The sequence below is a fragment of the Melospiza melodia genome, chromosome Z (genome assembly GCF_035770615.1).
Source record: "Melospiza melodia melodia isolate bMelMel2 chromosome Z, bMelMel2.pri, whole genome shotgun sequence".
In the NCBI taxonomy this organism is placed as follows: domain Eukaryota; kingdom Metazoa; phylum Chordata; class Aves; order Passeriformes; family Passerellidae; genus Melospiza; species Melospiza melodia.
In genome coordinates, this window is record NC_086226.1 from 7,598,760 (window position 1) to 8,551,097 (window position 952,338).

At 47.7% G+C, this 952,338-nt stretch overlaps 56 protein-coding genes and 1 long non-coding RNA gene across 81 annotated transcripts; 46 read left to right on the forward strand and 11 right to left on the reverse strand.

Moving 5' to 3' along the window:
• Window positions 1-3,657: 3,657 nt before the first annotated feature.
• LOC134432594 (ubiquitin-conjugating enzyme E2 R2) lies at window positions 3,658-55,310 on the forward strand. Its single transcript, XM_063181463.1, has 5 exons — window positions 3,658-3,876; window positions 42,933-43,019; window positions 46,359-46,456; window positions 52,886-53,020; window positions 54,314-55,310. The coding sequence occupies exons 1-5, from the start codon at window positions 3,700-3,702 to the stop codon at window positions 54,531-54,533; spliced, it is 717 nt and encodes a 238-aa protein (XP_063037533.1). The 5' UTR covers window positions 3,658-3,699; the 3' UTR covers window positions 54,534-55,310.
• A 5,504-nt stretch (window positions 55,311-60,814) lies between these two features.
• On the reverse strand, window positions 60,815-288,478 carry LOC134432322 (ubiquitin-associated protein 2-like). Of its 13 annotated transcripts, none has more exons than XM_063180906.1 (30): window positions 288,412-288,478; window positions 266,352-266,491; window positions 262,350-262,427; window positions 260,623-260,733; window positions 256,673-256,826; window positions 254,887-254,964; window positions 245,026-245,080; window positions 243,766-243,869; window positions 237,676-237,728; window positions 233,109-233,176; window positions 231,844-232,033; window positions 230,951-231,164; window positions 229,246-229,517; window positions 228,088-228,266; window positions 226,798-227,005; window positions 225,582-225,621; window positions 222,859-223,042; window positions 220,332-220,398; window positions 219,456-219,651; window positions 218,105-218,196; window positions 217,162-217,212; window positions 68,022-68,100; window positions 67,465-67,527; window positions 66,742-66,956; window positions 65,308-65,407; window positions 65,123-65,230; window positions 63,688-63,755; window positions 62,821-62,850; window positions 62,524-62,715; window positions 60,815-61,023 (listed from the first exon to the last, which is right to left on the reverse strand). In XM_063180906.1, the coding sequence occupies exons 2-30, from the start codon at window positions 266,448-266,450 to the stop codon at window positions 60,928-60,930; spliced, it is 3,444 nt and encodes a 1,147-aa protein (XP_063036976.1). In that variant the 5' UTR covers window positions 266,451-266,491; window positions 288,412-288,478; the 3' UTR covers window positions 60,815-60,927. The 13 variants fall into 13 exon arrangements, with proteins under 13 accessions (XP_063036976.1, XP_063036977.1, XP_063036975.1 ...); XM_063180907.1 differs by lacking the exon at window positions 288,412-288,478 and adding an exon at window positions 288,231-288,330 and having other exon boundaries at window positions 217,162-217,209; XM_063180905.1 differs by lacking the exon at window positions 288,412-288,478 and adding an exon at window positions 288,231-288,330.
• LOC134431705 (interferon-like) lies at window positions 70,023-70,745 on the forward strand. Its single transcript, XM_063179832.1, has one exon. It carries the CDS (start codon window positions 70,023-70,025, stop codon window positions 70,743-70,745), a length of 723 nt encoding a protein of 240 aa, XP_063035902.1.
• Window positions 75,533-76,093, forward strand: LOC134432110 (interferon-like; the record flags this gene model as incomplete). The annotated part of the gene is made up of 1 exon (XM_063180553.1): window positions 75,533-76,093. A coding segment is annotated over exon 1 (561 nt), but the record flags the coding sequence as incomplete, so codon positions are not given.
• On the forward strand, window positions 81,520-82,080 carry LOC134432578 (interferon-like; the record flags this gene model as incomplete). Its single annotated transcript, XM_063181422.1, has 1 exon — window positions 81,520-82,080. A coding segment is annotated over exon 1 (561 nt), but the record flags the coding sequence as incomplete, so codon positions are not given.
• LOC134431586 (interferon-like) lies at window positions 84,546-85,076 on the forward strand (the record flags this gene model as incomplete). The annotated part of the gene is made up of 1 exon (XM_063179609.1): window positions 84,546-85,076. A coding segment is annotated over one exon (531 nt), but the record flags the coding sequence as incomplete, so codon positions are not given.
• On the forward strand, window positions 87,553-88,065 carry LOC134432044 (interferon-like; the record flags this gene model as incomplete). The annotated part of the gene is made up of 1 exon (XM_063180427.1): window positions 87,553-88,065. A coding segment is annotated over one exon (513 nt), but the record flags the coding sequence as incomplete, so codon positions are not given.
• LOC134432329 (interferon-like) lies at window positions 90,494-91,054 on the forward strand (the record flags this gene model as incomplete). The annotated part of the gene is made up of 1 exon (XM_063180926.1): window positions 90,494-91,054. A coding segment is annotated over exon 1 (561 nt), but the record flags the coding sequence as incomplete, so codon positions are not given.
• Window positions 93,533-94,000, forward strand: LOC134432032 (interferon-like; the record flags this gene model as incomplete). Its single annotated transcript, XM_063180411.1, has 1 exon — window positions 93,533-94,000. A coding segment is annotated over one exon (468 nt), but the record flags the coding sequence as incomplete, so codon positions are not given.
• Window positions 96,524-96,991, forward strand: LOC134432033 (interferon-like; the record flags this gene model as incomplete). The annotated part of the gene is made up of 1 exon (XM_063180412.1): window positions 96,524-96,991. A coding segment is annotated over one exon (468 nt), but the record flags the coding sequence as incomplete, so codon positions are not given.
• LOC134432139 (interferon-like) lies at window positions 99,472-100,044 on the forward strand. The gene has a single exon (XM_063180588.1). It carries the CDS (start codon window positions 99,472-99,474, stop codon window positions 100,042-100,044), a length of 573 nt encoding a protein of 190 aa, XP_063036658.1.
• On the forward strand, window positions 102,468-103,028 carry LOC134432580 (interferon-like; the record flags this gene model as incomplete). The annotated part of the gene is made up of 1 exon (XM_063181425.1): window positions 102,468-103,028. A coding segment is annotated over exon 1 (561 nt), but the record flags the coding sequence as incomplete, so codon positions are not given.
• On the forward strand, window positions 105,505-106,017 carry LOC134432042 (interferon-like; the record flags this gene model as incomplete). Its single annotated transcript, XM_063180425.1, has 1 exon — window positions 105,505-106,017. A coding segment is annotated over one exon (513 nt), but the record flags the coding sequence as incomplete, so codon positions are not given.
• LOC134432043 (interferon-like) lies at window positions 111,483-111,995 on the forward strand (the record flags this gene model as incomplete). Its single annotated transcript, XM_063180426.1, has 1 exon — window positions 111,483-111,995. A coding segment is annotated over one exon (513 nt), but the record flags the coding sequence as incomplete, so codon positions are not given.
• LOC134432194 (interferon-like) lies at window positions 114,472-116,514 on the forward strand (the record flags this gene model as incomplete). Its single annotated transcript, XM_063180695.1, has 2 exons — window positions 114,472-114,995; window positions 116,475-116,514. Coding segments are annotated over 2 exons (564 nt in total), but the record flags the coding sequence as incomplete, so codon positions are not given.
• On the forward strand, window positions 117,420-117,980 carry LOC134432095 (interferon-like; the record flags this gene model as incomplete). The annotated part of the gene is made up of 1 exon (XM_063180516.1): window positions 117,420-117,980. A coding segment is annotated over exon 1 (561 nt), but the record flags the coding sequence as incomplete, so codon positions are not given.
• On the forward strand, window positions 120,457-120,969 carry LOC134432041 (interferon-like; the record flags this gene model as incomplete). Its single annotated transcript, XM_063180424.1, has 1 exon — window positions 120,457-120,969. A coding segment is annotated over one exon (513 nt), but the record flags the coding sequence as incomplete, so codon positions are not given.
• LOC134432577 (interferon-like) lies at window positions 126,387-126,947 on the forward strand (the record flags this gene model as incomplete). The annotated part of the gene is made up of 1 exon (XM_063181421.1): window positions 126,387-126,947. A coding segment is annotated over exon 1 (561 nt), but the record flags the coding sequence as incomplete, so codon positions are not given.
• Window positions 129,376-129,936, forward strand: LOC134431605 (interferon-like; the record flags this gene model as incomplete). The annotated part of the gene is made up of 1 exon (XM_063179634.1): window positions 129,376-129,936. A coding segment is annotated over exon 1 (561 nt), but the record flags the coding sequence as incomplete, so codon positions are not given.
• On the forward strand, window positions 135,354-135,914 carry LOC134432188 (interferon-like; the record flags this gene model as incomplete). Its single annotated transcript, XM_063180691.1, has 1 exon — window positions 135,354-135,914. A coding segment is annotated over exon 1 (561 nt), but the record flags the coding sequence as incomplete, so codon positions are not given.
• On the forward strand, window positions 138,350-138,922 carry LOC134432196 (interferon-like). The gene has a single exon (XM_063180697.1). It carries the CDS (start codon window positions 138,350-138,352, stop codon window positions 138,920-138,922), a length of 573 nt encoding a protein of 190 aa, XP_063036767.1.
• On the forward strand, window positions 141,344-141,916 carry LOC134432197 (interferon-like). Its single transcript, XM_063180699.1, has one exon. It carries the CDS (start codon window positions 141,344-141,346, stop codon window positions 141,914-141,916), a length of 573 nt encoding a protein of 190 aa, XP_063036769.1.
• LOC134432579 (interferon-like) lies at window positions 144,338-144,898 on the forward strand (the record flags this gene model as incomplete). Its single annotated transcript, XM_063181424.1, has 1 exon — window positions 144,338-144,898. A coding segment is annotated over exon 1 (561 nt), but the record flags the coding sequence as incomplete, so codon positions are not given.
• On the forward strand, window positions 147,334-147,894 carry LOC134432458 (interferon-like; the record flags this gene model as incomplete). The annotated part of the gene is made up of 1 exon (XM_063181228.1): window positions 147,334-147,894. A coding segment is annotated over exon 1 (561 nt), but the record flags the coding sequence as incomplete, so codon positions are not given.
• LOC134432158 (interferon-like) lies at window positions 150,330-150,890 on the forward strand (the record flags this gene model as incomplete). Its single annotated transcript, XM_063180633.1, has 1 exon — window positions 150,330-150,890. A coding segment is annotated over exon 1 (561 nt), but the record flags the coding sequence as incomplete, so codon positions are not given.
• On the forward strand, window positions 153,326-153,886 carry LOC134431664 (interferon-like; the record flags this gene model as incomplete). The annotated part of the gene is made up of 1 exon (XM_063179764.1): window positions 153,326-153,886. A coding segment is annotated over exon 1 (561 nt), but the record flags the coding sequence as incomplete, so codon positions are not given.
• Window positions 156,322-156,882, forward strand: LOC134431580 (interferon-like; the record flags this gene model as incomplete). The annotated part of the gene is made up of 1 exon (XM_063179587.1): window positions 156,322-156,882. A coding segment is annotated over exon 1 (561 nt), but the record flags the coding sequence as incomplete, so codon positions are not given.
• LOC134431663 (interferon-like) lies at window positions 159,318-159,878 on the forward strand (the record flags this gene model as incomplete). The annotated part of the gene is made up of 1 exon (XM_063179763.1): window positions 159,318-159,878. A coding segment is annotated over exon 1 (561 nt), but the record flags the coding sequence as incomplete, so codon positions are not given.
• Window positions 162,362-162,874, forward strand: LOC134432325 (interferon-like; the record flags this gene model as incomplete). The annotated part of the gene is made up of 1 exon (XM_063180920.1): window positions 162,362-162,874. A coding segment is annotated over one exon (513 nt), but the record flags the coding sequence as incomplete, so codon positions are not given.
• On the forward strand, window positions 165,310-165,870 carry LOC134431658 (interferon-like; the record flags this gene model as incomplete). The annotated part of the gene is made up of 1 exon (XM_063179757.1): window positions 165,310-165,870. A coding segment is annotated over exon 1 (561 nt), but the record flags the coding sequence as incomplete, so codon positions are not given.
• LOC134432324 (interferon-like) lies at window positions 168,354-168,866 on the forward strand (the record flags this gene model as incomplete). The annotated part of the gene is made up of 1 exon (XM_063180919.1): window positions 168,354-168,866. A coding segment is annotated over one exon (513 nt), but the record flags the coding sequence as incomplete, so codon positions are not given.
• LOC134431661 (interferon-like) lies at window positions 171,302-171,862 on the forward strand (the record flags this gene model as incomplete). Its single annotated transcript, XM_063179761.1, has 1 exon — window positions 171,302-171,862. A coding segment is annotated over exon 1 (561 nt), but the record flags the coding sequence as incomplete, so codon positions are not given.
• LOC134431662 (interferon-like) lies at window positions 174,298-174,858 on the forward strand (the record flags this gene model as incomplete). The annotated part of the gene is made up of 1 exon (XM_063179762.1): window positions 174,298-174,858. A coding segment is annotated over exon 1 (561 nt), but the record flags the coding sequence as incomplete, so codon positions are not given.
• On the forward strand, window positions 177,294-177,854 carry LOC134431577 (interferon-like; the record flags this gene model as incomplete). Its single annotated transcript, XM_063179585.1, has 1 exon — window positions 177,294-177,854. A coding segment is annotated over exon 1 (561 nt), but the record flags the coding sequence as incomplete, so codon positions are not given.
• Window positions 180,290-180,850, forward strand: LOC134431660 (interferon-like; the record flags this gene model as incomplete). Its single annotated transcript, XM_063179760.1, has 1 exon — window positions 180,290-180,850. A coding segment is annotated over exon 1 (561 nt), but the record flags the coding sequence as incomplete, so codon positions are not given.
• Window positions 183,286-183,846, forward strand: LOC134431579 (interferon-like; the record flags this gene model as incomplete). The annotated part of the gene is made up of 1 exon (XM_063179586.1): window positions 183,286-183,846. A coding segment is annotated over exon 1 (561 nt), but the record flags the coding sequence as incomplete, so codon positions are not given.
• On the forward strand, window positions 186,282-186,842 carry LOC134431659 (interferon-like; the record flags this gene model as incomplete). Its single annotated transcript, XM_063179758.1, has 1 exon — window positions 186,282-186,842. A coding segment is annotated over exon 1 (561 nt), but the record flags the coding sequence as incomplete, so codon positions are not given.
• LOC134432017 (interferon-like) lies at window positions 189,308-189,835 on the forward strand (the record flags this gene model as incomplete). The annotated part of the gene is made up of 1 exon (XM_063180393.1): window positions 189,308-189,835. A coding segment is annotated over one exon (528 nt), but the record flags the coding sequence as incomplete, so codon positions are not given.
• On the forward strand, window positions 192,304-192,831 carry LOC134432018 (interferon-like; the record flags this gene model as incomplete). Its single annotated transcript, XM_063180394.1, has 1 exon — window positions 192,304-192,831. A coding segment is annotated over one exon (528 nt), but the record flags the coding sequence as incomplete, so codon positions are not given.
• Window positions 195,270-195,830, forward strand: LOC134432412 (interferon-like; the record flags this gene model as incomplete). The annotated part of the gene is made up of 1 exon (XM_063181093.1): window positions 195,270-195,830. A coding segment is annotated over exon 1 (561 nt), but the record flags the coding sequence as incomplete, so codon positions are not given.
• Window positions 204,258-204,830, forward strand: LOC134432159 (interferon-like). Its single transcript, XM_063180634.1, has one exon. The coding sequence runs from the start codon at window positions 204,258-204,260 to the stop codon at window positions 204,828-204,830; it is 573 nt and encodes a 190-aa protein (XP_063036704.1).
• LOC134432143 (interferon-like) lies at window positions 207,234-207,806 on the forward strand. The gene has a single exon (XM_063180613.1). The coding sequence runs from the start codon at window positions 207,234-207,236 to the stop codon at window positions 207,804-207,806; it is 573 nt and encodes a 190-aa protein (XP_063036683.1).
• An 8,559-nt stretch (window positions 288,479-297,037) lies between the features above and the next one.
• On the reverse strand, window positions 297,038-329,895 carry DCAF12 (DDB1 and CUL4 associated factor 12). Its single transcript, XM_063180898.1, has 9 exons — window positions 329,685-329,895; window positions 328,495-328,749; window positions 318,196-318,402; window positions 316,896-316,956; window positions 314,114-314,307; window positions 312,954-313,019; window positions 312,155-312,317; window positions 308,288-308,472; window positions 297,038-307,537 (listed from the first exon to the last, which is right to left on the reverse strand). Exons 1-9 carry the CDS (start codon window positions 329,763-329,765, stop codon window positions 307,379-307,381), a joined length of 1,371 nt encoding a protein of 456 aa, XP_063036968.1. The 5' UTR covers window positions 329,766-329,895; the 3' UTR covers window positions 297,038-307,378.
• A 3,761-nt stretch (window positions 329,896-333,656) lies between these two features.
• Window positions 333,657-367,638, forward strand: UBAP1 (ubiquitin associated protein 1). 3 transcript variants are annotated; one of them, XM_063181376.1, is made up of 8 exons: window positions 333,657-333,710; window positions 351,343-351,383; window positions 355,742-355,866; window positions 357,653-358,576; window positions 361,917-361,955; window positions 362,409-362,606; window positions 363,945-364,046; window positions 365,477-367,638. In XM_063181376.1, the coding sequence occupies exons 2-8, from the start codon at window positions 351,350-351,352 to the stop codon at window positions 365,615-365,617; spliced, it is 1,563 nt and encodes a 520-aa protein (XP_063037446.1). In that variant the 5' UTR covers window positions 333,657-333,710; window positions 351,343-351,349; the 3' UTR covers window positions 365,618-367,638. The 3 variants fall into 3 exon arrangements, with proteins under 3 accessions (XP_063037446.1, XP_063037447.1, XP_063037445.1); XM_063181377.1 differs by lacking the exon at window positions 333,657-333,710 and adding an exon at window positions 333,967-334,177 and having other exon boundaries at window positions 361,920-361,955; XM_063181375.1 differs by lacking the exon at window positions 333,657-333,710 and adding an exon at window positions 333,970-334,177.
• Window positions 367,639-368,762: 1,124 nt separating this feature from the next.
• On the reverse strand, window positions 368,763-392,349 carry KIF24 (kinesin family member 24). Its single transcript, XM_063181378.1, has 12 exons — window positions 391,735-392,349; window positions 388,338-388,527; window positions 387,009-387,106; window positions 385,557-385,772; window positions 384,339-384,426; window positions 382,247-382,368; window positions 380,599-380,704; window positions 378,735-378,806; window positions 377,961-378,070; window positions 374,878-377,058; window positions 373,870-373,963; window positions 368,763-371,685 (listed from the first exon to the last, which is right to left on the reverse strand). Exons 1-12 carry the CDS (start codon window positions 392,346-392,348, stop codon window positions 371,545-371,547), a joined length of 4,032 nt encoding a protein of 1,343 aa, XP_063037448.1. The 5' UTR covers window position 392,349; the 3' UTR covers window positions 368,763-371,544.
• Window positions 392,350-398,273: 5,924 nt separating this feature from the next.
• On the forward strand, window positions 398,274-404,866 carry NUDT2 (nudix hydrolase 2). Of its 5 annotated transcripts, none has more exons than XM_063181311.1 (3): window positions 398,274-398,316; window positions 399,461-399,618; window positions 402,973-404,866. In XM_063181311.1, the coding sequence occupies exons 2-3, from the start codon at window positions 399,486-399,488 to the stop codon at window positions 403,284-403,286; spliced, it is 447 nt and encodes a 148-aa protein (XP_063037381.1). In that variant the 5' UTR covers window positions 398,274-398,316; window positions 399,461-399,485; the 3' UTR covers window positions 403,287-404,866. The 5 variants fall into 5 exon arrangements, with proteins under 5 accessions (XP_063037381.1, XP_063037379.1, XP_063037383.1 ...); XM_063181309.1 differs by lacking the exon at window positions 398,274-398,316 and adding an exon at window positions 398,504-398,521; XM_063181313.1 differs by lacking the exon at window positions 398,274-398,316 and adding an exon at window positions 398,528-398,652.
• On the forward strand, window positions 399,481-431,224 carry LOC134432497 (myogenesis-regulating glycosidase-like). Its single transcript, XM_063181303.1, has 3 exons — window positions 399,481-399,618; window positions 416,489-416,571; window positions 426,657-431,224. Exon 3 carries the CDS (start codon window positions 426,790-426,792, stop codon window positions 428,878-428,880), a length of 2,091 nt encoding a protein of 696 aa, XP_063037373.1. The 5' UTR covers window positions 399,481-399,618; window positions 416,489-416,571; window positions 426,657-426,789; the 3' UTR covers window positions 428,881-431,224.
• Window positions 405,472-418,648, reverse strand: LOC134432499 (uncharacterized). Of its 2 annotated transcripts, none has more exons than XM_063181308.1 (6): window positions 418,354-418,648; window positions 410,880-411,344; window positions 408,178-408,318; window positions 407,718-407,783; window positions 407,107-407,197; window positions 405,472-406,758 (listed from the first exon to the last, which is right to left on the reverse strand). In XM_063181308.1, the coding sequence occupies exons 1-6, from the start codon at window positions 418,406-418,408 to the stop codon at window positions 406,545-406,547; spliced, it is 1,032 nt and encodes a 343-aa protein (XP_063037378.1). In that variant the 5' UTR covers window positions 418,409-418,648; the 3' UTR covers window positions 405,472-406,544. The 2 variants fall into 2 exon arrangements, with proteins under 2 accessions (XP_063037378.1, XP_063037377.1); XM_063181307.1 differs by having other exon boundaries at window positions 410,880-411,347; window positions 418,354-418,647.
• Window positions 431,225-431,964: 740 nt separating the features above from the next.
• On the reverse strand, window positions 431,965-445,541 carry MYORG (myogenesis regulating glycosidase (putative)). Of its 2 annotated transcripts, none has more exons than XM_063181306.1 (2): window positions 445,463-445,541; window positions 431,965-438,584 (listed from the first exon to the last, which is right to left on the reverse strand). In XM_063181306.1, the coding sequence occupies exon 2, from the start codon at window positions 438,457-438,459 to the stop codon at window positions 436,423-436,425; it is 2,037 nt and encodes a 678-aa protein (XP_063037376.1). In that variant the 5' UTR covers window positions 438,460-438,584; window positions 445,463-445,541; the 3' UTR covers window positions 431,965-436,422. The 2 variants fall into 2 exon arrangements, with proteins under 2 accessions (XP_063037376.1, XP_063037375.1); XM_063181305.1 differs by lacking the exon at window positions 445,463-445,541 and adding an exon at window positions 442,857-443,021.
• Window positions 445,542-450,644: 5,103 nt separating this feature from the next.
• FAM219A (family with sequence similarity 219 member A) lies at window positions 450,645-542,903 on the reverse strand. Of its 3 annotated transcripts, none has more exons than XM_063180810.1 (6): window positions 542,731-542,903; window positions 488,951-489,050; window positions 464,761-464,863; window positions 460,803-460,883; window positions 460,436-460,490; window positions 450,645-459,293 (listed from the first exon to the last, which is right to left on the reverse strand). In XM_063180810.1, the coding sequence occupies exons 1-6, from the start codon at window positions 542,788-542,790 to the stop codon at window positions 459,138-459,140; spliced, it is 555 nt and encodes a 184-aa protein (XP_063036880.1). In that variant the 5' UTR covers window positions 542,791-542,903; the 3' UTR covers window positions 450,645-459,137. The 3 variants fall into 3 exon arrangements, with proteins under 3 accessions (XP_063036880.1, XP_063036879.1, XP_063036881.1); XM_063180809.1 differs by having other exon boundaries at window positions 450,645-459,296; window positions 542,731-542,902; XM_063180811.1 differs by having other exon boundaries at window positions 450,645-459,296; window positions 542,764-542,899.
• Window positions 517,242-518,798, reverse strand: LOC134432277 (uncharacterized). The gene is made up of 2 exons (XR_010031280.1): window positions 518,464-518,798; window positions 517,242-517,461 (listed from the first exon to the last, which is right to left on the reverse strand). It is a non-coding gene; the product is annotated as an uncharacterized LOC134432277 (long non-coding RNA).
• Window positions 542,904-543,481: 578 nt separating the features above from the next.
• Window positions 543,482-679,282, forward strand: DNAI1 (dynein axonemal intermediate chain 1). The gene is made up of 20 exons (XM_063179803.1): window positions 543,482-543,563; window positions 555,495-555,551; window positions 557,378-557,467; window positions 558,290-558,370; window positions 560,104-560,230; window positions 561,608-561,708; window positions 562,502-562,699; window positions 564,415-564,474; window positions 566,663-566,797; window positions 572,327-572,414; window positions 573,150-573,267; window positions 575,451-575,494; window positions 604,703-604,950; window positions 623,573-623,662; window positions 628,230-628,317; window positions 630,162-630,241; window positions 636,925-637,073; window positions 637,969-638,068; window positions 650,323-650,508; window positions 679,019-679,282. Exons 1-20 carry the CDS (start codon window positions 543,531-543,533, stop codon window positions 679,121-679,123), a joined length of 2,178 nt encoding a protein of 725 aa, XP_063035873.1. The 5' UTR covers window positions 543,482-543,530; the 3' UTR covers window positions 679,124-679,282.
• A 6,487-nt stretch (window positions 679,283-685,769) lies between these two features.
• Window positions 685,770-688,941, reverse strand: RPP25L (ribonuclease P/MRP subunit p25 like). 2 transcript variants are annotated; one of them, XM_063179904.1, is made up of 2 exons: window positions 688,482-688,941; window positions 685,770-687,089 (listed from the first exon to the last, which is right to left on the reverse strand). In XM_063179904.1, exon 2 carries the CDS (start codon window positions 687,078-687,080, stop codon window positions 686,532-686,534), a length of 549 nt encoding a protein of 182 aa, XP_063035974.1. In that variant the 5' UTR covers window positions 687,081-687,089; window positions 688,482-688,941; the 3' UTR covers window positions 685,770-686,531. The 2 variants fall into 2 exon arrangements, with proteins under 2 accessions (XP_063035974.1, XP_063035973.1); XM_063179903.1 differs by lacking the exon at window positions 688,482-688,941 and adding an exon at window positions 687,983-688,056.
• A 142-nt stretch (window positions 688,942-689,083) lies between these two features.
• Window positions 689,084-693,544, reverse strand: DCTN3 (dynactin subunit 3). The gene is made up of 7 exons (XM_063179905.1): window positions 693,431-693,544; window positions 693,224-693,308; window positions 692,241-692,327; window positions 691,245-691,328; window positions 690,666-690,724; window positions 689,901-689,960; window positions 689,084-689,462 (listed from the first exon to the last, which is right to left on the reverse strand). The coding sequence occupies exons 1-7, from the start codon at window positions 693,527-693,529 to the stop codon at window positions 689,373-689,375; spliced, it is 564 nt and encodes a 187-aa protein (XP_063035975.1). The 5' UTR covers window positions 693,530-693,544; the 3' UTR covers window positions 689,084-689,372.
• Window positions 693,545-697,823: 4,279 nt separating this feature from the next.
• ARID3C (AT-rich interaction domain 3C) lies at window positions 697,824-717,305 on the reverse strand. Its single transcript, XM_063180034.1, has 7 exons — window positions 716,997-717,305; window positions 705,027-705,099; window positions 701,208-701,391; window positions 700,286-700,530; window positions 699,725-699,994; window positions 699,455-699,544; window positions 697,824-698,656 (listed from the first exon to the last, which is right to left on the reverse strand). Exons 1-7 carry the CDS (start codon window positions 717,267-717,269, stop codon window positions 698,514-698,516), a joined length of 1,278 nt encoding a protein of 425 aa, XP_063036104.1. The 5' UTR covers window positions 717,270-717,305; the 3' UTR covers window positions 697,824-698,513.
• A 5,891-nt stretch (window positions 717,306-723,196) lies between these two features.
• SIGMAR1 (sigma non-opioid intracellular receptor 1) lies at window positions 723,197-726,722 on the reverse strand. 2 transcript variants are annotated; one of them, XM_063179907.1, is made up of 4 exons: window positions 726,572-726,722; window positions 725,631-725,831; window positions 725,025-725,117; window positions 723,197-724,737 (listed from the first exon to the last, which is right to left on the reverse strand). In XM_063179907.1, exons 1-4 carry the CDS (start codon window positions 726,720-726,722, stop codon window positions 724,511-724,513), a joined length of 672 nt encoding a protein of 223 aa, XP_063035977.1. In that variant the 3' UTR covers window positions 723,197-724,510. The 2 variants fall into 2 exon arrangements, with proteins under 2 accessions (XP_063035977.1, XP_063035978.1); XM_063179908.1 differs by lacking the exon at window positions 726,572-726,722 and having other exon boundaries at window positions 725,678-725,729.
• Window positions 726,723-726,835: 113 nt separating this feature from the next.
• Window positions 726,836-732,525, forward strand: GALT (galactose-1-phosphate uridylyltransferase). The gene is made up of 12 exons (XM_063179906.1): window positions 726,836-726,936; window positions 727,209-727,378; window positions 727,455-727,530; window positions 727,658-727,706; window positions 727,944-728,073; window positions 728,348-728,404; window positions 728,704-728,826; window positions 730,121-730,253; window positions 730,694-730,777; window positions 731,485-731,639; window positions 731,738-731,830; window positions 732,350-732,525. Exons 1-11 carry the CDS (start codon window positions 726,882-726,884, stop codon window positions 731,792-731,794), a joined length of 1,089 nt encoding a protein of 362 aa, XP_063035976.1. The 5' UTR covers window positions 726,836-726,881; the 3' UTR covers window positions 731,795-731,830; window positions 732,350-732,525.
• The last annotated feature ends 219,813 nt before the right edge of the window (window positions 732,526-952,338 follow it).

Here is a 952,338-nt window from a genome sequence, read left to right on the forward strand (position 1 = left end):
TGTTTTACCAGCAAGCTGGGATGCCCTATTAACAGAGCAGGTCTTTGCTGGCTGGATGAGCACAGAAATCACAGAATGAGTTATGTCCATCAACTAAGGACAACTTAAGAAGCATGTGAAGATCCATTAATATGTCCTGAGGAGTGCAACAACAGTTGCAACAACAGTGCTGAAAAGGCTGGATGAATGTCTTTTGAGGAGGAGCTGAGGATTTTGGGCTTGTCTAGTTTGGAGAAAGGGGGTTTGAGGTAATGCTCTCTTACAGATTCCTGAGGAGGGGAAGTGGAGAGGGAAGTACTCAGCTCTTCCCGGTATCCAGTGATAGGACATGTGGGAATGGTTCAAAGAGTACCAGGAGAGGTTTAGACTTGGCATCAGGAAACACTTTTTTGCTGAATGGGTGGACAGAATAGGAATCCTAGTGAGGTGGCTAATGCCCCCAGCCTGTCAGCGTTTAAGGGACATTTGGATAATGCCCTGAACAACATTCTTGAACTTTTGGTCAGCCTTGAATTGGTCAGGCAGTTGAATTGGATGGTTGCTGTAGTCCCTTCCAACAGAAACAGTCAATTCTTTTCTATTCTATTCCACTGACATAAATAAAAAGAACATGGGATCGAACTTCCACCAGAAAACACACACAGCATGGTGCTGCCTGGCCTGCAAGGAGTTTCTCTGAAAACCAGTGTTTCATGATCCAGCCCTCCAGCCTCCTGCTGAGGACGTGAGAGCTGAATTAAGCAGCTTTCAGTAAATCTGAGCTCAGTCCAAGGTGGTGAAGAGTGAGCCACAGCCACTGACCTGTTCCAGTGGCTGACCTGTCCCTGTAGGGGAGCACACACTTTATTTCAGCAATCAGTCAAGCTCCTGATGGACGAGAGATGTTGCTCCATATTACCCCGGTGGCACTGAGCAAGAACGCATCCCAGCTCCATGAGAAGATTGATGCCACAGGGACACTGTCCAGGGTGAGATGGGATTTTGCAAGGGCTGGAGTATTTTATAGCTTGGAGGCAATCAGAAGCCCTGGTCCACGTACCACTGACAGTGCTGGGGCACCTCTGGAGAGGGTAACGGGGGTGACTCTGGGGAAAGCTCAAGAGGCAGGAGAAGGACAAGCAGAGCAGCCTCAGGGACAAGGGGAAGGATGCCTTGCTTTTCACTGGAAAACAGCAAATTTGTCCTGGGAGCAGCTGGAGCTTGGGGAAAACCGTCTGCTTCCTGCTCTCCTCCCTGGGCCAAGGTCTGCAGAAGGAGCCAGAGCCAAGGCTGCCAAGTGTCAGGGAGACGCTTCAAGGTCCCCCGGCAGTGCAGGCTGCCCAGCTGCACGATCTCCCACCAGCACACAGGGCCCTGGCTGTCAGTCCTGTGCCTTTGGGAAAGTCCATGACTTTGGAAAGTACAGGAGATTGATTCAGTGGTCACCCATGTCTACAGAGTTGTCATCGGGATGGGAAAGCCAGGCAGGTGATGGGGGCAAAGAAGGTTAAAGCCATGTAATGACGTAGGGATGATGGGACTCATCATCCAACCTGTTTGTCCAAGGAGCAGATGCCCCTGTGAGGTGGCCTGAGCCCTGCCATGAGCAGAAGGATGAAAGAAATGCCAAGCAGAAATGGGTCATCCTCTTCCTGGGCAATTACTGTTATTTTTCTTTCTTTATTTTTTTAATGAATATTATTTATGTTATTCATTAAATATTCACTAAGGAACAGATGCTGGCTCATGTTTACTGGTTGATAGATCTCTACACTTCTGCAAGCATTTTTCACCCTTAGCCAAGCCAGGGAATGGCAGGAAGGCTGGAAATGGTATGTTCTGGTGTGACTACATCACACATCTGTGGAGAATGTGAGAACAACATGTTGGGGTGAGGGATGGCAGCTGTCTATTTGTGTCCTACTGCAGCTTGGGATCTGCTGCAGGATTTCTATGGTGCCCTGAGTCATGTGAGTTCACTCTTCAAAAACCACGCTCTGTACAAAAACCTCTGTTTTGTGACCATGGGTGCGTGTCAGTGGGCAAACCGTGCGCTGTTGTACCCACTCATGACCTGTGACTATCTAGACAGGCTGGATGGATAGACCAATTGTGTGAGGTTCAATAAGGCCAAGTGCCAGGTCCTGTCCCTGGGTCACAACAGCTCCTGCAGCTCCAGGTTTGGGGTAGAATGGCTGGAAGGCTGCCCAGTGGGAAAGGACCTGGGGCTGCTTGATAAGAGCCAAACATGAGACAACAGCAGTTTGCCCAGGTGAACAAGAAGGCCAGTGGTATTCTAGCTTGGATCAATAGTAATAAAAGCAGCAGGATTATGGAAATGATCCTTGCCCTGTACTTGGCACTGGTGAGGCACCTCAAGTGCTGTGTCCGGTTCTGGACCCCCCAATCCAGGAAGGAGATTGATGTGCTGGAACAATCTCAGAGAAGGGCAATGGAATCGGTGAAAGGTCTGGGATCCATGTCCTGTGAGGAGCAGCTGAGGGAGCTGGTTTAGCCTGGAGAAGAGGAAACCCAGGGGGTCTTTATCACAGTCTGCAGCTCCCTGACAGGATGGTGCAGCTGCGGGTCAGTCTCTATTCCCAGGCAGCCAGTGACAGGAGGAGGGCATATAGAATCACAGAAACACAGTTTAAGCTGAGTTGGCAGGGAACCACCAGCATCATGGAGTCCAACTCCTGGCCATACACAGGGCGCCCCAAGAGTTACACCCTGTGCCTGAGAACGTGGTCCAAATGCTTCTTTACCTGTGTCCTTGGGGAGCCTATTCCACTGCCCAACTACCTTCTGCTGGAAAACTTTTTCCTGGTATCCAAACTAAACCTTCCCTGACACAGCTTGATGCCATCCCCTCAGGTCCTGTAACAGAGATAACTTCCTGCCTGCCCTCTGCCTCTCTCGGGGAGCTGCAGTGAGGCCTCCCCTCAGACTTCTCCAGGCTGAACAGGCCAAGTGCCCGCGGCTGCTCCTCACACGGAGGAGCCACCCTCTGGAACGTTCATCATCCTTGAGGCCCTCCTGTGGACACTCGCTAACGGCTTAAGGTCTCAAGCTGTGCCAGGGAAGGCACAAGGTGGACATTAGGAAGAATTTCTTTACAGAAAGGGTCATCATGCATTGGAATGGGCTGCCCAGGGAGGTGATGGGGCCATTGTCTCTGGAGTTGTTTAAAGAAAGACTGGACGTGGCACTCAGTGGTGGTGTTGGGTCATAGGTTGGACTATGGTGCTGTCACAGATCTTTTCCAAAGGACTCGATGCTGTCATTTTGTAAGCCCCCACTACACCATAAACTGCGTCTTCCCCCTTCACCCCCCGGACTCCTCCTCCCCGTCGGCCACAGCGCTGGCAAGCACGGTCCCTTTAAGGGCACGCGGCGGGGGGCGTGGCGCGCGGCAGCGCGTGCGGCGGGGCGTGGCCCGGGGCGAGGCGGGGCGTGGCCTGGCTGTGCGCCGGGGCACGGCCGGGCGTGCGGCGGGGGCGTGGCCCGGGGGCGCGGGGGGCGCGGCTAACGGAGCGGCGGGGGCGGGGCCGGCGCGGCGCGCTGAGGTCAGCGCGAGCGGCGCCGTCACAAAAGGAAGTGGCGGCGGCGGGGCCGTCAGCGCGGGGAGGGGCGGGGGCGGCACCGGCACCACCGGCACCGGGACCACCGGGAGCGGCACCGGGAGCGAGGAGGCGGCCGCGGCGGGGGCCGCGCCGCGCCATGGCCCAGCAGCAGATGAGCAGCTCGCAGAAGGCGCTGATGCTGGAGCTGAAGTCGCTGCAGGAGGAGCCGGTCGAGGGCTTCCGCATCACCCTGGTCGACGAGTCCGACCTCTACAACTGGGAGGTGGCGATCTTCGGGCCCCCCAACACGCTCTACGAGGGCGGGTACTTCAAGGTACGGGCCTTTCCCCCGCGGCGCGGGCCGCGGTGTGGGGCTGGGCCGGGGCCGGGCCTGCGGGAGGGGGCACGGGCACGGCCTGGGCAGAGGGGGAGCCGCGCCACGGTCGCCGCTGCGCTGCCGATCTGTTCCCCTCGCCCCAAAGAGCCTCCCGGGGAACCTCGGCCCGGCGTGAGAGTTCTGCCCTTCCGCCCCGAGTTGCCCCCTGGGCTCTGCTCTGTGTGTGTATTTCACGGAATTGTTACGGTTGGGAGGGACTTCTGGAGATCATCTAGTCCCGTATTTCCACATCCTTTTAGTACCTGATGGGAATTTAGAGGAAAGATGGGGCAAGACTATTTACAAGAGCGTTTAGGGACAGAACAAGGGGGAATGGGTTCAAACTCAAAGAGAGTATGTTTAGCTTAGATATTATGGCGAAATTGTTCATTGTGAGGGTGTTGAGGCACTGGCACAGCTTGTCCACAGAAGTTGTGGATTCCCCATCCCTGGAAGTGCTCAAGGCCAGGTTGGATGGGGCTCTGAGCAACCTGGAATAGTGGAGGCTGTCCTTGCCCATGGCAGAGGAGTTGGAACTAGATAATCTGCAAGGTCCCTTCCAACCCAAACATTTTATGGTTCTGGGATATTTATTTCAAAGTAAGAGGCTTCCAAGCCCTCCGTTGATAGCTTCACTCATTGATGGCTAATTCAGTGTAAAGGCAGTGTTTTCCTCAGGACTCCGTGGGCTTCAGGGCTGTTTGGCACGATTTTTTTTCTACTCCTGTGTTCTTCCTCTCCACACTTTAAGAGGGCAGCCTTCAAAGGGCTGCAGCAACACATAATGGGTGAAGGTAGATTCAATTCCTTTCTCAGCCTTCCTCTTAATACAAAAAAACTTTTGTGGTTGCTATTTCCACTCTTGTGAATCCAGCCAATAAGAAATCTGGCACAGCCGTCTCAGAAAAGAACTGAAGGGAGTGTACTTAAATTATCAAAACAACTGGAGGAGGGGGAGTTGCACTTTTTTCTTAAAACTGGCAATTGGAAAACCTTTGTTCCTGCAGAAGATGTGTGGCACAGGCACACTCCTATGTGCTTGATGTCTGCTTGATCTCTGGCAAAACATTGTCCCCATGAGCTTGCTTCTCCCAGCAGTTAACTGTTTTAGTTGTGGCTCCTGCATCTCCCATTTCATGCCCTTTGGCTTCTCTCAGACTGAAAAAAGAAAATTGGATGATGTCTTTGCTTGACTAACATGCACCTTCAGTGCCTCTTGGTCTGGTCAAGGTTTAAGAGCTTTGTTCCACAAAACCGAAATAACCTGTAGCTTGGGGAATAAAAGATTTGAGTCATGTTCAGTTTGGCCTCATTGTTTGGAAGTAAAGGAAGGCTTTGGCAAAAGACTTGCCTTTTGTAATGAGTTGGCTGGCTTACTCACGTAGGTGTGATAGGTGTATTCTTAGACTCACCTCCATTATTACTTATTCAGGAAGTTGCTGGAGCCTTTAGTTGGTAACAGTGTCATCTTTACATCCGAATGGTCTGGTGACCTCTTCCTGCACTTAGATTACTCATCCATTTTTTGTCAAAGAAATCATGACTGATCGAAATAGTTTTGTTTGGTTGGGGAGCTCTCTGGACTGCATATTTGCAGTTGTTCCTGGAAAGAAGCTGAAGCTGCCTGAGAAGTAATTTGGGATGTGTGTGAACAAGTGTAGATTTAGGCAAGGCTCCCAGTTGCCTTACCTCAGCACTATGATTGGGTTTTTGAGTACTTGATGTCCTTGAACTGCTGTGCCTTTCTTCTAAATTCTTTTGACCAGCCCTGTGATGGTAGTTTTGAGCATGGGAAGATGAGGTCTCATGATGCTTCCACCCATCCCCAGCAGTGGGATTCCCTGCCAGTGCCATGGCTGAAATCTCTTGTGTGTTGTTTCTGTCTCATCTTTCCTCCTTGAGGAGCCCTGCATGGAGGATTTTTGTAGTATCTGGTCTTTGGTTATGCATCTTGACTTCTGAGACACAGAAGAAAGAGTCCTGTGAGAAGTGATATTCTCGGCTCTCTTTGTCTTAGGTCTTCACATGTGTTAGACTCTGCTTATGGAATAATTTGGAGATAAAAATAATACCCTAACATTATTTGATGGGTGACTCCTGCAATATAGTAATTGTATGTGCTCGTCTGAACCAGTGCTCACTTTGCATGTGTTTCATTTTCTGTATTTATTAACTTGATGAAATATTTAGCTTCATCTTGTTTTGTGATTTCAGTTTAGTAAGGTTAGGAAAGTGGGGATTAGAAAGACACAGTTACAGGATGTAACTTTTTTCAGCTTTGTGGCAGTGGGAATTGTGTTCCACTAGAAGCGTAGTTTAACAGCAGGACCTTGAGGCAAAGTACACAGGCTTCTAGTTAAGCTAGAGCACAAATACTTCAAGGAAAACTTGTGGTTAAGGTGACTTTAATAAAGAAAGTGTTAGGCATGTTGATTGGGGAATGCTATTGCTTGATTTGTGCTTTGGGAGCTCTTAGGGGTGGTCACATCAACTTTTGGCACCTTGTTTATTCTTGGAGAGGTACTGCCTTCCTCTCTGGGTTGTTGGAGTAGTAGAATAAACTGAAATGAGAGACATGCTCTCTCTGCACCTCCTTGACAGAAGCTACTGTCTAAAGCTGGTTCAACAGCTTCAACCAAAACAGATTCTGGTTACAGCTGCAAGTCCTTTAGCTCTAACATCTGATAAATTGAAGCAGAGAATAAGTCCCCTTGAATGTTTGTTTAAATGGTGGGTTGTCAACATGCTGGCTATAATAAAGCCAGGGACTTCTTAAAAATTCAAGTGCAGTGTCTAAGCATATTTTATCAGCTAATGTAGCATGCCCAGATCTGCTGCAGTGCTTCAGGGTTTAGGACTGCCATCTAGATTAGCCTCCAGGAGCAACAGCTATATGAACAGCAGCTTGTAGCAGCAAGGGAACATGCAGCTGCCCCCCACCCCATTCCTGTGAGCAGCTGAAGGTGGACATCTGAAGAGAAGTAACATCAGGCTTTGTCTTACCTGGTTGACAATATGGTCATCCCAGTCACAGCCCCATCAATGAAGAATTATTATATTATTCAGTCATGCTGTATAGCTTTGTAAGGTATTGAGCAACCTTAAAGTTCTTGACTACCATCCTCAAAGAAGGAGTTGAGCTATTCCATGCACTGGTTAGCTCTCTTCTTTGCTGGCAGGGGAAAAACAGTTCAGGGACATTGATGTTAAGTCCTTCAAAGAGGTTGTGATAAGATCAAATATCTGTCCCTCAGCTGCTGGCAGTAAGAAATTGCCAGTTTGACTAAAGTTCTAGCAGAATCGCTTTTGTTGGGCCACAGGTATTGAACTGCACTAGGTGAAATTGGTTTTGTTCCCAGACTCACTCACAAAGTGTAAAGGTGAAGTGTGGGTAGACCTTGTTGTCTAAAGTGCTGCTTACATCTGATTCACTTGCTGAGTTTTTTGAGTGACAAAGGGAAGATTTTTCTCAGAATGAAGTGCTTTGTGTCCAGGTCACAGATAGTGACAATTGCTTCTTTCTTAGCTCAGCTTTGAAGGACATGGTGTGATAAGTTGGGTCTTTAGATCAGATTCCACTGGGCTGTGTGGTCGTTCTGAATTGCTCTGGAAGTGATGGAAAGAGGTCTGGTTTTGCAGGCAGTGCCTGAGCAGCAGAGAACCAGAATGTGCCACAATCTGCAGAACTAAGTGTGATCAGTTCATTAATGCCACCTTTTGCCGTAGGCATCTTTGGTTCATCCGAGAGGGTGCTTTGCTACATGGCAGAACTTCTTCATCTTTAATTTTGGCAGCTGATACATAAATGGGGATGGCCACGAGAAAGGTTATTATGCCGTAATCTGGGGCTGATAGGTACTAGGTGGTCTAGATCTCAATGGCTGAGGGCTGTGCATGGTGAAATCTTTACCATCTCAGGTGACCATTCTTCGCTATCTTGAAATCCAGTGTCTTTCTTTAATGCTTGAGCATTATCTTCAGGGTCTGGAGATTGATGAACCTCTTCCCAGTGCTTTGATTGAACAGTGGATACTTGCTGGACTATTAAAAAGTGTTTCCTGATGGCTTGCTTGAAGTCCTGAATGTTTGGTGCAATTGTACCTTAGCAAGAGAGGTTTTAATTGTTTTGAGAAAGACAGGTCTTCTGATTTCTTTAGTTGCATGGTATTGCAGTTGTGCTGAGAGCCAGGGTTTCAGGGAAGGTACAAGTGAAAAATTATACAAATAGAAACTTCATTAGCACTGCTCAGAAGCATGATTTGACCAAGCACACTGTGTCAAGAAGCATGTTTAATGTAGACAAAAAGTCAATATTAAAAACTCCTTCAGAGGTGATTCAGGCTGGGTAAATTAAAATGAATATACCTAGCATGAAAGGAAACAAGAAAAATTAACTACATTGTTAAGAGTTACTGTTTCATAGTTCTTAAGGCAGTTTATTTCATAAGGTACTTTTCCTACTTGAAGGAACAAGCCTTGACACATGAGTTGGAAGGGGAGAAAAACACCAAGCATTATGATTAGTTTTGTCAAGTAATTTAGGGGCTAAATACTTGTCAAGGCATTGTTATCCGTGCTTTTTGTAACTCATTAGCCCTGTGCTGTATAGAGTTCTGTATTGTATCTCAGCTTCTTCCAGGTGATTTGATTTCAAAGTAACTTGCAAAATGTGTTAAAATTTCAGAGCAGGAAATAGATGGCGAACCAATCAGTTACCAATAACTGATGGCAAAAATGAACACCATGTTTGAAAGTTTGGTGTTGTAGTCTACTTCTCGTGACGCTTAAAATTAGGCAAATAGAAGTTTTCTAAGCACTTAGAATTATATAACTGATAGAACATTTAATTACTCAAAAATCTCCTTAATGCCAGGATGAAAATGTGAGGTACTCTCAATACAAAAACTGCCTTCTGTGGGCTTCTGCATTGCAAGGTCCTGCAGAGTTTCTCTCTGTGTATTCTGTTGCCCTTAGGTATCATTGATGCTAATGAGCAGTGGTTTGGTGCAGCAAATGGACATGGTATTGCAGGTGAATGGGGCCCTGCTTGCTCCAGGACTGTGGAGCTCCTGTTCAGTCTCAAAAGCCAAGCACCCTCCAAGCTGTCAGCAGGCAGGGAAGCAAAAGACTTCTTCCCGTGTTGGTTCATGGATCAAAAGCACAGATACGGTCCCAGACTCTTAGGCCTGGGGAATACCCCATTGCTCCTCACTCTGCTGTTGCAGACGGGTTTTCTGGTGGCTGTGCCTCTGCACTGCACAGGCTACTCATCCATCCTGTTACCTGCTCTGGACATCATTGTATCCTCAGGAGGAGATGGTGACAGCTATCCCCCAGTCCTTTCCCTAGGGATCCTCTGATCCAGGTGGGACTGTGGTGTGTGATGAGAAGTTCAGATGGTTGTTTCCAGTTCTGATACTGCCTTAACAAAGGAGATCATGTGCAGCTGGGTCCTGTTGTACAGCAAGAGGAGTGCTGTAGCACAGCCCAACTCTTCCATCCCATTAGAATAAAACAGAAAAGTTTCCATATCAGTAAACTGAGCACTGTTCATTTGCCTAATTTTTGTTCAGTGGTCCTTTGATAAGGTAAAATAGAACTTGAGTTTTAGTTTTTTTTTCTCAGGTAACAGTGCAAGGAACTGCGCCTCTTTTTGTCTGTCCGTTCAAGAGATAGTAACTAAAAATGTGTAGACTTATATGTGGTTCATATTATAGGAATTAATGGAAAGTTTTGACTATATAGTGTTAGAAGAGTGGGGTTTTTAAAATTTTTTGTGTATAAATCCTTTAGATCCAGTATTGCAGTGATGTTGTCCAAGTGTCTGAGGCTTTTACATGTCTGTAACTTTTCAAAACTCAAACATGTTTTTACCTTGCTGTTTCTGAAGTCACTCTTATGCTGGAGAGCCTTGCTATTTTACATGTTAATATATCCACACAGGGTACCTTCTCTTTAATAGCACCTAAGGTCTGCTATACAATGCTTGTTTTGCATCTGGAGGGTTGGGAATGTCAGGAAAAAATGCTTGCAGAACCTTAACTCTGATCTTTGATGTGCAGTTTTGTTGTGTGGCTTTTGGCGTGTTCATGGTGTTCAGGGTAATTAATAGTATGGGCTAAATGATGGAGGTTTTACGCTGAACTTCAATGTAGCTGAGTTCAAGTTGGAAATGTCACAGTTACACATTGTCTGCAGTGTGGATGGACTGGAGATGACGTGACTCATAAATACAGCTCTCTTTTGATTTCGGCTGCGTGTGATCAGATGTGTACATACACACATGCATGTACACAAAACTAGTCAGCTATTTCTGGAATGCTGATTCATTTTTAGACTTAGTGTTTTTATCCATCATTATGGGTCAGGGGAATTGAAGTTAATCTTGCTAAGCGTTGTGTGGTAGTGACTTGCTGAAAATGTCCCATCTCACCAGGCCAGTTGGATAGTAATAACTTTGGCATTGTGTACCCACCTTTGAAGCAGTAGTAGCCAAGAGTAAATAAATTGATTGATTGATTGCCTGTTGTCACAGTTGCTGAAATATTTAAAATGCATTTGCCCAAAGTGGCTTACAAAGAGAAGAAAAATGAGAGCTACTAAATTACTGTGTGTTTAGGATATTTTGGAATCTTGCTTGACTTGAAGAAATGTGACCTCAAGACTTCCTGGGTGTTCATTTTAAATTGAAGCTTCTACCCAGAGAACAACAAGAACATAAAGGGGCTGAATGTTAAATGTGTGGCACTTGGAGGCATCATAGTGTTTGTGGTTTAGAAAGAGAAGGCTGCCTGGCAGGCAGGCTGTACCTTACTACTTAAGGTTTCAGTACTAAAAGCAAGACATGTGTTCCTTTTGGACTGCTTTGTTGTGTTAAAAACTGTGCAGCTAATTTTGATATTCAGGTTAATATGTTTTGTTTGAGAAATCCTAGTTGATAGTAGTAAGGACATGTTTGCAGTAGCTTTGTGACTCTTCCCGTAGTTACATATCCTAGTTAAGTATTTAAAATATATGTTTTAATGTTCATTGTAGCAAATTTTTTAAAGAGGTTAAGATACAAAAGCCTCTGCCATGGTTTGAAATGGTGCAAGGATCAGTGTTTAATCAGTTGTATCACTTGGGTCAATTTTTGCGTGATAGACACTTGTCCATTGTGCTAAAATTCTTTGGTTTTAAATTAATCTTCATACATCTCTGCAACTAGAAATCTTTTGCTGTCAGACCTAGGTAAAAGCTGAAATAATATTCTTTTTTGCAGTACCCTCTTTGGTCTTGTCAAAACAAAAGCCATGCAATGGAGTAGCTCTGACTTACAATACATTCTCTGAATACACATTTGTTCTTGCATGAAGTCTGCTTGTATAAGCCCCTTATTCATGGATGTAAACCACACTGGTGTGCAAGTGTTTGCTTATCTTGGCTAGAGAAACTATCTGTAAAAGCACTCACCTTTATTAAAAGAATGGGCTTCTTATAATGTGTTGAAGAAAACTGAATTTCATCTCTGTGCTCCCAGCTACTTCTCTGCAAAAGAGTAACTGGACCCACATCTGGTAGTTGACTACCTTTCAGCAGTGCATTAAACAGTATAACTTGAGAGGCTGACATCTCTTCTGTACTTTTTAAGTATCTTGTAGCTATTATCTAAATCCCTTCTAATTTGTCATTCATGTGGTAACAAAATTCCCCTACCCAGATGCTTCAGATGAAGGTGCATGGTACTTTTTGTTTAAAGTGAAAAGAAAAAGCCTAGTCTTTTCTTAATGATATTGCCATTTCAGTGGGATCTCTGCCTAACCTCACTTTTTATTTCTGTGTCCATGTTACTCAAAATGCTAAGCAAGAAAGATGTTGAGACACAACTCTTACTGAAAAGTTATTGTGTAATTTCAGTGGATGGACCTGTTGCTACTTTTTTTTTTTTTTAAGCACTTCTAAATGAACCTAGGCATTTTATAGTGTTATATCATCTCCACTGGAGCATATAAAAATGAAAATTTTGAGACCTACTTATGGAATGATTTCCATTTCTCAGTCTCTGCCAGAAACCTGAAAGCTTATGTCCTTCAAAATTATACTAATATACTTTCTGTGAAGTTTAACTGATTTTCTTTTTTTTCATGCTGGTTGCAGTCTTTGATTTGTGTGGATGAAGCTTGGCTGGCTTTGGCCTGAAGTACAACAGTAGTGGCACTACTGGGAAAAACTAGGTAGGTAGGGTAGACTTGATTGAGACTGTGGACATTTGGGCTTTTGAATTTTGAAACTGGCTGTATTATTGAATATTTTTTGATACTGAAGATGGTTTTGACCTTCAGAGGTTTATGGACACACTAACAAGGGGCTAAAAAGCAGATCTGGAGATCAGTTCTAAATTACAGTAATAGCTAAGTATGTGGTATTGTACCCATATCATCCATAACTGTACTCCATTTGGAAAGAGATTGGAGTTGTACCAGCTGCCACTAAAGAGAGATGGGGTAAGAATTCTGCTGGTCTTGGCCACTTTCTTCTCAGTGTTATGAAATGAGCCTGGGTTCTGTTGCTGTTAGAGGTGATACTCCAATTTCACAGATTCAAGGCATCTGCTTAATGTTCAGCTTGGATAAATGACTGTTAATTTTCACCCAACTTGCAGGCTTATCCCACAGCTACTAAGTAGTTATTCACTTTTTTTTCATGTCTCTAATGTAAGTGATGTACTTATGCTTGGCCTCTTCAACCAGGGACCATATTTTGCCTGCAGAAAACAGCTAAGTAACCTGCTGGTGGTCAACAAAAGCCCTGAGAAGCCGTAGTGGGGTGGCTGCTATAGGTGTGTGGTACCTTCGTCTGCCAGGGAGGTTCCTGCTGGCAGATGTGGATGTATTCCTGAATAGCAAAATCATTCGGATCAGATTGGGGTAAGGATAATGAGTAACAATCCTAAAGCACAGCATTGCCCGTTCCTGTGCCTCATGGGGATGCCTTGTGAAATGTCACATGGGCATGTCTTCAGCATGTGCACCACGCCTGGGGTCTCACCTGCTGTCCCGGCAGCTAATGCCACATCCTGTGGGATCAGCTCTGTGTGTGCAATGACAGAGGCATGGAGGAAGGCTCTGGTGTGCTTGGTCACAAAAGACTTGTCATTGTCATGCCACCAGGCCTCTTCATCTTGGAATCCCTTGGAATTCAAGCCTCAGGCATCTCCCTCTTCCTTCCACTCTTCCTAAACTGGAATAACTGTACTTGAGTCATGACTGCAGGCTCACCACATGAGGTCACCACATGTGACTTGTTTGGTGCTCCTGGTGTCTCAGCCTTGTTCAGTTTTATCTTGTCCCCTGCAGCTGCCAGCTTTGCTGAGCATGAGGATGACTTTCACCTCCTTAGAAACAGAATTGTTCAGGTTGGAAAAAACCTCTAAGATCAAGTCCAACCACCAGCCTAGCACCCACTACTCTGTTCACCACTAAACCATGTCCACAAGTGCCACATCCGTGCTTTTTTCCAAGAGAATGGTGAAGTATTTTTGAGCTGACTGCATCTAACCTGTACTAACTAAGATGGCTGGTGTCTGCTTTTAAAACAAAAATTTTGCTAGCTAGAGCCTCTAAGTTATACTACAGCAAATCTAGGAAAGCTTTAGCTGGAGGTCACTTCTGTTGTATCTTTAACTCTTTCATGCTCCAGTTTATTTTGGATTGTGTAACTTTTTGTTCAGAGTACATTAGTTCATAACTGGGTTTAGAATTAAGTTTTGAAGTTTCTTTTTCTTTCCTTTTCTTGCAAAGTACAGAACAGTGACTTCTGTGCTCTAGAAAGAATGTTTCACAGAATCATTTAGGTTGGAAAAGACCTCTGAGATCAATTCCAACCTGACCATGTCACTGAGTGCCACGTCCAGTTTGCTTAAACAGCTTCAGGAACAGTGTGAACCTGCTCCAGCACCTCAGTGTTCTTCCTGAAGTGAGGGGCCCAGATCTAGAGACAGCACTTAAGTGTGGCCTCACCAGTGCCAAGTACAGGGGGAACAAACTGGAGCAAACTCTGTGTAACTGGTGGGTTTTATATGGTTGTCATCTAAACTCTATGCAGGATCTCTTTCTAGTAAAAAAAAAAATACTATGAAGGAGGTGTTTTATGGAAGAGGAACACAAGAGGGTTATGAGAAATCAGTTTCTTCCAAGAAAAGTTTGTGTCTATTACCAGATGCTTTTATGGCCAACCAAACATCATCTGCTAGGTAGCAGCCAATAAGCCTTCTTTGGCGCATGTTTAGCTGAGCTTTATGTGGTAAAACTATTAAATATTGCTGTGCCACATTTGCTCTGAATGCAGATCACTACAATCTGATGTCAGACTGGGTGAAAGGGATGCAAAGGCCAGAATCCATTATCTGTTAGGCCCTTTGTGTGGGTGAAGCACAGCACTTGTCCAGAATAGTCTCTGGATGCTGCACAAACACGATGAGAGAGCCCCTGCAATGCTTTGTTCATCACCTGTAGTGACGGTAAAAGGTGCTCATGTGAAGGACCCTGGGCTTGCATTAAGGACCCCTGTAGACACACAGGGAATTTTATAAAATGTTCTTTGACAAGAGTAAGAGTAATTTAGTGAATAGAGACTAAGCCTTCTATCTGGTTCATATTCATTATTCTGGATAAATTAACGCCTTTATGTAAAGTATGTATATCTTATAATAGCATAATTGACTAAATCTGTAGGTAGAAAGTGTTTTGCTTTTTATAAATAACTCATGGGAGAGCTTTCTTCCAAGACAAATTGGACATGTATGTTTACAAGTACAGTATTTAATTTTGGAATAGCTGAAGAAATTAAGTCAATAGATTTCAGGCTCCTCAAGCACAAAAGCAAAGAATTTTTTTTCCAATAAGAACTTCTGCTTATTCCTGGTTTTTAAAAATAAAAGCCTGAGCAGTTTCTTGAAGCACCCCAGCACAGAACCTGATGTACTGACAAGTCACACTCCTCTGCACAGACTTTGTCCGTGAGGCAGCTGCAGCAATTCTCTAAGAGCAAAAAATAAAGCTGGGGTTGTGTAACTTAACCTGGGGGAGGAGGGGGACATTCCTGGTGCTGAAGAGAAAGCCATCAAGTCAGGGCCAGGGTATGTAGGCTTGTGAGACGTATGCTATGCAGGCTTCACAAATAAATCTCAGAGTGTATTGTGGAGAATCTGCGTAAACTTCTCATTGGAGAAGGCAAAGTTATCCCTTGCCTTGCCTCATCATTTGAAATGTCAGAGGGACCTGCACAGAGTTCGAAGCCTGTAGTAACTTGTGAAAACCCTGCTTTTTAATTTCCACTTCTGTGATTTCCTTCTTGTACTGCATTAATTGCTCCAGCCTCTTGTTCACTTCCATTACAGCCACTCTAGATCTGCTCTCCTGTGCTTTGAAGGGTAGGTTCAAAATAAAGCCTCTCGGCACAGAGAAACCAGCATGTGGGATTTGATGTGAAGTGTGGAAGTGTGAAAGGGCTTGCAGCTCTGCAGCACAGCTAGGGAAACAGCCTGGTGTGGCACGTCGTGGAGTTGGCACATTTCGTGGGCAAGTTTTGGTTCCAGTCAGTTAAGACAAGGTTTGAAATCTCTTACTGACATGCCTCTGAGTTCTGTTGTGCTTGTCACCCCAAGTGCAATTACCCAGGCTATACCACAACACTGAGCTTAAAACACATGGGCAGAAAGCCAAATTCTGCACTTAGCAAGCACTTTAAATAGAAAACTACAGCACAACTGACCTGCAGGTACCTTTCCTTCTATAAGGAAAGCTGGTGTTTCTAACTGCTTTAATTATAAATGCATTGATAAATACTGTTGTAGAATATTTATTCACCAAAGTAATGTTAAGTCACAGCTTAATGTGATTGCTATGTACAGTTTGAGTTTTAGGCAGAATATAAAGCCTTTACCTTCTCTAACTTTGTTAACCTTGTGGAAATAGGTACTTAGGGCATTTACCAATGATACTGTAGCAACTGTGGCAGAGCACCAAGGTCCACACTAATAAACCATTGAGATAATTTCGTAGTATTTAAATATGTCTGCAATGCAGCAGTGGCACATTTGACCTGTCTCAAGCACAGCAGTGGGGTCTGTTAGCAACAGCATGATATTTAACACCAGTTGTGAACTGACCCAGCTTAGAGTTGGTTTTGCAGCCCATGCTTAATCCCACGTTGCCATGGTTCAGCCACCACCTGTATCCGTGATAATGGATGCAAAGCTGGTACAGTTGCAGCTGTAAATCTCTTAAGTCACAGCAGTGAGGGCCATGTAGACAGAAACTTGGGAAGCTGCTCTAATGTGGCTTCAGATGCCGATGGTACAAAGATGCTGGTAGCTTTGTTAGTGTTAAAACTTAACCAGACCTAGCTTAGTTGCTTCTGTTGGCTTATCGATACCATGTTTTGTAAAATGTAAATTCTAATCAAAGCTCACGTTGTGATTAAAGTTGCAAAATCTTGTTTGTGTTTAAGATAGATGGACTGGAGGAAGAGGAGTGCTATGCAGGACCTTACTGCCTTACTTCTACTTTTGACAAATCCCAGGAAATTATATTACAGCATCCTAAGACTTGGCTGCCTACAGAGCTCAGCTGAAAGTGCCACTTAGTTTCATGGCTATCATGGCTAGAAAGTTTAACAGTTTAAGCCTCACTTAATTAAAAGATCCATATTGCTATGGGGATTATCTACTTAGTAATTGCTTTATGGAGGTTCTTTGACCTTTTTTAGAAAAGATAGGTGTATTGGTGTGCTTTTCAGTGCCTAGATGAGCTCAGGAAATATGTTGTCACTTTGTTTCTCTTGGTAACAAAATTGGAGACTTCAATTACTTGAGTTATTGAAAGTAACAGCATAGGGGCATAAGCCTGGTTTGAATGTTTACCTCTATGATTGCCTTAGTGCTTGGAATTTAAACTATCAGACTTTTTACAGCTTTACGGGAGGTCTCACTGCTGAGGGTATAATTAAAGCAAAGCTGTTCCTATGTCAGGAACTTGAGATTCTTAGAGATCCCAAAGGTCACTAAAAGTTAAAAAGCCACAAAAGCCAGATTTCAAAAATCACCGTTTCTGGCAACTGATTTCCTAGAAGTTATGGTGAACGGAAGGGAAGCCCAAGATAGATGAGTTGAGGTGCTGGTGTTGATGAAGTGGTTGTCTTGGCAACTGCAGTCACTTAAATATCCTGAGGAAAATAGCAAGCAAATGTTAAGATTGAGAAATGGCAATGGATTGACAGAAGAACTAGAAGCAATGAGCAGCTTGAGGCTTACACGGGGAGTTGAATATGACTGCTGCAGCAAGTTGCTGGTTTTTTTGAGTGTTGTAACCCCAATGGTTCTTCACTTGTAATGACAGTGTGCCTGGCTGCCTACTTGCTGCATGAGGCCAGATCTCTGGGGAGGCACCTTCTAGGGTATATTTATCCCCAAAAGGTGACTGATGCATGTGATGTGAATTCAGGTTCTACTGGTGTGCTTCATTTTGCAGCCCCCCTGTTCAGTGTAGTCATACAAGTATTGCAGCAGAATCCCAGTGCAAAATAAAGCCCTCAGGCAAGCAGGTACTAGTATGAGAATTGTATTCCTTGTCAGAGATAGCTGCTGGAGCTGCAGCTGTGTCTGGGATTGCTCTAGGTTTCTGGAGTGCTTTCCATAGTGAGAAATTGAGCCATCTTGCTACGTGTGCTTTGCTAATCGTGATTGCATGCACCGATTTGTGGTTCTGTAGGAAAAAGCTGGTGAGTTTTAATCTTTTGCTTCCCTCATGAAGTACTTAATTCTGCTTCACTTCAGCACAAAAAGCACAGCCCAAAGAAAGCCCAACTGAGTAAAACAAGCAGAATTTGAGCCAGTTTTTTCCTGCTGCCACAAGCATATTTGTAACTGCCAACTATGACAGGTATTTCTACAGGCACCAAATCTTAAGCAGAATGCCAGGTGCTCAGAGAAGTTAATGAAGACTAGGTGTACTCTTTCTGCCTTTCATCTAATACTTGGTTTCTGAGCTTCTCTTTCTGTAGTAACTTGTGAAAAGTCACAGTTGAAAACTTCATTCAAATGGAAGTGAAAAACTTATAAGCTACTACTTGCTGCAAAGGCCAGCAAATAGTGAAAACTGCTGGTAGGATTAATTTCCTATCACATTTATTCCTTTGTTTTTTTCTAGGAAAAATCCTACCCTGCAGATACAGGAACAGTCACTCAATCAAAATTTTTTTTTTTTTTTTTACCTGCATGTTTAAAAGCTACCTGGTTCTCGTGATAATGATCAGGGTACTAGGTGGACTTGATGTTTCTGTGATACAAATCCAGTTTGGTGCTCTGGTTATTTCATTGAGTCATTTGACCATCTATTTCTGCTTAGCATTCTTCACCGCAGGTGAAATCTCTGCTTTCTCTAATAGCAGCGTAAGCATGTGCTACAGCTAATAGCTGATTTACTTCTAAAACTTTGCCTAATTAGAGAGAGGTTTTCCTTGGCAAGTGATACCGGTTTCTGCAGCACTGAAATGTTAGAAATTGTGGTCCCTGGTGTAATGCAGATACTAATGGTAGGTGTTGTATTTGTGGGTAGCTTTTGCTGAAGGAACAATGGTAAAAATACCTATTTAGGCTTTTCCCCCTTCCTAGTGTATAAGTTTTTATACTGTATTACATCTCCCTTTGACCCATCAAGGTTTTTTACTCTGAAAGTGCTAATCTGATACAGGACTTCTTAAGGCATCTGTAACTTCATCTGAAACCAATCAACAGACAAAGGTTCACAAATATTTCTGAAAGTAGCATGATCTGTTTTAAATATTTCCTATAATTGCAAAGAATATTTAATTAAAAAGTGAGAGAGTATGAGATGAAACCCGGATCACCTTGTGTAATCACTTTGAATTGTGTGCTTATAGTGGTCTGCTCTGCTGTTAAGATCCACTATTTTTATCCTTCTATTTTCACTAGTTTAACAGCTAAAGTTCCTAATATGCCTGGTAATAATCAAACCCACCCTTTTGTCAAAATGAAGCTTGATATAGGAGGTTTCATAAACTAGGCACTACTACTATATGGAGTAGTCCGAGTTCCCTGAAGAGAGCGTATGGTAGCTGGCACTTCAGTGGAGATGACTTGGTAATTGCAGCTCCTTTGTCTGAGTCCCTCTGCCATTTCATGGGGCTAATGGCAAATTAGGCTTTCTGTAGATGCAAGGAAAGCAGGCTGCTAAAAATGTTTGGGTTTTGTACATCTTTAATTATTTTATTGGACCTGGACTAGAACGACATCTTGAAGTGCAAGGTGTGAGGTCAAAGTGGTTAAACTCTCCTGAAATGAATAGTCCTGCCACTGGAGCAAAGCTTCTTGTGAACAGAGATCTTGATTCTCACAACCCTTTTACAACAGGACAAGGCAAGGCAAGACTATTAAGACACTTTGGGATTTTTTTTTTTTTTTTTTTTTTTTTTTTTTAGCTTTAGGTGGTAGCTGTTTACTGAAATCAGCAGAGAATTGCTTACTTAGGTGATCATGGTGATAGTCTGGATGTTTTGCTGTGATGATCTGACTCTGAGGGTGTCACATCAACTTCTGCGCCTTAAATGTCTCAATTCTAGTTTGTGTTGTAAGCACTTGTGAATATAAATCAGCTAAGGTTTGGCTTGAGTTGCTTTTTTTCCAAGATAAATGTAATATACAGTTGTATAAGCTAACTAGAGGATCCTGAACCTGAGCTAGTGAAATCTAATTTGATTTTGGTTTTTGTAAGCTAATCCTTAGTGCAATTTACTTGTCAGTTGCTAGAACAGTGGGCACTGCTGCTTTGTGCTAAGCAAAATCAGAAAGAAAAAATGTATCTGTGATATATTGGCTGACTTATACCATGAGATGTGGTCTTCCTTTAATCCTTTTATAAACTGTTTTATCCTAGCTAATGTATTTGTGGATGTTCTTATTACCCATACAATGCCTAATTCCGTTTGAACTCTGCTAAACTGTTGGCCTTAATGTTGCTTAGCAATAATTAGCAAAACACAGGTGGATTGTGTATTAACTCTAGATCAAACCTGCAAATTTTTTTTTTGTGCTGACCTGTTATGCTTTTATGTTGGTAAGATTTCCACTGCTGAATGGTGAATGGGAACTCATCCAGATGGGTGCTTGAATCAGCCTCACTGCCAGCCCTTATCTTGGATCTTTTCTTGATTTTGTCTTTAAAGCTCTTATGTTGAGTTTCCACTTGACATGGCAGGCTTTTTAAGAATGTTGGATAGCCTCCTTCCCAAACTATGGAGTATGCTATAGGAAGCTTCACCTTCACTAGGTAAAAAAAGCATCTGTGTCCCTTTTTATGGAAATTTGAGATGAATTGCTGGATGTCATTCTGCTGTTTGCAATTTAACTATGGTGCTATTACACATGTTTGTACACACAGTTTATAATAAAGGGTAAAGGACTAGTAGTAGTTGGTATTCAGATGTTTTAGATGTCTGATCTAGAGGTTATTTTAGATGTCTGATCTGGATGTTTTATAACTTTGCTAAGATGCTGGAGAACCCCCATTTTGTGATTTTGATTCCATATTCTTCCTTTCTCAGATGTTTGTTGTAGACAAGTTTGGTTGTTCAAGGTCAAAGTTCCACTTAAAGTTAAGGAATAATGCAGGATTCTTAAATAATCCCTCCTATGCTTTTGTAGCAATATTTTTATCCCATACATTCTTGCCTTGCAACTGTCACCATTTTAGAGCAATCTGTGGTAAGTAGGATAAAGAACTAAAATTGTACAGAGGTGCCTGAAGTGTCAACAACTTTAGTACTGAAGGGTGGCATTAAGGGCCAGCCCACTTATTTTACATGCCCAGCTTTGGAGTGAGACTTGGAGAGGTTCAGCCATCTTTTGTCTGGGAATAGCTATGTCCTCCTCAGGACTTTGGCTCTTGCAGGAAATTTAATATGTGGCTCTCAGCCAAAAGTACTGGAGGTGTATTTAGTTCCCACTGCAATTTAAAGGGACTAAACACATATCTTCTGGGTTTTTTTTTTTGTTTGTTTGTTTGTTTTTTTTTTTTTTGAGATAATGTAGTTATCAGGCTGTAAGTTTATATTGGGGAATCCTTTCTTTCCCTTGTTGAAATTTTGTGTGCTGGGCTCTTGGCTGCATACTAGGGTAAAGCCTAAACCCAGCCAGTGAAGGAACTTTCCTCTGTAGCTTAAGGTGCTCAGCTGGAAGGAGGGATTGCTCCTGTTTATCAGCTCACATGCCAGAGTGAAATGTTACTGATCCTGACAGTTTTTTCCAAGCTCTGTGCTATGAGCTGTCAGTCTCCTTTTGTTTTCTGGCTTGGGCATTTGCATTCCTGCCTGGACAGTGGCCTGATGCCAAGAGGAAGGCTGAAGAGAGTTATGCTTACTGCCCTTTAGGATAGGGCATCCACCCAGAAGGTGGAGGATGCAAAAATGCCTTTGGACTAAATGCCCCAGTGCTAGCTGATTGAATAAGGTGTCCCAGTTCAGCTGATTTTTTTTTTTTAAAGAAAATAGGACAATCATCTGAATGAAATGTGTAGTACACATGGTCACGTACAGGCTCTGAGTCAGCCTTGTACACAGAACTACTTGTAACCTTGAGTTCAGTATTAAATTCCCAGAGCTCGGTGTTCAGGGCATTTTGTTTCTTGTCACTTTTGTTGGGCAGGTCAGCAAGCACTGTTCAAAAGGAATGTAAGGAGAATCTGAGTCTAGAACCTGGAGTTTTCAGGGGTGCATCCCTAGTCTGCACTGACTCCTGAGATGCACTTCACAAGCACCCAGCTTGTCATGCTCACCCATGCAATGCTTATGGTGTTACTCCTGTTCTAGCAGGGTCCAGAAAATCAAAAGATAAGCTGCTTTTTAGGTGTCCATTAATTACTCTGTTCTGGAGAGTGCAGGATCTTCTTTTCCGCTTTAAACTGCTGTTCTTCTATTTTTGGAAGACACATCTGCAATAGAGATTGAGAAGGTAACCTCAAACAGTTCCTGTCCCATGCCCAGTGCCTAGTAATTTATTTGTGGCAGAAAATCTCTTAGTGCAACAGGAAAATTACTTAAAATTTTGTTCACCCTTATGAACACTTTGTCACTGGCTAACTTTTTTACAATTCTTTTTCTGGTGAAATTTTCTCTTTAGTTTACTGTAGTCAGTTGTCTCATGGATGAAGCTGTGATTTTAAAGACAACATTTCACACTGGAAGCACTTTCAATGTCCTATGATAACATGTACAAGAATGTCAGATCAGTAAGTGTTTAATTTGCAAATTGAAAATCTTGCTGTTGTGGCTTTTTGTGTTAAGCTTCTGGACTGTAAGGGTAATGAACTAGTGATGCAGGCTTCCATGGTCATTAATCTGTTATTGTAATAGCTGTGTTTAAAGATAACTGCTCACAGTAAAGAAACGAATGAGCTATGTGTTACCTTAGATATAATTAGATATGCTGCCTGGTATGTTTATTTTGGAGATTGGAGCAGAAGCATAAACCCTGATACAATACAGGCTGCAATGCTCAGTGCAGAAGCAGTTGTACAGGGAATGTGAGCTCTGCAGCACACACAGCTTAGAGCATGGTGTGAGTTACTCTGCACTGGATTTGCTGAGAATTCTCTTTTTTTTTCATGCCAATAGGAGAATCAAAACATTTTAATCCTGGTGGCTGCATTAGTTATGTCTGTATGAGATCTGATGTCCATAGTACCCTGGAAAAGTGGACAGTACTGCAGCAAACATGAAGGAAGTTGTGCATATGTCATTGCTAGGATAGTGCTGAGGTCACTTCCCCAGTATCCAACTCCTCAGTTTTTCCCTCTGAGGAAGATCAGGCCTCCTGAACCTGAATTACTGTCCCAACTTGTCTATAGCCCTGTTGATATGGACTATAGACAGCCACAGAGTTCAGCCTTGGTTTCTCTGTGGGCTTTCTATCTTGAAAAGATGACGTGACTTCACTGAGCAACACTAAACAAAAGTTAATTATGTATGTCTTCCAGGTACTTGTTTTAAAACACGTTGAAGCTATAAAATATACTGGATCTGCAAAGCTGCCATTATGCCTGCACTTAGCACAAGGGCCATTTTGCCATTGATGTGGGGATTTTTGTTTTGTTTTGTTTTTTAATATCTTTGCAAGTAGTAGTCTAGTGTTAGTTTCAGCATCAGAGTCTTCTTTTTCTGCTTTCGTGCATTGGTACGTGCTTTGAATGATGCCTGCTTGGGAAGAGACTAACTGAAAATATTGCAGAGTAACTTGAGCAGCAGACAGTGTACTACTCAAATGAGGCTAACTTCTGTATAATGAGACTGAAGGAGAATGTTTTGAAACTCATCTCTTTTTACAGGAGGCAGTCAGTGCTGTTGGCATATTTTAATGGTACAATGTGTTACTGCTTGTATCACATCTACTGTGATGAGGCTGTGACTTGCTGCATGCTCTTGAACCTGCAAAGTTAATCCAGCCTACAAATACAATAAGGGGTTTGTGACTCCTAATGACCTGCAGAAATGATGGTTACTGTATAGTTGATTGTATGTAAATAGAAGTAAATTGGAGCCCTCTTGAAAGTTCTGCATACTCTGAAGGGTGGTGACACATGATTTTTGCTGAAACTGGGCTCTGGAAGAGTGGCTTCTGGTGATTGCTTGCTTATTCCACTCTTCCAAAAAAGTCAAACATGGTATGTTAATGACATGCTCCAGAGAGGTATATGTGCTGCTGAGGCTGTAATTCTAAAATGTGCATTATAAATCAAGTAATTATGAAGTCTGGCCAAAAATTATTGGCTTGGCTGTCTTTATCACTAAACAAGCAAGCAGGTCACTAATTTAACTTGTTTAGATTATTTTTCCCTTCTGCCATTTCCCTGCCCTACACCTACATGCCAAGATATTGAGTGTTAGAATGGGAAGGAAAACCCTGACTCTATTTTGTCTTCCCAAAGGAGAGAAGTACTCATAGAGTATATGTGTGCATGCATATATGGAGTATTCAGATTATCAGCAGGTTATTTAACACCTAAAGCCAGAGCTGATGGTATACAGAACTGCCTCATGAGTCTTCTATAGGAAAGACAACACAGGCATTTGTGGAGGATTTCAGCAGTAGCCAAAGGCTCCTGGTTGGGATTTTTTTCCTTTGCATGCAATCCAACACTTGCTGAAAAAGATTCAACCTTGGTGGTTGGTCTTTATGTTGTACTGACTGAACTGTTGACGCTTACCTATCTAAATAAAGGTCTAAAGGGTGTCTTCTTCCAGAATAAACCATTTAAATTATAAATTAGGGACGTTCTGGCTAGTTTGTTATCTGGCTGCACAGTAGTGCCAGGAGGGGAGGGAGGAGGAACCTCTGTTATGACTTGCACCACTTTGGTTTTTTTTCTTCTTGCTTAGAGCTAGTTTGGGTGCTAAGTTGTTTTTAAGCAGTACTACTGAGGATTTATCAGACTCAGTTGAGTATAAGAGATAGGAAACAACAGTTTATACACTTCAGATTTTGTGGTGTTCAAATGCCGGTGACAATCCTGCCCACATTGTCATCATTCAGCTGGTTCTTAATAGCCTGTTTGATGTAGTAATTCCAATTGCTGTTTTTGTCTGGATTTGACAACACACTGAGTGTGGTGCTTGTTTGGGACTCTGAGCTGTCCTGCTGGGTGTGTAACTGGTAACCTGTTAGACCTCACTTGTTAAAAATGCTGTAAATCTAAACAAGCTCTGGGAGTGTTTTGGCATTGAGCTCCCAGTGCATTGCCGTTCCCATCAGCAGCTGCTGTGCTGCAGCTGCTTGTGCAAAGGCACAACTGTGCTCATGAGCATCCTCATGACTGCTGCTCCAAATGAGTGTGGTGGTGCAGAGAAAGCATGGAGGTAGTGAGCAAGTTTGATACTGAGAAGATACCTGATGTTGTTCAAACACAGGTGGGGAAGGAGGGCATCTTCACTAGTGAGAAAAAAACCAAACACAAGCTCAGGATTTTAGAGGTAATTTGAAGTTAGTTCCATAAACGTTTATGAGGTAGTAGAGTGGACACTTTCTACCATACTGGACAACTGTAACAATAAAGTTTACAAGGATGCTGCTTCCTCTTTGCAATACCTTCTTGGAATTGAAGTCTCCCTGCTCGACTGAGAAGTCCAAACTGCATCTTTAATGTCCCTTTACAACTAATTTTCACCTGTGCTCAGCATCTAGTACCCCTTGAGCTTTCTCAGTGCTTTAATGAGCTCACTGTAACATCTTCTGTTGTTCCAAAGTGCCTTCTCACTGTTGACAGGCTCTTCATGCTGATATCCAGGTGTTAGAAAAGTACATTATTTGTTGGTGGAATGGCCTTGATTAAGGTTTAGGGCTTGATGTGCTTTCATTTTCTCAGACCTGGGAGATTAATAAAGCTTGGGAGGCAGGATGTACCACTGATAGTGGGCACAAAGAATACAGAGTTTACCAGCCACAAGGACATTTGGCAGAACTCCCAAGATAAGGAAGAAACCAATAAAGTCAACAACTGAGAAATCAGCTCCAACTGGATATAAAGTAATTCTGCAAGGGAAGATTAGGACCACCAACTCACGGACCACTGGCCCAAGGAACCCACTGACTCAAAAAAAGAAGAGTTGCTTTTATTAGTCAGTGTGCTCTGAGAAGTAAGGGAGTAATTTAACTAATAGAAGATAGTATACTAACTAATGAGGGAGCTCTGTAACTTGTAACCAGTGAGCATTAATGCCTTTGTTTGGTAAAATATATAAATAATGAAAGATTTTGATAGTTGTTGTACTGGCTTTGTGGATTCACTACCAGCCCCCATTTCTGTGCAGAACTGTAAATAAATCAAATACCTCAACTCTGTGTGGGGATCAGCCTCTTGCACAGTGGGTTAAAGAAACTATTTTGGGACAATAGCACTACAGCACAGTGAAGCTTACTGCGTGGAAAATGAGCTTGAAAGAATCTCCACATTGGACTTTGGCACTAATATGAGTTTACTTCCAAACAGTTGATATTTGAATCAAACTGTCATATTTTAATGTATTGTCCTTTCCAATACTGATTTATGTACAAGATCACAATTGCTTCTGTCTGCTCAGTCCACTGGTTTTGTCCTTGATACTGCCTGGTAGTTTTTAATAAAATACTTAAGACAGCTGAACTTGCTATATGTGTTTTGATGGGGAGGAAAAGAACAACAAAAGAAAGGCTTTAAATATGGTTTGATCATCCACTGTAAATTAATACAGGCATTTGTGCAAAGAGTTAGTAGCAAATGCAGATAAGATGCTGAATGCAGATAAGATGCAGAGTGGCAGCCTGTCTGCCTGAGAAAGACACCAGAGGCTCACCTGGGGTCTCTGCAGAGTGTTTTGACTAAAAGAGTACAGCTTAGTACTCCTGATCTTTCATGTTAGCAGGAAGATAGTTCTCAGTTAACCTTATGTATGTTAATTTTCCCACGGCCTTTTTTTATTTAGCATTATGACAGTTTGAGAAGTACCAGCTGAACTGTGTAGCACATAAAGAAATAACTCTGGGATAAATATGTCTCTCTGAAAGCAACCTCTGAGAGGAATCCAGGAGTCTTAAATGCTGATATCTGGAGTGTGGGTAGTCGATTTGGTGTCTTCTCTGAATCCTTGCTGTACAGACAGCTGAGTGCTTCAAGGCTGGGAAGTGACAGACTAAAATGGCACACACAGTACTTAAAATAAATTAGGATTTTAGATTATTCTAGGTGATTAAGACCAAGTTAGTGATCAAATAGGTCAGTTGCTGAAGTCTAATAGCTGTCAAGACATCAAATTTAAAAGTACTACCAGCTAAAAAATAATTAAAGTACCATGTAGAAAACATTCAATCTGATGCTTTTTGTTTTACATTTGGGGGACAGGGTAAATGTGTTAATGAAATTAAAGAAGTTTTCTTGAGTTACATCAAAAGGGTGGTTTACAAGGTGGTTCCAAGGAAGTGAACTGAATGATCATTTACCTTGTGATATTGCTTACTCCTGTACTTTGTGTGTAAGTGAAGTGGGTTTTATACTGATGTTTCTGTAAATCCTGTGTGGTAAGCAGGGTCTGATGACCTAGTAAAAACATTACTGAGATGGGAGTGCCCTGGGTCCCCAGACATACTGTGCTTCTGCATGTGCAGTTCATGCTCCAGATTCTATGGAGGAACTGCTGCTCTGCCATGCAGACATTGCTTAGCAGTTGTGAAAATGCTGGTTATTAGAGTGGGATTGCAGACATTTTTGCCATAGTACACGACTTGAACCAAGCAGCTGCAGCTGGTTTCCTGGGATACCAGAGCAGAAGCCATGAACAGATTAGATGTTGTTCCCCTTTTGCTCTTGGACTCATTGACTGGCTTGTCAGTCTTGTCTAATCAACTTAGATTGCAGGTTTGTTTGAAGTGTACCATATTTGGAAGGGATTAGCAAAATCAATATGATGTAATTTATTTTGTCACACATGAAGCTGAAGGCTGGTGATGCAGTTAAAGGCAAGGGTCTTTATCTGCAAGGTTTCCCTCTGCTTTCTGTGGTAGGTACAGGGCATCTACTTGTGTAGCTCTCAAGTACCCTGTTAGGAAGGTTAAGGATTCTTGGCACTGCTGCGTATTAATGTCAATGCCTGTCTTAAAATGAAATAGGAGATAACTTGGTAAGCCTTCTGATATTTTTTAATACCTAAATGAGTTAAATTATTTCTTCTTGCTATACTGGTGCTGGAAGTTGGCAAGCTGACCTGAGCACTTCAGATATCAAAAAGTCCCTTGGAAAGCAATCTTTTTTAGAGCTTTTCTTTTGACATGGCGAATACTGAATGGTAACCTTTAGAACAAAACTTGCGTAGTTTCTGTAACAGGAATTTTTCGGAAATCTCTTTGTATTTGTGGTGGTAATTCCTTGGCGTGGAGAGGATAACTTCCTTGAACTTCAAAGTATAACATGCTAATTTGAAACTCTGTTGGGTATCTAGAATTGCAGGCTGTTTGAGTTACAGATCCTTAACCTACTGATAAGCCTGGTTTGGTTTGAAAACATATATTTAATGTTGGTGGTGGTGATATTGGACTAAAGTTAATCGACTTTGAAGTCCTTCAGCAGCATTGTGGCTAAGAAGGGAGGAGACTGAGCATAAAGAAATATGTAGCTAAAGGTACCCTGCTTAGGATCCTCACTGAGAAATTTTTTTCACTTCCTCTGTTTCTAAATTGGAGTTGAAGTGAAAACATGAATAATTGATGCCATAAATACTATATGTGAGTTCTGCTGCTTCCTGGGATAGTAATGGCTTTGATTTCCTCTCCTAAATCCACATGACAGTGATAAATGTGCTGTCTCCTTCTCCAGGAGGTTTCAGAAAGCACCAACTTCTGCTGACCTAATTGGTGCCAAAAATTATAATTAAGTTTCTAAAAAGCTTTGGAGGTAGTCCTATAAGACTAGGTATTCATGACTGTTCTGATAAGTGGGTGCAAAGTGGGAGTTAAAAGGGATTCTCTCATCATTGTGTGATTGCTTAGTATTGCTGTGCAGAGGAGGAGAGCTCTGCTACTGCAAAGCATCTTTGTAGTAAGATGTTCGTATTGATATGTAAGGATTGCTTCTGGATGTTTTCAGGTGCACGGAAGTGTTTTGTTAGAAAAAAAAAGCCACAAGGGGGTTGGTTTTATTATTGTACTCCAAGACATATGTCCGTTCATAAGAGCAGTGGGATTATTTTAATTAAATTTAACAATGTCAATATGACAGTACTTGTGTGAACTTTAAAATGGACACTGGAGATGTTCCTTGTCCATGGGTTTGGAGCATAGGAAAAAATGCTGCTGTGTCAGGGAACCACTTTGTACCTTAAAGTCTAACAGTTATTATGTTTTGGATGTTTGCCTTTATAAAAAGTAAGCTTGTTGGTAGTATGGTGTAATCCTCTACTTCCAGTGGAAAAGTTAAAATCCAAGTAGTTTTGGACATCTGCAGGATACTCTGTGTTGCACCAACTCCATCAATATTGGCCATGGAACAGTATAATGCTGAGTGGGCAAGTGTAATGTTAAAGGTCAAATGTGCAGAGATCTTCAGAGACAGTTGTGCTGCTTGGCTGAGCTGTTTGTGTGCCTGATGCATAAAATGTGTGATGGAATGCTGAGGTCTACCTTGAGAGTGGTTTTGTGAGTGCATGTTACACAGGTCACCCAACACCCTACTTTAGTGTACTTTGTAGGAATCAGTGGGGCTGCTCCTAAGGTGGATAAACTTTTTCACAGGGCCCGTTAAGGACTGGAGGGGTGTGGAGGCAAATTGTCTGGATCTGGAAATGCATAACCCTTTCAGTACTGCAAAGAAGACCCTTGGATCTGATATTTTGCTCATCAGACTGTTGTCAGTGCCACTGAAGGTCACTGCTGTTGCAGTGTCTGATGGAGATAGTTTTACTCATCTGAAAATGCTTTTCCTTGGAGGCAATAGAAACTGGGCCAAGGTGGGATAGGAGGGACTGAGCAGGAGCTCTAGTAAATAATACTGGATGTCCAAGAATAGGAACAAAAGGATCTTTGTGGTTGATTTTTCTGGCAGGCTGCTTGGAATGAGTTCCTGCAGTTTTCCCTCACTCCACGACCCTTACATTTCAGGTACTCCCCCCATGTGTTTCTCAAAACTATTTGAGGTGCATAACCTGGGATTTTTTTGTGAACTGTTGTGTGCTGGTATTGCCCCTTGTATGGCTAGATACTTCTAAAACTAAAAACTCACAGCATAAAGCTTTTCTTAGGCCAAAATTTCCATCCTGTAGCTTTTCTTGTAGAGAAAAGCAGCTGAGAGCAGCATAAACCAGCTACAGGAAAACAGTTGACTCCTGTTGGTCACCTTGTGGTGCTCTCCCGTCCCAGTCAATGCTGTGATCTCCCCCCAAATATGCCAAGACATACAGAGCTCCTCAATGCACATCACTGTATGCTTGTTCCATGGTAGCATCTGCAGAACTCTGTTTTTTTCCCCAGGAAATTAGTTCCATGCAGAAGTAAGATTCTAACCATGTAAAATTACAGCTTTGTAAGCAACATGAGTGTAAAGAAATTCTTTGTCTTCAAGTCATTTTGCAGTATAATTTTCATTCAGAGGTCTAACATAGCAACATAGTTTCCTATATTTATAATTTGAATAATGCTTACTATTAAATACATTATTTTCTAGGCACAGGATACCTCAAAGGCTGTACTCTTTTTATTTCATTATATCCAGGCCTTCTAAAACAAGCCCTGACAATTGGCAGTTACTATAAATATATTGATCATGTGTAGAAGGCTTTGAAGTTACTCTGCAAGCAGTTGTATAACTTCTGGTAGTATTTGAGAAAATAAAAATCAGCACCTGTTCTATTAATTATTTCATTTCGGGGAAAGTCTACTTTGCACATCAGGAGTGTAGGGAAGATAGAGACCTGTGGTTGCCAGACAAATTTTTTGGCTGCTAAAAAGCAAACCTCTGAAGTACTTTGACAGCGTCTAGCCTGCAATTGTTGTTGCAAAGTGCTGAAACAGCATTAACATTTTCATCTGAACCTTGTAACTACAAACAAAAGCTGGCCGTTTCATTCAGTGCTTGATGCCAGATGCTCCAGTTCTTTAAGGGCTCATACTGGAACCTAAATGGTATGTGAGTTGATGCAGCCAAATTGCCAAATGTGGTTTTTTTATTTTCCTTCATGCTAGGCTTAAGGAAGTGTCGCATCAGTATTAGTGCTTACCAAAAAGGATAATGTTACAGGGCCTTCTGAAGGAGTGAAAGCACCTTTCCAGTTATGTGCCACATCAATGTGGCTGCAACAGGTCACAAGTTTGGAGAAACTCCAAAGTTAATGGCACCTGCTGGACTTACCAATGGAGTTCAAACACAACTGCTTCCAGCTGGTATTATCAAAGTTCATGCTCTGGAAAAGTCCTTTTACAACAACAAAACATTCTCCATTGCAGTTACCTGTGGAAGATACTGCTCTAATGTCACTGTAAAGTTGCTCAAAGGATGTGTTTCTGCAGTGCAAGGCTTACACATGTTTGCCTTCTATGTGCATAGACACAGTTTATTTTAAAATAGTGGTCTGCCTGTGTCAGTATAACTTACTGGAGAAAACTGGTAGCAGCACTGCTCCCCGTTCTAGAAAACTCTAAGAATTCTTGAAGTCATGACTTGGGAGGGGTACAATTGGGGATTATAAAGCCATGCGTTACACTAAAAAAGTCAAGAGAGGATGATGGTTTACTGTCTTGCCTAATTTAAGAATGAATGTGCATTAAATGGAACTACCAAGCAAGTCAAAATGAAAGTGGATTTTTTACACAGTATGTAGTTAAAACTGTAGAAATAATTGCCACAGGATGTTGTATCTGCTTCCCTGCAAAAAATATTAGTCTGAAAGAGATTAAACAAGTCGTTAGGATATCCTTCTGTTCAGTTTTTTCACTAAATGTTGCCTACAAACGGAAAAGGTCAAGAAGCAAGCTGTATGGTTCCCTTATTGAATCAAGGCAAGGTAAAACTTGTAGGTAGAGCACTACTGAAAACATCCTGCTTGGTCCCAAGTGTGTGTGTGTGTGTTGCTTGCAGGTCACATTGCTGGTGACTTGACTGGGAGTCATGTAACTGTAGGCTACATGAATGCCAGCAGGGCTCTTACCCTTGAGCATCTGCTAATTTATAATCACATCTACTTTATCACCACTAGAGGCTCCTCCAAGTCATGCTTTGGATTCATTTCTGTGGCAGGAAGCAGCTTATGCTCTAAGTAGCATGCAGATGTCTGAATCTGTCACTGTAACACCTCTTTACAAGCAGTGAATTTCAATAGTTTTTAATATCAAAATACAGCCATTCTCTTGCTACTGTGGCTCAGAATTCAAATAATCTGTTTGAAATAGTTACTGAGTATTAACTACTGATGAACCTTAAAGCATCAGCACCGAGAAGCTTGTGTTACTTGCTGGTAGGTGGAAAAAAGAGTCATAAAAATACTTAATGGTCAGTGAGGGTAAATAATTTTGTTTTAACATGAACATATTTTATCCTAGTGTAGATAAGACTTTAATTACCAGCACAGGTTATTTTATGGTTTGCAGGCCTCATTGTGTAGCTGGGGTAGGTTTACCATGACAGGGCTGTACTTATAAAACACTGATGACTTTTGCTGCAAAATGCTTATTTTACTGCATTGTAATTTGATAGATAAGACACAGTGTACCTGATACACTCTAACAGCCTAACAACATGAAGACTTAAGTTTTCAAGAATTAATCTGATCAGACAGGAAAGAGTATCGTCATGGGATTGTCCAGCATATAAATATGGGTGAATTGTCTGTTCTTGCCAGTCTTAGGATTTGGTAGTCTTGGCTTATTCCATGCACTATCAAGTCCAGTGCTTGCTCAGTATTAGTTTTTTGAAGATGTGTGGGTATCGTTTTTCTCTGGATGGAATAAGAGAACCCAGTTTCCAAACTGTCTGTATGGATGCTGCATTTTCTGAGTGTGGAAGCATGCTGGAGCACTGCACTTGAGCTATCAGACACAGTGTGAGTTCTTATAAGTGGTCTCTGTATCACAGATAATTGCACATGATGATGTTGTTACTGAGAAAGCGGAGGAGCTTTTAGATGAGTCTTTGCAGGAAGGCAACATGCCTTGTTTCTGAGGAGGCTTCAACACATGAAGTTGCTATGAGGCTACTGGCATGCACTTGCAAATGTTTTGGAAGATCATATTTTGTCTGTTTCTCTAGCATTCAGGCAAACATTTAAGACCTTAAAAAGCAGAGCTGAAAAATAAGTTATCCAAGAATCATAAGAAGGTAGATATCCAAAGAGTCTAAGTAGAAAATGATGTCTCACAACAGAAAATTTGTTTGGTCTGGAAGTACTCTTTTTTTTTTTTTTTTTTTTTTTTTCCCTGACATATCACCTGTTCCTACAAATATTTATAAGTGCAGCACCTCTTGCAAGAGCTTTTGCTGTCAGCCTGATATTGCAGTTCATCTTGTTGCTCACCTTAGACTGGCCTGCTTTTTTTCCCCATTGTTGGGTTTGGGGGCTTTTTTTCAGCAGCATTCCAGTTCGTACTAAGAGCAGACTGTAGACCTACCATAGATCTTGTCTTATCTTTGCTCTTATGCCAGTCATGCATGATCTGTCACACAAATTTCTTCTAAAGTTAAGTCAGAAATGACACTTTGAATCAAGAGCAATATCTATGACATGCTTAAATACAGGAAGAAAAATGAAATGAGTTCTAATTCCCCTTCAGATCCTTTCTTTGTACGGGCAGGAAATAGTGCATAATATGAAAGCTACTTTAAGGGTTGCTTTTAGTCCCACAGTTGAACAACTTTCCTTTGACTTTCCTACAAGTTGCATCTTTGTCCAAGTGATAAGATCCCTTTCCTCTAGTCTCATCTTACACCTGTCTCATTAATTTTTTGCCTTGACCTTAATCCTCTTAACCTGTGGTAGGCGTAAGTGGTTCTTCCTGACTGCTACTCTCACCTGGTATACCTTCAAACTTAATAGTTCCAATAATTAAATTAATTTTATTAATTAAATAAATAAATTAATATTAATCCAGTAGTTTCAATTAAATTCAAGCTTGAATTTCAGGGCTGTGTGTTCTTGTACCAAGCTTGTTTGACTGCAGTAGTTCTGCTTTTATAAGTATAAATGATACCTTAAATTATGCTGCACTGCAGATGACTCAACCTGCTTTGCTCCCTTTTGCTGGCTCTTTCAGGAAATTTTTTTCAGCAAATTGAGGTTTCTGGCTTTATCTGGATGTTGTATTAGTAATTGACATGGCAGCTAGTTTGAACATAGGTAGAAATATTAATGCTAGCGTTCACTTCAGTGTTGCACTTTTCTCATGTATATCCATAGTAAAGTAATACTGGTTGTTATGCTGTGACCTCCAAACCCTCTGAAGCACAAGGCAGGGGTGAAAAGAGGTGAAGAATGACAGAATGCTGAATGCCTCTTTAATTTGGCTCCTCACTAGCAAAAAAAGTCCACCCAAAACCTATTACTTTAGAAAGAATAGCCTGTGGAGCAAGGGATGTCTGTGTATCAGCTTATGCATTTATCCAAGCTAAAACTTTGTTTGGTCTGGTTGGAGCAGCCCATAATGATGAAGCTGGCAGGTGCATCATGCAGTAATGTGAAAATTTGCCTTTGTGTATCAGATATAAGCTTCGTGCTAGCAAATACCTTCTGACACAATGCTGGTTCCTGCAGTGATCTGGAGGATGCTGGGCGGGAGCCAGCTGGTGGACACGTATCAGACTTCACTTGTGCAGGATCAGAGACACTTTTCAGGTGGGTGGTACACTGGGTGGGGCTCTGCATAATACAGTTTGTGACTGTAGGGTTATGCATCTACACTAACACATTGCTGATTGGGTCTCCACACTTGGAGATGGTGCTGCTGATTTAGCTGCTTGCTTGGAAGCAGTACAGTCCAGCAGGCTTGCTTGCTGCTGCTCAGTGTGCCTAGATTTACTGCCTGTGCCCAGCTCCGAGCAGGAGAGCTTGTGATCAGTAATGCAGTGGCTGAAAAACAAGTGACAAGGCTGCTGGAGTGCCTAGCTGGCTTCTGCATGGCAGCCAGCATAGATGAGATCTCAGCTGCAGTTCCTGAGTGCTGCCATTCGCCTTCCAGATGCCTGTGTCCCTTATTTAAAGAAAGTCTGCTGGTATGCCAGCTCAAGAAGTCTCATCAGAGAGCTGCTGCCTGCCATGCTGGGAAAGGCAAAGTTGTGTAACACTGCAGCACAGTGCTAGGGTTTACACTTAAAATGCTATAAATATGCCTTTCCCCTTGCTGCTTATGAAAGAGGTGACTGCATCAAGACCTGCCCTGTGTTTTTAGCAGAACATGTGATGGGCTGTCCCTTGAGAAGAGCTTTCCTCTTGCATCCAGCCTGGCTTGCATAGGAAGAGAATCGAGGCAATTAGTCATTCACTGACTCATGAATGGTACTTGTTTAAAGAATTGGCTAAAAATAGTGAAAACAGGCTGAAGGAAAGGGTGTTCTCACACTGAGCTAGCTTGGACATCTCTTCACACAGCAGATACAAATGTTATGGCTTGCTTCACAGAGCATAAAAACAATCTGCTGTGTTTTGGTAAAGATGCAAAGTTGGAATGAATAGGTGAGTTCACAGACACTCTGTCCAGCATTATTGAAAATTGGGATGTGTTTTTACAGTGATTAATCACAGAACCTTGAGAGTTTGGGAGGGATCTTAAAGGGTAATCCAATCCCAACCCCCGTGTTGTGGGCAGGGACGCCTCTCACTAGACCAGGTTGCTCAAAACCTTATCCAGCCTGGCCTTGAATACTTGCGGGGATGGGGCATCTACAGATTTCTGGGCAACTTGTGCCAGTGTCTCGCCACCCTCACAGTAAAGAATCTTCTCCTAATATCCAACCTCAATTTCCCCTCTTTCAGTTTGTGCCCATTACTCTTTGTTCCATCTATAGTTCCTGATGATGAGTCCCTCTCCAGCTTCCATATAGACCACTTCAGATACTGGAGAGTTCCTGTGGGGTTTCCATAGAACCTTCTCTTTGCCAGGCTGAGCAGCCCCAACTTTCTCAGTCTGTCTGCATAGGGGAGCTGCTCCAGTTCTCTCAGCAACTTTGTGGCCTCCTCTGGATTTGCTCAAGCACTTCCATTCTCTGTGCTGGGGTCACCAGAACAGTATGCAGTAATCCAAGTGGGATGTCACAAGAGCGGAGGGGAAAATGACGACCCTTGACCTATTGGCCAATCCATTCTTTGGATTTATCCCTGGCTACATTTGGCTTTCTGGGCTGCAAGTGCTCACTGCCAGCTCGCATTGAGTTACTCATCAACCATCACCCCCAGGGCTTCTCTGCCAGGCTGCTTTCAATCACCCACTTCTCTGTGGGTGTGCCACAATCCAGGTGTGGGACCTCACACTTTGCTGTGTTGAACATTATGAGGTTTGCAGAGTCCAACCTCTCCAGCCTGTCCAGGTCTCTCCAGGTGGCATCCCTTCCTTCCAGAGCATGATTGCACTACAGAGCTTGGTGTCATCAGTGGATTTACTGAGGGTGTCCTCAATCCCTCTGTCAGTCAATCCCAGTGATAAATTACCAGGATAAGTCTGAAGTATATCATGCTGTCTCGCAGTCAGCCTTTTCATAGATGTGCCTGTGTAAATCTGCTTCAAGAAAACATTAATTACTCATCCAGTAAGGTTAAATTCCAAAATGTGACATCGAGCAAAATATTAAAGATGTCATAGTCTAATTCAATTCTTGCTAAAAGAGACAGTCTTTTTGACCCTGAAGCCTGGCAAGGAGAGAGAGGTGCCCAAAATAACAACCCTCTGTGTATGTAATTGGAGGACTTCCACCCATGATGCCAGAGATGCCAGTAATGTACCATGATAGTGTGTATAAACAGTCTCAAATATTCCCACCACTACTCCAGAAAAACTAATTGTTTTTACAAATGGGAAAGATGGAAAATTGCATTATCTGAGGTGGACAGAAACTGTTTCTAGAATAGTTATGCTCGTGTGAGAGCTTTATCTGTTCAGGTACCAGCATGCTGAGTTATATGTACAGTAGGGTATTTCAAGTCCCAGCTTCTACTCTGAAGCAAAGACCTAATGGGAGATGTGTAATTTGGTTTAAACTTTAGATGCGGTGTCCCTAAGTATCTCTGGCTCCTTCAGAAAATACCAGGCTGCGCAGGGAAAATTAAGTTTCACACATTTGGAGTTATTCTTCCTATTTTGTCTAAATGGGGACGTCAGCATGTTTGTACAGATCTAAATAAGAACTGAGTCATCTGTTTCTGCCTGGAAAATAGTCACACAGAGTAGCCTCTCTGCATAGCCCACACACAGTGACCTCAGTCTCAAGCCTGTGTACAGTCTGTGGGCAACCTGAAGGAATCAGATCCAAGAGCACAATCTCTACATAAAGCCTTCAGCCATGGCAGAAACCTCCTAACATATGGCCTGTCACAGTCTCTGATATATTCCATCTTCATCTTTTTGTCTCCTAAAATCAGGACTGATCCTGGAGTAAAGGTTAAATAGAGGGTGGAATCTTGTAATATTTCAGCATGGAAATTCCTGGGAAAATACATAAACCTCAATATGATATCAGCTTTCTGTCATGGGAATCTGAAATTGCTTTGTTTGGCCCCTGTGTCAAAGCTGAGTGAAGCTGTTGAACCTACAGCTAGGCCTGTGAAAGAGGATCAAGTAATTCTGTTTGGTGGTGTTGCTAATGGCCTTCTCAGTGATGGCACAGCAGACAAGAGCAAAAGCTGAGTCAAAATGGGCAAGTTATAGAATTGATACTTTGTTTCAGGATGCCACTGTTTCCAACTCAGTATCTCTTGCTAAATGCTGCATCTCCTTCACTGGTTGAAATGACAGCATTTTCTGTAGCATCATGAAAAGTCAAATTGACAATCAAAGGAGTGGAAATCAACCTGGCAGTTGTTACCTGAGTGTAGGTGGTGCTTGTGTAATCTGGCCCTTTACCTGCTTTGGTTTGGGTTGGATGACTTGCCAACAATTTCGGCTTTATGAACATTGCAGATAATATATTGCAGTTAAATATTAAATAACATCTTACTGTTAAAAGACATTCTGGTAAAAGGAAATCTAGTTTGTACCAGAGGAAGTCTTCCATTGAGAGCAACAGATTTAGTAGTGCCCCAGATAACTAAATTAGGAAATGTGTATGAGATATGATTTAGTGTGAAACAAGAATGGGCTGGTGCCTGTCAAACCAGTCTCTGATTGTGTAAGCTAGCCTTACTTCTTGACTCATCAGTGCTCTGCTGAATTTTGGCTCTATCTTCTTTTTTGTTTAGATGCTTCATGTCCTTCCCATGAGATCTAGTTTATTCTTCACATTCAGATCTTTGTGATTTAAATTCCTTATGAAACAGTGCAGGTAATGTGGGGTATAAGGGCTTTTCTGCTGTTACTATTCATATAGCCACTGCAGCACCAAGGGAGTTTTCAGGACTCACAAGTCTTGAGTGGTCTGGTCACTCCTCTTGGATCAGAGATGTGCTCCTCCTATTCTCTGAAGCACAACAGATGGCAATAAGCACTGATACAGTGTTGCTGGGAAATGAAGCAGTAACTGGGTTTGAAGTACCAGGCTAGCACCCCGCTCCGCCACAAGAAATTGCTTAAGCCATAAGTCACAAATGGAGCTGAAAGAGCTGTGTTGGCCCTACATTTTTACCTCACCAAATAGTTGACAGTGCAGTGGGATGGCTACAATGCTGTTTTACATGTTGTGAGCTGGATGATACTGAGGTGCTTTAAACCTCACTGCTGTGAGAAACTGGCTGCTTGTACTGACTGCTGACCTCCACTGAACATGCTTTCCAGCGCATAGTGTTTAATACTGCATGCACTAATCCAGGCCTAATGTGGAAGAGGAGATTCTGTTAAATGAATTGCATAATGTGTGATGCACCAGCAGCAGGAAAGGGCATTTTGTGGGATTAGATACAACCACTTAACCTGGTGGTGGCCTGTAGTTCCTGTTCATGTTCAGTGTGTGGAGCAGTCAGCAGGAGCACACTGGGGAGCCTGGTTGTGCCCCTTAAGAAGGAAAGTGAGGAGTCCTTGTGTGTCTGCAAGTCTGCCAGGCCAGATGAGTGATCTGTAAGAGACCTTGGTAGTACCTGCACAGAGTCAATAGGAGCTTATCTGTGGGCTGGCTGTAGCAGATAATTACACATAACAGCAAAATAATTTCAAAACTCAAACCACTTCCTTTGTATCTGATCTTAAATACAATTTGCTAAAGGTCCTTGCCCTCACTAATGCAGAGTTTTAGAAAGGCTGGCATCAAGCTTGCAATGTTTTGAAATGGAAGTAATCTCTAAATGGCACTTCCAGGAACACCAAGCAGCTGCAGTTTTTGCTGGCCGTTGTAAAAGCTGCTGGTGTTCTCCATTATCCTCTAATCAGATCCGTTGTGATCCTGGCGGCTTTCCAGGAAATGTGTGTGCTTCCCCCATGGCCTGTCTGCACTGGGTAGGCAGGATGTGTTCAATATTCCTTCCCTTTCTGCCTAAAAATCAGGGGTCTCAGTTTTGTCAGCTTGAAACTGCTGTAAAAAAATCAGTGTCAGACTCCTGAAGTGTCATTTACAGCTAGGCTGGAACAGGGGCTGGGAGGGAATCTTGCCTGTGTTAGTCCCATGGCCTCACTATCGCAGATCCAGACCAGGATGCTTGGCCACCTGGGCGCATGCTGGCTCGTGTTCAGCCATGGTCACCCAGCTCCCCTCGGTCCTTTCCTGCCAGGCAGCTTTCCAGGCCTCTCTGCCCCAAGCCGGGAGTGCTTGGAGTGGTTGTGACACAAGTGTAAGCGTTGAGTCAAGTATGTGGCAGGATCTCAAGAAACAAAGTTGCTGTAATAGTTATTCGTAGTGACAGAATCAGTGAATAATTTTCAGTCACATAAGATCTAGTGAGACTGTGTGTTTTTCTAGCATACATAGCAGATAAAACCTGTGCTTTTATCTTATGCAACTTAAAGAAGATTAACAAACCTGAAATGCAGTCTCTGTTGAAGGTGCAGGGAAGCAGTAAAATAGGAAACAAAGTGACTATGATGGTAGCAATATTCTTAAAATACGTGCTATGGTGTAATTTAGAAGTTGAAGTCTTTGTGATAGCTGTAAATGTTTCTAAAGGGCTGTATCTTCTGTCAGGCTGGACTTTTTAGAAGAGTTTATTATTTTTCTACAGACTATAAGCATGACTAGTTGCAAACTGGGGAAGGGAGGATTGATTGTAACTGGTCTTCATGTTTCTATCTATTGGGTATCTTCAGTGATGTCAAGGAGCCATGGCATGCAGCTGGCTAAAATCAGCGCCAAAATAGGATTATTTCTGTTCTGTTTAAGCTCAGTTTGAGGAGTCAGGCACATGGTGAATACAGTAACTGTTTGGAACTCGCAGGGGGAAACTGAGCTGCATATTTAGTCCTCCTAAATTAGTTTGTGTGGCTGTAACTGAGCTAACAACAAGCTCCCTGAAAACTCTGCCACTCTCTAGTACCTAGCAGCTTGGCTGAGTTTACAGATTTTTTTGCCTTATATCAGTGAAATTGTAGGGGAAAACTATTCTGTGAGCTCTACTTAAAATTAGATTTATTGCTTAATTTGGTCTTTTTTTTTATCATGTTTAGAATCAGGCTTTCAGTGGGGAAAAAAATGACCTCTAATTGTGGCTGTTGCTGCATTTTGCACGAAGTCTTGCAGCTTCTCTTGGAAATTCTTGGCTTGCTTAACCCACACAGAAACTCAAATAGCATTCAGTGAGAGCAGAGTAGGCTTATGTAACTTTCCATGGTTTCTCTTGCAGAAGAGATGAGGTAATTCTCTCAGACCTGTTTGTAATGGCCTGGAAAAGTGTTTGGTTTCACTTTCAAATTCTGGATGATCTCACCATGGGGACTTGACAGTAGTGCTCTTTTTGTTTGGGAAAAATCCCTGCCTGTAATCCAAGGTTTTCTGTTTTGGTGGCTTTTGACTCTGAAATCAGGTTTGTAGAGAAGCCTTATTTGCTTTATGTTCCAATACAGAACCTCAGTGTGCTAAAGAGCTACTGACTAGTTAGAAATAGCTGATCACCATGTAATGTGGCTGCTTTCTCTAAATGTGTGATGTATTACAGGGAAGCTAGGTTCTTGATTGCCTGCACGTGGAAGGAAAGATTTCTCTTATTTCTCCAGTTGGGTTTTCTGTTCCTAGAGCTCAAGATAACCCTTCATGTGATACAACACTGCATTCCATAGTGATAGTTATTGTAGGCAGGTAGTCCTTCTCTAATAAAGAACTGTGTTTGTCAAACAGGATTTAGAAATTCGGAACAGTTTTCCAGGATCTACAGCATCTGCATGAGTCTGCATCACATACAGGGACATACTGGTGACTCAGGCTCAGCTTCTGGAGTAGTCTTGCTGAGACAAACCCCTCAGGGCTAGACAATTTGAAAGCAGAGGGGTTTTACTGGGAGGAATGAGACCTGCACTCCTTGAGCATCTATATGGGCTGTAGGCATAGCAGTGCTGGTAATCTGCTGGCACAATGTTTTTTGTTTTGGTCACCTGGAAGCTGTGGCTGTGTAGAAGACAGATTTTGCTAAGACATCTTGTAGGTAGCTCAACCCTGAGTTTCACTGTCTCTTGCATTTTTAGTCTGTCCTTTTGCTTTTGTTTTGTGTCTTAAATCTCACAAAACTGTGTGTAAGCACAGGAATGGGCTTTCTTGGGAAAACCCCGGAGTCTGGAGGAGTCTGCAGCTACATGATGCAAGCACTTGAGTTGGAGTGAATGTGCCCTGCCTGGGTAGATCTCTGCTCTGCCCACAGTGCAGCATGTTCTGGACCCAGGCGTGTCCTTGCTGCAGCAACGTGGTGACAAGAGCCATTCACTCACTGCTCCTGGAGCAATGGCATTCGTGCAACTGGCCTTAAACTATGGGATTGTTTAAGTGGATTGTAAATCTCTTAGCTGTGTGTGTGCTGTGACAAATTGCTGTGGGGTGAGGACTCAGCGCTGCTGTAACATGCCCACACACAGTCATGAGTAGGCATCTACAGACCATAAGGCCATGTGAACTGGTGAATTTCTTTCATAAAGGTGAATAGAAAAACCTTCTTTTCTTGACTATCTGACACTCTGACCCCATAAAATTTGGGTTGTAGGGCAAAGGTGTGTGCTGGTAAGTGAAACTCTAGCCAGATACTTAACAGTTCTGTAATCTGTTTGTTTTGGTTGTCTGCTTCTGTGTACTATGGAACAAAACTTTCCAAAGTTTCTCTTGTTGAGCAAGGAGCATGGTTACGTACTTAAGTGGAGGAGAGTGACCTGGAATTCTGCTCTTACCATGTTGTCCTAGAGTGACTAGGTTTCCTCCTAAATTTGTCTCAAACTGGGATAAATATGAATCTTGCTTTTGGGATCCCTTGCATTCTCTATTGCAAATGAAGCTGGCTGTGTTCGAAGGATCAGAAGATGCTTCTCTGGAGATCCCTTGCTGGGCTGGCAGTAGGACTTTTTGTTGAGCAGTCCCAAGGAAAGGCTTTGTGCTCCACAGCGCAGCAAACAGCATGCAAGTCCACCTTCCAGAGAGAAATATTTTGGACACTTGATCAGTCCATATTCAGACTGCTGTGAACAGCAGGACAGCAGAGAGATTTTCCAGTGCTAGGATCTCTGCAGCCTTCCCATAACTGACTTGACTCAGAGTTGTGCCCCACAGATGGTTGTTGACCACTGCAAGCTGTTTGCTGTCATTGCCCATCAATATTCCTCAAGGTGCACTGATTTATTAAACAGACACTGATGATGTTGAGACTTCAGAAATGCCTGTGGAGGCAAAACATGTAGTATTAGAAACACAGGTGGATGGACCAGCTTAACTTTCAAAGAAAGACAAAATAACTAAGGCAAGTTATGTAACAATTTTTTTTCATCACGGGAAGAGTAATTTTAAATATTTGTACAGGCAAATATAAAACAGGTCTATTCAGCTTAGTAAACATTTTTTAGTCTGCTTTTGAACTCAGAAAGAGAGCAGTGCTCTCTCAAGTTAAAACTTTTCCAGTTTGTTTTACCCTGTTTAACAACAGCTGTTGAATATGCTGCTTGAATTAGGACGTGGTAAATGCATTTTGGCTTGTCTTCTGAGCATTACTAGCCCAGATGTTTTGATTTTTCTTGTTCAGTTAGTGTTTTGCTCATAAGAAATCGCATAGTGTTACACTGTGGGGGGCCACTTGGGCACTGGTTTATTGAATGAGCAATTTAGTAGCCTTAATGAATTTTTTCCCCCCCAATCTTTTCACTGTAGTTATTGGTTGTTGGTCTTTTTTGTTCTGTTTCATAACTAAAAAATTCTGCTTTTTTTCAGGCTCACATTAAATTTCCTATTGACTATCCATATTCACCACCTACCTTCAGATTCCTGACCAAAATGTGGCACCCCAACATTTATGAGGTAAGGTGTTTTTTAAAAAACATTGTATTCTGGGGTGTGTGAGAGAGCTTTGTGCTTCCTTAAACTCAGTATGTGTATGGGTTACTTTCAGAGGGTAGCCAAGGCTGTGGGCTGTCAGCAATTGGATCACAATAGAACAACACAGCAGGTCCAGGAGAGGAATGATTCCATATAGAGGCAATTGGTTCAATATCACCCAATTCCATAGAGCTGTATTGGAAGGCTGAAAGCCTGTTTTGGTTCAAAAGTTGACCTTTAGTGGAGGTCAGCCAAATCCTAGCTGAAGAACTTTTGGGTGTCCTAGAAGAATGTCAGCCTGGTGAGAAGCACTGCCTCTCTTGTTTTGGGAGCTACAGGATTTCACAATGTTCCTTTTGCTGCAGGTCTCTCACCTTATCACAGGTTTTCTTATGAGAGGTTTTGCAGACTTCCTTTGAACCCACCTGAAAACTGGAATGTCATTCTCTTCAATCCCATGAACAAATAAAGCCCTCAGTTGATGTCTTGGGCTTGCAAAGTCCTTTTCTGATAAGTTCTTGCTGCCAAATGCCCAGCTTGGAATGGGTGTGCTTCAAATGGTGAGAAGTGCAGTGATGGCTTAGTAATAAATGTCTAGAAACCTTGCCAAACTTCAGTGCAGAACAGAATACTAAGCCACTTTAATTATTAACTGATCCAGGGAATTGCCCTAAGTCCAGGGACATCCTCACATCAGTTATCTGACAGTTTTGTGATGTAGGTTTTGTACTTGGCACAGGATCTTTCCTGTAGCCAAGAATGATGTTTTTCTTTAAGGCTCTATTTCAGTTACAGGGAATTTTGATCTATAAATAAAGACAATTTTGAAATCTTCAGATAATTGCAGACACATACTGTGGGTATTGATTCTGAATCTGGAAATCCTCATGCAGGAAGTGAGTGGCAAATGGCTACCAAAATAAAATGTACAAAAGCAAGCCTTGGAAAGGACCTCTCCCTGTCCTGGTGAGAAAGATGAAAAATTGACTAGAAACGACTGATGGCAGCAGGAGGAACTAACCCAAAACTTGATGTGTGTATTTTGGGTTTGCTCTTCAAATACACAAGCTCTCAGCTTTGTGCTTTGTGTTTATAAGAGTATTTCTTGAAGCTGAGGGAATCTGAAGCAGCTTGCAGGCTGTTTTGGAAACATTTAAGCAACGAAGATGAGGCACTGGGGTAACTTCAAATGAAACTGAAACTATCTCAGCAAAGTGTTTGATGTTTGAGGGTTTTCAGGAGGAGGGGGACAAAAATCCCCTCTTAGTGCAAGGAAGATGAAAGAAAGTAGCACTTTACAGAATCTGCTGGTAGGACCAGATGGAGAGTCTGGGGCTGACATTCCAGTTCTGAGCAATGAGACTTGAGCAATGTGTGTTTTTTTCATCTCTGGTTTACTTGGGTCATCTAATTGAACTTTGGTAAAACTGCATTCACTTGCTCTTTATTTTTATGACATAACCATTCTCAGTCCTGATAGAAATGGAGGATATACCTCAATGGCAGACAAATACCCCATTCTCCTTGTTTGTGTTTTTCAAAAATGTATGTAGGGAGAGGCTTGGCCCCTGACTGTCCTCATCTCTAGAACTTTGTGCTGACCTCATCAGGCCCCATTAAACCTTTACCTCTCCACATTCTTAATGTAAGTGCAGTTCCCAAACATGTAACACTGATTGTGGCAAGACAAAAACTTCTCACATCGTTGCTTCCCTCTATCTTCATTTTGCCAAGTATCTGCTTGTCCCCATGCTGCTGACCTGATTGCTTCAGGAACTTTTCCCAAGTGCTGAGATGCTTCCTCTGGCCACTAGCATTGCATTCTTCCAGGAAAAGGTTAAAGGAAAAACTAATGGAAATTATTAGTGATAACAGAGTAGACTGAGCATAATCTAATATTAATAAAGTTAACTTCAGCTTGGAGTGATACTATAAAAGTTCAAGATTTCACAAGCCTGTTGGGGCACTAAAAAGGAAACTGCCTCCTTAAAGCGAACTGTTCCAGCAATGTAAGTATGTGCTTTGGAATTCAGCAGCTCCGGGTGCTGCCTTGCTGTGTTCTTGACTAAAACCTGCTTCAAAGTGACAAAGGCCTGCTAGATTAGCATACCTGGCATGAATAGTGCACTACTGAAATCTGGATACAGATCACAACCCCCCAGGTGAGCTGCTGCTATCTGTAGCTGTGATCACTGGCCTGGGCTCAAAGGCACAGATGCTGTTGCTGTGAGCAGCCCTGCTCTGTGCTCAGAGCTGTGTTGGAAGGATGTGAGACCAGGTGTGTGGGCAGCTTCCAGCCTGGAGTCCTCAATAGAGCTGGTCCCGTCATCAGTCTGTGCCCTGGACTGGGGGAAAAAGGAGCAGCATGGGTGCTGCCCCACAGCTGGCTGCAAAGCCCACGGGGCCTGGAGAGGCCAATGTCTGCTGGCCAGCCCCAGCCTCGTCTGCTCCTTCACCCCATCCTGCAGTAGGGCACTGGTGGGTCCCTGGAGTCTGCCTCAGTGGAGGATATCAGCTGGGGTGGATACTGCTCCAGCCCTCCTACAAAGCAGTTGTGTCAGAGTGCTGTTGCTGATGGAGAATTGGGTTGACAGATTTCCTAAATAGGAATTATAGAGCTTTAAATCTATATTCAGGCCATAAGAGTGGTGAGTAGAACACATATTGAGAATTATGTGGTTGTATGGCTTCCATATGCTGCCAGAATATTCTTCCTTTTGCATGCTGGAAGGGATTTTCAGTGAAACCTTCAGAAAGCATCTCCTGCTTTTTCATCTGGTACTTTGAACAGATGTGTCCTAGGGGAGCTGTGTAAGCCTGCCCCACACCATCTGTTCAAGGTCCTTGTGTCCTGGGAGATGTAATGTTTTCATACCTGAGCTAGTAGATGGTGATTAAACCCCTCAATTCAAAAATTTCCTGTAGCTAGCTCAAGCTACCAGTGGGAGCACAAATTTTCTTTAACCGTACTTGAGGTCTCCTGTGATTAAACCTTATGTCACTGTGGCAGTAGTTCTTGCTATCTGGAAACCAATCTAGTTTTGTGTTACATTATTACTATTTTTGCATACTTCAGTACGTTCTTTAAACTGCTTGATTTTTGTATTGGGGGTTTTTGCCAGTTTGCAGGCTAGCCCTTGGGTATAAAGTAGATCCAGGAAGAATTCAGAACCATTTTCAGCCCTTGTTGGTTTTTGCTGGCACTTGGATATTCATATCAACAAGGTTAAACTGATCAGAAGACAGTCTGAATGGTGGATTTGAGTTATCAGGCCTCAGCCTCCAGCCAAGCTATTCTCAGTGCTTTTTTCTGTCTTGCAGAATGGAGATGTATGTATTTCAATTCTTCACCCACCTGTAGATGACCCACAAAGTGGAGAGCTACCATCAGAGAGGTGGAACCCTACCCAAAATGTCAGGTAACTGTGAATATGTTGTGCAGTGGTGACCTCAAAGGCCTGCCATCTCCACAAGACCTAAGGGCTATGGTGGGAGGGGTTTGGGAGGGAATTTAAGGTTTTGTGGGGCTTAGGGCTTGAATCAAGTGGGAACCAGACATACCAGTCTGTCTGAACATACTGGGCTGACAGTGCAGAGCCTTCTGTCCTATTCACAGGGTTTCATACTCCAAAGGCAAGTTATCTCAAATGTTGAAGCCTGTCTCATCACTGTTATCTTCTTCAAAGTACCACTAGTGGAAAAGTGTGTGTAATAGGTTCCTGGTGCACACCAAACTGTCTATTACTCCCTTTTCCCTGCAGGACAGGAGAAACAAAAATAACACAGAAAAGAAAACAACTTCCATGTTTGAGATAAGGCAGTTTAATAAAGCAATAACAAAAGCTTGTGCACATAAGCAAAGGGGGGAAAAACAAATCTCAACTCACCATTGGTGAGCAACATTCAGCCACTTCCCAGGAAGCAGGGCTTCAGTGCCTGTAGCAGTTGCTCCGGAAGGCAAACACTGTGATATAACAAATACCCCCATTCCTCCTCTCTCACTTAGCTTTCACGTCTGAGCTGATGTTATATGGTATGGAATGTCCCTTTGGTCAGTTTGGACCAGCTGGCCTGGTTATGTCCCATCTTAGGATTTTGCCACTCTCAGCCCCTTGATGGGTGAGTGGGGAATGTTGGAGACAGCACTGATGCTGTGCCAGCACTGCTCAGCAGTAGCCAAAACAATTGTGTGTTATCATACCTGTCTAACTATGAATGGAAAGCACTGGGAGCTGCTAAGGGAAAATGAGCTACAGCTCAGCAAACTCAATACAATCTCCACTCTTAATTCCATACCATTTGTTTGATCCTACATAATGTATTTATCTTCCAACTGTTCCACTGTATTCCTTTCCCATTACTGGAATCCCTTTTACCCACACATATACCCCAAACTGCATCCTTGAACGATATCTGTACCAAATGTACATTTTCACCTGCCTGTCCTTTCACAGATGGATATTATTCTCCTGTTTCATGGCTTCCTCCACCCCTCCAGATCCATGACTTGTGCTCTACCCCATCAGGATGGGTGGTCAGGACAGGAGAAGCAGCACACTTGATCATTGGTCACCAGCCTGGCTCACATCATCATCACATTCTCCTTGCTCCTCACAAAATTCATTCTTTGTCAGGTCATGTTGTTCCTGTTCCTTTACTTCCTGTGACACAAAACTGGCACAGTTTGTTTTCCCCCAAGGTTAAATTTCCTTGAGGTACACACTGGGTCTCCCCATCCTTCCACGTTACCTGCCAAGTACACCCAGGTCCTTGGGTAAAGACAATCCCACCAATGTGTTTGCCTTTTCCCATGGGAGGAGAATCCACACTGACTTCCCCAGCCACTTTCCTGTGTGTAGTGCAGGAACCTTATCTCCTCCCACAGTGTTTGTGGGCTCAGTTTGGGCAGGATCAGTGCAGTTAGCAGATCCCCTAGCATTTACCAGCCAAGTGGCTTCTTTTGCATCCCAGTGCTTCCATGTCCCATTACCTAAAATTCTTAACAGTCTTCAGCATTTCTGAGTCTTTCCAGAGGTGTGTGGGTGGTAAGGGATGTGATATATTCTCTCAATGTTTCCTTGCTTTGGAGTTTATGAGATTATTTTTAAAATTAGTCCCATAGCCTGATTCAGTTCTCTCTGGGGTACCATGTCACCGCAAAATGTATCTCTCAAGAGCTGAGATTGTGTTCCAGGCAGTGGCATGGTTTACTGGGTACATTTCCAGCTAGTTGTTGCCTCTGTTGTAGCAAGTGTGTAACTCTTGCCTTGGCATGTGTGTGGCCCAGTGTAATCTATTTGCCAGGCCTCACCACACTGGAAAACCAGCCACCGTCCTCTATTCCAGGGATATTTCACTCACTTGATGGCAGCACATTTCGCATTTGTGGATAACCTGTGTGATGGCCTCTGTGGTCAGCTCCATCCCTCAACCATGAGCCCATCTGTGTGTTGCACCCCTTCCTAGATATCCTGAAGTGGCCTGGGGCTAGAAATAGCTCACCCTTTTGCTCCCAGCCTTAGTCTCCCTGAGCTATTCCAATCTTCACAGCCTTCACTACCTGCTTGTTGTTCTGATGTTCTTCTGCAGCAGATAAGTACCAGGAGGCATCGCTCACCAAACACCATCACAGACAAAATAGTCTAGAATTAGAGATATTAATTAAATTTGTTACCAACAAAATCAGAGCAGGATAATGAGAAGAAAAATAAGACCTTAAAAACACCTCCCTCCACCTCTCCCTTCTTCCCAGCTCTGCCCTGTACCACAGCAGGGTATGGGGGTAGTGGAATGGGGGTTACTGACAGTCACATTGGGGTTACACACATCACACATTGTTTCTCCTGCTGCTGAGGATGAGGAGCATTCCCCTGCTGCACCATGGGGTCCCTCCCACAGTGTGCCAGTTCTGCATTCACTCTGCCAGCATGAGTCCACCCCATGGGCAGCAGTCTTCCCCAAAATGCTGCAGCGTGGCTCACACTTCCATTGGATGCAGTCCTTCAAGGACCAGCTGCTCCAGTGAGAGCTACTCTCTCCATGGATCTCCCACAGGATCACAGCCTCCTTTGGGCACCCCCTGCTCCAGCCTGGGCTCCCCCAGGGCTGCAGGTGGATCTCTGCTCCCCCGTGCCCTCCCTGGGCTGCAGGGGCACGGCTGCCTCAGCCTGGGCTGCTCCAGGGGCTGCAGGGCAATCTGAGCTCCCGAGCCTGGAGCAGCTCCTGCCCCTCCTGGGCTGCCCTGCCAGCCTGCAGGGATGCTCCTCTCACGTGTTCTCACTCCATTCTTCTCTGGACACAATTAAAACTTTTTTCTTATTAAGTATGTTATCATAGAGACATTACCACTCTTTCCAGTTGGCCAGCCTTGACCAGTGGAGCATCTGTCCTTGGAGCTGCCAGGCTCTGCCAGACATAGAGGAGGTTTCTGGCAGCTTCTCACAGAAGCCACCCTTGTAGCACCTTGACTACCAAAACTTGGCCCTGCACACCCAATACAGGATGTTTTTGAGTATTCTGACCAGTAGAAGCAACTTTGCAGAGTTCTGGCTGTTGTTTGCATTCCATTGTTTGTCTCCTGTCCTCCTGAGTGGTGTTGGGAGCAGCTGGTGGTTTTCTTCCTGACAAAAATACAAAGGATCACTAAGGCCAAGAGACATTCAAGGCCTAACCTGTCCATGCTTTTGAAACTGTTTCAAAATGTCTTCATTCTCATTACAAGACACTGTCAAATAAAGAATCAACTAGGTTACAAGCCTTAACTCAAAGTTAGGAAACAGCTTTGGGCATTAATTACATAAATCACAAATATTTTGGGTATTTCATTATATTCAACCCTAGAGACTGACATGGAACTTATCATTGTGCTTGTTCTCTAATTTCTGCTGTCCCTCACCACAGTTGCAGTTTTTGGCGCTAATGCTCTTGAATCATCTTGGGCTTAGGGGTGACAGGTCAAAACATTCCTCAGCAAATGCAAATAAAACTGGTCCTTCACTTGCAGCCTGCTGCCACCATCACCAGTTGGGCAGAGTGCCAGCAGAAGCACATCCTGCTGGGGTCCCATCTGGCTTGGGAAAGCTCCAAAGTGTGAGACAGGAGGCACAGGGGCCAAAGATGTGGGAGGGAACTGCTCTTCTGCTGCTGAATTCTGTAAATCCTGCCAAGTGTTGACTGTTTCCCCACAGATGAGCAGGGTTGAAGTGTCTGAAGGGGGAAATTCATTCTTCAGCTGTGAGAGTTCACCTGTGCTTCTGAGGGTGTCAAGCACGCTCATTTATTTTTTTAAACACAATCAGTATGAGCTTTCCCATCACTGGGAACAAGGTGATGCAGGCATAAGTAAATGCAGCAAAACCCAGCAAGATGTGAAGGAATGCAGCTCTGATGTGTTTGGCAGAGAATCCTGCTTCCTGTGTCCCATGGAGCTGAGTGAGTGGTAGAAGGCCAGGGGTTGAGGCTCTCTGATTGTTTTGATTGTCCTTCTCCACATCTCCCCGGCATCCCCTGCCCTTGAGCTGCACAGGCCAGGACTCTGCACAGTATTCAAGGTACTGGCACACCTGTATCTCCTGCAGAGAGGTGAGGTACTGTCTGCCTGTTGCTTTGTTTCTTGAGGATTCCCATTTGTCTTGGCTTTTGTTGCTGCCTGAGATCTGGGCAGATTCCACTTGATCCAGTAACATGACTGTCAGTGCAGCCTAGGCCAGAACTTTTGACTTTATACCAGAAGGCAAAAATGCACTTGGACCAGTCTATACCTACCTCTTGAGGTGGCTCTGAGAGGCCTACAATGTGGATAGCAGCTGGAATTTTAAAAAAAAAAATTCCTTTTCTAACAAGGAATGTAATATGATGTGCTGGTTGGGAGCACCAGCCAATCTACATCATGTCTCTTTGGGAAGAAATTGATCTGTCTGAGCCTTCTTATGTTGATACAGGAAGAAAAACAAGAACAGGTCTGTTTCTATGAGCCTCTGCTGGCTGCTCTACCATGCTACAGCTGCCTTGTCTGAGGGGAGACAGATCCCTGACAATATCCCAGAGACTCAGCCCATGCAGTTTGCATCTGCTGCTGAGGTTTTCAGTCCCACATGGCTGAACTTTTTTAGTGGTGTTAGTCCTGTCAGATCCCCCATGCTGGGATGCCTTTCTGTTACTGTCCCCTCTTCAAGGCAAGCAGATTTAAGTTGGACGACATTGTCCAGCTCTTAAAGGTATCAGCAGTGATGGAGCTGGTCTGATGTGCTGAATGGGAAGGAACAGCTCAGAAAATCAACTGTACAATGGTACAGTTGATCAAACTACTGTGTTCACTTCTAATACAGGTGTCTTGGTGTATTTAAGTACTTTAACAGTAACTTCGGTGTCTGGACACCACAGTGAAAATTGGCTTTTCCTCACTGTTGATGGAAGTGTCGTAGAGCAGATGGTAAATCCAGATATTAATTCCCGTCCTTGGCCTTCCCTAGACTTCGTTTGCTTTGCAGACAGCTGCTGCATGATGCTGGAGCTGACATGCTGGCCTGTTTGCAGAGAATCAAGGGCTCTTAAATGAATTCTTGAGATGAAGTAGAAAATGATCTCTTATGCCCATCATTCCAACCCAATGAGACAGTTTCTTCCAGAGCTGCTGTTCTCTTTTCATACAAAATTATATAATTTAGAAAATGAATTGTGTAAGACTCTCTTGATGGCTGTGCTGAACAGTCTGTTCAGATACAAGTGTTTATTTTCAAAACCTTTCAAGGTACTCAGTATCCAAATGACCAAGCATTTCCTGGAATTGTACCCAGATATATGATCTGGTAGATGTGCTCTGAACATGCCCCTGAATCAGTGCAAACATGACTGTGGCTCCCAGTCCCCTTTAATCAAGGTCTGCAAAGTGGCTGTTGGGTAATGCTGTGTTTCAAGAGCTGTTCCCTGTCCCTTGTTTGTCCCTTCCACTTGAAAGGGAAGCTGTTGCTGGCAGGACCACTGGGAGGGGTGATGCTGTCATGATGGCTGGATATGGGTGTTGGTGCGGGTTGAGGCACAGTGTGAGCAGCAAAGGCTGCAACTCTCAAGTGCAGGGTTCTAGGAACTGCAGGAGAAAGCTCTGGACAAGAGGATGGTGTTTGCAGCTGGTAAATGCCAGCAGAGCAGGGCCCCTGACTGAAAATCCCAGAGGACTGACTGTCTGTCTGTCTGTCTGCCTGCCTGCCTGCCCACCTGCCTGCCAGGGGTTACAAGGCTGGCTCGTGTTGGCTCTGCTGAATCCCACTGGGCCCTGGCACCTTGCCTGGGCATCGAAAAACATCCACACTGTCCTCCCCTTGCTGTGCTTGAGAGCTGCTGCTGCAGCCTGAGTGAGGGGAGAGTCCTGCCTCAGCTTCCTGACCACCTGGCAGGGCAGGGGAAAAGTAGTGCAGCCTTTTCTGCCGGCCTTGGGTCATTGCAGCCCTTCTCCCTTTGCAGGGCAGGCAAACAGCCTGGCCTGGCTTCCTGCTGGAGGCTGCAAGCCACCAGGAACAGCTCACAGAGCAGATTTCCAGCCCCACCCCATCTGTGGGTAGTGCAGACCAGCTGAATTCTGGTCTGATGGTGGCTTTCTGTGCTGCCCTGTCCCAAGCACAGACACGATGTGCTGTAGTCAGATGAGGTTTGTGTTGTATCACCTTCCCTACACCGATGTCCAGGGCCTGAGGTTCATGAGTACCTGGTTGTCACTTAAAAACACTGTCCTCAGCTTAAGAGGACAAGATGACTTCAAACAAGTTTATGATGCAGCACCTAAAGAAGTTGTGGATATCCAGAACCCATGAATGCGTTAGCTCTGACTCTGCTGTTGTGGTTACCTCTTTCAGGACTATCTTACTGAGTGTAATCTCTTTGCTTAATGAGCCCAACACATTCTCCCCAGCCAATGTGGATGCGTCAGTCATGTTCAGGAAATGGAGGGACAGTAAAGGAAAAGACAAGGAGTATGCCGAAATCATAAGGTAAGCTTTGCCAGTTGTGATGCTGGGCTACCAGCATTCTGCTTTGAATCCTGTCAAACAGGCTGCTTCCAGAATTTGCTGAAACCAGCTTCTCACAGCAGAATGTAATTTGGAAATTAATTTCAGTGTCTTATTCAAAGTCCATGCTTCAGGTCCCTCCAGAATTTTCAGCACACAGAAGCAGTGCAAACTTCTGGGGCAGGAGGACTGGGCTAATTTGTCTTCAAATTTTTCTTTTTTCAGACTAATCTGTCATGATGCTCTGCAAAACCTATTGGCTACTAATAAATCCCAGTCTAAGTCCCTGCTTATCTTTAAGCCCTGCATTGCTTGGGATGTGATGCAAACTGACTGCATCCTACTAATTTCTGTGCTTAATGCATGCACGAATCATAATCTTGTCCCTCCAATTCAAAGGAGCCTCAGCAGGATTTGTCAATGGCTTGCAGAGCTGGGTTGGATTAGCTGGAACCAGTGCTCAGTCCTGCCCTTGGAGAAGTCCATGGTTCATCAGGAGCTGCAGGGGGATGATGTGAGCGTGGGCCAGGGCTGCTGTGGAGGGACAGCCCAGCCTGGAGCAGGAGTGGTGGCGCGAGGCCACATCTGCATTGTCTGTGCCAGCTGGGCAGGCAGGATGTGGCCCTGGGTGGGGCCAGCGGGGCTCTGCCTGTGCAGGGAATTCTCCACTCCCTGGGCTCCAGCGGGGCTGGGTGCACTCCACGCAGGGAATGGCAGACTGAGGGCCCTGGGTGGGCGAGGGGGCAGGCTGCCATCTGCTCCTCCTGCTGGGATGCAGCAGCCAGGCCTGGCTTGGGGTCATGGAAAACACTTGGCTCCTGTGAGCCCCAGGCTGTGCTCTGGGGTGTGCCATGAGCCCCAGCTGCTCTGCCCCTCCAGTGGGAGCTGAGAGCTGCCAAAGGCTTGTGGGAATTGCAGTTTTGAGCATGCTGTGGGAGAGCGGTCAGCGGCAGAGTCAATAAATCACCCTAGGAAATCCCTGACCATCCCTGCAGTAGTGAATGGAATTTGCTTTGGCCTCTGGCAGGTCTCTAGTGCAGAGCCTGTGGAATAGCTGATTTCATGAGAGGGTGTGTGCTGCAAACCCCCTTGGCATGCTCCCAGGCCTGAGGCTGCAGGAGCCAAATCTGTTTCCAGTGCTGTTTGTGGTGCGTCCTGCCAACCTCAGCTCCCTTCCCAGCTGCCGGGAGGGCGGGGCAGGGCCTGGAGAGCAGGCTGGGAGCTGAGCCCCGGCACCCGGCCCTGCTCACATTCCTGTGTGTCCTTCTCCCGCAGGAAACAGGTTTTGGCTACCAAAGCTGAGGCAGAGAAGGATGGCGTGAAGGTCCCCACTACACTGGCAGAGTACTGCATCAAAACTAAAGTGCCTTCCAATGACAACAGTTCAGATTTGCTTTACGACGACTTGTACGACGATGACATTGACGATGAAGACGAGGAGGAGGAGGATGCCGACTGTTACGATGATGATGATTCTGGCAACGAGGAGTCGTGACCTGCTCCCTCTATGCCCCTGTACTGCCCTGCCGACTCAGGCCAGAAGGGAGCAGCGGTAACCTAGCAGCAGTCCAGCAAAAAAGTGGGGGGGAGGGGTGTCAAAAAAAAAAAACAAAAAAAAAACAACAAAACAAAAAAAAAAAAAACCCAACACAAAACTTTGTCTCCTGCTGTCTCCTGTTGTATGGATCTGTTCGCTCCTTTTTTATGGACCTCTTAGAGACCCTCCACAGAATGTCTGAATTCTTGCATTCTTAACCCTTTCATCACTGTATTACAATTTCTTTTTAAAAAAGAAACTCCCCTTTTCACTTCTCTACGAAATGCTCACAGCAAAACAGGTTTGCTCGTGTTTAGATTCTTGAATTAAATACAGTCTTGCATTGAGATGTTTAATGTATTTAAAGCTGGAACAAACCCATTGGAAGCCGGGTTTTTTGGGAGCTCAAAGTGCTGCATTTACTGGGAAGAAAAAAAAATCCCCACGAAGCAAATTGCCAAGGTTTAGCTGCTCCATTTACAATAATAGCGTGTGTACATTCGTTTAGCCTTGTGGTGGTGGCTTTTCCTTTATAAGGTGTGGGGCGGAGAGTGTTAAAGCTACTGTGTGTTGAGCTTGATGGGATGTCACTGAAAGGTACAGTATTCCTTTTCACCCTGCTAAGTTAGGAAATAGCTGGCCCCTGGAGCCCCAGAGGGCACAATCAGCTTTGGCTCTGGAAAAGGCTTGTGATATGAACTTAAAATAAACACTTAACACTTCACATCTGTACAACTGAGCCCTGGGTTGCTATTTTTTTTTTTTAATTTTTTTTCCTTTTTTTTTTCCCAGGCTAAGATAGGGTTGAAAAAGTTCAGTTTAGCCATTCTGCTGAGATCTGCTGCCAGCTGCCCCTCTCTGGAGGGAGGAGAGCAGATGTGCATCCTGCTGCCCAGAGGGCCACCATTCGTGCTGGATTTATTTTTGGCAGTGGGACAGAGCAGCAGCCTCCTGCCCGTGCTGGCTGCAGCCCCTGCTCCCTGCGGCCCCAGCCCTGGGCATCTGCAGCTGCCTCCCATCACCTGTGTGGGTCACCTGCGGGCAGGGGCTGCTCCGTGCAGCCCAGTAAAAACACCTGACATGCACTTGCTTAGACGTAGGTTTGTCTGCACTGAAAAGGTAATCAACTATAGGGGAGATAAAAAGGTTTATGATTTCAAAAAAGACAATCCAGGTGATACAGTGTGAGATAGATCCTAGCTCTCTGATGATGTCTGGAATTCTGCCCACATTTCATAGGCATTGACTTCCATTCTAATTCTCTGCCTAAACATGGGAGCTGAAGTTATTGGGGTTTCGACTGCACTCAGAAAAGCTCCTAAAAGAGGGGAATTCTGTTTGTCCTCCCCCAGCACTTGTATTTTTATGTAGGCAAATTCTTTACTGTGGTTTTTCAGCAGAATGGTAAGAGGTAGCATTGACTAGATTTTTTTCATTTTACTTTAAGAGAAGTACTTAGCATGCATTTCCCAGAGGAATTCAGAGGAGAGCCCGCGGGGCCGGCGGAGTTGGGAGCTGTCCGTGTGTCCGTGTGTCCGTGTGTCCGTGCCGCGGGGCAGCGCTGGGCTCCCTGCGCAGCCAGCCCCAGGGCAGAGCGGGCCAGCCGCGGGTTCTGACGGGCTCTCCGCAGCTGATGCTCCGTGCTCAGCCTCCCGCATGTTTTTGAGAGCCCTCGGCAGAGCTTAGGGCGCTCCATCGTGGGCAGGGGGATCCTGCATGCTCCTGCCCCAGACCCCTCTTCCTCAGACGCTCGGCTCCCCCGTGCAGCGAGCTCGAGTCGGGCTGCGGTGCCCGAGTTCCGTCCCGCAGGATCCCCGCATCGGCGGCCGGGCCTGGCGGCCCCGGGAGCAGCTCGGAGGTGCTGGCCCTGCTTGGGCGGGACCCTGGGTCCCCACAGGTACAGAGGCATCGCCCTGGCCAGAGCCCGCGCCTCCCCGCCGTGTGTCTCAGGGCTTTCCATGGTACGTCTCCAGCTGCGGTCCCTCGGGGGTGCCTCGGTGGGAGCAGCCTTGTTCGGGATCCGCGCCCGGGGCAAGGCTGAGCAAAAGCTCCGGGGGCGCTGCCCGGACGGGGAGGAGAGGAAGGCCCTGGGGGCTCCGCATGAAGCGAGCGAGGCAGATCTGCTCCCAAAGTGTTGCTGGGCTGGGGCTTGCAGGGGCCGTCCCTGCCCGGCGGTGCATCCCTCTGCCCGAGCGGCGATTGATTCCTTGTGCCCGGCGCTGCCTCGGCCGCCCGCCCTCCTGCTTGCATGTTACCTGGGAAGGCAGCTGCACCCTCCTGAGCTGTCAGCCTTCTTCCAGCAAGGACTTACCCAGCCCCAGCTGCTTTTTGGAGCCTGCAGCGGGGCTCCCCTGCGTTTAGTGACAGTGTGGGGCACCCCCAGCTTCAGAGCAGCCCTGCGAGGGCCGCGCCAGGGCTGGCAAATGGGCCCCGATGCTCCCGGGTGCGGGGCTGGACTCGGGGCCCGCCAGGGCAGGGACACCAAGCTCCAACTTGCAGGCGGCTGTGGGGGGTGAGGGAGCAGAGTGCGGCAACACTGTCTTTGCTGGTGGCTTGGTTGGAAATGAGGATACTGCATCTTTCAGGATTTCCCTTGTACTTTTGACCGTCTTCACTGTATACTCTCCAGTGACTTGTATTTCCAAGCTTGGTGTTGTAAGATGCATTATTATGACTCTTCTGTTATCCTTTTTTAATGACAAAAAAAGCAACCTCTTTTGAGAGCTCCGACATTAACCAGACTAATTTCTCTTCCCCACTGTCCTGTGCAGTGTCATTGCTTGTTGACTTGCTGGTTTCCTTTTTTTGAAATACAACTGAAGTATGAGGGGATTTTTTTGAAACTATTTAAGAGATTGCAGAAAAATGTTTACCTGCTCTGTGTATTCTGGGTTTTTCTTAACCCCTTTTCTCCTGTTTCAGTCAATATTAGCGTTTACATTTGCAGCTACATGTCCCTTCAAATGCAGTTTTCAACCATTCTGAAACCAGCAGGGTACACTAGGTTTCTTAGTAGTTTTCTTAGCTGAACTCCCAGATATTTTCCTTTTTTTCTTCAGTATAATTTACCAGAAAGAATTAACTGATGCATTTTTGTGTTGTCTTCTCCTTCAGTAGTTATATTTTGTCTTTTCTGCACATCTGTCTACTAATAAAAATGTGAAATGAAAATATCTCCATGCTGTTACTTTCATGTTTGAACTCGTTGCATTGCATGGGTTCCTCAAAGCTTTGAATAACAGCTGTTCACGAGCTTATTGCTCCTCTGGCATCAATGGACATATTTATACACCAATATCTTTAAGTTTATTGCAAAATAATGCTGCAGTTTGACAGCTGCCTGCACCTAAGACTAAAGAACAAACTGATTTAGAGGACTTTGGCAAAAGGCCAGACCTTTGCTGTTATAATTTAGTCTCCCTAAGCAGGAAGGGGCAGACCAGTGAGAAGGTGGTCTGTGGATTTATGTGACCGGAGCAGGGATGCAGGATTTGGGCCAGAGCTCCCGGTGCCCTGGCAGGGCAGGAGCACGGACCTCCTGAAAGGGTTGGAGGGGGTGGGAGAGGAGTTTGACCGCGGGGCCAGGGAGCAGCTTTGGCAGAGAAATTGAGGTCACGGCTGTCAGCCCTGCCAGGTGCCAGCCCTGCCGGTCCCACGCTGTTCCCTGCAGGCTCAGGAGGGGAGCAGGGTGTTTGCAGTGCCCGGCTGCTGCAGTCGAGCTAAAATTAGTGGGACAAGTGTCAGGGAGTTGCATTGGCTGCACTTCGTATCGATGGCAGCACAGCAACTGCTGAGTCAAATGTGGCTGGAGCCCAAGGCTTCTGCTGCACAGCTGAGCTGGAGGGAGTGTGATGGCATTTTGGAGCTGCCTTCCCAAAGCAATCTCCAGTCTCTGGAAAGGGACCAGGAGGGATGGTTCTGTCTGGGACCTGGGCTGCTCGTATCTCCTGCCTGACCCTACAGCCCAGAGCTGCCAGCAGCTGCTTCCTCCAGCAGCAGTGTGGGACCAGAGGCAGGGCAAGGGCTCCAGCCCACCCTGCCCTGGTTAAGTCTGGGGGGCAGCAAAGGGGGGTTTTCCTCTTCTCTCCTTGGTGGCCAAGTGCAACTGGGCAACCTTGCCTCTGCCATCAGCAGAACAGTGAAATTAGAGTGAAATTGCTGCAGGCAAGTCCTGCCAAAGTGACAATGTGGGGGAAGGGAGAAACATTTTGTTGAGTCTCACAAGGAGGAGAGGAGCCTGCCTGTGGCTGTGTGGGCAGGACCCCAGAGCAGCTGGGAAGGTGTGAGTCCTGAGGCTCAGGGGCTGCTGGGGGCTGGCACCATCTCTCCCCTGTTGCCTTTCCCCAGCTCCAGCTGCTGCTGGACACACACGCAAGAACCGAGCTACACCTGCGGGGCAGCACTGGATGTCTGTAAACAAGACCTGGAGAGTGAAGGCAGCTCTGGGGCAGTCTGTGTTTTGACGGGGGTGAATGAGGTGCTGCTGCTGTGAGGGCTCAGCTGCTGGTGCAGTCTTGTACAAACTGATGGGCCCCAGACTGCAGAAACATTTTTGCCGCCCTTGACATTCAGGCCCCAAAGCTGTTGGCAGTGGGAAAAGGGCTGGGAGCAGCTGCTGGAGTTCAACCAGTGTCAAAACTTAAGGCACGGCAGAGGAATGCCATTGTAATTCTCCTGCTGTTCAGAGCCTGGGGGAGGCCTAGGTGACAACTGGGCCTCACAGGGCCAGCTGAGAAAGAAAAATGGTTCTCAGGGTAGAAACAGATTTATTTTTTCTTGCGGTACTAAAAGAATAAAAGCTCCTTGCCTGTTGTGTGTTTCACATTTACCCACTTCCTCTGCTGCACAGGGACAGGGTGGTCAGAGCGTAAGTCTGGGCAGGAGCCTTCCCTCAGGGGCTCTCACACCCCAGCCCTTCCTCCCAGTGGAGCCCATGGACCTCGTGAGCAAAGTGCGAGGGCAGAGCTGCAGCTGTGCTCTGTCCTTACCAGTCCCAGTTGCTCACAGGGACTCGGAGCACCATCCCAGGAGAACCAAAGGCAGAACGGGCTGCTCATGGCAGCAGGGAGGATGTGGCTCTGGATCCCATCCCTGCTGGGGGTGCCCGAGAGCTCTCAGCACGCAGGTGAACTCGCAGTTGTCAGACGCAGCTGCTGCTCCTGCCCTCCCGGCCTGGCTGCTGCTGCAGGAGCAGGCAGAAAGGGACAGGCTGTAAAACTGCTCCTGGAGCCTTTGAAAATGCAGACAAACACCGGTGGTATGATCAGATATTTATTAGGTGGAGGAAGGGCTATAAAGAAATGAAACTCCTAGAACATTCACCGCACTGGTGCAGGACAAGAAGGACCAGGAGTTGCCTCCAAGGTTTTTGTTTTAAAAAAAGTGGGGAAGGACAGATGAAGTTTCCATCCAGTAGCTCTGGCTGTCCTGGGAAGGTGGCTCAGGGCAAGAAGAGGTACAAGACACAGCTTATACTTTTATTTAAGAAACCGCTACATAGATTTTCCTCTAATGATGCAAAGGAGGTTCCAGGACACACTGAGCCATCCAAAGTCTCTTGCTAGAGAAAAACACCACCAACAAAAAACCCCTGCACAAACAAAAACCAAAACCCTGTCCTTTTTATTATTATTATAAAAAAATTGAAAAATTTAAAGTTGAGACTGCAGCTCAAGGCCACAGTGATGAAACTGCCCTTGAGCTTGTCTTCCACAGCAAGAGGGCAGGAGGGAGGGAGGAAATGAAAGAAAGGGGAAGGCCTACAGAACTTTTTTTGCTTCTTTCTTTTATTTTCCCCCTCTAAAATAACAGGTATATTGGGGGTCGGGGGGTACAATCAAACCAACAGGACACATCTTGATTTAGGTTTTTGGAAGGGCAGGTCTCCTTATTTGTCTGAATTTAGAACTGCATTAAATAAATGGGCTCCAGCTCCAAAAAAAAGGGCACAGTTTGTCTGACAGAGTTAAAAAACTCATAGAATTTAAAATACAAAACAAAGAATTATGCCCTGGTGCAGATGGAAAATGAATAATTAGTTTTCCTACAAAGAAAATAAAGGAGGCTGCAAGATGCAGAAATCCACATTTAGGCTCTATTACATTTACAAATACATACATAAATATATTACATATAACAGCAACTCAAAGAGGAAGCAGGCGAGTCACACAGAGGATGGCTGGCTGGCTGCAGTTCTCCACGCACAGATGGTTGGCTGAGCAGTTACTTTTCTTAATAATTCCAAGAATGGGCTTCAGCTTTTATTTTCTTTTTTCTCTTTTCTTTTGTTTTCTCTTTTTTTTTTTTCCTTCCTCCTCTCCTTTCATTCTCTCCCCCCTCCCCGGTTTCGGGTTTAGTTTGTCCAGTATGGAGAAGTGCCATAGGCGGTTTTGGTAGCCTGAGACTTTTGCTGCATGGTGCTGGGTTGGTTGCGTTGGCCAGATCCACCCTAGAAAAGGGAAACAAAGGAGACAGGAGCATCAGCTGCCACAGTACCAGCATTCCCAGGAAGACAAGCCCACCCCAGCATCTCCAGGGACAGCCCTGACACCCAGCAGTGCTGCAATGCTCCCCCCTGCACAGATCTGCTTCTGCCCTGCACCATCTCTGCACCCCACGGTCCAGGGCAAGCATCCATGGGCACACCAAGCAGGAGCTTGGGATGCACCACCCCACTGCCCCCCAAGCACAACAGGCTCAAGCACAAGGAAAATGAGGAGCAGGGCCAGGCACAGCAAAGGAGCTTTCCCAAGGTGAGCCAGACAAGGATGTGACACATTTGGAGCACAAAATCATGTCCCATTACTGGACTATAAAGCTGAGCACTGTTTTTTTCACGGAATATTTAGTGCTAGGAAAGTAAACACACGTGCAGGTGAAACCAAATCAGAGCTGACATGCAACCTGCAGGGGATGCTTGATTTTTCCCCACAAGTGCTCACATCCTGCCCTCCTGCCCCCCTGACAAGGGACAGCAGCACCTGCCTTGGCTTCAAATCCCACCAACCATCCCTGCCCAGCCCACAGCAGGATGGGCTCCTCACACAGTCACAGCCTGGCTGAGGCAGGCAGGGATCTCTCAAGGTATCTCGTCCAACCCCTTTGCTCAGGCAGGATCACCTAAGAACCAGCTGCCCAGCATCATTCCCAGACAACTTCAGGGATGGAGACTCCACCTGCTTCCTGGGCAGTTCTTGGTCCCCATCCCAGCAAAAACATTTTCTCTGATATTCAGAAAGAACTTCTTGTGTTCCAGTTTGTGCCCCCTGTTCCTGTCACCGGAAAGAACCTGGCTCCATCCTCTTTACATCTTCCCTTTCTGCACATTGATGAGATTGCCTCTCTCTTTGATGAGATTCCCACATTGATGAGATTCCCTCTCTTCCCCTGGAGTGCTCTCCAGGCTGAACTGTCCCAGCTCCCCCAGCCTTTCCTCACAGGAGACAGGATCCAGCCCCTCCATCCCTCCTTCCCTGGGCACTCTCCCACACACCCACGTCTGTCCCGCAGTGGGGAGCCAGCACTGGACACGGTGCTGCAGCTGTGGCCTCACAGGGCTGAGCAGAGGGCAGGAGCAGCTCCCCTCACCTGCTGGCAGTGCTGAGCCTGGGGCAGCTCAGGATCCCATTGTCCTTTCCTGCTGGAAGGGCACATGGCTGCATCATGGTCAGTTTGTGCTCACCAGGCCCCCAGGGCCTCTTCTGCTTTCCAGCAGGGGGTTCCTGACTTACATTGGTGCACAGGCCTGCTTTCTCCCCAGGGACAGAAGTGGCATTTCCCCTTGCTGAACTTCAGCTCCCCCCACCAAGCTGGTCAACAGCCAGTGCTGCCAAGGCCCTTTCCCAGTGAGCAAAGCAAGCAGCAGAAGGAAACAAGCACCCAGAGCCCTGCTGGGAAGTGGAGCAATGTGCCCTTGGGGATGCTGCAGAGGCAGAAGGGGCTGACTCACCTGCCCATCCTGCTGCAGGTGGTGATGCAGCATCTGGGAATGAGGCTGCTGATGTGCAGGGAGGATGTGGAGAAACGGGGCTGGAGCATAGCCCGGGGCAGCACCAGGGTTGAGGGGCCCAGTGGATCCGAGAGCAGAGGGCAGGCTGAAGGGAGGTGGAGTGCCAGCATGGAATCCCTGCTTGTCAAACGTCTGCACAGGGGGCAATGGGCACAGCGTCAGACACTGCTGTGAGCAGACCCAGCGAGAGCAGAACAAGAGTGGCCCAAACACACATCACCTGAACCTTTCACCTACCCCATGAGGAAGCCAAGTCACACTGAACACCTGCAAGCACACCAGAGGATGAGTTTCAGCTCCTGTTCTCACCCGTATTTCTGCACTAATGGCTTTTGAAATTTTTATTGTCACAGACATTGTGGGGCTTTTTTCCCCTGACCTCTTTCCATTCAGAGGGACATGGGACCACAGCAGCTGCCTAATCAGTCCTTCCCCCAGTGAGTGGGTTCAGCCTAGAATTACTCTACCTATCCAGGGCAGCCCAACAAAAACACAGGAAGCTGCAGTAATATGTTCCTCCTGCTGGCCAAAGCTTGACCCCAAAGCATGGAGCTGACAGCTGGCTTCCTACCTGTAAGCATGGATGGCGGCCAGACACCTATTTCCCCTGCTGAGCATGCAGGGAGGAGCAAAGAGGAGCTGGACATAAGCCCACTGCATTGCACAGCTTGTCAAAGCACTTTCTGCTTTGCCAGGGCAGCTGCACACTGAGCAGAGCCACAGGAGACAGGGACCCTTGGGGGTTATAGAGGCAGGCACTACTGCCTGTCCCTCTGATGGGAAGCAAACAGCCTCTCAACTCACCTGCTTTGGGGGCTATTTGGACTAAAAATGCTAACACCCATAAGTTCATTTGCACCCAGGACACTGCTGGCATAGTGTAGCGTGGGCAGTGTGCAGCACAGGGAGCACTGAGCCTCTGCCAGCAGCTGCTGTCAGGAGCTGACACCGCAGAAACAGTGGGACAGAGGATGAGGCTTCACTCCAGCAGCAACCAGAGCCAGCGTTAGAGATGCCGTGGCCTGCTGGCCCTGAGCCTGGCCAGCCTGGGAGTAGGAGTCATCAGCCTTGGGCCCTGAGGGAGGAGGGTCCAACACTCCTCACCTGAGTCTTGTTATAGACTGAGCCACTGATATCAGGCACACCCGTGTTACTTGAGGTCACAGAAACACCTGGAAAACAGAAACACCACCAAGGGTGAGAATGTCACCCCACCAGCCAGCACAAGCCCAAGCTTTGCTCCCAGCACCTCTGGCAGCCTCAGGGGATGCACTGCCCCGCTGGCTCTCCAGACCCACAGCACCCCACATGGGAACAGAGGAAAGGGCTCAGCTTCTGGTTCCCACTGCAAAAGCCCACTGGGATAAATCACCCGGGTCCACACCCAGCCATTAACACTCGGATTCTGTTGTGTTGTGTTTCGCTGCAGGATTCCAATGCACTTCCAATGCACCAGGCAGCAGTTAGCTGCACTGACCACTCACTGAAGCCCACTAAAAGCCAGCATTCCCCTGGATCAGAGGTGCATTTGGCTCTGTTGCAGCACTCAAGAGCTTTGCAGTAGGGCCCTGAGTGATGAGACTCAGCATCTCCTACACATCTGAACCCCTGTCCTTTCACACCCTACAGAAGAGTGAAAGTCTGCAGTGCCCCTCTGCCCTGACAGAATCAGCATCACTACCTCAGAGACACTTATTCACAGTTCCACAGAGGCTCGGTCTGATAATTCCATTTGGATCAGTATAAAGCCAATGGTTGCTTTTTTTGGTGAATCAGAGATCTGGGCTCAAGGGTACTGCTCTAAGCTTTTGTAACCCTCCTTGGGCACTGCTGGATTGCTTGAACACTTCCTGGGTTACTTCTCCACTGAAAAGAGTGTGACCACCTGGTGTTTCAAATGCCCAGCAAATGCTTGGTCCTTGCTTGAGAACGAGGATGAACGACATAGTGCTAAGCAGCCCAGTACAGGCTTCTCAGATCTAAACAGCATGTGCCAAATAAAGCTTTTGTATGAGCTGCATAAATTCTTCAGCTTTTATGGTCACAAAGGAAACGTTTCCAAGCACGACACAATGTTATGAGTGTGCACAGGCAGCAGCTAGACAGCCCAGAGATGTGTGAAGTGCCCTGCTCCTCTCTAACACGTGGGTGTCTCAGGTGCCTACCAAGAAACTTAAAATCTAGCTATGATTTGGCAGAGGAGCATTTCAGCAACAGCACTGAACTGCTCAAGTTTCAAAATCACAGCACTGTTGAAGATCACTATACTCTTCAGCAAAGAAAGCTCTGGCTTAGGAGGCAGCTTACCATTTCTCCCACATGTAATTGGTCCAAGCTGTGCATCAGCCACACAGATTTTTATGTGAAGTTCAGCAATGAGGTTCACAAGGAACAACTAAGTCATTAGAAAAGCATTTTGTGTATGGGAGATGGAGAAACAGCTTGGATCACGGCCCTGTTTAGCGCTGGCTGCTGTGTTGACTGGGAGTTTGCCCTACTAAATCCCACTCCAGGGGAACCTCCAGTCTCAAAGTGTTACCTTTCCCAGGTCCAGTGCCAGCAGATTTGCTTTGTGCTTGAGATGAGCCACTGTAGCCTCCTTTGCTGTAATCTCCAGCTGCTGTTCCCTGCGTTAAGTCGTCGTAGCCTGCACAAGGGGTGCACAGGGAGGGCGTCAGGGTGCGGAGCGGCGCCGCGCTCGGGGGCAGCGGGGCTGAGCCTTACCTGCACCGTAGCTGTGCTGGCTGTAGCCACTCGCCTGCTGAAAGGGAGTCGAGGCCGTGCTCAGGTTGACTCCGTGCTGCTTAGCAGATGCTGGAGGTACCTGGACAAAGCACGGGACGAGAAGTGCCGTCAGCTGGAACACAAGCTGGAACACAAACTCCCTCTGCCATCTAGTGGGGAAGGCACCTTCCACCTCGTGTTGGGAATTCAGTCTGGACTTGGGAGGACTGGGATGGCATGGGACTGCTCACAGCAGTAACTTGCTATAGTGGATTTGTGTCACAGGATTTCTCCTAGAGCTGTCCCTGTGATTGCAGCGCAGCCCTCCCTCAGAACAGGTTGTGTATTTCTTTCATATGCTGAATGTAAACAGCAAATTTTTACCCACAAACCTGAGAACAACCACACAATCAAAGTAAACATCAATTCATGCCTGAGGCTGTTCATAAAATACTAGCCTACAGGGCCCTAAATAGCCTCATCTACCCTTCTGCCTGGAGCAGCACCTCTTCCCAAATAACCTCCTCCTCCTGAGACTTCCAGCCCTGCTCTCTGACTTAATGGGGTCTCCTCCATCCAGGCTCTTAGCTCACTGACTCAGCTTTGGGTCCCCCTTGACTCTCCAGGGACTCATAAGGGCTTTCAGGAACAGCAAGCCCACAAAATGCAGCTGTCAGGTATGTACAGAAACTCACACAGGGGTCCATGAGTTCTGGCCTGTCAAATATTTTGTTTTCTTCTGGGTGAGATTGCAGCTATTTTCTCACGCTGCATGTTTTTGGAGATCTCCTGCAGACCGGGGAAGCTGACTCTATTCCACTCTAATGAGAATCCACCTAAATACTGACTCCAGCTCTGGAGTGCTCAGTATGAGGAAGCTGTGGACCTGTTGGAGCAGATCCAGAGGAGGTCACAAAGGTGATCAAGGTGATGAGCTCCTCTCTCCTATGAGGACAGGCTGAGAGTTGGGGCTGTTCATCCTGGAGAAAAGAAGGCTCTGGGGGGACCTTATTGTGACCTTTCTCCACTTAAAGGAGGCTTATAGGAAAGGTGGGAAAAACATTTTACCAGGCCCTGTAGTGACAGGACAAAGGGCAGGTGTTTTCAACTGAAAGGTGGCAGATTTAGATTAGATATAAAGAAAATAATCATCACCACGAGGGTGGTGTGACAGTGGCACAGGCTGCCCAGAGAAGATGTGGATGGCCAATAGCCCTGGAAGTGTTCAAGGCCAGGTTGGATGGGGCTCTGAGCAACCTGGTCTGGTGGAAGGTGTCCCTGCCCAAAGCAGGGGGATTGGAACAAGACAGTCTTGGATGATACCTTCCAACCCAAACTTTCCTATAATTCCAAGAGGAGTGGAGTGTTTGGGCTGGAGAAAGCAAAACTGGAGAGGCATGCAGGGAGCACTACAGCTGAGGCTGTCACACTTACAAACATGGTTGGCCCATACTGGAATGCACTGGGAACACCGGGCATCCCAGCATAGTAAGGGAGCCCGGTGTAGCTGTACCCTGGGGGCAGGGTCGGGTTGAGGAAGGGCTGCTGAGTCGTGTGGTGAGTCTGTGTCTGGTTCTGCTGCGGCTGGGCCAGCGTGGTTGCAGGAGCAGGAGAGGCAGTGTCTCCACGGCCAAATTTTGTTACCTCACCTGTGAAAGAAAGAACTGGTCAGAAAAGCTATCAAAGATACTGCAAAAGTGGAGAATTCAATGGACTTATATCCTCTGAACAGGAGCAGACAACTACAGAGCAGGACACATCCTACACCTGAAAGCCTGCAGTTGTTTATGGGAAACCCTCACCCAGTCTGTTCCTGACAGCCACAGGGATATTGCCTGTTTGTGGCACAGAACTCTGTGCCATGGCTACTCCGCTGATAAAGAGAGATGCCAATACTCACCTATCTCACACGGTCTGAGCAGACTCATTACTATCAGATCATTGCAATAAAACATGCTAAAAGCAGAAGCATGGTAAATAGCCAGAGAGCCAATGGTTGTTGGGTTAAAGTGTGACTCTCCTGGAGGTTAACCTGTTTAGCTAAGCTTTAGCTCATGGACTGAAAGCAGGTTAGGATTTACGGGCAGTGATGGGCATATTTTTGCCAATGTCTGTTTATTTATCAAGCATGACTAGTTAAGATGTCCAGTTCCTCACACCACCAAAGTTCTGAAGACAGTAGCTGAAGGCCAGGAAAGCAAGGCTTGCATCGAGGGCCACCTTATTGAAGAAGCAGGAAGGGAAATTCAGTTATTAACCAAAAAACAGCCTCCCAAGAGAAGCAATAATGAAGCAGAAAATTCACAAACACTTATACTTTCTGGCAGCCTAGAGAGCAGCATGTTCACATGTTTACCAAGAAGGTGACATACATCAATCCCTTCTACCTCACTCCCAACCAGTATTCCTTTTTGCTGGTTACTAGGAAGTATGACAGCACTTAATACCATCATTCTAGGAACTGCAATGCCTATGGCTACAGTTTTAAGCTGTAATCAACTGGCAGTGGGTGAAAACCACTGGGATGAAATCTGGGATGCCATTAATATCATCTTTGCACAATGACAGCTAAAGAGCGAGAGCAGGAACAAGGAAGGGCTTCTCTGACCACAGAAGGGAAAAGCAACTCCTCTCTGAGCAACAGGAGGATGACCTGCACTGAGAAACCAGCACTTCTCATCAACTTGCCATCATCATCTGTAGCTAGCACTCACCTGAGTATGGGTTGTTAGCAAGGCTCCCATCTCTGCCTGTCAAGGTTGCAGGAGCCGGGAATGTAATTCCATAGTAATCCTTGGAAGAGACAACACCATTTATTAATAGTGGAAACTGGAACACAGCTGGACACATCTTATGAACTGCCTACTAGACACAGAAGAAAATTCTAAAAGTAAGAACTAAAGGAGGTTTGACTGGAAGCTGACCTTACATTGTGCAGCAGAGCTGAAAATTTACCTGGATCCTCAAGCTAAAAATAAACCTACTTTATACACACTTTTTGTGTTATACACAAATATTTAATCTCTTAATGGTGAGTTAAAGGCAATAACTAAGTGATTTCCCACACAGATCCCAGCTCTGAACTGTCATCTTCCAGTGAGACTGCCTGAAAGAGAACTGAGCATTGTCACTCAAACACCTGGGGTCAGACCAGGACTGTAATCACAACATTGATGTAAGTCTAAGGGTTTTGCCCTTGTACTAAAAGTGTTGTGAACACTTGCCCTGTGTTTTAAAAGTGGATATGTCAGCTACAAAAACAACAAAAACATCACAAGAGAGAGAGAAAAACAGTTACTCTTGGGTAACTGAAAAATTTATTTAAACTACTTTACAGGAGATCTCAGGTCACAGTCTCCAAAGTGGGGAGACGTTCTTCAAACGTCACAGACATCTCCTGACCTACAAAATGAGAAGCTGCCTAAAGCCAAAAGTGAAATATCAGAAATAGGCTCAAAAAGCAAGCAGAAAAGGATGAAAAAAGGGAAAGTGATGAGACAAAACAGATTTAAGTTCCACCCAGCAGCTCACTGGTTACCACACACACCAGCTGACGCATTTGTAAGATCTTTGCAACAGATGAACAGAGAAGACAGCATATCCCAATGTAATGCACACCAAAAGAACCCAAACAACAAAAAAATCCAGTGAGATTTTACAGCAAGCATGTTAGTTGAGTTAAATAAAAAAAAATCTCAGGAGAAAATCCCATTCTTGCTTTTTCAGCAACCACGGGGATCTCCTGCTGCTGGAAGTTACACAGGAAGCAGTGACGGCTCACACTTGGACCTTTGCCCACTTTCACTTTTCACATTAAGGGGACTGGCACATGAAAGAGAAATATTCCCACCTCTTCCTGCCCCCAGACCATCTAACAGTGCCACATTTTCACAAAGACTTCACAATACAATTAAAAAAAACCCCAAAATCCAGAAAGGACAAACATTGCATGAATAGTTGATGAAAAATCCTTTGTGACATCTGTGCATTTATTTCTAATTACCAACATACCAAGGCTAATTAACTCTGGATACAGGGGTATGAGAGATGGCTCCAAAAATATCATGCAAGTTTTTGCAGAGTGAGGAAAAACTTTTGCACTAGCAAAGCTGCAGGTACCACAGAAAAAATAAAAAAGTACTAAAACATATATACATATACACATTTAAACAGAATTTTAAAAGATTGAGAGACCAACAATATTTGTCAATGAAAAATATAAGAAAACACTAATTAACATGCAAAATAAACATTATATACGAATCATATTAGAGCATGCAATATGAAAAACAATAGATGCTGGTACATAGAGAAATTTTTAAATAAACCCCCAAAAAGGGCAACACACAAAACAGATGAAAAGACAATCCTGAAACACATCCCCGGCACAGCCAGCCGGAAAACTTCTGCCACACTTTGGTCTCCTGCAATAGCTCAGTAGCCAGGCTTCCCCCTGGCAGCAGCCCAGAGAAAGTGTCAGCTCCCGTTCTCACAGCAGCGTCCCCTCCTGGCCAGTGACAAGCACCAAAGCTCTCAGAAGAAAGCAAACAGAAAAAACAAAAGTGAAAACGGAAAAGTGAAATTATCAAGAGGATGGTGATGAAAGGAAAGCCTGGACCTGGGCATATAAAAGTGCACAACCAGCAGCATCCCAAGCAAAGCAACCACGACTACCGAGCAAGGGCAGACTCCTGCACAGTGCCCGAAGCTCCACCATGGCTGCACCTGGATGCGCACAGCCCCGCCAGTGGCACAGCACCCTGGCACTGCTAGTCCTCATCCTGGCTCTGGCCACCGGCCTCCCGTGCCACCACCTGCGGACCCACGATCCTGGGAATGCACTCCAGCATCTGCAGGACATGGCTCCAAGAACGACACTGTCCTGCAACCTCCAGAAGCGGCCCTTCTTCCCTGCCAGCCTGCTCCACAACAACCTGCAGCCGCACCAAGCCGCCGCCACCGCCCTGCGCATCCTGCAGCACCTCTTCCACACCCTCAGCTCCAACGGCACCCGCCAGCACTGGCCCAGCCACGCTCGCAACCACCTCCTCAACAAGCTGCAGCACCACAAACACCACCTGGAGCAATGCCTCCCCGACAACGCCGCGCCCTTCAAAGGACCACGCAACCCGCTGCTCGCCATCAACAAGTACTTCAGGGACATCCACCTCTTCCTGCACGCCCACAACCACAGCGCCTGCGCCTGGGACCACGTCCGCCTCGAAGCTCTTGTCTGCTTCCAGCACGTGGACAGACTCATACGGCGAATGAAGCACCAAGCTGCTCTGGACCCCACTAAGCCCACGGATAGCAAACACCCATCCCCAGACAGCACCAGTGGCCATGGATGGAGTAGTGATGGCAGCAGCCCAGGCTGGGATCACCTGGGACCAGTCACACCTCTTCCGACTGGGGAGCTGATGGGGAAAGGGGTGTGACCGTGGTGACACTGGGGTCAGGCTGTTGCACAGCCCACACCCAAACTACAGCCACTGGAGTGGAAGGAAGAGGAAATTTCTGTGCTACACTTCCATGGACAGCTGCGAAGCACTGGGGATATGGATGGTACTTATTATCTGTGGAATTACTGCATTCATCTCAGACTGTAACCTCACCCGATGAACAGAAAGGGGATCACTGGGAAACTACGGTGGGACTCTTATTCCAATCACTATTTGTTACAAAACTCTGTTTACTTACTTATTTAATTAATTAACTTAGTTGTTTATTTATTTATTTATTTATTTATTCTTTTGTTAGAAATAAAGACTTGTTGTAAAAGCAGAAAAGAATGAAAAAGCAAAGTTGCGGTCATTATGCTTCATGCTTGTACCTGACATGCAAAGATACCAACTCCTCAGGCTGTGAGGGGATCAATCTCCCTCCTGCAGCCCATTTTGCCAATGCCTCCTGTCTGGGTCGAAGGCTGTGGACAGCAGACCCTTCTCAGGAAATGCTGGTCCTGCAGCCCCCAGGCATTTCTTAATGCTGCCAGATCACTGGGGCACCCATTTGCCCCAAATGGCATGATGCCTGCCCTGCACCCTTCCTCCTCTTCCACCACCACGCTCTCCCTTCTAGACCCTCCAATAGTGCCAAGACATGAAAGCCACCTCCAAGCCATCATCCTACCTCAACCATTCTGCAATGCCACAACACTGCTTTGCAAGAAACAGGGTGGCATAGACAAGGTGCACCTCAAAGAATCAAGGAGGGGATCCATAAAGGTCTGCAGAGATTTGGACAAGGAACAGAACTCCAGTGCTACCAACTGCACCCAAGAAACACCAAAAAGAGACAAAACCCACAGGAGATGTCCAGAACTGCTCAGTGCTCTGCAATGGACACCACAACTGGTCCAGGATGCTCCTGGCTGTGCTTACATCCCAGTGGCTATGGGGACCTGCTGCAGCACACAGAGCACATTATCCTTGTCCTTCTACACCCCAACACATCATTAGCAAGCAAAGAGATCCATCACTCAAACACCCTCACTCAACATGGTCCATCCCAAAGAGCACAGCATTCCTCATGAAGGAAACTGCCCACGCATCACCAGCACCAGCTGCTCCTTCACCCTCCAGCCATCAACCCAGAAGTATCTCCCCAGGTCAGCATGGGACAAAGGTTGTTTCCTGTGCTCAACAACCTCTACCACTGCATCACTGCTCTGTGCAAACACAAATGATCACTTCCCGTTCAGCTGAGTGAGAAAAGAAGAAGACCAAATACAGAATCATAGAATCGCTCAGGTTGGAAGAGACCTCCAAGATCATCAAGTCCAGCCTTTGACCAAACACTATTGAGCCATATCATGAAGTGCCACATCTACTCAATTTTTGAACACTTGTAGGGGTGGTGACTCCAGCACTTCCCTAGGAAGCCTGTTCCAATGTTTGACCACTTCTTCAGTGAAGAAATTTTCCCTAATATCCAACCCGAACCTCCACTGGCACAACTTGAAGACAGTTTCCTTTCCTGTTGCTAGGAGAAGAAGCCGATTCCCACATGGTTATAATCTTCTTTTAGATTGTTGTAGGGAGTGATAAGGTTCGCCTGAGCCTTCTTTTCCCCACACTAAATTCGCCTAGTTCCCTCAGCTGCTCCTCATATGACTCACTCTACAGACCCTTCCCCAGCTCTGTTTCCTTCTCTGGACACACTCCAGCCCCCTCAGTGTCCTTCTTGCTGTGAGCAAACAAAGCTGAGCACAGATTCCAGGCATGGCCTCAGCCGTGCCCCAGCACAGGGGATGGGCCCTGCCCTGCTCCTGCTGCCCCTCCATGGCTGACGCAGGCCCGGGGCCTTTGGCCTCCTTGGCCCCCGGGCACCCCCAGCTCGTGCCCAGCCCCTGGAAACCAGCACCCCCAGGGCCTTTCCCACTCAGCAGCTTCCCAGCCACGCTGTCCCAGCTGGAGCTGCAGGGGCTGCTGTGACCCAGGGACAGGAGCCAGCACTTGGCCTGGTTGAACCTCACACAACTGGCCCGGGCCTGTGGATCCAGCCTGGGCAGATCCCTCTGCAGAGCCCCCCTGCCCTCCAGCAGATCGGCACTCACACCCAGCTGGGCCTTGTCTCAAACTGACTAAAGGGGCTCTTGATTCCCTCACTCAGATCATCAGTAAAGATAAAAAACAGTAGAGTACAGAGCCCTGGGGGACACCACTAGTGACCAGCTGCCTGCTGCAAGTAATTCCGTTCACCACCACCCTCTGGGCCAGGCCAGCAGCCAGTTTTAACTCAGAGAACAGAGCATCTAAGCCACAAGCAGCTGGTACCTCCAGGAGAATTCTATGGGATTCAGTGTCAAAGACTTTAGTTCTAAAGTCCAGGAAGTCAACATCCCTGGACTTTCCCTCATCCACTAAGAGGGTCACTGTGTTATAAAAGAAGATTGGGTTGGGCAGTAATGCCTCTCACACACCCATGCTGGCTGGGCCTGATCTCCTGGATCTCCTGTAGGTGCCATGTGATGGGCACTCAAGAACATCTCCATGAGCTTCCCCAGCACTGAGGTCAGGCTGACAGGCGCAAAGCTCCACGGATTCTACTTCTGACCCTTCCTGAAGACAAGCATTACACTAGCCACACTCCAGGTGCCTCGGGCCTCCTTGGCTAGCCAGGACTGCTGTAAATTATGGGAGTGGCTCGGTTAGCTTTCCACCAGCTCTTATATATTCAGGTACACAGCAGGACCAGGACCCTTCAAGATGAACCCTCCACTGGTACTACCGTCCTCCTGATGCTCATACCCAGAAACACCCTATGATGTCAGGAATGAGGACCTCATTGGTTCTGTATTTTCTGAAGCAGCTGAGGAACTAAACTACTCTATGATGAAAACAGGTGCGGTGGTGATGACAAGCTGGAATACAGGGAATTCCAACATGAAAGAAGAAATGTATTTGTATTATTTTTTGTATTCAGGTGATATAACACCAGAATAGGAATTAGAGAAGTTGAGTGATATCTGTTCCTGAGCACATATCTAAAAGCATCACTGGATGCAGGCTCTTCTGATACCACCTCCACTCAGCATCACCCTGCACTTGGGATATCCAGGGCAAAAAAAACATTAAAAATAATTTTAAAAAATCTTTTATTGTTCAAAAGCAACAGCTCAGATGAGACATCATCAACTCCATCACAATGAATGTCAAACTGCAAAAGGGAAGCAAGGAACTGCAGAAGTTTCATCAACATTCAGTGCCCAGGTGCTTAGACGCAGAGCCACCTCCTCAACTTAATGACTTGATGAACTCCTGAGGTCCTTAGAAATAAACTATTTTACAACTCTATCAAAGGCTAAAAAGAAATAATTTATTCCTATGAATACAAAGAAAACAACCATATGGTAGAGAAAAACCCAAAAAAACCTAAGGGAGAACTACAAAAAGACTTGGTAAGTGTCCCAGGCAGAATGGAAGTTTTGGACAACATTTATCAGGGAAGTCTTCCCCTTGAGGTTCAGAAAGTATCTCCTTGCTGGCTAAACTCCTTCTCAGAGAAGTCTGGAGGCACTTTAATACAATCCCAATCCCATATTAGGTACATGGTTCATCTCTAAAGAATTATATAACTGTAACTGAGTCTTGATAAAAATTTGACCTGTAAGATTATGATCATATTTATTTAAACATTTATAAAATAAAAAATATTTATACAGGAAAAACAAATTAATAAATTTGTAAAAACAAATCTATCATTACAATAATCAAAGACTTTTAATCAGAATTATCTATGACACAGACAGTTGCAACTACTTGTACAGTACTCTACTGTACAAATCCTTCAAAACCAGCTTAATAATAGGCTAGAGAACAATGCAACTAACCCAATGACTATTGTTCAGCCTCAAGGAATAACCTACAGATATGTCCCCAGTCAAGGGAGGAATATCGATGAACACTAGTAGAAGGTCTGTGCTGAAAAACTATACAGTTAAGGTGTGAAACTGGAATTTTACAGAATAAAATGAATGACTCGCGTTAAAAGCAGTGACAGCTCAAGCAGCACAGTACCTTAATAGAAATTTACCAGCTATTTCTTAGAAAAATCCCAAACCCACCACATGCTTTTTTTTTACACCACAACTAACTTGGCGTGTCCTGAGCAGTGCAATTACATATCAGGACAAAACACCTTAAAAATCTTCAATATATTTGACTTTAGAAGAGAGCAGGAAGATTGAATTTACCACAATTCAAAACAAACAACTACGTTATTTGCCATGCCCAAAATCACAAATAAAATTTGAAAAAAGTAAATCCAAACTACTACCCTGCAACTGATGCAAAGTGTCCTAACCAGGGCAAGAAGAGAAATTCAGCACAACAAAAGAGGAAAGAGAAGAACACAGAGAGAAAGGAAAACCACAAAAAATCCACAATATCAGACAAACAAAAGGATGTGGCAGAAATGCACGGCTTCATTCCACAAAAACGAACACAAGAAGGCCCAGATCCATATCCAAAAAGAGAATTAAAAGACCATCCCAAGCCATGGACAACCCAACAACGACCTGGCCGAAAACCACCACAGCCATAAGCACAGACTGGAAATCACGGAGGGAAACTCCGGACAATCAGAAAGCGATGAAGGGAAAGCTGCCTCGCCTACAAAGCCCCGCACCCGGGGGCACCCCAAGCACAGCCACCAGCAGCACCAGCCAGCCTCACCAGGCTCCTCCTGCCCAGCAGCACCCAACAGCACCCACAGACTCACCATGCCTGCGCCCACAGCCACAGCGCCGCGCCTGCCGCACGCCGCCCCGGCGCTCCTGCTCCTCCTCACCGCTCTGGCCAGCAGCCTGGCCTGCCAACACCTCTGGACACACGACGACACCTTCCCCGGCGACGCTCTCCGCCTCCTCCAGGACATGGCTGTCGGCCACACACAGCCCTGCCACCTGACAGAGCCGCCCTTCTTCCCCGCCAGCCTGCTCCACAACAACCTGCAGCCGCACCAAGCCGCCGCCACCGCCCTGCGCATCCTGCAGCACCTCTTCCACACCCTCAGCTCCAACGGCACCCGCCAGCACTGGCCCAGCCACGCTCGCAACCACCTCCTCAACAAGCTGCAGCACCACATCCACCACCTGGAGCAATGCCTCCCCGACAACGCCGCGCCCTTCAAAGGACCACGCAACCCGCTGCTCGCCATCAACAAGTACTTCAGGGACATCCACCTCTTCCTGCACGCCCACAACCACAGCGCCTGCGCCTGGGACCACGTCCGCCTCGAAGCTCGCGCCTCTCTACAGCACCTCCACAACCTCACGCGCACCATGCGCCGCTAGCGCCAACACCCACACACCCACACACACCTACGCCCCAAAGCCACCTCCAACCCCACGCCTCCTCTCACCTGGGACCGCACACAGCCCCGCAGCAACCGCACGGCACCCGCAGCCTTCAACCGCTGCATCTCCAGCCATTCAGCTGCTCCTACGCATATGGACAAAAGACCTTCTCCATTCGTTTCTTGACTTACATGTTTATTTATTTGTTTATTTATATAATTTATCTAAGCACTTACGTATTTATTTTTCTACCTCTTCACTTATTTATGCCACGGCAAATAAAGACTTATGACAAAACACTTGCCACTGCCTCTCCTCTCTCCAGCACCCCAACCACTCTTTGCCACAGGGGAAAGCCATCTCCACCCAACACAGACTCCAAGCCCTGCTCCAAACAGCCCCCGACCACTCTTCTCAATGGCCCCTGCCCAAGCAGCATCCTGCAGCAGCCTCTGAGCAAAAACACCGCCACTCTTTGCCCAACACCACGGAAGCACCAAACAGAAAAACACCCGCAGGCTGATGAAGAGCACCGCCGCACCTCAGCTGCTTTATCCGCACCTTGCTCCGTCCATCCAATCCGTGCCTCTCTGACGCACAGACAAGGATGTCATGCGGGACACTGTCAAACACTTTGCGCAAAGCCAGGAACACGAGGTCACTCCGCTTGCCCCTCTCCACCACTACTGTGGAGCCCTAACCATAGAACAGCACCAAAACCGCCAGGAATGGGGACTCTGCACTTTGCAATGCCATGCTCCCTGCTCCCAATCACCTCTTGCTTCTCCACTGGCCTTAGCAGAGCCTCCCGCAGAAGCAGCCTCATCTTCTTGCCTGACACAGACCTCAGCCTGACTGCTCCGTACCTCCCACACTCTTCTGCTTTTCCCTATCTAAGAAAGGGAGTTCTATTTCTCATCTACCACTTCTTGCCCACTTCCACTGACAGACACCAGGTTTCAAAAACCAGCCACATTGGCCTACCAACTCCATCTCAAAGTTCCCTCAGGACTCATGCATTCACCTCTTCGTCTGCCATCCACTTGGACACATTCAGGTTGCTAAGAGGGTCTCAAAGTTGGCCTTTTCCTTCACTGGCCTGGGCATCTCCATTCTTCAGGCAGGGCTCTCAGCATTTGCCTTGTGCGACTTCAGCAGCTTGCCTGCAGATGGCTGACACACAAGGCCACAAACACTCACTCCTCTCCACAGCCTCTTTGCCCCAAAAGCACAGAACCTTCAAATCCCAAGATCCGCTCCTAGCAACCATCCAACCATAATCCACGAGGCCACGCTGATCATCCCATTGCAGATCTCTGCACACCCCAAATGCCTCTTCACTGCTCCCCACCTTTTGGGCGCTTTTGGAAAGGCATCTGAACCTACTGGCAAACCTTCCCTACTCCAGCCACAGAAGCCCAGCCCCCGCAGCCTTGCTCACACCTGAGGTCCTCTAGACCCCTGTGCCTCTTCAGAGCCATGCCCTCCAAGGATGCCTCTCACGGACTAACCAGCCCCGAACTAGACACGCTCTGGCAGGCAAGGGCTCTGGCACTGCCAAAACACACCACCATTGCTTCCATGGGGGACAGTCCTCTTTGGCCCTGTGGCCGCCACACCCACTCAGGCATGGATCTCCAAAGCGGACCCTTGCTCCAGGGCCACAGCCATGGCAGCAAGAACAACAGCAAGAGCAAAGCCCTTCCCTGGCACCAACTGCTCCACGGAGCCTTCCTTGCCTGCCTTGGTGCCGGCTCCTCCCAAACACAGCAGCCGGAGCGCCTGCCTCCGTGCAAGGACACACTCAGGCCTCCAAGGCCCACGTGCACACACAGCCCCTTGAACACTGCCACCGCCTCAGGCCATTGACCGCAGGAGGGGAAACGCCAGCGCCCGCCCACTGACATCACCGCACACCCCTTGCAACCACAACGGGAAAACAGTGGCTGAGATGAAAATAAAGGCAAGCCACCAAGTGAAAGGAAAAGTGACCACAGCCACAAGCAGGGCTTTGCAGGTGGAAAGCATGCTTGGGCACAAAGACAGACTCAGCAGCGCAGCACGCACCGCACAGCTGGCCTGGCAGGTGAAAGGGAACAGCCAAGAGCCCTCTCCACCACACCTGACACCGACGCCTCTGAGCCACAGCTTTCACAAGCCCGGCACACCGCTGCCACCACAATCCCCAGCCACGGACAGCCCAACCAAACACTTCCCCAAAACCAATACAGCCACCAGGACAGACTGGAAACTACAGGCAGAAAATCCGGACAATCAGAAAGCGATGAAGGGAAAGCTGCCTCGCCTACAAAGCCCCGCACCCGGGGGCACCCCAAGCACAGCCACCAGCAGCACCAGCCAGCCTCACCAGGCTCCTCCTGCCCAGCAGCACCCAACAGCACCCACAGACTCACCATGCCTGCGCCCACAGCCACAGCGCCGCGCCTGCCGCACGCCGCCCCGGCGCTCCTGCTCCTCCTCACCGCTCTGGCCGGCAGCCTGGCCTGCCAACACCTCTGGACCCCCGACGACACCTTCCCCGGCGACGCTCTCCGCCTCCTCCAGGACATGGCTGTCGGCCACACACAGCCCTGCCACCTGACAGAGCCGCCCTTCTTCCCCGCCAGCCTGCTCCACAACAACCTGCAGCCGCACCAAGCCGCCGCCACCGCCCTGCGCATCCTGCAGCACCTCTTCCACACCCTCAGCTCCAACGGCACCCGCCAGCACTGGCCCAGCCACGCTCGCAACCACCTCCTCAACAAGCTGCAGCACCACATCCACCACCTGGAGCAATGCCTCCCCGACAACGCCGCGCCCTTCAAAGGACCACGCAACCCGCTGCTCGCCATCAACAAGTACTTCAGGGACATCCACCTCTTCCTGCACGCCCACAACCACAGCGCCTGCGCCTGGGACCACGTCCGCCTCGAAGCTCGCGCCTCTCTACAGCACCTCCACAACCTCACGCGCACCATGCGCCGCTAGCGCCAACACCCACACACCCACACACACCTACGCCCCAAAGCCACCTCCAACCCCACGCCTCCTCTCACCTGGGACCGCACACAGCCCCGCAGCAACCGCACGGCACCCGCAGCCTTCAACCGCTGCATCTCCAGCCATTCAGCTGCTCCTACTCATATGGACAAAAGACCTTCTCCATTCGTTTCTTGACTTACATGTTTATTTATTTGTTTATTTATATAATTTATCTAAGCACTAACGTATTTATTTTTCTACCTCTTCACTTATTTATGCCACGGCAAATAAAGACTTATGACAAAACACTTGCCACTGCCTCTCCTCTCTCCAGCACCCCAACCACTCTTTGCCACAGGGGAAAGCCATCTCCACCCAACACAGACTCCAAGCCCTGCTCCAAACAGCCCCCGACCACTCTTCTCAATGGCCCCTGCCCAAGCAGCATCCTGCAGCAGCCTCTGAGCAAAAACACCGCCACTCTTTGCCCAACACCACGGAAGCACCAAACAGAAAAACACCCGCAGGCTGATGAAGAGCACCGCCGCACCTCAGCTGCTTTATCCGCACCTTGCTCCGTCCATCCAATCCGTGCCTCTCTGACGCACAGACAAGGATGTCATGCGGGACACTGTCAAACACTTTGCGCAAAGCCAGGAACACGAGGTCACTCCGCTTGCCCCTCTCCACCACTACTGTGGAGCCCTAACCATAGAACAGCACCAAAACCGCCAGGAATAGGGACTCTGCACTTTGCAATGCCATGCTCCCTGCTCCCAATCACCTCTTGCTTCTCCACTGGCCTTAGCAGAGCCTCCCGCAGAAGCAGCCTCATCTTCTTGCCTGACACAGACCTCAGCCTGACTGCTCCGTAGCTCCCACACTCTTCTGCTTTTCCCTATCTAAGAAAGGGAGTTCTATTTCTCATCTACCACTTCTTGCCCACTTCCACTGACAGACACCAGGTTTCAAAAACCAGCCACATTGGCCTACCAACTCCATCTCAAAGTTCCCTCAGGACTCATGCATTCACCTCTTCGTCTGCCATCCACTTGGACACATTCAGGTTGCTAAGAGGGTCTCAAAGTTGGCCTTTTCCTTCACTGGCCTGGGCATCTCCATTCTTCAGGCAGGGCTCTCAGCATTTGCCTTGTGCGACTTCAGCAGCTTGCCTGCAGATGGCTGACACACAAGGCCACAAACACTCACTCCTCTCCACAGCCTCTTTGCCCCAAAAGCACAGAACCTTCAAATCCCAAGATCCGCTCCTAGCAACCATCCAACCATAATCCACGAGGCCACGCTGATCATCCCATTGCAGATCTCTGCACACCCCAAATGCCTCTTCACTGCTCCCCACCTTTTGGGCGCTTTTGGAAAGGCATCTGAAACTACTGACAAACCTTCCCTACTCCAGCCACAGAAGCCCAGCCCCCGCAGCCTTGCTCACACCTGAGGTCCTCTAGACCCCTGTGCCTCTTCAGAGCCATGCCCTCCAAGGATGCCACACCTCTCACGGACTAACCAGCCCCGAACTAGACTCGCTCTGGCAGGCAAGGGCTCTGGCACTGCCAAAACACACCACCATTGCTTTCATGGGGGACAGTCCTCTTTGGCCCTGTGGCCGCCACACCCACTCAGGCATGGATCTCCAAAGCGGACCCTTGCTCCAGGGCCACAGCCATGGCAGCAAGAACAACAGCAAGAGCAAAGCCCTTCCCTGGCACCAACTGCTCCACGGAGCCTTCCTTGCCTGCCTTGGTGCCGGCTCCTCCCAAACACAGCAGCCGGAGCACCTGCCTCCGTGCAAGGACACACTCAGGCCTCCAAGGCCCACGTGCACACACAGCCCCTTGAACACTGCCACCGCCTCAGGCCATTGACCGCAGGAGGGGAAACGCCAGCGCCCGCCCACTGACATCACCGCACACCCCTTGCAACCACAACGGGAAAACAGTGGCTGAGATGAAAATAAAGGCAAGCCACCAAGTGAAAGGAAAAGTGACCACAGCCACAAGCAGGGCTTTGCAGGTGGAAAGCATGCTTGGGCACAAAGACAGACTCAGCAGCGCAGCACGCACCGCACAGCTGGCCCGGCAGGTGAAAGGGAACAGCCAAGAGCCCTCTCCACCACACCTGACACCGACGCCTCTGAGCCACAGCTTTCACAAGCCCGGCACACCGCTGCCACCACAATCCCCAGCCACGGACAGCCCAACCAAACACTTCCCCAAAACCAATACAGCCACCAGGACAGACTGGAAACTACAGGCAGAAACTCCGGACAATCAGAAAGCGATGAAGGGAAAGCTGCCTCGCCTACAAAGCCCCGCACCCGGGGGCACCCCAAGCACAGCCACCAGCAGCACCAGCCAGCCTCACCAGGCTCCTCCTGCCCAGCAGCACCCAACAGCACCCACAGACTCACCATGCCTGCGCCCACAGCCACAGCGCCGCGCCTGCCGCACGCCGCCCCGGCGCTCCTGCTCCTCCTCACCGCTCTGGCCAGCAGCCTGGCCTGCCAACACCTCTGGACACACGACGACACCTTCCCCGGCGACGCTCTCCGCCTCCTCCAGGACATGGCTGTCGGCCACACACAGCCCTGCCACCTGACAGAGCCGCCCTTCTTCCCCGCCAGCCTGCTCCACAACAACCTGCAGCCGCACCAAGCCGCCGCCACCGCCCTGCGCATCCTGCAGCACCTCTTCCACACCCTCAGCTCCAACGGCACCCGCCAGCACTGGCCCAGCCACGCTCGCAACCACCTCCTCAACAAGCTGCAGCACCACATCCACCACCTGGAGCAATGCCTCCCCGACAACGCCGCGCCCTTCAAAGGACCACGCAACCCGCTGCTCGCCATCAACAAGTACTTCAGGGACATCCACCTCTTCCTGCACGCCCACAACCACAGCGCCTGCGCCTGGGACCACGTCCGCCTCGAAGCTCGCGCCTCTCTACAGCACCTCCACAACCTCACGCGCACCATGCGCCGCTAGCGCCAACACCCACACACCCACACACACCTACGCCCCAAAGCCACCTCCAACCCCACGCCTCCTCTCACCTGGGACCGCACACAGCCCCGCAGCAACCGCACGGCACCCGCAGCCTTCAACCGCTGCATCTCCAGCCATTCAGCTGCTCCTACTCATATGGACAAAAGACCTTCTCCATTCGTTTCTTGACTTACATGTTTATTTATTTGTTTATTTATATAATTTATCTAAGCACTAACGTATTTATTTTTCTACCTCTTCACTTATTTATGCCACGGCAAATAAAGACTTATGACAAAACACTTGCCACTGCCTCTCCTCTCTCCAGCACCCCAACCACTCTTTGCCACAGGGGAAAGCCATCTCCACCCAACACAGACTCCAAGCCCTGCTCCAAACAGCCCCCGACCACTCTTCTCAATGGCCCCTGCCCAAGCAGCATCCTGCAGCAGCCTCTGAGCAAAAACACCGCCACTCTTTGCCCAACACCATGGAAGCACCAAACAGAAAAACACCCGCAGGCTGATGAAGAGCACCGCCGCACCTCAGCTGCTTTATCCGCACCTTGCTCCGTCCATCCAATCCGTGCCTCTCTGACGCACAGACAAGGATGTCATGCGGGACACTGTCAAACACTTTGCGCAAAGCCAGGAACACGAGGTCACTCCGCTTGCCCCTCTCCACCACTACTGTGGAGCCCTAACCATAGAACAGCACCAAAACCGCCAGGAATGGGGACTCTGCACTTTGCAATGCCATGCTCCCTGCTCCCAATCACCTCTTGCTTCTCCACTGGCCTTAGCAGAGCCTCCCGCAGAAGCAGCCTCATCTTCTTGCCTGACACAGACCTCAGCCTGACTGCTCCGTACCTCCCACACTCTTCTGCTTTTCCCTATCTAAGAAAGGGAGTTCTATTTCTCATCTACCACTTCTTGCCCACTTCCACTGACAGACACCAGGTTTCAAAAACCAGCCACATTGGCCTACCAACTCCATCTCAAAGTTCCCTCAGGACTCATGCATTCACCTCTTCGTCTGCCATCCACTTGGACACATTCAGGTTGCTAAGAGGGTCTCAAAGTTGGCCTTTTCCTTCACTGGCCTGGGCATCTCCATTCTTCAGGCAGGGCTCTCAGCATTTGCCTTGTGCGACTTCAGCAGCTTGCCTGCAGATGGCTGACACACAAGGCCACAAACACTCACTCCTCTCCACAGCCTCTTTGCCCCAAAAGCACAGAACCTTCAAATCCCAAGATCCGCTCCTAGCAACCATCCAACCATAATCCACGAGGCCACGCTGATCATCCCATTGCAGATCTCTGCACACCCCAAATGCCTCTTCACTGCTCCCCACCTTTTGGGCGCTTTTGGAAAGGCATCTGAACCTACTGGCAAACCTTCCCTACTCCAGCCACAGAAGCCCAGCCCCCGCAGCCTTGCTCACACCTGAGGTCCTCTAGACCCCTGTGCCTCTTCAGAGCCATGCCCTCCAAGGATGCCACACCTCTCACGGACTAACCAGCCCCGAACTAGACACGCTCTGGCAGGCAAGGGCTCTGGCACTGCCAAAACACACCACCATTGCTTCCATGGGGGACAGTCCTCTTTGGCCCTGTGGCCGCCACACCCACTCAGGCATGGATCTCCAAAGCGGACCCTTGCTCCAGGGCCACAGCCATGGCAGCAAGAACAACAGCAAGAGCAAAGCCCTTCCCTGGCACCAACTGCTCCACGGAGCCTTCCTTGCCTGCCTTGGTGCCGGCTCCTCCCAAACACAGCAGCCGGAGCGCCTGCCTCCGTGCAAGGACACACTCAGGCCTCCAAGGCCCACGTGCACACACAGCCCCTTGAACACTGCCACCGCCTCAGGCCATTGACCGCAGGAGGGGAAACGCCAGCGCCCGCCCACTGACATCACCGCACACCCCTTGCAACCACAACGGGAAAACAGTGGCTGAGATGAAAATAAAGGCAAGCCACCAAGTGAAAGGAAAAGTGACCACAGCCACAAGCAGGGCTTTGCAGGTGGAAAGCATGCTTGGGCACAAAGACAGACTCAGCAGCGCAGCACGCACCGCACAGCTGGCCTGGCAGGTGAAAGGGAACAGCCAAGAGCCCTCTCCACCACACCTGACACCGACGCCTCTGAGCCACAGCTTTCACAAGCCCGGCACACCGCTGCCACCACAATCCCCAGCCACGGACAGCCCAACCAAACACTTCCCCAAAACCAATACAGCCACCAGGACAGACTGGAAACTACAGGCAGAAACTCCGGACAATCAGAAAGCGATGAAGGGAAAGCTGCCTCGCCTACAAAGCCCCGCACCCGGGGGCACCCCAAGCACAGCCACCAGCAGCACCAGCCAGCCTCACCAGGCTCCTCCTGCCCAGCAGCACCCAACAGCACCCACAGACTCACCATGCCTGCGCCCACAGCCACAGCGCCGCGCCTGCCGCACGCCGCCCCGGCGCTCCTGCTCCTCCTCACCGCTCTGGCCAGCAGCCTGGCCTGCCAACACCTCTGGACCCCCGACGACACCTTCCCCGGCGACGCTCTCCGCCTCCTCCAGGACATGGCTGTCGGCCACACACAGCCCTGCCACCTGACAGAGCCGCCCTTCTTCCCCGCCAGCCTGCTCCACAACAACCTGCAGCCGCACCAAGCCGCCGCCACCGCCCTGCGCATCCTGCAGCACCTCTTCCACACCCTCAGCTCCAACGGCACCCGCCAGCACTGGCCCAGCCACGCTCGCAACCACCTCCTCAACAAGCTGCAGCACCACATCCACCACCTGGAGCAATGCCTCCCCGACAACGCCGCGCCCTTCAAAGGACCACGCAACCCGCTGCTCGCCATCAACAAGTACTTCAGGGACATCCACCTCTTCCTGCACGCCCACAACCACAGCGCCTGCGCCTGGGACCACGTCCGCCTCGAAGCTCGCGCCTCTCTACAGCACCTCCACAACCTCACGCGCACCATGCGCCGCTAGCGCCAACACCCACACACCCACACACACCTACGCCCCAAAGCCACCTCCAACCCCACGCCTCCTCTCACCTGGGACCGCACACAGCCCCGCAGCAACCGCACGGCACCCGCAGCCTTCAACCGCAGCATCTCCAGCCATTCAGCTGCTCCTACTCATATGGACAAAAGACCTTCTCCATTCGTTTCTTGACTTACATGTTTATTTATTTGTTTATTTATATAATTTATCTAAGCACTAACGTATTTATTTTTCTACCTCTTCACTTATTTATGCCACGGCAAATAAAGACTTATGACAAAACACTTGCCACTGCCTCTCCTCTCTCCAGCACCCCAACCACTCTTTGCCACAGGGGAAAGCCATCTCCACCCAACACAGACTCCAAGCCCTGCTCCAAACAGCCCCCGACCACTCTTCTCAATGGCCCCTGCCCAAGCAGCATCCTGCAGCAGCCTCTGAGCAAAAACACCGCCACTCTTTGCCCAACACCACGGAAGCACCAAACAGAAAAACACCCGCAGGCTGATGAAGAGCACCGCCGCACCTGAGCTGCTTTATCCGCACCTTGCTCCGTCCATCCAATCCGTGCCTCTCTGACGCACAGACAAGGATGTCATGCGGGACACTGTCAAACACTTTGCGCAAAGCCAGGAACACGAGGTCACTCCGCTTGCCCCTCTCCACCACTACTGTGGAGCCCTAACCATAGAACAGCACCAAAACCGCCAGGAATGGGGACTCTGCACTTTGCAATGCCATGCTCCCTGCTCCCAATCACCTCTTGCTTCTCCACTGGCCTTAGCAGAGCCTCCCGCAGAAGCAGCCTCATCTTCTTGCCTGACACAGACCTCAGCCTGACTGCTCCGTAGCTCCCACACTCTTCTGCTTTTCCCTATCTAAGAAAGGGAGTTCTATTTCTCATCTACCACTTCTTGCCCACTTCCACTGACAGACACCAGGTTTCAAAAACCAGCCACATTGGCCTACCAACTCCATCTCAAAGTTCCCTCAGGACTCATGCATTCACCTCTTCGTCTGCCATCCACTTGGACACATTCAGGTTGCTAAGAGGGTCTCAAAGTTGGCCTTTTCCTTCACTGGCCTGGGCATCTCCATTCTTCAGGCAGGGCTCTCAGCATTTGCCTTGTGCGACTTCAGCAGCTTGCCTGCAGATGGCTGACACACAAGGCCACAAACACTCACTCCTCTCCACAGCCTCTTTGCCCCAAAAGCACAGAACCTTCAAATCCCAAGATCCGCTCCTAGCAACCATCCAACCATAATCCACGAGGCCACGCTGATCATCCCATGGCAGATCTCTGCACACCCCAAATGCCTCTTCACTGCTCCCCACCTTTTGGGCGCTTTTGGAAAGGCATCTGAAACTACTGGCAAACCTTCCCTACTCCAGCCACAGAAGCCCAGCCCCCGCAGCCTTGCTCACACCTGAGGTCCTCTAGACCCCTGTGCCTCTTCAGAGCCATGCCCTCCAAGGATGCCACACCTCTCACGGACTAACCAGCCCTGAACTAGACACGCTCTGGCAGGCAAGGGCTCTGGCACTGCCAAAACACACCACCATTGCTTCCATGGGGGACAGTCCTCTTTGGCCCTGTGGCCGCCACACCCACTCAGGCATGGATCTCCAAAGCGGACCCTTGCTCCAGGGCCACAGCCATGGCAGCAAGAACAACAGGAAGAGCAAAGCCCTTCCCTGGCACCAACTGCTCCACGGAGCCTTCCTTGCCTGCCTTGGTGCCGGCTCCTCCCAAACACAGCAGCCGGAGCGCCTGCCTCCGTGCAAGGACACACTCAGGCCTCCAAGGCCCACGTGCACACACAGCCCCTTGAACACTGCCACCGCCTCAGGCCATTGACCGCAGGAGGGGAAACGCCAGCGCCCGCCCACTGACATCACCGCACACCCCTTGCAACCACAACGGGAAAACAGTGGCTGAGATGAAAATAAAGGCAAGCCACCAAGTGAAAGGAAAAGTGACCACAGCCACAAGCAGGGCTTTGCAGGTGGAAAGCATGCTTGGGCACAAAGACAGACTCAGCAGCGCAGCACGCACCGCACAGCTGGCCCGGCAGGTGAAAGGGAACAGCCAAGAGCCCTCTCCACCACACCTGACACCGACGCCTCTGAGCCACAGCTTTCACAAGCCCGGCACACCGCTGCCACCACAATCCCCAGCCACGGACACCCCAACTTCCCCAAAACCAATACAGCCACCAGGACAGACTGGAAACTACAGGCAGAAACTCCGGACAATCAGAAAGCGATGAAGGGAAAGCTGCCTCGCCTACAAAGCCCCGCACCCGGGGGCACCCCAAGCACAGCCACCAGCAGCACCAGCCAGCCTCACCAGGCTCCTCCTGCCCAGCAGCACCCAACAGCACCCACAGACTCACCATGCCTGCGCCCACAGCCACAGCGCCGCGCCTGCCACACGCCGCCCCGGCGCTCCTGCTCCTCCTCACCGCTCTGGCCAGCAGCCTGGCCTGCCAACACCTCTGGACACACGACGACACCTTCCCCGGCGACGCTCTCCGCCTCCTCCAGGACATGGCTGTCGGCCACACACAGCCCTGCCACCTGACAGAGCCGCCCTTCTTCCCCGCCAGCCTGCTCCACAACAACCTGCAGCCGCACCAAGCCGCCGCCACCGCCCTGCGCATCCTGCAGCACCTCTTCCACACCCTCAGCTCCAACGGCACCCGCCAGCACTGGCCCAGCCACGCTCGCAACCACCTCCTCAACAAGCTGCAGCACCACAAACACCACCTGGAGCAATGCCTCCCTGACAACGCCGCGCCCTTCAAAGGACCACGCAACCCGCTGCTCGCCATCAACAAGTACTTCAGGGACATCCACCTCTTCCTGCACGCCCACAACCACAGCGCCTGCGCCTGGGACCACGTCCGCCTCGAAGCTCGCGCCTCTCTACAGCACCTCCACAACCTCACGCGCACCATGCGCCGCTAGCGCCAACACCCACACACCCACACACACCTACGCCCCAAAGCCACCTCCAACCCCACGCCTCCTCTCACCTGGGACCGCACACAGCCCCGCAGCAACCGCATGGCACCCGCAGCCTTCAACCGCTGCATCTCCAGCCATTCAGCTGCTCCTACTCATATGGACAAAAGACCTTCTCCATTCGTTTCTTGACTTACATGTTTATTTATTTGTTTATTTATATAATTTATCTAAGCACTAACGTATTTATTTTTCTACCTCTTCACTTATTTATGCCACGGCAAATAAAGACTTATGACAAAACACTTGCCACTGCCTCTCCTCTCTCCAGCACCCCAACCACTCTTTGCCACAGGGGAAAGCCATCTCCACCCAACACAGACTCCAAGCCCTGCTCCAAACAGCCCCCGACCACTCTTCTCAATGGCCCCTGCCCAAGCAGCATCCTGCAGCAGCCTCTGAGCAAAAACACCGCCACTCTTTGCCCAACACCACGGAAGCACCAAACAGAAAAACACCCGCAGGCTGATGAAGAGCACCGCCGCACCTCAGCTGCTTTATCCGCACCTTGCTCCGTCCATCCAATCCGTGCCTCTCTGACGCACAGACAAGGATGTCATGCGGGACACTGTCAAACACTTTGCGCAAAGCCAGGAACACGAGGTCACTCCGCTTGCCCCTCTCCACCACTACTGTGGAGCCCTAACCATAGAACAGCACCAAAACCGCCAGGAATGGGGACTCTGCACTTTGCAATGCCATGCTCCCTGCTCCCAATCACCTCTTGCTTCTCCACTGGCCTTAGCAGAGCCTCCCGCAGAAGCAGCCTCATCTTCTTGCCTGACACAGACCTCAGCCTGACTGCTCCGTACCTCCCACACTCTTCTGCTTTTCCCTATCTAAGAAAGGGAGTTCTATTTCTCATCTACCACTTCTTGCCCACTTCCACTGACAGACACCAGGTTTCAAAAACCAGCCACATTGGCCTACCAACTCCATCTCAAAGTTCCCTCAGGACTCATGCATTCACCTCTTCGTCTGCCATCCACTTGGACACATTCAGGTTGCTAAGAGGGTCTCAAAGTTGGCCTTTTCCTTCACTGGCCTGGGCATCTCCATTCTTCAGGCAGGGCTCTCAGCATTTGCCTTGTGCGACTTCAGCAGCTTGCCTGCAGATGGCTGACACACAAGGCCACAAACACTCACTCCTCTCCACAGCCTCTTTGCCCCAAAAGCACAGAACCTTCAAATCCCAAGATCCGCTCCTAGCAACCATCCAACCATAATCCACGAGGCCACGCTGATCATCCCATTGCAGATCTCTGCACACCCCAAATGCCTCTTCACTGCTCCCCACCTTTTGGGCGCTTTTGGAAAGGCATCTGAAACTACTGGCAAACCTTCCCTACTCCAGCCACAGAAGCCCAGCCCCCGCAGCCTTGCTCACACCTGAGGTCCTCTAGACCCCTGTGCCTCTTCAGAGCCATGCCCTCCAAGGATGCCACACCTCTCACGGACTAACCAGCCCCGAACTAGACACACTCTGGCAGGCAAGGGCTCTGGCACTGCCAAAACACACCACCATTGCTTCCATGGGGGACAGTCCTCTTTGGCCCTGTGGCCGCCACACCCACTCAGGCATGGATCTCCAAAGCGGACCCTTGCTCCAGGGCCACAGCCATGGCAGCAAGAACAACAGGAAGAGCAAAGCCCTTCCCTGGCACCAACTGCTCCACGGAGCCTTCCTTGCCTGCCTTGGTGCCGGCTCCTCCCAAACACAGCAGCCGGAGCGCCTGCCTCCGTGCAAGGACACACTCAGGCCTCCAAGGCCCACGTGCACACACAGCCCCTTGAACACTGCCACCGCCTCAGGCCATTGACCGCAGGAGGGGAAACGCCAGCGCCCGCCCACTGACATCACCGCACACCCCTTGCAACCACAACGGGAAAACAGTGGCTGAGATGAAAATAAAGGCAAGCCACCAAGTGAAAGGAAAAGTGACCACAGCCACAAGCAGGGCTTTGCAGGTGGAAAGCATGCTTGGGCACAAAGACAGACTCAGCAGCGCAGCACGCACCGCACAGCTGGCCCGGCAGGTGAAAGGGAACAGCCAAGAGCCCTCTCCACCACACCTGACACCGACGCCTCTGAGCCACAGCTTTCACAAGCCCGGCACACCGCTGCCACCACAATCCCCAGCCACGGACACCCCAACTTCCCCAAAACCAATACAGCCACCAGGACAGACTGGAAACTACAGGCAGAAACTCCGGACAATCAGAAAGCGATGAAGGGAAAGCTGCCTCGCCTACAAAGCCCCGCACCCGGGGGCACCCCAAGCACAGCCACCAGCAGCACCAGCCAGCCTCACCAGGCTCCTCCTGCCCAGCAGCACCCAACAGCACCCACAGACTCACCATGCCTGCGCCCACAGCCACAGCGCCGCGCCTGCCGCACGCCGCCCCGGCGCTCCTGCTCCTCCTCACCGCTCTGGCCAGCAGCCTGGCCTGCCAACACCTCTGGACACACGACGACACCTTCCCCGGCGACGCTCTCCGCCTCCTCCAGGACATGGCTGTCGGCCACACACAGCCCTGCCACCTGACAGAGCCGCCCTTCTTCCCCGCCAGCCTGCTCCACAACAACCTGCAGCCGCACCAAGCCGCCGCCACCGCCCTGCGCATCCTGCAGCACCTCTTCCACACCCTCAGCTCCAACGGCACCCGCCAGCACTGGCCCAGCCACGCTCGCAACCACCTCCTCAACAAGCTGCAGCACCACATCCACCACCTGGAGCAATGCCTCCCCGACAACGCCGCGCCCTTCAAAGGACCACGCAACCCGCTGCTCGCCATCAACAAGTACTTCAGGGACATCCACCTCTTCCTGCACGCCCACAACCACAGCGCCTGCGCCTGGGACCACGTCCGCCTCGAAGCTCGCGCCTCTCTACAGCACCTCCACAACCTCACGCGCACCATGCGCCGCTAGCGCCAACACCCACACACCCACACACACCTACGCCCCAAAGCCACCTCCAACCCCACGCCTCCTCTCACCTGGGACCGCACACAGCCCCGCAGCAACCGCACGGCACCCGCAGCCTTCAACCGCTGCATCTCCAGCCATTCAGCTGCTCCTACGCATATGGACAAAAGACCTTCTCCATTCGTTTCTTGACTTACATGTTTATTTATTTGTTTATTTATATAATTTATCTAAGCACTAACGTATTTATTTTTCTACCTCTTCACTTATTTATGCCACGGCAAATAAAGACTTATGACAAAACACTTGCCACTGCCTCTCCTCTCTCCAGCACCCCAACCACTCTTTGCCACAGGGGAAAGCCATCTCCACCCAACACAGACTCCAAGCCCTGCTCCAAACAGCCCCCGACCACTCTTCTCAATGGCCCCTGCCCAAGCAGCATCCTGCAGCAGCCTCTGAGCAAAAACACCGCCACTCTTTGCCCAACACCACGGAAGCACCAAACAGAAAAACACCCGCAGGCTGATGAAGAGCACCGCCGCACCTGAGCTGCTTTATCCGCACCTTGCTCCGTCCATCCAATCCGTGCCTCTCTGACGCACAGACAAGGATGTCATGCGGGACACTGTCAAACACTTTGCGCAAAGCCAGGAACACGAGGTCACTCCGCTTGCCCCTCTCCACCACTACTGTGGAGCCCTAACCATAGAACAGCACCAAAACCGCCAGGAATGGGGACTCTGCACTTTGCAATGCCATGCTCCCTGCTCCCAATCACCTCTTGCTTCTCCACTGGCCTTAGCAGAGCCTCCCGCAGAAGCAGCCTCATCTTCTTGCCTGACACAGACCTCAGCCTGACTGCTCCGTACCTCCCACACTCTTCTGCTTTTCCCTATCTAAGAAAGGGAGTTCTATTTCTCATCTACCACTTCTTGCCCACTTCCACTGACAGACACCAGGTTTCAAAAACCAGCCACATTGGCCTACCAACTCCATCTCAAAGTTCCCTCAGGACTCATGCATTCACCTCTTCGTCTGCCATCCACTTGGACACATTCAGGTTGCTAAGAGGGTCTCAAAGTTGGCCTTTTCCTTCACTGGCCTGGGCATCTCCATTCTTCAGGCAGGGCTCTCAGCATTTGCCTTGTGCGACTTCAGCAGCTTGCCTGCAGATGGCTGACACACAAGGCCACAAACACTCACTCCTCTCCACAGCCTCTTTGCCCCAAAAGCACAGAACCTTCAAATCCCAAGATCCGCTCCTAGCAACCATCCAACCATAATCCACGAGGCCACGCTGATCATCCCATTGCAGATCTCTGCACACCCCAAATGCCTCTTCACTGCTCCCCACCTTTTGGGCGCTTTTGGAAAGGCATCTGAACCTACTGGCAAACCTTCCCTACTCCAGCCACAGAAGCCCAGCCCCCGCAGCCTTGCTCACACCTGAGGTCCTCTAGACCCCTGTGCCTCTTCAGAGCCATGCCCTCCAAGGATGCCTCTCACGGACTAACCAGCCCCGAACTAGACACGCTCTGGCAGGCAAGGGCTCTGGCACTGCCAAAACACACCACCATTGCTTCCATGGGGGACAGTCCTCTTTGGCCCTGTGGCCGCCACACCCACTCAGGCATGGATCTCCAAAGCGGACCCTTGCTCCAGGGCCACAGCCATGGCAGCAAGAACAACAGGAAGAGCAAAGCCCTTCCCTGGCACCAACTGCTCCACGGAGCCTTCCTTGCCTGCCTTGGTGCCGGCTCCTCCCAAACACAGCAGCCGGAGCGCCTGCCTCCGTGCAAGGACACACTCAGGCCTCCAAGGCCCACGTGCACACACAGCCCCTTGAACACTGCCACCGCCTCAGGCCATTGACCGCAGAAGGGGAAACGCCAGCGCCCGCCCACTGACATCACCGCACACCCCTTGCAACCACAACGGGAAAACAGTGGCTGAGATGAAAATAAAGGCAAGCCACCAAGTGAAAGGAAAAGTGACCACAGCCACAAGCAGGGCTTTGCAGGTGGAAAGCATGCTTGGGCACAAAGACAGACTCAGCAGCGCAGCACGCACCGCACAGCTGGCCTGGCAGGTGAAAGGGAACAGCCAAGAGCCCTCTCCACCACACCTGACACCGACGCCTCTGAGCCACAGCTTTCACAAGCCCGGCACACCGCTGCCACCACAATCCCCAGCCACGGACAGCCCAACCAAACACTTCCCCAAAACCAATACAGCCACCAGGACAGACTGGAAACTACAGGCAGAAAATCCGGACAATCAGAAAGCGATGAAGGGAAAGCTGCCTCGCCTACAAAGCCCCGCACCCGGGGGCACCCCAAGCACAGCCACCAGCAGCACCAGCCAGCCTCACCAGGCTCCTCCTGCCCAGCAGCACCCAACAGCACCCACAGACTCACCATGCCTGCGCCCACAGCCACAGCGCCGCGCCTGCCGCACGCCGCCCCGGCGCTCCTGCTCCTCCTCACCGCTCTGGCCGGCAGCCTGGCCTGCCAACACCTCTGGACCCCCGACGACACCTTCCCCGGCGACGCTCTCCGCCTCCTCCAGGACATGGCTGTCGGCCACACACAGCCCTGCCACCTGACAGAGCCGCCCTTCTTCCCCGCCAGCCTGCTCCACAACAACCTGCAGCCGCACCAAGCCGCCGCCACCGCCCTGCGCATCCTGCAGCACCTCTTCCACACCCTCAGCTCCAACGGCACCCGCCAGCACTGGCCCAGCCACGCTCGCAACCACCTCCTCAACAAGCTGCAGCACCACATCCACCACCTGGAGCAATGCCTCCCCGACAACGCCGCGCCCTTCAAAGGACCACGCAACCCGCTGCTCGCCATCAACAAGTACTTCAGGGACATCCACCTCTTCCTGCACGCCCACAACCACAGCGCCTGCGCCTGGGACCACGTCCGCCTCGAAGCTCGCGCCTCTCTACAGCACCTCCACAACCTCACGCGCACCATGCGCCGCTAGCGCCAACACCCACACACCCACACACACCTACGCCCCAAAGCCACCTCCAACCCCACGCCTCCTCTCACCTGGGACCGCACACAGCCCCGCAGCAACCGCACGGCACCCGCAGCCTTCAACCGCTGCATCTCCAGCCATTCAGCTGCTCCTACGCATATGGACAAAAGACCTTCTCCATTCGTTTCTTGACTTACATGTTTATTTATTTGTTTATTTATATAATTTATCTAAGCACTAACGTATTTATTTTTCTACCTCTTCACTTATTTATGCCACGGCAAATAAAGACTTATGACAAAACACTTGCCACTGCCTCTCCTCTCTCCAGCACCCCAACCACTCTTTGCCACAGGGGAAAGCCATCTCCACCCAACACAGACTCCAAGCCCTGCTCCAAACAGCCCCCGACCACTCTTCTCAATGGCCCCTGCCCAAGCAGCATCCTGCAGCAGCCTCTGAGCAAAAACACCGCCACTCTTTGCCCAACACCACGGAAGCACCAAACAGAAAAACACCCGCAGGCTGATGAAGAGCACCGCCGCACCTGAGCTGCTTTATCCGCACCTTGCTCCGTCCATCCAATCCGTGCCTCTCTGACGCACAGACAAGGATGTCATGCGGGACACTGTCAAACACTTTGCGCAAAGCCAGGAACACGAGGTCACTCCGCTTGCCCCTCTCCACCACTACTGTGGAGCCCTAACCATAGAACAGCACCAAAACCGCCAGGAATGGGGACTCTGCACTTTGCAATGCCATGCTCCCTGCTCCCAATCACCTCTTGCTTCTCCACTGGCCTTAGCAGAGCCTCCCGCAGAAGCAGCCTCATCTTCTTGCCTGACACAGACCTCAGCCTGACTGCTCCGTACCTCCCACACTCTTCTGCTTTTCCCTATCTAAGAAAGGGAGTTCTATTTCTCATCTACCACTTCTTGCCCACTTCCACTGACAGACACCAGGTTTCAAAAACCAGCCACATTGGCCTACCAACTCCATCTCAAAGTTCCCTCAGGACTCATGCATTCACCTCTTCGTCTGCCATCCACTTGGACACATTCAGGTTGCTAAGAGGGTCTCAAAGTTGGCCTTTTCCTTCACTGGCCTGGGCATCTCCATTCTTCAGGCAGGGCTCTCAGCATTTGCCTTGTGCGACTTCAGCAGCTTGCCTGCAGATGGCTGACACACAAGGCCACAAACACTCACTCCTCTCCACAGCCTCTTTGCCCCAAAAGCACAGAACCTTCAAATCCCAAGATCCGCTCCTAGCAACCATCCAACCATAATCCACGAGGCCACGCTGATCATCCCATTGCAGATCTCTGCACACCCCAAATGCCTCTTCACTGCTCCCCACCTTTTGGGCGCTTTTGGAAAGGCATCTGAACCTACTGGCAAACCTTCCCTACTCCAGCCACAGAAGCCCAGCCCCCGCAGCCTTGCTCACACCTGAGGTCCTCTAGACCCCTGTGCCTCTTCAGAGCCATGCCCTCCAAGGATGCCTCTCACGGACTAACCAGCCCCGAACTAGACACGCTCTGGCAGGCAAGGGCTCTGGCACTGCCAAAACACACCACCATTGCTTCCATGGGGGACAGTCCTCTTTGGCCCTGTGGCCGCCACACCCACTCAGGCATGGATCTCCAAAGCGGACCCTTGCTCCAGGGCCACAGCCATGGCAGCAAGAACAACAGGAAGAGCAAAGCCCTTCCCTGGCACCAACTGCTCCACGGAGCCTTCCTTGCCTGCCTTGGTGCCGGCTCCTCCCAAACACAGCAGCCGGAGCGCCTGCCTCCGTGCAAGGACACACTCAGGCCTCCAAGGCCCACGTGCACACACAGCCCCTTGAACACTGCCACCGCCTCAGGCCATTGACCGCAGAAGGGGAAACGCCAGCGCCCGCCCACTGACATCACCGCACACCCCTTGCAACCACAACGGGAAAACAGTGGCTGAGATGAAAATAAAGGCAAGCCACCAAGTGAAAGGAAAAGTGACCACAGCCACAAGCAGGGCTTTGCAGGTGGAAAGCATGCTTGGGCACAAAGACAGACTCAGCAGCGCAGCACGCACCGCACAGCTGGCCTGGCAGGTGAAAGGGAACAGCCAAGAGCCCTCTCCACCACACCTGACACCGACGCCTCTGAGCCACAGCTTTCACAAGCCCGGCACACCGCTGCCACCACAATCCCCAGCCACGGACAGCCCAACCAAACACTTCCCCAAAACCAATACAGCCACCAGGACAGACTGGAAACTACAGGCAGAAAATCCGGACAATCAGAAAGCGATGAAGGGAAAGCTGCCTCGCCTACAAAGCCCCGCACCCGGGGGCACCCCAAGCACAGCCACCAGCAGCACCAGCCAGCCTCACCAGGCTCCTCCTGCCCAGCAGCACCCAACAGCACCCACAGACTCACCATGCCTGCGCCCACAGCCACAGCGCCGCGCCTGCCGCACGCCGCCCCGGCGCTCCTGCTCCTCCTCACCGCTCTGGCCGGCAGCCTGGCCTGCCAACACCTCTGGACCCCCGACGACACCTTCCCCGGCGACGCTCTCCGCCTCCTCCAGGACATGGCTGTCGGCCACACACAGCCCTGCCACCTGACAGAGCCGCCCTTCTTCCCCGCCAGCCTGCTCCACAACAACCTGCAGCCGCACCAAGCCGCCGCCACCGCCCTGCGCATCCTGCAGCACCTCTTCCACACCCTCAGCTCCAACGGCACCCGCCAGCACTGGCCCAGCCACGCTCGCAACCACCTCCTCAACAAGCTGCAGCACCACATCCACCACCTGGAGCAATGCCTCCCCGACAACGCCGCGCCCTTCAAAGGACCACGCAACCCGCTGCTCGCCATCAACAAGTACTTCAGGGACATCCACCTCTTCCTGCACGCCCACAACCACAGCGCCTGCGCCTGGGACCACGTCCGCCTCGAAGCTCGCGCCTCTCTACAGCACCTCCACAACCTCACGCGCACCATGCGCCGCTAGCGCCAACACCCACACACCCACACACACCTACGCCCCAAAGCCACCTCCAACCCCACGCCTCCTCTCACCTGGGACCGCACACAGCCCCGCAGCAACCGCACGGCACCCGCAGCCTTCAACCGCTGCATCTCCAGCCATTCAGCTGCTCCTACTCATATGGACAAAAGACCTTCTCCATTCGTTTCTTGACTTACATGTTTATTTATTTGTTTATTTATATAATTTATCTAAGCACTAACGTATTTATTTTTCTACCTCTTCACTTATTTATGCCACGGCAAATAAAGACTTATGACAAAACACTTGCCACTGCCTCTCCTCTCTCCAGCACCCCAACCACTCTTTGCCACAGGGGAAAGCCATCTCCACCCAACACAGACTCCAAGCCCTGCTCCAAACAGCCCCCGACCACTCTTCTCAATGGCCCCTGCCCAAGCAGCATCCTGCAGCAGCCTCTGAGCAAAAACACCGCCACTCTTTGCCCAACACCACGGAAGCACCAAACAGAAAAACACCCGCAGGCTGATGAAGAGCACCGCCGCACCTCAGCTGCTTTATCCGCACCTTGCTCCGTCCATCCAATCCGTGCCTCTCTGACGCACAGACAAGGATGTCATGCGGGACACTGTCAAACACTTTGCGCAAAGCCAGGAACACGAGGTCACTCCGCTTGCCCCTCTCCACCACTACTGTGGAGCCCTAACCATAGAACAGCACCAAAACCGCCAGGAATAGGGACTCTGCACTTTGCAATGCCATGCTCCCTGCTCCCAATCACCTCTTGCTTCTCCACTGGCCTTAGCAGAGCCTCCCGCAGAAGCAGCCTCATCTTCTTGCCTGACACAGACCTCAGCCTGACTGCTCCGTAGCTCCCACACTCTTCTGCTTTTCCCTATCTAAGAAAGGGAGTTCTATTTCTCATCTACCACTTCTTGCCCACTTCCACTGACAGACACCAGGTTTCAAAAACCAGCCACATTGGCCTACCAACTCCATCTCAAAGTTCCCTCAGGACTCATGCATTCACCTCTTCGTCTGCCATCCACTTGGACACATTCAGGTTGCTAAGAGGGTCTCAAAGTTGGCCTTTTCCTTCACTGGCCTGGGCATCTCCATTCTTCAGGCAGGGCTCTCAGCATTTGCCTTGTGCGACTTCAGCAGCTTGCCTGCAGATGGCTGACACACAAGGCCACAAACACTCACTCCTCTCCACAGCCTCTTTGCCCCAAAAGCACAGAACCTTCAAATCCCAAGATCCGCTCCTAGCAACCATCCAACCATAATCCACGAGGCCACGCTGATCATCCCATTGCAGATCTCTGCACACCCCAAATGCCTCTTCACTGCTCCCCACCTTTTGGGCGCTTTTGGAAAGGCATCTGAAACTACTGACAAACCTTCCCTACTCCAGCCACAGAAGCCCAGCCCCCGCAGCCTTGCTCACACCTGAGGTCCTCTAGACCCCTGTGCCTCTTCAGAGCCATGCCCTCCAAGGATGCCACACCTCTCACGGACTAACCAGCCCCGAACTAGACTCGCTCTGGCAGGCAAGGGCTCTGGCACTGCCAAAACACACCACCATTGCTTTCATGGGGGACAGTCCTCTTTGGCCCTGTGGCCGCCACACCCACTCAGGCATGGATCTCCAAAGCGGACCCTTGCTCCAGGGCCACAGCCATGGCAGCAAGAACAACAGCAAGAGCAAAGCCCTTCCCTGGCACCAACTGCTCCACGGAGCCTTCCTTGCCTGCCTTGGTGCCGGCTCCTCCCAAACACAGCAGCCGGAGCGCCTGCCTCCGTGCAAGGACACACTCAGGCCTCCAAGGCCCACGTGCACACACAGCCCCTTGAACACTGCCACCGCCTCAGGCCATTGACCGCAGGAGGGGAAACGCCAGCGCCCGCCCACTGACATCACCGCACACCCCTTGCAACCACAACGGGAAAACAGTGGCTGAGATGAAAATAAAGGCAAGCCACCAAGTGAAAGGAAAAGTGACCACAGCCACAAGCAGGGCTTTGCAGGTGGAAAGCATGCTTGGGCACAAAGACAGACTCAGCAGCGCAGCACGCACCGCACAGCTGGCCCGGCAGGTGAAAGGGAACAGCCAAGAGCCCTCTCCACCACACCTGACACCGACGCCTCTGAGCCACAGCTTTCACAAGCCCGGCACACCGCTGCCACCACAATCCCCAGCCACGGACAGCCCAACCAAACACTTCCCCAAAACCAATACAGCCACCAGGACAGACTGGAAACTACAGGCAGAAACTCCGGACAATCAGAAAGCGATGAAGGGAAAGCTGCCTCGCCTACAAAGCCCCGCACCCGGGGGCACCCCAAGCACAGCCACCAGCAGCACCAGCCAGCCTCACCAGGCTCCTCCTGCCCAGCAGCACCCAACAGCACCCACAGACTCACCATGCCTGCGCCCACAGCCACAGCGCCGCGCCTGCCGCACGCCGCCCCGGCGCTCCTGCTCCTCCTCACCGCTCTGGCCAGCAGCCTGGCCTGCCAACACCTCTGGACACACGACGACACCTTCCCCGGCGACGCTCTCCGCCTCCTCCAGGACATGGCTGTCGGCCACACACAGCCCTGCCACCTGACAGAGCCGCCCTTCTTCCCCGCCAGCCTGCTCCACAACAACCTGCAGCCGCACCAAGCCGCCGCCACCGCCCTGCGCATCCTGCAGCACCTCTTCCACACCCTCAGCTCCAACGGCACCCGCCAGCACTGGCCCAGCCACGCTCGCAACCACCTCCTCAACAAGCTGCAGCACCACATCCACCACCTGGAGCAATGCCTCCCCGACAACGCCGCGCCCTTCAAAGGACCACGCAACCCGCTGCTCGCCATCAACAAGTACTTCAGGGACATCCACCTCTTCCTGCACGCCCACAACCACAGCGCCTGCGCCTGGGACCACGTCCGCCTCGAAGCTCGCGCCTCTCTACAGCACCTCCACAACCTCACGCGCACCATGCGCCACTAGCGCCAACACCCACACACCCACACACACCTACGCCCCAAAGCCACCTCCAACCCCACGCCTCCTCTCACCTGGGACCGCACACAGCCCCGCAGCAACCGCACGGCACCCGCAGCCTTCAACCGCTGCATCTCCAGCCATTCAGCTGCTCCTACTCATATGGACAAAAGACCTTCTCCATTCGTTTCTTGACTTACATGTTTATTTATTTGTTTATTTATATAATTTATCTAAGCACTAACGTATTTATTTTTCTACCTCTTCACTTATTTATGCCACGGCAAATAAAGACTTATGACAAAACACTTGCCACTGCCTCTCCTCTCTCCAGCACCCCAACCACTCTTTGCCACAGGGGAAAGCCATCTCCACCCAACACAGACTCCAAGCCCTGCTCCAAACAGCCCCCGACCACTCTTCTCAATGGCCCCTGCCCAAGCAGCATCCTGCAGCAGCCTCTGAGCAAAAACACCGCCACTCTTTGCCCAACACCACGGAAGCACCAAACAGAAAAACACCCGCAGGCTGATGAAGAGCACCGCTGCACCTCAGCTGCTTTATCCGCACCTTGCTCCGTCCATCCAATCCGTGCCTCTCTGACGCACAGACAAGGATGTCATGCGGGACACTGTCAAACACTTTGCGCAAAGCCAGGAACACGAGGTCACTCCGCTTGCCCCTCTCCACCACTACTGTGGAGCCCTAACCATAGAACAGCACCAAAACCGCCAGGAATAGGGACTCTGCACTTTGCAATGCCATGCTCCCTGCTCCCAATCACCTCTTGCTTCTCCACTGGCCTTAGCAGAGCCTCCCGCAGAAGCAGCCTCATCTTCTTGCCTGACACAGACCTCAGCCTGACTGCTCCGTAGCTCCCACACTCTTCTGCTTTTCCCTATCTAAGAAAGGGAGTTCTATTTCTCATCTACCACTTCTTGCCCACTTCCACTGACAGACACCAGGTTTCAAAAACCAGCCACATTGGCCTACCAACTCCATCTCAAAGTTCCCTCAGGACTCATGCATTCACCTCTTCGTCTGCCATCCACTTGGACACATTCAGGTTGCTAAGAGGGTCTCAAAGTTGGCCTTTTCCTTCACTGGCCTGGGCATCTCCATTCTTCAGGCAGGGCTCTCAGCATTTGCCTTGTGCGACTTCAGCAGCTTGCCTGCAGATGGCTGACACACAAGGCCACAAACACTCACTCCTCTCCACAGCCTCTTTGCCCCAAAAGCACAGAACCTTCAAATCCCAAGATCCGCTCCTAGCAACCATCCAACCATAATCCACGAGGCCACGCTGATCATCCCATTGCAGATCTCTGCACACCCCAAATGCCTCTTCACTGCTCCCCACCTTTTGGGCGCTTTTGGAAAGGCATCTGAAACTACTGACAAACCTTCCCTACTCCAGCCACAGAAGCCCAGCCCCCGCAGCCTTGCTCACACCTGAGGTCCTCTAGACCCCTGTGCCTCTTCAGAGCCATGCCCTCCAAGGATGCCACACCTCTCACGGACTAACCAGCCCCGAACTAGACTCGCTCTGGCAGGCAAGGGCTCTGGCACTGCCAAAACACACCACCATTGCTTCCATGGGGGACAGTCCTCTTTGGCCCTGTGGCCGCCACACCCACTCAGGCATGGATCTCCAAAGCGGACCCTTGCTCCAGGGCCACAGCCATGGCAGCAAGAACAACAGCAAGAGCAAAGCCCTTCCCTGGCACCAACTGCTCCACGGAGCCTTCCTTGCCTGCCTTGGTGCCGGCTCCTCCCAAACACAGCAGCCGGAGCGCCTGCCTCCGTGCAAGGACACACTCAGGCCTCCAAGGCCCACGTGCACACACAGCCCCTTGAACACTGCCACCGCCTCAGGCCATTGACCGCAGGAGGGGAAACGCCAGCGCCCGCCCACTGACATCACCGCACACCCCTTGCAACCACAACGGGAAAACAGTGGCTGAGATGAAAATAAAGGCAAGCCACCAAGTGAAAGGAAAAGTGACCACAGCCACAAGCAGGGCTTTGCAGGTGGAAAGCATGCTTGGGCACAAAGACAGACTCAGCAGCGCAGCACGCACCGCACAGCTGGCCTGGCAGGTGAAAGGGAACAGCCAAGAGCCCTCTCCACCACACCTGACACCGACGCCTCTGAGCCACAGCTTTCACAAGCCCGGCACACCGCTGCCACCACAATCCCCAGCCACGGACAGCCCAACCAAACACTTCCCCAAAACCAATACAGCCACCAGGACAGACTGGAAACTACAGGCAGAAACTCCGGACAATCAGAAAGCGATGAAGGGAAAGCTGCCTCGCCTACAAAGCCCCGCACCCGGGGGCACCCCAAGCACAGCCACCAGCAGCACCAGCCAGCCTCACCAGGCTCCTCCTGCCCAGCAGCACCCAACAGCACCCACAGACTCACCATGCCTGCGCCCACAGCCACAGCGCCGCGCCTGCCGCACGCCGCCCCGGCGCTCCTGCTCCTCCTCACCGCTCTGGCCAGCAGCCTGGCCTGCCAACACCTCTGGACCCCCGACGACACCTTCCCCGGCGACGCTCTCCGCCTCCTCCAGGACATGGCTGTCGGCCACACACAGCCCTGCCACCTGACAGAGCCGCCCTTCTTCCCCGCCAGCCTGCTCCACAACAACCTGCAGCCGCACCAAGCCGCCGCCACCGCCCTGCGCATCCTGCAGCACCTCTTCCACACCCTCAGCTCCAACGGCACCCGCCAGCACTGGCCCAGCCACGCTCGCAACCACCTCCTCAACAAGCTGCAGCACCACATCCACCACCTGGAGCAATGCCTCCCCGACAACGCCGCGCCCTTCAAAGGACCACGCAACCCGCTGCTCGCCATCAACAAGTACTTCAGGGACATCCACCTCTTCCTGCACGCCCACAACCACAGCGCCTGCGCCTGGGACCACGTCCGCCTCGAAGCTCGCGCCTCTCTACAGCACCTCCACAACCTCACGCGCACCATGCGCCGCTAGCGCCAACACCCACACACCCACACACACCTACGCCCCAAAGCCACCTCCAACCCCACGCCTCCTCTCACCTGGGACCGCACACAGCCCCGCAGCAACCGCACGGCACCCGCAGCCTTCAACCGCTGCATCTCCAGCCATTCAGCTGCTCCTACTCATATGGACAAAAGACCTTCTCCATTCGTTTCTTGACTTACATGTTTATTTATTTGTTTATTTATATAATTTATCTAAGCACTAACGTATTTATTTTTCTACCTCTTCACTTATTTATGCCACGGCAAATAAAGACTTATGACAAAACACTTGCCACTGCCTCTCCTCTCTCCAGCACCCCAACCACTCTTTGCCACAGGGGAAAGCCATCTCCACCCAACACAGACTCCAAGCCCTGCTCCAAACAGCCCCCGACCACTCTTCTCAATGGCCCCTGCCCAAGCAGCATCCTGCAGCAGCCTCTGAGCAAAAACACCGCCACTCTTTGCCCAACACCATGGAAGCACCAAACAGAAAAACACCCGCAGGCTGATGAAGAGCACCGCCGCACCTCAGCTGCTTTATCCGCACCTTGCTCCGTCCATCCAATCCGTGCCTCTCTGACGCACAGACAAGGATGTCATGCGGGACACTGTCAAACACTTTGCGCAAAGCCAGGAACACGAGGTCACTCCGCTTGCCCCTCTCCACCACTACTGTGGAGCCCTAACCATAGAACAGCACCAAAACCGCCAGGAATGGGGACTCTGCACTTTGCAATGCCATGCTCCCTGCTCCCAATCACCTCTTGCTTCTCCACTGGCCTTAGCAGAGCCTCCCGCAGAAGCAGCCTCATCTTCTTGCCTGACACAGACCTCAGCCTGACTGCTCCGTAGCTCCCACACTCTTCTGCTTTTCCCTATCTAAGAAAGGGAGTTCTATTTCTCATCTACCACTTCTTGCCCACTTCCACTGACAGACACCAGGTTTCAAAAACCAGCCACATTGGCCTACCAACTCCATCTCAAAGTTCCCTCAGGACTCATGCATTCACCTCTTCGTCTGCCATCCACTTGGACACATTCAGGTTGCTAAGAGGGTCTCAAAGTTGGCCTTTTCCTTCACTGGCCTGGGCATCTCCATTCTTCAGGCAGGGCTCTCAGCATTTGCCTTGTGCGACTTCAGCAGCTTGCCTGCAGATGGCTGACACACAAGGCCACAAACACTCACTCCTCTCCACAGCCTCTTTGCCCCAAAAGCACAGAACCTTCAAATCCCAAGATCCGCTCCTAGCAACCATCCAACCATAATCCACGAGGCCACGCTGATCATCCCATGGCAGATCTCTGCACACCCCAAATGCCTCTTCACTGCTCCCCACCTTTTGGGCGCTTTTGGAAAGGCATCTGAAACTACTGGCAAACCTTCCCTACTCCAGCCACAGAAGCCCAGCCCCCGCAGCCTTGCTCACACCTGAGGTCCTCTAGACCCCTGTGCCTCTTCAGAGCCATGCCCTCCAAGGATGCCACACCTCTCACGGACTAACCAGCCCTGAACTAGACACGCTCTGGCAGGCAAGGGCTCTGGCACTGCCAAAACACACCACCATTGCTTCCATGGGGGACAGTCCTCTTTGGCCCTGTGGCCGCCACACCCACTCAGGCATGGATCTCCAAAGCGGACCCTTGCTCCAGGGCCACAGCCATGGCAGCAAGAACAACAGGAAGAGCAAAGCCCTTCCCTGGCACCAACTGCTCCACGGAGCCTTCCTTGCCTGCCTTGGTGCCGGCTCCTCCCAAACACAGCAGCCGGAGCGCCTGCCTCCGTGCAAGGACACACTCAGGCCTCCAAGGCCCACGTGCACACACAGCCCCTTGAACACTGCCACCGCCTCAGGCCATTGACCGCAGGAGGGGAAACGCCAGCGCCCGCCCACTGACATCACCGCACACCCCTTGCAACCACAACGGGAAAACAGTGGCTGAGATGAAAATAAAGGCAAGCCACCAAGTGAAAGGAAAAGTGACCACAGCCACAAGCAGGGCTTTGCAGGTGGAAAGCATGCTTGGGCACAAAGACAGACTCAGCAGCGCAGCACGCACCGCACAGCTGGCCCGGCAGGTGAAAGGGAACAGCCAAGAGCCCTCTCCACCACACCTGACACCGACGCCTCTGAGCCACAGCTTTCACAAGCCCGGCACACCGCTGCCACCACAATCCCCAGCCACGGACACCCCAACTTCCCCAAAACCAATACAGCCACCAGGACAGACTGGAAACTACAGGCAGAAACTCCGGACAATCAGAAAGCGATGAAGGGAAAGCTGCCTCGCCTACAAAGCCCCGCACCCGGGGGCACCCCAAGCACAGCCACCAGCAGCACCAGCCAGCCTCACCAGGCTCCTCCTGCCCAGCAGCACCCAACAGCACCCACAGACTCACCATGCCTGCGCCCACAGCCACAGCGCCGCGCCTGCCACACGCCGCCCCGGCGCTCCTGCTCCTCCTCACCGCTCTGGCCAGCAGCCTGGCCTGCCAACACCTCTGGACACACGACGACACCTTCCCCGGCGACGCTCTCCGCCTCCTCCAGGACATGGCTGTCGGCCACACACAGCCCTGCCACCTGACAGAGCCGCCCTTCTTCCCCGCCAGCCTGCTCCACAACAACCTGCAGCCGCACCAAGCCGCCGCCACCGCCCTGCGCATCCTGCAGCACCTCTTCCACACCCTCAGCTCCAACGGCACCCGCCAGCACTGGCCCAGCCACGCTCGCAACCACCTCCTCAACAAGCTGCAGCACCACAAACACCACCTGGAGCAATGCCTCCCTGACAACGCCGCGCCCTTCAAAGGACCACGCAACCCGCTGCTCGCCATCAACAAGTACTTCAGGGACATCCACCTCTTCCTGCACGCCCACAACCACAGCGCCTGCGCCTGGGACCACGTCCGCCTCGAAGCTCGCGCCTCTCTACAGCACCTCCACAACCTCACGCGCACCATGCGCCGCTAGCGCCAACACCCACACACCCACACACACCTACGCCCCAAAGCCACCTCCAACCCCACGCCTCCTCTCACCTGGGACCGCACACAGCCCCGCAGCAACCGCACGGCACCCGCAGCCTTCAACCGCTGCATCTCCAGCCATTCAGCTGCTCCTACTCATATGGACAAAAGACCTTCTCCATTCGTTTCTTGACTTACATGTTTATTTATTTGTTTATTTATATAATTTATCTAAGCACTTACGTATTTATTTTTCTACCTCTTCACTTATTTATGCCACGGCAAATAAAGACTTATGACAAAACACTTGCCACTGCCTCTCCTCTCTCCAGCACCCCAACCACTCTTTGCCACAGGGGAAAGCCATCTCCACCCAACACAGACTCCAAGCCCTGCTCCAAACAGCCCCCGACCACTCTTCTCAATGGCCCCTGCCCAAGCAGCATCCTGCAGCAGCCTCTGAGCAAAAACACCGCCACTCTTTGCCCAACACCACGGAAGCACCAAACAGAAAAACACCCGCAGGCTGATGAAGAGCACCGCCGCACCTCAGCTGCTTTATCCGCACCTTGCTCCGTCCATCCAATCCGTGCCTCTCTGACGCACAGACAAGGATGTCATGCGGGACACTGTCAAACACTTTGCGCAAAGCCAGGAACACGAGGTCACTCCGCTTGCCCCTCTCCACCACTACTGTGGAGCCCTAACCATAGAACAGCACCAAAACCGCCAGGAATGGGGACTCTGCACTTTGCAATGCCATGCTCCCTGCTCCCAATCACCTCTTGCTTCTCCACTGGCCTTAGCAGAGCCTCCCGCAGAAGCAGCCTCATCTTCTTGCCTGACACAGACCTCAGCCTGACTGCTCCGTAGCTCCCACACTCTTCTGCTTTTCCCTATCTAAGAAAGGGAGTTCTATTTCTCATCTACCACTTCTTGCCCACTTCCACTGACAGACACCAGGTTTCAAAAACCAGCCACATTGGCCTACCAACTCCATCTCAAAGTTCCCTCAGGACTCATGCATTCACCTCTTCGTCTGCCATCCACTTGGACACATTCAGGTTGCTAAGAGGGTCTCAAAGTTGGCCTTTTCCTTCACTGGCCTGGGCATCTCCATTCTTCAGGCAGGGCTCTCAGCATTTGCCTTGTGCGACTTCAGCAGCTTGCCTGCAGATGGCTGACACACAAGGCCACAAACACTCACTCCTCTCCACAGCCTCTTTGCCCCAAAAGCACAGAACCTTCAAATCCCAAGATCCGCTCCTAGCAACCATCCAACCATAATCCACGAGGCCACGCTGATCATCCCATTGCAGATCTCTGCACACCCCAAATGCCTCTTCACTGCTCCCCACCTTTTGGGCGCTTTTGGAAAGGCATCTGAAACTACTGGCAAACCTTCCCTACTCCAGCCACAGAAGCCCAGCCCCCGCAGCCTTGCTCACACCTGAGGTCCTCTAGACCCCTGTGCCTCTTCAGAGCCATGCCCTCCAAGGATGCCACACCTCTCACGGACTAACCAGCCCTGAACTAGACACGCTCTGGCAGGCAAGGGCTCTGGCACTGCCAAAACACACCACCATTGCTTCCATGGGGGACAGTCCTCTTTGGCCCTGTGGCCGCCACACCCACTCAGGCATGGATCTCCAAAGCGGACCCTTGCTCCAGGGCCACAGCCATGGCAGCAAGAACAACAGCAAGAGCAAAGCCCTTCCCTGGCACCAACTGCTCCACGGAGCCTTCCTTGCCTGCCTTGGTGCCGGCTCCTCCCAAACACAGCAGCCGGAGCGCCTGCCTCCGTGCAAGGACACACTCAGGCCTCCAAGGCCCACGTGCACACACAGCCCCTTGAACACTGCCACCGCCTCAGGCCATTGACCGCAGGAGGGGAAACGCCAGCGCCCGCCCACTGACATCACCGCACACCCCTTGCAACCACAACGGGAAAACAGTGGCTGAGATGAAAATAAAGGCAAGCCACCAAGTGAAAGGAAAAGTGACCACAGCCACAAGCAGGGCTTTGCAGGTGGAAAGCATGCTTGGGCACAAAGACAGACTCAGCAGCGCAGCACGCACCGCACAGCTGGCCCGGCAGGTGAAAGGGAACAGCCAAGAGCCCTCTCCACCACACCTGACACCGACGCCTCTGAGCCACAGCTTTCACAAGCCCGGCACACCGCTGCCACCACAATCCCCAGCCACGGACACCCCAACTTCCCCAAAACCAATACAGCCACCAGGACAGACTGGAAACTACAGGCAGAAACTCCGGACAATCAGAAAGCGATGAAGGGAAAGCTGCCTCGCCTACAAAGCCCCGCACCCGGGGGCACCCCAAGCACAGCCACCAGCAGCACCAGCCAGCCTCACCAGGCTCCTCCTGCCCAGCAGCACCCAACAGCACCCACAGACTCACCATGCCTGCGCCCACAGCCACAGCGCCGCGCCTGCCGCACGCCGCCCCGGCGCTCCTGCTCCTCCTCACCGCTCTGGCCAGCAGCCTGGCCTGCCAACACCTCTGGACACACGACGACACCTTCCCCGGCGACGCTCTCCGCCTCCTCCAGGACACGGCTGTCGGCCACACACAGCCCTGCCACCTGACAGAGCCGCCCTTCTTCCCCGCCAGCCTGCTCCACAACAACCTGCAGCCGCACCAAGCCGCCGCCACCGCCCTGCGCATCCTGCAGCACCTCTTCCACACCCTCAGCTCCAACGGCACCCGCCAGCACTGGCCCAGCCACGCTCGCAACCACCTCCTCAACAAGCTGCAGCACCACAAACACCACCTGGAGCAATGCCTCCCTGACAACGCCGCGCCCTTCAAAGGACCACGCAACCCGCTGCTCGCCATCAACAAGTACTTCAGGGACATCCACCTCTTCCTGCACGCCCACAACCACAGCGCCTGCGCCTGGGACCACGTCCGCCTCGAAGCTCGCGCCTCTCTACAGCACCTCCACAACCTCACGCGCACCATGCGCCGCTAGCGCCAACACCCACACACCCACACACACCTACGCCCCAAAGCCACCTCCAACCCCACGCCTCCTCTCACCTGGGACCGCACACAGCCCCGCAGCAACCGCACGGCACCCGCAGCCTTCAACCGCTGCATCTCCAGCCATTCAGCTGCTCCTACTCATATGGACAAAAGACCTTCTCCATTCGTTTCTTGACTTACATGTTTATTTATTTGTTTATTTATATAATTTATCTAAGCACTAACGTATTTATTTTTCTACCTCTTCACTTATTTATGCCACGGCAAATAAAGACTTATGACAAAACACTTGCCACTGCCTCTCCTCTCTCCAGCACCCCAACCACTCTTTGCCACAGGGGAAAGCCATCTCCACCCAACACAGACTCCAAGCCCTGCTCCAAACAGCCCCCGACCACTCTTCTCAATGGCCCCTGCCCAAGCAGCATCCTGCAGCAGCCTCTGAGCAAAAACACCGCCACTCTTTGCCCAACACCACGGAAGCACCAAACAGAAAAACACCCGCAGGCTGATGAAGAGCACCGCCGCACCTCAGCTGCTTTATCCGCACCTTGCTCCGTCCATCCAATCCGTGCCTCTCTGACGCACAGACAAGGATGTCATGCGGGACACTGTCAAACACTTTGCGCAAAGCCAGGAACACGAGGTCACTCCGCTTGCCCCTCTCCACCACTACTGTGGAGCCCTAACCATAGAACAGCACCAAAACCGCCAGGAATGGGGACTCTGCACTTTGCAATGCCATGCTCCCTGCTCCCAATCACCTCTTGCTTCTCCACTGGCCTTAGCAGAGCCTCCCGCAGAAGCAGCCTCATCTTCTTGCCTGACACAGACCTCAGCCTGACTGCTCCGTACCTCCCACACTCTTCTGCTTTTCCCTATCTAAGAAAGGGAGTTCTATTTCTCATCTACCACTTCTTGCCCACTTCCACTGACAGACACCAGGTTTCAAAAACCAGCCACATTGGCCTACCAACTCCATCTCAAAGTTCCCTCAGGACTCATGCATTCACCTCTTCGTCTGCCATCCACTTGGACACATTCAGGTTGCTAAGAGGGTCTCAAAGTTGGCCTTTTCCTTCACTGGCCTGGGCATCTCCATTCTTCAGGCAGGGCTCTCAGCATTTGCCTTGTGCGACTTCAGCAGCTTGCCTGCAGATGGCTGACACACAAGGCCACAAACACTCACTCCTCTCCACAGCCTCTTTGCCCCAAAAGCACAGAACCTTCAAATCCCAAGATCCGCTCCTAGCAACCATCCAACCATAATCCACGAGGCCACGCTGATCATCCCATTGCAGATCTCTGCACACCCCAAATGCCTCTTCACTGCTCCCCACCTTTTGGGCGCTTTTGGAAAGGCATCTGAAACTACTGGCAAACCTTCCCTACTCCAGCCACAGAAGCCCAGCCCCCGCAGCCTTGCTCACACCTGAGGTCCTCTAGACCCCTGTGCCTCTTCAGAGCCATGCCCTCCAAGGATGCCACACCTCTCACGGACTAACCAGCCCTGAACTAGACACGCTCTGGCAGGCAAGGGCTCTGGCACTGCCAAAACACACCACCATTGCTTCCATGGGGGACAGTCCTCTTTGGCCCTGTGGCCGCCACACCCACTCAGGCATGGATCTCCAAAGCGGACCCTTGCTCCAGGGCCACAGCCATGGCAGCAAGAACAACAGCAAGAGCAAAGCCCTTCCCTGGCACCAACTGCTCCACGGAGCCTTCCTTGCCTGCCTTGGTGCCGGCTCCTCCCAAACACAGCAGCCGGAGCGCCTGCCTCCGTGCAAGGACACACTCAGGCCTCCAAGGCCCACGTGCACACACAGCCCCTTGAACACTGCCACCGCCTCAGGCCATTGACCGCAGGAGGGGAAACGCCAGCGCCCGCCCACTGACATCACCGCACACCCCTTGCAACCACAACGGGAAAACAGTGGCTGAGATGAAAATAAAGGCAAGCCACCAAGTGAAAGGAAAAGTGACCACAGCCACAAGCAGGGCTTTGCAGGTGGAAAGCATGCTTGGGCACAAAGACAGACTCAGCAGCGCAGCACGCACCGCACAGCTGGCCCGGCAGGTGAAAGGGAACAGCCAAGAGCCCTCTCCACCACACCTGACACCGACGCCTCTGAGCCACAGCTTTCACAAGCCCGGCACACCGCTGCCACCACAATCCCCAGCCACGGACACCCCAACTTCCCCAAAACCAATACAGCCACCAGGACAGACTGGAAACTACAGGCAGAAACTCCGGACAATCAGAAAGCGATGAAGGGAAAGCTGCCTCGCCTACAAAGCCCCGCACCCGGGGGCACCCCAAGCACAGCCACCAGCAGCACCAGCCAGCCTCACCAGGCTCCTCCTGCCCAGCAGCACCCAACAGCACCCACAGACTCACCATGCCTGCGCCCACAGCCACAGCGCCGCGCCTGCCGCACGCCGCCCCGGCGCTCCTGCTCCTCCTCACCGCTCTGGCCAGCAGCCTGGCCTGCCAACACCTCTGGACACACGACGACACCTTCCCCGGCGACGCTCTCCGCCTCCTCCAGGACATGGCTGTCGGCCACACACAGCCCTGCCACCTGACAGAGCCGCCCTTCTTCCCCGCCAGCCTGCTCCACAACAACCTGCAGCCGCACCAAGCCGCCGCCACCGCCCTGCGCATCCTGCAGCACCTCTTCCACACCCTCAGCTCCAACGGCACCCGCCAGCACTGGCCCAGCCACGCTCGCAACCACCTCCTCAACAAGCTGCAGCACCACAAACACCACCTGGAGCAATGCCTCCCTGACAACGCCGCGCCCTTCAAAGGACCACGCAACCCGCTGCTCGCCATCAACAAGTACTTCAGGGACATCCACCTCTTCCTGCACGCCCACAACCACAGCGCCTGCGCCTGGGACCACGTCCGCCTCGAAGCTCGCGCCTCTCTACAGCACCTCCACAACCTCACGCGCACCATGCGCCGCTAGCGCCAACACCCACACACCCACACACACCTACGCCCCAAAGCCACCTCCAACCCCACGCCTCCTCTCACCTGGGACCGCACACAGCCCCGCAGCAACCGCACGGCACCCGCAGCCTTCAACCGCTGCATCTCCAGCCATTCAGCTGCTCCTACTCATATGGACAAAAGACCTTCTCCATTCGTTTCTTGACTTACATGTTTATTTATTTGTTTATTTATATAATTTATCTAAGCACTAACGTATTTATTTTTCTACCTCTTCACTTATTTATGCCACGGCAAATAAAGACTTATGACAAAACACTTGCCACTGCCTCTCCTCTCTCCAGCACCCCAACCACTCTTTGCCACAGGAGAAAGCCATCTCCACCCAACACAGACTCCAAGCCCTGCTCCAAACAGCCCCCGACCACTCTTCTCAATGGCCCCTGCCCAAGCAGCATCCTGCAGCAGCCTCTGAGCAAAAACACCGCCACTCTTTGCCCAACACCACGGAAGCACCAAACAGAAAAACACCCGCAGGCTGATGAAGAGCACCGCCGCACCTCAGCTGCTTTATCCGCACCTTGCTCCGTCCATCCAATCCGTGCCTCTCTGACGCACAGACAAGGATGTCATGCGGGACACTGTCAAACACTTTGCGCAAAGCCAGGAACACGAGGTCACTCCGCTTGCCCCTCTCCACCACTACTGTGGAGCCCTAACCATAGAACAGCACCAAAACCGCCAGGAATGGGGACTCTGCACTTTGCAATGCCATGCTCCCTGCTCCCAATCACCTCTTGCTTCTCCACTGGCCTTAGCAGAGCCTCCCGCAGAAGCAGCCTCATCTTCTTGCCTGACACAGACCTCAGCCTGACTGCTCCGTACCTCCCACACTCTTCTGCTTTTCCCTATCTAAGAAAGGGAGTTCTATTTCTCATCTACCACTTCTTGCCCACTTCCACTGACAGACACCAGGTTTCAAAAACCAGCCACATTGGCCTACCAACTCCATCTCAAAGTTCCCTCAGGACTCATGCATTCACCTCTTCGTCTGCCATCCACTTGGACACATTCAGGTTGCTAAGAGGGTCTCAAAGTTGGCCTTTTCCTTCACTGGCCTGGGCATCTCCATTCTTCAGGCAGGGCTCTCAGCATTTGCCTTGTGCGACTTCAGCAGCTTGCCTGCAGATGGCTGACACACAAGGCCACAAACACTCACTCCTCTCCACAGCCTCTTTGCCCCAAAAGCACAGAACCTTCAAATCCCAAGATCCGCTCCTAGCAACCATCCAACCATAATCCACGAGGCCACGCTGATCATCCCATTGCAGATCTCTGCACACCCCAAATGCCTCTTCACTGCTCCCCACCTTTTGGGCGCTTTTGGAAAGGCATCTGAAACTACTGGCAAACCTTCCCTACTCCAGCCACAGAAGCCCAGCCCCCGCAGCCTTGCTCACACCTGAGGTCCTCTAGACCCCTGTGCCTCTTCAGAGCCATGCCCTCCAAGGATGCCACACCTCTCACGGACTAACCAGCCCCGAACTAGACACGCTCTGGCAGGCAAGGGCTCTGGCACTGCCAAAACACACCACCATTGCTTCCATGGGGGACAGTCCTCTTTGGCCCTGTGGCCGCCACACCCACTCAGGCATGGATCTCCAAAGCGGACCCTTGCTCCAGGGCCACAGCCATGGCAGCAAGAACAACAGCAAGAGCAAAGCCCTTCCCTGGCACCAACTGCTCCACGGAGCCTTCCTTGCCTGCCTTGGTGCCGGCTCCTCCCAAACACAGCAGCCGGAGCGCCTGCCTCCGTGCAAGGACACACTCAGGCCTCCAAGGCCCACGTGCACACACAGCCCCTTGAACACTGCCACCGCCTCAGGCCATTGACCGCAGGAGGGGAAACGCCAGCGCCCGCCCACTGACATCACCGCACACCCCTTGCAACCACAACGGGAAAACAGTGGCTGAGATGAAAATAAAGGCAAGCCACCAAGTGAAAGGAAAAGTGACCACAGCCACAAGCAGGGCTTTGCAGGTGGAAAGCATGCTTGGGCACAAAGACAGACTCAGCAGCGCAGCACGCACCGCACAGCTGGCCCGGCAGGTGAAAGGGAACAGCCAAGAGCCCTCTCCACCACACCTGACACCGACGCCTCTGAGCCACAGCTTTCACAAGCCCGGCACACCGCTGCCACCACAATCCCCAGCCACGGACACCCCAACTTCCCCAAAACCAATACAGCCACCAGGACAGACTGGAAACTACAGGCAGAAACTCCGGACAATCAGAAAGCGATGAAGGGAAAGCTGCCTCGCCTACAAAGCCCCGCACCCGGGGGCACCCCAAGCACAGCCACCAGCAGCACCAGCCAGCCTCACCAGGCTCCTCCTGCCCAGCAGCACCCAACAGCACCCACAGACTCACCATGCCTGCGCCCACAGCCACAGCGCCGCGCCTGCCGCACGCCGCCCCGGCGCTCCTGCTCCTCCTCACCGCTCTGGCCAGCAGCCTGGCCTGCCAACACCTCTGGACACACGACGACACCTTCCCCGGCGACGCTCTCCGCCTCCTCCAGGACATGGCTGTCGGCCACACACAGCCCTGCCACCTGACAGAGCCGCCCTTCTTCCCCGCCAGCCTGCTCCACAACAACCTGCAGCCGCACCAAGCCGCCGCCACCGCCCTGCGCATCCTGCAGCACCTCTTCCACACCCTCAGCTCCAACGGCACCCGCCAGCACTGGCCCAGCCACGCTCGCAACCACCTCCTCAACAAGCTGCAGCACCACAAACACCACCTGGAGCAATGCCTCCCTGACAACGCCGCGCCCTTCAAAGGACCACGCAACCCGCTGCTCGCCATCAACAAGTACTTCAGGGACATCCACCTCTTCCTGCACGCCCACAACCACAGCGCCTGCGCCTGGGACCACGTCCGCCTCGAAGCTCGCGCCTCTCTACAGCACCTCCACAACCTCACGCGCACCATGCGCCACTTGCGCCAACACCCACACACCCACACACACCTACGCCCCAAAGCCACCTCCAACCCCACGCCTCCTCTCACCTGGGACCGCACACAGCCCCGCAGCAACCGCACGGCACCCGCAGCCTTCAACCGCTGCATCTCCAGCCATTCAGCTGCTCCTACTCATATGGACAAAAGACCTTCTCCATTCGTTTCTTGACTTACATGTTTATTTATTTGTTTATTTATATAATTTATCTAAGCACTAACGTATTTATTTTTCTACCTCTTCACTTATTTATGCCACGGCAAATAAAGACTTATGACAAAACACTTGCCACTGCCTCTCCTCTCTCCAGCACCCCAACCACTCTTTGCCACAGGGGAAAGCCATCTCCACCCAACACAGACTCCAAGCCCTGCTCCAAACAGCCCCCGACCACTCTTCTCAATGGCCCCTGCCCAAGCAGCATCCTGCAGCAGCCTCTGAGCAAAAACACCGCCACTCTTTGCCCAACACCACGGAAGCACCAAACAGAAAAACACCCGCAGGCTGATGAAGAGCACCGCCGCACCTCAGCTGCTTTATCCGCACCTTGCTCCGTCCATCCAATCCGTGCCTCTCTGACGCACAGACAAGGATGTCATGCGGGACACTGTCAAACACTTTGCGCAAAGCCAGGAACACGAGGTCACTCCGCTTGCCCCTCTCCACCACTACTGTGGAGCCCTAACCATAGAACAGCACCAAAACCGCCAGGAATGGGGACTCTGCACTTTGCAATGCCATGCTCCCTGCTCCCAATCACCTCTTGCTTCTCCACTGGCCTTAGCAGAGCCTCCCGCAGAAGCAGCCTCATCTTCTTGCCTGACACAGACCTCAGCCTGACTGCTCCGTACCTCCCACACTCTTCTGCTTTTCCCTATCTAAGAAAGGGAGTTCTATTTCTCATCTACCACTTCTTGCCCACTTCCACTGACAGACACCAGGTTTCAAAAACCAGCCACATTGGCCTACCAACTCCATCTCAAAGTTCCCTCAGGACTCATGCATTCACCTCTTCGTCTGCCATCCACTTGGACACATTCAGGTTGCTAAGAGGGTCTCAAAGTTGGCCTTTTCCTTCACTGGCCTGGGCATCTCCATTCTTCAGGCAGGGCTCTCAGCATTTGCCTTGTGCGACTTCAGCAGCTTGCCTGCAGATGGCTGACACACAAGGCCACAAACACTCACTCCTCTCCACAGCCTCTTTGCCCCAAAAGCACAGAACCTTCAAATCCCAAGATCCGCTCCTAGCAACCATCCAACCATAATCCACGAGGCCACGCTGATCATCCCATTGCAGATCTCTGCACACCCCAAATGCCTCTTCACTGCTCCCCACCTTTTGGGCGCTTTTGGAAAGGCATCTGAACCTACTGGCAAACCTTCCCTACTCCAGCCACAGAAGCCCAGCCCCCGCAGCCTTGCTCACACCTGAGGTCCTCTAGACCCCTGTGCCTCTTCAGAGCCATGCCCTCCAAGGATGCCACACCTCTCACGGACTAACCAGCCCTGAACTAGACACGCTCTGGCAGGCAAGGGCTCTGGCACTGCCAAAACACACCACCATTGCTTCCATGGGGGACAGTCCTCTTTGGCCCTGTGGCCGCCACACCCACTCAGGCATGGATCTCCAAAGCGGACCCTTGCTCCAGGGCCACAGCCATGGCAGCAAGAACAACAGCAAGAGCAAAGCCCTTCCCTGGCACCAACTGCTCCACGGAGCCTTCCTTGCCTGCCTTGGTGCCGGCTCCTCCCAAACACAGCAGCCGGAGCGCCTGCCTCCGTGCAAGGACACACTCAGGCCTCCAAGGCCCACGTGCACACACAGCCCCTTGAACACTGCCACCGCCTCAGGCCATTGACCGCAGGAGGGGAAACGCCAGCGCCCGCCCACTGACATCACCGCACACCCCTTGCAACCACAACGGGAAAACAGTGGCTGAGATGAAAATAAAGGCAAGCCACCAAGTGAAAGGAAAAGTGACCACAGCCACAAGCAGGGCTTTGCAGGTGGAAAGCATGCTTGGGCACAAAGACAGACTCAGCAGCGCAGCACGCACCGCACAGCTGGCCTGGCAGGTGAAAGGGAACAGCCAAGAGCCCTCTCCACCACACCTGACACCGACGCCTCTGAGCCACAGCTTTCACAAGCCCGGCACACCGCTGCCACCACAATCCCCAGCCACGGACAGCCCAACCAAACACTTCCCCAAAACCAATACAGCCACCAGGACAGACTGGAAACTACAGGCAGAAACTCCGGACAATCAGAAAGCGATGAAGGGAAAGCTGCCTCGCCTACAAAGCCCCGCACCCGGGGGCACCCCAAGCACAGCCACCAGCAGCACCAGCCAGCCTCACCAGGCTCCTCCTGCCCAGCAGCACCCAACAGCACCCACAGACTCACCATGCCTGCGCCCACAGCCACAGCGCCGCGCCTGCCGCACGCCGCCCCGGCGCTCCTGCTCCTCCTCACCGCTCTGGCCAGCAGCCTGGCCTGCCAACACCTCTGGACACACGACGACACCTTCCCCGGCGACGCTCTCCGCCTCCTCCAGGACATGGCTGTCGGCCACACACAGCCCTGCCACCTGACAGAGCCGCCCTTCTTCCCCGCCAGCCTGCTCCACAACAACCTGCAGCCGCACCAAGCCGCCGCCACCGCCCTGCGCATCCTGCAGCACCTCTTCCACACCCTCAGCTCCAACGGCACCCGCCAGCACTGGCCCAGCCACGCTCGCAACCACCTCCTCAACAAGCTGCAGCACCACATCCACCACCTGGAGCAATGCCTCCCCGACAACGCCGCGCCCTTCAAAGGACCACGCAACCCGCTGCTCGCCATCAACAAGTACTTCAGGGACATCCACCTCTTCCTGCACGCCCACAACCACAGCGCCTGCGCCTGGGACCACGTCCGCCTCGAAGCTCGCGCCTCTCTACAGCACCTCCACAACCTCACGCGCACCATGCGCCGCTAGCGCCAACACCCACACACCCACACACACCTACGCCCCAAAGCCACCTCCAACCCCACGCCTCCTCTCACCTGGGACCGCACACAGCCCCGCAGCAACCGCACGGCACCCGCAGCCTTCAACCGCTGCATCTCCAGCCATTCAGCTGCTCCTACTCATATGGACAAAAGACCTTCTCCATTCGTTTCTTGACTTACATGTTTATTTATTTGTTTATTTATATAATTTATCTAAGCACTAACGTATTTATTTTTCTACCTCTTCACTTATTTATGCCACGGCAAATAAAGACTTATGACAAAACACTTGCCACTGCCTCTCCTCTCTCCAGCACCCCAACCACTCTTTGCCACAGGGGAAAGCCATCTCCACCCAACACAGACTCCAAGCCCTGCTCCAAACAGCCCCCGACCACTCTTCTCAATGGCCCCTGCCCAAGCAGCATCCTGCAGCAGCCTCTGAGCAAAAACACCGCCACTCTTTGCCCAACACCATGGAAGCACCAAACAGAAAAACACCCGCAGGCTGATGAAGAGCACCGCCGCACCTCAGCTGCTTTATCCGCACCTTGCTCCGTCCATCCAATCCGTGCCTCTCTGACGCACAGACAAGGATGTCATGCGGGACACTGTCAAACACTTTGCGCAAAGCCAGGAACACGAGGTCACTCCGCTTGCCCCTCTCCACCACTACTGTGGAGCCCTAACCATAGAACAGCACCAAAACCGCCAGGAATGGGGACTCTGCACTTTGCAATGCCATGCTCCCTGCTCCCAATCACCTCTTGCTTCTCCACTGGCCTTAGCAGAGCCTCCCGCAGAAGCAGCCTCATCTTCTTGCCTGACACAGACCTCAGCCTGACTGCTCCGTAGCTCCCACACTCTTCTGCTTTTCCCTATCTAAGAAAGGGAGTTCTATTTCTCATCTACCACTTCTTGCCCACTTCCACTGACAGACACCAGGTTTCAAAAACCAGCCACATTGGCCTACCAACTCCATCTCAAAGTTCCCTCAGGACTCATGCATTCACCTCTTCGTCTGCCATCCACTTGGACACATTCAGGTTGCTAAGAGGGTCTCAAAGTTGGCCTTTTCCTTCACTGGCCTGGGCATCTCCATTCTTCAGGCAGGGCTCTCAGCATTTGCCTTGTGCGACTTCAGCAGCTTGCCTGCAGATGGCTGACACACAAGGCCACAAACACTCACTCCTCTCCACAGCCTCTTTGCCCCAAAAGCACAGAACCTTCAAATCCCAAGATCCGCTCCTAGCAACCATCCAACCATAATCCACGAGGCCACGCTGATCATCCCATGGCAGATCTCTGCACACCCCAAATGCCTCTTCACTGCTCCCCACCTTTTGGGCGCTTTTGGAAAGGCATCTGAAACTACTGGCAAACCTTCCCTACTCCAGCCACAGAAGCCCAGCCCCCGCAGCCTTGCTCACACCTGAGGTCCTCTAGACCCCTGTGCCTCTTCAGAGCCATGCCCTCCAAGGATGCCACACCTCTCACGGACTAACCAGCCCTGAACTAGACACGCTCTGGCAGGCAAGGGCTCTGGCACTGCCAAAACACACCACCATTGCTTCCATGGGGGACAGTCCTCTTTGGCCCTGTGGCCGCCACACCCACTCAGGCATGGATCTCCAAAGCGGACCCTTGCTCCAGGGCCACAGCCATGGCAGCAAGAACAACAGGAAGAGCAAAGCCCTTCCCTGGCACCAACTGCTCCACGGAGCCTTCCTTGCCTGCCTTGGTGCCGGCTCCTCCCAAACACAGCAGCCGGAGCGCCTGCCTCCGTGCAAGGACACACTCAGGCCTCCAAGGCCCACGTGCACACACAGCCCCTTGAACACTGCCACCGCCTCAGGCCATTGACCGCAGGAGGGGAAACGCCAGCGCCCGCCCACTGACATCACCGCACACCCCTTGCAACCACAACGGGAAAACAGTGGCTGAGATGAAAATAAAGGCAAGCCACCAAGTGAAAGGAAAAGTGACCACAGCCACAAGCAGGGCTTTGCAGGTGGAAAGCATGCTTGGGCACAAAGACAGACTCAGCAGCGCAGCACGCACCGCACAGCTGGCCCGGCAGGTGAAAGGGAACAGCCAAGAGCCCTCTCCACCACACCTGACACCGACGCCTCTGAGCCACAGCTTTCACAAGCCCGGCACACCGCTGCCACCACAATCCCCAGCCACGGACACCCCAACTTCCCCAAAACCAATACAGCCACCAGGACAGACTGGAAACTACAGGCAGAAACTCCGGACAATCAGAAAGCGATGAAGGGAAAGCTGCCTCGCCTACAAAGCCCCGCACCCGGGGGCACCCCAAGCACAGCCACCAGCAGCACCAGCCAGCCTCACCAGGCTCCTCCTGCCCAGCAGCACCCAACAGCACCCACAGACTCACCATGCCTGCGCCCACAGCCACAGCGCCGCGCCTGCCACACGCCGCCCCGGCGCTCCTGCTCCTCCTCACCGCTCTGGCCAGCAGCCTGGCCTGCCAACACCTCTGGACACACGACGACACCTTCCCCGGCGACGCTCTCCGCCTCCTCCAGGACATGGCTGTCGGCCACACACAGCCCTGCCACCTGACAGAGCCGCCCTTCTTCCCCGCCAGCCTGCTCCACAACAACCTGCAGCCGCACCAAGCCGCCGCCACCGCCCTGCGCATCCTGCAGCACCTCTTCCACACCCTCAGCTCCAACGGCACCCGCCAGCACTGGCCCAGCCACGCTCGCAACCACCTCCTCAACAAGCTGCAGCACCACAAACACCACCTGGAGCAATGCCTCCCTGACAACGCCGCGCCCTTCAAAGGACCACGCAACCCGCTGCTCGCCATCAACAAGTACTTCAGGGACATCCACCTCTTCCTGCACGCCCACAACCACAGCGCCTGCGCCTGGGACCACGTCCGCCTCGAAGCTCGCGCCTCTCTACAGCACCTCCACAACCTCACGCGCACCATGCGCCGCTAGCGCCAACACCCACACACCCACACACACCTACGCCCCAAAGCCACCTCCAACCCCACGCCTCCTCTCACCTGGGACCGCACACAGCCCCGCAGCAACCGCACGGCACCCGCAGCCTTCAACCGCTGCATCTCCAGCCATTCAGCTGCTCCTACTCATATGGACAAAAGACCTTCTCCATTCGTTTCTTGACTTACATGTTTATTTATTTGTTTATTTATATAATTTATCTAAGCACTTACGTATTTATTTTTCTACCTCTTCACTTATTTATGCCACGGCAAATAAAGACTTATGACAAAACACTTGCCACTGCCTCTCCTCTCTCCAGCACCCCAACCACTCTTTGCCACAGGGGAAAGCCATCTCCACCCAACACAGACTCCAAGCCCTGCTCCAAACAGCCCCCGACCACTCTTCTCAATGGCCCCTGCCCAAGCAGCATCCTGCAGCAGCCTCTGAGCAAAAACACCGCCACTCTTTGCCCAACACCACGGAAGCACCAAACAGAAAAACACCCGCAGGCTGATGAAGAGCACCGCCGCACCTCAGCTGCTTTATCCGCACCTTGCTCCGTCCATCCAATCCGTGCCTCTCTGACGCACAGACAAGGATGTCATGCGGGACACTGTCAAACACTTTGCGCAAAGCCAGGAACACGAGGTCACTCCGCTTGCCCCTCTCCACCACTACTGTGGAGCCCTAACCATAGAACAGCACCAAAACCGCCAGGAATGGGGACTCTGCACTTTGCAATGCCATGCTCCCTGCTCCCAATCACCTCTTGCTTCTCCACTGGCCTTAGCAGAGCCTCCCGCAGAAGCAGCCTCATCTTCTTGCCTGACACAGACCTCAGCCTGACTGCTCCGTAGCTCCCACACTCTTCTGCTTTTCCCTATCTAAGAAAGGGAGTTCTATTTCTCATCTACCACTTCTTGCCCACTTCCACTGACAGACACCAGGTTTCAAAAACCAGCCACATTGGCCTACCAACTCCATCTCAAAGTTCCCTCAGGACTCATGCATTCACCTCTTCGTCTGCCATCCACTTGGACACATTCAGGTTGCTAAGAGGGTCTCAAAGTTGGCCTTTTCCTTCACTGGCCTGGGCATCTCCATTCTTCAGGCAGGGCTCTCAGCATTTGCCTTGTGCGACTTCAGCAGCTTGCCTGCAGATGGCTGACACACAAGGCCACAAACACTCACTCCTCTCCACAGCCTCTTTGCCCCAAAAGCACAGAACCTTCAAATCCCAAGATCCGCTCCTAGCAACCATCCAACCATAATCCACGAGGCCACGCTGATCATCCCATTGCAGATCTCTGCACACCCCAAATGCCTCTTCACTGCTCCCCACCTTTTGGGCGCTTTTGGAAAGGCATCTGAAACTACTGGCAAACCTTCCCTACTCCAGCCACAGAAGCCCAGCCCCCGCAGCCTTGCTCACACCTGAGGTCCTCTAGACCCCTGTGCCTCTTCAGAGCCATGCCCTCCAAGGATGCCACACCTCTCACGGACTAACCAGCCCTGAACTAGACACGCTCTGGCAGGCAAGGGCTCTGGCACTGCCAAAACACACCACCATTGCTTCCATGGGGGACAGTCCTCTTTGGCCCTGTGGCCGCCACACCCACTCAGGCATGGATCTCCAAAGCGGACCCTTGCTCCAGGGCCACAGCCATGGCAGCAAGAACAACAGCAAGAGCAAAGCCCTTCCCTGGCACCAACTGCTCCACGGAGCCTTCCTTGCCTGCCTTGGTGCCGGCTCCTCCCAAACACAGCAGCCGGAGCGCCTGCCTCCGTGCAAGGACACACTCAGGCCTCCAAGGCCCACGTGCACACACAGCCCCTTGAACACTGCCACCGCCTCAGGCCATTGACCGCAGGAGGGGAAACGCCAGCGCCCGCCCACTGACATCACCGCACACCCCTTGCAACCACAACGGGAAAACAGTGGCTGAGATGAAAATAAAGGCAAGCCACCAAGTGAAAGGAAAAGTGACCACAGCCACAAGCAGGGCTTTGCAGGTGGAAAGCATGCTTGGGCACAAAGACAGACTCAGCAGCGCAGCACGCACCGCACAGCTGGCCCGGCAGGTGAAAGGGAACAGCCAAGAGCCCTCTCCACCACACCTGACACCGACGCCTCTGAGCCACAGCTTTCACAAGCCCGGCACACCGCTGCCACCACAATCCCCAGCCACGGACACCCCAACTTCCCCAAAACCAATACAGCCACCAGGACAGACTGGAAACTACAGGCAGAAACTCCGGACAATCAGAAAGCGATGAAGGGAAAGCTGCCTCGCCTACAAAGCCCCGCACCCGGGGGCACCCCAAGCACAGCCACCAGCAGCACCAGCCAGCCTCACCAGGCTCCTCCTGCCCAGCAGCACCCAACAGCACCCACAGACTCACCATGCCTGCGCCCACAGCCACAGCGCCGCGCCTGCCGCACGCCGCCCCGGCGCTCCTGCTCCTCCTCACCGCTCTGGCCAGCAGCCTGGCCTGCCAACACCTCTGGACACACGACGACACCTTCCCCGGCGACGCTCTCCGCCTCCTCCAGGACACGGCTGTCGGCCACACACAGCCCTGCCACCTGACAGAGCCGCCCTTCTTCCCCGCCAGCCTGCTCCACAACAACCTGCAGCCGCACCAAGCCGCCGCCACCGCCCTGCGCATCCTGCAGCACCTCTTCCACACCCTCAGCTCCAACGGCACCCGCCAGCACTGGCCCAGCCACGCTCGCAACCACCTCCTCAACAAGCTGCAGCACCACAAACACCACCTGGAGCAATGCCTCCCTGACAACGCCGCGCCCTTCAAAGGACCACGCAACCCGCTGCTCGCCATCAACAAGTACTTCAGGGACATCCACCTCTTCCTGCACGCCCACAACCACAGCGCCTGCGCCTGGGACCACGTCCGCCTCGAAGCTCGCGCCTCTCTACAGCACCTCCACAACCTCACGCGCACCATGCGCCGCTAGCGCCAACACCCACACACCCACACACACCTACGCCCCAAAGCCACCTCCAACCCCACGCCTCCTCTCACCTGGGACCGCACACAGCCCCGCAGCAACCGCACGGCACCCGCAGCCTTCAACCGCTGCATCTCCAGCCATTCAGCTGCTCCTACTCATATGGACAAAAGACCTTCTCCATTCGTTTCTTGACTTACATGTTTATTTATTTGTTTATTTATATAATTTATCTAAGCACTAACGTATTTATTTTTCTACCTCTTCACTTATTTATGCCACGGCAAATAAAGACTTATGACAAAACACTTGCCACTGCCTCTCCTCTCTCCAGCACCCCAACCACTCTTTGCCACAGGGGAAAGCCATCTCCACCCAACACAGACTCCAAGCCCTGCTCCAAACAGCCCCCGACCACTCTTCTCAATGGCCCCTGCCCAAGCAGCATCCTGCAGCAGCCTCTGAGCAAAAACACCGCCACTCTTTGCCCAACACCACGGAAGCACCAAACAGAAAAACACCCGCAGGCTGATGAAGAGCACCGCCGCACCTCAGCTGCTTTATCCGCACCTTGCTCCGTCCATCCAATCCGTGCCTCTCTGACGCACAGACAAGGATGTCATGCGGGACACTGTCAAACACTTTGCGCAAAGCCAGGAACACGAGGTCACTCCGCTTGCCCCTCTCCACCACTACTGTGGAGCCCTAACCATAGAACAGCACCAAAACCGCCAGGAATGGGGACTCTGCACTTTGCAATGCCATGCTCCCTGCTCCCAATCACCTCTTGCTTCTCCACTGGCCTTAGCAGAGCCTCCCGCAGAAGCAGCCTCATCTTCTTGCCTGACACAGACCTCAGCCTGACTGCTCCGTACCTCCCACACTCTTCTGCTTTTCCCTATCTAAGAAAGGGAGTTCTATTTCTCATCTACCACTTCTTGCCCACTTCCACTGACAGACACCAGGTTTCAAAAACCAGCCACATTGGCCTACCAACTCCATCTCAAAGTTCCCTCAGGACTCATGCATTCACCTCTTCGTCTGCCATCCACTTGGACACATTCAGGTTGCTAAGAGGGTCTCAAAGTTGGCCTTTTCCTTCACTGGCCTGGGCATCTCCATTCTTCAGGCAGGGCTCTCAGCATTTGCCTTGTGCGACTTCAGCAGCTTGCCTGCAGATGGCTGACACACAAGGCCACAAACACTCACTCCTCTCCACAGCCTCTTTGCCCCAAAAGCACAGAACCTTCAAATCCCAAGATCCGCTCCTAGCAACCATCCAACCATAATCCACGAGGCCACGCTGATCATCCCATTGCAGATCTCTGCACACCCCAAATGCCTCTTCACTGCTCCCCACCTTTTGGGCGCTTTTGGAAAGGCATCTGAAACTACTGGCAAACCTTCCCTACTCCAGCCACAGAAGCCCAGCCCCCGCAGCCTTGCTCACACCTGAGGTCCTCTAGACCCCTGTGCCTCTTCAGAGCCATGCCCTCCAAGGATGCCACACCTCTCACGGACTAACCAGCCCTGAACTAGACACGCTCTGGCAGGCAAGGGCTCTGGCACTGCCAAAACACACCACCATTGCTTCCATGGGGGACAGTCCTCTTTGGCCCTGTGGCCGCCACACCCACTCAGGCATGGATCTCCAAAGCGGACCCTTGCTCCAGGGCCACAGCCATGGCAGCAAGAACAACAGCAAGAGCAAAGCCCTTCCCTGGCACCAACTGCTCCACGGAGCCTTCCTTGCCTGCCTTGGTGCCGGCTCCTCCCAAACACAGCAGCCGGAGCGCCTGCCTCCGTGCAAGGACACACTCAGGCCTCCAAGGCCCACGTGCACACACAGCCCCTTGAACACTGCCACCGCCTCAGGCCATTGACCGCAGGAGGGGAAACGCCAGCGCCCGCCCACTGACATCACCGCACACCCCTTGCAACCACAACGGGAAAACAGTGGCTGAGATGAAAATAAAGGCAAGCCACCAAGTGAAAGGAAAAGTGACCACAGCCACAAGCAGGGCTTTGCAGGTGGAAAGCATGCTTGGGCACAAAGACAGACTCAGCAGCGCAGCACGCACCGCACAGCTGGCCCGGCAGGTGAAAGGGAACAGCCAAGAGCCCTCTCCACCACACCTGACACCGACGCCTCTGAGCCACAGCTTTCACAAGCCCGGCACACCGCTGCCACCACAATCCCCAGCCACGGACACCCCAACTTCCCCAAAACCAATACAGCCACCAGGACAGACTGGAAACTACAGGCAGAAACTCCGGACAATCAGAAAGCGATGAAGGGAAAGCTGCCTCGCCTACAAAGCCCCGCACCCGGGGGCACCCCAAGCACAGCCACCAGCAGCACCAGCCAGCCTCACCAGGCTCCTCCTGCCCAGCAGCACCCAACAGCACCCACAGACTCACCATGCCTGCGCCCACAGCCACAGCGCCGCGCCTGCCGCACGCCGCCCCGGCGCTCCTGCTCCTCCTCACCGCTCTGGCCAGCAGCCTGGCCTGCCAACACCTCTGGACACACGACGACACCTTCCCCGGCGACGCTCTCCGCCTCCTCCAGGACATGGCTGTCGGCCACACACAGCCCTGCCACCTGACAGAGCCGCCCTTCTTCCCCGCCAGCCTGCTCCACAACAACCTGCAGCCGCACCAAGCCGCCGCCACCGCCCTGCGCATCCTGCAGCACCTCTTCCACACCCTCAGCTCCAACGGCACCCGCCAGCACTGGCCCAGCCACGCTCGCAACCACCTCCTCAACAAGCTGCAGCACCACATCCACCACCTGGAGCAATGCCTCCCCGACAACGCCGCGCCCTTCAAAGGACCACGCAACCCGCTGCTCGCCATCAACAAGTACTTCAGGGACATCCACCTCTTCCTGCACGCCCACAACCACAGCGCCTGCGCCTGGGACCACGTCCGCCTCGAAGCTCGCGCCTCTCTACAGCACCTCCACAACCTCACGCGCACCATGCGCCGCTAGCGCCAACACCCACACACCCACACACACCTACGCCCCAAAGCCACCTCCAACCCCACGCCTCCTCTCACCTGGGACCGCACACAGCCCCGCAGCAACCGCACGGCACCCGCAGCCTTCAACCGCTGCATCTCCAGCCATTCAGCTGCTCCTACTCATATGGACAAAAGACCTTCTCCATTCGTTTCTTGACTTACATGTTTATTTATTTGTTTATTTATATAATTTATCTAAGCACTAACGTATTTATTTTTCTACCTCTTCACTTATTTATGCCACGGCAAATAAAGACTTATGACAAAACACTTGCCACTGCCTCTCCTCTCTCCAGCACCCCAACCACTCTTTGCCACAGGAGAAAGCCATCTCCACCCAACACAGACTCCAAGCCCTGCTCCAAACAGCCCCCGACCACTCTTCTCAATGGCCCCTGCCCAAGCAGCATCCTGCAGCAGCCTCTGAGCAAAAACACCGCCACTCTTTGCCCAACACCACGGAAGCACCAAACAGAAAAACACCCGCAGGCTGATGAAGAGCACCGCCGCACCTCAGCTGCTTTATCCGCACCTTGCTCCGTCCATCCAATCCGTGCCTCTCTGACGCACAGACAAGGATGTCATGCGGGACACTGTCAAACACTTTGCGCAAAGCCAGGAACACGAGGTCACTCCGCTTGCCCCTCTCCACCACTACTGTGGAGCCCTAACCATAGAACAGCACCAAAACCGCCAGGAATGGGGACTCTGCACTTTGCAATGCCATGCTCCCTGCTCCCAATCACCTCTTGCTTCTCCACTGGCCTTAGCAGAGCCTCCCGCAGAAGCAGCCTCATCTTCTTGCCTGACACAGACCTCAGCCTGACTGCTCCGTACCTCCCACACTCTTCTGCTTTTCCCTATCTAAGAAAGGGAGTTCTATTTCTCATCTACCACTTCTTGCCCACTTCCACTGACAGACACCAGGTTTCAAAAACCAGCCACATTGGCCTACCAACTCCATCTCAAAGTTCCCTCAGGACTCATGCATTCACCTCTTCGTCTGCCATCCACTTGGACACATTCAGGTTGCTAAGAGGGTCTCAAAGTTGGCCTTTTCCTTCACTGGCCTGGGCATCTCCATTCTTCAGGCAGGGCTCTCAGCATTTGCCTTGTGCGACTTCAGCAGCTTGCCTGCAGATGGCTGACACACAAGGCCACAAACACTCACTCCTCTCCACAGCCTCTTTGCCCCAAAAGCACAGAACCTTCAAATCCCAAGATCCGCTCCTAGCAACCATCCAACCATAATCCACGAGGCCACGCTGATCATCCCATTGCAGATCTCTGCACACCCCAAATGCCTCTTCACTGCTCCCCACCTTTTGGGCGCTTTTGGAAAGGCATCTGAAACTACTGGCAAACCTTCCCTACTCCAGCCACAGAAGCCCAGCCCCCGCAGCCTTGCTCACACCTGAGGTCCTCTAGACCCCTGTGCCTCTTCAGAGCCATGCCCTCCAAGGATGCCACACCTCTCACGGACTAACCAGCCCTGAACTAGACACGCTCTGGCAGGCAAGGGCTCTGGCACTGCCAAAACACACCACCATTGCTTCCATGGGGGACAGTCCTCTTTGGCCCTGTGGCCGCCACACCCACTCAGGCATGGATCTCCAAAGCGGACCCTTGCTCCAGGGCCACAGCCATGGCAGCAAGAACAACAGCAAGAGCAAAGCCCTTCCCTGGCACCAACTGCTCCACGGAGCCTTCCTTGCCTGCCTTGGTGCCGGCTCCTCCCAAACACAGCAGCCGGAGCGCCTGCCTCCGTGCAAGGACACACTCAGGCCTCCAAGGCCCACGTGCACACACAGCCCCTTGAACACTGCCACCGCCTCAGGCCATTGACCGCAGGAGGGGAAACGCCAGCGCCCGCCCACTGACATCACCGCACACCCCTTGCAACCACAACGGGAAAACAGTGGCTGAGATGAAAATAAAGGCAAGCCACCAAGTGAAAGGAAAAGTGACCACAGCCACAAGCAGGGCTTTGCAGGTGGAAAGCATGCTTGGGCACAAAGACAGACTCAGCAGCGCAGCACGCACCGCACAGCTGGCCCGGCAGGTGAAAGGGAACAGCCAAGAGCCCTCTCCACCACACCTGACACCGACGCCTCTGAGCCACAGCTTTCACAAGCCCGGCACACCGCTGCCACCACAATCCCCAGCCACGGACACCCCAACTTCCCCAAAACCAATACAGCCACCAGGACAGACTGGAAACTACAGGCAGAAACTCCGGACAATCAGAAAGCGATGAAGGGAAAGCTGCCTCGCCTACAAAGCCCCGCACCCGGGGGCACCCCAAGCACAGCCACCAGCAGCACCAGCCAGCCTCACCAGGCTCCTCCTGCCCAGCAGCACCCAACAGCACCCACAGACTCACCATGCCTGCGCCCACAGCCACAGCGCCGCGCCTGCCGCACGCCGCCCCGGCGCTCCTGCTCCTCCTCACCGCTCTGGCCAGCAGCCTGGCCTGCCAACACCTCTGGACACACGACGACACCTTCCCCGGCGACGCTCTCCGCCTCCTCCAGGACATGGCTGTCGGCCACACACAGCCCTGCCACCTGACAGAGCCGCCCTTCTTCCCCGCCAGCCTGCTCCACAACAACCTGCAGCCGCACCAAGCCGCCGCCACCGCCCTGCGCATCCTGCAGCACCTCTTCCACACCCTCAGCTCCAACGGCACCCGCCAGCACTGGCCCAGCCACGCTCGCAACCACCTCCTCAACAAGCTGCAGCACCACAAACACCACCTGGAGCAATGCCTCCCTGACAACGCCGCGCCCTTCAAAGGACCACGCAACCCGCTGCTCGCCATCAACAAGTACTTCAGGGACATCCACCTCTTCCTGCACGCCCACAACCACAGCGCCTGCGCCTGGGACCACGTCCGCCTCGAAGCTCGCGCCTCTCTACAGCACCTCCACAACCTCACGCGCACCATGCGCCGCTAGCGCCAACACCCACACACCCACACACACCTACGCCCCAAAGCCACCTCCAACCCCACGCCTCCTCTCACCTGGGACCGCACACAGCCCCGCAGCAACCGCACGGCACCCGCAGCCTTCAACCGCTGCATCTCCAGCCATTCAGCTGCTCCTACTCATATGGACAAAAGACCTTCTCCATTCGTTTCTTGACTTACATGTTTATTTATTTGTTTATTTATATAATTTATCTAAGCACTAACGTATTTATTTTTCTACCTCTTCACTTATTTATGCCACGGCAAATAAAGACTTATGACAAAACACTTGCCACTGCCTCTCCTCTCTCCAGCACCCCAACCACTCTTTGCCACAGGGGAAAGCCATCTCCACCCAACACAGACTCCAAGCCCTGCTCCAAACAGCCCCCGACCACTCTTCTCAATGGCCCCTGCCCAAGCAGCATCCTGCAGCAGCCTCTGAGCAAAAACACCGCCACTCTTTGCCCAACACCACGGAAGCACCAAACAGAAAAACACCCGCAGGCTGATGAAGAGCACCGCCGCACCTCAGCTGCTTTATCCGCACCTTGCTCCGTCCATCCAATCCGTGCCTCTCTGACGCACAGACAAGGATGTCATGCGGGACACTGTCAAACACTTTGCGCAAAGCCAGGAACACGAGGTCACTCCGCTTGCCCCTCTCCACCACTACTGTGGAGCCCTAACCATAGAACAGCACCAAAACCGCCAGGAATGGGGACTCTGCACTTTGCAATGCCATGCTCCCTGCTCCCAATCACCTCTTGCTTCTCCACTGGCCTTAGCAGAGCCTCCCGCAGAAGCAGCCTCATCTTCTTGCCTGACACAGACCTCAGCCTGACTGCTCCGTACCTCCCACACTCTTCTGCTTTTCCCTATCTAAGAAAGGGAGTTCTATTTCTCATCTACCACTTCTTGCCCACTTCCACTGACAGACACCAGGTTTCAAAAACCAGCCACATTGGCCTACCAACTCCATCTCAAAGTTCCCTCAGGACTCATGCATTCACCTCTTCGTCTGCCATCCACTTGGACACATTCAGGTTGCTAAGAGGGTCTCAAAGTTGGCCTTTTCCTTCACTGGCCTGGGCATCTCCATTCTTCAGGCAGGGCTCTCAGCATTTGCCTTGTGCGACTTCAGCAGCTTGCCTGCAGATGGCTGACACACAAGGCCACAAACACTCACTCCTCTCCACAGCCTCTTTGCCCCAAAAGCACAGAACCTTCAAATCCCAAGATCCGCTCCTAGCAACCATCCAACCATAATCCACGAGGCCACGCTGATCATCCCATTGCAGATCTCTGCACACCCCAAATGCCTCTTCACTGCTCCCCACCTTTTGGGCGCTTTTGGAAAGGCATCTGAACCTACTGGCAAACCTTCCCTACTCCAGCCACAGAAGCCCAGCCCCCGCAGCCTTGCTCACACCTGAGGTCCTCTAGACCCCTGTGCCTCTTCAGAGCCATGCCCTCCAAGGATGCCACACCTCTCACGGACTAACCAGCCCTGAACTAGACACGCTCTGGCAGGCAAGGGCTCTGGCACTGCCAAAACACACCACCATTGCTTCCATGGGGGACAGTCCTCTTTGGCCCTGTGGCCGCCACACCCACTCAGGCATGGATCTCCAAAGCGGACCCTTGCTCCAGGGCCACAGCCATGGCAGCAAGAACAACAGCAAGAGCAAAGCCCTTCCCTGGCACCAACTGCTCCACGGAGCCTTCCTTGCCTGCCTTGGTGCCGGCTCCTCCCAAACACAGCAGCCGGAGCGCCTGCCTCCGTGCAAGGACACACTCAGGCCTCCAAGGCCCACGTGCACACACAGCCCCTTGAACACTGCCACCGCCTCAGGCCATTGACCGCAGGAGGGGAAACGCCAGCGCCCGCCCACTGACATCACCGCACACCCCTTGCAACCACAACGGGAAAACAGTGGCTGAGATGAAAATAAAGGCAAGCCACCAAGTGAAAGGAAAAGTGACCACAGCCACAAGCAGGGCTTTGCAGGTGGAAAGCATGCTTGGGCACAAAGACAGACTCAGCAGCGCAGCACGCACCGCACAGCTGGCCCGGCAGGTGAAAGGGAACAGCCAAGAGCCCTCTCCACCACACCTGACACCGACGCCTCTGAGCCACAGCTTTCACAAGCCCGGCACACCGCTGCCACCACAATCCCCAGCCACGGACACCCCAACTTCCCCAAAACCAATACAGCCACCAGGACAGACTGGAAACTACAGGCAGAAACTCCGGACAATCAGAAAGCGATGAAGGGAAAGCTGCCTCGCCTACAAAGCCCCGCACCCGGGGGCACCCCAAGCACAGCCACCAGCAGCACCAGCCAGCCTCACCAGGCTCCTCCTGCCCAGCAGCACCCAACAGCACCCACAGACTCACCATGCCTGCGCCCACAGCCACAGCGCCGCGCCTGCCGCACGCCGCCCCGGCGCTCCTGCTCCTCCTCACCGCTCTGGCCAGCAGCCTGGCCTGCCAACACCTCTGGACACACGACGACACCTTCCCCGGCGACGCTCTCTGCCTCCTCCAGGACATGGCTGTCGGCCACACACAGCCCTGCCACCTGACAGAGCCGCCCTTCTTCCCCGCCAGCCTGCTCCACAACAACCTGCAGCCGCACCAAGCCGCCGCCACCGCCCTGCGCATCCTGCAGCACCTCTTCCACACCCTCAGCTCCAACGGCACCCGCCAGCACTGGCCCAGCCACGCTCGCAACCACCTCCTCAACAAGCTGCAGCACCACAAACACCACCTGGAGCAATGCCTCCCCGACAACGCCGCGCCCTTCAAAGGACCACGCAACCCGCTGCTCGCCATCAACAAGTACTTCAGGGACATCCACCTCTTCCTGCACGCCCACAACCACAGCGCCTGCGCCTGGGACCACGTCCGCCTCGAAGCTCGCGCCTCTCTACAGCACCTCCACAACCTCACGCGCACCATGCGCCGCTAGCGCCAACACCCACACACCCACACACACCTACGCCCCAAAGCCACCTCCAACCCCACGCCTCCTCTCACCTGGGACCGCACACAGCCCCGCAGCAACCGCACGGCACCCGCAGCCTTCAACCGCTGCATCTCCAGCCATTCAGCTGCTCCTACTCATATGGACAAAAGACCTTCTCCATTCGTTTCTTGACTTACATGTTTATTTATTTGTTTATTTATATAATTTATCTAAGCACTAACGTATTTATTTTTCTACCTCTTCACTTATTTATGCCACGGCAAATAAAGACTTATGACAAAACACTTGCCACTGCCTCTCCTCTCTCCAGCACCCCAACCACTCTTTGCCACAGGGGAAAGCCATCTCCACCCAACACAGACTCCAAGCCCTGCTCCAAACAGCCCCCGACCACTCTTCTCAATGGCCCCTGCCCAAGCAGCATCCTGCAGCAGCCTCTGAGCAAAAACACCGCCACTCTTTGCCCAACACCACGGAAGCACCAAACAGAAAAACACCCGCAGGCTGATGAAGAGCACCGCCGCACCTCAGCTGCTTTATCCGCACCTTGCTCCGTCCATCCAATCCGTGCCTCTCTGACGCACAGACAAGGATGTCATGCGGGACACTGTCAAACACTTTGCGCAAAGCCAGGAACACGAGGTCACTCCGCTTGCCCCTCTCCACCACTACTGTGGAGCCCTAACCATAGAACAGCACCAAAACCGCCAGGAATGGGGACTCTGCACTTTGCAATGCCATGCTCCCTGCTCCCAATCACCTCTTGCTTCTCCACTGGCCTTAGCAGAGCCTCCCGCAGAAGCAGCCTCATCTTCTTGCCTGACACAGACCTCAGCCTGACTGCTCCGTACCTCCCACACTCTTCTGCTTTTCCCTATCTAAGAAAGGGAGTTCTATTTCTCATCTACCACTTCTTGCCCACTTCCACTGACAGACACCAGGTTTCAAAAACCAGCCACATTGGCCTACCAACTCCATCTCAAAGTTCCCTCAGGACTCATGCATTCACCTCTTCGTCTGCCATCCACTTGGACACATTCAGGTTGCTAAGAGGGTCTCAAAGTTGGCCTTTTCCTTCACTGGCCTGGGCATCTCCATTCTTCAGGCAGGGCTCTCAGCATTTGCCTTGTGCGACTTCAGCAGCTTGCCTGCAGATGGCTGACACACAAGGCCACAAACACTCACTCCTCTCCACAGCCTCTTTGCCCCAAAAGCACAGAACCTTCAAATCCCAAGATCCGCTCCTAGCAACCATCCAACCATAATCCACGAGGCCACGCTGATCATCCCATTGCAGATCTCTGCACACCCCAAATGCCTCTTCACTGCTCCCCACCTTTTGGGCGCTTTTGGAAAGGCATCTGAAACTACTGGCAAACCTTCCCTACTCCAGCCACAGAAGCCCAGCCCCCGCAGCCTTGCTCACACCTGAGGTCCTCTAGACCCCTGTGCCTCTTCAGAGCCATGCCCTCCAAGGATGCCACACCTCTCACGGACTAACCAGCCCTGAACTAGACACGCTCTGGCAGGCAAGGGCTCTGGCACTGCCAAAACACACCACCATTGCTTCCATGGGGGACAGTCCTCTTTGGCCCTGTGGCCGCCACACCCACTCAGGCATGGATCTCCAAAGCGGACCCTTGCTCCAGGGCCACAGCCATGGCAGCAAGAACAACAGCAAGAGCAAAGCCCTTCCCTGGCACCAACTGCTCCACGGAGCCTTCCTTGCCTGCCTTGGTGCCGGCTCCTCCCAAACACAGCAGCCGGAGCGCCTGCCTCCGTGCAAGGACACACTCAGGCCTCCAAGGCCCACGTGCACACACAGCCCCTTGAACACTGCCACCGCCTCAGGCCATTGACCGCAGGAGGGGAAACGCCAGCGCCCGCCCACTGACATCACCGCACACCCCTTGCAACCACAACGGGAAAACAGTGGCTGAGATGAAAATAAAGGCAAGCCACCAAGTGAAAGGAAAAGTGACCACAGCCACAAGCAGGGCTTTGCAGGTGGAAAGCATGCTTGGGCACAAAGACAGACTCAGCAGCGCAGCACGCACCGCACAGCTGGCCCGGCAGGTGAAAGGGAACAGCCAAGAGCCCTCTCCACCACACCTGACACCGACGCCTCTGAGCCACAGCTTTCACAAGCCCGGCACACCGCTGCCACCACAATCCCCAGCCACGGACACCCCAACTTCCCCAAAACCAATACAGCCACCAGGACAGACTGGAAACTACAGGCAGAAACTCCGGACAATCAGAAAGCGATGAAGGGAAAGCTGCCTCGCCTACAAAGCCCCGCACCCGGGGGCACCCCAAGCACAGCCACCAGCAGCACCAGCCAGCCTCACCAGGCTCCTCCTGCCCAGCAGCACCCAACAGCACCCACAGACTCACCATGCCTGCGCCCACAGCCACAGCGCCGCGCCTGCCGCACGCCGCCCCGGCGCTCCTGCTCCTCCTCACCGCTCTGGCCAGCAGCCTGGCCTGCCAACACCTCTGGACACACGACGACACCTTCCCCGGCGACGCTCTCCGCCTCCTCCAGGACATGGCTGTCGGCCACACACAGCCCTGCCACCTGACAGAGCCGCCCTTCTTCCCCGCCAGCCTGCTCCACAACAACCTGCAGCCGCACCAAGCCGCCGCCACCGCCCTGCGCATCCTGCAGCACCTCTTCCACACCCTCAGCTCCAACGGCACCCGCCAGCACTGGCCCAGCCACGCTCGCAACCACCTCCTCAACAAGCTGCAGCACCACAAACACCACCTGGAGCAATGCCTCCCTGACAACGCCGCGCCCTTCAAAGGACCACGCAACCCGCTGCTCGCCATCAACAAGTACTTCAGGGACATCCACCTCTTCCTGCACGCCCACAACCACAGCGCCTGCGCCTGGGACCACGTCCGCCTCGAAGCTCGCGCCTCTCTACAGCACCTCCACAACCTCACGCGCACCATGCGCCGCTAGCGCCAACACCCACACACCCACACACACCTACGCCCCAAAGCCACCTCCAACCCCACGCCTCCTCTCACCTGGGACCGCACACAGCCCCGCAGCAACCGCACGGCACCCGCAGCCTTCAACCGCTGCATCTCCAGCCATTCAGCTGCTCCTACTCATATGGACAAAAGACCTTCTCCATTCGTTTCTTAACTTACATGTTTATTTATTTGTTTATTTATATAATTTATCTAAGCACTAACGTATTTATTTTTCTACCTCTTCACTTATTTATGCCACGGCAAATAAAGACTTATGACAAAACACTTGCCACTGCCTCTCCTCTCTCCAGCACCCCAACCACTCTTTGCCACAGGGGAAAGCCATCTCCACCCAACACAGACTCCAAGCCCTGCTCCAAACAGCCCCCGACCACTCTTCTCAATGGCCCCTGCCCAAGCAGCATCCTGCAGCAGCCTCTGAGCAAAAACACCGCCACTCTTTGCCCAACACCACGGAAGCACCAAACAGAAAAACACCCGCAGGCTGATGAAGAGCACCGCCGCACCTCAGCTGCTTTATCCGCACCTTGCTCCGTCCATCCAATCCGTGCCTCTCTGACGCACAGACAAGGATGTCATGCGGGACACTGTCAAACACTTTGCGCAAAGCCAGGAACACGAGGTCACTCCGCTTGCCCCTCTCCACCACTACTGTGGAGCCCTAACCATAGAACAGCACCAAAACCGCCAGGAATGGGGACTCTGCACTTTGCAATGCCATGCTCCCTGCTCCCAATCACCTCTTGCTTCTCCACTGGCCTTAGCAGAGCCTCCCGCAGAAGCAGCCTCATCTTCTTGCCTGACACAGACCTCAGCCTGACTGCTCCGTACCTCCCACACTCTTCTGCTTTTCCCTATCTAAGAAAGGGAGTTCTATTTCTCATCTACCACTTCTTGCCCACTTCCACTGACAGACACCAGGTTTCAAAAACCAGCCACATTGGCCTACCAACTCCATCTCAAAGTTCCCTCAGGACTCATGCATTCACCTCTTCGTCTGCCATCCACTTGGACACATTCAGGTTGCTAAGAGGGTCTCAAAGTTGGCCTTTTCCTTCACTGGCCTGGGCATCTCCATTCTTCAGGCAGGGCTCTCAGCATTTGCCTTGTGCGACTTCAGCAGCTTGCCTGCAGATGGCTGACACACAAGGCCACAAACACTCACTCCTCTCCACAGCCTCTTTGCCCCAAAAGCACAGAACCTTCAAATCCCAAGATCCGCTCCTAGCAACCATCCAACCATAATCCACGAGGCCACGCTGATCATCCCATTGCAGATCTCTGCACACCCCAAATGCCTCTTCACTGCTCCCCACCTTTTGGGCGCTTTTGGAAAGGCATCTGAAACTACTGGCAAACCTTCCCTACTCCAGCCACAGAAGCCCAGCCCCCGCAGCCTTGCTCACACCTGAGGTCCTCTAGACCCCTGTGCCTCTTCAGAGCCATGCCCTCCAAGGATGCCACACCTCTCACGGACTAACCAGCCCTGAACTAGACACGCTCTGGCAGGCAAGGGCTCTGGCACTGCCAAAACACACCACCATTGCTTCCATGGGGGACAGTCCTCTTTGGCCCTGTGGCCGCCACACCCACTCAGGCATGGATCTCCAAAGCGGACCCTTGCTCCAGGGCCACAGCCATGGCAGCAAGAACAACAGCAAGAGCAAAGCCCTTCCCTGGCACCAACTGCTCCACGGAGCCTTCCTTGCCTGCCTTGGTGCCGGCTCCTCCCAAACACAGCAGCCGGAGCGCCTGCCTCCGTGCAAGGACACACTCAGGCCTCCAAGGCCCACGTGCACACACAGCCCCTTGAACACTGCCACCGCCTCAGGCCATTGACCGCAGGAGGGGAAATGCCAGCGCCCGCCCACTGACATCACCGCACACCCCTTGCAACCACAACGGGAAAACAGTGGCTGAGATGAAAATAAAGGCAAGCCACCAAGTGAAAGGAAAAGTGACCACAGCCACAAGCAGGGCTTTGCAGGTGGAAAGCATGCTTGGGCACAAAGACAGACTCAGCAGCGCAGCACGCACCGCACAGCTGGCCCGGCAGGTGAAAGGGAACAGCCAAGAGCCCTCTCCACCACACCTGACACCGACGCCTCTGAGCCACAGCTTTCACAAGCCCGGCACACCGCTGCCACCACAATCCCCAGCCACGGACAGCCCAACCAAACACTTCCCCAAAACCAATACAGCCACCAGGACAGACTGGAAACTACAGGCAGAAACTCCGGACAATCAGAAAGCGATGAAGGGAAAGCTGCCTCGCCTACAAAGCCCCGCACCCGGGGGCACCCCAAGCACAGCCACCAGCAGCACCAGCCAGCCTCACCAGGCTCCTCCTGCCCAGCAGCACCCAACAGCACCCACAGACTCACCATGCCTGCGCCCACAGCCACAGCGCCGCGCCTGCCACACGCCGCCCCGGCGCTCCTGCTCCTCCTCACCGCTCTGGCCAGCAGCCTGGCCTGCCAACACCTCTGGACCCCCGACGACACCTTCCCCGGCGACGCTCTCCGCCTCCTCCAGGACATGGCTGTCGGCCACACACAGCCCTGCCACCTGACAGAGCCGCCCTTCTTCCCCGCCAGCCTGCTCCACAACAACCTGCAGCCGCACCAAGCCGCCGCCACCGCCCTGCGCATCCTGCAGCACCTCTTCCACACCCTCAGCTCCAACGGCACCCGCCAGCACTGGCCCAGCCACGCTCGCAACCACCTCCTCAACAAGCTGCAGCACCACATCCACCACCTGGAGCAATGCCTCCCCGACAACGCCGCGCCCTTCAAAGGACCACGCAACCCGCTGCTCGCCATCAACAAGTACTTCAGGGACATCCACCTCTTCCTGCACGCCCACAACCACAGCGCCTGCGCCTGGGACCACGTCCGCCTCGAAGCTCGCGCCTCTCTACAGCACTTCCACAACCTCACGCGCACCATGCGCCGCTAGCGCCAACACCCACACACCCACACACACCTACGCCCCAAAGCCACCTCCAACCCCACGCCTCCTCTCACCTGGGACCGCACACAGCCCCGCAGCAACCGCACGGCACCCGCAGCCTTCAACCGCTGCATCTCCAGCCATTCAGCTGCTCCTACTCATATGGACAAAAGACCTTCTCCATTCGTTTCTTGACTTACATGTTTATTTATTTGTTTATTTATATAATTTATCTAAGCACTAACGTATTTATTTTTCTACCTCTTCACTTATTTATGCCACGGCAAATAAAGACTTATGACAAAACACTTGCCACTGCCTCTCCTCTCTCCAGCACCCCAACCACTCTTTGCCACAGGGGAAAGCCATCTCCACCCAACACAGACTCCAAGCCCTGCTCCAAACAGCCCCCGACCACTCTTCTCAATGGCCTGCCCAAGCAGCATCCTGCAGCAGCCTCTGAGCAAAAACACCGCCACTCTTTGCCCAACACCACGGAAGCACCAAACAGAAAAACACCCGCAGGCTGATGAAGAGCACCGCCGCACCTCAGCTGCTTTATCCGCACCTTGCTCCGTCCATCCAATCCGTGCCTCTCTGACGCACAGACAAGGATGTCATGCGGGACACTGTCAAACACTTTGCGCAAAGCCAGGAACACGAGGTCACTCCGCTTGCCCCTCTCCACCACTACTGTGGAGCCCTAACCATAGAACAGCACCAAAACCGCCAGGAATGGGGACTCTGCACTTTGCAATGCCATGCTCCCTGCTCCCAATCACCTCTTGCTTCTCCACTGGCCTTAGCAGAGCCTCCCGCAGAAGCAGCCTCATCTTCTTGCCTGACACAGACCTCAGCCTGACTGCTCCGTACCTCCCACACTCTTCTGCTTTTCCCTATCTAAGAAAGGGAGTTCTATTTCTCATCTACCACTTCTTGCCCACTTCCACTGACAGACACCAGGTTTCAAAAACCAGCCACATTGGCCTACCAACTCCATCTCAAAGTTCCCTCAGGACTCATGCATTCACCTCTTCGTCTGCCATCCACTTGGACACATTCAGGTTGCTAAGAGGGTCTCAAAGTTGGCCTTTTCCTTCACTGGCCTGGGCATCTCCATTCTTCAGGCAGGGCTCTCAGCATTTGCCTTGTGCGACTTCAGCAGCTTGCCTGCAGATGGCTGACACACAAGGCCACAAACACTCACTCCTCTCCACAGCCTCTTTGCCCCAAAAGCACAGAACCTTCAAATCCCAAGATCCGCTCCTAGCAACCATCCAACCATAATCCACGAGGCCACGCTGATCATCCCATTGCAGATCTCTGCACACCCCAAATGCCTCTTCACTGCTCCCCACCTTTTGGGCGCTTTTGGAAAGGCATCTGAAACTACTGGCAAACCTTCCCTACTCCAGCCACAGAAGCCCAGCCCCCGCAGCCTTGCTCACACCTGAGGTCCTCTAGACCCCTGTGCCTCTTCAGAGCCATGCCCTCCAAGGATGCCACACCTCTCACGGACTAACCAGCCCTGAACTAGACACGCTCTGGCAGGCAAGGGCTCTGGCACTGCCAAAACACACCACCATTGCTTCCATGGGGGACAGTCCTCTTTGGCCCTGTGGCCGCCACACCCACTCAGGCATGGATCTCCAAAGCGGACCCTTGCTCCAGGGCCACAGCCATGGCAGCAAGAACAACAGCAAGAGCAAAGCCCTTCCCTGGCACCAACTGCTCCACGGAGCCTTCCTTGCCTGCCTTGGTGCCGGCTCCTCCCAAACACAGCAGCCGGAGCGCCTGCCTCCGTGCAAGGACACACTCAGGCCTCCAAGGCCCACGTGCACACACAGCCCCTTGAACACTGCCACCGCCTCAGGCCATTGACCGCAGGAGGGGAAACGCCAGCGCCCGCCCACTGACATCACCGCACACCCCTTGCAACCACAACGGGAAAACAGTGGCTGAGATGAAAATAAAGGCAAGCCACCAAGTGAAAGGAAAAGTGACCACAGCCACAAGCAGGGCTTTGCAGGTGGAAAGCATGCTTGGGCACAAAGACAGACTCAGCAGCGCAGCACGCACCGCACAGCTGGCCCGGCAGGTGAAAGGGAACAGCCAAGAGCCCTCTCCACCACACCTGACACCGACGCCTCTGAGCCACAGCTTTCACAAGCCCGGCACACCGCTGCCACCACAATCCCCAGCCACGGACAGCCCAACCAAACACTTCCCCAAAACCAATACAGCCACCAGGACAGACTGGAAACTACAGGCAGAAACTCCGGACAATCAGAAAGCGATGAAGGGAAAGCTGCCTCGCCTACAAAGCCCCGCACCCGGGGGCACCCCAAGCACAGCCACCAGCAGCACCAGCCAGCCTCACCAGGCTCCTCCTGCCCAGCAGCACCCAACAGCACCCACAGACTCACCATGCCTGCGCCCACAGCCACAGCGCCGCGCCTGCCACACGCCGCCCCGGCGCTCCTGCTCCTCCTCACCGCTCTGGCCAGCAGCCTGGCCTGCCAACACCTCTGGACCCCCGACGACACCTTCCCCGGCGACGCTCTCCGCCTCCTCCAGGACATGGCTGTCGGCCACACACAGCCCTGCCACCTGACAGAGCCGCCCTTCTTCCCCGCCAGCCTGCTCCACAACAACCTGCAGCCGCACCAAGCCGCCGCCACCGCCCTGCGCATCCTGCAGCACCTCTTCCACACCCTCAGCTCCAACGGCACCCGCCAGCACTGGCCCAGCCACGCTCGCAACCACCTCCTCAACAAGCTGCAGCACCACATCCACCACCTGGAGCAATGCCTCCCCGACAACGCCGCGCCCTTCAAAGGACCACGCAACCCGCTGCTCGCCATCAACAAGTACTTCAGGGACATCCACCTCTTCCTGCACGCCCACAACCACAGCGCCTGCGCCTGGGACCACGTCCGCCTCGAAGCTCGCGCCTCTCTACAGCACTTCCACAACCTCACGCGCACCATGCGCCGCTAGCGCCAACACCCACACACCCACACACACCTACGCCCCAAAGCCACCTCCAACCCCACGCCTCCTCTCACCTGGGACCGCACACAGCCCCGCAGCAACCGCACGGCACCCGCAGCCTTCAACCGCTGCATCTCCAGCCATTCAGCTGCTCCTACTCATATGGACAAAAGACCTTCTCCATTCGTTTCTTGACTTACATGTTTATTTATTTGTTTATTTATATAATTTATCTAAGCACTAACGTATTTATTTTTCTACCTCTTCACTTATTTATGCCACGGCAAATAAAGACTTATGACAAAACACTTGCCACTGCCTCTCCTCTCTCCAGCACCCCAACCACTCTTTGCCACAGGGGAAAGCCATCTCCACCCAACACAGACTCCAAGCCCTGCTCCAAACAGCCCCCGACCACTCTTCTCAATGGCCTGCCCAAGCAGCATCCTGCAGCAGCCTCTGAGCAAAAACACCGCCACTCTTTGCCCAACACCACGGAAGCACCAAACAGAAAAACACCCGCAGGCTGATGAAGAGCACCGCCGCACCTCAGCTGCTTTATCCGCACCTTGCTCCGTCCATCCAATCCGTGCCTCTCTGACGCACAGACAAGGATGTCATGCGGGACACTGTCAAACACTTTGCGCAAAGCCAGGAACACGAGGTCACTCCGCTTGCCCCTCTCCACCACTACTGTGGAGCCCTAACCATAGAACAGCACCAAAACCGCCAGGAATGGGGACTCTGCACTTTGCAATGCCATGCTCCCTGCTCCCAATCACCTCTTGCTTCTCCACTGGCCTTAGCAGAGCCTCCCGCAGAAGCAGCCTCATCTTCTTGCCTGACACAGACCTCAGCCTGACTGCTCCGTACCTCCCACACTCTTCTGCTTTTCCCTATCTAAGAAAGGGAGTTCTATTTCTCATCTACCACTTCTTGCCCACTTCCACTGACAGACACCAGGTTTCAAAAACCAGCCACATTGGCCTACCAACTCCATCTCAAAGTTCCCTCAGGACTCATGCATTCACCTCTTCGTCTGCCATCCACTTGGACACATTCAGGTTGCTAAGAGGGTCTCAAAGTTGGCCTTTTCCTTCACTGGCCTGGGCATCTCCATTCTTCAGGCAGGGCTCTCAGCATTTGCCTTGTGCGACTTCAGCAGCTTGCCTGCAGATGGCTGACACACAAGGCCACAAACACTCACTCCTCTCCACAGCCTCTTTGCCCCAAAAGCACAGAACCTTCAAATCCCAAGATCCGCTCCTAGCAACCATCCAACCATAATCCACGAGGCCACGCTGATCATCCCATTGCAGATCTCTGCACACCCCAAATGCCTCTTCACTGCTCCCCACCTTTTGGGCGCTTTTGGAAAGGCATCTGAACCTACTGGCAAACCTTCCCTACTCCAGCCACAGAAGCCCAGCCCCCGCAGCCTTGCTCACACCTGAGGTCCTCTAGACCCCTGTGCCTCTTCAGAGCCATGCCCTCCAAGGATGCCACACCTCTCACGGACTAACCAGCCCTGAACTAGACACGCTCTGGCAGGCAAGGGCTCTGGCACTGCCAAAACACACCACCATTGCTTCCATGGGGGACAGTCCTCTTTGGCCCTGTGGCCGCCACACCCACTCAGGCATGGATCTCCAAAGCGGACCCTTGCTCCAGGGCCACAGCCATGGCAGCAAGAACAACAGCAAGAGCAAAGCCCTTCCCTGGCACCAACTGCTCCACGGAGCCTTCCTTGCCTGCCTTGGTGCCGGCTCCTCCCAAACACAGCAGCCGGAGCGCCTGCCTCCGTGCAAGGACACACTCAGGCCTCCAAGGCCCACGTGCACACACAGCCCCTTGAACACTGCCACCGCCTCAGGCCATTGACCGCAGGAGGGGAAACGCCAGCGCCCGCCCACTGACATCACCGCACACCCCTTGCAACCACAACAGGAAAACAGTGGCTGAGATGAAAATAAAGGCAAGCCACCAAGTGAAAGGAAAAGTGACCACAGCCACAAGCAGGGCTTTGCAGGTGGAAAGCATGCTTGGGCACAAAGACAGACTCAGCAGCGCAGCACGCACCGCACAGCTGGCCCGGCAGGTGAATGGGAACAGCCAAGAGCCCTCTCCACCACACCTGACACCGACGCCTCTGAGCCACAGCTTTCACAAGCCCGGCACACCGCTGCCACCACAATCCCCAGCCACGGACACCCCAACCAAACACTTCCCCAAAACCAATACAGCCACCAGGACAGACTGGAAACTACAGGCAGAAACTCCGGACAATCAGAAAGCGATGAAGGGAAAGCTGCCTCGCCTACAAAGCCCCGCACCCGGGGGCACCCCAAGCACAGCCACCAGCAGCACCAGCCAGCCTCACCAGGCTCCTCCTGCCCAGCAGCACCCAACAGCACCCACAGACTCACCATGCCTGCGCCCACAGCCACAGCGCCGCGCCTGCCACACGCCGCCCCGGCGCTCCTGCTCCTCCTCACCGCTCTGGCCAGCAGCCTGGCCTGCCAACACCTCTGGACCCCCGACGACACCTTCCCCGGCGACGCTCTCCGCCTCCTCCAGGACATGGCTGTCGGCCACACACAGCCCTGCCACCTGACAGAGCCGCCCTTCTTCCCCGCCAGCCTGCTCCACAACAACCTGCAGCCGCACCAAGCCGCCGCCACCGCCCTGCGCATCCTGCAGCACCTCTTCCACACCCTCAGCTCCAACGGCACCCGCCAGCACTGGCCCAGCCACGCTCGCAACCACCTCCTCAACAAGCTGCAGCACCACATCCACCACCTGGAGCAATGCCTCCCCGACAACGCCGCGCCCTTCAAAGGACCACGCAACCCGCTGCTCGCCATCAACAAGTACTTCAGGGACATCCACCTCTTTCTGCACGCCCACAACCACAGCGCCTGCGCCTGGGACCACGTCCGCCTCGAAGCTCGCGCCTCTCTACAGCACCTCCACAACCTCACGCGCACCATGCGCCGCTAGCGCCAACACCCACACACCCACACACACCTACGCCCCAAAGCCACCTCCAACCCCACGCCTCCTCTCACCTGGGACCGCACACAGCCCCGCAGCAACCGCACGGCACCCGCAGCCTTCAACCGCTGCATCTCCAGCCATTCAGCTGCTCCTACGCATATGGACAAAAGACCTTCTCCATTCGTTTCTTGACTTACATGTTTATTTATTTGTTTATTTATATAATTTATCTAAGCACTAACGTATTTATTTTTCTACCTCTTCACTTATTTATGCCACGGCAAATAAAGACTTATGACAAAACACTTGCCACTGCCTCTCCTCTCTCCAGCACCCCAACCACTCTTTGCCACAGGGGAAAGCCATCTCCACCCAACACAGACTCCAAGCCCTGCTCCAAACAGCCCCCGACCACTCTTCTCAATGGCCCCTGCCCAAGCAGCATCCTGCAGCAGCCTCTGAGCAAAAACACCGCCACTCTTTGCCCAACACCACGGAAGCACCAAACAGAAAAACACCCGCAGGCTGATGAAGAGCACCGCCGCACCTCAGCTGCTTTATCCGCACCTTGCTCCGTCCATCCAATCCGTGCCTCTCTGACGCACAGACAAGGATGTCATGCGGGACACTGTCAAACACTTTGCGCAAAGCCAGGAACACGAGGTCACTCCGCTTGCCCCTCTCCACCACTACTGTGGAGCCCTAACCATAGAACAGCACCAAAACCGCCAGGAATGGGGACTCTGCACTTTGCAATGCCATGCTCCCTGCTCCCAATCACCTCTTGCTTCTCCACTGGCCTTAGCAGAGCCTCCCGCAGAAGCAGCCTCATCTTCTTGCCTGACACAGACCTCAGCCTGACTGCTCCGTACCTCCCACACTCTTCTGCTTTTCCCTATCTAAGAAAGGGAGTTCTATTTCTCATCTACCACTTCTTGCCCACTTCCACTGACAGACACCAGGTTTCAAAAACCAGCCACATTGGCCTACCAACTCCATCTCAAAGTTCCCTCAGGACTCATGCATTCACCTCTTCGTCTGCCATCCACTTGGACACATTCAGGTTGCTAAGAGGGTCTCAAAGTTGGCCTTTTCCTTCACTGGCCTGGGCATCTCCATTCTTCAGGCAGGGCTCTCAGCATTTGCCTTGTGCGACTTCAGCAGCTTGCCTGCAGATGGCTGACACACAAGGCCACAAACACTCACTCCTCTCCACAGCCTCTTTGCCCCAAAAGCACAGAACCTTCAAATCCCAAGATCCGCTCCTAGCAACCATCCAACCATAATCCACGAGGCCATGCTGATCATCCCATTGCAGATCTCTGCACACCCCAAATGCCTCTTCACTGCTCCCCACCTTTTGGGCGCTTTTGGAAAGGCATCTGAACCTACTGGCAAACCTTCCCTACTCCAGCCACAGAAGCCCAGCCCCCGCAGCCTTGCTCACACCTGAGGTCCTCTAGACCCCTGTGCCTCTTCAGAGCCATGCCCTCCAAGGATGCCACACCTCTCACGGACTAACCAGCCCCGAACTAGACACGCTCTGGCAGGCAAGGGCTCTGGCACTGCCAAAACACACCACCATTGCTTCCATGGGGGACAGTCCTCTTTGGCCCTGTGGCCGCCACACCCACTCAGGCATGGATCTCCAAAGCGGACCCTTGCTCCAGGGCCACAGCCATGGCAGCAAGAACAACAGCAAGAGCAAAGCCCTTCCCTGGCACCAACTGCTCCACGGAGCCTTCCTTGCCTGCCTTGGTGCCGGCTCCTCCCAAACACAGCAGCCGGAGCGCCTGCCTCCGTGCAAGGACACACTCAGGCCTCCAAGGCCCACGTGCACACACAGCCCCTTGAACACTGCCACCGCCTCAGGCCATTGACCGCAGGAGGGGAAACGCCAGCGCCCGCCCACTGACATCACCGCACACCCCTTGCAACCACAACGGGAAAACAGTGGCTGAGATGAAAATAAAGGCAAGCCACCAAGTGAAAGGAAAAGTGACCACAGCCACAAGCAGGGCTTTGCAGGTGGAAAGCATGCTTGGGCACAAAGACAGACTCAGCAGCGCAGCACGCACCGCACAGCTGGCCCGGCAGGTGAAAGGGAACAGCCAAGAGCCCTCTCCACCACACCTGACACCGACGCCTCTGAGCCACAGCTTTCACAAGCCCGGCACACCGCTGCCACCACAATCCCCAGCCACGGACACCCCAACCAAACACTTCCCCAAAACCAATACAGCCACCAGGACAGACTGGAAACTACAGGCAGAAACTCCGGACAATCAGAAAGCGATGAAGGGAAAGCTGCCTCGCCTACAAAGCCCCGCACCCGGGGGCACCCCAAGCACAGCCACCAGCAGCACCAGCCAGCCTCACCAGGCTCCTCCTGCCCAGCAGCACCCAACAGCACCCACAGACTCACCATGCCTGCGCCCACAGCCACAGCGCCGCGCCTGCCACACGCCGCCCCGGCGCTCCTGCTCCTCCTCACCGCTCTGGCCAGCAGCCTGGCCTGCCAACACCTCTGGACCCCCGACGACACCTTCCCCGGCGACGCTCTCCGCCTCCTCCAGGACATGGCTGTCGGCCACACACAGCCCTGCCACCTGACAGAGCCGCCCTTCTTCCCCGCCAGCCTGCTCCACAACAACCTGCAGCCGCACCAAGCCGCCGCCACCGCCCTGCGCATCCTGCAGCACCTCTTCCACACCCTCAGCTCCAACGGCACCCGCCAGCACTGGCCCAGCCACGCTCGCAACCACCTCCTCAACAAGCTGCAGCACCACATCCACCACCTGGAGCAATGCCTCCCCGACAACGCCGCGCCCTTCAAAGGACCACGCAACCCGCTGCTCGCCATCAACAAGTACTTCAGGGACATCCACCTCTTCCTGCACGCCCACAACCACAGCGCCTGCGCCTGGGACCACGTCCGCCTCGAAGCTCGCGCCTCTCTACAGCACCTCCACAACCTCACGCGCACCATGCGCCGCTAGCGCCAACACCCACACACCCACACACACCTACGCCCCAAAGCCACCTCCAACCCCACGCCTCCTCTCACCTGGGACCGCACACAGCCCCGCAGCAACCGCACGGCACCCGCAGCCTTCAACCGCTGCATCTCCAGCCATTCAGCTGCTCCTACTCATATGGACAAAAGACCTTCTCCATTCGTTTCTTGACTTACATGTTTATTTATTTGTTTATTTATATAATTTATCTAAGCACTAACGTATTTATTTTTCTACCTCTTCACTTATTTATGCCACGGCAAATAAAGACTTATGACAAAACACTTGCCACTGCCTCTCCTCTCTCCAGCACCCCAACCACTCTTTGCCACAGGGGAAAGCCATCTCCACCCAACACAGACTCCAAGCCCTGCTCCAAACAGCCCCCGACCACTCTTCTCAATGGCCCCTGCCCAAGCAGCATCCTGCAGCAGCCTCTGAGCAAAAACACCGCCACTCTTTGCCCAACACCACGGAAGCACCAAACAGAAAAACACCCGCAGGCTGATGAAGAGCACCGCCGCACCTCAGCTGCTTTATCCGCACCTTGCTCCGTCCATCCAATCCGTGCCTCTCTGACGCACAGACAAGGATGTCATGCGGGACACTGTCAAACACTTTGCGCAAAGCCAGGAACACGAGGTCACTCCGCTTGCCCCTCTCCACCACTACTGTGGAGCCCTAACCATAGAACAGCACCAAAACCGCCAGGAATGGGGACTCTGCACTTTGCAATGCCATGCTCCCTGCTCCCAATCACCTCTTGCTTCTCCACTGGCCTTAGCAGAGCCTCCCGCAGAAGCAGCCTCATCTTCTTGCCTGACACAGACCTCAGCCTGACTGCTCCGTACCTCCCACACTCTTCTGCTTTTCCCTATCTAAGAAAGGGAGTTCTATTTCTCATCTACCACTTCTTGCCCACTTCCACTGACAGACACCAGGTTTCAAAAACCAGCCACATTGGCCTACCAACTCCATCTCAAAGTTCCCTCAGGACTCATGCATTCACCTCTTCGTCTGCCATCCACTTGGACACATTCAGGTTGCTAAGAGGGTCTCAAAGTTGGCCTTTTCCTTCACTGGCCTGGGCATCTCCATTCTTCAGGCAGGGCTCTCAGCATTTGCCTTGTGCGACTTCAGCAGCTTGCCTGCAGATGGCTGACACACAAGGCCACAAACACTCACTCCTCTCCACAGCCTCTTTGCCCCAAAAGCACAGAACCTTCAAATCCCAAGATCCGCTCCTAGCAACCATCCAACCATAATCCACGAGGCCACGCTGATCATCCCATTGCAGATCTCTGCACACCCCAAATGCCTCTTCACTGCTCCCCACCTTTTGGGCGCTTTTGGAAAGGCATCTGAACTTACTGGCAAACCTTCCCTACTCCAGCCACAGAAGCCCAGCCCCCGCAGCCTTGCTCACACCTGAGGTCCTCTAGACCCCTGTGCCTCTTCAGAGCCATGCCCTCCAAGGATGCCACACCTCTCACGGACTAACCAGCCCTGAACTAGACACGCTCTGGCAGGCAAGGGCTCTGGCACTGCCAAAACACACCACCATTGCTTCCATGGGGGACAGTCCTCTTTGGCCCTGTGGCCGCCACACCCACTCAGGCATGGATCTCCAAAGCGGACCCTTGCTCCAGGGCCACAGCCATGGCAGCAAGAACAACAGCAAGAGCAAAGCCCTTCCCTGGCACCAACTGCTCCACGGAGCCTTCCTTGCCTGCCTTGGTGCCGGCTCCTCCCAAACACAGCAGCCGGAGCGCCTGCCTCCGTGCAAGGACACACTCAGGCCTCCAAGGCCCACGTGCACACACAGCCCCTTGAACACTGCCACCGCCTCAGGCCATTGACCGCAGGAGGGGAAACGCCAGCGCCCGCCCACTGACATCACCGCACACCCCTTGCAACCACAACGGGAAAACAGTGGCTGAGATGAAAATAAAGGCAAGCCACCAAGTGAAAGGAAAAGTGACCACAGCCACAAGCAGGGCTTTGCAGGTGGAAAGCATGCTTGGGCACAAAGACAGACTCAGCAGCGCAGCACGCACCGCACAGCTGGCCCGGCAGGTGAAAGGGAACAGCCAAGAGCCCTCTCCACCACACCTGACACCGACGCCTCTGAGCCACAGCTTTCACAAGCCCGGCACACTGCTGCCACCACAATCCCCAGCCACGGACACCCCAACCAAACACTTCCCCAAAACCAATACAGCCACCAGGACAGACTGGAAACTACAGGCAGAAATTCCGGACAATCAGAAAGCGATGAAGGGAAAGCTGCCTCGCCTACAAAGCCCCGCACCCGGGGGCACCCCAAGCACAGCCACCAGCAGCACCAGCCAGCCTCACCAGGCTCCTCCTGCCCAGCAGCACCCAACAGCACCCACAGACTCACCATGCCTGCGCCCACAGCCACAGCGCCGCGCCTGCCGCACGCCGCCCCGGCGCTCCTGCTCCTCCTCACCGCTCTGGCCAGCAGCCTGGCCTGCCAACACCTCTGGACACACGACGACACCTTCCCCGGCGACGCTCTCCGCCTCCTCCAGGACATGGCTGTCGGCCACACACAGCCCTGCCACCTGACAGAGCCGCCCTTCTTCCCCGCCAGCCTGCTCCACAACAACCTGCAGCCGCACCAAGCCGCCGCCACCGCCCTGCGCATCCTGCAGCACCTCTTCCACACCCTCAGCTCCAACGGCACCCGCCAGCACTGGCCCAGCCACGCTCGCAACCACCTCCTCAACAAGCTGCAGCACCACATCCACCACCTGGAGCAATGCCTCCCCGACAACGCCGCGCCCTTCAAAGGACCACGCAACCCGCTGCTCGCCATCAACAAGTACTTCAGGGACATCCACCTCTTCCTGCACGCCCACAACCACAGCGCCTGCGCCTGGGACCACGTCCGCCTCGAAGCTCGCGCCTCTCTACAGCACCTCCACAACCTCACGCGCACCATGCGCCGCTAGCGCCAACACCCACACACCCACACACACCTACGCCCCAAAGCCACCTCCAACCCCACGCCTCCTCTCACCTGGGACCGCACACAGCCCCGCAGCAACCGCACGGCACCCGCAGCCTTCAACCGCTGCATCTCCAGCCATTCAGCTGCTCCTACGCATATGGACAAAAGACCTTCTCCATTCGTTTCTTGACTTACATGTTTATTTATTTGTTTATTTATATAATTTATCTAAGCACTAACGTATTTATTTTTCTACCTCTTCACTTATTTATGCCACGGCAAATAAAGACTTATGACAAAACACTTGCCACTGCCTCTCCTCTCTCCAGCACCCCAACCACTCTTTGCCACAGGGGAAAGCCATCTCCACCCAACACAGACTCCAAGCCCTGCTCCAAACAGCCCCCGACCACTCTTCTCAATGGCCCCTGCCCAAGCAGCATCCTGCAGCAGCCTCTGAGCAAAAACACCGCCACTCTTTGCCCAACACCACGGAAGCACCAAACAGAAAAACACCCGCAGGCTGATGAAGAGCACCGCCGCACCTCAGCTGCTTTATCCGCACCTTGCTCCGTCCATCCAATCCGTGCCTCTCTGACGCACAGACAAGGATGTCATGCGGGACACTGTCAAACACTTTGCGCAAAGCCAGGAACACGAGGTCACTCCGCTTGCCCCTCTCCACCACTACTGTGGAGCCCTAACCATAGAACAGCACCAAAACCGCCAGGAATGGGGACTCTGCACTTTGCAATGCCATGCTCCCTGCTCCCAATCACCTCTTGCTTCTCCACTGGCCTTAGCAGAGCCTCCCGCAGAAGCAGCCTCATCTTCTTGCCTGACACAGACCTCAGCCTGACTGCTCCGTACCTCCCACACTCTTCTGCTTTTCCCTATCTAAGAAAGGGAGTTCTATTTCTCATCTACCACTTCTTGCCCACTTCCACTGACAGACACCAGGTTTCAAAAACCAGCCACATTGGCCTACCAACTCCATCTCAAAGTTCCCTCAGGACTCATGCATTCACCTCTTCGTCTGCCATCCACTTGGACACATTCAGGTTGCTAAGAGGGTCTCAAAGTTGGCCTTTTCCTTCACTGGCCTGGGCATCTCCATTCTTCAGGCAGGGCTCTCAGCATTTGCCTTGTGCGACTTCAGCAGCTTGCCTGCAGATGGCTGACACACAAGGCCACAAACACTCACTCCTCTCCACAGCCTCTTTGCCCCAAAAGCACAGAACCTTCAAATCCCAAGATCCGCTCCTAGCAACCATCCAACCATAATCCACGAGGCCATGCTGATCATCCCATTGCAGATCTCTGCACACCCCAAATGCCTCTTCACTGCTCCCCACCTTTTGGGCGCTTTTGGAAAGGCATCTGAAACTACTGGCAAACCTTCCCTACTCCAGCCACAGAAGCCCAGCCCCCGCAGCCTTGCTCACACCTGAGGTCCTCTAGACCCCTGTGCCTCTTCAGAGCCATGCCCTCCAAGGATGCCACACCTCTCACGGACTAACCAGCCCCGAACTAGACACGCTCTGGCAGGCAAGGGCTCTGGCACTGCCAAAACACACCACCATTGCTTCCATGGGGGACAGTCCTCTTTGGCCCTGTGGCCGCCACACCCACTCAGGCATGGATCTCCAAAGCGGACCCTTGCTCCAGGGCCACAGCCATGGCAGCAAGAACAACAGCAAGAGCAAAGCCCTTCCCTGGCACCAACTGCTCCACGGAGCCTTCCTTGCCTGCCTTGGTGCCGGCTCCTCCCAAACACAGCAGCCGGAGCGCCTGCCTCCGTGCAAGGACACACTCAGGCCTCCAAGGCCCACGTGCACACACAGCCCCTTGAACACTGCCACCGCCTCAGGCCATTGACCGCAGGAGGGGAAACGCCAGCGCCCGCCCACTGACATCACCGCACACCCCTTGCAACCACAACGGGAAAACAGTGGCTGAGATGAAAATAAAGGCAAGCCACCAAGTGAAAGGAAAAGTGACCACAGCCACAAGCAGGGCTTTGCAGGTGGAAAGCATGCTTGGGCACAAAGACAGACTCAGCAGCGCAGCACGCACCGCACAGCTGGCCCGGCAGGTGAAAGGGAACAGCCAAGAGCCCTCTCCACCACACCTGACACCGACGCCTCTGAGCCACAGCTTTCACAAGCCCGGCACACCGCTGCCACCACAATCCCCAGCCACGGACACCCCAACCAAACACTTCCCCAAAACCAATACAGCCACCAGGACAGACTGGAAACTACAGGCAGAAACTCCGGACAATCAGAAAGCGATGAAGGGAAAGCTGCCTCGCCTACAAAGCCCCGCACCCGGGGGCACCCCAAGCACAGCCACCAGCAGCACCAGCCAGCCTCACCAGGCTCCTCCTGCCCAGCAGCACCCAACAGCACCCACAGACTCACCATGCCTGCGCCCACAGCCACAGCGCCGCGCCTGCCACACGCCGCCCCGGCGCTCCTGCTCCTCCTCACCGCTCTGGCCAGCAGCCTGGCCTGCCAACACCTCTGGACCCCCGACGACACCTTCCCCGGCGACGCTCTCCGCCTCCTCCAGGACATGGCTGTCGGCCACACACAGCCCTGCCACCTGACAGAGCCGCCCTTCTTCCCCGCCAGCCTGCTCCACAACAACCTGCAGCCGCACCAAGCCGCCGCCACCGCCCTGCGCATCCTGCAGCACCTCTTCCACACCCTCAGCTCCAACGGCACCCGCCAGCACTGGCCCAGCCACGCTCGCAACCACCTCCTCAACAAGCTGCAGCACCACATCCACCACCTGGAGCAATGCCTCCCCGACAACGCCGCGCCCTTCAAAGGACCACGCAACCCGCTGCTCGCCATCAACAAGTACTTCAGGGACATCCACCTCTTCCTGCACGCCCACAACCACAGCGCCTGCGCCTGGGACCACGTCCGCCTCGAAGCTCGCGCCTCTCTACAGCACCTCCACAACCTCACGCGCACCATGCGCCGCTAGCGCCAACACCCACACACCCACACACACCTACGCCCCAAAGCCACCTCCAACCCCACGCCTCCTCTCACCTGGGACCGCACACAGCCCCGCAGCAACCGCACGGCACCCGCAGCCTTCAACCGCAGCATCTCCAGCCATTCAGCTGCTCCTACTCATATGGACAAAAGACCTTCTCCATTCGTTTCTTGACTTACATGTTTATTTATTTGTTTATTTATATAATTTATCTAAGCACTAACGTATTTATTTTTCTACCTCTTCACTTATTTATGCCACGGCAAATAAAGACTTATGACAAAACACTTGCCACTGCCTCTCCTCTCTCCAGCACCCCAACCACTCTTTGCCACAGGGGAAAGCCATCTCCACCCAACACAGACTCCAAGCCCTGCTCCAAACAGCCCCCGACCACTCTTCTCAATGGCCCCTGCCCAAGCAGCATCCTGCAGCAGCCTCTGAGCAAAAACACCGCCACTCTTTGCCCAACACCACGGAAGCACCAAACAGAAAAACACCCGCAGGCTGATGAAGAGCACCGCCGCACCTCAGCTGCTTTATCCGCACCTTGCTCCGTCCATCCAATCCGTGCCTCTCTGACGCACAGACAAGGATGTCATGCGGGACACTGTCAAACACTTTGCGCAAAGCCAGGAACACGAGGTCACTCCGCTTGCCCCTCTCCACCACTACTGTGGAGCCCTAACCATAGAACAGCACCAAAACCGCCAGGAATGGGGACTCTGCACTTTGCAATGCCATGCTCCCTGCTCCCAATCACCTCTTGCTTCTCCACTGGCCTTAGCAGAGCCTCCCGCAGAAGCAGCCTCATCTTCTTGCCTGACACAGACCTCAGCCTGACTGCTCCGTACCTCCCACACTCTTCTGCTTTTCCCTATCTAAGAAAGGGAGTTCTATTTCTCATCTACCACTTCTTGCCCACTTCCACTGACAGACACCAGGTTTCAAAAACCAGCCACATTGGCCTACCAACTCCATCTCAAAGTTCCCTCAGGACTCATGCATTCACCTCTTCGTCTGCCATCCACTTGGACACATTCAGGTTGCTAAGAGGGTCTCAAAGTTGGCCTTTTCCTTCACTGGCCTGGGCATCTCCATTCTTCAGGCAGGGCTCTCAGCATTTGCCTTGTGCGACTTCAGCAGCTTGCCTGCAGATGGCTGACACACAAGGCCACAAACACTCACTCCTCTCCACAGCCTCTTTGCCCCAAAAGCACAGAACCTTCAAATCCCAAGATCCGCTCCTAGCAACCATCCAACCATAATCCACGAGGCCACGCTGATCATCCCATTGCAGATCTCTGCACACCCCAAATGCCTCTTCACTGCTCCCCACCTTTTGGGCGCTTTTGGAAAGGCATCTGAACTTACTGGCAAACCTTCCCTACTCCAGCCACAGAAGCCCAGCCCCCGCAGCCTTGCTCACACCTGAGGTCCTCTAGACCCCTGTGCCTCTTCAGAGCCATGCCCTCCAAGGATGCCACACCTCTCACGGACTAACCAGCCCTGAACTAGACACGCTCTGGCAGGCAAGGGCTCTGGCACTGCCAAAACACACCACCATTGCTTCCATGGGGGACAGTCCTCTTTGGCCCTGTGGCCGCCACACCCACTCAGGCATGGATCTCCAAAGCGGACCCTTGCTCCAGGGCCACAGCCATGGCAGCAAGAACAACAGCAAGAGCAAAGCCCTTCCCTGGCACCAACTGCTCCACGGAGCCTTCCTTGCCTGCCTTGGTGCCGGCTCCTCCCAAACACAGCAGCCGGAGCGCCTGCCTCCGTGCAAGGACACACTCAGGCCTCCAAGGCCCACGTGCACACACAGCCCCTTGAACACTGCCACCGCCTCAGGCCATTGACCGCAGGAGGGGAAACGCCAGCGCCCGCCCACTGACATCACCGCACACCCCTTGCAACCACAACGGGAAAACAGTGGCTGAGATGAAAATAAAGGCAAGCCACCAAGTGAAAGGAAAAGTGACCACAGCCACAAGCAGGGCTTTGCAGGTGGAAAGCATGCTTGGGCACAAAGACAGACTCAGCAGCGCAGCACGCACCGCACAGCTGGCCCGGCAGGTGAAAGGGAACAGCCAAGAGCCCTCTCCACCACACCTGACACCGACGCCTCTGAGCCACAGCTTTCACAAGCCCGGCACACTGCTGCCACCACAATCCCCAGCCACGGACACCCCAACCAAACACTTCCCCAAAACCAATACAGCCACCAGGACAGACTGGAAACTACAGGCAGAAATTCCGGACAATCAGAAAGCGATGAAGGGAAAGCTGCCTCGCCTACAAAGCCCCGCACCCGGGGGCACCCCAAGCACAGCCACCAGCAGCACCAGCCAGCCTCACCAGGCTCCTCCTGCCCAGCAGCACCCAACAGCACCCACAGACTCACCATGCCTGCGCCCACAGCCACAGCGCCGCGCCTGCCGCACGCCGCCCCGGCGCTCCTGCTCCTCCTCACCGCTCTGGCCAGCAGCCTGGCCTGCCAACACCTCTGGACACACGACGACACCTTCCCCGGCGACGCTCTCCGCCTCCTCCAGGACATGGCTGTCGGCCACACACAGCCCTGCCACCTGACAGAGCCGCCCTTCTTCCCCGCCAGCCTGCTCCACAACAACCTGCAGCCGCACCAAGCCGCCGCCACCGCCCTGCGCATCCTGCAGCACCTCTTCCACACCCTCAGCTCCAACGGCACCCGCCAGCACTGGCCCAGCCACGCTCGCAACCACCTCCTCAACAAGCTGCAGCACCACATCCACCACCTGGAGCAATGCCTCCCCGACAACGCCGCGCCCTTCAAAGGACCACGCAACCCGCTGCTCGCCATCAACAAGTACTTCAGGGACATCCACCTCTTCCTGCACGCCCACAACCACAGCGCCTGCGCCTGGGACCACGTCCGCCTCGAAGCTCGCGCCTCTCTACAGCACCTCCACAACCTCACGCGCACCATGCGCCGCTAGCGCCAACACCCACACACCCACACACACCTACGCCCCAAAGCCACCTCCAACCCCACGCCTCCTCTCACCTGGGACCGCACACAGCCCCGCAGCAACCGCACGGCACCCGCAGCCTTCAACCGCTGCATCTCCAGCCATTCAGCTGCTCCTACGCATATGGACAAAAGACCTTCTCCATTCGTTTCTTGACTTACATGTTTATTTATTTGTTTATTTATATAATTTATCTAAGCACTAACGTATTTATTTTTCTACCTCTTCACTTATTTATGCCACGGCAAATAAAGACTTATGACAAAACACTTGCCACTGCCTCTCCTCTCTCCAGCACCCCAACCACTCTTTGCCACAGGGGAAAGCCATCTCCACCCAACACAGACTCCAAGCCCTGCTCCAAACAGCCCCCGACCACTCTTCTCAATGGCCCCTGCCCAAGCAGCATCCTGCAGCAGCCTCTGAGCAAAAACACCGCCACTCTTTGCCCAACACCACGGAAGCACCAAACAGAAAAACACCCGCAGGCTGATGAAGAGCACCGCCGCACCTCAGCTGCTTTATCCGCACCTTGCTCCGTCCATCCAATCCGTGCCTCTCTGACGCACAGACAAGGATGTCATGCGGGACACTGTCAAACACTTTGCGCAAAGCCAGGAACACGAGGTCACTCCGCTTGCCCCTCTCCACCACTACTGTGGAGCCCTAACCATAGAACAGCACCAAAACCGCCAGGAATGGGGACTCTGCACTTTGCAATGCCATGCTCCCTGCTCCCAATCACCTCTTGCTTCTCCACTGGCCTTAGCAGAGCCTCCCGCAGAAGCAGCCTCATCTTCTTGCCTGACACAGACCTCAGCCTGACTGCTCCGTACCTCCCACACTCTTCTGCTTTTCCCTATCTAAGAAAGGGAGTTCTATTTCTCATCTACCACTTCTTGCCCACTTCCACTGACAGACACCAGGTTTCAAAAACCAGCCACATTGGCCTACCAACTCCATCTCAAAGTTCCCTCAGGACTCATGCATTCACCTCTTCGTCTGCCATCCACTTGGACACATTCAGGTTGCTAAGAGGGTCTCAAAGTTGGCCTTTTCCTTCACTGGCCTGGGCATCTCCATTCTTCAGGCAGGGCTCTCAGCATTTGCCTTGTGCGACTTCAGCAGCTTGCCTGCAGATGGCTGACACACAAGGCCACAAACACTCACTCCTCTCCACAGCCTCTTTGCCCCAAAAGCACAGAACCTTCAAATCCCAAGATCCGCTCCTAGCAACCATCCAACCATAATCCACGAGGCCATGCTGATCATCCCATTGCAGATCTCTGCACACCCCAAATGCCTCTTCACTGCTCCCCACCTTTTGGGCGCTTTTGGAAAGGCATCTGAAACTACTGGCAAACCTTCCCTACTCCAGCCACAGAAGCCCAGCCCCCGCAGCCTTGCTCACACCTGAGGTCCTCTAGACCCCTGTGCCTCTTCAGAGCCATGCCCTCCAAGGATGCCACACCTCTCACGGACTAACCAGCCCCGAACTAGACACGCTCTGGCAGGCAAGGGCTCTGGCACTGCCAAAACACACCACCATTGCTTCCATGGGGGACAGTCCTCTTTGGCCCTGTGGCCGCCACACCCACTCAGGCATGGATCTCCAAAGCGGACCCTTGCTCCAGGGCCACAGCCATGGCAGCAAGAACAACAGCAAGAGCAAAGCCCTTCCCTGGCACCAACTGCTCCACGGAGCCTTCCTTGCCTGCCTTGGTGCCGGCTCCTCCCAAACACAGCAGCCGGAGCGCCTGCCTCCGTGCAAGGACACACTCAGGCCTCCAAGGCCCACGTGCACACACAGCCCCTTGAACACTGCCACCGCCTCAGGCCATTGACCGCAGGAGGGGAAACGCCAGCGCCCGCCCACTGACATCACCGCACACCCCTTGCAACCACAACGGGAAAACAGTGGCTGAGATGAAAATAAAGGCAAGCCACCAAGTGAAAGGAAAAGTGACCACAGCCACAAGCAGGGCTTTGCAGGTGGAAAGCATGCTTGGGCACAAAGACAGACTCAGCAGCGCAGCACGCACCGCACAGCTGGCCCGGCAGGTGAAAGGGAACAGCCAAGAGCCCTCTCCACCACACCTGACACCGACGCCTCTGAGCCACAGCTTTCACAAGCCCGGCACACCGCTGCCACCACAATCCCCAGCCACGGACACCCCAACCAAACACTTCCCCAAAACCAATACAGCCACCAGGACAGACTGGAAACTACAGGCAGAAACTCCGGACAATCAGAAAGCGATGAAGGGAAAGCTGCCTCGCCTACAAAGCCCCGCACCCGGGGGCACCCCAAGCACAGCCACCAGCAGCACCAGCCAGCCTCACCAGGCTCCTCCTGCCCAGCAGCACCCAACAGCACCCACAGACTCACCATGCCTGCGCCCACAGCCACAGCGCCGCGCCTGCCACACGCCGCCCCGGCGCTCCTGCTCCTCCTCACCGCTCTGGCCAGCAGCCTGGCCTGCCAACACCTCTGGACCCCCGACGACACCTTCCCCGGCGACGCTCTCCGCCTCCTCCAGGACATGGCTGTCGGCCACACACAGCCCTGCCACCTGACAGAGCCGCCCTTCTTCCCCGCCAGCCTGCTCCACAACAACCTGCAGCCGCACCAAGCCGCCGCCACCGCCCTGCGCATCCTGCAGCACCTCTTCCACACCCTCAGCTCCAACGGCACCCGCCAGCACTGGCCCAGCCACGCTCGCAACCACCTCCTCAACAAGCTGCAGCACCACATCCACCACCTGGAGCAATGCCTCCCCGACAACGCCGCGCCCTTCAAAGGACCACGCAACCCGCTGCTCGCCATCAACAAGTACTTCAGGGACATCCACCTCTTCCTGCACGCCCACAACCACAGCGCCTGCGCCTGGGACCACGTCCGCCTCGAAGCTCGCGCCTCTCTACAGCACCTCCACAACCTCACGCGCACCATGCGCCGCTAGCGCCAACACCCACACACCCACACACACCTACGCCCCAAAGCCACCTCCAACCCCACGCCTCCTCTCACCTGGGACCGCACACAGCCCCGCAGCAACCGCACGGCACCCGCAGCCTTCAACCGCTGCATCTCCAGCCATTCAGCTGCTCCTACGCATATGGACAAAAGACCTTCTCCATTCGTTTCTTGACTTACATGTTTATTTATTTGTTTATTTATATAATTTATCTAAGCACTAACGTATTTATTTTTCTACCTCTTCACTTATTTATGCCACGGCAAATAAAGACTTATGACAAAACACTTGCCACTGCCTCTCCTCTCTCCAGCACCCCAACCACTCTTTGCCACAGGGGAAAGCCATCTCCACCCAACACAGACTCCAAGCCCTGCTCCAAACAGCCCCCGACCACTCTTCTCAATGGCCCCTGCCCAAGCAGCATCCTGCAGCAGCCTCTGAGCAAAAACACCGCCACTCTTTGCCCAACACCACGGAAGCACCAAACAGAAAAACACCCGCAGGCTGATGAAGAGCACCGCCGCACCTCAGCTGCTTTATCCGCACCTTGCTCCGTCCATCCAATCCGTGCCTCTCTGACGCACAGACAAGGATGTCATGCGGGACACTGTCAAACACTTTGCGCAAAGCCAGGAACACGAGGTCACTCCGCTTGCCCCTCTCCACCACTACTGTGGAGCCCTAACCATAGAACAGCACCAAAACCGCCAGGAATGGGGACTCTGCACTTTGCAATGCCATGCTCCCTGCTCCCAATCACCTCTTGCTTCTCCACTGGCCTTAGCAGAGCCTCCCGCAGAAGCAGCCTCATCTTCTTGCCTGACACAGACCTCAGCCTGACTGCTCCGTACCTCCCACACTCTTCTGCTTTTCCCTATCTAAGAAAGGGAGTTCTATTTCTCATCTACCACTTCTTGCCCACTTCCACTGACAGACACCAGGTTTCAAAAACCAGCCACATTGGCCTACCAACTCCATCTCAAAGTTCCCTCAGGACTCATGCATTCACCTCTTCGTCTGCCATCCACTTGGACACATTCAGGTTGCTAAGAGGGTCTCAAAGTTGGCCTTTTCCTTCACTGGCCTGGGCATCTCCATTCTTCAGGCAGGGCTCTCAGCATTTGCCTTGTGCGACTTCAGCAGCTTGCCTGCAGATGGCTGACACACAAGGCCACAAACACTCACTCCTCTCCACAGCCTCTTTGCCCCAAAAGCACAGAACCTTCAAATCCCAAGATCCGCTCCTAGCAACCATCCAACCATAATCCACGAGGCCACGCTGATCATCCCATTGCAGATCTCTGCACACCCCAAATGCCTCTTCACTGCTCCCCACCTTTTGGGCGCTTTTGGAAAGGCATCTGAACTTACTGGCAAACCTTCCCTACTCCAGCCACAGAAGCCCAGCCCCCGCAGCCTTGCTCACACCTGAGGTCCTCTAGACCCCTGTGCCTCTTCAGAGCCATGCCCTCCAAGGATGCCACACCTCTCACGGACTAACCAGCCCTGAACTAGACACGCTCTGGCAGGCAAGGGCTCTGGCACTGCCAAAACACACCACCATTGCTTCCATGGGGGACAGTCCTCTTTGGCCCTGTGGCCGCCACACCCACTCAGGCATGGATCTCCAAAGCGGACCCTTGCTCCAGGGCCACAGCCATGGCAGCAAGAACAACAGCAAGAGCAAAGCCCTTCCCTGGCACCAACTGCTCCACGGAGCCTTCCTTGCCTGCCTTGGTGCCGGCTCCTCCCAAACACAGCAGCCGGAGCGCCTGCCTCCGTGCAAGGACACACTCAGGCCTCCAAGGCCCACGTGCACACACAGCCCCTTGAACACTGCCACCGCCTCAGGCCATTGACCGCAGGAGGGGAAACGCCAGCGCCCGCCCACTGACATCACCGCACACCCCTTGCAACCACAACGGGAAAACAGTGGCTGAGATGAAAATAAAGGCAAGCCACCAAGTGAAAGGAAAAGTGACCACAGCCACAAGCAGGGCTTTGCAGGTGGAAAGCATGCTTGGGCACAAAGACAGACTCAGCAGCGCAGCACGCACCGCACAGCTGGCCCGGCAGGTGAAAGGGAACAGCCAAGAGCCCTCTCCACCACACCTGACACCGACGCCTCTGAGCCACAGCTTTCACAAGCCCGGCACACTGCTGCCACCACAATCCCCAGCCACGGACACCCCAACCAAACACTTCCCCAAAACCAATACAGCCACCAGGACAGACTGGAAACTACAGGCAGAAATTCCGGACAATCAGAAAGCGATGAAGGGAAAGCTGCCTCGCCTACAAAGCCCCGCACCCGGGGGCACCCCAAGCACAGCCACCAGCAGCACCAGCCAGCCTCACCAGGCTCCTCCTGCCCAGCAGCACCCAACAGCACCCACAGACTCACCATGCCTGCGCCCACAGCCACAGCGCCGCGCCTGCCGCACGCCGCCCCGGCGCTCCTGCTCCTCCTCACCGCTCTGGCCAGCAGCCTGGCCTGCCAACACCTCTGGACACACGACGACACCTTCCCCGGCGACGCTCTCCGCCTCCTCCAGGACATGGCTGTCGGCCACACACAGCCCTGCCACCTGACAGAGCCGCCCTTCTTCCCCGCCAGCCTGCTCCACAACAACCTGCAGCCGCACCAAGCCGCCGCCACCGCCCTGCGCATCCTGCAGCACCTCTTCCACACCCTCAGCTCCAACGGCACCCGCCAGCACTGGCCCAGCCACGCTCGCAACCACCTCCTCAACAAGCTGCAGCACCACAAACACCACCTGGAGCAATGCCTCCCCGACAACGCCGCGCCCTTCAAAGGACCACGCAACCCGCTGCTCGCCATCAACAAGTACTTCAGGGACATCCACCTCTTCCTGCACGCCCACAACCACAGCGCCTGCGCCTGGGACCACGTCCGCCTCGAAGCTCGCGCCTCTCTACAGCACCTCCACAACCTCACGCGCACCATGCGCCGCTAGCGCCAACACCCACACACCCACACACACCTACGCCCCAAAGCCACCTCCAACCCCACGCCTCCTCTCACCTGGGACCGCACACAGCCCCGCAGCAACCGCACGGCACCCGCAGCCTTCAACCGCTGCATCTCCAGCCATTCAGCTGCTCCTACGCATATGGACAAAAGACCTTCTCCATTCGTTTCTTGACTTACATGTTTATTTATTTGTTTATTTATATAATTTATCTAAGCACTAACGTATTTATTTTTCCACCTCTTCACTTATTTATGCCACGGCAAATAAAGACTTATGACAAAACACTTGCCACTGCCTCTCCTCTCTCCAGCACCCCAACCACTCTTTGCCACAGGGGAAAGCCATCTCCACCCAACACAGACTCCAAGCCCTGCTCCAAACAGCCCCCGACCACTCTTCTCAATGGCCCCTGCCCAAGCAGCATCCTGCAGCAGCCTCTGAGCAAAAACACCGCCACTCTTTGCCCAACACCACGGAAGCACCAAACAGAAAAACACCCGCAGGCTGATGAAGAGCACCGCCGCACCTGAGCTGCTTTATCCGCACCTTGCTCCGTCCATCCAATCCGTGCCTCTCTGACGCACAGACAAGGATGTCATGCGGGACACTGTCAAACACTTTGCGCAAAGCCAGGAACACGAGGTCACTCCGCTTGCCCCTCTCCACCACTACTGTGGAGCCCTAACCATAGAACAGCACCAAAACCGCCAGGAATGGGGACTCTGCACTTTGCAATGCCATGCTCCCTGCTCCCAATCACCTCTTGCTTCTCCACTGGCCTTAGCAGAGCCTCCCGCAGAAGCAGCCTCATCTTCTTGCCTGACACAGACCTCAGCCTGACTGCTCCGTACCTCCCACACTCTTCTGCTTTTCCCTATCTAAGAAAGGGAGTTCTATTTCTCATCTACCACTTCTTGCCCACTTCCACTGACAGACACCAGGTTTCAAAAACCAGCCACATTGGCCTACCAACTCCATCTCAAAGTTCCCTCAGGACTCATGCATTCACCTCTTCGTCTGCCATCCACTTGGACACATTCAGGTTGCTAAGAGGGTCTCAAAGTTGGCCTTTTCCTTCACTGGCCTGGGCATCTCCATTCTTCAGGCAGGGCTCTCAGCATTTGCCTTGTGCGACTTCAGCAGCTTGCCTGCAGATGGCTGACACACAAGGCCACAAACACTCACTCCTCTCCACAGCCTCTTTGCCCCAAAAGCACAGAACCTTCAAATCCCAAGATCCGCTCCTAGCAACCATCCAACCATAATCCACGAGGCCACGCTGATCATCCCATTGCAGATCTCTGCACACCCCAAATGCCTCTTCACTGCTCCCCACCTTTTGGGCGCTTTTGGAAAGGCATCTGAACCTACTGGCAAACCTTCCCTACTCCAGCCACAGAAGCCCAGCCCCCGCAGCCTTGCTCACACCTGAGGTCCTCTAGACCCCTGTGCCTCTTCAGAGCCATGCCCTCCAAGGATGCCACACCTCTCACGGACTAACCAGCCCCGAACTAGACACGCTCTGGCAGGCAAGGGCTCTGGCACTGCCAAAACACACCACCATTGCTTCCATGGGGGACAGTCCTCTTTGGCCCTGTGGCCGCCACACCCACTCAGGCATGGATCTCCAAAGCGGACCCTTGCTCCAGGGCCACAGCCATGGCAGCAAGAACAACAGCAAGAGCAAAGCCCTTCCCTGGCACCAACTGCTCCACGGAGCCTTCCTTGCCTGCCTTGGTGCCGGCTCCTCCCAAACACAGCAGCCGGAGCGCCTGCCTCCGTGCAAGGACACACTCAGGCCTCCAAGGCCCACGTGCACACACAGCCCCTTGAACACTGCCACCGCCTCAGGCCATTGACCGCAGGAGGGGAAACGCCAGCGCCCGCCCACTGACATCACCGCACACCCCTTGCAACCACAACGGGAAAACAGTGGCTGAGATGAAAATAAAGGCAAGCCACCAAGTGAAAGGAAAAGTGACCACAGCCACAAGCAGGGCTTTGCAGGTGGAAAGCATGCTTGGGCACAAAGACAGACTCAGCAGCGCAGCACGCACCGCACAGCTGGCCCGGCAGGTGAAAGGGAACAGCCAAGAGCCCTCTCCACCACACCTGACACCGACGCCTCTGAGCCACAGCTTTCACAAGCCCGGCACACCGCTGCCACCACAATCCCCAGCCACGGACACCCCAACCAAACACTTCCCCAAAACCAATACAGCCACCAGGACAGACTGGAAACTACAGGCAGAAACTCCGGACAATCAGAAAGCGATGAAGGGAAAGCTGCCTCGCCTACAAAGCCCCGCACCCGGGGGCACCCCAAGCACAGCCACCAGCAGCACCAGCCAGCCTCACCAGGCTCCTCCTGCCCAGCAGCACCCAACAGCACCCACAGACTCACCATGCCTGCGCCCACAGCCACAGCGCCGCGCCTGCCACACGCCGCCCCGGCGCTCCTGCTCCTCCTCACCGCTCTGGCCAGCAGCCTGGCCTGCCAACACCTCTGGACCCCCGACGACACCTTCCCCGGCGACGCTCTCCGCCTCCTCCAGGACATGGCTGTCGGCCACACACAGCCCTGCCACCTGACAGAGCCGCCCTTCTTCCCCGCCAGCCTGCTCCACAACAACCTGCAGCCGCACCAAGCCGCCGCCACCGCCCTGCGCATCCTGCAGCACCTCTTCCACACCCTCAGCTCCAACGGCACCCGCCAGCACTGGCCCAGCCACGCTCGCAACCACCTCCTCAACAAGCTGCAGCACCACATCCACCACCTGGAGCAATGCCTCCCCGACAACGCCGCGCCCTTCAAAGGACCACGCAACCCGCTGCTCGCCATCAACAAGTACTTCAGGGACATCCACCTCTTCCTGCACGCCCACAACCACAGCGCCTGCGCCTGGGACCACGTCCGCCTCGAAGCTCGCGCCTCTCTACAGCACCTCCACAACCTCACGCGCACCATGCGCCGCTAGCGCCAACACCCACACACCCACACACACCTACGCCCCAAAGCCACCTCCAACCCCACGCCTCCTCTCACCTGGGACCGCACACAGCCCCGCAGCAACCGCACGGCACCCGCAGCCTTCAACCGCAGCATCTCCAGCCATTCAGCTGCTCCTACTCATATGGACAAAAGACCTTCTCCATTCGTTTCTTGACTTACATGTTTATTTATTTGTTTATTTATATAATTTATCTAAGCACTAACGTATTTATTTTTCTACCTCTTCACTTATTTATGCCACGGCAAATAAAGACTTATGACAAAACACTTGCCACTGCCTCTCCTCTCTCCAGCACCCCAACCACTCTTTGCCACAGGGGAAAGCCATCTCCACCCAACACAGACTCCAAGCCCTGCTCCAAACAGCCCCCGACCACTCTTCTCAATGGCCCCTGCCCAAGCAGCATCCTGCAGCAGCCTCTGAGCAAAAACACCGCCACTCTTTGCCCAACACCACGGAAGCACCAAACAGAAAAACACCCGCAGGCTGATGAAGAGCACCGCCGCACCTCAGCTGCTTTATCCGCACCTTGCTCCGTCCATCCAATCCGTGCCTCTCTGACGCACAGACAAGGATGTCATGCGGGACACTGTCAAACACTTTGCGCAAAGCCAGGAACACGAGGTCACTCCGCTTGCCCCTCTCCACCACTACTGTGGAGCCCTAACCATAGAACAGCACCAAAACCGCCAGGAATGGGGACTCTGCACTTTGCAATGCCATGCTCCCTGCTCCCAATCACCTCTTGCTTCTCCACTGGCCTTAGCAGAGCCTCCCGCAGAAGCAGCCTCATCTTCTTGCCTGACACAGACCTCAGCCTGACTGCTCCGTACCTCCCACACTCTTCTGCTTTTCCCTATCTAAGAAAGGGAGTTCTATTTCTCATCTACCACTTCTTGCCCACTTCCACTGACAGACACCAGGTTTCAAAAACCAGCCACATTGGCCTACCAACTCCATCTCAAAGTTCCCTCAGGACTCATGCATTCACCTCTTCGTCTGCCATCCACTTGGACACATTCAGGTTGCTAAGAGGGTCTCAAAGTTGGCCTTTTCCTTCACTGGCCTGGGCATCTCCATTCTTCAGGCAGGGCTCTCAGCATTTGCCTTGTGCGACTTCAGCAGCTTGCCTGCAGATGGCTGACACACAAGGCCACAAACACTCACTCCTCTCCACAGCCTCTTTGCCCCAAAAGCACAGAACCTTCAAATCCCAAGATCCGCTCCTAGCAACCATCCAACCATAATCCACGAGGCCACGCTGATCATCCCATTGCAGATCTCTGCACACCCCAAATGCCTCTTCACTGCTCCCCACCTTTTGGGCGCTTTTGGAAAGGCATCTGAACTTACTGGCAAACCTTCCCTACTCCAGCCACAGAAGCCCAGCCCCCGCAGCCTTGCTCACACCTGAGGTCCTCTAGACCCCTGTGCCTCTTCAGAGCCATGCCCTCCAAGGATGCCACACCTCTCACGGACTAACCAGCCCTGAACTAGACACGCTCTGGCAGGCAAGGGCTCTGGCACTGCCAAAACACACCACCATTGCTTCCATGGGGGACAGTCCTCTTTGGCCCTGTGGCCGCCACACCCACTCAGGCATGGATCTCCAAAGCGGACCCTTGCTCCAGGGCCACAGCCATGGCAGCAAGAACAACAGCAAGAGCAAAGCCCTTCCCTGGCACCAACTGCTCCACGGAGCCTTCCTTGCCTGCCTTGGTGCCGGCTCCTCCCAAACACAGCAGCCGGAGCGCCTGCCTCCGTGCAAGGACACACTCAGGCCTCCAAGGCCCACGTGCACACACAGCCCCTTGAACACTGCCACCGCCTCAGGCCATTGACCGCAGGAGGGGAAACGCCAGCGCCCGCCCACTGACATCACCGCACACCCCTTGCAACCACAACGGGAAAACAGTGGCTGAGATGAAAATAAAGGCAAGCCACCAAGTGAAAGGAAAAGTGACCACAGCCACAAGCAGGGCTTTGCAGGTGGAAAGCATGCTTGGGCACAAAGACAGACTCAGCAGCGCAGCACGCACCGCACAGCTGGCCCGGCAGGTGAAAGGGAACAGCCAAGAGCCCTCTCCACCACACCTGACACCGACGCCTCTGAGCCACAGCTTTCACAAGCCCGGCACACTGCTGCCACCACAATCCCCAGCCACGGACACCCCAACCAAACACTTCCCCAAAACCAATACAGCCACCAGGACAGACTGGAAACTACAGGCAGAAACTCCGGACAATCAGAAAGCGATGAAGGGAAAGCTGCCTCGCCTACAAAGCCCCGCACCCGGGGGCACCCCAAGCACAGCCACCAGCAGCACCAGCCAGCCTCACCAGGCTCCTCCTGCCCAGCAGCACCCAACAGCACCCACAGACTCACCATGCCTGCGCCCACAGCCACAGCGCCGCGCCTGCCGCACGCCGCCCCGGCGCTCCTGCTCCTCCTCACCGCTCTGGCCAGCAGCCTGGCCTGCCAACACCTCTGGACACACGACGACACCTTCCCCGGCGACGCTCTCCGCCTCCTCCAGGACATGGCTGTCGGCCACACACAGCCCTGCCACCTGACAGAGCCGCCCTTCTTCCCCGCCAGCCTGCTCCACAACAACCTGCAGCCGCACCAAGCCGCCGCCACCGCCCTGCGCATCCTGCAGCACCTCTTCCACACCCTCAGCTCCAACGGCACCCGCCAGCACTGGCCCAGCCACGCTCGCAACCACCTCCTCAACAAGCTGCAGCACCACAAACACCACCTGGAGCAATGCCTCCCCGACAACGCCGCGCCCTTCAAAGGACCACGCAACCCGCTGCTCGCCATCAACAAGTACTTCAGGGACATCCACCTCTTCCTGCACGCCCACAACCACAGCGCCTGCGCCTGGGACCACGTCCGCCTCGAAGCTCGTGCCTCTCTACAGCACCTCCACAACCTCACGCGCACCATGCGCCGCTAGCGCCAACACCCACACACCCACACACACCTACGCCCCAAAGCCACCTCCAACCCCACGCCTCCTCTCACCTGGGACCGCACACAGCCCCGCAGCAACCGCACGGCACCCGCAGCCTTCAACCGCTGCATCTCCAGCCATTCAGCTGCTCCTACTCATATGGACAAAAGACCTTCTCCATTCGTTTCTTGACTTACATGTTTATTTATTTGTTTATTTATATAATTTATCTAAGCACTTACGTATTTATTTTTCTACCTCTTCACTTATTTATGCCACGGCAAATAAAGACTTATGACAAAACACTTGCCACTGCCTCTCCTCTCTCCAGCACCCCAACCACTCTTTGCCACAGGGGAAAGCCGTCTCCACCCAACACAGACTCCAAGCCCTGCTCCAAACAGCCCCCGACCACTCTTCTCAATGGCCCCTGCCCAAGCAGCATCCTGCAGCAGCCTCTGAGCAAAAACACCGCCACTCTTTGCCCAACACCACGGAAGCACCAAACAGAAAAACACCCGCAGGCTGATGAAGAGCACCGCCGCACCTCAGCTGCTTTATCCGCACCTTGCTCCGTCCATCCAATCCGTGCCTCTCTGACGCACAGACAAGGATGTCATGCGGGACACTGTCAAACACTTTGCGCAAAGCCAGGAACACGAGGTCACTCCGCTTGCCCCTCTCCACCACTACTGTGGAGCCCTAACCATAGAACAGCACCAAAACCGCCAGGAATGGGGACTCTGCACTTTGCAATGCCATGCTCCCTGCTCCCAATCACCTCTTGCTTCTCCACTGGCCTTAGCAGAGCCTCCCGCAGAAGCAGCCTCATCTTCTTGCCTGACACAGACCTCAGCCTGACTGCTCCGTACCTCCCACACTCTTCTGCTTTTCCCTATCTAAGAAAGGGAGTTCTATTTCTCATCTACCACTTCTTGCCCACTTCCACTGACAGACACCAGGTTTCAAAAACCAGCCACATTGGCCTACCAACTCCATCTCAAAGTTCCCTCAGGACTCATGCATTCACCTCTTCGTCTGCCATCCACTTGGACACATTCAGGTTGCTAAGAGGGTCTCAAAGTTGGCCTTTTCCTTCACTGGCCTGGGCATCTCCATTCTTCAGGCAGGGCTCTCAGCATTTGCCTTGTGCGACTTCAGCAGCTTGCCTGCAGATGGCTGACACACAAGGCCACAAACACTCACTCCTCTCCACAGCCTCTTTGCCCCAAAAGCACAGAACCTTCAAATCCCAAGATCCGCTCCTAGCAACCATCCAACCATAATCCACGAGGCCACGCTGATCATCCCATTGCAGATCTCTGCACACCCCAAATGCCTCTTCACTGCTCCCCACCTTTTGGGCGCTTTTGGAAAGGCATCTGAACCTACTGGCAAACCTTCCCTACTCCAGCCACAGAAGCCCAGCCCCCGCAGCCTTGCTCACACCTGAGGTCCTCTAGACCCCTGTGCCTCTTCAGAGCCATGCCCTCCAAGGATGCCACACCTCTCACGGACTAACCAGCCCTGAACTAGACACGCTCTGGCAGGCAAGGGCTCTGGCACTGCCAAAACACACCACCATTGCTTCCATGGGGGACAGTCCTCTTTGGCCCTGTGGCCGCCACACCCACTCAGGCATGGATCTCCAAAGCGGACCCTTGCTCCAGGGCCACAGCCATGGCAGCAAGAACAACAGCAAGAGCAAAGCCCTTCCCTGGCACCAACTGCTCCACGGAGCCTTCCTTGCCTGCCTTGGTGCCGGCTCCTCCCAAACACAGCAGCCGGAGCGCCTGCCTCCGTGCAAGGACACACTCAGGCCTCCAAGGCCCACGTGCACACACAGCCCCTTGAACACTGCCACCGCCTCAGGCCATTGACCGCAGGAGGGGAAACGCCAGCGCCCGCCCACTGACATCACCGCACACCCCTTGCAACCACAACGGGAAAACAGTGGCTGAGATGAAAATAAAGGCAAGCCACCAAGTGAAAGGAAAAGTGACCACAGCCACAAGCAGGGCTTTGCAGGTGGAAAGCATGCTTGGGCACAAAGACAGACTCAGCAGCGCAGCACGCACCGCACAGCTGGCCCGGCAGGTGAAAGGGAACAGCCAAGAGCCCTCTCCACCACACCTGACACCGACGCCTCTGAGCCACAGCTTTCACAAGCCCGGCACACCGCTGCCACCACAATCCCCAGCCACGGACACCCCAACCAAACACTTCCCCAAAACCAATACAGCCACCAGGACAGACTGGAAACTACAGGCAGAAACTCCGGACAATCAGAAAGCGATGAAGGGAAAGCTGCCTCGCCTACAAAGCCCCGCACCCGGGGGCACCCCAAGCACAGCCACCAGCAGCACCAGCCAGCCTCACCAGGCTCCTCCTGCCCAGCAGCACCCAACAGCACCCACAGACTCACCATGCCTGCGCCCACAGCCACAGCGCCGCGCCTGCCACACGCCGCCCCGGCGCTCCTGCTCCTCCTCACCGCTCTGGCCAGCAGCCTGGCCTGCCAACACCTCTGGACCCCCGACGACACCTTCCCCGGCGACGCTCTCCGCCTCCTCCAGGACATGGCTGTCGGCCACACACAGCCCTGCCACCTGACAGAGCCGCCCTTCTTCCCCGCCAGCCTGCTCCACAACAACCTGCAGCCGCACCAAGCCGCCGCCACCGCCCTGCGCATCCTGCAGCACCTCTTCCACACCCTCAGCTCCAACGGCACCCGCCAGCACTGGCCCAGCCACGCTCGCAACCACCTCCTCAACAAGCTGCAGCACCACATCCACCACCTGGAGCAATGCCTCCCCGACAACGCCGCGCCCTTCAAAGGACCACGCAACCCGCTGCTCGCCATCAACAAGTACTTCAGGGACATCCACCTCTTTCTGCACGCCCACAACCACAGCGCCTGCGCCTGGGACCACGTCCGCCTCGAAGCTCGCGCCTCTCTACAGCACCTCCACAACCTCACGCGCACCATGCGCCGCTAGCGCCAACACCCACACACCCACACACACCTACGCCCCAAAGCCACCTCCAACCCCACGCCTCCTCTCACCTGGGACCGCACACAGCCCCGCAGCAACCGCACGGCACCCGCAGCCTTCAACCGCTGCATCTCCAGCCATTCAGCTGCTCCTACGCATATGGACAAAAGACCTTCTCCATTCGTTTCTTGACTTACATGTTTATTTATTTGTTTATTTATATAATTTATCTAAGCACTAACGTATTTATTTTTCTACCTCTTCACTTATTTATGCCACGGCAAATAAAGACTTATGACAAAACACTTGCCACTGCCTCTCCTCTCTCCAGCACCCCAACCACTCTTTGCCACAGGGGAAAGCCATCTCCACCCAACACAGACTCCAAGCCCTGCTCCAAACAGCCCCCGACCACTCTTCTCAATGGCCCCTGCCCAAGCAGCATCCTGCAGCAGCCTCTGAGCAAAAACACCGCCACTCTTTGCCCAACACCACGGAAGCACCAAACAGAAAAACACCCGCAGGCTGATGAAGAGCACCGCCGCACCTCAGCTGCTTTATCCGCACCTTGCTCCGTCCATCCAATCCGTGCCTCTCTGACGCACAGACAAGGATGTCATGCGGGACACTGTCAAACACTTTGCGCAAAGCCAGGAACACGAGGTCACTCCGCTTGCCCCTCTCCACCACTACTGTGGAGCCCTAACCATAGAACAGCACCAAAACCGCCAGGAATGGGGACTCTGCACTTTGCAATGCCATGCTCCCTGCTCCCAATCACCTCTTGCTTCTCCACTGGCCTTAGCAGAGCCTCCCGCAGAAGCAGCCTCATCTTCTTGCCTGACACAGACCTCAGCCTGACTGCTCCGTACCTCCCACACTCTTCTGCTTTTCCCTATCTAAGAAAGGGAGTTCTATTTCTCATCTACCACTTCTTGCCCACTTCCACTGACAGACACCAGGTTTCAAAAACCAGCCACATTGGCCTACCAACTCCATCTCAAAGTTCCCTCAGGACTCATGCATTCACCTCTTCGTCTGCCATCCACTTGGACACATTCAGGTTGCTAAGAGGGTCTCAAAGTTGGCCTTTTCCTTCACTGGCCTGGGCATCTCCATTCTTCAGGCAGGGCTCTCAGCATTTGCCTTGTGCGACTTCAGCAGCTTGCCTGCAGATGGCTGACACACAAGGCCACAAACACTCACTCCTCTCCACAGCCTCTTTGCCCCAAAAGCACAGAACCTTCAAATCCCAAGATCCGCTCCTAGCAACCATCCAACCATAATCCACGAGGCCATGCTGATCATCCCATTGCAGATCTCTGCACACCCCAAATGCCTCTTCACTGCTCCCCACCTTTTGGGCGCTTTTGGAAAGGCATCTGAACCTACTGGCAAACCTTCCCTACTCCAGCCACAGAAGCCCAGCCCCCGCAGCCTTGCTCACACCTGAGGTCCTCTAGACCCCTGTGCCTCTTCAGAGCCATGCCCTCCAAGGATGCCACACCTCTCACGGACTAACCAGCCCCGAACTAGACACGCTCTGGCAGGCAAGGGCTCTGGCACTGCCAAAACACACCACCATTGCTTCCATGGGGGACAGTCCTCTTTGGCCCTGTGGCCGCCACACCCACTCAGGCATGGATCTCCAAAGCGGACCCTTGCTCCAGGGCCACAGCCATGGCAGCAAGAACAACAGCAAGAGCAAAGCCCTTCCCTGGCACCAACTGCTCCACGGAGCCTTCCTTGCCTGCCTTGGTGCCGGCTCCTCCCAAACACAGCAGCCGGAGCGCCTGCCTCCGTGCAAGGACACACTCAGGCCTCCAAGGCCCACGTGCACACACAGCCCCTTGAACACTGCCACCGCCTCAGGCCATTGACCGCAGGAGGGGAAACGCCAGCGCCCGCCCACTGACATCACCGCACACCCCTTGCAACCACAACGGGAAAACAGTGGCTGAGATGAAAATAAAGGCAAGCCACCAAGTGAAAGGAAAAGTGACCACAGCCACAAGCAGGGCTTTGCAGGTGGAAAGCATGCTTGGGCACAAAGACAGACTCAGCAGCGCAGCACGCACCGCACAGCTGGCCCGGCAGGTGAAAGGGAACAGCCAAGAGCCCTCTCCACCACACCTGACACCGACGCCTCTGAGCCACAGCTTTCACAAGCCCGGCACACCGCTGCCACCACAATCCCCAGCCACGGACACCCCAACCAAACACTTCCCCAAAACCAATACAGCCACCAGGACAGACTGGAAACTACAGGCAGAAACTCCGGACAATCAGAAAGCGATGAAGGGAAAGCTGCCTCGCCTACAAAGCCCCGCACCCGGGGGCACCCCAAGCACAGCCACCAGCAGCACCAGCCAGCCTCACCAGGCTCCTCCTGCCCAGCAGCACCCAACAGCACCCACAGACTCACCATGCCTGCGCCCACAGCCACAGCGCCGCGCCTGCCACACGCCGCCCCGGCGCTCCTGCTCCTCCTCACCGCTCTGGCCAGCAGCCTGGCCTGCCAACACCTCTGGACCCCCGACGACACCTTCCCCGGCGACGCTCTCCGCCTCCTCCAGGACATGGCTGTCGGCCACACACAGCCCTGCCACCTGACAGAGCCGCCCTTCTTCCCCGCCAGCCTGCTCCACAACAACCTGCAGCCGCACCAAGCCGCCGCCACCGCCCTGCGCATCCTGCAGCACCTCTTCCACACCCTCAGCTCCAACGGCACCCGCCAGCACTGGCCCAGCCACGCTCGCAACCACCTCCTCAACAAGCTGCAGCACCACATCCACCACCTGGAGCAATGCCTCCCCGACAACGCCGCGCCCTTCAAAGGACCACGCAACCCGCTGCTCGCCATCAACAAGTACTTCAGGGACATCCACCTCTTCCTGCACGCCCACAACCACAGCGCCTGCGCCTGGGACCACGTCCGCCTCGAAGCTCGCGCCTCTCTACAGCACCTCCACAACCTCACGCGCACCATGCGCCGCTAGCGCCAACACCCACACACCCACACACACCTACGCCCCAAAGCCACCTCCAACCCCACGCCTCCTCTCACCTGGGACCGCACACAGCCCCGCAGCAACCGCACGGCACCCGCAGCCTTCAACCGCAGCATCTCCAGCCATTCAGCTGCTCCTACTCATATGGACAAAAGACCTTCTCCATTCGTTTCTTGACTTACATGTTTATTTATTTGTTTATTTATATAATTTATCTAAGCACTAACGTATTTATTTTTCTACCTCTTCACTTATTTATGCCACGGCAAATAAAGACTTATGACAAAACACTTGCCACTGCCTCTCCTCTCTCCAGCACCCCAACCACTCTTTGCCACAGGGGAAAGCCATCTCCACCCAACACAGACTCCAAGCCCTGCTCCAAACAGCCCCCGACCACTCTTCTCAATGGCCCCTGCCCAAGCAGCATCCTGCAGCAGCCTCTGAGCAAAAACACCGCCACTCTTTGCCCAACACCACGGAAGCACCAAACAGAAAAACACCCGCAGGCTGATGAAGAGCACCGCCGCACCTCAGCTGCTTTATCCGCACCTTGCTCCGTCCATCCAATCCGTGCCTCTCTGACGCACAGACAAGGATGTCATGCGGGACACTGTCAAACACTTTGCGCAAAGCCAGGAACACGAGGTCACTCCGCTTGCCCCTCTCCACCACTACTGTGGAGCCCTAACCATAGAACAGCACCAAAACCGCCAGGAATGGGGACTCTGCACTTTGCAATGCCATGCTCCCTGCTCCCAATCACCTCTTGCTTCTCCACTGGCCTTAGCAGAGCCTCCCGCAGAAGCAGCCTCATCTTCTTGCCTGACACAGACCTCAGCCTGACTGCTCCGTACCTCCCACACTCTTCTGCTTTTCCCTATCTAAGAAAGGGAGTTCTATTTCTCATCTACCACTTCTTGCCCACTTCCACTGACAGACACCAGGTTTCAAAAACCAGCCACATTGGCCTACCAACTCCATCTCAAAGTTCCCTCAGGACTCATGCATTCACCTCTTCGTCTGCCATCCACTTGGACACATTCAGGTTGCTAAGAGGGTCTCAAAGTTGGCCTTTTCCTTCACTGGCCTGGGCATCTCCATTCTTCAGGCAGGGCTCTCAGCATTTGCCTTGTGCGACTTCAGCAGCTTGCCTGCAGATGGCTGACACACAAGGCCACAAACACTCACTCCTCTCCACAGCCTCTTTGCCCCAAAAGCACAGAACCTTCAAATCCCAAGATCCGCTCCTAGCAACCATCCAACCATAATCCACGAGGCCACGCTGATCATCCCATTGCAGATCTCTGCACACCCCAAATGCCTCTTCACTGCTCCCCACCTTTTGGGCGCTTTTGGAAAGGCATCTGAACTTACTGGCAAACCTTCCCTACTCCAGCCACAGAAGCCCAGCCCCCGCAGCCTTGCTCACACCTGAGGTCCTCTAGACCCCTGTGCCTCTTCAGAGCCATGCCCTCCAAGGATGCCACACCTCTCACGGACTAACCAGCCCTGAACTAGACACGCTCTGGCAGGCAAGGGCTCTGGCACTGCCAAAACACACCACCATTGCTTCCATGGGGGACAGTCCTCTTTGGCCCTGTGGCCGCCACACCCACTCAGGCATGGATCTCCAAAGCGGACCCTTGCTCCAGGGCCACAGCCATGGCAGCAAGAACAACAGCAAGAGCAAAGCCCTTCCCTGGCACCAACTGCTCCACGGAGCCTTCCTTGCCTGCCTTGGTGCCGGCTCCTCCCAAACACAGCAGCCGGAGCGCCTGCCTCCGTGCAAGGACACACTCAGGCCTCCAAGGCCCACGTGCACACACAGCCCCTTGAACACTGCCACCGCCTCAGGCCATTGACCGCAGGAGGGGAAACGCCAGCGCCCGCCCACTGACATCACCGCACACCCCTTGCAACCACAACGGGAAAACAGTGGCTGAGATGAAAATAAAGGCAAGCCACCAAGTGAAAGGAAAAGTGACCACAGCCACAAGCAGGGCTTTGCAGGTGGAAAGCATGCTTGGGCACAAAGACAGACTCAGCAGCGCAGCACGCACCGCACAGCTGGCCCGGCAGGTGAAAGGGAACAGCCAAGAGCCCTCTCCACCACACCTGACACCGACGCCTCTGAGCCACAGCTTTCACAAGCCCGGCACACTGCTGCCACCACAATCCCCAGCCACGGACACCCCAACCAAACACTTCCCCAAAACCAATACAGCCACCAGGACAGACTGGAAACTACAGGCAGAAATTCCGGACAATCAGAAAGCGATGAAGGGAAAGCTGCCTCGCCTACAAAGCCCCGCACCCGGGGGCACCCCAAGCACAGCCACCAGCAGCACCAGCCAGCCTCACCAGGCTCCTCCTGCCCAGCAGCACCCAACAGCACCCACAGACTCACCATGCCTGCGCCCACAGCCACAGCGCCGCGCCTGCCGCACGCCGCCCCGGCGCTCCTGCTCCTCCTCACCGCTCTGGCCAGCAGCCTGGCCTGCCAACACCTCTGGACACACGACGACACCTTCCCCGGCGACGCTCTCCGCCTCCTCCAGGACATGGCTGTCGGCCACACACAGCCCTGCCACCTGACAGAGCCGCCCTTCTTCCCCGCCAGCCTGCTCCACAACAACCTGCAGCCGCACCAAGCCGCCGCCACCGCCCTGCGCATCCTGCAGCACCTCTTCCACACCCTCAGCTCCAACGGCACCCGCCAGCACTGGCCCAGCCACGCTCGCAACCACCTCCTCAACAAGCTGCAGCACCACATCCACCACCTGGAGCAATGCCTCCCCGACAACGCCGCGCCCTTCAAAGGACCACGCAACCCGCTGCTCGCCATCAACAAGTACTTCAGGGACATCCACCTCTTCCTGCACGCCCACAACCACAGCGCCTGCGCCTGGGACCACGTCCGCCTCGAAGCTCGCGCCTCTCTACAGCACCTCCACAACCTCACGCGCACCATGCGCCGCTAGCGCCAACACCCACACACCCACACACACCTACGCCCCAAAGCCACCTCCAACCCCACGCCTCCTCTCACCTGGGACCGCACACAGCCCCGCAGCAACCGCACGGCACCCGCAGCCTTCAACCGCTGCATCTCCAGCCATTCAGCTGCTCCTACGCATATGGACAAAAGACCTTCTCCATTCGTTTCTTGACTTACATGTTTATTTATTTGTTTATTTATATAATTTATCTAAGCACTAACGTATTTATTTTTCTACCTCTTCACTTATTTATGCCACGGCAAATAAAGACTTATGACAAAACACTTGCCACTGCCTCTCCTCTCTCCAGCACCCCAACCACTCTTTGCCACAGGGGAAAGCCATCTCCACCCAACACAGACTCCAAGCCCTGCTCCAAACAGCCCCCGACCACTCTTCTCAATGGCCCCTGCCCAAGCAGCATCCTGCAGCAGCCTCTGAGCAAAAACACCGCCACTCTTTGCCCAACACCACGGAAGCACCAAACAGAAAAACACCCGCAGGCTGATGAAGAGCACCGCCGCACCTCAGCTGCTTTATCCGCACCTTGCTCCGTCCATCCAATCCGTGCCTCTCTGACGCACAGACAAGGATGTCATGCGGGACACTGTCAAACACTTTGCGCAAAGCCAGGAACACGAGGTCACTCCGCTTGCCCCTCTCCACCACTACTGTGGAGCCCTAACCATAGAACAGCACCAAAACCGCCAGGAATGGGGACTCTGCACTTTGCAATGCCATGCTCCCTGCTCCCAATCACCTCTTGCTTCTCCACTGGCCTTAGCAGAGCCTCCCGCAGAAGCAGCCTCATCTTCTTGCCTGACACAGACCTCAGCCTGATTGCTCCGTACCTCCCACACTCTTCTGCTTTTCCCTATCTAAGAAAGGGAGTTCTATTTCTCATCTACCACTTCTTGCCCACTTCCACTGACAGACACCAGGTTTCAAAAACCAGCCACATTGGCCTACCAACTCCATCTCAAAGTTCCCTCAGGACTCATGCATTCACCTCTTCGTCTGCCATCCACTTGGACACATTCAGGTTGCTAAGAGGGTCTCAAAGTTGGCCTTTTCCTTCACTGGCCTGGGCATCTCCATTCTTCAGGCAGGGCTCTCAGCATTTGCCTTGTGCGACTTCAGCAGCTTGCCTGCAGATGGCTGACACACAAGGCCACAAACACTCACTCCTCTCCACAGCCTCTTTGCCCCAAAAGCACAGAACCTTCAAATCCCAAGATCCGCTCCTAGCAACCATCCAACCATAATCCACGAGGCCATGCTGATCATCCCATTGCAGATCTCTGCACACCCCAAATGCCTCTTCACTGCTCCCCACCTTTTGGGCGCTTTTGGAAAGGCATCTGAAACTACTGGCAAACCTTCCCTACTCCAGCCACAGAAGCCCAGCCCCCGCAGCCTTGCTCACACCTGAGGTCCTCTAGACCCCTGTGCCTCTTCAGAGCCATGCCCTCCAAGGATGCCACACCTCTCACGGACTAACCAGCCCCGAACTAGACACGCTCTGGCAGGCAAGGGCTCTGGCACTGCCAAAACACACCACCATTGCTTCCATGGGGGACAGTCCTCTTTGGCCCTGTGGCCGCCACACCCACTCAGGCATGGATCTCCAAAGCGGACCCTTGCTCCAGGGCCACAGCCATGGCAGCAAGAACAACAGCAAGAGCAAAGCCCTTCCCTGGCACCAACTGCTCCACGGAGCCTTCCTTGCCTGCCTTGGTGCCGGCTCCTCCCAAACACAGCAGCCGGAGCGCCTGCCTCCGTGCAAGGACACACTCAGGCCTCCAAGGCCCACGTGCACACACAGCCCCTTGAACACTGCCACCGCCTCAGGCCATTGACCGCAGGAGGGGAAACGCCAGCGCCCGCCCACTGACATCACCGCACACCCCTTGCAACCACAACGGGAAAACAGTGGCTGAGATGAAAATAAAGGCAAGCCACCAAGTGAAAGGAAAAGTGACCACAGCCACAAGCAGGGCTTTGCAGGTGGAAAGCATGCTTGGGCACAAAGACAGACTCAGCAGCGCAGCACGCACCGCACAGCTGGCCCGGCAGGTGAAAGGGAACAGCCAAGAGCCCTCTCCACCACACCTGACACCGACGCCTCTGAGCCACAGCTTTCACAAGCCCGGCACACCGCTGCCACCACAATCCCCAGCCACGGACACCCCAACCAAACACTTCCCCAAAACCAATACAGCCACCAGGACAGACTGGAAACTACAGGCAGAAACTCCGGACAATCAGAAAGCGATGAAGGGAAAGCTGCCTCGCCTACAAAGCCCCGCACCCGGGGGCACCCCAAGCACAGCCACCAGCAGCACCAGCCAGCCTCACCAGGCTCCTCCTGCCCAGCAGCACCCAACAGCACCCACAGACTCACCATGCCTGCGCCCACAGCCACAGCGCCGCGCCTGCCACACGCCGCCCCGGCGCTCCTGCTCCTCCTCACCGCTCTGGCCAGCAGCCTGGCCTGCCAACACCTCTGGACCCCCGACGACACCTTCCCCGGCGACGCTCTCCGCCTCCTCCAGGACATGGCTGTCGGCCACACACAGCCCTGCCACCTGACAGAGCCGCCCTTCTTCCCCGCCAGCCTGCTCCACAACAACCTGCAGCCGCACCAAGCCGCCGCCACCGCCCTGCGCATCCTGCAGCACCTCTTCCACACCCTCAGCTCCAACGGCACCCGCCAGCACTGGCCCAGCCACGCTCGCAACCACCTCCTCAACAAGCTGCAGCACCACATCCACCACCTGGAGCAATGCCTCCCCGACAACGCCGCGCCCTTCAAAGGACCACGCAACCCGCTGCTCGCCATCAACAAGTACTTCAGGGACATCCACCTCTTCCTGCACGCCCACAACCACAGCGCCTGCGCCTGGGACCACGTCCGCCTCGAAGCTCGCGCCTCTCTACAGCACCTCCACAACCTCACGCGCACCATGCGCCGCTAGCGCCAACACCCACACACCCACACACACCTACGCCCCAAAGCCACCTCCAACCCCACGCCTCCTCTCACCTGGGACCGCACACAGCCCCGCAGCAACCGCACGGCACCCGCAGCCTTCAACCGCAGCATCTCCAGCCATTCAGCTGCTCCTACTCATATGGACAAAAGACCTTCTCCATTCGTTTCTTGACTTACATGTTTATTTATTTGTTTATTTATATAATTTATCTAAGCACTAACGTATTTATTTTTCTACCTCTTCACTTATTTATGCCACGGCAAATAAAGACTTATGACAAAACACTTGCCACTGCCTCTCCTCTCTCCAGCACCCCAACCACTCTTTGCCACAGGGGAAAGCCATCTCCACCCAACACAGACTCCAAGCCCTGCTCCAAACAGCCCCCGACCACTCTTCTCAATGGCCCCTGCCCAAGCAGCATCCTGCAGCAGCCTCTGAGCAAAAACACCGCCACTCTTTGCCCAACACCACGGAAGCACCAAACAGAAAAACACCCGCAGGCTGATGAAGAGCACCGCCGCACCTCAGCTGCTTTATCCGCACCTTGCTCCGTCCATCCAATCCGTGCCTCTCTGACGCACAGACAAGGATGTCATGCGGGACACTGTCAAACACTTTGCGCAAAGCCAGGAACACGAGGTCACTCCGCTTGCCCCTCTCCACCACTACTGTGGAGCCCTAACCATAGAACAGCACCAAAACCGCCAGGAATGGGGACTCTGCACTTTGCAATGCCATGCTCCCTGCTCCCAATCACCTCTTGCTTCTCCACTGGCCTTAGCAGAGCCTCCCGCAGAAGCAGCCTCATCTTCTTGCCTGACACAGACCTCAGCCTGACTGCTCCGTACCTCCCACACTCTTCTGCTTTTCCCTATCTAAGAAAGGGAGTTCTATTTCTCATCTACCACTTCTTGCCCACTTCCACTGACAGACACCAGGTTTCAAAAACCAGCCACATTGGCCTACCAACTCCATCTCAAAGTTCCCTCAGGACTCATGCATTCACCTCTTCGTCTGCCATCCACTTGGACACATTCAGGTTGCTAAGAGGGTCTCAAAGTTGGCCTTTTCCTTCACTGGCCTGGGCATCTCCATTCTTCAGGCAGGGCTCTCAGCATTTGCCTTGTGCGACTTCAGCAGCTTGCCTGCAGATGGCTGACACACAAGGCCACAAACACTCACTCCTCTCCACAGCCTCTTTGCCCCAAAAGCACAGAACCTTCAAATCCCAAGATCCGCTCCTAGCAACCATCCAACCATAATCCACGAGGCCACGCTGATCATCCCATTGCAGATCTCTGCACACCCCAAATGCCTCTTCACTGCTCCCCACCTTTTGGGCGCTTTTGGAAAGGCATCTGAACTTACTGGCAAACCTTCCCTACTCCAGCCACAGAAGCCCAGCCCCCGCAGCCTTGCTCACACCTGAGGTCCTCTAGACCCCTGTGCCTCTTCAGAGCCATGCCCTCCAAGGATGCCACACCTCTCACGGACTAACCAGCCCCGAACTAGACACGCTCTGGCAGGCAAGGGCTCTGGCACTGCCAAAACACACCACCATTGCTTCCATGGGGGACAGTCCTCTTTGGCCCTGTGGCCGCCACACCCACTCAGGCATGGATCTCCAAAGCGGACCCTTGCTCCAGGGCCACAGCCATGGCAGCAAGAACAACAGCAAGAGCAAAGCCCTTCCCTGGCACCAACTGCTCCACGGAGCCTTCCTTGCCTGCCTTGGTGCCGGCTCCTCCCAAACACAGCAGCCGGAGCGCCTGCCTCCGTGCAAGGACACACTCAGGCCTCCAAGGCCCACGTGCACACACAGCCCCTTGAACACTGCCACCGCCTCAGGCCATTGACCGCAGGAGGGGAAACGCCAGCGCCCGCCCACTGACATCACCGCACACCCCTTGCAACCACAACGGGAAAACAGTGGCTGAGATGAAAATAAAGGCAAGCCACCAAGTGAAAGGAAAAGTGACCACAGCCACAAGCAGGGCTTTGCAGGTGGAAAGCATGCTTGGGCACAAAGACAGACTCAGCAGCGCAGCACGCACCGCACAGCTGGCCCGGCAGGTGAAAGGGAACAGCCAAGAGCCCTCTCCACCACACCTGACACCGACGCCTCTGAGCCACAGCTTTCACAAGCCCGGCACACTGCTGCCACCACAATCCCCAGCCACGGACACCCCAACCAAACACTTCCCCAAAACCAATACAGCCACCAGGACAGACTGGAAACTACAGGCAGAAATTCCGGACAATCAGAAAGCGATGAAGGGAAAGCTGCCTCGCCTACAAAGCCCCGCACCCGGGGGCACCCCAAGCACAGCCACCAGCAGCACCAGCCAGCCTCACCAGGCTCCTCCTGCCCAGCAGCACCCAACAGCACCCACAGACTCACCATGCCTGCGCCCACAGCCACAGCGCCGCGCCTGCCGCACGCCGCCCCGGCGCTCCTGCTCCTCCTCACCGCTCTGGCCAGCAGCCTGGCCTGCCAACACCTCTGGACACACGACGACACCTTCCCCGGCGACGCTCTCCGCCTCCTCCAGGACATGGCTGTCGGCCACACACAGCCCTGCCACCTGACAGAGCCGCCCTTCTTCCCCGCCAGCCTGCTCCACAACAACCTGCAGCCGCACCAAGCCGCCGCCACCGCCCTGCGCATCCTGCAGCACCTCTTCCACACCCTCAGCTCCAACGGCACCCGCCAGCACTGGCCCAGCCACGCTCGCAACCACCTCCTCAACAAGCTGCAGCACCACATCCACCACCTGGAGCAATGCCTCCCCGACAACGCCGCGCCCTTCAAAGGACCACGCAACCCGCTGCTCGCCATCAACAAGTACTTCAGGGACATCCACCTCTTCCTGCACGCCCACAACCACAGCGCCTGCGCCTGGGACCACGTCCGCCTCGAAGCTCGCGCCTCTCTACAGCACCTCCACAACCTCACGCGCACCATGCGCCGCTAGCGCCAACACCCACACACCCACACACACCTACGCCCCAAAGCCACCTCCAACCCCACGCCTCCTCTCACCTGGGACCGCACACAGCCCCGCAGCAACCGCACGGCACCCGCAGCCTTCAACCGCTGCATCTCCAGCCATTCAGCTGCTCCTACGCATATGGACAAAAGACCTTCTCCATTCGTTTCTTGACTTACATGTTTATTTATTTGTTTATTTATATAATTTATCTAAGCACTAACGTATTTATTTTTCTACCTCTTCACTTATTTATGCCACGGCAAATAAAGACTTATGACAAAACACTTGCCACTGCCTCTCCTCTCTCCAGCACCCCAACCACTCTTTGCCACAGGGGAAAGCCATCTCCACCCAACACAGACTCCAAGCCCTGCTCCAAACAGCCCCCGACCACTCTTCTCAATGGCCCCTGCCCAAGCAGCATCCTGCAGCAGCCTCTGAGCAAAAACACCGCCACTCTTTGCCCAACACCACGGAAGCACCAAACAGAAAAACACCCGCAGGCTGATGAAGAGCACCGCCGCACCTCAGCTGCTTTATCCGCACCTTGCTCCGTCCATCCAATCCGTGCCTCTCTGACGCACAGACAAGGATGTCATGCGGGACACTGTCAAACACTTTGCGCAAAGCCAGGAACACGAGGTCACTCCGCTTGCCCCTCTCCACCACTACTGTGGAGCCCTAACCATAGAACAGCACCAAAACCGCCAGGAATGGGGACTCTGCACTTTGCAATGCCATGCTCCCTGCTCCCAATCACCTCTTGCTTCTCCACTGGCCTTAGCAGAGCCTCCCGCAGAAGCAGCCTCATCTTCTTGCCTGACACAGACCTCAGCCTGATTGCTCCGTACCTCCCACACTCTTCTGCTTTTCCCTATCTAAGAAAGGGAGTTCTATTTCTCATCTACCACTTCTTGCCCACTTCCACTGACAGACACCAGGTTTCAAAAACCAGCCACATTGGCCTACCAACTCCATCTCAAAGTTCCCTCAGGACTCATGCATTCACCTCTTCGTCTGCCATCCACTTGGACACATTCAGGTTGCTAAGAGGGTCTCAAAGTTGGCCTTTTCCTTCACTGGCCTGGGCATCTCCATTCTTCAGGCAGGGCTCTCAGCATTTGCCTTGTGCGACTTCAGCAGCTTGCCTGCAGATGGCTGACACACAAGGCCACAAACACTCACTCCTCTCCACAGCCTCTTTGCCCCAAAAGCACAGAACCTTCAAATCCCAAGATCCGCTCCTAGCAACCATCCAACCATAATCCACGAGGCCATGCTGATCATCCCATTGCAGATCTCTGCACACCCCAAATGCCTCTTCACTGCTCCCCACCTTTTGGGCGCTTTTGGAAAGGCATCTGAAACTACTGGCAAACCTTCCCTACTCCAGCCACAGAAGCCCAGCCCCCGCAGCCTTGCTCACACCTGAGGTCCTCTAGACCCCTGTGCCTCTTCAGAGCCATGCCCTCCAAGGATGCCACACCTCTCACGGACTAACCAGCCCCGAACTAGACACGCTCTGGCAGGCAAGGGCTCTGGCACTGCCAAAACACACCACCATTGCTTCCATGGGGGACAGTCCTCTTTGGCCCTGTGGCCGCCACACCCACTCAGGCATGGATCTCCAAAGCGGACCCTTGCTCCAGGGCCACAGCCATGGCAGCAAGAACAACAGCAAGAGCAAAGCCCTTCCCTGGCACCAACTGCTCCACGGAGCCTTCCTTGCCTGCCTTGGTGCCGGCTCCTCCCAAACACAGCAGCCGGAGCGCCTGCCTCCGTGCAAGGACACACTCAGGCCTCCAAGGCCCACGTGCACACACAGCCCCTTGAACACTGCCACCGCCTCAGGCCATTGACCGCAGGAGGGGAAACGCCAGCGCCCGCCCACTGACATCACCGCACACCCCTTGCAACCACAACGGGAAAACAGTGGCTGAGATGAAAATAAAGGCAAGCCACCAAGTGAAAGGAAAAGTGACCACAGCCACAAGCAGGGCTTTGCAGGTGGAAAGCATGCTTGGGCACAAAGACAGACTCAGCAGCGCAGCACGCACCGCACAGCTGGCCCGGCAGGTGAAAGGGAACAGCCAAGAGCCCTCTCCACCACACCTGACACCGACGCCTCTGAGCCACAGCTTTCACAAGCCCGGCACACCGCTGCCACCACAATCCCCAGCCACGGACACCCCAACCAAACACTTCCCCAAAACCAATACAGCCACCAGGACAGACTGGAAACTACAGGCAGAAACTCCGGACAATCAGAAAGCGATGAAGGGAAAGCTGCCTCGCCTACAAAGCCCCGCACCCGGGGGCACCCCAAGCACAGCCACCAGCAGCACCAGCCAGCCTCACCAGGCTCCTCCTGCCCAGCAGCACCCAACAGCACCCACAGACTCACCATGCCTGCGCCCACAGCCACAGCGCCGCGCCTGCCACACGCCGCCCCGGCGCTCCTGCTCCTCCTCACCGCTCTGGCCAGCAGCCTGGCCTGCCAACACCTCTGGACCCCCGACGACACCTTCCCCGGCGACGCTCTCCGCCTCCTCCAGGACATGGCTGTCGGCCACACACAGCCCTGCCACCTGACAGAGCCGCCCTTCTTCCCCGCCAGCCTGCTCCACAACAACCTGCAGCCGCACCAAGCCGCCGCCACCGCCCTGCGCATCCTGCAGCACCTCTTCCACACCCTCAGCTCCAACGGCACCCGCCAGCACTGGCCCAGCCACGCTCGCAACCACCTCCTCAACAAGCTGCAGCACCACATCCACCACCTGGAGCAATGCCTCCCCGACAACGCCGCGCCCTTCAAAGGACCACGCAACCCGCTGCTCGCCATCAACAAGTACTTCAGGGACATCCACCTCTTCCTGCACGCCCACAACCACAGCGCCTGCGCCTGGGACCACGTCCGCCTCGAAGCTCGCGCCTCTCTACAGCACCTCCACAACCTCACGCGCACCATGCGCCGCTAGCGCCAACACCCACACACCCACACACACCTACGCCCCAAAGCCACCTCCAACCCCACGCCTCCTCTCACCTGGGACCGCACACAGCCCCGCAGCAACCGCACGGCACCCGCAGCCTTCAACCGCAGCATCTCCAGCCATTCAGCTGCTCCTACTCATATGGACAAAAGACCTTCTCCATTCGTTTCTTGACTTACATGTTTATTTATTTGTTTATTTATATAATTTATCTAAGCACTAACGTATTTATTTTTCTACCTCTTCACTTATTTATGCCACGGCAAATAAAGACTTATGACAAAACACTTGCCACTGCCTCTCCTCTCTCCAGCACCCCAACCACTCTTTGCCACAGGGGAAAGCCATCTCCACCCAACACAGACTCCAAGCCCTGCTCCAAACAGCCCCCGACCACTCTTCTCAATGGCCCCTGCCCAAGCAGCATCCTGCAGCAGCCTCTGAGCAAAAACACCGCCACTCTTTGCCCAACACCACGGAAGCACCAAACAGAAAAACACCCGCAGGCTGATGAAGAGCACCGCCGCACCTCAGCTGCTTTATCCGCACCTTGCTCCGTCCATCCAATCCGTGCCTCTCTGACGCACAGACAAGGATGTCATGCGGGACACTGTCAAACACTTTGCGCAAAGCCAGGAACACGAGGTCACTCCGCTTGCCCCTCTCCACCACTACTGTGGAGCCCTAACCATAGAACAGCACCAAAACCGCCAGGAATGGGGACTCTGCACTTTGCAATGCCATGCTCCCTGCTCCCAATCACCTCTTGCTTCTCCACTGGCCTTAGCAGAGCCTCCCGCAGAAGCAGCCTCATCTTCTTGCCTGACACAGACCTCAGCCTGACTGCTCCGTACCTCCCACACTCTTCTGCTTTTCCCTATCTAAGAAAGGGAGTTCTATTTCTCATCTACCACTTCTTGCCCACTTCCACTGACAGACACCAGGTTTCAAAAACCAGCCACATTGGCCTACCAACTCCATCTCAAAGTTCCCTCAGGACTCATGCATTCACCTCTTCGTCTGCCATCCACTTGGACACATTCAGGTTGCTAAGAGGGTCTCAAAGTTGGCCTTTTCCTTCACTGGCCTGGGCATCTCCATTCTTCAGGCAGGGCTCTCAGCATTTGCCTTGTGCGACTTCAGCAGCTTGCCTGCAGATGGCTGACACACAAGGCCACAAACACTCACTCCTCTCCACAGCCTCTTTGCCCCAAAAGCACAGAACCTTCAAATCCCAAGATCCGCTCCTAGCAACCATCCAACCATAATCCACGAGGCCACGCTGATCATCCCATTGCAGATCTCTGCACACCCCAAATGCCTCTTCACTGCTCCCCACCTTTTGGGCGCTTTTGGAAAGGCATCTGAACTTACTGGCAAACCTTCCCTACTCCAGCCACAGAAGCCCAGCCCCCGCAGCCTTGCTCACACCTGAGGTCCTCTAGACCCCTGTGCCTCTTCAGAGCCATGCCCTCCAAGGATGCCACACCTCTCACGGACTAACCAGCCCTGAACTAGACACGCTCTGGCAGGCAAGGGCTCTGGCACTGCCAAAACACACCACCATTGCTTCCATGGGGGACAGTCCTCTTTGGCCCTGTGGCCGCCACACCCACTCAGGCATGGATCTCCAAAGCGGACCCTTGCTCCAGGGCCACAGCCATGGCAGCAAGAACAACAGCAAGAGCAAAGCCCTTCCCTGGCACCAACTGCTCCACGGAGCCTTCCTTGCCTGCCTTGGTGCCGGCTCCTCCCAAACACAGCAGCCGGAGCGCCTGCCTCCGTGCAAGGACACACTCAGGCCTCCAAGGCCCACGTGCACACACAGCCCCTTGAACACTGCCACCGCCTCAGGCCATTGACCGCAGGAGGGGAAACGCCAGCGCCCGCCCACTGACATCACCGCACACCCCTTGCAACCACAACGGGAAAACAGTGGCTGAGATGAAAATAAAGGCAAGCCACCAAGTGAAAGGAAAAGTGACCACAGCCACAAGCAGGGCTTTGCAGGTGGAAAGCATGCTTGGGCACAAAGACAGACTCAGCAGCGCAGCACGCACCGCACAGCTGGCCCGGCAGGTGAAAGGGAACAGCCAAGAGCCCTCTCCACCACACCTGACACCGACGCCTCTGAGCCACAGCTTTCACAAGCCCGGCACACTGCTGCCACCACAATCCCCAGCCACGGACACCCCAACCAAACACTTCCCCAAAACCAATACAGCCACCAGGACAGACTGGAAACTACAGGCAGAAATTCCGGACAATCAGAAAGCGATGAAGGGAAAGCTGCCTCGCCTACAAAGCCCCGCACCCGGGGGCACCCCAAGCACAGCCACCAGCAGCACCAGCCAGCCTCACCAGGCTCCTCCTGCCCAGCAGCACCCAACAGCACCCACAGACTCACCATGCCTGCGCCCACAGCCACAGCGCCGCGCCTGCCGCACGCCGCCCCGGCGCTCCTGCTCCTCCTCACCGCTCTGGCCAGCAGCCTGGCCTGCCAACACCTCTGGACCCCCGACGACACCTTCCCCGGCGACGCTCTCCGCCTCCTCCAGGACATGGCTGTCGGCCACACACAGCCCTGCCACCTGACAGAGCCGCCCTTCTTCCCCGCCAGCCTGCTCCACAACAACCTGCAGCCGCACCAAGCCGCCGCCACCGCCCTGCGCATCCTGCAGCACCTCTTCCACACCCTCAGCTCCAACGGCACCCGCCAGCACTGGCCCAGCCACGCTCGCAACCACCTCCTCAACAAGCTGCAGCACCACATCCACCACCTGGAGCAATGCCTCCCCGACAACGCCGCGCCCTTCAAAGGACCACGCAACCCGCTGCTCGCCATCAACAAGTACTTCAGGGACATCCACCTCTTCCTGCACGCCCACAACCACAGCGCCTGCGCCTGGGACCACGTCCGCCTCGAAGCTCGCGCCTCTCTACAGCACCTCCACAACCTCACGCGCACCATGCGCCGCTAGCGCCAACACCCACACACCCACACACACCTACGCCCCAAAGCCACCTCCAACCCCACGCCTCCTCTCACCTGGGACCGCACACAGCCCCGCAGCAACCGCACGGCACCCGCAGCCTTCAACCGCTGCATCTCCAGCCATTCAGCTGCTCCTACGCATATGGACAAAAGACCTTCTCCATTCGTTTCTTGACTTACATGTTTATTTATTTGTTTATTTATATAATTTATCTAAGCACTAACGTATTTATTTTTCTACCTCTTCACTTATTTATGCCACGGCAAATAAAGACTTATGACAAAACACTTGCCACTGCCTCTCCTCTCTCCAGCACCCCAACCACTCTTTGCCACAGGGGAAAGCCATCTCCACCCAACACAGACTCCAAGCCCTGCTCCAAACAGCCCCCGACCACTCTTCTCAATGGCCCCTGCCCAAGCAGCATCCTGCAGCAGCCTCTGAGCAAAAACACCGCCACTCTTTGCCCAACACCACGGAAGCACCAAACAGAAAAACACCCGCAGGCTGATGAAGAGCACCGCCGCACCTCAGCTGCTTTATCCGCACCTTGCTCCGTCCATCCAATCCGTGCCTCTCTGACGCACAGACAAGGATGTCATGCGGGACACTGTCAAACACTTTGCGCAAAGCCAGGAACACGAGGTCACTCCGCTTGCCCCTCTCCACCACTACTGTGGAGCCCTAACCATAGAACAGCACCAAAACCGCCAGGAATGGGGACTCTGCACTTTGCAATGCCATGCTCCCTGCTCCCAATCACCTCTTGCTTCTCCACTGGCCTTAGCAGAGCCTCCCGCAGAAGCAGCCTCATCTTCTTGCCTGACACAGACCTCAGCCTGACTGCTCCGTACCTCCCACACTCTTCTGCTTTTCCCTATCTAAGAAAGGGAGTTCTATTTCTCATCTACCACTTCTTGCCCACTTCCACTGACAGACACCAGGTTTCAAAAACCAGCCACATTGGCCTACCAACTCCATCTCAAAGTTCCCTCAGGACTCATGCATTCACCTCTTCGTCTGCCATCCACTTGGACACATTCAGGTTGCTAAGAGGGTCTCAAAGTTGGCCTTTTCCTTCACTGGCCTGGGCATCTCCATTCTTCAGGCAGGGCTCTCAGCATTTGCCTTGTGCGACTTCAGCAGCTTGCCTGCAGATGGCTGACACACAAGGCCACAAACACTCACTCCTCTCCACAGCCTCTTTGCCCCAAAAGCACAGAACCTTCAAATCCCAAGATCCGCTCCTAGCAACCATCCAACCATAATCCACGAGGCCACGCTGATCATCCCATTGCAGATCTCTGCACACCCCAAATGCCTCTTCACTGCTCCCCACCTTTTGGGCGCTTTTGGAAAGGCATCTGAACCTACTGGCAAACCTTCCCTACTCCAGCCACAGAAGCCCAGCCCCCGCAGCCTTGCTCACACCTGAGGTCCTCTAGACCCCTGTGCCTCTTCAGAGCCATGCCCTCCAAGGATGCCACACCTCTCACGGACTAACCAGCCCCGAACTAGACACGCTCTGGCAGGCAAGGGCTCTGGCACTGCCAAAACACACCACCATTGCTTCCATGGGGGACAGTCCTCTTTGGCCCTGTGGCCGCCACACCCACTCAGGCATGGATCTCCAAAGCGGACCCTTGCTCCAGGGCCACAGCCATGGCAGCAAGAACAACAGCAAGAGCAAAGCCCTTCCCTGGCACCAACTGCTCCACGGAGCCTTCCTTGCCTGCCTTGGTGCCGGCTCCTCCCAAACACAGCAGCCGGAGCGCCTGCCTCCGTGCAAGGACACACTCAGGCCTCCAAGGCCCACGTGCACACACAGCCCCTTGAACACTGCCACCGCCTCAGGCCATTGACCGCAGGAGGGGAAACGCCAGCGCCCGCCCACTGACATCACCGCACACCCCTTGCAACCACAACGGGAAAACAGTGGCTGAGATGAAAATAAAGGCAAGCCACCAAGTGAAAGGAAAAGTGACCACAGCCACAAGCAGGGCTTTGCAGGTGGAAAGCATGCTTGGGCACAAAGACAGACTCAGCAGCGCAGCACGCACCGCACAGCTGGCCCGGCAGGTGAAAGGGAACAGCCAAGAGCCCTCTCCACCACACCTGACACCGACGCCTCTGAGCCACAGCTTTCACAAGCCCGGCACACCGCTGCCACCACAATCCCCAGCCACGGACACCCCAACCAAACACTTCCCCAAAACCAATACAGCCACCAGGACAGACTGGAAACTACAGGCAGAAACTCCGGACAATCAGAAAGCGATGAAGGGAAAGCTGCCTCGCCTACAAAGCCCCGCACCCGGGGGCACCCCAAGCACAGCCACCAGCAGCACCAGCCAGCCTCACCAGGCTCCTCCTGCCCAGCAGCACCCAACAGCACCCACAGACTCACCATGCCTGCGCCCACAGCCACAGCGCCGCGCCTGCCACACGCCGCCCCGGCGCTCCTGCTCCTCCTCACCGCTCTGGCCAGCAGCCTGGCCTGCCAACACCTCTGGACCCCCGACGACACCTTCCCCGGCGACGCTCTCCGCCTCCTCCAGGACATGGCTGTCGGCCACACACAGCCCTGCCACCTGACAGAGCCGCCCTTCTTCCCCGCCAGCCTGCTCCACAACAACCTGCAGCCGCACCAAGCCGCCGCCACCGCCCTGCGCATCCTGCAGCACCTCTTCCACACCCTCAGCTCCAACGGCACCCGCCAGCACTGGCCCAGCCACGCTCGCAACCACCTCCTCAACAAGCTGCAGCACCACATCCACCACCTGGAGCAATGCCTCCCCGACAACGCCGCGCCCTTCAAAGGACCACGCAACCCGCTGCTCGCCATCAACAAGTACTTCAGGGACATCCACCTCTTCCTGCACGCCCACAACCACAGCGCCTGCGCCTGGGACCACGTCCGCCTCGAAGCTCGCGCCTCTCTACAGCACCTCCACAACCTCACGCGCACCATGCGCCGCTAGCGCCAACACCCACACACCCACACACACCTACGCCCCAAAGCCACCTCCAACCCCACGCCTCCTCTCACCTGGGACCGCACACAGCCCCGCAGCAACCGCACGGCACCCGCAGCCTTCAACCGCAGCATCTCCAGCCATTCAGCTGCTCCTACTCATATGGACAAAAGACCTTCTCCATTCGTTTCTTGACTTACATGTTTATTTATTTGTTTATTTATATAATTTATCTAAGCACTAACGTATTTATTTTTCTACCTCTTCACTTATTTATGCCACGGCAAATAAAGACTTATGACAAAACACTTGCCACTGCCTCTCCTCTCTCCAGCACCCCAACCACTCTTTGCCACAGGGGAAAGCCGTCTCCACCCAACACAGACTCCAAGCCCTGCTCCAAACAGCCCCCGACCACTCTTCTCAATGGCCCCTGCCCAAGCAGCATCCTGCAGCAGCCTCTGAGCAAAAACACCGCCACTCTTTGCCCAACACCACGGAAGCACCAAACAGAAAAACACCCGCAGGCTGATGAAGAGCACCGCCGCACCTCAGCTGCTTTATCCGCACCTTGCTCCGTCCATCCAATCCGTGCCTCTCTGACGCACAGACAAGGATGTCATGCGGGACACTGTCAAACACTTTGCGCAAAGCCAGGAACACGAGGTCACTCCGCTTGCCCCTCTCCACCACTACTGTGGAGCCCTAACCATAGAACAGCACCAAAACCGCCAGGAATGGGGACTCTGCACTTTGCAATGCCATGCTCCCTGCTCCCAATCACCTCTTGCTTCTCCACTGGCCTTAGCAGAGCCTCCCGCAGAAGCAGCCTCATCTTCTTGCCTGACACAGACCTCAGCCTGACTGCTCCGTACCTCCCACACTCTTCTGCTTTTCCCTATCTAAGAAAGGGAGTTCTATTTCTCATCTACCACTTCTTGCCCACTTCCACTGACAGACACCAGGTTTCAAAAACCAGCCACATTGGCCTACCAACTCCATCTCAAAGTTCCCTCAGGACTCATGCATTCACCTCTTCGTCTGCCATCCACTTGGACACATTCAGGTTGCTAAGAGGGTCTCAAAGTTGGCCTTTTCCTTCACTGGCCTGGGCATCTCCATTCTTCAGGCAGGGCTCTCAGCATTTGCCTTGTGCGACTTCAGCAGCTTGCCTGCAGATGGCTGACACACAAGGCCACAAACACTCACTCCTCTCCACAGCCTCTTTGCCCCAAAAGCACAGAACCTTCAAATCCCAAGATCCGCTCCTAGCAACCATCCAACCATAATCCACGAGGCCACGCTGATCATCCCATTGCAGATCTCTGCACACCCCAAATGCCTCTTCACTGCTCCCCACCTTTTGGGCGCTTTTGGAAAGGCATCTGAACTTACTGGCAAACCTTCCCTACTCCAGCCACAGAAGCCCAGCCCCCGCAGCCTTGCTCACACCTGAGGTCCTCTAGACCCCTGTGCCTCTTCAGAGCCATGCCCTCCAAGGATGCCACACCTCTCACGGACTAACCAGCCCTGAACTAGACACGCTCTGGCAGGCAAGGGCTCTGGCACTGCCAAAACACACCACCATTGCTTCCATGGGGGACAGTCCTCTTTGGCCCTGTGGCCGCCACACCCACTCAGGCATGGATCTCCAAAGCGGACCCTTGCTCCAGGGCCACAGCCATGGCAGCAAGAACAACAGCAAGAGCAAAGCCCTTCCCTGGCACCAACTGCTCCACGGAGCCTTCCTTGCCTGCCTTGGTGCCGGCTCCTCCCAAACACAGCAGCCGGAGCGCCTGCCTCCGTGCAAGGACACACTCAGGCCTCCAAGGCCCACGTGCACACACAGCCCCTTGAACACTGCCACCGCCTCAGGCCATTGACCGCAGGAGGGGAAACGCCAGCGCCCGCCCACTGACATCACCGCACACCCCTTGCAACCACAACGGGAAAACAGTGGCTGAGATGAAAATAAAGGCAAGCCACCAAGTGAAAGGAAAAGTGACCACAGCCACAAGCAGGGCTTTGCAGGTGGAAAGCATGCTTGGGCACAAAGACAGACTCAGCAGCGCAGCACGCACCGCACAGCTGGCCCGGCAGGTGAAAGGGAACAGCCAAGAGCCCTCTCCACCACACCTGACACCGACGCCTCTGAGCCACAGCTTTCACAAGCCCGGCACACTGCTGCCACCACAATCCCCAGCCACGGACACCCCAACCAAACACTTCCCCAAAACCAATACAGCCACCAGGACAGACTGGAAACTACAGGCAGAAACTCCGGACAATCAGAAAGCGATGAAGGGAAAGCTGCCTCGCCTACAAAGCCCCGCACCCGGGGGCACCCCAAGCACAGCCACCAGCAGCACCAGCCAGCCTCACCAGGCTCCTCCTGCCCAGCAGCACCCAACAGCACCCACAGACTCACCATGCCTGCGCCCACAGCCACAGCGCCGCGCCTGCCGCACGCCGCCCCGGCGCTCCTGCTCCTCCTCACCGCTCTGGCCAGCAGCCTGGCCTGCCAACACCTCTGGACACACGACGACACCTTCCCCGGCGACGCTCTCCGCCTCCTCCAGGACATGGCTGTCGGCCACACACAGCCCTGCCACCTGACAGAGCCGCCCTTCTTCCCCGCCAGCCTGCTCCACAACAACCTGCAGCCGCACCAAGCCGCCGCCACCGCCCTGCGCATCCTGCAGCACCTCTTCCACACCCTCAGCTCCAACGGCACCCGCCAGCACTGGCCCAGCCACGCTCGCAACCACCTCCTCAACAAGCTGCAGCACCACATCCACCACCTGGAGCAATGCCTCCCTGACAACGCCGCGCCCTTCAAAGGACCACGCAACCCGCTGCTCGCCATCAACAAGTACTTCAGGGACATCCACCTCTTCCTGCACGCCCACAACCACAGCGCCTGCGCCTGGGACCACGTCCGCCTCGAAGCTCGCGCCTCTCTACAGCACCTCCACAACCTCACGCGCACCATGCGCCGCTAGCGCCAACACCCACACACCCACACACACCTACGCCCCAAAGCCACCTCCAACCCCACGCCTCCTCTCACCTGGGACCGCACACAGCCCCGCAGCAACCGCACGGCACCCGCAGCCTTCAACCGCTGCATCTCCAGCCATTCAGCTGCTCCTACTCATATGGACAAAAGACCTTCTCCATTCGTTTCTTGACTTACATGTTTATTTATTTGTTTATTTATATAATTTATCTAAGCACTAACGTATTTATTTTTCTACCTCTTCACTTATTTATGCCACGGCAAATAAAGACTTATGACAAAACACTTGCCACTGCCTCTCCTCTCTCCAGCACCCCAACCACTCTTTGCCACAGGGGAAAGCCATCTCCACCCAACACAGACTCCAAGCCCTGCTCCAAACAGCCCCCGACCACTCTTCTCAATGGCCCCTGCCCAAGCAGCATCCTGCAGCAGCCTCTGAGCAAAAACACCGCCACTCTTTGCCCAACACCACGGAAGCACCAAACAGAAAAACACCCGCAGGCTGATGAAGAGCACCGCCGCACCTCAGCTGCTTTATCCGCACCTTGCTCCGTCCATCCAATCCGTGCCTCTCTGACGCACAGACAAGGATGTCATGCGGGACACTGTCAAACACTTTGCGCAAAGCCAGGAACACGAGGTCACTCCGCTTGCCCCTCTCCACCACTACTGTGGAGCCCTAACCATAGAACAGCACCAAAACCGCCAGGAATGGGGACTCTGCACTTTGCAATGCCATGCTCCCTGCTCCCAATCACCTCTTGCTTCTCCACTGGCCTTAGCAGAGCCTCCCGCAGAAGCAGCCTCATCTTCTTGCCTGACACAGACCTCAGCCTGACTGCTCCGTACCTCCCACACTCTTCTGCTTTTCCCTATCTAAGAAAGGGAGTTCTATTTCTCATCTACCACTTCTTGCCCACTTCCACTGACAGACACCAGGTTTCAAAAACCAGCCACATTGGCCTACCAACTCCATCTCAAAGTTCCCTCAGGACTCATGCATTCACCTCTTCGTCTGCCATCCACTTGGACACATTCAGGTTGCTAAGAGGGTCTCAAAGTTGGCCTTTTCCTTCACTGGCCTGGGCATCTCCATTCTTCAGGCAGGGCTCTCAGCATTTGCCTTGTGCGACTTCAGCAGCTTGCCTGCAGATGGCTGACACACAAGGCCACAAACACTCACTCCTCTCCACAGCCTCTTTGCCCCAAAAGCACAGAACCTTCAAATCCCAAGATCTGCTCCTAGCAACCATCCAACCATAATCCACGAGGCCACGCTGATCATCCCATTGCAGATCTCTGCACACCCCAAATGCCTCTTCACTGCTCCCCACCTTTTGGGCGCTTTTGGAAAGGCATCTGAACCTACTGGCAAACCTTCCCTACTCCAGCCACAGAAGCCCAGCCCCCGCAGCCTTGCTCACACCTGAGGTCCTCTAGACCCCTGTGCCTCTTCAGAGCCATGCCCTCCAAGGATGCCACACCTCTCACGGACTAACCAGCCCTGAACTAGACACGCTCTGGCAGGCAAGGGCTCTGGCACTGCCAAAACACACCACCATTGCTTCCATGGGGGACAGTCCTCTTTGGCCCTGTGGCCGCCACACCCACTCAGGCATGGATCTCCAAAGCGGACCCTTGCTCCAGGGCCACAGCCATGGCAGCAAGAACAACAGCAAGAGCAAAGCCCTTCCCTGGCACCAACTGCTCCACGGAGCCTTCCTTGCCTGCCTTGGTGCCGGCTCCTCCCAAACACAGCAGCCGGAGCGCCTGCCTCCGTGCAAGGACACACTCAGGCCTCCAAGGCCCACGTGCACACACAGCCCCTTGAACACTGCCACCGCCTCAGGCCATTGACCGCAGGAGGGGAAACGCCAGCGCCCGCCCACTGACATCACCGCACACCCCTTGCAACCACAACGGGAAAACAGTGGCTGAGATGAAAATAAAGGCAAGCCACCAAGTGAAAGGAAAAGTGACCACAGCCACAAGCAGGGCTTTGCAGGTGGAAAGCATGCTTGGGCACAAAGACAGACTCAGCAGCGCAGCACGCACCGCACAGCTGGCCCGGCAGGTGAATGGGAACAGCCAAGAGCCCTCTCCACCACACCTGACACCGACGCCTCTGAGCCACAGCTTTCACAAGCCCGGCACACCGCTGCCACCACAATCCCCAGCCACGGACACCCCAACCAAACACTTCCCCAAAACCAATACAGCCACCAGGACAGACTGGAAACTACAGGCAGAAACTCCGGACAATCAGAAAGCGATGAAGGGAAAGCTGCCTCACCTACAAAGCCCCGCACCCGGGGGCACCCCAAGCACAGCCACCAGCAGCACCAGCCAGCCTCACCAGGCTCCTCCTGCCCAGCAGCACCCAACAGCACCCACAGACTCACCATGCCTGCGCCCACAGCCACAGCGCCGCGCCTGCCGCACGCCGCCCCGGCGCTCCTGCTCCTCCTCACCGCTCTGGCCAGCAGCCTGGCCTGCCAACACCTCTGGACCCCCGACGACACCTTCCCCGGCGACGCTCTCCGCCTCCTCCAGGACATGGCTGTCGGCCACACACAGCCCTGCCACCTGACAGAGCCGCCCTTCTTCCCCGCCAGCCTGCTCCACAACAACCTGCAGCCGCACCAAGCCGCCGCCACCGCCCTGCGCATCCTGCAGCACCTCTTCCACACCCTCAGCTCCAACGGCACCCGCCAGCACTGGCCCAGCCACGCTCGCAACCACCTCCTCAACAAGCTGCAGCACCACAAACACCACCTGGAGCAATGCCTCCCCGACAACGCCGCGCCCTTCAAAGGACCACGCAACCCGCTGCTCGCCATCAACAAGTACTTCAGGGACATCCACCTCTTCCTGCACGCCCACAACCACAGCGCCTGCGCCTGGGACCACGTCCGCCTCGAAGCTCGTGCCTCTCTACAGCACCTCCACAACCTCACGCGCACCATGCGCCGCTAGCGCCAACACCCACACACCCACACACACCTACGCCCCAAAGCCACCTCCAACCCCACGCCTCCTCTCACCTGGGACCGCACACAGCCCCGCAGCAACCGCACGGCACCCGCAGCCTTCAACCGCTGCATCTCCAGCCATTCAGCTGCTCCTACTCATATGGACAAAAGACCTTCTCCATTCGTTTCTTGACTTACATGTTTATTTATTTGTTTATTTATATAATTTATCTAAGCACTTACGTATTTATTTTTCTACCTCTTCACTTATTTATGCCACGGCAAATAAAGACTTATGACAAAACACTTGCCACTGCCTCTCCTCTCTCCAGCACCCCAACCACTCTTTGCCACAGGGGAAAGCCGTCTCCACCCAACACAGACTCCAAGCCCTGCTCCAAACAGCCCCCGACCACTCTTCTCAATGGCCCCTGCCCAAGCAGCATCCTGCAGCAGCCTCTGAGCAAAAACACCGCCACTCTTTGCCCAACACCACGGAAGCACCAAACAGAAAAACACCCGCAGGCTGATGAAGAGCACCGCCGCACCTCAGCTGCTTTATCCGCACCTTGCTCCGTCCATCCAATCCGTGCCTCTCTGACGCACAGACAAGGATGTCATGCGGGACACTGTCAAACACTTTGCGCAAAGCCAGGAACACGAGGTCACTCCGCTTGCCCCTCTCCACCACTACTGTGGAGCCCTAACCATAGAACAGCACCAAAACCGCCAGGAATGGGGACTCTGCACTTTGCAATGCCATGCTCCCTGCTCCCAATCACCTCTTGCTTCTCCACTGGCCTTAGCAGAGCCTCCCGCAGAAGCAGCCTCATCTTCTTGCCTGACACAGACCTCAGCCTGACTGCTCCGTACCTCCCACACTCTTCTGCTTTTCCCTATCTAAGAAAGGGAGTTCTATTTCTCATCTACCACTTCTTGCCCACTTCCACTGACAGACACCAGGTTTCAAAAACCAGCCACATTGGCCTACCAACTCCATCTCAAAGTTCCCTCAGGACTCATGCATTCACCTCTTCGTCTGCCATCCACTTGGACACATTCAGGTTGCTAAGAGGGTCTCAAAGTTGGCCTTTTCCTTCACTGGCCTGGGCATCTCCATTCTTCAGGCAGGGCTCTCAGCATTTGCCTTGTGCGACTTCAGCAGCTTGCCTGCAGATGGCTGACACACAAGGCCACAAACACTCACTCCTCTCCACAGCCTCTTTGCCCCAAAAGCACAGAACCTTCAAATCCCAAGATCCGCTCCTAGCAACCATCCAACCATAATCCACGAGGCCACGCTGATCATCCCATTGCAGATCTCTGCACACCCCAAATGCCTCTTCACTGCTCCCCACCTTTTGGGCGCTTTTGGAAAGGCATCTGAACCTACTGGCAAACCTTCCCTACTCCAGCCACAGAAGCCCAGCCCCCGCAGCCTTGCTCACACCTGAGGTCCTCTAGACCCCTGTGCCTCTTCAGAGCCATGCCCTCCAAGGATGCCACACCTCTCACGGACTAACCAGCCCCGAACTAGACACGCTCTGGCAGGCAAGGGCTCTGGCACTGCCAAAACACACCACCATTGCTTCCATGGGGGACAGTCCTCTTTGGCCCTGTGGCCGCCACACCCACTCAGGCATGGATCTCCAAAGCGGACCCTTGCTCCAGGGCCACAGCCATGGCAGCAAGAACAACAGCAAGAGCAAAGCCCTTCCCTGGCACCAACTGCTCCACGGAGCCTTCCTTGCCTGCCTTGGTGCCGGCTCCTCCCAAACACAGCAGCCGGAGCACCTGCCTCCGTGCAAGGACACACTCAGGCCTCCAAGGCCCACGTGCACACACAGCCCCTTGAACACTGCCACCGCCTCAGGCCATTGACCGCAGGAGGGGAAACGCCAGCGTCCGCCCACTGACATCACAGCACACCCCTTGCAACCACAACGGGAAAACAGTGGCTGAGATGAAAATAAAGGCAAGCCACCAAGTGAAAGGAAAAGTGACCACAGCCACAAGCAGGGCTTTGCAGGTGGAAAGCATGCTTGGGCACAAAGACAGACTCAGCAGCGCAGCACGCACCGCACAGCTGGCCCGGCAGGTGAATGGGAACAGCCAAGAGCCCTCTCCACCACACCTGACACCGACGCCTCTGAGCCACAGCTTTCACAAGCCCGGCACACCGCTGCCACCACAATCCCCAGCCACGGACACCCCAACCAAACACTTCCCCAAAACCAATACAGCCACCAGGACAGACTGGAAACTACAGGCAGAAACTCCGGACAATCAGAAAGCGATGAAGGGAAAGCTGCCTCACCTACAAAGCCCCGCACCCGGGGGCACCCCAAGCACAGCCACCAGCAGCACCAGCCAGCCTCACCAGGCTCCTCCTGCCCAGCAGCACCCAACAGCACCCACAGACTCACCATGCCTGCGCCCACAGCCACAGCGCCGCGCCTGCCGCACGCCGCCCCGGCGCTCCTGCTCCTCCTCACCGCTCTGGCCAGCAGCCTGGCCTGCCAACACCTCTGGACCCCCGACGACACCTTCCCCGGCGACGCTCTCCGCCTCCTCCAGGACATGGCTGTCGGCCACACACAGCCCTGCCACCTGACAGAGCCGCCCTTCTTCCCCGCCAGCCTGCTCCACAACAACCTGCAGCCGCACCAAGCCGCCGCCACCGCCCTGCGCATCCTGCAGCACCTCTTCCACACCCTCAGCTCCAACGGCACCCGCCAGCACTGGCCCAGCCACGCTCGCAACCACCTCCTCAACAAGCTGCAGCACCACATCCACCACCTGGAGCAATGCCTCCCCGACAACGCCGCGCCCTTCAAAGGACCACGCAACCCGCTGCTCGCCATCAACAAGTACTTCAGGGACATCCACCTCTTCCTGCACGCCCACAACCACAGCGCCTGCGCCTGGGACCACGTCCGCCTCGAAGCTCGCGCCTCTCTACAGCACCTCCACAACCTCACGCGCACCATGCGCCGCTAGCGCCAACACCCACACACCCACACACACCTACGCCCCAAAGCCACCTCCAACCCCACGCCTCCTCTCACCTGGGACCGCACACAGCCCCGCAGCAACCGCACGGCACCCGCAGCCTTCAACCGCTGCATCTCCAGCCATTCAGCTGCTCCTACTCATATGGACAAAAGACCTTCTCCATTCGTTTCTTGACTTACATGTTTATTTATTTGTTTATTTATATAATTTATCTAAGCACTTACGTATTTATTTTTCTACCTCTTCACTTATTTATGCCACGGCAAATAAAGACTTATGACAAAACACTTGCCACTGCCTCTCCTCTCTCCAGCACCCCAACCACTCTTTGCCACAGGGGAAAGCCATCTCCACCCAACACAGACTCCAAGCCCTGCTCCAAACAGCCCCCGACCACTCTTCTCAATGGCCCCTGCCCAAGCAGCATCCTGCAGCAGCCTCTGAGCAAAAACACCGCCACTCTTTGCCCAACACCACGGAAGCACCAAACAGAAAAACACCCGCAGGCTGATGAAGAGCACCGCTGCACCTCAGCTGCTTTATATGCACCTTGCTCCGTCCATCCAATCCGTGCCTCTCTGACGCACAGACAAGGATGTCATGCGGGACACTGTCAAACACTTTGCGCAAAGCCAGGAACACGAGGTCACTCCGCTTGCCCCTCTCCACCACTACTGTGGAGCCCTAACCATAGAACAGCACCAAAACCGCCAGGAATGGGGACTCTGCACTTTGCAATGCCATGCTCCCTGCTCCCAATCACCTCTTGCTTCTCCACTGGCCTTAGCAGAGCCTCCCGCAGAAGCAGCCTCATCTTCTTGCCTGACACAGACCTCAGCCTGACTGCTCCGTACCTCCCACACTCTTCTGCTTTTCCCTATCTAAGAAAGGGAGTTCTATTTCTCATCTACCACTTCTTGCCCACTTCCACTGACGGACACCAGGTTTCAAAAACCAGCCACATTGGCCTACCAACTCCATCTCAAAGTTCCCTCAGGACTCATGCATTCACCTCTTCGTCTGCCATCCACTTGGACACATTCAGGTTGCTAAGAGGGTCTCAAAGTTGGCCTTTTCCTTCACTGGCCTGGGCATCTCCATTCTTCAGGCAGGGCTCTCAGCATTTGCCTTGTGCGACTTCAGCAGCTTGCCTGCAGATGGCTGACACACAAGGCCACAAACACTCACTCCTCTCCACAGCCTCTTTGCCCCAAAAGCACAGAACCTTCAAATCCCAAGATCCGCTCCTAGCAACCATCCAACCATAATCCACGAGGCCACGCTGATCATCCCATTGCAGATCTCTGCACACCCCAAATGCCTCTTCACTGCTCCCCACCTTTTGGGCGCTTTTGGAAAGGCATCTGAACCTACTGGCAAACCTTCCCTACTCCAGCCACAGAAGCCCAGCCCCCGCAGCCTTGCTCACACCTGAGGTCCTCTAGACCCCTGTGCCTCTTCAGAGCCATGCCCTCCAAGGATGCCACACCTCTCACGGACTAACCAGCCCTGAACTAGACACGCTCTGGCAGGCAAGGGCTCTGGCACTGCCAAAACACACCACCATTGCTTCCATGGGGGACAGTCCTCTTTGGCCCTGTGGCCGCCACACCCACTCAGGCATGGATCTCCAAAGCGGACCCTTGCTCCAGGGCCACAGCCATGGCAGCAAGAACAACAGCAAGAGCAAAGCCCTTCCCTGGCACCAACTGCTCCACGGAGCCTTCCTTGCCTGCCTTGGTGCCGGCTCCTCCCAAACACAGCAGCCGGAGCGCCTGCCTCCGTGCAAGGACACACTCAGGCCTCCAAGGCCCACGTGCACACACAGCCCCTTGAACACTGCCACCGCCTCAGGCCATTGACCGCAGGAGGGGAAACGCCAGCGCCCGCCCACTGACATCACCGCACACCCCTTGCAACCACAACGGGAAAACAGTGGCTGAGATGAAAATAAAGGCAAGCCACCAAGTGAAAGGAAAAGTGACCACAGCCACAAGCAGGGCTTTGCAGGTGGAAAGCATGCTTGGGCACAAAGACAGACTCAGCAGCGCAGCACGCACCGCACAGCTGGCCCGGCAGGTGAATGGGAACAGCCAAGAGCCCTCTCCACCACACCTGACACCGACGCCTCTGAGCCACAGCTTTCACAAGCCCGGCACACTGCTGCCACCACAATCCCCAGCCACGGACACCCCAACCAAACACTTCCCCAAAACCAATACAGCCACCAGGACAGACTGGAAACTACAGGCAGAAACTCCGGACAATCAGAAAGCGATGAAGGGAAAGCTGCCTCACCTACAAAGCCCCGCACCCGGGGGCACCCCAAGCACAGCCACCAGCAGCACCAGCCAGCCTCACCAGGCTCCTCCTGCCCAGCAGCACCCAACAGCACCCACAGACTCACCATGCCTGCGCCCACAGCCACAGCGCCGCGCCTGCCGCACGCCGCCCCGGCGCTCCTGCTCCTCCTCACCGCTCTGGCCAGCAGCCTGGCCTGCCAACACCTCTGGACACACGACGACACCTTCCCCGGCGACGCTCTCCGCCTCCTCCAGGACATGGCTGTCGGCCACACACAGCCCTGCCACCTGACAGAGCCGCCCTTCTTCCCCGCCAGCCTGCTCCACAACAACCTGCAGCCGCACCAAGCCGCCGCCACCGCCCTGCGCATCCTGCAGCACCTCTTCCACACCCTCAGCTCCAACGGCACCCGCCAGCACTGGCCCAGCCACGCTCGCAACCACCTCCTCAACAAGCTGCAGCACCACATCCACCACCTGGAGCAATGCCTCCCCGACAACGCCGCGCCCTTCAAAGGACCACGCAACCCGCTGCTCGCCATCAACAAGTACTTCAGGGACATCCACCTCTTCCTGCACGCCCACAACCACAGCGCCTGCGCCTGGGACCACGTCCGCCTCGAAGCTCGCGCCTCTCTACAGCACCTCCACAACCTCACACGCACCATGCGCCACTAGCGCCAACACCCACACACCCACACACACCTACGCCCCAAAGCCACCTCCAACCCCACGCCTCCTCTCACCTGGGACCGCACACAGCCCCGCAGCAACCGCACGGCACCCGCAGCATCTCCAGCCATTCAGCTGCTCCTACTCATATGGACAAAAGACCTTCTCCATTCGTTTCTTGACTTACATGTTTATTTATTTGTTTATTTATATAATTTATCTAAGCACTTACGTATTTATTTTTCTACCTCTTCACTTATTTATGCCACGGCAAATAAAGACTTATGACAAAACACTTGCCACTGCCTCTCCTCTCTCCAGCACCCCAACCACTCTTTGCCACAGGGGAAAGCCATCTCCACCCAACACAGACTCCAAGCCCTGCTCCAAACAGCCCCCGACCACTCTTCTCAATGGCCCCTGCCCAAGCAGCATCCTGCAGCAGCCTCTGAGCAAAAACACCGCCACTCTTTGCCCAACACCACGGAAGCACCAAACAGAAAAACACCCGCAGGCTGATGAAGAGCACCGCCGCACCTCAGCTGCTTTATCCGCACCTTGCTCCGTCCATCCAATCCGTGCCTCTCTGACGCACAGACAAGGATGTCATGCGGGACACTGTCAAACACTTTGCGCAAAGCCAGGAACACGAGGTCACTCCGCTTGCCCCTCTCCACCACTACTGTGGAGCCCTAACCATAGAACAGCACCAAAACCGCCAGGAATGGGGACTCTGCACTTTGCAATGCCATGCTCCCTGCTCCCAATCACCTCTTGCTTCTCCACTGGCCTTAGCAGAGCCTCCCGCAGAAGCAGCCTCATCTTCTTGCCTGACACAGACCTCAGCCTGACTGCTCCGTACCTCCCACACTCTTCTGCTTTTCCCTATCTAAGAAAGGGAGTTCTATTTCTCATCTACCACTTCTTGCCCACTTCCACTGACGGACACCAGGTTTCAAAAACCAGCCACATTGGCCTACCAACTCCATCTCAAAGTTCCCTCAGGACTCATGCATTCACCTCTTCGTCTGCCATCCACTTGGACACATTCAGGTTGCTAAGAGGGTCTCAAAGTTGGCCTTTTCCTTCACTGGCCTGGGCATCTCCATTCTTCAGGCAGGGCTCTCAGCATTTGCCTTGTGCGACTTCAGCAGCTTGCCTGCAGATGGCTGACACACAAGGCCACAAACACTCACTCCTCTCCACAGCCTCTTTGCCCCAAAAGCACAGAACCTTCAAATCCCAAGATCCGCTCCTAGCAACCATCCAACCATAATCCACGAGGCCACGCTGATCATCCCATTGCAGATCTCTGCACACCCCAAATGCCTCTTCACTGCTCCCCACCTTTTGGGCGCTTTTGGAAAGGCATCTGAACCTACTGGCAAACCTTCCCTACTCCAGCCACAGAAGCCCAGCCCCCGCAGCCTTGCTCACACCTGAGGTCCTCTAGACCCCTGTGCCTCTTCAGAGCCATGCCCTCCAAGGATGCCACACCTCTCACGGACTAACCAGCCCCGAACTAGACACACTCTGGCAGGCAAGGGCTCTGGCACTGCCAAAACACACCACCATTGCTTCCATGGGGGACAGTCCTCTTTGGCCCTGTGGCCGCCACACCCACTCAGGCATGGATCTCCAAAGCGGACCCTTGCTCCAGGGCCACAGCCATGGCAGCAAGAACAACAGCAAGAGCAAAGCCCTTCCCTGGCACCAACTGCTCCACGGAGCCTTCCTTGCCTGCCTTGGTGCCGGCTCCTCCCAAACACAGCAGCCGGAGCGCCTGCCTCCGTGCAAGGACACACTCAGGCCTCCAAGGCCCACGTGCACACACAGCCCCTTGAACACTGCCACCGCCTCAGGCCATTGACCGCAGGAGGGGAAACGCCAGCGCCCGCCCACTGACATCACCGCACACCCCTTGCAACCACAACGGGAAAACAGTGGCTGAGATGAAAATAAAGGCAAGCCACCAAGTGAAAGGAAAAGTGACCACAGCCACAAGCAGGGCTTTGCAGGTGGAAAGCATGCTTGGGCACAAAGACAGACTCAGCAGCGCAGCACGCACCGCACAGCTGGCCCGGCAGGTGAAAGGGAACAGCCAAGAGCCCTCTCCACCACACCTGACACCGACGCCTCTGAGCCACAGCTTTCACAAGCCCGGCACACCGCTGCCACCACAATCCCCAGCCACGGACACCCCAACTTCCCCAAAACCAATACAGCCACCAGGACAGACTGGAAACTACAGGCAGAAACTCCGGACAATCAGAAAGCGATGAAGGGAAAGCTGCCTCGCCTACAAAGCCCCGCACCCGGGGGCACCCCAAGCACAGCCACCAGCAGCACCAGCCAGCCTCACCAGGCTCCTCCTGCCCAGCAGCACCCAACAGCACCCACAGACTCACCATGCCTGCGCCCACAGCCACAGCGCCGCGCCTGCCGCACGCCGCCCCGGCGCTCCTGCTCCTCCTCACCGCTCTGGCCAGCAGCCTGGCCTGCCAACACCTCTGGACACACGACGACACCTTCCCCGGCGACGCTCTCCGCCTCCTCCAGGACATGGCTGTCGGCCACACACAGCCCTGCCACCTGACAGAGCCGCCCTTCTTCCCCGCCAGCCTGCTCCACAACAACCTGCAGCCGCACCAAGCCGCCGCCACCGCCCTGCGCATCCTGCAGCACCTCTTCCACACCCTCAGCTCCAACGGCACCCGCCAGCACTGGCCCAGCCACGCTCGCAACCACCTCCTCAACAAGCTGCAGCACCACAAACACCACCTGGAGCAATGCCTCCCTGACAACGCCGCGCCCTTCAAAGGACCACGCAACCCGCTGCTCGCCATCAACAAGTACTTCAGGGACATCCACCTCTTCCTGCACGCCCACAACCACAGCGCCTGCGCCTGGGACCACGTCCGCCTCGAAGCTCGCGCCTCTCTACAGCACCTCCACAACCTCACACGCACCATGCGCCACTAGCGCCAACACCCACACACCCACACACACCTACGCCCCAAAGCCACCTCCAACCCCACGCCTCCTCTCACCTGGGACCGCACACAGCCCCGCAGCAACCGCACGGCACCCGCAGCATCTCCAGCCATTCAGCTGCTCCTACTCATATGGACAAAAGACCTTCTCCATTCGTTTCTTGACTTACATGTTTATTTATTTGTTTATTTATATAATTTATCTAAGCACTTACGTATTTATTTTTCTACCTCTTCACTTATTTATGCCACGGCAAATAAAGACTTATGACAAAACACTTGCCACTGCCTCTCCTCTCTCCAGCACCCCAACCACTCTTTGCCACAGGGGAAAGCCATCTCCACCCAACACAGACTCCAAGCCCTGCTCCAAACAGCCCCCGACCACTCTTCTCAATGGCCCCTGCCCAAGCAGCATCCTGCAGCAGCCTCTGAGCAAAAACACCGCCACTCTTTGCCCAACACCACGGAAGCACCAAACAGAAAAACACCCGCAGGCTGATGAAGAGCACCGCTGCACCTCAGCTGCTTTATATGCACCTTGCTCCGTCCATCCAATCCGTGCCTCTCTGACGCACAGACAAGGATGTCATGCGGGACACTGTCAAACACTTTGCGCAAAGCCAGGAACACGAGGTCACTCCGCTTGCCCCTCTCCACCACTACTGTGGAGCCCTAACCATAGAACAGCACCAAAACCGCCAGGAATGGGGACTCTGCACTTTGCAATGCCATGCTCCCTGCTCCCAATCACCTCTTGCTTCTCCACTGGCCTTAGCAGAGCCTCCCGCAGAAGCAGCCTCATCTTCTTGCCTGACACAGACCTCAGCCTGACTGCTCCGTACCTCCCACACTCTTCTGCTTTTCCCTATCTAAGAAAGGGAGTTCTATTTCTCATCTACCACTTCTTGCCCACTTCCACTGACGGACACCAGGTTTCAAAAACCAGCCACATTGGCCTACCAACTCCATCTCAAAGTTCCCTCAGGACTCATGCATTCACCTCTTCGTCTGCCATCCACTTGGACACATTCAGGTTGCTAAGAGGGTCTCAAAGTTGGCCTTTTCCTTCACTGGCCTGGGCATCTCCATTCTTCAGGCAGGGCTCTCAGCATTTGCCTTGTGCGACTTCAGCAGCTTGCCTGCAGATGGCTGACACACAAGGCCACAAACACTCACTCCTCTCCACAGCCTCTTTGCCCCAAAAGCACAGAACCTTCAAATCCCAAGATCCGCTCCTAGCAACCATCCAACCATAATCCACGAGGCCACGCTGATCATCCCATTGCAGATCTCTGCACACCCCAAATGCCTCTTCACTGCTCCCCACCTTTTGGGCGCTTTTGGAAAGGCATCTGAACCTACTGGCAAACCTTCCCTACTCCAGCCACAGAAGCCCAGCCCCCGCAGCCTTGCTCACACCTGAGGTCCTCTAGACCCCTGTGCCTCTTCAGAGCCATGCCCTCCAAGGATGCCACACCTCTCACGGACTAACCAGCCCCGAACTAGACACACTCTGGCAGGCAAGGGCTCTGGCACTGCCAAAACACACCACCATTGCTTCCATGGGGGACAGTCCTCTTTGGCCCTGTGGCCGCCACACCCACTCAGGCATGGATCTCCAAAGCGGACCCTTGCTCCAGGGCCACAGCCATGGCAGCAAGAACAACAGCAAGAGCAAAGCCCTTCCCTGGCACCAACTGCTCCACGGAGCCTTCCTTGCCTGCCTTGGTGCCGGCTCCTCCCAAACACAGCAGCCGGAGCGCCTGCCTCCGTGCAAGGACACACTCAGGCCTCCAAGGCCCACGTGCACACACAGCCCCTTGAACACTGCCACCGCCTCAGGCCATTGACCGCAGGAGGGGAAACGCCAGCGCCCGCCCACTGACATCACCGCACACCCCTTGCAACCACAACGGGAAAACAGTGGCTGAGATGAAAATAAAGGCAAGCCACCAAGTGAAAGGAAAAGTGACCACAGCCACAAGCAGGGCTTTGCAGGTGGAAAGCATGCTTGGGCACAAAGACAGACTCAGCAGCGCAGCACGCACCGCACAGCTGGCCCGGCAGGTGAAAGGGAACAGCCAAGAGCCCTCTCCACCACACCTGACACCGACGCCTCTGAGCCACAGCTTTCACAAGCCCGGCACACCGCTGCCACCACAATCCCCAGCCACGGACACCCCAACTTCCCCAAAACCAATACAGCCACCAGGACAGACTGGAAACTACAGGCAGAAACTCCGGACAATCAGAAAGCGATGAAGGGAAAGCTGCCTCACCTACAAAGCCCCGCACCCGGGGGCACCCCAAGCACAGCCACCAGCAGCACCAGCCAGCCTCACCAGGCTCCTCCTGCCCAGCAGCACCCAACAGCACCCACAGACTCACCATGCCTGCGCCCACAGCCACAGCGCCGCGCCTGCCGCACGCCGCCCCGGCGCTCCTGCTCCTCCTCACCGCTCTGGCCAGCAGCCTGGCCTGCCAACACCTCTGGACCCCCGACGACACCTTCCCCGGCGACGCTCTCCGCCTCCTCCAGGACATGGCTGTCGGCCACACACAGCCCTGCCACCTGACAGAGCCGCCCTTCTTCCCCGCCAGCCTGCTCCACAACAACCTGCAGCCGCACCAAGCCGCCGCCACCGCCACCGCCCTGCGCATCCTGCAGCACCTCTTCCACACCCTCAGCTCCAACGGCACCCGCCAGCACTGGCCCAGCCACGCTCGCAACCACCTCCTCAACAAGCTGCAGCACCACATCCACCACCTGGAGCAATGCCTCCCCGACAACGCCGCGCCCTTCAAAGGACCACGCAACCCGCTGCTCGCCATCAACAAGTACTTCAGGGACATCCACCTCTTCCTGCACGCCCACAACCACAGCGCCTGCGCCTGGGACCACGTCCGCCTCGAAGCTCGCGCCTCTCTACAGCACCTCCACAACCTCACGCGCACCATGCGCCGCTAGCGCCAACACCCACACACCCACACACACCTACGCCCCAAAGCCACCTCCAACCCCACGCCTCCTCTCACCTGGGACCGCACACAGCCCCGCAGCAACCGCACGGCACCCGCAGCCTTCAACCGCTGCATCTCCAGCCATTCAGCTGCTCCTACTCATATGGACAAAAGACCTTCTCCATTCGTTTCTTGACTTACATGTTTATTTATTTGTTTATTTATATAATTTATCTAAGCACTTACGTATTTATTTTTCTACCTCTTCACTTATTTATGCCACGGCAAATAAAGACTTATGACAAAACACTTGCCACTGCCTCTCCTCTCTCCAGCACCCCAACCACTCTTTGCCACAGGGGAAAGCCATCTCCACCCAACACAGACTCCAAGCCCTGCTCCAAACAGCCCCCGACCACTCTTCTCAATGGCCCCTGCCCAAGCAGCATCCTGCAGCAGCCTCTGAGCAAAAACACCGCCACTCTTTGCCCAACACCACGGAAGCACCAAACAGAAAAACACCCGCAGGCTGATGAAGAGCACCGCCGCACCTCAGCTGCTTTATCCGCACCTTGCTCCGTCCATCCAATCCGTGCCTCTCTGACGCACAGACAAGGATGTCATGCGGGACACTGTCAAACACTTTGCGCAAAGCCAGGAACACGAGGTCACTCCGCTTGCCCCTCTCCACCACTACTGTGGAGCCCTAACCATAGAACAGCACCAAAACCGCCAGGAATGGGGACTCTGCACTTTGCAATGCCATGCTCCCTGCTCCCAATCACCTCTTGCTTCTCCACTGGCCTTAGCAGAGCCTCCCGCAGAAGCAGCCTCATCTTCTTGCCTGACACAGACCTCAGCCTGATTGCTCCGTACCTCCCACACTCTTCTGCTTTTCCCTATCTAAGAAAGGGAGTTCTATTTCTCATCTACCACTTCTTGCCCACTTCCACTGACAGACACCAGGTTTCAAAAACCAGCCACATTGGCCTACCAACTCCATCTCAAAGTTCCCTCAGGACTCATGCATTCACCTCTTCGTCTGCCATCCACTTGGACACATTCAGGTTGCTAAGAGGGTCTCAAAGTTGGCCTTTTCCTTCACTGGCCTGGGCATCTCCATTCTTCAGGCAGGGCTCTCAGCATTTGCCTTGTGCGACTTCAGCAGCTTGCCTGCAGATGGCTGACACACAAGGCCACAAACACTCACTCCTCTCCACAGCCTCTTTGCCCCAAAAGCACAGAACCTTCAAATCCCAAGATCTGCTCCTAGCAACCATCCAACCATAATCCACGAGGCCACGCTGATCATCCCATTGCAGATCTCTGCACACCCCAAATGCCTCTTCACTGCTCCCCACCTTTTGGGCGCTTTTGGAAAGGCATCTGAACCTACTGGCAAACCTTCCCTACTCCAGCCACAGAAGCCCAGCCCCCGCAGCCTTGCTCACACCTGAGGTCCTCTAGACCCCTGTGCCTCTTCAGAGCCATGCCCTCCAAGGATGCCACACCTCTCACGGACTAACCAGCCCCGAACTAGACACACTCTGGCAGGCAAGGGCTCTGGCACTGCCAAAACACACCACCATTGCTTCCATGGGGGACAGTCCTCTTTGGCCCTGTGGCCGCCACACCCACTCAGGCATGGATCTCCAAAGCGGACCCTTGCTCCAGGGCCACAGCCATGGCAGCAAGAACAACAGGAAGAGCAAAGCCCTTCCCTGGCACCAACTGCTCCACGGAGCCTTCCTTGCCTGCCTTGGTGCCGGCTCCTCCCAAACACAGCAGCCGGAGCACCTGCCTCCGTGCAAGGACACACTCAGGCCTCCAAGGCCCACGTGCACACACAGCCCCTTGAACACTGCCACCGCCTCAGGCCATTGACCGCAGGAGGGGAAACGCCAGCGCCCGCCCACTGACATCACCGCACACCCCTTGCAACCACAACGGGAAAACAGTGGCTGAGATGAAAATAAAGGCAAGCCACCAAGTGAAAGGAAAAGTGACCACAGCCACAAGCAGGGCTTTGCAGGTGGAAAGCATGCTTGGGCACAAAGACAGACTCAGCAGCGCAGCACGCACCGCACAGCTGGCCCGGCAGGTGAAAGGGAACAGCCAAGAGCCCTCTCCACCACACCTGACACCGACGCCTCTGAGCCACAGCTTTCACAAGCCCGGCACACCGCTGCCACCACAATCCCCAGCCACGGACACCCCAACCAAACACTTCCCCAAAACCAATACAGCCACCAGGACAGACTGGAAACTACAGGCAGAAACTCCGGACAATCAGAAAGCGATGAAGGGAAAGCTGCCTCGCCTACAAAGCCCCGCACCCGGGGGCACCCCAAGCACAGCCACCAGCAGCACCAGCCAGCCTCACCAGGCTCCTCCTGCCCAGCAGCACCCAACAGCACCCACAGACTCACCATGCCTGCGCCCACAGCCACAGCGCCGCGCCTGCCGCACGCCGCCCCGGCGCTCCTGCTCCTCCTCACCGCTCTGGCCAGCAGCCTGGCCTGCCAACACCTCTGGACCCCCGACGACACCTTCCCCGGCGACGCTCTCCGCCTCCTCCAGGACATGGCTGTCGGCCACACACAGCCCTGCCACCTGACAGAGCCGCCCTTCTTCCCCGCCAGCCTGCTCCACAACAACCTGCAGCCGCACCAAGCCGCCGCCACCGCCCTGCGCATCCTGCAGCACCTCTTCCACACCCTCAGCTCCAACGGCACCCGCCAGCACTGGCCCAGCCACGCTCGCAACCACCTCCTCAACAAGCTGCAGCACCACATCCACCACCTGGAGCAATGCCTCCCTGACAACGCCGCGCCCTTCAAAGGACCACGCAACCCGCTGCTCGCCATCAACAAGTACTTCAGGGACATCCACCTCTTCCTGCACGCCCACAACCACAGCGCCTGCGCCTGGGACCACGTCCGCCTCGAAGCTCGCGCCTCTCTACAGCACCTCCACAACCTCACGCGCACCATGCGCCGCTAGCGCCAACACCCACACACCCACACACACCTACGCCCCAAAGCCACCTCCAACCCCACGCCTCCTCTCACCTGGGACCGCACACAGCCCCGCAGCAACCGCACGGCACCCGCAGCCTTCAACCGCTGCATCTCCAGCCATTCAGCTGCTCCTACTCATATGGACAAAAGACCTTCTCCATGTATTTATTGATCTATTTTTCTATTTTTTTTCTATTTATTCACATATTTATTTTACTACCTCTTCACTTATTTATGCCACGGCAAATAAAGACTTATGATAAAACACTTGATATTGCCTGTTATTTCTAGCACTGCAACCACTCTTTGGAACAGTGCAAAGCCATCTCCTCCCAACACCACTCAAATGGTGGGTGTTCCATGTAAGCCCCCTGTGAGAGTCTGTCAGAATTTTCCCTCATCTGCCTCACCAACGTCCTTGGGAGACCACTGAAGAGAAGACCCCCCTGTATGGAATCTGGCTCTGAAGGAGAAAAGTCACACGCCACAGGCCCTGAGACCCAGAAGGTCAGTGTTAAGCTATTGTTTTCACAAATGTGTTTGCTGTATGCTTAGAAGAGGGCACCATGCCCTGTTTGCAACTATAGCAGCTCTGGAAGCTGTTCCACCTCTCGGCCTGGCTGGACTTCTCCTGAGTCTCAGGTGGTCTCCCACAGAAGACCCTCGCCTGTTTTACAACCACCGTGACAGACAGACTGGGATGTAAGAAGATTCTCCACCAAGGACTGAGACATGGAACTCCTAAAAGGCCCCTCTGCTCCTTCCAAGGACTGGGACTGAAACCCCTAGCCCGGGGGAGTTGTGTGGGGGAGGCAAGCTGGCCAAAGGGAGATGTTTGCCTGCAGATTGTGACCACTGGAGCAAGAAAACAATGGCTCTCATTTACTGCTGACAACACAGACTACCTGTTACATCTATCAAGCTCATTTACTGCTGAGAACATAGACTACCTGTTACATCTGTTCCCTATTGCATCTGTTTCCCCCCCTCGCAATTTTCAGTAATAAAAACCTCTGAGTTAGCTAGAGCCTTTGAGATCTCCCCAGTGTAGCAGGCGGACCCTCAGCTGGACTGGACGATGGGACCAAAGGACTTCATCTCTGCCTTGGTAGCTATATCCCCTCTCCCCCTCTCTTTGTCTTTCTCTTAATCCCTCTTATCGCATTTTTGCTGTGGTTATTTCAATAAAACTGCATTTGATTTGATTATCACTGCAAACCCCCTTGCACCTATTGGTTTTTGCACTCTGAGATCATTCCTACGAACCATCAGGTCATCTGTCCACTAGGACGGACCCTGACAACACCAAGTATCCCTTGCTCTCTCTTCTCGCTCGTACCTGCCCAAGCAGCATCTTGCAGCAATATCTTTCGAGAAACATCACTAGGTGTTAGAGATCATCTTCAGAATTATGTCTTAGCCTTTCTTTCCTCAGTAGTTTGCAACTCCCTTCCCAATTATTGTATCTGAAAGCCTCATGACAGGGAAGGCACGGTCTTACAGGAGAAATTCCACTAGAGGGCCACAAACACTAGCAGAGCATCAGAGCACTTCTGCTACGAAGATATATGACAGGTGTTAGTTAGACTGGAGAAGGCTACAGGAAGATCTTACTGTAGCCTTTTAACATTTCAATGGACCTTACATAAAAGGAGCAAACTAATTTTGAACAGCATTTGCATTGACAGGCAGTGGTCTATAGAGAATATCTCTAAACTAAAAGAGAGTATGCTTATATCAGGCATCAGGGAGAAATCCTTTACTATGAGGATTGTGAACAAGTTCTAGAGCTAGCTAGATTATCACACCCCTGGAAGTGTTCAAAGCCAGACTGAATGGGGCTTTGTGCAATGTGGTCTAGGAGAAGGTTTCTCTTCCCATGTCAGAGCTGCTTGCAATTAGATTGCCTCTTTCAACATAAAACATTTAGTACAAGTGTTGAGGTTTTGGAGGACTGTGGAACCAAATGGGAATAGGAAAAGTGTGAGAAGGAAGGTGCAGAAGTGTGATGGCACAGAAGGCAGTCCCATTCCCCATCCTCCTATGCCACCTGGGAGATGAAGGTAGAGAAAATCATGAGTGAAACTAAGTCCAGGAAAACATGAGAGGTGAAGGGAAGATGTTCGTAGATTTGGTTTTATTTCATTATCTACTTGCTAACTGCTCTGATTTGACTGCTAACATGTTAAACTAATTTCCCCAAGCCAATGCAGTAATTTTGCCCATTACTGCAACCAGCAAGTAATTTCTCCTTGTACTTATCTCACTCCACATGCCTTTCAGGATGTATTTTCTCCCTGGACGAGATGAGGTGGGGAGTGATAGAGCACCGTGGTGGTCATGAGGCATCTAGCTACTGTTAACACAATAAAATACATGTCTCCTGGTCCTGCTACTTCAAATATTTTGCTTCTTGTTGCCACAATGATAATTCCATGCATTTCAGTTGACAGTTCTTCAAGTACCACAACTTTCTCTGGTAAAAGTCTTTATTCACATGCTCATCTTTGGAGTTTTTTAAATTCAGGGTCTGCAGTATGACAGGGCTTTGTCTGAGTCATCCCTGGTACTCACCTTTAAACTACCTGACTCTGGCTGCTCCAAACTCTACATGGAATACCTTGTACTTATTTGGGCCTTGCATTATGGCATTCATCCAGTCTTCTCAGATCCCTCCTCACTGCTCCATTTCTGCCTCTACAGATACAACGCATCACTCTAGTATGTAACTGTTCTCAGCTACCTACTACCAAACTGTCTCTCCAAGTTCCTTATCCTACATTTCTGATAGGAAAATTCTTTATCATTTTGCGATCTAGATTGAGGGCCTTTTTCAATTTATTTGGGAGCTCAGCCTGTCTCATATGCCATTTGTATTCTGGATCCAGATAAGGAAAAAAACTTTGTACATTCTCCCTCCTGCAGCTCACCTCCATTTGTTGCCATGATGCATATGCAAACATCTATACCTATGACCACATCCATGATACCAAAATCTCAGCTACACCTACTGCCTACCAACCTGTGTACTTGATGTTCAACCTTACCTCTTAGTAAAACAAACACTTAGGACTTCAACTAGATTAGACAAAATGTCATAATGCTGCTACAAAAATTAGACATTTCTCCACTCATTAGCACAGAGCAAACTTGTGTCTATTTAGAGATTTTGCAGCTGGACAAATGCATGATGGAACAGTTGCTCTGCATCAATTTACACAATCCTTGTATAAATTTCAAAAGAAAAAATACAGAACACAAGGAAAATCTCTTAACCACCGTTCAATTAATCAATTTATGTGGCACAAATGATCAACAGTGAAGACAACTTCTTTAAAATTAAGTAAGTCATTTACTTACCATTGGCAGTCTGGATTGAAGCATCTGGAGATCATCATAACCATAAATCTGCTTAAAGACAGATAAAAATACAACATCATTATAACACTTTTTTCTGATGCTGATCAGTCTGGGGCTTTGAGCTGAGTTTTATTTAAGCCCAGTCTGTGTTAAAGGTCTACAGCTGTATGTCGCATTGTGCTATCATGGCGCACTGCAGCATTTCAAGGAGAGCAGAACTGAAGTTAAAAAGGCTTGTCACTCTGATGTTGTTTCCTAGTGACAATGTCCTCTGAGGAGAGTTTGACTGTCCCATCTCCAACACAGTTTTCACAGACACATCATTCCTGAACTTATGAAAAATCTACCACACATTCAGATTTGGGAATAAGAACAACAGCCCTCTTTGCTGTAATCATTACTTCAAAGAGCATTAAGATTAAGAGTTGATGACTTGACCACAACACAACCTCCTGGGTATCTCCTCACATTCAGTTTGATACAGAAAAGTTACTGATATAAAGGTTTGGATTCAAAAAGCAGATAACCAAAAATACGTTGATGCTGGTCAGACATCAAAAAGCTATGTGCAGCCTTTCAAATCATGGCACATGTGTCCATGGCACATTTCAGTCACTGCTATGGCAAATCCATTCCAGTAACACAAACCTAAAGGAGCCTAAATTTATTCAAAGGGCCTAAAACCTGTTAACACTGAAAACCACAGCCACACACATGTTTAGCTTCAACAGCAGCCAGATCAGGCCTGTAGCAAAAGCTCTGCAGTTTACAATCAACAGTAAGCCTCTACTGAACATATTTCAGATGTTCTTTAGCATTTGAAACAAGAATTCCAGGTGTAACATGTGCCACCAGAAATGACTTGGCATAGACAGTAGCAGGTCTGGAGGGCCCACTTGCGCCAAGGGCTAAGAAATCAAAGAGAAACAATGAAACTGCTTACTGGGTAGGCAGGCAGAAGTCCTCCAGGTCCCACAATATACTGGTTATGCAACAAGGGTGGTACACCTTGGGGCAGGTTTGGGGGTGCTTTGCCTGTAGAATCAAAATACAGACACTTTAACAAGCCTTTAGAAAAGAAAAGGCTTCAGCATTGAGACAAGACAGCTCACATGTTGTGGCAGTTGCACCATCCCACATTATAAAGAGGAGATTTTGTGCTGTTTGATGAATATGCTCAAAATAGCCTCAAGAGTTTAACCATGCCTCAAGGGAGGGAAAGCACAGGCTACTTTAGCCTGAAAACAGTCCTATCATAGAATAGCCTGAATTTGTAATTTGCTTTGTCCAAGAGGATTACAAGAATTACAAGAATACAAGGATTACAAGATTACCGAACTTCTCTTTTGCTCAGTTCTTTCCTGAAGGCAAATTTAGAAATTGTTCTCAGCCTGAGAGAGCAAATTCTCTTCTTTCATTTCCTGCCCTGTCAATGCATTCCCTTTATCACCAGCAACAGACTGGAAAGCACTAAAGGTTGCCAGCATGCTTTTTGTGGGTGACTTACTACAGCTAGGAATAGCAAAGAGAAGACTGAAATGGTTTCAGCTGCCTTCATGAAGCAGTGCTAGGAAGCAGAACAGTAAAAGAACAATGCACTTTGGCCAGTCATAAGACACTTCATTTACGAACTATAGAAATGAGAAATATTTCTGTAACTAAGCCTGATCCTTAGTAATACATCACTCCTCTCTATAAGATTTCCTTTTAGCAGTTCAGGATCATCAGAGAAGAAAGAGAATTTAGTATCACTTCTACTTCAGTGCAAGAAGCCTCCCAGCCCTCCTTCTCCATGAACCCTCCTTCTAAAGTGCTATTTGTTGTGCAATGACCCAGACATTTCTTTCCTTTCTGTGCAAGTGGCAGTAGGGATGTGACACATGATAATGAGGACACCGCAGTATATTTTGATACTGCCAAATGAATTCAAGTCACAGAACAGCCTGAAACTAAAGCTTATGTGAACTCATAGTCAGGAGCTGATCACAGCTTGGAATACAAACTGGGTGAATTTTCTAGCCCGAGACTTCCTAAGTCAGAACTGCTCTGGTGTGTATTTATAAAGCTCTTTGGGGATGGAATGTGCTATATAAGTGCCACATAACACCCTAACAAGTATTTCAAATACATAAAACCAGGCAACTTTATTTCAGAAGCCAGCAAACACAGCATGCTGGAAATGTGAGTGAACAGTGTGGACTTCTTAGCGTTGTTATGGCGGGTGAGATGCTCAACTGACAGCCCTGCTGACTGAAATCCTCAGTCTATCCACGTGATCTGTCAATATTGCCAACCTGAAGACACTAAGGGAGCTGCTCGTGTGGTAGCAGCTGGTATAGACACACTGGTAACACTCAGGCCAAGGCTGTTTGTAGTGTTCATACTGCTTGCCATGCTGACAACCGAGGAGGTGGTGCTAGTGGCTGAGGTTGAAGCAGTTGAAAAGGTTGTTGAGGGCTGGAGCGAAGTTGTGTTCTCAATACTAGTGTGCTAGAAAAGGAGACAAAAAGAATGAGGATCACAGAGCAAATAAACCACAGTGGAAGACGCTGGGAAAAAGGGAAAAAAAACCAAAACAAAAACAACAAAAACTTCTAAAGTAACAGCAGCTCATGCAAAAGATATGCATTACCTATGTACCAAGCAAGCAACTAAGTTGCATGCTTATGATGCTTTAGTGATTTAAAGAAAATTATTGTATGAGAGCTAAACTTAAATTGCCATACCATCACAAAATTATAATACAGTAACTCAAACATAACATATATCATTCCATCACCTGCATTTTGTCAGCAAACCTCTCCAGTGCAGACTGCTAATAGTCCATATTTCGGAGACATTTCAGATTGTCACTTTAAAGTTTGTTTTTGTTATGTTTTGTAATAAACTAGTTATAAGCAATTTTTTTTTTAATTTCATCCCCCTTAGGTGGCATGACAATTTCCCTCAGATGTGTGACTGGCAAGGCTCTGTCATAGCTATCCCTGATCTAGTACAAATACAAGTGGTAATCCCTTTTCCCCCACTAGAGGGCTGACAGTTCTTCTTCCCTGAAGGCTCTACTTATGGGTCTTGGGGTTCTGAGACACACCCAACTTAAAGAGATGGTCCTAATTATGAGATAAACTGACTATTTGCCAAGTACTCGTTTCAATACTAACAGGACTTACCACATGTGATGTGCCTGAAGACAACACTGAGGCAGGAGAGAGGCTGGTCTGATGACTGGAAAGGGAGCTGGAAGGAAATTGTAAAGAATTTATAAAATTAATTAATTTTCACTTTTAACAAATACAGATATGCAGTAGGGCATTAGTTAAAGAATTAGAATTCTAAGTGTGTGTGTATACCTACAGTAACAGAGAAGTTAAAGAAAAAAATTACATGCAAGAGTGTGTGTATACATATACACAGAGGCATGTATATGTGTCTGTATGGCCCCTACAGGCACTTTTTCCTTTAATTAGTACCCTACATTTTTAGTGAAAAAATCAAGTACAGACTATTATTCACAAAAAACATCTAAAACACCATTAGTATTTTTCAATTTACGGTATCTTTAGAAAAACTACAGTTGCTTCAGGAATCAAATAGCGATGACTCCATGACACATGAAGTCCAAAATCAAAACAAGGTTCACACAAGCACAAGCCTGGTTCCTCATTCTTTCTCTGCAGCTGCTTACCATGGGGGACAGGTTTAAAGTGAGGTAGTGCTTTGGTTTGACTCACTGTGTTGTTTCTCACATTTTGAGTTGCATAACATTAACTCAACCAAGTAGAACTGCAGGGTACTTGCCCCATAATTCATCCAAAGATCTTCAAATGTCTCCCTGAAAGGTGACTGCAACTGGCATTTGAACATTTAAACTGATGAGTTATACCTTATATTCGAGGTCAAAAATGTAACCTACTGTATGTGGTATGTAATAAATTGAACCAACACAGAACAAAGGTAACCAAATGAAGCTATAAAACGTGTATAGATTGGTGCTCAAAAAAACCCCTTATTACTAAATAAGAAGCAGGAGAGATAAAGCAACAAAATTAGATTAGTACTGTCTATGGAAATAGCCACAAGAAAATACAGTTTTCATACCAAAGTTGACACCTTCATTACATGACCTAATTTAAGGGCAAATACTTCTGGTAGCTCTTCAAGGCATGGGCCCAGAATAAACTTTCACAGTTTCATAGATTAACTTTCAAAACTGTCACCCCTTTTGCAGGAATTGGAACAACATCATTTCAGCAAGGGAAAAGTAAGAGTTTTATACCACTCCTTCACCCACCCTTCCCAGCTCTTTTGGTAAGTCTTAATTCACCATCTGACCTATGGCAGAGACACAGACGACAGCCATCAGCTCGACCAAGTCAGACACATTTTGGATTTCAGACATCCTGAGGATGGCCGAAACTTTGTATCTGTCCAACAACATCGACCCCCCAGCTGATTTCCATCCGTTTATACAGCTTGTCAACAAATCATTGTGGGGATATGTGACCAATGTAAAGGGAATTGCTCTTGTTTGACATATTTACTATTTATTCAACAAAAAAATACTAGAGTGTTAAAAAAACCCCAACTATGTCCTAGCTGTAAAACAGGGAAAAAACTCCCTGATATCCCAAATCAGTTTCTTGAACTAACAAATATAGTACAAAGGTAAGTATCAAAAATGTAACTCAATCAATACGGCTTCAGGATTGTCATCCTGATGCCTTTTTTGGGCTTCCTTAAAACCAGAGGTCAGACAAAACTAAGAGAATAAAAAGAGCAGATGAAGCCTCCACAGGGGCTACACCCAGATATGGATGACCAGTCACGAGTTCTCACACTTCTGTAAGTTTGGTCCATTTGCATATTGGCAGTTAATCTTTCAACTACAGCTTCAGGTAATGAAGTAATTTACCCCATGTTTACTCCCCACCACCTCACTTCTCTTTATACTTTCCAGGGCCTGAGACCGCAAGGTGTCCTTGAATCCCAGACCTAGAGAGGAGTTGTTTAGTCTAACCAAAATGTGAAGACAGTAGTTAATACTCTATATGGAGTTTAAAATTATACACTAAAGAACTGCAGGATTACAAATAAACGAAAAATATAAAAGCTAAAATCCTAAGGCATCAACATGACTGAGGATGCAACAGGCATTCAGAAAAACAGAGAGAAAGTGTAAATAAGCTGAATTGTGCTAGATGCACTTCCAGGAACATCAAACTGATATTTTGAAATATCTTAAGGAAATAGCTTAGAAAAAGAAAACACACACAGTTTCCCTGTGAAATAATTTCTGGGTTTTAATATTAAGAAATACAAATGAGACTACATTATTTCAAATTGGCCATGTAGTAAACTGTTAAAGAATAGTTTCAAACATATAACACTGAACAAAAACAGCAGGCACAAAGGAGGAAAAATAAACTGGGGAAATAAATTTAGCTGATTTAGCTAGCATGATTGAAGCAAACCTCTTGAAACACAAAGTTGTATATGTATCATGAAAGCGTGAGGGCAGCAGCTGCTCTGCCACTAGAAGGCAGCCCAGAGCTGCCTTCTGTTCTTAGAATCTCTCTCCTAATTCTGGTTCGCATAAGAAAAGGGACCCCTGGTGCCTGCCAGCCCCATAGGGAACCACCCTTACACCTGTCCTATCCTCAGAATGGACCCCCTCAGTTTACCACAACTCCACTGTACCTGCTCAGCTGGGAGAGTGAGCTGCTGGCCAGATCACTGGACTGAGGCAAGCTGGGCAATGCTGCCACGTGCTGCGATGCTGAAGGCAGAAGCGAGGCTGTGGTAGACACCACACTGGGCAGAGAACCAGCTGAAGGTAGCGAGGGAGAAGGCTCTGTCTTAGGCGCTGCAACTGATGGAATAGCTGCAACAAGTTAAAAAGAGGAATTCAAATTAAAATTCTAGCATGCTTGACATCCCAGCCCAGATGGCAGGAACACAGTAGCATTCATCCCTTGGTCTGCAAAAATCTGACCATTAAGAACTGGTAACCATATCAAGCAATTTGTCTATGAAGGAAAATTCAAACACAACTGAACTACAATTTTTTCCCCTTTAAGCTCTCTATTTACAATAAATTTACAATTATCACTGCTACACATGTAGTAAACAACTGTCTTCTGCACTTCATCTGCCATTATCTGGATTACTAATTTATACTTACAAGTCATTCTAAAATTCCTCACTTCTGGTACAGCAAACACAAGTAATTTCTGCCTTTTCAAGGCACTGTACATATCTAGTTTCACCTACAGCTCTGCTTCTTCATTCACACCTACACAGCACTGTTGGGGATGAAGACTGAGATTGGTGGAGTACATGGGTAGATAACTTATTCCTTTGGTATATTCAGTCAAAAGCGTACTGCAGTAGAATGAAAAAAGCTACAATGAAAGGCCAGAATTGAGCACAGCATTAAGTATTTTTTATGGCTAAGGAGCTGTTAAATATTGACTCACTTTATTTAGATAATAAAAAGTGTTAGGTTTTATTTTACACTTTTTAGGCTACACAGATAAAAACTTGTTTATAGGATCACTACACATAATAAGAGGCTTAAAAATTCTATTGCCCAACATGATTCTCAGCTGTTTCACTTATTTCTACTCCTACAAAAAATAACAAAGAATTAGAGACAGTCACTCACCAATAAAACTCAGAAAAGAGTGGAGCCCTACCTTCTGCTGGGCCATGTTCCCACACCACACCAGGGACCACTACCCAGTGGATCATCACTAACTTGTATGTGAAGACACTTTTAGATTGGTCATCAAACAAAAATCAAATACACACTTGGAAGTTATATATTAGAGTTTGTTCACTTTATGGATTTGATTTCTTAGCTAAATGACCAAGGTCATTTAGCTGGGTGGTTGGGTTGCAATGGAAAGAGGAATTAAAAGGTCCTGGCCTTGGTAATAAGCATGGCCTCTAAGAGAAGGAAATCCAAGTGACAAACATGCTTATGAAGGCAGTAACTATATCATCTAATAACTCCTGGTAAACCTCATATAAAAAAGGAGTAAATAACATTTAAAACTCCCAATATATTAAGAGCAGGATTCCCTTAACACAAGGGACAGAATCACCATCTTAAGATCCCCTACAAGATGACTGAATGCAATGTGCAAGACAAAGAAAACCACGAGACAAGTAGGATGGTCAGGAGTAACACACATCAGTCGTACTTTGAATTAAGGATTTAGGAAGCTTGAGATCTGGATATTAAAGAAGAACAGCAAACAAGAGAGATGAACAACTAAGAATATTATAGCACATACAGAAAGAAGAAAGTACTTATAAAAGTTAAGACAACTTCAAAATCATTTGGATGCATAAAATAGACTCAATGGAAGAAGAAAACAGAAATGCTCTCAAAGGAGAACTGGCACAGGAAAAGAGACTAGTAAAGCTATTACAGAAAACAAAAGTGTTAGGAGTACTCAGATCTTTGTTTTCTGTAGAAAAAAAAAGGACAGGTTCTGTAGTGAATTTTATATATTGCTTATTAACTCTGTACACAACACTAGAAAAGTTCTTGTGTTGAAAAGCTGTCTTTGTGCACTTGGAGTGTATACACTCCTGCTCCTTTAAATTCAACTTGGTACTAACAAAACATTGTACTACTAATGGCCTACCTGAAGAGATGTTTAAGAGGAGGTTAGACCTAAAATTGAAGGGTTGGAATTCCAAAAGATTTTAATTCACACCGCTGTCCTCGAAAACTTCTATGGAGCAGCACAAAGATCAGAAGAGTGAATACTATACTTTAATTACTTTAACTCCAAGTACAGAGCTGCAGGCCTGGTACAGGTCCACACTACATTAAAAACATGCCAAGATGAAGAAACTAACACTTATACCCCAGTCAATACTGAAGTATTGTTTGCAAGATATTAAGAAACTCACAAGAGGGAATGTGTTTCTCACCTTTATTCCCACAGACTTCTAACAGGGCAGAGATAGAATGATACCTAGTGAGAGGTGCACTCAAAGAATGTGACTTCATTTCACTACAGCTAAATGATATTTGCAGCTTCCCAACTCAGAACTGGAAGAACTGCTAAAAAATTTCATATTATTTCTAATTTTGCATTTTTTTAATATTAAATTATTTCTGACAGGTGAATTAAAAAAACAAAAACCAACAGCAAAGCAGCTTCTCTAATTCTAAGATTGTTTAGGTTTGTAGATTTAATAGACTTGCCTTCATATTTCAATTGTAATCAAGAAGCAAGCAGCATTTTATGCAAGCACAAATAAAGTCAAATGGGTCAGCCATAAATTAGTCATGGAGAACAATATAAAGCCTTAAACCCAATGTCACTGATACGCTTGTGTGCACAGCAAGTAGCAAGGAACGAACAGGAAGTCCTGTGCTCAACCAAGCTTTGAGAACTTACTGTCAAGTGTTGCCTGTGTCCTAACACCACTGTGCCCATTCTGTAAACAAAGAAGAAATGAATTAACAAATCATCTTAGAAGTATATTAAATGCTCAGACTGAATCACACATTGAACATGCTTCATGCAAAATTCTATGTTCATTTAAATTGAACAAGGCAGAAAATTAAATTTTTACTGCCTTTAAAAAAACTACATCATAAAGTTGTCTCAAGTGCAAGGTGTCCTCAACATAGAGAAACCCATACACTGCCCATAATACACCCATCAGCAGCAAACCTTCCCATGTACTGCATATAACATAAACTTCAGGTTCACACCAATATGAAAGAAGGAATTGCATTAACATATAGGAAATGGTTGTGCTTTTGATCTAATGTAACTCACAATTTTAACTATCCAAGTTACACAGAGACGCCAATTTTTTTCCATTGAAAGATAAGACTTGAGAAGCACCAGTTGTTTTTTGGATAACGCTGGAGTACAGAAGTGGATAGTCTATGCTTGATCCTCACCAGTACATACGAGCTAGTGCAGAAGACAAGTGTGACTGAGCCAACACATAACAAAGGCCAGAAGTAAATAAACTTACAAACTCTCACAAGTTCCTAAAACATTCAATAAACTGAGTTCTTTTAAAATAAACCTACATTCCATATACAAAGACAGCAGGTGTGTCTGAATCTCCCAAGAGATTCTTTGTCCTATATTAGACCTCTGCTTATGCTTATTAAAATAACACATGAAACTAATTCCCACTGGTTTAAATGCAACAGAAAACTAATACTGGAGGGGCCAAGAAAAAATTGGGATCCATTTGCTAGGTGCCATGTAAATTTAGTAAATAAAATACATTTGTAGAGAAACCATCAAGTTATTAGTTATGGCAAAATACCATAACTAATATTTACATACAGAGAAAATTATTTAGGTTCAAGGAGGAAAACTCAAGTAGAATTTTAAGCGTTACTAAAAAAAAGGTCAAAAGACAATTTAAGATGTCAACACCCACAAAATCAGATGCTCTTATATCCCAAATACAGCAATACCAAAAATGACTACACACCAAGAAAAGCAAAAACAAATAAGAGGGTGGGCTTGGAAATCAAAAATATCACTTGGTTTGGTTACAGCATTAATGTATGAGCGGAATACAAACCTAACACAGGTAAGATTATTCCCCCTTTTCTAGGTCCTGTTTCTGTGATGAACTCACCGTAACGGCAACAGGGGTTGGTTCAGACGGAGCCATGGAGCTTTGGTACGCTATCCTGCTATGCACAGAGGTCTGCTCATAGGAGGAAGTTGTTACTGAGCTAGTGCTCTGGGATGAGCAGGTCAGACTGGAAGAGCTGATGGCAGAGGTTGTGTAGGTGGAGTCCTGTACTGTATTGGATATTGGCAAAGAGGTATTCAAAGGATCACTGGAAAAAAAGAATTATCATCTTGGTAGGTATTTCAAATACTTTCATGAAAATATCAGCTTCTATATGGCTATCTAGAACAAACTTAAACACATAAAAAAATCTATACTATTTATGTTAGAAAATCTAAGAACGTAAAAAAAATTTATAATATGCTTTGGTAGTCACTAATCACTGCTTCAAAACATCAGCTGCACTAAGCACCATTCACCTTCCTCATTCCAGCCCGAACAAGACAAGAATTTACATACAAGCACTTTTCAGTCACATGTTCTTTCCACCTTTTCCAAGGATAAATTAATGATCATAATCTTTCTTTTTTAAACAAGCAGAATTGATAAAGTCTGGTATATAATGAATAACAATAGGATTCTTTGTACAATAGAATTCTAATGTTACAAAATAAATAATACAAAGAACTAAAAAATGCTTTAAAACATGCAGTAATGTTTTATTGTCCACTTAGTTTAAATATCATGTATAAAACTACAAGTTATGTGGAAATTAATTTCTATTAATATTTCCGAATTAACTTCAGGAAGCTTTTTACTGATGCTGATTTTTCAATGAGTAAAGAATTAAAACTGGTTTACTGGTCCACTGGCACTTCTCATTGGCTGTTGTAGCATTTCAGTAAGAGCTTCTGCATACAGAAAGCCCAGGTTTTTTTCTCATTTTTTCATCCTGTAGGAGAATCAGATCTGTAACCTGCTGCTAATCTACTAACTAACATAAATATATGGTAAAAAGGTCAATTCTGCTGGGTCAGTTGTAGAAAAACATGGGTAGTGAGGAAAAAACCCCCAAAACACTTGAAAATTAGGACAACTTCACATGAGAAAAAATTCTAAAGGATAGCTTATTTAAAGGTTATTTATATTCATATCGCCTTCAGCTTCACATCTATCCATCCAGGCAGATTTTGATTATCATTACAGTAGAAAAATTATCATTTAAGATACAGTCCACAGAAAACAAGTAATCATATTTTCTCCTTTCATTACATTGTAATCCTGTCATGACGTTTTTGGCACAAACTTGACCCCCACAAGAAAACCTGAGAATGCAGGAGGGCAACTCACACATACTTTACAGATTTTGAATATAAGCTATTGTTGGTCGCCTGGTTGGTATTCTCACTGCTTGATGTTGATCCAAACTCTGGGAGTGTAGGCTCTGATCCAAACTCAAGAGCTCCAAACTGAACATTTAACCCTGTCATGTCTGCTGATCCAGGCATCTCCACAGCAGAGGCAGGAATCTTAAAGGAAGAAAAAAAGCCATAACTCTTTTGCATGCATCTGCAACTTGAAATTAATCCACTGATTCTGCTCTAATCTGGAGATGAATGAGTAAGCCGTACCATTCCACAACAACAAAGTAGCATCCTTGCACATCCTCCCCCCCCCCCCCCCCCCCAATATTCATATTGTGGCTACTAAGTGAATCTAAAAATCACTCAGCAACAGCCATTTTCCATACAGAGCAAACAGCTATCTGCTTGCAAAAGATATCACCACAATATTTTGGACCTAATAACTATCCAGTTTAGTACATCCTGCTTCATAGATAAGAAACATACCAAGATCTTTGCTCTCCTTCTCCCTAGCAATTTATATAAAACATTTACCGAATCAAATCACACAATCATTAAGGTTGGACAAGAACATTAAGACCAAGTCCAGGTATTAAAGCCAGCACTACCAAACCATGTCTCTAAGCACCATGTCTCTTCGTATCTTTCAAACAGTTCCAGGGATGGTAGCTCTCTCACTTACCTGGGCAGCCTGCTCCAGTGATTGACAACCCCCTCAGTGATGACATTTTTCCTAATATCCAATTTAAACCTTCCCTAGCGCAACTTGAGGCTGTTTCCTGTTGTATTGCCACTTGTTACCTGGGAGAAGAGACCAATCTCCACCTGGCTACACCCTCATTTCTAGAGAGTGATCAAGGTTCCCCTGAGCCTCCTTTTCTCCAGGTTGAGCCCCTGTAGCTTCCTCAGACCTGTGCTCCAGACCCACCCCAGCTCTATTCCCTTCTCTGGACATGCTCCAGCCCCTCAATATCTTCCTTGTATGAGGGACCCAGAACTGGACACAGGATTTGAGGTGCAGCCTCACCAGTGCCCAGTACAGAGAGACAAGTCACTGCCCCGGTCCTGCTGGTTATGCCACTGCTGACGCAAATTTTTGTGGTTTTTAAGTATAGTAATGGCAAGCTATCACTCAATTACCCACCTTGGATGCAGGAGTTATCCTCCTTTTTGGTGGTTTTATCTGTTTCTGCTGGGTTTGATGAACAGTCACTGCTTGGTTATCCATAGAGATAGTGGGGAGCTGCAATATTTTGCTAACAGCTGTAGAGGTGTCTACTGGTGATGGCTCTCGGAGTTTTACCTGGGAGGAGGACGACTCCAGCCCAGGAGGAGGAACAGGAACCACCTGCATTTGTTGCTGTCGCTGTGTCAGCTGGCTCAGAACTGGAGATGGCTCAGGCTGGGATTTAAAGTCTGGCCAGTGTTGGAAAAAAGGAAATATCAAAATTAAAGCATTGAACTTTGCTCTTCACAGTTCTACTCTTTATGCAAAATCTGAGTGATGCTTAATGGTTATGATTCTATAGCATTTGCATGTCTTTTCAGACAGCATAAGGGTTTCACATGGATCATTAACACTAACACTAATAAGGACAATAGTTGATACACCTACTTTAAATAAACAGCAGTGGCCAAGCATTATTTAGTTTTTTCCAAAAATGCGAAAACAAACCTATCTACGCAGTCACAGTATTATCACACACAAATCCTCAAAAACTGTTACAGATTATTTTAATCAAGCACTTCAAGTTTCACTGTTATTAACTGAGCTGATATAACGTGATTACTTCCAAGGGGTAAATAGTTGTTGCAATTTACAGGTAGTATGAGTTAGGATTCCCTTCCCCTGCAAAGAAGATGATGAAAAAAAATAGGAAGTCTTCTACCATCTCATAATAGCTGAGAATCAAAGAGATGCTGGATATAAACAGGTTTTTTCCCAAGTCTCCCCTTTCATAGTTTTTGGATACTGAAAGCCATGAGGTGACCTAAAGCACTGGTCAACCACCACAGAAATCTCCAGCATTTCCAGTGTCAAGGGGTTTTTATTCAGTTGGTGAAGTCCATTAGAAAGCATTAAAATGTAGTTTTATTTTTTTTTAGAATTTCTGCATGTCAAAGATAGTAATTGCTACCAATGGCTGCTTATCTACACATAAACATATACACACATGACAGACACAAGAGCTATGTTCTTCACAGTGAGGATTCTGCTAGGAACAACACTACAGAAAATAAGTTTCTGTCATTCTCACTGTTACAATTAATTCTACTCAATTACATAAAAATTCATACCATTATAAAAACACAAAACAAGTAACCCAAATCCTTCACAGCACACTATGGAAAGAACACTGAAGCGTGATGCATATTATGAAGAAATTACACAGTACTCATTAAAAATTCATGTAATGATTAGAAGAGAGAATTTGAGAAAAAAACAAAATACAAGTACACAACTTTACACTCAGCTAAAAGAAGCATAGGTACAAGGAAAATAAGTATTTTCCGTATCTGTTGAAAAACAATCAACAACAAAATTCCATGTAAATATTCAAGCACACTAAATCAAAGATGTCACTACCTGGAAGTCTCAATAACTTTAAACATGTAATGACATTTAGGGATAGGCTTAAGCTTAATAAAACTTATTTTATTATATACTTGTGATGTTTATTATCAGCAAATAAGCATAACATTTAAAATGTTGCAAGTAATTGTATTACTAGGATTAATTTTTTTAAAGAAGTCTTTAATTAAAGTAATTTTAAACTATCATTGGCATTAAGAAATCCTACTGGCTAATATAAAGAGAAAGAGAGAAGAACCTGTATCAAAGCACTTACCAAACTGACTGAGGACTGAGGACTGAGTACTAGGTGGTTTTAGATCCCAGGAGGATGCAGCAACTGTGCTAGTGGTGGCAGAACTGCTATTGGTTTGTTGAGAGGTAAACTGACCCAATCCCGGTGATTTCAATTGGTCCAAGATTTGGGAACCAGTAGAGTTTGCCAGTTTAGAAGATCTGAGCTCTCCAAAGCCAGAACAAAGAACTGCCGACTACCAAAAGACCAAGAAGAAAATGGGAAGGAGTGGAGTTAATATTTTAACTAATAATTGAACACAATCATAGGGTCAATGCCTACAGCCGCTATCTGGAAGCAACAAAAATCTTTTCAGACCTAGACTACTAACAAATGACTAGTAAAAATTTCCACTACTGTAATCACAATAATACTAACTTATTTGATCCTACACATCTTAAAATATCATTGACTTACTAATAGTTGGACCAGTTTTTAGAGAATAAACACCTCATCTCACACCCTCAAAACTGATTCAGAAATAGGCATGCTTCCACAAGAAGTAGCTGACTATGTGCTTGGAAATAACACATCCATTTTCTGGCCTAGAACTCTTAACTATAAACAAATTATTTCATCCTACATCAGCAAGCAATGAACACATCTGCTCTCTAATCAAAAATTAATATAACTGCTTCATGCAAATGCAGAAATAACCAACCAGCAAAATGAAAAAAGTAATTTTTGGCGGGGGGGGGGGGGGGGGGGGAGAAGGGGGCTGAAAGTAAAGAATTATATTCTTCATTTTAATTTTTCACCAAATACCAAAACACTTCACTAAATGACCAGCACTGGAAAAGTTGTTTAACTTGAAATATTTACTCATGAACAACATTTAGAAAACAAAATATTTAGAAAGCACAAGATAGTTTTACCAGACTTTGAGGAGAGTAAGAGTTTACAGCACTGGAGCTGCCTGTTCCTGATGCCATCTGGGTGCTGTGCTGAGAATTTGTGAATACTAAGGCTTGGCCAAAGGTCTGCTGCTGAGAAGACTCAAATGAGTTGCCTTCAGTCTCTTGGGTAGATGTCACCGGCTTTTGAAGCAGTGTCACCAAATCAATGCTGTAAGACAAAGTGAAACTTGGCTGGAATGAGTGAACAGTGATGAAACTTCAGTGACACTGGGGAAAGCACTAACAATACTAAGGCTGCCATCCCAGCAACAATTATTACTGATTAGCAGTCTTTTCAGATGCTTTTTGTCTACCATACGAGAGAGAGAGAAGGGATCTTTTTGCCACTAAGTAACAAACAAAAAAATCCCACCCCAATTTGAGCAGATGAACTAAAACATTTTCTAACAATCTGAGGGACATCCACTGGAGAATAGAACAAAAAACACATGAATATACTACCTTTAAGAAAGAAAGAAATATAAATTATACACAATGTGACACCATGCCTCATGCAAATCACATCCATATTATATAGAAAATTTTGCTACAGTACAGCAGTATCAGGACTTTTGGAATCATTAGCCTATCTAGTTTTCAGATCTCATGCTATCCAACTACCAAAGCGTTCACTATACTTTAATGTGCTCCTCAGGAACATGAAGCTAATGGAAGCACCTGATTCCACAACATGACCAGAAAGGCATTTGAAGACAAAGGCAGGCAAAGGAAGGCAGAAACTTGACCTATTTTTGGTTCTTGATCTTAACCCTCTATCATCAGTAAAGGCTTGTAACTGTGATGTTCACCAGGGAATTCACCTTTTTGTCAATGCAAGCTTTCATTTAATCATCCAAAGCATCTGCCAAAGCATGACATTCCAAACACTTCATCTACAAAGATAGGCTTTCCCACTTTCTGGACACTAAAGCCAGAGCTTCTCTTTCAACAGCAAAAAAATTTTTCTTCCCAGCTACTTTTCTTCCTGTCTGCCAGCAGTCTTGATGCAGAGGATGTGTTATGCTCACACATTTGGTAAGTTTGTCTCCACTTTCACAGTCAGAAATAAGTAACTCAGGAACTCACAGAAACAACAATTTTCAAGCAGGGCTTTTTCAATTTTTAGATGAGTTTGACCAATCTCTGAGAGAGTTTTTATTCAATATTTTATGTGTGCAAGCTAATATTGCCTAATCAAGAAGAAGGTTTTTAAAGTATAGGGAAAACATGGAAGAAGAGCTTACCTTTGCCCAGGAGTCACATGATTTTCAGCTGGAACAGAAGATGCAGTGAAGACTTTTGTTTCAGAAAGCTGAAAAAGAGATGGAGTAAGAATCTCATATGCTCACATTTCCCTCCTGCAACATCTGCATAAATTCCATTTTGGTCATGCACTTTCAATATAAAAGTAAAGTCAAACTACCATTACAAACAGCTACTCTGAAGCTCTGCTTAAAAAGACAAAAACATGTAGTCAAACTTCAGTAAAATCTTTGCCACAGAATCAAGTACCTATTTAATTAGAGGGCTGGGTTAGGATATTTGATCTACTGACAACACACACCAGCATAGAATTGTACACCAATGTAATACATCAGCTTGGGAAACAGTTTAACTGAAACACACCAGTAGAAAGTAATTAATGTGACAGCCATTCTACCATCAACGTGCAGACAATTTATGACACTACAGAGCAACTCTGACAAATCTTATTGCACAAGGTAACACATTGCACTGCTCCCACTCATTCCATGTATCCTTGCATCTGACATTTCAGCTGCCACCACCAGCAGATGCAGGTAAGCACAGGTAAGTTCAGTGAACCAGCATTCATGGCTCCTTCTTGGCAGCTGTTAGGAGAGGCAATAACGTCTTTAACTGAGTGCTCTGAGAGCTGAGAAACTGTGATAAAATGAGAGCCATGCTGACACTCATGTAACAAGTGAGACCACCCACAGAGGACAGCTGCACTGTTTTCACTATGCTGTTACAATACAAAGAGATACTCGCACAGGCACCTGGGGAAGTGGAGCTGGTTGGGACCTTGGAGGAAAAGAAGAGGTTGTTTTTTTGCCATGTGGTTGGATTTTTTAAATACTTTTTGTTGTTTAAAAAGTAGTTGTTGAACAGGTACAACTTCCTAGGCTAATTTGATTCTATTGACAGGAATACTTGCAAATCAGAATAGATCTTAAGCCAGTACAAGTTAGGTTTAGCAAGACAGAGCTAGGCATGTACAATGTTTGTATTTTAAATTTACTTTTCACAAAATCATCCTTAATTCCTTTAGTAGCCTTGTCTTTGACTAAAGAATAACTGACCTATTCAAAGAACACCTTTCAAATGTGCCATTTGATACAGCTCTTCTAGAAATTATACATTTTTAACTGCATACATCTCTAGCAGTTAAAGGACACCACAGACATGAGCCGATTTCATTTGCCATCCCACAGGCAGCTCTACTAAGAGCATGTGATTCCTGAACATGCACATCTGATAGGGGTCTCCTTGATTTAAGAAGGACACAGAAGAGCTGACTGGGAGCAAATCACCACTCAGAGGCAGAGCAGAGATATCTCACATACTCTCCCAGCACTCTGTCACAAGGAGCACATGAGACCATGAACAAATCAGCCTAATACAGTTCCTCCCTCCATTTCTTACCCTTCCCTTGCTGCCAACACAAAGTACTTTAATCCCTCATTTCTGGATCACTTGTCCTGAGATGAATGCTGACAGCCCACAACTCTGTGTACTGACCAAAACAAAGAAAGAACATTCCACTTAAGTACATTTCAGTTAAAAAGGCTTTCCTCTATTGTCCAGCACTTTCTGAATCATGTGTTTTATTTTAGAGCAATGTGTACTGTACTTTCTGGGGTACTATGATATTCCTGCATTACATGGCACAAGGAGGTCAACTAATAGCACAAGCAGCACTCTATGGTCTGCAATCCCTTGGTTAAATATTAAATTCTTTGTAATGTCAACAGTTTCTTATACTCACATAACCAAGAAAAGACTAATCAGGGACAAACACTGATGAACCCCAAAAATTCAGCAGATTGAGGAGACTGAGGATGTTTGTGACAATGCAAATGCATGCTTGATGTGTGAGAGAAAAAATGCTCTCTATAGATGAACCAGCATGCAAACAGCAGTCTCCAGCTACCAGCTCAGTTACACTAAGATTTACACTACAACCTGTGGCAAACTCACTGCCAAAAGGTCCAATCAAGCACTTAATTCAGTACTCTGCAGGGATTATGGCATTTGTCAAAACACATATTTCGTGCTGTGGCAGCTGAAAAGTTTTATTACAGATGTACTTAGTATTTCTCAGAAGTAGTATTTTCAGCTCCAAATCAAGCCATTATGCTTGCTGCACACTACACTCACAAATCTTTCACTGAGGCTCTGGCATTTTCCCAGAACTGAATGAATGGTTGTGAGCCATTTGTCGGTGCTGGCCTCACAGGGGTATGTCCTCCATCTGCAGTGATATGCCCATGCTTCCCAGCTCCTGTTTCTAGGATAAAATCATTCTCCAATCACCAAACAGACAATGCACTTGACAACTAGCTATCAGCTCCTAAAGGAGTATAAGAATAGTGAGGAGAAGAGGAAAATATACTCAAGCATCCTCACAGAAACTCAACATCAACAAATCAGAAATTTTAAAAAAAGCTTATTACTGTTTTGGTATGATGCAGTGAGGGTAAAAAATTAAAACAACTTCTCATGCTGCTTCCGGGTAAAGAAACCACTTCCAGCAAAACACTTTTTTTTTTCCCTTTTCCTTTTTTGAAAATGAATGTTGTTGTGGTTTCAAATAATAACAGAAAATGTTCATCATTATTCACTTTCCAGCAATTTGTATTTATTCTATTTCTTTCCTTTGGAATAGTTGCTGTAGTTAAACTTTACTTTCTTTTAAGAGCAAAACCCAGAGCCACCTAAAGTACCTCAATATTTGTCTAGTCCTTCATTGTTAATACCCTGAATATCCCTTTAACAAAACACAATCTCTTATTTTCACTGCAAGCACTTTCCATTCTATTTAACAGCACCTTGACAACCTATTATACTTGCTTAATACTCACTGCAAAAGATAAGGACCAGACAGGACTATTAGGTCACAAAGACCTAATTCTTCTTGGGTCAAACAATGTTAAATTTTACTGACTTGCTCATAACTTGTATCTGACTAGAGAACACCACATTTAAACAGAAATATTCTTTAGTAAAACACCTGGTCTTTCCCTCAGACAGTAAATTGATCAGCTTCCTTGGTTCTTTTAATCAATAGTCATGCCACTAGAACTGTTTGTTACGCACTTAAATGCATGGATCCATTTTCCAGACACAGGTTCATACTACACCTTTGCTACACTAAAACCAGAGTCGATCATATGCTCCTAAAGTAACCCTTTCAGATTCCCAAAACTAAGATCTCCCTTCTCAAGGATCTTTGATCAGATATTTTCAGCTATTATACACAATTTTTCATCTGTAAAAGTAATGAGAAATTTGGTTTGGTACTTATGAATCAAGTTCAGGACTATCCACATACATAAACATAACTCAAGAATGACTAAGAGATGGGGAAGAGTGCCAACAGGCAAAAATACTACAATAGAAGCTTTTTTAATACAGCATCAGCTCATGCTGAGCTGTTCTTTTTTTCATCATCCACTACATTCCTGGCAACTTTTGAGTTGCTGCTTTCTAAACACCAGGCCCTTGTTCTGAAGGTGTGTCTTTATTCCTATAAAGCAAATGGATACTTGGCTATATTAAAGTATTTTTCACTGGAATAGCTCAAATATTGCAGAAGTCCAAATCTTGCCACATGACTGGCTCACTTTCAAAGGCTATTCCAATATATTTTGTATTTGAAACCATTTTATTAAGCAATTATTTTAGTTTTACTTCCCAATCATTGATCGAGGCACTAGATGGCATCTGGCCTCAGATTGGGAGGACTAATAGCCTTCCTACAAAAGCCCACATTCAATAAGGGTCCTTCTGTAACAGATCTGCCAAAATTTTCTAGGCAGATTTCAATACACTAAAATGTTTTGCAATAGAATGCAATTATTTTTAGAACAAAAGGTATAACATATTTTTCCCTTTTATTTTTTGGCGCATGTTTTGGGCTAATGTATCTGCATCTTGACATTTTGTCGACTCTTTCTGAATATTAGCAGACCAATAACTTTCTCCTAGGCTATAGGGATTTTTCCAGGATCCAAAATTAATAAAAACTAACAACGGGCTAGAGATTTCAAAATTCATTTGCAAATTATTCAGCTCTAGTAACTAATTAAAACAAATTCTATCTGTAGTCAGCATTGCTCAACACCCGTCCCTTACAACAAGCGCTTCATTGTACCAGCATCAAACAGGGGTGAGAACAGCTCATAGAATTCCACTGTTCTTAGCCCTTAGTCCACCTCTAGCACACACTCAGGAAACTAAAGACAGGTTTAAAATATGTCAGCTTTTGATGACATTAACTGATACAGAAAACCTAGGAATTTAAGAATTTCTTTCAATTCTCTCAAAAGATACATCCCTATCATTAGGTAAGGATGGAGCTTCCATATCTGTTACATAAAGCATTCACGCATTTCCAGGACAAACACTGACATTCCACCTCACAGGAGGAGGCAAGAGGGATGACTTATTTTCACTCTACTGAAAATAAACTTGAAATAATGGATTACTTCAAATATTTAGTTTTTGAAAACAACACAAACTCTGGAGAGAATAAATAATCAATTGGTATATCCAGCCAGTTGCACTTACATCTTCATTCCAGTCTTCTGCTGTCCATTCTTCTATTGAGTTCTTCCATGCTCCTATTATAATAGGGGAAGGAAAGAAAGTTACAAGTTAAAGGCATAACACTGTGTTTCAATCCTTCTGCTTTTCAAGCAATCCCATTTTCATTATCAGTGGAACACAAAGCAAGGAGATGGAGGTTGGAAACATATTTGGAAACATGGTTGTAAGCTCTAGGAAACTGGTCTGCAGAATTAAAATTCTGGGAGGGAAACACCACCACTCCTTCCCCCTGCCCCTGACTTTTGATCTTTGCCACTATGGTACCAGACTCAATTTGCATGAACGCACATCTGCACCCAGTGATTAATCCCAAACATTGGAAGAACTTCCTCTTATGGGTCCAACAGCAGTGAGAGGTTACTCAACCCTCACATAGGATCCTCCAGATTCACACACAAATTAATACAGAACAAAACACAACCACCAACACCTGCTCCAAGACCCACAATCCTACTTTCAACACATTCAATTTCAAGACCCAAGCTATGCCTGTGAAGACTACTTTCCAACCTGCTAATTCACTCAGAGTAGCACAACTCTAATTCCTTCCCCTGAGAGAGCAACTTATTTTAGAACACAAGCAATTCTTATGATGGTAGCAGGACAATCTTTAAATTTCCACTGTAGCTAAAAAATGCTTCCTGTAACTGGAGGCAGACTGGGTTTGGCAAACTCTGGAGGACAGTGAAGCACGCAGAAATAGGAAAACCACAGAAACCAAATCTATGGATGCAAAATTTGAATCCCTTCCATAGGAAACAGCAGGTACACACATGTAAGAACAATAAAGGGACTGAAGGCCTTGACCACCAGCAGCAGTACAGTGAAGATTATTCCAACAACAACCAGAGCCTTTGTGTAAACTGTGCAACCACGAGCAAAGAAAACACCAGCACCAAAGGTAGCACCGCCAGCACCCTGGATCAAGTACAAAGCAAAGAGACTGCTGCTTCAATCATCTCCTTTCATTTAACCAGGAATTGGTCTGTTTCTGATTAATTCAGAAACAAGCACCCCAAAAACACCATCAAAGCCAGCTGGTACTAATGCCAGAACTGCACTGGTGCTTCCTCTTGTACCCCACGACACCAGAGTGGGTTTTGGCAGAGGAGGGTTGAGCGGCGCCAGTCCTGCCAGGCAAAAGGGCTGACCATGGAGGTAATGCACAGTGGGGGGAAGAGAGGGGAACTATACCTTGGAATCCAAAATTATTTGGCAGGTCCTGAGCAAGGGAACATCCACTCTGTGTGGGCTCTGTGGAGCAATATAGAGTTGCCTGAAACATCTCATGCTCACATTTTAGCAAATGGCTCCTTACCCAGGGTTGATGTTTTTATTAATAACCATACCCTATAGCAAAACTACTACAATGCTTCAAATTTCTAGAGTAATCCACACATTTCAACAGAAATTTTGAAAAGGAGGAAAAGCCCAATTATCTCCCATAAGCCAGTGCCAAGGTCTGTCTCTAGAAGACAAGTTTTGCACTGACACCTGAACACTAAAACAGAGCTCAAAGTCTGATAAAATAAAGACTAGAAGAGCTCAGGTACCTCAAGTCAGACTCTTGTGTATTTTCCACCACCTTTGTGAGACCAAACCTACTCGAAATAATACTTGTGATGTTTTCCTCACACTAAACTTAAACAACTGTCTGTTGTTTTCTCTTATAAAGCTAGTCCTGAGGGTTTACTCTTTTAAATACTGTGTACAGCCTCTCACCCTTTTATTAGTTTATCCAAGCTGCCAAGTTTATTAGTGTCATTTACTAACACTTTCCCTTCCCAACTCAATCATTCCACTCTCAGTTATTTCAGTACTCTTCTCTGCACAAAATTCAGTTTCTGAATGTCTTTCTCCTATTGATCTGATCTAAGTCAGATTTTGCCACAGGCCCATAGATTTCTTTTTAGTCCAAAATCCACCCTGGCATTACTGCAACTCATTCATCCTCTTCCCAATCTTTCCCCCAAGCTTTGCAAAGCATTACAATTCAGGAGTTTTCTGTTTTCCATCAAAATTATGTTTTGCATTTTCTAAGATCCTTATCATACAAGCTTCAACCTAGGTGGCTATTTGTAACCCTTTCCTCTTTTTCTTTGTTAAAAGTTCAGTTTAGAAAGTTATCAGGCCAATAAAAACAGCATACATATTTTGATGAATCTTCAGCTATGTTCCTCCAATTATCCTCTCTCCGTGTCACATTCTTTAATTTTTACCATTTCTTTGAACAGTCATTGATATTAACCCCAAAATAAATTTAACTTGTTCTATGCCAAACTTATGTACTAGTTCTTTCCTTCTGGATTTGCATTCTAGAAAGACTTGAAGGCTTCCTTAAAATGTTCCTTCAGATTTTAACAGCAGATATTGAAAAAAGAAACCAAACACAAAACCCCCAGAAAACAAAAACCCAAACACCAACTTCCTTGTACCCTCCAAGGAACACAACTGTCCCTCTTGAGAGTTACTCTTTAATTTATTTCTTATTTCTAGTCATTCTTCAGTTTCAGAGTAATTTAAGGCTGTTTACAACTAAGGTAACAAAGGAAGTTTTTCCATGAAACTTAAACTCTATCAAAGTAGTGACATGAGTAAATTACCAGAACACAAGGCCATTTTTACAACAAACTTTTGAGAAGTGAGCACCTCTAACACAATTTATGTTTAAGAACTGCTGTGATTTGCACTCATTTTCTCCCACTGCCCTGTACATTACAAAAAATGTGAGAGAAAAGATGCTGCTCAAGTTTATTTCTTTTTGGAGGAAGCTAGTAATTTTGTTTCTCTTCATCTACCCCTTCCCTTTGCCTTTCCTCTGTATATTATTTCTATATAAATTAGAATGCAGGAAAATTGATGCTGCATTATTTGGAATACAATTAGATATAATGTTATGAACTATTAAAGACTTGCCCTTCAGTCTGTATTTCAGCCAACACTAAATTTTACCTTCACAGAACCAGCTGGCTTTTCTACTGGATTACACAATGGTGCACTTAGAAAGGCTATTCAAGCTATCATGATGCCTTTGGCATCTGCAATAATTCAGGACATGAGGTTCTAGAGCACTTTCAGAGTACACATGACAGAAATTGCATTTTGGAAACAAACATTATATTTATTTTTATGAAAATACTGATTTCCCCAGCAGTGGCTAAAGAAAGAAATACTTAGTACATAACTCAGAATATCACAAAGAGTTTATATTGGTATAATGTCTCCAGAAAATATTTTGGTAAGCAAGGATATCTTATCTCTCTAAGTTACCCAGTTACTGCTTCTTTAATGTAACTGCAGATTAAAGATACTAGGTTTTCAAGTAGATAGCAGAAGTTAATATTTTTTACCTTCTTTTGAGATTAAATAAGAAATGGGACTGGATAACGAGGAGTAAATAGAGCAATTTCCTTCCTGTCCTTCCTGTATAAACTCTTACCTGACGTCTATAAAGTCCACTGCAAGCTTTACAGTTTTGCATACACATATATGTGTTCCCACATTCAAAACTTTAGCTGACCCCCCATTGGGAACTTAACTGGGTCATTGATTTGTAATTAACAATGCATCATGTGAATTTAGGAGGAGGAACCTAAAAATTAATATTTGGGATTAACAAGTCAATTCATGCTCAACTTTATGCAAACTACTTCCAGCCCCATACCTTGTCTGACACTGTCCTCCCCAGCACAGCTTCCATGTTCCTTCCCAGCAGTCTCTTCTGCTGTAAAATTACCACCCCAGCTGCAGCTTCCTTTAAAAACCCTCAAGATGCTTTCCATCAAAAGGCTGAAAGTGCTACCCACTTGGACAACTGATGCTTCAATTTTAAAGCCTGTTCTTTCTGAAGTTATTCCTTTTGCCCAGAGACTTCTTTCAGACATTCCTAGAGCTTGCCTACAACACCATAAAAGAAAGCATTCTTTAGAGAGACATTGTTGTTTTGTCACTTATTGTACCTTTTTCATTTGAAAGCAAATTAAGATTAGCAACAAAAAGGTACTTAACACCCAACAAGAACATTCACATTTACCTAGTTTACTTTCATTTTCTGCCAACCAAGCAATTTTGCAGGAACTACCTCACAATGACACCCCCTCATTCACACCTCAAAGATTCATTCATCTGACAAGGCCAGTGAAAATTCTCCAATGCCTTCTCACACATTCTTCCTATAATGCTTCCCAAATTTCCATGCATGCATTAAGCTGTGTTATTGAAGTCCAGTGCAGTTGTTGGTGACGTGCACAGCAAATATGCGCTTGACATCCAAACAGAAATTCCACACATCAAAACTCTGAATTTCCACCACTCTGTCAGCAGCACACCTCTCATGATGACACATTCATACTGTTAGAGGGATGTTTACCTACACCAAACTACTCTTATTCCTAGATTTCTTCCATTACTTAACACTGAGAATGAAGGACAAGGAGGCTCTGCCTCTGCTGTGACAGAGGCACATGGGGGCTACTCTGAGTTAGCAGGGAGGGTCTCAGAACACTTGAGTTCATTTTGGAAGTAGAGCACAAGTCATAAGTAAGCTATATCCTTACACCTGCATCAGCAGAAACAAACCAGTGATGCTCTACCTCTGCTCCAATCTCCTAATACCTTTCTTGCAGATGTTTCTTTATTTAGTTAACCTTATAGCTTCTGCAATGCTTGTGAGAACACCCCCTGCCCCTTGCTAACAGGTAGCAAACAATAACGTAAGAATCTCCAAAGGAGTTTTCAAAACATTAGGTATCTTCTTATTTGAAAAACTAATGTGAGTGAAAACAAAAGGTGTATTTCTGTTTGTGCTACAGCACCAAGTCATTTAAGCAATGCCTTAGAGAGATACCAATTTGGCAATAATGCTTCCATTAACAACCACTAATATACTCAAAGCCACTCTTCCACACTGGTTGAGAAGTCAATCAGAGTGACAAGACAGCTGCTTAATAAGCCTCCCTAAAATTTGAGCCTGTTGTTGTCTTCTCTAGTTAAGTGGAAAATGGCTTGTAAGACATTTAGAAAGCTGCATCTCAGTGGCTCACAGTAGAGCTCAACAGAGCACACTGTGCCCTTCAGGATCAGCTTCCACACTTGGCACAGGAGTCAATAAAAAAATCACCAGAGTAGGCTTTACCAATGAAGAGATCAGAAGAGTTACCCATTGCTGCAGTTAAAAGAAAAACATTCAATGGCTCCCAAGCGAGGACAAAAACATATATGACTTTCTCCATTCTAACACATGGTTTACTTTGCCTTCATCTTCTATCACAGAACACAGGAAGCAGCAAGGTATCCTATTTTTCCCATCACAGATAAGCAGGCCACCCTCATTTCTGAATCGCCATGAGACCACTGCCAAATGATTCCTTTCCAAACTATGTCAGTCTCTGGCCTTTAGCTGGAAGTGTGTACTTCTCACTTGAAACTTCATACAGAAACACACATCTGCCTTGATCTTCAGACAGGTCAATGGCTTTTTGGCTTCAATTCAAGTGACTACTTGTGCTTTAGTTAATAATTTTCCTCTTCAGAAGTCGCAGATCTTGGAACTCTCCTCCATCCAGAGACTCGCATCCTTACATTTCTGCATTGTGCAGATAGGGCTTCCAAAGCCATCCCAGTGTCACTGAGTGAATTCATACTTGTAAACTCTTTTTCTTCTTAGATATTCATATCACGGGCCTAAAGCCTGTGGACCAATCAGTTCTAGGAGGACTTATGCTCCTTAACTGCATTCAGTGAGATCTTAAGCAGTATTAAGATATCTAAACACTTCTTTATATACAAGGTTCTTCCAGTGACTCTTCAAATTCCTTTGTCCCCCAAGGGTTTATTGGTACTATAACAAAAGAATTTCAAAATGCCTCTCCTCATTCTCACCAGAGACACAGGCTCTGCACAACAGCAGAGCTAAACTTAAAAATCATCTAGTATCTGTGTCACAAAAGATGTATACAAATTTTCAGAAGTGAACACTAACAGAATGGTTATTTTAGCTGTAATATGCTACAGGTCTTCATTCCAATCCTTCCACTTCTTGAAGCATCTTACCAGTTCCATCATCTGCATCATTCTGACCAGTCTCCCAGATCTCTGACTTTGTCCCAAAGCCATCAGTGGCAGAAGACTCCGTATAGTCTGCAGGATTAAATGTCCTAGAGTTTTGAAAGTTAAGAAATGGAAGAGAACACATGGGTCATTCAGTGAGCATAAGTGTCATAATTTTTAGCTGAAGTTGTATTAGACTTAACATCTTGATTTCCACATAAGTTATCTTGACAGCTTTTACTTAAAAAAAATCTTCTATGAGCAGACAGAGATAAAAAGGGAGAAAAGAGAATAAGAGAAAAAAGTGAAGAGACTGGTAAACAAAATTCCTGTAGAGACACTGAACCAAATAAATTCCTGAAAAACCACTTAACAGCTTCCCAATTTCTTCCAGTGTTATAAAGCATTAGTTTATACACACAACAATATGACTCTCTCAACAGATAAGTTTTCCAGCAGGTAGCTGACTGATAAGTGACCAGTATCATGTCCTTTCAGAGCACCAGTAAGATTATTTCAAAGTGCTCTGCTCACACTAATGCCAAAAATACACAGATGCAGCTAAAATGTGGAAAAGCATTATTGAAGAAAAAACCTCTTTCAACTCATCATCTGCAGGTATGAACAACAAGAATTATTAGAGAAGTAGAACATTACTCCAGTTCATCATATTACTGATGTTGCATGAAGTGTCATTAAAGGCAAACACTGAGTGAAAGCAGTGGAGGCTACATTTCTATAAGCCAAGTTATTCCAACAAAATTGAGAGCAAATTTTTAAGCTGCTGAATAACTTCCTCTGAATCTGTTTTAAGGTCCATATGAGTCCAAACAGCTAAAGCATGAGACCTCAAAAACAGAACCAAGTTTAGAATTGCTACTTTCAAGTTTTAAATATGTTCACTGCACATTCTACATTACACTGAAATGAATCTGGTTTAAAATTTACCTAAGACTATATGTAGCACACAACTTTCAGACTCCAAGGCACTATGTGGCCGCTACTGATAGCAGGTATGTCTCTGCAAGTTCAAGATACTAACAATGAATAGACATACATTAGGATTCTATAGGTGTGCCTAGTTAGAAACACTAGTTTAAGACCAAAATAGTCTATTCATCACCTAAGAGATTTTTCAATTTTTGCATCTATATTGGTTTATCAAACATATAGAAATATCCATACATACAGTGGCAACATTGTCAATAAATATTGCCACTGTGTTTGATCCTTGTCAAAATCTGTGCTCTGCATGTTTCTTACCCCATGCCTTGGGCTGAAAACCTCCCCGCTCCTCTCCCTCTGCCACGTCCAAACCCTAGGAGAGAAAACACCATTTAACAGCAACAGCAGAGGAACCACCAGTAACTAGTCTGTCACATTAAAGAATGCCACAGTTGAACAAAACTACCATAGTTTAAGTTAAATATAATTTACTTCCCAAATTCCCACACCAAATTTGCTTCCCTAACACACTCAAATAAGCCTTGGTTCATCTAAGACCCAACATTTCAGTAGGATATTCAATTATCTGCCATCTTTTCTGTGTCTCATGAAGTAGCACGCAGTGCCATTAAAAGAAATTACCTAAAGACTCATCCCAAACACTGCTACTGCCAACTTATTAGGCATTGTTCAAAATTTTGTTTGGATTGTTTCATTCTTGCCTAAGATGCTCTAAAATCCCAGCCTCCCTGAGTATCCTGATCTCCCAAGCAATTCTCTGTCACTCCTTATCTGGGAGGAAAAAGTTGAAAAACTCCATTTTTTTCCTTCTCTGACACTGATCACCTGTCCACGCTCCTGTGCTTTTGCCAATCTCTGAATCACACATTCCTTCTGCCTCACCCTTCATCACAGTTCCTGACAGGAAAATACCTAAATCATCTTCCTTGTTATCATCCACTAAAATGTTCATTTGTTTTAACAAAAACAAGTATTTGTTTTCTCAAATTTGATTACCAGCCCTAGCTTATGAGCTTCTTGATACAATTAATAGCTTAATTTTTGCACACAGTATATTGTCAATAAGGCATGAAAATTTTTGTGCTATTCAAGAATACACAAAGCAAACATCTACAAAAAGCGTTACTAAATATTTCTTATATGCAATATATTTCTGCATAGATTACCTTCCTCACTTCTTCAGGGTTTTATGTAAGGCTTACCTAGTTTGTTCAAGTTTTTTTGAGGAGGAGTGAGAATATTATTTTGTATTACAAGAACAAAAGGAGGTCAAGAGCTGCACTCAGAGAACAAAACCATGTTTATTTTAATGACAAAATTATGTCGCAATTGTAAGTCACCAAGCAACTGCAAGTTTATCAGAGCACACAAAAATGATAATCCTAAATCACCAAAGCACTGATGCCCATAGACCAGAACTACCCATGATGGGATGTTCAAAGTTGGATCAGAATTACTTCTTACTTTCAGGAGACCACACAAACTGAGAAATAGCAGTACCTCCAGGACATGGTAACACCAGTTTATCAAACTTCTACTTTAATGACTTTCTGTCTCTTGCTCTCACCACTCCCCTTACCCGAGATCACTGTTTTAGTGACAAAATACATTTCTGGACCTACTTTTTCAAGATTTTTTAGAGGCATCAAAGCAGAGAAAAGATTCCCATCTAGCAACACACAGGATTTTGCTGGGATAAGAACATAGAATAGCATAAGTTTGACTCTGATCAGCTCTGTTATGTCTACATTATCTTGCCTTCGTTGCTCTCTTTTCACAACTGGCTGGAGAGAAGGCAGACAGAGGTTATGAAAGAAGCAACAACTGCTGCAACCTGGCATTTGCCACCCTTCTTTACTGAGCCCATGTGTTTTTTGCCACAAACAACAGTGCCCCACACCCCACTGTACCCAACTGCCACCAACTTGTCCACTGAACCTTCTTGCTCAGCCTACCTACTCTTTTGCTATCCTCTGCCAAAATCAGAGCACTCTGGATTACCTTTCTGTCCAGTAAGGTTTCTTAAGAGAAGAACCAGCTACACAAGTTTACCTGGGGATATGGTAGGGGCCATCATGTAATAAAATTACTTTCAATTGCTATCAATAGAGCATTAAACACTATTTACAGAAATTTTGCAGAAGCAAGATCAACAGTTTTCTGACAGCATGAGGTACAAATCCAACTGGGAGCTGCAAAACACAGAAACAGTCAACCAGAAACAGTTTTGAGTGAGACAGACATAAGGTACAGAGAGATAACTGAAATAGTTGTCATGAAAGAAGAAACAGATTTTACAAGAGGAGGTAAGTCACCCCAGTATCTCAAGTGCAAAGGCCTGAAGAAACAACCTTAGCACACTAAAGAGAAGGTGATGTTTTAGCAAGTCAGGCATACATGCCCATAATGGGCACAACAAACTACTGACTAAAAACATTAATAAGCAACAGTTTTACAAATTGCAAAAAAGAAAAAATGCTGCTCCTGATGTTCCATGCGCAGTCTTCGACTACTAGCCAGCAAAGCATTTTTTTATACCAGATCACTTTAAAAGATAATTCTGAATTTGAATTTCAAGTGGATTCCTTTAACTTCTTAATGCTATGTCTACACTTTCAGTCAAAACTGGAATTAAGTTTTATCAACAAACACAAAAGAACCTTTCTAATAAAGGCAAAAGGGAGTACCAAATTACTAAATTCAAAGTTAGAAAACACATGAAAAACTCACTCAAAATATGGGACAGTGAATGTTCACCACTGCAATATCATCTAACTCAGACACAGGATTTCATACATCATGGTCACTAGTGCAAGATGCCAATGGAAAAGGATAATATTCTCTTTGACACCACCAGGCCACTAGTAAAATCCTTAAATTTTCATGTCAAGAAATTCTCATGCTACTTCTCTCAGTTGTCAAAATTTAAAAATGGCCTTAAAACAGAAGGTACAGTCTTTTAAGACAAAGAAGTTAGTCACAAAACAACTGTGAACGCCTACAGGATATCTACAAACTTTTTATGCTTTTTAACATGACTAAAGAGTCAGTGAGCAGATAAAGCTTTCAGAATTCACAGCAGGAAACCAAATACTAAGCATGCAATCCCACAGTAATTTAAACCCGTTTAAATTAGAACTGCTGCAATTGTGGTCTTTCTCACCAGTGATCATAAGCTCTGCTCTTTTGTGCATGGACAGTTTTGCACTTTCCAGTGACTGAGCACTGAACAACTACCAGGAAACAGTATTTGTTCACTTTTGGATCAGTTCTCCAAACCAGCTGCCACCTCGATAAATGCCAGAAAACCAGTACACCAAGCCACCAAAAAACCCTGCTGTCTACAGTAACCATGTTGCCTGCCTCTTCTTTTTTGGGAGAGTTAGTTGGCCTGTCACCTACCACCTCACACTTTCCAAGTCCCTTAACTTCCAGGAGGATCTGCTCCAGGATCTTGCCAGGCACAGATGTGAGACTGCCTGACCTCTAGTTCCCCAGGTCTGCCTTCCTTCCCTTTTTAAAACAGAGGTTATGCTTCCCTTTTTTCATCAGTGGGAACTCAAATATGATGGATGGTAGCTTAGCCACTTCCTCTTCCACTTCCCTGGGGACCCACAGATGTATCTTGTCAGGCCCCATGGACATGTGCACTTTCAGATTCCTCAAAGAGTCTCAAACCTGATCCTCTCCTAAAGTGGATGGTTATTCTCCCAGCCCCTGCCTTTACCTTCTGTAATTCATGTGGTTGGAAATTCATGTGTGGGAAAAGACCAAGGCAAAAAAAGCCATTAAGTGCCTCCAGCTTCTCCATATCCCAGTTAGCCAGGACTCCCATTTTCCTACAGAGAGGGTCCAAATTTTCCCTTGTCTTCCTTTTATCACCAACAATACAACTTTAGGATTCCCAACCAGAACCCTAGCTGCTCAGACAATCTCACCTCTCTCTTCCTCCCACGCTACATTTATTTGCTTCCTCCTTCTCCGGGCTTTGTTTTTGTGTTTGAATTTGTCCAGGAGTTCCTTTTCATCCATGCAGTTGGGGAAGTTTTGTCCTTCTTTTGGTTGGAATGCACTACTCCCAAAATTGGAAGAAGGAATCCTTACATATTAACATGCTTTCCTGGGCCCCACTTCCCTCTGGGGTTCTATCCCATGGCACTCTACCAAGCAGATCCTGGGAGAGGCCAAAGCCTGCTCTCCTGAAGGCCACGGCAGTGAGCCTGTTGTGTGTCCTCATCACTGTACCAAAGATCTCAACCTCCACCATTTCACAGTCACTGCAGCCCAGGCTGCCCTTGACTTTCACATTCCTCACCAGCCCCACAAGCCCTAGGCTGCAAACACACATTGCCAGCTCCTGACAGCTTTTCATCTGTAAGAAGCCCAAAGTCCTTCTCTGCAGGGCTGCTCTCAAAGGGGTTCTTCTCCCCAGTCTGTATTTTTGCCTGGGATTGCTCTGACCCGAGTGCAGCATCTTGAACTTCATCTTGTTAAACATCATGAGATTCCCATGGGCCCACTCCTCAAGCTTGTCCAGGTTTCTTCAGATGACACCCCATCCTTCAGGTGCGTCAATTGCACTTCTCAGCCTAGTATCATCTGCAAATTTGCCGAGGGTGCACTCAATCTCAATCTGTCAGTGATAACGATATTAATTTAAGAGCAACATTCCACAATAGAGCCCTGAGGGACATGACCTGTCAGCAGGTTCCATCTGGACACAGAACCATTGAATGCATCCAACTAACTGGATGAAGTCAATTCTTTATCCACCAAAAAGTTCACCTTCAAATCCCTCTCTCTCTAATGTAAGATAAGGATGTCATGTATGACCATGTCAAAGGCCTTACAGAAATCCAGATAGATGATGCCAGCCCTTCCTCGTTGACTGTTATGATCACTCCATCACAGAAGGACACCGGATTGGTCAGGCACAACTTGCCCTTTATGAAGCCAGGATAACCAAAGACACTCATCCCCTTCCCGACAGATGGAACACATCAGTCCCCAGAAGACCAGGTTTCTCAAAGAGAGTCCTCCGGTCTAAGAAGTGAAGTCCCCTTGCTGTGGCACAAGGCCTATAATCACCTGCTGATTCTCCAAATACAACTGGCCCTTTTGACCCCCTTTGTTTTTGACTGGAAGGATGGATGAAAAAAACTACCTGCAAAAACTAGCTGCTGCAGAGTGTCTTACGGTCAAACCCAGGGCTCTGTAATCCCCCTTGATGCTGTTCAGACTGCTCCTGGCTGTACCCCTTGTGCCTCCATGAAACATCAGCAGGAAGTAGCAGTCAGTGGACTGCAAGAAGCCTGGTAGTCTCGGTGACATCCCTGATAAGAGCCCCTGGTAAGCAGCACACCTCTCTAGAAAGCACAACATGTCACCAAAGGAGTGCCCCTGTACCTCTCAGAGGAACCTCCTACAACTGTCAACTGCTGCCTTACTCTTTGCACTTTTCTTCTGAATGAATTCTAGAAAGGTCAGCACTTATATATAGCCCAGGCAGGTGGCAAGTTTTTCTGTTTTCACTAAAACCTACTAGGCGCTCAAAACACTCATCACAACCACTTCTCCACTCTGGTACCATCCATGCGTGGCAAGAATTGCTCTCCACATTCACACCATTTCTTCCCCCAAAGAAAATGCACACTTCATGGCAGTACAAGAAAGGTGTGTAAAAGCACAACTCAGATGGGACTAGCCCATTAAATTAACAACCTATTCTGCAGAAAATCACATCTGCTGAGCTTCTAGACCTAAATCCTTCCACTGCAACACAGGTGCTTTTTACTTAAAAATTCAGATTTTCAGGGTTTAAATTAGAGGAAGTTACTTCAAGGTTAAGAAATGGCCTGAAGAACAGCTGCAAGAAAAAGGAAATGAAGGCTGGAAGGGCAAGCAACACTCTAAATTTGTGCTTATTTCTGACTACACAGCAAGTGACCTGCCTCATCTCTGCTCTGGCAGTGCCATCCTCCCAGCAGAACCTAGTTGACAGAGGCTTATTAATCCTTCAGAGATAAGGAGGTAAAGTGCAGAAACTTTATATTCTAGGTACTCCATATTACCAGAACAAACACCCAAGTTGGATTTAATAATTCAAATTACTTTTGTCTTTATTAGTCACCATAAAGCAAGAAGCAATTAATCAGTTTTATATACTGCATTTACTCTAGAAAGCATTTTTACAATTCATGCTGAAAATCTTCAACTCTAAAATTACATTTAAAGGAAAACAGGTGACTTGTTACATCTAAACTATGATAATCTCAAAAAAAAGTACACGACAGTTTCTTAACTAATGCAGAATGAGGCACAGCAAAACTAAGCAAACTTCAAATTCTGACTTCCAGAAGGTCTGGTCCACATTCACATTTTATAAAAAAACATCATTCTCCTTAGTTCTGGCAAAAATAATCCAAGACATATCCTGTGCCAACTGGGCGAAGCTTTTAAACACAGCGAATGTTTATACAAGCAGTTCTGGATACAGAAATTCAATTTGTTCAAGGATAGTATACTTTTTATGTTAAAAACAATGAAAAGCGATCAAGAATACAAACTGGATTATAATCAGATATCTATGAGAGTGATAAGTTATTTTATTTTCCTATATAGCTGGCAGACAAAACAAGAGCTGGAATTAAAACACAGCAATTTTCCTTTCATTTTTATATCTGTTTTGTAAGAAAAAGTCCCTGGCAGAACCCACATTTATGGAATGCTCATGTTGTTCTGGAATAACAAAGTAAAGAGATAAACAGAAGCGCAAGCAACAAATCTATCTTGCCTTTGCAAACCAGGAGAATTACTATACCTGAGTCTATAACAACTTCTATGTTGAATCAAAAAAAAGGCCTGAAAGCCCACCTACCTGTTATTCCTTTATAAGCCATGGTCAATTAGATATCCAGGGAAGAGCACATGAACTGAAATCACAGTGTAGTTTCTTTGGATGTTTTCCTGATCTTCAACTATTTGTGGCTTTGACTTCCTTAGTCAAAAATAATTTACATACAACAAAATCTTTGGTGGTTTTTCTTTTTCTTGACCGTGGTTCTTTTTTAGGATGCAATTTCCAAGTCTTTTTATGTATACATTTCCTGCACCACATTATCTTACTGAAAGGAGTTCCTTAGATTCACTTCATGTATGAAGAACCAACTCTTTAAGTTCATCTTGAAGCTGTAACCTGCTGATCTCATTTAATATTCTCTCTACTGCATACTTGCTTGGCATGATCAACTGATGCCCCCACAGAAGTTTAACAGAGCTCTACCATACATGCACACAGACCTCTCTTGCAGGCAGAAAAATCCTACACTACTTGTTCCCTACACCCCATAACTGCAGACTTCCCAGTACCTTCAAAAGCCTTCTAGCTCTACACCCCTTTTTTTTTCTCTCTGCATCCTTTTCAATATGAAGAAGAGGAACTGGGAGAATCAGACCTGCACTTAAAATTGAAGATGCAAGAACCCTAAAAACAACAGCTTAAAAATAACCTGGGCTTGTAGTTTGTCAACTTGTACACAACACTGCAGGTGATTAAAATACAAATAAGAAAATGTTTCTATAGCTGATAATCCTAACACATAACCATCTGCCTCCTTAGTTTCTTCAGGAGATTCCATTCTAAACAGTCACAAATCCTTGCTAAACTGACAAATATAATCACTTGGATACAATTACTACTCATTACCATTACAGTGTTTCTTACATTTAAATTAGGTTAATGCAAGAAATTTGGTTCTAAAAGGAAGCACAGATGAGAAGGCATCTTAAAACAAGATATTCCCTGACTTCAATACAAAGTCTACACTCTTAGTTTAACAAGCAAAGATTTAGCTTAGAGCAATTACAGCTGAGACGTGTCCTGTTACACATGCTGTGATATATTTTTACATTCTGTTAATCAGTCAATAATTTGTATATGCTTCAAATCCCTGACGCCCTGCATACCACCACACAGTGGTGTTTACACTCTGTTTACCTACTACCCTTTGAAGTTACAAGGAATATGACATGGTCATTAATGGAAGATCTACTGTCAGATTAAACTAGTGCCTTACACACCAAATGTGAAATATTCAGTATAAAGGTTTTTCCCTCTCAGTGAACAGCACACTATCACCTCTGCGTCAATCCCGTTTTAGCTATTTTCAGTTGCTTATCATTTTTTAAAATTATGTTTTTATACTGTGAAGGAGTAATACATATGATGGCCCAGCAAATCTCCTAGAAGGTAGCCAGTAAGATAACTCCTGCCTGAGAAGGTAGCTTAAAATAGAGTGTGTTGTTCAGATAATTAACTGACCCCTTATTTCATATCCAGTGCCTAAATTTCTACACACACACTGCATGAAACATTTCTAAAAATGGGTTCTGTGGTGACTACCAGCAATCTGTTTACTTTCAGCTGAAGTGTGTTATCTCTCATTTCACTATTCTGTGTAACAGAAAAGAAAGACTACAGAATAAATTGGCAGGAAGCTTTTTATTATTATTATTTCTACTAATATCCAAAGAAAGAAGGCCGCGTATCCCTGAAATTATAAGAACCGAATTACACAGATTTCTAAAACTTCCTGAGGATTTCAAGGGTTTGCACTGTAAAATTAATCAGGTACTTCCTACCATGGAATACACACACTTGTAATATAACGATCCTGTAATTGGCCAACAGGTTTATGACAGACACTTCATTAATATACTTTGCTCACAGTACAGTCTAAAATATTTAGGAGAGACATATAGTAATACTGTGTACACAAAGCCAGTGAATAGAAACTCTATTTTTCTATTAGAAACTCAGTTTCTATTTCTTCAGTTAGACAGGTCATTTTGATCTGATTATGAAGTTTGAGATATACTATATTCATCTAGAAAGCTACAGTTTTGACAACAAAAGCAGTGTATGGTTTGTGAGGTTAAAGCAAAAACCACTGCATTTGAAATTAATATCTAAAATTTACTGAACCATTTTTAAAAAGTCCTACTTTTATAATTATAATTTGAAAATAAAGGATTATTTTATAAAATAAGTAACTGCAAGACTCACATTCTACCTACTGAAAGTGTAAACTGTTAACATACCAAAAATCATAGCTGTGACCTATACCACACCTTGTCCTGCAGAGCTACTTTTCTGCACACACCATTGGGTTTTTGCTGATTCACAGGCACTCTCACACACAAACCTTTGGAAGTTACTTCTTTGCATCTTTGTACACCTTCAAGATGCAGATCTGGAGACAATGAAGCTGGATGCGCCTGTCTCTGAATGCCTTGTTACCCGACATTCCAAAGACAAAGGAGTCCTTTGAAGGCAGAATTTTTCTTGAGTCAGACAGTACTTACAGAGTACATTAGTTCTGCTATACATTTCGTCAACTTATTTAATACACTCGTCCACCCATAATCTGCACCATACGTGGATTATTTATTTTCATTCCTCTGACTTTAAGGATAAACAAGCCTCTATCCACTGCAACCAGTGAAAATCCAATTCAAATACATATCACCTGATTCCACATCCAATCCATTTTCCCACCTCTTCTATATGACAGGATTGGAGCTGTACCTACAACTCCACAGTACTCCTTCTCCACAGTTCTCATCAGCTCTTCCATGTCGAATTCCTTTTCATAGCAAAATGTCTCTAAGGTGGCTTGTTCTTTCTCTGATTGGCTACCAAAAGCAGAAGGCAAGCCTGACAACCAGAGACACTGCAAGGAAATGCTACAAGAAAAGGTACACCAAATCCTTCCCCAAGAGCCATACAGATGGAATCTTGTGCTCTCCTGCTGCTGAAGTACATCTTGAGGAACCCTGAGTGAGCACACTCCCACTCACAGGAGGCTGGCATGAGTCAGTCTGGGAAAACAGCTCTCCATAGCCAGTGCACAGCTGCCTGCCACACAGGAAATTACCACAGAAGTGATCTCTGTCAATTTTTTTTAAGTTGTTCCAACACCAAGAAATGATAAAGGGTAAGGGAATGGGATGTACCCAAGCACAAGGTGGCTGAAGTGCATATGGAATCAAAGGATAAACAAAAAATGCTTAAGAAGCAGCATTTAAAGAAACAAATGGGAGAGTTCCTTTTCAGGACATGAAAGCAGAGCCAGTCCCACAACAGTGCCACCATCTCACCTCTCCCACGGCCACGTTTCCCACGGTCTGAAGGCCTGTCTCCTAGATTGTTGTCCACTCCATTCTCTTCAGCTCTAACTGTGGAGAGAGGACAGCTTAAGAGAAGCGTTAGAGATTGCTACATGAGACAATACAGCCATTTGCTTAACCCGAACCCTTCAAAACAAAAGGCAAAATTTTCAGGTGGGATGGTCAACAGATCTCAATTACCCCTCTTCTTTGAGGCCTCGCTAGAAGCAATTTATCTTTCCTTGTTTCCTTTGTACTGGACAATTAGGAAGCAAAATATAAGAAGGAAAAGTCCATCAGGAGACAAACCTCTACAAGCGCCATGTTTTGCAGCCTATGCTATTTAATGAGATAGTAAAGACAGCTGCCTTATTCTGTGTTTCCTAGATAATGCACTGGTTGACAACAGTGAAAAAATAAAGGATAACCAGTAACACCAACTCTTCTCCTTTTTGCCCATACTGCATCCCTGTAGAAGCATGGAAACAGATTTCTCCTATTTATTTAAAACAATGATGACTGGGTTAAGGTAAGGGACTAAAAAAGGTCTGCAACCTAAGTGGTTTGTGGTAAACTCCCGACAAGGTGCTTTGAAATAGAGCTGGCTACTTGAAGGAGAAAAAAAACTCCAATAAAACTGGCCTCCTGAAACACTCACTGCTGAGACTTTGTACTGCATTTCTCCTAATAGCAACAATAAAACCAAAAATGCTTGGACATAAAGTTGGGAAGAAAAAAAACAAGATTTGATAATCACCTGAAATTTCTTTAATTCTAGTTTACAAAAAGAGAAAGGCAGCATCTGTCTCTGGTAAAAAAAATTTGCCCTTTGCTTTCATTTTGATTGATCTAATTTATACTTTTCTAAGTCCAGCTCCATGTTTTATTAACATTTTTTCATCTTGACTTTACTCTATCCTACAAAAATTCACAGCATCTATATTGGCACAATAGTTGAATATCTTCCAATTATGAATAACATGAGTTGGCTAATACTGTAAATGTTTTTCCTGCTTATAAGTGCAAAGCTAAACATATTGTATCCATTCTGATTTCTTTTCTCATCCATCAGTGTGGCAAACAGCCAATAGAGACAATGCGCACAGCTTTGAGAATGCTGACAAAACTTAGCTAAAACAAGCAACATGTATCCGATCATGATCTATTTTGAATCTCTCTAACTTGGAAACATCAGTTTGCTTTTGTACAATGTATTACTGCAACTGTAGCAAAGCTTTCAATGTTTCAACTAACAAAGAATTTTCTCTGTTGCAGAAACTCACCTTTGGTTGATTTATGTGAGAAATATATTTAGAGATTAATAATCATCCCAGTGTTTTCATTCCCCTTATGAGAAGATGAGAACATCTTCAGGTTCTCCCACTCATAAAAGGAGATGGAGTCAAAGCTGGATAATTTTTTCATTAAAAGAAATAAAAAAGTGTATCAGCTGTGCAGCGACATACTTGTTCTCATGCAGACTTACAAAGAGTCAATTCTAAAACTTACATGAAGAACAGCAAATTGTACAAGATCAATTAATCAAACAAGACCAGAGACTTATGTTACACTGAGTGTCTCTGAACAAGTACAGACCATCCCAAAACCAAGTCACATAGACAGACCAAGCATACCTGTGGCACAAACAAGTTATGATCCCTTCAACGCTGAGCTATAGTTGGACGGACTTTGCTCCATTAAGCACTCGCTCTTAGCTTACTCAGTTCCAGCTGCAAGAAAAGCGTCTCGATCTTTAAAAATTAAGCCCTATACGTACACTCTCGTCCACGGCTGCCTCCTCTTCCCCGTCTGTTGGAACTTCCCCGTCCGCGACTCACTTCTCTGTCCCCTCGTTTCTCTCTGTTCTCTTTGTTTTCTGAACCTTCCTTTCCAAGGCTTTTCTTCTTTCCCCCTACAGTCTCCCAAGAAGTCTATTTGGGTAGAACAGAATTAGACACAAAAGTCAAAAAGGAGGAGACACCTCTCAATGCCCACTTTCTACCCCACACCCCTCCAGTTCATGGAAAAAACCCAGGTATTTGCATAATGTCACAAATGCAAACAACACTGATATAAATGGAAAGACAGGCTGTATTTTTGCACAGAGATGATAAAAACAAAGTTTTTTAAGTTTGATTGTCTTAGGGAATATGAGAACCCAAAATATTTCTGGCTATAATAGACTTTTACTAGTTCAAGGAAGACTGGAACTATTGTAACACAGAACATCTGCAAGGCACGCAACAGTTTTCCTCTCAAATACATCCATAAATCTAGCATGGGAACATGAACAAAGCTATCTTTTTCTCCCAGGGAAATGAAAAAGAAAAAAACCAAAAAACCCTTGTAAGTATCATTGAACAAAAGATTGATGAGACTAAGTATCTGGCCTAAGAGGAGGAAAGAAAAAGCGCCAAACAGAAAAGAAAAACTTCTCATCCAGGCACACTAGAATTTAAGCCCCAGAAGACAGAATGGCAAAACAACAGCTTGGGAGAACTGATGGTAAGTCAGACCATCCACTCTTAAGAGCTATAGACCATCCAACATAGCAAAACACAGGAAAAGCTATGTCTAAACAAGACACGGGATCAAGGTCCAAATATCAGGCTTCTGTTTTAATCTTAAACTCTGTTTCAAAATAAATTCAAGGATGTTATAAGCTCCACAGGAGTATCTGTAGGAGTTGAAAATAAAATGACTAAAACACTTGCCAAGAATAGTTCAGCAACTCATATATTATGCAATTCCATGGTTAGTCTATTAAACCATAGCTGCAAAGCAAGTAAGAAGAAGAAAAGGTATTATTTGCAAATCATTAAGATGGCAGGGAGGTTTAAATGTATGTCCCCATTTCCAGGAGCTTACAGCTCAAATAAGGTATTAAATATCAGAATATTTGCACATACAAATTGTTGTGAAGCACTGAAGTATGAGGTATGACAGGCACCTACATCAAACAAAAAAGGTTGTCTACCAGTAATTTTAAGTCCTGTCTTATCTCTCAATTGCACCAACAGCAACTCAGCAGCCCTGAGGAGCCAGACCATGACCAGCTAGTTCAAGCTGCCTAGGAAGCCGGTGCAAGGAAGAAAGCAGGTAACAAAGCAGTTTACAAACACAATGTTATAAAGTCTCCTTTGAGAGAATAAGAACAAAGAGAACTGTTACTCTCTCATTTTTTGGCATAGCACTGGTGAGAAAGAAAGGTGAAATCACTTTGCAGTTCCACCTCCAGTACAGAACACTAAACCAACTTTGGTGAAGTCCAGCCAGAGCTGATCAGAGGTACAAAACTATACACATTTGAACACCACCACCTTATCCCTGAGGCAGAAAGCTGCTTCCCCGAGTAAGTACCACATGGCATCACCTACCACAGCTGGTGTAACTGCACTGAAACATTCCTAGTGCTTCACACACCTCTCAGGAGGAAAGATACCTGCACTGACAACTGAACAGCCAAGTCTGTATAGTTCAGAATGCACTAATTCACTGATGGGCTTGGTGCCAAAATATCTTTGACCATTTCAGGAAACACCCAAAACTGGATAAGGCTGCAAAGATGAAGAGGAAGCAGCTTCTCCCGAGTGAGATTCAAAATAACTTAGGAAGGATCAGTAAAAAGATGATCACGAAAGCATCAGATCCATGCTTTCCCACAATACAATTTTGAGGAAAGCCTTGAGAAAGTCAGCATGACTTTAAAATAGAGGATGGTGCTACCTCTGAGCATGGGGATCTGTCAGACATTGAGCTGTCTCTCTTTCTGAGGGAGGTGACTGATTAAAATTTCAGCTGACAATGCCTGAAGCAACCCAAATGATAGCAGTGGGTCTGACCTTTGAGAAAATCTGTAACAGATAATTCTTGTTGTCCTGTTCTTACATGGAAAGAATAAAAACCTGAAAGGTCTGTTTTGTTCTATCTTCAAAGGTTTAGTAAGTAAAACACCGCTGAGTATAAAATGGATTTAAGAAGTTAAATAAATACAAGCTTAGGCAAAGAAACCATGTCCTTCTCTACTCATACACAAGCCTCTAACTAGCCCAAGCCAGACTGCTACAACTGCTGCAAAAGGAAAGTCTTTACAAAGTCACATACTTACAGCTTGTAGATCACAGCTTTAAACCCCAAAAGCAAACAAAAAAAGACTAATACAAAATTGGCTGAGTTATAGACATTTTAACTATTACTCCTTACTCTTCGAATTCCTTCAGTTGAATGGACACATCTTTCAAATTAAGTTTAAAAAAACTGCAAGTGCATCAAAGTAGAGTGAGACTAGAAAAAGAGATTTGGAAATCTTCATTCAGAATGTGTAGTACCTCAGCTTACAACTTTATGTCAAATCCATGGTTAAACTGTTCTCAAGTATAACGGCCTTAAAACAAATCCTTCCAACTGGAGGCCCACAAACTTTCAAAAATAAAATTTTTCACCCATCAATTAATACTCCTTCCTCCTTGACTCCTTCAAGTTCTCTATATTTGTTTCCAAGTTGTATTTTGTCTACAGAGAACAGTGGGTTAAGAAGGACTTGTCAAAAGTGCAGAACATATCAGTATCACTTGTAGCTGATGAATGAGTTCAGAAAGCTTTTTCTATGTCATGATCAGTTACAACAAATTGCTGAAGTAAAAAAAGATTTAATATTCTCTACCAATCAGAAAACTACTTTCAACTAAAAAATGGCAAACATGGTAAGTCAGAGAACACAGCATATCACCCACACAGATTTAAGTGAAATGCTCTCCTCTATTTCCAGTCTGTCAATATCACACACTTCTGTGTTTAGAAGACCTCAACTCTGATAAAAAATTATAAAGACATAGAAAAGAAAGTCCCCTCAGTCAAAATAGTGTGTGTCCCAGATTAAGGGTGTGTGAGGAGTGAGTTTCCTCATTAACAATAAACCAGAGTACACATCCTGACAAATCACAGGAAATACTGAGTGTTCAGCATCAAGAAAGGAAGTCCAGGTTACCTTTCCAGTTTGGAGGAGATAGAAACTAATTTAAAAACAAACTGTAAGAAATCTCTCCAGCAAAAACTTCAACTGCAGTAAAACGTATTTTCTTAGTATCTCTTGGGAAAAAAATTCAACTGTGCAACTTTTTAAGCTACATTATTTGTTGTTGCATACACATAGTTTAGTCTCCTCCTCCTGTGTTTCAATTAAGTCATGCAAATGAGCAACACAGTTAAAGAAGCAACTACTTGTTGCATCCTTTTCTGCCATAAGTAGCATTACCAGTGCAACTTGCAGATGTGGACATCTCCTCCAACCTCAAAACTCGCAACCCACACCTACAGAATGTGCATAACTTAAAATACCTGCCTGCCCTTGGGTTTACAAAGATTGACCTTTGTAATGGTCTCAGGCCTCAGGAGGGTCTACACAGTAACTACAAAACCTGCAGCAAGAAGCAGGCCTGTGTCTGAGGGAGCACTGAGTTCTGCTGCAGAGTTAAAACTGCTGTATATAAATGAAAGCATGGGAACTCTGCAATAGACCAGCTGAACACCCACAACATTTTCCAGATTCAGCCTTCTCCAAGGTATGCATGCAGTAGAGAAGCTGCCCTAGTTTCCATTTCCTCCAAAAGAAATTGAATGGAGACACGGAAATTGAAAATTTGTGAAACATGACTTTCCCAATGTCCTTCTAGAAGCTGAAAATCACAGCAAACAGAAGGCGTAGTTTAACATGGAAGTAAAACTTACCGTGTCTGAACTTCCTTCCAGCAGTATGTTGATTGCTCTGTTCACATCCCCATTACAATCATGTAGTGCCACTATGCATTCATCCTGGTTTTTCCCCGTCACTTCCATAAGCTGGCAGTAAAAGTCAGACATGTTAAAATATCTAAATTACCATCATAAGAAAGTAAGATCTAGTATGACCACAAATTATAACAAAGTGCATAGCTACCATGTCAGAGTAAAACTAATAACCTGAATAAAGTAATCTGCATTGTACAGATCTGCTTGGGATTCAGACAAAAGAGGAAGAAGCATAAATTAATTGGTAATCAAGGAAGTATTCTTTCACACTTTTTCTGTTCTGTATGCTTGCAGCAAATGCTGCCAGATCAGCAGTACGTTAAGTGTAAAGGACAACAATAGTTTCAATATCATCCTATCTCTTTCTCCACTAAAACTGCCCTCTTTATCCCAGTGTGAGAAAAGACATATAGCAAGACATGGCAGAGAACAGATCTGCCTGGAAAACCATCCAGACTAAGAAATACATTATCTTTCAGACAGACTAGCTCCCTTGATCCACTTCAGCATAAGGCCACACCACAGTCACAAAGGCGATTAAGGAGATCTAGTTCTGAATTATGCTCCTTGAACTCATGGTGTATATCCTGAAGAGTATGTGTCACAAGGCATTCAGGAAATTCATCTAAAGAACAAAACCTACATGAGCTAGAAGGTAAAACAAACAAACCTACATATGCAGAAGGTAAAACAAATTCTATGCAGAACTTAATTCATCTCCTTCCCACCAGCACAGGCACAACCACTATTGATGAGGGTCCTTTGGCTTCACTAAGTACAAGATACCATTTTTGGCAGGTCAACAGAACTAATTTGTAACAAGAACAACAAAAAGCATTTAACAACAAAAAGTGCTTCAGAGGAAGTTTTAGAGATGAAAAGAAACCAAGAAATTTGCTTCTTTGCTGCATTTATGCATTCAAGCTAATTCTTCCCTCCTGGGTGCATTCCTAGGTTCTTCATGCGCTGTGATGTATTCACCAAGACAAAATCAACAATAGTCACAAGAGACATCCATATTGTCAGGACTGCTTGAATTAATGGTCTCAGGTGTAAGTAGATAATGAAAGCTTGATTATCTAACACCCAACACTCACCATCGTAGAGGTGAGAGATTTCATTTATACACTGTAATTCTATAATTTTAATGCATACACAGATCTGTGAGGTAAGATTATTGATTTCTTAAAATAACACCCTGATTTATCTTTAAGCTATCATTAGACTTTTACTTTTCCAGAAAACTTCCGAGATATTAGCAAACTCAGCTTGCGCAGGTGACATTTTTCTCGCATGTACTTGAGGACAAGCTGAACGCATTCTTCATTCTGACAATCATTAATCATCAAGACCATACTAGAGAGATACACTGAGGAAGAGACATCAGCACAAACTGATGTCTGATGGTTTGGCTTAAGGGTTTGTCAACAAAGTTTGGTCTACATAGTTTCCTACACTGAAAACCACACCGTCAGAGCTGTATTACCACAAAATTTTTTGTAAAAAGACTTTACAGTGCAATAAGAGCACCTTTTCCTAGTTAAACTTATGTCTTTCTGAAAAAAGTTTCATCTAACCCAGAAACAGATGCTCCACCTCCAAAATGGAAGCCAGTTCTAGAACATTTTATTGTGGGACAAAAAAATTTGTACCAATAAGAAACATACTTGTTTCACTTTATCTTCAAAATCTGCGTCATTCTTATCGTAGATCATCTGAGCAAGGCGAATCTGTTCTGCTGTTGCCTGAAAAAAAGATAATATCCAATAAAGTACGCAAAAGGTAACTATACTTTTTAGAAGTGTATCCCAGTGTCCTTGCTTTTTCCTATGGGTTCTCAAAAAGAACATAACACAACAAGCACAGAGATGCTGTGGGGGAAGGATCAATATCTTGTCCATTCCTATTTATAGTTTTAAATGTTATTTGGGATAGAAGCAATTTTAACAAATTCTAATCTATTTGAAATACAGTTAAAGGTCACTGTACTGACAAGACTACCATATAATACCACAGAAGGACCAGGGAAGACTACATTTTAGCTACATTAATGCTTTCACTTTTATTTAAGATCTACTACTCCAGTATTAAGAGTTTTATTGTAACAAACTGGCAATAGTATCTCTAAATTAACCGCACCTCTGATGATCCCTGTTCCCATCCTCTTCCACAGCTCTCACAACAACAATCAGACTCTGTAGTTTTATTGAGCACTTAAAAAGACTTGGGTCAAGTCTCAAAACATTGCCCATGAACAGCAGCACTGTTTTTTTTTACAAGTGAATACTGGTCTCAGAAAACTGGTAAAGCAGTTTGCTATTGATGAAGTACCTGGTGCTTCTGCAACATTTCTGGACAAAAATGCACACTGGCAACTTGCACAAAAGCTGAGACTGAAGGAGACGCAGTCAAGTACAAAAAATTCAAACACACTACAACTGCCCCTGAGAGAGAAAGGACTCTAACACAGATACCACATCACACACATCACTTCACAGTGTGGCATCTGCAGCCTATAAACTGCACTCCCAAGAAAATACCAAAGAACACTGTGCACTACAAGATCCTGGACCTCATTTGACTTCTGCTCGAAGGGAAGAGGCTACTTCTGCATATAGAGAAAGCTGATACTGAAGAGAGCTAGGACTCACTATGCGGCTGCTGAGCCTGCAGAGGTTCTTCTTTCTTGAATGGGATCAGTTCAACTGCTGGAATTTTTGATGGAAAGGATTCACCCTAAGCAGCTGGCTCGATCTCACCTTTTGCCATCCCACTTTACAGGGTACACACGTGAAATTCTGTGCCTCACAAGGTTAGATCTAATCAGAGTCAGACTGTTTGGCTTTCGGAGTTTACCACAAATCCAAGTTCTAGAGGAGGCCACCAAGCACAAATGCTGAGAAGAGTCTAAAAATGACTCCAACGAACACCACCAGCTGCTTATTTGCTGAAAAGCTACTGCAGCTGCCACAGTTCCTTGAGGGAAGTGACATCTGTGCTCAGAGACAACGCTCCAAGAGAATTAGCATTTGTAACAGTTGTACACTCCGGGTTACTTCACCTTTTCAGCCTGTCATGCTGACAGCCTCGTATGTCACTCCACTGGGTAAAAGGGGCTGCTCTGGAACTCCCCAGTTCCACCTTCCACAGAACTCTGTCAGTGTGGTGCTCTGAGCAAAGGAGGTTGTTCTTGGTGACTGCTGAGAACTCAGCAGACAGCAGAACCAAAACGTCTACTGGCTTCAGGAATTTAAGTTTTGTTGATCCATTTTCTCACTCTGATTACAGCCTCCACAGACACACTGAGACTTTTAAGCAAGTGAAGAGATTTTCTTTGAAAATAACCAGAGCAAAGACATTCAGACAATATAACTTCTGTAGAGATATGATGGCATATCTTACCAAAAATCAGGAATCCACTAAGATTTATTTTTTCCATAAACAAATGTTTTCTTCAAGCCCTCATTAGAAAACAAAAACATACTAATTCAAGTAGAATTATGAATATGTGACAGCATCTCCAGTTTTCCTGTGTAAGCAGAGAGCTTAGGAACTTGTAGGTGCAATACCACTCATATTTATGCCAGTGGATTTCACCCAGATGGAATTGAAGATTCGGAAGGAAAAAAAAAACCAAAAAAACAACAAAAACCACCAGATGACTACAAAAACATCAGACCACTGCCACAAAGAATTCTGGCCTTTCCTCCAGCATGTAGTGGTTCTTTATTTTAAAGGCGCCATTGTTCGAATGGATGCTCTAGCATCCTACCCAAGAGTATAATTAAGTTTTAATTGTGACTAAGAAAGTAGTAGTATATCAAAACAGCCTGAACTTTACTCAACCTTACAAGATACAGTACCTTTTCAGTAGAAGAGTGGAAGAAATTTTAAACTAAAAGCTTCAAACTACCAGAAAGCAGAAGTGTGCCAAACCCAAGATTAAGTGTCAGTAATAGACATACATCTTACAATAAAATGGCACATTTATTATCCAGAAGCAATGTAGTAGAAACATGATGTAATTTGTTAAATAATTGACATGATGATCAATGTGATATTTTGACACTGGAATATCCATTTGGGAAAATACTATTCTACATTCAGAAAAATGAATCATTGGTGATAAAACAGGTAAATCCAGAGACTTCTGCTGATCTGCAGACTGACTAAGCAGAAAGGTCCATCTAGTATCTCAACAATTAAATATATGGAGCATTAAAACATAACTACTAGGTATGAAATAACCACCTTCTCCACTGAAGTGATCAAACCAGTATCTATTATGCAAAAGACAGGATAAAAGGACAAAATGCAGAAAATGTCTTAACATCTAAAATCAATGAATCCCATAGTTTGGAAAGGTCCTACAGAGATACACCATGACCATACTCTCGGCAATTTTTTTTTTACTTTTAAGAGCAGGAATTACCAGTGTTCGAGCTTGTGCCACTTGCTCTCTGAGAATAGTTAGTTTCTACCTTTCCTATACCCTTTCATAAGGTACCTGAACAGAACACACTTGTCTTAGTGGGCTGAAAACACACAGATCCCTGAGCCACCCCTCATTTCTCCTGTTTCAGTCTAACAACCATCTCTGCAGATTTTCACTGGACTTCCTCCTATTTGCCTATGTCTACCTCGTGCCAGGGAACCCAATCAAGTAAACCACTCCAGTGCTGTCTTGCAAAATGTTGAAAAGGGGAAGCCACCACTTTTGCCAGGCTGCTCACTATACTCCTGCAGCCTTATTTTAAAATAAACCAAATTCAACTCACTTGTTGAAAGTCACTTTCTAAATCCACACATTAGCATGAGTCACCACTATGCCAAGCGCTGCAGCTCAAGGAGATGATCAGGGTTTGGGGTCACATGATTAATACTGTGCAAAACAGAGCAAGAGGGTCTCCATATTAAAGACTAGTCCAAAAAACAACAGAAGGCAGTAGTTCTCAATAGAGCTCATGTGTGTATCACCTCCAGACTGCTACACACACGCCAGCAAAGAACTGAGACAGTTTTTGAAGCCAGACTAATTCTGAGATGTATCTGTCAAAAGAATACTGAGTTGCCAGAAGCAGAAACATTCTGCACTCTTTGTAACCCAGACAAGCACGCAATTACTGCTGCCAAGAATCAGTATCAGTACGGTGAAACTTAATATCCATCTAACAGATACTGAAAATTTTAGTCTGCTAGTGGATGACCAGTTCACTCGGTGGGGTCATTGCACAGTAAGTTTAGGATTTTGTGACTTGAAGAGACACTGAATCATGCTGCAGATCACAACACACATCTAACGAAGCTTCTCCTACCCATTCAAATTTCTCCCTTGACCAGAAATCATCTAGCATCAGGAGGCTGGCAGATAGAAGAGCTGAGATCTGAGGACTGTGAGGTCACAGGAAAGAAATCCTGACACAGGCATCAAATTCCTCACTGACAGGAGACATTGCTGAAGAACACAAAACTCATTTAAAGACAACACAGGAATAACTTAACACTGTGCTGCATTACTGAGCAATTAATGCAAGTAATCAAGCATAATCTTCCAAAATAAATCATGTATTTTCGCCCCATCTGCTTTCAGCTTTTACTGACTCAGGGAAGGAACTTGTATCATTACGTTCTCACTTTCAAGTCAAAGAAGTTGATACAGTAGCACATACCTGCACTACTTGTTTCTGTGGTTGTGTCGGCTGTGCGGCTGAAATTTGCATTTTGTCCCGAGTGCCCCGGGTACGTTCACTGCCCACTGAAGTCATCATATACAGTATATACAAAACAATGTATGTACAAAATACAAAATCTGAAAGAAAAAAAAGAGCATGAGTTAAGGTGGATACTGATTCAATAACCAAATAGCATAAGTACAATAGTTTGAACTCCTGCCTTTACTACCAATTCTCTACAGAGACTCATGAGAAAGCAGCTTTAATACACTACTTTTGGATTTACTGCAGTTTTTAACACTAAAAGGGGAAATGCAGTGGATAGAAAGCCTTTTTATCCACTGACTGGAATCTGTGTCAATTTTTACTTCTAGATCTCACAGCTTTTTCTAGTTATTTAATATACAGACTTTTCTGTTGGCTACTCTGATTTTTAGTTCCAGCTGCATCACTCAATTTTCTATAATACCTGCTGTCTAGTTCTGATGCCTGGCATTTAACTGCTCTCACATCCACTCAGAACACTACATAAAAATCGTATTCATGAACTAGATACTTCCTCCTTTCCCTACTAACAAAACTGCTTTTCCTGCACATTCATGGAGGTCATGGCCAATTGCAACTCTGCTTCTCATCTTTCATTTATAAAAGAAATTATTAGGATTAGGTTTAAATCCATCCTCTAAAGCCAGTACTTTTGCTTTATTCTTCCTCATATTTACAGAAACAATTTATAAAACTACCTATCACCCTGCTTTAAACATACTGTGGCTGTATGGCAACAGAGAAACCCCAAAAAACCCCAAATCCACCCCCCCACATCATTGCTACCCCATCTGTGGCTCTCAGCTTTCATACTTATTTGTTCTCTAGTACTAAAATTACTTTGAAACAAGACATTATTATTCCCCCTGCTTGTAGAGCATTTAGCACAGGACTAATCAATGAGCATGGTTTATAGCAGCTATGGCAACTGCAACAGATCTTTCAAATGGTTAGAATGCTCACATTCAACTGCCTGGTTTCTGTCCCCAAAAGGTCAGAAAGTAAAACTGAAAATTTCTGGAAGTAAGGACAATTTGCAAGAGGTGTACCTGGGCAGAAGGAGACATACAAACCAACAGCAAAGTGCTTCTGCTGCAGTTCCATTATATGAGCAGGCCTCAGCACAAAACTTGCTAGGGCAACAGCTGCCTAGCACTGAGCTCAGTGCACAACAACCACAGAGTTACATAAGCTCAACTGGAAGGGACTCATCAAGATCACCAAGCCCAATTCCTGGCCCAGCACAGGACCATTCCCAAAAGTCACACCATGTGTCCAAGACTATTGTCCAAACACTTCTTGTGCTCTGTCAGGCTCGGTGCTGTGACCACTTCCCTGGAGAACCAGTTCCAGTGCCGAACCACCCCCAGGTGAAGAACTTTTATTATAATACCCAAAGAAAAGCACCCATGACACAATTCCAGGCTATTCCCTCAGATCCTGTCACTGGTCACCACAGAGAGGAGATCAGTATCTGCCTCTCCTCCCTCCTCTTCCCACTACAAGGAAGTTGTAGACTGCTATGAGGACCCCCTCAGTCTCCTCTTTCTTCAGGAAGATGAGCACACTGCAATCTCATGGACTGGGACCTCTTCAACGTCCAACAAAATCACTGACAGTCACAAGTAATGCACATTAAACAATTAAAGCTGCAATGAGATGCTTCAGTTTAAATACCAATTTATGATACTCCTCATAAATAAAAGAGCCTCACCTACAATCAAAAGGACAATTAACTACATTATCACCTAAATCTCTTCTTTAAAAATACATTTCTGTTGGTCAAAATCAAACCCTGACATTGAATCTATTTATGTACTAGCTAAAGCATTCAATAATGCTTTAATGTCTGAGAGGAAAGTGTATTTCCATAAGAAACATACTTGATCAGGAACTGACTGCAGTTATAAACTGTATTGGAATACTGTGTTTCTACAACTTTCTGAATGCACTGAACAAAGCCAATCTATGTCACAGTCCCTTAAAGCAGTCTCAGTGCACTGTGTTCTAAGGCCCAGAACACACAGACCTTCAGAGCATTGTGCCTGACAAGAACGCCAGATACAGCCAAAACAAAAAGTTACCTGAGCTACTGACACCATGTTCTATGGAATGTAGCAAAGTATAAAGTAGATGTGGAGATGCTCTGGGCAGCAAATTGAACATTTATCACTGACTATCTGCTCATGGCCATTCACTGATACATTAAAGACATATGGACATTTTAAGCTGAGTCTGCAGCAGCATTATTTCAGCTGTTTATGTTAAAATCTGTTTTATAAGCTTTGCTGACTGGACTGACAACATCCAAAAACTTCAATTTATACAGACTAATAATGACATTTGAGTTAGTTTTTTGTTTCATTGGGATCTTTTTCCAAGGATCAGACTGCTTATCACAATTCAAACTAGCAAAATGAGCAATGCAAAATACTCTGAATAGAGCACACAAGAGAGAAATAACTTCTCTGAAAGACAAGTTTATAGTTTCATACATGGTTGTCTAGAATCAGCCCGTTGCAACTTAAGATTTGTTGAGAAAATAACTCCATTGGGTCTCAATTTGTTCATAATTTCTGAATTAACATCATATTTATTATGGTACCTAGGAATTTTGATATTTCTGTCACTGTGATTTCCCCCAATATCACCAAAGCCACTGAAAGTATGATGGATGATTCATATTTTAGACAGGACAGTAGGACACTTATATTAAATTTTTTCTGTGTGTTTGCAAAGCACGTGCTGAACTACACCCTACTCTTTGGCAGCCAGGCAACCTGTGGTTCCTCATGCAGATTGTGTCTCTTCTTCTTTTCCTAGTATGTGTCTCCCACCATTTGCTTAAGCCATACTTTTTCTTCAAGATAAAAGGATACTTTAAGAAAAAAGGCAGGCACACAAATGGCTGAAACACTCCTGGGAGACAACATAGCCCAGAAAGATCATGCTGCTGTGGGAACAGCTCAATCAACCTGAACAGCTTAACAGGGTTTTTAAAGGAGATCTTCATTCTCCTGATTGTGCAGTACATGAGCAGCACTATTTGGAAGGTTAGAACCCAAAAAAAAAAAAAAAAAGCCAGCAAAGGTACAGGCAGCAGGATGGACTCGTACTTGCCTCAGGCAAGTGTGGAGCCCCACACTCAGTTTGACAGTTCCTAACAAGCCAACAAGGACATGCTACAATCCACCAGACACAATCTAGCCTTCTTAAAAGCACAATTGGCAGCCTGATAAAAAGAGAGCTTTCAAAATACTGTTATTTTACTTCCTCTTAAGTTGGCTCCCACTGTCTACGGGCAGTGTCCAGACACAGCAGCTGGAGGGCTGCGCTCCACCTCAGACACTGCCCTGAGCAGGGACACGAGGCTGAGGCTTTGCGCCCAACCACACCTACTGCAGAGTCAGGGAGGCACTGCCTCCAAAGTGGGGTATTATTAATTAATTAAATGGGGCTGAACAAGAACATTTTCTTGCTCACAAAGCAGCTTCTTATTCTCTCCAACTTGTCGTTTTCATCAAGTCTGTTTGGCAGGCGGCTGTCACAGTAATGAGCAGGATATCACAAACTGATGAACTTAATTTTAACTGTAGATCAAATGAGGAAATATGATTTGAGACTGGGAAGAAGAAAACTCTTAATTAAAATCTATTTAATAAAATTAAAAAAATATTCAGGCAAGCAGATGCTTCAGCTTCCATGTCAGCATCGGGGGCAGTGCAGAAGTCCCCCATCAGCAGTTAATACCTGACCTTGCAGACGCTGCAATTCTAATAAGTAACCAAAACAGCTGTATTTGAAGAAACATATAAAATATTAAATGAAACTAATACTATTTTCATCACTTTCTATATCCTGGTACAGAGCACTAGTGAAAAAAAGGAGAAAGTATTAAAGAAAGAGAAGGCTTCCCAAAATTCTTGCATAAAGCATGCCTTTATTCTCATGACAATTAATGAATATGCACAGGATTCCTCTAAACTTTTTTCTTTTTTCACTGATGTAACCTAGTACCCACAGACCAAGGTTGTCTTTACTAATTTAAAAACAAAAACCAAAACCCAAACAAACTAACATTTAAAAATGCCTTTATCATCAGTTATGACTGCAGTTAAAAAATTTCCATTACAAATGGAAAGCAACAGAAGAATCTATGATGAAAGCTATCCCAACTCTGTCTTTTATTTTGGTTTTCTGTCTGTACAGCATGTTTTAGTCTAACGACCTATACTACAACTGCAGCTCCAGAAATGTGTAACATGGAATGGCAAGGATTATTCTAGCTTAAAAAAGCAGGAAGAAAATATTATCATTTAACCCTTCCTAAAACTACCAAATTCCCCACCTCCAAAGTCTTCATCGCTTGTCTTATCCAACACATTTAGTCGTGTTTCTGCTTTGGATTTTAAAAGGAAAAGAGAAAGGCAAATAGTCAAAGATTAATTGAACACATATCAACAAAAATAGCAGGTTTTTAAAGCTATTATGATGTTTTCTGTGATATGTTGTTCTATCTTCCTTCAGCAAAAACTCTAAGCCTTTTAGACTTAGAAATCAGAAAACCTAGAAATACAGAGGACAAAAGTTGATTTGACATGGTCACAAGCCCCCAAGATACAGGAAATCTATTACTGAACTTCCAGGAACAGACACAGCAATAGCAACAACAACTAACTTTCAAGATTCCTCTAGAAGTTAAATATTCACTTCCATCAGTTGAAAAAAGACCTGCAGTTTCAATTGCTTTCCTGAGGCAGTCTCAAGTAAGTTACTTTCTTGATTCCTGGACAAGGAGCTGTGATAAACCATGGAAAGACCTCTCTGAACACCTTAAAAATGTGATAGCTTTTTTATATTTAAAATATAAAGCTACCAGTCAAAGATTTCTCGGTGACAGGCTTGGGAAAAGGCTGCAGGACACTGCCTCAGGAGGGCATAACTACTGTATATGCACAGTGAGCTCAGATTTTACTGCTCCAGCTGTAGGATTACATGAGCAGGAAGAAAAAAAAAACAACAGAAAAAAATTACATCTGCAAAGCATCGATGTAATTTTCCCGAGTGCTGTTGTCCGGAGCATCTCACCATCTTTATTGCTGATTGAAACAGGAAGAGTTTGCAGGAGTCAGATGTTCCTCGGGAGCCATGCTGATGGCTCAGGGTCTGTATTGCCCCAAGAACTACATTGAACGTGAGTTTATGGATCCTGGGAGGATTCATGTCTCATCTTACAGTCTTCTATGGCAAATGAGAAAAATACTGCCCTGCATCACTGGCAGAACACTAAAGGAGAGAGAAGCTTTACCATCTGTATGCTCTTATGTTTTACCAAGGAAAGAGTATTGCTGGGGACAGTCTGAGTACCAGCACAAACACAAACTAATACATAAACAAGCCATGTTAACAAACTATAACCAATAACCAAGTGACTATTCTTACTCATCTTTTGAAAGCCCTCCAAGTTGTTACTTGAAACAATTAGCCTGCTAGGCAAATCTATAACTAGCTAAGAACATGTTCCCATCTGCAAAAATCAGAAATTTCTCCTTAATACCAGAAAAAAAGAATTTATTTTAAGGATTAGTACTCCTAACCATATGCTATGCAAAGTAAGACAAACAAATACACAAAGACGTCTTACAAATAAAATACAGCACTTGGTAGAAGTTTTGGAAGAGCAAGTGCTCCTCCTCAAAAGACTGGAGTTAGGTAAAAGCTGGTCACATATTCAGAGGCCAAAAGTATCATGTGGACAAGGGACTAAACACAACACATTTTCTAGTAGTAGAGCATGTTTCAACCATGGAAGTTAGGTATTACAATTAACTTTTTTTTTTTAATCCTCTATTTTTTCCTATTATCCCAGTGTGTCTGACTGAGAGATGTGCTTCACATTTCAGTATATAGTGGTGATTCTCTAGTTTTAAGCAAAATCTACCAGCTACACTCAACAGACATCCTGCAGACTTGTCCTCATCATTTCTTTAAAAATATTGAAGCTTCTGAGGCAACTTATACCCTTGTTCATACAGAAATTTCTGAAGGAAGAAATGCAACTTTAACTGGTATTTACAAAAAAAAAATAGGTAAAACAATCAATCACATCAAAATCAGAGAAGTCTGACTAACTTCCGCCTAGGACTTTATCTTCCACACAATCAGCCAAGTCAATCTTCAGACTTGTGAAAAACTGATTAGCAAAACTCACCCAGCTCCACTGCTGTCTGTATGCACCGGAGTGACTCTGGACAATCAAAGGCAGTGAATGTCCTAAAACATTCAGAGAACTTGACCTTATGCTTCAGACATCAGTATCCACAAGGAATCAGGTTCTGCTCCCTGAACTAATATGTTTGCATAGGACCCATGCTTGCAAGGGCCTGCAAAATGCACTAGTTACCAACAGTTATGATTAACTGTACTGAAATTGCAAGGAACAGAGAGACACAGACAAAATGCACATTGTTTTCTAAGCACCATACTCCAGGACTATCAGAACTCGGTAACAGAGATTAGACCACAGCTGTTGCCATGAGACCAAAAAAAGAAAAAACAAACAAACAACCCAAAAAAACCCCCACCACACCGCACCAAAAAAACCCCAAACCTACCAGGATCAAAACGGGAAAAAAAAAAAAAAAAAAAAAAAAAAAAAAAAAAAAAAAAAAAAAGCTGCACTGGCCCAAACAAAAATGAAAAAATGAAACGTATAGGAAACAGGAATTCTCTTTGACAACCAACCATCCAGACACTCCAACTGAATAATTCACTGCATTAACTAGGAGAATTAGAAAAAATATTAACTAGTATTTAGTAAAAAAAAGGTTTACTACAGCCAGGGAAAAAAAAAAACTAACTAGCAGGCTTTTCAGAGTTGAAAATCATTATCCTCTGCAACCAGAACCAACACAGCCCTCCTGAAGTCTCTCAAGCAAGTAAAGGATGGCTGAGCACACTTAAGATCAAAAAAACTCATGGTCGGACTGGAGTTTTAGTTCCCCTTTGGGACCTGGCTCTATATTCACTTCAAGTTCAATCCATAGCTTGGGCAGAACCCAAACAGTTTGTTCCATTAAAATCAAGTATCAGCTCACATCTAATACCACACAACTGTGAGCAATCACCAGAAATGGCATGCCTGCTCCCCCACTCCTTAACCACAAAATATTGCTCCTTTCCTTCAACTGGGCTAATGATCCTGCAGCTGCAGAGGGAGTCGGTTCAGCAGGCTCACCCAGGAGCAAACTAAAGCCTCTAAAACAAAACAATCAGTCAGTTCAACAAGCTTATCCAGGGGAAAACTACGTGGCTATACAACTGCTGAATCTGACAAGAGGGACAGGGATCAAGTTCATGAGGAAAGGGGGAACTTGCTTTTAGTAGACAGGCACCATTACAGCACAGGTAGAAATATATTTTGTTTTTCTGGGATCCAGTAGAGCACTACTTGGTCCTGGTCAAGCCCATGCGTGCAATCAAAAAAATTAGAAACAATTCTTTATAGGTATTTTAAAAACAATACAAAAACCAACAACCTCTCAGGAGAGTTTTGAAGAAAAGTATACATTTGAATATATAATTATCTTGGAAGAAAAGAGGCTTCTATCACGTTTACTGAGGAGCACTTCATGTTCAACCTCTCAGATACCTGTTAGCATCCAGTTAGTAACTTGCAGCGAAGAGTATATTTAAGATTTGGAGGTGCTTTTATCCAAAGAACAGGAGGGTATGTATAAGCAACGTCAGAACAGCCACACTGACACAGCTTATGTTAACCCAAAATAGTCTTTTCCCCCAGCTACGGAACTGTATGTTTACATTCAGCTTCAGACATTAAAATAGATTCAAACTAGTCCAAAGCAACTTATTCACCCATAACAATCTTCAATGATTTTGTATGCACAACTGAATATTCAGTACTTTTGCCAGTCATCTATGGATTTCACTTTTAGAGGAATAACACAATTAAACATCCACCCATTCCCTCAAAAGCCCCACCTTGACAAGGTTTGTTTACTCTGCCAGCTCATTAAAACTCACAGCATCCCCTCTGAGGGGGAAAGGAGGAAATCATTGAGGAAAACAGAGCTGGGTGACTTGGAAGTTCTTTGAATGGCTCTCTACACTAAAAGAATCACAATGCAAAGCCTCTTCAGACTGCAATAATTTGCAAAGCTTTCCAGCCTGAGATGAACTCTGGGGTCAGCAAAAAGCCCAGGTGGGCCCAGGGCACACACATATATATGTAGGTGAGAAAACAGCTGCAAAGTACCAACTACACAAGTTATAGATGTTCTCTTCAAAGAATACATGAAAGTACATAAGAACTCAGGCCACACTCTTGTTAAGCCATCAATACTACAACACAAAAAAAATATTAAAGTGGCCAAAACATCTCAGATAAGATTGAAGTACCCCACTGAAACTGCACAGGGTTGATGACCTTCCTGTGCTAACTGTGACTGACTTGTCTCAAAACCACTTGTTCCTGCCCTTCTTGGGACAATGTCAGCAGGACACTTCCCGAACAGTTAAAGCTTGCACTGTCAGGCAACACACCACTCAGGCTTCCACCAGTTTGTCAACACTATCAACAGTAAGATACAACACTTAAAACCAAAAAACATTTCACTGGATCACCCCCACTTACCACTACCATCATAATCAACAGCTACCTTGTACTCACAAGATGACTAATGCATGCAACCACAAAAAAAAAGAAAAAAAAAGCTGTTAAATAACAAGTGAAAACTTTAAAACCAACTTACTAAGAAAGCTAATCCAGAATAAACTGTTTCAGAAAATTAAACAAGGAAAAAAAGAGCAAGGAAGAACAAGTACTGGGAACAGCTGGCTTTGGCTATTAAATGCTAGAAATGCATACTTCAATTACCTGCTCTGATATAACAGCCTATACCTGATCAGCCTCTAAAATTAATTGCTGTTTCTGCAGAAAAACAAACTGAGTAGTAAGATCCAAGTAGAAACCCAGGCACTCCAAATGACACCAAGAACCACACAACAGCTGGCAGGACAATACTCAGCAGGGGGAATTCTCTTGGAACAGTTTGCTCAGAAACAAGGTGTCACAAAGGAAGCAGCCCTGCACTTCAGACATCTCGCTGCCAGATCACAAACACACTCCTTGCCTGCACTTTCCCTGCCTCCCCCAGCGTCACCAAACCACTATCTCCTGGAACAGCTTCCAAAGGAATTCTTTGAATAGAAACAGATACAAGCAAGAGGACTAAAAATAGCAGAGCAAGAGCAGAGACATTCTCACACTTGCAGAAACACTCAACTGCATCAAAAAAAGGCCCCTATTTGATTCACACTAGAATTGACAGTGAGGGACAAAGTAGAAAGTGCCACCACAGAAAAGTTTTGGAGGGCAGGATTAATTCAGACTTATGCCACTCATCAGATCACATTACAACACGTACAAAAAAAAGCAATGCTGAAATTACAAGCCACAAGTGATATAGAAGGAAATACACACTGTAATCAGTAATGCTGTATCTATAAAATGTGATAGCAGATTTCTGACTGTAGCTTCAGTTTTCGTAGCAACACCAGACAGCTCAGTATCCTTCCTGAACCTTCCCAACCTCCAAACTAGACACCAAGGGAAGACTACCAGCACAAACCACTGGTTGTGATACGTTCTTATACTCAGGAGACAAAAGAAAGCTAGGATTCTGGCAGAAAATCACTTTCAAATAAAGCAAAATATTCCAGAACATCTTTCTATACTTTTTGTCCCAGATTATATTTCTCAAGACTAATCTTAGGCAGGAATATCCACCAAAACAAAAAAAGTTTTTTTCCCCAGTTGTTTTTTTGTTTTTGCAGTGACATACATTGTCTCGGAATTTAAAGTCTCAGAAGGAGGAAAAGAAACAATAGTTTGTAAGGTAGTGTTAACCATTTCCTGTCTTCACAATCACCGTACATCACATCTTAATGAAAACTATCAGCCATTTGGCTCAGTTTAGCCTTTTAAAGTTAAAAAACACTGTAAGAAGTGAGTGAAATCCTTTTACAAACTTACTGTCAGGTGCTCAAAAACAAGAAAAAACTAAAACAGCACCAAGAACTGAAAGCCATCAAAAATCACTTCCATTTCCCTGCCACCTCTGGACTGCTCTTTCTTACAGTCACAAGCATTTTGTCTAGCTTTAAACAAGCCGGTTTGACAAGTTATCTCTGATGCTAATCCTCATATTGACTTGCTTCAGTCAGAAACCTTGGGTTTACCCCAAGCTTTCCCACCTGATTTTGAGTATTATTTTCCTCACAACCACAGCTTCTCAACTTGGTGTCATGTGTAAATTCAGCTATTTCATCAGTCTAGAACTCATGTGAGGTCAGGTCTATCTCATCTGCACAAAAATGATACCAAACTTTTGAAAGAGATGAAGGATTAATTATCTTTACAACCTAAAACATGCTAGAAAGAAGCAGGCAAATAAAAAGTCCTCTATGCAGAACTCAACCGAACAGCAGGAATTCAGTCATCCAGGCTGTTCTCATCCTTGAAATTAAATCAAAATTAAATTCATCCCTCACATCTTCATTTCTTAAATTTTCTGAGGAAGATACCAAAGAGACAAGGTGCTCACATAAAGCATCAACTTCCCTACAGTTTGACTGCATTTAATTCAATATTTACTTTCTCTCTAAACATAAAGGGGGTGGAGAATGACCTGTATGCTTTTTCTAAGACCCATGGCCAGTGTTCCAACTCCATCTGTATCTTCTTCTGTTAATCTGGTTGGACTTAAATTTTACTGTGTTTGCTGTCTCCAGTAGGAAGTTGTCATTCTCTTCCACCACTTCTTTCCAAGGCAAACCAGCTCACAATAAAATTCACACAAGGGCAAGAGTAATATTGTCTTTTTAAGTTCACAAAATCTGAACAAGCATATAAAGCTTCTCTTCAAAACTCCCTTCCTATTGTTAGGCCATTAAAAAATTCCTTTTCATATTAATGTATTCCCTTATCTTCAAGTTAACATTCCCTTCTAACATATTTTTGTAGTCCGAGTTAGTTGAGTACAGCATAGCAATGGATCACAATCCCCGATTCCACACAGGTATGCCAAGTTTATACACTGTGCAAGGCAATATTAAAATGCCTAAGTAGAAAATGTGTTTTCTAAAACATTCCAAGAAGATGATAGTGACCTGTCCATTTCACCACTGGAAGTCTGAAAGACCAACCACTTTCCTGTCACAGACATTTCTCCACAGAAATGCTTTCTTTTGGATTTCTGCATCTTCTGGAGGCCAGAGGCTTCAGAAGACAAGGTAAACAATTATTATCAGCTGCTGTGGAATGCAACAGGGACACCTTGATTGGCTCATTTCCTATGTTTATAATTAAGGGCCAATCACCAGTGCAAGCTAGGGGACTGAGTCCTTGAACACAACTTTGTTGTAGATTCTTTCTTTTCTATTCTTAGCTAGCCTAGCTGCTCTGCAAACCTCTCTCTATATTCTATTAGTATAGTAATAATGTATTATATATAATATCTTAATAAATAAGCCTTCTGATTCAAGAAACAAGATTCACCGTCTCTCTCTCACCAGCTGTGACCCACTCAGGCGCGGTAATACTTTCCTGCAAGATGAAGTTACTCACTTTTTGAAACAAAATGGAGTTGTACTCTATACACAGCTCCTGAAACAGCTTATTTATTCTAACTGTACACCTCACCATCAGCACACATATGAATTCTGAGACTGCACCCAGAATTACACATTGTACTAACCGCAGTGTTCAACTCTAGCAACAACACTGAAATATTACAGGTACCAGCTACAGAGAGCATACTGCCTCTACAAAAATTTCACTAAACAAATGGTTTGACAATGACAATATTTAAAACCATTTCAGAAGATGTGTTGTAAACATCAGTTTTCTCCAAGAAAGTCAGAAAGCTGTATGTACACAGAAATCAAGCAAAGGATGAGCAAGGAATAATCAAGATAAAACGTTACAAGTCCTAAAAATTGCATTACAAACTTAAGTAACAGCTTTTTAAACACAGTAATAATTTTCAGTCATTTACAGAGCCTCGTTAAAAAAATTCTAGCACAGCAGAGGCCTGTTAAGCACACTTGCTGAAAAAGCCAAGATGACACTGTAAATAAATTCAGAAACCAATAGCAGACAAGTTTAAAATGTAGAACAGTATGATGCCTTAAATGTGTTCTCAATTTAACACAAGACTATTTTTCAAGTTCAATGAGTACAGTGTCCAAAACATGGCCTTTTGAAAACCAGTAAGAACCTGAATCAGTAGAATAAAGTAAAAATAAACATTTAAAAGGAAGAATGTAACATACCTCCTCTGATCAGGAAAAAAAAGTACAAGAGATAGCAGTCACCCAAAACTGCAATCAGCAGAAAATAAATGACTAAAAACCCCCAGTCTCACTTTCACAACACTGAAATTTGCTGTTCTGCTGGGCTTTAAGGTAGTTTTTTTGAAAGTATACAAGCCTCATCTAGGTAGGTACTGTCCTTTTGGTTCCTTCAGTTTTTGATATCTAATATTAGAAAAACTGTACTTACCAACCCTGTTGCTATGCTCTAAAGCTCTTAGGAAAAAGGCGTTAGAATGACCTTAGTTTTGATATTCAAAAGAACACTGCCCTGAAGCTTGAGTTTTTGAGATTTGTTGGAAGATACTGTGAGTTTGCAGCCACATCATAGGAATTCCTGCACAGGATCAAATGCAAGAGACTGACAGAATGGGATAAAACAACTCTCAATACACTGCATTTAAACATTACGGAGTACACATACAACTGCTGAAAACAGCAACTTAAAAGTGTAGAATTTTTACTTCCACTTATTCATGAAAGTTCATTTGAAGAGTTGTAAATACTTCCAAGTAAAAGATTTTGCACTCGTTTTAGATTTTATTTTGCAAAAAAAAGAAGAATGGGAAGGAAAAAGTATGTTTAAATCGATTATCTCACGCTAAGAGCCAGAGATATAACTTCCCTGAAAACCATTCTAAAATCTCAACTCTTGTATACAGAACAAATAAAACCCAGAATATTCCTAAGACACACAGCACCAAGAGTAAGGCCTTCCATATCTGAGATTATGTTAGACTTTCATATATATTCTAATATGCAAGTACATTTGAGAACACAAACCTTTGACTGATTTATCAGTTCCTACCAAAATCAAACGAGGAATAAAACAGAGATCAAGGAATGTAATGACATTAAGTGAGAAGAAAAACTAGGACAAAACCTGGTGAATCAAAAATCAACCTTACAAACTAATGTGAACACACTAAACGCTGTAGGTTTACTTCAGAAGCAACTAAAATTAAATAAACATTTATCTGGAATTCACTTGTCAGCAAACATTCTAGCGTGACTGAAACGCAAGTTGTTGAATCGCTAGAAGTACACTGATGCCAAACTACACTATAAACAAGTATTTCTTTAGCTGCACACTTCTAGAGCTTTAGCAAGATATCCAATTGTGCAAAAGAATTCAAAGTGTAAGTTCCAGACACACATGATATTTTTTTGGTTAACATTAAGTCTTTTGGAGCTGTGATGTTTTGAATTTAACACAACTGGGAAGCTTTCCTATCATCATCTTCTTCACGAGGACCTTTTGAGGAGCTTTTTCCTTTTAAACTCATCTGAAACTTAATAGAGATCCTAAGCTTTTAATTTTTTTTAAGATAAACAGAGGGGATATTTCCACCTTTTATTTAAATTAGAAATTTGGGTAATTTTGAATATATATATATATATATATATATATATATATATATATATAAAACTTTTGAAAAAGAGATGAAGAATACATGTTATAGGTCAGTATTTCATCAAGTTTTGATACATCCCCAAAACTTAATCCTTGGGAGGTCAATATACACCTAGTTCTGAAAGAACTAAACATATAACTTCCTCCCAGCTGGTCTTTGAGCTGTCAGGAAAGCAGAGCCCCACACCTCTCCAGCCATAAACACCATACCAGTATAAAATACAATAGAGTTATAATGGCCAAACATGCATTGAGATAAACCAGCCTAGTGTGAAGCTCCATTTTCAAGCTTTGCCATGTTTCCAGATTAATGCTTTTAAGTTTTAACTATAACAAAATAAAGTTCATATATACATTTTAGCAAAGTTTAGCAAAATGTTTGACCTATGTTTACATGAGGTTACTTCACCCGGTAGGTCACTTGAGAAGCATACAGCTGAGATTTTTCAGGAAATGTAAGAGGTGGTAATGTTCTCATTTTATTCAACAGAATGACTAAGAGAATCTACCAGGAGAATTAACTTTCCTCAGAATTACTGAGTGCCAGAAGAAATAGCTTATCTCCTTCAACATTTCTGTTTTAGAAAAGAAAAAAAGTATTAACTTAAAAAAAATTTCTGTCTTTCCAGCATATCTGTTCATATATAAGCTTCTGGGGGATACAGCAAATTGTCAATGCTACACTACACATAAATGCAGAACAAAAACACATTTGTAGGATTACCAAAAGTAGGATGCAAAACAACCTCGCAGCTTTGCAGTCGGCATTACCAGAGAGAGAGACAGCCGCTACACACTTACAGAGCAACACCGTTTCAAAGGACTGAAACATAGTCTCGGTGTCAAAGAATTCAGCAGGCAGATTTAACAGCCAAATGGGATGTTGAGAACAGAGACCCCTTTCTCTCCCCCAAATACTCCACCATGGCTAACCATTCCTGGTATTATTTCATTACCCACTTTCAGTGTAGTTCATCAAAGCAGGAATTCTGTTTGTTTGTTAAGACACACCTAAGGTTCCCCAGCATTACTGATTCTACTTATATGAACCAGGCTCCGAATAATTTGAACAAACAAATCAAAGTAGCAACGCATCATATCAAGATGAAGAATACCAAACTCTTCCCCCTTTTTCCCCCACCACAAACCTGTCTTGTAACTAGCCCCAAGCCACATCCTTGTCCTCCTCCTCCACAAGCAACTCACTCTGTCCTTCTCCCTTCGCACACTGCATTAGAACCTGTCTGTTAAGACAAAGAAAGGATCATAAAAAGTCCACATTAACAACTAATCCTAACTTTTCTCCAGTACTGTGGAGCAACTGGAAAAGGAGAAAGAGTTGTATATCAGCTTTTCAATCAAGGTCTGTCAATAAAGGGGACCTACAACCATAAAAGCAGTTCCCGGCCCCTCACCAAAGTCCCAAGGAGAAAACTTATGCTGACTCCAGTTGCTCAACTTTTTCATTTGTTTTCCCCTATATTCAGTTCCAGTTTCAAACAGCTGTTTTTTTGCTGGGTAGAAAGGCCTTTAGTTACCACAGTGTGGCTCAAATGTGCAACATCACCTTGCTTTTGCCTCAAAGGCAAGATGCTTCAGTAAGTATGCTTTTGTGCTCAATTTTTATTTAAGTAGTAAAATTAACTAAAATTGGATGGTTTTGCAGTTTCTTGCATTATGTTTTATCATATTTTATAGTGAGTGAGTAATTTCATAACTAATTAAACACTTGAACATCTTCTCTTGATCTGCCATTTTAATGGATTTGTTTATTGAGGACAATATAGGTTATACACATCCGTGCTTTGCTCTCTCTCATGGCAAAAGTTCTCAAAAGCACTCCCCAGTAATCCACAGAATCAGCAAGGGAGCAAAGTCATCCAAATATTTGAGGCAGGTTTCCTAGTAGAAACTACTCCTCAGTGATGTTTCATTTTGATTGACTGTTCTACAAGAGTCATCCCAGCACTTCCCAGATTCAATAACCCTAACTATGCAAGTAATTTTAACCATCTAACTTTATTTCAACCTTTCTCTACAGTTGCGGAGGTCTTGCAGTTTTTGGGAAAAGTGTCTGGGCTTGCAAGAGTACAAAAACTAGGCTGGTCCAGTTAGCTTCTAATTTTGGACTCCCATAGTTCTGCAAAGTGTGGGCTTTAGTCTCATTAAAAAGTACTTTTAAAAATACTTATGATGTACATAACGTCACAAAATGGAGTTCGACATGCAGGAAGCACTCAGTCTAACCTCTCCTAAACAATGTATTGCACTTCAAGTCATCATTTGCAATCCATGCAATTCCTAGACAGAACATACAAAGGACCTGGGCAATTTTATCACTGTCAGACAGTGATAAAACAGTGTTCAACCTATTTCTTCCCTCACAGACTGCTGAATTGTTGTTTTCAATTCAGCTAGAACCAGGACAGTCAATTAGTCCTCATTTGCAAGCACAAAAATTATTCAAATTTTAAATACTCCTCTTACTGCATTTTCACAGTACTTTCTCTGAACCCACCCATTTCTCAACCAACCAAGAATCATTAATTACTGTGAATACCACACCACCCATACTAAATTCAATGCTTAATCCACGTCTTTCTCAAAGGCCAGTAAGGACATATAAATTCAGTTTGCCTTAAGGACTACAGCTCTAACTACACCAAGTGGCTGAACCCAGAGAAAAAAGCCAGGGAGGGATGCGGTGCCTCACCAATATGTCTAAGTACCTGAAGGAAAGGGACACTGCCAGGCTACTTTCAGCAGTGCCCAGTGATAGGACCAGAGCAAAAGGGCTGAAATACAGGATGCTCCCTGTGAACAACAGGGAACACTTTTGTGCCTTGAGGGCAACCAAACACTGGCACGGCACAGGTTCCCCAGTGAGGCGGCAGAGTCTCGACTGGAGATATTCAAAACACATTCAGACAAAGCCGTGGGCAACCTGCTGTACATGGTGCTGCTTGAGCAAGGGGAGACTAGAACACCTCCAGAATTCCCCGCCAGCCTAAGCCAGCCCATGATGAAGTGAACGAAAAAGGCAAGAAAGTCCTTTAACAGAAAAGCTGTTATCAAAAACACCCCACAAACTCCATTAGAGACAATTCTCAAGCTCTAGCATTTCTTCTCCCACAGTAATATGGAGAAAATCAAGAGAATTTTCAATTAAATCAGGTAGGTTAAAAGCCATTGGGATAAAATCCAGAAAGATACACTATTACATCAACAAATAAAATGGTAAACAACAAAACCTGGAGTACAGGTATGAAGTTGAAATGAGTTTTATACTGGCCGTCATTAACAGAGAACTATTAAAAAAAGATTATAGCATCTTTTTCTAAGAGGCAAAGAAGAGATCCTGGGCATTGGTGCTAATCTGGACATCAATAAACAGCAAAGAAACCCAAGAGGTTGAAGATGTTTATCAGAAAGTGTTTACTCAAATGCTAAGGAAAAAACAAACACTTGTATGTACTCAATAACTTAACTTCACCAACCTCATAAGTCTATTCCAATCTTTCTCTGAAAAAAATTTCCGACAGCTACCCCTTGGCACTTAATCCATGTTCAAAACATTCAGAAATTCATTCAGCGGCTAATAAAAGAAAGTGAAGCACAAGACAAGGAAGTGCAGTACTCTTCGCCCTCATCACACTTAGTCACCCAAAGTTAACATCACTAACTTAGGTCTCCCTTATGTCAGTCTCAAAAATGGATCACAAGTCAGTGATCTCCAGAATGTGTGACTGAAAGTTGAAACACAAGCAGACATCTATCCCTTGGGGCACAACCCATCAAATGCATGGACCAGAGTTTCTTGAATACAATATACTATGTACAGCCCAACAGCAGTGCAAGGTTTGGCACCAGGACTCCTTTCAGATTCCTGTTGCTGAAACTGTGTGTAAGACAACATAAGATTTTGAAAATCAAAGAAGAGCAGAGAAAAAAAAAATAAATCGGCAATAGCTTTCAAAGTGGACAAACACAGATAATGAAACAGTACAAAGCCAAGCACTGAGGACAAAATAGCCATGATTCAGTTAACATTTAAAAACAGGAAGCAAAAATGTTTCTGAAGCCATATGCTTCATTCCATATTACTATATATCCATCACCTCAAACCACTAAACAATACAAATGGAGTAGAAACAAATAGTGTGTTTTCCTTCCTTAAAAGTAATCTCAATATGGTCTCTAAAGTATCATCCTACTTCCAGAAACACTAATTTAGTATTAAGAAACACAAATGAAATGTTCTAGACTAAACCAATGCCAGATGCAATAAAACTGCACAAAGACTTCCTCTCTCTATAGCTAACCATTAAAAATATTCAGGAACATGGTCATAACTAGTGAATTCAAATTCCTACAATTCCTACAACTTCAACCACAGGGTGGCCTAAAAGACTGAGGTAAGCATTCTTCCCCCCACACTGAAACAGTTTTAAAAAGTACAATGATTCAAATCTGGAGGTTAACAAAGTATTTGTGTTTTCTTCAATTAATTGTAGATTCACATACTGAATGATTCTGCAAGACCAATTCCATTGAACCTGCATCTCCTACAGCAATAAACTGTATTTCCTGTATGATATAGCAGAAAAACAAAACCATAGAGTTCACAATCAGAGTATTACTTCAGGCAAATCTTAAATCTCAAGAAAGATCAAAGCTCTCTCAACATGGGAAACATTTCATTGTTTTTAATGCAAAATGCTACACTCAGCCAGATTAAGGAGTCCTCCAAGCTCACCTGCTGGAAGACTGATTTAAGAAGCCTGGGGAGAGAGCGGGGAAAAAAAGCCTGACAATTTTACTTTCAAAAGAAGCCACAATATTGTGCAGGTTCCACAAAGAAAGCTGGACAAAAAGAAATAGAATTTCAACAGTAGTGAGAATAGAAACAACTCCATCCAAGGGAGCTGCACTAAGTTGTTCACATAACCTATTTTACAGGTTTTACAATGTAAAGAAAACATAAGTAAAACAATAGGCTCAGAAAAATATTTATGATGTAGTAAAAGCAGGCTGAGCAAGCCATGAGATCTTAGGCATCAGACCATACCACCTTTAAACTGCCTGTCTTTAGTCGCTGTTTACTCCTTGAGGGACTGAGAAGTAATGGGGAGAGAAAGGCTGAGGGTACCACGCCTGTGGAAGGAACAGCCTTGCAGGAGCCCTAGGCGGATGGGGAGTTCCAACAGACTCCCAGTGCAGATGGCCAAAATCAAAGAGTTTGGACTTTCATGTTAGAGCAAAACAGACAAACCCTTTGTACAGTTTTTGTAAAATATAAACCTGAAGTAATTGCAAAGGAGGCATTTCACAACCTTTCATCCCAGCTCTCACTTTAATGAATGTAACCTGTTTAGGGAAGTTATATGAAAAACAGTGCAAGTCCAAACTAGGTCTTCTCTGAAATGCACAGAGGACCCAGTGGGCTACAAGTAAACAGACTGTTTGAGAAATACACCTAAAATTCACCAAAAGCTCTACCAGAAAAACATTGCAGTGCACATCAATTGCATTTCCTCAAGCACCTTCCATTCAATAATTCTGAAGTCTACAAATACAACACGATTTCTCTAATCTGTATTTTACAAAGGGGACAAGTCACTTGGCTTCTCCTTCAGCAAGCTCACACGAGGCTGTTGCAAAGCACTGAACTCAGGCATTCCGAGTCCTGCCCCTGTGCTTCAACCAAATAAGAAACAAAGATAAATAAAAAGATTCGTAACAGGTCTGAAATTTTACTCCTAGTCTTTCATGAAGCTCCTATTCTAAGTACCGGTACTAAATGTGACTGAAACAGCATGTAAGCATTACTACTAATAGTAAGACTCTCACTGATGATTATTAATAGAGCATTAACAGTACATGACACATACACCTTTTAAGCACTGCTCACCAGTATGTTACTCTGCTATGACCAATATCAAGAGGACAACACCAGCAACAAACAAAGTGTACCAAAAATGGCATTTTACAAGGAAATAATCACCTAAAATAAAAGTTCACGAAAGAAATATAAAGCATCAACAATCTACTTCTAGGTTCTAGAACTGAACAGACAAGACTATTTTGTTGGTTTTCCCCCAAGCCTCCTTAGATTTTAGTGGTGAGTCTGCAGCTTCCCTGTCCCCTCAAACGATCAAACCCTTCTCTACGTCATGGCACCAGGAGCTTCATGGAGGATGAGCCAAAACAACTGAAACAGTCTGAAGTTCAGAAATGCCATGTTTTTTTTAGTATGGACAGTTCTCAAAATCAACACACTGATAAAACTTCAAATTGAACAAAGTAGAACAGAGCTTGTCCAATTCCCACTACTGCCCACCTCCAAGATTACCAAGATTATTGAGGTCATAAAAACAGAAGTCAGCTCATTTCCAGGAGTCACAAAACATCATTAATTCTGCAAAGTGATTTAGCCTTGCTTGCTTTCAACTTACCCAGTGTAAGGTTAAAAATAAATTCTTTAAACAAGTTAAGTCAAACCACTGCAGCGAGATTGGGTCCAGGTATAAAAACTGAGTCAGCCAGGTAGGAATCCAGATTCCATTGGAGAATGTGATACAACCAAGGGAATTGCTAAAAGGGCCTGGTAAATATTAAAGAAGCAAAAGCCAGGAGGCTGAGTCGCTGCCATTTTTTGTGAAGGGCTCTGTTTCAATGGCAAGCACTGCTCCCCCTCCCTTCCCTTCCCTTACATCCAGCTCCAATTTCTCTACTTGGAAAAAAACAGTTGCTCTCAGGCAAGGTCAGCCCCTCCACTCCCCTTCCACAGCTTTCCTTCACACAGCCCCATAGCAAACCCCGAGTTTCTGTTCCACGAAACATCCTGCTCCTCCGAACACAACCAGGGGTGCTCTGCACATCCACACTCCTGGTGCTAGCACGCTCACAAGAGAGAAGCGTCAAACCAGTCCACCCTGCTCCCAGGTGGCACCCAACAGCACTGCAGACATTCCAGCACAAGCTTTTAAACCTATTCCACATCAGAGAGTTCAGACCCTTGTCATTAGACCCAAACATGCACCAGGTCCTTTCTGCATCCAGCTTCTTGCACAGGAATGCCTACCAGTTCACTTCCCTGCTGCAATTTTCTTCAGCAACAGGAGAAAACGCAGAAGAGCGTTCTGTTGTTTTTAAAAGCGACGTAAGTGAGCCCTGCCGTGGCACCCAATTCCAAGCAACCAAACACAGCCGATGGCAAGGAAGGACTAAACTGGAGAAGGTTCATAGAGGGAATGGTTCATTCATTGTCACGTCCTCAAGTAACCCACTGTAGCTGCTGAGATGTTATTGTCTCTAGGGGTGACCCCCACCACCAGCGAGGGAATGCCCCGAAAGGGGATGAGCAAGACAACATGGAAGCAAAGCCCTGCAAAAGTCATAGATCGATACTTCATCATCCACTTGTTCACTTCTCGAGCTGCCACCTCCCCTCAGCCTGACTCCTGCCGCCAGCCCCACTCCTCCAGCTGGTCCCGCTTTCCTCACATGCCCCCGAGCCAGAGGCACCAACCCGCCAGAGGGAAACCCTCGCTGCAGGAGACCAGCACCTCCCAGATGAGATGAGAACCCCTCCTCGAAGGCGGACGCGGTGCAGGACCCCCTCCCGCGGATGTCAGGGGGTGCAGTCAGAACCCCCCTCTCCCGGGTCAAGCGGGCACCCCTCTCCAGCCAGGTGGGCGCTGCCCGCACCCGCGGCCCTGCTGAGCGGGAGAGGAGGGGGGCGGAGGGGGCGGGGGGGGTCGGCGATCTAGGCCAGGGCGAAGCTTCCCCGGGGCGGCCGCCACGGAAAGTAGGGCAAAGCCGTGTCCCCCCGTCCAACCCGCTGGCGGTCCGGGCGGACACCGACCGACCCGCGGACCGAGGGACCGCCGGGCGGACAAAGCGGGGCCGGGCCCGCGGGGCCTCGGGGGCGGCTGAGGGGGGGGAGCGGCCGCGCGCGGGGACCGTTGGCCGGGACGGGGGCGGGTGAGGGGGGCCCCGCGCGCCCCCCGCGCGCGCGGTACCTGCCCGGTGCGCTCACAAAGCGGCGGCGGCGGCGCCCGCGACCGTCACGTGACCTCCCCCTTCCTCCTCCTCCTCCACGCGCGCGCGGGGTCGTTTTCACTCCCCACGTGACGTGACGTGACGTGACGCCACGCAACGCGACGCGCTCGCGCGCAGCCCCGCCCCGCGCCCCTCACGCACCGCCCGCGCGCGCCCATCCACCGGCGCCTTCCTTCCGCCTCTGCCTCCCGCCCCCTCCCGGTGACCACGTGTGCAGCGCGCGCGGGGGAAACCCCGCCCCTTCCTTTCGCCTTCACGTGACCGGGTCCCCGCCTCTCCCTCGGCGCGCGCCGGGCTGGAGGAAGGGGCGGGGCAGCAGCGGAGCCCCTCCCCGGGGGCGCGTGAGGGAACCCCCGGGGGGCGGGCTGAGGGATCCCCTGAGGGACCCCAGTAAAGGACACCGAGAGGGGCCCTCGGGAGGGGCCGCGGGAATTAACCCACGAGTTCCTGAGGAACCCCTCAAGAGACCCCGTGAGAGCCCATGCGAGGATTCCATGAGGAACTCTCTCAGGGACCGCATGAGGGACCCTGTGAGGGACACCGTGTGAGGGACCCCCTGAGAAGCCCCTCTGAGGGATACCATGACGGGGCCCAGTGAGGGACCCGGGTCGCTTAGGAACAGGGCATTTTGGAACCAGTTCTGCACTTCCATCAATTTAAACATTTCCTTCTTTTGAGAGGATGGACACAAATGGAGAACTCCAGGACAAAAGATAGCCGCACTATGGGAGGAGAAAGTCAAGTAAAGTACGGTGGGGATTAATGGAGAATAGGGAGGGGATGGCACAGCAGAATTGTGTCAGAGAACTTGGTGCAGCTTCTGCCAGTCTAAACAATGACAGGACAGATGGCAAGAAAGGATAGTCAATAAAACTTGACTCCTGGGTTTGGGTTGTGAGTCAGGAGGGGCAAAAAACCAAACCACAAACAAAAATGTTTCTTCCATTTAGGCTTTTTCTTGCTGTGTATTTTTTCCATTGTGTACAGCACCTCTGGTTGCCGAAAATGCAATGGGTCCTTACCTTTTGGGCATCATTGCAAGGCCTGACATATTAAAGCCAGGCTTACTTACCCTGTGTGGAAGCTGGTCTCTGCTTGGTGCAGAGCAGGCAGGGCTGGTGAAGGTGATGTTCAGATTGTTCAGCCCTTGTTGCCACCAGTGATGATGTCCCATGGTCCTTGACCTTTGCTGTGGTCTGATATCATTTACTGCTCATCCTCTATTCCTTAAGCCCATATTCTCCATGAAAGTAGAAAGGGCATGAAATCTGATTTTACCCTAAACAGTATCTAAAAATTAATTTGTGTTTTTCATGTTTCTGCCTTCTCCGCATGAAGTAGACAGATTTAGCGAGTCTGCATCCTTGACACTTACTGCATAGATGGGCAGGAGCTACAACAGATCCTACTGCTGAGGAGCTGCAAGATCTTCCTGTTCTTGTTTTTTCTTAGTAAGATAGAGGGTCTATTGAACTAAATTGAAATTCAGACCAAACAGTGCACAGGTATTGTTGATTTTTTTCATGCAGCTGTTGATATTCTGTTTTATTACTATAGCAGAGGGACAATTAATTACAGCTGTAAACAAAGTTTCACAAGCTTTGTGACAAACATGTCTGCAGCTCCATAATCTCTGTGGATTTAATCAGTATTGTTAGCATTTTTCCATCATGGCTTGGCAATCCTTTGATAATCAAGATGGAAATTTGGTGTGCAGCAGAAAACAACAAAGGCTAAGAGCTCTTGGGATGCTGTAGTGCCAGCTGGAAAGTGTCTCTGAAAATCACACAGAATTCAGCCCAAGAGCATTTGGAATGGGAGAAAACTGAGCAGGGATACCAGGATCAAAGTGTTGTAGACTCTTTCTGCTGTACATGGAGTAAATATAAATGAGAAAATGGGATACTGTACTGAGAAAGCTTCCAGAGGAGAGGTAAAGGAATAATGTGGTGGAGGCTTGGGAACAAAGACCTTCAGTCCAAATATTGATCAGGAGGAATTTCTTCACTGAAAGGTAGTGAAGCATTTGGATGGACTGCCCAGGGAGGTGGTAGGAGTGTTCAAGAAATGACTGGACATGTTACTCAGTGCTCTGTTCTAATTGCCAAGTTGCTGATCAGTCACAGGACTCACTTTCAGGTGTCATTTCCAACCTAAAAGATCCTGTGATTCAGTACATCAGACTTGGAGAGAAGACCCTGCAATAAACACTGTCAAGGTTTGACCAGTCCTGGCAGGCAAATTCTGCCTACTGCCTGTGCCAGGATTCTTATATGCTGTTACAAGGATTTGCAACCTCTTCAGTTTTCCAGCCAGTAAATAACAGTCTGGTGCAGGTGCAAATCCAGATAGGCTATTTGAGCTTACTGCAGGATTGTTTTTCTCAGTCACTTTCTGCAGATTTCTGAAATAGGCTGCAGTTCACATACCACAGGCTGGACACCACTGTTCTGGTGCTTTGGCATTCTCCTTCCCTATCATATTTGTGACTGGGGAAAACTGCTTGTATTAAGAATATCTCCCTGTTGCTAGTTCAGGAGTCTGTTCTACTTCTATGCTGCAATAAAGCCATCTCTTCTTGACAAGCTCAGGCAGTACTATCTTCCCTGTTGCTAATGCTGTCTTCCACTTTCCACACTACCAACCCTTCCCTCTCAGGCTCATTGGACAATTGGTTTCACTGAACTGAAGTTCGGAGCAGTTTTTTGCTATTTATTCTGAAGTTTTTATTTTCTTTGTGCCCTGTTGTCTTGTTTTTTTTCTTTTTTTACATCACTTGGTCTAATAAAATATTACTCTTCGCTGCAAACTGGTCTCACAGCCCTGACCCCAATGACACCTCTTCAACAGCACTACCCTTTTCCAAAATACATTGCACTAGCCTCAGAAAATCAACATAATCCAGGTACACAAGCTCTGCAAGGGAGAGGCTCAGTATAAAGACACCAGTCTTGACTTTGAGCTTTAAGTTTGCAGGGAACCTGTGTAGAAGCCCAGAAGATAATGGGGCTAATCTCAAACACTGATAGACAGGTGGCTGCAGAGCCAGCCAAGGATTGTTGGTACTAACAGCCAGGGATTGTTAGCAATAACACACCGGGAGAATGAACAGAATGTGGCTGGAGAAGGGGCCACCGGGAGGTAGAGCAGTGTTCTTCTGGGACAAACATCCTTATCCTGGCTCCTGGAGATTAGCACAACACAGCACAGGTGTAGGAATGAGGTCAAGAAGCAGGCATGTAGGAGGATATGGAGACCACCAAATACCCTGAAGCCTCCAACCCATTTCCACAGTAACTAAATTACACAGAAAGGGAGAAACTTGTCTCCAGGGAGGGAAACTTATCTACAAAAAGGTACCCTCACAAAACCCTGCGTGTGCACCCCAGGACCCTGAACACTCCATAATCTGCATCAGCAATGGAGCCAGGACTGCTGATCTCTCTCTCTCTTTCCCTTGTTTTCTCCTCCTCTTTAATACAGCTTGCTCTCTTTCTCTGTTCCCTTTGAGCTCCCTCCTTTATTTTAACCCCACTGCCTTGTGCTTATAGGATGTCAGAGACTAACATAACAGTTTCCATGCAGAGTGTGTAATCTACCAATAGAACTTCATAAGATTTCGTAGACCCTCTGACTTTTGCTGTTTCTTTTGTCCATGAGCATTTGCAAATTTTAGGTGCTACTTCTCCTGAAGAGTGGGATGCCACAATATGGAATTCTCCCTAGGTATAATGGAACAATTGAAAATTTTGGTGGCAAAGTGTTCTCTCACTGTTACAAGGATGTTATAACAAGAGATCTTACCTTTGGGCATACCTGGGATTGCTGCTGCATTTAGATGTGGGGTGAAGCTTGTGGGGATGCTGCCAAGAAATGGGATCTAACATGTTAGATTGTGTTGATATGCCTGCACAAGCAGAGCTTCCACAACAATTGTACTTGAAAGAGTTGCCATTTACATTATGGAAGCAAGCTGTTCTCCTAGAGATACCATTAATGATGGTGAAGGCAGGAAGGATAATGATGTCATTGTGTCCAGCCTTCATAAATCCCAGGCCATTCAATTCCTAACATCCATGGCCTGCATTAGTCCATCATCCTTGGAATTTGTGTTGGGCTGCTTGATCATTCTTTAGAGACAGTGTGTCCCTGGAGACGACCCTTTTCTCCAGGTGGTCCCTGCAGACCTTGGTCCATGTTTTCTGTGTAGTTTGACGGTATGAAAAAGGTGATACATTTTCATGTGACCAGAATCTGAAAGTGTTCTGCATGATCACCTTAACCCTACTGTTATATTCCATTCTTTCAACCTTTTCCAGAAAACATTTTATCTGAATCTATATTTATTTCCAGATTATCAAGACAGTTCCACATGTCTGAGGCTGATACTCATCCTGCAGAGCTCTACTTAAACACGTAAGAAGGATGCTAGTGGGGTTACCTGTCTAGTGCATGCCCTTCTAATGGTGAGTGCTGAGTTTGTTCTGTCATGTTCCTTGATTTCATTCTCTGATGTGCCTACCCACTGTTACCTCTACCAGGCAACTGTTTCTAAGAATTAAACAGGCTATTGTTAACAGACTTGTTTTCCATACAACACTGTTGTTTGACATTAGCTGTGTATCTAGCCTTGAATTATCTATTTAGTCCTTTATCAGTTTTCCATTATTTTGTCTGTGACATCAGAAAAAGTAGTCTACAGATGCTTGGTCACTGCTCTAACAATGTCATGCTTCCTACCTCTTAAAACTCCCCAAGATTAAATTATCTCCAAGAAGACAGAAGTTTCCTTGGCCAGCTCTTAAATAACTTGGTGGGGCAGAGTTGCAGTAGATGATCCATGAAGGTCTTTTAAACATCCTTTTAAACATTTTAAACACTTTTAAACAGTGTTGCACACTGCCTCTTGCAGCACTTACAGACCATGTGTCTTTATCAGTTGGATTTTAACAAGCCTAGTGGAATCCCAGCCCTCCCTTACTCCAGGTAATACAAAGGTTCCTGTAATGAATGGTAACAAACTAATAGTATTGTAAAGTGGAAGCTGGATGTGCACTATTTGCTGTTTTTTTCCCAAACTTCATCTTAGGATAAATTACAGGCATTTTTATCCTGTGATTTTAGGAGAATGTTTTGAATAGTGTGTCCAAGGATATTTGCCAACTCTGGTTAAATGTCAGCCATCTGTTTTCAGTTTTAAAAGGGCTGTTTGTAGATGCAGTAACTGGCAATGGCAAGAACAAAGCAGTGAGCTTGGGAGACCCCAGGGAACTGCAGGCTGGTGAGTCTCCACCCAGCCCTGCAGAGATGTTAATACTGAAAGCCTCAAACATTGAGGAGACAAGAAGGTGACTGGCACTAGTTTTCAGTATGGATTTACACTGGGGAAGTCATGTCAGGCTGACCTGGTCACCCTCTGTGATGAGATGACTGCCTTGATAAATGAAGGGAGAGGAGAGGGATGTTGTTCAGTTTGAGCAAAGCTTTCCTTGGTGTTTGCTAAAAGAATCTCATGGACAAACTGATGGACTACAGACTGGGTTTGTGGACACTGAAGTTGCACTGAGAACTGCAGAGCTGCTGGGTTCAAGGGGTTGTGATCACTGGCACAAAGTCCAGCTTGAGTCTAGTCACTGGTGTTGTGACCTAGGTCCTGGGACCAATATGCATTCAAGCTCCAGATGTTTCCCTTCTCTTTAAGCAGCAAGTTGAGCAGCCCAGAGCACAGGACTAAAAGCTTTCCGCAAAATCAAATAAACACCAAGTCCAACAGCAACAGCCTACAAGGTAACAGGGATTTTTTGGAGTCAAAGCATATTTATACTGGTAAAAAGCTAAAGTTGGCTTCCTGCAATTAATAGGAAAAATGCTCCTATAAATACACATGGCAAGTCTCTGCATCCCAAGACTCTTAGAATTTATTTCCAGGAAGGAAAAAAATCTCCACGAAGTGGTTTTACCAAGTGGCAAGATCATTAATTGTTATAACTTAATAGTGTTCCACTGGCATCCTCACTGGCTGGCTGCAGTGTGGTGTCCAGCAGCCCTCAGCAGCAGTACACAGGCTGCCACCATAGCACATGAGGAAGTGAATCTTATTATTTTAGTACTGACCAACCTTTCCTCACACTTTTGGCTCCAAGACCTTTCCTGGGGCTCAGACACAAGGAGAAATTAGCCAGAATTTCTTCCTAGGTCAATACTTGCCTAGAACACTGCAGTTATTGGGGTGGAATTTTGCAGCAACAGTGTCAGTCTGTCTCCCCCAAGACAACCTTTAGTCACATTTTTTCCAGTTGTCTAGAATCTGTAAAATTTCTGTTGTAACTGAGTCTGTGTGTTTCACACTCAACATGCATCAGGCACTGCAGTGGGTTTGTAGAAGTGAGGAAACCCCCAGGACAGGAAAACTTTTGACAACACAGAGGAAGAAAACCCACAGACACTAATTACAGGGGTTACAGATCTTTTTGCTGACACTTCAGCATCTGTGGAACATGACCCTCACTATGTTTGTGTCTTTGGCACATATAGTACAAGCAAGGTCTAGCTGACCCTTCGATCACAGCTCTGCAGTTGCGGCCTGTAGCTTCTCTCTCACCTCTGCCAGTTCATGGTACAGCTCAGTGAAGAGGAAAGAGTAAGAACCTCTGTGCAGGGCAGAGCAGCTGATCCATACCTCCCAAAAGCCATGTTGGCCACATGGTCCCTTGAGCCTTTTTAGGGGGCGGAAGCCCTCCTGACATCTTTTCTTTCAGAGGAGGCTTGAGAGGGACTGAGGAAGCTGGGAGACAAAGCACAGAGATTCTTGTTTTCTAATACACTATGAATTTTCTCACTTTCAATGTCTCCAAAATTGGCCACCTCTTGACCAAAAAACATTTCAAGCGCTATGTCCTGGCATCTCTTTATTTCTTGGACCATTTACTGGACCTTGAAAGCACCATGCAATTGAAAAACTATCCTGATCTTTCATTCAGAAACAGACAGGATGAGTACAGCAATGGCTAGGAAGAACTAATAAAATAGTGTGAAACTATTCTAAGTCCTATCCTGGTTTGGCTTCCTCCTTGAGCAACAGCAGTGTCAACCAGCTGGCAAGAGCTGAGGCCCCAAGTCACAGAGATCAGAAACAAAATACACTCAAGAAGGGAAGTGATGACAGCCAAGGAAACCTGCAGCAGCTGGGCTGAAGCTGGAGGCAGGCAGCAGATTGAGTGTTGAAAGGGGTAATGTCGACTGCCACATGTTTGTAGCATACAGTGAAGGCACAGTTGATAACACCACAGACCAGCTGCAGACTCCAGGCCAAGGAGTGCAGTGGGTCTCATTTTGGTTCCACAGACAGGAATGACAATGTCCATACATGCACATGCCAGACATGGCCAGTGAGAAAGCACCGAGGGAACCCAGACCTTTTAGCAGAAGTGAAGACTGACTGTGAAACAGATTAAAATCTCTTCCCCCAAAAATGGTGAGCTGCCTTACTTTGGGAAACAAACTGATTCATCTGCACTGTGAATAGGAGAACAAGGGGACCTGCAAGACAGGCGATGGGACAAAAGAGATTAATGCTAAAATTAGCTGCTTGGGGACAATTTAGACTTTTTATTGCTGAGATTTAAGCCGGACATGCATTTAAGAGGAGTTCAATTAATACGAACAGCTTTGGAATTTGTGAGCTCATCTATGGTCCTCTAAGTCAGCTAACAGGCCCCACACCATCTGACTGCTGTACTCAATGGAGCATCTGAGGCTGGTGGGGAGTTAGTAACCCCGGTTGCTAAAGCCCTTCCTAACCCATCATTTTCTGTGTGTCTCCAGGGCCAGGGGCTTTGGCTTTCCTTTGCATCTCTCAAACAATTTAATTAGAAGGCTCAGTAGAATGACTATGTTAGTGTTCCTATATCTTTTTAAAGTCTGCCCTTCCAGCATTCACAAATATCAGTAATACCTACTATGGGGAGCAGAGACGATGCAGCCAGAGACATGGTCTCCCACTTAGCTTAAAAACCTTAACTTACAAAGCTTGAGCTTGTCCATGATCATGGAAACTAGCCTCTCAGGATGAGGCCAAGGGTGCAGACAGGCAGGCAGAAGCGGATTTTAGGCACAAAATTTTAACCTCCAGCATAAAACTTAGACGTCTCAGACATTCTTCTTCTGAAAAAATAACTTTACTAGGTATAGACAGTGAAATACAACAGCTGTGTAAAGGCCTCACTCTCCTGTGCAATGAAAATATGTGGAAACGCTACAGATGCAGTTTTGGGATGCAAGATCACCCTAAAACCTGTAGTCCTTTACCTGACTGCCCAGCTACATTTATCTGTGCTGTTCAACACTTCTAAGAGGTAGGTCCTTCTTAGAAAAATAAAGTGGTTGAAAGAAAACTCTTGCCTCAGAGCAAATGAGGTATCAAATGATGAGAACAGGAAGGAGATGCTTTGAAGTTGTAAGTCCCAACTCTGCCAATAGATAAATCTCCTGTGGAAGTAATGAGTACTGCTACAGCTATACAGAGAACCAGGACTAATGTTTAGGCCATGAAAAACCAAAAAAAAGCTGAGATTCTGCTCTCGGGTTATCAATCCACTCACTGGTGGAGGAAAAAGAACAGTTCACTTTGTTTTCACTAAATCAGTCATGTCCACACAGAGGCTGGACTGCTGTGGTAAGAAACCCAAGCCCACTTGCTTTTAAACTGCCGTGGATTTACTTGCAATGGGGTATTAGCAAATAAGGGAAAATATCAGCCACACCAACACACTATACAAATACATTTTATTTAGAGATACCCATAGTAAGATGCACAAATACTTTTTTGTTCACCAATTTTCAGATCACACAACTTCAAGTAGTGGAAAAAAACCGCAGTTAATTACAAGTATCTTATGTAACAGGGCAGTAATAAAAGATTCATTTGTCAGACTACAGCATGGTTAACGATACTCAGATGAGAATGTACAGGTCTAGGTATTTAAAAAGTGCATGGGGCATTGCCACATACACTAACATGCTTCTTCAAAGAGCAACATCTTTCTGGCATGTGAACACAGTAACCCGGTTAATGCAAGAGGGAAAATAGGCTCATAATTTGATCTGGAAATATATCTACTAGAAGTTTTCCTCCAAACAGCAAATTATTTGTGACTGACACATGGAAACCAATCTATAAAAATCACTGTTACATTGTCCATGTAGTCAAGCAACACACACATGACCTAAAATTTAAAATTATCAGTTCCAGTCTATGCCTTCACAGCTTTTACATAGTCTTCTTCAAAAGAGTCCAGAATACTTAATTGCATTTAATCATGCTGGGGGAAGAGCTGTAATCTGAGCTCCACACTTTTGCATCCAGAATGAGTTTTTCCACAAGAGAAATCTCAATCTTCAAATTTAAAAAAAAAACAAACATGTTCCACCTGCAAGGACATCAACTGGCTCACGTATTGCTTGGTTTATTTTTAAATTCCCATGTAAATGGAAGGTAGGAAGCTGCACTGGTCTGAGAGAACAGCTGCATTGGTTTGAAGTTACATTTAAAACACATGGAACCTGGACTCTTATCTCCAGGGTCTCTCTCAAACCAAGGAAATGCATTAGGTTCCACTACTCAATGCAGTCCCTGTTTTGTTTTTAAATAGGGATAGTGTTGAACAGTGCTTGGGAAAGACCAGCAAGGACTGTTGTGTGGGTGATTACATATAAGAGCAAGAAACACATTTAATCAGTCTTCAGATAATCTTCCATTGCAAGTAAGAGAGCAACAGAGACTGCCTTTGCATTATAGTTGGGAGGCACATTTTGCACTGATGGACAGAAAATCTCAGTTTACCATGCTACTTTCTTAAGCCAGCAACTGGCACAAAATACCACCTAACTTTCTGTTAAAGCAATTATTTTAAAAGAAACAAAAATCCCCCTCAATTACTGCTTTTATATTTAAAATTCATAAGCTGCTCCCTCACCTAAGCTACTCAGAGATACCTTTCTACTTGTGTATACGCAGCTGTTTCTTCCTTGTTTGTCTAAGAGCTCCTCGTTTCTGTGCACCTTGACTGTAGACAAGTAATTCTGATGCCTCAGGACGGGCCCCTGTACTGTTTAGGAGTTGAGAAAGTCAATATGGTTTTGTACATTTGCAGTGAACCCCAGAACAAAAATAAGAAAAACAAAAGCCACAGAATTGCAATAACCAGGAGTACAGGAATAAATTCCATGGAACAGGAGTGACTTTGGAGCAAACCTTTTTGGACTGAAAGGGATATGGCAGTCCAAGAAGATACCAAGAGCTGAGTAAAAAGAATAAGGACACTCTGAGTAAGATCCTAGTTCAGCAAACCACTGCCTAAGCCAGCACAAGTGTTGTAGGGCTCTAACAGGTGCCCCCAGGCTTTGCAGAACTTGGTACCTGAACTAGTACCCCTGAAAGAACTTGCTCAAGTCCCAAGCAGCAGTGTGACATGATGTGAGTGAGGCTGGGACAAGAGACTGAGACTGGAGACAGCAATTTGAACAAGAGGGGCAAAGCCCACCGGAAGTTACTTAACCAGCTCTTTCTGTAACAGCTCCACTATCACACCTGCAATGTGAGAGAAGCCTAGAGCAACCAGCTGAAGCTGTAAATCATAACTGGCCTGTTACATCCCTGCACTGTCAACAGCCAGCCAAGTGGAGGATAATGCAGACAAGGCCCTTTCACTCCATCATCCCTGCACAGAGCAGGTGGAGAGGGTTGGTGGCAGCTGTGAAGCACATTAATCATAGTCACTCATGAAAACAGAGACAAGTGCACTGGTAACCTTGAATGTTTGAGGGGAAGACTAAGTGACCACTGGGGAAACTGGTTTTTCTGCATGCCATCTTCACATCTCATCTGAAGGAGGATTACCACTAGTTTTGAAAGCTCTGGGAGCAACTAATTTGCAGTGATCTAAGGCATGATGGCACAAACCCTTAAAGCCTACCCTTCAAACATTCCATTGCCAGCTCACCCCTTTGTCATTCTTGCTGGACAAAGTACATCAGAATAACTCTTCTCTTTTGAGCACAGGGTTATTGTTTTGCTCATACCCCTACTCTTATAATTCCACCCCCCAAAAAAATAAATCTCTGGAGGAAGCCTTTATATGGGATCAAGTCAGCAGCTCACCCTCCTGGTATTGCCCTGAATGAAACCTTTCATCAAGACATTGAGTAGCAGTTGAAGATGCCAGTTCTCTGGCTAAACCACTCCAGATCAGTTTGATAAACAAACTGAAGTGAAGGATGAAGGCACAGTGCACCTCCACTTCCTGATCTGCTGATACCCTCCGAACAATATGGGTGCAAGAGGTTTTCAGCTTCTGCAGACTATGCAGGGGTGGAGTCTCCACTTGCAAGACAGGCATCCAGCCACAGAAGTTTACAGTAAAAGCACAGAGTGATCTTGCCACCCTGGGCTACAGGTTTTCTTTTATTATGACTGGATAATTTTCAGAGTAGGCAGACAGCTTTGAACTCATCACTACAGGTGAACTAGGAAGAAATGAGAGAAGAGGAAAATGCTAAAGGTAGAAAAGTAAGTTAAATCCATTTGCTCTACTCAGAAAAGTGACTGTCTTGAAAACAGCACCTCACTGAATTTAAAGGAACTCTGAAATTACCATGAAGCAAAAAAAACTCCACAGTAAGTCTGCACTGTGGTACAGAGAGAACAGATACTGTTAGCATGGAAATCACACAGACCTTAGAGCTCCATGACCATGTATTAATGTCAATACACTGATGACTAATCGTGCTGATTCTAAATACAAAGGTAACCTCATGGATCAACAGAGTGCAATACTGTAATTCAGTTAATTATGCATAGACATGTCCATGGAAGGCCACAGCAAGTGAAGATACATATGCTCCTCTTTCCATGCTCCTATGAGACATAAAGTATCAATTGTACTGTATTTTCTAAATTCATAAGAGTCAGAAACTCAGGCCAAATACCAGATGTCAGTTTGAGGTTTGTAAACAAATAAACCTTTAGAAAACTAAGCCAAATGTAATGTCTTTGTGTTGATAAAAACAACAACAAAAAACACCTTTTCAGAGAGGAGAAACAATTTGCAAGGTAACAGAACACTGAGTCCCATGTGTAGACAGGCTGGTTTCACATACTATCTGCAATTTTGCAGTGTTCCATTTGCAAGTTGCATCAATAACTTGGAACAGGTTTATCTTACACTTTAAAAATGTGCACTGTAATATTTGAAGAGAGCTGTTACTACTTTGCTTGACAGCTTCTGTGACAGTTCAGGATTCAGTGCTGTTTCTGATACAGCTCATGACAGAAACAAGCTGAGAAAGCCTCTGTTAGATGAGTGGATTTGGAGTAGTTGTTAACAAACATCAGACCCTGGATTCAGAACAGAAGCCATCAAGTATCAGGAAGTCCTGATTTTTTTTTCCTCAAGGCTTTGGATCTTATTTAAAATGTTTGGGGAAAAAAGCATTAAAAACAGTTCACTGTAGAACATCCTACTTTCAGGCAACAAGTTATGATCACTGCACATATTAAAACACCTTGTGTATTTTGTGCATCTTATGCACCATAGGCAGTGGGAAAGATCCAGCATTTATCTACACATGAACATAAAAGCAAGGACTGACAGATGTCACTGGCAAGACTGATACCAAGACCAACCAGCGCATTGATTTGTCTACAGCACAACCTAACACAAATGGAACAAGTCACAAATAACAGTACAAACCTGTTGCAATTTCAACACATACATCTTAGAAAAAGACAATGCATGTACCCAGCCCTAAGACAGTGACAAGTTTGATAACTTTATAAAGATCAAGGTACCAGAAGAGGAAGGCACATTAACCTCTGGTTGGTCCGTTTTGGTGCTATTTGGATGAGTCATAGTGATTTATACCCTGAGACTGTGGGAGGCCTTGAAAATGAAAAGAGACCAGGTGAATGGGCAAATAAAAAGTATCAGTTTAATGTGATTGTAAGATTCAGCACCTGAATTTTCCCTTTTAGTAAGGGAATCTGGAAAAACAGTTCTTAAGAAAACACTGTATTGACTCTTAAATCTTTTGTCCTGAAGGCAAAAGAATTAATTCAAAACAATCTTGGACTGAAGACATTGCAGTATGTTGCAAGGGGTTTTTTATACACCCTCTCAGTTTCAGTACAGCAACCACAATTTGTATACAATCAAGTGTTGGCAGTTTTTTGGGTATAGAAACAGTCAAGACAGTCCACATTTTCCCAACTCTGCCAACTCCATTTTAAATCTGTGTGCACTTTCTTAGACCATACTGCTCCCAGCAGGGTGTTAGTGGGAAAGGCTGTTAGAAAATGGGAAGATTCCTTTTTGCAAGAGCATTCTTTTAATTAGCCAAGTACCACACGGTTTTCATTAAAAAACCCAACATCACAAGCAAAAAGATACTTCCTAATTTTATCCTTGAAAAATAACACACAGTTATTGTAATAAAAACAGAGTTATTAAAATAAAAACAGAGATGCTAAAATAACACAGGAATGTCAGGGATATATACTTAATCTCTCAAAGATGTTTCTGATTAGGCATTTACATATCCCCTTTAGTTTTTAAATTCTTCAGGAGTCCCGAGAGCCATACCAAACACTGTTTGCCTTTTATGTTTTTCTGGTGTTCCTTGCCCATCCTCACCACAAAAAGTGCTCATGCACAAAGGAGAGCACCTCACACAAGATGTGGCTGTGTTCTCTCTTCCACTCTCCCTTGTCCTTGGGTGTCTGCTTGAGTATTTCAAGTAAGTTACTGAGGGCACCATAACACTCAGAAATGCATTTTCAGTTGAGGTCATACCTTGGGCTCAGACTGTGGGGTGGCCAGCAGGGCATACAGGGATTTTCAATTGGCTAAAAAATTTGTGCCTGGTAGCTCAAGAGTTCCTGGCTCAGCATGGGCTGGCCAGAGGATCAACTCCACCAGCATAATACACAGCTCTGCAACAGACTTCCTTAGGAACAAGCTATACCCCAGTCCAGTAATTCAGTCATAGCAGCAATTGCAAAAGTAGCTATGTAAAAACATATCAGACACCTTGGAAAAGTGCATTTATTGAAAATAAGGGTAACAGACCACTAAAAACAGACCTCTCACCTGGTTGCTGAAAGATGCTGCTGCTTTCCCACATGCAGTAACTGACAGCCTACCTGCCCTTGGTTTCTTGCAAACTAAGCAAACAAGTGACCTCGTGAAGGGTCTAGGCAAGCCTGCTTTGTTTCACATGCCTGCATCAGGTGAGGGCACAGCAGTTCAAAAGGCCTGTAAATGCCTCTCAGCTGAGTGGCACAAATTAAGACAGCAAAGCACCACTCGACATAGCTAGATCATAAATTTAATCTGCTAATTTTTCAGATGCAAGCTATAGACAAAGCAAGTGCTCAGGTGAAGGAACAGGATGAAATTCTAGAAGAGAATGATCCCCAAGTATCTTAATCCTTAAGATACAAAAAGCTGCCAAAGACCTAAAATGGAGGCAGCAAATATAAACCCCTTAATGCAATTCAGGAGTTTCTCTCATGAAGACAGTCACAAGAGTCACCCACAATATGAGTATAACTTTTGTGAACAGACTAAGTCCAACAAGATCACTGGGCACTCTTGCAATGTTCTTAAAAATGCATCTGTGAGGAGAATGAACATTTGAGACTAGGAACATGAACCTACTATCAACTCTTCTTTGGTAATTTACTCACCTCAAACTAACCCCAGCAGCACTGATGAGGGAATCAAACAAATGGACTCACTTCTTTACTGCAATCCCAGAAAGCACCAGAGGAGAGCACTAGCAATTCTCCCTAGAAGTCTTGACTGTACAAGGGAGAAACCTGGAGGAGTTACAGGAATAAGGTGTTTAGTGAAGAGGGTGAGCATAACCCTTGTTACTGTGCTCAAGCCAACATGCAAAATAGCTTCTGATTCCTCAGTAATATCCCATGACACACCATCCAGCTGTTACTGAGGAGTTGCTAATCAGTATTTACAAGCTAGGTATTAAGAAATCCACTACTGAGTCACTAGTTTGATTACCTATCATGAATACCGAAAATGTAATACCCAAAAATATCTACATTAATATGGTAGTCTCCTAAACTTACTGGTAGCACACATGACTGAGAACTCAATAGCAACCACTCTGAAGGCATGTTATGCTAAAAGTTCTCTCCTTCAAGAGAGATAAACCAGAGTATGTTGCCCATGTGGAACACACTGCTATTATGTAATCATTTCAGTCCAACATGTACAAGGGCTACTGCCCCGTTCAACAGTCTGAGCCAGCCTTTAACTTATACCTAGTTAAACTAAAGCAAATTGAAGGTCTTGAGCACAGGCTGACAAAATGCCAGGAAGCCTGTTCCTGCTCAGTAGAGGTCACCTCTGCAAGGACAATATTGCTACAGCAAAGACTGGTGTGATTTGGGTTGGAGGAGGCAACCTCAAACAAAGCATTCAGCAGGAAAGACCAAGGGAGGGAAATCGTGAAGAAACAGTAGAAAAGATAAGATGGTCTGATTATATGCATGTCATTAGCTCTCAGCAGTGCACAGCAAGCTATTCCAGAAGCTACTGAAGTGCAGTCACCAGATTGACTCCATAGAAGGGATATATCTGGCTTTTGAACAGTAAGGTACTCAACTTGCCTCTCTGCAGAGCCTGGAAGCTCCTTGTTCTGCAGCCATTCCTGCACTTGGATGGGAAACCCACTCACTTCTAACCATGATTAGCAGATACCTAACCCAACAGGGCAACAAAAATCAAAGTAAAAAAAATTCAGTTTTTCTCCTATTACTTATGTTTGGGCAATTGGCATGTCATCATCATCTTTCTATGCCTCCGTTTCTAACAGTGATTGGAACAAAAGTTTTGTATGACAAACCACAGAAATATTTTGAAACTTAATACCTATATTGCTGTAAGCATTTAAAACCACTGAAACTAGCTAAAAATTAAGTTATCTCTAGTCCAAATTGTTTATGTGCTTGCAGCACTATCTGGTTTGGTTCCTAGTTTTTTTGTGGGGATTTCTATACAGAACAAGGATGGCTCCCTTACTGTGAGAAGATATTTTTGCAAGAAAGCACCCTGAAAACAGAATACACAAAAGCATGTGAGACTTGAGACATTTTACATCTTTTTCCAGATTAATCTGAGAATTGTGCAGAGCCTTCTATGAAGAAAAAAAAGGAGAAAAGTGCACTCACATTACCAGGATTTAGGAACACATATTGAGGTACTTGTGGAGATCAGTCAGTAGGGAGGGGCAATTTCCAGTGGTGCCTCTTCAGTAACCTAGAGACTGCAGAAAAATCAGCCTTTTTGTTTAAAGGCCACACACGTACTATTTTTCCTCCTATCATGGCCTAAAATATGCTTCAATTAATAGATCAACACCAGGGCTAGAATTTCCAGACAAGGAGTCCCCCTTTAGCACTGCTGATACTAAATGCCCAGATATTACCTGTTGCTTCAGCAGAACTGGAGGACACTCAGGTAGACTCAAGTATCTAGCTTCTTTAAAAAAACAAAGCAAAAAACTTCAAACCAAACCAAATTTAAAAAACAAACAAACCAAAGCAGAACATATTTCTTGTGACAGAATTATCTTACCCAGTAGCCGTAAGGACACAAATCCTGCCATTCTTCTCCAAGATTTGTTTTTCTTCATATATTTCCACTTTTCTAAGCCCCTAAAATAACCAAAGCAGCTACCTCATGGTATATAATTTTACCTTTTCAGAAAAAAGCCTGTCTAGCCACACACACAGTACCTTGAACTGATGCAGTTTATGCAACCAGGACACAATGGTATTATCAAACACTGGAAGATCTGCTTGTGAAGCACCTGTATTAATGCTCAGTGCTAATTGTACCTCTGGGACAGGTGCACACCTGGGAGAGAGTTCTATTGCCAAGATTTCCACCCCAATGAGAGGGACTTGCCCACTCCTTGTAGGATTTCTATCCAGGTCTCCATACCAGCTGGAACTTAAGCCTTTTGCTGACTGCTTGGGGTTACTGATGAAGATACTAGTTTGAAGAGGAGAGAGACTGTAAAGATAAATGCAGATTAGCTCTGGGTTGTGGCCAGTAACTGTAGTGGTAGCTATGATCTCTCACAGAGATGGGAGAACAGAGCATGTCCCAGCCTTGTCTTTTCTCTCAGTTTGATCAACTGCTCATGTGGTGTGGAGAGCCTGGTTCAAGTATGGCTTAAAGAAAGAGGCCATGAAGGTAGACAGCTGATGGGAAAGTAAAAGGCAGCTGTAAAGCAGCAGTTTGCAGGCTTGATTTTGTAAATAACTAGGTTGTCAGGCACCTTTTCTATAAACAGCAGGATTCTCAGACAGTCTTCTCATAACAGTCCTTGGCTGCTCTGGGAACAGATATGAAGGTTTTGAGAACAGATATGAAGGTTTTGAGAACTTTTCATATCACAGTGAGAACATAATTTTGGTTTCAATAACAACCACAGGTATTGTAAACAAAAGGAGGGGTTAGAGTTTTCTCTGTAACCTATCGTGAGCTCGGATTTTGCAATATGCATGAAGTTAATTAACACTATTATAAAAAGTGGCTGATTTCATCAATAAATCAGAGTCGATGCTGATCAACAACAAAGATGGGTCGTCTCCCTTCGCTTTCAACAATGTGGCACCAAAGCTGTGAGGCACAGGCACACTTTGCTCCACCAATGTCAGGGGAAAGGCATTAATTCCAGCAGAGGGCAGAGGCATCACTAACAAGCTGAGAGTCTGGTGCCTGCCAAAAGGAGGAGCACCTTGGAGTCTTACATTTTAGCTGAGTATTGGTAAGACCATCACCCTGGGAGGCACACACTTCGCAGCTGGACCTGATGGGCACTGGATCTGTTCTCCCCTCCCAGTGCCAGATGAAGTTGGAGGGAGTCTGAACACAGAAGGCAGCAGGGGATTCTGGAAAAGCCTGAGCCTCTCCTAAGCATATGCTAGCGCAAAGTGAGGGAACACCAAGATACCCTCCCTATGCAGAAAGCTGCTCACTTGTATTAGTAAAGTCTGAGATGCACTCTTTAATCTGGGTGAAAAAAATACTTTATTTATTCCATTGGCTTCTTTGAGCAGATGGCCAACCAGAACAGCAAAAAGGGGAAAAATTTCCACAACCTGGGATAAAAAAGGTCCAAGGTTTTAGGCAGTTTACGAAGAGATTTTAAGCTACCCTAACAAGCATACTTAGAAACCATTTCTCATCTGGAGAACAGATAGATTTAGTTAATTTGAATATCTAGCCTCCATTTCCTCTCAGCATCTCTGCAGCCCTCAATGTAATGTCACCCTGCAGAACAGCCTATACAAACTCCAGTTGTGCAAGCTGATACCTGGGATGGGCAGTGAAGAAACAGACCAATTTTTGCTCCTAGCACTGCTGAAAACTACTATTCAAACACAAATGCATTTTTAAGAACTCCTGCATTTCAGATCTGATGGTCAATACCCCTAAGGAATCCATCCCTGGGCTCCAGGGATGGATTAAAATCCCTCTATGTAAAAACAGTGTCATTAGACTTGTACTTTTAAAAAATATGATCAGCCCAGGCCAGGGCCAGGCTCTCCAGATAAAGTAGTAGCTTATCTCTTATAAATATTTTTAATAGTTTTTAATTACAAGTAGTCCTCACTCCAGGTAATGTAACTGACACAAAGTACCTGCACACATGCAGCCCCAAGACTTTCACAGAAAGCTCAGGAGCAACCACTCTGTAAGAAAGAAATCCTACCTCACAGCAAAGTAGAGGAGGGGACACATGGCCAAGCCAGCCTAAATGAAGGGAAGAGTCATTTGGAGTAAATACAATAAAAAAGGACTTCAAAACCCCTCCATATAAAGGATAAAGGAGGTTAAAGCAAAAAAACTAGTTCAAAAAGATGTACAAAACTGTTGGAGACCAACAGAAAACTCTGCCAAAAAAATAACTTGTGTTTAGATCAGGAATCAATGGCATCACACAATTTTGTTGTTTAAAAAATGAAAAGAAAAGTGAAAATCTGTGTAAAGATCAGCATCAGAATGAAGAGTTATCATTAGCTCCAGAGACCAGCATAATTCCCATGAAGTCCTGATGGAAGAGGGCCTCCTGCCACAAACAGTTTCGTTCCAGACGAGTCGTAGCAGTGGGTGTAAACAGCATTGGGGAAGTAATTTATGTCAGAAAAGTAATTCCTCCAGGTTTCATCATGGTTCTGTTAAGGCAAAGTTTAGATCATTATTGTTGCCAAACAAACCCAAAACCCTGTTTCACAAAAGCATTTGGTAGCTTACAGAGCCTAAAAGGGTATTTTCTCTTAACAGTCCTGAAGCTTTAGAGAAGTCAACTAAAAGATACCTGAGTTGTCCTGAACCTTTTTCTAAGGCATTTTGGTCAAGCAATGGAATGGGGAGGTGACGGGACATTGCACTGATACAACAAAAGGTAACAGAGCTAAGTTAAACAAAGTCATTAACTGCTTTTTGATAACATACAGGAAACCAAACTCAAGTGCCTGCCAAGGCATTACCTTAGGAAGCCACAGTGTCTAAAACTGCAAACAATTAAATTCAAGGTCTCTTGCTTCAAGTACCACATTAGATTACCATGGCTTTAAAGAAAGACAATTGATTTTCTGTTTGAGGTTCTGAAAACTACAAGTTAGATTACACTTGAAAATACAAAGAAATAAAATCTAGTTCATTTATGAATCCGTGTTTAAGAACTGTAATCACTATGCCTTACACTCAAACAAATAGCCTTCAGTACTCTTTCATAAAGCTTTTGTGGAATGCAATTCTGCAGCACTTCTTGCTCTTCAGTTTTACTTACTGGTTACATGAATACTGTTTGACTGAGACACATTTCACACAACAGGTCCAAAGAGAACTTGCTCATGCTCTGTGCCGCTCCCATATAATGGGTCTACTTTCCCCCACCTCTATCACAGCTACAAACTACTTACCAGCCAGCCTTTCCCAGTTGTCAACTTCAAAATTTCACTTCCTCCTAATTTCTGCTTCTGCCCATAGCAGGCACGGGGGGGCTTTTCTTCCAGGAACCTCTGGGCTCTGATATCATAAAACAACAAGGACCCTTGCCCTGTCCCCACAGTGATGATGTGCTCGTAGAAGCTCACTGAGCGGATACCTGTCAAACAGAGAAGAGATGGACAGTGCAGTAAGGAACAGGGGTGCTTTGGCTCTGTAGTGCTGCTGCTTCATGTCTAATATTAACTACTAGTATTCTCGGAAACACAAGTTTTCCCACCGCTACAGAACAGTGCAGACAAATCCCACTGATGCTATTGAAACAGCAGCTTTGATTGCATACGTGACTGCCCTCCTCCTTGAGACCATCAGCTACACCAATGGTTCATAATAAGAAGCTTCGTCCTCACCAGCCCTCAGGTCTGCCAGCCAATTAGGGTCCAGAGAACCTTTGCTCTGTCTGCACAAGCCTTTAAGTGAACACACCAAGAGTACATAGCAGCAGACAGAGGGAAGAACATCATCCTGTTTTCCTCCCCGAGCTCACACCCTAACTACCTGCTAATCTGCAGTAAATGACCATCTGAGAAAAGAAAGTCCCAGCTGACACCAAGTGCATTGCGCTTATCAACAGGCTAGCTGTAAGCAAGTGTAACCATAATAATCACCAGTCACTTTGCTGATAAGATACCTTCAGAACTATTAATGAGCCTGATCTGTCTCCACTCCATTCTCAAAGCCCACCTGAATTTTAGCAGCTGGCATTTTCAGCACTTCAGCCAGGAAAGAAAACAGAACAGGACTCCTGCCATCTAAACAACACCACGTTCCACCAGTACATGGGAAGGTACAGTTCAAACTAAACATGTTAGCACAATTCAGTTATTCCATTACATTGAACAGAATGTAAATTTTGTTCTTATAAAATCTAAATTTGAGGTCTCAGCTAATCAAGGATCCCTTGGAACTAGTCTTGGGGAGATTCTGAATGTAAGAATTTTCAACCTGCAAAACATCCTGTTATCTCATCTCCATTTATTGTGCAAATACTGTTCTGTGTAGCTACTCTACTCCAAACAACTCTTCCTTCTCCTTCCTTCTTGACAGAATGCCAGGTTACAAACCCAAGGGCTTTTTAGGCTCTCTTTAGAGTACCACTGAATTACAACCTAAACAAGCATTCAAACAGGAGAGGAAATATGTGAGTCATGTCAGCTACATTCACATGCCAAGTGTTGTCACCACACCAAGCAGGGCTGAATGCCACAGAACTTGTATCATCTTGGACTATTCCCAGCAGTGCATGTGACAGCAGACAACCTGGAGCTGCGGATGCAATCAGGGAGTTTCCCCTTCCCCTCTGTAAAATGTTCTAACAAGAAACATGTCCTCATCCTTCTACCTCTGCCACGGGATGTGACATCCACAGCCACCAGCATTCGAGATGACTTAGAACAAGTCAAGGCCACATTGTCCTGCTCCAGATATGGGGTGAAGTCTTGGCTGTGAGCTTAACGGGTGGGAAACCACTGTCTCTCTACTGAAATACATTATGAGATTCATATAACAATCTTCACTTTAATTCAGAGAGCTACAAATGCACTTAAGACAGCAGAAGACCTTCCCCCAACTCTATCACACGGATCTGGGTGGCTCTGGCAAAGACACACAAGAAAGCTTTAAGCCCTCTGCAGTCAGCAAGAGCAGTCACTTGGATAAGAGGAGAAAGGCACAAGAGTGGACCTACTCTTATTTTTGCTCCAAGAAGTGCTCTGGACAAGCCACCCAGGAGAACATTTACTTCACACAAACAGATGATGGAGTATCAAGGCAGATGGCATTTACTTTTCAATCAAATGTATTAATAGAAAGCTATAAAATGCAGAACAACTGTGGATCTTTCTCTAACCAAAGAAATTTACCAAAGAAATCCATGATGTACCCACTACTAAGAAAGTATTTAGAACAGGCTTTCAAAAAACAGCATTTCAAATTGTCTCCTAGGGGGCTGAAGTACCTCAGATTAATCATTCCCATCAAGCTAAAAGTACAGCCTGTGCCTAGAACCTATCACACTAAATTCTATACTCCCAGCCCACTACCACTGGTGGACCTAGGTAATTTAGGTAAGTATATTGAGCCTCACTCCCATGCTGCAGGAACGGTCTACAGATCCCGGAAAGAAATGAAGAGGTAGTGGAACATCATAAACAAGAAATCACAGAGCCTATGCCATACAAGCACTGTCTGCTGCCTTCGGGACATGAAGGACAGGGCACATAACATGGCTCTGCAGGCCAGTCAAGCAGAGAGCAATTGCTTTCGTGGATCAAGAGCTACTGTCCAAGGTGCGCCTTTCCCTTTACAGCTGCTATGAAAAGCAACACTTACAAGATGTACTAAAAAGCATTCATTACTTTCCTGTGTAAACAGGGTTACAGCAGACGAAAGCCAGCCCCAGCTCCAGCCTTACTGAGCCACCACCTTTCTGTGACCTGCTTTTGTATACTACACAAGTGAACTGAAGTTAACATGGACTCACCACATTCAGCAGGTGCATTTGGAAACTTAAAGCACATTCAGGTACCACTTGAAATCAGCTTTTAGTCCATAGATCAATAAAGACCCTGCTTTCTAAAGGTGCTGCACCATTCCAAGTCCCAGGGAGATCAATATAAAGTGCAAACAATCAGTATCTTGGGAATTGCTGTTATTTACGTGCCTCCACCACCATGCCAAATAAAAAGATGCACCTACTCTGCAGAAGAGAAAACAGCCCTGAACAAAGGCTTTCTCCAGACATGAACTGGAGAAACCCCTCAAAGTACTCCCTACAGACATTATTCCCCAATATGGAAGATCACATACTTGAGGCAGGTTTCAGGCACCAGCCACCACACTGCAGTGTCTGGGTGAGGACCTGGACAGAATCCTCACTAACAGCAAGTGAGGACAAGCAATCTTGCTGGTAAGATGTTCAGGTGATTTCTCCTGACATTATACATACTTCTCCTATAACTGAAAGCAGCAGACCCTGACACTGATCTGGACAACACCGCTCAGTAACTGCATAAATAAAACTTTCCTATCTTTGCCAACATACGTCCTCCTCTGGTAACCTGCTTGAAGAAGAGATGGAAGCCCAGAGACAAGCTAAGTAAGGACTGCAACTTACTGGTCTGGGATTAATATAGCACTCACTGTGCCTTCTCATGCCTGATAGTAAAGAATATGGAGAGAGCTTTATGGGACCATGCAATCTGCAAGCCCTCAGGCCTGGCCCTGGTATAAGGTTCAACTGGACATACTGCATCCATGAGAAAAGGAAATAGTAATCAAATCACACAGAAAATCAGAAGTCTCAGTCACTGCTTTAAAATTACAAAGCAAGCTTTTCCTCACAGCACATACTTCCAATAAGGTAGCACAAAGCAGGCAACATGCCTTTTTTCTAATTCATAGAAAAGAATGCAAGAACAGTATAAATAGTGGTAAAAAGACTACATTTGCTTTGAGATGATAAAAAATAGAATAAGACCCAGTAAAAATTACACAGAAGTAAAAATGCACACTTTTGAAAGTTCAGTAATATCTGGATGGTTTACAATTGAGTTGCTCCTAATGGCAGCGATGTTGCCCTTCATTAGATTTCAGAGCTGGTCATATTTGGTTTGTTGGTTGCTCCAGGTATACTGTCACAAACCCAAATCTATACATACACTGCTAATTATTTAGCCAATCACTAAAAAGCGCTTCTTGTGCATTAGAAGCTTGACTTACTACAGTTTTAACAGCTACTTCTGCAAGCAAACCATTTGAAGCACCTTTCCCAGGTTTCTTACCGCTGCCTCGTTCTTTGGAACAGACGGATTTAACATTGTGAGAAGGCTGCCTTGGATCCAGAAAAGAGACATGTGCCTGTGATCCTACTGCATACACTGACCACTCCTGACCATAAGCCAAACACACGTTCTCCCTGCAGTATGGCAACTTTGTGGAAAGTAACTGGAAAGAGAAAAAATAAAAATCAACCTGTTACAAGAAAAGACGAAGGCGTTAACAAAACAGTTTTGTAAACTATGTTCTAGGAAGCTGCAGGGAAATAAAACACAAAATGCAGGTGAAAAATAAGACCCAGAAGGAAAAAACCTGAAAGGCACGTCTTATCTAAAGCAAACTGAGACAATAAAGGCCGAAGCCAAGAAAAATGGACATTTCAATAAATTGTTTTAGATCCTTCTAAGCTGCTGCTATATCTTTAGCAGGTGCACAGCAACTTCAGCTCTCAGCTAAAAAAGCATATCACATTCACTGGGTGTGATTTGCCATTACACTTAAATAAGTGCAACTTCCTTTATGAATTCTACTGATCAAGTATCCACCGCACTCCGTGCAATATTTCACTTCAGCTAACCCGAAACTAGCAGAAAGTAAAGAATGCTTGCTGTCCTCTCAATTAAGGGGAATGCGGAGCTTCTCTCCTCTTCAAGCTTCAAATTTCAGGACATTTCATTTTACATAGATCTTTTAAGTGTTTTACAGACACTGCTGCTCTTCAAGTATTTGAAGGAAATCAAGAATAGTCAACAGCCTTAACTGCTTGCAGTTTTTGAAGTTTAACTCCAACAAACAGAAAAGCACCTTTGATAGCGTGTGCTCTGCTTTCCAAAGATGAAAATACCCATCCAGGGACACAGCTCCCAACTCCTATTAGAAGGAAAATAAAAAGAAGAGAGTTAGTTAGGATAGCATTATAGCTATCCTTACAAACTCACACTCTATTCTAGGCAGGCTGCAGAGTCTGCATTGAATTCATCCATAATCCTATAAAGGCTCTATCAAGATAATTTTTATTTTATACTGATCTTCATAGAATGGTATACAGTACTTCAGGTGTCAAGTAGTATCTAAATTAGCAAAAGAGTAAATAATAACTTTCAAAACCATAAATCTTGCTAGGCAATCAAATAACGAATTATGAGACAGTACAATCTAGAGTTGACAATTCTCTTCAACAGGTCCCACACTGATTCTAAGCCTAAAGCAAGTTTCAGGCACTACTCTACTGAAAAAGTTAGATCAGGTTTCCACCATGGAGGAGTAACTAACAGCTATTGTGAAAAATAAAGCCTACAGGATCAGTGCTTCAGACAGCACTCCCACCTTTCCTTCACACCTCTTCTGTTCTCTGAGTGCAGGAGGGAAAAAAAAAAGTGGTGAAGGACGAATTGCTACACCCATTAGTAATAACAGGAGATCAGGATGGGGGAGATTGACATTTACTGTTTGTCAAATACCAACAAAATAACCCCAAAGCATGCACTAGTGCCTGCCCTGTGAGTCAGTCACCTCATCTGCTGAGCAATACAGAAAGGATTCAGCCACTGAAACAGCAACTGTTAAATGTTAGCTGGTCTTCACAGAATGTGAATGAAAGCAGAAAGAGCACTAAAGAATGGGATTCAAGCTGCAAGAGATGTTTTGGTGCTTTCTTGTCTTCTTGTAAATATTTCTTTATTCCCCTGCTTAAGATGCAAATCTAAAATCAAACCCACAGGAAAACTGTGCCTTCTAAAATGTCTGGAGTTGGGTTTTTTTCCCTTCTGGACTCCTCCATTCACTTGGGGCAGAAGCAGACGTTGCAGATTAAAACCACTGCTTCAAAAGACAAGGATGCAAAATAATCAAAGAAAAACATATTAACTTGCTTCTCTGGCATATTCTATTTAGTTACTTTTTAGTTTTTCCAATACACAGGGGCAGTTTTAGGACTTCTCAACTGTTTTGCTTGTCTTACTGACCTTGTTCTTATTGTTGAAAGCCAGTGCTCGGACTTTGCAATTGTCAGGATTGGTGTTCTCCTTGGGGATATCCTTCAGAGCATTGTGTGTTATGTGGGCATAGACAGGAACTTGAGAGAGATTATGCCTGGCATCACTTTTGGATAACACATCCTCTGTGACTTCCCAGAGACCCATCGAACCATCCCGGGAACCTGATGAATAGTCCACATATGAATAGTCCATTCCACATATACAGAACTCCTCTTTTCTAAGAAAAGAATTAATCAATAGGGTCTGAAAAAAAGGATACTCTTAGTTTAATCTAACACAACATGCTGTTAGTGCCCATATATTAACAAAAGGATGATTTTACTAAGCTGTAAAGTTCAGAATATTATGAAGTCACTGTCAACTGTCTCTATGGTTTCCAAGCAGCCAGCCAATCTCATATATTTTCAAACTAATTAGGATGCATCAAAACCCACAACCCTGTGCAACAATCATCATCTCATATACAGAATGAACTCAGAAGTGACTGAACACTACAGCTTCAGCCTGAGCCTGTCACTCTCAGCCTTGGTAAACCAGTCTGTTAAACCAATGCAAAATATTTCCACAATAACCTCAGCTGGGTTTATGCCAATTTGGGTTTACTTGATTTCTGTCAGTATGCTTATGGCTGAGTACACAGTAATTTGTGAGCTGAACACAAGCATTTATTTCTAATCACAGTTGTACCACTTTGGATTAAATCTATCAGAAAAATTATTTCACTAAAACCTGTGCCACTTCTCAAAGAATGTAACTTAGATTAAACAGACAATAACTCATTTTATTTTTCTACTAAATTTGAAGACATTAATCTAAGATATGAATCACTAATGTTAAGAACACTGCATCAAGAAAGCTGAATGCCTCTGGTTCACCGATCAATACAGACTTAATCCAAGACCTTATACATATCTCTTCTGGTGTTCAGACAACTCACTTCCAAGTCAGCTCTGACAGATTTGACAGGTACCTCAATTTCTTTACATAAAGTGAAAAGCTATATATCTATGAGGCTATTAAACTTATCAGCTTTGCTATCTCACAGGAGAAAAGCTGCAAAGACAGTAAAGCAAAACATCTTGTTGCAACAGGAGTGGTCCAGCACAGCAGAGGTGGCTTTTCCCCCTCACAGATGGATTCAGGCATCTGCCACTGTCACCTACTAGAGAAAAATACAAAAAGGAGCATCCTAATGCACTTGCATCCAGCAGCACAACATCTTGCCACTCCATTACATGCCATTGGTTTTAATTGCACCTAATCTTGTTTGTTATGGAGGCTGAATACTCAGCAGTAAAATTTCTAAACATGTTGACATACTTTCGGAGGAAGCTGTCCCTTTTAATAGCCCTGGCAGGGGAAAAAGTCTATGTATGTTGTTCAACTGGTTAGTCATGAAGCCAAGCAGAGTATCATTTGCTACCCTAAACTCATGCCATCCTGGGAATTATTCATCTAATCTGAAGCTTTTTGCCATAAAAATACTGGCTATATCCTCAATGTCTAGAGTGGAGTTCAAGTATTTCTGCTTAACACTTTCAGATACAGATGTAATTGAAATCTGTACAATTCAAGTCATGTCAGAAGTTAGTTGTCTTTTTTCACTCTTAATTAGGGTTGTCGGTGAGTTCTAAAGAATTCAGTTTATCAACCAGTCTTGCTAATTGCTTTCAACAAATTTTCCCTGGTGTCTGAGATGTGCAGACTGGAACCTACATCCAGCCTGCTATAAGCACCACAGCAGAGAATATGGCAGTAGAGAACACTTCCACTCACACATCCACCCCTGACCTTTCCATCAGTTCCATCTCACATGCTATGCAATCTATCAGGCCCTTATCTTTCCCCTGGACATCTGTAATCACCTGTGCTGTTCTCTTCAAGCTTACTAGCTTGAATGTGAGGGAACTGCTGTAGACATTTGGGGTAGAGACTTGCAGGATCAAGTTTTATATTAAATTCAAAAATGAAATTCCGGGATTAGCTTTTTGGATTTGGAAGAAAAATCCTACTAAACTAAACCAATCCTACTAAACTAAACCAATTCAAATATGTGACTTTTATATAAGACTATTATGATTTTCTCTCACCTGCAGTTTGACAACTCTGAGTACAGAACAGTACACCCTTTCAGCACAGAAAGGCTGAATTGATGCAACTGCTGAATTAATGCAACAAAACATTACTATTTTTACCTTTACTTAAGCAATTCTTTATGAAGCTACATTGATTATCCAACTAGTCACCAAAAAGTCATTAACTGAGTTTCTCTATTACAGCCTTCTGTATTGACTGCCATAGTGTAAGTGCATATATACATATACACATACACAAACAACTGTACTGAGAGCTTGATGAAACAATGTGAGTTCTCATTACTCTTTCACATTACTTCAGGAAACCAATATTGATCTCAAGTGTTCTGAAGTTATTAATCAATAACAAACATCCCTCTTGAAATTACTCCTCTTATGTGGAATCTTTTCCTGTAACTCATTGTGTTGAAACATCCCCTTCACTAGAAACACAATAATATTCTAATACTAGGAAAATCAGATCTAGACTAACGCCCAACAACAAAATAAAATGAAGCACTGTACTAAGTCCAGGAATTGTTTAAATGCCCCCACAGAGGTGCCTTCCTAACACTTATCAAATACTGGGCATCACTATAACATTCAGAGAGCAGGAAAGTTTAAAACATAAGGGCCCAAAAAAAAAAATCTCAAGAGAAAAAGCATGATTTTACCAGAAACAGCCATAGTATCACTGATCCATGCAATTGAAAAAATCCAGTCCTTGTGTCCATCCTAAAAGAAGAAAGAGAGATTTTTCTGTGCCATTATAATCAAGAGCAGTCTCAAAGCAGACAAGTATTCTTCACTTCAATTTTTAGTACAAGCTCAGAAGGACAGACCTACATTAAAAGTATACAGATAAGATTCCAATATCAAGCTGGAACCCCTCAAGCACCTAGCAGTAATTTTAACTTTTCTGCTTTTGAAGTGTGCAATTAACAAAAAAAAAAAAAAGAAAAACCAGGTCTTGGAAAAATAGGCCTCTGACCAAGGAAAAATTAATCTAAATTCTAAGAATTTCCAGGATTCTCACATTTTCCATTCTGAAAGCAGCATTCTTCTGTAAAGTATCTATTTGTTTGGATTTTTTTTCTTCCAACACATATCCTACTATAAAAAATAACCAAAATCTTATGTTTACAATACATGACCTAAGATTAATGTTTCAAGACTCTTTTCTCTAGTGTGTGAGAAACCTGTGGGGGGAAAAAAAGGATCATAAGACTCTAGTTTTGTTTAAAAAGCTAAAAAGCGACACAAATGAAGAGCAAGTAATGCAAATCTTCAGTCAAGTCTTGCTCTAGCTGGTTATCTGCTGCTGCAGAAACTCTGACCTGACCTCTGCTGTTGCAGTTAACATCTACATGAAATTCTGAATAAAAAGGAGAAATGAGAGAGAAGCACTCACAAGATACCACTATATTCTCTAGCCTGTTTTTTTAAAGACTGGCCATTTTAAAAAGGCCTCAGGATGTTTTAAAAACAGTACCAGTTTGTATGGAACTGCCACAAGCCACAAGGTTAGAACTAATCTTCAACACCAAGTTCCCTCTCTGGAATAATACATCCAGAAGCTGCACAGGGATAAGAGGAAAAATTTAAAAACTTGCAACATATTTTTCATTTCTCAAAAGAGCTTTTTCACTATAAATAGTTTCAGAGCTCATCACCACAGTTAGACTTTAACACTTAGGATTTTGTTACATTTTTTGTGCTGAAAAGTAAGCTAAAGTAGACCTGAATGAAGGTGAGGAAGAAATCTGACCCAAAGCCCTGAAAATCCACTCACATGTTTGAATACTCAATTATATTTAAGATACCACAACAGAAATGACAACTCAATCAGAAATGTTTTCAGAACTTTACTTCATTACAAGACTCCTAAATATTAACCTTGCTCTGATCAAACACACTTCAAAATGGTAACTTTTTAAGTGAGAGAATACATTTTCCCCAGATACTCCCACTTACATCTCCCACACAGACAGGATCAAGTGTAGGCAGACGATAAATTGCAAGACTGTTGGGGTTGTCTCCACCTGTGGCCAGGAGGGTCCTCGAGGGGTTGATCTCAATGGCATGAATGCCACATCCCTGCTGGTTCACCATGCCAGGCTCACGATCCTTCAGGATAGGAATCTTGGTAATTTGACCAGTCTGGACATCTACTACAAATAACTGGGGAAAAAAAAAAACAGATAAGAAAAACAAGATGGTCAAATATCCTCCCTATTTTGAACTGACATTATTTTTGAGTTGAAATCCACAAATGCTTCAAGGATTGCTGAAAAATGCATAAATTCCTTCTCAAAACAGGTTAAGTAACAATTACAGTGGGTTTAAATCAATCATCCAATTTCATTTTCACAGTAATGGAAGGAAGAGGAGAGAAATCTGTCAAGGGAGGTTTCCCTCTTGAATAAAAAGACCTTGAATATAAAACTCTTTTCCCTGTTCAGTACGACAAAACAATATTGTCTTTCAATTTCCACCTACCACAGTGAGGGAAGAAACCCACCTCAAAAAAGCCATTAAGCCCCATGGAGCTTAGCACGATTCTTCCTGCCTCCCAAGTAACACAGTTACCATAAAGTTTTGGCTTGGACAGACTAACAGTTTATGCAAGTGGAATTTATTTTCTGGTGATAAACAGAGAATAGTAACTAAATACAGTACTGCCTGTGTGAACATCTGAAAGAAAGATATTTAGCTATATACCTCATTCCACAAAAAGAAATTAGAGCAGTATGTCACTGACACCTTGCCAGAAAACTGTTATAAAGCCTTACAACTCTTCAAACAGACCCTATGCCCAGCGTTATGTCAGTTCAGACACATACAACCACGAGATTACAATTTAAACCAGAACAAAGGTTTACATTGCCTGCCAAAGTGCACTTTCATTTGGGAGGCTCATGGGCTGGGTCATTTTACAGATGGTGCTCAGAGGGCAGCTGCACTGACAGTCAAATAGGTCTAACAGAGGAGACAAAGCCCTGTAAGGGAACATGAGTGAAGCAACGAAATGGAGGATCTGAAGCTGACTTAGCACTAAGGCAAGTGATCTAGAATCCATAGCCCAGGTCTATAATTCTAAATCATCTTTAGTCGGTTCCTTCTATAACCAAGAATGTTGTCTCAAAACCTCTGGAAGTGAACCAAAGATGACAACAGTAACAACAAAAACCCTCAATACAAATTTTAAAAATACACACCTTAAGGAAATTGTTCTGAAATCCTTTGTCAGACATTTCTAAAAGGCCACAAGAAAATCTAGAGGTTCTTAGAGAGAAGTTATACATACAAGCTGCTTTTGGTGAACTCATACAGAGTGTAGATCTGTTCTTTAATAAAAGCATAGGAAAAATAACATTAAGATAATTTAGCAGCATATCTATTACTTCTGCTAGTACTGAACTAGCAGAATACTAACATACTGTCAAAACCTGATAAAATTTTGATACACATTCCACAGAAAAGATGAAATCCACTCGTTGCTATTGGTCTGTTGTGTCTAGAATTATGCCTCAACTTCATCCTACAATTGATTGTTGGTAGCAGTTTTGCACAAACAGATGATTCCTACAGAGACTGCATTTTCATGTTTACTTTTTTATTTTGCACAAACATGTGGTGTATGGCAACAGCTTTGGTGTAGCTGAGTAGGAGGGAGGCACTCCTTACTCTTCCCAAGCCTTACAAAGCTTTCACTGCTGGAGACAGCTGGGAAGAACACAATGCACACAGCAGTCCTTCTGCCTTAACCACCTGAAAATTAATACCTGCACTGAAGAATCAGGATCAGTCATTTCCTCTCCTCTCACCCTCCCTTGTCCTCTCCATATGAGTGCATATCTCCCTTCATCCCCAGTATTTCTCTCCAGCAGAAATGCCCAATTGCCTTCCCGATCCCCCTTAAACTACTCAAGAAAACCCAAAACCCTAAAAAAAATTAACAGTTTATGAGTTAGGATTAAAGCTTGCAGGTGTCAGGTGCAGGTCCTAATGTTGTACTAATTAGGAAAACATATCCACACCTAAGGACTTTCATGGACTCAGAAGAATTGTGCTTCAGCTGTAACCGATTCATGATTGGAAGTGCAAGTCAACTGGTAGGACGAATGAAATTAAAACCCCTTTGCATTCTCTAGTCTGACACCCTCGTCATACACCTGAGTATGACATAGAGTAAGTTTATAAAAACTTACTCTAACGCAAAATACTTTTACCTAAACTCTAAACTAATCAGACTAAAAAGATAAAGAACTTAAACTTTGCACATGTAAGGGATTGGCTATGTTGTTTTGGATGTAAAGGTCAGAGCAATAACTTCTCCATTTGCTTGGTAAGGAACTTGGCCAAAGAGTAGTTTAAAAACAACCATCACCTCCCTTCAGTAAAATAAGCAACCACTGCCTACACACAGAGATTCTTACACCACCTGGGGCATAACAGGAAGCAAAAGCTCACGCTTGAAAGCCGCACCTCTGGCTGCCAAGAAATCATCCCTATAAATCCAGCACACAGAAGCCAAGATGAGCCACAGTCGATAGACATTTTTAAAGCCAAAAGGGGAGAAATGTTAAGAAACAAGAGAAGAACCCAGCAGAAAATTTCAATACCATTTCAGAAGTTTTAAAGACACCAGAATAAATAAAATACAAACTATTTTCAGCTGCTTAAATAAGTACATCTGCCAACAACTTCCAAGCAGAGTAGACATTAAAAGTCTTGACAAACTCCTGATAACAGAGAAAATTACTGTATGGTAATTTTATCATACAGTTATCTCAAAGAGAAATAAGATTTTTTTTTTCCCAGCTACTCATTGTATAAAAACTAAAACCCAGCCCACAATGTTTTCGCTGACATAAAAAAACCTCCACCAGTTTCCAAACACTGAATTGCATGTATTTGTCTCTTGATTTTAAGCTTTGCACAAAATTTGGTTCTTCCTTCTAATAAAATATGCATGTCAGTCTTTACTATGCCAAACAACTTAACATCCAGGATTTACCAAATCTGGATTGCTTCAGCCATCTGGCAGAAGTGAAAGGACCACACTTCATCTGTGAGAAACAGAGCAGACTCAGCTGCCATGCTCTATGCCAGACAACCGTGTTCTAACAAGGAAACAGGCTGGATGACACAGAAGAGAGAAATCAATTTCCCCTCCTTTTTTTTAAAGCAGTTTGGATGCACAGCTTGCAACAGTGCTATCACTCAAGGATCAAGGCAGACAAGCATGGTTAGGTACTACAGCTGACATAGCCATGAAACTTCCTGATCTTTGCATATTTGCAGAGAGTGATAGCTGTACACTTATTTTTCTTTCAGCCTGCAGAAGTGGTGAGAACTCATTTTAGCAAAAGGCTTCCCTGCAATTACTATATGGCTGTTTTCTTGGCTGTCCAACCTGCTTATGATCAAGTTAATCAAGGAACTACGTCGCTTCACTGATGAGGGAAGTTCATTAATCAACTTGCCAGAAGTAAAGACTGCGGCAGGAAACGGAGTATCCAAGGATGAGAGTATGAACTGCAAAACACATTATACTCTTATACGCAATACTGAGAGCAGAATGGTTTACCAGGTTTTTTCATGTTTTTGGCCTGCCTTTCAGGACACAATAATTTAGGGGGAAGAAACACACAGAAAGCTAACAATCCAATACAGATAAATTCCCTTCCCATGTATCTTCAACTGAAAGCATTCACTATAAACAGCAAGATTAAAAAAGAGGTCTATGAATGCCATCTCAAGGCAGCACAGACTTATGTCTTCAGCTGCTGCCCCTGCACAAAAAACAGCAGATGAACAGTTCCAAACCCTACCTTATCTTTTGTATCTGGTTGTACAAATCAATCAAAACAAAAATAAAGGGCACCATCCTGTTTTTATTACACAAGCAAGATGGATGGAGATCTAAAAGGCGCAAATGGCATGCATGAAAGAGACTGTTCATTCTTTGTGCAAGAGCTCACAACATGCTCTGTGCACCAGCTCTTCACACAGTGCTCTCAGAAATCATGGGCACATTCTTGTCATTCATAGTAACTTTTGAAAGAAACCCAACATAAGTACACTGCCCTGCTAAAAGCAGTCACTAAAAGAGACTCAATCACATTCAAGTTTCACAACTGGCTTAAGCCTATTTTGAGAACCTACCTGCCTCCTCCTCACCATCCACCTAAACAGTCTCATCACCCTTGTGACAATAACTAGTGCTCAAGTAGCTGCAAGGTCGACTGTATCTATCTTGGTGAAACTAACCCTACAAGAAAACCTGTCTGCACACAAAGCAGCAAGCTGATCCAGATGACTCGCTAGCCACATGCACTAGCCTAGCTCCATAGCCAGTGCTAGCCAAAACGAGCAGGTGGGAACATCCACTTGTGCAAGAGGCATGACTCCAGACTAACTAAGGCTGGTCACAAAAAGATCTCTCCCACAGCCAAGTTGGAGAATTATTACTTGTGGTCCTTCAAATATGTTTTTTGCTAACAAAACAACAAAAGAAGACAATACTTATTGTGCTATTACAGCAATAGTATTTCTGGTCACACCTGAGTATCAGTGATTGATTTTTCCAAGTTCTCAGCCTTGACTTTTATTCAGATGATAAATCTCTTTCTTTTCTGTTCATAAAACACTTGGCATCAGGTTCTTTTTCCTGTAGCAATACATATTTACTAATATATGCCAAGCCCCAAAGAAACATGGACACTTTACCAAACGGGCATGGTATGTCCACTTTCTGCTGAAGATCAAAACAAAGCAGCATAGCATGGTTTGTGTTGCAAGGAACCCTTAAAGGTTGTCTCATCCAAGTGCCCAGCAGCAAGCAGGGACATCAGCTAGACCAGGTCACTCAGAATTCTGTCAAACCTGTCCTTCAATGCTTCCATGGATAGAGCACTCATCAGCTGTGTAGGCAACCCATGCTGGTGTGTCACTATGCTGATGGTAAAGCTTAAGAATCTTCCTTGTATCTAGTGTGTCTCCTTTAATTGAAAACCATCACCTCTTCTCCAGTCACAACAAGCCATCTTTTAAAAAAGTTCCCTTTGGGTACTGGAAGGACACTATAAGGTCTTCTCAGAGCCTCCTCTCCTCCAGGCTGAACTACTAAAACTCTCTCAGCCTTTCCTTGTAGAAGAGGTGCTCCATCCTTCTGATCATCTTGGTGGCTCCTCTGTGCTGGCTCCAGCAGGTCCCTGTGGTTCCTGTGCTGGGAGCCCAGGGCTGGATGCAGGGCTCCAGGTGGGTCTCAGCAGAGCAGAGCAGAGGGGCAGAATCCCCTCCCTGCCCTGCTGCCCACGGGGCTCTGGGTGCAGCCCAGGACACGTTTGGCTCTCTGGGCTGGGAGTGCCATGGCTGGGCCATGTGCAGCCTCTCACCCACAGCACTCCCAAGCCCTTCTGGGCACGGCTGCTCTGGGGCTGCTCATGCCCAGCCTGGGCTGGCACCAGGGGCTGTCCCAGCCCAGGTGCAGCACCAGCACTTGGCCTTGAACTTTATGATGTTCCCATGGACCCACTCCTTGAGTTTGGATGTCTCTGGATGGCATCCCATCCTTCAGGTGTGTCAAAGCACCACTCAGCTTGGTGCTGCCATCAAACTTGCTGTGAGTGCACTGGATTCCTCTATATATGCCCTTAATGAAGATATTAAACAACACTGGTGCCTGTACGGATCCATGAAGGACTCCACTCATCCAACCAACCAACTCTGGATGTGATTATCCAACCAACTCTCTGGATGTGGTTATCCAACCAATGCCTCACCCCCCAACAGTCCATCCATCAAATCAATCTCCCTCCAATTTATACAGAAGGATGTTGTGGGTGACTGTGTCAAAGGCTGTACACAAAAGTCCAGATAAATGACATCTGTAACCCTTTCCTTGTCCATTCCTGCCATCACAGAAGGCCTCTGGTTTGTCAGGCAGGATTTACCCTTGGTAAAGCCATGCTGGCTGCCTCAATTCACCCCCCTGTCCTCCATGTGCCTTAGCAGAGTTTCTAGGAGGAAAGCAGATCCCACGATCTTCCCAGGCACAGAGGGGAGGCTGGCAGGGCAGTAGTTCCTGGAGTCTTTCTTTCTACCACTTCTCCAGAGACATACAATGCCTTCCCTTTTCCAGTACCTGGGACTTCATTTTCCTGATATGACTTTTCGAACATCACAGGGAAAGGCAGCTACGCCAGCCACGTTAACATGCACTAATCTTAGCAAAAAACAGGTTATGCAGTAGAGGCAACTCAAGGGCATAATGGCCTTGCACATCCTTCTTGAAAGGGTCTCAAGCAAAACCATCCACAATATAAAGAAACCACCTGAGAAGTGAGGAGAAGTAAAAGCCGCCAGCAAGTTGGTTGACTTTGAATTCACATTTCCAGAGACAAGACCCTGAAATGAGGCACTCCATCTTTCTGTCAAACTCTGAAGCACTACCAGATAATAGCCACAGACTTTGATGTTACTGCATTTGTGCAGTGCCAAAACCCCATTTATAATTTTTTATTTGCATTTGGCCCTCCATGTTTAATTTCAGGGGGCTGGGAGACAGTTAATACATGCTGACAGATGGCAAAAGATGGAGAAGTGACAGACGTTGTCTGCTAAAGGGCATCGTAACAACTCATATCATACCTGGAACAGAAACTGCCAGACAGTTCTGTCATGTGCAGTTGACAGAAAAGCAAATACTCTTCAGACAAGAAACCAACACCAGGCTATCTGGTCATGAGCCACTGAAAGACATGTGAATGGAGATACCAACTACAGACATCAAAAGTTGATTTACACCAAGTTTCAGTCACTCTTCACTGGACTTTGAGTAGAGCTACAAACTGGAGGAGACTTCTCATTTTCTAGATGTGATCAGAAATGAGCTGTCACCTCAACGCCTCCTCACATATGCAAAGCCAGAAGACACATTAACTTGCAAAGCAAGTGGAAATAATTTTCCTCATAAGACAGTCCACATTCACAGAGAGAGGAGGAACTTCCCATTGCACTCTCACCACAATCTCAGGAGTACAAGACCGGGCTCTAACTGTATGAGATGCACAGAACAGACACAGGATCTCCAGAAACAAGTTTAAAGTCTCTAATGGGAAGTGAGAGCTGGTGACCTACAGCATGGCAGCCAAGGAAACACCACAGCAATCTGCTAAAGACAGAAAAGGTTTCAGCCAGCATTCAGAAACCAACCCAAGCATGCCTTGGAGAAGCTGCCTTGGAAATCAGTTCAGAGAATTCAGAAAGGAAGTTTTCAAACACAAATACATCTATAACACTTGTATGGAAAAAGAAAAAAAAACAAACTAGATTCCAAGCAAATATATTCTCAAGCAACTGGAAACTAATTAGCTTCTTGTATTTAGGGAATGATTTACAGTTCTTACAGCTTTTCATCTTTAACTTTGCAATTAGAGAAAGGATTATATCTTGAACATGTACACATAACTAACAGAGCAAAAGAAGCTGAAAAATTATTACAGAAACTACTTTTTAGATGCTACTTTATTCTTCATAATTTCCTGAAATAGTAAAGAGGAAAAAAAAAACCAAACTAAAACACAGGAACTTTGTGTTCTATGTTTTTGTCTGCCATAAGCCTATCTCCTACCTAAGTCTCATAAATTTCTCTCAGAAGACTGCAGATTACAGACCATATCTTCTTCTGAGACAGTTTCTTCTGTGTATCTTCACAGCATCAGTTTTTGGTAATTTAGATACCTATCAGAACACACCCTAAATGTCTGCACCCTTACGAAGTTCCCTGCTCATTCATCTGAATTGGAAAAACATTAAGGAGCCCATTGCGTGCAAGGTCTAGGAAATTCTTACAAACAGGAATCCCGGCTCTGCAAAGCCCAGGTGAAAAGTCTGGGTGATTTAATTCGAAATTTTAGGTGCTTGCATGCTTGCAATAGTTCCCATAATTTTAAATCAACTTGAAAAAGCATGCACCTTTACAGAACACAAATATCTGAAATATTTGATTTACTGCTCAACTATGAGCACCATGGTCCACTGGAGTAGAATAAAGTTATTTCCCTCCCTGGAATAGTTTTAAAGATAAAAAGTTACTCCATATAACTGAACAAATTATAATTGTCATAAAAAAAAAAAGAGTAATTGACAGAAAACTCCATATTCTCTTCAGTACTTTTATAGTAACTAGTAACTGCCAAGTGACTAAACCCAAACTTCTTTCTCTATGACAAGAGCGTATTTTTGTTTTGTCATTAAGAACACTGAATCCTCCTAGCACTGCACAGTGAAGGGTAATTTATAAATTAAATGCTAAAAGCACTCAGTGCCACAGTCAAGCCCTGATCAAAATAACTGCTATAGTTTATATTTTTCCCTTGCAATAACTTTAATTAAAGGCAACTCCAATGCAGCAAACCTCACTGAAGTCAACCAAGGTGTTTTTAATTTACTCCCAACTTGAATGCCACAACTTCAGCATATGAGAATCAGCAAAGGCATTTTTCTTTAATAGGTCACTCACTAAGGAGAGAGAAAAATCTCGTAATTAGAGTGTAGAGTTTAATGCTTTACTTGTTCAAATGCGAGCACAAAGCAAGCAAGGTACAGCAGTCATAATTCATATATGATCTTTCACAATGCTTCAGGAACTTCTTTTGCAATCACTATTTTGCTCAATGACAGAGGAGGTCTGTCTCTAACATTAAGTCTGGCTGTGGACAAACACTCTTGTTTGCAGCATGTGCAAAGGGAACAACAATACTACTGAATCCCTCTTCAGCTTCATGATTGCTTGGTTCCAAACAATTTTCTGCAAGGTTGCATTAACAGCCCCCTTGCCCATTTATCTTCGCTGCAGATGCGCCCGAGCTACAAAAGTTACAGAACACAGCAAAATCGTGGCAACTCCATAAAACACACAGTCATCTCGCTAGAGTAAGCAAGATCTTTGGGAGCTTGTGTTTCAGCAGGAGTTTGTCTCCCGTAAGCAGCTCTACAACCACAAGCAGTGCTGGCTGCTGACTGGCTGAGGAGATGAACGTATGTGGAGAAAGTAGGCAGGGAAATTCTATTTTGAGCTTATTGCTGTTAAAAGATTGCTTTGTTTATACAGTTCAGCCTTGCTTCTTCAGAGCTACTGCATAAAAGCCTCCCCCTGTGCAACTGCAAATAATAATAGAACATCTCAGAAGGTTTCATCAGAAATGGAAAAAAACAGCCCACTAACCCTTGGGCTGGTCAGACCACTGAGCAAGGCTTTGGCACAGAAGGATCTTGAGGCAAAGAAGCAATTGCAGCACCTGATATACTCTGAGATTTAAGAGCTGCTGCATCTATGCATTCATTCCTTGTAACCCTCAATTCCCATCTGTGGCACCAACTAACCTGCGGTTTAGGATTTTGCACCAATTCAATCACAACTCCTTGCATGAAACTGCAACCTCAGCCAATGACCTTGGACTGCTAACTCTGGTGGTGAATAATACCTATGAAATATGGTCTCCTCCATTTACTAATCCCACAGGATTAGACACCATTTTAATATTCCCCTGAAACGTGTCAAAGCATCACTTCAAGAACCTGAGAAGTTGTCAGTTTCTGTAGAAGCATGTAAAGATATATAAACCACAGAAGCTATTCAAACACTGGAAACGGTTTTAGAGTGAATAATTATGAAGTCAACAAGCAACACAGAAGATCTGAATTTTTTTTTTTTTTTAACCTCAGAACATTTCTGGCTGCTCTGACAAATACCTCGAGTTGAAGCACAGTTTTAGAACAACTTTTAAAAGCCATCAGCACAGAACCACATGTAAAACCAAACTGTGTAAGATTGAGAGTAACAGAAAAAAGGAACCTTAACAGCAAGTCTGGCCAAGCACTGACAGCCACCATTAGAGACACAAATATCTGTCCATTAGCTTCTCATCTGCAGGACAAAAGGAAAGATCCAATCCCACTGTTGGCTCTTCATCCGACAACCAGGTGTAAATCGCTCTGTAAGGTCACACAGATGCTTCTAGAGGTGCCCCTGGGGCTTCCAGAGGTGCTGGGGCTTACAGTGCCACACATTCAGATGAGAATAGATCATACTTAAGCACTGCTTTCATTGAAAGTTAATGGGGCGCGATTTTGACTCCACTCCTAATTCCTAATGTCTCCCCTGGTCATCCAGGCACTTTGATTATGGTAAGCATCGTTTGAGGGTGGAGGTGAAATAATTATAGAGGAGAGGGAAACAAAACAGCGAGAGGGGGCACTCACCGTGTTGCATTTTGTCCCGCACACCACTTGTCGGTGGTTTAGCCACTGGGAGGCAAACACTTTGTTGAGTGTTCCGAGGTGAAATTCCCTCTCCTTCAGGAGGCTTGGGAGCTGCTGGGCCGCGTATCCATGCAACAAGCGGTGGTAGCTGGACTCATTGTGCATCCGGACCTCTCTCCCTTTCACGTAGTACACTAGAGACCTTTTCACCGGCGGGAGCCTTTTTCTTTTGTTAACAGAGTGATCCCACCCGTACTGTGGATAATAAAGTTAGACACTGGATAAAGCAACTAAAACAAACTTTAAGACACCACTCTTTCAAATTCAACGATATCCCCGGCAAAACCCTGAAGCCTTTGGAACGCCGCGCACGGAAATTAACTCGGGAATGCTGACAAACCTTTAGCAGTGTGAATTAAACATAAACATCTGCTAAAGGAGTAACACGGCGTCAATATAACGACAGTCGGTGGCGGTTCGGCACCGTTGGTACGCCCAATGCTCACGGGAAAAGCGGAGCGCTTGGAACGGGAGAGGGGCAGCGCACACAGCCCTCCCCCCAGCCCGGCAGGCGCAGGGGTGACACCCCGGTGACTCCCCGGTACCGACCGCGGCGCTCGGCCTCCTCCGGCCGGGCCAGAGCCATCCGGCCATCATCGCTCCGCGGCAGCGACCGAACAACGGCCGAGCCCAACGGGGCCCCGCGAGCCCCGGGGCGCGGGCACAGAGCGGGGCACTGGCCCTGGGACCAGGGGCTCCTTCTCCCCGGTGACCCCGGCACTTGGGGGCTGCCCCTCTTGGTGTGACACCAGGAGCGGGGCTGTCCCTCCCAGGTGACACCGAGACCGGGGGCTCCTCATCCCTGGCTACCACCGGGACCGTGGCTGCCGCCGCCCAGAAGCCCCAGCCCCCCCGGACACCTTCCTTCCCCATCCCTCGGACGGGGTCACCCCCTTCCTCCCGGAGACAGCCACGTCCGCCGCGCCCCGGGAACCAGCGCTTCTCTCCCTTCCCACCACCGGGAACCAGCGCTTCTCCCCCTTTCCACCACCGGGAACCAGCGCTTCTCTCCCTTCCCACCACCGGGAACCAGCGCTTCTCCCCCTTCCTACCACCGGGAACCAGCGCTTCTCTCCCTTCCCACCACCGGGAACCAGCGCTTCTCCCCTGCCCCCCGTCTCACCCCTTACCTGCTCCCCTTGGAGTCCCCCGGTCCCCGCGGCGGCAGCCGCCGCCGCTTTCCGCTTCCTGCTAACTGTTTTCCGGGCCATAGTAGAAGGATGAGGAGGCTGTGGACGAGGAGCGGCCCCACATGGAGTGGGACGGGGCGGTTCGGGGCATATGGAGCGGGACCGGGCCCGGGCTCTGTCCCTCAAGCCCCGCCGGCCGCGCCTCACGGCATTTTACAGCACCACGGGGTTTCGGTTTTTTTTCTCTTTTTACGACAGTGAAGTCGCAGCTTTGCGGCGGCGGTTCCGCCCCGCCCCGGTGCCCTGTTGCCTAGCAGGACATCAAGCTGGCCGCGCCTCCTCTGCCGTTGCCATGGCAGCGGAGCAAGGGTGGTGAGGGTGGGGCGCCCCCTAGCGGCCAGGCGGGCTCAGTACAAGGTGGGGTTCGGGAATTCCTCCCAGGAAACTGACATTTTCCCAAACCACTCGTGTTTGATCACTGTCAGCGCCCCAGGAAAACCTAGACACTTGTGCCCGACCAGTCTATTAGGGTCCCACTATGGGGACAGAATCAGAGGATCAATTAGGTTGGAGAAGACCTCTAAGCTCACCCAGCCCAACTTATGAGTGACCACCCTGTCAACCAGACCATGGCACTGAGCGCGTGTCCAGTCTTTCCCTAAAGGTGTCCAGAACGGTGACTCCTCCACCTCCCTGAGCAGCTCATTCCCAAAGTTTAATCACCCATTCTGTGAAGAAATTCTTCCTAATGTCCAACTCTTCACTGAATAGTGAATAGTCTACTGGATCAGAAGGTGGTTCAGCTGACTTTTTCAGGGTCACATGGAAACACAAAAACCCCTTTGAGGGTTTCTACACCTTTATCTGGTCTCTTGGCACCTCAGGAAAGATCCAGGAATGCACACCAAAAGCATTAGAGAGGCCCTCTCCCGGGGCTGCACACTCAAGTATTCTGTGCACTGTTAATGCTCTTGAAGGACTCACAGCTTGAGAGACAGTTTACAGAACAATAATCTTTTATTATTGTAATAGAAAACTGTGACAGGCTAAGGTGCAAAGATTGCTAGTAGTAGGATCTGGCTGCAAAAACGTATTCAGAGCAATTGTGATGAACAATCACCATACATAGAGTACAGTTCTGACAGGTTCAGCCTGATCAGTCAGTCAATCCCAGAAGTTACAGTGGAACCTTCCCTAACTTCTCCCCATTTTAACATACTTTTATACTATTTTTGCCCTAGTTACTCTATTTTTAGGAGAGTATCTCTAGTCATGCATCATGTCCAGGGTTGTACCTTGGAGGTGGGTAATGTCAGCGTCACACCTGAGGCAGCCTCAGGGGTGGAGGTGGGCATTTGTGACCTCCCCACAGCAGCTGGTTCAGCAGCAAAGCATCCCCTTTTCCTCCTTGTTTTTCAGCTGCTACACAGTTTATCTGCACCACTGAGTCGCCCCTCTTGCCGGGATTTCAACAGAGCCTGGCCCTGATGTCTCCAGTCTGCTCCACCTCCCTTCAGTCCCCTTTAGCATGGATTGTGTGTGGGAAGTTGGGCATGCTGACCACATCCCACCCAGGGAGTCGTAACTGCGCCTCACCCTCTGTTTTCTGCGATAATTCTGCTCTTATAATTCTGCTGGAACATGAATGTAACTCCCCAGTTTTCTCTAATTTTACCCCCAGTCATTTTCCTGTTGCCATGTATTTGCGAGGGTTAGGCCATGGTGTGCACCAGCCAGCCTGCTCCTAAGTTTGTTATCAAAGCCTCAGGAATTCATCAAGGTTACTGAAACATAAACTGTGATAAATTAAGAAAGAAGAGGCTGAGAAACAGCATATCAAGACCACAAGGACTAGATACCAGGACTGTAAAACACCTGGGCTGGTGTTTTACACACACTCTGAGAATGCAGGCAGAAAACAAGTTAAAAAGATAAAGGCACCAATCAAGAAGTGTGTACTCAGTAGATTGTAGAATCCATAAATATGTCTGTAATGTAAACAATAAGCGGCTTCTGCTTGATCATATTGGTTAGTTGTTCAGGAGGCCTGAATCTCCCACATTTTCCCACACATTCCACCTGGGAAATCACTTACTGCTAGGGAATTAAAGAGATAACACTTGTATGTATTTGCATTTCATTGTACCCCTTTCAGATCCATGTGGAAGGACGAGTGGTTTTTCTGATGTCTACGTGGCTCATACACTCTTTTTCTGTGATTTCAGAGGCAAAGCTTCATATGATCCAAACCCAGCAACCACTACTTGCCAGTGGTTTTGCTGGGTAGAGAAACAAGGAAAACATGTGAGATGCAGGCTGGCTTTAAGGAAAAGCCAGCTTCTGGTCACCTGATATCTGATGGTGCCTCAAGTCACATGGAATCAGTACATATTTTCCTGATGTGTACAGCATTGGTTTTATGACTTTTATTCTGTGTTTTCATCCAACCAACGCCAAAGACAAGGGTGCTGTGAGAAGCCAGACTGAAAAAGAAGCCATAAAAAACCCCTCAGGCTTTCCAGCTTCTTCTGAGGGTACAAGCAGTAATACCAGTTTGGCCATTTTCAGTCGTGATTTACCATGAGTAACTCCCCTCTTCGTGTCCACCCTCACACACACAACTACCACACCCATTTGGGACAAAACCCCTCCATTTCGGAACAAGGACCGCTCCGAAACCTGAAAACCCAGCGGGAATGTCCCCTGAGCCCCTGGGGAGGGTGAGCTGGCCGTGGCCGCTGAGGGAAGGGGCTGAAGGGTGTGGGGTGAAATGGCCTCTCTGTGTCCCACTCACCAGCCTCATCAGCCCCTTGGGAGCCCTGGCACAGCCGGGAGAGGGGCAGGAGGCGCTGCGGGAGCTCCCGGGCACGGCAGGAGCTGGGAACAGAACAGGGACCGGAGCAGGTACAGGGACAGGGACAGGGACAAGGGCAGGGACAGAGATGGCACAGGGAATGGGGCAGGGGCTGGTAAGGGGGTAGGGATAGGGACAGGGACAGGGATAGGGGCAGGGACAGTGACAGGGATAGGGATAGGGACAGGGGTAACGACAGGGACAGAGATAGGGGTAGGGACAGGAGCAGGGACAGGGATAGGGATAGGAATAGGGACTAGGACAGGTATAGGGATAGGGACAGGAATAGGGACAGGGATAGGGATATGGATAGGGGTAGGGACAAGGATAGGGACAAGGACAGGGATAGGGACAGGGACAAGGGCAGGGACAGGGATAGGGGCAGGGATATGGATAGGGGTAGGGACAGGAGCAGGGACAGGGATAGGGATACGGATAGGGGTAGGGACAGGGATAGGAATAGGGACTAGGACAGGTATAGGGATAGGGACAGGGACAGGGATAGGGATACGGATAGGGGTAGGGACAGGGATAGGGACAAGGACAGGGATAGGGACAGGGATGGGGATAGGGATAGGGATAAGGGTAGGGACAGGGACAGGGATAGGGACAGGAGCAGCAACAGGGGCAGGGAGAGGACAGGACAGGGGCGGGGACGGAACAGGCACGGACTGGGACTAGTGCAGAGACAGGGGATGGGACAGGGATGGAACAGGGCAGAGTGAGGGATGCAACACGGACAGCAGCTGGTAAGCGGATGGAACAGGGGCAGGGATGGGACAGGGTCACGGCTGGCAAAGGCAGGCGACAGCGACAGGAACAGGGGCAGGGATGGGACAGGGTCACGGCTGGCAAAGGCAGGCGACAGCGACAGGAACGGGGACGGGCACAGGGACAACACACGGACACTCCCGGCCGAGGCCCTGCTCCCGGTCCCGCCCCCAAGGGAGGCGTGGCTCTGACTTCGCCCCGCCCCTCCCTGTTGCGGTGACGTCACCACCCGCCGCTCCCGATTGGCCCGGCGGGCGCAGGTGACGCCACTCCGTGACGCCATCCCGGCGGCGGGGCCCAGACAAGATGGCGTCGCCCGGGTCCGGCGGCGCCGAGCGGGGCCCGTAGGGACGGCGGGCGGTGACCGCGGCACGGCGGGGCAGCGGGGCCGAGGGCCGCAGGTACCGGGCTAGACTGGGGGCACGCAGGTACTGGGTGGGGCAGCGAGGTTGGGGCGCCGCAGGTACGGGCGGGGACCGCGGGGGCCGCAGGTACCGGGCGGGGGCAGCTGGGGACGGACCGCGCCCCTTCTTCCTCTCCGGGGACTGGGACCCTCCGCTGCCGGTCGGTAGAGCCGCTCGGCGGTGCCGGCACTCGGCCCGGGGCTTGGCTCGCGGGGCAAGGCGGGGTGACGCTTCTGCCCCTCAGGCTCCTGCTTTCCAGCAGTTTCCGGGACCGCCGGAGTTAAGGGAATGTGTTTCTGCCTCGTAACCCCTGATGAGTTTGCTCGGTGGCTGTTGAAATCCGAGTAAGCTGCTGGTGTCCGTGATGTTCGGAAGTGCTTCTTCGCAGTAACTAAATCGGTGAAGAACCAAAACAAACATCTGATTTTCTTTGGGGGTGTGGTGTGTGTCGAGTCTACCTTCAGGTAACTTGTTAATTTCTGCCTCTTGTGCTGTGCAAATCACGGTGCTCATCTTTCCTATACTGCTTGTGACTTTAGAGTTCTGCTAAATCACGGAGCATTCACTCTTTTGCAGCATCTCCTTGTAGGCTAAAGATCTTTATTTCGTGGGTTGTAGCCCTACGCTTCCCTTTTTATGCTGATCACCAATTTCTGGATCTTTTCCAGTTAGCTATTCTGCTTTTGGCTACATCTTTCTCAGAGTATGAGATGCAAACATCCCAGGGATGTATACTTAGTTTATGCTTTGTTTCAACTTCCCGATTATGCTTTGTTTCAACTTCCCGATTATGCTTTGTGATCCCTTTAGTTTGTTGCTTACTAAAAGTTAGAGATTCAGTGCATTTATTTATGTATTTATATTTTGTATAATTCAAGGGCTCTCTTTCTGTGTTTTGATAGCTAAAAATTTATCCTACTAATGGGATATATTTGTTCTGGTTTTCTGTTTTTTTTTTTGTTTTTTTTTTTTTTTTTTTAATTAGTAGAAGAAATCACAATAGGTGGAAATTAATAGCTGCCTTATTAACTGTTTTTATTCCCCACATCATTACAAGATCCAAAGAAGTTAAAAAAACCCTCATCACATAGAAATGTTACGACACTGATGTTGTCTCATTAGAGTGGAGATAAGCAGATGGACTCTGGCACTTGGCTGTGGAACTCTTATAGCTGCCATCCCAGACCCAGTAAAATGAATTTGCGTTGGATTTAAGCACTTTGAGGTCGATATTCCTACGTGACTCGCTTTGGCAAATGAATGTTGCCAAACTCAGGGGCAGCTGGGTTGTGCTGGATGGTGGAACTTCAGTGGCTGTGCTGCTGATGGAAGGCTTGCTGCATCCCACAGCCTGTTAAGGGACCAAGAGGTTTTTGTGGGAGCTTGGTGAGAGGGATCTTATTCCTGCTCCAGCTGGGATCCAGGGTGTTGAGGGAAAAGAGGAAGTGCTGCAGTTAGCCATATCTCTTCATTGCCTTCCCTTATCAGCCTTGGAGCGTGGGACCCTCTGCCTCTGTACAGGCACTCCTGGTTTCCTGGCACTTTTCAGGCAAGAGTGGGGAACACCTGTTTTGGCCTCCTTCCCTTTTCTCCCCAGGGCGATCTGTGTGACTGTGCAGCAGGCATGGGCAGTAGGGTGGGCTGAGGTGTACGAGGAGCATTTTGGGGCGTGTGCGGGCGGTGTTGGGTTACAGCACCGCGCAGAACTGCTGCTCAATTACTTCAGTTTCCTGTGCGCACAGAGCTGCAATTCAGAAGTGCCAGTGGTTCTTAAGGTTACTGTTTCCACTGCGTGGCTTAAACCTTTTAGGGAAAAACCTTAATTCTAAGGGCAGAGAAACAAAAAACTGTGTAATTTTTAAACAGCTTTTGCAAGTTTGTGGGTTTAGTCTCAGAAAAAAACCTGAAAGTGATGGTCCTTTCCTTGCCTCACCATCTGTACTTGGCCTGATATCTCCTTTTGTTTTTTGGATTTTTTTTTCCTGTCCATGCCCTATGGCACAAAGGAGTCAGGGAAGAAGTTGCTGCTACTAAAGTGCTATTCAAGTGTGAGCTGAAAGAAACAGACATGAAACTTTAAAGGGAAAACCAAAAACTCTCATATTTAACATATGTGAATCAATAGGTGTTAGTTTCTCTTTAATGAAGAGAACTTAAATTTTCAGAATATTGGAAAAATTAGTATACTGGCCAGCCGGGAGATTTACTGTATAGTTTATGTTGATGAATAGAAAAATCATAAGGGTGAAAAATCATCAAAAACTCGTGGAAGAGCTCCATCTCCATTATTCCGTTATGATGTTTTGTTATATCCTGGAGACAAAAACCTGTAACTGACAGAATGGAGTCAGGTTTCTGGACCAATCCAGCCTCATCTGTCACACTGTGACAGCTGGAGCTGTTTTGGCTGGTGCTGGGGGCAGAAGTGCTGTAATGGCACAGAAGGTGTCACCTTACTCATCCTCCTTTTTAATTTGTGTAAACTCATGGTTTCTTGTTGCTTTCAGAAACTCTAGGGATTGATAATTTCGTTGTCCAATTTAGTTAACTGATAATTGTTGTCCATATCCAGTCTCTGCATCATGAGTTTTTAACAGTGGCCCATTCCTGCATTTTACAGTTGATGCTGGGTTGAATATTTTGATAAAATGATCTGTGAAAAATTTAGTTTTCCTTATTACATAGAACTTCTTTCCAACCTTCTCTGGTATTTTGTCTAGCATAATCACTCCCAGTCTCTTCAATCATGAATTCCAGAGTTTCAGCTGTCATTTTACAGCGATCTCTACCTAAAGGCATGATTCTCTATTTAAAATTGATCAGTGCAATTCAGATCAATGTCAGCGTAAGGAAGATCTAGTGGAGCCATAATTGGAAAGCTCTGAAGCTGTTTGTGAAAACAGTTCTTTGAAGGAAAGGCAAAGAAGGGTTGTTTACAATTTATAAATAGTTTTCTTGTTTGAAAAAGTAGGTCTTCTAGGATGCATCAAAGGTTGGTTTCTCATCCCTGCATTGTGTGTGCTTACGCTGCTAAGTGGGAAGGCAAGGCTATTGATCTTGCAGCACACACCACTCTGCAGTTGACCCTTGGGATTAGTGCAGCTGATCGATACAAGCCTGAGCTCACAGTTGTTGTGTGTTAACTGCTTAGGTAGGTAATCCTCTCTGGTATGCAAGTGCGTTGCTTAATGCTTTGACCCTCTGACTTGGTTTGAATAAGCTCATGTTCTGTGTCCCTAATGACCTTTTGCAGTCAATGTAGCCTTGTGCTGAGGTCTCCATCAGAACCTGGGCACTGGGGGCTTTCCCTCTCTCAAGTCTTATATTTATTCAAAATCCTTTCGTGCAAAGGCTTTTTTTCTTAAATGTTAAGAAATGCTGTCTTTCCTGTGGATGGGAAACTTTTAAAGGACTGATTGTATGCTCAGACTCAGTTTGTATTGGTTTGTATTTTTTTTCATTTTTGAAAGTTACAAGATCTTTCCAGAATCTGTTAAGCTTGGATTGTACTTGAAACAGAATATACAGAATTATAGCAGAAGGGGAACACAGTATCGTTGCTCTAATTTAGACTTAAATCTTCCCTTCTAGAAGGAAAGCAGATTGGTTCAAAATGCCATGCTGCATTAGTAGTATTACAGCTTGTAACTGATGAGCTTGTATATTCTCAGCTGCATTTTGTGTCAGAAACTCTTACACGAGAGTAACATTTTAAATCAGAAGAAGGTGAGTCCTCTCCAAGAAGGAGTCAGCTCTTCATCTGGAGGACTATCTGCATATGAGTACAATTAATGGATTTAGCTGTTGTTGGTTGGTGTAGGGGAAAGTAGTAGTAAAGAGTTGTGAGCTCTTGTCCGGTTGCTGTTACTGGAGCTCAGCATTTTTGGTAGCTATCTACTCGGTTATGTGAAAGATTTTATTTTTCAGCCCTTTTCTTATGCATATGTTTGTGCTTGCACCATTTGTCATCTCTAGGCTAGCAGCAGAGGAAGCTATGACTGAAATGACTGATGAGATTTACTCCCTGATTTCAGGAAGGTGTGTTTCAAAAGTGTGCCTGTTACCAGTTGTGCTGTGTCACGTTTTAGTCCTGTGCCTAATTCAGACACAGGGAAGTGCTTTTGTGTTCAGTTTGGTACACTTTATCAATTGTGAGCACTAAAATAAAACTAGATTCCTAGTTTATTAACACTCTCCAAAGTACCTGCTAAAACTTTGTTTCCTTCTGTGATACAGCAAAGCCACTCTGGGTTCCACCCTAATGACTAATACCCTCATGTGGTGTCCTTGCATAGTACTGTGTCATAATTTGACGTAGAAATATACGAGGCACATGTAGCAGGGAAGGGACTCTTGAATAAAGTCACTATTAATCATCTGGAATAAAACTGTGTTTGATGAAAAGGGCCGGAAAAGCTTTATGCTGCATAGCCTCCGAGAAAAGAATGTGTTTTTAATCTTTTAATTAAGTATTATGTCACCACAAGCAGTTTGTTGACAGTCTGACTTCTTGGTAGAAAACAGGTGAAGGATTATTGAGTTTCATTTTGCTTGCTGTGTTTGTAACAATATACAAAAGAACTGTTTCCAGCAAGTACCTTTATATTCCTTACTAAGAAGGGGGGGTGGGGGGAAGTACCTGTAGTCAGAGGCTTTATTCTTGCTTGTGGGAGGGAACCTAATACATGTTTTCTGTTTACTTACCTGAAAGTGAGTGATTAGTAATTTACTGTCTCTTTTGCAAAGAAAACCCAAGAAAAGACAGTAAGATGGCTTGTTGCTTTTAACTAACACTGTTGAATGTTTCTGAATTTGTATGCAAAGGGAGAGCTATCAGATTCAAGTGTGAATATAAAAGTAATGCTGTTATAGTCTGTAATCTCATCTATATGAAGGTCTTCAACTGAAAAGCCTTAATAAATATACCTTAAAGAATCCACAGTTGTATTATAAGATGAAAAATAAATGAAGGAAGGCAAAGGTGAAGAAGTTGGTTTTGGCATGAATGGTGAGGTGATCTGAGCTGCTTTTCAGGTTGGAGGTGGACTCTGGGAACTCTGGTGGCAAAATGGCTGTGATGGCTGTTTTTGTGACACAGTAATGTCACCCTGTTCATACTGAGCTCCCATATTGCATACACAGTTATTGTACAGTTCTGAAAGCCTCCCTGTCTCTGGGGATGTTCTGTATGTGTTATGATATTGGAGGAGATGAGCACTTGAAATGTAACCGTGTTTAGTGCAGGGGATCTGCCTGTACTCTGGATAAATCACTTCTGCCAAGTAATGGAAAGGATTTCTCACTTTCCCTTCATGCTGGGAGAGAAGCTGTGTATCCATTTTATGCCGGTCTTCATTCAAAGCAAATTTCTGTAATTTGATGTTCTTACAGGAATCTGAATATGATAGTCATGTTCTGTTGTTAGGCAGCACTGGATTAATTTCCTAAAGTAAGCTTGATTGAACCAGACATATGGGTTATGAGAGGAGCAGCCTGGGACTGATTCTCAGGTGACAGTAGAAAATCTGATAGCTCAGAGGATGTATGGTCAGCCTACAGTATTGCCACTTCTTAAACAAAAAAATCATCTTACTGCTGTGTCATGGTGGCCCACTGAAAGAGATCTCTGTGCTGTCAGCAGAGAGCTGTTTTCTTGCCAGCCTGAAATGTTTGGAGAGGAGAATCTGTGGGATGAACTGTGGTCATGGGGCAGCTTCATCCAGCAACCTAGTCTGGTCTAGTTATAAAATAAAGTAAGTCTAGATTGCTGAAACTGAGTCAGATCTGTCAAAATGTCCTGAGAAAATTAAGCTAATGCATCTCTGAAGGTTTCTTTTTGCACATAAAATGAGCCATTTCTATTTAGTTATTCATTGCTTTAAGTGTTCTGGGGCTTACAGTAATGAATGCATCTGCTGAAGAACTTTGTGATGTGCAGGGGAAAAGTTTGTGCTACCAAGTGAGACAGGCTATATAGTATGTAACAAAATTATGGACTTAAATTAATTGGAAGTGGTAACTTAAAAACAAAGTTTGGACTACACCAAACTTCATATTCAAATCTGAAGTGCATCCTTTGGGCTTTTATAGTGATATGAAAAAGACTGAATAGGAGTAATTTGGTAGGGAATAGATACTGTTCCAAACGTGAGACTGCAGTGAGATTCCTGGGGTAGCTGTGGGTTTGGGTTTTGGGAAACACAGGTTGTGTTCTGACTTTGCTGCTGGCTGAGCTGGATGACTGTGGGCAAACTGCTTCAACTTTGTGCATTATTCTCAAACCTGCAAAGCAGGGACAGTTTGTCTGCTGGTTAAGTACCTTGACAGGTATTCTGGAGGCTCCTGTAAGAGCCATGTGGTGCAGAGGATACAAGGGAATGTCAGCAAAATTACTTTGCCCTCAGGGGAAAGAAAATGAATGAGAAGTGTGTAATTCCTGGCATTATAAATATCCTGCAGGTATCTAGATTTCATCTCAAAGCAGTGTCTTTCCTTGTCTTTGGTTTCTTTTCTATTATCCATTCCACTTGAGCACTGGAAGTTGAGTATCCATTTGCCCTTACTGTTGTGAGGATTGTAATTGTGTGCATGTATCTGTCTGTGTCTCCTACTACCTTGCACATCTGTGGATTTTGCTCTGTGCATTTGTGATAGACAGTTCACTCTCTAAGTGCAGAATTAGACTACTTCTTAAACTTAGCTGGCCAAACATTGGCAGGGTTTGCAAGTAGGGTTGCAGTGCTGGGAGGGCAGACTTACTGTCTCACACAAAGGGAAAGCACACCCCTTCAATTTGTTTTAAGTGAGGAAATTTAAATCTTAAAGCTCACTTTAAGTAGAAACAGTAAGAATTAAGGTAGGTGGGCAAGGAGATTATTCTATGAAGCTTGGGGATCTTCCAAGTACCTTGTGTGAATGTGGCAGGGAGGGAGGAATGAGACCTGTGGTACAGAAAGGCTTTCTGAAGCAGCATGTGAAGGTGAGTGTAACAGCTGGAGCATCTTTGAGAAGTACATCTTAAGGATTGAGTAGTTGCTCTGCTTTCCCTCTTGGAGGATGGGAGTTGTCTGCATGTTTGTGTGTCTTCACTGCTAGTAACCTCAGCTGTAGCAGTTGCACACACAGAGCAAACTATGTTTAACAGATGTGTAGTCTCTTTGGTTTTTCCTGGCTTCTGGCTTCCATTCCTGAATTTTTCAATCTGTAGTTGGATTACAGACTGAACCGTATTTCAATTTAAACAGCCCCTAATCGAGGGGCATTTACTATTTGAGAAGTACAAAATGAAGAGATTGCAAGGAAGATATTTGTGCTCAGGACTGAATATGCTGCCCTCAGGTAGTGTGGGCCCATGAAGTTTTCTGCTATAAAACACAACAAGCAGTTCCTTTACTTATGATGCTCTTGTTTTGTAATAGATCCGCTATAGTTGAGGGCAGTCTCAGTTTCACTTCACTATTCAGAGGCAAATTTTTATTTTTTTACACTAGACAAGCTTGCTCAAGGCAACTTACCTTCCTGTGTTCCAAATTAATTGTTTCAGAAGTATACTCAGTGTGGGTACCAGCAGTTTGCTGAGCTGTTCAAGTGTCTGCTGCTGTTTTCATATACAGAGCATTTATTTTTTTGATAGCTGGTAATGATGCTTCCATTGCTGTGTGTTTTTAAAGAGCAGAACATCATCTTTATACCAGTGCCAGCCCATCCAAAGTTTACAAGCCATTGCAAGAAATAATGAAGAAATTACTCTTAATTTTAAATCAGTTTCCTGCTCTTAATGCTGTTATGCACCAGTTCCCTGTTAATTAAAACAAGTGAATTTTTTCATTTGAAAACATGGCTTCTGGTAGTGAAATTTAATTTGGTGCTGTCTACTGATAGTATTTCCCATCTAGCTCATCTTTTTAATGCAATCATTCAGTCTTGTTTGGACTGAGTGGGAAGACTTGAAAGCAGGATTGACTGATACTATGTCTGGAGATGAAGCAAGGTTGGTTTTAGGCATTACTGCAATGGGACCATCTTTTCACTTGCTTGATACATTTTTTGAATTTCAGTTTGAATCCTTTGTTTTGTTGAGTTGGTTAGGTAAGGAGTATGTCCCTGAGGCCTCAGCTCAGCAAACACATGACAGTAGGTCAAGTGAGTATTCATGAACAGTGATAAGGTGTGTTTTCTTCCTGGTCTTTTAGTTTCATCCTTCAGTGCTGCAAAACCTGGCATGTGATATGTGCTTCTGTCTATGCTCGTTTTCTTGCCTCAGTCTTGATAAAATGGGTTAGATGAAGACAGATGCCTGTTGGCTAAACGGGAGTGACACATGAATTAAGGACAAAATGAGCTGGCATTGAAAGCTAAGACTGTACTAGTGATGATGTGTTGGAGAAATGCATAAACCCCAGAAAATGTCAAATAAGCTTGTGAGGATTGTCACACCTGTGGCACCTAGGATACAATTCAGGTTTCTCACAACAGCAGTGTTAAGGCAAAGGCTAACCAAGTCTCATGAGGCATATTTTGAAAATCAGTGAGATTTAAGATGCTATGAGCTTTTATTGTCACTTCACAAATGAATGTTTTGGAGACCACACTTTTCCCGGTGTCCTATGACCAGCTCTTAGTTGCTTCAGGAATATGAAGTGTTTAGGACTTTTCCTTCCATGTACCTAAAAGTGTGTATTTGGAGAAAGATTAATTTATGGTGAATTGGGATCTTTCCTGGAAAATGGCAACACTGAGAGATGAAACTAAAAAGAGGGAAGATTGAGATTGAACATAAGGAAGAACTGAAGGTGGTGAGGAACTTAACAGGTTGCCCTGGGAAGCTGTGGATAACTCATCCCTGGAGCTGTTCCAGGACAGGTTGAATGGGGCTTTAAGCAGTCTGATTGAAGAGATACCCTTGCCTGTACAGAGTGTGTGGACTAGATGATCTTTGAACGTCCATTCCAAACTCAAATGTGCCATGATTGAGTCAAGTGAGTTTGCAGGGAGTTTATATTCTTAGAATGTGCCTCTTTTAGTTGAGAGAAATAAGATGTGTCAGTGTGAAACAGGGACATCAGATGGCAGAAATAGTTTAAGAGTTGTAACCACGTGATGGGAGAGATCCTTTCAGGAATGGGAAAAAGCTGTTGTTGGCCTGATGTGTGTTGAAACAGCTTGGGCTGAGTGTGCAATCAGGGTCTGAAACAGTGGTTCCCATGCTGAATATCAATGTTTCAGCCTGCTTGCTGCAGGACAGGCAGGGTTGTTTGGAGGTGGAATAGTTAATGTTACAGGTTATTTTTTTCCCCTCAGTACCATGCTGAATTTTGCTGGGGAAATGTTAAATGTGTGGTAAGAGTGGGTAGTGCATGTGACCCAAGTATAAAAGGAAAAATTGATGCATCTATAGTAGTATAACACTGTTCTCATTATTCTTGTACAGTACAAGAGGCACATATTTTGGCTGAGATCCAATACATGGAACTGCAAGTGATGTTTGACCTGCTGGCAGATTTTATTTTTCCATTTAAAAACTTTGGCCAACTGCATTTCTTGGTAGATTTTTGTCTGCTTCATTAAACCAATTCCATAAGTGTTAATATTTCACCAGATTTATAACCAAAATCATAATTATCAACAAATGTTAAATTTTCTCTTCTGAGCTTTTACAGGGAGAAGATGACAACCTTATGGATTTCTTTGGAATGGACATTTTACAAAGCAATTTAATTGTTGTAATGTATTGTTTAAATGAATTAAGTTATGGTTAATAAATAATTGTTGAAAATTAATGAATACGAATTGCCTTATATACCAAAATAGTTTGAGTTTGTGTTGCTATTGGTATTTGACTTTTTTTGTTAGGTCCTGATCAACAGAGTTGAATTTATTTCTAAGTAATACCAGATCAGCTACCTGTTACTCCCTTGGTTAAAGAGTATATGAACAAAAAGCTTGAAACTGCAGGGATTGTTATTTTTGAATTAAAAATAGTATATGTTGTGATTAATGGATTAAAAGCTGTTTTACTCTGTTGTGCATTTTGAGACTGTCTGTCTAGCTCTCATTCATAAGTGGGACAAGTCTGAAATATTAATAATACTCAAGTACTTCAGAATCAACTTGTTACATATTGAAGTACCACTGCAACAAATAGAGCAGCATTTTAATTCATTTATGATATTCTGGGTTGCAGGCATACATTCTAAATGTTCAGGTTATTCCATGCTTCTCCATGCATCATTACCAAAAGAACAGTAAGTGGGCTATTTTGTTGTTGAAACTAGCAATCAGCAATTTCCCTCAAGAAGGGTTATATTGAAATATTAGCTTTCTTCTAAAATGCTGTGATTAATGAGGAAAGTTAATGCACATTCCTGGCTCTGGCTAGTGTTAAGATGGCTTAGAAAAAATTGACTCTTTTGTAGTAGTATGAAATCCTATGGTAATTAAACTGAAGTAGCTGCATTTGTTGATAGTTACCAGATGCTTACCGTCTGACAGTTTCAAACTCTCAAAACCACAAAACTCCCAAAATAGGTATTTGCTATCCAAACTTTAGCTATAGGAAAATAGCAGTTAAAAACAGTTGCTCTGCTCATCAAATTTGGGGCTTGTTTCATTACTGCATTGAGATTATTGCAGCCCTCATTGCTGGTTTCAGTCCTGGGTCATCTTTTTAATTTTTTTCCTAGAATGTAGGAATTGCATAGTACATTTATATTTATATTTTTATCTCTTGAATTTCTGTCCTGCTTTTTTTGTGCCTCAAGGAGGGGAAGTTAATCCTCTATTTCTAGTTTACCATTCTTTTTCTCACTGATGTTGTAGTTTGTAGATTAGTGAAGCTGGCCTTGAAGCAAAAAAAAAGAAGACCTATCTTTTCTCTCAGCTGTTTTGTTTATATGATCTTTAAATAATTTGGGTAAAAATCACTAAACTGCATTCTGAAGTCCACATCTGTTCTTGGATGGACAGAACCTGCACTACTGCCCAATTTTGTGGAGTCTGGAAATCAGTCCAGCCTTAGATGTTTGTTACAGATGGTTTTCTCTTGTGACAGGATTGAGTTTTCTGGAAGGAGTCCTTTTTAAAAAGGTTACCCATTTGCTGCCACAGTTAAAAATGATAGGTGCATTTATAATAGGTGCATTTTCCATGCTGTTGCTTGGCATGTCAGTGTCTGGCTAAAGGAAAAGCTTACCTTGATCTGCTTTGACCTCGAGGCTGCCTGTAATTACTTTTCTGTTTCCTTGTCCTGTTGCCTGTGAAACTTGTATTTCTAGAGGTTTGTGTGGTGTATAAACTTCAACTGTGTGGGGAACCTGTATGGCTGATAAGTCACAAAGTGACTAAAAAATTGGTATATTAGTGTGATTCATTTGCACAGCCGTTGTAGGGTTGTCCCTGGTTTCTGGGTGAAGTGTATGGCAAATTACCTTATGTTTTAAACACAGAGTCAGGATCTTACAGGAATGGAGCTGTCTGTTACCAGTTATGAACCTTAAATTCTTAACCAGCCGACCAGTATGTGCTTGTAACAAGTCGAGTGTCTTTAATGAACAAAGTGGGACATGATATGAGGTAACTGGAGCTGCAGGTGTCTGATGTCAGTGCCATGAATCCAAATGGAATGACAGAGATGCCATGCCTCTCTGAGAGTGTGTGGGAGCTCCCAGCAGAGAGGTCCTGTAGCAAAAGGCTGATTACCCACTACGTTAAGCAGTGGCACAGTTTGAAGAATCAATGTCTCCTGATGTTTATCACTGCTAGGAAGATGCAATCGAACATCCCCATGAAAAACTCCATAATGGATGTTGTGGCCATCACTAGTGTTGTCTTGTAATCCAGTACTGTGATCTGCACAGTCCTGTTTGTCAGGGTCTTTTCTGCCTTTCCTTCCTACTTATGTATTTGAAAAATGAAAAATGCTTTAAAAGTGCCATTTTCTTTGTTTGTGACCCCCTGCCCCTCAATCATTGCACTAGTTAATAACAAACTGCATTAATTTGATGTAGGCTGCTCCTCAGATTTAGGTCTCTCATCACAGCTGCTTGGACTGTTGATCCACGGGATATGTATGCAGCAGGGACACCTCACACTTCCTCCCTCAAGCCCCCTTTTGTCTGTGTGAGCCCTGCTCTGAATGGTTAAATGTAGGATGATGGTCACTTGTATTTGTATCCCATAAGATAAAGATATCATTGCATTTGTTTTCACTGGTGTCCCTTGAAAGTTGGATAGCAACTTTGAGTGTTGTCTTCAAGGAGGGTTTGGGTTTGTTTAGGTTTGGGTTTGTTTATGTCCATCTTAAAATTGACCAAGAAATTTAATTTACTTTATCTCCTGGATTAAGTGCTACCACATCTCCTTTGGTAGCCCTTATGAGTAATTACTGTAGATCAAGTTAGAAGTTACTTTTCTGAAAGAGATGGTTTTTCTTTCTCTTTTTATGGGTTTTTAGTTTGGGGGTCTTGGTTTTTTTGGCTTTAGTTTTTGGTTTTTTTTTTATTGTTGTTTTGCTTGATTTGGGTTATTTTTTTGGTAGGAGAGCTGGGGAGGTGTGTTTTGGTCATGTTGCAGTACATCACATCTAGTTTTACAGCTTTATCCAGAGAGCTGTTACCAGTGGTTTAACATAATTGTCCGTGTTTGCAAAGGAGTACCTCCATGTGCTCTTGTTTGCAGAACTCTTAGAGGTACAAAGCAGAAGCAGTTGCTGCATGTTTTGGGGTGATGCCATCTCTTTGGATACTGCAGTAAAAGCATAAATCTGTTTTGTACTGAAGTGAACTTATCAGCTTTATGCTGAGAGAAGTCGTAAGAGATCTGAGCTGTGTAGCAGTGGTTGAACACTTGCATAGACAGGAAGCTTTGATGAGAACTTTTGTTTTGTCTTAGCAACATGCACTGTTTTCTTCTGGTTTTGCTGTTTGACGCTATATATACAGAAGCCTGATGTTGGTTATAGCCCTTCGCTTGTACTGAAACAAGTAGGTGCAGTGAAAACTGAAAACAATGTCTACATTTTTGAACACCTATGATCATTAGAAATCAATCTCTTGAAACAAAGTGACTTTTGCTTTTTTCTTTACTGTAAAATCAGTAGTTCATAAAATAACATAGGCAGGAATTCTTTTTTTTACTTTTTCAGTCTTTTGTGTTTGTAGTTTTCAGACTAAATGGTGCATCCTTAGTAGTGTATAGACTACCCAATGTGTATTAGCAGGTGAAATGGAAATTGCGAGATCAGGTCTCTTTCTCTGAAAATCATAGATGTGCTGATTTGATTATGGTTGATAACTTGAAGCATTTTCAAGTTCTCTATTACCCGTAAGTTATTAGTTTTTCATTTATTGAATTTTAGGTGGAAATTACTTCAGAGAATGCACATGGTCTGGAATGTAGACATGTTTGCACCCCTATACTCAGGAATACAGCAGCAAGAGTCCAGTTCTTATTGCCAAATAGTTAAATTGGTTTAAGTTATCATGAGTAAAGCAGCTACAGGTATTATTAGTGGTAGGATGCTTCCAACTTGTCTAGTCAGAACTCCTTCAGGAAAAGGAATGAAGAAACATGTAAATAATAGCAAAAAACCACCCCTACTTCCCAGAAGCTCTTCATGAGTTGCGCTTTGTAATAATTTTTTTGTTCTCTTCTGTTGGTGAGTCTCTCCCTTTGGCATTGCCTCTTGCAGCAAGTCATATATTTCTGTGTTCTCCTTGTCTGGCAGCACAACTAAATGCTGCCATTCAAGTTTAAGTGATGACATGCCCAGTGAATTGCCTTGGTCACCTCTGTCTCTTCAGGCCATTCCAGCTCATCACCTCTCTGTGCCAGTTGTCGCTGTCATCAGTTTTGCCTTGCCACTTCTGTTTCTGCATCTTTGTGTTGTTGTTTGTTGTTGTGGTTGTTTCCCTGTCCCCTCTCCCCTTCTGTCATGATCACTCTGAGGTCCTCTGCCCTCATCCTCGACTCCTGCTATGCTATGTTACTCTGACTGGCTGGTTTTGTGAATCCTGACCTGCTGCCTCAGTGTTACTAAGTGAAAAATTATACAGATGGGCAGGAAAGAGTTCACATCAGGTTGCTGGAGTTCCTTGTAACTTTTAGGTTCTTGCAGCCCTGATCCTCTCCATGGAGAGTTGTACAGAACCAAGAATGAGGGAGGTCTATGAGGAAAGTGAAGGGAGACGAGCACATCCTATTGATGATCCTTGTCTCAAATTTATTGATCCAGCTTACACACTTTCATAGTAGTGTTAATTAAGCTCATACATATTGCAAAACTGAGCTCATCATTGGTTACAGATTACCTGCCAACCCCTCCTTTGTTGCTAATACCTGTGGTTTTCTTGTTGAGACTAATACTTGTTTTTTATATCTTGCTGTCGACTACATTCAAAGACTCCATGTTTTTCACCATGTTTTTTTCATAATTTGATCAAGGACGCAGTGCTTTTGTTTTTCTCGTAATGAGAAGGCTGAGAACTTACTGCTTACAGCTGCATATGATCATGGACTTTTTCCCTCAAGCCACATCTGCACAAAAACTCTCCAACAGGTCTACATTTATAAAAGAGAGCTTGTAGGTGGCTGTATGAGCACCCTGTAGTTCTGTGCAACTAACCGGTTCCTCTAGAGCAGGAAGGGTGGTGTGAGTTTTTTCTGTCCTCTGTCAGTTTACAGTGTGCAGTAAGGTACCAGGCCAAATCTGTACCACCATGTGCTGTTGTGGCAGTGTCCTTCAGCATCTTGTTCTGGAGTCTGGAGACCAAAGGAAACCGTGGTAGAGTTGCACTTGTCCATTATCTGATCAGAGTAAAGCTTTGGAAGCAGTCCAAATTTCAAATTAAATTTCAAAATGAGTGGTAGCAAAAATAAGCAGATCTTTACTGCACAGTGTAATTAATGTTAAGATAATGCCCAGAATCATAGTAACAAATGAGTAACTGCCTAAGTGGATGCAGATACTGTTTTCCCAGCTTGGACAACAGGGCAGCAGCAATATGCTTGTAACAGTGGTCCCTGACTAGCCTGTCAAATCTGATCAGTCATAAGACACTATTTTAATTAAAACTCCTTTGGGAAGGGGGTGATGAAATGTGCCTGGCAGCCTGTTCTTGTGTTACTGTGTGTAGTCCTTAACAGTTTTGTTTGCTGACAAGTGCCTTCTGAAGTAATGTTATCTTAATAAGTGCACACTCACAGTGCATCGGCAAGACCTGTGTGATATAAACTCAAATGCTATGTGAATCTAAAGTGACTGGCTCTTGAAATGATCAATTTCATGACTAGCTTGCTGCTTATGTGCCTTAGCTAGTTCTGTGGTTAATTAAGGTGTTGCATATGGCAGAGGAATAATTTTTCCACTGCATCTTGAAAGTAATGGAGACACTAAGTCAGCGTTAGGATTTTACTACAGCATCAGCAAAAGCAAGATACATATATCTTATGTGGGGTGACAGTGAAACTTTATGCAGCTTCAGAGTGATAGGCTACTGCAAAACTCCTTGGAATCTGGATGTGCAGTTTTGGGTTGTTGGCATTTACACACATTGCCAGTTGTGTCCCTGGAGCAGTAACCTGTAGTAAATGGTGCTGCTTTGAGCAAACACCCTTATTAACTGAACCTGGCAAAGTGAGAAAGTTACTTTCTCTAATCAGAAGTTTTTGGAATCCTCTAAAAAAGAAGTTCCTTTTAGTCTGAGATAGTAACGAGAAAAAAAAAACAACTTTGAAAAATCAAAAGAAGTGTGTGGAGGTTTTGTCCCAAGTTAAGTGGAGAGCAGGCAGTGCTTGCACACAGGGAACTGGTGAGGATGTGAAGCCTATATGACTCTACATGTCACCTGGCTTTTTCACTAAAAACAATGCCTAATTGCTACTCTCACACAGAGGAACCACCAACGCAACAGCTTGTCTGGCAGTGAAGCCTGGGTCTGAAAGTGCAGCTGTTTTTTGTGCTGTTGTCTGCAGTCTGGGCACGGGACCGGTAAGGCTTGTTCAGCCTCGTTGACATGCAGCTTTTCTGGGTAGTCTGGTGACTTTGCCCTTGACATCCTTCCTTGGATGGCAGGCTTGGCACTGTTTCACCTTCTTTTCTTTCTGTCTTGGAAGCCTTAATGTTTTGTTTGTTTCTGAGAACAAGGTGCCAGAACCAGTTTCTGGCTTAGTGGAATAGTTTCAGACATAATAGCACTGGTGAGAGAGGTTGTTGAGTTCCTAAAAGAACCTGACAAACATTAAGCAGGATGACACAGTTTTTATGTGCAGCATGCACCTGGGCTTGCCCAGCATGACTCACTTCCCCATGGCCCAGCATCTGCCCACTGTGTTTCACAAAGTCTGGTTGCACGTGGGTGATCTTCGTACAGCTTTGGCTTTAGCTTTGTGTAGGTTTCCCATTAGCCAGGGCTGGTTCATTTGTTGATTTCAATATAATGTTGAAAGGGATCTTTGCACTGCAAAAGGGATTTTCCTAGAGTACTTGCAACTGGCTCTTCTTGTCCCCAGTCCTGTCAGCAACAGCAATAGCTAACCTGTGTAATCCTCACATTCCTTTAATATGTAATGTTGGCAGTTGGAATCTGCAATGGGAACAGTGTTCAAAAGAGTCCTTGACAAGAGGAATGATGGGCATGAATGTTACATCTGTCCCCTGTTGTTGTGCTCTGCTGCCTGTGGGGATGTACCAGAGGTCTCCATGGTTTTGAAGAACAGCTATTGGCATTTCAGTCTGAGATGGAGAACTTCAGAGACAAAGGGCAACTCTGAGTCCTTGTCATGTTACAAGGAGCACTTAAAAATATATTGAGTTACTCTACAAATTATGCTGTAGTACTTTGTGATGTACTTCTAATCTAGCAAAAACCCCCATGTTATTGAGTATAAGCATCCTGGAGCAGAGTTTTAGCTGACAGCTAATTCTATCTTGATCAACTCTTTTGCTGAGCCGGGCCTGCTCTCTGTTAAAAGCTGGCTAGCCACTTCTGAGTTTAACATCTTGGCTATGAATGATTCACATCCACATTTTTTAAGTTGTTGCTAACTGTTGTAGGCAGTGGATGGAGCCTGTTCTCATTGGTTTCTTGTGTGTATCCAAGGTGTCTTTCTCTTGGTACTGTTTATTTTACACCTGTTTTATGCATTTCCCAGTGTGTCTCGATGAGTGCCATGCTGGCTAACTGGCTGCATACCCAGTGCAGTAGTATCCCTTTTTTAGAGCAGCAGGGATTAAACTGAAGAGGATCAGCCTGGTATTTCCAGTAGGAAGAGCTATTCTTAATGCCAAGGGAGGCAGGGTGCACTTCATGAGGCTGGGACAGAGTGGCCTCTGTGTGCTGTGATCTGTAACTCCGTCTTCCTGTTCACCTTGGTTGTGTCTTGGCTCTTGGCTGTTTTGGTTTTTTGGTTGGGGCTTTATTTTGCTGTTTCAATTGGCAGACCTTGGTCTCAAAGTTATTTCTCTACTCAATTAGTTTCAGGGCTAAAAAATGTTTGCTTATCTGTCTTAGGAGCAGGCACATCAGGTGTCTGCAATGTATTCCATAACCTAGAGATAAGACTCTGGAACTGCATAAATGCACTCTGTGCTACATATACAAAATTGTTCAAGCTGTTTTAAAATGTTTTTCAGGTTCTAGATGGCTTCTAAGAAGTTGGGATCCGACTCTCATGGTAAGTGAGATTTAGCATCCTTGTCTTTTCAATAGGATGAGTCCTGCTATTGCTGCTGACTAATGTCCTAGCCTTGACAGTCCATAGAGACTAATCTGTTCAGCCTCTGAGTAGTTTTTTGTTAGGAATGAAGTGCCTTGGCTTCCTTCATGCATAGCTGCTTGCTGATGCTGTGTTTGCTTGTTCTCTGATTAAACTGAAAATCAGTCTCTGGCTGTTCCCTGTTCCTTCATGGGTAAAATAACACATTCTTCTTCCCCAACAAATTCCCCTTCAAAATTAAAGCTGAACTGCTCTGGTGTTTGATCAAGTGGTCACTAGATCTGTAGCATCTTCCTGTGGAAGTCACATGAGAAGCTGAATTGAAAGTGAAGCTTTTAATACAACATTGAATTATGCTTCATTTTTGCTCAGCCATGAGTTTCTCTCCTAAATTGGACAAACTTGATTCAGAAGGCTGATGAAGAAAAGACTCTATTTTCCTGTCTTCTGCATATGAGATGCATAAAGTCATGCAGGTGATTGGTATCATGAAAGTTATTTGCCTGTAATGTCCTTGTTTTTAAGAAAATGGGGTGTAATTTCAATGTAATTAATGTTGCTGTGGAACATTAAAGTTCAGTTTGTTGTATGTAATCTGGATTCCTCAAATCAGTAACTTTTCAGGCTGTCAAAACTGATGCTTTTAGAAATTCAGCCTTGATGTTTCTGGATAATTTTTGCAATAAATGAGTCCTGGGGAATTCAGTTTTTCCTGGAGCCTTTTATTTAGTCTTTCAAGTGTAAAGTTGAAGTAAGAATAGTACAAAATAAGAAATGTCTCACTTAAATACTAGGTTAAGGATAAATAGAAATAGTGTATCAAAACTTCATTTTTTGGTGGTCTCCTTTGCTGTGGCCCAGTGACTTTGCTGCAAGACAACTGATTTTTTCATTTGGTACTTGACAGCTATTCAGCAGTTGCTCCTGTGTCTGAAAACAGTTTCTATGAACACTCTGATCTGCTTGTCTTTTATGTCTGTTTTTATTTTTCTCCTCACCTAACCAGACTAATAAAGGCTGCTCAGGCCAGAATTCAACATGTCTTAAATATATCCCAGAAAAGTATGGTGTGGTGGAACTGCTGCTGGCTTGAAAATAACAAGGTCCAAACAAATGGTGCTATGAGCTGCCTGGTTAACTTGTGTGCTCCTTTGTGTACCCTCTGTTCCTAATCACACTGTTGCAGTACTGTTTCTGAGGAGCAGTGGACCAACTTCCTTGTCTTAATTATATCTTAAGAGATCAGCAGGGCAGTTGTTTCAGTCTACTCCAGAGTTGTTATCTCACTAAATGAGTTCTGGTTTACTGTGGAGCATCCATCCCCATGGCTGCCTTCAGCTCTGTGTCTCTGGCAGGCTGATGAAATCAGTCAATATAGTTGATGTAGCTCTTGTGATTATTGTTGAACTGCTTATTAGAGGTTAGAGGGCTGTCACTGAACAGAATGTTTGAGGCTGGCAGGGACATCTGCAGATTGTCATGTCCAAACCTCTGGCAGGGTCATCTAAAGCAGGTTGTTCAGGACCATGTTCAAATGGAGATGAAGATGGGAACACAAGGTATGAGTAGAGGGAAAGGAATCCCTTTTCCTACGTGGATTACGCCAAGTGTGATGCTTCAATATTTCAGTTGTATTTTTGCTGTCGCTATACAATTTCAAAGCTTTTAAACTCTTATTTCCATCAATTAAGTGATTTGTGTGACCATAGCAACTAAGTTCCTTCCACATGGTTTCAAAACTGTTCCTCATTCATGCCTGTTTTGGTTGTTTGTTTTTTTCTGAAGTGTTTCCACTTTGGTGCCAAACTGGACACTTCTATGAGTTACACTGAAGTGGAGAGAAATCCTACTCTTAGAGTAGTTTGTTGTGCCAGGAGTGTAGTACAGAGGTCGTGCTGACAAGTACACTTTTGCCAGGCCTGTTCTCAGAAATTACTCAGTATGTTTTTAACTGATACAAGGATGAACTGGCTAACAGACTTACTAAATAACAGTTTGGTAAAGACTTGTTCCACTTAAACCTGTGACTGTTGTAACAATGTCTTTCATAATAGAAAGGTAGGTTTTTTATGTAGGTTTTTCTTACTGCTCTAGAATGTGGAATTGAAAGCAATTTGCCCCCTTTACTCCTCAGTGTGTGCACTTGGTCTGCTTACAGAAAGAAAAGGATTCTTGGCTCTCTGGATAAGAGTTTAGCTTCACCAAGCTAGTGCTGTTCTGATTGGGCTGAATTTTAAGTCTGAGGTATTTTGCCTCAGACTTTTTGCCATTGAATGTCCTAAACCATTTGAGGTGTTTTAATATGCGCTTATGGGCTTTTTCTCATACTTATATTCAGGATGAGGTTGTTAGCAAGGGTTGTTATTAAAAATATCAGTATACTGGGGAAGAAAGTAGGAAGTTTTTATTCCTTAGTCAAGCTTCTGGAGTTAAGCTCGCAGCTTAATATTGCTAGCTAGGTGGGCTTAGTATTTTTTATTTGCTGTGCAAAATAGGATTGCTGATATGTAAACAGCAAAGTTTGTGCTTGTACCCTCTGTGGCTGGTAGGTGCTTCAGTGTAGACCACTACATATTGTCAGTAGATCTAATAAGACAAGGATTTGCATGCTGAACAATTTGAGCTTCTCCATGTGGAGAAGTAATGTTGCTGCACTTGGATCATCTGGTGTAGAGCAGGACTTGTGCCAGTGGAACTAGCAGGTCATGGTAGCAGCAGTTGGCAGATCTGATTGTCTGTGACCTGGCCATGATTTACCACTCTGGCTGCAGAGGCTGCCACAGTTATTTCTGTATAAGCAAATGCTTTGCATATCAGGCTCTCAAGTTGGCAGCTCAAGCACAACGTGGATGCTGTGTTGCAAAGAGTGGTAGTGTTGGCCAAGTGAGGTGCTGTCTGGATGCCATCCTATGCAGTGCTTGGATATGTGATTCCCAGTAAGGATCACCGAAAACACTGTCATGTTCTACCTGGAGCATTTTTGTTCATCCCGGAGGTGCAGGAGGGATATAGGTCTTTCATCCTGATAATTTCAAAGTGTCCTACCAGGACTCTGTGACCACCCAGCGTGTACATAGTATGAGAGCTCAAGTAATGACAGCATATAAGACTTTAACTGCAAATTGACAGGATGTTCTTGTTTATGAAAGCTGCTCAGCCTCTGGGAGTCTGTGGCTGCCTTGTAGATGAATCAACAGTGAGGGAACATAAACAGTACTTATGCTGCCATCTGAGTATGAAAATGGGTCAGATAAAAGCAGCAAGTCAGTTCACTGAGTGAGGAGGGCTTGGTCACTGAACACCATCTTAGATGTTGTCACTAATGTCTTTCTGTATCTGTGTCACTCAGGGAGAAGCTACAAGTGAGGCCTAGAGTCACTCCTCAGGTTGTTACACATGTCAAAAACCTTGCCTGTGATTCCAAAACCTTGGATGAGTGACCCCAGAGACCACTTTCAGTTAATGGAAAAGTTGTTTATATTTTGGTCTTTCTCATACTACTTCACAGTTGCTCAAGGAAAGCACACTAATACTCTGGCTGTTTGGAGGTGGTTGAGCTCTAAGTGCTTTTTCCTTGTGAATTTGCTGGAAAAATGTCATCCTACAAAAAAACAACAGATGTAGGGCTTGATAAAGTTAGATTGCTTTGTTTCAAAAATTAGAGTTGCTGTATTAATAGCCTTAGTATTTCACTGTGTTTTGTTTAAAGTGGAATGACATTGCTTCATTGCTTTGCACTTGTGACCACTTTCTGTCCAAATGCTACTCACTATTTGTATGTCAAAACCTGGATTGTAGTTTGTCTTAGTTGTTCTAAAGCTGAGTAGTTTTAAAATCTGCTTTGAATATGACAAAAAAAACTGGCACAACTTTTTATAGAGATAGAATACAGTGTTCAGGAGAGCTTCAGCATCCAGTTGTGTAGGAATAATGTTGTCACAAAGGAAACTAAGATACTGGTTGCATTGATGTCAAAATATGGTGGATTGTGGTTGTGAAGGGGTTTGCCTTTATTTTTATTTTTTTTTTCTTAACAGTTATGGGCTAGAATTTAGGAATTAAACAAACTCTGACCAAACTCCCTAAACTAAGAGACACTGAGGTCCAAACAGCTTCAAAGTCCATTTGTGTTGTATATCATATCTACATATATCGTACATATATCATACATATATCTACATATATCATATCTGGTGTAGATGCTGCAGTGGAGATAAAATAGCTCCCAAACACAGCAATGTGAGCCTGAAATGAAAGTGTGAAATTTGTGAGTTGTGGGGTTTTTTTCTTAATACAATTCCTGCTTCTGATTTCAGGGCCTTTCAGTTACCTTGATGATGTCCCATTTAAGATAGGAGACAAGTTCAAAACCCCAGCAAAGGTTGGATTACCCATTGGTTTCTGTCTGTCTGATTCTTCTCAGCTTGTCAGAGAAGCCCAGGTAAGTGATATTTTGCCTTCCTGCTCTCTCCCCTCACCCCAACTTGTGGTGCTGTGCTGTACATTCCAAGTTGTCACAGTTTGCACACAGTCAGTCTTGTATTTCTAGGAGATCTGTTGGGCTATATAGAAAAGTAAAATATGATGGGTCATGCAGGAAGCTTCTAATTTTTATTGCCTTAAAACTATTAGGCATTTATTTTTAAGCATTTGTTTTAGTCTGTTTCAAAGAAGCACAGTAGTTTTGTGTGCTTATAGTTAGTGCTGAATGTTACTTTGACAAAATATGAATATAGTTTTTAATAGGATAAATCCTAAGAACTGATACACCCAGGCAATGACATAATTTTCCCTTCTTATTTCCTGGGTAGTTCTGAGTGAGAGTTCTTTCCTAGCTGTGGGGCAAACAGATTACAGCTGGGTACATGGATGGCTTCCCTGTCTTGAGGAGCATGTTTCTGCTAGTATTCTGCTTAAATAAATTACTAGTAGCATAAAATCAATTCCTTTAGTGCAGCTGTTGGAAATCTAATCTCCAAATGCAGGTTGTGATACAGGAGGTCTAATTGAATTATGTTTTCTCATTTGGATCCACGATTTTCCTTGACCAGTCCCAATTGATGCTTGTTTTTACTTTGTCTGTGACATATTGCCATAGGTGGTTCTGCTTTTTTCTTGCTGTTTTTGTTCTCTTCCTGCCCTACATATTGCCCTGTTATCCTACTTCGTGGCTTTTCCCTCATAACATTAAACAATTACCTGATTTTCCTAGTACCCATATTTCCACCCAGTTAAGCTGGTGTGGGAGAGCCAAAGCAGATACTGGTGTCCTGTTGCTGGCTTGATTGTGCTGTGTCTCCATTTTTCTGCCAAGCTGGAGCTCATGCAGCATAGTGTGCCTGGTCACCCTGCACAGTGTGGACTGTGCATCTCACAGTGGACTTTGACTCTTGTTATAGATGTAATGAGCACTGTTTTAAAAAAAAATGCACATTCCTATTCATATTTTAGTATTAAAAAAAATATGTGGATATTTTAAGATGTAGTTAGGCTCCTCAGAATTATGCCCTTTACAGCTAAGCCACTCTGTGGTCAGTACACTGGTAGTGAGTGTCACATCAGTAACTACAGCAAAATCTGCTGCTGCCTGTATGTGTTGTCATTGGTGTAGTCACTGTATCCCCTTTGGCTGGTGAGGCACTACACTCGAGTAGCAAGGAAAATACTGCCTTAAACCAATGGGTGTAACACTGTAATATCAAGTCCCTTAGGAATCTTTTAGGGGAAACTGAGTAATACTGTATTGGCCTTTGGATGCACAAATACTCTGCTGAATGACTTGTAGAACTTGCGGACTGGGGATAGTTCAGTTGTGCCACATCAGAGTGTGATTGTTCATCTAATAACTCGTTAGATTTCCCCTTGCTACCTCCCTTGTCCTGGGGGAAGAAGGTGGGAGGGCTGTGAAAATGATCTTGGGATGATGAGTAGTTCTAAAGCAAAGCTAAATGTAGGAAGGAGGCAAAATACAGTTCTCTAATCCAGGTTGCAGCCAAATTTTACTGTTAGTGGCAAAATTAAGTACTTCTGCTTAATTTGTCAATCTGCCAGCTTTGTCAATCTGCAGGCTGTTTAAAAATGTTGCTGTTCCTAGTAATTCATGTAGCTCTTATTCTCTTTGCATTAATTTATATTGCTGTTAGAAGTAGCAGCTATGATCCTTATAACTTCTCTTTTTTTTATTTTTTTACTTTCCCTTCTCTCCTTTCCCCTCCATGTCCATTCAGTATGACTTCTCACTGGAAAAGAAAACAATCGAGTGGGCTGAAGACATCAAAAAAATTCAGGCTGCCCAGAGAGAAGCTGAACGCAAGGCAGAAGAAGCTCTAGCAAACTCAAAAGCAGCTCCAGAGGACAGCAGCAAGATGGGGTTCTCAGAGGGACCTTGCCCTGAGGTCATGCCTCCTCCTATTAACCCCATCCTTGCTAGCCTGCAACACAATAATATTCTGACTCCTACTCCAGCCAACACCAGCTCTGTGAAGCAAAAGGTCCTCAGTCCACCTCGTCCAAAGGCAGATTTCAACCCAGCTGATTTTGAATGTGAAGAAGACCCATTTGACAAACTGGAATTAAAAACTATCGACGATAAGGAGGAATTAAAAAATATCCTTGAAATTCATGTTGGTACTACTGGGCCGATTGTTGCCCAGCTGTTAGATAATACCTTGCCTAAAGGAGGGTCTGAGTCTGTGTTGCAAGATGAGGAAGTTCTGGCATCCATAGAAAAGGCCACGTTGGACTTCAAACCCGTTCACAAACCCAATGGCTTTATCACTTTACCACAGTTGGGAAACTGTGAAAAGATGTCCTTGTCTTCCAAAGTGTCCCTTTCCCCCATCACTTCGGTGAGCAATATCAAATCCCTGTCATTCCCTAAGCTTGACTCCGATGAAGGGGATCAGAAATCATCAAAGCTCACGAGCACTTTCCACAGCACTACCTGTCTCCGCAATGGCACTTTGCTTAGCTCTTTGCAGACCTGTGCTCAGAGCAAAGCCAGTGAACTGAATGGACACCACATGCTTGGTCTTTCCGCTCTAAATGAGGACAGTGGCAGGGAGACATTATCCTCTTCATCCAGGCTGTCTTCCCTGGCTGTTTCGACTGTTTGTACAGAAGAAGAATCATCTCAAAGCACATCAACTACGGTAAACATGGAGTGGAGCTGGTGTGAGAGGTGGAGGTGCAGAGGCAGCTTTTGCCTCTAAATTGCCCTGTTGCTTTGGTTATAATTTCATTTGCTAGGAGTGAATTGTAGATCCTCTTAATGTATGTGGTAAATTGATCAGTCCAACAGGTCTCTGTGGCAGTAGTTCTAAACCTCAGATTATTACCCTGCATTTTGCCCCAAATTTGATGTTTTTAGACCAAATCCAGTGATTGTTTTTTTAGCTATTCAGTTCTCCTTTGTTGTTGATAATTGCACATCTTTGAGCTAAGCATATAAGGCATCTTCTGTGTACAGTCCTGCATCCTATCCTATCCAGATGAGGTGTATCAGATTCTGAAGTGCTGTTAGGGTTTGAGTCAAATCTCTTCTGGTTTTCTTCCTTAGTTTGCTTATTTGCTGGAAACAATGGGAAATGCAGGCTTCTCAAGGAATAGAAGTAGTAATAGGTTAAAACACCCAGATGTGCTGCATCATTCAGGGAAGAAAAAAGTGCTTGCAGTTGACCTGCAGTGAAGTAAGCCTATTTTTTTTTAGCTTGAGTTTTCTTCCTGACATCCTTTAAAAACTTAATCCTTAAGAGGAGAAAAAGATAGTGATGTGAAACCTTGTGTTTGCCCTTTCTTGTGAAGGAGGGTAGAGTCATTGCTCAGTGGAGACCAAAACCATCGTGAAGATCATCTTGTATTTTTAATGTTACAGTTGCTCACCATACAGCTCTGAGATGCGAGATTGAGGAAATGAAGAGTCAATCTTGTTGCAAGTTCTAAAATTACTTTGAGGACAGTAACTTCACATCAGGTGTTGTTTTGTCTCTTTGTGACTAAGAACAGAGATTAGATTAAGTTTGTGGGGTTTTTTTACGAAGAACTGCAGATCCAGACCCCAGTACTCATGAAGCCTAGTGAAAGCTGTGTAGTCAAATCCTCTTGCTTGTTCCAAAATAATCTGGGTTTTTTCTCTGTCCAATAGAGGCAGTGTTTCAGTGATTCTGTGGTTTTAGTGTTGTGCTGTAGGTTTTTGTGCGACACCATGTGCTGTGAAACAAGTGCTGCTGCTTCTCCCTTTTGTCCTCACAGCTCTTTTCGGGGTTAGATAAATGCACTCATAATTGTGAAGTACAATATTCTGGGAAATAGTGTATCTGACAGAGCAGAGCAGAACAGCTGATTGTTGATGACTGGAACAAATTCAATGCTGTTAATTGTGGCAGGAGCAGCAATGTGCTGAGCACCTGCTGGAGGTCTCAGGTGTGAGAGGGGCCTGTATGCCTCAGTTATGGAGCACATGGCATCTCTGGGGATGAAAGATCACTTACAGCTGGGTAGATTGGCATTAAGATGCCTGAATTTACACTCAAAAAATTAAAATCTCTCTGAATTAAATTTTTTTCAAGACCAAAAGGGAATGTGTATTCTTGACAATGTTGTAAGGGAAGATGCAAAATAGGAAAAGAAAATGGACTTATTAGGACAAGTAATAAGATCAATTCATTAATTTGAAACTATTTATGCTTTGGAAGTAGTGAACCAAGAAATAATTATGGTGACAGAATTTAGTTCTTTGTGTTTAAGTTCCAGGACTTCAGATTATACTTGTTTTATGTTTCCATAGTATAATTCCACTGAAAAATGATGGCTTATATGCAAGAAATTTAAGTAAATGCAACAAAAGAATTTAATTAAATGTAACAAAAATCCCCAGAGTATGAAAACACTAGAACAAAATCACAGTCATCTCCGTGGCTGGGAGCAGAAGGCTCATATCCAAATGTATTCCATAGTGATTTTTTTTTTCCCTCACAAGGTTAGAAATTGTAACTTTGAATTTGCAGTTACCATGGGGGTTTTTGCTTTACCACTGAATTGGATCTAGGAATCTTTGGGTGGAAAGAAATCTATAGTTTCTCTGAGGCTGCATAGGTTCTGTGGTGGTCCCCTCTCCTCACTTTCACTTTTTCTTGAATCTCAGCATGTTGATTTTTGCAGCTTTAGCAGAGGTAGAAATGACTAATGAAGACAGGAGATTGAAATTAAACTCAAGTAGATTGTGTAGGAGGAGTTGGCTTTCCCAGACTGTTGAATCTCTGGTATCAGAAACAGTTTTGGTTTTCCTGGCTGCAGTGTCAATAACAAAGCATCATCCTTCTGTTGATAACCCACTAGCTGACTTCAGAGCTATTTTTCCTTTTTCAATGTATCCTACATTCCAGTGCTTTTTGCCCTTGAAAAAGTCTCTGGAGAGAGGATGTGTCTGAAAAACACACCATGAGAATAGGTTCTTGGATACCCTAGTGCATTAGAATGAATATGATGTTTCAGGGTTGGTTTTCTAGAAGAGAAATCCTTACCCTGGAAGATGTTTGGGAATGCAGAACAAAACCTCCTTGGTGGTGGTTTGGGGTCTTTGGGAATAAATAAATGGAGATTGTCAAAGTCCTAGTGGATCTTTTCAGAATTGGTCTTCTGCAGAGGGTTTTTTGTTGTTCAGTTTGGACATTAAGAAGGCCTTTCTGAAGGATGTGGACAACCTTTCAATCAATCTGTGCTGGCATAATAAGCATTAAGAAACGCTAAAAACTGCAGTGATTTCTTGCAGTCTGTTCTAACTGTTCAAAATGCAGGAGTTCTGAATGTATTGAACTGAAACGTACAGCTTCTGTGGGGCCAAGGCCTGGCTTTGCACTGCTGTTAACTTGGCCAAGGTTTACAAAGTGGTGGGGTGGTTCTGCAGAAGCAGAGCAGGTGAGCAGCAGGGAACATGACCCAGCCCTGCTGGTGTGCTGGGAGTGGGACAAGTGCTGGGCAGAAAACTCACATGTTCTTTTGAGCCAGTGTCACACATAGTTTCTGTGTGGTGTGTGGAGTTCTGTGCTTTGGGAATAGTAAAGAGGTGTATTTTTCTCTGACCCCTTCACATAGTCAAAAAGTCCAGAGAAAGTTTTAGGCAATGACTTCAAAATTATCACTGTTATTCAGCCAATGCAGACTTGGTGAGGAGCTGAACTGGGGCTGTGTGAACAAGCAGCTGTTACAGTGACAGAATAAACAGTTTTGTAATTATTGTGGGGGTACACACATCCTTCTTGGAGTATAATCCATTTGTAGAGTGCTGAGAGGAGGAATGATCAGTATGATGAGGATGATTCTATAGTTGCAGGCAATGGGTAATGTCAGCATCTTGTATGTAGAAGCCTGATCAGACCCTAAAGTCTCCCATCCTGTGGTAGAATCTTCTATAAAATCTTCCTTGCCCAGCTGTGGCAAATTCTGCTGACCAGTACATGATGTTTATACTTGTTTTATTTGTGTGTTGTCCAGCAGGTACATCCAGACTACCAGGAAACAGAAAACCCTATGGTAAGTTTCCAAATACACCTGTGGGCTTGCTTGCATTGGATCATGTTTATGGTAATCTTGGTAAGTGGTGTTCCTTTGAGTACAGAAAACCATAGGTCATGAGTAAACCTGAGGTGAAGGAAGCAATCTGTGCTTCCTTTGAGGTGCAGGGTTTGGCTGTATCCCAGCCTTCACTGTTTGCAGGGCTTGGGTGTTCAAAGGCTTTGGTCACACCAGTAGGAGAGGGTTTATTGTGGAGAATGTGGGTTGTTGATTGTTGCTTTGAGGGTTAAAAGAGTATGGTGGGAATCAGGCTACTTGGTTTCCTCCTCACAGTGTGTAACTTCCCAAGGGCACTCTAGAAAACCTTTTGAATTAATTACATGAGGTATCCTGATTCCAGCACTAGGCAGAAACAGGATGTGGGGATGCAGGAGATGGCCATCACCTCAGCCTCTGGGTTTTCCCCCTTAGGTAACACACCAAAACTTTGCAGTGTCTAAAGTGCCCAATAGCAGCAGCTGCACGAAGTGGCCAGGCGGTCTCACGGCCGAGCTGCAGCAGAGCCTCTCCCCCAGCGAGAGGCACTGTGTGGAGACTGTGGTCAACATGGGCTACTCGCCTGAGAACGTCCTGAAAGCCATGAAGAAGAAGGGACAGAACATAGATCAGGTAAGAGCTCGTGCAGTGCAAAGAAATGCTTGGTTGGATGCTGGTTCTCCTGGGAAGCTGTCTTGGGTCTGCAGAGTGGGTAGGGGAAATACTGTTACTCCAATAGGAGGTTGCAATCTAAAGCTTGTGCTTATTTCTGGTGAGAGTGCTAGAGTCAGCCACAGCTGTGGTGCTGGGTTGGAGCCATGCTGAGTTTGGGATGGGCCCTTTGCTCTATGTGAAACTGGGGGGAGAGATTCTGGGTCTCCCCAAGAGCCACAAACACATCCAAAGGAAGCTTAGCATGGCTCTGTGCTGTGTTAAGAGCCATGTGACAGAAATGCAGCCAACCTCCCTTGTTCTGAGCATGAGGGTTTACAATGCTGGCATCTCTCCTTGTGGAGAGGTTGGCCCCTGCAGGCCTAAGGCAGCTCTGACAGACTCCTGCAAGGCCCCACTGACCGATTTGTGTGCCCTGGTGCTGCTCCTTCCTGCTCGAGCGCTGCCTCCAGTGTCTGCTCAAACCAGGTCACTGGGCACAAAGCGCTGCTGGGCACAGCGTGGCTCTTGGATCTACTTCAAACAAGCACTTCAAAGTGGGAGAGGATGGCCCAACCTCCTGTGCTGGCCCTCAGCAGGCTGTATGCTGCACAGAACATGTCCCAGGGACTCCTGCTTGTGGGACTGATCTGCTGGCTCTCTCCCTGCACATGGAGAGTGGCTTAAGCTGTGCGCTGGAGTGAACTGAGCTATCAAGTGGAAAAAAAGGTCCCTTAGGAGGGCGATTTTAAATCCTGCTCTACTTGCAAGCACTGTTCTTTCACATACCTAGCATTGCCTACCTGACCCTTCCCCTTAAAGCTGACGATGGATAAGAAATTTGGCAGCAGTTTCTGTGTGCGTGAGCTGGGATTTGCAGCTCACTTGCCGATATGCTGAGCTGATCTTCAAAGGCTGACTGCTCTCAGATTGCATCAGCTCTTGTGGCTGTCTGAGAGGAAGCTAAAAGTAGACATGTCCTGACTGCTGGACCTACAGTTGCATTTTTAAAACTTGTATAAAAAGCACAATGAAACTTCTACTTTGCCATCAGAGGGCTAAAGATACACTTCTGAGGCTGCTTTGACTAGAACTGAGGGGATGGTCAGAGAACTCAGCAGGACAGAAGGGTTTGTCTGCTTTCTCTGCACAAGCTCTTTTATAAGGAGTGTCTCAACTCTGCTAGGAAGGACTGTGTCTCTGTTCTTGGTGAAGTGCTGGGTAGAATGATGCTCAACCCCTCTGCGTGTACCAAGGTGACTTTCAGCTGCCTGCTGCAAGTGCCTCTCTGCAAACACAGTTTTTCTTCATTCCCCACAGGTTTTGGATTACCTGTTTGCACATGGACAGCTTTGTGAGAAGGGCTTCGATCCACTTCTTGTTGAAGCAGCTTTGGAAATGCACCAGTGTTCAGAAGAGAAGGTGAGGGTGCAATGTGTGCAGGAATAGAAAAAATGCTGTGAGAGGGAATTCCAGCAGCAATTCCTTTGGCTGGTGTAATTCTGGCTTTCATGGTAATGCTGCCTTGTTTCCAAAACTAACTGCCAAAGGACATTTTTGTGTTGATAAAGCTAAAAATGTTAAAGCATTAGAATTTCTCTGTGCTATTCTATTAGTCTCATTTGCATCCATTTTTATGGGGGCAGGATTTTTTTAAGACCCTGCTTATTGTGGTCGTATAATTTTGAATACCCAGAGTTATCTTGTGGGCCAGGTGCTTGGTACAGATACAGTTAACTTCAGCAGCTGCAAATTGTCTTTCAAACCTTGCCAGCCTGCCCTGGCCATGAATTTTCTCCCTTGTGCAAGTGCATCTGCTCAGCAAATTGGGTTAGGGCTTGCTCTGGAAGAAGCTAGAAAATGCATGTGTTGGTGTTGGGGTCTGGTTCATTGTCTGGCTGCTTTACCAGCACTACAGGTACAGCAGGAGCAAGTAGCAAGGGCAGAGGACAGGAGGATCTTTTTAAGTCTGCCATCCTATTGTGTGACAAGTTATTACATGAAGTCTTTAGAGGTGCAACCCCGCTCCCTCAAAAATAGATACATGCCTTCCTGCCCCTTTGGATGAGTGATAATCTTATAAACAGAGCAATAGCAGTGCAAGGATGGAAAGTAACTGAGTTTGAGAAACCCATTTGCTATTGGCTCAGCCCCAGAATTGGAAATTGCTAATCTCCTGATTGCCCATTTCAACCTGCTTGCTTGTTTGGGATTTTTCCTTCTCATGTAGTGGCTCAGATGCACTGTAAATGGCAGAGGGTTCATAAAAGTGATCAGCTGACTCACTTCTTGCTGTTTTATTTTTCAAAGCTCAGGGAGAATTCAGGGTTGATGTTGGAAATATTGTATGTACACAGTGGGGTTTGTGTTAATCCCCCAAGTTTGCCCTAGATCTGAGAAGCCAGTTGATAGCAAGGACTACTGCACTGTTCCTGAATTCCAAGTAACTTTAAAAAAAATCAAGTGCAGCAGGAGCTGCTGGATGGGGCAGCTGGATGCCATTAATCAGCATTTTTGGGATCCCGTGCTGGGCCAGGTTGATAAATTAACTTCTAAGAGAGACAGAGACACACCATGGCAGACTGAGCTGTGGTGCCCTGGTTGAAGAGGGTTTTGGAAGTGAAGGATGGCAAACAGGGGACTGAAGGTCCCTGTAGGCTGCTGTGCCCAGAGCTCTGGTGGCTCTGTGTGAGCAGGCTTTATCCCAACAAAGCTGGAATGGGCTGTGCTTGTGGAGGAGGAGTCCACAATCATGGCATGCTCAGGTGCTGAAGACAGGTCTGTGCCAAACCTCCACAAAGGACTGAGCCATCTGCTTTTCTCTTGCAAATAACAGGTTGTCTGTCTTTCAGATCACAGAACTTCTCCAGTTAATGAGTCAATTTAAAGAAATGGGCTTTGAACTCAAAGACATTAAGGAGGTCTTATTATTACACAACAACGACCAACACAATGCTTTGGAAGATCTAATGGCCCGTGCAGGAGCCAGCTGAAGACACATTCCTGGATTCTTGGCGTGCAACAAGCAGGAGCAGCCCCACCACTTTCACATCCAGTGTGACTTGCTCTCAGCTGAAGGAGTCCAGCTTTTTGCATACAAGGGAGAGTGTCTGAGCAAGCCTGCCTGCGTGCATCACTCCAGCATTTCTCTTTCCACTGAGGGCCAGCTTTCATTCTTAAATTAAATTTTAAAGTGTCCTTTCCTAAGTTTCCTTTTTCCAGCTTGGCCACGGAAAGTTGAGACTGCCCAGCCTCGACTGGAAATTGTACATAGGTAGAGGTGGAGTGGTTCCCCCTTCATTGTTGCACTGGAGTTGGACAGAAGAATATTAAGTTGGTTCTGAAACTAGGATGCTTTGGTTCTTTGAAGCTGCTTTCATGGTGTCTTGTCTGCTTGTACTGAATTACTTGACTGTGTCACAGTCCAGATTACCTGGTTAAATTTGACCTTTAGTGCAATGGAATTTTATTTTTTGGTTGAAAGTTAGTCTGTAACTTAGTAAAACACTGGTTCAGAAACTGTCACTATGCATAAAGAGAGAACCTTGGTTTTTTTTGTCCTCTTGGTTTTTGTTTTTTACCCATGCATCCAACACTTTTGCCAGACACGAGTGTCCAGTGCTGAGTGGTAGGTTCCCTTGAAGCAGGTAAGCTGTGAACTCAACCCAGACCTGCAACTTGTGTTGGTTCTTGAACCTGAAGGCAGAGAGCTGGGGCTCAGTATTTTAAATCCCCCAGGCTTGTAGGATATTTAAGACAATGCCCTGCTAGAAAGTCAGTTAATCTTTTTGATTTAAATAATACACAGTGTGATGCAGGAGATTTCTTTCAAGCACTTTCTTTAAAACAAATATACTCACTGCATTAGTTCCATTTTTCACACTGCTATAGAATTACATAATATCTAGTACTACAAATCAGGTTTGGGGTTGTTTTTGATAGTTCAAAGTGTTACATTGTACATTGATCAAGTTCTAAATACATGAAATATCAGCAGTCTTGAGGAATCTCTAATTTGCTAAATATTTTGATTTTGCAGAAGAACAACTAATAAAACCCTGCAATATAACTCCCAGTGTCATGGTTCCCATCTCTCATGCTCTTTGGCTTCAGCAGACGGGGACCTTGCTGGATCCTGCCCGCCCAGGTGCTGCCAGCTCCTGTGGGCATGTGTGAGCACTGTTGGGTGAACACCAGAGGTCTCTGGGCTGCAGCTGCAGTGGTAGAAGGTGCTTTGCTTCTCTGTGGCTTATTTCTGTTTTGTGGCAAAACCCTGGCCTAGGGATCCAAACTCACATTAGAGCCTGGAACTGGAGCATCGGGCTGCTGGAGGGCAAAATGTCTCAGCCCATTGCACCAGTGTACGTTTTTCAGTAGGAGGTTTCAGCTCATCAGGACTCCAAAGGGGATGGCGTTTGTCTCCATTATGCTGTTAACTCTCTATGACCAAAACATCCAATTTGGGCCCAGTGGGCACGCATGGAATTCTGTGGGGTGCCCAGCTGTGTGAATTAAATGTTTACTTAAAATGATGCAAAATGGGGATCTGCTGGCAAGGATCTAGGAGCTGTGGACAGGGATGATGAGGAGGAGCAGGGCAGGTTGCCTTGCACGTACCCCATAGTGTTGACCTTCACCATTTTCTAGTGGTGGAGCTGAAATAAAGATTGTCTAAGAAGGACATTGAGCAGCTGGCAGGACAGCAGCTGCTGCCTCTGTGAGTGCAGGTAGTGCCCAGCTTTTCTTCCTTCCCAGGTGAGAAGTGCAACAGTGAAGTCAGGAAATGGGGTTCCTGATTATTTGGAAAATGTTGAAAACAAAATTCAGACTGCTTTGCCATCACTGCTGAGAGCATTCGGTTGTGTTGCTCGTTCTGGTTTTCTCAGAATTGCTACCCCAGCAAGTCCCCATCTGATACCAGACAGTCTGGAAGGGGCAAGAAGTCTTTGCCAGCAAAGAAACAGCTATTTAGTTCAAACCTCTGAAATAATAAATAAAATAATCTCTGATTGTATTAGTGTGTGGGTTGTTTTTTTTTCACAGTTTCCCTCCAAGGTCTGGCTTTTAACCCCACAGAAGAATCACTGCTTTTTGAGCTCTCGGGGAGGTGAAGATGGGAAGTGGCAGCTGTGAAGATGCAAGGTCTTATTTCAGAGAACTGTGCCCCACCAAGTCTACCCTGGTGACACCACTCTTGCTTTGGCAGTGATGTTTCTGGATTTAAATCCTTGGGTGGCTGAAGGCATGAAGGGTATTGCTATGTTGGCATCTCAGAGAAGAAAATACCAGAGTGAGGGGTTAAGGGGGTGGCTTAGACAAGAGGAACTGCTGAATGAATGTGTAACAAGAGAGCCTGTGTGACCAGAGTTCAATGTTCAGGGTGCTGTGCAGCACTTGTTAATCTGGTACTGTCCAGGCACAGTTCATCGTGGCTGGGGGAGGTCCTGCTGCCTGGAGCAAGGCTGGGCTCTGCCCTGCTGCTGGCTGGTGAGAAGATTGGCTGCATCCCCGGTCACACTCACGACTTGGGAGCTTTTCCTTAGGCTGTCAGGTCACACTGATTTATGTCCCTGCTGTGCCTTTGTCAGAGGTTCTGTCTGCGGTCTGTATGCCTGGGTGGGAAGGCTGGTGAGAAGTGTAGAGGCAGTGCCTGAACTGGTGGTTGTGCTTTCAACGAGAGCATCTTTGGGCTGCCTTCTGCTGGTTCTGGGCAGCAGCAGCCTGGAGATGGCTCTGGTGCTGCAGGGCCACCCTTCACCCCATGGCAGCCGAGGGCTCCTGATCCTGCAGTCGGGCTGCCCCAGTGCCCCAGGGCTTTTCTTGCCTGGCCTTGTGGCTCCTGCTGCGGATCTGGAGCACAGAGCCCGTGCTGACAGCGTTCTGTGGCTGCTCTCCAGGCCAGGAAGGGTCAGTCCAGCTGTGGGTCAGGGCTCCTGAAACTCTCCACACCAACAAGCCCTGTGAAAATTCCTGTACAGATTTCCAGCCCCACTTAATCTTCTGCAGTCAATTAAATGGACATTTTGATGATGTTTACCTAAAATGATTTTCACCAGAGTTCTGTAGCAAATTGAATTTTATTTTAAATTCCGTTAATTATTGAAATAAAGTATCAAGCCTTTGCTAATAAGCATTAATAGTCATTGTTGCATCTAAATACAAAAGTGAATCCATTTTAGTTCTGTGTTTATTTGATGGTACATGGCCAAGCTCTCTAAATCTCTTAGATTGCTTTTATGACACTTTAATGTATGTTCAAGTTGAAGTGAAAACCTTTTGTAGCAGTTGTCAGTGAGATATCAAACAGTAGGAAGGGGATATTACTTAAAGTGTTAATTTAGCACATTTTCACACAAGAAATTAAAGCAGCAACTAGGTAATAAACCTCAAAGGAGAGGGAAAAATGTTACCATTTCTGACAACAGCTGGATAGTTTCTGTTGCACATGAGGAACCCATTGTTGGTATCTTTGGGGCGTGCAGCAATGTCCATGTTACTGTCAAGGATGGGCTGCTTTTCACAGCCAGCTTTTTTTTATTTTGGTCAAATCTCACATTCAGTAGAGAAAATAAAATTTGGAGAACAGATATAATAAAATATTTAAGAAGGTATAGTCATGTGGATTGGCTGGATAACCCATTAAAAAAATAAAAGATTGTATCAGACATTGGAAAATTGTATGTGGTTGTTGTTTTGATTATTTGTTGTTTCTCAGTGTCCCTGGCTGTTCCTCGAGGGAGCAGATAGTTCCTGCTCTGGGAACTGCTGCTGGGGCTCAGATCTGCCAGATTTGCTTTTTTCAAATAGATCGGATGGGATTCACAGGTGGCTCCAATCTGGCAGCTGATTGAACTCACATCTCCTCTGCTCACAGAAATTCTTGGTCACTCATCTGTCTTGTCACAACTGTGCCTGCAGATTCTGAGGTTAGGACATGGCACTGTGGGTTGTGCAAATGATTCTTGTGTGTTGCTTAGGAATAGCCAGCTTCTGTAAGACACTCTAAATGCCAGTGAACATACTTTGCTCAGATGCTTTTTAAAAACCTGAAAGAGTGATCAACCAGCACTCATTTCCCAAATGTTAGAATACGTGGAGGGAAAATTTTCCTCCCTTGCACTGTTTCTGACTGGGCATCACATTTGCCTGCGACCTGTGCACACATCCTACAGTCTGACCTTTTCTTTGGTTTCAAATAGACTTGCCAAACTCCTCAGCTGCTCCCTGACAGCAGTGTTTGCTGCATGCTTGCTGAGAACGTGCTGGGGAAACTAAGTGCCCACATCTATTTCATGCTATCAGGAGGACTACCCAGCTGCCCTGTATTCCCCTCACCTTATTCACAGAAAAGCCCTCCCTGACCTCAGGAAGTGGAGGGAATTGGTGGTTTTAAACACTTGTGGTTTTAGCAGAGTGCTGATCTCCCACTGCTTTACAGCTCTCTGGTGGCTGTCAGGCACCACTGCTCTGTGCCACGCAGAAACACCCAGAGTTTTGCCCCTGGGTGAGTGAGGGAGGCTTCTGACCCAGGTTCAGGTGCCTTGCTGCTGGTCTGTGACCAGGACACAGGGGCTGTTTTGAGAGCCATAACCTCAGACCCCAGAGAAACTCTGCTCTCTTCTCCACAGAGGAATCCAGTCTCAGCTGCAAGATGGAGACTAAACAGTGCTAAAAACAACAGCCAGGGCAGTGATATGGAATTTGCTTCTGTTTCCCAGGCCTATGCTGGGTGACATTCCTGGGAGTGTTTGCACCAAATATGCACCCCAGAGTGTCACTGTGATTACTGTCCTGCTGCTCAGCCCAACCTGGGCTCCTCAGGGAGGCTGTGCAGGCAGGCAGCAAAACCCACAGCTGGTCAAACAGCAGTGTTCCATTTCCCTTGGCACTTCTGGCTACTGAGCAGGCTTTGAGCTACCACAGGAGTTACTGAGGAGACACAGAGATGGATGAATGTGCTGCGACAGCCCTAATTTTGGAGTGGGAGCACACACAGAGCAAGCATGTCTCAAGGTCACTGGTGCCTTCAAAGCAAGTGGACTGGCTTTGTGGTTCAGATGCAATGCTTGCAGCACCAGGCCTTCTGCAGGGCTCTGCTGATGGCTCCGCAGCCCTTGATTCAAATACCAGTTTCACATGACAGTGCTGTCAGCAGCTTCTGGCAGCCCAGTGCCTCCAAGCAGACTCCGTTTTCATGTGAGAAATCTGTTCAGCTCTCTTCAGAGCAGGCACTGGATATGGTGTACTGGCGTCTTCCTCTGGGCAGCAGCATGAAACCCATGTGCTTATTAACGTGCCAGATGGAATCTTTGCTAGGAAGTCCCTGCTAAACCACTCCTTACCCATAACTTAAAGCCACCTCTTTCAGGAGCTCTGGAGGGTTCATCCCAAGCATTAATTCAACAATAGGTTTCCTTCTTCTGAAACTGACAGCACTTCACAGCCTGCCCTGACATCCAAATACTTAATGTGTAACAACCTCTGGCTCCTCTCTCTTTCCTGGCTTTTGTTTGCAAAGGCTTTTCTGGGTAGCTTTTGAGCATTTCTGTTCTGACCTGTATCTGGCTTCAAAGTTGTTTCCCTTACTTGGGAATTGCAGGATTGCCTTTAACATGTGAGACGCTGCTATGATACATTAACACGACTTGACTGCTACTTGGTGAGATATTTAAAGACTGCTGAATTGTTACTGTTCAGAATGTGGCTTACTGATATTAATGAAATACAAAGCTTATGGTGCTAATTAGTCATCTCTCATTTACTCAGAATTCGCTCCACTCTTATATAAAACACACACTAGTCACAAACATATCAAACCAAAACCTATCCCCTACCACCCACACTCTGCAGCACCAGGTGTAGCAAAGTGTTGGCTGGCGTTTCCTGTAGCTGCTCCAGTGCATGTGCAAGCAAAGAAGGTCTAAACGGATGGACGTGTTTGCAGTGATTTGTCAGTGCCAGGGGAGGCTGAACAGAGCTGAAGCTGGGCTCGCATTGTTTGGACACACTTTGACTTCAGCACCAAGATTTCATCCAGCGTGGCCATGAAATTCTGAAAATCCTGGCAAGGAAGGCACAAGGAAACAGTAAGGAACAGTATCAGTAGGTTGAAAAAAATCAGAGTATTTTTTACACTGCAGTAGAACGTAAAAGTGTTCTGCAGACTAGTAGATTAAATCAGCATTTCCTTATTAAGTCACAGCCCTCACAAAGGTCAGTGCCTCTAAATACCAAGGTTCACTGACTCTGGTAATTTTATCTGTTAGTGAAATTACAGCTCATGTAGTGGCTTAAAAATAAAGCACCTGCTGTCACTCTTCTACTCTGGTTAGATTTTCAAAGGTTTGGTACCGGGACTGGTCATTCAGTTTTACAATGTACTGAACTCTGTTCCTGACACCTCTCATGTTGGATTTATCAATTATGAAAATAAATGGTGAGCTAGGCCACTATGGATCAGACATTATAGCCCAATCTTGAGAGATACAAGGGATTTATGTCCCATCAGGTCATGGGGCCATGGCTGCAGGTCTGCCATGAACAATTCTAGCACCGTACCCAGCCTCAGCCCAGGGAACTCTACCTTTCATAGCCACATGGATAAAAACCAGTATGGAACTGTGATTAAAACTGGAGTTTTCATCCTTTTTTAACTAGGGCTTGTATTAGTAAGGGAGTACTTGGACGTGCTTGGCTCTCCAGCCGAGAGTAGTTTGGTGCCTTTGTTCACAGGTCTGTGCCAGAGAAGCTGGGAGGTGTCAGCTTCCCCAGGGCTGGGAAATTTAGCTGCTGTGTATGAAAATCAATCATGCAAAAGCTTATTTGGCAGTACTCCAGCTGTATCTCCTGCACTGCATCTCTGTCCTGCAGGGAAATCAGGACAGCGATGAAGACTAGCCCAGCTGCTGTGGCATATTTTTCTTAAACACTTTAAATATTGCTTTGTTCAGTGTGCGTCTGATCTTGGCAGGAGTCTCTCCTGCAGACAAAGTTTCATGGCTGGAGAAGTTGAAACCATCTGCAAATGGAAGGAGAGAAGCTGATGCATGAAGCCCAAGCACATTTCATTACCCAAAAAAGGTCATGCTGTGAAATAAAACTACAGGGTATGTTATTCACGCACTGCTGGGAGGCCTGGCAAGCTTGTAAAAATTCTGCTAGCCTGAAAATAACTGCTTGCTGCAAGTGGCAAATAAATGTGGGGGGAGAGCTGGTGCCCAGTGACTAACAGACTTAAGAAGAACAATCTCAAAGATGAAAAAAAATTAAGAAGATGAAAGATAGCTTTATTTCACTGCATTGTCTGCCACAAAACTAATACAGTTTATGTCTCCTGTGATGCTTTATGACCTGTTTGTTATCTGTAAAACAGCACATGCAGCTTGAAGTCACAGTGAATAAGCCACATGGTGGCCTCACTCCAAAGTCCCTGAGGGAAGAGTCCCCTGTAGTTCAGATCTGAACTGTGACAGGAATTGTAATGGTTTGCTAATGCGATGCAGCAATCGAGCTTGGCTTTACTGAGAAGCAGAGGGAACTGGGAAGGCAGGAGTTCTCACTGGAAAATGTTCATAGTCTGGATTTTCACAGAGGTGTGACGGGCATCTGTTGGGATACAGGAGAAACAGAGAACCGGGATTGCCTAGGTAGCAGTGGGACCATGCAGGTGCCAGTTTTTAGGTCTAGGGTACACCACTGTCATCTGAGGCAAAGACAAGCCAAGAAACACTTGAGTAACCAAAGCCAAGAGTGTGTGAGGCACAAGCCACAGTGTTCAGAACACTGGAGTAAGCGAGGCCCAGGCTGTTGGCACACCTGCAGTGTGAGAGGCAAAGAGGCTTCCAGAGGGAAGAGCCAAATCCCACCAGTGTCCTGCCCTAGGGGTGGGCTCTGTTCTGTGGGGTTGGCTTCCTTGTCCCAGCCTGTAAGAACTAAAACATCACAGGGACAGATGGCCTGTCTGGTACAGTCTGCCCCTTGATGTGAGATAAGGGAAGGCTCTCTTATCAGAGACAAGGGCTTCAGGGTTGGCCTATCCATCTCCTGCTCCCCAAGGGCCTGCCAGAGTGGAGAGTGGCAAACACAGCAGGCACTGAAAATGAGAAGCCTCTCCCAGGACTAAGACAGGCCTTGGAGAAAGGCTTGAACTGACAAGGAACAGCACAACACCAATTCAAGTTAATAATCTCTAAGATTAATTTATGCAAGCTCAATGGCCACCAAAACCATCATTTGAAACACTTACCATTGCTGACATCTGATTTATCAAGCACTCCTCTTTGAAGCACAGGTGTGCCAGTTCATCCAGCTGCTGCTGATGAGCACGAATTAGAGCCTTTCTGATTAACAAAAAACACACACTGGTTACACAGCCTGTAGTGTAATCACTGCTTGTAATCACAGCTGGCCTCAATAAACCTTCAAAAAGAGGAATACCCCAGAGGAAGCCTTACTGTCCTGGGTCCCTGGCACTCAGGAAGGGCACACCAGTGCTCCATGAAGGGCACTGGACTGCACTGGTGTGGGCTTCAGGATGAGCTGGGTGACTGAGGGCTGCTCACAGAGGAGTGACCACAGCCCCTCCTTAGCACAGGCAGAACACAACTGCTTTTCACTGTAGGAGAATCAAGGAGCACAACTAATTATTGTGTCTAATCAATAGGTGAAATGGTTTATGGCCATGAGTCTGTAAGTAATTCCAGTGAGAAACAGGCTGAGCAGGAAGGCAGTGCTGTGTTAATTCCTCTGAGCAAGTTCCACTGACCAACAAGGTATTTTCAGTCAAGGGAATGCAGCCCAGTCCCTGGGACTTGACATTGGCAGCTCAGAGTACTCAGAAGCTTTATATCTACATCTTCAGTGACTGTTCAGCTGCCCTAGCAGCTTTTCTTTTCATTGATGAAACAGCTATAACCTGATTCTTGATGGAAGGTTTTGATATATTTTAGGTACTTTACAGCTTATAGTAAGCCATTTAATGTAGTTTGTATTATAATATTTATTCCGCTAGCATTATCCTAGAACAATATAATAATTGGCTTCCTGTGAGATTTTAAAATATCTCTAAATAAAAGCAACCATATATTTTTAAGATAATTACTGTAAATTATGATGAATCTTATAATTATTTAATAGAATGATTAACCATTGGTTTTTTAAGTACATAGGAGTATGACATACAAAACACTGCAAATGTATCACATGTCCAGATTTCCTAAGTTTCACTACAAACTTCCTGATAAGCAAGACTTACTGTGCCTTTTCTAGGGCTTCCCTCTGCCGTTTCCCCATCTCTGATGCAGCACGTGGAGAACAGCTGCTGGACAGCTGTGAGGGGCATTTTGCATTTGCTATTGGCTTATTATCTTTGGTTGCAAATCCTGCATCTGCAGCAAAAGTCTCCTGTGTAAAAATACTCTGCTTTGACTTGTTTTTAAGCAACCCTGTCTCCTCATTGCTGAATGATGACTTGGCAGGGTCTTCAAAATGGATGAGGTCGTCATTCCTCGCTCCTGGCTTGGGCTGCTGCAGCCGGCTGCTCTCCTGAGAGGGGGTCTCTGGCCCAGGGACGGCGGATCCAGCTGGGGATCCAGCTGTGGATGTTTCTGTCGGGTCACGTTCAAGAAACAAACTGCGCCGGACCCCCTGCTTGGACAAAACTGATCGCAGGTGGCAGCAGCACGGCTTCACACGGCCGCAGGTGGGTGGGAGCTTCTTGTTCTTGGCTTGAGAGGAGCCCAGCAGGGCACAGAGCCTTTCCCCATGGCCGGGCTGCTCCGCCAGTTCCAGCATGCTGTCGGTCATGGATCTGCTCCTGGTGCACTGCCAGCCCTCGTCCTCAAAGCTGGTCTGGGTGTCACTGTCTGGCACCTGCTTCTCGCTGTGGGGCTGCTCTTGGTTGGAAGTTGCTTTCTCTGTTTTAGTTGTGTCCTCACCATCAAGAGATGACACCCGGGGCGGGGTCATGAGCTCAGAGGTGAAGTCTGAGGAACAACTGGAGGAAACGTAGTGGCTGACTCCATTTTTTTGAGCTTTCCAGTTTACATCTCCTCCTACAAGGGTAGCCTTTTTAGCCAACGTGGATTCTTCCTTCTCCTCATGCTGGAGATCAAATTCTTTGCACTCTGGAGTTCCTGATTTCAATACAGGAGATACACATGGGGTTGAAGCATCCATTTCTGGAGTTAAGGTGGCTTCACTGGAGTAAACAAGACGTTTGTGTTTGGACTTGTTCTCTTTATGATCAGCTAGGAAGTCCTTGCCATTTCTCCAGCTGCAAGCAGGATCTTCCTGCAGACAGTAAGGTTTTTCTGCAGTATTGCTGGGAGGGAATTCAGCTAAGTCATAGCTCCAGTCTGCAGGAGTTTTGCTGCAGCCTGCATTTTTAATGGGTTCCTCTACTGCTGAGCGGCCCTCACTACAATCCCAGCTGTCATCTAATCTGTGATCTTCCGTGGGTATTGAATATTTAAAAAATAAATCCTGCCGCTTTTGGCCTTTTTGCTCCTCTTCGGTTCCTTGCTCTCTTTCATGAAGAAAAAATGAATGTTGACTGGATTTGCTGCTATTTTCTCTTTTCACACTCTTTTGACTACAGACAGGTGAGAAAGAATCTTCACTGAAATCACTGTCATCCAGATCTTCCTGCTGTATCCACTCTTTGCTCTGCCCTTCAGTTGGAGGTAGGCTCAGCTCCTGCTTCAGTTGAATCTCCTCGGGCTTGTACTGCATTAAAAACCTTTCAAGGGGCTGATAGTTCAATTTTTGCTTTAGTATAGGGGGTTGCTGAAACTGCTGGTGATAAAGACGTAAATGCTCTTCCCTTTCCTTCTGATATGGAGGCAGATATGTCCACGGTTCAACAGACTGTTTAGCAAAAGTATTTCCCCATTCCTGTTCGCTTTGCAGATTGCCATCTCCAGAGGAATTATCGTCATTAGGAACAAATTGTTTCTGAAGAGGTTGCACTGTCTGAACTTTCAGGCACTGGACAGGTGTTCTGTTTTGCATATACTTGTCTTGCTGGCCACTCTCCTCTTTGGCAATGAAATCCTCCACTGAGGAACTCTTTTCAGGGAGGGGGGATAGGTAACTTTTCTTCAGGGGATGTGTTATTTCTAGGACTCCCTTAACTGGGGTGGTGTGGTGGAAGCAGGGAGTGCTGGTATCTTCTATGTAGGCATGTCCTTTGCCAGTTCCCTTGGGGGTAGAGGTAAGAGGGACACCAGGTGGCTGGAGTGTTGCAGGATATGCCTTTGGTTTTGCAGCACTTGAGGGATGCTGTAGGCCTAGCTTCACTTTCTTTGGAGAACTCTTTTCCCCAGGTGGCAAAAAGGGAGAGCCTGGGATAAGCCTTGGAGATACAGTTCCAGCTTTGCGACGCCTTTTTGTGACAGGGGCAGGGTATCTAATCCCTCTCCTCAGCTCTTTGACCCTGTAAAAAAGAGGCTGGATTTAGAAGATGTCAGGCTTTCAGATAAATAACAGCATCTTCAGAACAAACGAATGCTTTCACATACTAAGACTAAATATTGAATTCAACATCGTGGTTTGTTTTCTGTCTCTGATCTTCACAGGTATCAAAACCCTTCTGCTAAAATTCCTGGACTTTTGGAAAAATCTATAGCAGTCTTTTTAAGCTTTTCCTTGAGCACTGCAAAATGGGTCAAGTGAGTGGAAATGGCCTCAGTTTCAGTGCAAGTGCATTTCCACACATTATAATGCAGCAGAACCAGCTAGTGTCCTACACAGCACATCACAGAGTCCCACAAGGCTCAAAGCAGGACTTTTGAAGTAGTTGCAATGGGGCTTCATAGCTCAGGCGAGTCTGCTCCTGGATCAGACTCAGCAGTACAGCTGGAAGAGATGATTGACTGGTATCACCCTTTTGCCTACCACCCTGACCCTCAGCTGCTCCCTCCCTCTGCTCCTCTTGCCCCTCAAGTTGTCTCTTGTCCTTTTAAGACCAGCATTGCACAGCTTGTAATTTACTTCCTGCTCTGTAGGAGGGAGGGCGACACATTCTAAGTAGAATCAAAATACAAAACTAAATCAAAACTTTTGATTGCTCAGGTCAGTAATCCTGCAGTTACAGGACACTCAGTGATATTTTCATCACTGAAAGCAGCCATCAGAAAGTACTTACAAGACCCAAAAAATTTAAGACAAAATATAAGAGTTGGAATAAGAAACTATTTTATTAGCTTTTTAAAGATTCTGTTTCTTGCCTAAATCAACCTTTTCAATTCAACTATAATAAAATGTAATGGCAAACATCACACATTGCTTTTTACTTTGTGATTTTCACCCTGGCAAGAACTGAGTTTCGCCTCCTACCTGTCAGCATATCGCAGAGTGTTCAGGGTGTGCTCTGCAGCTAGGTTGCTTGGTGAAACATTGGCTATCATACACGTCTTGGAATTGCCAATGAAAGAGTCTTTCAGCACCTAGAGTTTGAAGGAAAAAGAAATTGGGTTCTTAGTAGTTCATGTCTCCTGTACATCGTGTAAATGAACAACATCTACAGAAGAAATTCAACTTGAGGTAGTGGCTTTTTAATTTTTTTGATAAATATAGTCCTCTTGTCTTAGTTTTTCTTGCCTTTATTTGTTTATAGTTTAAAATGAATGCAGGTATTAATTAGAGCTCTAAACAAGCCCTTGTTCCAGATGCTGCAAGGGTGCCAATACGGTTTAAGGAATAAAGCAAAAGTTACAACTGAAGTAAAGAACTATTGATGAAAGCTCCCAGGACAGTAATTGAATAGAAGATGCAGGATTGTATTCAGACTGTGGGGAGATGGATGGTAACGCTGTATGAGTCTGGAAGGTGGTTTTGGGGTTTTGTTTGGTTTCAGCTCTTTGTTTGTTTCTTTTTTTCCCATGCCAGTCCCCACTGTTGGCTGGAGGAAATTGGCAGTTGACTTTAATTCTGCGATTACCTTTAAAATTAAAATTTACAAAAGCTATGCATTTCCTCTCTTCCTCAAGAGAGGAAGCAGTTACTGAACTATGCCATCTATTTATTTATTTATTTATTTATTTATTTGATTTTTTGCTTATTTTTGTCCTCAGCAGGGAAACTTCTCCTCTTGCTTTCTGCTCATCTTACCAGAGTTAACTTGCTTTGCCGGAAAGGAGTATGCACTTGTTCCTGATCCAACGCCCGAATGCATTCCTTTAGCTACCAAAAGAAAGAAAAAACAGAAGAGGAAAACAGATCAGTCATGCACTGGCAAGGATCTGAACAACATCAAACCAAGCCTACCCAGGTCCTGTGTCACTTTGACTCCTATTATGTGCTGTCCCTTGCAAGGTCAATTTATGCCCTGTCTGATGGCCCCGTGGGCAGCACCAGATGCAAGGAGCAAGCACACACATTGAGCACACATGGAGCTCCACAGAGCTGCTGCCTGCACTACATCCAGCTAGTCTGAAGCCAGACTGGGTGTAGCCTAGACTATGCTGCAGCTTGCAGTGCAGGTGTACCCAAAGGACAGAGCTTTTTGAGTTACCTCTCTTATTTTCTTTCTTCTTGAGATAGCAGATTACAGTATTGTCATGGTGATACTGCCATCAAGCATTTACAGCCTTTCTACATTTTACAAACTCCCACTGAAAATGACACTTATTCTCACTTTCACAGCATTTTATCAAAAACTGCACCTGTAACAAGTAAGAGATTAAACTATTGTAATTCTTTAGTCTGGCTCTCATAGTTGCAGTGTCTGAAAGTCTTCCACTTGAAAACATGAATATTCCAACCAGCAGCAGACTTGAGATTTCATGGGTTAAAAGGTCTGAACAGAGTGTTATGATCATTGAGGCCAGAGCTAGGTTTTACAGGTTGCAGGTTACAAAGATTTACCCAAAGCTGTTTTTTATATTTAATTCAGTCACTACTTGTAGATTGTCCAGGTATCTTCTTAGCTTCACACAATACCAAAAATGTACAGACTCTGATTTTACAGTTTCTTTTAAAAGAATTTCATGGGCTTAGGATTCTCAGGAATCACACAATTGTTTAGGCTGGAGCAGACCTTCAAAATCAGACTTCTTTCTATAGAGGTACCAACTCCCCATGACACTCAGTTATTCACCAGCAAGTACTCAAGAAAGCATGAAGTACAGAAACACATTCACTTCTCAGGCTACCTCCCCAGCAGAAATACTAATATTCCAGTGCAGGAAGAGCCTCTGTGCAAAAGAGCATCTACATTCCCAAAGCAGAGCAAGCTACCTCCTATTTACAACACACTAAGAGGTACAGCTGTGTGCAGACTTCTGCTCTGCTGGCTCCTACCCTGGGAACCTAAATCACCTTCAGCCTGGCTTAGAGAAGCCTCCAGTCACCACTGAGCCCTGCTTGTTTGCATTAGAGGAGGTGCAAACCTTTCTGCAGCATTTACACTTTTAGGCACTTCTGCTTTATCTTAGATGGCATTTTTCTGCTCCTTTGTCCCTCTTTGCCTGACTAAGGACACTTAAAAAGACACTTTGCCTCAGGAGTGCATTTCTTCCTGTTCCTTTCTCCCCACACATAAATTGATCGTTTTTATGCTCTTAAGTCCTTTATTCCTGATTTGAAAGAGAAGCCTAAGTGGTAAAAATAACTGGCAGGAACAGATATGCTTTCATTAAACAAACATGGCAATTCCAAGCCAGTATGCTTTAGAAGGGCCAATACCTTCTATATTAAATGTGGGACACTTATACTACACGTAACATTGTCCATGCTATGTTTACCTGTCTGGCATGGATTAAAAATACTTAATTTTTATAAGGATATCTCTTCCTTCTTAAATTGTTTTTCAGTCATGAGAGGTATTAAACTGAACACACTTAGTACCTTGGTTATTGGTTATTTTTTCCTCTCCATGGAATACATGCATACATTATTCTGTGGTTCATTTTTATCCTAAAACACATGCTAGTAATTAAATACAAAACTTTCCCCAGACATAACAGTAGCTTACTGCCAAAAGACTTTGGTTTATTTCTGCTCCTTCCATTTTTGTTTGTCGATCCTTTTCTTTGGCATCAGCTGCTCTTTCACTGCCAGCCAAGTCAATGAATGATATCCTAGAAAAAACAAAGTTGCATTTATCTTAGGGGCCTTTCTCCCCTCTTATTTTTTTCTTTACTAAACCAGCAGGCTGAAACACATGGCATTAGAACAGTGATTAGAAATAACTACTTTTGAACAATAGGAAACATCCATTGGAAATATCTGAGATGCCAAAATAAGCACAGGAGCAGGAACCGTGTCAGAGCATCTTAACATTAAATAATATAAAGTGTAGTTACATGCAATGACAGTGCTCCACAGTTTAATGGATAAGCTCAATGGATAAAGTACAACACATTCATCTTTCCAGATAATCACTGTGTGTGTAGTTTCCTAAGAACAATTTCCTAAAAGAAATTGTAAATGTTTTGATTTCTCCTTCCAGGTAAAACAGACAACTGCCATGTCAAATGGAAATTCAGGACAACAGAAATGTCCAGTGTAGCAAGTAATACACTGAGCTTTCAGTGATCCCTGCTGTTTCTTTCCACAGAACTCCATTACTCCCTTTCACACTCCCCAGCTCTGGGTGCCAGCTGCTGTACTGACTGTGGCACTGTATCTTTGTCTTTGTCCTTTCTCTTTTTCTGTAACACCCCTGACTTTTTTTATGGGCACATCTTGGCACCCTTCCCTCAGTTCAGCTCCACCTCCCTTTCAGACACACAAAGCCCCCCAGTTCAAATGCCACACCTACATAAACCTCTATATTTTTATTTCTAAGCCTGCCTGTTCTGTCTTTTGCTCTCTTCAGTGTTTGTGGCCCCCCCATTTTGTCTTATGCTCAAAATTAGATCCTGGGAAAGAAGACAGTGTGGTAGCTAATGGAAGGAGGTGTTAGCTGGATTTTGTGATACTTGGCAGTAATGCAGATGCACAGACATTCTTCCTCAGACCTATTTCTTGAGGTTGTTTACTATGGAGAAAAGATGACTGAAAGAGGTATAATTCATTTTTGAATACATAAAGTGGGTGCCACAAGTGTAAGTAAACAGCTCTTTCTGTCTGCTGCAGATAGCATCAGAGTCACACACTCAAATTATCATGGATGTTTATGGGAGGTACTCTGATTCTTCTGGCCAAAGGCAAACATTTGTTGTGGAATCATCTCCACCTGGGCTGGTCATCCCACACTCCCTTTGTAGTCAATTACAGGACAGAAATGCTTTGAGAGGCAAATGCACCTGACATAATTTACTGCAGGGATCCCAGAAATGGCAATTTCATTCTACTGACTTCAAAGGTGGTGAGTTCACATGTGGATAAGTACACTGCAGGTGTCTACCTTTAGCCAAATTAAACACTGAAGATGAGGGGATGGATTTGATTGTCAAACTCCTTCACTGGAAATTTGTATGAACAATTTTGACAAAGCTCTTGCAGATGTGCCTAAAGCATTCTCCTTGGAAACAGAGAAAGGACTGTGGAACTTTTTGTAGTCTCTTTTAACCCCATCTTCTAATTTAACTCACACTTGTGCACTAACACCTCCTCTTTGTCTCTTGGATGTCCCTGGGCTTGACATCAGCACTGAACACCTCTGCTTCCAGTCTTACCTCCCAAATGCCCTGTTGCTTGTGTCTTTAATTTGAATTTGGATGATAGCATGAGACCGAGAGGAATCTGAGTTGACAGCAGTAACTCCTGTGCTACGTTCTTTTCCTCCCTTCAAAATCACCTGCAAAATAAGGGGGACAAAATCCAAATGAATTGTAAATAAAACCACAATCTCTCAGAAAGAGATCCTGTCCTCCTAAGGTGAGGAAACATTGTGAGGAAAGGTGCACTACAGCCTTAAGATTTGGTGCAAGGCAGTAGAGGTAGACTGGATCACTTCCAATATTTCTTTCAGAGCTTTGTGCATGGACTTGCTTGTAGTGATACTACAGAGCTTAAAGAGCTACACTGCTTAAATAGTTACACTGCTAGTAACAACCTGTTGCACACACTCACTCCTATTTGCAAATATTAAAATTATAAAATTAAATTATTTCTTATATTGCTGGCATACTTTTTCTAGTACTACAGATACAATCTAAGAGACTTATGAGTTTGACTATTTTTTGTGTTCTTTTAAAATTTTACTTTCTTATGTAGTAGATGAGTACAGTTATCCAGAAAGTCACATACAAATTTATGAACTGCCAAAACCTTTCTATATTTCCAAAACTAAAAAAAAAATTATGCCAGAGTAAGGAACAAACTAAAAGATAATTATTCTCAACAAAACAGTGAAACAAGAAAACAAGGAAGGAAGGCAAGGCAGAAGGATAAAGGCTCCTTCAAGATACAAATCTGGATAATTCTTTTTTGAAAACTTTTAAGGACTGTTGCAGAAAGTCTAACATTGACTGCAGCAGGGTATTCATAGAAAAGCCATTAATTCTGCTTCTAGCTGCAAGAACAAATCAAAATATTGCCTAGCAAAATCAATACATTCTCAGCTGATAGATGTGAATTATTCACGCTTTTCAGTGGCCAGTTCTCAATGAGCAACATAACCACCCAGTGCAGCTTTGGAGCTTTATGTCAGTGCTAAGGGAAGACGATTTCTGAATCAAAGCCAACATCAACGAGTAGTGACTAACCAGGGATGCATTCAAAACTCCATATGATATATTTCCATATATCTGTTGCAGAATACTCAGAAGTTCTGAGTCAAGCCAGTGACATTTCTGTGTTCAAAAGGGCCCGTGAACAATGTATTTTTTCCCCTCAGGATATCTGTAAAAATTAAGTCATTTAATAGCTCTTCTGTGTGTGGAATGTGATAATACCAAGGAATTGCAAATCAACCATGTAGTAAATTTGCACCCTAACTTGCAGAAGTATCACCAGCTTGTCCTGAAGCTTGGAGTTAATAGGAAGATGAACAACTAAATTGAGTGCAATATCAGTGGACAACACTATGACAATTTTAATGAGCCAGTTACAGTATCAGGCACTTGTAACTGACACTTCCTTATGAAAATAAAAAAAAGAATTAAGTTATGCAAAGTCAGGTTAAATAGAAAGTAGATTTAATCAGCTTGCTTACTGCAAGACAATACAGAAAATTTGCCAGTGTCCTTTTAGAGCTCAGCCAGGCAGGGAAGAAAACTGAAGCCTTGTTCTTGGTGAATGTTTAAAAATGTTTAAGCTACTGTTTAAAAATCTTAATTTTACTTGGCTGTTACCATGCACACACATAAGCAGCATTTTAATCCTAATTCAGACAAAATATCTCAATCTTTAGTATTTTCTAATGTCTGTTTCTAATAATTTTCAAATTTATATATTCTGTGCAAAAACCACATATCTTTTATATACAAAAACCTAAGTTCATAGACCCACGAGACACCACACTGGGAGAAAATACATATCCAGCTTTCAAGGTCCCTTACTGGGACACTATTTATCTTCTGGAATCTTTCCCTATGGAACAGCAGCAGAAGTGACAGCTGTTAGCATGTGGCTAACACAAGAAACAGCTTAATGAATAAAGACATTTTTAATAGAGCCCCTTGGTGCCTTGCTGGGGTTGCCAATTTCAGGGCCTTAAACAGGAACATACACTTGCGCTACACAGTAAATAATCTCTGTAAGTGACACACCTCACAAATAAGCAAATTGGGCTGCAGAAGACAAAGAACAAATCCCAAACATTACCTCCAACAGCTCATCTACAGAATCCACCTGAACCTCCCTCAGTCCAACTATCTGAACGACGTGCTTGCCATCTTCTCTTGCAAAAAGCCTGACAGGAGAACAGTGTAAAAAAGAAGATCTCTGAAATCTCAGAAAGCAGCAATGAATACACACGTCTGTGCTGTGACACTGAGAAAAAGCAATCAGGGCTACTGACAGGGGAGAGGCCCTGCTGTCATTAATTTATTTTCAGAGCTGAAGAGGTACTTAATTTATAACAAGTACCACTGACATTTCACTGCTAAAGTGACATTACCAATGCATTTCTGCTAGTTCAAGAACATAATAAAGCAGGGAAGTAAATTACCATGTTTACATGTTAGAGTTCCTGTCTCCCTTTAAACTACATCTCAGGCTCCTCTAAGTCCTCATCAATCTGTAAATTTTGTTCTATTCATATTCTAATGTTTTTTGCACAGGATTTTAAAGCAGCTCCTACAGCCTTAGAGTCATATTTCAGCATCACCTCCAAAGGCTTGCTGGGCTAAGTCACTGGGCTGCCAGGCAAAGGTGCCCAGGGAGAAGGTGAGCTGGCTCTGCAGAGTCCAGCACTTAGGAGATCAACAGGATCTTCAGAGACCGGATTGGCAAGAGCCAAATCTCCACTGGCACAGCAGGAGGGACAGCCACAGTTTATGCTTGACCAGGGAAAGACAAGGACTCCACAATGGTTGATACATGACAGGCTGTCCAAACAAGTTGTGGATGTCCAACCCCCAAAAATGTTCAAGCCAGGTTGGATGGGGCTTGGAGCAACCTGGTCTAGTGGAAGTTGTCCCTGACCAGGGCAGCAGGGGTGGAACAAGATGATCTTTAACGTTCCTTCTCAAAATGTTCTATGATTTTAAGACAGGAACTTCTGGCCACAAGAAGCTAGTTTCTCTTCCCATGGATGTCCAGCTATTATCTTATTACAGTGTAAGCAAGAGCCTGAACTTGTATCTCAAACCTAAGTCCTTATTTTTCCCCAAAACAACAAACCAGGAGTCCCTATCAATGTCACAGTATCTACTGTCAGAACTTGCTAGTCTCCCCAAGTATCTCCTGTGAACAACCCTAATTAAATATATAACATTTACTATAAATGCTAGTATGTTAAATGTAATCACATGAAAACAGGAATTGATTTCCAAACAATAACCAAGTGATTCACAACCACAGGCTTGTAGGAAATCATACCTTTGCCTTCCATTTAGCAGGTCATAAAGGTGTCCACAGTAGATCTCATAAAAACTGATCAGAACCACTTGCTCTTTCCTGGACGGTGATGCTTCCAGGTACCTAAAGATGTCCTGGGCAGCCAGGGCATAGAGTCCTGGGGTCCGGTGATTCCCTATCATGGTGTAAGTCTTGCCAGCACCAGTCTGCCCGTATGCAAAGCAAGTTGCATTGCCTCTGTGAAGACAGCATATGTGTTCAGTGAGACATCTGATTCATTCATATCTATTAAATAATATTCTGCAATGCTGGTATCTATCTATAGCAGCCCTTTAGCAATGAGGTTTGGTCTGCTGCCCTCTCTGTGAAAATGCAGGATGCTTAACAATGATTTCCAAGTAGAGATCTGATGTAGCACAAGGTGCTGGCTCTCTTCCTTTCTTTTCCTTTTCTTTCCCTGCCCCTTTTAAAAAAAAAGATTTTGCACCTGGCTCAGTACTCCTGGCAGAGGACTGGGTAAAAATGTAGGGCTGCAATAATCACAGCAAACAATTTCTTGCCAGTTTAGATTGCAGACTGGCCTCACCATGGTGTCAGATTAAATGAATGCTGGCAGGAGGGATGGAAAAGTAAGGGGAAAGCTGGGAAAAAAATAGCATAATTTCTTCTGGTGGCATTACTGGACCAGCAGAATTGTGGCTTTAGTGATTACTGCACAGCAAGATACAAGCCTCATTCTCCGTTCTCACTTTCCTTTTCTCAAGAGCATGATACTTGGTCTCTGTTGATGACACTTGGAGATTTTTAGTAACAGAATGCTCCATTTTGTTAATTTTCACTATGGATATGTCATATTTTCCTTCAAAGACTCAAAGTAATTATATTCAAGTATATATTCAATATATATATATATATAAAACCTTGCACAGCAATAAGATGCCTCATGTAAAGCCACCATAAATTTCCCATTAATCAGGAAGTATGTAATTACAATTAAACCTCTAAGCAAATATAAATCAACAAAAATAAATCACAAGGTTATTCATAATTTCTATTACCTTGTGAACTGTACAAATACATGTAAAAATATTTCTCAGTAGTCTCAGGAAAGAGGTAACACTATTTCTCTACAGATGAGTGTGCTCTGCCACACAGGAGCCTTTGTTAGAGTGAAGATGAGAGCTCAGAAATCCTGGGGTACATGTTTTTATTCTAGCCTGACCATGCTGTCACGTTCTTGCAATTGAGTTCAATTTAACTACCTTCTGTAACTGAGATTTGTCACTTAGCGTGAAGAAAGTTTTCCTTGATTTACTTTTGTCAAAATTGCATCTGAAAGGGGGAAGGCATGTGGCAAACGTGAAATGAAGGTACATTTCAAAAGATGAAAAGCATAAAGGAAAATTCAGGCATAGACATAAAATTGGAAAACAACAAAACAAAAAATAACCAATGTAAGCACTGATGCCCTACCCGTTAAAAATATGCTGAATGAGAGGATAAGCTGTCTTCATGTACACATCCTGGTTGGTACATGACTCCTCGAAGACTTCATCAAAACAAAAAACATGCTAAAAAACAAAGATAATCTTTACATGAGCATGAATATGTTTCACTTCCCCTCCAACTCCATTCAAAGGTAAAATAAAATAATGAAAGTCTTTCCAGTGACTTCATACAGCTTTGGATTAGGTAGAGAGTGATCTAGCACACTTAATATGCAGCACAAATCATGTAGGAACACACCAGTCAAGAGATTCAGGGTAGGGGGAAAAAACAGAAAACAAAAATGCCTCAATTTCCCATCACTCTGAAGCATAACATGCCAGAGCCTTTTAATAACAAACAAAAAAAAGCTAATTAAAGAAAACCTATTCATGAATCAGTCTACAGAGGTACTGTCAGACTGTAACAGTAAAAAGAACTGAGAGTCAACTCTTGACTCTCCCAAAATTAGTTCTCACTTGTGACTTAGTTGTGAATAATTGCCTCTGTTCTTAAAAAGTTTTGTGCCAGAGAAGAAAGAAGCTGCTCCTAAGCAAAGCAACATTGTCTGTACTCAAAACGGAGCAAGAAAATCAAAACTTCCCACACTCCAGATCAGACTCAAAGAAGCAGGGTCTGTGGAAATGATTCAGCATGCGTCCCACTGTAAAAGATGGCACATGAACTAGGCCTGAGAGAGATCTGAAATTTTACCAGATACTTCAAACAGTTGTTACTAGGGCCCAGATTGTAAAAATAACATTCAGCAGAGTGAGAATAGCTTGCAGCCTCTACCAATCAGTTCTGTTCCTGGTGTTGTCAGTCACAAGTGAGAATTTGAACTATGGCAGCACAAAGTATTTGGGATTAAGAGACAAAGACAAAAGGGAACTTCATTTTCAAAAGCATTTGAGAAAAATGGAAGGGAGGGGATGACAGTATGTATGATTCATTGAAAGAGACCTACAGTGCTTAAACACTGAAAGGGAACTCCTCACTGAAGTACCTGGAAAGCCATCAGCAGGCACTTCTCCTGCAGCAATGGCATGTAGCAGAGGGCTTATTTTGCCACATACAAAGTTCCAAGAGACATACTTCTAGACCTTAAAATTCTGGGCTCAGTTTTGCTGGCACAGTCTGGCATAAATCAGAAGCAACTCAAATATAGACAACTCTGAGCTAAATCAAAAGCCCACCACCCATTTCAGTATAACAAATACTAATAGCCCTTTTCTGGTTTCCCGCATGGAAACTCCAGCTTTACCCTTCCATGCAAGTGACTGGCCCATAAACACAACCTCCAATGGAGAATGTTACCTGTAAAATGTATTGTGTAAGATCAACTGCCTCCTTCCTCTCGTGCAGAAGTAGGGTTTCCTGATCTTTCACTGTGATTATATTTGCCTCCCCACGTCTCTCCTCCCTCAGGCAGAGAGGACGTTTTCGGACACACACTCTGATTTTGTCACTCTCTGTCCATGGAGTCTCTTTGTCGAAAGTACTGGATCTACAACAATAATGGAGTAATGGATCTACAACATTTTAAAATCAAGTTACAACAGAATCTAAAATACGCCTGAACTTGTTACATTTTCCACAGAATGTTTCTGCTCTTAATGCCTACCAAAAACCTCCATAACACACCTCATTTTTACATGATGCAGTTTCTGATGATTTTTCCTAAACAGACTGATGCTTCCTGTACATTTCTGTTAAAGGAATAGTTATGTTTGTACAGCTACACTCCTGTACTTGCTGCTGGACTGACATATTTTCAGTTGTACACAAACATGAGATGGAAGCTGACATAATATCCAAGTTAATGAAATGAAATTTAATCTTGTGCAATTATTTGCACTCATGATTAATCACTTAATCATGTACAACGAAAATATGAATAGATCTTGAAAAGGAAAAGATACAATACTCAGTTGCCTTTCCTCTCATGCTGGACTTTTTTCTTCCCATTATAGACTGTCCAACTGGTTACAAGTAAATGACTCAAACTGGCAAATCAGATAGTATCACCACATTCCTATTTAGCTCAAAAAAGAAAAATACTGATCTCATCCTTGTCTCCCCTTTGGTCTTTTTTCATAAAAGGCTTATGTGGTTTTAGACCATAAACAAAGTTGTGCTCTGATGTTTCAGCAATTTTACTTTAGTCCCCTTCCAGACACCTCATACACAGGAGGTGTTTTCATGTTTCATTGATTAACCTGCTGCGTACAGCATTTTGTGAATAGAATAGGTTTGAATTAACCAAAGTGTATTCAATATATCTCTCCCTTCTTCAAGCTGTCTTCAGCCAAATCAGTAACAATTTTCAGCCGGGATTGGCATTTCAAATAATCAAGCCCCAACTTGCCCAAAAGCAGTGTTTCTGCCACACTGTCCAGGTGCCAAAATCTCTTAGAGTAGCAACTGAAAACTCATATATACCAGTCGTCTAACAAACTGTAACCCACAAGCTACTCAACATCTCATTAACATCCACATGCTTGTGGTATCATTGCTGTTGTGCTCCATGATTCCCCAGAAGCACATGAGATGCACATTTAAATCTCAAGATATGTCTTTGAAGACCCCACACGAGCATTCTTCATTTGTCACTAGACTCCCTTTAATTTTAGTACAGCTTTCCCGTGCAGCCCAGGATCAGGCTGTGCATTTAGATGGAAAATTCTTTTGTCGGAAAAGAAAAGCAATGACACTTGAAATAAGATGCTCCATAAGCTGGTGTGAGCTTATGCATATCACTAGGCACCAAATGTTATCCAACAAATGATCAGAAGCTCTGAAGTTTAATTCTGGTGCCAGAGGGCATAATTGGTGACCTGCAGCAAGAGCCTGTTGTGCTCTAAGAGCTTGAAGCAGAAAGGATTGCAGTATTTGGAGAAAAAAAAAACCCTGAAAATTTAGAGACTCAGTAATGAGAAAAAAGGAATAATTTTTTCTAGTACAGAGGAACATTTTTGTTGAGTTTATTTTGTATGGGAATAGAATGCACATTAATTCTATATGCTGAACCCAAAGTTTGTATTTCTTACTAACTCTTTTAAAATATAAATTGTATTTTACAATAAAACTATGTTTCATTACTAGGAAAAAAAGTCAAACAACAGTCATGACACAGATCATCAGAAATCTAACTGAATAATAGGTCAGAAGGACAATTATGTCTTTGCATAATCAAGTTATTTGCTGTGGGCAAGTTTAAAATAAATTTGAACATATTCAAAGAGCTCTTTGTCCTTCTGCTATCTGAAATAGTATCTGTGTTTTCCAATACTCCTCATAGATTAGGTGAGCCTTCACAGTGGTCAAATCCCAAGGTGCCATGGGAATGGATGGATTCAGCAAAGCAGTTAAGCATTTGCAAAACAGGAATCAAACCTGAGTGTAAGCATGCTGCTCCAAGCCTGCCTGAAATGCTCAACTCTCCAAACACAAGAAAATTAAGTTGAGGCATTTCAGGAGGAGGATGCAGAAAGCCCACGAGATGAGCCATAATGCTTAGTACAGATGAATGTGCTTGCAAAAGAAGAGAACAAGGAAAGATAGAACAATGAAGAACATGTCTCTATTGCAGGATTAAAAATCTTTAACTCCTTTACTTGAGGCATTAGGTTTAATAATGTATCATTTTTTAATTTGCCAAGATTATAAATCCTGTCCTTTTAGTTGCACATTGGCTCATCTTCCAGAAGAGACAGGGAATACACCCAGATGTCAATATATATTGGAAGTTAGTACACTTCTCCAGAAGGTGGGAATGAATTTTTTTTCCAGCTAAGGAGAGTTATAAACCTGTCTTGCCTTTCAGTTAAGTGCTCTACTTACTATGTCAGCTTAGTACTTTTCCACCGTGGCAGCAGCATCTATCCCTCCAGACTACATGCACTCCAGGTGGGAGCTGTAATTCACACAAAATCTTTCTCCACAACCTTTCCAGACAAGACCTAACTTCATAAAACTACCTCTTTTCATTGCATATTAACTACCATGACTGCATTGCAAAAGCTAGATACTGGTATTATGTGGGTAGGGGCGCACGTGCCTCTGGTGAATCAGGAAAAAAATATTTACTGCTTTAAAAATGTTGCCAGGGTAGATTTACCAGTGGTTCATGATAACCCCAGCCCCTTCAGTACCAAACACTGGGAAAAGTATGGAAGTTACAGATCACATGCCTAGGGAGCAGCTGCAAGGCATCCCTTTCACCACCAGGTCTGTAACCCTTCCCAGCTGCATTCATTTTGCTTCCTTTTAAATCTTCAGTTCATAAATTTCTTTATAAACAAAAATAGCCATCAAAGCTTGTATCCTTTTTACCAAGAAAAGCTTGACAAATTTAACAGGCAATTCCGTATTTTGGAAAAATAATGTTTTAAAAAAATAGTCCCATGGAAAGACAAAGATTGGCTCAAATACCAAGAAAAGAAAGCCTTAAATCCTGAAAGACAATAAAGACTATTCTTAGACAACCTTGGTGAGTAGCAGCTGGTCAAATTCAGATGATTCCTTCTATAAGACTCGGAGATGACTTGGAAATGCCTATTAATATCTCTCTTTTCTGAAAGACTTTGCATTGCTCTGTAGTGCTTGGATTGCTTATTTGGAGGTGAGGAACACAGATTCTGCTCCACAATTAAGAAAGAATCAATTATGACTAACCTGAAGTATTAGCAAAATAAAGGTGAGTGATTATTACCTGATACAGGAATGAGGTAGTCCATAATTATACCCTGAAATATGAGTTACTCTTTGTACAATAGGAACTTCAGAATCACCCAGGAGAGGAGCAATATCATCAGAAACTGTTGGACAGCTCAGGTCATTTTTTGTACCTATTCCAGCAATATTTAGGTCTCTTCTAGTTAATCTGATCGGTTCTGGATTGTGTGGTGGGATGTGTCCCAGCATTTCCCCCACACTGTCCTTCTCTTCATTGGCACTGAAATCAGATGACTGATACAACTCCGGTTCAGAGTCTTTAACTGTTCCATCATTTTCTCCACAAAAGGACTCGAAACGCAGCTGTCTGCGGGGTCCCGACTTGGTCACCTGAGGCTGAATGAAAAGGCCATGTGGTTGAAAATCCTGCTTGCTTAAGTTTGCAGCGCCTTCTTCTTGTGTGTATTTGATTATTCTAATGAGGTGGAAAAGACGTTTGCGGTCATTTATGTCATGGACCCCCAGTTTGGAGTAATCTTCCAGGGCAACCTCGGCAAGCTCATCAATTGTCTCAACACCAAAGGCAGCCAAGTGGGGATAGTATTTTTCAAGTTCTGCTTCACAAAGGCATTCGTAAAGGCATGATGCCATCTTCAACGTAGAGCCTACAAGAAATTAAACAAAATAAACATTAGAATAATATGAAACACCACATCTGACAAAGTTACTAATTAAGAAACTGCACGTTTCCTGATGCCATTACTTGCAGTTAGGTTACAAGCTTCTTTAACTCTAAGGTTACATACACTAGACTGACAAACACTAAAGAAAATAGCCATAACAACAATAAAGTAAAACATGAAACACATCTTTTATCCATGAAACTGTATTTTAAAATTACATACAATACACAACATGTAAGAAATGCACAAGGCAATATTACTCACTGCCACAGAGTTCCTACACGCCTGATGTCTACTTGATGAATGCCACAGCTACTGAAACCCTGTCCTCAAGCTATAGAATGTAAAATGCCTAATTTTAGACAGTCAATTTAATATCAAGGCACATGGTCTAACATGGTTCAGATACCCCTGGTTAACTAACCAGAGGAGAAAAAATTGTACTTGTTCTCACCTCAAGCTGCCTAATTAAGACCATTCATCTTACAGATGAACTATAGCAAAGTTGCAGTTTTGTTGTGTACCTTTCTGTTTCATGAATCCTCTGAGCATTTCTGAGTCTCCTTGACAGAAAAACAAAAAAAACAATTCTGCAAAATCTGAAAGACAGCATTTCTCTAAATCTATATATGCCACTGGAATGCAATACTTGCATTCCTGGGAAACCCAGAAAAGAAACATGAATCACTGAAAAGTATGCCCCAAATCCCCCAACTTCTTCACTTATGTCTTACTGGCAATGCATGGTGCAGCTGTCTGTATGCCAATGGATTAATATCTGCAGATATTTTTACTTCTTCCATAAAACACAATAATGATAGCACTTCAAGTATTTGCTGCCCACTGCCTTCTCATATGTTTGTTCAGTCTAGGACCTTAACAAATACTGCTCTTACTCATGTTTGGAGGTGACAGTAAGACTCAACAAAAACAAGTCATTTAAGTTTTCCTCCCTGCAGTTCAGAGTAGAGTCTTTTCAAGTCTCTCTACAATGACATTATAGAAGAAAATAAGATCATGCCCAAATGTGAGTCCATGTAATTAATTAATACATTATGTTGTAGTAATAATAACAATAAAATCATATGGATTAATATATAAAGTGCTGACTGTATAAGATACTACAGAGGCCAAAATGTACAGTAGGGAACATTTAAAATTACTTACAGTCCATGCTTTAGGTAAAATTATGAGATCCAACAACAATGAGCTACATGACCCAAAAATTCACAAGTAAGTGAATTTATTTAATCTGTAGATAACATGATTCTGAATCCTGAGGTAGAGTCACTGCTGAGACTGATAGATCCTGGAAGGTGGAAGTCAAAACTGACAGAGAGGACAGCAAACAGAGATCAGGGAGACTAAACACCACATGTGTGCAAGGGTTTCACAAGTATTCTCCACTTGCCAAACTTCTCTAACGTATAAAAACACACAGGAACCTGAGACTTAAATTAAATACATTTTGGAAAAATTCCCTTTCTTACATAAGGTAGCTTTAGATGTAAAACCAGTACAGGTGCTGTGCAAGTCTCTATATGCACTGCCATGGGAAGCTTCTGTTTGATGAAAGGAGCAACTAGAATTCAAGACCAAAATACCAATCTCAAAAATGTTGAGAATCTGTTAAAGGCAAAAATAATCAAATAAATTTACTTTGTCTACTCTCTATCTGTATCCTAGATTACACCTACATCTCCTATATATTCTTATATTAAATACAGAGTGTCCAAAGACACTAATTCAGTAATAACCTCTGTTCAAATTATAATGGTGAACATAGGAGAGAGAAAAAAGAATAAAAAGGAAAACAATGGAGACACTTTCTAAAAAAGGAACAGCAGACAAGGAAAGAGAATTACAAATTTGAAGGTCAAGGTTCTAATTAAAAATGAAACAAAATATACTTAAACAGCTAGAAATAACAGGTTGTCATTATATGGAATGAGAAGTCAGAAGAATTCTTGGCATTAGGAAAATCCAAGTAATGTAGGTACTGCAGAACCTAAAAGAGCAAGGTAAGCAGCTTCTGTGGCTAATTAGCTAAGGCTCTCTGCCATGTGAAAGCAACTAAATGGTTTCTTAATGAGACCTGGCCTCTTAATGAGACTTGAGTTCTGCCTTTCCAGATAGAATAAATCTTACTGGATCTGAGTGGTTTCAGGGATAACTCCACCAACTCCTTTTTGACAGGACAGGAATTTCACAAGCAAGGGGAAAAAAAAACCCGTTTACTAATAAAGGAGGAATAAATTAATTAACCACAGGAAAAAAAATTAGGCGTTGGCATAATGAGAAAATCAGCATTTTTGATCACTTTGAAACTCAAGAGTAGACAATTGCTAAAAGATTTTGTGTGGTTCAAACATTAAAGAACTCAGGGAAAACTGCAATTGCCAGTGAAACTCTTCTCACCTTTCCATCACTGATGCTCTAAAAAAAAGGCATATCTTTCTCCTTATTGATAAAATACTTTTATTCATCCAACCCTAGATGAGAGATCTTTGTGTCTGAAGATGCTTTTACTAACTGGCAAACAATTCATCAAAATAAACGGGCTTTGTGAAAACTAAGAGGAGGTTTTCAAGAATCCTAAATTGTTAATGCCATCTTCTGGCAAAAGAAAAGACAGAAGACTTGCAGTCTCGCAGCATTTCCTCAGTTATTTGTTTGTTCACCCATGAGAATAACACGTCATGGGGCAGAAAAACAGACCATTCTTCAGTGTGGTATCCTCATATCAAAACCTAGGCCTTGTTCCCCACAAAGATACGGGTAGCTTCACTGAATACAGGTTGGCATGAAAGACTAGGACTTCTTGAAATAGTTGAATATAACATATTTTGAGAAAGAGGTGAGTGTGGAGGTATAATTCTCCACATGCACCCAGCCTGACACCTCTGTGTGGCAAACACGAGTTCTCTACAACTTGTTTTGTATGCCAAGATGTTTTAAAAGGATCTTAAAAGGCTTCCAGATGCTGGTAATGTGTGAGTGTTTATTGTAAAAAAGCATTAGAATTACATATAAAAGGAACCAGCTTAGCCACAAAGTTAGATTGCAGTTTGTCATAAGAGAACTCTTTCTCATCTTCAGTATTAGAGGGTTTTTTTGCACTGGCCATGATTTTCACTGATCATAAAGCTGATGGAAAACAGAGAAGTCAGGTGTAAATAACAAAAAGGAGTGGTTGCATTTTTCTGTCCTGTAGGAAATTAACTTACAACAAAATTATGCTCTAGGAGCTGACTCTCCGTTTTTAAATTGTTTTAATTATTAATTACCTCTTTCACAAGATCTTTTCCTTCTCAATGCACTTCTCAAGGTGGAGGAAAGGTCTTCGAAGGTGCTTGGTGAGTGTCAATCACTGTGTATAAAATAAATTATGTTAAAGGCCCATAGAAATTATTTTAAGAATAAAGTAGCCTAGAACCATTATAGCTTGATCATTATTAACTTCTGATTTATTAAAGATCTCAGGACCCCATTCATTTGAGTAACTCTCACAGGTCCTGTTATCCCACTCAAATTGACCTGACAATTTCAGATTATTTAGAGTGACAATTTTAGATTTAGATGATTTCCTGATGTCACCACTGAGAGTGAACACAAATGTCATTATATCTGTTCTTTAAATTAGGGAATAAAGTGAAGAAATCTTACATGACACTCCAACAAATGCAAATGATATATTTTGTCCTGCAAATGGGCTAAGGTAATCACTCTGAATCATAAAACCTGGCCTGATTATGAAATAATTTTATTAGTCAAGATTTTCAAGACTATTTGATGAACACAGAAATTGTTAATCAGCATACAAACCATAAACACTACCTTGTTTTCTGTGTAAACCATTGTCCTCTACAAGTACCTTATTAAAAATAAAACTTAAGAGTTTTAAAAGTTTGTAAATGTGTGTAGCAGCTGGGTGTTTTCTCCTGATAGCAGCTACAGCAGCACACTGAACTCATTACTTGCAACCATTTTATCTAAAAAAACACTTCAGCACTTTATCACAGCTTCTGCTCATTCAAATTCTTCTGCCAAAGAATTTGCAGATTTCTTGAAATACAGAAGCAAAGAATGAATAGGGAAAAGGGAAAGGTATTAATTCTTGTCACTACCCATCCATCTTCATTCCTTATTCATTTGAACATTAAGCTCTTTTTTTTAAGGTGATCCAAAGCCAAATCTGATTTAACCCTCCAGAAGTGAATGGCTAATTTGCTTTCCCAGAGCACACACAAAATGCTTTACCTTTAATCATTCTGACCCCATTCCTTGGGAATTAGGGCATTCCTATGAAGAACAGGAAGCTGCACTTTCTTAAGACAAGCTCCACAATAAGAGATAATCTGTTTTGTAAAATGAGTCTAAAACTTCATTTTAATGCAAAAGGTGGGGATCTGTGAAGCTGTGGTTGACGTTGCAGCAGATCCCTTCGGAAGATCATAGGATTACTCCCCCCTGCACGTAAACAACACGGCATTAAACATTCCACTGCTGTTCAGCGTTCAGCTGTTCTGAAGCTGGACACTGCCAATAGATAACCACTAACAGCTTCAACATAGCAATAGTAACTGGAGGGGAGGGAAGGGTTTTAATGCTAAATTGTTTTAAAAGCTATTTTACAGCTGGAGCTTGACACAGGTCTGCTGATTGCAGCAACAAGTAAGAAACGGGGGTTTCCTTTGCCACTGACATACCTTGAGGAAGTTAATAAAACAATTAATGTCATTAAAACCACCTTACAGACAACTAAATATTGGGGATTATTTTGTTTCCCCAGAAAGCACTTCAGAGTTTTGTGTTGCTCTATCCATACTAATTAACGTCATTAAAAGTGGCTGACAAACAAACAAATATTGGAGATTTTTTTGCTTCCCCACAAAGCATGTCAGAGTATTTTATTCCCCTCTCCATACTAATTATAGCCTGGTGACCTCAGCAGAAGAGGCCCCATCCTGTAGCTGATCCCGACAGCTGCTGGGAACAGCTGCACGGGGAAGGGGAAGCGTCCAATATTGGGATACTGACTATTGGAAGTGTCCAATATTCAACCACGTGCCGAGAAAATAACCCACGAGTTATGGCAGGGTGCCAATTATCTGAAAACCGTGCCTGAGCTCATCCTCCCAGCAGGGTCCACCAACTGCCCCTCACGGTTTCTTTTATAATTTCAAAGTTTTACTTAAGTTTTTAAACATACAAACATAAAAAATATATTTCATAGATTTTATGTAAAATATATTAAAAATGTATTTTAAGTAGCAATTAAGTATTTTTAATATTTTACATAATGTATATAAATATGTATTCTTAATTGCACTTACATATTTTACATGGTGTATAAGCTATGTGTTATCTGTAAAATATATAAAATGCAAAATTGAAAAATATTTTGTAATTATAAAAAAGTAGCTAAACAAACCGCCACGCGTCCGGACTTGCACCGCGTGCCTGAAGGGGGGGACATGTCTCATCCTTCTCGGAGCTGTCCCACCACGGCTTTTCCCCCGTCTAGAGCCCGGTGGGGCCGGTCAGGGCGACGTCCCTAGAGTCCTCCCTGCCCCAGCTGTCCCCGTCCCCTCAGGGCTGGGGTCCCCCCCTCACTCACCGGCCGCGGCGCCGCTCGGCGGCGGCCATTAAGCCGCGTCTCCATGGCAACAACGCTTTTCCCGCTTCAAACGCCCGCGCGCAGCCTCGCGCGCACAGCCAGCCAATAGCGAGAGGGGAGAGAGGCGGGCAGGGCACCTCCCGGCCACGGGAGGCCAATCCGAGGACTTCTCGGGCACGGGGGCGGGGGCTAAGGGAAGGCTGCGGGGCGGGACGAGAAAGGAGTGGCTACCGGCCGAGGCGCTGAAGCTGCGATTGGTTAATGCTGACGCCAATCGTGCGCTGGCTCCCGCCCACTGCCGGACCCGGAAGTAGAGGTGAGGGCGGGGGTCCATGGTGGCCGCTGTGGGGGTGACCCGTGTGCCCGGTCCGGTGTCCCCATGCCCGGGGTCCCGGTGTCCCCATGCCCGAGCACACTGGGGACCCTCTGCGGGCAGCGAGGAGCGGGCAGGGCAGCGGGGCCAGGCGCCGGCGGAGGGGCCCGCGGGGATTTGTCCTTGTCCTTCCCGGCGCGCACGGGAGGTGGTGCTGGTGCCGCGGGGGCCGCAGGGGGGTGTTGTCCTTGTGGTCGCTGAACCGAAGGAAGTAGGCAGGAGCCAAAGGAAGCGGTTGAAGTGGCTGACCAGAGGAGATGAGCGTCGCCCCGGGGCGGGGTTGGTGGCGGAGGGCTCCGTGCTCAGGTTTCCCATGTTGGGAGCTGGACGACTCACAAACCCGCCCTTGACATTTTCTTGAGGAAAATACAGTGTTCTGTAAAATTATTTACTGATCTGTGCGTCTCTGTCAGAATGCAAAGCTTTTCCCATAACTGGGAATCTGCCATATTTGTAGCATGGCTTACTCATGTCCATTGCTTCTTTTTCTCTAGGACTACTCATGCTGTCTGCTTAGCTTATTGCTGACAATATTTATCACTTAAGAGGTGTATTCCGTGTTGTTTACATCAAACCAGTGCTTGACAGGCATGCTAAGAAACTTTTAGTTTTGTATGACAGCCTTATGTCTAGGTGAGACAGCAGAGAGCTTGTCCTTTGTCATTCATTTTCTCAGCTTTGCCCTGATATGCTGAGTCCTGTACTCCAGGGAAACTGTCCAGAGCAATCATTTCCATATGCCAGTTCCAGTAATTGTGAGGTATTACCTCTGTGCAGGGCCTGTGCAGTTTTGCAGTGGAAAAGTTTCAGAGTGTTAATCTGTGGCTTTCCTTTTGCTTTGTAATTTTGTTCCCCTCCCTGCAATGTGGTTTGTAATTTATCAGCAGCAAAGACATGACATGCAGGTCATTTTTTATGCTTCTCGATAACAAAGTAAATTTTTTTGCAATTCAAAGGTGGCTAATAATATGCAATTTAATTCTGTAGTAACTTCCAAGGGTGGACAACTTTTTTGCTGTGCTGAGATCTGTTTGCTGGCTGAATAGAGCTGCTCTGTTTGAGCCCCGTGTTTTGTGCTTTTCCGCAGCTCCTGGTGCACCTGGCAGAGGGGAATGGCTGTGAGAGCTTGTGGCTTGATCATCTTCAGGAGGCTGCAGCCAGCACCGTCCTCTAAGGTCACTGACAGCATCGAGTACCTCCTGCTGCAGACATCCTACGGGAGCCACCACTGGACCCCGCCCAAAGGTGATTTCTGTTCTGGTGACACTGCTGGCTGGGTCTCTGGTGTCAGGCTGCAGAGAGGATTTTGGCTGAGGTCAGTTTAGAGGGGCAGTCACCACCTGGGAGAAGCTGCTGGCTGTGCTGTTTGTGTGATGGTGCCCCTGGCACAGCTGAGGGAGCAGTTCTGAGGCTGAAACCCTCTGCAGGTTGTGGCTGTACCAAGTGTTGGGCACAAATTATTTGGGTTGGGGCAGGGACTGTCACCCAGCCCAGCTCCTCAGGTGTCTGGTGTTTCTGGCAAGGTGTGCACACAACTGGAAAGAGGTAATGAGGAGAGGTTCACTCTTGTCTTGGGTCTCACCCTTTGCCAGGCAACTGCAGTGTGGCCAGTGCAGGATTGTTTGACCCATGTCTGGTCACAGTCAGCAGGAAGACAAACTGAAATCTGTAATAGAACGCTTTAATACACCTTTCTGAGGAGATGCAGGAGATCGTTGATGAAGATCACTTGCCTAATGCAATAGAGATGAAAGGGACAGATAGGAGAATTCACCTTACCAGCCATTCTTGGTCATCAGTGAGGCCTCAGAGCAGAAAACAAGCCCTGTGTCCCAGGACAGAGCAGCAGCTCCTCCATAAAGGCATGTCACAGAGCCAGTGTTTGGTAGTGCGCAGTCACAGCCCTGGTACCTGGAAAAGTGCAGCACAAAAGTGCTTCAGGTTCCCTAGAGATCTTCTTGCTGTTTTTTCCCACCTGAGATTTTTTTCCCTGATAGTTTTTGCTTCCTATTTTGTAAAATGTGTCACTTTCAAAGCATGGTGCAGCAATTTATAAACAAGAACTTGCAAATTGGAGGAAAAAAATGTTTTTACAGTGTCAGCTAGGCTCTCCTATTGAGGGAAAGAACAAAACTTTCCAAACCTCCCTCTTTGTCTGCTCCACCAAGAGCCTAAGGGAATTGAGTTTGCAGCCTAGAGGAAAGCTAAAAAAACATCTGCTGGAACATGATTGATTGTTGTGAGAAGAAACCCTTGTGGAAGGCTCCCTGGGAACACAGTAATTCTGTACAAGTGATTTAAATTACTTGTAGGAGTTTTGGTAGGGAGCTAATTGTCTCATAAGCATACATCTCACACACCTGGGATCATGGAGTAGTGTAGGTTGGGAGGGACTCTTAAAGGTTGTCTAGTCCAAGCCCCCACCAGTGGGCAGGAGCATCCTCAACTAGAGCAGGTTGCTGGAGTTCCCATCCCACCTGGATGTTTCCAGGGATGAGGCACTCACTGCTTCTCTGGGAAACTTGTGCCAGTATTTCACCACCCTCACAGTAAAAGCAAGTCTTCCTTGTCTGTAGTCTGAGTCTGCCCTCTCCTAAATGAAAAGCAGGAGCCCTTCTCCTGTCACTCCAGGCCCTTTCCAAAAGTCTGTCCCCAATTTTGTCCTGAACCACCACCCTTTAGGCACTGGAAGGGGCTCTGAGGTCTCCCTAGAGCCTTCTCTTCTCCAGACTGAGCAGCCCCAAGTCTCTCATCCAGAGGTGCTCCACTCCCTGATTGTATTCATGGCTTCCTCTGAACTCAGTCCTGCAGGTCCATGTCCCTCCCTTGCTGAGGGCTCCAGGTGGATGCAGCACTGCAGGTGGGGTCACACCAGAGCAGAGGGGGAGAATCACCTCCCTCAACACACCACTTCAGGTTTTAGAGATCAAAGACCCCAGTGTGATGGTGGCCTGTAATTGAGGCTTGGTATTGATTTGGGGGAATTTATTGAGGAGAAGCTATTCCATTTTATAATATCTGTGATAGGAATGGTCTTCCAAGGTAACCCTGGGATGTGCAGTGTGGTAACCTGTATGTGATGTCGACACAGATTCCATAGGGCAGGAGCCAGAAGAAGAAGTGTCTCAAAGCACACACAAAAGGCAGTTTACAGCTGCAGCTGTACCTTGTTATTTTAAAAGTTCTCTAAGCTGCTGCAACTCTTATGGGATTAAACTGGACTTGCTTGGATCCCCTCACAAGAACCTCATCAGCCTTATCTCTGCCCCTAGGACTGTGACTTGGCACTAGCTGAGGCTGATGGGAAGGGGATGTAGGGTTCATTTTCCTTCTCAGTCTATTAGAGCTGCACCAGTGGGAGCAGGTGGGAGGATCTGAAAGGATCTGAAAGCTGTGGTGTGTGAGGTGCTGCCTGCAGTCCTTTTTCTGCTCTGCAGGTAGACTGTACTGCACAAACACGGCAACTTACTGAGCTTAGACCTGAGGTTATCAGCAGGTATCAAATGCTGTTTTCTGCACAGTGACTGCTTGAAAGAAAAGTGCATTTTATATCTGAGGTGATGTCTTGTTGTAAGAGATGTTCGCGCTTTTGATACACAGGCAAGGAAGTGAGTGGGAGCTGTTGCAAAGGCAAAGCAAACTTCCTACATACCCCAGTTGTGGTACTGAAAGGGCACTTTGAGTATCTGAGACCTGAGGAGCAGTTCATCTCTGCAATGAAATTATAGTATTTGGAGCCAGCTACATAGAAAATAGACTGACACCAGGGACAAAACAGAGCTTAAACTTTTTTACCTCCCAAAATGTCCCAGCTCCTGCTGTGTTGCTTTTTTGAGGTATTGCTTGGCTTGTTCTATTTATGTTCTGGAGCTTTCATGAGAAAACCAAATCTGACATTTCTCAACAAAAGTACAAATGGCTGGGGATGTGTTATATTTATCCTTTGTTTGTAGTGGCACCTCTCGTTCTGAGCAATGTCAAATAAATGGTGTATCCTAGGAGAACTACCCAGCTGTTGAAAGGACTGGCTTTTAGACTTGTTGCTTGTTTCAGAGGGGAGTATGGAGGAGAAAAAAATCCCTGGCTGCCTAAAAGAAATGCACTTTTTAAATGGTACACATCTGTGCCTGGTCCCGTTGTTTCTGGAGTGTTGGCACAGTAAGTAAGAGTTTTACAGAATTGAGCCTTAAGCTTATGTGAGAGGACATGGTTGAGAGGGGATTAAGAGTCTCAGATGACCTGTCTCTGCTCTAACTGGATGAAGGAAAAATGAGGGACTCAGTCCTCAGTATAATCCAAGGTGGATCTTTATGGGTGTAGGGTACTCCAGAAGTGGAGGGGAGGAGTGGGAAGAAAAAATGTCTGATGCTGAGAGGCTGATGGAAGTTTCAGGAGGTGAGGGATAAACAGTGACCCTAAAAGCCACAAGACAAAGATAAATCAAGACATAAAGATCTGGAAAAGCAATCTCTCTTCTCCAGTTTCCATCTCATCCTGTGTCAGACACCACGTACTCTCATCTCTGCCTCCCGGTGTTTCCTGATTAAAGCACAACGTGAGTTTCCTTCCCGGAGATTTACTTTTCCGCCCTCTTGGCAGGCCACGTGGACCCTGGGGAGGATGACCTGCAGACAGCCTTCCGGGAAACGCAGGAGGAGGCAGGCCTGCAGGCCAGCCAGCTCACCCTCATCGAGGGCTACAAGAAGGAGCTGCACTACCCTGTCCACGGCAAGCCCAAGACTGTCGTGTACTGGCTGGCAGAAATGAAGGACTGCAACACAGAAATCAAGCTGTCAGAGGAGCACCAAGCTTTCCAGTGGCTGAAGCTGGAGGATGCCTGCAAATTTGCAGAATATGAGGACATGCAAGCGATGCTGAAGGAAGTGCATCAGTTTCTGTGCTCCAGAGAATAAGTGGTTTTGTGAAGTATAAGGGGATTTCTTGAGGAGACAGGTGTGCTTCTTATGTTTTAAACTGAAGGAAAAATTATATGGCTGCAGAAATGTAGATTTCTTTTTTTTTTTTTTTTTTCCTGTAGAAATTCAGTGAGGATACAAGGAGCTTTTAAAGCGAATGTGCTTTTATCTCTCCTAGCTACCATAAAAAATGATAGCCTGATTGAACCCTAAGCCAGAGATGTCTGAATTGAAGCCCAGAGTTAACAAAAGACTTCCTCTGTCTCTGTCTCCTTTTCTTTTTCTTTTTTTTCCCCCTTTCTTTTTCTTCCTTGAAGTGCTGAACAACCACAGGTCTTTTTGAAAAATCAAACACTTGATACATCTTGACTTGCTGATGTAAAGCTAGAGAGTTGAGAAAATGAGCATATGGGGATTTTTAATAATAAAAGCTTACTGCAGAAGTCATACCTTGAATTTCAAATGAGGAAGCAGTATTTCTATTCCCAACTCTTCCAGTGATATGCAGTGATAACTTGTCAGATCATTTCAGATCTTTTTTTTTTGTATCATGAATTTATGTACATCCATAATGTATACTGTTGTGAGAACATTTTCCATCTAGACAGTCTTAGTAAATGATTGGGTGCAGTATTTAAGTGGTAAATTGAACTTCTTTTGCCTCTTTATTTTAATTTTTTGATCTTTAACAGACACCTTAGCCATAGATTTCCCATGGGGTTGGGAAAGGGTATTTAATCCACTTTCTGCACAGGATATTCAAGCTTATGTGCAATTTTATGTCTGTTTCATACCGTCAGTACTGCTATAGCTGCACCCACTCATCTTTTGGGGTAGCAGACATTACTAATGTTGGTACCAGTGTGACAGGAGTGTCTTGCATGTCACTCCATTGTCTTCCAGTGGAGTTATTTAAAATTGCATATATTTACATTTTAAAAAAAGGGGATGCACTATAAGGAGGCGTTTATATATAAATATCTGTGTGTATATACAGATTAAAAACTCCAGTGCTCGTCCACATTACAGTCAGGCTTTATTTTGATTATGAACACTTCCTCAGAAGTGTTCCACTCGGGAGGTGGCAGAGAGTGTAACAACCAGTGAGAGTGGGAGAGAAGAGTTAAAAGCCTGTGCAGCCTCAGTCTTGGTTTTTCATTATTGTTTGAGGTACCATTTAATCAGTGCTGTGTAAACAATGGTGTTGCTGCCTTCCTGTTTATGAGCAAGATTAGCATATTAAGCTGGAGTTAGAGAGTCATTAACAAGTCATCGGTTCTGCCCATTCAGCAGTAATGAACGCAGGCACTTGATGCTTTGGAAAACAGATTAGCTCAGCTCCAAGCCAGTATTTCCTTTTTAATGGCACTGCTCACATAGTGCTCCCCAAGCCTGTCAAGGTTTTGGAGGGTGACCAGTGCTGTGCACTGTAAGGTGATGTGCTTCTTGGACAAAATTCCAAGGGGTGTAACTGTGATCATGGGTAAGGCATGTGTGTGTGTGCATTTTAAGTGATTTATGTACAGAATGTATTCCCACAAATTTTGCAAGTAAAATGATTCTTAAACATTTTTTGATCCTAGAGTCTTTGAGTTTCATTTAAAGTAGAAATGTTGGAAAGTCAGAATTTAGCTCTGATTCTTGCTGCTTGCTGGTGAAGAAAAAGTTCTGCCTCTGCCCATGTCTAATAGTAAAATATTTTCCCAAGGAGCATCTAGGAAACCCTCCAGTAAATAATTATGGAATAATCTGCTTGGCAAAGATATTTATTTCCAACCTCTATGATATTTATGCCCTAAAACAACAGGGCTTGGGTTTTTTTTGTTTTTGTTTTTTTTGTTTTTTTTTTTTTTTTTTTTTTTTAAGACCAATAAAGTTTTCGGTTGTAATAATATCTTATGACAGTGGACTTTTTACCATTTAAAAAGAAAAATAATTTAAAAAACCCTCAAAAACAAACAAACAACGAGAGATTTTAAGATTATTAAAAAACCCCAGAGATTTTAAATTCCCTGGAGAGACCTTACTTCTGCTGTAGGTTAAATAAAACTCAAGAGAAATCCAAGCTACACTGAAATAGCAGAACAGCTTAATTTAGGTCAAGTGAACGGCGTTGCTCAAGTAAGAGATATGAGGATGCTGTTTCCCTTGCTCTACTGAACAAATGCACTGACACAGCTCATACTTGTAATTTCCTGGTGTTATTGTTTCTTTCTCCGCATAACTCTTGACTTACAGCCATGATTACATCATCTCAGAATCGGAGAGAAAGAAAGCATACATTCATGAATATTAGGAAAGCACTAAGACATTGCAGATTTCACTGAGAAAAGATCAGGATTGCGTGTGATAGCTGCAGGTAATTTTGCTCAAACAAGAAGTGTAAAGGCTGAAAACAATGTCTTACTCCTATCTAAAAGAAAAAGAACTGTATTACTGCTCTGGTGGAGCAGTGTATCTATTCATTGACTATTCCATATGATTATAGGAAATCAGAGACTGGAGCTGGAATAAAGTGGCTCTAAATGCAATATCCCCAACAAGCATGACTGACATTTCTTGCCAGTCTATATAATAAAAGAGGATGTGTGTTATAATAAGGTTTAGTACATCCTAAATAGGGAAAAGTTTTGAGAGACGCATGCTCTCAGCAGGCTCTTGCAGTGATGCAGAGAGGACAGTGGAGTGCTACCTTTTAAGTTAGAAAAATGACTTGCTGTTACTTAATTGGCAACTTAGTGGGGATGAATATTTTGGCAGATACCTGGAAGAGATTTTATAGAAGGCAGTGCTTATTAATTACATTCTCACACTGACAATGTAACTGATGGTCTTCTGTGTCTATTGGCAGCTAGTTTTATCTTAAAAACAATTTAAGGATCATCAGGACTTTTGCTTTTTACCTTTTGCCTTGTCTTCAAAGATTCGCTTTTTCATGTGCTTAATAACTTAATCGATTCCATGGGCAGTTGCAGCTGGCAGTAGTCCCAGCTTCATTTAGGGAAACCTGGGGTTTCTTATGGGTTAAAGCAGTTCTGAAATTGCTAAGCAGCATGTGCTTATACAAACCAAACAATCTACTCTGCTTGCTTCAGCCCTTGTCCTGTGCAAGAAGATTGTACTCAAGTGTTTAGAAAAAACCCCAAACTGTGCTTCCTGTCAAAACAGCAAGGGCAGGGAGGAGATAGCTGTGGTGGCAGCCCTCCTGGTGGGAATAGTGACACGGGAGGGAACAAAAGCTCTGTCATTCTGCAGCTAGTCCACTTGGTAATTGATGTTGTCAAAAAGAGGAGTGACAGTCCCGTCTTTCCACTCGATGAGGATCTCTCCCCGCCTGAGGGAGGGGGAGCGGGATGGCGGCAGGTACGGCTGGGGATGGATCCCTCTGCGCAGCGGGGCCGGCTCCCGTAAATCAGCTCGGCTGCTGTGGGCTGGAGAGCTCTTCAGAGCAGAGAGGATCTTCTTCTTCCTAAGAGAAGAGAGAAGAGAGTCACTGCACCTGTCACTTGGTTGCTTCTCTCCACGTCAGCTACTGTAATGGCACTTCCTTCAGGGATGGCAAAAGACGTGCAGGGGAGGAGGAGCCAACAGTAGCGGCTGCGTTTGGGGGGTCACTGAGTGGGATGGATAAACTGGGGGGCAGAGAGGAGAAATCCCCAAGGGTGACACATTGGTGACCAGACCCATCTGCTGAGATCAGCAACATCAGCTGTGGAATGGGGAAGGGTGCCAAGACCAAGACTTTTGTTCTGAGATGTTGGAGTTTTTCTTTAAGACGCTGTTCATAGCAAAATCAATGAACCTGACTCTCACTTACTTGTTGTAGTGAACATTGAGTGTCAGTATTATTAATCCCAGTATGAAAGCCAGGGGGCTGAGGACCAGCATGGCTGTCTTCCAGTTTGTGCCTAAAAAGTATCAGAGAAAGCATCACGTTTGCTGTATTTATGCAAACTGTTGTTAGCAATAGCCACAACTGCCACAAAAAATCACCTGTAATGTCCCTGAAAAATGCCAGATAACAGGAAAAGTGCATTGTGTACAAGATCAACATCTTACAGCTGCTTTAATACTGCACAGCATCCTTCTATTGAAAGTGGCCACAAAAGTTTTCCTTTCCTGCGTTGAAGACAGTAATATCTCATGCTTCTCCACTCTGCATCTTTCTGATACAAAAGAAGAAGGGCTGGGGAAAAGCAGTACTGTTAGCAGCTGTCTGATTTTCATGTTTTTACTATTTTTTTATCACAGGCCTGTGGAGATTTAAAAAGAGTCTTTCTGACAGGTAATTTTGTGCCCTCATTCCCTATTGAGCATCCTCAGCAGTACCCCAGGGAAATGTATCTCTGTCACAACGGGAAGGACAGAGGCACTGATGAACCTTCATCTGCCTGGTCCCTTCCTCCTCTGGCTGATCCCTGGACCTACCTGCAAGCCTGGCCCCAGTGTTTTTCCCCCGATTTCCATGTTTCTTGGAGTGGTTGTGGGATGGATCTAGTGGAAGAAGCAGAAAGACTCTGATTAGCAACTTCCAGTTGGACCAGGGATCCAGATTCCTCATCAGGCTTCACTGTAACCACAAATCCCTTTTGTATGGGACCCAGAAAGGAAAAGGAAACTTTACTGTCACTCAGTGCTCCCCAGCCACAGATAATTTTTGCTCCTAAAACAGTGGGTGGCTATGCCTCCAGGTTAAGCCTGTATCTCTGCACTGCTTTCCAAGGGAGACTCCTCAGCATGTTGGGTGAAAGCATTCAGTGGCACACATGGAAATTCTTCAGAAATCCTCAGGTACTCTTCCACCACTGAAAATAGCTGAGTAACCTCAAAGTGCTGCCCACACTTTCCGTCCTGCTGTTCTTACTTATGCATTCAGAGAAGTGCTCACCCTCATTTGCTGGGAGCTGTGCCTGTTTGGTCTTTGCTGGAGACACTGTGCTGTTGAACTTGTTAGCCAGAGGGGGGTCAGTCAAGCTCACAGAAGACTCTCTGTCCACAGCATCGATCTTTGAAGAATCAATGGTTTTAGCTTGGAAGAAAATAAAGAAAAGATCTGTGTGATTATCATTTATATTTTGTACAGGAACCTAGATATGCTCATTGTCCAGCAAGGAAGGGGAGCCCAGCCCTGCTGGTTTGGTTCGCTGCCCTGCAGGGTGAGAAGGATGTGGTGCAGCAGCAATCACCCCCTCCTGGGCACCAAAGGCTTTCAGCTGTTAAAGATTTTAAAGGTGAAATGAACCTCTCAAGATGGAATCAACAACCAAAGCTGAGCTTGTTTTCTGATGGTAGATGTGGTCATGGGTTTTAGAAGTATGAGTGCAACCAGATGTTAAAGGATGATATGTGAAGAAGAGGCAAGTGGAAGAATCTCAGCTGTTAACAACACTGCAGATATAAAACTGGGATCCGAAGGGTTGTAAGCAGGCCATACCTCCTGCAAGGCTCAACACCTTCCTGTGCCCTGCAGTCCTGCTGCAGAGCAGGGTGTGTGGGCAAACAGCTGCTGCTGGAGGGGAGGCTGTGTGAACTTTGGTGTCAGCAATTCACCCTTCTGCTGCAACATGCCAGGACCAAGAACACTGTGACTTCAGGGCTCCCTGCTGCCTATCCAGACCCCATCCCACTCTGTGGCATGAGCACCCACAGCACAGCTGCACAGGTGTGATTTATTGAGCAGATAACCCACCAAAGTGTAAGCTGTCTGTTGATGATCAGGTGGAAGTTAGATGAGAAATGCCTGAGCAAACATATAGGACTTGGTGTTGTTAGTGAGCAGTCAGAGGTTCCCTCCAGTAGACTGAACCATGGGATTGATAGGAAAATTTTGACTTTGTGTGAGACACGCTGAGTGGCACAGCCTGATTCAAAAGCTGCTCTGTGTTTACCCTCACAGCCTTATTTAGGGATCCTGGCTCCAAGGCAGCCCTGGGTTGCCAGGAGCATTGCCTTGGGGAATGAGAATGCTCTTTTCACATGCCTTTTTCCCATATCTTAAATGTTCCACGCATTTCCTAGCCTATATTTAACTAGCCTATTATGGTGTCCAATTTGTATGGTCCATATTTAACTTAATGTTAAACAAACACTTGTAACTATTGTGATAATTACATGTTGACCTTCTAGTTGGCTAATTAAAAAGCTTGAGGGGAAAAAGACCACCTTCTCTACACATGACAGCCAAAGCAGCTGATGTATCTCATTTTATTTCAAATTAGATACAGTGTCTCTGTGTCAAAAGGTTACACTTATAATCCATCTGCTTATGCCAAGCAGATACATCACATTTTCTCTTTACTCATTTCTACAGAGCTCAAAATCTCTTTGGGTCCATCAACCTTAAGGTAAGGAATAGCCTTCTGTCAGGGAAATAATTTTCACTGAGGAGTGTTGGGAACTTCATCACCTACAGAGTGGACAAACACTTAAAAAGTCATTACAAACACCAGGTGATTTTGGGTCTCTGGAGTGGGAGAAAGGAGGGGAGGGGAGGAGGAGAGGAGGAATGGAATGTGATTTTCAGGTCTCAGTTCTGCACACAACTTTACAAGAAAAGTACCAAAAACCACTTTTATTTGCAGAAAGGATGTGAATGAAAGTGGGAAACAGACTGGACCATGAACGATCAGTGATCAGCAGTGGGCTTCACTGGGCATGCAACAAATGATCACAGCCACATCTTGGTAAAATGACCATGCCTGGTGTTTGGTAGCCTTATGTCAAACTCCAAAAATTGTGACAAGACCAGGGTTTTTGCCCTTTCTGGGTCCAGTCTAAAACAAAGCCCAGTGAATACTGGTGAAAGCAGTTTGGATTCTCTTCAGCAAAGGCCAAGGCCATAATTGGTCAATATAAACCCCATTTCTAATAATTTTTGATGTCATCTTCTGGGATTTCCTAATGCAAAGGGAGGGCAACACTTAAGCTCCCTCCCACTACTTGCTGTCTTCACCAGTGCCTTTGTGGCTACACTGGGCACCAGCAGCAAGGTTCACTGAGGATAATGAGAGCGTGGAATGAAGGCTACAACTAGATTTCATTAGTGAAAGATGCACTGTTGGAGTGTCACAGAAGAGAACTTTAATTTCAGAAACTGCTGCAATAATTTCTGATACAACTGCTTCTCAATAATATATATAAGTTTAAAAGAAGTTTTCAGCTGCCTCCAGTTGTTTTACCAAAAAAAGACACTCCAAAGTACCAAAAGCTCTTTCTAAGTCTAAAGTGCCTGACTTTGGGAGACTTCCTTGGGTGTTTTGTGCTTGGGAGGCTCAAGCAATTTCCACTATTCTTTAGCTGTGGGCACCAATTCAGAAATATTTTACCCAAAATATTTGCCTGTCCTCAGAAGTGCAGCTGGGTGTTGGAGACCTGATCACGTAAGGTTTTGGATGCTTCTGGAAAAGACTGAACAGCCACTACTGGAAACCAGTGGTGCCACGTAGTGGGGTTGAGCTGGAGCTGTTTGGTGTTTCTCCAGGTGGGGCCGAAGTGAACATGAGTTACAATGACATGTGCAGGCCTGGTGTTAGATGGCTTGGATGACATGAAAGTTAGATGTTATCTGACACCAAATCTACCTCATCTTACTTTCATAGATCCACACTCGTGTGTCTAGAGCTTGTTGTGTTGGTTTGCTGGGCCTCCCAGCTGCTGTCCGGGCAGCAGCACAGACGGTTTCATCCGCCAGCGTCTTCCACCTGCTGAACTTGTCCTTCTCCCTGGAGACAAACACCTTGTGGCTTCCCTCCTTGGTGCCAAGGTGGAAGCCCAAGCTCTGCAGAGTCAAGTGTCCCTTCCTGCCGCAGGACCATGCCTGGCGTTCCCAGTCTCCACAGGGCTCCAGCTTGACCAGGGCGTTCTGGCGCATCCTGTGTGCCGACAGGCAGCGCCCCGTGTGCAGGCTGACGATGGTGCCCCTGTCGGGGTCCCAGCCCCACCTCTGCTGCTGGGAGTGCTCCTTGCAGCTGGCCAGGCTGATGCTGTCGGTCTCCTGGGAGGCACGGATGCACTTTTCCAGCCGGGTGTTCCTTATGAGGAAGCCTTGTCCCTCTGCTACTGCGGTACAATCAGAGCAGGGTTCAGTACTGTGCACTAACACATCCCTTTGCAAATACCCTGGGGGAGGCAAGATGTAACCCACCAGTCCTTTCCTGGATGGGCATGCCTGGATAAACAGTTCCCACAGCTTCCTAATTTCCTGGAATGACATTTCTTTGAAAAACAGGAGCATGCAATGCCAGAGGAAAATAGCAGTTGCGTAACTAATGAGGAAAAACATCCTTCCAACTTGTATGATTATATAAAATATCTGCCTATATACATCTATATGTATTTAATTCAGTACTTCAGTTGTTTTAAGGTAGCCATCCTTGCCTTCCTCCAGATGAATTAGTTTGAGGGATCTTTTGCCCCTATCCAGGTCAAATCTTTCTTACAAAAGAGCAGTTGAAATCCCCCTTGTGCTGTTCATCTGGGGCCAACTAGGCCACCTTGGGCTACACTTTCTATTAAGTGGCTTCTGGAGGTATTAAAGCAGTGCAGGGATAAAACCATACCCCACCAGAAGTGTGTAAGTACTTGGCTGAGGCAGCTCATGTCAGTATTGAAATTATCTTGGATTTGGCACACCTGACATTGGTCTGTGCACCTTAGGAACAACAGTACCACTTTTAAAAATCCATTAGTAGGAGGGAGATATTGCAGCTGTCTCACAACAAACACACAATTTGAAGCAATTTCTGTAATTGCTTGTTGCTTTTAAGAGCAACAGGTCCCAACATCTCAGGTGATTTAGATGGATGTCACATTAGCTGAAGGATTGCCACTGTTTTCAGTATGACTTCATCAGGTGTGGCCTGTGAATATCCTGAACAAAATGTTAAGTGGTAAACCATCCACCAGGGTTGCAGGTGAACTTTCTGCTGTATATTTTATGCCTAAGATAGACAGATAGAAATAGAAGTTTCAAATTTCTGAACATTCTGAGAAATCTTTTAATAGCAACACATTGCAACTCCCAGCTTTTACAGTGACTTTTTTCTCTCTCTTTTCCCCAGGAGACAGAATTATAAAAGCCCCATGGGCATATAGTACTGAGCAAGCATAAAGAGGACACAGAAAAGTGATGTTAGGCAAGAACACTGATTTTTATCTAAACTATTTCTGCAGAGTTTCCCCTCCCAAATGGAAAAGAAAAAACAACCACAACAAACCAAAACAATATTGAGCCAATACAAGTATTTGGCTCAGTACCTGAGAAGATTAGTGACAGTATAAACAGGAGCTGGTACACAATAACAGTGGTATAAACAATAGTTTAAAGGAACTCTCATGTTTTTCTCTCAGGAAATTCTAGGGTTCTGCTAGATTAATAATGTCTTGGGGCTGTGTAAAGCAGAAACAGCTCAGGGCTTTCTGCTCAGCCTGAGGAGAGGAGCCACAGAAACCGCAGTGCTTCTCCACCAGCTCTGGGACTGTCTGATCAGTGTGTCTGCGCTGGGATGCTGGCTTGCATGGACCTGTGGCAGCCACCAATCCAGACAATTCCTGCCAAGCCAATGTGCCTAAATGGAAATTAAATTTCTGGGCTATCTGTGGGCAACTTGTGAGTCGTGTTCTCTTTAAACCTTACTGAGGGCTGGGTGGAGGTAAGATATTCAATGCATTTGGGGCTTGAGTTTCTGCCAGCCTCTAAAGGCAGGAGAAATGTCTCTTAAGTAATTTCCCTTTTAAACTTTAGGAAATTGAAATGGATTAATACAGTCCCCCCAGCCCCAGCCCACCCTCACCATTTTTACCTAAGATATGGAATTCAGGATTCTCACATTTTTGGTTCAGCTTAACTGGGAGAAACCCATTTCCAAAGTAATGAGACGTGCATTACAATGTAACAGGGGAATATGACAACTGTGCTGGGTCAGATAAAGCATTTGCTGAGCCCAGGATCCTGTTTGCAGCAATGGGCCATTAACATCTGCCAATAGAGGAAAAGGGTAAGAATCAGACAAGTAAATAGCTCACTCAAGACAGCAAGATGCCAGTGCCTCCTTCCAAAAATCACAGAACCACAGATTTGTTGGGGTTGGAAGGCACCACTGAGACCAAACAGTCCAATCCAGCCAACACAGGATCACCTGGAGCAGGTGATGACACAGGAACACATCCATGTGGGGTTTGAGCATCTCTGGACATGGAGATTCCACAACCCCTCTGGGCAGCCATTCCAGTGCTTTGTATGAACTAACTCAGAGAGTATCACTGGGTATTTATGGGTAAAATGGTTTTGCACGCTACCTTTTTCAGCTCTGAAGTTCAAAGAAAAATATCATTTTGTTGCTCCATCAGTACCAGAGCTCCTTCTGCAGTTTCACAATGTCGACTTAAGTTTTGATTATTCTTAATTACTTTGTGGCATCAGGAAGCTTAATTACTTCATTATTCATCCCTTCTGATCTTTCTGAGCACCTTCTGATACTATCACTGCTGTGATCATGTCAACTCATTCCAGTCTTGGTTCCAGCCTGTGGGTTAGGTCTGTCTCCTACTCCATGAGAATGGAGTTTCTTAAGGGCCTTGGTGGAAGATTCTTATCAAAAGCCTTTTGCAAACACTGGCACAAGACCTTGATCTGCTCAGCACATTTGTGTTCTTACTGATACCATTATGGATGTCAGGCATTCCCATTACAAAAGCTGCATTGACTTTTCTCATGTTTATCTGTCTGTAAATACTCTTTGCTTCTACTGACTTCCCTGATGCTGAAATGGAGCCTAAGGACCTGTGTCTCCCTAGGCTGTGCAAGGGAGGGGCATTATTGCTGCAATGCAGCCCTTTGGTGTCAAGCTTGCCTTAAATAAGGGCTTAATACACTCCCTAAACATTTTTTAATGTCATATTTAGTTTTCTGTAACTCAAAAGACATTTAAGCTGGTCCTTTGCCACAGAGTATTTATCCTTTATTTTTCTCTTTCCTCCTTAAACTTCCTCTGTTGCCAATTCTGTCTGATAACACTTCAGACTGCAGAGAGTGACTGCCATGACCTCCCTGGCCATGTCTGAAGGGAGCACTACAGCCAGTAATCCATTCAGCCTTTCTGCACTGCCCCACTTTTGCTCACCCATTTTGCCTTTGTGCCACTTATTTACTGACCTCCTGACCCCCACCAGCTTCCTGCTTCAGATAATGTTTGGAAATTTCTGCTGGCAGTTTTTTGTATTCTCTCTCTAGGCTGCTCATCCAGGTCTTTTTCTCATATGTTTTATTATTAAGCATGCCACAATCTTTGCTGTATTTTCTTTTTGTTTCTCAGCAATGACTCTCCATTTGCAAATTTTGGGTATTTTCATTACACTTTGAAGAGTGCTGCTGTTTGACCCAGCAGGAGATACATGTTTTGCTCTTTGTGGAGTGTCTGATGTTTTATGTTCCCTTCTAAATAATCACCATGTTTGTTACCTGCAGACATTGCAGTTCATGTGACTGCCAGCAGCCTTGGCTCGTGCCCCACAGCTAAACCTGGAGGATCTTTACTTTGAGACACACATCAGGCACCAGGAATCTTTACTCAGGAGACAAAGTGACATCCCAAGTCCTGCTGCCCAGTGGTCCTACAAATAAGGCCGTGAGCTCCAACATTTTAAAGAATGTAGACCTGGGGGAACCAGAGCATCCAGTGTACTCCCTGAGGATGGGACTCAGCATCTCTGGAAAATGCCAGCCTAACCCACTGAGTCCAAGCAGATGCCTGCTTTGGGCTGTTCATACTTGAACACTTTGGCCTCTTCATATTTTTAGGAACAAAATAAACAATTTCTAGCAAGGCTTCTTGATGCCAGCTCATTTGTCCTATGATACTGACACTCTGTCTGGTTATAAGATAGAAAAGCAAGCAAATACAGGCCCCTGCTTTTCTGCAGCATGATCACCCTTGGGACATGCTGTTCCATGTAGGATTAGGGGCAAAATCCATGCAACGTTCCTAATTAAGGTAATGCCACTGAGAAAGCCTTGGTTACCAGTAATCCCAGTGTGACTGGGAAAGTTTCTGCTGTTTCTAAGCATGGCCTGTGATGTTTTGATCAAAGACATTTGCAAACAGTTTGGGGTGGCTTGGCCCATATTTTTTCCCAACCACTGCTCCTTTCTTAAGAATATCTTGATTTTGGTTTACCAACAGGGCTTCATATCTTTCCACATCACTGCAAGGTCCACTTTTTACCAAGTAGCTCAGCAAAGGTCTCCAAGGGAACAGAGCAGTCATAGGAAAATAAGGAAGGTTTTGAATGGAAAAAAAAATCTATAAATTATAGGAAGCAGAGGAGGTTGGTGAAGTCACCATGAAGCTGATATGAGTGGGGAAAACCCTGGGGTGGGGATATGATGAGTGCCTACAAAATCCAGAGAGGCCTGGAGGAGATGGAGGGGTCTGACTGGCCAAGGACTGATCCTGGATGGGACAAGGGGTGCCAAAGGAAGGCTTGCAGTGGGCAGGAAGGGACTCTGCACCCAGGCATTGTGTGCTGCTGCTGGGGACAACCTGCACAAGCCAAGGGAGAAGGTCTGGTGGCTACTGAAGAGTTAAATGCATCACAGCCAGGAAATCCCCCAAGTGAAAAATAGTTGGAGGCTGAAAAGTTAAAGTGGGAGCGGAAGAATTGTACAAGCTTGGCCTTTCTGCCTCCTTAGTGCAAAATGCTCAGGGCTGCCTTTTGAGGTCAGGGCATCAGGGGTCAGGGCCAGCACTACCATGGATTTGAGGGAGAGGAGAGTGGCTCCCAAGATATAGGATCAGGCCAAGATGCCAAACACATCCCCCACAGCCTCACACCCAGTGAATGGGGGTCCAGATCAGTGTTAAATGCAGATTTATTTCAGCAGTTTTCTTTCTGTACATGTAGGCACAGATCCTGCTGGTGCCTGACTTCCCGCTGCCCATTGCGCCTCACAGGGTCACCATTAGGTCTGGATTTTTAACACAACTTTTTACAGAATCACAGAGTGAACCAGTGACCTAACCTAACACTTCCTCATCAACTAAACCATGGCATTGAGTGTCACATCCAGTCATTTTTTGAACACCTCCAGGGATGGTGACTCCACCACCTTCCTGGGCAGCCCATTCCATTGCCCAATCACTCTTTCGGTGAAGAATTTTTTTCTGACATCTAACTAATTTTTGCCTCCTCTCTGCTTGCAGGTACTTTCCAAAGGAGCAACTGTCAGGACCGGCTTAGGAAATTCCAGGATTTCAGTTTTCAGCAGGAAACCAACCCCTCAGAGGTCTGTTGAGAGCATGCATCACTGTCCTGCCAGCAGCCTTAAAACTCAGGAGGGGAAGGGAAAAGCTGCCACAGTGGGATTTCAGCCCCAAGCATGAACATGTTTGTGCTCTGTGCTTTGAGCTTCATTGGGCATTGCCAGGCATTGGGAAGATTAATTCCTTTCTGCAAAACAGTGGTGGTTTTATTGTTTTATTACTGGTCTGGCTGTAATGCAGTGGCTGATCATGCTTCCACCAAAAGCATTATGGTAGAAAGGAAATTAAATACCCTGTGATCCTCCATACTTTACTAGTAAAACAAAACCATGTGGATTGGGTTGTATGGCAGCAGTAAAAAATCACTTTATTCTAACATCAGACAAGATCCTACTTTAGAGGCTAAGGAAGAGCAACACCCTGAAGGCTGTTCTGCTCTCTGCATGCCATCATGGTATAATCTCCAGGTCCTAACCAAATCTCCTCTAACTTTTAAAAGATGCATGTGCATCATCACCCCCTACCACTACAGAGACATACCCTCAGCCTGGGGCTTAACCAAGTGAGAGATTCAGTTCACTTTAATTGGCAACTTTTGATGTACAGAAAACAGTAGTAGATGGAGCAGAAGTCAAACCTGTAGGAGCACAAACCTCTCCTCTTATCCAGATGCAGAGCAAATTGAGAAGGTAACTTCTCAAAGCATCCCAGGGAACGCTTGCTTGTGCAGCAAGGAACGGAAAGTGGCTGGTCAGAGGCACCAATCTGAGGTTTGTCTTCAAGGAATAAACATCCCAATAAACTATTTGGGCAGCCCAAATAGTTGTGGTCGTCTGATCGATGGATTTTGAACAGCTCTGAGCATGTAACCTGTAAAACTGCAGGGCTGTTCTTGCTGCTTCAGGGACTGAAGGAGCCTTGAAGAACTTCAGTGATTTTTATAAATAAGTCACTTTCAACTTGACGCCTCAGTCACAGCAGCAAAATAAAAAGGCTTATTAACTCAGGGACTTTTTCCATTTTTAAAGAAAATTGATTCCTCCTGATGTCCATGATGGGATTGGTGAGACCATGGTAGCACCATTCCTGGGAAGCTGTTCCTGGGTAGCACTGCCCCAGATCTCTGGGATGATGCTAAGCAGGGACTTCTGCTTTTTGCATCTACCCATGCACATCAAACCAGGGCTGCTTGGATTTGAAATACTCCTGTACATGGGCAGGATACAGGATTGGAGCAACCCCAGAAAGCAGCTGAATATCAACATGAGCTGCTACCAATTTTGCTCCATGGAGATGAGCAGTGCAGACTCTGCAGCTCCCCAGCACATCCCGCTCCCAGCCGACCACCACAGGAGCAGGACAAATACTTCTGCACTTCCCACCACCCTCTGCCATGCTTCTAGCATGCTCTGAGCTCACTCACTTCTGCTGGGAAGGAGCAGCTGGGACCGGGAGGAACATTAGTGCTTAGGAGGTCACTTAGTGCCTGCCTCCCACCCTGAGCAGGTTTATTCATCCTCTACTCTCAGCAGCTTAAAAGCTCTTCATAAAAGCTGCCAGCATGATGCCACGGTGTCCCTGGCCCAGCCATCCCAGCACCTTGCCAGCCTGTCCCTCACTCTTCTGTACCCCTGTGTTCAATCCCATTTAAATGCTGCCCTGATTGTGCCTGTTGGCACTTGTTCTACAGCTGGTGGGTTCTTGAGCTTTGCAGCCCAAGCAACAGTTCAGCAGGAAAGCAGGTTAAAACCCGGGAGGCAGCTCTCTTCCCACTTTACAGCTACCCCAAAAGAGGAGAAACTTACCCTCAAGCCAAGGAAGGAGGCAAATGCAGCCCAGGCTCAGCCTGAAGAGTTCCATGGTCTGCCAGCACAGCGGGGAACAAGGAGCCCCCAAAGCCTCTCGCCCACGAGGAGTGCCAGGCAGCTCACTTTTACCCCTTTCTCTGTCATTCACAGCAGAAAAACCCTGCTGGGAAGAGAAAAACTCTTTTGTCTCAGCAGTGGAGGCTTGGCAGCTGGCTTATCAGCAAAGGATCGGCTCGGAGACACAGTCCTGCTCAGCAGTTGTCCCTTAGGAGAAATCATATGACGAGCCAGGCCGGGGGGTACGCTGGACCGGGATGCTCGCGGCCGCCGGGCTCGGCTGCCTAGCAGCAGGGATTGCTCCCAGCAGTGACACAGCATGCCAAGCAGGCTGGCCCTGCCTTTGCCAGGGCTGGGAGCACAGGGGGATGCAGGGCTGGCCTGGCAAAAAAAAGCAAAGTTCAGCAGGAGTGCTTGGAGGGGCGTGGGATGTGTCTGCTGAAAGCCTGCACTTGGCCGTGCTGTCTCTCTTTAGAGAGAATTATTCCTGCCAGGAGGATTTTAGGCAGAGTTATAGCTCGTTATAGCAGAGATAAAGTTATAGCAGAGATACAGCCTCACAAACCAGCTGTGGCTGTCCTAGAGCCTAGGAGAGAGATGGAAGGGGGAGTTGAGCCCCTGGATGGGGGAGCAGGCTCCTGCTGTGGGTTTACCCTGATCATCATCCTGAGGGTGCTTGGGTTGAATTTGACTTTTCATGCATCACCTTGGGCTCTGCATGGAGAGGAAACCTCACATCCCTCCCAAAGGAGAAGCAGCAAAGGCTGGCAGGTGAACAGTGGCAGGGCAAATGAGAGTTACAATTTTGCTAGCAAGGTGTTCCCATTCAGCCACATCCTCTCAGCTCTTGTCTGTCTCATATGTTTGCTGAGGTCGTTCTCACTTTAGTAAACCATTAAGCCTTTTGCATAAAGACACTTAAAAAATGATGGGTTCACTTTCACTTTTGGGGTCCTGAATGGCGCCAATGTCACACCTCCCAGCTCTGCCCATGAGACCAGGAGTCAGCTGGAGAGCTGGGAGTTGCTTCCTTTAGTGGCCAAGCTGCCAAATAAAAACGGTGTAAAATAAAAACAGTGCAGTACTGGGGACCATGCAAGGGCATGGTCTCAGGTCAGGGCCTTGCAATGGTGCAGCTCCCTCTTTGTGCAGCTCTGGGAAGATGGCTCCCAGCTTTCCCACTATCAGGGGGATAACCTGGCTTCAAATGAGATGTGGACATAGTAAAGGATATTCATAAACCAAAGGGGAAGGCTGGGCTAAATTTTTGCCCTGGTGAGGTTGGTCTTTTCTGACTGTAGCCCTGTTGCATAAGAAAAATACCAGCTGATTTCTTTGTGATTACTATGGGGTTTCCCCCCATGGGAACAGGTCAAACTGTGGTAAATTGCAGGCATTTTTAATTTAAAAAAAATGCAGATGTTAAGTTCTCCGCTACTTATCTGGGACTGAAAATGCAAACACTTCACTGCATCTCCTTGGCACCAGACTGAGGAGAGCCCACACCAGGAACCAATGCCATATTTAAGCCCTGGAGAAAAGTGGTCAGTCTAGAAAAGTGGTCAGTCTAAATGCAACCTGTCAGCACAGACCAAAAAAGAATCAGTTGAACATTAGCCACTGAGATGTGATGAAACCCTAATGTTAGGGTTTCATCCCCACTTAGGCCTGATTTCTTATAGGTACAAGAAAGTACTTGCATGTGAAATTACTCTGCAGCTTCAGAGTCCATTCTTCCCTACCACACTGGCTTTCTTAGGGAATGGCCTAGCCTCATGCATACAGAGGCTTTCTTCAAATTGTTTTCACAGCTTTTCCTGGGATGTCCCTAGAACAGAGCAAGCTATTTTCCAGCTGTGGCCTCTCTCATCTGGAGCAGGAGAGTCCTGCAATTGCTGACCCTCGGTCACGTAATTTCCACATCAGTTAGTCCTTGCCAGCCCAAGTTCCATGGAGCAGCCTTGTTCTTCTCTCCATCGTCAGTCTGATGGGTGCATTGCTTTTTCTCATCAGGTTGCAGCTCATGGTGAATTTAATCAAGTAATGATCAAGTGAAACTTCATCTCCAGATTGTGGTGTGGTGCTGGCAACCACACCTTCACACACAGGGGTCACTGCCCACACACCAACTGCAGCCCTGTCTGGCGTGGGACAGGCACTGCTTTCCAGCTGGCAGAGCTAGTGGAGACAAATATTTTGCTAGCCCTAAACCTGTGGGATGCTCAGGGACAGCACAACCCGTTACACTTTCACCCCAGCCTTGTAGCCTGAACAGTGCTTTGTGACACTGGAGACATCAGGAAGAGGCTTAAAATCTGAGATCAATTCTTTACCCTTAGTGTTATCCCAGAAAATAAATGGCAAAATTCACGCTGTATCTGCAGAGTGAGGAGGACTGGGCTTCTGGGGAGTTTGTTCAGTATTTTAGAGGTGAAATCCTCCTCTCTTCAAAGGTAGCATACTTTGGGCTAGGTGAAAATGCTCATTGGCTTTCTTTTCAGCTCTCTGGCCTTTGGCAGGTTTTCCCTGCATTGGAACCTTTGATCATAGAGATCAAATGGCATCAGATGTTTAGGAAAATAACTGCAGTAAAGACCCTGTATCTCCAAGAAGGAGTGCAGAAGGAAAAAGAAATTTTTACATGCCAAAGTACTCCCATGGCTGGGAAGTGGAGCTGGTCTGGGATAAAATAACAGCAGAATGAGTCTGTGGGGAGCCCAGAGCAGATGCACTCAGCCTGTCTGAGAGCCTCATCTCCCACTGTGGGTGCATCAGTGCCACAAGAAGCCCCACAGGTGCAGGCAGGAGCTGCATTGCCCAGGACCCCTCACCCTGGCAGGCACTTAGCTTCACCCATGCAGGGTCTGAAGTATCCCTCAAGGGCCCACCTGGTCCTGCCCTCATGGCAGCTCTGACTCATTGTCACAAGAAAATAGCAAGCAAGAGCAGTTCCCCTCCAAGAAAAGCCTTCAAGAATTAAGGTTCATTATCTCTTTGCTATTGCAGGCAGCTCCCAGGAGCTTTGTCTCTCAGAGGAGCTGCCAGCTGAGCTTGTGTCTAAGTGGGAGAAAGCCCAGCTGAGCCCCAGGTGAGTACCTGGCTCATTCCTTCACCTGGCATGAGCTCAGTCCACTGACTTCATTCAAAGCAGACTGAGATGACAGCACCCTTTTTTCCCCCCATTTTCCTGTGTTTCCACAGTCCCCCAGACTGCTCACATGGTTGCAGCTGTGGCACACAAGGACCATTTCTGCCCTCACCTGTGCTTTGCTTATCCCTCTTTGTTTGGTTTGTTTGAGGGGAAGGCACCTCAAAATCCCCCTGGAGCTCCTCACGAGCACTGATCCTGGTAAATAGGGTCTGATGAGCTCCGTGCCACCTGGGAGATGCCTGATGACCAGTCACCCCACAGCCCGGGACAGGCCTGGCAGTGGTCCCTGGGTTTCAGCCTGGGCCGCTGGCTCGGCAGATGGAGCTCCTTCCCAAGGATATGGGCAGAGCAGCTCCCAGACTGCCGAGGGATGGTGTGGCCACTGCTGGCAGCTGGGAGCAGTGCATGGACACTGTGTGCATCTTGAGGCGTCAGAGAGAGACCTGGAACAGGGAAAAAAAGTCGATTTTGCAAGACTTTTTTTCTGTCAGCTTCAGAGGAGGAGTTTGAGCAAGAAGACAGGAATGGATCTTCCAGGTCCTGTTCCCGTAGCAATTAGGAATGAAAGACCTGTGCAGCAAACTCTACCTTTTTTCCCCAGTACTGAGGGACTGGAATCCTCTGGATTAGGAAAAACCTCAGGTAATATTACTGCTCCAGACCTGAGCTGGCTTTGCAAGGCTCCAGGGGTTTATGACACTGTCAGGCTTGCACAGGGTAATCAGCTTTGCAGCAGCACTCTGTACAGGCAGAACCCAGCAATGTCTGTGCAGCCACCTTCACACTGAGGTGGGACAAAAACCCCCCAGGCATCAGGAACCATGGGGAGCAGGGCAGAATCCCCCAAATCAGGATGGTTTCCAGAAACAGGCCTGCTCAGAGTTGTCTGGTGGTGTGAGCTGGTGAAGGTCTCTCCTTGTGCAGGGTACAGGCACAGGCCTCACAGCTGGCTGGGCTCTGTGGCTGGCATGGGGTTAATATGAACCAAACTGCTGCTCCAGCCCAAGGAGCTGGGTGAGATCCCCACGGGCCAAGGGTTGAAGCAGGGAGGGAGTCATCCCATCCATCCCTGGAGCTATTGGGCACTTCTAAAAGCCCAGACCTGGGGTGAGGGGTGCACTCAGCGTTAGGGCTGTATCCTCCCTGCTCCAGGACGCAAATGATTGTATTTCCAGGTGGAGCAGGATCCTGCACCACTCTGAGGGACAGGCTCTGACTGTGTCCTTTCTCTCCCCCTGTTCGTGCTGCTGCAGGTGTTCTGTAAGCGCTGTGTGCTGCTGGCAGAGATTTTGTTGTCCCTACCTGCTCCACACGGACTGCAGAGCAATGTCACTTCACCCTCTGCAGCCACCCCCAGCCATTCCACCTTGTGCTAAGCCTTGTCGGGCTTGCAGCTAATCTGTGGCAGCTCACACAATAACCTTGGCTCTCCCTCCCCAGCTGCAGAGGCATCAGATAGCTCTTTTCTCACCCCATCTATATGCACAGAAAAAAATGGTGAGCAAACCTCCCCTGAGTCCCTTTATTGTCAATAAATCCCCCATACACCACCCTTATTTGTCAAGCTGCTGTGGGAAATGAGAGCTAATGGGAACTGCTTTCTACTTTGCATGACTTTTCTGTGAAAAAGGTCCATTTTAAACAGTCTAAAAGGGCTTGGTAAATGATTAATCAGTTCTTGCAGCATTTGACAGGGCGGTAGTTTGTTTATGGCTTATTATGTTTAGCTACCTATGGCTCTTTCTGCTAGGACATGTTGTATAATCTCCCTAAAAGCACCTGATAGTGACTAAGTGTTTGATAACCTGTAAAAGGAACGTCAATATAGAAAACTGCCATTCTGTTTAAAGGAAGAATTGTTTCCTGATAGGTTCTTTAAAGAGTGATGCTCTCCCTGAACCACCAGGAAGGTAAACATATACAGAATCACAGAATATTCTGAGTTGGATGTGACTCTCAGGGATCATCCTTTAGTCCAATTCTTAAGTGTGTGGCCCATACAGGGATCAAAATCATGATCTTGGTGCTCTTAGCTACCTCACCAACCGAGGTAGCCTCAGAGTCTTAGAATGCTGAAAATCTGAGGATTCAGGAATCACATAGCTGTGATTCCTGAATAGAGACCTGACAAACTTTGTGACACAGGTGCCAGGAGACTGGGGGAGGTTCTAGGGATAAATTTGGTCAGGGGGAAGGAGACTCTGAGGGTCGGTGCATAAGGGGTTTAGGTGTGCAGCTGCCCTTTGAGCTGGCTGATTTGTGTTTCGTCACTTGAAACCCTTGAAGCTCCCGTTCAGCTATAAGAGGGTCTGAAGTCCTGGCTCATTTTCGGCTTATCACAGCTATGTCAATGTTTAATCTGTGCATGCTAGGTGCTGCTAAGATCCTTGGGGTGAGGAATCTTGGCTTCTTTCAGCCTGGGCGACAGACAGGCCCAGATCCATACCTGATTAGCACCTGATAAAGCAGCCCAAATATAACACAGCAGTGCTGGTGTCCCGGGGACATCTGGCTTCCAGGACACTGTGGGAGAATTCAGCAGAGCCTGCCTTGGGAGCACTTGCACTCTGGGGGGATTAACAAAGCGCTCACCAGAGCACAGAGGCTCTGCAAGGACCAGCTAAATATTCCCAGGCAAGGGTCTCTGTGATGCCATAACCCCATGGATGGAGCAAGGATAGGGCTGGATCTGGGCTCTGGATCACCTCTGTGCACCCCTTAGCAAAAGTGCTTCTCATCAGCCCTGGGCATCACTCAGGCTGACAGCTAGGCCAGCAGATGTTTAATGCTTTCTGGAGACATAAGCTTTAAAGGATGGGAGTGCAGCTTCAGAAGCTCTTCTACCCTGGTGGAATCTATGCTAGGAATCCCAATTTCATCCTCTGCTGCCTTCAGGAGCACCAGTGCCTGCTGTCCCCACTGACAACTCACATTTCACCTCTTCTCTGTGAGGGGAAGGGCTGGAGTATATATATAGCATCCCACAACATCATAGGAGTGAGGAAAACCCAAAAAACCCTGGAGACAGGATGGCTTGGCTCAGGAGTTCCAGCTTGCTTGTATTTGATTTTTCTGCCCCGATCTTCTGCTCCTGGGGAAATCAAGGGATTTAAATCAACTCACTGGGAGTCAAATCACTGCATAAAAAGCTTGCAAACTTCCCTCACATCCTTTATTCTTGGACAGATTTTTGAGTCACGATGTCCACGTGTTTTGAGGTTTTTAATGTGTTGCTTAATATAAAAAAAAAAAAAGAAAAAAGAAAGAGAAAAAAGAAAAAAAACACAGAAGAAAAAAGACAGAAGAAAAAAGAAAGAAGAAAAGAAGAAAAAAGCAATTTCCATTTCTTATTTTTTCACCCTGGAAAATGGTGCAACTTGTCATAAAGGGAAGTCCTGTCCCCAGGCTGCTGGGCCAGTGAAAGGAGGAAGGAAGAAGAGGAAGAAAGCTCCTCCATCAGCAACTGAGGACTGACCCAGCACACAATAACACCTTCAAAGTGAAAATGTTGTTTTGCAAAAACACGAGGGTTTCGCTGGAAACCGCCCTGGCCGGAGCTGCAGAGCCGTGTCAGGAGCCAGGCCAGCGCTGGGAGGCTGCCAGCCCTGAGCACTTTGGGGCTGGCAGAGTGCCCTGAGCATGTGTAATCCAACCTGCTCCCCAAAACCACCCTGTCCTGGATCACCATCTCTTTGGGGCAGCAATAACCTTCCTTTTCTTACCCTCCTGACCCAGCCAGGGCTTGCCTGAGAACACTTTTATCCGCTCCAGCTCTTTTTCTCAGCTAAGTCTCTCTCATCCTGAGAACGCTTTTCAAAAACTAACCAGGCAGTTAATTTGGATGGTTTGGGATCTGCTGTGATCGATCCAAAGTGTGTTGACCTCTGGCATTTTTAATGGCTCCCTGGGTGGCTTATCATCTCTGTATATTTAGACACCGATGTCATAGTGACACAGGTAAATACACCCGGCCATTTATTGCTGGGCACAGATCAGATGAACAAGCTGGCTCCTTTTCCCTCTCTCCATATAGGCTGCTCCTGCAAGTTTTCATCCTGTCAGATCACACAGATCCCAGGAAGGGGCCAGGGGAGCCACAAACCTGGTTGCACAGAATGCACTGCCTCAAGCCTGCAGCCTCAGTTTCTCCCGCCTCTGTTTTTGTTGGCAATAGATACTCGACTTTGCTGCATTAGCTGGCTTGGTGATGCTTGATGCAGCTGGAACACGTCACCTTCTGTGCATTTCTCAGCAAAACAAAGGTTTTGATGTAGTCCTGGTCTTGCAACAACTTCAATTTAGTACACCTATCCTCATACAGTGTACCAAAACATCTTCCAGTTCCACTGCAGTACAGCATCGTGCCTGGCATAAGCCCAGCAGCTACCAAGTTGTAATAAATTAGGAGAACTGAATGATAATAAAAAAAACAGAGACAGAGATGTAGTGGAAGATTCCCTTTTTCCCCTGCAAGGGCCAGAGGGGCTTTCCTGGGGTGAGGGCTTTGGAATAGGTAGCAGGGCAGGCAGTTGAAGGGAAAGAAAAACAAATCCCCACACCCCCACATCCCCATGCAGTTCAGGGAAGGAGCAAAGTGCAGGGAGATAAAACATCTTTTGCCAGCTGCATCCCTGGGAGTCTGGTGGGGAGCAGCAGGTGGGGGATGGAAAATTCAGCGCAGCATTTCTCTGCCTGTGTTTGATGCAGGGAGGTTGTGGGCAGGAGAGGAAATCCAGCAGGGCTCATAATTAATGTAAACACAGATCAGCCTGTGATGTCCAGCTTGTATGCTCAGGCACCAGCCCCTTGCCCTGGCCCCTCCAGGCTCTAGTCTGACTTTCATCCCTTCATCCTTGCTCTGTGGGACAGAGCGAGGTTGCAGCCAAGAGAGGGTCATAGGAATCCTGGCACAGACATGCTCCAAAAAACCTCAACACAGCTGCCAGTGAGCAGGCTGCCACTGCAGAGCAAAGTGAGCCAGAGACAGAGGGCAGGGAGGCTGCAGACAGAGCAGAGGAGCTGTGGCCCTCAGCAAGATTTAATTGGGCTTTTTGGTGTTTATGACTCTCTGTTTTATGAAAAACCATTGCAGGTGTGAGCAGCCAAGCTTTGGAAAGGACATTGAGAATAGCTTCATGCAACATCTTGGATTTTCTCTTCACCAGCTGGAGTAAAAGGATTCAGCAACAAAGTTGCTAACCAAGTGTTGAGGCTGCAAAGGGATAATGGACACTCGGATTACCCACCGCTTGGGAAAACATGGAAACTTTCCAAAGGAGGGTGCCAAAGAATGGCACTTGACTGACAATGTAACACCAGTGAAGCCTTCCAAGGAGCTGAGGCCCATGCTGGGCGCCATCCTGCTGGGCCTCATGCTGTTCATCGCTGCGGTGGTGGCCTGGTGCTACTACACGGTGTCCCTGCGGAAGGCGGAGCGGCTCAAGACGGAGCTGATGGACCTGCGGGCGGACGGCTTCGTCATCCGCAACCAGCACGGCGAGGTGGTGTTCCGGCTGGCCTTCCGCTCGGGCAGCCTGGACCTGGAGTCGTGCTCCAAGGAGGGCGAGATCCTGAGCTGCTCGCGCTCCAGCCGGGGCCCGCTCAACTTCTTCATCCAGACGGTGAAGCCCAAGGACACGGTGATGTGCTACCGTGTGCGCTGGGAGGAGCTGGCGGCCGGCCCGGCCGTGGAGCACACCATGTTCTGGGAGGACGCCCACTGGTACGGGGGCTCGGAGATGAGCATCCAGCACTGGCCCATCCGCCTGGCCGGCTACCAGGAGCCCGTGCCCTACGTCACCAGCGACGTCTACTCCTTCCGCGACAGCTTTGGCGGCATCCTGGAGCGCTACTGGCTCTCCTCCAAGGCGGCGGCCATCAAGATCAACGACTCCGTGCCCTTCCACCTGGGCTTCAACGCCACCGAGCGCGCCCTCTTCTTCCAGGCCCGCTACAAGGACTCGCCCTACAAGCCCCCGCCGGGCCAGCAGCCCTTCCCCGAGCTCAGCTACCGCGTCTGCGTGGGCTCCGACATCACCTCCATCCACAAGTACATGGTGCGCAGGTACTTCAACAAGCCCTCCAAGATCCCTGCTGAGAACGCCTTCCGCTACCCCATATGGTCCACGTGGGCCCTCTACAAAAAAGACATAAACCAGGATAAAGTTCTAAATTTTGCAAGAGACGTAAAGAAGTACCATTTTAACTGCAGCCACATAGAGATTGATGACATGTACACCCAGGCCTACGGAGACTTTGACTTCGACCCTGTCAAGTTCCCCAACGTAACAGAGATGTTTGCAAAACTTAGGGAAGATGGCTTTAAGGTCACTCTGTGGATTCATCCATTTACACACGTAGATTCACCCAATTATGAAGTGGGGATTGAGCGTCAGCTGTTCATCAAGGAGCCCTCGGGGCGGCTGCCGGCCATGGTGGAGTGGTGGAACGGCATTGGGGCCATCCTGGACTTCACCAACCCAGCAGCGCGTGACTGGTTCCAGAGCCACCTGCGCCAGCTGCAGCACAAGTACGGCATCTCGTCCTTCAAGTTTGACGCGGGCGAGACCAGCTACCTGCCCAAGCAGTTCAGCACCTTCCGCCCACTGTCGGACCCCAGCATCTGGTCCCGGCGCTACACGGAGATGGCCATCCCCTTCTACGAGCTGGCCGAGGTGCGCGTGGGCTACCAGTCACAGAACATCTCCTGCTTCTTCCGCATCATTGACCGTGACTCTGTCTGGGGCTACGAGCTGGGCCTCAAGTCTCTCATTCCCACCGTCCTCACCATCAGCATGCTGGGCTACCCCTTTGTACTGCCAGATATGATTGCAGGAAACTTCCTCCCCAACAAGACGGAGGGGGCGGCGGAGATCCCCAACCGGGAGTTGTACGTGCGCTGGCTGGAGCTGTCGGCCTTCATGCCCTCCATGCAGTTCTCCATCCCGCCGTGGCTCTACGACAAGGAGGTGGTGGAGATCGCCCAGAAGTTCACGCAGCTCCACGAGTCCCTGGTGGCCCCGCTGCTGCTGGAGCTGGCGGGGGAGGTCACTGACACAGGCGACCCCATCATCCGCCCCATCTGGTGGATCTCGCCCCGCGACGAGGCCACTCACCGCATCGACTCCCAGTTCCTCATCGGGGACACCCTGATGGTGGCTCCTGTGCTGGAGATGGGCAAGCAGGAGCGCGATGTCTACCTGCCAGCGGGCAAGTGGCGCAGCTACAAGGGGGAGCTCTTTGAGAAGACCCCGGTGCTGCTCACCGACTATCCCGTTGACCTGGACGAAGTTGCCTATTTCCTCTGGGTTTCCTAACAGGCTCCTCTTCAGCTGTGAAATTGTTGATTAGTTTACTAGTGGCTTTAATAACATGGGAATTTTCCTAATTTCTAATGCAGCAATATTTCAGAGCGCAATTTGAAGGATACACTGAGACCTCTGTTCTGTGTGGCAATTCTACAATAATTTATTAAAATGTAATGGATGTGTGTCTTTGTTACTGCATTGTGACAAGTGTAATGGACAGAAACACAGTCTCTGCTCATAATCTTTTCCCACCAAGAACTGCCGTGCACGCTTCCTCTGTCTAAAGGCAATTACATGGTCTCCTTTGTTACCCCGTTTCACAGATGATCCCCTGGGACATTGAGAATTTCATGTGCTTAGTGAAAGAGGCAGCTGCAGCAAAGTACTTTTTTTTTACAGAAAGCACTCTGAGGTTGTCCTGAAGAGGAAGGCACTCAGTTTGCAGCCTGCTTATCAGATGGGGGCTAATGCAGGAGTTAGGAGTTTGCATTTCCCATGGCCTGAGCTATCTGAGCAGCAAGGAAGCTACAGCACTTGCTAGTGCTGTGGCAGCTGTTTTCCCCCTTTTATGAATTACTGAGAACCATGTCCATGGTCTGTGTTCAGGTAAGCCTACAAAATGTGGTGATATCTCATGGCAGTCAAGATTAAATCCTACTACCAAGTCATGCAGAAGTTTATACATAGTCGGCTCCATGTGTGTTTTAAGACCATGTTTAGGACAAAGGTGTAATCTGTCAGGTGCCAGGAGAGAATGTGGCCTCCTCAGAGAGTTCAGACAATTAACAAACCAGCCTGAGTACCAGACTGCCTCAATTTCCCCACTGAGGATGTTTTCCCACCCTGTGTTAATGGAGATCCCTGTCCATGACAGGTGGATCCTTCTGTATCCTTCTGCCCATCACAGTGGTGACCTCTCCAGAATGAAGGTGTCCCAGCAGCTCCTGAAGGCTTGGGGTAACCAGGCTAGCTGTGAAACACTTTCCATTCTTGGTCCAATGTTTCCTGCTGTTTTTAAGCAACAAGAAATTTTAGGTTGACACGACTAAGAAGTTTAAGAGAGTTCGAGGGTCTCTGGGCTGCAATGTGCCTTCCCAAAATGAGAGACAGATCACTTTGCTGGCTCCAGCACACTTCCAGTGGGCACCTGGGAGGTGAAGCTGTGTGAGGCCCCAGGGCAAGAGAAAGCTCTGTTTTTTAGGGGTTTGCCCCAGGGCTGCTCCATACAAAATTAAACATAATGGGTCTGGAGAACATTGTACTCAGTTGAGAGCTTGTTTGGTGCCCAGAGGAAGCAGATCCAAAACTGACTAAAACCTGTCATCCATCAGTAGGTCCATTGTTCTATGAGAACCCTGCAAGGACACAACAGCAGTGCCAAGTGGGATGAGCCAGAACATCTTTTAGATGCCCCTGAAAGCAGCTGGAATTGCAGTAATGCTATCACTGGGGTGGCAGTGGAGAGGGAAAACCAGCATGTGAAAGGGAAAGCAATGTTCAGTCTGGCAGTTGAGCTCAGGGTTAACAGGACACCACTGAATCCTTACCACGGGCTTTCTCCCAGGTAGTTTCCAATGTGGCATCTCCCCCAAGTCTGAGAAAGTGTTTCTACATTTCCGGCCACAAAGCTCCAAATAGTTCCCCATATTCGTCTTGGGGGAACCAGAGGGCCCCAGGGCGGCCCAGCAAAATTCCTCTGGATGTTGTTCCTGCACTAATAAAAAACTTTTCTGCAAAGCTCATGCCCACAGTGCTGAGAGAGGAGAGAGCCAGACTCCATCACCCTCATGTAGTACCTCTGCCCCTGTGATCCATGTGCTCAGCATGCACACAGCTCTGCCACCCACCTGCACCCCAGGCTGATGGGGAGAAAAACAGACAACACCGAGACTTCCTTCAAACCCTGGGGGTGATATGGGATGTCTGGTCCCATGGCTGCAAAAATGTCCCCCCCATCCCCTTCCAATCTGTCCCTCAGTGCTTTCCCTGCTGCCCAGCTGAGCCACAGGAAGCCACAGGGGACAGGTGCTGGAGGCATCCTGTGAGCAGCTGGCACCACAGCCACCTCTCAACGCCCCTGCCACATAGGGGATGTGTGCTGTTGGAGGGACATCTTGTTTGCCTTGCTAAGCTTCAGTCCTGGTTGATTTTTTACACTCCCAGTGCTGTGCACGTGCTCTTTGCTGGAGGTGCTGGTGACATGAGACTCTCCTACAGAACCTGGCTCACCACAGGCTGCCTGTTTTTTGGCAGGGGAAGTTTACTGCCCTCTTTGATGACTGCTGACCTGAAAAACACCCAGCCCCACAGGCAAAACAAAAAACCCAAACAAATAAAAATCTGTTTTTCTCTACTTGGCCTCTGGGGTTTTGTGTCAGCACAAACCATCTTCATGGCTCTCCTGGCACAAGGGACCTTCAGGCTGGCAGCTCCTGCCGGGATTGAGGAGGCTGTGCTTTTTCCTGAGGCTACCAGCCTGGCCATGTGCCCAAAGGAGCTCTGCTGCTATCAGTTTGTCCTTTCACCACAGTCACCCCCAGCCTCGGGCTCTGCCTGCCTGTTGGCTTTTTCTTACTTTTAATCAAAGCTGTGATTTCAGGCAGGCGTGGACACGCTCACAGCTCAGGTCTCCTGGGCCAGCAGCCACTGCTCTGCTATCACCCACAGGCACCTCCTTGAAATCCAGTTTGCAACAAATTGGGCTCCTGCTGTAGCTCCTCTGGGGTTTGGATTTTGCCACTAACACTCCTGCCTGTGCAATGCACAGCTGTGGATGTGTCTTCAAGCACAGCCATGTAGCTGAGACCCAGCACAGAGCTGACCCCACTCACTTGCCCCCATGCCCATGGTGAGCCTCAGACACGCAGTCTACGTGCAGCACCAGGTTTTGTGAGGATGTAAATCAAACTGAAACCCAAAGCTCCAATTCTAGGAGGACCTCTGTATCGCTGAGGATCTCCTGCAAGGCTGTGAGGGCTCTAAGTTGTCAGCTTGCCTGAAGGTCTTCAGCAGTGCCAGCTTCATCCCCCATGTGGTCATCAGCCAAGTGTATGGATGGCACTTACACCCAAGGAAGAAGTCAAAGGAAAAGCATTGGGAAAATGTCTTTTATTGCAAAAGGAGGGAAGTGAAGTCCCTCTCAACCCTCAAGCCATGCTGTATGGGTTGGTCACTGCTAGTGATGCCCAATGGCATAAGGCAGCTATGGTTTATGTGGTAACAATGGAAAGGGAATGAAAAACATTATTTGGGGCAAAGAGGGTGATGTGGGGCAAGGCAGGCTCCTAAATGAGTCTCACATGCTCCATTCCTGGCCTTCCCATAGCCACAAACATCTACTCCATCCACGTCCTTGCTGTCAATGCCATCTGGAAAAGGGAACCATGGGGACAGTGGGGACAGTCAGAAGGACCTTCTGGAGAGCCCAAGGGAAGTTGAGAACAGGCTCCTCTTGCTCATCCCCTACATTCTTGAAGTGTGTGTCCTTTGAGAGCAGCATGGACTAGCAAGTCCCCAGACTCAGTGTTGATTCACCTTTTTGGGGGTGAATGTCAGTAGAAATAGGGCCACGACTCTACAGGTGTGTGTGGTCCCCACTCCTTGGGGCTGACACAACACTGGGGTCCACCTGGACACAGCCTTTTCCTGGCCAGCCCTGAGGCACAGCTAGTCTCTGCTGTCAGGACCTAAGGCAGGACAATCCTGAATGCAGTGGGATTCTCTGCCACCACGGCAAACAAGAGTGAAGTTACTGCCAGTTTTTCCTTTTAAAATACACCAAAAAACTGCAGGCTGCAAGCTTTAAGTAAAACAACAATCTCCACCCTGATTTAGTGAAGACCAGGGTAAGAAAAGCCCCAAATCCCCCTGAACCACCAGCCCCACCAACTTGGTACAGATGGACATAGTTAAACTTCTTTTTGTTTTCCAAAATTTTATCTCAATCAAGGTGATTCATGTTACAGTTCATACCAATTAGCAATTAGAAAAGTGGTTAAAAACAGACCCACCAGCATTACAGTCTGACAGAGGACAGCATGTACAAACACAAGCATCCAGAAAACCTGATTCACAACAGTGCAAGCTTCAAAATTCAATCACATAAGCATCATGTGTGAAAAGGCTGAATCCAAGTCCCAGACCTTGTTTGGGGCTTTTTCTTGGCTTCTTGAGACAAGCTAAACCCAGCTTTGGCCTGTGACCCATGGCATAAATCAGAGAAATATCCCTAGCAGCAGTTCTCAAGGTATCCATGCAGAGCTTCTGGTCTGCAAGGTCTGAGAGATCCTCAAGTCCTGCAGTGCTACAGCATAGTGTTAGAAATAGTGGTTTTGGTAAAAAGTTGGATGGAAAGGCCATCTAGAAGCCTGTGAGACAGCTTAAGGCAGCACTGCTGAGGCTGTCTCCAACATCAGCTCATAGTCCTCTCAGCAGCTTTACCTTTCTCCTTGCTGGACCACTGAACAGCCAAGTCCACTTGTGCCCTAATTACAGCATTTAGAAAAATAAGGATATTCTATAATCTTACCCATTCATTGATATAATTAAATAAAAGAAAATGATAACTTTGTTAATAAAATCATTTCTTTTTCAGGGGAGGGGAAAGAAGACAGTGCGTCTAATGGAGAATTTCCTCCATGACCTTCCTGACAGTGCCTGAAACCACTGCAAGGAGATTGAAGGCACTCATCGGGCTGCACCCATCATTTTAATAGTAGGAGGATACTAACAGGGATGCTGTGTTTTCTCTTCACACAGCCTCATTCCTCATGAGTGATGCACATGGTGAGTGGCACAGAACCAGGGGAAGAGAAGACAGTATCTCATGGTCATGCCAGGATCCTTCCCATGAAGTCCTGTGCCAAGAATCCCAATTCTGCACTGGCAGCTGAGCTGTGTAACATCTCCTCCACCTAACTGACACCTTAAGTTTTAGCTTTCATATTTTCCAGATTCTGTACTGCATTAGTGTATAACTCTGAATGTCATATAAAGTGTTAGCAAGTTCTCATCACAGTTTGGTCAGACAAAACAATCCTTTTCCAGCCTGAGAACCAAGGACACCATTGCAGATTCAGGCCCACAAAGTATAAACAGAGAACTGAGGAGAGCAAACTGGGAGGATGGGACTTCACAACCTAAAGCTGTAATGGGACAATTAACTCCAATATGGAAATGGATCAAAACTAATAAAAGTGTAAAAACTCGTGACCTGTCGTTCATCTTGGCTGGAGCCATGGCCAGGCCCTCTGTGTATCCAAAGTGTATCCTTTGAAGGCCTTTCTAATAAATAGCTATTCCTTTAATACTGTCTAGCCTCTGTTCTAGGTAGCCTCTTAAGGCATCATAATGACTCCCATGCCAAGGCATGACAAGTATTTATTTAATGAGCAAAGGTTGAAAGGGAAGAGCTGGAGCCCCTCAAAGCCTGGTCTTCATGCATTTCTAGGGCTGCAGAAGCTCCCTCCACACTTGGCCCTTCTTAAAGGCTTTGGCCAGACTCATCTCCTCACCTTCAACATCACCCTGCAAGCAAGGGCCAAGTCCTGCCAGCGCCCTGATGAGTGACACTGAGGCTCCACGATTAATTCCTTGCCAGAGGGTGTCTGTAACTTGTAACATCACCATTATCTGCACCTGTGGCAGAGAGGAAACATGAGTCCTTCAGAATTAAAAGCCTGAGAAACAAACAGGCTTCAGGAAACGCTTGTGCTCCAGCTGGCCAGGGACCTGTAAGGCTCCCCTACATCTCACTTTGGGATTAAATTATACAGAGCAGATTCAGGTCTTACGGGAGTCCATGAAACCAGACTTCCTCGCTTCCTAACTACAAAAGCACTTCAGATTTTGCCCCTAACACTGAAATTTCTCCTCCTGCACCCCATCACAACCCTCAAGCTTAATGCATCTCCTTTTCTGCCTCCTGGAAAGCTCTGTGGCTGGAGATGGGCTTTGAGAAGGATCCTCACGACACCCAACCCTACCCAAAACATGCACCATCACCCTGCATGGCTGACTCGTGCCAGATCCATGCCCAGCCCAGACACAATTCCAGCAGAAGCCCCACAGATGCTGAGCTGTCCCTGGCTGGCGGTAGCCTGGGCAAGGTGCCCAACCCTTCCCAGCTGTCACAATTCAATTCTACCAAAGCTCATTAAAAATTCAGGGGTTGACACATGTTCCAACTGGGACAGAGCTGGGAATTCTTGCTGTCAGGAAGACTTCAATCCTGTTGGCCCTGCCTCGGGTCTCTGTAAATGCATTTTCCCATACAAAACCAAATGGGAAATCTGCCAAAGAGGCAGCTGCTGGGGACTTGGGGTGCATGATCACTCCACATGCCCTCCGGGAGCCTCTGACAGCAATCCCACCCCCAGCAACACAACATTGCCAGAGAAAGCTCCCCAGGACTCTCCCAGGGAGAGAGCAGGGCTGGCTCAGGAAAACCCTCAACAAAATCATCACCTCTAACGGTGACCTGAGATGGGTATTAGCTTAACTTCGCGTTAGATGAGAACATTTCCGTGGGTGCAGTGAGAACAGGCGCTGGCACAGAGCCATCAGTCAGCAGAGATGGTGGTTTCCACCCACAGGCTATCGGCAAACGGCGCTGCCAGCCCAGGGCACGTGCCGCTCGCGGGAACCCGCTGTGCCCACGCAGTGTCTGGGGACAGCTTTGCTCCAGGCAGCCCTTCTGCCAGCAACAAACCTCATCTGTCCCTAAAAACCAAAAAGGATGGAATCAGCAGGATAATCATGTAACCAAGTGGGGCCATAAGGGCTTTAAAAAATGGGACATGCTGGTAGAGGCGGTGCTGCTCCAGGAAAGGCAATGTTGATGCCCCAGGCAAAACACACGGGCAAGAGCCTTGTAGAGGAAGTCAAATGGGTAAGCAGGTGGGATGCAGCTGTCCCAGAGGGAAATAAGCGACCCATTCAGTTAAAACACATGGACATCACTTGAGTGACCTGGCCTGCCTGGTACCCTGGAAAGCAGGAGCATGGGGCAACTGTTAGTCCAGTGCCATGCCAGGCAAAAAGGGGGAAAAATAGGTGTGTATATATATATTTATATATATGTAACTCTATTTTGCTTTATGCTCTTAAAAATATCCATTTGAATATATTTGCCATATTAAAAAACTTACAGCAGGCCTCCCACAGCACACACCCCCATACCCAGTGCCTTGTGCTCCCACAAGACTAGGAATGCTCCCCACTGGCATTAAGCAACTTCCTATTCTTGAAATCCTTGAGAACTGAAAAGGTAATGGGTTTACCACGTGTCTGCAGACAGACTGACAACTCCTTTCTGACCTATACAGATAAATTGCGGCCTACTATAATCCAATCAGAGCCTACAACCAGACCCAAATTAAAAAAATTAAGATCAATCCCCAAATAAAAAAAAAAAATTATCCCCAACAACAGTGAAGTCGATTTAGTTCCCTTCCTCCACCCCAGTCTCAAATGAAATGTGCAATTAGAGTTATTATTTGTTAGAAAGTCCTAGGTAAGGCATGGTTATTCCAAAGCTGATTAAGAAGCCTGTTAGGAAACCCAGAGGAAATAGGCAACTTCGTCCAGGTCAACGGGATAGTCGGTGAGCAGCACCGGGGTCTTCTCAAAGAGCTCCCCCTTGTAGCTGCGCCACTTGCCCGCTGGCAGGTAGACATCGCGCTCCTGCTTGCCCATCTCCAGCACAGGAGCCACCATCAGGGTGTCCCCGATGAGGAACTGGGAGTCGATGCGGTGAGTGGCCTCGTCGCGGGGCGAGATCCACCAGATGGGGCGGATGATGGGGTCGCCTGTATCAGTGACCTCCCCCGCCAGCTCCAGCAGCAGCGGGGCCACCAGGGACTCGTGGAGCTGCGTGAACTTCTGGGCGATCTCCACCACCTCCTTGTCGTAGAGCCACGGCGGGATGGAGAACTGCATGGAGGGCATGAAGGCCGACAGCTCCAGCCAGCGCACGTACAGCTCCCGGTTGGGGATCTCCACCGCCCCACTGGTTTTATTGGGGAAGAAATTGCCTCCTATCATGTCAGCAGATATGAAGGGGTAGCCCAGCATGCTGATGGTGAGGACGGTGGGGATGAGGGACTTGAGACCCAGCTCGTAGCCCCAGACAGAGTCACGGTCAATGATGCGGAAGAAGCAGGAGATGTTCTGTGACTGGTAGCCCACGCGCACCTCGGCCAGCTCGTAGAAGGGGATGGCCATCTCCGTGTAGCGCCGGGACCAGATGCTGGGGTCCGACAGTGGGCGGAAGGTGCTGAACTGCTTGGGCAGGTAGCTGGTCTCGCCCGCATCAAACTTGAAGGACGAGATGCCGTACTTGTGCCGCAGCTGGCGCAGGTGGCTCTGGAACCAGTCACGCGCTGCTGGGTTGGTGAAGTCCAGGATGGCCCCGATGCCGTTCCACCACTCCACCATGGCCGGCAGCCGCCCCGAGGGCTCCTTGATGAACAGCTGACGCTCAATCCCCACACCAAAATTGGAGGAATTGTAGTTTATGAAAGGGTGAGTCCACAGAGTGACCTTAAAGCCATCTTCCCTAAGTTTTGCAAACATCTCTGTTACGTTGGGGAACTTGACAGGGTCAAAGTCAAAGTCTCCATAGGCCTGGGTGTACATGTCATCAATCTCTATGTGGCTGCAGTTAAAATGGTATTTCTTGATCTTTTCAGCAAACCGCAAGAGTTTATCCTGGTCGATATCATTCTTGTAAAGAGCCCACGTGGACCATATGGGGTAGCGGAAGGCGTTCTCAGCAGGGATCTTGGAGGGCTTGTTGAAGTACCTGCGCACCATGTACTTGTGGATGGAGGTGATGTCGGAGCCCACGCAGACGCGGTAGCTGAGCTCGGGGAAGGGCTGCTGGCCCGGCGGGGGCTTGTAGGGCGAGTCCTTGTAGCGGGCCTGGAAGAAGAGGGCGCGCTCGGTGGCGTTGAAGCCCAGGTGGAAGGGCACGGAGTCGTTGATCTTGATGGCCGCCGCCTTGGAGGAGAGCCAGTAGCGCTCCAGGATGCCGCCAAAGCTGTCGCGGAAGGAGTAGACGTCGCTGGTGACGTAGGGCACGGGCTCCTGGTAGCCGGCCAGGCGGATGGGCCAGTGCTGGATGCTCATCTCCGAGCCCCCGTACCAGTGGGCGTCCTCCCAGAACATGGTGTGCTCCACGGCCGGGCCGGCCGCCAGCTCCTCCCAGCGCACACGGTAGCACATCACCGTGTCCTTGGGCTTCACCGTCTGGATGAAGAAGTTGAGCGGGCCCCGGCTGGAGCGCGAGCAGCTCAGGATCTCGCCCTCCTTGGAGCACGACTCCAGGTCCAGGCTGCCCGAGCGGAAGGCCAGCCGGAACACCACCTCGCCGTGCTGGTTGCGGATGACGAAGCCGTCCGCCCGCAGGTCCATCAGCTCCGTCTTGAGCCGCTCCGCCTTCCGCAGGGACACCGTGTAGTAGCACCAGGCCACCACCGCAGCGATGAACAGCATGAGGCCCAGCAGGATGGCGCCCAGCATGGGCCTCAGCTCCTTGGAAGGCTTCTGCTTCACCGGCGTGAAGTTCTCTGGCAGGAAGGTGTACATGGTGCTGCTCTTTCCCTAGAGCTCTCTCCAGCGGAGTGGGAAGGAAGCACGCCTGGGGTTGTCAGGAGAAGACACCGGATTGTTAGGAGAGCTGCCACCTCCACCGTGTCCCAGAACACCCACCTCTGAAAAAGGAAAGGATATAATTAGTCTGAGAGAACCTCTGAATCAAGGGACAGCGTGTCATGCACTTGCTCCCCCTGGCCTCCTGTGCCCATCTGTGACTTGCCAGGAGCTGTGTTCCAAGTACCAGACATCATCTCCAATTTCTCCGGGCAAGACAACACATGCAGAGAACAGCCTGAGCCCAACAGGGGAACAACCCTAGGGCAACAAGGACCCATCATTCCCATATTTAAAGGCTTTTTGTTGTTGGGAACACCTTCAGTGAGTCAGGAGTGGAGACTGAGTGGCAGTAGGAGGCTGAACAGGAGCCAGATCAGCCTACTGAGAGTGTCTTTAAGAGAAATGGATGACTGAGAGCTATAAAAGACATCACGTAATGAATTCCATGCAGCCAATCTTAATTTTAATCATATTGCCTCCCTGGCAGACTTAATTCATCTGCAGCAACATCCCTTTCTTGTCCCAAGCATGTCCCAACTGCTTCACTTGGGTGATGCTTTGCACTGAAATGAGTAAATCCCTGCTTCTCCACAGCTCACAGAGAGCCAAATGGGGTTGGGGTACAAGTGGCTCACGTCTGGTTTTGGGGGCCATTTAGGGGATGCAGTAAATAGCACAGAATGGCTGGTTCCTATCATGCGCTCAGAGCTTTACAGCAGTTCTGGGTGGAAAAGAACTTCCAGCTTTTCTGGAAGAAAAGCTAACCTTGTAGGAAGTGAGCAGGGGGCCCAAAGGGCTATCCCTCCATCCAGCAAGGCTCCAGGCTGTGTTTCAGCTCCAGCCCACTCCCCCTGCCTGGCCCCCGGGAAGTGGGCTGTGCCAAGAGCCTAATGGCTTTTCCTTGGCCAGGGCCTGGCTGGGCTCCGCCAAGCATAACGCCGGGATCCAGGGGGGAAAAGTAAAGTAAGGACATGGGAGAGCGAGAAACAAACACAGCTGCAGGAGGAGCAGGGGAGGGAGAGGAGCTGCAAAGCTGCAGAGCAGCTGCCTGGTGCCAGCAAACACAGCCACCTCCTCCCCAAGCTCTGGGGCTGTAAAGCTGCAGGCTGTGGGCAAACCAGAGGGAAAAAACCCTCTTTTTGGGCACAAATGAAACCAGTTGCAGAGATTCCCTCTAATAAGGTTGTTTTTTTCCTTAACAAAAAGGAAGAAAAAGATCCAAAATGAATTACATAACCCTCTCCCTGCCACAGGCATGGCAATCCAGAGCAGTGGATCCTGCGCCTCAACAGATCTTTCTCCCCAAGAAAGGAAAAGTAAAGCAGAAAGAGGTCCTGAATGCCACCTAAGCTTTATTGCTCCACTACAGGGATGGCCATATATAAAACCATGGCAGCATCTGTGCACAGGCTAGACAACACATTCTGTGTTTATATCCACCTTGAAGCACGTATTGGACAAGACCTTACAGTTGGGGGAACTTTTTGTGTGGCCAGATGGGTCATTCTAACCTTCCCCAGGGAGCCAGTAACTTTCTAGACAGCCAGTTGCTTTAAATGGGATTATAGAGGCATTAGGAAGTGATTAGCCTGAACAGGCGATAGGTTTAGTTAAACAACTTGTCCCACAGCCAACTCCCACAGAGCCCTCTCTTGCCAGCAGGGAGCTCAGTCACGGGACGGGGACAGCTCCAGCCACTCCAACTGTGTCACCCAGCTGGATCCTGCCTCCCAGCAGGGCAACAGGGCTCTCACCCACACAGTATTTGTGATGCAAGGCCAGCTGAGCCCAGCCAAAATTGGGCAACAAAGGCAGGGAGGAGGTGACGGTGGAATGAGGCTGCGTTTGGGATAAACCTTCATCCCTGCCTCAACTCTTCCTTGGCTTTAAGGTGAAGCAGAAGGACCTTGGCCAAAACTGGCAAAGCTGAGTGAAGCCACAAAGCAGGAGGATGCTTCTGGAAATACAGACAGGTAGGCTGAGCCCAAACAAGCCATCACCCTCAACACTGGCAGGTTTGGGGATGCCAGAGAGAGAGAGAGATGAAAACAAATACCTGTGACTCTGGAGACACGCCTGCGTCTCACTCGTGCCGTATCATGGGACTGCAAAGCTCAAGGTGGGAAAAAATAAAATGCACCCTCCACCAAGCAGGACTTGCAAATTATTTTGGAAAATAATTTTTTTTAAGTTTTCACATCTTCTTTACAAAAAATAGGGTAAAATAGTGTTTTCTTTGCCAATTCTCATTCAAGGTTTTAAGACCAAGAAATATCTGATGCTGCTGCTGTGGCTCCATCTAAAATTGACAGCAGCTCCGAGGGCTTCAAGGAGTTTCTGGATTTTTATCTCCCTTTCAGGAAGCTGGTTTATTATTTATGAACTTCTTGGAAGCTGCTCTATTTTTGGCTGTTTCTTTCTTTCCATCCCCCCCACAACGGACTGGAGCTCATGGCACACATGAGGGAGCCATCACTGCCACTGTCAGTAGAGAAAAAGTGTTTTTTAAGAAAGGTTTTGCAGCCTCTTGAATCCCTTGGACAATGACCTGCCTCAGAGGGATGTGCAAGCTGGATGATTGAGCTGGTGGATTTAATCCTGCCCTGACTGCTGTGGCTGGGCCAGGGTCAAACCCTGTGGCTGCTGATGGACACTGCCCACTTGGACACCATTTCAACAAAGATGCTGAGAATGGTGTTTGCAGGCATCACCCAGCACAGTGATGGGCAAAGGAGGTCTCCAAAAACAATCTTGGTCTCTACCCTGTATTTTTTGCCTTGTTAGTAGTCTCCCATTCTCCAGTGGGAGATTTGGCTCTGTCCCAGGGGAGAGCTAAGTCTCCCAGGATCCCTGGAGACGCCTTCTGCCTCTCACTCACAAGCTGTGGCCCGCAGAGGTGCCTGCTCATGCACTGCCTGTTTCAACTTTTTTTTTTTTTTTTTTTTTTTTGTGTAATGCTAACTTGTTATTTTGCTCGAAGATGACATTGTGGCGACCTTTAACTCCTCAAAAAAACAAACAAAAAAAAGAAAACGAGAAGGGAGAGTGTCAAAGTCAAACAGCATGTTTGCAGCTTGCTGCGCCGGAGCTGACCCAAAACAAAGCTTTTTCTCTGTGTTCTGTGGAAGCAGTGAGTCGCCTTGCCTCAACTCGAGATGAAAGCAAAACATCTGAGCAGGACACACTTTATGGAGTAAAAATAAAAATCCATTTTTTGACCGCTTCTATTTTTACCAACACCACTGCTAACCGCAGGCTGCGAGACCCACAGCACCACTAACCCCAGCCACTTTGCAATTAGGACATTCATTTAAAGAGGGTCAATAACATACAACTGGTCTCTATTGCCCTGGCAGGGTCAGGTCTGAACCATGCTGGGGGCCAAGCTCCTGCTGGGGACACACACCCACTTCCCACGCTGGGATGCCAGGAAACCCTCCCTCTTCCACTGCAAGGTGCTGCCGTCTCCTCCCCAAACATCTTGGCAAGAGTCAAGCTCAGGAAATAGTACAGAAACACTGCAGATTTTACCAGGAGGCATCTCCAACCCCACACAAGTGCAGGGAATGAGGACAGCAAGTTAAGGGAGAAACGCCTTCTCTGCAAAAAAAGCTGTGGGAGCAAAAAGAGCCTCCACGTGCCCAGTCTGGAACTGCCTGCAGGGAACCTGCCCTGACAAAGGGACTTTGCACGCCCGACACAGGGGACAAACAAGCCCGTCCTGGGGTTTTAATTTCCCTTGGAGGGCTCTGCAGCAGAGCACTAAAGTTCTCTGGAGGGCTTTTTGGAGTCAAATAGGGTGAAATCACTGGTCCTCCTGCTTGGTGCTGATGGGAGCAGGTGGGACAAGTGGGGGCACCTTGGTGACAACACTGGCACAGGGCACAGGGCTGCTCCTCACACACCCCGATTCCGCATGGATCAGAGGCACTGATTCCCCCCCAATCCTGTGGATTCCCCCAAATACTAAACTGGATCACTCTGGGGTCTGGGTTTATCCCTGCAGTACTCAGGCCGTCTCGGGGGGCACGTGTGTGGCACAGACACCTAGCCCCTGAGCCAGGGCAGCAGCTCTGCCTTTGCAGGGACAGCCAGGAGAACACGGTGCCCCCGAGGACCCCTCACCTTCACCATCCTTGCTGTGGCCAGAGCAGGGATGGACACACTGCCCGGCCTGAGGGGTTCCTGCACACGGGGGGACTCCCTGCGCCTCCTGCAAAGTGACAGATCCTTGCTGTCAGGGCTGCTGCAAATTCCCCCCTTGACTCAGCGGCTGGAGGCCCATACAGGAGGCACCTCATCCCTCCGGGGCACGGCGCCCCAGCGCTTACCTGGCCATGGCTTCCTGGGGATCCCTGCCTGCGCGTGGCTCCACCACAGATGTCTTTTTAAGCCCATAAGAGAGGAGCAGCGCTACCTCTCCGCGGCCCCGGCAGCTCCATCCTCTCCGTGGCTCGGGGCGCTCCGGGGCTCGGAGCCGGCGCTCCGGGTGCCCGCGGGCAGGAGGAGGGAGGGGACCGGCGCGTCACCGCCACCGCCACCGCCGTGTTTGCTCAGCTCCGTGACGGATGCGTGAGCAGCCAGCCCTCGGCCGGGCGTGCCAAGAGGAGCAGGAGGGGCGGCCGCACACGGGCGCTGCTCCCACCCGCTCCCGCTGCCGGAGAGCCGCGATGCGGGCTGGCATCTCACCTCCCCGCCAGGTGAGCGGGAAGGGCCGGCACAGGAGCGTCCCCTCCCTGCACTCACAGGAGCGCACCAGTCAGAAATCAAAACGGAAAAAAATAACCCCAAAAACCCCAATCCAACAGAGGGTTTGGGGTGGTTTTTGTTTTCTCCCCCAGATCTTGAGATTTTAAGCAGAGTCATGATCCGGAGGAGAGTAATGAGGCTGACTTGTGTGAAAAGAAACAAGCTGCCCCACTGCTGCTGGCTGGTTTGTAAGATAGGATGAAACAGCACTGGGCACTCGGAGGATAAACCCCAAATCCAAGGTGGCCATGTGAATAAAGAGCTCATCTGCAAAGTGCAGACAGGCTGCCAGCACCTCGCTCTGTCTGCAAGAGGAGTTGAAGCTGTGGCATCAGCCCTGCCCAGCCTTTAATACACTCACCTTTATTACAGGAATCGTGACTTTGCAGCCCAGTTTTGTCCTTTAAAGTTTTCAGCGTCAAGTGATGCTCCAAACCCATTTAGTCACCTCATCCAGTGTTCAACCATGAATACAAAGCAGCCACTGGGATTCAATTCTGGTAGCAGACAACTTAATATTTAACACCCCTGACAATTTCCCTTTACAAAATCCTCTTTCTTTGTTCTTCACCCCGTGCTAATTACCAAGATGAAGTTTAAGAGGCTGGGTTTTCACTTTAACCCTGCACACAGCTCATGGTGATTTTGTCTCATGACTAAATCATGACCAGAGGCTTTTGCTTTTCCCTGCCTGGAGGCACATCAGGGAGCCTGAATTTATCTGAGCCACAAAGAATTTGTGGAGACTTTAAAACAAAATGAGTCCTTCTGGTCCACTTGTATCAAAGCACATTGGGCATGAGAGAGAGAAAGCTCCAGGGCTCTCCCTTTAAGAATGTGTCCCTGTCCATCTTGGAGAAGTCCCACAGGCTCTGGGGGAGCTGGAGGGAGGGAGCCTGGCTCTGAAATTGTGGTCTATGGAGTAACCCTGTGTCCAGCAATCGGCTCCTCAGCACCTGCAGGGCCATCAGATCTTGTGCCCAACAGTGGCAAAAGCAGAACACCAAATACTGTTGCTGTTAGCTTATTTTATTTGCCACTTTTGCCGTATAAGATACACTGCCACAAAGATTTTGGTGTCTTTGCCACTGTCTGTTTTCCCCAGCCCATCTCTGGCTGGTACCAGACGTGTGCCATCGACCACCCCATCACTCCAACAGCCTCTCCCTGAAGTGGGTGTCAATCTCACTGCTCATCTCTCTCCTCCAACCCCACAAGTGGAACCTAGTGCCCCATTTGGTCACACAGATTCTTTCTTCAAAGAGCTGACTCAGCCCTTTGGGAGCGCTCAGCGTTTCGGACGCTGATGCAGGCTGAAACCTGAGCCCACCCAACATCCAATTGCTACAACACGATATGGGGGAGAAATGGAAACCTAAGTACATCCCTCTGGCACAGCCCTGCCGATTTTCCAGCCATCGAGCCACCATCACACTCCAGGCACTGGCAGCTCCGGAGAGCTGTGGATGGCTCACGATGCTGGTCCTGGAATTTGCATCCGTATCCAACAGTTGGTGACACTGGACAACCTTGGCCCAAACACAGTCACCAATCCCTTTAAGAGCTCCCTCGCAGCTCTTCCATGGCCAGATCCAGCCAGGCAGACACAACCCCACAAGCGCCACTCTCCACTGGGCTGTAGGTGTCTGCTGCGCCAGGCATTTGCCTCTTGGACATCAAGAGTATCCCAAGGTGGTAAGGCAGGAAAGGAGAAGCAGCATTTCTGCTTTTTGACAGCTTGGGCTGCTCCTTGCCATGGCCAGTGACAGAGGAGCTGTCCCCAAACCCACTCCAAACCCAACCCAGCACAGAGCACAATGAGCTGCCTATAACCATCTGCAAAGTTTTCGCTGCCAACATCTTATCGAGCGGCAGAAGTTGAAGCTACACTTTGTTAGAGGTGCCGGGGACGCGTCTCCCAGCTCCGCTCATCCTCTCCGGGCGGCCAGGCTCGCACCCATCACGGAGCCCGCACGGTCCCGGCACGGCGGAACGCGCAGGGCTCGCTCCCCGGGCTCCGGGCAAAGCTCAGCACCCTCACCCCGCTCTCCGCGGCCCTTCCCGAGCCACCGCCGATGCCGCAGCCCGGGGTCTGCGCTCGGGGCACCCCTCGCCCGCCTCCGCCCGCACCCCCCGGGCCGGGCTGGCGCCCCCGCCCCGAGCGCAGCCCCGGGCGCCGCTCACTCACCGGCACCGCCGGGCCATGGCCGGGTCCGCCGGCCCGGGGGCTCCGCGCTCGGGGCTGAGCGCGGTTCCGGGGTTGGGCGCTGCCCGCCCCGCCCCGGCTCCCGCCCCGGACCGGCCCCCGGGCCGGCGCTCCCCGATGGGAGATGTAGTTCGGCCCGGGGTTGGGGCTGGACCTGCTGGGGATGTGCGGGGCTGCGAGGGAATGGGGGTGCCCCCGGGGCTGGGGGGGATCGGGGTTTGGCGCTGGCAGGGCTGTGCCGGGATGCCTTTGAGCCGGGATGGGCTTTTCATGAGACGCTTTGGGACTGGGATGTGCTTTTCATGGAATGATTTGGGGCCGGGCCAGGTTTTTCAATGGGAATGCTTTTAGGCCGGGGCATGCTTTTCACGGAATGGTTTAGTCCGGGATGGGGTTTCAGGGGGTTTCCCTGCTCCCAGGAGGATTGGGGCACTGCTTGGCGTGGGCACAGCACGGCAGGCTGCCACCCTGGAGTGGGGGTCCCCAGAGAGCTCTGTGCTGAAGGATCCCCCCACTGCAAGGACCACAGTGCCGAGGATTTATGATCAGCAGCACACATGGAGGGGCAGGGTGGCGTTGCCCCTGGCACTGTGCTCTCAGATCGTAGTCAGACAAGGGCATTTCACGCCCTCATTAATTATGTGCTGCTTTCAAAGTACCCCTCCTTATTTAGCCCGTGTCAGTGCTCAGCATCCCAGATGGATGGCAGCTCTTCCTGGACAACTTGCCAAAAGCAAACACGTCCTCAGCAGCCCAGCATGAAGCTGACAAACACGGGTGTCAATGACAGCTTCTATTTTTGGCTGTGTTACTATGGTCCAAGAGCTTTCCCTTGCACCCTTTCTTGGTCTCCAGCTTGTGTGTGGTGGGAGAGCACCAGCCTGCGAGGGCTGTTAAAGTGCCCACCAAACCAAATGGAGTTTCTCCACCCTTCCCAAGAACTTCCCCAGACTGTGGGAGGGGCTCTGAGGGGAACAATTGACCAAGCCAGTTTTGATGGAAGGCCACCTTTGCCCTTCACCGGTGCCACGGGGCAAGATAAGCCTCTGACATAAATTAATGTACCCTGGCATTGCCATCTCAGTAGGCCATTTCTAGTGGGTCTCCCTGCCTACAAACACCACCATCTCTTGCATGGTCAATTCCCTAAAATTCTTGTTACCAGACCCATGCCAATTGAGGAAAATATTCCTGTTTCTCAGTGGAGAAGACTTTGAGAAAATTCTCTCTGAGGCTCAGGCATAGGGACATATATGGGGAATCCAGTGCTCTCTGTTTATTCTTGTTGTTGCTTGGTTTTAGTTTCTAAACTCAGGAATCTAAGGCAAATCACATGTTTTCTCCAAAGTCTCACACCTAATTTTGGCCCACGGGGATCTGATGCATTAGCAGAATGATGACTGTGCTGGTTGAACAGCATCTTTTCTGCCCTCTGCCCAGGGCTGAAAAAAGCTGCTTCAGCAACAGGGACATCCTAAAGGTAAACATGTGGGGATTAAAAAGTGCTGCCAGACCTGCAGTGGGTGAAGGACAGGGCTGATTACTGCATAACACACAGTGTGGCCAGGGAACAGATTTTTGGTAAGCAGAGCACACAATGACAACAGAAAATACAAAAGCAGCATAAGAAACACTGATGTGGCCCCAAAATCTGGGAGATGCTAGGGCATGTGCAGGGATGCCAGCAGGATTTCAGGTGTTGTACAGTCCCAAGCATGGCTGGAGGAGACCATGCATACAAACAATTGTCCAGGGAGTAAATCTGGCTTCCTTAAGGATCTGTCATAGAGATACCTGGGGATTATGGGGCACCAGGAGTATTCCCCAGGCAGCACTTACTACCAGGGGATATTTATCAGGGGAAGTCACAATCTTCAGGATGTGCAGACATCCCTGGGATAGGAATGGTCTCAGTCCAGGGAAAGAGATGGATGGCCATGGCAAAGCCACGGGCACATACTGACAGAGCATCCCTTTGGCACTGGCAGGAGGACACAAGATGCAAAGAGGGGCTGAACAGATCCACTGCCAGCACCATCAGACCCCAGACCCCATGGAAATGTGTTCTCTGGGACACAGAAGGACAGCTAGCACCCTGGCAGAACTTTTGGAGCTGGACAATCAGTTCATCTCAGGCTGATAGGCAGTGGGATTGATGGCTGATGGTGTTCCTGTAGTTCCCCTGCATTGCCAGAGGAAATACAGGGAGTCCCCATCTCCTCAGTCAGCTGCTTGGGCTGACCCTGGCCCAGTGGATTTTGTAATGGGGGCATTGTTAATCCCTACAGACACTAGGGAGTGGGAAGAGACACCCATTCCATGTGGCAACATCTGCCTTCATGGCTGCTGGGACACACGGTGAAACGGGCTACTAGGCAGGATCTAGTGCTGGAAATGCAGCTGGATCTGAGCACCAAGGCACCCTTGGGGGTCATAGCAGTGCTGTGATTCTCTCCCCAAGCTCCCCACTCACCCAGTACCATGGGAGAGAGGATGGAATCACTGGCTCCGCTGCCCCTGTGTCCAGGGTGTCCGCAGACATTTGAGCACTTTGCCTAGTGGCAGATGGGGTGAGTGCACTGGGTCTGCCAGGAATGGGACAAGCAGAGGTTGGGAAGGGAGTTACAGGATTGTACCAATGTCCTGCAGCTGGCAAGCCTGAGAGGGCTGTGTTTCATGGAGGAGAGCGGTGCCCTGGTTGGTGGCATGCACTATTTCTGTCCTGGTTGGTGGCATGCACAGGGGTGATGTCCCTGTCCATGCCCTCTGCTTGCTCCCTCATTACAATGCATGTGGTAACGAGGCTGCAGGAGATGAGCTGGTTCGCAGTGAGCTTTGCCTCAGAGCTGCTGACCTTCTTAGCCTGTGAGGGGAAAGCTGTGTCCCACAGATGCCCTTGAGTGGCACCTCAGCTCAGGGATTGCTCCTCCTGCAGGACCAGGGCTGGGAGGGATTTTTCAGTGCTCAGAACTCTCCCTAGCCCTTCACATAGTCCCCTGGCATGGAAGACCCACCAGCTGGAACTCATCTGAGTGTGGGAACTGTGTTACAGCAGCTCTCAAAGCAACCCCATCATCACCAGGTCACACAGTGCCTGGCATGAGCCCTGTCACTGCCTCAGTTTCCCTTCTTCAGCAGATCCTGTGCCTGGCACTCTCTGGATAGGGCTGACATGTCAGAGCTTCTGCTCTGCCAGCTCTAAAAGACCAAAGCTACTGCAGGATGCAGCTCCAGGGGACAAGTCAGTGAGCACATGCTGTGGGGTATCAAACACTCCTGATCAGGGAGCATGACAATGCCTCACTACAGAGACACAGCAAGGCACGATCTGAGTGCCACCCTCCTGCATCTGCAACTGGGTAGGTGTAGAAACCCCAAAGTTTCCTCCTCCTGCAGCACTTACCTGTGTTACAAACTTGTTCTTTTTCCAGAGCTCCTGTGGAACCCACTCTTGGATGGTCCTTCTGACAGTGCACAGCGAGCAGTAAGAGTTGGTGCAAGTGCTGCTGAGGGTCCTGTGCTTTTTAAAGAGGAACATGTAGCCTGCTGGCACAGGTGTGTGTTGGCACTTGCAGCCCAGGGTGATGTTCATGTGGGCAGTGATGCCATAGAATGGGAGCACTGGGATTTGGTGGCTTTCTCTCAGTCCCATGGCCATGCTCCCTGACTGCAATTCTTGCCTACATCCCTCTTGGGCCATACCCTCCTTGTTTTGTCTTGGCTCCCAGCTCCCTCCCCTCCTGCCAGCAGCTACCTTACAATGGTAGGAAATAGTTTCAGCTGGTCCTAGTCAAGATAATTTTATTTTGGGAGCTGCAGGAGCAGTGATTGTGGCTTTTTAAGCCCCTTTCTCCTGTATTTCCTTGGAAATCCTACAGCAATCCAGCTGCAGAGACCCCCACACCAGTGCCACTAATGACTGTGTCACAGCACCAGCACAGCTGTCCCAGCCTGATGAGGTAGCCAGGGAAATTATTGCCTGCTCTGTCTCCCCTTTTTAATTAAAAGCTGGATTTAGGTGATCCTGTGTTGAGCCTTGTTTGCAGTTCCATCCAAGAAATGGTCTCTGCAATCAAAGAGAGCAATCCTCACCCATCTCAGTGCAGAGGCAGCTGGCTCATGCCAGGGTGGGAATGGCATGAACTGAGTTTGCTTTCTCCAGAGCTGGGGAGCTGAGCAGAGATGCCCCTGCAGGGATGGGGGCAAGCCAAGCCCTGCTCTGGCCTGGCCTGTGACACTGTGCCCACTCAGAGCCCTGCTGTGCCCTCTGTTCCAGCCCCTCTGCTGCTTCAGTTTGGCAGATCCATGAGTGCAGACCCACACCCATCTTGGCAGGGGAGATGCCGACCTGTGCCCCTGAAGGGCTGCAGATCCCTGCCTGGTTAGGTGCTGGACAACCTGGAACACCTGAGCGGGTCCCAGCAAAAGTGAATTATGCGTCCTTAGAGAAGAAGAAAACAAGCTGCCCTTGATTTTCACACCCTACTGGTCTCTGCTGGGCCAGGTTTAGGCTTTCCATCAGCCCCATTCCCATTCCCTGCAGGGAGTCAGTGGGAGGATGGCAGGGGAAGGTGGACACTGCAGTGTCTTGGAGCAAGCCAGGTCACAGGTCTGGGGAGCACCACTGTGCAGAGGTGGAACCCAAGCCTCTCAGCTGTGGGGGTACTAATCCTGCAACAGATTTGTTGCCAGCATGATCCACTGGCCTCCATGGCTGTCCTCTATCCCTGGTGGTCCACAGGTTTTCCAGCTGCTGGTATTGGACTTTAAAATCAGGGCTTGGCTCCTGTGGCAACAGCTTAGAGGGGCAGAATAGCTGCAGGGCTGGAGAAAAGGTTATTTCACCCATTGGTGTCATACAGATGCACCAGTTCTTTCTGCTTCTTGCTGACCAGATGCAGGAGCTGGGTGCAGCCTTGTGTGCCTTCCTGCTGCCCTGGGGACTCATGTTTCCCAAACGTTGGTGGCCAGCCCTGGAATATTTACCTCTGCCATTCACACAGGTCACAGCAGCTGCTGCTGCTTCTGGGACCAAGCAGGCCATGGAGTGAAGGCTGCACCCCTGGTTTCAGCATCTGCAACTGCTGGGGGCTCAGAAGAGCTGGTGCAGTCCACACTCCCTTGCCGTGGTTTGCTCCAATGAAAAAAAAGGCTGTCAGGCTGGTTTTCATATGTATGCTTTTTAATATCATTAATTCCGTTACACTACACACAACCAGTAACAATGATAAATACTGCAATGGAAATGTTAAAAAAAAATACTATACACGTTTTTCATGTTTTTGAAAAAAACCCCCACGTTTTAAAATAAATTAATGCATAAAACTGATGGTAGAAAAGAGAAAACCCAAAACAAACCAAAACACAACTGATTTGTTTAAGGCAATACTCTACACAGACGGGAACAAAAGTACAACAGTGTGCTACATGATCTGAATGGGAAAAAAGGGAACAAAAGAAAACCCATACAGGATGCAGACTGATGCTTCGGAAGTGAGAAAACTCCCAAAACCAGATAAAAAAAAACAATGGCCAAGTTAAGTGCAGCATTAATACACTCTGCATGTCAAATGATTAGCAGGTTCCTAACAAGGACTAAGGTCAAGCTACAACAAATTTATCTTCCTAATTAAAAGGTTATTCAGGTCAAACCCTACATTTAACTCTATTTGTGATTGGCTGTTTCAGCTATATTTCACTATATGCAAGGACAGCCAGAAATTCATCTGCTCTTGAGATTAACACAAAGGTCGGGAGGTCTCCTGTCCTGAAATGTATTTCCATTAAATAAATCCAAAAAGGATCTTGCTTTTGGTGACCTTGAAATACCTCCCACCACCCCTTCCCCTGGGGCACCAGGCACCACACGGGGAATGGAGACCAGGAAGGCATTTGCTCAGGCTGATTTTTTTTCCCATGCTGAGGACACAAAATGGAAGTGCAGATTTGTTCTGGACTTGGAGGAGTGCTGTTTTTCTGTCTGCCAGAAGTGTCCATCTGGAGCCTGCTGAAAGTACTTTGCCAGCATGGGAGAAACCCATCCTGTACACAGGCTCTGGCTACAGCCATGACATTTGCTATTAAGGTTGGTGCAGAGCTCCACACCTGCCTGGACAGCCAGTGAACCCCAATTATTAATGCAGCCCAGAACTTGGCCACTGGAAGATGGACAATAATTGTAATGCCAAAAAAATCCCCCTTTCCCTCAAAAAAGAAAAGAAAAGGGACAGTAGCCACTTTCTGCCAACTTCCTTGGGTGGATCCCCATCAGCTGCCACCCATTCAAGATCGGCAGTGCCAGATCTCACCAGCATTGACCCAGTACATTCCCAGTAAGGTGCATGTCTGCAAGGTGCTGCTGGGGGCAAAGAAACTTCCTGGGACATGATCAGAGCCTCCTGTACTGCCCTGCTAGAGTGCATGGGAAGGAAGCCATGAAACACAAGGAAAAAAACCCAACTGGAGTTACTAGACTTGTGAAGGCCAACAACTGTCCGGGTTGCCTTGGGTTTGGGTGAGAAGGGGGGATGCAGAACTGGGCTGAGAATCACTTTGGTGCAACTGCCTCTGATGCTCATCACTAGTGCATGGGGCAGGGGGAAGAAAGGCGACGGCTGCTTTGAGAAAAGGGGAGTGGAAGGAGGACGTGTGTGCAATATAACAAGGCTTGCAATTCTAGGACTAACCACTGGACACGGATACCGAAGATTACTTGTGACAACTAGCTATCCTTCTACTGCGGTTGCTCCTTCCCCCATTTTCTGGTCTGATTCTTCTTCAGTTTGGGAAGCCATGGCTGTTTGGCATGATGGCCAGTGCTGACCCTACCACCCCAGTCCTTGCCCAGCTCATGGGGTGACTCTGCTACAGGTTGGACAATGAGGTCTGGAAATCGTGTCAGGCACAGACCAGCTCTGCACGCGAGCCAGCACCTGCTTTCAGACCCTTCAGAAACTTATTTAATGGCAGCTCATCTCCCTTATTAAACTGAAGGCTCAATAACCTCTGTGGAAGGAGTAAAAAGGGTTTAAAAAGTGCAAAAAGGGGAGGGGAAAACCCCAACTTTCTGAATTGTCTCCCCCGCAAAGACTTCATCCTCCACCAGAGTCTTTCTCCCGGCAGAACTACAGCCCCACCAGTATCTCACAGCACCCTGCCCCAGTGCAGCAAAAGCAGAGCCAACAGGCTCCCCACTAAGGCCTCTGCTGCAGGACTCCAGCCCACACCAGGAGCACGTGGGTTGGCAGGTCTGGGACCACAGACCTGGACCCATAGCACTGAGGCCAGGAGGGTGAAGGCATCCGGCTTGGTGGGCTGCATCTCACCAGGTTTTGCACGAACCTGGTGAATCCTCAGCCCCACAGCCTTCATGTGGGTGAAGAGAAATCCCAGCCTCCTGTCTGATTCTCACCCCATCTGTTCATGGACCTACAGCTGGCCTGACTTTTGCTTGGGGTTTGTCTTGGGACAGAGGCAGCCACAAGTTGAACACAGCTGCTACTGCAGCTTCTCCATGCAAAGAAATGGAACAAACAAATGTGTGAACTGGGGGTGGACATGAAGATCTGTCATGAAGAGTGCTTGCCCAAGTTTTTCAGCTCTTTCCATGTGTCTATATTATATCTCTCAACAAACTGTGTCTCCCAAATCATGGAGGCTTGAGGAAGGTGGGTACCAAATGGAGTTGCAACTTATTTAGGTTGCAAAGGCAGAAAGGCAGCCTGGGTGAAGAGCAGTGCTTCCCAGGAGCACACCTGGTACAACTGCATGGGCAGCTAGGGGAGAAATGCTGCTCTGGGAGGGTAAATATCTTAGTAGCAATGAGACATAGGATGGCCTTCCAGTGGCCTTTTCCTGGTGCCTACTGCTTTCAAGTAAGCACCAGGGAAAGCTGCAACCTGCTCTGTGACATGGTTTGCTGCATGCTTGCGTGGGCCATGGGGCTGTGCTCTGTGTGATCTCAGTCAGTCCCAGCCTCTGCCTCCCCAGCAAGCTGTCAAAGATGTGCTCAGACAGGCAGTGTTCAGCTGCTGTCATCCTGGGACTGCCAACAATGTCAAGTGGGGCAAAGGAAGGGAATTAGCTGTAATTTTTGGGAAGCAATGCAGCAGCTCAGCTGCATAATACAGGAAGTTAAAATATGGACCACAACCCCTATGAGAAACCTCCACTGACCTCCTGCAGATAATCCCAGCCACAAAATCTCTCTTTATGCTAAATTCCTGGCCCTTCTGCTTCAGGTCTTGTGTGGTTCTGTAACAAAGGTGGGTTTTTCTGATGAGGTGCAGTTTGGAGCAATCCCTCTCACAGCTGAGTCTTGAAAGGAATAGACAAGTATGCCTAGAGGTGAAAAGCAGCTTAAAATGAAGACCTTTCCATGCCTTCCCAGCTAGCCCTGTGGCACTGCTCCTCTATGCAGACGTTGCTTTTGATCATGCAGCCCAAGCTTGCTGAGCTAAGCAGCAGCCAGGTGCCAAAGCCTACGGCATTCTAGGTAAGAGTGGCAGTACCCCATGTGGGTGTGAAGTGAGAATCGAAAAGCAAAGGATGAGCCCAGACAGAACCACCAGTCTAAAGGCTAAGATAATCATATGGTTGCTAAAAGCAGGAGCATGAAACTGCCATAGGAATATCCCAAAAATGAGCATTTCAATCCTCTGTTCTCCTTTGTGACTACTTGCCATCCCAAGCTGTACTCCTAAATTCCTTAATTCTGCTATCAGTGGATGGTGCTGTTGGGTCATCACATCTTTGTACATGTTCCCTCTGGGAGCAGGCAAACTCAGAAGCCAGCTGTGCAAGAGTCAGCTGCCAAGTAACTGGATAACACATCCTTGACAAACATCTTTCTCCAAAGATGTTTAACCTTTGTACTAACCTCGACCCTGCTGCATTCTGGCATGCGTGAGGAACATCAGAAGATGGTAAAGAGAGGGAAAGCAGAGTAGTACTTTGAAAACAGGAATTAAATTTCTAAAGCATTATATTTACATCCTTCTTGCAGAACTGTCCTATCAATGGTGCCTCTCACACTTGACAGTATCCATGCAGGATGGTGGCAGCACTTTGGGAAGGCAGGTTTCTCCCATGTGCCCCAGAAGGGAATTGACATCAAGATGGGATGTGACTTGCCCGAGGTTAGAGCAAAAACGTACAGCAGCAAAGACCTAAGATCTCATTTTTCTGTGCTTTAAGAGTCCAGCAGACCCACCAGGGCTGTAGCTGGCTGCAGTGCCAGCTCAGGGACAGGATGTTTCTGGTGTGTACATCTGAAAGCAAGCTTTGCTCCCTGCTGGCATCAGCACTGCACTGAGACAGATCAACTCGGACAACTGGGATCTGCCCAAGGCCACAACAGCACTTGGCAATCTTTCCAGTTATTGCTTGTTTTCCTTTTCTGGTCTTCCATCTGTTGCCCAGCTGGGTCCTTCCTTTCTTCAAAAGCATCTTCATGTTTCTGTTGAGTCACACACAGGGCACTGCATTTTTCAAGCCTCCTGCATTCTCCTGCACAGCCTGCAGGCCAGCCCAGGATCAGACTGTGCATGGAAAGGGAAGGATCCTGCTCAGGATTGCAGACCTGTGTGTCAGCCAGTGAATCACTGAACACAGTGGGTGCCTCCTTTGGGACAAGAGCTGGTGAAACAAACCAGAAGGAGCTGAGTCTCTCTTGTCTGTGGGGGAAGCTGTCCTGAAGTTCCTCTCAATGTCCATGCAGCAGGAATGGTCACCTGGTTTTGCAGTTGCAAGGCATTTGCAGGCAGGACAGCCAGGAGAGCACAGCAGATCCAATGGCCAAGCACACATGTTAGGGACAGACATGCAGCAATGTCAGATATCAACCAGTGGCTCTTCCAAGGGCTTACTTCAAGATGTGTCTGGTAAGATATCAAATGAGCCTTCAGAATGGGCATCAGCCTCCTTTCAGCTGAGGTTTATGTACAAACACATGAACACACTATCTATAGACCTTCCTCAAGACTAGGAGGAGGTTCCTCCTCCCAAAGACATCTGGAAATGTGGTGTTTGCAGACAAGAGAGATGGAACAGAGTGCTGTTTGCATGGTAATTTAGATAGACAGCAATGCAGCATTTCATACTCCATGGTGTTCCTCCCCTTGGTTTTCTGTACAACTTTGGATTGAAAATGTGGCCTGAGAGGGCCATCTTGTTTGGTGCAAAGACTGGAGAAAGGAACAATTTTCTTTCTTGCATGCCATCTGCATTTAGGAGAGCACCCAGCAGCTCTGTAGATTTTGTAGAAATGTTGTCACAGAGTCTGTGCTCTTGCCTTCTGCCTTTTTCTGGCCCTGATAGCAGAGACTGGTCTAAGGATAGCAGCGCCAGGACAGCCATCTATCACCACACCTTCCCAGGAAATCACCTCAGCATAAAATCCAACAAGGTTTGCTTGAGCAGAGAGGCTGGATCAGATGACCCCACTGTGGCCCCTTCCAGCCTTACCTATTCTGTGACTCTGAGGGCATTTGGAAAACCTGCTGGCTAAAGCAAAGGTCTGAATGTGAGGCCAGACAGGGGGATTGATATCTGTGGTTGATACCTACCAATGGGCAGTCCTCAATATTCCATAATGAGCCAACAAACATGCTGTATGGTCATAATCTGCTGAAGGGGCTGCAGTTCAGAAGGGTTAGTGTTCAGTTTTCTATGACAGCCACATGTGCATTGCCTTAAGCCACTCAGCCTCTCTGATAACAACCCTACACAGGTAACTACTTTTCCCCACCCTTTCTACATTATTCCCCTAATAAAATATATGAACACAAAGCATAGAGAGGAGAAGCCAAAAAATTGCCATTTTATGGTCCTGTACTGTCATGCCAAACCAACTATTTCTACAACCAACTCCTTCTGTGCACAGGCAAAAATGCTTGAGTTGTGCTTCGGTTTGTATTTGGAGGAAGCACCAAGTGGAACATCTGAATTAATCTCCCTCCCTCCCTAAAGGGCTGTGCTAGAAGCAGATGCACATCACAAAATGCAAAGGGCTGAAGGCAGTTGGAGGGCTGGGGAATGTCTCAGGGCACATGGCAGGCAAAAACCAGCAACAGGGGCAATAAAAGGACTTGGTAATGGTGCCATGGGACAGTGGGTGTCATACAACCCCTCAGGTTGGAAAAGACCTTTAAGATCATAGAATCCAACTGTTAATCCAGCACTGCCAAGTCCACTAAGTCTGTCCCTCAGAGGAAAGGTGTTAACCCTGAGAGATAAGAGTAACAGCAAGCCTCGTTCTATCCTAGACTGAACAGGACAGTGCTTGGCTATAGCTGGACTCGGTGATCTTAAGGGTGTTTTTGAACCTGGATGATGGCATGATTCTATGATGGCAGCATGATGCAGACCTGTGGGGTGTTCAGCCCTCAGTGGCTGGCCCAGGTGAAGGGATGGCTTGTTGCTCTAGCAGGCACTCTGAAATGCTCTGAGCTCCTGAGCAAGGGCTGTGGGAAAGGCTGAGGTGTGCAGCCTGGCTGGAAGGCACAGAGACTGACCCAGGAGGATAAATGTGATGAAGACATTCCATGATACCAGTGCTGAACTGCAAAGTCCCTCTCCAGAAGAGTGAAGATTTAAAGAGCATTGGTCATGTCCTACAGGATTTGGTTTGACCATGGTATTTCTATTATGTTTTGATGACATTCCCCATTAAAAAAGACTCCTTAAGGAATGTTTTTCCCTTTAATCTTTTTCTGTACTCTCTACTTCCCTCACTTCTGGACAACCTCATACCTGAGTTGTATTTTGGAAATATTCCCCCTTAGCAGCACTACCAGGTAGTGAGAAAAGGAGATGAATTCACTTGAGGAACACTATCCCCACAAGAGTTGGCAAGTTAACCATCACTTCTGTATGAAGAGGCAGGGATGCTCAGCAAGCAGCACCATTCAAGTCCTCTTTCTATGGCCTGGAACCAGAGTGGCAGCATGTTTTTTAGGCAGAGGGGACAAGCACAGCTTTAACAGTTGTCAACAACATCTAGTAAATAAGCCTGGGAATCTTGTGTGCCTGCTCTTTCACTCACACTGTGGCTGGTATCAAGTTTTGCACTGCACAGAGTAAATCTCCAGGATGTTAAAAAAATCTCCTACTAATTAAGACTTCTTAAAGACTCAGCTCACTTCATATAGATTTCAGATGGGGAATCCATCTGTTGTGGTGCAGCTCAGGCTCTGCTTTGTGACTCAGGAATTCTGATGGGAAGCTCAGAACTGCCCTAATTTTTTTTCCTTTCCTAGCCTACAAAGCAGGTGATGACCCAAGGCAGGTGGTCCTTCCTCCTGAAAGGCCAGGGAAACACAAGAATTGTGCCTGTGGCAAAAGATTTCAACACCAAGAAAAATGCCAGCCCATCCCTTGCATATGCTGCAGTCAGGGAGAGGACATGTTTCCTAATTCCAGAAGTGATTCTGCATTCAAAACAATCTGCTGGTGAGCTGGGAGCTCAGACCAGCAACCTAATGTAACAGGTTTCCTAATTTTGCAGCACCAACTGCTCCTGACCTGGTACCATGTCTGGCTCACAATGGGGCAGACAGGGTGTGAACAGCAGTTTCCTCTCATGGGCATCTTTCAGCTGAAGCTGTTCATAACTCTGCTGCTGCTGAAAATTCCTCTCAAGTCTGACCCCACCATACTGATGACTTCAGCATTAATGAGTTTCTCCCACAAGCACCCAGAGACACAGTGTCAAGAGAATATCAAGAGTCAAGCACTCTTAAAATGTGCTGTCTTCAACTAGCTTTTCCAGCACTGTTGTTCAGCACATCTCAAGTCCTGACTCATGCAGGATTAATTTCTTCTCAGTTGAACAAAATTTAAGATTTTTGGAAAGAGATGGATTGCACAGGGATTAAATACAGGCTGAAGTCAGAATACGTGACTGAACTGAAGTCACAAGTGTGGTTGGTATTCCTGGGCAATAAGCAAGTCCTTGAAGTGCATGAGTGGATTGCAGATTGAACCTGATGTGTTTGGTGGTAATTTAATGTGGCGCTAAGGGTAGATTGCATTGGCTAAGTGACACAACAGCTCTAGCTAGTACTGACTCACAGTGAGATGTCAGCTACTTGTCCCTTTTGCAGGTGAATGAATTGTGTCATGCTAGTCCTGGCTAGCCTTGCCATAAGAAAGGATGCCCTGGTCCGTCCCCATTCCTGTGCCCCAGTTATAATATTGTTTTGGTTATGCGAATGAAACAGGTTTAGTGAATGAATTAAGAACTGACTTCCTCTCATTGGTAAAACACTTTGATACCTCCTACTTGCCCTAATCTTTCAAATGGATCGGTTTCAGTGGGCAGGATTACCTGAAGTCCCATCTGACCTTTCCCATTCTGGAAAAAGACACTTTACAAAATATCCCCAGTGCCTAAACAAACCAAGGAGGTATCTCTGGACCCCTCTGCATTCGCTCTCCAGACTAGTCAGCTCTGCCAGGCACTGCCTGGCACATTGAGCAACTTCTCTTTTGTTTTACCATAGTTTAAAATAAGTTATCAACCAATCATAAAATGAATTTTTTGGTTTCTCCTGGCTCCATGAACACAAAGAGGTGCACGTCCTACCATAGGAGGAAGCAATGGCTGTTAAGTTTTACAGTTATAGTGGAAAGCACTGATCACAGCCTGCCGGCCTCACTACTGGATGTGACAGGCGGTGGAGGAGGTGGCTTGGCAACACATGCAGGTGGGGTTGACAGATTTAGGGGGGATTAGGTCGAGGTCCTCGTCATCCGGGATCTCATCTAACCGGTACCCATCCTTTAGCAGCTGGATGTTCAAGTCTTGGTTGATCTGCTACAGACAAAGAGACAAACAGTCAAACACTTGGGACTTCTTACTTCTGGTGGCCAGAAGATGAAGGATTCATCCCTCATTCCCTTATTTGGGAATGTATTTCCCCATCGTTAACAATTGCCCCACAGTCCTAGATTTGACCTCAGGTGAGGGGAGGAATATCCTCCAGAGCAGGAATATCTAGAGTGAGATAAACTATTTTGTAATGGAATAATTTTTCCCTAAGGACAAGCCCTCAGTCAAAGTAATGCAATAATATTATTAACTGGCAGATGGGCAGTCCCCCTTCTCAGTCTGGGGCACGCTATAGCAGTGAAAAGATGGTAAAGTTTGGCTCCGTGATCTCAGGTTCAAGTGCTGTCTGACTGGATCTATATAAACAACACTTAGTCAGGGCACAGAAGCAGCTCAGATCATCTGACATGGTCACTGCTCTTGGCTGTTTCCCAGGGTTTCAGAGGTATTTTATCCAAGGAAGAGATACAAGGGGCAAGAGTTCTGAGCAGTTTGTGGGCAGAATGGCTGCTCAGCCCCTGGATACAAAATCCTGCAGAAGCAGTAGCCAGAGGCTTCTTACAAGAGGCCAAGCAACAAATTCATGAGAGAGTACAGGAATTTACTCAGAAACAATGCAGAGGGACTAACAAGCCTGAGCTTCCTGCCTTTTCTCTTTGAAAGGGCAAGAGTTCATATCTGCAAGTCCTCCCTGGAATTTCTGCTTGCTCCAAGTAAACACACACTGGGTGACCCTGACCACTCCAGTAACTGGAAATCACAGCACACCCTTAGATCCTGTATTTGTGTCCTTGGCACGTGTACAGTTGCTGAGCTGCCATGGCAGTCAAGATGATGCTTTTGCACCTCATGGGTCACTGCAGGACTAGGCAGAATGAGGGAAAGTTTGAGTGAAACCAAAGGTAGCTGTGAAAACTGCTGATGGGCAGATCTCTGCATCATCACCAGGGAAGAAAGCAACATGACACAGTTTCTGCCATGGCCCCTTCCAGACTCACGGAGTCTATACCACTACTAAATTTGTTGTGTGGCCATTTCTGCCTGTGCAAGGACTCTACAAGCAATTTCTGGCTGCTCTGTTACTTGTATTCATGGCAAGGATGGCAGGAGAGAGTATTACTCACCTCAGCTGATGAGTATCCCGAGGAGGAATATCTGGACATATCGAAGTCATCATCACTGCAGGGAAGTTCAAGTACAGTGAAGAAGGAATTGGTTAGATGAGACCTGTACTGCCCACTTAGTCCTATCTTTCTTGTGCCATGAAACTGTTCTTCAGGCACAGAGAAGCTACATCAAGGGAGCCTGTAGAGCAGCTTTCATCTGTGACCCTCAGATCTTTTCTCACAGCTCTACTCCCTTGTTCTTACACAGAGACCCACCATGGCACAGGTCAGAGGGAACAGTGGAGGGAAGAATGCGAGTGCTGCCCTCTGTCATGAAAACCCACTTAAGCTGTCATGTATATCACGTTTTTAACCTATTGCATACCTGTCTGTATCCAGGGCTACCAGGGGCTTTTCATCTGGACTCTGGTCTAGCGACGAGTAGCCCTTGTTGGGAACGACGAGCCTGAAATAATTAAATGTTGTCCATTAACCACACGGTAAAGCTCAGAACCACACACTGCCTAGGGTAAAGCTGTATGATAGTTGGCTTTCCCCATTCCACCTCTTTGCAAGCCCCCACTTATTAGTGAAGATGTTTAAATGGGTGCAATTCAGAGGAAGCAAGATGTGTCTCTGGGTAGCCTACAGTGGTTTCACAGGGATTAACACTGGGCATGCCCTAGGAACATACCCCTTCCTGGAAGAAAAAAAACAACATTGGGACATTCTGTACTTCATTCTGGTAAACCTGTTTGGCTAGCATTGCCTGTCATATCAGATTGCTCATTTTCTTGTTGCTTGTTTTTTTCCTGGCAGGGGCACCTGACACCAGCAGTAAGCACATAGGAGAAGGAGGCGAGGGGAAGCCAGAGGCCAGAGTGATCCCACTATTCTGCTGTTGGACATCAGGGATATTATGTGGTGCCTCTTTCTGAATCCCTATCCAGGCCTCTGGCAACACAACACTTCTGAGGTCTCAGTACTAAATTTAGTAATATTAGAAACCTGAGCTGGTGTGACCAGCATAAGAAACCAGTCAGAGCAGCACTTTTTAAATTCCGTTTTTTTGCTATGACTTTCAGTTAATCAGAAATGTTACAAAGGCTGAGGATGACTCTGCACCTTTAACTGCCTGGGAGAGTTTGTGAAATGGAGTGCAGGCTTCAGAACTTCTAGGATAAGAAAAATGTGTTAATACAATAATATCTTGTTCACAATGGAGTCCTTTCATCCAAAAAATGCAAAAATAATTTGGTTCACAATTAAAATAAGATTAACTAAACCAACAAATGCAGTAGGATTCTTTGTTCAGCAAGTAAGAACCTCAGGAGTGACAAAAATCTTCTCTTTCAGTGAGTCAACCACTTTCTTCCAAGTGGCTGATAACAGCACACCATGATGCACAATAATGCTTCACTAAGAGTTTAAGAAATATAAATCTAAGTATGATAATCCATCTCATCCATGCTCCAACTACTCTCTAACTACCTGAAATGTTTTTCTGCTCCTGCACAGATAATTGCAGCAAGCCATTAACAATTTTAGAAATAAGAAGTCCTGGCAAGCACCGTCAGTGGTCAGGCTCAGGAAGAGTAAGATATATCAAATCCTATAACAAAGCAGATACATAGGTTCACAATTAGTTATATTTTCTTACTGTGTTCACTGAAACATAAATTAAAAAAAATAATTTAAAACCTGATACAGAATTTCCAAACTGCTGCACCAGAGGACTGGAGAAAATGGGATCCACTTGCAAAATTCAGTAGCCCTTCTCACAGAAGTGGGACAGTCCTTCTGCTCCTGAGGTATGAAGGCAGGAAGTCAAGAAGCAAAGACGTCTGGAGCTGAAGCTGAGATTTGGCAGCACAAGCCTGCCCGTACAGATATCAGAAGTACTGACTCCCATTTTCACTCTCCAGTTTTCCAGTCCCTGCTCCATATATATTCACTGACAGTTGTTATTAAATCATCAGTGAACAAAGCACTCTCAGGTGATCTAGGAGCAGAACACTGTGGTGATATTTACTTGATGAAAAAAACCTTCACTACATCTTCTTCTTGAGAAGTGTCTGTTTTCTTAATAACAAAAAACTTTAATTTAACTGCTGCAGACAAAAATTGTTACAGTGTCTCTGCCTCTGATTTAAGTATTTCCCTCACATCCTGATTGTCCTTGTCTTCACTTCCCACTGTCCTTGGAATAAAGTCGGGTAGCAGTGGTAGCTGCTTTTGTCTGCAGCTGCCCTGGTATAAGCTTCTTTGTGTTTTTGCTCACTTGAAGCCACACAGGTTGGACCATAATGTCCAAGTTCAGGTTACCCTGAGTGGACTGTAGCACTCAGCTGTGTTCAAATGGTGTGGATGGTGTTGTGGGCTCTGTCTAAACTCATAGGAAGAGCATCACCCCTACCTCGTTTACATTTAATTTGATTTTAGGGAGACTGAGAGTGTTATGGATCCAATTACTCTCACCTGTAAGGCTGGCTGCACCCTTGTCCCAGAAGAGGACTGAATGGTGAAGGCAACCTTGTACTAGAGGCTGAATGGCAGAAATCCACAGGGATAATACAAAATAACAGAGGCCTTGGGGAAGAAGGAGGAGGTGGAGTAGAGAGTAGGAGAGGCAAAGCACAAAGGAAAACATATTTGATGAGAAGAGCAGAGCTATTAAAAAGGGGGAAATGGTTTTAGCTTAATTATCCTGCAGAGACCTGAGGAAGCCAACAGTTCAGACTTAAAAAATAATCTGGAAATTTTGCAGTGTGTCCTCCTGGAATATTTCCCATTATACTGTTACCCTGTGAAAACCTGCTTGAACAAGCTTGTGGCATTTCTGCCTTGCTGGTGTTACCAGTCAGTGGCAGACAGACTGAAGCATTCAGAGGTGCCCAGATGTCCTTAAGTGAAATAAAACTGAGCTGGCTGTTTGAAATCTTTTGTCAATAGGTGTCACTGCTCCGCTCTTTCCACTGGCAGCTTGGAAACAACAATCTCTCCATGGAAAATTTGCTCATGTTACAGGTAGATACCTCTATTTATCCCACCTTCTCTCCCTTATTATCTTCCTCCACTAATTTCAGTGTTTCTAAACCTCTCAAGCAGCAAATCTGCTGCCATTCCTCTCAGGAAGCTAGCTTGTGCCTATTGTCAAAAGAAAACAAGCTTTTCCAGAATGTACTTGGAAGATAAGGAGGACCAGTGGGCATGGAAAACCCAGCTGAGCACAGTTCCTGAATTTCTTGCTGCCATGAAAGGTCTGGCTCTTTTATAAGGCCTCAACACCTGAACACAGAGTGGAAGCAATGCAGCATATTCCCCATATGTATTTCAGGGGCTTACAACTAAAAGTTGACTAGGTCCTGTCAGGATTTATGACTAATATTTTGGGTCTGGGGAATTAGTATGAACAAGAAAGCTCATCTTTCAGATGCATTGCATATAGAGAGGCTCTGACCTGCAGGTCCTATTCTACTTAATATATGGTAATCCAGGAAACTTTCCCCTTCATCAGTAAACATCCAGCATTCCCCAGATTCCTCCATCATTTTAAGTGAGGTCCTCCACTAAAACCTGCCACCTTTCCAGCAGCATGCAAAGCATGCAATCCTGTGGGCTCATGGGGTTTCCTCTTTCCTGAACATAGGTAAGTAATACATTAGTGTACTGACGTCTGCACAGACAAAAAATAGAAATACTCTAAAAGAAAATATTCAGCTCAGAATGTCTTTGTTTACAGCACGTAAACCTCACTAGACATACTGCCTAATACTCTCTTACAGAGCTCCTTCAAAGCATCTCCAGCAAAGTGTGACTGTGCTGTTCCAAGGGTGGAGAAGGTATGTAGAAAATCACACAGAGACAGATTATTTACAAGCCTTCATTAAATCTGTCAGTAGCAGAACAGGTCACCATCAAAAAGGAGCAGTGGAACTTACAGTGACAAAGGCAACCAAGGCAGAATTAAGCTCTAAACTAGTCTGTGTTTAATGAAGAAGCACAGCTCCTCTCCCACTGGCAGGATCAGGTGCTACCTGAGACTACTCAGATCCTGCAGGATGGCTCTATCAACCCCCTGATTTTGACCTGGCTGGGCTGCCTCTGCCTTCTATGGGCTGCAATACCTCTGGTCCTGGGCTCAAGTGCTCTTGCATCTTCCCAGGGACTGGGATGCAACACAGCCCAGAGCATTTGGGGCTGCCAGCTCCAGGAAGGACCATCACTGTTCTTGCAGTGTGGCTGGCAGAAGGCAAACGCAACGAACACTGTCCCTGACCACCCCAGGACCATTAGGGACTGCAGCTCAGAGCACAGCTGTGAGTACTCTTCCAGTCCTTTACCTTGTTCGCGCCATCACGTTGTTCTTCTTGGGCTGCTGATTAACTGGGCTTCCCATGTTGCCATTCTTCAGGGACCCCTTCCGAGCCAGCTCCCTCTGCTTCTCTGCACAGGAGATAGGAATGGGAAAAGCAAAATTAGAGCAGCAGCCTAGCTGGCAACCACAAGAAGAAACCCAGATCTGGTAGAGGCAAAAGGCACAGCAGAATTAACAGCAAAGGACATGAGCTTGCCACTTCTTATGAAGGGATGCTGTAAAGGCTGGATGAGCTGTGTTCCACTTTCTCCAAGATCACCAGGGACTAAAACTAATCTACCTTCACTCATAGCAGCCTTTTGACAGGGAGCACACTAAAATCTGGGTCTCCAAGACCCATAAGGTCTTGGAGCTTCTGGATGAAACCCAGCTGAGGCAGACAAGAGGCACAGACCTTGTGCCTATCTGCAGCCAGTTTCTGCAGGGACTCCAATACCATGCTGTACTAATATGACTCTGCTTCTAGCAGGGATGGGAACCCAGGCATGTATATAAATTGATATTAAATTTTCTGATTGAAATTCCTTCCTTGTTTCTTGTGGAGGATCAGTTGCATTGAGTTACCAGCTAGTCACAAAAGTTGAGCTAACTGCCCCAACCTCATCGTGTAACAGCAGGCAAGGCTTGTATGGAAAAGCTGAGCTTAGAGCCAGTAAGGCAGGAATGAGAATAGCTAAAAAAAAATTCTCCAGAGTGTGAGAAAATGCTAGAAACTACTTTTGTGGCATGCCTAAATAACAGGTGTACCAGACTGCTTGCTGATAAATCTGAATAGTGAATTTGTTTTGGTTTGCCCTCTCCTGCAATGTGAATTCTGTTGTTGGGTTGTGTTTCTTCTGCAGATTTTATTTCCACTTGGAGAGAAGAGCAGCTTTTCTCACTTGTTGTGGAAAAGCAGCATGCTTCTACAGCGTGCAAGTTCAAGGTGAGCCAACACTTTCCCTTCCTCACAAGTCAGAGCAGGGGGACACACATCCAAGGCTCCCTTTCTTAATGGAGAAATAAACAGCAGGGATACCTGGAGATTGCTATGATGAGGAACATAGAGACAAGAATACATACACTTGCAAACCATACCCAGCCTGCTCCTGCTGACAGCAGAGGTGAATAAATGCACATGGAACTTGGCAGGAAAAGGATTGGATTAATAACTCACTCTGGCTTGAGCAACTTGAGAGACTGATTCAGGATCGAAATCAAAACCTTAAATCAGAGTAATTTCTCAGTATGGAATTTGGAAATGCATTGGTTACCTCTGTCTCCAGAATAAAGGACTGATATTTTGCAGGCCACATGAATTTGGCTGTTCAGAGAGAGATAAAGCAAGACTATGAAGGCAAATACCTACAACATGAAATACAACCTGATTTCCACTCATCTCCATCAGAAGCTCCAGTGCTGACCACAAATACACAGCACTGAGACAAGCTGCCAATGCTTTATGATGCTGATGAAATGGTTACAGGGGGCTGAATACACTGTGAGTGCAGGTGTGATGGCTCACAGCAATCATCAGCAGGGTTGAAACCCAGATTCCTTCTGGCTTTTCACTAATTTTCCAGACAGAAGCTTCCTTCAAGAAGCAGGATAGAGCAGAGAAGGTTGGGAAGGCATGAAGCAGTTTGTGTTTGCCTTTGACATTACAAAACATGTTCAATTAGGAGTCTGAAGATCCTGTCTGATGATTAGCAGAATCACTGTGTTGGGTGATGTATTCAGTTTGTGTGCAAGTTTTTGGTAGTGGAGGGTTGCACAGGTGGGTTCTGTGAGAAGCTTCTAGATGTTTCCCTGTGTCTAACAGAGCCAATGCTAGCAAGCTCCAACACAGACCTGCTGCTGGGCATGGCTGGGCTCATTAGCAATGGTGGTAGAGACTCTGGGATAACACAGTTAGGAAAGGGGGAAAAATCTTGTACAACTGCAGCCAGACAGAAGAGTGAGGGTGTGTGCAGATACCCAGGTCAGTACAGAAGCAGGAAGAGGAGCTGCTCCAGGTAGCAGAACAGATTCCCCTGCAGCCCATGGTGAGGCACCCCTGTAGCCCCTGGAGCTCCACAAAGGAGCAGAGATCCATCTGCAGTCTATGGAGGACACCACAACAGAGCAGGGTGCCTGAAAGAGGCTGTGAACCCGTGGAAAGCCCATGTTATTTCTGTGTTTTCACTCCTCTGTCCAGATGAGTAATAGAAAAGCTTTGATTGGCTCCTGCTGTCCAGCGAGGGTCACCCCACCACAGGTAGTCTACTCATCTCCATGCTTGAGTGAAGCAAAGCAGCAGTTTTCTGTTTCAGTGGAGAACTTGGAGAATACAGACAGCTGTGCTGTCAGTCTGACTCACGGGGGAATTTGGCTGCACCGGTTCCACTTCAGCTAATCCTGGATGTTGTGTCAGAAGAAGAACACATGGAGCACGTGAGTGTGTGTGTGAGGAGGGGGTCCAGGATCCTTTTGACACCCCTACACTGCTCTGAACAGCATGAGGAACAGCCTTTTGTCTGGATCTGCCAACCACATCACATCTTGCTCCTCCTTTATTGTTCACCTTGTCACCTCATCTTTGAGACACTCTGTCCCTTATGACATAAAAATCATTTCAGAGAAGATGCATCTGCTTAAAGAGCAAACTATTGCTTTCCTGCTAGCCCCACACTATCCTGTGCTGCTTGTTGACTCCATCTGTGTCATTCAGCATCTCCTCCAAGTGCTGTTTCAAAGTAAGCTCTGCTGGTGACAAGACAACAGCCAAGCAGACTATGGAGCATTCAGTGAGGCAGGGAAAACACCTAAGTAAAAAGCAGCAAAGGAAATGCATGCTGCAGACACAATCAGCACCACAAGTGGCCCAGCCTTGTGTCCTGCCTGGCAGTGGTCTCCTATTATAGTTGCCTGCAAAATTAATAAGAAGGTGCCCCAGCATGCCAAACACTCAGCAAACTGTTCTTGTCCCAGTATTCACTCACCTGATCTGGGACATGTTAGAGGATGGATGGACAGACAACTGCATGCTGACAAGTGACACACATCCACACAGGGAGCCTCTCTGGGGAGAGTCAAGAGGGGGCTGAATTCTCCCCTTATCATGGGAACACCTACTGCCCTAATGAAAGATTTCAAGCACTGCTTGAGATGATTTAGTGCAATCTAAAATGGTTACCTGTTCAACTGGCAGGGTGTGTCTAGCTGCTTTCTGATGAGAGAAAATAGTAACGGACCATGGGAAGCAGAATGGACTTAACATGAATGTGTCTAAATTAAAAATCAGACTTGAATGAATCCTTAAAATTATTTCTCTGGTTTCAGCATTTAAACAAAATCATAATCAGTTTTAATAACACTTCCAAGGTTTTTTAATAAATTAAATGCTGAACAGTTTGTTTGGAGCATGTTGCTATGTAGGGGTGGGCTTGCTTTTGCCTACTATCTTCCCCAAATGAGAAATGCCAAAAGTAGTCATATGCTTGAGTCTCCTGCAGAACTGCTCCTTTTGTGACATGAGACAAAGCAGACAATGCAGGAATCTGGTGAACATCATGCTGTACTATGCTGAAGAGATATTTGAAGAATCAGACACCCCAAATCCGCATTTTCCATTTGTCCCGAGATAGTGGGTGAGTCTGGCTATGATCAGACATGGTGGGTGGAGAGTGGTTTAGGATGCCATTGTCACACTGTCACTGTGCTTGACTACCTGCAGCCCCCTCAGCTGAGGCAGCCTGACTGGCACAAACACTCTTTTATGGCAGATGAGGCTGATTTGCCTCCTTTGCACTGCGGGGGGGAACAAGCAGATGCTGACTGCTCCAGTCTCTTTGCTGAGAGCTGCTTGTGAATCTGCCCGACTAGGAGAAGATGGAGCTTCCTGCTATGGGGACAGTGCAGTGTGGACCCATGGATTTGCTGAAGTGGCAAGACAAAGAGAAATTATTCCAGTGTGACAGAACTGTATTTTTTCATTTTCAAGGTTGATGAGATGAGATTTTGCGATGCATTTCTCTCTCTGTCTCCCACAGTCAGCTAAATTGTTTCTGAGGCTGAGGGCTCTGATTCCCTGATGAATTCTAATTTCTCAAGTAAGCTGAGAATTTAAATTACACACTAAATGAAATTAATACGTCTGCTCAAATTCTGCTGAATGATGAACAGATTCATGAACAAATTAAAGGAGAAAGAATGAAATGCTGTCTACAGCTTCTTCAAGCCCAAGTCTTGATTTCAGTTCACTTGCATCGCTTAGCTGGGGGACATTAGGATGAATCTAGGTAACACTGAAATCTTCTCCACCTTTCACCTCTGACAGACAGTACTTGTCAGGGAGGACTGTGCCACTGCTTGGAGAGGATTTCAGGGTACATACATAAATTCGGGCTTTGCCTGCAGGCTGCATGGAAAGGAAGGTGTAAGGAAGTTGTGTGTTAGGACCACGCTGATCCCAGTGCTCCCTGCAGTGTAAGTATGACCATGTGGCTGGCGTTAGTGCAGATGATGGCTGTGCCTACCTGCACTGAGAAAAAAAGGCAAAAGAAAAGTGATTTTTACTAAACAGGTGTAGCAGAAACAAAAAGGACCTATCTGTGGCCAGTCCCCTACGGTGAACATGGGGACTAAAGTTTCAAGCTGATACAGGCCAGGCATCAGCCCTGATTACTCACGACATCGGAATAAGGATATCGTTTCACTGGTTTCAGAAAAGACTGTTCAGATAGCAAGGGTCAGACTGCTATGTCACCCAACTACCAACCTGGGTGAGACACAGTATTCTTAGCTGAAGCATGTCATTTTCCTGACCCAGACAATCTTGGGGAAAATAGTGAACTATTTTCTAGTTTCTCCAGCTATATGAACTGGTTAGAAAGAATCAGTGTATGAATCTGTCTTCCAAGGTCCCTCTAGGACCAGGTTTTAAAGATCAAATAGCAGCATTTCCATATGTTCTGTTTATCTGGCTGTTGCTCTGTGTCTTTGGCATGGCTGAGAAGTGGCACAAACAGAAGTGGGCTGGGAGAGGTTCTAAGCTCCCTTCAGCTCCCAAGAAGGTCTGATCTAGAACTGGTAAAGGACCTAGGGACTACAAAGTCAATGTTTGTATCTGCTGTGTAAGGATGCAGCCCTTAACTTCCTGCATGGGAGCTACTATCAGCAGCAGCCAGGGCACTGCATGCACAGCAGGGCAGGGCTCATCCTGAGGTAGTGCTCAGCTAGAATGCTGCCTGGGCAAGTTACTGAGAGGTTTTAGAGGGCCTGGGTGATTTTATTTTGCACTTCCCTTCAGAAAACATGCTCCAGAACATCACACTATTTCTTAGCACAGAGGAAAACATGTACGGGAGTGCTCCAGTCCCAGCCAAAGCTATCATCTACTTAAACCACACATCTCCAGAAGTGGCTTTATGTTCCCAGTAGCATGTCCTCATTCCCTAGCCATGCTATCCCAGCCCCACATCTCATGTTTCGGACCCTCATGTGATTATGGGAAGGAATGGCTTCTCTGCTTCTGCCCACTATTTGGCTTAGCCCCAGAAGAGAGCAGATAATTTCCTGCAATGAAAACCTCATGGCTGTACACTTCAGTAAAAAAAATAAAACCAAAAAAAAAAAAACAAAGCAACACTATTTTGAACACAGAGAGCATTTTACCTCTACATGGCTTAATACAGTAGTGAATAATCTTTGTAAAACAGTAAAATGTGTTTTACTGCTGGCAGAAACTACATAACTGGTTTAGCTTAAAGCCATGTAGAGGATCTGTGGCAGCAGGGGAGCACAGAACCAGGATTCCTGCTCCCAGCTCTCTGCTCGAGCTGTCTCTGCAGCCATTTTATGCAGACAGGTTGCGAGCGTGTAGCAGCAGGCAGCAATTAATCTCTCTTCATCTTTCAACACCTTTCTGTACTGATTTCAAAGGCATCTATTGTCGCAGCTCCTACCTCACAAGGGCATTTATTTTGTTCTCATTCAGCATGTGCTTTTTCACTTAATTTTAAAGGATTGAGATTTTTATTCCTAATGGCTGCAAAATATTGGATGGAAGGATTTCATTTATCACTGTCAAAACTGGAATATATGAACAGCACTGGTGATATTTAAATGTAATTTTTTTTCCATTTTCCACATTTACCTTCAGAAAGGGACTTGTATGGTATTTTCATTTACTTTTCAAAGAATATTTTACCTGCCAGCCAGAAGAATAAAGTTAGATATCTGGGGAAGCATTTGCATCCTGACAAGCACAGCTAAAATATTTCTGTTTACAAACTGATTTCTGAAAGACCTAATCCATAAAACTGAGCTATGCTTGCTTTTAAGATATTTTAAAGGGACAAAGAGAATTAATTTACTTCACCTGGGGAGAACTTCTATAAATGCCCCCTCATTAGTTTTACTCAACTGAACACAGGTTTAAGTCAAAGCCATTTGCTTGACCTTGCTAAATGGTATGACAGACAAAAACAAAGGGGAAAGAAAACCAAAAAAGGGAGACTTTTAAGAGCAATTTAGCTCTCTTCATTTAAATAATTAAATTCACTTAAAACATCACTTATGCTATAGGCACAATCTACAGACACACAGAGGTAATATTAATGCCTACATCACATTTATTATGAGTTCTGATGTTCTGTGAAGAAGCATTAAGGTTACTGGTGCATGTACTAAATGTGATGTGTATTCAGAAGAGTAGTAGGACAAACTTGCTTAGCTGAATATTCACAGCATTTGGTTACACAGGTTGTCATCATACAGTGTCTATTTGTATTAAAAAACATAAAACATTGTTACTAGAGTCTGACATCAGTAGGCTTGAACTGCATAGACACTTAGTCAAATGTCCACCCTTTCATGCCAAAGGTTGGTCTATGGGAGAGCACATGTGTTATACTGCCTTCATAAACCACAGATTTAAAATAATAATAAAAAAACTATTTAAAATATTTGAATATGTTGTCATTGTGAAAGCTTTCACTGACTGGCAGAGAGCCCTGCTTGGAATGACTTATTGAATTCCATCTGTAGGCAAACAAATAAAGCCCTAAGTGATAATGCAACAGGCAGCACACAAGCTTAGAAGGGACTCACAGCCTGCTGTTTCCAGCATTGTGCTTGCAAAGGAGTCTTGGCCTTTTCTTTTACCAGCACTGAACTGCAGCTGACAGTAAAAGCCGTGTTTCTGGCTTTAGTTATCAGCAAAAATGTATATTTGATCCGTTTTGCTTTATCATCTGCTGCATTTGGTTTCCATGAACCTATGTACTTCAAACGAAATTCTGTATTTTCTGTCTAGTAAGATGAAAGCAGATGGAGACAGGTAACTAGGCTGGTTAACACGACTGTTTTCTTCTCTGGAAAAGTAAAGAAAGAGAGTCAATAGTGAGCAGAGTATTGGCAGGGCATGTCACCTCCAATTACTCTGCTCCCCAGAACGGGACTTTCAGGCATTGTTTCACTGGAAGAATTGCCTGTTTACTATGCAAATCTACAGGAGAACAGGATATGCACAGCTCAGGGTGCCTCTTCCTGCTAATTCAATTAGTGAGCTGCAGTCCTGGGTACTTGGCTCAGCTGGAGCTGTCCCACACAGCAGCCTGCTCCCCTAACAGGATTACTGACCTGATCCCTCCTCCGAGGGGCTGCCACAATCTGGAAATTTGACATACAGCCTCAGAGCTCAATTAGTTATTTAATAAGTTTATGATTAACCAATCTGCTGATTAAGCTTTCATTAATTAGGTTGGTGGGAATTCTGTTTCAGAGGGATGGTGGACTCTATTGTCTCAGAGCAGGGTTGGAGAGCCCTTGTGTTTCGCATGCCCTGACATTTCTCTTTACTGCTCCAGAAATGCCTGCAAAAGCAGATGGAGACAGGTAACTAGGCTAGTTAACACGACAGTTTTCTTCCCTGGAAAAGGTAAAGAGAGTCAATAGTGAGCAGAGTATTGTCAGGGCATGTCACCTCCAATTACTCTGCTGCCCAGAAGGGGACTTGGGTGGCACCTGGGGCTGCTGCCAGATCACTGGGGCATGGTGACCCTCGAGGACAGCTCAGTATTGAGGCCTGGTTGTTACACCTGGAGCAGTTCAAAGGCTCCTGCTCCTCTCTTCTCCTCTCTTCTGATGTCTTGCAGATGTAAGGAGGCAGGCAGGGTTTATCCAGGGCAGCTGGAGACCTTACAAGTACAGTTTCAAAGGGCCTGGTCTGTCATTTTGGTATTTTGATTGGGGTGGGTGGCTCACCTCAGAGGAGAGTGGGAACTCCTTTCCTCTTTCTCTTTCTTTAAGAAAGAGTTTAGAGAAAGCTCATGGCTTCATCTCTGGCTTTGTTCTGTGGTTATTGCTCTGATGGATGGGGCTCAGTGGATGCTGCAACCTGCTCCCTGCAGGATGCCTTGGCTGAGAGGGCAGGGTGCTGCCACCTTCCTCCTCCAGGCTGGCCCCTGCTTTGGTAGAGAAAACAGGACTGGGCTCAGGGATTATCCCAAACCAGAATAAATTATTACATCTTTTCCCATCTGCAAGGGATGCTCTGTCTTCTTTCTTAGGCAGAGCTGGTATCTTTGGGTGTTAGACACCAGAGGATGGCAAAGGGGATGGCAATCAACTGTTTCATGTTCCTTAACGTCCTCATGTCACAGGTGCAAGGCTGAAGGTTTGGCAGCTGCCTTCTCCTTACACCTCTCAAAAGGATTGGTGACAAAACACAGCCATGCTTCTAAGTGGCAGAGGGAAACAGGACTGGCCAGAGAAAACTCAGGCCCCTGCTGAAATCCCTGAGAAAGAGTCTTGAAAGACAAGATGAAAGACAAAATTCTGGCTGTAGCAGCTTTAAGAGCTGCAGGAGAGGAAGCAGGGCTGGGGAATGACAGATGCCATCCCTACTGCAGAGCCCTGCAGCTGGAAATCAGACATGTGCACTGCTGAGCTGCAGCCTCAGTCAAAGGGGCTTGGAGAGCTCAAAGGGGCTCAGGGAAAGCCTTGCTCATGCTGAAGAAAGCAGTAATGTGCTGGGAAAGATGATGACAATTTTTAACACAGATCTGCAACATGACAAGTTTATGTCATGGTTTAGTATTTCAATGCTGATGTATTTCATGCTTTTGTGGCCCTTTTTTGGTGGGGCAGTAGTGCTCAGAAGAAGTTTGTTACCACAAGCTTCCAGCTGCTGGCATGTCCCTTTAGGGCTGAGGTTATGGCACTGCCACCCTAGCCCTGCTCACCACAGGCAGCCTCAAAGCAGAAAGGATGGGTGCTAAAGCACTGCTGGCTTGAGCAAGGTTTTACATTGCTTTCGGGGGCCTATAAGTGGGAATTTAGGCAAAGGGGAGGCGGGTGTTAGCAAGAGTGAATGTGAGCCCCCTTCTGTCATGCCTCACACTACTGACCTTGCAAAGACTCATGCCTTTTGATTGGCAAATGGGCCCACCTCCTTCAAACAGCTGGCAGGGGAGGTTCCTGATTCTGCCTCCCAGCTGCCTGCTCTCAACACCGTGGCACTAAATGAGACTGCTGGCAATGCTGCAGCTGCCACGTCCCTGCTATCTGACCCTCTCTCCTAAATGAACCACTGAGGCAGAAATTCTGGCAGACCAACGTTTTTACCTCCCTCCTGAATGGCCAGCTGTATGCACTGAAGGAAGGGAAAAAATCCCAGCTTGGATTTGCTTATCAAAAGACCATTAGCTAAGGATTTTCTAAAGCATTTCTAAAAGAAAAGGAAGGAGACATGCAAAAGCAATACAAGAATTATCATAATTTTTGTACTCCTTGCATGCCTGGGTCAGGTATATGTTGGGCCACAGTGAGCACATGTTCAGCTTCACTTGGCATATTTGAGAGCTAAAATTGCCAACTGCATACGAACATAAGATTTATTGTTGTACAGCTATCTGTTTGGCTGCCTGACTGGAGCTGTGGTAAGATGAAAGGAACAACAGAGTTGTAAGAGTAGTAGAAAAGAGTAGAGAAACAGCCTGAGGGTGTCAGCAAGCAAGGCTTTATTGCAGTAGAGCTAAGGGACTAAGGAGTGTGCATAGAAGACACAGTGGCTTGCCTGAGGAAATTAAGACAAAAGAGAAGCTGTGCATAAGGACTACAGGCAGTTAGAATGGTGGATGTTTCAGTGATGTTCCTTTTAATTACAATTTCAGTTTGAATTATCTTTCAATAATTAAGATATACAACAGGCTTTAAACTTTTGTATATAGAGAGACCTAAGCACAGTGAAAGTGGATTTAATGACAAAAAAGGGAAGTGAAGAGGGTCAAGATATAAAAAGGACTTTTTAAGGGTCAGGGACCTTATTAGGGGCTTTATAAGAAATGACTTGCCTTCTCTTCAGTCAGATTGTGTCACTGGGTGGACAGACAGAGGTGAAGAAGAGATGATGGTGGGAAGATGCTGGCTGGTTGCTGATGGAGCAGGCAGAATGCGCAAGGAACAAAATCCTGCAGACTCCAAAAGACATGACAGCAGGGAAGTATAACCTCAAGGCATGCTGAGATTTTAGAGAGTCTTTGCAAAGATGCAAGCTTGCTCTGTGTGTCTTTTTGCTATGCATTCTCATAAAAGAATCTAGTTTTCCATTTATAATCTGATTTGAATCAAGAACAGAGGTTTCCATTGCCAATCAACTGTATGCTGGTTAACACTATCAACTGTTGTCTTTTTTTGCCTCATTATTTCTCTCCACACAAGCATCAGGAACTTTTAGGTCATACTGTATCTCAAATTACCCTGGGGACAGAAAACAAAGGCATCAGGTTTATCTGTCCTTAAGACAACTTCACTTGTGAAGTGACATCAGAAACTCATTCTGAATTGGAATGTCTGCAGGAGAGATGTCTGCAGAGAGTGGGAATGAGACACTGGGTCCCCTGAGGGAAGAAGTTCAAGTGCAGGGAGGATGGAGAAGATGTGGTGTCTACACACAGACACATGGATGTTCAGTGACTCAAGTTTGGAATCTCTTTCTCTCACACTGTGCTGGAAGGAGCCTGGTTTTTGCCAAGACCCAGACAGAAACAGCATTAACACTCAGCTTTCCGGACAGCCTCTCCACCCCACTGATGCTGGCACAGTCAGTGCTGAAAAAGGAAAAGCTGTGAGCAGAGGGAAAGCAGGGCAGAAAATATTCTCTGCTTTCTTGGAGGCTTCTAACAGCTGCATTTGTGAGGTGAATGGAAGGCTAATAGCAGGCTTCAAGGAATAAAAAACCTTTAACTCCTCTTCAGCAGAGGTATGGAGGAAGCCCAGGGACTGACAGCCTTGTCCTTTCCAGGGATGCCACAAAAGCCAAAATCTGAGGATTTTGGCTTCCTGGGATCTGAGGAACTGTCTTTGACAGAGCTTCTCCTTGGGCAGTATGTGCACTGGGAGAAGGAGAGTAAGGTTCATAATTTTCTGATCACTCAGTAAACAATCCAGGAAAGCCATCTGATTCAGGAGACACGTCCTGACTTGGAACTCATAGGGATAAAAATGAGAACAAACAGAAAAGGAACTCAAAGTAGCAATTTTCTATCTCCTGCATCTGTTCCCTGAGCACCTGAAGTCATATTGACTTGGTCTGATGACAGAAACAAGGTTTCTTCCTGCCAGGTCTCCAGGGTCCACTAAAATATAAAGGAAAGCAAGCTGCATCTCCTCCCCTGACCACAGGATGACAAAGCTGTCAGAACAGCTCTGACAGTGTCACGCCTGCAGCAATGTCTGCTGAAAAAACCACAGAGAGTCACTGCTCTTCTACATCCCTCTGGAGAGAACTGTACTGGAAACCGGAGCCAGAAAGTATTTTCTTCTGTGAATTTAATTTATTTCATGCTTAAAAGCAGCGAATTGGAATAAACAACACCTCCAACAAAGTGTCCCTGCTTTGTCTGTTCTGGAGAGGGTGCTTTGTAGTGGCAAATAATAGTAACATGGAGAGGTGAATTTGGGGGTTAAATCTAACACACCTTGCTCACTGGTAAGGAAAGTGACTGTGGTGTTTGTACTTCACTTGCAGTGTTAAGTGCACTCTGCTTACTTTGGCTGACCTTGAGAAAAATAGTACTTAGGATTTACTGCTGGCTTCATAACCTGATCATATGGAACAGACCTCATGAAGGTCAACCAACATCTAACAACAGTACGAGGAGCTGGGGATGTGAAGTAAAAGTGAAAGATAATAGCACACGTCAGTGGTAGATAGTGCCCAGGGGGCACTATCTGGAAATCTCTGGGGACCACTTGAAAACAATTGGGTCACTTCAACACTGCTGGACTGGCAGAGGGATCTGTATGTAGCAGACCCCAGAGGCTATGACGGACTGTCCTGAATAATATTTTTTTTTAGTGATATTTGTTTAAAAATCATGTACTTCTGAGTTTTAGTTTTTAGGACCTCAAATACTCTCTGTTTAATTTTTTTACAATTCTGTGATCCTGCCTCTGAATTATAGAGCTGGTCTGTGAGGTCTGGCAAGTTGTTCTTTTATTGCATCCTGCCTTTGAAAAGTTTTAGTATGGTTCTCTAACCTTGTTAGATGTTTTGTTTGAACAATCAGCTTTGTTCTGAACTCTTGGACCATGAGGGAGTATTTATTTTTTCTGGACATCAGTTTGCTGCAGACCAACATTCACTTTTTCCCAAGGCAAGCTCTACACATTTAACAGTCTTGAACACCTGCCCACTCCCTCCACTCCTGCCCTAAAATCTTCTTAAGGAGATCAAAATAGTCAACCTCATGCCTTTTCACATTAAAAGAGTCAACCTCACCCTCCAGGATGGATTTTAATCTTCTTTGATTCAAATCCATTCCCTCATTCTACAGGGAAAAAAGTATGGAATTCATAAAGGAAGAAATGTGGGATGGAATGACTCATTTCCTTTTGTTTTCTCCTGTGTCTTCTTACATTATTTGTGGCATGCAGCAGGTAGGGATCTGTGTGTGACAACCAGCCTCTGGGTCATGATCTCTTTCTGCAAATCCCCTTAAAAATCCAGACCACAGATGAAAAGAATCCCTTTGCCAATCTAAGATAAAAGTGTCTTTCCCAAAGGCTAGTTGAGACATGACCAACACCAAGAACAGCTCAAATTAGTCTAAGAAATGGAGATGTTGCACAGCCACCTTGAGACTGTCACCTCACACAAACACATGCACGAACACTTTAATTTGGTTCTGCTTTGTACACTCTATTAGTGCCCTGTGCTAATGCCCCAATGTTTTGCTAGGACATAGTAGGTAGAAAAAATCACCTGCTTGCTCATATTACAAAATCATTCAGCATTGAGGAATGCAAATTAGGAAACATATCTGTAAAAGAACCCATCTCCTTGTCTCTGCACTGGAATCAGTAAGAGATACAAGCAAAAGAGAAAATTAGTTTTAACATGTTTTTAAAATCAATCAAGAAGGTTTGGTGAATTAAAGAGAAAAAAAGAAAAAGAAGTAATTAAAACTTAAAAAGAACATTCATAAGAGTGAAAATCAAGCAGCAGTTGTGTTTTTCTTGTTTACCAGATGACATATCAGAGGACTGCTTTATACCAGTTCATGCAAGTCACCTAAGTCTACCTCTGCAAATCCAGGAATCCAAAGGTCTAACTAGACAAAATGGGGTTTTTTTTGTTTGTTTGTTTTTTGGGGTTTTTGTTTGTTTGTTTTGGTAATGAGCAGAAAGTACATGATATCTTAAAAAAACAACCTGGAGTCCTAACCAGAAGCAGGATCACAGTTTTCTAGTCCTGCTCAAAGCAGCATCAACTATGGGATCAGACTGGGCTGCTCAGAGCTTTATTCGGTCAGATTTTCAAAGCCTTCAGGGTTGAAGATGGCACGATCTCCCCAGGAAACATTTTTCATGCTTGACTGTCCTCATGGTGAAAAAAGATTTCTGCAAGGTGAGAAAAGTAATAGGCTGGGAATGAAGTACCCACTGATGCTCCAGACAATTTACTGCCAGCTCAGGCATGATGCGATCATTCCTCAATAGCAGAGAGGAAGTTTCACATGAAGCTTTTCCTCAGAACTCCAAAGTCCTGGTCATGTCCCATGTGATGATCATAACCAGGTAAATGCAGACAACTGGCATGATGTTTTGCTCCCTTTAGCCCTGCCCTTTTCCTGCTCTCTATCTGCCCTGCTTTGAAGCAGTGATTACAGCCTACCTCTAGGTCAGATGAATGTGCTGCAGAGGGTTCAATTCACTTTGTCAACAAGACCCTGAGCAGCCACAGCCTTCTCTAATCATGACTCTCATTTCCAGGGAGATGGGAACTCCCCAGTACCCAGGAATGTTTAACTGCAGATAGAAAAAAGCACACTGCCAACAAAGGAGCTAAGATCGTCTCCTTTCGTTGATCTACCTGTTCCAATGAAGGACAGGAAACCCAAAGGACCCAAAGTCAAATTCAAGGACTGTGGTGTATCGTAGCTTTTCTGCACACAGGTAAACGTGAGTCAGCTATGTGAGCTTGGGAGAACTAAAAACATGACATTTGCTTGCACAGAAATAACTATGCCAAAGTTTTGCTTTCACATTTTGCTTCAACTCCTGCCCTACAGATCAGAGGCTGCATAAAGCCACACTTCAACCTGAGAGCTGAAGCATTCAGGCAGAAAAAGAAACTGGACTTGAATCTTTCATGTTCTGGCTGAAAGTCAGTAGCTAAAAAAGGCATAACTGCTTTATGACTTGAGTCTCCCAGACTTTTTACGGTCAAAACCACCTTGTGAATTAGACATGAATTTGTGAAGAATTCTGGAGCCATCAGTTATACGTTCTTTTAGTCAACTTTAAAAAAAAACAGTGCTATGATTTCCTAGGAAGTCTAAGTCCAGGATACCTTTCTTTTAAAAAATGTAAGCAAACCTGAAAATCCAAATTTTAAAGGCAGCCTCCATCATTGACTCAAACTACCCATGCTTGACAGCATCACTTTAAATATTTGGTATGCTTGCCCTGTTCAAGATGCACTTTTTGCAGTGTCATTCATAATGTCAAACATGGTTTCTCAGATGAACTTACACAAAGTACAATTGTCTTGTTTGTACTTCTCATCTGTTCTCTCAATTTTCTAGTTCTAGAACCAGCATTTAAAGTAATTTGTAGAAAATCTTTCCTTTTTTTTAAAAAAACAGCTCTTACTTTCAGGCAGGGTAGTGATTGGGAAGAGAGAGGGGCTGCTTTCTGGCACCTGTGAGATTGGGAGCTGAGTTGCAGCCAAGGGGCTGCCAGCAGCCCACAACTCTGAAACACCTGGCGTGCTTAAACCTTCTTCTCACAGCCAGCTCACAGTTTACTCGTGGCAGAAAGCAGTTTAAAACTCATGAGCTTCAGACTAGTGAGCTAGGCAGAACTGCACCATTCCTCCAGAACACATTAGCACCTGCTGACTTGATTGTACCGATTTCGCAGCCATGATGAAAAAAAGAGGGTATGTGGGTTCTGTGGAAAAAGTGGGGATTGCCTTCCATTTACAACAGAATACAGAAAAAAAATATCAAAGTTATAGCAAAAAACAAGATGGTTTGGGGTTTACAGTAGAGTTATCTTAAAGCCCTGTAGAGGATTTATTTTATTGTGCTATAAACAGTGTTACTTTATGAGACAAACAGTGGAACATTCACAAAGACAGGCTGAATCAATTCAAGCTCCTGTCATGGTAAGCAGCAAGAGGGATAAAAAAGGCAGAGAGCTAAGGAAAATAAAATTTGGGCAGAGTTCACAGGTGAAAGGGATATGAAGAGGAAGGAAGGCAGGAGTCACTGAGAAAAATGGCTCAGCTGTGCAGTCTCTAAAACTGAGATGTATGATTTCGCTGATGCAGAAAGTGGGAGGAAGCCTGGGAGAGGAACAGTTTGCAAAGCAGTGTGGAGACAACAGGAGTCTACTACTAGTAGGAGGTAGACACAAACAGATCACAATTATTACACAGGTTGGAGATGACAAAGACTTGGTTCCATCTGCCAGGAATGTGTGTATTACCCCTCCTTTCCACTTGTAACTGCACCTGGAAAAAGCATATTGTCTATGGGGCATGTTTTCCTAAAAATCAGTTAAGAAAGTGGGACAATGCTCAAACGTTTTAAAATTTGATCAACAAGTCCTGCTTTTCCTTCTGGAAGATGCTTCAAAAAAGATTACCACAGCTATTTTGCACAGTACCAGGCTGCAAAGTCTCATTTCCATGAGTGATGCAGAAAAGCATACCCTCAGCACAAGCTACTCAGCCATGATGCAGGCACCACTTAAAGCTTTTTGAATGATATTTGTGTTTAACAACTAGAGAAATGTCCAATTACTGCTGTGACTTTTTTCTTAAATAAAATTTTATCATAGTAAATATACGGCATCTGTAAAAATAGCTTTATTTTCCTTGCCTGTGCCCTGCTTTATAGAGCATGATTGCCAAGTGGAACAAGGAAAGAGCTGTGCCAAAAGACTGAGGTCTGAAAGAAACAGACAGGTGCCAAATTTCTACACATGGCAGAGCAGGAAGGCTGTGGTCTTTCCTGGAGAGGTCACTGCCCTATTCCTGTCAGGAGCGAAGTGATTGTCAGGACTCTGAAGGTTCAGAGGCCTTTCTGCACAATTAGTCCTGCTATCCTCACTGCAGCTTAATTCTCACTCCTAAAGCTTCCCCATAAAGCAGTGGTGTTGGCTGGTGTAAGAGGCTGAGACACTGACAACAGCTGAAGCTGTTGAGTTGATTCTACCAATCTAGCCTAGAAAACATGTGGCCAGCACAGGCCCCTACTGCTCCATGTCTGCAACCAGCTCTCTTTCCATGAAGAAATACAGGGTGGTTTCTTCTGTGTTGCCTCCTGCCTTTGGGAACTGCTCCTCCCTAGACCTCTAGACCAAAACTGATGGACACGATGAAATGAGATTGTTGCAGACTGGCCAAAAACTGTCCTTTGTTGCTGCTGCAACAAACATTTCTTGTGGCACATCTCCCTGCCTGCCACATTAGAGCTGGGCCTTGCAGGTGGTGCTTTGGCTGCACCACTGGCTGGATCTGGAAAAATGAGGCTTTGCTGTGCACAGCTGGATGTAACACTGTCTGCTCTGCCTGGAACAAAGCCTGGGGTCACAGAAGAAGGGTTCCTTGGGTGTACCTCTGCTCATGCTCAGGTACCAGGACCACCATGGTACCCTCACCTAACAAGGACTCTACTACTGGCAGGACACATGATACGGATGACATCCTTGTCTCTTCTGCTCTCCTGCTGTGGCACACCAATGTTTCTGTGTTTTTATGAATTCTGAGGTTCCAAAGAATCCTTTCATATCTCAGAGAAGCAACATGAAGTTTTCAGGTTGCTATGAATATATTGTCTATGCATAAGGATAGCAGCTAAAAACCAAGAATTACAGTGAACTTACTATACCAGGACATGTTCCTCCCCTTTGAGAAGTGTATGTTATCTCTGTTTCATACAGCTTGATCTGCTGATGGAGCATTTTAGTTCCCCACATTCAATAAGCAGACAGTAACCTTTCCCTGTTAAGAGCTGAGAGTGCAGCACAGAGAAGACAAAATGGAAGCCCACATGATTTGAAAATCAGAACAAATTCAATTAACCATCAAGCACAGTTTAAGGCTCATCATTAATAAATCACACATATTAAATAAATGCATCACCCAACACTCTCTGGATGCTGCGGTCTGTTCTGGAGCCAATTTACATTAATTACACTGGGCTATACTTGCTTCTCTCAACTGCTAGGCAGGAACTCATCTACCTTTGGAGACATCAGAAGGAACTACAGAAATAGTAACACCTGTGTAATTCAGAACTGGGGAAATGTTACACTGTGGTGGAACAGGTGGAACCTACATTTAAGGACACAGGACTTTGAGGAGCCAGAATATAGTATTACTGCCCTTTTCTGAGTTGATTTTTTTGAAGATACCAACATCTGAGCAGGCAGCCTTATCATCTCAACTGCTGTTAATCTTTTTAATGTCAGGAACAAGCTGTAAATCACCTCTGGGGACCTCTTTCTTTTAAACCAGTTCTCTGCATGCTTCACAGGAAACAGTGATGAGAGTAAAACGTACTTGTATAATGAGACCTCTGAACAGACCACTGTGTGGTGCTGCCTGCTGGGGTTAGGCTTTGCTAGACCAGGTACTTTTTACTGTCATCACTACTTACTTTTACTGATTTTTCTTCTCATTTCTATCAGAGAATCTCAACAATATGCTCAGTTTGGTTTTCTTCACAATGTTCTGAGCTGCTTCTCATATTTGAGGTGACTTGACTGTGGTGGGTCAGACATAGAAGAGAACCTATAATTTGGAGTTCTGGGTTTCCCCTTCAGGCATAAAACCCCCATTCAGACTCTGGATGTTTTGGCCCATTCTCAATACAAAATAAAATAATATCTTCAGGACTAGCTCTCCTTCCTATACTATCAAACTGCAGGTAGCACAAAAATATGGACTGGCTAAAGAACAGCCAGGTAACACCCCTAAATTATCCCCTTACATTACAGCTTCCTTCTTCACGACTTTCTACCTGAAGGAGTATTAGCCAAGTGTGGTCTGTGCAACACAAGATGTGAGTGGGTGGGAGTCTCTTGGCTCGTGATGTGTGTTGGTACCCAGGAATGTGTCATGGGAGAGGTGCACAGACTATGGAGGGCCATGCAAGGCCAGCCAAGCCCTGGTGCAGTGGCATAACAAATCAAGCAAAATTACAGTGATACAAAAAGCCAGGTCATTTGGTGAATCTCATGCCACATCATTCCCATATGTATATGCTCGTGCTCTGCTCCTGGGATTTGCTGTCTGGAACCCCCCTTCCCTCTGTCTCACTCCCTCACACATTCCCTCCTGCCTGGGTCTGTCTGCTGAAATCCAGTGATTGCTTTGTTCCAGTTTGTCTGAACGGCTTTACTCCTTACCCAAGCCTGTCTCAGGCACCTCTTCTTTTCTGCCCCTCTACTTCTCTTCTAAGTAATCTGCAATAATATGCCTGTCAGAATGGGTTTTCTGCCCTCATCTTTGCAGCTCTGTCTGCAGACAGCCCTACTAGCCTTAATGTGATGCAGCTGCTCACTCTCTCATCCTTTCCAAAAAGAGCCTGGAAATATCCTACAGAAAGGATGCTGCCATAAATCTGTGTATTTCTCTTATAAATGGAAAGAGTAATAAGAGATGAAAAAATGTTTAAATAAATTCCTCCCAAGCTCCATGAGACTTCTGAGTGGTGGGCTGCACTACTGTCTTCAGGAAGAAAATCAATAGCAGTGCTCTATTGCTCCTGCTCTCTGGCTTCCACCCCACCCTTCCCCCTGCACAGTGCACAGACTGTGTTCAAGGAAATGGGTGCTCCCAGGGGAGCAAAATGGCTTTTTGCACTTAAGGTAATGATGTCACTTGAGGTCGCCATGCAAACAGTTATGGATATGAAAATCTGCGGCTCTGTCAACAGAGCTGGAACCTGGGGACCTAGCTTAAGAGATAGAGCCTTTTTATAAAATGTTACCCTAATTTACCTACAGAGCATCTTCCCAGAAACAACAGCTGCTGTACCTAATTAGCATTAATCACCTTGTTACAGAAAAGCAACTGGGAATAGTACAGTACTTGAAATACTGACAAAATGATACACTAATGGCATTGATCTGTCCACTCTACTTCAACTTCCCCTTTATTATTCTGCTTTCTGTATGAAAAGCTTCAGAAGTCACAAGTTTTGGAGCAGACTGGGAAGTGATGATGCAGAAAAGGAGCCACAGATGGAGGTAGATACAGAGCCCTTTAGCCTACATAAGATGCTTCCTGTCGGCTCTGTTTGTGACTGCACTTCCCAGCTCTGCATCTTGACCTGAGGCAAGAGAAGTCCTGGAAGGGGATGTCTGAGCACTGCATCCTTTTGGGCAGCACTAGGAGAGGCTGCTCTGCTGTGTGCTTTGTGGCTCTTTGATGGAGAGCTTTAAGACAAGCTCTGAACACACACCTCACCCCGGGGGAAGGGGTAAAACACCTACACTAATTGAAAGATTAATCTCAAAAGCCACACGGGGCAGTCTGTTGTTTACTGGGATCAGAGACCTTCTGTAAAGTTTCAGCCAGAAATGCACCAATTTTGTTAAGTTGAACCCAGAGGGCTTTGTAGTTCTGACTGGTAGTCCTGGTACTATTCCTCTCTGACCACAGAGCAATTCAATATCTGTCATGAATACACTGCAGCAGGCTGGAAGGCAGGAGCTAACAATACAGACATGTCATCAGCCTCTGTCCCCTGATGGATTATATCCTCCGTTCACTTCTATCTCCACCAAGATGGGGCTCAGTCACGAATTAGTTTTGTCCAAGTCAGACACACCAGGGAGCACCATTCTCTATGTCCTTGTGAGGGTGATTTTGCTACTTTTTAACCCTATCAGTTCTGCTTGGTCTAAGTGAACAGCATTCCAGTAACATCCTTGACGTGTGACTCTGTTTCTTTAGCATAGACATTCAGTTTTCACCAACTTTTATGGCCCCTTAGAGGAATCTTCCAAAACCAGTGTCTCATTCCCTATATAATCCAAGGAGAGGAGGTGCTTCCATCTAAGGCCACAGGCACCTTGGAGGGCTGAAGGCAGCTGTGAGTGTCTCTGCCTCTCTCCCACATGTTCATCTTACTGCCAGGCTCCCAGTGTGGTGGATGTGCTGATGAAGATGCCTCTGCCATAACCCTTCATCCCACCTGTTGCATGTTTTACAGCATTCCAACCAATTTCCACATTGCCCACTCTGTTTTAACACAAACTAATGTCATGACTGCTAGGAAAGACAGACACAGACTGTCTGGGTAGTGATTTCAGACCAGAGAAGGGAAATTAAAAATGCAAAATAGAAAAGCAGATGGCATAAGCTTCATTAAAATAATATCTCATCTCCTGGGAATGCTAGGAGGATCTGTTGCCTTCCAGTGGATGTGGTGCCCTGAGATTTACACTTGGGGATTATTCTGTTCCTCCTTATCATAACTCTCCTCTGTTTTCAAAAGGCTTGTGGTATGTGCTCCATCTGGATATGGCTCCTAATAAGGATGTGCTGGAGACATCTCCTAAGCACTAATGTACACCCAGCCCCCAACCCTTGCTGTCAGGAGTCTCCTTATCAATGATCTGAAAGAAAGAAAGAAGCAAGGCTGAGCATTGCAGCTCCAGATAGAAAGACAAAGTGGGAGTGCTAGAAAAGTGACAAATACATAATTAATATGGATACAGTATCAATAAAGGTTGAAAATTATGACCTGTGTGAACTCGGAGATCTTATTTCCCTTTTCTGCGAGGTTCTTTTCTTGATGTGGCCCTAGCATCAAGCACTATTATTCCATTTATGAAGCAGGTGATACCTTTAGGAACTCACTAGAAATACAAGACACCCGTGAAGTTTTTCCTGTATCTAACTGACCCCCCTCAAGCAAACATGTAGCCAAATGTATTTATTTAGAGGGGAACAAGCAACGAAGGAAAAGACCACTCAAGCAGCAGGATAAATCTGCGTGCAGTATGTGCAGTTTTCACGCTCTTTCTGTCACACTTCAATCACTGCAGTGTCTGGAAGCAAAAGTTGTATTCATGCTGGGTAGGTATTTAATTGAGCTCACTTGAACCAAGATTCCAGCAAGCACATACGACAGATTTACACACGAATCTTTGCAAACTGAAAAATGACATTTATCAACCTTCCATCAGAACATCTGACATTTGAACAATTGATTCTGGTTTAACAGTGAAAAATGCCACCATCCATATGGAAAACCTGCAATAGGATTAAGCCCCTAGTTGCTACCATCCCCAACAATGGCTTTGCCAGATAAGCTATTAAAAATTTATGTACCACCTTAACTTTTTCTAGCCTCAAAGAGATTAAAAACAACCCTGACAAGTTCAATGCGGAAGGGACAAAAAAATCTAGTCAGAGGAATGGGGGCCAGAGCTGGGAGATGCAGTGATTAAGCTTCTAGAAAATCGAAGAGGCTGTGCAGATTTTTAGAATAAGAGCAGCAGGAGCTGATGTGGATTAAAGGCATGTTACACTGGCCACAGACAATACTGTTAGTCTCATTTTGCCTCAGATGACCTAAAGCTCATCTGAGTATGGCTAAGAGTAGAGACCTGGTCCAAGTGCCACTAGGTATGTGTTCACTTCATTAAAGAGGAACACTGTTTTCACAGAGATGTGTTGGGGCAGACTTCTCTCTGGAGACAAGGCAGGAAGATGCTTGTCAGCCTTCAGGGCAATTCCTCTTCAGCAGGTAGGTTTCACCCCCTGTTATCTTCATAAGCATACTGTGGTCAGCACTGAGGTCACTTGGCAGAGGCACCAAGGGGAAAGGAGGTCCTGGGAACAGTGTGCCTCCACTACAAAAACTGCTCAAACACTTCCAGTACCTCCCTTTGACTCTTCATGCCACTCAGCACTGGCTAAATGAAAGAGAATATTTCCTATGTGGGAAAGCAGAAGTTCTGGCAGGAAGAGCTAATAATTCTCCTCTGTCTGATTCCTGGAAAAAAGTTGGTAAGTCTGCAGAAGTGTGACTGTGGCCTGTTTTCACATATTAGTCCATTTCAATAATAATAACCTTACAATCAACTGATGTAGTCATCCCCAGCTGATAAATGTCAGCTTACAGAACAGTGAGTTTCTCCTGTTCTATTTTTCTCATTTCTATTATTCCAGTTTTCATGGTTTTTTCCTCTTTGCTATTTCTGAGCCTTTACTGTACTTATTCCTCCCAAATATGCTCTACTAAATTTTCTCTGCCGACTCCTGCATTTTATGTAAAAGTCATTAATGAACATATACACAAAATGACTGTTGGAGAACTTCATTAGTAATGTCCTTTCTTCTGATACTTTCTCCTTCAACACTACCTGATGTGTACTGACTTCCCAAATTTCTCATTCTACCAGCTTTATTTATAATACTGAGATTGGTTAAAGATCTACCTCAAATTACTCTTCCATTTAATTTGTATGAATTGAACTTCTTTACCCTGAATCCAAATCTGTTTTCAATGATCTGATCTCCTAGAAAGGTGTCATGACTTACCAAAGCCCAGTCTAAAAAAGCCCCATTTCCTATCAGGTTAGTGAATCTCAGGAGGATATTTCATTGTGTAGAAAGTCAAGAATATTGCAGACTTACCAAAAATAGCATCAATTGCTCTCTAACCTGTTTCCTGGTGTTAAATTATCCAAAGCAACTACTGCAGTAGTAATTATCTGTCTAGTAACATTAAAGAACTATCTTGGAAGCGAAAAAGGATCCTGGTGGCATATGGCATGCTGGCAGTAATAATCTTTTACCAAACTATGAATTGCGCTGTCATTAACACACACTGCTGATCCCTGCCTTTTCCTGAAAAGCAGCCACTGTTTCAGAGTATTCATGACTTGCATAACCACCCTCAATCAGCAGCATCCTCTCAACGTCACTTGGTCTGATGTGAAGGACAGCCAGGGGACTCCTTCCTGCTCCTACTGGGAAATTTTCCACACTTAGATTTCCATTTTTTTTAGCAAAAAGCACACTGTTCCTTTGGCTTGTCTGTCATCAGGTTCTTGAAGCTGTGTGGCTAAATAGCTGCTCAGGTTTTGGAGGCAGACAGGCATGTGTGGATTGCTCTTGTAAGCATCAGCCTTGAAAAGAAGCAGTGTCTTGTAGTAACAGGATGATTCTGCTTCCAGAATTAAAAAATATTGCTCAGGAATAGATGAGTATTTGTGTGGGAATCTTTATGGACTTAAAAGTCCTTCATCTCACAGAAAAGCAGCACTTTTTCTGGTAGTGTCTCAACTCCCTGATCCTTTACCTTTTGTTGCAACTACTCTGCCTTCTCTTCTTTTTACAGTCCCTCCATATTATCTTCATTCTTTATTTGGCCAAGCCTTGATGTCAGCTTAATAAAAAACCTGTAGGTTTAAAAGAACTATGCCTTGCTTTTAAGGCATTGCTTCCATTCTTTACCACATCCATGGATACAGGGGCTTTACATGTTTGTAGGTCAGTTCCCTGAATCACAGCAGCAGAATCACAATGATAAAACTGCTCTGTGAGTTGCTTGAGCCTTGATGGCACGCTCAGCTACATGCACGGAGATCTGCATATGATTCTGTCTTTCAGGCCTTGGATTCAGCCTTTTCACTCTCCATCAGCACAGACTCACCTAATTTCACTTGAAGTGGAGATGGCTTATAGTTCATGGCTACAGTCTCTCCCTCTCTCGTATCACAATCTCTGTCCGAAATAGCTGCAGCTGTTGGATCCTGTTAAGAAAGAACAGAAACAAAACAGAAAGGTTTAGCTGAGAGTTCTGCAGCTCCTTCTCTGAGTGGCTATTAGGCAACTCCACTCCCTTCACATTCAGAGGGAGCAAAGAACATGCCAGTGTTTTGAACACTGATACCCAGGGGCAAAACACAGAACTTTGGAAGCACATTTATTATGTTAAAAGTACCTCTGGAAATGCCAAATTTCAACATCAGGCTTATATGATGGACGATACCAGGAATATAACGTGGATGGTGGGTCACTAGTTCAAATTCAGCCTGGGCTGGCAGTAGTCCCAAATAATTTTCACATATGATTCCTTGGGGTGTTGTATGAAACATATTTACAGTTTCAGATGAATTCCAATTAGACCACTCAACTTCAAGCTTAAAACTAAGAAGTTTGAGACCAGGTCTGTGTGGAAGTCCAGCTTGGAAGGACAGAGGACTACATGGGTAGGAGAATTCAATTTCTGCTCCCTCTTGGGATCTACTTCACGGCTGACAGGAAAAATCTGTCAGCACAGTAACTTTCACTAAAATTCCCCCCCTAGAAAACCTATCTCCCCAAACACTTTCTGCTCCAGCTTACTGGCAGACAACATGTATTGAACTCTCTGTTACAGCACATCAAAGAACTTGAGAGAGAAACAAACTACCAGCTCAGACAGTTCTACTACTGATAAAAATAACTGAGGTCCTTTCACAGCGAACTGCAAACCTGTTGGAACTCTCTCCACTTAGCACCACAATGAAAACTAAAACTAGTTTTCAAACATGTTCTTACTTCCATCTAGAAGATAGAAATCAAATTGAACATGCTGATAGATAGATGTGTATTGAATTTGGGTATATCACAGTTAGAGATGCACAGGCAAAGCAAACATTCAGCATTAGGTCCAATACATTAACAAACCATCACTTGTGAGAAATCATATAAGGCATCATAAATTAAATACTAGAATACTATTGTCTCTCTCTCAGTTTCTGGAGTTTTTATTTTGTACACAATTACATGTAAAATGCAACACATCATTTGGCACTGACACCTGTACCCAAAGCAGAGTCACTGAGTTTCAAAGCAAGATTACATCACTCTTCACTCTCAGTAAAAAAAACAATCACTTATTGAGCTACCCAGTGCACATTAGCTCTTTTAATACACTGTGCTTAGGAGATAAAATGTAATTTTTGAATTAGGCTCTAGCTTGGTGGAAACTAGTTAACATATGTAGTGCTATAACATTTTATGAAAATCCTGCTCCTTTGCACTACCCAGTAGACTTTGACAGTACTTAAAATGGATGGTGGGTACAAGACCTCACATTCAAGGACAATGCTGAACAAAAGACAATTTCTTCTGCTTTCCTCTAACTCAGTCACTGCTGCAGTTTTCCTATAATGTAGCAGTTTAGTGACTAGGTTGCAAACGAAAAAAACAGCTTCCAGGAGAACATTTAGGCATAAATCATAGACCAGTTCATGTGGTATCCTTGGAACATGAATCTGGTCTCAAATATGCCCAGATGAAGGGAATAGATGGGAATCCAAGCTGCAGGAAAGAATCTCAGGGTGTAGCCTCTCACCCTCCAGGGGAAGGGAGCACCCAAGATTTGTAGATGCTTGTGGACAAAAGGAATGTCGGAAGTTAAGAGGGTCCACAAAATCTTACAAAATTCTGTTAGTAAATTACACACTTGTTATGGAAATTGGTACATTAGTTCTTAGCCTCCTATTAAGCACCAAGCAGTGGGTTTAGGATAAAGGAGGGAGGTGAAAGGATGAAAGGAAGGGGAGAAAAAGATGAATTAAAGAGGAGCAGAAAGAAAGAAAGGAAGAAAAAGAGAGAGAGAGAGAGAATCAGCAGTCCTGGCTCCATTGCTGATGCAGATGATGGAGTGTTCAGGGTCCTGGGGTGCACACGCAGGGTTTTGTGAGGGTACCTTTTTGTAGATAAGTTTCCCTCCCTGGAGACAAGTTTCTCCCTTTCTGTGTAATTTAGTTACTGTGGAAATGGGTTGGAGGCTTCAGGGTATTTGGTGGTCTCCATATCCTCCTACATGCCTGCTTCTTGACCTCATTCCTACACCTGTACTGTGTTGTGCTAATCTCCAGGAGCCAGGATAAGGATGTTTGTCCCAGAAAAACACTGCTCTACCTCCCGGTGGCCCCTTCTCCAGCCACATTCTATTCAGTGTTCCATTCCTTAGCTGTTACTACCAACAATCCTTGGTTGGCTCCAAAGCCATCCAGCTATCAGTGTTTGAGACATTCACATGAGCTCCCTTATCTTTGAGCTTCTACACATGGGAACATCTAGATAACACAAAGGACATGTCTGTCTGTCAGACATGCTATAATCTCTCCAAGAGGGATGCCCAAATGGTGCTAAGTGGCACCATTTGAGTCCAGACTTCCTGGATGAGTACCTTTTCTCTGCCAATCTGGGAAAAGGCAGGACACAGCCATTTCTAAGGAGCATGACTCCAAGACCTGGATGCTTCCTAGGTGCTACTGGACACAATAAGGAAATCCTGTGAGCCCCAGTCTGCTGGCTGCAGGAAGGCACAGGAGTAGACATAATATGGGAACTGACACAGTGTGATGACACTGTCTCCTGTGCTGGTGCAGCCCAGCAGAGAGTACACTGAGCTCAAAGCCAGAAGTGCACATGGCAGAGAAGGGGTTTGGCCATTCCTAGACTAGCCCAGGTTCACATCATGCTAAAACTCTAAATCCAAACCAGCCCTTCCCTTTCGTGGCAAACTGATGTGCTCACACTAACTTTACCTTTGCAGGCAACCTGACATGAGACATCCATTTGCATCAACAGAGGGAGGGGAGAAATGTTCTGAGGTGCCTTTGAAGATTTGAACTCTGAGCCTGGACCAGTGAACTCAGCTGGAGAAATCTCAAAGGTGGCCTTTAGACCAAACACATAGAAAAGGCTTCCTAGGCCTCCAGAGGAAACCAAGATGATTTTCAAAGAGTGATTATTCCCATTCTGTCTAAGACACTCATCTTAAAAGGACACAAATCTGTCCTCAGAGAAGTGTTTCCCTCTCCCCGCAGTCTAGAGAGAAGGCCTGGCAGCTGGTAGAGCTTCTGACACTGGAGGTGGAAATGATGCAGAACATGGTAGCAGAGTCAGCCCTCAGAATTCTTCCCAAAGGTTTGGCATGACAGTTTTCAGCCCCAGCAGCACATTACAGCTGCACAAGAGATCCACAGCTTGAGCAGAGGGATCACAAACACCATCACTGTGGGTGACCACCACTGCATGCATGGGCCAGGCCCACTCCCCCCAGAGAGTAAAATGGATTTGAGAGGAGACCCAGCTGGGCCAGGGACAGTGTCCCCAGCTCCAGCAGCTATCTATCCTTGGCCCAGGAGTGGCAAGACACTATCATATTTCCCATCCATCACTTCACAGACATTCTGCAGCAACTCACAGGACTCCATAGTAACAATGCCCACTGTGAAAACAGCAGCATTCCCACGCCAGCTCGGCTGGAGCTGTCTCTGCACAAACACACTCTGCCTCTGTGCATACTGAATGGATGCAGTTCTCTCTCTACAGCTCAACTGTCCAGAGAAACGTTTACTTGACTGATTAGCCTTTTGCTAGTGAATGCCTAAGAGCACACTGAGATTCAACACAGGCTTTTGCTATTGGAATTCACTTGGCAATTTTTTTTTTTTCACAAGCCTCCCTACAGCAATACACACAGCTCTGCCCACAACATCAAAATCTCAGTTATATGGTGTGACTGGTCCCAGGACAGATGATGTTATTTCTTTTTGCTGAGAACAATGCAACGCTCCCAAACTAAAGGCAAGTGCTGAGAAGTGCCTTCAGGGACTGTAGACGGCTAAAGATATTTAATATATTTAAGGGAATTTTTTTGTTGTTCTTGAGGCTTCTGTATGTCTTTATTCCTAAGGAAAATATATATTCAATCAGGGCACTGCATGAACATTTGGCTGGGGCCAGAGTTTAATCAAAGTTTTCTCCCCACATGCTCACAGCTTAATTGGGCATGCACAATCACAGCATTTGAACGGTGGGGAGTTTTCTTACTAGATTGTTTGTTTCTATAGGCTCGACACAAAGGATCTTGAAAACTGCCCTCCTGCTAGGAGCAGCCATGTCCCACAGTGTGTGCACCATGTGCGATTTCTGAACATCAGAAATTAGTTCCAGTAAACCTTTGTGGAGCAGGAGTGCTGTGAATCATCAGTATGCAGGAGCACAGACAGAAGGTGAAAACACTTTAAACTGAAATCTGGGGTTTAAGGAAGATGGCATGCTTAGGAGGCTTTTTATTTTTTCTTTTTTTAATCACTTTCCATTTTGCAGCACTTTATAAAGCATCAGCTCAAGATCCTTTTACTCTTATTACCTACCCCTCCCAATAACCCACACCAACTGTGGGGTAGGGAACAGCCCCAGCTGATGGAGTTGGGTGCTTGGTACAAACTCACCCTGGTAGCACCTGGGAAAACAGAGCTTTCTATGCCTTCCTTCACAGTCAGCACTTCTGACGCCTTAACAAGGCCCCGCTTTCCACTCTGCAAATCCTCAGGGACCCCAGTGCATGTGGAAGGGAATGGCACACACAATTTCTTTGGTCTTCAGCTGCACCTCGAAAACATATGTGTAACTTGAGAAGTCTTTATCTGCCCCTCCTTCTCAAAATCAGTCATATTTACACCTCTAATGAAAATGTTCTCCACTTTGCTGTCTGTGGGAAATTCATCACCAACGCAGCTCTGCTGCTTTTTTTTTTGGATAAAAGCAGAGGGGCAGAATTGCCCTCATCCTCTAATCTCAAGGAAAGACCCAGTATAAAGAGCTTGACCATCACTTCTTTCCATAGTACACAGGCTTCTATCTGACCACCATCAGCTGTATCAGTATGAGCCAACTGATCAAGAATATCATCCAGCTAACTTGTCTCTCTGCAGTACCCATCAATGACGTACTTGCTGTCTTCTGTCCCACTTAAAAGATGCTGGAAGTCTCAGTACCAACACATGTGTCACAGCTTACAGTGAGGGCTTGCAGCTCAGCAGACATCTGCTTTCTGGAGCTGCCCATGCGGATTGCATGCTGCACACAAATGCAAACAGGAAAGGACAAGTCCAAATGTTTTGTTTCTTTCCTACATCAAACATTGAGTCTGAAAAATGGATAGATGTTCCGTGCATGGGGGACTGACTTAGTGAGCAGAAAAACAAGTGAGAAACCACACACCCTGAATACAGGCATTACATTTGGGTCAACAGGAAGTTTCTGTAATTCCAGTGTTATCATTCAGACTCTTGGGCTAGAACATTGTGCTGCTAATAAATATTTATACCTTCAGTCTGTGCCCTGGGGAACAGAAAGTGGTGTGCTGTTGGCAGATTCCCTCTGCCTCAAGCTCTACCACGCCAGGCATTCCTGAGAAATGTGGCTATAGAACGCTTCTGGGAAGGGGACTCTGATGTGCACAGGTAGGTATGTAAAATATCACACTGTGTTGGACAGCAGACCACTGTAGCCTCTACATGTCACTACAATATAGACATAAATATCTATGAAGATAAAGTGCCAAAAAATCCCACCAGGAACAAAAAGATTGAAAACCAAGATGTGCAGAGTTTGATGTCTACGCAACAAACAGCAAAAAGGAAAGGCTCAAATTTACAGGGGATCAGATTTATATAGGGGATGAATCAAACCCAATGTATAGACAAACAATGGTCAGTAATAATGGCATGTTTGGCAAGAGAAAGGAAAGAGTCACAGGGCAATGTGCAGCAGGAATGTAACCAGAAAGCCTCACAAAAGACTCTCATGATTTCTTCCTCAGGCCTCAGCTTAACTGATTTCTTCAGCGGGCCTCAGCTCACTTAATGTGTTTCAGTTTTGGAGCCCATTTTTTCAAGGAAGATGTAATCCCCCCCATCAGTCCTACTGATAAAAGCTAGAAGCTACAACCTCCCTGGAACACTAGAAGAAAAGGATTGCTCAGAGAAGAAAGGGGAAGACTAAGGAAGGATATTATAACTGTCTTCAGTTACAGAAAGGGCCACGAGGGTGAAAAAGAGGAGTATTTTTTTTTCATGTTTCTCATAATGAGAATAAGAAATTATTATCTTAAATTGCAGGAGGATTACAAGGAAGTATCACAAAAAAACTGCAGAGTTAAGGCTAAGGAGATGTACATTTGCCTGATGAAGTTGTGGCATGTTGCTGCAAACCCAGGTTAGAAACTGATGTCACACAGAAATTCAAGAGAGCTGATCTGGTTTTCAGGCTGACTGATCCTGATCTGGTGCAAACTGTGAAGATCCCTGGTCTTTTTAGGGCCCTTTTCCCATCTGTCTTAACAGAAGAACTTCCTTCTACGCCAGACTTAGAACACCAGGTAACCCTGGAAAAGCCATTCTCCAAGTTCCCCTACCCACTGCCAAGGACCACGGCTGACCTCCACCTTCTCTCTGGGAGAGCTGAAGAAAACAATCTTTTCCCTAAGCCTCACATGTTGAAGGAATTCCAGAATCACAAGGGGTCCAGAGCAGAAGGCTCCTGGGAAGACACAATTGTCATTCATCAACATGTGCACTCCACCAAATCCAGAGCAGTAACTGTTCATCTCAGCATCCCCACCCTCCCTGTACCAAAGCCAAAATAAATGACATTTTGGCAACACAGTGACTGATGTACTGAAAAACATTCTGATAGCTACTGACTCCATTTCAACAAAGCAATAAACAACTGTTTATTGACTTTCTACTAGCTCAGCCAATGCACCACTTACAACATTGCTGTTTTTCTTTTCTGAGCAACTACTGAACAGATCTTGCTTAACAAATTAGGCCTGCAATATCCACTACAAGATCCAGATTTTGAACCTGATTAGTTTATAATTGTAAGACAAATTGGTGTTTGAAACTATTTTATATCAGCAACTGAGAAGCCAGTAGTATTAATATTGCTGCAAGATTAAAACCTTTAGTCTTATTAATTACGCTGAACCAGCATGTCACTGAAATGACTTTTTGCTGTGTGCACCTGCAGTTGGGGTAGCTCAGCTCACTGACAGGCAGCCAGGAGTTCAGACCATTGCTGTGCTTCACATGGGGCCAGAAGAGAAGTGCCAGTCTCCCTGCAAGTGCTGCAGTGCCGGTGCTGAAATGCTGCCCTGGAACCCTGGCCACAAAGGGTCTGCCCGACTGCCACATCCAGGCTGAACAAAATGCAGCAAACAGAAAGGCATAAGCTGTGGAAAGGGAACAAGATGTTTCAGTGATCTATTTTCCTAATCAAAAATGACATTTGCAGCACAGGGAAGAAACTTTTTTTTTTAGATGATGGTGTATGACTAATCCTGGGAGTCTACAGTAGCAGAGGAAGCACCAATGCAATAACTAGACCAAATACTTTGGGAAAGCATTTGAGGGACAAACAAGAAAAATGGGAGTAATTACATGATTTCTGTTAGATTTCCCTCTGAGAAACCAGCAGCGCAAGCAGCCCCCAGCCTTTTCCTTTCAATCGTGATAGAGTATATTTAACACCGTATTTCCCTCCAGGCTCTTTCACACACATAAGCCATCTCTATTATCACATGCATTTATAAGTTTGGTATCTTGTGCTAGCTTTACATGACTTAAATTGGATCATTAACATTGCAAATTAGAGAAATGCCACACTGCACTCCACAGTGCCTGCAGCACTTACCAAGTGGCATGCAATAGCTATTTAAAACCAGCGATTAATTGAGGTATGTTTTCAGGATGATTCAGTGTCAGAATAATTCCTTCCTTGTAAAGGATATATACGTGAAGATATTACACCTTTCCTTTTGTACCTCTGATTATACAGCCACAGCTCTGAGGTGCAACATGAGTATTTAAGGCACAAAAGCATCACAGATTCCTTGGTAGCTATTGTAAGAGTCAGTTTAGCAACTGGCATCTGGCCAAACCAGGATCATAAAAAGCCCCATACAACTTTACAACTGCTCTTTAAACCTCAACTCTTGAGGGGAGATACCCTTAAAATGATTAAAAAATTGAGCCATATGTCAGAGCCAAGGTCACAGTGTGTTTGGAGAACAGAGGCAGGAGCAGGAGCCCAGGTCCTTGGCTGTATGTTGCAGTTGTATCCTATGGAAAACTGCACAGTCCCAATACAGTCTGCAAGGGACCATGGCAGCTTCTTGTAGTGACTGAATTTGTGCCCATCGGTTATTGTCGAGAGCTTATTTCAGGTCTGTGTCCCATCTTTACTTCTTCAAGCCTTTAGCAGAGCCTCACCAAGAGGAACAGCCTGTTTTTCATTTCCACCTCAAATGAAAATTTTCAGAGACTCCCCTGCATAGTGAAGGGGAATTGTGCTTCCTTCCCATGGACAACCCTAACACCTAGCGAAAAGGGCTGAGGAAGTGCAGGTCAAGTGGAGCCTACTACTGAAATGCCATTATTGTCAGCATATACAGAGTGGTTTATGGATCCCCTCCATGCACAGGTAGGCTGCCCCAGCTGTACATGAAACACAAAATCAAAGCTTGGCTGAATGAAACACTAGAAATTTGGGTTGGTTCTAGCAGATACTGCAGAAGTGACATATTCTGACAAAAAAAGACCTGGTGCAATACAAATGACACCAGGAGAGCCCTGTTGCAGTGACGTTAGTTCCCACCAATGTCCTGGAGACCAGATAATTGCTGCCACAGGCCATTGATTGGATCCAGCATGGCAAACGCGATGTTATTAAGCTTTTACAGTCTCTGGCTGTAAGAACAATAGCCGGAAAGGATGGGATGGCTCCACATCCACCCCTTTCAACAGACCAAGGGCTCTAATCAGTGGTTCAATGTCACAGCTATTAAAAGCATAAATCTGGGGTTACCTGCTATTTTCCAGTTGGTTTGGGGTTTGTTTTTGTAAGACAGATGATTTTTACATGTTCAACTTCTGTACAGGTGCGATGAATGAGGTCTTTCTTTTCGCTTCTGGAATATCCCTGGCACCTTTAATCTAATCCCTCAGATCCCTTTCTGAGCTGTTTGATTGCTTCTTCTGTTCACTCCTTCTCTGAGAATAATTTTTCATTCTGCCTGTCTCCTGTACCGAGTAAATGTCCCATCTTCCAGAGAGCAAGGGTGTCTGGTTCTGTAGGCTCTCTGACTGTGGTCTCAACCCAGGAAAGGAGATAGGGTGTAACAGGATACAAACAAAGCCCTGAAGAAGCACTGCGGGGCTCCACCACTCTGGAATGGAGGCTCTCCAGGGAAGCAATTATGGCACCAAGCCTGTGAGAGTTCAAGAAGGATGTGGACCAATGCTCCCAGGCACACGGTGCAGCTTCTGGGGTTGTCTTGAGCAAAACCAGGAGTTGGACTCTATGGCCCCTGTGGGTCCCTACCAACTCAGAATGTTCTATGATTCAAGAGATATATCAGGAACCATAATGGAAGCCCACTGGCATCTAAAGCTCTGTAACAAATATAAAAATCACACACTCTTCCAACACAGCCCCAAAGATGTGCAGCTACCCAGGGCTCCTGCACCAAGCGTATCTGCCACACTGAAGACCGGTGGGGGTCTCAGTGGTGGACAGCAGCTTAGCCTGGACAGAGAAGAGACTCTGACACAGCCCGTGCTGTTGCTGGGCTCAGAGCTTTCCCAGGACAAAGTCCTGACTGTTCGCTTGTCCATACTGCAAAGGTGTATCCCAGCAATAAAAAATTGCCAGTTTCTCTTCTCTAGTAGAGAAAACAAAGCCACTAAGCCCACAGTTCAGCAGCCCTTTTCTCTTTAGCACCACACTTTCAACTCGTCTCCAGAGACAGAAAGCTCAACCATCTGATTTCCATATTTATAAGGGGAGAGTTTCTGTTTAGCCAAGCTTGCGACAGAAATAACCCTGCAAACAGCAGCAGCAGCAAGGCAAACACATCTGAGGGGCAGGGATGTGAAAGCCAGGGGATATCTCACAGTGCTCCTACCTTGGCATGGCTTTCCAGCCCTGCCTGAGAAATTCTGAGGGCACAAATCATTTTGGCTTCTAAAATAAGAGCTTGCCTCGCCCCCGCCCCACACTCCTGTATCTCCGTGACTAATTAGCATCCAGAGGGATACAGATTCTCTTCTGATAAAGCAATGTTTTGCTCCCTTCTCCCCTGACACATTTGTATTAGAAATATCCTCATTATGTGGCTAATCAGGGAAGCTGAGACAAAGGCACAGAAGCTGACTTAAAGGGAAATCACTGATTTTTTTAAAAGCAGCTTATAAATTATTCTGTCTCAAAAGGGCAGGGATATTTCCTCCCCTTCCAGTGCTGAAAAAAAATGCAAAATTGAGGTTCCTGAAGAAAAAAAATCCATTTTTATTACCAGAAGTGGCTTTTATCATTCCCACTATTTCTGAGCTTGCTCCCAATTTCCTTGGTTACTGCAGGGTTGCAGTCAGTGCACTGCAAAGGTCCTGGAGAGCCTGCCAGCCCTGTGCTGCACACAGGGGCTGGGCTCAGCAAGGCATCTGACAGCTGCAGTGCTGCCTGACACTGTGGACAGCAAGTGACAAGGCTGGTTAGCAGTTTACCACGCTGAGTTTAAAAGTCAGCAGCACATGAAAAGTCAGCCACATCACCAGCCATCCCTTGAGATGGTCTGAAGATATTTTAGCTACATCTTTCATGTAGCACAGCAGGCTGAGTGAAAACCAGAGCGTATTGAGGTAATCTGCACTTGGCAGAAGGTCTTTGAAATAAAGGCAAGCAGACACCATTTGGCAATAGCAGAAGAGCTTTTTAAAGGAATTTGTTTCCCTTCCATGCTCCCTGGAATGGAGCTGGTGTCCATCCAGCTCCAGCCTGTCTCCTTCACCTCCCGTTGACAGCACCAGAAAGAGATACCAGGCCAGACAGCTTCCGCCTCGCCTCCTTCAAGGCAGCCCCTTTATCAGCTGAAATCACGCCATCTGTCCCCGGCACCCTCTGAGGAGCCGCAGCAGATTGTGGAGCATGGGATGATGCACTGCGTGATGCAGGAACAGGAGGTCGAGGGAGCTCATTGCATGCACAAAAATCCCAACCAGATCCCTGTTTGAGCTGGGAATGGAGATGAAAAGGTGAACACACCATCAATGCTCCCTGGGACAGGCTCAGGCCCGTGCACAGACTCCTGGTCTTTATTCAGGTCCCTCTGGGATGCTGCTCCTTCTGCTGGTGATACATGGACCAGCCCCAAGGCCCTGTGCTGGCCCTCCCAAAGGCTTTGCTGGAAGGCAGACTGCTGTGAACAGTGGCAGGGGTTTGCCTGCTTTGCTTTTTAAGTGTAACTGCCCAAATCCTTGGATTTTGAGCATTTTTTTTCAGATGCCAAATGTCTACTCTTCGGGATGAAATTCTGCATTTTGGACATTTCTCTTAGCCTAATTTGAAATATGTTCCATATTTGTATATAATTTTTTAAAAACACCAACTTTTTTCTTTTTCTTTTGTTGAGGTGGGGTGCTGGGAACACATTTGGCCACCTGAGCCCTCCCCTCCAAGTGATATTCCTCTCTGCAGGTACAGTCCAAGGCTGAGGCTGATGAGGGCAGGGGGACTGGCAGAAGGTGAGCAGGGAGGAAAAGCAGGATCTGGCAGTCGGACTAGAGATGTCTGGAGAAGGTGATAGAAGAGAGAGACTGGATGGATAGCCAGACAGCCAGGAGGGGAAAGAAGAATAGTTATGTTCCTAGAAGAACAGGCCCAAGAAGAGAAGGAAGAGACACAACAGGGACAGCAAAAGGTACCCATGGTTAAAAGCACTGGAGGACACAGCTGTCAGACATCAGTGATATGATGTACCCTCCCAGGCAGTGCTCTGCCAAGGCTCACAGACCTGAAGCACAACATCTGACCATTGCTGTTACTTCTCTAGGAGATCCTAGGCTACGTTTGAGGGAAGCTCCAGAAACCTTCTGGCAATGAACAGATTTAGGAACCTGACTGTGACCTGAATACAGCTAAGGCTGGTGGCATGTAGCAATGTGTTCAGACAGAGGCCAGAGACATGCCGGTGATGCTGTGACAGGCCACGTTGGGGTTTTCTCATAGTACATTTTTCTGTTCTAAAACTGCTGGGAACTGACATTTGAAGAAAATAGCAGGGATACTTTTCCAAGCTCTCAAATACAGCAGCTACTGCAGCCTAATTTGAGCCCCTGCAGCCCATGTGCTACAGCACAGCCTGTAATGTCATATCCATGTAAACCCTTTCCCTTGGTAGTGCAGCATGGACCTGTGCTGGAGATGAAACAGGGTTACACAACAAAAGAACAGAAGCCCAAGTCTGTGGTTTCTTGCAGAAGCTGCAAGTGATGTAGGGAAAAAGGTAGAGATGATTTTGTGATTATACATTGCGGAGCTGTCCTAGAGAATTGGGACTTGTATGCTCTTACAAGAAATGTGCCAGGTCTCTAAAACCAGATTTCCCAGAAAGGGTCACTAATAAGGTCTCCCTACTTTGCTGGAACACTGGATCAGAGCCCTGCAGTGTGATATGATGGGTGCTTACAAATGCTACCAAAATTGAGTGGGAGTTGTACTTGCTGCAGGTGAAAATATGTATGAATGTATATGAATGTATATGAATCAGAAGTGGGGGAGTGGGAAAGAGTCAGGCAATAGGTATCCTACACTGAAAATCCCAAATGAATTTTGGGCCTTACTCTGTCTGTCTCAAGCCCTTACCTGTGCAGTCACAAGATCATGAGACAGGGAAGGTATTTTGAAAAATCTAGAGGCACTTGGTAATTTCTGGCATTTCTAACACATCCCTTCACCTAGCAGTAGGGCTGCAGAAATAAACAAGGACTCTGTGAAGTGCTCAGATGTCTTATGTCATGCTAAATGCCACAGAACAGTCCATAAAATGTCTTTCTAGGCCATTAGGGGAGTTTTGCTCCTCTGCCTTTTCTTCACCTTGTGTTCCTGTGGCTCTGACACGGCATTCTGTACCTGAACTGTTTTTCCAGAATTAGCTTGTTAACGTCTTCATGCTCTTCGCTCAGTTAATTTTCTCACGAATTTACACTTTTCCCATTATCATTCAAACTGCTGCAATTCAGGGAGAGAGAGAGTGTTTCAATTATGTCACACATCCCTGGTCAGTGTAAAGAGTCATCTCTCTACCAATCTGTCCTTTCCTCTGTCTTGAAAGCCTGTTTGCAAGTTTCCCTGCTGGCATCACCCTGCTGCCTGGTGCAGCCATCCTCCACCAAAACCTGGCAGGGTGGAAAACCTCAGTGAAGTAAGAGCTATTGAAGTAAGGAACTATTGTAAGAAATGAGAGTAGCAGCCCCAACACTTACCTTGATCTTACCAAAGACTTGCCCTCATCCCAAACAAGGGTGCATGCCCTGGGATGACCTGGCACTTGGGGAAGTTCCCTTTCCAGACCCAGTATTTAGAGGCCTGCCAGAGGTGATGAAAAAAGAATGCCCATTCCTTCTCACACTGTTTATTTCTACTTATTTATAGATCCATGCATCCAGTAAGGTGAGTCTTGTACCAGTGGATCCACAAGCTGTAGGGATGGATTTTCAACTCAGCCTCTCGCCCCTCACCCCACTGACTCAGCTTTGGGATCAGTGTCACTTAAACTCACTAAGTCCTTAATACTTGGTGTTTTGAAGCAGGAGTTCAAGTATCTATTAACCTTTTACCTTTTTCTCCCACCTCTTCGATTGATTTCTTCTTCACTGCATGCCACCAATGTGCTGCTTCAAGAAGAAACAATCTCAGTATTTTCAGCATTTCTTTCTTTCTTGTTAGAGATACTCAAACTCTTCATGATTCTAAAATACTGTTTTTAGGATGGCTGAACAGAAACACACACCATGTTCCGGGCAACATACTACTGATTTAGGATGACTTTACAGTTTTTTGCCAGCATTTTAATCTCCCTGAACTTTGGTTTGCCTTTATGTTGCTATCACCACACTGCACAGCTGGCTTCATTCCTGTTCCCTGTAGTGATGGTGAGGTTTTTTTTCCCCCGTGTCTCAGCTTTTCTGCCTTCCTTTTAATCTTGCATAGTGTTTTTGCAGGAGAAGTCTGAATCATTTCCCCCTCTTTTGTATTTGGGAAAACTGAGATCCAGAGAAGTGAAGCTGCTAAAGATAAGAGAAGGAGAATTGAGTCCTTCTCCAGGGTTCTGTCCCCTGCAAGAAAAGCATCTTAATATAGGCAGTTCTATGAACACATTAGAGAGGATGCATCAGAAAGTACTGAGAACCAATATTACACCCCAAAATACACTGCAGGAGAAAAAAAAGTGGTCAGGAGTTGCAGTTCCAGCACTATATTACAGTCTTGAAGCATTTTAAATGAAGAAGAAAATTACATAAACCACCAGTCTCAAATGCCAGAGTGTTCATCACAATTTTTAAATGTTGGTGTCAGTATACAGGCTTGCATGTTCATCCCATTATCTCCCTTTTCCAGCAAATTGTTTTTCCAGATTAGCTTGTGAATGTCTTCATGCTCTTTACTTGGTAATTTTCTCAGGAACTTACCCTCTCCTATTATCATCCAAACCAGTGTAACTCACAGAGAGAGCTGATGTTCCAATTATGTCACATGTCCCTGATCAATGTGAAGAGCCACCTCGCTACCAATTGCCACTTCTGACAATTTCTTCTCCTGATGAGTCTCACTCATATAAGGAGCTTGGAACTAAAAAGGGGAAGAGCAACAAGTGATCCTAAAAAGCAAATTAAAAATGTACATCTTTCCTCTTAAGGTACCTTCTCAGTTTTAAGTTTTGAGCTGCGCACAGCATGTATAGTGTCCTGTCTATATGTTCCCCCAGGATATACAGAAAAACAGAGACTAGAGAAAGAAAGAGTGAAACATAAGAGTGGCAACTTCTGGGGCTTCAATTCGGTTTCTAAGCTGCCAATAGAATTAATACAAGTGAAAGCATTAGGAAGACCTTTCACTATCAATGAAGCCTTTTAGCTTAATAAAGACAGCTTAGACAACACATTCAGATAAAGGAAAGATGGTTCACATAAAATTTCTGTAAGAAAGGTCCCCTGAGCCTGGTTCTATCTGTATGTCTTCACAGTTTTCAATTAACACTGCAGGTAGGCACAGAAACACTTTCAGCTCATTATCCTCTTTTCAAATAGTGGTGGACATAAGATATTTAGCTGAAAAAGCCCTTTGCAGATCTTTTAAATTCCATTATCATTAGGAAGACAGGCATCCAAAAGAGATATTGTTTTCCTTACTAATAGTTTTATCTTCTGCAGGGTAGAAGCAGCTTTGTGCATTAATTTAAGGTTGCAATATCTGTGCAGCTGGAAAAATCTATCTGAAATGTAAATCTTCAGAGCAATGATGGATTGAAGCTGAACTCAGGCACTTGACTTATAGAGGCATAAATAGGAACATTACTGGATCAAATATTCATCAGCCTCCCAATGAAATAAAAAATGGTAAATAAATAGAAGTATCTCTGGGTGATCATTCTCATTATCTGACTATACAACACAACCAAAGAATCACTAAAGAAAGTTTGTCATTAGCTGTTAATTGAAGGCACTTTTAGAAAGTGCTGCTTAAGACTTGAAAGATGGACTGTTTTTCCAACCACTGTCTAATGTGTATGTTGGAGCTGTATTATAAAGCAGTCTCATTAGGACCCTGCCTCCAGCGCCACAGCTCAGAGAGAGCTTCTGATGCTTTAGATGAAATTCACATTTGAAATAGCTCATCTACATACAGCCTAACCCCTGGGCACATCTTGCATACTTAACTGCATACAGATCTATCTAAGCTGATGCGCATGTTGTAGAAACACACCGTACCTAAGTGCATTGTAATGACACTCAAAAGAGGCAGCAGAGTCCTGGCCCATGGTGATGTACAATCACACGATGCGCCAACAACCCACATCATAATGATCAGCCTATAAAAGCTGAGAGCAGTTACCTGAGGGCATGATTTTAGGTTTGCTTCCTCTTTACTGCTCTTCCACATACCTTCTTTCGCTCTTACCATCTTTCTCTCCTTATTTCCAGACCTTTTATTTTCACACACTAATGGGAGCCTGTTAGTGTTGAAGAGGATCTCCTGTCAAGATAATAATTCCTAGAGACACCATACTTCCCATGAAGCAGCCAGCTTCTACCTCTAACATGTTCTAACCTGATAAAACGTGAGGGCTTTCAATTTACTTCAAAATGGATACAGTTCCACCTAAACTTTTCTCTGCCTCTACAATTGCTGAAGTAAAAATACATCTTGTATCTACTTTACCTCCAAAGCAATGTTTTCAATCTAAGTTATAGGGCCATCTATAGTAACTCAACATTGGGCATCATCACAAGAATTGTTGCAAACTGCCTACAGAACCACTGCTTTTAATTGAGTGGTGTAATGTAGGGTGATCCTGAGACAGCACACAGGGAGCCTGAGCCCAACAGAACAGTGTCACAGAAAATGAAACAGGGTCATGGCCAGGAAATACCAAAAACAACTCAAGTGGCTCAGCTATACCAGAGAGATCAACAGTTTAGTTGTAATATGTGTTCCATAAAGAAAAGGCATTTAGCTATCAGAAAGCACCCAAAGGAGGGCCATGAGGATGGTGAAAGTCTGGAGGGGAAAGCAGTGGCTGAGGTCACTTGGTCTGTTCAGCCTGGAGGAGAGTGAAGGGGAAGAGCTCATCATAGTCTACAACTTCCTCAAGAGGGGAAGCAGAGGGCAGACACTGATCTCCTCTCTGTTGTGCTCAGGGACAAGTCATGAGTGAACGGCCTGAAGCTGTGTCATGGGAGGTTTAGGTTGGATATCAGGAAAAAAATTCTCACCCAGAGAGTGGCTAAGCACTGGAAAAGGCTCCCCAGGGAAGTGGCCATGGCCCCAAGCCTGAGTTCAAGAAGTGTTTGGACAGTGTTCTAAGGCACATGGTGTGACTTTTGGGATGTCCTGTGAATGGCAGGAGTTGGATTTGATGATGCCTCTGGTTCTCTTCCAACTCAGCTTATTCTATGATTCAGTTTGTACAGCCACTAGAATAAATATCAGATCAGAAGAATGACACTGAGATTGTGTTACGTTTAATCACAGGATAGTGGTGTGCATCTACCCTTTCTCTGTTTTTTATGCTTCCACTTCTGCAGTAGTTGCAAAAAATTAGAAGCAGAGCAATAGGCAGCACTGAGCAGACACCTCTGCTTACACAGAGACATAATTCACTCACATTTCCCACTTCACTAATTTTAGACTTGTACTACTCCTACAGTATGTAAAATCCCACCAGAATTTATTTGATCAGAAATTAATATTAAATAGCACAAACAGTACAGTTTAGAGCCATTTGCCTCAACTCCTTCAAGGGCTTTTCAGATATTACTCCCCCATCATTATTTAACGGGGCAGGGTTCAGGGAATTTCTGACTGACAGCTTTTGAAGCTTCCAAAACCACCTGTATGGCTGAACTCTAGTTTGAGCTGCTAGTTCTCAGGTCCAGCTTTTACATAAGGAAAATTACAAAGCTGTGCCCATGCCTATAGTAACCCTGAGCTGCTGACAGTGACCCCTGCACAAAGAAACAATGTGTGGCATCTTAATTACATACTACTTAATGCCAAACATCTTCATTTACAACCATGCCCAGCACCTTGTACCCAACACTCACATAAACATTTTGGTTATCATTCTGTATTATCACTGCACAGGTATCCAGTTGCATTAGCACACCATGTTTTAACTCCAGACACAAGAAGTACACCAAGTAGAACAGGAGCTTGTATTGTGGTTTGTGCAGAGCCAAGATGTACCTCACAAAAGCATGGCTGTGTGGAGAACACAGATGCTGAAGTTGCATCCTTCCTTCACTTCAGTTTAACTCCTCGCTGTCTCTACTCCCTGATATATCCAGCAACTGCTGCACAGCTTTTCCTGAGCTGTACATTTCTTCTGAAATGAATATCATTTCCCAAAGGCTTCCAGAACTAGCTTAGGTCTTACACCAGCAATACAGTTTTCAGGAGGCAGTCATCACAGTGAAGGTGTCTTAAGAGAGAAGAATGCAGCCCACTAACAACCAGCAATCAGGGCTTCTTACTGAGCCCCTGTCAGGAGGAACTCCTGCTCCTTCTGTCAGTGTGACCCCTTGAGACTCCAATCTGCAGGTGATGGACAAAAAGAAGAGTTTGGAAAAGAATTTTTCAGTCACATCCCCACAGAGAGTATGAACTATTAGGGGCAGGTGAACATAGTCTACAACAGTGACTTTAGTCAGGACCTCAGCTATTCAGGCGACACTACTGCCGCTAATACAAAGCATTCCCCCTTCCACCACAACCAACTGCCAGGCTGACAACTCTGACATTCACCCACAAATTGTGACATTTGCTTGCTTAATGTTTATGCATTTCTTTCATCAACAGCACAGTTCAGCTGGCATGCTACTATTTTCTTGAAATAGGAGGGATATGGCTTTTCTGGAAGCATAGGCTGCTTTACCATCTGATTACCTCCTCAAAGCCATGGTGCTCACCAGCCCAGAGTCTGAGCAGCAGCTGGAAAGAATAAAGTTGGGATCACAATACTCCTTGCATACACAAGCATCTCAATGCTTACTGCTGTGATCACAACTGCATTGACTGGCCCCTAAATCCAGGACCAGCTTTGGGAAGCCACTGAAACTGGGCTGTGCTGATTCACAGATGCTGCTGGGCACAGCTACGGGAGGCAGCTGGAGCATCTCATGTCATATTCAAGATGACTGTCACAAAAACACCACAGGTGAAAAAATAGACATTGTAAGCACAAGACTCCTACATCTGTTTAAGTCTGTGAGGTGAGTAAGAGGCTACATGGCTCTGCCATGTGCAGACTCATCCCTGCTTCAGAAGCAGGAGTTTCAATGTTATCTGAGCAAGCTTTGTATTTTATATGCAAACAATTACATGGTCCAAACATCTGCTCTTCTTTCTGATAAACCTTCCTCACTTGGGGAAATGGAGGGAAGAAAATTTCAAGGTCCAGACCAAGTGTCTTTCACTCAAATGCACTCAGTAGGTCCCTTGTACCATTGTTTCTAGCTGGAGGAACTTCATATTTCCATTCAGATCTTTCTAGCTGAGAATGTTGCACCAGCACTGAAAATTAAGAAACGCAAGTCATTACTACTGTTCTCCTTGTTTTCAGATGAAAAAATTTTAAGAGGGGAGGGGCAACACTACACTTCATTGCAGAATTACTGGAGTGACACTATACTTACACTGGAATGAAAACAGCAGTCTTATTTAAACCCTCTCAAGATACCAGGATCTAAGAACAGCAAAAAAGCCCCACCAGGATGGAGGAAGCTGCTTTCATCCCAGCCAGTGTGAGAACCATCTATTAAGAGATTCACTTACGTTGTTGGAGTAACAATGCCACAGCTGTTCTCCATGAATTAAAAAGAGAGCCAAATCTAAAAGAATTGCGTCTTTCAGAAGACAGTTAAAGAGACTCTCTTCCTTTTTATTGCATTTCAAGATGATACAAGGAGGGAGATGCCACTGGCAAACTCCTGCTTTTTCTTTTTGGAGAAAAAATGAAGGCACATAATTTTAACCCAAACCTCACCATTGGTTTTCTAAATTTCATAACCCAAGGAATTTCAGTTCATACACATTCTATCCAGTAGCAGATAATTTGAGACCTGTATTAGGGCACTGGTCCCTGTGTGCTAAGTATACCTCCCAAACAAACTACAAATCCATTTGGTACTGAGCACACTGCCAGCAGAGGTGGACATAAGCAAAACAAAGCATAAGGTCATAAGGTTCTTCAATCTTCTCCCAGTAAAAGAAGTGCTGACCTAGAGATCTTCTTTTAGCCAAGTGAATGTTCCTCTATTGTCTTTGTTTATTTTAATGACTAGGGCAAGCCTCATGCAAACTTGCACCCATTCAAATCTTGTACAAGGACAAGATGTCATTTTTAAAATTGTCCTGTGCTCAAGCCAACTAATGTAATTCCTGTAGACCCCACTCAAACCATCTCCACTGGCATCTGAAATGCCCCTGGCTCCCAGTGAAGTGAGCAGGTGGAGTTTGTATTCAGACTGCTGGCGCCAGATGTCAACCTCAGCCAGTGTGATGACTTCTTTACAGCAGCCATGACATGACAGATTTAGACAGAGAGTCTAAAGAGACTCTAGGAGACATTTTCTGCTCTCTTTGCCTGGATGCACGTGGTCCTGACTCCTATCTGCTCCTCTTCCCCTGTGTCAGCTGTGACTTTGCCACTCTTGTTTCTGCATGAACATTGTGATGAACCACTGATAGCTGAAGGTGTGCCTCAAAGTCTTTAACTAGTGCAGTCAGCAAAGAATTTTCATAAAGCAGCAAACCTGGACCATAAGGACACTGCTCTGCATAAGAAAAGGCCTTAAAATCCAAGCACAACTGTGGAACACTTGAATTCTAAATAATAATAACTATTTTTCTTTCCTGTAAGAAATCTAATGCCTTTTTTTTTTTTGCCTTGCAGATACCAAAAGCATGGCCAAGACTAATTAAATCCTTTCAAGAACACTGCCTAATAGATATTGTAGATATTGGCAAAGTATAGATAAATTACTTTCCCTCGAAACTGGACTAATGTGGAAAAGTCTGGAAATGTTAAAAAATAATAAACGTGAAAGCATGTAATAATTACTTCAATTAAAAAAAAAACAACCCTGAACTGTTCTGCTTTTAAGAAACTGTCCTTTTAACTTCATGGACTCACAGAAAGTTACTGGATGCACTGGCTGTGCAGCACCATAAACTGTAAAGATCAGGGCTACTGCTCCAGGCTAATGATGTAATTTTCCACAGGGTGGTTTTCATTTACAATTCACTTATTGTATCTGGAAGTCTAATTGTAGCCAAGTACATTTTCGGGTTATTCAAGGTATAATAAAGAACCAAATAGCTCAGAAAGGCAGCTTTAACTTTATAATTAGAAACATTTGCTATTTCAGGTGGCTTCTCCCCAGCATGTTTATAAGTTTCCCAATATACCTTTCAGCATGTTGTAAAAATAAATTATGACAGCCACAGAGTGACTCATAGATACAATAAGAAAAAGGGGAGAGGATTCTGGATAAATCTGAGTGTTCGTAAGCAAATCTGAATGCTCATAAGCAAAGTGTCTTCCTGTAGAAATAAAGATATAGACAAGGAATATCTGCACTTGACTCTCGAAGGCCCATTAAACACAAGGTAACAATGGCAATTGGTCCCCATTTCCCCACACATGAGATTAGTTTATCTGTCCATGTCAGAAAAATGCAGTGCATTGGCAGCCACCATCCCAGTGTAACCTGGTAGCTACTACCCACTGGCACAGCCAGGGATGCTTTTCCAACCCTCCATGACCCCAGTTAATACTGACACTCCAGACCACTCTGGACCCTGCAACCCAACCCCCTCTGGAAGTCACTGGGAGCAGTCTGCAGTGATGGGGACAAGGCAGGCCAAGTTACACCAGCAAGTGACACAAGAATTTCACCATGATGGGGGACAGCCAACACTGCTCCTCTGCAGCTAGTTTGAGATCAAGAGCAAAATTAGTAGAAGGCATATTTCATAACCTATTTTTTTATATGAGCTCTAGTATGGCAGAATTTGGTCTTTACGAAAATCTGTGGTGCTCTGTCCAAAGAGTATTCTAATGACTCTTGTTTAATATCTTTGCTGAACCAGAAACAAACGTTTTCTACTGTCTCACAAGTTCTCCAACTCACTAATTTCTCTCTGTGTAAGAGAAATATAAAAATTATGTTAGACACAGAAAACAGCACCTTAAATTTAAAAGGCCCAGAGTCAGTTGTTCCAAGGTTAGTAGAATGGTAGTAAATAAACAGTTGAATAAAAAGATGAATTTTCTCTTACTTCCAGGAATTTAAGAGTTAACCCTTTCCTACTGCTATCCCTAAAGTGGATATTACGGAGGAGTACTGAGCAGCAAATATTTCTGATTGCTTTATTTTCTGCCCCGTATCATTGCAAGCTATTTTTTCTGTAAAACATACAAGGTTATAACTTCCATTGCAGAATATACAAGTAAACACCAAATATCAAATCTTCTAAAGACTCTCCCTCCTTCCCACCTTCTAGCATGTCTGGATATTGCTTCAATCATCCTAATGACATGGATGATACAGATAAACTCTCTTTAGGGGCATTGGCCACAAATACCCTGTGAACAGTCAAAAAAAGGAGGTCAGGAGTCTACTTAACAAAAAAAAAGCAGAGCTGGACATAAGCACAGGACCAGACACCACCCCTTCCAAGTAGTTCTGTGTGTGGTTGCTGAATCCTCCTGCTGCAATGCTGTAAACCCTGAGCTCCTGTCCACCACAAATGCAGCTCTGCATGCCAGCTCTGCCTGCATGGGACATGCCGGTAATGCTGGATACAGGCTCAGTCAGCATGAGGACGTGGCTTGGGGAAGGGGGACGTTCCTTCCCTTTTCATGCCATTTTTTGGCATTCTGTATAAGTAGATACATTGCTGATGGCTGTTTTTGCTGTACTGTGATTTTATCAGTACAGAGCTTCCACGCTTAAAGAACAAGGGTGCAGACCATTCTCTGCTTGCAATGCACTAAAGAAACCTGAAGAAAAACCTTTTCTTTCAGTGGTATTGCTCAAACTTTACATTCAATGCACTTCTGCAGCCCACATAGCCTTGTTGAGGGCTCTGACCCTGCCAAAACAACGAGTAAGAAGAGAATGTAATACCTAAGTTTAAGCTCTTCTCTTTCCATAAATAACAATATGAACAACTCTATACAATCAACATTTAAAATACATGTTCGCATTTAACATCTTTTGTATTATTCCCATTAGGTTGCCTGTTTAAACCAACAGAATATTGCAGAGATCATGAAAACCAGCTATCTTGACTCTTACACTAAAACAGTGAGAAATTCTGAATCCTAAAACTGTACTAAAAACATTTACTAAAAAGAAGAAAGAAAAATTCTGACTTTGCAACCTGATAAAATATTGGCTAAAGCCCAAAAAAGCAAGCTAGGAGTTGAGCAATTTCATAAATTCTGTCACTGTTAATGAGGAAAGTTTACCAAGAGATTAAAATTTTTACAAATTTCATCATAAGCAAGGGAATTAAGAGAAGCTATCAAACATACTAGTGCCTGCCCAACTAAACAGGCCACAGCAGATGGAGAGGCTGGAGAAAAAGCAAAGATGGCCAGATACTCTGCATGGAGCAGTGCTGTCAGCTCTCCCTCTCGTGGTGTCCATGTCCACAGAGCTCCCTGGATGCAGGGCATTTCAGAACACACTCACCAGGGCTTTCAGAAATTAGTCTTTTATCTGTGATAAAATACTCACTGTTATAACATGAACTAGCCATGTGATGAAATGATGCCTTGCTGTTCTCATACCTGCTCTAGCTCAGCTTTGCTCTGCTCACTACTCAGCAGAGCACTGAGATCCACCTGCAGAACAGAGGAGCCTAAAGCTCACCTCACGTTTTCACTACATGACAGTCATACACAGAACAGCAACTGAGTGAGTATTCATCCATCATCTGTGGCATATAAATGACTAATTAGCATCTTCCCAGTAATATTTTGCAGAGAAGACTTGGTTTATTACAACCAGACAGCACAATGCTGGCTCTCAGTGCTTAAACTCACTTGAACCTAACAAGTTTCTTCTTTGTAATTTGCTAGCCATGACATTTCTAAAGATCACCATCTCTGCCACACAAATCACCTCTGCAGGCAAAGAATGAGGCACATGTCCTAGCGTAGGTACTTCTGCTCTGAAGTTGTTTATTTTATAAAGCTGTTAGGTTAGCACGTCAGGAAACACTGGGTTCTCCTTCTCATCCAAGGCTCCAGCAATTTTCCCATCTCCAGACTGGCCATGGTGCTGCATCATAACACCACTGGCTTCCAGCTAATCAGCAAAAAGAGAGTGAGGCTTTTATGAGGCCATGATTCTGTTTCTTCCTGAATTATCTCTGAGTCTGAATTTTTACTCAGTGTAAAATACTTGCAGATAACATTGTTGCTAGCAGACTCCAGTGGACAACTCTGAACAGCAAAGATCAGGTAACTGAACCTCTGGAAAGTTTTAGGGACATAATAATACCCTGGCCATAATAATAGGCAACAGACACCTAGTTATCTCAACTGCAGCAGTTAACAGAAGTTTAAGAGAACAAATAAAAAAAGTATTTCTTTCAAGCTTCCAGTATCTTTAACTGGATTCCCAGGCTTAAGGTAAAGAACAAGAAATGCAGGGAAAAGAGATGGAAATGCTAGAGATTAATTTTAGAACCAACCACACGCTGTTTCCTTGCAGCTGGTGAGTGACCTTTGCATTATTCTCAGCTAGCAGGAAATTCCAACCTACATTAATAAGCAGAATATTGTTCACTCTTCTAACAGTGTTTAAAGTCTTTCTTGCACATATAGACCTCAGTAATTTTCTGTACACTTCTTCGCACTGTCTGCTCATCTCAGTGCATTTGGTTTGCAACAGTGCTAACAACCATGTGGCTGTTCTCTCAAAAAATAACCACTCAGAAAGTTTTAAATGGGAATGGAGGAGGGATCCTTCACCCTTCACAGCTATTCTGCAACAGGCCTTTCCAGATGGTCACTGCTAAGAGGCAGTTACTTTTAATCAGGGATTCACCCCAAATTTTCTGAGATTATTTCAGCAATGAAGGATTTAATGTATGATTAGATGAAGACAAATGGGGTGCCATTCGTTGCAGACATACAGTTCTCATTAAACTCAGTAATGCCTGTACACAGACGTGACTGGATTTCCAGATTTTGACTGCAGCTTGCTAAAATATGTTTTCAGCTACAACCAAGCATTTAAAAAGGAAGCTGCAGCACAGTGACAAATCAGTTTCTTTAATATCTAACTGGAAGGAGGTCCTATATTAATTTTATAGAAATATTCTTCTGGTTGTTTTCTGTACAGCAGAAAGCCTATCTGTGTGAGGTACCAAAGCATTCTCCACTTGACTAGAAAAGCCCAATCCCATCTAACTGGAGGTGATGGCAACGATCCTGCCCACGCAGCGCCTTCTCCCTGCTTTGCCCCCACATCCACGGCATGCTGCTGTCTCCAAGAGTGGCTGCATTGCTGCAGCAGGGAAAGCAGGTGTCACTGTAAGAAGTGCTGAATGAGTTCTGCATGCACTTAACTACAAAGAAACAAGTGAAATTTAGCCCAGCATCCAGCATTTGGATGCCAGAACGCCAGTCCAAGTCACATGAAAACATTTCTTCTTGACAATGGACTCAGGCCCATGTTTTGGTTGCAAGCACAAACTCTTCACCTCACTTGGTAACATCAAGTGTCATCTTTCATACCTTGGGTACATGTCCTCCAAGAACAGGCTGGTGGTTGCAAATGGCCCATTCCTCTCTGTCCTGCTACACCTCTGCCAGCTCCTGACTCACAGAGAGGGAGCATCCCTTCCCTCCTTTTGCTGGCTAAGAAGGATCACTGTCTGGCTCAGGTTTGCAGAGACCTCATGAGGTCCCCTGGTCCAATTTCCCCTGCTTAAAAGAGGCTACCTAGAGCTGGATGCCCAGGACCATGATGAGATAGCTTTTGAATATCCTCAGCATGGATAATGCCTGTGTGGGAAATCTGGAAACCATGCTCCACCAGAGAACAGCATGTTTTTGTTGCTGCCCCACTACCTGTATTCATCTCCCAGGGCAATTTGAGGCAGGCAAGCAATGCTCTGCTGCCCTAAAATGTACAGACTTTCCTTAAAGAGGTCACCAGTGAAAGTTCCTGAAGCAGTGTTGAATACAGGAACCCTGGCTTATGCTAGGTCTGAGGCATTCAAGTCCCATAAGTATACACTCTTCCTTCTTTCTAGTAAGAAGACACTGAACCAGCTAGGGAAAACAGCCAATTAAACATTTCCCTGCAGGTCATAACCATAGCTAGAAATTCTTAATTAACAAGTTAAAACTCATTTACAAAAGGCTTCTTAACATTTTTAGGACTGGTATACTCAGCTTGCCAACCAGAAAATAGCCTGAAACACCATATGGAAACCACCAGATTTTCCTTTTGTATTTGTCTCAGTTCATATACAGCAAGTTTCAGAAGGAAGTATCTAACCTGCTGAAAGTTTATTTATCTGAAGGTTTTATAAAAAAATATTGAAAAGAGCTTTTAAAGCTGTAGTTTATAATCGGTTTTTGGAAACTATGACAAGGTATTTACTGTCCAAGATAATGATTTGAAGGTTTTGAGTCATTTAAGGATCAGTGTTTTATTTGATCATCAAAATGAAAGAGCAACTGGATTAAAAAATTGGATTTGTCAATCTGTCAATTGTAAGGCACGGATGAAATACAATGCATCTTTTTACCTTGGTGTCCTCTGGTCTAAATTGTAGATTTTATGAGCTGTCGCTTATGTAAGCCAACACAAACAGAAAGAGCAGGCCAGAACTCAGTCCTTAACAGAGAGATGACAACATCTATCAGAAAAGCAAATTTTTCATGTGAAAGCAATGAAGTGCTGACTCCTTTGCTTCCACATGTGAGGTAATGCAGTGCTGTCCTCCCTCTGCAGACAGACAGGACTTTCATAGCATCTTGAGCTCTGCCCACCAGCAAGCACAGTGAGAACAGATGTTCTGGGTACTTCTGTTAGAATGAAGACAAGAACTGTGGGCAGTAAAAATAAATAACACCAGCTCTGCTTTACTCTGCTGATTTTGGAACAGTCTGAATAGCAGTCATGAGCTCTTGAAAAAGACACAGCTAGAAGATGGTCAGTGAAAAAGACAATAGAAATTCTCTCTTGTTCACAACCCAGACAGCATGGCTTCAAGACATAATGCTCCTTCTGTCCAGGAATAAAACCAGCTAAAAGACCCAAATCAGATGTCTTATTTTCTGTAGACACTGACTCAATGGAGCTCCAGCATACTAAAGAGCAAGATCACTTCAGCAGGAATTGCGACATATTTTAATTCCAGCATGACCCATACCAGACAATGAAACATCTCTCCCCTTCTCTTTAGCATCAGAGCTCCAGCTCTGAGATATCAGATGCATAAGTATGTTTCATGAGTTTTATATGAACTCCAAAATTCCTTTGCTGCTCCACCTCTCCATAACTCTGCCACACAGAAAGCCTGTGTCTGAGTCGTCTTGCGCTTTTTTCCAAAGTCAGACAGGTATGCAATATTGGAGAAAGGGGAGAACTAGATTTCAGAGAATGAACATGCTCTGTTGGCCTCAAGCATTGCACCTCCTCTCCTCTCCACTTCCCACCATCCTCAGCCAGCTCAGAAAATGCTGCTTCATCCTGGCTATGAACAGTCAGCAAGAAGGACCCCAGGAGGATGAAGGTTTACAGATTACAATGACTTACATTTCATAGCTCCATCTGACCAGAATGAGATGAGCTTCCCCTGCACTGCAGTGTTACAGAGGGTAGCTCTGAAATCAAAGATAATGGGATAAAAGCCACATGCACCAAGACCCTTCCTTCCCTGTTTGAATGAAACAAGCAATTAGTGGTTAGCACAACCACCCCCAGAACTGCAGGCTGGTGACAGAAATAGGAGAGGTGCCCTGGGCTGTGCAGAGAGAACAGCTTGTCTCCACAGGGATAAGCAGAGTGCAGTGAACTGCCTTCCCTGAGGTGGCCAAGCCAACAAAGCTCAGTGTGCCAGGACTCAATCTGTAAGTGCTGTGTGGTGGAATGACCCTTTTTAGTCTACAGCATTGCCCTCTCTGCTGACTGTCAGCATCTGTCCCACCCCTGATTTGGCTCCTGCTTTCAGAGTCTCTCCACAGGCTGGAAATGTTTAGGACTTCCTTGTCATGCACCATACGAGAACATGTTTGCACCAAGTTCCCAGGGCGTGAAACACACTGAGATCATTACCCAGCCCTGCTGTGAGAGGCAGATGGTTTGCACTGAATCTGGCTGGTAGGCTGCTAGTCACACCCTTCCCTGCCCATGCCAGGTGAGGGGCCTGAGGAGGGACTGCTCACAGGGCCAGGCTGCCATGGCACTGCTCTTCCATGGAACAGACACAAGCAAGGACAGGTGACAGATCTGTGGGCACAGGCACAGTCACTGACCTTTGTAATATAACATCAGAGCTGCAGAGGTGAATTAATTTTTATTTTGACTTAGATTTTGAAATTAATTCATGCAATGAAAAGAAGGAACTCTGCTGATGTCAATGGAGCACAGGAGGACCCGAGGGGCTGTATTCTGTTATGATGTAGTGGCAGCTGACTCATTTAAAGGGTCTGAAACACTAGTGCAGGCTTCTCCAATGCTGTTCTTCTCCTAAACAGATTTTCCATTCCATCCAAGTCTGTGTGAGAGAGGGAAGAGCCAGCATTATTGTAACTGAGCAATTTAATCTGTTGCTTAGATTTTTCTTTTGACTCACCTTCCACCTGAAAGAAATTACAACCTATAATTAAAAAAAGAAACAAACCCAACCCTCAGAAAGACACAGTAGAAGAACCTTGACAACCATTATATACAGGAACATTGGGCTACTGGGTACAATAGGAGATGCATCAGAGAGCCAGGGACAAAGAAACTGATGCACAGGGTGGAAGGGATAAGCTTACAGCCTGAAAAACAAGATGAAAGTTAACAACACATGATGCTCTCAGGGGCCTTTTCTGAACCATTTCATACCATTCTGACTCCAAGTGCTGAGATACCCTGTGGTCAAACTTCCCCCTTTGTTAACACGCTTTGTGCCTTATTATCTGGTGGTTGTTTGATGACACCAGTTCATAGCCCGATTTTTTCTCTTAAGATCAACATCCCCTTATTTCCTTCTAAAATGTAACAGGCTGTTGCCTGACTAGGAAAACTAAAGAAAACTTGGTTATATAACGATTTGTTTACCTGCCCTTTAACACCCCTCCTACAACACCACTGTCAGGGAAGAGAAAGCATTGCTCAGACCCAGAGTGCATGGTCCGCTTTGCAAGCAGCTCCCATGCAAACCCCAGCTTGCCTGAATTCTGCTCATCCTTTCTACAATGGGACACTCATTTGGGTCTCTTCTACTTTAACACTGTGTTTTTTAGTAAGCCCTGAAATATGGCATCCTAGTCATCTTTCAAAAAGAGCTCTGAAATTGGCTTGTATCAGACAACAAAACGTATGTCAAGAGGAAATGGACAGATCACTGTCACACAACCCTCCTGACCCTTGCAACCAAACTGTGTCATGGAGGGAGGATCTGCTCCAACCATTACCTCATGACACACTTCCATGTTTCCACATACTGCTGAAAATACGCTGTCATTTTCCTGACACACAGGAAAATGAGGTGTTTCAAAGCAGTACTTACCCCACAGCTAAGCCGGGCAAACCAGAGCCATTCTGGGCATTCACCTGCATTCCAATCAAGATAAGGGAAGAGTGTTGAGAGTATTTATCTCTAGAAATCTGAACAATACTGAACAACTGAAATTTCATGGGCTTTTGTGCACTTGCCTAAAAAAACTGGAATATATTAGTGAGAGGTTTCTCAGGGCCATGTTTTCTCTCTCCTTCCCCACCACGCACACATAAAGACACAGCCTCTGATTAAAGTCCTCTTCTACTCACCCGAAGCTATTAAAATGCAGGTTTTAAATTTCTAATTAGACTCATTAGATACAGATGTGCTTCTTTCAAGCTCAATCGTGCATTTACAAGGGTCATCGGACCAGTACTCCATAGATATTAAAGCATGGCTCTGCATTTGGAAATCAGTTCTAAAAATATTATTGCAGAATCCACAAATCTTAATGGCCTAGATCAAACATACTCCACTTTAGTCCTTTAGAAACATCTTCCTGGTGAGTAGTGTGCAATGTAATCCTGTGGCAGATTCCTTTCCCACACCCAGAACTGAACTGTTGAGTGCTTTTAAAGACTTGCAGCCATATTGTGGCAAACAGAGAATTGGCAGTGTCAGAGAGTGCGTGATTTGACATGCACCACTTCAACTAAAAGTAATGCTATATGAAACAGGACAATGACCATCCAGGCCTGGACTGAGTTGCTCTTATAAAAAGAGCAGCTTTCCACCATGGCAGGTGAAAGCTAACCCAGTCAGAAAACTGGAAGAACACCAGTACTATGAGTCAGGACCATTCTCTGCTTGAAATTTTGGGAAGGCAACTCACTCTTGGCAGTTTGGAATTCCAGCTCTTTACACCCAGTTCTCTTCCTTATTTGCTCTGTACCACCCACTCAAAGTATTTAATTCTTACAGAGAAAATCCAGAAAGGCTTCACTTCCTCAGATCAATTAGCCTTTGAATCATAGATGTGTTACTGGTAAAAATTTGCTGACTCCACAAGAAAGGCTCCTTGAAAAACATGCCTGCCCTATGCACAGCTGTGACCCTTTCCACCCAGTTTCACACAGGACACTGTACTGTGTCTATGGTGATGCTGAGGGAAGGATTTTCAGGCTTCAGATTCCCCCCAAATTTCAGCCTCCTCTACCAGCACTGCAGTAAGCCAGGACTGAAAAACTTGATGGCTCAAGATTAGGATCAAAACTATTGAATGAAGATACTACAATAATGTAGACACTACTACAACAACACAGTGATTGTTGGTCCATGGGAAGTTAATTCTAGAAGGAAAATTTATTCTCCTTTTTGTAGTGATTCCATAAACAGACATTATTTTATGGTGAGAAAAAACACAGCCGTGTCGGAATAGTCGAGTCTTTATTAAAGAGCTTTATGAAACAGCAAGTAGTTCAAATACACATTTATTAATGAAAACAGAAACTCAATCAAGAGAACATGCTGAAATAGAACGCTCCATAAGCTTTACAGAACAATAGACTGGAGACTAAGCTGTACTGTACTGATCAGAAGAGCATGAAGGCACAAGGCTTCACCAGGGCAGAATGACCTGTTACACAGAAATGGCCAGGGAAAACACATCTCTGCTCCCTCTAGTATATTCTTTGCAGCACTGGTTTTCATTGCTTTGAATCGCAAGGTAAAGATAGAAGGATGAGTTTAGGTGATTTATACCCCTATTAACATCAGTGACTTAAAAATAAAATCAGCAAGCATGGAACATAAATTTAAGTCATTAATGTTCCATTTATGCATTAGTTTTTACTCTGATGACTGGCCCTTCTTCATTTTTCAGACAAGGTTAACTTTCACTTTTCCACTAAATCTAGAGTTACTGGTACTATTTCTGCTACTGGTATCAGTCTGCAAAGGAAAGTAATCATCTATTGTTATGCTTTCCAGACTCTGGTATCACAATAACATAAATATGATATCCTGCCCCCATAATTCCTACTCTGCTTCTGAAATTATGGAACAGAAATTGGAGGTATAGTGCACAAATACAGCTTTCAAAAAGCAATAAAAAACAAGCCTTAAAAATCCTGCACATGTAAGATTATAAATCCATTTTGAAGCAATGTGTTGCAAAATTGATCCAATTTCTGACTACAAATCAACAAGACGTCAGAAACAGGTCTCTGCCTCAGTTTTCTGTCATGGGTTGATCGAAAAAAAAAAAAAAGCTTTCTTCCCTTCTCTCAAATTCCCAATTGTGAAATTATTATTAATAAACTGAAAATCTTTCTCATGCCCCTGAAGTGAATTACCAAAAAAGCTGGGGTTTTGCATGTCCAATCTAGGCACCCTGCATTCAGCTAGTGATTTGTGCAGTTTGCTAGTTGGACCATGAAGTGTGGATATCCCTGGTTCTCTGGATGTTTTAATATACAACAGAAAGTTTCTTTCACAAGGGTTGAAATATTTGTCTCAAATCTTTAAAGTAGCTGATCACATGTTTTAAATTGAATTCAATTATGTTAGCCAGCAAATTGGCTGTTGTTCCATGTGATTACCTGTTACCTGACAGACAGCACTGGGCAGAGACCGCAGCAATGAGCAACAGTATCATAATCCAAATTTCAAATTCAAGTTTTTTTTTTTCTCTCTCTCTCTCTTAAAAAGCACATGTAGTAACCACTACATTCTCCAATTTTGTAGCAGTATTCCCAGAAACCTTCTCTGCACTTTGATATCAAAGTGTTTCTCTGCTTGACTGTCTTTCACACAAGAACTCCAGAAGTGGCTGGTTTAACAAAAAATAAAAGTTTGAAACTGTCAAGAAAACAGGCTAATAACTAACCAGACACTTTTGAAGCCTCTCTCTTTGTTTCCAGGGAGCAGAAGTGTGTGTTCAGACTGGTAGAGGACACTTCTATATACAACTAATCAGATCCTGCTTTTCTCAAGAAGCAGAGGTAATACTGTTTATTAAAGAAGAGGGAAAACCAATTTGCAGTCTTCAGTGTTTGCACAAAAAACAACACTTTCTGCTTTTGAATTCTGTTCTGGTGATAATCAGGTGTTTGGAAATGCACGGCAGAACAGGCAAGTCTCAGGAAACCAGAGTCTTTAATGCTTTAAGTGATTAAATGAGTGACTTACCTCCCCATGAATGTGTCAACAAGAATTTCTCAAGTGTGATTTAAAATAAGGTGGCCAATAAAGCTGGAAGTTGCTCAAATTTGAAGGCATATTTTTATGGCGCAATGGCTTTTGGTTTCTAACATGTTGATTTCTATACCTGTACTGTGAAGGGGCCAGCCTGGGCTGTGTAACCCAACTTACAGGGACAGGAAAATCAGCAGAATACAGAGGCCTCTCTCTGAAAACTCTGAAAAAGGAGATGAATTTATGTTGAATTTAGATAAAGAAGTCTGTGCTGAGAGGACCACCCAAAGTGTTGTATTTAATATTCCCTAAAATGCTCACTCCATTTTACCAGATTTTAGTGGCAGATTTGTGTCTACCAAGGTTTCAGAAACTCTGACCTTGGAAAAGATTTGACTTTTATGGGCTGTATCTTTCTATCAGAAACCTTGTTAGAAGTCAATGGCCTCTGGCACTTCTTTATCAGTGCTACTGCTGCCTAATTACAGCCTAATTGCTGTTTCCCATCCCACTGAACACCCAACAAGCCTGTGGCTCCCTCTTCTATGTGTGCCTGATGGATGGGATGAGTTGTTGATTCGCAGTTCTCCAGGGTCCCTTTCCCTGTGCCCTGCTGCACAAGTAGCCTGTGTCACATCTCAGGTAGTCCCAGGTACACCCTGTCACACAAAAACATCCTCACAAGCCTCTGCTGGGAAACTGCAATCTTCCCTTAGCTGGTTCATCTCCAGTCTCTTGCACACACACACAAGTCCTGGTGGCCCTCACACCAAGGGCAGAAGCCTCGAATTGCACACAAGCACACCTGGATTTATCCCAGTATTTGAAGTAAGATCTGGCCCCATGGCAACCTGAAGCAATGTGGGGGAGCAGCAGCAGAAGGACTGGCAAGCAAGAAGGCAGCTTAGGACAGGCATCTTTGGTGATACATTTGAAAGCAAACTAGCTGACCTGCAGAACCATCATGCAAAATAGTGGCATCTTAATCAGCCTTAATCTCAACCAAACCCACTCCCAGGGCAGGAAAATCTGAACTGCTGAGCACAGTTGCATGGATGTCCAGGAATGAAAAGGCTGCGTCATGGAGAGACTGGCCAGGAAATGACACTGCATGTTCAGTCCTTTGGGGCCACTTGTCCTGAGAAACAAAATCCTGTATTGCAGCTCTCAGCCAGCACTAAGGCACATCTATACTACAATCAATTGGCACCAACTTTTTAGATACTTTTTTTCCCATACAACACACTGACACAGCAATGGTCTAGCAGAGACTTTTATTTCAGCTCACATATTTACTACATTTGATATTTCTGTCCTGAAACAAATAGTTATTAGAAAAAAGGACCCACGTAGTTTCTCCTGTGAACCTAGTCCTCCACAATCATCTGGCAAAATCTTAAATCACTGTTTGCCCTCCCACTGACTTACTTATTTTATAGACACAGTTGAGGCATATAGGTAATTTAAAACTCTGATCTGATGGCTTTCATGGGGGCATTGCTGAACTCTTCCATTGTTTCCAGTTTTTTTCAGAGACCAACGCATCACGGCTGCATAGGAGTCATAGAAAACACTAAAACCATCTGAAAAATGTTTATTGAGTAAAATTATTTCAAGAAAAAACAGGACAAATACCAGAGACCAATCCACATAGCTAATTTTCCCTACAGCTGCAGGATGCAAAAAATCCTCTTCCCAGAATACCTTTCAGATAGTTTTTAAAGAGGAAACATGGCAGCATAGCTAGCAGTCCTGCTAATCTGCAAAAGCTCTACAGACTGCCCCCTGTAATCACTGCCTTAAACAAAAAAGAAAGATGTACAGCTCTATACAATATGCAGCAGCACTTAGAATTTGCGTGAAAATGTAATTACAGTTTAGTTCAGCAAGTAATTGTAAAGGGAAATCACATTTTCTCCCCTATTTCTTAAACAAAGCCTCTTGCAGTCAGGTTTCCATGCTGCAACCCCTGTAGTTACCTACAAAGCAAATCCTTTAGGACACATAAAACTGCAGCCAAATAAGTGAACATCAAGTAATCTCCCTCCTGGCTCTCTCTCCACAAGTAACCTGTACAGAAGCAGCTGGAATTTGTTAGAAAATGAAGACCCAAGTCCAAGAGGCAATACAACCTCTTCATGACCAGGATGCAACTCTTGCATAGCTTAGAGGCAGATCTCTTTCAAAAACATTTTCAGTGCTCTGAGGGTACTATCTGAGTTAGTGCAGTGGAACTGAAAGACAAATCCACTTAGTTTTAAACAAGTTACCTGAGGTATATTTTCACCAAAAAAAAAGCACAAAGCTCACTGAAACCTAAATGACCCAACTTTTGGGGTGGTAAATGCAGTCCTGGAAGGCTTCATGCTGGCATGTCTGGATTTGAGATGCTCAGCTTAACATTAATTCAGGTATCTCTACTTGATGCTGGAGTCTTGTGGTTACAGGACGGATGCACTCAGATATTCCTGGAAGTGGAGAAGAGCATCATATCCCCATTCATTTTCTAATGTGGTTGTAACAGCCACCACCAGAAACCAACACATCACATCATACTGCATACTGGATAGGAGGTTCCTTCCAGGAGCTAAGAAATTCACTAAAATAAAACACACAGCTAAAAATGAAAGAAAAAGTTCCATCCCAGCTAGCTAAAAGACATGGACAAAACATACAATTTTAAGAGAGAAATTGTTATAGAAATAATTTTTGTTTCTGATAAAGGCATATTCATATACTTTTTGCCTAATAAAAGTTGAAGAATCTCAGAACTGTGGGTCCTGTAACAAGTTAGCTTGTAACAACACCCCGTCAGGAAGAACAAAAGGAGACTGCTGCTCAGGAAGAACAGAGGATGTTGACCTCACACTTGCAAAGGAATCTTTCTAAGCCCATGCTGGCTGCTGCCCACCATGACTTCAGCAAGAACAACCAGAGGCTAGAAAGATAAAAATCAATGCTGCATGATTACATTAGAGATCATCTCTAGAACACAAGTGTCTACCTCTCGAGAGTTGTAAGGTTGCCAACACTGTTTCATAGTCAGGATAGAAATAATTTTTCTTTGAGATGTTTTCATTGGAGAATTCCCACTGCTTCTAAAAGAGTCACCAGCTGCCGAGCTCCAGTGTCAAGTTCACATGAACAGTTTATTAATTTAGTCTTGTTTTGCCCTCATCTGCATTAATTTCTTAGGAGATGGCCAATACCTCCACGGGAGATCTGCCAGAACCTCAGCGAAACTGCTCAAATGTGAAACCCAAATCCATGTTTCACCCTTAAAAACAGAAGATGGGCATTTTGTGATTCCAATGCATTTGTCCCCGACCACCCCAGGAAGCAAAGGAGAGACAGACTTAAAAAAAAAACTTCTTCCACAATGGGAAGACATTTAAAAAATTAATCAGTTGAGAACAGACACTAAAATCCCTGATCTTGTTAGCATTGCTTCAGCGTCCTCAAAGGGCAGTCAGAACTCTCTTCATCTATGGGAAGAAACCTTGTTTGTACCAGAAAGACAATGGATACATTAAATATAAATCTAATATTCAGTGAGTTTACAACATGTTGGTTGCCCATAGCAATAAAAGGGCAGTACTGCCAGACTCTGCTTAAATGAGACTGCAATTTTAATCAATATTAACCAAGTGTACATCCAACCAGATGTTTATTCTTGATACAGAGCTGACATTTATGTACAACTATCAGGTTCAAAAGCTATTTTCTAACATCCAAACCTGAGAATATTTAAAGATACAGTGGTACAGCATCACAAAATTATTCTTTCTTTAAGAACACTGCATATACTTTCTATATGCAGTGTTCTTAATCAACACTGCATATAAAAAGTTTAAACCTTACAAAGTACAATCTAGAGGAGCACGAGACTCTTTCCTGGAAGTCTGGGCAAAAAGTCTCTGGTCTTGACCAGAATTTTTTACTGATTTTGGCTCCTCAGGATGTTTCTGTGACTCTTACCCACATTCCGCACATTTTGGGACAGAACTGAACCCCTTCAGCACCAGTTGTCCAGGTTCATCCTTTTTTCAGCAGCTCTTTGGTAGAGACAGGTTCACAGATAGACTCAAACAATTTGGAGAATAAGGATTTTTGCATTTTATAACTCATCCCTTTAACAGATCATAGTGGATGGAGCTTTGGCAAAATTTTCAGCTTAAATAGGGAACCACAGAATATTCTGCATTGGAAGGAACCTATAGGGATCATTTAGTCCAACTCTAATTGCTACGTGTGTACCTGCTATGCCAAAACAGCAGAACAACAGCTTGCAGGAAGGCTCTGCCTTGCATGCCCTCAAGTACTTGAGTACTCCAGCATACCCAAACTTGTCAGAGGCCTGCAGGTAGCAAAGGAACCACCACACAGGCCTCCCACCATCCGCTGGATAATTAGCCAGATGGCAAGCCCGCAACAAAGCCACCATGAGGCAGCCCATGTTCCTGTTCACTGAACCTTGTAATGCAGCTTAATTTCTCCAATCTAAATACCAAGCCCTGAAAGCTGCTGTATCTCTAGCCCATTTTCTAGTTAACATTGGGTATCCAGAAGGGAGCTGTTTGCATTAAAAGTAGGACATGTCACATTAAGCCATTGGCACATTCTATAAAATACGGGGAAAGTATTTTTAAGAAAGCACTCTAAACAATACTGGTGCTGTTCTTGCTACTTCTGTAATTCAAGGGGCATTGAGCACAGTAAAGGCTGCCCTGTGGCCGAGTTCTAGTGAGAAAAGTCCAAGCTCAGTACCATAAACATTGCTAAATCTATAGAAATCCTTGTCCAGGTTATGAGATGGAGATAAGGACTTCTAAGAGCAACTCCTCTGACAAATAGAAGGACTCCTTGCCAGTTGCTTCACCAGCAACTTTTAACCCAGCTTTAAACCACAGGTTTGTTATCACAAGCTTTAGCTCAAGAGTCCCTCAATGTGCAGCATTAATCCAGCTGACACTGGGGCTGGTTGGTGCCCTGTCCTGTGATGTTTCCTGGCGTGTATGTTCACAAAGTCACCTCTGACTGTAACATTCAGGGTCAGAGACTGTGACCATAAAACTTGCTGCGGAATAAGTGACAGAAGCACACAGCAATGCTGCAACAGGGGTAAGGCAGCTAAGTTTACATATTTGTGTAAACTGAGCTTAAACACATGCTGGAGATGTTACAAACCAGCCACTGTAGTGTACAAGCTGGTTTTCCTTAAATTGAAATGTGTGTGTGTCATTACTGCCAGCCAATGCACTATGAAACCCTTTCTGTTTCACCAGAGCAATGTCATACAGTATTACTTTTAGATAATTTCATTGACACTTGGAGCTCTAATATTTCACTCACTACAAGTACTTCTGGAAGAGAAACATCTAGTAGCCAACAAAAGCCTGTTGCAGTACCAAAGCCACCATGTGAGGAAAAACCAGAGTGATGACCAGCATCTCAAGTAGGACTAGGTATATCCTTCTTACCAGAAGAAGTTATTGCAATAACTCAAAGCAACATAAAAGATTAATTTTCTCTACACTGGCAAATGTAAGAATCTCAATCATTCCATCATACCAACCTGATAATAATAATAATAAGGCAGATTTCAAGGAAAGATATTGCTTTTCCCATAAACCTACTAGTTGAGGTTTGGAACAAAACAAAAAGGTAAAGGCTGCTCATTTATTTTTTATTTCTTGACTTCAGATGCATGAGGGAAAGAAAACAAGAGAGAAAAGTTGAAAGAAAAACATCTACTCAACATCAAATCATCCTAGCTGCTGGTAGAATTCTATCAACACCACAGAGGAGAGACCTCTGCTAAAAAATAGTGGTAAAGGCAGGAGTTACTCAGAGTAACATAAAACAATACCAAGGTTAGGAGATTTGGTTAATCATGTTTTTTAGCCCTTTACAGAGCACAACTCTATGATGCAAGACAGGACAGAGACAAATCTCAATAACAAGTGGAATTCCTTCCACCTCTTTACTCAAAGGTACGTAACTCTTTGAAATGGCTTGGGGTTTTGGCTGTTTAGTTTGGGTTTTTCAAGGTATATAAAGAGACTGATAGAGATCTTCAATGTACTGGGGGATGTGCAGGTTTATCAGCAGCTCACTAGCTTTGTGAAACTGAAATCATGCTGTATTTCAGCCAGTTCTGAAGAAAGATCTGCACCCGTGGCTGAGTAAAGCAATACAGAGACATCCACTGACCTGGAGGTACCATCTTGTTAAGAATCCTTAAGATGTTTTTCTCTCTCCTCCCCTTCATCATCGATCCTGAGATTTCAGGCACCAATCCTTCCATCCCAGATGACAGTTCTCAATTTAGAGCTTTTTCATGTGCATTCATTGCTTAGCATACCCCTCTGCCCTAGATAAAGTTTTTGGTCTTTTTTGATACAAATCCAGTTGAGTTTCAGAGCAGGAACTCTAATCAGAAAACATTAATTAGGCTGAAACAGTTAGACATAGCTGGTGGTTTTCCAGGTGATCTGCCAAACTGAAGGAGGGCCAGGTTTACAGTGCCACTTATTTCACTCCAGCAAGCAGTAAAAGAATTTTTAAATAAGCCTCGCTTGTTGTTAAGTCCTTTTCCCATCCTAATTTAGAGGAATTACCAAGTTATGTGTAAATATTAACAAGTTGAAACTGGACATACTCAGGAAATGCTAAATCACAGAGTCATCACAGGTTCATAGAATGGCCTGGGTTGGAAGGGACCTTAAAGATCATCTTGTTCCATCTTGTTCCCCCTGCCCTGGGTAGGGAAACCTTCCACTAGACCAGGCTGCTCAGAGCCCCATCCAATCCGGCCTTGAACACTTCCGGGGATGCGACATTCACAATTTCTCCAGACAACCTGTTTTAGTATCTCACCACCTTCACAGCAAAGAATTTCTTCCTAATATCTAATCTAATATCTAATATCTACTCTCTTTCAGTTTGAAGCCATTCATCGTTGTCCTGTCCCCACATGCCCTTGTAAGAAGTTCCTCTCCATCCTCCTTGACGGCTCCCTTTAGGTACTGGAAGGCTGCAATTAGGTCACCTCAAAGCCTTCTCTTCTCCATGCTGAACAATCCCAATTCTCATAGCCTGTTCTTGTATGAGATGCAATAACTCCTCTTTTTAAACTTTTATACTTCCAGGGTTATTTAAAGTTTCTGCAAGACAAAAGCAAGTAGTTTTAAAATAACTTCTGGAGACATCCATCTGGTCATTCCAGCCTTTAAGAAGTGTCTAACTTGAACTGTTGACACCATTTAGGAGAGGTCCAACCCACACATAATTTCTACCCTATCTGTAAGGCCATGTCTGTTAGGTGGCCCCTGCCCTCTGGAGGACATTCCACCAGCACTCAAGCGACCATGGCACAGTCCCATCCTTCAGACAGGAACCTTCCAAAATTAGCCAAGCAGCTCTGGTTGAGTGCTGTGTGTGCTCACCATCCAAGCACTGCCTGCACCATCTGATGCACAGTAAGACTCTAGTTCAGGCAGGGCTTATTTGCTACAATATTTGCTTACAATAGACTTTGGCTGTGGGCAAACACTTGAGGCATTAACTCGAGATCAGGCTGACAAATACAGTAAAACTTGGAAACTCAGGGAAGGATGACAAAAGATTTTGAAAAATCTGACCCAGCAATACAAAATGGCAACTAACAGAACTAATGGAGGATGGATGGAGTAAAGGATGGTACTTTCACACGCGTAAAAATATTTTGAAGTTGATTCTGGTGGCAGTGACAGATCCATAAGGACATCTACTAGGCACTGCAATACAGGATGGGCAGCACTACAATGTGCCAGGGAAGCAGCCCTGTCTTTGAAGAACAGGCATGGATCCATCTAAAAACTGATGAGACACATTGTGTTTGTTAATTCAGAAAATAAAAGGCTAAATGAGGACTGCTGAAATTTCCAAGGTACTCATTTGGAAGTGACCACCATTAAATTTCATATGATTTACCAGTTAAGCTGAATGTTATGCTTTTATTATCACTGGCAATCAGCAGAATTAAATCCCATGCCCTAGTAATGCCCAGGAAGAGCGCTTCTATTTTTGCATAATAAAAAGAACGAACTGACTTCAGCCCTGAAAAATTAAAGGATTTGTCATGTTTATCAATTAAGACCACAGCCTGAAGTACAGCTTCAGACTACTAAGAGAAAGTTCTTCAGTCCTGCTAAACGAAAAGAACAAGTTTGCAATATCAAGGGGATAAAAACTCAGCAAGGGTCTAATACACTTCAGAATGTCAAGCTTGGAGTGGTATTTAGCAGACCTGCTTCATCCACGCCTCCTGGTTCTCTGTTTGTCAGCATGAACATGTTATCACCGTTGCAACTGACTGCTGGCAATTCCCTGTGATGTTAATGAGTTCTGAATTTATGCAAAGTCTCCCAGTTGGTGCTTCCGCAAAATCTACCAACAGAGAGATACCAAGGTAGGATACCTGTGGTAAAAAGCATCTAGCTTTCTCCCAGTTTTATTAATTACTATAGCAAGCCAGACTTCAGTGGCCATTTGAAAATCTTTCAAAACACATAATTGACTGGCCTAGGAAAAAAGAGTTGACAAAGATGCATCACAACCCTGTTTTGAGGTCCTACATGTCTACTGAGAGAAATTTATGACATATTCCTGTATTCTGATGAATCTTTCACAAAAGACAAATCAGAAACCAGAAATAAAATGCTTGATCCTCAAAGCAATTAGGATTTGCTAAAAGCTGTTTGGACCTTGTGCAATCAAGTAAATCTGCAATGACAGAAGAACGTCACAGCTTTTTTACAGAATTATCCACGGTCATTCAGAATCACAGCCACTGTCAAATATCCACGGCTTAATAAGAAGGAGGAAATTAAATGAGCCAGCATCAAATACACACCTCTTATGCCAGTAAAATTGTGCTCCTCCAGCAAGGTCCTAGGACATTAGCTACCGCGCTTCCCAAAAACCAGCACTTCTATGCACATTCCACTAAATATTGATTCAAGGGTACATCATTTGGATAAGCAAGGGGAAATTTTTGGACTATTGGAGTTGATACCATGAAATACTGGTTTTCAGGTCATCGCTGAAGAGAGAGATGGCAAATATGTTCTCCATCTCCACATGCAGATCCAACAACCAGGGTCGCACTCACTGAAAAGAGTCGAAGTGTGCACCTAATTCACTCATTTGTTAAATTGAGCACAACTTACGGTCACAAACCAAGCAGAAAGCACTGCTCCTCTAAAAGTCAGTACAGAAGCACCTCTAATCTTCTAAGTGCTGGCAGTTAACCTTGTGGGACAAACTTTTCTTACTGGGTTGGACTCTATGTGAAATAATTTTTTATCAAAATTCAGTGATTAATCTTTAGCATTCAGTGTTGCAAATATAGAACCTTAGAGTTAATAAAAGCTCATATCTGACATTTCCCACTGCAACACAGGGGAACTTCTTTTCTGAAGAAAGCATGAATTATAAATTCTATGTAGCTACATAATCCAAATAAAATATTCTCCCATAACCAGATAATCGCTTTATAATAATTCTTACATGCACAGCATGGATCATCTCAGCTATTTTCACAATCACTTTGCCCTAATTTTTGCAAGAAGTACAAGAAATTCTTTTCACAGAACTGCTTTTGTGATATGCTTTCTAAGGTACATCCACCAAAGGGTTTGGCTCTGCTGGAAATGATGAAAACAAGGAGCAGTATGACATTTTATTTCATCAGAGCAGCAGAGGAATGGCTAATGTTTTGCAGAATTCTAGACTATTTCTTCAGGTTTTATATTAGCATCCTGAATGCTGTAAGCGGCAACTCCTGCTGCTTAAATCTCAGCACAGATGTGTCATGACATATTTTCAAGAAGAGCTGGACTTGCTCTAACTCCTTTAACAATACCCATCTCCCCCTAATTGCAGTGATCAAAACTGGAAGCTGATCTGACTTTTGACACACACATTAACAGAAATGGAATCACAACCCAGCAGTTTCTCCTTGGCTTATCAACTGCCAAGAACCCAACGTGTAGTGCAGCTTTTAGACGCTCCACTGGGCTAGGTGACCTCCATCCTCAGAGCCTGAGAACATGCTGCTCCTGTTACTATTCTCAGAACTGCAATTCCCTTTTTCCCCCTTAAATAAGGGGGAAAAATAGGGTAATTAAGATTAGAGATCTAGACAGACCCACAGGCCCAAAAGAGATTGGTAGGGGCAGAGAGGAATGGGTAAGTCTTTCCCTGGCCTACAAAACAATCTTCCCGCAAGATCCTTTGAAGTTTTAGAATTCTAGGCTTAGAAAAGAAAGCTTTTTCTGCTGTTTTCAAATCACATGGATCCTGTGAAAGCCCTATTACACACTTCCATTCCCATCTTATCCACATACACCCTAGCTTTTATCAAGGGATCCCATGCTAGGCTTTCTTTTGTTCCACATATATTCCAGAGACAGATGCTGTGAGAAACAAGGTTCAGGTATGGTGCATTGCCTTGTGCTTTCAAAATCATTTCACATTTACTACCACTAGGGCTCAATGCCACACCTAAAAAGGCACCAGATAATTTTGATGAGGCAGGCTGTACTTATGCTAATCTATTTTGCCTCTGGGACAAAGATGTCCCACAGAATCATTAGTGGAAGTGTTGCTGCAGAGGGGAGGCTGTGCAGTAAGAACTGGCCCCTGGACTGGCACTGGAGCTCTGTACATTTCTCTGCACACCTCAGGCCCTTGCTCCAAACTAGTGAAGTCTGGAAGGTTGAACCTTCTCTAGTTCTGTTCCATCACCAAGAGTGCCCCTTTCCATGCATGGGCTGACAAAGCAGTGATTGCACAATCTGTATGTGGTGTTCAGCTGGAGAGTCTGCTCTGGCCATCGCAGACAGTGTATTTTTCATTTGCATCACGTGCATGTTGTTGGGAAAAAAGTCATGCTTTCATACAAATAAGTATATTGTTTTTAGACAATATGCCAATCACAAGATTCTGCCAGAAAAAAGCTTTGCAATGCCATCTCTGGTTAGGAACATTCCTATTCATTTTTTCATTTCAATTACTAACATGTACCCTATGCAATGCCCACCTCCTTGCCTCCCTCTCTCATTTTTCAGGTCAGTCTGCTCAAACAGCTCCTTGGATGTTCAGGTTCTGCAAATTTCAGAAATTTTAAAATTTGTCTTTTATTATACATCAAGCTACTTACAACAAATGACAACAAAACAAGTTTGATATTAGAAATTAGGCCCTACAATTGAGTCACTACCAATGAGGATAAGACCCATGAGTATTAAAATTACAAGTACTTTCCTCTGCTATGTTAAACACTACAGGTAAAAGCCTTTTAAATCAGAGATTTCTAACCAAGAACCCCCAGGCACTTTCCTGTAGTTCAACCCTGAACCTGTATTGGTACGTAAACTACACCTCACTAGGTGCAAGACTCTACACTTAGCTTTGTTGACCTTCATTATTTGATTTGAATCCCCTTACTTTCTCCTCTCTAACAGATATTAGACCTTCTGCTTCAACCCCAAGAAATTGCTTTCCTAGAACTAGCTGGCTCAAAACATGGGAAGTCCCATCTGCCTCCCTTGCCCTATCATTAATTGGCTGTGAGGCTGGTACATCAGCCAAAGAGTGAAACGTGAACAGTTCACTGTCTGGGGACATGACTTAAGCCAAAAGAGCTTAGGCAAGTGTAAACAAATTTACTCTCCTGAATTTACAAATGTGGGTTTAACCAACAGGTCCTTTTCAATACTGCAATACACTGCCAATGAGCTCTTCTGCAAGGACTGCAGTACTTCCCCACTTAAAGGGAAAAAGCAACAGTTTCTTAAGCCTGAGACACCATCACAGAGGTGAGCACAGAAACTCAAAAAATATCAAATCACCATAATTAATGATGCAAAAAAGGTGAAATGATGAACTGATGAAGAGACAAATTTAATTGCATTTAAGGGAGCTAAAAATGCTTGGTCCACCAGGTAAAAAAGATCTACTGGCAAGCTGTAAGACATCTGTTTGAAAAAAGGAGCATGAGAGTCCACCACCAAAGCAGGCTATCTCATCCCAGCTAAAAAGTACTTCCAATGCCTCTGGCAAACTTGCTGAAAAAAGAGAAACCATCATGCCCCAAATTCAGCAGGGAATAGGGAAGGAAACAATAATTAGATCAGCATAAGCAACTCTGACATTGATGCAAGGGCCAAGATTGGTTTTCACCCAGGGCCACATACAAACAAAAACATGAAACAAGAAATAACCTAGGTAAACATTTTGTTTGGATATGGGTGTACTAAATCACTAACTGACATTCTCATGCAGTCAGTAAAGCACGCAAGAGAGAAATGATCGTTAGAATATTGCTGCTCTGCCTGGCTTAGGAAAAGGAATATTAGACTGAACGCTGTAGAGCCCAAAAGATGTGCTTGTATAAATGGGAGTTGGCTCAGAAAGGAAACTGAAAAGAAACTAAGAAAAAGCAGTGTCAGACAAGCATGAGTCAAGACACCATACCATGTCCAACGAGGAACAATCCATGTCTGATGGTTCTGGATGCTGAACAAAACAGAAGCTCCTCAGAAAAGCTCTAACACAGACTATTCTGGAAGCAGGCTGAGGAGAGAGCTGAGGTATGTTTGTTCTACCTGCTTCAGCACTGCACACAGAGTCTAAGCAATGTACTCTGGCAGGCAGATGGTGCTGGGTTACAGGAGTCACTTGGTGGCCAGTTATTTGATAGCCAACGACTTTGTTCTACGCAGTAGAAATTAGCTGGCTCAGGAAGAATTTAAATATGTTCTAACAAGGTAACTTGTTCACAGCAGAGGCTGATTCCCCAGCAGTGTTGCCACTACAGCTGGAATACCTTTTTAAGATGAAACAAACAGTACTCTCCCTTTTCCCTTCTGTATAGGAAATAAGGAAATAAGGTCTTATCCATCTTTAGAGAGCCAGGGCTCTTCTCAACAAAAGCAATATGTGCTACTTTCAACTTTACTAAAAATACACTTTTCTCAGTCCACAACTAAGATGACTGTGACTCATCTAGTAAAAACAGTTGGGATGAAGCCTGAATACTCTGCACGTATTTAGGAGAGCATTTCTTCACAAAGAAGTTTCCTGATGTGATAAAGCCTTGCTATCCTGTGAATTGGTGATGGATGTGTCCAAAAGTTCAGCAGATTTGCCAGCAGTTACTCTTCAAAATCAAGCAAATTTCCACCTACAATTTCACTCACTCTGACTCAGTAATACTCAGAGACAAACCAATGAAACAAATGCTTGCTTCCAACTGCTCACCACAAAATGGACACTAATCCATTGCACAAGATGACGCTCTAAAATTCAAAGAATAATGGTTCAGACTACAAATGCTTTGAGCTGAACTGATGGTTTTACTAGTGGCAAGTGGCTGCATCACTGCAATGTTAATTTTATAGTGCCAGATACAGAATAACCTTGGCGGAATCCTATACTCAACTGCACAAGACCTCACTGGAGATGTATGGCATGTGTGTGAGGGGAAACACATTTCTACAGACTGCCTATGGATAGCGACAAACAACTGATCTACGCAGAAGCTGAAAGGCAGCCAAGATCTTAAAACGTCTAAAGAAACAAGTACGCCATTGTCACTGACTAACTAGTAGTGCTGCTGTTAGCCAACTTTTAATCCTCTAGCCCACAGACCAAACTGGTAATGGGGTCTCCTTCTCTATCCTTATCAAGTTCAGGCTTCAATTCCACCAAAAGTAAAATGTACCTCCAGACAGGTCACAGCCCTGTTGGTAAGGTAAGGGCTTTCCTGTAATGAAGTCCTGCAGAAATTAAGGCATGCCTTTTTCTCCTCTCTCACCCTGGAATTTTCCTTTTTACAGACCTGCCACTACCTGCTGGCAGAGAAAGGATATAGCTATATCAGCACAGAAATTGCTGTCTGAGTAGGTATTAACATCATGCTACAGCTCACAAGCTCTTGGGAATGATGGTAGAATCCCAAGAGTGGACTGTGCAGATTTAATTGTTCATAGAGTTCACTGCCCCCTTTTAAATACCTTTCTTCACTCAGAAGGAGATTTCCAAATATGACTGACAGAACAACTGTAGTCAGAACTTACACAAAGAAGCAGAGAAGAAGGAGCATGCCAGCCAGAACACACTCCCATATCCTGACAGGTCATCCTCCAGACACAACAGCACATCCCTCACCAGCTTCCTTTGGGAGAATGTGCTGGACCACTGCTGGAGTTTTAGCCTGGCCTGAGGTGGTAACAAAAATGTTCCTGTACCTCTGCACCTCAGGCCTGACATGGGACAGGGAAGTGACAGGACAGAATCCCAAGTAACTGAAGTATTCAGGGAGGCAGTCTTTAGGCCACTGTTACAGATGACATGACAGCACATCAAAAAAAAGCTGTATAACTAAAAGCAGCATTATCTGAAATCAATTTTTTCAGGACCCATAGTCCTGCAACATTACAAATCTCATGTACTGTAAGCATTTACAAAAGTAGTAGCTGTGTAACCCCTGGGCTACATTACAATGAATATATATAAGGATGACATTTTCATTTTAGAAGCTTTTTCCTTCTAGAAAAATGAGGGATTTTTGTACCTGCACTATAGACCTAATGTTATATTAACATACTATGTATAAGCCCTACAGGTACAGCATTTCATTTTGCTGTAATTACTTTTGGTTTTCTGTTCTTCATTTTCCTCATTTTACAGGGAGATCTTAGCATGCAGCACAACTTTCTTAACGTGAGATAGGCAGTATTTTGCAGAAATAAAGAATGCAGATTTTATAAGCATGCCAAGCACTCATACTCTCTGCTGACTAAAATTACAGGTTTAAAAAAAAATGAAGCATGAAAAAAAAGGTAGATAATATAATTTATTTTCATTCTCTTCTGATGTTAAAAAACAAAGCTGTACATAAATGCATCTTCTGTACCTTCAAAATTTCTGAAAATTTTACACTTTCAGAACTGGTGCAGATTTGGCATCTCAGCTGAAGAGCCAGCAGTATCACTGTAGGATTTGGCTGAACAAAACCCTTACTTTGGCTGTCATCCTCATAACTAGAGCTACAAGCCTGAGGCCCCTGCTGGCAAGGAACCAGGCCAGGCACAATGATTCAGATTGAGATATAGGAACCACCAGCCCAATTTCTCTGGAAAGAGCTCCCATTTTTCATGTGGGCTGAAAACCAGGAAACTGAAATACTGCATTCCTGCTGTTTTCAGACAGTGAGCCAAAGTCTTAGAAGTTTGTGTCAAAGCTCCACTGAAGCTGCTGCACTTCGACAGATGCGTTCTTGGGAAAAGTGGTACTGATGCCATGCAAGCAAAAGCACTTTTACTCTACTTTCATTTTTGTGCTAAGAACAGAAACTGCCTGTGTTGGTCTATAGGAGCAACGTGTGATCCAACACTGTCACCTGTCACTCTGCCATCACATGCCAGCCAGGGCTTGGTGCATGTAAGAGACACGGGCTCGGGAGGCATCCATGTTCCAACAGACTCAAGATACAACCCCACTGCAGCGTGCTCGGCATGTTTCATTTTAACAAAAATTCTAAGGGTTTGGCAAGAGTTTGGGTAACAGTCCAAAACACAGATTTAAAAATCACAGGGAGAATGTGCAGTGAAACTCCAGTGCTGAAGAAAAGATGGCTCTACACACAACTACAGGGCCAGCCAGTCTTATTTCAAAGGAAATTTTACTTCTTTTTTGTCTGCAGCATCCTCACTGTGCAAGTTTCCCTTCATCTCTCTCTGCCTTTAACATCTACCACTGTAATAAGAATTTTATGTTAGGAAACCTTACCAGCAAAAAACTTGCTAGAAAACAAATCATCCTAACAAATGCACCACCATCAACAGACCAGGAAAATTTGACTAGTTGGAAGTTAAGACATCAAATACCAACTCCATCAGCCAAGAAAGCTATCTCCCCAGTGTAAGTGTCCCAGAAATAATGAATTTCAGGCCTCATCACGTCCCTGCAAACCCTGAATTGATTTAATCTGGAAATAACCCTCTACCCAGCAGCTAAGGCAGAGAGACCTTTCTGTGAGGGCAGAAGGATCACAACAGGTCGAGCTGGAAATGAACAGAATCTTAGCAGGACAGAATTCCTGCAGTTGAGCTTGCACAATGTTGATAAAGATGGCGTGACACAAAACATTAGGAGTAAACAGAACACCCTGTAAATTAGTTTATATTAATTTGAAAAGGCAGAGATTTTTAGAATAGAAGCCAAATGTGACCAATATACAAGAATGGAAATCTGTATCAGAAAAAATAGTTCCATTTTAATGGACAGGCATGACATGAATGTGACAAAGTGCCAGTGACCAGTCTGTCTTCTTTTCCAGGATGAAAATGTACAGAATTGTACCACAACATCAAAATATTCAGTGTAACGTGTCTCTCCAAGGATTGAAACACTGGGCCTCATCCCATCTGACAACTGGATGATGTTTAACCAGGTTAATCCAGGTCACCAGGTACTGCATGCCATCTTGTCCATCTGCACATAGCAACTCTGTCCCATTAAGTCTTGAGCTGAACCTCTCTTTTGGGTGCATATTGGTTACCCAGCAGTTCTCAAAACACATTTGCAGAGGTCACACAGAGCCAAGCCAACTTGCCTGACTTCACAATGCTTATCCAAACAAGCTGGAAAGAGGAGGAAAATGACTGCCCACCTCATTAATTTCACATCACTGCATCCAATGTGAAGTGCTGGAGAGCACACATGACAGACCTGGCCAACATGCAACCTGCAGGCCAAACGCCTCTCAGCTCTGCAACATAATCCCTATCTGACTTGTTATCAGCAGAGAGAAACTTACAGCAACCAGAGATCCTGGCAGGCTTTGTCCAGCCTGCACTAGTTGGGTGCTGCCCTTAGCCTTGCAATGGGAAGCCAACAGAGACGTCGGCGGGACAAGGCTGTCAAAGAGACAATGTTCCCCAACCAGACACATTTTAGCTTTGAAGAACTTAGTTTTGCAAAAGGCCATGTCAGGTTCTCTGTCCCTGGTCTGTGAATAAAGCACTGGTTACTGTCAGGATGCGCTGCCAGCAGACACCAGACATGAGTGTACTATCACCCCTGACAGACAGCTGATCAATAAATAGCACAAGTGGCAGTGGCAGGTCTGGAGGCTGGAAGGGTTCAGAAAGGTTTCAGACTGCATTCTAAGAAAGGTATAGCTGCTACATGCCAAAGAGAAGCCAATCCTTTAATTTTGAAGATGGGCAGACCAGGAGGCCTGTCAGATGGTTTCCAGGCAGATCAGCAGCTGCTGTCCTGGAGTTCAGTGTAAAGACATCAAAAGCTAAGATGACACTTTATCCATGCAGATGAACAGACATTCAAAAGTATGCATGCAGGTCAACAACACAAAGTTCAGGATTTTGAGCAAACCCTAGCTTCACAAACCTCATTTCAGGACCTGCCACACACTGGCCAGCACTCAGAGGGAACAGCGCTTTCCTGGGACAGCCTGTTCCCGTTGGAACACGATGAAAAAATATTTCATCTAGTTGTATTCTCTACAAATCAAGCAAGGGACCTTCTTTGTTTGCTTTTAGCAGGGAATTATGTTTAGAAACATTTATTTTTATATACAGATTCAGTGGCAAGTCATGGTGACTTTAGGTAACACATGAAAAACAAACTTTTACTTCAGCTTTCTGGATGTGGAAAAGAGTGACAGATGCATCTCTCCCTGAGACCATTGGAAATGAAAGCTTTTAAACTGGGAAGTAGACAGTAAGTCCAGAGATGATAAGGTTATTCTCTACTTTTGTACTGATTTTGACAGGGATAAAGTTCATTTTCTTCACAGTGGCTACTGTGTTCTGGGTTTGTGCTGAAAACAGAATTGATAGCACAGGGATGTTCTGGTTATTTCTGGGCAGCACTTTCAGAATCAAGGCCTTTTCTGTTTCTCACCCCACCCCAGTCAGGAGTCTGGGGGTGCACAAGAGGTTGGGCAGGCACACAGATGGGACAGCTGACCCCAACTGACCACAGGGATATTCCATACCATATGCTCAGCATACAAAGCTAGGAAGAAGGACTAGGGGGGAATGTTTGGGGTGATTTTTTTGGAGGCATTTGTCCTGTCAAGTATTCATCAGGTGTAATGGAGCCCTGCCTTCTTCTCCAGGCAAGGCTCAACACCTGCCTGCCCAAAGGAAATGGTGGATAGATTCCTTGTTTTGCTTTGCTTGTGTGCATGGTTTTAGCTTTACTTATTAAACTGTCTTCATCTCAACCCACAAGTTTTCTCACTTTTACTTGTCTGATTCTCTCCCCCATCCTGATGTGGGAGGGAAGTGAGCAAGTGGCTGTGAGTGATTTATTTGTTAACTGCGTTTAAACTGCAACCTTAAAAGTACAGAATGGGAGGGAGAGTGACAGACACACAGTAACTGTAATGGCACTAAGCAGCACTGGCCAGAACTGCATCACCCAAACAAGCTAATATGAGAAATCCCAGACTGGCAAGGATTCTTGCAAGTATTTAGTCCCTCTCTGCAAAGTACACACCAGGAGCTACAAAGCAGAGGAACACACCAGAAATGCTGTACCAGACTTGCTACATCCCACTTCTGAGACCACTGCCAACATTTCCATGCCTGTGGAAAAATCCTATACACCCAGTCACAACAATTGTGTGTGTAGACCCCTGAACAAGACCCCCAAAACCAACAGGTTTCACTATGAGCTCCAGTAGTCAAAAAGAATTGAATGCCTGAAGCACAGATTCAGAGTATTTTTTAAATGCAAATGTTAAAGCTCTTAGTGAAAATTTTCTAATTCTAATGTTGAAGGAAACTGTCTCCTAAGCTTACTATCACTGCTGCCCAATCCACCATCATACTTTTTGGGTTGGACCAGAGACGCTGTTTGGATTCTGCCTGGTTCATGTTCATACAAACATGCATGTATCTGCAAATTCCACTCTTCCACTATTATCATGGACTTTCTAGAAAACACTTAGAGTACTGTTTTGTCTGGCAACAGCTTTTTCAAACTTGCTACTTCTACTACTATGGCTTCAATAAAACAAATAAAGATGGCCATTCTTGTCACATTTGTTGAGCTCCTATATAGAAACAATAAGTAGGGAAGGCAACAAGCCCATATCAGCTTGTATGGACAGTTTTTTGCCCACCACAAAGGTTTGAAGCCAAAGAAACAACCAACAAAAAACAAAACAAAACAAAAACAACCAAACCCAGGATGTAACCCAAACTAAGCATATTTTCAGAATTTATCAATGCTCCCACAATAAGAGAAATGTATTTCTTGCCACTGAAAGATAATTTGAGTCTGTAGACCTTGAAGAGCTTTTCTGTTCACAAGACATTTATGGTGCTCTCAACTTCTTACAAACACTAACTGCAACAAGGAACCAAGGTTGTGTTTACATCAACTCTAAATAACGTATGGTCTGATATATTAGAAATCTCAAAAGTGCTTCAGTGCTGGCACAAACCTAGCAACAACCTATCCTCACCTGCTGCAAAAGGAACTGTGCAAGTATTTCACTGAAATTCCTTCCACCTTCCCAAACAATTCATATGCCTGTCTCACACAATCAGATGCCGAGATGGGAATTGCTTACTCCAGGTGCCAGAAGGAATCAACACCTTGAGCAAGGAAGCTCATTATCCAGCTTTCACTTTAATGACAAGATGAAGTGTATTTCAACAGGCCCCGGGTTATTAATAACACACCTTCAGGCAGAGACTGAGGAAGATGGGAGTAAGGGGAGGGGAACACACAACAGAACCTCTTCCAGGTAGAAAACAGAAATGGGCAAACACATTCAAGACGTCTGTGGCAGGCAGATGGGGCACAACACATACGCAAACAAGCCTGGGGCATTGGAGCAATGCAGCTACAAGCTCATAAGAAGTGTTGTTCTACTTGATGATGGTCTAGCATCTCCCCTGGCTGCCAGCCAGCTGGCCTTCCTTCATAGCCCATTTCAAAAGCTATCAAAAGCCCAGGACCACTCTACCTGCCCACTTACACATCTGCAAAGTCCTCTGAGCCTGCAGACTTCCTTCTCTGAAAGATTCCTTCTCTGAAAGATTCCCCAGGGTCCCATGTAGTAGTGTAACCATTATGTCAGGCTCTTCAGAGCTCATTAATTGAGTATAATTGTGTCTATGACGTGAAAAAAACATCCTGGTATGAAAAACACATGCGGTGGCACGGCATCAAACCCTCACAGATTGCTTTCCTTGCACAAATCATCTAATGTGAGCAAAGCTAATTTGATGGTGATGTTTCTTTGTAATTCTTCCATGTTGAAGGAAACTGTTTCCTAAGCTTACTATCACTGCTGCCCAATCCACCATCATATCTCGCAACAACTGGGCTGGACCAGAGAGGCTGATGTTTCTTTGCAGAACACCTGGACTTTACACAAGATGAGCATCTCCTCGCTGCAGCTTAGTGTCGCGAGCAGGCTATAAAATCATCCTCGGAGAAGGTCCTGCGGCTTCACAGCGCTTGTAACTTCAGACCCACCCCAAGCAGCTCCGCTATCCCCGGGGAGCATCGCTCCGCGCAGCTCCCAGCCCGGGCTGGGCACAAACACCGCCCGATTCCTCCACAGGCACCTCACCCAGCTTGTAAAGTCAATTAAAAGCCCAGCCGCCCTCAGCGCCTACAACCGGGCTCCCCGGTCCTTCTCCCTCGTCCCCAGGCCGTTCCCGTGCCCGGCGGCAGAGAACACCCCGGGATGCTCCGGGAGGAGCGGCGTTTCCATCGCGGCAGCAGCGGAGCCGCCCGCCTGCCCCCGCCCGCTTCTGCTACCGACGGCACTCCCGAACACACCGGGGGAGGAGGAGGAGGATGAGGAGGAGGAGGAGGAGAAGAGGACGGGTCGAGGGGCAGGATAAGAGGATGGCCCGGGATGACACAGCAGCGGCCCCGGGCCCGCCGAGGATGGCGGCAGCGCCCAGGACATCCCGTTATATAACGGCGGCACGGCCGCGCCCGCAGCGCCGACACCCGGGGGCGTGTGCGCGACCCCCTCGGCACCGGGGTCATTTCAACCCGGGCACAGCGCGGCCCCGCCCGCCCGCCCCTCACCAGCGGCTGCATCTCGGCGCGCACGGCGGGCACCTGGAACCGGTCTATCTCCTCCATCATCTTGGCGGCGGCGCCGAGCGCGGCGGGCGGAGCACGGGGAGCAGGGCGGGCGGCGCAGGCGGCTCCTCAGGCGCCGAGAGGGGACAGCGACAGCGACAATGACAACGACACCGCCCGCGGCTGCGGCTGCCTCATCGCCGCCGCCGCCGTGACTCAGCCGCGCCGCTTCCGGGTCCGGCCGCCGCCCCGCCCCTTCTGAATATTCATGAAGGGCGGAGCCACTGTCCCTCGCTCGGGGCCCGGATGCTGGGGTTCCGCTGCCCCGCCATATATGAATATTCATGAGGGGCGGGAGCGCTGTCATTGGCTACTGAACGGTGGTCTCCTTGCGTCCCCGCCTTCTTCTGAATAGTCATGCGAGGGCGCGACCACTACAACCAGTTTTGTGCCCGGTCACTCCATTCCCTGAGGCTTGCCCCCAAATTGAATATTCATAAAGCGGGAGGGACCTCGGTCACCAGGTCGAGGCTCAGCTGTTTCATTTCCAATGGCTCTGCCCAATTCGAATATTCATTAAGGGGAGGGCCCTGCCGTCAGTCTCTCTGGACCGGGGCGCTCTGTTTGCAGCGGCAGCTAGGATGTACCATTTCCTCCCTCGAGGGGAGAGCGGGGGGAGTTGGGGAATGGCCGGGTCCATCCGCCACTTCCGGCGCGTTGCCATGGCTGCTGCCATCAACTTCCGGCGTGCCGGGCGGGCGCGGGATTGCGGCGAGGGCCGTTCGCTGCGCTGAGGAACGGCCATGCCCCCCAAGGCGGCCGACAAGCGCCGGCAGGTAAGGGCTTGCCGCTCTCCTGTGGTGGCAGCAGCGCCGTGGTGGCGTCACCGCATGCGCCGTGACGTCACACCCGCATGGCGTCACCGCGGCGCCTCGCGGGAGGCGGCAGCCCAGCAGAGGGAAGGTCGCTGTGCAGCCCCGGTGTGACCCTGTTGCCCTCGGTCCCTCCTCTGAGTGGTGTCCGTGGTGTGACACCAGCGGTGACGTCACCGTTCCCCAAACCGCCACCCGTGACGTCACTGCGTGCAGCACATATCTTTCCCTCCGCGTTCACAGAACCATCAGGGCTGGAAGGGACCCCCGGAGATCACCCAGCCCACCCCCCCTGCCAAGGCAGGGCCACCTGGAGCAGGTGACGCAGGAACACATCCAGGTGGGGCTTGGACATCTCCAGAGAGGAGACCGCAGGACCTCCCTGCGCAGCTGCTCTGCCACCCTCAGCGTAAAGAAGTTCTTCCTCAGGTGGAGGTGGAGCTTCTTGTGTTTTAGTTTATGGACACTGCTCCTTGTCCTGTCACTGGGCACCACTGAAAAGAGTCAGGCACAATCCCCTTGTCACCCACCTTTGATTTATTTAGATGCATTAATAAAATCCCCTCTCAGTCTTCTCCAGACTGAACAGGGCCAGCAGTGCATGTGGACATGCAGTCTCTCCTTGTAAAAGAGATGTTTCAGACCCCAAATCATCCTTGTGGCCTCTGCGGGATCCTCTCCAGCAGCTCCTTGTTTTCCTTGTGCTGAGGAGCCCAGAAGGGGACAGTGCACTCCCGATGTGCCCTCACCAGGGCTGAGCAGAGGGGCAGGGTCACCTCCCTTGACCTGCTGGCCACCTGATGCACCACAGGATATCGCTGGCAGCAGGGGCACACTGTGGGCTCACGGTCACCTCACAATCTGCCAATACACCCAGGTGCTACTAAGCAGAGCTGAGGGGTTGAAGTGACAGCTTAGGTTGCCACACAGAGCTGTGGCAGTGGAGTCAGCACAGCCCCTCTTGGCCTTGTCGAGTCCTGGCTACATCCTGTTGTGTCATGCTGTGTCATGCTGTCCCTTCAGCTGCCCGTGACGCCCTGAGAGTTCTGTGGCATTACACAGCTCTTCAAACCACCTGTCCCAAAGCTGCAGCACCCCTCACTCTGTCACCATCCTGTTCAGCCCTGTGAGACTGAAGTCTTCAGACACTGTCAGGCCATTTCATCACACTTGCAGTATCCAGCACCCCTTCCAAGGCAGGGCATAATGCACTCAAGGTGTCTCCAGCCTGCCCGCGGATCTCCCAGAGACACTGAGCAGACAAAATCCTTTTTCTTACAAAAATTTAAAAAATTATTTTAATTATACCCAGCTGTGAGTTTTGTCTCTTTCCTTTTGCTTTGCTATTTGGTCTTTGCTCAGCTCCAGCAATGAAAGGGGGTCATTTGCTACCCTTCCTGGCCCTAAACCTAGACTGCTGTGGGGTCCCTGTCTGTGAGACCTCACTGTAATCCTTTGGGCTCTGTGTAGGCATGTCTGCATGCACCCTCTTTTAGGAGGATTTTAGGATAAAAATCTCAGGTTAATTTGAGTAATTCCTGGGTCTTGTCTGCTACTGGATTATCAAAGGGTTTAATTTAAAAGTGGATGGTGGCCTGGCTGATAAAACCCTTTTGTTAACATTTTTAGATCAATCCTAACGCACTTGATGTTAGGCTTGATGGGAGAAGGGTTAGCAGGCATGTAAGCAAGAGTGAGAGGATCATTCTGACATTCCTAGTCCCCTAGTAAGTACTAATAAGTATCAAGATACAAACGGCTTTATAAAGTTTTCAAAGGGCACAAACTCAGAATCAAAACCCACATTCAGTCCTAGACAATAAAACTATTTATGCTAAAATTGTAAAAAACCCATTAATAATGATGTGAACTAAACTGGGGATGAAATTCTTGCTCTGAATTTCAGTTTCTTTTATTTTCAGAATTTCCACATAAATATTTTCAATCATTTTTAGTAGCCATTATCTCAATACTCTGAAATGGAGAGGCTTCGATTGGCATGTTTGAAAAACTTAATGTGCTGTAAAGGCATTCCTTTTATTTTAAAGCTCTTGAAACATCATAAGCTGTTTAAACACTCAGGATGTTTGACTTTTCACATAATTTTCATCACAATAACCTAAAAGGCAATAATTTTAACTTGTCCTGTATTACATTTCCTATATTTGCCTTGAGCTTGTTAAATCTGATTGCTGTTTCACATCCTTTTATCTGCTAGAATATTCTTGCAGTGGAGGAATTACTCAGTGGAACTACCTCTGAGTCCAGAGGCATTCAACTACACAATTTTCCCTCATTTTCCCTGACTCAGATGACATCTCAGTGGCTTTGGGAGTGTGGGGAGTGAATGCCTTTGTGCTTGAGGGCCTGATGTTTGATATCTACTTGGCCATAGTGGCCACTGTAAAACTAATTGGTGGGTCAAGGTTTAGATTCCAACTCTTGACAAGAATTCTTCTGTAGTATTATGCTCTTTCCCCCTCTCCCTGTGCTTTTTTTTCTTTTTTTTTTTTTCTTTTTTTTTTTTTTTTTGTATATTGCTTTATTCTTTATTATGTTTTTCACTGCTGACTGCTTTCACTTTGAAAATCTTTTTCTTGACATTGTTCTCAAAGCTGGGATACTTACCTGTTCACCTGTTCCCTTTTACCATATATCACTTCCAGCTCCTCCTCTGCTTTCATTACTCCACGTTCTTCACATGCTCAGTGACAAATTCTTGTTTTGTTTTTTCTCCTCCTTATGTGGGGGTATCTGCCCTTCTTCTGTGCATGTCTTGTATCTGCATTCTCCTCTAACATCAGTTTCTTGCTTTGTTTCACTCCTTTTTTTCTTTATCCAGATGATTTCTGCCTCCAGCTCAGACTCCAGCCCCTGATGGCTGAAAATATGTCAAAGTTGGGCTGATCATAAGAATTCAAGTCTGTGGTGTTCTGGATGAATTACTTGACTTGACCAAACCTTATTTATAAATGCCTGTAGGCTTTCATATATTTCTGTACATTAATAAGAAACTTTACTGTTTCAATGTTCAAAGTCTTAAAATAGTGCTCTATGTCTGGATTTTTGTGCTTCCAATGCAGCTTTGGAAATAACACCTATGTATGTTCTGTACTTCAATAACACCATTCCTTTCATATCTGAAATACGTTATGCACAATTGAGCTCAACAATTTTTGTAGGGATGTGGAATTATGGAAAAGCATAGGCCAACTTTCCTGCATCAGACTGAAGGGAATGAGTGCATCAGATTCTCAGCTTTCATGAAAAATGAGGTCTTGAGCATGGCAAGCAGGACACTCAGAAGTGTGGTGTTAACAGCGGAGATGTGTGGCATGTGCATGGGCACGCCAGAAGTGTTAGGGCAGGGAACAGCACTCTGTTTGTCTTATGTCAGTCCTGCGTGGGGTCCTGGGTGAGGAGAGAAAGTGGCCAGTGATTTTGAGATTGTTGTTTTGAACGTTTGACAGGTTGGAAGTGTTTGTTTCAGATTTCTGTGCCTTTCCTATGTAGCTCAAGGAGCTGTGTTAACACCCTGTGCTAGCGTGTACCTCAGTGGCTGCACCAACCTCAAGGAGAAGCAAGATCTTGTTTTGGCTCCTTAGCAGATCTTCCGTGCATTTAGTATTTAAAATACAAAACCAGAATATTCAATCTTACTAGTTAGGGTTGACCCCACTGCTGGAACAGATCGCTTAAGCAGTGCTAAGAAAGGGTCTGAATTAGGACAGAGAGGCATTTCTTTTTACCCTTGTGGTCTTGCACCCACTGACATTGAAACAGCTTCTTTGCTGTTCAGCAAGTCACAAAAGAAACAAATAGACCTCTTCCCCAAATACAGAAAACAATGAGACACAGTTTGCTTTTTTAGTATTTTCTTATTTTCTATTTTTTATTCCCCTGAGAAGGCTTTTAAAGGTGCTTACTTGTTCTTACACATGCATTAACATATCCATGGAGTATAAAGCAAACATTCCATTTAGTGTTGCTCAGAAAGCATTAGAGAATGTATTGGCAAATAGCTCTTAAATTGGCATCCCTAGTGTGTGCAAATAAATATCTGCTACAGGGCAGGCTTCAAGTGACTTTGTTTCCATGCTGTGATTTCTGCTCCTTGTGCCAACTGGTGATTTACTATGGAGTTTGTTAATATTCAAAACAGGAATAAAAAGCTAGCAGGAAACTTACAAAATTGTTCTACAGAAGTGCCAGGCTTAGTTCTCATAATGTCTCTACCTCTTTCTTTTAGAATCCAACAAGTGCATTACTACCTTACAAGTACATTACATTTTCCCCACAATTCTAGTTAATCTCTGTGCTGTGCTGTAGAGGAAGTGGAAATTACTGTCGCTGCTCAGGAAGATGAACTAAACAGGAGCATTCTGTGATTGCTCAGCCTTGTAGCCTGATTGTATTACGGTGACAGCTAGCATGAGGAGCAAAAAGGCTGCAGGAATGTCTCTTCAATTATATTTTAAAAATATAGTCTAGGTTTGTCATTTGCCCTTATGACTATTTCATTAATATGTAATCAATTTTCAGCTCTTGGAAAATTATCTTAATATGAACTGAACTTCAGCTTGTCAGAGTGACCAACATGCATCATCACTGCTACTGAGTTCTCTGGTATTTTAGGCTGGATCTGTGAATCCAGGTCTACTTGTCCACCCTTATGCTTTAAGGTGGAAATTTTACATTTCTCAAGGAGTCACTGAATAGTGGTGTCTGGCTCCTCACCATACAGTGACCCTTTATAAGATCTAGTCTGAAAGGGGCAGTTTGGGAGAAAGATGTACTGTGGGAATCCTTAAAATCAGAGGGTTTTGGGAAAGCTGCAGAAGGCAGGCCTCAGAGACAGCAGAGCTGTGATTAGAGATAAGCAGTAGCCATAAGATAGGTCAGCAGAAAAGTTATGTAAGAAGTAGAAGAGTAAGGACAAATAGAACAATGGTCTGTGTATTAATGCTTGACTAGAATAACTCCCTAAGCTTCAGAAAAATATATCTAGTGAGATATTAGGAAGTTCTAAGCTTAATAATGGAGCTCTGTGCATTGTGTTTTAAGGCTTGCAAGTAGGTATTGTATTCCAAAATAAGCAAGCATTGTTTTAACGAAAGGTAGGTGTGCTTATGGTGGGTGGATAGAACTACTGTCAATGTGCTTTTGCTTTGTGCGATTGGTCAAAAAACTTTTAAAGTTGTAACATTAAGTTCTTGGTCCACTGCCTGGGATGTCTCAGTCTACTGCCTGAGCTGATGGCATCTTCCCATTGTCATAACCATGAAATGAAACTGATGCTGAACACCAAAACAGCTCAAGATGTGTTCCTAGCAGTCCTGTCCTGTTTGTGATTGTACAGAGACCCCGTTCGGCGATATGTACCAGTCAGCAAAGGCTGCAGTGACAACCCTTATCCTGGATGGCAGTGCAGCACATGTGGGAACAATTATTGCATCTCCTGTTTGGATAGACAGTGCTGGCCTTGGGGCTGAACCTGAGGAATAGACACGTTTTTCCAGGAGGATTTCTGTGCTCACCAATTCAGGATTCAATCTGGTTTTAAATTAACACTGGCTCTTGAGAGTAAATCTCTGCTTCCTAGGTCACCAGGATGATTTAGTTACCACTGGAATTGCCACTGACAAGCCAGAGGATTTATGCAGCAAATGATAAAATAGTTGAAAAGCAAGGCTCAGGGAAAGCAGTTCAGAAGCAAACAGACTTGAAAAAACTTCAGAGCTTTTAATATTCAGTTAAGAATAGCAGTAGGTACTGGTAGTCCTGTCTCTTTTGTATAAATTCAGTTAATGATTCTCAGATCAGCAATTAGTGACTGTCATGTCACCAGCAAAAAGGAGAGCAATGTGAAAAAAATGTAGATACAATAAACCAGAACAAGACCTGAATGTATGGTTGAGTGCGGTTTTTTTATTTTCTTCGTTGCAGGATAATCTGGTAATATTACTAGGGAGTTGAGGGCAAAACTTCTATTAAACATTGCAAGTCTTTGATGGTTCCCCTCACTATCTTTTTCTTTTAGGATGCAGAAATATGATACCTCTTATGAAATGCCAGCCTGGTAGGGCTTTCTTTTCAAACTTCTTTCTCATTTACAGCAATGGTCTTTAGAAAGTCACCAGTAGTTTCTTCTCATTTTTGTTTTCCTATTTTATGACTGCAGAAAAATTAAATATATATTATCCAGACATCCTACCCAAAATGCAATTGGAAGTTCTTGTTGAATAGCTGAGCAGCAGAAAGATTCCCTGCTGAAGGACTTAATTTTGCATCTATTTGTACCTCTTGGTGGCTCCTCTGTGATCGAGGGAACTGTGAGAAGGGAAAGGAATATTAAATAGCATTTAAAACATCACTTATTATCTGTTTCCTCTTTTCATTTTTATTATCCTATTGAATTATGGTATCTTTGCTGTAGTCTATAGTCAATTTGTCTTGTAGCATAGTAGACGTCTGGCCCAGGGAAGAATTCCTATATGCTGATATCATACACACCCTGGAAGAAAGATCCAGAAAGAAACAGTAACTTGGGTCTTCTGCAGCCTTTATCAAAGTATGGTGACTGTCGCAGGCTTCTAATATCTTTTTGCTGTTGGAAGTGTGGCAATCTGTTAATTTATTTAATGTAAGATAGTCATCAGAGTAAACATTACTAGCCTCCATTAATTCTGACTCTGGCATTTTTCTCTGGAGCACTTGAGCATCTCCTGGAGTGGTCAGAGTCACGATGGTGACCTGGAGGTGAGAAACTCCTCAATGCCTCCTGCCTGTTCTTTAGTTCCCTAGCAACCATGTCTGCTCTTTTTTCCCTAATATAAATTCCTCATGATTATTCACACTCCTCTTCTCATTAATTAATATTATTATTAAAGGCAGGGATAGCAGCACATTTATTAGGAAGATTTAGGAAGACAGTTGATTTTTTTTTCCCTGTAGCAAAACCATCTTTAGTTTATCTAGAATTTGCTAAAATGTAACTATTTGGATTGATTAGTTCCTTGTTGGATGTCTGATTTAGGCTTTGGATTACAACCCCCCCCCCCCCCCCCCCCACCACTCTAGATGCTGAACAATATGAACCAATAATCTATAGCAACATGACCTGGGAGGACTGAAGTGAGGCAGGAAACCTACAAAAAAACAAAGTGTGGGACTATGGAATTAAGCGGTGTATCATAATGCCTGTGCCCAATGGAATGAAATGAATGTTTCCCCGGCAACCTTAATTCTCACATTTTCTAAGTTCTGAATGCTTCTCTTTGAGATGTTAATAATAGTTAACTTTTTTTCCCCTATAGCTAATGTGAGACACAAAAATGTGGTTGAATTTTAAACATGCATATGAAGGCAAGTAAGCATCTTACTAGTGAATATTGAATATACAATCATTATGTTCATTCACATTTATAATTTTTCTTTTATTTGTATTGCAGATGTGGTTGTGAATTCTTCCCTATTGTATGAACGCTGTGTGATATATTTAGGTAGCTGTCAGAGCAAAAGGATTACATTTTTAATCATAGTTTATGGGTAATGCATTGTTACAGTAAAAAGAAAAATGGGGAAGCCATGGTGACAGGACACAAACTACCTAGGTGATATTAAGGACTGTTTACAGCTAATGTGGCAGAGAGAACTTTTAAGAAAAGGTATTAAAAAAGTAAGTGTTCTGGCTTTGGAAAGATTTACAGAGAGCAGGAGCTTGCAAAAAAAGCCAGCAAAAGAGCAAAGCACAGATACAGCAATAAAAAGGAATGTCAGGACTGCCCTTTTCATCAAGCAGCACAGCAATATTTTCTGTGCTATTGTCTGCATTAGGAAACAGTAAAAGATTTTGTATTTTTGACTGATTTATATTTGCTCCCCAGCTTGCTTCTTGTGATAGTTTTAAACAGATCTACTAGTTTTGATGACCTTCACATACTGCTAATATTGCCAAAATACTCGGAACCCATCTTTCCTCATCTTATTTTTTTATCTTTGTGCCACATTCCAGCTGGGTTCCAAAAGTCTGAGATACTTTGGGATGCACCTTCTGCAGCATAGGTGGCAGTAGCAGGAATGATGCTTGCAGAACAAAGTATGTCTTTGCTTTTCATGCTGACTTCAATAGAGTACTGAGTCAAGTGGAGCTAGAGTCTCTACCTTCACTTGCGAGAGTCCAGAATATCCAACAAAAAAGTCATTCAACTTTTGTTGTTGTTGAAGTAGGCCTCTACATTGTGAGGGATGTTTTATCTGGGCACGAGACAAGAGATTTGCTGAACAACCCCAGAATAAGCTAAGGACCAACTCCTTAGACACCTCCAGGTATGGCTGTCCTACCTTTGTTGAGCACATAGGGAAGAAAGCCCCAGACCCACACTGATCTCTGTCTGCTGGCTCCCATCCTCCCATTTCAGATTTATCATGTCTTTGGCATAGGCTATGTCCATATAGTGCAGCATTTGACCAAGGATCTGTGTCATAAGAAAGTAGTTCTAAAGCATAACTGTTCAGGTTGGATGGAGTGGTTGGAGTTTCTTCAGTTCAAAATACCAGACATAATAATTTTATGTCCTGTCAGTCATGTGCTTGCTCCCTGCTGTAGGGAATTACTTGGCTTAGTTCCAGGGAGCCCCAAAGCAAACTGTCACAGCCAGCAAGTAGAGCCTGGTAGGAAAGAAGGAGAAGCATGGAGAAGGCTGATGTATCTCACTGACAGATGCAATGAAACCTCTTCCTTGAATACCCTCTCCCAGTCATAAAGAACAGCCATCCTTTGATAAAGGTTAAAAACATGCTTAGGGTCAAAGCTAAGACTTTCAGAGCCTGGTTCTGTATTTTGCAGTAGTTTGCAAACTTTGTTGCACTCAAAATCTTGTTTATGGGCAAAGAGAAGCCACAACTTATAAAACTAAAAATTTCCTGTCAGTGTGACAGAAATTTTGGTCTAAACATTATTGTCTGTCCAGAGGTATTCATTAAAGAAAATAAGAAATACTTCTGTGCGAAAAAAAAAATCATTAATTGTGATACTGCAGTTGAAGTTGTTGAGAAAAATAAAAAGCTTCCTAGTTTCTACCTCTTTTCTTGTATTTGCTTTTCCAGTACTCTGATTCCTAAAGTTAATAGTTTGATTTTGCCGTTGCTGGTGGTGTTGGTGGGGATGTTATGATAAGTTGTCAGCAACTGGAGACCTTCTTTGGGGAGGATTGAGATGTCCATTTTGATAGTTTCTTCTTTACCTGCAGTTTCTTTTATATGATACCTAATATATTTCACTTTTTCCACTGGTCTGGTGCTCCACATTACACCTGATATTACTGCATGTGGTGCTTTTTCAGTGTGCTATATACTATTTTTTTTCCTTCTTTGCTACACCTAAAGCAGATTTTCTTCAGTTCCCCTGTTTGCAGACCTGCAATTCTCTAACTGGCCAGTGGTTACATGCTTATAGCTGTGGGATATATGATGCCAAGTACGTGCTCCATGTCTTATCCTGCCCTGCCTGTACTCCTCTGTGCCATATCCTGAGTCTCCTCAGGGTCTCTCTATCATACCAGGCCTGTACTGCATCATTAAATTCCAGTTGTAAAAGCATGATAGTTGTGTACAAAGACAAGGGAAATAGAGCCAACTAGCCACTGGTCCCTGGTTAATTTGAAAAATTGTTCATGCACTCATAGCTGTAGCTTTTCTTTAGTCTCACTTTTATATTTTAATACTGTTGCAGGTATTTATTCACAGGTGACTCTTTGTGTTATGTTAATTGAAATCTGTGCAACTGCTAAAACCAATTATCCTCAGATCGCCTTGGCAATGCCTTTGCTAATGGATAAATGCTTTTGTAGACCCACTTACAAAGGATAATAGTAAGTAGACTTAGTTTCATGTTTAAAATTAGGAATCTGATTTTGATTTGGATTGGAATAAAATTCTGCTCTGAAAATCTGTTTAAGTCACATCAATTCACACATAACAAGGTCCTTGTTAGGGAGAGCCCTTTTTTGCCCATTGCCAAGCAATCACATGCGGGAGACAGGCCAGCTGCATGATCCAGTCATCTCAGTAGTGGTTGTGACACAGGACCTCTTAGCCTCTGCTCTGCAATCTGCCCATGGTGGGACTATAAGGGAAATGTTATAACTTTTATCTTCTCCACCTGCATCACAAAAATTTGTATTTTGAAGTGAGGCATATTTTCTAAGCATAGAAATGTGTCATTCTGTTCATTTTTCATGGCTTTTAATATGTATCTTCTGGAATAAAGATAATCCCTGGTGCCTCGTTAGTAACAGCAGTTTTATGTGTCTTAGCTTGTACAAAGAGAAATAACACAGAGACACTGTCTCACATTTTTGTGGAACTTTGTTCTCCTCTGAAAATATTTCTTTTCTGAGTTCTTATTGTCAAGACTTAACAAGAAATGGGGCTTGATGAGCAATGCTTTGGGATTCTGGGTCAAAGTCTTTCTGGCTGCTTAATTGTTTAATACCTAGAAAGTAGGTGGTGGAAATGAATATTTAGTTTTCATAATGAGGAGGAATCATGAGGGGCATGTATGAATCTCTGTGGAGGCTTGTGTTCCTGAAAGTGTTCTTAAGACAAATGGAAGACAAGAGGAAGAATAGATGTTGTGATAAAGTGGGGCTTTCCAGAAGAAGAAGGTGGAAAACCAGGTGAGAGAAACAAATGGCAGACTTAAAAAGTAAGCAGTGGTTCTTTGCATTACCATGTAGTTGCACTGTGGGAGTCCTTGCTGTGGAAGTTGTGCATGCTAAAAATGTGCATGGATTCCAAAATCACAGAATAAATTTGTGGAGAAAAAGATTAACTGATATGGAATAAAAAGGACAGCATTTCTGGTTCAAGTCCCTGTGGCAAGCTAAGAGGTCATCCTGGAGAGAATAGAATAGACACACTTCTTTGAACAGTGTTGGTGAGAGATACTTGGCTAGGTGGACCTTTGATCTGAGCTGAAAGGCACACTCTAATGTTCTTTTGAAGAAAATCAATCAGCCCTTGGGAGCTTGCTCTCCCACCCCTTCGTTTTCCTTCCCTCTTGTCTAGTATCCCCTTCTTTTCTGTCACAAAGTCAAACACTTTTTTTTTCTAACTCCTCTGCTTTTTTCATCCATACCATCAAATGTTATTTGTGATCCTACCTGAAACTGTTCTTGCCAAGGTTTCTAATGCTGTTTCCTTTGCTCGATTTACCAGCTCTCTCTCTTCCTTCAGCGTTCATGGTCCTGTCTGTCCCTCAGCATCTCCTCAAAAGGATCCTCTTCATTTCCTCTCCTACTTTCTGTTAAATTTTCATGAATCTTGGTCAGTGGTGCCCTTCTGTTATTCCTTGACTCTGGGTAGGGTAGTCTCCCTCTGTAAGGCACCCTATAAACAATTGTTTAATTGTTTTCCTTAAAGCCTGTCAAAATAATTTTTCTGTGCTATCATGTGTGCAGGGGGGTTGACAATGGTTTGTTTCCCAACTGTTCATCAGTGTTTTCCATGTTTTCTCAGTGCTCATGACTTTATGGGTGTAGATCTATTGTCTTTGTGCTCCCTGTGCCATGTAAGCACTTAAAACAGGGGCAGCCTTTTAGTGTGTTTGACCAAGGCACTAAAATGTGTGTATGACATTTGGAGTGTATCACAGACTAGGATAGACTGGTAGTGTTGTACTAGGACAGAGCCTGGCATTTTTTCATGCTGAAAAATCACTGTCTTGTGTTGTAAAAGTGACTGTTTTTCCTTCAAATGATTTATACGCACGCTGCTGGCATACTCAGCTTTTAAAACATACCATTGGAGCAAGCATCCAACTTCTATTCTGATTTTGTTAAATCCAGAAAGAAAGTGCTCTGGAAGTTTACATTGGATGTGTTCTCACTTTAGGGCCAAGGTGGACCTTCAGGAGGAAAGGCAGGAAAAGCTGGTAAAAGTAAAAAAAAGGTAAGATTCTCAAGTCTTAAAAAATGTTTTTTTCTTTTTTCAGCTATGAGATGCAAAGAAGATATAGTGTGAACAATGAGGTGTTTTTTTATAAAGTTGGTAAAATATAATTTGATTTAGCAGTAAGAGGTTGCTGTAGGTTTCCACTGAGAAGCGAAATAGACCAGCAAGTTAAGCCAAAAAGTATCACCTGGAACAAAGGCACAATTTGGGTAAAATGCAATATGAAAAGATTAAATTAAGATATTTTGGATGTGAATTCCAAAATACTAGCTGACTTAGACTGTGAGAAATCTGCTCAGTTTAGAAAATTCAAAGTATAGCCCATATTCACTTAACAAAGAAGTATTAGCTGATAATAACTCATGATAATGTTTTTACTATTGGGCAAATAAATTATTTGAATACCTTGATTTAATCTACCTTCCTCTTACTTAGCTCCACTGGGAAGGATGGAGGATCCATGACAGGGATGAAAGAACAGTCTACATACCTTTAAATAGACATATTGCTAAACAGCTTTTGACTTTCTTGGGACAAATCACAGTCTCACTGAATGTTCCTCTTTTCGCCATTTAAAAATGGAAAGTTATTTACTTTTAAAATTAAAATCATAAATAAAAATGTTAAAACCATAATACTACTTATCTGATTCACTTGGGAAAACAGCCACTGAACTAACTGGCATCAAATAGTATGTGATAAATGTCCTACAAGCAGGTGTTCATGTGGGGAGCATTAAATCACAAACAACTGTTTTGCAGCCATCGTCCCTCGTGCATCAGAGCGCCTGACCTTCCTTACAGCTTGCCTCATTTCAGCTCCCTTGGGGAGAGAAATAAGGCTGCAGCCTGTGAATTTCCCTGGGCTCTTGAAATATGCAAAATTCTCAGTTACTTTCAGCCAATGCACATTTTAACCCAGCGTTGTGCTTTTTACCTTTGTGGTACTCTGCAGGTAGCAAAGCATTGCTGGGTCCAGCCTCTATAGCTTCAGCCATAAGCTATACTTACACCTTGGACTCATCCTCAGCTTTGTATGACTGTAAAGTCAGCAGGCCTGAAAGAACTGTATTTACAAGAATGATTGATTTATTTTAAATCAACTCATTACACAATTTGAACTGAGGGAGAAATTTTGCCTGGAGCAGTTAAGCACTTTAATCAGCAGTTTTGTGTTCTGACAGTTTTTTCTGTAAGGACAATTAATTGAAATTCATTCCTGCAGTGATTCATTTTCTTTTTAATGACCTTATATCCTGACATGAGTCCAGTGCTAGCCCAGGGAGAGTAGCAGTCCGTTGTTTGGAGAATGGAGACATGCTGGCCTTTGCAAGAAATTGGTTAACATTCCTCCAGGAGCCACATCCCTGCAGCTTTGTATTTCAAACTAAATTCTAAGAGTAGCCTATAGAATAACAAGCAGGAGTAATTGCAGGTTCTTGGCTTGTGCCCTTGAATAGTCCTTAAGTCCTATAATACCCTTGGGTGTTCTGTGGCAAGGGAAACAGAATTGCCGACTTTTAAACTGAGATTGAAGTGGAATCACTTGAGTTTTGTTATTGGAGTTAATCCAGTTTTGTGCCAGGGCAGGAATTATCTTCAGAGTGCACTCTTCCAACTCACTGAACTCCTGCTGGCAAGTGTAGCCATACGAAAATCTCAAATTTTGGCCTGCCATTTGTGTTCTTCTGCTCTGCTCAAAGCAAAGATGGGTGGGAGAATGTTGTTTTTATCTCTCTGCTCTGTGCCTCAAGAAGTGCTGCTTTGGCAAGAAGCAAAACTGTCAGTCTTGTTGCATTTCTGAGCTTGTCATTCCTGTTCTAGGATGAAGATGACTTTCCTGAAGCGAGAGAGGACGGGTCGACAGCAAGGGCTGCAGTCAGATCCCCGGATCAGCTGGAGCTGACTGAAGCTGTGAGTAAAGCAATGCCTCTCTTGTCATGAGGTGTGTGTGAAACTCCATAAGCAGAAGCCTACCCATCAGTTTTGGAGGAAATTCTGCAAGAGTGAAACTCCAGTACTTGCTGAAGTACAGTGTCTGCAGTAACGCACGAAACGGCTTCAACAAAAAAACAGGGAGAATGTGCTATGAAAACCAGTTCTGGGCTTAAAGCACTGTAACTGCCTGGAGATAATCCAAAAGCAAAAATGGGGATGGGGCTTTGCTTAGTTAAGGAGGACCCAGAGCCAGCACTGAGCTTTCAGGTGCCTGTGTGCAATACACAGGACAGGGAAGTGTCCTACAATTTTATTGCTATTTCTTCTGTTGGTTCAGTAGCATTGCAATTGGTCACCCTTCCAACTGCAGTTGTTTCTCTCTGTGCACTGCCTCATAGAACTCTAGCATTGTTCCCTGTCCTTAAACTATCACTGTGACGGGGAAGGTTTATGCATGTCCTCCAACTCAGGCACTAAATATAGTTAGCAATATTTTTTTTTGTTCACAGTGGTCAATCCTAAAAGTACTGCTACTGAGCTTATTGTTTATTTTTGGACAGTGTAAATTTTAAAGACACGCGTTGTCTGTCTCACCCTATAGAATGCAGTTAGCATTTTTCAAGTGATTCCATATCTTAGATAAGCGTTAAAATCAAGAAAGCCCATTGAAATACTGTAATCGGAAGCAGGATGACTGTTCTGGATTCCACTCTGAGCATAAACATGGTGATTTTATTGCTGTACATTGTATTAGTAGTGAAGTTTTATTCACAGTACTATTTTGTTTCCGTTCCAAAGGAATTAAAACAGGAAATTATACGTACCTTGACAGCTGATAATCCCCATGTTCCCCAGGATATTATCAGATTCAACTTTAAAGTAAGTGTGACATGATGTATAAAACTGGAATTTTTCACAATTAATTGGTTTTGTGTTTTCCTTTGATTTATAACCAGGTAAATTTTCTTTTAATGCAGCTACATCTTATTACATATTTACTGCCAATGGTTCTTAAAGGGTTTTGTAGAGGGTAAAATCTAAAAGCACTGATTCATTTATTTATAAGTAGGATATCATAATTATGGTACAAGATCTGTCAGTGAAGGTAAAAATTGCACCTAAACTCATGTAGTTACTTTTCCCATTCTTTGGTGGTTAAAGGGCAAAAGGTAAAGTTTTTCTCAGTCTGTAAGAATTATGTCTCAGTATCCACCCTTGAAGGCTGAATTGCAGGAGAGCTAAAAAATTTGTTTTGTGAAATCAATGTCCAGCTTTATTCACGATGAGTAGGAGTGAGCAACAGAAAACAACCAGAAAATATCCAAGAGTCACACCTTCACTTTTATATGCGTAGGGCACACACTGTTATACCCTGTAGCAGCCTTCTGCCACTACCATAAACAGCCACCAACACAATAGGGAGGGTGGGTGATGGCCTTGCCCTGAATGAAAGGGCATGGAGACAGCTCCTCCAACTCTGGCATTGAATTATTCCCAGATTTAGAGAGGTGTCGTGGATTAATCCCAGCTGGCCACTAAATCCCACCATTCACTCAGTCTCCCATGGTAGGACAGAGAAGAGAATCAGAGGAGTAGAAGTGAGAAAACTCATGGGTTGAGTTGGAGACAGTTTAATAGGGAAAACAAAAGCTGTACAAACTAAACAAGGAATTAGTTCACCACTTGAGGCAGATGTTCAGCAATCCCTTGGAAAGCAGGGTTCCATGTCACTTAATGGTTACTTGGTAAGATACACACCATCATTCCAAACATCCCCTCCCCTTATTCTTATTCTTCTCCCCAGCATTCTTTTTCCCCCAGATTTATATGCTAAGCATTCCATATGGTATGGCATATCCTTGGATTCAGATGGGTGAGTTAGTGATGAGGTGGGTGAACAGAACTGTGCAAGTGCTGCTGAGCAATAACTAAAACATCCCTATATTATCAGCACTGTTTTCAGCACAAATCCAAAATAGAGCCCCAAAATACAGTAGCTACTGTAAAGAATATTATCCCTATCAAAACCAACACCCAAGAGAAGAGAAAACCAAGCAAAATATTCCCATGTCTGTCTCACCTCTGTGCTACTGTACTTGTTTGACCAACCATCGCAAGATTCCAGAGAAAGGAAAACAGTCTTGTGGAATTAAAAAAAAAGTCCTTCTCTTCCATTCGGAGCTGAAGCTTTCCTTATTTATGGTATATAGATAGGTGATCAGTAATCCATATCTTCAAATTCTCCACAATGACTGAAGTGAGCTCAGTGATATGCTGTGATTGACATAGTAAGCAAATCAAAGTAAGCGGACTATTGAAGCATCTGTGTTCTTTGGTGGCTTCTGTTTGCTTTTAGGTGCAGCTAAAAACTAAATTATACGGATTAAACTGTTCTTTACTGTGAAAGTAATGAGGCACTGGAACAGGTTGCCCAGAAAAATTATGCACTCTGCAACCATAAGTGGGATGGGGCTTTAAGCAGCCTGGGCTAGGGGAAGGTGTCCTTGCCCAAGGCAGGGAGGTTTCAACAAGATGTTCTTTAAGATCCCTTCCAGCCTAAACCATTCCAGGATTCTATGATTCTATGGTTTTGTTGGGTTTTACTTTTGTAGGAACGAGCATACATGCTAGTGGACGATATGGATCATACAGCCGTTCACTTCACATTGAATGGATATTTGATACACAAAGATTCAGATGAAGGCAGACGCCAGAGTATCAGATCATCCACTGAAGCAGGTAGCTTTATTGTCTGATACTACGATAATTTTCAAATAGGCACTAGTTCCTCTTATTCAACACGATGGAATGATCATGCTGCATTACCACAGAATTAAACTGCTCCTGCTTGGGCTTGCCTGCCTGTTGGCAATCAAAATTAGAAAAATAATCAGCCAGGTGTTTGCTGCAGTCTAGAAAATAGTGTGTGTTTTTTATTTGAATGCTAACACTGGAATTTTCCAAGTTATTTAGTGTCTTCTAAACATCTTTCACTACCACTAGCTGGACATACATGTCTAAACTACCTAGCCTATTTTGAAAGTTTCAGACTGATTTAAAGTATCAAAGCAGAAATGTTTGGAATCTGGGTGATTTTTCAGGGAACTATCACATGCATGACCAATTCTTGAATTCTTACTAAGACATATACTTTCAGACAATGTGAGATACAAAACCCTGAACTACTTGGACCTTTGATCTGAGCTACTATCAACACTCTTAAGTGTTCGGACAAAAAGATGCATTAACCAGATACAGAAAGCTCTGTTGTTAGTAAAGAGTTCTAGGTTTGAATTTTCAGCAGGGAATGATGTACTGGCTACTGATTTAATTGTATTTCTGCTGTTTGAGAAGGGAGAATTTCTGTCACAATGAGTGTTCTGTCAAAGTGGTAACTGCAGGCACAATGATAACACTGGGTAAACTCCTGAGAATAGTTTTTGCTTGGAGCTTCTGAGGGTCAGTGCCTCCTTTATTTTACACTTAACAAACTATGCATGATGATTTGAAGTAGGGCAAAGTGTTTAATGGGATCTTCAATGCCATGAAATCATGGATTTTTGGCAGTGCTTTTCATAGATTCCAAACCAATTAGTTTCAAGTGGCTCTATGCTAGCATGGCTACACAGTCAAGGCTATGATTGGAATGCAGACATCCATCATTGTCAAACAAAACTCGTATATTAATTTTTATCCATATAAATAAGAACAACCACATTATAACTTCTGTGTGCCTTGAAAACATTCTTAGTAGTTGTACAAACTGCAGAAAATTCTGGAGGATAGAAAGGTCTGGAGCTGAAGTGATATCCAGAAACAGAGTTACTCAGATCAAAAGGGTTACAGAAGTTTGCTCTGAGTTAAAACATTTATTTTTTTATTTCAGTTAATCGAGAAGTACTGCAAATGAATTCTAGAAATACCCTTGTGACCTTTTGTGACTTTGAGCAAACAATTGTTCTCCAAAGTGGGGATTTGTTACTGTGTTGTCTAGTGATACAGCATTAGGAAAGGGTACATATGTACATCTATGCTCCAGAAGATAGAGGATCTGTAGATTATTGGATAAGATGTCCTGTTATTCTGGGCTCATTCATGTATCCTTTCTGTCATCAGAAGAGACTCCTGCTGAGGATGAAGAGGCTCCTGTGGAGGCTGCTGCTGAGCCAACTGAAGAGGGAGAGACTAAAGATGAAGAACCCACAGAAGAAGCTGAGGTAATTCTCTATAGCCAGCTAAGAGCTGTTCATTTTATTTTTAGTATTAGCTTTTAAATTACATTACTATAAAATGGGTTTGCTTCTGTGATTGATTATTTTATGTCTGAGATGTCTGTGCTGTAGGTGAGAACCTCCAAGTTCTCCTGGGCAGCTGTGGTCCTGCTGCCATTTTTCAGATATAGAAGGTGAACAAGGAGATCATACCAGATCTGTCTTTATCCAGATATTATATCAAAATAAAGTATAATCTGCTGGGATTTAGAATCTTCCTGGACAGTATATCCGTTGGTGAAAAACAAAAAAACTGAAGAGATGATTAAGACATAACTGAATGAATTAAGTGGTGGCTTGATTTAAAGGCTGATAGGAAAGGAGTAGCCTGTGAATGTCTGTTCTTATCCACACGGTGTCAGAACCCACAGTGTCAGAATTTCAGGTGAAACTCATTGTCTAACAAGGAAATGAAAACACAGGGTAATGGGACTCTAACAAAATCTTGGGGTCCCTGAGTCCATTTTACCAAAGGCAGCTGTGCTATATTATCTCTCTCGCGTCAGGTATCTCTCTTATGTCAGGTTTTAAAATAATTTCAGTCCTTGAATGTATATATTCCCATTCAGATATAATTTCAGAATCTCATTGGTCTGAGTGCTGGGAGTCTCCTAATTTGCATCTTAAATATTTATTCTTCAGTTACAGCCTCCTTCACTAGGCAGCGGAAACCAGCAGTCTGAGAAGAAGGAAAGAGATAACTGATTCGGGGTGAAGTCACTGCTCTTTTTTCTTGCAGGCTGAAGAAGAAGGAGAAGGAGAGGGAGAAGGAGAAGGAGAGGGAGAAGGAGAAGGAGGGGGAGAAGGGGAACATGAAGCTGAAACAGCTGAGGCAGCAGAGGAAGAGCCTCATCCCGAAAAAGTGCCAGAAAGGAAGCTTAAAAACCAGTTCAACTTCATTGAGAGAGGTTCAACTACATTCCACTATCCTCTGCGGGTATGTTGCTGTTTCCTTCAGTGACTTGGAGGATCTTTCCTTTGGAGGGGGCATGTAGATCACCTGTGTTTGTATCATATCCTGTGATCTATCGATACTGTTAGGGAAAAAGGTATAGTGATTGTACTGTTGTAAAACAATTGTTGTAGTGACAATGGTGACAGAAAATTTCTTGCCTCATGAACTCTTGGACAGCCTACAAAAAGTTTTGAGGCTTCTGTAAAACCTTAAGCCTCTACTTGGTTCTATTTTTCAAGTCTATTTTCTCATCTGAAAATGTATGGAGCAATGTTAGGGTAGCAGCTGAGTACTTGGTATGTGTGAAAGCAATTTTTCTTTGTCACTGTGTACTTTTATGGTTTTGTACTTCAATTCTTATTAATGGAGCAGAGATATAATAGATAAGATATAATCTCCATATATTAAAAGGACAAATATGTTTGGGTTTGTATTAACATGGGTACTAGAGTAACAAACTTATGTAAGTGTGATAAATCTGTACTTCTTGTACATGGTACATCTCCCTCCCACTTTGCATGCACTTTCCAATAAGTACAGACCCAAACCCTTATGTTCCTTCCCTAAGCTTTTTGCTGAACCTACATCCATACCCTGTGAACATGTTTTCACGGGGCCTTCTGACTGAGCAATCCTGGTGATGTTGGCTCCTGACAGTGTGTTCAAAAAGGAGTTTCCTACACCAGGTATACAAGTTTCAGAGATAAGATTATTTTGTTTTCCTTGCTACAATTGGAATGTGTATTTCCCCAAAGAGCCTGTCTGTTGTCTTACAGCCATTACACTGAGGGTTAGATATCTTTACATATGAAGGACTCAGAGAGATATATGAGTTACTGTGCTGCTGGAGACTGATCTCAGGACAGTTTGTCCAGCAGTGGGGTGCTTGCTATGAAGTTTGAGCTTAGATTCTGCATCTTTCAAAAATCCCACTGGAAGCTGTGGAATTTCTTATTACTTTGTTCCCAGATCTGAATATTCTTTCTTCCCAATGATTTTATTGGAAGAAGCTTGTGTGTCTCTGTAGGATTCTGCCTTTGAAAGCAGAATACAGACCTTAAATAGCTGCATAATACTTCTATGCTGTACTGGATATGCAGTTTCCACCTCTGAGATGTCTTCATTTCAGAGGTCAGTAAAATGCCACAGGCAGCTTCTTAAAATTTTTCTGACACAATGGTTTTTTGAAAGAAGATGCTGTTCTTTTAAGGGAATGTTTCATAGAAATATATTAATTTATTTCAGAATGTTGATGTAAGGATGGTAAAAATATTATTTCAGTAGCATCAGATGAATTGACTCCATTCAATTCTTTTGTTCTGATTGTTGTATCCAACTGGCTTTTTAATATATAGAACAAAACTTTTCAAATTTGGTAGGATGTCATAACTGATACCAGAATTGGTAACCAGAACATTTCAAATAACAGAGGTGAAAAAAACCCAAATGAATTCCTTCAAAATTAACTGCTGAAATATTTGAAGTATGTGGGAAAAAATCAGAAGGTCTTGTGAACATTCTTTTGGCCCACAACAAAATCTTTTTATAGTTGCACAATCACCAACAGTGTTGTACATTGCCTTAGGAGTCATTTGGATATCAAGTTATTCATGCAGACTGTTTCCACAACTAGACTGTGGTACTGCAGGGTGCTTCAATGCTGAGATTATGCTTCTTTAAGCTTTTTCTTTTTTCAGGAAAAAGGACTGCAAACTGACCCTTTACCTTTTGGAACTTTCTCAGAAAATGTTAACCAGGTAAATCTATATCTATATCTATATCTATATCTATATCTATATCTATATCTATATCTATATCTATATCTATATCTATATCTATATCTATATCTATATCTATATCTATATCTATATCTATATCTATATCTACCTCCTTTTTATCTTTAAAGTTATTTTAGACTACATTTTGGAAATTGAGGTGTGAGAAAGTTAAAACTGAATTATTGTGTTTACATTCCTTGCAGTGGAATGAATTCCTTTACTGTGGCTTTGGTCTCCTATTTGACTCTGACAGCAAACTAGTATGATCCTCTCTTCTGCCTTAATGGGTGAACTTGCTCATGGTTTGTATATCTAAGGTTAAGTGTCTCAGTTTAGATGCTTTTCACTGGTTTATTTTTTGCCAGCCACCCTGACCTGTCTGCTTTAGAGAGTCTTAAGGCAGTGGGAATGGGGAAACCACGGGGTGAGGATAGTTTTGGATTCAGCAAGAGGTGGGCTGCAGCCTGCAGGGTACTGGCTCCTCTAGGGACGTAGCTCTCTCTTGGAGTATTGTTAGGAATTTGGCATATGCAGCACTTGGGTTTTTACTCTGACTAAGTTTAGCAGTATGCAAAAGCAGGTTTCTAAAGCCTGAAGCTGAACCAAGTGAGAACTACAGCAAAATGAACTGTTGCAAGAGACTTTGCTTTGTGTAGCAGAAATGTGCCTATCTATTCATGGTGAAAGGCTCTGTAGCTTTTTCTGCATCCCTTAAAAATGTAAAATGAACTATTTTGGATGAAATTTCACCCAAGAAATATGTTACATCTTTCAGTGGAAAGGGAATCAGCCAGTTCTGCTGATTAATTCTCAGATATTTGTAAAATGTAATTGTGTTTGTCAAAGGTATAAACATAGTTTCAAAGTAGTGTATCAAACTGGTATTGAAACTACCATTTGGGTACCAGTGAGTAGAGGAACGGGAGAAGACAGTGTAACATAATGGCAGCAATTTAAAAAATGCTGGTATAGGAAAATGATAGGAAGGGGAGTGGAAGTATCTCTGTCAGGTTAAAAACTGTAATCTATTCTATTCCTAAACCTGAAATTACAGAGTAATTGGCTTGAGATCTTCCTTCCCCTCAGCTGGAGTTTTCTTCCATTTTTTTCCTTACAGTGAGATGCCCTGAGACTTAGAATGGAGATCTTTAAGATAATTAGCCCCTGACTAAGATTTTGCATTAAATGTTTGAAAGCTAAGAGGAAAGGTTTTCCTTTGATTTCTTTTTATATTGTTGAAATTTTCAGTGGGTCTAAAATAGTGTTTTTGTATAAACACTTTTTCCCCCTCAGCTCTTTTTCCTTTATGTTCTTCCTTATGTTCACAATCTCCTATTCCAAATTTTTCTGTTCTACTCCTTCTCATACTTGTCTCATCTTATTTGTGCTTTCCCTGATGTTTGGAACATCTTTCCATCTTATTTCTGCAAATTTACAACATAATACAGTTATTTGTTTGTTTTTTGCTTTTTTTTTTTACCAAAGAGTTCTGCTACCTCTATTTCAATGTTCTAGTCTATAGTCTATATTTGAATCATACTCCCTATCCTAAGCTAATGTGTCAGATTGCCTTTTGTTTTGTCCTGAATGAAATGTACTGGCCTCAGATACAATACTAGGATTTCAATACTAATGAATAATTCTGAAGAGAAGTTACTTTTGGGTCTACTCAAGTAAGACATGTGTGGCATGTGGCAGAGCAGAAGATGTAAAACTGCTCTCAGTTTCCATTTGATCATATGCTGCAGAGTTGGAGTCCAAATTTAAATTGTGTTAAGCTTCTACAATTTAATTTTCCAACACCACATGAGAAATGTCATAAAGCAAATGTTTAATGCATGTTTCCTGTTAAACACTGGTAAATTAGCCAAACACAAAGTCCTGCAAAAATAAAGGTACAGACAGAGTCAAATAAGCAAGTAGAGTGTTGAGGAGGAAAGAAATTGTTAAGAATGCTGTAACGTTGTTAAAATAAGACATGCTCCATCATTCTTGAAAAATCCTGGACCTTCAGTCTTCACTTTTTGTGTAAGAAGACAGATGTTCAGCTAATTCCAGGAACAGTTGAACTGGTGTGATGACTATAATATTTTTTGTGATGGTGTAGTTGGCTGTTCTCAGGAATATGATCAGCTCTTGATAAATCCTGCCTCTGTCTGTCTCTCAGTGGTTTATCTATGATTCCTATATGGAGGAACTTGACAGAATGGAAAAGGCAAAAGAGAAAGAAAAAGCAAAACCTGTTGCAGTAAAGAAGGAGGATCAGAAAACTGGAAGAAAGTTATCCGTTGTGGAGATACCGGTATGTTTCACAACGTGGGGGGAAAGGTTGTTCAAAGTCCTGGTGGAGGCATCTGTAGAGCAAGTCAGGTCAAAGTAAATCATGTTGGCAGTGTAGCTTGTTGTCTTAGTAGAAAAAAAACACCTTTAGGAAATGCAAAAGTTAGTTTTTGCTAGAAATTGAATTCCCAAAACAGGATTTCTGTTGTGCTGTATAAAACAGGATTTTGATTTTGCATAATCTAAGTTTCAAGCCAGATTTCCAAGTGAGATATATAGCTCTTGGCTTTTGTGCGCTGTGTTTGTTTCACATTTTTGATTATTATGTGAGAGATAAAAGAATGAAATAGGTAGAAACACCCTGTGATTTTTCAAAGAGTTATAAGGGAGGATGGTTTTACATACAATGTTTCAATCTGAAAGGCACTGAAATTTATGATTATTTCAAAATACAGCACTGTAGTAAAACACTTCTCACTATTTTTTAATTTTAATTTTTAATGATTTTATTGAATTATAATTTATGCATTTTCTAATTATAGATAACTAAGTGGCATGCTTCAGAATATCAGGTGTCTTAACACATGCCATCCCTGACCTGATGCTGTGAACTTGCTGTGAGTGTGATACTGACTCCTAATCCAGATTCAGGAGTAACCTAGGAGTGCCTTGTGGGAACGACTGTTCATTCTATCAAAGTGACAGTATCCCCATCTTAAAAATATGATCCCACTTCAGACACTGACTGTACAATATATAGGGCAATATAGCAACCCTGAGAGATCTTCTTCATGTTCCAAAATGTTTTCAAAGGGTTCAGGAAGTTTCTATTATGGTTTAACTGGCTGGTTCTTTCTTCTCCAGTCTAAGGTAAACAATTTAGAAGGCAAACTGAAATAATTTCTTTAATGACTGGAGCAAGATGCTCTGAGAATTATAATACAGAATCATGGAAATCAGTTCGTAACTTCCTCCTAGAATAGGTGTAGACATATATATATAATGATAGATAGATAGATAGATAGATAGATAGATAGATAGATAGATAGATAGATAGATAGATAGATAGATAGATAGATAAATAAGATACATAGATAGGTAGATGGATGGATGTGTGTGTTTGTGTGTGTGTGTGTGTCTGTCTGTCTGTCTGTCTGTCTGTCTGTCTGTCTGTGGGTGGGTGGGTGTTTAATAAGAGCTGGCTCCTGAAACTGGCTTTAGCTCTTTCCTACCATATGGCCAATACAACTGCAGAGGATTTAGCTGGTTTAGCCACAAGGCAGCACTGTGCCAGCATAAACCTTACAGTATAAAGAGACCAGGAACATGTTCTGTTAGGCTTCTTCCTGTGAATTGTCCCATGGAAATTCACAGTCCTTTTGAAAACCAGTAATCCTTTCACCTGTGTGTGTTTTGGAGAATTAAGCCTCAAGTCAACATTGCAATTACAGGCTTAAAGGGTGGATTGCTAAAAGCAAAATGAAAATAAAGTGAAACCATATTGTAAAGCACCTGATGCTCACTCTGCTGACAACAGTGGGAAATTGAAATCCAGTCACTCATGCTATCTGTCCCTTTGGTGTTTTGCTTTTCACGCTTAACACTTTCCAGGGGGCTTGAGGGGAAACCAAAAAGTTGATGCACTCAGTAAGTGAAAGGAAAAGCTTCTTTATATAGAGCTGATGTCCCAAACTGAGGTCTGCTGTGAGGCTGATCAACCAACCCTGAAGTGTGTGAAAAACCTGATGAATTCTGACTCATTAACTGGAAAAAATGCAACCTGAAGTACTCCAAGGCTCAGATCAGACTTAAAACAGTTATTATGTCTGTTCAGATGTAGGTATATGGAAATTAAAAGCTGATGGTATCAGGATCTGTATTTCTGGCCACAAGTCAGCAAATGGAGAAGTAGGTTTTGTGGAGCTGCTAACTCACACGTTACATATGTTGTTACACTATGCTAATTAAAACAGAGCTTTTCCAGCTGAGTGCTTTTTAAGGCCAGACTGTGCTTGGTCATTGCTGAAGGGAACTGTGGAACATCAAGCAGGAGACATGGCTGATCTGGATCAAGCTGCAATGGCTAGAAGCCACAATTAATTTCCACCATTGTTTTGGTCAGGCTAGGTATTAGCAAGAAAAACTATGATAGCTACTGAGATAGCACCAGATTTAACCCAAGGGAAAGAAGAAGATAAAATGAGTGGCTATTACCACAGATGGGTCTCTCATGGAAGCTGTTGCTATGGTAGGAAGCCATAAAGGAGAAGATCCAAGAACTAGAGCCACAGCTGGAGATGATGGTAGGAGTTAGATGAGGATTTTAAAATGTAGTGAAAGAAAAGAGAGAGAAAACAATACTGGTGCTGAATAAGAGGTCAAAGGAGTGCATGACTGGAAAAGCAGAGAAGAACAGAGGGGAGGGGAAGGGAGGAGAGGGAGCCTTGGCAGTTCTTGACAGAAGCCTCTCACTAAAGGAGGAGAAGTAAAATGAAGCTATGCATTGCAGCTTTCTTGCTAGGAAAAGCAAGAAAGACATGGTTTAGCAAAACAGACAATAGAGGCAGCCAACAGGAAAGGAAGGGAGATAACCAAGAATTTCCACAGAAGGAAGGGTGAGAATTTTATAAAAAAGATGTGTGAGGGAGTAGAAGTTGGAATAATAGAAAATATTTAACTGGAGACTGTAATGAGGAACTCCTAGAAATCTCTCCATTTGCCTCTCACTCAAATGGAAGTAGAGGGGAAAGGGTACGCTACGTCTAATAACAGTGATACAACTTTTGGAACTTTTCCTCAGTATTTAATCAAGGCAATACACAGACCATGGATAACACAGAATACCAGAGTGGAATGATATTAAATTTTCTGAGCTGAAAATGTCTGGAAGCAGAGATAACTAGACAGAAGTGTTGTATCCGCCTGTCCTGCTCTTTCTGTTCCTGTACCATCTGTTTATGGCTCTGATTACAGAGAGGATACTCAATGATCTTAAAGGTCTTTTTCAATCCAAATGATTCTGTGATTCCACAGTTCTGACCCAGAGACATGGTGGTCTGACCCATAACCCTCCTTATGTTCTTGAATGAACTTAGAAATGACAGTATTGAGGCAGAAGCAAAATGCAAGGAGCTTAATGTAATTGGTGCAGGCTTGCTCCTCTCACCCTTAGATGGCAAGGTATGAAAACACAAGTCTGGTATTAAGGATTTTTAATTAATCTATGCAAAGGGGGGTGGAGCAATGTGATTAGACCATAACAAGGACATGTATGCAAGAGAGGTAAAATCAATACCCTCAGTCTGACTTTGCCAGCACATGGGGCAACAGAGTTAATAAGGAGGGAAAAAATACAGAACAGGGATTAAATATGAAATGGAATAAAATAGCACATATTTACCAAAGGTAGGCTGTGTCCAAATAATCTCATCTCTTTCTTAAATGAAAAGCAAGTTGTGTTTTTCTTGAACAAGCAAAGTAGAGGAAAGGTAACCTGGCTGGAATTCTGTTTAGCAATAGCAAAACTATTGCTATAGTGCTATTAGGCAATTAATAGATAGACCAGAAAAGTTGTTATTACAGCTTGAGAAGGACTGGTGGAGTAGAAGACTTCATTTTGGAGTATCAAAACAATCTTTGGTAAGGAGCAGGTTTATCTCTCTGTCATTACATTTCTCTCTGTAATGACAGAGAGAAATATGAGTGTGTTTCTCCAGCAGTTCCATGTTGGTTGGGGAGCTGTGATGTGGCTATGAGAGGCAAGTCCACTGTTGAAATTTAGTCCAAACAAAATTTATATTTAACGGAGAAATGTGCATTCCTGAATCATGTGATGTTCTGTCTCACTTGTCTATCTCATAATAGCATTATCCCTGTCTGAGATGTGCCTGGTGAGACAGCCCACAGGGTCACAAATATTACTTGGAAGCTCTTGGATGATGGCTGTCATTTGTCATGTAACAGGTGAATTTAGAATGCAATTAATTTTCACATTATTGTTCACCTGTTCCTGGTCATCCTGAAGGGTGCAAGAGTTGTTACTGACTCCCCTGTCTTCAATATTAAGTTTGCAGTTTATCAGAATTAAAAGCAAAGAGTGGAAATGAGGAGATGAGTACAGCTATGGAATTTAATAACTGCTTGATATGATATCAGCTAGGGGATTTTATTTGGAATTTACAGTTGGTGTTTGCATTCAGGTGTTGGCTGGGCAACAATGACAACAGTCCTGTACTGTGCTTCTTTTCTTTGTAAAGCAAGGACTCTTCTAGCCACAGTATATATATTGCTAGAGGTATGCATGGATATTGCACTGATTTCAGGGTGGGGTTTGTCTTCTGGATGTGCAGTTACACACCAGTAGAAGCCTACTAATTCTGTGCTGTTTGAATGAGACTCAATCTCCCTTGAGTCTCTGCAGAGCCCAGGAAAGAAGCAGAGGGACAGACATAATCTGACGTCATATTCTTAGTTCTGACTGTGACTGTGTGGTGTAGTTTGGTCAACCCATTTCACTTTTTCATATTCAGAGCACACTCTGAGCTGTGTTTCTTCCCAGTGTTGTCACTAAGAAGGAAATCTTACTGTGCTGGCAGCCATCAGTTCATAGCAGGGGCTTTAAGATTAAAGGCTTTGAAACACTGGTGGGGCTTTGGGGCAGCAGTAGTGGAGGGGGATTCAGATGCTTGGAGCAGCAAGCTCTCAGAGCACTTTGTATATGCCTTGGCATTCTGACATCATTGCACAGAGCTGTGATGACATATGGTCAACACTGTGGACTTTCAGGCTTTGTCCTTCCCACTGCTAGCACCTAGGCTTCTTGTCCTTCTTTCTAGTTAGTCCAGTTTGGATTTCACTGGTGATCACACTTACACACAGAGTATAGAGAGCACACTCACAAAAATAGTTGAGAATGGAGTTTAGTAAGATACGGTGATCAGCCAGAGGGCTCTGTGAGAAGGCATATGAACCAGCCAGCTGCTGACAGACAAACAGCCCCTGCTGGGCTCTCTTTTCTCCACGTGTCCATGGATGTGTGAATGGATCAGGTTGGAATTACTCAGTGATTGACGGAAGGACTCCTAAATCCTGTGACATTTACTTAATGCACGAGACCTTAGAGCTCTCCAAGTAGAGATGAGAGAGTGCTCATGCATGACCAAGCCCCTCTGATTTCATCACCAAATCTGATTAATTGTTGGACAGTGAGATGGAGTAGGAATCATCTGTGTCCTTTTAGATCATCCTGCCAGGAATTACATTGAAAGACAAGACTCTTACGTACCTTTAGAGGTTAGTGTCAGTATTGAGCTAAATCAGGAGCAAACACTGAAGTTACTGCAGCTCAGCTGTGGACGGCATCTTGCTATGCTAAATTTATAATAAAGCAATTACGTTTTTTCAAGTGCCTGTATCACTAGGTTCTGGTATGACACATTTCAAATTAATCTGTATTCAAGATCAAAGGACTCAGGTTTTTCAGTCACATGAGGTCTGAGGCACCTGTAAACAGGCAGGAAATACATTTTCTCTTCCTTTCTGTTCTCTTCAGCACGTCGATTCTCTAAGCATGGTTGCAAGGGCTGCTAAAATAGCGGAACGGATGGTGAACCTGAACACATATGATGACATTGCACAAGGTATGGCCCACTGAGAGGTGCTTCTAACTCAAGTCTCAAGTGTTAGTTCTGCACATAAGTACCTACAGCCACAGCAAGGACAGGACAGAACAGAGTAGAAAAACAACTAAAATGAGCAGGTCTAGGAACCTGCTGACTGACACAAGGCAAATAGTACATCAGACCATGGACAAGCAAAGACCATGGCACATGAGCCCTGCTCTGAGCTGGCTGGGGACAGCAGGTCTGGTGAGCACTGCCCTCCCTGCAGCACTTCCTTCCCTCAGCAGGTACTTCACTCCTGGATGCAGGTGCTAGTGACAGCAGCCACAGCAGAGATGATCCCTGCCCACATACCAACCATGGCAATGTCCTCAGTCTTGATGTCATTTTACAAAAGTAATTTTGCTGCATCTGCTCAGCTTCCTCCTGAAGAGCCATGTCTAGCCTGGGAGTGGCCTGAGGTCACACCTTGCTCAGGGCTTCTGTTTTCTTGTTAATTCTTTGTCTGCTGATCATCAGTTTGGTTTTTATTTTTCTTATGTGTGAGAGAACTTGTTAAAATGCATTTAAAGGGCTGAGTTCTGGTTTGGAGTCAGGACTTAAGAACTGAGACAGATTTTACACTAACAATTGGGTTGTGCAGAAGCTGTGAGGATAACAGATTGTCTTTTAAAACTTCCCTGACACTGAACTATGCTGATTGATTTCTGATTTATATACTGGGACCTTTCCTTGATTTTTTTGTTTGTTTAGATTTTAAATATTTTGAGGATGCATCAGATGAATACAGAGGCCAGAATGGAACCCTCCTCCCACTCTGGAAGTTCCAGTATGAAAAAACCAAGAAACTTGCAGTTACTGCCCTCTCCTGGTAAGTCTCTTCATTCCAAACTTAATCTCTACTGTTGAGTAGGGGAGTGGAATGGAATGTAATGAGGCAGGGCTGATTTCTCAGGGAAAACGGGTTTGATTTGTTACAGTCGGCTGCTTGGGCAGCACTGAAACGTGCCTGGTGCTTCTGGTTGCAGAGAAGATTGTGTAAGGCTGAATGTGACAGGATGTGCCCTTCAGCAGAAACTGAAGGCAGAGCAGGCTCTTTGCAGCACTGGGAAAAAGTGAGTGTGGTTAATGGGGCAAAGAAAAGTCCTTTCTTGGAAAAGCTGGATAGATGTGTTGTATAGTCCTACAGTATGCTGTAGGAATTGGCCCTGCATAGGACAGCCCCAAAAATCCAGCTATGTACTTGAGTGCTGACTGAACACTTCTTGTGCTCTGTCAGGCTTGGTGCTGTGACCACTTCCCTGGGGAGCCTGTTCTTGGGCCCATCCACCCTTTGGGTGAAGAGCATTTTTATAACATTGAACGTAGCTCTCTCCTGATGCAGCTTGATGGCATTCCCTTGGCTTCTGTCACTGCTCATCATGGAGGAGAGATCCGTGTCTGCCCCTCCTCCTCACAATGACATTTTGAGGGCAGTGAGGTCTCCCCTCAGTCTCGGGTTCTCAGGGCTGAGCAGACCAAGTGACCTGAGCCACTCCCCACGCAAGGGCTTCCCCTCTAGACAAAAGAGGTATTTGTGTACTGGGATCTTGCACAGTTCAGTGCAGTAGGCATTTCCCCTGCAGTCCACTTTCACATATTTTGGTCAGTCCAGAAATGATCACTGATACTTGCAAATCTACTCTCTTTTGTTCTGAGATATTATTGCTATGGTTATTGCTGTGGAAAAAAACCCCACTTACCACCAACACAAATGAGTCCTTTCACTTTTTAACATGCTTGATGCTCCTCAGAGCTGGCTTGGTTCATGCACTGAGCATGAGACACACCTAGTCAGACCCTGCCCTGTGCTCCCCTGCAGTTAGGCCTCCTCTTACTTGTTTGTGTGAGCACATTTGTGCCTTGATAAGGAGAATCTGTGGAGAGATAGAGCAGGATTGCCATCTTCTGCCTTTCAAGCCACTGTGGTATTATGTAAGAGAGTATCATGCATGCAGTTGTGTGAGAATTACAGATAACAGTAAAAATGAGAAGCAAAATTGGGAGAAAAGGCATCTTTAATAGATAGTTTATACTGCTGTTAAATTTATCTCCAGGAAATGATAAGAGAAAGATGACTCTGAAAGTGGAAGAATTACTCCAAATTGCTTTATGGAATAAGCTTTTCTAATTCAATTTTTATTCTCTCATTTTTAGCAGTGATGGTGCATTTAGTGAAAAGAACAAGAGCATTAGGATGCCTAGGTATTAGCCCAAATGAAAAAGGAGAAATGAAAAGAGAAGTGGGTTTATTTTATCAATTTTCCACATATGTTCATTTAATGGAATAGAGTTCACAACACAGCACTGGTTGTGCTGTGTGAGCTCAGGGGTAACAACAGTACTGGTCTTTGTCCCATGGAAATCCTACCTGCAGCAATCTACCTCCCACAGCAGAGGTTGTAGAGAGAGCAGATGTATTTCAAGTAAAGGGACTTTTGAAGACACAGTAGATGGCTAATTGCTCATTGCCAGTATTTACCACAGGAAATACAATGTTCACCAGCTGGGTCAGAAGGGAATTTCCCTTCCTGATCTGTGGTTGTGATCATGAGTTTATGAACTGATAGCTGTCTCTGAAAGCATCTCTCATAATTTAATAACAGGTACAGAAAGTGAGTTTATTGATTTAGAAACTCTTTAATTCTTGCCACTGAAACATAGAAACCTACATATTCCTGTCTTTTTGCTTTTCTCAAAGATCTAATTTTTAAAAGTAAACTTCCTGCAGTTATGAAATGGATAGGCCAAGAAGTGCTGGAGATTGACATGTCTGTCTTTTTATCTTTTTCATCTACTGTTTTGATCTTCTGATGTTCTGCTTTTTTGTGCATCATGGCTTTGGACGAGTTGCTTACAAACTTTATTAGTGCATATGGTCAAAGGGCAGAACCCTCAGACTGAGTGGAGTCCTGTGAGAATGAACTCTGAAGTTAATGTGCGAAACACTGTGTATTGCTGTGGAACTACGTGGTTAATAATAAATGCCATCTTATATATATTTTCTCATTACAGGAATCCAAAGTACAAGGACCTATTTGCAGTGGGGTATGGTTCTTGTAAGTATTAAATGCAAAAGAATCACTGAGAGATTTAAAATATTTAGCAAGTGTTCTGAGATCAATTCAGACAATCCTCTGAGGCATGGATTGCATCTCGTGGCAAGAACTCACTTAATTTCATAGCAATAAGTTGAGATTTGACTCAGTACGGGGATTAGGCCTTTCCATTCCATGACATGAACATTCAGAAATACATAGGCATAGACAGCAATTACTGTAGGACTAAACCAAATTTAAAACAGGATAATGTGATAATAATGGAATTGCTGAACTATTTTTTTTCCTTTGTGGTCTGGAGAGCAGAAATATACATGATTTCAAAAGAGTTTAGATAGATTCATGGAGGTCCAGTTTGCTGTTGGAGGGATAAACCACCTGATTCAGTAAGTTGATAGCTGTGAGTTGCAGGGAGCTGAGTACTTACAAGGGGACAGACTGACCTTCTCAATTTAAACAATTGCTACATGTGTTGGTGTAAGATACTTGGCTAGACTAGCAACAGGAATCTTTGATATCATCCCAAATATGTCTTTATTCTTACGTCTTTTTCTGTGCTCTGAGAATGGAACCAGATGGGTTGTCTTCATTTACACTGGTAAGGACTGTGCTTTGCTTGCAATGTTGCAAAATTTCATTTTCCTTTTAAATTTACATTTTTCTTTTGACTTTCACTCCATCTGAGTCTGGAAATGTTCTTATTAGTTTGCCAAGATGCCTAAATTGGCCTGACACTCTTTTTAATTCAGCAGGCAGCAGCTATTCTCAAAAGCAGATTAGAATCAGCTTTAGGGAAAAAAAGCATGGTGTGAAGTGCTCACGATGTCCTTGCCTTGTACAGCGCAGCAAAATCTTATTGTTCTCAACCCTCTGTGCTGAGAGAGTGCAGGAATTTAGTAATGCCTTCCCACTGCCCTGCCAGCCAGGTGGCAGAGGAGGGATATAAGCTCAAGGAAGGTAATCTCCCTGCTTAATAGCCTATTCCTTAACCTATAAATTTAATTGTTTTAATTTCATACACTTTGTACACTAGGCAAGACCAGTATGCTTTCTGGGTTCTGCAAAAGTATTAGTTAGTTCTATCAGGGTCCATTGTGCCAAAGGCAATACAGAGATGCAAAGGGAGGAAGACTCTAACTCAGTGGTTTCCCGTGTAGGTGACAAGAGAGCCAGAAATCTTCTTACCCCATTTTTGTAGAGGACAGAGGGCATAGCTTGTCTCAACCTGCTGAAGGCAACTAACAGCTGAGTTTCTGCTCTCGACTCCCCCTTAAGTCAGCACGGAGAGATCAGCACATCCAGAGGCCGTCCATCCTGATGTTCAAGGGAGGAGCTAAGTGGCTCTCTGGAAGGGGTGATCCCTCCTCACAAGTGAGCTGAGGCAGAGCACCTAGCTGGATTCATCTCACCTCACTTTAGTTGTCTTAAACGACTAAAGTGAGATGAGATAAATCCAGCCCAGAGGAAATGATCCTATAGTCACACAACGACTGGGATATCTTTGGGTCTGCTGTGGCCATAATTACATCATCAGTCTTCTGAGCAGTAGGCATTTGGGAGCGCTGCCAAAACACAAGTAACACATTTGTCCTGCTGCCTAAAATGTACTTTTTGAAACTAAAGATCCCTTGTTTACTATGGGTTGACACCACTCCAGACTCTTTCTTTACAGAGAGGGTCCTAGCCTCTCCCTTGCTTTTGTACCCTATTTCTGCAGTCTGCTCCAGTGATTTATTTGGATGGGGTTTCTGATGCTAACGGTGTTTCTTTGAGACAGACTCTTCTGAGCAAGGAAATATTGTCATCGTAATTTGCAATTCAGGGTTTATGCTGCCTGGCTGGAACTAATTTTTATTCCCATGAGGAGGAGCTGTCTTTCTGTTTTTATTTTTGCATAAATGAGATTGCTGGGTTTCTGGGTACACTGACAGCTTGCAGTTCAGGGTTCAGAGCCACTAGTGGGTGTTGGGCTTGTGTTCTGCCTTGCTGATGGGAACACTATGAATACAAGCTCAGGTCTTTGCCATCACCTCAGTTCATGTTCCAAAAGCAATTGTGCCTCTGACAGGCTTCAGAGGTGGCTTTTTATGTGCAGCTCCAACTGTCAGCACATGAGCTGAGTAGGGAATAACATTTTCTCTATGGCCAATGTATTTTATCCCACAGTTTCTTTGGATTTAATGGACGTAACTTTCCACTCAAGGATGTTTGAAGAGTACAGACTCAAACACAAAGCACTGGCAATCTGAGGTATTTGGCAAAGATGTCTACTCAGTTCTTCACAGTCTGAAGTAGGGCTCTATGTAGGCAGAAGAAAAGCACATAAAGATACATATACTGTTCTAACTTTCTAGTGTAAAATCAGCATAAGCATAAGTGCTGGCACAGGGTCCCTGCACTGATGTGACTGCATCCAAAGCAAGAGTTGCTGCAATTTGTGATCCAACTAAATTGGTGTCAAATCCAGACCAGAGTTTTCATGGAGCTTTCTTAGTAGATGTCCTGAGGCTCCCCTAAGCTGAAGAGTAAGTGTGGAACACAGAAGATGGAGCAGCTCTGGTTGCCCTCTCCTAAAACATAGAGACAGGTAAATACAGGGAGATTGGGCATACTTACTAGGCAGTCTTGTATTTTCCTGTTTCTCAAATGAACTGCCCAATGACCATGGATATTCTTTTATGTATTGCCTTGCACTGAGTGAGGCTGATGGATGGTTGGTCACTGCAGTAAGGGTATTCCCAAATAGGACATGCTTAGGATGCTTCAGTGAGAGGAGAAAATAAACCAAATGGCCTTTACAGCAAGGTACTGCCTTTTCCTGTTTGCCTCTCTAGTTTATAGGCATTTTCAGAATCAGGCACTTTAATTAGAGATTAGAATCAAGAAAATGAAAAGTAAAACTAGTGCACTCACAGAGGGAAAAGTCATTCTGCAGGGACTGAGAGGAGATATGCATAGAGATATGCTATTTGCCTCCTCTTTTTCTCCATGATGCCTTATTTCCCTTTATCTAGAAAACAAATAGTGGAAAAAATAATTAGTAGTGAATTCCCAATCCACTACTCACTCAAAAGATTGAATAAAAACAAAGATGAGCTTCATGTTACACCACTTAGGTTTGTACACAGCCTGTTTCAAGCCCCGGAGATTTATTCTAGTCAAATATTTTGTTTTCTAGCAAAATATCTTTCAGCCAAATACAAATTTGAGAGACATAAGGCATCATAGAATCATGGTGTGGTTTGGGTTGGAAGGAATGTTAAAGAGTGTTCAATTCAAATCTCCCTGCCACTGGCAAGAATGCCACTCACTAGATCGTATTGCTTAGGATATCAAACCAGTCCTTGAACACTTCCAGGGATGGGACAACAGGTTGTCCCAGCATCTCACCTTCTTCACAGTAAAGAATTTATTCCTAATATCAAACCGAAACTCTCAGTTTAAGAAGGTTATCCCTTGTTCTATCACTATCTGCCTATGTAAAAGGGTATCTCCATCTCTTTTATAAGCCTGCTTTAAGTACTGGAAGGCCACATTGAGGTCTTCCCAGAGCCTTCTCTTTTCCAGGTTGAGCAACCCCAACTCTCTCAGCCTGTCTTCATAGTGGGGATGCTCCAGCCCTCTGATCATGCCTGTGATCTCCTCTGAACTCACTCCAACAGGTCCATCTCTTCCTTGGCCTCCAGAGTTGATCATCAGGCAGTGTAAAATGGGGTGGAAAATGCTAAATGTTGAGGAGACAAGGAAGAGATTATTGTGATGATGATGGCTAAGCCTTGACTCCCTTACCCAAATTCTTGAGTATCAGGATTGAGAGCTCTTGCGCTCTAAGAAAAATGTATCTAAATGTCTCCCAGCTCTTATTCACTCCTTGATCTCTGAGAGTGTTTTCCCAAAGGGTGGCACATGCTAATGCTCTAAACAGCCAAGATATAGGCTCTGGCAGTGAGATTTTTTAAATTCAGTTAGTGTGTTTTCTGCTGATTCAATGCCATCTAAGTTTAAATCAAATCTTAGTATATACTTAACTGGATGCTGAATGATTGCATTCATACTTTTGCTAGTACAGTTATTCTATCAGTTGTCCTGACAAGAGGGATGGTAGTTTTGACAAGACATTTACCCTCTCCTTAGGTCTAGGGATCCAAATAATAGGTGAGATAATTCAGCAGGATTGGAGTCCTACAGTGAGAGAAGCCCACTGCATACAGATAAGGTCTGTGATCATTAATTAATGTTAACTACTTGTTAGCTGTTCCTGAAATGGAGAGAAATCCTTCAAGTTTTCTATGAGATCTCAGCCAAATTATGGAAATAACAATTGAGAACGATAGAATCATAAAATGTCCTGAAATGGAAGGGACCCACAAGGATCATGGAAACCCAACTCCTGTCTCTACATAGGATGATCCCCAAGAACACCACTATGTGCTTGTGAGTGTTTCCAAATGTTTCTTGAGCTCTGTCAGGCTTGGTGCTGTGACCTATTCCAGTGCCCAGCCACCCTCTGGGGGAAGAACCTTTTGCTGATATCCAACCTGAACCTCCCTGGCACAACTTCAGCCATTCTCTCAGGTCCTGTCACTGCTCACAGAGCAGAGATCAGTGCCTGTCCCTCCTCTCCCCCCATGAGGAAGTTGTAACTACAATGAGGTCTGCCCTCAGTCTCCTCCAGGCTGAACAGACCCCGTGACCTCAGCCCCTCCTCACGTGGCTTCCTCTCAAGGCCTTCATCATCCTTGCTGCCCTCCTTTGGATGCTCTCTAGTGAATTTATATCCTTCTTTTATTGTGGCACCCAAAGCTGCACCCAGAGCAGGACAATTTGCTCCCTTGCCCAGCTGGCCTGGTGTCCCCAGGACAGGGAGTCCCTTCTGGCTGCCAGGGCACTGCTGACTCATGTCCAGCTTCTCATCAACCAGGATCCCCAGGGTCCCTTTCCCTGGCACTGCTTTCCACCCCTCATTCCCCTGTCTGTCTGTACAACCAGAGTTGCCCCATCTCAGAAGGAGACTCCATCACTTGTCTCTGTTAAACTTCATACAGTTGCTGATTGCACATTTCTCTAGTCTGTCAAGGTCTCTCAGCACAGCCTCTCTGCCTTTGAGGGAAACATCAGCTCCTTCCAATTTACTATCACGGACAAACTTGCTTAACAGTCCTTTGAGAACCTATGTCCAAGTTGTTTGTGCAGACACTGAGGAGCACAGGGCCCAAGATGAAGCACCCCACCACAGACCAGGTGTCAGCCTGAGGTAATCCCATTTACCATAACCCTTTGTGTTCTATGCATCAGCCAGTGTTCACCCACTGCACGATGTAATTATCTATCTGCAGACTGGACGTTTTGTCCAAAAAGGATATTTAGGGAGTCCAGCTCTTTGATACATTAGAAAATAATAAAAAAATAGAACTGAAAAGAATTTTAGAAAGTTATTAGTCTATCTCCATGCAAGGTAATACTTTATTTAAAACATGGTTTGAGGTCTAAACTTAGTCCACCTAATGATGATTGCATGCCCTATAATTCCTGTCATCATTGACAGCATACCCCTGTAGATGACAGGCAAGCCTTGTAACAAGGACAGAAATGTATGTTTGAGAAGCAGAACATTAGAAAGCCTGAAAACTTTGATTTAACAGTACAGGCTGTGGGCTTAAGAAGGCTCAGTGTTACAAAATGTGCCAGATGTTTGCTTGTGTTTTCTTCTCTGCAGTGGTAGATTTAAAGGTTGTGATGCAGAATGTGGAACATAGTCTGGAATGGATTTATATAACAAGCTGCAGTTAAATTTGGTATTTTCTGATGAATGACCGAAGAGCTTCAAGTAAAAGCACCAAGTGGATTGAATACTGCCTAAAAAATTCACATCTTTGAAGCAGCTCTCAGAAAGTCTCTTCCAATATGTTTATGTATTTAAATTATGTTCCCAGAACAGGCAGAGAAGACTACTGGGAGCAGAAATCCCTACTAATCTTTCTCTAAGCTACATAGCTTGTTTTTATATTGGGAATAGAGATTTAAGACCTTGCCAGACAGAGAAAAAACATTTTATATTGCTTGGATGAGATTCTTTGCCTAGTATGAGGCTGTGTGTACATGCAATTCATGTGAGGGGAGTGCTCTGGAGAGGAGGGGTGGCTTGTCCCCAGTCACATAATGGCCTGTGTGCTGGACCAGGTGCAGCACTGACTGTCAGACTTTTAGACCCCACAGTGAAGCTATTGAAGTTTTCTGAGTAAAATGCTACAAAAGACTGATAGAAATTAATGTGGCCCACACATCTCACTCAAAGAGAAGTTCATGTTGCAGTCTGGATTCTGTTTGCTGTTTGGCATACATTTGTATGCTGTAACAGATTCCAGCCTTTGGAAAAACTAGAATTTTTTTCATTCAGTCATGTTGCCAGCATGCAAGTTGATAAATGCATCTTCAGTGGTAAAAGATCCACGAGGCTCCCTCTCTGCTTTTGGTTACAGGTTGAGAACTGCATTGTACCACCATAGCGTCTGAGTGTTTCCTTTTAGTTATGAATGTATTTTTTATTGATATTTTGGTATTTGTACTGTAAATTGAAAGACTGTCCCCTTTTTCAAATGCTTGTGATACCAGTTATTAATGGTAGTTGGGACAAGTGATATCGAAATATCAATTAGTGATATCTAAATATCAGTAGTGAAATTATGTTGAGGGAAAAAAGAATACAATCACAGAAATAAAACATAGTGATTTTATAGTCACCAGTGGTTTTAACTGATTATATTTAAGTTGCTACTGTAGGAGGATATTACAATACAGAAAAAAAGCATCAGTAGAATAAGGAGAGAGAAGAATTAAAAAGGAATTTGTAAGTTTTATTTGTGAATTGCTGTAGAACATTTGTATGGGCACTGAGTATGCCCACAATCAAACAGGAACACCCTGGAGGACTTGGGCTTGCTATGTACTAATTTAAGAGTGCTATTTGTACTATGTGATTTTTAAAAGCTGAAAGGAATTTTCCATTAATGCATTGTATTAATTAGAAGAGGCTGCTGGGGAATAAAACAGGAAATAAAATGTAGCAATCAGATGCCTCTTAGGCAAGCAGATCAAAAGCCCTTAGTAACTAGGTCTAATGCTATTCTATTATTTTATCCATTACATCACTGCTGACAAAAAGTTTTGAGGAGACAAATATCTGTGAGGTGTCAAGAAATGGAGCAACCATTCTAGGAGCAATTTAGTTCCCATTTGTAGCAGAATACAAGGCATCACTCTATGTTACGGTGTTCAAAAAAAGTCAAGCTGTGTACACATACAGAGGGAAGCCGTATTTTCAGGAGCAATAATTTTAAAAAAGTTTTGTGTAGAGACTCCAATACTGAACTTCATCAGAGTTCCTTGGATCTGTGGAGAGGAAGAGTTGCAAAGGAATTGAGGAGCTGAGAGAAATTTTAAGTGAAGTGTTTAATTTAATGCTGAAATGATTACCCTGGGAAGGCATGCTCATCACTGGTGACATGCCCAGGAGAAGGGTGACAAATTGGGAAGGGTTCAAAAAAGAAAGAATGATCTAAGAGCGGGGCAACTGACCTGGGAAACAAATTTAAGGAATTAGGTTTGTTCAGCTTGTCAAAGAAAAGCTTATTAAGTCTTTGGATTGTGGTCTGTTAACTCCATGTATTGGGAAAGCAGATCATGTAACAAAGGGATCTTTAATCTGGCAGACAAATGATGTAACAAGATCAAAGAATAGCTGGAGCTACATGAATCAGGCCAGACAATGTGTGGCTCTTAATAGCAGATGAGCAATTGAGAACAATTAATTTTGGCATGTGCTAAATTACCATCTTCTGGAAAATGTAAAATGTGGAAATTTTAAAGATTTGATATTTGTTCTCTGAAGTTTTGGTCTGTTGAAGATACAATTTCTTCATTTAAAGATTTAAAGTAGTGAAATCTTGTGTCCCTGATATTTTATATTTTTCAGGAGTCTGATTTATTCACTCTTCTAACCTTTTTATGGGCTTCTTTCTGTACTGTCTGCCATTTGAAACTTTAGAGTTCATTTGCAAAACATCTATATCCTCCCCCATGGTCTGACAGTCTTTGAAAAACCTCCCTAGTGGAATCAGTGTTAGAAATTTAAGCCATCATACATCCAGTTTATTGAGATCACCAATTATGGTCGATTAAACATAATTACACTGAAAATAACACTTTAGAATCTGTTTTCCAAATACTGACTATCGCTTACCACATATTCAGGGAGAGAAAGGACCTATTACACTATCAACTGTTAATAAATATAACCTAATAACCATAATGCATCAAGTGTATCACATGAAAGATGAATTTAATGTGGGGACTTAATTACTGATTTGTAATATAACTTCTGTGAGCTTTGCTTGGTTTTTCTGAACCTTAACATTTTAATACATATAATTTTCAATTAACTCACAATATTAACTTTTGGTGTAGCATTTTGTTATGCTAGAGATAGTAAAGAGCTCCATTGGCGTGTTTGGGAAAAAATGTATTAACAAATTTTCTAGAGCCTGGGGATCAAAGGAGCTACTGAGACATCCTGTTGTGTCTCCAGTGCATTGCAGGCCATTAAATTCCACCCACCCACCTCTCTGTGTAGACTAGTTAGCTTGATTAGTGCATTTTTATCCACAGGAGGCTAAACACTTGTGTACCGTAGAGTCTTATCTGTTCAATAAAACTAGTCTGACCCTTTTCCTTTCTTAGCTTTGTCTCTGGAAATGGCTCCACTTAAGCTATTGTGGGAATTCTTTTCTTAGCATTTGGACAGCAGCATTCAAGGATAGACAGGTTATCTCTCTGTTGTCAATGCCAAGGGGATGGTCTTGTGATGAAAATCTGCCAAAAGATTTTCTGACCATCCATATTGAGACACCCCTTGACTCACTAGGAGAAGACAGTCCACAGGTATTGAGGACAGGCAAAAGAGTTCTAAGTACTCTTTCTTAAAAGGATCGTGTTTGCTTCATTTAAAATATTCGTTTCCCCACACACAGTTGTTGTTATGCCTGCATTCTATCACATAAACACTATATGTTTTTATTTTGCATTCCCTCCAAATACTAAGGTTACATTTTCACCACAGCTTGACTTTTCTGTAGCAAATGTTCTTGAATGATTTCTATTTCTCACACTCTAGTCTAAGTAGTCAAAATTTTGCCAGGCCCTGATGCTATAGTAGTCCTGACCATCTTCACCTTCATATCTTCTCCAGAACAGTGGAATGAATCCTGACTTCCCACAGAGCCTCTGTACTGCTGGCTGTGTTATTGTGCTTGGGTATCAGCTCCCTATCTCTTACCTGCATGCAACCCTGACACTTGACCTGTTTTCCTGATAATCCAATGCTTAGGTCAATAAATAGCAAAGCAAAATCTGGATAAAACACAAGCCAGTGTTACTTAACTGTAATGTATTTACTCCTGCCAGATACTTAAATACTTCTCCATTTCACTTTGTAGTTAAAAGGGCTTGGTTTCCTTCTGTTTGCTCTATATTTCATAGTTGAAACCTTGATATGGGGTATAAAGTAGATATCTTAATCTGAGTGCTTTGACTTGTATCTGAGAGATAACAGTAGTAAGACCAAAGGTTCAGCCTTTATTTTACTCTTTGCATTAGAAGTTTGAGGATGAGGTTTGGTAACTTGGGTAGATTCACAAAAAATAATAATTAAATTTTTTTTTTTTTTTTACCTCACAGTAGTTCAGATTTGTATGTCACTTTCTTCAGAAGAATTCCAGAGAATTCCAGAGAATTACATTTTCCATGTAAGGGAAAACAAAATTAATTGATTAGTTTGGCCTCCATAGTGCTCCATAAGTGAATCAGGGCTGATGAATGCCAGGAGGCATAAGATCTATTTAGGGCTTGTGTAGGCAGATGCATTGGTTCAAGGGAGGGTTTGGTATGCTACGGATTTGTTCTGGTTGCCTCCCAAGAAAAGGCTCTGGATCCAGTGACCTTGAGAGGTTTCTCCATTTTCTCTGTTTGTGAGATGCAACCATGCTTTTGAAATCAGCCACACAGATAAGAAATGCTGTTGGCTCTGTAAGGTTTATTTATCAGTGAGTGCATACTTTCCTGTGGTTAATCAGCTATTGAAGCTCAAAAGTTTTTCAATCCTTGTTAAGAAGATAGAACTATTGTTAATCTATCCTGACTACAGGAGTGCAGCCTTTGTAGTGAAGCATTGCTGTTGAAAAACTTGATCATGTAAATAATTTGTACAGAATTCTGTTATGATTTTTTAAAAGGTTATTGTTGCAGGCTTAGATACGACTGGGTGATCTGCATTGTTCAGTTGCATTCAGAGTCTTTCAAGCTAAGGATGTACTTCAGTGGTGAATCCCTGTGTGGTGGCTGCAATTTGGCAAGTGGCTCCCTGGGAGTAGGATGGGGATTTCAGGAGTCTTCTTGGAAGAATTACATGGAAACAGGTCCTGCAGGGAAGATGAGTCTGAGAGAGTTGGTTAATATTCAAAGATCACTTCTTCTCAGGCTTAAGAACAATGCCTCCCGATGAGCAAGAAATCAGGCAAAGCAGATGAGAGGCCCTGCATGGATCATTAAAGAAGTCCTGTCATTAATTAGGCATAAGCAGGAAACACACAGGAGATGGAAGTGGGGATGGACCACTTGGACTGAATATAGAAATGTTAACAGAACAAGTAAAAATGAGACAAGGAGGGCCAAAGCCAATCTGGAATTAATTTTAGCCAAGGATGTCAAGAACAAGAAGGTCTTCTTCAAACACATCAATAACAAAAGGAAAACAAAGGATAATGTGGGCCTGTTACTTAACGGAGGAGGGGAAGTTGGTAAGAGAGAATTCAGGCAAGGCAGAGTTACTGAACACCTTCTTGCATTGGTCTTCATTGGCTACAACAGCCCTCAGGGATCTCTGACCCAAAAAAATCAATGTAAAGGAATGCTGGAAGCAAGACTTTCCTTTGATCATGTTCGAGAACACTTAGGCGACCTTGGCATGCACAGGTCCCTGGGCCCTGATGGAATCCATCAACGGGCATTGAGGGAACTGAGGGACACTGTAGTGAGGCTGCTCACCATCATCTTTGGCAGGTCATGGCAATCATGAAAGGTACCTGGGGATTGGAAGAAAGTAAATGTCACCCCAGTTTTTAGAAGGGCCAAGTAAGAGGACCCAGTGAACCATCAGCCAGTCAGCCTCACCTTGGTCCTGGAAAGCTGGTGGAGCTCCTCATTTTGGAGGCCATCTCTTACCACATGAGTGACAAGAAGGTGGTCACAAGTGGTCAGCATGGATTCACAAAGGATAAATAATGCTTGATCAACCTGGTTGCCTTCTGTGATGAAACAGCTACCTGAATAGATGAGGGAAGAGCAGTGAATATTGTTTACCTCGACTTCAGCAAGGCTTTTGTCAGTAACACTCCAGTGTCATGTTATAGTGCAGAAGATAATCAATAAGAACGCATATAATAAAGCATGCAAAATATCCCCTGTGCATCTTCTCTATATGCCTTGATCTGCCCCTTGCTAAACTGGACACATTAGCTACCCTAAAAAGCAAGACTGTGTATGTAAATAGCTTTTGTTACAAACCACTATAGACAAAATATCTCTATATTTTTATGTAGTAACTTTACAAGTAATTAACTACAAGTTGTTTCTTTTCATAGATGCCCTTAAAACAGTCACTGGGACAGAGATTAAAGACATGGGGAGTGATGGAATCTTCTTGTCTATGATAAAAATAATATATTTAAGATTGTTTTGCAAATTACATAAGGATTTATGATGTCTTCAGCAGAGTTATTTAACATATGAAAGTGAGAAAACATGAAAAACTTCAAGTGGAAAAGGTAATACTGAAAAGCATTGGGAGTTTGTCTCTCAGGGAGTAGGTAAATTTTGTTTGGTAGGTAGGAAATTTTTCCCTGAGTGTGGCATGGTATTGCCAGGTCTGATCATTCAGAGATGACATGGCATTATGAGATTAGTGATTAATTGAAAGACTTTATTTCTTTTTATTTTCCCTCTATAATTTCAGGGTGGAATCTGTTTGGTTTAAAGCCTTCCTTTATTGCCATGAGGGCTAGCAGTGCTTTGGTCTGAAACAAAGCAGAAGCAGAATTTTGTTTAAATAATAAAGCTGAGACTTGAAAAGAAAAGTTCCTGCTATTACAGCACACTGGATTTCAGGAAATTGCCAGCCCTGTTGCAACTTTTGTGTCTCTCCTTGCATGACCCTCTAAGCAGTGTCACGTCATGAAGGTAGAGGCAGTGATTCTCAAAAAAATGGGGTTCTGTGACCGTAGTAAAATCCCAGTGGGCTTGGGTCTTTGTAAATCCCAGTGGGTTTGGGACTTGCAACTTTTGTATTTCATGTATCTTGAGAGACTAGTTCACTACTCCCCTCTGATCCCTAGAGTACAAAAGGAAGTCTCCCATAAATCGTGGGTCTGGTCTACCTTTGCTAGTTTGTTGCTCCTTGCTTTTCATTTGCTTCTTTTAAAGCTCCTCAGTTTGTCTGTAATGAGATTAAATTGCTCTTGTGGCTGAATTATTTATGGCTTTTAATGTAATTTTCCAAATTTGTATTCCCACTGACAAAAGTTAATTAAGTTTTGCAAAGGCAAGTTTGAAATACATTTCAGATTTGCAGAAGAGTTTTCAAGATTTGCACTGAAACCCCAAGCCCCAGTGGGATCTTCCATATTTTAAAGGCATCAGAGTTTAGCTTCTTCCTAAACACCCCTTGTACTGCAGGATCTCTGACAGCCTCTAATCCTTCCAGGCTTCACAGCATGCTCTGAAAATTGCAATTTCCTTTTCTTCTTCGAAACAAATTCTTATCATTTCTTGCATATGGTGTTACAACTGACAGCATGAAGTCCCAGCCTGAATATTAAGACTGTAATTCTATTTCTTGAGTTGTGGTGCAGTGTATAAATTCACTCAACTGGACTTCCAAGGTGGATGCCACCAAAATGAAATCTCAATTAATTTACTAATGACAGTCAGTTGGGACCCTGTTCTATGTTGAGCAGTGGCTGATTCATATTTTAACAAGCTATTGTTTTCCCAATTTAAATTCTATAATTTCTTGAATCATCAGCTTTTCTCCAAGATGCGCTGGGTGGTATTTGCATGATTAATCATGCATTTTGACTTTTACTTAGCACACGTATTTACATAACTGCAGGATTAGTTAAGAGAAAGGGCAGAATGTGGCTTCCAGATGAAGTGGAAAAAAATTTGGCAGCGGAAAGAAGTTTCAGCAAACAGCTCCAGGTCAGGAATTCGGAAAACCACATGTCTGAGACAACTGGGCAGTGAAAGCTTTCTGCCAGTGGGGAAGATGAGGGTAATACCACTTCTTACGGGTATTTTCTGTGTTGGAGTAGGAGAGGTCATTTGGGCAACATTTATAAAATACTGCCGGATTGTATTCTGATTTCATGCCTAGGTTTACTAGAATGTTATGGCTATGAAATTATATCTAATTTCTGTTCATTTGGAAGGTGTTTGATGGTGTCTGTCTTCTGCATTACAAGATAAAATTTCTCCTTGTTTGTTGAAAATATCTTTTTATCAGCATGTTGGTTTGATTTTGGCTATTGCAGTGTTAGTTTCATACAGTAAGTGTGAGTTTTAAGAATTATATAAGATCTGGCTGAAGTGGGCCTCTAATTTTATCTGGAGAGGCTTAAGTCTGCTTAATGGCTTCTGATAAATGTGTGACACTTGAAATCAGTGTCTTAAAGCTCAAGAGGATAGGGCCTCATCTCCTCTTAAGCAGCTTGTCTCACCATTCTCAGACTCACTTGCTGGAGCAAAAACCTGCACAGGTGCACCTGGCACACCTTGCCTGAGGGCTTGTTATAGCTCCAAAGCTGAAATTCAGAAGTACAGGGAGACACCTTGGACTGGGAATTAGATGAGGGATTTCCCACTCCAGCCAGGTAGGCAAGTAAGAATGCATTTTCCTGGAGAACAGCTTCCTTCTCCGTGGCTCTTCTGCAGAGTTATTTTAATTCCTTGTATGGATGTGCATGTACAGCAGCTTGAAGCTCATCACAGCCCTACTGATGTCCCTCTATTAGGAGAGAGAGTCCCGGAAGGGAACACCTCTTCAAAATAGGGTTCTGTTGCATTAAAGCATTCACAGAGGAGCATGCGTGGGCTAATGACCCATCAAGTATTTTGCTACCCCTTGGGAAATTTTCAAAGGACCGAGTATCAAGAAAGGAGGGTTCTTTCTGACCTTGAGTACTATCCCCTGTTTTGACTGGAAAATTTAGGTCTGAGGGTTTACATACAGACTCTGAAGATGCTTCATCGCTCTCCCTTTTGTGTGCTGTGCAGAGATGGAGTAGAAGAAAACACCCAGTGTATCCTTTGAAAACTGTGGTAGCTTCTGTTGATCCCAGCTGTCTACAGATGGGATCTGTCTGAATCCTGATATTGTATGAGCAGAGTACCCTCTGTGTTAATGGTTGCTGGCATCACCTCTGTACTATAAATATCCCACTGGATAGTCACACAGTGTTAATTCTTGCATGTGTTCATACCATTTTTACTTGCTTTTTCTAAAACAAATATTTACAAACAATTCCATTGTACTCTCTGGCATCGTGAGGCAGCTCCCTAAAGGAAACCATTAATTTTCTGCTGTACAGCATTGGTTGATTAGTTGCTTTGTGGAGGAGGAACTGATATGAAAGTGTAGAAATGAAAACAGCAACACTCCTGCCAAGCACTGTAGCCTGTTGCTTTCATTCATCAGCTGGTTTTATTCATTCATCTGAAGGAATGCTCGTGAATGAATCTTATTGGAGAGCTACACAGACTGCGAGGCAGCGCTCAGGAGCACAGCAGCCTCCCTCCCTTGCTGTCTTCTATCAGAATCCCTGTTCCCAACACCAGGGGTCAGCTTTCTACTGTTAATTTGAAGCCCTTTCTGCTCTAGCTATGTTGTCTAGCTGTTACAGAATACAAGGAAACCAACGAGAAGCTCCGGCCCTCCTCTAGAGCAAACATACTTTACAGGAATGGCTAAGGTGGAAATACTTACGTGTTGGGTAACTTGTATTGCACTTCTCCCAGCAGAGCTATTTTCTAATTGCCTTTCTCTTCCATCCAGGAGCTGCAGTTGTCTCTTTGCTGTTTAGACTGACTTTGGAGCCAATGGATGTGACAGCTCCTTCACGGTGACCTGGGATTGCAGAGTGGGCAGGATTTCTGCCTGCCTGCTTTAGTTACTTACATGGTCTTCATTGCTGTCATGTCTGAGGTTCCTTTCTGCCTTGAGAGTCTCTGTCTTTCCAGATGAGGTCATGCAATGCTGCTTTACTTCTTAATGATGAAAAAACTATGCCAAGGGGCTCACAGAAAAGAGCAAATACTGAGATCAGCATTCATCTCACATCCTGTAGAGCAGTCCTAGAAACAGCAGGCTCTATTCCAGCAATTCCCATAGAAGGGAAGTGACTCTAGAGACACTTTTTTTCAAATATGTTATTCAATCCTGATTGCTACTTCCCCAGACCTGTGCCATCACACTGTGATTCTGTTCTGGATAGCCCCTAACTTTTCCCAACCATCCCATGTGAAGAGCAGGAAGCTTTCCAACTCAGATGTCTTTGCTGGCTAGCATTCAATCAGACAGCTGGGTCACCAGGCAGCTTTAAAGACCTAGTACTTCTTAGATTTATTTTAGGAATTGCTAGATATATAGATTGAGTGTTACATAAGTGTAATGTCGTTATCAGTACCCAAAGATGGCAGTGTCATTTAAAATTTTTATTTTTCAACCAGGTCAACAACCACAGGGCCACTGGGGTGAGAACAGAGGGGGGAAATAAAAAATGGCAGAGGGAAAGAGAGATCAGCATTTTTAGCAGCTGCCCATAGTTAGATTGGTTTGTGTCAGTCATGAAACTGGACCTGAAAATATTTTCCTATCTTGATGTACACTCTGAGAAAGAAAACTTCCAGCTAAACCTGGAAAAGCAGTTGCAGAAATATGTGTAAGGGGGTCTGACATGGAATATCCTATGCATTCTCATACTTGAGAGTAGCAGGGGGAACAGGTGCTACTTCTGTGTATGATGCTGATGAGATCTTCTCTGGAATGTTGTATCCAGCTATTAACAGTTCAGTCTTCAAAATGGGTGTTAAAATTGAAAATGGTTCAGAGATGAAGCACATTATGACTTATGTTTGAAAACTCTGCCTTACAGTTAAATTCTTAAACAATTCAACTTGGCTTGTTAAGGAGAAGATTAAGTAGTGATTTGATTACTGTCCATTAATTACTTGAAGGGAAAGGAAGGAGATATCTTATAGAAAAGAGCTCTTTCATCTTACTTTTTCATCTAGGACAGAATCTAGCAACTGGAAGTAGAATTCAGAGATCTCAGAAAGCTGGAAATGAATTTTTAATGGTGGAAGTGATTAAGCATAGGAACAAATAAAGGATTTATTCATCACAACTATCTTCTTTAGTCTTGGAATTTACAAATCTGCATTGAACACATTCCATCATTAATTCTAGCAATATGTAAGTTACTTTGTAAGCTCCTGAAGTTAGATGGCTTGTCATTATTCCTAGGGCAGAATGGTACAAAGAAAATGTAAAAGACCCCATTAAAGACTTTTTCTCCAAAGACTTTTCTGTCTTTTGTCCTGAGGATGTGTGTGGATCATTTTTCAGCAGAATGCATTAGTAAAAACCTGAAGGAAATCTATCTAATTTAATGTTTTCATTAGTTGAAACTTGTAAGATGTTCAGACGCTTCTTAGCTTACCTTTGATTTCTTCCTGCTGTAAAGCAAAACCACATTTTTTGCAATGTAAAATCTTCCTTGTTTGTCCATGCTTAGGGAACTCAATCATACTTTTTCAGTTCTTCTCTTCATGCTTGGTAATACTTATGAGGCTGCCAAAGTGTAGAATATAACCAGAAATATTTGGATGCTAACCTCCACTGATTCGTACAATAGGCCACTTCAGGATAAGATTCTGTCAGGAATACTTTGAAAATTCTGGCCATTGAAAAATAAGAGCAGATCAAATTTGCATTTTTTGGAATCTTTTACCATCAGAACAATGTGAAAACAACTAATTTTGTGTGTGTGTGTGTGTGTTTTTTAAAATATTTTCATTGTGTGTTCTCATGGGTATCACTTTGCTGTAGCATATGTGAGAGATGATAAAACTGAATATTTTTTAGGGTAAAATGAAGTCAACTAGGGAAGGTAGGAAAAAAAGGTATTCAGAGATGATTAACTGTATCAGTGAAGGATCAAAGTGGTGAATCATGTAAGTAGATTTGAGTTGTTTGATCCTTACACTTCTGTTTTCCTGGCTGTGAGACAAGCAGAACACAACTTTGCTGTGTGAAGAACTTGAGGCTCACTCTGTTTGTATGACTGTACAATCTATGCATCCTCAATTTTTCAACATTATCATTCTGGATTTAAATAATTGATGATATTTAGCAAGTGACTGCTCTTGGGAAAAAGGCTCACCTGCAATAAAAGAAAGGCGGCAGGTATTGCTCCAAGAACTATTGCAAAATCTTTCAGTCCTGAGTTATTCTTATCAGATTCCTCAAGGTATGAGACAGCTGGCTGGGATTCTCCAGTTTCTCCCATGAAGTAGTGTGTGATGAAGTGGTTTCCACTACTGTGTAAGAGGTCTTCATGGAGGGACAGTTGTATCAGCTCTTGTGTTGTTTGGTGAGTCCTCAAAAGAGAAGCCGGCACAGTAGATTATCAAGATGCTGATACTGATCCCTACCTTGGCTCCCACTGAACAGAAGAGGAATTTTATGGAGCAGAACATGCTTTCTAGATGCTATGGAGTCCCAGGCTTCTTCCTGTGCTGCTGGTTGTCCAACAGCAACCTGGCTGGTAGAGATGGGAGATAATGGGGACATAAATTCCCCTTTAACTCCCACAGCAGATCCATGTGTTGGCCAGAGCCAGATCTGGTTTAGGTATCTCAGAGCTGCAGCTCTACAATGTTGGCTGTCCCTAGAGAAAGGTGGAAGTTTCTTATGTGGATAAACACCTGGTGGAGGGGAATGACAGAAACAGCGACGGACTCTTCTCAGTGGTATCAAATGAAAGGCCAAAGTCAATTGAAGTGAACAGACATAGATAAAAGTCCCTTAAAATGTAATATAGGAATTCTTTACTTTGGGAGTGGTTGAGCAGAAGAGCAATATTTCCACAGTCTAGAGAGGCTGATTTTAAAAATGTGACAACACAATCCTGGACACCGAGTTCTCACTGACACTGCTTTAAGAAGTCAGAATTGGACTAGAGGTGCCTTAAAATCTCAGGTATCCTGTGGTTCTGTGATTTTTTTTCTTTCTTTTTCATCCTTTATCCATCATATATAAGTGTAAGCCAAAATTTGCCCTATGTTTTGCATAGATACTTGATGCTTTATATGAAACTTTTGGACCAGTTCCATTCCCTAGTAGCAGCTTGTTGTTCTTTGAAAATTTCACTGTGAAGGACCCTCTGTCCTTTTGCTTCAACTATTTTTTTCCCCCGACCTTGCTATCTTTTTCCCCCCGTCTTGGACAAAGGATTGAAAGATACTGCTTTGTTGCAGTATACAGTGCAAACTGATCTTATTTAGGCAATTTTAGGGTGAGGAAGGACAAGGTGAAGCTGGAACTAAACCTGGCAAGGGACACAAAAAAGCTTCTATAGGTACATTAACCAGAAAAGGAAGGTCAAATGAGGTGCAACCCCCCCAATAAAAAAATTGTGGAAAACTGGTAACAACAAATGAGGAAAAGGCTGAGGCACTCAGCAGCTTTTTTTCCCCTCAGTGTTTAATGGCAACCTCTCTTCCTACACCTCTCAAGTGGACAAACATCAGCATGGGGACTGGGGGAGCAAAGTCCCTCCCACTGTAACAGAAGGTCAGATCCCCCACCTGAGGAATCTTAATGTACATAAGTTTTGAGACCCAATGAAATTATGTGGTTGCCAAGCCACTCTCAATATTTGAAAAGTTGTATCAGGAAAATGAAGTCCCAGGTATTATAAAAGGGAAGCCATTGTATCTCTCTGGAGAAGTGGTAGAAAGAAAGACTCCAGGAACTACTGCCCTGCCAGCCTCCCCTCTGTGCCTGGGAAGATCGTGGGATCTGCTTTCCTCCTAGAAACTCTGCTAAGGCACATGGAGGACAGGGGGGTGAATTGAGGCAGCCAGCATGGCTTTACCAAGGGTAAATCCTGCCTGACAAACCAGAGGCCTTCTGTGATGGCAGGAATGGACAAGGAAAGGGTTACAGATGTCATTTATCTGGACTTTCATGTACAGCCTTTGACACAGTCACCCACAACATCCTTCTGTATAAATTGGAGAGAGATTGATTTGATGGATGGACTGTTGGGGGGTGAGGCGTTGGTTGGATAATCACATCCAGAGAGTTGGTTGGATAATCACATCCAGAGTTGGTTGGTTGGATGCGTGGAGTCCTTCATGGATCCGTACAGGCACCAGTGTTGTTTAATATCTTCATTAAGGACATATATAGAGGAATCCAGTGCACTCACAGCAAGTTTGATGGCAGCACCAAGCTGAGTGGTGCTTTGACACACCTGAAGGATGGGATGCCATCCAGAGACATCCAAACTCAAGGAGGGGGTCCATGGGAACATCATAAAGTTCAAGGCCAAGTGCTGGTGCTGCACCTGGGCTGGGACAGCCCCTGGTGCCAGCCCAGGCTGGGCATGAGCAGCCCCAGAGCAGCCGTGCCCAGAAGGGCTTGGGGGTGCTGTGGGTGAGAGGCTGCACATGGCCCAGCCATGGCACTCCCAGCCCAGAGAGCCAAACGTGTCCTGGGCTGCACCCAGAGCCCCGTGGGCAGCAGGGCAGGGAGGGGATTCTGCCCCTCTGCTCTGCTCTGCTGAGACCCACCTGGAGCCCTGCATCCAGCCCTGGGCTCCCAGCACAGGAACCACAGGGACCGGCTGGAGCCAGCACAGAGGAGCCACCAAGGTGATCAGAGGGATGGAAGATCTCTCCTATGAAAAAAGGCTGAGATAATTTGGGCTGTTCAGCCTGGAAAGGAGAGGGCTTCAGAGTTTTTTCTGACCTTCCAGTATCTGAAGAGAGCCTCCAAGGACTATTTACAAGAACATATGATGACAGGACAAGGGTGGATGACTTTAAACTGAAAGACATAAATGTAGATTAAATATTGGGAAGAGATTCTTTACTCTGAAGGTGCTGAGGCACTGGCACAGGTTGCCCAGAGAAGCTGTGGATGCCATGTCCTTGTAAATGTTCTAGGCCAGGTTGGATGAGGCTTTGAGCAAGATGGTCTAGTGGAACGTGCCCCTGCCCATGTCAGGGGAGTTGGAACAAGATGATCTTTAAGGTCCCTTCCAACTCAAGCCATTCCATGATTCTATGATTTTGTTTGAGACTAACAAATGTTTAGGTATTTCTGTTTTCTTTCTTTCTTTTTTCTTTCTTTTTTTTTTTTTTTTACTATTTTTTCTCTGAAATCTACTTTTAGTAGCTCTTAAAATCAATTTATGCTAACCCCCAATTATACAACATACCTGCTAAGATACATAATATTTCATGTGCTAAAAATAAAAGGAAGCAAAACCCCCCACAGTTTTTGACAAAGAAGTGAATATCTGGCTTATATCTCAGCCTTATACAAAGAGGAATGCTGAAGAATATTGGCCAAATTTAATGTTCAGTAGCTGGCTGCATTGAAAAATGGGAAGTGATCCATTAGGGACATGGGAGATGCTTAACTACAAATTAGTAGGGGCCTGGCAGTTCTCTAGAAGAAATATCACTGGTTTTATGTCCTGTTTTTATACTTTTCCCTGAACATTTGATGTTAACTACTTCTGCAAACAGGTTAGGGGCAGGTGTTGGATTTATAATGACTATTCTTAATTTTCATGGTGTATGCTAGTGCAAAATTGACTGCATGCCCATATGTATGACTCCGCTTCTTCCGTGCTCCTCTCTCAAATCTGGGTCTTCTGCCAAATGTCTTCAAAAATGTTCTCAGAGCTGCTGTATCATTTCTCATTGTCTCCTCAATGGCCTGAGCTGCACATGTCCATCTCATCAGGCATCATCTGTCTGCTTCCAAGAGACCACAGTGCTGCCATAAAACACTAACTTTCCTGTCTCTTAATTATGGAATACATAAGCATCTCCTGCAGCGTATGCATCCCCCTCAGAGCTGTTCTGGTCAGGAATACTAAAGTGCTGGCGGCCTAGCTTGTTTGCAGGCTGGTGTGATTATCCAGAGGCAGCACATTTGTAGATATCCATTTGTGGCACGATCCTGGGGATTTCTAATCATTGCGCACCACCTGGAAGCCCCTCACTTGGCCACTTGATGGCAGTCTTAAATATTTAATTGGTTGCAAATGTTCTCAAATGTGCTGGTTTCACAGGACAGGGATAGAGGAAACAGAGCCTCAAGTGAAATACAATCAAAATCGGAGCTTATATCAATGGAAACAAGAAAGGCAGGAGCAAAAGTTGAGGTGATGGTGGCAAATGCTGCCCGGTGTGTAAGGAGAGGATTAGCACCCGTCCGGCTTCCCAGCTGCAGGGTGCTCTGCAGAGACAAAAGCTGCCTCAGCCTTTCCTCAGAGGAGAGGTGCTCCCTGCTTTTGATCATTTTGGTGGCCTTCTCTGGACTTGCTCCAACAGGCTGGGATCCGATGTGCTGAGGACAGCAGAGCTTGATGCAGCACTCCAGGCAGGGTCTCATGGCAGCAGAGCAGAGGGCCGGAATCCTCAACCTGATGTTAGCTTTCATAACATACAGGCAGCTGCACCACTATTATTTACCCTGTAAAATCATGCTCTTATGAGCATTTATTTAAAGAAGAATATTTAAGGAAGAATTATAGGGTGTGCTAGACCCATGATGAAAAAGCCTGTCTGATCAGAATGAGAAAACTGGTTTTATACAGAGCATTGCAAACTCAGCCAAGTTACATATTCCTTCTTTTTGCACTGCTCACCTCACTCTCAGGGGAGCTCAGATGAAAGCCAGATCGTTCTGCTTTTTTCAGGGATCTGCTACATCTTTTCATCCCCTTCTCCCCTGTTTTTGTTTGCTTTTGAGCCTGTGCTTTCACAGGCTCTGACAAACAGTGCATGGTTCCAGTGGTTCCTAAGTACTCAGTTTTGTTGGCCTGGTTGACTGTGTTTTCTCTTGTGTTACTCTGCCAGACTGTATTTTAGAGTAAGAAAGGCTATCTCTATCTACCCATCTCTGCTTCTGAAGTGTGTCTTGCCTCTGACATGTGCAGAGCCCACAGCACATATTAGGACTGCAACAAGGCCTTGGGCCATGTATAAATTACAACTTGCTTCGTCATCTGTCAATTTTGTCTTCTCTAAAATATCCAGAAGACTTTGAAATTCTGGTTTTGTACCTGTCTTATCCAAGCTGCAAGTTCCTAAGAGCCCCAGCTAAAAATGTTAACTGGATCAGGAGTAATAGGGATTTGCCAAGCAGCCGGTGAAAGGTGTCAAGCAGAATGTTAAATTTGACATTCAAGTATCTAAATCAGCATAAGCCAAAAAGATCTATCACTTGCCTCCTCTGCTCTGGTGGACTTGCTCTGCGTTTGCAGATCTTGCAGTACCAACACTGCTAATTGGAAGGTACATATTTCCCTGTGATAGGAAATGCCTGTGCTCACAGAGTTCAGGCCTATGCAGGTGGTCTCAACAGGAGCGTTCAGCTTCCACTGAGGAATGTCAGAAAGTAAATGCTGGTGGAATTATCATCTGAGGCAGTGTCTCAGAGGGGGTGCTGTAGTAGCCCTGGATCTAGGCATTGTTTTCATTGGTCCTGTGGGTGGGAATATAAACTCACAGCAGATGAAATGTGTGACTGATGAAAAAGAAGGTGAAGTTGTAAATCATGCTGGGAACCAAGCTGTCATACAGAGTGATTAATGTTGTGGTAAACCAGAATTATTCAAAGCAAATGCATTTTAGTGCAGTCAAACATAATATAATACCTCTCTAGACAAAAAGGAGTGTTGTATTTTAGAAGGCAGCAACTCTTAAAAAAAATAGGAGGAAAACCCCACTTTGAGTCCCCAGTGTGGTAACTTGGCAAGGACGCTGAACATGATTCCGGTGTGCAAACAGGGAATCCTGAGTAGCAGTAGAGATATTATTTAAACATTAGTGAGACTAATACTGGAATATTATGTTTGATTCCAGAGCCAACATTTTTCAAAGCATGCAGAAAAATTGCAGGTAGTTCAGAAGGAGCCCCAGGTTGATTCAAGAGTTGGAGAGCATGCCCCAAATGTGGAGAGAGAACAACATCCAGCTGAAATTTGGACTCAAAATGTGTGAATACCACACATAAGGCTGAATAATATGATTGCTCGCACAAATTCTAGCCATGTGATATCCTCCACTTGTTTCTGGAAAATTTCTTAATATTCTACTCTTCTCCATGTCTGCTGAGAAGTGGCTTTGTCTTTTCAGCTGTGGAGGCAGTGCCCTTCACTGGATGTGGCAAAGTTAATGTTGGTTCCTGGCTTTTTGCGAAGCAGCACTGTGCTGTGCTGGTGAAAATAAATAAATGGGATTTTTTTGAGTTCAGGCTGTGATGGTTATCAAAAGTATGCTAAAATGTGGCTAGTGTTCAGTTTTTAAAGTATCTTAATTAAGAGAAGCACCAGATATGAAGGAAGCCCTTTATCCAGTCAAGGTAGGCATAATAGGAATTAGCAGTGGCGAGCCAGGTAAGTGAAGTAAGGAATTAGATGCAGCTTTTTAATCACTCAAAGTGATTAAATGTTGAAACAAACTACAAAAGGAAACAGTGGCTGCTCTGTTTTTTGAGATCTTCATATGAAGTATGCATTTACTTGCCAAAACCAAGTTATCAGGCTCAAAACAGGATATGCCAGTAACATTTTTGGATCTGTGAAAAAGAGGAGGCCAGGCTTTCTGGCCTTGAGTTACAAAGTAATGAGTTCTCAAAACATTTTCTTTTCTGGGAAGGGACTGTTTTGAAAGTCCAATATTCATATTTTCATTGCCCACAATATGATTCACAGACTGATCCATAGTGATGTGGGATATATCAACACAGCATTGTGTTGTACACAAGTAAAGTGTACCCGAGTGCTCTGAGCATTTAAAGGAATAGGAACAGATTGAGCACACATGATCCTAGTTTAAATTTCTCAGGGATCCTGGGATGATCAGCTGCTTGAGCAGAGCCCTCTGAAGTCCCAGCTCTGTTCCCTGTTCTAGCTTGCTGTAGTGTCTTTGGCAGTCCCCTCTGCTGCCCTTTCTCATTCTGTAAAAAGGAATGCTGCATATACAATGTTAAAGCACTCTCAAGTGCTATAAAACTTTGAGATGTTATTGTTATTCCTGAAGAGTTTTGAAAACACATTCAGCCCATGCCTAAACTCTCTGAGCTCTTGGAAAGATTTGTTCTTTCCTGATTTTTTGGAACTACTGGCATACAGTTAAGGCTGAAGTGCCAGCTGTTTCCTTTCTTACAGCACACCAATTCTGCGACTGCAGCAAAGTGTGGAATTGGCACAGCTTTTTAAAATAAGCCAGGAGAGAGTCTTGCTAGAGCAGTGCAAGGTCATTCAACTTGTTTCACAGTGGGTTAGATTAGTCTGTGCTCAGTGCTCTGCTGCACAGGATTTGCTCACTGATAAAAAATAAATTGTATTGAAAATTCACTAATTTGTGACTTGCTCAGTCATCACGTCTATGCCAGGCAGATGGAAGTACAGGAATATTCTTAGATTGCACTCAGGGTTTTGAAGATTTCCAATTTCCTAAGGAAAATTTGCTGGTTTATTTTTTTGTCCTCTACACATTAAATATTGGAATGACAAATAAATAGCTGAGATATATCTTTGGCTACCAACAGTTTTGTGAAACTGATCTCACCTCCAAAGAGGAGATTATCTCACCAGATTTAGAGCACAGCCAGCCTCTTCCCTTGGCTTCTCAGTAAACCAGTCCTAAAGGACAGAGCCCTAGCTAGCCAGCTCAAAGCATGAGTGTATCTGGGAGAGTAGAAGTGCTTGTGTAGCTGTGATGCTCAGAAACAATAATCTGTTCACAAATGTGCTCCATTTTGCTTTTTTTTTTTTCCTTCCCAGATGGTCTCTTGGAGGACACAAGACAGATTTTAGGTACCAGCAGTTCTTTTTAGGGTGATGATATCTAGGCCCAAGCTATGTCAGTGAGACAGCTTGCAGACTTGATTTTTAGAAAACCATCACAGATCACAGGATCTAAGATATAAGGCTACAGTTTTTTGGGTTTTAAATCCTTTAAAGAGAAAGTAATTTGCCAGTTTATCACTCAAAAAACTGTAGCACTGGCTCCTTCTGTAGTAAAAATACTGACTTTAACTCCTGCCTGTGGAGGGTCCCCGCATTGATGTTTATTATGTGGCTGCAGGATCTACCTGAAGCATTGTGCTTTCTACCTTGAGGACAATGTTGCTTTAAGCATAGTTGTTCAGCCCTAAGCATTTTGGAGGAAATGGAAGAAGACCTGTTCAGCCTAAGTATTTTGGAGGAAATGGAAGAAGACCATGTATGTCTCATGGCTTTGTTCATGAATAAAGAGGGAGAGATACCAATGATTTTTTTTTAATCTGTCCAGCAAACAAGAGACTTTGATCTGACATTGGACATTTGCTGATTCTTTTAAATTCAGCTAAGGAATTATATAAATGAAAAATCTGTTAAACCAGCTACTTAGTAAGCATCAGAATAAAAGATTCAAATGCTTTTCAGGTTATTACTTTGCATAAACTATTTGGTGATATCACAGTGATATTCTGGGGTACTTTTCTACCACTATAGTATTTTTCTGAAAAGGATTTGGGGTGAATCTGTTCAGCTTTAAAGGCATATTCAGAAGCATATTTTAGACAGTGGTCATAGTTGGTTTGAAACCTATTTCTGTTTGCATGTGATTTTACAGGCTCAGTTCTCCATGTTGAGACCAGTAATCAAGCTATCTGCATCTTTCCTTAGCAAAACTTGTCTTCCTACATACACTTGTTACATGTCAGGGTCTAAAATTTAGCCTCTGCTCAGGTGAACACTGAGGGCTCCTCATGGCAGCAAGAGTCTGTTCATTCTCTTCTTCTTGCTGAGCTGCCTTGTGTCTTCCTGTAAAGAACAAGTTCTGCTGGCTCTGAATATCAGAAAAACTGTCCAATATCTCTAATATCTCCAGCCCTTGAATATCAGGAAAAAAAAAAAACAAACACCATGTTGAACTTAGTGGATCTGCATGGGGCAGATATTCTCTATTCTTCCAGTCTATACTGATGCATCCATGAGGTGCAGAGCAGCTGTCTCAGGTCTGAAGCTGCTGCCTTCACTTCCAACAGTGGTTCACCATTGCCAGATCTTGGTCTATGCCTTTTGCACCTTTTGGCTGTGCTCTGTGATCTTCTAGCATTGATTCATCCTTCATCCTGAGAGCCTGTTTCCCCAGTGTTTTGGGGCAAAGTGCAGTACTCTGCTTGTTTTTACTGAAAACCTAAAATCCTTTTCCTTGAAAATGCTGCTCTTCAAAGCTATAGCACAGACGCGTTGCTGTGGGTATGTGCTGTGCTTGCCATTCTGGAACACTGAATATCACTAATGAAATAAGCCCTTTTAAAAAACTATTCATTAAAGAATATGTTGGTATGTCACAGGTGAGTACTCTGAATGAGAATTCACCGTACATTAGAATGGATTGATATGCCTATGCTCAGCAGGTTAATGTTTTGCTGAGGTTTATGTGTCATGCTTCAGTGTTAATTGTGGGTTATTCTCATCACATTACCTTTCATCAAGAATAGGCTGTACTTTAGCAATCATATTATTCAGCCTTACGTGTGGTATTCACACATCTGTGATTTAACCCACATTCCTGGTATTTGATAACATAAAGGAGACAATATGAGTAGGATTCAGCTCTTAGGTTAAGCTGGGTTTAGCATTCTGTAGCAGCCACTGCAGTCAGTGGAGCCTGGAGACTAAAGCAGCATTCACACAAAACTCCCCTTTAAGGTGCTGGTGGTACTGATGGTAGCAGAGCTTGGCCTCTGAGAGCACAGCCAGCATTCACTGACCTGCATTTGGGTGTCATGAGCTGCAAAGTGGACCCTGCATTTCACTCTGCCAGAGCTTCTTCCCAAGGCTTTGCTTTCGTCCTGCCAGACTAACCCTCAGGTGGAATTGCTGAAGCTGCTGAGCCATTTCACCTGATGAAGGCCTGCTCTATCACATCTCACTGAGCAATGTGGGTGGACTCTGTTCCTGTCAGGTCACTGGGAAGAGAACCACCTCCAAAACCCCACTTAGATCTCCGGCTGAATCACCCCATGTAGAGGTGTCTCCTCTGCTGTCTGTGCACGGAGCATGGGGGCAGCTCTCTGAGGCTCCTCAGCACAGTGCTAACACATAGAAAATTAATGTACCCTGCAGACCTTTAGGGAATATGCCTGGCTGGTCAGCCCACTCCAAGAGAAATAAGAGCATGAAATAGGTGAAATTTGAAGGCTATCCAACCAATTTGACTTCATTCTGCTCTGAGTCACTCCTGGTGGTCGTTTCCACAGCCTTCCCAACTGTTTTTGCTTCTGAGGAGAGCACAGATTCGTCCTCATCGTGCATGGACCTCAACTAAATATCAGTTAAATGACATTATTTGGCTAAGAACAAAGACAATTCTGTGATTAAAAGAACTGGAAAATCTTGGATGGAGAAAATAAGTTCACTTCCTTTTCAGCAAGAATTCCAAGAATAACGTTCCCCTTTATTTAAAAAAAAAAAAGTTAGAAATATTATTTGGGGTCAGATATGTTTCATGCCAGTTTTGGAATCTTGCCTTTCTGCAAAATAAAGAAGCCATTTTCCTCTTCTACCACCAGTACAGAGAGACCTGTGAAAATATTCTATTTTGATAATCTAGTACAAAGCCGCAGTAATAGTTTTGTTAATGTGTGTTTCTTTACTGGTTCTTTGAATGCTTTTATGTGGCCCTGCTAAACATGGAGCACACAATGTCTGTACCTGCATGCTGACTTGGAATCAGTTTGCTACAAACTCTAAAGGTAGTGTTATCACTGGAGTACACATTTACCAAAACCTGATCCTGCAGGTTGGACAAAATGTTAAGAAAGGTAGGAAGCAGTTTTAAAAGGAGAGGACTGTTCTGGAAACAGAATGTCTAGTGAGTACTTGAAGCACAGAAAGCAGTAAATTTATTTCCCATATACTGTGTGCCTGAAGGCATTGGCAGTAATAAAAAGCACTGGATGGCTAGAAAGCTCTCAGAGGCAGCATTGTTTTCATAGATTAGCAAAGTTCCTTCTTTGTTTCTGGAGAGCTTATCTACATCAACAGCTTTTCTTTCCCTTTCAGAGAATTTGGAAATTGTTTTTTTACATGATCGAAATACCCTAAGAATTGCAGAGACACTCAGGGCATGATAACAAAAAAACACAAAAGAAAGATGATCCTACTGAGAAAAGGGAGAGCTAATTTCAGGCAGCACAAAGAAAAGGTGAAAGTAAATAGAAAAAAGATTGGAAAGTCTAGGCAAAAAAAGAGCTTCTGTGCCAAGCAGGGAGATGTTGGACATAAATAGAAAATAAAGCTCTAGTGACTTTTACATTCATGAGTAATGGCAATTGATAAAATGCTTTACAGATGCATTAATGAAATGTTTTTCTTTGAAAAAGTAGTGGAGACTGAAATATCAAATATTGCCAATACAGAAATTGAAATGGTGCTATCCTTGGTTCAGCCTTTATGTCTGCAGTGTAGTGAAGTCCTAGCCCACAGGAAGAAGTGTAATCCTAGCCCAAGGAAAGAAGTGTCCACAAAATTCTTCCTTTCCTCCACACTTCTCCTCCAGGGCTTCACAGCTCTCTCTCCTAGGAAAAAAAGCACACCAAAATAGTAGTTCTTCTGTATAAATACATTGTGCCTCTGTCCTGGGGGTGGCAAGGCTGTTCAGATGTGGGCATATCAAAATGACCATGTGGTCCTGTGGCTGGTAACTTTGCATTCAGGCACAGGTGAGAGCTGTCTGTTTCTGCATTTCAGTAGCTGAGGGTCCTGGAAACTGATCTGGGTTCTCCTTGTTTAGATGACTTCATGAAGCAGGGCCACGGCATGCTGCTGCTGTACACGCTGAAGAACCCCTCCTTCCCCGAGTACTCCTTCAGCACGGAGAGCGGTGTCATGTGCCTGGACTTCCACGGGGACCACCCCCACCTCCTTGTAGTGGGCCTCTACGACGGCAACGTGGCTGTCTACAACCTGAAGAGGGCCAGCCCCGAGCCCAGCTACAAGAGCAGTGCTAAGTCAGGAAAGCACACAGAGCCAGTGTGGCAGGTAAGGGTGCTTTTCCTGTCCTGTGACTGGGCTTTGAGTTGCATGGAGCTTGGGCACAGCCAGGAAAGTCCTGCAAGGGGAAAGGTGCTGTTTTAGTCCCTGTGATTGATTAAGTTGAATTTCGAGCTTGTATTTCAATATTCAAGTTGTATTTCAATGTTTAAATATGCAAAAGGCAAAGCGACTGCACGAATCCTTGGTCCTCAGCAGACACTGAACATGTGAGCAAAAGTTTGCTGTAAACAATTATTTCTCCTTAGTTTTCATTATTATAGTTGACTTCTCTTAGGAGAAGAACTTGTATCTTCTGTATGTACCAGCATGCAGCACTATTTGTGTTCCAAACAGAACACCACAGGATGAGCAGTGCATAAAAACAAGTAAAACAAGTCAAACAAGTATATCAGCCTAAAAGAGACCTCTGTTGGGTGCAGTAAGTTCAGGGGCAGCTGCCTGCGGAGCTGGCTGCCACCAGGATTCAAGACATGCTACCGTGTAGCTGATTTTTAGTTGACCTTGAAGTACTCTAGTGAATTCATAACTATGGTGTGCAGGTAATGTTCTTAAACTACTGCCACTCTGGCATCCATCACAAAGATGGGTAGTACTGTGAAGGCTCAGGGTAAATATGTTGCTACATCCAGCTAACTGTCTGTGTCTGCAAGGTAATCTGAGCTCAGATTGAAGCACTGGTACATGTGTTTTGATCTTGTTCTTAGCAGTAGAAGTGTGGCAGCACAAGTTTCAGCATGGTGTGTTTGAGACAGGGGAATGTGTTTGGTTTGTTAGCCTGGGCTTAAGATGTTACTGCAGTGACTGTGGCTGTCACCTGACTTAGGCTGACTGATACACTCTCATGCCAGTGTTCCTTGAACTTTGGCACATGCCTTGCATGGATTGTGTCCCAGACATGGCTCCATCTTCCAGTAAATTCCAGGAGATCAAGAGAACCTGATGGGACTACAGATGAATGTGGAATATGCCAAGAGCAAGACCTCTGCTTGCTAGAAACAGAGAGTTTGTGCAAATGTAACATTTCAGAGAAGACATGAATTTTATATTTCCTGCCTGTCTGCCCAAAGCTTTTCCTCTAGCAGATATTTATAGCTCTTCTATAAGAGGTTAACAAAGTAGCCTGGGCGTGCACACACACACACACACACACACACACACACACACACACAGAGACACACACACAGAGACACACACACAGAGACACACACACACACACACACACACACACAAAAGAAAACTTCTGAGCTTTCCCATTACCTTTTTTTTTTTTTTTTTTGCCATTTTAGGCTTCTAGTAAATAAACCTGGCAAAATAGTAAGTCCTATGTGAAGTTTTTTATGGTCTTGCTGCAGCTTGCTGTGGGAAGTTGCAGCTGTTGCATTAGAGACACAAAAATCCCAGATCCCTTGTGCCCCAGATGATGTAGGAAAGGACTGTGTGCTGAAGGGGTGTTATTAGCAGCAGGTTCCCAGACCAGGAGTAGGTACATACAGCAGTGGAGGCATTCTGTGTGGGGTTTGTAGGGGTAGGTTTTCATGTACCACTTGACAGCAGTGGTAACAATCATTAGACACTCCAGGAAGATAGCTCTGAAAAGGAAAGAAACTACTCCATGGATATGGATAGATGCGTAAAGAATTACCTGCTTTTTTATTTCCACAGGCTGAGTGCTGAGAATCATAATTGTTAGTTTTCTTTGGCAATAAGAAAATTTCTCTGAGCAACCTCTTCTAGTGGAAGGTGTCCCTGTCCATGGCAAGGAGGTTGGAACAGAACATTCCAACTTTCCAACCCAAACCATTCTGTGCTTCTTGATTAAAGTACCAATATTTTACTAAACTTTAGAATTTTTAGCTTCTACAAAACTAGCAAGCAAAGTTAGTAGTTAGGTGATTGTATAGCAATCCAAAGAGCTTGTGCCTCTGTTGAAAGATCGGAAGTGTAAGCATTTGTCAATATCAGCCAAAAGGTTTAGAAAAGATTTGCACTCCATTCTGTGTGATGAAAAGCAGCATGGACTATCTGTTAGGTTGAGACATTGGATTGTTATTCCTCATTCAGCATTAAATGATTCTAGAAAGTGATGCCTTTTTTCTCATATTTAGCTCAAAGATTCCCTATTCTCCCCCACCACCACCCCACTAGTCTGAGGGCCAGTCTTTGTCTAGATACTAGACCTCAAAAAAATCCCCATTTTTTGTAGGAAAAGTGAACAAAGTAGAAAAGTAACAATGTTATCCTGAGCAATTAAGAGCCTTTGTTCTCTGGACTGCCTGGCTTTTTTCTTTTGAAACAATGCAGCCCTTTCACAATGGAAACAAAATGGGAAGTGGGTAAAGCAGACTGACAGATCTTTTCTTGTGCTGTTTCATTTTTGGTGACTTAGTAATGTCTAAGTACGTTTGCATAAAACAAAGCTGATGTAATGTTCCCATTGTTAAGAGCAAAATAAAATAATACAAATTTTCTACTTCTGTTACCTAAGAAAGAGTTTGTCTACCTTTTACCACTCCCTATTTTTTAAAAGAACATAGCAGTGGTTTCTTATAGATCTGGCAATTATCTCCCATGTGTTAAGTGCTACTGCATTGTAAATAATGGAAAATTCTAGCCTGTTTTAAATGACACATTTCTAATTGCTTATTACTAATTGGTGAGGATCCAAATCCTCAGAGAGGAATAAACAGAGAGGAATAAACAGGTACATAGGCATATGAATGGATATGCCTGCAGTGCAATGTAACTACTACCATCAAAACTCAGGTGTCACAGGATCATAGAAGTAGAAATTGTCTCCCACATCGGTGAATTCAGGCCTCTAGCTTTGAATGCAAACACCAGCTTAAAAGGAGTGACCTCCTTAAAAACTGTATCAGACCTGTCATGTTCTGGGAAAAAAAACCTGTGTGGCATTAACCTAAACTCCTCTTTAATAAAAATAGTTCTCAGTGAGGCAGCAAAATCCTCACACTCCCATCATCTCTGAGTAGACCTACAAAGCAAGTCCCTGAGCAGTGTATGTTTTTGAAGCAATGGCTCAGTCCCAGGCCTTGGCTCTGGAGGTTAATGAGGTTGGCCCATGTGGAACTACTGGGCTAGACTTTGGCAGCCACCGGAGCTGTGGGAAGAAGGGATACCTTGCTGGGAGGGGCTCTCAGCACCGAGCCTCTCCTTTTTCTAGCTTTAATTTTTTTCCTTTCTCCTTTGTTTTAAAAAGTTTATGTTTAGGGTTTATTTACAGCTGAGAGGAGTGATTTTTCTCTTACCTTTTTCACTAGGATATACCAAATATTTTAGGTTTGAACTGTTTGGAAGCTCGAGTAGTTCAGAATCAGGAATTGATAACTGAAACTATGTGTCAGGGTTTGTTTCTGTTGTTCAATCTCCTTCCTAAAGCACATCTCATTTGACATATTTGTTTTCACTGTGAGCTTCTATTTTACTTTCACAACAAGCCAAAAGGATGTTATTTCTACTGAGACTAGCGCAGAGCCAATCCTGCTGCAGAGGGTTGAAAACAATTTTTTATTTTACTTGCTCACTATCAGAATTACTGACAAAATTCCCACTGCAGAGTGTTGACCCTAGGATCTGCAAATGGAACATTCCTTTTAGTTGTGCTTCAAGCAAATATTGGCTGTCACAAGCATGCCTGTGTGGACAGTGTGGTTTGGAATTCCTGTGGAGACCTCACTGGTTAGAAATACAGCTTTGTTCAGTGCTGATTTACTGAAGCTGATCTGGCCTCCCTGGGGAGCTGATACCATGGAGCTTCAGATGGCCTCCTGAGGGAATTATTATCTGCCCTATATTTGTACATGGGAAGAGAAAGGGCTGGCTATTGCAGGCTAATTCTTCACCAAATCCCAGTGAGGTTAGATGTGGTGCTCATGGTTTGGACAAAGAAGTCAAGGCAAGATGGTAATAGCCTGCAAACTGCCAAAGGAAACGAAAAGGAGTGTCAGCTTGCAGAATAGTTTTCTAGCAGAACTTGTGGAAGTCCCATCTCAAGTGTCAACCTGACAAAACACACCTGAAATTGCTCACTGGACTTTGTCACATAATTGTGTGATCCCTTCTATTTGTCTATTTTCTCTGTTCCGATCTAAGTTCTTAAATAAATCTACACTGAACTTTTGTAGTTTGTGAAGCCATCACTGAATTCTTGTTTTGTTGATAGAAGTAAATGAAAATCCCTTTAAAGTAAGCATAGCCTGCATTCTTTACCCCATTCAGTGCTTCCAAACACAACTCCACAAAGAAAGATCTTTATGAAAAGCTGACCATACTTGCTGCACTTAGGAGAAAAAAAAAAGAAAGGATTTTGTTCATAATCCTGTGTCACACCAGCACATTGTTTCATTCTGATGGTGAGCATTCTCCTAAATCTGTCATCTGCAGTCAGACAAACAGATTTTGCTGCTTGCATTGCCTCTGAGATGTTACTGCTTCACATAATATTTTGTTCCTTTGGCTTCAGGCGCACAAATTTTTTAATGCAAAGGAAATACAAGGGAAATATAAGACAGAGGGTTGCTATCAAGGCCAGAATAAAGATCAGCTGTATCAGAACAGCCTCAACACCCCTCCTGGTGCCTTCACTAAGAAACACAAAATAGGTGCTTGCTGAGGAGAGTTCAGTGAAAAAAAATCTCATTCAACCCTATGATGATAGTCCTAGGGGATAACTACAGAGGAGAAACACAAATCTGGAGAAGAAAGGAAAGCAAAAAAGACCTGAAGCCAAGGAATCTGAACCCAAGAAAGGAGAAATAATGTAGCCTGAAAGCAAAATGGAGCACAAACCTTATTGTGAGGGTCATTTAGCATCAAACCTCTTCAGTAATGCAAGACAGCTGTGTTTCTCATATTGGGTCAGTTCAGTGTTTGCATGGAGGACCTTCCTCCTCAGTTCCAGCTTCCTACTACATTTTATGTACCACCATCTGTGCCTTGCATACCTGGCCCAGTGCAAGTAGGACAGAAAGCTGAATTAACTTCTAACACCCCAGAAGTAAAAGAGACCAGAGACGTCACTCATTCTGCACTTGCACAGAAGTAGGAAGCAGTAGGAGGAGCATCCATGGACCAGAGAGCATGTATTTAGGGTCCAGAGATCTCAGTCTGTCTGAGACTCCCTTGCTGAAAGTAGTTTTCACTCCTGCAGTCCTTAGCTGCAATCCTACACTGAATTCTGTGTCCAGTAAGAGGCTGTTGCAGCAGCAGCTGTCCTGTCTGCTTAGTACCTGACACTGGGCTCCTCCCTGCAGCACCATGAGGCATTTAGTGACTGACTGGCATCAGCTGTGTCCCTGTCCTCTCCTAGAGGGAGCTGGAGGGGAAGGGCTGTGCTTGCTGTAGAAATCAGGGTCAAGATCAGCGGCTTTCTGGTTGTCCTCAGTTGCTGTGAGAGCTCACTACAGGCACAGCCCTAATGGAGGAAATCCTGTCCCCCACAGAGTTAACTTCTACCACTTTTTGGAAAGGCTGTGCTGAGCCACAGAAATTCATCTGGAAGCTTTGGGGTCATTTATGCATGGTAGAAGTGGTGGAAATTGCAAGGTAGTCCGGTGGGAGAAATGCTGGATAAAATTTTTCCTGTGTGCTTATACCTTGTCCAGAACTGTTGGATATTTTTTAAGCCACTATAGGTTAGGAGATGTAAACATCCAAATGCTTATTCCAAAAGTCTTTGACAATAAGGAACAAAATCTCTGATAGTATAACTTCAGCATTGTACTTTTTGAGATGGTATCTGTGTCTTCTGGAGATTCAGAAATTATTCATGGTTATTTTTAAATTGTGCCTTGGGCATGGATTCTTTTGGGTTAGAAATTGTCTAGCAAAGTGTCCATTGCAGATCATGTAATGTTGGTCTAAAAATGAGCTCTTTTTGCTTTGATGCTGCATTTCCCTCTGTACTTCATTCAGATGCTGAACTTATTTTCTACCTTCTACTCACTGTTTCTTGCTAAATAGATTCTTATCTCATGCTACTCTTACCCTCTTCCCTTTACTTAAGATCCAAACCATCCTTCTGTAGGTTTTCAGGTTGATTATTTCTTTCCTGGTCTCTCCAAGCAACATACAAGAAACTTTCTTTGCCTGTTAGTTGCACTGGGGATAATTTGTAGAGAAAATGTCACTTATAAAATTTAGAAGTCCCTTTATGCCTTGGGATGTTAGAAGATGTTAGCCTGAGGTTTAAAATACCAGAGAGGTAGTAATGCATTTGTTTGGTTGCTTGGGTCTTTGAATTCTGCTCTGCTGCTTTATAGTGTAGATATAAATACACTGATGGGTCTATAATGGCTCTTATACAGCCTGTGAAACAACAGAATGCTGCTCTGAAGAGGATAAAATAAAAGCAAGGGAATGATAATGGCAGAGTTGGAGGCGAGTTGGGCAGGGATGCTGCAGGCAAGGTCACATTGATACACAGTGAGATACAGGGAGCTGGGGCTGGCATGAATCCCACCCTTCTCCCACTTTGATAGCCACAGCTTGATGTGGTGTCTGGGCCTCTCAGCATCCAGCAGGCCCCAGGAGAATCTCTCCCCATCCCTGCTGCAATCCACTTGATCCTGTGGTGATGGGAATCTTCTGTTAGGCATTGCAGACACTCTCTTTGATGTAGCAACATCAGGCAGCTTGGGGGTTTGGGTATGAACCTGCCAGCCCTGTGTATCTGCTTTTCCTGCACAGAGAGTGGGAAACTTCGTATTTTGTCTATTGTAAACTGGGAATCTTGCACCATGAGCACAGTCAGAATTGAAACCAAGAGCTGTGAATTGCAGCTGGTGAAGTGCCCTGGAGCTTTGTTGGCCTCTGGCATGCATTGCTCAGCTGCATGCTGTGCCTGACATGGGAACACAGCCACTGACAGGACAAGCAGGTGACAGTCTAATGTCTGCTTCCTCCCTCCTCTGTTAGTATACCAGCCTAATAAATTCACTGGGCAGTGCTGTGAGGGAAACAAGCACATAGATTCCTGGTGAAACACTGTACAAAACTCAGCATCCAAATCCCAGCAGGAAGAAAACAAACTGAAAGTAGAACCAGCCTTATCCAGTGCTATTTATAACTGAGCTCTGCTTCCTTCAGATAAATCTGAGTCTCTGAAGCATGAGTAATGCTCAGCCTCAGGCTGGGCCTTTGCCCTGCTTCAGTGGCACTCCTATGTCCATGCTCTCTGCTTTCTGCTGAGTCCCTCCCTCCCACCACCACCACATATGCTCTTTGGTAGGAAAGGTTTTGCTACAGTTTTTCTGCACCCCAAATTTGTGAATGGTCTGATGCAGTAGGCCTAATTCCTTGCTCCTCTTGGCTGTCCTTGCACCCTTGAGTTCACTTGTACTGAAGAGATGGAGCCTGGTCCTCTGAATCCCAGGAAGATCCCATCAAGGTGTAGGAGAGGAGTGGTTTTCTAAAGAGCAGTTTTTATGGGACTAAATGTGTGGGGGTTTATCTTAGAGTGTTTCCTCATTGCTCATCTAGTTGTTTTCCCTCAGCTATCGGGAAACTTTCAAGAACTTTGGAGGAAACAACCCTGAGAATGCTTGTAGTAAAACTTGTAAATAGACATATGCTGCTAGAAGGAGAGAAATAATTTGCAAAATCATTGGATGGGGAGTTCCTGCCTGTAGCCAGAACAGCTATATTCCACCAGATAGGCCCAGTATTTGGTGGTACCCATAAATAAAGTCATCATCCAGCCTCATGCCCATGACAAGGGTGCCTGACAGCTGGTGCAGCTCCAGGGCTGCTCCTGGAGCATCCAGGCAGTGCTGGGCTGTGTCTTCTATTCCAGGGGGTTTTGAGATGCTTTTCATTATCATAGGTATTCTTAAAGAATTCTTCCTCCTGCATCTTTTCTGGGTGACATATGATCCTGCCAAGCTGGCTGCCTTGGTTGCTGCCTGATTTCTTGTAGATGAAGCACCTGACTTTGTTTCAGTACCTATTTACTGTCACCAAGGCTGTCAGCCCCCCTGACTCTCCTAACTGCTGTGTTCATCATCACAAACATACAGTTCGTAAAGTAAGGAGTTATCTGAGTAAATCCCTGCCTCTGCTACAGATAGGATGGCAGGGAGTCCTTTAGGTCAGCACTGCTCATTAAAGATGTAAGAGAAATGCAGGAAGCCTAAACTGACTGAGAGACATTGGAATCTTTGAACTATTTGATATTCGTCAGATGTCTAAACCATTTCCTCTCTAAGGCAAACACTACAGCCAAATATTTAAATATTACTGACTCACCTCAGAAGGAGTTATTCCTTAGAGACCTTACCTCTTCAATGGCTTCTGTCATGGAGGCAAGTTTACTTCCTCAGCAAATTGAACTGATCCGTTCTGTCTTGTTGCATGATTTAATGGTAAAATGTCAACAAATTTTTCTACAAAAGACTAAACAGCGCTGAAAACCCTCCTTTGCTTAGCAGCTCCCTTATCTGCAGATTCCTGTCATAGCTGAAACATTTACATTTAAAAGAAAACCCAGATTTTAAGATAGGAACATTTTTCAATGGATTTATTTTTAAGTAACAAGTAATTTTCATTTATCTCTCCCCATCAGCTTTTACTCACATTCGAAAGACTTGTTTGCTATACAAAGCAGTCTCATCTATTGCAGGGAACAAAACAGTCACAATGTGATTGAACATGACACACAGTAAACATGTGAGAGGTGAGACTGGATTTAAAATAAAACTGAACTTTCCTTTCTGCAACTGGGAAACTGTTTGTGAATGACAGAAATGAGAAGTGGCAGAGGCCTTGAGTGTCCTCTTCCCATCATGGCTTCACAGACATTGTGTTATCATTCTTGAAGTATTTTCTTCACAATGACACAGGGCAGTCTAGCTGTCTTCACCAGTACTAACAGACTGGAGTCATTGCCTCCTGTGTCTTACATGGTATGCACTTCTTAATACAAGTGAAAATACTTCTGTGCCACTCCAGCAATATCACTTTGCTGGTTCCCTCACCAGCCACTGATGCTTTCCTCCACTACAGTCACTTATCCAGAAATTCCCTAATTTCTACACATTTAATGCTTTCTTACTCCTGTCAGTGTCCCACTGCCCTTGTCTTTATCACATCACCTTATTATTTTCAGATTACGTCTCCAGCTTTTCAAGATAACTTAGAGTCCTTATCCTAATGGAATTCAGTGTCTTTCAACTGCGTCATCTGCAAATGTCCTGTGTATTTTGCAATTCAGTATGCAACTTACTAATGAAAATATTGTATAAAACTGAGCCTGATGCCTTGGAGAGGCTATCTAGAGCAGAGGCTAGACAAAGTTTAAAGAATAAAGCTAAAAACGTTAAAAGGAACAAGGATAGTCCCTCATGGGAATCATCTAGAGATGTTCTCCCATCTGGTCAAGACATTGCTGTCTAAATTCTTGGGAATTCATTTTCAAGCACTCAGCCGCTTCACAGTAATTTCTTATCTTTCTTCTGAAGACATCACAGGGAGTATGCCAAAAGCCTTACAAAATTAAAGATAACAAATCTACTCTTTCTTTTAGACTTGTTACCGTGATAAAGAAGGAAATAAATTCTATTTGACAAAGTCTTTTTTTGAGGAGACCATATTCACTGATTCTCATTTTCTTGTCCTGTACATATGTACAGATGACTTAACACTTTGTTCCAGCTCTCAAAGTTCAGCATTAGGCTGACTCATCCACTGTCCTTTAACCTATCCTTCAAGACAGGTTTGTTTTGTGTTTCCTGGGGGCATTTTTCTCTGTTCCTGTCCCCCAGGACATCTCCTCTCTTCTAGTTTTCGTAGCTAATTGCTATAAAATTCAGAGATTGCTTCAGCTGCTCCCTTAAGTACCTTAGATGGAATTTCATCAGGCCTTACAGAGTCAGATATATCTGCCTGTGCTCCTTAGAGTTAGTTTTGTTAAATATCTAGTTACAGTTTATTTTTTTTTTTTGTCACTGAAAGAAAGGCAGCCTCAATACAGCCTTCTGTTTTACTTGTAGCTCAGTGTGGGACCTACCTTCCTTTAAACAATAAATGGATTCTAGGAGGGAGAGGCCCAGAGCCTTTCTGGGATATCTGATTTTGTTCTCTTGCCAGCATTAGCCTCCTGGGCTAAAAAGTCATGTTTGCCTCAAAACAGTCTCCAGCATCCTCCCCATGGAGATATCTCAGGCAGTGGCAGAGGGGTGACCCCAACTCAAGGTCTCTTTTTACCGTGAAGTTCCTGGATGTGCAAAGACTCTGGAGTGTGACAGTGACAGCCCAGCTCTCACCACAGGGCAGGCCTGATTCTTCACCTCTGGGATGGCTTCTCCTCTTTTGTTGTGGCTGGATTCACTGTGTTTATACCAATATTTTTCTAGAGCCCAGGGGTGCAGGTGTGGACAGGGGCTGTGCTTTCGCAGCAGGGTTTCTGAGGAAAAAAAAAATCAAGCAGTAATACCTTCTATGACATTGTTGATCAAATCACACCTTTTAAAAAATTTTTTTGAGATCTTTCATTCTTGCTAGACATTCCACAGCAGAAATGCTGTCTGTTTCCCAGGTAATAGACAGGAATGGCAAAAAGTGCAGATAGAGAGCAGCAATCTCTTTTGCTCAGGGTGCATCACAGGACAGGAGCCCTTCATGCTGCACACTGCCATACTGGCTCCAGCTGGTGATTCCATGGTTCTGGTGCCCCTCACTGAAGGATCAGCTGGAACCCTACTAAGGTTCCTGCCTGCCCACATTTACCTTTGGTAGGAACTCCATATCTACAGATAACCAGAGCACAGCTACATCTTCTCCACAGTCATATCATATGCTCCAAATGCAAGCAGGACCCAGGAGCTCTTTCTTCACCAAATATAGGCTTAGCCATAGAGTCTGACTGGGCTGCTTTGACCTTTGACCAGGCTGCACTCAGTTATCACAGCCCTTTAAACTCTTCATTACTGCCTTGAGTCAAAATGAGTCATCTGGACTAAGCTCAGTTTTTGCTTTTACCTCAAATAACCACGGTGAAGAATGAAGTTTTCTGTCTTCCTTCCTCCCACCTCTACACAGGATAACTTGTACTGCTGTCCAAGTTGGCACTGAGGAAGGGCTCCAGGCACTGCACTGTTCCTCACCTCCAAGCCTTGCGCTTCCTGTCTCTCGATATGTAGAAACTGATGCTGGAGTTCCTTTCCTTGTGAGTTAAGTACTCTGCTTTCCAGATGGCCAAGTGATTAATTTTGGGGTGTCCCTTGTAACTGATTGCAGGAGAGCAGCCTTGCATTTTGCTTACACTCCTCAGGGTGCCTGGCCTTGGCTTTGCTTGTGGTTGCTGGAAGAGGATCCTCTCGAAGGTGTTAAGGTCCTCTTATTGTGTCAGACATGATAAGCAACAAATGCAGAATAGCTGGCAATGTCCTTGATGGAGGACATTTGGGAGCTTTGTTGTAGATGCATTGCTTTGTCTCAGCAGCAAGGAAGGACAAACTATTTGCTTTAGCAAAACAAAAAGTCGGTGGACTCTGGATAAGCTGAGTGTAGAGGCAGACTTTCACACCAGCAGATCCCTTGGCAAACAGCACAAATAAGTGACCCAGAGAGGAGAATAAACAAAAAAATTGTGATTTGTCATTGACAGAAAAGGAAAGTGAAAGATTTCTTCTCTGCTGGTAATGACTTGATGTTTCTGGATGCTGTTTTGCTGAAAGTTGCTGTCAGGAACCAACAAGAAACACATTTGAGGGTGACAGCATGAAGAAATAGAACTGCTTCTTGGTTCAAATCAGAAACTGCTGTAAGGTAGTCCAGGAAAATATTTTACTAGAGCACAGGGCAAATCAAACTGGCTTCGGAAGATGTGACCTGTGGAGCAATTTATTGTAGATCCTCACTTCAGCATGAGCCCTCAGCATGATTCTGAGGCAGAATAAAAGGCAGGCTAGCTGCAAAGTGGAGAAAGTGTCCACTACACAGAGCAAAGGTGCCCACTGGACTAGGGTGCCCAGGTTCAGATGGGTATTCCCAGTTGGAGTTTGGTCTGTCCAACTCTCTCTGCAAGAATCCATAAGGTTTTCACCTGCCAGCTGGTGAGCTGAGCCATTGTGCAATAGATGCAGCCAAACTGCATCCATGAGAGTTTGTGCTCTTGCTAAATCCCAGCACATGTTCAGCTTGTCCACCTTGAGAGAGCCCCAGAGCTTTTCTGGCACTTTGCTTTGGCCCAGGCTTGTGCATTCTGACACAGGAAATGTGGTTTGGACAGGGGGTTTGTGTCTGTGCTTGGCTGCCAGGTCAGGCACAGCAAGAGAGAACTGAGGCTGGTTCCCTTGCTCAAGGAGCAGATGTTTGCCTGTGGGAAGCCTGGAGTAAAAGTCTTTAGCCTGTGTGAATACAAGGAGAAGGGTCCTATCCCACTGCTTACCCTGTGTGACCAAGGTGTGGGCAAAAGAGGGTGGCTGGAAGAGCACAGCAGGGCTGGGAAGCACTTATGCTTCTCTGGTGCTCCCATGGACTTCTGCAGGTCTGTGTCTCTCTTCAGCTAAGGAGACAGATAAGTGAAATCCCTGAGCTGCTGGGCTGGGCAGAATGGCAGAGTCTCTGAGTGGGGCCTTTACATCTGCGTCTACAATTCAACAGCGACTTACAAAAAAATGCTTGAGGCACAGAAACAAAGACATGTCTAAAGCTGAGTATTAGGGAAAAGCACAAGCATGAATTAATAAAAAGAAGTGAATGAGTTAAGTTAGCTGTGGTTATCCTGGGTCATAAAAGGGAAAGGGAAGCATTTGGGAAGCATCTAAGTAGTTAAAGGAATGAAGAAATAGACTTATTACTAATGCAAGCTTTCAGCTTCTACTGAGCGTTATGAATAAGGATGAAATATTTGATGCTGTATTGTTTAATCTTATAGTGAGTGTCTGAGATTGTCTGCTTAATATAACAAGAGGATAAAAGCACAGGTCAGAATAAGGAAAGAGCATATTAAAGAGAATTTAGATAAGTTCTTGCTCATCAGCAAAATCAGATTAAACATACCCTGGAGCACTGAAAGAAATAACCAGACCAATTTCTTGCCATTATATGCATTTCAGAGAGTTTTTGGACCACATCTGTCCTGTGTTTTAGGCAGAGGCTGGAGTTTATGTGCAAGCCCACTTAGAGCATGTGAGCTGAGTGAATACCTTGACTCAGAGGCAGGGTTGGCATGTGCTCTGCAGCATGGATGAGGGGAAGCACCACTCTGCTGTCACCTATGGACTCACACTCATTCATGTACCTGTGACATGGGCAGACTGAAGTATGGTAGCCTACTGTCATCAGTCCCCACACACTTTTCAGTGATGCTGTAGAGCCAATATCTGGCTGAAAGGTGTCTGCAGATTCCTTCTTAAAAGGGCCTGTCCTTAAATGCAGGAGGGAAAGTGGCACAGACAGAGTACCAGAGCCCAGAAAACAGTGTCTGGACAATTCACCCAGCTAGAGGCATCCATGGGCAGCCACAGGGGGTTGAAAAGTGTGGATAATAGCACAGCAGTTAATAATAGCTGCACGCTGGCCTGTAGCACCAGCAGGGCCAGGGAAAGGAGGAAAGTGCTCAAAGGGCCAGAAGGAGTGGAAAAATGTCTGGAGAAAAATGATAGGATTGGACCCAGGGAATTACTGACCAGTCAGACCAATTTCAAAGACTGGAAAAGCACTTGAATAAATGGCAACACTACTGTTAAATGTCTGCCTAATAAGGTGATTCAGAGAAGCTGACATGGATTTGTCCAGAATAGATTATCAAGCCAATTTCTTTTCCTTTTTTTCCACAGAAACGGGCCTCATGAATAAGGGAGAGGCAATCAAGGTTATCATCTCAATCCATCTTGACTTGACTAAAGCTTTTGATCCAGGCTTACACAGTGACATACATATAACCAAAGCAGAGAAATGTGAATTAGGTAAAATGGCCATAAAGAGGCTGCTCAGGTGGCTCAGGCAGTGTGCTTAAAGAGCAGTTATAGAGAGCTCACTGTCAGACTCTGAAAGTGCTACAAGTGAGACTCTCCAGCTGTCACTTCTGGTCTTTTTTTGATCAATACTTTCATTAACAACTCAAATTACAGAATAGGGAAGCCCCCCTGGGAGGACAAGGTACTTTGCGGGACATGATTATGTTCAAAATGATCTTGATAAATTGGAAGAAAGGCCCAAAATCAATGTGATGAAATTCAATAAAGACAAGAGCAAATACTGCATTTAGAGAGGGGAAATTAAATGCACAGATACGAAATAGGAGATTGCTGGTTAGGCAGCAGGGTGCCTGAGGGGAAGCATAGCAGATCACCACCAGTGATCAGCAATGGAATACTCTTGTATAAAGATATGTGTCATTCTAATTAATTAGCAAGAATATGAGAGAGAGGAGGTTGTAACTCAGGGTAGTTCTGTGCCATGTGTTTGCAGCAGCAGAGCCAGGCTGAAGAGGAAGAACAAGAGTGGTGAAAGCTTGGGTCCTGAAGACAGGACCTGGAGGCAACAGTTGGGGCAGTTGATTTGAGTTGGAAAGAGGGGAAAAGGGAACAGTGGCACAAACTTTTCTTGCCCTTTTGAAGACTGTTACAGAAAGGGGAATAAGCTGCTGTTCTTTGCATCCACTGGGGAGATGGTAAGGAGTAATTGGCTTGACTCTTGGTAGAGGAAATCTTCTGTATAAGCGCAATTAAGCACAGCTATATCTACAGGGAGGTTGTTGGGTACCTGTTGTTGGAGACTTGTGAGAGCAATCTATGTGAATTGTCACCAGTGGCAGGGGAGTGTCTGATTTCGCCTCAGAAGAGAATAAATATGCTTTTTGGGTCACTCCAAACCCTGCATTGCCATGATGACTTTGCCTAGGAGTTTACTGATAGCCAGGTTGGCACTGGAATGAATTTGTCCCCAGGTCAAAATAGCATGAACATTCCTCAGCAGCCCAAGGAGATGTTTGCATGCCAAAGTCATTTGAATGTCTTACTTGGCTAGTTCATGTCAGGGTGAATTGGGGGTGCAGGGGGGATTGATAATGCCCTTGTCTTTCCTCTTCTCTAGCTGGGGCAGATTTTATTAGTTTTTTCTGGGCCCTAAATTACAAAAAATCTGCCTTATTTCACTTAGGGCAGGTATCAGCAGGGCTGTGGTACTGCAATGCTGACAAAGGCGTCCTTGAAGGATAATTATAGGGAAGGAAAGGGAAGGAATTGCTTATCAGTTAATGTGCATGTGTTGGATGTGGCACCCCATTCCTGAGTTTTGGCAAGCCAAGGGCCAGCCAGATCTGTGTTTGCAGTAGCTGGTGCCTGCACCACACTCCAGACTCCGGGCCAGGGTGATTTTGACCAATTGTATTGTGTCAGTGCAAGTGACTTACAGCCTGTGTCCCATGAAAACGGATCAAGCATTATATATTTCATGGGAATGACATCAGAAACATGGGTGTTTTCAAATCAGATTGGATAAATGGTCTAATCTCCTGCTGGGCAGGAGCCATTACCAGCTGCCACACATAAAAGTGATAGTATTCTCTTGCTGGAAATGAATGGATTATCACCCTGCTAACCTGCTGTACATAGTAATGAACATGAGTTCTTAATATTTATATTTCTGTGTATTAAATACCGTTTTGAATTGTCTCAACTTCTTTATAAATAAATGAGCTTTAAGAAATCAAAAGAAAAAGTGGTAGGCTGTTCTTACAGCAATGAGTTTCACCCACTAATTTTGCACTGCAATAATAGTCAGGTTAAAGATCACTGAAAAAATTGCTTGTTTTTGTTACAGTTCTCATCATGATCGGGGACAGAAAATGCTTGCTGCTTTTTGCTTGCTTGTCTCCTCTCTGCTGTTTACACACTTTTCTTTTTCATGTGCTTCTTTGCTCTGATTGTATCATAGTTGAACTTTTGCTCTAAATAGTTTCACACAGCCAAAATCCCTGGCTGATTATCACATGCTTCAGGGCAAAAATTAACTTCATGCCACTGTGCAGACAGTTGCTTGGTTTTCTCCTCAAATGCTCCACCCCTCTCAGCACGGATGCTGCTAATGGTGGGAGGTTGTGCCATGTTGACAAGCCTCTGGGAGCAAGGAAAAGGCCAGTTCTGAGCAGATGCCCGATTTGATTGCAGTATCATGAGGGCTAATTACTCTAATAAGCATTTGTGGGATTCAGAGATCAGGAGGAAAGGGATCACAAACACGATTAAGGTGTCAGAGGTGTTGAATGAAAATTGAAAGGATTAAATGCCAATTTCTGTTTTCTGAAATTCAAGCTACCATCACTGAGAGCAGCTAATAGTCATCTGAGGGCAGAGCCTGGTGTCCCTGAGAGGCTGTTTTTCAAGCTGTCTACAAAAAGTACCCAACTCAAGTACTGGTGACTGATCTGAATAGAGGAGGAAGAGTACCCCAAGCAATTCAGCCTACTTGATTTTTGGGGCTGGTGACCCCACCTACCCATGTAATGGATTAAGAGCTGTGACACCTAACTAAGAGGAGAAAACTTGAATAGATCTCCATCAGAGAGAGGTTATTTGGAGTAGGCAAACCCTGGGGTAAAACCTCTTTGCTTTGGGAATGCTGAAAGTAATTAGCTTGGGAAAATCCCCCATGAACTCATGATAGCTCTTATGCTGTTTGGTCACCTCTGGACGAGGTTCTTGCAACACTCTGTGTTCACATCAGGACTCAGAAGTTGTGTCTGCACAGAATGGTGGGGCATGCACAGAATGGTGGGGATGGACTACAGCTGCTGAACCTTCATCCATGCATTTACCAGTGCTCTCATGGTCTGCAAAGTTTTCCCCAAATATTTGGGACAGTAAGCTGGACAGAAAGAACATGAGTTAGAGGAGAACACACACATAAAAACATCTTACTGTCAGACCATTTTAGAGTGACATTTAAAAAACTTTTGATTCAAAATATGATGTTTTTTCTGCGCTCAGCACGAGGCAGATTGGACGTCTTTGCAACCAGTGTCCCTGAGCTCTGCATTTCTCACCTTGAATTAAAACTTCTCACTACACCACCTCCTTCATCTGAAGCAGCTGCTGGTGACTATCACTGTCAGCAGTAGCTCATGCCCACAGGGAGATGTTCTTGGAACAGATACACCCAGCACATTTTGTCCACAGTGGGTCAGCCTTGGCAATCCTTGTCCTGTTGAACCTGCCTTTTAATCATTAATCATTTTATTCTGAGTCATTTTGAATTATGTTATTCCTTTAATGCCATATAACAGAAGTAGTTCCACACAGAGACTTACAATTTCACCTGTGCAGGGATATTCAAAGGTATATGCCACTCAAAGCTCTTCAGTTGTGTCTTATAGGCATGAAACTGGCATTTTGAGGTATTCTCAGATGGATTCCTTTTACATTCTATTTTTCCTTCTTCAGAAAAGGAAGGAAACGTTCAGTGGAGGGTTAACTGCTCTCTGCTGAGTCTCTTGCTTAATTTTCATGCTCCACAGAACTTCACAGTATAAACAATTTTACAAAAGAGAATTAACAGTTTTTCACAAGGACCTGTCACGCGAATACCCAGTCTGTGTAATTAAAGTATTGAGAAGGCTGTTTGTTTTCTGAACTAGGTATGAGTTACATAAGTGGTCATGGATAGAGTATTTGGTGAGTTCTGGGATGATCAGACCCATTTATCATGTTTATGGGATGATGTTTAGGGAACTTCATCTGCTCCACTGCTTGGACAGGAACAGATATACCTTTGAAAAGCTTCTCAGAACCTTCTAAAGTGCTTGTCCCCATCCTGATCTGACAGATGCCAACAGGAGTGTGTGCTGACAGACCCAGTGACAAGTCATTCTTTTCCCTTCAGTCTGATTGAATTCCCAGATCTGAAAATCGAGTGTTCCTAATGCTTTTGGTCTAACTGAAATGTCTCTTCTAAACTGTAAGCCATTTATCTGAGTTCTTATCTCTCCTGCTGAGCTGTCACAGTCGAAAGGCAAATCTCCTTACGAGGCAGACAGATACTCTGAAGGTGTAGGGAGGATTTCAGATTTAATGGAGAAGTTTTCATCTCCCTGAAACAGAAATGCCCCAAGGACCCTTGTCACATGTTGCTTGCAAGGTCTTGCCTGCACCCCACACAGGGGCAGAAAGCTAGTTTGAGGTTGTCTGGCTGAAGGGCAGCCATATGGCACTGCAGTAATGTAATTAGTCAAATGTGAAAGGCAAAGCTGGTGCTTGGAGGCCTTGGTGTGGCACCACTGGTGCTGTTTGGAGATGTCTCAGGGGTCTCTGGGATGGTGCTATGCCACAGTGTAGAGGTCTGGTGCACAGCTCAGACACCTCATAAGGCCTGTCCTTGATGGCAGTGCTCCAGTGGCCGTGGGTGGGTGCAGAGGGGCTTTACTCCTGTGCTGGAGCATCCTGCAGGAAAGTGACTGACCAGAGTGCTCAGGACAGTTCTGCTCCTGCTGGTGGAGATAAGTGTTCACACCAGGGAGCCTCCAGGATGCAAACCAGCTGCTCTTTAGGAAGGATTTCAGAAGACTTTGCTTAGGCCATCTGACTCTGTCCTGTTAATGCTGAATGCCTTGTGCTGACTGGACTGTCTTCTTCTTTCTTCTTGTTTTAAGGTCAAGTGGCAGAAGGATGACATGGACGGCAACCGCAACTTCTTCTCTGTCTCCTCGGATGGGCGGATTGTTTCATGGACTTTAATTAAGGTAAACAGTAGGTGGCAATTGCTTTTTCCAGTGAAATTATACTCAATTGCCTCAAAAGTTCAGTGATTCATTAGTATTATTTTTATTTCTAATGAGCTTGAAAAGAAATGTCAGCAATAGCAGCTGGTGCAGTCACAGCTGGATCTGGGGCTGCACATTAAACTCTGAAATGAAGCAGGGTCAGCCTACTCATTGTCAGGACCTAACCTTCATCCTGCCTGCACCTGTAGCACCCCATGGGCCTGAAAATGAGAGCTCATTTTCCTGCTTGGCAGCAGCAGGGATTCAAGCCTGGTCCTTGTTCTCACACTTTCTTTGTCCCAGAAGGGTCAACTAGACACAGAACAGAATAATCTGCTTTTTTTCACAGCTTCCAGATTCTCATCCCCAAAATGCTCCCCTACAGATTGCAATTTGAATTGGGAGAGGGTCAATTTAAATTTCTCCCCATGTGGGACAGAGTGAGTAGTACAAAGTTTGCATTTGCAGTGGGATGGCAGCATGCTATCAGACAGGCAGAGGGCTTCTCCCTGCCATGACATTGCCTACTCCAATACACATCCAATACAACTTTTTAAAACTAGTTTGCATGCCCTGCCTTTTTTCGCTTTTCCTTTTGGAGTATATTGAAATATGTTGATAGAAACCTAGAATTATTGTCCCCAAATGACCCTTAGATTCATGTCTCTGAATCCCAATGTGTGGGTTTTTCTGTTGGTTATTTCATTTTACATTTAAAGATTTCAAATCTCGCTAAAAAATAATTGCATTGCCCTAAATATGAGTTTGAAGCAGCTGTCCCATTATTCCCCAACAAAAGAAGAAATTTCTTTACATCCTAGGATGCTAATTTTTCAATCTGTTTTACCAAAGCTTTCCAGTTTTGAAATTTTTAGGCCTTGCTGCCATGGCAGGGATTAAATTCTAGCATTACATGTAAATCTTAGCCTCATGTCCAGTTCAGGAACAGGACCATCTCCTAAAGAACAGTGTAAGCACAGGCAGATGGCACAGCTTATGAAGTTATTTTTTATAAACTTTTCCATGTTCATACATGCAGCTTCAGAATCAAAAATCCCTTCTGCAAATGTATCCCAAGTCCTTCTCCCAAAAGAGCTCCCTAGACAGGGACATACTAAGAGTGTCTCAGCACTCAGCTCCTGTGTTATCCCCTGAATAGGAATGCCCAAAAGATTTGGGTTGAAATGGGCAGTACATGCCTGCAGCCAGACACATCTAGATGAGATGATTTGGCAGGGTACACTTAGCAACTGAGCCCCAGTAACTGAGTGTGCTCAGCATGGCCCCCTTAGGAGGCAGGGAACCCTGGCTGAAGTCTCTTACTTAATAGAAATGCCACAACTGGGATGACCTAAGTGTTTGCAGATGGGCTCTGATAACAGCTCACCCAGCAGAGGGTCTTTTTCACCAGTGCATAACTGTTTCCACATAATAATCTGTGGTTTTGCTGTCCCTTGAGCACATAGATATTTCCTTCTATGTATCCTTAGTATGACTTCTAAGATCTGCATCCACTTAGCCCACTGTAATTTCTATTTATTCCTTACATTACTGTAATGAACTTTGCCTTACCCATGTGAAAAGTATGGCAAAAAAAGGCAAAGAAAAACTTGGGTTTTTGGGTTTTTTTGATTAAATTACTTCTGAAATTGCCAGAACTAGTATTTACTTAGTAGGCAGGGGTTGAAAACAGCAATGTTTTAGGTGCTGTCTGCTTTGGACGTTTTTGCGGGGGACAGATATTCAACAGAGAAAACAAAAACCACGATGGAAATAATACTTTTTTATAATCTGTGGATTTTTTTATACAGAAAGGAGAAATGGACAATCTGCTTGAATTCCAGTTTCACAAGAGCTTTTTCTGGGTTTCATTTGGAGTAAAACTGAAAACACTCCAGAGGTTTTCTATTCTACAAAACCATGGTGCAAACAGGGAATAAATGAAAGAGTGCTTTGCTAATCTTTTTGAGAGGGCTATCCAGAAATAAAGCTCCTTCAAACACTGTTAGCTGTTTGACACTTCCAAAGCTGAGAGCACAAAGTGAATAATTTCATTATTTCTTCCAGACAAATATTTGGCAAACCACACTCTAGAAGAGTTGTCAAATGTTAGCCAGGGACAGTTGATCTGCCTTGACCATAGTGGTTGTCTCTGTTAGAAATGGGCACAATCACTTCGGACAAATTTCATGAAAAAGCACATGAGTTCTGTGTACTTAGACTGTCTTGACTTTGGGTCCTCATGAAGGTGTAAAACATCAAGGAAGGATGCAGGACTTCTGCTGCTGGATGATTCTCTGCCCCCCCTCCTTGGGGTGTACACATTGCCTATCCAAAGGGAGAAACGTCTCAGCCATTTCAAAGAATTGTTTGGGATGCAGCATGATGCTGCTTCTCAGTCTGATGCTCAGCAATCCCATATTTGATTAGTAGTCGTAGTTCACCCCCTCCTGTGTCACCTGCAGCTAAATTACTGAACAGCTCTGGGCCTGCTTCATCACTTAAGGCTAATAAGAAGTAAGGGGAAAGCAGCAGCTGTAAGGCTTGATTCACTAATGCTTACAAAGTGCTCTGCAATTATTAGGCAGAAGCAACATATTATTGCTTGGTATTCCTGGAAAGCCAAATTGTCAGCAGCATGTTTACCCAGAGGTATATGTGAATGGCTCTGGTGACAAAGAGCCCCAGGAACAGAAGTGTTTTTTATGCTGTGAAGCTGGGTACAAGATAAAACCAGCACAGCAGGGAAGTCTGCACAAGCAGGGTCCTTTGTGAAGGAGAGGGGTGCAGGAATTGTCCACAGGGGCCTCTGCCAGGTGAAGGTACTGGGAGAAACCTTCAGAGGAAGGCTGCAGAAAGGTGTGTGATTAGAAAGAAGGTCCCTTGAGGTTTACCCTTCTACCAGCACACAGAGATAGTGTGCTAGCACATCTCTGGGCCTGCACAAATCACACATCTGTTCCACTGGGTGTATCAATGTGACCTGCTGCAGGCAGCTCCAAAGCTGCTCTTCAGACCAGACTCATGTCTAGGACAGGGCACATGCTTTCTGGAGAGCAGGCAGAGGTAAGTGCCTGCTTAGCTTGTCCTGTCTGCTCTCCCAACAACCCACCAGCACTCCTACTAGGGCATGCAGTGGAACATGCTGTGCTCCTGATCCCTCTGGGCACTGCTCTTTCCAGTTCATGCACATGTACACCAGCACAGGTGGCCTCTTTCTTAGCATCTCTCCTGCCTTTACCCACTGAAATGTGCTGTAAGAGCTGCTAAGGTGGAACTCTTTAGGAGTCTGTCCTGCTTCTTGCTGCTTTCTTGGAGAAAAATTTACTGCCATCAATAGGCCAGCACATGTGGGTGTGCAGCAGTGAGAATTAGTGAGAAGGAAGAACATTTTGGAGTTTTGACTTTTGCTGAATCTTCTGTAACTTTGTACCCCGAGAGTATGATAGAAATGCTTTCTAGAACATTGTCCTCTCTCAACTGCAATACTGAAGAAGATCTTCTCCCACGTTCCTCAGCATGGAAATTCCTGGGGTTGACTTTGCCAGGCAGAATTCTTTTTCCACCTGAGTGCTGCTCTGGGCTAAGAGAAGCTTCAACTACAGTTTAATTCACTGAGCTAAGTAGTGGTGCTTCAGTGGGATATTTGCATATTATACCATCCAGTCCACAGCCCATACTGCTCACTAATCATTAGTTTTTGTTCTTTTTATCACATAATCAGGGAATCACAGAATGGTTGGGGTTGGCAGAGATCTCTGAAGCCCCAGGGTGTTTTTACAGTCACAACTAACTCCATTCTGCAGTGGTATTCCAACTCCCAAAGCCAGTCTGAGAATGTAACTTTCTCTCCAGTAGCTTCTTTATATTTACCTACATTATGTCTATTTACATCTGTCTTTGGTCTCCCACCTTGACTGTAAACTCTTTGGGACCCAACCTTTTGGCCCTGTGTTCACCACCTTGCAAAGCAGTGTCATGATAGTTCTTTAAAACTCTGCTGAGAACAGAAACATGGGGCAGTTTTCTCTTCAAGCAAACTGCTTACTAGATGTTGCTGGCATCTCAGAGCCCATGAAATTGAGAGTATTTTGAACTGAGGCTGCTCTGGGGATAAGATGTTAAGAAGCCAGAACTGGAAAGATGAGAAGTTGCTATTCATTAATGTGGGGCTTTAGTTAGCTCCCTGCAAATATGAAATATCCATCTTAAATCACACAGGGTGATTTAACTAAACATTATCATTTAAGCTAACTGTGCCAACTTTCACTAAAAAACACTGGCCCTGAAACTCAAAATTTTCCAGGTCAAGTGCACATGTCAAGGTAATGTACCAGTGGCTCTCAGTTCCAGTGCACCAAAGCATCAGTTTCCTGAAGGTTTTGTGGAAAGCACCGTGTTAGCAAACTGCCAAATGTGAAACATTAAGCAACTTCTGGGCAGCTTTTTAAAATTCCTCCATAAAATCTGCCATTTCAAAGTACTGAATGTCTCTGTATTGTTGCTGCAAAGCATGCTATTCATGTGGAATCTCCTCTGCCTGCAGAGTGAGCTGGTTCACATGGATGTCATCAAGCTGTCAGCAGATGAAACAACGATGCAGGGGCCAGAGGGGCTGCAGCTGCAAACGCTTGGTAAGAGCCCAAGTCCTTGCCATGCTGATTAATTACTGACACAAAGCCTCTCATCAGTCATTCTGGGAAATTAAATTGGGAACAGGGTGTTGAGATGGAAAGGAGCTAAAGGAGGGTTACGCCTCCTTGCTTTCATCATGCACTAGGGCAAAGTCTGTCTGGAGCAATGGCCACTGAGTCAAGTTTTGCAGGTTACATTTGGCCTTTACGTACATAAAAAGATGAATTGAACATTAATTCAAGAAATGTCCATTTTACTGGGCTATCTCTGCGTGCATAAAGCACGTACCTGTTTGTGTCAAAACTCAGTTTTGTTCTTTTTGTCAGGCATTGATCTGGACTGGCAGAATCAAGGTGAAAAGCAACCTCTGCCCTTTACTGGGTGCACAGTTCACCCAGCCAGCTTTGGGATGTGTCTCCTCGAGTTTGGGCTCTGTAAAAACAGTGTCTATTCTGAGCTACTATGTTAGGCTCCTTTATACAAAGTGGAGTCAGTGCAGTCCTTCCAGGCTGAATCCTCTCATCCTGATCATCCTGCGCTTGAGACAGGATGGGATGAGTCAGCTCTGGAGGTCCTAAGCCCAAGGAAGTCCTTGAGGAATCCTCTTATCATCCTTCTACACCTGCTTTTGGCTGAGAAGATGGGACCTCTGTTTGGAGGAGAGCCTTGCTCTGCTTTTAAGAATTGCTGTTTCTAGGCTAGTAACTGCTGAACAGGCTGTGGGAAGCTTTGCAGTGCCACAATAGGTTGCAAGAAACCAGCTAAAGCGGCACACTGCAGAACTCTCAGGGCTTTGGGATTATTTGTTACTGTTACTGGGAAATGGATTTTCAAAGACTTGTCTTGAATATTAAACAATCTATTTGAATGTTAAAAATGCAGATGGTATTAGAGAGTTGAAATTACGCTAACAATTCCTTTGAGAACTACATTTTGTTAATGTTAAAGACATAATGCTTGAGACGACTGCCTGTGCAGAAAGTTTCTGTAACTGTGTGCTTCTGAGCCTTGTCTGCTCGTTCCTGTTTCTCATCTGATGGTTGCTGTGGGTATCCCTGCTGGGAGGGACAGCCTCAAGGAGCTCTGGCACTCAACAGACATCCCATCTTCTGTTCAAGAACCCTGCTGAAATTTTCTTTCACCAACATGTGAAATGGCTTTCTTGGATGGTGATGCATCTGCCTCAGGAGCAGAAGCCACAAAATCTCAATGAGTCACATCCTGTTTGTGGTTGACACCTGTTTTAAACATAGTTCACAATGTTGCACAATTCAGGGCTTTTGACATTAACAGGATCCTTCTGTCCTTAGCAGAGGATTTCTTCCCAAATCACATTCTTTGTTATTGGCTTTACTGAAGTGAGCCTGCTAAATGGATTCTGAATTAAGGGAAAAAAGAGTACTGGAAGGTATGGTGGGGTATTTTCTCGCTGGGCTCTTTTATGCATAGGAAACCACTTACATTTTTGTGAATACTAAACAAACAGAAAAGATCTATTCTTCCCCAGCAGGAGGTGGCCAGATCCTTAGAATATTTATGTTTGCACCAGGTATTTTTGACTCTCAGTAAAATGAATCCTAGGCTAAAATGGTTTCTGGTAACCTTTTGGTTCTTTCAGTACCCTTTTACATATCTCTGGGGTAGCTGTTCAAATTTTAGGTCTTGGGGACATGCACAGCTTGGAAAGCTTAGCAGAAGGGGTGTCTGATTTATTTTGGGAGCTTCTGGCTAAGAAATCACTTCTGAAAACACAGGCAGTGTGTGTTTACCATAGGCAGGAAGCATGTTTTGGCCAGCTGAACCAATTCTCTATGTGACAGACCTTTTTTTTTTTTGTTAACAGGCAGTGGGATATCCTTTGATTTTCACAAAAAGATAGACTATTTGTTTCTCGTTGGTACTGAAGAGGGCAAGATCTATAAGGTAAAAAATGTTTCTTTATGCTTTGTTTTACATCTTCTGACCCATGTGTGTCTTTGAGGCTCATCATCTGAACTGTTTGCTCAGGTGATAACAAAGTACAGCTTCAGAGCCTGGTCCTGCCCTGGGATGCCTGTGGTGAGCCTGAGAGCAGAGCAGCACTGCAGAGGGTCACAGGGAGCTCTCTGAACAGACCCAATTAAGACCCTATTTTGCAGAAATTTTTTTCATGCAAACTGCATTCCAGAAAATGCTTGGCAGACTGCAGCTGTGCAAGTGAAGTGCTAAGTAGGATCAGTGCAGAAGTTAAAAGGCGTTGATCCTCTGTCCCCATGACTGTGGGGAAATGGCAGGAAAAATATCAGCTCTTTTCCTTTTTAGACTTGATATCCTGGGAGCAGTCAGGCTAATGAAGCCATGTTTCCTACGGATTAGCATCCTACAGCCCTTCCCTTCCACAATCACATAGAATTATAGAATCATTTAGGTTGGAAAAGGCATCTAAGATCTTTCTAGATCCTTTCCCAGTCCCACTTTCTTCTTGCTTTCTTCTTGGTAGGAACCTCCAGTCCATCGCTACGTATCCAAACCTTCCTCCTGATCGTCCCACGCTGTTCCCAGCTCAGTGATCCCACCTCCAGCTATAACCCTTTTTTCCTGCTGACCACCTCCCTGCAGTGCCCTGCTGGTGCCTTGGTTCCCAGTGCCAGGCAGGAGCTGTGAGCCAGCCAGCTCCAGCCGTGTGCTGAGAGCAGCAGCCACACTGTGCTTGCCCTTCCCACACTGGGGACACTGCCCAGATGTTTTGTCCTCTCTGGCCATTGCTTTTCACAGAATGTGTAAGACCTTAATGTTACCACATCCCACATGCAGCCAGCTTTGGCTGAAAATGCCAGTGAGGGCAAAAGTTGTTTGTGAAGAGAGATGAGCACACAGAAGGACACAGGCATCATGTTTTCTTGAGAAATTGGGTTAAAAATAGGAAGTTTTGAGTTCTGCTGTATTTAGCCTTGAACATAAAGCCTGTAGTGCCTTCCTAATACCGCTGTTATTTGCACAGCATTCCTCTGAGCTGGCTCTGGGGCTCTGTTAAGTCTGTAGCCACAGCCCTTCATCGTGGGGGGGTGGACAATCAGCAGGAGGCTGACCTGCAGAGCAGATGCATCCAGCCATCCCTAAGGATGATCTGAACTCCTCTGAACTCCTTCCCCCATATCCCACCTGCAAAATGAACCTGTAACAGATTAACTACCCAAAGGAAATCGTATCGTGAAATCGGTATCAATAATTTAGGCAAGATATGCTTAACAAATATGTATCCTTTGCACAGGGATGATGCTGATTGAAATCTCTCCCTCTGCCAGGCAGTTTCTAGGGAGGATTTCTGAGCAGTGCTCACTTGCTTTGGACAAGATAGGTACAGAAGGGAGGTGGGAGGAGTGGGCAGCTGAGCTGTTGGCAGTGGGCAGTAGGTAGGTGCACTGTTTTTTTGTTGGTTTCAGAACACAAAACGTCCATACAGTCATGTGCAGATGTTCTGAGTAGTCTGGTCACCCACAAGAGTTGGTACCCTGGGTATTGAACTCTAAATTGGTGGGTACTGTTGTGTTTAGTCTGATCAAAAGATAGTAAGGAACCACAGGTTTTAAATTCCTCTGTGTTTGGGTGAGTGATGGATGTAGGTGAGTGTGGCAGTGGGTGTCAGTGTGAGATGGGGGCCATCAGGAGAAATATTCAGGATTGTGTCCTGGCTGAGTTACGCAGGAAATTAAACTCTTCATGGAGGAGCACTGGTCAGGAGACAATTTGGCATTGAAAAAGCTGTAGGTATTTCTGCCTTAGATAATTTTCAGTGAAACTAGAACTAGGATGGTGTTTTAACATAAGAAGTGATCCCAGCCATGAAGCCATGCAGACATTTTAGCATTCTTGTATGGACAAATGTGGAGAGATACTGATACATAATATCTCCCCTTTTATTGTCAGGGTTACTGCTAAGCAACATTCTTGCATTGGTGAGCGCCAGTGAAAAGTGACCATTCTCACGTTGTGCAACCCATCCCTGTAAAACCTTGCTGTTCCCACAGGCAGGAAGAGCCTACCTTCAATCTGACACTCAGGGTCACCACAGGGAAGAGAAATCTTGTGTGTAGCCTGAACAGGCTTTCACAGTATCTACAAAAAACATGGGGAAGAGTTCACCCTTAGCATCCCCCAAGAGCTTGCTACAAGCAGTTTCAGAAGTTTTGGGGTCAGCTGCTGCTCCAGACAGTTTTCAAGGAATACCACACACCTTCATCATGTACTTTACTGAAACACTGCACATCTGAGCCCCTTACTGGAGCTGCCCATGGACTGCCTCCTGCAGCCTTGCTCCACTTGGATATGGGGAACAGGGCCATCCCACAGCAGCCTGAGCAGCTCTCGGGTCCTGTGGCTGCCCTGAGCAGGAGTGAGCTGCTCAGATCTCTGTGCTGCTCTTGCATCTGGAGTGGGATGGACAGACTGCTCACGTGCTGTCTGAGTCAGGGATCAAACACGGGCTGCTCTCCCCACGGGCTAAATTTTAGATTATTTATTAAATAAATTGGAAAGTGAATTCCGGAGAAACTTTTTTTTTTATTTCTTCAGAAAGCAGGCATGCCCACCAATAGTGTGATAATATGTTAATTCTTTAGCTGCAGAACAATTATGGTGAAGTTCTGAAAATGGCTTTGTTAATAGTGTTTCTGAAGCCAAGAAATCATTATCTAAATTACACACAGACTAATCTATTGCCCTTTTTTTGTAGAGGAGAAACTGTTTCTGAATTAATATGATTCTGTAACGCAATTCTGAATGCTTTCTTGCATATCTTACTTGCTGTTTAGGAATTGTTCAGCTTGACATCAAAAAGTATGGTCTCTGAGATTCGTGTTGAAACATTGTGACTCTAAGTCTCTGGTCAGAATAACTTCCAATAAACAGACTTTCAATAGAAAAATTGTGAAGAAATTTAAATACACTCATATAAGAAAGGCTTTGGTTTTTTTTTTTCAGTGTTAGGCAGTTTTCTTGAGAGTAACAAATGAATATAATAAAACCTAGTGCAAGACTGACTAGAAGAAAAGGTTATTCTAATTTTAAACAAAACTAATTGCACTCATACTCATTCTCTTATACTACGTACCAGAACATTTGTGTCTTTCTGTTTGGGACAGGACTACTATTATTATTATTATTATTATTATTATTATTATTATTATTATTATTATTATTATTATTATTATTATTATTATTATTATTATTAATAATAATAATAATAATAATAATAATAATAATAATAATAATAATAATAATAATAATATTGACAAAGGATGGTGGTTGTTGAATCCTTATCACATCACTTGAGATTTCCCTAAAACTGGATGACAAACTGTTTTCTGAACAGGCTCTGACTTCCAGTGACCCTTTAGTAATAGAGAAATAATTTGCCTCAGTGTTTAGCCTTGCTTTGTATTAGGCAAAGTTGTTTTCATTGTCTGAATATTTTGTGATTTAAGTTCTGTTCTTCATCTTCTCACCACCTTATCTTTGGAGCTTCTGTCTGTGTTCTGTCTGGTTGTCTAGTCCCCGAACACACTGAATTTTTCATCAATTACCATAGGTTCTTTCTCTTATAATTTCCTACTGTTCTTCCCTATGCATTCACATGCCTTGGTTTCTACTTGTGAGCCTTTCTGCAAAACTCAGCATTTCTGTTACAGATCTGTACAAGCAGTCACTGAGCTAAAACCAGGAGAGCATCTGGTGTAGCTGGTGACAGCCTGTCCACCACAACATGGGACACATTTGTGTCTGGTTTCTAAAGAGCCTCTGGATGTCCTGAGAAAGTGCCAGTGTTGGGCAGTACTGCCTTTCTGTTGCCGGATACAAACCTTCTCTGAAAAAAAATTGCTCTTGGATCTCTGTATTGCGTAGATTCTCTGTGTTCCTGTTAGTGAACTGAAGAAACTCTGCCTTATAAGGACAGTAATAACCATCAATTCACCAGGTATGTGGGAGAGTTTTGTGTCAGACTACCGTCTAGCGTAAACTGAAGTGCTGTTGATGAAGATTATTCATAAGTTTTGTGTCCTCAGAGTTCTCCTTTTCTCACAGCATTCCTCCCCCATGTTTTGTAGCCTTGTCAAGAGTCATCTTTGACTGGTTTCCTGTATTGCCATAGACATATTTTTGCATTTCTGTCTCATCGTAAAAATACTGTTTACCGTTCAAACACATCTGCCATCATTTAAGTAGGAGAAAAACACTCCCAGCAAATTTGAGCAGTGCTCTAGAAGATCAGAGAGGCTGCACAAATTCCTTCTCTCCGAATCTAGTCATCCTCTTCAGAGCTCTCCTGTCAGGACTTGGGTGTCACATATTCCAGTGGCTCTGTTTTCATACTGACATATCTAATAATTGTAGGGTTCTTGAACTGAACAGTAGGGAAAGACTTTGCCAGCAGTTCTAGTTAGCTCAGAAACTGTTTTTTATTCGTTAAAGTCATACTACTTTTCTGAGCTTTTTCTCAAGTTTGTGGTGTTTCTTCAAAATGTATCTTGGGAAGAAAGCAGCCCTGTCTTGCACTCAGAGATAATGGATAAGGGTTGTGGTTAATGTGGTGTGGGGCTGGCAGGCACTGCCAGAGCACAGTGGATGCCTTTAGGCTAAAGCACACGTGCAAGTTCATTTCTCACAAGGGACACAGGTGGGAGTTTGCCCTACACAAATCTTTTTGCTGCTGATTTCATAGAAAAAAATTCATATCCCTTTCCTGTCATGGAGATTGCAAAGGCAGTTCTGTAGATCAGCACATCCCAGAGCAGGATGGATCTCCTGTACCAGTGCCCAGAGAGCTGCACTGATCAAGGGCTTAGCCCCCACAAGCCTTTGAAAACAGGACACTGAGCATTACAGTTCTGTTGGAGGCAGACAAATCTGGTTAACATCTCACTCTTCAAAGTTCTCAGGTATTAGGGACATTCAATCCACACACTTGAAAGGACAGATGGACAAAGGAGCTTCTCTCTTGTGTTAATTACTTGTGACCCATCCTGTCTGTTTCCAGCAAAGTGACTTTCAAAACAAGCCAAGTACTGATTTTCCTGATGGCTGAACATTAAGAATTATGAAATAATGTTACAAAACATGGCATTAAAGGAGATTTCTGTCCCACAATTAAATACAGGGACAGCAAGACAGTGCAATAAACTATTAGCAAGCTATAGACGCTGTCAGTAAATCTCAATGGGACAGGAGCCACTTTCTTGTTTTCATTTCCTTTCACAACAAGGCTCTCAGGGATGTAGGAGCTGCTACTGTGGAATGGTTTAGCAGCCTTATTCCAGTGCCTGCATCAGTGAACAGCACCCAGACAGTAAGAGTCACTTGTGATAAACAGTTAAGCCTTAAGATTAGTTAGATCTTTGGTTTGCAAGGGTTAAAGTCACGTAACACTTCAGCAATCTGCTGCTTGTGCAGATGCTGTGCATTCAATAGGGAGTAATGAAAAGTCATTGCTGTGACAGTAGTGAGGAAACTAACAGAAAATCCTGAAACTAACTCCAAGCTGCTGTGTGAATACAGCTTGTGTGAGAACACAAGCAAAAGGATGTTTCATGTGAGATGGAGTCTCTGTTGCTAGTAAAGAAAGCCTCTGACGTGCTTGGAGGGAAGGAGGTTTGGGGAAGATAACCTAAAATTTCCATGTGCACAGAACTAACAGGATCTGGATCAAGTCCCCTTGCAGCCAATTAGATTGTAACTTCTCCCTGCTTCATAAGCTCACACGCAAAGTGACTTTTCCAAGGGTCCCAAATGTTTTCCTTTTCCAGCTCTTAAAGACAACCTTCATTTTGCAATTCAGCAGCACCCACAGCTGTGATGCTGCTGGTCTGACCCTTGTGTGTCTGTGTAGGCATTGTCCAGCTCACAGGCTGCTGTTGGCTGCCATTCAGTGGGGCCCCCTGGGCTGGCAGGGACATGCCTGAGCCCTGGGCAGCCTCTGTGGTTCTCACACTGCTCTGGGAAGTGTGAGAACAGAAAGAGCTGCAGAGTCATACAATGGGGCAGGCTCTCTGAGCAGGCTGTCCAGGGTGGTGACAGGAGAGGACTGACAGCATCTTTCCAAAGTATTTACAGTCAAAGGGACTGGTAAGACATTCTTGTGCTGAGAACACTGTTCCTGAAGGCTTTAACTGTGGCACTTCAAATGCACACAACGCTGTGAGGATTTGTGCTTCTGAGCAGAGCACAGTACTGTGAGCACACAGTGCTCCTGAGCAGCACAGGGACATTCTCCCCTGCCTTTCTTGTGAACCTTTTATGCAGGAGAAGCACAGCAGGAGCCCAGGCTGGCAGGAAGGCAATATAGCTCCCACAGTGGAGAATGGTCTCAGGGGCCTGGTTGTTTAAATCCAACCAAACAACTTCAGTTTCTATCTCTGTGTGTTGCAGGGGGGACCAGGATGTTGCCTGCAAGTGGGGTGAAACAGCATGTGCTAAATTATTGATTTTCTGTAGCACCTCTGGGTACAGCCGCCGCTTCCCAGCCATCCCAGAAGATCCTGAGAGGCCGTACAAGTAATCAGAGGCATCTTCCAGCAGGAATTTAAGCTTCAGGAGGTCTAGCTCTGATTACTGAGTAGTTCTTTCCATTGCAGTGTTCAAAAAATTATTCAAACCAGTTTCTGGATGTGTTTGAAGCCCATCACATGGCTGTGGACACAGTCAGCTGGAATCCCTTCCATGTGAAAGTCTTCATTTCCTGCAGCTCTGACTGGACAGTCAAGATCTGGGATCACACCATCAAGTAGGTCCTGCTGGGTCCTGGTGTGGGTGAGGAGGTCCAGCCTGACATGCCAGCAGCACACATTGACCCTGTTCATACTTTAGCCTAGGTTTCCTTCCCAGGTGTTGATGTGTTAATAATGCTAATTGTTTTTTATTTTTTATACTCAGATTTGTACCCCCAGGTATGAGATATAAGATATAGCATCGGCTGCTCCAGTAACTTGCCAAGCAACATAATCAGTCCAGAGCCTGACTGCTTTACTTCAGCTCTGGCTTCCTTCAGGCAGGACCTACTGTGGCAGAGAAATGCTACAGAGAGATGTCAGAGAGTGGTTTCTAGCTTCAGGGACCAGAAACCTCCTAAGAGCCAGAGAAGAAAAAAAAAACAGATTTGGAACATTTTAAAATGTGGACTGAAGTTCAGGGTTAGTGGTTAAGGAATGTCTGGTTTCAATCAGGAAATTGATTTTGTTGTAAATCAGTCAGAGTCACATATTTCCTGTTGCCAATACTGCTCTAATATTCAATGTTGTTGTCAGAAGTCCAGATAATTTTTCCCATATGATTATTAATATTCAATGTTGTTGAGGAAGTCCAGATAATTTTTTCCCATATGATTATTAATATTAACCAGAGAGACTCCATCTTGCTGTGTGTGTTGGGAAGAAGTTTTCAAAATGCTTTCAGAAAGAAAGAAAGAAAGATGCTGCCTCTCTTCTCATTGCAGCAGGTGAAATCCTGACCCATTTGTATTGGTGCTCAGCTTTGCCTTTGGCTCAGCCCTGGCTGTTATCTGACATAGAGAAATACCCCATCTCCCACTTCTGCAACAGCCAGGTGTTCCTGACTCAGTGTTACACTTCCACAGTGGCATGTGTTTACATGAATTCTTCTCTCTGTGTCTTTTTTTATAGGACTCCACTGTTTGTCTATGACCTGGCTACTGCTGTAGGGGATGTTGCCTGGTCTCCTTACTCCTCCACGGTGTTTGCTGCAGTCACCATTGATGGCCAGGTGAGAGGCTGGGAGCAACACTGCTCTGATTCGAGCTGAGAGAAAGTCAAAGGAGATTAGAGCTGAGCATGGGAAGGAGCCAGCCCAGTCCTGGCCAGGCGTATCAGGGAGCCACCAGTAGGAACCCACCCTTTCCTATGCTTTCCTGCCTTTGGCACACACATCCCTGGGCATTAATCTCTCAGTCCTTCTCAAAGTGGGTGTTTCAAATTCATACAAGTCCTTCCCTGCTTTCCTGTTAACCATGTGAGTGCAGGTGTGCAGCTTGCACATGGTTATGCATGACTAAAACACTGAATTCCCTCAGTATTAAATCCCCAGTACGTCCCCAGAGATGGGGAGATAATGTTCCAGATGAGAACTCCCCTATACAAGCTGACATCAGGGCATTGATTCTGAGCTTTAAAGGTGTAGAGCAACAATAGAATAAAGTGGTAATATACTTACACGGATATTTAAAAATCATTTATAGTAATATCCCAGGGTCAGCCCATAGAACTTTGTTCCAGTTAGATAAAATCAACATTTTTCCACCATGTGAGGCTGTCTCTAAGAGTAATAGTTTGGTAATGAACTCTGTAGATCAGTCCTAATACTGGCATGATGGCAGTTTTATTTTTGCCTCTAGCCATGTCTTGCAGTAGCTCAGATGGTTAATTTGGGCTTGGCAAGTAGCCAGGACATGCAGCTATCCATCAATACTTGTTGAATACTGTGAGAGTGCATTGCTCTAATACCATGAGCTTTATGTTTAGCTGCTATAAATTAGAAAGACTGTGCAGTTTGGCCAGAATTGCTCCAGCAAAAGGATAGCCTTTATGTGTCCCTATCATTGAATTGATGCCTTGGCTACTTTATTGTAGTTTAACCTTTATATTATAGCAAGAAAATAATTTCACTGATACACTGGCTCAGGCTGTGAATTTGTCTCTCCTAAGCAATAGAAATCTCTTCACTGAGTCACGTGTTCTCCCTGGAAAGCTCAGGATGCCACAGCCTAGGAAATGTTGATGTTCTTCCTTCCCAGCCAGGGTCAGGATTGGGTCCTTCTTTTGTGAATCTGTCTGTCCCCAGTCTCCCATACACCAAATGAAGGGCCTGCATGGAGGCAGTGAGTGTGTTCGGTGCATCAGTCACATCCTCAGGCTTGTTTTCCACAAGTGACATTGTGTGTGCAAGAGTTCTGCTGGCAGTCACAGTTTTGCTTGAGTGCTAGGGTAAGCAGAACTGAGAGCTGTGGGAATCCCAGCTGAGTCCTGGTGCCTGTGGGGAAAAGGGTGGAGATGTCTGCAGGCAGAGATATGTGCTGGGCAGCATGAACAGATGGAGGGTAAACACTGTGAGTACTTGGATTTCATAGTTACGTGGTCAAGTTTTGGCAGTGAGTTCATCTCTAGAGATGCCTCGTGCCACTTGGGCTCTTTCTCAGAGCTTTACCTACTGCGGAGAAACTGTTGTGGTCCTGGCAAGAGCTGGCACTGTGGGGTCTTCCCATCCCACCCTCGGCTTGTCCTAGCCACATCAGCCACAGCTTCCATGGACCTGGAGTCTGTGTGAGGCTGCGGATAAGGCAAAAGCCTGTTAGAGTTGGCTGCACTGCACTAGGGTACCTCACTTGGCTATCCTTGGATCTAATTCAGTAATCCTGAACAGAACCTAATTTAACAGGATCTAATTCTGCTTTATGCCTTGTACCCCAAACTCTGAGGAGAGTGGCCAGCAACCAGGATCAGCCCAAAACTGGGCTGGCTAGCAGGGAGGAGCTGCTTTCCTACTGCAGCAGGCTGGCCAGGGCTGATGCTGACAGGAATATTGGGTCTCTGTGTTAGCCACCAACCATGCTGGCTGCAGGAGGGTGTGTCTGAAACATAGCTTAGTTGCTATGGTTGAACAGAACCTTCTAGATCTGCAGTGGAAGTGGAATAAATAGTTGTTTACAGCTTTTTCTATTCTGGACATATTCCACTTTGTAGCAGAGTGCACTTGTGAATAACTCAGTGCTTTGCAAAGGGCAGGCTCCATTAATGCCGGGGAAAAAAATCTGCATTAACAAGATGTTCTACGATTCTCCAGAACAGAAAAATACAGAACATGAAGGCAGAAAATAAAACATTAAAGCCCTCCTGTTTGTGAACAGCCTCTGTCTTGGCATCTGCACATAATCATGCCTGCAAAATTTGAAGGTTGCCTGGAGGTGGTTTTAAAATCAGGCCCTAATTGCAGTCTTCAAGAGATACCTGGCACATTCTGTAATACACTTTTCCTTATTGGAGCTCATGCTATATGTCCAAAACATGTACGAGCCACTTAAGATTGACTTGGAAATTGGGGCATTTTAGTATATAAAAATCTCTCAATCCCCATGAATCCAGGAGGTAGGGATTTAATAAAAGCTGTAAATATCAGGGTCATTATGATAAAATGTGTTTGTTGGCAGCTGGGCATCTGCTTTGGACAGCACTGCTCTTCATAAATAACCCAAGTGTGCACATTCCGCTGCTGGTGCAGTGGATAATGACTGCTACTATTGCTCTCCATCATGTTCTGGTTAATTTCCTTAGTTTCCTGCTCTGCTTGCTGATCATTTTATTTCAGAAAGATCATAAACAGAGATTCATAAAAGAGAACACCTTGTATTGGAGATGGTAAAAGCCTATCAGGAAGAAAAAGACTAGCTGGGATGAGAGACTCACTTTGGAAATAAAAAAAAATTGGTAATGGATTTGAATATCTGGACATTTCCATTTAGGGTACAGGAAATGTGGAGATACTAGTCAGCTTATTGTAAGGACAGAGGGCAGAGAAATTGAAGGGGTTTAATTCAATCTTACAGCATTTAGAAGTATTTGCTTTTGGGAGTTTGCTGTAAGTCTATCTTAAACTTACATTTAGAGTATAAAAAAATAATTGAAACATGTAAAACTGGGATTCATTCCTGAAATTTTCTCTTGATCTTCTTTTACTTTACTTTCATTAAAGAAGGAAATTATGTTGACATTTTTCTACACTTCTGTGAGTGCAGAATTAATGCATGAATAGTTACACCTCTTAAAAAAGCCAAAGATTCATATCACAAATGTGCCCCTGGCTGGATCCCAGGCTGTGGGCCATAGCTGCCCTAAGCAATGGGTGTGATGGTGTGGTCAAGCTGGGCTTTTTCAGCCTGGAGAAGGAGCTCAGCAGCCTGCCAGAACCTTCAAGGAGGTCACTGAGAAGTTTGAGCCAAGATCTTCACAGCAGCACATGAACTGATGATGACACACAACAGCTGAAGTGAGTTGAAATGAGGCGTTTGGGCTGGATATATGGAAAAAGCTTTAGCTCTGAAGGCAGTCAGGTAGTGAAATAGCTTGCTCAGAGAGGCTGTGCACTTTCTGCCTGTGAAAGGCTTCAAGACCAGATTGGACAAACCCCTTAAAACCAAATGTGTCCTCAGGGTCGACCCTTCTCTAAGCAGAAGGTTAGGGACTTCTGTGAGTCTCTTTCAACCTGAATTACCTTCTAATCCTATGACTCTATGAAATGTCCTGTGTGAAAAGGAGGATCCCGGGGGTTTTGCCACAGGCTTGTACACAGTACAAGTGCATTCTCTGTCTTGTTTTTGCGGGCTGTGTTATTCATTACTAGTGCAGCAAGAGGAGGGTCCTGTTATAACCATCTGTAGTAAATATTGATAGCCTCAAGATAAATGCCATCCCAGTCTTCACTCTGCAGAGAAAACTGGTCAGACATTTGCTCCAGGGTTTTTCCCCATTAGTGAAACTGTTGACCTTTCAAGATGTGAAATACTTTAAACAACCCAAACCTTCAGGAAGTTAGTTAATGGTTTGTGCTGCTGCTCAGGAAGCAAGTGTGCTCTTTCCTGCTTATATAAACCTCTTTTACTGTTTGTACAACTGTTTTGAATGTGGAGCTTGAAGACCAGCTTTCTGTTGAATCTAACTCACGGGATAACATGCCAAGGTTATTCTGCCAGCTGGTCTTGCTGCCATCCTTCCTCAGTGAAGAGAGAAGCATTTGCTTAGTGCTGGCACATGTGTGAGTGTACACAGAGCAATTTGCAGAAACTTGCTGCCCATTTAGTGTGGACTTGAAGCAAAAGTCAAACTCTATCTTCAAAGCATGAATGGTTTTGCAGACAAGAGGCTTGTTAAACCTTTCAGGCTTGCAAATCTTTCCCTAGGTATTATTGACTTAGTCCTGCCTCTCCTTGTAGGACATGAATCAGGAGTGCCAGCAGGTCTCTCATCTGCTGATACTTTTGCCCAGATATCAGGGCAGTGAACACGACTACAAATGCCCTTGCTGCATTTGAATCTTTCCTCCTCCCCTTCTGCAGTAGCCCAGGGGGATTATCCATACCTTGTGGGGCTACCATTAGTTCTGCAGGGCTGGGACAGGGTCTTTCCTGGCCCTCAGCACTGTGACCAGGCCAATTGCAGGGGTGTAAAGACACTGAATGAGCATAAGTCTCTTTGCCATCACCCAAAAGGACCTTTGAGTAGGCTGAAGCAGGTGGGAGCTTTCTTAAAATGGCCTTGAAATTGTATTTGCAGCATAAGTGGCTGTTTCTTGTAAAACTGTTCATTTTCTTCTGCTGCAAAACCTAAAAGGCTCATTCTTATTCCCTGCTGAATCTTTGAGATTGATGTGGACTGCTGGAGAGTCAGCTTTAGAACAAGGGCTGGTGGCATGTCAGTGCTCAATGAGATAGATGGTCAGAGTCCCAAAATTAATGCTGCCTTCACTTTGTGCCAATTAGACTGTTCCCCATTCTCCTCCCTCTGCCACCAGACTCTTTGTACATCAGCATTTCTCTCCACTAGCAGCTATTTTTAGGGAATAAAGCTGGCTGGGAAGACTTTGGTTTACTATGGCAGGCTCTGAGCCCTCACTCCTATACTGATGCAGCCCCCCTCCCATCATGGTGTGCTCTAGTGGTCTCCAAGCCTCAAAATGAGCATCAAGCATCTCAGGACACTACTTCTCACTCACATCCATTAGCTGCTGAGTGCAGGTGAGGTGACTTTTTTAGCATTGTAATTGGTTTCAGCACAAAGTCAAATTTAAACCCCTTTTTGTCAATGGCTTTACAGGAATTGTTTTTTTGCAGAGAGGCTCAGAGGCCAATTTTTCATTACTAAAGCCATTGCTCTTTCAGATTATGAAATATGGCATTTTGACAAAACTGATCCGCTGAGATTAACTAGTTCACTCAGGCACACAGGAACCAAGTTTGCCTTTTTCTGCTTCATGGGTGTTTAAATCAAAAAAATTACTTCAACAGCATCTCAAAAGATTTTGTGTGTTGATTAGTCTGTTAGACTTTGCATAAAGACCTACTGGGGGCTCAGAGTCCATCAGGAGAATCTGCAAGAGTTTATGAAGCTGCCCCTCTCTGTTCTTAATTAATTATTTAATTCACTGCTAGGAATGACTTCTCACTTAGGTTTGAATTTGCAAGTTTGGATTTTTGTTGTTTTGGCCACTGAGAGCCTCCAGCTGTCTGTCAAATCCTTCTGTACAGAGATAGCAGCTCCTGAACCTTGATCTTTATTGCTTGGCATTTGATAATGACCTGCAATCTGTGCAGGTTCATTTTAAATGCCAGCCTCCAAACCATGGCAGTTCAGTGTCTGCCCTGAGAGCAGCTTTGCTGGCCTGCCGTGGGGTGCAGGGGGCAGAGACCAGCGAGTGCCTCTCCCAGCAGACGTGGTGCTGCCCTTTCCTGTGCCACTGCCTGCCCTTGCCCCAGCCTGCGGTGCTGACTCTCCCTGGCATGGCCAGACCCTGCCAGCATGAGAAGAGATGAAGCTTCAGCCTGACATCAGGGATTGAATGACTGTGGGTCACAGCAGGGAGGGCACAGGGGGACTGGCACAGCTGGGGTGTGTATTCAGGCAGCTCAGCCTTGGGAGATGTGCCCCGGGGCACTTAAAGGAGTGGTTGAAACCATCTCCCTGTTCTTTATCAGGTACTTGTGGTGGATGTAAGAATAGGGCAGTGTCAGGGGAGTGGAAAGAAAGACTCTTTGCCCAGTATTCAGTGCTGTGACAGTGCAGAAGAGATTAGCCAGCCTAAACAAGGTACCCAGAAAGATCCCAGGATGAAGCATTGGCTGTTCTGTTTGTGAGCACTGGTAGATCAAGGAGCAGGCAGTCTAGTAAGGTTTCACTAAAGCTGTATCACATAAAACCAATCAAATGCTGTTCTTAAAAGTAACAGGGCTGGTAGGTCAGAGGAAGGGGATGTAGCCCTTGCTTATAGGTCAACTTCAGGAACACTGCTTTATCCTATTCACTGAGGCATGCAGGGGGAGCCAGGCTGGCAGAACTGGTGACTGACAAGGAATTTAGCTTGGATAAACAAGCACTTTCTTGCAAAACAATGTCTTGGGGTTTCCAGAAGAGGCCAAATGGTCCTCAGCTTGCCTGAATGAATAGCAGCCCTTCTACATGCTTAGGCTTTGATTTCTTACTGACTTGTGGGAGCTGAGTCAAATCACCTAAGGCTGATGCTGTTTCCCTACCATGTCAAATTGGGAATGACCCAGTTCTTGCTGAATGAGGAAAGGATAAGAGATGCAGCCCTACAGTTAAGTCAGGTGACAGGCATTCTTTTCCCTGCTGTGTCATGTGCCCTGAAGCATCGGGCTGGGATGCTGCAGGACCGAGAGATGTGCTCAGGCCTCTCCCATACCTCAGAACATGCAGCTGGCTCCTGGCTGGCTCAGCCCAAGAGGTGGATTTCATACATGCCTCCTCATCCTCCAAGCAGAAAGCTGCCTCTGAACATACCTGTAACAGAGCTGGAGCCTGTTTTTTCACCAGTAGCATGAAAGTGCCAAGAAAGGCCATGAATTTTATGATCAGGACCACTGAGGTTTAGGATTCCTGTGTTGTCATTGCAGAAGGCAATGAATGTTTTCTGAGTCAGGTCTCCTTTACTCCTGCCAGGACCCAGACTGCCCTGTGTGTCAGAGGGACCAAGAACTGTCTTGCAACATTCATTTGTAAATGAAAAATGTCCTGCTCGGGAAAATTAACTGTATTGCAACCTGTTCTTGTTACAGTGGCATTATAGAAATCAAACAAACGAAGGTCTCCAGTGCAGAGCAAGCTGGGCTGCCCTGCCTGCCCCGTGCCTTTGGCATGCTCCAGTAGCTGCCATGGTGCTAGACAGAGTCTGGGGGTGGCCTGCCCACTTGTTAAATGTATTACCTGAGAGTTTGAAACAAATCATCTGTGGAGCTGGCGAATGGATGAGGGATCATGATTCAGTCAAGAAAATGAGGTAAATCGATCAAAAGGACAGTGAAAGCCAAGCTCTGAAAGAGATGTCAACTGCTAAAGGGCAGCATGGTATTAAATTATCCCCCACCTTTTGCTCTTACACTGATTTTATTCTTTGTTGCCAAGTTACCAGACATATCTGCCTTGTTCTTACACACACATATATATTTCCCTCCAATCTTGGTTCTGGATGCCATCAGGATGTTTTTGAACATGCTAGCCCACTGCTGGGGAAGGAAGGCTTACAAGACTGGAATAAAAGCTCCAGCCATGGCAGATTCAATAGGGGTTTGAGGACAAAATAAAGTCAGTTCAGCTCCTTTCTTCATGAGCCACAAAAATTAAGTATTTTGTTCTGCTGGCAGAGAAGTTCTGCCAAGGGTTCTGCTTCCCCCCACATTCCCTTGCATTTGCCTTCCTGTTGCCTCAGGGCAGGGAACAAAAGGGGCTCAAGTCACCCCAGAGGTGCCAAGCAGATGAGAGCCCGGGATGGTTTCAAGCTGTAAGTGCAGTTGGTAGAGCAGGTGGGGAAAAGTAAGTCCAAAACTCTGAATGTTGTTTGGTGCTGGAGCTGTGGTACCTTCCTTGGACATGCACTGTGCCATGCTTGCAGAGGAGCTGTGTGGAGCTTTAGTGGGGAACAGCTGGATTTTAGGAGGTGGAATGCATTAACATGACTTATAGACAGAGAAGCTGTTGGTCTGGATAAGACTGAGCTGGATTTCTTCTCTGGCTGTTTGAAAGTCAAGCATCAAAGCAGCTCTTTTATGTCAAACATTTCCTGCAACAGTGACACAATAGACTTAGATCCATTATTGCCTGTACATCAAGCACGAAGAGGAACTCTGTTGTTACTGTGATGGCTGATGATACTGTGTTTAAAATTGTTCTAATTGGATAAAACGCATCAGAAACTGCAGAATTCACTTGGTCCTACCTCAGAGGAAGATGGGCTCAGTGCTTGTTTTCAGGGAATTAGCAGAATTGCTGCCCTTCCATCAAGAAATTTGCTTTGAACATCTGCCTGGCTTATCTACTACCAGCCTGTCCAGCACTTCAGTACTATGGGTCCAGGTTTCTTTTGATTGTGGTTGATACCAGCTTATAAGTCCCCATGCTGCAAGGAGCTGCTTAACTCAGCAGCTTGGGCTTCATTTGGAAGATGCTGCATCTTCTCCTGTGCTTTCTTGGAACAGGCACGGAGGTTTACAGGGATCATGAATAAAATTACTGTCACAGTAATTGGTTACTGTCCAGAGTTTTAGTCTCCTGTAGTTATGGGTGAAACAGAAGGGAATTCTTGCACTTTCCTATTTCAGACATTTTCCTATTTTTTTACGTCTCTCTTTGTGTCTTTTTCCATGTTTCTTGTTCTTGGAGTCTGATTTATGTTCCTTTAAGCAAGTGACCACATATTGTTCCGAAGTAATCTGTTAAAAAGAACTGAAATGCCCTTACTCACTGTTTTTTTAGCTCATTAGCAGAAAAAACATAAAGTGTCTGCTGTGGTCTGCAAGCAGCAGGCGCTCCAGACTCCTCACTTGTTTCTACGAAATCTGCAGAAGGTATTGAAATGAGCTTGTCAGGAGGCTTTTGCCTCCTTCCCTGCTGATGTACACCAAAATGGAAACATTTTTGAGGTGTGAAAACCAGAGGTTTGAGACCTTCACTCTTTAGTTTCTAAATTGCTCCTGGATGAGCAAATGTGGGTGAGCAAATGTGATGGCCCCAGGTCTCAGCACCTGCAGGGAGGGACCAGCCTCGACAGCATGAGAAGAGGCATGCAGAGCTGGCAGAAAAGAGGAGGACTCTCACTGGTTTGTAAACTCTGAAAGGATAATGACACAAGTAACATTTTATAAAAATGCCCTTTTGTACCAGCTGCCTGACAGTGTCTGAGTGTCAGTTCTTATCTGTGTGCTGCTGTATGGGTGCCTGCCCTGGAACCTGTGCTCCATGAAGGAGGGTTTGGACATAGTTCTGTCTCTGGACATCCTGGCTCCCCATGAGTTTAATACTTGAGTCACACCTGGGGTTGGGTAGCACTTGTGGGTCATGGTTGCTCTTCTCTGGGTCACAGACTCTGAGAGGGCTCATCTGGCAAGACCTGAGAGGCCATCTCTGTGTGCAGGCAGTGGTCTTGGGGCAGGGGCCACCCTGGCAGTGGGATGGAGAGAAAACTGTGTGTTGTTAGTAATTCTCTGTGATGGGAGATCCAGCTGGATCCCACTCCATAATCCTTAATTTCAGGGCCTGAGCCAGCAGAGCAGGGGTCTAGGGACTCTCAGACTAGGGGACTGAGTCTCAAGGAGAGCTGCAGGTTTTCAGTCTCCATTCTTTGGGCAAAAAGGCAGCTCTACAGATGGCGCTGGCCACATGTAGCTCTGCCGCTTTGCAGCACTGTTAACCTGCCTCAAGTGTTGTGGGAAGCCCTGTGCTTCTTTCAGGCTAATCCCAAAGCATCAGAAGCAGTGCTGCTCTGACCCCATTTCCCTTTCTCCTAAGAGTAGCTGTGAGTGTTTAAGTCAGAGCCTCTGAACTCCTCCTCAGTGCCCGTGGCCCAGCCCTCCATCTGGTGTGTCTGATAGGAGGCTGATGTTTCCAGCTGAAGAACTGAAATAGTTTGTTCTTTTCCACGATTCCCTTGGCAAATGAAAACAAGCCCATTTGTTTAGAAGCTCATAAAAGAGGAGCTTTGTAGTAGGAACATTCATAAACTTGTTTGCTTTTGACCTTCTCCACATTGCTGATGGTTTCAAGTTCTTGTCCCAGGCATTGTGCTTGTCTGGGCTGTTCGTGACATTTTTGAGAAACAGCCTCACCCAGAGTAATTTAAATTGCTCAGCACTCCAGCACTGAGCCTTTGGCCATGCCATCTTTCTCCAGTGCAGGGCTGGGCAGGATGTGTGAGGGGGGTATTGACAGCCTTACAGAGAGCAGTGCAGACCTGGCTGCCAAGAAGAAACCTAGCCACTAATTCCCTGCCACTTTTTTTTTCCCCCTAGATTAAATGGTGCTACTCAATCAGTGAGCATTTCCCAGGCTCTTAGATTACTAAATTAATAGAATGTATTCTATGAAGGCGAGAAATCAGATCTTTAATGAGTGCGGCTTGTGGGATACTGATATGCTTGAAAGAGTGCTTGTTTATTTTCTGAGAAAGTAAGACAGCAGGTGTAAAATACAAGCCAGAAGAGCCACCTTGATTTATGTTGAGAAGCAGGAAATTGAAGTTACCTGTGCTGGACTTTGAGACCTCAAGTGTCAGGTCAAAATTCACAATGTAATGCTGGCATCTAGTAATTTGAACAGATAAAAATGCTGCTGTGCTTTCACCTATGCTTCTGCTGACTAGGCAAGGGCTCTCCAAACTGCAAATCCTTGTCTGTGGCTGATGCGTTTTATTCCCTTCTGCTGTCATGGATTTCTTCAAAATATGTCTTGACAACCCTGTCCACTCTTCAAGCACTTTCCCATTTTATTTTACTTCAGTCTGGAGGCAGTGTTCCTTTTCTTATTTTTTGCAACTGTAAGACTTTTGTTCTCCTGCTCAGACCAAGGACATCACAAATTCCTAGACTTTTACTCCTATGAAGACACAGCAGCTCATGAGACTGCCTGGGACATGTGCTTGCACTTGGCCCAGCTCTATGCTATAAATGGATTCAGATAAAATTCACTGACTCATTGGTGCATAATGGGAAAGTACATGTAGTGATTTGATACCTTCCACACTCTTTGGAATAAGCTTTTGTAGAGCAGCATTGTCTGATTTCAGATAATTCCTAGATTCAAATTGTCAGCATGGCATACTGTTGAAATTACATGTTTCCTTTGTCTCTTAAGTGCTGGTAAACAAGACACAGCTGGAAGGAGGTTTACAAGTAGTTCAGTTCTAATTTCCTCTATATTCCCACTGTACTTGTTAGCATAAAGCATTCGCTTCCTAATTTTTCTGAAGACAGAAAAGGGAAGAGAAACAAGGCTGAAAGTGTTCATGGTGGATATCAGGTGGAAATTCAGGATGCTGGAAATGGCTCACCTCAGCCCTGGGCGAGAGAGGCACATCATGTTTTATTAGCCTCTGCAGCCTGTATCAGTAACTGGAGCTAATTGCAATTATTGGGAGATAATGTTAAGTTAATTCATTCTCTCAAGCAACTGCCACTCTTTCCTCTGCACAATGAAATGTGCATTATTGTGCAGCTGGGGATGTGGCAAGTCTGTGCCACTGGGCCAGAGGTCTGAAGTCCCTGCCAGTGGGCTCCTGCCTGAGTGGGTCCTGGGGCCCCTCTCCCTCCATCCTCACCTTTCCTGTCTGCTAATTTCCTGGCACTTTTCCTGATGCTGTGGGAGAAGGACATGTGTGCAGGTGTAGTGTCTGGGCTAGAGTGAGCTGCCAAGCTGGCATTACCCCAGGGTACACTCTAATCATACTATCGCTGTCCCCATCACTTCCCCGTTACTTACTGGTTTGTGTCTTTATCATTGTTATTATTAAGCTGAAAATGTTAGTGAGTTCTGTAATAAGCAGTAATGACAATTTCTGACAGCATTCCCCATTTTGGGCATCAATCTGTGTTAGACTCTGATTGAATGCCTGTTTGTCTCATTACTCACACTGAGAAGGGAGATTAAGGTCTGTGGGGTTAGCAGTGCTGGCTCTGAGCCTTCTCCAGCCCAGATCAGCTGGAGCCTTGCCAAGGCTTGCACCCACAGCAGGGAAGTGGTCCTTGTCTGTGAGCCCCTGCAGGAGAGGGGCAGTTCTCAAAGCAGCAGCTGACTTCTGCACACTGGTTACTTAAAGAAGACCCTGAGCACAGATGGTAATTGTGTGCTGTGGCTGGGACGTTTTTTCAACAGGACCTTTTCTTTCTGATTTCTCCAGCCATCATTCTGTCAGCAAGAGATGCTCTTGCCTAATTAATCCCTCTTGTGTTCTTTGCTTTTCTTTTTCCCCAGGCCCATGTGTTTGATCTGAACATTAATAAGCTTGAGCCTCTCTGCTCCCAGCTAGTGGTGACCCAGAAGAAAAATAAAACAACACACGTGCAGTTTAATCCTGCTGACCCTGTAATCATTGTTGGAGATGAACGAGGCCTCATCACCTGCTTGAAGCTCTCTCCCAACCTGCGCAAGAAGCCCAAGGTAAGGGTGAGCCAGCCACAGAAGGCCTCTGCAGGCCTTGTCACTGGCCCCTCTCCTTCCATGCAAGGCTGTTGGCAAAGCTCCTCTCTTTAGAAAGGTTCTCGCAATTACCTCAAGCTTTTTGGGTAGGATGTCTGAGATGTTAAATCCTTGTGTCTGTTCCTGTTTGAGCAAGAGGACTCAGTTTGCTTCTGGTAAGGAGTGGGGACTGGTGGGAAGGGGGTTTACTGCCTCCAGTCATCACCATGGTCCAGACAAGCTCTGGTCCAGAAGCTCTGCAGATGTTCGTTTGTTTCCCAAAGCTCACACATTTTCTGAGTTTTGGGTTTTATTTGCAAAACTCCTTGAAATCAAGTAAAGGAGAACCCAACTCTTGCCCAAGCCCTCCCACACAAACCATGCTGCCTGTTTCCTTGTGCTCCTGCATCAGAACCTGTCCCTGACCACCATGTCAACTTTCCTGTAAATGAGCAAGCAGTATCTAACATGTAAGGAGACTTGGGATCCTTGTCCCAAGTGACAGCAAGGAGATACATTTGCCTCTCTGGGTTGGTGAAGTGTTTTTTCACCCATCCATGAAGGCCAATTGTGAAGGATGATAGCATCTCTTACATGGACCTATTACTGGGTTTTCTTTCTGGTCTTCATCCAGCTATGAGTTGAATGGCTGTAAATGCAATGTCCTTTTACGCCCTTGCAATTCTCATATCCAGTTGTCTTGTGTTAAGTGAAGTCTTTCAGTTTCAGGCTTTTTAGAACTGATCCAAGAAAGCAATCTCTCAAGAGGATCATCTTTTATTTATGTGCTCCCAAATGTTTTATATACTGTACTTATCTACTGTATTAGGCAGGGTCTTTGGCCAGGAACTAATCACACTAGTGTCACTCCAGAGTCTTCAAAATTATTTTTAAAAGGTTCCTGCAGCTGGCTGCCACTGGAAATGTGAATCTTCCCTGTGCAGAGAGGGCATAGAAAACAGTAACATGACACTTTGTCTGGGGCTGAGTTGTGGAAGCTGTGGAGAAGAATCTCTCATATGCTTCACACTTTTCTATTTCCTGCAAAACTTGAGACTGAGACTGTCAAAGCTCTCTGTGTTGTCATTAGTTTGGCTCAGGATAAGTTTCCTTGGTGATTTATGAGTCCTTCCTGGACATGGATGAACAGAGTGTCTGCCATGGACCCTGCCTGTACAGGACTTGAGCAGGGAAGAGGAGTCACACACACACAAGTGAGGCTGCTCTCTTTTTTATCCCAGCTATGGACTGATCAGCCCCCAGCAATACTGCACTGTGGGCCAGAGTCACAGAAGGGTTTGGGCTGGGAGAACACATGGAACACATGTAGTTCCAAACCCCTGCCCTGGGCAGGGATACCTTCCACTAGACCAGGTTGCTCAGAACTCCTGAGAACTCTCAGCAGAGCAGAGCAGAGGGGCAGAATCCCCTCCCTGCCCTGCTGCCCACGGGGCTCTGGGTGCAGCCCAGGACACGTTTGGCTCTCTGGGCTGGGAGTGCCATGGCTGGGCCATGTGCAGCCTCTCACCCACAGCACCCCCAAGCCCTTCTGGGCACGGCTGCTCTGGGGCTGCTCATGACCAGCCTGGGCCAGTACCAGGGGTTGTCCTGATCGAGGTGCAGCACCTTCCACATGGCCTGGAACTTTATAATGTTCCCATTAGCCACCCCTCGAGCTTGTCTGGGTCCCTCTGGATGGCATCCCATCCTTCAGGTGTGAATTCAAATGTCTCCTTCTGCTCCTGGTGGCCAGCAGCTGCCTTCCATGCAGTTATGGATGTTGTCATTTCTCTTTGCTGACCTTCTTTAAAGGCAAATTGCATGTTGTTGACAAAGCAATCTAAACTGTGAGTTTAGGAGTAACTTCAGTGCTTGCTGCTGACTGTAAACCAACATGTAACTACATCCCACACAAGATATAAATGGGGTGGAAATGAGCTCTGCTGCTCTGATGTTATTAAACTATCTGTCTTCTGCTGGCCTGGTTAGGTTGGGAGGACACTGAACACTGAACTAAAACTTTCCCACACGTGGAGAGGAAGGAGGGATATTCAGGCACAACTGGTTGTGTGTGGGGGTTTCTTTACTGCAGCCACCCTGAAAGGTACAAGGATTTAAAACAGATGACATGCAGTGTGGTGGCAAAGTGAAGGATCTGGCCTAGCCTGCTCAGTGCCATAAGTGAACAAGTGGTGAGGAGATTTAGCTGATGGAAGAGAACGTTTTAGCAGAGGGACATCAAGCCCTGTCAGAACAGGCTGTGCCATCCAGTGTGTGCTCCTGTCTATCTCCTTCCTTTGCCAGCACTGGCCTTTGTGTCCTTAGCAGCAAGCCTCCAGCTGTGTTTGCAAGAATATCATCTCATGGTAGGAAGTCAGATACATTCCCAGAGTATTGATCCAGGTTCCTCCAAAGATCAGATCAGTGTGCTCTTTACACCCTTACACTCTGCAACCAGCTTTCCTCTGTAAAATTACTCAACTTTTCCCTCTTTTCTGGGATTCCCCAGGCTGGAGCTGACAGTCACAGGACTTCCAGAGCTTTTTGTAAGTTAAGAGGGTCCAAAACTGTACAGAGGAGTCCTGACATCCCAGCTGCCCCCTTGCACAGAAAAACCTGTCCATGCCTGGCTCGGTACCTGGGTACCCCAGGCTGTTCTGGCAGAACCCAGGATGCCAAAGGGACAGGGCAGTCAGGGGCCCATCCAGGTCCCACTACCCCTCTGTTTCACACTGGTGCCACAGGGGATTGCCTTCTCAAACAGCTGGGACAATTGCTTTTGACAAGTAAAACTCTCAGACAAATCAACCTGTTTTGGGAGAACTCTAATTAGCCACATCATTCCAAACCCTAAACTTCCCCTAAAAATAGACACAGTGCTGTCTGCTTCATGTTCTGCATATTCCTTAGCTATTGCAAGATAGAGCTTACAAAAGTGACTGAATTAATGTAATCCTGGTGAAATTTCAGCCATTTTGAGTTAATTGGGTTTTGGCTGTTAAAGCTGGTGTGGTGGATAAGTGGAAATGGGAATGATAAGGATGCTTTGGTTCTCATCAGACTTGGCCCCTTCCTCTCTTCATGTCCTTGAGCAAGGAAGGAAGGTTCAAGTTCTCTTTAAATAATTTGCAGGGTTGGCCTGCAGCTTAATTAATTCATGTTCGTAAAACACTTGGGGATCTTTAAGAAGTGTTATTTAATAGTCTGAGTTTTGCTGTCAGCTATATTAGCACAGTCTCATTTATGAACACTTGGCAGAACAAATATGCCAAGGGGGAAACTTCTCAAAAGCGCTCAGGTGGTGTTTTCAGAAGTAACTTTCACCAAATCACATAGTAAAATCTTTTAAAAAGGTCTAAAATTCCTTGTGAGTTTTGGCATCCTAAACTCATAGTGGCTCATGGGAAAAGGTGTATTTCTTGTTGAGAGGAAGCTGGGGACAGAGTCTGTGCCACCCATCAGGCACTTGTGTCAAGAGCACACAGAGAGGACAGGGGTACAAGAGATGTCGAACACAGTGGGTGTCCATGTGCCTGTGCCATGGGGAATTGAGTCCTGGATATTGCCCTACCCCCACAGATTGAAGTCTCTGTGGCAGGACACAGAGATCCCCTTGCCCCAAGCTGTATTTATTTCCGTGAGGTGAAACTAGTTTGGGTGCTTCTGCTCAGAAGTGGGGGACAGAAATGCCTGCAGTATTTTGAGATGCAGCAGTAGGAACAAGTGACTCTCTGCTGTCATCCAAGCCACTTTTAGACTACAAGCGCTCTTTAAATATTGCAGCGGATGTCAGGCAGGAATTGTTTAACTAATAAAGTATCATTTCTAATTTGTAACGACCTTGGTGGTTGAGTTCACCCGAGGGAAGCATTGCTGTAAGAAGAATCAGTTTGGGGCAGAGCTGTTTAATTAGTGAGCCTTCCGGGTTTCGTTCGAGGGTTGGAAGAAATTAAAGCATTTTGTCATCACAGTCAGAAGAATGTTTGGTTTATTTTTTAAAACTGCTAAAGTAGCCTGGCTTAACCTCTGCCAATGCCAAAAGTAAACAGAAGATAGTGAAAAAAACAGTGTGCAATATTTTTTAGAAATTTTAGGAGAGCACAGCAGAGTAGGAATAGAAGAGAAAGCAGATCAAATAAAAGTTGCCGTTCAGAATTTGCTGAGGCTAAGGCAAATTTCTTGGCCAGTACCCAGGATGAATGCCAGGGAGGCAGACAACTTCTTGGCCTGATGCTTGTCTTGGATATTTATCTTGGATTATTTAGGATGTTAATCTCTGTTCCTGCTACTGGTTTCTTCACATGCAAAGCATCTCTTTTTCTGTTTCTTGGTAACAGCTGAATTTCTTCCCAGCAGTAAATCCTAATTGATTGGGTCTAGCTGGGCAGGAGAGGAGTGGGAAGGGGAACACAGCTGCTTGCCCACACCAGGACACAGTGCCAGGACTATGCATGTTCAGGAGCTGCAGGCACACACCTGTGGGTCTGGTGCTGTGTGCCTGTGACCAGCTTGTAATGTGGGGATAGCAAGGGGTGTGGGGTGGCTCTGAGCTTTCACATCCATGTGCACGTGATGGGCAGCTGCTCTGCTCTCTCTGTGCCATATCACACCAGCCAGTGTCACCTCTGGACTCTGACTCCTTGCATCTTTGCAGCCCTGACAAGTTTGCCCTTGGCCAGATCCTGCCCAAGGCTGTTCAGCCAAGGAAGGAGCATGGAGTTTTGTTTCCTGAAGCACTGTGGCTTTTTGGTCATAGATGATGGCAGGATCTGGGAGGGATTTGGGAGCTGTGATGGACCATGGGAGGATTTTGGGGTTTTAAGGAGATGAAAGAGGGAAGGGGATTTGGAGAAAGTTGGTGTAAGTGTCTTTACAAAAGTTTTAAAGGAGACAATAGGAGAGTGATTGAAATCTCCTCTTTAACCTGTTCAGTCCCCCTCCCCAACACTGTATCCCAGCACAGAGATCTCCTGAGGCCTGAGATTTCTTCCTTCTTCACACTCACCAGCAGCACCCACTGCACAGAGGTGGTCTCAGGAAGGGACCCTGGTTTCATGCCTGTTCCCAGTTTCTCTGAGATGCCACTGATGTCCAGAGCAGGTTCTAGCCCTGGAACACACTGAACAGAGAGTGGGATGCTTCGTCATGAACTGCTTGTAGCCTTGTGTTTCTATCACTTTGGGTGAAAGGGAGTAACTTGAAGGAGTAAAGGATCAGGAGATTTTTTTCTGTCCTTAGTGTTTTTCTGTAGCTGTGGGAGGTGTAAGGGATCAACCAACCAGCATGTAAATACAGAAATACAAACTTGAGCTCCCTCCTTCTGTCACAACACGTGCAGTCTGTCTGCACATCTGACTGTATTTACGGAAGGAAGCTATGGATTAGATCCATTCTCCAAGGTCACCTCAGTCCTGGATTGGTGATCTGTTTAGTACTGAGGGAAGCATTTTTGTCCCTGTATTTCCTATCCCAGCAGTTCTCATTCTGTATGAGGGAAAAGCACTTGTCTCTCCTCTCCAAACAGGTCAAGTTTTGCTCTCCTGGCAGTGTAATTCTTAGTCCCTCTGTTTTCATGCAAATGCTTCTCTCTCAAAGCCTTCTGTGCTGCTCCAGCCATGGCCAATTTTCTCAGTGTCTCTTCAGAACTGGCTAATTGCTCAGTGACCCAGAAGCACAAAGCACAAGCAGTGCTGGAGGAATTTGGTTTGCTGCTGTGCCCTGCCTTCATGAGGATTGCCTCCTCCAGAGCCAGTTTGGCCTCTGGATAAGGAAGCACATTACAAATGAGCTTGGGTCTCATAAAAACTGACCTGCAGTTTGATGGCTTACTCTGAAATCTGAAAATGCTTTTTGGTTTCTTTTCAGTCTCTCCCCTGTTATTTAGCCTAGTTGCAGGTAGCTGCTCTCTGTACTGTTTGGCGGAGAGCTGGGGAACACGGGGTGCACCCAGGGACTTGTGAAATCCTGTGTCTGACTGTGCACAGCTTTCTGTGCCACTTTTGTAGGCCATGTAGGGATATATGCACAGGTGTTTATTCTTTGGTGTGGGAATTAACCCACTGCTGAGGCCTTCAAGAAGAGGAGGTTGGAGACGTGTACAGCCAGGTGGCTCTGAGGCTGCCTTGGAGCAGGAAGGTCTGGAGGTGGTTGCTGTGGCAGTCCCTGGGTTCAAGGCATGCAGGTCCCAGCAGGAGCTGTGCCACTGGTGTGGAGCTCACCAGGGTGTGAGCAGCTCTGCCTGTGGCCTGAGGCTGTTTTGCTGCACAGACCTGTGACTCATAGCTGTAAATCAGCAACCACCAAAGGGAGCACAGCAAACACAGGCTACCGTGACCCTTCTGCCTTCTCCTTGCCCTCCACGGATTCCTGCCCTGACACTGTGCTAGGAAAACCATTAGCAGGAAGACCTTTGCATCCCCATAGGGTCTCTTTTCCCTCCACTGTCCCACATCAGGTTCCTCCCAGTTTAGCATAGCCTGAGATAAAATGAAAGGACTGTCTAAGCCTGGGAAGCTGTTACTTGGGTAATGAGATGGTCCATGTGCCAGCAGGCTACAGTTCCTGGGCAAAATGGAAGCCTTTGGATATTTACCTGGACACCCTGGGCATAGTCACTGTGCACAAATCCAGGTGTCCAAGAGTGTTGCTCCACAGTTACAAAGGGTTCTGGATACTGAACAGAGGTGTGGCAGCCTCAGATACTCAGCATGCTTGGAGAGCTAACCCAAACTAGCAGGGGTAGTTCAACAGGACTTGAATACTCTCATTAAATCTGTTTTCTTTACTTTTGGTGAAATAACTTCTGGGTTGCATCAATGTATGTGAAGGGAGAAGACAGCTCCACGTAGCAGAAGCATTGTTGAACCCCAAGGTCAAGAGCTGGAATTTTTCTTGCTTCTGCTGTTGCTGGCCACATCTTCAACCTTTTTTTGTTATGTAATGTCCCTTTCTGTGGCTGCTGTGTTTGGCAGTTGTTGGAGAGAGAACATCAGCATATTTACAAGTTATTTTAAGTAAATTCCCAGTGGTCAGGGTGAAATGTGTTTAGTACGTTAAATGGAAACACTGGCAACTGAAGCAAGAAAAGGTCCCATTTTACAAAAAATCCATAGTACTTATGAATAATTTCTAAAGTGCAAGTCTCATTCTGTGAGGTGCTGTGTGCTGTCAAGGGGATACTGACAAAGACAAGAAGACTGGCTTTGACTTTTTAGTTTTTTCTTTGAAAGTCTGTATAATAAAAAGAGTTGCCTATGTTTGAAAGTGATGTGAGAGTGCTCCATTTTGCAATACTAGTGGTTTGGAGAAAAATACTAGGGGGATTTGGTATTGTGATCAGTAATAGTCAAGACTGCCTGGGCATAAATCTGGTGTGTGTCCTTGGATTTGCTGTCCTTAGTAACTGAGATCTCAATTTGGCTGAGCAAAATTGGTGTTTCTAGTTGTGCCTTGTTTACACGTTCCCTTTTATTTCCTTCCACATTGGAGCTGTTGTGCTGCTACAAGCACTGTTTTATCTGCAGGCTTTGCATCCTCTTCCTTTGTGCACAGATTGTGTCTGTTCTTTGGTGTCTGCCATCCTAGAGCTCCCCAAGTCCCACCAGTCTGGACTTTGCTCCTCTGCAGCCTGAAGACCCCATTGCTACCTGTCCTGGGAAATGCCTAATGCATGAGAAGGAGCCTTGCCTTATGTTTTCAAAGGACTTTCATTTTGGTTAGATCTGCAATTGTCTGAATAAGCCTGTTCAGCTTGCACAGGTGCTCTTTGAGCCAGGGCCTCATCTTTCTTCGATGCCTTGGCAGAAAGCACAGGGCAATATTATGGCAAGTGAGGCACTGCTCAGCCTCACAGGAGCTGCTTGGCTCACCTGTTCTTCCTGTTTCTTTATTTGTCCTCTGTGCATTTGTTTCTCTGCAGATGACTTAAATTTCATCCTGGAAATTGGGGTATCCTGAGAAATCACCAGTTCTTTGCCTGAATAACAGCCCCAATACTGGGGGCAGAGGGCAGAGGGACCCCTAGGGCAACAAGCTGTTTTCTAAGCATGGCTTTGGCAGAGCCAGCAGCGGAGGCTTTTTGGGAGGCTCTCATTCTTCCAGCAATGCCTGGGTGTGAGTGCAGGACTTCCAGCCATCAACCTCCTCTGCAGGGACAGTTCAGTGTTCAGCCCGTCTGCCAGAGCTGATTAGAGTGGCCTGATGAAGGAGATAACACGGGTGCTTATCCTCCAGGTCATCTGAAGGTGAGCTGATTTCATGCCAGAGAGCCCCAAGCCGCTCTCAGGAGTGCAGCTATTCCTGGGCACTGGCTCTGCACAGGGGAATGAAGGAGGAAAGCTTGTTGACTCAGCCCCTGAGCCACAGGGGGAGTTTGAAGGACAAGGTGATGGCTTCTCATGAGAACAAAGTGCAAAGCAATGCCTGGGGCCTCAGAGACCCAACCATGGTCCTGGCCTCTGTATGTCCTTGGATGAGATACAGCTCCTCTCCATGTTGGATGAGGACACTCATCTCCCTTGGAGCCACAGCAGCAAAGTGACATTTTCCATAGGTACCATGGATCTACTCTCCTACAGCCTCTTCCCTCCTGCTGACACATCCAATACGGTCATACCTTAGAAATGGAGCTGCAGTTGGGGTGCAGTGATGGACAGCCCTGTCCCACCAGGGCCCAGATCCTGGAAGGCTCTCCTGCCATCTTGCTGCACAATGTCACAGACTGTTGAGCCCAAGGTTCCAAGCTGAGCCAGCCAGGTCACTGAAAAGTTTAAGAAAATTAGGAAGTGGAGCCAGGGGCAGAGGGAATTGATGGCAGTGGTATGAGCAAAGGGATGAGAAGCTGGATGATAGTACAAGTGGGAAGAAGCAGGCACCCCATGGGGGACCTGGCCAAAAAAGCACACAACATCCTGGAATGTAGGTCAGCAGCTCCTTGTTGGCTCTCTACCTCCACAGTGTAGGTTTGGCCTCTGTTTGCCATGGCATCCACTGGTCATGCAGTTAAGGTGGAGAAATGTAACTGATTCTCTCCAGCTCATGGTTGTGTAGTGTTTTGAGCACCTAAAAACTCACTCAGCAGGGATGGAGAACAGGACACTGGTCTTCATTTGCAAGACCTTTTCCCATCATGTTTTTGCCTTGCCTTACAGAATCCAGTAATGCCCCAGAGCTTGGAGAAGGTGGGCTTTTACTCTTCTCTACAAGGAGAATAGATACAAATTGAGAGGGGAAATTTAGGTTAGTTATTAGGAAGAATTCTTTTCCTGTGAGATTGGTTAGACCACAGGACAGGTTGCTCAGGGAGGCTGCACATGCCACAACCTAGGCAGTGTTCAAAGCCAGGTTGTATAATGCCTTGAGCAGCCCCATCTAGTGGGATGTGTACTTGCCCATGGAAGGGTGGGGGTTGAGACTGGATGGTTTTTGAGGTCCTTTCCAACCTCTAAAGGTTCTGTGGTTCTGTGATACCATGTCCCTGGGCATTGACTGGGAGCTCTGGGACAGCGTTGCCGCAGAGCCTGGTGGTATTTGCTACAGTGACAAATGCAGGAAATTTGTCATGACATGGAATAGGAAGAAATGCAGCTATGAGAGCCAAAGGAACAGCTTGATATCTGGCACATTCCTGCAACTCCTCCTGAGCCTCTGCCAGAGCCTGACACAGCCTTCTCCAAACAGCCGGCCTGGGCTGGAAAGGGCTGAGGCTGCCTGTGGAGACACAGAGGGCAGCTCCCTGCCTGGGAGATTGTGTCTGTGCCATTGTAAAACACACCCCAAATGCTTTGCTGTAAAAAGCCCTTTGCTTGCAGACTTCACCTGTGGGTTTTGTGACTCTGGGAGCATCCATCTGAAGCCCTTCCTGCCCTTGCACGCCCTGATCGAAACCATCGTGCTGCTTCCAGCCCTTCCTGAGCCTCTCCCCAGCTCATGCTTGGGCCACCTCCCTGCCTTCTCCACAAGAAAAGAAACGGAGACACCTACATGTGCAGGCAGGGCAAATAAATGCCTCTTGCACAAATTGATTTGATGGGGTCAATGCAGAATTGTTTAAATGAGAGAAGGGAAGGGATTGCCGATGAATAAAATGTCTCACTGCTCACAGAGATGGAACTGACGCAGGAGGATTATTTTTATCCTGTGGAGAAAAGGAAGAGCCCTGTGAAGCAGAGGAGAAGAGGGTCTGACTTACAGTCCTGCTGGCGGTGTAAGATGCAGTGATGGCTACAATCAAAGCAGCTCTGAGGTTCTCCTGGAGGGAAACTGTTATGCTCCAATTCACTGACTGATTTTGCGAGAAGGGATGCCAGGACTGCGTGAGGCTGTCTTAGGGCAAACATCCCCTGGTTGCCTCTACTCCCATATCTCACCAGGGAGCTGCCAGTGATCCCACTGCTCTCAATCTAAGGTGTGCCTGACCTCCTCACCCCTCACAGGGTCTGGTCAGTGCAGAGACCTGTTCTGCCAGGATAATGTCGTGTTTTCCGACCTCCCACCTGTTGGGCTGAAATCTTGTTATCCCCCAGAGCACCTTCCATGAGCTGTGCCCTTGCTGCACCATGTCCTGTGGGTGCTGCCCCCCCCAGCACAAAGAGATCCTTTCACATGCCTGCCCGTGATGCTCCCATTCCTCTGCAGTGGCTGAGCTGGCTGTTTCACTGTTTCACAAGAGTGAAACAATAAAACAGCCAGGTCCCATCCAGGTGATTATCTCTCTAACGCCAACCCTGATGGCAGAACACTCCATCCCCACAATCCTGTATTTGTGCTGGGGATTGTTCCTGCTCACTTCAAGTATCTTGCGTGTGTCCTTGCTAATTCACATGCAGGTTTTCCAGATCATATCTCTGGTCCAGCAAAGTAATTTCAAATTCCAGTCCTGCCTTCCTGGACACCTGCAGCCATCCCGTCTGTCCCACTATCCAAGCACTAACAGAAACTCTGACCAGATCCCCACCAGAGCTGTGAGAGTTACACACATCACAGTGCTGACAGCTCTGGGTACAAATATTCAGCTGGGTCTTACCAGTTTCTACTCACTTTATGTAGATCTATTGTCTCACTTCAGGATCAGAATATCAAGGGAGACAATGGCAAAGTCTTCCCGAGGTCATGGTTAATGGCTTCCGTGCCTTTCCAGTCCACAAGGTGTGTTCTGCTGTTGCAAAAAGAAATCAGATTGGTGCAACATGACTTCTTTGGTGTAAATTCATGTTAGGAATTATGCATTTCAGGCACTCATAGGTTGTTGACTTGTTCTTTTCATCTTCTGAAAAGTGAGATTAAACGGAAAGGTTTTCTTTTCTGACTAGTTGTTGCATTTACCTTTTTCAGCTTCCTGATCCCTATCATCTCCTGAAATTCCCCCAGGAAATGCATCAGATTAAGGCTGTTAGGTTGATTAGGTGTAGTAACTGCTGCCCTTCTCAGGGGGCTGGGGCTGCTGTGGTCAGGATGCTCTCAAACACAGTAATCAAAACAAAGTATGTGGGTACAGATAGCACCTTCTATTATACAAATAATTATTCCTGGGAAGGAAAAAGAAGTGCTTTTGCCCTAAAGCTGGTATTTTATTCTCCAGTTATGTATTATTTGAGTTAATAAAAGTCATTGTCTTTCCCTGCAAGCCTGTGCTGTCTGGGTACACACTAACCCTGCTCAACTAGACCAGAAATCTCCCCACGTGGTTACTGGTGTTGGCTCTTATATCCTGAGGAGAGGGGAAAGGATCCTTCCCAGAAGCACAGGAGGGAGCATGAATATCAGCACTGCTCAGTTACTGCTTTCTTATTTTTTTTGCCGCATCTGACTTTTTGATGATTATATAGGCTTGCTGTCAGAAGTAAGATGCCAAAACAGTTAGACAGCAGAATGACCAGGAACAACTTTGCAAATGCAGCTGTGAGACTGGAGGAGGCTCATCCCTCTCCAGGATAAGTTTTCCTGCTTTGATCTGCCCTGAAGCAACATGCTAAGCCAGGGCAATGAACTCAAAGGCTCTCCTTTTATCTGGCCTGACCAACCAATGGATATTCAGTGGGAGTGCAGGAAATTAATGTTTTTGTTTATTTCATGTCAATAACAACAACAACAACAAGAGCATGCCAGGGTTTGCCTCTTGGTTTGAGTTTGTAACAGAGCTGAGCAAAAAGCTGATGTATTTGGTTTCAATTAGAACTTCCTGCTCAAGAAGGAAAGCTGTGCATAAAAACCTGTGCTGTGAAAACACTGCAGCCCAAATGACTCCTGCAACCTGAGGGCTGAAAAAGTTAGGCAGCACAAGTGAAATGGAAGCCCACCCTGACAAACCTCTTCTTATCTGCTGCCATGAGGCCAAAGGCAGGGCTGTGGAGGTGCTGTGTCACTCAGCTCAACCTCATGGGGTTTTCCAGCCTAAAGCACCAGCAAAAGAGAAGAGTGTGGGTCCTGATTCTGCAGCCAGGAGAGCCTGGAGTAGCTTGGACCTGAAGTGTAGTGCCTTGGGTTGGAAATCCCGACTGGCTGTGGGGTGTAAAGACTTGCAGAAGGATCTGCCATCCCTTCTGCAGTGACAGGGAAAACTCCAAGTTGCTTGTGCCTTGCTGTGTGGGGAAATTTCATTTTTGAGAATTGAGAGTGCTTCTACCCTGCTCATAGCCAGGGATGTGCTGCCAGCCATGATTTTTCAGATGCCTGTGTGGTAGGCAAAGTTTCCTGCAATCAGACCTGCATGTCAAGTCGAGGTTAGTCTGAGCTCTGACTTAGAAAAGCAGTAAGGAAATGGGGCACCACCAGTGCCTACCTGCAATGGAAAAAAGAGATATGGCTTGGTAGAGAGAGCTCCAGTCCTCAGTTCCCTTATCTCTGAAATCCTCAGTGGTGGTGGCAGGCTGAGCAGGGGTTAACAAGACAAGGCAATTGGTATTTCCAATCCGTATCTTCTCCCTAGGGGTTCACTGGAGAAGTACAGCTTTGTGCCTGTGCTTCACAGCCTGTGCTTTTGGCTTTCTGCAGGCTTTAGTGAAACCCCTGAGTGCACCTTGCCCCTGCCTCTCCCTGAGTGAGTAACCCCAGGTTTTGGAAAGGCTTGTATGGATTGGGCTGGGAGGTGCTACAGAAATGCCACGTATTATGTGATGTGGTTGAAGGACTCAGGGGAAACTTTAAACATTGCAATTGACCTGTTTCCCCTGCCTCAGAAAGAATCACTTGTCTATCAACATGAGATCTCTTCAACACCACCACGCTCCCTTTTACACGTGGTACTCCATGGGCTTTCAGCCTTACTTAACAATTGCTGTTTGGCTCAGACCTGTGGTGAACTCTTGTCAAGATACTACTTATGCCTCAAAGAATGGTTGAACATGGACTTTCTCTGGAAATAATCACCCTGCTTAAAGTAAGAAGACTGCAAAACACCTGTGTGGGTTCTGTTAAAGAGAGCTGGGAACAGCAGAACTGTAAATGTAACTAGGAAGGGGTCTCTGCACACATCCAGGGCTCACTCTGCAGTGGAGGGGATTGACTGATTGATTGATTGACCCATTGATTGACTGATTGATGGGAAGTAGAAATGGGAAGTAAGTCTTGAAAGACAAAGATGGTTGACCTAAGGCCTAGGAAACAATTTCAAGGAGGTTTTGAGGACATTGCCAGTAAATTAAGCTTTATAACTTATAATTTAAAATATGTAATTTAAGATTGTATATGTAATGCAATTATATTCTATATTGCATGCTATATCAAATATTCTATAATATATAGTATGTAATGCAATTCCATGTGATATCTAAATATATTTTAATAAAATATAGTTTGATTTCATCCTAAAGGCACCTACATGGGGAGGGATTTGCAATGAAGGAAAGCTCTTTAAAATCAGCAGACAGAGATATAATGGGATTTGGCAATTTGACCAAATTAAACAAGGGCTTGAGCACACCTATTTAGCATGGCACTTGCTTGTCTGCATCCCTCACACTCCTTCAGGTCAAAACACCTTGTCTTTTAGTGAAAGCTCTGTTTTAGCTCCAGGAAGAGTCATTGTTGTGTTCAGGTTACTGACTGAAGCTGTGTGAATCATAATCATTATTTCTGGGTTTAAAAAGATATAAAATCTACTTCCACCTTTTGATCTTAACTGACATGATGGGGGAATTGTCAGGCAGCATTACAGAGAGAGATTCACAGCTTTTACAAAGGGGTAATGACAAGTCAGAACGGGCCACGTAGCTGCATTTACAGACTCCTCAACTCCTCACTTTTGTTGATTATAGCTTGGTTTTTAGCCTGTGTGTTAAACAATCAAACTGCAAGCGCTCAGCAACAACAAGGTGCTACAGTAACAGTGGAAATTTATTGGCACTAAACACATGTTATTGTTTTTTCTGCCACTCATTTAAGCATAGTGGGATAACATATACCTGTCCATTGTGTCTGGGATTATATAAGCTCCCCTCTTATATCAGCTTTTCAATTTGTGGGTAGGCATGGGGAAACAATCTCACCCCTGTGGTGCCAGCTCTCACAGACTCCTAGTCCAGCTTCCTCCTTGGTCCTGTCACCATCTGCCTCAGGCTTCTGCTCTCCATGGGTTTTCTCCAGAGCTTCCTGGTTGTCATTTTTCACTGAAGGACCTTTCTCTTCTCTTTACCTCTTTGACACCAACATTCAAATTGGTGTGTAGCTTCCACAGCATCTAGATACCCTGGGAGCAGGGTGCTGGGGACCTGGCTCCCTCTGTGCCAGTGTTCTCCGGGAGCTGGGAATTGAGGGCTGTGTTGGTCTGCACTGCTCCTGACATTATGAGCCATACAAGGTTTAAGAGGATATTTGCCTAGAAATGCTGTCTGCAATAAGAACATGATAGCGTAGAGTAGGGTAGAGCTGAAACACTCATCTTCCAGTTTACACTTGGTGATGAAGAACATCCTGGGATTGCAAATCCCAGGCTAGAGGTGCTGTTGGGATACTTCTAGTCCAGCCTCCAGCTCAGAGCAAGTACAGCCCTGAGATCAGACAAGGTTGCTCAGAGCTTAGACTTCTCTTGAAAAACTCCAAGGCTGGAGATCTCACAGCCACTCAGGAGTCTTGTTCCAATGACTAAGTGTCAGAGTGGAGAAAATCTTTCTTATGTTACGTTGAATCTTTCCCTGTTTCAGTTTATGGCTGTTGTGACTCATTCTCCTGCTGTGCACTCCTACAGAGAGTCCATTTCTGTCTTCTTAATATCCTCCACTTGGGTGCAGGCAGGTGCCTGTTAGGTCACCCAGAACTGCATCTGCTATGGGCTGAGCAAGCCCAGCACTCTTAGAATCTGTTCAATGCAAAGCCTCCAGCCATCAACACTCTTGGTAGTCTCTGCTGGACTCAGTCTGGTATATCAGCACCTCTGTTCACCCCTTAAACTGCCTTCTGCCTCTATTTCTGTAGGTGAAACCATTAGCTGAAAATGAAGACCTTTCAGAGCCTGTTTTTCATCCCCAGGGCAGAGAACAGACACACCAATCCAGCACAGCTGTCATCTCCTTATTTCTTTCCTTCCTAGAAAGCTCCTTTCCCTTTTTTTCAGTGACCAAGAACATGGCACACAGGACCAGGGACAGGAGGTGAGAAGGGTTCATCCTCTTTGCTTTCTCTCACCTCTCAAAATTTCTTTCATTAATGCTCACCTAGTGTTTCTTAATTAGCACCTTCTGGCTTGGAACTGCCAGCCTGTGTTGCAGAAAATCCACACAAGCTCTTGTCTGTTGTGTGTCAGGAAATATCAAACATTTGGGCTGTTTGCTAGACTGACAGCTGCTCTTACACCATGGATTATACAGGGGCTGAGTGTTGTTCTCACCCTCAGCCTCTGTAGCCATCCTTGGCTTTACCTGTCCCTCCTCAGGGAACCTTCTGTGGTTCTGTATTTGTTTTCTGGTGCCAAGCCAAATGGCAAGTGCATGTCTGAGCTAAACCAGGAGAGTGCAGAGAGTGCAGAAATTATGCCAGAAACAGGAAAAGTAACCAGCTGAAAAATCACCACAAAAGAGCAGTTTTCAGTGAAAAAAACTGGGATGAAATCTCAGAGCAGTCTGCAGGTTTATTTGGGAGGATGGATTGGTGTCCTCATTGGCATTTCAAATTTCTTATTCATTCCTCAGCTGATCTAGAGAGTTCCCTTATAAAGTCTTGGGAGGACCTGGCAGCATGGAGGTCACAAGGGCTCTGAAAGGCTCTGTACCAGATCTCCACATGGGGATATGAACTGAAACTGAGGAAGTGGTTTCAGTGAAGACCAAAGTACCAACAACATCTGCCAGGGCTGGTCTCCACTGTGCTTGATTCTGCATATGTACAGAACATGAATCAAGTTTCTGTGATCCAAAGACTCAGAATTATGCTAATGAGCCCAGTTTAGTCAGTAATCCCATGCCTCCAACAGGATATGATTTAATCATGGAGTGAGGTGAGAATTTGTCTCATATTATGTACACCACAATAGAATACAAACCCCAGATTGTCATATAGAAAACAATGCCTTCCTTTATGGTTAAATCATGGATTGCTGGAATAAATCAGCTCTGTTGCAGGTTCTCTGCTGCTGTTGCTGGATTGCTGACTCATTTACAGGTGGTTGCTGGGGAATTTAAATTGCAAACAACCATTCATGATGATCCAGACTTCTTACGGATTTTACAAGCTAGGGAGAAGCTGGCACTCTTTCTCCAGTTACCTTCTTCTCACCTACTTCTCACCTTCAGGACAGTTTCAGCTCTTACCTAAGGATGTTATGCATCTTTACGGCAAAGAGGGCATCAATGCAAGTATAATTACTGTAATTTGGATTTAATTTTCTGAGCACAAGTGCCTCCTTTCTGTCTTCCTTTTATTTCCTGCTTGGTTGCCAGCTGTGAAAACATCTCTTTCCAGGATTGTACTTGATGCCAGGCATGCAGCAGTGAAATGGGCTCATCCCCTGCTGGGCTGTGTCTCACCCAGCTCTCAAGTGATGGTGACTCTTCCCTCACAGGGAAGGGAAGAGCTGGATCAGCAAAGGGCCAGGAGAAACCACCACACCTTGGCATTGCTGACTGCATCTCCCAGCACTTTACATGCAGGATCCACAGGATTAACTGTTTTGTGGGAGAAGCAGTGGGGTATGGAGGGCTGAGGCAACATTATTTCTACAAAGCAATTGCTTCCACCCCTCCTCTAAGCAAGTTTAGGCATCTCTTTTGTGCTTGTGGAGAGGAACAACTCTGGTTGGAGAGAAACAACTCTGGTTGTCACCTTGAGCGCTCTGAAAACATCACCAGGTTCTTGTTCAGTCCTTACCAGTTCCCCCGAGACCTGCAGCCTGACAACACATCTGACTTTCAGGGATTTCCTCACACCAGGGTGATACCAGGAGTCAGTGCCTGGGCTCAGATCAGAATAGAAACAGAGAGCCTGGGGAGAAGTGACCCCTCCTGAGACGATGATCTGACTATGCCATTGGAATCTGCAGCCAGAAGTGGTATCCAGATGTGACAAGACTTCTGCCATCTCCATCAAGGAGATCCCTCCCTTAAGGAGGATACCTCTTTTAAGGATACCACTTTTAAGGGCCCCCAGGAGGAATGGTGGCTGTTTTCCTGGCAGCACTGCCCCAGCCATGTCCACCTGTCCCAGCTCCAGCAATACAAAGAGTGAGGCAAGGATCAGGCCATGTTTGCTGGTGTTTTCAGGCTTTCAGTGACACTACGGTGACCAGCTTTGTGTCATAGTTCCAGCTGTTAACCAGCACTGCCAAGCCCATCACTAAACCATGTCGCTGAGTGTCAGCATACCTTTTAAATACCTTCAGCACTGGTGACACCACAACTTCCCTGGGCAGCCTCCTCCAGTGCTTGACAAGCCTTTTTGGTGAAGGATTTTTCTGTAGTGCACCTATCCACTGAGTGTTAAGGATGTGCATCAATGTCAGTGAGCCTCTGACAACAGGTCCCCTCTAGTCCTTACATCTGCAATTATTTGTCAGATAGCTTATTTTGCCACTGTTTTGATGAAACTGCCGGCTGCTGGTTAACCTTCTTCTGTCCTTGGTACTCGTGGGACTCACTTGGCAGTGGAGAGATTACTTTGGGAAGTGCTTGCTTTAAGGACCTTGATGACTTCCCCATAATTTTCTTTCCAGCATGCCTCTATTTTGCAATACTTTGTTTCAAAGAATATCCATTAGTTTCAGCAGCCAACGGAGCAGATGGGTTTAACTGGTCTATGGCTCTGAAGTAATTACATTTTGGTACAACAGAGACACAGCAGCAAACATGTAAAATTAATTCAGGTGCAGCATCCCAGTCAGTGTCTCAAAGCAAAGAGGACTTTAGGGAGGCCACTCCTGGCCACGCGGAGGCTGTGCTGTTGGCAGTGTGGACAATCACTAGGAATATCTCCCTCTGGTTTCCACAGATGATGTTGGATTGGCTTTTCCCATGGCCAGTCCCTTCTTCAAAAATGTATTAGTATCAGAGAGATGGATTACTGCTCGCATCTCTCTCTCCTGCTTCTGTTATAATTAAAACAGCAATATATGCATGAAGCAATTAGATTTTAATAATGCTTTTCTAAACAGGATGTCAAGGAGCTTAGTACAAAGACTTGGGCTGGAGCCAGATCAGCGTCTTAAGACTGGATTGTGGTTAAAACTGGCTGTCTCCTGCTTGAACAGCTTACACGAACACAGAATCCAGATTTGCTTTTTATTCAGGGTGTACCTCTTCTTTGTCTCCAGACAGGACCCAGAAGACCCCCTGTTGCTGGGTGGCAGGCTCAGGGTGAGGTATGGGTAGGGACACATCACCAGTGCATGTGGTAATGTGTGTGTGCTGGTGGGACAGGAGCATCCCATCCCCTCCAGCCCTGCTGCCATCCCCATCACTGCGTGCCAGGGATCCAGGTCCATCCTGGGCTCCTTCCTGCAGAGCAGCTTTTGGCCAGGTCAGGCCATATCAGCTGGCAATGTCTCCCAGAAGGAAAGGAGTGCTTCTGTGTGTGCCTGTGCCCCAGGGGAGCACTCCCTGAACTGCTTCCCAGCATGTTGCTGGAATTCTCCTGCACTGTTTTATCCTGTCTGCTTCTGGCTGAGATGCAGTGCTTGGGCCCTGCATTTGCAGTCGAATGAGCAGGAATGCTGTTCCCTGCACAGCCTTGCTCAGACCCTCACGGGCAGTCCAATGCAGCTGGGTCAGTGTGCATGGATGGGGAGTGTGTAACGCAACCCCAGCATCACTGCAGGATACGTGGGCTCAGATGGCAGATGTCTCAACAGGCAGCAGAAAACACGGACCAGCACTATGCCAAGCCCACTCCAGGAGAGGACTGATACCAGCAACACTCAGGAGCCCCCTGTGGTGGGATACAGCTGTCTGTCTGTCTGTCTGTCTGTCTGTGGAGCAGGAAGGGATTTCTCAGCTGCCATAACTGCGTGAAATCCCAGGGAAGAACAACAGCTCTAGCTGCAGGATTTCCTGTGCTTGTCCTGCGTCCAGCTCCTCGCTGACCTCTTTTAAGCCCTGATTTGCATGCTGCAGCGTAGCTCAGTTGTGGCTGATGTGATTTAGCGTGACGTCCCACGCTGCCCAGGCTAACAGGGTATCTGCTTCCCAGGCCTGGGAGTGTTTGTGTGGCATTCATCATTTGCCTGGCGGTTTCCTGTGCAGCAGGTGGAGAGAAGCTGTGCAAGCCATTTAATCTGAGGCAAATGGGAAGACTCAGTTTGAAGTAAACAGGATGCACTTTGATGAGGATGGAGGGAAGCAGAGGCAAAGGAGGTTGGAATAACTGGCTGAGGAGGTGAACAGAGGAAAGTCTCACTTACCTGAGCAGAGAGCACAGGCGGTGGGGGGGTGAGCAGGAAACATGATCTGATCCTGCTGCACTGCTTTGCACTGCAAAGGCCTCTGCTCCAGTTCTGGGTACTGGGGTTGAGGCACATGAGGAGTAGGAGAACAGCAAGGACAGTTGTCCTGGTTCAGAGCAAATTTGGGAGAGAATTCCCAAAGGGGCTTCTCTAGGAAAGCAGGTTCAATCGGCCCCTCCCCGCAGCCGGTCCGGGAGAAAATACCTCCTTGGAGAAAAGTGGAAAAAACCTGTTTATTAAACAATAAAACCTAAACAATATTAAGCAATTAAAACCCCTTGCCGCTCCAAAAGAGATGACAAACTGAGAAAGTCCCTCCCCGGGTTGCAGCTCAGCTCACTCACTCTCTGATCAGTCCCTCAGTGCTGGAACTGTCGCAGGCCTGGCCCGGCCCGGTGGGCCACAGCTGCAGCTGCCGGTGCTGCCCTGGGCGTTCAGGCCAGAGCAGGTTTCAACAGGTCCAAAGAAAAGGGAAAAAGGAAAAAAAACACAGTCAAGGGAACTTCTTTGCCTCAGCTAGCTAAAACTAACTAAAAGCAAAAGGAGAGCTCTGTCCCACTGTCATCCTCAGATAGCACAGTCAGGAGCAGGAATGTGGAGGAGTGAGTGCAGTGTCTGAAAACAAACTGCGCACTTCTTCTCTCCCTCCTTCACTCTCTGGAACAAGTCGTAGAGGTCCAAAACTTCAGCATTAGCAGAACAAGACGACTGGGGATAACAGCATCATATAGTCAACCCAGGACTGGTTCAGCAGCAGCTGAGAGGCTGGAATCAGGGAGCTGAGAGAGTTGAGCACTGCCAAAGAGATCCTGGGCTAGCAGGGTAAAGAAGGCAGTGCTCTGAGGTAACAAGACAGCAGGAAAAGACTGAGGGAGAAGGTTTCAGTGGGCATAAGAGGGGCATGCTTCTCCAAGAGACATCTTGGAGACATCTCCAAGAGTGGGTTGGCAGCACCATTCCTGGGGGGTTCCAAAAGAAATGGCTGTGCAGGTGTTGGGAGCAGAGTGGGACAATCCACTGCATGGGGCCTCTTGTGCTGGCACCCCAAGGACTGGACAAGCATCTGGACAAGCAGTTTAAGAGGAGCTGTTCCCACCATGGACAAGAGTGCACTAGTGAACTAACCCCTCCTAGGTCAGCCTCAGGTGACTCTGTGAGTTAAATGAAAAATACACAAGGAGAATGCATTGTTGAGATGACAAAATTGTTCCCATAGCTGAAATATCTAGTGCAATTTCTGAAGCATCCCTGAGTTCAGTCATGGTGAGTGGGAAAGAGAAAGAGAGGAATGTAGCTTGACATTAAATTGCAGACTGAGTTTTTTCATAAGCAGAAGAGCATCAGTCATAATACATCTTTCATGCCATTGGCATTTAATGTTATTACATATGAGGCTTCTTTGAGCACGGACATTTATTTTTACTTCTAATAATAACAAAATCCAGTTTCCGGTGCACTTGTATTTATCCAAAATGAAGTAGATTCACATTCTCCCATGAAAGTAGCAACCAAGAATATATTTCCTATACAAATGCTTTTATGAACTGTATTAAAAAAAATTAAAGAAGGTGCTGTGTTAAAAGGAAAACAGCAACTGGACTTTCTTAAGGCAATTAAAAAGTGATCAAGGTGCATATGTATATGTTAACAATTGTGGCCAGAGAAAAAGGCATTGAAAAAGCTCCAGCTTTTTAAAATATACTGTTCATACAACCGCAAATGTTGTCTCAGGAGATGCTGTGCTATGATATAAAAGCAGCACCCAAGAGTTGCAGGAGCTGCATATTCACATTCGTGTTTGATTGCTTTTATTAAACTCTAATCAGTAACAGCTTACTGGGCTGGCATGCCAAAATGCTAAAGTAAAGCTGAAGTAAAAAAAAAGAAAAAAAAAAGAGATGCTGAGTGTTAAGGAAATGTTGCTGGGTGGCTGACTGTGCTGCCTGGCAGGAATCAAGGGCTGCAGCTCAAGAATGCTGAGGTCAATGCACTCTGCAGGGCATATCCATGAGTTTATCCCTCTGGGTGGGTTTGCTGTACGTGCCTGTGGGTGCTGTGTGTGCCCGAGCCTTTCACGTCAGGTTTGCCAACCCAGGTGAAGAGGTGCTGCAGATGTGGCCCTCATGGCAGGTGCAGAGTTAGGGAAACCTGCTCAGCTTTTGGATTGTCTAGGTTACCCTGAGGTTTGGTGTCGGGTGTCACTGGAATTCCAGCAATATTTGAAGTCAAGGTAGAACACTAGGTATTGCCTGTCTGGTGGGTTTTATGGATAATCTCAATTAAAATCTCATTTCCTTCCTCCCCACTGCTTGGGTCTGAGAGATCTCACAGCTAAACACTGGGCACTAATGCCTCCACCAGCCTTTGCATCCCAAGCCTTTATAACACCTGGCATGTAGACAGGCTTTGACTATTGGGGCTTCCCAAAATGTTAAAAGCTACTTGAAATAATTTATCCCATCCTGATGAGCCAAATGGCACTTCAGAAAATCTGAATCCAGTAGGGCTGGATGCAGGGTTTGAGTGGGTGATGTGCTGCCTGTCCCCACAGTGAGGTGAAGGAAAGGGCATCCCATTCCCTCTGTCCTTATCCCAGTGATGGTTTGCACCACCAGCACTCCCTGGGCTTGAGGAAAAAGCTATTAGGGGTTTTATTCCACTCTGACTCCTTCAGGAGGTCTCAGTGTGCCAGGACAGGATAATTGCCTTGCACGATGAGCACACAATGGTTTTTCTCAGTGCTTAGTACAAGTCACTTAAGTGATACGACTGAAAATCTTTTCCATGTACCTTGTGAAGAGTTTTTTTTCTCACCAGGCTGCTCTGTTTGAGTAGAGTCTATAGATGTTGGCTCATCTCAGTGACTAAGGCTGATGACACCCAAAAGAAAGCTGTTGTTCATCTCACACACCCAGAGCTCACAGTTAGAGTTTAGCTAAATTGTCCTCAAGGCTGACAAAACACAGTGTGACCTCCTGGGACCCTGTTGCTGATGTTTCCTAGTCACAGCATCTGTGCAGAGTAGAGTTTATGGTATTAGCTCATTTCAGATTCATAACGTATTAAGATTACTTTAAAACTTATCTTTCTCTTTAAAGCTATTTATTTGGTGATTAATGACTTGTGGGTCATGACAACACCCCTCTTCTGAACTTGTGTCAGACAATGGAAAAACAGAAGACCGAGAGTTTTAAATGGTTTTGGTGAGTTTCTGCAGCTGGTACAGGGATAAATTCAGAAGGAGGTAACAAATCATTGTAATGCCCAGTTCAGAGGAGCTGTGGGGACTGCCATGAGACAAATCTGCACTCAGCTTGGCCTTGTTCACTGAAGTTTTCATGCTAAATGTGGTCTTTTTATGGCTAAATTTAGGTGCCTAAATTAGTGGTCTGTAAGAGACATTGCTCGAGGCTCTGGAGTTAGCAAGAACAGGGAACGTTCTTCAGGGAACAGCTCCTGCTGTGTGCACAACTTCTGCTTGGCAAGAGGACACTGCAGGGGGGTGAGCAAGGAGGGGGAGTCCCAGCCAGCCCCTGGCAGTGCAGGCACACAGCAGTGACCATGCACAGGCTGTGCTCCCCGATGGCCATGGATCTGACCAGGCTCTTAGCTCCCTGCTGCTGCTGCTGCTGCTTCCATCAGGCATTCCCTCCCCTCTCCCATGGATGTTTGTGGACAGGCCAGCTCTGTGGTGTGCTCTGGGCAGCTACACACTGTCTGGGGACAACTGACCCCTGCCCACATGCCCTGCCCAATTCCTTCTGGTTTATTTCCAGTGACGATCCCATCCGCTTCCAGGTCTGATCCAATTTTGCACTTCCTGCCTGCTGGATGTCCTGACCTTTGCTCCCATGCCTTTCCTGGCAGATGTGTGCTGCTGAGCCACAGGCTGGTCCCAGCACTGTGACCCAATCTAAATGGTGACTTCCAACAAGCAAAGGCAGGCAGCTGGGGCCCTGAGACCCGTGTGCCCTGCTGTGCTTTGGCATGGGCCAGTGCAGATTCCAGGGAAAGTCTCTGAGTCAGGATGTGAGTTTGAGCAAGGTGAGGGTGCTTGCCCTGAGCTGCACAGGTTGTACCTGAAGCTGGAGGTAAGAGCATCCTTGAGGCCAGTGATCCTGTGTGGCTGCTGTCACCTGAATGACCCAGCCATCCCCTGGGCTTTTCTGCTGGCTTCATTCCCTGCAAAAAAGCTGTTTACTGTGTCATTTATTTCCAAACAGTAGTGGAATAAGCCTAAATCCTTATCTCCAGTCTGTCAGCTAATCCTTCCATGGGCCAGGACCGATGCTGTCAGATCAGGCTGTGGGTATACCTCAAGGCTTTCTGTGGTGGAAAAGCATGTTGCTGTTCATGCAAATGGACTTCTGGAGAGCCCAGAAGTGGTCCTGGCACAGACATCATCCCCAGCTCAGCAAAAATCCAGCTTCATTTGCAGCATTGGGTTGCAATAGGACCATGATGAGGTAGATCTGGGAGGCTTCAGGGCTTCTTATCATATTCCTGTTGATCCCATTAATGTTTGGTTAGAAGCCCAGGGAGATGATGAGGAAAATTTTTCTGTGTTCGTGAAGGAGTTTGGCTTTCCCTGGCCTTCCTGACGGAAATGCTCCAGGGAAGCATCACCTTTGCTTTCATTTGTTGAGTTCACCAGGCCAGTCACTAGTGTGTTTTGGTAGTGGAGGAGCCCTTACTCTGGAACTGTCACCTTAACCTGAGCAGAAGGAACAAGAAAAGATCTTCTCTCAAAGAAATACTCCTCTGAACAGCTGGCAGGCTGTGTGCCCCTTCCCACTGAGGATAATAAGAATAAGCAATTTTAAATGTCTTCTTGAGGCTTCTCACCCCCTTCAAAGCAACTCTGTAAAAGCTTAAACCCTTGTGCACAGGAGGCCAGTTCTTAGGTCTGGGCTGATTTAGAAAATGTCTGGGCTGCTTTATAAAATGTCTAGGTCCTGTTCCAGCATGACTGTATCCAGAAATCCCATGGTGTAAGGAATGACATCAGTGTCATGACAGCAGCAGGGCAGAGACAGGCCTGTGCCCCTTGGCCAAGCTCAGCAGGGTAAAGGGTCACCTCTGCTCCCAAGGAAGTTGTGGGACTTTCCTGACTATGCTCATGTCAGCATGGTTGACTTCGTTGCTGCTTTAAAATATAAACATGTTTGGCCTTGTTTAATCAAGACTTTGGAGCAGATGTTTCATGATTATTCAACCAATGGGAAAAAGACATGGAAGCTGAGAAGTGCCAGCATCATAGCTTTTATGGGAGTTTTATTAACCCAGTGGCATACTGTTCAACTAGGGAATGAAGGCATTAGCCAAGACTCCAGTTTAAATGAGTCCCTTAACCTGAATGCGGAGTTCAGCATGTGCCAGTGTGGGGATGGGTGGGGCTGAGGCTCCCAAGGGTCAAGGAATCTTCAAACAGCCAGGCCTCATCCTCATCTTTGTCCTAGTTCTCACTCCACCCTTCCCCCTGAGGCTTCCCTCAGTCATCTGTCACCTCCTGCTTCACTTCCAGTGCCAGCTCACCCTGGGGCTGAGAGGACCATCAAAGGTCCTCCACACTGCCTGTAAGCCTGAGCTCTGTGCCTCAGTTTCCCTGTTTGACAAGCCAGGGGAGACCTCAGATGTGAGGTACAGGGAGTATAAGGGCTGTGAGAAACCTGGCAACAAATACAGCAGCATGGACACAAACAAGGGGTCTCTTCCCCATCTCTCCTCCCTGAGGTCACATTCTGTAAGCAGGGCAGAGTCCATCCCCACACAGCACCTTTCCTGGCCTTGCCCTGAGCTTTCCTGCCATGTCCCTCGTCACATTTCAACAGGAACACTTTGCTCTCCAGCTGGAAGCAGCTAACAGTAAAGTCAATGCAAATGTTGCTCTGAGCAGCTCCAGTACCCCTTCCATGAGCTGCTCAGGCACAGACCTCCCATGTAACCTCAGCTCTGCATCCAGCAGCTTCAAGGGGAAGATTGATCTGCCCGGGCTCACTCCCAGCTCCTGATGAGCCCTATGGATGTGGTGTAAGCAGGGATGTAGGTGGAGGGCAGGCTCAGCTGCACACATGGTGGCAGAGCCCCACAAGTGCCCTCTCCATACCTGGCTGTGGCAGCTGCTGGAGGCAGAACCTTTTGGCAGCCGTGTGTGGAAGTGACACTTCCCCACCTCGTGTGTGCCCTGGGACATCAAACAGCTCTGCTCCAAGAAGGACTGCTCCTCAGAGGTCTGATGCAATCCGAGTCCCTGGATTTGCAGGAAGCTGCCACATGCATCCAAGCAGATCCCTCCGTGCTGTGCTGGTGCCATCAGCGGCCTAGCCAGCTCACAAGCACAAGTGCCCCGGGAGAAGCAGATGACAGAATAAAGGGAAACTTTCCATGCCAGTGCCCCCAAAAGGACATTGTAATTTCCATTCCCTGTGTCATCTTGCTTGCTTGGTTATGTGGCGTTAAATTAGGGCTCTGGTTCAGTTACGGCTCATTACAGGCCTGCGTGTGGCTTTGTTACAGCGTGCTCACAAGCACCAAAGGAGCTGAGCCAGTGTGAAAGTCAAAGTTTTAGGGACAGTTTGGTGACCAGGAGCTGAGCCTTGCCTGAGGCTGGTGAATTCAGCAAGGCTTAGACACAGTTCCCATGGGCCTGGATGACATCAGGCAGGGTTTGTTCCTGACCCTGCCAGTAGAGAGGTCAAAGGGCTTGGGATGGAGATGGATTGGTGACAGGTGGCTTCAGCATCTTCTCTTTCCATTTGAGCAAAGCAGGTGCCTCTTTTGCCTGTCTCGAGGACCTTTGTGTGGTGCTGTATGTGACACAGAGTGCCAAAGGGAGGAGTTTGAATGCTGTCAGACAGAAAAATAGCTTTTCTGCAGAAATAGCTAGGTCCTGAAATACCTCGAGCAGCTGTGTTTATGCCAAGGCTCTCACTCAGAGAGATGCTCTGCTGTGGTGTGGGCCATTATTACAAACATCACTGGTCCAGACATTACAAACATCACTGTGGCCCAGACCAGAGCCACAAAGAGTGCTGCTCACCTGTGGGCATTAACACAATCCAGCACTGTCCCACCATGGAGACTATGGACTCAGTAAATGAAAGAACCTGGGCTCATCCCAGTGCTCAGAACAGCAGTGGGACTCTCTTCTTGGGGGCAGAGGGGTTTCCAAATATCCTGTCCCCATCCTCTCCCCAGGACTGCTTTCATCTCAGCAGTGTCCTCTGGCAGCTTAGGAAACCTCTGCCCCACCGAGGCTGTGCTGGGCTGGGAGGAGGGAGGACACAGGGAGGGATTCCCCGGGGCTTTCCCCGTTGTCATCACTCAGCAGTGCCCGCGTTTGCTGGAGACACGCAGCGAGATCCATGCGGGATAAGAACTTTCCCGGTGCTGTGCGCTGAAGGGAGGGTGTGTGTTTGTAATTGCTGCGCCCGCGGCCATTAGCGGGGTTGGAGAATCGATCAGCTCTAAGCGGGGAGAGAGGAAAGCTGGCAGCCTCCTTCGGTGCTGAGTGCTGCCCCTGGCCTTTTGAGAGCACGGAGAGCAGCGGCTGTGCTTTGGGGATGCCAAGAAGAGCCTGTACAGCAGCTTCCTGCAGGCTGCCTCCAAGCGTGGCCAGGGATGTTCCCTTCCCTCTGCTCTGCTGCGGTGCTGGAGGCCCATTGCCACCTCTCCTGAGCCCACCTGCCAGGCTCTGCCAGCCCTCCTGCTCACCTGTGCTAGGCAGCTGCTTCCTGGGGTGCCCAGAGCCATGCTGCACACAGAGGAGCTCCCCAGCCCCAAAGCAGGGGTGTCCCACCGAATCCAGAGGCAAGGCGAGATCCAGCAGGCTGGCAAAGGGGAAGGCTGGGACTGAAAGGCAGCACTGCATGATGGAAGTGGTGACTGTGGAGATGCTGTTTTGGAGCAATCCCATGGCATAGACACTCAGCTGCAGGAGGGCTTGGTGGGCTCAGTGTAGCTTGGAAAATTCCTCTGCTGCAGCTGTGTCTTACGTGATGAGAACCCGGAGAGCCTAAGCCCAGTTAATCACTTTCCCAAAGTGCCAGAACTCTGTTGAGAGCCATGCTGCAGCCCACAGCACAGCAGAAACATGTTCTGCCCAAAGCACTGAGTGGAATTTGTGCCTTCAGCAGGGACATCATCCTCTGCCAGGCCTGGAAAGCTCCTGCTGCACCCAAACAAGCGAGGGCTGAACTGAGCAGGTTCTTTCCCTTGTACTATGTGATTTTTCTCAAGATGCTGGTATTTTGCTGTAGCACTCAGGCAGGGAGCCCCTGGGATGCTTGGGACAGCTGCTGGGGGAATGTGGGAAGTGCCATGGGGCTAAGAAGGTCTAGGAAGAGAGAGGTAGAAAAGGCTTTGAGTCATTGTGGATCAATAGATTCACTATCATTTCTATCCAAACACTTCATTAGTGTCCTTTCCCAGCTCATAGGAGCTTTCACACATCTCATGGCACCTTGGGCTTGAAAAATGAGGATAAGCAGGTGCATCCCCCTGTGGATCAGCCTCCAGTGAGGGGTGAGAGCTCAGACACAGTACACCAGCAGCCGTCCCTGTGTTGGACACCCCTCCTCATCCCTGCTTTCCTCCCTGTTCACAGTTCTATCCTGCTTGGTCTCTTTGCAGGAGAAGAAAGGCCAGGAGGTGAAGAAAGGTCCCGAGGAGGAAATAGCAAAAATGGAGAAGCTGCTTAGCCTGGTGAGACAGCCAGGGAAGAAAGAAGAGCAGTGAGAGGGGGGAATGATGACTCTGTGGGCAGCCTCTGACCAAACAAGCTGGGCTTTGATCGGTGGCTGCTTGGCATGCAAGCCACGGGCCCCTGCTGCCCACTTTTTGCACAGCAGGAACACTTTTCCTCTATGCCCAGACAAATAAACCGAGGTGCTGGGAGAGCTGTGGTATGCACTCATGTCTGGGTTGGGCAAATCTCACCATGCTTGGCCCTCCAGAGCCACAAGGCCCTTGGCTTTTACAAGCCTTGACTGGGCTTGCACCAGCTGAGAGCCCTATGGAGGGCAGGAGTGGGGGCCTAGGAAAACTTTAGGGCTGCAGCTTCAGGGCAGCCAGTCCCACTGTGTGAGTGCTGGCCAGAGAGACTGAGCTCTGAGCTGTAAACACCCCCCAGGCATTTGTGCAAGTCAAATGGAATGGCACTCCTGCATTTTGGGGTGGGGGGTGGCAACCTAAGCCAGAGGGTGCCTGGAAACCGGGCCTGATGCCCCAGGACTGTGTGAGAGACATTCCATGCCTCCAGACAGCACATGGCAGCAGCTGCCCGTCCCCAGGCTCACAGCTCCCCTCTCCCCTGGGGCCTCAGCGTGGGGCTGGGGTGCCTCTGCCCAGCTGGTGCCCGTGGGTGTGCAGAGCCTGCCACCACTTTGTGTGCAGCAGAGGATCAGCTGCTGTGTGGCTGCGGTGGCAGCAGGAGCAGCAGTGCCTCACAGCATGCTGATGAGCGGTGGCTGTCACCACCAGATCTCTGTGCACAGCTCCCAGGCCTGGGGAGCAAAGCCACCAGACAGGTGTGGTGGCAGGTGTCCTCCATATGCTCAGCTGGCCTGTCTCCCACAAGCATCCTTGGAAAGTGAGGCCACAGCTTGGGAACTCTGTGTGCCTCTGGCACAAAGGTTGGGGAATGCTCTCTGCTGACTCCCACATGCCCCAGGCAGGAAATGCCCAGTCAGGCTTCACCCAGCATTTAAAAGCCACAGACAGATGTGGACATGAGCCCTTCCTTATCACCATCCCTGAGCAAACCACCCACAGTCCTCTGGACACATCAGTCCCCAGCCCCGGGACAGTCACTCCTCAGCCCTCCAGGATGGCAGGATGTTCCACCTCCCCACAAATTTTCCAGGCACTGGGTAGAGCTCAGAGACACAAGGTGGGTCCTACAATCTGTTTATTAGTCTAGTAAAAACAAGGCTGCAAAGGGATGTGTTTGCTACACCTCACACGGGGAGGAGCCGCAGGCCTTGTCAGGCCTGGCCAAGCCTCTGCAGGACCCCGGGCTGGCATCCCTCCCACCCCACCCTTCTGTCCCCTTATTGCAGTGGCCATGCCAGCAGTGACTGTGGCTATTGCTCGGCTCTAGGAAAGGCAAGGCAGAGCCCTCCAAAACCCACAGCACCCACTGGCAGGGCAGGGGGATGCAGCTGTCAGGCTTGCAGACAAGCCAGACGACAGCATCCCTCCCCAGAGAGCCACTGTGATCCCCAGGGAACAGGCAGGGTCAAAGAACCTTCAGAGCTGTTTGTCCAGGCACCCTCATCTCGCCAGGAAAAAGCCACACCAGGCTGCTCTCAGCGGGATCAGGGATGCCTGCAGGGGCACGTCTGCTGCCCACGGGCAGGGCGAGTGACACGGCTGACCTCAGCTGGGAGCAGGCAGGGGGAGGGCAGGGACACGCACCCCGCGAGGAGGAGGAGGGTGGTTTGCCTAGCAGCGTTGGTGCTGATGCCGGAGGGGACTGACAGACAGGCCGGGGATGATCGGGCAGACCACACAGGCCCTCTTGTGCCTCATTAAACCCGCTGCTAGGGCACACATCTGCCAAATGCCACCTGAGGCTGAGGGCACACGGCACCCAGGGCCACCCCCAAGCATCTGGGATGGTGACACTCTGCTCTGCCAGCAGGGCTGGGGCTGCTCAGGTTTCCCTGGGCACACCCTGCCAGCCTGCACTTGTGCCAGCCCTGCTGCCTCCCCTCTCCAGGCCCCCAGCCCACTTTGCTCAGGCCTGTGACTTTGCTGCCACTCTCCCAGGCCACGAGCACCAGAGAAGGGCCCGCAAACTCTTCCCAAACAAGGGGTGCGCTTGAAGGCAGAGCTCCTGCTGTGCTCACTGGCTGCTGGGACAGGCATGGCTGTCCCTGTAGCATATCCCCATCAGTTGTCTCTCTATCCCCATCACCACTGTGGGCACTCGCAGGAACTTCACACACCAAAACCACAAAGGCAAAAGACTGTGCCCCCTGTCACAGCCCCTGCAAGCAGCTGGGTGTCCCCTCAGCTTTCATCGTGCCTGGTCCAGCACTCAAGTCCCAGCACAGGCATCCAGTGTGGCACAGCTCCTTCGGCACAGCTGGATAGCCCAGTCCCCAGGCAGATCAGGGCTGCAGCAGGTACTTCTCTTCATTCCTTGACTCATCCACATCAGAAGCCGGGGTCTTTTTGGGACATGAGGGGGTCCTGCAGGCTTTGCAGAGGATGAGGAAGAGGATGAGGATGAGCAGCGCAATGACACAGTTAAAAGAAATTGCCACGATGGCTCCAGTGGAGAGAGCAGGTGCCATGGCTGCGGTCCCGCGGGGATCGGCAGCGCCCACAGCCCGGTCTCACGCTCGGGATGCCAGGGCAGTGATGGAGCGTGCAGCCTCCCCTGCTGGCATTGGCAGGGGACAAAGGGGATGGCCGTGGTGCTGGCAGTGGGACAGGGATGGACAGTGTCACCCCATCACTTCGGGCACTCACACCTGTGTCCCGGGCTGCACCACACCGCAGGGAAGCTTTCTCTCGGCTTCCGCTCCTCCGGCAGGGCAGTGAGGACACAGGGATCACTGTTCTGCCTCCAGCACCTGGAAGAGAGAAAGTCGCAGTCACCGTGGCATGAAGGGACAGGCTCTGTGACCCCCTCGGGCTCTGGCGGTGCCAGGGGACAGCTGCCCCAGGGCCCCCTCGGGGCTCCGCTGGAGTTCGAGACCTGCAGCTCCCAGGTCTGATGCTCTTTGGGGGACATTTCCAGCCCTGGCTCTGCCCCTTTTCCCCCGCACGGGCCACCAAGCTGGAGGTGTCCCCAGTGGGAGACCCTTCGCCTCATCCCGGCCCAGACGCTCCTTCCCGTGCACTCCCGGGTGACTCCGGACAGCCCTGGCCCCGCTCCGATCCCCTCTCCATCCTCCAACTCTTTTTCCTGCCGGCGGGACGCCGCTGCCAGGTCCCGCATCCAGAACGGGCCGGGTGGCAGCAGGCGGGGGGCCAGGGCAGCCCCGTTGTGCTCTTTACCGGGGTCGGGCAGAGAGCCCCGGCTGCGCCTCTGACCCCCGCCCGCCGCGGAGCGGGACAACCACGGAGCCCCCGGAACCGGACAGCAACAGGTCCCACCAACTCCGCCCTCCCGCCGCGGACCCCCGGCGTTACCCACCTGCCTCCGCTTCTCCCCAGGGGTCGGACCCCGGTGCCGGCGGGAGGGCGGGCGGCGCTGCCGGGGCGGGGGTCCCGCTGGGAGCGGGCTGGGGCGCGGGGTCCCGGCGCGGAGCGGCCCCGGCGCGGCCCCGGCAGCGCTCGGAGCCGGCGCGGTCCCGCCGCGGCCGCCCGTGGGTGCCGCAGCCCCGCGCGCCGCCCGCGCCCTCCCGCCGGCACCGGGGGGCGGGCCCTGCTGCCTCCCCGCCCCTGCCCCGCCATTGGTCAGCCCCTCCGCCCGCCGCCCATCATTGGCCGAACGCCTCCCTCGGGACACGCCCCCTCGCTCGGCTCCCACGTGAGCGGCGAGGGGAGAACGCCGGGTAGCGCGCGCTCTGCCGGCCCGGCCCGGGACCCGGCCCGGTACTGCCCCCGTACTGCCCCGGTAGTGCCGTACTGTCCCCGTACTGCCCCGGTAGTGCCAGCTGTACAACCCGGTACTGCCCCGGTACTGCGCCGGTAGTGCCAGCTGTACAACCCGGTACTGCCCCGGTACTGCCCCGGTACTGTCCCGGTAGTGCCAGCTGTACAACCCGATACTGCCCCGGTACTGCCCCCGTACTGCCCCGGTAGTGCCAGCTGTACAACCCAGTACTGCCCCGGTACTGCCCCCGTACTGCCCCGGTAGTGCCAGCTGTACAACCCGGTACTGCCCCGGTACTGCCCCGGTACTGCGCCGGTAGTGCCCGCTGTACAACCCGATACTGCCCCGGTACTGCCCCGGTACTGCCCCGGTAGTGCCCGCTGTACAACCCGATACTGCCCCGGTACTGCCCCGGTACTGCCCCGGTAGTGCCAGCTGTACAACCCGGTACTGTCCCGGTACTGCCCCGGTACTGCCAGCTGTACAACCCGGTACTGCCCCGGTAGTGCCAGCTGTACAACCCAGTACTGCCCCGGTACTGCCCCGGTACTGCCCTAGTACTGGAAGCGGTGCTGCGCCGGTACTGCCCCGATACTGCCAGCTGTACAACCCGGTACTGCCCCGGTACTGCCAGCGGTAGTGCCCCGGTACTGCCAACGGTACTGCCCTGGTACTGCCCCGGTACTTCCCCCGCTACTGCCCTGGTACTGACAGCGGTACAGCCCCGGTACTGCCAGAGGTACAACCCAGTACTGCCCCGGTACTGCCAATGGTACTGCCCCGGTCCTGCCCCCACTACTCCCCGGTACTGCCAGCACAATTGCCCCTGCTACTGCCAACACTACTGCCCCAGTAGTGCCCCGGTACTGCGAGCACAACTGCCCCTGGTAGTGCCCCCGGTACTGTCCCCGCTAGTGCCGCCGGTGCTGCCCGGACTGGCCCCGGTGCTGCCCTCCCACCGCTGCTGGTGCAGCCCTGCCCGCGTCCCGCTGCACTGCCCTCATGTGCTGCCTGCCTGCCCTGTCCTTCGTGCCCGGGGCCACGGGCTGGCTCTCCGCTCTGCTGCTTGGGGATGCTGAGGATGGACTTGCCAGGGCAGGGCAGGGCTGGGCTCCTTCCCAGGTCACAAGGGCTACAGTCAGGCAGGGGTGGGCTTGGGCCCCATGACAGCCCAGGGAGAGGAGGGAACAGGACATTAAGGGAAAATCAGTATCTGGAAAATAAGCAAGATGACTGGCATAGCTGGCTTCCCCCTGTCCTGTCGGTGGGGAAACTGAGGTACAGGGCAGCCTGACCCCATGCACAGCTGCCAGCTTCCACACGGGCATTGGAGCCCGAGAAGCCCTCGTGTGGGGCTTCACCCCAAAGGGGGGCACCCCTCCTGAAGGGCACAGGTGTGGCACCCAAAGGAGATGGCTGGGACACAGGACAGGGGGCTGGAGGGGCCCTCGGGGAGCTTCCTGGAGACCCGCAGGGATCAGCACCTGCAAATGCTCTGAGAAACCACATCCAAGCGCCACACATGCCTGGTGACACAGATGCACAGCAGTGACACCGGGGTCTGTGGCAGCAGGCATGGTGTCACATGGTGCGGCTCCGTGGGAGAAGAGGCAGCCGGATGAAGGATGGGTGAAGGGCAGAGCTGTAAGGGAGCTGGGACATCTCTGTGCTGACCCAAATCCAGTAAGGGTTTGATGGTTGGGTAAAGCTCAGTCCTGAAGGGAGAGCCACCAAGTCAGCTGAAGATAACTTTTAGTGAAACGAAAATAACAATCACTTCGCAGCTTTGATGAGGTGGCTTTAAACGTGCCACGGCCATGAGGGAGGGTTACACAGGCTGCCTGAGGATCTGGCTCTCGGCTCTCTGCTAAGAGGGTGTTTTGAGTAAACATAGACACATTGCCAGCCGAAATGTCAGAAGCCATCTGATCAGACACTCGAGCATCTTCCTTGGCATTTATGGCTAATCTGCTAATTAGTCGAGAAAAGCGGTCTCCTCCTTAGATGTGAGGGAGCAGCAGCTGGGAACGGCACTAAGATAAAACAGATTAACTCTGCCCCATCCGCGGGACTCACATCTGCCAGCACAGCAGACAGGTCCAAGCTCCCTCCAGGCAGTGGGGCGGGAAGCAGCGAGCCCTCCAGAGGGGCAGGAGGCGTGCAAGCCTGGCACAGCCCTGGCTCCTGGCGCTCGTTTGGATGCGAGGCAGGTGTCTGTGCGCCAGGCAGTCCTGTCTGGTTGCATGGGCAACACACCGCACCTCTCACTTGGGTAAAATCTCTCAACATTTGTGCTGTTACTCTTTAACTGACAGCGCAGAGTGCTGTGTCCAGCTGGAGCTCAGCGCGCAAACACCGACACGGGAAGAGCGCGGGACAGGGAGTGCTCAGGACACGTGTGAGCTCTCAAGGCGAGAGCCCAGCCCATCACAGGAACAGCCCTTCTCTCCAGCCCAGAATTACTGACCAGACCTGCTCCAGGACGGAAACTACTGCACAAGAGATGGTCCATCCTTTGCCTCACTCAGCAGAGTTTAGGACAAGTCTTTTTGAGGCTGCAGTTCCAGCCAGTTTATTAAAGGACGGAAAAAAAAAATAGCAAAAAACTTCACAGAAAAGAAACAGAACCTTGATCTATTTTGGATGCGAAAAGAGGTTAGAATCTGGATAACAACCTCCCCTTGGATCAGGGTCCATTTAGAGTCACGCAAGGAACAAACAGTGCAGCAGGAGGGCCGGAAGGGCAGAGCTTCAGCCAGCAGCCGCAACCCCACCACCAATGCTTACAGGGTGACCTCCAGTGGGACGAGTGAGACATGACAAATTTCCGAGTTACATGAATAACATCTTTATTTTAAAACCATCTTTGTGCATTATCAAGGAGCAGAAAGGGGAACGAACAGGATCCTTTGGAGCTTCCCATTACCACCGCCCAGGACAGCTGCAGAGCCACAGGATTTCAGGCTGGTTATAACACGAGTCGACTGCTGCCTGTTTGGAGAGAGATCCACAACCACCAGCTCTGCTGAGCCAAGGAGCTACCTGCACATGATGCCACACAGAGCTGCATCCTGGCAGTCCTACATTCCACCCCCCCGACAGGCTCAGCAGGACTCTTCAGGCACAGAAATGGTTGGCCCAGCCCTGTGCCCTGCTGTCTGTATGTTCATGAGCCAGGGCGGCGCTGGCAGCTTCCCAGGGATTCCACATCAGGTCCTGTCTCCCCTTTGTACTGGTCAGAGCAACCTGCACCTGGCACACAGACACGTGTCTGTCCCACTGCCCAGGCTGCTGCACGCCCAGGCACCTGAAACCTCACTGTTGGTTGGTGTGCTGACAGCACACTGACAGTTCTTGCTCAAGAAGAGGCAATTCCCATCTTCCGCAATCCCCTAAGGAGTACAGCCCGGCAGCCTCTGGCACGGTAACTTGTCAAAACCCATTTTCAGACAGCCAGGATCACGCCCAGTTGTAACAGTCCGCCCCTCCTGCCCTCCCCTCAGACCTGTGTGAGCCCCGTGTTCAGCAACAGCTGAGCAGCCGCAGCCCCGGGCTGGTTTCTGCAGCTCCCCTGAACCACGCGGAGCCGCCGCCTCAGGGCCCGCCCGGCACTCCCCCGGTGGAGCGAGGGTGCTTCCCCGTGCTGGCAGCTCCCCGGCCTCCGCCCTGCTTCCTCTTCATCTGGCCCTGCGATTCTGCTTTCAGTGTCTCAGTCCAGAAGGCATCGAAAGATCCTGGGGCCTGGTACCCCGGCTCCTGGGGATCCAGGGCATCTTTGCTCAGCAGGACGCAAATGGCAGGAATGTTCCTCTTCACTGTCAAGGCATCGAGGCCTGCCTCAGGCACAATGGGCTCCCAGATTTCTTCGATCTGTCTGAAGAGCACTTTGGTGATCTGGTGCAGCTCCTTCAGCCTTCGTTTCATGATTTCCACGCAGGTGATGGTCTTGCTGACGGCCTTGCCTGAGCCAGTGAATAGAATCTGCCTCACCGAGTCCTGCTCCATCTTGCTCATGGCATAGCCCATCAGATTCCTAATTTTGCTCCCGTCCTTCACCTTCATTTCAATAATATCAGCGGGCAGGTCAGTGAAAGGAAGAGGACAAGGTCTCTCCACAATTTTGGTCTTCTTATAGTTCTCCATTCTGCAATACTGAAAAGGAAAACAGACCCATGAACACCCAGCGGTAAAGAAACTCTCACCAGAGTTAGCTACAGCCTTTCCTTTGAAGGGCACTCTGAACTGTCAGGGTTGGGAATCCTGGAAAGGCATAACCAAAAGATTAGCCCAGTCCTCATAAGGACACACCTACACTACGAATGTTACCACAGGGCGGCCTGAGCCTTGGCAGGCAGGCTGTGAAAAAAACAGCTTAAGTGTTGTGCACCTAAGCAGGGCGACATGAAAAACACTGCTGTATCTCAAGAGAATGCAGAACAAACAAGTGAAAAGGGGTGACTAAGAACAGAACTTGGGGATGCTGGCCACAGCTGCACCAGAAAATGCTCAGGATAAATTCAAGCAGAGTCTATGTGCAGGACCTCGTGTACAAATACAGGCTCATGGAGACCTGGCCAGCCCAGCTGAGGGTAAAACACTGCGTGTCACAAGGGAGATGGCAAGCCAGGAATTGCAGGAATAAAAAAAGCTTTCCTCGAGTAAAAGACAGAAAGGCCAAGTCTCACATCTGCCACCTCAGCCAAGGCAAGTGCCATCCTGACCTAAGTCTGCCTGACCCTGTGCAGGGCACTCCACGTCCCCACGCACAGCTCAAGGTGCAGAAGGCCGCAGCACTTTGTTTCCCGCAGGGTCCTGAGTCCCGCTGCACCCAAACCCTGCACCCCGCACCCCATCCTCCTCAGGGACACGGCAGCGCGGAGACCCCGCTCCGAACCCTGGGAGTACACGAGGCCCTCACCCCCACACGGCCACCGCCGCATCGGTGCCGGAGGGCCCGGGGGGAGCCAGGCCGCCGCGGTGGGATGCGGGAATGCCGGGGTGGGAGTGAGGGATGCCCCGGTGTGGGGTGCGGAACCCCCGCTCACCTGCGGCCGCCTCAGCGCGCCCTTCGACACAAGATGGCGGCCGGCGCCGGGCGCGCGCAAGCGCGAGGCGAAATGGGGGGGGCTCGATACCGGGGCCACGCCCATCAGCCACATGACCGGGTGTGCCCGTAGTGGGCGGGGCAAACGGCGGCCCCGCCCACAGGGCGATCCCGGGGCTTCCCCGTTCCCGCAGGCACATCCCGCTCTCCCGGCACCGGGCACGGACACGGAGTCCCTGTGCGCGCCCACGGGCACATCCCGCTCTCCCGGCCCCGGACACAGCATCCCTGTGGGCTCCCACGGGCACATCCCGCTTTCCCAGCACCGGGCATGGCGTCCCTGTGCGCTCCCACGGGCGCATCCTGCGCTCCCGGCACCAGGTACTGCCACAGTGTCTCTCTGCGCTCCCACGGGCACATCCCGCTCTCCTGGCACTGGGCATGGACACGGAGTCCCTGTGCGCTCCCACGGAAGGCCGAACGCCAGCTCCCACCCTTACCTGAGCTCCCCAGGCAGCTGCAGGGAGCAGGTTTTTTTAACAAACAGCGAGGTTGCTGATCAGGGAGAGTTCAGGGACCGGCAAGCTCTTCAGGAATTCCTGTGGGGATTCTGCCCCGTTCCTGCAGGACTCCCAGGTCACACTCAGCTGGGCAGTGTCTCACCAACCTGAAGGGCTTGAGACCCTTGCAAAAGCATGGCCTTGGAAACTCCATGTTACAGCCAGACCAAGCAAGGCAAGGCTTGTGCCTCTCACTGGAAAGGGAAAGAGCCAGCATGGGCCTTGGCTTGCAGCAGCCTCAGGAAAGCAGAGGCGGGATAAAGGCAAAAGCTACTCCTTCTGTCAGCACAGAGATGGCAGAACTTCAAGGCAGAAAAGATCCACAAGACCAGATTGCCCTGAGCATGGGCAACTCACACGAACAGGAGTGTGGGGCAGTCTACAAGAGTGTGGGACTGGAAGGAATTTACCCACCCTTGGCCCAAGGCTGAAAGGAACCACTGGCCATCTCCTGGAGGCTGCCAAGAGATCACTGCCTGGGGAAAAATCCCCAGTCTGTGCCAGGAGCACTCCTCACACCCAGGGAGAGAGAGACAACGCAGTTAGTGTTTCAGGACTTTACTACAGCCCACAAGGAAGCACAGAAATCGCGTTTTTGAAATACGTTAAAACTAACATGCATTTCAGAGAAGTGCAAGATTTGCAAATGGTGGCAGATTAAGGAGAGTGTGGCTTTGACTGGGGGCTGGCAAGGCTCTGTACAGAGCTGGGTGCTCCAGGATCCTTCCTTGTCACTTCAGCATGCTCGTGCCAAGCAGGAAGGAGCTGGGACCAGCAGGATGCAAGCTGTGCCACAGGAGCCCTGGGCATGCTGTGCTCCCAGCTCTGCCATCACTCTGCCACAGGTTTTGCCTGCTTGGCCACTTCTAGACGTGTCAGGATTTCATTCCATTGCACAAACTGCTTGGAGAGAAGCAGGGTCTGGACATGATACTTAAGGAAAGTAATGTGGAAACTGCGAGGAAGAAACCCAGAACCTTTGGGAAGAAACCCAAAGCATCCTGACAGCACCATTATACCCCTGACTCCTTGGGAGAGCACAGGGCACCAGGCTGCTGAAAGCCTATATGGATTCAATCCACCCAGTGGCTGAGCCACTGCACAGCACCATACACCCACAGGAGTCCAGGAGGCACTTGTGAACACCACATACCACAGCCATGCAAGGGCTTTCTACAGAGTTTCCCTACCCACTGTGGCTTTGGGATGTGCCTCAGCACTGGGATCCTACGCAGCCAAGACAGGGACACAGGTGTCACCACATCAGAAAGGCTGTTAAACCCCAGGCTGGAGATGCAACAGGATCAGCCAGGGGAAGGGGTCAGTTCAGGTGTTCCAAGCCCAAAGTTCAAAGGATACCATTTTGTTGTAATCCTCAAGGAGTGTCTTGACGCTGTCAGTGAGATCGTGACGCTTCTCCTGCGAACAGGGGAGTCACGGTGCATGAGCAAAAATAAGGTGAAGGACATTTCTCCCTTCCCAGTCCATGACAGCACGGCAGGAAACCCATCCAAGGCCAGCACTCAGTGCTCAGGCCCTGGCTGTGGGTGCTCACTGCAGCTGGACTGGTCCCATGAAGCAGCAAAGCCCCCAGGCTTGCACTGCTGCCTGCCTCTCCTCAGTATCCAGGCTTTGCTTGCTCCAGAACTGAAACTCACAGCAAAATGCTGAAACAGACCATTAGGAACTGCCCAGGCTACTCACTGCCAGCTGCAAGAGTGCTCATACAGGGAGAGAAAGGGTGAAGGGACAGGGTGACAGTGTCAACAACATTCCAGAGAGTAGGACACTGGAGGAGAGCAATGCCTCACTTCAGTGTCTCTGTAAAAGGGGGAATTCAAGATGGTTGAACCTACTGTCACTTACTAGGTGTCACTGAAAGCTGTTCTGAGTGGGGTTATGGTGGGCAAATTTCCAACTTGGACTCAATTCACAGAAATCCTGGCTCCTTTTCCCCCTTGGAGTACTTAAAACTTCTTTAAGATCATAGTTTGAAAATTCAGATTGCAAAAAATGCCATAAATGAGCAATTCAATCCAATACAAATACAGGGGTGTCAGTACAGCCACTGGCAAAAGGTTCCTAGGCCCTTGTAGTCAGTACTGATAAGAACATTGACGGTACCTGCTGCTGTATGTGGATCTGCGAGAGCCGCTGCAGTTTGGCTGCGTGGTCAGGAACCGCTGGAAGCACAGAGGAGAAATCACTTTGGGTTGTTTTACAACACATGGGAACAGCTCCCAAAGTACAGCCCAGTCCTCCTCCACGAGCACAGCATGGCAGAACTCCACTCACTGAGTGCAAGTGTCACACAGGATTGAAAAAACCTACTTAACTATGCTATGAGCTCAGGGATGCCCACAGCGAGGGCTAATCAAGAACTACATCAGAGCAAACCACCTGCCTGGAGCAGAGATGTGCTGGATGTGAAAGAGCTCACAGGAAGGAACGACCTGCCAGGCTTCACCCTCTCTGCCATGGCGCTCTCCCTAGGCTGCTCCACAAGCTCTATCACCTCCTTGTCCCTGCAAGGGAGGCTGGAGCAGCATGGGGAAGGGGCAGACCAAGTTTGCACTCAGTTTACTCTCACCCCACTAAGCTGTCCTCTTCTCCACTCCCAGGCTGAAGACAAAAGAAAGAAAGCAGGACAGGCCACAGCTCAGCAGGTGGCACCTGCAGCTCCAGCTTGCAGAACACGCATACCTTGGATACTGGTGCTGTCCAGGATGGGCTGGAGGGTCTTCACCTGCTCCAGAAGGGCTGCACGGGCAGGAATGGCCTGTTCCTCTGGTTGGGGGGGACAAGGAGCAACATCAGTAAACACAAAACACTGCTCTGGCTTTTCACAAATAGTGGTAATTTTTCCAGCTGATCTGTCTTTACAGAAAGGAGCTAGTTCATGATTTTATTTACATTTTTGTGCTGCTCATCCCTGGGTATTGATTCACACCAATTTCATGCCTGAGAATCTCCGCCAAGTTTTAATGAGAGGACAAGGAGTATGGGTACAAATTGAAACAGAGGAAATTTAGGCTGGGTATTAGGAAGAACTTCTTTACTGTGAGTGTGGTGAGGCACTGGCACAGGTTGCCCAGGAGGCTGTGGATGCTCCATCCCTGGCAGTGCTCAGGGCCAGGCTGGATGGGGCTCTGAGCAACCTGGGATAGCTGGGGAGGTGTCCCTGCCCACGGCAGGGTGGGTTGGGACTGGATGGTCCTTAACCTCCCTTCCAGCCCCTTAACATTCCACGACTCTATGGAATTCCATTCACAGATTGCACCATTGCAGCTTGATCAAATTCCTCAGGTAAAGAAAGGACAAGGCTAGGGAATGTCAAAATACACCCAAACGTCTTCTGATTTTGTCCCAGCCTGGAGAATACTAGAAGTGGGGTGAGGAAACCATTCTAGCTCCAGCTTTTCTTAGCAGCCTTTGATTAATTTGGGGCTACAGTGAGTGATCAATACGGGAGAGATCAGAGCTGATAAAAATACAGTGTGGCTGTGCACAAGGGAGCACTGAGGGTGGCAGACATCCCTGTACAAACCCCTCTTGACACCTCCACAGGGTGTGCTGTGCCACATCTTTACAACTGAAGAAAAGAAATCCATCCTGATCCATCTTAGGTAACGGACATTTTTTTTTTTTTTTGCAGTGCTACAAAAGCCTCCTGTTTACTCTCATTTTTTCATGCCATACCTGCCAAGATGAACTGCAGCTTCATAGTGTCTGGAACAGCCATCCTGTCAATGTACTGGGGGTCAAGGTACTTTATTACATCTTCAACTGGAGGGATGAACAGGTTTGGACACAAAAATTAGGGGAGATGTTATGGCATTCACAAGAGCAGCTTCCCCTCCCTCTACGTATCAGATTACTGTGCAAACACTGCTCACTGGGCCACCTTTTTTTTTCTCCCAAATTAATTAATTTCTACGTCGCTTTGGAGCTCTATGACCAAGAACTGACAAATGGCTCAAGCCAGGAAACACTGCTTTAGGGACAACAGGAAATCTTGCTTTTTGTCTGGACAACAATTATCAAAGGTGAGTGAAATCTGCTTTCTCCCATCCTCAGGACAAAACCAGCCAACAGGCCCCCATCTGGTCCTTAAAATCATCCACAAATGCAATTTATTCTGTGATACTGAGCAGCCACTGCAGAGTCGGACCACAACGACCCTCCCTGCCCCTCCCGTGACAACACAGAGCAAAACCTGGCCAGCATGCAGCTCTGCACGATAAAGCACCACCCAGTTTGGAGGCAGCTCCCCAGTTCTGCCCACTGAGCGTGAACTTTATTGCTCCCACCACATACAGAGAGCAGAGCTACTTCAGCATGTCCAAGAAGTCCAAATGTGCAGGAATTCATTCAAGAAGCTCATGCTCCAAGAGCCTTCAAGGATTGCCCTTCAGCCAGAGCAGATCCTGGCACTGACACGGGCAGATGGAAATTGAGCAAATAAGAGCCTCCAGCTGCCCGTTTCCCATCTCTGACTGCTGAGCTGGAGGATCGGGAGCACAAAAACCTCTCCCAATTACTTATTTCTGTGCCAAACAAACTGAGATAAAGGCCCAAAACAAGCAGATTGCGGATGGTACTTTTGTTTACAGCAGCGAAACGCTTTGGAGCTCCCTCCTCCCGCCCTCTGCGATCCTTCCCGTTCCGCAAGAGCCGCTCACTTTTCTTAAAAAGGATTTTGATCCTCTCCCTCTTCCCGGCGATATTGTTCAGCGCCACCTGCACCTTCACCAGCTCGTCCGCCACCTGCAAAGACACAGAGGAAGGGGACGGCCCTGTCAGGCCCCGCCGGGCAGCAGCACCCCAGGCCGCGCCGGCCCGTCCCAAACGGCCCCGGGCCGCCCTCCGCAGCTCCCCCCCCCGAGCACCTTTCGCGGCGCGCAGCCCCCGCCGCCGAGGCCGACGCGCTGCTCCAGCTCCTCCAGCCGCCACTGCAGCCGCCGCAGCTCCGCAGCGCCCGCCGCCATCTTCGTGCCGGGCGGAAGCGGCCGCGCCTCACTTCCGGCGCGCCCGGCGGTTGCCACGGCGGCGCGTTGCTAAGGACCGCGGTTGCCATGGAGGCGGGAGAGGAGGCCGCGTCTGGCGGAACGGGGCCCTCTCGGCGGACGCGGCGCGGTCGATGGCGATTTGCACTGCAGAGGGAGGCGTGCAGCCCTCCCGCCGCCTGGGAGGGCAGTCGATGGCCCCTTCATTCCTGCGTGGTCCTCCAGGAAAGAGGCGCTGGGATGTATTAAAAGGAATTGATGTAGCGATCCGTGTGGATGCGGGCCCTTTGAAATCCGGGAGGCTGCCGCCGGCTTTCCCCCAGGCCTCTGTCTGCCCGCGTTCACCTTTCTCTTATCGACTGCCACAGGTGACACTCGCGAAGAAGAGAAGCACTAATGAATGGTGCAGCCAACCCCAGCCATGCTGGCACTCACAATTACACGGATTTCTGACAGGGATGAAACTAATTCATAGTAGCAGCAACTGCCACAGAAAAAGTCCAGAGGGTTTCTCAACCACAGAGCAAGAAGTATCCTAGGGAAGACTGTGGGCAGCAGATCAAAGGAGGTGATCCTGCCCCTCTGCTCAGCCCTGGTGAGGGCACATCGAGAGTGCCCTTTCCCCTTCTGGGCTCCTCAGGACAGGGAAAATAAGAAGATACCAGAGAGGCCACAAGGATGATCTGGGGTCTGGAGTATCTCTTTTCTGAGGAGAGACTGTGGGAGCTGGGCCTGTTCAGTCTGGAGAAAAGACTGAGGGGATCTCATAAATGTATGTATGTAAATGTATCAAAGGCTGGTGTCAGAGGGAATGGTGCCAGACTCTTTCCAGTGGTGCCCTGTGACAGGATGAGGAGCAATAGCCATAAGCTAAAACAGAAGGAAGGACTTCATTATCCTGAGGGTGACAGACCACTGGAATGGCTGACTAGGGCGGTGGCAGAGTTTCCCTCTCTGCAGATATTCCAACCCCACCTGGATGTGTTCCTGTGTCACCTGCTCCAGGTGACCCTGCCTTGGCAGGGGGGTGGTCTCCAGGGGTCCCTTGCAGCCCTGATGATTCTGTGACTCTGTGAATTTTCAAAGCACATTCTGATGTCATTCTCTGTATCCCAGGGCTCAGCCCCATCATGTACAAATTTCCTCAGCAGTGCCAGGGTGAACACGGGCCTGGGTATTGCACTGCCATAGCCCAGCCACCAGGGAACACCATGTCAAGGTTCCAAGCCACTCTTTAGATAAAACCCATCAGCCAACAGCAGGTATTTTGCTAACATCGCTGATAATGTGGGCTGCATGGCTTTGGGGAACCCTCCCATTGCCCTCTGCTGAAAGCTAAACCCACTGTGCCCTGAAAAATCATTGTCCCTACAGGTGCATTCCTACTGAGCATGGTACAGGATGCAGGCAGGAGCTGTGGGGGGGCCAGTGCCCCAGCAGCCCTCACGCCCCCCCAGAGCCCCTGCAGGAGCTGTGCAGAGCGCTCAGGCAGCAGGAGAAGGCTGAGGCTTCGTGTGCGCTGCCTTTTCTTCCCAGGGATCGATGCCTGGGATCTTCAGAGGGCGAGGAGCTGAGCTTTGTTCCACAAAGGTGACAAACAGAAACGGCTTCATTAGCAGGAGTGCCCGGGGGCTGCAGCAGGGCCGGGGGCTGCAGGGGGGCAGGGCTGGGCACACAGCCATGGCCTCTGCTTCTCTAAGCCATGGCCTGTGCTCAGAGGGAACCAGCCCTGCCATGGCCTGGGCCCAGCACGATGGGCGATGACCCAAACACACAAATGCCCATCTTAGAGGGTCCCAGACCACCCAGCACCCTGAGCTGAGGCACTCAGGCAGCACTGGGATGAGCTTTGGGACTGTCCCCATCCACCCTTCAGAGTTCCATCCAGTTTGCAAGCCTTTGAGTTCCATCCAGAGTTCCATCCTTTGCAACACCTTGTGACAGTGTTTGCAGGGGTCCCAGGATGAGGGAAGAGACAAGAATGTTGACTCTATGTTTCAGAAGGCTTGATTTATTATTTTATGATATATATTATATTAAAACTATACTAAATGAATAGAAGAAAGTATTTCATCAGAAGGCTAGCTAAGAATAGAAAAAGAATGAAATGATAACAAAAGCTTATGTCTCGGACAGAGAGTCTGAGCCAGCTGACTGTGATTGGCTATTAATTAGAAACAACTATATGAGACCAATCACAGATCCTGTTGCATTCCACAGCAGCAGAAAATTGTTGTTTACATTTTGTTCTTGAGGCTTCTTAGCTTCTCAGGAGAAAAAAAAAATCCTAAGGAAAGGATTTTTCAGCAAATATCATAGAAAATATCAGATATTTTCAGAAAATATCATGATATTTTTCAGAAAGTATCATAGCTACAGAAGGGAGCTGCAGCTGCAGCACTGGTTGCCCACAGCCCAGCACATGCAGCCTGCTCCCTGCTCGTTGGGAATGAGAGCAGGCCTTTGGCCACATCCCCATCCCTGCAGCCTGCAGGGGCACACTGGTTCAACCACTTGCCCCGGGCCCAGCGCTGCAGCTGGATTCAGTGCTCCAGCGGCTGGGCTGGATTGTCCCCTCATCCTCCACCTTCTCTCTCGTGCTCAATTACAGTCCCTGCAGGACACGGGGAAGCAGGCATCAATCAGGGCTGGTTGCTCAGGTGACAGCAGCTGTGTCCCCGAGCTCCCCAGGGGGCACGGAAGCGCACATCACCCTCTGAGCCCGGTAATGAGTGGGGACGCGGGCCCGCATGTGCCCTGCCGGCTCCCTGGGGCTGCGCTGCTCGATGAGCCGCGGCCAGCGCTTCACAGCAGTGCAAAGGGACACGAGAGCCCAATTAAGGCTGCATCAATCCCACTCCAGCTCTGCTTGGTACACTCACAAACAGCCCACACACACACGCACACACCCCTTGTTGTTCACGAACCTTCCTCCATCCCCGGTGGCCGGAACACGGGGATGGACTCGCCAGACCATCCTCCTCTGCAGGGGTTCTGTGTCACCCCCATGCCCTCCCAGCGTGACACCCCGACCCTCCGTGTCACCCCCGTGTCCCGAGGCTGGGTCTGGGGCCGGCAGCGCTGCTGCAGCACCCTGGACAGCAACACCGCTCCCCGAGTGGGCTCGGGGTCCGGGCTGGGGTCCCCCCTTGCCCTGGGAATGTCGGCGGGACTCTGGGTTGTGGCTGCTCCCGAAGGGCTGGGGCTGTTCAGCAGGACTGGGGGCTGTCCTCGAGGGGCTGAGGTGGGGCTGTACCTGAGGAACTGCGGCTGTCCCCGGGAAGCTGGGTGTCCCCAGGGGTCCGAGTCTGGCCTCAGTGGGGGACTCAAACAGGAGTTTCTGTCCCCACGGGAGTCCTCTGTGCCTCTTCAAATCTACAGGTGTCTGCACACGTGTGGAAGCCCATGTGCGAGCCTGAGCGTGACAGTCTGCGTGTACATGCCACTGAGTTTGTACAAGGGAGCACAAGTGACCACCCACATGTATGTGCACCTCCCAGCTCCACCACGGTCACCTGTGTCCTCTGTGGGCACTGCTCAGGTGCCAGGCTGGTGCATCACTGCTGGCATCTCACCAGGTCCAACCCGACAGCCCCATGGACATGGTCTCAGCAGCTCCAGTGTCGTATTTCCTTTCCTGGCACAGAGCAGCCTAACAGGATGCCCACCCATGGGTGAGCTGCCACTGGGGGCTCATGGGGGCAAGCCCCACAGCTTGGCTGGCACAGCTGGAGTTGGTGCCCTGTCTGATCCAGCCCATGTCTGGTGGGCATAGGGCACCCGTTTGCAACTCAGAGCTCCCCGAAATTGAGGTTGCACGGTGGGCCGTGAAACCTCAGGCACCACAGGTGTTACCCCAGCATGTTGGGGTTTCCTGCACCTCCAAACTGGGCCCTGTGGCTCAGTGGGTGGCACCATGCCCTGCACACAACCGTCAGCACCAGTTTGGTTCACAAGTTTGTTTCGTTTAATAGACAGACGGAGTCACGGCCGTGGTGGGAGCGCGGGGAGCAGCCAGCGCCGCGAGCCCCCGCGCTGAGGTAGAGGAGAGCACCACTCCATGCTCCCCTGCTTTGGCACCCTGGGGCACACACGGGAGGAGGAGGCGCCTGCCCAGCCCCAACGAGGTAGTTCAGAGTGCCATCTTCTCCCCCTGTCACCCATCTGGGGACCCTGGCACCCAGGCAGTCTCTTTGGTGGTGGGGGGGGCTCTGCTGGGCAACCCTGCCCTCCCCAACATAAACCCCCAACCCCAGCCAAACCCCAATAAGCTTCACCCCCACCATTCCCACCAATATCCCCATTATTTGCCCCCCCCAGGGTGATCCCCCTGAGCTGAGGACCTGGGGGGCTGAGATGCCACCACCCTGGGGTGTCTCAGGGCAGGGACAGCAAGCCCAGGCAGCGCAGGAGGACTGGGTAGGGGTGTCTGCAGTGGGCAGGGGGTGCAGTATGAATATTGGGGCTGCAGTATATAGGGGCTACAATTTATAGGGGCTGCACATATTGTGCCTGCAGTGTTTGCACGGAGGGTGTGTAGGGAGAGGCAGCGTGGGCACCAAGGGTGTGTGCAGGGGATACAGTGTATGCATTGAGGGGTGTAAAGGGGCAGCAGTGCGTGCAATGAGATGGGTTAGGGGCTGCAGGATGTAGGGGATGCAGCATGCAGGTCCTGGGGGTCCCCCAGGCGTCAGGGCAGCAGGAGATGTAGGGGAAGGTCACCTGGGGGTGGTGCCTTGGGAAGAAATGTGTGTGTGCGTGTGTGTGTGTCAGAGGGCACACATGGGGATAAGGGACAAAAGGGCCCGCGTGGGTGTTCACAGCCTTGCATGGACACAGCTCAGTATTGCAGCAAGAGGCACCTTTGGGTCCCCCATCCCACCCTGGTGGCCCAGCTGGATCCCACAGCTCAGACCCCCAGACTCTGGGCACCCCCAGCTGCTGTCAGGGTGGGGGCACATCTGCCTTACAGCGAGGTGGTAGTGGGAGTGTGGCTTTGAGAGGAGGCTGAGAGCAGGGGGTTTGGGGCAGGCATGGGGTTTGGACGGGTCTGGGTGCTCCCTCCACCAGGTGCCAGGGTGGCTGAGGGCCGGCGGGCAAACAGGACACCTGAGGGACAAGAACAAGCAGGTTAGGGCAAGCCCAGGGTTGGAGGATCGACTCACCTGGCCCCCAGCATCCAGGCTGGGGAGGGTGGGACAAAGACTCATGGGGGCTTCAGCTCCCTGTCATCACTTGTGGTGTCTCCCCCAGCCCAGTCATCCTTGCCTGCATGGGGCAGCCTGTGGGGTGGCCCAGGGCCCTCTTGGCTGGCAGCGCCACATAAGGCTTAGCCCTGACCTTTCCTGCTCATTAAATATTTAAATTCTGAAGGCAAAGCCATTGATTTTAATTGTGGGGTGTCTCAGCAGGACAGGCATAGATCTGGGGAGCATGGGATGGGGATCTGGGGTGCACACTGGCACCACAAAGGATCCTCTGCTCCACCAAAGCACCCCAACATCTTTCTGTGCACCATGTTCTGCAATCAGCCAAGCCCCACAATCAGCCAGAGACCCTCTGGGGACACAAGCTTTGGGCTGACCACAAATCCAAGCCCTGCCTTTGGGACCCTGGGGTGTGGAATGACCTTAGGTGCAGGGTCACTTCTCAGCCAGAGTCTGTCCATCTATTCCCCCCCCCCCCCCACCTTTAGCCCTTCATCGCTAGCACCTGCTTTGGGCCAATTTCCATCCTTGTCAACCCCCTCCTCCTCCTGCCCCCTCTCCCCAAGCCCTGCCACTTCATTACGATGGATTTTATAGTAAAGACATCAGATTGAAGGAAGGACTTGCTGGCCAGGCAGTGGCTATAAGTTATTGGATTTCCTGGCCGCAATTACACGGGCCAAGCGGCCCTTCTATTTACCTGTGTAGACAACTCCATTTATTTCTATTGACATGTTGATACTGCTAATGCTGTTGGTGGACAGGTTCAATGCGGTCTCCTGTCTGTCATCTGGGGAAAGGAAATACCAATATGAGTGTTAAGCGAAACAGAAACAAGAACCTGTCCGAGACAGATAAGCCGGGACGCAGTCCCTATGGGCATCCATGCTCCTCTCCAGCAGCTGCTGCTGCCGCCACCTTGGATGCCAGAGGAAAGGATGGCCAAGGCTGAGGTGTTGCATGTCTTTACCTCGGTTGGAGATCTTGATGTTCATGGGGAACTGGGAGGCCATGGCCAGGAGGTTGTGCTGGAGCGCATGTTGCACCATCTGCTGCTGCTCCTCTGCTGTCAGGGCCACCTTCTTCTCTGGGGGCTCTCCTGTCTCCAGCTTCTCCCGCAGCTGCTCCAGCACCACTGCCTGTGAGGCAGCTGCTGCTTGGGCTGCTGTGAGATGGTGGCTGGCCAGTCCCACTGGGATAGCAATGCGCCCCGGCACTGATGCTGCCAGCATTCCGTCCTCTGCAATGACCAAGAGAGCTCAGTGGGTCCCTCATCATCACCCCACCTCACCACCCCCAGTGGTGCCAACTCCACCCCACCAGCAATGGGGCAGGCCAGGCCACCACTCCCAAAATCTGGGCTTGGTCCTTCTCCAAAGCCAGGGAAAATACGCTGGTTTCGCACCCTGAATGGGACTAAAAGAACAACACTGTTCCTATTTTCCCCCAGCAAAAAGGTCAAAAGCTGACAGGGAAACATCCCTGCTGCTGCAGCAGTGTCCACCTCTGGGAAGACGGGATCCTCACACACCTTTCTTAACGCTGTGCACTTGGCTGAGCTGGCCACAGCTGTGACTGGAGATGCTAAGAGCTGGCAGAGGCATTTTGGGGGTGCCCAGCAGGGTTGGGGTGCTGGCTGGCGAGTAGTTGAAGAGTGCTGTGCCAAAAGTCTGCCTGCGCCCCTCCCGACGGTTGCTGTCGATGGCAGCTTGGAGCTCTCCGGGAGAGCTGAGCGCCCGCTTCTCACATTCGTAGGGATACAGGTACTTCATGTATCTGCACGGGGAGAGAGCCAGGGGGAGATCCACGGCTGTGCACCTCCCAGACAGCCCCATGCTAAGCAAAGAGCCCTTGGGAAGGAGCAGAGCCCTCCAACCACTTTTGTGGTACTCCATTGTTGAAGTGAAGGGGAGATGACCTTTAATGCATTGAACTCCGATTTATTGATTGATCAGTAACTTTAAATAACAGTGTTAATGAACTTCATGCATATTCCAAAATCCAAGTTCACGATAGGCTAACAGAGAAAACTCTAACCACTCCTTTTGTTTTACAATACCTATAATTGTTTATTAAAAACAAAACCAGTGTTCCCACTGTGATATGAAAGGTTCCCAAAACTTCCATATCTGTTCCCAGGGTGTCATCTTTTCCCAGAGAGGGTGTTTTGCCTGTTATGGGAAGACTGTCTGAGAACCTTATTGTTTATAAAGTGATGCCTGAGAGAGTCTAATTGTTTATAGTAATCAGGCTCGGAACTGCTTTTGGAACTGCTCTGCAACTACCTTTTACTGTTCTCTCAACTGTATGCCTTCATGGCCTTTTTCTTTAAGCCATGCTTGAACTAAACTCCCGACACTCCATGTCCGACCCCATCCAAGGCTCTGGGACATCTGAGCCAGAGGGTGTCCCAGGAGCAGTGTTCCCCACCTGCCATGCTGTCAGGCACTCACTGTGTGCGGAGGGTGAAGGCAGCACTGGTGATGGAGGTAGGTAGGTTGAGGCCCTTGGTGATCTCCCGCCAGATCTTCTTGTTGATGACTTCAACCAGGCCACCCTTGTCTGTCACCAGCTGGTACAGCGTGTACAGGTCCAGCACTTGCTTGGCCATGATGGGGATGCGGTTCACTGGTGTTCCTTCAGGAGGCACACAGAGACACAAGAGGGTGTGGGGGGCTGCCCACAGGGCCCTTTGGCATCACAGCCCCCACCCTGTCCCCACTGCCACTGCAGGTACCCACAATGGGAGGCACATCTCTCCATGCCCAGGTGAGCACCCATGGGCACCTGGCGTGCAGGTAGGACCCCAGGGTGCCTGGGAGAGTGGCACTGTGCCAAAGAGCAAGGGAGACCCCAGCATGCTGGCAGAGGGTCACCTCTGATGGAGCTGTCAGTGCAGCTGGGTATGCTCTCATGTGGGAGATGGAGCCTCAGTGGGATGGGCAAAGACACCCTTAGATAAGGTTGTCTCCCTACAATTCTCAGAGCTATCTGTACAGCACCAATCTATGAAATCTCTCAGAGCATCCTAGAGTGATTCACTCTGTAATGCTCCTTCAGAGCCCCATAAAGAGAGACTCCCTCTACACTTTAAAAAGGGACCCATCCTATAACCTTTCTGAGGAGGGATGATCCTCACAACCCTTCTGGGAGCACTCACCCCACTATCTCTCCATGGAGAGGTTTTCTCTTCCAGCTCCAGACTCTTTCAAAGAGTTCCTGAAAAACCTCTTAACCCTACAGATGGCCCCAGAAGTTTCCTCTGCTTAAAGGACCTTAGTGCCCTGCTTCAAGAAACCTGACCCCAAATCCTCTTCAACTGCCCTCAGCAGAGACCCTGACCCCTGGTGCCCCACCATCACCCTCCTCTACAAGGCTATGGGGCAAGGGAACATCGGTTCACCGGGGTTCTGTGAGCCCAGTGTAGAACAGCATGGTCTCCACAGCCACCAAGTCTGGCTAAAAACCCCTCCCCACTTCCTCAGCACCCCCAAATAACCTCACAGCCCTGCTGTGCTCCATGCCTCCTCGGGATGATGGTCTGGGCATTTGCTGGAAGCTGGGCAGAGGAGGGACGAGCATCACATCCCATCCCACCCTGTTCCAGCCTGTGCCATTCCATCCCCTATTTATTCCTCCTGCGAGGTGGCGGGGCACAGGCAGTATTGGAAAGCCATCCATTTGGCCCAGGGAGGCTGTCACCACTGCGCTTCGCCCCTCAAACGAAGCCGTCATTCACCGCCATCCTCCAGCATCCCTAATTTATGGCCCTGATATTGGCTTGGCTTCTTCACATAAGCCTGAAAAATGAGCTCTTTTTATTCTTTTACTGAGTTCATTTAACTTTTTTTTTTTTTGTGTGTGTCTGTGTTGTTCACCAGGTCGGGAAGGGGGAGAGGAGCTTATCCTCCTGGGAGAAAGGCAGAGATATTGACTTGACATCTGCTGTCAGCAGCTCACCTAAGCAGCTCTGCTCGGGGCTGCTGGCACAAGACCCATCACCTCGGGGGTGGTTGAGGGCTCTTCCTCACCCCCAAACAGTGAGTTTTCAGGGTCTCAGCCCCCAGCCAATGGCCCATGGATTTCTCTTCTCCCATCTCCAGCCTTGGTGGCTTACAAAAGTATCTCACCATTAATCCCAGGGCTGTGTGGAGTGTGTGGCTGATGCCTGTCCCACTGACAAAGGCACCTGTCTGCATCCCCACAGAGTGATGGCCCCAGCCCCAGCCAGGGAGAAGGGCATAAAAGCCCAGGGAGGTGATGCAGCCATTGTGGGACTGCAATTAGCACCTTGATTGATTAATAGCCCTGTGTTATCAGCAGGGCATGCAGCTTGGTGGTGAAATGGGGGGGGGGGGGGGGGGGCTGCAGACCCCAGTAAGTAGATGTAGAAATAGTAGAAGTAAATGTAGAAATAGCTCCCTTCTGTCCCTGATTACTGCCTTTGAGGTGCCACAGAAGCTGGGGCACGACTATGAGCTGCCACACTGCCTGTGTCTGATGGTGGTGGTGGCATGGCCTCCATGAGCCACCAGGGCCAGCTGTGCCCTTGTGCCATGGGGTTGCATCAGAAGGTCTGCCCCCCAACCCATTCTTCAGCCCTACAAATCTTCCACTCTGCTGACAAATGTCAGTGCTGGTACTGTCCTGACAGACAGCAGGTGGGATGCAGTCCCTTTCAGCAGGGCTCACTCTGTGGACATCAATCCCTCCTGGAGAGCTTGGGGACACAGCCTGGGTGTCACAGTCCCCTGCCCATGCACCTCTGGGTGCCCCAGCTGCACCTGCAGTGGTTCTCAGGTGCTGCTTCTTACCCAGCTCTTGATGACCCGTGGGATGCTCTCCTTGCCCCTCAGCCCTTCTGTCCCCTTTCTCTTTTGTACCCCAGTCCAAAATCCCTGTCTCCTCCAAAAGATTCATGGACACCAATCCCTGCACACCTGCACCTGTGCACCCACACCCTGCCTGTCCTGCCCAGGGGGATGGCACCCACTCAGACGGGAGGCAGGACAGAAGGGATGGAGGGCACAGGAGTGGGACATCCAGACACAGAGGGATGTGGAGCAGCGCCGTCAAGGAAGCATTAGGCTCCCTCCCTCCTCCCCACACCAGCAGGCACTTACTTAATTAGCCCCGGCCCCAATAGCGAGGGAGTTAATTAGCTCTGGAGAGAGAGATAATGAAGCTGCAGAACAGCCCATGAATCTTGCAGCTGATGGATGCTGGAGGGCTGAGGTAGTGCTGATGCTCCCACTCACTCCCCACAGCTCTGCTCCAGGGCCAGGGGGCACCCATGGGGCAGCACCCAGCCCACCCACAACCTACAGCTGGCCCCAGGGTGAGCCCTCTGGCCGTGCCAGCCACTCACAACACACCCGTGACTGCAACAGGTTTGTGGTGTCCCAGCCAACCCAAAAGTCAATCTCTGCAGCCCCACAGCCAGGTGGGCACCCTCACCAACCTTCCAGTGTGCAGGGCATGCAGGTGACTGCCCCCTCTGCCCTCCCTCACCCCATGCACAGCCAGCCCCAAAGCTCCTGCACCCCCCTCAGCCTTTCCCCGTTAATTAGCTCGGCATTAACCTCTGCCTGGGGTTTACTGGCTATCGAGCGGCTTGTTCATTAATCCACACACCAGCAAAAGGCTCTAATTAATACGGCCGGCCACACGCCCGCGCTCGGCAACTTTTAATTGTCGCAGGCCCGGCCGGGGAGGGCGAAGGTTAAAGCATTTATCGAGTCCCCGGGAGCCGGCTCGGCTCCCCATGCCGATAGCAAAGATTTCCGATGAGGATGGGTTGGCTGGCGAGCCCTTAACCCCTGGGTGCCCGGCGCCACCCGGATTGCCGGGCCCACTCCGCAAATCACTGAGGTGCTGATGGTGGGCATCCTCACCAGGCGCTGCTAACACGGAGCCCTAAAGGGCACTGCCAAGGGCATTGCCACCGGGCATCCCTAAAACGTCCTGAAAACTGCTAATGGGCATCATTAAGGGGTGTTGCTAATGCCTGTCACCAAGGGGGTATGTTAATGGACATCCCCACCAGGTGTTTCCAGCGGGCATCCCTGCTGGGCATCCATAATGGGATATCTGGGACAGATGCCCCAGCTTGGGGTTGTGTGGGAGGCCCAGGGGGAGCACCACAACACCTGCCTGAGGGATTTGCAGAGACCTGGAGCAGCTCAGAGGCTGAGAGCAACACACCATGAGTCCCCCCACCAGCAGCCGAGGCAGGGGTGGCAGTGGCACCCACCCCAGCCACCCACCTTTACCTCTCTTCTGCATGAAGCCAAAGAGGTCATCCAGGAATTCCTTGCGTTTCGGGTCCTCATCCAGTTCATAGAGCTGGAGGCAGGAGAGAGAGAGGGATCAGTGCTTGCAGTACACACAGGTGAGAACGGGGAGGGGAGCAGTGCCTGGGGCTGAGCACGGCCTGTGCCAGAACCTGGCATCACCCCTGGCCCCACCTGCCTGCCCTGCCAGCAACAAGAGGCTTTCTGTGCACCCCTAACAGAATCCCCTGACACATCCTCTGCCTGGGTGTGGGCTCTCCCTCTGCCTCGGGTCTGGCATGGGCTCCCCACAGACCAATGATTATTCTGAATCTTTGCTGCAGAGATGCTGGGTCTGTGCCTCAGTCTGTCCGGCCCCTCGCCCTCTTAGATGCAAGAATCACAGCCCAGAAGCATCAGCAAACCCCAAGCCCCAGACAGGAGCTCAGGATCAGGATGCTCAGCTCTGCTCTGGCACTGCCAAGTGTTGGTGTTCTCAAGCCCCAGCATGGTATCAGCATCCTCATCACCCCTCATTCCTCACAGGAACACAAGCCCACCTGAACACTGGGGGATGATTCCACCCTGGGGAAGGAAAAGTTGGCTCGACCGTACCCCTGGGTACTATCAAGGGAGCTGCAAGTGCTGGGGCTGCCATGTGCCCAGGATCGCACAGACACAAACATGTGTGGCTGTGAAGACACTTATGGTGGATGGTCTGGACACACGGACACAGCCTGAGGTGAGGGACAGCACTGGGGAGGTGAGTGGAGCCCCTACACCAGGGACACCGAGTGCTGGATCCCTGTGAAAGCCAGGCTCGCCTGATTCCAGCACAGCGCCTGAGTGACCATGACAAATTGGAGCCTGCCAGATCGATGGCCCAGCAGTAAAAGTCAGAGCACATGAAGGAAAAATTAGCACCAATCGAAGACACTATAGACACCAATTCCTCCCAGCAAGCCCGGCAAGAATTTAAAGCCATTGAAAAGAAACAAAACTCAGCAGTCCAGAATGGATTTCCAAAACGTATACAAAGAAATGCAAGCTGGAAAACAAAGTCAGGCACAAAATAGAGTCGTTTAAAAAACAATTGTGCTGGGAAAGGCTGTTAAAAAACAATAGGAAGGGAGCACACCCCCGCTCCACACAGAACATTATTCACCAGACAGATAAAGGGAGCTGTGCTTAAGGGTCGTCAGGCTGCAAGCACAGGGGGATGTGGGGATGGGGGTGGACGCCATGGGGACACATGAATATGAATTCAGAGATACGGGAATGTAGGGATATGGGTCTGCAGGGATTCAGGGGACACGGGGATGGGGTGATGCAGGGATGCAACGGGGACACACATACAGGGACACGGGAATGTAGGGATGTGGGGTGTAGAGACTTTGAGGACATGGAGATGTGCGATGTGGGGATGGGGGAATGTGGGGACCTACAGGGATGTGAGGATCCTTCTACAGACCCCATGGTTCACACCACTGAATAGACACACCTAACACAGTCCCCTGTCTAACTCAGGTGCCAGCTGCCTGTCCCTTGTCAGTGACGGATCGGTGCTAACTGCCTGTCCCTAACTTTATCTAGGGGTACACCTGCCAGACTCTCACCCTGCCCACAGGTGCTGAGTGCCTGCTCCATGGAGCTTCTTCTGCACTGCTTCTCCACTCTCTGGATCCCACTTACCTATCCCCTCCTTGGGTGCTCCTGGAATGCCCTGACCCCTGGGTGCCAGTACTGTGTCCCTCTCCACCACAGTGTTCCCTTCCTTGCTCTCCATCGCCTGCTCTTTTCCAGGAGGTCCCTGAAGCATTGATTGCAGTAACTAGGTCAGGCTCTGAGCAGAGCTCCAGAAGTCTGCTTTGATTTCTGCCCCAGGAAGGCTGTGTCAGCCAGGCTCTGCCTGCATTTTCCTGCCTGTCCCTGCCTCTGGAAGGCCTCCACACCAAACGCTGTGACATCTGGCTTGTCAAGGCAGGGGCAAACCCCCAGAACTGGCAACTACTACTCATCCCACTGCAAGGTGAAGCCATGGCCTTCCTGAGGGTCACCTAGTGGATGGGCTTCAGCACCCACACACCTCTGCCCTGGGTGCCACTCGTGTTTCTCCTCCCATGGATGCAGGCAGGATTCCCCCCTAGAGCAGGCCGCTACTGACTCCAACCCCGCAAAACAGGTGTGACCTCCAAGGGCCAGGTTCTATTTTTCCACTGTTTATTAACCTCTAACCTTTTATCTGTGGGGCACTGAGATGCAAAAACACATTACATCAAACGGGGAGCAAAGGTCAGCTTTTAAGTGGAGATGAGAGGAGAGTGGAGCTGAGTAACTGGGGACAAGCTGGCATGGCCCCTGGGTACGCCTGGGATGCACGGGGTGTTCCTTGGGATTTGGGAATGCCCAGGCTGAAGAAGAGATCTCCCAGGTCACATACAGTCACTGTGCATGGACACATGCCTCATGTGGGTGTGCATAACCCCACATGGGCTGCCACAATCCCATGTGGGGGTGCACAAGCCCACGGGAGCACAGACAACCCTACACAACTACACCTCGGCTTGCACAGCCTTATGTGGGTCTACTCGACCCCACAGGAGCGTGCACAGCCCCTTGTGGGCATTGCACAGCTCCACGTAAGCATAGCACAACCCCCTAGTGCCACACAGAAAGTGGAATGGGCATGCACAATCCTGCACAACCTCGCATTGGTGCGCACAGCCCTGCAGGGACACATAGAACATCACGGGAGTGTGGAAAAGCCTGTGATGCAAATGCACACACAACTCACAGGGGCACAAAGCCCTACACAGGCACACACAGCCAGGGCTGGAAGTGCACAGCCTCTCATGGGCAGGTGCAGCAGTCTGGTATGTGCCCAGACTTCCACGGACACACTCCAAACTACAGGAGCATCCACAACCCCATACACACATCATGGGCACGCACTCCAAATGTGCATGCACAGCCCAGATGGAACATGCATGTTGCTGTATGTGCACCCACAACCCAAGAATGGAACACACAACACCAGACAGACACTCACAATCCCACATATACATGCACAATTCTGGACAGGCACTCACAATCCCAGAGGGGCATGTACAATCCCAGAACGGAACACACGACTCTAGACAGGCAAGCACAACCCTGACAGCACACACAAATCCCAGCTGGGCATGCACAGCCCCAAATGGGCAAACAGAGCCCCATACAGGCATGCACAGCCCCAAATGGGCAAACAGAGCCCCATACATGCATGCACAACCCTAAACAGACATACACAACCCCATATATGCACACACAAACCCTGTACGTGCATCCACAACCCCAGATGGGCACATGGAGCCCTGAACAGGAACACAGAACTCCAGAAGGGGATGTACAACCCCAGACAGGCACTCCACATGGATGGGCACCCCTGGTCCCACAGGGCACACGCTGCCCCAGAGCATCCCCCTGCCATGTGCTTTAAGCAGTGGTCTGAGCCTCGCCCAGGGGCAGTTGTGCAACACAACCAGCGGCTCCTGCTTGTGGTGACCTATGAGCAAGGACCCTTTTAATCGTGTTTGTATTGATATAATTAGTAACTCATTTAACGCCATCGATGTAACTATATTCCTCTATAAACGGAAGTATTAAACTGTCAAGCCCCGGGATCAATATCCCGACGGTGTGCAGCGCAGCCCTGCTCTGCCAGCCTTGGGGACCCGTCCATGCTTGGCCACCCCACTGGCTTTGGGACTCCAGCAGCAGCACCCCAGCTCCACCTGGCCCTGCTGGCTGGGTGCTGGTGCAGGACTGGCTCGGTGTGTCCTCATCCCACACCCCACGCTGGGTGCAGCTCTGAGACCTGCTCCCTCCTGTCATCCCATTGCCATGGCGACATCTATATTCCTTAAGGGATGGGGATAACGGGGCCTGTCAGGCAGGTTAAAGGTCAGTGGGTCGAACATGGTTTATTAACAGGACGTGAATAGGCCTTGTGCTTCCTCCTCCTCCTCCCCCCCACGATTAAGTAACATTGTTAACACCATTCATTCACCCAGGACATGACTTTCCTGGAGCCAGGAGGGCTTCTAGAGATGAAGCTTGGGTCCCCTTAGTCTAGCTGACACACTAGACAGAGGAAGCATGTGAGGAGGTGCTAAGCCACCCGCCAGGCACTTCAGCTTGCCCTGGTGAGTCCCCACACAGTCCCCCCTGGGCCCTGCTGCCAAGAGAAATGATCTCAGTGGGACCCCCACAGTCCCTGCTCAGCTGCCACCTCCTGCTGGCAGCGAGGGCTCAGATCAGCAGCCAGGATTTAATCCACTTAATATGAGCTGTATCGATCCTGGACCCCGCTCAGCTCCCCCCCACCACGCAAAACCCCCAGCCCTGAGCTGCTTAATATCTACCACATTGATTAGCCACACTGCTAATTTTTCCATCTGGCCACTGTTCACGCAGCACGCCCAGGTAATGCTCACCTCCCTGCACCCCCCAGCCACACACCACGGGTGGCTGACTGCTGATGCACTGTTTTGGAGTCACCGCACCTCTCTGGAGCTCGACTGCTGCCTCTGAGATCCTTCCTGAGGAGGATGGCTGGTGCACAGCCGAGCACCCAGACACTGGTGTGTCCTCCCCTGCGTCCTGCTGGCATGCCTCAGTTTACCCTGCAGATAATCACAGGATCTGGCCATTCCCAGTCGAGGCACAGCCCTGAGCACACTGGGGTTCAGGGATCCCAACAGTACCCACAGTTACAGCCTTCCCTGCCATGGGGCACACACAACAAACTAAGGGTTTGCAGCTCCCTCCCCCGTCCCCACAGCCAGAGCTGGGGGGCAGTTCACTCCCCGCCAGGCACAAACCACCCCCTGACCTTGCAAGCCACCACTCTCCTCTTCCACCAGTTGTTAATAAGTTAATGGTTACGGGACAGCTGTGCTGGGACGGCCAGCTGCATTGGAAGGAAGGCAGCGCTGGCTCGTGGGGCACGCTGCTCCCCTGAGCCCACTGCCCCGAGGGGTGCAGGGTGCCCACCCATCCCAACATCCACCAGCCCCAGCAGCCACCCCACTGGCAAGGCCAGACACCTCTGTGTGGGGACCTCTCCCAGCGCCGTGGCTCCCCTCAAAGCCCGTCATCACGCTTAATATTTAACGGCGCTTTATAGAGCAGGCAGGTTTAATCAGCGCTGATAATGCGGCGGATCCGGCAGGTCATTAGAACCCCCCTTGCTGCTGCTCCCGGGAGGGCTGCCTGCCTGCTGCAAACATTAACCCAGCCCCGTGCAAGCTTGGCTGGCAGGCACTGGCCTTGGGACAGAGCCCCCCACCCACAGCCTGGCCCCGGTGTGATGTGGGGCGCGCTGTGCAAGCCTTCTGCTCAACACACTCTGCAGGAGGGGAAACTGAGGCAGGGGGTGCTGGCATGGCTCCCGCACAGGCTGGAGGCAGAGGAAGCACACGGCTGTGTGGAGTCACCATGGGCAGCATTCAAGGCCCCTTGTCCCATCCGGGGGCTGGCCCTTGTCCCATCCGCTCCCAGCTCGCGGCTGTCCCGCACGGTCAGCCCTTGTTACTCGTTCATGGCTGAGCAGGCAGGGAGTCAATGAACGGATTTGTTCGGGTTAACCTCCCTGACCCATCGGCGCTTGCTCCGCCACTGCCTCTCCCTCCATCCTGGCTTTCCTCTCCGTGTCTGCCTCCCCCTCCATTCCTGTCCCCCTCCCCGCCCCTGATCCCTCCATGGGTGACTGGAGTTGTGAGACACCCTTCAATCCCTTGAATCCCTTACTAGATGACTGGAGCCATGGCACCCTGTCCATGACCAGCACCACCCCAGGTGTCCCCAGGGGACACACACAGGCACCCCCATGGTACTTGTGTGGGTGAGCACACAGGGCATGCTCTAGCACCAGGTCTATGCAGGCACACAGCTGCTGCTGTGGGGCTGTGTGAGTATGGGGTGCACCCACGGGGGGCTGTGCAGGCACACAGCTGCTGTGGGGCTGTGTGAGTATGGGGTGCACCCACGGGGGGCTGTGTGCATGCCTGGGATGTGCATGGGCTGTTCAATCCCTCTCCCCACCATGCACCTCTGGCCCCATCCCCTTCCTACAACTTCTTTGATGGGACAATGCAGAAGGAAAGGTTGGTGGCCACTGCAAACCACACCCTGTGAAAGCAACCCCAGCCCTCACTTCAGCTACTGGAAGAGCTGTGTGCCTGAGCAGAAAGAGCATTGGGGCCTGATTCTCACTCGTGCCCTCCCACAGACTGTTGAAAGCGAAGGGAGACGACCCATCTTGATGTTGATCAGCATCGACTCCGATTTATTTATCAAATCAGTCATCTTTTATAATTAACTGTGTTAATTAACTTCATGCATATTGCAAAATCCGAGCTCACGATAGGTTACAGAGAAGACTCTAACCCCTCCTTTTGTTTACAATACCCGTGGTTGTTTATTGAAACCAAAATTAGTGTTCTCACTGTGATATGAAAAGTTCTCAAAACCTTCATATCTGTTCTCAAAACCTTCATATCTGTTCCCAGAGCAGCCAAGGACTGTTATGAGAAGACTGTCTGAGAATCCTGCTGTTTATAAAAAAGGTGCCTGACAACCTAGTTATTTACAAAATCAAGCCTGCAAACTGCTGCTTTACAGCTGCCTTTTACTTTTCCATCAGCTGTCTACGTTCATGGCCTCTTTCTTTAAGCCATGTTTGAACCAGGCTCTCCACAACAGACACGGGATGTAAGCTCTGGAGCAGGATGGACAACACAGCCTCACCAACAGAGACAACTCCAGTGGTGCCCTGTGCCCCAGGGGACAGATTTCCAGAGCCCCCACAAAGAGTCTGCTCAGCCTCTGCACATTCATGCACACTGCAGCTTGCTCTGCAGATGCACACACGTGTGTGCATGCTCTCCTTGTGCACCCTCACCCTGGACAAACAGCCCCAGCAAGCACACTCACACAGCCCCTGTATGTGCTCCCCCTCTGCACAGATCCTATCCACGCTTATGTATCCCTACAAACTCTTCACACACACACACACACACACATCCATCCATCCATCCATCCCCTTGAGGCAAGACTCCACCACCTGAGATCCGATCTCCCCACTGCAGACCTGCCCAGCTGGCCCGCAGCACAGGAGATTTACCTCCATTATTAACCCAATTAGTGGATCATTGGAGGCCCAAGTTGATGAGGGGGTGCATCTTCCCCAAAGACTCAGCTGGCATCTGCTTTCAGGGAGGCAGCTGGGGAGGGAGCTGGAAGTGTGAGCTCCTGATGGTGCTCCTCTCCCTTCCACAGTGAGGGTATTCTCACACCCTCTACTAGTTTTTACACCTCCTCTTTGGAGCCCCATTCCCAAACCCTTTGGACCCTCGTCTGGAAGACAGTGTTGTGACAGCTCCGAGGCTCTGAGCATCCCACAGGCTCCAGTGGGGCCAGGAAGTGCCCTAGGGGCAGCAAAGGGAGCAGGTGCCTGGCACCAGCACCACTGCTCAGCACTGTGGGCTGGGCAAGAGGCAGCCTTGGAGGGGGCTTAGCCCTCAAACTCTGCCTCAAGGGTCCATGCAATTCCAAGACTGTGTCACTGGTACAGGCATGCAGATGCCTAAACACACTGGGACACCCCACGTGTGCCTGTACATGATGTACATGGGTGTGTTCAGACTCGTGTGGGCACACACACACACACAGAGAACCACAGCCATATGGATCCATGCACACCTGTGTGCTCATACGGACCTATAAACACATTCCAGCACTTCCATGGGTTTTCACACACTCTGCATGCTCCTGTGCATCCATACAGACACACAGGGCCTCCCAAGGATCACTACACACAGGGGCACTCAGGTAGCTACACACACACACACACACACACACACACACACACACACCCCCCTGCACTTACATGACAGCGTGCACTCATAGTGATGCACACACTCAGGTTGGTCTGTGGGTACACACACCCCCAGAACACCTCTGTGTGCCCTTCCAGCCACATCCCAGCAGCCCCCCTGTCCTGTCCTGTGCCCTCCACTGCTGCTGGGTTGCCAGAGCTGTTGGAGCTCCAGGGATTGGCACACTGACCCTTGCTGCTGATGCCACCTCCCTGCTGCAGGTGGTCCCAGATCAGGGGCACAGCTCTGCTCACAGGTTTGCTGGAGAAAAGCCTCCAGGCAGACATGGATGGGGCAATGTGTCCATTTCTCCCTCGGTGACTCTGCAGATTAATCAGGACCCTCTAATTTAGCCCTGGGAGCCCTTGGTCCTGCCCTTAGGTTGAAGATGCACTGATGGTGAGGAGGGCACTGTGGCATGGAGACCACTACCCTCTCCTCAGATTCCCCCTCTTCAGCCACCTCCATTCCTGGAACATTCCTGACTCTATTTCCTCTATCCCCAGGGACAACACCACAGGAGAAAGCAATAGGGACAGAGGTAGGAGGGTGCCCACCACTCATTTTGGGATGACCCTCTGTGTCACGAGGAGGCTTGTCTACAGGGGCACACACACCTCCATGCTCTGAGACGTGAGTGCACACATCACAGCTGGCAAGCCCTCCCCAAATGCATCTTAAGGACAGGTGGGTGGGTGCAAGAGGCAACTCCTGGCATCAGGGACAGGCAAGGCAGGAGGAACAGCCACTCCAGGGTTAGGCTAAGGATAATGGCAAACAGCTGCTGGCAAAACCAGCCACCCCCAAATTAACCACTGAGGCTACCAGTCACTGGAGTTCCTAAAGGGCGGGCTGGGGCTCACCTCCTCCTGCAGCTGCTCCTGGGAAAGGGGGAAGGAGCTTCAGAGGATCCTGATTCCCCCAGTCACAGATGGGTGTGAACATGCCAGAGGGGCCCTGGCACGGAGGGCATCTCCTGCCAGCAAACACTCTGCTAACAGAGAGCTGGATGCAAAGCCCAGATGTTTGAGTCCCTCCCACCCCAGAGAATGGAGAAGAAAGCCCCAGGTTCTGGTGCTGTTCTTCTATCCCTGGAGGAAACCAGCGCACCCATCCCTGTCTATACGCATGGTTTCTCTAGGGGGAAAGCTGAATTCATGGAGCTGAGCTTGGCACCAGAAATGCCAGGCTCTTACCCGTGCCCTCCAAGTCAAAGATAATGCAGCACCACAGAATCAAAACCTGGAGGCATCCCAGCCCTTGGGGAAGCTGGGGTTCATGGCTAATGCATAATCACACCCCACTTGGTACCCCCCACCCCAGGGCTGGGTCTGCCTGACAGCCTTGGGTGTGGAGACCTCCCAGACCTTTGCCCAGGTCTCTACCCATGCGTCCTTATCAAGGTACATAAACCGGCGCCGGGGGCTGATGCAAGAGGCAGGGGTGAGGGGGTCTCTCAGCCTCCTAACACTGCAGCAGCGCTCCCAGTCAGAGCAAAGGTCCCACCAGCCCCCCCTCCCCAACCAGCACCTCAGGAAGCACATAAAACTACAGCACACGTGTGGGATATTTCCCCAAAAAGCTCCTGTGTGCAAAGCAGCATTTGCCTGTTAACCCGGTGGGTTTTGACACAACCACCTCGTCCTCTGCTCCCATTTTTAGCACCACTGCATTGTGTGGAAATGCTTCCCGGGCTGGTCCTGCACGAACCTCCCACCCTCTCCCCATCAAGGCATCATCTCCACTGCAGAGAGATGGGGAAGTCTCTCTCTGCCCACTTTCTGCCAAACAACCTGGATCTGGTGGTCTCTGTTCACTTAGCTGTGCCCCCATCCAGGATGATGAGAGCAGGGACAAGCCCTGAATCCCACCCTGGGTGACAGCATGATGGTTTGGGCAGTTTCAAGCAGGGAGTCCTGGTGGAAAATACAGTTCTGGCTACTCCAAGGGTCCCTCTCCAGCTCCAGGACCCTCCCAGCCACACTGCCACTACCCCAGAGCTTTCCAGCAGACAGACACACGCTGCCCCCTCACCTCCCCCACAGCATCACAGCCCAACCCCTGGGAAACCTCCAAAAGCTGAAGCACAGCCACCCTCCCCATAGTCCCTGCAGAGAGCGGAGAACCTGTTCCCCAGGCTGGGTGAGGCACAGCCCTGCAGCTGTGGAGGACCCAGCAGGGACATGTCCCTCCCCGGCAGGGGAATGTCCCCTCCTGCATGATCCCAGGGGAGGGAGAGCAGTGACAGCCACCCTGCAGAGCCCAAAGCAAGCTGGCACCTCAGCCTGCTCCAAACCACAGAAGGACATCCCGTTGTTCCCTGGGCTGCCTGGGACACGCCACAAGGTGGGAAACACAGGCGTGGGTCTCTGTATGAGGGGTCCGTCACTTTTCCAATCAGGGTTGAAAAAACCCAAGGAGAGTAAACAAGGAACGAGCCAGCTCTCACCCTGGGAAGCTGTGGCAGGATTTATCCCGCACCCCAACCTCTCCGGTCACCCCTCTCCCACTGTTCACAGCATTCCTGCCCTGCACAAGGAGCTGGGCAGCCCCAGACAGGGGCAGGGCGGGAGGCTGAAGGACGAGAAATGCCGGGGATGCTTTCCTAGCCTCCCTGGGAGGGAGGAGCTGCTTCCCACCTCCCGGTTGACCCCGGGAACCGGACAGTCAGCCTTTTTCTGTGCAGCGGGGTGTAATGTAACACTTCCCGGACGAGCTGTTTGGCCTCTGCAGCTCACCCACCCCGGGCTGCTCCAAGGCAGCGCCAGGCTCTGGCAGCATCCCCGGGCACAGCCGGGGGCAATGTGCTGCCGTACCCTGTCTGCACCTCTACCGGCTGCCCTGTAGGCAGGGGATGAGCCACGGACCCCCAAAATAACACGGTGTTGAGCAATTTGAAACAGAAAAGGCAGCAGCACACCCCCGCAGCAGCCAAAAGTTGGGTCCCTGCTGCTGTTCCCTTGCTCTCCTGCCAGAACTGGATGAGACCAAAGTGCTCTCATCCTCCTGTCCCTGAGCAGTACTGTCCTAAAAAGCCACACAACAGCTCTATGGGGACATCTCTGTGTGTTCTACCCCCTCACCACATCTTCCCTGTCACCCACTGTGCCTCTCTCTCCCCCACAAGGAAGCCGAGAGCACAAACCTGCCCTGGCGCTGTGCACTCCGTGCCCACACCCCTGCATGCAGAGGCACCTGCTGTGTGCAAACCAGAGCTTGCACAACACGGCTCCGACGAGATCCACACGCATTAAATACAGGGGGACTTTTCCTCCATCCTTTACACGAGCTCCTGATGCCCTTTCCCCATGTCCTCAGCTGCAGAAGGGTCTCCCCTACACCCACCAGGAATGAGGGGACAGGGTGTATGTGCTATTTCCTCCATCTGTAATACACCCTAGCCCTTGCAGAGACACAAGAACTCAGCTCCACGGCTCGCCAGCTCCTGGGGGTGACCACACACCAGAGCCCTTGCCCTTTTTCATCTCTGTAAAACCCCCGTGGACAGGGGTCAGTTGTTTTACTCGTTATAGAAAGCAGCAAGATGGAGCACAGATCAGGGTGGGCACAGGGAAATGCCTGGACACAGGACATCCTATCATGATGAAGGGCCTGGGAACAGGCACAGGGGACATCGAGGTAGGGTCATGAATCAGGGCTGAAATGGGGTTTGGTAGCAGGGAGATGGGGAGCAGACAGGATGACGACAATGCCTATAGGACGGGACAGGGCTTAGGGATAGGGGACGTGAGGAGCATTCAGGGGGTACCCACTTAGGGGAGGATGAGGTTTGGGGACAGTACTGGTGGGGTTTAATTTAGGGTGGGGTCGCAATAATGTCTGGGGGTTAATGGGGATATGGGGGATGTCTACTCAGGGTGGGTCCGGGCTGGGGCGTGGTGCTGCCCATTCAGGGTGGGATACAGACAGGGTTTGGGAGCAGTGGGGGGCATAAGGATTGTCCATTCAGGGAAAGCTGAACGCGAGTTTGGGGGGACACCGGGGATGCCTGCCGGGAGCAGCCGGTGCCGGGGCAGCGATGCCTCCTTACCTGCTTGAACTGCTCCTCGTAGGTCCATTCGTGGTGCGGTGGCGGCGGTGGCTCGCGGGGCTCCCCGTCTTCCTCCTCTTCCTCTTCGTCCTCCTCGTCCTCCTCCTCCTCCCCGGCAGCGGCGAGCGGCGGGCGCGGGCCGGGGGCCGGGCGGCGGCGGGGAGCGGCGGGCGGCGGCCCGGGGCCGGGGCCGGGCTCCCGCGGGGGCCGTCGGGGAGCGCCGTCGGGGCCGCGGGCCAGGCGGGCCGCCTGCTGCCGCTGCAGGCTCTCCATCACGGCGGCCAAGCGCAGCCCCCCCGCCGGTCCCGGCCCCCGCGGCGGGGCGGCCGGCTGCGGGCACAGGGCACGGCCTCAGCGCTGCCGCCGGGGCCGGAGGAGGAGGAGGGAAGGGAGGAAGCATCCCCCACCCCACCCGCTCTCCCCGCCGCTCCCTGGGGCCTTGCCCGAAAGTTGCCCGCGGAGCCGTCGCCGCTCCCGCCGCCGGAGGGGCTTCGTCCCCCGCCGGGACCCCGGCACCCTGCCCCGCGGGGAACCCAGCCCTCCCTCCGGTGCCACAGCCCCGCTCCTCCCGGCGACGCCGTCCCCGCTCCTGCCGGACACGGGTCCGACCCGAGGAGCCTCCTTCCTCCATCCCGCTGGAGACCCGTGTCCTGCTGGGACTCCCGCCCCAGTTCCACTGGGAACCGCGTCCTACCGAGGAGCCCTTTCCGCCCGGTCCCAACGGAGACATCCGCCCCGACGGGGAACCCTCTCCTACCGAGCCCCCACCGCCCCGTCCCCGCGGGGACCCCGTCCCGATCACGCCGGAAGGTCTCGCCGGGCGCCCTGTCCTCCCGGGACGCCCCTCCCGCTCCCACCGGGAACCCCGATCCCGATCCCGCTCCCTGTCCAACGCGGTGTCCCTACCCCGCTCCCGCCATGCACCCCCGCGTCTCGGGAGCCCCTCCGGCCGCTCGGTTCCTCACCAGGGCGGGTTTGGCCGCCAGGCTGGGGTTTTCCACCATGCCGCCGGCTCCGAGCGCCGGCCAGGGCTCGCCCCGCCGTCCCGGGGACAGGCTGCTCCGCCCGGTCCCGGCCCCGGCCCGCCGCTCACATGGCGCCGCGCCCGCCGATATTTCTTTTATTCCGCAGCAGATGAGGGTGGGTGGGATTTTCCCCCTCTTTTCTTTCTTTCTCTCTTTCTTCCTTTTTTTTTTTTTTTTTTTTTTTTTTTTTTTTTTTTTTTTTTTGCAACAAGTGGCAGTCAGACAGCAACACCCCTCCCCGCTCCCATTTGCTAGCGCACGTCTAGGCAGTCACCCGGGGAGGGCTGGGCTTCTTACGGCAGCCCCGGGGGATCGCCCCGCACCGGCCCGCCGAGAGCCGGCGGGAGGGAGCGGGACCGGGCCGGGGGCGGAACGGGCTGGGAGACCCCCAGTGTGTGTCCATGTGGGGGTGCTGGACGAGGGGAGTGCGGGGGGGGGTGTGTGCAGGCTGTGCACGCATAGACGTGTGAGGAGAAGGGAGTGTGAAGGAGGGAGGGTGTGTGAGGGGTCTGTGCACACGTGTGTAAGAGGGTGCTGCACCCATCGCACACCTTTTAGAGGGTCTGGCTGTGTGTGTGTGGATAGCTGCGTGTGCTGGGAGAGGGTGAGCGTGTGTGTGTTTGCTCATTGCCTGCGTGTGTGCAGTGGGATGGATGAGCCTCCCCCACACGTGTGTGTGCAGGGTGTCTGAGCACACCTGTGCCTGTGCACAGTGGGAGAAGTGAGTGCACTAAACGTGTGGGAGCCCCCACACACCATCGGGAGTGTGCCCGGGATTTAAGGAGTGTGTATGTCCTGGTGGTGTGTGGGGAGAATGTGGGTCCATCACTGGAGCAGTGACCATGCACATGCAAGTGAGAAGCAGCGTGCACTGTCAGAGAGGCTGAGCACCTGCAGTGCGCACACACATGTGTGTTTTTTCTTATAGGACAATAACAAATGCCCTCTGTGTCTGTGGGCAACTTGGGGGTGTGTGTTTCGTGTGTTCACCTGTTGGTGTGTGCAATCTCTGTTAGGAGGGGCAGGAGTGTGCACACGTGCTTTTTGGGGAAAGGTGGGTGTGTGTTCATGCTACTAATCCATGTGCAGGCACAAAGGGGTGTTCGGGGCAAGCTCCAAGTGCTGAATCCTGAGCTCCATCCTCAAGGGCTGGGGTGTCACAGCAGTATGATCCATGACCCCCAGCCTGGTACTTTGAAGGGATCTTTGTGGCAGGTGCTGTGGGTGCCTGGCTCCTGGCTGAAGGGGTCAGATTGTAATGTGGCCTGGATGCCCAAAGAGGTTTCCTGGCATGGGTAGAACAAGGCCAAGTGTCTCTGTCACTGGAGTGGCTCAGTGCTCCTGGCTTGCCCTGTGTCCCTGCTTGCAGTGGGGTAAACTGTGGCACCAGTGTATCATCAAGTGTGTCTGCAGATGTCACACAAGGATGTAGGACAAGGTGAGAGCATGACATCTCTCTGCCGTGGGTGCTGCCTGCTGGCAGCATCCCCTCACTGTTTCCTTACTCTCCCTCCACCTGCCTGTCTGCCAGATTTTCCTGACTGCTTTCTCTGTGGAGGAAACTTTGCCAAGAGGCAAAGGAGGCACACGCTCTTCCTTGGGCTTTTTTTGGCCAGGGCAGCTTAGGGACCCGCATTGCCCCACCACACTGGGACACAAGGGACAGTGGCTTTGATTCCATCCCACAGCCAGGGCAGTTTGCCACTGAGACTTCCTACTGCTGCACTGAGTTTTGGTGGCATGGGATGACAGGAGGCTGGGTGGCAAGGGCTGGTGGCTCTGTCCCCTCCATGGCCACCTGTGTGCTGCAAGGGCCAGGGGCAGCCAGCATGAGCCGAATCCTCCCTTTTCCTTGAAGCAAAGAAAGGAAAGGAAGTCTTGAGGAAAAGCAGCCACTGGCCATGCTGATGGCAGGAGCTGACTTCGCTCTCAGGCTCCATGGCCCAGCTCTGTCCCCTTCACCACTTCCCTCTGTGGGGAAAAGCTGCTGCTTCTGTGCTCTCCAGTTTCCCTATGAGCATCTCCTGAGCAGCTGCCCCATGTCCTGCCATGGCTCTGATGATTCTCAGGGCTCCTCAAGCTCCTGGCGCCTCAGTGCATGTGACGCAGTGCACCATGCTCACCAGGGAGGCTCTCCTGGAAAAATCAGACCATTCCCTGGGAGCGCAGGGCAGCTCCCGACCCTACAGGGCCCCCAGGCACTGTTTATCTTTGCACAGGAGATAAATTAGCTGTCGGCCATCCTATTTCAGTGCTGGACAGCTGTAGCTTGCGCTGGCCCATCCCATCCCGCTGCGGCAGAGGCAGGGATCTCCTGGTGCTTGCCAGCCCCTCTGAGTGCTGGTCAGTGTGGCACTCTTGTTGAATTGCTGCTGGGAAGATGAGACCCGGCCCGATTTCAGAATGATCCACAGGGCCAGATGACCCTTGGGACTTATTACACAGGACCCCATGGTTCCAGCTTCCCTTCCCAGTGCTGCTGCCTTGCGCCCCACTGTGCTGCACCCTCTGCTTTGGGCTGTGCCTTATCCCCTGCACACTGAAAGCTGGGCTGGGTGGGGTGAGACAGACGTGATGACTTCTCCATGGCCCAACAGGAATCCAAATGTTTGGGGAAGCTCCCCTTCTGCAAGGCAGAGGGGTTGGGGTGCTTGGGTCAGTTTAGCACCCAGGCCAGCTAGTGGCAGCACCAAGGTCCCTAGAGGGTGCAGCGTGTCCCATTGCCTTGGGCATGGCCACCAAGGGACCTGTCCTACTTAGCTCCTCTCTAGAACCTCCACAGTGATGACAGCAGCTCTGGGGTTCTGCACGTATGTCATGAAGTGTGTCAGGGTCTCCTTGGGGCAAGCAAGAAGGACCATGTCCCCTTTGCCCCACTGCTCAGCATTTCGCACCCGTGGCGTCTGGTGATGCTCCCAGCTGGAGAGAAATTCCCCAAATGGCTATTGACAGCTGCAGCTGAGGCGGCACAGATGGATAGTGAGGGTATAGACGGGCACAGCAGACAGCACAGCAGAGTGAGAGATACTTGGAGCAGAGAGATACTGCAGGAGGAATCGAGAGATAGATCCTGAGGACTGATCAATACCCACTGCATGTGGAGGGACAGCAAGATAAAGCAAGTTGCAGGGGGAAGGTGTTAGGAGGGCAGCGATCTGCATTACTCCTGGTGACAGTTCTGGGGAGATGCCCCTCATGGTTGCTTCAGCTGGGATGGGGGTAGAGTCAGACCCAGGATGCAGGTGCCTGTGGCTGACACTCCTTGCCCATCTCCAGCCACTCCATAAGGGTTTGGTGGCCCTTGGGGGTGTCCTGGGGTCCCATGTGGCCTCTGGACACCAAAGGGTGTGTATTTTGTGTGTGTCCTGGTCACATCTTCTGTCTCTCCAAGGAGTACCTGCTGCCTGTGGGCATTTTGATGGATGCTGTGTCCCCAGGCAGCCAAGGGGGAAAGGGGCAAGCCCTGGCCCTGTGCTGCAGCTGGGTGACTGAAGATGAGCTTCCAACCTCTTCCTCAGTTTCTCCATGAGAACCAAATGCTGCAGGCAGCTGGGTCAGGCCAGCATAGATTTGGACATGGATAAAGATGCATGGGAAGAAGAAGCAGAGGCACTAACAACCTGCAGAACTTGCTGTGTCCGGAACTCATCTCTTCTTTGCTGGTCATTGGAGACACTTACCTGATTAAGAGGTTGCAACCATGAAAGGGACGCTTTCTGTGACCCTTTAATGAATGTCTGGCACTCAGTGCTCTGTGCTGGGATGGGGACAACCCCTCCTGCTGCAGCAGAGCAGCCAGGGTGCCTGAGTCTATGCCCAGCTCCACCCTGCTGGCATTTGCCTGAGCTACCCTGTGCTATGTGGTTTCTCTGCTTGTCATGGTTTCTTTCTTCCCAGCTGAGCTGGGAATGCTGAGGAAGGAACCCCCAGAGCAGTCTTTTGCATGGACAGGGCTGCTGGCCGTGCAGCCAGGCTGGGGGGGATCCCCCGCCTGGTGTGGAGTTATTGACACGGGCGCTACAGAAAACACTGCTGAGATTGTTCACACTAATGTTATTTAGCAGCAATATTTCCGTAATAAAAGAAATCAATGGGCAAGAGAAAAGACCTGTCCAGAGCTTTGATTTTCTTATTTTAATGGCATACTTATTTACTCCCACCAGCGTGCCCATCGGATTTTCATTACGCGGCCTTCGCTGTAAGTGGAGTGGTATTGATACGAGCTGCTGAGTTAGCGCCTTGCCACGCAGGCCAGCTCGGGTGGGACTGCTCGTGTGCCCCAACGGGGCCCTGCCAAACCCCGGGGAACAGCCTGGGGTGGGCCAGGGAGGCCTGGTAGCCACAGGAAAACACGTATGTGCACACACAGAGCCTGCCTATGCGTGTGCGCGCGCACACACACACACACACGCACAAAAACACAGCCTGCCCATCCATGAGCACACATGTGTACTGCAGGCTGTGCACACGCACAGGTGTGACACACACGTGTCACCTGCATGGGCATGCACACACAGAGGAACAAAACTTTTCTGGCTACACCCACGCACACACATGTCCTACCCACATGTGCCCCAGCACTCACACACCTGCAGCTGCTCTGTATGGAGAGATACCTGTTTATAAATGTGTGATAAATGCCTGTTTATAAATGTGATGTCATTTTTAAATGTGTGCCAGCCCCACCTGAAAATTGTTCTACCTATAATGCACACACGATCTGTGAACACACACATGTGTGATGTGTCTGACAGCATCTATGTGCACCTCTTGTGTGTGTGTGTGCAAACCTCTCAAAACCACCCACTGTGTGTGGGTCCAAACCATTCTCAGGAGGCCACAGACTCAGCACTGCCACTATCCCTCAAAGGGATGGAGCCCCCTGAGCTCCGGGACTGCCCATGGAAGCAGGGACCTGGCACCAGCCCAGGCATTTGGTCACCAGTGACTGCGGTGGCGAGAGGAGTAACAGCACCATCTTCTGCCAATCCCTGGGAGCTGAGGCAGGGCTGATCCTGCCCAGTAACATATTCCCAGCTCCCGGGACCTTGAATGGGGTGATGAACCAGCTTCCCCAGGGACACCCAGCCGTCAGCAGTACTGCTGCTGAGGCTGGAGCTGGCCTTCACTGTGCCAGGGCTCAGCATGCTACAGAGACTCACCCAGAAACCCAAGTATGTGGGATGAACAACTTTATTACTGGTATCTCTTTTCAGGTAGCAAATTAAGAACTAGCCCGTGTGGAGGGCTGCTGGTCAGCAGAATAGGGACAGTCCGGGGAGCAGGAGAATCAACATGCTACAGGCCTGGGTGGCCAGGAACACACTCGTGTGTTTGGCAGCAGAATGGAGGTGAAAGCCCTCCACCAAGCAGTGAGCTCACACGGGTCTGACCACAGGGGTGCAAGCAGGGTGCACATCTGGGTTTAGCTGGAGGATTACAGCACTCTCTTGGCAGCCGGGATCCCATGCCGGGAGCCGAGCAGAGTGGCTGTCCCCAGGGGGTCTCACAGCCAGGGGAAGCATTTTGAGAGGCGAGATCCCATCCTGAGCTAGTACAGACATTTGGGCACTCGAGGACATCAGGTGTGTGCATAGCCGAGAGGCCACACAGAACGGGGTCTCCATTAAGGCGACAGACGGTGGGTTTCCCCCTTGGGGGGCACTGCCTGGACAGCACTGTGGGGAAGTGACCCTCTTCCAGCCCCAGCCACTCCCAAGGGCAGGTGACACACAGGGGAGCAGGGGGCCCTCCAGCACAGAAGCCAGGCTGGGGGGAAGTGACCCTCTTCCAGCCCCAGCTATCCCCAAGGGCAGGTGACACACAGGGGAGCAGGGGGCCCTCCAGCACAGAAGCCGGGCATCCCCCCACTGCCAGGGGGTCTCAGCGCAGATCCTGCCCTGTGCCAGGGTGACACTGTGTGCTGCCAACCCTCATCAGCAGAGATGGAGCCACGGGAGACGCTGCCAGCTGGACACAGCACTTTGCACTGCCCGCAGTCCCGGCAGGCTGCCAGAGACAGGGGGACTCACTGGCCGACCTCTGCAATGGGTGCTCTGGTCTGGCCTACCCTGTGCACCCTGCCCCGAGGGCAGCATCGTTCCCCTGATGTCTCAGGAGCTGAGGAAATCTTTTGGGGCCCAGGGACAGCCAGCTCCAGCTTCTCTCCCGCTGCATGCTGAGGGCACACAGGGGTGTCTGTACACTGCAAGACCACTCCGGCCCCGAGGGATGGAAAAGCAGGACGTGACTCCGATAGAAAGGAGGGACAGGCAGGTAGTAAAGAGAACGGATGTTCTGTGTTGCTGGACTGCCAAGGTCCCTCTATCCTGGCACGCTGTTGGCCTGTGGGAAAAGGACAGAACAATTTGGGGAAGGCACAGGGGATCTCCTGCTGCCTCTGCTAGAACCTGGGCTCGGGGAGGAAGAGAGAATGGCTGGGAGGAAAGGAGCCAACTGGGCTCAGCAGGGTGCCCTGGTGAGACGGGCTCAGCACCCAAAGGTGCTGAAGAAGGCATTTGCTTCCAGGAGCAGCCCCTTTGCGTAGACACGCAGGGTGTAGAAGAGGGTGATGAAGTCCTGAGTGCTGAAGAGGGTGTCAGCCAGGGCGAAGGCGAGCGTGGAAGGGATGAAGCCCCGGCCATACTCCACCATCCAGGTGCCTGCACTCCACTGCACTGACGTGGCCTCTCCCGCCTGGTGCACGATGGTGTCGCCTGCCAAAACACACAACCAGCACAGCTCCCAGGGGCTGCCCCACATCCCACCCAAATGGGAGACATGGGATTAGAGCCTGCAGGGTCGAGCCCACCCCACCCCAGCCATGCTCCTTTTTCTCTTCCTGCCACCCACTGAGATGCTGGGATGTGCTACTGGGGACCCAAACTGCTCTGCCCTGAGCTCTTGGCTTCTGTCAGCTCAAGGGAAGGGCCTCTGTGACAGCAAGCAGCTGTGCCCCAAAGACATGGATGCAGCCCACAGGTCACCATAGTGCTGCACTTACCTGGATAGTAGATCTCACTTTTGGTGGTCCCCTCCTTCCATTGCCGGAATGTCCCCGAGATGACAGTGTCAGAAATATCTGCCCAGTAGCGACCTGTGGGAGGACAGACAACACTGCCTCAGTCTCCCTGCCAGGGACAGCACAGGAGCCCAGGTCTGAATCGTGGAGCAGGAGGGTCAGGATGGCAACCCCACTGCCTCAATACACCAAGAAGTGCCAACAGCTCTGGTATCCTCACTGTCTGTGTGAAGAGCCATACAGCACCAGCCAGGGCTGCTCAGTGTCCTTAAGCCCCATTATTTCCAATTTCTTTGGCATTTGCTGCCTCCTAAAGCACTGGGAGATGAGATGTCTGCCATCGCCTGCCAGCTGGATGCGGAGAGTCCTGGCCACACAGCATGTCACACACGGGGACCTGCAGATGCTGCGGGACACTATGGGGGCTGGTCCCCTTGCAGGGAGGGTTTGGCCAGCATCATTCACCCCATACAAGTAGTGAAGCAGTGGGCTCCCTGAGCTGGGCACACCATGGCCAGCTGCACCTGAAGAATGGAGTAGAAAGAGCTGAGAGAACTCCCCTGCCAGCAGCCCGGTCCCCCTGTTTACCTGAGTGTCCCCCGGTGTCGACAGCTGTCCCGAAGAGCAGCACGTACTCGGTGAGCGAGGCATGGAGCAGGCACATGGAGCCCATCCACCCACCCGCATTCACAAACACCCACTGCAGGTCCTCGTCCGGCAGGATGTGCCCTGGGTGCCTCTTTCGCAACTCCACAATGATCTTGGAGAAAGCCAGCTCATGGTCCAGCCCTGCACACCCACGGCCACTGTAAGTCCCTGGCACAGAAAAACCTCAGCCCAGCAACACCCGAATCCCCTGCACAGCCACAGGGTTTCAGTGCACCCTTGGAGAGGTCTGCCTTGGCAAGATATCTCCTCCCTCCAGCCCTCAGCTCCCGCTGACCCAGCTCCACCGCCTCCCTGGATGGTGACGGAGGATAAGCAGCACCGGATGCTCCAGTCCTACAGCCCAACCCAGGTGCTGGGCAATACGGGAAATCTAAATAACGTGACAGTGTCCCTGACCTGGTGACATGCAGCTGTGGCCAAACTCCCTGTGCCCTACGGGGACAGCCCTCGTCTGAAGCTCCGGGCCTGACCCACCTGGAGCTTCAGCCCCAACCAGGTTGGATGATGCCGCTGCCCTGCTCCCCTTTGCTCCAGTCCCATCTTCCACACCGCTTTTCCTGTTGCTATTCCCCGGAACCGATCCCCTCCCTCTTCCATCTCGCTGCCCAGGTCCAGCTCCCTGCCTCTCCCTGACCCCAGCCCCATTCCCCATTCCCCCCATGATCCCGACCCCCCTGTACCGAATTCTCCTCGGTCCTTCGTCCCCGCTACGCCTCCCCGCTACAGCCCAGGCCGCCGCTCCCCGCCATGTCCCCGGCTCCTCTCTCCCTCGCCAACCCTTGCCTATCCCCATCCCCATCGCCATCCCTCCTCGGCCCCGCTCCCCGCCGCCCCTCCGCGTCCCCACGGCCGGCGGGTACCCGCGTGGTGCCGGGCGAGCTGTGCGATCTCGGCGGGGCTGAACTCGTACCGCTTGGCCGCCAGCCACCCGCGCAGCCCCTGCAGCACCAGCGCCAGCGCGCCCAGCGCCAGCCCGGCCCGCAGCGCCCGCCGCCCCCACGCCGCGCCCATGCCGCGCTCCGCCGCCCCCGGCACCGGGAGCGGGACCCGGGCCGGGACCGCCCCCGTCGCGGCCACGCCACGCACGGCCCGGGCGGCTGCGCCGGCGCGGCGGGGCGGGGCGGCAGCCTGAGGGGGCCGAGCCCGCCGGGTTTCCGGGAGTGGGGAGGCATGGAGCCATCGCTGGCAGGGGCTGCGGAGGCGGGCGACAGCTTCCGTGCCAGCGGTACGGATGGGGTTGCCTTCCTCCGTCCTTCCTCTCAGACCCCCGGCGGGGCCCAGCACGGCCCCAGGACGGGAGCTGCGGGGACCTTCCCTGCCCAGAGCAGCGGGGCTCCCGGGCTGGGACAGGGAGGAAGGGGAGAAGCTGAGGGAGGGCATCAGACGGCGTGTATAAGGCAGACCGTCCTGCTTGCCCCGTGAGGGGCCCTGGCGGGCGGGGTGCGTGTGCCCCCATTGCGGGGGGGGGGGGTCTGTGACTGCTCTCCCTGCCCACAGAGCACCAGCACGTTCGGTACAACCCGCTGCGGGACGACTGGGTGCTGGTATCGGCCCACCGGGTAAAGCGCCCGTGGCAGGGTCAGCTTGAGAAGCCGCCCGCCGAGGATGTGCCCCGCTGGGACCCCAAGAACCCCCTCTGCCCGGGGGCCACCCGGGCCAACGGCGAGGTACCACCAGGGACACAGGGACCCGGGCTGCCCCTGCCACCCCCTCCTGCCTTCATGCCATCTCTCACCCCGGCAGGTGAACCCCAAGTACGAGGGTACTTTCGTCTTCCCAAATGACTTCCCTGCACTGCAGCCCGATGCTCCAGAGCCTGGTAACTTTGGGGAGCAGAACAGGCTGCTGGGGACCCCCCGACTTGGGGCCTAGGGCTGCTGCAAGGCGACCTGGAGAGGCTTGGGTTCTGCCTCAGCACTTTCTGTCCCCTCTCTGTCCTTCCCCAGATGACAATGATCACCCCTTGTTTCGAGCTGCCTCAGCCCGGGGTGTGTGGTAAGTACCTACATGGCTCCAGCGGGTTTGGGACACAATTTGTCAAAAACCTGTGGAATGGTGCTGGGCTGGGTCTGCTCCCCTCATGCAGTGCCTGTATTGTATGCACCTGTTCAGTTTTGGGGTCATTCTAGGGGTTTTGGCCCTGTCCCTTGTCCCTCATCCCACTGCACCCAGCAAAGCTGTGAGGGTCTCTGGAGACACCTGCAGTCACAGCTAAGTGTGTTTCCTCTGTAGCAAGGTGATGTGTTTCCACCCCTGGTCGGACCTGACGCTGCCCCTCATGTCCCTGCCAGAGATCCGGGCTGTCGTCGATGCGTGGGCAGAGCTGGCCACGGAACTGGGTGCTTCCTACCCCTGGGTGCAGGTGTGGGGCTGCTGGGGGCTGCTCTTTGGTGGGTGAAGGTGGGAGGCCAGCACTGGATACTCTGGCAGTACTTGGGGTTGGGAGCATCCAAGTTGTGTGTGGGTCTCTTGCTTTGTGTCCTCTGTGCCCTTTGAGCCCTGCTGAGCCTTTCCACACCCTTGGGTGTGAGGCTCTGTCCTCCTGCAGGTTGGTTCCCTGCTGTGCTGGGGACACCAGGACAGCCTGCAGCAGGGGCCCTGGGACCTGCTGGCTGCACCTCTTCCTCTTCTCACAGATCTTCGAGAACAAGGGAGCCATGATGGGCTGCTCCAACCCGCACCCCCACTGCCAGGTGAGGCTGTCCCACCTCTGACCTGGCTAAACTACAGGTCCCTGTGGTGACCCTACAACAAACCCTGGGGGCAGATGTGAACGGCAGTCACCCTACTCTGGTCCCGAAGCTTTTTACAGTGAGGATTCCCCTATGTCTGTCCTGTCACCCTCCCTCTGAGGACTTTCCCTTGTGCCTGTCACATGCCAGACTCTCCACCTGGTGGCAGCAGGGACCTCCAGATGAGCAGCAGGACTAGGGATACCCCTGCAAGTGCGGACTATGAGCACCTCAGTCCTGTGCCCCAATGTCCCTCCCAGGTGTGGGCCAGCAGTTTCCTCCCGAACGAGGCGAGCCTGGAGGACCGGAGCCAGCGCCAGCACCTGAGCCAGCACGGCGTGCCCATGTTGCTGGAGTATGCTGAGCAGGAGGCTCGCCGAAAGGTGAAGGCATGGATGTTGTCTGTGTCCCGTCCCTGGGAGCTGGGTGTGTGCTGGGCTGGGCTCCCCAGCCCCCAGGAGATGGGCCCTAGGAATGCCCTGAGGAGTTGGGACTTTGTGTGTCCCCATCAAGCACTGTGTGTAACACCCCCCAGCCTGGGGACAGAGTGGCTGGACAGTGGCCCGGCAGAAAGGGATGTGGGAGTGCTGGTTGGAGCTGGCTGAACATGAGCCAGCAGTGTGCCCAGGTGTTGAAGTGAAGGGGAGACAACAATCCTTTAATGCATCAAACTCCGATTTATTGATCGATCAGCCACTTTAAATAACAGTGTTAATGAACTTCATGCATATTCCAAAATCCAAGTTCACGATAGGCTAACAGAGAAAACTAACCACTCCTTTTGTTTTACAATACCTACAATTGTTTATTAAAAACAAAACCAGTGTTCCCACTGTGATATGAAAGGTTCCCAAAACTTCCATATCTGTTCTCAGGGTGCCATCTTTTCCCAGAGAGGGTGTTTTGCCTGTTATGGGAAGACTGTCTGAGAACCTTATTGTGTATAAAGTGATGCCTGAGAAAGTCTAATTGTTTATAGAAATCAGGCTGGGAACTGCTTTTGGAACTGCTTCGCAACTACCTTTTACTGTTCTCTCAACTGTATGCCTTCATGGCCTTTTTCTTTAAGCCATGCTTGAACTAAACTCCCGACACCCAGGTCACCAAGAAGGCCAATGGCACCTGGCCTGGATCAGGAATAGTGTGGCCAGCAGGACCAGGGAAACCATTCTTTCCCTGTACTTGGCACTGTGAGGCTCCACCTTAAATGCTGTGTCTAGTTCTGGGTCCTCAATTTAGGCAGGATGTTGAGATGCTCAAATTCATCTGGTCAAAGATCTGGAACACAATCCATATGTAGAACAGCTGAGGGAGCTGGGAGTGTTTAACCTGGAACAAAAGGAGGCTTAGGGGAGACCTTATCACTCTGTGCTACTCCCTGAAAGGAGGTTTTAGTCAGTGAGGGGTCAGTCTCTTCTGCCAGGCAAGCAGTGACAGGACAAGATGACACAGTCTTAAGCTGTGCCAGGGAAGTTTAGGCTAGACATAGGAAAAAATTCTTCACTGACCGAGTGATTGGACGTTGGAATGGGCTGCCTAGGGAGGTGGTGGAGTCAAAAAGACTGGGTGTGGCATTCAGGGTCATGGTTTAGTTGATAAGGTGGTGTTAGATCATAGGCTTGGTGATTTCAGAAGTCTTTTCCAACCTGGCTTATTCTGTGATTCTGTGCTCTGCAGGAGCGGCTGGTGGTGGAGAATGCAGACTGGCTGGTCGTGGTGCCATACTGGGCCACCTGGCCCTACGAGACCCTGCTGCTGCCTCGCCGCCATGTCTGTCGCCTCCAGGACCTCAGTGACAGTGAGAGGGACAGTGAGTGGCCCTGAGCTTTGTTGTACCCCATCCCACATCCTTTGGGCTTGACCTTTGTTATGAGGCAGCCATGCTGGTGCTGGAGGGCTTGTGTCCTTGGGGTGGAGCTGCCAAGTTTAGCTGGGGAGGGGCTAAGCTGGGGATGGCACCTCTGATTTGTTAGGATAAGAACTAGTTGTTAGGATAAGAACTAGCACTTCTCGTGGCACTTGTGTATTTTTGGGGTGATGAAGCACATAGTGCTCCCTGTTTTGGTGAGAGGCTTCTTCTGCTGCATTGCTCTGGCTCCCTGTGTGAGTGGGGAGGGGTGAGAATTCCCAAGTGCATCCCTCCTGCCTGTCCCTGATGTCCACCCAGGGACGGTGCTGTGGGTGACCCCACTGCACACCTGACAAGCTGCTGGCCAGCTCGGCGCGTGAATCACTGTCACTTTCCTGCAGGCCTGGCCTCCATCATGCAGAGGCTGCTCATCAAGTACGACAACCTCTTTGAAGTCTCCTTCCCCTACTCCATGGGCTGGCACGGTGAGTGGCGTGGCTCTGCAATCCTCTCATCCCCATCCCTGTCTCTTCCCTGTGGCTCATGCAGTGCCTCTACCTCTCGGGATCTCTGCTGGTCAGAGTGACCCTCAGATGCTTTAGAAAGTCTCTTTTCCCAGCCAGGCAGTCAAAGAAGGAGTCAGAACTCTTCAGTTCTCGGTCTCAAAGTTGTTTATTGTTTCTTATCTATAAAATTCTCTCTCCTGGCCTGCCAAGGTCTGCTCAGCAGGATAGACAGAGGCACTCTGCCTCCCCCAGGGTGGTGTTATCTTTTTATACTAAAAACTACATGTACAATATTTAGAATTACTTTCCAATACTGTCACCTATGTTAGACAGTGAGCTTCTACTCTAAACTGATCTAAAAGTGCCAACATCACAGCAGAAGATGGAAGCCAAGAAGAAGTAGGAGAAAGGCTGGGCACACCCAGATTCCTCCATCTTGCCCCCTGAACCCCCATTCTAAAAACCCCCAAAAATCTGTTTTTCTCCCCATGACAAACTGATTATTATTCTACTTATACTTTTGTGGCTTGCAGATCCTCATATAAAGTTGTTAACTTTTTCCATGGGTCATAATCAAAGTCACGGGCGTCTTGGGCTTCTGTGCCAGGGTCTCTGAGCCCCCTGGCAGGGATCCTGGCCATCCAGGACAGCCAGATGTCCTGAATTCCGACATCTACCCCCTGCAGGAGCCCCCACAGGCTCCTACCTGGCAGAGGACTGCAGGCACTGGCATCTCCATGCCCACTACTACCCCCCTCTGCTGCGCTCCGCCACTGTCCGCAAGTTCATGGTGGGATACGAGATGCTGGCGCAGGCGCAGAGGGACCTCACCCCGGAGCAGGTGGGTGCAGCTCAGGGGGATTGGGGCACCCAGGGGGCCGTGTGCCAGGGCTGTCCCTGCCAGCAGCCCCCGGCTGTCCCTTGTGCTGTGCCCTGCAGGCAGCCGAGCGCCTGAGGAGCCTCCCCGAGGTGCACTACAAGAAGAGGGCTGAGTAGGTGTGATGGGAGCAGCAGAGCACCCTGTCCTCGGATGTGAGTGTGAGGGGGGTTGTTATTGCTTCCCAGCAGCACTACCTGAAAGGAGGTCATAGCCACGTGGGGGTTGGTCTTTTCTCCCTGATAACTAATGATAGGACAAGAGGGAGTAGCCTGAAGTTGTGCTAGGGGAGGTTTAGATTGGATGCTGGGAATATTTCTTCACCAAGAGGGTGGTCAGACATGGGAACAGGCTGCCCACAGAAGTGGTGGAATCCCTGTAGCGTGGAAGTATTAACAAAAAAAAAAGTAAATGTGGCACTTGGGGGCGTGATTTAGTGGTGGGCTTCACAGTGCTGCACTAAGAGCAGAGGTTTCAGATTTTATCGTTTGGTGTGCTCAGTGAGGCCACGAGTCAGCTGGGAGTGGTGACAATTGAGGTCTGGGAATTCATGTCAGTTGTGAGTCCTCTGAACTCCCAGATTCTCCTGAACCTTGTCACAGTTTGGCTGGGTTTTGGGACTGGTTTTGCCTGTTTGGGGACTCAGGGTCTAATCCTGTGGCATTCTTGTGTAGGTGGTGCTCCTTGTCTCTTTCACCATCCCAGGCTCTGTCTCTGCCCCCATGCTCCTACCACCACTAAAGGGCTTACTTACCCTCCTTACCAGTCCAGTCTCACTGGTGGGACTGGGATTTCTTCTGCCCCGTGGAGGGGCACAACCCCCCTGGACAATAAAACCTGAAGCAAAGTGCCTCTGCCTGTGCTTTCGTGGCTCTCAGCCCTAGGTGGGAGGTTTGGGGTCTCTGGTGAAGACCCCAGGTGGGGGGTAACACGGGGCTCAGGGTTTGTGCTGCTAGCCCAGTACCTGTTGCTTATGTCCCTGCCTCTGTGCTGTCTCCTCTTCCTCCCTGGGGGGAGCTCTGAGTCTGTCTCTGAGCGCTGCAGGCTTTGGAGGAGTGGGAAGCAGAGGAAGAATGGATGCAGCCCAAGGCCTAGCCAGCTCCTGGGAGAGGGCTGAGCCCTGGCAGGCTTGCTGCACAGGGGCTGCTGGCTGAGATGGTCAGCCCTGGAGCTGCTCGTCCTCATCCTCTCTGGATGGGACTGCTGGTGGCAGCCCTCATGCTGCCTGCTACAGGTACAGGGCTGCTGGGATGCAGCCAGGGAATGGTCCATCACTCACCTGGTGGTGCAACTCTTCCTGGTGCTGCTGTGCCCACCCATGGGGTGGGACAGTGGCAGCCTGGACCCTGGGCCGAGCTGGGGGATATTCTATTCACCTCTGTCTTTGCTCTCCTCCCTTTCCCTTGAGGAAAGCCCTGGAACTCTGCAGGGGTAGGTGATGGACAGTGATGGCACCACAGCTGATATGGGGGGATGCCAAGCACTGTGAACTCTCACACCTTCACAAATAGTTTTTATTTGTCATTAATGAGCCATTCTCACAGCTCTCTAATGAGACCCCTCTCCTTGTCCAGTTTGTGAGTGTGCTCCTGGGGTCTAGAAATACTTTGCTAGGCGAGAAGTGCTCTCCTCCCGCCTCCAAGACAGCAGTCCATGGGGAGGGCCGTGTTCCCCGTGCCCCATCCGTGCATCGCTCTCCGTGGGGCTGGGACAGATGGAAGGGCCTCCTGCCTGTGTGATGCTGGATGCCCTCCTACATGTTGGTTTTATCTTTTTGTCTGATTGCCTCATCCCAGAGCCCACAAATGCCATCACCTGACCTCAGCCCTCCCCAGGTGCTCTGGGACTGTGGGGAGGGGCTGGTGGCTGACCCTTGAGCTTGAAGCCATCATTGTACACAGCACCCCTCACCAGGGCATCGGGGCTGCCCAGCTGGGAGGCTGGCCTCTTGCAAAACTGATTTCTCCCCTCCTGGGACAAACAGAGTCCGTTTGATCTCTGCCACCATCCCGATCATGAGCCTTTTCCATTGCAACAAGTGCCTCTGCTCCAACTTCCCAACTTCCCCGCTTATTCTCCAGGGTCCCGGGGAAGCGGCAACAAATTGCCTTAAGTGTGGCAATCCAGCTCGGGGTAATTAGCCGCTGAACCGGTTGTAACGAAGCTAGTCATCTCCCGGCACGGGCAGTTAGCTGTGATTTAAGGCCCGGCGGCTCCCAGCCCCGGGATGCCGCGCCTCGGCCCGCGGCCGTAAATGAAACTCGCAGTTAAGTCAAGCGGTATTAAACTTTACAGTCGCCGTCTCTGAAAACGGGACTCTCTTCAATAAATCAGGGCAAGTGGGATTGTAAATATCGAGGCAGGATCCATATTGCTTAATTAAACAGCACCTAATGAACAGCCTGTTTGTTGTGTTGTGATTTAGGATGGAGGCTGGGGAGCAGTGTGTGCTCAGCGGGGCTGGTGCCCGTGCCACGGTGCCCTCTGCTGCAGGTACCAGCTGCTCAAGTTTATCTGCTGCTAAAAAATCTCAGAGATGGCCTGAGAATTAGTTTGACGGTGGATTTTTTTTTAGTTAAAACAAAATCCCCCTCTGAAATCTGAAACAGGGCGAAAGCAGCAGTTGAAGGAGGAAGAGGAGGGAGTGCACCCAGGTGTAAGAGCTTGACCCTGGTTATGCTGAGCTCCCCACTTCCTCACAACAGCTCCAGCCTCCTCTTGCCCTCACGCTTTTGGCTTGTGCACAGGGTTGTGTAAGGCTGGAAGGGAGCAATGAGCCTTTCCCATGGCACAGGGAGGCATCAGGGTGGTGCAAATGGAGCTGCTGGGGATGCAAAGGCTTTGCAATTCATAGGAACTATCGCTGGTGTGCTGTAAAACCCCAAGCCTTTTATATTTTGGTAGTTGCAGTCCACTTGTAATTAAAAAGTGATTTATTGCAGGAGATTAAAAAAGTCCAGCTGGTGAGGGATGAGGGAGTGGAGGGCCTGCAGGGCACCCAGCTGTTGTTCTGGACCTGGGAGCATCAAAGGGGAGCTGAGGCCCATTGGGATTCCCCATAAGGACGTTCCTTGATGCTGTTTCATTTCTCCAGGGCAGCTGCTGGAAATCCTGGGAGAAGTATCTCTGTGACTGGGTCATCCTTGTCCTGCATCTCCATCTCCCAGCATGAGGGCAGAAACGTCCTCTGCAATCGCTGCCCTGAGCTGCTCTGGAAGAATGAACAGGGCAGTGGGTAGGGAGAGTGAAAGGAACTCAAGCGTGGAATTAATGAGTTAAAATCCACTGGGGTCCCATAGGATAGGTCCCTCTGTGGTGCGCTAATGGGTCTGTGAGGGATTAGGAAAGGGACAGAATGTTGCTGTGCCAGGCTGGCACAAGCTATGCTCTGCCAGGAGCAAGGGATACACCCAGTTGGGGATCCAAATGTACAGAGATCCTTGGTGGGGGTGAGGGCAGGAATTTATTTTCATTTTTGTCCCATTTTCTGATGCCACTGAAAGAAATTGGTCAATCTGCCAAGAGATGTGACTTCCCCAAAGCTCCGGGGAAGCTTTGTCTCTACCAAAATGAGCCAATGTCCTTGCCCAGGTTGTAGCAGTGGCTGTGTCCAACATTGTGCATGTTTGGGAGACCCAGAGCACTCCCAGCTTTGACACTGACTGCTCCTGTGGCCGTGGTTGAGCCCTGGGTGCCATTCTGGGAGGCACATGGTGGACAGGCACCATTTGGCACGAGCACTTCATGGTGGAGGGCAAGGGGCAGGTTTGTGCCCTTTGGTTGGGTGTCCACGTCCTTGGCACCTGCCACAGGCTGCAGAGCTGCAGACAAGCTGCAGATCCTGTCCTGCCCACCCCTCCTCCTCTTCCCCCTGCCTTCCAGTGCAGGTGACACAATAAAATATTGAGCAAAGGAAGGTAATCTGTGACCAGTGTGTTTTAATCAGAAAGAAATGTTACGAGTTGAGGCCTGCTGGCTCCTGCCATGCTGCAGTTTTACTGTCCTTCCTGATACCAGGTTAATGGCTGTCATTTCATTCCAGTTTTACTATTGGATTTGCCCTTATTGTTGAGTTTCTTCTTGTCCGCTGCTGCCTGCAACCCTGATTCCAGAAGAATTTGAGTTGCAAGGATTCCTGCTGTCACTCACTGGGGGTTTTGGCAATGGAATTAGAAGAAATTAGTAAAATTTTAGGGAGGAAGAGAGGAAGGATGAAAGAAAGAAATGGAGGAAAGGAGGGAGAAAGGAAGGAGAGGAAGGTGGGAAACAGAAAGGGAGAGAAAGCTAAATCCCTCACATTTCTATTTAAAAGACATCATCAGGCACTTACCATGAAAACAATTAATAATTTTAAGCAGATGCTAAACACTCTGGTGCCCTGAAGCAGGCAGGCTCCATGCAGTGGGGAGATTTTTTGTGCCAGGAGAACGCAAATCAAAACTCAGATCCCTTTTAGATCTTGTCTTAGCTGGCCATGCAAGAGCAGCTGGGAAAGCAAAGAGCGCCCACTTTGTCCTGGGCCACATGGTGCACCTTCCCTGGGTTTGGCAGCTTCCTTGGCAGGAGTTCAGACTAGCAGGAAACAATTTTGGCGGTGTTTTGCCCATGTTTCAGACAGCTGGTATGTTTCCTCTGCTGATGGTCCCTGAGTCCTTCCTGCAAGGCGTTTTCAGAGCCCTTGGGCACCATGAGTTGTGGGATGGCTGCTGGTCTCAGGCAGACACGGTGGGATGTCTGGATGCTGCCTAGCAAGCTCTGCATGGACTTCAGGATGGCAGCCCCAAGGCTGGAATTTAGTTGGTTAATCATCTGATAATGCAGGTAATTTTATACTGTCACATTACAACATCCATGTGCTCAGTAAGCACTGGCCCCCCAAATTTCCTGCATGCCTGGTGCTGGGGAGGTACCTTGGGGCTTCAGCTCTTGGCAGTGGGGTCCTGTCATTGCATGAGGTTCGAGCCTTTCCCATCCTGAAAACCCATCCCAGAGTCAGCAGCCTCTGTTTGGAGCAAGAGAAACACCAGGAGCATCCAGATTCCAGCTGGATTCAACCCAAACAAAACTGTCTGGGGACGGAGGGGAGCAGGTGTGGGTGGGAGAGCAGGGGACTGCTCTGGGATGGGGGCAGCCAAAGGGAAGGTAATCTTTGCCTGCAAAAGGGAGTTATCTACCAGCAGTGCCGAGGCTGGGAGAAGGAGCTGGAGCCCTTGCAGCACCCAGGATCTGGCATGGCTGGGATTGGGCACCCTGGCTGTTCTGGCACACCACTGCTGCTGGAGCCAGCTGTGAAAGCCTACAGACATCTGTGCCTGCCCCGTGGGGAGGGATCTCCCTTCATCCTGATGTTCCAGAGAAGAAATCTCTATATATTTGCTAATTATCATGAGTGATGCTGAGAAGTCTGCTACAAAGCCCCAGGAGCAGCAAGACATTGCAATGCCAGGACGGATCCGAGGTGGGAAATCATCCCCTGCGGTGTGCCTGGGCATGAGGTGACTCCTGCCAGAAGCAGAGCCCTTGGGAGAGAGGAGGAAGTGGAGAGATACTAATTAGGTGTTAATAAGCGAGTAATTAGTAGATCTCCAGCCTCCTTGGTGCCCCTGGGGCTCCCTTGCCCAGCTCCAAGCCAAACCACCTGCTTCAATGTACCTAAGGTGATTTGAGCCCCACAGGAGCAGAGATGAACAAGCTGCTGCTCCCCACACATAGTGACAGGCTCAATCTCACAAAATATCCTCATAAATTGTCCTCAGGAAACAATGCTCGACAAATAAAAGCCGAAAGTCCATTTGCAGCCTGTTAGCTTCTAGTGTTTAATCCCTCACTTATTTTGCCTGCATTTATCTCAATATCCCTCATGGCTTTGTGCTTGGGCAGGGAGACAGGACTCCTGGGTGCCTGTGCTGTCCCTGTGGAAAAGGCACTGCCGCCCTCTTGTGCCTCAGTTTCCCCATGGCTCAAACACAATCAATCGCACAGAGGCCAGACCCCATCAGCTGTGACCAGGCAGTGGGAGCCCCTGTGACAGCTCTGCAAGGGCTTTCATAGGATCCTTGGGATATCCTCAGTGTGACACCCTTGAGTTCCTCTGGCTTGGATGGCTCTGTCCCATCTGGCACAGATATGAGGAAAAAGGTTTCCCATCACTGGGACTGGCTGCTGCCCCCAAACAGCGCTGTGCAATAAACCCCTGGGTTAGCACGCCCAGACTGCTGGCTCAATATTTAATTTCAGACAATAAAAATACCTAGTTTTAATTTAATTTTTAAAATCAAATTTTTAATTCTCACACAGGAAGGAAACAGAGTGAGAGCGAAGCCAGGATGGGTCCCCAGGATGCCAGCTTGCTTTTTAACCCTTCCCATCCCGCTTTCAAATTCCTCTTGGGATCAGAGATGCTCAAAAAGTATCTGTCTGGTTCCAGCTGCTTCCACTGCGCTTCAGTAGCAGCAGGACCCTGCTCCATCACAGCCCGTCAGGTCACCTCAGAAGTAGCAGATCCATTGGCACAGGAGAAAAGGAATGACCCCCAGCCTCTGCTGGGGTCTGAAATTCCCTCCGCCCTGGAAAGGACTAGCCGACACATCAGGAACTCGCAATGATTATGATAAAACCTGTGGGACACCAAGGGCATCACTATGATTTGTGCTGTCTAAATGTTAATCAGAATAATAATGCCTATTGAGACAGCTGTTTTAAAAGGCTGTGATGTCGGAGTAAAAATTCCAATAAAACTCTATTAGCCCTTCCTCGTTACACTAATGGTGCCTGCTGCTAAAAGCCCCCTGCTATAGACACCCGTATTAATGGGCTTATTACAGGAAATAAAATCTGAGGCTGAACATTACAGAGAAGCCTGATTAATTCAGCAAGGTAATCTTTTTTTTCTTCCCCCTCCTCTCTGCCTGTTCTTATTCTCCCTCTCTTTATTTAATGAATGTACTTCTTGAACTGCCAACTTTTGAGCTTTTCATGGAGTTTGGGGATGATTTTAAACTGATCTCGTTCACAAAGAGATGAATCTTTGAGCTGGCACCTGGTGCAAATGGGGAGGAAGGCTTGTCAGATATCTCCATCAAACCAGGGGAGAGGAAAAGCAGCCAGGCTAGAAGTGAAAAGGTTAGAGAAGGGGGGAACAATGGATGTCCCAGGGATATCCACCTGGAGTAGTGGCTTGTGGGCTGAACAGCCCATTGCTTGTCACCAGGCAGGTGCATGTGACATTGGCCAACGTGAAGCTGCTGGGGGTAGAGCAACATCTGCCCTCAGATTCTGCTTCCCATCCTTTCTTGTCCTGATTTATCCTCTTTTGCCGTCACCTCTGTCTCTGGAGGAAGGTTTGCCTGGGTCTCCCGTTTGCAGGTGCCATCCCCAAGCCCACTGGCTTCACCCAGCGAGGCTGGCACCCTGGGCTCATGCTGAGAGGCAGAAACACTCTGACAGACACACCACTATTCATCCAGGCTATAAATAACTCCCATAAAAATCCTCTTCTTAGCCTTTTGTGTTCAGCCAAACCCTGCCAATGGGAAAGGAGACGGCATCTATTTTATGGGCAGCTGGAAGCCGGCTTTGCATTTTTCTGGCTCACGTAATCCCACAGGTACCCTCGCTTCTTTTCTTTTTTAACAGACTTTTGATTCACATTCCTCCCAGCCAAGTTTAATTATGGCTTCGTTTCCTGCTACCCAGGGAGGGGAAGGGAAGAGGGCAACTCTGCTGGTGTGTGCAAGGACAGGGAACATGGGGCAAGAAGGATGGAGAGAAAGGGGAGAACAGGAGGGAAGGAGGAAAGTGAGAAGGAGGAAAAGCAGGAAGAAGCGGACAGGCTGTAAAAAGGAAGAGGAAGAGGCAAAGGAAAAAAAGGAAGGAAAGTGAAGCCCAGGTGTGTGCCCATCCTGGGAAGCCCAGAAGGGTATCCAGGTCCCAGGCTTCATAATGACTGCATTTACTGATTTCTAATTAACCACAGCAAGAAGCTGTGAACACTGTGAGCTTTTGGAGTAGTCTGGACATACTGGGTGATGGGCTGTCAAAGTCTGGAATTCCTTGATCCTAATTCCACATGGGTATGTTGCAGTCATACACGGGGCCAACGTGCTACAGGCAGTTAATGATTTAATGACAATGTAGGGAAGTTAAATTGCACTGGGAAGGAGAAGATGGTGGGATTGCACAGACCCTGCCAAGCAATCCTCTGGGGTCTGCAGGTGGGGCTGGAGTTGATGTTTCCCTCTGGGGATCTGTGACCTCCTTGCCATGGGAAATGTGGTGGTCTTGGTTTGGGGATGGCTGGAAATTTTTTCTTGTGTTCATCATGCTTGTGTCCATCCTGCTGTCAAGGCAAACACCCTGTTAACAGCAGGGGTCTCTTCTGCCCTATACAATAACACAGCCAGTGCTCCCTTACTTACATGTCTACCCTAAAAAAGAATGCCTTCCACGTCATTAGTCCCTCAGATCTTGATGGAGGGGTTCCTGATGTGATCTCCTCACCATCACACCCTTGTCAGTGCCATCTGGAAGTGCAGGTGAGGATCAGCATGGGAAACACTGTGATGAAGGAGAGCACTCTGGGGAGTGGGAAGATGGGACAAAAGCCTCCAGAAGGAAGGGGGAAAAAAAAGATGAAATCAATTTAGTAACAATAAAGCCTCTTACTGTATTAACTGCTAATCCACAAATACACAAACACACAGAGGGAGTCCTTGGAATAAAGGCATTTAATTAGGCTATTTGCTTGAAGCTGGCTCTGAAAGGTCTGGCATGATGGAGGAACAGGCACAGTGGGAACCTTGTGGGTTATACTTGCCAGGACCACTGGTGACCTTCCCCTTTGGTTCAAGGCCGTGGAGCAGTGCTCTCCCCTCCATGGGGACACGACTGGATCTCTCTGGACTTCCCTTTGCTGGCTGGGGAGATTGTCTCCTGGCCCCCCATGGATGCTGGGGAGCTGACTTTTCATGATGTTTCCCACCCAGCTGGGGTGTGAACTGTTGGCATCATGGGGCCATTTGCTTTTTCCTCCTCTCCTTTTCCTTGAAGGGAGGAGGCCACAGTCAGGGGGGTTATAACTCTTCTCTCCTTTCATTTGATCTGCCAGAGGGCTCAGCAGGGGGAAGACCCTGTCTCGGCAGGCTGCCCATGAGATAAAAGGCAGAGAGGGCCAAGCCAAGACATTTTTTCCACTGTTCCCCCCACCCCTTTGCCCCTTCCTCCATCCCCCCTGTTTTCTTGGCAAAGGACGAAACAGGGAAATGAGCATACTCCTTTCAAAGCCCTTCCTCTTTCAATATTGAACCGGGCCTGGATTCCCTTCTGGATGCCTGATTGCTGGCATTCCCGCTCCCCAAGCAGCCTAAACTGTAACAGCTGAGGGCTGGGGATGCTGTCGGGGCACTGCAAGCACGTGTGGGGAGGCTGTAAGGGAAGCACCAGCCTCCTGCTTCCCATTCCAGTGCCGGGGCTGTGCTGCATTCCACAGACACCCGGCCCCTTGGGGTCCCTCAGCCCCATTGCTACTTTTTGCCCCCGAAACTCTGCTGCTCTGGCATGTCACAAGGTGTGGGGTCTCTGCTCCTGGCAACCTCATGGGTTGGGAGATGTTTGGCTGTGTCACCGTGTCCTGCAAAGCCTGTGCTCGTGTGGGTCATGGGAAGAAGCTCCACTGTCCTGGGATTCTTGTTAAGGCTTGGGAGTGCTGTCCTGCCCTGAACTGGGATGAAAGCCACACCAGGGAACCTGGCAGAATGCAGCCCAACTCCCACTTGCTGCATTGGACTCAGTGGAGTGTTTAATTTTAACTTTTTCCAGAGATTTTCTTTTGATTTCATCCTTTTCTATTTGATTTTTTTTTGAAGGAAGATAACGATCTTGCATTTCCAAATGAAATCATTTGGCACCTGGGTGGGGTGAGGGAGAAAATATTTATTTTTCATTTGAAGCTGTTGAAACAGGATAGCTGAAATGTTACATGTCTTCTTTTTTCTTTCCCCAGAAGGTTTTTGGAAAGAGAAATTTGTTTGAAGTGACCTTTTCTTAGGAAGTGTTTTGATGAACTGGCATTTTCTGGATGAAAAAGCATTTCTGCCCAAAGTGCCTGGACCTTCCCCAAAGAAAGGGCAGGAGCAGAGGGGCCATGTGAGCTGCAGAAGGACAGGGCTTGGTTTTGGGATTTCTCCAGTGCTCTGGGGAGGGTGCTTGGACTGGTGTGGCAGATTTGGCGCCAGAACCTGGAGCATAAAGACTGAGGTGGTGGGGGCAGCTCTGGTGTTGTGGCTCTCTGGGGCTGCTGGTGAGAGGAGTCCAGTGGTGCAAGGGAAAGGGAACTTAGATGGGACAGCCCAGACCTCCAGCACAGCACTCCCCAGTTCCTCCTTATCAACCCCTTATCATCTCTCATGCCTTTGTCATGCTCTGTGTAACTTCCCGAGGAAGGAGGGCCGCCCACTGGTGAGGCCTTGGTGTAAACCCTTAATTAGCAACCACTTCTAGTTATGCTTCCAGGCAGGGGGATTTGGATTTGTGAGGGCACAGCAGGGATGGAGATCTGCTGGGTGTGATCCACAGCTCTCTTCCTGGGAGAGTCTCCCTTGGCAGGTTCCCCAGACCCAGATCCTGGCAATGCACATTCCCTGGGGCTGGAGAAACACAGCGTGCCTCTGTGCTGGCATGATCCTGCCTTACATCCAGGGCTGCACAAAGCCTTTTCAGCTCCAACAGCCCAAGGACTGAGCTGGACATCCCACGGGGCAGCACCGATCCCTGCAGAGCTGCTGCCCCCAACCAGGGGCCCACATGATCAGTGCAGCCCAGTCCCAGGAGGGTCACATCTCCTCTCCTGCATCCCATGTGCATGTGAGAGGGATGGCAGTTGGGGATGCCCCAGGAGACGCTCTCTTGGAGGCTGTTTCCCTCCTTTAATCCCATTTGGCTGCCCTCATTTGCTGCTTTCCTGCACATCTCGTGTGGTATGTCGATTCGCTGTCGCTCTGGTTTATTAATCAGAGTGTCAGGCAGGGGCAGATCAAATGGCTTACAAGAGCCTAAGTACGTTACAGCAATGCTATTATCTCTCTCCACTAAAATTTGTAATCTCCATGAAAAATTAGAGCAAGCTGCTCTGACAAGCCCCATTCTCCATATGCCCCACGAGCAGGACCCTAATTATTTTACCTTTTTTTAACTCTTTATTAATCCCATCCTCCACCAGCTGCCTGTTATTTTGCCTGGGACTCGTGCACTGACAAAAGAGATTGGCTTCACAAATGCTTTTAGTCCCCTGGTGCTTGCAGACTGCCGGTGTGAGACTGCTCTACTTGCATTGAGATCCCTGCCAGAGAGGCAAGCAGCTGCTTTTGTGGGGTCCCTCATACTTTTTGGGGTGACCTTGCCTGGGGGGGTGGCCGTGTCTGAGGCTCCTTCCTGAGGTACCCAGCAGGTGGTGGTGATGTATAAGTAATTCCTCACAGTGTTTTCTTATCGGAGGATTTTAATGTTTTATTCAGCTTCAGGTTGATGTTATCCATCTCTTGGGCTTCCAGTGGGGGCTCACCACATCATGAGACTTTCTTTTCATATTTGCCTGGGTGGACACAGTCAGGGTTTGGTCCTTGTTCCCCTTTTTGTGCTCTCCAGACCGTGTCATGTGCAGACTTTCGTGTGGATGGAAAACAAGCAAAACCTCTTATCACTCCTGCAAGTCTAGTTGACACAGTCTTTCCACTCTTTGACTGCATTTAATACCTTTTATTTCACATCTTTCAGCACTTTACAATAGGACCAATATGATATCCATAACAATTTGAGGGGATGGTGTCTGGAGGGAGAGAACAGATCGGCCTGGGATGGGGATGATGCTGTGGGTGTACCTGGGCTGAGAGAAACATTGGTGGACTGGGAAGCTGAGGTGCTCGTGTCCACTCTCTGGGGGTGAGAAGCAGTGCCATGATTGTCACCCAGTCCCTTCCTGGGGGCTGTTGGGACAGCTGTTGTCCTCTGGGGAAGGCACTGGAACAGATCCTGGGAAAACTCACTAGTTCTCCCAAGAGCTGCAGCCAAACTGAACCAGAGGGACATGCTGGGGCTGGAAATGGAGAATTTAGGAATATGTCTGTCAAAATCTTTGGGGCAGAGGGGAGCTGAGGGTGTGCAGATTGGTTGTGCTGGGCTGGAGCCTGTCTGGGCATTGGTGAGGGTCTGGGACTGCAAGGGCTGGTCCAGTTTGGCACTGCTGGGTTTGCAGCCCCATCTCATCCCAGGGATGCTCAGTCTGCCAGCTGAACCCCACGGGCATCAGTACAGAACAGGCAGGGGGCACAGTGCTCCATCTCACTGCCCTTCAGCATGGAAATACCCACAGGTACCCAGGGAATTTCTAATTCTAGGAGCCACCTACTTTCCTGGAGAGGCCAGAGGTGTTCTCAGATTCTCCACCTTGAATGTCTGACCCCAATGCCACTGCTTTGCGTGGGAAGTCCCTGGTTCCTCTCTGCTTTTTACTCTCTGCCACATTTATGTCCAGGTGTTTAACTCTGATCTTGGATCAATTTAAACTTATCCATTTTTTCTATGACAAGGGCCTCTGAGATGGTGAAAAATTGACATAGTGTAATAGCAGAGAAATGGCTTTGGATCTGCAGCCAATCTCTCCTGCAGTGTAGAAATGAAGCCCTCCAAACACTACAGAACATCTGAGCAAATTCAATAGTTTCTCATTTTTATATAGGTGTATATATATATATATGTGTGTGTATGTACATGTGCATAGCTCCATAATACTTGTATTAATATTCTCCACCCATTTCATTGCAGCATCTGGCCATCAGAAATGCAGCTCCTAATGCCGTGGGCTAATGGGATCTGTTTTTATTTGTCCTTGTTATAAAATAGGTACCTCCATATTAACTTTGCAGGGCATTATATTGATGTAGGGCAGTAAACTTTATGGCAGATTTCACAACCCTGTTAAGTGCATCGTCTTAGGCTGTAATATCTATCTGGGAAGACAAGTGAAACCCTTGCCAGCAATACACGCCTGGGAAGGTGGTGTGAAGCTGGAGAAGGAGAGGAGAAGTGGTGCTGATACCTGCAGGATCCTGGGGTGTGCAGAAATCTCTCCAGATCCCTGGGAAAGGGGTTTGCTCACTGCTTTTTGGCTGCTCACAAATTCTCTGCAAGCAGTGTCCGTGCCAGCAGCGATTGCATCCCTGGGGTTCTGGCTGGCTGCTCCAGAGGCTGTTTGCTCTCCTGCCCCTCCACCCTTCCCATCCCCAGTAAATCTGACGCTATGCACACTGTGGCCGCTGGTCACAGATAACTGCTTAGCTTAAATCCTGCTTGAATTCCCTTGGCTTATCTGCTAAATGGGATCTTGGTTATAAATAGAGTCCTGCAGACATGAAGGTCTATTTGGGCCGGGGCTTGTTTGGCAAGGAGTTTTACACAAGTTTGAGCAAATTGCTGGGGAAAAGCTGAGAGATAATAACAAGGAAAATGATATTAAACTGGCTCCTCTGCTTCCTCCTTATCCCTTAGCTGTTAGCAACTCACCAGGAGAGTACAGCTCTCAAGCAGACAAGGCGTCGCGGGTCTCCAAACTCCAGTCCAGCAATTGCAGCTGTGAAATGCTGTCTCAAAGCCAGGAAAAGGAGAGAAAGTTGTCCTCACACGTGCCCCCGTGGCTGCCCTCAGAGAGGAATGGGTCTGTGCAGGGTGAAGATGAGCTCTGTGGCCATTGAGGCACAGAAGCTGCAGGGATGCTGGCCCTCCTCCCCCAGCTCCTATGGCTGGCTGCCATCACTGTCAGCTAATTGGGATGCTGATAATTATTAGTGTTTCATGATTTAATTTTCTCCTCATTACAGTCTCTGCCTCAGCCTAACTGGCGCTGAGCAGATCCCTACAGAAGACCAAAGGAGGTGGTGGGGGTGATCCCCACCTTGCAGGACCCTGGTGAAACCAGATCAGATGCAAACTGTGCCTGGGGGGAACCGGGTCAAAACCCCATAGCTTTGGGACAGTGAAAACCAGGCTGGGCAGTGGCTCAGCAAGGCTGGGCCTGCAACAAGTCAGAAGAATCCTAATTCTACTGAAAGGTTCTGGGGGATGAGTTCAGCACCTGAGAAAGACAACAATCTGGGGGACGTAGGGGGGTCTGTGTGCAGGAGAAAAGCTTTGTTGGTGTGTGTATCAGAAATTGCACAGCAACTCAGGTGAAAAACAGCCAACAAATTAATTTATGTGGGTTAGCACAGGATAAATGTTGTGTGGGAAAATCAGTCTGCTGGACAGGTTGGTTGGTCAGTGCCTGGTGGTGATGGGAGCCTCCATCACAAGGGTTCTTGCTGTTGTGTCCTCAGCTGGGCCAGGAAAATCTGCCAGACTTTATCTTGCTCAATTCTCACAGCCTAGCCAGGCATGATCCTACCTGAGCCCCCAGAGCATGCATAATTCAGTAACACTGGCACCTCAAGTACACGAGGAACATCTCTGAAATCCCTGAACTGCATACAGAGGACAATCCTACATGACCATTCCTACTGATGACCTGCAAACCTCTTGTCTCAACACAGGGAGGTCACTGCTGCAGCAGGGATGCTTCAAGACTTTCCTCCCAGGGTGGAGATCATCCCTTTCAGGTACACAGGGCAGGACTGAAATTCCCACCTGGAAGGCGAGAATTAGTCAGACACTTAATTGTAAAATTGCCCTGAGGGTGTTTGCAGCCAACATGAATTTTCAGGACTTGTTCCATCCTTTTGCTTGTAAAGCCTTTTAATTTCTTTCCCTTGTCTGGTCATCCCCATCAGGGAAGAGTCAGGTTTTCCTGAATCCTGGGGTGCTGCAGAGAAAGGACATTTGAGCAGACATTGCTGGCTGGAATTCAGCACCAAGACCCTTCCCTGTGCACAATCCAGCACTCAGTTGCCAAATAAGCTTTGGCTTGGGCTGAATTTTCCCCAAGGGCAGAGAGGTGGGTAGGAGAGGGCACTGGTGGTAGGGAGCCTTGCAGTGACCTCTGTCTGGGTCAGTGCAAGCCCTCGTTGATGCCAGCACTGCCTGGCACTGGGCTTGAACCAGGAGCGTGGTGTGGTACAAAAGGGAAACGAGAGAAGCAGCTTGACAGAGGGCAATTTGGGTAAAACAGCATCAGGAGTGTCAAAATAGATTTGTTTCCAATATAGAAAACACCTCCCCAGGGAGCATGAGGGAGACTTAGGAGTTGTTGGTTTTGGAGGAGAGAGGCAGTGAATTTGATCTGCGAACAAAGGGGAACTGGCAAAGCTGACAGCTTTTGCTCTGATTGCTTTGCTTCCTCTGTGCTGGGCTATGTCTTCTTTTTTATTTTTTTATCCTTTAATTTTTTCCCTTTTAATTTATTGAAATGCTCTGGATCTCAATTCACTTTCTTTGCTCTTTACTTCTTATTGCTTTGGCTGAAACTTTAAATCCCCAGTATGACTGGGATCAGGGCAAGAATAAAAATATCCCATGGAAAAACAAACCAGCCCCCAAGGACATGAAAACAAGCTGCAGCGTTTGTGATGTTCAGTTTTGGTAGCAGAGGGTGGGTGTCTCTTGGGAGCAGGACAGGGACACGGGGATGGAGGGCTGTGGGCAATCCCTGCACCACGGGGTGGTCAGAGGGAATTGGTGGGCTGCACTCTGACTCCTAAGGATCAGAGTCTCTGCTAAAATCATCTCCCTGACTTGAAGGGCAGGATAAAGGAGAAATCTCCCTGCCAAGGGGTGAGGCTAGAGGCTTTTCCTGAAGCTAAGAAAGTGCCAAGAAGGAAGCTTTGCCTTGTGAAATGTCCTCTGAGAGCTGAAGGGACATTAAAAAGTAGCTGCCAAACCACCTCCTTTCCTGGCGCTGTTTTTTCAGAAATGAAAATCCTTTTTCACAGGGGCAAACTGAGGCCCAGGGCAATGGTGTGGGATCAATAGGTGGGGAAGGCTTGGAGCAGCACCCCACATTTCTGGGCATCAGCTGTTTTCCCTCTGTGCAGACAGCTTGTGTAGTCAATGTGTCACGTTACTCTCCTTTCATCAGCCTGAAATTACCATTTGTAAAAAGGGGAAAGAAATCCAAATCTTCAAGAAGCCACTCAGGCTGTTATCTGAGGCTTGTTTCTTTTTTTGTTGGTTTGGGGGTTTTTTTGGTTGGCTTTTTTTTTTTTTTTTTGCTTTTTTTTTTTTTAAATCAAAGGAACAGATGTTTCTTTTTGATATTAAATGGGCTGCAGGGCTGAATCCTGCTGTTGCTTCCAGGACTGTGTATCTGGAGTGAAGCAGCAGTCCCTCCAGTTGGGGAGAGGTACTTATTTGCAGTGCCTGATCCCTGGAAATTTTGGGAAAGGGGCTTTCCCCTCTTTGTGGCACCTTGCTGTTGATGAATTAGTAACAGATGCATTTACAGCCTGCCTGCTTTGGAGCGGCTCTGGGAATATTTCTCCTTCCTGATTGCTCTTTTGTCTACCTCAAAACAGGGCAGGTTTAGTTTTTCTGCAGCCTCCCCATGTGCCTTTGGCTCAGCTTTTCTCTCAGTGGTGCTTTTCCGTGGATGCCACTCAAAGAGACCCAGGGTGGACCAGTGCAGCTCCTCTCAAGAATTTTCTGGGTAAAACCATTTCCCAAGGGCATCCCCAAGCCCTGCTCAACCTTACCCTTTCTGTCAGTGTTGGCAGGTGCAGACCAGCCTCCTGCAGCACCTTGTGTGTAGGGCCTGGCTTGTAAGATGTTTTTCTGCAGCACTTGGGCTCTTGTCACCTGTCCTGACCCTTCTTACATTTCTACTCCAAAAGATGTGGTGAGTAACTCTTTGCCCTGGCAATGACCTTGAAGCACAGGGCCAGGGGCTTGTGTCCATACCCTGCTTGGACATGGCCTGCTGTCAGGGTCTGATTCTGCATCTCTGGTCTGTGTCACAGATGGATTTAGCTCCTGGTAAAAAAGATGAGAAAGCTGGAGCTCAAGTGATGTGCAAGGTTGGATCCCCAGGGCTGAATTTTGTCAAAACAGGTGATTCTCTGCAGGTCATAGTGGCATCTGCTCGCAGGGCATTTGAGCAGAGACTCAGGAAGGAGCTCAGCAATGCACAGTGCTGAACCTCACCATCATCATCCTCACCATCAGATCGGCAACAGGGCACAGCAGGGCCAGGAGCTGCAGCACGAGGACAGATGCCTGGTGGAGGGGACAGTTTGTCAGTCCTGTGTCCTCCAGGCTCCCTGCCCTGAAAAGAGAGTGGGGTCCACCCCAGAAATGCCTCATCCTGGGCCCGAGAGAGCAAACTTCATGATCACCCTGCTTCTTTGAGAAGCAGCATCTCAGGGGTGTCAATTTAAACACCTAATCTGAAAGAGAGGAACCCTAATTTGAGAGAGATGTGCTGGCCTGGAAAATGCATGAGCACTATTCCTGGCCACACTGCAAAGAATGGTCTCTGTGCCTCCAGCACCACAGATGTCCTGACAAAGCCCCAGCTGCTCTCTGAGGACAGTGGCCACTTTTCAGAAAAGGTTATAGGCTCCCTGATCAATAGCTGAGAACTCTCACTGCTCCACATTAGGGCTGAGGTACAGGGGCTGTGGCTGGTTGGGTACAGAAAATAGCTCTGGACCGCATCAGAGTCAGATTGTCTTTAATCATGAAAATAAAAAAGCAAGAATCCAGTCTGACTGCTTGGCTGTGCTGAAATAATAGCTCATTTGGAAGGTGGAATTTAAGCCTAAAAGCTAACATTTTTGGTGTGTATTTATAACAGGCAGGCACAGAGAACCTATCTACACTGTATTTAATTTCTTTCACAAGCTCCTTTGATCCAGGCATTACTGTCCAGGCAAAACTGGCACAAGCTCCTTCACAGGCATGACCAACCATGCTGCTGTGAGCTGCCCAGCACTGGAACTGAGAGTGGATTCATTTTAATTGAGTGCTTGGGCTAGCTGCAGCCAGAAATCTTGCTTCAGCTTGTCACCATGAGCTCATTGCCTCCAAAACCCAAAGCCTTGCCTACCTTACAGGGGTGGAAAAACGGGGCACTTGCCAGCTGCCTGCAGCAGGTCTCAGCTGCAGTGTGCTGGGGGATGCAGAGGAGATGCTGGGATGGGGATGCTGGGATCCCAGTTTGGCTGGGATGGAGCCAGGGAGGTGTTTGTGCAGCCTCTTGAATGCCCATGGGATGTGAGGAGTAAAATCCCTGAAGAGGAGGGCATGAATTCTGGGCTTTCAGCACATTATCACTGTCTGCTCCAGGGCAAGCAGGGAGACTGTGAGCTCTGGGAAAATCAGGCATCCCTTCCTCTGAAGGCAGGGATATACTGCTGGAGTCTGCTCCAAACTCCTCCTGCCCTGCCCTCCAGGGTACAGTTATTTTTGCTAGGAAGGAGAGGCACTTTTAAAGGGTGGCCCATTCTGAACACATCAGATCCAAGCTGGACCACAGATCCATCTGGGAGGGAAGACAAACACACTGCCTGGGCTATTCCAGTAGCACATGCCTAGCACATGCCCAGTAAAGCCTGCTCCCTCTCCCAAATAATATTTCAGCCTACCACAAGCTCTGGGGTTGCTGGAGCATGGCAACTTCTGTTGCTGACCACTCCTTGTACCAAAAAACAGTGAAGAATTTAAGTACTCCCTCTGCACCTTCTCCATGCCTTTAAGCACTTCTGTTTCCCCTGGCTGTACAAAATCTCTTTTCCAGGCAGCAGTGTTCCACTTGACCAGTTCCTCCAGAAGCTTTCCCAGACCTTGGATTGTCTCCATTTGGGGATCTGGGAGAGCAGGAGCACACACACTGTCCATGTATACAGATGTACATTGTTACATGGTGATGTTGGTATTTTGCTATTATTTCCTGACAACTGGTACCATGCTCTTGAACAGCAGCACCTAGCTCATGAACTTGGCAGTGCCCCAAACAGTTTATTACCATTGTGTAAATCAACCCCATATCTCATTTGTCATCTCACTGATAAGCAGTTTTGGCAGGTCTTTTGGCAGCTTTTAGAAATCAGATTACCTTGAACACGTGGTGCTAGCAGAAAATGTCGCCTCAGTGTCCACACCCTTCCTTAATTCACTCATGCACAGACTGAGCAGGGCGGGTGCCTGTGCTCCCTGCCTCAAGGGCTGAGCCCCTCTGCTGAGAAACTGGCCATGCATCCCAGCCTGTTTGTCCATTTCTAACTGGGACAAAACCTCCCTGCTCTTCTGCCACCTTTAGGGGTTGTTTTGCTGCTTGCCTTCAGGTTTGTTTGGAGATCAGCCATAAAAAACCTTGTGGGATGGGAACCCTTCCAAACCTGCTTGCAGTGTGTTTGAATAATACTGGTCCTCTGCTTTGTTCTGCTCTGGGATTGTCCTCAGCTCATCCTCTCCTGCATCATGGGAGGAATAACCCCTTGCACCAGCACAGAATGGGGGCTCATTAGCTGGAAAGTAGAAGGACAAGGAACCTGGGACACCTGCTGGGCACCAGGCTGTCCATGGGACAGCAGTGCCCTGGTGGCCAGGAGGGCCAAAGGTGTCCTGGGGTGCATTAGGAGGAGAATTGCAACAGGCTGGGGAGGTGAATCTGCCCCTCTACTCATCTGGAGTGCTGTGTCCAGATCTGGGCTTCTTAGTACAGGAGAGGCTGCTCCTGGAGTGGACCCAGCAGAGGGCTGTGAGGGAACGGAGCATCTCTCCTATGGGGAAAGGCTGAGGGAGCTGGGCCTGTTCAGCCTGGAGGAGAGATGACTGAGAGGGGTCCTCATCAGTGCATAAAGTATCTGAAGGGTGTCAGAGGATGGACCAGGCCCTGCTCAGTGGTTTTCCCCAACAGGGCACAAGGCAATGGGCAGAAACCGATGCACGGGAAGTTCCATCTGAACGTGAGGAGGAATTTCTTTACTGTGCAGGTCACTGGAACAGATTTTCCAGAGAGGATGTGGAGTCCCCCTCACTGGTGGCACTCTTGAGCTGTCTGGATGCAATCCTATGCCACGTGCTCTAGGATGGTCAGGGTGGTGGGAGCAGGTGGCCCCTCTGTGCCACCATCCAGCATTCTGGAATTCTGTGACTCTCATGAGTCTCATGAGTCTCTGGAATTCTCTGAGTTCTGAGCTCATGGTCCTGCAGACTCTGCTGCGCCTGAAACAGGGACCCTGAGGCACCCTTGAAGGAGGGACTGTTCATTTTTATGGTAATGGCAAATTGATCTTCATGCTCCTTTCTGGCTGTCTTATTGTGTATTTACATTTAACCTGCCGGAGGCTGTGCTTTTTAAAAATTCCTTAGCTGAACAAGCCTTCAATTTGTGAAATCTGCCCCCTTTCCTTCCTTGCTCTGCAGTTTTACCCAGCTGGCCTTTCAAAAGGCTTTTTCTGTGAGGAGCAATGTGCCCATGCTGAGCCTCCAAAAGGCTATTTTTATCCAGTCCCTATGTTTCCTGCACAGGATTCATCTCCTTGGCACTTTTTCTAGTTTTGTTTCTTTTTAATGAGTGTCCTCATGGCAATGTCATTCCCTTTTCCCAAGGAAAGACTGGCAAGGGGGATTTTGCCATCCATGTATATATGTGATGGGCACCTCACGTGTGGGTTGTGGCCACTGTTGGCTTGGAGGACAGAACAAAGTTTCATGGCTTCTTTGGTGAGCTCAGGGATCAAGTGCTTTGTGCAAAATCCTCCCTAGAAACAAAAATATCATGTCAGCATCACACAGGGAAATGGCTGAGAAGTGCTAATTTTTTTCAGAGATCTCCTGAAGCCACAGTAAGAAGGGAGCCTGGAGCTGTTCTTCTAGAAATTGACAACGGTGTTGTTTCCATTAATTTATTCATGGAAAGGGTTGTCAATCCTTTGAACAGACTACCCAGGGAAGTTGTGGAGTTACCATGCTTGGAGGTGTCTGAGAAACCAATGGACATGGTGCTTGTGCTGTGCTCTAGCTGACAAGGTGGGGATTGGTCAAAGGTTGCTCTCATTGATCTTGGAGGTCATTCCTGACCTAAAGGATTCTGTGATTCCTCACTGCCTCCCTCAGGAGAGGTCTGTTTTTCTCCCTGGACCCACAGCAGTGAGGGTGGGCTGGTCCTGCACTGCAGCAGGGTGCAGCACACACCCCTGTCAGCCTTGCAATGCTGCTCTGTCAGAAGAGGAATGTCAGGAATGTCGCATCCAGCTGGATCCCTGAGGTCTCCGTGGTCTTTTGGAGGGAAATGGCACTCCAGGTGGCAGAAATTGCTGGGTACCTGTGGAGGAAACATGCATGGAACCTTCTTTCAATTTTATTGTTATTAGTCTTTGCTTGTGCAGCAGCCAAGTTGTCTTCTCCAGCAGCTTGGCAATATTTGAGCCTGTTTTCCTGCCCTGGGCAGTCCCCCATGACCAGCCTGCTGTGCCAGAGATTTTCCCCCAGCACTGCTTGTGCTCTTGAGCACTTGCAGCAGTCCCAGAGCAGAGAGGTGAGATGCTTTCATGGCAAGCTGTACCCTGACTGCAGGATTTACCAGATTTCTCTGTGAAACAGCACTGGTTTGCTCACAGCAGTGTTTCCTGCATGCTGCTGGTCCTCAGGGCTCCTTTGGAAACCAGAGTGAGTGCAGTGAGCAGGTGAGGGTGGACCCTCCCAAGGACTGGGCTCGGCTCTGCTGTGGCTCCCTTGGGGCCTGCATGGTGAGGTTTGTATCCCACTCTTCCTCAGCTGGATACCCAGATCAGGCAAGGGGAGAAAGGCCAGCAGAAAGAGCTGTGGGCCCAGCAGCTCCGTGGCTGCCTTCACCCCATCTCAAAAGCAAGCTGAGGCTGAGCTGGGGAGCCTTCTGCACTGGGATCAGCCTGATGAGCAGTGGTTTTACTGTATTAATTAGACATCTGGAGAATCTGGCAGGAAGCCCACTTAATTATCCTTGGTGATCAAGGATGCTCTCAGGAGCCCTTCCCTTTTTGCCTTCTCTCAGAGCTTCTTCCCTCCAGTGTGTCACCATTTGCACACCCTGGAGAGACCCTTACTTTTGGCCCAGGTGGGGAAATTACTCTTCCAGACTTTGAGAGCCCAGGAGAGTCCATCAGTCACCAGATACAACATGGTAACACAAGGTAGTGGGGAGGGCAAGATGGGGCAGAAAAGTCAGGCTGTGGAGCATTGCCGTTCTTGTGGGCCTGTGCTGCATTGCCTGAAACTGCATTTTGGAGTGTCCTGAAGGCCAGTTTCACATCTCTGGCTAATAGCAGTGTTTGCAGTGCTTTGTCCCTGGTGTTTGGCACAGCATGTGAAATATCCCTAGGTTTGCCTTCCAGCACCTCCCAGACGCAGAATAGAGCTGAGATGCATTTCCAACCCTGTGCCCCAGGCTGCTGTGAAGGTGGTGAGGCACTGGCACAGGTTGCCCAGAGAAACTGTGGATGCCCCATCCCTGGGAGTGTTCAAGGTCAGGTTGGATGGGGCTCTGAGCAACCTGATGCAGTGGAAAGTGTCCCTGCCTGTGGCAGGGTTGGAATGAGGTGGTCTTTAGGGTCCTTCCAGTTCAGGCCATTCTGTGATTTTGTGATTAGCAGCTGTGCACAGGGCAGGGTGTTCAGGTACTGTAAACACAGTAACCTGCACTCCACTGGGCAGAGAGCTCCTTTCTGCCTGCACTCACTGCTTGGCAGCTGCTTGCAGCCTGGAGCCCCTTAGCTCTGCCACCAGCTCCTGAGCCTGGTTTTTCATCAGACCCCTCTGTTGTGCAAAGGGGTGCAGACAGCATCCCCTGATCCCCTGATGGAGCTAAATAGCTGCAAACTCCTCTCTGAACATCTAGTGCCATTAGTAAAAATGGGGAGGGGCCACCTCCTTGATACTGCAACTGGAACTCCAAGGGTAGGAACAGAAGCATGAAAAGCACTGGAGGAACAGATCTGCTGCCTTGATCCTTCCTAAAGCTTGAATGGTACTGGTGGGCCATAGGAAACAGTTTGCAATTAGCACATGGGAGGCACAGTGAGATAATTAGCCGCCCGTTAACAGGATGAATGTGAGGACCATTCCCTGCTTACTGATGTTTGGCTAATTTGACATCAGAGGCTTTGTTAAGTGATTGTGAATTGCACGGGAGGTGCAGCGAGCTGGATCTTGCTAACAAGGGTGCAATGATGTGTGACTTGCACCGGGGACATTACCTGCTCCTGTCCCACATGGCTGTAATGTCTCCTGGATTTCTCCTGCTCCCCAGCTGCTCTGAGGGCCCTGCCAGAGCTGTCTGCTGGCCTTGGCCCTGTGGGGAGGGAAGGCACAGAGCCCAGCTTGGCAATGGCTCCTTGCACCTCCTGGACCATCATGGCCAACCTGACAAGACCACTCTGCCATCCTCTGGTCTGCTTGACCAGCAGCAGGGTTGGATGTTAGGGGACAGGGACCTCAGCATGGAAAGGATGAGGAGGCCTGGCAGGATAATAGCAGGTACAAGGAGGTGGCTTTTGCAGACAAAAAAATCAGTGTAATGAGAAGTAAGAAAGTACTGCAGTGGATGATATTAAGGAGAAGGGGCACCAAGATGGGCACAAAGCAGAAAAGAGGGAAAGGAAAAGTTTTGTGGTGGCCCAAGGGAAACCTGTGGGATGGAGGTTGCCAGACAGGGAAGTATGAGCTCTCTTGTGGTCCTGAGGGACTCTGACATGCCAGTTCTGTCCTAGGCAGAGGGAATGGCATGGAGACACAAAGAACATCCTTAGAAACCTGGCATGCTGTGGGGCTATTCCCATGGGTTACAGCCTCAACACCACGAGACATGAAGTCTTGGTCTGGACAGGTGTCCATCTGCACAGTGGTTGTCTTGCTACCCCCACATATGGGCACGGTGAGGAATGAGAGGGGAGCAGGAATGCCCAGCTGGTGCCTGCCCAGGTTTGAGACAGGCAGGCCCAGATGTGCCTGTGGAGACAGCCCTGTGGCTGGGTCAGCACTGTGTGCTGGACTGAGCCAATTGCCCTGCTGGGAGATGGGGATAATTAGCTTGAGCCCAGCATGGTGCTGATGGTACTTTTGAAAAATGCTGCCTTAGATATTTCAAGGGCGTGCAGCTAAGCAACCTGTTAAATGCTCTTACAAATCTAACAAGATAACCAGCCCCCTGAGAAGCTGAACAAACACTTGCATTTCCACTCAGAGGAGGTGAGCAACCTTTGCAAACGTCAAGCCGTTCTCCAGGAGGCTTGGGGGCAGTGCAAGAAGAATCCCCAGGGGCCACAAAATGGGAATAGAAACCCTTGTAAAGTGGCTTGTCTTCAGCGATTTGTCTCTTTGCTCCCTGACTTGAATGAGAAGCTGCAGAGACAGCATGAAAATGAAATATAACCAGGAGGAATACTCCATTTCAGCTCTCCTGCATCTCTTACTGCTCCCTCCGGTCCCTGCCGCTCATCTGCTGAAGTCCAAGGCAAAGTGTTATTGAGCTGCAGGATCTGATTGAATTTTTTTCACATCCCTGAAGGGCCACAGTGACTGGAGCGCTGCTTTGAGCAGGAGAGGACACGGTTGGCCAGTTGGCAGGACCAGTCCTCGTGAGATCCAGGCAGTGTCTGGCCCAGACTGCTGAATGAATGGGGGGCAAGGCCAGCTCTCTGTTGCTGTGTGGAGACTGCAGCAGATGTGTGAAGCAAGGATAGAGGCTGAAAGCAAACCTGCCTTGGTAACACACTCAGAGAATAGTCATATCCTGTGTCTGTGGAGAGGAGCTCTCTGCTACCCCATTGCTGTGATTCCTCCTAATGGGGGTTGATGGGCTGTAGGTAACACCCCTGGGATTAAACTGTGTTGGGAGACAGACCTTTCTGTCCCTGGATTGAATGTCTTTCTTAGGATGCCCTGGAATTTGACTCAGCTCTGAGCTGCTCACCTGCTGGTAAGCCCTGGAGGGCTGCCAACATTTTGGAGAGGAAGAGAGAAGCAACTCACGGCTTCAAGGAGGGCTCTGAGCCACTCCCAAAGCAAATCAGAGAGTGAGCATGGGCCCAGAGGCATCTGAATCATCCTTCCTCTGCAGGGTACAGTGTGGGGGTGTGGTAGACAGCCCCTGCCACCACACAGTGGTGAAATGAGAAAGGCAAAATCTCAAAATTTCAGAGCCTTTGGGGGTACTCCTCTCCTGAAAGCCTTGGGCTGTAGGTGCCCACTGTGGTGACTGGGGGAGCTCATATGGAAATGCAAGGCTGGGCTGGGGTGGAGAAGGTGAGGATGAGATGCTGCTGCTCTGCACTGTCCATTGTTAAGAAGGAATTGACAGAGGAATCATCCTACCTTTCAGGGTGTGCTCTGCTGCCTCTTCAAAGCTGTTCAGCCAGGCCCAGGGGGCTCAGTGTGGTGCAGCTCAGGGAGTGAGAATGCAGCCCCTGTTCCCTGGCTGAGCTGCAGGCAGGAAGCACAAGGGCTCCTGCACCTTTGGGCTGGGGGAAGAAGTGTTGTGAGCTCTTGCAGCTATTTGCACAGAATAAGTCCATCCATAGTTTTCAGGATCTCTGTGATGTTCAAAGGCTGAGCTGTGGTCTTTGGTCTCATCCCTCCCTGGGGACCCCCAGCTGTGGCTCTTTAGCTTTGGGGTGAGGGTGCTGCCTGTCTGTGCACAGCTGGGGCTCCCAAATGAGGTGTGCATCAGCTGCCAGGCCAACCCTGCTCTAGCCTGGAGAGGAGATGGCTCCTGCTGGCTTCAGTGACATCAGGCTGAGCTGGCTGGGGATGATACAACAACATGTGTTTGTTGTCCAGCTGGCCCCACCAAAGGCAGGAGCAGAGACCTGGCTGTGGTACCTGCTTCCACCTCCCTGGTGCAGGGGCAGAGCAAACCCAGCCCAGCGAGGACAGTGGATGAATTGAGGTGAGGTGAGATGGCCAAGGAGGCTGGTGGTGGGGCTGGGCTGAGCACACAGGAGCTGGACCACGATGAAACCCCTCAAAGGGCAGTGTAGTGTCATGGATCCCCATTCCTTGGGAGTGGAGAGAGACCTCTGCTCCACATTTCTGTGGTTTCTTTGCTCATTATAGGAAAAATGAAGGGTGAAGACAGGTCCATGAATCATTACTGTTTGGTTTGGCTGCATCACAGCTCTGCGTTTAAGGAATGGCTGATTCTTTTTCTTCTTGTGAGTTGTTCTCTCTTCCACCACTCCTTCGGGTTTTGGGGTTGTTTTCTGGTTTTTGTCCCTTCAATTGTCCTGAATTATTGCAAGATGGTGAAACAGAAGATCTCTTCCTTTCCTTGCATTGGCTTCTCTTGCAGCAGATGTCAAACAAAAGAGTCCAGGTTTTGAATAACTCATCCCAAAAGGGGATATTTCACCCGTTCCATGATGAGACATTGCAGGAAGCCACTGGCGTGGCCTTCAGGCTCATGAGAGTACTTTCCAGGGAAAAAATATCCCAAAGTAAAAAGGAACAGGATTCCTCTATCTATTTCTTAATTATGTATTTTTTTTTTTTTTGGGTTCTTGCTGGAACATCTGTTCTGAATTTGTGCACACAACGTGAGTATCCCTAGATTTGTTCATTCCTTTGCTGCTGGGATGCTGGGGCTGCACAGGGAGAGGGTGCACACACCACCACACCCTTGTACCTCAGCAGCATGGGCTTGACACAGGACAAACACAGCAGCAGAGTGGCTGCTTCCATCTCATGCTCCACATGAGAACTAGGGCTGCTGCCCTCCCCTCCCACTGCTACACATCAGGGCTGGCTGTGCCATGTGCTTTGGGCATGCACGAGCTCAGTGCCCAGTTTTTATCTCGTGGCAGGGACGTGTGCCTCGGTGCCTGGTGAGGGTGTTTCCAGACCCACTTCCCTTCTGCTGTTCCAGGCTGAGGCTGGGAGGGGAGGCAGCATCCCTGTGTTTGCAGTGATGAGGGTCCTGGAAAGACAGGGTGCAATTTTCTCATTTGATTCTGTGCTGGGTTATAATCTTTCCTAATTCGTCACCTGTCATGACACAGGAGTGAGGAACGAGAGCTCCCTCTTACATATCACTGCTTGATTACATGGTGTCAGAAGAGGCTTTCACAAATTATTCCGCATAGGTGGAACAGTCTGGAAGGGGACTTGGTAGTGAGGCATGCACAGGGACTGCAGTCTTTGCAGCTCACCTGCAGTTGTGTTGAGAGGCCAAGGGTGGGCATCGTGATCTCTCAGGTAGATTGACATCCTCAGGAGCCAAAAATTGATCTTATGTTGAACTGGAAGGAAAAAAGCAAATCTCCCCCAGAAATGTAAATGTGGGTGTCATCCTGATGGTATTGTCCCTCGGCAGGGCCTGCTCCTGCCCTGCCCTCCCAGGCTGGGTAGGGATTGTTATGGAGCATCCTGATGGAGATCAGGCTGGGGAGCTTCACCACCCAGAACTGTGCAGTGGGATTGTTCTGGGGATGGCAGCAGGAGGGCTAATCAGGGAGCAAACTGCCAGTGATATAATCAAATCAGGGAGAGGCTGCTGTGAGAATTGGAGGTGACATTGCAAAGTGTGTGTGTGTGGAGGGGCTGTTTGTAAAATGGCTCGTCATCACTGAGGGAAGGCAAGCAGGTGGCCAAGGAGTAACAGTGAGTCTGGCTAACAGAGCCCAGCTCAAACATGTGCTGTGCACAGAGATTGAGACATTTCTTCCAGTTTTTTCTACCTTAGTTTTCATGGGCTCATTAGGGAAGGCAGGTTTGTGTTCCTTCGTGTTCTACAGAGACAGTGAGGGAGCACAGATTTGCTGAATGACCATGTGGGTTGGTTGTTTCCACGTTGGAAAAAGTGAGACAATGTCACAAACTGAGAAAGGATTGTGAGGTACTGCCCTTGTGCCAAAACCAATTCTACTCCATTGCGTACTCATCACCAGTGCTCTTGTGACTGCATGAAGCGGCACTGATCTGGCTAAAACCCCTATTTTGGGTGGTGTGGGGCCTGCCAGGTTCATTTTGGATGGATCAGCTGCATGAACAGGCTCACTGTGCTGTGGTATGACTAGTGGAGTCAAGCAGGGGGGATGAAGGGTGCAGGAAAGGACTGGGTGGGAATAGCTCCAAACCTTTGGTGGGCTGCAAAGTCAAAGCTGAAACCTGCTGCTGCTGCTCTCTATCGGGCCAGGAGCTCCCTCAGAGCTCTAAGAGGGAGCTGCTACCAGCAGCAGCACAAGTGTTAGAGAGCCTGAACTGGCCAGCCTGCTGTTACACTGTCCCCTGTGGCTCCAGCATCCGTGCTCATGTGGGCTTGGATTCCCCACTCCACATCCTGTGCCTTGGCATTCCTGGCTGAGCCTGGAATGGAGGCTGGCTGGGATTGTAGTGAGAGCTGCTTGTGAGGGCCTGCAGTGAGCTGAGGAATGCTCAGAAAAGGTCTCTGGCACATGTGCTGGCCTTGTCCACCCCTGCTATGCCCAGGGCAGCTGCAGGACAGATCCTGACATGGGGACTCCCAGGAGAAAGAAGTGGTTCAGATCATGGTGAATGACAGCCTCCAGTGTCTGTCCAGGGGCTTGTACTGAGGAGGTGACTTCAGCTCAGTTTTGAGGGACAGGTGCCCAACCCTAGCCCCAAAGTGCGTGTGGCCCTTTTCCTTTTGCCCCTGTGAAGTTTGTGTGTTGCTGTAGCCCTTTACCACCACTGACTCTGGCCTAGAGACCTGGGGTTGCCTAAAATCCAGCTGGCCTGGTCTCATAAAATCAGAGAATCAGAGAATGGTTTTAGTTGTCAAGGGACCTTGAAGATCATCTCATTCCAACCCCACCTGCCATGGGCAGGAACTCTTTCCACTGACCAGATTGCTCAGAGGATGTATAGTAGAAATGTATATAGTAGAAATATCATCCAACCTGGCCTTGAACATTTCCAGGGATGGAGCATCCACAACTTCCCTGAGCAAGTTTTCAGTGCCTAACCAATCTCACGGTGAAGATTTTTTTCCTAATATCTATTCTAAATCTACTCCCAACATCTCCTTGCAACATAACAGTTCTGGTTGAAGTGCTGGTGAAATGCTGCTGGCCAGGAGCACATGCCATGCCTTGTCAGGGGAATTGCAGGGCCCTGATTGAGCTGATTGAAGATGCCCCAAGGAGATGCTTGAGCTGCTCTTCAAGCTGGCAGAATATGTGATGATCCCTGATCCATGCTGGCCAGGGAGGCCACCTTCCATGTTCTCAAGGACCAGGAAGAATCTGACAATGGGTGTTGTGGGAGAGCATGCACGGACAGCACAACAGATCAGGAATAAATCAGCTATGGGCACTGCCTTACTCAGCTCCCTCTAGTCCAACTCTCCTGCAGCACAAATATTTTCCCTGTTTGCATCCCTGGATCCACTGTTTAATCTAGTTTCAAATGCCCCAGGCTTTCCTTGGAAAAAGCTTCTCCTCAGCCTCATAAATCTTCCTGTCAGGACGTTTTTTTTTTCCTTGCTACAGACCTGAGAATTTCCCTTTCTTAATTTCATGCTGCTTATCCTCCCTTTCCCACGCCGAGCCCTCCCCTGGAAAGGCTCTGAAGCAGGACAGGAGCAGCATTTCTTTCTCTCAGTCTGCTCTCTTAAGGGTTCTTTCTCACTTAGGACTTGTTCCTTTCCTCCTGTCTCATTCTACCTGCTCCTGGGCTGTGCCATAAGAGCCTTGGGCTGTGCTGGTAGTGCTGGGAGAGGCACAGGATAAACCTCAAGGGGAGGCTCTCTGAAGCCTCTTGTCCCATGGTCACCTCTCCTTAGCTTGCCCTCTTCCTAAAATCCCCTTCACTTCTCACCTCTGAGACTCAGGAATGACCAATTGCTCTATTTTTGCTGCTGTCCAGCTTAAACTTTCTTTGCTGCAGCTTCAGTCCCTCCCTGTATTGCTTTGCCCAGCACAGCCATGGAGTAGAGCTCATTGTTGTGACTTTGGTTGCAGCTTTTCCTCCACTGGAATCCTGCTCATCTCCTACTCACACCAGTGCTTGAGGTGACAAGAAATACTGGTTCTGAAAGTCCTCTGTGCTCTCCTGGGAAAGGGTTTCAGGCTGCTGCTTTTGCTGCCCATGTACTGAAAACAGATGAGCCCAGAGAAGCACCTTGCAGGTTAATCTTGAGCCTCTAAATGTGGTCAGGTTGGGTTGCAGATGTTGATGCCAGAGTGTATTTATTCATTTCACAGTTTTGCTTATTTATCAGATCCTGTGATCATTAAATTGTGCATTACCATTTGGCATGTGGCAGGTTTTAATTCCTATGGCTGGTTTATGCCCTCTGCAGGTATTAGCCTAAATGCATTTCCTGACAAGTGATGGATGCTCCAAAAAGCTGTGGCAACATATTTATTGATCAGAGCTCTCCATAACCCCAGCTCACTAATGCAAGCTCTCGCAGCGCTAGGAACTATTGTCTCCTCAGACTGTTTCATTAACTCAGATGTGAGGGTTTGGTCTTTCCTTTCATGCAGGATGGAGTAAATCTTGCTCAGTGTCAACTCTGACAGCAGCTCCAGCTCTCTAAGTAGGGTAGACCTGGCCTGTGCTCGGCAAGGGGACCTCTGAGGGACATTTAGGGGTAGAGAAGCTCTTCAATGAATTTCCAGAGAGTGCAGAGGCAAACTTGAACCTCCCAGGTGTATTTGGGGCTGGCAGGTGCCTCTGCAGTTGCCTTTCTTGCAGATATGTCTGAGGTGCCTGTGTTCTGGGCTGTGCAGCAGAGGGGGGAGCACAGCAGTGGGTGCTGCTGCAGGCTCTCCCTGGAGCAGATGGAGTTGGTTTGGGAAGTGCCACCCCGAGGCTCCCTGCAGGGTCTGCACTGCAGAGCTGCCTGGGTGCTCCAGGGAATGGGATGTGTCTGCTTGTCGGAACTCAGCACATCCCTCCAGGTGTCCAGAGTTGCCAAGGACCCTGTTGGGGGGCTCAGAGACCCTGGCATGCTACCCAGAACACCCGGGGATTTGATTTTGACCCTTGGAGCAAGTTGCCAACTTTGTATGAGGACCTGAAAGTCACCCAGGTTTGAATAGTATAATAATAAAATATTCATAGGGTGAAAATGTAGATTTTAGGATTTTTGGTATGGGGGTTATGGGGACAAGATGGAGGAACTTGAGCATGTCTAGCCTTTCTCCTTCTTCTTCTTGTTCTCCATTTTCTGCAGTGATGTTGGCACTTTGGGATTGGTTTAGAGTAGAGGTGCACTCTCTAACATAGGTGATAGGGATTGGGAATTAAGTGTAAATATGATAAATGTAGTTTGTAGTATAAAAAGACAACACCACCTTGGGTTGGTCAGAGTGACTGTGGCTGCCCTGCTGAGCAGATCTCGGCTGGGCAGAATGAAAATTTTATAGATAAGAATTGATAAACAACCTCAAGACCGAAAAGTGAAGAGTCCAGACTCATTCTTCAGCCGTGTGGGCTGAAGCAAAGACATCCTACGTATCTCTGGACAGCAAATATCAAGAGCTACCTGAGATCTGCTGCTGCTGGCAGGGCTCTGCTTGGAAAAAACTAGTAGGAAAAGTTCTGCTGAGAAAGGTCTGTCAAGGGAAAAAGCTTTTGCTAACTCTTGAAGAGGTGGAGGACCAGAGAGGCATCTTGAGCTACCCCTTTTCATGGAGGTGTGTGTGGACTCTGACACGCTCAAGGACCTAAGAGACTACCACAAGTGAGGAGTAGATAACAGTGTGGCCAAGCTGGCCAAAAATTGGTCAGGAAACAAATTCAGCCCAAAGGTGAGTTATGGAGGCCTGAAGGAGTGACAGGCTACTGTGGAGAGGAGACAGGGCTGCCTGCCCTTGCACATGGCATGAAATCCTTTCCCTCTCTGCAGCTGCAAAGCTTTGCTTCTGCCTGCTTTTCCCAAACCCACCCTGAATGAGTGTACCTTCTTCAAAAACAAAACCCAGAAGCCTTGAGAATTTCCCCATTCTTCTGGGAGAGAGCAGGGTAGACAAATGCAGGACGTGCTGCCTTATTCAGCATCCCAGTAGAGCAGAGGCTCCATGTGGTGGAATGACCTTGCAAGATCATGCCCAGAAATCTGCATTGTCATTTTTCCCTCCTTTTGAGAGCAACAAGGTGGGATGGCATCAACTGGGAGATTATGGGAGCCCCGTGCCTTGCAGGGTGACATGGGGAGTTCAGGCTGTGATGATGGCTTTGCAGAGCCACACCTGGACATGGGCACTGGGGTGGAGAAAACAGAATGAAGCTGCCAAACCCCTGGCTGGAGAGGGAAAAGGTGAGAGGACAGAAAGAGCTGGTGGGAGGGAGATGTGGGATCCTGTTGGCTCTTCAGCTGTGGGAAACTCCAGCTGACCCAAACCTGCTGGAGAGATGTCTGCTGGAGAAGCCACTCTGTGCTCATGCTGGAGGGGAGTGACATCCCACACGCTGTAAATATTTATAGAAAATAATTCCTCACCTCTTCTCCTGCTGTTTGCACAGCCTGATCACCTGTGGTAAGAGTAGATGAGGCTGTAAAAACAGAGAGTTCCCCATGGATGTGACCCCTGTGGCCAGCACTGACCTCAGCTCTGCCAGTCCCACCACCTGGGCATGGGTTATTTGTGTGCCCCATGCACACTGGCTCATCTCCTCTGACCTGTCTTGCACAAAGCCACTGGTCTGGGGCTGGAAACTGGAAATTAAGCCCCTGAGGATGGCCTGAGGCCAGAAAAAACACAAGCTGTGTGCTCACATCTCACTCATGCCAACACTCACAGCTGTCTGGCATGAGCAGCTCTGGGTCTGAATTAACCTCAAAGGGGCAAATCCACCAACCAGCAAATTCAGTACTGAACTAGGGTTTCCTTGCAGTCCTATGCAATCCTCCCAAAATGCCAGCAGTGTCAGGGGATGCTCATCCAGGTTCCCACCACCTGGAGGGAAATACTGTTTGGTTTGCCTGCATAAGCAGCAGGTCCTTGGGCCTGTTAGCAGATGACCATTAGGTCTGGAAGCTCTCAGTTGTCCTCACAGCTGGATCACCAATGATAATGAATAGTGTTTTCAGGGGGCTGCAGCAGGGTATGAGCTGGACCCCTTGTCAAGGGGTGCAAAAGACCCTTGGGAAGAGCATCCTGTCATTGCATGGGCAGCCAGATTCCTGGGGGAAAAGAGTAGGATGAGGATATTTTCACCTGGGGCAACACAGACATCAGGACTCTTTCCATCTTCAACTTCCCACACTGGAGACTGGTGAAGAGAAACAGTTTTACAGAAAGAAACTGGATCTTGCATTGATAGAGATTGCAGCCTTAGGTGAGAAGAAGAAAGAAGCTAAACGAGGTGCTGATGCAGTGAGGATCTTTATTGTTAAGCACTCTTAATAATGCATAGAGTTGTACTCATCTTTCAGTAACTTTATTCCACTATTGTAAATCTCGTTTTAGTGATCCCATCATTTCAGCCTTAATTCCAGCTGGCATGGTGGAGCCATCTGCCAGCCAGGAGACATTCTTACCTTCCCCTCCTCGTCCCAAACATGGGGAATGCCCTGCTCCCACAAATTCAGCTCCCACATAGCTGAGGGCAGCACAGGAACCATCTGGAGCAGATGGACCTCCCAGACACTGCAGTGAGGAGAAGTGTCTGGCATCCAGTGGGAAACCAGAAATTGGGCTGGGAGAAGTCCTGGGGGGAATAGAAATACAGCTTGAGAGCAAAACTTGAGAGCAAATCAGAGTGAGCAGTTAGAAATTACAACCCTTTCACACAGGCTCTCCAAACAGCTGTGAAAGCTCTCTTATCAGAATAGGAAACCCCCCAACCAAATAAATTAAATATATTTTGGTTTGTAAATCACTAGAATGGGACAGAAGCCAGCAGGTTTCCTCAAGCATCCTGCTAACACCTGTGTCCCTTTGCTGGTCCTGTGAGGCTGGAGACAATCTTTGGGAGCTGTTCTTGGGACCGGGTGGCAGCGCCCGAGCTGAGCTTTAATTAACAGAAAGTGGCTGCTGTTCTGCTCAGCGCAGCAATCTCAGACTTCAATTGCTGATTGAGGCAAGAGCCATTTCTCACCAGGTAGAGGAAATAAGGCTTGCATCAGAACATAAAAGATTGTTTTAATTAAACCTGGTATTTCTAAGCCTGTTGCTGGCTGCAGCTGAACGGGGGAGGCAGCTGGAGCCGGTCAGAAAATTCCCAGAAAAAAGGCACTTTTTTCCCCCCACTTTTTAGGCTGGAAATGGAGCATGATAGAAAAATAAAAGGCTTTTGTTTTTTTCAGAGTTTTATTTGCCTCTTGGTCATGCAGGCTGGGGGCATCTCAGAATTGCCTGTTCAGTGTCACAACGGAGGAAAGGACCAGTCCTGCATCCAGCTCTGGGGGCTGCATTTGGCCCCTGCAGCCTGACTGCAGCCCAGATAGCCTGATGAGATCAAACCCCATCCCTAGCCTGCACTGCTTCTTTCTCTGCACCTTGGTTCTCCCCTCCTTTCCCCAGCTCACTTTAATATCCACAATGGCCTTTGCAGAAAGGTCAGCATCCAGATAAATTTCTGCCTCAGCACTGTAAAAATCTTGGGGTGCTCTACACTTAAGTCTGAGGGCCTTTTTTATCCCAAGCAGTTGTGTGTCAAGCCTGTGGCTCTCTCCACCAGCAGCCAGGTGGAGTTTTGGGTGGTTTAGTCTTGCAACACAAGAGCAAAACCAAGCAGACACCAAGCCCCAAGCTCACCAAACACTCTGAGCAGGCTGTAGAAAGGATCCCAGCCTCAGCTCAGCTCTCTGCTGCATTTTCTAATTCTGTGAGGATTTCGAAATCCTCAGACGGAGCAGCAAATCCCTCCAGCTGTTCCCATCCCCACTGTGCTCACCCAGCCCAGGAACATCTTACACTGATCACTGAGCATCTTTGAGCTGCAGCAACCTGCTCCCTGGGCAGAGGCAGCCATCCAGGCAAAAACACATTTTTGAGTGCATGTCACCTTTGGGGTTTTCCTGCTGAAGAAGGTAAAATTCAGAGCTCCCAAAAATCATGACTGCCCTGGAAATCAAACTGGATATAGGCTTGGGCTTCACAGGCAAGGGACAACCAGAGTCAGTGTGGCAGCACAAACCACCCAGATGGGACACATGGGGTGGACCATGCTTTTATGTAGCCACAGGCCACCTCCCACCCCTACATCCCTATGGAGGGTGAAGAATATCTCCAGGTGGGTTTAGAATCATAGAATACGTTGAGTTGGAAGGGACCCAAAAGGAGTCACTGAAATAGAACTCCTAGCAGAGGACAACCCCAAGAACCTCACCATGTGTCTGAGAGTGTTGTCCAGACACTTCTTGAGCTCTGTCAGACTTGGTACTGTGACCCCTTCCCTGGGGAGCTGTTCCAGGGCCCAGCCACCCTCTGGGTTTGCTAAGATGTTGCTTAGCATCTGGGCATCATGTATGGATGCCTGCCCTTTTCTTGCATTTGTTTTGCCTTTTTTTTTTTTTTTGGACCTACCCAGTAGCTCGTTCTTCAGTAGTCCCAAACTGGTTGTGACATGGTCTGGGTGAAGTGACCAGGGCACTGGGCTGCATCTGGAAAAAAGGCGCTCCTTCTGAGCCCTTTGGAGGTGCTCAGGGCCTCCAGCATCTCCCAGGCTTAGCCACAGTGGTGGGAGTGTGGAATGCTAGCAGCACCATCAGACCATAGCATCCAAAACGGAAACTTCCCAGCTTGCTCTGTGCAACTAGTTGATATTAAATCCTCAATTTCTTGCCTAAAATAAACACAATTGAGCAAACACATAAAAATATGTCTGTATTCACAGACAGAAATACACTTACACGCCACATATCTGGAGTTTCAAATGTTTCATTTGCCCAGAATGCTGCTTCAGCAAAACCAAAACTATTTGCAGAACAAAGTCAGTCACAAAAACCCAACTTTCCCAGCTCAGAAATTTCTGGGGGCAAAAGCAACAATGGCTATTAAAATGAAACTGCCTGCCAATGTATTTCCAAACCAGAGAGCTGCAGATGAATCCAAATGGTCCCATTTCAACACTGGAATAAATTTAGACAGACAAACAAGTAAATTGAGACTAGCATGAAACTACTGGAAGTTATCAAACCAATCTACTGTTCTTCCCTTCCTTCTTCCTTGGAATTATGAGCTTCTCAGTACCAGTAAGAAGGCAAAAGAGCTCAAATTTTTGTCTCAGCACAAGTCAGGAAATAGTCCTGAAATCTCAAATATTTCCATGGATTAGATTTTTCAAAGTTTTATTACTTATTTACAGTGTTTCATGGTGCTTCTGAAATACCTTCTTCTAATGGCTGAACTAAAATAACTTCACCTGATTGAGCAGAGGAGCCAAGATGTTTTGGTTGTGCATCAGGGATGTTTTTCAGCTCTCTGGGTCCTGTCAGGGAGGGGCTGCAGCCAGCTGAATTAAACTGCATATGCAAATCTTAATTAATTAGCAATTAGGTATGGCAGCTTGTCAAACTGCAAAGCCTGGCACTGAAAGATGCACTCTGTGGCCACATCCTTTCCGAGTGTCAGCCCTTAAGCAGGGCAGCATTAAAGCTTTAGTGACAGGGATGTGTTGCTAAGCTGTGGGCTTTGGGAACATCCAGCTCAATTCCAAGGAGCACAAAATGGATGGAAATGTATTGGAGATGGATGGAAATGTACTGGAGATGGTCTGCCCCAGATTGCTGTATATAGGCAGAGAAGAGGGGTGTGGGGTCGTGGGCTCTTTTCTCTCCTCACAGATCAGGTGTGTTTGGGACTCCCCAGACATCCCCTGGCTGGGGACACCAGGTGAATATCCCAGCTTGCAGAGGCAGGGGCCTTGCCTCCCTGGAGGTCTTATTAGCCTGTACCAGAGCCACCTCTCATCTGTGCCACTGTTGGGATTACCTCAATCCACGCCAACAGACAAATTTCCTTAAAGTCAAATTTAATTTTGGACCATCCTGGCTGGAGTCCATGGGTGTTCACGAGGCTGTGTGCACCAGGACAGTCTGTTGGGCAGCTGGGGCAGGGGGCAACACAGAGGGACCACAGAGCATGTTTCTGCCACAGCCTCTGCCCCTGGGAAGGATTGGTCCCTGCACGGCTGCAGGCACTGCCCACACCCAGCTGCCCTGCAGCATCCATGGATCCACCATTTCCAGGTATGTGTAGGGGGTGCTGGGCAGAGGAGATGGGGCAGCAGGCCAGCCAGGGGGGCCTGGGTACCCTGGGAGCACCAGGTTCTGCTGGAATTGCCCTCCCAGGGCTTTTCTCTCTGAGCTTGCGGCTCACGTCCTGCTGCTGCTTTTAGCCAGCCTGGCCACAATCAAATCATTTCCCACACAGCCTGAAAAAACCCCACATTTCGAACCAATTTATTTTGGGGACCTTTACACATTTCCTAACAGATTTTCCCGCAGATTTCTGGTGCATTAAAGCCCACTGACCATTGCCATGGCTCCTCCTGTGGGCCCCTCAAGCTGCCCTTATGTTTCTCAACAGGAAAACTTGCAGGAAAAATACTGACCTACATTTCCCCATGAAAAGTTTGAAGCACCACAGAGGAGTGGCACCATAGCTTTGGGCCATATGATGTGAGTGGCTGCTCACATTCACCTGCACTTCAAGTCATCACCAACGCATCAAGGAGCAATGGTGGGAGCCAGGCAGGGCACATTAGAGACCCCCATGGGGATGTTACTGTGCTGCTGTGATTTTAATATCATTAGGCAGGAGATAACCTATCTCCACAGATAAAAACAGGAACCCAACATGAAAAATGCCGCCATTATCCAATAAGACGCTGGTTCTTTGGGAAGCTCTGAGTGGAGGTAAATGCATCTAGGGTTGAAATTTCAGTTTGTTCCAGCTTTCTCCTGGGGCCAGATCTATGCGTAGAGAAAGGAAAAGATTTGTTTCTTTCAGAAGAGGTGTAAAGCTCTTTGCATATCACCAGGTGCCTTGGGCAACATGCTGACCAGGTCCACTCGTTCTGTCTCATTTTGTTAGAGCTGTAATCATGTTAATGACAAACCTAACATTTCCCAATGACTCTGGGTCAACAGCTGAATTCTGATAATTTACTGCAAATAAGAGGATTCCAGAAGTTAGACTCCACTCTCAGGTGTCCTGGCACCCTCTCTGCTCAGCACAGCACCCTGGGGACATCTCCTGAAGAGACGGAGAGATTGCCCTTGCTGGAAATCATCTTTTCAGCCCTCTCCTGCACATTTTCTGTTACAGCTCTTTGCATCAAGCAGAAGTAATATTTGGCAATATTTGCAAAAATAAAGACAGCTTAATCCAGAGCCTCCAGGAGGAGGCAGAGGGGAGAGGATGTGTTTAGACACATAGAAAGGAGCTGCAGAGGGGACTGGAATAAGCAGAGATCAGCTCCACTGAGCACAGACAAAACCAACTGCAGGCTCAGCAGGGAAGGTTTAGGTAAGACATTAGGGGGCATTTCCCAGTTAAATGGGCATCACGGCACAGGAATCAGGTGCCAGGAGGTCTCACCATCCCGTACCTTGCTGGGCAGTGCTGGCTCAACTCAGACAGGAGCGTGGGGCTGCCATGATCACTCGCAGCGCGGTGACCTCCACCAAACACAGAGGAGACAGCCCTGCCTCGGCATCCACGCCTCAGAGCAGGCAGGGAACAGCCAATGTTGTGTCTGCAGTGGCATCCTACAGGTCCTGTTAATCACACTGAAATAATCAAGCCCGGAGGAGGAAAGTCAAATGCATTAACTACTAATTACAGGCGCTGCTAACCCCGCAGGCACTGCGTGCCCCCATCACCAGGCCCGGCACCAAGACAGGGAGCCTGGCACTGTGAAGGAGAGGTGACAGCCCCGGGCAGGACCTGCTGGCCTCACCACTCCATCGCCAGCACCTCCCTTCTTCCTCACTCGAGGCAACTCGCAGCTTCCTGGGCACAATCACAGTGCACTAATTAAAGAATGTGTTAATATTCCTGAAATAACCTCCTTGTTGACTCATTCCACGACCTTGGGCGACAATTTTTCTCCTCCTTGCAGGGAGGACAGTGCTTGGCCAGAGGCCGGCGTGGGGCAGAGGGGAGGCTGAGAGCCAGAGCTGCAGTGCTCTGATCCAACATGGCACTGTGTGTCCATGCGGTGAAAATGCACGAAAAGCTTGAATCCTGCTGGCATTTCTCTTCTGCCTGCCCATTTCAGCTCTGCTTGTCTCCTCTCAGCACTCAGCAATGCAGCAGATGTGGAGAATCTTGAAATAACAGGACGGTCTTTAGCTCAACTGGAAGCTCTAACAAGAGGAGATTAAATGCTGGAAATCAGACCTCTGAGCTGCACCAAACACCTCCTGAAATGCAGGGAGCCCTCCCTAAGAAGCAGCAAATCTCTGTCAATTTTCTTCCATGGTCTCAATCCTGCATCAGCACCAGGGCAGGTTTCCATTTCAAACCTAACCTTTCTCTCGGCTGAAGCAGGGCTAATCTGGCACTCAAAACTGAGGGCACAAAACCAGGAATAGCAAATTGTGCTTCAAAGCAGCAACTGTGCCCGGGTGTCTCCTTGCTGCAGCCAGACACCCACCTCCTGGGCAGCCTCTAATCCACAATCACCACACAGACCTCATTTCAACCAGCACGCCTCAAACTACCTATTTAATTGCCCAATATTCATCTCTTTATGAATCTATAATTACTATGATCTTATTTGTGTTTGCACTGAATAGATGCCCAGGCAGCATGAGGCTTGTTCTGCCACATTACTTGCCAGGTCTTTTACTGAGCTGTGGAAGCAGATCTCCCTTTCCAAGTGAATTTTATTCCTTGCATTAACTTGGCTTTACAGACAAGGCTTTAAACATGGAACAAATTAACTCATTAGCCTCAAATAATCCAGTGACCAAAACAGGCCATGTTTCATGGACTGTTTTCCAGCCCATACTGTCCTGGCAGCAACTGCAATTGAGAGGGTGGGATATTTTCTCAGTGGCTGCCCTGGGGATCTCCCCATAGGTGCACCAACTCTACCACTCACAAAAAGCACCAGCAAATTTAGAGTAAAAGTTGGACCCACATTTCTCCAGCCAAAACTTTCTGACTGGAAAACTAAACATTTTCACCAGAAAGAGAACAACTGGAAGAAAAACACTGCAGTTCAGGCCAGGCAAAATGGGACTGCCTGCAGTGTGGTGATGGCTTACGAGAAAGCATTTCTGAGCCTCTCCTGCCACAGTTTGTGTGTGTAATGTGGGCTCTCCTGTCACCTGGGGGATGCATTTTATCCCCTCCTGCAGGTCCCATATCCCAGTGCTCTAGGGAAGCCTGGTGCACGAGGCCATTTCCCAAGACTCTTCTAAGTCTCTTTTCAATGAAACACCACGGATACCCACATAATTTCTCCTCTTTTACATTCAGCTCCAAAGCAAGCTGGCTGGTAAGTGCAGGAACTCAGCCCGTGGGCAGCCAGCTCTCAGCCTGACCTCCAGCCAGGGCTCCATACCAATTGCTCTGCACAGGCTTTTATGGCTCTTTCAACTGCACTCAGCTTTGATTGTGCCTGATCAAAATGCACATGGCCAGCGTTGATAATCACTGATGATCAGGAGCTTTTAGGAAGCAAATGACAGGGCCAGCGCTCACTTGATGGATCAGGTCATTAGGAGCAGCTGTTTCCCTCTTTGACTTGCTTTTTGAAGGGAATTTCTGTTGTCATTTTTTCTCCTGCCCCTCTGGGAAACTGTGTGAAGGTATTTTGGGGGTCTCTGGCCATTGAACCTACTTGAAAACATGAAAGATTTGGTGGGTGTAAGGGGGGAGGTCAGCACAGCCCTGCTGTGTCCTGGCTGGCATGCACAGCAGTGGGTTTGGGCAATAATTTCTGCATCAATCAGCTGCTGATCCTGCGGGTGCTCAAATAGTTCTCCTGGCTGCAAATGGAGCATCTTTATCATCACAGAGCCCCTGGTGGGGGCAGAGGCACAGGTGTGGTGCAGAGGGATTTAGAGAGAGTTTCCAAGGCAGGGTTTGTGTTCCCAAGCTTTGCCTGCTTAGCTGGATGGGCTGAAGGTGTGAAGGGCTCGTCTGTGCTGGCCCAGCTGTGAGCATCACCTGGGGATTTGGGGGTGAGGGGCTGCTTGGGGGGCAGTGAGGCAGCCCTATCCTGCTTGGTCAAACCCTGGTCGGACATTCTGCCAGATCAGGTTCCTTCCTCAGTGATGAGCTGTAATTTTCCAGATGAGACTTCACCCCTGAGGACAGAGAAGTGGCTGTAACTACCACCCACCAATGCAAGGGTGCAAATATGGGGGCCACAAATACCCTCATGCCCTGGGGGAGCTGAGCTGCTGCTGCCAGAAATCCAGGAGTTGGTGACAAACTCCAGGATGTGTTCCAGCCTAACTGTTGCTTCCTTTCCCTGTCCTTCTTGGGACCTCAAACCAGCCCTCAGGGGCCTCTCCAGAGCATATTCCCACTGTACAGATGGAGACAGAGACCTGCTGCAGTAGCTGAAAGGGTTCAGAAAGGTTCAGTAAACTGGCCCCCAGATCCTGCTGGGCTGCAAGTCCCAGAGAGAAGCCCACAGAGAGAAGGAAGAGTGCAGCAGTATTTAGAGAAACCCATCAGAGATGGAGTGACAGCTCTCTCTGTCTGTAGAGATTTGGCAGCCCTGGGCTACTGGAGCCAGGCTGAACTGCTTTATGCAGCCACAGTAGGTTTTTGTGCCCTGGTAGGGCTGAATGCATCCGGTGAGAGCTCATCCTTGGATGTTGCACTGGTCTCTGGGGATGGATGTGCACACAAGGTTAATTGTAGGCGCTGAGTATCTGCTCCCCTGAGGATACTCAGCTCAGCCCTCCTTGCTCTGGTGAGACATTGAGTGTTTAGGAATTAATTACGAACATAAGTTACAAAAAAATATCATTCTGTTTAATAATAATAAAAAAAAGGGGGGGAGGAAGAGAAAATTTGCCAGAGCCATATATTAAAAACAAATTATGTTCAGCAGGCAGGTGAGTCAAGGCCCGCCAGGCAATTGGGAAGGCAGCGTGCAGGTGGTAATTGAAAAGAGTGAGACGCAAGTGAGCAGCCAAAGCTCTGGCATAATAACTCCCAGCACACACAGAATCACAAAGTTAGCAACAGGCAACCCCTGGCTGGGGTGGGAGCTGCCCTGTGCTGTGTTCTGGGGACCCCTGGCGCCCCCAGAACTGGGATGGGGTCTCTGTGCTTGGGAGCAGGGCAGGAATCTCCTGTGGTGATTCCTCATGGTGTTTCCTCACAGTGCTGCTCTCTTGGGCCTGATGAACCTCAGATCACCCCCAGGCATTTATTGGATCTGAGTTAGTGCCAGAGATCCCTTTACAGCTCAAATTATGGGTTATTGCAGAGCAGGAGCACTAAATACCTGCTGCAGGAAGGATGCTGTTATCCCTTGTCAATCGTCTGCTTCTCCTTGTAGCTCTCTCCTTGGGAAAAGTCTTGACATCCCATCCTTCTCCACTGCTCCTGACATCCCTGCTGGGTCCAGCCTTTGTCCCCAGGAAGCCCCCTGGACACTTGGGAGCAGCTGTGGCCAAGGCTCTCCTGTGGCTTGTGTGCAAGCAGGTGTTTTTGGGCTTGTTTTGGGCTGTGTGTCTGGGAGGCACTCCTCCTGTGGGGTCAGGTATTTCCTTGCATTGTGAGCTCATGAGGTGTGATGATGGTCCCTCTTTTCAGGGGGAGCAGACCATCTTGCCTGCTGCAGAGAGTTCCTCTCACTCACACCATGCTGGCTCCCTGTTTCTGGGGGAGAACTGGGGATACTGGGCAGGCCTTTGGGTCTCCTCCTCTTCACCACCTAATTGCTAGGAGTCTTGATGTACTAGGGTGACATTATGATGCTTGCATCCCCATTCATGTGTTCTGCTTATGCTGGATATTATGTTCTGTGCCTTCAAGACTGGCTCTGAAGAGTGAAAGTTTTGTTTGGGTTTCTTATCAGCCACTCCCCCACAGCTGGCAGGACACACAGGCGGTGCAGTACATGGTGCTGCTTTTGCTTTTTGCTTTGCTCTTGCTCTTGTTTCTGCTTGCTCTTGCTTCTGCTCATTAGCTAGTTTAGCTAAACAGTCTAAATTTCTTCCTGGGCTATTTCTCCTTTCTTTTTTTGGACCTACTCGAACCTGCTCCAGGCTGGGGCCTGGCAAACACCAAGAGTTTGCACCCTGTGGCCTAGCGGGGCCTACTCTGGGCAGCAGCTGCCCCAGCGCCGGAGGGACTGCGAACAGAGCGACCATCCCCAGAGAGACTTTCTGAATCTGTCGTCTTTTTCAGAGCAGTGAAAGAGTGGTGTAATCCGGTATTGTTAATTTTGTGTGCTGGGGGCTGCTGTGCCTGTCAAATAAACAGGTTCTTTCCACTTCTCTCTGAGGAATCCTTCTGGAACCAGTTGGGGGGAGGGGCTGTGCGGGTTTGCTTTCTGGGGGGGCCCCCCTTTGGAGATTCTCTCCCAGATTTGCCCTAAGCCAGGACAGTTGACAAAAAAGGAAGTGGTGGCAATGAAATGGAGACTGGGAGAGCTTTCCATCCCACTGCTTTGCTTGGGTCCTGTCTACACACTGTCAACCGGCACACAGTCAGGCCCTGAGGTTGCACCAGTGAGAATCTGCAGAGCATCTGCATCTCAAGGAGTGCAGCAACTCCTCCACTTAATGGCCCAATTGCCATCCTAGCCCCTCTCACCAGGACTCTTGCCCTCAGGAGAGGTTATATACAACATCTGATGCTGCTGCTAATTCCTTCTCTAACCCCATTCCCTCCTCCTCCCTCACAGTTCTTTTGTTATCATGTCATGGCTTGGGCTCTGTTGCTTCAATTGCTTCACATCCAATGGGTCAACCAAGACCAGCACTCATTTTTGAGAGATGCTGTGTATGCAGAGACTATCCCTGCCCAGGGAGCTTATGGATAGCTCAGAAGCCACAGTTTATCCAGGGGTTGCAGGGAATAGAGGCACAGAGAGAGGAGAAAACCTGCCCCATGCTGCACAGAGGATTCTACATGAGGAGCAGTCCGAGCCCAGGTGCAACCATGGCCCCACATAAGGTATGTGGAGTGCTAAAAACAAGACAAACTAAGCGCAGCTGGCATAAAATCCATGCAGTACATTGAACTGTAATGATTCTGACAATAAAGCAACCCAATAAATATTATGAAATGAAAACAGCCCTCCGGGAGCATTTGCAATCGATTGCTGAGAGCTGGCATTTGTGCAGCAGATTACGTGCGAGACAGGTTTGCTCTGCCTTTTCTTCTTTCCCTTCTAAATGCAGAATGAAAAGAGCTCTCTGGAGTGGATGCTGGGGGGAGACCCCCTCCCTCCTGTGCTTGGGCCCTGTCAGAAAGGGAGAAAAAGGTGAGTGAGATAGAAGGGGATGAGAGGCCAGTGGGGTAGGAGTTTAGGGGTGCAATTCCTGTCCTTGCAAGCAGTGACAAGGGGGACAAGTCAATGCCCTCTCATCCCAGCCTGCAGAATTTGGTTTTCCCTTCCTACCCTGAGACATTAATTTCCCAGCAGTTGATGCATGATGTGGATCTCCTGCCCCAACATGGGGTGAGGGACCCTGGGTGGTGTGTGGGGCTGGGATCTGAAGTGGGTTTGTCTGAGCTGGGATGCACTGGTGGTGGGAGGAGGTTGTTTGCCACTGGTGCCTTGCTCAGACACAGCTCTGCCCTTCCTGCCTCCCTATCCCTTACCTGAGCATGGGTGGCTACAGATGCTCCTTGGCTGGCCTGGCACACAGACCAGTGCTCAGCTGGGTCTCATGGAGCTGGGGCTGTGGAGATGGGAGTGCTGTGTATGCAGGATCACGGGAACCTCACCCAGTTTCTCTGGTCTTTGCCTGTCGTTGGGCTAACCACAGTGTGATTTTACCACCACAGCCTGGATTTTCCTTTTGCACATCCCCTGTCCCCTTGGTGTCCCATGAGATGCTCAGCTGAGCCAGCCCTTATTCAGTTTCAGCTCCCTGGGTGGACTATCCAATGGTGCGTGCCCACCATGGAGCACAGGGAGGTCCCTGCTCCTTCTTCCTGGCACCCAGATATCCCAGGCAGCTAAGCCAGGCTCAGACCTCCCTCACACACAGCCTGGGCATGCACTCCCCTTGATTTTCCTGGCTCCTGCCTGCTCCCTCTTGAATCCTCTCCACTGGGCTAATTAATCCTGTTCGAGTGATGGCCTTTTTACTGCTGCTAATTACAGGAACATCAGCCTGTGAGATAAGTGTGATGGGCTGGAAACCTGTGGTTTGCAAGGAGTTTGGTCAAACTCAAGGATGTGAGAGGGTAAGGGAATTCCTCATAAATTCAAGACATGAGCCAGGCGGGCAAGGTGTGAGGAGAGGGATCCACTGGATGAAGCAAAGTGGAGCCAGGCTCCAGAGTAAATAAGAAATACTTCCAGCAATAAGTAGTGGATGTTCAGCAACTTGGTCATGGATGCCAAATGCTTACCTGGATGGCAGGAAAGGCTGGGCAGCTTTATAGAAAAGAGAAGTTTGTAGTTACACGGGAATTCTGTCTTGCTCAGGAATTCCCTGAGCTGTGCATCTGCTGCATCTTCAGCAAACACTCAGACACTGGTGCTGAGGAGGGCTTCAAACCCTCCTCACCCTTCAAACCTCGGTGCTGAGGAGGGCTTCTCCAGCACACAAACCCTCCTCAGCCAGCACCTCTCCCTCTCTGCTTTCCACCACCTCCATTTCATCAAAATCCTCTCTTCTGCAGACTCGAGGCAGGGCACTGAACACTGAGAAACATTGCTCAGGCACTGCTGGCGTGTTGGCCACAAATAGCTCTGTATCAAAAGAAATACATTTTAAAGCTGCTGCAACATAGCAAGAGCTGTCTTAGAGAGTGTGTTATCTCATCAAGCGTGCCCAGAGTGAGCTCAGCTCTTTCACCAGCCTCATTTTTCTGAGCAGCAGCTGATTGCGATTTACCAAGTGACACCTCTAGAGCTATGGGTTCTTTTTTTTTTTTTTTTTTGGTTTTTTTTTTAAGTTATTAAGTTGTTTGATTTGGTGGTGGGCCTTTTTTGTTTGTTTTGTTGTTGCTGTTGTTGTTGCTGTTTTTCATTTTAGGCAGCTCTTCTGTGAACTATTTAGACAGGAACAAGAAAAAGAAAAAAAGAGGAATAACAATTATCCCTCATTGGGGAGTGAGGATAAATAACCCCACCTACTGAGGGTGTTTCACAGACTGATAGTATGGCCAGCTGCTGGGTAGATGACAAGAATGGGCCCAACTCTGCTCTCAAATACTTACCAGAATAAATTTGAAGTATCTTTGCTAGAGTCAATAGTTATTACACTGGATTTTTATCAGTGTGAGTGATAGCAATTGAAGGATTTTTCAAGGCATTTATAAATAAAAACGTTCCTGCTGGCTAAATAGATACACTTCTTTGCTAACTGGGAGTAATCATATGCATTTTGATATCAGCATCTGCTAAATAAGTCCAGGGCTGTGTATTAATGAGGGTGCTGCAAGAACTTTGGAGTACAGGCTCAGAATTCAAAACAACCGGGATGGATGGGAGAGAGTGTCTGGAATCAGCCAGATGAAATTTAGTGCAGAGAGCACAGGGTACCACATTTGGGAGGGATAAATGAATGCATGAATGCATAGACAGGAGAGCCTGGAGAGGCAGCAGGATGGCAGGCAGGGATCAGGGGGTTCAGATGGATGACTAACTTAGCATGAGTCAATAGTGGGATGGTTTAGCAAAAAGGGCAGCTCACCTCCTGGGATGCATTAATGCTGGATGTTGGATGTAAGCCATTGAAATCTGCAATTCTACTTTGTCTGAGCTGTGTCCAGGTCTGGACACTGCAGCTGAGGGCACCTGCAGATGAACTGGAGAAAAACAGCAGCATGTTTGAAAGGAGAGCTGCTAGAGTGGGTCAGGAATCAATGTTTCCTTCCTGTGAAAACGTCTGTTTTTCAGGGGCAGGAAAGGAAGGGCACTGGCTCAGTTCATTTCTGAAAATGAACCTCAGACTCCTCTGAATTTGACCCTATGGGGCAACAGAGCCTGCTTTTTGCTATTTCTGTCCCTCAGACCCTCCTCCCAGGTAATGTGGCCCTGCCCTAATGGGATCCCATATTTTGACACAGCAGCTTTCTTTTAGTATGCATTATAGTACAGAGCAAACCATTCTCACTTCCTGTTTTTCAGGTTATCTCCATTCCAGCTCACATTCCTTGGGTTTGATGAGAAAAGAGCTCCTTGACTGACTTTGGGACAGGAAGTTTGGCTTCAGCATTCATGCTCTGGGCTTTCCCTTTGTGTTATTTCCTTAAAAGCTAAAAAGGGGCTTCTGGGCCAAAAATACGTCTTATCCTTGTGATATGAACTGTAGGTCTGAGCAATGTTTGGGGAAAAAGTAACCCAGAGAGCCAACACCTACTGCTCGTGATACCTGTGCTCAGGATCCCAAGAGCAAAGGGCAGAAAACCAGAAAGCAGCTGCTTACACTGGGAAGTGGGGCTCCTTTGTGGCCAGCCCTCCCAGACTGGGAAATATCCGGCTCCTTCGGCTCGGAGGCAGCCTGTGAGGTTGCGGGGAGGCTGCCGGAGCAGTTCATTATCCAAGGCTCGGTGGAAGCGGGAGGCAGAGTTTTCCACGCTGCCTCTTTGCGATGCGCAGCGCATAGCGGCTGCTCCCGGGTGACATTAGCGCTCCGGCAGGCGTGCGGACACCGCAGGAATGCAGGAATGCCGAGAGAGTTCCAGAGCGCCAACACGGCCTGAGGATTCAGCTCCTCTTTCAGCGATATCACGGCACACCTGCAGGAGGGCTCTTGAAATCAGAGGGATAGATTATCTTGATAATAAAAGCAATCAGAAGCCGTCCTGCCCAGGATATTTAAATGGCACTGCAGGAGTGTCAGGGATGTGCCTGGGAGTGTTTTTCACAGGGTTTGTGGCAGTGCCTGTGGATCTGGCAGGGCAGAGGGAGGATGAGAATTGTCCCTAACCACCCTGACCCCACACTGCCTCTGTGTGGGATGGGCAGGGAATGGGGCAGCAGGGCAGGGTGACACTGAATGCCTACACTGAGAAAACAACAGCCTAGAGAGTGATCCATCCCTACCAGAGGAGGCTGAAAGGAGTTGGATGAGCCATCAGCCCGAAGGATTTAAGGGCAAGATTTCTCCTTCCCTTAATCTTGCCCTTCTCCCTGCTCCTGCCTGGAGGGCGCCCATGCATGCCGCTCTTCTCCATGGTCCCATCACCCCAGATACAGAGCCGTGCCCCATATTGGCCTCGGCAAGGATGGATGCTTCTTACACCTCCTCCCCTCCTTGCCCACGTCCATGCATGCCCAACACAGCGCTGCTGTGTGTGCCTCTGGCTGGCAGACAAACACGCTGTCCTCCACAGGCATGTGTCACCTGTGGCAGCTGCAGGGTCCCTATCAGAAAATTTGAGGGGCTGTCAGGGCACACCATCAGGTAAGTCCTTGCCCTGGGAGCTCTCTCCTAACACTGCCTTGACATCCAGGATATGGTCCCACTATGTGTGGCCAACTTGTGTGACACCAGTCAGCTTGGTGTTGGATGCTGAGTGACTCACTGTGCTCTCCAGCAGTTCAGTGACATCCCCTTGGTCTCCAGCTGTGCAGGATGCCAGGCTGGGGTTGTGTTATTTGTCTGCCTCTCCTGAAGTGTTTTGTGCTTAGCTGGATTCTACCAGAATCTGGCTGGGCTGGGGAGAGGAGCCTGAGATGAGGTGCAGAGCCCTGACTTGCCAACAGCCCCCTGTCCCATCCCACCAGACCCAGAGGAGCGGGTTCTTAGAGCCAGGGGCTTGCTCTCAGGAATGTGGTGGGAGCTGGTAGAAATCACACACCCAGAGCACTCAAATGTCTGCTGCTTAGCAGGGCTGTGTCTGAAGTGCTGTGCTCAGATGAGATGTGTCCTCTTCAGAGGGCTGCACTTCCCTGTCAGCTTTGCCTTTTGATTCCTCCTGGCCTTTTTGCTGTCTTTTTTTTTTTTTTTTTTTTTTTTTTTTTTTTTTTTTTTTTTTTTAATAGGGTTTTAGAAATGAGGCCAGTGCTTGAATATAAAATGCCACTTATTTTTAAGGATTAGCAGACAGGTCACCTCGTTCAGTATTTGAGCAGTGATGTCTCTGGTTTACCCCATCCTGTCTGCCAAGGGAGGGCTTTGGGGGGGGATGTCTGTCCCATGTGTTGGTGTAGGGGTGCAAAGGCACAACTGCTACACACACACACCCCCCAAAGCATGAACAGACACAAGACAAAAGCCTTTCACACCACATCCCACACCAACTGTGCATGCAGAGCTGTCACCCACATTCCCTGTCATACAGCCCTCCTGCCTGAATGCATTGCCAGAGCATCTCTTTGCACCCAAACACACATCTCCAGCCTACAGAACCTGTTGTTTGAATGTTTTGCTCCACTTATCACACACATATACATCACCTCATTTCTTGAAACGTTCAGAGGAGCAAACAGAGCCACAGCATCCCACACGCTGTCACCTCAGCACAGTGACCATCCCCAGTGCTGCTGTGCACCCATCACAGTGCAGACAGTGCCATCCCACCCCACATCTCCTCCCAGCTGCACTCCGCTGACCCATGGACTCATTGGCTCTTCAGCACCCCTGCCGACCATATGGCTGCTGTGAGGGATTGCTGCTCAGTCCCTTATTAGCAAGGAAAACAAATCTAATCAGGAGCAGCACGGCTGCAGGTCTCTCCTGGGTGAACAGAAGGGCTGAGCAAGCCCTGTGTGCAGACAGGTCCCGTGGCCCCGGAGGTGCCACTTCCACAGCTGAAATGAGAATTGCCACAGATCCGTGTGACATTTTGAGTCATAAGGCTGCGTGCACAAGGGTGTCAAAGGCCTGGCTGAGAGCATAGTGCAAGGCAGAGATAAGCCCCTGTTTATTACCAGTGGAGAGATGTCAGACCTCGCTTTTCTCCTCTGAAAAACAGACCTGGTGATTGCACACAGCTCAGACTGCTCAGAGAGGGCAGGCTCCAGGGGGCAGGCTCTGATCCCGAGGATCCATGTCTGGCTTGGCATCTCTGGGATAGAACTTCCTCCAGGAGACGCCTGAAGCATATTTCCCCATCCTCTCTGTTCCCACAGGCTCTCTGCAGGTACAACAGGTTGCTGCTGCCAGCTGCCATCCCTGGCAGCCCCCTAGGGCTGCTGATGTCTCTGTCTCCCGCATCTTTTGGCACCTCTGTTTCCCTGCAGCTCCCCATCCCTACTCCCCATCCCTTGTGGTCTCAGCTACGGGCACTCAAGCAGGGACAGCCAAGCATGAGACAGTTTCTTTCCCTACGTGCTGCAGGGAAAGAAGCCCTGCAACCAGGTGAAGCGTAAACGAGGCTTTTGAGTGATCTGATTATTGCTGTTTCCTCTTGTCCCATTTTTCCGACAGCAAAGACACCCCTGACCTCGGCACTGTGCTATGTTTCAGCTGCTTCCTTTGATTTCCTGTACCAGGGATGCAGCCAGCTCCACACCCAGGTTTGCTGGCAGACGGATTTCTGGGAGTGTGTGTGCCTGAGGTTTGATCTCCTTCACTTTGTGCCTCTGCAGAAAGAAAAACTGAGCCGTGCTGTGAGAAATTCCTCAAAGGAAAGGAGGGGAAGCATTACCCAGCAGGGCAAGTAACACAGCTCAGGAACCTCGAGCAAAGACAGGGACCTCTTTTCTTTCCCATAGATGGGTCTACAGGAATGGAAATTAGCAGGAGACTGGACACTGAGGTTAGGACAGGGCACTGAAACTGGAGCTCCTGCCCAAACCTGGGGATGCTCCTCTCGCCCCTGGAGCAGGAGGTGAGTGGTGTGACCTGCCTGCAAACAGAAGAGGCAGGGGATATGTGAGGATAAAATCATCTCCCTGGGAGTGGAGAGGATGCAGGATGTGCTGTGGGTGCTCTGTACGAGCTCTGAGTTCCAGGACATGGTGTCAGCTGGGTGTGGGATGGGAAAATGTACCAAGCTGAGGAGGGAGCACTGCAGCACTGAGTCCCCCAGCCTGGCAGTGACAGGCAATGCCCCTCCATCTGCTCTGTCCTGGGGGGAACTTGGCTCTGCACTTTGGCTATTCAGCCCCCAACTCTTGTTTAGCTCAGATGCCTGGTGCAGCTCCCCAAGCACACCCTGGCATCGTGGTGTGCTGCATGCTGCTTGCTTTCCAGGGTTCCATGTGCCTACAAGACAGGTGTTCTTTAGCCACTGGGGGAGATTTACAACAGCTTATGTCTGCTCCTAGATGGGTGAGACAGCTGTGATTCGGTTTGGGCATTGTTTCTCCCACCATCATCACAGAAATTGGAGTCAGGATGCCTGTGCTGTCATCTGGGATGCAGCAGCACTGATGAGGCAGGGGGCTGGGCCTGGAGAACTGGAAAAAAATGTCTCCAAAGTCCATCAGCAGCAGGAGGGAAGCTGCTGAGACCTGAGGTGAGTGGCTTTCAGGCTGAATTCACGCAGATGCCGTTTAACTGGCCTGACCCTGGATCCCAGGGTCCATCTCCTGCCAGGAAGGACAAAGCTCCTTGGCACAACAACCCACATGGCTGCAGCCACTGTGGGGATGGCACAGAGCAGTTGGAGGGCGGCAGATGCAGTAACCTTACAGGGTTTAGGCAAATGGAAACAGGCAGGAGAGGGGGAGAGGGTAGGGGAGGTAGGCAGGCACACAGGAGGGGGGAGAGAATTCCAGAGAAGCACCAATATATGGAGTAGACAATTAAGACACAAAAAAGTGGGAAGCAAGACCTAAAAGGTAACTGACTAGAAAATTAAAATTATTCAGCTACAGAAAATAGGTCTAATGGGCTTCAGTGTGGTGCAGGCTCCAGCAGATCACACAAACAACACATGAGGGGGAGTTTCCTGAAAGGGGCTGGGGACCAAGAGGACCCTCAAGTCCCCTGGAGTCTCCAGAAACCACTTTCCTTCCTGCTCACAGGAGCAAGCCCCTTCCAGGCTCCTTTCAGGCTCCTGTCTATACCTTGGTTTCCTGTTGCAGATGCTGCCAAACTAATCTCCCCAGGGTGGATCAGGCACACCTGTCCCCATGTCAAGGTTGTGCAGGTGCAGCAGCCCACATGGGTCCTTTGCCTTCAGGGCAAAATGCCTCCCCTGAGGCTTGGGGAATTAGCTACTCCACACTTCAACTTGGATTTTTTGAGATGGTTCCTCCAGCTTGCTGAAGTTGTTCTAAATTCTAAAATCCTGCCTTCCCCAGTCCTTGAAATCCCTCATAGCTTGCTGATGCCTGTGGATGGAAGACGTATCGTCTGCTTTCCATCACCTGAGCCATCACTTAGATCATCAGCAGCCCATGCCCACCCTGTTCACCAGGCCCCACAGGAGACTGATGGAAAAAAACATTGGGTGTCCCTGCTAAAATGAGAGGTGATGGGGACTGAGGCTGAGGAGGACAGGGATTGTGAGCTGCTGGGATCTGGGTCCCAGCTTTGCTGGGGCTGAGCAAGGCTGTGCAGAGTGCTGGAAGGGTAAAACTTGTGCAGAGGAGGAATGCAAAGGTGCACGCTTGATCTGGAGGTGCTGGGTCAGCCTCTTGATGAGGAGACGTCACCCTAGTTTTTTAAGATTTTCTAAGCCTTCTGATGTTGACATTCTTGTAGTGAACTTTCTCACACACTTTCTGTAAATAACTCATTGTTTTGCATTCCTTTATAGAAGAATAAAAAGTTGATGGACTGTTAGTTTGCCCAGTGTCATTGGAGAGGTGGCACTGTCACCCTCCAATCCACTGTCACTCTTGGAAAACTATAAATGTTGGAGTCAGAAAATAAACTTCCCTTTTTTCTTCACCTTGAGAACAGCGGTGTGTGCTTGTGTTTTTTCATGTCCTATAGCGACAGAGATCCACTCTGGAGAGGATCCAGGAGGACCCTCCATGGAGAGCCCAGTCCAGCTGCAAGGTAGGGGAAGCCCAAACCATGTCCAGTAAGTTGTAAAGGGATTGGAGACAATCCCAGAGGGAGAACAAACAGCCTGGCCATCCCAGCTCCATCCCTCCTGACATCTCTGTAAAAGAGGGAGGTGGGAAGATGGTTTGTGCTCAGGCACTAGCAGCACCAAACACCCCAGTGCCTTTGAGAGCAGCCACTGTAAGGGTGGATATGGGAACAGCTTCTCCTCCTGCTAGGGTGAACGCCACAGGGTGCTGCGTGGTGGCTACAAAGGGACACCTTACTCCCCCCACCTCCCCAGCATTTATTGCCTAACACCTTGTTCTTTCTCCCTTTTCATCCAGCCTGGGCTCCCAGCTGCTTGTCTCCTGGAAACGTGCTGGGAAAACATGGCATATTATACAATGAGAAACAGTAAACAGTGTTCTTGCTAGTTTCCCACTTGTTTTTATTCTGTGAGCATCAGCTGAAGCCACAGGGATAGGGTATTTAATTAGAGTATTGTCTTTCACCTGCCTTTAGTCTCTGCAGGGTCTTTTTGGGGGGATCCCATTCCAGTGTGGTTCAGAAATTACTTTACTGGAGAAGTGACAGGGGCACATCCCTACAGTGTTTTAACTTTGCTTAGCACAGCTTGTTCCTTGGAATTCTCATTAATCTGGGTGTGGGATGCCAGGCAGAGGACAGAGAAGTCCCAAACAGATTCCAGGCCTGTTCCTGGGCAGGGATTAGATCCTGGGATAGATCCTGATGGGGTCCATCAGATCCCAGTGGATTCTCTCTCAGAGACAATACTGGCACAGAATTCTATTCCTCTTTAATATCATGTCCCTGCAAAAAAATGCCTATGATTTGCACTCAGTGCATTGCAGCATATTCCCCTGGAGGGTTCTCAGGCTCTTTATGCACTCTGATTAACAATGATCTCCCTTACCATCACAGTAATTTATTTATTCAGCACCAAGGGGCAGGCACGCTGCCTCACAGACAAAAATACCCCACATCCCTTCAGTGGTACTGGTGGAAGTACAATGGAAGATGGAAGTCTTGCTTTGAGACCAAACTCATGGCCCAAAGTTTGAGCAAAGGCACCAGCTGGTGCTGAGACTGCAGCCAAAGGTCTCATCCTACAGCTGGACTGTGCTGGGCAGGGCAGAGTAACTCCTAAACACTTCTGCAGCAACTTCTCTGCCCCTGCTTTCCATCAGCTTGGGTCAATTCCCAACTTTCAGCAACCGGGATGAAGGGATAGAAAGAACCCTCAGCAAATTTGCTGATGATAAGAAATTGGTGGGTGTGGCTGATAGACCTGATGGCTGTGCTGCCATTCAGGCACATCTCCATGGGCTGGAGAGCTGAGCTGAGGGAAACCAAATGAGGCTCAGCAAGGGCAAGTGAAGGGTCCTGCACCTGGGGAGGAATCACCCAAAGCACCAGCACAGGCTGGGGGCTCAGCTACTGAAGAGCAGCTCTGTGGAGAAGCACCTGGGAGTCCTGGTGGGTGACAAGTTGACCATGAGTTATCAGTGTGTCCCTGTGGCCAGGAAGACCAATGATATCCTGGCATGGATCAGCAAGAGGGCAGCCTGCAGGCTGAGGAAGGAAATCTCCCTCTCTACTCAGCCCTGGTGAGGGCACATCAGAAGTGGTGTGTCCTGTTCTGGGCTCTTCAGCACAAAGAAAACAAGGAGCTACCATAGAGGGTCCAGTGAAAGCCACAAGGATGATTTGGGGTCTGGAGTATCACTCTTCTGAGGAGAGACTGTGGGAGCTGGGCCTGTTTGGTCTGGAGAAAAGACTGAGGGGATCTCATAAGTGCATATAAATATATCAAAGGTGAGTGACAAGGGGATGGTGACAGAGTTTTCAGTGGTGCCCAGTGACAGGACAAGGAGCAGTGTCCATAAACTGAAACACAAGAAGCTCCACCTCAACCTGAGGAAGAACTTCTTTATGTTGAGGATGGCAGAACAGCTGTGCAGGGAGCTCTTGGAGTCTCCTCCCTGAGACATTCAAATCCACCTGGACGTGTTTCTTTGTCACCTGCTCCAGGTGATGCTGTCTTGGCAGGGGTTTGGACTGGGTGATCTCCAGAGGTCCATTCCAACCCTAATGGTTCTGTGACTCTGTGAATTATGGCAAGGATAATCCCACCAGGGATACCCTCAGACTCTTTCCTGAAGCCTGCAGGCTGATGGGACCAGGGCTGTGTGACCCAGCTTCTCTCCCAGGTGTGCAGCCAGTCCTGCTCAGGCACATTCTGACTTTTGGATGGATAAGTTGTGGCCTAAAAATTATTTTATGTTAACCCTACCACAGGCTTGTGCAAGGCATAATTTATGAACTCACATCCTGCAACATTCCCTCCCTTTCCATGTACAGAAGCAAGCAGCTGTGCCTGGGAGGAGTGGTGGGCACACACGCACCCTGAGGATGGCAAATGTCCTGATGTGGGGCCAAGTCCTGCCAAAAAGCAAACTTTGGTGGCAAACCAGTTCTGAAACTTATGCCCCCGTGTGACTCTTCTTTGGGAGCAGAAGAATCATCCTGCAAGAGCAACCACCAGGCTGCAAAGCAGGGGGTGTTCTGAGTTTTTAACCCCACCATGCCCACAGCAGGGGTGACACTGGCTAGCTCCAGGTTGAACATGGCTGCAGAGCAGTGGCTCGAGTCCTCCAGGCTGTTTGGAAGCAGAGAGGTGGGAGGAGGGTGCCTGATAAGCTGAGTGGTACAGGATGCCTGGCAAGATATATTGTGTTGTGTTTTCAATTTGCACATTGACACAAGACAAACAGATGAGATTTCAGTACAGCAAGCTCAATTAATCAGGGCTTTGACAGCTGTGAGGCTGGACATTATTAATCCCTTTTTGCAGACAGGCCAAAGGGGCAATAATTACATTTTTTCCCAAAAATAATAAGGAAAGATATTCCTCATGCTGCCCCCCTGCCCCTTCCCTGAAAGTACATTTCCTGATCAGATTATTTAACACTACACTAACTCCAAAAATACTTCAGCTCACCCATTGCCTGCAAAACAGGACACACACACACAAAAAAAGTGTAAAATCCTGAGAATGTCCTTCTTGAGGCTCTAAGCTTCATAGGAATGGGGGCACTCAAACCCAGGGCTCTGTGAGGTGAGAGCTGGCACATTTCCCTGTGCACTTGGAGCCACAAGTGTGTGCTGCAGCATGGGACACTCCGGATCCATTCCCAGCCGGGAGGCTGCCTGTTTGTGAAGCACAACAAGGAGCTGTGGCATGGATCCAGCACCCTCTGTGAGCACAGGAGGGTGGAAATGCTGGCTGTCCACAATACCCTAGGACCTGGGGATGCTGTAGCCTGACCTTTCAGCCCAGTACTAATGGACGCTCCAGCCTGTGCTGGGCTGGGGTGTCTCCAGCCATCAGAGCATGACCTACCTTTCCCTTTCATTAGTCCCCATCCAGGGGAGGCAGATGGAATCAAGGCAACTGCAACCCCAAGGAACGGGGAGGACAAACTCCTCCAAGGGCAGGGAAAGGGGCATGTGCTAACTTCCAGACTGAAACCAGCTTTTTATTACTGTGCTGCAAAAAGTCATCCTGCCTGACCCTGCCTTCACCAGTGGAGAAGGCAGACAGGCAGAGCAGCCCATTGCTCCCGTGCACTGCACCTTGCAGACACCAGCCCGATCCATCCGCCTCCAGACAATGTCATCTTCGAAGCGGGAGACATTTAAACAGTGAAATGCCAAAGGAGCAGCATGGTATTTAAAGGCAAAGAAGCAATTATGAAAGTTCTCAGGAGAGCAAGCACACAAATGAGGGAGGAGCGGGGAGAGGTTGTTTATCCCACTCCTAAATGTGCCATGTGTTCACTGGGAAGGGGCTGTGCAAGCACAGGGCTGAGTGGAGCATCTCCAGAGGGGACAGGTTTGTTTGACAGTTCTCCATTACAGCATCTGAAAATCCTCATGCTGCCTGCGGCCACGGGGAAGGTGAGGAGCTGCAGTTCCTGCAGTCCTGTGCCTGACTGAAGCCTGGTCACAGGCATTAGTGGCAGAGGGAGGGAGCATCAGGGGCTTGGTTTGTTTCTGCACTCTGCCAGCAGGAGATGCAGACGGGAAGGGAAGCAGCCAGGTGTAGTTAGTAGTGCTAAGGGAAATTCTGGGGTGGGCCTCCTCTGCCCGCTGCTCCCTGCTTTCCCCAATTCTCTTCCCAACACATTTTGCATCCTCATCCTTCTCTTCACGACCCACAGAAGTCAGTAGCCTCGGGAGTTCTGGGGGTGGGAATTTGGCACAGAGAACGTGGCATCTCCACGCTGGTGCTGGTGTGTGAGCTGCTGGGTGGTGCAGCAATGGAGGAGGAAATAGATGTGGGAAGAACGCTGTCCGCATGAGCCATGGTTCACCCCCAGCTCCTGGCACCCCAAGAACTGCTCATTTGGTTTTCTGATGAGGCTGATCAATCCCCCACGGGGGAATTGGCAGCATCGAAATGGGACTGCAGGTGTGGACAGCCTGCCCGTGGCTGTGCAGCTCCCCAGGGAAGGAGGGCTCAGCCTCCTCCCCTCTCTTTGCTGGGCACATTCGAAAGATTTCTCCCAACATCCAGCCCAAATCTTTGTTCAAATCTGTCAAGTGCCTTTAGTGCTAGGTAATGCTAAATAATGCTAATTTTATTCCAGCTGCCTTGCTTGTGCTTAAAAACACCGTTGGAGAGATAGAAAAATCAACATCAGCTGGAAGTGCCATCTTTGAGAGAGAAATGCTAGAGAAGCAGTGGGAGGCAGGATTGAAAACCTGTGGGGGGTGAGAGGCTGAGAAGGAGACAATTAAGGTGTCTGGGGGCTCAAACCCTCAGCAGCACCCAGGCCTCAGCGTCCCCTGCTGAAGCAGAAAATGTTCCCAGTCCCGGTAAATTTCCCTGCAGTTGTGGCTGTGGTTTATCAGCCGATAAAACACAGCCCTAGGGCACCTCAGGCGGCCACATGGTGTGGACAGGTGCCCTGGTATGAGCTGCATCTCTTTGTTCTGGGATGTGAAGTATTTCCATGCATTCCCTTTGCACCTCCAGCTCCTTGCAAAGGGCAGAACATCAACCCCAGCCACTCTCTGCCTTTACAGCTGGTTAAATACACCATTACCTCCATCAAAACAAATATCCAGGGATGTCTGCTGCTGCCTGTGGAGGGATGCTTTTTGTGTGCTGCTGTGGTGGTGAGAGCAGCCTTGGAGGGCTGGCTGGCTAAAGAACACTGACTTGGCAGGGAGGAATGCAGGGAGAGTTCCCCGGCAGCTGAGGGGACTCGGTGGCAGCTTCTCCTGCTGCAGAGAGGCGGGGGAGAGCCCACCCTGGGACAAGACGTGAGGAAAGGCTGAGCCTCAGCTCCCCTCCCCTCCTCTCCAAGGCCTTGCCTTCGGTCCCAAGCAGCAAGACAGGGTGTTCCTGCCTCTCCCAGACACCTCTGGATGCTCACAGGGAATTTCCACGTTGGCTTTAGGTCAGCCCAAGGCGTTATTTTATTTGACCCTAATTTTATTTTTAAGAGCTACACTAAATGGAGGGAAAGGTAAAAGCATTTCCCCTCTGCCCTGCCCTCCCTGCTGGAAGGTTAACACATTGGCCATTTCCTGCCTGCGCAGATGGGGTATGCCTGGAGTTTGTCAACTCAAATTCAAATTAACTCTCAATTCAGTGGCTTCATGTGAGGCCCCGGGGGCAGGTGGGGTGAGCAGCAGCTACAGATGTGGGCAGGCAGGGGACACGAAAGGGGCAGAGGGGAGCTGGCAGCTGGCCCTGGGGACCTTGTCCTGTAAACCCTGGGGTTTTCAAGAAAAGAAGGGGAAAAAAAGTAAAAAGAAGGAGAGGAGAGGAGAGGAGAGGAGAGGAGAGGAGAGGAGAGGAGAGGAGAGGAGAGGAGAGGAGAGGAGAGGAGAGGAGAGGAGAGGAGAGGAGAGGAGAGGAGAGGAGAGGAGAGGAGAGGAGAGGAGAGGAGAGGAGAGGAGAGGAGAGGAGAGGAGAGGAGAGGAGAGGAGAGGAGAGGAGAGGAGAGGAGAGGAGAGGAGAGGAGAGGAGAGGAGAGGAGAGGAGAGGAGAGGAGAGGAGAGGAGAGGAGAGGAGAGGGAGAGATAACCTGGGCTCCTAAGGCCAGAAGGAACTCTTCTAAGGAGCTAATTTGACCTCCCATGTGCTCTAAATCATTGAAATAGAAATGAGCAAATACAGGTGAAAAAAACTCCCCTTAATATTTGCTTGCCTAGGGGAATAAATTTGCTGGGTTTGGGCTATGTACCCCCCCTCCCCATGTTTGCTTTCTGCAAATATCCAGTCATTGAGTTTTACCCGAACAGGCATTTGGGGGAAGCCAGTCACAATCTTGCGCACACAAATTAGTGCAGAGATGAATTGGCTATTTCCAAATGCCAGGCATGGAGCAGGACCCATCAAAACGCCCTGAGCAGCCACCCTGTCAGCCCAGACTGCCAGGAACCAGCCTCTTAGTGACTGTTTTCAGAAAAATTACAGATTTTAACAGCATGTTAAATAGCTGTGGATTGTTATCCACATCTGAGGAGTCTGCAACCCACTTCCAGACATGTCCTAGGCAGAAAAACAGGATAGGATTTCTTTGTGTGGAGCTTTGACTTTGTTTCTCTACAGAGGAGTGTGAAAAGTGGCTGATGTAGAGATCTGTGCTTGTGTAAAGTTGTGTTTGGAGGGGGACTCGTACAGCTCTGGGTGTTTGCACAGCTCATACATGTGGCTATGGCCTGGCATGTGGTTTTATAAGATCAGCAGGATCCTTTGTAGCCCTCCAGGCTGCTCTAAAGGGAAACCTCTTCCCAGCTGTGGCCAGATGTAGAGGCCAGGTGATGTGGTGTTCTGCTCTGCCCTCCCTGCTCTGCGCCTGAAGCGTCCTTGCTGATTCTGTTTGCACACCCCACACATCTCAGCTCTCCAAAACTCCTGCCCAGGTGCTCTGGTAATTCTCCTGTCTCCTCCAAGCCCAGTGGCTTGCTGAGAGTGTCTCGTTGTGGGTGTCTCACTGGGCAAAACCAGGGGTTGTCGCTCAGCCTCACACGGCTGTCACTGCCCTGCTGGAACATGGCACATCCCCTGGTGATCCTGAATGTCTCTGGGGGCAGAGGTATCTCCCTCCCAGCCATACTTCTCCCAGTTCCCCATAGATGGGAGCAGAGGTCTCCTTTTCCTCCAGTCCCAATTTGGTGGGACGGAGCAGATCCTCTCCAAGCAGAGGGTTTCTGTCTGGAGGAGGGGACACAGCAACTTTCAGTGCCCTTTTCACTCACTGGTTTTGAGATGTATGAAGAAAACAAAAGTATCAGTCCTGGACGGCCAGGCCCGCTGTGGAGGGGGATACTGTCTGTGGGTGGGGCTGTGCTCCATTACACTGTGATGGAGAGAGGATATGAGAAATTTGTGATCTGTTCCCAGAGCAAAGGGAGCCCCCAGGGAACATGGGCATGTTCTGGGCCTGGGACAATGAGCATGGTGTGACCAGTGGGTCCAAGGTACCTCTGTAGGATGGGTTGAGTGCTCACTTCCCGTGGCGGCCCAAAAATCTTGGGCCCCTCCTTACCGCTGTCAACGCCAGCAGAAATGGTGTGAGGTCAGGATGACCGACTCCCATGCTCCCTATCCCCATCAAAGCCACAGGGTGATTTATTTCTTCCACTCACCACCCCCTCATATTTTCTGCAATTTTTCTATGTAAATCATGACACTGATTAATAACACTTAGCGCATTCCAGTTCCACAGCACATTGCAAGTATATCCTAATTAATCCGCGCGAGGCTCCCATCAGGGAAGGCACGGTGCCACCGTCCTGACTTCCCAGGCTCGCGGCCTTCTGGCGGACAGAGATGGAAGTGCTCATCTGCACATCGTTAGCCCCACGCTGCTGACGCTTAACGAGCTTCCTCGCAGCAGAAGGGAGCGGCGCACGGAGCAGATGGGGCTCTCGCCTGCATGCCGCGCCGAGAGGATGGAGAGCCGTGCAGCCTCCCAGCTTGCTGTCCCTCTGTGGAGCTTCTGCCCTGGGGCAGGTGGATGCTGGCTGTGGGGCGCTCTCCCACTCCATGAGCAGGGGTTCTGCCAGCTGAGGATTCAGGGGACTTAAAGAACCAACTCTGGCTTCAAGTGTACTTCTGCTGGTGAGAAGTAGAAACCACTCAGGCAGAAAGAGCCAGCCAGGAGGGGGTTAACAACCTTCTCATGGAGACATCTGAATTGTCACTTCCTGCTGGATGGTGCAATGGCCCATGCCATGGGTGCTGGTGTATCCCATGGAAGATGGAGCCTGGGAAGGGGTTAAAATGAAGAGTTTCCTAGCTGCAAACCAGGAGCAAGAAACAGATCATTTTTACCCAAAGCAATTTCCCTGGCAGATCATTTTCCCACCTCCCCTCTGCTATTACGGCAGGTAATTGTGTCTGAATGACAAGCTCATCGCTTCTCTCTCCCTCCTGCTTTTCCTCCTGCTCTGTCTTACAGCCAAGCCATGAAACTGGTTGCTGCAGGTGTCAGGCCCCAGGATGCAGCCCGCAGCCTCCCCGCAGGCAGCAGCAGCCCCAGGCAGGCAGGATGGCCCTTTGGGACACTGGCTGGCGTGCCCTGGCTGGCTTCTCACACCTCCTGCAGCAAGACCATGAGCTTTACAGCTGCCTCCCACAGCCTCAGCCCTGGCCAAGGGCCATTTAGCTCCAGTTTTCTGTAGAATCACGGGATGGAAGGGACCTTAAAGTCTTGGGTAGCTGGTTGATAATTGCTGCCACGAGATGCGTAGGATGTCTCTGCTTCAACCCACGCGGCTGAAGAACAAGTCTGGACTCTTCAGTTTTCGGTCTTGAGGTTATTTATCAATTCTTATCTATAAAATTTTCTTTCTGCCCAGCCGAAGTCTGCTCAGCAGCCATGAGCACTCTGACCGCCCCCGAGGCAGTGTTGTCTTTTTGTACTACAAACTACATATATCATATTTACTCTTAATTCCCAATACCTATCACCTATGTTAGACAGTGCACCTCTATTCTAAACCAATCCCAAAGTGCCAACATCACTGCAGAAAATGGAGAACAGAAGAAGAAGAAGAAAAGCTGGACACACCCAAGTTTCTCCATCTTGTCCCCAAACCCCTATACCAAAAATCCTAAAATCTACATTTTCACCCCGTGATAATTTTATTATTATACTATTCAAACCTGTGTGACTTTCAGGTCCTCATACAAAGCTGGCAACTTGCTCCAGGGGTCAAAATCAAATCCCCGGGTGTTTTGGGTTGCATGCCTGGGTCTCTGAGCCCCCTGATGGAGTCCTCAGCAACTCTGGACACCTGGAGGGATGTGCTGAGTTCCAACATTAAAGATCACCAGGTTTCCACACTAGGCTGGGATGCTTTCTGCCAGACATTTTTCAGGAGGAGCAGGGCTGTGTGGTGGCTGCTCTCAGTGGCAGCTGGCAGGGATGGAGGCCCTGCTGCCAGCTCTGCTGCTGTGCTGCGTGTCTCCACGAGCTGAGCCCCTTGCTGTGCACCTTCAGCATCCCTGGCTCTGCAATCCCTCCAGTGCTTCCCGGAGAGGTGGGACAGCCCCCTCCTGCCGCTGCTCCCGGGGCTCATTAGAGAGGCTCATGCGGTGCCCTCTTGACACTTGTAACACGGGAGCACATGTCTTCAAAAAGCCAGGCCCTGGCCATATCCCCTGGGCCTGCCGCTGGCTTTCCTTCCCCTGCTCTCACGGCGCTCCCCAGGAGGGCTGTAAATTTGGCAGGAGCTGCATTATTTCCAGACCAACTCTGTCTCACGTTTCCCCTGCCACCAGCTTAAGTGTCACCCCTTCCTGCTGGCCCCACGGCCTCCCCCTGCCCCACCTGCCCCTCCTGCTGCCTGCTGCCCACCCTGCTGGCTTTCAGGACAGAGCCAGCACCCTCAGTTGGCACAGGCATGCCTGGAAATGGATTTGTGGGTAGCCCTGCATGCCCACTGCACACATGCCGTGAATGGGGAGCTGTGTGTGCGTGCGTATGCACACACACCACCCTGGAGGCTCCTACAGCGCATGGATCGTGGCTTCACATGGCCATGGCATGAGGTTGGGATCCTCTGGAGCCTCTGTGCTGGGGTGCCTTGTCTCCCTCACTGCCCTCATGGAGAATTGAGGGCTGCTCTGTGTCCGAGGTTGTGTCGCAGGCCTTGTAGCATCCCTTGATTCCTCTCAAAAATGGCCAGAAAAATTATTGCAGGTCACTGCTTGGGGTGTGGCTTGAAATCACAACGACCCTTCCCCGTGTCACCCAGATTCCCTTCATCCCAGGTTGAATAGAGATCCAAAGGTTGAATATCTTCTCTTATTCATCATTGCATGGGCATCAGCTTCAGGGAGCCTTTTGTTCTAGGAGACCTGGTGCAAGCAAGGTCCTTTTCATCTTGCCCCCTTTTTGGAAGGCTTCCTGGCAGAAAGCAGAAGAGTGGCTTCCTCCTTGCACCCACCAGGTCCTCAGTGTCTCGGGAATGCTAGCCTTGTTTGGAGGACCTCAAAGGCTTGTTATTCATTAACCCCACCAGAGAGTTTCCTGGCAATTAATTTTTAATGGATTGAAAAATTCTCTGCCTAACCCCGCTTTCTTCAGAACCAGCCTCCAAAGCCGTCGCTCACCCTCTTGATGTTTCTAATCATTATCTCCTACATTCCTTTAGCTGTTTTAGAAACCAAAGCTGGGGAAGAAATTGGAAAGCGTTATTATTTCATTTGGGTTAAACTGTATCGCTTCAAGTTTCGCTCCCCCTGGGCACGATCATCAGCATATCTGATCAGCAAACATCTGCCTAAGCCACCCGCTCACGCCTCCCGGGAAATTTGGGGAATAAAATAAAAAAAACCGAGACGAAGCCACTGACGTCACCTCCCGGCTTTTGCTCTTCCCCCCTGAGTTTTATTTCTAAGGGACATTTGCATAGAAAGAGGATCTTTGTTTCTGAAGGTTTTGCCAGCTCCCGCTGCCGGCTCCCCCCATCTGGAAGCTTAATCCCTTCCCAGTGGTGGCTGCGGAAAGCGGAGCTGCTCGCCGGATGGTCCCTGCCTGCTCCAGCCCCCTCACACCTCCCAAAGGTCCGGCAGCCTCACGGGTGAGTCCTGTCATCCCCAAAATATGGCAGCAAAGAGGCTTGGGGCACCGGTTTGGGATGTCTGCGGCGGCGGGGCTCTCGCCGCGCCGCCTTACCCATGCCGTGCCTCAGTTTCCCTGCGCAGAGCTGGGCTCCAGAGAGGGTTAATGCGCATTAATTGCCACCCGTGAAGTTCTTGCAACACGCGGAGAGTGACGCTGGCACATAAACAACCCGAGTAATTTGTGCCGTGCTCCCAGGGAATGAAGTGCTAATTTAGCCGTACAACTAAAGGCACGGCCACCACCACACACCGGGAGCCGCTGGCGCTGGGACCAGCCCGGCTGGAGCGTGGAAAGCCCCTGGACACCCATCCACCCTTCCCAGTGCCTCGTCTGCCTGCCCCCGCATCACACCCGCTGGCTTTGTTGGCTAAAACGAGGTTTTTACAACTCAGCTGCTCAAAACATGCCTGGGTTTTCTTGTGGGCATTTCCCCTTTCTCCCAAAATAACGTGTGAATTTGCTTTTTAATTTTTTTTTTTTCCTCGAGATGAGAAAGAAGGAGATGGGGCACGCACAGACTTTCAAAAAAAAAAAAAAAACAAAAAACCCCACCAACCAAAAAAAAACCAACAAAAGCCCAAAAACAACAAACCACCCCCCCAAAAACCCCCCAAAACCCCCCCAAAACCTCAAAAAACAAACCAAACCAAACCAAAATAAAACCAACAAAACCAAACAAACTTCTTCCATAAAAATATGTTTCACTAAGAAAAAATAAAAATTAGGCTTTTTTACATTTAGCTCCACTCAGATGGAAATTTTTAAACAAAACAAAATTTTCCCAGGGAAATAAAATTTTTTCCCCATCACTTGTCAAAAAAGGCTTATTATCCCTTCTGCTCCTAAAAATAATATTGAGATGAGAAACATCTTGAGGAGCTGCAAGAGCTCTCAACCTCTGTGGTCAGTACCATGTGGAGGGAGGAAAGCAACAAGAGCATCTTCCCCCAAGGAAGAGAATGCTGCTGCAAGGCAGATAAATGCTGGGATAAATCCTAAGGAATGGGATTTTTTTTTCTTTCTTCCTTTAAATCTAGAGCCTGCAATGTCACCTCTTTAAATCAGCACAGGTAGCAGATGCTTAGTGGAGTTTATGTTTTGTGGTGTATTTTGTCAGCTGGGTGAGGTCTCAAAACAAAACCTGCCCTGCCACTCAAAATGTAAACTCAGGGCAGCTCTGTGGGCTCCACCACCCAAACCCACCCCACCACCTCTGAAAGTAATGCCCTGGAAATCAGGAAGAATGTTTTTGGCTCCCGGCATTTGCAGCATTACCTGGGAAGGAAAAACACCTCTGGTCTTGATCTGTGGGCAAGCCTCCAGAACAGGAGGCTTGGAAGAGCAGTGCAGTTCCTTCACAGAGCTTTATAATTGATTTGAAGTCACAGGGAAGCAATTAATATGGAGCCCCATGGAACTGCTTCAAAGCATGGCTGGATTTTTGACCCCATAGCAGCTAAAGCCTAGGAAGGGGAGCCAATGGAAATTGTGTTTTGAATGAATGAAGCTCCTCCTGCAGCATTTGCAAGTGCAGCTGGTTTTCAGATAGATATTTTTTTTTTGTTCTTTCTGTTGAAAATGCCAAACTGTTGAAAGCAAAACAGCTTGTGAAAATGCGTGGATTGTAAGAAAACTTCATTCTCACAGAGAGAAAAAGGGAGGAAGTGGTCAAAACATGAAAATGCTTGTGCATAATACACTGTAATGTATATAAAATAATTTAATAGTAATGGGTAATAAAAATCAGGACAAAACATTTTGATTTTATCCAACTGTGCTGAGTTGAGTGACTCAAAATCATTAAATTCCAGTTCACAGGCAAAGCTCTGCCTTTGTTTTGTTCCACTTTGGAATGAGGATTGTTTTGAAACACTGGTCTCTCCTGAGGAGCAATCTCTGAATTTCCTCCCAGCAATAGCTGCTGAGGGAGATGGGTGGGTCTGCTGGAGGAGGGAAACAGGGGTTTCTACCAGGGAGCTGGAGTGAATTCCTGTGGGTAAACCAGGCTTGGGACTGACCTGCAGCACAGCAGGAATCCATCCTGGAGAAGGAGGGAGGAGCTGAGGTGGAATGGGCTGTGGGGATGTGCACTGAACATCCAGCTTCCTTGGACCTGTGTGCACCAGCTGGGCCAGTGACGTCTCCATGAGCTCTGGTTCCCAGCGGGAAACCAGTTGGTTGAGAGCACATGTGCAGTTTTGGGAGGGCAACACACAGCAGGGTGTTCCAGCAGGGCAAAACCAGCCTGAGCATCGTCTCCCTGAGCGGGTGCTCTGCTCCCCTCCGTGCACAGCCTGCCCCTGGCCCACAGGCTTGTCCCAAACACCACATGGCATCCTTGTTCTTCAGGTGCTGTTTTATGGCAGCAAAGAAACCTGTGGTGCTGATGACACAAGCGATGATGAGGAATTAAAACCATTTCCAGCCTCCTTTCTCATGCGCTGCTGGCAAGTCAGGAGTAGATTGGAGATATAGAGCAACTGTCTCTGTCAGAGCACAGCCAAAGGAAGATAGGCCTGTTTTTATGATTAATTGCAGATTAATTAATTTTATATTAAAAGAAGTACTACTTTTTGTTTCCTCATTGTGGGCTTTTATTTCTGTTTGTTGCTTGAGAAAGGCAATAAATACCATTAGGCAAACGGGTTTCAAAGTGTCATGTGAAATGGAAACCTAGGTCTTCAAATATGACTTTCATTTGGGTTGTGTGAGGGCTTTTTTTAATTTGGCCGAGTTTTGTTCTTGTTTAGCTTTTGCTTTTGCCTCAGCCCCAGTAAACATGCAGATCAAAAAGAGGGATGCAGGCACAGAAACCTGGATGTTCAAGCACTGCTACAAAATGGGGTGTGGAATGCTGCAGCTGTGGCTTCACACCACACTTACTGGGGCAATTTTGTTATCAGACACTGGATGACATGGTGGGGGGAGGTGAGGAGGGGCTGTTAATTTTCCCATGTGTTTTAAGAGCAATTTTGAGATTCTTGCATTCTGAAAGCACCCTTTTGCTATGGAAAGGAGGGTAGTCTCCTTTCAACCAGGCAGCTGGAAAAGCCTGCAAACTTTCAAAAGCACAATCATATTTACAGCAGCTAAACAATCATTTAAGGGGTGAAAGTTCCTTCTTTCAGAAGAAGGAGGTGTTTTGGCTGTGCTGTGATTTAATTGCAACCTGCAACTACAGTACTTGGCTGTGGCTCATTCATTACCTGCTCTTCCCCTGGTGGGATGGGGAGTAATTCAGAATTCAGAGTAATTCAGAGAGATTCAGAAAAAGGTAAAACCCACAGGCTGAGGTAAGAAAAGGTTAATAATGGGAATAAAGTAATATATTAATAATAACAACTGTGGAGAGGGGTAGAGAGGTATAAACCTAAGACAGACAATTGATGCACAGCACAAATTGCTCACACGCATGGGCCAATGCCCAGCCCATTCCCATCAGAAATTGGTGTCTTCCAGCCAACTGTCCCCAGTTTATGCACTGGGCATGATGTTCTGTGGTGTGGAATATCCCTTTGGCCAGTTTGGGTCAGCTCTCCTGGCCATGCTCCCTCTTGTGCACCTGCTTCTTGTGCTTCTGCTCACTGGCTCTGAAATGTCTTTAATTTAGGGTAAGCCATACTGAGGAACATCTAAACCATCAGTGTGTCATCAACATTATTCTCATACTAAATGCAAATCACAGCACTATACCAGGTACTTAGAAGGAAATTAGTTCTATCCCAGCAAACACAGGATAGGCTGGTGCTCCCTCTGCCAAGCCTCTTATGACTAAATGGCATCTCCAAGCCCTCCTCCATCAGCATTTTCACTTACAAGGCCAGTCTGGATGAGTTTTCTTTTTGTGGTTAGAGTATGGGGTAGGCATGTCCAAATTCCAGTCTCCATCCCAGCTGGTGGTTATGGACTTTCCTTATTGCTGGTGAGATAACTCTGTATTTTCCCAGGGCAGGATTTCTCTCCTGCTCCATCTCCAAGAATGCACAATCCAGGAGGAGCCATACTCTCCCCAGGTCTGGCATGGCAGGATTGACAGGGAGAAGGTGGGGACCTGAAATGAGCTGGTGATCCCCCCAGACCATGACAGGGCTGCTCCCACCTCTGTCTCTCCCTCACTCCCACCCTCCAAAGCTCCACTCACACCCCGTGCTTCCCCTCCTGTGGTCGGCAGTGCCCACCCTTGGTGCCCCCTTTGTTTTGTTCTCCTGTTACTTTTTATTGCTCTTCACATCCACTGAAGTTTATTTGCGTCTGAATGTGATAAACTCCACATTTGGGCTTTTTTTAAAAGCCAAATATTTGTGGAAAATAATACTTAGCCAGACTCATATTCCATCCTTAGCACAAATCTAATCCAGATACAAGTCAAACAGCAGGACGACAACTGCTCTTAATACTCACCGTGTTTTCAGCATAATAGTTTTCATTAAAGGGAAAAGATACCAGCTTTTAAATTGCTTCAGAATTATTCCCCATAATAATTCAGGGCCATGCCCACCCTGGGCTCCCTACTGCCTTGCCCCTTGCAGGGGTAACTCTGACCCTTAAACCCCCAAATTTCCCACTTGCTGCTCTAGCCTCGTCTTTCTTAACCCACTTTGCTGAAGAAGCTGAACCGTCTGTCTTCGTGGGTGTGTTAAAAGATGATCAGTGATTGAGGTGACCACATTTGCAAAGAGGATTTGATTTAGTCTATTAATTGGATTTAGTCCATTAATTAATTTTGATTTGGTCTATTAATTTTCAGGCTTGGTTCTGATAATCTCTTTGTTATCCCCCTTGTTCTCTCTAAAGGTTTGCTTTTATATCTGTCTACCAAGCCCCAGAGATCCTCCCAGGCTAAGTGGTGAAAATGCAATTTATGATTCCGAATGCTTCCTTGTGGAGCTCATAAACCCGTGCTAATCCACAGATATGATTAACAAAGCAGCTCTGCTTTACCAAGGGAGCCAGCAGGGCATTGATGGGGAGGTCTTGTCTTCATGTCTGAACCATTCCCAAATCTCCCCCATCCAGCTAAAACCTCTGAGGGAGAGCAGGATTGGAGCAGGTGGTTAATCCAGCATCCCTGACAGATGGGAGTGACATGAGGTCTTCTGCTACACAGCAAAGGTGAAGGAAGGGGTTACAGAGGTGTTGCAATGCCGAGGAGCTTCCCTGGCTTCCAGCTACCCTCCTCAACAACGCTTTCTATCTCCAAGCAGACTCACCATATGAATAAGCCTTCTTTTCAGCTGAAATACTCCCTGGAAGCTCTCAGCTCCTTTCCCTTCTGACCACGTTCTGGTCTTACCCTGACTTGTAGCTGAGCTCTTCTCCAAAGTCAGGACCACTCACTACAAAAACCTGTTTTTTGTTCACCTTTTTGGTACCACGCAGGGTGCTGATCCCTCACCTCAGAGGAATGCTGCAGCACAGCAAAACAGTCATGAAAGATGATGAATAGTGTGGAGCAGCCCCCCTTCTGACAAGCTCATGAGTGACTCTGCTCAGGCAGGTCCAGGGCAAAGGTAGCCAGAGATATGTGGTAAAAGGCACAGTAAAGGGGATAAGGGGTGCTGTGAGAAGCAGAGGACAGAACAGATTGCTAACAGTTGTTAAAAACAAGACAAAGGAACATGTGATAGACCCGTGGAACTGGTTGCTGCATAATGGTGTTGAATTTAGAGGTTTGCAGGAGTTTAAGAAGACAATAAAGAAACTGTTTTTCTGGGACACTGGGAAATGGGTGTCTGGTCCTACCTGACATGGCCCCGTCCCCTTTCTGGGCTGTGCCTCCTCTACTGAGGCAGCCAGATGGAACCACAGTGGTGTTGAAACCTTGCAGCTGAGCCAACATCCACCAAGCACAGATTCTCTTTGCACACGCTGCTGAGTGTGAGAGCCATACTGAGGGAGCCCAGGTAGGAGCATCTACTCATCCTGGGCTCCAGCTCTGTGATCCCTCCCATGTCTGATCCCTGCAGGCTGTGTGAACAGGATCCAGGATGTACAAGGCCCTGCAGGAGCTCATGGAGGGTCTGCAGGGTCCCAGAGTGTGCTGTGCAGGGACAGACCTGCAGTGTTCTCCTGCACTGGTGTGGGCTCAGGGCTGCAGTGGGATCTGCTCCCACTGGAGTCTGGATCTGCTTAGAAGTGCCTGTCACTGGGTGCAGACTGGCACTCAGCTGTGTTTGTCATCTGCCTTTTCTGTAGGTAAGAGGGAAGGAAAGGCAATCTCAACTGCCCCTTTTCTGCCTGGCTTTCCTAGTCTGAGGCTTCACCAGCTTCAGCCCATTCAGTGGATCACAGCCTCTCCTGAGCTTGTGTGCTCCCACACTTTCTCCCTGAAAACTCTTTCCTCTCTCTCCTGTGTCTTCCAGGCAGCATCTTGCAGCCAATCCTGCCTTCCTATCCTACATCTTCCTTTGTTGCCAGCCTCTTGAGTGATCCAATTCAGCCACTGCCAAACCCTAAAACATTGGTGTGCTCTGTGATTTACAAAGCACATTGCCTCCAGTGAATTCCTTGCCTGATGTTTTCAGAGCTCTTTTGGGTAGCAAAGCAGCTATACATCACAGAGCAGTTGTGTTTTTTTCTCCTTTTTATGTTTCAGGGGATTGAGGGATTTCTGAGTGTTCCTTGAAGCAGCTACAAGAGCTCAGAGCTGAGTTGATGAGCTGGACTCAGTCACCTGAACATGAGGTCTCTGAGTATTCGCAGAAGTTAAATCCTGCCTCCAAGAGCCTTTCTCGTATTTTTGGGGACTGTCATCAGTGAGCCAGCACAGAAAGACAATAGGGTTTAATGTCCTGAGCAGGACCAAAACAGGCTGTGTGTGCACAGAAACCTACAAGGGAGTCTGTAGACATCTCCTTGGGAGTCTCCGAGGACAGATGAGCTGTTTCTAGCTTGTGAGGATCCAGCTGCAGTTGTGTAGCACCTTCTCTCCCTCCTTGTGATGTGTGTGACCTGGAGCTGGGTGCACATGTGCAGATACCCACCCTGCAGCAGCTCCTTGGCTGAGACCTGGCACACTCATTTCCTGAGAGGAGAACTGGCAGCCAGAGAGGCTGCAGCCTGGAGGGCAGCTCAACTTCAGCATCTGGCTACCCTTGTCTTCCCCTGAGCTTGGGGAGATGAGGGATAAGGACAGCATTTTCTGATTTCTTGGGGTTTGGATGGGAAAAGTTAAGAGCATAGCTCCCTGCTGTACCGGAGGTCTGTGTGGTGGGAGCTGCTTTTATCCCAGTGGGTCCCTCTCTTTTCCTTGCAATGGAAGGGAAGGACAGAGGTTTTTCCTCTGCACCACAGCTCTGCTCTTCCTCCAAGACTCACCTGGAGGCTTGGCTGTAGGGAAAATACCTGCGCAGGGTTGCAAGGGGATGGTGCGACCAGGCAGACCCTTCCAGCAGCTGAAATCTCAGTGCACACCCCAAGTTTTGAGAAGAATTCGCTCCTCACAATTCAGCCATCCAGACTTTGCACAGCAGGAATCTTAATGCACCTCTCTGGGGTGGTGAGCTGAAATTTTGGCAGCTGGGGCTCCTAGGGTGATGCTGTGTTCACGTTCTCCTGCAGTCAGAGTGGGAGGCCTCGGTGCTCAGCTCCATCTCTCCTGCATGGATGCCCTTGGAGGAGCCATCCTGCCCCTGGAGTTCCCCTGTCTAACACACTGTGCTGCCCTGAGCTGTCAGTACTGCTGGAGATGCCCCGTGGGGAAGCAAAGGTGCTGGAAGGATGTGCTCATCATACCAATTTCCACAGGCTTGCTCAGCTAGGTGCAAGTCTAGGGGACACAGAGCATCATACCTGGGAGTCTGAACAATCTGGGTGGCTGGAAAAGTCCAGAAGCCAGAGGCTGGAGGCATCCTGGGATTAGTGCTGCAGGAGTGAGGGGGAGTATGCCACCCTGAAAGGGGCTGGTGACAATTAGTTCCAAACACAGCAAACTGTAATCACCGAATTATTCAAGAATAATTATGCCTTGATAACAACATTACACTTTCTATTTCCCTTATTGCTGTTCTTGTTAAATATAATTACCATGCAAATTGCACAGCATAAGCAAGCCCAGGTGATTAAAAGGGCCATGGAGGCCTTGGGAGCAGAAACTGAGGTGACTATAAGTACATATCTCTCTGCTTGCTTTGTTGTTTGTCCAGATTTTCACTTGGGAGATCATAGAATCATGGCTGGAAAACACCTCTAGGATTATCAAGTCCATATTTCCAAGGGCCACATCCACAAGTCCTTTAAATATCTCCAGGCATGGTGACACCACCACTGCCCTGGACAGCCTGTTCTAGTGCTTGATAACCCTTTCGGTGAAGGAATTTTTTTCTAATATCTAATTTAAAGCTCCCCTGGTAGAACTTGAGGTTGTTTCCTCCTGTCTTAGCTCTTGCTATATGGCAGAGGGGACTGACCCTTACCTGTCTACACCCCCCTGTCAGAGAGTTGTTGAGAGTGAAAAGGTCCTCCCTGACCCTGCTTCTTCTCCAGTCTGAGCACCCCCAGCTGCCTCAGCCACTGCTCTCAGGCCTGTGCTCCAGACCCTTCCCCAGCTCTGTTTCCTTCTCTGGACACACTCCAGCCCCCTCAGTGTCCTTCTTGCTGTGAGCAAACAAAGCTGAGCACAGATTCCAGGCGTGGCCTCAGCCGTGCCCCAGCACAGGGGATGGGCCCTGCCCTGCTCCTGCTGCCCCTCCATGGCTGACGCAGGCCCGGGGCCTTTGGCCTCCTTGGCCCCCGGGCACCCCCAGCTCGTGCCCAGCCCCTGGAAACCAGCACCCCCAGGGCCTTTCCCACTCAGCAGCTTCCCAGCCACGCTGTCCCAGCTGGAGCTGCAGGGGCTGCTGTGACCCAGGGACAGGAGCCAGCACTTGGCCTGGTTGAACCTCACACAACTGGCCTGGCCCATGGATCCAGCCTGGGCAGATCCCTCTGCAGATCCCTCTCCCTGAAAACTCTTTCCTCTCTCTCCTGTGTCTTCCAGGCAGCACTTTGCAAGCCCTCCTGCCTTCCTATCCTACATCTTCCTTTGTTGCCGGCCTCTTGAGTGATCCGTTTCAGCCACTGCCAAACCCCTAAACATTGGTGTGCTCTGTGATTTACAAAGCACATTGCCCTCCAGCAAATCGGTGCTCACGCCCAGCTTGGCCTTGTCCTCAGAATGACTGAGGGTGCTCTCAGGTCCCTCATCCAGATCATCACTAGTGCCCTCAAACAGGGCTGGCCCCAGAACTGAACTGTGGGGAATGCCACTGTGGCCAGCCAAGGTGGGTTTAGTCCATTCACCACCACTCCCTGGGGCAGGCTAGTTTCTACCCACCAAAGAGTGCACCTGCCTAAGCCATGGGCTGCCAGTTTCTCCAGGAGAATCCTGTTGGAGGAAGGGTTCTCACATAATTACAGAATGAGTTCAGCTCAGAGAAGTGAGGAAGGGCTGAGAGATGTGGCTCCCAGCTGACCACACATCTGCCAGCAGGCCCTGGATGGGCTGTGCTGCAAAGACCTCCAGGTGCAGTGTGTGCAAACTGGGCTGTGACTTCTCACTGCTGACTTTCAGGAACTGCCCTGCACAAAAGAGCCCCAGAGGGAGATATTTTCCCACCTCTCAGTATTCCTGGCCAGGGCAGCACCCATCCCACACCCTTCTTCATGGTGACGGGGCACCTGCTAATCTTTCTGTGCTCCTGTGGCTTTGTGGTACACCAGCATTGCTCTTCCAGCTCTCGCTGTACAGCTGCATTCATGGGTAGGAACTGGAAGATGCTTTTTTTGCTCCTTTCTTCCCCTCTCATCAGAGTATAGGCATCTGAAGGACATGAACAGGAAGGCAGAGGAGGATCTGTTAAGCATAATGAAGTGGAGGAGTGTGACAGAAACTGCTGAACGGAGTTCCCTGGGGAGGGCTGGGAGCATTAACACCTGAGTCAGTGAAAAAGCTGCTGAACAAACCCACAGCATGGAAGGACAGTCTCATGGACGCCCTGTGGGACAAGGACAGCTCCTTGCAGCAAGGGCTGGGAGCTGGGATGCTCAGCCCTAGTGGCTTGTGTGGGATTAGCTCTCCACACAGTCTCCTGCCACTGCCTCTTTGCCCTGTTTTGAGGTCAAGGGACATGTTTCCCATACACATTCATTTCTGACTAACCCCAAGGCCTCTCGTATCTCACCTGTGTCTCATGGCTGAAAAACAGCCTCTCCAGCCTGACCATCGTGTCTCTGCTGGGCTGGTACCTGGCAGACGCTGCCACAAGTCCTCTTCATTCCACTGCAAACAGAGTCTGAAAAACAGATCCCATGCCCAGCAGCCATTCCAGGGCTGCAGCTGGGATAAGGATAGAGTGGGAGGCAAGCCTTGATTTTCTCCTTCTCCTCTGCACCACCCCTTTTCTCTACCTTCACCAAGCTGAGAACTGTGGGTCAAAGGCACTTACCTGATGTGCTTCCTGGTGCAGCCATGAGATCACTAATTAGGGCTAATCAGCCATGAGATCACAGACATTCATGATAGGGCTCTCAGGTCCTCAGATGAAATTTTCCTTCTGTACATACATACATACATACATACATACATACATACATACATACATACATACATACATGCATGCATGCATACATGCATACATACATGCATACATACACACATACATACATACATACATGTATGTATGCACAGAGTTTATTATCATTACTGTGCCAGACAATCCTTCTTCATTAGGACTTGGAATTTGCTTTCGATGCTCTCAGTCAGATCTTTAACATTATTTAAACACAATGGGTTTGAGGGAGTTTTTGTTATTTTTAATGCAGACCAGATTTTGCTGGGATCAGAGAATTAAGTTGTTCTTCATCTAGACCTATGAGCTGCCTCCCAGCCTGCAGGAGCCAGGAGTGTCCTCAGTGACAAATTCAGCCTGGAATGCTTTTGAAATCACAGCCAGGTGTCCAAGGAGGGGGAAAGCAGGATGAATGCCTCTTGTCACCTGTGTCACAGCTCCAGAGTCACCATGGACTGTGGTGTACACCCAAGATTCTCCTGAGCACGGGATGAGCCCCAAGCAGATGCCACTAGCTCCATCCCTTCCCCGTGCGTCACAACACTCAGGGACGTCAGGAGCACATCTGGTGTGACAGGGAGGGAGTCCCCGTGCTCAGCACAGCTGGGGCTGGGTGTCTGCCCACAGGCAGAGTGCCTGGCCCTGCTGTGTGGCACCTCCCCGGCTGGGACCGCTGGCTCCCCAGGGCCCCACATGTCAGAAGCAATGCACCCCATCTCTCATCACCCATCTGGGTCTGGCGTGTGGGTCCTGGGGAAGGGAGAGGCCTTTTGTTGGGAATGTGGGAGATCCAGGCGAAGGGGGAAGGGAGTTGTCTGACATTCACATGTTGCAGGGGTGGGGCTGTGCCCAAGTAGTCCTGGCTGTGCAGTTGTGGGAAAAACAGACACAGACTGCTTCTGTGCACCTAAAATGTGTCTAGTGGCAAAAAAATAATTCAGAGAAGATGATTCTGTAGATGATGTTCTTTTTAAATGTTGTTTTCCTGAGGATTGAAAGGAAGGAGTCGTATTGAACCATATGCTAGTGGTTTCCAAATGTGTCGTGGGCTGCACCCAGAGCCCCATGGGCAGCAGGGCAGGGAGGGGATTCTGCCCCTCTGCTCTGCTCTGCTGAGACCCACCTGGAGCCCTGCATCCAGCCCTGGGCTCCCAGCACAGGAACCACAGGGACCTTCTGGAGTGGGCCCAGAGGAGGCCACCAAGGTGATCAGAAGGATGGAGCACCTCTTCTACAAGGAAAGGCTGAGAGAGTTTTAGTCGTTCAGCCTGGAGAAGAGAAGGCTCTGGGGAGAACTTATAGCACCTTCCAGTACCTAAAGGGGCGACAAGAGAGCTTGAGAAGGACTCTTCAACAGGAACTGTTGAACAGTTCAACAGGCCAAGGGGAAATAGCTTCAAACAGAAAGAGAGTAGGTTTAGATTAGATATTGGGAAAAAATTATTTACTGTGAGGGGGGTGAGGCACTGGCAGAGGTTGCCCAGAGAAGCTGTGGATGTCCCCTCAAGACCAGGCTGAATGGAGCTTTGGATAACGTGGTCTAGTGAAAGGTGTCCCTTCCCAGGGCAGGGGCATTGGAATGAGATGATCTTTAGGGTTCCTTCCAACCTAAACCAGTCTCTGATTCTGTGATTCTATAAGAAAAGTGAGAGATAAAGAAAAAGAAAGAGATAAGCACTCTTCAAATTTTGCTCAGCAGCTAAAAACAGACACAAGTTGGGTATTAGAATAGCATTTCTTCTGAAAATTGGAACAAAATTCCTGGTTCACCCTGGTTTTGAGGCATTTGGTGGAAGAGATGGGAGCAAACCATTATCTTGCAGAGGAGTCCAGGTGGTAAAGGGAGTGACTGGAGCTGAAATAAAATATTGACACTGGAACGGACATGCGTGAATGAGCCATGAATAAATAGAACCTGGAGATGAGGAGAAACCACCCAACCAACAAGAGTCCTGGAACTGCCTCCCGTAAAGCAGCAATGGGGGTAGGGAGATAAAAGGAAGCACAGAGTGGGTCCTGAGACTGAAGCATCACTTTGCCTCATCTTTTGATAAGGCCAGGGCTACTGCTCATGGTAGCAAAATCATGAAGTGTAATTAGAAATGAGGGTATAGGAGTTATCATGGACAGTCTGGAAGCAAAGTTTGGTGAGCCCAGAGCTCTAAGCTTGATGGAACTGGATAGCCTCCATCCCAGTGAGCTGGCAGGTTGGCCAGAGAGAGTTTAAGCATCTCCCAGGTCTTGGTGCAATGTGGCACTGTTACTTGTGGCTGTAACTGAGCTGGGACTGGAATCTCAAAGCTGCTTCCTACCCATAAATGCAGGAGGAGCTGCTGCTGCTGTGCGCCAAACAGGAGATGCCGGTAGGGCTGGAGGTGCAGTCCTGGGAAGCTGGAGGGACTTCCAGCAGGGCTTTTCTTTTTGCAGAGTAAACAGATCCAATGTTATACCCTGTAATCTGCAGAGTGAGGTGTCCTCAGCAGTCCCCTGCAGCACAGTGGAGGGGGAGCTGCTTCTCCACCTTCACTTTCCAAATCACTGCCTCCCTTGGCATCATCAGTCGAGAGAGCTGCCATCCACTTGAGGCTCTCTCCTTCTTCTTGTCCTGATTATTATGATCATTACTGTCTCATTTCAAGCTGTAAATCAGAAATATTGTGCCTCGTATTTTTCCTCCCTGGGGAACGCATAACTAGGGGTGAGATTGGCTCTGAAGTTCAGTGCTGTTCTGTTGAAAAACTGCCTCGACAAATCGAAACTGTCTCACTTTTTAGAAGAAGTTTTGATTGGAATCAATCTTTCTTTTTTTTATGAGCATAAAAAGGGAGTAGTTAAAAGTAAGATTTATTCCAAATTCATCTTATCAGCTCTGAGACATTCAATTTTGTAATCAATTCCCACAGGGGCTCCACCAAGAAGCCCATATTCAGAATCAATCTTGTATTTCATTAGGTTATTTCTGGTGTTAAAAAATAAGATTGATTCTTACTTTATGTTATAGCGCTACAGCAATTTATTTTTTAATGATATGAGGTAAGAATCAATCTCTGGCTTCTTTTTCGTTTTTTTTTTTTCTTTTTTCTTTTTTAATCCTGCTTTTCCTGCATTGGTTTTGTTAGAGCCAAGAGAAGTTAGCAAGCTCTGAAGGATTTTCAAATTGTGCAAATTTAGCTCATGTTGGTGCCAGGCTGCTGCTCACAGGATCTGCAGAGCACCACGAGGTCTGATGAAAGGCGCAGTCTGCCCTGTCCTGGGATTTTGGGAACACACCAAACAAAACTGCTCTGATCTCCAGTCCCTGGCAGCAGCATCCTGACCTCCATGGGCTCCCACAGCAACCCCAGCTTGCCCAGGAGCAGGTATCCCAAGGACACTGGTTGCTAGCTGCTCCCATAATCACAATGACAATGAAATTACAGAATTAATCCCTAATACTTCATGAGTTGTGTGTGATTCATCATGAGTGGTTCAGAAGTTACTCAGCCAAGCACAAGTGCTTTTCAGTTGGGAAATTACCTTGCTAGCAGCCCTGGGGTTTGGTTACTGTGTTGGTATTTCCCTGGAAATTCTAAAGATATTTTGGTTTAGGTAGTGGCACCTTGTTGTTCCTTCCTTCTTTTGCCTTTTGAGCAACAGAGAAAACACAACACAGGTTTTGAGGGGGGTAAACTGCCAGAGTAACTGACCCAGGAGGGAGCCATTAATTGAAGCTCCCTAAAACTCAGGATAATGAAACTCATGGAGTCTTTCCGGCCCTGGTGGATTGTGGCACCCCCAGGGCAGTCAGCCTTTCCCTTCCTGGGCTGCAGAGGCTGCTCCTTTGTGGTGCTGATGCGATGTACAGCAACACGGGCCTGTCTCTCTCTCTGCCCTGATTTTAGAGTTACTGGAACATGGTCTCCAAATTTTGCTCATGATGCTGGGATCCTGGCTGCTCTTTAGTGCACCACTGGCCTGCTGGGCTTGGAGGAGTGACATTTACCAGATCTGTCCTCTGTTTCCAGTCTGGTCACCCCAGACACTACAGGGTTTGGAGGCAAAGCTGAAAAGTCACAGCCAGAATAGCAGAAATTTCCCTGCCCAAATACCACTGGAGCTTTCTGAAATCCCTGCCAGGGCTCTTGTTCATGAGATGTGATCCAAATCTCAATATCCAGCAGAAGTGAAAGGTTGTCTCCAGGTTTATCTTACACCCAGCTCTCACTCCAGCCTAACATCCACATCCTCAGCTGGGCAGATGAGGCTGGTAGTCTTCCCAGGTTCCCTCTTGTCCTCAGTGGAGGGCTGAACCTGTTTTCCTTCAAACAGGTGACTGGGAAGCACCTGAGTTTACTGGAAAATTTCCCCTTCCTCTCTCCCAGAATGACTCATCCCCAGGTCAGACCATGCAGTGGGCACATGCAATGTGCTGAGCTCCATGGCTTGGCTGCATTGGGAAGGATAGACTTGTGAAGTGAAGATTGCAAAGGGTACTTGCCCTTGAGGAAAACGGTGCTGGGTTTCATCACACACCCTTGGGACTTCTGAAACAGCAGGGCAGGACTGGGACACATGGGAGAAACCGGCAGCAGGAGCCTCCTGTGAGTTGTACACCCCAGAACCACAGCTCTGAAAGTCTGTGTGGAGCAGAGATCCTTCCAGGATCACTCACATGTTGTATCCTTGTGCATGATGGGTGCAAATCTCCAATTTTGTCTCTCTCTATCAACCTTCTGCTCTTGCTGTCTCCTCATGCATGCCTCTTGCTTGTCTCTATCTTTGTCACTGTGTACATATCTGTCTGTCTGTGGCTCTGGTAGCCTTCAAAGGCCCTGAGTTCATTTGATTTCATTATCATTTCCCATCTCTTGAGCTCTATCTCTTTGTTTTTTCCCCTTTTCTCATTATAATTTACATGCGGCTTGGGTGCATGCTGGAAATGAAATGCGAATTTGATAAAGCAGCCACAGCTCTTGCTTCCAACCGTGGCCTGAAAGCCCTGAACCCCTTGGAGAAAAGCAGGCTGCCTTTTTTTTTTTTTTTCCATAAAAGGGGAAAAAACATAATTTTTTTTTTCCATTGCACTGGCATAGAATGAAATTCCTCCAGCAATTACCAGGAGATAATGGCCAGAAATTAAACAGTCCTATCTCATTCTCTAACTATAGGACTTTTTATTTTTTCAAACTATTGAATACCAGGCGAACAATAATCAGGCAGGCATTAGGCATTCACACGCAGGCTACCTGGGATATGAAAGTCCATACACACAGCAGAGCTCCTTTTATTTTTTGTTATTAGTAAGGCACGCAGAGCCCTATGCAGATGGAGAGAGGCATTAGCCTGGTGCCCAATGCTAATTCAGGTACAGGCACCACTGCTGCCTTGCTCCTGGAAGCACCTAATTGATGATGGAGGGGGTGGGGGAGCTGCCCTGTGCTCTTCCCTTGCCCATCTGTGCCATCCACAGTGCCATTCCTGGCAGTCCTGTCCTCCTTTGGTGACACAGTGAATGTATAGAGGGAGTTTGAAGGAGGATGGGGGTCAGGTCAGGTCCTGGTGCACTGCATGGGAGTTTTCTGGGCTTTGCAGCCCCGCACACTCCTGCAGGTGATCACATCCTGCTTTTCCCTGCTCTGCTGATCTCTCCAGGAGCAGCTGCAGGGCTCTGCCATGGCCTTGGAGTTGGCACACCGTGTTGACGCTGCCTGGCACAGACAGAGCCAGCACACTGCTTCCTGCTGAGCCAATCTCACTCAAATTACCCAGGAGATTTCAGCAAAAGAGTAATTAGGCTGCTCTGACTTAGACACAGCTTGATGTACAAGTGGAAGGGAAAAAATCCAGGAGGAAGGAGCTTGACTCCTAAAGCTGGTGAGAGGTAAAAAGAGGTGAGGAGACAGCTGGGACTGAACAGCGTGCTCTGGGTAGATTAAATGCACCATCAATGGACTCCACAGAAGGTTTGAAAAGATGGAGTCACATGGGGTGGGGAGAGATGGCTGCTTGCAGTGACAGGGACATACATCCAAACAGAGTCTGGGACTTGCAGGAGGTGCCTGCACTTCTTGTTGAACTGTGAAAGACATTTTGAATCCAGGTGCTGAATTCCAGAAGGAGCAGAGGGCAGGGACACATTGGAGAGAGGAGGCACTCCCCACTGTGTCTCGTCCTGGAGAAGGCGGTAAGGCTGGGGATGTTCTGCTCCCAGTTAGGAGTCACAGTGACCTGCCACTGTCCTGCCACACACACAGGGGGCTGCAGCTCACAGGAATGCATCCCAGCTTGGGAGCTGTTCTATCCAGTAGCAAAGGTGCCTTCTCCATCTGTGACTTGTGCCAAGCTAAAATTTAAAGGGATGGAATGGCACATGGAGCTGGGGGAAGAATATAATGTTCCAAGTTCCCAAAATGGCTTTTCCACCAGAAACCTGGATTCACCTCATGGATTCCTCCTGCTTCAAAATTATTTATAAAAAGAACTTTTTAAAGTTGTTGAAACAACCTCCTTCAATATCTGCATGGCACAGTATCTTTTCTTTGCTTGGAAATACCTTCACTGTCTAATACTTGTCCGTGTATAGTCATGAGTTAAAATTAAAACAGAAATCATGTGAAGTACTCCCAAATCCACCAAACAGCACAACGTATTTTTAAGTGAGGGGGATTGATGGGTGGCTTTTCAGTTCCCCAGAGCAGCTTTTTCTCCTGAAGTGAAACTGGAAAATTCAGCATCACAAATACCACGTCCTCTTGAACCAGGCAGGAGACAGGAGAGAGCCCTGGAGGCTTTCTGCAGAGCTGGCCATGATCCTGTGTAGGCAGGCAGGGGCTCTGCTCTCTCAGCCCAGCTGGGAATGCTCCAGAAGAGTTAACAAGATAACAGGGACTGACAGAGTCGTGCCTATAATTTATTAAGGCTTTCAAAAGGCTTTTGATAAAGTCCCTCATAGGAGACTATTAAGGAAACCTGGTAACCACAGGATGAGAGGAAAAGCCAAGGCATGGATTAAAACCAAGATAAGGCAGGGAAGGAAGGGAAGGAACAAATGGCCAATTCTCAGCAGGCAGAAAGGTTAATAGTGGAGAGCCTGAGGTCACCCCAGGCCCTGAGTGGCTGAATGTATTTATTAACACAAGCACAGAGGGAAAGGGAGCAGCGAGGCTGTGGAGCTTGCTGGGGGCTGCTGCAGCAAGGCCTATGGGGGTGAGATATGGCAGCAGCCCCGTGGTAGGATGGGATGGGATGGGATGGGATGGGATGGGATGGGATGGGATGGGATGGGATGGGATGGGATGGGATGGGATGGGATGGGATGGGATGGGATGGGATGGGATGGGATGGGATGGGATGGGATGGGATGGACAGACAGTTGGTGATAGTGCATCTGGAGCTGTGCTTGGGGCCAGTGAGGGAGCTCTGGTTAACCCCCAGAGGGCTGTAGCTGCTGGTGGGGTGCACAGGGGGATTGTGAGAGACCCTGCCCTGGGCTCTAGCAGAGGAGCCAGGGCAGCGTGAGACAGCTCACATCTAACTCAAAGGCAGAACAGTCAGATTCAGTTGGAAACAAGCCCCAAACAGAGCTAACAGGATTCCCTTTACATCAATGGGACAGATTTGATTCTGTCTATCATTGGGTCTTGTCTAAGACCCAATGATATTGGGTCTTAGACAAGTATTTGTCACTTTTCACATCAGAAGCAAGGACAACATCTCTTTATCCCCAGCAGGGCAGGATGGCAGCCCTCTAGACTCAAGGGAAATGCAAAAGCCAAGTTAGTGAATTTAAATATTAATCTAAGTGATGAGCAGGGTCCAAAGGAGCAGTCTGGAAAAACTGCCTGATGAGCATGAGGAGCAATACTGGGTATTGACTTGGTGAATATTATCCATCCTGTGCAAACACCCCAGTGGAGCAAACAGCCTGGTGGAACAAACAGCCTGTGGACACCTGATTAAACAGTGTTTGTGATAACTAATGGAGAATGTCTTTTTAATTACTTTTGTGTGGGGGAATGCAGATTTGTGAGGAAAGTTTCTTCTGTTTTGTTTTTATGGACACAGCAGCTTGAAATACTGACTTGAGAAATGGCTCCAATGAAAAGTTTGGAAGATGGGAGAAAACTTTTGGTCTTTATTAGAGACGAGGAAATTTAAAGATTTCCTCATTTTAAAAAATGACCTGACTGGACGAAACCATAAAGGAAAAGCCTGAACTACCACAAAGCATTTTGAAACTGTTAAAATACAGCACATCCAAAATTATTAACATGAGGTATTCCTCAAGAATTCCATTAATTCAAACAATTTTAATTAATTTTTCGTTTCCAATTTTGATAATTTTTTTACTTAGAAGAGTAAAATTTATAAAATTGATGAAACTTTTGGCAACAAAGCCTCACAGAGAAAATTGCTCGTCTGAAATCCATGCAGGGATGAGCTGTGTAAGGAGGAATTAGATCTCAGCAGTAATCTCAGTCATGGGGTTTCATAATTGTGTGCTCCATGTTTTGAACATCCGCACCCTTTTAATGGATTTTCCTAGGTTAATTATACCATTATTTCACCCTGCATGTATAAAACTGGCTGTTCAAAGTCAACTGTAAATGAAAATTGCAGCTGTTAAATCGCTGGGGTGGCTGACTTGCTGGCTGCAAAACAAACACGGCACCCACTAATTGGCCTGTAAACAAGGGTGGTGGGGAACGGCTGGGGCGAGTCTCTGGCATCCATCGGGCACCATCCAGTAGGAAACTGAGCATCGGGAATGCCAGAATCTCTGGAACGACCCTCTGGATGCCAAGGTCGGCAGATGGCCCGGGGGGACAATCCCAGAGGCTGAGCTGTGTGCACACTTTCCCTTTCCTCCCAGGTCACTTGCTGCCTGCAGTGTTAATTGTCCATTAGGAAAAACAAGCAAACAAACCCATGTGCCTGCCCAAGGTGACTCCAGAGGGTAGGAAATGCTGGAAGAGCACTTGTCACCTGCTCTGTTGGCAGAGGGAAGGAGACAGACGCCTGACTCGTGTCCATACCATCACTGACACCAGCTGGACAATAGACTCGAATAAACAAGGAAAAATCATCCAAAGGATCAATTTTCTGGAGTTTCTGTAGATAGCTTAAGATGATACCATTTGAGACTTTTCGGGCTTTCTGGATCCTTCCATTTCTCTTTTTGCCCTCTTCTTCTTCCTCTTCATCCTCGTTGGAAACTGATAGGAAGAAAATAGGATGCTGAGGAAACATCCTTCAGCTGAATTTGCCACCTTGTGGATGTCGCAGCGTTTTGCAGAGATCCCTCCACAGTGGCAGAGAGCAGCAGGAGGCAGGCTGTGTCTGCTGGGACCTCCTCAGTTTTGCTGCTTGTGCCCCTCAGTTGCCCCTCAGCTCTCACTGGACAGGCATCCCCAAGGATGTGCAGCCTGGGCAGAGAACATCACCTCAGGCCCTTGGAGCTGCTTGGGACTTGGCAGACCACCAAATTAGTTTCCCCAGGATGCACCTTCTCCCTTGGAGCATCATCAAATAGCTTTTCCCCCCTGCTTCTGAAAGATCAAAGTATTAAAGTCTGCCGGTGAGCCTTACCATCCTCCACCAGGCAAGCGTTATGTTAAGTGGAAACCAGTGTTTCAGCTAATTTTAGTTCTATCTCTGGAACTTGTGATGGCAGTCCCTGAGAAACCTGAGGGCTCTGTCAGACCAGAAGGCATTTTAATTCGGGGTCCCAGAGAGCAGTCCCTCCAGTCTGCCTCCAGCAGGAAAGGCAAAGACAAAGCTGTGCAGCTGTGATAAAAGCAGGTAACACCTGACTGCAGCTTTCTTGGCTGATTCTGGAAAGGCTGTTCTGTGAGCATCAAGTAACCAGGGAATGGGAAGGCCCCATAAGACTCTTTTCAGGCTGTTCCCTGTCTTGAGGCAGAAGCAGCTCTAGTGAAACCAAGCACATGCTTCTCTCACCATGCCTATAAGGGGATAACTTGGGCAACAGAGCCTTAACTCTGCACAAAGCTCTTTTTTTTCTCTCCATAATCTCCCTTGCTGGTGTAGGCAAGTGTTAGGGAAAGTTTTGAAAGTTTTTAAAGTCAGCTAAAAAGTTAAGTTTACCAAAACACTTGTCTGCTCTGAGCTTCTGTTTGCTGTAGCTCCTCTTTGGTGCTGAATGTGTATGAGGAGCAAGGAAACTCAGATTGGAATTAGGGACAAATAAAGTTTGGGACAGGAGTTGCTCAAGAACAGTACTAAGGACTGGTGGTGTTCTTAGGTTCCTGTGGGTGGGGTGTCACAGTTTATGGCAGGGAAATGGGTTCTGCAGTGAGACACAGGTCCTGTGCCACGTCAAGGTCACCCAGCCAGCTGTCCCTCCTCCAGCTGGTGCCTCACCACCAGGCTCACGAGACCTGGGGTGAAAGGGTGCAACAGGTTAAGGGGGAATGAATTCCAGTTCAGATGCAGTTCTGGAAGGAGCTTGCCCTGAAAGAGTCTCACTGTCACCAGCATGGGTTGAAAACCATAAAGCAGCCTGTGTGCCTCATCAAGTTTTTGCATTGCTCAGCAAGGTAGCGGTCTTGTTTAACGTATTTATTAATGATCTGGAAGTAGAGGTAAACAGCTTGTTAATTACATTCCCCTGCCTCAGTTGGGAGGCATTGTGAATGCCAGTGCAGATTGGGTAATAATAGAGACATCAGAGACATTAGGAAGATATGCAGGAAAGAAAATGAACTCCCTCTTGGCTCAGGGAAGTCACAAAATAATCCAGGACTGGGTTTTTGAGCAACAACAGTGATTCAGGTTGGGAAAAGACCAGTGACCAGCAAGGAAGAGAGGGATTTTAGAGCAGGCAAACGTGTTTAAGGTACTCTTAGGATGTGTGGCACAGGAGAGAACTGAGTGTGAGTGTGGGAAACAATCCTCCCCCTTCTCCCCTCTCAGGCTGCCATGCTCCTTGCTGTATTTCAGAGCAGCAATGACTAACGGATCCTGTCTCAAGGAAGAGTTACAAATATGATCAGAGGCCCTGGGAAGGGCAAAATTGCTTCATGAGGAAAGATTAAAAGTGCTTGCATACGTCAAGCTCAGTTAAATGATGTTCAGGGAAGGTGGGATAACAGCTGACAAATATTTGAGCTGCATAAATCTGAGCAGTGACAGTGGGCTATAAATACAGCACAGGAGCTCTTGTGGGGTGCAGGTGTCATTTTGAATATACCTAACATCTGTCATGGTGCAGGTTGGGGAAGCAGCAGTGCCTGTGTGGCTGCTCCCAAGCACCGAGATTTGAGATACGGAAGGGAAGGGTGGAAGGTGAAATATCTGCATTTATCACTGTGACTTACCACTCCTGGGCAACAGCACAGCCAGCTGCTGCAAGAGCTGTGAGCAGGGGAGCAGCCTGCTCCTTATCAAGACTGAGCTACCTGCTTGTGCAGTAATGGGGAGGGGAAAAAGCTCTAAATCTCTTTTAGCAGCTGGGAGATAGGAAGGGAGCTGGGAGAAAGGTGCCCTGCATGGTTTTGGCACTGAGACCTCCTGACACAGGTAAGCTCTAATGTGCCTCTGATGTCCCAAGGAAATGAGATTATAAAGGTCAATGTATGACTGCAAACACAGGCTGGATCAACAACACATCTACAGACCTGTCTGGAACCTCCCTCCCTGTTAAATACAGGTTTTAAAACTGTGGTTAAAAATTGTAGTCTGGGCATGAAGAAAAGAACTGACATAGGGACTTATGTGTGAAGGAAGATCTGTGCAAAACTGCAAGGAGTCCATTTTGTCAAAGAGAGTTTCAAGCAGTGAGGGTACAAGAATATGCCTGTCCTTGGGAAAGGGGAATATATGTTATCAATACCTGTCCACAGCCTCAGCTGGCCTTAGGCCTCTCTGCTTCGACAAAGGTGTCTCAGAAAGCTCCTCGGAGCTGTCTGTGGGAATGCTGCAGATCTATTTATGGATTCACCAGAAAAAAAAAATGCTCTTTTCTGTAGTTTGTCAGCCAGAATCATGAGAGAAGGGGTCTGGAGCTGGGATTACAGCAATGTAAAGAGAAGCTTCATCTTGGCTCTCTTTGGGAGTCACTGCCTTAGTGAAACAATGGTATTGAGAACAAAGTGTCTGAAACCAAAATCCTGTTTCTGAGCAGTGGAATTATCTCATCAGCAGCCTTAGACCACATAAACTTGTCTGGTGCTGGTCAGGAGTGATAGGTCTACTAGAAGATCTCCAGTATTTCTTTCCTTACCCTTCCTGGGTCAGGATTTCCCCTCTCTTACAGGAGCTTCCTAAACAACACAAGGGAGCTCACTTATCCAACAGGCTTTTAAAGAAAGTTTAACTAAAGTAGGTGCCTTGCAGAGAACATTCCTCTGTCGGCTTCAGAGAAATGAGCCAGCAAATCTGATGGCTTTTTCTCATCCTTGAAGTATTAAGTGGCTTCTTTTTTGGATGCATGACACAGGAGCTTTCCTTGCACCCTGCAGGGTTCTTATGCCCTCCTCATAGTGGTTTTTGAACAACTTGCCTGCCACTTCAGACTGCATCCGACTGTGGGATCCTCTCAAAAACACAAGCTCTCTGTGCACTGATAACTGAGAAGTGTCTTTTCAGACTTAAGTTCCTCTTCTGCAGCTCCTACTAAATACAGCACTTAGAGCTTTTATGGTGTTTTTCATTTCCAAAGTGCTTTACAAACATTAATAATACAAAACACATGAACTCCACTGCCACAGTAATACCCTAATCCTTTCTCTTATCTCCTCTTAGGGCTCAGAACTTCCAGCCCAGCAAAAGCCCACAAGCTCTGGAGTTCTCTGACAAATAAACACCATTAAAAATAATCTCTGGATGTTTTCTACTTCCTCTTTTAAAAGTTGCCTTTCTACATCCCTTCATGCCAGTAATCCATTAATCCAGTCAGTTGCTGGGTTATGAACTGTGTATGGTAATTGGCTTGAAGAGTACTGCATTTCTGGGCTACAGCTCTCTGGACTACATTCGCAGCAGCTTTATAGGAGGACTGCACACAGGCACCACATTCTTGTGAACCTGTGACTCAGTTTAGGCACTGGATTTTCCACCTTTGGAGCTAAACCCTGCTCTAGTTGGAGGCTGCAGCCTAAAGCTTGGCAAACTCTTCTTTGCCAACCCTGAGGGGTGAGACTTGACCTTGTGCACCTGACACAAAACTGTGAGGAGGTGTTCCCCAATCCTTCTGCCTGCTCCCTGCATGCCCTGCAGAGCAGGCAGTAGCTCAGTGAGCAGGGCTGATCCAACACAAATTGATCACATTGTATATCATGGAAAAATAAAATTGGAGGTGACTTGCCCAAATGTGCTGGGCTGCAAAGTGCAGCAGTTTGGTGGCTGTTTCATGAGCACCCTGGAGACTCCAGCAGCATGGCTGGAAAACCAGGGACTGAGCAGGACAAGGGACAATTATTTCATTCATCCAAAGGTACACTGTCTCTGAGTCAGAGCCACACATGAAGTTGTGTGTCATGGTATGATTTCGGTCTTGTTCCTTTAAGACAGGGGTTGGGCTTGCCTTCCATTCCCTCCAACATCCCTGCTTGATGCTCTGGATGCTGTATGGATACACATGAAGTGATACCAGCCTAAATCCACAAACCATACGGTAGAAGAAATGTCAGCCACAGCTTTCAGGTAAGGCTGACAAGGTAAATGAGTCAGCCTTGGTGTGTCCCTCCCCCGACTGCATTGGGACCCTGGCCCTTGTAACTCTTCCAGTGACAAACCAGGTCATTGCTAAGTGCTTTGAAGCAGTTGCGGGTCAAGTAGGAGGTCTGTGGCAGGAATGTGGCTTGATGCCCACTCAGCACTGATCTGGTGCCCTCACCAGAAAGCTCTGCTTTCCTGGGTCATGCCTTGCTTTCAGCTTGCTGCAGTTAGTAACCATCTTTGCAGACACCTCAACAGCATCTGTCTCTAATGCTTGCCTGCACATTTTTTTCTCTTTGCCCCTGCTCCGATTTTACCAGCCTTAAAACATAATTTCCATTTCTACCCTTGATTTTGTATTCAGATTTAGCAACCTGCATCTCAAATTTATGCTTAATAATTCTCCTTATCAAGCCATCAAGTAATTTTCCTCCCTCAAATTACTGCCTCCCCCACTCTCTCTGCAACTCCTCCTCCTCTTTCTTCATCTCTCTTTTGTATCTGGCAATATTTCAGACTCCTTCCATAATTTGCTTGACTGTGTAATTGATCAGAATAACTCAGTTTTATTACAATTTGCTTGAAATCCCTTTGTTAGCAATTAGAACACTTTGTTTAAAGACAAATAAGATTTAATGCGACTCTCTCCTCCTTGGCAGCCTCCCAGTCTGGTCTTTCCATGCCTCCTTGCGGCTGTCTGCTCTGTGCTACCCTACCCAACAGCTAGCAGCAAATTCTCTGTTTCTTGCCTCTGGGATTCTGCCCTCTGCCTCTCCCTCTGATACTTCTGGTGATGCCTGGTCCACCTTCCTCACTGATTTGCCAAGATTTATTGTGCTGGCGTGGAGAATGTGGCATGCCTTCCCTCCCTTCACTGTACTCTCTCTGCCCCTGAAGAGGCTCAGGCTCCCAGTGCAGCAGCAAATGGGTCTGAACCAGTCATCAGGATATTGAGGTGGTTTTGGGCCACATGAGGAACATCCTCATGCCCAGAGGGCAGAGAGGCTGCCTGTTTTAAAAGAGCACAAAGGATTGTGAAAGGGACGCAGGAGTGGGTTGATAATGTGTGTATTTTTAGATTTAAAGTCTCATCCATAGTTACACACAATAAACAGTGCCTTGTATGTGTCTTGGGTATCTTTCCCAAAATGCCTTCAGCATACTAGAAATGATGCCTATCTGATAAATCCCAGAGATTAGCTGTCATCTCCACTGGGAAATGGCTCTCCAGCTGTCTGAACTACTGCAGCCCTGATGCTGTCAAAATCCAAAACCTCTCCAGTGCTCCCCTGGCTCACAGAGCCATGTCCCCTGTCTGTGGCTGATTCTGAAGGTGACTGTCAGCTGCCACCTGCCTGGAGATTTATTGCTTGACCCAACCAAGCGTGGGGAGCAGGATAACAACTGCTGCAGAGGGACCTGGGCCTGAGACGCTTTCTGTGGTCTTAGCTTCACTCGGCACTGGTCTTACTGTTGGGTAGAAGTAGGTGGGCATGGAGCTGCACATGCAAGGGGTACCAGCTGGTGGCTAGCACAAAGTGTCCAAGGAGGATGACAAGGAGACAGGACCTGGCACCTGGGCCCAGACCCTCATCTGAACCCTGATTTGTGCTCAGAGCTCATCCTTCCCCACAAGCCCCCCTGTGGCAGCCTCCTTCCCTTTACCAGAGCCCTGTCCCCCGATGCACATGCTGAGTCCCCATGTCTTGGCAGGTGACACAGCATGGCAGCACCCAGCACAGCAGCTGCATCAGGATGCAGGCTTCCCTCCAGGCTTCCCTCCAGGGAGGTCTCCTCCATCACATGGATGCTTTCTCCAGACCTGTCTGTCCAGCTGAGAGGAACTCAGGCTACCTGCTGCATCTCACACGTGGGGACTCAGGAGGCCCCTGAGCAGGCAAGAGGTGTCACCTGTCACTTCCCGGGCAGGCTGTGCATTCTTAATCTGCAGCAGCACCTTAATCCAGGGAGTGGCAAGTGAGGCAATGGCAAAAACAATACAAAACTGTCTCCCTCACTCTGGAAAAGCCTCATCAGGAGCATTGTATTCAGTGTCTGCCTTGCCTTGGGAAACTGTAAATGCATCTGTCTGGGAGGATGCAGCCGTGCAGGCTCCAGAACAGTGGTTATTTCTCCCAGGGGATTTTGGATCTAGCAATGTAATTTCAATAGCCTGATGCTTTGTGTGCTGACGGAGGCGGGGAGCCAGAGGGATGGGCTCATCCAGGCACTCTCCGTTCTGCCTGAGTGGGTAGTGTGTCCATCAAGGCAGTGGAGGAAATCCATGTGGTTAACACAGTGTGTCACGAAATATCAAAATATGCCACAGGATTTCCGGCCAAAATGTCAAGTAGGGTCTCATGAAAATATCTGACACCGGAATTACCCTCTGCCAAAGCTCAGTGGAGTTGCACTGTGGCTGGACAGTAAGAGCGTGCTATTTGCAATCGACTCAGAGCTGCTCTGTTAGCACTGGGATTTACACTGCTGAGCTTCTTTCCAAGTACATTTCATAAACCTGGGTTTAACTTCTTGCTCTGTGAGCATTTTCTCCAGGCCGGTCTGGATCCTGCAGCCAGCTCCCTGCCCTTTGGCACTTTGCTTTTTGAACAAAGAAATGCTTTAAATATTTCAAAATATCCTTAGAAGGTGCTGTACATAACAAATGTAGGTGACTGGCAACTCAACACCTTCAGCTTCATGGGAGTTCTGACTAGCTGATTTAAAAACCCTTAACTAATTAAAAAACCTTTAAACGATTAAAAACCCCTTCACTGAATTTAAAACCCCAGTCTAAATCATTGGGAGTTTTGGAGTTAAATGCTTGAGAAGAGAAAAGCGGTATTGAGCGATAGCAAGGCACACAGAACTGCTTGCTGCAAGGTGACCACTAGTATTGGAAATAGCTTATTTTGTACCAGCATTTGCATTCTGACATTCCTGGTCTGAGCCATCACCTGGGCTCACACAGGATGTGAAAACAGGAAGGGAAAGCGAGCACAGGGATGCTGGCAGTCTGACAGAGCAGGCAGCAAACACATCATCCTGTGCCACAGCTGCTGCTGCTGCCCTTGGCCAGGGGATCTGCTGGTGCCCAGGAGGGGCAGGAGCTGGAGGAGGGACCTGGTGCTGCATGGCTCTGGGGCTGGTGCTGGTGCTGGTGCTGGGGGCAGCTGTGTTTCACAAAAGGAACAGCAAATAAACCACCATGCTATTTGCGTTTTGTCTGACTTTAATTCTGTCTTCCTGCTGGCTGAGCTGGGTCTTGAAAGGAGCCTGTTGCTTTTGTTGATCTCTTCTGGTGCTTTTGAAAAAAGAATCAATGCATTAAAGAGGTACAATTAGTGATGCAGTGGTGGGTTACTTGTTTCAGGCAATTTCTCAGAATTACTTTTTTCCCCTCATGTTGCTGGTGCTGTCCATCACAACCACCAGCCACAAGCAATATTATTTTTGATAACAAGACTTATAGGGTTTTTTAAGTTAAACTCTTACTGTCAGGGTGTGAAATCTGGGCACTGAAGGATTGTAAGAGAGACAGCCAGAAGACAGTCAGCAGCTTTGCCTGTCAGTTCTCTGCAATAGCAGGAGCTCAGGTGTCTTACAGCAGATGGGAAGGACTCCCTGCCACTCAGTGCTGCGTGGGGCTGTGGAGGTATCTTGGTGCTGCTGCCTGAGATCCTGGCACAATCAGCCTGCACTGCTCATCCTCTCAGAGGCCAGCAGTGTTGTCTGCTGGTGGAATTACTTTCTATGAACAGCTCCAGTTCTCAGTTGTAAAATGCATCCTCAGAAAGCAGGGAAGTTGTAGATGCTGGTGGGGACTAACTGAGGGTAGATGTAAGGCAAGTATTTCCTGCGTTGCCTCAATCCCTGTGAAATTTACATGGTGGATATCGCTGGGAGTCCAGGAGCAGAGGTGAAGAGACTTAGGCCCTTTCAATATTGAAGCTGGTTAGTTTGACATTCTCCAGTCAAGGTCTCAACCATGTGGCACTCTGTCTTCCCAACTCAATGAAGCAAAACTTTTGGGTGAAGCAAGAATGGCAGTCACAGTCCTTTGCTGAGATGTCAGCTCCAAGCCCAGTTGGTAGTGAGCTAAGCCAACTATATCCCTATGTCTTAATACAAATTTCACTGGTCTTCAGTCTCAGTGCAGATGACTTGTCTGGTGTGAATAGAAATGTCTGAGCTTATATAAGACTTCTACAGTCAGACCCTGGCATGTCTTCAGGCTCCTCTCACAGTGTGGAAGACTGCCTTCTCTCTGTCTCCCTTCCTCTCCAGCTTGGCAGGCTACGAGGTGTCAGGGTGAGGTAAAAAGATGCTAGATCCTTCCATTCATAGCACGCTTCCCTACGGATTCCTGAGAACCTGCAGCACGAATCCAGCCCCATGTGTTATAACTCCTTTGCAGGGCTCCTGGCTGATCAGGACATCCCTGATGTAAACTTGGCCAGAGGAGCCAATAGAGCAAGAGTCAAAGTAGCAGAGTGAGCAGTTTACGCTGTAAATCCCAATCCTTGCAAAACATGCAAATGAGATTCAAATTTGCCCCCCTTTGCAATATGAGTTATCATCACTCACATGCTTCTTCCTTCCCTCTGCTCCTCAACAGGGTCCAAAGGCCAGTTATAAAATGTTCCTTTCCCTGATCCCATCCTCATGGCTCCCAATGCAGCACCGCATTCCTTCTGTCCGCGGCCGAGCTCCTCTGGCTTGGGGGCCAGCAATCCAGAAGGCTGATGCGTTCCTGTGTTTATTTTTTACACACTCTTGCTGTTTTATGGTGTTTTTTGTGGTCGAGGGGTCAGCTGGGAGCAGAAATAATTTGCCTGCCTTGGGGAAAAATATGTATCTATTAGCTTTCTTGGCTGCAGTTGGAAAATCTCTGTTCCTCCCTCCTCCCTGCCAGAGAGGCTGAGCATCTCCAAATAACCCCGGGGACACTGGAGTGCTCACTGCATCCAAGCTGTGGGATCTGGCAGGATCAGGCACCACCCTGGGTTGTGTTGCCTGAGCAGTTCTCGGTGGGTAACCAGCAGCCACAAGCCTGGGAAAACTTCCGAGCTTGGAAATTGGTAGGAAAGATGATGCTGCCTTAATAAGGAAGTGTTGTGGCCTGTATTTTAGGGATTGAGTTGAGAGGGGTTCTCATGTGCTCTGGAGAACAAACCAGCCATGTCCATGTTCCATCTCTGAAGGATCATTTGTTTCACCTCTCTGCTGTGCTCACTTTGGCTGGTCATGCCTTACAGTGTGCACTGCTGGCCACAGCACAGCCTGAAGCTCTTCTCTGTTTTTTGGTGAATGGGAATCTTGCCAGGTGCTTCCCTTCCAGGCAGTCCTTCCAACCATTTTAGCCACTCCATCCCTCTTTCCAACATGACTGGTACCATTTCCTGGTGCTGTGCATGGGGACCACACAGGCATCACAGCCCAGAAGTGCATTCATCACCAAAAAAGAGAAAGAGAAAAAGGTCCACACAGCTCCTGAGTCACGTTTTACAAACTGCAGAGCACCTCATGACTTTGTCCTTTCAAAAAACTTCTTCTGACCCTCCAAGAAGCTTGAGTTCTGCACCAGAGCTTGGCTTTGGTGCTTCACAGACCCTGAGGGTCAGTGTTTATGTTTCTCTGGTAGCCAGAGGGAAAAGCAAAGGAAGACACAAGGTTCCTCTGCAGCCTCAGCATGGGCAGAGGAGATCTGCTTCCAAGATGAGTCCTAAAGGGAAATTACTGCAAGCCAGCTGCTCCCAGCCTAGGGTGTCTTTGTGATCTCTGCTCTACAGTTGTATCACCTCCTTTGCCCTTGTGTCCTACCTTCTTTGGTGACCACCAGGCAGAGGAGCTTCTAAGCTGGAAAATGGCAGAGGATGGAGAGACAAGCTGTGTGAAGAATTCAGAGCAGAGATAAAAGCTGAATTCTCTCCATGGCATGACACAGCTCTTTCTCTGTGGCTTCAAGCAATAGACTGACAACTGCTTTACCATCATCATGCACCTTTCCCCTATCAAAGTGATTTTTTTTGTCACTGGATGGTCTCATATTGACAGTCATGGAGAGTAAAATCCTTTATCATGGCCTGTAGAGGATGGGGATGGACAACAGCTTCCCATATGGAGATTCTTCAGCCACACCAAGGAAAGGGGCAATGGACATGTAATGGCTGTGGATCCAAGCTCAGGCTGTGTTTGATGATGGGAAGATGTGGAAAGGTGCTGAGGTACTGGCACTGACACAGAGGAGCTCTGGGTGCCCCATCCCTGGAAGTGTCCAAGGCAAGGCTGGATGGAGCTCTGAGCAATCTGGTTTAGTGGAAGGTGTCCCTGCCCATGACAAGGGATTTGGAATAAAGTGATCATTAAGAATCCTCCAACCCAAACTGTTTTGTGATTCTGTGTGTAGCGCCCATTGAAAACTGAGGTGTTTTTGCAAAGCAATTTTTTCTTCTGTGGGAGCAATCCTAACCCTAACTCAGCTTTTCTACAGGTCTGAGGACAGTTTTCAGTTTGCAAACAGTTGTGCATGACAGCTGAGGTGTCAGGGGTGTAAATGCTATAAAGAGGCAGGGATGGAACTGAGAAGCAGAGGATCACCATGGGATATCTTCCCAGAACTGAGATGTTTCACTGCTGCTGGCTTGCTCACACACCCTGCCCAGCCAGGCAGAGGTTTGACCATGGGTGTCTCAGCACTATAAGGAGGTTGTCTGAGCAGCCACATCTGCCTCTGTCAACAGTGATGCTCATGGAGATGATGGATGTGACACTGAACACCTTGAGTGTACTTCTGATTCAAGAAGTTTGGGGGTTTACATGTATCATAGGGAGGAAATGATCCTTCAGTAATCAACCAAGTTGGTGATTAATGCATTCTTGCCTTAGCAGAGATTTTACAACATTATTTCTCAGACACAGCTGGAGGGAAGGAAAATAATAAATCCTGAGTGTCAGGGGGAGTGAGCACAGGGAGAAGTTGTTCATTGTCCCTTCCAACGAAAGTACAGGGCGCAGTGAGTGAAATTAGCAGGTGACAGATTCAAAATAAGCACCTAATACAGTTGGCAAGTCCTTGTAGTAAGTGATAAAGGCTTTAATGAGTTCATAAAGACTGCTGGAGGTAACAATGCCAGCCACATTTACAGCAGAAAGTCTCAAGATGCAAAACACAGGGCAGGGGTAAATATCGATTAGATATGCTGGCTCCTGCTCTTGTCACCTGCTGTGGGCTACTCTGGGATGCTGAGCCAAGGGGACCTTTGGGACAATCAGCCAAAGCTGCTTTCATGCAGCAGCTGATTGCAAGCTTGGCTAAATTCCAAGTGCCCTGTTGCCTCATTCCCAACCTGAGCTGTTTGGGTGTCTCCCACAATTCCAGCTCTGCTGCTGCTGCTGCTCCCAGCTTTCTGCATCTCCTGGGATGATCTCTGTGTGATCATCTGCTGTAGCACAGGCTGCAGCAAAGACAATCTTGTTTGTAAAATGAAATGAGTCCAAGAAGATTTGTCATTTGCATCACTGAGATTAAACAATACTCTTTATTTAAGAAAATTATAAAATAAACCTAAATCTTCACTTAACACTGTTTCTTCAAACTTGTAGTGATAAACATGCAGGAAAAGCTTTGCTCAATGATCTTGCAGCCTCCCTGCTGCAGCAGGTGATAAAGCAGGAATAACAAACTACCTGGAGCTGGCTACACACCAGCCACCACTCCGTCAGCACAGATAGGAGTTAATTATTTCCTATCAGCTGGCCAGGTCTGGAAAGTAAGGGGCAATGATTTCAAGGCTTCTCTTGTTAAGCAATGGTGACAAAAAAAAAGGGAGGATATTAGGATTATTGTCTGCTTCTTTCATGAGGAATAACAAGGTTGGTTGGAGCAGAGCAATTAAGGAGGAAGGGATTTCATCTTCAGCAACTGCATTAATGAAATAAGAGATAGGTCTAAGAGAGAAATCCTTGAAAATATGAAGGATAATGTGGCTCATCATGGGGAGGATATTTGAATAACAAAGGTTTCAGTTTCTTCTTGTAGTGCAATGTGGGAGATGCACAGTAGTGAGAGAAACAGGCTCAGACCTTGAGCTGAGCAATTCCCTGCAGGGAATTGTACCACTGTGGGGCTGCCACCACATTTTCCCTTCATGTCTTTCCCATCACATATTGTCCTGTCCCATCAATGTCAGTGATCTTTTGGAGGAGTCCTGGAAGATTCCTCTTCTGCGTGAGTGTTTTACCACGAGAGATGGTTTTCAGACTTTGCAGGATTCTCTGTGCAGAGGTGGGATGGGAAATGCATTGGTGTACATCTTTGGGAAGATGTGCCTGAGACAAACAGGGGCACCTGGTCCTCAGCCCACATTGGCACCCCAGCTCTCAGAGTGAATGAATCCATTTTGCTTTGGTGCCACATCACCCAGTCCTGAGGCAGAATATCTTTTTTCACTGTGATGACAAAGCAGACTCCAGTATGGTATCAATGCAGGATGGTAAAAAGGATCCTAAAAATCATTTTCTACATACCTACTGTCCATTCCAAATGGGAATTTCTCTCTCCGTGCTGAGGTTTCTTTCCTTATTTCAACCATGTCTCTATTAGCAGTGTGATTTTTACCAGTTAAAGTTATGCCACTAAAAGCCTTGATTTACAGTTTTGGAATTATTCCTCTTCACAGATGGAAATGGTTAAACTAGCATAAGGCACCTTTATCCTGAGATAACCAAGTCCATGCAAAGGCAGGTTCTAATGCTTTTAACAATACCAGCACTGTTAGAGAGCCAGCTATCACTTGTTAAAGGCAGACAAGCCCCGTGTTAAAAACTCCTCTTAAGACTGCTGTTTTTTATAAAAATGGTGCTCCATTCCTCCCTAAGACTAATGAAATATGATACAGGAAATCAACATGGCACCGGATATTTATTAGAAATGTAACCCAAACCTGAGAAACATCTCAATGCAATAAAAATACAGATTTGCAAAGACAACAGAACATGACTAAATGCATCATGAGAAATAAATCAGAGACTACCTTCAGTTTATATTTGGAAAGATGACTGTTCTTTATTCACTTTAATCATAAATTCCTCAAAATAAGACCTCATTTATACCAGGAACAAGCTGCCAAGGGTTATATTGCATTAACCTTCTAGGGATTTCTTCAGATGTGATGGGCTGGGTTTCTTAGCTGAGCACACAGTGCCAGACTCATTACAGGATGTCTGGACAGGTGGCAGTGGGGGGTCACGCTGCCTGAACCATCCCCTGCCCCTTCTGGACACGCAATCCACAGCACCACAGAAGCAGCAGACCTCAACTTTTGTCCTAACAGTGGTGCTGCTGCAAAAAGAAATACAGACATGTCCAGCTAATTATTTATAATGCAGTTCAGAAAGGTCATTGTGTCAGACGGGGATTTATGGGAAGTCACACGTATACATACTTTGCAGGCGTGTTACATCTGCCCTGGGACTGTGCCAATCCCACATTACCTATTAAGCAGCCACCAATGGTGTTTATCATCCAGGACAGCAAAGCTTTATCATCCCCCAATGCTATCACTGCTCTGCAGCTTCATTTGTGTGATGCTGTGCAACCTGCATTGTGTGTGGAGGCCCGTTTCACTCTGTCAGCCTTAAGCAAAGACAGCCTTGCTGGGGCTTAACAAACACCCCAAGATGCTGAAACACCTCTTCAATCATAGGATCAGTAAAGCTGAAAAAGATCTCTGAGATCATCAACTCTGGCCAAGTCCAGTCTGTCCTCACTGACAGCCTCACAGCCATACACAGACCCCTGACACTGATCCAGCACGGTCCCCAGAGAGGATAAATGCCACCACAGGGATGCAGCAGCCCACATAGCTGCATGTCACTGCTCAGCCCTTGCAGCAGAGGGGCTGTTACAGCTCATTGAGGCATTGCTGGAGTCAAGGATGTAGAAGCAAGGACAGGGTGAGCAGGCAGCCTCTTGAGCACGGCAATGTGACCAGGATGTTGCAAACTGTCCCTTAGGGGCACTGGGATGCCAACAAATGTGTGCCACCGGTCTGGCCCCATCTCTGCTGTCACTGGGGTGGAGACAGCTATGAGCTCCCAAGAAGACCCAGCTCAGATTGGAAACCCTTGCTGATCTGATGGTCTGTGCTCTCTGTGACCACAAAGGTGTGAGGTGTGAGGCAGCTCCAGCTCTGGGGAAGCTGGATGCTGAGCTTAGAGGGAGCAGCCCTTTGATATGCTTCACTGTGAAAATAGCAACCTGCAGACTTTGGCCATGACAGGAAGGAGCAGAACAAGCATCTAAACCATGTCTTGAGGGGAAATGCAGCACTCTGCTCTTGCCCACATGGAAGTTTCAATTCTCCATAGAGAAAGCTGTGCCCACACCAGGGCTGGACAAACATGCAAGAGGGTTTAGGAAATTGGCTCCTATCAGCTCAAGTACCAAAACCTTACAGGGAGTTGTTCTCCCAGTTCATCTTTCGGATGCGTGACACTCCCAGAAACTGTTAATTTAGCTTCCCATCAGACACTGGCTGCTATCAATGGCTCTCGTGTGTTGTTTGCTGTTGCACTGCTAATGCCTTCATACAGCAAGCTGTGGTGTTGTCCCTGGTACTGTGCCTTCTCTCTTTTCAGCACTCCAGTTTCCCTTCCTGGGTACCAATGTCTGTAAAAAACAAGGTGAAGTCTCTTATTATCTAGCAGGTTAAGGGTCTCCTGAGCACTTTGTCCACTCTATAATCTCTGCTCCACAGCACCTGCTCTTTATCTGTCTCAGTTACTTGTGCTTGGCATGTGGATTGATCGGTGCAGCTGGGAGTGCTCAGATATGTACCTGTGAGCTTAACTGGCTATTATGGGGCGGGTCTTTTTCCAGGTTTGTTATTTTGGGTTTTTTTCCTTGGGTTTTGTTGTTGTTGTTGTTGCAGGTTTGTTTTGTTTTTTGTTTGTTGGTGCTTTTTTTTTTTTTTTTTTTTTTTTGTTGAATAATATCTATCTGTCTGTCTGTCTGTCTGTCTACTAATTTAAAAAAAAACTGGTAGGCTTGAAAGAACCCAGTTACAATACAAACCTGTGTTGTGGTTTCTGTTTGTACACACAATGCTTGATAGTTCTTACTTCACCTGACTCTCAGGCTACATAAATGAGACAGACAAACAGCAGGAAGAAAACAACAAAAAGAGAAAGAGACACCCAGGAGGGACCTGTCAAGAGAGTGAAGTCCCCTACATTCCTCTTAGCTGTGAGATAACACTGAGATCACTCTTCCTTTTTCCCTGAAATTATCTACCCTGGGATATTTCTGCTGGCAGAGCAATAGAAGTTGTGCTTGGGCAAGAGCCTGCAGCTCGTAGAGAAAAACCTCAGAGCTTTCTCCTGCAGACTCTTCCAGCATCACTCCCAAGCAACCTAAGCTCTAGCAGTGGCTTTAAATGTGCTCCAACTGAGGAAAAGGGGACAGAAGTTATTGACATCCTCATCAGAACTGTAACCGCTCATCCTCAGCGGCAAAATCCGGCCAGGGATATTTGACCTTTGAGTCTAACTCCCTGTGTTCCTGCCTTGTGTTGCATGGAAGTACTTAACTTTGATCAAACTGGACACATTTAAATGGCCTCTTCACTTCCTGGCCCTTGCAGTGTTCAATAGAAGCAGACGAGTGAATGGCACCTCTATCATTCACAGCCACGCAGATTCACCTCCTGATGGCTTCTTCCTTCCCATGGAGCCCAGCTCATCTTCTCACAAAGTTTCTCAGAAAGTTGGAAGCAGTTTCCTTGTCCAAATAAGCTTGATATTTTTTTTTCTCCAGAAGATTTATTTAGGCTTGTTCCTTCATGTTGCCAAGTCGTATGTCGGAGTGTGGTGTGTCTGTATTGAACCATGATGTCCGCTTTGTACCTGTACTGAAAGATTGGCACCGTAGCTGTGTTTTGTTTGAACTTGCCTGCAGGCAGCCTGTTATGCTGGAAGATGGCAAAGCTTCAGTCTGGGGCTGTTGGCTTTGATTTGGCTCTGAACTGCTGGCTCCTCTCCAATAGCTTAATGGTCGTCCAGCAAAGGTATCAAAGCATGGAGAAGGGGGAGGAAACAGGGGCCCTGTTTACTAGTGGGGCTCTGATCCTTGCAGGGGCTGAATGTCTGCAAAATAAGAGCTCGCAGGCAGGCCAGCTTTAGGCAGTGCTGACCCCGTCAGCTCAGACCAGAATAAAGGCGATTTTGTTACAAAACAAGCTCCACATGCAGAGCGCAGCGTTCCTCCTCAGATTACACACATGTAGCAGGAATTTCCCACAGGCTAGTGCTGGTTAGAGGTCACCCCCACCACAACCACATCAACACGTCCACAGTGCCAGAAGTTTGCAGCCCATATTTAGCACTTGCTTTTAAGGATTCAACTGGAAGCTCAGCCCATAAAAGGTCATTCAAGGTCCCTGATGCCTCTCTGAAAGAAGGATGCACTGTGTCACCTGCACCATGAGAAATGAGTCCTGGCACAGAGCTGCTGCAGAAGAGCTTCTGCATGGTGGAGGACAGGAGGACGTCTCAGGATTATTGGTAAACTGTATTGCTGAACTCTAGGGAAAATTTCTTCACTGAAAAATTGGTTTAGCTTTGAAACAGGTTGCCCAGAGAAGCTGTGGAGCCACCATCACTGGAAGTGTTCAGAAAATGAGCAAACATTACAGATCATGATATGGGTTAGTGGGAATGGTGGTATTTGGTCAAAGGTTGGGCTTGATCTGGAAGACATTTTTCTGACCTTAATGATTCTATGATTCTGTGAACTGTGGCTTAGGGCAGATGTTGTGCGTGGCTTACTGCCACAATAAGTAACCTTCTGCTCAGAGAACTGAGAACTGAGCCTGACCCCTTGTCACTGATGTCCACTGGCATTCTCAGCCACTGACCACTACCCTCAACGTTCATTGACTTCCACCCTTGTAGCTGCAGTGTCCTTCATCCCTGTGTGATTGGCTCAGGAGAGACCCCGCCTTTCTGAGCCCTTAGAGGGTTATCACGTGCTGGCATGTTCATCCAAAGCCAGACTGAGTGGGGAATTTTATTGTTGCTTCAGTATCCTTCCTCTGAAGCAGTGTTCCACGGCTCCACTCCCCAGGACAGCAACTAATGGCACAGCTGATCATCCTCTGCATCTGCATGTCAGACAAATCTAGCGTCTCAGAGCAGGGGATATTTTCTAAAGGAGATACTTTTGCCGAACATACCCCCGTCACAAAATAATTCCTTGGTTATTTTTCATACAGTTTCCTGTGTCTTGTGACACCAAGATACAAGGTGGGAATTAATGTTGTGCTGTTCAGGTTTTCTCCCTTTCAACAAACACTGATTGTTTTCTGTTGGTTTTCTCCTGTCTTGACAGGTTTATTTCTCATATATGTTTGATATTGACTTTAGCACCAGTGAAAGAAGCCACACTGACAGCCAAGGAACCAAAGTGTCTTGCTCTGCAGAAGTCATGGCAGCAAAGGCAAACCCACCTGGGCTGGGTGCTCCTTGTTGAAACAGAAGGGCCAGTGCCTGGGGCTTCTATAGAGCTGTAATGAGAGAAATTAAAAAGGAACAACAAACTAACAACCAAAACAAATAGCAGGTCAGAGCATAAAGCAAACTTCTCTGAGAGGATGGGAGCAGGTTGGCTTACACCAGCTTTGCATCCTGTCCCCAGCCTGGCTGCATTAGTGAGGAATCCTTAAAAAGCCCCAGGCAGGGGTCAATAAGCAAATGTTATTCCTCAGGAGTGCAGCAGGGAAATTGAGCCTTTGTGACTCATTTAGCCCCTGGCCTCACTGCTGAGACTGCAGGCTGCAGAAATTTCTGTGATGAACGTTGCAAGCAGGGGTTTCTGAAGTGAGACACTTAAAGGCAGGCATTGGATCCCAGGTAAATGGTCTGATTGGAAGGCAAGGGGAACTGCAGTGACGAATTGTTATTTGACTTTGCCTCACAGAGGGTGGATGTTGTGTAGCTAGTGATGCAGGACTTGCATGAACAAGGATAAAATCCAACTTTGTGCCAATCACACCCTTCACAGTGCACTCCTGAGACAGCCTGACCCCATCCTCTGGACTGTCCCCTGCCACCAATGCCAGCAGAGGCTGTGACACTGGCACCCAGCAGGAACACAGGGCTGTGTGTGCAGCTCCTCTCCTGACGCAGCTGGATCCATGGGGCTATTGGAGACAACTTTGTGCAGCCAAAATAAATGGTGCTCATGTCAATACAGAAAACTTTCCAGCTGAGCCGGGGAGCCCCAGGAGGGAATCAAATTGCTCAGCAATGCTAGAGCTTTGGCTATCTCCATCCTGCTCACCCTCTCACATTGGACTCGCACGCGGGCAGAGTTCAATCTGGCCCATGTAACGTTCACCTGGGAGTTTCCTGACTCTTCAGCTGCAACTTTTATCTGAAGGACACATTGGGAAATTTTAAAAGCTATTAATGCTGCAGGAAACACATAACCCTACCAGGCTACCAGCTGCAGGCTCTTACACCCATGTGGGAATTTTGCTGGGATGTCATTTGGAAAACAGGGCATGCTGCTGGGGCTCCCTGTGCCTGGCACTGCAGAGATTTATCTCTGTTGATAGTGTGAGGGTCTTTCAGAGACAGCCAGCAAGTGCAGGGCAGGGGCAAAAACCTTAAGTTATGTGGTCACAGAGGCTACAAATGAGAAATATTCATGTGTGTATGTGTGCAGCTAAATTCTGCCTGCAAATACAGCCGTGACTTGTGTGTGTTCTTGGCCAGCCCACAGGCATTGTCTCTGTGTATACAAATGTAATGACTGTTTCTGTATGCTGGGGGTGAGCGTGCATGTGTTTTTGCGTGCGTTCCTGGGGTGTACAGGCATCCTGCTGTGTGTGCCCGCTGACTCAGTAAATTGGTGTTTGCATATGGAATGCTGTGTGCTCTCGAGCAAACCAGCCTCCCTGGGCCTGAGCTGTGTGTGGTTCCCTGTGGGCTGCTCATGCCTTCTCCCCTCTCCCTCTCATTCCAACCACTGCTGCTCTGTGCCCAAACAGAGAGAACACTGAATAAATGGTGTCAGTGACCAGCAGTGTGCTGGGGTATCAGTCACTGAACAGGCCCTGGGTGGATTTTGAATGCCTGTTGTGCAGGATCCAGCATGCGGTGGCTGAGGGCTCCAGCACCAGGCCAAACCCAAACAGCATCATCTAGAACAGCCCTTGGCCTCATCTGCAGGCTGGAATTATGAAGATTTCTGACCCTCCTTTGTTCAGTGGAAGAAGGTAGCTCAGGCAGGCTTGTGTTTGTAATGTCACAGCTTTGGGTTGATCAGTAGTTCTCCATAACAAAACACAGGCCTGTTCTGCTCACACTAACCATCATCATTGCCTTCTGCAGGGCTGGAACCATCTCAGAATCTCTCACTGGTCAGAGTGACCCTGAGAAAAGTTAGAAAGTCTCTTTTCCCAGCTAGGTGCTCGAAGAAGGGGTCAGAACTCTTCAGTTCTCAGTCTCAAGGTTGTTTATTGTTCCTTATCTATAAAATATGTTCTCGTGGCCTGCTGAGGTCCATTCAGCAGGACAGTCAGAGGCACTCTGCCTCCCTCGGGGTGGTGTTATCATTTTATACTAAAAACTACATGTACAATATTTAGATTACTTTCCAATACCTGTCACCTATGTTAGACACTGAGCTTCTACTCTAAACCAATCTAAAAGTGCCAACATCACAGCAGAAGATGGAGGCCAAGAAGAAGAAGAAGAAGAAAGGCTGGGCACACCCAGATTCCTCCATCTTTCCCCCTGAACCCCCTTTCTAAAACCCCCAAAATCTACTTTTTCACCCCGTGATAAATTCATTATCATTCTATTTAAACTGTCATGGCTTGCAGATCTTCATCTAAGGTTGGTAACTTGCTCCATGGGTCATAACCAAAACCACAGGTATCTTGGGCCAGGGTCTCTGAGCCCCCTGGCAGGGGTCTTGGCTGCTCAGGACAGCCAGAGGAATGTCCTGAATTCTGACAGAACCAGGTGGCTGTGAGCATCCAGGATCCAAAAACTTCCAGGGGTCACTGCCAGTGAGCTGAGCCACGGTGGGATCTCTGCCCCCAGGCCAGGTCAAATCAGGCAACTCCTGGTGGAAGAAAGGGATCCTGTGCTTGAAAATAGTTGCTGTGGCAAAATCATCTGAGGGAAAGGACTGCCAGGAATAACACCACTTCCTAGCCAAAAGCATTTATTTTAGGAAGGCACACTTTCTGTCTCTGCTGCAGAAATCAAATGCCAAGAAAGGACAGAGTTAAGAGAGACCAAGTGTTCATTCCTGCCACAAGGCAGGATTCTTCCCATCCCAGGTAGGTGTATGTTTAACCTCTTTGTAGATGCCTCAAGAAATGAAGATTTTGCCTCTCCCCCACACAGCTTAACCTAGTACTTCATTATTCCGAGTCTTAGAGGTCTCCTAGCATCTAATCTGAACCTCCTTCCTACCTCAGAACGTGTCCCATTCCCACTGTCAATAGAGAATTCCTTTCTTATTTGAAGCAGCTTTTTAAACATTTAAAAGCTGTGCTCATATCTTGGGCTTCTCCTTTCAAGACTAAGAGGTCCTGGTGTCTTTGATCTTTCCTTATGTTGTTTTCACTGCTCTTCTCTGGAGATCTGCCAAAAAGTCCAACTGTCTCCTGAAATACTGCACACACCTTGGACGTGGTGTTCCTCCCATAAGGAAATCCCAGTTTCTGGATGATTGCATCTGTTTCAAATTCAGGTCACATTTACAGCAGTTGAGATTTGCAGAAACAACTGACAGAGGTGAGCAGGGCAATATGCTGTAAGAAATCTTGAGTCTGTGGCACCTGGGTGCTCTTTTCCTTCCAGTACAAATGGAAGCTAGTCAAGAGGTGCACTGCTGGCTCAGAGCACCTGGAGATTCTCTGAGTGCTGCTGAATTTCATTCCCATATTTCCCCAACATGGTCAGGGAAAGCTTGGCATCCTGTCTGGCACATCCCCAGCCTCCCCAGCAGACAGAGGGGCACTGCCCTTCCCCCTCCCCTGGTGCCTGCATGGTGGAGTCACCCTGGTGGCCTCAGCTGGCTTTGGGACTGTGTGCCAAGCTGGCAGTCAGTCACCAAACTCAGGTAAGGGTAAAATCCTATTATTCTGCAGATATTCTGAAATATTTGACTTCCTGCCCCAGGGAAGAGATCTCCAAAACCACAATGAGAAGTTAGGGATGTGATTTTCAATGAATGTACACTTAATAATACATCCTCAGCAGGAGAATCCAGAATCCACATAATCCTTACTAAATACAAATAAACTGCTGTCTGTACTGTTTCCTTTTGAAGTGTGAAACACAAGGAAAAGTCCTGATTCCCAAACTCCAGCAAGGGCAGAAGAGCTGCAGTAATGGCACAGCCCAGGACCTTCCTGGTGCCTCACTGACCCACAGGATGCCTCTTCTCCATCAGAAATTAGGTGATCTTGTAGGAGCACCCCTGGGAGCTCTTGCCCATGCACCTGCATGTGCTTCAATGAAAGGTTTCTTTCAATGCTAGCAGACAAAATCCACTGAGAACTGCAAAGCCAGAAAAGCCCTCTATCGATAAGGTGTTAATCTGTTTTTTCACATTCTTTTTCTTTTTTTTTTTTTTTCCTTTGTTCCTCTCATTTGTGAATATTAAAAAAAAAAAAAAAAAAAAAGAGAGAGAGAGAGAAAGAAAGTGAACGAGTAAAAATCCATTAAATCTAACCGTTAGCTTAAATGTTTATACCATGTCTAAGTGCCTGATCCTGCCATTACTTTCCCCTGCATCCTGCTGTACCTGCAATTCAAGAAAATTGCCTCCCAAATTGCCATCTTTAGTTTATGATCCACGCACACCTTGAGTGTAAGCAGTGGATGGAAATGGACTAAAAATTTAATCCAGACAGGATTTCCTTGCATTTTAAGACTCCTTGCTGTCAAACTGCAAGTCCTGCTTATTAAAGGTCATGTACATTAGAGAATGAGGCAGGGAGAATTATAGGAAATGACACCTTTAGTGATGCATATAAATTTTCAAAAAACATAAAAAAGATCTTGCATTTACACATTTACCTCTGTACATAGGCAGAGAGACCAATTAAAACTTGTGTTTGCTACAGTGACATGTACATGCAGAAACCTTTGGCAGAAATCTTCAGCATTGAAGCTGCACTGAGATTTGCCCTTAGAATTGGCTAAAATCCCTCTGTTTCACACTTCCTGCATGATCAGATTTCTTATCCTAATTTGACCTAACAGTCTACAGAGATTAATGAAAATTTCCATGTAAAATTTCTTTTTTGGTTTTTTGGTGCTTTTCAAGTGAAGTACTCTTCCATCCCCACTTTCCCTAAGGAGGCTTTTTTAAAAATGCGCTTTCTGGAAATGTGGTCCGAGTAATTTCTCCTTTATTAGGGACTTTCTAGTTAAATCACCACTGCTCTAGTTTCCAGTAAACTCACAATTTCACGAAGATACCCACTCTAATCACAGTTTCAGCTGTTAAACTGGTTCTCAGATCATCTGCCCTGAGTTCTCTGGTTCCCAGAAGGCAACCTCTTCCCTCTAACACTCTTTTCCCCCTTCTCCCAGCATCCTTCCAGTAATCACTTATTTTTAGGACTATTAATTTGAAGTTTCCTAAATAAAGGCATAAAAAAATACGTAAAAAATAAATAAAAAGCGTTCATTGTTTTACACAGTGGTGGTGAGCTTGGGGAGAGATGAAGAATGGGAATGGAACAGAAGGAAGGAACAAATTAGTGGAAGAATGGTTCTGTGGGGAACCATTCACCACCAATATATCATCACTAGCTCGTGATGCCCTGGTTCTCAAATTGCTGATGACTGGGGGGCAGCAAGATTGTTTTATCCTTCCAGTCCTGCCCATTACGTGCTGTTGGGCACCTTTGGGATGGAGCAGGGGTCATGTTCTGACCCAGGTGTGGTGAGTGCTGGACCCAGGGCGCTGTAGGGTTGCTTGTGCCTGCAGGCTCCTTGCCCAGGTGACCACAGCAGGGCTGGGCTTCATCTCTGCATGACCCTGGGGAGATTCCTCTGGATCCACAGCCCCCTGGGGTCTGGATCAGGTGCTGGAGCTGCTTGCCTTTCTGAGGGCAGTGAGCACAGAGGGTTTCCAGCAGCATCCTGGGCATGCTCTGCAGAGCTGATGGGAGTCTGGTGTGCCAGCCCTCACGCACTGACACCAAAACACAGCTATGGACACAACTCGGGCAAGCACTGCTGGAGGATCCTGTCCCACTTCTGCTCCCTATCTCATCAAGCCCCCACTGGAGGGATGGACACAATAAATATTCATGGTGTACTTTCGGGTCTATTAAAAGCTATGTCTTTTTTTCCCCCCTCCAAGGTAGGTTCATCTATTCTGATTATGCTAAGGGCCTACCAAATCACTCTCTCCAAATTTGCCATAGCCCTAGTGATAAATGCAGCTGCTGGAGTGGGTCCTTTCTGGTGTTAATCAAATGCTTTAATGAAGTCAGCATGCTGTTCACATGCATTAAAATGCTCAGTCCCAGCCTGAAGAGGTGTGGTACCTCTCATGCTCCTGTGCCTCTGCACCAGAGGTAAATAAAGCACTTAAGACCTCTGCTGAGAAGGGATGAATATCTATTTGTTGCTGCTCCTCCTTCAGGCACTCCTCACTCTCTGCCCCCCACTTTATTTTTTTTTTTTTTTTTAAGGTATGAATGGTATTTATGTGCCTCCACTCCCAGGATCACACAGGAAAGTGTGATCAGTGTGACAGAACAAGAGGGAATGACCTATTTTCTCAGAGCTTTGCTGAAAGTTCTGCCAGACAAGGTTTAGGCTGGATATTAGGAAAAGTGTCTCCATCTAAAGGAGTGTCAAGCACAGGAACAGGTTGCTCAGGGCAGCAGTTGAGCCACTATCCTTGCAGGTTTAAAAAAGATGAGTAAATGTGGTACTTGTGGGCATGGCTTAGTGGTGGAGCTGGCAGTGCTGGATTAATGGTTTCAGCTGATGGTCTTAGAGGTCTTTTCCAGCCTAAATGATTTTGTAATTCCATGAATGATGGACAGCCCAGTAAGTCTGCTATTCAGGAAGGCTGTAAACCATGGCTAACATAAGGGATAAGTCAAACTGCAACTCAAGACACTCAGGAACTGGGTACCCAGGCTGCTGTGGGAGTCCAGAGAGGTACTTCTCTGACCCTGACTTAGACACTGATCTGTGGTCAGCTGAATCACTCTCTGTTTGGTTGTTTAGACATTTTTGTCTGCTGTGTGGGTGTCTGCATGGGAGCTGGGTGCATGGATGCATTCCATGGTGGGATTGAAATCCCACCCCACTCCCAGTTACATTGACACTATTGGAAGGTTTAGACACGCTTTTAGAACTGTGGGATCCCTTTGGGCTTCCTTCTGACCCAGAAATAAGCACAGCACTGCATTTGTAAGCCCATTATAGAAGGCCAGGATATTCTGAAGTATCTCAGATGACATTATTTGTCTATGAGTAGGTAACTGAATGGGGTGATAATTCCCAGAGAAATGAATTTGCCATGGTATGGCTGCATGCAGGCACCTGGGTTCAGGTTACTGACATCCACATGAGGTATTTTTTCCTCCCTGACTGTGAATCCCCATGGGAAGAGCTGGAAGGGTTGCTCAAGGATGTTAAACTTTGTACATTCAGGCTTGCTATTATCAACAAAAACTGCATTTTGCGGACTCTGAGTGTATATCACTGTGGGTGGTATGCAGACAAATAACTCCCCGGGACCCAAACAAGACCCACCAATGAATTTCACATGGGCTACAAAACAACAGCTGCAGACATCACTACCAAGTAGAACTCAAAAAAATGCTCAAGGGAAGCGGTGAGACTGTAAGCACTTCCCATACCCCTGAGCATCCTGAATTTACTTATTTGGTATCCACTTGGAAAAGGAAGATACAGCCTTCACTTGGGGAGCTGAGCCACATGGTAAATTGTGTCTTGTGCCACATCACAAGTGAGTTTGACCCAGCTGAACACGGTTTAAAGGACACTGACTGTTCTGCTCTTTGTTGTGTCTGATCTATTTTTTAAAAAGCTTATAATCCATCCTTTAATCCATTTTTTCTCTCTTCACCTGGGTCCTTCCTCCTCTCTTTCTTCTTTTTTCCTTTTTCCTTGTTTGCCTACATGGATGGAAATCTTATTCACTGTTGCTGAAACACAAAGACAGCTGAAAAATTGACACTGAAAAAGGACTGAGTGGATTCCTATCATAGGAGTCCAGGAATCTTCTGGACAAACATAGTAAGTAAGAAGTGCAGGGTTTAATTTTATATTCATTCTGAATTAATGTCAGTAACTTACAGTTGGTTAAAATACCTTTTCTGAGGCAGTATCCTGTGATGGAGGGCAGCAGAAGACAGAATATTATACATTTCTCTTTTGTGTTTTCCCACTCATGTCTAGAAACAAAAACTGGGGTGTATTTCCAAGCTTGAATTTGACTTGAGGTTCTTGAGACAGTCCCTGCAATGTCTTTCTCAAGGTGTTGAACAGCTCCTGAAAATCTTTACCAAAAGCCATGTTATCCTGGCTAAGGAGTGTACGTGCTGCTACAACACACCTCTTGATCTTGCTATCAGTAAGCTAAGGAGGTTGAGGGCAAAACTCAGGCCACCTGCTTCAGTAGGTGATAAGGAAAGTAAACAGAATTCATGTCCTCCTACTGGAGACAGAAATTCAGAAAACTTGCTCTCCTGCTCTCCTCCTCTTGTGCCAAAAGAGTCACTCACTGGATTCTTCTGTGGCCCTAAGCTCACAAGAAAGGGACATTTCATCTCTTCCACCCGGGGGTGATTTTTGTGCAGCATCCCAGGTGCATTTTTGCCGATCATTCTCAAAGTTAAAACACCTTCCCTACTCCTATTCTTGCTTCTACTCATTATATCTGGTATCTCGTTTGCCCATCCAAGTATCACACAATAAATCTGCCATCAAAAGAGGAAATTGCTTTCCCTTTACGAACTCCTAATATTTTTCCCAATTCTCTGCTTTCTAGTGACAGCACCAAGACCACAACTTCCTTTCTTCCTGTGGGAGGACACTCCCTTCAGCTCTGAATATGTGTCCTGTCCTTGTAAGCTCTGACCATCTTTGTCTCAGCCAACAGCTTCCTTACCAGCAATTTTGCTTTTCCTCCCGTATTATGGATGGCAAGACACAGCCATGCTAGGATTCCTACCAACTCCTACGGACCTTGCCTCCTCAGAAACACCCCCACCTGCCCTTGCTGCCTCATAAACAACTACTTTTTAGCAGATCACTTAGCAGTTCCTAATCCATTTAGAGAGCACTTCATGGACATTGCATCACACTAAATTTTTAATCAAACTGTCATGAGCTGCAAAGTCGAAGCTTTATTAAAGTCTAAATATATTATATTCACATAGTCACCTTTATCATCCCAACTTTTTATCTCATCAAAGAGTGTTTGACAAGTCCTATTTTCTATTAGTCTGTGTTAACTGGCCCTAATTATGTTCCCATGCATTAACTCTGTTTTCATTGACTCCTATACTCGTTTTTCCATTATTGTGATGAGATTATGTCAGACTTGCCACTCTAGAGCTGCTGGGGTCAGATCACTTTCTCTTTTCTAATACTGGCACATAATGAGAGCTCCCCGACTCCTCTGGAATTTCCCTAGTGCTACAGGAGTTATCCAACACTGATGTCAAGGGGTCAGAAATTTCCTCAGCCAGTTCTAGGAAAAGTCTTGGCTGCAAGTTTGCAGATCCTGTTCGTATAAAATGTGTTTATCCCTAGAAGAAGTTGCTTAACTTCCTTCTTGGTTGCTAATAGAGTGGAAAATATTTCGACATCCTTGTGTGATATAAACACATCCTCTTCTTTCTTTCCAAACCCAGAGCAAACATATTTATTGAATATTTCTACTGTCTCTAAATCATTATTCACTTTTTTTTTCTGTCTCCACATGGTTGGCCCATGACATCGCTGACATTTATGATTTTCCTAATTAGCCTAGAAAAGTCTTTCCTGTTCAATAATTTGGATCTTTCCTTGCCACCTTTATCCTCTCCTTTTCTTTTTCTGTACTTCCTATCTTAAAATTTATACTGATTAGCATTTCTGCTTCATGTCCTTGCTTTACTTTGCTATTCTAGGGCTAATTGCTACCTTCATGTCAATGCTGAACTAAAAATGTCTGTTTGGCCAAAAATTGTTCGGATCTTTTTCTTGTGAAACCATAGAGTTTAGGGGCTTTGTAAACTCCCCTTAAAGCTATACATATACATATACATATACATATACATATACATATACATATACATATACATATACATATACATATACATATACATATACATATACATATACATATACATATACATATACATATACATATACATATACATATACGACACATATATGTGTGTGTGTATATGCATGTGTGTATGCATATATATTTTTCCTGTGCTCAGGGAAGTTCATGCTTTCCCTCAGCTTTGGGAAGTTGTTTTCTGAAGTCACAGCACACATCTTTTAGAGGGGGGGCTTGTTTTTATTAGGTGTCACAAACAAGATTCCAGGGAACAGAACCACTTGGATGCCCCTGGGCAGGACTTTGGATGGACCTTCCAAGAGCTTTCTCACATTGCAGAGATGGATGTAGCTGGATCAGGCTGGTCAGGAGTGGGAAAGTTGTCCATCCAAGACAATCATACCTACAAATCCTCATGTTTTTTATTTTTACCACACCTTCATCAAAATCACCCTATGTCTGCAGTAAGGCTCAAGTCTAAAGAGCTCTGCCAGGGTTACAGGTGTTCTGTAATAGTCTCAGGTCAGCTCTGCTGATATGTAGCATTTGATGTTGACTGAACACAGCCATTTCATAAGATTCGTTTGGAACCCATATTTGTGTGACCAAGAAATCCACCAGATGAAAAATCATTACAAGGAAAGGAGACACCAGGCAGCTGGAGGGAAAAGAGTTCTTTTACATTACCAACATGTGGAAGACAAGATAGATTTTGTTACTCTGAGTAAAAAAGGTTGTACCTGCTTGAAGGTTGCCTCACTCAATTTGCTGAATGATTCAGAATGACCTTAGGTGTTGATAATTCTGTCTCCTAAGAGATTTCCTAGGAATTCAAGCTTTTTACAGCTAATATGACTTTACCCAAGCTGTGTGTGTCTGAGGACTATTCAATAATGACAGTCAGTTTGGTTTGTTTGCAATCTCACTTTGTCTGTTCAGCATGTAAGGATGCCAGAAGATGCTTTATCAGGGTTCAAGCTGAAAGAGTATGAGAAATCTTCAGCAAAGTGAGATGAAATTGTAGGTGAAATAACTATCATAAAGCAAGTTGTGGCTGACAGACACAGTTTTAGAATCATTACAGACAAAGTTCAGCACATTGAAGAAATAAAACCCAGTCAGCTCAGCCCTAGTCATTGAGTCTGAAATGGATGGTTTGAATCATGGTTAATTTATTCAAACTGGCTTTCCATCTTGACGTGATAGACAGGTATGATATGCCTATCCCCATTCGACATTTTAAATAGTTCTCACAATAATGCGTCAAATTGAGTTCCATCACTGGTTATAACGCAGAGCATTGACCTGTGACATTTGAAATTAAATGACAGGAGCACAAATGCACTCATTCCCAGGTGATCAAGCTTTTCACACAGGTGGAACGTTTTTGTTCCAGCAGCCATTTTGTTCCAGCCGTAGCACCCAGCCTGTGTCAATCACAATTCAAAGCAAAGGGAGCAATTCCTCTCAGAACATATAATTATGCTGCTGATCTCTTTACCTCAGGGTGCTGTGGACAGTAAGAAATTACTTGCGTTTAAAAGATAACTGGGAAGATTTGTGGAGGAGTGAACTACTGCTGGTAAGCAAAACATGCTCACTTACCTCAGGATGTCTGTGTGATAGAAAGTGCTGGAGCCTGGCAGAGCACTCAGGAGAAATATCACTATATCCTTGCCATGTTTTTGTAATTTCCATGTGGGCATCTACTGCTGGCTATTTCCAGAAATAGGACAGTGTTATAATGGATTTTTTGTCTGTCTGAGTGCACCCATCCTTATATTTTTAATCAAACCCAGTGGAAATGCCTGACCATGATTAAAAAGGGAATGGGAATGGGCTGTGGGTAAAAGTTTGGCATGGCAGCTCTTCAACTGAGAGAGTGTCACAGGAGCTGATGTATAGCTGGGTGCAGTACAACATGAACAACAAAACAAACGTCCTCCTTGGGCTGGGATTTCATAGCTGAGCTTGCACTCTCCTTGCAGACACGATCTTAATGGTGAATGAACTTCAGGGTAGACTGCATTTGATGCAAGATAGCAGTCATTATTCAAGCTGACATTGACAAAATGACAGAGTGGTAAAGTAATGGCACATTCTTTGATATTGCTCTCAGGGTCAGGGTGCTCACTGCTGTAGGATGGCTTATCGATCTGGCTTGCCATTTTTAGAGACCAGACAAGATGTCAGAAGGAAGTTGCAACTGGTGAATAACAAGAATTAAAGGATTTTGCATTGATTCGTGGCTTTCACAAAGCTTGGACATAGAGGTTTCTTATGGTCTCTGAACAAATGGTTCTGAAACTTGTGTACCTCCCACATGATGATTCCATGGATAGGACGTGCTTTGACAGCCAGCAACTTTCTTATTAATGCTCTCATAATTTTATTCCTGTGAGCTTCCAAGAATGCTACATACAGGGATGGATTTCATTTTGAGGCCCGTTGTGACACAAAAGGGCAGCTCTGATTTCATAGCTACATGCATTCCTTTGGAGAATGAAGGTTTGTGCAGAGTCTTGGTGCACAAGGAGGATGCCAAGCCAAATGTATTTTTAGTTGCTCAGCCAGCTGGGTTTCTGGTGTCTATGAATTCACTGCTTTTCCCCACAACGATGAACAGAAACACCAGTCTTGTAAAAGTTCTCAGCAAAATATCTGTAAAAACTGGTGAACCCAAAGGTGCTGTGAAGCTCCCAAACTTCCTTTGGAGCCCATCCAGCAATGGCAGAAACACTTCAGTTTTACAATTATTCCCTCTGAGGAGATGGAAGAGATGGTGCATCCAAGGAATTGTACTTTAGTGAACTTTCAGTGTTTTTTGAGAACAGTCTGTTTTCCCAAGCATCAGCTAGAGAGGACCAGCGCTGTGCATGGAGCCAGCCAGGAATGAGCTTGAGGCATCCATGTGGACATTACGGATGCAAGGCCCAACGGGAACAGGCTGAGCAGCTTTGCTAAATACTCAAAGCAAAATGTGTGCTGCAGAGTCTAAAGCCTTCTAGTCAACACCTTCATAAATGCGCACCAAGCTGCAAGCTCTATTTAAGCCCAGCTCCATAAACATCCTGGCACTCTGTGTCCTTTTCAACAGTTCATTGATTAAAAACAGATGACATTTGGTTTTGATCATTATTTATTTTTCACAGTTTGATGCAGTCAACAACAAGGCATAAAGATGCATCCTTTTTTAACAAATATAACTAGAGGCAGAGAGAGAAATATGTGACTGAATGAAATTCTTTGTTAGGCTTTTTTTTAAGGTATTCCTATGGGGCCTGAAATCTAGTCTGGAGAAGTTGTAAATTTTTTCAACTGAGGTGCTGGCTTCAAAATTCAGATTGTTTGGATATCAAAAATCTGAGGCTGAATTACAACACCAGAGAGATTTCATCCAGGTATTTTTCAGAGGTCTAGGGCAGAGATTCACCTAGGCTTTCTAGACATAGATGTGGTCAGTGTGACCACATTACTTCCAGGACATCAACAGCGTCTACATAAAAATTACCACTTTGGATGAAATGTGTCCCTGCTGATGGGATTTTTCCAAAATGCAGTGGTGGTGCACTGCAAGCAAGAGCAGGGTAATGTGTCAGATTGATTGAATCAAACTGTGTGTTCACAAGGTGAGCTGGGATCAGGACTCAGGGAACTCACTCTGACACAACAAGCAGCAAGGTCAGGAGGGGCCCCAGCTTTGCTGGACCAGAAAATGAAGCTTCAGGGTAGCCATGAGGTTCCCAGATGTGACAAAGTCACTCCAAAGAAACCGTGAAGCAGAGCAAGCAGAGCTGACTTTCTGTGTGCATGGGTAAAGCTGAAACAGCAGCAGAGCTATCAGCTTTCAGGTCTCACCAAGGTTGGGTGTTGTGCACGTTTTCTTGGCTGGGCAACCTTTAAGAAAATGGATTTTTCAAGCGTGATATAAACAAAGCCCAAAGAAAATTGTCCTGAATGGTCCATGTGGTGCCTTCCTTTCTTCCCATCCTATCAGCCGGCACTGGGATAAATAAAGGTCCTGTGTGGGGAAAGTAAATATGATCTAAGCAGGAAGAAAACAACTTGCCCTTGATTTTGCAGACTTTGCAGGCCTGTCTGCAGAGTTTGAGCAGGGGTTTGTACAGGTCTGGAGTGCTGACCCCAGCCAACTGAATCCTTTGCTTTATTCTATCAGCTTTGGCAGAAACAGACCGAGGCACGTCAGCCCACTCACTCCTGGTCAAACGTGTGCGCAGCAGATCAAAGCAGGACAGACACTGCCTGTTGCTTGCCAAGAGGGCCAGGTGGCAGAAAGCTTCTCACATGTCAGCAGGCACTAGGAGGAGTTTGGGAAATGTTAATAGACAGCTGATGTCCTAGTGGAGGTCTCAGGCTGCAGCTTTCAGAAGGTCACTGCACCTTCAAGCACAGCTGCTGCAGAGTCAGGGGTGCACACAGCTGGCTGGGATACAGGGACACAAGGATACAGGGCTGAACACAGATATACCCATTTTCCTGGAGTGGGTCAACACTGAGATGATGACCAAGGGCTGGTTGGGAGAAGAGGCAGATGGCAAAGACAGAAATATGAGTCTTTGTACCCGTAATAATCAGCTTTGTGTTTCTTCAAATCACAAACAAGTGTTTAAAGAGGAACTCAGAGGAACTCATCCTCTTTCCTGGGTTGCTTTGGTGGTCTGGAATACACTCCAGGAATTGCTTCCAGTGAGCCGTCTGTTTCTACACTCAGCTTGCGGAGCAGTCAATGCCCCAGATCTTAGTGGAATTTAAATGGAAAAAGGGCAAAAAGGCTAATCCAGGGAGGGAGCCAGGAAGACATTTAGAAGCAGGAACATGGTAACGCAAAATCACTGTTCCCAACAACAATTTCAGTCTCCTCCCTAGGACACAAGTACTAAATGGGACAGAGAGCTGCTGTGATTTGGCTTCTGCTCCTCATATGTTGAATTTTATTTTCCTATTTAATTTTTTATTGTCTTTTTTTCTTTTTCATTTGGGAAGTGACCCAAGAAACTGTGTTTCCCACATAGCCATTTCAAAGGAAATTTGATGCTGCAACAAGGACCCTGGGGAAAACACTTTGGGAAAACAGCACCAGCTCTGTCCTGCATTTCTTTTTTTTTTTCCCTAGGAAGCAAAGGAAAAAAAAAAAAAGAAGGGGAAAGGGAGAGGAGCCCTCAGTGTGGGGAGACGTGAAGCTGGGGGAGATTGGGTTTCAGAAAAGCAGGCGACGTGGCTGCTTCATCTTGCTGCTTGAGCCAAGGACTCTCAGCCTTTACTCAGCCACAGAAATATCTCACTCTTCAAAGCTGACACTTTTGTGATCCCTTTTTTTTTTGTCCCTTTACCTTCTTGTCCCTACCAGAAGGCTCCATAAAATCTCTCCTGATTTGATACAGCCTGCCACAAGGTTTTCTGGACATCTTCTTGCCTTCCCTAGGAGACAGGAACTTTGGTGGGGAAAAACACTGTGTGACACTGTGGTCAGGCACTCCCTGGCAGCCTCCTGGAGATCCAGAGACACAGCTGTTTGTGTCAGGGCTTGGCACTTTCAGGTGAAGTATCCTCATGCACAGCACACCTCTAAGGGTGCCCGCAGAGCAAAGATCTCTGTTTTTACAGGGTCACAGACTGATTGCTCAACACAGCAGTAATCGAGGCTCTGAGGACACTTCTTTCAGTATCCTGAAAAAAAGGATCACCCTCCTGAACAGCCTCAGGGTGCAAAATGATCTCTCCCAGTCGTGCTGAAGTTGGCTGGGATTGGAGAAAGGAGGAAAAAGCCTTTCCCCAGCAGGTGGATGTCCAGCTGCTTACCCTGCCTTTGATAACTAAACCAAGGCTATGATCAAAGCTGCTTGTCATGAGCATCTTCCCCAGCCTCTGAAATGCAACTTTTCCTTGCCAGCTTGGAGAGACACAATGCTGGGGGTTGGGATGAGCCAGTGCAATTGCTGAGGGATATCCTGTTCCACATGCAGGTCAGGTGAGCAGAGAGGCAGACACCAAGTGTTTCCACCTGAGCTGCTCCAGCCATGCAGCTCTGGGCAGGCTGGGCTGAGAGAACCCTTAGGTCACCAGCTCCAGCAGTGCCAGGAGGCTCAGTGGAACTGATTCCCAAAGGCTGCAGGATCAGACCCTTGTTTCACACCCTGCAGGGGACTCTGACCCAGTGGGCCAAGCAGAGCCAGAGAAATGGTGGTGTTTCACCAGCCAGCTCACTGTCATTCCATTTTGTGGGATGGGAACAGTAGTAATGCTGCCCCAGTTGTACACAAATGCCCTGAAGAATGCAATAGCTGACAAAATAGTCTTATTTGTAGTCTTCTCCCCCTGTCCTTCATACTCATGGTAACCCAAAGAGCACTGCTGACTGATGCAGCCAGACTGGTGGGATTTAGTCCCTTCAGGAAATGACAGCAAAAGCTCATTTGTACATCCTTGTGACCCTGGATGTGTTTACTGTCTCCCCTTCAGAGTGCCCCTTCCCTATGGCTGGGAACCCTCTGGCAGAACAACATCAGGAATCACCTCCCAGCTCAGTGCAGGTCAGATCCTCACCCTCTTGCACAGAGTGAACTGATAAGTGCTGCAGCAAGAACATTTGTGTCCCACAAGCCACTTGGAGCAGCATCCTTGAGTCCCTGGGGGTCCCTGAGTGAGAAGGTGACCAGGCCTGGTCCCCAGCTGTCCCTCACTGTGCCATCATGATGCTGGCACCATGTCCAGGTGACAGAAGGGTGTCCAGATCCACCACAAGCACTCTGCATGTCGCAGGGATGTCACAGCTCCTGGGCAGCTGAGCCCTGATCCTGTGGAAAGGAATTGCTAATAGAGGCCTGAATGAGATGTGCAAATTAATTCTTCCCCTTTAGCATTCCTGGTGTCCTCTCAGCCTCTCTAAAGAGCCACTGTAACCCCTCACAAGCTCCTCGAGGTTTACTCAGGCTCTGAAATTCCCCCAGGCTGGCGGTCTGCCCCTATTCACCACAAAGTACACAAAGGCCAAACCTGCTCTGCTGCAGCTGAGCCGTCTGTCCATTTAATAGAAACCTAGAATACTTCAGGTTTGAAGGGACCTTTAAAGGTCATTTGTTTCACATCCCCTGCAGGTACATCTCTAACTGGATCAGGTTTCTCAGAGCCCTGTCCAACCTGGCCTTGAATTTTTCCAGACATAAGATATCTACCACACCTCTGGGCAACCAGTGTCACTGTTTCCTCACTCTCATTGTAAAGAATTTCTTTATTGTATCTAGACTGAATATCCCTTCTTTTTGTTTAAAACAATCCCCCCTGCACTACTGTTACAAGAATTCCCACAGCATGGCACACTTTTCTGGGCAATGAGACTGCAGGAAATGTCAGCTGGGTAAGGATGCCATCCCTAAATCCCAGTCCTCCCTTCCATGCCCCATGCTGGTGCCCAGAAGATGTGACTGTGTAATTCCACATTTCCATTGGTCCCCTGGAGCTGAGCATCACATGCTGTATGCAGGTGGCTGTAGGTGGCAGATCAGGAGGCTGCAGCTCCATGGACAGTGCTGGTCCTCTCTGGCTGATGCTTGGGAAAACAGAATGCTCTCAAAAAACTCTGGAAGTTCACTAAAGTACAATTCCTTGGATACACCATCTCCTCAGAGGGAATAATTGTGGCCACAGAGACACGGGATGTTCCTCTGCCTGTGTGAGGTTGTCCTGGGTGTGCACATGATTTCCCAGGGTGAAATCCATTGTTTATGCTGGGATTCAGCTCAGCCACTCCATGCAGTGCAGCCTGACTGACTTCATTTACTTCCCCTCCCACCCAGACAGTGGACCCTGGCTCTGCTCCAGAGCAAGGGACATGTTCCAGAGTGGAACAAGATTGTCAGTGTCCAGCACAATCTCTTGCCCTTGGCAAAGGATTCTAGATAAGATCAGCAATTTTTTTTTTGCCATGTACAGATTCATTCATCGAGGAGGGACAGAGATCCATGAGATTCGTTTCATGGATGGCTCCAAACAGCTGTGGCTCAGAAGCAGCTTTCAAGTGCTCTCAGCCTGGTTGCATCTGAGTGAGTGTCCTGGAGGCCTGATTTGCTTTCTAATCCACCTACCTGTATGTTTCAAACATATTGCACCCTCAGATTCTCTGTCTCAGTTTATTTCCATATCTTATTGCATATTCCCAAATGATGTTGAATAACACGTCTGTGATATTACTTTTTAAGTAACCTTAATTGTCTGATTTTGATTTGTGTTTAAATTGCACCTTCCCCTGCAACCTGAGAGGCATCAGAATTATACACACAGGGTTTCGTTGAGAAGTATTTTTGTGTGCTCATTTGGCAAGCCCTCCTGTTGGAGGGCACATGCACGAGGGGGCAGAGTTAAAGCTTCTGGGAAGAGATCAACTTCTGAATTTTCCGAGGCTTATGAGATTAAAACCTCACATTTAACGTCTCATTGAAAGAGAGCTGTCAGATTCTATTTCACATAAGATGTTGTTTTTCCGAAAAGTGCTTTTTACAAAACATATGGCCAAGGTAATTGTTTGGGGCTTGGGGGGTGGGAGGGGGGAGAGGGAGTTATTCCAGGGAAGGCATATCTTTTCAACAGCTCTGACCTGAAGAATCAGAGCCCTCAGCCAGTGCATGAAAATGAAGCTGAGTTCACAGTGCAGCGATATTCCCTTTCCCATTTCCTTTGCCAGGAGAGAGAGAAGCAAAGGGAAGCAGGCTGCTCAGAGGAGAGAGCCATGCAGTGCCTCAGCACAAGCCTCAGACACCTTCCATGGCTCCAGATCCACTTCAAGCAGAGCTGAAAGACTGCAACCCAACTGGCACAAGCCTGCTTGCACATGGGTGCATTTAATGAGCAACACACTTTGTTCATTACATGCCTTCACTTTAAATCATAAAAGATTTCATGAAGGCTTTTCCTTTCCAAACATATGTAGATTAGTCGCTCCCCTTTAAGGTGGCTTTTGTGTGTACAGCAGAGAGAAATGTTCAGCCAGGCTGAAGCTCAGGGCTGACATCAGTGGGAGCTTTCGTTAATTGAATTACTGTTTTGTGGCAGAATGTTTTAAAAATAAGCGGAAATGTCCCACATACTTTTTTGGCTGAGAGATCAAATGTATCCAAAGGAATTCAATAATATTCCTACATCTGTGAGTCCTGTCTGTCCCTGGAGGAAAAAAAAAAAGTCAAATTCAACCTCCACCATTGTTTGTGTTCATTATATTCCCTTATCGTCCTTTTTGGCTGTGGGCAGCAGGGGGGAACTAGCAGAGTTCCTCGGGCCTCAAATGGAAACATATAGAGTCATATGCATATCACAAGAGCAGGAAGGACAGTATCAGAAGAAAAGACTCTCCACTATTCATCTGAATAAGAGCCGTGATTTGCTTTGAAGGCATTCACCTTCCCCATTGCTTGCTTTTCTTGTGAATACTTATTGTGGCAGAATCCAGGCTGAAAAGGTGCAGGTAAAAAAAGGAAAGCACGAGGTGAGATTCTTTGAACCAGCATTCGCATGCAGAGCCACATGTGGATATGCATTTTCAGGCAAGTGTATCTCTAGATGCATATTGGCAGGCAAATCCCAAAGCAAGTACTTGCACTTATATGAACTGATGAGGATTTATCTAAGAATTTGCTGGCAAAAGAACACTCATGTGAGCACTTATTCAGAGATACACTTGCAGGGAAATACTTGTTCACAGGCTTGTCCACAAATGCCTTAGCTGGAAATTCATATGTAAATACAGGTGCTACCGTCCCTCCATGTATGCCCAGGGAGTGAAGGTGTGATCATGTGCAGGTGAGCAAGGCAACCAACAAGAAAATGAAAATACAAATATGAAGGGAGAGGAAAATGGTGTTTGGCACTCATGCAAGTGGAGCTGGGTCCTCATGCAAGGTCTGTGTGAGTGCACAGCCCGGGACACTGGTGAGATCTCACATGCAAACAAATTCAGACAGGGCTTTACTGTGGCAGAGGCTCATGTATGTTGGTCATGCACTCAAACACAAACACACATCCATTCTCCTGGCCAATGGTTGGGCAATTGAGTATTAACTGATTTTATGGTGGCATAGGAAAGCAAGAACCTGCCAGTCAGCCCTTGGCTGGCTGCTTGGATATTCAGGAGTCCTCTGTGAGAGAAGGAGGAGGAACAAAGCCACACAACTCACACCCAAAGAGAAACTGCCTTAGCTCTACACTAAACTCATAGAGAAAGAGCCCAGGTGGAACAGCCTTGCCAATTCCTGATCTTGGGATGTCAAAATGAAAAACAGCAATGGCATCAAATCCATCTGGATATACTTGGCCTCCTTCACCAGAAAAATTGTATTGGACACTCCAGCTTTTTCTTAAAACCTTCTGCCACTAAACAGCTTAATCTCCCTTTGACATCAGCTCTTAGCTTCAGCATCAGGCCAGGATTTATTTAAACTGCCTTAAATGGACATTGCCAGGCTGGAAAGAAAAATAATTATACGAAACAACTGATACTTTCAAAGCAGAGAACTTCTCACCCCGTGCCCCTTATACAGACTCTCCTGCTTAGCTTCTTGTAGCATGGGATTTATCAAGGAAATAGGGAGGTGAATCCCCTCTACCAGAAGGCTCCATTGCAGACAGACCACACCAACCAGTGCCTTTTCACATGAACATGAAGGGCTTTAGGCAGCTGCAAGTAGCTGAGCACTGGTCGCTGCTTGTTGCTGATTTAAAGCCATTGGATCCTGTGTATCTTCACAGGAAAGTGAGCTGTACAGATGCAGAACCAGCATGGCTCTGTCTGCCTGTACTGCCACCTCCCCATGAGCATCCAGTCCTGCTGGAGCCCTGCACTGCATGGAAAGCTGCTTGTGGGGGGATTGGCTGGAAGGGGGAGACAGTGGTGGGGGCAGAAATGGAGGCTGGATCTGGCTTTTGAATAACTCTCCTCCTCGCATGGTGTCTCCATCTATCTCTCTCCCTCCTTCCACGAAGCTCTGCTTTCCATCTCCTTCCATCCGTACATCCTCTTGTAAGGTGGCCCCTGTGCCCACCTCACCCTTCCCCAGAGCCAGCAGGCCTGCAGGCCGCACACACACCTTTGCTGTCGTCAGACACACATCCCTCACACTCCCCGTGTGGAACCCGCCAGCCAGGCTCCCCGAACGCCAGCCTGGGGAGCTGTAAAAAGGTAGATGTGTTTTTCAGGAACACGAGCAGCCCAGCTGAGCAGAACTTCAAGGGGGCCACTTCTCGCTCCTTTTCATTTCCACTCCGAAGAGTTCCTGAATGATGTCCGGTGGGAATTAGCTCGCCAAGAAAAATGCAGCTGAGCTGCTGTCGTAAGGGCTGCGTTCTTCATGCCATAAAACCCGAGTGGGGGAGCCGTGTGAGAAGCTAAGACCCTCACGCACAGGCCGTAATGTTCTTTTTCTGCTTTGAAGCAGATTTAGGGCTGGCTTGGCCTCCCTGGGGGCTGGAGGCTGCTGCTTATCCCTGCAGCCTAGCAGCAGCAATAAGCAGCTGAATGTCCTCAAGCCTCTTCTTTGCAGAGAGCAGAGAACAATCCTCTTCCTCCAAAGTGGCGGCTACAATCAAGGAATCACAGGGTGAATTGCCAGAGAAAACCACTCTCTCTGACAAGTTTTGGACCTGAACACTTCACTTCCTCTCTCCAAGGCCGGTCACCATTTCACTCTTGCTCCACTCAAGGCAAGGAAGGCCTTGCAGGGCATCCTGGATGGGAGCTGGGTACTCTGTCCTCTCCACAACTTGTTTCTAGGCAGAGGTCTTCTGGACAGCATCCCACAGGGTTTTGAAGAGAGGTGGATGCTGTCTGGATCCCTTGGAATTTGCCAGCTTTACTCAGCATAAACCTCCCTTCCATTTTTCCTGTATATAGGGCAGTTCTGGGGTTTTTTCTCCTCTCCTCTCCTCTCCTCTCCTCTCCTCTCCTCTCCTCTCCTCTCCTCTCCTCTCCTCTCCTCTCCTCTCCTCTCCTCTCCTCTCCTCTCCTCTCCTCTCCTCTCCTCTCCTCTCCTCTCCTCTCCTCTCCTCTCCTCTCCTCTCCTCTCCTCTCCTCTCCTCTCCTCTCCTCTCCTCTCCTCTCCTCTCCTCTCCTCTCCTCTCCTCTCCTCTCCTCTCCTCTCCTCTCCTCTCCTCTCCTCTCCTCTCCTCTCCTCTCCTCTCCTCTCCTCTCCTCTCCTCTCCTCTCCTCTCCTCTCCTCTCCTCTCCTCTCCTCTCCTCTCCTCTCCTCTCCTCTCCTCTCCTCTCCTCTCCTCTCCTCTCCTCATGGATGTCCAGCTGTCAATGGACATGGATCCATTATTTTCTCCAACATCCCAATCAGCCGGGTTCATAATTGGATTTGTCAGCTGCTCTGGGGATTCATGGCAGAGAACAAGGCTCTGGTCAGGGAAGATGATGCTTTATAGAAGCTGGTTACAGGGCAAGAAATCCCAGCATTGGGGCACTGTGGCAGAGCTTATCCCTTTCCGACATTTATTTCTGACCCTTTTATCTTTCTCAGTCTGTGGCTGAGTAGGGTATGCCTGACCAGGGTAGATGTATAAACCCCTGGTTACCTGAAAACTCACCCATGGGGAAAGGAGATTTTGGAGGAGATTCAGCTCTGGATGTTTGGGTTACTGGCTTTGCTGCTTCCCAGCACTCAGTGGTCACCACAGCACACACTGAGAGCAAAGGACCATCCAGGGCTCAGGAGCAAATCCTGTTTTGGCCATGGAAGCCAGCCACATATTCCTACAGCCTTCCTGGGGGGCTGCAGTAACAAGCAGCTACAAATGTGTGACTTTTTTCCACCAGACACAGCTACCTGAAAACTCAGCATCTAATTTGCACTTGTCATTTGGGATATCTCTTGTTTGTTGGACACCTTTGATGCAGATTCACCCTGTCTGTCGAACACCCTTGTATGAAGAAGAAGTTATTTTCCTCATTCCCTGGAGGTATCTGCTCCTCTTCACTGGCTGTGAAAGGAGCAGACAGCAGTTACAGTGTAAATCAGAACCATGGCATTAACACAGCAAAAAATTGGTGGGATGAGCCCTACCCTCTGTGTCAGATGGGAGGTCACCCCTATATCATGCTGCCTGCCATTTCTCACTGTCTGTAAAAAGAACATTTTGACGGCTCTGGTACACTCAGATCTCTGGTGTTACACTAGGTGCCTGGGAGTGACAGAGGAAGAGGAGACAAAAATGAGATTTTCAATAACCTTTCTAGGGTAGAAGGTTTAAAAAAAAATTGTGGCAAATCTCAGAGTTCCCCACATGTGCTGAGATGACCTCTCCTGCCACAGGGATGGTTGGATATGACTGGTACCCACCCCTCAGCCACTCTGGTGTGCAAGATACTATTGCACTATAATCCACTGAGGATCATTTCATGGATCTGACATAAAAAATCTGCTTTGACCATTGAAGATAAATGTGCTGCCAGTCCAGAGGAGCCAACATGCATGTTCTGTATCCTTTGCAGGGGAAATGCTGGTGCCCAGGCTGTCTGCACAGGGAAATTCTGGTGCCCACACTGCAGCACAAGTGCCAGTACTCACACTCATGACCTTCTCCCCAGCTGGGTCTGCTGGAGATCTCTTTGCTTTATTAATGAGAGCAGAGATTCCCTGAGAACAATTAAAAGAGCTGCTGTGGGCACACACAGTGCAGGTGCAGACCTACAGTGGTCCTTCAGGTCCTGTGCAGAAACTGGCAGACTGATCGGTCAGAACCCAAGGAACACATTTTCACTCAATTAAAGTAGTTTAAAATGAAATCGTGGGTCCTCAGATATACCTACCATAGTTCATCTCTCAAATGCATGTATTAGATACATTCAGATGGGCTGTCTAAGTTGATAACAGACTTGGGGAATGACCTCAGGTTGAACTGCAGGGAAAAGAAATTGTTTCCTCATTAATATCTCAGCAAAATAAATGTCAAGTGGAAAAACAGTTTCTGTGTAATCAATCTTGGTTCACAGACATTGTGCTCTGACAATTCCTCTCATGGAAAGGAATATATTTCCCATAGATCTGTAGTGTTTCATACATTACAGCTTTCATAATATCAAAAGCCAGTGCTTAGGTTACATTGAGCTTTTCTTTCTAGCCCTTTGGTTTCACATGACCATAATTCTCTGTAAAATTTCTCTGTTCAGACTAAAACTTTCACACTTTGTATAGGGCAAGAAATGATGATTTTTCTTTCACTGAAGAAAATCCTTTTAGCTATCTTTGATTTATTAGAATGTGTGTAGAGGAGAATTACACTTTTATGGCTTTTTAAAATGTATTTTTCTTCTTGGCAACTAGCAAAGCTAGGAAAGGCCTTTTCCTAACCTATTTGGCATTTTCCTTCCCAAGAAGCTAAGCTTTTGTAGGGAGTGGACGGGGGAAGTCATGTACAAGAAAAACAGCCATGGAAGGATCACATCTAAGCATGTTTATCTATAGACACAATAGGATTTTGGGGGGAAGGGAAAAGAGACCAGTTTACACCTATTTCTTGCAAGCAAACATTGTGTACAGAACGTGCTGCTGGGGCTGGGCACTGGGTTAAATTGGTCACTGGGTTAAGGACAGGAATGTAAGTTTAAGTGACAAGACAATCTCCCTCAATTGCAGAGTGGTGGTGCATCTCTATTTGCAGTCTTACCGGGTGGTGTGATTTGGATTCTGAAGACATTCACTTTTGCTGGTTTTTCTCCCAAAAAGGTTCCATCTCTGAAAGTCAAATGGTGAGGCACAATCTCTTGTATAGTTGCAAAGGAAGCACTTTCTCAACTCCACCTTTATGCTGAAATGTGTGAAAGCATGGCTTAGCAAGACACCGAAGTTTCTATGGATTCAGATTCTGAGGCTGGTTCCCACCTTCCTCTCTACCCAGCTGCCTGTGGTAGAGGCAAGTGGTTCCTAAATCACTGGTCAAGTAGCCCCTGAGGAAGGGTCCTTCTGTGCCATTGCTGCCCTGGATTTACATGCCCTGGGCATAGAATCACAGGTTGGCTTGGGATGGAAGGGTCCTTACAGATCCTCTCATTCCAACCCTCCTGTCATGGGCAGGTCACCTCCCACTATCCCAGGTTGTTCCAAGTTCAATCCAGCCTGGCCCTGGACACTTCCAGGGATGGGGCAGCCACAGCTTCTCTGGGCACCCTGTGCCAGGGCCTCATCACCCTCACAGGGAAGAATCTGTTCCTAATATCTAGTCTAAATCTCCCATCCTTTAGTTTAATGCCACTCCCCCTGTCCTATCACTCCAGACCCTTTTCAAAACTCCTCCTCAGCTCCCTTGTAGCCCTTTAGGCACTGGAAGGTGCTGTAATGTCTCCTCAGAGCCAGCCTGAACAAGCCCCACTCTCTCAGCCTGTCTCCACAGGAGAGGTATTCCAGCCTCTGATCACCTGGCATCCTCTGGACCTGTTCCATTTATGGTGAGATGTGAATGTCACAGAGCTGGATGCAGGAATCCATATCATCCTGCTCTTGTCCCTGACCCTTCATGATGGATATGTGGAGCCAGGTACACTGGGAAGAAAACAACTGCAAGACCTGGAGAATATTGAGGTGAATGAAAGAACCTCAATATTTAAAATATGGGATTATTTTTAACCAGTGTCATGCTGCCCATGCAAACTGGCTCATGTGTTTGAGCACCAGGCATTGCCACCTCTGTGAACCTGCTGATTTCCAGGTGGTAGCAGAGTACAAGAGAAATCCAAAAAGCTGCACAGTGCTTTCTTCTACTCTCATTTTCTCTTACTGAGAGAGGCTAAGAAAACGTCATGCAAAATCCCTGTGTTAATGTGACAATAGAATTATAGATCCTTTCAGTGAAGGATGGCAGGAAGTGGAGAGGTCGATCCCATCTCAGCCACATTAATTTGTAGCCCCTATTTGTTGTGCTGTCTGCCTCTAGTCCTGGAGACAGGGGCAGTTAATTCCAGCAGAATTTCCATCAGACCTCATGGAATCTTAGCTGAAAAGCAAGTTTCTCACCACCACTGGAATTTTTAAAGCACAGGGGAATTTGGCCTCAACTTCTTGCCTTGCTTTCTGACCTGTGCAATAGTGTTGATCTCACCTTCCTAACCCATTTCTTCTATTTGTCCTACATATCCCTTGTAACCACTCAGAGGCTGGATTCATCCTACTACCTCCGAGCATTTTCCTCTGAGATCTCTGCTTTCTGTGCAAGAAAATTCTAGCTGGCATTTGCAATTCATTGTAACTAGATCCAGGCATTGCCCTATTCATCACAGTTGGCTACCCCACAGAGATTTCCTTCACGTCATGATATTTGTCTTTGGAAATTTTAGTTGTAGACCTGTTGTCACTGCCTACTGCTATTTGAATTTAAACTAAAGCTGACAGGAAATGTTAGATCTCAGGCTGTTTTCTGCAAAGTTCTTGTACATAATCCTTTGCTACTTAGTAAAAATAAAATTTCAAACAGCATGGCAACACTAATATCTCCTCTTTTGGGGGAAAAAAAATCTACCATCTGCATGTTCTCAACAATATTGTCTGTTTTCAATGATTGGGCTGGAAAAATCTATTAAATTAAATGGATTAAGTGCACACATTACTCAGGGCCTGTCATTTGGATCCCTCCAGACCTGAGACCCTGTATCATGCTGATTTAAACTCGAGGGCAGTGAGGCATTGTAAGGCCATTGGTGGGCAATTTGGAGCAAGATGTAAGGCTATAGGTAAGCTACACTGTTTTCCATAGATGTTTAAATCATGAAGTACAAAGACCTTCCTAAGATAATGCTGTTCCTAAGACTGAGAACTGTTGGTATTTATTACCTGTAGAAATAACCCTGAACAAAACTAAAGGCCCATCAACTAGGCTTTGGGTCTTGCTGAGATGGAACTTTTTGTATTTTCTTTTGGCAGGAAGCTGCATGTCTTAATGCCCTGGTCCTCCACCCCTGCAACATCTGACCCTAAATCTGTGGGGTGACTCACAGGGCTAATGGTGAACTGACTTGGGGGCATTCATTGCACATTTATACAGCCAAAGAGACTCGTTGTTAGGAAATGTAGGCTCTACAGTCAGGTAGGAACGTATTTTAAGACACTGGGTATTAAAAGTATATTTACAATATAATAAGCCAGGCTGTATATTTCAAAGATCAATGGGAAGGGGCCACTTTTGGTGATGTTTGAAGTCTATCTCCTGGGCTGTCACATATATTCAAAGAATGCCTGCTATACATTTAGATCAACCCCCATCCCAAATGGAGGGGAACGCAGCTCTCTCCCCATATGGGGCTAATCTCCGGGAAGGCAGAGTGAGCACATGGTACCAATTCCTACACACTTTGGTCCCTTAACTCAGTCCTGAAGGCAGGGAGCTGGGGTGGGGGCAGGGGGGAAAGCCTGGTGTCACCCATTTATCACACAGCAGAGGGGTGCCTGCCTGCTGCTCACAGGTGATGAGTTTCCCTTCCCTAACGGGAGAGAAATATGAGAGGGCTGATCCCAGGGAGTGACAGGACAGGAATGGCCTCCTGATGGAATTGCAGAAACTGCAACTCCCTTCCACTTTGTGGGACAACAGCGGGAAGGCAAATAGAACCAGAATGAGCTCCACCTCTCTGCACAGCTTTTTGAAGCTGAGTCCTTCAAACCCGTCATATATATATATATATTTTTTTTTTTTTTTTTTTTTTTTTTTTTAATATATATATATATATGTATAGAGGACATAGTGGACATATATATATATATAGTGGACATATATATATATAGCGGACATATATACATATATAGTGGATATATATATAGTGGATATATATATATAGGGGACATGTGTATATATAGTGGATATATATATATAATGGGCATATATATATTGTGGACATATATATATATAGGGGACATATATAGATATAGATATAGATATAGATATAGATATAGATATAGATATAGATATAGATATAGATATAGATATAGATATAGATATAGATATAGATATAGATAGTGGACATATATATATTGTGGGCATAGATAGATTAGATAGATAGATAGATAGATAGATAGATAGATAGATAGATAGATAGATAGATAGATAGATAGATAGACAGATAGATAGCTGGGGACATATACATATATATATTTATATTTATTGTGGACATATATACATATTGTGGACATATATATATATTTATGTTGAACACAAGCAACACTGTGGAGGGTGAAGTGTGCCTTGAGTGCAGCAGGTCTGCCTGAGCTACCAGAGTTGCCCTTGCAGCCCAAATGGGCACAGAGGAGCCACGCAGAGCACTGCCCTGCCCTGCACATGCAGGCTGCAGGTGTGAGAAGCACTGCTGGTGCTGGAGGATGGGTAAAGACACTCCTGGCAGGAGGGAAAACGGTGGGAAAAGGAACGTGCCTGCTGTGGCAGGAGGGATCCTGCAGTGGGGATTGCACTGGGAGACCTCGATGAGGACAGAAACATTTCAGGGCGAATTAAAATCCAAGCTTTTAAACGCCTTGTTATTTCTTGGAAGTTTCCCAGAGCTGTTACTATATTTTTTTTTTCTCTGCTATATTAATAAAGTAAATCCTGGTTTAGGCAGCCTTGACATTTTTTTTTGGGTTTTTTAATCTCATTTTCTTTTATGTGAAAGAAAAAAGTAAAAAGAGGGAAAGAGTAATAATACAAGAGGGATACATCAAGAACTAACGTTAATGCACCCAAGCTTGAAAAACTAACATTTTCAAGGGAACATCAAAACTAGGGAAATGAGAGGGATCTCTTGCTTAAAATTTTGAAACAATACATTGTACTATATTTTTTCCAAACTTTGTTGATTTTTTTACTCTTCTAGTTTCATTAGAGAAAAATGTTTTCTAGGACAAGCCATGATGAGATGAGAGTCAGAACTGTGAGGTGTAGCAGAATTGCTTACCCTCCTAGAGATTACTACATGAGATAAGGTCTAAGCCAATTGCATGAATATCCTGTTTTGGTTGTGTTCATCTTGCTCTGCACAGGCCAAGCCATGCCCTCTGATGCACCACGCAGAAATGTCTGTGCCTCCAGGCAAGAGATGAGGATCTGCTGAGAAAATCATCCCAATCCCTCTTCTGCTACAACAGGGGCCTTTGCCTGACAAATGCACATTTTTGGTGCAGGGATTTCTATTTTTTCTGAGACGTTTCAGAAGAAAATGAGTTATTCCCCAATAGTGCCAGATAATCTCACTGCCTGTTAGACACAAAAGGGGAATTGTATTTCTCAGGGCTTGTGTCTCTTACACAGCAAGAGCAGAGAGATTACCTGAATGGACATCCTACCAGCCTTGCATGATTTGGCTCTGCACTTGGGGGAAATGCCACACCCCAAATCTGAGTGACAGCTGACGTTCCCACCTGTAATTTCCAGATGGTGGCAGGAGCAAAGACTGCTGTCCTGAGTTAATGTACAATCCCAAGGATGTGAACTCAGCTCTGGGCACCACTGAGGGTACAAATGAGGGACGCTGACCTCCATGCTCTTGTCCCTGCGCAGCTCTGAAGGGTCAGGGGGACGTTGGGGTGGTCCCTGTTTCTCAGGGCTTTCCACCCTTCCCAGAACTCACCAGCAAATGCTCCTGGAGCCATGCAGCCTCGAGCACAGCCTGCCTTCATCCCACTCCATGTCCCTGTCCCAGCAACTGCTGTCAGGCCTCAAACTCTTCAAGCAGCATTGTCAAACTTTAATTACGTGACTACAATCTGTCCAAGATTTTTATGACATTAATAAGAATGTTCCTAATTAGCATTTATTGTTTTTATTATTGAAATCCCAAATTACACAACCAATTGATTTTTCCCTGTTGCCCTCATTAAGTCGGAGTGAAATGCATTTTAAAATAGATTGGCATTTAATTCCTTTAGAAAGTGCTGATTAGATCAAGGGCCTGTTTCACTGCGTTTGGTTGCATGGAGTCGCTTTAGATTTTAATTTCTCCTTGTTAGTATGAAGCTGAGTCACTCACTGAGTTCCTCTTCCCCCCTGCCACACAGGCACCCACTGGAAAAATCTCCCTCCATGGCTTAGATCAGGACTTTGGAATAAATGAAAGCAAAACAAATGTCTCCAGACAGCGGATTTGACATGAGATGAAATGCAAAGCTCAGCCGGGTGTTGAAACAGTTCAACTTGCTTCATGAGCTGGCAGGATGGGGAAATAAACCTGAAATTATTGAGGGGTGTTTGGCTAAATATACAGACTCTGATATTTTCCTGTCCTCTTAAGACAGCCTGCCTGTGCTTGCTGCCTGTTCCCTGTCTCTCCTCCCTGCCTGCTAGACACTCCTCTGGTCTGCCATGCAAACCCCTGGAAACTCGAGGCAGGCATGGAGATGAGATCCAGAGCACACTTCCAGCTGATGCACAGGTTTCTTGCACAGCTTCACCAAATCTCAAGGTCCTCATTAAGGTTCCTTCCTACATAACTGCATAACAAAGAGAGTCTCTCTGTCCCATGATTTTAATAGGGCTGAGAATATGTGGCTACGTGAGGACCTCCATTGTTTGAAAATGCTACAGCCAGCTTTCCCCAAAGCCTGTTACATCCCATGAGGAGAATTTGTGTTATATTAGGGGTATATCTTCTTGATCTCCTTGATCTTCTTGCTTCCCCTGAAAAATGGTCAGAGCAATGCTCTTTTTTGTGGTATTTCCTGGGTGACAGATACCTCTGCAGACAGGGCAGTGTCCAGCAGACTGAACTCTGCTATATCACGGGATGAAGAGGTGCTACAGTCTCCTGTCCCGGCCAGGATTTGGCCATCAAGTCCTCCAGAGTCCTGGCTATAGAATATGCAGAGTGTTTTCTTCCAGTTCAGGAGTCTGATATCAATGTGAGGGTACATCCTTCAGAAAAGTCCCTCCTCTTTCATCTTCCAGCATGCCAAATAAACCATATCTTCCCATATCAAATAAACAGCACAAAGAGAAGAGAAACAAACCAGAATTTATCCAGACAAACAGGCTGAAGAGGGACCACTCTCTCCTGCCCAGCTGTGGCCTGGAGTTTGTGTCTGAGCCGTGCATGACAGCCCACAGAGCCCCGCACTGGGCCGTGGTGGTGGCTGTGCTGGGGCAGCTGTGGTACAGGACCCTTCCCTCAGGAGTGCCTCTTCTCAAGGATCCTTTCAGGCTTGTTATCTTCTCTTGCTCAGCCCGATTCCCTTTTTTCTCCTTATAAAACCCACGTTGAAATTGGCTGGAATGCCTTTTGGGGAATGACACTTGCTGGACCCACACCGTGCCTGCAGCTGTGCCTGCTGGGGTGTGTGTGGGGCTCTGTGTGTGGGGCAGGTGACGCAGGGGGCTGGTCCCAGGCTGGTGCCACTACCTGCTCCTGCAAACTGGTGCTGAGAACAAAACTGGTGGCAGAAATGCGTGGTACTGGGGCTCCTCTCCTAATGGTTTTACCTGTGAGGCAAGACAGAACACAGTGTTTGTTTTTACTTTTAGGTAAGATTTTTTTACAAAATTATTATTTTTGTTAGAAAAAAGAGGTTTATTTCCTATTTTGTATGGAGTTTCTTTTCCCAAAAATGAGGGGGTACCACACATTTAAGTGGGCAACTGTCTCCTTAGAATTCTGCCAAAAGCAAAAGGGTTTGTCTCTCCACCATATTTGCTTGTGTGGGAAGAAAACACAATTCCTCATCCCTCCATCAGCGTCACCTGGACACCAGTGGGACCTGTGAATGAAAGCAGAATTTATTCTGCACCCTCACTGTTTTCTTCTTCCGCTGTGGCAACTCCCACAGAGCCAAAATAATTTTTGAAATCCTGTTTGCTAGATTTGTTACCTTTTGCTAGATTGGTTAGATTTTGTTGGATTTTTAAGCCAAAATATGTAGTAAAACTGTCCTTCAAAACAGGTCATGCAGTGTCAGTTCACCTTTGTGAGTAGCTAATCCTGCATCTCCATCCCTGCCCCAAGCTGCATCCAGGGAGTCCTGGGGTTTGCATTTACTGCTGGCCAAGACATCTGTAAGCCCTTGAATATGGGTTTTTTATGGCACAAATTGCCCACAGACCCTATGCTCTGCCTCGGGCTGGGCTCTCTGTGCCATAGGGAACACGTTGCAGTAGTTTTTAGGAGGGAAATGCAAAGGTGGTGATGGCACCAGGAACAGATTTTAGCTGTCTGCCAAAGCATGGGAAAGGGCAGGCTCAGGATCTCACCAGGTAGAGGGGGAAACTGAGTCACAGAGCAATGGAGCATTTGCTCTGGAGTTGTGCCAGAGCCGGGAAGGAGTCCAAGTATCCTGAATGTCAAGCCTTTGACCCAGACACCGCCCCATGCTGCCTCTTTATTAAGCATCCTCTAAGATGTCTTTAAAAATTCTCACAGAAAGGCTCTCTTGTTCTCCTGGGAGCTCTATATTAGCATCTGAAACACCCGTGCTAAATTTGAGGAGGAAGGGGGAGGTGAAAACGCATGAGTGGCTACTTTGATTAGGTAATAAAGTATCAATTTATTTTTTATAAATACAGAAAAATTCAAACCAGCTGGAACTTGCGGTGCCCCTTTGCACGCCACATTTCCAGCAAAATTTCCTGCGATTCCCTGGAATCTCTGCCCTGTGCATTATCATGCCTGAGGGTGCACGGACAGTTCCTGTGCTGTCTCTCTGCTGGTCAGCCAGACACACACTAAGGCAAGGGGAAGAGGGCCTTCTACAGCTGTTTACACTGGATTTTTACCTTCTTGAACGCTGAGGGGATTTTTCAGCAGGGCTGCATTGCCCACGGTTACCTGAGGCTTTTGGGAGAGCTGGTTGTTTCTCTGACAGTTCAGGGACCTGAGCAAAGGATGCTGAGGGAGGAAAAGGCTGGATGCAAGGTGTGCATGCTGGGAAGCACTCCTGTGTGGGTGTGCAAGCCCATGCGCACGGGTCTCCTGGGTCTCTGCTTCTCTCATCATGTTTGTGTCTGAACCTCTACCTGAGCCACTCCAAACTGACCTGCACGGGGAAACTGCGAGCTGGGGTTGTGAGGAAGAGGAGGCTGGGGAATAGTCATGAGGCAGCAGAGAGGGTGGGAATGATCCACAGCCATTGGACAGGAAAGAAGAAACAGGTTTAAAGTGCAGGAAGGGGATTTTGAGCAAGATACGAGTAAATCACAGTGACAAGAATTAAGTGTTTGCTGACCGTCTGGAGGGAAGCAGGCTTGCTATTTTGGGGAATCTTTGAGAATAACATGTCTGCCAGGAAGGGCTGGAGAAAGACTAGTTTTGGGGAAGGAGATGACTGATGGCTCTCTGTGCCCTTTACAGCCTTCTCAGCTGTGACTTTATATCCCTTAAGCTACAGCAGGAACTGAGCTGATGTAGTGCTGGTGGGAAAAATAACTGAGCACAGCCTGAATGCAATCCCCACTGTACTCCCTCCTCAGCACCCCAGGGCCTGCACTGGATTAGGCAAAAACTTTTCCTCAGAGACATCTTTCAAACAGCCCACATTCTAGCCCCAAGAAATGGCATCTCCTGATAAAGCTTGTTTTGACTGTGACATGAAGGAGTGAGTCCAGGTGAAGGAATATATAATCTCCTGTCGTTGTGTTGATAAAAGCAAAGGTGCAGTGGAAAGATCCTGTTGGTGGAGAGGGTTCCCAGCGGAGTCTCTGAGCATTTAGGACTGATCCTGCAGGGAAGGGGCAGATGTGGGGCCCTGGAGCAATGCTGCATTTCCCCAACCCACACATCGCCTTTGTAAGATCCCATCCGGATCTTTCCCTTTATGCCTTTTTTTTTTTCCTCTTTTATTTTTCTTCTGACAGGAGAGCTATATTTTGCAACATGTTGAACTCCACAAACAAACTAAGATTCTATTTTAAACTCCAAATTGATGTATCCAACCGGCAAGGAAATTAGCATGAATTAATTAGGGTGAAGATGAAAGGCTTCGCTAAGCAGCGTTATGAGCAACAGCCTTTATTAAAGCCCCACAATACATTCTCCACTTATCGAAGAATACAGCGTTTAATGAACACTAGATCTGAGCAAACCGCTGGCTGGGGCTGGCAGAATGGCATAGCGGTGCTTAACTAGCACCGCCCGTGGTTCGGGATCTCGGAGCCTGTGCTGCCAGGGATGTTCTGTACCCCAGCATCCTCCCCCGGCGGTTCTGTGCCCCATCATCCTCCCCCGGCGGTTCTGTGCCCCATCATCCTCCCCCGGCGGTTCTGAGCCCCAGCATCCTCCCCCGGCGGTTCTGTGCTGTACCCCAGCATCCTCCCCCGGCGGTTCTGTGCTGTGCCCCAGCATCCTCCCCCGGCCGCCTCTCCTGCGGCTCCATCCAGCCCTGCCGCCTCCCACGCCGCTCCGGCATCGCACAAACAAGCCCCCGTTCCGCTCAGCTGATAACGGAGCCAGCAAACAATCTGATAAGTAATAGCTTCGCTGGCAAACAATTAATCACGACAACAAAAGCGTTTAAGGAGGGGGTGCGGGGGTGGGGGGCAAAAGGAGGTAATCAGAGAGCCGAAGCTCCGGAGTTTAGCGGCTGCAAGCTGCCATAGAGGCAACGTGGGGAATGCACAAGGGTTTGTGCCTCTCCTCTCCCTCCCCTGCGGCTCAAACTCTGTGTCCCAGAGCTCCAGCTCGCAGTGACAGCCCGTGTCACCCCGGCGCTCTGACTCACGGCTGATACTCAGCGTCCCAGAAGGGCACAGGGACACCTCGGCTGAGTTAACGAAGTTTGGGACAGTTAATTAGCGAGGACCTCAGTGCCCTGTAACCCTGCCCTCGGCTCGCCGTGCGACTGCAGAGAATGGATGAAGTGTGTGCCACACTCAGCTCTCCCAGGACAGCGGCTGATTTTAATGAGAAGCACACACCTCTACCCCTCTGCATTTAAAGGAATCACTAGGCTGCCCAGCAATGCCCTCCTTTGCCTCCTCTTCCTCCTCCAGATCTTTAATTGCTCCTTTCTACCCCCCGCTGCTCCCTCAGACCAATCAACTCCCTTCGGTCCTCTGATACACGTTATATATTCCTCGTTATTTCACTTTACGCTGTTAACTATTTGCTGTTTGAATTCCCTCCTGGCCCTCAAGTTTCCACCATAAATGTGATAAGTTACAACATCTGTTCTGCCAGGACCGGACTTTCACTCTCAAAAGATTGTTATTTTACTTCAAAAAGCCCCAAAGCGCAGCAGCTCGCAGCTCTCGGTGCTCCATGGGAGCACAGCAGCCCCCTGCACGACACGGGAATGCCAGGAAATGACACTCTTTGGGTGAAATTCTCTGCACTTTGGTGTGAGGAGTGCACTTTGAAACTTTGCATCAGCCTAGCAGTTAATTTGGGTGAGAAAAGACTGCTTCAGCCAGAAACAAGCCCTTCTACAAGTGTTAAATTGCCCTTTTTAACGCTTTCATGTGAAAACTGTGTTTGTTTTTTTTTTTTATTTTAGGATAATTTTTATTTTTTAAGATCATTTTTATTTTTTATTTTAAGATCATTATAAGAAACGTTGGGAACAGCTGAAGGGAAACAAGAGGCTTTCCTTAAGCCAGAACTATGCTTTTCACCTTTCAAATTCACCCAAAGTTTTGCTTCTGGGGCAAAAATGTTTTTCAACTCTCTTGTTCAAAAATTTTTCAACTCTCTTGTTCAGCTTAAAAAAAAATCAAGAAAAGTGTTGTTTGTCCAAACCACTTCTAAGCACAGCTTTTCTCAAGTAATTATTTATTTGCTGGCAGGGATTTTGAGTGTTAACCACAGCGTGGTCTTGCTGGGTGAAGTGCAAGAGGGCTCCTGTATGCTGGGAATCACCTCAAGGAACAAGGCAGGATGGAGTGAAAAACACTGCCTTGAAGGGCTCTCAAATGCTGTAGGAAAGATGAGGAGAGCAAACAAACATCTTCCTGGAGTTCACAAAGCTTTGTGTGGCAGAGGAGAGCAAAAAAAAAAAAAATTCTTCTTTCATTTCTCAGAGCTGACTGGCAGGAAAGAGCGCAGCCCTTTGCCTGCCTGCCACAAGCACAGAGGCCACCTGTCTGACTCGAGGCTGGAAAAGAGCCTTTCCAGAATTCCACAGGCTCCTGGTGGAGGAACAGGCCTGAAGGTCGTGTCAGGGGTGATGGAGAGCAGGTCCCAGCGGATGCTGCTGTCCTGGTGGGGTGGACACACGAGGTGTGCGCTCCCTGCTTGGTGCAGCAGCTGCTCCTGAGCGCGCAGAGCCGGCCTTGCTGCCACCATCCCCTGCCTCTCCAGAGCCAGCTCATCTTCAGGGAAATTCATGGCTGTGAAAGGCCTTTGACTCACAGCTGTGCAGTCCAGTGTTTTCCCTTCCTGCCTGGGAAAGGATGGGCAAGTTTGGTACCAGCAGCCTGCCTCTGTTAGCAGAGCTCCGCGTGAGCTGGGAGGATTATCTGGGGCAGCTGGAGAGTGGCCTGGGCTCAGCATCTTGGCTTCCCACCACAGAGGTCGTCCCAAAGAGCAGGGAAGTGGTTGTGAGAGAACCTGGGGGAAGTTCAGTGGTTTTAAGAGGTTTTCCGTTCCAGGATGGAACAAAAGCCAGGGAGATTTAACCATCTTCTTGAAGCAAAACAGCAGGGGAAAAAAGATGTGGGGATGACTCAAACAGCTCTGCTTCAGTTTCCTTTTTTTCTCTTTTTTTTCATTTTTCATTTGGTTTTACAATGTATTTCCCTTTTTGAAACAGGGGAAGAAGTCATCTTGAAACACTGCACTCAAGAAAGACCCAAATGAAACACTTCAATCTTATCAAAGGACTCATCCTCTTTTTTCCTCCCATCTTTCTTTTTTCTCTTTTCTTCCTTTCTTTTCACCTTAAAATGAGTTTTGTCAGAAGGCAACACTACTAAGTGAAACACTTTGCTTTGGATAAATTGATCTTTCCCCCTGGAGTATTGTTTCAGCAGAGGGAGGTTGCACAGCCTGGGAGGGGGCCTGGAATGCTGTTGGTGCCCATTCTGCTGAAACAAGGCTCAGATATCTGGACAGTCACAAAAAATCCTTCTAAACAGTCTGTCCCAGCACCTCAACATCCTCGAGGGTGTGCTTCAAACCAGCAGCAATGCAATGGTGTCATCTGATTTTTTTCCTTGAGTATCATCCTCAGGCTTGCAACAAAACATCGCTCTAGGATTAAGCAATTTTTGATGAATTATCTGCCTGTGAAATAATCCTGGTGGGTTTTGTGCCACTTTTTTTTTTATAACACTTTTACCACCCACAATGCCCTGTGGCTAGAAGTTACACAGGTTAACTTCCATATATGAGAGAAAAATCCCTTTGCTTCTTTTGAACCTGCTTTATTCTGGTTTGATGCACGGCTGTCTCAGAAAAGGCAGGAAAGCATCCATCCCCAATCATCTTTTCCATGTTATTTTAGACTTGCTGAGCTCCTAATCTACCCATCCAGAATCACCACCCAGCCCTTACACAGACTGGAGAGTCCTAATCTGCTTGTCTATGCAGCCCTGCTTCCTTTTCTATGGGGCTAGCTGCTTCTTGACCCCAATTACTCTTTGACTTGGAGAAGTCCAAATTAACCCTAGTCCCCATATACTTAATAAAAAAGAAAGAAAAAATTAAAAAAAGGAAAAGGAAGCTGGAAGCTGCTCTATATTTCTGTACCTCTGATCCTGCTGGTACTTTTCCCATCCTTCCTTATTTAGGAGAATGCATTTCTCCTGGAGTCTCTTACACAATGCTGAAATTGTCTCCATTCTTAGTGGAAGTAGGGACATTTTTCCTCACTGAATGAAACTTTTCCTCTTTTATGTCTAAAAATACACCTTGTACTGATGGGGGTAGTTCTGATATTTTTATCAATTTCGTCAAATGCCTCCAGTCTGAAAAGGCAGCGAAAAATATTTCTGAAGAGTGTTTGAACGTCTCGGTTTTCCATTTTCCACATGAAACTTCTGCATTTTTCTTCAAAACGGTATTTTGCTGGTCTTTAGAAGGGGGAGCAAATTATTTCCTATTTCCTTAGGAACAACATGCATCTCCTTGCTGCAGAGAAACACCAGAGTGAGAGACCTGATGTTCCACGGCACTGGAGGGCAATTGTCAGGCGGGAGCAAAGCATCTGTGGTCCGGGAATGAGGAAAGAAACAACGTGAAATAATTTGGCAGCCAGTTTCAACCTAGCCAAACTCCCTGCCCTGAAGTTTTCTCTCTTCATAGAGGAAAAGCTCTCAGCTCCCGGTCTGAGCCTGACAGGCTAAAACCACCCAGATCCTGGTGCTGGTGACATCCCGTGCCCTGCAGTTTACGGGCAGGCTCCCTGTTGGAAATTAGGATTCTCAGGAGTGACTGGGATGTGATTGGCGGTTCTTTGATGAGCGCCCAACAAGTTCTCCTGGAAAAATCAGGCAGCGAGGTGGCGGCTGCTCTGCTGCAGGCTGGTCCTGCCTGGGAGGATGCAATCCTCGGGCTCCAGCTCGCTCCCGGGCTGCGGCGCAGGCGAGGAGAGTGGGAAGAGGGGAGTGATTCCTGTTCCCAGCGCTCCGGAGCCGCTGCTAAAAATCATTTAACGCCGAATAAATTATGGTGTAATTTAGTTGCATAGCATTTCATGCTCAATTAGTGCCACTTTAGAGGGAGGCAGCTCTCCGTGGAGGATGAAGCTCGGGAATTTCACTTTGCGCCGGGGTGGGGTAGGGGGGAAATGTATATTTTAAAGATAAACGGGTAACCATGGCAACAGCACAACTCCGGGAGAAGCCGGGAAGAGAGGAGCGGCTGGAAAGGAGGGAAAGGTAGATAAGGGACAGGCTGGCAATAGGTCTTACTTAGGAAGCAGATCCATCTGCGGGAGGAATGGTGCTGCTGCATCCCGAGCTGCTGTAGGAGCCCCCAGTTTCATAAGGGTGCTCCAACCTGGAGACGGGTCACCCCTGGAAAAAGCAGGCCCAGGAGGCTGGGACAGTGAGCAAGGGAAGGTGAAAAAAAGTCAGGAAGTCCCTACAGCCGACATCCCACGGGATAAAGCTATTGGGAAAACTTCTAAGTGGGCTGGTGGTCAAACTGCTGGAGGGAGGCTCACAGCCACGGATGTGCAACAGCCAGCTTGACTTCCATCCATCATAATGCAGATCTATGGGGATGGACACCAGTCTGGGATGTCCAGGACCCCTGGGGAGGAGCCCTTCTCCTCCTGCCCATCTCCCTCACCACATCACTCGACCAGGTGAGAGCAGAGCCATCCAGGGGCCCAGCCACGGCAGGAGGACGCGGAGCTTGGGGCTGGACACCACGAGGAGGATGGACATCCCTCCTCCCAGCCTGTGAAACCAGACCTCCTGAGCTCCCAGGGCTGCAGAGGGCCCCCAGCAGCACCCTCTGAATGCCATCGACACAGTGGGGGTGTGACAGCAGTGCTGGGGCTGTCCCAGCTTGGCACAGCTCTGAGAAATCTGCTGCCCACCAGGGCATTTCCCTTCAGGCTCAAGGCCTGCCAGGTATGTCCTGAGCAACCATGTCCTCACCCCGTGCCCAAGGATGCAATTCCCCAAGCTAATACATCTAAGAGACAGAAAGCATTTCCTGATGTTCAGATGCAATTTTTCTTGCCTGATTTCATCCCCTTCCTCTCAGTGAAGCTACCAGGAGACCCTTAAGACCCTCCCTCCTCCTCCCAAGTTCTTGCAAGCAGGCAAGTTCCCCCTTTTACTCCTTCCCCACAGACTTTTCATCACTTCTGCCCATTTCTGGAGTACCTTTGCATTTCCAGCAACTTTATGGTGTCCAGGAAATCACAAAAGCACTGTTCACAGGAGAGAGGCCTGATCCAGATGGGTCCAGCCTCCAGATGTGTCCTTGCACAAGACCTGTGTGTGAGCAGCAGGTGTTCAGCTGCTTCCCTCACAGAGTGCAAGGGCAGGGTCAAGCCTTACCCGTGCTCTCGGCCTTACCTTTGCTGTTAACCTAAATAATAGCAGCAAAAACAACCTCCAGCCTCTCTCCTCCACCTTGGCTTCCTCCCCAAGTCTCCAGAGCCCGCTGTTTCTCCCTCTGGTAGCAACTGAGCTCCTCCTGCAGCATTAAATCAAAGTGTATTTAGCATTAGGTAGAGCCACCAGAAACCTCTCAGGAGGTGAATTCAGGGTGCCTAATATCAAGTTGTCTCAATTTAGAAGAAGAAGAGGCTGTGCTGTTGAAAAGGATGTGAGCTTCACAACTGGGGGAAAAAAAATTACTAGAGCAGAGAAGAAGAAAGTTTTCCTTAAAGGGAGCACAGCATAAGTTTCCTTCTTTAATAGGCTCCTGCAGTTCTAGGAATAAAACAGGAACTCTCCTATCGAGATCTTAACCACAGGTATGGAAAATGCATGGGGAGCCATGGGCTGTGCTTCGAAATGACAGACAGCTGTGTGGGATTATATACCAGCATCAAATTAAGATGCTGGTATAGCAAACACAATGAAAACAAGCACTTGCACAATATCCAGAATGGACAAAGGATGATGAATGCACATCTGTAACTAAGAGTGTAAAGAGGATATGCCAGCAGTTTCGGAATTGAAAGGAATGAGATGCAACATAAGGCATTTAGACATCCTCTTCCAAGGAACTCTGGAAGAAAACCACAGGTCATCTGTCATGACCCCCTCTGCAGCGCAGCCCTCTTGTGTGAAGCAGGGAGCTGCATCTGGTTTCTGCTGAATGGTGTCCAGTATTTGACTGGAGCATCTTACAGAAAATCATCCCTTGCTTTTAGACGTGGAGAAATTACCACGTCCCAGAAATTACCACATCCCTGGGATTTTGACTGAATGTCTGGTCACATCTTCTGCTGCAAATGTGGGCCTTACATTTCACTGGAATTTGTCTGACCTTAATTTCCAGTTGTTGGCTCTTTTGTTCCTTTCCCCATGTGATTGAAGAGGCTTTCACACCTTGTATTTTCTTCCTGAGAAGGTACTTACACATGGCAATCAGTTAAATCTCAATCTTTTTGATGAGCTAAACAGATCAAGAATTTTCAGTCTGTCATTGCAAGGCTGATTTTCTTCCAGCTCCGCAGTTTTTTCGTGGCTCTTTCCTGCACTGTCTCCCACTTGCTCAACTTTGATCATCTCATTTTCCTGCCCTCATCTTTCTTCCCAAGAGTTTTGCTCATAATTCCCTAGAAGCATGGAAAATTAGTCTTTCTGAAGTATTGAGAGTGTGTGTGTGTATGTGTGTGTGTTTCCCTAGCCAGGACCATGCTCCAAAAGATGACATAAATGAAATAAAATTACAATTGCTGGCATTAAGCAATCGCCAATTTCCAAAAGCAGGGATCTCACGGATCACTTAATGCCTGCTATTTATCCTGACACATCCATTACTGACACAGTGCTCCTCTGGATGGGTGCAGCATCTCTGGTGTTGGGATAGACAGCATCTCTGATTTTAAGCTCTTGCCTGAAGGTTCCTTGGAGGGGCACAGCATCTTGAAGGGAGCACCTAGTTATGGACACATAGCTGTCAATTTGTATGGCTCTTTGTCTGTAGTGCCCTTCCATGGGGAAAAAATGAGGAACTTGGGGGGTTAGAGAATGGAATTTGACCCAAACTTTCTCTGCCTCAGTTATCTCAAGTACTCCTCTCTTTCTTCCAGCCTGGGCTCCTTTCCTAGACTCCTTTCAGCCCCTTCCCCACCTCATATGCCCAATACACCCCTTGAACTTTATAACAGAATGCAGGAAGCTATGCAGGGTCAGCCCTTGCACTTCAAATTCCTTCTCTTGGCTCCGTCTAGGGAATTGTGCGGTTCAGTATCATCCCGGGATGTTATTAATGTGTTGTTTACTTCTCTGTCCCTGTCATTAATAAAGATGTTAAACTAGACCAGCTCTAACATCGATCCCTGTGGCACCTTCTAGAAACCTTCCTCCCCGTGCAGAACCCTGCAGTTTATCATGGCCCTGTGTTTACACACCTCTTAGCCAATTTCCCGTCAGGTGTCTCTGCTTGTATCCACTCCAATTCGAATTCATTTGCCAGGTACGGTTTTGCAAGGCACTCTATCAAATACTTTATTAAAGGTGGCCTCTAGATACTTGCATTTTTCTTCCCTTTAATACAAATGGCTCCATCTGAAGAGATAACACGCAGGCTGGTGTACACATTTGGAAGGAGATAGGGCCACATTTGGCATACAGGCAGTGGTTATCAGCACCAGTGTTTAAGTTTGGGGGTGTTGGGGAATGCTAATTGAAATTGTCCGTGTTTTTTGAAGCCAGGGATTTGATTCTGGCCACCTTTCCTGGGTGGGAATGTGTTTGTTTTGTTTTGCTAATTTTTAAGAAGTAACCAAACAACAGATCTGTGAGAGGTTCTCAAAGTGCTTTGTGAGACTAAGTCAGGTGTATATCCTGGAAAACCCCAACTTGCAAAAAAAATCTACTTTGGGAAGACTGGCACACCTGGAAAATTTGGACCAAATCTAGCAAAGAAGGGCATGGGAGGGGATACCTGACCAGGGCAGTGTTACAACGTGAATGTTTTCAACATAAACGCCAAATGTTTGGTTTCCAGATTGTAGCGCCTATGTGGGCAGTGGGAGGAAACCATGGACTTGCCATGTGGATGGGCCTGAGGCGTTGCTGTGTCTCCATGCCCTTTGTCTGGGAGCAGGGAGCCCTGGTCCCTGCCCATGGGTCAGTCCTGGCTGCAAGGGCTGGCTCCTGGCTCACTCTAACTCCATCCATGCTGCTGGGGGCCACAGCCAGCTTTTGCAGTCTGCTGGCCTGGGAGAGACTCTCCAAACCTGTGTGATTTTCCTCCAACCCAGCAGAGAGCTGCCTTCTACAGAGCTGTGGATTGCAGGGGGAATAGTGCCAGGACAAACCTTGCAGGGCCTGCAGTCGATAAGCATCTCGGCAGGTCAGAGAGGGATCACATTCCCATTGCCCTACTTCATCTTTTCCCTCTCCTTCCAGCCAGGCTCTCCATTACAAAACGTACAAGCCAGGCAGAGCCCATCTCCCCTCATTCGTGTGCGTGCTTGTGTGTGTGTGTGTGCAATCATTTTTCTCCTCTGTCAGAAGACAAAGCTGGCTTGTAAAAAACCCATTAATCTGAGCCCATGCCTCGTGCTCCTTTTCTGCTGTGCAGGACTCCAGAGGAAGTGCTGAACGAGGCATTCTGCTGTGCTAATGCCTCCTAATCTTCCCCTCTACCCTGATAGTCTCCAGCAAACCCTTGCTGAGCACTGGGGCCATACGTCTTCACGGCTGCTCACCAGGGGCATCATTAGGAAAGGGCTCTTAAATGGCTTGACATTCATGGCTTCCCAGAGGAATGGAGCTGCTGACAGATCTCTCCATTTGGAATATGAAATCTATTTGTTCAGATGCATAATGACCGATTTGTCTTCTCAGAGGAGCTGCTGCTGAGTCCTGGGACTCAGTTGTGGTGCTGCAGGCCAGCAGCTGCATGCTGAGACCACAGCAGAGCCAGCCCTAAGTGATGCTGATTAGAGGAGGGGGAAAAAAAACAGCCCTGAGGGGGCAGAGGTTGCAGGAGAACTGCAGTCCAGGGATGGAGAAGGTCTGGTGAAAGAGGCTGTGCAGGGATCCAAGCCAGGCAGTGTGCTGGAGCTCACTGAAGCTGGAGGGGAAAGAAAGGCAGCAGAGCCATCCTGGAGGAGCTGCTGGGTCGTGCTGCCATCTCCTGTAAGGAGCCTTGACCATGGCCTCGTTTTCTTGTCTGCAAGCAGCACCTGGGCACTCAACCCACACTGCACCAGTCCTGACACCAGGTGGGAATGGACACTGCTGGTTCTTCTGCTGCTGGCCAGAGCACTGTGGAGAGCAAAGTGGGACAGCAAACAGCATCACAGTGCAATATTAGGGGCACAGTGCTTCCAGACCCAAGGCTTCACCAGGAAAGGTCACACCTTCCCTTCCTCTTTCATCCCCTCAAAGCCTCGAGCAGCTTCAGGGCAATGAAGGAAGCTCTGAGGCAAGGAAAGAGCAGAAATTCCTGATGGGAAAGCAGAGAAGTGACATCAGAACCCAGAAGGTGATGAGGAGGCAGAGAAGGTCACAGAATCACAAAATCAGAGAATGCTGGTGCTGGAGGGGACCTCTGGAAATCATCTAGTGTGACCTCCCTGCTAGAGCAGGACATTGCTCTTGGGGTGATGCAGTCAAGAGTAAAAGAAGGACACAAAAAGGGCAGATGTTAGAAAAGCTTCACCTGAAACAGGGGAGAAATCAGATCCCTGGGGAAACAACCTGGAAACAAGACTTGTTCTGCAAGTGACCTGCATGGATCCAGCATTCCAACAGGTTGTAAGGATTTCCTGAGGGATAAGGGCAGAAGATGCCCTAAGCACTGAAAGCTTCATCCCAGCCTTCATCAAGGGTGCAGGGAAGGACCTCATTTCCTGTCACCCTCATACTGCAGCTGAATGAGACACTGACCTCTACCACTGAGGTGTGGGATTTTCACTCCTAGGGGAATCCCAGCATTTCAGTGTCTGCTTGTTTTTCCCAAAAGGGGTGGAAGAGTTGCTGTTTTGAAATTTTCCACGAAGCGATAATTAAACAAACAAACAAACAAAATCAGTAACAACAGAAAATTTGGACAGCAGCAAAAACAGTTTTGGTGCTGTGAGAAGGTCTGGCAGGGTTGAACCTATGTGGTGCAGGAATGTGCAGACTGAGGGGTTATGGAAAGCTGGTGAAACGTTATTCTCAGGTTTGAGGTCCCCTCTAACCCCCTGACTTGGCATCAGCAAGTCAGAAGAGAAAAAGGCATCTCAGGACAATGCAGTACCTGCTAGTTCAATGCCAAAATGTCTGTACTTGGTCTGCCTCCCAGCTTCCACCACGGATGAATTCTTTTTCAAAGCAGGAAGCAGCTGAGGATGCCTGGGCTTGTCTCGTGCCAATGGGAGGGCTTCCCAGGCACACAGAGCCCTGACTGCTGTGAGTGCTCCAAAGCCAGCTGCCTGCACCATAATTGAATCAGAGGAACAGGAGGGAAGAGCCACATCTCTGCTCTGCTGTGTCCCATCAACACACGAGTTGGCTATCTGGAGCTTGGGGCTCTTCCAGGGAGCCCTTGGCAGCGCTGCTCACGGCATTGTTTGCCTCTGTAATTACAAACAACACCAAGGAGATGCCTGGGGTGCTCAGGGCCACCTTTCATGCTGGGATTTCTCTGTTTGCATTGGGTTATCAGTGTACCATGAATTTCTGGGCGTGCAGATCAGGACAGACGCCAGCTGGGGAGCAGAGAAGGAGAGAGCTGCAGAGAATGCTGGGCCCCTGGATGCTCCCAGAAGACAAGCCCAGGTCTAGCACTTGTCCTGGTCACTGTAGTTAGATGAAGGGTCACTAAGGGTGTTCCTGTAGCTTCCTGAGGCACCACTGGGTGTGCAGCCAGGTTGGATGGGGAGCTGGAGGATATGAACATACTCTGTGGTTGGGGTAGGGGTTGTGTGGTCTGGTTAAAAATCAAACCAGCCTGAAATGTATCATCTCCATTGCTACCTCCCATGGATCCACAGGCCAATCTACCACCTGGACTTTGGTTTCCTCCTTATCCTGCTCTCAGATTAAGAGGAGAATGCTGGTGTTGCTTCACCTGCACCCCTGTGCTGCTGCAGAGCTGTGGAAAGAGCCCTGGAGCAGGCAGCAAGAGGCAAGGGCAGCTCCAGCTGGGAGCAGAAGAGAAGGGAGCCGGAAGCACAGCTCAGCCAAGGCACCCAAAATGCCTGTGTTGGTTGCAAACAGCTCTCAGGTGGGAGTGCAGAATGGGTGTAGAAATGCAGGCAGACCCAGACTGAATGCTTGCCTTTGGCCACAGAGAAGGGAGCAGGAGCTCTGCTCCAGCCAGACCCAAACTCAGGCTCAGAGCCACATCCATTCCAGGATGAGCCATGGTGACTGTTGTACAGCCTGGCTTGGTCTGTGTGGGCAGAGGATGCCCTGGTGGTGTGTCCATCCAGGGCTGGGAGCATGTGTGCCAACATTCACCCCGGCCTGGCTGATCCATGGGAAGCTGGCACCCTGCAAGTCTGAGTCCCCAGAGAGAATCTGGGGCAAGATTCAGTGAGGCCCAGATGACTGTGAGAGGAAGGAGAGTGGCTTTCTCAAACTGTACAGAGAAGTATCACTCCCAATACAGCAGCAGAAACATTGATGTCCCTGGGACTGAAGCAGCTCCTATGCGTGTGGATGGGTGAGGATGCAGCCTTGTGTGTCTTGGAGGTGTTGGAGCAGCTCTGTGAGTGACAGACAGAGCTGTCAGGCACTGCCCTCCAGGGACTGCTGGCTTAGCTCCTGTGTGTGTCAAACCATGGGTGTCCCAGCAGCCCCTGTGTGTTTGAAGGCTCTGCTGGAGAGAGGCTGCCTCCTTCACCAGCCACTCACAGCAAAGGAAGAGTGACCCAGCACCCAAACCAACCCAGTGACCAAAACCCTTCCTTAGCAGGCTCGTCCCTGTGCACGAGGGTGAGAAAACAAGCAGCATGTCAGACAGATGTTGGCTAATGAGCTGGAAGGTGCCCAGGGTGCAGCCTCCAGCTGGAGTCACACCAGAAGCTCTGTGCAAGTGCGATAAAGCCCGGCTGTAGACATTCAGTGGGCAGGCTGTGAAAGGCAGCTTTGAGGCATTTCAAAACCAAGTGAATTGAGTTCATCCTAGTCGGCCCTTACAGGGTGCTAAGACATACAATCTTACCTGGTTGGTGTCAAAGTTCATTCTGGGGCAGTTTAATTGTGGAGGGAGTGTTGGAGTTGTGCTCATTTGGGTTTTTACCCCTCTCTCCCTGCAGCTCTGCTCCCCAGCACTGTGGGACACCACTGTATCTCTTTGGCAGGCTGTTACCTAGGTCCTGGTGCCAGAGGTGAGCACAGCTGCCCGTGGAGCTTGTCTTCCTAAAGGCATTCCTGAAGGAGGTGGCCTGGCCTCCCTGAAAAGGGTCTGCTGCCTCCTTACCTTTGTCCTGATCTGTGGATGGTTTCAGACCTTGCTGGCATTCTCACAACAAGCTGTACTGCCTCTCTCAAAGTGAAGTGTTTTCAGACAGAGAGTGGGATGTTTTTGTGTACTCAGAGCTTGGAAAACTTGCACTGGGCTTCTCGTGTAACTATGGGAAGAGAAATGAGAATAAACAGATACCTGTGGTCATTTAGAGTCCTGATATGTGACTCCAGCCATGTCCCTGCTGGAGGCTTGTCAGCCCTGAGCAAGCACAGACAGCACCGAGGGTCCCCAGCTCCTCCAAAGACCTTCTGTGTCACTGCCATTAGAGCACAAGGATAGGCCCCACCAGCCTGGTTCTGCTGTTCACTGTGAAGTCTCCTCAGGTGGGAGTGTCTCTTCATCCTCAGCAAGGAGCAGCTGCAAAGGGTTTTGACACACCAGGAGCAGAACAAAGCCAAAAGCCAAAATGGAACCCTCTATCTCCCTATGCCCTGGGGGCCTGCATTGCACCCAGCACTGCTCCACAGGGACAGTTCCCAGCTGGGGGACATGGTGGCTGTGGGGGCTGAAGGAGGATGCTCAGTGAGGGTGAAGACCTCCTTGTCCTTCTCCAGTTTCTCCACAAACAAACGGGGCAATGGTACACCTCAGTGATCCCACTGATCCTCAGCTATAAAGCCATCACATCCCTGCTTTGTCCTCTCTGCTCCATAGAAAGCAGCTACTGTGGTGCTGGACAAAGCTCCCAGGATTAGTGTAAATCAGAGGGTGTCTAGGTGGTAGAGAAGGGAAAACCTCAATGGATGCAGGAAAGGTGCTCAGACACCTCATCATCACTGCACTGATGCACTCATTTTTTTCTCTCTCCTTGTTGCCCTCCATCAGAGCACTTCCAGGTTCCTAGGAGCATCAGCATCCCAGGACCACCTTGCAGTGCTCAGCCCTGCTCCTGCAGAGGCACAGTGTGTTTGCAGACCCGGCTCCACATTGTGCAGCATTTATTGCTCCAGGAGCAGAGCCAAGCTGCAAAGTAAGTGCCTGTCTCCTTTACTGCTGGTTTCTAGCAATGAAGGAGTGCCATAAACTTTATGCTAACTCCCAGGTGATAGCTGCAGAGCGGAGGGACATCCTTGCTATATTTTTTATTTCCCCTCTTTGATGTGGCATGTTGTTTCCACTTTAACTGTGGTACAAGGGACATCTGTATGGAGGATGGCTCTTTTCCCTCTTTGCTGCCCTTTAGCAGCTCCTATTGCCTTTCTCCACCTGAGCTCCCTGTGCAGAGTGATTTATCACTGGGTAGAGAGTCAGGGGACCACAGGGAGGAGCCTGATGGAGGACCTATGTGAGTGATGTGAACGGGCACCTGAAGCCTGCCAGACACCGTGTCCAGCTTTGTTCCCCTGCAGACGCAGGGCAGCTTGTGTAAAACACTCGTTTTGCAGATGGCAGAGGCATAAGGGTCACATTTGTGTTACAGGGCAGAGACAAAGCCCATCTCTTGTGTCTGTAGCCACGGGAGAGGGCTGGGTTTGTGGCTGTGGTTGGCAGCCTGGCAGTGCCAGCAGCCAGGAGGAGGGGACAGCGTGGTGCAGTCTGCTACAGGGTTATCCCTGCACTGCTTTTGCTCCCCAAACCTGAGCTTTGTGTGCACACCCTGAAACAGGCAGCACCAACCCATGCTCCCACACACCAGAAATGGTGCTTAAAGGCTCAACATCAGTTTCCCCACGACTCCTCCCCAGCTCATCCCTCCCCAGAGTGTGCCAAGCTGCTCTGTCCAGCAGCACTTCTGCCCCTCTTGCGCCTTCCTGGCCACACAGGGGCCTTTTGTCTCTGCTCATTTGGTTGTTCAGCACAATGGGGCTTACAGGGACACCACAACAAACCTTCCCCAACCAGGCCCTTCTCAAACACCCCCGGCTGCTGCAGGGCTGTTGATGGATGCAATGCCTGGATCTGCAGGGGTCCTGCCAGCTGAAATCACCTGTGTTTTGGGACACCTCTGCAGTGACCCCTGGAGCAGGAGGGCTTGAGCCCGCTGGGATGCAGGGGGAGCTCTGAGCATGTAGGCTGTGTGCAGCCCAAGCGCTTTTATGCTTTTCTGTCCATGAAGAGTGACCTCAGAGGGGGCAGTTCAGAGGGAGGGGCTGCTCTTTACCCTGGGAATGAAACACCATAGGACACCTTGTCCTTCTGCTTCCCTTGAGGGCACGGGGAGATCACTCAAGCATGGTTAAAGGAAGTTTTTGTGGGGGCTCTGTGTGGTTTTTGGAGCTCCCCTCAGAGTACTCTTGGATAGCTCTCACCTTCTTTTGTTCTCTAGGATCCTCGTGCTGCTGCGGCTCCTTTTGTTTGCTGAGTTCTTGTTCTCCTCCTCCCTCTCTGGACTTACCATGCCAAATGGATTTTGATTGCCTTTAGCCAGAGATCAAGCACTGTTCTCTCTCATTAGAAGCAATATTTGTTGTACCAGGACTCGCATGACCCCAGTGCAGAGAACAATCCCTTTTACTGCTATGCAGAAGACAAATATTTGCTGGTACAAAACACTTTGGATGGTGTTATAGGGAAGATTTCTGCACACTTCAAACATGTGACAGAGCTGACATGCCTTTCCACCAAGTCACATGTACCCTGACACCTGCTCTATCGGTGAATTTATAAAACAATGGTTTTATTTTACAGGGAAAAAAAATTTTATTAAAAGTCTGCCTTTTGTTTTCTTTACTTATTATTTAATTTTTTTTCCCCTCAACTCTTGAACTGGAATGAAACCAAGTTTCTTAATTTTATTTTAAATGTATTTTTAGGTTGTGGGGAAAGAAATGAAAAGAGCAGTGCTCAAGACTGGCCAAGAGCCAACGATCACTTCTTGGTGCAGGAGGGATGAAATGAGTCTCAGCCAGGCTGATTCCCCCTTGCCTACCCTGAGTGCTCCAACTTCTGTGCTGTTGGCTACTTTGCATCACTGATTTTCATTAAAAGTCTAATCAAGGACCTGTTGAATTTTTCCATCAAGAATTTAATCAAAATCTATTCATTACTGTTACATATTTTGTCTTAAATTTTTTCCCTTTCTTTTTTCCCCTGAAGTGAAGGACAATGTCATTTGCAAGTAAAAAGAAAATTAATGGCCATTTCAAGTTGAGAAACTGAAATGGAAGAGGTATTTTAAGTGTGTTTTCCCTTCTGAATCTTCGTAGGAAGCAGCAAGTGATGAAATCAAGTTAAAATATTTTTCCGACTGCAGAGAGTAAGCTGGACTGTTAGGTTGGAGTGAAGGATCCTTTCCTAAAGTGTCTCATCCTGCAAACCAGAAATTCTGTGTGCAGCCACACAGAGAGGGAGAACCTGAGCGTGGATGCTTTTACAGGCTCCAGTTAGCAGCCCAACAGGAAAATAGAAATTTCAAAGGGAGGGCAGCAAGGTTTGGGTCTGTCCAGAACTGAGCCATTCTTTTACTCCAGGAAGCCTTCCCCAGCCTGTGGATGTGGAATCAGGAAAGGAGAAAAATGGGAGAAAGCAGGGTGGGGAAGACCTTGCTTGTAGTTGGCTTTTTCCAGGCGTGGTCACTTTTCTGTGCTGCTCAGTTTTAAAGTCTAATGAAACATGCTGATTCCTTAAAGTCTAATGAGATGTGCTGGAATTTCTTCTGCAAAAATAATTATCACCCTTAACCCTTCCCTAGCTGCTTCCAGTCCAGGGTTCCTACGCCTCCACCCAGTAACAGATCTTGTCTTGCCAGCCCTTCTGGGTTGATGATCTCCATTTGACAGGCAGAGGGAAACAAACCAGCCTTCCTGAAGACAATGGGTGTTCCTTCCCTTCCCTTCCCTTCCCTTCCCTTCCCTTCCCTTCCCTTCCCTTCCCTTCCCTTCCCTTCCCTTCCCTTCCCTTCCCTTCCCTTCCCTTCCCTTCCCTTCCCTTCCCTTCCCTTCCCTTCCCTTCCCTTCCCTTCCCTTCCCTTCCCTTCCCTTCCCTTCCCTTCCCTTCCCTTCCCTTCCCTTCCCTTCCCTTCCCTTCCCTTCCCTTCCCTTCCCTTCCCTTCCCTTCCCTTCCCTTCCCTTCCCTTCCCTTCCCTTCCCTTCCCTTCCCCTCCCTTCCCCTCCCTTCCCTTCCCCTCCCCTCCCTTCCCTTCCCCTCCCTTCCCTTCCCTTCCCTTCCCTTCCCTTCCCTTCCCTTCCCTTCCCTTCCCTTCCCTTCCCTTCCCTTCCCTTCCCTTCCCTTCCCTTCCCTTCCCTTCCCTTCCCTTCCCTTCCCTTCCCTTCCCTTCCCTTCCCTTCCCTTCCCTTCCCTTCCCTTCCCTTCCCTTCCCTTCCCTTCCCTTCCCTTCCCTTCCCTTCCCTTCCCTTCCCTTCCCTTCCCTTCCCTTCCCTTCCCTTCCCTTCCCTTCCCTTCCCTTCCCTTCCCTTCCCTTCCCTTCCCTTCCCTTCCCTTCCCTTCCCTTCCCTTCCCTTCCCTTCGCAGCAAAATGATGCTCTGGCACACAGACCCACTTGCATCCAGTGTTCATGCCAGGCTGGGAGGGAAAAGCAAGCACAGTCTGGCAGAAGGAAGGGCAGAAATGCCCCGCTCCAGACCTAGGGAAAACCACAGGAACTGATAAACAGTTGAAAGGTGGTGTCTGAGTGCACTGGGCAGCAGAAGAGGTTGGTACAGCATGTTGGGGCACATCACGGGCACAGTGAGCTGGGAACAGCTTGGAATTCATCAGACCTGTGTTTGGAAGTGAGCTGTGCCAGGAGAATTAGGGAGAGCCAAGCCCTCCTTGTCCAGGGCAGGGCAGAACAGCTGCCCCTTGGGGCTCCCTCCAGACACGGAGGGTTTTCCATGTTCTTTCCCAGCACAGTCTCTGTTCTCCCGTGTCTCATTCAGACCTGCAGGTGTGGACACCATTCTGAGGCTCTCAGGGGACGGGACTGTGGCACTTGGTCACCCACTCTCTTTGCAGCACCAAGGGTGTGGAGACTCCAGCAATGGGCAGGTGTTTGCCCTTGCAGCTACAAACCACCTCCCAAAAGCAGGATTTGTGCTCTCATTCCTGGCATCTTCCCGTTCCCTGTGCCTGCTGGGCAAAGGGTTTTAACAGGCTTCAAAACCTTCTGGTTGGCGGTCCTGGGTTGCTGGGTTGGCTCTAGTAATGTACTTCAGACAAAATAAGAATTTAATGATATGGTAAAGTTCTAAATAAAAAAATAAGGTGACCCTCAAATGCACATAGATACTTCAGTTTCTGTCTTCAACTCAACTGTGCTTAAACTGCTGAGCAGAAAGAGGGTTTGGAAGGTCTTTGAAGGACCCTGCAGTTACCAGGATTACCAGATTAGGTCTCCCAGGGCTCAAAACATTGCCTCATACATCACATGGTGGCTAACCCGAGAGCCAGGGAGAAGGAAATTTGGCTTGGTTTCTCATATATCAACTCTCTGACGCTTCTCTTAAAGGTACAATCTGCCCTTTCCCACTAAACAGACAAAACTGTGGCCATAATGGGTAATTCCTTTCCCCATCCAGCTGCTTGTGAGCTCGTAATGACACTGCAAAGCATCTCTCATTCTGCAAATTCTCCTTTTAAGACACTTTAGGGTCATTCTTTTTTATGGGAAGAAACAGAGAAGGGAGGAAGGAACGATCCTGAGGGAAAGAGATAAATAATCTTCAAAGAGAACAATTAGCAATCAATTGCAGCACTGCTGTAGAGCAGAGATAGACAGCATATTTCTGGCTTTTAATTCTGATTAATGAGAGAAAGGCCTGGCATTCCCTTTCTCCTTCCTTGAGAAACTGGTCTCCTGATTATGTCACAACTGATCTGCAATTGTTCTCCCTGAAGATTGTTTATCTCTTTTCTTCATGGTTGCTTTCTCTGGGACCTTAATAAATTGGATCCAGCCAGCAGCAGTGCTTGCTAATTTCCCCCTGAAGAGGATTTGAGTTTTTGTCAAGCTTATAGGGCACCTGTTTGCTCGGTCTTTGTTGCTTCTTAAAAGATTGTGTTTGAAACATCGCTTTCCAGCACTGCAGCATCAAGATTGCTGGTAGTTATGTGTTTGCACTGGATGAAATCAGCAGCAGGGCTCAGCATTGATCTCTAAATGCGCCACAGAGATGACCTTGGCCAACAGGATTTTTGTAGGATCAGAGTTTTATCAGCTATGGGGAGCACCTTGTTCTTCTCCCTCGCTTTTCAGAAAGGAGTGAGATGGGACAGGATTGCCAGGAGCTTGGAAAAGCCTCAGGCTGAGCCAGTAGGAGGCTGGACAAAGCTCCCAGGATTAGTGTAAATCAGTGGGTATCTAGGTGATAGAGAAGGGAAAACCTCAGGAAAGGTGCTCAGAGCCAGGCCCATGGCACAGCTGAACTCTCCAATGCAGGAGCTGCAGGTCCTGCGTCAGGGCTGCCTGAGCAGCTTGGGGTGCCTCTGGCATCTTTGTGGGCTCTGCCAGGACATCAGGCAGTCTGAGCACCAGCTCTGCACTAGATTTCTCTTGTGGTACTTTTCCTGCTTTCCTGCTACTTTATGGAGGTGCAGCGAGGCAGCCCCTCCCTGCCAGAGCCATTCTCTTACAGGTGCAGCAGTGGGAAAATGGATGGTGTCTGCTTTTGTGGGCAGCACAGAGGTTTTGATGCACTTGCTTACTGCTCTGAAAGTGAAGATTAAAGATTTCTTGCCTTCCTCCCTCCCCATTCTCAAGCCAATCCTCTGTGCGTGTGTGTACGTGTCTGCACGAGTGTCTGTGTTACTGCCTGCATGAACACAAGGGTCTATCTTGCATTAATGCAGTCAGATAAGGAGGTCTCCTTGGGGAATCATTCCCCACTGTTTTTATTTCTATATGACAAACATTGCGTGCTTGAGTGGTAAATGAGATGGTGTTATTTCTCCGACTTCCTTTATGTTCTTGTCCTAATATTCCCCCCTATTTCAAGCTGTTGCTACAAACCCTCTCTCTCTGCTCCCTCTTCTCTGTGGCTCTCATCCTTCAGATGTTTAGGCTAAATCTCTCCGTGGGGTCTGATGGGATCAGCTTCACAAACCTTCCTGCTCTTAGGTTACCTAGGAGAAAGGCCATGGGAAGGAGTGTTACCAAAGGCCTTGCTATCCCCAGGGCCGTATACTGTAACCTGCTTTGTGATATGACCATTTCCTCTTGGTTGGAGTGATGAAAGCTACACCCCTAAAAACCTGCATAAATATTTCAGCTGAAAAAGAAAGAAAAAAAAAAGATAATTTACAAAAAAAAAAAAGGGTCATGATGAGAATGGAGAACCAGCTGCACTGCCAGCTCTGCTGGAAAGTGTGAACTGGGATGTGGGCTCTCTAAAGGTCACCCTGAGCCAGAGAAAGCCTCAACTGAATTCAAAATACTTCCCCTTCTCACTGGCAGCAGCACATGTGTTTTCAGACAGTCTTTAGGTTTCACTCTTATTAATGTCATTTCCCCTTTGCATGCTCCAGGGCCAGTCCCCAGCCTGGGGATGGGAGCTCTCCCTGGTTTTGGGTTGCCTGAGCCTGGCGTGGCTGGATGGAAACAAAATTGTGTTTTCTCAGGATCCCAGCTGGCCTCACCTTCTGCAGCACTGACCATGCCATCAGCCAGGCTGGAAGTTCTTGTGGATGTTCCTTGCTGGGAATTCAGCACTCAGGACATAACACCTACCATTGCCCTGCTTGGGTAAGGAGACATCCTCCCATCACCTCATGGGAAAACCCTCTATAGGTGACAAAGCCACACAGCCCTCGGGACACCTGTGTGTTCCCAGGTCTGGGAGGAATAGTGGCTGCTTCCCTCTTTCCAGCATCAGAAGGGCATTCTTGGGCACAGAATATCCCAGGGAAAGGCATCCAGCTCTGCCTTGAAATGTGTCAGGGTTATTAGCAAGCAGCAGCCTGTGAATGACAAACCCCTTGATTTAGAATTAAATTTTATTTCAATCTATTCAGTGTTGTTTTTGAGGAAAAGAGCTGCTCACGCAGCTCTGAGCAATGCCTGGAAAATTTGGAATGGCAGAAGGCAGTTCTCCCTGGTCCTGAGCTGCGAGGTGAGTGTGACAAGCCAGACTGCTACCTGCAAGAGCCAGCTGAGCTCCTGAATGCCAAACACAACTGCATCCTGCCTCAAAACACATGAGAGGCCAGGCAGTGGTGTCACCATTGATAACCACAGCCTGAAATCACGTGTCAGGTTTGGGCATTCTCATCCCTTTTCCCTCATGCATCGCTGGCTTTTGCCCTCTTTTGTCCTGCTCAAGCATCTCCCTGATAGACCCAGCTGGCTGATGACCACTTCAGGGTGGGAAGCTTCCCCAGAGACCCACAGCACTCTTGGTGGTGCAGACAATAAGTTGTTGTATTTGGGGCTGAGACTGAAAAATTGAATCCCAGGGCACCGTGCCAGACCTGCCACTTGCAGCTTTCTCCTCTGGGCTATAAAAGATCTCTTGACAACCTGTCCCAGACATGGGACCACCAGGCTGGAGACACATCCTGGTTTGGGCAATGATGCTCCCTAATCCAGCCACCAATGCTGCAATTCCACTGTGTAAGTGTTGAAACTTGATCTGCCATCAGTAAGTTCACCTTCTCATCCGTGGAGAGAAATAAAGTTCTCATCTACCTGATCAACCTCACCCTACAGCAGAGAGCTCAAGGAAGGCTTCCATGCCTAGGAAAGGGAGGTGGAGGAGATTGGATGTGGCTGAAGTGCCCCAGATTTTGTGTCCAGCTACAGGAAGGTGGGACCTGTTGTAATGATGCACTGAGACCTCTCATCACCTTCCCACCAAATGACAGTGCAGAGCAAGAGAGCCTCAAACCCCTGGGAAGAAGAGTTCTGCCAAATCTGCCCCACAATTTCCACGAACTGCTGCTCCAGCCCAGTGTTCTTGCCTGGGGCAGGAGCTCTGAGGACAAGCCTTGCTTAGGGGGTGGATGATGTCTTGCTCTGGCTTCCTCCTGCTGCACATCCCTGTTGGACACGGTGATCTCACCACGGAGAGCAGAGGGATGGAGAACACTTCACTCCTCGGTGGGTGGCACTCATTACACAGAGCAAGTGCCTAAAAGCAGCAGGGCTGCGCTGCCTTTCTCACTAATGGGGAGGTCTAGCCTGAAGACTGCAAAAAGTGTTATTTTTGCAACTTCCATCCCTGCAACTACATGGAGTGTAACAGGGGAGATTATCTTGACAGCTCTCTCACCTCACTCTCTCATTACAGCTCATCCAGCAAGGATGGGGGCTGGGGGGGAAGTAGTGAAGCAATGTTAGGAGGCTGTGCATTTTTTATGGTTATGTCTTATGATGTGTTAATTTGCCAAATCAAATATATGTCTCAGCACTTCCACCTTTACCTCCTGCATGCCTGCAAAATAAATAGTCATATTAATCATACTTTGCCATTCTTCCCGGGGATTGGAAGGCAGTTTGCAAAGATGGGCTGGGCCAGCCTTGCTGCCTTGTGGGGAGGCTACTCTGAGGGAAACTGAGGCACGAGGAAAGTGGAGCAGCTTGGAATTGAGCTGATCCTCCACGCCAGCAGTGAGCAGTGGAGGGTGAGTTCGATTCCCACAGCTCCCTGTCCCCAGCTGGGAGGTGAAGAGCCAAAGGCAGAGTGGAGAGGACCCACAAAGGTTTCAAAACTGGGTCTTGTAAGCTCTCAGTGACTGCGTGGTGAGGGGTGGGCAGATAAGAGGTAGCAGAGAAAAGGAGCAATGAGGGAAAGCCATCCCCCAGTACATCCAAATGGGAGCAGAGCAGGATGTGATTGTTCAGCTGTGAGCTGCTGAAGCTGGAGTCAAGCAGCAGCTGGGTGTTGAGGGAAGAGGCTCCAGTACTTCAGCAGGGGTTTGTCCTCCTTCCCTCTTCCCTCTCCTCCCACCTGTCTACTGTAAAAAATTTCCTTCTCTTGCAGTCTGCTTTTCCTCTTTCTTAATCTTGGATGACTTCATTTACACTGGTTCTCTGTCTGCTGACACCTGCCATCAGCTCTGAGTCTCTCTCTGCTGGAGGAGCCTGTGACCCATAGGCTCCAGCATGGCAGAATAAGTTATTAATCAAAATAATGTCATCCAGCAGCATCGCAAGCCAGGAAAAAAAAAATTGCTGTAGAAGAGATGTTCCTAGGGATCTGCAATGAGAAATGTCACTGTGTCCATGATGATGTGTGTTCCTGGCCAGACACTTTCCAGGAAGAAATCAGCGTGGTACATTGAAGCTCACATTTTTGGGAGCATGGGACTCACTGAGATGTGAGCATTGCAACACTGAAGGCAATCTCCAGGTGGGTAAAACTCAGAAATCATGAGATGGAATAAGGAGCTCTCTGAGTGGTCTGCTTCACCACCAGGATATTGCACATGCAAGATGGAGCTCAGAAAACCTGAATGTACAAAAAATCCCTGTGGTCCTGAAAGTTCTACGTGCTAGGGGGAAGGTCAGAGAAATTTAGGTAAAGTCATTGCCTCATCACCTCTCCTGTGAAGGGCTAAGTCCATTCATGATCCTGCGCCCTCTGCAGACATCACAATGCACCCCTCCCTGAAGGCACCCATCACTGGATGCCTGGTGAGGACAGACCGAGCCAGGGTGCAGCTGGGAGAGGCCATTTCTTCAGGACATTACCCCTACTCCAGCAGCCTTTCAGGTAGAGCTGACTATAAATCAGAAATCAGTCTCCTTGATGGCTGGAAGTGAAGTGGCAAAGCTGTGCAGCCAGGGAGAGGATGCAGGACATGTTTGTCTGAGCAGGAGGTTAGAAAGAAAAGAGAAAGGCCTTGTGCTCTGCATGGGAGAGCTAACTCCTTTGGCGTGAGGACAGAGACACAAACAATGCCAAGCATGGCCCTGAGCCCCCTGGTTACAGCCAAAGCTACACTGGCTTCTCATCCAGGCATCTCCAGACCCCCATCTCTGGCCACACTGCTGCACCACTGCAGCCTTTGGTGCTGGCAGGTTTGGGCTGGGGAATGCTGACCTGCTGCTCCCCTAAGTGGTGCTCCAGCTTTCCATAAGAGAGACAGGGTGAAGGAGCATCACCAGCAAAATCCTCCAAACCCCTGTCCTGTTTCATACTGCAGGAGAGGCCTAACACTGAGTGTGGTGCCTCTCCTGTATGCTGGTCGCTGGGCCAAGGACTTGGAGCCACACATCATGGGGGATTTATCAGTCACATGGGACACAATCCCTCCCAAGGATGTCAGCTCCAGGGGAGATGGGTCACATCTGTCCTGTGCTTCCCATCCTGTGAATGACTCCCTCTCTTTCCCTCTGGATGGAATTCTCTTCCCAGCCTCTCTCTGGTGTCCCTCCATGCACCTGCTGGCAGCCCTCTGTCAGTATCCTGAGGCTGTTCCCTGTGTAGAGGACAAGACAGAACTGCAGTAACCTGACAAGCCACTTATCCTTATGGCATGGCTCAGCTCCCAGCTTCTTTCCCATTACATCCTCAGTCTCAAACAATTTGCAGTAAGGTCATGGGATGAGTCTGGATGGGATGGGAGGCTCTCACATCTTCCAGAGGTTTGGGGAAAAAGGGTCACAAAGGCAGGTAAGGCCTCTGTTGGGTGCTTCACCCTCAGGGAAGGGGTGGAACCAGCCTCCTGCACCCAGAGGGGTAGGAAATGCTGGAGATCCCTGCTGCCCTGCCTGTGCTTGAAGCTGCAGGCATCTGCCGGCCTGTTGTGCAGCAGCTTTAGGAGGGACAGAGGCACCCTGCAGCTCTCTGTCCCCGGCTGCCCCGGGTGGGAAAGCAGGTTCTGTGCTAATGTGCTCCCTTGGAGGCTGCACCAGGCAGCTGGGACCAGCTACATGCTGATGTGCTCATGCAGAGGCTGTCATCCAGATGACTTGTGGGGAGCAGCGTGGCTGAGGATGGAAGGTGCCACAGGAATTAAAATTACTGTCTCCAGGTTATTTGTGAGCCCGGGATGGAGGCATTCATCAGCAGGTCTCTCTGTAGAGTACAGCTCCCCAACTGCTCTGCATTTTCTGCTGTTATGTGTATACGTCTCTTATTGCAGAGGAGGCACAGCCTCTGGTGCCCTTGGGGACACCCCAAAGGACCCCAAACATCTGCACAGGGCTGGTGGATACAATGGAGGGCAGGCTCTTGCACCCTTGAAAGGCGAGGTGGGATCTCCTGGATGGCTCCTCAGGGTCTGGAAACCTCCACCAGACACATGAACTGCTCCCTCAAGGTCACAGAGTAGAAAAGCAGCTGGAGCTGGTTCACATTTTCTTTTTTTGAACAAAATGAGTCTTTTCTTAGACACTGTTTTCAGGAATTTCACCAGGAAGGAAAAGATGTCTTTTATTTCAGGAACATTTTCTTAATGCTCCAAACTGACAGGCACACTGACAGCAAAAACATCCTGAACCCCCCTAGACTTTTATTTTTTGCACACAAGAAAATTTGCATATGTTAGCATATATATTTGATATATAATGTGTATATCCTCTGAAAAGTAATTAGTATTTTTTCAACCAGCTGCAATGATCACATGTTCCTAGGCTCCGTGCTGGCATAATTGGATGAAACTCTGCTGTACGTGTTATACTGCCGGTTTGAAGAATACATCCAAAAGTTCCCATCTGGCCCCAGGATTTCTGAATTTCTGTCAGTGGTTTAAAGCATCTCTACCACGGTCAAAAGGTCAGCACAACACCAGAGGCTGTGGAGGCTGAGCCTGGGTGCTGAAGGTCGTGTCCAAGAAACCCATCAGAATTTGTGCAGGCTCCTGAAATCAGGAGCCTGGGAGACAAAGTAGTTTGGAGAGCCCCAGTCCCTGACAGCACACTTCAGGAGTGGGGGCTATGGCTTCAATAATCTTGTTTCTGCTTGTTTTCAGTTACCACATCACGCAGCTAAACCTGGAAAGCCACTCCTGACAGCGATGTGTCATGGAAGAAATGGTTTTGTTCTGAGGATACCGTGAAGGTTTTCTGAGGATAAAGAATAAAATTTGTGCAACTTGTTAAAGGAGCTGCAATACAGCAGGAAAACTGTTGAAAGGAGAACTCTGTGTGTCACTGAGGATATGAACTACCTGCCTAAAATTGATTGTCAGCATGCTCATGCTGTGGTCGGGTGAAAATGCTCCTCATCCTCCACTCTGGCCAGATTTTGTCATGGGGAAAGTAGGCAAGAGGCAAAGTGCAAGGGTGACTTACATGTTTTCTGATGGAGCAGCAGATGGATTTTTTTTTATCAGCAGATTTAAAGGACTTTAAATCTTGTGCAGGGTTCAGGTGAAGAAGAGTTTAAGAAGTAAGAAAGGGTAAGGCTTGCTTTCAAGTCTCCTTCTCCAGGAGTTTTGTTGATGCCTGCGAGCAGAGCAGTTTTGGGCTCGAGGGGGGCTGAATTCCCCGTTGTTAAAAGGAGCTCAGCCGCACTTGTCCACCTTTCAAGGGCATTGTGGGCATAAATACTGCCAAATGCTGAGATGCTACAGCAATCACACACACACTTGAATAAGAAGGTTTCTGTGTTGCCCAGAGGCAGCCATTTGCCAGCTGGAAACTCAATGCATTGAGAGGTTTCATTTCAAAGCCAGCTCAGCCACAACAGTGAACGACATCCTGGTGTGCCCGGTGGTGAAGGATGACGTGGTCTGAGGAGCTCTCTAACAGCATGCTCCGCAGCAATTTTGAAGGAGCAAGTCTTGATAGCCTTGCCTGGGGATGGAGAGCAGCGAGGAAGGCCATGGTGAGGTTGTTGTTTGCTGCCTGTGATGTGCAGGCTGGAAATCAGGCTCCAGGCTTGAGGCAGCACAGGAACCTCAGATCTTCAGCCTAAACAGCAGCAGGGAAATCTGTTTGCTGGTTCCTCTCAGCACATGCTTGAGCTAATTGCAAGATGTGAAGGATGATGAATGGCAGCAGAAAGCATACCTGACAGAAGGCTCAGGAAAAGGCAGTGCATGTTCACGAGAGCCTGGACACTCACAAGCAAATGCTGTTTTTCTTCCAGTCAGGTGTCACTAATAAAGTGCAGCTCCTGTTACTGGTGGTGCTGAACCCAAAATGTGAAACGGTGAAAAACTTGGTTTAGAAAAGCTGAGTGGGAGCAAGAAATTCAGGAATATTTATATTTCACTGGCCCTATTTGTGGGCAAAATACCAGTGCAGCCCTGGATTTCATGCTGTTGCAAGCTTCAAAGCTATTGCTCTGTGTCTCTCAGCCAGAGGAACCTGGATTCGTGGGCCTGCTCTGGTCAACACAGGAACAATTCCCCTTAGCAGCAGGGTCACTGGTCTGCTGACAGGGCAGATGGCCCCCTGGCATGAGGACAGAGCACACAGCAGCTCTGCCATGCAAAATGCCGCCCAAGAATGCCAGCACTCAGACCTTGCTGGAGCCACCAGGGCCAGGAGAGGCACCAGGGCCAGGAGACAGCACCACACACACCATTTAAAGCCACCCAATGATAAACCCTCTGGGTTCTCTGATTGTTTTCTCCTTCAGCAGCCACAGGACTCCTGTTCCAGGCTCTGAGCGTTACCATGGTGCTCAGGCCACCAGGGTCACCTCCTCACCAGCTCCACCAACGCCCCTTGAATAATAAACTGCTGAGAACACTGGATAACTCTGCGATTCCAGCAAGAGGAGTGCTACAGTTCTCCTGCGTCCCCAGAGCAGATGCTCTGAGATGTGTGAGGGTTTCATGAGTCCAGAATTGGACCACTTTCCCCATGACCTGTGCAAGCTGAGGCAGAATGGGCTCACCCTGGTACCTCTTGTTGAACTCTCGTGCCTGTGGTGACGCAGGGCACCCAGCACCCATGTTTTTCTCACACTTGCTCATCTCACAGCCCTACGAGGGACACAGAATCCCAGGAATGTTTTTCACAACTGCATTTTTTACACCCCCAGATGTTTCACTTCCTCTTTTCCCTCCCACCCCCCTGTGACACAATGATGAGAGACCCATTCCTGGAACTGGGTTAAGACCTTCGCCTACCAGCTTGGGAACTGCATTTTTGGGCATTGCTTTTAACTTGCTTTTCTCAACTCCAGCAGCTGCTGGTTACTCCCTTTTGCCTGATGCCATGTCTGTAGCTTGCTCTCCCCTTAAAGGACTCTGCTAAACTCCAGCCCACCCCTGCAGGGCCCTTGTGAAGCACAGACAGGCTTCCATGACTGCCCAGTTTTGCATTTATCTCACAATCCTCCAGCTTATTCATCTCCCAGTTTGATAAAATCTTTTTAGGGCTTCTCACAATCCCTCATACTTCTGTCCTTTCATCAATTTCTTTCCTCCTTCTATTAACAAATAAAACCCTACACAGTATGATGCCACCTGGATAGATCTCACCTCTTGCTCTGTCCTCTTGCTTCTCCAAACCATTAATAAATATTTCCAGTGATGCCCCTCCCAAATCTAGTCCCTTGAGTCTTTCCCATTTAACCTCCCTCTGCTCCAAGGATCATTTATTCACTCCTACCCTTTGTATCCCATTGCTTGAGCAGTTTTTGACCCACAACAGGATGCTGCCCCTTACCCTATAGATATTTATTTTCCTTAAGAGTCTCCTGCGAGGAACTCCACCAAAAAGCCTTTAGAAAAATCCAAGTAAATTACGTCCAGAAGCGCCCTTTATCCTATTTGCTGTATTAACTCTTTCTCAGGTTTTGGCAGAAGTCACAGATTCCTGTGTCTGCTGCACTTGTGCTCATCCCCACGTGCTGTCTGTTCAAAAATATGACCAGATTTTTGTAGGGCTGGGATGCTCTGAGTTACTCACCCATCATCAGATTTCTCAGGATCCTACCAAACCAAAGGTCCACAGGACCCCAGAATATGGGGAGGGAGGGATTTTAAAATAAGGGAAAAACTGTGGAGCCCAGATGAATATTTCCACTTTAATTAGCCCAATCATCCCCCTGGAAAGTGTACTGGGGAGAAAAAACACTTTATTTTCAGATTTTTGATTAGATTTCTGTATCTTTCATTCCCTGGTTTTGTTTACTTTTAAAGTTTCTGGGTTTTTTTAGAAAGGTGTTAGTTAGCGTTCATTCTTTCACCATGGGATCTTTCAGGCAATCATAAGCCTTTTTCAGACAGAAAAAATACCCCCATGCTTTTCAAACAGAAAAAAAAAAAATCTTTCTTTTAACATGAGCTCCTGGGTTTATTCCCTAGTATCTCCACAAGGGTCCTGCTCTTTGTGAACCCTTCAGCAGGACCTTGACAGGCTGCAGGGAAGGGTAGAGAAGACCCTGCTTGAAAGTCAGCAAAGCTGAACTGCCTGAAGTCCAGAGCAGGTCCTGCACGTGGGGAGCAACGAGCCCATTCACATTCTGGGGGAGAAACAGAGCTGAGCAGAAGGAGCTGGGGGTCCTGGTGGACCAGAACCTGGCCCCCTGCCCCTGAGCCAGCAGCATTCCCTGCTGGAAGGCCAATGGACCTTTGGGGTGCCCCAGGATGGGGTGCCAATGGTTCTCTGGGGTGCCTACATTGCCAGCAGGTCAGGGAGGTGATCCTGACCCTCTGCTGAGCCCTGTGTCCAGCCCTCAGCCCCTCAGGACATGGGAGATGTGGAGCTTTAGCAGCAGGTCCACAATGTCTTGGTATATAAGACACGGTCAAGATCTTTGTTTGAACTTTATCTGTAAGTTTGGTGTTCAGCTTTTGGAAAGAAGTCGAAAACTGAATGATTGAAAAAAGGAGCTGTAAAAATGATGAGAGGCCAAGGGAAAAAAAGCAAGCTTGGAAATGAATGTGAAGAAATTCATCCTATTTAGCCTGCTAGAGAGAAGGGTAAGAAGTAATTTGACCTATAGGTATCTATACAGGAAGATGGTATTTGATATTACAGTCCTCTTTAATTGAGCAGACAAAGCAAAATGAGATCCAATGTCTGGAAGCTGAAGATGGAAAAATTAAAGGTGGACATAAGGTGCAGCTTTTTTTTTTTTTGCCTTTTTTTTTTTTTTTTTTTTAATAGGCTGAGCAATTAACCACTGGAGCAATTTCCAAGAATGGAAAAATTATCCATCACTCTAGGTTCTGAAGTCAAGACTGGATGGCTTTCTGAAATGCACATCCCATGTCAGTGCCCAGTCACGAGTGCCACACAGGACTGCTGTAATTCCATGGACTGGGTCCTTCAGGAGGTCAAAACCAATTACCATAATTGCACTGTCTGCTTTAAATTCCCTGAATATCCATGGCCCTTTCTACACCACGTTTCTAAGGCATGACTTCTTAAGAGCAGCACATCAGAACCCTCTGTTTAGGTTGAAAATATATCTAAATGAAAAATAGCCATCATGCTGTTTCCTTTCCCCTCTTTAGATGGCCTTTGGGAACACAGAGGTACCACTGAACACCTTTCCCCACCACTTTTGCCTTGAAGGTGCACCCATGGAAAGGCTGCCTGGGGCTGGTTCCCCCTATCAATCTCCTCCCAGAGCTGGGCAGTGGATTCCCACCTGGCATTGCCTCTCAGCCCTGGCATCTCCAACCAAGCTACTCCCAAACCAGCCACTTTGTGTGCTTCCCCACTAGGGCTCGTGTTTGTGAATTCCCTTCACCTCTGTTTCGCTGCGATGTTTGCCCCAGGACTGGCAAACCACACCCGGCTGATTTCTAATACCACTGCCTGAAACTGGCCTCATTGTTTTCCCGCGTTTACCCTAAAATGTGCATGCTATTGTTTCACACCTCGCATTAGGAAAGTGAGGTTATCATGCGAACCCAAAACTGGGCAGCCTGAAGGTTCTCTTACTCTGCTGCCCATTTCTGGTGGCACGAAGAGCTGACACAAAGAGTGACAACAGGAACCACGCATGTTTTTGTGCTCCTGCTTCCAGGAAATTCTCCTTGTTGTGTGTTTACAGAGCACCTCGCAGAGCTGGCCTGCAATGCAGGATCCCCAGGGGCAAGCAAAGAGGAACCGTTACTATCAATTACTGTAATTATTGCAATTATAATAATTATTATTCTGTCACTTAAATTTCAGCAATTAATTTTTCCAGAGTCTAGTTCAAGCCATTTTCTCTCTGCCAGATGCTGATCACAGCAAGAGCGAGGTGCAGCATCTGCTGCTGATCAGAATCTGGTTTAACTCATGAAATACTGCAGGGGCAGGTGCCTGGTGAAGTGCAGGCCTGGGTCTCTTTGGCGGGCTCAGGGAGAGCCCACCAGAGCAGCTGAGTGTGCAGTGTGATCAGTCTGATCATGCAGACCAGGCACGATGTCAGTCTGGGTATTGCAGGCTGGAGCAGGACTGTGCTAAACTGGGCTGCAAGGGTTCAGAGCCAGGGTATTGTCAGAGAAAGGTGAAGGGTGGGGGGTGGATTATCCAAATTTAGGCAGCTGAAGGCTCTGTCTCTGAGCTATGGCAGCTGTCTAGCAAGTCACCAAGAGAGCCTGGACACGCCACGGAGCAGTTCATCCCATCCTCGTAGGAGCACCTCCAGCAGTGCATCAACTCACCCTCTGGAGACATCACCTCGTTTTTCCCCACTGGTTTTAGTGAAGCTCAAAGTGTCTGCTTAGACCAGACACCTGCCTTTAGTGGGAGGAAAATCATACCCTTCACATTCTTAATTGTAGGATTGATAAGAAACCTTGACACGTGAGAAGAATCCGTCAATCCAGAGGTTTGGGAACCGCCAGTTCCAGATAAATGTAGGAAAGACAAACCAAGTGGCGGTTTCCTCCCATCAACTAGCATAAAGTGACACTAATAACACACTGTTTTGGCAAAAACCAATACAGAATATACAGGTCACCTTCCTGAGTGACAGATCTCAGACCTAAAACTGGCATCAGTTGGACAGGTCCATTGAGAAGTATTTACCTTTTTTATTTTTTTTGTATCAGCTCAGAGCTGGCTTACATGATATTCCGGGCATAATATTAAACTCATATGAGGTGCTGCTTCCTTGGGCATCACTGCTGCACCTCGTTATAAGAATTCTTCTACTGCAAACCCTGAGAAATTCTACACCCAGGTCAGCAAACTTGAAATGAAGGCAGGGAGCTGTACCTCAGGAGGCAGTCATTCTAGAAATGCTCATAATAGATATTCAATTCACCGCTGTAAGAAAAGGACTGAATTATATCTTTGAATCTTTCAGCAGCAAGACAGTAGGCAGGAACTAGGAGATTGCTGCTGTCCTCTTATTGATATCGTGTCCAATTCTGTGTTTCTGCCTTCCAAAAAGACCTTTAGTTAATTAGAAGAGGATAAGAAAACTGCTGCCACAATGACTTGATGTTGGGGAAGGTTGTCTTCTAGTGAGGAATTCACTTACATTATTTATCCAAGGGAAAATTAAGAGGCAATTGGATCATGGCCTATGGGCCTGGGCATTGAAAAACGGTCCAGGGAAATAAATGGGACTTTGATTTGCTGGGAAAAGACAGCTGAAAATCCAGTGGTAGGCAGAGGAAATGCAGTCACACTGGTAAGAAAGTGCAAAAAGTGAGTGGATAACAAGGCTTGGCAGGGTGTCCCTCACTCCTCTTAGAGCCAAGGCCAGGGATGTGCTGTGGTGCTCACAAATTATCATGTGAACAATGCAGAAACTGGAGGGGTGGAACTTTGCTCTCCTCGCTGCTGTTTGGGGTTTTGGACTCTCTGATTCCCAGGGCTACAAACAGCTGCATTTTCTCACTGATAGCAGATAAAGAGTCTTTCTCACACACAGCAGAATGAGTTAGGACTGTAGCAAAAGTCTGCCATTTTAGGCATCAGGGACAATGTCTGTTCTTTAAAAGACACTACTTAACTTCACTTGTGTGGTTGCTTGAATGTTTCTTGGTGATCCATGGGAAAATATCCAGAGAGAAAACAAAATAAATGGACCAGAAAGCAGACATGAAACACCTTGCTTTCAATTTGTCTTCTTCAAATTAAGAAAATTATAAAATAAAAGGCCAGTTTATTCAGGATCCACCAGCAAAGGCCATGTTTAATTCTTTGTAAAGTAGATGAAGGTTTCTACTATTTCAGTAGTCTTTTCAGTGAGCTCTGCTTTAGTGGTGGTGTTTAATGGTCTTCTAGCTGAAAAAAAGAAATAAAAGTAAGGATGATTTTCCCTTTTTTGATGGCAGAGCTGCAGAAGGCTGCAGGTTGAAACCCAGGGCTGTGAGTGGGGTTCCTGGAGTGTGTTCAAGACAAAGTTGGACTCTGACTCTGCTTCCACATTTTTGAAAGGCTTTGGGGCTGCAAGACTGGAGGTTTGTTACATGAAGGCAAGTTGCCCAAGGTAAAAAGAGATAGAGATGGGAGAAATAAACTGTGTAAACAACTTCACGAGTGTGCTGTGTTTGACAGGGATAGAGTTAATGCTTTCCGCAGAAGCTACTATGGGGCTGTGATCTGGATTTCTGCTGAAAGCAGTGTTGATAACACAGGAATGTTTTATTTATTTCCAAGCAGTTCTTGCACAGAGTCAAGGCCTTTTCTGCTTCTCACGCCAGCCCAGCAAGAGGGGGCTGGAGGCTGGGAGGGGACACAGATGGGACAGCTGACCTCAGCTGACCATGAGGACATTCTGTTCCATATGGACACATGCTCAGTACAGAAATCTGGGTGAAAGAATCCAGGGGAAGGGGGAACATTTGGAATGGTGGAAGTCGTCTTCCCAAGTAACCACGAGGTGTGATGGAGCCCTGCTTTCCAGGGGAAGGCTGACCATCTGCCTGCCCATGGAAATGGTGCTTGAATTCCTTGTTTGGTTTACCTGGGAGGCTGTTTTCATCTCAATCTCTGGGTTTTCTCACTTTAACTCCTCCGATTCTCCACCCCATCCCCACACAGAGGGAGTGAGTGAGTGGCTGTGAGGGGTCTAGCTGCTGTCTGGGGTTAAACTGTGACAGTGAGGAATAAGTACCATTTCTTTAATCCAGCAAAGGATTGCACGAGTCAGAACCAGCAGCTAGAATTCAATTGAGGCAGATGAAATTCAATTCAGAGGGAAAGCACAGGTTTTTCACTGTGAGACCAATTAACCACTGAAACAAACAATGAAGGAAGCAGTGGTTTCCAGCCCTGCTCATATGTTGGGCTGACATGCATATGGAGCCACAGGTGGATCCAAAATGGGGTGAAATTGGGGTGCATGAGGTGAGAGAACATCTCCTGATGGTGGTAGCCAGGTGAAGCTCTGCCCTGCAGGTTAGCACAGGCCAGAGGGGGTGGCTGTGTGGCCCATTTGCAGATTAAGACACAGACTGGACTTCTTTACCAGGAACATGCAGAGACATTTCAGCAGGTTCTGCTCAGCTACAACTGCATAAAGAAGTCGTTTAAGGAGGAAATGTTTATGTTTAGTTCACCAATGGGGCTTCATTAAGAGCCTTTATAGACCAATAGACAAAGAGGAACCCAATCAAAGGATCCTGATGAAAACAGCAAAATAGGAAAACCAGAATTTCCTACATACCAGGAATGTGTGAGCCCATTCCCTGCGATGAAGAGAGATACAGTTTCTTCATTGACATGCAAGGACACTTAGTGCTTATTTGCATATGAAAACATGTGCACAGAGAAGCACAAGCCCACAGAGGAGCCAGCATTCCCATGGATCAGTCCTGGCTGGGGTGGAGTACATCCAGCCTGTGTTGCAGGGTACAGGGCTGTAGGTGGGAGCCTGGGTCAGTGATAGGTGCATCTGGAGGATGGAGTCCAAAATGGGTGAAAAGATGGGTGAAAGAGGCTGCAGAGTGGTGCCACGACAGGACAAAGTCCAGCCCTGGCCCAATGCTCTGAGGACCCAATTTCTCGTATTTTGCACTGGCCCAATGCCCTGAGGACCCAATTTCTCATATTTTGCACTCTCTGCAGCACCAGCTGGAGCTGGATGGCTCCTTCCCCAGTTGCAGGTGATCCAGGAGGAAATGCACAGACAGCCACCAAACCACCCCTCTCTCTACACTCCTAATCCACGGGGTGGAGGGATCGCGGGAATGATCCCAAACCCCAGTGCTTCTCTTGCTGAAGGCAAAGGGTCATGGCCAAACACAGCCCTACAACCTCAATCTCCAACAGCCTGGGATAGGAACCCCTCCACTGTGCTTGTTCTTATCCTTCTTTCTTTACTATTTTGTCCTGCTTTCTTTACTTTACTTCTTTCTTCACTGGCTATGTCTGCTGTAAGGAAGGGTAGAGCCTGCAAAGGGACCCTTGTGGGCACTGATGTCTCTGAGCTCACCCTGGCAATCAGAGTTGTGCAGTCCCAGGTCTCCCCAAGACACACCATAGTCTTGCCAGCCAACACCAGGGCCTGGCAGTCCTGAGAAAATAGACCTTTCTCTCACAGACAAAAACAGAGTAAAAATAAAATATTACCCCTGTGAAATGTTTCCCTTGCAGCGAGCTGTGGGACAAAATTTGCCTGTGGAAAGGACCTCCTAGGCTGCTGCAGTCACTCATCCACAAGAACCAAAGCCTCTAATCCCATTAAGAAACTTATCTTTCCTGATGGACAAAAAAGCTTTCTTCCATCAAACGTCTATTCTGATGGAAATCTTTATACCAGAACTCCTTCTGTCTCACAAAGGGCCAGGGTGCAATCTAAGCCTTTGATGTTGTGTTTGGAGTATAATGAAAGGCATTAATTTGAATAGAATTATTGAAATGGCATGTCTGTTTCTGCTATTAATAGAAAAATCTTAAAACAATGAGCAGCAGAGATGGGGTCTATTGCAGGGAGCAGGAACAAAGGCAGAGCATTTTGCTCTGGTTGTGTTACGGGAATGGCTTCAGGTCTCTAATGCGCCTGGGCTCTGCACAGAGCAGAAACAACAAACCCTACACGAGGCCAAAAGAGCAAAATCTTCAGACCTGGGCTCTGTCTGCACATCTCCTACAGCTCAAAAACTGCAGTGCTTCAAAGAAAACTGCACAGAATGGATTCCAACTAAATCAGAGGTGATGGGGCCTCATTTACCTGGGTAGGCCTTGCCAGAGGGGGTTATGGCTGCTAAAAGTTCATCTGGGCCCAAGGTGAGACTGAATGAATTCACAAAAGAGAAATCCAATCAGGATCAAGCTTATAATTCCCTAATATTTGTAGCATGGGAAGGATGCAGGAGGGGAGGATCATACCTGTGTGACATGGTATTATGCCTTCCTTACAAATGCACTTTTGTCAGGATGCTGAGATACCAGAGCTTTAATCTGACTTAATAAAATTGTTCTGATAGCTTTGAGTTCTTCTGATCCCTGTATGTAAAGAAGCATTTGAGCATTTGTATTTTTATGTCTGTGCATCATTGCATAATAAGCTGAAAATCATAAATCTAGATGGATTCTGTGGTGAAAAAATAAAAACCCCAAAAAACACTTCCCAGGGGCTTGAGTTTCTAATAATTGTCTGTTTGTCTTTGCTGTTTGGTTTCCAGGAACAGGCTGGCAAAGTGACTCAGGGATCACTGCTCCTGTGCTGTGCTCTGGGAGCAGAGCTGGCAAACGGCCTGAGGAACCTTGTGGGCACTGGCTCCACAAGGAGCTCACAGTGGGAAATGGCTGAAGGACAGCTCTCTGTGTAGGGTGAAATTAGACAGTTCCCCTGTCCCAGGAGACTGAGAATCTCTGGGGAAAGATGGCAGAAACATGATTTTGTCACAGAGTGAGACAGATCCCAAGAGATCAGGAATACTCAAGAAGAAACTACTCTGTGGTGGATGCCCCCAAATCCTACCAGCATCCCCAGCAGCTGTCTCCATGAGGGAAGGACCACAGTGAGTGATGTGAGTTTATGCTTTGCCCTAACAGGTGCTTTCTGGCTCAGACAACCTCCTCACCTGTATCCACTGACTTTACCTCCAGGTCTGGTTTGATGGGCACAGGATGGTGCAAGTCCCAGCTTAGGAATGGGCTAAGAACAGACATGAGCAGCAAGGAGTTAGCTGCAGGAGGGGTCTGGAGAAAACCTGTGTGCTCTGGGATGTCATTCCCAGCATTTCCTTCTGCCCTCCACCATGCAAGGAGCAAGAAGCCTCGCCTTGCACATCTGCTCTGGGTCCCTGGCACGGTTCTGCTTCTTCTCCCCAAGACACCAACACCAAGGCCGGCAGGATCCTCCCTCACTCAGGTTCTCTGTGGCTCTCCACTGCACTGTTGGGGTTTGAAAACATGCACACACAGAGGTCCTGCAGAGCTCTGAGAAAGTGACCAAGGCTGGAAATTACCCAGGGTACAGACAGAAAGAAGAGAAACCAGCAGTGGGTTTGCAGAGCAGAGGAGCAAGGGACAGGAATGGGAGGCTTAAAATTAAAGCTGTGAGATGGGGCAGACCAGAAGAAGCTGAGAACAGGGGGCAGCATCACAACCTGTGGTCTTTGCTGCTTTGGTTTCAATTATCTGGCAAACCTCCTGCAACATTCCCATCCCTTTCATCCAGGTGCTGCGGTTTCTTTCCTGTCAGTCACCACAGACAAAGCCAGCACCACATTTTCCCTTCCCCAGACTGGGGGAGGACAAGGCTGATGCTCTGCATCCTGCAGTGGGAGCGGGCAGCCTGGCAGACAGCGCCGCGCTGTGCTGCTCCCACTGTGTGTGTCCCACAGCAGCAGGAGCCTGCTCTGTGCCAGTGCCATCCTCTGCAAGGATGCTGGACCCGCCTGCAGCCAGGAATCAGCTGCCTGGTGGCCACTGTGTGACACTTATGGCTGGTGGAGGTGCTGTGTTTCTTCTGTGCAGCAGTAACCCAGCCCAGGTGTCCAGTTTGACAGCCCCGAGCTGCTGTCGCAGCTGCGTCGCTGTTACCTTTGCATGCTGCTGCTGGACAGAATGTTCATCAATGTGAGTGATTAAGGGCATGTCGGTATGCATTGAAGGGCATAAAACAAAGTTTCAGCACAGCAGGAGGGTCCGCTGGGAAGCTGGGAGCAGGAGACCCATGTTGAATCTCCTTTAAGGATGTATTCTCCAGCTCTGGAATGATCCTTGGGACCAGCTTTGTGCAGGGCATGCTTCATCCCCTGCAGCAGAACTGCCCTGGAACACATTTTGTTTAGTGTTTTATCAAATTCTTGCCCCAGCTGCTGCACCAGACCCTCTGTCTCACAGGCTGCCTCTGAAGCACAGCAGTGCAGCTCTTCTGGGGGCTGTGTGGGCTGATATAGAACAGACACAGAAGCTTACTCTACCTAAAGAACTTGCAAGCTGTAAACTTTTCCCTGCTTTTTATCTGACTGATTGGCTGCTGGGTTTTCACACACACTTACAGAAGCCTGGTCTCCCAGGAACACCAGCAGAGAGGACTGGAAACCAGTGGAAAATGGCAAAGCCAATGAAGATTTTAATGGTGTCAAACTGGGCATCTACAGCTAACGCAGACATAAATACAGTATCAATGATGCATTTAGGAGGTTACCTCTCATGATAAAAGGGAGTTGCAACGAGGAGATTTCTCCAAACTTCCTTCTTTCCCCTTCTCACTCTTCCCTGAAACTTGGCATTGTTGAGGAAATGGCAAGACCTGCAGCACATGGGAGGAGCAGCAAACACCAAATAAGGCCTGGGACAGGACCAGCAGCAGACAAAGGTGCATACTGTAACCCACCCACACATTCATTAGAGTCTGGCAATTATGCTGGGTGTTAATTGCTGCTGCACCAGGTGGGATTCAACAGCACTGGCACCTCGGGGCTGGCACCAGTGCAGCCCCACAGCATCCCCTGCTCCACCTCTCCTTGGCTTTGCTCAGCACCTTGCTCCTCTGTCCTTTGGCAAACCTGGCTGGCACATTTGGAAAGGATGAGATAAAGCTCACAGAATGAAGAGGTTTTGAGCAGGTGCTGGATCTATCGATTCGTCTGCTGGCCTTTCAATCGCTGGGGGTCACATCTCCAAGTTCAGCCATGAAATAACAAGGACTATAAATAAAACAAACAGGCTGAGATTTTTCACAAGGCTGCAGTCACTAGCAGCTTCTAGAAGACAAAGTGCCAGGTGATAGAGAAGTCCTCAGGATATACAACCAAAGCTGTCAGGCGGCAATCCACGAACACTTCTCTTACCAGCCATATGAGTGAACACCTCTCTCACCAACTCCTCTGCCACCAGCAGCTCTTTCTCCTGTCTCTGCACCACTTCTGTAAGCAGATGATGAACTCTAGGGGATCTGGCTTGAACATAGGTGTGTGTACATATTACCATGTTTAATACATATATCTTTCCAGACACCTTACTTTCTGTCAATTCACTCACACTTGTTGTGTGGATTCAGAAAAGGGGGATGCTTTCCCATCATTTCCACCATTTGCCATGAACACCCACTGTGAGATGTTTAGCCTGCCCTTAAATAGTTTTAGCAGCAATTCCTCCGACATCTTCCTATGGACAGGGTTTGACAGCCAAAATCATCTCTTCCTGAGAGCACTCTTGTCTATTTTTCAGCACAAATTTTCTTTCCCTTCTGCAAGACAGCCGTGGTTCAAAATGTTTTTTTTTTTTCTCAGGGTCATCAACTCATAGGATCGTTGACTCATGGGATCTTCAACCCATAGGATCATTTAGGTTGGAAAAGACCTTTGAGATCATCAAAGTTCAACTGTTAACCCAGCACCTCTGTGTTCACCACTAAACCATGTACACAAGCACAGCACATCTTCTAGACAAACCCTCCTGGAGTCACACACAGCAGCTGCTGTGCAAAATCTGCTCATTGCAGGGGCAGAGGCTGAAGAGCAGGGATCCCAGGGTGGGCTTCCCAAGGGGGCTGCTGAGCAGAGGGAGGTGGCTCTGCATGGTGTGGGAATGACATAGCATCCCAAGGATTCATGGGAATAGAGAATCAAGACAGATGGATGCACAGAGGCAAAGCTGTGGCAGGGCTGGGCAGTGATGATAATGGCAAGGAACAGAGTTTCATGCCAGGAAGTGGTGGACCACCAAGATGTGCTGAAGGTCATTTAAGTTTCCTTCTCTTATGTATTACTGGAAAATATCACTAAGGGACAGGTGTGAGTGAACATTTTTTCTGAGGATACTGGGGTGCCATGCTCAGCTTCCTGCTGCTCCTTGGTCCCTTGTGTGCATTCATTCCACCAGGCTCCCACCAGACTGCTCTGGCTCTCCAAGGCACCGTGTGCCAGCTGAGACAGGTAACTCCTGCCAGGTGCTGCAGACAGAGTCAATGGCTCTGCAGACAGAGTTAACAGAGGCTGTTCAGCTGCAAGTGAGGGGGTTAAAAACCTCAGCCAACAGCAACACAGCTGTTTGCTTCTGCCTGCTGGCGCTGACAGACTGCTCTGTGAAAGCCACCCCACAACAGGAGCGCCACAGCTGTGGGGGGAGAGAAAAGCTGGGTCAGTACACTGCAAGCTGTGCACGTCCCTGCTTGGTATTTTGCTTTCACCCAAGACTCCATCTCCCTTCTGCAAAAGGGGAGTTTGCAGTTGAGCTTCCTCCTCCCCAGCTTTTGCAAGCTCAGTGCTCTGGATGGGGTACATGGATAACCAGGGAGGGTCCTGCTGTTTGCAGGGGTGACTCTCCTGCTCCTCCCTCTGGGCTGGAGGCAGCTGGGTGGGCTCTCCTTTGCCTAGTGAGGTGTGAGCATCACCATCACACCACAGGACCTCCCTGCCAGCAAGAACATTGGAAGGATTTCCTCTCCTCCACCCGCTGCAATGTCCCAGAAGCTTCTTGCTCTTCACGTGCCCTCTCTCCTGCTGAGTGGGTTGAAACTGGTCTGTGTACTCCAAAATCGAGAGGGGAGGCACAGCAGCCCCCTGTGCAGGTCTGTACAGAGGCAGTGCTGGAGCAGATGCCTGTCCCTGAGGACAGAGCAAGGTGAGCATGTCGTGCCTCATCCCCCAGGAGTCAGTGTCCTCTGCAGGGGTGGAACTTGGCAGGCAAGATACAAGGACAATTCAGAAAGGCAGGTGGTAAAATGTAATTTCAGATCCCATGCAGGCAAGAAAAGAGAAAAAAGAGAAGACTGAATTATTTGCTACTCTGGAATGCTTAATTTTTCATCTTTTCTAGAGTATTTGCATAATCTTTTTTTTTTTTTTTTAGGTAGGATTTTTTGGTTTGTTTTATTTTTTGCTTGCAATTTCTTTTTTTTTTTCTTTCTTTTTTTTTTTTTTTTTCTAAATGAAATGCTTTTTCATCTGTGCTACCTTGGCAGCCTGTGAGCAAATTATTCTGTGCTTAGTGCCATCAGAAGATGCCAGCTCTTGGGAGCCTCACAATGCAATTGCAGCCAAAGCCTTGGAAAAGGGGAGAAGCTGGGGACAGGGAGGTCACCACCAATGTGAGTGGTGCCACCACTGCCACAGAGCAGGATTCCTGCACCCAATGCAGCATCCTGTGTGTATCACAGCAGCCTGTCTCACCCCTGCGAGGGCCCTGGGGTGTTCTTGGGTTGCTGTTGATATTTGCTGCTTGGAGAAGCTCTGGATGTCTTTGCTTCAGCCCACACGGCTGAAGAATGAGTCTGGACTCTTCAGTTTTCGGTCTTGAGGTTGTTTATCAATTCTTATCTATAAAATTTTCTTTCTGCCCAGCCGAGATCTGCTCAGCAGGGCAGCCACAGTCACTCTGACCAACCCAAGGTGGTGTTGTCTTTTTATACTACAAACTACGTATAACATATTTACACTTAATTCCCAGTACCCATCACCTATGTTAGACAGTGCACATCTACTCTAAACCAATCCCAAAGTGCCAACATCACTGCAGAAAATGGAGAACAGAAGAAGAAAGAAGGACTAGACACGCCCAAGTTCCTCCATCTTGTCCCCATAACCCCCATACCAAAAATCCTAAAATCTACATTTTCACCCTGTGAATATTTTATAATTACACTATTCAAACCTGGGTGACTTTCACGTCCTCATACAAAGCTGCTAACTTGCTCCAGGGGTCAAAATCAAACCCACAGGTGTTCTGGGCAGTGTGCCAGGGTTTCTGAGCCCCCCAACAGGGTCCTTGGCAACTCTGGACACCTGAAGGGATGTACTGAGTTCCTAATGGGTGTCCCTTTGGGTTTTCATCCCGTGGCTCTGGGCTCAGGCAGGGGATGGTACCGTGGGTGGAGATGTTGCTGAGCAGAGGCAAATCTTGCTGCTCCTTGGCTTATTCAGCATTTCTCTTGATCAGAAAGTACCAAGGCTCTGAAACTCAGCGGAGGCTCTGCCAGAGTGTTTCAACTGGTTATTGAGATCCCTTGCTAAGCCCCTTCGGCACATCGTCGGACTGACAAACACAAGCATTGCTGGAAAAAAAATGGAGACATTTCATTTAAAAATTGTGCTGAAACTCAGTGTTCAGCCTTCTCTGCAAGAAAATGTGATTAAACATCTCCTCTTCAGCTTGAAAACACTTGCCAAGTTTTATCTGAAAATTCATTACACCCTCTCTCCACATGCGTTTTCCAATGAATGCACTATTTATCTCCATCCTATTAAAAAATATACATAAATATCCATCTCTTGCTGTAACACCAGACTGCGGGGCTCACGTGTGGGTTCAGAGCCAGACTTGCTTTGAGCTTCTTCATTCTCCTGTGGGTCCATAACTGTGCTGGAAATCTCTGGGTGATGGACTTCCAACATGTCTTGGGGAAGGGAGAGGCCACTTCCAAAGTGAAAACTGAGTTAAATAATTTTTAAAAACCCAGAAAAGCCAAAAAACCCCAAACCAACACAAACAAACCAGAGAAGCAAACCAACCCAAAACGTCTTGGAAATAAAAATGAGCAAACTTCAGGCTCACTGGTGGCTAGCACAGAGCTATCCGAGTGCTTCAAGTCCTGCTCTCCCCAACCAGCCCTCCTCCTAACGGGGAATATTTATTCTGTGTTGACAGAACTCTGCTCCAGGGTGGGAGCTAATATTAATTATATGACAAACACATCCTTGGGCAGTGATTTGCATGCGGCCTTACATCAAACAACTCAAGGTCCTATAAAAGAGGAGCGGAGCCTGCTCCTGCTCCCTGCTGCATACTGAATGAATCCAGGCATGATATTTGATTGCTGTGACCTTCAGGAAGGTCTGAACCTGTTCCCAGCCCTTGCACGCCCACACAGGTGGCTGGCACACACTCGGCAGCCCATCCTGGTGGGGCTCTTCAAACAGTTTGGAGAATCTTCTGTGAAAATCTGGCTGTGAAAAGGCACAGGGTGCCTCGAGCTGGGGTCTGCCTCCTTAAACCAGCATCATATTTACAGCTTTATCATCTGCAGGGAACAGCTGGTGCCTCATCCCGCTGCATGCTCCGCAGTGTGACTCTCCAACTTGCAGTCTGATTTATGGAGCGTGCCTTGCTTTACTCAGTAAAATTTATAAATGGCACAAAAAAAAAGAAAACTAACCCCCCCACCAAAAAAAAACCAACCAAACAAAAAGATAGAAAAAAAAAAGGAAAAGGAAAAGGAAAAGGAAAAGGAAAAGGAAAAGGAAAAGGAAAAGGAAAAGGAAAAGGAAAAGGGAAAAGAAAAGAAAAGAAAAGAAAAGAAAAGAAAAGAAAAGAAAAGAAAAGAAAAGAAAAGAAAAGAAAAGAAAAGAAAAGAAAAGAAAAGAAAAGAAAAGAAAAGAAAAGAAAAGAAAAGAAAAGAAAAGAAAAGAAAAGAAAAGAAAAGAAAAGAAAAGAAAAGAAAAGAAAAGAAAGAAGAAAAGTGGCTGAGCCTCTTTACTTCACATTCCACCATCAGAACTGACAGGTAAAAGGGCAGATGGGAAAATACCTGCTGAGAATGAAGGAAGAGCTACTAAACAGAGATCTATCTCCACTCCCCATGAGGTTATCAAAGCCCTGGTGATCTGAGTATGAAAATAACATATTGTCAGAGCCGGGTGCCAGCAGAGGAATAGCCCAGCTACACAGGGCCTCATAAAGAAACAAATCTGGGGTATTTGGAGCAGCCCAGCCAAGGGATATCTGATCCCGAAACTGTCTCCTATTTTGCTTATCCATTTCATTACCCGTGGTTGCCTTTCACTGCCAGATGACACGGAAACAGCACCGTGAAATCCTCTGGCTCAAGAGGATCGGTTTGGGAGATGTTTGGGAAGTCTTATGATTTTTCCCCTCCATCAAAAAAAAGGAAAAAAAAAAATCTGATTTCTCAATACCAAAACTTGCCTTAGGGAATGCTTGGAATTTATGGATTTCCCAACTCTAAAAGTAATTGTTCCCAATACCTTTTGGAATTGTAAAACCAAGGGTCTCTGACTTCTTTCAGTGCTTACTTAGAAATGCAACCCCAGGATAACAGAAATGTTTGAGGCGAGAGCAGAGCAGTCAGCAATGACAGTAGTGAAATACTTTGACTGTGCCAAACCAGTCTTGGAGGATTATTATTCCCGTTCTAGCCCAATATGGAACAGACATTTTGTTTGTTTTCCTTTTTCCCTTTCCTTTTTTTTTTTTTTTTTTTTATATTAAAAATGTTCACAGTATAGGAAAATAGCTCTGGAGAGGCTCCTGTTCTGCCAGAATCCTATAATTTCTGAGGAGACTCCATGGGTATGGTACCAGTAGGAAACTATTGGAAAAAAAGGACAGAGGCACAGAGAGTGTTCTTGTGAGAGTGAGGCTCCCCATGCCCTAACTGTGTGAAATTTGGGAAATTCCTTACTGAAAAAGGAAAGACAGAAAGTTAATCTATGCATTAAATTGGGTGTTTCTTCTGAGCCCAGCACTGGGCTGCACCTTAATGACTTGAAGGTAGATATAAACTGGTTGTGTGGAGTTTCTGAGGGGAATTCCTTTCAAATACGCTTCATCCAGAAAGGAGAGCTTAGTGACTTCTCATACCCCCACTTCCCTTGACTGTTTTGCTTACAAAATTAATACCTGCTCATCTTTTGTTTTTGCTTTGAATATTCCCTGACAGCCTCCTCCCGCCAGCTGGGATTCAGGACCCGCATCCTCATTTCAGGAGAGCAATTATTTTTCAGCTCTTGCTAGTGCTCTGCCTGGCCTCTCCTCTAGGAAATGGTCCTGGCAATGCTGGGGGCACTGCAGGCTGGGATTCAGGATGAGGTTGGCTGCAGCTCATGGGAGCCTCCCCAGAAAAGAAGCTTGTGCAGGCATCAGGATCACACACCTCACCCAGCAAGAGCAGAGGGCCTCACAAACAGCCCTCAGGGTGTGTGTGTGTGGGGGGGGGTCTTTGTGTTTTCCTTGGTGATGTAAAAAAGCCCCAGATATGTTGGAATCCCATTTCCTGGTGATCCCGAGAGAGGGTGTGCCAAGGATGGAAACAATTTAAGGCTGCAGATTAAAAAAGAGGGAAATGAGGAGAAGATGCTGCCTGATGGTATGAGGACTCTGGAAACCCGAGTATCAGGTGATAGAGTAGAAAAAGGAGGTTGAAGTGTGGAGAACAGAAAGGGAAAAGTCTGAGAATGAAAGAGAACAGCAGCTGCTGATAGTGTGTCTTTGATGGAGAAGGGGATACACACAGCTGCCAAGGGGTTTTTTTTCACCTTCATGTGTGAAAATTCATGTGAATTATTTAATGAGCGGATTTGCATATTTTCAAATAAATCGCAGTTTATCCTGCCATTGCTTCTCATTCTGTTTCTGTTGACAGAAGCTGTTGCTAATCGAGGAGCTCTTTTTCTGCGAGGTTTTATGAGAGGTGCTCAGTGAGACACTGTTGCTCCTTCCAGGAACGCACCAGGAGGGGAAAAGCTTGGAGACAGGATGAGATTCCTCTTAGGACACACACCAAAATCCCATTTCCCAGATGGAACAAAATCCTTTTCAGATTCCATGCTCTGCTGCACTTAGGGTGGGAGGAAGCTGAAGGAGGACTTGCAATGGTGTGAAGACCAGAGGAGTTAATAGTGTAGGGACAGGTCAGGAGCCTTTATCCTCCACAGAACAGCAGGCAAAACAAATAATTGTGCTGTATTAATAAAGCCTGGGGATGGTTTTTCTGTAAATATGCCTGGGGAGTAAGCACACAGGGGTAGGAGATCTGTTTCAGCCAAAGGATAGTGCTGGCATGAGAACAAATGTATATAAACTGGCCATGAATAAACCAGGCTGGAACTTAGTTGAGGGCTGAGAACCATTAGAGCAATTGGGTTTGGGGCAACCACCCAGTCGGAGCCACGGAGGCAGAAATCCAAATAGCTTTTAGGAGAGAGCACACTCCAGCTCTGAAAGGGCATTGTGATGTGTTGCCGCAACAGCAGGGATTGAATCTAGCAAGTCTGGAATTCCCTGCCAGCCCCACGTTCTTGTGCTTCAAGTGTTTGGGAGGTTTGACTTCTATTTTTTTGTAGATAAATATGGCTTTGTGAGCAAAACCAAATAAACTGCTGGTGGAAAAAAATTATTTGAACATTTTTCAAGGTATTTTAAGGGCAAAAAGAGTTGAAAACAAAAGCTGAAATGCCAGCTCTCACCTCTCTATCAGAGCTATGACAGCCTGGGGTGTCCTTTCCAGATAGGAAAGCTGAAAAATGAAGGTGTATGGAAATGTCACTGACCTGTGAGTTCAAAGAGGGCATTGAGATGGGGTATCCTGGAGACAGTGACCATTGAATTCCAGAGCGGTTTCCAGTCTTAGGCAGGAAAAAGGTCCCACCAGTGACGGAAAGGATGGAGCTGAGTTTCTGAAACAAGTTCCTCCTCATCAGCGCCTTGACAGACCCGTGCTTCATATCCCAAGCCAGCAGTGTATTTCCTGTCCTGCCCAAGCCCAGGTTTTATTTGCTAGTTCCCACGAGGATGTATCAACATCATGCAGTTTGTGGATGAACAGCCCCGTGCACCAATGTAAGTCAGGAACCCCCTGCTGGAAAGCAGAAGAGGCCCTGGGGGCCTGGTGAGCACAAACTGACCATGATGCAGCCATGTGCCCTTCCAGCAGGAAAGGACAATGGGATCCTGAGCTGCCCCAGGCTCAGCACTGCCAGCAGGTGAGGGGAGCTGCTCCTGCCCTCTGCTCAGCCCTGTGAGGCCACAGCTGCAGCACCGTGTCCAGTGCTGGCTCCCCACTGCGGGACAGACGTGGGTGTGTGGGAGAGTGCCCAGGGAAGGAGGGATGGAGGGGCTGGATCCTGTCTCCTGTGAGGAAAGGCTGGGGGAGCTGGGACAGTTCAGCCTGGAGAGCACTGAGAGGGAATCTCATCAATGTGCAGAAACACCTTGAGGGAGGGTGACAGAGAACAGAGCCAGGCTCTTTCCAGGGTACCCAGTGACAGGGACAGAGGCAGTGAGCACAAACTGGGACACAGAAGGCTCCTCCCAAACATCAGGAAACACTTTGTCACTGTGAGGGTGACCAAAATGGGTTGGTCCCCACCCTGTGAGATCCTCAAAAGGCACCTGGACACAGGCAGCCTGCTCTACATGGTCCTGCTTGAATAAAGGACAGAGGGCTTGGATAAAATCACAGAGCTCCCTGTCAGTCTTAGCTAGCCTGTAATTCCGTGAGATCCACAGGCAAATTATCTGTTTCAAAGGCTCTATTTTATTTGCAATCTGCCATCTACAGTTTTCATTTGAAGCCTCCTAACTCCAGAAAACAACTGCCTTCTCTTCATCCCTTCCTTCCCTCACAATCTTGCAGACCTTTCTCACGCTTTGGTTATCAGTTTGTCAAATCTTAGCCTCAGCTTATTGGGTTCCTCCTCACACAGCTGCAGTTCTATTGCTTCACTTGCTATTTCTGCCTTTTTCCAAACCTTTCCCAAAACAGCTCGCTCTGGGGAGCATCGTGACACTGGGAAGTCCCTGGTCACAAACAGCAGGAGACACCTACAGTGAATTTATAGGCCTCAGTCATTTACAGAAGATGAAATTGAGGTCTCAGAGAGGAGACAGGCACAGTATTGACTGGTAAGCTGATAAATCAACACACAGCTTTGGGATGCTGTGCCTGCTTGTTTGCACCAGGAGGATCACTCTGATGAAGGAGCTCCAGATGGATCTCCTAAACTGGTCCTAAAGCTGCATCTGCTCACCATCCCAGTGTGGCCAAACCCCATTAAACTGCCTGTTCCTTTGGGGCCAGAGTGGAACCTGTCCAAATTAATCCCTAAAGGACTCTGAGGATTATATTGCTGGGGTTCAAAAGTCATCCCTATCCTTGAATTTAAAGGGGTGGAATCTGGTACCAAGGTTTTCCATGGCTTGCCTACACATCTCCCGCTCTCCTTCAGTCAGCGAAGCTCTCTTTGTTTGGACCCATCATTTTCTGGCATATGAATTGAGAAACAGCAATTGCCAGAGGTGCTGAAGCACTGCAATTTAGCTCTGGGTTGCTGGGCAGCGATTTAAACTACCATAATTTCAGGAGATCCATAGAGGAACCCTTCCCTAATTGAGCCTTTTTGCTTCAGTCAGTCAGAGATGCTTATACAGAGGACAATGAGTCACTATAGGAAACATCAATATGAGAAGTCACTGGGAAGGAACAAGACTGAGTTCAAACTGCCCACAAACTTCCTGCAAATTTCAGTTCAGCAACAGCATTTCACAAAATAAACCTTTTCTAAAGTATTTTTTGAGAGCTGCAGTTTGGTTTTTTTTTATTTTAAGAGAGAAAAAAAAAAGGTAAGGACACACACAAGAAAAAGAGCAACAGCAATCCTGTTCTCTAGCTTGTGAGGCATTTTCTGGTTGAGAACTGAGACTTGGGAAAGGAAGTCAAGGATGCTCCTTGCCTACAGCAAAGCACAGGGTGAAGTCACAGCTCCTGGCCTGGGTTTGTGGTCAGAGCAGCCCGTGTGGGAGCCCAGAGGGGTGACTGGAGCAGGGCTTTGTCTCTCCACCCATGTCCTCCACGCCAACAATGACTTTGCTTTGAATCTGTGCGAGCAGAGGGGAGTAGGGTGTGTGCCTGGGAGTAGGATGTGAGCTCACACCTCAGCCAGCACCACTCGCCCTTTCTCATTAAGGCAGCCCTGTTTCCTTGCACTCCCCTAATAAACCCAGTTATTCCTTCTTGTCCCAGCTTCTGAACATATTAATTAAAAGCATCTGGACCAGTCCATCCTAGTGTGCAGGTGAATGTCTTTTCAGTATTCATCAAGCTTCATTCTCTGGTGCCTGGTGACAATTTTATCTTCCTCTGGGGAAACAAAAGAAGGAGAGATGATGTTGCTGTAAAGAGATGCTAATCGCACTATGGGGATCTCCTCAAGAATTCGCGGAGCTCTTTGTTGTGGGATGCCAGGTCTCCTTGTCCTCAGCTCCGTCTTTCCTCTCTGATTTCTAGAGGGGGTTGAAGTTATAAAGATCTTGAAGGGCAAGGGAAGGGCATTATTTAATATTGCATCTCAGAGAATGCCACAAGCTGTTTTCATTGCACATGTGCAGTGCCTACTTGACAGGGACAGGGATCTGCTCTCACCCTGCATCGGAGGGGGGTCTACTGTTTTTCCTGCTATGAATTTTGGTTCCTTTCTGGCTTACCAAGAGCTGAAAATGGATCACTGTCCATACATATGCATTTCTTCTTCTGGAGTTTGACAGAGCTTGGGGACTCTTTGGAGGAACAGTGGAGCCAGGTGCGGAAGGAAGATGGTTTTGGATGGGACTGACAGTGACTGGCACCTTCAGGTGACTGTGATTTTTTGAAACACTGCCAACAGCAAAATCTACCTCCTAATGACATAACCCAGGAGCCATTTTCTCCTCCTCCAGCACCAGCCCATTTGCAGTCTGTAGATACATCCAAGACCTGTGCTCCCAGACACAGCCTAAGAGCCAGGTATCTTCTCCTTGGGTCCCAACTGCAGGGAACAGCACCCAGCTGGGCTGTAGGCCGATGGTTGAGATCAGCAGTGACTTTGAGGGCTGCTTTGCTATGTCCATGAACAATGACTTCTTTGGACCCTTCATGATCCCTGCAGGTGAGGTTACACAGAGCCAGACCTGCCTTGCAAGCTGTCCCCAGCGTCTGACAAGCAGCCTAGCATGTCCTGAGAGTGCCAGATGCTTGCAAAGCCTTTTGGATCTGCATGCCACATCCCAATGTGTGCCACATCCCAATGAGTGCCACATCCCAATGTGTGCCACATCCCAATGCGTGCCACATCCCAGTGCGTGCCATATCCCAATGCGTGCCACATCCCAATGTGTGCCACATCCCAATGCGTGCCACATCCCAGTGCGTGCCATATCCCAATGTGTGCCACATCCCAGTGCGTGCCACATCCCAATGCGTGCCACATCCCAATGTGTGCCACATCCCAATGCGTGCCACATCCCAGTGCGTGCCACATCCCAATGTGTGCCACATCCCAATGCGTGCCACATCCCAATGTGTGCCACATCCCAATGCGTGCCACATCCCAATGTGTGCCACATCCCAATGCGTGCCACATCCCAATGCGTGCCACATCCCAATGAGTGCCACATCCCAATGCGTGCCACATCCCAATACGTGCCACATCCCAATGTGTGCCATATCCCAATGCATGCCACATCCCAATGCGTGCCACATCCCAGTGCGTGCCACATCCCAGTGCGTGCCACATCCCAATGCGTGCCACATCCCAATGTGTGCCACATCCCAGTGCGTGCCACATCCCAATGCGTGCCACATCCCAATGTGTGCCACATCCCAATGCGTGCCACATCCCAATGTGTGCCACATCCCAATGCATGCCACATCCCAGTGCGTGCCACATCCCAATGCGTGCCCTGGGCTCTGTGGACTGGCAGCTTCACCGCCTTCAAAGAGTTAACTTCCCTCCAGATACTCTTCCCCAGTGAAGTGACTTGAAACAGGGGCCAGCACACAGCAACAGAAAACAGGCTGGAGCAAACCATATGCTTCTGCACAAGAATAACAGCATCATTAAAATCCTGAACCAAGAACTCAAAGGAGCATTTGAAGAGTACATAGCAGCAGGTCCTGAATCCTAACTATCAGCTTCTCTTCCCCTCAAATCCTTTGTATGGGCTGAATGTGAAAGCAGAATGTGTACTCAATCACAGCAACCCACTTCCTCCTCAAGTGACTCTCCAGAAATGTGTTCACCTCAGGAGTGAGATGTAGCCTAAAACAGCAGGGAAACAAACAGGTGAAACAACAGAGAGAAAAGGAGTATGGGGGGAGAGGGAGCGAGGCAGACCCCAGTCACTGCTTAAACTTTGCTTATTTACAGCTTCAGCATACATATGAAGATCTATAGCACTTACACCCAAATAAATCCTCCCCTGGAGACAGGTGGCAGATATCCCCCTCCATTATTTACAGCCACTTCTCAGTGAAAACTGCAAGCTGTAAAATGCCCATACAGTGCTGGGGAGATTTATAGTCCTCCTGTGTTTCACACACTGTCTTGCCCTGCTGTGTTGCCTTTGGGAAGACATGGCAAATGGACTCCAAGGTGTTTGACAAAGATGAAGACTCATTTATTACTTGAAGCTTTGGAGAGAAATATTTGTACGCAGCAGCCTACCCAGGCGGCAAAGGTTAATCCTCTCCTCTCCGGTCAATCCAGCTTTTCATGGGCAAGGGGAAAGCAATGTGTTGGCAAGGGAAGGAGTGAGGAAGGGGAGCAGCAGCAGCAGCGACCAGTGTCACCCTGCATCCTTTAGTAGGGCCAGAGGAGACTGGGGAACTTCACTCTGTCACTGACCCCTCACCAATCAAGTCTGATCTCAACTTTTTATTTCACAAGTCTTGGTCCTACAGGAAGGGGACTGATGTCCTCACTTTCGAGCAGCAGATGAGATTTCCTCAATCCTGCTGTTGGAGGAGATGTTTAGCTTGCAGGTCAAAAGCATCCATGGCACCCAACAACTTGAAATCCAGTTGTGACACACCTTACTGCCCCTGGCACAGGACCATAGGGGCTTTGGGCAAATTCGGCTTCAAAGGGGCCTTCAGAGCATCTTCTCTGAGATTGGGACTCCACAAATGCATCCCCTTGTCCTTCTCTGCTGGCAGGGCCAACATTTCTGCTCTCTCCTCTCTGAAGGTGAACCCTGGGAGTGGGGTTGAGGCAAAAAGCCAGCGTGGTGCCAGCAGGCTGCCTGCTCTGGATACAGACAAAGAGCTTCAATCTCCGGGGCAGTCGATAGAATGCTTTCCAGCAGCACTAAATTCTTGTAAAAACTCGAACATGAAAACATAAAAATAAAAACACGGTGTAAAAAACAAACAATAAAAATATAACACCAAATACATCACTTAACTAAAACCGCTTACCCAGTGGCTTTGATGTTAATGCATTGTCTGTAACAACGTGGCATTCCAGCTGAATACTAACTGGCTGCAGAGCCCAAGCCCAGCCTCGCTCCAGAGGTTTCTGGTTTTACTACCCTGATCTCTGCAGTCAGCCTTCCTCTCCTGGGGTTTATTAGGTCTCGTCCCCTGCCATGATCAACTAAGAGCTGTTTTCACTTTCCCTCCCCAGTGTTAATTAAAGCTGGGGTGGAGTAACCCACAGAAGACTACTCGGAGGAGGGAGAGGAAAGCCGAGCCCAGCACAACGACCGGGTTTGATCAGTGGAGAGCTGTGTTAACAAGAGCCTATGGATGTGAGTGGGATGAGCAGTCGGTGGGGAAGGCAGGAACAGATGGTACCCAACTATGTGCAGCATGGTTCCTGGGGTCTGCAGGATCTGCACAAGCTCCTGCTCGCTGCACAGGCTGCCTGGTGCCTGATGAGAGCAGCAGCCACAGCCTCTGCAGAGCCACACTGACCTGCTCCTGCACACGCAGCGTGGAGACAGCGCTGACAGGATCTCTGCTGCTCCAGCCCTTGCATGCTGCCAGCATGGGCTCAGCCAGAAATTACTGACCCCTCTTTGATGTCAGATTTTGGGGGAGTTCCTGTGCAGACCTGATGCAAGTGTGGCAACTCTGTGCAGATATTCAACACCCAGGTGGAGGAGAAGGGCTGAGTGAAAGCCTGGTGGGAAGGGGGGTCTGCATCTGAGCTGTGACACCTGGAGGCACAACTTCTGTTCCATACTGGAAGAGGTACCAGTTGCTCCAAAAGATTCTGGTCACTTTGTTGATGGAGCACCTGGATTTCAGCCTCACCTGCTGTGGTCTCTTGCTGACTGCTGCTGCCAGCCAAACGGTGATGGAAGGGGGTGAGGGTGACCCTGAATGGGTTAGTCAAGTGCCTGCACTATAGGTGCAGTCATGGGGCAGGAACTGAGACGGGAGACAAACTGGAGGGCTTAACCCTGGAGGCTTTCACTGTAGATGCTGTTTCAACTACAGTTAATAAAGCCAGTACCACAGGGTGATGGCCCTGGATGGCCCTGCCTCAGCTCACATTGCTTGCTGAGACAGCAATTGCCAAACAGACAGCTGGGGACAGCTTCCATCCAGAGCCTGTAAATCCGCACCCTGAGCTGCTCCAGCCTCATTCTGTCGTTGGATTTCAACAGGTGGAGTCATGTGGAGCAAAGTGATCCAAGTTTTCCATTCCTGCAAGGTCATGGTGACCACTCTCTCTTCAAAGGAAAGCATCCCATCTGTTCATGGCTGCTTCATGCTGCAGAAGGCAGGTGGTCTCTCTTCTGTCCCTGGCTTTGCTAACATTTACTTCCACACCCAATCTTCTTCCAAAACACATTTTTGTTCTCTAAGATAAATCCTGAGGCAAGCAGCAAGCATATCTGTTGCTATGCTCTGCGTTTGGGCCTGGAGCTTCTCCCTGGTCCACTTCCCTGCTGCTGGAAGGAGCAAATGTCCTCTGCTTCTCCAGCCTCCCACCCTTTTCCTGCCTTGGTACAGGCAGTGGTGCTGGGGCTCAGGGTGAGAAGCCAGAGGTGTGCCTGCAGTCTGTAATCACACAGCAGAGGTTAAGAGTAAGGCTGTGGCTGTCACATTTGTTGGCAGCACTGTGGCCTCTTCCTGGCTCTTTTGAGTTTGGATGTCCAGTGTGGATGGACAGTGGGAAGAAGGTGGCATTGGTTAGCTGAGGAAAAGAAATTCTGTTCTGAGTCAGTGGAGAAAGTGTCCAACTTGACCTAAAGTGAGAAAGGAAGATAAGAAGCGGCTGAGGAAGCCATATATTACCTACAGACCTGAGACTCTGCCCTTCTTTAATTTTTTTTTTTGCAAATTATTCATCACTGCGAGGTGTTATTTTGTCTTGCTTTAACCGAGGCCTTTAACTGAGGCCTCTTGGCCTCAGGCGACCCAACCTGCAGCAAGGTTCTCTCCCACATTACTACACAGCATGCTTGAAAAGCTGTGCAGGATCCTTCTGCTCCTCCAGGCATCCTGAGCTGTTTGGTGATCTTGCTGCCTGACAGCAAGGGATATGATGGGGAGTCAGAAGGAGGAGAAATCAGTCCCAGTGAGGACTGATGAGTAGGGGGATTCCTCATGTAAATAACTTACTCACCTACGAGCTGGCATCAGGGATTAGGAGAGAGACATCCCCAGAGCCTCCCATCCAGGGTGTGATGGTGCCTCTGCCCCTCTCACCCAGCCCTGGATCCAGCTCTGCTTCCCTCAGCATCTCCTGGGCTTGCAGCCCTGCTCCACAGCCCAGTGCCTCCCACACCTGCAGAACATGGAGACGCCCATCTCCCCCTGCTCCCTCCTGCTCCCTGCTCCCATCACAAGTCTCAGGGAAGCATGATGCTCTGTGGGGGGCTCCAGCTTGTCCTGTCACGCACTCTGCTGTGTCGTGCATTGGAAGCACTGCCTAGTGTTAATTAAAGCTTTGAGGACCCAAGTCAGGCAGAAAAGAGGAGAAAATGCTAAGAACAGCTAATTTCTTAAGCTGCCCTCTGGCACCTTTTGAAACTTACCTCATGTAGCAAATTAAAAATGCTAATAGATGGCCAATAAAAAAAAAACCCAAATCCTTTCTTCTCTGTAATTTCAGTGAGATGAGTGGTTCTGTGCATCAATTAGTGGTGGGAAATGAGATTTTCTTCACTCGAGAAGGGCTGGGCCGAACACACAAATTCACAGGCTGGCTTCTGAAAGGGTTCAGTCCCCTGAATGTCTTCAGCAAAGGCACATGGGGCCATACTGAACTGCCCCTCTCACTTTTATAGTTCTTACAGACTTATTACTCCTCATTGCCTTGTGTCTCAAGGCAGACTGTAAGTCTGGAGACTCAAATGGAACAAGCACCGCCCCTTGTTTTTCAGAGAGCTCCATCTCATCTGGGTACTGCTTTTACATCAGTAATTAATACAAAATTACAGCAGGCACTCCCCTTGTTGTGCCTGAGGTTGTCTTTGCAGAGATGCCATCTATTACACCCCCATGGCTGCAGCAACCTCAGCTTGTGCTCAGCTGGGATAGCAGCACCTCTAAGAGTTTAGAGAGAAAATGGTCCCTGAAGGCCTTGCAGATCCTGGGCACAAGGCATGGGAAAACCTGCCTTCTCCCCCCTCCACCCTCTGTCACTACAGGGCTGCAAACTGAAAATATACAATCCCTTTTTTTCTTATGGTCAGAGGTTTGAGTACCTTCTGATAGCCAAACAAGCACTGTACTAGCTGAGACCACAGAGCTTTGGAGGAAGGATTTTTTATATTGATGAATATTGAATAGTTTATCCAAAGCAGGACAGCCACCAGGACTGAAATGGTAGTGGACACCAGCTGAAAACCTTGTCCCATGTGTATCTGCACAGGACACAAGTGAGGCAGAGGAGAGACAGAACTAGAGTTCAACACTCTCAGTAGACTGGAAACATCAGGATGACTGGAAAACATATGAAAAAGCCTGCAGTGCTTTGGAGCTTACGTACTATGCATAGATACTCTGTGATTGCTCCTCGGGCACAAACAGGGACTTCAGCCTGGAGAAGACAAGGCTCCAAGGAGACCTTAGAGCGCCTTCCAGTAGCTAAACAGGCTAAAGAGAGCTGGAGAGGGACTTTTTACAAGGGCATGCAGTGTTAGGACAAGGGGGAATGGCTTTAAACTGACCAAGGACAGGTTTAAATTGTACATTAGGAAGAAATTGCTTACTGTGAGATAGTGAGATGCTGGCACTAGTTGTCCTGAGAAGTATGGATACCCCATCCCTGGAAATATTAAAAGCCAGGCTGGATGGGGCTTTAAGCAACCTGACTTAGTGGAAAATGTCCCTGCCCGTGGCAGGGGGCTGGAACAAAATGATCTTTAAGGTCCCTGCCAATCCAAACCATTCTGTGATTCTATGACCGTGCTATTTCTACTGAGCAGCATGAGCTGATTCCCTTCTTGTGCTGATCTTTACACCCTTTCATTGTCATCTCCCATTTGTCTTTTTCCAGAAATACCTACCTGTGATCTACATTTTTGAGGCCTTGGCCCAAGACAAGCACTCAGTTAAATATACAGTCCCAGCATATTGATTTTACAGATCAGCTGGAACACCTGGGAGGTAAAAAGTCCAGGGAGCTTGAAGGAGGTCATGGACAGCATCACAGTCACACAATTTGGCCTATATCCAGTGGCTTGGCACTTAAAAGCTTTCAGCCAACTAAAAGCAGTCTTGGAGCACCAGGAAGGTCTGAATAATAACTCTTGAGCATGGTTAATGAAACTTCTGTGTTTGACATATTTCAGCCACATCATGTCTCCCTTCTGCTTCTGCCCTCCCATCGCTGCAGTGGAGCAGAGGGGAAGGAGCGAGAGAATTGCAAGCAGAAGCTTCTACTTTCCTTTTGGAATTGCCTTGACTTTTGACTCCCTCAAGGGCCACACGAGTTTGTTGCACAGCAGGCCGAGCCAAATGAACATCGACACCTTTGTAATTGCTCTGGGCAAGGGAAGGTTGCTGAGAGGGGAGGAGAGGGTGGTATGTCCCCAGGGCTCCATGACCTCATCCTTCCACTGTCACAGCAGAAGCACAGGGAGCAGGGAGATAAGGCAGCACTGGAGAAGGAGAGGAGCAGTTTCCAAGCAGGGTTTTGAGCTCAGGATTCGCACACAGGTTCTTCACGGCATTCCAAGGCTGTTGTGGCCAGGGAGTTTCTCTTGTTCCTTCTGTGGGGCAAAGTGAACAGAAGGGTCCCAGCAGGGTGCAGGCAGATTCCCAGTCACCAGTTCCCAGGATACTGTGAAGGAAAGGAGGTAGCTGTGCAGATTTGGGGTGTTGAGTTTTTCCTCTCCTCACAGTCAAAACACGGGACAAACTTCTCATACTTGAAAAACCCACGTGTTCAGTGCAGCACTGCAAACACAACCCAAGGGCAAGTCTCCATTGAGAGCAAGGCCAGCTTCCACCTCTGGGGTGATGCTACAGAGAATTTTCTCACTATTTTTTGCAGCTCTTTGGCAAACATGTTTCAGGATCACCTCTAGCTCCTTTACACTCACAGGAACACAGCAAAGAAAGAAGGGCAGATCTATAGCTCCAGCTTGTCTCAGTAGAATAGAGAGAGGAAAAAACAGCACAAGTTTGCAAGACCTTGGTGATCAATATGTCAGCAAATTGGGACTGGATGGTGATGGTACTTGCCAGCACTGAAGAGAAGTTTCATTTGCTGTTTTTCAATGAATGGTTGGAAATTTTCTAAACACACAGTGTCACCATGGTTTGTTTTTTTCTTTTTTATTGAAGATTCACCTTCACTTCTGGTGGGACAGTGTGCAGAATTTGTGTCCAGGCTTTGGGTGTCTAGATACTTGCCATATTTCAGGCCACTTACAGATAGAGACTGTCTCAGGAGAGGTTGACTTTGATATCTAGAGGTTCAGCTTTTCTTCTGTTGCTTCCCTAAAATCTCACACAACAACTCAGGTGTTGCAGCCACCAGGACCATTTTGCCTAAGTAGGACACATTCCTGGGGTGCTAATCATGCTGATCATGCTTTTCGCTTCCCTCTGCTGCAGGTCACTGTCTGAAACCTGTTGAGAAGCCTAAGTCTCTCCATGATTCCCCAGTGGGAGTTGGTTACACTGTGGGCTAGCGGGGCTATCAGCAGATGCAACTGAGACTCCTCAGACCAGGGGCCATGAAGGAGAGGACCCTGCTGTCCTAAGCCATGCCCATAGGGAGTTAGAACAAAGATATCCAGGGCTATAAGCTCTTTATCTTACACAAACATTAAATTCAATTTAATACAAAGGGGGAAAAATGAGATTTATATCTTCCAGATTCTGCTGGTCTGGGACACAAACTTAATTAGAAAGACTGAAATGTCATCATCTCCTGGAGGAGGGTGAGCATCTTTGTTGGATGCACTCACTGGCCAAATAAATGTGATCTGCTATTTCTTAAATGCCAGTGTCTCATTGCAAAGAGTGAGGAAATGACCCTCTGGAAAAAGAACAAACCTCTGCTCATCCTCTAGTCCATTTAAGGAAATTTATTAACCTGGCCTATCCTTAAATTGTGCATGCTGTAAAGAGGATCCTGGCTGTGGCTTTGAAGCCGTGAGGAGAGTTTTAGGCACAGCTCCTCCCAGCTGGGCAGCAGCTGCAGGGAGGGCAGAGAGCATGTGGAGGAGCACAGGTCTGTGCTCTTGGTGCCTGCCTCAGCTGTGCAAACCCTGGGCTGAGCAGAGCTGCAGTGACAAGCAATGAGCTTGTACTACCAGAGGCTGACATCTCCAAAGGGCCTGTGGGTTTTGCAAGTGACCATTTAATCTGGCAGGCAGTGAGAACTCTGACCTTGAGAGCTTCCTAGAGCAGTAAGGAAGTTGTTCCACACCTGCAGGACATTAGGGTTGTGGTTCCCAAATTGGGACCTGGCATCCATGGCACGAAAAGGAAGCCACGGAAGATGACCTGTGGTTGTCCTTGGGAACTGTACTAGTCAGCTTTTCTTCCTCAGTGGTACAGAGAGCCTCAAATCATCTTCCCTCTACCATGGGATTAAAGCCAAGGTCAGGCTGTTCCCATGTAATAGCCAGGTCATGGAGAAATGTTTGTGCAGTGTTTTGTGTTTTCCATTCCAGCTCTGCTCTGCTCACTGCAGCATCTTTCACAGCTCAGGGAGGATGTGTGCAGGACAGCAAAGCAGGAGGATGGGGAGTGTGAGATGAAAAGCAGAGATAGGGTGGAAAGCAGTGTCCAGGATAGGGGGAGCATGCATTGAGGAGACTGGGGGATGGAAACAGCCCTGGGACTGAAAGCTTGATCTAAGAATAAGAGTTTTGAAGGAGAGATGGAGATGACGGAGAGGGAGAAGGAGAGGGAGAGAGGAGCCGGATGTGCCTCCAGATCCTTGTGGCAGTTTGCTTTGCCTAAGGCCTGCTTCTGTGAGTCAAAATATTTGGAGACACATGTATGGGGAACAACCAGGCAGTGGTGGCAGGAAATAAACAGGATGGCAGTTCAGGACTTTTCTGGTGATGTTTGATCCTGCCTCAGAGGGAGGGAGAGACTGGATTGCCTGAGCCTGGTGTGGGAAGGCAGAGCCTGTAAGGCGTTGGCTTCCACCTGTGGTCCTGCTTGTTCCAGAGCTTTGCAGGGCTGACCCTTGTGTGCTCTTGAATTAGGCAGTTAAACGTGCAAGGGCAACCCTTGGGTGTTTGGAGTCCCAAGTTATTCACACTCTGCCCCCAGGACTGCTAAACAGCCCCCAGTGAATCCCAGGGCAGCAGCAGGAGGCTGGTCAAGAGATGGCTGTGCCGTACCTTCCACATGATATTTCATGAAGGAATTGTGGGATAAAAGGAGGAAAACTCAGACTGAACAACCCTGGGCTGACTCCTCTCCAGGCCGCTCTGGGACACATCCTTAGAAATGATGGATCCCAATCTGCCTGGATGGCAATCCAAAGCCCAAGTCCTGGTCTCCAGTCAGTTTGGAAAGAAGGTGATCACAGGTCTGTCCCAAAGCAAGAGCACAGTCTAGGCATGCAAATGAGACAAGGAGCTCTCTGCAGGTGGATATCAACCTGAACAACACACTTTCTTCCAAGGAAGGCTGAGGAGCACCTTGAGTGTTGTGATCTAACTGGGATGGATCCAGGCTCAACAGCAGTGGTCTCCCTGCCCCAGTATGGCCCACAAAGCACACATTCCATTCAGCTGAACCCCATTAAACCATCAATTTCTCAGTTTCCCCTCAATTATGGAGATCAATGACCCCTTAACTCTGCTTTCCTCCATACATTTCCTGCTTCTTCCAAATGTGGAGCAGTTAATTGCAGTTCACTGCTCATCCTAATGTTTCCTCTCTTGCTCACTTTCTCTCTCTGCTGTAATTTACTGACATTTTCTGAGCACGTTTAGGCTATGTTGGCAGCTGGATTCTGCGATAAGATTTTTTGACATCTAGTGATTGTTGGTCGATAACATTTCTATCCCATAATGAACAGAGGAGGGGAACAGGGAAGGGAAGTGCAGACAAGGAGTGATCTTCAACAGTTAGGAGATGAGATCATTATCTCTTAGAAATATGGGAAAGGCAGAAGTGAGAGCAGAGAGGTGATGCAGTCACCACAGCTGAGAACAAACCTCATAATCACCTTTCACAGGACAGGCATTGCTTGGTACAAACACAGGTGGCCCAGGGTGCTCTCTGCTTTCCCAGCCCCAGCCTTGGGATATCTCAGAGAGGGAGTCTGATCACAGATCTCCTTGCAGGGGATGTGCCCACACAGGGGGAGGTGCAGATCTTGCTTTCCCTCCAGTTGGAGTTATTGCTGCTGGCCCTGCACGTGTGTTCCTGAGTGCTGGTGGGCAGCCAGACACCCTAAGGTGGAGAAGGATGGGATGGGGGGTCCCCTTAAGGTGGTGCTGGGGACACAGCTGTGTCACACTGCCATTGCCACCATCACTGGCTCATGGCCCACCAGCATTTATGCCATTATTAGCAGTGGCAGTGTCACTTTGCCATTGTCACCCACTGCTGCCTGGTGGGACCCCATGAGCATTTATGGCTTTATTAGGGGTGGCAGTGTCACTTTGCCACTGTCACCATCACTGCCTTGTGTCTTGGTACCCCCTCAGCACTTGTGGCTTTATGGGGATGGCTGTGTCACTGTCACCCACTGCTCTCTTCTGGACCCCCCTCAACATTTATGGCTTTATTAGGGGTGGCTGTGTCACCACTGTCACCCATTGCTGGCTCATGGGTTGGAACTCTGTGGGGCCTCCAGAGCTGTGGGATCACATCTCCCTCTGCCTTTCCTTCTCTTTCAGCTGATCTAAGACCATGTCTGCACTTTCCACCTGTGCCTGCAAAGTCCAGCCTGACTGGTGAGCCCAGCGAAGGCTGAGGAAACAGGGTGCCAAGCTCGAGGTTTCCAGGAAACATCCAAAGAAATCAAGGCTGCTAAAAGTCTGGATTTGTGCCTTGGGTTATCAAGACCCATCTGTGTTTGATCTAAGATTATAAGGCTTCAGAGTCCTCTACTATCACAGAGCCAGAGAATCACAGAATTGTAGAATAGTTTTGGTCAGAAAGAACCTTCCAAAGGCCATCTATTCCAACATTCCAACTACTCAGGAGTGAGCAGGCTGCTCAGGGCCCTGTCCAGCCTGACCTTGAATGTTTCCAGGGACAGGGCACCCACCACCTCCCTGGGAAACCTAGGACTGTGTTCTACCACCATGATTGTAAAAAATCTTCTTTCCTATACCTAATTTAAATCAAGCCTCTTTCAGTTTGAAACCATTAAAGGCATTATTCCTTGTCCTTTCACATTTGCTACTTGGGGCTTGGCTTGGCTTGGGCCTCTGTTTAAGCTCAGGTAAATGCACCTAGGTACAAAGTGCTGTCTGTGGTGAAGAGTCTCAGGAATTTCACACAAGTTCTGCTGTGTGGGCTGGGACTGTGGATGAGGGGTTGTGTTCTGGCTGTGACACAGGCACTGTGTAAGGATTTGGCATAAGAGCTGTCTTAGTCTTTCCTTTGTGTCCCAGACTGCAAAGGGATGATGCTTGCTAGTCAGGGAGTTCCCCTGGACAAGAGCTGCCTGTTCCCTGGCTGCTTGGCATGATGGAGGTTTCTCCTGAGCTCCTGTACTTCCACATCTCAGCAGACAGCAGGGATAGAAGGGATTTCATGACCTTGAGCTTGTGGCATTGGTCTTGTGCTGCTCCATGAGCCTCCCTGGGCACTGGTCCTTGCCCTCAGCACCTCGGGATGGAGCCCCAGCAGTGACCTGGCCTGGCTGACCTGGACCTCAGCACGCTCACATGCACTGATGGGAAATGAGACAACACATTGCTTCTAACTCCATGCCAAATAACTTCAGATGAGACTCACAGCGTGCAGGGATCCACCAGGCAGCCAGGCATCTGCCTGTCTCTGACTAAAGGCATTGCAGCCTTTTGCAGTCACAAAATTGGCGATGGAATTGGTGAACAGAGAGTTGCTCAGTGCTGGGGAAGCCCCAGAGAGCAGATTGCTGCCAGAAGGGATGGTTTGCTGGGGAAGCACAACCACAGGCTTGTCCTGCTGTGTTTGTTTGAGGTGGACACTCTTGGCTGCTGTCAGGTAAGCCTCGCTAGAGTCACCTTTACCTGCCCTGTGACACTGCCTCTTCTCTCCTGGCTGCAGAGAGGGCTGAAGGCATGGCAGATCTTGTTAAGGAGCCACACTGAAATGCAGATGGGGTAGGGCTGGGCCTGAGTTTGCTTTACTGTCATTCTTCTCATCCCTGGAGTCTAAAGGGTGCTTAGTTCTGCTTTCTGCCTGCGCCCAGCCCACCCCAAATTTATACCAAAGGTTCATAAGGACAGGCAGAGAGGGGCAGAACCACCTTCCTGCTCCCAAATCTCCCCTCTGCCACTTCCCACTAGTGAAAATTTTGGAGAGAAACACATGAGACAAGGCGCATATGGCCACAGCCTCCCCACTCCCACACCTCCCAAGATGGTGTCTTTGCCCTTAATAGCTCTTGATGGGATTTTTTTTCTTTTACTCATGTTGTTCACTCGCTTTGGGAAACAGATGAAATTCTTGTCATCTACAAGATCTGCTGGCAGCAAGCTTCACAATTTGAACACAAACTGGGGGGTGGGGGTGTGGTGTGAGGATGGGTGGCAGGAATCATCCTTTTGTGTTCATTTTAAGCCCATTGCCTGGTGAATTCCCTGAGTGCTTGTTCACTCTTGTGCTGCAAGCTACAGCAGAAAAAGAATACTTCATCTGCCACCTTCTTTTAACCTGTCAGGTTACTCCCAGCATCTCCATTCAGCTTTTCCTCTGAGCTGCAGAATCCTAAGTGATTTAGTCACTTTGTGTTTAGAGCTGTTGTGCCTCTGATCAGACCTGTCACCTCTCCTTTCCTCTGCTCTTTCCAGCTCTGTTTCTTGTCTGAGACAGAGCTCAAGGCCACATCCAAGATGCAGCTTCGCCATGGTCTGTGTGGTGGCACAGGTGCCTTCTCCATTCCTCCCCCAAAAAGGCACAGCTTTCTGTTTGCTTCATTGGCTGCTAATGAACAGGAGACTGAGACTCCTGTGAAGCTGTCCACACCAAACCCGCTTTCAGGAGGATAATAGCTTGTTGTCAGTGGGACACAGCTGTGTGAGGTTCGTTGGTTTTTTTCCCCCCAGGTGCATCATTTTGCATTTGCAGGAGTCACACAGAGCCAGCAGAGCTACAGGCTACTCTCTGCAGCCTCCATAACTGATTCCAGTCACGGTGTAAGCAACAAACTAATTCAGCACAGGGTTCCTGCACCCCAAATCAGGCAGGGCAAGGTGGGGCAGGGCTTGCTTTAGGCTGTTAAAATATTAATGTGTCTGCTGGCTCCTGACCTGGTTTTTAAGGATGTCTGAAGACGTTCTCTTCAGCCCTGCTGCTGTCTCTCCTGGAAGACACAAAGCCTCTGCTTCCTCAGCACACCCTTTCTTCTTCTTCTTCCACCCACTGCTCCTAATTCGGTCCCTCATTTATTGGATCAAGAAAAGAGGAACATCCCCTATGTTCTTACCAATCCATCCAGATAAAACTAATGGGATTTCAGGCTGACAGGACTCAGAAAAGACTATTTTATCTGACTGAGAAACATAACCACATGCCTCAGACTAATGGAGAAATACCTGTTGAGAGCCAGAAATAAAGGAGAGTAGCTGCTGGATGCTCTGTTTGCTTGTTAATATCATCCAACTTTTAAAACTCCTTAGTTATCAGATTTTGCAGATCAGCTTAAAAAAGAATTGCAAGATCTAAAAGACGGGAAGCATTTGCTCTTTGCTATATTAGGAAAGCGTTGCCCAGCTTTTCTCTGCAACTATTACAGCAAAGACTATGCACCAGAAACGGAAAAAAACGCAAGCTGAACTTCCCTGGAAATAGCTCCTTTCCACCACAGGGAAGGGCATAAAAAAAAATAACACCACCAAATAGAATCATTAAATGTGAACTGTGGATTGTCTTTTCATCTCTAGCATTATCAGGTTAACAAGGAGAGAGGGAAGCACCACTGGAGGAAGGATTTCCTTGGAGGTGAGGGTGCCCCAGGAATGGCACATCTGATTTTTGTGTGCTCCTCGGATGGGAAAAGGAGCTCAAAGACACTTCTTCACAGTCCTCCCAGCAGAGGGAAGTGTCGGTCCTTGCTGGAGGCAGGTCACTTGGACGCTGGGAGGGTTTGCAGAGCCTCAGAACAGGCGTGCAGGGGTGGCTGCAGGTTAGGCTGGGGGCCACAGCCCGCTGCTGCTGCATCTGCTGAGGGGGCAGGGGACTCTTGCAAGGCCACGGGGCTGTTCCATCCTCTGCATCACAGCCCTGCAGCAAAGGCTAAGCCTAGCCTAGCCTAGGGTCTTGGGTAGGGTTATGGGAGCTCCTGATGCCGCTCTTAGACACATCCTGCACCAAGATGTTTCTGTTCTTCTCTCTCCACACACACATTCCCATAGAAAAGTAAGGAAAAATGGATGCTCTGTCTGTCCCCTACCACAGCCCCCATCTGTACAAACCCTGCCTGCATTTGCCACCAAGTGCCCAAATCCCATGTTAACTCTGTTTATCTCACAACACCCAAGGGGCATCATAAGCTGCTGGACTGGTGCACCTGTAATATAACCTAATTTTTATTTAAGAGGCATCATAAAAGTGCTGAAAGCAAAAATCAACCAGGTAAACCCCAAAATCTATAATGGAAAAGCTGTATTTAAGGCAGTAAAGTAAAAAATCACCAATTTTGCTTTTGCTGGAATGCCTTATTTCTGCCTCTTCCCATCTGTGCTGTCTGTACTGACACTCAAACTTATCATTTTTCATAGCTCCCCATATCTCGTTTAATCTTTGGTGCACAAAGGGGATAAATTAAAGTTAACCTAGATAACCACGAATTTACTTTTGCCAGCTTGACCTGAGGAATGTGACTTCCAGAGCAGTGTTTATGTGATGCTGCCGTGCCCGTACACTCAGCTGGGCACACTCACACGCACACACAGAGGCTGTGGCCACACTTGTGATGCAGGCAGTGGGTGTGCAGGGGAGTGAGGGACTCCCAGGGAGTAGATCACACCTCCCTTCACAGGCACGTGAGAATGCTCAGTGCACTTCAAGCACAAGCAAATGGCTAATGAGTGGAGGAAACTGGTGTTTTATTGTGCAGTATAATAGGATAGCACAGCTAAACACAATAAAAGGCAGACAGCCATATCCCTGCAACATAAACCTGGCTGGGCTTTGGAGCACTTGGGGTCTATTACATGAAACTCCGTGGCCTGGGGAAGGCAGAGGATTTCTGCTCCATTTGCTGACATTAGGCAGGGCTGCTGCTAGTGTAGGTTCACCCCATTACAGCCACCTGGCAGGCTCTCCTGCAAGTTGTCTCTCCCTGAGATATCCCTGGAGTTATCTCAGGATACTCCCACCAGAGAGCTGGATGCTCCCGTAGGCGCCACAGCAGTTCAACCCAGTCCTTCCCTTCCCAGTCTGGCTGCCTGCTGGGGTTTCTTTGAACATGGATTTCCTCTTGCCCCCTTTTGTTTTGTTCTCTAAGTCCCCAGTTATAGTCCAGCCCCAGCAGCTCCAGGCTCCCTGGGTGGCTGATGCAGCCCCAGCCCTTGTGCCCTTGTGGGGCATGGCTGAGGCTGTGCTTGCTTTGCCTTCTCACCAGCCTCTTTGGAAGATGAATGAGCCTTGTTAGTCAGCAAGTGGCTCTAGGAGAGGACTAGGGCAAAACACACCTGCCCAGAACCAAGAAACTGGGCTGTCTTCTGTCCTCTGCTTCGATGCCTTGTAATGCGTGTCACTCCTTGGAGAGGGAGATTCCGAACTCCGCAATTAGGGCTGATTTGTTAGTATTCATTAGACATACATTGTTCCTGAGCTCCAGAAGCCCTGGGCTCCTTCAGGCTGTGCTATTCAGCACCCCCAGGAGCGAACCCCTTTCCTTGTTTCTATTCCCAGCCTCATGTGAGCCTTTCCCTGCTTCTGACCATTCCCTCTCTCATGCTGCTTTCCAGGCGGTGCTCGGTTGCTGATGGTCCTTGACATCTCCATCAGAGATGCAGGAGAAGATGAGTCCCCAGCTGCATGTGAGCTGCCAGAGCAGAGATGACCTGTGCTGGGGAATTTGGGTTTGTTCCCAGGCCAGAGACCTGCCCATGACTCCACAAGCAGTGCAGATGGGGTGCTCTGCCAAGATAAACTTCACATCCCCAGGTAATCCATCCCAAGCTGCTTCATCACCCCAGTCACCCTTTCTGCTGCAGAAGAGCCCCAGCCTGTGTAAGTGCTCCCTACCTGGAAACCATCCTCTGTTCATCCTTGCCAGGATCCTCCAGACCTTTTCCAGATTCATCTGGATGAAAGATAAGGAACAGAGGCACACCCTGTGCCCCAGCTGAAGGTGTAGTGGCTCTGTTCCACACCATACTCTGTGTGCCTTCCTAATAATTCCTGCCTTTTGCTTTGCAATTTCCATCACCACGGTTTGCCAAGCTGACATTTCACACACAGGTGCCTGCCCTCCATGATTCTTTACTGTGTAGCCATGCTTTGTTCAGAGCAAAGGAAAACCTAAGGAGGCCTTTCAGCACAGGCTTTCTTCCACAGGCTGGTGGAGCAGCGTGAATGGCTCCTGACAAACGCCTGCTGCATAATGCACATAAGTACATGCTGCAGAGCCTGCCCTCACAGAATTCACAGAATTCTCAGAATCACTGGGTTGGAACAGACCTTAAAGATCATCGAGTCCAGCCCATGCCTTAACACCTCCACTAAACCATGGCACTGAGTGCCACATCCAGTCTGTTTTTAAACACATCCAGGGGTGGTGACTCCACCACCTCCCCAGGGAGACCATTCCAGTACTTTGTCGCCCATTCTGTAAAAAACTTCTTCCTAATATCCAACCTATATTTCCCTTGATGCAGCTTGAGACTGTGCCCTTTGGCTCTGTCAGTGCTGCCTGGAGAAAGAGCCCAACCCCACCTGGCCACATCCACCTTTCAGGGAGCTGTAGAGAGTGATAAGGTCACCCTTGAATCTCCTTTTCTCCAGGCTAAACACCCCCAGCTCCCTCAGTCATTCCTCACAGGGTTTGTGTTCCCAGCCCCTCTCCAGCCTCCTCTGGATGTGCTCAAGTGTCTCAGTGTCCTTCCCAACTGAGGGGCCAGAGCTGGGCACAGCACTCCCTTCCAGCCATGCCTGCACTCCCCACAGCTGCACTTCACCCATCCCTGCTCCAGCCCGCCTGCACAAACCTCCCCAGCAGGACGGAGCTGCAAACCAGCTGATGTTGCTCCTGTGTTTTTCCCCTCCCTGCTGGGCAGCAGTGAGCTCTCTGTGTGTGTGGCAGTGCCAGGGGCAGTGACACAGTGATTGTGAGCTCCCTGTAGGAAGGTGGCTCTCCATCAGAGCAAGAAGTCCCACAGGGAAGCAAGAGATGTGCTGGGAAGTCGCCACTGCTCTGCAAGGGAGACATAGGAGCCCAGGGAAGAAGGAGGGGGTAATTTCCCCTCCCCAGTGCTGTCCCCAGCCACCCTTGTGGTAACATCTCACCCACTGTTGCCCAGAGCCCATCTCTGCACCCTTGCTGTGCATTGGGATGTTGTCCTAGAGGAGCACAACTCCACATCTGACACCTGAAGGCAAATGGACTGGTTTAAAATTATGAATCCTAAAGAAGAACCCTGATAGCATGGATGGAAGGGGCAAGGTAGGGCTGTGGGAAAATCCTTATGGTGGGGTGAGCTCAGGCATTCAATTGCTGAAGCATTGGGGGAGACGTCTGTCCCAAAAACCTGCAGTGAAAGGAAACAGAATGGCTCAGGGATGAGGCTGAGGGCAGCCCAGCTGTGCCCAAAGAACAATGGCAAGTAATAGGTTAATAAGGCAGAGAAAAATCCTGCCTAAATATAACCACCGTGCTGCAGGGTGGTTAGGCCATGTCCCCAGCAGGTCATTCTGGTCCTGACCTGATCCAGTTGCAGCGACACGAATAGCCATCTGTGAGTTTTGGTGTGGAAAATATTACTAATTAAAATTAAAAAAAGGAAAGCAAAACATCTGTACTCGGCAGCATCTGTCATTCTTGCTTCTTCAGGGCATCGTGCTTGGAAACTTTAAAACAAGAGGGTATTTTTAGTTTGAAAAAAAAAATTAAAAGCACAATTTTAAAATTATATAAAAAAAATAAAACCAGCTCAACTTCCTTTCCCCCCCCCCCCCATTGCTGCCTGTGCAGCCTGGAGAAGCTCTGTGAGCTCCTGCCAAGGAGCTGAGCAAGGGGAGGGAGCGGGTGTGCAGAGGGATATGGGTGGCAGTTCTACCCCTCCACATCAAGACCTGAATTCTTCCTCCAGAAAGGAGAAAACTGAGCAGGGATAAGGTCTGACTCCAGTGCTGCCTGTGCCCCTCAAGCTGCTGACGGTGTCACATGCATTAAAAACAATGTTTTGTTAATTAGGACGGGGCTGGCTGGAGACCAGACCAGGGTAAGAAAATTGGGCAATTTTAAGAAATCTTCCCTGCTGGCATATTGGAGCAAAATAAATAAAAAGTTGCCCATGGCAAGCCAGTGGGAGACAATGTTAATTAAACCTGGTGAAAAAGAACCAGGGAAGGCAGAGAAGAAAGCAGCTAGCACCAAAAAGGGGCAGGCGTGCAGGTGGTGCGTGCCCTACCTGCGTGGGCGCAGCCCCATGACCCAGTTCAGCCCCACAGGTCTCCCCTCTGGTCTGTCCCTCCATCTGCCCACCCCGTGGACATCCCAAAGCCTGGTCCTTGGCCACCATCCAGCAGCACCCCTGTCTCTGAGGTACCATGTGCAGTCTCCAGAGCTCTGGAGAACAGCAAACAGAAGCTGAACCCTTGCCAAAGCATCATTCATCTCCCCCACGTGTGGACGTGCCCCTGCCCCCTCTGCACTGCCCTATAGCCCTTGCTGCCTGCTGGCAGAAGCCCCACACCTCAGGGGTGGAGGGTGACCTGCTCCAGAGACAGCTCCAGGGCTGCTCTGTGGATCAGTTTGATTCCTGCAGCATCTGGGATGAGCTAGCTGGGAAACAGCAAGGCTTCTCCAAAGGGCAGCAGAATGGTTTGCAGTTTTTCTCATGAATATTTTTGAGATTTTTAGGTTTGGGTTTTTGGGGTTTTTTTAGCTGGTGGCAGAATTACCCAAGGGCTTGTGTGGTTGCCTGCCTTAATCCTGCAGGCAGAATTTTGCAGATATCAATTGGAAACTTGAAAGACTGTGAGTGAAGCTCAAACCCTTGTCTGGGCTGTGTCTGCAGTAAATATGGAAAGTCCAAGGGGACAGAGCCAGCAGGGAGGTTTGGGATGCTCTGTAGCAGTGCTGAGTGCTGCAGGATGCTGGCCAAGCTCTCTGCATTGTCCAGGCTGTCCTTCACCCCATGCATCACTCACTTCCAGTTTTGCCCATGTTGGTGACACCAGCCTTTGAGAGCAGGTTCATAATTTCTTGGCTGCTGCTAAGATTAAGGGCAGTCACCCATCCTCTCCATCCAAGGCAAACTTAAAGACAGAGAGATCCAGGGACGTGCCAGAATTTATTCAATATCCGGGCAGAGTGCTGGCTTCCTTTCTTTACTAAGTAGACTCAAACCAAGTAAGTTTTAGGAGTAAGCTGCAAGGTACAACTGGTTTTCATATGTATTTAGGTGTCTGTACATGCACTGTCATCTGGGTGGCACTTTGGAAACCTCAGGGAGATGTTCTCTTCCTGGGAGCAGACACCAGCACCTGCTAAGCATGCTGGAGAGCACAGGGACCATTCAGGTATCCCCTATCCTCCTGTCCCCCCAGGAACAACATGCCTCTGCCCTGTGTCCTGCCCACCACCTGTGCCACAGTCATCTTGGCAACTAACAGGTGGGAAGGACAAGATGGAAGTCTGGAAGAGAAATGTGCTGTCTTTGGAGGGGGTATCCCAACAATTATCCCCCATAAAAGACAAAAGAGAGACCTGCACCGCCCTGATGAAAAATGGAGTTTGGCTCTCTAAAATCAGTGGGGAAATTAGGATAATAATTCCAGGCATGAGTCGTGGAGGGGCAGGGAGGAACCCAGGGCAATCTGTGACTCCGAGAGCCTTTGCACTTCCCAGACAGATGGCACTTGGCAGAGGCAGCTGTCGTGCTGCTCGTGCTCGAAGCCTGGCTTGCTTTTCTGGGGGAGGACAAGCCACAGAGGGGAAGTGGTAAATACTCCCAGCCCAAAAATGTCCCTGTTATCAACCCACAGGCCTGCCTAGAGCCTGGAGCTGCAGGAAGCATGCAGGATTTTGGGCAGCAAGTGCTGGTTTGTTATTGCAGGGGCACTCGGGAGCAAGGCGCTGCACACAGGGACACACCGCGAGCGCTGGAGGGGGAAGAGCACAAGTTGTTTGGTGCCTGTTTGTCAACAGCTCACAGAGCGAGCTGCTGTGGTGGGTTTTAGGGGTTTTGAGTATTTTTCAGAGGGTTCCCAGGTCTGCCTGTCCAAGGATCAGGGATGTGCCAGGCGTGCAGGGCATGTGCAGGCACAGGGGCAGAGTCGCTGTGTGCGCGGAGCTGTCGCAGGGACGGGACAGGAGCATAACCTCACGTTGCCTCAGCTGCAGCCCATTAGCTGACCATGCTCTCTGCTCCTAAATCATTTCCTGAAGGGCTTTTTGAAACCAGAAAGAAAAAAAATTCCCCTTCAAGATGGTGGTGGAAAGGGAGGGGAGGAGGGGGGTAGAAAATGGTGAAAAGTTCAAACACAGGCTGATGTCTCGGCTGCTTTCATGCCCGGCTCCATCTACCAGGAGCTTCGTGTGGGTGTGCAAAAGGTAAAGCTGAGCACAGGCAAACCCTCCCCTCCACGGGGGTGGGAGCCCAGGGACCCAGACTGAAGTGGGTTTTTTTCTTTTTATTTTTTTCTTTTTTTTTTTTTTCCTGCTTGTGACTTTTTAGCAGTCCTTAGGGGACATTCCAAGTATGTGGCCAGGCATGGAGATAGTTTAAAACACATTAAGTTCACGGACAAGGTGTCATTAGGGCTTCTTTGGAGGAGGAGAGAGGGAGGAATTATTTGAAGTTCGTTTGCCCAGAGGGAGTGCTCTCTGAAGAGGAATGGTTTCGGGGCACGGGGGGTCTGGTTCAGGGTTTTTGCTCTTCCTGCGACTTCGAGGAGCTGTTTCGTTTGAAGACGTTGGTTGTTTCGGTGCAGAACGGGACAGGGAACAGAAAAGCATCAAAAGTATTTTGCCTGCCCTGCCTGTAAAGTTGCTCTCCCCAGACTGTCTAGGAGAGCAGGTCGGAGCCGCAGAGTCCTGTTTCATGGGAAATATCGACCTCTTTGTTGTTGTTGTTCCAAACAGGAATGAAAAATGTAAATTTCTGGTCAAGCAAACATTCCTCAGGGCTGTTCTGGAAAATTGAAGCTACACTTTCTCAGCATTTTTTGTTATATTAAAATTCAGCATGCTAATTGGCTGTGTGATATATATTACGTAACATACCGTGAGCAAAATGCAATAGAATATAAGGTATAAATCCAAAACATTAAATGGAGTGGTTTTCCCCTAAATATGTTACCAAAATGATACCTTTCTGGCAAAAGGTTTGGATTCTATTGAAATGGCTCCTTCTTTTGTTTTGGAAAATTTGCCTGTTGCAAACAAATCTGAGCCATCCGCAGGCATAGTCCCAAGACAAGCCTGCCCTTCCTCGGGGCCATCTTTCCATCAGGACCATCTCCTCTGTGAGGAATGGGCTCCTTCCACTGCTCCCTGCTCAGATTTTGGAAGAGCTTCCTTGTGGCAGGGGCTGGAATTTTACCAGGTCTGCTGGGCTCCTAAATACCAGGCACCTACTTTCTGGAAAAGGCAGGAGAAAATTGGTCAGACTTAGGAGAGCTTTTTCCCTGTATTAAGTCTGCAATTACAGTTGGGTTTTGTTTGTTGGGTTGTTTGTTGGTTATTTTTTTTTTCTTTTCTTTTTGTGCTGTTGTTCATTTAAGCAATTATGAAATCAGACTTTTCCAGGCCCTCACAAGCAGAAATGCTGCTTCAGTACATGTACAAAAGCGTATTCTGGATGCTGAGGAAGATGAGGAAGGCAGGTAAGCCTGGGCTGGAACTCACTGCCCAGTCTTACCTCAGCAATGGGCTGCCCCATAGTGATGTCCATGGGTCTGGAAATATCACTGGTGAAACCTCAACAGGAGACAGGAAAGGGCTGTTTTGCTCTGAAAAAAATCACAAGCTGAAAAGAAAGCAGATATGGAGTGACTTCAGAAGTGTCCAGACCTGAGCACCACCCCCAGAACTCTAAGAAGGAAAAAAACCCATCTTTTGAAGACGGGACTGACCTTGGATTCACATTGCACACTAACTGCTGCAGGCCTGGCTCAGGCTCAGGAGGTGCACAAAGCTGAGCACCCCAGGCTGGCACTGTGCTTGTCCCCACAGCTTGGTGAGTCTGGGGGTCACGATTCCTTGGGGAAGGTCCTTGCTGTGCAGGCTGCAGCATGGAGCTAAAGCCTGACTGCTGTGGGGCAGCTGCAGACTTCAAGAGTTGCCTCAGCAAAAAGCCCTTCAGCCTCCAAAATACTCTCCCTCCCGTTCAACACCCCACTGGTGACACTGACAGTGTGTGAGGGCTACAAGAGTCTCTAATGTCTTTTTAGTTCAATAAAGCACTGAGGAAAGCAGTGTTACCTGTGTCTGTAGTTATGGGACAGTTTGGGGAGGTAAATTTTTTAATGATAATCACTGCAGTGAAGGTTGCAGGAGACACTCTATCCTTAGCCTGTTTTTCTCCCTAAAGAAGTCACCAGATTGACAGATTAAATCCAGCACAGGGGAAAAATGACCGCACAAAGCTGGACTGGGGTGGGACAGGACTTGAGTCCTGGCTCTGTGAGAAGGAGAGGTGTTAGAACCACTCCAGGATGGCACTGATTGGAAAAACAAAACCTCGCTATCTTTAAAAACGTCTCTGTAACAGTGAAGGAGGAGCGTGGGGCTTGAGAACAAACTGTGATCAAAGCCTCTCCTAGAAGCTGCTTGCTGCGAAGTGATGCTTTGATGATGTGTTACCTGTTCAGCAGCTGGCAGGGCCCCCCTGGAGCAGCAATCACCCCCAGCCCTGCAGCCCCTGCCCTGAAACAGCCTCGTTCTTGCTGGGGCAAACTGCGCTGGGCAAGGGGCTGCTCAGCCCACAGGCTGTGTCACAGAGTGGAGACAGGAGCTGTGCCCCCATCTGCTCTCCTTCCCAGTGTGCCAGGGTAGACCTGGAAGCCCAGAAGGTGCCCTGAAAGGCTGGGAGATCCCCAGCCTGCACTGCTGCAGCTGGCCTTGCTGGAGAAGGTGGATGATGTGAATTAACTCCAGCTCTCTCCAAAGCGGGAGGGGTTAAAATTGTTCTCCCATCTCTGCACAGCACAGCCCAGGGAGAGCATCTGCTCTGAAGGGTTTCCAGTGAAACCATGGGGTGAGACAGTGGATGGAAGCAGAGGAAATATCTGTGGGTAGAATCCCAGAGTGGTTTGGGAGGGAAAGGACCTTAAAGATCATCTAGTTCCAGTCAACCTACCATGGGCAGGGACAGCTTTCATATTAAGGCAACAGGAAAATTACCTGCACACTTATGAAGAGGGTGGTGTGACAATTCAGGTGTCCAGGCAGGACTAGAATTCTGGGGAAATTTAACACCTATCAAACTAACTGACATCATTGGAAAAGAAACCCAGTTTTTTTTTTTTTGGGATGCATCAAACCTTTTCCAGGTCTCAAACAGAAAGAGCAAACTTCAAAGGGAAATGCAAATGGGGAACCATGGCTCTAAGTTTAATTGGACTTGTTAATCAGCTAGACCGGGGGATTGAAGAAATAGGTGATACAGGAACATAAAGGAGAGTCTGGACCCTGTCAAACTGAGCCAATGTTGCAGAAGCACAGGCGGTTCACCACATTGCCCCAGTTTGATTTTCAAACAGAGAATATAATAATTTAAATTACCCACTCACCTTCCCTGCTGAGGCAACAGGTGCCCTGGGGACTGGGTCTGCCTGGTTCTGCTGGTGCAGCTCTCATCCCTGCTGGGGATCAGGGATTATGGCACAGGGGGCCTGGAGAAGCTGCAGAGCTGAGCTGGGCTGGGATGAGCACCCTCATGGATAGCCTGGCTGGGCTTCATGGACCTGCCACAGGTGACCAGAGATGGGAGTGTTCCTTTCTACTTAAATCCCTGATATTTTTCCAGCGGACACATCATGAGGGATCTCAGTGAGCCTTTGCTTTGGGGGAAGTGTGTGTCAGGAAATCAGGAAACTATCCTATTCCTGCATGCTGAGAGCCCGTTTGGGGATCACAGCCTCGGGGCAGCTTCTTGGGGCTGAAGAGGGATTTGTGCCTGGCACTGCAGACAGAAACAGGCATGTCTGCCCTCATGGTGGGAGAACAGGAACTGGCAGCTGCAAATACCAGCAATGCTCGTTCCCAAGGGGGAATCATATTCGAAAGCCCCAGTCTTGAAAAGCCTGACAGTCTCATTTTCATACTTTTGGTCACTACAGAAGAAAAATGAAAGTTTTCCCAGCCTGAAGCACTCTGCTTTAACTTCCTGAACTTGTTCCAAGTGATTGGAACTGTGTAAGCATCTCCTTGGAGATGGACATTGCTTTTGAGGGTGTTTCCCTCGTGAAGCCCAGTGCCTGTTTTTCTCACTGGGTCCTTCTCCTGGCTATGGAGCTGCATCTTCCAGAGCCTTCCTTGATAACTGGGGTGCCCATCTGGAGCAGTCTGTGCTGCGTGGTGAAGAATGAGACATTTTGGGGGGAAAACTGCCACAGGAGGGAATGATTCACGGACTCTAGGAAATGCAATTCTCTGTGCGAACACGCTGGTAGATTTACAATTCTTCATCTCTTTTGCACAGGAAGGAAACTTGCATGACAATAGCTTACCAACCTTGAGATGCAAATATCTGGCATTTCTGGAGATAGCAGAGGGCAGAGTTTTGTGCTTGGACTCGGTAGCAGCAGCGGTGTGTGACTGGCAGAAACTGATTTGAATAATTGGGTGTCACGTCTCTATTTTTCTTTCAGTTTAACTACATGTGCAATTAATTAAAATAATAACCTAAACGGTCTCCTGCTGGGGTTGTGTTTGCTGCTTCAGTTCAGTCTGCCATCAACGCTGCTGAAAGAGTTTTATCGAGAGTTGCTTCTTGCTGAGAGGAGCTGGAGCAGAGAAAGGCTTTCCCAGCAGAGGAACCTCCAATGCTTGTGGCATCTGTGCTCTCCCCACCCATGTCGTCTGGGTGGTGGCTAGACAACACCTAGGGATTTAATGTATCACTTCCCACATCCTCTGCCTGACCTGTGCTTTGCCTGGCATGTCTTGGGAAATGTGGTCCCTGTCCTGCATCCAAGGCAGCATCCTGGGATGCTGCAGAAGGGCTTGTGGGGGTTCCTGTGAAATCAGGACCTTCCCCAGGTGTAGACACAGAATAGCCCTGAGTACCTATGACAGAGACAAGGTACAGAACACAAGACTTGTGCTGCTGAAAGGTCCCCCAGGACCACTCCACAGAGCATCAACGTGTCCAAGACCCCAGGCGCTGAAGTTTCCTGAAAGTGCCAACTCCTTCTCCTCTAATTAACTCTAATTTCTATCAGCTCAACACGGGTGTAGCTGTCTCCAGATCCCGTCTGATAATTTTGCTGTCTGTTTCCATACACATTCCCTGCTTCACCTCTGCTCTGCAAGCCCAAGGCTGGCTGGTGCCCTCAGCAGCCTTTGCATGAAGAGAAAGCTCTGGTCCATGAGGAAACCATTAGAGGCTCTTCGTTCATTCATTCATTCATTCATTCATTCATTCATTCATTCATTCATTCATTCATTCATTCATTCATTCATTCACAATGCTCCCTAAGTGAAGGTCAAGAATTTGGTGCACACAACATGCCTTGCAAGATCAAGGTCCATCGTGTGCCCGTTGCTTTCATGCTGCAGTTCTCTATGGAAGGAACGAAATTACTCGGGGAGCTGCGCTCCTGCTTCTCACACTCCTCCTAAATACCCTTTATCTGTAAGCACATGCAGTTACAGTGGCAGCAGGAGCATACTTTAAAAAAATCAAGATGCTTACAAGTCTTTCCCTGTTACTGTATTCATTGCTGGTACAAGAAATATTGTTCCCCTGCAGCTGAGTGCATTCACATCTCATCTTGCTCTGTTTCCCAGTTCTTTTTCTTGCCTGGCTGATTCTTTGTCAGCAGCCAACACTAATCTATCCCTGGCAGTCCCTTCCCTGCTTTTAGTTTTAAGGATGCTTGAGATAGAAGGTATTGACCATGGTTGTGAGCGTGGTGCCAAGCAGCCCCTCACCCCACAAGTCCTGCCTGCTCCTGGCAACAGAAGACAATGGTAGAGATTAAAGCGCCCGGCTGGCAGAAGCAGATTATAAACTTGTCCAGAAGAAATTGAATTGGAATTTAGCTGAATGGGAAAGCAATCAAAATTCAAAAGGTTTTGTTGGGTTGGTTGTTTTGTTGGGTTTTGGGTTTTTTTGTTTTGGTTTTTTTTTTTTTTTGTTTTGTTTTGTTTTGGTTTTGGTTTTGTTTTTTTTTTTTTGCTTAAACCATCTGACTGAAGTAGAGCTCCCAAGACTTTGAACTGCATTCAAAACTTTAAGGACGGTGAGGACCATTTTGATCATCTGATCTGCCTTTTCCTTGGTGTGAACCTGATCACTCCTGCCAGCCTGAGCACATCCTGCATCAAGCACAGGGTTTTTGTGCCTCTTTTAGAAAAACAATCTATATTGATAGAGAGATCAAGAGAATGGCGAGCATCTCACATTCTTTAGTAGTCCATAAGTGCAGATTAAGCTGATTTATCAATTCTCTGAATAAAAGGATGTCTCATGCCTACCCCAGAGCTAGTGAGGACCTGCTTCTGTGCCCACTTCTGTGCACAGGGTTTGCAGAGCATGAAAGATATACCAGGAGGAAAAACCAAAACACTGAGCCAGAAGAGAAGGGGAAGGAAACTAAAAGCACTGCTTGACAAAATGTTACCACTTTCCTCTGAGCCCATTGTCTGAAAATAAGAGATGGTGTGCTTTTGTTTCCATCCCCACTTCAATTAGCACAGTGGGGACAGCCATTAGTACCCAGCACGCCTCATCCAGAACCCTGACCTCCACAGAGAGGTCTCTAAGTACAGTTGTGATCTACAGCGGGGTCGCTGCAGTTATTTATCACTGGTTACAGCAGAGAGTGATGTGGTAGGAGCTGTTACACCCCATGTGCCAGCATTACAGCACTTTCCTAGCACGGGCTTGAAATGGCTGCTGGAGGGGAACATTTTCCTCTGGCCCTGACAATCCAGATGCTTGGGAGGTACTGAGAGACAGAAAAGGTGAAGCCCCAAAAGGGGTTTGCTCCCTGGCCAGCTCAGAGGAGCCTGTGGGAATAATCCAGCCCATGAGAGGCAAATATGGGGCACTGCTGACCTGGGCACAGCCAGACCAGAGTGGGACCACTGATGGGTTCCAGCACACTGAAATCTGGGCTGTCCCAACCCCGTGGGGCAATTTGGTTGTTGTTCAGTTCTCTGATGTGTTCTCTAGTCTCTGCTGGCCGTATCTGATGGGCTGCACATGCCTGGGGGAGCATTCAGCTCACCAGCTGGTTGGGATGTCTGCCACCCTCCTCTTCTCTCCTGCCCTGAGCACATCCCTGCTTCACTAGCCAGTGCAGACCTCAGATGTGAGCCTCACACTTCTAAATCCCAGTACACCCTCCCAAACCCAAGTACACCCTCCCAGAAGCAAAACCACTGCTCAAAACCTCTCACAGAGCAAGAGCCACCTGAAGGCATGGAAACTGCTCCTTCTCAGCACTTCTTGTGCTCCTTTGCCAGGGGTGCCTGAGGGGCCCAGGACCCCCTGCTTGATAATTTGAAGGCACAGGAGAATGAGCTCTTGCTTCCCCCCTCTGCTGTATGAACAGGCAAAAGCCAGAGAAAGATGTGGGGACAGCACAGGGACACAGTGAGAGAGTCTCAGGGATATTTTCATTTATACCACACTGTAATGTCCAGCATGGTATAAATGTCCACTCTTCCCCTTCTGTCCAGACATCAGGTTTAGCAAGGGTGCCCGTCATCCTATTTATCAGAGAACACCTATCTCCAGTTATACACCCCCCACACGGGGTATCGCTTATATCAAAGCAGGGCAAAACGTGAGACCGCCGTGTTCCCTTTTTCCCCGGCGCTCAGCCCAGCCCCGGGCAGACTGGGGAAGCATCCCAGGCTGAGCAGCGCCCTGCCGAGCCGTGTGCCCGCCCTGGCGAGCCCGCTCGGAGCGCCGAGCATCCTGCCGCGGTCCCGGAGCGGGCCCTGCCGGGAGATGGCACTGCAGGCACGGAGAAACACCGGCCGCCCGCAGCAGCGCCCGAGCCGGCACAAGCCCTTTCATTTGGGCTTTCCTAGCCTTCCCCCGAGACCCCGCTGGAAAAATATCCTTCTCGTCCCCTGTGATCGCTGCCTCCTGGCCGCTTTGCGGTGTTTCTCTCACCTCGCTGCTGAGGAAGGCGGCGGGTGCACAAGGGATGGTTGGGAGTAGCTGCCACATCCCTATCAGCATCCGGGCAAAGAGGGATGGAGGCACAAAAAGTCTGTGCCCTGTCCTTAAGCGGTGAAGACACCCCTTTCCAAACATGTGGTTTCAGACTCTGCCTGGAACCCTCCAGTGCATGAATATTTCAACTGCAGCCTCCTCTGGATCCATAATCACCCAAAATTTCCCTAGGAGCTTTTTTTTTTCAGTTCAAACAAAGAAGCTGTGCAAGCATAATTAATTTCCCCGTCTCTAGATGGGAAGCTTTGCTAAAGTGGCTGTCAGGAAATCAAAATTTACAGCACCTGAAGTTTTGCTAACTCGCTGTTTCACATCGCGTTATCAGGGGAGATGCAGATTTTCTTGTTTCTCATGAGAGCTCGAATCTCCACCTGGACGAGACTGAGAAATTTCGGCAGCCTTTTGCAATGCTGGCCCAATTTCCTAAGGAAACTTCATGGGCTTTTCCTCACCCTGCCAGATTTTTCAACACCTTTCAGGAAGTCACAGCTGAGCAGTTTTGGTCAGGATAGTTTTGCGTTTCAGGGAGAATATTTGGACTGTTAGGTCTTCTTGGCAAACAGTTGTTGGATACTCCCAGGATGGGTGTTTGTGCTCAGCAGTGGTGCACTGTCCCAGGCAGCAAGGTGTTCCCAAAATTGGATATAACGCGAAAACTCAGTGAGAAGACACCCATAATTCTCTTGTGAAAACACATCTGTTTGGGCTTAGATAAAAGGTTCCAAAGTGATGCTGTCTTAGGCTTGGGTTGTTTTTTTTTTACTGATGGTTGGGTATGTGGTCGGGGGGTTTTGTGTTTGTTTTTTTGGTTTTTTTTATAATTTGGTTTGGGTTTTTTGTTGGCTGGTTTTGTTTGTCCCTTTTTTGGGGCAGGTGGGGAGGGGAAGGGATGGATGGAGTGAGAGGAGCTATTTTTTATTTGCAAATTCTCAAATCTGAAATTTTGAGAACAGGAACATGTAGGTGCCCCACCTGCTCTGAGGGGATGATAAAAAAGCAATTATTCATTTTGACATAATGCCCTATTCTGGCGTTTTTACAGAGAAGTGGTTTGCCCAGTTTAAAGAAGGAGCCAGATAAATCTGAAGGAAGATCAGTGTTGAAGGGTCACGAGTGGAACATTTCAACTTGGGGGTAAACAGGCATGTGGGCTGGACACCCTGTGATTGTGCCAGGCGTGTGAGAGAAAAGAAAACATTTGCCCCCTTTTGGGCTTGGCAGTGGTGAAGGTGAAGGCAGGGATGGCTGGAATGCAGCTAATGGAGAAGAAAGAAAAGGGAAGAGGGCAGAGGGTGCAGGAGCAGAAAGAAGAGGGGGTATTTTTCCATTTTTATGAAAGGACTGTATGGTGCACAGCAGTGTCCACTGTGACTTTGTCAGTGGCCACAGGAGCCATCCATCTCATGGTATAGATCTATCCCACACAGAGGCACCAAGGAGCCGTGGGGTCAGGATGGGGCTTAGCCCAAGAGGGTTTCACTTGCTTGATTGATCTTCTGGACTTGTAGAAATTTATCCTGGAAGTTAAGGGAGATAAACCAGCAAATCATTATTAAAAAAAATGCATCTTTGAAAGGTTCGATTCACTGAGAGCCAAAAAGTGGAGGGTACAGGAATGGTGGTAGTGGTGGTGGCATCTCTTCACAGGCATCATGTTTGGGATGGTGACTTCCCACTGTAGCTGTCTCCTCCAAAGGCAGCTCATGGGATCTGCTGTTAGAGATGGGAGCTCTCTCTTCTCTTCCTCCCCTGCTCCGCACACCCGGCACTGATGTTTCCCAGGTGTTTCTGACTTGTAGGGTTTGAAACTGAGTCACCTTTGATTTCTCCTGACATTTCCCAGAATTTTTTTAACTGCAATATTGTATTTATCCCAAATGTGGATTTCTGGGGAAATCGTGCTTTTCAGCTAAAGGCAATAAAGAGAAAAAGTGAAACAAAATTAATCTTTCCCCATCAAAAACCCCCCAAAAAACCAAAAGTAAAGCCAATCAAAAAAAGCACCACCAAAAACCTCCAACCCTTTTGGAAGTCATGGGGGCAGGGGTTTTCAAATTCCTCACCAAAAGACATTCAAAAAGCAGCTCTTTCACTTTTTTTTTCTTTCAAACCCAACCTTTTCATGCTAAAAACATCAAACCGCTCTAATCCCTGGCTTCTGCTTTCTTATGTGAAGAAGATGATTTGTGATAGAAGCCAGTCCCGCAACCAGAGCAAGGAGCCACGCTGCAGCAGATGCTGGCTTGCCTCGAGGTGTTAATCCAGAGGCGGATCGTGGGGATGAACCAGCCCTGCTGGCACCGGCCACGGTTCGGGAAGGGCTCACACGTGGCTGGAGAATGGTGGGGTTTTGTGGCAGGGGCTCTCAATCCAGGCAAAAACCACAACCATCAGGACATCCTTGCTCTCTCCAGGGCTGCGAGAGTGTTTCTGCCATGCAGAGCCTGGGGCAGTTTGGTGCAGTTCTGCCACAGAAGGGGCTGGAGGCAGAAGGCTCCAGAGAGCAGTGCTAACCTGGGTGTGCCCGATGCCATCCACGCTCCCTCTGGACACCTCCAGGGTGCCCAGCCCTGGCAGTGGTGAGCCCCTGTAAGATATCCTGATCCATGGGGAAAAAACAACCGACCTGGCAAACACACAGGATTATGGTGCTGATTTCCCCATTCCAGGAGCATTGCAACACTAATCCTGTAATTCAGTGCAAAGTGGTGCAAAACATGATGATCACTTTAATGTCTCGGCGCTTGCCTGAGATTTCATGGGGTTGCTCTTTTGGCACCACAGGAAAGAAAGTGCTGGAGGAAACCTTTTCCAGACCCCAATCCTCTTGTTCCTCGCTCAGAAAGACATGTGCAAAAATGTATTGTAAGTATGGCTTTCATTCCGCACTGAGCCCCTTCCGAGTGAGGAGCTGGCAGCCAGGGGTCATGTGGTGAGTGGGTGATGGGACAGGCGTTATTTATAACAGGTGTCAGGCGATACTTTGTCATCGATATCTTACCCGGCAGTGCCAGCAGCAGCAGCAGCACTAGTGAGGGGTCTCTCCATATTCCAATCTCTGTTTTCCAGGAGTGGGTTTGGTAACAGCATGCACCGAACCTGGCGGCCTTGTTGCACGTGGAAATTTCACTCATTTATTTCAGCTGACTGGCAGAACCCGGTTCTCTCTGTACCACTCTGCATCCCAAGTCATGCTAATCACTCATCTCCGTGCCACTTGATGCCCATGACCAGGGCTACATCCAAGGACAGGATCTTCTCCTGCACAGATCTTTGTACACAGACATGGCCAAATCACACACCCTGTGCAGGCTCTGGAGGTCCCCACGGGCTCTCCTTGCCCACACATTGTTGTATGCATGCAGGTGCTCACCACCATCACCAGGACTCTTCCCAGGCAAATGGGTAAGGGGCTGGAAAGTCACAGCCAGGTCCTGTGCTTATTATCTCTATCTTTGTCTTTCTCATGCACCTCCCACTATCTACACAGGAAGAAGTTTTGGCAAATGTAATAAAGACAAGGTGAAGTTTTACATAAAATATTCTCTCCTGCTATGAGTCCTGAGGAATTTTAATCAGTCCAGGAGTACCAGCAGAATTCCTTTGCCTGCAATCTTTTCATGATCTTGCTTTCCCCTCTTGTTCCTCGTGGGGAGCATTTGCTGAGAAGATGATTAAATTGGGCTGGTAAAAAGCTCGTCGGCTCCATAGCTTCCATCTTTTCCTGCTTCTTTGCAAGAACATTTGTACTTTTTTCTGGCCTACGGCATGCAAGGTCAGCTGCTTTCTTTGCAGTTTTCTTGTACGTTTCCTCACCATTGTTGTGGGGGTTTTCCCCCTCCAGAGAATCTCTTTTGTGCAGAGGCGAGAGACAAGGCTCCTAGCTCAGCCTGCTGTGTTGTTGTTCGCCTGAAGTCCAGCAGGAATTCAAGGAATGGTTCCCCACGTCTCCTATTCACCTTGCTCCTGCCAGTGGCAAGGGGTCGGGCAGGGGGCGGATATTTTGGGGAAGCTGTGAGCAAGGAGTGCAGACTCAGGGGCTGATGTGAGCTCAGGGATTTTGGAGGGCTGAAACTCATCTGCCGTTGCCTGCCAGTAGTTCAGTGTAGGAATTTGGGCATTTTCCTTTGAACAAATGATTCACCAGTAATCATTTAATCAGCTCTCCTGATGTTTGAATAATCTGTGAGTAATTTAGTCAGATGTTTGCCACAGAGTATCAAATAAATGGTTTGGAAAGACGCTGGCTCAGACTCTCACCTCGTATATGCTCAGCTTTGGGGTAAACCAGGCCAGTGCTGTCCCCTGCGCTTTGGCCTCAGGTGTCCAAGAGATTTACAGCTGGCCAGGACCAGCCCCAACCTGCCAGGTCAGGATGTGGCCATGGCTCAGCTGAACTGTGTTTCTGCCATGCAGCTGTGGAGCATCTGCTCTCCTGCCTGGGGTACCACAGCTGCTGGGGGCTGGGGGTGGCGTGCAATGCCCCAGAGTGGCATTTCTGGTGATAAGTGTCCTGGCTGGATATCAGTGCACAGGCTTGTGAGGAGCCCCTTGCTCTCTCTGAGTGGCTCCCTCTGGGGTGCTGTGGATGGGGAAAGCAGCCCAGGGTGATGGACTGATGCTGGCTCATAAGCTAATGGAGAATCATTTCCCCAGGTTCATCTCTCTGCCTGGACCTATTAAAGCTCCAGTATCTTTCCATTCCTGTCCCCACAAAACCACCTGCTCTCCTGACACACTTCCCAATGGCATCAGAGAGCTGCTGCTTCTCTCAGAGCTTTGACTCCTTCTTTTTCAGCTCTGATCCTGGCTGACAGCAGGGAGGGGTGGAGAGGGAGAATGAGGGTTGGCATTTTTTTTCCTTTTCTTCCATTTTGTGACTACTTCAATCCAATCCCGACTTTCTGGGCAGGAGGGTCACTCCCCAGCTTTGCTGCATCCTGTTGAAAAGCCTTGGAGACATCTGCTTTTGCCTTTAGTTTTCCCTCCTGGGGTTTTTTTTCTGTCTTTTTTTTTTTTTTTCCCCTGAGGATCTGCTACCACAGATTCCCTCAGAGTCCCAACATGCTAGTTATTCTTCATGGATAAAACTACTAAAAATAAGAATTTATTGTACACTTTCATCTGAGACAAAACATCATTATTTCCATCCAATTAATAGTGTCTTTTAGCAGCATCAGTGAAAAACCAGAAAAAACCTGGCTCCCACCCAGCCCCCTTCCTCTGCCTGTGTGACATTGTCTCCACAACTGCAGAGAGGTGGTAGCTTTGATTTGATCAACACTTATCTAGTTAAAACAAAAGAGAACTACTTTTGTAGGCTTGCCCAAATATTAGGTTTTTGAGTTTTTCTTTAACAGGAAGATCAGGAAGAGAGCTCTGTTGTTTTGTTACTACTGTTGTTTTCTTCAAACCAGGAGAAGTCCTGGGATGCCAGGGAAAGTGGGAACTTGCCAATGGGAGTATTTCTCCCAAGTCTCTCTGCAGAGTTTTCTCGCATGTGTTGTTTCCTGAGTCACGGGGATTTGAGCTGGGAACGCTCAGATATCTGGAAGCTGGAACAGCCCTTACTGCCGACCTGAATGCTGATGTCCAGGGAGCAGCACCCCTGCCACAGTCACTAGGCTGGAGATAAGGGCAGAGGATGTGCATCACGGGATTCTGGGCTCTGCAGGGCTCCCCAAAATCGCCTGTGGGCACTGCTCCCTGTGCCTTGCTGGCAGCTAGCCCCTGGCAGGGAGCAGGCTGTTTCTTCATGGGCATTTGTCTTTTCCAGGCTGGGAAAACAGAGGTATTTTTCTGCACACTGGCAGCCAAGTGGGGGATGTGGCTGTGGAAGGCTATTTCCCCCAGGCCTCCTGCTCCATGGCATCCCCCAGCCAGTGCCACCAGGGTGCCAGTCAGCCTCTCCCCAGACCCTCCCCACAAGGTGTTTGCCTTTGCCTGGGCAGCTGGCAGGAGGCAGGGGTGGATGCCCTGCAAGGGTGCCTTCCCCTCGGCCTCCTGCCCACCCTGCCCTTCCTTGCCCCGAGGCCGCTTGGCTGTCCTTGCTCACCCTCCCCATTGGCTCCTGCCTGCTTGGCCTCGCTGCTGCTTTAATTTTAGCAATTCCTTGGAAAGAGTCATTTTCCATAAGTCAGCTCTCAGCAGAGCCCTCTGCCTGCCAGCTCTGCCTTCTCACACGTGTTGCTGGCGTGCCCCAGCAGCACACGCCTGCACCTGCCCGGCCAGGCCTGCCTGTCCCAGCCCTTTGCACACCAAATCCTCACACCCGGCTCGCGTCCCTGCC

Excerpts from the sequence above, each read along its gene's own strand:
- LOC134432594 (XM_063181463.1), top strand. The coding sequence starts at position 3,700 with ATGGCCCAGCAGCAGATGAGCAGCTCGCAGAAGGCGCTGATGCTGGAG. Across the intron at positions 43,020-46,358 it reads GGCACCCCAACATTTATGAG|AATGGAGATGTATGTATTTC; the intron begins GTAAGGTGTTTT and ends TCTGTCTTGCAG. Across the intron at positions 46,457-52,885 it reads AACCCTACCCAAAATGTCAG|GACTATCTTACTGAGTGTAA; the intron begins GTAACTGTGAAT and ends TACCTCTTTCAG.
- LOC134431705 (XM_063179832.1), top strand. The coding sequence starts at position 70,023 with ATGGCTGCACCTGGATGCGCACAGCCCCGCCAGTGGCACAGCACCCTG.
- LOC134432139 (XM_063180588.1), top strand. The coding sequence starts at position 99,472 with ATGCCTGCGCCCACAGCCACAGCGCCGCGCCTGCCGCACGCCGCCCCG.
- LOC134432196 (XM_063180697.1), top strand. The coding sequence starts at position 138,350 with ATGCCTGCGCCCACAGCCACAGCGCCGCGCCTGCCACACGCCGCCCCG.
- LOC134432197 (XM_063180699.1), top strand. The coding sequence starts at position 141,344 with ATGCCTGCGCCCACAGCCACAGCGCCGCGCCTGCCACACGCCGCCCCG.
- LOC134432159 (XM_063180634.1), top strand. The coding sequence starts at position 204,258 with ATGCCTGCGCCCACAGCCACAGCGCCGCGCCTGCCGCACGCCGCCCCG.
- LOC134432143 (XM_063180613.1), top strand. The coding sequence starts at position 207,234 with ATGCCTGCGCCCACAGCCACAGCGCCGCGCCTGCCGCACGCCGCCCCG.
- LOC134432322 (XM_063180906.1), bottom strand. The coding sequence starts at position 266,450 with ATGATGACTTCAGTGGGCAGTGAACGTACCCGGGGCACTCGGGACAAA. Across the intron at positions 262,428-266,351 it reads CACAGAAACAAGTAGTGCAG|GCAACAGCAGAACAGATTCG; the intron begins GTATGTGCTACT and ends TCTTTTTTTCAG. Across the intron at positions 66,957-67,464 it reads GTCTTCAGAACTTTGGTGGT|GTGAGGTAACAAAATTTGGC; the intron begins GTGAGGAACTGG and ends TTTCTTTCACAG.
- DCAF12 (XM_063180898.1), bottom strand. The coding sequence starts at position 329,765 with ATGGCCCGGAAAACAGTTAGCAGGAAGCGGAAAGCGGCGGCGGCTGCC. Across the intron at positions 313,020-314,113 it reads CTTTCAACAATAAGAACAAG|GAGTTGGGAGCTGTGTCCCT; the intron begins GTCAGTAAGACA and ends TCCTTCTAATAG. Across the intron at positions 308,473-312,154 it reads TTCCAAAGAACGAGGCAGCG|GTATCCGCTCAGTGAGCTTC; the intron begins GTAAGAAACCTG and ends TCTGTTTGACAG.
- UBAP1 (XM_063181376.1), top strand. The coding sequence starts at position 351,350 with ATGGCTTCTAAGAAGTTGGGATCCGACTCTCATG. Across the intron at positions 358,577-361,916 it reads CTCAAAGCACATCAACTACG|CAGGTACATCCAGACTACCA; the intron begins GTAAACATGGAG and ends TGTGTTGTCCAG. Across the intron at positions 362,607-363,944 it reads AGGGACAGAACATAGATCAG|GTTTTGGATTACCTGTTTGC; the intron begins GTAAGAGCTCGT and ends CATTCCCCACAG.
- KIF24 (XM_063181378.1), bottom strand. The coding sequence starts at position 392,348 with ATGGCATCATGCCTTTACGAATGCCTTTGTGAAGCAGAACTTGAAAAA. Across the intron at positions 387,107-388,337 it reads TTACACAATACATTTTACAG|CATGTTTTTTGTTTTGATGA; the intron begins GTAACATTCTCC and ends TTTGTTTTTTAG. Across the intron at positions 377,059-377,960 it reads ACTCTGCGATATGCTGACAG|GGTCAAAGAGCTGAGGAGAG; the intron begins GTAGGAGGCGAA and ends TCTTTTTTACAG.
- NUDT2 (XM_063181311.1), top strand. The coding sequence starts at position 399,486 with ATGGCTGTGAGAGCTTGTGGCTTGATCATCTTCAGGAGGCTGCAGCCA. Across the intron at positions 399,619-402,972 it reads CCACTGGACCCCGCCCAAAG|GCCACGTGGACCCTGGGGAG; the intron begins GTGATTTCTGTT and ends CCCTCTTGGCAG.
- LOC134432499 (XM_063181307.1), bottom strand. The coding sequence starts at position 418,408 with ATGGAACTCTTCAGGCTGAGCCTGGGCTGCATTTGCCTCCTTCCTTGG. Across the intron at positions 411,348-418,353 it reads CCTCCTTCCTTGGCTTGAGG|TAGCAGAGGGACAAGGCTTC; the intron begins GTAAGTTTCTCC and ends ATTGTACCGCAG. Across the intron at positions 406,759-407,106 it reads CTCAATGTTCACTACAACAA|GAAGAAGAAGATCCTCTCTG; the intron begins GTAAGTGAGAGT and ends CTCTTCTCTTAG.
- LOC134432497 (XM_063181303.1), top strand. The coding sequence starts at position 426,790 with ATGGACACTCGGATTACCCACCGCTTGGGAAAACATGGAAACTTTCCA.
- MYORG (XM_063181306.1), bottom strand. The coding sequence starts at position 438,459 with ATGTACACCTTCCTGCCAGAGAACTTCACGCCGGTGAAGCAGAAGCCT.
- FAM219A (XM_063180809.1), bottom strand. The coding sequence starts at position 542,790 with ATGATGGAGGAGATAGACCGGTTCCAGGTGCCCGCCGTGCGCGCCGAG. Across the intron at positions 460,884-464,760 it reads AACGTGATGGCGCGAACAAG|GCTCGTCGTTCCCAACAAGG; the intron begins GTAAAGGACTGG and ends TAATTATTTCAG. Across the intron at positions 459,297-460,435 it reads CGGGATACTCATCAGCTGAG|CAGATCAACCAAGACTTGAA; the intron begins GTGAGTAATACT and ends CTTTGTCTGTAG.
- DNAI1 (XM_063179803.1), top strand. The coding sequence starts at position 543,531 with ATGCCCCCCAAGGCGGCCGACAAGCGCCGGCAG. Across the intron at positions 560,231-561,607 it reads CAGATCATCCACTGAAGCAG|AAGAGACTCCTGCTGAGGAT; the intron begins GTAGCTTTATTG and ends TTCTGTCATCAG. Across the intron at positions 561,709-562,501 it reads AACCCACAGAAGAAGCTGAG|GCTGAAGAAGAAGGAGAAGG; the intron begins GTAATTCTCTAT and ends TTTTTCTTGCAG.
- RPP25L (XM_063179904.1), bottom strand. The coding sequence starts at position 687,080 with ATGGAGAACTATAAGAAGACCAAAATTGTGGAGAGACCTTGTCCTCTT.
- DCTN3 (XM_063179905.1), bottom strand. The coding sequence starts at position 693,529 with ATGGCGGCGGGCGCTGCGGAGCTGCGGCGGCTGCAGTGGCGGCTGGAG. Across the intron at positions 689,961-690,665 it reads AGATCCACATACAGCAGCAG|GAGAAGCGTCACGATCTCAC; the intron begins GTACCGTCAATG and ends CCCTGTTCGCAG. Across the intron at positions 689,463-689,900 it reads TTGAGGATTACAACAAAATG|ACCCTGCTTCTCTCCAAGCA; the intron begins GTATCCTTTGAA and ends TATCATGTCCAG.
- ARID3C (XM_063180034.1), bottom strand. The coding sequence starts at position 717,269 with ATGGAGAGCCTGCAGCGGCAGCAGGCGGCCCGCCTGGCCCGCGGCCCC. Across the intron at positions 701,392-705,026 it reads TGGCTTCATGCAGAAGAGAG|GAACACCAGTGAACCGCATC; the intron begins GTAAAGGTGGGT and ends TGCCTCCTGAAG. Across the intron at positions 698,657-699,454 it reads AAATGGAGTTGTCTACACAG|GTGTCCTGTTTGCCCGCCGG; the intron begins GTAAATAGAAGG and ends CTTGTCCCTCAG.
- SIGMAR1 (XM_063179907.1), bottom strand. The coding sequence starts at position 726,722 with ATGGGCGCGGCGTGGGGGCGGCGGGCGCTGCGGGCCGGGCTGGCGCTG. Across the intron at positions 725,118-725,630 it reads CGACACCGGGGGACACTCAG|GTCGCTACTGGGCAGATATT; the intron begins GTAAACAGGGGG and ends GTCCTCCCACAG. Across the intron at positions 724,738-725,024 it reads AAGTGAGATCTACTATCCAG|GCGACACCATCGTGCACCAG; the intron begins GTAAGTGCAGCA and ends GTGTTTTGGCAG.
- GALT (XM_063179906.1), top strand. The coding sequence starts at position 726,882 with ATGGAGCCATCGCTGGCAGGGGCTGCGGAGGCGGGCGACAGCTTCCGT. Across the intron at positions 727,379-727,454 it reads CCACCCGGGCCAACGGCGAG|GTGAACCCCAAGTACGAGGG; the intron begins GTACCACCAGGG and ends TCACCCCGGCAG. Across the intron at positions 728,074-728,347 it reads CTTCCTACCCCTGGGTGCAG|ATCTTCGAGAACAAGGGAGC; the intron begins GTGTGGGGCTGC and ends CTCTTCTCACAG.